Source organism: Triturus cristatus, chromosome 2_1 (assembly GCF_964204655.1).
Source record: "Triturus cristatus chromosome 2_1, aTriCri1.1, whole genome shotgun sequence".
Classification (NCBI taxonomy): domain Eukaryota; kingdom Metazoa; phylum Chordata; class Amphibia; order Caudata; family Salamandridae; genus Triturus; species Triturus cristatus.
The window spans coordinates 34,625,536-35,444,923 of record NC_140581.1 but is presented as its reverse complement, the minus strand read 5'-3'; the positions used below and the strand labels follow the sequence as shown (position 1 = coordinate 35,444,923).

At 46.4% G+C, this 819,388-nt stretch overlaps 1 protein-coding gene across 1 annotated transcript; it reads left to right on the top strand.

Annotated features, from left to right (window-relative positions):
- The first annotated feature begins 114,011 nt into the window (after window positions 1–114,011).
- On the top strand, window positions 114,012–684,860 carry LOC146863661 (long-chain-fatty-acid--CoA ligase ACSBG2-like). The gene is made up of 13 exons (XM_085627754.1): window positions 114,012–114,231; window positions 183,983–184,266; window positions 186,848–186,936; window positions 188,540–188,660; window positions 197,655–197,735; window positions 254,820–254,969; window positions 305,946–306,110; window positions 425,581–425,762; window positions 502,664–502,897; window positions 583,262–583,479; window positions 642,008–642,147; window positions 669,110–669,356; window positions 684,494–684,860. The coding sequence occupies exons 1-13, from the start codon at window positions 114,222–114,224 to the stop codon at window positions 684,637–684,639; spliced, it is 2,067 nt and encodes a 688-aa protein (XP_085483880.1). The 5' UTR covers window positions 114,012–114,221; the 3' UTR covers window positions 684,640–684,860.
- Window positions 684,861–819,388: the final 134,528 nt, after the last annotated feature.

Sequence of the window (819,388 nt, the reverse complement as noted above, 5' to 3'; positions counted from 1 at the left end):
TTTCTGCCTCCATAAAACTTAGCACTGGATTTTAACAGATATAAGGAAGCATCGTCAGTAGACTTTTTGTTGAATTGCAATTTAGCATTTATAAGGGCTGTTAAGCAGTCTTGCGAATGGGATGTGTAGTAAGCATGTTCCAGTTTTTTAATATCATGGAGGAGATTTTGAGTGTGTGTACGTGCAATTTTGCGCTTCTTGGCAACAAAAGCAATGATGAAGTCCTGTGCTGAAGCTTTAAATGCGTCCCATATAGTGGAAAATTGCATCTGCTCATTGTTATTAATTTTAAAAAATGCCTTAAAAAAAGTAGTGAAGGAAGCAGTGAACTCTGGGTTTAAGACAAGAGCATTATTAAAACGCCATCTTCTAGGAAGTGAGGTTTTAGGTAAAATGTCTATGCCAATTGAAACAGGAGCATGATCTGAAAGTAAAATAGGGCCTATTTCCGCATATGAGAGTGTTTGAGAGATGTTGTGGGAAACAAAAAGATACTCAATCCTTGACTGGGTGTGATGGGTGGGGAAATAGAAAGTGTATTCTCTAGTGGTCGTATTACATAAGCACCAAGCATTTAGAAGTCTATGTTGAGTGGTAGTGTGAACAAAATATTTATGTGGTTTATTAGGAACGAAGGAAAATTTTGAATTTCTATCAACAAAAGGGTCAAAGACCTGATTACAGTTACCAGCTAAAACAAAATTATCTTCCATAGAGTGTGAGATTTGTTTGGCCAATGTGGACCAATAAGAGGGTTCACCACATGTAGGGGCATAAACATTAAAAAGGGAAACTGGAACATCCTTCAGCAATAGTTTAACATTTAGCCATCTGCCATCAGTGTCAGAATGTTGTGAAACAATTGAGATTGGAAGTGACTTACGACAAAGTATCAGTACTCCATTATGTGTTCCATCGCCTGGAGAAGACAAAACGTCCCCCAGCCAACCCCTTTTTAATTTTAATGATTCAACTTCTGTAAGGTGGGTTTCTTGTAGAAAAACTATATCATCACTCAATTTTGCTAGATGAGTGAGTATCCGCTGTCTTTTGATGGGAGAGTTCAGACCCCTAACGTTTCATGAAATTATTTTTAGAGACATAAATAATCAAAGATGGAGTAATTCAAAACTGTGAGGTAAAAACTAGTTTGTTATAACAATACTGTATACCAATGAAAGAGAATTGGGAAAGTAGGAAGAGTAATAGGAATTAGAATTAAAAATAGAATGAGAGTTGGACATCAGAAACCTTAGGCGAAGGGAGAAGTTAGTTAAATAGAGAAGGAAAGACATAATGAATAAATGAAGAAGAAGTAAGGAGTAAGAAAGGAGGGATGATGAAATAACATGAGATGAAATGCATGAGAGAGGATGAAATGAGGAAGAACTATGACTGACACCACATTGAGGAAAAATGTAAAATTGTGAGACACAACAAAGAGCAAAGGACCAAATGAACGACATACCTACACAAATGGAACACAAAAGGAGGGATAGGTGGAGCCACATGGAGCAGACGAGACGTCCAGCGAGGATTAGACCGAACCTGGAGGGGATCACGCCAAAACAAAGATGTAACTGTGGAAGCTAAAAAAAGAAGAAATGGAGTAAACAAATTAATTTTAGCATATATGCTAAATATAAACGTGAAAAAAGAAGATACATAGAAGATACATATAAGAATAATTAGCAATATCAAAGATAACACTAAAATGCATAACAAGTGTGAATATATAACGGCATAAAACCTGCATTCAATGAAAAAATGGTAACTTGAGGAAGCACCTTATGCAAATCAAGTGACATGCGAGGAGGGTGGTCTTGAAGAGTCCATAAAATCAGTCATATGTGCATCTAAGAAGCTTTGCAATTGCACTGGGTCCTCGTATGAAGTGGTTTTGTTTTTATAAGTAACTTTAAACAAGCATGGATGGAAAAGGTCATATCTGGCACCCAAAGAACGAAGAGCTGGTCTCATGTCGAGGAAGGCTTTGCGTCTTGATGCGGTAGCTCTTGAATAATCCTGTGCAAAAAATAAAGTAGCGCCAGACAAAGAAATTTTTTGAATAGCCTTGGCAGCGGCCAGAACCTTTAACAGATCTGTATATTCAAGAAAGTACAAAATGACACCTCTCGGCCTCTGAGAAAATGAAGAATTAGTGGTAATGCGGCCCAGTCTGTGGGCACGTTGGATATTCAATGAGGTTCCTTCTGGCAGATGAAGAATCTTGGGAAGGAAGGATTAAAAAAAAGCAATGGGATCCGCACCCTCAACACCTTCTGCTAAATTGTAAATAAGTAAGTTATTCCTCCTATTTCGATTTTCGAGGTCCTCGACCTGTTTTTGTAGTGAAGAAACGTGAGATTATAAGTAGGTAACGCATTTGGTGATGTCTTGGAAAGAGGAAACATTTTGCTCTACTGTTGTAAGTCTAATGTCTAATTGCGACCAATTCTCTGTAAGGATTTGTAGTTTGGTGTTTGTTTCCTCCACAAAAGGTCTGAGAACTCTTATTTCTTGAAGTAATAATTCCATTGAGACTGGAGAAGTCAGTTTAGGTGGTGAGGGCGGATCTTTCTTTAAACGTTTCACGTTAGATTTTCCTGTCGCAGTTTGCGTGGGTTCCATATTTGTGTTACAGTGATCTATGTCAAGGATCCCCAGGGATTACAGTTGAGAGAATTTAGAAAAAACTGTTGAATTTTTGACAAAAATGTGCTTTGTTTTCGAAACAGTAGAAAAGGAACCTTTTGTTCCGCCCATCAGACTGTGAAATTAGGAGACTTTGAAACAGATACAGATCCTGTAAATGAGGAGCAAGCAAAGAGGAGAGAGATCTGGCTGGAGTATTATAAAGCAAAGTGGGAGCAAGCCTTCAGAATGAATGTGAAGCTGAGCAGGACCACGTCGTCAGAGCGGATAATAAAATATAGTAGCCCAAAAAAAATTAAAATAATAATAAGAGCCTTTGAATGCCAGAAGTTTACTGGGTCAGCGCCTCAAAAATGAAGAGTTCAATCGCTTTAGATAATTCCGCAAGGCATTTGAGTCAAGGAGGCATTACCCACATGAAAATGTTCCCAAGGAGGACTTCGTGGTGCAGTATAAAGGAAGCCAATACACCTTATATTGATAAAGAGGATTAATCGCAATTATGGTAAAGAGTAAACACAAAATGGCGGCCGTAACCACATCACCTCACACTTATAAAAATGTGAGGTGAAACTGGGTTAACGCGCCGCTGTAAATCTCTGCTGAGTTTTGGAAAAGCATTTCCCAAGCATGAGGAAGTCTAACATGAGCATTAAAAGCCAGTAGGATCGCCACTCATGAAAAGAAAAGCGCGCCGTGATAAAAACTTCAAAATGGCAGCCGTGGGAGCGCCTTTTCTCAGATGTTCATCTTTCCTCGAATAAGAGCTTTAAAGTTACCGGAGCTATGAGTGGAAGGGCAGCATCGTTTCACGCTTCAGTTCACTCGTTCGTTTTCCCCAAACGCGTCGCAGTTAGAATGCTCTGGACGCGATTTATCCACCTCGGTCCGGGAGCCTCACCCGACACCTCCATTCCTGCTGGGCTCCAAGCCACGCCACCCTCCAATAGTAAAGTTGATAGTGCAAAACGTTTACAATTTTGCACTTGGGCAAAAACAAATCTACACATGGAATTCTTTTATTTTAATACACTGTATGTCTCACTTATTGGGCACGTCCTGTTAGGTTCTGGGTTTAAACTGTGTTTCATCAGTTTTTCCTTAACATCCCTGCAGAACAAGTATAATAGATTTGTTCTGTACATCTCAATAGCATGCCCTTTAGTATTTTAGACATTTGACTTCAAAACGAGATGCTCAAACATCTGCTATTAGAACAGTGTCAGTCGTGTGAACAGAAATTTGAGTGAACCATGAAACAAAACCTTTTCGAGTTAAAGGAATATTTGTTTCCCTTTTATTTATGACATTTAAATGTTTATGTGTGCTGCTTGTATATCAAACAGGAATGTGTGAACTATGCGGTCAACACAGGCACTTCTCTCAATACAGTAACAGCTAAAAGGTGCCCAGTAACGTGCTTCTAAGTGCTCAGTGCATCATTGTATTTCGGATGCAGCGATTTTAATACCTTCTGATCTCGCAATATCCGTTTTGATCAAAAAATTCAAGCTGTGTACCGTAAAGTGAATTATGTAAAGATGTTAAGCCCACAGAGTGTCGTTTTCCCAGTAGGCCCGACAGTATCTTCCTTACATGGTACGGACTGTGGAAGGGAAAGGGAAGGTCCCACGAGGCTCTCCGATCACAAACTTGGCTGACTTCCCAACCGGTTTTTCATCCCTGTCCGGTATGCAGGCTGTAGTTCTGGGTGCAAGAGCTGTGGTGTAGAAGTCCGGCTACTGTGGACGATAGAAATTAATAATTGGCAAAGTCATCATTTTGATGGTGACCGCTTATCTGTCAAACTAAACAGTTTATGTTTTATCTATGTTAATATTGATGGTATCTCCTACTGAGATAGAGTATCAAATGCCTGACATTTAATGTGCCCGGGGTTCCATGAGAAGCCAGGAGCTTTAACATTTCTGAAGTTAATATTTGATAAGGGGTTAATCTCAGATTCATCAATGGTATGTTTATATCCAGAAACAGCTTAATATTTTGTCAGTAAATGAAAAAATTCAGTGTGTGTGTACCACATCAGAAACAAGTGATAAAATATCATCTATATATGCCGTCAATATCATCTCAGTGTCCATGTTTTTGTAGCCAAAAAAGGTAGGATTTCCACGCATCTTGTCCAGAAATGGTTCTAGCAGTGAGGATAAAAGACACCCTTGTGGGCATCTCAGACAACAATGCCATTCAATTATAGCTAGATCTAGGCTTAATGAAACCAGCCACAATGAAACCTGCCACAGGGTTATGGAGACGAATTATGTCTAGATATGTACTCCCAAAAGTCCAAGCTCATTGCAATGATATTTGAATGAAAACAGACACACGGTTCCCACTGCCCAGGTCTTCTGGCCTGATGGTAAGGCATCTGTAGTGGGGAAGATAATGTGAGACTCAGCCCCTCACAAAAGGGAATGCCTCAGCGCAAACACTCAATGACCTCCCAGTATACAACCGCCGATGCACACTCATCAGCCGTCAGCTGCTCAACATGGAATATGATTTCAACAACTCATACAACTTCTAAAAAATCCCTGTTTCATCTGTAACAGCAACACTATGAAAGAGGCGAGACAGTAGAAAGATAAAAGGCCATGCATCTGAGGCAGCAGTAAAACACCACTCCATCCATGCAATGAAAAATACTCAAGGAAATATAGTCACCTATCTAACAGACAGCCTAAATGATTTCAGGTCCTTCCCAAAAAAACACTGCGCTCTGAATTTCACAATAATAAGTCAGAGGAAGAGTTTATGTCCACTATCGGTATACCAATGATATCTCACAATAATATGTCAGTGGTGGAAGAGTTTATGTCCGCTATCCATATACCAATGCTATTTCACAATAATATGTCAGTGGTGAAAGAGTTTATGTCCACTATCCGTATACCAATGCTTCGTCACAATAATATGTCAGTGAAGAAAGAGTTTATGTCTGCTATCCGTATACCGATGATATGTCACAATAATCTGTCAGTGGAGAAAGAGTTTATGTCCACTATCTCTATACCAATGCTATGTCACAATAATATGTCAGAGGCAGAAGAGTTTATGTCTGCTATCCGTATACCAATGCTATGTCACAATAATATGTCAGAGGCAGAAGAGTTTATGTCTGCTCTCTGTATACCAATGCTATGTCACAATAATATGTCAGTGGAAGAAGAGTTTATGTTCACTATCCGTATACCAATGTTTGTCACAATAATATGTCAGCGGTGGAAGAGTATATGTCCGCTATCCGTATACCAATGCTATGTCACAATAATATGTCAGAGGAAGAAGAGTTTATGTTCACTATCCCTATGCCAATGTTTGTCACAATAATATGTCAGTGGTGGAAGAGATTATGTACGCTATCAGTTTACCAATGCTATGTCACAATAATATGTCAGAGGAAGAAGAGTTTATGTTCACTATCCGTATACCAATGCTTTGTCACAATAATATGTCAGTGAAGAAGTAGTTTATGTCCACTATCCGTATACCAATGCTTTGTCACAATAATATGTCAGAGGAAGAAGAGTTTATGTCCGTTATTCGTATACCAATGCTTTGTCACAATAATATATTAGTGAAGAAAGAGTGTATGTCCACTATCCCTATACGAATGCTTTGTCCCAAAAATTTGTCAGAGGAAGAAGAGTTTATGTCCGCTATCCGTATACCAGTGCTTTGTCACAATAATATGTCAGAGGAAGAAGAGTTTATGTCTGCTATCCGTATACCAATGCTATGTCACAATAATATGTCAGTGGCGGAAGAATTTATGTCCGCGATCCGTATACCAATGCCTTGTCACAATAATATGTCAGTGGCGGAAGAGTTTATGTCCGCTAGCCATATACCAATGCTATGTCATAAAAAAAGTCAGAGGAAAAAGCGTTTATGTCCACTTTCCAAATGTAGATGCTATTTCACAATAATACGTCAGAGGCGGGAGAGTTTATGTCCACTCTCCAAATGTAGATGCTATATCACAATAGTAAGTCAGCGGTGGAACAGTTTATGTCCACTATCCGTATACCAATGATTTGTTACAATAATATTTCAGTGGAGAAAGAGTTTATGCCCACTATCCATAAACCAATGCTATGTCATAATAATAAGTCAGAGGAAGAAGAGTTTATGTTCACTATCCGTATACCAATGCTTTGTCACAATAATATGTCAGTGGCAGAAGAGATTATGTCCGCTATCCGTATACCAATGCTATGTCATAATAAGAAGTCAGAGGAAGAAGCGTTTATGTCCACTTTCTGAATGTAGATGCTATGTCACAATAGTAAGTCAGCAGTGGAAGAGTTTATGTCCACTATCCATATACCAATGCTATGTCACAATAATAGGTCAGAGGAAGAAGAGTTTATGTGTTGACTATCCGTATACCAATGATTTGTCGCAATATTATGTCAGTGGAGACAGAGTTTATGTCCACTTTCCGAATGTAGATGCTATGTCACAATAATATGTCAGTGGCGGAAGAGTTTATGTCCACTATACGTATACCAATGCTTTGTCACAAAATTATGTAGGCGGCATAAACGTTTATGTTCACTATCCGTATGCCAATGTTATGTCATAATAATAAGTCAGAGGAAAAAGAGTTTATGTCTGCTATCTATATACCAATGCTATGTCACAATAATATGTCAGTGGCAATAGAGTTTATGTCCGCTATCCACATACCAATGCTATGTCACAATAATATGTGAGCGGCGGAAGGGTTTATGACCACTATCCGTATACCAATGCTTTGTCACAAAATTATGTAGGCGGCATAAACGTTTATGTCAACTATCCGTATACCAATGCTGTGTCACAATAATATGTCAATGGCGGAAGAGTTTTTGTCTGCTATCCGTATACCAATGCCTTGTCACAAAACTATGTAGGCAGCATAAACGTTTATGTCCACTCTCCGTATACCAATGCTATGTTACAATATTATGTCAGAGGCAGAAGAGTTTATGTCTGATATCCGTATACCAATGCTAAGTCACAATAATATGTCAGTGGCGGAAGAGTTTATGTCCGCTATCCGTATACCAATGCTATATCACAAGATTATGTCAGAGGAAGAAGAGCTTATGTCTGCTATCCATATACCAATGCTTTGTCACAATAATATGTCAGTGAAGAAAGAGTTTATGTCCACTATCCGTATACCAATGCTTTCTCACAATAATATGTCAGAGGAAGAAGAGTTTATGTCCGCTATCCGTATATCAATGCTTTGTCACAATAATATGTTAGTGAAGAAGGAGTTTATGTCCACTATCCATATACCAATGCTTTGTCACAATAATATGTCAGTGGCGGAAAAGTATATGTCCGCTATACGTATACCAATCCTTTATCACAATAATATGTCAGAGGAAGAAGAGTTTATGTGCGCTATCCGCATACCAATGCTTTGTCACAAGAATATGTCAGTGGCGGAAGAGTTTATGTCCGCTGTCCGTATACCAATGCTTTGTCACAATAATATGTCAGTGGCGGAAGAGTTCATGTCCGCTATACGTATTCCAATGCTTTGTCACAATAATATGTCAGAGGAAGAAGGGTTTATGTGCGCTATCCACATACCAATGCTTTGTCACAATAATATGTCAGTGGCGGAAGAGTTTATGTCTGCTGTCCGTATACCAATGCTATGTCACAATATTATGACAGAGGAAGAAGAGTTTATGTCCACTATTCGTATACCAATGCTTTGTCACAATAATATGTCAGTGGCGGAAGAGTTTATGTCTGCTATCCGTATACCAATGCTGTGTCACAATATTATGTCAGAGGAAGAAGAGATTATGTCCACTATACGTATACCACTTCTTTGTCACAATAATATGTCAGTGAAGAAAGAGTTTATGTCCACTATCCGTATACCAATGCTTTGTCACAATATTATGTCAGAGGAAGAAGAGTTTATGTCCGCTATCTGTATACCAATGCTTTGTCACAATAATACGTCGGAGGAAGAAGAGTTTATGTGCGCTATCCGCATACCACTTCTTTGTCACAATAATATGTCAGTGGCGGAAGAGTTTATGTCCACTGTCCGTATACCAATGCTATGTCACAATATTATGACAGAGGAAGAAGAGTTTATGTCCACTATCCGTACACCAATGCTTTGTCACAATAATATGTCAGAGGAAGAAGAGTTTATGTCCGCTATCTGTATACCAATGCTTTCTCACAATAATATGTCTGAGGAAGAAGAGTTTACGTAAGCTATCCGCATACCAATGCTATGTCACAATACTATGTCAGTGGCGGAAGAGTTTATGTCCGCTATCCGTATACCAATGCTTTGTCACAATAATATGTCAGTGGCGGAAAAGTTTATGTCCGCTATCCATATACCAATGCTGTGTCACAATATTATGTCAGAGGAAGAAGAGTTTATGTCCGCTATCCCTATACCAATGCTGTGTCACAATAATATGTCAGTGGCGGAAGAGTTTATGTCCGCTATTCGTTTACCAATGCTTTGTCACAATAATATGTCAGTGGCGAAAGAGATTATGTCCGCTATCCATATACCAATGCTGTGTCACAATATTATGTCAGAGGAAGAAGAGTTTATGTCCGCTATCCCTATACCAATGCTATGTCACAATAATATGTCAGTGGCGGAAGAGTTTATGTCCGCTATTCGTTTACCAATGCTTTGTCACAATAATATGTCAGTGGCGAAAGAGATTATGTCCGCTATCCATATACCAATGCTATGTCATAATAAAAAGTCAGAGGAAGAAGCGTATATGTCGACTTTCCGAATGTAGATGCTATGTCACAATAATATGTCAGAGGCAGAAGAGTTTATGTCCACTTTCAGAATGTAGATGCTATGTCACAATAGAAAGTCAGGGGTGGAAGAGTGTTAGACCTGTCAGCCCTTTGGGTGGTCCCTCCTCATCATTATTTATTTTGTCCCACTTTTGCCTCAAACCCTGTTATAATTTTTCCTTTTTGGGAACCACCAGACTTTTTAGTGTTGATGCAGGGACAGGGAGCCATTTTCCCTACCCCTGGAACTTCTGTCTGAGGGCCTGAGACACAAAATGGAGGCCACCTGTGACATCATCAGAACCCACTGGAGATTTCTAGAACCTTCTGCAACATTCTGGAACCCTGTGACAGGGAGAGGCAGTTTAGAATGTTGGGAGGCCATCTCAGAGTGGCAGTTGGCAACTGACTAGAGAGGAGAGAGGACCAGTTCAGAAGGAGGTCGGAGTAAGGCAGCAGGGGTGGAAACCAGTGCTTGGAGTGGGGTCCAGAAACCCACCCTTGATGCTAGTCCCTACTGACCAAGCCCAGCCTAGAGCCCTGTGTGGGACCAAGACCAGAAAAACCATCTTAAGGACCTACATATTGTGAAGAGGCCTTAAAGAAGAAGACCAGCAAGCTCCTGACCTGTTTAGCGGTGTCCTCCTGGAGTCCTGACGTCGAGAAGCCTGGAGGCCTGAGGTGGAGAAGCGGCGCTGACAGAAAGCAGACGTCGTACCCGGAGCCGTCAGAGGTCGAGAGAGGGCGCCGACGGAGGTCGTGGAGAGGCATCGGAGGTCGAGTAAGGAGTCACCTGAGGTCGAGGTGAAGCGCGCCGGAGGTCGGGAGTGGAGATCGCACTCCGGAGTCGCCGGAGATCGAGGTGAAGCGCGCCGGAGGTCGGGAGTGGAGATCGCACTCCGGAGACGCCGGAATCTGAGGTGAAGCGCGCCGGAGGTCGGGAGTGGAGGTCGCACTCCGGAGACACCCGGAAGCGGGGAGGCCGTGACCCTGCGACGCCGGAAGGCGACATCGAGCCGGAGCAGCCCAGCGACATCGAGCCGAGGCCGCCCAGCGACATCGAGCCGGAGCAGCCCAGCGACATCGAGCCGAGGCCGCCCAGCGACATCGAGCCGGAGCAGCCCAGCGACATCGAGCCGAGGCCGCCCAGCGACATCGATCCGAAGCCGCCCAGCGACATCGATCCGAGGCCGCCCAGCGACATCGAACCGGAGCCGTCCAGCAACGTCGACCCGGCGCCGAGCGGAGCCGATCATCGTGAAAAGGGCAGTAAGTGGTAGAGGGGGCGTCTGAGGCCCCGTGGAGCCCTAAAAGACCATTCTAGGGGCTAGAGGGGTGTTAGAACCAGCCTGGGAATGCCAGGGGTGAACTGAGACTGGTGCAGTGACCTCTGTGAGGGGTTGTGTATTTTGGGAGAGCCAGATCCCTAGGTTACCCTTATTCTACCTCAGTTCAGGCCCGGCCTTGACCAAGCTAGGTGGGACACCCCCCATGTCATCCAAATGACCACAAGCTGTACTTGGGCATAGTAAAACCAAACTACCTCAGGAAAGTGATGTGAACTGTAATTGTCATTAATTGTGTTATTTAAGTTATTGAAGGTGCTTTATTTATTGACTGTATTTATTGTCTGACTGTATTTATTCCTGCATTGTATTTATTGTCTGACAGTATTTATTAGTCACTTGTATTTATTGCACCCCTATTTATTCCTTGCTTATTTATGACCTGATCCTATTTATTGAAACCCCACTGTGGTATTATTTATTTGACCTGCTATTTTCAAGAAAAGTCTTATGGTATTGTATGTATGTTTTGAAACCTGCAACTAAGAGAAAATAAGATAAAGACAAACTACTTTCTTTCATAATTTTTACGGTGTAGTGTCGTTTTTGGAACGGATGAACGCATGGTTATTGTGAGGGTGTGACGTACGCTTCACACGGTGCCTGACCCCAACCGCTCGGGCCAAGCTACCACTGTGCTGGGAACCTGGTGACTGCTAACCCGGTTGCCCGGTTTCCAACATAAAATTGGTGTTCAGCCTGTGGGATTGAGCTGTGCTTGCGTCCACTCGACAATAACTGTGGGTAGTCCATAGGCCTACACCGGGAGTTTTCTCCAAGCGGACTTCCTAATTTTGAGTTTTGTTTTTCCAAATTTACTTCTGGTGGTGGGAGGAGGTATTACAAAAGGTACCCCCCTGCATAGCTTCTGTAAGCAACTGTCTTCTATCCTGAGTGGGCAAAATGGAGTTTGTGTTGGAGGATGTGGAAACTTATACTGTGGCCCAACTCAGGGAGTTTTGTCAGAGAGAGGGGGTGTTTTGTCCCCAAGGTGCAAAGAAGGGTGAGCTCCAGACCAGCTTAAGGGCTTGGTGGGAGGCAAGACGAGAAAGTAAGGTTGAGAAGGAGGACAGGGATGGAGAGCCTGACAGCGAGGGGGCTGGTTTGTACCAACCTGAGGTGGGGGACCTAGTAGTGGGGCCCAGAACACTTTCAAGGAAGGGCAGCAGTGTCTCTAGCAACGGCTTATTAGAAGCAGAATTCATTGACCGGAGGGAGAAAAGACAGCTCACATGGGATTTGGCGAAGCTGGAGAATGAAAAAGAGGAACGGAGGATGGCTCACGAGTTGAGGCTCAAGGAGATAGATCTCCAGATCCTACGGGTCGAGGCACACCCTGTTCCTAGTGGTGGCAGCGAAGAAAGAGAAATCACCTCGGAATCCAAACCCTATTTGCCAAAAGACATAGTAGCTAGCTATAGTGCGGGTGATGATATCGCCAAGTGGCTAGCGGCCTATGAGATCTCATTAAGAGTCCATGGGGTTCCAGAGAAGTATTGGGGAGGGGGATTGTATAAATACATGCCTCCAGCTGGTAGGGATACATTATTAGCCCTAGAGCAGGATGAACAGATCCACTACCCCACCATGAAATTGGCGCTCGTAAGGAAGTTTGGACTAACACCCGAGAAGTATAGACAGAAGTTCCGGGGTAGCCACAAACTGGGCACACAGAATTGGGTGGATTTCCTGGACTATGCAAAGAAGGCATTAGAGGGTTGGATACAAGGCAGTGAGGTGAGGGACTACGAGGGGTTGTTTGATTTGATGTTGAAGGAACACCTGCTCGAAAAATGTTTCCCTGAACTGCGTCAACACCTGGTGGATAGCAAGCTGACCAATCCCCGGAAGCTTGCTGAGGAGGCGGACATTTGGGCTAGTACCCGGGTGTCCACAAGGGGGACTGGAGGGGACTCTCAAAAGACCGGACAGGGCGCCCCCCAGAAGAAAGAGGGAGGGGAAAAGAAAACGGAGTTCTCTAAAGGCCCCCAAAATAGTTCCCAAGGGAAGGGAACAGGATTCACCCCTAGGGCTAACCCACCCAGAAACCCTAATCCTGGCCAGAGTCAGCAGCCAAGGGTTGTCCATTGCTACGAGTGCGGTGGTGTCGGACACTATAAGGGAGATGTGAAGTGCCCGAAAAGACCACCCCCTCCCATCGGAGGAAAGGCCCCCGGAGTAGCTAGTGTAGTGCTCGGGGAGGAGATGCCCTTAGGTAAGGGAAGGGAGTGGGCGGGTGTCACTTTAGTGTCCCTGGGAGAACGGGAGATGGTTCCTAAGATCCAGGTGCCCGCAAATACCACCAAGTATGGGCAGTGGGTCACCATCAACGGCCAAAGAGGGGAGGCTCTGAGAGACACAGGAGCCAGTATGACTATGGTACGTAGCCAACTGGTGTCTCCAGAGCAGGTGATTCCCCATGTACTCCACCCCGCCGCGATGGCTGACGGCAGAATGGGCCACTATCCGGTGGCCGAGGTTCCATTTGAATGGGAAGGGGTTGCAGGGTTACTTCGAGTTGCCGTAAGCCCTGCCGTGCCAGTCGATTGTCTGCTGGGGAATGACATGGAGCATAATGCTTGGAAGGAGGTGGAATACCGGACTCATGCTGAGATGCTGGGTACACCTGACTGGGCCTGTGTCAGCACCAGGTCTGCGACTACCCGGAGAGGGAGTTCGTTTAGGCGGGAGCCTGGAACAAAGGCACCGCCGGCTGCCGACCAAGGGAAGAACCGAGGGCAGGAGGAGCCTGCCTCGGCATCCGCGCCCCGTGTGACGGATAGGCCACCGGAGGTGGTGGACCAGGAGTCCGCGGAGGGGGATGTTACCAACCTGGAGAACCTACCCATCCCGGCCGAGTGGCACGTGGAGGGAGGGCCGACCAGGGAGGAATTCTGCAAGGGCCAGAGGGAGTGTCCTACCCTTGAGGGACTGAGGCGACAGGCCGAAGCCCAGGCAGCGGGGAACGTTGAGGGGAACTGCAATATTTACTGGGAGGATGGCCTCCTCTACAGTGAACCCAAGGCACCCATGCACGGATCGTCACGGGCCTTGGTTGTCCCTCAACGTTACCGAGCCTTCCTTCTGGAATTGGCTCATGAAATCCCCTTGGCAGGACACCTGGGGCAAGACAAGACCTTTGCCCGTCTTGTCCCACACTTTTATTGGCCTCAAATGAAAGTGTCGTCCGACACCTACTGCCGGACGTGTGTGTCTTGTCAAGCCAGTGGGAAAACAGGGGTGAAGCTGAAAGCTCCCCTGGAACCACTTCCTGTCGTTAGCACCCCCTTTGAAAGGGTGGGCATCGACATTGTGGGTCCGTTAGATCCGCCTACTACAGCTGGTCACAGGTTTATCCTGGTTCTGGTGGATCATGCCACACGGTACCCAGAGGCCATACCTCTGAGGACCATTACTGCACCTGTTGTGGCTAGGGCCCTGATGGGAATCTTTACCCGAGTGGGTTTTCCCAAGGAAGTTGTGTCCGATAGGGGGACCAACTTCATGTCAGCATACATGCGGGCGATGTGGAAGGAGTGTGGAGTGACCTACCGGTTCACCACTCCTTACCACCCCCAGACCAATGGTCTGGTGGAGAGGTTCAACAAAACCTTGAAAGGCATGATCAGAAGTCTGCCTGAAAGCCTGCGGAGGAAATGGGACGTCCTCCTACCCTGTCTATTGTTTTCCTACAGGGAAGTGCCACAGAAGGGAGTGGGCTTCAGCCCCTTCGAGCTTTTGTATGGGCACCCTGTGCGTGGACCTCTCAGCCTGGTAAGAGACGGATGGGAAAGAACTCCCAGAAAGCTTCCCCAGGACGTGGTGAGCTACATGCTGGCCTTCCGGAGCCAAATGGCTAAGTTGTGGAAGCAAGCTTCTGATAACTTGGAAGCCAGCCAAGCAGTGATGAAGGCGTGGTATGACCACAATGCTCACCCGGTGGAGTTGGAGCCTGGCCAGAAGGTGTGGGTGATCGAACCAGGAGAGCTTAGCGCCCTCCAGGATCGCTGGTCAGGACCCTTTGAGGTGTTGGAGAAGAAGGGTAAGGCTACCTACTTGGTGGATCTGAAGACCCTCGCCAGCCCCTACGAGTGCTGCATGCCAACCGCCTCAAACCCCACCATGAGAGGCCCGAAGTCATATTGTTAATGGTGACTGACAGAGCAGAGGACGTGGAAAGCGAGCCTCTCCCTGACTTATTTGCGTCTCAAGAAAAGGATGGGTTGGTGGAGGGAGTGATTCTCTCCCCGTCCCTAACTCCTGAACAGCAAGAGGACTGCCACCAGGTCCTGGGGCAGTACTCTTCGTTGTTCTCCCTTGTCCCGGGTAGGACTCACCTGTGCGTCCATGACGTGGACACAGGAGACAGCCCACCTGTGAAGTCCAAGATCTACCGGATGACGGACAAGGTGAAGGCCAGCATTCACAGTGAAGTCACTAAGATGCTGGAGCTAGGAGTGATTGAACCTTCCAGCAGCCCCTGGTCCAGTCCGGTGGTAATAGTACCAAAAGCTGCACCACCGGGTGCCCAACCGGAACTGAGGTTCTTTGTGGACTACTGGGGACTGAACTCAGTAACCAAGACTGATGCCCATCCGATCCCAAGGGCGGATGAATTGATTGACCGGCTGGGAGCTGCCCAATATTTGAGTACCTTTGACCTTACTTCCGGGTACTGGCAGATCTCTCTGACTGATGGAGCTAAGGAAAGGTCAGCCTTCTCCACGCCCAAGGGCCACTACCAGTTCTGCGTGATGCCCTTTGGGCTCAAGAACGCACCTGCCACGTTTCAGCGTCTGGTGAACCAGATTCTCGCCGGAATGGAGAGTTTCTCTGCTGCTTATCTGGATGACATTGCCGTCTTCAGTAACAGCTGGGAGGATCATTTGCGTCACCTACAAACTGTTCTCCAGGCCCTGAAGCAAGCTGGTTTAACGATCAAGGCCAGTAAATGCCAGATCGGGCAGGGGTCGGTAGTGTACCTTGGACACTTGGTGGGTAGGGGAGCGGTGCAACCCCTCCAGGCAAAAGTCGAGGCAATCATGGCCTGGGAACCCCCCAAGACTCAGACTGAGGTCCGAGCTTTTCTGGGCCTCACAGGATATTACTGCCGATTCGTGAAGGGGTACGGGACCATTGTGGCCCCCCTCACGGAGCTTACGTCCAAGAAACAACCTCGACGGGTAGTCTGGACGGAGGCTTGTCAGCAGGCCTTTGTGAAACTGAAGCAAGCCATGTGCGAGGCCCCGGTCTTAAGGGCCCCAGACTTTTCCAAGGAGTTCATTGTCCAGACGGAAGCATCGGAACATGGCATTGGGGCAGTGTTATCGCAACTCAATGAAGAGGGTCTGGATCAACCCGTGGTCTTCCTATCCCGGAGACTACTTCCCAGGGAACAGAAGTGGAGTGCAATAGAGCGTGAAGCCTTTGCAGTGGTATGGGCTCTGAAGAAGTTGCGGCCATACCTGTTTGGCTCGCACTTCCTAGTTCAGACCGACCACAGACCCCGTCGTTGGCTGATGCAGATGAAGGGGGAGAATCCCAAGTTGCTGAGGTGGTCTATCTCCCTACAGGGAATGGACTTTCAGGTGGAACATCGGCCTGGAGTGGACCACGCCAATGCAGACGGTCTCTCAAGGTATTTCCGCCTTAGTGATGAGAACTCCCAAGGGGTTGGGTAGCTCTCCCCACTTTCAGCTGGGGGGGACACGTGTTAGACCTGTCAGCCCTTTGGGTGGTCCCTCCTCATCATTATTTATTTTGTCCCACTTTTGCCTCAAACCCTGTTATAATTTTTCCTTTTTGGGAACCACCAGACTTTTTAGTGTTGATGCAGGGACAGGGAGCCATTTTCCCTACCCCTGGAACTTCTGTCTGAGGGCCTGAGACACAAAATGGAGGCCACCTGTGACATCATCAGAACCCACTGGAGATTTCTACAACCTTCTGCAACATTCTGGAACCCTGTGACAGGGAGAGGCAGTTTAGAATGTTGGGAGGCCATCTCAGAGTGGCAGTTGGCAACTGACTAGAGAGGAGAGAGGACCAGTTCAGAAGGAGGTCGGAGTAAGGCAGCAGGGGTGGAAACCAGTGCTTGGAGTGGGGTCCAGAAACCCACCCTTGATGCTAGTCCCTACTGACCAAGCCCAGCCTAGAGCCCTGTGTGGGACCAAGACCAGAAAAACCATCTTAAGGACCTACATATTGTGAAGAGGCCTTAAAGAAGAAGACCAGCAAGCTCCTGACCTGTTTAGCGGTGTCCTCCTGGAGTCCTGACGTCGAGAAGCCTGGAGACCTGAGGCCTGAGGTGGAGAAGCGGCGCTGACAGAAAGCAGACGTCGTACCCGGAGCCGTCAGAGGTCGAGAGAGGGCGCCGACGGAGGTCGTGGAGAGGCATCGGAGGTCGAGTAAGGAGTCACCTGAGGTCGAGGTGAAGCGCGCCGGAGGTCGGGAGTGGAGATCGCACTCCGGAGACGCCGGAATCTGAGGTGAAGCGCGCCGGAGGTCGGGAGTGGAGGTCGCACTCCGGAGACACCCGGAAGCGGGGAGGCCGTGACCCTGCGACCCCGGAAGGCGACATCGAGCCGGAGCAGCCCAGCGACATCGAGCCAAGGCCGCCCAGCGACATCGAGCCGGAGCAGCCCAGCGACATCGAGCCGAGGCCGCCCAGCGACATCGAGCCGGAGCAGCCCAGCGACATCGAGCCGAGGCCGCCCAGCGACATCGATCCGGAACAGCCCAGCGACATCGATCCGAAGCCGCCCAGCGACATCGATCCGAAGCCGCCCAGCGACATCGATCCGAGGCCGCCCAGCGACATCGAACCGGAGCCGTCCAGCGACGTCGACCCGGCGCCGAGCGGAGCCGATCATCGTGAAAAGGTCAGTAAGTGGTAGAGGGGGCGTCTGAGGCCCCGTGGAGCCCTAAAAGACTCAGTTCAGGCCCGGCCTTGACCAAGCTAGGTGGGACACCCCCCATGTCATCCAAATGACCACAAGCTGTACTTGGGCATAGTAAAACCAAACTACCTCAGGAAAGTGATGTGAACTGTAATTGTCATTAATTGTGTTATTTAAGTTATTGAAGGTGTTTTATTTATTGACTGTATTTATTGTCTGACTGTATTTATTCCTGCATTGTATTTATTGCACCCCTATTTATTCCTTGCTTATTTATGACCTGATCCTATTTATTGAAACCCCACTGTGGTATTATTTATTTGACCTGCTATTTTCAAGAAAAGTCTTATGGTATTGTATGTATGTTTTGAAACCTGCAACTAAGAGAAAATAAGATAAAGACAAACTACTTTCTTTCATAATTTTTACGGTGTAGTGTCGTTTTTGGAACGGATGAACGCATGGTTATTGTGAGGGTGTGACGTACGCTTCACACGGTGCCTGACCCCAACCGCTCGAGCCAAGCTACCACTGTGCTGGGAACCTGGTGACTGCTAACCCGGTTGCCCGGTTTCCAACATAAAATTTATGTCCACTATCCGTATACCAATGTGTTGTCACAATAATATGTCAGTGAAGAAAGAGTTTATGTCCACTATCCGTATACCAATGCTTTCTCACAATAATATGTCAGAGGAAGAAGAGTTTATGTCCGCTATCCGTATATCACTGCTTTGTCACAATAATATGTTAGTGAAGGAGGAGTTTATGTCCACTATCCATATACCAATGCTTTGTCACAATAATATGTCAGTGGCGGAAGAGTTTATGTCCGCTATACGTATTCCAATGCTTTGTCACAATAATATGTCAGAGGAAGAAGGGTTTATGTGCACTATCCGCATACCAATGCTTTGTCACAATAATATGTCAGTGGCGGAAGAGTTTATGTCCGCTGTCCGTATACCAATGCTATGTCACAATATTATGACAGAGGAAGAAGAGTTTATGTCCACTATTCGTATACCAATGCTTTGTCACAATAATATGTCAGAGGAAGAAGAGTTTATATCCGCTATCTGTATATTAATGCTTTGTCACAATATTATGTCAGAGGAAGAAGAGTTTACGTAAGCTATCCGCATACCAATGCTATCTCACAATACTATGTCAGTGGCGAAAGAGTTTATGTCCACTATCCGTATACCAATGCTTTGTCACAATAATATGTCAGTGGCGGAAGAGTTTATGTCTGCTATCCATATACCAATGCTGTGTCACAATATTATGTCAGAGGAAGAAGAGTTTATGTCCGCTATCCTTATACCACTTCTTTGTCACAATAATATGTCAGTGGCGGAAGAGTTTATGTCCACTGTCCGTATACCAATGCTATGTCACAATATTATGACAGAGGAAGAAGAGTTTATGTCCACTATCCGTACACCAATGCTTTGTCACTATAATATGTCAGAGGAAGAAGAGTTTATGTCCGCTATCTGTATACCAATGCTTTGTCACAATAATATGTCTGAGGAAGAAGAGTTTACGTAAGCTATCCGCATACCAATGCTATGCCACAATACTATGTCAGTGGCGGAAGAGTTTATGTCCGCTATCCGTATACCAATGCTTTGTCACAATAATATGTCAGTGGCGGAAAAGTTTATGTCCGCTATCCGTATACCAATGCTGTGTCACAATATTATGTCAGAGGAAGAAGAGTTTATGTCCGCTATCCCTATACCAATGCTATGTCACAATAATATGTCAGTGGCGGAAGAGTTTATGTCCGCTATTCGTTTACCAATGCTTTGTCACAATAATATGTCAGTGGCGGAAGAGATTATGTCCGCTATCCATATACCAATGCTATGTCATAATAAAAAGTCAGAGGAAGAAGCGTATATGTCGACTTTCCGAATGTAGATGCTATGTCACAATAATATGTCAGAGGCAGAAGAGTTTATGTCCACTTTCAGAATGTAGATGCTATGTCACAATAGAAAGTCAGGGGTGGAAGAGTTTATGTCCACTATCCGTATAAAAATGAGTTGTCACAATAAGATGTCAGTGGAGAACGAGTTTATGTCCACTATCCGTATACCAATGCTATATCATAATAAAAAGTCAGAGGAAGAAGAGTTTATGTCTACTTCCTGAATGTAGATTCTATGTCACAATAGTAAGTCTGCGGTGGAAGAGTTTATGTCCACTATCCGTATACCAATGCTATGTCACAATAATATGTCAGAGGAAGAAAAGTTTATGTTCACTATCCATGTACCAATGATTTGTCACAATAATATGTCAGTGGAGAAACAGTTTATGTCCACTATCCACATACCAATGCTATGTCATAATAATAATTCAGAGAAAGAAGAGTTTATGTTCACTATCCTTATACCAATGCAATGTCACAATAATATGTCAGAGGCAGAAGAGTTTATGTTCACTTTCAGAATGTAGATGCTATGTCACAATAGTATGTCAGCGGTGGAAGAGTTTATGTCCACTATCCGTATACCAATGCTTTGTCACAATAATATGTCAGTGGAGAAAGTTTATGTCCGCTATCGGTATACCAATACTTTGTCACAAAATTATGTAGGCGTCATAAACGTTTATGTCCACTATCTGTATACCAATGTTATGTCATAATAATAAGTCAGAGGAAGAAGAGTTTATGCCTGCTATCCACATACCAATGCTATGTCACAATAATATGTCAGTGGTGGAAGAGTTTATGACCGCTGTCCGTATACCAATGCTATGTCACAATATTATGTCAGAGGAAGAAGAGTTTATGTCCAATATCCGTATTCCAATGCCTTGTCACAATAATATGTCAGTGAAGAAAGAGTTTATGTCCACTATCTGTATACCAATGCTTTGTCACAATAATATGTCAGAGGAAGAAGAGTTTATGTCCGCTATCCGTATACCAATGCTTTGTCACAATAATATGCCAGAGGAAGAAGTATTTATGTCTGCTATCCATATACCAATGCTATGTCACAATAGTATGTCAGTGGCAGAAGAGTTTATGTCCGCTATCCACATACCAATGCTATGTCACAATAATATGTCAGTGGCGGAAGAGTTTATGTCCGCTGTCCGTATACCAATGTTATGTCACAATATTATGTCAGAGGAAGAAGAGTTTATGTCCGCTATCCGCATACCAATGCTTTGTCACAATAATATGTCAGTGAAAAAAGAGTTTATGTCCACTATCCTTATACCAATGCTTTGTCACAATAATATGTCAGAGGAAGAAGAGTTTATGTCAGCTATCCGTATACAATGCTTTGTCACAATAATATGTCAGAGGAAGAAGAGTTTATGTCAGCTATCCGTATACCAATGCTATGTCTCAATAATATGTCAGTGGCGGAAGAGATTATGTCCGCTATCCATATACCAATGCTATCTCATAAAACAACTCAGACGAAGAAGCGTTTATGTCCACTTTCCAAATATAGATGCTATGTCACAATAGTAAGTCAGCGGTGGAAGAGTTTATGTCCACTATCCGTATACCAATGATTTGTCGCAATAATATGTTAGTGGAGAAAGAGTTTATGTTCACTATCCTTATACCAATGCTTTGTCACAAAAATATGTCAGAGGAAGAAGAGTTTATGTCAGCTATCCGTATACAATGCTTTGTCACAATAATATGTCAGAGGAAGAAGAGTTTATGTCAGCTATCCGTATACCAATGCTATGTCTCAATAATATGTCAGTGGCGGAAGAGATTATGTCCGCTATCCATATACCAATGCTTTGTCACAATAATATGTCAGTGGCGGAAGAGATTATGTCCGCTATCCATATACCAATGCTATGTCATAAAACAACTCAGACGAAGAAGCGTTTATGTCCACTTTCCAAATATAGATGCTATGTCACAATAGTAAGTCAGCGGTGGAAGAGTTTATGTCCACTATACGTATACCAATGATTTGTCGCAATAATATGTCAGTGGAGAAAGAGTTTATGTTCACTATCCATATACCAATGCTTTGTCATAATAATAAGTCAGAGGAAGAAGAGTTTATGTTCACTATCCGTATACAAATGCCATGTCATATTAACAAGTCAGAGGAAGAAGAGTTTATGTTCACAATCCGTATACCAATGCTATGTCACAATAATATTTGAGAGGCAGAAGAGTTTATATCCACTTTCCGAATGTAGATGCTATGTCACAATAGCATGTCAGCGGTGGAAAAGTTTATGTCCACTATCCGTCTACCAATGCTTTGTCACAATAATATGTCAGTGGAGAAAGTTTATGTCCGCTATTCGTATACCAATGCTTTGTCACACAATTATGTAGGCGGCATAAACGTTTACGTGCACTATCCATATTCCATTGTTATGTCATAATAATAAGTCAGAGGAAGAAGAGTTTATGTCTGCTATCCATATACCAATGCTCTGCCGCAATAATATGTCAGTGGCAGAAGAGTTTATGGCCGCTATCCACATGCCAATGCTATGTCATAATAATATGTCAGTGGCGGAAGAGTTTATGTCCGCTATCCGTATACCAATGCTATGTCACACTAATATGTCAGTGGCGGAAAAGGATTATGTCCACTATCCGTATACCAATGCTTTGTCACAAAATAATGTAGGCAGCATAAACGTTTATGCCCACTATCCGTATACCAATGCTATGTCATAATAATAAGTCAGAGGAAGAAGAGTTTAGGTTCACTATTCGTGTACCCATGCTATGTCACAATAATATGTCAGTGGCGGAAGAGTTTATGTCCACTATCCGTATACCAATGCTTTGCCATATAATTATGTAGGCGGCATAAACGTTTATGTCTACTATCCGTATACCAATGCTGTGTCACAATTATATGTCATTGGCAGAAGAGTTTATGTCCACTTTCCGAATGTAGAAGCTGTGTTACAATAGTAAGTCCGCGGTAGAACAGTTTATGTTCACTATCCGTATACCAATGATTTGTCACAATAATTTGTGAGTGGAGAAAGAGTTTATGTCCGCTATCCATATACCAATGCTGTGTCATAATAAAAAGTCAGAGGAAGAAGCGTTTATGTGTTGACTATCCGTATACCAATGATTTGCCACAATAATATGTCAGTGGAGAAAGAGTTTATGTCCACTTTCCATAAACCAATGCTATTTCATAATAATAAGTCAGAGGAAGAAGATTTTATTTTCACTATCCGTATACAAATGCTATGTCACAATGATATGTCAGAGGCAGAAGAGTTTATGTCCACTTTCCGAACGTAGATGCTATGTCACAATAGTATGTCAGCGGTGAAATAGTTTATGTCCGCTATCCACATACCAATGCTTTGTCATAATAATATGTCAGTGGAGAAAGGTTATGTCCGCTATCTGTATACCAATGCTATGTCACAATAATATGTCAGTGGCGGAAGAGTTTATGTTTACTATCTGTATACCAATGCTTTGTCACAAAATTATGTGGCGGCATAAACGTTTATGTTCACTATCCGTATACCAATGTTGTTGTGAGATGTTGGCCTGGCATATGCTGGTCACTAGTTATAGTGGCCACCTTGCACCAGTCCAATTCGACTCTTATGGTAGATATGTTTAAGACAACCTTTTAAAGAAAGCTATCCCAGTGGTAGCTGTGGAGAGCAGCCTTCAGGCTAAGTCTCAGAGGAATGTAAAGCAGCTTGTTTTACCTTATAATCTCTTGAATTACCAAATGAAAGGACACCACACAGGTATATATATCAAATATATATGTATTTATTACTAGACACACTCTACTAATCTCTTTATGATATTCGAAGTCAGGAACATATGCAAATATCAACGTTTCACAATAAGTTAAGCACAAATATGGCTGGGGCCCTAGGGGCGTACCAGACCATATACTAAAAAAGAGGTTTAGGAATGTCGACTTGCAAGGGGACAAGGCCTAGGGCCTGTAGAATCTCTGGGGCCTCACTAATCCACCCAAGGCAGGTAAGTAAAGGACCCACGGGAGACGCTTGCAGTGTGAGAACACAGCCACGGGTTCCTCATTAATTTCAATGGAGCAAGTCGCGGTTGGAATTTTAAAGTTTTAGGGTACTTTTAGAGAGTCTACAAGCAAGCCACTTACAAGGTAAATAGTTCGAGGGCCAACACCCACAGGAGCACCAGAGTGCACGAGTTACCTCACCCAGGGAAGCCGGGTGCATAGGTGTCTTTTGGTGTCGGGTCGCGTCGTCGTTTTCAATGGAAGCCGAAGAAGTTTTGCTGCTTGTGAAGACTGGAGAAGTGTCCGGTGGAATCCAAGGCTGGATTCAGGATGAAGAAGACCTGAAAGCAGAAGGGACAGTGTTCACAGTCCCTTGCGAGTGACCCGGGGCCAGGAAGATGGATGCTCACGGAAGTAGGGTGATTTCAGGTGATCAAGGGTGTTTTGACTCTTCAGCCACGAGGTCCAGGAGGCATCGACAACAACCAGGAGCTGGAATCCGAATGTCCCACAAAGTCTGCAGCTTTCTGAGGTGTCGGCAACCAGATTGGAGCCAACAAGCCTTGGCAACAGCAAGTCTTGTGGAAAGTGAGAAAAATCAGCGGTGCAGACCAGCAAAGTCTGAGGGACTCATCCAGCAAGGGTAAGTCAGGGCAAGCCTGTAGCAACCAGAGGAGCCCTTTGGTTTGATGAGAAAGTCTTCAGGGGACCCACAAGCCAGTTGGCAAGGGATCGCAAAGATGCCTCGTGAGGATTCGCTTCACAGGAGCCCACGGTCACTCGGGACAAGGTAGGCCTCTGATTGTCAAGCGAAATCCTGCTGGAGGCTTGGACCACAGGTGGTGCAATGCACAAGTTCGTAGATTGTCGTGAAGGGGTTGCACTCAACAATAGTGCACGGTCCCTGGGTATTGCTGTTTCTCGTCACTTGTGAGGTCCACTCGCCTCAGCTTTGCTGGGGACTCACAATGGCCGTTGAGATGTCAGGAAATCAACTTCCGGGGCTGCAGGGACTTCGGACTCCGGCGGGAGTGGGAAAGTTTGCAACTGTTGATTCAAGTTTTTGGTGCCTGCCAAGCAGGGGAGTCACTCCTTGACTCCAAGGGAGATTCTTCAGTCTTCCAAAGGTAGTGGAACGTCGAAGGTCCAGGATTCTTCTTGTAGAGCGTCGTCCAGGGATATCTGATTTGCAATGGCAAGGTTTCCCTATCTTATACTAAATGAAAGGGAGGGACTAGCTCTATGACCACTCCTATGGGAGGGTCAGGGGAGTGGGTGGTTACACCCACTTCCCTTTGTCCAGTTTCGCGCCAGAGCAGGTGCAGTTAGCCCCTGAACCGGTTTGAGCTGGCATATGCACAGAGGAGCCTACTGCTCCCCCAGTGCAGGACTTCAAAGCACTTTAGGAGTGCACCCACCAAGGCCCAATACACTAAATCCTGTCTGGAAGGTGGTTACAACTCCCTGTGACAGGATGCCTATTGTTGGGCCTCCTCCACTGCGAGTTTCAGTCAGCAGCAGGAGGGCAGCCCAGTGTCTGTGCTGGTGGCATCCATTTTTTGATGCCAGGGCTCTTTCAGATTTCTACCGTGTTCCCACAGTAGGTACATGTCTTCCCTTCTAGAAAGGTAGGATCATACTCCCACATCAGTTACTGGTGTGGGGGTATGATTCCAAGTTGTTTGACACCAATCACGACATGTTTTGATGCAGTCATTCCAAAGTTAGCATTTACCGGTAGGTTATAATGCACTTAAGAGTATATGGTTTAACCGCATCCACAAACAGCCACAGAGAATAGATTCTGACAGCTGCAGAGGGGCCCTGCTCAGGCAGAGGCACCCCCTCACATTGTAAACCAAGCACCCTACCCTCAGGATTGATAGGGCCTGCCTTAGGGGTGACTGATAGGTTTATATGTGTGTGTCTGGTGAGATATAGGGAACCTATACCTCAGTGAGGAGTGCTAACACTACCTCACCCAGGCTGCAGTAGCAGGCCTGTGGTGTCAGATTTAGTCTGCTTCCCAGGGGTGGCATAATACATGCTTCAGCCCCTGGTAGGCCTGTGAAGTACCTATGCCCTTGGTACCTAAGGTATCATATACTAGGGGCTCATAAGGTACCACAGTATCCAATCACTAGTGCATCTAATATGCACTCCAAGTTGTTTAGAGAGAACAGAGAGACTGGTGCCCTGATTAGCAGGGACCCAGCCAGACTATAGCCAGAAACCAGTGTTAACATCAGAATAAAAGTGGGGGCAACATAAGTGCAGATCCTACTCTCCTACACAACCCCCCCCCCCCCAAACGCAGGGACACTAAACTAACCTTTACCAGTTGAGTCTTCGTGTTCTAAGTGGAAATACCTTGAGCGTCCATCTGCATTGGCATGTTGGGTCCCAGGTCCATGTTCCACTGTATAGTCCATCCCCTGTAGGGAAATGGACCACCTTAGCAATTTTGGGTTTCCACCTTTCATCTGTTTAAGCCATAGGAGGGGCATGTGGTCAGTCTGAACTATGAAGTGAGTGCCAAACAAGTATGGCCTCAGCTTCTTCAGGTCCCACACCACAGCAAAGGCCTCCCTCTCTATAGCTGACCAACGTTTCTCTCTAGGGGTCAGCCTTCTGCTTATAAAAGCTACTGGCTGGTCTTGACCTTCATCATTCAGTTGAGACAGTACAGCTCCCACACCCAGCTCATAAGCATTTGTTTGGACAATGAACTTTTTGGTGTAGTCTGGACTCTGTAAGATGGGGGCAGTGCACATGGCTTGCTTTAGATCTTCAAATGCCTTCTGACAGCTAGCTGTCCACTGAATCTTTTTTGGCACTATCTTACAGGTAAGATCATTTAAGGGGGTCACTATAGATCCATATCTCTTAACAAACCTCCTATAGTACCTAGTCAGACCCAAAAAGGCTCTCACCTGTGTCTGGGTGGTTGGAGCTACCCATTCCATTATGGTCTGGATTTTGCTATGCAATGATTCAACCTGGCCTCCACCTACAAGGTGGCCCAGGTACACAACCTGACTCTGCCCTATCTGGCGCTTAGTGGCCTTGATAGTGAGGCCTGCTTTTTGCAAAACCATCAAAAACATTTCTGGGGTTGGACCAGGTGATCTTGCCAGGTGGAACTAAAGACAGCAATGTCATCTAGATAAGCTGAGCAATAAGTTTCCATACCTGTCAGAACTTTATTCACCAACCTCTGAAAAGTGGCAGGTGCATTTTTCAAACCAAAGGGCATCACCACAAAGTGGTACTGCCCACCAGGGGTTGAAAATGCTGTTTTGGCCTGGGCATCATCAGCTAACTTGATTTGCCAGTAGCCAGCTGTTAGGTCAAATGTACTCAGATATTTGGCTGAGGCCGAAGTATCAATGAGCTCATCTGCCCTGGGAATTGGATAGGCATCAGTCCTGGTGACTGTATTGAGGCCTCTGTAGTCTACACTAAACCTCATTTCTTTCTTACCACTCTGGGTATGAGGGTTGGGCACAAGGACTACTGGACTAGCCCAAGGGCTATCTGAAGGCTCAATTACACCTAGTTCCAACATGTTCTGGACTTCAGTCCTGATACAGTCCCTGACATGGTCAGGTTGCCTGTAGATTTTTCTCTTGACAGGCAGACTGTCTCCAGTGTGCACCAGGAAGTCTGACTAGGGGTCAGGCTAAACATATGTCTGAACTGCTGCAGAACTTGTCTGCATTCAGTTTGCTGATGGTCAGTGAGGCTGCTTGCCAAAGCAACACCATCTACTGACCCATCATCAGGGTTCTATGAGAGCAGGTGAGGGAGAGGGTCACTCTCCTCCTCCTGTTCCTCATCAGTTGCCATGAGCAAGCCCATGTCTGCCCTGTAAACATATGGTTTCAATCTGTTGACATGGAGCACCCCAAGGGAGTTCCTGGGAGTTCCAAGATTCACCAAGTAGGTGACTTCTCCCTTTTGCTCAACAATTGTATGGGGGCCACTCCACTTGTCTTGGAGAGCTGCTGGGGCCACAGGCTCCAACACCCACACTTTCTGTCCTGGCTGGTATACAGTCAGCACAGCCTTTTGGTCATGCCAAGTTTTTTGTAGTTCTTGGCTTGCCTCCAGGTTTTTGGTTGCCTTCTTCATGTATTCAGCCATCCTGGAGCGGAGACTAAGTACATAGTCCATCACATCCTGTTTGGGAGGTTTGAGAGGTAACTCCCAGCCCTCCTTCACCAAACATAATGGACCTCTTACAGGGTGCCCAAACAGAAGCTCAAAAGGGCTGTAGCCAACCCCCTTCTGTGGGACCTCTCTGTATGCGAACAGAAGGCAGGGAAGTAAAAGATCCCATTTTCGCCTAAGCTTTTCTGGGAGGCCTTTAATCATTCCCTTTAGGTTTTTGTTGAACCTTTCAACTAACCCATTGCATTGTGGGTGATAGGCAGTAGTTAACTTGTAGTTTACACCACACTCCTTCCACATTGCTTTAGATACCCTGACATGAAGTTGGTACCTCTGTCAGATATAACCTCCTTAGGGAAACCCACTCTGGAGAAAACTCCAATGAGGGCTCTTGCCACCACAGGGGCTGTGGTGGTCCTGAGCAGAATTGCTTCTGGGTACCTGGTGGCATGATCCACTACCACCAGAATAAACCTGTGCCCAGATGCTGTTGGAGGGTCAAGGGGACGAACAATATCAATCCCTACCCTTTCAAAGGGTACCCCCACCACAGGTAGTGGTATCAGGGGGGGGCTTTGTTGTGCCACCTGACTTGCCACTGGCTTGGTAAATGTGACACAGGAGTGACAAAACTCCTTGGTGTCCTCTGAGATGTGTGGCCAATGAAAATGTGGAACAAGCCTGTCCCAGGTCTTGTTTTGGCCCAAGTGTCCTGCTAAAGGGATGTCATGGGCTAGGGTCAAGAGGAACCCCTAAACTTCTGGGGTATTACCAACCTCCTGGTGGCTCCAGGGGTAGGATCTCTAGCCTCAGAATATAGGAGTCCCTCATCCCAATAAACGTTATGGGACCCACTAGCACTCCCAGCAGCCTCAGTAGCAGCCTGCTGTCTGAGGGGTTCAAGAGAGGGGCAGCACTGTTGCTCCTTACTCAGATCTTCCCTGGAAGGTCCCCCTGCCCCCAAGAACTCAAACTGATCAGGCTCAAGTCCCTATGGGGCAGTTCCTTCTTCAGGATCTGCTTCTCCTCCCTCAGGAGGGGAATCTGAGATATGAGACAGAGGGGAAGGCACTGCCTTAACCCTACTCCTCCTCCTCTTGGGTAGCACCTGGTCCATACTTTCAGGATCCAGAGCTAGTTCAGTTTGATGCATTTTGGCTTGTGACCTGGTCACAGCAAATACCTCTGCAGGTATGCCCAACATCTCAGCATGAGTCCATAACTTTACTTCAGACCAGGCTGAAGTCTCTAGATCATTGCCCAATAGACATTCGACAGGGAGGTCTGCACTGACTACTACCTTCTTGAGGCCAGTTACCCCTCCCCAGGAGAAATTCACAACTGCCAAACTATGGTTGGTCCTGACATTGCTTGCATTGGTAACCTGGTACATTTCACCCAGGATGATCTGCCCAGGGTCCACAAGATCCTCTGCCACCATGGTGACACTAGCACCTGTGTCCCTGAATGCCAAAGTCTGTTTGCCATTTATTACAGGCTGCTGTTTGTATTTGCCCAGATTACTGGGGCTCACTAGGGATGACATATCAATGTCTCCATCACAAATCAGCAATGCCTGAGTGGGTACTCTGACTAGGCCAGAGTCCACTTCAGAACCCAGGGTCAACCCTACTACACCCTTATTCATTCATTTCATTTCAAACTTTATTTCGGCAATAAGCCATAAAAGTCAAGCAAAAGATATATACATATATACAATTCATGATTATTAATATAAGGTTATTACATACAGTTGGCAAGGGATTTGTGGTTATCTCCATGAATAAGCAATACCGCATATAAAACTATAAATCACAATTTAAATTAATTAAAAGCCAGAAGAAAGTTAATTACATGGACTGAAGAGAACAATTTGTCATATACCTAAACAAGAAGGGGAAAGCAAGGCATACGTCAAAAATATTTACAATTTATAACCAAAACGTTTCCTGATAAAGTGCACACTATACAGAAATCTACTCGTGCCAAACACCACTAATTGTGAGGTGTTTGACTTGAATATACGCTCTGCTTCTTTATAGGATCTTACCCCCACATAGTTGCAGACGGGTTTGATCCAGCAAGCCCTTGGTTTCTTGTATATCGGGCAAAAGAAGAGTAAATGAGCAACATCTTCTTTAGCCCCTAAAGAGCAGAGGGTACACAAGTCAGGGCCTTTTGCCCCTCCCCAGCTGCATGTATATGCATTAATCTGTAGAACCCCATACCTAAACTGCAAATATAATGTTTTTGCTAAAGGGGGGCCGATCTCATTCATAAATTGCTCTAAACTAGGTGTATCTTTAAGATTCAAAAATTCCAAAGTCAGTATGCCAGTCGTTGAACTATGCAATAGCTCTCCGTTGACATACGACCAAAATGTATCCTTTACAAATTTCCTGGAAGATAAGGTCATATTCTGGGGGGCTTCCCAAAGATGTGTTAGCCCTAATCTCTTATACCACTTTGAAACATACTTTAGCCATGGAGTATTCAAATGGCCCTCAATCTGGGTTAATTCAACCAATCCACTTTTGTAAGCACTCAATTCCGGGGTTACCCATAACCTGACCCAATACAGCAATGGTCTTAATATTGCTTGATAATCTGTTTTTTTGAGATTGATGTCAAGGAATACGGGAACCAAAGGAGTTCTAATTGGTATTTTAAGTAATCTACGCACAAAGTGGTTTTCCGCTTTTCCAAAGGTATCGTTGCAATAGTAACCCCAAACCTCAGCACCATAAAGGGCAGCCGATTGTGCCTTTGCTTTGTATACTTCAAGTGCCGGTGAGACAGCTTTAGAGTAGCTAGCTCCGTGCACTTTTAGAATGGGCATTGAATTTTGCTTAAGGGCTAAGGAGCTTTTGTCCATCTGCCCTTTCCAGGACAAGTTACTGTCCAACATTATCCCCAGATAGTTAAAGCTCCCTACCTGTTCCAATTTTTTATTCTCTAAGAACAGGGTACTCCTAGGGGATTTCTTAGGGTTTATGGACATGTACTTAGTTTTACTAGGATTTATCTCTAGCCCCTTCCCCACACAGTATTTCTGAAAGCTATCAACCAAATTTTGTAAGCCTCTCGGAGTCTGATAGATAAGGATGGTATCATCGGCAAATAATAATGCCGTGACCGCTTCACCACCTAACTTCGGAGAGTCATGCACACAATTTCTTAGATAGCTTGGAATATCGTTAACATATAAGGAAAAAAGTGTTGGGGCTAGTACGCAACCTTGGCGCACACCACGATCTACGGGTATGGCCCTTGAGATTTCACCAACCTTTCCCCATCTGATTTTGGCATAGTTCCCTGTGTGGAGCCTGATGAGTTCTTTGAGTAGTTCCCCTGGGACCGCCATGTTCTTTAATGTAGACCATAGCATTTTGCGTGGAACAAGATCAAAGGCGGCCCTGAGATCCACAAACGCCACATAGAGACTGCCCTTCCTTAAATTTATATACTTCCAGCAAATACACATAAACCTGAATACCTGGTCAATAGTACTAATTTTGGATCTGAATCCGGCTTGGTATTTAGTTAATATTTTAGTCTCTTCAATCCAATCTAAAAGCCTATTTAAAATATGTCTGGCAAAGATATTTTGTAAAATGTCTATTAAACTTATTGGGCGGTAATTGCTTGGATCATAGCGGTTACCTTTTTTAAAAATTGTTATAATTTCTGCCCCTTTCCATGAATCGGGGATTGGTGTACCTGCCACAATTGAGTTGCTCAGGAAATTTATATATGGTCCCCACACTTCCACATCATGTTTTAATAAATCGCCGGGAATTTTATCAGGGCCTGGGGCTTTGCCCATTTTCACAGCTTGCAAAGCCTGAATGGTTTCTTCTAGGCTAAAATGTAAGGGAGCAGTACTCATTTCTAAATTTATCTCACAGTCCCCGGAGGGCAAACTCTCTTTTTTATTAGCATAAACTTAGTGAAATGATCACACCATGTATTTTCATCTAAATAAATATCCTTTGTTGATCTACCCTTCTTATTTCCCTTGGCGATTAGGTTTCAGAACGTACTTTGATCGCGTAAGTTGCATTTAAAAGATCCTCCCATATATTTTCGTCCCATTCTTTTTTTGCTTGGGCCATGGTATTATTATAAATTAGTCTTCCGTTTTTTATATCTAGACGATTTCCAGATTTTACTGCCTGGATCAACCTTAATTTAGCTATTCGACAGTCTTTATTATACCATGGATTCACTGACTCAAGGTGGTTCCTTTTCCTATTACCGTCTTTTTTATAGATCTTACTCAATAGTGGAGTTAGTGCATCCAACAACTTATAATGTAATTCAAGAACACCCTGTGCGCCCTCTATTGGTGGCTGGGATGTTCCCACAGTTTCAGTGAATGCATTATAGATGTTTATCAGCGTTTTTTCTGTTCCCAAGATATATGGCCATCTTAGAGCACGCCTATTATTAGATATCACTAACTCCCCGGACGATGTGTTTAGTAAGGCCTCTCCATCTGGTTTAGTGATAAATGGTTGAGGGTCTAACCAAAGTTGTAGAGGGAAATTATCACTCTCTGTCCTATGGTCAACCTTAAAATCTAATATCAAATTCCATTCATTCCGGGTTACCATTACAAAGTCTATGTGGGATCTACAAGTTCCCTTAAAGTAAGTTGGAGCTGCTGGTCTGTCTGAACAGAAGCGGCCGTTACATGCCCTTAGGTCGTGCGCCACAGTCAGCTGTAAAATCTGTAAGGCAGCTACAGTATTATTCACTGAACCTGCAGAATCTAAGGGTAAAATATCATTAGCGGCATCTTGTTCATCAAATATTTTTTCCATACCAAGGACAGGTTCATATTTACAATTAAAATCCCCGCCAACTAATGCCTTTACATTTTCTCCCAATGTATCTAAAAAGGAATCCAAAGTTTCTATCACTTTTGATTCCTTATAAGATGGGTATGGTCTATTGTATATATTTATTAAGTATATAGTTTCTTTCCCTTTAGTAACTATTTTGAGGGCCAGTAGATCTGGAGGGGTAATGGATAACTGGGTGACATCGATTTCTAGAGACACTTTAACCCAAATAACCAGTCCCCCTGATGCTCTACCTCTGGTTGATGGTATTGCGTTGGAACAATATGTCTTATACCCCAACCTATGGGGAGTTTCCACCATCCAAGTTTCCTGTAAGAATATGATATTGTAGTTCTCAATATAAGAACACCACATCACATCCTTTAGATTCTTGGATAGCCCAGCTATGTTCCAAGATATTAATCTAATACTTAGTTCCTCTTTCACATAAGAGGAAACCGGTCCAATTAATGTATTGTCTTCCCTTAAGTCGGCCACAGATGTGGCTAAGGGGTTTTTCTCTTTATCTTGATTAACATCATTAATATAATCCTTCCCCTCCATAATCGTTTTATGGCACTTATCGATAACACCCAAACTGACTTCTTCTCTCATCATTAGATGAGGTGATACATTACTAGTACCCAACTTATATATCACAGTATCACTAGGACTCGGTGATACTATGGGTTTAGAACCTAAATATTCTATGCACTCATTAGGCTCCCATAGCTGGTTATCTACTCGTATTTCTATATTAGGTTCGCTTGGCCATGAAAGTCAGTCATTTTGATCTAATGAGCTCAGTGCCGAGAATCTATTTTCGGTTGGGATGTTAAAGTTTATACCTCTACTATTCCTGTGTCTATTGGGCACTTGTGGTGCCCTGGCTAAATGCCTATAAAAATAACCCAAGGGGTGAACACCCATATCAAATTCCCCTACATCTAGGGAAGCTGCTTTTAAAAGAACAGTCGCAACATGTTGGGGGTATCTAAAATTAATAATTACACAATCCCCCTTACATTTTTTCCTCGCGTTACCGATCCAGGAAACCCGTCTAGTAGATAGTATATGGTCAGAAAGAAATGGGGGGAAACCACAGTTTTTATTTAACCAAGCAATTGATTTCCGTTTGAGAGATTCTTCTCGGGAATTTGGTACTGTCGGGTCTAAGGGTGGAACATTTGAAAGAACTATGACATAGGGTTCACATTCTGGCGGAAGATTAATATGATTTGGTCTATTCATAGGAGCGGTATACCTCTCACTATTAGGTGGAGCTACTTTTGGCTGAGTGGTACCACCTACTAGTTGTTGAGGTTCCTTAGATTTAGGTTTGGATGGGCTTATCCTTTCTGTTACGGCCGACTGTACAGAGTGATTAGAGTGTATTACTGGCTCAGAAGGTATCATAGTCTGATCCCTCTGCAACTTCTCTAAAAGACCACCCAGCCTAGATACTTCCATAGATAACAAGTCAATTTTGTCCATAAGAGGTTTGGTCACAAGATCTAATTTTGCCTCAAATAGCTTTGCGATGTGACCCAAGAGGTCACAGTTCGCATCACCCTTATTAGCTATGGTCTCACTAGTGGCCACCTTGCTTCTATGTCCTTGGTCCAACATTGGTTTAGAGTGAACATTCCCCCGCTTAGTTTGGGTTTTCTTGCATTTTCTGACAGCTCTCTTGGGAGGAGAATAAAGTGATACTGAATCACTAAGCGGCTCCTGTGATACTAAAATTGGATCTTCAAGGTCTAAAGGTGTGGTGACTATACTTTCCAAAGGAGGGGCTGCGACATTAGGTGAGTCCAACACAGTAAGACTACTACCAGCATCAGTATAAAAAGAGATATCAGGAGTAGACTCCTTCCCTAAGGATTTTCTTCGGTCATTATTTATCTTACTCACCATTTTGACCAAATAATTATCCATGGTGGTAATATTTTTGGCCATTCTGACCCACAATACGTTTTATCAACCTCTAATAAAAATAATTAGGGAAAGCAATAACTATCTAAAAAATGGCCCTAGATACGGATATAGAGCTCAAATAAAGTTGAAAATTTACCGAAATCACTTGGATTCCCAAGTGTAGCAACAATATCAAGAAGTAAACAACCCAGGTGACACAAAGACTCAACTGGAAAGAACCCTTGATACGACTCACAACGCAATTATCAGCCTAATAACAATCAAAGTAAAAACATCAGATTTTAGGGGGGTGGCCCAACCCGACCTCTTACGGCCTCCTAACGTCCACACAACGGCCCGCCCTTTGCCCGGGCTTAGCCCGGCGCCGCCCGCGCGCGTCCCGCGACGCGGGGGGCGGAGTCAGTTTTGTAGCGCCTTCGGGCGCGAAATGCGGCGCTTCCGGGGTGCCAAGGATCTTGGGAGATGTAGTTCCAATGCTCTCCCCCCACACGGCGGTCGCGTTTGTCCGGCGACGGCGGGAGGGAGAATCAGAGGCCAACAGGGAAGGCTGCCCCAGGGATCAAGGAGCACAACAGGTATGTGAAGCAGCGCTTGAAAATACTTCCAACTCGTAACAACGGCCCCCTTATTCTGATTACCACCTCCACCAGTAGCTGCACTAAGGGGAACAGTTGCCTTAGGGGCAGGAGTGGTGGTGGTTTGGTCTTTGGACTTGGTACAATCAGAAGTCCAGTGCCCTTTCTGTTTACAGAATTTGCACCAGGGCTTCTTTTGGCCTTTTCCCTTTTAGACTGTGAATCCCCACCAGATGCAGATTTTTGGGGTCCTTGTGAAGACTTCTGGTCTTTTGACTTATCCCCACCTTTCTCAGAGCCTTTAGGATCCTGCTTCTTAGGGTCACCCCCTTGGGTCTGGGTTTTCTGCCTCACCCTGGTTTTGACCCATTTGTCTGCCTTCTTTCCCAATTCTTAGGGAGAGGTCAGATCTGAGAACTGTTTTTGGCAATTATTAAGGATCTGTTCTCTCATCATAAGATTATACAATCCCTTAAAATCAGTAACTCTACTACCAACTAGCCAACCCTCCAGAGCCTTGGTTACACAATCTACAAAGTCTGTCCAGTCCTGATTCTGTGCTTTCTGGGTGTTTCTGAACTTCAACCTGTACTGCTCAGTGGTTAAGCCAAACCCATCTATTAATGCACTTTTCGGGACTTCATAGTCATCAGCATGCTCTTCTCTAACAGTGAGGAGCTTGTCTCTTCCTTTATCTGAAAAGGAGAGCCACAAGATTGCTGCTCACTGTTTCTGGGGGACCTGTTGTACTCTACAGGCCCTCTCCATAGCAGTTATCCATTTGTGGATATCATCCCCACTCTTGGACAGGTTCCTATGGTCTGAAATGTAATCTCTGACTCTAGGGACACTGTTGCTGCCACCAGGGGGTTCTAACCCTTCTTTTCTAGAAGTCAATGATTGTCACAATAATATGTCAGTGGTGGAAGAGATTATGTCCGCTATCCTTTTACCAATGTGTTAGACCTGCCAGCCCTTTGGCTGTTCCCTCCTCATTTTTTTTCCCTTTACCCTCTCATTTTTCTGTCCACTAACTTCTATTTGGTGTTGACGTAGAGGTTCTGGGCGCCCCATTCTCACTAACTGAGGGAGAGGCACAAGGTGCTTCACTAAAATGGAGGAAGGGAGAGAGTGTTTTCACAAAATGGTGGACTAAACTGTCACCTCAGAACCTGGGCCATAGACTGTCATGAGGGGTTCCAGAACCTTCTGGACCACTCTGGCCAGTCAGGGCCCAGGTTATAAATAGAGGTGAGGTGGGTCGGCCATTTTAGGATATAGGTGTGCTGTGAGTTAGTCAGGAGTAAGGCATCTGAGTGGGGAGGTGGATGCACTAGAGAGGGAAATTGACAGTTCTAAGGTTCTGCGTTACTTCCCTCCTCAGCTGATACCACCCTCGACCTCTTGACCTGACCCTGTCCACGGCCACCGACTCTGGGGTCACCTTTACCCCAGGCGCTCCTATCTAGTCAGGGTAGAGAGGCACCGTCCTTGGCTATGTCTTCTACGTCCCTGCAGTTGCCTGGGACTCTGGAGTCCAGAACTATTGACCGTCCCTTATTCATGACGGAGAGGAAGGTGACCTTGTTGTAGACCCTGGGAATTGGCTAACTGATTTGACTGCCTGGGTGTGCAGATCGCCTGCTTAATTTTAGCCACCCCCCATCTGGCAACCTTATCTGGGAACACTCACAGCCACAGCCTAGGGGTTAGAGGAGCGTCCCTGATGTCACCTGGGGAACTGTGAAGAGATCCGGGGCTCCAGTGACCCGGTTTGCAGGCAAGCGGCGCAGCCAGAGGTGTGAGGAGGTTGTGTTGAGGAGACGAGGGCTGTGTCGGGCCTCGAAGCGACCATCCTCGTGTCACGTGACGGGGTGGACTTTGAAGCGCCGCCCCTGCCGTTCTTGGTAGAGTGAGGAGGCCGCGCCCCCGCAAGCTCCGCTGAGAGTGAGGAGGCCGCGCCCCCGCAAGCCGCGCTGCTCCTGGCGGCTTCGGGCGCGCCCCCAGCAGACGCGGAGGCTGGAAGTAATGGCGCCGGGTGTGAGGGGTCAATGAGGAGTTGAGGATGACCTTACACCGGCGCTGAACACCCAAGGAGACCGCCAAGGAGGTGAGGCCGTCGAACTGTGGAAGCTCTGAAGAGCGTGCCCTCAGTCAACTTTGAAGCCGGCAAGTAGTGACACTCCTGAGGAGGTGGGCGGAAGGTGAAGGTTCCTGATTTCGCCTCTCCCCGAGGAGATATTCCCCCGAGCACGTCAAGCCCTTGTCCCGCTTAGAGGGGATCTCGGCTCCTGTCTCCGTTGAGCTCCCCGTGAGGAGGACGCAAGGCGAAGAGTAAGCTGGGCAGTTTGGGGTTATCCAAGAGTGGGGGGAACCTATGCCAGTGGATGTCCTGTTGGACCAGAATGCCGATCGTGTGGGGAAGCCATGCGTTATATTGACAAGACTAGCCAGAGTTGTAAGCCTACCTAAGACTGTACCCTGTACATCGAAGTATAGCGCTTAGTGTACCCATGTAATTTCAAGCGCATTGGGAATGTTGAGTATAGCGCTCTATGTAACACCTTGTTTTGCTTAATGTAATCGCCTGTCTTGAAGAGTCTCGTGTAGACTAGATAACCATTTGATTGGTAGTGCTATGTACATGTTATGCAAAGCGCTACGAGTGGTGCTTTAATTCAAGGCGCCCTAGCGTTAAGGCGCCGGATTGAATTACCCTGTGATGCTAAATTATCTGCAAGTCTGGAGTAAAATAGCATTGCTAATTTGGAAAGAATGAAATGTTTTGAATCTGAAATGTAATGGATAAAAAATGATTGATTCACTTGATAAGGGAAGATAAAAATGTTCTACCTTTTCTAAATGATCGGTGTAGTGTCATTTTTCTCTTTTAAGTGGCTTAGCGCTGGAGTGTGAAGTGAATGCGATGCAAGCACAACATGAAATTCTGGAGTAAAAGCCTTTTCTACCTAAGTCAAGCTACCCAAGGACACTAGGTCCAACACAATGCTATGTCATAATAATATGTCAGTGGAAGAAGAGTTTATGTCCACTATCCGTATACCAATGCTATGTCAAAATACTATGTTAGTGGCGGAAGAGTTTATGTCCGCTATCCGTATACCAATGCTGTGTCACAATAATATGTCAGAGGAAGAAGAGTTTATGTTCACTTTCCGAATGTAGATGCTATGTCACAATAGTATGTCAACGGTGGAAGAGATTATGTCCGCTATCGTATACCAATGCTTTGTCACAAAATTATGTAGGCGGCATAAACGTTTATGTCCACTGTCCGTATACCAATGTTATGTCATAATAATATGTCAAAGGAAGAAGAGTTTATGTCCGCTATCTGTATATCAATGCTCTGTCACAATAATATGCAAAAACATCAGTTGATGGACAGAATGGAGAACAATGTCATACATTCACCCCAGTACAGAGATCTGGACCTAAATCCATTGTTGTTTTGCTCACCATGCCATTCCAGTTTGAACCCAGCCATATGCAAATCAGTTTTGACCCTGTGCCTCATGGGAACAGTTCAGCCCGAACTGCCGAGCCAGGTCCTCCCTGGACTGGAACCAAGCATCCTAGGACCGGTTTCGGGGTTTCACCCCTCTTCAGCCAGGATGGCTTGATTTCAGTGGCATGGAGAGCACGGGAGTCACGTCTGAGCATACCCCTCCCACTCGGGTGACAAATGCAAAAACAACAGTTGATGGACAGAATGCAGAACAATGTCATACATTCACCCCAGTACAGAGATCTGGGCCTAAATCCATCGTTTTTTGCTCACCTTGCCATTCGAGTTTAAACCCAGCCATATGCAAATCAGTTCGTACCCTGTGCCTCATGGGAGCAGTCCAGCCCAAACTGCCAAGCCAGGTCCTCCCTGGACTGGAACAAGCATCCTAGGACCGGTTTCAGGGTTTCACCCCTCTTCAGCCAGGATAGCTTGATTCTAGTGGCATGGAGAGCACGGGACTCATGTCTGAGCATACCCATCCCACTCGGTGTGACAAATGCAAAAACAACAGATGATGGACAGATTGCAGAACAATGTCATACATTCACCCCAGTACAGGTATCTGGGCATAAATCCATCGTTTTGTTGCTCAACATGCCATTCCAGTTTGAACCCAGCCATATACAAATCAGTGTTGACCCTGTGCCTCATGGGAACGGTCCAGCCCAAACTGCCAAGCCAGGTCCTCCCTGGACTGGAACCAAGCATCCTAAGACCGGTTTCGGGGTGTCACCCCTCTTCAGCCGGGATAGCTTGATTCCAGTGGCATGGAGAGCACGGGACTCACGTCTGAGCATACCCGTCCCACTCGGGTGTGACAAATGCAAAAACATCAGTTGATGGACAGAATGCAGAACAATGTCATACATTCACCCCAGTACAGAGATCTGGGCCTAAATCCATCAATTTGTTGCTCACCATGCCATTCCAGTTTGAACCCAGCCATATGCAAATCAGTCTTCACCCTGTGCCTCATGGGAACAGTCCAGCCCGAACTGCCAAGCCAGGTCCTCCTTGGACTGGAACCAAGCAGCCTAGAACCGGTTTCGGTGTTTCACCCATCTTCAGCCAGGATAGCTTGATTCCAGTGGCATGGAGAGCACAGGACTCACGTCTGAGCATACCCGTCCCACTAGGGGTGACAAATGCAAAAACAACAGTTGATGGACAGAATGTAGAACAATGTCATACATTCTCTCCAGAACAGAGATCTGGGCCTAAATCCATCGTTTTTTTGCTCACCATACCATTCCAGTTTGAACCTAGCCATATGCAAATCAGTTTTGACCCTGTGCCTCATGGGAACAGTCCAGCCCGAACTGCCAAGCCAGGTCCTCCCTGTACTGGAACCAAGCATCCTGGGACCGGTTTCAGGGTTTCATCCGTCTTCAGTCAGGATAGCTTGATTCCAGTGGCATGGAGAGCACAGGACTCACGTCTGAGCATACCCGTCCCACTCGGGGTGACAAATGCAAAAACAACAGTTGATGGACAGAATGCAGAACAATGTCATACATTCACCCCAGTACAGAGATCTGGGCCTAAATCCATAGTTTTTTTGCTCACCATGCCATTCCAGTTTGAACCCAGCCATATGCAAATCAGTCTTAACCCTGTGCCTCAAGGGAACAGTTCAGCCCGAACTGCCAAGCCAGGTCCTCCCTGGACTGGAACAAGCATCCTAGGACCGGTTTCAGGGTTTCACCCCTCTTCAGCCAGGATAGCTTGATTCCAGTGGCATGGAGAGCACAGGACTCATGTCTGAGCATACCCGTCTTACTCAGGGTGACAAGTGCAAAAACAACAGTTGATGGACAGAATACAGAACAATGTCATACATTCACCCTAAGTTGGCAGGGTATGCCCAGAGGTGGGTCCCTTGCTCACTTTGCCACTGGGCTCAAGCTAGCCTGGCTGATGATGGCTGATTAGTCAGAAACCGGTCCTAGGATGCTTGTTTCCGGTCCAGGGAAGACATGGCTTGGCAGTTCGGGCTGGACTGTTTCCATGAGGCACACAGTCAGACTGATTTGCATATGGCCATGTCTGAACTAGGGTGGCGGAGTGAGCTAAATAATGATGATGGATTAAACCCAGATCAGTTGACTGGGGTTGAGTGCTTGCAATGTTCAACCCTCCGTCCATCATCACCTTTGGTTTTGCTTTGTTTGCCCTAAATTGGCAGGGTATGCCCAGACGTGGGTCCCTTGCTCACTTTGCCACTGGATTAAAGCTAGCCTGGCTGATGACGGCTGATTAGCCAGAAACCGGTCCCAGGATGCTTGTTATCGGTCCAGGGAAGACATGGCTTGGCAGTTCAGGCTGGACTGTTCCCATGAGGCACAGGGTCAGACTGATTTGCATATGGCCCTGTCTGAACTAGGGTGGCGGAGTGAGCTAAAGAACGATGATGGATTAAACCCAGATCAGTGACTAGGGGTGAGTGCTTGCAATGTTCAGCACTCCATCCATCATCCCCTTTGGTTTTGCTATGTCACAATAATATGACAGTGGCGGAAGAGTTTATGCCCGCTATCCGTATACCAATGCTGTGTCACAATAATATGTCAGAGGCAGAAGAGTTTATGTCTGCTATCCATATACCAATGCTATGTCACAATAATATGTCAGTGGCGGAAGTGTTTATTTCCGCTATCCATATACCAATACTATGTCACAATAATATGTCAGTGGCTGAAGAGTTTATGCCCACTATCTGTATACCAGTGGTATGTCACAATAATATGTCAGAGGCAGAAGAGTTTATGTGTGCTAGCCGTATACCAATGCTTTGTCACAATAATATGTCAGAGGCAGAAGCGCTGATATCCGCTATCCATATGCCAATGCTGTGTCACAATAATATGTCAGTGGCGGAAGAGTTTATGTCCACTATCCGTATACCAATGCTGTGTCACAATAATATGTCAATGGCGGAAGAGTTTATGTCCACTATCTGTTACCAATACTATGTCACAATATTATGCCATAGGCAAAAGAGTTTATGTGCGCTATCCGTATACCAATGCTATGTCATAATAATATGTCCCATGCAAAAGAGTGTTTGGGCCAGATTTAAGACCCTATTTTGCATGCGCAAACGGGATTGTGACCCGTTTGCGAATGCAAAATACAATAGGGCAATGTACAATTCCTATTTAGCAAGTCGCAATTTATTTGTGACTCGCTAAATAGGAATTGCGACTCGCTATTAGGAAGCGGCTTTACAAGTGCGTCCCTCCCTAATAGCGACTCTTCTCACCATGTATAAATGTTTTTCAACCGCAATTGCGGTCGCAAAACACTCACAATTTACTGCCCTCTTCAAGAGGGTGGTAATGCATTCACAAATGGGAAGAAGTCCCCAGGGTACCACTTCCCCTTTGCAAATGCAGGGTAAAAGATTTTTTAGGGGCAGGAAGCAGTCCCAGGACCACTACCTGCCCTTAACAAATGAAACGAAAACGTTTATTTATTCAATTTTTAAATGCATCCTGTTCTCCTTTAAGGAAAACGGGCTGCATTTAAAAAAAAAGCTTTATTTAAAAGCATACCCAGACATAGAGGTCTGCTGAGCCCATCAGGCCACCATCCCTGGGAGGTCAAGCTATTTCCAATAGGGCCGCAAATTGCGAGTTACTCCTGAATATTCTTGAGGCATGCAATTTTCAACCCCATTGAGAATTTAAAAAAGTGTCTCAGGCACTGTTGTACACGGCATTTTGCATCTCGCAAATTACGAATTGCAATTGAGCGCAATTAGCGAGTCGCAAATTGTCATGGTCCTACATCTGGCCCTTTGTCCGCTATCCATATACCAATGCTATGTCATAATAATATGTTGGAGGCAGAAGAGTTTATATCCGCTATCCGTATATCAATGCTGTGTCCCAATAATATGTCAGAGGCAGAAGAGTTTATGTCCGCTATCCATATACCAATGATATGTCACAATAATATGTCAGTGGCGGTAGAGTTTATGTCCACTATCTGTATACCAATGCTTTGTCACAAAATTATGTTGGCGGCATAAACGTTTATGTCCACTATCTGTATACGAATGCTTTGTCACAATAATATGTCAGAGGCAGAAGAGTTTATGTCTGCTATTCATATACTAATGCTATGTCACAATAATATGTCAGTGGCGGTAGAGTTTATGTCCACTATCTGTATACCAATGCTTTGTCACAAAATTATGTTGGCGGCATAAACGTTTATGTCCACTATCTGTATACGAATGCTTTGTCACAATAATATGTCAGAGGCAGAAGAGTTTATGTCTGCTATTCATATACTAATGCTATGTCACAATAATATGTCAGTGGCGGAAGAGTTTATGTCCGCTATCCGTATACCAATGCTATGTCTTAATAATATGTCAGATGCAAAAGAGTTTTTGGGCCAGATGTAAGACACTATTTTGTATGCCCAAACGGGATTGCGACCTGTTTGCACATGCAAAATACAATAGGGCCATGTACAATTCCTATTTAGCGAGTCGCAATTTATTTGTGACTCGCTAAATAGGAATTGCGACTCGCTATTAGGAAGTAGCTTTTCAAGGGTGTCCCTCCCTAATAGCGACTCTTCTCACCATGTATGAATGTTTTGCAACCGCAATTGCGCAATTGCGGTTGCAAAACACTCACAATTTACTGCCCGCTTCAAGAGGGTGGTAATGCATTCGCAAATGGGAAGGAGTCCCCAGGGGACCACTTCCCCTTTGCAAATGCAAGGGGAAAGATTTTTAAGGGGCAGGAAGCGGTCCCAGGGACCACTACCTGCCCTTACAAAATGAAACAAAAACATTTAATTTTCTATTTTTAAATGCATCCTGTTCTCCTTTAAGGAAAACGGGCTGCATTAAAAAAAAATGCTTTATTTAAAAGCAGACCCAGACATAGAGATCTGCTGAGCCCAGCAGGCCACCATCCCTGGGAGGGCAAGCCATTCCCAATGGGGCCGCAAAATGCAAGTGCCTCATGAATATTCTTGAGGCATGGAATTTGCAACCACATTGGGAATCGCAAACAGTGTCTCAGACACTGTTGTACATGGCATTTTGCGACTCGCAAATTACGACTTGCAATTGAGCGCAATTAGCGAGTCGCAAATTGTCATGGTCCTACATCTGGCCCTTTGTCTGCTATCCATATACCAATGCTATATCACAATAATATGTCAGAAACAGAAGAGTTTATGGCCACTATCCGTATTCCAAAGCTATATCACAATAATATGTCAGAAACAGAAGAGTTTAAGGCCACTATCCTTATACCATTGCTATGTCACAATACAATGTCAGAGGCTGACGACTTTTCGTCCACTATCCGTATACCAATGCTATGTCACAATACTATGTCAGAGGCTGAAGATTTTATGTCAACTATCTGAAAATCATTATTGATTGTTTGAGAGTGCTTCCAATCACCAACATAGGGATATAACAGGGTGCGGACATAAGCCCCTATATTAAACAGACAGTGTTTTAGTCACCCCATCCAAGCCTAGGGACTCCATCCCAGGCATCATAACCATAATCCTTCGGCAGGAACAGAAGATCCCCGCCAAAGAGCCCCAATATTGGGAGCCCGTCAGGAATTGCAGCGCCGACCTGACGAGGGGCAGGCTCAAATGATGAAGCATGACACCTAGCTTGCTGGGTGTGTGAGGGCCCTAGTTCCAACTAAAGGGTCTCCCCCCCTTTTTCATGACAGACGAAACTTTTTGCTGAAATCATTATTTGTTCTTAACTGACCTGAGGAACTCTGTACCCTTTTTGTCTTATTAATAATCAAACAAATGTCATGATTCTCAATATATAGAATTAATGAGGAGAAATGCAAGGCATTCCAAACACACATCAGCCTCTGCATTTGGGGACCACCCATTCAAATGGGAAACAATTAATGTCACCGACTGATGACCTTTAATCCTCCACATGCAATGACAGATGCCTGGCGAACATACACCGTCTTAGGAGACAATTGTAAGATACACTTAGACACACCCAATCGGGAGAACTGTATTATATAGATGGGGAGACTGGTGGAAATAACCTGGGAAGTCGGGTCGAGGAGAAGGCACTGGAATGGATCATCTCCTTCCTCACCGGAAGGACACAGAGAGTCCGCCTGCCCCCGTTCAGATCAGAAGCCACGGAAGTCATCTGCGGCGTCCCTCAGGGCTCCTCGCTCAGCCCCACCCTCTTCAATGTCTACATGAGCCTCCTTGCGGCCATCGCACGCCAACACAACCTGAACATCATCTCCTACGCCGATGACACCCAGCTGATCCTCTCCCTGACCAACGACCCCGCCACCGCCAGAGCCAACCTACACGAAGGGATGAAAAACGTGGCCGAGTGGATGACGACCAGCCGCCTGAAACTGAACACAGACAAGACGGAAGTCCTCATCCTGGGCTCCTCACCCTCCGCCTGGGACGACTCCTGGTGGCCCCCCGCCCTGGGCAACGCACCCAAACCGACAGACCACGCACGCAACCTGGGCTTCATCCTGGACTCCTCCCTCTCCATGACCAGACAAGTCAACGCCGTCTCCTCGTCCTGTTTCAACATCCTGCGCATGCTACGTAAGATCTTCCGGTGGATCCCCACCGAGACCAGGAAAACGGTCACCCAGGCCCTCGTCACCAGTCGACTGGACTACGGCAACGCCCTCTACGCCGGTACCACCGCCAAGCTCCAGAAGAGACTCCAGCGGATCCAGAACGCCTCGGCGAGACTCATCCTCGACGTCCCCAGACGAACTCACATCTCCAGACACCTGAGAGACCTCCACTGGCTCCCGATCAACAAAAGAATCACCTTCCGACTCCTCACCCACGCACACAAAGCCCTACACAACCAAGGCCCGACCTACCTCAACAGCCGCCTCAACTTCTACGCTCCCAAACGCCACCTCCGCTCGACCAGTCACGCCCTCGCAGCCGTCCCCCGCGGTTCCATGATGGAATATCGTTAACATAAATATCGTCAGAAATAAATATCGTCACTAAAATATTGCTTACATTAATATCGTCATCCTATACTTAAACAAGAATTCACACAAATATCGATTTTTTTTATCGACAACCCTAATATCGTTCACACTAATATCTACAACATAAATATCGACTACTACATTATCGACTTTATTTTAAATATCATTACCTTAGACATTTATATTGACTACACTAACATCGACGACCTATCTGCTTATAGAAATATACAAAAAATATCGTCTTTTTATTACCAACTCGATATGCAGGATTCTTTTATTTTACTCACTTGTTTTTACTATTTTACTTTACAAAACTATTCACACATATAATTATTTAGTTTTCCTAATACTTATTGATATAAAAATATAGAATATATGTTAAAAAATATTACATTTACTGATACTATCATACACTCCGATGGCCTAAATGTGAAACACATTTCATTATTTTCTACATATAAACTATTTACATATAAAACAAAAAAGCACATATAAAACTTTTTACAATGTACTTTAACAAACAAATAGTGATGCAACAAACTCTTACGAAAATAACGGTTTTCTAATTCGAAATTACGTTCTCCACCAATGATTTTGAAATTTCACTAATTGAACCAATCAAAAGCTACCATTAATTAACTCACTAATATAAAAACAATTATACACTTAACGTAATTCACCATTTTTGGCACAAACTTGGAGAAAAACGGTTACCTTGCTGAGAGAAGAGAATACAAACCTACGACTACAACTACAAAACGTCATACTACACTTCAAGTAAGTAAAATCCCATTGCTTTTTTCATTCGAACTTAGCAAAAAGTAGATAAACTCCCTAATTTAAAAACTGTTCTTCTTTAGAGTGAAAACAAAACATATTGAACTTATCAACAACGACCAAAAAATTAGATGTAAAAACATTTATAAACTACCTTATCCATGTCTACTTAGATAGCTGATAAAAATTATTTAAACTTGCTAAGTAAATGTACTATTTACTTCATATGTTAACAACTACTATCATCCAAATACTATAAGTAACACAATGATTATTTTTTCCACAGACTCTACAAAATTATTTACCTATCTACAACTACACTACCAACATCTTCTACTACATCAAGTAAGTATAGTCACTGTATGTATAACAATTCTGAAAGTAAAATCAAACACCTATAACACTAAATCATGTCTTTCAATTATTCTTTACCCCTACTACAGAACTTAAAAATAAGAAAATTCAGAAAGAGAAATAAGAATAAAAGAATTACCAGTGAAGCCACATAGTAAGTATATGTTCACGCTTTTTCCTGCTCTTATACACATCTCTGTAAATCGTCTTCAATGTTCTTAAAAATACATATATATATTTTCCTCAGATCTACCTTAGACATGGCAACTGGAGCTACTTTCATTACTTCGCAAAAAGGGAAACTAATGCTGAACTACATGGGTTACACCTACACCCAAGAAAGAGTAAAAGCGAATAAGACCCATTGGAAATGTAGCAAATATTACTCAAGTGCATGCTATGGTAGAGCAACAACTGTTGATAACAATGTGGTAAATGTACGTGAGCATAACCACCCACCAAATGTAACAGAAGTGGAAGTTAGAGAAGCACTGGAAACATTGAAAGATGCTAGTAAAGGATCACAAGAAACAAGCACTAGTATTTTGAAAAATGTTTTAAGCAAAGTGCCAGAACATGTGACAGGACAGCTACCTTCTATTCCCAACTTAAAAAGATTAATTTCAAAAACTAAACGTGCTTCAGATCCAACTCCACCAACGCCAGAAAGTTTTAAGGATATAAAAATATATCCTGAATATACCATTACACATAATGAGGATAAATTCCTAATGTATGACAACCAGAGTCATGACAAACGAGTTTTACTTTTTGCTACTAATAGTAATTTGCAAAAACTTAAATCATGTGAAACATGGATGATGGACGGGACTTTTAAAGTTTGTCCCAAACCTTTCTATCAACTTTACACCATCCATGGGGAATACCAAGATACAAATATCCCTCTAATTTATACTCTGCTGCCAAACAAAACAAATACTACCTACGTTGAACTTTTAACAAAGATCAAAGAATTAACAGATAATTACTATCCTCAAGAAATTATAATTGACTTTGAAATAGCCATGATTCAAGCTATCCTTAAGATATATCCCCATACCTCAATACAAGGTTGTTATTATCACTACAACCAAAGTATATGGAGGCACTTACAAAAATCTACCTTAAGCATTGAATATTGTACAAACAGTCACTTTGCTTATCAAATAAAAAAGTTGATTGCATTGGCATATGTACCAACAACAGAAGTAGCTAACTACTACAATTTATTAATTGACAGCCCTTTCTACCGCACCAATGAGAAAATACTAACTCCCTTCTTGGACTATTTTGAAGATACCTGGGTTGGAAGATTACATCGTTCAGGCCACCGTAGACAACCTAAATTTCAAATTCCATGGTGGAATGTGTATGCTAGTACAATAGCACAGAAAGCTAAAACTAACAACGCAGTTGAAGGATGGCATAATGCCTTCCAAGCCACTTTAGGAAGAAGTCAACCAACACTTCACAAACTAATCCAAAGCATTAAAAAAGAACAAAGCTACCAAGAACTCAGAATAGAGCAATCCCTTTCTAAAATTGGCCCTAAACTAAGTAAACAAACATTAAATATGTACGAATATCTCCAGCAAAAAACTAGACTGTACCCAAGTATAGAAGGTCTAGCATACTTAGACCTAATAGCTAAATCCATCCTCTAAATATAAATTTACCATGTTTAGTAATAATTTACTTTTTATTCTTAAAAAACAAATGAATATTGTAAAATATACATTAATATGTTCAATAGAATTATATATTAATTGTTTATTGTATATTAAAAAATGTTTTTCATTGTTAAATATTTTTCTCAGATGTTAAAAAATGTAAATTTATGTTATGTACATATCGTGATAAAATCAATGTCATAAAAAATATGTAATATATTAAATTTTTATAAAAAATATAAAAATTTAATATACTAATGTATGCATAATTGAAACTGTATTTATGTACAAAACTGCAATATAATTTGTTAACAAAAATTATGTTAAATGTTTTATAAAATGTTCAAAATCTTTGCAGTAACAAATTAAACTATGAATAAAAAAAAAGTTCTAAAAATTGTTATTTCTTAATTTAGAAACTTGTCATATGTATGTAAAAATTTTATAAAAATGTTTTTAATTTATATTGTTGAAATGAATATTACAACATGACATATATTATTCTTATTAAAAATAGTAAATAGATAATGCTGGATAATAAACCATAATAATTAACTATTCTAACTCCAATCCTACGTAAGTCAGGGTAAATGGTGGATAGTAAACCATTATAATTAACTATTCTAACTCCAAACAAAACATAAGTCAAGGAAAGTGCTGGATTGTAAACCATAATAATTTACTAATCTAACTCCAATCCAACATAAATCAGGGAAAGTGCTGGATTGTAAACCATAATAATTTACTATTCTAACTCCGATCCAACATAAGTCAGGGAAAATGCTGGATAGTAAACTATAATAAATTACTATTCTAACTCCAAACATAACATAACTCAGGGAAAGTGATGGATAGTAAACCATAATAAATTACTATTCTAACTCCAATCCAACATAAGTCAGGGAAAGTGCTGGATAGTAAACCATAATAAATTACTATTCTAACTCCAAACATAACATAAGTCAGGGAGAGTGCTGGATAGTAAACCATAATAAATTACTATTCTAACTCCAATCCAACATAAATCAGGGAAAGTGCTGGATTGTAAACCATAATTATTTACTATTCTAACTCTAATCCAACATAAATCAGGGAAAGTGCTGGATTGTAAACCATAATAATTTACTATTCAAAGTCCAATCCAACATAAGTCAGGGAAAGTGCTGGATAGTAAACCATAATAAATTACTATTCTAACTCCAAACATAACATAAGTCAGGGAAAGTGCTGGATAGTAAACCATAATAAATTACTATTCTAACTCCAAACATAACATAACTCAGGGAAAGTGCTGGATAGTAAACGATAATAAATTACTATTCAAACTCCAATCCAACATAAGTCAGAGAGAGTGCTGGATAGTAAACCATAATAAATTACTATTCAAACTCCAATCCAACATAAGTCAGGGAAAGTGCTGGATAGTAAACCATAATAAATTACTATTCTAACTCCAAACATAACATAAGTCAGAGAGAGTGCTGGATAGTAAACCATAATAAATTACTATTCAAACTCCAATCCAACATAAGTCAGAGAAAGTGCTGGATAGTAAACCATAATAAATTACTATTCTAACTCCAAACATAACATAAGTCAGGGAGAGTGCTGGATAGTAAACCATAATAAATTACTATTCTAACTCCAATCCAACATAAGTCAGGGAAAGTGCTGGATAGTAAACCATAAAAAATTACTATTCTAACTCCAAACATAACATAAGTCAGGGAGAGTGCTGGATAGTAAACCATAATAAATTACTATTCTAACTCCAAACATAACATAAATCAGAGAGAGTGCTGGATAGTAAACCATAATAAATTACTATTCTAATTCCAATCCAACATAAGTCAGGGAAAGTGCTGGATAGTAAACCATAACAAATTACTATTCTAACTCCAATCCAACATAAGTCAGGAAATGTGCAGGTTAGTAAACAATATAAATTTTTCTATCTAAATTATTTTTTATACCCTATTACCCTATAATACCAAAATAACGCTTATTCAATATTAATTTAATATTTTTTATTAATATTAAAAAATAAATTTCATGTAAAATTTAAAATTTCGAAGTTAAATTTTGATTTCATGATAAATTTCTATTTTATTAATATTTTCTACACTTTTAAAACACGACATTTTTAAATTACTACCCACCCTAATCCCCTATAATACCAAAAACCCGCTCCTAAAAAATTTTTGGGGAAGTTTAAAATTTAATTACAAATTTAATTTGGTGAACAATTCGAAATTTCTAATTAAAATTTCGATTTCTTAATTATTTTCTAATATTTTTATATTTTAGAAATTTTGTAAAAACCAAATTTTAAATTACTACCCACCCTTATCCCCTATAATACCAATAACCCGCTCCTAAAATTTTTTGGGGGAATTTTAAAATTTAATTACAAATTTAATTTCGTGAACAAATCGAAATTTCTAATTAAAATTTCGATTTCTTAATTATTTTCTAATATTTTTATATTTTAGAAATTTTGTAAAAACCAAATTTTAAATTACTACCCACCCTTATCCCCTATAATACCAATAACCCGCTCCTAAAAATTTTTGGGGGAATTTTAAAATTTAATTACAAATTTAATTTCGTGAACAAATCGAAATTTCTAATTAAAATTTCGATTTCTTAATTATTTTCTAATATTTTTATATTTTAGAAATTTTGTAAAAACCAAATTTTAAATTACTACCCACCCTTATCCCCTATAATACCAATAACCCGCTACTAAAATTTTAACAATTCTTTTGTAGAAAATATTTTTTAACACATATTATTACTAGTAGGAGTTTTGTAAGTTTTTTAAAAACATAATACATATTTTTTTATAAATTTTATAACAACTTATATTTTTCTGTCGATATTATATGAAACGACAGTTTGATCAACGATATTCTGTTCATCGATATTTTTTCTTGACGATATTTTTGTCATTCTCAAGAAACGATATTTTTTACAAAGATATTTTCTATTACGATATTTTTCACAGTCGATATTCTTACCACGATATTAATGCTAGTCGATATTTTCCCGTCGATATTCTATCTTTATACCGTCCCCCGCATCCACAGAGCGACAACAGGAGGAAGATCCTTCTCCCACCTGGCCGCCAAGACTTGGAACGCCCTCCCCACCGACCTATGCCTGACCCAAGACCACCTCTCCTTCAGGAAGAAGCTCAAGACCTGGTTGTTCGAGCAGTAGCGGACCCCCCCCCCCCCCTAGCGCCTTGAGACCCTCCGGGTGAGTAGTGCGCTTTATAAATGCCTATGATTGATTGATTGATTGATTGAAACCAGAGGTCTTAAAATGCTTTTCTATTTACTAACTGAAGTCATTGTGAAAACCTTTGCAGAAGCACAAGCCGAATTCAATTTTTAACCAACTCAGTCCTAGAAATACCAAAGCCGTACACACTGCTGGCCTATTTATGAGAATGTCACGGAAATATGGGACATTCCTGCCTTTTTTCTTGCACTGGAACACCTTTGGCAGACTAGTTCCAATGGGAAGGGGGCCTGTGCTGCACGCAGGATTGTTTTTCTGCAGAAAGGCACATCTTCCTACACAAAAAAAATCCTGAGAGGCATTTTTAAAAAGCAGCACACATAGAATGAGGAAGTAATGAAGGGAACAAAAGATATTTCTCCTTGTTAAGCCTCACCAGAGAAGGCTTAGTATTTTGTCGCATTCCCAGGTCTAAAAGTTCTGGTAAATCAGGAAATACATCAAGAACCATGTGAAAACCCACACAACACCCATGGAGCGCCTTCCTAGGCCAGAGTAGGGCAATGCAGCGATTTGCGCTGCGTTGCATTACTTCAGATTTATAGAGCCACTCAGAGCTATGCAAAGTGGCCTTGCGTGGCTTCCTAAATCACATGCAAGGTTTGCGTCACTCTTGCACAATGTTGTGTGGTGCAAGAGTGTCAAAAAGTGGCTCATAAATAGGCCCCTGCATATGCAAATTGCTAGGTCCATACCCAATAGAACTACCGGACTCTAGTGTCCTTAAATATCTATGTACCTGGAGAGCATATAAAGAGGTAGTATCAGAACTGTACAGTCATAATGAGATACCGGAGAAACACTTCCGCGTTTATGCCACCCGCAACACGCCGCAAGGACTAGGCAGTGAGATAAATAGGGAGGATTGGTATGGACCTCCATACCCCTTGGAAATATTTGGAAATCAAGTGAACCACGCACGAACAGGGACTGCATTTATCATAAGATTGGAAAGACACGTAGAGAGATTGGATACGATCTAAAACAGTCGAGGAATTTGGGACAGATTAAAACCGTGCGAGGTGGAGGAAGTGTAAACTTTACACGCAGGATTGAAAAATCAGACATCACAATTGAGAAAACATCTATTAGTTGTCTTGATAAAGATGGTGATATAAAGAAAGTCCATCGAAACGCGTCAACACATTTGAAAGCACAATCAAAAGGACTGATACAGATTTGTAGATATAAATGTGCCAGATATACTACAAGCTGTATTACTAAGACTGTTGGTCTGATTAGATGTGCAATCCATGACAAAATGTATTGTCTTTTATGTTGTTTTATCTGTTATGCAGGTCCATAACGGTATGTCATTGATTGTGTCATTTATTGTGCAACAATTTATCCCCCTTTTTTAGTTGTATTGTGTAGATTATATGTTTTTTTAATAGTCCAAGTAAGGGACTTTAATATGATTTGTTTTTAATATGATAGAATGTATGTTGTGTATACAATAAATGTAGAAAGATTTTAATGTATAAGAGTTTTACCGATTTCTGAGACATTGTGATATAGGATCATTCAAGTGTTGGTCTAATCAAGGGATTGTTATTTGATACCAGTCATAATAAACCTCATCGACTCTGACCTGATATCCAAACAGTTAAAAACACTGATGCTCACACTGCTTACAAATGTATTACAGAGAGTAGGGCTGTAATACATTCAGTCCATCAAAAACCCCTGAGATAAGCACATCTGAAAGATGTGTCCTTTAAAATCATACATAGGAGATACTGATCCCCAAAGACTGAAGGAGGCAGGACTGCTTCTGGGGACTACCTGCTGAAGATGCATGCACCAAAATGGAGATATGGTGCACCTGTTCTGGTATTGCCTAATGTGGGACAACAGGAGAAGCACTAGGGCTATCTGGGTCTTGGACAAGGCAAGTAGATTTTCTGCATGATGTTGCTCCACACCCTGAGGGTATCCACCAGTGGATGTCGTGGGTCGCTGCGTCATGTGGTGAAGCTCTGCACTTTTTAACTATGGGGGACTAACTGAGTTCTCCAATGGATACCTGGATTCAGGAGATGTATAAGACAGTATCCTAGGAAATGGTGATTTACAAATTAAGGCCCCCATTACGATGTTGGTTGGAGTTGCCTCCAACCAACACCGTTTTGGTGAGGGAGCCGCCCGACCTAAGGTCGGTGGTTTTGCACACCCGATTACAGGTCGATCACACATGGTGAGATGCAAACTCCCATTTCTCTATGGGAGCTTGTGAGGCGGGCGGAAACCACCCACTGCACAAGCTTCCATTGAGAAATTGGAGTTTGTGAAAAACCCTGCATTGTTTGGCAGGCACCTGGTGCAGGGATTTCCCTAGGCCCCTAATCGGAGGGTCAGAGGGGAAGGGGGGCCAGCCAGGGGCCCCCAAAGTCGCTTTCCGACAGCCTTTCTATGTCAGAAAGGTTGACATAAAAAGGCTGTTAGAAATCAACATCATTATCCCGACTGCGGAAACACAGTTCGTCCTTAAAGGATTATGAGGCCATTTCGACTGGCAGACAAGCTCCTTGAGCCCGTCGGTACCATGGCGGATCCCCCGGCCGGTTTAAACTCCGACCACCATCATTGTAATATAGTGGTCGGACTTCCGTCCGACATCATATTCAGGTCCTGAATGATCAGCTGCAAAAATTTCAAGTTCTATGGGGTGGATTTATGTTGGGCTCGTGTGAACAGACATTTGAGTGTTAATCCTTAGCAGATTAGGGATCCCATGAAGATAGATCTGAAGCTTGAATTCCACTTAATTCTAAGGGGTTAGACATAATCAACAATTTTCTGACAGGAGACTAGGATGATGAAACACATTTCAGTGAACTTATTCAACTTTATGTTTTTTCGTTTTTACACGTAACTAGAAGGGAATCAATCTACTGTATATGTCCAAGATAGGAAATCAAATTCTTTCTCATCACAACAGGAATGACAAGGGCATAGAAATGTAATACTTTTGCAAAAAGACAAATGAGGGATGATAAACCTCTTTACATGTGGTATTGATTGGATACCGGTAGTCTCACAGGCATTGAAATGAAGGAGCGATGATTTGGGATTCTATCTAACTTTATTCATTGATAACATGGATGTTATACATGAGAGATACTCTTTTTATAATCCTTCTATAGATTTGTTAATACAGGGTCACTCAGGAACTGCTACCTGGGCTCGAATTGGAACCCCCCCTCGCATATGGCGAAGCACCAGCCATGCTGTGGAGGAACTGAAATTACAAACTTTCATGTCAAGTAAGGCTAAATGTAGTGACATGTGCAGAGGGATGCTGCATAAGTACTGATCGTTTGTAATGCTGTTTGTAGTAATTCAAATAATAGGAAAAAATATGAGCAATCAGTGTGATAATCCAAATTTTCTAAAATCCTAATAATTTAAGATCCATTTTTAGGAAACACCTTTTCACAGAAATACAAGAAAAAAACTCAAGAAAAGTCTCAACTATTTCTGAAGGAAAAATAATTATGGATGTCAACTCAAGGAAAGCTTTATTCGACTGATATCTTAAATGTCATAAAAGCACATAAAAAACAAAAATGCATATTAAAACAGCAGTATATAAAATATAAAACAGCAGTCATATAATAATATTCAGATTTCAGATGATATTAAACATCAGCAATAAAACCATAAAAATATCAAAAGCCCTATATGCTATATTTCATTTGTTGTAAGCGATTTCCATTGGAGGTGTACTTTCTTGAGGAACATGACGAAGCACCAGGCAGTTTGTTCGTCCTCCAGAAACTGTAATCTAGTTAATGCAGGGCGGCATTGCCGGTATCCCAGTGGTTTTAAAATCAAGTCTTAATTAGGAAGTATGCTATTCAAATTTTCAAAACTCAACAAATATATTTAAAAATAAACTTTATTGCTTGATTAATTAAAATCATATAATATAAAATCAATTGCACAGCCTTAATAACAACAGTTTCTCAACTCTGAAAACTAAGAGAAAATACTGTGGGTGAGTTTAATTCCTCTATATTACAAAACTACAATTCTTTTAATTAAAAAAAAAAAAAAATCTCTTACACCCCATAAAATCATGAATTATGTGCAAATTGTCCTGTGAAAATTAGACCGATTTAAACGTCCAAATTTACTATGCTCAAATCGCAGGCTTCTAGTTTCTCTTTTGTTACAATCAAAAATGTTGTAAAATTTGCATTCATGATTATGTCATTTGGTTTAAAACAAATTAGCAGAGCTTTTCTGCAAGTTCGTACTCTTCGTATGTTAAAATAACTTTTTTAATATCTCCATCTTTCTTCCTTCATTTCTAGACATATACAAACATATACATATACAAACTAAGTGGATCATATTTTCTTCCCATTCTGCAAGGAGCCGGCTTATATGGTCGCAGCCATGGCATTGCATGTGGAGATGGCTGAATCTTACTTTAATAAATACATTTTTTAATTTTGCAGACCAAGGTATCTTCAAATAAGGCTGCAGTTTGAGCATCTTGTGCTCATTTATGACCATCCTTGCATGTGCTCTTTTAGTAAGATGTTCTTTACCTTTCAACAGCGACAATCGTTTTGTTATTCCGTTAATTGTCTTTTTGAAGGATGCTGGTATTATAGCCATTTCCCAAACCTCGTGTGCCGATATCTCCTTCAGTGCAATTTGTAAATACTTCCAAAATTGTAGCTTTTGATTCTGCTGCATTTCTTGCCAAAGTAAGCAACACATAGGATTTAAGGTATTAGTTTTTATTCGTTTCCGGACTTATATATATTGACTCCTCCTTGCAATTTGTTGGTTGGTTGGATCTGCCAAATTCCATTCTAATGTTTGCGGGTGATGCATTGGTGGGGAGCCGAAACAGAAATGTCAAAACTTTGGTAATAGCATTATTTAAAAGTATGGTGTCCTTGCAGCAGTGTACTTCGCTGCCGTATGTAAGACTATGCAGCATTTTTGCATTTATTACCTTTAACGGTGGGAGATAACTAGGACTCCCAGAGAACTCTGCAGTGTACGAAATGCCATTAGTAGGGAGTTACTTCTCTTTATCAGCTCTGCTTTAAGTAAACAAAATGAGCCCTTATCGTCAAACAAGACACCCAGATATTTATAGGTTTTCACTTGTTCCAATTGTCGGTTTTGCAAATACCATTTATATTTACTGCATTTAAATGCCTGGTTATTGACTTCCATTACTTTCGTTTTAGCTTCATTTTATTACCATCCTATTCTCCATTGAGTATTTTGATATTGTATTTATCAGACGTTGTAATCCTATTTTTGTTTGACTTAATAAAATAACGTAATCGGCATATAATAGATTTGAGATTAGTCTGTCTGCCAATTTAGGTGGATGAGCATTCTCATTAACTAATTCTAAATCAGATAAAAATAAATTAAATAGGTAGGGAACTCGTACACATCCTTGTTTTAAACTCTGAGATGTTTCAATTTTTCTAGATTATTGCGTGCCTTTGCCTAATCGAACCCTAGTCCAGGTCTCATTATATAATAATTAAGTTGCTTTTAAGAGACCTGGGCTGATTCCTTATTTTCTAATTTTTGCTTGAGAATTTGCCGGTTTACACAGTCAAAACCTGATTTAAAATCTCTGAAACATAAGTATAGCGGTTATTTCCTCAGTTTGTATTGCATATCTTGCAACGTTATCAGTCGATAGTTTGTTGGCTGTTCCCACTCTCTGCTTTTATAGATTGGTGATTCTATCAAGCCTTTCCATGACTCTGGTATGATCAACGTTTGCAATGCTTGATTAAAAACTCCTGTTAGGTAACCTGCCCAGAAAGGAGCATTTTATTTATTAGGTGCAGTTGGGATCCCATTGGGATCAGGGGCTCTATCAGATCTCTGTTTACAGATAAGCTTACATTCTTGGTCTTCAGTTGTGTGCACTTCATTTTCCTTGTTACCCGTCACTGGACTTGCATTACTTGGACCCAGGTTAGACTCCATATCTGGATTGTGATTCAAATGAAGTTTTGAAAACTTAACCCAACTAGATTCAGTTATTATAGAAGATGTTGTTGTCCTACTAACTCTATTCAGGTTAATACTCAATTTTCCAAAATTCTCTTGTATTGTTCTTTTTGCTAGTATATAGAGTTTTTGCCCAAAGGGCCTGTTTTACTTTTGATTTCTTTTCCCAAATTAGTTTTCTCAGATCTGTATTAATGTTCTTTAATTTACTGCGATAATATTGGTTATCTGGCCACTTCTTTACTATTCCCAATATTCTCTTACACTCTCTCTATAGTAGATGGACTTGTAAGGAAAGTTTTACTTGCAACTCTTTATTTTGTTGATGTTTGTTGATTTCTTTTTGAGTATAGTTTGTCATTAATTTTGTTATAAAAAGAGTACATTTTTCAATTGCATTGAGAGTGTCATTTTCAAGACAATGTTCAACCACCGATTATTATAAGTTTATAATCGGAGTTTTAGAGGTTTCTGACCAATTCAGTCTCTTATAATTACCGTGGTCATGTCACCTGGAATCACAAGGGCTCAATCTGAGGTCCAGCTCAACTGTGGTTGCAGCTACGTAGGCGATAAACTCTCTACTCTGCCCTCAGTGTTATACAATCTACTAAGGGAGATGCGTTCTGCAACAATTGGACCCAGAAACAAGCCACTAAGTGGTAGCGCTATGGCACCAGGACCCCTGGTGGGGAATCAGGCAACTCTGAAAAGCAGGACGCAGTACTATCAAAAAGAGCAGACTGGATCGGACACCAGGAAATCTGCTGGATTGCCAGGAACACATAAAGACAAGCCGACAGAGCCTCGAGAAGAACCGCATTCCTTGAAGCTAAACTCCAAAAAGCAACGCCAACAGAGAAGGAAAGGGCGCAATCAGAAAACCGCTGAGAAGCCCACAATCTTCTACCCCATCTTCTCTCGTCAACAAACACAGCTGCCCACTAATCCTGGCCCAGTCAACACTCATACCAGAGACCCCCTGCTGAATAACCAATTGGACCAAGGAAGCCCGTCTTTCTTACAAAATTGGGAACAGGAGCACCTGCCAAACAAAAGAGTCAATGGAAATGGGAACTTAACTTCATTTCTATATAAGAAGACTCCTCAGAGCAGCGGCATAGGAGGCTTGAATGATCAGAAGCAAACGGTGGGCCTCTGCCCCTTTCACAACTCCAGAGCAACTGCGACAGCCCACAGCAATGGATGTGCTCAGATCACTGCTTCTGGAGGCAGCCTCAAAGAGCACCAAGTCACAAAAGGATACAAGCAAGATGATCAGCACTGAAATCCTCAACTGCAAAACCGGGCAATATCGGATGGCAGTGCACAACCCGGCAAACTTGCCCATTCCACCCACTCTGCTGTCTGGAAAGCATCTTGTAGATCAGAGTGAGAATCACGCAGTTCAGTCTGAACAGAACACACTGCACCTCCCTAAGGATCGTCCAACAGAGGTAAGCCTAGGGCCAATAGCACTCGAGATGGAGTCAAGGAGTATGACTGCAAGTTTGCCAAACAACAGCAGGGATCCTCAGCTAAAGGCAACACTACAAGGCAGCCGCCAACCTGGCACCCCAGAGGCTGCAAATAAACTCAAACAGAAAACTTCTCTAAAGGGAGAAAAGCAGAAGTCCACTCATGCCACTGTCTTCTACCCCATGTTTACATCAAGAGTTCACCAGGATACCCTGAACAGGGGGAATACCCTAAGGCTGCTGCAAGCAATTCCAACTCTCACTGATCTGAGCTCAACAGACATACACTTGATAGATTTCATTAGCCCCGCAGACTCTACAATGCCAGAGGCCACCACTACATGGAAATCAGTAACAGTCGCCTGAAGGTTCTAGCAGGACAGGTTATTTTCAAAGCGTGGGGGATAGATATCACCCTGTTTCTAACTCCAGCATATCCGACGCCTCTTCTGGCCCCCATTCTGAGGCCAGCATCTTCAAAACCCCAAGGGGGCCAAAATTCAGTGCTCAGAGGGGTGCTAGGCCAATCACCTCAGTGAGGGGCCAATTCTAGGACGGACAGGCAAAACAACTCTTGGGCAGAACCCGCCACACGGGGTAGATTGCCTACCTTCAGGCCAATCACTCGGAAAATAACCATCTCCGCAGGAAGGCAATGACGACCAACTCAAAACGGCCTAAAGGATAGAGCAGACTCCAACCCTCTCCGCCTATGCTCGTGGAATACAGAAGGCTTGTCAACAAAAATGACAGATCAGTGCTTCTTACAAAACCTTAAATCTTTCAGTGTAATTATGCTGCAGGAAACATGGCTCACTCTACCGCATCATATCCAAGGCTTTATGTGTTTCTCCATACCAGTCACAATGAGCAACACATTTGGACAACATTAGGGAGGGCTGGCGAACTACATCTCTACAACAAGAGTCACCTCAGCGTCCCCAGTTGGCTCCTCTGCACAGGCCACCCTCGCAGTGGAGATTGCACTCTCTCTTTACGGCGGGCAAGACAAGGTGGTTCGAGTCAACACTTACATCAACCAAAAACGGAAAGCTAAAGATTCTGAGAATTTAATAGAAAAAGTATCTAGTTTCATAACCGAAATGGAAACCCCATATTTCATTGTAACCGGGGATCTAAATCAACATCTCCTTGGCACATCGGGGGGTGAAGAGACCGCCATCCTCACTTCACTTTGCAACATCCTGCCACAGTGCGCTTCACTATTTGCAAGCAAGAGCCACCAGAAAAACTGCCTCTTCGAAGATCTAGAACATCTAAACCTTAGGGCTCTCAACGGCAGATTCCCTGAGGACTGTCACCCCATTCCCTCACATTTCACTAACTCATCATGCTTAATCATAGATTACACATTCTCAAGCCTCTCACTGCTCCCCTTCATTCAAGGGTTTCGAATGGGGGACAGCAACCATCGGCCACAGGAAATTCTACTGCCAGCTACTGCAACCTTTGCTAACCAACAAGAACTAGCTTTGGTGCCTATCCACACCTCAAATTTAAGAAGGATCAAATGTGCAGCACCAACTATGGAGTCTCTTTCAAAAACAGCAACCAAGCTTTTTCAATCAACAGAAACAGGCACAATTGACAGAATAACACACTGGGAACATTTTACTGCAAAGCTCTTAAGCCTCTGGGGTACAACACCTCTGAAAGCAGACTCTTGCCGGACAACCGGCCCGAGAAACAGGATCCCAAAAACTCAAAGGGGTCAACTAAAAATGCTCAAGAAATCAATAAACTCCACCCTAAGACTCCCGAGAAGGCACCCAGGGGATTCAAGCACATGCACCTTCTTGTGAGACCAACGGAAACTTCTAAAGAAATTGAACTGGGAAATCAAGAAAGAACAAGAAGATAAATCCGGGCAAAGATGCTTCATGATGCTAACCGCAACGACAGTGCCCGATCCTGAAAAAGGTAAATGCCACAATCCGCCCACACGACGAGGGAGCCTTGTCTCACATCTCAGCAGAAATCTGGCTTAAATTTCTATTTGAGCATTTCAACAATGATGCCGGGGATACCTGCCCAATGGACCCAAAGGGACGGAGACCATACGATCACCCAGGAGCAGGCACCAAAGTGTTGCTGGGGTCAAACATGCCAAATCCAGCAAAATCATCAGGGCGCGAGTCAAGTGAACCACCTCCATTGGTAATCAAGAAGCAAATTGCAAAATGGAGAAGAGAGGGGGCTCTGGGTTCAAATGGAATCCCACTGGGCTGTTTAAACACAAACCAGTCGACTGGGCTAATTTCCTTCAACCCCTATTTTCGTAAATATGGGCACAAGACAGAATACCCGAATCATGGAACCCACATCATGGAACAGCTCAACGATAGCGCCGATCTATAAGGCCCAGCCTACCAACCATCGTCAGGCAAAGTATTCTGCAGGCACCATCTTGAAGGATCTGCTAGCCTGGGCAAACGCCAACAAAATAATCCTGCCAAACCAGACCGGCTTCTGAAAATGTCTGGCACAGCAACTAACATCCTCGCACTAGCTCTACTTTTCAATGCAACGAAGATAGCCAATCTGCAACTACATCTATGCTTCATTGACTTTAGTGCGGCATTCGATAATGTTGAGAGGGGGAAACTTTGGGGGTAGCTGGTATGCTGGGGAATCCCTCAGGACATCTTGAACATCCTGCTTCTTCTACACACTGACACCTGGGCCCAGGTGAAACTGGGTGGGGGAACTCACCTTTCTAGAAAAATCTCCACAACCAAAGGCCTGAAGCAGGGTTTGCTTGCTGGCACCCACTCTGTTCAACCTTTATATGGCCGGCCTTCCTCAAGCTCTCAACATCATCAACGCACACGCACCCAGGCTCGGTGGCAAACCACTGAGAAACCTTATGTATGCTGATGACGTGGTGCTGCTCAGCCACACACATGTCAGTCTCCAACATTTGCTCGACAAAATGCAGAAATACCCTGCAGAGAATAGTCTAAAACCTAACTTCAAGAAAACACGAACTGTGATGATAAATAACAAAAGAAGGAGGCAGTAGAGGTGGCACCTGAGAGGGGTTCTTATCGAGCCCATCACTGACTAAAAGTATCTTGGCGTCATTATTGTTAATGGAGGTTCATTTATGCGCCACAAAGGAGAAATCAGAACGAGAGGCCTGGTCGTCGCTATAACAATGAAAATGTGTCTTCCAAAACTGATGGAGGCCTCACTATGCCCTCTCCTGAAGGTAGCACAGGCCAAGCTACTCCCCACGCTAACCTATGGCAGCAAAGTAATGCGGGGGAGAGATGCAAAGCAACTGTACAGCTCCCTGATAATGGCATGCAGAGCCATGTTCAGCCTCCCAAAATACATCTCCCCAGCACAGATAAGGCTGGAGTTCGGCTTAGTGAAACAAGCGCTGGCCAGGCATGACGCCTACATCATCTGCTGGAATAAGATAAGACTCTCTGCCTAAAACACTAAAACATCCGCTGCTATGGCAAGAACTCCAGCATAGGGACACCTCCCCGGGCAAACGATACCTACAAGAACCTCTTGAAATTACAAGGCTTACTAACCGCTGGAACACACAGTTACAACACACAGCCTTAAAAAAATTGGTATGGAAGACAGTAAAACAACTGATGACCCTGAACTCTTACAAAACATCTACACCCCAAAAATACTTTAATCAGGGTTACCCTAAAACTCTCAAAATAAAGTTCTTAAAACACCGTCTGGGCATTCTACCATGCAACGAACATCTTCCAACATGGCAGAGGGCATGCTCAGCAAGCATCTGCAGTCTGTGCGACATAGGCCCAGGAGACATTTTGCACTTAATCTGCACATGTACGGCGCTGATGCAAGAGAGGACACAGCTACTAAAGATCCCACTCAAGCAGTGAGGGATCCGCACCAGGCGACAAGCGGTGTTGGTATGTTTTGACTCCGGGGCCACACAACTGAACTGCAGAGTTGTCAAATTCCTCGAACTGACAGAACAGAAAAATCTGACTCAACATCAGAGGAGCGTACAAACAACTCCAGCAGAAGGCAGACATTGAAGAAACCCGACATATCAATCGGAAGCAGCTTCCAAAAACTCAATTCTAACAAAATAAAAAAAAGCCTGCCAATGATGGGAAACGCTGTCCTGCTCCTAGCCATCAGGAACTATCTCCAGTTAAGTATGCACTTTCAGCACTCCAAGCTGTGGCTGTCTGACATTATCATTTCATACATTGCAGATCACACTAACCATTATCATCACAGCTAAGCAGTTCTGCAGAGCATACTTTTTATGGATCAACTTTTACTGTCACATTTTAATGGCACCCATCAATTGGTTTTATCAGCCTTTTTGTATATTTGTACGTATGCACTGCACAGCACTTTTATCATGCGTATCAATGTTTTTACTGGCAGCACAAAACTGTGCAATGATTTTTAGTAACTATGCATATTAAAAAATAAACTTGAAACTATTTTGTTGGTGTTTGTTGATTTCTTTTTGAGTATAGTTTGCCATTAATTTCGGTATAAAAAGAGTCATTTTTCCAATTGCATTGAGAGTGTAATTTTCAAAGCAATGTTCAACCACTGATTGCGCTATTTTTATAACCAAGGTTTTAGAGGTTTCTGACCAATTCAGTCTCTTATAATTACAGTGGTTATGTCACCTGGAAACATCACATAGTTTTTGTGACCCCACCGACCTCAGAAACTACAGACCCTTCCCAGCGAAAGTCATCGAGAAAGCCATCAACAGCCAACTCACCACATTCATCCAAGAGCACAACATCCTCGACTCCTCCCAATCCGGCTTCAGAAAAAACCTCAGCACGGAAACTGCTCTCCTTATCGCAACAGACGACATCCGCACCCTACTGGACAAAGGAGAAACAGCAGCCCTCATCCTCCTCGACCTCTCATCGGCGCTCGAAACAGTCTCTCACCGCACCCTAATACGCAGACTCCATGACGCAGGGATGCAAGACAGGGCCCTCGACTGGATCCGCTCCTTCCTCATTGGCGAAAGCAGCGGGTCAGACTCCCCCCTTTCCTCTCGGACCCTACACCAACCACCTGCGGAGTCCCCCAGGGGTCATCTCTCAGCCCTACGCTCTTCAACGTCTACATGGCTCCGCTCACCCCCATCGTCAGAACCTACGGACTCAACATTGTGTCATACGCACACGACACCAAACTCATCCTCTCCCTATCCAACGAACCCAACACCACCAGACACAATTTTCGAGAAGGCATGGAAGCCATCGCAAAATGGATGAAAAACAGCTGCCTTCAACTAAACACCAACAAAACAGAAGTACTCATCATGGACCCACACCCCGATGCCTGGAACAACACCTGGTGGCACCCGCCCTCGGAAGTCCGCCCACGGACAATGCATGCAACCTGAAAATCATCATGGACTCCGAACTCAAAATGGACCGCCAGATCAACGCCGTCTCGTCCTCCTACTTCCACACCCGCCGCCTCCTACGCAAGACCTTCAAATGGATTCCCCTCGAACAGAGAAAGACTGTCACTCACGCCCTGGTCACCAGCAGACTCGACTACGGCAACGCACTCTACGCCGGAATAATCAAAAACCTCACACCAAGCTACAGAACATCCAGAATGCGCCACAAGGCTGGTCCTCAACCTGCCAAGACACTGCCACATCTCCCAACACCTGTGCACACTCCACTGGCTCCCCATCGACCTAGAGTCACCTTCAAGATGCTCACCCATGCTCACAAGGCCCTCCACGACACCGGACCAACATACCTGAACAGCCGACTCAAATTCCACGCACCCCAAAGGACCCTATGATCATCCCAGCTCTCCTATGCTGTGGTCCCCCGGACCAAAGAGACCAGATCAGGTGGCCGCTCCTTCTCATTTCTCGCGGCTATAGCCTGGAACGCACTCCCTCTCCACCTCAGACAGATAACATCTCTCCCCACCTTCACAAGAAACCTCAAAACCTGGCTCTTCGACAGACCCCCTCCTGGATGGACTAGAACCTGGGAAACCCCCCTTCCCCAGCACCTTGAGACCCTCACGGGTGAGTAGTAGCACTTAACAAATGCATGATTGATTGATCGTGTCGAACACAGTTTAGTTTTAACTCACTTATTTATTGGCTGTGGTCACTTCTATTTGGCTCTGCAATCCGGTAAAATGATATCTTCTGATATAGATTGAGAGATACTACTGAATAATCAATCCGAGATTTATTACCAGATGACTGGTAGGTCCATGCAGGGTGTGAATCTTGTGGAAATCATACATTTAGAACTCTTAGCCATAGGGATTCCAGATCTTTTAATAAGGTCTTTCCAATTACCCATTTAGACCCCTAGAGTCTTTAATTGGGGGGTGGTTAGGTATTGCCCAAAGATAATCCTGTTGTTGTATAAGTTCATCTCTAACATATGAACACAGCAAATTCATATTAAAGTCACCTGAAATAATAATCTCGGATTGCATATCTTTGTTCAATTGCTGTTGTAAAATTGTCATTGAAGTATTAGCCATTGTTTCCCCGAATTAGGATCACGGTGAATATATATGTTTATTGATAAAAGTGGTTTTGTCTCGTTTTTGTCTTTATAATGTAACTTAACTATTAAACACCCACAAGCCAAACCCCTGCATGCTCTACCATATTTGTTTACTTTTGTAGCATGTTTATAGTATCCCTAAAAGCCCTATAGTATAAAAGGATAGGAGGCCCAGGTCTCCTGAAGAACAATTATTTGCAAATTGCTCGACATTGTAGTCAAATGCTCCTTTTGAGAATTTGATTATATACCTTTTATTTTCCAAGAGCATATTTCAATCCTTTCTCTTAAATTAGATATCTCTTCCTGGACACCATTACGTTGATTTTGTCAAACTTGGTTTACTCCAAGTAGAGCTGCTGTCAGCCACCATACTGTAGTTTCTCCGCTACTTCTCTTTTGTATTCCGTAGTGTATATGGAACCTTGCCCAATTGGATTTTTAAGTACTGAATATACCTGCTTGTCTGGCCTATTCCGTTTACTTACTAATTTTTGGGGGGAAATAAATGGGCTTGGATAGGAGTGTTGAAGTAGCCTTGTAATTTTTATTCCCCAGGTCAAAAAGCCCTTATATTCATGTAGGATTAGATCTACTAAGCCATTTGATTTCCAGGATACCAGTGTCAGTTCTTGGTTATCGATTTTATTGGGTAAATATTTAATTGCTTCTATATCTTGACTTCTAATTCTTTTTAATGAGGGAATTGCCTTACAAAGCCTAAGGATATTACCCCGGTTCAAGATATAATGCTTGCCACTGAACTGATATTCCGATGTAAAAATTAATTGTTTCCCTCTTTATTTCTGTATCTCGTTTCTACTGTTGAGTTCTTGATTTATACCACATTTGTTTTGCAGATTGTTAGGATAGTTAGTTGATTCCAGATCTTGGGATTTTCCTATTTGGTGTTCTAATTTTTGATCCCATGTCCTTAATATGGTTGGTTGTTGACTCTTAATTAAACTATCCAACTTGTGATGTTTCTTGCTTCCGTCAATAACCTGATTCTGAGGTACCTTGATTTTCCACTTATTTTCTGAAGCTCCCAAGTTATCTTGATCAATCACAGTACCCTTATGTGAGAAAGTGCCATCTTTCTTGCATGGTATGCCCCCACTTTTTGCTGAATTGCTGAATGTACTTTGACTGAGTGTGCCCTGGACTCCTGCCAATCAGGTGCCCAGGGCCTATATACCTTCCCTAAACAAAAACCTCAAAACCAAAATGGCCAAATTCCTATTGAAATCAATTGAGCACCCGAAGGCTCAAAAGCACCCTGCACCCAGCCGCCCGAGTGGCCCTGGCAGTGCAACCTCTACACCTATCTACTTCCCCACTTGCCCTGAGTAAGTGACCAGGAGCCCAGCTCCCACAGCCGCGTGGCCTGCTAGTCAGCAGCGACCAACCAAGACCCCCCTACCTCTCATAGGATAACATTGGGCCTATCTCTCTCTGCTCCCGGCCGCCCTTGTGCCGCTGAGGGTGAACCAGCTGTACCTACCTGACCCTGGGAGACCCCTGAGTCTATGCCCAGAACCTTAACTCTGCCATTCGAGTACTTACCTTTAAACCGATAACTCAATTTTCTCCATAGGGTAACATTGACTGGCTTTTCCTGAAATTTCTTCCAAGTGTGGACTTTTCAAAAACGTAAAATATTCACCAAAAATCAGCCGAGTAACGAAAACGAAAATACTCACCTGCTCTTAGGTGAGCTCCCAGTGCTGGATCTTGGTGCCCAGCACTGACTCCGAAAAATACTTACAACTGTACTTACCAGTAACCCAATTTTCTCCCATAGGAAATCATTGACTGTTTTTCTGTGAAATTTCTTCGAAGTGTCAATTTCTGCAATCTTAAAATATTCTTTAAAAATCGTATAATATCTGAAAACGTAATTACTTACCTGTTTTGGATAAAGGTCCCAGTACTGAGTCTAGGCAGCCAGTACTGGATTACAAAAGTAACAAGACCATCCTATACCTGCAACTTGAATGTTCTGCCATAGGGAATCATTGACTGTTTTCTATGAAATATTTTCTAAGTGTCAACTTTGAAAATAGCAAAATAATGTCTAAAAATCATCACAGTGATTAAGTCGACTTTTATCACTTGATTCCAAGTACTGACCCAGGACTGAATCCAGGATCCAGTCCTGGAATTCCAAAAGTAATCCTAAAAGTAATCTGAGGTAAATAACTTGAAACTTCCATTGAACTCAATGCATTATTGTGTTTAAAATGGTGTTCCCTATTGCAACCACTTGTAACGTGCTACAAAAGTCAATTACATATTGCAAAAGTATTTATATAAAGCATCTCATTCTGAGAAAGTATATTTTAATACCTATTGTTGGTTCTAAAATAAAACAAGCATATATTTTTTATATATAAACCACTGGCCTAGAGTTCAGTTATTGAGTGTGTGAGGCCATTTGCTGGCTAAGTGTGTGCAACAAATGCTTTACACTGTCCTCTGATACTGCCTTACTGCTCGACCAAGCTACCACTTTAGAGAGTAAGGTTATATCTAACTTTAGCCTCTGCCAATCCTCTGGGGACTGTGGACTCTGTACACCCTGTACCTATTTGGGAACAGTATATACAGAGCCACTTTCCTACACGGACTGGTTGGAAGGCTGGAGAGACGCGACTGAACACAACGCCTACTGAGCCTGCTCTGGTGGGAGACCCCGATGTTCAGATGTACCTATCTGTGTACTTTCACTCACATGTTTTGTTCCTGGTCCGGAGTTCTATTCTTTCCTTCTTGCAATGATTCATAGTTTGCCATCTTTTTATTTCTTTCGGCTTCTGACTTGATGATTTGGTGTTGTTCTTCAAATGTTATCTTTATTGGTCGGTCTTTTAGTTCTTTTGTGGCATTACTTACTTCTTCGATGTTAGCTTTAGGCAGATTTTTATTGAACAAAGGGTAAAGTGTTTCCAACTGGTTCTGTATTGGTTTCATAGCTTTGTTTAAATTCGGTAGACTATTTCCTTTTACTGCTTTTTGAGGAGATATAGTGATTAACCTGTTTTTTTTCTTTATTTCTTGCTGTCCGTTGTTTTTTCCTCTGTCTTTTTGACAATCGGGGTGCCAAAGAGGTTACAAGAGATACTGAATTCTCTTCTTCTAGCTCCTCCTTCTTTTTATCCATTAACTCCCTGTTATTTTGAAGGATTGAGTTATTACTTGCAGTTACTTTTCCTGTAACATCGTCCATCGAATAGTCTTTATTTCCATAAGTTTTTAGATTTCCTCTTAGATCCTCAATTATTAAATGTAATACTTTTGGAATTGTAGCCAATTTAATAATCAACGGTGCACAATTACAATCAGTATATGGTGCTATTGGTTGTGCCTGAGCCCGCATAACTAGGCTGTTTAATGTGGCTAACTTCTGATTAATTCCTGCTACTGAAGATGCCATCACATTGAGAAGATCTATTTGCACCTCCATGTTCTTCGATTGATACTTGAATGCTTCTAATGTCACTTGAGAAGCACTGAACCTAAGGTCCCAGATTGCCCCCAGGTCTCATGTTCCAAAGGCTGATGCTCCTGGGGCTTGGTTGCTTTCACACATAAGGGGCTCAGTTGTTCTTCCTCTTTTTTATTTTCCTGTGTGTATTGTGGCCCGCTGTTATTATCATTTGTTTGGTAGGGTGTACTCTAACGCTGCAGATTGACTGATTTCAAAACAAAATCATCCAAATTATCTTGATCGCCATTGCCCTGCTTAGAACTCTTCTGTCTCCTATTTTGTTCCATATCGTGCACAATTATATCACTATTTATTTGAAGAGATTGGGATAAGTTATTGGGTCCACTAAGAGTTTTATGTGAATCCATTCCTATAATAGGGCTACATTGATATTCCTGGTTTATTTGAGTTAAGGCCGTTGGTTCCACTCTTTGAATTCTTACGGATACTTCAATTGGAAGTGGTGCGTGCAATGACAATAGCTGTTGAGCAACTCCCGGCAATAATTCCAATGGACTTAAGTCCCCAGATTGCAAATGTGAGGTTAGTTAACATCTCCAGATCAGTTACTTGTCTCCATTGATTAGCCGATGCTTCCTTTAGTTTGGGTGTTTGGTCCACTTCATATTGGTCGGGCACACTTAAACCTTGATTTTAAATTGTTATTCTTGCCTCAGTCATTGGTTTATTTGGAGTTTGTAATTTACCTAAATCTGATTGTAAAGTTAACATGATTCCAATTGGGTCCTTCATGAAGTCAAATTTATTTGGAGTCTTTTTTGGTTTCCCAAATATACGTATCATAGGGGATATTACAGCTGATTTTCCCCTGCTAGTTTTACTTCCATTTTATTCAGAAATGTTGAGGATTGGAGTTTCTTTTTCCTCTTAATTAGGGGAACGGCAGTCTCTCCCTACCTGATCGCATAGTTCCCCTAACCTCTTGCAGGGTAAAAAACTCCTTAGGACCGGGTGCGTTTTTTGGTGTATGTTTTGGAAGGGGGCCTGCTCCTTAATGTGCTCAATGGGCTTTTAATTCCCTGCCTTAATCCAGGTATTCTGCAGGGGTCCCTACAGAACAGGAAGTCTGAGAGAAGTCCACACCGATGCGTTATTCTGGTCAGATGAGCGGGGCTCACTAGATGAGATCCCAGGCTGCACCCGAACCTAGTCGGGCCGTCTCCGTGGTCCCCCTACAGCTCTCACTCCGCAGCTGCCAACTATCGGCCTCCGCACTCGTCCTTGGTTCCTGGGACCCCCACAAATCAACCTCCAATGCCTAGTGTCCAGGGCCTAACCCAAATCCAACCGGGCACGGGTTAGGGCAGTCAAAGAAAATGGCAACGCTGCGAGTGGTGGTAGTAAAGGAAAGCAGAAGAGAAACAAAATTAAAAACTAAAACAAATTCCTCACCGCCGCCGGCTCACTCGAGTTGCTCCTGTAAGTCCACCTCCTCCTCTTCTCCCCATGGCTCCAGTAGCATCAGAGACTCCAGAAGCTTGAGTTAACTGGTTTTGTTTCGGTTCAGTTCAGGCGGTGTAGTACGCGGAATGCGGAACCAAGGTATTGAATTAATTAATGGCTTCCGCCACTGCGGCTGTGACTGTGGCTGCAGCCCCTGCCGACACTGCAGCTGTGACTGCGACTGAGGTTGCGGCTGTGGCTCCAGTGACAGAGAGCAGCAACGAAGGCAATGGCTACCCTGGGAGCGCTATAAACTCACTCTTGAGTAGGAGCTCCACCATGCCGCTGTTTTGCGCTCTCAACCGCCCGCTCCTCCTCCTGCTGTCTCCTGCCGTCTCACCTCACCGCTTCACCACTCTGCCATTTTGCCGCTTTCTCAAGCCTCTCTGGGTCTGCGGGTGGCACACGTGCAGCCGTGCTCTTCCTGCTGGGCAATGGAGCAGTGGAGACGCTGACGCAGACTGGTGGCTCTCGGCTGCGGACAGCACTATGCTACCGCTGTAAACACTATCTGGCTTGCAGAAGATTCAATCCACTGGTGTGTTACGGCTATCTTGAGGCTCCATTAGTTTATTCTGTCCTTAGGACTCTCTGCACTTTACCACTGCTAATCAGTGCTAAAGTGCTTAGGCTCTGTTCCTAAAAAGTGGCACAATTGGCTTACGCCCAATTGGCACATTTAATATACTTATAAGCCCCTAGTAAAGTCATACTGCATGTGGTCCTGTACATTAAATGCTACTGGTAGGCATGCAGCAATCATTGTGCCCCCCACTAAAGTAGCACTTTAAAATATGTCTCAGGCATGCCATTGCAGCCTGTAGTTCAGTTTTAAAATAACATTTTGGCCTGGCAAAATAAACTTTTTTCCAGGCCTAAACCTTCTTCTTTAAAACATATAAGTCAGCCCCAAGGTAGGAGTTAAACAGCCCCTAGGGCAAGGTGCATTGTATGTAAAAAGTTGAACATGTGTATTAAAGGTTTACATGTCCCAGTAGTGAAAGGCTCCTAAATAAAGTTTTCATTACTGAATATCTATCCCATTGGATAATATTAGGTTACCCTATTACATTTAATACATGCTAACTTTTGACAAGTTTTTTCTCAAATGAATTGCAATTTAAAGTCCTCTTTAATGGTTAAGTCATATTTTAAGTTACAATTCTGAAAATGACACTTTTGGAGAGTTGGAGTTGGCGTTTTTTGTCCCAACCATTTGGTGCCTGATGTCATTGTCCGGGGTCACATAATCCTACTGTTAGGCTTTTTGTATTCCTTCCAGACAGTGAGACAAAAGGGTTTAGGTGTGGGGAGGATGGGCCATCCTCATAGGATGTGTGAGAACTGAACTGTTCACTGCCCCACTTGCACTTCAAAGGGGCTTGCCTCCAGCACACACACAGATAATGTACCAAAAGCAAGGCGGCGAGGACAAGGAAAAGTGTGCACTATAGTCACTGTTTGTTACTTTTCTTGAAAATTTCCAAAGAAGACGCTCTACTCTCCATAGCCCACCGCTCCTGGCCACAATCCTCAATATAAAATCACAAAATGGAAAGGATAGTCTTGTAGTAATACCAATATCAGAAATGTATTATTGTATTTCTTCAACAAACAGTCAGCAGGCCAAGTTACAAAAGAATATTCCAATTTTTATTCCAAAATTGTTGCAAATGAATCATATATTACATTTCATAAAGTCTTTTCAGCCTACGCGTTTCGTCCTTTACCGGACGTCATCAGGGCTGAAAGAAAATATATATACACCAATCAGTAAGATGAAAACAAATTTAACAAAAACATTAACTGTGTAACCTGTACATGACAAATCAAGGTTCCTTCTGAATCAGATTGTTGAGCTTGAGAGAGAGATCAGGAACATGAATCTAACAGACTTAACAGATAAGAATTATGTTATACTGAAAGAAGTGATTAATAAGCACCAATTGCAGATCAAGGAGAAAAAATCAAGCAAAATTAGGAAGGATGAGCGAGCCTATAACCAAGGAAGAGTCTTTACTTTTGGCAGAGGTTTCGATGATATACAGAAACCCAAGGCTAGTAGGGGAGCTCAGGTGCAGGATTATTTAAGTTTAGTAAATTGTACTAGCTCAGACTTATCGCCCGGAGAGGATTTGGGAGCAGAAACGCTGTAGGACCTAGCCCAGCTCAGAGCTCCTCTTTTTCCGATTAAATCCAAAGAATAAGGAGGGACAAGAAGAAATTGGCAACAGTACCAGGCGGGGCAAGCAGAAACACAGACAGTACAAGAATAGGAACCCGCGGCCAGAAAGTAAGGGATGGCACAATTGGGCATGAAGTAAATGATTTTCATGATTTAAAAGGGATCAACTTGTCTAACAGAGTTTTGAATGTATATGAAATTGCTGTTACAAAGAGGTTTATCATTTTGTCGAAACAATTATTGTAATTTCACGGATGTGGAAATAGATCTATTTAAATTTGCCAGGAAATTGAAATTAAAAAGTTTATTTTCAACAATGAACAAATCTGTTGAGTTTGATGCCAGAAGGGGCTGTTCTGAATTGTCCATCGTTCATTTGAGAAATGTACAAACGCTTGTTTCATTGACAGAGGGAGACAAATATGGGCTACCAGAGTTATGCTTTGATGCTTGAAGCCTGCCTTCCTCCCCAGATGGCTGCCCTGATGCCCGAGGCTTGCCTTGCTGCTTGACCCCAGGACTACCACAGTGACTCCAAGATCTAGTTATGTGTCCTCTTGTGTGAGATACAGGGACATAACTAGACCCAGAGACCCTGAACCATGTAGCTGGCCTCTGCTGCAGTTGTTCTACCACCCAAGTAGTGCCCCTCCAGTCTTGTTGCAGGGATTCTGCACATACACAGAACTATGCGCAGGAAACCAGGACCTCAGTGTATAAGGGTGTACCAACCTACCGCATTAGTACCCAAAATCCCCAAAAGCTACAGTGTCTCATGGGGAACAACCTTTACAACGCAACTTTTACAACGCACCACCATTACAACGCATTTTTTACAACGCATAATCCATTACAACGCATGACATTACAACGCATGACACTACAACGCATTTTTAAAAACTACCTTTACAACGCATTCCATTACAACGCATACTACCATTACAACGCATACCATTACAACGCATAATATTACACTATACTATCCAACACTTACCCTACTGATGCACCCCCTGGAGTTAGAATAGCAATTTTTACCCTTATACTATCCAACACTTACCCTACTGATGCACCCCCTGGAGTTAGAATAGTAATTTTTACCCCTATACTATCCAACACTTACCCTACTGTTGCACCCCCTGGAGTTAGAATAGTAATTTTTACCCCTATACTATCCAACACTTACCCTACTGATGCACCCCCTGGAGTTAGAATAGTAATTTTTACCCCTATACTATCCAACACTTACCCTACTGATGCACCCCCTGGAGTTAGAATAGTATTTTTTACCCCTATACTATCCAACACTTACCCTACTGATGCACCCCCTGGAGTTAGAATAGTAATTTTTACCCCTATACTATCCAACACTTACCCTACTGATGCACCCCCTGGAGTTAGAATAGTAATTTTTACCCCTATACTAGCCAACACTTACCCTACTGATGCACCCCCTGGAGTTAGAATAGTAATTTTTACCCCTATACTATCCAACACTTACCCTACTGTTGCACCCCCTGGAGTTAGAATAGTAATTTTTACCCCTATACTATCCAACACTTACCCTACTGTTGCACCCCCTGGAGTTAGAATAGTAATTTTTACCCCTACACTATCCAACACTTACCCTACTGTTGCACCCCCTGGAGTTAGAATAGTAATTTTTACCCCTACACTATCCAACACTTACCCTACTGTTGCACCCCCTGGAGTTAGAATAGTAATTTTTACCCCTACACTATCCAACACTTACCCTACTGTTGCACCCCCTGGAGTTAGAATAGTAATTTTTACCCCTACACTATCCAACACTTACCCTACTGTTGCACCCCCTGGAGTTAGAATAGTAATTTTTACCCCTATACTATCTAATACTTACCTTAAATGTAATTTAATATTATGCGTTGTAATGGTATGCGTTGTAAAGGTAGTATGCGTTGTAATGGTAATGCGTTGTAAAGGTATTTTTTAAAAATGCGTTGTAGTGTCATGCGTTGTAATGTCATGCGTTGTAATGGATTATGCGTTGTAAAAAATGCGTTGTAAGTGCATGCGTTGTAAAAGTGTGCGTTGTAACGTCATACATCCGTGTCTCATTCGTTCTCCTCCAAACATCACACAGCTACAAATGATTAGACAACCCAGAACACAACGCTCCCAACTCTATCAGGAATCACAGGAGCAAGACATACTCTTTTGCTCACTCACTCGTACTTGTCCACAATGAGAATAGGTAGAGTCACTGTAATAGTTAAAAATGTTTATTTTAACTATCGTGCTCTACAATACAGTATGCGAGCCACTACCAGCAGCAACATGCATAAACTCAGCACAGTTAGCACTGTTACAATTCCATAGAATACAAAGGGAGAAGTCATTATATAAAGACTGTGTAAAAGGGGCACTCAAGTCTAACCACCCTCCCCTTGACTAGAAGAAGTTTATGTTATATAGAGGAAGATCTGTGGGTTTTGACAGCAGACCCCATTCCTTAAAGCCTGGATGTAAGGTTTATATCATAGGAACAGCGGAGCTCTTCTCCATGGAATGGCTTTCTCCAAGTGTGTTAAAACAACATGCAACAATGTAATATCAAAGCATGAGTCTTCAGTACTGCAGCTGTGTGTAGCATGTTATGTCAAGGTGCTAGGGACTGACCAGAACAGAATAGCAAGGGGCATTGTTGATCAACCTTGCACTTTGTGTTCAGACTAAACTCCAGGAAAGGCAGAGAACGCGAAAAGCAGACAGTTCCCTTGTGAAAGGCATAAACAGAGGCTTGCAAAAATAAAGTCATCTAGTAACGTGCGCAAAAGCAGCATCATGGCAGCAAAACTCATGCTAACTTAGCAATGTCGACAATGTGCCTAAGAACCATATAGCAGTCTTGGACATTGGAAGTGGTGTTAGGTGCCGCTCCTGCATAACTCCTAAAGTTGGAACCGTTTTACACCAAAAAGTAGTCAAAGAACAGACAGAAGACCGAGGCCTACCTGCCGATGATCCTCCCAAGCTGCATCACTGGTCGGCCTGACGTCGTAATATCGCCCACTCCATTCTTCTCAGAGGCAACAAGTCCTGTTTAGCAGGCCCTCTCTGTGATGGTGTCTGACATTATGGAGCCCTCTTCAGCTACAGCTTGCAGCTTTTTCTGGCTGAGGGTTTTCAACTTCCATAAAGTTGTTTAAGTCCGAGGGCAGAAATCTTCACAGGATTGACTGCGATGGGCTCCTTATCGATGACCTCCACGAGTTGGGTATCCAGCTGCTTGCGCTCAAACTTTTACACACCAAAGTCAATAGCTTCACCAAGACTTTGTCCAGCGCTCCTCAGCAACTACTACTTCTCCGTAACCACAGCCTGTTGCCTGTCCCTGCTAAACTCTACCTTTTTCTTGACTTTTCTCCCTGAAAGCCCAAAGGTAAGCGAAAACCAGGCCCAAGCCACTGCATGTATTCAGCCCGTGCTCTGTTGCAGTGGAGCTTAACTTTTGATGTTCCCCCGGCCGCATGTTACCAGATTCCCTTGGTTGGTGCTTTGATTCTTTAGCCACTATTTTTCACTAAGACTTTAAAAAATTCATAACTCCGGTCATACCGATCAGATAAACTTTATTTTTTGCCAGTTTATTGATTAAAATGTATACTATTTTATACTATTTTCTAAATTGGTTTGGGATTTTTACTGTGTTGTTTTCACTTTATTGCTGCATGTGTGCTGCATAAATGCTTTACACAGTGCCTCTATGTTAACCCTGACTGTGTATGTGCCAACCTACCAGATGGTTGAGCACAGGTCAATTTAGTGACTTTTGTGGTTCATCCTGACAAGGACTTTGGTTGTTACTTGAGGATGGTTTACAAGGGCAAATGGATATATGAATGTTTAAAATTTTAAATAAACATGGCACCAAGAAGAACAAAGTGCCAATAACAGTCAATGGCTGCGGTAGAACAAGACCTAGGTGCAATTTGACGCTGATCGAGAGGCCATATGAGGCTGAAACACTGACCAGGTTTGCCCTTGTCAAAGATTTTACCTTCTGACGTTAGTCCTTTAAGTCTCAATCTGCCACAGGAGTCACTTCGAAAGCCTTCCAGGACATCAGGGGAGAAATTTAGAGAATCACTGGGTGTCAGGCAGATTCGAGTCTAGGTCCACATGCCACTGATTAGCTGGGCAGTTGCAAGAAAGGCCTCTTGGAGCTTGTTGCATCTCTGTAGCTTGAACAGTAGGTTAATCTTCTGACCCTTGGAGTCCATGCCTTTGTCCTGGGCACAAGAGAGAAGATCTAGTCATCTAGGGCTCTTCTCAGGTTTCAAACAGAAGATTCAGTCCTCTTCTGATCTTTCACAGGTCCCAGTGGCGGTGCGTCCATTAGGGTGCTCGGGCATTGCCCCACAAGCCACCCGCGCCCTAATGGAAGCACCGCCAGTATGACTGAAGTAAACTGACAATTACAATGCATGTCAGTCAACATGACGCCGGAGTCATGCTGATTGACATGCATTGTCTCTGTCTGGCCAGGGGGTGGCGCCGAGTGCACAGCAGGCAACAGCACATGTGCGCATGCCGGGCTTAGGTCAGAGAATGTTTCCGACCAGCCCAGTCATGCGCACTAGTGTTGCGTCTGGCTGGCGGCTGCACATTAGGAGAGCGAGGGTTGCTCAACGCCGCAACCCTCGGTCTCCTAATGGGTGGCAGGGCGGCGAGTACCCCTACTAAGCCAATCCTGGTGCCGCTGGAGCAGCGTCAGTAATGGCTGAGGGGTTGGGGACACGGCTGTTGCACTTGTGTTCCTGTTCACAATGGCAGAAGGCGCCAAGCAGCCCCCAACGCTGGACCCCGGCCCAGGCGCAGAGGCGGTGTGGACCAGGTACGTTTTCTTTTTTATTTTAAACTCCCTCTGCTCGCGCAACCCCCTCCCCCGCGAGTTTTGCAAGCCATGACAGCTTACTATTCGGCACTTTTTGAGTAGTCGAATCATCCCGGCGAGTGATCAAGGGCGCAGGGTAGAATGTAACACAGGGCTGAAATGCTGTCATTTATGGGCGTGCATCTTGCCATCTCTTTACAGATACTTCTGTAATCCCTGAGTGTCTAAACGTTTCGGTGCAGCCTTTTCCTAGGGAAGCAGAATCCTATTGTGACTCCAATGTGCTCCGTGTTCATTAGCCGCCTCTCATTGCACGCTACGGTTCTACTGCTGAAACAAAGGCTTTTATTTATAAGCAGCCCCTTGCCTCATAAATCACACCTGTGCTGTGGTGCCCTGGGCTCCCTGTGTTCTGCCAGCATTTACCTTTTATAAATGATTTGGGTGTACCTCCCAACATGCGCACTGTGCACTGTTGTTTTTTTTAGAAGATGCTGTGTGAGGGTGTATTGCTGGGAATAGTACTAATGAATTCCAAATGCTCGGGTAGAATGGGTATAGGGTCAGGGAATGGGTGACAAGCGCTTAACTAAGAGGAGACAATTTATGACAATTTATGGGTGAAACCGACCCTCCTTGCCGCTGTTTTTTGTGGTGGGATTTCATCTGAGACATGGCAGAGTCATTCTTAAGAAGACATTCATCCCTGACACGTGCAGACATTAATACTTTGCCACAGCTCAAAACCTGGCCATCGTATGCAGAGACTGCTTCCATTAAAGACTGACAGAGCAAAAAGCAGATTAGAAAAAAGATTCAATACTGCTCTCTCTGCGGAAATGCATCCAACCCCCTCCCCCGTACATAGCCATGCCTGCACAGCTCCGTGAACCGTCATACATGGTGTCCATAGTCCCGTGCGGTGCACCCCCTGCTTTCACACCTGTGAGACCGGCCTCACGGCGTATGCCCTCCCGATCATCCAGCCAACCTACAACCACCCCCAAGACACGGCATCTCCGACTCCGGCCGCCCCAGCCACACAGACCCGAGGGCCGGCCAGAGCCCCCGACAGACTCGACACCTTACCACGCATGTCCGACCGAGGGAGCGGGAACCCCCGAGCCAGAGGCGCCAGCCCAGTCACACCTCGGGTCGCCTTCCCCCGGGAGGACTCGATCGGCCACCAGGCCCCTGGGGAGCAGGCGCCTCGCCTGCCGAGCGTCTGGGGTCCCTCCCAGACCCACCTGAAAAGACCAAAGAAACGAGCGGCAGGAAATCCCGCCGAACCCCCTCAGTCACCCAAGGCCCCTCTCTGCGAGGACTCCGGACTTCAAAGGGCAGGGGGAGTATAATAAGGGGTGCCGGAGGAACGAATGGCAGAGAAGACCTGGAACCATCGAAGCCTGCTGACGCTGTCGCGGCTCCCGAATACCGAACCACCTGGGCCTGCTGAGTGACTCGCGGCCCCCAGCCATTGAACCATCTGAGCCCTGCTGACGAGATCGCGGCTCCCGAACTCCGAACGACCTGGGCCTGCTGAGTGACTCGCGGCTCGACCCTCGAACCACCTGAGCCCTGCTGACGAGGTCGCGGCTCCCGAACTCCGACTACCTGTGCCTGCTGAGTGACTCGCGGCTCTCCCCTCGAGGACGAATTGGCAAGAGATCGCCCAGAGAAACAACACCCTCCAGCTCGAGGATTGTGAGCTATCCGCAGGGTACTTGGCAGAGACACTACCTTCAAAGACTGTCCCGCTACCCCCATTCCCTTACCACCGATTTGTAGTCTCTTGTGCCGCTGATGTACTACTTACACCTTGGATCATAAAGATCCCTTGAAACCTTCGATAAAAGAACCTATCGTCCTACAAAGAATACGTGTGGTGTCACTCTGTTCGTAGTGTAAGCTCAGGGTGTGCGCGCCTGGTTCGGCCTACTTGGGAGAGGTGGGTCAAGGGGGTGGGCAAGACGTGTATCGAACCCCCCTCCGGCGAACGCCTTTCCAACATTTGGTGGCAGACGACGGGATCCGAGCCGACACCGAAAGAGAGCGTGCAGTGAACGACTGACGCACTACCAAACAGAGATGGAAGGAGAAACCTCCCTGGGTGCCGCAGGTCCCGAAATGAGCTCGACGTTCCGAGAGGATCAATTGGACTATTATACGCATAGAGAATTAAAACAATTTTGCAAAGACCTTGGAATCGCTAACACCGGATTAAGCACAAAGGAAGACTTCCAGAAAGTATTGAAGACCTGGGTCGAGACGGGGGCGCCCCCGACCCAAACGGAAGGAGACTCCGCCCATGAACCACAAAGCATCCCGGTGAGAAACAGCGGGCCAGAGGGGAACCTGTCCCCCGAGGAACTAGCAGACCGAGAGAGAGGCCGCAACCACGAACTTGAACTGGCCAAGCTGAAAATCGAGGGAGAAATAAAACTGGCCGAGAAAAAGTTAGCCGTCGAGCAGTTACGGCTACAAGGGGAACTCGAGGAAAAGAGACGCCAAAGAGAGCACGACGAAAAGAAACTCCAGCTGGAACATGAACGCAGCCTGAAAGAGATCGAGTTGAGGGCTAAAAGCGAAGAGTCACGACCTTCCGGGAATCTACCATCCGCTCCCTCCGTGGAGGCCAAGGTCCACATCCCCAAGGATGTGGTAAAGGAGTATTACAAAAATGACGATACCCAGCAGTGGTTTAAGGCCTACGAAGTCGCCATGACCTCTCACCGAGTCCCACAGAAGGATTGGGGGGCTGGGCTATGGGGCCGGTTCTTAAGCGAAGGAAGAGATACCCTGCTGGATCTGCCCTCCACGGTCATGAACTCCTACAGCCACATGAAAGAAGCCCTCGTGGGCCGGTACGGACTCACCCCCGAGATGTACCGGCAACGGTTCCGAGATTGCAAAAAGATACCGGGCACCACATGGGTAGAATACGTGAACTTTTACAGCCGGGCCTTGGACGGGTGGATCAAGGGCAGCAAGGTCTCCACCTTCGAAGAGCTGTTTGATCTGATCGCCTGGGAACATTTAGCGGCCAATTGCTTTGTAGAACTGCGCCAACATCTCCTGGACAGTAAACTTACCGACCCTCGAAAGCTGGCCGCCGAGGCTGACCGTTGGGTGAACACCCGGGCCACCCGAGGTCCCGTGGGAGACTACGGTCGCCACAGTCAAGGACCCCCCGCCAGAGGGGCGGAGGAAACCACGGCCGACCGAGAGACTTCCCAGGGGGGGCCCCGCACAGCCCTCCCAGCAGCCCACCAGCGGCAGGTCCAGCCCCGTCCCCAGCCAGCACCGGAGCCCCGGGGCGGCTAGGGCCACGAACCAGGATCACCTGCTTCCGCTGCCAACAGCCCGGACACTACGCCAATGACCCCCAGTGTCCCCAGTATCAACGAACCGCAATGACCAACCCCCCGGCCCGGTAGATGGCCTCCGTGGCCCTAGGGGTAGAGATAGAGGACTCCGAAGAGTGGGAACCAGCTGCCATGGCCCTGGTCTCCCTTGGTGATCGAGAAATGGTCCCCGGGACACCCTTGCCCGCCAACACGAAGAAGTACCGACAGCAGGTGACCATCAACGGCCACCGAGTCGAGGGCCTCCGCGATACCGGGGCAAGTGTCACCGCGGTCCACCGCAACCTAATCTCTGAAGACCAGATCCTACCCGGTGCCCTCTGTCCGGTCATATCCTCCGACAATTCCGAGAGCCTCTGCCAGATGGCTCTGGTGCCTTTCCAGTGGGGAGGAGTCTCCGGAGAATTGAAGGTAGCCGTCCGAACATCACAGCCCGTAGACTGCCTCCTGGGCAACGACCTTGAGAGTTCCCCGTGGGGGCAAGTGGAACGAAGAGCCCATCTCGAGATGATGGGCCTACCCGAATGGGTCTGCGCCACCACGCGCTCCATGACCGCGCGATTGCCCCTCTCCGAGGGCGGGGAGGCCCTCCCACCGAACACTGTCCCCGAGAACCGGGACACCCTACCAGAAACGGACAACCCTCCTTCGGAAGGAGAAGAAGACATTAACCCGGGAGAAGGGCCGGAACCTTCCGCCACTGAGGCACTGACTGAGCTCGGAGAACTGCCCGAGATGGCCCAGTGGCGCTGTGAGGGAGGTCCCTCCCGTGAAGAGTTCTGCCAGGAACAGGCCACCTGCCCTTCCCTCGTGGGACTCCGACAACAAGCCGAAGCACAGACCGCTGGTGACCGGACCGGAACCCACTGGGTCTATTGGGACAATGGCCTCCTATACAGCGAACAAAAGTCAGCCGAGCTAGGCGCAGCCCGAGTACTGGTAGTACCCCTGTGCTTCCGAAGCCTCCTCCTGGGCCTGGCCCACGATGTACCCTTGGCAGGACACTTAGGCCAAGACAAAACATATCAGCGATTAGTTACCCACTTCCATTGGCCCAAGATGCGAGCAAATGTAGAAGTCCACTGTAAATCCTGCCTCACGTGCCAGGGCAGTGGGAAAAGTGGCGGAAAGCGCAAGGCTCCATTACAACCCTTTCCCGTTGTGAGTACCCCGTTTGAGCGGGTCGGCATCGACATCGTGGGACCCTTGGATCAGAAGACCGCCCAGGGCCACAGATTCATCCTCGTCCTGGTGGACCATGCCACCCGCTACCCCGAGGCCATTCCCCTCCGCACCGTGACGGCTCCCGTGGTGGGCCGGGCTCTCATGGGGATCTTCTCCCGTGTCGGATTCCCTCGCGAGGTTGTGAGTGATCGCGGCACGAACTTCATATCCCGCTACATGAAGTCCCTGTGGCAGCAGTGCGGAGTAACATATAAGTTCACGACCCCCTACCACCCCCAGGGCAACGGCCTGGTGGAACGCTTCAACCGAACCCTGAAGGGGATGATCCTGGGCCTCGAGGAGCCCCTGCGCCGAAGATGGGATGTCCTCCTCCCTTGCCTCCTGTTCGCGTACCGGGAAGTTCCCCAAAAGTCCCTGGGGTTCAGCCCATTCGTACTACTATACGGACACCCCGTCCGGGGGCCCCTGAGCCTGGTCAAAGAGGGCTGGGAGACAAGCCCCCGGGGGACCCCCCCTGATGTGTTCCGCTACCTCCTGGCGCTCCGCAACCAGACCCGGAAGTTCAGAGAACTCGCAGAGGCTAACCTCGAGGCCAGCCAAGAAGAAATGAAGCGCTGGTATGACCAGAACGCAACTCTGGTCGAGTTCCAGCCGGGCCAGCAGGTTTGGGTCATGGCCCCGGTGAAACCCTGCGCCCTACAGGACAAATGGACTGGCCCCTTCAAGGTGATCGAGCGGAAGAGTCAGGTCACGTACCTGATCGATGTACAGTCCCCACGGAACCCCCTCCGGGTTCTCCACGTGAACCGTCTCAAGCCCCACTTTGTGAGAACGGAGTTGAGTTTGCTACTGGCCACCGATGATGGGGCGGAAGAAGACACTGAACCCCTGCCCGACCCCCTCTGCGCTAAAGAACTGGATGGTTCCGTGGAGGGAGTGAAACTGTCGACCACCCTCACTCCCCAACAGTCCGACGACTGTCACCAGCTGCTCAGACAATTCGCAGACCTCTTCTCCCTCATCCCAAGAGTCACCGACTGGTGTGTCCACGACGTGGACACCGGCGACAGCCCACCTGTGAGACACCGAGCCTACCGGGTGCCTGACCGGGTCCGCACCTGCATCAAGACCGAAGTACAGAAGATGTTAACCCTTGGAGTGATCGAACCCTCCGATAGCCCCTGGGCCAGCCCGGTAGTCCTGGTCCCGAAAGCGGCCGCCCCTGGGGTCGCCCCCGAACTAAGATTCTGTGTGGACTACCGGGGGCTCAATGCGGTCACCCGAGCGGACGCTCATCCTATCCCCCGCGCCGACGAGCTCATCGACTGCCTTGGGGCCGCTCGTTTCCTCAGCACCTTCGACCTGACCTGTGGTTACTGGCAGATTGCGCTCACGGAGGGAGCAAAAGAACGCTCCGCCTTCTCCACGCCCGATGAACACTACCGCTTCAGGGTCATGCCGTTCGGGATGAAAAACGCCGGCCACCTTCCAGCGGTTGGTAAACAAGGTCCTGGCCGGACTCGAGGAGTTCAGCGCCGCGTACCTTGACGACATAGCCGTATTCAGCTCTCAATGGCACGAGCATCTCCAGCACCTCCGGCAAGTACTGCTGGCCCTGCGCCAAGCCGGCCTAACAGTGAAGGCCAGCAAATGCCAGCTCGGGCAAGGCTCCGTGGTCTACCTGGGGCATCAGGTGGGCAGCGGGCAGGTCGCCCCCCTCCAACCAAAGATCGACGCCATCAAGTCCTGGGAGCCCCCCACCACTCAGACGGAAGTCCGGGCCTTCCTGGGCCTCACAGGATACTACCGGAGGTTCATTAAAAACTATGGTAGCCTCGCAGGGCCTCTCACGGAGTTGACCTCCAAAAAGCTCCCGAAGAAGGTGCAGTGGACCCCCCCGTGCCAGCAGGCGTTCGACGCCTTGAAAACCGCCATGTGCACCGCCCCAGTACTCAAGGCCCCCGACTACTCCCAAGAGTTTGTGGTCCAGACCGACGCATCCGAACACGGCATCGGAGCCGTCCTCTCGCAGTTCAACGACAAGGGCATAGATCAACCCATAGCCTTCATCAGCCGAAGGCTGCTGCCTCGAGAACAGCGTTGGAGTACCATAGAACGAGAGACCTTCGCCGTAGTCTGGGCCCTCAAGAAACTACGGCCCTACTTGTTCGGAACCCACTTCCGAGTGCAGACGGACCACCGGCCCTTGCGGTGACTGATGCAGATGAGGGGAGAGAACCCCAAGCTATTACGATGGTCAATCTCTCTCCAAGGGATGGACTTCACTGTCGAGCATCGCCCCGGGGCGGATCATGCCAACGCCGACGGCCTGTCCCGGTTCTTCCGCTTCGGCGAGGAGAACCCCCCAGTGGATGGGTAGTTCTCCACGCCTTTCAGCTGGGGGGGACGCGTGTGAGACCGGCCTCACGGCGTATGCCCTCCCGATCATCCAGCCAACCTACAACCACCCCCAAGACACGGCATCTCCGACTCCGGCCGCCCCAGCCACACAGACCCGAGGGCCGGCCAGAGCCCCCGACAGACTCGACACCCTACCACGCATGTCCGACCGAGGGAGCGGGAACCCCCGAGCCAGACCCAGAGGCGCCAGCCCAATCACACCTTGGGTCGCCTTCCCCCGGGAGGACTCGATCGGCCACCAGGCCCCTGGGGAGCAGGCGCCTCGCCTGCCGAGCGTCTGGGGTCCCTCCCAGACCCACCTGAAAAGACCAAAGAAACGAGCGGCAGGAAATCCCGCCGAACCCCCTCAGTCACCCAAGGCCCCTCTCTGCGAGGACTCCGGACTTCAAAGGGCAGGGGGAGTATAATAAGGGGTGCCGGAGGAACGAATGGCAGAGAAGACCTGGAACCATCGAAGCCTGCTGACGCTGGCGCGGCTCCCGAATACCGAACCACCTGGGCCTGCTGAGTGACTCGCGGCCCCCAGCCATTGAACCATCTGAGCCCTGCTGACGAGATCGCGGCTCCCGAACTCCGAACCACCTGGGCCTGCTGAGTGACTCGCGGCCCCGACCCTCGAACCACCTGAGCCCTGCTGACGAGGTCGCGGCTCCCGAACTCCGACTACCTGTGCCTGCTGAGTGACTCGCGGCTCTCCCCTCGAGGACGAATTGGCAAGAGATCGCCCAGGGAAACAACACCCTCCAGCTCGAGGATTGTGAGCTATCCGCAGGGTACTTGGCAGAGACACTACCTTCAAAGACTGTCCCGCTACCCCCATTCCCCTACCACCGATTTGTAGTCTCTTGTGCCGCTGATGTACTACTTACACCTTGGATCATAAAGATCCCTTGAAACCTTCGATAAAAGAACCTATCGTCCTACAAAGAATACGTGTGGTGTCACTCTGTTCGTAGTGTAAGCTCAGGGTGTGCGCGCCTGGTTCGGCCTACTTGGGAGAGGTGGGTCAAGGGGGTGGGCAAGACGTGTATCGAACCCCCCTCCGGCGAACGCCTTTCCAACAACACCCCTTTCGCCTTCATATACTACCTGCACTGCCTCGTGTACCTTGCACAGCCCTGCCTTCAAAGCCCCGTGCGCCATCAGACCCTGCCTGCACAGCCCGTTGCACCTTCATACTTACTCTGTCTGCACAGCCCCTTGCACCATCATACCGTGCCTGCACAGCCTTGTGCACTTTCCTACAGTCAGAGCCCCTCCCACATACTCTGTCTGCACGGCCCCATCCAGCCTCATACACTGCACACAGCTCTGGCTGTAGACCTCCATACACCGGTCTTGTCTGCACTACACCGTGCACCCTCCGTGGTCTCACCTGCGCGGCCCACGAACTTCTATAGTCTGCACAGCCCTTTCTACCTCCACACCCTGCCTGCACAGCCTGCACGCTTTCCGTAGCCTCTCTGCTGGAGCCATGCACAGCTGTGCCTGTTCATAGGCCTGTCTGCACACCCATGTTTGGCTGTTGCAGCACTCTCGTGGCGCTTAGTGCGGGTCTGCAGTTATGGGATTTTCCATAAAAGGTGTTTCGTGGAGAGGGGCCCCATTGGGTTCAAATCCTGTGGGGAGTACACTTGTTTTTATTTTTTAATCATTGACAATGGATGCATTAAAATGGTGCAGTGTGCACAGCGCTTGGCAATATGAAAGGCATTGACAGCAACACAACCATTTTTTACAATACATACTTAAATACGCGAGCGAACATAGCGAGCGAGCCCGAACAACCTAAGTGGGGTTCGGGGGCGTTCTCCCCCCGAGAAAATTTTGAAAAAAGAGTGGAAAAATGGTGCATTTTCAAGCAACTTTGAGAAAGCAGAAAGGTTAATAAAGCAATTAAGAAAGTGCAGTTATTACAGTAATAAAGAGATCATGTCATATAACATAGGTAGCTGCTTATTCAGTATAACCACAGAGCTTCGTAACAGACTTTGAGATATAATGCATTTCTGAGTACCTCAGGTGTTTTTTATTTAACAAACAACTAAACAGGTGGTCGGAAACTAGCAGCATTCAACATATGTTTACTTTTTGTATCTAAAATCAGCACGTCTGTCTTTAAGAGCAGCAAACTTTTCAATTACTTGAACGTTAAAGTCTGAGATATTTTGAACTAACTTGCTCTCTATAGAGAGCATTGCCAAAGCATTTAGTCTTTCTTGAAGAATGTCTTAATCCTCTTTAAGGCGGAAAAAGATCGTTCTGCCTCTGCTGTTGTCATAGGAGTGGTTATGACAATTTTAAGTAAAGCCACTGTCTCTGTAAATGTCTTTTCCATATTAAGTTTATGAATTAAAGCCAGCAAAGACCTGGCATCTCTGGCCTTTCGGTACACAGGCATTGAGTACAGTACAGTCAACTCACTTTTCAGGTGCTCTTGGTTGAGCATAGGATAAGCTTCCACAGCCTCATGCAGAGCATGCTCAGGGAAGCAATCTTCTCTGTAGATGTCATGTATATATTTAACTATGAAATCATATTTTTAAATGTTTTAATAATGAGTATTATATTTTTGTCTGTCTGCAGTGTCCATTAAAGTCCAAAAGATAATCAATGATATTACACCATGCTCCTTTTTCATGAAGCTGTCTGTGCCTCTGATGTTTAACACGCAAGTCCTTAAAACTAACAGCTGTATATCTATTTTATGTGATGTCTCCACACATGTTGGCAGTCCATCAATTGAATACCCATACATTTCTTTGAAAGCTACTCCGCAATTAGAGCTGAGGTTCAAACTAGTTTGTAACCATAAAATAGACATAAAATAATTATAACTCATTTAGGGAAATTAGAAAAGGAGCAATTAATAGACTCCCATGGTGAAGCTTTGCTGTGGGGAATGGATGATCTATCTATAGAATATTCTTTGAGAAAATAATTTTTGAGCGAAATAAGATGTCTGAGTGATTGATTTTTCTATGCTAAAACTTTTGAAAACGCCCAAGTTTCCAAAGTTTGTAAACTTCTTCTCAGTAGATTTTGAACTTCCTCCACACAAATTTCTCCTTCTATTATTTCTGCAGGGATTAAAACGAGCGAGCTTTTTCCATATTTGTAATGCTAAACAACATAGTGACATTATAGAGGTACGTATCTGATTCAAAAAGCACAATTGCAAATTTGTAGTTTAATCAACCTTTTGACTCACTTATACTTCAACATTAGCACACAATTGTGCTTACATAATCTGCTATCTCATAATTAAGGTTACACTGTGCACAGTGGGCCATAATACAGGAGGCACGTCACGTGTACGTGTACAGTACCATTTTATTATTTTAGTAGCTTTGTACAAGCGATTGCTACTCGTTTTCCTGTTAAAAACACACAGAGACGTGTCACCTCTGACAGACGTGAGCGGTTGAAAAGAAATGAATGGCACTCTCGAGAGACGGGTTTTCTGTCACCTAAGAAGTTTACAACTAAATTTCACATTTTTTGCAGTTTTTTCGAGTTGTAATCACAAGGGAACCCAATGTTAGCTCGGGGTCATTTAGGCTGTGTTCAAATTCAAGGCCCCCTCTAGCGTGAGCCGCCATCAATAAAAGTAAAAGATAAGGCGCGTGCTTCCAGTTTTACCAGTGGCGATCATCTCATTATAGCTGGGCCCTGGGGCCACAACACGTCACTAACGGAACCAGGGGGGGAACGGGGAACCTGTGTAGCCGCGCGTGCTTCCAATTTTACCAGTGGCGATCATCTCATTATAGCTGGGGCCACAACACGTCACTAACGGAACCAGGGGGGGAACGGGGAACCTGCGTATCAAGATCAGCCAGAGGCAGAGAGACAGACTACTACTAGACGTCATTGATCGGATTTCGAAGGTTGCGCTGCCTGCACCTCTCTGATTCAAGGGACCGACCGAGCGCTGCTGCTGCACTGCCTTATACTGTTTGTTACACACATTAATAAAAACTTACATTATATGTAATGAAAGATAAATGGATAATGGGAGAACGATTGCCTGACTGAGCTTCCTCTCTCTGCTCTGACTCTCAGTCTCACTCTCCCGACGACTCGTGCTCGTGACTGCCTGACTGGTGACTCTCTGTCAGTCTGACTCCTTGTGCCGCGTGTCGTCTCGTGTCGACTCGTGTGGCAGCAGGCGCAATGGCGTGGTGACGTGGTGCGCCGACAGCGTAGGAATGGCCAATCACTACTGCATGGCTTCACATTGCCGCAGTGTGATTGGCCATACGCGGCACCATGAGTCATCATGATGACCATGCTGCTGCACTGCGCGCTGCGCGGTGAAAGACTCAGCCAATCCTGGCGCTGCATTACCAGTGCCACTGCGCCAGCAGCGCCAGGATTGGCTTAAGAGCAGGGTTCCTCCCTGCCCATAATGAGACCCGGGGGGCTGCGTTATGAGAAGCACCCTCGGGTCCCAGTCGCCACTGAAGTCGATGGTGCTATAGCACTACAGCACACACACGTGTGCGCATGTTCGGGCCAGGATTCAAAAATAATAGCCGAAAACGTGACATGCACACTGAATGTCTGCTGCGCTATGCCCACGTCAGCGGCAGCCCCGCCCCCACACACACCCACAGACTGTGAGTGAGTGCGCGGTGCGTGCTTGTCACTTGACAGTCACTCTACTAGTGCGCTGGCATTTATTGCAAATATAATTGGGGAATTATAATTTATTATTTTTGTGTGACTGTGGTCGTCAATGGACGCACCGCCACTGCACACAACAAAACACATAAACTCACTAGTGACTAGCACAAAAAAAAACTGCACACTCAAATAAAATGAAAAGTGGACAAGTGGTAAGCCAAATAGAGATGAAAAAGAGATCGAAACTAGAGCAAGAACTATAGGAGGGAGTTTGAAAGAGGCCCCGCGCAGACCCCGGTTTTCTTGCCCTCTCCTGAGCTGGTCAAGGGTTAACATTTATTCTTCACTATTTAAGTGGTGTCATCTCGTATATCCCTATCCCCGGAAGAGTGAGGGTAGGAGAGGGATGGGAGAAGACAACAGAGAAGAGGGGAGGGGCAGGGAGCAGGAGAAATACAGAGAGAACAGATGCAAACAGCCTTTTCTGGTACCTTCTAATCCTCTCGCAATCATACAAATAATGTTGCTTATCAGCAATCGCCAGACGTTTGTGCAGTGCACGCTTTTTAAAACAGATTGCTTAGACAGGTTAACAGCACGTTCAGTATCACAACCTACCACAAGTGTCCCCATTACAGTATTCAGCACCCAGTGTGAGCGGCCCAGGTAACACCCACGTTCAGCCATGGGGCCCTTCACAAATCAGATTTTTCTCATTGTGGTTCACTTATTTGTGGGGTGAGGCTGAGGCGGAAGAACATTGGGAAAGTTAAAGGTGCGACCAAGGGTGCTGCAAATACGATGCCTAGTGGCACATCGGCTGAGTACGAAACAAGGCTCGATGGAACCTATGTCTGCAGGGTCTTGGGGTACTAGCCTTTTGTGTGAGACTTTTAGGCCCTTCACCTGGCAGGGATAACTGGCATTATGCAGTTTAGGGAAACCAAATTATGCGGCAGGGTTGACTAAATTATGTGGCAAGAAAATGCAATTTATAGAGTGTAATGGGGCATAGTTTATGATATTATTACTTCATTTTTTGTATGCGTTGACACTGTCTTGGCAAAGCTTACACCTCGTTAGTATCAGTTTAAAACTAAATGCAGCAATAGGCAACTGAAAGTTGACCAGTCAGCCTCTGCAAAGGGTCTCCACTGGGAAGCAACACGACCCCGTGTTTTTAGTTACTTTTTTCTCTTAAAATCTGCAAATTATGCAGCAGATGATGGAGTATGTGACAAATGTGGCAAATCCATAATTATGTGGAATACTCTATAGCCTTAGAATCACATATTTCCAGCAGCCATGCTTAAAGGCCCTGTATTCAGCAACATAATTCTGACTATGGCAAAGTTTTGACTCTTGAGTGAAAAGACTTGCCACAGATACAGAATATGGAGGAGCAGTGCAAGTGCCTATCATGGGAAGACAAGCACTGGTAACACGCGCTGTCAGTGTTCTGCCTACTCTCATTCTCCCGAGGTACTTGCAAAAGGCAGAACTCTAATAGAAATAGAAGGAACATTATGAACACACCCCCCACTTTGGGGTACCAGTGTTATAGCCAGGGCCACAGGATTTATTCGATGCTGCTGCGTTTTAGGCATAATTATGGATTTGATACCTTAGCTATAAAATCCATCATCTACAGCCTTTATTGAAGATTTTAACAAAAACCATCAGAAAAAGGATCAAATGTTACTAAAAATGCAGCAATATGTACCTGCACAGTGGAAGGCCCTTCACATAGTGTTAACATGTGCAAAAATGACATAATAATGAAATAATACTACCCTGCACTACAGGGCCGTTTCTAGTTGTTCTGCCGCCCTAGGCGAAAATTGAAAAATGCCCCCCCCTCTCCCTTTTACTACCATCACTTTCTCCCCCTGTCATCCAGGCTAGAAGAATTAATGCATTAGATATAAAATTACTTGTATCAAGCGCTGTTTAAGATTGCGCCATCTCAGCATTTAGGCTTTCGTTTCGAGGGATAAATGTTCATAGTTTAGGATTGTTGGCACAATTTGTATGAACTTTGTTTTACTCTTATGTATGTATTCATAAAGGCTCGGATGTCCGTTCCTTAAACTCCTTTCAAAATTATTGATATTTGATAAAAACATGTTTAATTACTTACGTGATGAAAAAGGTACCCTTGCTTTTTTTATTTGCGTTTGTTTAATATAACTTTGCCCAATTTTTATTGTGCTCTCTGCTTTCCAGAAAACTCAATTTAAATACTTACTTGCAATTCTTATTTACACAGGTTTAAACAGTTAAGTTAGCTTTTTAGGAAACATTTACTCCAGGGTGACACTCCCATTCACATTGTAAACATTTCCTGCAAAAATCGTGTCTAACGGTGCTGCTGTTGTCACTACTTGATCGGCTCGACATGAAAAGCAGTAATTGTAGTGCATTATGGGCGCCATTTACTGCTGAAGCACTATCCTAGTTTTCCTCATTTTTCTAAATAATTACAAAATTAAATAAATGTCAGCATTAGGCCACTTTTTAAATATATTCATTTTTATTGTTAAACGCATTTTTGATTAAATTCTTGGAACAGAACTTCAGTACTCCACCTAGTGACTATCTGAGTTGCTACACTTGTATATCTATTACTACTCTTCAGAATGTTTATGACGAGCCCTATTTAGTAAAACTAAATTTTGTCGAGGTCCCCCAAGTGCAATTAGCAGCTAAAATGTTTAACAGTGAACACAGAATACTGTTGGCCTAGCATGTAAGAAGTTAGGGCAAATTTGTGGGTAAAATCAAAGCTAGCAGAACAAACATGATTGTAGGAGAGTAGGGTCTGCTATCCTATGGTCACCCCAAATTTTTGCTTTTTGCTTCACTGGTTTTTGACATATTGAGGCTGTGGGCCTGCCAATCAGACCCCCAGCCTGCTGTTCTCTCTACTAAATTTACACTATGCACCCTAGGTGCATAACCAATTGGAAGTGGATCACCCTGTGAGCCCCTGTACCAGTGTACACTAGGTACCCAGGGCATTGGTGTATCTAAGGCCTACCAGGGGCTGAAGCATGTATTGTGCCACCCCTGGCCTGGCCTAACAAATTTGACACAACTGGCTGATCACTCAGCTGGGGTAAGTTGGTGTAACCACCTCTTACTTAGGTGTAGTATACCTATACCTAACCTTAAATGGGACACCTGGTAACCTATAAGTCACTCCTATGGCAGGCCTTGACAATCCTGAAGGCAGAGTGCTTGGTTCCATGTGAGATGGTGCTCTGGCATGAGCTGAGCCTGTCTGCAGTGGTCGGAACCACTTCCTTCTACTGTTTCCAGATATCGTCATACCATATACTCTTAAGTGCATTATGAACCTCGCGGTTAAATGCTATCTTTGGTTTGGCTTTATCAAAACATGTCGAGTAAGGTGTCATACGAATTGGAATACTAACCCCTCGCCAATTCTGGCGACGGGGTTAGCATTCCACCCTTCTAGAGGGACACGACATGTACAGTACCTGAAACCCGGGTAAAATCAGACATAGCCTCAGCTCCACAAAATGGATGCTGCCACCACAGACACAAGTCTGCCCTCCTGCTGCTGGGAGTCCTTCCAGCTTGGGAGACGTGGACAAAGGGTTTCCTGCCAGGTGAGGTGCGAGCACCACCCCAGACAGGATTTTGTGTATTGGTCAGGTAGGGCTTGAAAGAAACCAGACATGCCTGAGGCTCACAAGGAGCCTCGGTGCATATGCCAGTTCAATCCGGTCCTAGGGCACACCAGCCCCGGACCTGGGGCGAGCTGGACAAAGGATTGGGGGTGTAACCACCCCCCTTCCTGGTCCCACCCTTAGGGAGGGACCTAGCAGGTAGTCCGGCCCCTAGAATCCGCTTAAAGGTAGGAGCTGTGTCCTAAGACTTCAGACATCCTGGAATCAACTTAACTACAAGAAGAAGACGGGAACTTCGACGCTCTGCCGCACAGAGGACTGAAGGAAATCTCCCCTGTGGTCAGGGAGTGACCACCTTGCTAACGCAAGCACCATCCAGCGAATCAACGTCTGCTTTGCCGCCGCCTCCCGCCGGAGCCCGAGCCCAGAGACTGACAAGACCTGGACCTCCAGACCTCTCACCGCCCGATCCACAGTCCCTGAAAAGAAGGAACCCGTGGAGGCACCGAGACACGTGGAGCCAGCCATCTTGAAAAGACCACGACAAGCTGCAAGCGCGACAACCGAGGCTCCCTCCAAGTTGTGCTTTGGGTCTTGAGAAGCCCAACACCCAAGCAGCATCTGCACCAAAGGTGAGCCCTCCAGCATCTCCACGATCTGCGTGGGGCCCCTCTGCATTTTGCCACTTGACGCGCCTAACCGGTTGCTGGCCCGTTGGCTAGTGGCCATCTTGGCGACGAACTTCAAGAACTACACTGCTGGTCTGGTTGCTCCAGACTGGCCCTTGCTCCCCTCCAAAGGAGCAGTCCCTCTGACCTTGCTGGTCAGAACCATCAGCTTATTTTGTTTTCCACAACAATTGCTTTTGCCAAGGCTTGTTTGCTTTGATCAAGTCGCCGACACCGCCGACAGCGAGAGCCTGCATGGGACAGCTCGTGAACCGACTCCTGGACGTCGTCGACCTTCAGGGACCACGTGGCTGCAGAGACGAGCTGCACCTTTCCTCCTGTTTGCACCCGACATCGCCTGGTACCCACCTGGTGCTACGCTGGTCACTGGCTAGTGACTGGGAACACTGTCCCCTCTGCTTACAGGTCTTCTACAACTCCGATCCACTCTTGGATCCACCGCATCTCTTCTGGACCGACCGCCTGCAGCATCTTTGTCGACAGGCTCCATTGAATCGATAGAAGAAACCCGACGCACTTCGAGACCTATGCACCCGCTTCCTGTGGGTGAGGTAAAGCTGGCACTCCGGTGCCCAAGTGTAGAGAGTCATCTCTAGTGTCTGTGTTTCAAATCTTGAGATCGTAGTCTAACCAGAAGAACCTTTCTGCAGTAACTTTGTAACTTTTACGCACCCATTGAAAACCTATGGGAGCACGCGTGTGACTTTCCGCACTGCACACGCAACCCGTGGACCTCCTGGTCACTAACTAAAGTTAGCTCCTTGTAGGCCCAGCGATTCTAGAGGCCCTAGGCCTTTTCACTTTCCTGTTCGTGGTACTTATACCACTATTTTAGTATATGGTTTGAGTGGCCACCAGGGCCCATCCATATAAAGTGCAACTTCTGTATATTATTACATTGTCTTGTTTAACGATTTGTGCTCCTGTGCTCATAAAGAGTCTAGGGGATACTTTGAGAAATAAATACATATATATTTTCAATATATATCTGTGTGGTGTCCTTTCATTGGTATAAAGGGGGGTTGCATTTGGTAAAACAGCCTGCTTAACACGCTTTAACGAGTTTAGCCTCAAAGACTGCTTAGCCTACGCTACCACTAGGGCAGCTAGTCTGAAAAGGTTGACTTACAACCACACCATAAGGGTTGCTTGGCATGGTACAAGGTGGTCCCTTTAACTAGTGAACATCATATACCAGGCCAACTTCTCACAATGATATTTAATGGTACAAGCCTTGGAAGTTCCATACCTTGCAGACTACAGACCCAGTCTTAGGGGGTATCTGATGGACAGGCACAGGGGATAAGCCATCATTTCCCCAAACCTCACAGACTTGGCTCTACACCTACCACAAGTCAAATCCCCCTGACAGGACCTGCCTTGAAGTGACTGTACCTCATTTCAGACTTTTGTGAGGAGAAAACATTCTGTTTACGTGTACATGACTGTATACGTTGCCCTTAAACTCGGGCATTTTCTACATCAGAAATTATCCATATATATGTATGTGTGCTAGCTTTCCTCTATTAATATAACTGGCCCATTTCGAGTTTCCCCATGTTGTATTAAACACTTAGGCCGGAAATATTCCCTAAAACGTTGCGGCTTTAAATGCCGGGCACCTCTGAGAGTCTTTCTGAATAGCTGCGAGATTTTGATGGGGGCTTTCTCAGTTACTTCAATGGTTTTCCGGGAGCTCACCCCCTAAATGTCATATATTGACGAGTTTTCAAGTCTATTGCATTATTTTTAATAACGTGCATGATCCGACACCAAATGCGGCGTTTTTATGCGCAATGCTGCTTTGGGGAAGGATGTTTCCCTGTTGTGCGGCAGTGTCTATAGAATGCTTCCCCTCACCTTTTGCAGAGACAGTTTCTGCTCAGTCTGCACCTTTTCAAGTGGGGGTCACTGACGTATAACTTTATTGCCACATTTTAACAGGTTTCATGGCGCACATATTAGGCCCCAAACAGCGCGGACACTGCCATGTTGAGTGTGCGGGAACATCTGTCAGCATTTCCCAGGGCTTCACTGGCACATGGACCCTGGGCAGGATGCCAGGCCAGCCCAGTAGGACTTTCTGAGACGGGCTTGTCGGGGTCTGAGCGCCTGGCCCGTGATAGCTTTCAGCGCGCACATGACCCCTATGCACCCTTTTCAGTGTCTCCAGTGATGTGCGGCCCCTAGAGGATTGCTTCATTCCTCTGCAGTGACATTCACCTAAAGCCCCATGATGTCACAGGGTCTTGCAGGCAGGAGGTATTGCAGACATCCATAGAGCACCCCACAATGCTACTGGGTTTTCGCCGATATGCAAACCGTTAATGCGCAAGGTCAAAAGACAAGGATTTGACGAGACGGACAACCCCAGATGCTGCTGGGGGTCTGCCCTCTTTGGCAAGATATTGTAAGGGCCTTCTCACATCTGTCACGGTTTGTAGGGACACATGACTTAACTTGGGCCGGGTTGTTTGGGGGGCTACCACTGCTATAAAACGAAATGTGTGGGAAGTTTCCCCTCATTTATTGCCTAATGGCATGGGGCCAGGCAAGCAGAAAATCAGAACTAAAAGCGTCACAGGTTGTGTGAGCGGCGAAGGGGGGGGGGGGGGGGTCGGGGGTGGAGGAGGGCATGACCATAGGGACTCTTTTCGCAGAGGTTTCCTTTTCTGTTTATGGCCGGGTTACGCCGATCTGTTCTGCTGCCGCACAGGTGATTTGCAGGGCTGTATCAATTAATGCAGAGTCCAGGTTTGCAGGGCGTAGGGCCTTCCAGGACATGGCTCGATTTACAGGGTCCTTTCTAACAAAATTACTGGCAGAACGTGCATGAGCACGGCGCCACATCTTGTCCCGATTTGTAGAACTACAGCGCACTAAAGCGTTTCGTGTCCAATCACTAGTACACACTATTAAACACTGGAGTGAAATCGGAAGTTGCATATTTATAGCAGCGCGCACTAATGGTTTTTGCCGCCCTCCCCTTTTGGCCGCCCTAGGCGGCTGCCTAGTCTTGCCTAATGGTAGAAACGGCCCTGCTGCACTACACTGTAAAATGTAGTCAACCCTGCTGCATAATTTGGTACTTCCTGTTGCATAATTCCAGAGGACCTGATTAAAGTGCCGCTGCTCTTCTGGTACTTGAGAGAGGTGGAGAGAAGCAAAGGAGAGAGATGGGAGGGTAATAGGGGTCATAAGGAGGAGGCTGAGGCATTGCTGGGTCTATTGCATTATTAACCTTCCTGCTTCCTCAAATTTGCTTGAAAATGCTCCATTTATCCACTATTTTTTCAAAATTTTCTCGGGGGGGGGGGAGGTGGAGGGGTGAACCCCACGAAAACCCCTTTGGTTGTTCAGGCTCGCTTGCTGCGCTTGCTCACCTCAGTGCAGTACCACGATAATTTTACGTCCCACCACTTTCAAATGTCACCAGCCGCCACTGACAGGTCCTGGAGTTATCTGACATAGGTGCCTAGAGAAGCCATATTTAGGTCTGGCTGATCTAGTGAGTGGGAATTACCCCAGGGAATGTCCTCCTCAATTGGGTAAAGAGTCCCAGGGCTAACCCTACCCACTTTGGGCATTTTCAAGATTGCTGAAGTCTTCAACCAAACTCAATTTAAGTTCAGTGGGCTGAGGAAGTGCGTGGTGAGTGTAATATGGTAATGCCAGTGTTCCCCCTGATAGCACCTCCTAGACATCCCCTTGTAGGCAGGTGCAGTCACTCAGTGCACCCCACTGCAAGGGGATCTCTCACCCCTCTTAAAAGTACAGACGAGTTGCTGTCTGCACAGTGAAACACAGAGCGGCAGCTTTATAGTCACTTTATATTTCACTAGAATGCGCTACCCTCCGGGCAGCATGAGTCCGCGGCTGCCTGAGGGCAGGGCATTCAATATAATATAGTGCACTCTCTTTGTTTGCACAGAGTGCCCAGTGCCAACAAGGAAAATGCAACGCATAGTGTATTATGGCCCCAGGTTGATACCAATTTAATTGTGTTTAAAGAGGAGCACAAAGACTTAAATACTGTTTAGAAGGCGTGAGGCGCACATAATCCTACACAAAAATAGGGTTCAGAAAAAGGCAAAACAGTCCAGGGTTACTGTAGGAAAGTAGGATCTGCTTTCGTGGTTATCCCTTCTTTTTGCCTGGTGTCAGTATGTTTTTGACTAGTCTGACTGGGATCCTGCTAATCCGGACCGAAGTCACTGTGCTTTCCCCTTAAATTGACCATGGTAAATACTATTCCTACTCCCCTCTGGGCAACAGTAGAGAGAGAGTAGTTCATTTAAAAAATAACATATTTTACCAACTCTAGTAAATAACCAAAAATATAATATTGTTAATAAAAAATTATATATCTAAATTTAAAAATAAAAGTAAACAAATTACATATTGTTTTTAATGATTATCATCAATTAAAACAAATATTAATAATTTAATTAAAATGCCACATAATATTCCTATAGATTACAGCCAAGAATTAAAATGTAATTAAAATAAACAATAAACACATTTAACATATCAAGTAATGAATCATAAAATTATTAATTAATTAATTAATAATTATTAATTTAGTACTATTTAAATAGCTTCCCACCATATTCTCTTACAAACACAACAAAACCTTTCCTAATATATAACATAAAAAATTAAGGGCTCATTGGAATGGCATCGCCGTGGGCAGGGGACTGCCCAACAAGACTTTGGTGGTCCCACCGCCCAATTACAATGTGCCCGTCGGGGGGCGAAAAGTGCTCAACAACACTATGGTTTGTGCTGCTGCCTTGGAAAAGGGCCGCAGCGCAAACCACAGTGTTATTGAGCACTTTGTGCACATTAAATCACTGTGTATCTGGCACACAGGTGCATGAATGTGCATGAGGGCACAACATGTGCCCCCAGGGCCACATTACAATGGCCCATGGAGGACGGGGCCCTGGTTGGGGCCCCCAAAGTACTTTTCTGGCTACCTGTACATGACGGTGGGACTGCCATGAGCAAACAGTCGAAAAGGGACTTCGTAACCCTACTCAGGCACCGCCTCCATTCAGGATCACGATTCCGACCGCTGCCCTGCAGGGATCTGTAGATCCTGTTGAAGGTGGCAGTCTGTGCCATGACAGTCAAGGGTCTGACTGCCTGCATCATAATGCGGCGGTCGACCTGAAGGGCTGTCTGTTGGTTGGACCCCCACCGATGGCCTATTGGTGACGGTCCCACGGGCATAGTAAAATGTAACTTACAAATATGATACCTAAAATGTAACTCAAGAAATGGAGCATTGGACAATCTCCACCGGTACACAATCTTGTTCTGTACTTGATTTGTAGTATGCAACTGAAGAAGCAAAGAGACGAAATACAAAAAACAATGTGCAGCAGTGTAAGAAGCCGGAAAGATTCCTTGTTCGTATGTCCATGAAGTTCAGCCAGGTCAAAGACGTTTTATAAAATGTTACAATGGAGCTGGATGACAAGTTGTTAGGTGCAGATTGGGACTGACCTATAGGGCAATCAGACAGTGCCCGACAGACTGGTCTAGCAGTTCCGTGTGTGGGCCAGTTTATTTGGCTCTTTGTAGGCCTGTTTTATGGTGCTTGGCCGGTTTTCACTGCAGAGTTCCTTGATAATAAAACAAACATTGCCTGCAGCAAGCTCAAATCCACACAGTCTTCCACACTTGCAAAACAATTATAAAGCGTGTCTTTACAACTTCAAAACCGGCCCAGTTTGCAAATATCACCCTCTTTTTTAGCTATCTAATTCCAGTGGCTGCCGCCACATAAAAAAAGTGGCAGGCGGGGGGAGGGGATGTGGGGGGGAGCTCGGGGAGGTCATGGGGGGGAGAGAAAATAATAATCATTTTTTTTTTTTTTTAAATAAAAGAAGTTCAACTTAGCACCGGGATTGGCCTGAGCAGGCAGGGAAGGCGCTCTGCTCAGGTCAGGGTGTCTGTGGGATTTCTCTAAATCAGCTGTTAAATACAGTCGGGTTAGAGAAACCTAAATGCGCTTATGTGTTTTGGTCACCCTGACTCAGCTGGCCAAAAACACATGAGCATTTAGGGAGTGCACGTAGCACTCCTCCTCCCCCTCCCATTCGTCGGTCATGCCCCCCTCCCAGCACATGCCTGCTGAGCCAGCAGCTTAACAGTAAAACAATAATGAAATACTGTTTAATTTTTTAGCAGCTGGCTCGGAGCCAGTGGGGCGACGCTCTTCCGCTGTTGCGGAGGAGCCGCCCCTGTCCAACTCTAGAGGTGGGCGAGCCACTGAAAGCTCTGGCTAAGCACGAGATCTTGGTGGAACCTCAAGCCCATAATGAGCCAATCTTTCTAGTGGCATGTGCCTACCACCCTCCCTCTACTCGGGATCATGTGCCATTACAACCAGAAGTTTAAATGTTAGATTTACTTACGTGCAGTGGTTAATTTGAAAACAAATAAGCGCTGGGGCTCTTTTTAGGAGGCAGGTTGCACCAGCCCATTTCTCCTGTGAGCGCTACCTAAAACAGAACCAACTACTAGCCATGAAAGAGCTGGGGAACAAGGTTCATGTCTCGGCGTCGGCTCAACACCCTGTGATTCTCAGGCAAATGACTTCATTTCCCAGGGTACCATTTATGAGGCCCCTTGCGCCACTGGAACATAACTTTTTGTGACGGTCCGTGGCGCAGAAGCCTGCTCTACTTTTTGTGGCTTAATGCTGCCTCGTAAATATTGTTCCCTTTAACGCAGTTTTCTGCGTTAAAGGGGCGTGCAATGGGTGTTGCTGGGCACATTTCCAGCAACATCCATGTCTTTTTGACTCTGCCCCAGATTTATGAGAAATCGGAACTCTGAGGCAGCGCCAAAAACTTATACCACCCCTGAGGAGGCGTAAGGAACGGAACAACAAGGAGAAATATCTTTATTTCTCCTTGTTTTTCCTTTTCTGTGTGTGCTATATTCTACAGCACACATAGAAAGAGGAAAACGCCTTTTGTGATTATTTTTGTGCAGGAAGGTTTACCTTCCTGCATGAAAACAACCATCCCAGCAATGCAGGCACCCTTGCACAATGGTGCAAGGGTGCCTGCGTTGGTGCACGGCAGCCCATTGTGCACCAGCACTGGGGAAAAAGAAAGAAGTGCACCGTAATTGATAGCTACGGCACATTCCTGCCCTTTTCTTTTGCCGTACAGCAGCGCAGCAGAAAGACCTGTGGTGCTGCCCTACAGCAAAAGCTCATAAATCAGGCCCCCAGAGCCTATCATAAATGAATGTGTCTGTAACACGTGCTCATGAAAAGCGCCAGTGTTGATGACTAAGTGCCAGTGCTCAGCACCGGAAACCACCAGCTCAAATTAAGCACTGCTTACTTGCATATGTAGTTGTAGAAATGTATATTTTCATCTATAATTGCTTGTAGTTAGAATCCGGCAGTTTCCTCCTCTTGCAAAGCTTGTTGTTTACGAAGTAAATGTTTGCTTTGTTTGGTGTGCATTTTATATATTTCTTAATGGTCTAAGTTGTTAGATTATTAAAGTTGTTTATAGTGTTATTTTATTGGTTGGTTTATTATGATTGTAATTTTTTTTAGCAGTTAGATGTTTGTTTGGTAAATGCTAATTTATGTTTTCTTTTAGTGGCATTATATATATAATTGTATTTATTTAAATAGGAATTTATTTGTTTTGATATAATATTTTATATGTGATTTTTATTTAAATGTTTATAGTTAATAATGTTTTAGGTATATTTCTTGTATATATTATAAGTGTACTGTTTTTATAGGGTTAATATTTAAGTTTTGGGTGACGTGATATATTTTTATTTAATTATAGAATTTTTTATATGTTTAGGATTTTTTAAAGTAATTGTTATATGGAAAAATAGAGCTTTTGGCATATTTTACTGAATTTATTAGTATTTTGACGATAATTTTGTAGTTGATATCATGATAATTCCAATATTTGTTTTATTAATACATGTAAAAATTTATATTTGTGTTAACAACATTTGTGTGCTCGATATTAGTGATTTTTATAGTTATGTACTCAGAGCTGATATTTTTGTTCTCTATATTTCATTTCAGATATTTCTTGTTCTCAATATTTATTGGATCAATATAATGTCACTGATCCAATCAGATTTTTGATTATGGCAGTGTGCGGACTTCCAGATTTCGGGTCTTATTGATGGACTGAATGAGAACATTCCACAAAACGGGCAGGATGGGAGAATCCGTGAGGAATCTGCAGGTAAATACAGTCCCGACCAGAAACGCCATTACCGAAGGTAAGTAAACTTGGGCTTGTGATAGAGACTTATAACCGCAGGCTCCTCGCCAAGTGAATAGATACTAAAGCAGTAACCCCCAGTGGAGGATCTGTGGAGTGGCTCAGACCAGGAAATCCTGCAGGACAGCTTTAGCTAAGTGCCTGTCCCGCCGGACCTGGCTGTCCAGGCAAGTTTCTTGTGAATGTGTGAAGGGACACCTATGTAGCTGCCTGGTAAATGTCCGTAACGGACACACCGTTCGCTCTCGCAGTAGTGACAGACTTCACTCTGGTGGAATGACTACCAATCCTTCTGGGAATTGCTTTTTATCTAGCCCATAGCAGATCTTGATGCATACCACAATCCTTCAGGAGATTGTTCTCTTTTGCACTAGTTTGCTCTTTGTCACTCCAGGGAAACAGATGAAAAGATGGTTAGCCTGTTGGCAATATCTGACTCGGTCAACGTAGAAACTCAGGGCCTTTTTGGGGTCTGTACGGTGGAGTTGTTCTTCCTGAATGTAGTGATTGGGCATTGGGCATTGGGCATTGGGCAATGCAATGCATAGAAGTTCGGCAAGGTGATGGATTTCTCTATGTGTTTAGGGTGTTACTACCTTTGACAGGAATGCTGCATTTGCAGTCTAGCAGCCGCCACTGCAGGTCTTTTGCTGTCAACTTTGACACCTTGATGGGCTCAGATAGGCCCCCTTGATGCTGAGCCTACTGGGTCTGTAGGTCTCACTGCAGAGCCCGTATATGCCACCTGATGTGGCCCACAAGCAGGATGCAGGAGACCAAGAGGCCAATAAGCCTCAGAGTTACTCTTTCTGAGGCTTACGTCACTGGCTGAAAATCCTAGACTGTTTGAGGCAGAGGGAGGCTCAAAAGGGCACCGCATCCATGATGGCTCCAATAAAGGAGTCAGGTGTGACATTGGCATGCTGATGATGAAATCCAACGATGTCAACAGGTCGTCTGTTGTCTGAAGGTGGCTTACAACTGCATGAGATGTGGTCACCCTTAGTAGCAAGTCATCAAGACATGGAAAGACTGGTATTCCCACCCTCCGCAGTTGGGCTGCGATCATTACCTTCGTGAACACCTTAGGTGCAGTGATGAGGCAAAGGGGAGCTCGGTAAAGTGAAAGCAATTGTGGCTTACCTAGTACCGTCTGTAAGACTGCAGTATGGGCATGTGGAAAATGTGTCCTATAGATGCAATGTCCATCATTCCGTTTCCTGGATCCAGGGCTGACAGGACTTAGGCCCAGATGAGCATCTTGAGCTTGTAATTCCTAAAGAAGAAGTTCAGAGAGCATAAATTGAGGATGAGGCTAGGGCTTTTGTCCTTTTTCTGCACCAGGAAATAATGGGAGTAACAGCCAGACCCGATCTCTGATGCTGGCACCCTCTCTATCGCTCCGTTGTACAAGTGAGCTTGAATCACTCTGCAGAGTATGGACACGTGTTTCTCCGGGAGGAGTTGCGGTGTGGGTGGCATATCTGGTGGATGGGCTTGAGAGGGTAGGGAATAACTGTGTTCCACGATTTGCAGCACCTAATCGTCGGATGTGATGTTCCTTCACCTGGGGAGATAAAAGGAGACATGCCTTCCCATTGGGCAATTGTGAGTTGCAGAGGGAGGTGAAAAGTTGGTTTGAGGCTGCTGCAGAAGAGGAGGCTGGTATTAAGCTAGAATGTTGGTCCTGGGGTCCTGGGCTCTGTTGACCTGATCCCCTGCCTCTACCTTTAAAGGATTGGGAGACCTGTTGCTGTGGAAGTGTGCATTGGAACTTTCTTTTTGTGATGTCTGCCAAAAAGGTGGAGCAAGACCCAGATTGTGAGCAGTAACTTTGCTCTCGTTAAATCTTTATAAGGCTGAGCCCGCCTTTGCTCCAAACAGCCTAGAGCCATCGAAGATCATGTTCATGAGGGACTGATAGACATATGATGAGGAGCCCGTTGAGAAAATCAAAGCATGGTGCTGCAGCACCATGCGGGTACTGACTGCCCTACCCAGGCAGTCAGTCGTGTCTACGCCTGAACATATAGAATATTTTGCTGTGTCCTGGCCCTCTGCCATTAGGCATTCCAGGGTGGGCTGGATGTCTTTTGGGGCAGCTAGCAAGATGTCTGCCACTCTGTTCCATAACGCATATGAATATCCGCCCATGAGGCAATACGTATTTACTGTAAGACAAAATCCCCTCTTTGTCTAGGTACCCACTAGCACCTCAATGAGGGCCCCATTGAAAGGTAACATAGTTTTTTTTGCTTTACCCGAGGTTGAGGACCTCAGTGAGAGCATTAAGTTTCACCTCCGTTGAGGGAAGGGTGAGATCTAATGCCAGTTGCCGTGCCTGAGTTTGCGAAGGACAGGCCAATGACTGGGGAGGGGTTTAGTCACTGGCCTCCTGCAGGCATCAAATATGTTCCCATCAGCAAAAGAATCATAATAGGTACTGTCTTCTACATCGTCATCATCATCGTCATCATCGTGAGGAGCCTACAATAGTGGGTCCGAATGGGTGTACTATTGCGGGCGGTTCAGGCTTCAGATTCTAATAAGACTATAGATCCAGTTCAGGCTTTGGCGATGTTGGTGCTGGTGTCAGGAGTCGGATTTGTGGCTTTGGTTGCAGCTCCAAAGGCAGCATTGGCCATTGCGACAGATCCGGAGTTGGCGACACTGTTCTGGAGAAAGGGGCTGTCCTTGGATCGAGGCCGAGTGACACAGTTGACATCGAGGATAGATATAGATCCCCTAGTGGTAATCCAAGATTAGGCCAAAATGTGAGGTAGAGGGACCCAGTTGGGCACCAAAGATGGTGTCTAAGGACTATTACAGCTCTTGGAGCTGTTGTGGCGTTATCAACGGCTGGGGAAGTTAACCCGTATCAGAATCAGCGCTGGGATTGGTTCTGAAGAGGGGGAACTTCCCCAGCCTAGTGGTGCCTGGAGCATTGCCCAACTCTGAATGGTGCTAGAACCAGGCCAATGGAAACACATGTTTCCAACGCTTGTGTTTCTTTGAGGTTTTTTGCCTCCCAGATGCTAGAAACTTTGATGACGACTAGTCCCGGAAGTGGCTTTGGCTTTGGGAGCTAGAGCTCGTCTGAGTCCTAGACTTTGACTTCTTATGAAGTTCAGAGCAGCGAGTTTTGCTTTGCTGTCACAGATGGCCCAGCGATTCATCTTCATGCAGCACTCACATGACACTGAGTTCTGTTTGGATCCAAGACACTAAAGACAGAGGTCATGGGTCTCGACACAGCCTAAACCCTGTAGTTTTAGGGGGAAACCTATCTGCAATCTCTGATGGAAAGTCTGAGGGAATAAATACTGTCAGATTGACAGAATTCGAGACTCTCCAGATCTGCGTCAGAAGACTCAGAAAACAAGCATTTTCATAACAATAGGTCTCGCATTTATGAGAGTTTAAGCTATTGGCATTGGTAATGACAATGCCTTTTATTTATGTGTTGTTTATAAAACTGATAAATAAAAGGCATTGTCATTTACAATGCCAATAGCTTAAACTTGTGCGAATGTGAGACCTATTACATTGCAAATGCGTGCTAAAAATTTTTGAAAAGCGTTAAAAGAGAGCGTGTCCAGCGGACTGAGCTATTTTGAGAAAATAGTGCTCGGAGGCTGTAATTAAAGCCTACTGAGTAACAACACACGTAACAGGGGGTGTCGCCATGGGAGGTTACAAAATGAGACAAGGTGGTACTAAGGAGGGACTACTAAGCCTTTTGACCAATGAAGAGCCACAGTTAACAGTGGATAATGACACAAGCCAATGAAAAATGTGGGCAGAGAGTGGGCGGAGCATCAAGTCCCTACCTCAATACAGCATGCCCCGCAGAGCAACACATGCGCTGCCCAGGCTTGACCTAAAAAGGACAGGCATCAGCCAGCGGATGGAGCACATATATAGGGGTCTGATATCACATCAGGGATGGGACGGATCCAACACACATCTATAAGATACCACCTGTCAACACATAAAGAATTGCTAGAAAAGGGTTTCTGGATCTGGACTTTCACCGGGGGAATATTCACAAGGTGTGGAATCTGAGGTCACACATACACGTCCACTAATGTTCCTCCCTGTGTTTGGATTCCTGCCTCAGACCACTCACCACCCACTCTTTTGTGGTAGTTTCTACTCGACTTAAATTACCACTGCTGTTTACCTCCTGTTGAACCCGAATCCTGATAGTTGTGCGGGCTTACTGAAACTTTAATATCTTGTACAAGACACTTATAAATTATATGTGAAATAATTCACTTCAAGGGGGTTTCCCTGTTTCTTTAAAGCCCAGCAGCACCACACAGCACCTACCTGGCCCCAGAGCTCCGTGGCAGTTTGTCTTCCCCGCCGCCTCCTGTTCCTAGAGGCCGCCGTAGGGGGAGACTACAGCACCCAGCATTCCCCTTCGGCCCGCCCACTTCCGGCGGAAAAGCGCGCCCGGAGGCGCTACATCTTCGGAGGCTCCCTCGGTGGAGCGGGGGGTCTTTGCTCAGAATCGGAGCCCAGCAGCACCACACAGCACCTACCTGGCCCCAGAGCTCCGTGGCAGTTTGTCTTCCCCGCCGCCTCCTGTTCCTAGAGGCCGCTGTAGGGGGAGACTACAGCACCCAGCATTCCCCTTCGGCCCGCCCACTTCCGGCGGAAAAGCGCGCCCGGAGGCGCTACATCTTCGGAGGCTCCCTCGGTGGAGCGGGGGGTCTTTGCTCAGAATCGGAGCCCAGCAGCACCACACAGCACCTACCTGGCCCCAGAGCTCTGTGGCAGTTTGTCTTCCCCGCCGCCTCCTGTTCCTAGAGGCCGCCGTAGGGGGAGACTACAGCACCCAGCATTCCCCTTCAGCCCGCCCACTTCCGGCGGAAAAGCGCGCCCGGAGGCGCTACATCTTCGGAGGCTCCCTCCGCGTCGCGGGACGCGCGCGGGCGGCTACGGGCTGAGCCCGGGCAGAGGGCGGGCCGTCTGTGGCCGTCAGGGGCCTAAGGAGGCCGGGCCGGGCCACCCCCCTGATCAGCTCTCCCCGGTCACCTACATGTGAGTGATGAGTGGTGTGACATCGGGGTAATAGAGGATAGACATTACTTCACTCTCCTGTGACTGTAACATTGGACTAGAAGCAGATGCTGGGTCTATTATTTATGAAAGCTGTGTCAAGAGGTTGAGAGGTTCACTACGCTATAACTCTGTTTTTGTGAGGCACAAGTGATAGCGTGGCAGTGGGTGGGCGAACTAAATAAATCACGAGAGTTGCATAGGCACTGATCTGCATTAGGGGGAAGTATGGCAGGCAAAACTCTGACACGCTCGTCAAGAGCAAAGCGTAGTATAGCCGAGGCTTCTCTGGCACATAAAGAGGATATTAGTTCTGTATACCCTGTTATTATGCAGCCTACTGCCATTGATCGCATGCTAAAAAGAGCGCTAGGGGTCGTGTCAAGTGAAATTGAGCGCACTGAGAGGCGCTTGTCTTTAACCCCTGACTTTGATCCTCTCCTAACCACACAGGATCAAGAGCAGGAGGTTGTGCTAATCTCACCCCCTAGCCCCCTAGAAACTAGCGAGAGGGATATTTCATGTGCCCAATCCATCTCCATTAACAACAAGGAGGTTCAAGGCCCCACCAAACGCGCTATTGTACACAAAAAGAAGAAATGCGCTCAAAAAAAGCGCAAGAATACAAATAGTGTAATCACTCATACCAATCTACCCAGCAGAAATTTTATTAGGACTGACCGAGCCACACAGACATCTCCTCAAGTAGATCCCCCAATTTGGTTAAATAAGATTATGTCAGACCTACAGGCCCAGTTAGAAATATTGGTTATTAATCAGCTGAAGCCGGTGACAAGTAGGCTGGACAAAATCTTAAGCGAATTAAAGAATAGAGTGACAAAAGGTAGCTCACCAGGTGCTTCAAGTAACCCCATTAGCATCCTAGAGTCTAATTCAGTAATACAAAGGGTGAATAATTTTAGTGAAAGCAGGAATGTACAAACAATATCTGCACAAATCCATGATGCACCGGTTCCCCATGGACAAGCGCTCAGTAAAGACAAATCTAGTGAGTGCGAATCGTGCTCCAACAATGGACCAGGCAAACAGAAGCCGGACAAACAGTCTCAACCCCCTGCTGACCCCATAAATAATGCAGTCACCAACGAAGATAGGTCCACACTAACACACAGGAGATTCCCCACCATAAATCTTCCTCCTGAGGCGTGCCCGCTGGTTGTTGTTTTTGCCGGGGTCCCAGAATTAAAAGAGGCCCAGAAAGAATCCCACCAGGAGTTAAAAAATAAACTTATTTTTTGGCTCAATCAAAACAGACCAATATCCAATAACCAGGATGGGGAAATTCTCTTGGTTAGACGAGTGAATTGGATAGGGAGTGGGCCTAAAAATATCGAGGGAAACTGCATTATTGCTAATTTTAGAGACAGGTGGGTGGTTGAGCATATTCTGAGCCAGGCACCACCCAGATGCATGACGCGTATAAGGCCATTGTCACTTAGCTATTTCTATTCGAGGCAGCAGGTGTTAAAAGAGGGACAGCACAATGCAGGGAGAGGTGTGGAGGGACGAAATCTTGGTTTAAATGGAGGTCTAAATTTTCCTCGACAAACGACAGGCTTCTGGGAAGGAAGACACTCATGTTGGGCAAATAGGTTTGCCCCACTAAGGTCACTAGAGGAGATTGACTGACTATTTAATTCACACTTATCCCTAGTACAAGCTGACATGGAACAGATTACACCTGATCAGGTAGACCGGATAGAAGGAACCCCTCCCCGACATGGTTTGACCAATGAAGATGGGCAGTCATCACCGGGGGGAGGTGGGTGCAGGATCTTAGCAAACACCCCAGGAATCCTAGACCCTCTCTCTGGGGTTTGTGTACATACACCCTCAGGGACAGGAATCATAGTCACAGAATCAAGACATCAGGATAGTGTTTTGCAGAAACAATCCCCCAGAAAGAAAGGGGGGCGGGCTATCACCGCTCTAGAAACGGTAGCGGTAGGGCCCGTCACTACTGAGAAAGAGGGTCTGAAAATTATCTCGTGGAATATAGCAGGCATTGCTGGGAAATTTAACAACAAGGAATGGCGACAATATATGGCCCATTTCCATATAATTTGCTTACAAGAAACCTGGGCTTTGGATAATTCCCACCTTCATATGGTCGGTTATAAATGTTTTTTTACGCCTGCACAAAAAACCCCCTCAGGTAGGGCTAAGGGTGGTCTGATCATATATATTGATCTAAACATAGAAGGCAAATGGTCTATGGTGGATTGGTTCGCATGGAACACTCAGGCCCTGAGATTCAGTAATAAAGGGTTGGGTCTTGTTTTGTTCAATGTGTATAATGCCATTCTTCCGGAAAATGACTTTACTATTATGAGGGAACTGGATGCTAGACTGAAACTCGAACTTGCTCCCGCTTCATGGCGCTGTGGCCCCTTGGATATTAGTAATGGGTGACTTGAATTGTCACTTATGCCCGGGGTTGTTTCCGATCAGTGCTAACTGGTCAATATGTCCTATAGAAAAAGGTCCCCATTTCAGCCACTCCCTTAGTGGCATTGAATGGGGTAAGTTGATTCACTCATACGACCTCGAGCACACTGTTGACATGATGCCTTTGGGACCGGATGGCACACTCCCCCCTACTTTTAAAGGGAGAGGGTGCTCGTCCTACATAGACTATATTTTTGTCTCGAGAGGCCTAAAAAATCGGATTACTAAAGTAGAAATCGAGTGGAGTCCGTTTAGCGACCATAACCCTTTGGTTATGGAGCTCCTGCACCAGGGTAAGCAAAAGATTAAGTCTGTGGATGGTATTATTGAATGTGTTACAGCCCAGGGTAGAAGACTCAAGTGGGCAAAAATAGACGGGGCTAGATTCTACAAATCCCTGATGGAAAGAGCCAAGTCTTTTATTGATGAGTCCTTAGACCCCTTGGTGGTAGGGTCTGGCCTTATAAAACTGTTTGGACAAATAACGGGTCTGGTGGATGAGCTATTGTTGGTTAAGGCCCCTAAGAAAACTCATTTCAACTCACCAAAATGGTTTGATAGGGGTTGTACACATGCACTGAAGAACCTAAAAATGGCCCTAAGCGGAACACCAAGGGACCAAGCAGTAGTCAAAACATGTAGGTTAACATATAGGAAGGAGTTAAAAAGACGGAAAGTTACACTGCAGGGGGAAGCATGGGCGGCCTTGAGGGAGGCCTCTGAAAATAGGGATATTACAGAATTTTGGAGATTAATAAACTCCCCTTGTTTTCAAGATAACAACGCCCCTGAGGTTGCATCAAACATTCTCCCAGAACAGTGGATTGCTCATTTTGAGGGCCTGTATAACCACGGGGAGGAGAATTCAACAAAGGAGAGGGGGATGAATTTAGCGTGCAATCGGGTGGTATTCTCCCTGGAAGAGATTAGAATGGGCATCGAGGGTCTTACTAAAAATAAAGCCCCGGGCCCAGATGGGATCCCCCCAGACCTGTTCTTGAGTCAGGTGGATCTATGGGCCCCCATTATAACTAGAGTATTAAACGCAACTACAATGGTCGGTTTGCCCCGGTCTTGGTCAACGGCCATTATAGTACCTATTTTTAAAAAAGGCAACAAAGATGACCCCCAATGCTACCGTCCCATTTCCTTGATAGATGTTACTGCCAAAGTCCTGGGAAGAGTAATCCTGAATCGATTGACCGAGTGGGCCGAGGACAAAAATATCATTTCAGATGCTCAGTATGGCTTTCGGACCGGCAGGTCCACTAGCGACCAATGCCTGAACCTATACATGCTGATAGCAAAGTACACCAAAACCAGCAATGAAGCTATGTATTTGGGGTTCATGGACTTGGCCGCTGCATTTGACCATGTCAATAGGAATAAGCTATGGGCAATGATGAGCCAACTCGGAATCGACCCTGGGATAATCCATATATTGAGGGAATTGCACAGAGAAACCTCCGCACGGGTCCGGTATAACAAAGATGGGGGATTGACAGAATCCTTTAGCTGCACAAGTGGGGTGAGGCAGGGATGCATATTAGCCCCTTTTTTGTTTTCGCTGTATATTAATAACTTGGAACAATCGCTTAATAATTTAAATGTAGATTGTCCAAGGGTAGGGACACGTAACATCCCAATGCTGTTGTACGCAGACGATGCGGTGCTCCTGGCACGGACCCCGAAAAGCTTGCAGATTCTCATTGATGGGTTCGTCCAATTTATGGAGGCAATAGACCTGTCTGTCAATTTAAAAAAATCATATGTAATGACAGCAGGCCACAAGCCACGGATTGGTTTCACCTACAGAATCGGCACCCACATACTTGAAAGGGTGCAAACATTTTCTTATCTAGGGGTGCTTTTTGATGAGTCTTTAAAATTCACACCTCTTGTGCAAGAAAGGTGTGGAAAATTGGTGGCGTCCTTTGGTGCAATTTCTGGTTACGGGAGGAAAGTCGGCCGCTGGTGTCCAGAACAAACAATGAACCTGTACGGCTCAATGTGTTGCCCAAAAACTATGTACGGCTCAGAAGTATGGGGATTTATAAATTTGGATGGTTTACAAAGGGAAGAAAATAAAATATTTCGTTCAATATTGAAAGTCCCCAACTGCACACCAGATTTTATTGCCCATAAAGAACTTGGAAGACCCTATTTAGAGGATCTGATCAAGCTCAGACCAATCCTGGCATGGCTTAAAATATGGTCAAACCCTGATGCTGCACTGAGCAGGTTGATCATACAAGATTGCCTGAACAGAGACAAACATCTGAAAATTCCATGGATCAATTATGTTAAGACTACCTTAGAAAATATGGGTTACCAAGAGCTGTACCTAAACCCCTTATTGATCAATGCTCAGGACAAGCCTAAATTAAAGAGAATTTTTTTGGAACTAAGAGTATTGGCCAGGAGTAGGCTAGAAGGGAGCAAACCCACTGTGAGCACCTATAGTAGGCTTGAAACCACTGTCGGGATGGAACCGTACCTTTGTGTCCTTTATAATGCTCAAGAGAGGTTTTTAATGTCACGTTTTAGGCTCAATTTTTTATCTTATTTATTAGCTGAACCAGCAGGTTTTAGTAAATCAATTGACCAGAAGGGTGCCTGCGGCTGCGACAATAAGTCTCCGCAGGACACCCTTCATTTTGTACTTCTATGTCCCATTTATACCATCCCAAGACGAAGAATTTTTAAAAGACATTTTGAAAAAGACAAGATTTACTCGAGCCAAGGAGGCATTGACCTTTTTACAAAGGGCTAGTGACCCGTTAACACTATGTGCGGTGATAAGTTTTTTGAAATTTGCACTTAGACTCAGAGTATCAAGAGGCCAGCATTAATCATGAAGACTGTAGATTCGTCAAACTGTTAGTCTCAGGAAGCTATCCATGAGGATTGTATGTGAACAATGATTTATTTGCATGTACATAGATTCATTCAATGTTCTGTATACTGATTTAATACTGTTTTAACCGCATATATGTGTACTCTTTTATGATGATTTTTAACCATCGAATAAAGAACTATTGAATTGAATTGAATGTAACCCCAGTGTTTCAAACATCAGTTTATAGTTTGTTCTCATCTTCAAAGACACAACATTCAGAATACTTCCCTGGAAACAGCGGGGGGTCACGAGGAGATCTCGAATGTAGAAGGTGGGTCCGGGGGCAGCAGCACGCAGCAGGATAGCTTGGTAGATGACTCCATGAACCCAATAATCTGAGCTGTCTGCTGGCGCGCGCTCTTCGTGGCTTCCTGGGAGTCATAGGTCATTGCCAGAGTGCCGCCTCACAGCCCCTCCCCCTCCTTGCAGCTTCAGTCCACACAGCGTCAGCGCCCGATGATGACTGGTGGACTGAGAGCCTCGGTGTCATGGAAAGGAGCCTGGCACCAGCGCGCGAGCCGCGTTACACTGTGAGCGACACCTCCGGCCTTGCAGACCAGTCATACGGGGGAATAAGGACCACAGCCCGGTGCCTTGAATCCTCCTACACCGCAGCCCCAATGCTGCCTCACCAAACCATGAAATACCCCAGGAGGCAATTTATAGAAATACAGAAGTCCCTTACACAGGTAGGCTCCACTACAAATGGTATCTATCTATCTATCTATCTGTCTGTCTGTCTGTCTGTCTGTCTGTCTGTCTGTCTGTGTATCTATCTATCTATCTATCTATCTATCTATCTATCTATCTATCTATCTATCTATCTATCTATCTATCTATCTATCTATCTATCTATCTATCTATCTATCTATCTATCGCTCTCTCTCCCTCTCTATCTCTCTATCTATCTTTCTATCTTTCTGTCTGTCTGTCTTTCTATCGGTCTGTCTATCTATCTGTCTGTCTATCTATCTATCTATCTGTCTGTCTGTCTGTCTGTCTGTCTATCTATCTGGTACAAACAGAGGTTCCACAGAGATGTCCAGGCAGGGGTGGCAGCAGAAGTAGCAGCTCAACATACAACAGAATAGGAACACTACACAGCTCCCCGCCCCCTGGCACTTACACCTGCACCAGGTCGGATTGGACACCGATAGTAACATACATTGTGGGGTGAAGGGGGCCAGATGTGTTCTGCTGGAGCAGGTATGAGGAAGCAGTCAGGGGGGCATTGTGCGTGCGCTCCCCTCCCTGCTGCCATCACACCAGGGCCGGCCCTGAAGCTGGCCTGAGATGCCCCCTCTCTCTGAAAGGGCGGGAGCCTTCACAAGCCCATGTTAATGATTGTCCACGGAAGGCGCCCTGCAGAGTCCGCCAAACTCTGGGGAGGGGCCAGGGAGATAACAAGGGGCACCCCGGGTAAGAGGGCATGGCGGAGCAGCACAGACACTCAGGGGCATTCAGTGGCCAAAAACTCGAGCCCATTGGCCACTTAGGGTTTAAAAGTCGGCGTGGAGGTCCCGCTGGTAACTGTTGAATAGAAGGAGAGGAGAGGCCATCTCAGAGGACTCCGTGAGAGACCCCCGGAACCCGAGCTCGCCCAGTGATGGACGCTGGTAGGCACAGGCGACACTAGAGCAAAATTTCGAGGGGGGGTGGGGGGGGGGGGCTCAGTAAAAACTTCGGTTGGGGGCTACTTCTTCAAGCAATAGTCAGAGTGGAGATGCAAGGTCTCTAAGAAGGGGTGAAAACAGCAAAGCCTCGTGGTCTTTTAAAGACCTGTGAAGTACTCGGGTGCGGCTGTGTGTGTGCCCAGGATGCTGTCTCAGCCTGGCTGCCACACACGACGGGGGGGGGGCTGAAGCCCTTTGAGCACCTGCCTCAGACCCCACCTTCTGCCACTGAGCCCATGAACTCGTATAATCTGCTTCTTTTACCGCATGCTCCGTGACATATTTTTATTTGAATGAGCCGTAGGGGTCTTGGACTGCAGCTCCCTGGTGGTGCATCAAGGCACCTCCCAGCCAGTGTCCTCAGACAGGTCCATGGACCTCCTATTCAGACCAGTCGAGCATGAAAAATCCCCTGTATTCATGTCTACTAACAACTCTACTTTCCAGCGGGCTAACTTCAGCATTTCTGGCCAACCAGGAGGGTAGGTGGCAGGTGCCAATTATAAATACTAGAATTCCTGGGCGGGATCAGCTCAAACTTTGTCTGTAGCTGCTCAGATGCTTTCAACTCACTCACCCCCAGCCCCCGACCAAATATCGTCATACATTGAGGTGCACTTCACGGATCTCAGCAAAGTTGCGGCCTCTTGCGTCACAGACTGCGCGCCCAAAAAGACGTCTCTTTTGTTAGCCTGCATTTGGCCGCCACTGTCTTATTTGCACACTTAATGTACATATATGTCGCTAGCAAAGTGGTACAACATGTGCCCAGGGCCTGTAATTCAATACCACTAGAGGGCCTGAAGCACTTATTGACACATAGGTTGCCCCTTAAACTGTGTCTCAGGCCTGCCATTGCAGTCTGTGTGCAGCTCTAAAGTGCCAGTTCGACCTGGCAAAATCCTTTTGCCAGGCATGAAACTCTCTTTTTAATTCATATGGGCCACCCCTTAACTTCAGGTGTTGACAATGAGGTGCCAGTACCGAAAACCGTAAACCACCAGCTCAAATGAAGCCCTGGGAAACACACTGCGAGTGTGTGCGGGAGACTTCCCATCAACACATCACGCGAAAGAGAACAGGGCAGGCCACGGCTCTTGCCCCTCCTCGGCTCTGCCCCCACACCTGAGAGATTTTCATCCCTAAAACATCTAGCAACTCTGGGGCACATTATCACGCCAAATTTCGCTGCTTTAGCGGCCCTTTTCGGCTGAAAAGCAGCGATTTTTTCAACTCTCGATCATCAAGGACCCACTAACGCGTGTTTCCTTGAGTAAGCAGCCCTTTAAACTCCACTTTGCATGTCAGCGTTGAATATCGCTAATGACACGCAAAGTAGGTGATCCCTTACATTTCTCCGTGGAAATCCACGCTGATACGGCAGCTCAATATTATCAAGCTTCGCGCAAACCCGCGAAGCGATAACATAAACCGTACTAACCGTGGTTATCACGGGTTTGTCACGCCTGGTCAGAAACTAATTTAGCCATACTTTTAATGGCAGGTGGATTGTACGGCTGAGGCAAGGGGGCATATTATCAAGGAAATGCGATAAATATCGCATTTCCCGCTTTGCGCGATTCTGTTTGACGCCGCTATCGCAGGATTTAATCGCCGTGGGGATATGCATTGATAATAACGCGATATCTCGGCGATTAAATCCTGCGATACGCGGCCTTAAACAGAATCGCACAAAGCGGGAAATGCGATATTTATTGCGTTTCTTTGATAATATGCCCCTCTTTTCGGTTAGAAAACCTGACACCTTTAGAAGTTCACCGTGATGCAATATTTCACCCCCCCCTCCGCTTACACCAGGCAGGCCCTTTAACTCCCCCGTAAATCCTCGTCGCCGCTATCGTCCGCCGCCCTCTCATCTTGTTTTTGTTTAACCTTCCTCCCACCTCCCATCATTCTTTAAAAGTTGTATTAGGGTGACCAACCGTCCGTAAATGTCACGGACCGTCCGTAATGTGGATCTCACATCCGTTTGCCCTGACGATCCTTTTTCCGAGACGCCTTTTGTCCGTAATTTTGAGCATTGCAGGGAACATCTCTGTTCCCCTGACACAAGTCTCCGCTTCCTTCTGGGGCCGCCTCGCACTCCTCCTCGGAGCACAAGAGCAGCCCCACCCCACCCATTGTCATTCTGTCTGCGGCTGATTGCCACGTACAGAATGACAATGGGCCAGTCCGTGCTCTTGCTGCATGTGGTGGCCTCCACTGCCTGGGTCTAGGGCAGGACATTCAGTCAGATGGAAGAAATTAACAAAAACGCCTATGCTGCTATGTGACAATCCAGTTCACGAAAAGGTGGTGAAACAAGTTTTAAACAAGCATTGGCATAGCCAAATAGGTCTCGTTTTTGGGACGTTATAAGTGTTTAGCCATGCAACTAAATACTTATAAGGTCCCAAAAGCGAGACCTATTGGCTATGCCAAGCGGTCCCGAAAGTGAAAGTGAACGCGATCGCGATCAAACATCAAAGCGGCCGCGAAAGTGAAAGTAATCGCGGTCAAGCGCGGCGCGCGCCCGCGCACATGCACTGTAGCTCTAGGCTGGCCTGGTAGCACTTTTTGGAGCCCTCTCAATAAGTCTCGCCTGACTAGCGCATGCGCTGGGTCAGGCGGGACCTAAAAAGGGATATGGGTCTTTCACTGTCTGATCATTTTAAAACTGACGCATTTTCAATGTTATATTCAACAAAGCCATATTTGCTGCTTTTTTATTTCATGCAACTGTCAACCATTGACAAAGCCAATAGTTCTCGCTTGTAGGTGTAACACTACTTGTTGTTTTAAATATCTGGATCCAATGACAGAAGCAGCAAAATAACAGTCGGGGGCGGTACACTATGCTAAGCACAGATTTTTAGCTTAGGGTTTTAAGCCATGCCCTTAATTACATCGAACACCCCCTTTGGAGAGACCCCCCCAGTTTTTTCATCCCACTTAAAGCCCTGGAGACAACACCATGTCACAGTTATCTCACATCTGGCACTGTGCATCATGCATGGCTCATGACTTCCACTTTTTCTGATTGCCTATGTATAGGGGCGGAGTGAGCCCTTCCCCGCCCCACCCCTTGCTTTAGGAGCTACAGCAGGGGTGAAATCCTTGATGGGCCTCTTCTGCCTGCAACTCTGCAAACAAAGGCTCAGCTCATAATAAATGTGAAAAGGTGTGTAAGTGAAGGGATGGGTGGAAGGCTGGATGGATTAGTGAAAGGGTGAATGGATGAATGAAAGGGTGAAGGGATGGATAATGAGAGAAAGAATGGACGAATGAATGAGTGGAAGGATGGATGAGAGGAAAGGTAAATAGATGGATGTATGGATGGAAGGGTAGATGGACAGGTAAAAGGATGGCTGGATGAGTGAAATGATGGATGGATGAGTGAAAGGGTGGATAACAGGCGAGTGAATGGGTGGATGGATGAGTGAGCTGATGGATGGATTGATGAACTGATAAGTGAAAGGGTGAATGGATGGATGGATGAGTGAGTGGAAGGATGGATGAGAGGAAAGGTAAATAGATGGATGTGTGGGTGGAAGGGTAGATGGATGTGTAAAAGGATGGATGGATGAGTGAAAGGATGGATGGATCAGTGAAAGGGTGGATGACAGGCGAGTGAATGGGTGGATGGATAAGTGAACTGATGGATGGATTGATGAACTGAGAAGGGTGAATGGATGGATGGATGAGTGAAAGGGTGGATGTAAGGCTGTATGAGTGAGTGAAAGGGAGGGTGGATGGACAGAAGGATGGATAGATGAGTGAAGGAGTGAAAGGGTGGATGGAAGAGAGAAAGGATGGATGGATGAGTGAGTGAAAGGATGGATGAGTAATAGGGTCAATGGATGGTTTCATGAATGGATGAGTAGATGGATGGATGGATGAAAGGATGGATGGCTAAATGAAAGGGGGATGGAGAGAGAAAGGGAGGATGGATGGATGACTGAAAGGGTGAATGGGTGGAAGGATGAGTGACTGGGTAGATGAATGAGTGAGTGAAAGGATGGCTGGATGGGTGAAAGGGTAGATGGCTGGATGGATGAGTGAATGGATGGATGAGTGGATGAATGAGCGTATGGATGGATAAGGTGAAAGGATGAATGGAGGGATGGATGAGTGAAAGAGTTGATGAGGGATGGATGAGTGGAATGATGGATGGATGGAAGGATAGATGATGGATAGGTTCGCAAATGGTTGAATACTGATATGGATGGGCACATAGATGGAAGGACAGAATGAATGGTGAAAGACTGAATGATGGATGAAAGAAGGATTACACCTGGTAAACCACCATTATCTTCAATACATTTGCTATAGATTGACTTTCACATTTATATGAGCCATTGTCTCTATATAATATGTGTGTGATGTAACGCACTCCGACACCCTGTCCCACCTACTTGGGATGAGGAGCACCATAGAAGAACTTAAATACACATGAGAGAGGATCTATGTGAAGAGGAGGGTCACCCTTGGAGGGTAGTAGCAAGGCTGGACTGGCGGGGCATCAGGTGTTTTCCTGAGAGGCTGGAAAGGTGGGGGGGTAGTTTGGTTACCATAAAAAGACCTGCACATTTGCTCAAAGCTGCGCGCATGAATTGTACAATTGTGTGAACCTAATATGAACTTCTTTTCACTTGTACTTAAGTGGTAGTCCATTTACTTACTGATATAGTATTGTACGAGCTCTGCTGATGTGTCCGTAAAACTTACCTTTTGTCCTGAATTTTGACCTCAAGTCCTGAATTTTTGTCCTGAATTTTGACCCTTTGCCCTGAACTTTTACACTCACCGTCCTGAATTTGCACCCATGCCAGTTGGTCACCCTAAGTTATATATAGTGTAAAGTTGACCTGAAGGTACGCTAAACGCTTTACTTAAGCACCAGTTGCCTTAAACGAGGTCACAGTCAGCAGGCACATTCTCTGTGAGACTGACACAACATCTAATGCAGTGTTTGCCTTGTGTGCTCTCAGCCCAGTTCAAGCTATCAAAGAGATATAGATTAGCGGGCCTCCTCGCTGGTGCAAAGGTTCTTTTGTTTGTTTACCTGCAGTGCTTCGGCTCGAGTTCAGCCGTCAGAGTAAGCAGCCCCCGAGAGGTGAATAGTAGAGAGTGAGTAGTAGAGAGTAGTAGAGAGTGAGTAGTAGTGAGTAGCAGAGAGTGAGTAGTAGAGAGTGAGTAGTAGTTAGTAGCAGAGAGTGAGTAGTAGAGAGCGAGTAGTAGAGAGTGAGTAGTAGTGAGTAGCAGAGAGTAGTAGAGAGCGAGTAGTAGAGAGTAGTAGAGAGTGAGTAGTAGTGAGTAGCAGAGAGTGAGTAGTAGAGAGTGAGTAGTAGTGAGTAGTAGAGCGTGAGTAGTTGTGAGTAGCAGAGAGTGAGTAGTAGATAGTGAGTAGTAGAGAGTGAGTAGCAGAGAGTGAGTAGTTGAGAGTGAGAAGTAGTGAGTGAGTAGTAGAGAGAGCAATCAGAGAGATACAATACGATAAGCTAGCCTCCTCGCTGCTGGAAAGGTTTGTGTGTTTGTTTACCTGCAGTGCTTCGGCTCGAGTTCAGCCGTCAGAGTAAACAACCCCTGAGAGGTGAATAGTAGAGAGTGAGTAGTAGAGAGTGAGTAGTAGTGAGTAACAGAGAGTGAGTAGTAGAGAGTGAGTAGTAGAGAGTGAGTAGTAGAGAGTGAGCAGTAGTGAGTAGTAGAGAGTGAGTAGTAGTGAGTAGCAGAGAGTGAGTAGTAGAGAGTGAGTAGTAGTGAGTAGTAGAGAGTGAGTAGTAGAGAGTGAGTAGTAGAGAGAGCAATCAGAGAGATACAGATAAGCTAGCCTCCTCGCTGCTGGAAAGGTTTGTGTGTTTGTTTACCTGCAGTGCTTCGGCTCGAGCTCAGCCGTCAGAGTAAACAACCCCTGAGAGGTGAATAGTAGAGAGTGAGTAGTAGAGAGTGAGTAGTAGTGAGTAACAGAGAGTGAGTAGTAGAGAGTGAGTAGTAGAGAGTAGTAGAGAGTGAGCAGTAGTGAGTAGTAGAGAGTGAGTTGTAGTGAGTAGCAGAGAGTGAGTAGTAGAGAGTGAGTAGTAGTGAGTAGTAGAGAGTGAGTAGCAGAGAGTGAGTAGTAGATAGTGAGTAGTAGAGAGTGAGTAGCAGAGAGTGAGTAGTTGAGAGTGAGAAGTAGTGAGTGAGTAGTAGAGAGAGCAATCAGAGAGATACAATACGATAAGCTAGCCTCCTCGCTGCTGGAAAGGTTTGTGTGTTTGTTTACCTGCAGTGCTTCGGCTCGAGTTCAGCCGTCAGAGTAAACAACCCCTGAGAGGTGAATAGTAGAGAGTGAGTAGCAGAGAGTGAGTAGTAGTGAGTAACAGAGAGTGAGTAGTAGAGAGTGAGTAGTAGAGAGTGAGTAGTAGAGAGTGAGCAGTAGTGAGTAGTAGAGAGTGAGTAGTAGTGAGTAGCAGAGAGTGAGTAGTAGAGAGTGAGTAGTAGTGAGTAGTAGAGAGTGAGTAGTAGAGAGTGAGTAGTAGAGAGTGAGTAGTAGAGAGTGAGTAGTAGAGAGAGCAATCAGAGAGATACAGGTAAGCTAGCCTCCTCGCTGCTGGAAAGGTTTGTGTGTTTGTTTACCTGCAGTGCTTCGGCTCGAGTTCAGCCGTCAGAGTAAACAACCCCTGAGAGGTGAATAGTAGAGAGTGAGTAGTAGAGAGTGAGTAGTAGTGAGTAACAGAGAGTGAGTGGTAGAGAGTGAGTAGTAGAGAGTGAGTAGTAGAGAGTGAGCAGTAGTGAGTAGTAGAGAGTGAGTAGTAGTGAGTAGCAGAGAGTGAGTAGTAGAGAGTGAGTAGTAGTGAGTAGTAGAGAGTGAGTAGTAGAGAGTGAGTAGTAGAGAGAGCAATCAGAGAGATACAGGTAAGCTAGCCTCCTCGCTGCTGGAAAGGTTTGTGTGTTTGTTTACCTGCAGTGCTTCGGCTCGAGTTCAGCCGTCAGAGTAAACAACCCCTGAGAGGTGAATAGTAGAGAGTGAGTAGTAGAGAGTGAGTAGTAGTGAGTAACAGAGAGTGAGTGGTAGAGAGTGAGTAGTAGAGAGTGAGTAGTAGAGAGTGAGCAGTAGTGAGTAGTAGAGAGTGAGTAGTAGTGAGTAGCAGAGAGTGAGTAGTAGAGAGTGAGTAGTAGTGAGTAGTAGAGAGTGAGTAGTAGAGAGTGAGTAGTAGAGAGAGCAATCAGAGAGATACAGGTAAGCTAGCCTCCTCGCTGCTGGAAAGGTTTGTGTGTTTGATTACCTGCAGTGCTTCGGCTCGAGCTCAGCCGTCAGAGTAAACAGCCCCTGAGAGGAGGGCAGTGCGATGGCCTGCAGGACATTTCACTTTGATGCTGTATCGGTGCAAAGGGCCTGTTTTGCATGGACAGATCCCATTAATATCATTTCCACGTAGCAGGGCCGTTACAATAAAAGTCAGGAGATGTTTAGTGTCAGTTTCAACTCTCATCTAGTCCTGTCCAGATCGTGAGAAGTGTTATTTAAGCATTCATTCGACATATTATGATGTATGAAGGTAGTTCTATCTATCTTTCCTTTTTGCTTCATTGACTGACTGCAGTTTCCGGGACAAAATAATCACATTTGTCCCTTCTTTATTTTTGAATCTGGTGTTAGCCAAGACCTTTTGATTTTACAAAAAATGTATATATATATATATATATATATATATATATATATATATATATATATATTACCTACTGGCGGTCGCCAGTAGGTAGTTATAGTTAGGACCACATTTCCATAGGAAATCCGCAACATTCTATTTTGAATAACTTTTGCGCCGGTCGACGAATCCTCGCGAATTTTTCAAAATAGGTGGGGCGCTACGCTCCGCTCCTACCCTGAAAGTCTCGGGGGGATTCGTCAAGCGGGGGCTGAGATAAAAGGGGGGTCCCAAAACGCGTTTTTCCCATGCATTTTTCCATAGGACCTTTAGACACAGCTACAGCCCGAACGGCTGAACAGAATTACTTGAAATTTGGCAGAGAGGTAGTCCTCAGGTCAAGGAAGTGCCTTTTGTAGGTTTGGTGTAAATCTGTTCAGTAGATTCTGAGAAAATAGCCTTTAAATCAATATATATATCTGAGCCAGCTTACGGTGCGCTTACCGTACGCGTACGGTGACGTGCGCGAGCGCGATTCTGATTGGCTCTTAGATCTTAGCAAACATTCGAATCGGCCGAAACCAGGAAGCGGCGGCCGCCATTTTCTCTCTCGCACTCTGAGTGGGGCAGCATAAATGAAGCCCAAAAATGTATAAAGGGGCAGTATATTGAGATAATAATCACCCAGCAATGATATACGGGCCCCCAAACAACCCATAAGGCCAAAAAAAAAATTTTTTTTTTTTTTAAAAATCGCCGATTACGCTTACCGTACGCGTACGGTAAAAAATTTTTTTAAAAAAAAAAAGTATCCACACTCTCCCCACCCCATGTGCAATTGGTGACCGAAGGGCACCATTTGTGCATGGCTTATTAACTAAATGAAAACAATAAACAAAACATTTCACAACGATGCGCATAATATGTCCCCCATGTGCGCACGGTGCGCGAAGCGCATCGTGCGTACATGGCCCATCTCGCATAATGTGGGCACGCGGTGCGCGCAGCGCACCGCGTGACCACCGTGCGTGCATGGCACTAACTGCGTAAAGTGGGCGGAACGAACTGCGTTAACTGGGCGCGCACGCCACGAATGGCGTAAAGTAAGTTAGCATTTAAAAAACCGTACAAATTCACTGAAAAAACCATAGGTTTCACACACGTTATAGTTAGGAATTAGCATTTAAAAAACCTTGCAAATTCACTGAAAAAACCATAGGTTTCACACATGTTATAGTTAGCTGTAGATTTTACTGATAAAAAAACAATGAAATTCCCCCGTTATAGTTACTGTAGGCAACTATAACTCGCGCGACCGTAATCCTCTGCTGATGACATATGTGTCTTTATGAAAAAAATATATTTGTAATATATGTATAGCTAAAATTTAATGGAAGAAGACATGGGCAAATAAGTGTCTAAATACAGTATTAGCATCAGCAGAGGATTGCGGTCGCGCGAGTTATAGTTGCCTACAGTAACTATAACGGGGGAATTTCATTGGTTTTTTATCAGTAAAATCTACAGCTAACTATAACATGTGTGAAACCTATGGTTTTTTCAGTGAATATATATATATATATATATATATATATATATATATATATATATATTATACTTCCATTCATAATCTTTATTCGATTTTATAGATAAAATCATAAAAGACAGATCATTTAAAAAGCAACATACAAGATATCAATTCCATAATCATTCATATTTTAAAACTTCAACCAGAAAACGTACAAGGAAAAAGCAAGTAGAAGGTGAGTTCAACAAGAGTTAAAAAAGTAAGGCTGGCCTAACTTGATAAAAATTGAGGGGTAATAAAATTGGGCGTATGAATTTGTGCCGTAGGTTACTGTATTTTGAACATAACCATACGTAATGTGTCATTAATCAATATGTTGTTGCAGTTGCAAAGAGGCAGATATGAGAACTTAAAACAACCACGACTAAAAGGGACCAACCGGTGAAATAAATGTAATCTAAAATTGGTCAACAGTCGGCGTTGATAGCGAGTAATATCCCAAGTCAGATACGGGTCAATAGTGCTAACTGTTTTCACCAATTGCACGTGTCGCATAGAGTGTTTTGTTAATTTAACGTCCTTGCGTTCCAATATCAGCTTGACCATAAAAGCGATTTCAACCCATTTTCCGTCAGCACAAGTTATGTTTGTGGTGTTAACAAACATATCCGGCTTCCCTATTGCCTGCAGGGTACTCGCCACATACGCCTGCCAAGAAATCTGTAGGGACCTATCTAATTGCAAGCTGTCTTGCAAGATCAATCTACTGAAACTCAATTACTCCTTTGTCCAAATTGAGTTCCAAAGTTGTAATCGATTGAGGTGAAGTCGATCAATTATAAAATCTGTGCCTAGTTCTTTGTGAATGATTTCATAAGGTATACTTTGGCAAACTCCCAAGAGACTCCTTAAAAAGCTATTTTCCGTGACTTGGAGTGGTGCAACCTGGCTGTATCCCCAAATTCCACTACCATAGCACACTAAGGGGATACATTTCGCTCTGTAGATCTCCCAAACGGATTGGATGTGAGTTTCCCCCAATTGCCGGGAAAAATCCCTAATACCAAATATCGCCCTGCTAAAACAGGAGTCATTCTGATTTATAAGCGAATGCCATTTGAGATCAGAATCCAGTTGTATCCCCAGTGGATCCGGTGCTTTGGAAGACATAGCTAAAGTGTCAAGGGCTATAGAGGGGCACAGGAGGTGGATTGGTTATTAGGTTACTAAGATCAGTCGATCCCCCCATCAAAGTGTCTCCCACTTGAGTCTCTGAGGATATAGTTTGATGGTTCCTAGCCAGCTCTATTTCAGCGCTAGTAATCTCCTTAGATAATACTCCCACAGCTGACAGGATCAGCGCGCTGGCTCTTGATCGTTTGTCACCCTCATTGGTTGTTTCCGCCTTTTTCTTCACCATGCTCAAAGTAAATAAACACCAAACTATAAATGGGCAAACCAAAGGGATATCAAACAGTACTGTAAAACAGCTGCATGTGTAACCACTCACCGCCTACAGAGCTCGCCAGTATCCAAACGCCAGAAGAAAGAGGGGTGGCCCAGACTGGCCTCTTCTCATCTATGAAGGGCTAAGACTGGCCCCTCTTTGCATGGTCTTGGCCAAGGCACGCGACCAGACACGTCCCGCATTGCGGGAGCCTCAGGGTTCTTTTAGCGACCCCGGGCGCAAAGCCAGATGACAACAGACGGCCGCAGCCGTGGAATGATCGGGTGCTTGTAGTCCACCCCTTTCTACCTCCCAGTAAGCGCTCCCGGCAGCCGGAGCCTGAGTGGCCTTTTAGCGCCTCTGGGCGTGAAGACAGATGACAGGAAGTGACCACCACCGCGGAATGCTCTGGGGCTTGTAGTCCACCCCTTTCCACCTCCGAGTAAGCACTCACACACAGAGGGAGCCTGAGGGTCCATTTAATCCTGTGGGCGTGAAGACAGATGACAGGAAGCGGTGGCAGACACGAATGCTCCGGGGCTTTTAGTTCGCCCCTTTCCACCTCCGAGTAAGTGCTCACTATGATATACTTATTTAAAAGGGCTTTCAGACACCTCTCTTTATTAATTGGTCTGTTGTAGTGTCATTCACATTTTGCTTCCGCCTACTACAGCATACATTATGGGGCAGGTGGTCAGCTCACTACAGCCACTGGATAATTTCACTTTGAGTGACTACATTGTGCTATTTCACAAGGAGCACATCCACACAGTTCCCTTCTGTGCCAATGTTGTTTTTAATTTAATACTTTGATGTTGCCTTTGTGTTTAGAGTCTGATGTGACAGCAGGACACTTTGCCAGATGTGAGCATAGGCCATATTGCATGTGTTATCAGTTCTTTTCTCCTGTCAATGCTATTAAGTATTCCTACTGGAGTGTCCTTTGTTTACTGTTTGATTGCTGGTATTTCTCAGCATAGCAGACTATGTCCCTTTGAAACTTTGGTCGTGTTTATTCTGAAATCAGTTTCACCAACGGCTCTTTAATAAACTTTGCCCAGGAAGAAAAACAGCCTTTATCATGTATAATTTGCAGCAGTCGTAACCCTTCCTCCATTCCTCCTTCCCTCCCTACCTACATCCCTCCCTCCCTCCCTCCCTTCCTTCCTTCGTTGCCTCCCTCCCTCCTTCCTTACTTTCTTCTTCTTTCTTTCTTTCTCTTTCCTTCTCCCTTTGTTTTCTAGGTCTTGCCTAGGCATTGCTTGCGCTTCCTCTTCAAGGCATGCTGTATTCAGCTATGGACTTGAAGCTTCGCACATTTTCCGCCCATCTTTTCAATTGGCTGCTGTTACTGTCCTTTCCAATGGTTGCTTTTGATTCGTGAAAATGGCTCGCTAGTCCCTCCGTAGTCCCGCCTTTTCTCTTTTTGTAACCTCCCATGATGACTGGCCCTTTTACATTGTGTTGTTACTCGGTATCCTTTATTTACAGTCAGGGAGCACTATTTTCTTAAATGGCTTTCTCCTATTCCATGCACTACATGCTTTCCTACAACTGGGTAGCTTTGCGACTCTCTTCTGCCTGTCTGCTCTTCATCGCCCAGGTGTCGTGCTTTAGGTTTAGCAGGCGCTCGCTGTAAAGCATTATGGCACGTTGCTTCTAATCGACAATGGCAGCTTCTTTTTTTTCTTTCAGGCTGGCTTGCACAACTTTCTTCGTCCTCCCTATGGCGCCTCTCTCCTTATCAGAACAAAGTCTGTGAGAGAGATGGCTCTTGGGTCCGGATTTTGCGTTGCAGCATCACCCGGGCATGAAGCGGGCGCTGCCTTTCTTGTCCTTTGCACACTGCGGCGTGCTCCAAGACTGGGAGAGCGAAGGCTCCTGGGTGTGGTTTATGCTTGGAATTATCGCCCATGCATGGAGCAGGGGCCGTGTTTCTTTTGTAGTGCACGCCCCAGTGTGCTCCTTGCATCTCATTTACTTCCCCCTCTCGCTTCGCATTAAGAGGCCCCCTCCCCCACTTGGCACTAGCACAACCTGAGGCACCTGTCCCTCTTCAATACTCACTCCTCCTGTGCATTTGCTGCTCTGCCCGACCCCCTCCCTCCGATCCCGGGTGCCCCCCCGCGCCACCATGACGTGAATGTACTACCTGCCCTTTGTAAGTGCTGGAATCCGCAACGCTCCAGAATATTGAATGCAAGTGCGGCGTTCACTTTAGGAAGCTTTTTCAAGCCAAAATCACCAAAGGATGTAATACTCCGGTGAACAGATAAAAAGCGTGCAGTGTCCAGATGCTCCTTACCAGAGAGCTGTGCTCCAGCGGGCAAGAGATGACACTATTATACAACAAAGAAACAGGGTATAAGCTATTGACAGTGCAAAGAAAATCCCAGTGCTGGAAAAGTGTTGAAAATGATAACTTATTCTTAATAGAAAGAAGTGTGCAAGTGAAAACTTCAAAAGAGTACTAAACAAATCACTTCACTTCACAAATTTCTAAGACACTTTTATGTCACACTTTACATAAATTTCACAAATGTTCTTAAAATATCTATTGCTTAATATCTCTAAATACACCACAAGGGTCTTCTTATTAAGAGAAACCATAAAATGGAGTATAAGCTGCTATATATACACATTAATGACGGCAAAAGGAACACAGAAAAAACATGGGGTTGCATAAAACAGATACAATCTGTGTCCTTCTGAAACACTTAACATTCCTTCACCTAACTTTATACCAATATTCCTCTTTTGTCATACACATGACTTTGGGGGTTAATATTTAGCCATTGTATTCGGAGAGCCGCTTTTTTAACCTACGTCTGTATACGCACACATTTAATCTTCTTTGCATGAACCTGGCCCACACTTTTGCGAATCTGGATTGTAACCACTTCATTTAGCATTGTTAATAGAGTGTTTCTGACTGACACCCACCACCCTTTCTCATATTTTTACAGACTCTATGTGATATAATTCAAACGCCATTAAGGTAGGAATTAGAACTCTGGCCCTTAGTCAGTAGTGATCTATTGACCATTTCTCTTTTTTACTCACATTAATCTTCTGCTCTTTCTTTTTCCTCACTTCCGCGCTGTATGTATATAATTTGTTTCCTTCTATCTTTGGATTTTGTGGTCATGTTTTAGGAAATTCTAAAATAGTACATTATCTGCCTATTTTAATCCCTAATTGGGAATGCATTGGTTGTGGATAACCAGCGAATTAATATAAAGGAGTAATAACAAACTCATGGATAATTCACTTTTTTGGTATAAAGTTAGGTGAAGGAATGTTAAGTATATCAGAAGGACACAGATTGTATCTGTTTTATGCAACCTCTGTTTTTTCTGTGTTTCTTTTACCGTCATTAATGTGTATATATAGCAGCTTATACTCCATTGTATGGTTTATCTTGATAAGAAGACCCTTGTGGTGTATTTAGAGATATTAAACAATAGATATTTTAAGAACATTTGTGAAATTTATGTAAAGTGTGACATAAAAGTGTCCTAGAAATTTGTAAAGTGAAGTGATTTGTTTAGTATTCTTTTGAAGTTTTCACTTGGACCCTTCTTTCTATTTAGAATAAGTTATCATTTTCAACACATTTCCAGCACTGGGATTTTCTTTGCACTATCAATAGTTTATACCCTGTTTCTTTGTTGTATAATTATGATGACACTTTGGGCTGTCACAAAGGGTGTTGCACACTTAAGTTAAAAGTCGCCGCAAATCCCTACACAGATGTATATGTCTTTTGCTGAAACCTGTTATTGTACATTTTCTAGCCCTGAAGAAGTCGTGGGTTTTGACCCTGACGAAACACGTGTCGGCTGGGCATAGTGATCTACAATAAATACAAGAACACGAATCACCTGGAGTGTTCTGAGATCATTGCTTTTATTGAATTTAATAATAATGAGCACTGTATCACATGTGTGTGGATGTATAACATGGCAGCACTAGCTGCATATCTCTACTTTGTGTGTGCACAGGCCCATATAGTATAAACCTAGGGGCATTTGTGTCTTTTTGAAGAGTTTAGGGTTTTCCCTTTACCTGTAGCACCACACTAAATTTTGAAATCCGTAAACCTTGCGAAGAAAAGGAGGTGCCATCGCATACCGCGCAATCATAAACCCGTTTGCTTGTAATCAAAGAGATGACACTATGACCGCGCCTTAAGTAAGTGCATCTTGCAGTCTTGAGCAAGACTTGCCTCCTGCTTTTTGTAAACCCCTCACGGATGTTCAGTTCGGTAATCTCTTATTAACTAGATCAGTCTAGGCAATATTTCTATTGAACTTGCTGCAGCCGTCCATTAAATGCGAACAGGACAGACTATTTCTAATAAGCAGAAGAACCGCCTCCACCACACACACCGGTTTCATTTACTCCATGACAAGCCCCATAATGTATGTGCTAGACTCTCTTTAGTGGGGCGATGCTCCTCCGCTATATTAGAGGAACTGCCTCTGCAGGTTGGACCTGCTGAGGTTTGCCTTCTCAAGTTTGTGCTAAGAGTCCCGTTTGCATTGAAGAGGGGTGTGAGCAGCGGGGTGCGCATTACAGAAGGCTGTCGGCAAAGTGCACAGAGCCAGCCAACTTTACAGGTGGGCTTTGCTGGAACTTCACGCTGGAGGCCCTCAAGAACCGTCGAAGTTGCAGTGTGAAGAGTCAGGCTAACGGAGCTTCACGCTGATTTGCGGTGTGACCTGCGAGGTCTCAATGCGAACTGGCCCGATCATGGTCGTGAGGTGGCCAAACGTTGGATTTCAGCGCCATTAAGCCACACTAAGTGGCTAGAGTAAAAACGGGGGTCATTAGGCCCTTTGCTTGAAATGAAGAGCACAGGCTATTCAGTCAGAAGTGAGGCTGTGCGCATCTCCGTCCCCCCATCCTGTAACCAGATGGCTCATTCAGGCAGACCTAATCACTCTCTTGTGTGACTATCTGGGAGGAATTCACAAAGTCTAACTGTCAGTTACACCCAGTCATGTGACCAAAGATAGGCTAGAGACACAATAGAGCTAAGGGAAGAAAAATATGATCACAAACCTGACTTTACCATTAAATAGGACTCAGCCACAATTCCAAAAGCACTAAACATGCCATAACTACCTGCTTCTAATTGGAAATGACAGCCTATTAGAAGTAATGAGGAATATTCCATGTTATCCTGTGGGAAGGGTAGGTCTCACAGTAGTTGAAAAATATCTTAGAAGGTTTTCACTATCAGGACATGTAAAACATGCATGTCCAGCCTTTTAATTACACAGTACCCTGTTCTATGGGCTACCTAGGGCTTACCTTGGGGATGACATATTTGCAAAAAAGGGGATTTTGATGCTTGGCAAAGGGATTCTAATGTCAAGTCAACATGGCCGTTTAAAACTGCATTCTGACTGCAGTGGCAGGCCTGGGATGTGTTTTAGGGTTCTACTTAAGTGGGTGGCGCAATAATTGCTGCAGACCTATTGGTAAAATTATAAAGAGCAAATGATAGATGGAATACTCAGCAATGCAAACATTCACCCCCCGTCACAAAGATCTGGGATGAATCCATCATTCTTTTGCTCCACACGGCACTCCAGTTTGGACCCAGCCATATGCAGATCAGTCTTGACTCTGCTCCTCGTGGAAATAGTCCAGACCGAACTGCCATGTCAGGTCCTCCGTGAACTGGAAACAAGCATCCTAGGACCGGTTTCGGGGTATCACCCCTACTGTTAGCATTTCATTTACAGGCCCTGGAAATATGTTATATCACTCTAAACAGGACTTACAAGTATACTACATATGCCAGTTAGGTAGAAGCCACTTTAACTATGTTTGAGGGGAGTGAGACCAAGCACTTTACCACTGGTTAGAAGTGGTAAACTGCACTGAGTCCTAATGCCAACACAAAGACGTCCACCAAAAATTGAGAGAGTGAGGAAAAAAAGTTTGAGGAAATACCACGCTAAGGCAGACATGTCTAACAGCATTCAGGGTATATAAATCATTTTTGATTACTGGAATGGCGTGTACTTAATTTCCGTGCAGCCAATAGAAAGTGCAAGAGCTTTAACACCACCAAACGTTGTCAGTTTTGAACAACCTTATGGCAAATGTTGCCCTCAGAACACCCTTATTTTCCAACAATGTGTTTTGTTTAGGACCTGGTTTGATCAGATATGACAAAATTAAGATAGTGCTCCAGGGGGTATCCAAAATGCATGTGAAATAGTTTAAGGGTAAAATGCAAAACCTACATTTTAAACAAAAAACTTTAGCGGCTATAGGTCCGATTTCACCAGCTGATGCTCAGAGGTGCAGGCTCCCTAGTGAGAACTTCCACTGATTGTATTTGAGGCTAATGAACCACAGAGCCACTATTTTAATGCAAGTTTAACCCCTTGTAGCAGACCTGGAGCTGTATTACATAAGGTGCACCGGGGACGCAACGGGCATTTGTGCCCGCTTTGCGTGCACTTGTGGCACCTTGGTAACATAGAAGGGGGCGTAGACGCTTGTGCATCTCCTTCTATAATACCGATGGTGCTGGCGCACTTAATGCGCCAGCGCTACCTTAAGAGGATGGTCTCTCATTTGCATAGGGGAGTGCCCTATGCAAATTAGGGAGTTCCTTTGACTCTGCACCTGCGCTATATTACAGACGGTTGGCGCAGAGTAAAAGAATCCCTCAGGAGGGTCTGAGTGTATCTTTCTCTGCTCCCAGTTGGCATAATTCTCCAAAAGGTCATTGAATCCCTGTCCACAATGCCTCAAACCAGTTTCCATCATCCCAATTCCGATTGCGGTTACCAGCACTCTCTTATATAGAGTCCTAGCCTCACATATTGCTGAGGATAACCGAGATTTTAGCGCCCTGACCAGACCTTTTTGTGGCTATACGATTTATATTTGGTGCATTTAATTTAATTGTACGGCCCTAGTAAAGTAGTACTACCTATACCCAGGGCCTGTAAACTAAATGCTACTTATGGTCCAGAGAAGTTAGTTACATTTCAGTCTAGAAGAAACTACTCTTATTTATGCCACAGATCAAACCAAAACATACAAACTTCATGGTGAAGTAGTGTGATGTAATAAATAATACATGAACAAGTGATACAAAACAACAAATTATACAAACATTATGTCACCAGTCTTAATTCACAAACAAAGCAGCAACTTGGATATCCTTTAACATCCACATTGTATAACTGAGTTAAGTAGCTGCTATCACGGGGAACAAAACAATCAAACCCAGTAGAGAGACAATTCAAAAAAACATTTCCACTGGGCGGATAAATTTAATCAAATACAACAGTCCCCGTGTTGTGTAATGCCGACACGTTTCGATTCCCAGGGTGGCTTATGGGATTCTCTTTATGGCGTGGACTGGTTTATCTGATCACTTTGAGTAAGCAATTTGCATGTTGCAGGCGAAAAGATGCAAGTTAAAATGTAAGTATCACGACTTGCGCCAATCGGTCCAATCAGATCCAATCGGATCGATATTCCTGAAATTTGATGTTTGTGGTTTAGATATTATCTCATAGATCCGATAAGATTCCTCAGTTTAGGGTTCCTCCCCTATAGGATAGTTTCAGAAAGGTGAGAAAATATTGTCTCATTATATAGGTACAGCATAAATGGGTACCTAGGCAGGGATCAGATTAGCTCTGATGAAGACAGGAGACACTTTTGGGTTTTCTGAATGGCTGAAACATGTTGGCACATTGACTTGGGTGGTTGAAACAACAAATTTCATCTTACACCTACATTTCTTCAGCTTTTTACTATATTTGGGATACCCACTAATAAAGAAAAACATCCAGGGCATATGTCAAGATATTTAAAATAACTGGATCCCTGTGATTATCCAATAATCAATTATTTAAGAACTGACAAAGAATGATGCAGCATGCCATGAAACACCGTGGGTGAGACAACTTTTGTCTTTTATGATTTGTGTAGGGTAATCATAACTAACAACGGCATTTTTCTAGCAGTGATCTGCCACCTTTTGTGAGTATATTGTGACATGGAGGATGTGTCCAGGTTTTTGCCCTCTTTCTCTTCAATTGTGTGTATATAGAGTAACCCTTTAGCCAGGACTAATCATTCCATTTACTATACATATACGTCCCGTCTAGGGTAGGCCTTAAAGAGCCTGTAGGGCAGGATACAATGTATTAAAAAGGTTGGACATATACTTTTAAGTTTTATATGTCCTGGTAGTAAAAAACTCAAATATTTGATTTTCACTACTCCAAAGCCTCCCTCTCCCATAGGATAACATTGGGTTACCTTATTACATTTAATAAGTGACAATGTTTAATTGTGGGCAGGCAGAAATGTCACGTTTCTGTCTAAAGAACTGTAATTTAAAAATCTCTTTAAATAGTAAAGTCGGATTTTAAATTGCAGTTCTGAAAATGCCACTTTTAGAAAGGTGGCATTTTCTTGTCCCAACTATTGGGTGCCTGCAGCCTGTCTGCAGGGTCACATGACTTTCAATAGCTGCCACCTGGTCTTTGTATAGTGCTCCCAGACAATGAGGCAAAGAGGGACTAGGTGTTGGCAGGATGGGCCATCTCTGTCAGGATGATAGGGAGATGATAGGAAGAAGAAATTACTTACCACACTTTCACATCACAAAAACTCTGCATCAGTCCACTCACAAAGGGTTTTCACACTTGTCCTTGGTGTCCCCAGACATGCTTTTACCAGGGTAGGGATGGAGGAGGCTCCAAACAATTCAGGGTTGGAAGCCTCTAGAAACTTCTCCTACTTTAAAGCTGGTACCTAGGATAAATAGTGGACCTCAGACCTAACTCTTCAATACGAATCTGAACCTGTGCAAGACTCAGAAGTAGAACTGTGTGCTGCTGTCCAGTAAGAAGAACTACTACTCTGGTGCCCAGCTATTCTGCTGCCCTGCTGACTAAGTGAGAAGGACTGAACCTGCATCTTAAACCCAGGACCGCCAGAGTGACTCCAGGAGCAAGTGGGCTGGCCTCCTGATCAGAGCCTCAGGGACAGAAAACACCCCAACCACCTTGAACCCTGCACCTGGATTCTGTCTGCCGTGGGTCCTGCCTCTCAAGAGGTGCCACCCCAGTCATGGACCCTTGAAAGTGGGCCTGAAGGTACCCTGCGAGCCCAGCTGTGGTCGTAGCAGAACTGACGCAATGCATCACAGCTCTGCATCAGGAACGCTGCTGCATCGCATCCCAGACACAGGACCTCACAGATCCTCAGCACCACCACTGTGCGATGCATCCTCAACACAGGAGTTAGCATTGCAGTCCTCCAGCTCCTCAGAACCACCGCTATGTGATGCATCTTTAAGGTGGGACCTCTCAACACTTTGCAACCGGGATTTGGGGCCTAACATTGGTCCATGTAACCAGCTCATGCTCCATCACTGTCAGCCTGAACCTATAACTTTGTCCCAGTCTGGCGCAACCAGATTCCTAGAGTTGACGCTTTGTACTTTTAACAATATTTATTTAAACCTTTACATTGCATATCTCAGGTTCTAGTAATTGGATTTTTGTTGTTTTGGTTTCAAATAATTTATTGAATTATCTAAGTTGGTGTGGAATTTTTCTAGTGTTTTGTTATCACGTTATTACTGTTTCAAGTGCTGCATAAATACTTTACACATTGCCTCTAAGGTAAGCCTGACTGCTTTTGTGCCAAACTAAAGTGGCGTCTGGTTGGGTAGGGTGGTACGGGTGGTAGGAACAGGGTTTTAGAAAGAAAAAAGAAAACGTACCTCATCATCGCCGATCGCCAGCCTCCGCGTCTCTTCCTCCAAGTAGGAACAGGAAGCAGCTAGCCTCCTAGAATCCCTTGACCAATCACAGTGCTGCTAAAGCAGTGTTGTGATTGGTTTGAGCGATGTGGTTTGGAGCTCAGATGGGGACTAGGAGCCTAAGCATGTTCTCCACCCAGGCTATAATGCAGCCTGGGTAGAGAACATGCAAAGTGCGCAAGATGGTTTGGTCGGCTGGAGAGGGCTGGCCAAACCATCTTGCGCACTTAAGTGCAGCAGGAACCACTCCTCCTCCCTCTACCAGGAAAGCCCAGCCCGAGCAATCTAGCTTGATTATCATAATGTAACACTTTTAACTTTGCGTTATTATCATTTTCTTTTCCTTTTTGTTGGACAACGATGCTTCGCCTTAGCGGAGGATCCGCACCTGCCAAACTACCAGAGGGTTAATTTGTGCTTGTGATTCACCGTGACAAGACTTGTGGTTGCTGCTCGAGCAGGATTTCAACCTCTCAGCTAGTAACAGAATTTCTTCCAGTGATCTCCTAAAAGGTTTGTTTCCAGTGTCATCAGTCCCTGTACTCTGGTTGGCTAGAGGCTTCTTGAATGTTGTACCAATGCCTATATTGGTTGCAACAATCAGTACATGACCTGCACTGCCTTCATAGAGCAGGTCTGCATGTTGATGGCTTCTCTGCGAGGGTACTATACAATGGCAGCTGATCAAGAAAGAATTGGACCCGTAGAAGTACCAATGAGGTAAGTTTATTTCTGCTTCTTCAAGGACAGGGTTCCCAGACTCCTGCCCCCAGAAACCGCCACTCCAAGAATGACCCAACCACCTAGAACACTAGAAGACAGGCCAGCCTCGCGCAGCAGGAAGCACAAAGACAGCAAGCATAACATCATAACACATCTTCTTCTCTTACAGCAAACAAAGAGATAAAGAATATAAAGATAAAACAATGCTAAAAAATATGATAAATGTACCATACATAAAAGAAGTAAGTAATGTAGAAAGTTCTTGTTACAGAATAAAAACATGAAACAGCAAAAATCAATGCAATATGAAATCACCATATTTTCACGGAACACGAGTTTCCCATGACTGTCTAACCCCAGAACAACTTTTGACGTAATTTGGTTGTTGCAGACCTGCATTACCATCAAGTGATCGAACATCCCCCTTGGAATAAAGAGCAAACCTCTTAAAATTCCACTTCTGCCCATTCTCTAATACAACATGCCACCTATGTACTTCTTTGACTTTCAAAGGCTCAGAGAATTTGTTCATTCCTTGCTCTCTTCTGCCCAATTTTACCTTAACAAGATCACCCACTTCAACTTTACTACTCTTACTAGGATGAACAACAGGAGAAATAGGCATGCTCTCTTCCTGCGTCCATTGAGGAGTAAGTTTAGTTTTAGGTACTCTTCCTCGCATTTTTACAAATGGAACTTCATTAGTGACACTATGGGCAGTGGTATTGTAGGACCAAATCAAATCATCCACACATCTTTGAATATCACGAGCCCCTTGAACAGCCCATTGAATGGTACCTTTGACCACTCTGTTCATGCGCTCAACCATGCTGTTGCTTTGAGGGTTATATAGTGAGGTATACATATGCCTGATTCCATTACCTGAAAGAAAACTGCGCATGGCAAACAAAGTAAGTTGAGTACCGTTGTCTGTAACTAGCACACGGGGAAAACCTACCCTCAAGAAAATGGACCTCAAATGTTTGATCACGTTACTGGTGGTAATATTCCTCAGAAATTCAACAGCAACCCAACTTGAAGACACATCAACTAGAATCATGGCAAAGCGATACTCACAAGAAAGAAAATCCATAGGACCAATAAAGTCCAAACAAACATTTTCCCATGGCAAGCCAGCTTGACATGAAATAGAACCTGAAACCTGTGAATTGATCTTTAATCTTTTCTCGCTCTCCTTGCATAATGTACAATTTTCAACCCAACCACCATCTTCATCATCAATACCAGGCCACCAAAAATTGCACTTGAGACGTTTCACGGTAATAGTTTGTCCAAGGTGACCTTCGAGGGCTAAAAGGAAAAGTTTCTTTCTGAGTGCCTTGGGAGGAACAAATCTTTCACCTCTCATAACCAAGTCATCAGTAATTCCAATACTGAGTTCCTCTTGCAGTTTGGAAAAGCTCCATAGTGATGGTTTAACATCACCTTCACGCTTCCAACCATGACAAATATAACTAACCAACTCAACAAAGTCAGGACCATCAAAGACTGCGTGGAAACCTAACGCAGTGAGGCAAACGGCTTGTGAGGCACTCTCCAGCTCTGCAGGTCCCAGGCACCCTTGCGCCATCTTCCCACGCCCGGAGGCACGTCAAGAACAGCGGCGGATACCCGCAGCGCGGGAAGCCCGTGGAAACCTAACGCCGTGAGGAGAACGGCTTGTGAGGCACTCTCCAGCTCCGCAGCAGCCGATCTCAACGCCGTGAGGGGAACAGCCGAAGCAGTCCAAAGGGGGACTGCAAGTCCCAGGCACCCTTGCGCCCGCTTCCCGTGTCCAGAGGCGCGTCAAGAACAGTGGCGGATTCCTGCAGCGTGGGAAGTCCGTGGAAACCTAACGCCGTGAGGGGAACGGCTTGTGAGGCACTCTCCAGCTTCGCAGCAGTGGATCTCAGTGCCGTGAGGGGAACGGCCGGAGCAGTCCGAAGGGGGACTGCAAGTCCCGGGCACCCTTGCGCCATCTTCCCGTGCCCGGAGCACGTCAAGAACAGCGGCGGATACCCGCAGCGCGGGAAGCCCGTGGAAACCTAACGCCGTGAGGGGAACGGCTTGTGAGGCACTCTCCAGCTCTGCAGCAGCCGATCGCAACGCCGTGAGGGGAACAGCCGAAGCAGTCCAAAGGGGGACTGCAAGTCCCAGGCACCCTTGCGCCCGCTTCCCGTGCCCAGAGGCGCGTCAAGAACAGTGGCGGCTTCCTGCAGCGTGGGAAGCCCGTGGAAACCTAACGCCATGAGGGGAACGGCTTGTGAGGCACTCTCCAGCTCCGCAGCAGTGGATCGCGGTGCCGTGAGGGGAACGGCCGGAGCAGTCCGAAGGGGGACTGCAAGTCCCGGGCACCCTTGCGCCCACTTTCCGCGCCCGGAAGCACGTCAAGAACAGCGGCAGCTTCCTGCAGGGCGGGACGTGCGCGGGCATCAGAGGCTGGGCTTGGCCACCATTCTAAGCTCCTGGATCTGAGGTCTGTTTTACTTAAGTTGTGACTTGTTTGAGTATTCTAGTTTCAGACCAATACTTGTGAACAATCTGGGCTAAAATGAGCAAGCGAAGAGCAAACAATGGCCAGGGGGCCGCAGGGACTTTGGACGCTTTCCTATAGAGGGCGGAATCAGTGCTTATAAATGAAATCAAACTCACTGAGCGGAGGTTGTCGTTAGAGTCGATTCCACCTCCCACTAGACTTTCTATGACACCTGTGCTTACCGAACCATGTATATTGATTAATACCGATGCATCTTCTTCACAGCCTGGTCTCATTCAACATGCTATAGAAGATCCCTTAGCAGATATTGTGCTCTCGTCATCCTCTGAGTCAGAATTTAGCCCTACTAGGCCTACAGTTACCACAAGAGGGTAAAAAACCAAGCCCGGGATAGCCCCTATCGTAGTGACCCTGCCTAAAAAAAGGAAGGCCAGGACTACCCGGAAGCAGAGCAAACCCGGGCAGAGACCAAATGGAAAGACTGTGGAAACCTGACACAGCCCTAGTGTGCACAGCGAGGACCTTACGATTGCCCTTAACTCTAATGAGACGAATAATTCTCCAGACAGTTTGCAAGCCGGGAACTTCTGGGGCAGACATTTACCTGTACCATCATATAGCTCCTGCGTCCCAAATAATAGCGAGGTTGACATAGGGGCTGGCAATTCTAGTAGAACCACTAACAAGCAACTACAGGTTAGGAACACCGCCAAATGTAAAGACTCATGTGTAGCAAACATCTCAGCTCGCACTAGACAGCCTCCCCCTCATAAAGAAACTCCTGCCGAACATCCCAGTAATTCTTCTGATGTAGTGAGCGGAGTTCCGACTCCTAGGTCGTCAGGTCAGCTTAAAGATAGTGATAGAGGCATCGCCGCTAGGGACTATTCTGAGACCCTAACCACCCTCCATCTGCTCTAAACATGCCTCCAGATGTCACCCCCTATACAGTGGTCCTGGCAAATGTTCCTCCTTTATCCCACAATATTTTCGAACATTGGGCAGTGTTAAAGAACAAGTCACTTCATTATTTGGGTCTAAAAACTGGTCTAGGCAATTTTCTTTTTTCTGAATTTAAAACGGGCCGTAGAATAGGATGGGTTGGCCCCTCAAAGAAGACTCTCCAAGGGGATTGTGTTGTGTTACCTTTTAGCTCACCTCCTTTGGTGCGCACAATCCTGGAGAGGAGTAACTACGGGCACCCCAATCCTAGTGACATACACATCTTATCACTAGGCTATTTCTACAAACCACCGAATCCTTTTGAACTCCGAGGTACTACCTCTTTGGGAGGCCGATCGAGGAGTTTAAGGGACCGAAGATTCCCAATCCCAGTGTTTAACGGTTTTGATGCTCTACGCTCACTGGAGGATATAGATTGACTGTGCATGGGAATTCGAGCACCTGCAACTTCCGTAGTGGAAGGGCCCAGTATGGGGCGATTTTTTAGCCCTTCTAGTGAGGACTCGATCGACCTGTCTCCTAGTCGCTCCAAGCCTTGTGATAGTCTAGTGGTTGAAACAGAGTTGGAAGGGAAGATCAGACTATCTTACGATCCTTTGGATCCCCTAAATATTTTTCTACCCCCTAGTAACATTCCAGAGGATGCAACCAAGACAGATACAGTTAAAAATCCAGTGAGTAGTACATCTGACCTTTGCAAAGTTCTTTCTTGGAACATTGCCGCTATATCCTCTAAGCTAAATAATCCTCTATGGGAAGAATTGATTAGCCAGTTTGAGATCCTGTGCTTTCAAGAGACCTGGATTAAGGAGGCGGTTCACCTGAATGGTTATAGGACTTACCATACACCAGCAGTTAGCAGTCTGAGTGGTAGGGCTAAGGGCGGCCTTTGTATATATATATATTTATCGAGCATTATTAATTCTAAAAAGATAACATTGTATGCACACGATAAGTATTACCAACTAGTTAAACTGGATCTAGATTCTATGCATTCAAATGTAGTTATTAACTTATACAATAATATTACCTCTGATAATGTGAGAGCTGTGATTTATAACATGTTAAAAACACTAAAAAATATAGGTAGTAGTAAAGATTCAATGCTGATTTTAGGCAGTGATTTCAACTGTACCTTATGTGCGAATGCCGGGGATAAACTATGTGAAGCGCTAAACGATGATGGGGCATGTGTATCCCATTTCCGACATTCAGCTCTGGGGGAACAATTTAATGAGCTTATCTTCATCCTTGACTTGGGATTCGCTAATGAAATGTGCCCTACCCCTGCCTCCATGCCCCGCACATTCAATGGTAGGAGTCTTTGCTCCACTATTGATTATGTTCTAGTTTCTAACAGCCATGCATACATCCTCCATTCTTTCTATGTATCTGATAATGCCCTTAGTGATCATTTCCCTCTTTGCCTAGCATTCTTATTAGCGTCCAATATAACTTCAAGATCGAAAAAGAATAATCACTTGTCAGGTAACCTACATATAAAGAGCATCAATGGGCATTCCCTGCGTTGGACCATGGTGGATCAAGATGCTCTGGTTAAATCAGTGCTGGGCAAAACCAAACTAGCGGTAGAGATGTGCCTTAGTGATATAGCCACCCCAGAAGTTATCCTAGCTTCATTTCAGGTCATCTTGAATGCCGTTAGAGAGTCTTTAATCAAACGTAGTAACACCAATGGCCCCAATAAAGGATGGTTTGACTCCAGGTGCACCCAAGCCTATTCCCATTTAAAAAAGGTACTACACAAAATCCCAAGAAATAACTCTGAAGAAAAGGTGGCCAGAGATGCATACAAACTAGCAATCAGGGATAGGAAAGCCACTATCAAGAAGGAGTTGTGGGGTGAATTACTTACTGCATCAGTACTTAATGACAGCGTGGCTTTCTGGAAAGTTGTCAGGGCCCCTTTCCTGTCTAGAGAGGATCGTCCATCACTCGAAATAGCAATAACTGAGGAGCAATGGATTAATCATTTCATCAAGGTTTATCAGGGCACGGGAAACCCTATTCTGACGGATTGTTCCACCCAGGATATTTGCAATTTGAATCTCCACTCCCAAGCAAAAGCATTAATGTTTACTTTGGATGAAGTAGAGCGGGCCCTGTCTGTTAGTAAGGGTGGTAAGGCACCTGGTCCCGATGGAATACCGATAGACCTGTTTAAATCTAATACTACTCTATGGGGACCTCTCTTGACGCAAGTTCTAAACATTAGCTGTGAAGCTGACTTCCCACCTACTTAGGTAGAATCCACTATTGTCCCAATTTTTAAAAAGGGGGATAGACAGGACCCGACATGCTATAGGCCCATCTCTTTACTAGATGCTATAACAAAAGTAGCCGGGAGAATAATTCTGGAACGCCTTCAGGCATGGGCGAAGGAGAACTCTGTCATGTCGGACCTGCAATATGGCTTTCGAGCCGGCGTAGATACTGTCAAGCAGGGTTTGAACCTGTCTCTTTTAGTTGGTAAATACACCAGGGCCAAGGTGGGGAATTTATTTTTAGCTTTTGTTGACCTCACAGCCGCATTTGATTGCGTGAGCCATAACAAACTTTGGTCAATCTTAGAAACGATGGGGGTTGATCCACAGATTATTATTTTTTTTTAACGTTTTTATAGTGATGCTAATGCACGAGTGCACTGTGGCATGCAAGGTGAACGTTCGGCTCCCTTCCCAATCAAAAGCGGAGTCAGGCAAGGTTGTGTCCTTGCTCCATTTCTTTTTAACTTGTATATAAATGGTGTTGGCGAGGCCCTTTTAAAAGATAATCATGACTTCCCTCAAGTGGCGGGACGACCCATCTCCGCCCTTCTATATGCAGATGATGCGGTACTGATGTCCCATACCAATATAGGGCTGCAGAGGGTATTGGATAGCTTTTCCAAATTTATGAACGAGCTACCTAAATTCTTGCAACCTAGCAGCAAATCTCATTAACTGAAGAGAACCATTGTTGGCACCACCTGGACATAACATCCTTATGAGGGGTTTGTGGTCACGTTCTATCGCAGCATAATTACGTTCAGAACTACTGAGCGTATGTGAAGCAAAGGCAACAGTTTTTTCCATCTCATTTTTTATCTGAGAAAGAACAGCACCAATGCCATGGGCACTGGTGCATCAACTGTGATAAAGGTATCTTTCCCAGGTTCATAAGAAGTAAGAATACCAGCATTAATAATCTCATCTTTGATATTGTTAAAAGCATCATTTTGTGGTGCCTCCCAAGAAAAATGTGTACCCTTTCTGAGTAACACACGTAATGCTTCAGTTTTATGAGCAAAATTACTGACAAATTTGGAGTAGTATTCAATTAACCCCATGAACGATTTAAGTTGGTCCTTGGTAGAAGGAGTAGCTGCTAACTTAATGGCTTTTAACTAATCTTCCTTTGGTTTAACACCACTCTGGGTAATGGTGCAGCTAAGATAATCTACTTCGGTCAATAAGAATTTACACTTATCTTTTCTCAAGGTACGACCAGCATTAAATAATATTTGTAACACTTTGGCTAAATTACAGTTGTGCTCAAATACGTTGGAAGACGCTAGCAGCTGAGGCTAACCCGAAAGGAAGACTCTTAAATTGAAACACCCCTTCTATAGTCAAAAATGCTGTTAGCTTGCAAGAATCAGGATGTAAAACTACTTGATGATAGGCTGATCTAAGATCAAGTTTGCTGAAAAATTTCGCCTTATCCATCAAGAGTACCATCTCAGAGATGTTAGGGAGAGGAAAGTTATCAGCAATAATGTTCTGATTAAGGGACCTAAGGTCCACACAGAAGCGAAGTTTACCATCTTTCTTTTTAGTCACTACCACTGGAAAAAGCCATTCCGAGGCTTGGACCGGTTCAATAATATCCTGCTTTTGCATGTCCTCAAGCTTTTCCTTGACTTCTTGACGAATGGAAATGGGAATTCTTCTAAGTGGATGTTTAACAGGATGAGCATGGTCCTTAAGCTTTATTTCATGAACATACCTAATTAGTTTTCCAAGATCTGTACAGCATATATCTTTATATCTTGACAATACCGAATCAATATTTGGGAAATCTTCTACAACCAAAACCTTCTCATCAGATCTGGGATGTATAATAATGTGCAAATCATGCTGTTGAGCCCAACCAAGTATAGAAGGCCCATAATTTGAGATATAAACTTTACCTAAAGAAGATCTACCTTTAAATTCAAATTTGGTTTGCATGACACCCTTAATGTTAATGATCTCACCACCATAATCTTTAGGTGTAATATCACTACTCAAAAGAGTGTCATTGGGCCAAAACTCCTTAAAAGTGTGAAAAGGAATGATAGTAAACATTGAACCAGGATCAACCAAAAGTGTATGGGAACGTTATTCAAAACAAAAGTAGCTTTGGGTCTCTGCAAAGGACCAGGACAATTGTCTTCAACAAACAGAGAACTGTCAGGAGAGACAGAATCTTCATCAATAAAAGCAACTCTATTCTTGGATGGATTTCTACAAACTTTGCTTATATGACCTCTCTTCACACATTTCTTACACGTTTTATCTCTAGCAAAGCACCCAGAAAAATCAGCAGCATGACCCATACTGCCACAACGATAACAGCCAATGAATTTGCTTTTGTTATCAGAAAAAACTTTAGACTTACATTTAGAAGTAGATGGCTTGTATTTCGAGTCACTGTTTTTAGAATCATTGTCTGGTGAAGAGTCTTTCTTATTTTTATTGACAACATTGACAGTGTCTGCATTTCCTGCATACACTTGCCAGATTCTTCAACCACTTTGGCGATTTAGATAACTTCGAGTAGTGTGGGATTCTTGGCGGCCAAAAGCTTTTCTTGCATCCTTTTTTATTTTTACATTGAACTTTCCTCTGATCTCTAATGAGTTGGTCAGTCATGGGACCAAAATCACACTTGATGGCAAGCTCTCTTAAACAAGTAACCATTTGGTCAACAATCTCTCTGTCCTTTTGAGGCACCGTGTAAAGTTGATGTTGTTACATAACAATATTATCTTGTTTCCCAAAGTACTTAGAAAGCCTCTGTTTTGCCTCAATATAGGGATTGTCGATAGGTTCGCCATCAGCCCCTACAAATTCTGGTAAAAACTTAAAAACATGTTGGCCAGCTTTTCCTAGTGAATTCAATAAAATGGCTTTCTTTCTTGAAGCTTGGAACCTAAGACCATCAATAGCCCCAAGATAGATTTCAAAAATTCCAATCCACTTCTCCCATTCAATCGAAGGAGTGTCCTCTTCAATAAGAAAAGCTGGAGGAGGTGCTATCATCTGACTGGCAGCCATGGCAAAAGTGAAGAAATAAAATTAAATGCAAAGTGCTTGCCAATAAGTCATTTTGAAAAGGTGTGCAGATCACTGTAAAATCCATTTGATGGAATTGTGAGTAGGTCACTGCAGATCTGTGTTGTGATTGAAGATAATCTCTCAAATATGTCAATGTAGATAAGATAAGTACTTTATTGGAAGCACAGAGATAACGTTGGTAGTACAACTGCAGCCAGCATACAACTGACAGTAGATGAATACAACTTGTCATGGAACATTGCAACAGCGCATAGAACTTCATATTTAAAGCACCAGAACACATATTCTGCAATGTGCCAACTTGAGAATACAACAAATCCTCTCCCCTTATCTCTTTTACATAACAACAACATACAATGCAATAACGAGGTTAACCATGTATATATATATTAAATGAAATTGAATAAAAATAAACAACACATATAATACAAATAAATAGATACATTGACAAATTTTGACAAATTTCAAGAATCCCCACATACATAATTTTGTAGATATCTTGGAGGGCATCTTGATCTTTGAGACATGACTCTATTAGTGATATTATCACCACAATCAGTTGGCACCACCATAGAAGATCTCCCACCACACGCTTCATCATCACTCATAAGAAAATGGGGATTGAAATTACTTACCACTTCACTCCCATCATTCACATCATTTACTTTGCCCTTTTTGTAAAGTGCAACTCTTCTCAAAGTCCAATTCTCACCATTGTACAGTTACATGTCTACTGTGTACAGTTTTAACTTTGTATGGACCACAAAATTTAGTAAACCCAGCACTAACACGACCAGGTTGGACTTTTAATAAATCATTGGGTTTTATGTTTACTTTTTGTACTGAAATTTTGTTATCCTCTACTTTGTCACATTTGAGATTTGCCAAACCAAGACAATCCTTCAACCATGCTGGAATTAGTTTAGTACTGGCAGGACGCCCTCTCGTAACCATAAAAGTAACTTTTCCAGAAACTTTATTCTCAGTTGTATGGTATGCCCATACCAAATCATTCACCATGCTTTTCACAACGCCTCTATTTGTTACTGCCATTTGGATCACCCCCTTCACCATGCGATTTTCCCTCTCAACAATACCATTTCCCTGTGGGTTATATAAAGATGTTCTGGAATGTACAATCCCACATGATTTCAAAAAGGTCATCATTTCTGTAGATATTAATTGAGTGCCATTATCTGTAATCAATTTGACAGGGTAACCTTCTTCATTGAAGATTTCAGATAGAACCTTAATGGGGCTCTTTGTAGTGATCTCCTTGACAAATTTCACAGTTAACCATTTTGACATAACATCCACTATAACCACCCCAAATTTTAGATCAACATTGAGACAAGTAAATGGACCAATAAAGTCTAAACACACAGTGTGCCAAGGCAAACCAGGATCTTCAATGTTTCCCAATTCCAACTGGTTATCCACTTTCAACCTTTTTTCACTTTCCATGCATTCAACACATCTTTCCACCCAATCATAAACCTGTTGATCCATAGCGGGTCACCAAAAATGTTCCCTCAACCTTTTCTTCGTGAGGGATTGACCCATATGGCCTTCATGGGCCAGTTTAAATAAAACAAACCTCAAATCTTGTGGAGGAACAATTTTATCTTCTTTCATTATGATATTCGCTTCTTTATCAAGAATAGATAAATCCTCAAGGACCTTTACAAAAGGCCTCGCAGCAATGGGAAGGGTACTCTCACGCCTGCTCCCTCTGACAATTAAATCTTTAACCACTTTTAAAACTTCATCTTTAGACATACTTACATTCCATTGACTTTTATCAACAGCTCCATTACACAATTCTACCAGTTCATCAATTGCAGCTACTGCACCTTCACATTGAAAAGACTCAACACTCAACTTATCCACCTCATACCACGGTAGAGGCAACCTGGATAACCCATCGGCTTGACAGTTCTTCCATCCAGCAATGTATTCTATTTTGCATAAATATTCTTGTAAGCGAGCAGCCAGCCTAGCCAAGCTTGCTGATCCTTTACCTGCACCACCAGGAGACGAGATTTTAATAAGTGGTTTATGGTCTGTCTCTAAAGTGAAATGATAACCCCATATATACATGCGAAAATACTCAGTCCTCCATGCTGCAGCCAAGGCTTCTCTCTCTATTACAGAGTAATTTCTTTCTGAATTTGTAAGAGACCTTGAAGCAAAAGCCACTGTTTGTACTCCTGAAGTATGTACTTGTGCTAAAACAGCCCCAATTCCCACCGCACTGGCATCTACAGTGAGGATTGATCTCAATTTGGTGTCAAATGGGGTAAGAATCTTAGCCTCGCAAATTTCTTTTTTGATTTTATTAAAAGCATCTTGTTGTTCATCTGACCATAAAAACTTAAAGCCCTTCCTAAGTAGCATCTTAATTTTTTCTGTTTTCTCTGCAAAGTTATGTACAAACTTAGCATAATATTCTATAAGGCCTAAGAAAGATCTGAGTTGATCTTTATCTAAAGGTGCAGGAGCTTTCCTTATGGCTTCTAACAAATCACGCTTAGGTTTAATCCCACCAGCAGACAAAGTATAACCTAGATACTCTACTTCCTCCACTGCAAATTTGCATTTTTCTTTTTTGAGAGTCAAACCTGCATTGTCCATTTTTCTCAAAACTTCTTTCAAAACAAAATAATAATGTTCCTTTGTGTCACCAAACTCCAATACATCATCTTGGAAGTGAACTAGGTTTTTGTACCTTTTAAAACTGAACCCATCATTCTTTGAAACACCCCAGCAGCAGACGCCAAACCAAACGGCATTCTGGTGAACTGGAATATACCTTCCGTAGTGATAAATGCCGTTAATGGTTTGGAATCAGCATGTAATTTGATCTGATGGTAAGCGCTGCACAGGTCCAGTTTTGAGAAATACTTCCCCCCTTTATAGGATAAAATCAGTTCATTGATATTGGGTAATTGAAAATTATCTACAACAATATTTTGATTAAGAGTGCGGAAGTCCAAACAGAACCTGTAACTGCCATCAGGTTTGCCCGTGATAACAACTGGTGAAATCCAACTTGAAGTTTCAATTTGTTCTATAATCCCTTGTTCAACTATCTCACTAAGCATGCGTTTTACTTCTTGTCTGGCAATGATAGGGACCTTTCTTACTTTGCCTTTGCCACTGTGCCTCTCGAGGCCGGGTCACCCCCTTGCTCCCTCGCCTGCTGATCCTGCTAGCCAGCCTCCTTGCCAGCCTCCTGCCTGCCGCCACCGACCGTCGCCCCCCCAGCACCCCCGAGCGGCCCAGCCACAGCTGAGCCGCCCGCTCGCCACTTTTCCCGCCACTGGCCCCCTGCGGCCCCGCCCACCACCGGCCCATTGGCCCAGCCGCTCGCCCAGCCCAGCAGACCCGCCCTCCCGTCCCCCTTCTTATGACGCCCCCTGAGCGACCGCGCAGCGGACGCGCGCAGCGGGAGCACCGATTGAGCGCCGAAGGTGCGCCAAAGGTAAGCCCGTCTGCGCCCGTCCGCGCCTGGACCGCGCCCAGTGCCAGGACCCCTGGCCCCCGCAGACCCCAGCCCACCCGCCGGACGTACGACGCCGCCACCCTCAACGCACTCAACAACGGCCGAATCCCGGGATGCTACCGAGCCACCCCGAGACGCACCCACGGACCCTTCTGCTGCAACGTCTGCAAGTTCTCCTGCATCCGGACCTGCCCCGCACCAGCACCCGCCAAGCCGAACACCAGCAGCAACCACCTCAAGTGCATCCTACTCAACACCCGCTCCGTCCACAGACACACCATCGAACTCTGGAACCTCCTCGACACCACAGCTCCTGACGTCGCCTTCCTCACGGAAACCTGGATGAACGACTCCTCAGCGCCAGACATCGCCATCGCCATCCCAGAGGGTTACAAGATCACCCAAAGAGACCGAGGCAACCAGACTGGAGGAGGCATCGCCATCATCTACAGGGACACCATCCGCATCACGACCAACACCGACGACACCCTGACAACTGCAGAACACCTGCACTTCCAGATCCACACGGACCCCAAAACCACCCTCAGAGGCACCCTCATCTACCGACCCCCGGGACCACGCACACAATTCAGCGAAGACATCGCCGACTTCATCAGCCCGCACGCCCTCCCCTCCGCTGACTACATCCTCCTGGGGGACATCAACTTCCACCTGGAGAACAACAACGACCGCAACACCAACATCCTGCTTGACAACCTCGCCAACCTCGGACTCAAGCAGCTGGTGACCACCCCCACCCACCTCGCCGGACACACACTCAACGCTGTCTTCTCATCCAGCAAGGACATCGTCTTCAGCCACGCCACCGGACTCCACTGGACGGACCACAGCTGCGTCCACTTCACCTTCAGAAGATCCACGATCCACCACCACCAGCAACAGGTTGCTCGAAGAAACTGGAACAAGATCACAGCAGACCAGCTCGCCGCTTCCCTGAGCCAGCACCCTCCCGCCAGCTCAGCGAACCCCAGCCAGGCCGCCGACAAACTCACGAAGTGGATCAGCAACTGCGCAGACGACCTCGCCCCACTGAGGACCCCGCCGAGCAGACCCGGCAGCAAGAAGGCCCCATGGTTCACCGACGAACTCAAGAGCTCCAAGAAGAACTGCCGAGCCCTCGAGAAAGCCTGGAGAAGGGAGCCAACACCGGACAACATGACCACCCTCAAGCTCGCCACCCGGAAGCACCATCAACTGATCCACGCCACCAAGAAAACAGCATTCAAGGACCGGCTGGACAACAACGCACACAACTGCAAGGAACTCTTCAACATCGTGAAAGAGCTCTCCAACCCCAACGCCGGAAACAACGACATCACCCCGTCGCAAGACCTCTGCAACTCCCTCGCCTCCTACTTCCACAACAAGATTGCTGATATACACAACAGCTTCAGCCCACAAACAACGCTCCCAACGACCGCACCAACGCCCCCCACCACCACCCTCAGCGCCTGGACCCAGATCAACACAGAAGACACCATCTGCACGATGAACTCTATCCACTCCGGATCTCCGACCGACCCCTGCCCCCACCACGTCTTCAACAAGGCCGACGCTGTCATCGCACCCCACCTGCGGGACATCATCAACACCTCCTTCGATACCGCCACCTTCCCTGAGAGCTGGAAGCACGCCAAACTCAGCGCTCTACTAAAGAAACCAACAGCGGACCCCACCGAACTCAAGAATTACCGCCCCATCTCGCTCCTCCCGTTCCCAGCCAAAGTCATCGAGAAGACCGTCAACAAGCAGCTGGCCGCCTTCCTCGAGACGAATGGATCCCTCTACCCCTCACAGTTTGGCTTCCGAGCCAACCACAGCACCGAGACCGCCCTCATCGCTGCCACCGATGACATCCGAGCCCTGCTGGACAACGGTGAGACAGCGGCCCTCATCCTCCTAGACCTCTCCGCGGCGTTCGACACTGTTTGCCACCGCACCCTAGTGCAGCGCCTCAGCAACATCGGAATCCAGGAGAAGGCACTGGAGTGGATCATCTCCTTCCTCGCTGGAAGGACACAGAGAGTCCGCCTACCTCCGTTCAGATCTGCAGCCACGGAAGTCATCTGCGGCGTTCCTCAGGGCTCCTCGCTCAGCCCCACCCTCTTCAACGTCTACATGAGCCCCCTTGCGGCCATCGCACGCCAACACAACCTCAACATCATCTCCTACGCGGACGACACCCAGCTGATCCTCTCCCTGACCAACGACCCCGCCGCCGCCAGAGCCAACCTTCACGATGGGATGAAAGACGTAGCCGAGTGGATGACGACCAGCCGCCTGAAACTGAACTCCGACAAGACGGAAGTCCTCATCCTGGGCTCCTCGCCCTCCGCCTGGGATGACTCCTGGTGGCCCCCCGCCCTGGGCACCGCACCCAAACCGACAGACCACGCACGCAACCTGGGCTTCATCCTAGACACCTCCCTCTCCATGACCAGACAAGTCAACGCCGTCTCCTCGTCTTGCTTCAACATCCTGCGCATGCTACGTAAGATCTTCCGGTGGATCCCCACCGAGACCAGGAAGACGGTCACCCAGGCCCTCGTCACCAGCCGACTGGACTACGGCAACGCCCTCTACGCTGGTACCACCGCCAAGCTCCAGAAGAGACTCCAGCGGATCCAGAACGCCTCAGCCAGACTCATCCTCGACATCCCCCGACGCAGCCACATCTCCAGACACCTGAGAGACCTGCACTGGCTCCCCGTCAACAAGAGAATCACCTTCCGTCTCCTCACCCACGCACACAAAGCCCTACACGATCAAGGCCCGAGCTACCTCAACAACCGCCTCAACTTCTACGCTCCCAAACGCCATCTCCGATCAACCAGTCACGCCCTCGCCGTCGTCCCCCGCATCCGAAGAGCGACAACAGGAGGAAGGTCCTTCTCCTACCTGGCCGCCAAGACCTGGAACTCCCTCCCTCCCGACCTGCGCCTGACCCAAGACCACCTCTCCTTCAGGAAGAAGCTCAAGACCTGGCTGTTCGAGCAGTAGAGGCCCCCCCCCCCCCCCCCCAAGCGCCTTGAGACCCTCCGGGTGAGTAGTGCGCTCTATAAATGTCTTTGATTGATTGATTGATTGATACTTTATGTTGCATGGGAACTGCATCAGGCTTGAGTATTATTTTATGGACATACCCCTTGAGTTCACCAATCTCTTTTGAAAACAAATTGCTCATTTCCTCCACAATCGTTTCTGTCGTAACTTCATCCACAACCATTACCTGATGATTTGCCATCGGATTTAAGATAATATGTAAGTCATATTGATGTGCCCATCCTAACATCAGAGGACCATCATGAGCAACATAGACCTTACCCTTCACACATCTACTCTGAAAAGAAATATCTGTTAACATGTATCAAATGATATCTATTTTCTCCCCTTGATATTCTCCTGAATTAATATCTTTGGGAAGTAACTTTACATTTGGCCAATTCTGTTCGAAGATTATTTGAGGGATAATTGTCCAAAACGAACCTGAATCCACCGTTAGTTTTATTTCTTTCTCATGTATCACAAACATAGCTTTGGGTCTCGTTCTTCTTCCAGGAGCATTTGCACCTTCTACCCCACACACTGATGTTACATTCTCCATGTCGTTTTGTAAAACTGCTACTTTAGGTCTATTGTTAAACCTACACATTTTGTAAAAATGTCCTTTACGACCACATTTTTTGCACTCCTTGTCCAGACCAAAACATTTCTTATATCAGCAGTATGATATGTAATACCACATCTGGTACACATTCTCTCTTGTGTCCTGTTGTATTCCGAATTCATTCCAGGATTGTTATTAAACTTCCTAATAGGCATCCATTTCTTTCCACCCATCTCACTATTTTTGTTAGAATTCACTGTGGCAACTTCATCTTGTCCCACACATGTTATCCCTGTCGTACTCTCCTTTTTTCCATCTCCTTCATGCATGTCTCTGACTGTTCAACTTCTTTGGCTATATCAATTGCATTCCCTATCGTGGGATTTTTTGCAGCCCATAACCTTTCTTGCATTTTCTTATTGCGACACTGTACAATAAGTTGATCTCTGATCATTTCCTCCCTCATCCCACCAAATTGACACTTAAGAGATAATTCCCTTAACCGAGTAACAAACTGATCTATAGTTTCATCACTCCTCTGAGGTTGTGTGTAAAATGTATGTCTTCACATCACAATATTTGTTTCTTTAGCATATTGCTTCTTTAACCTTGCCTTTGCTTCATTATAAACATTGGCAATTGCTCTTCCCCCATCATCCGTACCAACAGGTAAAAATCTAAAAGCATGTTGTCCTTCCTTTCCTAGGGTGCTCAGTAATAATGCTTCTTTTCTTTCAGCACTATAATCTTTACCGTCTAATGCCACTATATAGTTCTCAAAAATTTCTATCCATTCATCCCACTCAATGGGAGGATCGCCAGGTTGCTGCCAAAATAAGGGTGGTGGTATCACAGTATTAGTTTCCATAGTTATACTCTATATATATATATATATGTTGTCTTAAAATAAACAGGGATAAACTAACAGAATAAATTACTAACTGTTCCCTAAGATATTATGTTCAGATAGTTATTAACAGCTGGTAAACACGAAGTTGTGCTCCAATTATAGGTATGTCCTCTATGTTCTCCAATTAATGTATGCAGATTGTTTTCGAATTGCCAATAAATAGTTAATGTTCACAAAGTTGTATGCTAAATATTGATGAAAAGAGAATATTCACAGCAGTATGTTTCCAAAATTGTATTCCAATATTACGTATTGTGCCTCAAATAACTGTCGATATATTTTTTATCGTGTTGGTTGACAGTATTACCTTTTTGTTTTCTGTCATTAAACCAAATGTGCAAGAAAATGGAAAGTAGCGTAAGCTCCGTTCCAGAAATCAAATACACAAGAAACGAGCAGTAGCGTTAGCTTCGTTCCCTTGGTAACTGCCTAAGAGCCAAAACAATATGGCCTCTGAGTACGTGTTTACGCTCTGTGCATCATTACGTTGTTATACGTTCTTTGCGTTTATTATGTTGTTGACTCTATGTTATCCAGCTACGAGTCAAAGAATGTTCGAAGCAGAAGCTCACGCCGATGCCATGGTCGTGAGATGAAGAAACAGTAAGATGCGTGCTACATGTATTCTTTTAAATTATAACTGTCATGCATCACAGAAGTAATCATTTCCTTTATAGAACCAAATTTGAACGGAATTGCAATTTAGTACCTTTTCATTCCTTGTCTCCAGGGAAAGTCACAGTAGTCATGAGATATGTATTCTCAGCAATAATATACAGCCTCATGCATCAAGCCAAAATCCAGTCGGTAAAATACCGATTCGCTAATAGCTCCCGGTATTAAGTTAAAAATACCCAATCCCAATGCATCAACCCAAAAGCAAAAATCGCTATTTAAGGAATCCTTAAATAGCGATTCTTTAAATAGGGATTCCTTAAATACCGATTCCTTAAATAGCGATTGCATTTAAGGAATCCCAAAGTGAGATTCCTTAAATGCAATGCATCAAAGTTAAAAAATTAGCGATTTCGCTAATAGGGGGAGCAAATTACCATGAAGATGAACTGCATGGTAATTTGCAAAAACTTTGAAAAATGCACTTTTGTGCATTTTTCAAAGATTCATGTTGCGCACACACATGCCCTTAGAGCATGTGTGTGTGCAACATATGTGCACATATCATTTTCAGGGGTGCTATAGGGTGTCATTGTGACACCCTTGCACCCTTGAAATTGCATGAGCAATTTGCGAGAACCTACTGGTACTCGCTATTTGCTCATGCAATCTCCGATTCATTCCTATGGGCCTGGAGGCCCATAGGAATGATTGGGACGGCATTCCTTAATTGCTACTCGCTATTTGCTAGTAGCAATTAAGGAAAGTTAAGGAATCGCTATTTGAATAGCGATTCCTACATGCATAGCCTTTTGCTATTCCTTATTAGCGAATCCTTATTTTTCGCTAATAAGGAATCGCAAATGCTAATGTTGATGCATGTGCCCCATTACTTTTTGCAAGGTATTCGTTATTTATCACCAACCTGTATTTGGTGGTAAATAACGAATTCTTAATACTAATTTTCACTCTTTAGAGTGCTCCCTACATTCAGGATTCGGTATTTACCGAATCGGTATTTTACCGATTCGGTAATTTACCGAATCCTGAAATATGCCTCCTACATCTCAAATAGCTAAATACCGGTCGGTAACGGGATATTTACCGAATTTCGGCCGTTACCGACCGGTATTTAGCTACCTACATGAGGCCCAATATTTTGCAGATTTAAGAGTGCCATGTGGCAGACATACATGCCCTTAGGGCATGTATGTGCGCCACATGTGCACACATGCAAGATTCAGGGGTGCAACAGGGTGTCAATGTGACACCCTGCCACCCTTGAATATGCTCCCCCCATTACCGAATCGGTATTTACCGAATCGGTAATGAGGCATACCTTCCCATTGATTCCTATGGGCCTCCAGGCCCATAAGAATCAATGGGAAGGTATGCCTCATTACCGAATCGGTAAATACCGATTCATAATTACCGAATTATTCCGATTCGGTAAAATTTACCGAATTATTACCTACATCACATTTACCGATTCATAAATACCGAATCGGTAAAATTCGGTATTTATGAATCGGTAAATGTGAGGCTACCTACATATGGCCCCTAGTGTATTGTGACTCTACAAGCGAAATATATGCCACACAGCAGCCCCCGACCTCACGTCCACGGGATATTTGCAGACACACCTCCCAGATGAAACTTGAAGGCCTCACTGTCGACACTGAGTCATACATGTTAAGTGACATTGTTAAGAGAGAATGATATGCGAAGGAAAGTCCCCCTCCGGACTGCGATGAAGGTTCGGGAGATGGAGGTGATAGGCCGCATGAGCATAGTATTAAATCTAGGCCGAACTTGTGCTACGAATGACCGTATGTGGGAAATGAATCGATATAAGTAAACATGGCTATCAGCTATGATATGATAAATAACCCTGCTCAGATAGAAAGTGCTTCACCACACACAAGGAACTGTGAAACAAACGGACTGACAGAACTCGGTTGCAAATGACATTTATTGCAGATGATGAGCTAACACACTGTGCCTGTTGTGACGGCTGGAATCGAAATTTATAAATATGAATGTACATTTTTGGGAGATTTGAAGACATGGATCACAATGACTATTTCATGTATTCTTGTGCACTACAAATCTTAATAAAGAAATGTTTAAAATGCTCTTTAAAAAAAGAAGAAAAAAAAGAAAAACAGGCGTCATTTTCAATGACCTCATTTTTTTCACTAGTAAAATAGCAAATTGGCGCAATACCCTGACTAAATTGCTAAATGTACAAGAATTAAAAAACATTCCAATACGGCACAAAGATGCTGGTAACACACTTTCCGGATCTAAGAGCTACACTGAATATAACATGCTATAAAAATGGCCCGATGCTTAGCCAAGGAGCCAATAAAGATCTAGAACTATTTGACGACTACTTCATCTCTTTAAATGATTGCGTTCTCACCTCATCAGCCTTTACGCGGATGACGTCATTTTTTCGGTAGCCCACCCCCTTGCTCCACTGCCGGCGATAGTGGATGATCTGCAAGCTTTTAGCCAGGTCTCGGGCTTTAAAATAAACATGCACAAGTCCCAGGTGCTCAATCTTACCGCCGCTCCTGCGACAGTAGACACCTTACAGACTCGATTCGCTTTTGACTGGGTGACGGAGGGTATCACATATCTCAGGATGGTTCTTTATAAAAGCCTGGCAAAAACTATGGAGGTGAACTACACGACCCTCTTCTGGCGCATCCGCAAAGACTTGACTCGCTGGCGACGCTTACCTTTGATGTGGTTCGGGAGGCTGGCTGCGGTTAAGATGAACGTACTTCCTCGGGTCCTATACCTTTTTCAAACACTTCCCTTGCAGCCCCCGAAGCATATGCTCCAACTTATACAAGCCGAGATCAACCGCTTCGTCCGGGGCCCGCTTTCTTCCCGTCTACAGAAGTCCCTGCTGAAGTGGCCTAAAAAGGAGGGCGGCCTCGCTCTGCCCAACATCGCTTGCTATTTGCAGGCCTCATTGTTGCGATACCCTGTAGAGTGGAATCGTCCCATGACGGAGAAGTATTGGGTCTTCATGGATCAGACGGTAGCAGGCCACCATATCTGGAGGGAGGCTTGGCTGTCGCGGTCCGTCCATGCCTGGGGACTATACTCTTCACCAGTTACCCACCCTACTATGCTTGCTTGGGACAGGGTTTCCGCGAGGGTTAATCTTACCACCTTCCCTTCTCCGATGACCCTGATGCTCTCGAACCCTGATTTCTTGCCTGGGATGGAAAGGGGGGGCTGGTCGGCGCTGGCTGGAGGGTGGGTGTAAACGCCTGGGACATCTGTTTGACATACAGGGCCTCATTCCCTTTAAACAGCTCCAAGAGGATTATAACCTTGCCCACTTGGATCTCTTCTTACATACACAAATGATGCACTGGGTATCTGGCACCACAACACGACCATTGGCCATTAGGCCGATGCAACCGTTTGAGAAGTGGCTCCTTTCCAAAAAAGATGATCACAAACTCATCTCTGAACTATACGCGTTCCTCTCCCAGAGCACTGAGAAGACTCGCTCAGCAGGCCAGAGGCGCTGGGAGGCGGAGGCGGGGCGCACATTATCAGACAAGGAATGGGAGGATGTTTTTTTCAGAGCCCACCATACCGCACACTCCATGGGACACGCTGAAACTGCATTTAAAATTGTATCCTACTGGTATCTCACCCCGGCCCGCCTAGCCAGATGGAATCCTCAATGTGATGGCCTGTGCTGGCGCGGCTTCGGTAACCCTGGAACCCTCCGTCACCTGCTGTGGAACTGCCTGAAGCTCATGAGATATTGGGAGAATATTCTTGATGATATAGATAGGGCCTTCGACACCACCATCCCTAGGCTTCCCGCCTACACACTTCTGGGGCTGCCCAATGCCCTTACCTTTCCCTTGCGTAAACAGATGGCGCTAGTGCTGAATGCTGCACACCGGGTATTGTTAACTGGGTGGAAAACAGACAGGATCTAGGACCACACGCAATGGATGCATCAACTATGGCATCTATTAGGCATGGAACGGCTATCTATAGCCTCCCTTGGGCATAAAACGGAATATGCTAAGATCTGGCCCCCTTTATCTCTATTTTGTCCACTGAATTCCGTGAACTGTCTTGTCCTAACAATGTCCGGATTTTTAAATTGATTCCCGGGGACAGTGTGGCTGCATAGTGCGGCTACCTTTGAAGGGCCTCAAGATCCTCCTTAGCAATGTAGGGTACCACGCATATTAGCTGCAGGCTTGTTTGTGTTCCATTTTGATTTCTACTCACTGGAGAGAGAAGGGGTGGGGGGAGGGCATTGGGGGTTTCTCTTTTTTGATGTTCTTTTGTTCTTCCCATTATAAGCAGACCCACTAGCACTTAATGGTTTGTTTCTGGCTTTGGTAGGCTGCTGTTTCTACTCCCCGCAGCGCACTGGACTCTACTGTTACCCATTTATTGTGGCACCAGACCTACCTATTACCCCTTTACCAACGCGGCCGGCTCTGCATGGGTTGTAGGCGACATGCTGTGTACTTCACTGATAGAGTGTATTTTGATCTCCCCGCTGTCCTCCCTGCATTGAATTTTACTCTGCCGGCCCGCTGGCTTGTAGGCGATACTGTAATATAGTTTTGCATTGAGTGTTCTGCTAATAAAAATCGATTTAATACTAAAAGATTGTGTTCTTCACAGCCCTCACTCAAAAACCCATCAACACACAAGCTGTTACCCTACCCAGGAGTCACTCAAAACTCCAGCAGAACAATACCTCACAAGACGTTACCCTACCCCTGAGTCAATCTGGTAAGGTAGAAACCATGATAATTCAGGAGCCCCAGCAGCCGAAACCTGAGTCCAGAATCTCTGAAGCCAGGGACAACAGCCCGCAACACACTGAAGCAACATCGCTTCCTATCTCCAATAGCCTCCTTGGTTCTGGCCCCTGTCCTGGCCCCAGCACTAGGCCATACCCTATTTTCCTTAATTTGGCATTGGACATACACAGACCACACAGTAACAAGCCCTCAGAAACAAACTGGCAAATAGTTACCCACCCAGCTGTACCACAGAGGTCATGGGCTATAACTCACCTACAACCTTAAAAAAATCCGTCGGTCAGAGTCAGCAGTCATTACCCTGGACAACCAGAGGTTTAAACATACTTTCACTAATAATCTCAGGATATCCCTAACAAATGGGAAAATATCGACAGTAGGGACAAAAAGTAGCTACAATCACCTGGAGATAGACTTATCCAGCAAACCAATCCACAAACCAGCAGGCTCACCACAACAACCGCCCATCTCTCCTCCATCACGACTGGAGCTAGAAACTCTCAGCTCCCAAACGAACAAGACACACAGGGCCATATTCACAAGGAGCTATCGCCGAATTAACTGCACTTTATCGCAGCCAAAGTCGTGATAAATTTACCTCCCCATTCACAAGCTGGTGCTAACAGCCCAGAGCACCAGTTTACCCGCAATAGCAGCCGCAAAAAACATCGCCACAGAGGATCCCCGCAACTATCGCTAATGAGATGCAGAGTAGGCGATCCCGTGCAAAAAGCCGCGTCAACACCACACCTCAACATTCTCAACAACCAGCCCGATCAGCGATAAGAACACAAAACCGTCGATAAGACGCGTTTGCACCAGGAAATCTACACCTGCTCTGACCTGGTGTTAAGTCGTACGGCAGCCAGCACCACAAAAGGGAGACCAGCCCAGGGCCACATCGAAAGGGCAACAGATGCCATGGAGCCACACATCATGCGGCCCGGACACCCAAGGGGGCCACAACACCCACCTACACCACCCCCGGACCACCCCTTCCTGGCACCGCCCCCAACAAAAACATGCCACATAAGCTACACAAAAACATGTACAAAATATTCAGCATGATGTCGAACAATCACAACAGTTGAAATGCATGTGTCGTCACAGAAATAAGCATCACACATTCACTTTCGAAGCAACAAATAAAACTTTATTGAAATGAACACCAAAATTAAATGAAGACACATGGCGGCTCCCCGCGGGACAGTCCGTAGGTCACAGCCTGCAAGACAAAAAATATGATGAGAAGGTGTGTCCTGCGCACATCAAAGGACAGAGAGAGAGCAAAGGAGAGAGAGAGAGAGAGGGAGAGAGAGAAGAAGAGAGGGAGAGAGAGAGAGAGATAGAGAGGGAGAGAGAGAAGAAGAGAGGGAGGGAGAGAGAGACAGAGAAGACGAGAGAGAGAGAGAGAAGAAGAGAGGGAGAGAGAGAGAAGAAGAGAGGGAGAGAGAGCTGCCCCTGCACACCCAGGCCACACTGCTCACCTGTTGCCACCGGTGTGTCTCCAACTACGTGCCGGTATGTATAGCAGTACACCAGGACACATATCTGATTTAGAGCCGTCATCTGAAACAGAGTCCAGATACATGACTGGCACAGTACACGCACTTGCACAAGGTAACATCGCCTATCCGCCCATGCACACCCAGGAAGAGGCATCACAAAGGAACCCACGGAGCATGCCCGCCCATGCACACCCATGTCTCACTGCTCACCTTCTGCCACCGGCGTGTAGACTGGATGTCCCACCACGTGCCGCTGCAAGCCACAAGCCCGGGGTACGCGGACATGGCACTCTTCACACCATGCAGCCACGCTCCGCAGGTCAACAGGTCTCACGTTTGGTGCAGGGTCTTGAATACTCCATGGCACATACATACATACCAGTGCACCCAGCAACATCGCTGGCTGCACACCCGCTCAGTTTTGATTTGTTCAGCATTACGTACATCAATTGTGTGTCTTTTGCACACCCGGTCAGCCCAATGGGTGCCACTAAGTCTGTGACCCGGAAGCGAGGCCACGTGGCTCTGGCCTACACTGCGGTCCAGCAGGGCACAAAAAACCTGACTTGCCCGGACCGCTGGGACGGGGCATCATCGCAGGGTACCCACCCGCTCAGCAGCTTAAGGTGCCACTGACTCAGTGCACCCAAAGTCACCGTCCCGTGGCGGGATGCCTGTGCCTGCCGCAATGCGCCTGGTGCGACTAACCCTGTGCAACCCATGTCAGCGCCACGTAGTGGTCGGCCCATGCCGTACGCAGGCCTGGGTTGCCGCTAACCCTGTGCAACCCCAGTCAGCACCACATGGTGGTTGGCCCGTGCAGTACGCAGGCCTGGGATCCCACTAACCCTGTGTGCAACAAAACTCTTGTGCCCTTCATGATTGGGAACCGTGGCATCCATCATCCAGTCACCTCGGGCAGAGAAGAATGTGACGCCGTCGGCCCCTTCTGTTGGCGGAGTCACATTGCCTGTGAAGCCTGTGCCGGATGGGTGTGGGGTGCATACAAACCTGCCTTCAGGGAGTGGTTGTGACATGCTGACAACTAGACCAGTTACCTGCACACCACCAGCGAGTTCGCCTGTGACGGGGAGCAATGAGGGCCCCCCTCTGAGCGTAAGTGGAGTGGTCTGGCCTGCCTTATGCCGGACCAGTGCAGGGCTTGCCACAATGACACGTGGGCTCTGGGCGTGGTTCAGTCCATGTCCGGACAAGGAAGTGAGAGATGTGTGTGTCCCTGTTGTAGTGTCCATGGGACCCGGTACACAAAATGCAATGTAGCACACTCTGACTGGCATCCTACAGGATGAGCATCGTTGACGCAAGGGAAATCACTGCCCCTACATTCATCCACACATGCATACATGACTGATGAAAGACATGACACAGCAGTGCGTCAATGGATGTTTATTGCACATCCAGTGCAGTTATGCTGCTGGAGCAGTTCAGGGCAATGCCCAGAACACTACAGAATATGGGCCCGTGGAGGGCCAGCCAGAGTCCATCCGGAGATGACAAGTGCTGCTGAAGGGAAGGGTACAGTCCGCAGCCTGGTCGCCGTGTCATTGGTCATCAATCTGGAAGTGGCAGTCCATATCGCTGTCCAAGGTGAGTGCATCAGAGTGGGTCAGTGGAAGGTCCTGAGGCCATGTGCAGGACCAAGCAGAAACAGGCCAGGTGGCGGTAATGAATGATAGTGCCTGGTCCTTCTGACCACAGTCCCATCCACGTCCTCATCCCTGGGGTGTGAGCCCTGCCCCACCTGTGGGTGTTGCAGAACCAGCTGCCGCACTGTGTGCCACTGACACATCAGGGGCCTGAGTTGAACCGGCTGCCACACTGTGTACCACGACACATCAGGGGCCTGAGTTGATCCGGCTGCTGCACTGTGTGCCACTGACACATCAGGGACCTGAGTAGATCCGGCTGCCGCACTGTGAGGCATTGACACATCAGGGGCCTGAGTGGATCTGGTTGCCGCACTGTGAGGCACTGACACATCAGTGGCCTGAGTGGATCCGGCTGCCGCACTGTGAGGCACTGACACATCAGGGGCCTGAGTGGATCCGGCTGCCGCACTGTGTGCCACTGACATATTAGAAGCCTGAGTGGATCTGGCTGTCGCACTGTGTGCTACTGACACATCAGGGGCCTGAGTGGATCCCGCTGCCGCACTGGGTGGCACTGACACACCTGGGGGCGGTGATGTGGATGGTGTGAGGGCAGCAGCATTCAATAGGCGCCACACCTTGTGGCAGCAATGCCATGATGGAGGTCTGTAGGGCATGATAGATCCCAGCTACATTTTCGATGATGTGCAGTAGTGGCTGCCATCCTTTCCACCTCCATCCGCACCATGTCCTCCATGAGCCTCCAAATGTGTGCCAGCTTACGGCTGGCATCGCTGGAGCCAATCTGAGTGGACAGCTGTTCTTCTCTCCACGTCATAACTTCAGCGATGTCAGTCAGGGCTCGTTGGAGACCATGGGGCGGACATAGACACTCAAGGATTGGGTCCAGTTTGGCAGCCATGATGCCGAAGCCCACCCGCACCTGCTCAGCCGTCTTCATCTGGCACTCCAGCACACAGCGTTGGAAGGCCATGTGTTGTTCCTGGAGGTCTTGGTCCAGGAACAACACATGGCTGGTCGTCCGGGGTGCTTGTGGGGTTGAGCTCGTCCTCTGCGCCTGCTCCGGATGCCTCCATGGTGCTTGGGTGTAGGTCAGTTTGGGTGTGGGTGTTTTTTCTGCTTTTATGGAGATTTTTCCCACCTGCCAGGTGTGTGTTGCAGACCTGGTGCTGCTTATCACTGATTCCCTCATCGCGCTTTGGCCCATCGAAGGTTTTTTGATGTTGTGGTTGGTGTTTTTATCTCCATTGAGGTGGTTTTATCGCAGACATTGTCTGCGGTTTCAGCAGACTATCACATGCTACCGCCTTGCTGTGAATCCCACGTGGTCACAGGGTTATTTTCCCGCGATGGGCTGCGATATTGAAAGTTGCGTTGCGCTACTCTTGCGGTAGTTATCACATGTTCTTGTGAATATACCCCACAGTGTCTTGCAACTCGCTATCGGAGATATGAAGAACATTTTACACCTCTCAGAAAAATATCTATCTACAATAGAGCTTTTCCAGAAATCAGTACACTTACCCTACAGCAAGCTAAATACTACTCCACTGTCCTTGACAAACAGACTATACCAACCACGCAATCAACTTAGATATCCGTCAGATATTGAGATACAAATCCTACTGCTATTCTATGAGTCATCACCCAGTTTACCCCCTAAGGTAGACGAACATAAAATTCGATCAGTCCCAATCAATGCAAATAGAACTTCAGAGGCGAACCACAAAAAACCAAACCTCAACAACCTGAAAAAAGTGACTTTAATCCCTGAAAAGCAAGACTCAATACGGGACATCCCACGGAAACCTATCTTGTGCCTACTACTTAACTGTCACTCAGGAACAAAACATGCCGCAGACATAGCCAACCTCATCTTAAACCAGGAGATCCACGTACCTATCCTAATAGAATCGTGGCTATCTGAATCATCTTCCCTATGCCTTGATCTATTGCTTCCACTGAACTACAACATTGTGAGACTGGACAGGCTAAACAAAATGAGTGGAGGCATCGCTCTTGTCCATAGATCTAACATCTCCATCACAAAAGACCCCCTTGAATCATGTGAATACCTTGGACTGTATTTAAGAAACATAGATAACCAAATTTACAAACTGAACGCATTTTACCATCCCCCCGGCAAAAACACCATGTTCATAGATGTTAGACCAGGCACCTTGGCTTGAGTCTCCCTTCCACTTTTTGACGCTGTGCCTCATGTGTTCTGCTGGTGTTAGCTGCTCAGAGCACTGTGCCACTGACAACCAGTGCCACAGTGCAAGTGCTCCCTATTTAAAATGTATATGTTGGTTGGATTCCATGATTGGCTTATCTGGTTTACTGTCAGACCCCAGTAAAGTGCACCAGGAGTGCCCAGGGCTTGTAAATACAAATGCTGCTGGTGGGCTTGCAGCACTGGTTGTGCCACCCACAGAAGCGGCCTAGTAAAATGTGTCTAAGGTCTGCCTTGATTTTCAACGCTGAAGTGCCGCTAGGAACTTTTTATCGCATCATAAGGTACTATGGGTTAAAACTGACGCTAAGGTGAATGATTTTGTCGCTAACCTAAGAACTCTTTCTAAAATCATATTCTTGAACTGTGTATGTCATTTTTGTCGTTATTTGGTCTTGTGCTAAGCCTTTATATAAAAGCTCACTATTTTTTATATAAATCTAGTGTGGTGTCCATTTGTGGTGTTGTCACTGGATTACTGTATGTGGTCACAAATGCTTAACCTATAACGCTCTGAGATAAGCCTTGTCTGCTCGCGCCAAGCTACCTAGAGGGTGAGCAGGGGTTATTTTCGGAGTGTAACCCCTTACCCTGACTAGAGGAGAGGGTCCCTGCTTGTCACAAGTACCTACCTGTGCCAACCAGAGATCCCCAATTCTAACAATAGACCAGCTGATAGAAATCATTACAGCAAATTCTGCCCCTCACTCTAACTATAATTCTCCTAGGGTACTTCAATCTTTATTGGGATGACCGCAATGATATTCAGGTCAATATTTTCAAAGATTTCCTTGCAGAGCAATCCCTGGTTCAAGCATGCACTCTACCAACCCATACGAAAGGCTCTACACTAGATTGGATCATCTCCAAAGAAAAAGCTGTTGATACAATCTCGATCATCCCTTCCGATTGGTCAGATCATCACTGTTAGACCTGGCACCTTGGCGTGAGTCTCCCTTCCACTTTTTGTCGCTGTGCCTCATGGGTTTTGCTGGTGTTGGCTAATCAGAGCACTGTGTCACTGCCAACCAGTGCCACAGTGCAAGTGCTCCCTATTTAAAATGTATATGTTGGTTGGATTCCATGATTGGCTTATTTGGTTTACTGTCAGACCCCAGTAAAGTGCACCAGGAGTGCCCACGGCTTGTAAATACAAATGCTGCTGGTGGGCTTGCAGCACTGGTTGTGCCACCCACAGAAGCGGCCTAGTAAAATGTGTCTAGGGTCTGCCATTGCAGAACCTGCGTGCAGTCTGGTACTGTCATGCTGACTGGGCAAGTGCACCCACTTGCCAGTCCCTAACCCTTCCCTTAACTTCATATTAGTCACCCCTATGGTAGGCCCAAGGGCAGGGTGCATTGTAAGCATAAGGTAGGACAAGCCCTGATGTGTGTGGCATGTCCTAATAGTGAATTACAGCCATTTTCGTTTTTCACTATTGTAAGGCTACCTGTTCTCCATAGGCCAGAATAGGCTGTTAGAATTGTTACATCCTATGATCCTAACAGACCCAGGGAACATGGTAGAAAATCGAGTTTAGTATGCCTGAACTCAGAATAATAAAATACATCTTTTAGTAAAGTTTATTTTAATATTCTGTGTTTGCAAATACCACTTTTAGAAAGTTGGTATTTGCTTGCCTAACCATTTCAGCCCGCCTCTGCTATGATGTGTATCTGCCTGTCTGGTTTGTGTGAGTGAGATGGCTGGGGAAACCCAGAGGGGCAGGGCTAGGTAGCATGGTGGTGAATAGAGAGATTGATATCCAGATGGGTGGGAGGAGTGCACCTGGACTCTGAATAGGGCTGTGCTCTGCCACCACAATGCTGGCTCCACCTCCTGTGGAGCGGCTGAGGTCTCTGCCCTGCACCCTGAATTGAAAGGCAGAGTCATGTCAATAAAGTGCTCAAGAACTGGTTTGGACTGGGCAAGGGCCCCTCTACCTCAGAGGAACAAAGGAATTAGGGGTATAAGTATTGGGACCCTGCTCCCATGAAATTAGATCCTGCTTGACAAGAAGAACCTCTGCCTGAGGAGAAGGAACTGGGAAAGCTGTAAGGAGGAGTACTGTCCCTGACCTGGGGGATTGGCCTGCAGTGGTTGCCTTGCTGCTGAAAGGAGAGGAGAAAAGACTACAAAGACTTTATTTCAACTTGTGCTTAAAAGATCTCCAAGGGCTTGTGCTGAGCTTTCCCTCTGAACGAAGTCCCAGGACCAGTGGACTTCACCCCCAGCTCCCCAGAGTCTTTTGGAAGTGCCTGCTGCTGTTGTTGGGCCTTCTGAGGGACTGCGTGTCGCAAGGAGCTTGAAGCGCGACTCGAGAAGGAGAAGCGTGCCGCCATCGTAGCTGACGCATTGCACCGCATCAAGAGAAGAATCTCGCATCGAGGAAGAAGCGTGTCGCCATCGCAGCCATCGTAGTTGTCGCATTGCACCGCATCAAGAAAAGCGCCTCGCATCCACGGAGAAGCATGCCGCCGTCAGAGCTGCTGTCGTCACATCACGTAAAGGGGTGACGCCGCTGCAGCATCGCATCGAGCGGAAGCGTCTCGCAAACGTCGGAGAAGAGTGCCGCTGCCAAGGCTGCTGTCGTCGCATCGCGTAAAGGGGTGACGCCGCTGCAGCCGACGCATCGAGTCGAGTCTTCTCGCAACATCGGAGAAGCGTAACGCATCTGGAAGATCTTCACATCTTTATTTCTTTGCACCAAAAACTTCATCGCTTCAGCATCGTTGCAACACTTTCGTTGCCCTGCGTGTCGCATCTAAGGTACATTGACTTAAAGTGTCGCATTTAAGAACTTAAGAGAACTAAGCAAACTTCTACCATCTAAAGTAACAGTATTGTGTATTTTTGTCGTTTAATGGTCTTGTGGTAACTCTATATAAAGAATCCTTATTTTTAATATAAAAACCTGTGTGGTGTCCATCTGTAGTGTTGTCACTTGGTTACTGTATGTGTTCACAAATGCTTAACCTATAACGCTCTGAGATAAGCCTTGTCTGCTCGCGCCAAGCTACCTAGAGGGTGAGCGGGGGTTATTTTAGGAGTGTAACCCCTTACCCTGACTAGAGGAAAGGTTCCCTGCTTGTCACAAGTACCTACCTGTGCCAACCAGAGAACCCGGATTCTAACAATCACATTATTACCTTCCAAGTACCGTACATAAAAAAGAAGCCATCCTCACAATTGATCAAACCCATACAATGGCTCGTGACACCAAGGACCCAATATGGAGAAACTAGTAGCATGCTGCGAGAAAGAACTGGAACCTCATAATAACATTTCAGACGTCAGGGAACTCACAAAACACTACAGCACCATAATGATTAAAATAATTGATGACATAGTCCCTTTAAAACTCAAAAAATACTGGATAAAGATAAAAACCCATGGTTTAATGGATCCCTCAACGAAGAAAGACGGATACTCAGACTAACAGAACAGAAATGGAGACAAAATCAAAAAAAGGCTTCTTTAGAAGAGAACTTGATAATGCAAAAAACAGACTGAGTAAACTCTTCAAATTGTTAAAAGAACAATCTAACAAAACGTCTAAATCCTCTCTAATAGCATACAAATCGAAAATAAGCTGTGTGGAATTCTCTTCCTTCTTTACTGCCAAAGCTAACTCCCTGGAGATCAAGCTCAAGAAAGCTGATGAGAACCCCTTGATCAAAAAGAACACTCCAGCTAAGCATCCATCTCAACCCGTTCAGTCAACACACAATGCTCAATGGTCAGAATTCAAGCTATTTAATCACAAAGGTATTGTCAAAACCATATTGACCATAAAACCGAACAACCACTTCAATGATCCTCTCCCCTCAAAATGCTGGTCTAAAATCAACCATTTGTTCATCCCCTTATGGACCAAGATTATTAATGCTTTGCTATGGCGAGGATCCTTACCAGACTGCCTAAAAATGGGGCAGGTCATTCCCATCTTTAAAAAACCTACAGAGAATCCCTCGAAATTTAAGAAGTTTTGATCCGTAACAAAGATTTCAATGCTAGCCAAAGTTCTGGAAAAATGTGTTCAATAACAACTGAGCCAACACATTTCTGAATTCAAACTTCTAGATTACTGCCAATTGGGGTACAGACCAAAGCACAGTACGGAAACAGCAATTCTTCACATAGTGGATGACGCTCGACTTGCTCTAGACCGCAACAAAACTTGTCTCCTAGGACTGCTCGACCTTTCTTCCGCACTCGACACAGTAAACCATGTCAAAAAACTAGACTGGCTGGAGGAAAGGATGGGATTTTCGGGTACAGTCATAGATTGGTTTAGATCCATCTTAGAGAAAAGATCGCAAAGTTTCATGGTGAACCAAATACTGTCAGCATCATCCCCAAATCAAATTGGAGTACCACAGGGATCAACACTATCCCCATCTCTATTCAATCTATATGTTGAACCACTAACCGAAATCTTACAGCAGGCAAATATCTCCTTTCACATGTATGGAGATGACACACAGCTATAGATCAAGATTACATTGCTGGACAAGATCATCATCATGAACCAGGCTTTAAAGAGGACCATTCATTGGCTAAATAATAATCATATCAAGCTTAACCCGAATAAAACAGAATTCCTTTGGGTTTCCCCCCAGAAAAGCTCAGCGAGGATAAAGGAATGGACCAAGTTGATCACTGCGCTAAACTGTACTCTGAGTACTAGTCGCCTCAACCAAGTCTCTTGGAATTACGCTAGATAAGAACCTGAACATGCTGACCCACATCAACACGATGGCAAAAATGCCCGCTTCCATCAGAGCTATCTTAGAAAACTGAAACCATTCATAGCAACATCAGACCTCAAAACAACAATCCAGGCTTTAGTCATCTCGAGGATTGAGTATGGATGCACAACTTGATTAGAACTACCCAAGATTTCAACAGCCCCGCTAAAAGCTTGTCTCAATGCGGCCACAGGCTCTAGAAAGTTTGACCGCATCACTCCACATTTGAAAGAACTTAATTGGCTACCTTACGAAGCAAGAATCCAACTAAAGATGACATGTATCACACACAAAGTGATACACCACAAAACCCCACTATACCTAGCCCAGAAAATTACATTATCTGGAGGCAGCAAATTCTCTCGGAGCCATGGAGATCTTTTACTGAAACCTGCACTCTTCCGGAAGAAGAGAACTTATGACAGAACGTTCTCTGGTGCTGCAACAAGAATTTGGAACTCGCTCCCCACGAACATTAGAAGAATCTCATCCACTTTAGTGCAAATGCGCCGGGGCGTGAGGTGCAACTCACCCCTTCCTTAACACAAGAAATGGCCCCTAAACGTTGCAACTGCCCACTGTCCGGCGGGGCAGCTGTGGGAAGAATGAGCCCGGGCACCACGGTGCTCTAGAAGTCCCACTCCAGGACTCCTAAATACCCAAACATTGCAGCTGCCCGCTCTATCTCGCGGTGCAGCTGTGGCGAAATTGTACTGGCACCAACTGTGCCTGGGGGGAGCTCCACTCGGTAACTTTACGCACAAAATTACCCCCTCGGTGCAGCTGCCAACAACTGCGGCGCAGCTGTGAAGAATCAGGCAGTAATGGCGCCAATTGCCAACAAATGCCCCCGTTACAGCCCCACTCACCTGGACTCAGCTGCGCTCACTGGCGCCAGCAGGAAGGCACCGACAATGTGCCTCGGCGGCCCTCATTACCAGGGCCTCCTCTCCCTTCTCCAGTCTCCTCTGGTTCAATGCGGGGAAAGCTCGGCTTCCTGCTCGTTTCGCCCGGTGTCTCTCCTGGGACACAGGGCTTCTCTGTGGAGCCCGTGAGGCTCTGGACTCCGCGGCAGGCCCCGCCCACAGTCAGGCGGTGCTTGCCTGACTTCCTGGTCGCGTTGCGGCGGCTCTTTGTGTCGGGTCGGGCCGTAGCGGTGATTCCTGAAAAATGCAGGGGGGGCGCTCCCGCTTAAAAAGTGCAACAGTGCGAGGTGGGCTCCCGCCGATTCACAGCAAAAACGCAGGGTGGGCTCCCGCCGATCCGCAGTACAAACGCAGGGTGGGCTCCCGCTCAGATCAGCAAAACGCAGGGTCGGCTCCCGCTAAAAGTCAGCAATGCGGGGGAATCACCACGCCAGGATTCCCTCGAAACAAGTCACGGCTCCACGCTGCAAAGCTCCAGCACTCTACCCGGAGCCAAATTACAGCGCTCACGAGGCACTAGAGTCCTTAGCTTTAGCAAGCAAAGTTCTAGGGGCACAAGGCTGGGCCCAGGCAGGCCAGCTCACATGGCCCTCCAGCAGGGAGGCAGTCCCTTGTGGTGGTTCCTCCTGGAGCCCAGCAGCAGCAGGTCCCCTCAGCACAAGGAAGCACAACCTTTTCATTGGGTCACAGCCCCAATATTTAAACCAACATTCTCTTTGTCTGCCCTGGCACAGGGCTTGGGGGGGGAACCAGTTTTAACTGGTTCTGGGGAGTGTGGAGCACTTTGTTTACAGTGCTCACACCCTCCTTTGTGAGATGGGGGCTCTGCCATCAGACACACCACAGTGGGGCGGAGCCAGCATTCACATAGACAGGCACAAACCTATTCAGAGGTCAGGGGCCTACTTCTCCCACCACTCCAAATGCAGATGCCCTATTTAGCCTTGCGCTGACTCACCCTGCCCCTCTTGGAGCCACACACACCTCACCAGCCCCTGTCACTCTAAAGCCAGACATGCAATCCACATCAGGCAGGCAGACACATAGCACACAGAAAGGCCAACTTCTAAAAGTGGCATTTCTAAAATAGTTATAATAAACCTGCACACACCGTTGTGTAGCATTTATTATCACTATTCCAAATATACCAAACTTGACCACGCTGCTCCTCTCATATCAGGAATTACCACTGAAACACTTATCAGGGAATCCCCAATGCATTCCTATGGGAGGGCAGCCCCACAGTAGTGAGAAACCAAAATGGCTGTTTGTCACTACCAGGACATGTCACACACTTAAGGTACATGTCCTACCTTTTACCTACAATGCACCCTGCCCATAGGGCTAGATAGGGCCTACCTTAGGGGTGACTGACATGCAGAAAAATGGGGGGGTCACAGATATGGCACACACTTTAGGTGTCATGTCACAATGCCAGTAATACTCCGTGCACAGGCCCTGCAATGGCAGAGGCCTGGGATAGGTTTGAAAGGCTACTTTGGTGCATGGCGCAATCAGCGCTGCAAGCCCACCAATAGCATTTAACTTACCAGCCCCGGTTATATGAGATACCACTATACAAGGGACTGACAGGTAAATTAAATATGCCAAACAGGTGTAGACCAATCCTTACCATATTTACCAAAGAGAGCACACGCACTTTCCACTGAACAACAGTGCTAAAGTGCCCAGAGTCCTAGAACCACCAACACCATGTCAGAAAAAAGGCTAGGAGGAAGGCAAAAAGTTCAGGGATGACCCTGCAAAAAGGGCCAAGTCCAACAATCCTGCTAGCAAATCCCTTTCTGAATCCCAAACAATCCTTAACTTACATCAAAGTGTAAGTCTAACTTTGTGAATCAGATCCAGGTCTAAACTTGGACTTCAGGCCTAAGTTTACCTGTATGAATTGGGCTGTGAATGTAGAGGTTATGTAAGTCGGTGAATTAGGTTAACTGTGGTTCGATAAAAGGGTGACAGATTAGGTTTACGGAAGGCTGAATGGCAGCTATTGGAGTAAAAATAGCCTCTTGCCACAGACATGACTGCAGCCATCCATCCACTCACCTACAGTCTTACTAATTCATTCCATCTTGCACTCAGACGTCCATCCATGGACTCATCTATTCACCAGGAATCTGTCCACATGTTCCTCGATCAGTGCACTCACTGGTGCTTTCATCTGCTTATTTGACGCATTCACTCACTAAGCAACCCACACAATAACACATACAAAATCAAAAAATCAATTAGTAAGCACTTTGATTGCAGAAGGCTGAAGGATTGGCTTTGCAAACACTTCTGATCTTCTGCCTAAAATACCAAGGCGCTGTGCTTAGAAGGTGTGTGTCAAATCAACGTGTGCATCATATAGCAGAAGGACGATCCGGGTGGGATGTCTGTCTGTTGACAGAAAGACACACCTGACAGTTGACCTAACAATGACGTAACAAAACTTGAGTGGACCCCCTTGCAAAGTTCATGAAGGGGGACCCTCACAATCTGGACTTAGTCAGGAGCTCTCAGGCCAGGGGCCCGCTGCCGTGCACAGTGCCGGGAAGGGCCCCCTGGAGCCTAGGCCCCCACGCACAGGGGCTAATGTGACGCAACTGGGACCTATACAGAAACACAGAAACAAACAGTCCACAGTTTGCAGCTGACCATGTGTGAAGGCTGTGCAGCCCAGAGACTCATTGAGGTGAATGTAGACTCTCCAATCAAACCTATAATGATTTTTCATGGGGTTTCAAAAGTGATGTGTAGAGTAAACATGTTGGTGACATTTAGGCTCCTGCCCTCTGTAAAGTGAGACATGAAACGGGTGGCATGACCAGTGCCCTGTATCAGTGCCCACAATACACATATTACCAGGCCACACCAGGTGCAGGAAACCTGCCCCACTCAAACCACACCTTTGGCTGGCATCTGAGATGGAAGCGCCCATCCTCTTAAGCTTCATATGGGACTCATGCCCCTGATGCATGAAATTCTGGAAGGTATCTAGCAACTTGGGCATGACCACCATTTTGTTCAGCGGAATTTGACCAGTCACAGAATGGGGGATGCCTTATGTGTCTAGGTTTGTCATCTTTGCTGAATCACAAGATGGGAGGTCATAATTGAGAAAGTACATAACATTTGGGGTCTGTTGCTACCCAAAATATTAAATTAAAAAGAATGAAAAGTATGGATGTGGTCTTGCTCTTAACCAACCTGGTCAATACGTTCTACTAACTGTCAGAATAAACAATAAATGGAAAAGGGATAGCTTAGTAGAATGTGTTATTTGCAGAATAGCTGCACTTTGTGTGATATGTGTGGGTCTACAAATACAGCGCACATAGACACAGGCATGTGCATGAGGACAATCTGGTTTACATAACATAACAGTTGGTAACAGGTTTCATAGAAGGGATTCAGTGCTGGACAGGCACTTCAGACAGTCTGTCCCTGCCAGATGGGCCAGCTTGACAGAGCCAGTGTGTGGGCTGCGTGTGTTTGGTCCCATCATGGCCCACAGGATTAGAAAGCAGCCTACATAGTGGCCCTTTCAAAGTGGCTTACCAAACAGTGCCAGAATGCACAAAAGGCCAGTCAAAGGCTGTATGGGTCAGACTATGTAAAACCATTAAATATTGCTCGATCCGGGGTGCTGTGATGTCTAGACACAAACTACATATGAGTCTGAGCTCTGATGTCAAAGGAAGTTAGGCCTTACTAACCCCTGGGGAAGTAGTGGGATATACAGAGGCTAGTAAACAGCAGGGTGTGGGAAGGAGTTGTTGCTGACTGTGCGCATGTCATTTATTTACATGTGCACATGTGAATACGTTTGCAGCCGCCCTTCTGGCACTTTTCTACGTATGTATAAAGCATCAGTACACACATCTACATAGTCACTGAAAAAACAAGGGTAAAGTGAGGTTATAGTTAGGGATGGTAATATTATCTTACTTTCCATTAAAGAAAAACCTTAGAAATCTACTGAAAAAAACAAAGGTTAACAGGTAGTTATAGGTAAATAAAAATGTCAGTTAAAACATACCATTTTAAACTAACAAAACCACAGACATTCATCAGTTCTAGTTATCTCAAATAAGTATAACTCTTGCCCTAACGTAACTATAATACAGGCCACTGCCATGAACAGTCTTGTCATCAATTATTCCATATCAGTTGTTGCAGTTATGGTAATAATGATGTAATAGATCATGTCATGAGTGATGTAATATGTGGGGTAATTAACAGTGCATGGTGATGGCTGATGGGACAGGGTATGCCTACCCTGCCCCCTTATATTCTTTTTTTAAAAACATTTTCAGGACAGAGTACTAAGTCCTCATGTCCTGTAATGACCGCCACAACATTTGCTTTTATATTGTGTTGTGGCCAGCCAATCAGAGCGCTCGCTCCTGCAAGTCCATACTCTGTGGGAGTGAGTCAGCCGAAGGGAAAAAAGCCACCTTGGCCAATCAGAACTCTCTATTTTTACTGTCTTAAGAGTCCAGCGAAACCACCTGTCCAGATATACAAATATTTTTGAAACCTTACTTTCTCCAAAACTACTGAACAGATATATACCAAATCACAAGAAGCGTGCTTTCTGGGCCGAGATCTAGCTTGCTGTCAAATTTGGTGTAATTTCATTCAGCTGTTATGGCTGTAGAGTGTGCCAAAAATCCCTATGGAAATTGCAGCAAATTTTGCATTTAGGGATTCTCTACCTTTTTCTGATCCCCACTTGATGGATCACCCCAAAACTTCCCTTGAGTGAGCTGAGCTAAAAAGAGTACTTTTTTGGAAGATTTTGTGAAGATTCATCAAAGGCGCCAAAGTAATTAGCAAACAAAAAAAGTAATTTCCTACAGAATGGTAGGCCCTACTACAATTACCCAATGGGAACCGCCACTGGGTGCGATATATGATTCACAAAGAGCCTCTGCAGCCATGACGGAGGCTCCCTAGTCGTGGCAGAGTCTCGGCACTGGTGGAAGAGTCGCAGTAATGACAAATGAGAATGTCATTTAGCAAAACAAAAATCACTCTTTCTATGGCAACTGCCACTGTGTTTTATATATTAGCCACTGCGTAGTGATAAGTGATTGAGAGTAGCCATAGGAAGAGCTCTCTGTTCTTTTGCCAATAACTCTGATCGGAATTATACCAAATTTGGCTGATAGAGATTTATCCAGAAAATATGCTTTCAGCGATTTTGGGCAAGTCTATTGAGCTAGTTTTAAGAAATTAAGGTTTCAAATGTATAGACATCTGATGCTGCAGAACTCCTGAGGGAGTTCTGCCGTACTCCAGTGAGAATAAAAGTCAAAACGAGTAATCTGATTGGTCAATCGCATGAGGCACCCACAGGACCACGCAATGTAATTGGTGGCCCCAACATGAAGAAAATGTTGCAATCGCCATTTTAGAACTCTGGGACGTGGTCCCCAAGTCTGAAAAACAAATAACAAAAGATATAAGGGGTCAGGTTAGGGCTACACTGACCCACTAGCCCTTGCGTCCAGAGGGCCCAAAATGAAAACAAAAGATGCTTTGGGTGCAAGACTCTTGCAAGAAGGTGACAACAAATGTATCATAATAACATATTATTTTAGCTTAAAAAACATTGAAATTCACAGAAAAAAATGTTAAAGTGTGGTTAAATATGAGGAAGGTAGTAATATATTAACTTACGTTGAAGAAACCTTATAAATTCACTGAAAAAGTACTACATTTAGAAAATATAAAATGAGGGAAAGTTGCCACTTATATCTAACTCACATAAGTAGAACTTGCACCGCTGTGATGCGCTACTCATATGCAACTCACATATTACATCACTGAGGAAATCTGGAATCTACGGCGGTGCAAGTTCTACTTCTGTCATTTACGCAGAACTGGCGAATTTCCCTAGTTTTATGGTTTTTAACAGTAGTGCATCTTTGTGATTTTCGAACGCTTTTTTAAATATAAGTTAATACCTTATTAACTTCCTCGGTTATAACTCCTCTTTAACCTTTGACCCCTGGCTTGCCCCTTGAGACCCCTGGCACAGCCCATTACAAGTGGGATGATAATTACTGATAGGCGCTGATACAGTTTTACAAGTTCTTTTAAGCACGGCCAGTTGACCACTCTTGGCCCTCGGGCAGGCACATGGATGCGCCCAGTTACCAGCTTGAACAGCAGGAACAGAGGAGATGTGACCCAAGCAGCTCCCACGACTGAGCTGGACACAATGCACACACTGTGCAAGATCAATAAACGTGAAAGCAGAATTGTGGCTGTAAAAAAGTATGGCGATTAGTATAAAAAAATCAACACGAGTCGTATAAAAATGTACAGCATACTAAGTGGCAATTTTAAACTGGTGTTGGATAGATTTGGAGGTGGAAACCCCTGCTTTAGTCTTTATTATTGAGGTTTGTAGCCTGCAAACTCACCCTAGAGGGTTTCCCAGCATGGTGAAATGAAGCAGGGGTTGCCTGTTACAGTCTGTTTGTTACATCTGCTCTCCCTGGACTCTTTGAAGCCTCTCTTTCGTCTTTACTTTGGGAACTTGTACTCTCCAGAGCAATGATGTAAGGTGAGAATAGGACTGTGGGACTTGCCTCGTGAATTATTTTATACAATCCCCGGTAGTTTCCATGAATATATAAAATGTAACCGATGATCTAGAAGTAAATGATGGAACCTTAATAAAAGATTGTTATATTGTAATGCATATGGAAGAAATAGCAGTTCTACACGAATGAACATATGTGAGGCCTTCGACCACGATGATAATAGCAGGCCACCTCACGTTAGATGGGGCTTAACGGCAACCATACTCGTGATACAGCACATCTCGGAATTATGAGTTCTGCTTTTTTATAATTGGACCTGGTACATAAAAAAACATTCCCTGCTAAACCTGCTGGAATTGAAAAGGAGAATACTTTCCAGTAATTATAGGACATTCAGAATTTGGTAAAGTTTGCAACGGTTTGTGTGCTAGCAAATCCATATGGTATGCCTTATTTCATAGGCAAACCTCATAATAGCTGATAATTCTATGTCAAGCCTGGAGCTCGGATTGTGTTTTCGCTTTCTTCACTTTTAATCCAGCAGTCATGTTAAAGTACAAAACAGGACTACATTTCCCATGAATCAAAGGGAAAAGAGGAAAAAGAAATAACGGGCAACTGGTACATCAAGTCCCAACATCCAATCAGGTAACGGGACTCTCCATATAGTCCTTTGTCTCCCAATCCTCTTTCTGCACTGCTCCCAGCCAGATAAATAATTTTTAGGTCTCGCCTTGGCAGCGCATACCCTGCATGCGCTGTCTCAGCGAGACCTAAAGTAATCTCTATATGCTGGCAAGCAGCCAGTAGTTTCTCCTGCCACTCGCCATTTGCTAAATGTTGTATCGCTTTTGTTACCTTTCTTTTCTGTGGCTGTTGATGTCCAACTGACTTTCGTGTAGTCCGGAAGCAGCGGCCACCAACTACAGTTTTCGTCCGCACTGTTCAGACTTTTTGTTTGTCTTGCGCATCTCTGCCTGACCTAAACATGGCAGCGGCGCATGCACGAGGAGCCGTTGTGCATGAGGGGTGGGCAGCGCATGCTTCTTGTTTTGTTCTGTTATTTAATTATTTGTGTCCATTTTTTTGTTGCAAATAAGGATGATAATTTTTTACAAGAATTTGTATACTCCTTGAGGCGCTTGCTCGTAACAGAACCTGTATCACCTAATTATGTTTACCATCACTTTGCCTTAGATGTGTCACATAATTCATATCTGTATTTCATCTTCCTTTATTGGTCTTTTCCTTCTTTAGACCCTCACGTGGATAGTTATGTCCATGAGGTTTCCCTCTCCACACAAAAAAAATTTCTGATATGGCTCTTCTCCCGGAGCAACCCCAAATTGTGCATATATCAATTTACTCAGTACCTGCGTGCATGTTCTGTTCTTTGGGCAGTTGTCTAGTTGTTTGACCCCGTGCCGCGCTTCCAGGTCAATAACTAGGCCTTTTTCAGGCCTCGCGGCATTTCTGCTTTCCGGAGACTGACTGAGCTCCTCCTGCCCGTCCCCGTGTTCTACCGACTCTGCGGTACAACTTTAAGTAAGTCCTTTGCACTTTGTCCTTCCTCTTTCCACCCCCGTATTAGGTTAAAATGAATCTAACCACCCCTTGGATCTCCCCTTTAGATATACATAATGTCAAACAAACACAGTGGTGATTAATTCGTTCGCTGCAGTACCAGGGCTTGACTCCCCACCCCCTCCTCCCCCATTCTAAACCAAACCTCCAGGCAATCGGAGCCCCTTGACCATTCTCTCGGGGTCCTTTGATACTACGAGTAAGTGCAATTTGAACACTTAGTTTGTGGTGACCACGTGCACCATTACCGCAGCCTCTTAATTATTATCTATGATCAGAACATTCATTCATTTATTTATTTATTTATTTAAATAATTCATTATTTAGGACCTGTCCCCATTTGGGAATCTAAAGCCCACGACGCCTCACCCTTCCAGGAATTGACTCGCTCCCTTAGGGCTCCTTAAGTGAGTTCTCCTAAAAATACGGTATGGTTACTCCCATTGAGACCTGCCCCTGCCTTGGCATGACTCACCCACGCCCTATCATTTCCGATCACCTTGGTGTTGCAGCCTCCATTGAATTAGGCACTCAGCATGGCTAAAAGTTGGCTGTAGGTGAGACCGGGCTACGTTCAATCATGGTCTGTGAAGGAAGCTTGCACAGAAATAACAAACCAGCTAAAATTGTTTTCTTAAACTTCATTCTATTCCTTGCACCTGAGGAAAGCTACGAGTACCCGTGCTCGTTACTGAGACTTAAGGCGTTGGTGTTCATCACAAAACTCAGTTTTACAAACTAATTTTCCTGCGTGCGACTACAAACCAAGTTAATTGCCTTTCCATTTAATGCAGGCTTGTTTATTAACTCTTCAGTGAGTCAGCGCTCTTGCTTGTTTGTGTGTCTGTGTGTATGCTTGTGTGTGTGTGCGCCTGTGCATGCTTGTGTGTGTGACATTTGGAATGCAATAGGTCTTGTATTTGCGAGAGTTCCAGCTATTGGCATTGTAAATGACAATGCCTTTTATGTATGTGTTGGTTTTTAAAACATAAATAAATGGCATTGTCATTTACAGTGGCAATAGCTTAAACTCTCGCAAATGCGCGACCTATCGCATTGCAAATGCTTGTTTTCTCCTTCTTGCCTAAATGTTTGAAAGGTGATTTGGGTCCCCGTTGAAAGTGATTGTGGGCGTGGCGGGACCGAGCGTGTGGGCTTCCTGCCACCCTGTGGTGCTGTGGGAGTACCATTTATTGATGGTGTGCGACGCGCAATTCTTGAAATTACCTGCCCCGCTGCCTGTGCCTCTGCCTGTGCCTCTGCCTTCTCCTCTACCTGCCCCGCTGCCTGTGCCTCTGCCTGCCTCTCTGACTGCGCCTCTGCCTGCCCCTGGAGAGTGACACCCTCGCTGTAGAGGGTCTGTCCAGGCCGTGAAGCCTTCAATTTCTTTCCTGACAACCTGTGGAAAGTCAGGGTAGGTTTGACTGTTTTTCTTGCGCCCTCTGGGGTCTGTATCATTGCTTGCAGGTTACCTTCTGTGTGGGGACACGCTCCCAGAAGGTGAGTTAACCCTAAAATAAATTATATAGTTCCCAGGGAGGGTGATGTCCCCGGACCTTCGACCCCTTTTGATTGTGGCTCTAAACGTTATTGATCAGCTGGCCTCCCAGCACCAAGACTGCAGTCCTTGATGCTGCCCTAGAAGTCTGGTCTGACGATAGCTATTTTCCCTGCGCTTTCATTTAGCACCTGACCTCACTACGCCCAGGTCACCTTGCTCAGTGGGCATGTCGGAGCAGGGAAACATGCAGTGGGACGTGGATCCCCTAGACCAATTGCCACGGGTTGATGACTTTTATGATGAGGTGGATGCATCAATATAGAGGGCGGTTGAGGAGGCGATGGCCCCTATGGAGCAGCACCTATCACAGTAAATAGCGCAGGAATGTTCCTAGTGGACCCAGACCCCAGCTAACACAGCCCTAATGCTTGATGAACCTGTCCAGCCCCAAGAAGACCAACCTGTCCCGGCCAAGTAACCCCGGGAGAAAGAGGTGGATCATGATGCCTTGGCGCGCCTGCGGGAGGCTTTCCTGGCCCAGAACCAGTCTATTACTGTGCCTACTGACGTGGTTCTCCCTTCAATGGCACCCCTAAGTCCGGTGGCACATAATCCGTCTAATGATGATACCCGAGGTTACACAGACAAAGAACCAGTTCCCCTCAGACCTTGGTGACCTTCCTCTGCTCCTCCAGCTGCGGAACCCCGGGCCATGGACAATGGATCAGAAATGCTGGATCCGGAGGAGCCTCTCCACCCTAGATCGTCCATTTGCACCCCTTCCAGAAAGGCGGCGAACTACGTGGCTGATGGGATCAGAGCCCAGTTGTGAAAGGAAGCCCGTCGTCAGCTGAAGGCAGAATGTCCACGTCCCTCTTTAGATGGAAAAGTAGTTTTGACCCTGGAGTTGTATCCCCGGATGGCCAAATACCTGGCCAAGTTCATTAAGGACCTTAAAAAGGATATTGACAGATCCTGGCGGGCGTGCCAGGATAAGCCTCTGGACGCCCTTGGCCCCATGATCATGATACTTGATATGGCAGAGGATGCCAAGGCTTGGGGCTCTCTGATTTCCTGGAAGCTCTCTCTGGTTGGACACAGCACTCAGTCATTTTGTTGGGCAATACCAATTATCCGCTTTCCACCAAAGGGAGATGCTCATTCTTGATCAAAGGGGATCCTAAGCTGGGGCACTTGGCGGACTCCGAAGCGAGGGCGGTGGCCCAAGGGAGGCTATTTGGGGAGTCCTTTTTTCAAAGAACTGGGAAAATTTGTAAATACGTTCACATCTCTTGACAAGGCCCAGTCATCTAAAAAAAGGGTTTTCTCCTCATGGGTTTTCCATGGGGCCGATTGAGGTAGGGGATGCTCGACCGGCTAGTCATCTTCTCAATACCCCAGAGGGCAAGGCTTCATGCGCCGGCAGTTCCAAGGGCAGGCCAACTATGGCAACTTCTACCCGACCCAAGGCAGGTGGTTCCGGGGTTTCAGAGGGATCAACGCTGCCTCTAGCTCCGGCAAGTGTGTCTACCTCTTCCCTTTTAAAGGTCGGGCCGGTTGGCACATTTTTCCCAGGTTTGGGGAACACTCACAAGCAATGCATGGTCTTGTAGACGGTACAGGATTTCTACTTAGAGTTCTGTGGGTTACCATGCCAGTAGGCACGGCCCAGACCTATTCAGTTTTCCCAGTGCGAGGCGAAGCTTGTGGACACAGAGGTTGCCTCACTCCTTGATAAAGGGGCTATTTGTCCTACCTCTCCTCATCCACAGGGATTCATAATCAAAATGTCCTTGGTTGACAAGGCAGATGGCGGTCATAGGCCGGTGCTGAATCTATGTAAGTTTGAGTGGCTGGTTTAACGACATTTCAGAATGGAGGGGATTCATCTCCTTTCAGACGCTTTGTGCCCAGCGGACTGAATGGTCCTCTGGACTTGAAGGATGCATACTTGGCTTTTTTGATTTTTCTCCTTCACTGGAGGTTTCTACAGTTCTTCTTGCACCAGCAAACGTTCCATTTCACAACTCTGCCTTTTGGTCTCTCGTCCCGTTGTGGAGTATCTGCTAGTACAGGGGATTCGCCTCATTTTAAAACTAGACGATATGCTTCTCATTTCGCAAGATCCTTACCAATTGGCCATGCAAATCCAATGGTCGATCTGCTGGAAAGCCTGAGTTTTGTAATAAACAAAAAGAAATGCTTCCTAGGTCCGTCTCAGAGTGTGACCTTCCTGGGGTTTCTCATATATACCACCGAAAGCACTTTGAGCCTTCCTTCGAGGAAGCTAGCCAAGATCGTTCATGAGCTTTGCAGAACTTTGGACAGGCAGAGGGTGTCCTTAAGGTAGTATACTCGCTTGGTGGGGCTCCTATCGGCATCTATCCAGGCCATATTTCCAGGACTGTTACATTAATGGGCTTTGCAGAGACTGAAGGCAGTGCATCTGTGACAAGGTCTTGCCTGTTCTCACTCAGTTGTCCTATCCGACGAAGCAGCGGACGACATCCAATGCTGGCTGTCCCACATAGAAGCATGGAACAGGGGAGCGATTTTCGGATCGGTCCCGGACCTCATCATAGAATCCGATGCCAGCAGATCAGGATGAGGTGCTCTGTGTGGAGGGTTTTCCATAGGAGGTTCATGGTCCCCACAGGAGCAGGGGTTGCAAATCAAGAGTCTGGAACTTCTAGCGGGATCCTTTGCAGTCCGGTGTTGGACCAGGGATAAGATCCAGTCCTGTGTCCTGCTCAAAATGGACAACATTTAGTCCATTCGGTATTTTGAAGGATCAGTCAGATTTAGCGACAAATATTTGGTAGTTTTGCCTTGACGATCACCTATCTGTGACAGTGGAGTACCTTCCAGGTTTGGAGAACCAGGTAGCAAACTGGCAGTCTCGAAATTTTTCGGATTCCAGTTTGTTAAAGCTTCATGGGGAGGCTTTTGATTCAGGTTTGGTGGTGTGCTTTTATGGTGGATCTTTTTGCCTTCAGGTTGGACCATCAGTTACTCTGCTTCTTCAGCTGGAGGCCGGATCCGTTGGCAGTGGCCACGGATGCGTTTCTGCAGAACTGGGGAAAGGAACAAGCGTATGCGTTTCCCCTCTTTGCGATGATCAGAGTTTCAGCTCAGATTAGACGGCAATATGCGGAATTTGTCCTGATTACCCCACTTTGGAAGTCACAGGTCAGGTTTTCAGTTCTTCTGGAGCTTTCTTTGGGATTTTCCAATCCAACTCCCCCTATTTCCAAATCTTCTTATCAGTCTGGATCAAACTCAGCATTAATTGGTCCTGGACAGATCTGATGGCTTGGAGGATTACAGGAGATAATGGTTGATCCCAGGCCTTTCGTCTCAAGTGGAAGGCCTGGTCTGACATCACAGTTAAGCAATACAGGTCAGCTTTGCTGAGATGGTGTCATTGATGTGTACAACAGGGTTGTGATCCTGTGGGTGCCCAGGAAGTTCAGATCCTGAACTTTTTGACTTCTCTGGCCCAGCTGGGCTTGGCCTATTGTTCTAGCAATACTTTCCGTTCTGCAATATCAGTGGATTATGTTCCTGTGGAGAGTTCTCTGGTGAGGGAGCATCCTTTTGTGTGTCAATTACTTCAGGGAATAATGTTATCCCTCCCACCGGAACCAAGATATTCACCACTTGGGATGTTAATAGGGTGCTTAAGCTCTTTTTGTCCTGGCAACCTAATAGATTTCTCTTGCAGAAGGAGGTTTTGGCGAAGCTGACAATGCTTCTCTGGTTGAAATCATGCAGAAGGGTTTCTGATGTTTGAGCCTTAGATATTATCGGACAAACTTTTTCTCCAACGGGAGTCTCTTTTACGATTAGTAAGCGTATTAAAAGTAATACAAGGGTTATAGAGCACCCAGCTTTCCCTCTCTCTCTTAAGCTATGTGTATTGCAGTGTTTGAAAGCCTATGAGAAGATGTCTGTTTAGGCCTCCAGGGAAGCTCATTGCGCTTTGGAATCCTCATAAAGCGGTTTCATCTCCCACTATAGCACAGTGGGTGCGATGGGTCATGCAGGAGGCTGGAATTGATCTCATGATTTTTGGTGCTTATTCTACGAAGGTGACAATGACCTCCAGGGCTTTCAGTCGGATGTACGACATTACAACACGTGTCATTACAACGCGTGCAGTTACATCGCATGCGTTACAACGCATGCGATGTTACAACGCAATGCCATTACAACGCAAGTCTTTACATCGACTTGCGCTAGATGGCGTGCTAACATTAGAAAAGTGTAATTTACTATTCCAACTCCAGTCCACTTAACAGTAGGGAAGGTGTTGGGATAGTAAACTACACTATTTGTAATGTTAGCACGCCATCTAGCGCAAGTCGATGTAAAGACTTGCGTTGTAATGGCATTGCGTTGTAACATCGCATGCGTTGTAACGCATGCGATGTTTAGGCTGCGCGTGGTAAAAACCGCGTTGTAATGGCTGTTCCCCCTTTCAGTCTAGGCAAACGGCTAGAGGATATTATGAAAACGGCTAATTGGTCTTCCGATTCCTTTAAAAGGTTCTACTTTAAACCAATTTTGGGTATGGCTCATTTGATGGTAAGTAAGCCTCAAACTAGCATAATCGAAGCCTCTGTCCTGACATAGAATGGAAAATTTCCTAGCTAATGAAACGGAAAGTTTCAATTCTATTAAGGACACAGAGACGGGGATTATCCAACCAATGGGTACCTGATCTGGAAAACCCTCCCTGTGACGAGTAAGTAATGAGTTTTTCCTTTTTTTCTGGATTGTGATTCTTTGATGATGTGACTTGATCTGTTTGTGAATACTTTGGTTACTTGTTGGGTTCTTAGTGTCTATTTTCTTGTGGGGATTTCATCTCTTTTGTTCCAGGCATTGATACTGGAAAGCAAGATGCATAGAAAAAGGTCAAGGGCGTGACTCGCGCGACGAAAGATGATTGGGAGAAGAGAGACAAAAGGCTATATGGAGAGACCTGTTACCTGCTTGGATGTTGGAACTTGATAGACTACGTTGTCTGTTATTTATTTTTACCACAGTCCTTTTGGTTCATGGGAAATGTGGTCCTGGTTTGTACTTTAACATGGCTGCGGGATTAAAAGTGAAGAAAGTGAAAGCATAATCTCTGCCTCTGCTTCTTCCTTAATAGAATTGAAACTTTCTGTTACGCTCGCTAGGAAATTTTCCATTATCGTACCCAGTAAATTCTGAATATTCAAAAACGAAGGCACCCGTTAACAGGGCGTTAGGGTGTGAAGTAAGACTTCTCTACATCTCCTGGGAATTAGAGAAAAGCATGACAATTGTGTGTCTATCAGCTGGCCCATGCTTTAACTCACCACTCTTTAGAAGCCCATTGGCCCTGTAGGTATAGTTAGCGTCCATAGCTACCAATGTCAAAGGTCTATACTATTGGTCATTACAAGTTGTGCTCCTTGAGGTCTTGGTGATGTAACTACTGGATGGAATAAAGCAATCATTGTTGCTATGACTTGTTTAGCAGAGAGACGTGTCTCTAAATGTCAATATCCCATATTATTCCAACAGCACAGAAGCCTCCAGGTGTCTTTGGGAAGCCCAATGGCCACATATTGCTGGCCCCAGCAGACAGTTTCTGGACAACTGCCTGTGACAGAGCAGTGAAGCTGCGCATGGAAAAGACAGGACCGGCCTCTGAGCCACCGGTCACCACACACCAGTTACTATGGGACGCGGTCCAGCGCTTTGGAAACCACCCAGCGATGGCCGTGAAGAGAGACGGACAGTGGAAAACTACCACCTATCTCCAGTTCTACCAGGCCTGCCGGGCAGCAGCCAAGAGCTTCTTGAAGGTGAGTCCCAGCAACTTTTACCCACAGTGAGGGAACGTCCACATACTATCTGAGTTTAATGAGGCAGGAGGAGGTTTCTGGGGGCTAAACAGTAACTAAACATATTAGGGCAGTTAATGAAGCATAACTGTTTGATGCGGACAAATATTACAAATGGAATTGGCCACACATTCAAATACTTTTGTGCTAGCTGGTTATTTTATTAATTTACTTGTTGCACCCAAGCCAGGAGTGTCAGACAGCTTTATAAGAGGAAAACAACTATGCAAATGAGATTGCATCCAGTACTACCATCTTATCCGATAATTGCAAACATTTAGTGATAGATTTTCACATTGGCATTAGAAGGTAGCCTAGCATAGAAACACAATGTAGTATTGTGGATGAAGTCTGGTTGATTCGATGCGGACTAGACTATTTGCGCTGTCCACTTAGGGGTTTTCTTTGGAGCACTGGGTGTTTCAGTTCCTTTGTTATTATCCCAGTAGCCTGGTATATGCCTGTCTCAGGGGAAATCCAGTTCTTAATGTCTGACTGTTTCTGCTCAGTCAATCATTCTGAATTTGTAGAGAGCGGCTAATCACCTGGGAGGGTGTCCAGGCACTAGGACCCTCCTGCTATCAGTCAAAGAGCCAGGTCTGGAGTCACTTTCTGAATTTCTGTGAGATAGAATGCTGTTTGTAGGGGATAGGGGAAGTCATTCCAAGACTTAGCGGTGAGGTAGGCGAAGGAATATCCTCCACTGTGACTTTGAGCAAGGGAGGCGGAGGTGTCTGGAGGGCTGGTGGCAGTTCAGGTGGTGGTTGATGCTTGCCGGTCCTTGGTCGTGGAGGGCCTTGTAGCCGTGGATCAGCATTTTTAATTGGCAAATGAATAAGACGTATTCTAATTAAATTGAGGTAGCTCCAGAAGGAATTATTCAGAGCTACCCAGTGAGCAGCAAAACCTACATTTTAAAATATGCTCCTTGCTTCAATAGACCGTGATTTAAGAGTACAGTGGAAGTGAGAAATATGACTTTAGTGACCCACTCATGAAAGCAGTCTCATTGCAACGCGTATCTTAAAGGGAACCAGGTGTAATCCGGGTATACTGTGAGTAAAGGATTTATGTAGACGAGTCTAGGCAGGGCCCATAATTGTACAACTCTGGATTGAAGGCCTTCAGTCCTCAGAAGTTTGATTCAGTACTGAGTGTTTTCTCCACTGTAGGTTTTTGTACAACATGAAGCTTGGAGATGTTGCACATTCAGTAGTGTAATGTCTGCAGACCAGGATATTGAGTGGCTGGAGGTTTGCTTCAGGTGTGGAGAGACATCCACAACTGGATGTCCTCTAGAGTTAGTTCTTGAAGGAGACATCATCATAGGATACGACCATTGGCCTATTCGGATGATGCAGTTGTCTTCAGCTTCAGAGTACACATTGCCATACCCACACTTTTTGCACAACATACAATCGAACACTACACTAGTCAGGATATTCCCTGAACCCTATCAAAACAGAGTTTTTTCCATTAAATGTATAACATATATCGTCCTATTTTACAATTACAGGACTCCATTGTCAACACCTACAGACTGAGGACCATATTTACAACATTGGTGGCGAAGGGCAACACAGCAAATCGCCGGGCTGTGCCGCCCTGCGTCACTGGGAAACGGCAGCAATGCTCCTTATGTGTCTGATATGGTGCATTCCTGTCCTTTACCCTTGTGTTGGTGCCATTTTGGCAGCCTAGCACCAATGAAGGCATCCTTGCACCATGGTGTAAGGGTGCATGTGTTATAATCAGAATTGTTTTTGTCCAGGAAGGGGCACCTTCCTGCACACAAACAACACTGACAGGAGTTTTCCTCTTTCTATGTGTCCCTCTCCTGGGGAGGCATAAGATGTTTGCCCATTCCCATGTTTACAAGTCCTTGTAAATCTGGGACTGGCTCAAAAACCATGGGCTTTGTGTGGGAACACACACCACAATGCCCATGGAACACCTCACTTGCGTAGAGTAAGGCAATGCAGCGACTTGTGCTGCTTTGCCATACTCCACATTTTTTATGCCATACGGGGTGGCTTTAAGTGACTTCAAAAGTCCGACTTTTTTGCGTCATGCATGTGCCACTTTGCTTGGTGCAAGCTTGGCACAAAGCTCTCCTAAGTATGCCCCTAAATATCTGGGCGATTAGTTCTACAATGATCTGCGGTCCTCAGCCAGACAGAAAAACAGAAGCCACCCTGTATCAGATTAAGCTCATGCATGAATCAGGGTCTGTGAAATAAATCACACAGTGCATAAATCTGAACACATTTTAATTTCATATAGTTCAAACAAGACCACCTGATGAGTTCTTCATGTTAGTGAATATACTTATCACTTTAATTTCCTACTGAAATTCCCTGATTTGTTTACATAAGATGTTGTTGTTGATGTCCGCCACCTTAACTTTGTGTAAACAGATGGAGAAACTATTCAGCCTGAGTCAGTAACATGATCTGAGTGCTTTGAGTGTAAATTACTGTACTCATGGACCTTGGCAGAGAGGCTGGTTCTCATAATGCCCCTCTGAATCTGACACTTACAGCTCGGTCTGGAGCGCTTCCACGGAGTCTGCATCCTGGGCCAGAACTCGCCAGAATGGTTCGTTGCCAACCTAGGAGCAATAATGGCTGGGTAAGTGCCTGCTCTACCTTTCCCTTCATTTACTTGCTTTACTCCAAGTAAACAGTGGACTTAACACTAAAGAAGGTCACTATGGGTTGGTCAATTGGTGTGAGTCGTGCTGCTTGTCCACACTGTGTGTAGAGACCATATTTAATGGTCGTGCATGTGTGTGCGAAGTGGGCCTCAATGCATTTTAATTGATTTCCTAGAAAAGGTCTATGATGTATCCTGCATATGCATGCATGTATGACTGTGGTGGTACTCACACAGAACAGACATAGATTGGACAACAGAGTGCTGAAGAGTTTACGATACAAGATTGTTCACCATGAGGTGTGCACCATGGAGATTGCTGCTTTGGAGGGTGGGATTGTTCTTCAGATGTATCTTCCATGTCTTTCTGATTTGTGGCAGGTTTGGGGCAGGTGATCATGGGGGAGATGTTGCTCCAGGTTTTGATTGCATTGACGGAGAAGGTCTGCATTTCTGCATATCTTTGTCTCAATTCTGATGATGTCCTGGTTCTAGTGTGACACTGTTCAACTAAGACGATTCTAGCCCGGTGCGCATAGGTTCTGTTTCTGGTGATCTTGTAGGAGATGTAGGTGTTATTAAAAAAGGTGTGAGCCAAGACAGGGAAGTGAAGTTCCTTCAATATTGGGGTCGAATTTCCTCAGGCCCTTGATAAGTCGGGATCAGGGGGTAAGATGTCTTTTGAGGGTGCTGGTGCGCTGCCAGGCGTGCCTTTGCTGCGCTCCACGTGAGAGGCGTCGTAGGCGTGTAATGTTGTTGCATGGGTATACACACTAGGAAATAATGATTCTCAGCATTCTCCATGCCAATGAACATGGCTCAGTTCATATGCTGATTTCCAAGTAGAGCACTCATGTTTTTACACGTTCATAATGTCCTCATAGTGAAGAGCTTGCCAGTTTTCTTTCATTGTAACCTCATGCATTTATTTATGAAATGGTAATATTAACTTTTCTAATGTTGAAAAAAAACACAATTCAAAACTAACCAGAGTATCATATTCTAAAATAATGAAATTCAATTGAACTTTGTGAAAGTGAAAGATGACTGACGGACAGGCTCTCGGCTGGCAAGGATTTCTTCTCATTGGCTACTCTCATATTGTCGACATGTTGATGTGGTTGACTCTGAATTTCAACTGTTGGTTACTTTTGATTTATTCTTGTTACACTAAGTTCCATAATACCACACACAGACTTCTGCAGTCGAAATATAGGGGAAATACAGAAACACCTCTGCACCCCGTGTGGCCCGAAGAAGGGGGAGTCTTAAAGATTCATTGAGAGAATACTCAGAAATTCAGTTGACGAGAATATACTAGATAATGAGCGCTCAATGGTGGATCTCTGCAAAGTTGTATTGTATGCTTTCACACAATAACATTTTTCAGGTTCAGGAAATATTTTAAATGGTCCTTGCAGAATGATTTTGGGATATCTAAAGGGTTATCTGAAGATAGTCGGTGTATATGGTCTCTAAAACCAAAAGACAAGGAGAAATAGGAATGCCTACAAATATTACCAAAAGATTCCCTTTCTTGACTCCACATATTCACACTCTCCTCATCCTGTGTTTGCAGTGGTGTTCCGGCTGGAATATACATCACAAGCTCTGCAGACGCCTGTCGCTACGTGGCCGGCAACTGTGAAGCCAACATCCTCATGGTGGAGAATCACCACCAACTGGAAAAAATCCTGCAGGTGAGATGGTCAAACATTCTCTCTCACTTCCCATACACATCTAACAAAGATGAAATGTGAAACATCAATAGATGCATCCTGCAAGCTTTCAGGATGGTCGCCCCACGATCACTCTACCGCATGTTGGAGTGTGCTATAATGTAACACTGTGCATTAAATGAGCTGGGGAGTTTTAGAGCTTGGTCACATGCATGGCTTTCAGAGGCCAACAACATGTACCCGATAAACTGCAGCATCTATTACTGATTAGAGACAGATTGTTATTTCAGTGTATTTCCTAAAATCTGATCTGATCTGAAATTCTTGGTTCTGTCCAGAGACAACCTCAAAGATCTCTTGACATCTTGAATATGCAGAGCTATTTCTGCACCACTGGATGGATTTGTAAAGAATGTGTTTAGTATGACAGGTGTGTTAAGATTAATGTTGATAAGGACTTAATGGTATTAATCTGAGATTCATCATTAGAGTAACTTTGCCCTTACAGAATCGGAGGAAAGGTTCTTCAATTGTAAAGGATTGACTCTTGCTAATGGTTCTTGCTGAAGTTAGAGCTGGGAGTAGAGCAACCTTTCATGACAAATATTTTATTTCTTCCTTGTGAAGTAGCTCTAAAGAACTTCACAGCAGCTGCAACAGGACAGTGTTCAACTGCCATAGAACTGGAGGTCCTCCTACGGAGGGATGTTTCAGACTAGCCATTTAATAAACTCTTTTATTAGTCTGTTACGACATAGTGATGGTTTATGTGATTGCCTTCTGAAACAAGCGATTGCCGTTACATGAGCCTTGATAGATGCTTGTGTGTGACACAATGGTGAAGGATATCCCGTCCGCTGAAATATAAATCGTATTATATCCTATGGGATTTATATCTCTGATACTGGGTAAAGACCACACTCTCTAAATCATACGCAGAAATTATTTGGCACACCATGCTATGTTCACTGAGAAAGATCTGGCTTTTGCCAACATTGTTGTCCTCCAGATTGCTTAAATGGTGGAGTTGGTTATGTACATGAGCTAGGCACACAGTTTCATTGATGCTGGATCTGGATGGAGAATGTGGATCCGGTCAGGAGATTGGCTAATGATGTTAGGGCTATTTAAAGGGTGCTGTTTGCAGTATGAAGCAAAACTGCATCAACCACATTGAGCAACCTAAATTACCAATTTAATCAGTTCTTTCTGGATGAGGGGAAGCCTTGGAATGTGTAGGCAATGTGTCTCACCATGCTTCAAAAAAAGGCATGGTACCAAGAAATTCACATGAAGATCAGATTTCCAAACTACCCTCTTTTTATCTACTCCTGCCTCATGCTTGACATCTGAATCTCATCTGACTGCATTCAGAAATGCCTTTCTGACAGGCGAGACTTCACAAGACCTTTAGGCACTTGCTGTCCGAAGGCCCACCTTATTTAGAGCTTAAAGTTGTATTTTACTGCCCAGGAAAACATCAGTGACCATGCACAATGCAAGAATTTCCCAACGGTTGAAAATGCCAGGAAGGGGACCTGAATGATGTAAGTCTAACTGGACATGGGGCAATGAGGAGAACGTCTTTGACCCTTGCAGAATGCAGAGTTTGAGGCTCTAGACCATTCTACCTGTGAAAGATTCATTGATGGAGGCTCCAGCTAAGATCAAGGGCTCTATCATGCGGATGGTAGACAAAGCTGATAAACTGAATGTAAGAGTGGTAGCCCTCATGGGGAAAGTAGCATGGGCTGGGAGCAAGATTAAGTCAATAGACTTCAAATGTCTTTTTACCACAGGAGCCCAGACTTGGCTGGGATGGGCGTTCAGAAGATTCCTCACTGGAGAGGAAGACCATACAGTCTGAAAATATCCTATTATCACCCATGTGAACGTACACATTGTGAAGATTTCCAGAACACATATATTTACTGTAAGAAAGAGGATTAATATTCGGGGTGGTCACTTGCCCACCTCAAGGAATAATAACACTAACTTGTCATGGTGAACCCCAAAGTCAATACATTAACCTGGGCTCTCCCCATGGAGAGATATGGCACAGAGCAAGCAGCACACATGGAAAGAGGAAAACACCTCCATGGATTGTTTTCGTGCAGGAAGGTAAACTCATTCCAATAAACAGCTAACACAAAAAAAACAGCGGCAGACTCTATATTCTGCATCAAATTCACCAATCTTTTTTTTTATAATTAATTCTTTTTATTCACAGTCATTGACATTTAAATACAGTACGAAGGATTAGGCAAGTGCGCTTACGGTGGAGACAAACAGCGATTATGAATGAAACGATATTTCCTATTGGAAGTCATGGGGAAGAGACAATATCAGGGTCAGTTCCACGGGGTGGGCTACAAACATTCCCCCTATAGCCCTATAGGTATTCCATGGGTCCCAGATTTTGGACCATTTTCGGGGGCAACCCCGAGCAATATAGACTGTCTTCTCCCTGAACATGCACCAATCGAGGTCTTTTTTCCCAGCCTGAAAGCGTGGGTGCGTGAGCGGCTCCTCAAAGCTGCCCTATGTTCCTTTTCGCTATTGTAAGCCCCAGGGTGACCCATAGTGTTTGATGAGAGTTTAAATCCGTAGGCTCCCAGATGTTGAGAAGGCATCTACGCGCCTCTGAGCGGAGAGAAACTTTGAGAACCTCGCTGATTACCTCATGTATTTTTTGCCAGTAGGTTTGTATATAGGTGCAGTCCCAGATGATGTGAATGAATGTGCCTAGCTGAGTGCAACCCCTCCTACAGTCCCCCCTCAGCCACTCCCATGCGTTGTAGTTGGGGCCCCGTCACATAGACTCTATGGAGGATTTTAAGCTGTATCAGTCACAGGCGCGCAGAGATTGCAACTATTCTCGGGGAGGACACCGCCTCCTGCCACTCTTCTTCGTCAATTACTATACCGTCATTCACCCATTTCTCTCATAGTACGCGGAGGGGGTTCTCCATGTTATTTATTAATTTTTTTGTATAATAGCAAGATGGTCTTCTCTGGCAAATGGCTGTCGAGTATTCTGTCCTCTAAGGGAGAAGCGTCAGGGGGAGGACCTGCAGGAAGGAGCGATCGAAGTGCGTGACGCACCTGTGTGTAGCGAAAGTGTTCCGAGTCTGCTAGTTCATATTGGTGCTGCAGCGTGGTAAACAAATTTATCTCATTCTTATCCCAAAGGTCTTGGACACACGAAATCCCAATGAGTTCCCACTTGTCGAACCTTTTCGATTTCCATAACTCCCCAAGCTGTTGGGAGTCCCACAACAGGGTAGCCAGTGTGAGTTTCATCCCCCATCCCAGTGACCTATTAGCAGCGTGCCATACAGCAGTAGAATGTTTAGTAGGGCCCGTAAGGGGATACCTGCCTGGTTTAGAATATAGCACCCGATTAAAAGTTCCCCCAGGGAGGAGCCATTTGTTCATAGTGTAGCCAGGGTCGTCCACCATCATACCAGTTGAGGGTGAAATTCTGCAATGCGATTCGTGGTTTACCGTCCCACAGGAGTTCTCTCTGAAGCCCCTCAATTTCCCTAAAGTATGTGTTGGGGACAGGATCAAGTGAGTTCTGCAAAGCGTATAAGAACCTGGGTAGGGACATCATTTTGAAAAGAGCTGCTTTGCCCAACAGTGAGAGAGGGAGCGCCTTCCAGCTCCTTATGTCTCGTTTGAGTCTTTGCAGTGGTGGGACGAGATTACTGGTGTAGCGTAGTGTCCGGTCTAGGGAAACAAAGATCCCTAGGTATCTAAAACCCTCCGATGCTATTTGAAGGGGGCAGCCTCGCGGTGTTAAGGGCGGGTCTCCCCTGAGGACATAGAGGAGGGATTTTTGCCAGTTTACGCTGAAACCGAAGTACCTACCAAATATATTCAGGATGTCAAAAACCGCAATCAGAGATTTCTTGGGGGTGGCAAGGTACAAAAGAATATCATCCGCATAAAGGGAAATTCGATCTTCCCAGTTCAAGGACCAGCGCAATCCACGGATAACGGGGTCCTTCTGGATCCAGGCCGCGAGGGGCTCGAAGGCTAGAGCAAACAATAGGGGAGAGAGGGGGCATCACTGACGTGTCCATAGACAGAGTTGAAAAGTTTATGATTTTTTGTTTTTAACTACCACTTGTGCTAAGGGTTTGCGATAAAGGAGGCTTATCCATTGTAGAAAACCCAGTCCAAACCCCAGCTTAGTGAGTGTGGCGAAGAGGAATGACCATTCTAGGGTATGAAACGCTATAGTGGCGTCTAGTGAGACAACCATTGCCTGTTCTTGTATGGTGGACGCTCTACCCAAGACACCATTGACCTTGCGTAGATTCAGTGCTGTTTTCCTGCGTGGCATAAAGCCGGATTGGTCCGGATGGACTAGGCCTCCAATAACTTTGACCAGTCGATTAGCCAGCAGTTTGGCCAGAATTTTTGGTTCCACATTGAGGAGGGAGATATTAAGGAGGTAGAGCGATATGATGCTCACTTCGTCTTGGGTTTCCCCTCCTTGTGGATAGTGACGATAGAAGCTATTCTTTGGTCTAACGGCAATAGCCCCTGCTCTAAGCTGTCCACCTACATAGCTTTTAAATATGAGGTCAGTTTGTCAGGCCTTAATTTGTACAGTTCAATCGGGATACCGTTGGAACCCAACACCTTGCCAGGGTGTAACGTGCGTATTGCAAGTGCTATCTCATCTTCGGTCAGAGCACTGTCAAGAAATTCATGGTCCTCTACTGAAAGTGTGGGGAGAGAGATGTATCGTAGGAGTTCGGCAGCGTTGCTTTCATTGTATGGTGCTATCGAGGTATAAACGGTGTGGAAGGGGTCGGCAAATTGGTTAACTATATCTTGTGGGTCCGTGATGGGGGCATATTGGCTCTATGGAGCTCAGGGACCAGCCTGCTGGCCCACTCTTTTTTGTCAAGCCATGCAATCAACTTCCCCGCCTTGTCACCCAGGTCATAGATTCTACCCAGCATGTCTCTCCCCAGTGCCTTAGCTTTTCCAGTCACTAAGTCTCTATAGCTGTCCTGTTTAAGGCGAAGCGTATGTAGCGCCTCGGTGTGATGTCATCTGTCAGATCTTGTTCTAGCCGGTAGGTCTCTATCTCCACATCTGAAATATCTTTGCGCTTGTCCTTTTTGTCACCGCAGATCAGAGACAGGGCTTGCCCATGGATCACTGTCTTAAAGGCCTCCCACAATGTCTGATGTGAGCCCACCGTTCTCCCCGAAGTAGTCGTCCATGGCTGTGAGCAGGTCTTTGCAAATTATGGGGTCATGGATATACCGTGGATTGATGGGGGCGATCCTTCCCACCTGTGTGCGACTGAACACTAAGTGCACCCAAAGTGGAGAGTGGTCGGAAATTTCCCTAGCTAAATGTCTGATTTCGTGAATATATGCTATGTGTGAACCAGGGACTATGATGTAGTCGAGTCTTGAGAGTCCAGCATGTGTGCCGGAGTGGAACATGTGTTGTATTTTGTCCGGGTTTTAAGCCCTCCAACTGTCTACCAGCCCCATTGCATTGAGAAAGTCAGGGAACCAACGGGATGACTGTCCAAGCACACGGGGTGGCGATCCAATGTGCCTGAAAGTACTGAATTGAAGGCGCCCCCGAGCACCAGCAGACCCTCCGGTAATGCCAGAAGGATGGCGCTTAGGTCTTTGAACGTGGTGGCCTGTAGACCCGGTGGAACATAAACTGACATGAGTGTAATGGTTTGACCCTCCCAAGTGCCCGTAAACCCAATGTAGCGGCCCCGATCGTCAATCCAGGTAGACGTTACTGTGATAGGAAATGATTTCTTGAACATTATTCCTACTCCACGTCAACTAGACGCGAAGCCAGCATGAGGAATCATGGTGTAGCCATTTTAATGCATGGCCTTGCACGAGTTCCCAACTAGGTGTGTTTCTTGGAGCATGACTGCATCGGGCATATGCCTTTTGATGTGCTGGAGCACTATGCTACGTTTTACCTTGTCCTCAAGCCATTAACATTCCAACTTAAGATCTTAACATTTTTGTCCCACTGTGCACACATTTGAGCTTAAGTAGTTTTCTATGTCTTTTACAACCCATTCAGCCTGCACTGTCAATGAGAATAAAAGGAACCAATCAACCAAATAATAACCCACCACCCCAAACAAACCCCCAACCCAAGAACCCCCCACCCTGCTTCCCTGCACTCTGGGCGCCCAACTGGCCATTTAAACCTGCAGAGCGCCTGTCGCCCCAACTGGTAAACTAAAGGAAGAAAAAGATGGGGGATAGCACCCGTCCTGTTGCCCTCCCCCTTCCATTACGTTGATGAAAAACCCAAACAAGTCACTGCCTACTGGCATTGTGGTCAATCAGTCGGGAAGGGCTCCAGATCGAGAGAGGTCCCCTCCGGACCTATGTAGGTGCAGGGCTTCGACGAGGATCCGGCCATGCCGCATGTGTGTTCGCCAGATGGCAAAGTCAGTGTCAGTCACCTTGCTGGACAGTGGAGTGGTCTCCATGGTTGGTCTGTCCAGAGTAAAGGTCTACTTGGCCGTCCAGCAACTCCGAGGCTGTGTCCGGCTGTTCGAAAAACCAAGTTCGTCCCCCTGCCTCCACTCTGAGTTTTGCGGGAAAAAGCATGGCATATTTGAATCCTCGGTCTCTAAGTTGTCTCTTTACTGCCAGGGATGATCTTTTCTGTCTCTGTACCATCTGAGTAAAGTCTGAAAAGAAAGTTATATCAGCATTCTCGTAGCAGAGGGGCGCGGTCGTTCTAGCGTTTTGTAGGATGACATCTCTGTCTCTAAAGTTTAACACCCTCGCTAGCAGGGGACGTGAAGCGACCCCGGGTCTCGGACGACCTCCCGGCACCCTGTGCGCCCTTTCTACAATGAAGAATTTGCTGAGTCCTTTAGACTGTAGGAGTTTTAGGATAAGTTCTTCTACGCAGAGGTCTGGCGTCTGTTCCTCCACCTTCTCAGGGAGCCCTAGAATGCGTAAGTTATTTCTTCTAAGGTGCCCTTCGTAGTCATCCAGCTTGTGTTCTGTAAATTTGCGGACTGCTTGTAGATCATGTACATTTTATTGAAGGTGCGCTACGTCATCTACCAGACTCGCCGCTGTAATTTCGACTTGTTTGATCTTCTCAGTGGCCTTGGTCAGATCTGCCCGGATAAGATTCACTTCGATTGAGAGCATGTACACTTTGTGCTCCAAGGTGGTTCTGATTCCAGCTATAGCCTCCATAACGTCTTTTAGCGTCAATTCCTGGCTTTCTCCTCTGGATTCACTCATCATCCGGTTTCCGGGAAGTGAGTCTGGAGGCGAGTCTCTGGGGACTGTGTAGCAGTCCAGTTTATTGGATTGGACCGTTTTGTGGCCCCTCGGGTCAGTTATTTTCAGCTTTTCAGAGGTCACCATTGTGCAATTGAGGGCCGTGCAAGCAGGGCCTCCTCCCTCTTCTCTTCCCCAAACGCCGCGTAGACTGAAGGGCACTACGTAGGATAGCGACAGGTTCTAATCTTCTCCCGCCCGGTAATTCAGCCAAGCACGCAGTCCCATATGGCCGGGCTGGGAAGTTCCACTGGTATGGAAACTACAACCCAAGGGGGTTGAAGTCAATCACTGAAGGAGTGGCAAGCAGGGCACTAGTTCAGCCCTTCCCAGAGTCCAGCAGCATGAGGGTTAGTCTTGCCTATTTTCAATGTCTGTCATTGTGGGGGAGGGGTGACCACAAGCACGCAACTTCTCAGCCCCTGGAGGGGGTGGGGGGAAGTCAGGCAAAGCACTGGCACCAGGTATCACCCTCTGATATCCATCGCCGCCCCCAGGGACCCTCTCACCCCTCCATTGTCCTACCGGAAGGCAAGGAATCTCCGCGTTGGCCTCCAGGCACTCGAGTCTTGCCCCGAGTCGCCACTCGGTCTCAGCAGGAGGTTCTTTTGGCAATGTGCACCCCTCCCGAGAGGTGGGAGGGCTCCGTCGGTAGGCTCCAGGCGGTGGTGGTCTTTTGCTGGCCCCGGATTTGCATCACCAGCCGGCCGTTTCTCCTCGCCTCAACACCGGCTGCAGTCAGCACCCCAGGTCCCGGCTTATATGAACGCGTAGGCCTCACCACAATGGGAGTTGTAACTTCGTCCCCAGACCTCCGAACAACACCGGAGCACCCAGGGGGGAGTCCGCGCCCCTTCCGGTTCGTAAATCTGTGTTCGGGTATCGGATTAGTGTGGCGGATAGATGTAGAGGATTCAACGAGGACAGAGCTCTGGGATTACGCGACCATCTCTCTGCTCCGCTTGGCCACGCCCCCAAATTCACCAATTTTATTTAGTATATTGTCCTGTACACAAATCCTCCAGCACCTGCCACTGTTTGGTGCTACTGTCCAGCAGATCCAAAGATTTATGAAAAGAATAGAGGGTACACCAGAAAAGAGTCCAGTTCCAATATATATTCCAAATTGTTTCCTTTATTATCCAAGAATAAAAAATTATAAAAATCCAGCCAACGTGTTTCGTTGCAACAACTTGAACTTCTTCAGGGCTATAAGTCGTGTTCTGCGTTGTACATTTAATGACAGTCTCAGTCGATATTGCATTAGTATAATTCCATGGCAATTGCTTTACATCAGGTCACCAAGTAAGATTTGAAGATGTAATTTGTTCAGATCTAGATAAGACTGCAGCCAACACATCAAGGAGACTTATCTAGGTACCTAATAAGGGATTTAAAGAAAAAATCTGGTTCAAATCACATTTTCAAATTTTACTTGGTGACATGACGTAAAGCAATTTTATCAAAAGTATCTGAATTATTCTGGTATATTGGATTCATTGGGCTACAGTGTATATGATGTGTTTGTCCATTACCAGTTCAGTGCTACCTGTTGTTTGAAGACAAACTATGTGCATTTAACTTGGGAGCAGTGCTTTCTCATATTTGAATGAAAAATGAGTTTCAGGTTTGTTAATTACAAGTTCTGTGTCTGATCTTTGAGTCTTTTGGTTTCTGTGAATTGTGTGTTTAGGTACAGGACCAGCTGCCTCATCTGAAGGCTATAATCCAATACAGTGATGAGTTGAAGGTGAAGAGACCCAACCTCTACACGGTAAGACACGGGCATGGCCCTTGGGCTGCCTTCCTGTCTCCCACTGACACAAACAGTGAAGTTACTCTCAATAGACAGGTTTAAGGCCAAAAATGATCCATTGTTCCATTTTAACACACATGAAACATTTGAGTTGGAGCACACAAGCATCACATTTGTCCTGCAAATTATTCATAAATCAATCTATGTTGAAGCAAACAGGCTAACGTCTCTATAACAAAATATTGTGGTCACAAATATTGAGGCAGAAAAATATTGTGTCAAAAATATCATAAATATTGTCTTCCTGTAATTATAATATAAATGACACATACATTGTGTAAAAAATAACCTGGAAAGGAACATCTTCACAAAAAGGTAGGAACATTGATTTTTTTAATCCATTTAAACTGTAAAGTAATATTTGTAAAATGTTATTATAGTTACAATCCAATGTAAACTGTTTAGCTTTAATAATTTTTTTATTTTTATATATAAATATATATATATATATATATATATATGAATATGTGTAAATGTAACAATACTAAGTAAACTTTTCTTAAATACAGCCAAATTAAAATAGTAATAGTAAAGTTAATTAACATTTTTTTTTACATGTGCACACAAAAAAAAAGATAATTAATTTTAAACAATAACATACCATATATTGTTTAACCGGGTCTGGTTGCTTAGTGGACTAATGCATCCACTGTAGGGGCCTGTGTTCGACTTCAGGGTCACAGGTTCAAATCCTGGTGAGTCCACTCAGCCTTTCATCCTTCTGAGGTTGAACAAATTAGTACCCCTGACGTGGGTAACAATAAACATCTGTTTTTCAGCGCCGATTTGCCCTTGAGTGAATGTGCGTTTTGTAAATGCTCAAGTGATATTTACGTTTAAGTACAATATATCTATATATATTCACGGAACAAAGCAGAGGATACAGGGACTATAGATAGGTTCATATTTTACACATACAGAACTATAGAAATTCAGCAGTTATAGTTATCTCAAGTAACTTTAACTTGTGCCTGAGGTAACTATAACTAGAGCCCCCACCGTGCACAGTTTTCTGATCAATAATTTCACTGAAAATTTTGCAGTGATATTATCAATGATGTCATTGAAGATGCCATGAATGGTGTAATATGTTGGGTAAGTAGCAGTGCATGGTGAGGGCATGAGTTATAATTACATTAGGGTATGAGCTATATTTACTTGAAATAACTATAACTGTTGAATTTCATGATTTTGTGTGTGTAAAATCTGAACCTAACTATAACGTCCCTGTAACCTTTGGATTTTTCCGTGAGTTTCCAAAGTTTACATTTTTTAAATTGCCTAATTATAACATTACTGTAACCTTTTGTTTTTTCAATGAATGTCAATGGTTTTTTAAGGTTATTTCTTAACTATAACATCCATGCAACCTGGGTGTGTGATGGGGTGTGCGTGAATGTTTGACTGGCTATGTGGTTCTGTGAGTGGGGGTGAGATTGACTGTGTGAGTAGATGTGTGAGTGACTGTGTGGGTGTGTGAGTGGTTTTGAGAGTGTGAGTGGGTGTGTGAGTGGGTATGTGAAAATTGTGGATCTGTGAGTGTGTGAGTGGATTTAAAGGTCTATTAGTGGGTGTGTAAGTGGATGCATCGGTGTGTGAGTGGTTTATGGGTGTGTAAGGGGGTGTGTGAGTGAGTATGTGAGTAGGTGTATAGATCTGTGAGTACGTTTTTTTCTTTAATTTGGGGTCTAATCAGCAGATCCCCCAAATCCACCTGAATCCAGGAGGATCTGGATGTGGTAAAAAAAGAAGGTTTTGGATAATTTATTTCCTATGAAAGCTGTCACACACGCCCCTCCATCAGTCCCATGGGGTCAGTGTACCTATACCCTGCCACTTTTATCAGTTTTTAACCTAATTTTCTCAGCTGGAAAACGAGACCCGAAGAACGAGATGGCGGCTGCAACTTTCCTCTCGGGTTGTGACCAGCCAATCACGGCATTGCTTTTGGTGCATTGATTCGCAAATCCAAGGAGGATCTGTGTACCTCTACATACATTGAATTTCAGTTAATATCTCTAAAACTACTGAACGGATTTACACCAAATCCCAAAAAGGTCGCATTCTGGACCAAGATATACCTTTCTAGCAAAATTGTGTAATTCCATTTAGTGGTTCAGGCTGTTGTCGTCTCTAAAATCCCTATGGCAATTAACATGGGAAACACACATTTTTTTTACCCCCTTTTTCTCAGCCTCCTCTTAATGGATCTCCCTGAAACTTTTCATCCACAACAAGAATCACGGGGCACTTCTTTGGAAAATTTCGTGGCGATTCGTTTAATGGCAGCAAAGATTTAGGAAAATAGGTCATACCTATAACCACCTACTGGTGACTGCCAGTACGTAATATATATATGTATATATATATTCACTGAAAAAAACCATAGGTTTCAGGGGCATTATAGTTAGCTGGACATTTCCCTCGTACAAAACCCTAGAAATTCCCCTGTTATAGTTAGTTCAGCTAACTATAACTCGCGCCCCCGCAATGCACTGCTGATGACGTCACATATTACATCACTCATGACATGGTCAGTGACATCACTGATGACATCACTGATGACATCTCAAATGACATCACTGATGTCATCCATGTGATAAGTGCATCTTCTCACACCCTAATATAACCTTTGATACACCGACTCAAAATTTCAGACGCCCATTTTGAAAACCATAGATACTCCAATACCAATAACTACATACCCACTCATTGACTCTTAGGTCTACATACATCTCCACTCACTCACCTGTACAGTCACTCATACTTACAGTCACTCCGTACAGGACTATTATATGCATTTTTACACCTATATAGACACTCACACACCGCCAATCATCCATTGAGGTACTGACACACCTAGTCAGTCATGCAAATAATTAAACACAGTCCAATTTACTCACCTATACAGTTAAACACACTCAAGTTCACTTACTCATAAAAATACTAACAAATTCTGACGCTCTTATACAATTACTGATACAAGCACACACTCATCCATACAGCCACTCCTGCAATCACACACTCTCACATATAGATAGTTATATACTCATACACACATATACACTGCGTTTCACATATGTAGTTACTGACACATGTACAACTGAGATATACATTCAATCACTAACACACCCATACATACACTCACCCAACCATACAGTCCATCACAGTTGCACTCTTAAAACCATGCACCCATAGAAACACCCACTCACACATCTATGCACAGAGTCATACACACCCTACCCACACAAACACTAAGGCACCCATACAGATACTCAGACAACCAATCAATAACCCATATAGACACTCATATAGCTATTCACAAAATCATGCAGCCACTTATACACCAACACACAGACACATACAGACATTCACACAGTTTAGTCACTAGTCTGCAGTAAGATACATTTAATGACTCACTTATAGAGTCAGTTACGCACCTAGAAAATCATCCATTCACACACTTGTACACCCACTCATTCTTCAACAGGCCTTTCCCTATATATATTAAACAAATGAAAACTTTACAGAAACATAGACTCACTGGATGACGTAATCAGTGATGTCATCAGTGATGTCATTTGAGATGTCATCAATGATGTCATCAGTGATGTCACTGACCATGTCACGAGTGAAGTAATATGTGACGTCATCAGCAGTGCATTGCGGGGGTGCGAGTTATAATTAGCTGAACTAACTATACCGGGGGAATTTCGAGTGTTTTGTACGAGGGAAATGTCCAGCTAACTATAACGCCCCTGAAACGTATGGTTTTTTCAGTGAATTTCTAAGGTTTTTTAAATGCCAATTCCTAACTATAACGCCCCTGAAACCTATGATTTTTTCAGTGAATTTCAAAGGTTTTTTAAATGCTAATTCCTAACTATATCAGGCCTGAAACCTATGGTTTTTTCAGTGAATTTCAAAGGTTTTGTAAATAACAATTTTTTATGTTTTAATTGTTATACTGATTTTTTTTATACTGATTTACTACATTTTTAAAACTATTTAATTTTAGATATTTTTTTTTTAATTACATTATAATTACATTATACATTACAATACAAAATATACTTTCTCAGAATGAATTACTTTAGTTTAAATACTTGGCAAATAGGCAACAGACTTTTAACTACAGTAGTTACAGTTGTTGCAATGGGCAACACAATTTCAAACACAAAGCAACATTGAGCTCAATGTGAATTTCTAATTAAATGCAATTAGTTGCTTTATGGATTACTTTTCTAACCACAGGACTGGATCCTAGATTCAGTCCTTGGACATCTCCAGTAAACAGTTGAGTAAAAGCACTTTGGTTACAGTAGTAATTTTTAAGGAATATTATTGTATTTTAAAAGTTGACACTTAGAAACTTTTTCCCATAGAATCACCAATGTAATGATATGGCAGAAAACTCACTTAGCAGGTAAGTAGTGTAATCGTTACTTTTTCTTACTCAGTGGTGGATCCTGGATCCAGCACTGGCCAACCTCCTGTAAACAGCTGAAAGAATGTGTTTAAGTCATACAGACGATTTTTTAGGAATGTTTTTAGTTTGTGAAAATAGACAATGAGAAAATTTTCTGGTGAAAAACACACAATGGATTCCTATGGAAGGAAATACAAGTTACTGGTAAGTATGCTTAGAATTACTTTTCAAGGTCAGTGCTGGACTAAAAGATGCAGGCCTGGGTTCTCTCCTGATAACAGGTGAGTAAATCGGAATTCGTAGTTCGGCTAATTTTAGAGGAATATTTGTACGTTTCAAAAATGGACACAGAAAATTTTCTGGTGAAAACCACACAATGGATTCCTATGGAAGGAAATACAAGTTACTGGTAAGTACGCTTAGAATTACTTTTCTGGGTCAGTGCTGGACTAAAAGATGCAGCCCTGGGTTCTCTCCTGACAACAGGTGAGTAAATCTGAATTCGTAGTTCGACTGATTTTAGACGAATATTTGTACGTTTCAAAAATGGACACTTAGAAAATTTTCTGGTGAAAACCACACAATGGATTCCTATGGAAGGAAATACAAGTTACTGGTAAGTACGGTTAGAATTACTTTTCTGGGTCAGTGCTGGGCTAATAGATGCAGCCCTGGGTTCTCTCCTGATAACAGGTGAGTAAATCGGAATTCATAGTTCGTTTGATTTTAGAGGAATATTTTTAGTTTGTGAAAATAGACACTTTGAAACTTTTCTGCTGAAAACCACACATTGGATTCCTATGGAAGGAAATACAAGTTACTGTTAAGTACGCTTAGAATTACTTTTCTGGGTCAGTGCTGGACTAAAAGATGCAGCCCTGGGTTCTCTCCTGATAACAGGTGTGTAAATCGGAATTCGTAGTTCGGCTGATTTTAGAGGAATATTTGTACGTTTCAAAAATGGACACAGAAAATTTTCTGGTGAAAACCACACAATGGATTCCTATGGAAGGAAATACAAGTTACTGGTAAGTACGCTTAGAATTAATTTTCTGGGTCAGTGCTGGACTAAAAGATGCAGCCCTGGGTTCTCTCCTGATAACAGGTGAGTAAATCGGAATTCGTAGTTCGGCTGATTTTAGAGGAATATTTTTAGTTTGTGAAAATAGACACTTTGAAACTTTTCTGCTGAAAACCACACATTGGATTCCTATGGAAGGAAATACAAGTTACTGTTAAGTACGCTTAGAGTTACTTTTCAGGGTCAATGCTGGGCTAAAAGATGCAGCACTGTGTCCTCTCCTGATTACAGGTGAGTAAATCTGAATTCGTAGATCGGCTGATTTTAGAGGAATATTTGTACGCTTCAAAAATGGACACAGAAAATTTTCTGGTGAAAACCACACAATGGATTCCTATGGAAGGAAATACAAGTTACTGGTAAGAACGCTTAGAATTACTTTTCTGGGTCAGTGCTGGACTAAAAGATGCAGCCCTGGGTTCTCTCCTGAGAACAGGTGAGTAAATCGGAATTCATAGTTCGTTTGATTTTAGAGGAATATTTTTAGTTTGTGAAAATAGACACTTTGAAACTTTTCTGCTGAAAACCACACATTGGATTCCTATGGAAGGAAATACAAGTTACTGTTAAGTACGCTTAGAATGACTTTTCTGGGTCAGTGCTGGACTAAAAGATGCAGCCCTGGGTTCTCTCCTGATAACAGGTGTGTAAATCGGAATTCGTAGTTCGGCTGATTTTAGAGGAATATTTGTACGTTTCAAAAATGGACACAGAAAATTTTCTGGTGAAAACCACACAATGGATTCCTATGGAAGGAAATACAAGTTACTGGTAAGTACGCTTAGAATTACTTTTCTGGGTCAGTGCTGGACTAAAAGATGCAGCCCTGGGTTCTCTCCTGATAACAGGTGAGTAAATCGGAATTCGTAGTTCGGCTGATTTTAGAGGAATATTTTTAGTTTGTGAAAATAGACACTTTGAAACTTTTCTGCTGAAAACCACACATTGGATTCCTATGGAAGGAAATACAAGTTACTGTTAAGTACGCTTAGAGTTACTTTTCAGGGTCAATGCTGGGCTAAAAGATGCAGCACTGTGTCCTCTCCTGATTACAGGTGAGTAAATCTGAATTCGTAGATCGGCTGATTTTAGAGGAATATTTGTACGCTTCAAAAATGGACACAGAAAATTTTCTGGTGAAAACCACACAATGGATTCCTATGGAAGGAAATACAAGTTACTGGTAAGAACGCTTAGAATTACTTTTCTGGGTCAGTGCTGGACTAAAAGATGCAGCCCTGGGTTCTCTCCTGAGAACAGGTGAGTAAATCGGAATTCGTAGTTCGGCTGATTTTAGACGAATATTTGTACGTTTCAAAAATGGACACTTAGAAAATTTTCTGGTGAAAACCACACAATGGATTCCTATGGAAGGAAATACAAGTTACTGGTAAGTACGGTTAGAATTACTTTTCTGGGTCAGTGCTGGGCTAATAGATGCAGCCCTGGGTTCTCTCCTGATAACAGGTGAGTAAATCGGAATTCATAGTTCGTGTGATTTTAGAGGAATATTTTTAGTTTGTGAAAATAGACACTTTGAAACTTTTCTGCTGAAAACCACACATTGGATTCCTATGGAAGGGAATACAAGTTACTGTTAAGTACGCTTAGAGTTACTTTTCAGGGTCAATGCTGGGCTAAAAGATGCAGCACTGGGTTCTCTCCTGACAACAGGTGAGTAAATCGGAATTCGTAGTTCGGCTGATTTTACAGGAATATTTGTACAATGGTGAAGGAAGGGGGCAGGGCCTGAGGTGACGTGTGCAAACATGCCCTGTGGTGCGTTTTAAGTTGGGGAATTAATTCCTCTTCAATCCTGAGGTCCCCTGGGGGGCAACTAGCCCACCAGGTACCTCCAGTATGCGCCAGGCAGCTGCATTGCAGAGAGGTGTTCAGAGGCCACGCCCCTTTTTACAACACTCTGCAACGCGGCTCCGTGGTGCTTACTGGAGGTACCTGGTGGGCTAGTTGGTCCCCAGGGACCCTCAGGATTCAAGGAGACTTAATCCCCCACCTTAAAGCGACCACCAGTAGATAATATATATATCTATATATATATATCACCCTGTCTCCTGTACTGGCGACCTGGAGAAAGATCTGGAGAGCCTACAATCCTGGCTTCTTGCCAGACTAAATGAGCTCGCTCCCTCACAGCCACCCAGATCTGCTGCCCGGCGGGTCTCTGCCCCCTGGTTTACGGAGGATTTAGCCCACGCTCGTAGGCAATGTAAAGCTGCTGAGCGGGCGTGGAGAGTCCAGTATGAGCCTGAAGCCAAACAACGCTATAAAATCATGATGAAGTCCTACCACGATCTTATCTTACAGGGCAAGAAATGTTACTTCGCTAAAAGGATTGAAGACGCAGCTAACTCCTGTAAGGAGTTTTTTTCAATTGTACGTGAATTTACCAGCCCCCGGACAACCTCTACTCAGGGTGCCCCGATGGAGACCTGGGCTAACACTATTGCCAATTTCTTCACCACCAAAATCAGGCTAATTCAGGATTCTTTCCCGTCGAGAGCGTTAGATGATTTATCTACGATGCCGACGGAGACAGTCTTCCTGTCTCCTCCTGGCCCAGCTTTGCTAGACTTTCCTCCCCTTCCGGTTGCCGCATCCTTAGCCTTGATGAGGAACCTTAAATCAGGCTCACCATTAGATCCGTGTCCAGCAAAATTCTTAGCGAAAATGGCAGATGTCATTAATCCCATAGCTAATCCTATCCTCAATTTATCCCTGAGTCAGGGTTTTCTGCCCCAGGCCTGGAAGCAAGCCATGGTCATCCCCCTGATCAAGAAGCCCAATCTTGATCCAGAGGCGCCTTCTAATTATAGGCCAATCTCGCTCCTTCCAGCACTGACCAAGATCCTGGAGAAACACGTGCACAGCGTGCTTTCTAACTTCCTGGAGTTTAATGAGTTACTTCATGAATCCCAATCGGGCTTTCGTTCCAACTTAAGCACCGAGACGGCGCTCCTGGAAGTCTCGGAGATCGTGAAGGAGGTGCTGGACACAGGAGGCAGGGTGATGTTAGTCATGTTAGACCTGTCGGCGGCGTTCAACACCGTCCCCCACGAGGATCTCCTCACTAGACTTCATAACATCGGTCTAGGGGGGACGGTGCTCAACTGGTTTCGTTCCTTTCTGGCCAACCGCCGGCAGACGGTCTGGGTCCCACCCGGGTCCGCCGAGATGCCGCCATTGGGAGTCGGAGTGCCTCAGGGCTCTGTACTGAGCCCCACTCTATTTAACATCCTTATGACCCCTCTGGCGACACTGGCGGAGTCCTATGGGGCCCGGATCGTCTCTTATGCTGACGACACCCAGCTTCTATTCACCTGTCGTAAGAGCGAAGAGTTCGATGGAGAAAGGATCTGCGAGTGCCTTGGGGCTGTCTTTAGCTGGTTTTCACACAACAGCCTCAAATGCAACTCGGACAAATCCGAAATACTATTCTTCGGATGCCCATCAGAACCAGATTGGCAGGGATGGTGGCCTGCTGACATGTTCCCTCCCACTCAGTCCTCTAAGTGGGCTAAGAACCTGGGGGTTAAAATTGACAACGAGCTCTCGTTCAAATCCCAGGTTTCCACTCTTACGGGAACATGCTTTGGATTACTCAGAATGTTGCGCAAGTTCTTTCCCCTTCTCTCGGAGGAACATCGGAGGATCACTGTTCAGGCACTCATAGGGTCCAGATTGGACTATGCAAATGTCCTATATCTGGGTCTGCCTGAATACCTCCTCCAGCGTTTGCAGGTTACTCAGAACGCTGCTGCTCGTGCAATTTTTGGCCTGCACCGCCGCACCAGTGCCTCCAATCTCCTCGTATCCCTTCACTGGCTTCCGGTGCGGAAGAGGATACTTTTCAAGGCCATGACTCTCGCCCATAAGGCCTTGCATGGCAATGGTGCCAAATATCTTCAGAGGAGGCTGGACTTCTATCGACCTGTACGATCCCTCAGGTCAGAAGCTTTGGCTTTGGCTCGGGTGCCACGCATCAAAAGGGCTCGGCTAGGCGGCCGGTCCTTTAGCTTTCTTGCTCCGCAGCTATGGAATTCCTTACCGGTGTCCTTGCGAAACACCGCTAACCTGCTTGCCTTCAGAAAAGACTTAAAAACCTGGCTGTTCACTGGATAATCTGCCCCCTCTTTAGGCCCCTGCTCTTTTTACTGTTATGTTTTCCAGCTCTTTCTTTGGTCTGGAGCACAAAAGCGCCGGGACACTCCTTTGGAGTAGCCGTTGCGCTATAAAAGTCCCATTTAACATAACATAACATAACATATCTACTGGCGGTCGCCAGTAGATAGTTATAGTTAGGACCGTGTTTCCATAGGAAATCTCAAAATTCTATTTTGAATAACTTCCACCGTTATAGTCAGTTCAGATAACTATAACACGCGCGACCGCCACTCTATCACAAGGATGATGTCATCAGTGATGTTATGAGTGATGCCACTGACCATGGCATGAGTGATGAAATATGTGACGTCATGAGCACTGGATTGCGGGCGCGCGAGTTATAGTTATCTGAACTAACTATAACGGTGGAATTTCATTGGTTTTTTACGAGTGAAATGTCCACCTAACTCGAACATGTGTGAAACCTATGGTTTTTTAAGTGAATATATATATATATATATATATATATATATATATATATATATATAGATATATATATATAGATATATATATAGATATATATATATATATATATATATATATATATATATATATATATATATATATATATATATATATATATATATATATATATATATATATATATATATATATATAAAAATGCATCCAAGTGTGGAAAATGTCTGGACTGAAATGACGGTTTGGAAGTAAAGTTTCTGTTGAAACATCCTTTGCTGAGTGCGTCTTCAATTTTGGACAGCAACTTGGGAATATATATATATAGATTTTTTTTTACTGAACAAAACAAAGGTTACAGGGACGTTCTAATTAGGCTCAGATTCCATTTGTACAGAACCTGTCAAATTCAGCAGTTATAGTTACCTGAGCTAACTATAACTTACGCCCCCGCAGTACACTGCTTATGACCTCACATACTACATCACTGATGGCATGGTCAGTGACATCACTGATGACATCTCATACACTATCAGCAGCAGCACTAGTCTTTCACTGTAGAAGTGCCAGCTGGTAGAGAACTAATAAGATGTGCTTCTTCATGCAGTACGTCACTAGAACCAGGGTTTTGGAGACAGAACGACCTCTCACAACACATGTAAATCCTAGCTTCTCTCCCACTTTGTATGTCGTTCACTCTGCATGTTCCACACATTGGGGACACAGCCAGGGGCGGCTGGTGGATTTTGAAAGTGGTGGGGTGAAAAATTGTAGTGTAGCGAGCGAGTGAAGCGAGCAAGCCTGAACTGCAAATGGAGGGTGTGGGTGGGTTTCCCCCCGCAAGAAATTTTTTCAAATGGCGGCTTTTACACCACATATTTACTGCAAGTTGTTGCAAACTCCCTCTCTCTCTCTCTCTCTATGTCTCCCTCCCTCTCTCTCTCCCTCTCTCTCTGTATCCCTCCCTCTTTCTGTCTCCCTATCCCTCTGCCTGTCTCCCTCCCTCTGTCTCCCTCTGTCTGTCGCTCTGTCTGTTGCCCTCTGTTTCCTTCCCTGTCTCCCTCTCTCCGTCTCCCTCTGTCTCCCTCTCTCTCTGTCTCCCTCTCTCTCTGTCTCCCTCCTTCTGTCTCCCTTCCTCTGTCTCCTTTCCTCTGTCCGTCTCACTCTGTCTATCTCTGTCTCCCTCCCTGTCTCCCTCCCTCTGTCTGTCTCCCTCTCCCCCTGACTACCTCCCTCTGTCTCCCTCTCCCTCTGTATCCCTCTCTCTCTGTCTCCCCACCCTCCTCCCTCTGTCTGTCGCCCTCCTCCCTGTCTGTCTCCCTTCCTCTGTCACCCTCTGTCTCCCTCTGTCTGTCGCCCTCTATCTAGCTCCCTGTCTCCCTCTCTCTGTCTCCCTCCCTCTGTCTCTCCCTCTCTCTGTCTCCCTCCCTCTGTCTCCCTCCCTCTGTCTCCCTCCCTCTGTCTTCCTCCCTCTGTCTCACTCCCTCTGTCTCCCTCCCTCTCTCTCCCTTAATCTCTCTCTCTGTCTCCCTCTCGGTCTCCCTCCCTCTGTCTCTGTCTGTCTCCCTCCCTGTGTGTCCCTCCCTCTACCTCCCTCTGTCTGTCTCCTTGTGTCTCCCTCTTGTCTGTCTCCCTGTCTCCCTCCCTCTGTCTATCTCCCTCTGTCTACCTCCCTCTGTCTCCCTCCCTCTGTCTCTCCCTCTCTCTGTCTCCCTGTCTCCCTCCCTCTCCCTCCCTCTCTCTGTCTCCCTCCCTCCCTCTGTCTCCCTCCCTCTCTCTGTCTCCCTCTCTCGCTCTGTCTCCCTCTCTCGCTCTGTCTCCCTCGCTGTCTCCCTCCCTCTGTCTCCCTCTGTCTGTCTCCCTCCCTCTGTCTGTCTCCCTGTGTATCCCTCTTGTTTGTCTCCCTGTCTCCCTCCCTCTGTATATCTCCCTCTGTCTCCCTCCCTCTGTCTCCCTCTGTCTGTCACCCTCCTCCCTCCGTCTCTTTCTCTCTCTGTCTCCCTGTCTCTGTCTCCCTGTCTCTGTCTCCCCATATCTGTCTCCCTCCCTCTGTCTCCCTCTGTCTGCCCCTCTGTCTCCCTCTCTCTCTCCCTCTGGCTGTCTGTCTCCCTCCCTCTGTTTCCCTCCCTCTGTCTCCCTCTCTCTCTGTCTCCCTCTGTCTCCCCACCTGTCTCTCACCCTCCTCCCTCTGCCTGTCTCCCGCTGTCTGTCTCCCTCCCTCTGTCTCCCTCTGTCTGCCCCTCTGTCTCCCTCTCTCTCTCCCTCTGTCTGTCTGTCTCCCGCTGTTTCCCTCCCTCTGTCTCCCTCTCTGTGTGTCTCCCTCTGTCTCCTCACCTGTCTCTCACCCTCCTCCCTCTGTCTTTCTCCCTCTGTCTGTCGCCCTCCTCCCTCTGTCTGTCTCCCTTCCTCTGTCGCCCTCTGTCTGTCGCCCTCTATCTCCCTACCTTTGTCTCCCTCTCTCTGTCTCCATCCCTCTGTCTCTCCCTCTGTCTGTCTCCCTCCCTCTGTCTCCCTCTCTGTCTCCCTCCCACTGTCTCCCTCTCTGTCTCCCTCCCTGTCTCCCTTCCTCTGTCTCCCACCCTCTGTCTCCCTCCCTGTCTCCCTCCCTCTGTGTCCCTGCCTCTACCTCCCTCTGTCTGTCTCCCTCTATCTGTCTCCCTCAGTCTCCCTCTGTCTGTCACCCTCTGTCTCCCTCCCTCTGTCTGTCTCCCTGTCTCCCTCCCTCTGTCTGTCTCTGTCTCCCTCCCTGTCTCCCTCCCTCTATCTGTCTCCCTCTGTCTGTCTCCTTCTCCCCCTGACTCCCTTCCTGTCTACCTCTGTCTCCCTCTCCCTCTGTCTCTCCCTCTCTCTGTCTCCCTGTCTCCCTCCCTCTCCCTCCCTCTCTCTGTCTCCCTCCCTCCCTCTGTCTCCCTCCCTCTCTCTGTCTCCCTCTCTCGCTCTGTCTCCCTCTCTCGCTCTGTCTCCCTCGCTGTCTCCCTCCCTCTGTCTCCCTCTGTCTGTCTCCCTCCCTCTGTCTGTCTCCCTGTGTATCCCTCTTGTTTGTCTCCCTGTCTCCCTCCCTCTGTATATCTCCCTCTGTCTCCCTCCCTCTGTCTCCCTCTGTCTGTCACCCTCCTCCCTCCGTCTCTTTCTCTCTCTGTCTCCCTGTCTCTGTCTCCCTGTCTCTGTCTCCCCATATCTGTCTCCCTCCCTCTGTCTCCCTCTGTCTGCCCCTCTGTCTCCCTCTCTCTCTCCCTCTGGCTGTCTGTCTCCCTCCCTCTGTTTCCCTCCCTCTGTCTCCCTCTCTCTCTGTCTCCCTCTGTCTCCCCACCTGTCTCTCACCCTCCTCCCTCTGCCTGTCTCCCGCTGTCTGTCTCCCTCCCTCTGTCTCCCTCTGTCTGCCCCTCTGTCTCCCTCTCTCTCTCCCTCTGTCTGTCTGTCTCCCGCTGTTTCCCTCCCTCTGTCTCCCTCTCTGTGTGTCTCCCTCTGTCTCCTCACCTGTCTCTCACCCTCCTCCCTCTGTCTTTCTCCCTCTGTCTGTCGCCCTCCTCCCTCTGTCTGTCTCCCTTCCTCTGTCGCCCTCTGTCTGTCGCCCTCTATCTCCCTACCTTTGTCTCCCTCTCTCTGTCTCCATCCCTCTGTCTCTCCCTCTGTCTGTCTCCCTCCCTCTGTCTCCCTCTCTGTCTCCCTCCCACTGTCTCCCTCTCTGTCTCCCTCCCTGTCTCCCTTCCTCTGTCTCCCACCCTCTGTCTCCCTCCCTGTCTCCCTCCCTCTGTGTCCCTGCCTCTACCTCCCTCTGTCTGTCTCCCTCTATCTGTCTCCCTCAGTCTCCCTCTGTCTGTCACCCTCTGTCTCCCTCCCTCTGTCTGTCTCCCTGTCTCCCTCCCTCTGTCTGTCTCTGTCTCCCTCCCTGTCTCCCTCCCTCTATCTGTCTCCCTCTGTCTGTCTCCTTCTCCCCCTGACTCCCTTCCTGTCTACCTCTGTCTCCCTCTCCCTCTGTCTCTCCCTCTCTCTGTCTCCCTGTCTCCCTCCCTCTCCCTCCCTCTCTCTGTCTCCCTCCCTCCCTCTGTCTCCCTCCCTCTCTCTGTCTCCCTCTCTCGCTCTGTCTCCCTCTCTCGCTCTGTCTCCCTCGCTGTCTCCCTCCCTCTGTCTCCCTCTGTCTCCCTCCCTCCCTCTGTCTGTCTCCCTGTGTATCCCTCTTGTTTGTCTCCCTGTCTCCCTCCCTCTGTATATCTCCCTCTGTCTCCCTCCCTCTGTCTCCCTCTGTCTGTCACCCTCCTCCCTCCGTCTCTTTCTCTCTCTGTCTCCCTGTCTCTGTCTCCCTGTCTCTGTCTCCCCATATCTGTCTCCCTCCCTCTGTCTCCCTCTGTCTACCCCTCTGTCTCCCTCTCTCTCTCCCTCTGTCTGTCTGTCTCCCTCCCTCTGTTTCCCTCCCTCTGTCTCCCTCTCTCTCTGTCTCCCTCTGTCTCCCCACCTGTCTCTCACCCTCCTCCCTCTGCCTGTCTCCCGCTGTCTGTCTCCCTCTCTCTGTCTCCCTCTGTCTGCCCCTCTGTCTCCCTCTCTCTCTCCCTCTGTCTGTCTGTCTCCCTCCCGCTGTTTCCCTCCCTCTGTCTCCCTCTCTGTGTGTCTCCCTCTGTCTCCTCACCTGTCTCTCACCCTCCTCCCTCTGTCTTTCTCCCTCTGTCTGTCGCCCTCCTCCCTCTGTCTGTCTCCCTCTGTCTGTCTCCCTTCCTCTGTCGCCCTCTGTCTGTCGCCCTCTATCTCCCTACCTTTGTCTCCCTCTCTCTGTCTCCATCCCTCTGTCTCTCCCTCTGTCTGTCTCCCTCCCTCTGTCTCCCTCTCTGTCTCCCTCCCACTGTCTGTCTCTCTCTCCCTCCCTGTCTCCCTTCCTCTGTCTCCCACCCTCTGTCTCCCTCCCTGTCTCCCTCCCTCTGTGTCCCTGCCTCTACCTCCCTCTGTCTGTCTCCCTGTCTCCCTCCCTCTGTCTGTCTCTGTCTCCCTCCCTGTCTCCCTCCCTCTATCTGTCTCCCTCTGTCTGTCTCCTTCTCCCCCTGACTCCCTTCCTGTCTACCTCTGTCTCCCTCTCTCTCTGTCTCCCTGTCTCTCTCTCTCTATCTGTCTCCCTCCCTCTGTTTGTCGCCCTCCTCCCTCTGTCTGTCTCCCTCTGTCTCCCTCTCTCTCTGTCTCCCTCTCTCTCTGTCTCACTCTGTCTGTCTCGGTCTCCCTCCCTCTATCTGTCTCCCTCTGTCTGTCTCCCTCCCTCTGTCTCCCTCTCTCTCTCTTGTCTGTCTCCCTCTGTCTGTCTCCCTCTCCCTCTGTCTCCCTCCCTCTGTCTCCCTCTCTCTGTCTCCCTCTCTCTCTGTCTCCCTCTCTTCAGGTACTCCACTGTCCTATAACCCATGTGAGGCAACTGCCAACATGGCGGGTGTCCTAGAGGCCAGCTCTAGATTCACCATCAAACCAGGGGCTCAAACCTGACGGGGCAGGCTCAGCCTGTTATCCCTACTGGGTCGGTAAAAATGGTGCCACTGCTACTGAGTTTGTTATTGATGACTCGTGCCATCTAAAGGACCACAAGAGACTATTCGGTTTGCGGTGTGAGCTTTAGACGGCGCTATAAAAACCTGGCACCCACATACACATTATGTGTCACAAATAACACCTCCAACACACACAAGTGTTTCCATAATGCATGCACATGTGCACAATAGCTCGACCTCACATGCAAAAACCTTCACTGTGCATTCACATAGAACAGACAGGACACACATTCGCACACACACTCATGCCACAGCCACACTAATGATAAAAAATAGTCAGGGCCACTGTAATTATGCGACAGGGAAGGGTCGAGTTATGTGGCAAGGTAACAGTTGAGTATTTTATGCGGCAATAAAAGCAGCACATTTTACTCACATAGAAAGAGAGTCAAACCCAACAGGCTCCCGAGAAACAACAGCACATTCTCAGCAAGCACACTGACTGCAAGAACTGACTTGTATGTATGCACGTCTAAGTGCAGCCTCTCAAACACACGCGGCAGTGCACAAATAAACACCCCTCAGCTTGACACTCACATACAGGCAGCACAATAACACCATAGGCCTGTAAATGCAAATGCTCCTGCATTCACGGATTGTACACACCCACCCCCACCCTTCCTAACCCCCCACCCCCACCCCTGCCGCGGGCCAGATCGAAGGAAGCAGATTAAGTCACATTCGCAATCGCTGCAGTGACTTTTATTACCAGTATTGACACTGTTCAAAGTTCTACATTTGAGCACTATTACATTATTTCACCCCTGTTGCATAATGCATTTTAAAACTGTGACTTGGAGCATTTTAATTCCTTATACAGTTCAATTTAATTGGGAGACCATTTAACTGCATCCAGTCTGCGGGTCCACATACGTCACCGTGGGAGTTCATCAATACAGCAGAAATCTATAATCACAACTCTTCGCAGATGTTACTGGTGTGTGTTTTACTATCATGTCCAGGGCGTCCTTATTTTTAAACGCCAGCCTGTGATAACAGACCGATGTTTATTGTGAATGGTCAGCGCTACCTTAAAACATTGTAATGATTTTAAATAATCGACGTACAATAAAACTGGATTGTGATGTGGACCCAGCATTGGCCCTTGGGAGCATACGAGCACCGGCAGGTATTGCACAGCACAGGGTGGGGGGAGCTGGTTGGAAGATCAAAGCAAACTGTACCAGGCATCGTGTCTGCCTGCTGGCTGCCTCAATGAAAGCGTGCACAGTGTGTGACTAATTTAGAAGGAACACGGCCGGGCCTTTCACTGGCTGCTGGCAGTCTGCCTGTGAAAGGCCCGACCTGTGTTCCTTCTAAATTTGTCATCAAGTCGCGACACTCGGCTCGGCTGTGTTCATTATTTAAATTAATACAATATACTTACTTAGTCAGTCAGTGGCACAAAGTGCTCGCCTCTACCACCTCAATTCCAGAAACCTGGAGCTCGATATGTTCTCTTGCGCTGGCCTCCGACTCGTGACTACAGGAAAACAGCCTGGCAATAAGGAACATCCCAAACGAACTGGAAAATTCTGGATTGACCCCTCCCCCAGACCCCAGCACACCAATCACTGTTCTAAACAACTGTTACTGGGTCTCTCTCTCAGAAGAGGCAGAGGCCACAGCCACACCCCACAACTTTATTAAAGCTGCATTGGCTTGCCCCCAGCCATTGGAATTAATGGGGAGCTTCTGACTCCTCCCTGGGCTAAACAAAATTTGCCCAAATGAAAAGCTGTATTCTGGCAGTGATACACAGATCCTCCCCACCTGTGTGTCGTCACTGTTCTGCTTTCTGGCTTCAGGTCGAAGAAATCTTCGCCCAGCCAAAAGCATGCACAGCAGAGAGAGAGCCAGAGCTAATGCCATCATCCTCCACCCCCTCAAAGGAAAACCTGGATTTGCCCATGTTTGTTCACCGAGCAGCCAGCACAATTTATTGCTAGCTGCTCAGTGTTTCAGCTCATATTTTTTGAATCCCCCAAGTGGCAGGGCGGCGCCCATCTCGCCTATGAACACCAGCCGCCCCTGGACACAGCTGGACAGTGACTCTTCATGCAGATGCAGGCACTCTTCTTCCCTTTCTAAGCAGGCAGCCTCCTAGGCACTTGGCAGGCCCACAGCTTCTCCAGCAAGTTGCAGACGTTCGATGAGGTCCTGTTGCCACGGACAGAATGGCTGTCAGACAGGCACCAGCCCTGAATGCACATCAGCTCTTCAAGCACTATGTAGAGCACTACCTTCCTTGGTCAGGAAGAACTTGAAACTTGAACAATGTGTGGTAGTTTGGTACCCACGTTTATATTGATTTTTAAGACACAGGAATTGGATCTACTATAAATGGTCCTAGAACTGGTTTAAGAGAAATCCCTTCCAAATGCAATTTTCTGGCTGTAGTCCAGACTGTATGCAAGGTGATGGCTCCAAGCAAAAGTGTCCAAAACATGGACACAATGAAGTATGAAGAAAGCACCTGTTCTTTCTGAAGCACGAGTTAGAGACAGAAAAATGGGGAGGCCCACGCTAGAAATTTCCCCACAAACAAATCTGGTGACTCAGTCGATTTCCCCTACTAACGCAGATCTCAGGAAACTACAAACAGAAATCCCCTGCAAAGATGGCTATTGAATGTTTAAAGGTAGGATGCTCTTTACCCTCTGGCTTCAAGAATGCAAGCAATATACTTCCAAAAAAGACTCAACAGAGCCCTCATGTTGTATCCAAGTGTCTGGATACCCTGGATATTGCATTATATAAATAAATATAACATAACATGTTAAAAAAAAGAGCAAACATAAACTATTAAAGGACATCTTGCATGAATATGAATATATATTCAATGAAAAAAAACAAAGATTTGAGATTAGAGATAGTTAGGAAAATGTCATTTATTATTTCTATAGAAAAATAAATTAAACTACATAAACCTTACCAAATTATAGTTATAACTGTATAGTTATAACTTAAAGTTATAATTTTACGCCCATCCTAAAATTACTTTAGCTCATGCACCTCCATACAAGTTGTGTCAACTCGCTAGCCAGACTACATTGACTATAATTTGTGCCTTCCACATGCACTACTTATACCCTACTATATTATATCACTTTTAGCATGTTTAATCACACCACTCATAGGAACACTCATAACATCTAAAATGGCATCATTTATGTGAACTGTGCACGTCCAAGGAGTGGGTGTCATGGAGTCACATTTTTGGACCGAGTGAAACATCATCATTTTACCTGCTCACATTTTAAACTTGACATCTTTTTCATGAATATTTTACATTGACATTTGACGCACATTTCATTGCGAGACTTTAAATGATACTTTTCTCTGAAATGGCTTTTGCTGACAATTCGTAGGCAGATTATCAAACACCTTGAGCATTCTGTGGGCTAAGTTCACCACCCAAAATGTTATTGCTTGTGTTGTCCGCAACAGAGCTATTAAAATAGAATCAACAATAGCGGCCTGACTAAGTCTTCGGCATGGCAACATTAGTGATGTTTATTATATAAATGGCATCACTTCCTTGAATAGATAGAGGAGCATTTGGTTGGCACTGAGAGGTCACCACATGCCATAATTCCTGCCCAGCTGATTCCTGTGTACCTCTTGCAAGAGATGATGACCAACTCTCCACCACAATGGCCACCCTGATTACAATTACCCACCGGTAATGGGGAGTTAGATCACCTTACAGGGATTTTGGCAGATTCACTCACCCTTGGTACCTTAGGTTATGTAGCACTACGTGGGAGTGCAATATATTACAGTACCTATACACAAGCATATTTTCTCTCTTACAGCACAATGGTTGAACTGTTTATCTTCTTCACCATTCACATATTGCTGAACACATTATTCTGTTTCCTTATATTGATTTTTGCTGCACACGTTTTTTATAAAGAATCATAATGCTTCAATAAATAAATATTGAAACGCCTTCCTGAGTATTTCTTGTGTATCTCTTTTGGTATGCAGGAATAACCAAACAAAAAGGCTTCAGATGTGTTACCACAATTTCCTTGGGGAGCCAGGGTCATCGTTTTCTGAGGCTGCACAGTGCATGTGTTACCTTGTCAGGTTAGGTCTACAAATGGTGCATTGTGAGCTAGCAGGGCTAAGATCCAACGTATCTGTATGGTGTGTATGGAATCAGTCTCACACAGTTTTTAGGCACATTATTAAACACCTTGAACATTCTGTACAAGGGCTAAGTTCACCATGCAAAGTGTTGTTGCTTGTGTTATCCGCTCGGCAACAGACTATTACAATAGAATCAACAATAGCAGCCAGACTGGGTCTTCGGCATGGCAAAATGGATGATGTTTATTATACAAACAGCAGCACTTCCTTGTTTAGTTAGAGGCTGGCACTGAGAGGTTGCCACATGCCGGAATTCCTGCCCAGGTGACTCCTGTTTACCTCTTGCGAGGGATGATGCCAAGTTCGCCACCATGACGGGCACCCTGATGACACTTCCCCCAGGTAAAGGGGAGTTAGAGCACCCTTCAGGGATTTTTGCAGATTCACCCACCCTAGGTACCCTAGGTTAGGTAGCCAACGTTTAAGTTGTCTAGCAAATGCATAGTTTGTACTGAGACATGGCACTGCCAATGTTCTAGCTTGGGTTCTTATTTAATGGATCACCTGAGTAGTTATCTTTTGTGCACTCAAAGACCCCTACATAACTCTTAACTGGAGACATCCATGGTGTTGTGGAAAATCCTCCTCAGCTGAGTAGGCAACCCCTATGTATTGGCTGTAGGTTGTTCAAATTTGAACCTTTAAAAGGATCACCCATAGTGGTACCTCTCTGAATTCCACATATTCATATGGCTGACGACGAAGGAGCGATTAACTTAACAGTAAACAGCAGGCATTCAATTCCTCAGATGCACAACAACGAGGAATGGCTTTTGCGGGTGGAGATGTTACCTTCGTGGTTGAGGTCCACGAAGCATTTAGGACAGAGGTATTCTATTCATGGATTAAATCATCAGCAGATGCGCTAACTAGACTTTTTCATTTTTGCTCAGTAGCTGCAGTTCCTAACTACAGATCTCACAAAGCACTAGAAATACCACTAACATACCAAGAATACCAACATTGGATTGGTTGAGTCCTACCACATACTACAGATAAAGTTAGACTTGGTCCCCTCAGCAATGAGGGTGCAACATGGCCAGTCTTAGCCAGTTACACACCATTTCCAGACATAACAGTTCTGACAGCAGCACAACTAAATACATTGTACACAGGTCTAGTCAGAATATGCAGATGTTTGACACAGTTCGTCGTGCAGACAGTGACAATAAATCCTGGATGGGCTGCTCAAGCTGCATATCCACAATTGTCTACACTTGGAATTAGTCCAGTGTCCATCAATGCAGTCATGGATAAAATTACTGTCAGACGAGGGAAGATTCTGTTCTGGATTGCACAATAAACGAATCAGCTTGAAGCATAGAAAAACATAAAATCCTCACAATATACTTGCCAATGGGGAAGGCTCCCCCAGTAGAAGATTGCACCACTTGAGGTACGGTCTTTGCTGCAGTATATACCAGAACACACAGTACACCCTCATTAGCTGTTTTGCCAGAGGTGCATAAAACAAATCCAAAATGAGTACGGGGAAGCCCCTGACGTTGATTTGGGGATAAAACTGATGAGCAACTGTGCCGCAGTATCTGCCAAAATCTAAAGAAGCATTAAGGGGAGGCTGCTGCGTTGGCTATACGCCAGCCGCTCACAAATGCAACTCCAGGAGACCAGGAGTGCAAATTACCTAAAATATTGAGGAAATCTATGCAACAAATGGAGAGATAATTTGGGAGACAGACCTAGTAAACCACAAATTAAGAGTATTTCTGAAAAGGCTAACTCAAAGCAGGCATCAGAATCTTCTTTCCTTTAGTAAAACTTTATTTTGACCGAAAGGCCATAAAAGCAATTATGCAAGTCCCCATATATAAATATGAACATGATTAAAACATTAAAAAACAACTAAAAACATTTTATGTCTGTCCAAGTCCATCAATCTCCTGGGGCAGCTAGACTGTTTGAAACGATAATGTTGGCATATATCATAGTCTATTTTGGAAAATTCATTTACAGATAAAAACACTAAGAGGAAATTTTTGTCAACCACGTTCATTATAGATCTATCAGCAAGTAAAATTAATACCGTGCATAAGACTCTTAACTTGTATTAAAGTGCTATGTGCATGTGCAGCTAGAGTTGCGGCAGGGCCATAATATTTAATAAATAGCAACCATCAGGATATTTAATACAAAAGTGCAAAAATATATAATTAACTATGAACATTGGCCTACACCCATCCTAGCCGAGTTAACATGTGCTGGGCAACAAAGGAACAACGTGTGGCTAACCTGCACATCCTTATGTTGTGCAAATTATTGCACTCTAAAATTTGAACGTTCATGATCACAATGTTGTGGGGGACATCTTAAGTAAACTCTTCGTGTGCACCACATGGAAAACAAGAAACCTGCGACCGAATATACTATATGTAGGCTAGCATTGAATTTAAAAATCCTGTAAGCCTCTACACAATGCCTGGTTCCCAGATTTCTGCAGATCTGTGTAAGCCATCGTTTTCTAGCTTTCTTGTACCCAGGGCAAGAGAATAATACGTGTTGTTCGGTTTCAACTCCAATATTACAGGGCAGACCGAGCATTCTGAACCAGCCCATTTGGACGTGAAGGCATGCAAGGGGAGTACCCCATGCCTGAATTGCAGGTATGGCTTCCAAGCCGCTGCCGGTTTAATGTCATCCAGAGCTGGCTCTAGTCTATACTGGTCTTTAATTTCTAGGAATGCTATAGTGAGTCTGCCAGTTGTGCAACTCCCCTGTATCATGGTCAATTTATGCACCCAGTAGACATCCTTTAACATCTTCTTTGACACAGTAGGGCAACTTGTTTCTGGTCTAGACCACATATGACCCACTCCCATGGATACATGCATGTTTCGTATGTAAGATAACCATGGTATTTTTCCTGCACCGGGTAGATTGATCACCTCCTTTAGTTCTTCCCTAAAGCTAGCCAGTTCTGGGGTGGCCCAAAGACGATGCCAGAGTAGAAGGGGTCTAAGGGCAACAACCTCTACAATTGGTCTGACCCCCAAATCTAGTCTGAGTGGAGTAAGGGGGAAACTACGGGGGAGACCGAACAGTTGTCTTACAAAAGAATTTTCAGCCTGAGTAAGACTGATAGATTTGCCGTACCCCCAGAGTTCCGCCCCATAAACAGATGCTCCTCTAGCTTGGGTCTTATACATTTCCAAAACTGGGCTAACTGGTTTGTGGCCAGAGTTTCGGAATACTTAGGCCAAACTCCCCGTTGTCTGGACTGGATTTTTTAATTTGTGCACCCCAGTCCATTTTATCGATGATCGTGAAGCCAAGGTACTCAAAAACCGGTACCCTTTCTTGTGGGGTGCCATCTATGCATGGATTTGGTCGGGTACATTTTCCTGGGTTAAAGACCATATACTTTGTCTTTTGTGAATTAATATCAAGACCCCTTTCCTTACAAAAAAGGACAAATTGATTGAGAATCCTCTGTAAGCCCATGGGGGATTTAGCGATTAGAAAGGTGTCATCGGCAAACATCATTGCCGGAATGTTACGAATCGCCAGTTTGGGTGCATCTAAATCTTGCTCTAAATGTAAAAATTCAATTAACCTATTTATAAAATCTTGCTCTAAGTGTAAAAATTCAATTAACCCATTTATAAAAAGACAGAGCTAGGACGCATCCCTGTCGAACTCCCTTTGCTACTGGGAGAGGAGTAGTGAGTTCCCCATATTTACCAAACCGTATTCGGGCAAAGTTTCCCTTATGTAACCCCTTCAACATTTGGCACAAGTAGATCGGAACACCTAGCTCATGAAGAATACCCCACAATTTGTCTCTTGGAACCAAGTCGAATGCAGATCGCAGGTCTACAAATATTAAATAGAGGCTGCCACCCTCGATACACACGCTCTTCCAGTGTAATAGTTGCAGCCTGAAGATCTGATCCAGAGTAGACATTTTTTCCCTAAACCCTGCTTGTAGCGTGCTCAAGACATTATGCTCCTCCATCTATCTATGTAAGCGGCCAAGCAGCACTCGCGCAAAGATTTTTGGGCTGATATCGATAAGGCTGATTGGCCTATAATTTGAAGGGAGCAGTGGAGAACCTTTTTTTAAGACAGGGATAATTTCCGCACCAGCCCAGGTTGTGGGGATATCCATGCCTTGTAATATTGCGTTAAAAAGAATACAAAAATATGGGGCCCAAATGGTAGGTTCGCTCCGCTAAAGATCCCCAGGTATTTTGTCTAACCCAGGGGTTTTAGCTGGGGCTATTTTACTCAAAGCACCAATTACCTCTTTAAGGGTAATCGTTGGACTGTCTTGGTTATCCCCAGGAGGTATTATATTACCAACAGCAGTGCTGCCCTGTGAGGGGGAGTGGTCATTTTCCGGACTACCAACCTCTATTTCTGCACTCAAGTAGAGGGACTCAAAGTGGTCCATCCACACATCCGCCCCTAAGTTTGGAGCTACCGCTGAATTCTCATTAGCACTACCAGTATTAACTGCAAGCCAAAAAGTTCTCATGTCATGAGCACCTAAAGCACTTCTCAGGGTGTCCCACTTTGAACTCTCCCACCCTTTTTTGGCCTCGTCTGTGTTTTTACGGTAGGCCACTCTACTAGTTTTAATCAAGGACCTATCCTTCGCCTTAATAGTATCAATCAGGGCAGTTTTAGATTTTCGACATTCCCCGCTGTACCAGGGATGTTTGGGGTTACTTTTAGCCCTAGAAATTTTATTTGGGAAAAATTCTTTCATAGTGAATGTCAGACTAGAGTGGGTAGTGGAAACCCTCTCGAGATCAATTGTTATGCCATCCTCTTGCACAGACTGCATTATGTTTTCGAGGATAGGAATAGCAGTCTGGTATAGGAGTGCTAGTTTTTCTTGTGATTGATTTAAGTCTGTCCATCTAACTCGCCTCCTACAGCTAATGATGGTTAGTCTGTCATCAGTTGGTACTTCCAGACCAGGTGTACTCCCCGAGCATGGCACTAATAGTTCTAAAATTAGTGCGTTTGTGATCGCTGTCAAAGCGTGGTTCAATCTTAAAATCCACTACCCTGCAAAAGGATTTGGTATCTATCAAGATATAGTCTAATATAGAGGAGTGCCCGATTCTATTATAAGTGTGTTCACCAGGTGTATCCGACTGTGATCTTCCATTGCATGCCCTCATTGAGTGTCTGAGCGTGAGATAGTTCATTTGTAGGACCAGCGGAGTCCAGACTCCTACTGGTGCACATGACATCTCGGGGTTAGCCCAGTGTTGATCCTCTTCACAGGGGTTATCTTCATTCATGCCAACCAAAGGCTCGTATTGACAATTGAAGTCCCCTCCAAGGATCACAGTGCAGTGGTCAGGAATGGTAGCTAAAAATGTCGTGAGCTCATCCAGGGTTTTAGGCTCTTGGCTGCGACTTACATTAATTAGGGCAATTGTAAGCTTTGTCGCGAATTTAAGAAGAATACCTTGGATGTCTTTTGATAATGTATCCAATTGTTTTACGGTGTATCCCAAGTGGGTGTCCACCCAGATACAGAGCCCCCCTGAGGGTCTACCCTTACCCCCGAAGTTGCAGCTAAACTGTACAATGCATATCCAGATTTAAATGTGTGCTCCCTTGCCCATGTTTCTTGTAGCATACAGATCTCATACTGTTCAATAAAAGTGCTCCATTCAGGGTTCTCTAACTTGGAGGCTATTCCGGCTAGGTTCCATGAAAAAACTCTTAACCTAGCTGAATTTGGCTTGTTAGCTGGTTTTACCGGTAAGGGGGAGGACAAATACCTAGTCACACTAGTGACCTTATCGAGAGACTGTAGGATTTATTTTTTTGTATCACCTAGATGGCTAGTGATTGGGTCCCTAGTTTCCCTATCAATTGTTCCCGTCCTTACCGCATTCTTACGGATACTTGTCTTATCCCCTCCTCGTCACACACTCTGATTTTGTACCTCCCTTGTCTGACTATTTTCCGCCAGTGACTTGCCCATGTGTTGAAATTCCTCCAGCCTATGACTTGCAGATTCAAGTCAATCTACACCCTCTAACACACTAAACCTATTGGTTGTGTGTATGTTGTAATGTTGGTTCCTAGCCCAGTCATGAACCGGGTTAATTGGCTGGTTGGGCTGATGTAGTTTATCCTCCTCCCATCAATTTGCCCTTCTTGTTTGGCACGGTCCCCCTATAGGAGAGAAGTAGCCTAGCGGTATGGCCACTATAGGCCCCTCCTGTCTCCGGTGGTTTCTGTTTAAAATGGCTCTTGCTATCTGTGGGTTTCTAAAATTTATAACAATGCAGTCCCCCTGTCTATCCTTAGGTCTCCAGTCTAGCCAGTTAACTCTTTGATTCATTAGGATCTCTCCTGCTTCCACAAATGGGAATTGCTTTTGTCTATTTAGCCAAAACATACGTTTGTTTTTTAGTTTCTGGTGCGTTTCGTAGCACCCCCTCCCCAAGTTCTTGACTCCAGAGAGGACGATAACATAGGGTGTTGAGGCAGGTGGTAAGTTAATGCAAGGCAAGGGTGGATTATTTACTGGGCTCTTGCCAGGACCTGCCCCCCCCCCCACCCGAGGTCTTATTTCTTGCCCTGAACTGATGTTGGGCACTGGTGGAATGATAGAGTTTCTCTTGGTTATGTTAGTGGTAGACAAAGAATCTTGGTTCCCAGTATTACAAAAATTAAGGCCATTCAATACTGGTGGGGGGTCATCCTTGGTTAAACTGAGTGCGGCCTGACTCACTTGGGTTCTACCCTTTGTTGCTACCCCAATTGTTACCCCACAGTTACCAACATGGGCCTCAAGCATCACGCCTAACTTTTCTACCCTTACAGACAACTGTTTAAGCTCGTCTTTTACAATGTTCCTGACTTGCATTTGCAAGTCCACCACTGCATTTGTAATCCAAATTGGTTGGTCGGGGACTGTAGCTGCGAGACTTGTGATACCGTCTGCTCCCTTGGGTAGGTTTGTTGTAATTTCATCCGTTCCCTTCTTGCGTTTTCCCCCCGCTTTTACTGCAGCTCTAGGCTTTTCCCTTTTATCATGCTGTGTTGGCCTGGCCCCCCTTGGCTGGTCATAATTGGGGAAGTCATCTACCGTTAGCTGTGGCAAAGATGTTTCTAAGACCAAAGTTCCTGAGGGCTGAGTTGCATTCAAATCTATCAGGGGCAATTCCAAATTTGGGGTTAACGATAACCGTCTCTCGGTCCGTTCAATTTCATTTGACACTACCCCCTATTGCTCTTTGTAACATTCTGTCAGTCGAGGTAGGTTGGGCATTAGGCATCAATTTTGAGGGTACAATTTGTTTCTAGTCCACACAATTACACTTCCCCATGGTTCCACAGATGTGTTTAGCCACCAAAGTAAATGAAGTAAAAAGGGTCACTGTTGGAAGTGAGCAAGGGGAGAGGATTCAATCACTAACCTTCCACCGGCTGTGTCCTGGAACTTGACCCTCTGCCTCCTGAAATCAGGAACTCAAGGGGGGTGGCCCAGCACTGCCTCTTCCTGGCACTGACGGGCAAGGACGGGCCCGCCCTTGGCCCGGGCTTTGCCCGGTCGCATCCAGTGGGAGCCCGAAGTAGATTTTATTGCGCCTCTGGGCACGCAGTACAGCGTCAGTAGCAGGCGCTCAAGCCTGCTGGGGAGAGTAGTTTCCAGCCATTCGCCTCACGGCACGTTGATTGGTCCTCAAAGCCGTTCCCCTCACGGCTGTCACGGGAAGAGAAGCGGCGGGCCGTTTCCCTCCCGGCAAACCTCCTGCTGATGGCTAGCGTCCCCGCTGATCCAGCAGCGTGGCGTGGATTTTATTGCGCTTCCGGGCGCGCAGTGCAGCGTCAGTAGCAGGCCCCCAAGCCTGCTGGGGAGAGTAGTTTCCAGCCGTTCCCCTCACAGCACGTTGATTGGTCCTCCAAGCCGTTCCCCTCACGGCTGTCATGGTTAGAGAAGTGGCGTGCCGTTTCCCTCACGGCAAAGCTTCTGCTGATGGTTAGCGTCCCCGCTGCCCCAGCAGCGTGGCGTGGATTTTATTGCGCTTCCGGGCACGCAGAGCAGCATCAGTAGCAGGCGCCCAAGCCTGCTGGGGAGAGTAGTTTCCAGCCGTTCCCCTCACAGCGCATTGATTGGTCCTCCAAGCCGTTCCCCTCACGGCTGTCATGGGCAGAGAAGTGGCGTGCCGTTTCCCTCATGGCAAAGCTGCTGCTGATGGTTAGCATCCCCCATACGATATCCTTTTAAACCCAGTTCCTGTTGGCTCTATGCTCTCACCTCGACCAATTTCCTTCTAACTCATTCAGTTACTACTCAGTTCATCATCTCTCGAATTACCAACCAAGATGCTCCAATCTTCTACTCAGAAGAAGTAGGATAATAACAAAAATAAAGAAAAGACTAAAACACGGGGGTGATCTCCTCAACTGGAGTCCACTGAAAAATGCTACAATTTGTGCAACCATTATAATATTAAAACACCTGAGAAGTATCAGGTTACTGATACATGTTCCTCTAATTCCTTTCAGGATTCATTTGAAAAATGCTCGGAGAGAGGTGGGCGGTCGGAACGCAAATTAGAGGAGAACGTGAAACCAAAGCAGGACTCGCAATGCTCTTTTGGCTATATAAAAAACAGGAAGACAAACCTCATCAGTCAAAGCCTCAATTCAAAAAGAAGAAGGTAGCTAGCATTAAAGTAAAGCATGCTACGGATATTGATGACACTGTTTCCGAGCGCGGAGTTGGCTCTGACCATGCTGGACAGCTCAGCAGAAATAACCATAGTTCGCTGGACTCCAATGGAATATCTGGAGGCAGTAGTAACAAGTGACTCTATCCAGGTGGAAACACCGGATATGAGAGTGAGTGTGCTGCATCAATTATATGAAATGCAACTCCAAATGGAGGGGGAGATACAATGTCTGATAAATGTTCTCTTTAGGGAGAACTTGTCATTCGGGTATGACATTCTCTTGGCTGAAAAGGATTGGACACCAGAGTTTGTTATGGATTGCCCCAAAGGAGAAACTATAATTTTACCTGCTTTGATGTTTATTGCTTTCCAGATGCAGTAAAACATTCATATGCCAAGGAGTGAGCCTTAGTGCAGGCTCAGGCATAGTATTGCAACCATGTGTGGTGGCATGACATTCTCCCTTATCTCATAATACCTGTGAGGTCAACCCTACAACCTCAAAGACAATAACCCATTAAAAATTAGACTAACAAATAGTAAGTAAAAAAAACAAAATTGCATAAGACATCTCTAATGGGTTTTCTATCAAAATGTAGCGCCCGAAAGCAGGTACCTGTCTGCATTCAGCACTCTAGGTTCTCAAAAGCAGTTCTGTTGACTGCCTCAAGGGTATAAGATCAGCCCGGGCTTTTTTCAGCTCGAGTTACGGAACTTTTGCAAGATTTTGACAATCAGGCACTGTCATATGTCAATGACATATACTTAATGGATGATGACCTTTCAACCCACTTGACAAGAGTCTTGGGATTCACTCATGTGGGCTGCAAATTTAATTTAAAAAAATCAAAAATAGCATACCTAAGAGTCCTGTTCTTTGGGTACTAGCTGTCATGTGAAGGCAGAAGTCTTGCAACACATTTCCCAGAGAAATGTGTGCTTCTGCAACCACTAAACACATTGAAAAAACTTCAGTCATTATTGGGGTTCCTCAATTTTGGCAGAACATACATTCCAGATTATGGGTAAAACTGTTCTGTGACTTGATTGATCCAGACTTGTCAAACACCCATTGGACAACGGAACACACACAAATTGTACGTTCAATACAAGCTGACATGTTAGCTTCAAAACATTTACACACACGTGTGAACACCTCAAAACTGGTGAACCATATAACTGCGGGTGCATCAGGATACACCTATGTTACGTGCATTCAATGAAGGTGACACTGTACCCATTGCATATGAATCGCATTTATACACAAATGTAGAAATCCGTGTTGCACTGCCAGAAATTATTCTAACAGCAGTACAGACTCATATGGTGAGAGAGATATCATTGGCTCAGGGGAAATTAAAAATTGTCATGACTCTAGTTCCGGCCTTGGAGGCTGTAACAAAGGCCAATGTTTCAAATGCAAAGTCTTTACATCTCAGATGGATACCATGGGCCAACTTACTTACAGCAACAAATGTAGACTACATAGTTGACTCTACACTACAAACACAAACACAAGCATATCTGCAATATGAACACGACTATCCTCTGCCTAAGGAAATCATGCCTCTAGATCAGTATGACTACACTATAGGGGAGAGCAGAAAACCTTACCTGTATTACGCCGCCACCGCCAGGAGTCATTTTTGGGGGCTAACGAGCAGGCTGCAAGCAGCAAGCAGCAGAGGAGCATAATCATCGCGTCGCCGCCCCGGGACTCCATCTCCCGGCAGCCCCAGCGGCGGCGCGCACAGCTGACGCGCTGTGAGCGCCAGGAGACGCCTTAAGTGGCCGGGCAGACCGGCGGAGCAGGGGGGAGAGCAGAAAACCTTACCTGTATTACGCCGCCACCGCCAGGAGTCATTTTTGGGGGCTAACGAGCAGGCTTCAAGCAGCAAGCAGCAGAGGAGCATAATCATCGCGGCGCCGCCCCGGGACTCCATCTCCCGGCAGCCCCAGCGGCGGCGCGCACAGCTGACGCGCTGTGAGCGCCAGGAGACGCCTTAAGTGGCCGGGCAGACCGGCGGAGCAGGGGGGAGAGCAGAAAACCTTACCTGTATTACGCCGCCACCGCCAGGAGTCATTTTTGGGGGCTAACGAGCAGGCTGCAAGCAGCAAGCAGCAGAGGAGCATAATCATCGCGTCGCCGCCCCGGGACTCCATCTCCCGGCAGCCCCAGTGGCGGCGCGCACAGCTGACGCGCTGTGAGCGCCAGGAGACGCCTTAAGTGGCCGGGCAGACCGGCGGAGCAGGGGGGAGAGCAGAAAACCTTACCTGTATTACGCCGCCACCGCCAGGAGTCATTTTTGGGGGCTAACGAGCAGGCTGCAAGCAGCAAGCAGCAGAGGAGCATAATCATCGCGTCGCCGCCCCGGGACTCCATCTCCCGGCAGCCCCAGCGGCGGCGCGCACAGCTGACGCGCTGTGAGCGCCAGGAGACGCCTTAAGTGGCCGGGCAGACCCGCTTCGCGGGACGCGCGCGGGACCGCGCCGGGCTAAGCCCGGGCAAAGGGCGGGCCGTCTGTGGCCGTCTAGGGGCAGAAGGAGGCAGGGCTGGGCCATCCCCCTGACATCGGATTCCAGGACATCTGCCCCACTTCAGGTACTGCTGCTGTCTGTTACATCTACATTCTTGCCCCATGAGTGTTGCTGTGGAGGTGTTCAGCTTTAGTGTACATTGGCTGTAATCTGGATCTAGTTATAGTCGACAGTCAATTTCGGCCCATATTCTATGATGTCTGGCCCTAAGAAAAATAAGGTGGTCACGGGGGCTGGTTCCATGAATAATTTTCTTGTTAAGAGGGTGACCAAAATCAACGAGGATAGAAGAGCTTCCTTGGGTAAAGTAGACGCTCTGGATTACGTCCCCTCCCCAGCTACAGCTGCTACACTGGAGGATTTTCTAGATGGTGATAGAATCGTGGACTGTACGCCAGAAGACCATAACGCTACTGAACCAACCAGTAATACAGTAGTTCCTATTCACCAGGAGCATGATAATATATTAGTGAACTCTCCAATGAATGACACTTTATGCCCTGACTCTGAGGAAGAGACAGATATATTGGAAGAAACTAGGGGAAAGAGACCTTTTAGATCATGCAGAAGGCAACAAAGCAAGAGGGGGGGTAAGACCGTCCACAGGAGAAGAGTGGAAAATCACCGGCCGGATAGTTACATTTCCCCCAAATCCAAACCAAACGCAGAGATTACGAAGGAACCCAGTATTACACTGAGCCCAGAGCAGTTTGATTTTCTAATTAAACGTATTGAGGCAGCTGTAGACCTAAAACTTAAGGCTTCCATTGACTGTCTTACAGTCAAATTGGACACCGCAAATGCGGAGATTAAAAGACTAGGAGGTCTATTGGATCAACAGCTGGTTAAATTCTCTCAGGTGAATCCCTTACCCCCTCAAAATAGTTTAGCAATTCCTAAAGTGACGGGAGATAGTGCTACAAAAGCCCCCAACTCTCCTTCTTTGATCCCTCCTGTTATTTGCCCGGTTAGCAATCCTACTGTTCCCCAAGCCATCTACCCCCCACCAGCAGATTTGGATGCTGATCAGGCTAGGGGATTGCAGAGACCTGGCCCCTTATACAACAATAACGTTGTACAAAGTAGTTGCGTCAATACTATTAATTTGCCCCCGGATTGCGCCCCTTATGTCATCGTACTTGCAAATGTTCCGCTGTTTTGCTCAGGTAATACTGAGCCGCAAGTGGAAGCGCATGATTCTCTTAAAAACAAAGTGGTGGCCTGGTTAGGCGCTAAATGCGGTTTCCCTTCCAAACATGCTGGAGATATTATTACGACGAGGAGAGTGAATTGGATTGGCCCATCAAGGAAATCTTGTAGAGGGGATTGCGTGGTTGTGAACTTTAAATACCCACAACATGTGGCCACTGTCCTCCTACGGGCAGCATCCCTGTTGGAGGATAGTAATAGTATCCGAGTTCGTCCACTTGGGTATTTCTACAACAAGGCCAATTTTCCCTCCTTGTCCAGACCAAGACCTTATCCATTTACCCCGGTGGGGCCCAGTCGGGCTCATCAATGTTCTTTGCAGGGCCGTGATAACTCTAGTACATTTGGTCCCCCCATTACAACGTATAACAGGTTTAATGTGCTCTCAGGCCTCGACCTCTGTGATTGACGGGGTGAGGGAGAGGGTACAGAGGACGCCGCCGTAGCGACCCAACATCAGTGGTCCACGTACCTTCTTCTGAGGCGGTTAAGAACAGTTTACCAGAGATTATTATTAGTGAAAATGGGGACACGGTTAGGTTGTTATCTTGGAACATTGCTGGGTTGCGGGCTAAGAAGGGAGACCCCAATTGGGAAAACTTTGTAAAGAGTTATGACGTTATTGCCTTGCAAGAGACTTGGGACTTGGGGTGTGACTACTGGATAGATGGCTTCACATCTTTCTTTGTCCCTGCTTTGCCTTCCCCAGCTGGACGGAACAAAGGCGGCCTCATGATGCTGGTTTCGGTGAATTTAAAAGGCAAATTGATTATGTTAGACTGCGCTTCCAATAACTTTATCATTCTGGAGTTAACCTTAGAGGATGGTGGTAAATTATTGTTGGTTAACTGTTACAATGCTCCCAATAGTAATCCAGAATCCTTGCATTTTAATTGGTTATTAGATTTTTTAATTCTCTACGGAGACAAGCAATCCACTCTGTATCGATTCATTTTAATGGGTGATTTTAATGTTCATTTGTGTTCAAAATGTGTTATGGCGGAATCGGAGGGGCCAGGCAGCGTGTCACCCCCTCATTTAGAACACACACAGAAGGGCCGAGCACTTGAACATGTACTGCAGGAAAATGAGTTATTTGAACCTGAATTTTATGATAATACTACACGGGTTGCCACCTACACGGGAAGGGCTAGCGATTCGATAATTGACTTTATTTTTGTCTCGAGATATTTTCTTAATTATGTGATTACATATAATGCAATTGCTATGCCCATGAGTGATCATAATCCTGTTGGATTGGTGTTAACAAATAGTGCCTTTTTGTCAAAATCTGTTGTTCTCCAGCGGACTATATTGCCTGTAAAGGTAAAGGATCAGGGGAGAAGACTTAAATGGGAGTCGGTTGTTCCGGAATTTTTTTTTATAACTTTATCCAATTCAGTCGCGGAAGAGTTAATGGTGTGTGCCACCCCATTAGCTGGGCACAATGATATCATATCTTCCTTTGAAGATATTTGCCGGTTTGTGTCTAGCAGTCTTTTAGCCAAAGGGCAGGGGGCTAAACAATACCCGGCGAAAGGCTGGTTTGATAAAAATTGCAGTAAAGCTCATAACCGCCTTAAAAAAGCCCTCAACACCCGCCCAAGGGATAAGGAGCTTGTGGCGCGATTAAGAAAGGATTATAACACGGCCACCACTCTGCGTAAAAATGAATTAAAAAGCAAAGCTTGGGAGGATTTAAGGGATAAAGCTACTCTAAAAAATAGTGCTGAGTTTTGGACAATAATAAATTCCCCATTTCTTACAGGCGCTCAAAACTCAGCACAGGAATTAAATATCTCAGAGGACGATTGGCTATCCCATTTCGAAAAAATTTATGACAGTCACAGGGAGCCGGACCCTTTTATAATCCCCGTAAATGAGAGCCCCATGGAGCCTGTGAATTTTGAAACCTGTGAGGTACTTAGAGCCATAGAGGAGATAGCAGGGCGCAAGGCCCCTGGCCCCGATGGAGTGCCAGCGGACATGTACAGGGCAAATCCACTGTTTTGGGCAAACATTTTAACTAGAGTTTTTAACGCTGCCGCAATAGTGGGCTTCCCTGAGTCCTGGTCTCTAGCTACAATCGTCCCAATATTTAAAAAAGGGCAGAGAGGAGATCCAAAATGCTATCGACCTATATCGCTTCTGGACTCCTCGGTAAAAATTTTAGGCAAGGTTGTCCTGGCGAGGATCTCTGCGTGGGCCAAGGGGAATAACATCCTGTCCGAGGCACAATTTGGCTTTAGGTCAGGGAGGAGTACTGAGGACCAATGCCTTAACCTCCACCTCATACTCTCCAAATATACAAGAGCAAAAGGGGGCAGCTTATTCCTTGGTTTTATGGACCTGTCCACAGCTTTTGATCTTGTTAATAGATCTAAGCTGTGGGCAATGTTGCTGGAGATGGGCCTCGACAGTTCCTTGGTACACTTTCTGGCGGAGCTCCACAAAGATCTGAGGGCCCGTATTAGAATGACCACCGACGGAAAGTGTACCGAGAGTTTTAGATCCACTAGAGGGGTCCGCCAGGGATGCATCCTGGCGCCAATGTTGTTCACCCTCTACGTGAACTCTTTGGAGGGTTACCTAACGTCTGCCACAAAAGATTTCCCGAACATGGGGGGTGCACCAATTCCGGTGCTCCTCTATGCCGATGACGCGGTACTCATAGCTAGGACCCCAGTTGCCCTACAAAAGTTACTTGATGCCTTTTGCAACTTTATGACTAGTCTCGACCTGGTGATCAACAAAAGTAAATCACATACCATGTCAGTAGGATGTGGTATGCGTAAAGAAAAATCTTTTTTCTGTGACGGAGAGGTGATTACTAGTGTCAAGGTCTTTACCTACTTGGGTGTGATTTTTGACCAGAGGGGAACCTGGACACCGCAGCTAACATCTAAAATGAATGCGGTAAGAAGCTCATATGCTGCAATTCTGGGTTTTGCTAAGAGATTGGGGGGGAAACCTATGGAGGCTATTATGGCCATTTATAAAGCCAAGACAATTGCAATTGCTAGATATGGTGCAGCAGTCTGGGGTTACGTTAATTCTAAAGATATCCAGACTGAGGAAAACAAATTTTTTCGCTCACTGCTGGGTTTACCCCAGTCAACTGCTACCTACTCAGTACACCTAGAGTTGGGAATGGGTTACATCCTAGACATAATAAATCTAGCTCCACTATTGATGTGGATAAAGCTTTGGCTTAACCCAAACCTTAGCCTTAATCATCGGATCATCAAAAATTGTCTCCAACTTGATCACAGAAGGGATATTCAGTGGCTGTCTTACATTGAAACTATGACAGCACTTTTGGGACGCCCTGAAATTTTTAGTAGACCTGAAGCCCTGTGTAGAGCTGACCTGCCGTGGGTGAAAACAAATTTTCTGAGAATTCGCATGGCCGAGCGCGAAGCCCACGATTTATGTAAACCCTCTGTGAGGGCTCATGTTCTGATATCTCCATCCTGTGTGCTGGCTCCTTATTTAATAATGGTAACCAACCCTTTTCATAGATGGCTTTTATCCAAATTTCGGTTTAACCAAACTTATACGGTGCTGTGGGATGAGAAAGACTGGTGCAAGCTGGAGGAATCGGCCCCATGCAAATGTGATGGTTTCTCTATTCAGGATAATGCCCACTTTTTGTTTTTTTGTTCCTTCTATCATGAACCTCGCACTAGATATTTAAAATCTATTTTGAAGGACCTGGGCTTTATCCAGTATAAGCCTGCATTGTTACATTTACAGATGTTGCTCTCTCCACTAATTATGTACTGCACTGCTAGTTTTTTAGCCGCATCTGTGAGATGCAAGAGAGTAAAGCTAAGATTGGAAGAACAATAGAAACTTGGATCCATCTATATTGCTCATTCGAGTGCTTTTTTAATGTATTTTATGCAATTATCGCCCTTTTATCCTGCTTTTTAAATTTATCAACTGTTTAATACTGTATTAAAGTTATCAACTGTTTAATAGATGAACTTTTGATATTTGCTGTAGAATGCTTTTATGATTTTAATTAATCGAATAAAGTGGAATTTGACTTGACTTGACTTGACTTGACTACACTATACTGATGGTTCTTCTAAGCTTGCTGTAGGTACAAAGCACCAATACTCTGCTGTGTGCGCAGCAGTTGAAGGTCAAACGCAGAGTGGATAATTCCACCATGATAAAACCTACATGCAGTCACTTGGTGATAGCAGCTGGCAGAACTGAATGCTCTAATTCTGGAACTTGTGATAGAGATCTTGGATTACCCACACTCATGGTATGTGATTTGTATTATTGTGTCCAGTCTTACAATGAGTAATTACACCACTAGAGCCAGAATGGATTCAGAGGTTCCAGAAGGTACACAATAAAGCAAAAGCTGCTTGGGGATAGGTGGCTAAACTAATAGCATGTTTGCCACAGACTCATATGATTCACACTCTGAGTCATCAGTGTGTAGGGATACACATTGTAGGGAATTCAATGGCTGATGAAGCCGCAGAAGCAACAGTGCAAACTGCTGCAGTTGCTGCCATTACTCATTCCAGAAGTACAAGGATAGAGACATCATGACGGCTGTCAATGCTGTGTTAGATGGCACCCACTTACCAAATGTTCTTCCAACTAAACATTCCTACCAGTTAAGAGCGCATAACATTCCATTTGCTCATATTATTAGAGTGGAGTATAGAGTAATACCGAATTCAGTTTGTAGGTTAGGTTTAATACTAGCAGCACATGAGGTTCTAGCATCTGCCCATGCAGGGGTGGTGGCTACAATTTTACTGTTGCAGCAACGCTGTTGGTGGTCAGGTTTATAGAAACCGACCAAGGACTTTGCCCTTAAATGCAACATCTGTCAGTAGGTGAAGGGTTCCACCATAGCTCGCCCACCACAGACACCTTTATTGATCTCAGACAAGCCTGTCGCTTGTGTTTATTTGGACCACTGTGGCCCCTTACAATCAGATATGGCTTACAAATACATCCTGGCAGCAGTTGATTCCTGCTCTCGATTCCTGTGGATTTGGCCACAGTGATCAGCTGACGCACAAACTGTTATAAAAAAATTGCAAATCTTCATCTAGACATAAGCAGTAAGCACATTCTATTCAGACCAAGTTCCAGCATGTGCCTCCAGGGCTTACAGAGACACCATGGGAAAATTGGGTGTGACTGCGCAGTACTCTCCCCATGACCATCCAGAGGGAAACACGGTAGCGGAGAGGAAGAACTGTGACTTAAAGCAGTCTTTAGCAGCTAGGTTATTAGACTCAGGTCGCTGTTGGGTTCATCACCTGTATGGGGATCAGAGAGCCCTAAATAATGTGCCTAAAAAATCCCTGGGTGGTCAGACTCCCCATGAAATCCTGTTCCGGTTAAAATGTGGGCTCCAGACCTCAACAGTGCCAGAAAAAGTGGCGGCGGAAACACCTTTTGACATCAGTAAACTTTTGGATGTTTTACACAGCCTGAGAACATTTCTAGAAGCTCATAGTAATGTCCAGGAGAAACATTTCACCACTAGTGAAGTCAAGGAAGCTCCAGCAATTCCTGGTTGGATCCAAAGATCTGTGATATGGTCCGGGAGAAGATAGTGAACAAGAAGGAATTTGGGCCATCGTACAGTGTGCCTGTACCAGTCCTGGCTGTTGAAGGTACCAGAACTGTACTTTTACCGCCTCTTGCTGGCAGCAAACACATGAGATTTGTGTCAATAGATGTTCTCAAACCACATCATGTGGCCAGTTCTATGCAGTAGGCCAAGAGGGCTCCTGGGTAGTTTCCTGTCTTCTCTTACTACCCAATAGGAGGTCCAGAAGGAAGCTTTGATCAGCGATTAAGCTTTTTCTCCCTGACTGGAGACAGAGATAACACTGAAGTGTCACTTCTTCTTGTTACATTAACAAATACCATACAATCAACATGTATGGAAACACAGATTTCAGTATGAAAGCAGACACCGATAGTGTCTACCTTCATTTTCCTCCATCTGAGACAACTCCCAGTTCTAGACAGCCCCCAGAGCTGCCAAAAATAGATTGCATGGCCTCTGGCTAATTCGCCGGCTTTGATAACTTCTCATCAGATTCGTCTGACCCACTTTACCTCACCAAGGTAGTAGACTGTGTGAATTTTACATTTGGCTGAAAAAACGTACTTTATCACTCCATGAATATACGTTTGGATTACAATTGCTTCAGTTTTCCTCTTCATCTAGATTAATTTTGTGACTGTCTTTTTCCTGCTTCTGAACAGACACTATCTCTCAGAATGCTCTGCTGTTGAAGAGGTTAGTTTGATTTTTAACGCCCCATTCTTCATCACACAGTGTGAAGAGAACTTTCCCTTTTTCTGCTTTTCTGGGTCCCAATGGAATTGTTTGGGATAAGGTATCATATGATATATCTGGACTGACTGAAACTTTTCAAATTCCATATGTAGTCTGAATTTCATTACACAATGTTATCATTCCTAATACTATCTGTGATGATTGGGACATTGATACAGTCCTTGAAATGCTAGATGATCTAGAGCATTCAACTGTTGTAGGAATGTATGATGGAACAACTAATTGTGATGAAATGTTGTTTTCAGCATTATAGTCACCACTTCTTGCATTAAGAATGTACTCCATGTGCAGTATTTTATTATGCACAATGGGAACACTGCCCAACACCACAAAGAGGTAGCTCAAAAACATTTGCACAGAAGTTTGCATGTTTTTCAGGTCACAATGCAAAGAACCCAGAGTCTTATTAAACATGCACCATCTAAGGCAAATAAAAATATGCTCACTGACACAAAGCTGATTTATTCTGCATCTTTTATTCCCCAGATGTCAATACAAGGTTTTTACTTTTGGGAAGACAATGTTGATTTAAAGTTTATATGGGGCACAAAAAATTGGCAGGTTGAGGGGAACAAGGTTTTATTTAGAGCATACCTTACACCACAGCAAATTATTTTCCTGAACAAAACTGTGCAGCAAACGCCTTGGCTTGTCCAAGATAAAAGATTTAAACACACCAAACATTCTGACATTTGCATGATTTGTGGATCAGCAACAGTTCACAAATTTCACGGAGGAAACATTAGACAACATGCTTCGCAAAGGCACAGACAATTCTTTAGGTACCAGTCAAGAGGGATGGTTAGTGTGGCCGTTAGATACTAACGGATGTCAGACACATTTTTTGGCAACATAAGAGTGTGTAGGATCAATAGGCCCAACCCACGTTAGATGCAGACACAATACTAAGGGGTGGTAACAACATACAGTGTTGCGATGCTGTGGCTAGATTAACTGAGACACTCAACATTATCTCAGATGAATCCCATCTTTCTGATGACTTGGGATTACAGGACTTTTGCTTTCTGAATACCATACACAAAGAAGTGTGGAAGATTTCACACAAGGAAGCTGTTGAGAGACTGTGTGAAATTGACAAGGCAATTTCGAAATGGCTCTGGTAGTAGTTGACAATGGTAGGACTACTTTGTCCACCAGAATATACTCTCCGGGTACTATTGTATCGTCTGCAATAGACATCATGCAGAGTGACATGTCTTCTTTATAACATGTGCAGTTGCAGCTTAGGTCTATCATATTACTGTGTTGGACTCTACAGACACTTCATGCTGGTCGCGTTTCATGAAAATACCTTAACGGCACTAGCTTGTTTTCACCTCACAACCTTAAAAAACAACAATCATGACCCAAAAGGGCACAAAAAACACTGTTACACATAGAGAAGTTGGAAAATCTACCATTCACGTTGCAGAAATACCTTCCGCGGATTGCATATCCTCAGCTTTATTTATCTGCCAATTGCGACTTTTCACTTCCAATACTGCTTACAACACCATCAAGTGGGCAGATATGAAGTGCAAGGAGAGGAGGTATATGCACGAGTCATGGATCATACCGTTCAAATATTGCTGTAGGAATGGTGGGACTGAGGTCTTTCTTAGCAGGACTAACTGCGAGAGTACCTTGGGACAATCCTTAGCTTGCAGGGCATTTTCAGTTCATGGTGCATCTAATACATCTAAGGCAAACTTGTTATATAATCTGAAAGGTACCCATGCTGCTATGATCCGTCCGATCTTCATATTACTCTCTAATGGAAGTTATTTGATGTTGAATGATCAGGGCTGAGGTGGGATGAAATCTGGAATTGCCTTTTTGGTGACAGTTTCTGCAGTTGTGACTTGTAAGTAAGTACTGTTTCCACATGACCGTACCATTAGGGATGCGACCCTTTGGCCTTCAACAACGCTTTTGAATGTGCACTCTGATGCTTTGAGCAGGCTGAAAGCCTTATTATTCCTGAAGGATGTGGCCTTAACATCTGCATGGGAGACTTTCAATCTTCAAATTGCAAGGTCTTCTTCTGAGATACAGTCGCTACTCATTTCTCACACTATTTCGGGGAGCTTGTGCACCGCGCTTTTACCATATCTAGCACTGCGGGTAGCGCACTTTTCCAAAACAATTTGCTCAGGGTTGGTTAGCACCTTCGTCATGGTCTTCAGAGTCATTCCATCATTTATACACTCCGTAATTTGAAGCATTTTTGGAGGCTTACTGCTAGTCCTGTTCCTAGTTGTCGGGACTGGGCTTTTGTTTTTTCTGCTCCACATTGGATGTCTCTTCACAAGGCCAAATGGAATGTCACTATCACATGTACTCCTGTATCTAGAAAGAATGATAAAGTCCTTTGGCACACCCTTGCTTCAGGAACTAAAGGACCACTGGTCTTTGTCCTTTCGGCCTGTCTGGCTACACTGCATGAAGCCTGTATTCCGCTGTCTGTTGTGCACTTTCGAGTATTCCCTGGACATATGCCTAGGAACGCAAAAGGTTCAATCTCTGGACATAGTACTACTGGTGCGTTGCTTACAGGCCCACTTGTACCATTGTCCTTCACGCTAGCCATTGCTTCTATATGCATACTATGAGCCTACCACGGATACTTCAGCTCCTGGTAATCCGGATCTCGTCTTCTGTGGATTCTGCACTGGCTGTTCCTCCTTCGCGGCTGCTGAGGGATGTGTATTTGAACATGTTTGCTCTATGGATCTGATGCATTGAGTGCCTCTGCGAACATTGCCTGCAGTTGCTGGGAACAGCAATGTTTTGTCTACTGCTCGGAACACATAAACAATCTGGCAGTTTTGAGTTGTGGGAGTTTTTAATTCGGCAGTTATTATCTAAATTGATTTTAAATTCTACTCTTTTTTTTTATTCCTTTTTATATTGATTTTAAAATAATTGGGCTCTCTGAATGCTGTTAGTTACAAAAGAGCATGATGATTTTTAAGATTTTAGGTTTCTATACCACCATATATGTTTTTAGCATATTTTTTAGAAATCTTTTGTCATCTCACGTCCAAGGAGTGGGTATCATGGAGTCACATTTTAGGACCGAGTGGGGACACCACCATTTTACATGTTCACATTGTAAACTTGACATCTTTTTCATGAACATTTTACATTGACATTTGACACACATTTCATTGCATGCCTTTGCAAGATAATATTCTCTGAAATGGCTTTTGCTTACATTTCAACTTTGTAGGCACATTATCAAAGGCCTTGAACATTCTGTACAAGGGCTAAGTTGAAAATGTTATTTGTTTTGTCTGCTCGTCGACAGCTATTGCGATAGAATCAACAATAGTGGCCTGACTAGGTCTTCGGCATGGCAACATGGGTGATGTTTATTATGTAAACAGCATCACTTCCTTGTTTAGTTAGAGTAGCATTTCACTGGCACTGCGAGGTCACCCCATTCTGGAATTCCAGCCCAGCTGATTCCTGTTTACCTTTTGCGAGGGATGATGCCTTGCTCTTCACCAAGACCGACTCCCTCATGACACTTACCCACAAGTAATGGGGGAGTTAGATCAGCATGAAGGGATTTTGGCAGATCCACCCAATCTAGGTACCGTAGGTTAGGTTGCGCTAGGTAGGAGTACAATATATCAAACACAAGGAGATGATGGACGGAGCACTGAAACTTTTCAGACACTCACCTCAGTCACAGATCTGGGCTGAATCCATCTCCATTCTTTAGCTCACTTCGCCACCCCAGTTCAGAACCAGCCATATGCAAATCAGCCTTGACCCTGGTCCCTATGGGAACATTCCAGCCCGAACTGCCAAGCCACGTCTTCCCTGGACCGGAAACAAGCATCCTGGGACCGGTTTCATGGTAACATCCCTCCTCAGCCAGGCTAGCTTAAATCCAGTGGCAAAGTGAGTAAGGGGCCCACATCTGGGCATATCCTGCCAACTTAGGGCAAACAAAGCAAACACAAGTAGATGATGGACGGAGCGCTGAAACTTTTCAGACACTCAACCCCAGTCACAGATCTGGGTTCAATCTATCATCATTCTTTAGCTCACTACATTTGGCAGGGTATGCCCAGACGTGGGTCCCTTGCTCACTGTATAGGAAAATCACCTGAAGATATTTTTTCCCCCTTATCAGAACTTACTTTTAGCAGTGAATACAAAGATAAAAACACTTTTAACTGTGTTCTAGAGATGCCTTAATGGTCCCTGGCTGATAACGAAAGTAAATAAAGACAGAAAGGCCATGTCAAAAATGAATACAGAGTATTTTATATAAAGTCCCCTTTTTGTATTGGGTCTGTGCCTTTGCAGAATGTTAATATGTGAAAAAATGGTTGGAATTTTTCTCTGGGGAGGGTGGCCTGAAGCTATGCCGTCACCACACTCTGCTTGACACACAGTAGTATTACAACAGTGAGCCCCTTGACTAAGAGAAGAATCTCTGCTACATACTACTAAAGTGCAGACAATGGAGTCAGCTCCAAAGGGGAGCCTATATTATCCTCGACTATGGCTTTAACCTTAGACCAGAAGACAGCTTGCCTCATCCGAAGCACACTATCAGCGTCATTTGATGAATTCATTTTAATCAATCTGGCTGGAGTATGGTAAGCTCTATTTATGAATTTTAAATGTAAGAGTTTATGCCTTTGGTTTATGGAAATTCATTTGAACTCAACACAGCAATATTTCCAAATCTTGTCGTCTATCGTTGTGCCAAGATCAATTTCCCAAGATCAAGTTACCATAGTTAGCAGGGAGGGACGAGCTCTCAAGAATGTCAGAGCAGAGTTTATCAAGTTTCGGTGCCCATCTCACATAAATAGGTGATAGACTTGTGTCAAGCACGATGCAACGATAGCACTTGCAGTAATATGGAGAATTTCTCCCTGGCCACAGTCCCAAGTCCAAAGTACATAAAGATGTCTAGAGGGCTGGACTCAGCACATGACTTACAGCCCTCTAAGGTTCTGAAATCACCAACCAGGAATAAATGTCCGAGCTGAGCGATCTCTCTCTTTGAAAGGGAAGTCATCACTGAGGGTGGAAGAAGCTATAGGCACAGTAGTTGAGTCTAATGTATTAAGCCCTCCTTTATGAGCCATAGACCAACATGCCCAGTGTGTATTTACAAAGAGGGCCTGGGTTTGCGTAACACATAAGATGCTCCTTATGAAGCCTATTTCTATTTGGTCTCCCTCTATTAATAAATGTGGTAGACAAGAGTCTGATATCAACCAATGTCCATCCAAATGGTCCTATTCTTCTAAATGGTACTTATGAAAACATCAGGTACTCTCAGACCATCCTTTTTCTTGGCTGTTTACAACCCATACTAAGCTAGTAAGGAGGGACTGAAGGTTGCTAAAGAATTATGAGTTTAAGGGGATTGGAATGTTGATTAACGAGTATAGGAATTTAGGTCGGACTGCTATTTTTATATTGGTAAATTCGCACCCTCATTCATAATGAAAGTTGAAGCCATCTATTCACTTGAGATTGTAATTTATCATGCATTGGGCAATAATTTTCCCAGATCAATCTATCCTTGTTGTGGTCTACTTTAATCCCCAAATATTTGACTGAAAAGTTCCACCACTTTATGGGACACTCCTGAAGAGGCTTAGTAAGAGAAAAGAGAGAAGATAGTTGAGAGATACAGGTGAGGAGGCAGTATGGAGCAGAATGTGCCATGGATCCGGAAGTGGGTAGGAGACAGACTGGAGCAGGGGTGCCAATGAGCAGACAAGCAGGAAGGGGTGAGAGGCAGGTGGAGAGAGGACTGCGGCTAGGTGCACGAAGGAAGAAGGAGAGAAAACAGGTGGAAACACAACAAGGCAAAGTGGGGCCAGCAGAAAGTGACATGGGGCCACAGCAGCGAGGAACAGACACATCAGGATGGGTGGGTGTCAAGGAGTCATAGATGCAGCTCCCTGATAGATGCAGCCCTACTGAGTATTACAATTGAAATATTTACAAAATCTATGTAAGAAAAAATAATTCCTTTATGCCAGCAGCAGAAGTATACACCTCATCCAACCAAAACAGTGAGAACAAAATTCTCCTGGTAGGGACACACCCCAAGATAGGGAGGAAAGGCATCAAACTAGGAACAACGAACTGAGATGAACGACAGAGCATCCAATCATGAGTGAGAGACTGACCCAAAGCCCACTTGTAGGAGGCTGGCACTCTATACACGAAGTACACTGTACAGAGAGTTCAGTGAGTCCCTGATTGGAAAAGGTAGATAATACTAATGCTCTGTTTGTGGTAGTGTGGGTGAGCAGTTAGGCTTCTCAGAGGGTAGAGCTAAGCACTTGTTGTACTCACACAGACAATAAATGAGACTCACACTCAAGAATAAATCCGAGACCAATTTGCAAAAATAATATACATTTTTAAATAATTTTTCAGGCCACATTTGTGCAGTTACGCACCATTGACCTCAATGGGGAAATCATTCAATCAGGGGATTGTAAGCGTGCTACCCACCTGTGAGGGCCCCAAGGCGCCGGGGGGTGGGGTAAGGGGGGGCAAGCAGCTCCGTTCAGTTGAAGAGCCAGGTCTTGAGAATTTCCCTGAAGATGTTCAGGGAGGGGGCGTGTAGGATGTCGACCAGGAGCTCCTTCCATGTCTTGGCCCCTATATAGGAGAAAGCTCTTCCCCCTGTTCTGGCTCTGCAGATGCGCGGAGTTTCAGTGAGGGCGAGGTCAGCAGATCGGAGGTTTCTCTTGGGTACATGGAAGGAGATCCTCTTGTTGAGGTATTGGGGGTCCGGTGTTGTGGAGGCATTTGTAGGCCTGGGTGAGTATCTTGAACGTGATTCTCTTCTTGACGGGGAGCCAATGGAGGTTGCGCAGGTTCTGGGTGATGTGTTCATGTTGTGTGATTCCGAGGACGAGTCTGGCTGCTGAGTTCTGGGTGGTCTGGAGTTTGTGGAGCAGGGATTTGTTGATTTCGGCATAGAGGATGTTTCCGTAGTCCAATCTGCTGGTTATGAGTGCGTGGCTGACTGTCTTCCGTGATTCGTGTGGGATCCATTTGAAGGTCTTCCGGAGGGTGCGGAGGGTGTTGAAGCAGCTGGAGGCGATGGCGTTGACCTGTCTGGTCATGGAGACGGAGGAGTTGAGTATGATGCCGAGGTTCCGGGCCTGGTCGTGGGAGGGTTGCCGAGGGCGGGGGGCACCAGGATGTCATCTGTGGAGGCGAGTAGAGCGGTCTCTGTGTTGTTGTTGCTGCAAAAACCGGATTGGAAGGGGTCGAGGATGGCGTTTTCTTCGATGAATTTAGTTAGCTGGGCATTGACAAACTGTTCGGTGACTTTGGCTGTGAAGGGAAGGAGGGAGATAGCTCGGTAGTTCTTGAGGTCCATGGGGTCTGCTGAGGGCTTCTTGAGCAGGGCTATGACTTCTGTGCATTTCCAGTTGTCGGGAAAGGTGCTGGTCGTGAGGGTGGTGTTGATGGTGTCTCGTAGTTCTGGCGCGATGGCATTGGCGGCTCTGTGATAGATGTACCGCAGGTAGGGCTCCGTGGAGGCCCCTGAGTGGATGCCTTTCATGGTCGAGGTGGTGTCTTCAGTGGTGACTGTGGTCCAGGAGGAAATGGTAGGCTGGCTGGCGTTTCTGGAGAGGGAGGTGGTTTCAACATCCGGTGTCTGGTCTTTGAAGTGGTCGTAGAGGCCCTTGATTTTCAGGTGGAAGTAGGATCCGAGCTTGTCGCAGAGGTCCTGGGAGGAGGTGATGTCCGAGGTTTCGCAGGGGGGTTTGGTAAATTCCTGGATGACGCTGAAGAGTTCTTTGGAGTTACTGGCATTGGCGAGGATCTTGTTTTGAATGAAGGTGCTTTTGGTGGATCTTACGTGTTGGTGGTATTCGGTCATGGCGTTTTTGTTTGTGGTGCGGTCTTCTGGCGTTTTGCTGTTCCTCCAGTTCTTCTCAAGACGTCTGCAGGTGCGTCTGGATTCCTAGAGGTTGGTGGTGAACAAGGTGGCCTTCCTGGGGCACTCTCTGTTGGCGCTGCGCAGGGGTGTGAGTTCATCTGCACAGTTGGAGATCCATCTGTGGATTTGTTTTGCTGCGAGGTTGGTGTCGGTCATTGTGGTGGGGGCGTCGTGGTTGAGGGTGGAGTTGCGTTGTTCCTCAGTGACTTTACTTCAGTTCCTTCATGGGAACAGCGGGGCAGGTTATGGCAGTGTTGGTTTGTCAACGTGGAAGTGTACGCAGTGGTGGTCTGTCCATGGGGGTTGCGTGGTGTGGCTGGAGTGGATGTTGTTGCCACCTGCAAAGATGGGGTTGAGGGTGTGTCCTGCCTTGTGTGTGGGCGGGATGACGATATGTTTCAGGCTGATGTTGGCGAGGTTGTCCAGGAGAGTGGAGGAGTTGGTATCGCTGGGGTTGTCGTGGTGGAAGTTCAGCTCTCCGATGAGTATGTAGTCCATGGAGGCAATGACGTGTGGTGCTATAAGGTCGACGATGGTTGTGGTGAAAGGGGCTCGGGTTCCGGGGGGTCTGTAGGCAAGGTGCCATGAAGGGGGGTTCTGGGGGTGGTCTGCATCTGGAAATGAAGGTGTTCAGTGGTGGAGAGGAAGTCGTTTGTGGTGGAGGTGGAGAATCGGAGGGAGCTCTTGTGTGCGATGGTGAGTCGTCCTCCTGGGCGGTTGAGGCGGTCTTTCCTCTGGAACTTGTATCTGTCTGGGATGCAGATGGCGATGTCGGGCGGAGGAGGAGTTGGTCCAGGTTTCTGTGAGAGTGTTTTGAGGAGGTCCCAGATCTCAACAGCGTGTCTGTGCAGGGAGCAAACGTTGAGGAGGATGCATCTCAGGGTTTCGGAGGTGCTGGTGTTTGGTGCGGGGTTGGTGGCCGTAGGGGTTGAAGGTCAGGCGGCAGTGACAGCAGGAGAATTGTCCGTGGGTGGTGCTCAGCGTGGATCTCTGGCAGTTGTTGGTTCTCCTGGGGTTGAGTGCAAGGAGGGTGGCCGAGTTGTAGCGGTGGGTGGTTGGAGAACCGGGGTTTCTGGCGCTGGTCGCGGGTGGGTCACGGACAGGCACAGACGGGCTTGCCTTTGGCTCGCCAGCGGCATGTCCGCAGTGCGGCCATGCAGTGGCCACCATTAAATAGGGCAGGGGGGAGGGAAGCCCAGCTGGGAGGTGGAAGCGGGCGTTGCCAGGGGGAGGGGCGCTGGGGGGTCAGTGGCGAAACAAAATACAAACCAAATACAGTGAGGAGTTACAATAAGGCACAAGAGCAAAACAGGAGACAAATAAGGCAAACTGGGGAGAAATAAGGCAGATGATAATTGCAATGACAATGGGCAATGCTTACAAAAGGCACAATGAGTACGGGAAAAAAATAAGGCAACTTAGAAGGGCAACGCTTATTAAGGCACAATGAGCACAAATGCAGGGGGCAAGCAGGGAGCGATACGCAGGCGGAGAGCAGGAGGGCCTTGAACACCTACCAGGAGGAGGTGTTAGGGGCAGAGGCAGGCGAAGGCACAGCAGAGCTGCTAGAGTGGAGAGCGGGACTCTGGCCAGGAGGTCAGACAAAAATGTATATGAATTTGTTCAGCCGACTTTCAAGGTTCACCTCTTGGACTCCGGTAGTTAGCACGGCCAGGTCCAATGTTCCACCAGCAGATTCTAGGGAATGTCCCGGATTCACCCGGGAGCAGGGTGCTGAGGTCATTGGAAGCTGGGAGCAGGTCACAAGAACCTCAGGACCATAAGAGCACAGCTGGATTGTCGTTACCAGGGCCGGTCGGGCCGGGTACAAAACAGATAGGACAGATGAGCAGCATGCATCAAGATGTACTTACGGTCAGAAGCAGGCAACTTGGAAGAGGCGATTTCAAAACAGCTAAGCCACTCACGACATGGGTCTCAGGGATTTTGACGTCCCTTGATGGGTGCTTGCTTCCTAGGCAGTTGGAGTCCCAAGGGGACTGTTCGTCTTGATGCAGGTTGCTGAAGCTCCAGTATCCTGGGGATTAGTGCGGCATGGCTCCGGTAGGTCCTGGTGTCCCCAAACGTGGTGGAAGGACTGATCTGACCCTTCAAAGCTAGTGTACCCCTTTTGGTCATGGTGCTGCTTCGGAGTCGCCAGAGAGCAGGGGAGTTCTCTGGTGATTTGGCAAAGGCAGGAGCTGCACCGGGGTTCTTGGAGTCCTCACAGTTGTAGGATGACATAGCACAACCCTGATTGCAGAGTCCTTGAGGCAGCAGGCAGGACTTGGTACCAATTTCTCTACAGCAGGGCTTCAGTTCGTGGGTAGCAGCTCTTCTTTGTCTGTTTCTTCTTCTTGTCTATTGAATCTCAAATTCCAGATCCAAGGATGCCACCTAAATTTATTTATTTATTTAGAAAGTTTTATAGAGCGCGAACAAGATCCTTGCGGATATCAGAGCGCTTTACATAACAACCGGCTGTAAGTAGAACAAACAAAAGTATGCAAGTAAACAATCATATAAAACCATAATTCGTGCAAATATAGTAGGAGGATTAAAGCATGGTGATGTATATTATAACAGGAGCTAAAGAACTCAGGTCTGAGAAGATAGTGCTCATGTAAATTTTGCCATGAGAAACGCTTTAACTTCTTTTTTGAAAGAGGCGGTGGAGGCATTCCATCTGGTTTCAGGGGGAAGAGTGTTCCATATTTTGGGCACCATCCCTGAGAAGGATCGTTTATAAGTTTTCTTTTTGTTGAACCTTTGAGGTTTCAGTAAAAGGTTGTCAGCACTCCTAGAAGACCTTAGACCACCAGAGATTGTCAGTTTCTGCGCGAGGTAGCTGGGAGAGCTGTGGTGTAAGGCTTTATGAGTCATGCACGCAACTTTTAGGTGGATTCTAGCTTCAAATGGAAGCCAGTTCAAGGTTTTTAAGTCCGGGGTAATGTGTGCAGTTCTTTTCGAGCCAGTGATGAGTCTTGCTGCAGCGTTGATAGACGCTCATAAGGGCGCTGTTGCAGCTTTTGGGAATAATTTAAGGGAAGTTAAAGGGGGAGACAGGTAGTAGCCAATGGGCTAACTACCTTTAGGTTGTGTACACCCTCTAGGTGATCACTTCCTGTGGCAAGAGGCACTACCCTATCCCTGGTCTCAAAATCATCGATTTTCAAAAGTAGTGTCTCCATCGCCTGCCACACCTTTGAGGTGGTTCTGGCTGAATGTGGACACTCCTCCTCATCTAACTAATTTTCCTGCCTGTCCTCCCATCAAATGTGGAGCAGGATAGGGGGGTTGGCATCACCACTATCTGAGGAAGCCTGGGTTGAACTTCAAAGGCGGCACCGCCTTTGAAGCTTCCCGCTCTGGAAGACCATTCTGGCGTGGAGGTGGTGCAAAGCACCTCTGCCTAGAGGAGGCTTTGTTTCAGGCCTCTGAGAGCCTGGGCTCTAACCCCATGAGGTCAGAAACATGTCTGGTGGTGGCAAGCTGGCTATGACTAGTCAGAGACCACATCAGTGCTTGGTAGGTTGTCGGGGGATCCTCTAAAGGGTCTCCTGTGTGCATTTATTAATAAATCCAACACTGGCATCAGTGAGGATTTATTAAGATAATATGTTTGATACAATACATCTTAGGGTACATTAAAGCCATCATGGAGCTAGGAAATTCGTAATGACAAGTTTCCAGCTCATGTACTCTTTATGGCTTCCGGGTGCCCTTACAATAGCTAAGAATGGCTCAAATATTGCAGGGTCCTATCTGCTCATGCAGATATGTCCACTTATGGGACATAGTGCACCCTGTCTTAGGGCTGTACGACCAGCAGTAGGGGTGACTTACCTATACCTCACACAGTGTATGTGGGCATGTCACACAGGTCTGTATTCCATGTCGACTTTCTGGTTTTCTCTGCACCAAGTATTCTAAATTAAAGAGAGAGACCCCTTTAAAGACCAAAGGGATAGGGTACTCTTAGCAAGTAAAGTGCAAGTTCCCTTTGGGACAAGTCTAAATGGCATGTACCAAATACGTAACACAGGACAAATAACACTTTTTTTCACAAAAACTAAAAACATATTGCAAATTTTTCTTTTAATTATAGTTGCATAAAAATCATTACATTTGTATACAAAAAAAAATTCTTCCTGCATATACAACCTTAAAAACAATTTTTTTCTCCTTTGACATATATACAACAATTGACACAGACATCAATATATATAAAAACAATAGAGACAATACGATTGTAGACTACTATCGTTAGTCTTTAACTTTACACATCATCTATAGCAGTAAATTTCTGGTCCGTTTTCAACTTCTATTTGTGCAATAACAGGACCAAATTCCAATAGAGATTGTGTATTCAAAGTTCCGTCGACGCGTTTCGATGGATTTATCCAATTATTTCCATCTTTTTCAAGAAAGATCAGTTCCAGCCAAGGCCAGCAGTAGGCAGCCTCCACAGTTGTCAGAATAATGCAGCCTCCGAGGCTGTAAGCAAAGGGGGTTAGAAAAGCAGCTACCGTGTCTCGGGGCAAGGAAGAGCCATGCAACAGGATCTGCCCCCGGGGTACAGAATCAGCCTGAGGCCAAGCTCAGCTAAGTGGTTGCTTCCAACCCCACCACACTCAAGTGAACGATCATTTATGTGACGTCCTACTTCTAAGCATTGAAGGTCACTCCAATATCATAGTCACTGCATACGAGCCAACCCAATTTCAATACAAGTAAGGATTGGTAAAGCTAAATAAACTGTCTTTTTGCATAGCGAAAGCCCTTCATAACTGCACTAGATGTCCCTCTCATGTCAGAAGCCAAAGCTCAACAAGCCTGCCAAAAAGAAGCAATTACCCAAGTTGTTTTAAACGTCCCTATTGAGTCACATGCCACTGCTGCAAACGTCCTTCACAAAGTTGGGGGGTGTCTTCAACAAAAGTATGTACAAATACACTTTTGCTATGTGTTAGACCTGTCAGCCGTAGGGTGGTCTTCCCTCAAACATTTTGCCTCAGCTCCTCCATTTTTGCAGACCTTATTTTTTGTTCTCTACACACTTTACCACTGCTAACCAGTGCTAAAGTACTTGTGCTCACACTCCTAAAACATGGTTACATTGGCTTATATCTAACTAGCATATTTAATTTACTTTTAAGCCCCTTGTAAAGTGGTACTACATATACTCAGGGCCTTTAACCCCTTCCATGCTCATGACGGAATGGTTCCGTCATGACCCACGGTTGAGCTGTGCTCATGACGGAACCATTCCGTCATGACCCCGCCCGCGCAAGATTCCGCCAGCACAGCGGCGGAATCTGCGCAGCATGGAAGGGGTTAATTAATTGCCAGTAGTGGGCCTGCAGCACTGACTGTGCCACCCACTTAAGTAACACCTTGGAACATCTCTCAGGCCTGCCATTGCAGCCTGAATGCAGTTTTAAACTGCCATTTCAACTTAGCATTAAAACCCCCAGGCCAATCCCTAAACAGCCCTTGTATTACATACAAGTTGCCCCAAGGCAGCCCATATGGCAGGGTGCCGTGCAACTAAAAGATTGGGCATGTACTTTTTAGTTTTACATGTCCTGGTAGTGAAATACTCTCAAATTAGTTTTTAACTACTGTGAGGCCTGCCTCCCTTATTGGATAACATTGGAGTTACCTTGTTAAATTATATAAATGTAATTTCAAAATGAAACCATTAACCAGTTCATGTTTGGTGTCTCTGGAATTCGAATTTAAAATCCTAGCAATTTTGAAAATGCCACTTTCAGAAAACTCACAACAACACACATGCCAGTACCCAAAAACATCTGTTTTTATTTCTTTTCTTTTCATTTTAAGGGTTCATTTTTCCATGGAGGAAACACAATTATTCAAAAATAAATGTTAACGGTTTTCACAAGAACAACATATAGACAAATAAAATAACAGACCACAGACCAAGTTTTTAACACATATAAAACAAACAAATTGATCGTCACGAATTGTATTACTGGACAAAACATGGACATGACATAGACAACAAATTCTTCATACAAATGAATACGCTTGAGTAAATTACTTTTTGAAAAAAAGAGAGTGAACACATTTAAAAACTAATAAAGTGAAGGAACACAAAGGTGAAACAAAAAAATGAAACAAATGCAATGAAGCCCAAACCTATGGAGGTTTATATGGCTACGTTTTTTTCAACCTTGTTAAGGGCAGCGTCCAAATGGTGCACTATTCAGGATTCCCAGTGTATTAGAAAAAATGGTTATCATTCTTTCACAAAAATTCAAATAGGGTTTTTTTCCTGACAGTGTGTTTTCTCACATTTGTTTGGGCTCTCAGCGGTCGACGGGTTTCGAACCCAAAAGTAAATTGGTAGGGTTCTCTTCAGGACCTAAAACGCATAGTGAAAGCTGGCATTTTTCTGCACTTAACCCTTTTGTGTTTGTAGGCTGTCTTGGGTCACATGAATGGGTGTAACTGACAGTTACACTTTATGGATTTTTCCCAGGCAGTCACACAATGGAGGGATTAGTGGGCCTGCATTGGCCATCTGCTGACAGGATGGGGGGTGAATCTGAGCACAGCCGCGCTTACAACTGAAAAGCCTTTGCTCTGCCATAATACACAAGGCGTAACGACCCTACATTGTTACTGCAGCCAGCTTAGAGCCAGGGCAGGGGAGCCAGGATGTTCCATGCACTTCAAATCCACTGTCTAGAAGCTTCTCTCACCTTCCAGAACCAGAGCACCATGGTATAAAAAGAGGACCCCAGACACCAACTGTTCAGTACACTTCTAGACCTCTGGGTTACTCTGTCAGGAAGAAGGACTGCTGTGCTGCTACAAGGATTGCTACTCTGCCAAACTGCTGCTCTGAAGGAACTGCTGCCCCACTGTGATGACCTGCTGCCCTCTTGCCTGAGAAAGAAGAGCTGTACCTACTACTACATCTTTAACCCAGGACCCCAGAGTGACTCAAATGGCTAGAATGGTGGCCTCCTGATCTGAGCCTCAGGAAACACAAAAGCTCTCCAACCAGCTCTGGTATCCAGCTGCAGCAAGTTGCTGACCTCCAAGTGATGCCTCTCAAGTCGTGGACCCTTGGTGTGGCTCACCTGCTCTTAAAATCAAGCTTTTGGGCTCTGTGCAATCGGAAATGGGCTCATCCGCACCGGCACTACTCCTCTGGCACCGGAAAGACCTGGATGTCTGAATGATCAAACCTCCATGCAACAGCCAGCTTCTTCAGCACCTCAAGACCCTTACGGGTGATTTGCTGTTCCAAAAAAATGTTCGATTGATTGAGCTGTGCTAGGATGTGTAACTGCCTGCGTGAAGATACAATACATAGGAGACAGCACGTGAGGTTGAAGGAGCGCACTAGGATGCATGTGTGCCCAGGAAGAGGTTCAGTATGTTGAGTGTGAATGTGTAGGTGTGCAGGGGTGTGTGTGTGCTTGTGCAGAGAACACACACATACACATGCAAGACACTGGGTTCCATTTTGGGGGCCCACGCTTAGCTGGAGAAGCAAGGAAAGGTAGAAGATTCCCCAGACAGGTTGGTGGATTGCTTCATTCTTTAGAGCTGGGTGAGACACACATTGGAAGAAGGAAGAACCAGGCTCTTCAGTCTACTTCAATAGGAGCTCTTTGATCCTGAAGGTCCAGTGGGGATGCTGTTATATGTACATAGGGAGCAGAGTTTGAGATTCTGGTCTGTCGAGACCACTCCACCGATCTGGCTGCCGGGCAATGTGCCAAAGTCCACGAGGGGGTTACTACCATTGGTGCTGTGCTGTGAGAGGCAGAGAGCCATTTCCCAATAAAGAGAAAATGCCTGTTTATGCAGTCATCAATCCCCTTATGCCATGTGGGGCCCGTGGTGAAGAGAGAGGACAGTTGCCCTGTAAGTGCTGCTTTGACCCTACCTTTGTGCCAGGAGGAAGGTGCTATGAAGGAGGAAGAGGACTGCTGCTCTGAGCCCACATGCAGATGAGCACACATTGAGGGCTGTGACATGTGGTGGGTAAGAGCACCAAATTCATCTCCCCAACAGGGAGCATTGGAGACCTGCCCCTAGATCCCAGGAGAGATTTACAGCATTGAAGGAGTGCTGAGGACATCGGCCACAGCGATCGCAGCTTCGCATCATCTGGACCCAGCCAGGGACTCACGTACTCTCAGCCACCACTCTGCAAGAGTGGGCAAGACTGATGGGCAACCGGGCCCTGGAGACTTGAGAATCTTACTGATGAGCCCCCATGGAACCTCTGAGACTTGAACTCCTTAGCAGGGCCTAGCTTGGATGTCGCCACAAGTGAATGGGAAAGAAAGCAGCCATAAACAGGGAAGTGGGACTGTAATGTTGACCCGAGTAACGCTAGTGGGTTAACCTCAAGAAAGCTGTGTATAATGTTTGCAGTGTATCGTATTGCACGTTGTATTAGTAGACAAATACCTCTTTTTACATAAAAAAGGTTTTTGACTGGGCAATCGTTTATTGGGGTTGCTGGATGTATTTTGAGTTGTGAGCCTGTGCTTGTGAAGCTTTGAACTGCTCAACCCGCGCTACCACTGATATCAAGAGCTGAAGGAGTACTTCGTCCAGTTGCAACCAGCCCCTAGTAATCCGGGCCCTGTGACATCCGGAGCAAATGGTCTCAACCACCAAGGTTGGTCCCAGTAATCCCTGCTGCCTGGTGGCCCTCTGCATGGGGTTGGGACAGGTGGTATGGGTGGAGAAGAGTGCAGAGTACTGAAGGCCATATTTGGAGTGGCCACTCACCAGGACTTCCAAAAGAGTAGTTGGAGAAGACAATGGAGTTGGTGAAATGTGTTTTCACGGGTACATGTGTGTATTTAGCTCAGACCCTTTCTAGGAGTCCACATTTGACTTCGCCCTGGAGTGAGTCAGGAGCTCAGCCTTGACTGTGATAAGACAGCAGTATGTAGAGTGAGCAAGAAGTGGGAAAGTGAAAGAGAGGAGTGGGTGGGTGGAAGGTTGAAAATGATTGCTGTAGAGGAGGGTGGTGGGACAGGGTATAGGGGCAGTAGATAGCTGATGCTGGACTTCTTTGGCCAAAGTTGAAAGGATGAGTCTGCCTTGCCAGGATCCAAACTTGTGACCTCCAAAGCGCCACATTTGTTAGCAGAAAATGTTCTGCTCACTGAGCCAGGAATCATGTGATTAAAGACTCGCTCAATGATAACGTCCCTACTTGAAGATAAACTTGAATGAAGCCCACTCTGCTCTCATTCGTACACTCTACTCTCAGCGACTCCCTAGTACTTTCACGCATCTTTCACCTTCATAAATACCATATCGGGGTATCCCGGAGCTGTCGCGTCATTCCGGACAGGCTGTGCCTCTCTCTCATTTGAAACAAGTACGGCAACAGCAACCCCTGGAATAGTGGCCAGGTCCTCATGGTGCAATTGTGTTACTCAGAGTTGTATTCTAAATCTCCTTTACCTCTCAGCACTGGCTCCACCTGCCCTGCATGCAGCTCCACTGACTCACTGCTCTGCCCAACATTCCACTGTAGCAGTGTGCTCCAAACAGCAAATACTGTCCTACCAGACAACTCAAGCGCAGTTCACACTATTGCATAACTAGTGTAAATTGTGTTTAAATGCATTTCAATCGAAGGACCTCTGTAAATAGTGAGCCAGAATACAGCTCGGACAGCATTTGACCCTACCACCCAGCAGCCATGACTGTCAAGGGCTGGACATAAGGGTTGGTCCTTCAACTCTTTATTAGCAGCTCTTGGGCAAGGGTGACCCCTTCCTGTGGGGTGTGGAACACAAGTGGCATACGGAATACTCTCTATAAGGAGGAAAATACATAAGGCTTACGTTTAGGATCTGGGTATGAAGAAGACTCGAGCAGAAGCAAGCCAAAGGAGTTGGTGTTTAGTGGTTCACTGAGTATAGGTCCTTTATATCTGGGTACAACAGGAACTACCTGATATGAAAGGGGCTGATCCCACAACAGGAGCCATTCGGCAGGAAGAGGCTGGCCCCAGAACAGGAATCGCCCGAAATGCCATACTGAAATGTATTCATATTTGGTGGCCATCTTGGGATGGGCTCTGTGTTTGATAGTCATCTTAGAAGGGCAGGTGAACTGATGCTTCTAGTTTATAGCCATGACTGTGGCTGGCCCAAAGCCATCACAAGAACAGGGGTGCTGCCTCGCCAATCCAGAACGAGTCAAGCACAGTCAAGATTTGTAATAAATAGTTTATTTGTATTTATGTTTTTTCATAGCCTGAATTCTGGTCAGCGGCCTCACTTTCAGTGTTTTGTTTCCTGCTTCCTGTTTTATTTCGCGCTCTCTGTAATAATAACCTTTTGCTTGCCTCTATTTTGTGACAGATCTCAATTTGATCTTTTGCTTTTATGTCTCTCCGAGTATCATTTTCTTGACTTTCCTGCATCTCTTTCATGTTTCAGTCTCATGAGCGGTGCTGACCTGTGACTTTACATCTTCTGATACGTTGACTCTTACTTTCTGTCTGCAGTGGGCAGAGTTCATGCAGCTGGGATCAGGAATCCCTGATTCGGAACTTGATGACGTCATCGCCTCCCAGAGGGTCAATCAATGCTGCACTCTGGTCTACACCTCAGGGACAACCGGTGCACCCAAGGGGGCGATGCTGAGCCATGACAATGTGAGTATCAACGCAGAATTATGTGTCCTTGGAGAATTATTTTTAAATACAAATGTAGTAAACGGAAATGCAATGTAATGCAGAGAGTGTGCTGTGTAGTATTTAGGTCTATATCCGAACACTGAGATGGCTATTAAGCTCACTGAGCTATCAACCTTCAAAAGGGAGGGACTTGGTCATTCCAGAAATCTGTTCACATGATGATAAAGGCAGACAGCGTCATGTTTATCCAAGCAGGTACAGCTGCTAAAAAGAAGTCTATGACGTATCATATTTACTAAGAAAACGAATCTAATGAATTCCACGTTTCAAAAATATTTTAATGTGGGAGGGAATGTGAAGCCAAAGGCCTGAATAAAAACTAAGGCAGCAAAATACCTTGGTTCTAGAAGCAGCTGCTATTTGTTAAAAAACACTTTATCCATCCAGCACAGAAGATCGCTTGCTTTCAGTGAAGTAGTGCAGTAACCCCCCACCTGCGGCATTTGCACGAGCCAAGTAACCTCCTCCTCTTAGGGGTGCAGAGGTCTAAACCCAATATCAATACCGTGTGGGGTCCATTCATAGCTGCCAAGATTTCAGATTGCTTGTGTGTGACATTTTCAGTGAACTTATGAATGACATTCAACAACTATGTGTGACACTTAGAGGGGAACTTTCTCACGAGCAAAATAAAGCAATGAAGACCAGGGGAGCATACATCTCAGAAATGACACTCATGTGAGCAACGAGAAACTCTAAGAAGATCTTAAAACTGCTGCAAAGCACCAGAAATGGAAGGGCACTAACCTAGTGCGCCACCCAGCCCAGCCGCGGCATCGATGCCCAGCCCAAGCAGCCTGCCCCTGGTCCGTGAAATAAATATATTAGGAAAAATGACCTAAGACTTGTGGTGGACTCTGGCAGAGAGAGAGAGCCACGGTACAGGCCAGCATCATGACAGGCAGTGGCACCAAACTCTGTCCCAGCGGCGGTAGCCGTGTTCTGGTCCAAACAGCATCTCTGATGAGAGGCAGCACAGGCAACAAAATATTGGCGGCACTATAGTGGTGTGAGCAGCGGCGGGCTTGAGTCCAGTCAAGCTTAAAACACATAATGTCATAACTGCCGCCCATTCGCATGCGGAGCTCCACACTGTAATGGCTGATGCGTGGTACTTAGCTGGGCTGTCCATTATGGGTGATGCCAAGGAATGTTAGGGCTTGCAAAACTGCATTCGGTTAGCTGCAGAAAATGTTTCCACGTGTTCATTGTGGCCCATTGCATTTTTCTCAGATGACTACCGCCATTACGAAAATGTTTCAAGGACACAGCAGTTCATCAAAGACGTAGCTTTAAATGTGCAAAAATGAGCCCTATGTTATGAGCAGGTCTGATCTTACGAACACAGCTAATGTGCGTAAAACTACAGATTAACACTGTGATCGATGAAAAGCTTTTCATCTCCTACTATACCATTCGGACCCAAATAACTTGCAGCCACCCCTTTAAAGTAAGGGCAATATTCTTCAGGACCTGAGCCCAGCAACATTTCCATTTCAACACACTTACCAATCATCAGGGTATCCAGGCCTCACTAGGATATGGCTACCTACATCTAAATAGTGTGACCAGTAACACTTGTCATACAAATGTTGGCTACCTTTTATGGGTTCCACAAATCACACAGTCCTGTTCAGTACTACCCAGGACTAACCACAGAAACCAGACACCAGGGCAAGGACAATAAAGTGAATTCTGCGCTGATCCAGGAGGGCCATAGGTGTGTTTTTGCTGTGGATGTTGCCAACTTGCCCTTGATTGTCCACACCAAGACTGGGCCAATCAGCCTTTCACAGCATCCCCTCCTGCCTGAACAATCAAGCAATCAGAGAGGCAAATTTGACCTTCCTGACATTTTATGTTATATACATTTGTAAAGTGCCCTATCACCTGCAAGGGTATCCTGGTGCTGAGCAGGTATTTGTATCTAGCCAGGTGTTCACTATCTTGAAGAATTCAAGAACAGAGGAGGAGGCTTTGATGCAGAGTGGAAGGCCATTCTACCTACAAGGCAGCATTTGGACGTTATCACCAGCAAATAAGGGACACCCAGAAAAAGCACTAGTGAAGGGCATTGAAGGAAGTTCCAACTGCTTCACGGAGATCTTCTTGATCGTTAAGGATTTCGCCTCGACCTCAGCCACTGCCACCAACATCGCTGTCTCCCAACAACTCTGCAACAACCTATCCAACTTCTTCCACAGCAAAACTGCAAACAATTACAGCAACTTTGCATAGCAACCCAACCCCAGAGAACTCATTGCTAACCTACCCACCATCAACCTATACGACCACCTCACCAAATGGACAACCCTTACCATAAAAGATCATGTGGACCGTCCACTCAGGAGCCCAAGAACCCTTGCCCCCACCACATCTACAATATGAAAACATCACCGATCAGCACCATCCGAATCCACATCATCAAAACCTCTATCACGTCCACCACTTTCCCGGATGAATAGAAACTTGCAGAAATCAACGCCTTCCTTAAGAAGCCCCCAGCTGACCCAAATCAATGAAGCAACTTCCGACCCTTCTCCCTGCTCCTCTATCCAGTCAAATTGATTGGGAAGGCCATCAACAAGCAGCTCACTACCCACCTTGAACTTCACCATCTTCCATACAACACTCAATTAGGATTCTATCATCTCCTACGCCGATAACACCCAACTTATCCTCTCCTTGATGGGTAAGACAACTACCCCCAGAACCAACTTCACCAACTGCATGACCATGGTAGCAGACTGGATGCGAACCAACTGCCTTCAGCTCAACTCCGACAAGAAAGAAGTGCTGGTCTTTGGCAACAAGACCTCCCAATAGGACTCCATCTGGTGGCCGTCGTAGCTAGGACCAACACCCACACTGACAGACCATGAAAGAAATCTAGGGGTCATCCTAGATGACAAGCACAACATGACATCTCAAGTCAACACAGTGTGCACGTCCTGCTTCCACAGCCTATGCATGCATCGAAAAATCTTCAAAAGGTTGCCTTACAACCCCAGACAGACAAAAGCACTCATCGTGAGCAGGCTGGACTATGGCTACACTCTCAATGCCGGAATCTCCAAACAAGTCCTACACAGACTCCAGACCATCCAGAACACGGCTGCAAGACTCATGCTCAACCTCCCACACTGCACCCACATCATACGGCACCTCAGGCAGCTTGACTTGCTACCCATTCACAAGCGCATCAATTCAAACTTTTCATGCACACAACCAAAGCCCTACACAACACAGGGCCAGAATATCTGAACAGCCGCAACACGTTACCCAACCCACCAGACACCTACTCTCTGCCTCATTCGTATACATTCCCCGCTTCTGCTACATTGCACTTAAGACATGGAACGACCTCCCTCACCACATCAGAGCCTTCTTCTCACTTTTTGAGCTCTGCAAGAAGGTGAAAACCTGGTTATTCATATGAGCATCTTGGAGACTACAAACCTACAAGCCTGCCTAAGTGCCTGGATACACTCTCGGGTGACAAGTGGACCTTATAAATCAATATAACATAACATTCTATGCTTTAGGAGTGATGTAAGAGAATACCCGCCCTCATGATCTGATACTGTGTATGCTTGGGATGTGTGCGAATATGAGTCCTGCGAAACGTAGGTGGTTGATGAAGGAGATGCAACTGTTCAAGTAGGGGGGCCTAAGTTGTGCAGTGCCTTGAATGTGCATGTGAGTAGTGTGAATTTAGCACATTTGTGTATCAGGAACCAGTGGAGCTCCCTGAGGTTTGGTGTGATGTGAGTGCTGTGTGGGAGGTAGAAGATGAGTCTGGCTGCTGAGTTCTGGATGGTTTGTAGTCTTCAATTGAGTTACTGTGTGATCCTGGCATATGGGTGTCCACATAGTGCAACTTACTTGTGACTAGTATCCTCGCCATAGCAGAGGATGTTAATGTTGTGTGCGCAGATGACATCAGTAAGATGGGTCATGAATGTGTTTAAGAGGGTGGGGCTGAGCAGTGAATCTTGAGGCACTCCGCAGATATGTTTGTGGGCATCAGAGGAGTAAGATGCCAGGCTGAGAACTTGTGTTTAATCTGTTAAGCATGAGCATATCCAGCGGAGAGCTTGTCCTACAATGCCACTTTGTGCTGGTGCCTGATAAGGATGGGGTGTGACACCGTGTCAAATGCAGCAGAGACATACAGGAGAATGAGAGCCACCATGCCTCCTCTGTCAAGGATCATATGGATATCGTCTGTGGTGGTGATGAGTGTTGTTTTCTATAATGTGGTTGTCCTGAATCTACACTGTGTGGTGTTGAGGAGCTGGTGATTGCTGAGGTGGTTGGTGAGGTGTCGTTTAATTAGTTTCCCTGGTATGGTAGGAGGGAGATGGGTCTGAAGTTGGAAAGTGTGATTGGGTCAGCGGACAATTTTAGCAGGAGCATGTCAGTGGTATGTTTACTGGTGTCCAGGAATGAATTGCTGAAGGTGTTGATGAAGGGTGTTAGTGCTTTGCTGATTGGTAGGAGTCCTTTGGTGAAGGAGTGGTGGGGAAAGGGTCAGATTAGGCCCCCAAGTGGATGTTCATCATGGTAGCAGCGATTTTAATGGTGGTAACAGTTGGCCATGAGATCAGGATTCGTTCTTTGTGATAGAAAGTTGAGTTGTAACTGTGACGGGGTCCGATTGTGGGACAAAATTGCTGTATATGGAGGTTATTTTGGGACAAAGACATTTTAAGAACTTTTTTCAATGGTTTGTGAGGTGGTGATAATGCTAAAGGCGGCGGAAGGCATGGTAAAATCTTTAATAATGGCAAAGATTTCCTTCCTGCTTTTAGTGCAGGCGTCAATGTGATCTGCAAGAGCTGGGCACCTGGTGTTCCATATCTGCAGGTGGAAGCATCTTAGGGCTGATTTAAAGATTTCTTTATCTGTGGTTTCTTAACCTTTCCTCCATTTGTTATCCAGTTGCTTGCAGTGGTCTTTCGTCAGGCTGAGTTCCTCAGTGTACCAGCTTGTTTGTAGCCTGGCTATTGAAGGGAGCCAGAGTGTTGACACATGGCCTGATCGAGCTGTTGAGGTTCTTGATGGCTTTCAACAAATTGCTGGTGTGAACATGCTGGCGCGCCGAGAGTCCGGAAGCCCACTACTCTTCTTTGATGCTTCTACAGCTGCAACATGCAGTTCTGATGGTAGTAGTGTTGCAGGGATTCTGCACAAACACAGAACTATGCATAGGATTATGGGACCTTAGTATATATGGACTAAGTCATCCTACCACCTTAGTACCAATGAGCCCAGGACCGACTAGCAATAGTGTCTCACTTGCCCTCCTACTCACTCAAAGGAGAACAAGTGATTAGACACCCCAGAACACAACACTCCCGACTCTCTCAGGAATCGCTGTTGCAAGACACATCCTTTCGCTCGCACTCTTATACTTGTCTATAATAAGATCTGACAGACACTCAGAAGTTTAAAGTATTTATTTTAACTAACGTGCTCTAATATGCAGTATATATGCAACAATAAGCAGAAAAATGCATAACACAAATACAGTCAGCATAGCAAGTAGTACGTAAATCATAAAAGGAGCTGTCATAGTGAGAGACAGCATAGCCTAACCTCCCTTCTCTTGTATAGAAGCAGGATGATTATATTTTAGAAGATCTCTGGGTATTATCATACCTCAGTCTATAGATGATAGATCTATATCATAGGTGCTGTCATGCTCTTCTCCATGGAAAGGTCCCTCTCTAAGTGTCCGCTACCCATCCGTGTGTTTCAATATGACCAAAGTACTTATTCCCAAACAACAGCTGCATCTGTATGTTATGTCTAGGTGCTAGGGCCTGACCAGAACAGAATAACAAGGAGCATTATTGTTCAACCTTGTTCACAATGTTGAGACTAAATCCCTGAAACCTGCAATTCGTGAACACAGCAGTGAGTTCTCATGTGAAAATATCAAAAGAGGCATTTGCAAAATAAACTTGTGAGGTAATGTGTGCAAAGCAGCAGACAGTCTGCAGCATGCTCATGCTAACTTAGGGAAGACGATAATGTCCCCATGGGCCATGTGACACCCTCCCCTTGGTCAGGACATTAGCCCTGGACTAATACAGAAGTCACTGGTAAGCAGAACCAAAGCGTCTCCGTGTAAGGACAATTTGGATTCAAAGTGCCAGAGCAGGACCGTGATATAAAGTCAAATGGAAGAAGCACATTTTGTACACAAAAATATACCCAATTACATCGTATCCTCCGGGCCAAAAACTTTGCGTGACAAGTGGAATGCCATGAGCTCCAATAAGGTGTCCCACAGGGATCTATCCTGAGTCCGACACTCTTTAATTTATATGTATCTCCCCTGGCCAAGATCATTAAGAATCACGGCTTCGACACATTGTCATATGCCGATGATACACAGATACTAATTACTCTTGGTCCGGATGTCGCCAGTATCAAACATAGGTTTGGACAATGCATGCTGGACATAAACAACTGGATGTCAACTAACAACCTCCAGCTAAATGCCAATAAAACAGAAGTTGTACTTTTTGGCAATGCACAGACGCTATGGACAGCATACTGGTGGCCCCCTACTTTAGATACCTGTCCTACTCCAAAAGAATTAGCCTGAAATCTCGGGGTAATGCTAGACAGTTCACTCTCTATGCGTGATCATGTCAACTACACAACACATACATGTTCCGGGATAATGAATGCTCTCCGTAAAATTTTCAAATGGGTTCCTTTGTCTTCCCATCTGCCATTGATCCAGGGTCTGATTGTCAGTCGCCTGGATTATGGAAATGCTCTGTTGGCTTCCATTAACTCTGAACTCCTTCATAAGCTCCAGGTTCTGCAAAATACAGTAGCCAGACTGGTTTTAAATCTTCCTGTCCGTTCTCCCTCTGCTCCGAGTTTGGGGTTGCTCCACTGGATACCCATTAAGAAGCAAATAGACTTCAAAATCTGTTGTCTCGTCCATAAAACCCTTAATGGGAAGGGCCCTCATTATCTGGCAACAAAACTAAAGAGTTATCAGCCCTCTAGGACACTTTGCTCTGCAAATAAATCCTTACTAATAATTCCGAATGCCCGAACAGTTAAATACTTAAACAAATCTTTCTCAAACCTTGCCCCCACCCTCTGGAACTCATTACCCATACACCTACGAACACAGGTTGAGCACATAAAGTTCCGTAAGTCCCTAAAGACCTGGCTATTTTAACTCTTTTCTTCTCTAGCCATCTTCCTGTCTGTTCCTGAGTCCTGGCAAAGCGCTATGAGACCCTCGGTGATATATGCGCTCTACAAGAAACAGTACATAGACATAGACATAGACATAAGACATCAGAACCATCCAGATTAAAAAGCAATGCCGGGGGGCGTGGCCAAGATGGCGGGGTGAGCGGACGCTTCCTCCCGTAGCTCCTCCGGCCCGGCCAAGCTTGAGCCCTTTTCTTATGCTTTTCTCCCCCCGCTGAGGCTCAGCGTGGAAGAGGAGCGTGGCGGAGCACCTGGTGCGCACGTTGTTGCCGTTTTGGTTCTGATCGCCTCGGGGGAAGCCCCCAAAAAGTCCGATCAAGCTCGAGGAGCGAAGGAGGGCCTGAGGGGCGGAGCGCATCGGAGTGCTGTCCGGGCGCCTCGGCTGGGCCTGGTGCTGAAAGTTGCGATCTGGAGGGAATCTGGCCCGTCGTTCGACGGAGGGTGAAGGAGCCCTGCGGGAGGGGACCCGACGGTGCGGAAGACTTCGGACGGGTGCTTTGGCACTCAGACCTGTGTCGGCGACGCTTCGCACTGTGTAGGCCCCTGTCCCTTGGCCGAGGTACGGCGGACTCTCTGTTGGGGTCGGACCATCTGGGCCCCTGCGTGTGATAGACTGAAACCGGCGGTGGAACCTATTTGATTGCTGTGCGTTTTGGGGGCCCCGGTGGTGTCGCTGGGCCTGGTCGCTCTGCCCTGCCTCGCCCTGCCGCCATCTTGTCCCCGTGGGATCAGTGGTGTTGGCCTTCACCGGAGCCCTTGCTGGTGGATGTATGTGACCGCCGCTGCTGCCGGGCTGACTTTTTGGGGGATGTGCTGATGAGGAGCCCCCCACTGTAGCTTCTATTCCTGTCTCGGATGGGCACCCGCGGCTGGTGGTGACCGGGCTGGACCGCCATCTTGTCACCTGTGACGCAGCGACCCTGCTTGTGGGGGACACCCACGTCGAGCGCTTGCCAGCAGCTGGGCACCCCTGGGGCGGCTGGACCAGTGCCCGACCGCAGTGCTTGCGATGTCTGGAAGAGGAGGCTCGAAGAAGGGGGACCGCACCCTGCCGGACATGCTTGGCAGGGCCCAGCAACTGCGGGACAGAACACAGCCTTCGCCGGGGACCTCCCGGGCCTCGGCGGACGTGACTGGGGGGGAGCCACCCGTCACGAGGACCTTCATGGAGGAACTGTTTAGCTCCCTCAGGGAGGACTTCCAGACACTGAAGCGGGAGGTGGCCAGCGAGGTCCGGGAAGTGCGCAGGGAAGTGGAGGGCCTTGGTGAGCGCGTTGAAACGGTGGAGACGGAGGCCCAACGCCGGGAGGAGGAGATAGTCCATCTTCAACAGGACGTTCTCCGCCTCCGGGAGCAGTGTGTTGAGCTCCAGGCCCACTCTGAGGACCTTGAGAACAGATCACGGAGGAACAACATTCGAGTGCGTGGTGTGCCGACTGCAGACGAGGGGTCCGATCTGGGGAGCTACCTGCGGGACCTGTTCCGAGAGATCCTGGGGGAGGCTGCGGACTTCCCCATTAGCATTGATAGGGCACATAGGGTTGGCCGGCAGCGCCAATCATCGGCACCTCCACCGGACATTCTGGCCTTCCTGCCCGATTTCCCGCTGAAGGAACGCATCATGACTGAGGCCCGCAGGAAACAGCCCCTGACTTTCCGGGAGCGGCCGGTGGCGCTTTACCAGGACCTCTCCGCCATCACGTTGCAGAAACGCAGGTCCTTCAGGATTGCCACTGACTTTTTGCGTGAGCACGAGACGCCGTACTCTTGGGGTCATCCCTTCCGCCTGATCTTCCGATGGAACGGGGTGCTACACCAGCTAAGCTCCTTGCAGGACATTTGTGGAGTACTGGGGCTTACGGCGGCGGAGGAGGAAGGAGCTACACCGTCGTGGAGGGCCTCGGAGAGACGGAGCCGGCGGAGGTCGGCGAGGCGACGATCAGCGGCCAGCGCAGGGCGTCCTGATTCCCCTACCATCAGGGCGGACATGGCCGATGCTTTGAGGGCGGCGGCCAGGGACTCGGCCGGCTCCACCGGCGTGGCCTTGGCGGCCTAACACTCACTCCTGGGGGAGATGCCTTTAGCTTCTTTAAATGCTGGGTTAGGGGCGGGGGGGGCGGGGGGGAGCGGCTGGAGGTGAGTGGCTGGACGTCCACTTCGTTCCTTTCTACGGACTTGCCCGTTTTGGGGCTTGACTGGGACAATGGGGTGTTTGAGTTTGCGTTTGGCTAGTTGCCAGGGTTGTGTTTCGGGTGGGTATAGGGGTTGTTCTGGGGTTGGGGAGGTCCCGTCCGACGTTGTCCATGCCCACGCTTGGTCTGTTATGGCTTGTCCTGCGCGGCTGCCCCGCGCGCCCCACCCGCTGAGCCCCTGCCCATTGCACGGCGCTCCGATCCCCGAGAGGAATGTCGGCCCTAAAGGTAGTGACCCTTAATGTTCAGGGTCTGAACAACCCCGTGAAGCGCAGAGCGATCTTATCTTTGCTGGAGGGGACGCAGGCGGACATTTGCCTTTTACAGGAGACCCACTTATTGTCCCGGGATTGCCATAGGCTGCGCTCTGCTAAGTTCCCTACCCAGTTCTTCTCCTCGGCAGCGAACAAGACGGCGGGGGTAGCCATTCTTCTAGCGAGCTCCTTTAGGGGGGAGGTTTTGTATAAGTGTGCTGAACAGAAGGGGAGGCTTCTTGCGTATCGCATGCGCTTAGGAGGCATAGCGTTTACGGTTGGCTCCGTTTATAGCCCAAACGACCACCAAAAGCGTTTCCTAGACTCCGTGTTGGTGGATGTCACTGCTTCCCCCGACCGCCACGTCATTCTGGGGGGAGACCTTAATATTGTCTTCGATTCTGTGATGGACAGATTGGCGCAGCGCTTCCCGCAGACGGGGGAACTGTCCCAGGCTCTGAAGGCCCGGATTGCGGAAATGGACTTACACGACCTTTGGCGCTCCATGCACCCCACGGATAGGGACTACTCTCACTTTTCATACGCACATCGAACCTACTCACGGCTGGATTACCTTCTGGTGAGTGGACCGATGCATGCCGCTGCCGCGGCGGCGGACATCGGGGTCCTGACCTTGTCTGACCATTCACCAGTCACCGGCGTTTTCCAGTGGCCGGCGGCCTCCCCCTCTCGGGGGGTGTGGCGCCTCCGGGATACCCTTTTACACAAAAAGTCTGTAGTCCAGCGCATTGGGGAGGTCATACAGGACTACCTAACTCACAATAGCAACACCGACACTTCGCAAGCGACACAGTGGGCGGCATTGAAGGCAGTCCTCCGGGGGGAATTTATCTCTATCTCCGCAGCCGAAAACAGGGAGCGGCAACGGAAGAGGGACGAGCTGACCGTTCGGGTCCGGGAGCTTGAGCGGGTCCACCGCCGTACGGGGGCGCCAAGGGTGTGGAGGCAGTTGAAGGCTGCGAGGAAGCTCCTGTCGGCATTGGATCTTGATAGGGCGGAGTATGCTGCCTTGCGCTTGAAACACGCCTTCTACACTGGGGGGGACAAATGTGGCAAGCTCCTAGCACACCGGCTCCGGGTCACGCAGCAGCGTGGCGTCGTGAAGGAACTGGTGGGCACGGACGGGGTGGTCGTCTCCGGGGACGCGGAGGTAGCGGAATCTTTCCGCGGCTTCTACGAAGCGCTGTATGCGGAGGAACCCTCCTCGCCACAGGACGCCGAAGGCTATTTGGAGTCGGTGACCCTTCCGGTGCTGGATCCGGCTCAGGCGGACCACCTGGAGCGGGATATCCATGTTGAGGAGGTGATTTCCGCTATCGCGCGGCTGAAGCATGGTAAGGCCCCGGGCCCGGACGGGTACACGTCTTTGTTTTATAAGACCTTTTGCACGGCTGTGGCCCCTGTCCTTACTCGGCTATTTAATTCCTTTTCCGAACCGGGAGCCATCCCACCGGACCTCCTGAGGGCGACGGTCGCGGTAATTCCGAAACCGGGGAAGGACCGGGCCCTCCGCGGTTCGTATCGACCCATCTCGCTCTTAAATGTCGACCTCAAGTTGTATACAGGGATTCTAGCGTCCAGGCTGGGTCCGCACCTCCCCGGATTGGTGGAGGCGGACCAGGCTGGCTTTGTACCCGGCAGACAGACGGTTGATAATACCAAGCGGGTGGCGCATGTTCTGGAGAAGGCCTCGCGGATCCCGGGGGAGCGGATGTTGCTGTCCGTCGACGCGGAGAAGGCCTTCGACAGAGTTCACTGGCCGTATCTCGAGCTGGTTCTCAAGAAATTGGGAATCGGGGATAAGTTCCGCACCATGGTATTCAACTGTTATAAGCATCCTTCAGCGTCGGTGCGGGTCAACGGGTGGAGCTCCGGTGGGTTTGCCATCGAACGCGGCACAAGGCAGGGCTGCCCCCTCTCGCCGCTCTTGTTTGCCCTCTACATGGAGCCGTTTGCTCAGAGGATTCGCGATAACCCGGATGCGGTTGGGGTCCGGATGGGCCAGTATGTCCACACTGTCAGTCTCTACGCGGACGATGTCCTGGTGACCTTGGACGACCCTAGGAGGTCGCTGCCTGCTTGCCTCCAGGAACTAGACGCCTTTGCCTGTGTGGCCGGCTTCAAAATGAATATGAGCAAGTCGGTGGCGTTAGACGTGTCCCTGGCTGCGGACACCAGGAGGGACCTTCAGCGACTCTTCCCCATGCCGTGGTCCTCCTCCACGGTGCCATACCTGGGGATTCTGCTGGCGCCCACATTACCGGAGATGGTCACGGCTAACTATGCCTCCCTCAGCAGGAAGATCAAGGAGGAGCTTGGTCGCTGGAGCAAAGGCCTACTGTCCTGGCTGGGGCGAATCGCGGCGGTTAAGATGACGGTGCTGCCCCAGATACTGTATCTTTTCCGGGCCCTCCCTCTCCAGCCCCCGGTGGGCTGGATACGACAAATGCAGGCTGACATCTCCCGCTTTGTCTGGCAGGGCCGCAAGCCACGAATGAAGAGGGTCCTCTCCACGCTTGCTCCAGAGGCGGGGGGCCTCGGTATTCCGGACCTCCGTAGGTACTTTCAGGCGGCACAGCTGCGATATTTGGTGGAGTGGAGCAGGTGGGAGTCCGACAAACACTGGCTCTTTCAAGACCAGGCAGTGGCGGGCCGCACTTTACAAGAGGTTCCATTCTTGCGCCGCGCGCACCGCCCCCCTAACCTTTACGCTTCTTTTATTACGCGGGTCCCCCTGCGGGTGTGGGACGCAGTTTGTGAGGCTCGGGGCCTCACCACCTTCCCTTCGCCGTTCACACCCATAGCGGGCAACCCGGACTTCTCCCCAGGGATGGAGCCGGGAGTTTTCTCCCATTGGGTGCAGGCGGGCTGCAGGGCGCTCTTCCAGATCTATGGCCCGGAGGGAGTGACTCCGTTTCAGCAACTCCGCCAGGAGTTCGGCCTGACGGAGCTGGACAGATTGCGCTACATGCAAGTTCGGCATTGGGCCCTCCAGCCCCAGGTGCGTGACACCGCTGCTCGTCAAATTACACCGTATGAGAGGTGGCTGGCTACCCGGACCTCCGACGCTAAGCTAATTACCGATCTGTACAAGTACCTACAACCCCCGCCGTTTCACTATTACAACCCGGGGAGGGAGCGCTGGCACAGGGAATTGGGTAGGACACTCAGCCACAAGGAATGGGACAAAATTGCGTATCGGGCGCGGCACTCTGCATATCACACGGGCCTTACGGAGACCTTCACTAAGGTGTCCACTTATTGGTATTACACCCCGGAGCGACTGTATGAAATGCATAAACACACTGACAAGGGGTGCTGGCGGGGCTGCGGGCAGGAGAGTACCCTCTCACACATTCTTTGGGATTGCCCCGTGCTGACCGCTTACTGGAAGGAAGTTTTGGACGAGGTGGATAAGCACTTTGAGATAGAGCTGCCGCGCTTCCCGGCGTATGTTCTGCTGGGCCTCCCCAATGACTTAATGTACCCACTGAAGTCCCGCAGGGGTAGGCAGATCGCGATTGCGCTGGGGTCTGCGGTCCAGAACATTCTTATCCACTGGCGCACCAACACTGTTCCCTCCATCACGGGTTGGTTGCATAGGCTTTGGCATGTGCTGGGAATGGAGAAGTTGTCGCTCACGGTGGCGGGGGAAATAGACCAATTTGAAGAGCTGTGGCAACCCTTTCTAGCGCTGCTGTCCACCGAATTCCGGGAGCTCACCTGTCCGAGGTATCTTAGGCTTCTCAGGCTGACGCCGCCGGTGATCCCGGCGGACTAGATCACATGTGAAAAATCAAGTACTGGGAGAATGGATCACTTGTCCTGTGTTATCAGGGTCTAAGATCTTAGCAGTCTGTGTAAGAAAACCCTCATATGAGTACACAGGTCGGTGGCGGTGTATCTTCATTCTCCGCCTTCGTGTACTGTCACAGCATCTTCATTGGGTTCCTTATTGTTAGTATGCTGTCCTCCACCTGGAGGTAGACCAACTGATACTACAGTAGCGTCCAGGTATCAAAAAAAGGAGAGGGATGTGTAAAGTGCTCATAAGTGGTGAGGTTAAAATTCCCTACTTTAACTCTAAAAACTGCAAAAAAACTTTAATGAGAACAAGAGTAGAGTGGGAAATTAAAATAAAAGTGATGTTATTATAGACAGAGTTAATAGTCTATTACATCAGTGGATGAGGTCTGTGGATAAGGTCAACATGTTTCAGCCTTCTAGTGTATTCTTGAGGCTTTCGTCAGGACCAAATAGTAAACAGGGGGGGGCCCGTTCTGCCGCCTTTTGGTGTGTGATCAGGTGACCACCATTTTGATAATTCTTTCCAAGAGTTATTGACTCTTGCTCAATGTCTTGTATGAGCTTCCTCGGGACTTTAGAGATCAAGAAACCTGTTCCGGTTCTTCATCACGCAGTGCTTGTGCTGACTCTGATCTCCGTGTACCGGGACACGGAGATCAGAGTCAGCACAAGCACTGCGTGATGAAGAACCGGAACAGGTTTCTTGATCTCTAAAGTCCCGAGGAAGCTCATACAAGACATTGAGCAAGAGTCAATAACTCTTGGAAAGAATTATCAAAGTGGTGGTCACCTGATCACACACCAAAAGGCGGCAGAACGGGCCCCCCCCTTGTTTACTATTTGGTCCTGACGAAAGCCTCAAGAATACACTAGAAGGCTGAAACATGTTGACCTTATCCACAGACCTCATCCACTGATGTAATAGACTATTAACTCTGTCTATAATAACATCACTTTTATTTTAATTTCCCACTCTACTCTTGTTCTCATTAAAGTTTTTTTGCAGTTTTTAGAGTTAAAGTAGGGAATTTTAACCTCACCACTTATGAGCACTTTACACATCCCTCTCCTTTTTTTGATACCTGGACGCTACTGTAGTATCAGTTGGTCTACCTCCAGGTGGAGGACAGCATACTAACAATAAGGAACCCAATGAAGATGCTGTGACAGTACACGAAGGCGGAGAATCAAGATACACCGCCACCGACCTGTGTACTCATATGAGGGTTTTCTTACACAGACTGCTAAGATCTTCGACCCTGATAACACAGGACCAGTGATCCATTCTCCCAGTACTTGATTTTTTGCATTACCATTGGAAGCCGGATGGATCACTGCTTCTCATTCCCTCTCCATTGATATTTACATAGATCACATGTGAGACAGAGGCCTCCGGGGGGGGGGGGTGCGGGGCTTTTTGGGGAGGACTAATCTGACGCGGGACCATAGGACGGGGGGGTGGGGTATTGTTTTTTCTTTCTTCCTTTCTTTACTGGGGGGATGGGGGATGGGGGCGGGGTGGATTGTGCTTTGTCGAGTTGCTGCTGGATTTCATTGCTCAGATTTGGGGTGTTGGATATGCACGCAGGGATTCCACAATTTGCATTTCTAGCCTTTCGTTTACTGTGCCTTTCCCCTGGCCCATCGAGCTATCCATCGCCAACCCTCTTGAGTTGCACCTTTTTTCTTTGATTGTATTAACTGTACCCTAACCTCCTACCCCCCTCCCCCATGGTTTGTTTTGTTTCAATAAAAACGTTTTAAACATAAAAAAGCAATGCCATCCAATTAAGTAATTCAAAGGAACAAACATGCTCCTCATATCCTGAGGCCGCAAGGAGCATTCCAGGACAACCTTTGTCGATCTCGATGAAACTCAAATCCAAGAGGCACTGTGGACGGGCTCAGGTACTTGCTTCAGCTGCCTGTCCCAGTGAAGGCTCTTACAGAAGGCGCATACCCATGGAACTGCCCTGCCAGATAGATTGTAACCAGTAAAATATGTAAATCTCTTTTTCTGTTAAATGGAACTTATTTTAGATGTTGTAGGGCAATGTTCCCATTGTGTATAATTGAAAACGGGTCTTAGCGAAATGGTTTTGAGAAGAAAAGTATGGCCATAATGTTGGTAACAAAATAAATTTGCATAATTTTGTGAATTCAAATACAGATCCTCCGTATCAAACACACTATAATATTGCAAATCAGAAAACAAAAAATTAACAGCACTGACATCCCAATCATCTGAATGCTTTCCAGGTAAAACAACATCTCTCAAAGAAACACGGAAGACATATGGAATTTTAAGGGTCTCAGTTGGACCATGTACATCGAAAGCCACTTTGTCCCAAACAATGCCTTCAACGATTAGGACTGCTGAAATATTAACTAATGTTTGGCCTCTTTTCATTTTATGCAAAGAACTATGCGGGCCAGTACCCAGTCAACCAGTTCCACAGCAGAGCGTTCAGGTGAGTAGTGACCATTAATCAAAAGGAAAAAGACAATAATCAGTCCAATCCACATGAAGAGGAACACCATTAACAATACGATCCAGATGTAAGTCCATGAGGGACTAGGTATGTGCTCTTCAACCACGAGATGAAGACACAAATTCCATCAGGAGGTACAGCAATAGACAAAGACAATGAAGGTGTATCTGAGAAAATTATCTTAGTTAATAGAAACAACGGGGTTGGTCTGCATTACAAGCCGAATGTATTATAGTCTCTGGGATATCGACTGAAAGCTCAACTGCGGGGTAGGTATAGTTGTTTACCATAGATGTCAATGTAGAAGGCAAAACAGACAATAAATCAGTTGAAGACTCCATCTCCCCCTCCTGTTGTAGGGGAGAATTAGGAGTAGCAGAATTAATTTGATGAAGTGAAACTTCCGGACGTGGACGCTTGTTGGCATACTATTGAGTATGGGCCATATGGTGTAAATTGACATGCTCAAATGAAATGAATCGATTGTATTTGCATCCAGGTAGCAGAGTTAAGATCACCTTGTGGGTGCACTTTAGACCAAGGACTGGAACAAGAGCACGGTACGTGTGAACAAATTCTTTCTTGTTTGCTACTTTCTCCCGGACCAGATCACCAACTTTAGGAAGCTAGCCAGAAACAGGATTTAGTGTTGCTGCATCCGATGGTGAGTGCAAATGTTTTTTTTCTAGAGCATCTCGATTCTTCTGTAGATCCTGTAACAAATCACAATGGTTATCTACGTCACATATTGTGGCGGCCGCCACAACGTCTAGACCATTAAGGTCTGGCACAAACATCCTAATGCCAAAGAGCATTTTGTAAGGGGTCTGCCCACCCATAGATCTTTGTGGGAGATTATTAAGAGCGCGTTGAACCCCATAGAGATGGGACAACCATCCCCAGCCTGTACCTAATACAATTTCTGTTAAAGATTGCTTTAAGTCACAGAATTGCCCTCAGGCTGATATGGAGATGAGAAATGCACCTGCACTCCCATCGTCTTCATTGAATCATGGTAAGCCTTAGATACAAAAGCAGGCCCTTGGTCAGAATGGAAGGACCCACAGGCATAAGTCCCAACAAAGACATGTAAATCTGTTATAACAGTACAAGCGTCAGCACAGCGCTGTGCCCAAACCCAGGGGAACCTACTGCATGAAACCACTGCAACCAAAATATTTTTGAATGCATTTTCTGATGTCAAAGGACTGCAGTGATCAAGATAAATACAACCAAACGGTTGATTTGGAATGAAAAGTTCAGTATGTGGTGGACGTGAAACAGTAGAAGATTTAATCTGTTGACAAATGTCACAGGAACAAACGTATTTATGGGTTATGTTGGTATAAACCACGCCACCAATAACATTGCTGTAAAAGAGAAACTGTGGCTTTCACTCCCACATGTGAGGAAGCAATTCCTTCATTGGCCAGCCACAATCAAGGAAAGTCTGTGGTCCTCGTTGGGAATCATTCGATCACCAACCGAGGGGATAGTCACAAACGGAACCTGATCAGTGGTGGAATAACGCGAAGGAAATCCCTGGGAAAACACTGTCCCCTCCTTCATTGCAGCAATTGAAGCTAAAATATCATCATCACTTTTAGTTTTGGACCTCGTGAAAGCTGCTACAGAGCAGGTGGCTACTCCAGATTTGGCTGCCTCATCAGCCATAGAATTACCAATAGTGTGTGCTCCCACATGCTGATAGCCTAGTGTATAAATAATGTGTGAGTGGCAAGCGGTCTTTAAGAGCGGCCACCCTGACCCAAAGCGTTTTATGTTTTATTGCGCTACCCATAGAATCACGAAAATCATTCTGTTTCCAAAAGAATAAGTTCTCATTAAAGGATTGTACACAGTAAAAGGAATCACACACTACTAGAGTAGGCACTTCAGGATCAGCAAACTCAAGAGCTAACAGCAAAGTGCGTAACTCAGCCCATTGTTTCGTACAATCCCCAAGGGATTGTGTGTGAACCAAGGAGGATTTAAAATCACCGTCCACTATCGTGCCAGCCACAATAGTGCAGGCTGCAGAATAAGCTTGTTTTGAACTAATCTGTATAAATAAGACAATTTGTACTGAGCCAGAGGGAGTAGAGACAAAGGAAAGAGGATGAACCTGTTGATATTGCAAAAACTCCTGTGTCTGCAAAGAAGGCTCTAAGACGAAATTAACAACAGCCGACGTCAATGAACTAGCCCACTGTTTCCAACAAGGATTCAGAGTCTCAGAATTTGTTACACTCGCCTTTGTGACCTCTTCCAAAGCGGGTACTGGCGAAACCATGAAAATGCATTTGCCCTGAGACAGAGAGCTTTCCTTTAGAATCGCCATCTGTACTGCCGTTAAAATATTTTCAGTAGAAGAAAAACGCATTTCAGCAGAAGTATACAAATGTGACTGTTGCAGGGATTCTGCACATATACAGAACTATGTGCAGGAAACCAGGACCTCGGTAGATAGTGGTGTACCAACCTATCACCTCAGTGCCCAAAATCACAAAAACTGACTAGCAATAGTGTCTCATTCGTTCTCCGACTAACAGCGAAGCTCCCAATGATTAGACAACCCAGAACACAACCCTCCTGACTCTCTCAGGAATTGCGGGAGCAAGACAACTTTTTCTCTCACTCACACATACTTGTCCACAATAAGAGTATTCAGTCACAGTATAGTTCAAAATGTTTATTTTAACTAACGCGCTCTATGGTACAGTACATGTGCCATTACTAGCAGCAAAATGCATAAACACAATATAGTCAGCGTCGTCACAATTTCATAGGATACTGTTAGACCTGGCACCTTGGCGTGAGTCTCCCTTCCACTTTTTGTCACTGTGCCTCATGTGTTTTTATGGTGTTGGCCGCTCAGAGCACTGTGCCACTGCCAACCAGTGCCACAGTGCAAGTGCACCCTATGTAAAATGTATATGTTGGTTGGATTCCATGATTGGCTTATTTGTTTTACTGTCAGACCCCAGTAAAGTGCACCAGGAGTGCCCAGGGCTTGTGAATACAAATGCTGCTGGTGGGCTTGCAGCACTGGTTGTGCCACCCACAGAAGCGGCCTAGTAAAATGTGTCTAAGGTCTGCCATTGCAGAACCTGCGTGCAGTCTGGTACTGTTATGCTGACTGGGCAAGTGTACCCACTTCCCAGTCCTTCAACCTTCCCTTAACTTCATATTAGTCACCCCTATGGTAGGCCCAAGGGCAGGGTGCATTGTAAGCATAAGGTAGGACAAGCCCTGATGTGTGTGGCATGTCCTAATAGTGAATTACAGGCATTTTCGTTTTTCACTATTGTAAGGCTACCTGTTCTCCATAGGCCAGAATGGGCTGTTAGAATTGTTACATCCTATGATCTTAACAGACCCAGGGAACATGGTAGAAAATCGAGTTTAGTATGCCTGAACTCAGAATAATAAAATACATCTTTTAGTAAAGTTTATTTTAATATTCTGTGTTTGCAAATACCACTTTTAGAAAGTTGGTATTTGCTTGCCTAACCATTTCAGCCCGCCTCTGCTCTGATATGTATCTGCCTGTCTGGTTTGCGTGAGTGACAGGGCTGGGGAAACCCAGAGGGGCAGGGCTAGGTAGCCTGGTGGTGAATAGAGAGATTGACATCCAGATGGGTGGGAGGAGTGCACCTGGACTCTGAATAGGGATGTGCTCTGCCACCACAATGCTGGCTCCCCCTCCTGTGGAGCGGCGGATGTCTCTGCCCTGCACCCTGAATAGAAAGGCAGAGTCATGTCAACAAAGTGCTCAAGAACTGGTTTGGACTGGGCAAAGGCCCCTCTACCCCAGAGGAACAAAGGAATTAGGGGTATAAGTATTGGGACCCTGCTCCCAAGAAATTAGATCCTGCTTGACAAGAAGAACCTCTGCCTGAGGAGAAGGAACTGGGAAAGCTGTAAGGAGGAGTACTGTCCCTGACCTGGGGGATTGGCCTGCAGTGGTTGCCTTGCTGCTGAAAGGAGAGGAAAAAAGACTACAAAGACTTTATTTCAACTTGTGCTTAAAAGATCTCCAAGGGCTTGTACTGAGCTTGCCCCATGAACGAAGTCCCAGGACCAGTGGACTTCACCCCCAGCTCCCCAGAGTCTTTTGGAAGTGCCTGCTGCTGTTGTTGGACCTTCTGAGGGACTGCGTGTCGCAAGAAGCTGGAAGCGCGACTCGAGAAGGAGAAGCGTGCCGCCATCGGAGCTGTTGTCGTCACATCTCGCAAAGGGTGTCGCTGCTGCAGCATCGCATCGAGCGGAAGCCTCTCGCATCATTCCGGAAGTATCTCGCAACGCCGAAGAAGCGTGTCGCCATCGCAGCCATCGTAGCTGACGTATTGCACCGCATCAAGAGAAGAGTCTCGCATCGAGGAAGAAGCGTGTCGCCATCGCAGCCATCGCAGCCATCGTAGTTGTCGCATTGCACCGCATCAAGAAAAACGCCTCGCATCCACGGAGAAGCGTGCCGCCGTCGGAGCTGCTGTCGTCGCATCGCGTAAAGGGGTGACGCCGCTGCAGCATCGCATCGAGCGGAAGCGTCTCGCAAACGTCGGAGAAGAGTGCCGCTGCCAAGGCCGCTGTCGTTGCATCGCGTAAAGGGGTGACGCTGCTGTTGCTGACGCATCGAGTCGAGTCTTCTCGCAACCTCGGAGAAGCGTAACGCATCTGGAAGATCTTCACGTCTTTATTTCTTTGCACCAAAAACTTCATCGCATCAGCATCGTTGCAACACTTTCGTTGCCCTGCGAGTCGCATCTAAGGTACATTTACTTAAAGTGTCGCATTTAAGAACCTAAGAGAACTAAGCAAACTTCTACCATCTAAAGTAACAGTATTGTGTATTTTTGTCGTTTAATGGTCTTGTGGTAACTCTACATAAAGAATCCTTATTTTTTATATAAAAACCTGTGTGGTGTCCATTTGTAGTGTTGTCACTTGGTTACTGTATGTGTTCACAAATGCTTAACCTATAACGCTCTGAGATAAGCCTTGGCTGCTCGCGCCAAGCTACCTAGAGGGTGAGCAGGGGTTATTTTAGGAGTGTAACCCCTTACCCTGACTAGAGGAAATGTTCCCTGCTTGTCACAAGTACCTACCTGTGCCAACCAGAGAACACGGATTCTAACATTGATGGTCAGCGGTGAGGATTCTGGACTTGCATTTGTGACTCATGTACAGTAATTGGTGAACACTACTTAGTGAGTGCAGACCTTAAACGCAACCAATACTTGTTGGTAGATTTCTTTTGGGACTGTCTATTTTTGACCACTGCCAAGCTTAACCATGGTGGAGAAAGCAGCATCCATAGTCTCAGTGAATACTGAATTTTAATGGGAAGAAGAGAAATTGGATAGCTACACTGCCAAGCAGCTGAAATCCTTCTGCAGGAAATTTAATGTTTCTACAACTGGATGTAAAAACAAGGCAGAGTTCTACAAGGCGCTGAGGGCCTGGGTAGAAGCAAGGAATGCCACTGATGATGCAGATGAGCAGCTGGATGGGCCAGTGGGTTCAAGAGGGAGGAGAACCCCTTCCCCTGCAGGTAGCAGTGTTTCTAGTAAAAGTTAACTCCAGAGGAGTTGGCAGACAGGAAGGAAACCAGAGCTCATGAAAGAGAGATGGCCAAACTAAATGGATAACTGGCAATGTAACAAAAAAGGCCGGAAATGGAAGAGAAAAAAATCCAAATGGAGCATGACATGAAAATGAGGGAGCTGGAGTTGAAAGCCCAGGGCTTGGAAAGCACTCCCTCTGTTGGCAGCACACCCCCAGTGCAGGTAGAGTCCAGAGTGTACAGACCCAAAGATGCAGTGAAAGAATTTTTTAAAAATGATGACATAGGGCAGTGGTTTAAAGCCTACGAAGTAGCCATGTCCTCCCACTGGGTCCCTGAGAAGGATTGGGGAGCGGGGTTGTGGGGGCGGTTCTTGAGTGAAGGGCGGGACACACTGCTAGATTTGTCCTCAGACGTGTATAACTCTTACCCCCATATGAAGGAAGCATTAATGGCTAGGTATGGGTTAACCCCTGAAATGTATAGACAGAGGTTCAGGGGTTGCACTAAGATTCCCAATAGTACGTATGTGGAGTATGTGACTTTTTTTTGCAGAGCACTGGATGGTTGGGTGAAGTGTAGCAAAGTTTTTTAGTTTTTTTTTGTTTTCAAAAACCTTTATTGCGCAAGCAAAGTGTACACAGCTATTCAGCCAACAACCCGAGGCAGGCAGCTTGTAGATATATCGACGCGCCAAGGGCGCGGATCAATGCCGTACACTGTTAGAGGAGATTGATAAAGCATTCTGCAGCGCCAAACAAACAAACAACAACCCTGCCAGTAAGCATCTTTGGTGGGAAGCATACAGCTCGCCAATCGGTACCAGACATTAGATGAAATATTGCAATCGTCGTCTCAGCAGTACAGTGATAGGGACCACAGAACAGTAGACCCCGTCCAGGGGCCTATGAGCTCGCCAGATACGGCCGCGGCAATGAAGCGGAGCAACCCTGCCAGGGAGTACAAATCGCCAACGAGGCCAAGCGAGTACCGCCAGCGGCGCCGCCGCGGCCACAATGAGGAAAAAGAAACGACCCGCCCGCCCGCCACCCTCCCATCTCCCCCACCACACTCGTATCACTCACTCAGGCCACCAGCCTCTGAGTCCCTGCGCTGATGCTCCCGGGCCCAGCACACAAACGGGTCCCAAATGTCCCTGGGCCGGGATGCGACTGGCATCAGCTCCCAGAACGTCGCCAGCTGTGTGCTACCATACGTGACAGCCGCCAGCCAACCCTTCACTGTGGGCACCCTTCTCCGACCCCAATGGATGGCCACCTGCCTCTTGGCAAACAGCAGAAGCAGTGCATGCAACTTACGCAACGGTGGTGGAGTGTCTCTGACATAGCCCAGCAGCCCGACTAGAGGGTAAGGGACAACTGCTAGGCCCACAATCTGGTTTACCAACACAAAAACCTGAGACCAATAGCTGTCTAGTTTGGGGCAGGACCACGCTATATGTAGAAAGGAGGCCGCGGACGATCCACACCGCCAACAGTCATCCGCCTCCCTAAGGCCCATCCGTTTGAGGCTGACGGGGGTTCTATAGAAGCGATGCAGATACTTAAAATGTATTAGCCGTAGATTATAGTTCGGCGATAGCTCGGTAAGTTGCCCGCAGCAGAATTCCCACTGTTCCTCCGTAATCTCAGGGTGGAGCTCACCATTCCAAAGCAACAAGGCCTTGGGCACCTCCACCTGGTCCACACTCTGCATATGGCGATAGATGCGAGTAACCAATTTACGGGGGAACGGGGAGACCACCACTGCCTCCAAGGCTGAAAAGACAGGCGGTGCGATAGGGAACTCCCTTGACAGCGCCCGGCATGCCTCAAGTAGCCGATGGTACAGGAATAATTCGGAGAATGGCACCGCACCCCCATCTCCGGGTGACGGGGGCGGCATGAACTTGCTATCGGGGAATAGGTCAGCCAGTATACGAAGCCACAGCTTCTCAACAAGGTGTCCGGCTATCCCATCCGCCACACAAGGCAGCAACGGGTTATGCATCAAAGGGAGCGAGGGGGCATATAATAACGGAACCCGTGCCCTCCGGCGTAGCCGCTCCCACACCCACTGCAACAGCCCCGCTGTATCGACGTCCGCCCCAGGGCGGCGCGCCTTGGCGCAAATTGCCACCCCCAGTGGAAGGGGCGCCACCACTGCTCTCTCCACCGCCACATGAGGCTGAAAGGGAGTAGGGTGAGACCAGAAGTGCAGGAATTGTTCCTGAGCACAGAGAGCATACAGCTTCATATCCGGGGCACCCAGACCTCCCCGCCGCAACGGCAACCTCGCCCACCCGCCCAGACCAACTCCACCAAACAGGAGCGCAAGAAGGCAAAGAAATGCGACGTGAGTGGCACCGGTATATTGGCAAACAGGTAGAGGAACTTGGGCAGCAGTACTATCATTTTTGCAAGCGCAATCCGCCCAGTCAGCGTCAGGGGTAGGGAAACCCAAAGCTTCACTTTTGCACGTAGCCACATCATTGCCCTACCAAAGTTGAGATTCCAGATCTCCTGAGTGTCACGGCTAATCCAAATCCCCAAATATTTGACCTCTCCGGCCTCCCAGCGCAAGGGGTACTCGGAGCACACTTCCGTGGTGCTGTCCGTGAGGGGAAAGAGCACCGACTTGGCCCAATTTATGGAGATGCCAGCGAGACCCTCAAAGCGGACGAACTCCCGCAGAATGGGATCAAGGTTGTCCGCAGGATTGGTAAGATAAAGGGTCACGTCGTCCGCATAAAGGGAGACCAGAAGGCTTCTGGAGCTAAAACCGATACCCCTCGCCGTGTGATGCTGCCTAATTCTGGCCGCGAGTGGCTCCATAGCTATGGCGAACAGCAGCGGGGAGAGGGGGCACCCCTGTCTAGTGCCTCGCGAGATGTGGAACGGGTCAGACACTAGGCCATTCACCCGCACCTGTGCAGTAGGCAGTGTGTAGAGCAATCGAATTTTCCGTAGCAATAACGCACTGAACCCCATCCTTTCCAATACTTGGAACAGATAGGGCCATTCAAGGGTGTCAAAAGCCTTCGTGGCATCCAAAAACACCACCGCGGCTTTGGTCTCAGGGTGTAAATAATGCAGCACCGCAAAGATGGTGCGCAAGTTGTGCGAGGTCGCTCTCCCCGGTATAAACCCCGATTGATCTGGAAGGGCAATCATCGGCATCATCGGCTGCACCCGGTTCGCGAGAATCTTGGCGAGGATCTTCACATCCACATTTATCAAAGAGAGGGGCCAATACGAGTTGAGGTCATCTGCGGGCTTATCTGGTTTTAGCAACGTGATAATCAGTGCCTCGCGCATGGTGGGAGGCAGAATTCCCGTCTCTAAAGCCTCCTCGTATACCGCCAACAACCGGGGCGACAGTTCCTCTGCATATGCCTTATAGAAGGCCGTCGTGAGGCCATCAGGTCCCGGCGCCTTATCAGGAGGCAGGCTCCGGATGACCTGCGCTACATCCCCTGCGTCTATCGGAAGATCCATATATTCCCTATGGTTGTTGTTAAACCATGCTAGCGCAATGGAATCCAGGAAGGGCGTGAGTCCCTCCGGGCACGCATCCTGGGTGTTACTATATAACCGGGAGTAGAACTCGGAGAAGGCACCCACTATCTCCCCCCTAGTGTGAAGCAGTTCACCTGCTGATGTGTGCAGTTCGTGGATATATGTAGCGGGCCGCGGCGGCCTGGTCATGTTCGCCAGTACCTTCCCCGGCCTTCCGCCCTCGCCGTAGCGCCTAGCCTCCGCATATTTCCCTAGAAATGTAACTTCCCGCATCGCCTCCTCGTCATAGGCCAGTAATTTAGCCTTCAGCAGCCCAGCTACCTCCGGGCCTCCGCCCTCAAACAATGTGCGTTCGAGTCCCTTGATATCACCCTCTAGTGTGGCTAAGGTGCCCCGTATCGCCCTCAGCACCCCTGCCTGCCGGGCTATGCACTGGCCCCTGATGACGACCTTAAATGCCTCCCAGAGAGTCGCCACCGAGTCCACAGAACCCACATTTTGATCGAAATAGTCGGTGATATCCGACCTTATCTCCTCCTTGAAGGCATCATCAAGTAGCGCGTGGGGCGGGAGCCTCCACGAGAACGCCGGGGGAGGGTCGCCCGGCAGCCGCAGCCTTAGCATGCAGGGCGCATGATCAGAAAGCGAGCGGGGCATGTGCTCTACCTGCGATGTCCACAACGCGACGTCTCGCGACACCAGCCAGAAGTCCAATCGGGACCACGCACCCCCATGGGCTGATATGCAGGTGCCCTCCCGGAGGTCACCATGACGACCGCGCCACACATCCACCAGCGCACCATCCATCACAATTTCGCGCAGTGTGGAGCTCACCATCGGATTCAGCGTGCGTGCCACCCCCTGCCTGTCTGCTCTGTCATCAAGCACAGCATTAAAATCCCCCCACCCGATAATGGTGTCGCAGCCAGTGGCCTTCACCTGCCCCCAAATCTTGTGGAAGAACCCAGGAGAGTCAACATTGGGCCCGTACACGGCTAGAAACACCACTGCGATACCACACACTTGTCCATGTACTAGAACATACCTGCCGTCCGGGTCACACTGCACAGACCCCTCCCTCCAGTCCAATCCTCGGCGAAGCAGGATTGCCACCCCCCGGGCATAGTTCGAATAGATAGCAGAATAAACGTGTCCCCATCTGGTGTGCCGCAGCCTAGGGGCGGGAGTGGCATTCAAATGAGTTTCCTGTAGCAGGCAGACATCCACACAGTGCCGCACCAAATAAGCATGCACCAGCCTGGCCTTCCTGTGATCGTTAAGCCCCCGAACATTCCAGGTAAGACAGTTCAGTGTTTTGTCAGTTCTAGGCATACCCCACACAATGGAAGTAGAGCATAAAACGACATGTATACGAAAGTCGACTTGCACATTCTTGGCACCACATAGCGAGCAGGCAGACTAGTTTGGCAGTAAACAACAAATCAAAGAACATTCCCCCCCAATCACCCTCCCCTCACCCACTCCAACCCCCCAACCGGGTCGTAGAATAGCCCTCCCCAACATGCGCCTAAAAAAACCTGAAATGGAAACGGGAATATTCCCAGTGGGGTATGGCTTTGACGGCTACTCCCCTGTGCAAAACAGGGTGGCCGGAAGATCTGCAGGGGATGCGAGCCACCCAAACCCTAATATAGGAGATGTACCTACTGGGCCCTCGGCAGCACCAGAGTGCCAGGTGTCCCCCGTGCCCCACCCAAACAAGTGACGAGCAGACCCCAGGTGGCTGCAAGCTTCTCTCACCTAGGCAACAGGATGGAAGTCCACTGTTACTCATTGTCACTGAGCCCTCCAGGTACCGCCTCCGCAGCACCCCTGGTTCGCTGTCCAGATTTGCGACCCACATGCTTAGCAAATTTCATCGCTTCCTTGGCATCAGTTAGAATGTGGGTAGAACCTTCAAAGGACACTTTTAACTTGGCCGGATATAGAAGCGAACAGGGGACCTGCGCCTGCAGGAGAAGCCGCTTGGCCGGTAGAAACTCCCGGCGGGCAGCCTGGACGGCCGGGGTGAAGTCAGGATAGAATGAAAGCGTGTTACCCTTGTGCGTGATAGTTCCTTTCTCCCGGGCCAGTCTGAGGATTGTGTCACGATCTTGGTAGTTCAAAATCCGCGCGATAATTGGCCGGGGCGGCGCCCCGACAGGTGGTTTCTGGCCCAGCGACTTATGCGCCCTCTCAACCGCGAACAACCCCGAGAGGCCCGGATCGAACAGTTCGTGAAGGAGGTCGGCCACATACGTTTCCATTGTGGATATGGCCGTGGTCTCTGGAACGCCAGTGATGCGGAGATTATTGCGCCGGGACCGCGCCTCTAAATCCTCGTTCTTTGCACGAATAATGCCCAGCAATTTGTCCATATGCAACAGTTGGTCCTTCGTTTCCACCTGAAATACGTGGAACTCAGATTGACGGGTCTCCAGCGTGTCCAGACGCGTCTCATGCGACGCCACCTGCGTCTTCACCGAGTCCAGCTGGCTGGTTAGGGTGTCGATTTTAGTGTCGATATTCCTGAGACTAGATTTCATCTCTAGCATCAGCGTGCGCAAATCCTCGCCTTGATCATCTGAGGGGGAGTCCTGCCTCTCCGCTTCCTGGGGGCCCCTCTCCGATTCCACATGCCGCGCCGCGCGCTTGTGGTCGAAAGTCAGCTTCGCCTGTTTAGCGTCGTGTTTACCCATGGCAGCTAGAGAGCAAGCGTCCGCCTGAGCAATCCACCAGCCACACCACAGTCCAGGGGTACCTTCGCGCCGATTACGGACCACTCACCACACCGCCGGTCCAGTGAGAGCAGGAGTCCAAGTTGCGGCCACCTCGTAGTACTCCTCTCCCCCATCCAAGCCTCTGGGCCCGCCACTAGCGCCACCGCAGGTCTCCACAGGGCCACAGTCCAGAGCAAGTCCGGCCTCCGCACCCCCACACAGAGCAGTTCTCCGCACTTTCCTCGTCGCGAGGGGGGGGGGCACAACAGCGAGGGGGGACAGGAAGCAGCCCCGCAGCGAGTACCAGTGGCCACCCTCCGCCAGGCCAGCTCACGATGGCTCCCCCTGCTGCGCTCCCCCCCTGCCCCCACCAAGGTCGCGCTCCACGTCAGGGTCCCAAGTCACAGCCCCCAGGCCAGCAGGCAAAGCCCAGGCGGGTCGGGCACACACCACCTTCACCAGCGAGTCGCGGGCGCCAGCCAGTTACCTCGCCACTGCCGCAGGGCCCTCGCTGCCCCTCCACGTGGTCCAACAGTCTGCAACTCACTGACCCCAGGATCCAGGCCGTGTCCCCAGGATGGCGGCCGCCTCCGTCTGCCAGCGCCGGCTTCTCTGTCTGGGGCTCACCCGGGCGCCACGCGCACCACTGCAGGGCGTGGCCTATCGCGGCAGTCGTCCGCTCCTCCGAACGTGGGGAACAGGCCGTCAGTCTTCAGGCTGCCTCAGCGCTCTCCGTCGCTCCAACCAGCTCCCGCTCAGGATTCGCACATCCCTCTCAGCGACCTCCACCACAAGCTGCTAACGCTGGCGAAGCAGGGACTCCACCCCTGCCCCTCTTCACACCGACACCGGCCCTCGCCGCCGCAACCTCCTCGGGCTAGATTGATGGCACACCCCCGTAGGAGATCCAGGCTACTCCTCCCCTCCGGCCGCACAATGGCTTCGCGGGCTCCGATCAGGGCGAGGATCGTAGAGAGGGGGCCCAGCTTGCTACCGCTGATGCTCCGACGCACCCAGCACAGTGTCAGCTGGTGTGGGCAGCACACGCTCACCCCGATGTGCAGGATTAAGACAGGATCGCTTTCCGGCCGGCGGAGCTCGCTCACAGAGCGGCCATTTCGCTGCGCGTCAAGCCACGCCCCCCGAAGTGTAGCAAAGTTGATAATTTTCAAGGGCTTCTTGATTTAATGGCATGGGAGCACTTGTCCAGTAATTGTTTTCCTGAGCTATGCCAGCACCTGATTGATAGTAGGCTGACTAACCCTAGGAAGCTTGCTGAGGAGGCGGACCGCTGGGTCAGTACCAGGGTCCACAAGGGTCCCATGGGAGACTCCGCCAAAGGTGGGCAGGGTCCCCAGCAGAAGAGCGGGGGGGACAAGGGTAAACAGAGGGAGTTCCAGAGGAGGCCCAAAAGTAATCCCCAAGGGAACCAAGGGAAAGGTTCTCAGCCTCTCCCACCCCAGAAACCGACTGGGGCCCCGACAGGTACCCCTGTTCAAAGAGGGCTCCCAACCTGTTACAGATGTGGTGAGCTGGGTCATTTTGCCAATGATCCCAAGTGTTGCCAGTTTGGTAAACCAGCACCCCCTGGTGCAACCCCCTGGCAGACGGCTAGTGTAGCCCTGGGTGGAGAGATGGGTGTCCAAGGTGGGTGGGGTTCAGTACAAATGTCCCTGGTCTCATTAGGAGACCGTGAAGTGGTCCCCAAAACCCAGCTGCCTGAGAACACTTAAAAATACAGGCAGTGGTGACCATAAATGGCCATAGGGTGGAAGCTCTCAGAGACACAGGAGCCAGTGTGACGGCTGTCAAGCGCCACCTGGTGTCTCAGGAGCAGGTTGTCCCAGGAGCATTCTATCCGGTTGTTTGCCACCGACAACACTGACAGTCACTGCCCGGTGGCTCAGGTTTCCTTTGAGTGGGGGGGGGTCTCTGGTACTCTTCAGGTAGCTGTGAGGCCCGCTATGCCTGTAGACTGTCTGTTAGGGAACGATCTGGAGAGCTCACCTTGGGCTAAGGTGGAGCGGAGTGCTCACCTGGAGATGTTGGGTATGCCAGATTGGGCGTGTGTCACCACACGGTCCATGACAGCGAGTAGAGGTGCTCAAGAGGACCTGCAGCCTGAGAGGGAGGCCCAGGAACCGGCCTTAGGGAGAAGAGGCAGGGGGCGCGGGAAACCAGCCCCCAAAGTTCCCACGGTCTAGGAGGAAGCAGACCTTGAGGGGGATGCCCTGGAACCTACAGGGGAACAGATAGCTGAACTGGGGGACCTGCCTGAGCTGACCCATTGGCAGCAAGACGGAGGACCCTCCAGGGAGGAATTCTGCAGGGAGCAGAAAGAGTGCCCTTCTCTCGTGGGTATGCGGCAGCAGGCTGCAGTCCAGGCCAACGGTGATCAGTCTGGAACACATTTCATTTACTGGGAGAACGACCTCCTGTATTCTGAGCCTAAGGTTGCTGAGCCTGGGTCAGCCCGTGTGCTGGTAGTACCCTAGCGCTTCAGAGCCATCCTACTGGGGCTGGCTCACGATGTGCCAATAGCAGGACATTTGGGGCAGGACAAGACCTTTGAAAGGCTTGTCACCCACTTCTTTTGGCCCCAAATGCGCAGTAGTTCAGACACTCACTGCAGGACCAGCCAGACTTGCCAGGCAAGTGGGAAGAGAGGAAGGAATCAGAAGGCTCCACTCCAGCCATTCCCTGTGGTCGGTACCCCATTCCAGCGAGTGGGGATTGACATTGTAGGGCCACTGGACCCCAGGACAGCGATGGGCAATAGGTTCATCCTGGTCCTGGTGGACCATGCCACCCGGTACCCGGAAGCCATCCCTCTGAGGACAGTGACGGCCCCCGTGGTGGGACGTTCGCTGATGGGAATTTTCTCCCGAGTGGGATTCCCTCTAGAGGTGGTGTCTGACCGAGGTACCAATTTCATATCTAAATATATGAAATCCCTTTGGCAAGAGTGTGGTGTAACCTACAAGTTCACCACACCTTACCACCCCCAAGGAAACAGGTTGGTTGAGAGATTCAACCGAACCCTAAAAGGCATGATAATGGGTCTTGAGGAACCCATGAGGCGTAAGTGGGACATCCTCTTTCCATGCCTTCTCTTTGCTTACAGAGAGGTGCCACAGAAGTCTCTAGGGTTCAGTCCCTTTGAGCTGCTGTACGGACACCCAGTGAGAGGACCTCTAAGTCTGGTCAAGGAAGGCTGGAAGCAATCTCCCAAAAAACCTCCCCAGAATGTATATAGCTACATTCTGGCCTTCAGAAACGAGACTAGGCGTTTCAGGGAACTTGCTGAGGCAAACCTGGAAGCCAGCCAGGAGGAGATGAAGCGGTGGTACGACCAGAATGCCACTCTGGTAGAGCTTCAGCCTGGACAGAAGGTATGGGTCTTGGCCCCAGTGGAGCCCTGTGCACTCCAGGATAAGTGGACCGGTCCCTTTGAGGTAGTGGAGCGCAAGAGCCCTGTCACCTATTTGGTGAACTTGCGGTCTCCAAGGAACCCCTTGAGGGTCCTTCATGTCAACCGCCTCAAGCCTCACTTGGAGAGGTCCCAAGTGGGCATGCTCTTAGCGACAGATGCTGGGATGGAGGAGGAGACCAAGCCTCTTCCTGACCTCCTGTCAGCCAAGGAGCAAGATGGGTCAGTGGATGGTGTCATCCTCTCTTCCACCCTGACCCCTGAGCAACAGAACGATTGTTGCCAGTTACTGGGACAATTCTCTGACCTGTTTTCCCTGATTCCCGGTGTCACTGATTGGTGTGTCCATGATGTGGACACTGGGGTTAGTACACCTGTGCGGCACAAGGCCTACAGGGTGACTGACAGGGTAAGGGCCTGCATCAAGGAGGAGGTCTCCAAGATGTTTGCCCTTGGGGTAATTGAGTCCTCAAGCAGCCCTTGGGCCAGCCCAGTGGTCTTGGTCCCAAAGGCTGCAGCGCCGGGAGCCACACCCGAACTCCGGTTCTGTGTGGACTACAGAGGACTCAATTCGGTCACCAGGACTGATGCACACCCCATCCCCAGAGCTGATGAGCTCATAGATCGGCTAGGGGCTGCCAACTACCTCAGCACGTTTGATTTAACGTCTGGGTATTGGCAGATCGCCTTGACCGATGGGGCCAAAGAGCGGTCAGCATTTTCCACCCCTGATGGGCATTACCAGTTCCGGGTTATGCCCTTTGGGATGAAAAATGCCCCTGCCACCTTCCAGAGGTTGGTCAAGCAGGTGTTGGTTGGGCTGGATTCGTTCAGTGCAGCCTACCTGGATGACATCGCAGTGTTCAGCTCCACGTGGGAGGAACACCTGCGCCACCTCTGGGAAGTGTTGATGGCGCTGCGGAGGGCAGGCCTCCCGATCAAGGCGAGTAAGTGCCAGATCGGGCAGGGTTCAGTGGTGTACTTGGGGCACCAAGTTGAGAGTGGCCAGGTCGCACCCCTTCAACCCAAGATAGAAACCATCCTGAATTGGGAGTCGCCCAAAACCCAGACAGAGGTGAGAGCCTTCCTAGGTCTCACCGGGTATTACAGGAGGTTTGTCAAGGGGTATGGCAACATTGTTGCCCCCTTGACAGTGCTGACTTCAAGGAAGCAGCCCAGGAATGTGATTTGGACTAGCACCTGTCAGAAATCTTTTGAGGCCCTGAAAGCTGCTATGTGCACGGCGCTTGTGCTTTTGGCTCCCAACTTCTCCAAAGAGTTTATCGTTCAGACAGATGCTTCAGAGCATGGTGTGGGGGCTGTTCTTTCACAGATTAATGAAGAGGGCCTAGATCAACCTGTAGCCTTTATTAGCAGGAAGTTACTACCACGGGAACAGAGATGGAGTGCTATTGAGCGTGAGGCATTTGCTGTGGTCGGGGCGCTGAAGAAGCTAAGACCATACCTGTTTGGATCTCGCTTCCGGGCCATACCAAAAGGAATCTAGTGCACAAATCAACTGCAACCAAAATATAGTTATATGCTGTATCTGAAGAAAATGGACCGCAGTGATCAAGATAGAAACAACCAAAAGGCCTATTTGAAATGCATAGCTGTGTTTGTGGTGGGTGTGTCACCGTAGAAGGCTTAATTTGCTGACAGATGTCACAAGAAAGTACATAATTACGGGTCTATTTATATAAACCATGCCACCAATAACGTTGCAGCAAGATAGAAACTGTCGCAGACACTCCGGCATGGGCCGAGGCCAAGCCTTTGTGTGCGGCTTTGTTCAAAGAATTTCTGAAGTTCGCGTTGGGAATCAGCCGATCACCAACATCTTGTATTCTAGCAAAGGGAACTTGTTTGGAAGATAACTGATAAGAATACTTCTAAAGGAAACCCTGTGGATAATTAGTGCCCTTTGTAGTAGCAGCTATAGCTGACAAGATCTCATTATCAATCTTAGTTTTGGACCTTGTAACGGCTGCTACACTATTGTTATACATTTCATGATGTGCAACTTCCAGGTGGGACAACCTGGCATTGCTGCGCCGCCAACGTTTGGTCTGGTTCTTATCTGTGAGATGCTTGCTTGTTCTTGTCCACAATCCCCTCACTTCTGTTTCCAGTAATAGCTGTGATGGCGTAACCTCTTATATTGATGTTTTTATAGGTTCTTTCAAGCTTGAAGTTTAAAAAAGGTTTTTCTGTTTATTCCTAACCCTTTATTACGCTGCCGCTTATTAGGTTGTTAATCTTTGTTTTTCGTGATGGCGGTTAATATTCCTCCTCACAGTCGCGCAGCACTCAAAGACTTTTTGACTCTACATGGGGTCCCTGATGCTGATGTTGCTCTGATTTTTGTGGTAGAAGCAGATACAGCAAACTGTTTCAAGATGTTTTATTCTTGGGTCACTTTTCCGGCGGTTGACAGAGCAGATAATTTGTAAGGGTGGGCGTAGTGGGCATAGTGGGGCTACGTGAAGCAGCACGTAGTGTGCCCCAATCTACGCACTCTACGCGCTTTGCGTAGCCCCACTACGCGCCACCCGCCTCCCGCCCACCCTCCTTTTAAAAGATAACATAAATTTATAATAAAGCAAATTAAAAGGCACTTACCTGAAGTGCGGCGTCTCCGGGGCTCCCTCTTCCTGGTTTTCAACTTTTCTGACAAATGCGCATGCGCGGACGCCCGCGCATGCGCATTTCTCGCAGGGTGGTGGGCGGCAGGCAGCTACGCTTCGCCCTCGCGTGTGCGTAAGCGCTGCCTGCTTCACCTACTTCGAAAACTGCGAAGCAGGCAGCGCTACGTACACTACGTGGGCGAAGCGTAGTGTCGCGCCCAGGGTTAATAATTTGTTTCATGAATACACTGCCATGGCCCTTCCTAATGCTTATCAGCCCTATCGGGCTCTGGAAGTTCCGCTTACAGCTTGGCAACACCTAATTTGGTTTAATGGTGCCCTTCCTCACCCAATAACGCCGGTCCGTTTAGGCCCTTTATCGATTGATGGGGCCATGTGGCCTGTTTTGGCTGGGTATACATCTCATCCGCGTCGGCTGACAACTGCGCCGCTTGCAGAACTTCGCATGTTACATACTTCTTTAATACGCGTACATAGAAATGTTATACAATTCATGACGTGCAACTTCCAGGTGGGACAACCTGGCGTTGCTGCGCAACCTGCTGAACCTGGTGGTGTAATCGTTAGTCCAGTCATGGTTAATTTGATAATGGGCAAGCACCCACAAAATAAGGATGATTTACCTTATTGGCTTGCTGAAAAATGTGGACAACTTGAGGCTGTCTTTCCAAACACGACTCCTGTTGAGAAACAAAGGATATTGACTAGAAGTTTGCCTAAAGACTTACTTCCTGAGTTAGCTGATTGTTAAACCTGGGGCTGGGTGTTTGCAGCAGTATATTTGAAGTGCTTCGGCATTCCCTCCATGACTGTACTCCCCTCCATGATTAAACGTGTTCAAGATGAACACGGAACCAAAGCAGCTGGGGATGAGACTTGTGGGGGTGTTTGACGTGGTTGGTGATATGATCCTTGCTAATGTCAAGGGCGATGCAGTAAGCTTTCAAGTGGTAAACCGCTTGGAGGCTGTCCCTGAGGCAGACAAACCACGCGAATTACCAAAGATTATTGCTAAGGCTTATAGGACCATAGCCTGCAATAGTTTGGGAGTTAAGCCTTTTACTCAAACACAAACTCAATCCCAAACACAACAAAAAGATCAGTCTGATAAAGACGGGTGTCCAGTCTTTTCTCAAAAGAACTGGAAAAATAAAAAACAGGGGCAGCAACAACAGATGCAAGGATCACATGCTGGTTCACCGACACCTGACACTTCTGAGCGTACCTAAGACTTGCGCGACTGAGCAAAGATTAAGACTCCTGACAGAATTCAAGTCCCTGATCAGCGTTCTCCTCGTTCTTCACAGGACATATCTGGCTCTCAAGTTGGTGGTGATGATCGCCAGGATCGCGGCAAGAGTCATCCTGCGACACAGGGAAGTGATCAGCCTCGTCAGTTTGACGTTAAAGGAAAACAGGAGGATCTAACTCATTTTCGATCTCCTTTTCAAAAGAAAAAAGTTGCCGCTTTAACAGCGAGATATGCCTCAGACTGTGAGAACATGACTACTGGATTGGACTTGGGCGGTGACTCTGCTCGACAGCGCAGCGGAAGTTACCATAGTGCGGGAGGCACTGCCTCCTTTTCTGGAGGCGAAAGCAACTGAGACTTTCATTACAGTAGAGAGGGCTGACACCCGAGTTGCCCCCCTGATAGACTGTATAATATAGTTTTTCAAATTTAAGGGGACATTGAACGTGTAATCACAGGGAATTTCTGGGGAGAATCTGACCTCCTCTTACGAAATTTTGTTGGCGGAGACGGATTGGCCCCCACCGTTTGTTCTGGCCGCAGCAAGAGGGGAGGACGTGACACTTCAGAGTTTCTTGCGTTATGTCCCCAAGGAGCATGGGGATGCATTTGCAGCTGAGTGGGCTCTGGCCCTTTAGCCAGCAGTGTACCGTAATCAAGTGGGCTAGGATAAAATTCTCTGCCACATGAGATTCCTTTGCGGTCTATGCCTCAAGCACAACCCCAATATCTCATCCAGCGGGAAGCTAAAGGACCCGTTTCTGATGTTCTAACTGAGTTTGAGTATCAAGGTGTGATTGAGACATGTGTGTCACAGATGAATAATCCTCTTTTTACTGTATCCAAACCTGATGAGTCTTATCGCATAGTGTTGGATTATCGGCATTTGAACTCTCATTTTCGTACTTTTGTGGTACAGAATACCCATAGCTCTGCTCTTGTAGACAGTCTTGTTCGTAAATATATAAAATGACACTTGACATTCCCAATGGCTTCTATAGCCATAAGCTGTCCCCTGAATGCAGTTAATGGACAGCATTCACGGCCAGTAGAAAACAGAAACAATTTCGGTGTTTACCTATGGGGTATAAGAATAGCTCCGGCGTTTTTGCCGCCCGTGTTGTCTCTTTGTTAGACAGCATTGACCCGGATGCATACTCATACGTTGACGATATTTATCTGACGGCTGACGAATTATGGCCGCATCTATGCCGTGTCGACCGCATCATACTCATGTTTGCAGAGTATGGTTAAAAATGTAACTTTGCTAAATCTCACATCGCTTGCTATGCGGTGCTCTTTTTGGGCTATGAGCTCAATATTGCAGGTAGGGGCTTGGCAACCCACTTTTTGGAGAAATGCGTAAGTCTGCGCCCTCCAACTACTCTGAAAAAACGTCAGTCTTTGCTAGGATTTTTGAATTTCAGGCAGACTTACGTTCCCGATTATGCCCAGCGTATCAAGCCTCTTTATGCCTTGATACAACCTACATTTTCAAAAGCCAGCTGGCTTCTGGAACATTCTGCTATTCTGCAATCTTTGCAGTCTGATCTATTTGAATTTAAGTATTTGTTGACACGTGACAACCACACAAACCTGGTGATATGAATAGTGCCAGGCGCAGTGGGTTTCACTTACTTGACGTAGAATGAAGGCAACACAGTTCCTATTGCATACAAATCACATTTGTACACTTCAGCGGAAATGCGGTTTTCCACTGATCAAAAAGTTTTAACAGCTGTACAGATGGCAGTCCTAAAGGAACGCACACTGGTGCAGGGAAAACGCATTCCGGTGGTCAAAGCTTACCCTGCCTTAGAAGCAGCGACAAAGGCTAGTGTAGCAAACTCTAAAGCATTACATCCCCGTTAGATACAATGGGCTACTTCTTTGACGCCCCCTGATGTCACGTTTATCTTTGACCCTTCTCTTCAGACACAGGAGTTCTTGCAGTATGAACACGTTCATCCAGCTCCTCTGTCATTGCTCACTTTGGAGGAATACACATGTATTACTAACACCGATGGCTCGGCGCAACCGGCCAAGATTTCTTAACATGCTTATTCAGCGGCTTGCGCCATTGTGGCTATTACAATGGTGAATGGGGAGTTCAAGTCGAAAATAGTGCATACACAGGCGCTAGGAGACTGTACCGCACAATTGGCCAAACTGCGCGCTGTAGTTCTTGCTCTCGAGTTTGCAGATCTGAATGTATCAACTCTAATTGTGTGTGATTCTTATTACTGTGTTCAATCTTTTAATGAAAACTTATTCTTTTGGTCTCAAAATGATTATCGAGATTCTAAAGGCAGTGCAATTGAGAATAAAACTCTTTGGGTTTGAGTGGAGCCTCTTAATCAACGTCTGCCCCTCACACATGTTATACATACCTTTGGCCATCAGCGCGTGGGAGCACATGCTCTCGGTAATACTTTGGCTGATGAAGCAGCCAAATCTGCAGTAGCCACGTGTTCTGTAGCAGCCATTACAAGGTACAAAACCAAGGTCGATAATGAGATCTTGGCAGCTATAGCTTGTACTACGAAGGGCACTAATTACCCACAGGGTTTCCCTTCAAAGTATTCTTATCAGTTACGTCCCGAACAAGTTCTCTTTGCTAGAATAGCAGACGTTGGTGATCGGCTGATTCCCAATGCAGACCGCTGAAATTCTTTCATCAAAGCCGTACACGAATGCCGGAGTGTCTGCGACAGATTCTATCTTGCAGCAACGTTATTGGTGGTGTGGTTTATATAAACAGACCCGTAATTATGTACTTTCTTGTGACATGTGTCAGCAAATTAAGCCTTCTACGGTGACAAGCCCACCACAAACACAGCTATGCATTTCTAATAGCCCTTTTTGTTGAGTCTATCTTAATCATTGCGGTCCATTTCCTTCAGATACAGCATATAAATATATTTTGGTTGCAGTTGGTTCGTGCACTAGATTCCTTTGGGTATAGCCACAATGCAGTGCAGACACTTGAAATGTCATCAGAGATTTGCGTGTCTTTGTAAGAATCTTTGCCTGTGACACCTTTCATTCAGACCAAGGTCCTGCGTTCGCCTCCAGGGTGTACAGGGATGTGATGAAGTCTTTGGGGGTGCTGGTGCAGTTTTCGTCTCCATACAGGCCTGAGGGCAATTCAGTTGTGGAGCGAATGAACCGTGACTTAAAGCAATCTTTGACAGCTAGTGTCTTAGGTACTGACAGGAACTGGATAGCCCATTTGTATGGAGTCCAGCGTGCACATAATAATCTCCCTAGAAGACCTCTGGGTGGACGGACCCCATACAAGATGCTCTTTGGCATCAAAATGTATGTGCAAGACCCTGATGATCTAGACGTTGTGGCAGCTGCTGCAACCTTTCACGTAGATAATCATTCTACTATGTTACAGGACTTACAAGAGACCCATGACAGTCTTGCAACAGAACATTTACCTTCTGCCACGGATGCTGCATTGCTGAATCCTATGGCCGGCTGGCTTCTGAAACTTGATCTGGTCAGAGAGAAGTTGGAGAACAAAAAAGGAATTTGGTCCTTCTTATCATGCACCGGTCCCTGTGCTTGGCTTGAAGGGTACTCGTACAGTCATTTTACCACTGCTTCCTGGTCGCAAAGACAACAGATACACCTCAATTGACAATATCAAGCTACAACATCTGGCCAATTCTGAATAGTGTGACGCCTGCTGTTTCGTGCCCCACAATTTGAGGAATCCTGGGGTTGGCGCATCTTTCGACTCACCGCATGACACTGTCATCGAGATGAACCCTATTGTTGACTATTTGCCTGTCCATCCTGCTTCTTCCTGCAACTAGGGTGTGGAATATGCATACCCCAAAGGAGAGTCTTTGCACGCATTGCTGGAAAGCGCTTTACGCCCTGGCTCGTCCTCCACCACCTCAATTGGCCCTACCAAATGAACTATTTTTGTTTCGGCGTTTAAAAAGCCTTTCTTGGTCCCTCCTTGGACATAAATCTGGTTAGTAGTCATCATGATTTTACTCTTCATGTCAGTTAGGTTTGTGACAGTGTTTTTCCTGCTCATCAATGGTCACTACTTACTGGAACGCTCTGCTGTGAACTTGGATGATGGTATTTATGGCTCCCCACTCATCTTCCCACATCATGACATGTGACTAGATTCTTGTTAACATTTCACCATTCCCAGTTGTGGATGGCATCATCTGGGATAAAGTGGATTTTCAGGGCTATAGCCAGATGGAAATTATCAATGTGCCATACGTCTTTCGTTTTTCCATGGGTGATGTGGTAACACAATACATACGTTCAGACGACTGGGATGTGCATGCAATACAATCATTGTCTTTAGATGTGAAGTATTATGCTGCTTTTAATGCTGCAGATTTGTATTTCAATTCTGCCAAATATGCTGACTTGTTCTGTTATCAACATTATGGGCATCATTTCCTACATAAGATTAATACATTACGTCCTGTTGTTAATTAAACACAGTGGGAACATGGCCCTACACCGTTAAGAGGAAGTTCGAAAACACTTAGAAAGAAATTTACATAGTTTACAGATTTTGATAGGTCAACACCTGAGTCCTATTATTTTCAATAAAATTTTCCTTCAACTCCCAAAGTCATGATGACCCATACAAAATTATTGTATTCAAATTCTTTCAGACAAGATCTGTCAGTAAAGGGTTATGATCACTGGAAGGCCACCTTTGATTTGAAATCGATCTGGGGTTCTAAGACCTGGCAGGTGCAAGGCACTGAAGCCTTACATCGTAAGGTTTGGCAACTGCAAAAAAGTTAAACACCCCTGCCATTCCCTCTTTAGGTGAACATAAAAATTGGCACTCATACGAATTATACCATTGATGCATTACAAGCTTTATTCCAAAATAACACGTTTAATGTATCTGAAATGGATCCTTTAGGTTGGTTAGTTTGCCAGACGAATTTGAATGCCTGCCAACTCCGTTTTTATGACACTACTTCAGGATATATGCAAGACAGACCCGACCCAAGATTTCCAGATACACATTCGGTAACAAACTATTCGGTAGGAAAATTATCTCAACAATGGTTGCAGCACTCTACACTATCGTCCATTAAATATCACTTATCGTTGTTGTCCAAGGACATAAATTTGTCTGACTTTGTCTTGGGACCTAGGGTTCTGAGAACAAAGAGATTAATTTACGCAGCTTACAATGAAATATGGAAACTTTCACAGATTGAAGCAGCGTCCCGTCTGCGGGAAATTGACCAGGTGAACTTAGAAAATGTTCTAGCTGTTGTTGACAATAGTATTAACACACTGTCTTCATGCATTTACACATTGGATAATATTGTTTCTTCTGTTATTGATATTGTGCAAGAAGATGTGTCTTTGTTAAATCATGGTGAAAATCAATTGCGTTCTGTGATGCAATTCGCATGGACTTTGCAAACTCTAAAGATGGAAAAGTACCATGGGATTATTTAAATGCGTCTGCTTTGTTTTTACCATTTATTTCAATTGACAAACAGCAGTTTATGTCCATGAAAGATGTAGTCTACACACTTCTACACTTAGAAAAAATAGACCCTTTCCCTTTCTCCGTGGCGGAGACTGACTCTGCTGTCTGGCTCATCCATGGAGGTATATCTTTACCTTTCTCTTTGTTTCAATTCAGCTCTTGTATGAAACATTACTCGCTAGGCCGCTTTGAACTCCTGAGTAGCACTTTTCTGCATGAATTGTGGTCTTAGTCTTTCAGATACAGATGTTCACGGGAAGTGAAGGAGGTATACCTTACGGGGGAGGACTGTGATTCTACAGTAGGTCATTCCCTTGTTTGTAAAAACATAAAGTTGCACGGGGCTTGTAATGAGTCGGCTCCCGCAATTCCTGGGAGAGTAGGGAGTGTTGTGTTCTTTGGTAGCTTCGCTGTTAGTCGGAGAACAATGAGACTCTCTTGCTAGTCGGTTTTTTGGATTTTGGGCACTGAAGTGATAAGTTGGTACACCTCTATCTACAGAGGTCCTGGTTTCCTGCACATAGTTCTATGTATGTGCAGAATCCCCGCAACATGGCGCCCATGTGGGCCGTTAAAATATTTTCAGTAGAAGAAAAACTCATTTCAGCAGAACTATACAAATGCGACTTAAAAGCAATGGGAACTGAATCCTAGCATTCCTGGTACAATACTTAAGACCAAATTTGTAGTATCGTCTCTAGTTAACAAGAATTGAGTAGCAAGCAAATCAGATTGCAAAGACTGCAGAACTGCTGTATGCTCCGGAAGTCAGCTGGAAGATGAAAAAGAAGGTTGTATCAACGCGTATAGTGGTTTGATACGCTGGGCATAAACTGGAACTACAACTGCTGGAGGCAAAGCCCTCCCACCATGGACTTCTCCGGGAACCGGCGAGAGTGTATCGTGGACAAGCACAAGCGCTACTCAGGGGTCCAGTGAATAAGTACTAGGCCAAAAGTTGGCGGCGCAATGTTGCAAGGATTCTGCACGAACACAGAACTATGTGTAGGATTATGGGACCATAGTATATAGGGTCTGAGTCATCCTACCACCTTAGTACCCATGAGCCCAGGACCGATTAGCTATAGTGTCTCATTTGCCCTCCTACTCACTCACAGAGGAACAAGTGATTAGACACCCAAGAACACAACACTCCCAACTCTCTCAGGAATCGCGGTTGCAAGACACAGCCTTTCACTCACACTCTTGTACTTGTCCACAATATGATCTGACAGAGACACATACAAGTTTAAAGTATTTATTTTAACTAACGTGCTCTAATATGCAGTATACGTGCCACAATAAGCAGAAAAATGCATTACACAAATACGGACAGCATAGAAAGTAGTCCGTAAATCATAACAGGAGCTGTCATAGTGAGAGACAGTGTAGCCTAGCCACCCTCCCCTTGTATAGAAACATGATTATATTTTAGAAGATCTCTGGGTGTTATCTGCAGACCCCGTACCTCAGTCTACAGATGGTAGATCTACATCATAGGTGTTGTCATGCTCTTTGCCCTGGAAAGGTCCCTCTCCAAGTGCCCGCTACCTATTCGTGTGTTCCAATATGGCCGTAGTACTTATTCCCAAACAACAGCTGCATCTGTATGTTATGTCTTGGTGCCAGGGCCTGACCAGAACAGAACAGAATAACAAGGGGCATTGTTGTTTGACCTTGTTCACAATGTTCACACTAAATCCCAGTAAACCTGCAAAGCGTGAACACAGTAGCGGGTTCTCATGTGGAAATATCAAAAGAGGCATTTGCAAAATAAACTAGTGTAGTAATGTGTGCAAAGCAGCAGACAGTCAGCAGCGTGCTCATGCTAACTTAGGGAAGACGACAATGTCCCCATGATGATGCGAGATGGGTATGCTGAAACTGACAAGACTATGGTCTATCAGGTCATAGGTGCTGGCTTGTCACTGGAATGATACTGATTGAGGAGGAGATCGAGTCCAGTAGGGATCCAGTGATGTGGGTGAGTTTGGTAAAGTGCTTGATGAGGCCATGGTTTTTACAAGGGCCATGGAGTTTGTGTTGGTGTTGTCTTCTAGGTGAAAGGTAAGGTCTCAAAGGAATTTGAATGTGCTGGCATTAATGATGAGTGTGACGAAGTCTGTGATGTTGTTGATAAAATTGATGCAGAGTCCTGGTGGTCTGCATACAAGGGTATCGCCTGGAGAAAAATTTGCCTGTGATGAGTATCTGCTGGTGGTAGCATCTTAGGGCTGGCTAAAAGGTTTCTTTACCTGTGGTATCTTAACCTTTCCTCCATTTGTGCTCAAGTTGCTTGCAGTGTGTTTTTGTCAGTCTGAGTTCCTCTGTGTACCAGCTTGCCTGTGGCTGGGCAATTGAGGGGAGCCAGAGTTGGCACATGCCGCAATCCAGCTGTTGAAGTTCTTTATGGCTTTCAGCACGTTTGTGGTGTGCTCAGGCCTGTGCACGGAGAGTGCAGAAGCCCGCTGCTCTTCTTTGATGCTTTTGCAGCTGCTGCGGGTGGTTCTGATGGTGGTAGGTCTATGACAGTGCGGGATGAGTATGCTGAAACTGAAGAGAGTGTGATCTGTCCAGGTCAAAGGTGCTGGCTTGTCGACTGAAACGTTGCTCATTAATGAGGAAATTAAGTCCAATAGGTGTCCTGGGGTCTGGGTGAGTTTGGTAACGTGCTTCGGGAGGGTACGGTTTCTGAGTTTTCATCAAGAGCCATGGAGTTTGGGTTGGTGTGGTCTTCTAGGTGAAAGTTAAGGTCTCCAAGGAAGTTGAAGTTGCTGGCATATATGATGAAAGGTGTGACAAAGTCTGTGAGGTCACTCATGAAACTGAGGCGCGGTCCTGGTCATCTGTATTTGAGGGCTCTGCCTAGGGAAAAGTTGCCTGTGATACGTATCTTGAATGTCAGGTGTTCCATGTAGCTGGTGGGGTGTCAGTGGTGCAGTTGATGGCATCTTTGAATATGTTGGCAACTCCACCTCTTGATAAAACACCAACCTATTTCTAGCTTAGAAAGCTGTCACCTCACATTTCACTTCATGAATGAAAGCATTGTCAACTTTCTAGCCTCATGCTATCCAGTCCTGAAACAATGGTGAAAAACATTCACCCGTACCTCCTTCACCGGTGCTTTACAATCCCCAGATCCTTTCTGGATCCATTTATCAATTCCAAACGTGTGCCTTGAAGGAGTCATTCTAACCAAGAGAACCTGATTGAGACGTCAGCCTTTAAACTTTGACGACATGATCACCAGCTCGCTCCAGTTCATTCAACATCTTCCTGCAATTAGAAATCTGTTTTGTGCTAACTCCATAGCAAATGTTTTCCTCTGCGCCTGAGCTCTTCCCAATTTGCAGTCGCTAATTCAGATGTTCTACTCCTTTACTGGGCTGCTGGACCTCTAAAGAGTAAACCTTGCCCTAAAACGTTATCCCTTTTCAATGCTTTACAGTTTGTGTGTTTTGCTACATTTGAAAGTTGGTAAATAGCTTTCATATGCTTTAAATAGGTGTTTTTAAAGATACCTTTCAAAAGCATTGATCCGCTGCCGCCAATCAAAAACCGTTCCCACAGGCAGCGGTGGGTATTATGCTTTAGTGGGTTTGCTTATCAGCAAACATGAAGAGGATAACGTATTCCAAAGCTGAGTGCATCTTCGAAAGGTGTGCACAGTGTGCCACCTTCAAGAACACCACTGCTGCACCTGATGGTAGGTTCATCCGTAGCTGTTCACCAATACTGACCTTTGTAAAAACGAGAGCTGCAAGATACAGGCTGGAAGCTGCCCACAAAGGGCTGCTCCACCCCCGCCTGCAGGTCTGTGTTTCAAGGGCTGCTCCACCCCCGCCTGCAGGGCTGTGTTTCAAGGGCCGCTCCACCCCCGCCTGCAGGGCTGTGTTTCAAGGGCTGCTCCACCCCCGCCTGCAGGTCTGTGTTTCAAGGGCTGCTCCGCCCCCGCCTGCAGGTCTGTGTTTCAAGGGCTGCTCCACCCCCGCCTGCAGGGCTGTGTTTCAAGGGCCGCTCCACCCCCGCCTGCAGGGCTGTGTTTCAAGGGCTGCTCCACCCCCGCCTGCAGGGCTGTGTTTCAAGGGCTGCTCCACCCCCGCCTGCAGGGCTTTGTTTCAAGGGCTGCTCCACCCCCGCCTGCAGGTCTTTGTTTCAAGGGCTGCTCCACCCCCGCCTGCAGGTCTGTGTTTCAAGGGCTGCTCCACCCCCGCCTGCAGGTCTGTGTTTCAAGGGCTGCTCCACCCCCGCCTGCAGGTCTTTGTTTCAAGGGCTGGGTTCGAGAATGCACAAGCCATGCCACCATGGCTGCCAGTGGAAGGGGCCCCCGGTCATGTGGGGAGGAACCATTTCAGTGTCCTCTGGGAAGAGGACATTCCTATCAGTCTCATTCTTCTGTAGTCTTATTGGCTGGACCTTTCAGATTTGGAAGAGACACCAACTCTGATTGGCAGAGGGACGTGGCCCCACAGCCTGAACTCGGAAAGATCCGCCCCCCCCCAGCTTGCTGAACACGTTTAGATTCAAACCTGCAGGGACCCTCAGCTTTTGGTGCCTCAGGAATGTGGCAGTGGCTGCCTGGGAGCAAAACTGAAAGGCCTGCTGCAAATCTGAACATCTGTCCTGCTGCTTCTGAAATGTCCCATGTGACATCCATCAGCCAGTCAAGAAAAGCCAACTCAGCGCCTCGAGACCCTCTCTACCAGTCACCACAGGATGGGGAAGGGCAGCTAAGAAACTACAGGTACAGCCGCAAGTGAACCGAGGGTGACTTGGGTGGCAACCTCATGCCCCGCTGCACCACAGTTTTCAATGTTCCTCCTGCTTCATTGGATCCTGCTATTTTTTTATTTATTTAAATATGTATTTATTAGTTTTGAAAGAGAGCACAGTTACCCAAGGGTGTCCTGGTGCTTGCCAATGATTGCGCTCTATACAGCAGCTCACACCGTCAGTGGCTCCAGGCGAAGCCAGGCTTTGTAAAAAAAATATGATGTTAAGATATTTGCAGGTTCTGTTTGCAAATGCAGGCATCGAGGCCTGCGAGGATCAGCGGACCCCGCCCCAGCATTTGCAGAACACTTACAGTTAGTTTTTTGTAGCAGCTGTCCGTTTCTGTTGACTTCTACTTCCAAATGACAATAAGTTGCAAAGTGCACACTGCGATTCAGAAAAGAGTTTCCAACTCTGGCTGCATTTAATATACTGTACCCTGCGTTTCTGCCTTTGCAGAGCCTCAAATATTTGCACATTTCAGAGTTTGTGACCTCAAAAACACTTAGCATATAGGGACATATGTACAAGGAAATGGCACGGCGCTGCAGCAAATTGTGCAGTGCTGCACCATTCCCAAAATGGTGGGATACGCCGTATTTACAAGAATATGCCACACCCCTGTGTTTTCCCTAACGCTGGCGCTAAAAATAGCTGCCTGGCGCCAACTGAGACTCCCTTGTGCGATAGTGCAAGGGGTGCCTGCGTTGCAGGGGTGATTGTTTATGTACAGGAAGGTGCCCCTTCCTGCACATAAGCAATCTATATTTGGCAATTTGCTACTTCTATACGTGCTGCATTCGGCAGCACACATCAAAGTAGCAAATCACCATTATTGAATGAATATTTGTGCGCAGGAAGGGACACCTTCCTGCACAAAGATGATGATTATTGGCGTTTTACTCCTTCTATGTCTGCTGCAGAATGTAGCCCACATACAAAAGCAAAAACGAGGAGAAATAAAAGTATTTCTCCATGTTGCACCAATCTAGCGACCCCTTTCCAGTGGCTTTAGTTTTTGACGCTGCCTCAGATTTACACCTCCTTGTAAATCTGGGGCAGCGTCAAAAAGCAATGGGTGTTGTGGTGGAACGCCCACAGCAACACCCATTGCATGCCCCTTTCATGCAGAAACTGCGTGAAAGGGTACCATAGCTACAAAGCGGCATTAAACCAGGGAAAGTGGCTTAACACCACTTTGTAAATATGGTGCAGGGCATTGCGCCACCAGAATGTCGAAGAAAGTGACGCTCCGGTAGCACACCCCACTTGTACATATGCCCCTTGTTGTCTCGGCCGCCCAAAAACATTTTTCCAGGACTAGGAAGAATCCAACCTTCTTGGTCATTTCCTCCAAAGCCTACGCAAGTCCAACACTTCTTTTACTCTTGCGCAGAAAGAAGTCTTGAGTCTCGAGACCATTAATGCAATAAAATGTTTAAAGAGGGAGCACAAAAGCAGGCGCGCCATGGGCACAGGTTTGCCTAAAAGCCCTTTACTTGGGAAGGAATAAAAGAAAATGAACATCCGCCAGGTGTATCGATTGCAGCCCAGAATCAGAACATTCCACCTCGTTGCAGAATCTAGCGCGCGGCGTTATTGGATATTTTGATAGCGGGAAAACATTCCTGCTTCCTCAAAGGGGTCATTGACCTGCTGCCGTTCAGCAGCCATGCACCCTCATTCCCTACTGGGCAAAGTCCTAAGAGGCGAGACTTCTGCCAATAGGGACTGCTGTGTCACAGCCTTGCCACTGTAGGGGTGGGCTGGTGACCGGCACCGGTAAACTCTGCTGCGCTACGCGGGAGGCGGAGTTTTTTGCCGAAATTCGCGCTCCAAGCAGAGCACGAAGTGGAAAAAACTTTGCAAAGTCCACTAGCGGAGCGGAGTTCACCGCCCAGCCTTACTTGGCAGCAGCAGGGAAAACCCCTGCTGTGAAGGATTCCAGTAGAGACGCAAACTTGAGTGTCAGAGTTGTCTTGCTTGCACTAAGGTTTTTCTTCAGCACTCTCATAAAACCTGCTCTGCAGTCTTTTTTTTGCATTTCGTTATTTTCATTGAGATTTTATAAAGCAAGCAGTACAGAAGGAAACATTGCATACTGGGGTACAGCGAATGGCATTGGGTACACTCCGGTTTGTAAAAAGAGATATGGTGTCGAGGAAGCATATTGTCTCAACATATCGTGATGTCACAGTATCCTTCTTACTGGAGGTAAATGAGGAGCTACGGTGTGTTGGTAGGAGTATTGTATTTTGTGAATACCCCAGCATAATTATATGGTAAGGAGGAGGAAAGTTGAGAGAGATGGGTCAGTGGGGATACATAAGAAAGATAAGTTGTAGAAAGAAGGAGAGGTAGTAGAGGAGGAGAGGGTAGTGGGTGGGGGGGATGGAGGGGTGGGGAGGGGAGAGGTGTTTGGGAGTGGAGGGTGGTATCTATGATCATGATGTGGTGTAGGAGTCTCGTTTCAACCAGAATTTTTAGTTTTTCTTCACAGGAGTTCTTAGGTAGGTGTTTAAGGAGTAGTCACCCCCTCCCCTGGTGAATTGGTCCCATTCTCACCAAACATGGGTAAAGAGTTTGGAGAGATCTTTCCATTCAAATAGAATAGCTTTAAGACTGATTGAGATTAGTACGTCCCATAATTTACGACCTTCACAATTTGGACGGTGAGATATTTCAGAGGGTCGAATACCCAACGCTACAGACGCAAGGTCCAATTTATCAGCGCATTCAGATAGCATATGGGGTAAGTCTCCCTCCACTTACCGCAGCTCCAACAGCTTTTTGAGTCTGAGAGACCTAGCGTATACAGTCCGGAGGGGGTCCGGGGGCATTCTGCGGCACCCACACAAAGAGGAAATCGTCTCCATTGAGTGATTTTGAGCAGGAACTTTTCCCTTCCTGCACAAAAACAATCAACCCTACAAAGCAGACACCCTTGCACCACAGTGCTACTGTGCCTGCGTTGGCGCATGGCTGCCAGTTAGGCGCCAGCGCAGGAAGAAAGGAATGGAATGCACCGTATCTGATTGATACGGCGCATTCTTCCCTTTTCTTGTGACGTAGGGCAGAGCAGCAAGAGGGCTTGTGGCGCTGCCCTACGAAAAAATATTGTAAATTCGGGCATCAGTGTGCTTTTCACGTAGTTTACCCATGGGATGGCGAAGGCATTATCCAAAGAGAGGCAATCAGACAAAACCTCCCTCGGGAAACCTGCTTCCAGGGTACTCTATCCCCCTAACCCCCATAACAGGGGGACGAGTTTAGTTTTGTCTTCTAAAGGGACCGACCCAACATCACAGCGACACATAAAAGATGACGAGGCTTCGGGGACAGCCTAAGTGGAAATATATTTTACACCTATTGTTATTCCTTGGCGTCCTTGTTCCCCCACATCCCAGTTTCAAAGGTCGCTATAGGAACGCTCTTACTGTTATATATGCTCACAATCTCCTTCACAACTTTGTGCCCCGATCTACGAGTAAAGCTGAAAAAAGAATTCAATAGCTCTCTGACACTGACATGCCCTAGTTGTTAGTAGAAAATTCCAACTTAAATGTGAATGAAGGGGAAAACCCAGAGCCCTAAAGTTTGACACTTTAACTATCTCAGCCCATTCCATTTAGAATGTCTTAGGGGCATATCAACAAGGCGAGGCGATAGAATTATCGCCGCTTTTGCGGCCGTTTTCGGCCGAAAAGCGGAGATAATTTTATCGCCTAATTAGCAAGCTCACGGTAACGTGTGAAAGCTTGCGTTAGCGTAGGAATTCCTAACGCCCAGCTTTGCATGTCTAATGAGATTCAAAGTGGGCGTTCCTGACATGACATGACTGGAGAAATGTCACTAAGCGGCATTTCTCCTATCATCAAGCCCCACGCTATGTAGCATAGCGGCAAGAAAAGTAGCGATAACCCCTGTTATCGCTACATTCCTTACGCCTGCTTCAGGACTGACTTAGCCATGATATCCTATGGAAGGTGGATATCATGGCTAAGTTTGTGAGTCCCTATCATCAAGCTAACGCCACATTGCGTGAGATTATCGCTGGGTTTTCAGTGATAATCTCACGTTAGGCAGTTAGCGTGAGGATTCTTATCGTTTTGAGATAAGCGTTGCTAATAGCACGCTACCTCGGCGAAAAAATTCCACGCTAGCCGGCGATAATTATCCTAGCACTAAGTGCGCTTAGCGATAATTATCACCGGTTGTTGCTGATATGCCCCTTAGTTTTTTAGTGTTTGGGGCAATTTTCATATTAAAGGACTTGTTAAGGTCTGTTTTAAGGCCCACATTGGTCATAAAGGTGCATAAAAAATCCAAACGTAATTCATGGTCATTTGCAGTACTAAAAATTAAAACATACTACGCTATATGAGGATGAAAATAAATAATACAGTTTATTATTTTCCTGGTGAGGAAAGGAATGGGGCTGTCCACAAAAAACGTAAGTGTTCCATCATGGAGTATATGCCAAGACGGCAGCTGGAGTCAGTTAGGCTAGTATGACTGACAGCTCCATTGGTTGTTTTGAGGGGGTGTGGTAAAGTCGGTTGGACAGTGACATCTCTACCAGGAAGGTCAGTGGAGGGCTCTGGTTTGTGCTCATCTGATACATTTGTCTGCTGTGGATGGTGGCCTTGTGAACAGCTGTCCTGCATTAACTCAACCTTAAGACTTGGGTTAAGAGAGGTCTGAAAATAGCAGGCGGATACTGATCCTTGTTCACAGTTGTCGATAAGGAAACTCAGGTTGGGGTCTTGGAGGTTGTGGGATACTGGAACATGGCGATTAGAGAGCGAAGAATGAGCGAGAGAGAGAGAGAGAGAGAGAGTGAGAGAGAGAGAGGGAGAGAGAGAGTGAGAGAGAGAGAGAGAGAGAGAGAGAGATGGGGAGAGATAGCAAAGGATGAGCAAGAGACAATAAAAAAGAGAGGGGGATAGAGATTGAGAGAGATGTATGGAAGCAATGTGCCCTCTGTGCTTAATTTGTAAAAATATAAGTGCCAGGGCTCTCGTCAGTGACAGTACCGACACAACTACAAAGCATCACACTCCAAGAGTAACAATTCAGACTATTCCAGGACCCCAAAGCTATCAGAATGGCTTGGGCGGCTGGTAATAGTCACTTTTAAAGCATATTGAATTAATTGGCAGTTGTTTTGGACATCTCTAAATTAGCTAGACAGCGCCACCTTGTGACAGACTGTCACAAGCGCCGGTGTTGGGAATTAAGTGCAGTGCGGAGTCCCGGACACCACCGGCTCAAATTAAGCACCTCCTCTCCCCATTCCGGAAGACTGCTTGCTGTGTTAACAGTTAAAAGTTTGCTGTTGGACTGCACAATCTGTTAATGCCAGGATTTGCAAATAAATAAAAAACTCTCAGCACTTTGCGTTGGGAATTAGGAATTAACATTTGAACGCTTTAATTATATATTCCCACTAATTTGTCTGTTCTTTAATATATTTATCTCGTATTTTTTGTGTTGTGCAGATCACATGGTTGGTGAAAACGTTTAGCAAATGGTCTGGCCTGAAGGAAGGTGAGATTCATGTCAGTCACCTGCCACTGAGCCACATGGCTGCACAGTTCTTTGACATGTGGTTACCAATGTGCCTCGGAGGAGCCACTTACTTTGCATCTCCAGATGCGTTAAAGGTAATTTATTTCCATGGTAATTATTAATTTGTTTGTGCAGGGAATATAAGTTTATTATGTGTTTGATTGCTGCTTTGATTTAATACCTTAGGGGGCATTCCCATGCTGGTGTGCTGCCTGCACGGTCAGCAGAGGCCATGGTCTCTACTTTTCTGTTGGACGCCCGCTGCCTCAGAGATCCCAGGCAGATAGGCGAGAATCTCTGCAACTTCATCGGAGACAACTTTGTGGCGGGTCCACTGAACGCACTTCACATTGCCAAGTGGGTACCAGGGTCCTTATCACACAAAAGGCGCACTTTCCCTGTTTGCTCCACGGTGCACCTTAAAACGCATTCAATGTAATAGGGGCCAGAGGGAAAGTGCACCCCATTATATTGGATGCGCTGCCCCCAGGGCAGCCGCAAAATCGCGCTGCCCTGGGGCAGTGCATGCAAGTGAAAAACGGTGCAGCTTTGAAGCAGCCGCACGGTGTTTCACTGTGCAGGTGGCAACCTGTCTGCACTTTTAAGAGGGGAGGAAGATCCCCTCGCAGGCGGGTGCAGTGAGTGAATGCACCTGCCTGCAAGGGGATGTCTGAGGGGGTCCATAGGAACCCATTTGCCCCTCCCGGGGGCTGCCATCAATGCGCCTACTGACAGCTTCTTTACCTTTGCACCCAGGTCAATAATATGGCCTGGATACATTCCCTTATGTGCATGGGGCCATGCCCCCATGGAAATGAGGGAAAACCTTCTGGTGAAAGAGCTGGTGCTATATGGGCACCAACGATATCTGTATTAAAGAAGGGGCCGCAGAAAGTTGTACCAAAGATCCCTGGGGGTGCGCAAAGTGGGCGCACATGCCCGTTGCTCCCCCAGGGCACTTTCCATTATATGGCCCCAGGTTTGTTGCACCTGTTCATCAAAGCTTTTGTGTTCCAAGAAACAAATTCATAAAACAGCTTTCGAGGTTTCCAAAATATCTGGAATTCGTAGGTCCCCCTGGGTACCCGCCGACCTAGGTTCAAATATGGGAGCTAGCCCTGATCCTCAAGAGGCCTTCTCAAATGACATGTGCAAGGTGGGACATTTCATCCTTTTGTTTTGGGCCTTTCATGTTCTGGGTAATAGCCTCACCCTCAACTTGGTCAGAAATGTGTGGTAATGCTTGGTGGTAGGCATTTTGCCATTACTCACACATTGTGGAACTTGACCTCACAAAAATGTAATTCAATCCAGTATGTTTCGCCACATTTTAACTTGTAAAGGGCATTCCGGACAAAAGAAAGTGCCATCAACAAAACAAAACATAGTAGTCTGGACTCCCCCGGGTGCCTAGTTATCACAAATGTCTGGGCTTGGAAGTTTTCCCTTGGTGCTGTATGTTTACAAGACCCTAAACAGAACCTAGCCACATCCTTAGAGAAACCCTTCTCAAATGACACTCTCAAGGAATTTCCTGCTCATGTTTTTGGGTCTATCTTGTTCCAGTTCATAGGCCCATCCACACATGTGCAAAGACTCAGGAGCACTGGGTGCTTGGATTGTTTATGTTATCTGCACGTTTCAGAACTTTCCCTCAAAGAAATACAAGTATCCAGAATTTTCACCCAAATTTTGATATTTGTATTTTGTAGCGCATTCTGGGTAAAGAAAAGTATTAGACCCATTCAGAATATACCTTGTGGTATCCTCTGTGTCTGTACTTTCCAGAAAGGTGGTTTGTTGAATGATTTCCCTGGGTGATGGTAGACAAGGCCCCAAATACCACTGCCAAACATGAGAATGTCTATTTTTCCCAAGTTTCATTTTGACTCTTCACCCTGTTGCATTTTTTTTGCGCTTTCCTGTCCTGTGCAATAAGCCAACACATGTGAGGTACCATTTTACCAACAGAAAACACCAACCACAACATAACTTTATAATTCCATAATGGAATGAAAGACAGATGACGCAGTTAGTTAGGCAGATAAGCTGGCCCAATGGGCTGATGCACCTAATGGCCTGGCAATTTTGTAGGGTGTGCTTTGGAATATATGCTCATCTCAATACTACAGAGGGCTCAACAATCCGCACATGCCAGGGTCAGTAAATGGAACTCTGCCCCAAATGTGTGGCAACATTTACTGTCAGGATCTTAACACTATCTGGTAGTTCTTATGTAGATCTAATAGCCAAATAGCAATAAAGAGACACACACATATATTTTTATAGAAGGATAACTGCATTCCTCATATTGTGTAAAAAAGGGATAAATAGTAGAAATCCAGTTTGTGATGAGATTTCTTCTATGTTCTTCAATTGATGCAATAACAGCCAACACGTGTTTCGACAATATTATCTATAAACTGAAAATTATTCAACCCGTTTAATTCCAACTTGGCATGCTGATATCTTTATCTCCTACAAAGGTAAACAAGCTGTGCAATCAATAAAATTTTAAAAACAGACATGGCTTACGATGAATAGGTAAGGAATATCATTAGACAACGGACAAGGGTATTGTAGTTAAAACAGCCAACATTTATTTTATTTTTTTTAACTTTTGTAGGAGACGAAAATATCAGCATGCCATGTTGAAGGAACGTAAAAGAGCTGCAAATATCTTATTAGCCTCAGATTCAAAGTGAAATTATGTTTTTGGGATTAAGAACCTTTTAGTGATTTGCTATTTGCCCACTGGGGCAGGATGTTGACATCGAACTTGGTCGGAAAGGAATAGAATATGATTATATCCTTGATTCTCATGGGCCCACTTGGGCATAATTGTGAATTTATAATTTCAAGACTGTCATTGAGAATTCGTTATTTTTCCGATAATCGATTTGTTATCTAAATCACATGTGGAATTGAAAGGGTTGAATAATTTTCATTTTATAGATAATATGTGGCTTAGTATTAATCCTATATATGAGGTTATCACTACAAAATGGATGACGCTTTTCCTGCCTTTTACTATGTATTGTGATAGGTAGTCCTACTTCTATCTTTTCTGTAAGTGCACTATATGGTTATGATTTCACAAACAGTCTTTGACCCGTGACCAAGGTGCGGCAGCACCGAAACGCGTCGGGCGTTTGTTTGCCATATGCTTTGATTAAATTACGCTTTATGGATTTGGTCTTGAGTACATTTTGTTTATCTACAAAGTATCACTGAAATTGAAGAGGTTCGCGCCCTCGTTCAAGCCCGCCGCCGTGAGAGACAGAGAGACCCGCGATCCTATTTGGATACATATATATATATATATTCACTGAAAAAAACATAGGTTTTAGGGAAAGTTATAGTTAGTTGGATATTTCACTCGTACAAAACCATAGAAATTCCCCATTATAGTTAGTTCAGCTAACTATAACACGCGCCCCCGCAATGCACTGCTGATGACGTCACATATTACATCACTCATGACATGGTCAGTGACATCACTGATGGCATAACTGATGACATCTCAAATAACATCACTGATTACATCACTGATGACATCATCCATGTGATAAATTGATGCATCTTCTCACACCCTAATATAACCGTTGATACACCCACTCAAAATTACAGACGGCCATTTTCAAGACCATTGACACTCCAACACCAATAACTACATACCCACTCACTGATTCTTAGGTCTACACACACATCCACTCACTCATACACCTATATAGAATCTCACACACCGCCACTCAGCCATAGAGGTACTCACACATCTAGTCAGTCATGCAAATAAATAATCACACACCCATTTACTCACCTATACAGTTATACACACACCAGCTCACTTACAGATACAAATACTAGCACATTCTTACGCTCTTATGCAATCACTGCTACAAGCACATACTCATCCATATAGCCACTCTCACAATCACACACCCTCACTTATAGCCATTTGAATACTCTAACACACATATTCACTGCCTTTTACATATGTAGTTACTCGCACATGTACCACTGAGATATACATTCACTCACTAACACACCCATACACACACTCACCCACCCATGCAGTCCATCACAGATGCACTCTTGAAACCATGCACCGAGTGAATCACCCACTCACACATCTATGCACAGAGTTACACACACCCCACCCACACAAACACTCAGGCACCCATACAGATACTCCTACAACCAATCAATAACTCATATAGACACTAATGTAGCTAATCACAATCCCATGCAGCCGCTTACACAGCAACAGACAGATGGATACAGACGTTCACACAGTTTACCCACCAAACCATGCATTCAGTATGATACGTTTAATCGCTCATTTATTAACTCAGTCACACACCTACTAAATCATTCATTCAGACACTTATACACCCACTCATTCTTCAATACGCCTTTCCCTATATATATTAAACATATTTAAACTTTACAGAAACACACAGTCACTGGATGATGTCATCAGTGATGTCATCAGTGATGTCATTTGAGATGTCATCAGTGATGTCATCAGAGATGTCACTGACCATTTCATGAGTGATGTAATATGTAACATCATCAGCAGTGCATTGTGGGGGCGCGAATTATAGTTAGCTGAACTAACTATAACGGGGGAATTTCTATGGTTTTGTATGAGTGAAATGTCCAACTAACTATAACTTTCCCTAAAACCTATGGTTTTTTCTGTGAATTTCTAAGGTTTTTTAAATGCTAATTTCTAACTATAACGTGCCTGAAACCTATGGTTTTTAAGTGAATTTCTATGGTTTTTTAAATGCTAGTTTCTAACTATGCCTACAGAGGTTGGACATCTGAAGAAAGACAAAAAACGCACAGAAAGAAGCAAAAGAAATGCAGAAAGACGCAACAGAAGTCCACAAAGAAAAGTGCAGGAGAAGCTAAACATGTCCAGATTGAACCAACAGAGAAGCAGAAAGAGGCCTTGTTGCAAAATCATCCTGTACCCACAACATTTTCAGATGGGTACTGGTGGTAACTGACTAACCAGGCCTAGAGCCAGTGCTATGCTAAAAGACACTTAGAATACAGTGAAAACACCTACATACACTAGGGAACACTATGCGTTGGGGTACCCCTGTGATTAGCATGACCTCCTCTATATGTCCCTAGTACATAATAGGGCAGGGGGATTAAAACTACCTTTTCACAGTAGTTAAGGGAGGACGGTCCTGAGGTAACATGTGTGCAAACACGCCCTGTGGCCGTTTTAAGTTGGGAAATTAAGTCCCCTTGAATCCTGCAGGTCCCTGGGGTCCAACTAGCCCACTAGGTACCTCCAGTAATGCAACAGAGCTGCGTTGCACAGAGGTGTAAAAAGGGGCATGTCCTGGACCACCTCTCTGCAACACAGGCCTGTGGCGCTTACTGGAGGTACCTGGTGGCCTAAGTGCCCCCAGGGGCCCTCAGGATTGAAGGGGACCTAATTCCCCAACTTAAAACGCACCACAGGGCGTGTTTGCACATGTCACCTCTGGCCCCTCCCCTCCCTTTAGCACTGTGCAGAGGCGCCCTGTGGCACATTTTAAGTTGGGCGATTAAGTCCCCTTGAATCCTGAGAGTCCCTGGGTCCAACTAGCCCACCATGTACCTCCAGTAAGCACCACAGAGCTGCGTTGCAGAGAGGTGGTCCAAGGCCATGCCCCATTTTACACCTCTCTGCAATGCAACTCTGTGGCACTCACTGGACGTACCTGGTGGGTTAGTTGGCCCCCAGGGACCCTCAGGATTCAAGGGGACTTAATTCCCCAACTTAAAACACGCCACAGGGCACGTTTGCACACTTGTGACATCAGGCCACGCCCCCTCCCTGCACCACTGCGCAAACGCACCCCCTGGTGCGTTGTAAATTGGGGGATTAAGTCCCCTTGAGTCCTGAGGGTCCCTGGGGGCCAACTAGCCCACCGCTTACCTCCAGTAAGTGCCACAGAGCTGCTTTGCAGAGTGTTGTAAAAAGGGGCATGGCCTGGTCCATCTCTTTGCAACGAAGCGGCACTTACTGGAGCTAAGTGGTGGGCTAGTTGGCCCCCAGGAACCCTCAGAATTGAAGAGGGATTAATTCCCCAACTTAAAACGCACCACAGGGCGTGTTTGCACACATGACACCTCAGGCCCCGCCCCCTCCCTTCACCACTGTGCAAACACACCCAGTGGCGCGTTTTAAGTTAGGGGATAAAGTCCCCTTGAATCCTGAGGGTCCCTGGGGTCCAACTAGCTCACCAGGTACCTCCAGTAAGCGCCACAGAGCTGCATTGCAGAGAGGTGTAAAAAAGGGCGTGGCCTCTGAACACCTCTCTGCAACGCAGCTCCCTGACGCATACTGGAAATACCTGGTGGGCTAGTTGGCCCCTACGGACCCTCAGTATTCAAGGGGAATTAATTCCCCAACTTACAACTCACCAGGGGGCGCGTTTGCACAGTGGTGAAGGAAGGGGGCGGGCCTGAGGTGACATGTGTGCAAACACACCTTGTGGCGCGTTTTAAGTTGGGGAATTAATTCCTCTTCAATCCTGAGGGTCCCTGGGGGCCAACTCAATTAATGAATGGCAGTCCCCGGGGCAGTGTGGGGGGGAATTGGGGCCCCCCACACTTTTTTCTCTGCTCCCGGGACCTGGCCCACCCAGGGGCTAAATATTAACAAAGCGCGGGAGCCCGCGCTTCATTTTTATTTATTTCGGCCAAAATTCGTGCTGGGTGCGCGAATCTCGCCGATTTTTTTTTAGGTTTTTTAATGCTTTTTTTGGCCCTGGGGGTCCTTGTGGGACCCCCTGAGCAGGCCTAGGGGGTCAGGGTGTTTCTACCCTGCCCCCTTTTCTTGTTTTTCATGTTTCTTTTTCTGTTTTCTTGTGCCTCGGTTCTACCGAGGCACAAGATGGCTGCCAACACTTCCTGGTTTGGAGTGTTGACAGCCAATTAGCATGAAGTTCGTGATCGGGAGGGTGCGCGGATCCTCCGCGGCCATAGATATCACTATCTTTATTTCTCAAAAACTACTGAACGGATTTACACAATTTTTTAAAAGGTCGCTTTCTGAGCCAAGCACTACCTTTTTGCCAAATTTTGTGTAATTCCTTTCAGCAGCTTTTGCTATAACCGTGTCTAAAGTTTCCTATGGGAAATTGATGTGTTTACATCTATTTTTTTAATTTCTCAGGAACTACTGAACTGATTTACACCATTTAAAAAAAGGACTCTTTCTGAACCAAGGGCTACCTTTTTGCAAAATTTGGTGTAATTCCGTTCAGCAGTTCGGGTTGTAGCCTGTTCCAAAATTTCCTATGGGAAATAACATGGAGAAAACGCGTTTTGGGACCCCCCTTTTTTCTTGGCCCCCGCTTGACGAATCACCCCGAAACTTTCAGGATAGGAGCTGACTGGAGCGCTTCACCAGTTTTGGAAATTTCAAGAAGATTTGTCATCCGGCCCCAAAGTTGTTGGGAAAAGAATGTTACGGTTTTACTATGGTAACTAGGTCCTAACTATAACTACCTACTGGTGATCACCAGTAGGTAATATATATATATATTTTTCCAAACAAATGCTACCTGTGCTGCCAAACTCTTTTCATGACGGGTGCGAACACTCACGGAGCACTCGTGGGTCTGGGAAACCTTTATTTCACTTCGCATGACGCGTTTCGTCACTCCTGACTTTCTCAAATGCTGTTCTGTGTGAAAAAAGTCTCTCTGCCTTTTCAGTGTCTTTAAAGCCAAATGGGCCTCCTCCTGCACAGTTTCAGCAAGGAAGGACTGCATGCGCAAGTAAGCAGTTCCTCCTAATTATTCATGGCTGCTATCTTTGAATGTGAATATCGTCGTCTTTATACCATCATGGTGAGTCATTTAAGGTGATTACTCTTTTGTTGTAAACTTCCATTGAGTGATGGGAAAGGGAGGATGCATATTTCAAAGATCGCACTTCGCCACTGTGCATTGAATTAGGAGCTCCAATGTTCATTACACTAGCCCTTACGTCAGCCGCTGAAGTGCCACTCGAGAATTCTGTGCCTGAAGGCGCTGAATATAGTAATCTGCACACTTTCATGTTGTCATGAACCAACTGCATATTGGCAGGTACATCATTTTCCTGGCCGCGGCGGTTCCGGCAGCACCATCCAAAATTCCCAAACAAATGCTACCTGTGCTGCCAAACTCTTTTCATGACGGGTGCCTATATATAGGTTTCAGGGATGTTATAGTTCGAAATTAGATTTTTAAAAACCATAGAAATTCACTGAAAAAAACATAGATTTCAGGGACGCTATAATTAGTTGGACATTTCACTTGTGCAAAATCAGAAAAATTCGGCTGTTATAGTTAGTTGAGCTAACTATAACTTGCGCCCCCGCAATGCACTGCTGATGACGTCACATATTACATCATTCATGACATGGTCAGTGATATCACTGATGACATCACTGATGACATCTCAAATGACATCACCGATGACATCACTGATGACATCATCCAGTGAATGTGTGTTTCTGTAAAGTTTAAATATGTTTTATATATATATATATATATATGCCAAGGTGTATTGAAGAATGATTGGGTGTATAAGCGTCTGAATGGGTGATTTAGTAGGTGCATGACTGACTGGATAAGTGAGTGATTAATCATGTCTTACTGAATGCATGAGTTAGTGACTAAACTGTGTGAATGTCTGTATTAGTCTGTCAGTTGGTGTGTAGGCGGCAGCATGGGTTCGTGAGTAGCTACATGAGTGTCTATATGGGTTATTGATTGGTTGTCTAAGTATCTGTATGGGTGCCTTAGTGTCTGTGTGGGTGGGTGGGGGTATTACTGTGCATAGATGGGTGAGTGGGCAATTCACTGGGTGTATGGGTTCAAGAGTGCATCTGTGAAGGGCTGTAGGGGTGAGTGAGTGTGTGTATGGGTGTGTTGACGAGTGAATGGTTGTCTCAGTGGTACATGTGTGAGTAAATATATATGTGAAAAGCAGTAAATGTGAGTGTTGGGGTATATAAATCACTATATGTGAGAGTGAGTGATTATGAGAGTGGCTGTATGGTTGAGTGTGTGCTTGTATCAGTGATTGTATAAGAGAGTACGCAAGTGTTAGTATCTGTATGAATAAGTGAGGTGGTGTGTGTATAACTGTATAGGTGAGTAAATGGGAGTGTGAATGATTCTTTGCATGATTGACTAGGTGTGTGACTAACTCTATGGGTGAGTGGTGATGTGTGAGTGTCTGTATAGGTGTATAAGTGCAAATGATAGGCCTGTATTGATAAGTGACTGTATGGGTGAGTGAGTGGACATGGGTGTAGACCTAGGAATCAGTGAGTGGGTATGTAGGAACTGGTATTGGTGTGTCTATGTTCTCGAAAATGATAGTCTGTATTTTAGAGGGGGTGTATCCAAGGTTATATTAGAGTGTGAGGAGGTGCATCAGATTATTACAGTGGATGATGTCATCAGTGATGTCATCAGTGATTTCATTTGAGATGTCATCAGTAATGTCACTGACCATGTCATGAATGATGTAATATATGACGTCATCAGCAGTGTTTTGCTGGGGCGCGAGTTATAGTTAGCTCAACTAACTATAACGGCCAAATTTCTCTGGTTTTGTACGAGTGAAATGTCCAACTAACTATGAAGTCCCTGAAACCTATGGTTTTTACAGTGAATTTCAGTTTTTTTAAATGCTCATTTCTAACTATAGCGTCCCTGAAACCTATGGTTTTTTCAGTGAATTTCAAAGGATTTTTTAAATGATCATTTCTAACTATAAAGTCCCTTAAACCTATGTTTTTTCAGTGAATTTCAAAGGTTTTTTTAAATGTCAGAGGTAGGACATGTGCAGAAAGAGGAATACACGAGCAGTAAGAAGCAAAAGAAATGCAGAAAGACGCATCTGAGTTCCAGAAAGACGAAGAAAGGTGCAGAAAGAAGCAAGAGATATGCAGAAAGAACCAACAGAGGTGCAGAAAGAGACCTTGTTGCAAAGTCATCCTGTGCCCACAACATTTTGCTGACTGGTACTGATGGTAACTGACTCTGACTAACCAGGCCCGGAGCAAGTGCTATCCTGAAAGACACTTAGAATACAGTGAAAACACCTACATACACTAGGGAAGACTATGGGTTGTGGTACCCCTGTGAATGGCATGACCTACCCTGTATGGCCCTAGTACATAATATGGCAGGGAGATTAAAACTACCTCTAAGTTAGCAGTGCAGAAAGAGGCAAGAGAGGTACAGAAAGAGGCAAGAAAAGTGCAGAAAAAGGGTACAGGATGCAGAAAGAAGCAAGGGGGAGACAAATTTGCAACAGAGGTAGAGAAATAAGCAATAGCAGTGCAGAAAGAAGCAAGAGAAGTGCGGAAATAAGCAAAAGAGGTGGAGAAATAGGGAAGAGGGTCAAGAAAGAGGCAAGAGGGCTAAAGAAATTTGCAAAAGAGGTGCAGAAACAAGCAAGAAAAGTCCAGAAAGACAGAAGAGAATTGCTGAAAGAAGCAACAGAGGTGTAGAAAGAACCAAGAAAAGTGCAGAAAGAGGCAAGTGAGGTGCATAAAGAATGTAAATGTAAATGTAAATGTAAAGGTACTTATAGAGCGCACTGTCACCAGACGGCCACCTTGCGGTGTCGCCTTTTGCGGTTTCCTGGCGCTGATACTCATACCGCTGTGGAACCCCTCCTGGCTTTCCCTGTAAAGTGTCCACTCCTGGGCACCCTCAGGGTGAAGCCAGGCATCCTTAGCGCTGTTGGGGCCGGTGTGGAGGCTAAGCAAGCTATTGCCCAGAGTTGCAGCGTGGGGCCCGTCATTAGAAGAGGTACCGAGGCGAGAATAGACAGGTCCGAGGAAATTGAGCCCGAGCCCCGCCAAGGCGGGAATCGAACCCTGGTCCCTGGCCAGAACTCTGCTTCAGGGTCTGCCGCTCTAACCATTGAGCCACACTCCTCCTCAAAGAAGCAAGAGCAGTGCAGAATGAACCAACAGAGGTGCACAAAGAGGCAAGAGGGGTGCAAAAAGAAGGTAGAGAAGTGCAGAAAGAGGCAAGAGAAGTACAGAAAGAGGCTGTAGGGGTGCAGAAAGAAGCAAGAGAAGTGCAGAAAAAGGCAAGAGAATTGCTGAAAGAAGCAACAGAGGTGTAGAAAGAAGCAACTGAAGTGCAGAAAGAGACAAGTGTGGTACAGAAAGAAGCAAGAGCAGAGCAGAAAGAACCAACAGAGGTGTGAAAAGAGGCAAGAGGGGTGCAGAAAAAGGTAGGAGGGTTGCACAAAGAGGCAAGAGAGGTACACAAGGAGGCAGGAGGGGTGCAGAAAGAAGGAAGAGAAGTGCAGTTTGAGGCAAGTGAGGTGCAGAAAAAAGCGAGAGCAGTGCAGAAAGAACCAACAGAGGTGCTGAAAGAGGTGTGAAGGGTGCAAGCGCAAGAGAAGTACAGAAAGAGGCAACAGAGGTACAGAAAGAGGCAAGAGAGGTGCAGAAACAAGCATGAAAGGTGCATAAACAGGGAACAGGGGTGTAGAAAGAAGCAGGAGAGGTGCAGAAAGAAAAAAGAGGGGTGCACAAAGATCTGCAGAAAAAGCAACAGAGGTGCTGAAAAAGGCAAGTGAGGTGCCGAAAGAAACAAGAGAAGTGCAAAAAGATCCAAGAGAAGTGCAGAAAGAAGCACGAAGGGTGCAGAAAGAGGCAAGAGATATGCAGAAAAGGAACAGAGGTGCAGAAGGAGGCATGAGGGGTGCAGAAAGAAGTAAGAGAAGTGCAGAAAGAAGCCACAGAGGTACTGAAAGAGGCAAGAGTGGTGCAGAAAGAGGGAAGAGAGGTGTAGAAGGAGGCAAGACAGTTGGACAAATAGGGAAGAGGGGTGCAGAAAGAGGCAGGAGAGGTGCAGAAAGAAGCAACAGAGGTGGCAAAAGAGGCAAGCGAGGTGCAGAAAGTAGCAAGTGAAGTCCAGAAAGAGGCAACAGAGGTGCAGAAAGACACAAGAGAGGTGCAGAAACAAGCAAGGGAAGTGCAGAAGGAGGCAAGAGAATTGCTGAAAGAAGCAACAGAGGTTTAGAAAGAAGCAAGGGAAGTGCAGAAAGAGACAAGTGAGGTGCAGAAAGAATCAAGAGCAGGGCAGAAATAACCAACAGAGGTGCTGAAAGGGGCAACAGAGGTGCCAAAGGAGGCACAAGGGGTGCGGAAAGAAGGAAGAGGAGTGCAGAAAGATGAAACAGAGGTGCTGAAAGAGGCATGGACGGTGCAGAAAAAGGCATGTGAAGTGCAGAAAGAAGCAACAGAGTTACAGAAAGAGGCAAGAGTGGTGCAGAAAGAGGGAAGAGAGGTATAGAAAGAGGCAAGAGAGTTGCACAAAGAGTGAACAGGGGTGCAGAAAGAGGCAAGAGCAGTGTGGGAAGAACCAACAGAGGTGCAAAAAGATGCAACAGGAGTGCAGCAAGAGGTAGGAGAGGTGCACAAAGAGGCAAGAGAGGTACAGAAAGAGGCAGGAAGGTTGCAGAAAGAAGAAAGGGAAGTGCAGAAAGAAGTAACAGGTGCTGAAAGAGGCAGGAAGTGGCAAGAGAATTGCTGAAAGAAGCAACAGAAGTGCAGAAAGAGACAATTAAGAAGCAGAAAGAAGCCAGAGCAGTGCAGAAAGAACCAAATGAGGTGCTAAAAGAGGCAAGAGGTATGCAGAAAAAGATAGGAGGGGTAGACAAAGTGGCAAGAGAGGTACAGAAAGAGGCAGGAGAGGTGCCGAAAGAAGGAAGAGAAGTGCAGAAAGAAGTAACAGAGGTGCTGAAAGAGGCATTAAAGGTGCAAAAAGAAGGAAGAGAAGTGCAGAAAGAGGCAAGAGAGGTACAGAAAGAGGCCGGAGGGGTGCAGAAAGAAGGAAGAGAAGTGCAGCAAAAGGCAAGAGAATTGCTGGAAGAAGCAACAGAGATGTAGAAAGAAGCAAAAGAAGTGCAGAAAGAGACAAGTGCGGTACAGAAAGAAGCAAGAGCAGGGCAGAAAGAACCAACAGAGGTGTGAAAAGAGGCAAGAGGGGTGCAGAAAAAGGTAGGAGGGTTGCACAAAGAGGCAAGAGAGGTACACAAGGAGGCAGGAGGGGTGCAGAAAGAAGGAAGAGAAGTGCAGCTTGAGGCAAGTGAGGTGTAGAAAAAAGTGAGAGCAGTGCAGAAAGAACCAACAGAGGTGCTGAATGAGGTATGAAGGGTGCAAGAGGAAGACAAGTACAGAAAGAGGCAACAGAGGTACAGAAAGAGGCAAGAGAGGTGCAGAAACAAGCATGAAAGGTCCAGAAACAGGGAACAGGGGTGTAGAAAGAAGCAAGAGAGGTGCAGAAAGAAATAAGAGGGGTGCAGAAAGAGGCAAGAGATCTGCAGAAAAAGCAACAGAGGTGCTGAAAAAGGCAAGTGAGGTGCCGAAAGAAACAAGAGAAGTGCAAAAAGATCCAAGAGAAGTGCAGAAAGAAGCAACCGAGGGGCAGAAGGAGGCACGAGGGGTGCATAAAGAAGGAAAAGAAGTGCAGAAAGAAGCAACAGAGGTGCTGAAAGAAGCATGAAGGGTGCAGAAAGAGGCAAGAGAAGTGCAGAAAGAAGCAACAGAGGTGCAGAAGGAGGCAGAAGGGGTGCAGAAAGAAGTAAGAGAAGTGCAGAAAGAAGCAACAGAGGTGCTGAAAGAGGCACAAAGGGTGCAGCAAGAGGCAAGAGAAGTGCAGAAAGAAGCCACAGAGGTACTGAAAGAGGCAAGAGTGGTGCAGAAAGAGATAAGAGAGGTGTAGAAGGAGGCAAGACAGTTGGACAAATAGGTAAGAGGGGTGCAGAAAGAGGCAGGAGAGGTACAGAAAGAAGCAACAGAGGTGGCAAAAGAGGCAAGAGAGGTGCAGAAACTAGAAGTGAAGTCCAGAAAGAGGCAATAGAGGTGCAGAAAGACACAAGAGAGGTGCTGAAACAAGCAAGAGAAGTGCAGAAGGAGGCAAGAGAATTGCTGAAAGAAGCAACAGAGGTTTAGAAAGAAGCAAGGGAAGTGCAGAAAGAGGCAAGTGAGGTGCAGAAAGAATCAAGAGCAGTGCAGAAAGAACCAACAGAGGTGCTGAAATGGGCAACAGAGGTGCCAAAGGAGGCACAAGGGGTGCGGAAAGAAGGAAGAGGAGTGCAGAAAGATGCAACAGAGGTGCTGAAAAAAGAACAAAGGATGCAGAAAAGAGGAAGAGAAGTGCAGAAAAGAGCAATAGAGGTGCTGAAAGAGGCATGGACGGTGCAGAAAGAGGCAAGAGAAGTGCAGAAAGAAGCAACAGAGTTACAGAAAGAGGCAAGAGTGGTGCAGAAAGAGGTAACAGAGGTATAGAAAGAGGCAAGAGAGTTGCACAAAGAGTGAACAGTGGTGCAGAAAGAGGCAAGAGCAGTGTGGGAAGAACCAACAGAGGTGCAAAAAGACACAACAGGAGTGCAGCAAGGTAGGAGAGGTGCACAAAGACGCAAGAGAGGTACAGAAAGAGGCAGGAAGGTTGCAGAAAGAAGGAAGAGAAGTGCAGAAAGAAGTAACAGAGGTGCTGAAAGAGGCATGAAAGGTGCAGGAAGTGGCAAGAGAATTGCTGAAAGAAGCAACAGAAGTGCAGAAAGAGGCAAGTAAGGAGCGGAAAGAAGCCAGAGCAGTGCAGAAAAAACCAACTGAGGTGCTAAAAGAGGCAAGAGGTGTGCAGAAAAAGGTAGGAGGGGTAGACAAAGATGCAAGAGAGGTACAGAAAGAGGCAGAAGGGGTGCCGAAAGAAGGAAGAGAAGTGCAGAAAGAAGTAACAGAGGTGCTGAAAGAGGCATGAAAGGTGCAGAAAGAGGCAAGAGAGTTGCACGAAGAGGGAAGAGGGGTGCAGAAAGAGGCAACAGGGATGCAGAAAGAAGCAAGTGAGGTGCAGAAAAAGGCAAGAGAAGTGGTAAAGTTTGAGCCGTTTGAGCTAGAAACAAGGCTTTTTTTGTTCAAATCGACAGATTAGGGAGCAGATGATGAATTATGTGGCTAATGTGTAAAATTTATATTTCTGCGACAGTCGGTGCAGCCAAACAGTCGCATAATTCCAGTGGCCCTGCTCATACCTCTGACTAGGTCCAGAAGTGCTCCTCAGAGTTTCCTTCTTTTTTTGTCACATTGAGTTCATCGTTGAGCTTCTATGGAAACGAGTAAGACTAAACCTGACATTACCACTCCACAACACAGACTACCATACCACATAAGTACTCTCCATAACACATAATCCCACTCTACATAATTCCTATAAAATAAATACCGATTACAGATAATGGGGTAACCTGGGTACAGTATGGGAATACAAAAAATGGTCCGTGACTCATTCGAAGAGAACTGGATTCTAATCTTTAGAGTCTGTGTTGTGTAAAACTCAACAATAGCATTAAATCCCATGTAGAAACCACTACGTTTTTATGCAATCAAAAATATATTATAAATGCATACACTAAATAAGAAAACAAAACCAAAAAAGCACCAAATAAGCAAATTTAATCCGCAATATATGTATTCCATATGTCATACTTAATTAACAATTCTATACATTTGATAATAGGTTGCATAAAAGGGGAAGAAAAGGGGGAATGAGATGTGCTAGTGTAGGGTAGGTGAGAGTGAGGATCACAGGTTTAGGAATAGTCAATTCAAATAATTTTCAACAATAACCTGGTAAAGAAGACCAGTGTGGAGGGACCTGTCCAACATAGAACATGTTTTTGCAATAATGCATTCAAATCAAACATGCATCAATGCATTTTCAAAATATAGGGCGGGCGACGGGTACAGGCCTCGTGTGCGTAGAGAGCATCGATGTTTCGACTCGGCTAACGCAAGGAGGGTGTTTTTGGACCTCTGCTGCGAGTCTTCTTCAGGAAGGGGTAAAGCAACCTAATCCTGGTGCCGGACCGGCATCTCAGGTATGTAGAAGATCCAAGATGGGCTGGTAACCTCTGTCACACGACCATGCTCTGGTAATAGGGATTTGATCAGGAGCCCGAATGTGGCTTCCTCACCCCTAGGTGTGGTAACATCCAGAATTCTCAATGATATGTGCCCCAAGGTTGGGCGTTGCTAATTCAATATTCGATTAAATCAGAATTCCTTTGATTGGAAAGCAGCAGTGCACCTCGCAGTGGTGCTCTAGCCGAGCGCTCTCTAAAAAGGGGCGTGGCCTCGGACCACTTCTCTGCAATGCATAATGCATTGTGGTGCATAATGGAGGCACCTGGTGGGCTATTTCGCCCCAAGGTCCTTAGTATTGAGGGGGAATTAATTCTAGAACTTAAACTGCACCAGGGGGCGCGTTTGCAGAGTGGTGCAGGGAGGGGGCGGTGCCTTCGGCAAGATGCCGGCTTTTTTAAAATTAATTTTTTTAGAAGGGGTGCTGTGTGGCCCCCCTTCTTTTACAATTTTTGGGGCCCTGGGGACCCCATCCCCAGAGCCTGACCCGTTTTTTAAATCAAAATTTTAAAAAAACAGGAAGGGGGCCGCGCGGCCCCGCTCCCGAGGCCAATTGAGGCCCTGGGGACCCCATCCCCCAAGGCATGGCCATTATTTATATTTTTGGGGGGAGGGGAGCCACATGACCCCCCTCCTCTGGCCAATTATGGCCCCAGGGACCTCATCCCCCGGTGCCGGCCTTTCCGTTTGAAAAAAAAACAAATTAAGGGGAGGGGACCGTTTGGCCCCCCTTCTGGCCCCGGGGACCCCATTCCCTGGGGCCTGGCCTCTCCGTTGGAGACTGTGGGGGGAGCCTCAATGCCCCCACGGTCCAAGCCAGCTCTCCGCCTCCTGCGGGAGCCGGCATTCCTTTTGCACAAGGGGAGCTGCTGACATGCAGCTCCCTTTGTGCAAAAGCAATCTCCTTTAATTTTTGAAAGCGAGAGTAGATTTACTGCTCTCGCTTCCGAAAATCAAAGCAGGGTTTGCTATGACAGGGCAGGAGCTGTGCTCCCGCCCTGCCATAGCAAACAGCAATGTCCCGGCGATGGGCACCCCGGGACATTGCAGGAGCCGGCCCTGGGGGGTGGTGGTCCCCATTGCAATCGCGGCCTCCCTCCCAAGGGGGGTGGCGGTCCTCGGGGCCGGGGGGTTCCCAACGGATCCCCGAATTTTAATATTAAGTGCCCCGGGGTGGTGGTGGTCCCCGGGGCTTGGCGGGGCCCACAAGGCCCCCCCGCCCATATACATGAATGCCCCAGGGAGGTGGCAGTCCACACAAATTATGAGCCCCGGGAAGATGGCGGTCCCCGGGGCTCGGGGGGGCAGGAGTCCCCCCATGCATTTTTTTTAGAAGCCCTTGGGAGATGGCAACCGCCAGTAGGTAATATATATATATATATATATATATATATATATATATATATATATATATATATATATATTACCTACTGGCGGTCGTCAGTACGTAGTTATAGTTAGAACCTAGTTTCCATAGGAAAAACGTTTTTTGATTTGCCAATATCTTTGTTGCCGTTTTACGAATCTTCGCAAATTTTTTAAAAACTAATTAGGCACTACGGTCTGCTACTGTCTTGAAAGTTTCAGGGTGATTCGTCAAGCGGTGGCCGAGAAAAGAGGGGGGTCCCATAACGCGTTTTCCCCATGTTAATTTCCATAGGAAAAATTTGAACAGGCTACAGCCCGAACTGCTGAACGGAATTACACCAAATTTGGCAAAAAAGTAGGTCGTGGTCCAGAAAGTGACCTTTTTCTGAAATGGTGTAAATCTGTTCAGTAGTTCCTGAGAAATAAAAAACCTTTGATATCTGAGCACCGAGGACTCCTCCCGAACACGAGCTGACTTCTGATTGGCTGTCAACACTCCAAACCAGGAAGTGTTGGCAGCCATCTTGTGACTAGGTAAGTGAGTCACAAGAAAACAGAAGAAAAAAAGGTCAAAAAACAAGAAAAGGGGGCAGGGTAGAAACACCCTGACCCCCAAGGCCTGCTAAGGGGGTCCCACAGGTAACCCCAGGCCCAAAAAATGAATTTTTAAAATAATTTTGGGTGAATTCACCCTGGGTTTGCAAATCCGGCTGAAATTATTTAAAAACAAAATGAAGCGGGGGCTCCCGCTCTTCGTTTGTTAAAAAGACCTTGGGTGGGCCAGGTCCTGGGGGCAATTGTAAATTAAGGTGTGGGGGCCCGTGGGGTCACCTCCACAGCCCTGGGGACCGCCACCTCCCCGGGGTTTTAATTAAATAAAGGGGGCCTCATGGGCCCCCCAAGCCCATGGGACCGCCACCTCTCCGGGACATTTAATTATTTGGGGAGCCTCGTGGGCCCCCCAAGCCCCAGGGACCCCCACCTACCCAGGGCTTCCTGATTTAATTGCGGGGGCTGCGCGGCTCCCCCACAGCCCCGGGGACCACCACCTCCCCAGGGCTACATTCAAAATTAAGGTGTGGGGGGCTCGAGCCCCCCCATACTGCCCCGGTGACCACCACCTCCCCGGGGCACTCAATATTTAAATTTGGGCCCCCGGCCCTGGGGACCACCACCTCCTCAGAGCCGTAAACACATGGGAGGCCAAATGGCCCCCCTCGTGGAGCCCTTGATGGCCCTGAGGACCACCACCCCCCAGGGCCGGCTCCTGCAATGTCCCAAGGTGCCCACCCCCAGGACATTGCCGTTTGCTATATATGCAATCTCACTGTGTGGGACTTACTGGAGGTAACAAGAAGGGTTGTTGGCTCCCAAGTACATCCTTGGGGGCCAACTACTCCTCCTATTATCTCCAGTAAGTCTCACACATCAGGATTGCTAAGTTGTCATAGCAGGCCACGCCCCTTTCCCCACCACTCTGCAAACGTACTTCCTGGCACGCACTTTGATGGGGATTGAAGTCTCCTTCGCTGCTGTGGGTCCTTAGGGGCCAACTAGCCTACCTGATACCTCCAGTATGTCCCAGATAGTGGGACTGCTAGAAGCTGGACACAGGCCATGGCCCCTTTCTCCACCATTCTGCAAACGCCCCTCCTGGCAGAGTAAGGGATGGGGAAAGAAGTCCAATTTACTCCTGAGGGACTTTGGGGGCCAAGAAGCCCTCCTGGTACCTCCTGTAAGTCCTACGCAGCGGAATTCCTGAGCGCTGGTCGGAGGCCTAGCCTTTCTCCACCACTCTGCAAACTCAACTACTAGTTAAAGAAGTGTTTGCAATGTTATAGGTTTCGTATTTGCGAGAGTCAGAGCTATTGGCAATGTAAATGTAAAAGTTTTTTTATGTTTTCCAGAGTGGAGTGGATGTACGTTGTGTGTAGTGGTATTATGTGGTAAGTTGTGCCGTGAAATTATGTGGATAGAAAGTATGTAGTATTTATTTTATAGGAATTATGTAGAGTGGGATTATGTGTTATGGAGAGTAATTATGCGGTATGGTAGTCTGTGTTGTGGAGTGGTAATATCAGGTTTAGCATTCCTCATTTCTATAGAAGCTCAACTATGAACTCAATGACACAATAAAAAGAGGGCATCACTAAGGAACACTTCTGGACCTAGTCTGAGGCATGAGCAGGGTGACTGGAATTATGCAACTGTTTGGCTGCACCGACTTCCGTACAAATATACATTTTCCTTATTAGACACATAATTCATCATCAGCTCCCTAATCTACAGATTTGAACAAAAAAAGCCTTGTTTCTAGCCCAAACGGCTCAAACATTGTGAAAAATACAGCGACAAGTGTTACAGCGTGTTGGAAGGCCCTTTGCAAACCTAGAATGGTCACCTGTTACTTATTGCTAAATGTGGGTGTTAAATTGGCAGTAATGGTGTGCAAGCCACTCCTTCTGCGCCTCTCTCTGCGCCTCTCTTAACTCTTTCTCCATTTCTGGTGCTTCTTTCTGCACATTTCTTTCTATTTCTGCACTTCTCTTGCTTCTTTATGCAAATCTCTTCTACGTTCTGCATCTCTCTTGTCTATTTCTGCATGTCTGTTGCCTCTTTCTGCACCCCATTTGCTTCTTTCTGTACCCCTCTTGCCTCTCTCTCACCCCTCTTCCCTCTTTCTGCACTTCTGTTGCTGCTTTCTGCACTTATCTTGCTTCTTTCTGTACCTCACTTGCCTGTTTCTGCACCTCTATTGCCTTTTTCTTCAGTTCTCTTGCCTCCTTCTGCACTTCACTTGCCTCTTTCTGGAACTCTCGTGCCTCTTTGTGCACATCTCTTGCCTCTTTCTGCACCTCGCTTGCTTCTTTCTGCACCCCTTTTGCCCTTTTGCCTGTTTCTGCACCCCTCTTCCCTCTTTGTGCAACTCTCTTGCCTCTTTCTACACCTATCTTCCCTCTTTCTGCACCACTCTTGCTTTTTTCTGTACCTATGTTCCTTCTTTCTTCACCTGTCTTGTCTCTTTCTGCACCCTTCGTGCCTCTTTCAGTACCTCTGTTGCATCTTTCTGCAGTTGTCTTCCTCTCTGCACCCCTCCTGCTTCTCTCTGTGCCCCTCTTGCCTCTTTTTCCACCTCTGTTGGTTCTTTCTGCACCTCTTTTTCTTTGTTCTGCATTTCATTTGCCTGTTTCTGTACCCCTCTTGCCACTATTTGCACCTCTGTTAGTTCTTTCTGCACTGCTCAGGCTTCTTCCTGCACATTTGTTCCAAATTTCTACATCCCTCTTGCCTTTTCCTGCACCCCTCTTTCTTCTTTCTGTACCTCTCTTGCCTCAGTCTGCCCACCTGTTTCCTCTTTCTGCAGCCGTTTTGCCTGTTTCTGCAACTCTCTTGCATCTTTCTGCAGTTCTCTTGCCTCCTGCACCTTACTTGCCTCTTTTTGCACCTTTGTTGGTTCTTTTGCATTGTTCTTGCTTCTTTCTGCACCCCTCTTGCCTCTTTATACATCCCTTTTACCTGTGTTGCACCTCTCTTGCCTCTGTCTGCACCTGTTCCATTTTTCTGTACCTCTTTTACCTGTTTCCGCAACTCTCTTGCCTCTTTCTGCAGTTCTTTTGCATCCTTCTGCACCTCTGTTGCTGCTTTCTGCACCTCTCTTGCCTCTTTCTGCACCCCTGTTGCTTCATTCTGCACTTCCCATGCTTCTTTCTACACCTGTCTTGCTTTTATCTGCCCCCCTGTTGCCTCTTTCTGCATTCGTCTTTCCTCTTTCTGTACCTTTCTTGCCTACTCCTGCATCTCACTTGCCTCTTTCTGGACTTCTCTTGCTTCTTTCTACACCTCTGTTGCTTCTTTCAGGAATTCTCTTGACTCTTTTCTGCACCTTTCTTGCCTTATCAGCACCTCACTTGCTTTTTTCTGCATCCCTGTTGCCTCCTACTGCACCCCTCTTCCCTCTTTGTGCAACTCTCTTTCCTCTCTCTACACCTTTTATGCCTTTCAGCACCTCTGTTACTTCTTTCTGCACTCCTCTTCCTTTCTGTACCTCTCTTACCACTTTGTGCACCACTCTTAAATTTTTCAGCACACCTCTTGCCTCTTTTTGCACCCCTGTTGGTTCTTTCTGCACTGCTATGGCTTCTTTCTGCACCTTACTTGCCTCTTTCTGCACTTCTGTTGCTTCTTTACACACCTCTGTTGTTTCTGTCAGCAATTCTCTTGCCTCTTTCTGCACTTCTCTTCATTCTTTCTGCATCCTTCCTACCTCTTTCTGTACCTCTCTTGCCTCTTTGTGCACCTCTCCTACCTCTTGCTGCTTGTGTCTTTTTGCACCTCTGTTGGCTCTTTCTGCACTGCTCTTGCTTCTTTCTGCATGTCGTCACTTGCCTCTTTCTGCACTTCTCTTGCTTCTTTCTAAACCTCTGTTGCTTCTTTCAGCAATTCTCTGGACTCTTTCTGTACTTCTCTTGCTTGTTTCTGCACCTCTCTTGCATCTTTCTGCACCTCTGTTGCCACTTTCTGCACTTCACTTGCCTCTTTCTACACCTCTCTTGCCTCTTTCTATACCTCTGTTGCTTCTTTCTGCACCCCTCCTGCCTCTTTCTGCACCCCTCCTGCCTCTTTCTGCATCCCTTTTCCCTCTTTGTGCAACACTCTTGCCTCTTTCTGCAACACTCTTGCCTCTTTCTGCACCACTCGTGCCTCTTTCTGTACCTCTGTTGCTTCTTTCTGCACTTCTCTTGCCTCTTTCTGAAACCCTCATGCCTCTTTCAGCACCTCTGTTGCTTCTTTCTGCACTTCTCTTCCTTCTTTCTGCACCCCTCATGCCTCCTTCTGCACCTCTGTTGCTTCTTTCTGTACTTCTCTTGGATCTTCCTGCACTGCTCTTGCTTCTTTCTGCACCTCTCTTGCCTCTTTCAGCATCTCTGTTGCTTTTTTCTGCAGATCTCTTGCATCTTTCTGCACCCCTCTTTTCTCTTTCTGCACCCCTCTTGCCTCTTTCTGTACTCCTGTTCCCTGTTTCTGCACCTTTCATGCTTGTTTCTGCACCTCTCTTGCCTCTTTCTGTACCTCTGTTGCCTCTTTCTGTACCCCTCTTGCCTCTCTGTCACCCCTCTTCCCTCTTTCTGCACTTCTGTTGCAGCTTTCTGCACTTATATTGCTTCTTTCTGCACCTAACTTGCCTCTCTCTGTACCTCTATTGCCTCTTTCTGCAGTTCTCTTGCCTCCTTCTGCACTTCACTTGCCTCTTTCTGTAACTCTCTTGCCTCTTTGTGCAACTCTCTTACCTCTTTCTACACCTCTCTTCCCTCTTTCTGCACCACTCTTGCTTATTTCTGTACCTATGTTCCTTCTTTCTTTACCTGTCTTGTCTCTTTCTGCACCCTTCGTGCCTCTTTCAGCACCTCTGTTGCTTCTTTTTGCAGTTGTCTTCCTCTCTGCACCCCTTTTGCTTCTCTCTGTGCCCCCTCTTGCCTCTTTTTCCACCTCTGTCAGTTCTTTCTGCACTTCTTTTTCTTTGTTCTGCATTTCATTTGCCTTTTTCTGTACCCCTCTTGCCACTTTCTGCACCCCTGTTGGTTCTTTCTGCACTGCTCAGGCTTCTTCCTGCACATTTGTTCCAAATTTCTACATCCCTCTTGCATTTTCCTGCACCCCTCTTTCTTCTTTCTGTACCTCTCTTGCCTCAGTCTGCCCACCTGTTTCCTCTTTCTGCAGCCCTTTTGCCGGTTTCTGCAACTCTCTTGTTTCTTTCTGCAGTTCTCTTGCCTCCTTCTGCGCCTCACTTGCCTCTTTTTGCACTTTTGTTGGTTCTTTTGCACTGCTCTTGCTTCTTTCTGCACCCCTCTTGCCTCTTTCTGTACCCCTTTTACCTGTTTTGCACCTCTCTTGCCTCTGTCTGCACCTCTGTTCCATCTTTCTGTACCTCTTTTACCTGTTTCTGCAACTCTCTTGCCTCTTTCTGAAGTTCTCTGGTATCCTTCTGCACCTCTGTTGCCTGTTTCTGCATCTCACTTGCCTCTTTCTGGACTTCTCTTGCTTCTTTCTACACCTCTGTTGCTTCCTTCTACACCTCGGTTGCTTCCTTCAGCAATTCTCTTGACTCTTTCTGCACTTCTCTTGCCTGTTTCTGTACCTCTCTTGCCTCTTTTCTGCACATTTCTTGCCTCTTTCAGCACCTTACTTGCTTCTTTCTGCATCCCTGTTGCCTCTTTCTGCATCCCTCTACCCTCTTTGTGCAACTCTCTTGCCTCTCTCTACACCTTTCATGCATCTTTCAGCACCTCTGTTACTTCTTTCTGCACTCCTCTTCCTTCTTTCTGCAACCCTCCTGCTTCTTTCTGTACCTCTCTTGCCTCCTTGTGTACCCCTCTTACCTTTTTCTGCACCCCTCTTGCCTCTTTTTGCACCCCAGTTGGTTCTTCCTGCACTGCTATGGCTTCTTTCTGCACCTTACTTGCCTCTTTCTGCACTTCTGTTGCTTCTTTCCACACCTCTGTTGTGTACTTCTCTTGCCTGTTTGTGCACCTCTACTACCTCTTGCTGCTTGTATCTTTTTGTACCTCTGTTGATTCTTTCTGCACTGCTCTTGCTTCTTTCTGCATGTCACTTGCCTTTTTCTGCACTTCTCTTGCTTCTTTCTAAACTTATGTTGCTTCTTTCAGCAATTCTCTTATCTCTTTCTGTACTTCTCTTGCTTGTTTCTGCACCTCTCGCGTCTTTCTGCACCTCTGTTGCCACTTTCTGCACCTCTGTTGCTTCTTTCTGCACCCCTCCTGCCTCTTTCTGTATCCCTCTTCCCTCTTTGTGAAACGCTCTTGCCTCTTTCTACACCTCTCTTCCCTCTTTCTGCACCACTCTTGCCTCTTTCTGTACATCTGTTGCTTCTTTCTGCACTTCTCTTGCCTCTTTCTGCACCCCTTATGCCTCTTTCAGCACCTCTGTTGCTTCTTTCTGTACTTCTCTTGGATCTTTCTGCACTTCTCTTGCTTCTTTCTGCACCTCTCTTGCCTCTTTCAGCATCTCTGTTGCTTTTTTCTGCAGGTCACTTGCATCTTTCTGCACCTCACTTGCCTTTTTCAGCACCTTTATTGTTTTTTCTGCAGATCTCTTGCCTCTTTCTGCACCCCTCTTTTCTCTTTCTGAACCTCTCTTGCCTCTTTCAGTACCACTGTTCCCTGTTGCTGCACCTTTCATGCTTGTTTCTGCACTTCTCTTGCTCTTTCTGCACCCTTCACACTTCTTTCAGTACCTCTGTTTGTTCTTTCTGCACTGCTCTTGATTTTTTCTGCACTTCCCTTGCCTCGACCTGCACCTCTGTTGGTTCTTTTTGCACTGCTCTTGCTTCTTCCTGCACCTCACTTGTCTCTTTCTGCACTTCTCTTGCTTCTTTCTACACCTCTTTTGCTTTTGCTTCTTTCAGCAATTCTCTTGCCTCTTTCCATACTTCTCTTCCTTCTTTTTGCACCACTCTTGCCTCTTTTTACACATCTGTTGTTTCATTCTGCACTGCTCTGGACTTCTCTTGCTTCTTTCTACACCTCTGCTGCTTCTTTCAGCAATTCTCTTGCCTCTTTCTGCACTTCGCTTGCTTGTTTCTGCACCTCGTTTACAAATGTTGGTATCCCTCTTGCCTCTTTCTGCACCCTCTTCCCTATTTCTCCACCTCTTTAGCTACTTTCTGAACCTCTCTTGCTTCTTTCTGCACTGCTATTGCTTCTTTCTGTACCTCTGTTGCAACTTTCTGTATCCCTCTTGCCTCTTTCTATACCCCTGTACCTTCTTTCTGTACCTTTCTTGCCTGTTTCTATACCTCTATTGCCTCTTTCGGCACCTCTGTGGCTTCTTTCTGCACTTCTCTTGCTTCTTTCTGCACCTCTGTCTTAGAGGTAGTTTTAAACCCCTGCCCTATAGTGTACTAGGGTCTTACAGGGGAGGTCATGCCAATCACAGGGTTACCCCAACCCATAGTGTACCCTAGTGTATGTAGGTGTTTTCACTGTATTCTAAGTGTCTTACAGGATAGCACTTGCTCCAGGCCTGGTTAGTCAGTCAGTTACCATCAGTACCAGTCAGCAACGTGTTGTGGGCACAGGATGACTTTGCAACAAGGCCTCTTTCTGCACCTCTGTTGGATCTATGTGCACATCTCTTGCTTCTTTCTGCACCTTTCTTCGTGTTTCTCGACTTCTGTTGCGTCTTTATGCATTTCTCTTGCTTCTTTCTGCGCTTTTCTTCCTCTTTCTGCACATGTCCTACCTCTGTAGGAATAGTTAGAAATTAGCATTTAAAAAACCTTTGAAATTGACTGAAAAAACCATAGGTTTCAGGGGCGTTATAGTTAGAAATTATCATTTAAAAAACCTTTGAAGTTCACTGAAAAAAACCATAGGTTTTAGGGACGTTATAGTTAGAAATTAGCATTTAAAAAACCATAAAAATTCACTGAAAAAAACCACAGGTTTCAGTGACGTTATAGGTAGTTGGACATTTCACTCATACAAACCAGAGAAATTCGGCCGTTATAGTTAGTTGAGCTAACTATAACTCGCGCCCCCGCAATGCATTGCTGATCACATCACATATTACATAATTCATGACATGGTCAGTGACATCACTGATGACATATCAAATGACATCACTGATGACATCATCCACGTGATAATCTGATGCACCTCCTCACACCCTAATATAACCTTTGATACACCCACTCTAAAATACAGACTACCATTTTCGAAACCATAGACACACCAATACCAGTAACTACATACCCACTCACTGATTCCTAGGTCTACACACTCGTCCAATCATTTACCCATACAGTCACTCATACATGCAGTCACTTATCAATACAGCACTATCATTTGCACTCATACACCTATTCAGTCACTCTAACATCGCCACGCATCCATAGAGTTACTCACATACCAAGTCAATCATGCAAAGAATCATTCACACTCCCATTTACTCACCTATACAGTTATACACACACCACCTCACTTATTCATACATATACCAACACATACTTACTCTCTTATACAATCACTGATACAAGCACACACTCATCCATACATCCACTCTCCCAATCACTCACTCTCACATATAGTAATTTATATACCCCAACACTCACATATACTGCCTTTAACATATGTAGTTACTCACACATGTGCCACTGAGACAACCATTCACTCACCAACATACCCATACACACTCACCCACCCCTACAGCCCTTCACAGATATACACTTGAACCCATACACCCAGTGAATTACCCACTCACACATCTATGCACAGAGTCAAACACCATCCACCCACCTACACAGACTCTCAGGCACCCATACAGATACTCAGACAACCAATCAATAACCCATATAGACACTCATGTAGCTACTCACCAACCCACGCAGCCGCTTACACACCAACTAACAGACTGATACAGACATTCACACAGTTTTGTAACTAAACTATGCATTCAGTAAGATATGTTTAATCACTCACTTATACAGTCAGTCACACACCTATTAAATCATCCATTCAGACAGTCATACACCCACTCATTCTTCAATTCACCTTGGCCTATATATATCTAAAACATATTTAAACTTTACGAAAACACACAGTCACTGGATGATGACATCAGTGATGTCATTTGAGATGTCATCAGTGATGTCATCAGTGGTGTCACTGACCATGTCATGAATGATATAATATGTGACGTCATCAGCAGTGCATTGCGGGGGCGCAAGTTATAATTAGCTGAACTAATTATAACCGCCAAATTTCTCTGGATTTGTACGAGTGAAATGTCCAACTTACTATAATGTCCCTGAAACCTGTGGTTTTTTTCAGTGACAATATATATATATATATATATATATATATATAAATATATATATATATATATATATATATAAATATATATATATATATTCACTCCAAACAACGGCTTGTTCAAGCTCGAATATGCAAAACAAACACATCAAGTTTAAATCTCATTAAGTTAGAAAACGGACTTGTAACAACAATATAACAATCCTTGCTCAACCATCGCGGCCATCTTGTAATGGTGTATTAACAAGGGGAGTTCCACTTTGCCCGTCCCATTATCTCATATAAGGTTTCAGTACAAATATGTAACGAGTGATGTAACACACCAAGCTAGGGCTGAAATTATAACAGCTCGTTGGCTCATGTCTTTGAAAATTACATCCTGTCCCCGTAAGCAACAAAATGTTTTATGCGGGTTGAATCTTGCCCTAGTGGGCAACATCGTTGGTTGTAACATTGTTCTGTGCTTTTGTAACCCATGACCATTATATTAAAGCGCAAGGCTCAATGCGGAGCCTGTTGCAAGGTCATAAACGTTACGAATGTCAATAAGGTTATAAACTTCAATACCGCCCTAGTGGGCATAGGTGCATATTATATAACATCCCAAGTGAAAGGTTCAAATGCCACCACAGATCCATTGCATCCTCGAACTTGATAGCATCAATAAGCATGTCCAATGTTATACATCGCATATTATATATGACTTCCTACTGTTCTAGGGATACCCCACATTGGATACATCCTCCTTCAATGGTTAGTATTCATGTTGTACAAAGATGTGACGCCATCTAAGACAAAACACGATATAAAATATATATATAAAAACTTCGAAACAACATTGCTGAACAGCTATACTCTCATTGTCATTGCATTATTTATCATTGCAAATGTATTGCTAATTCCTCACTCATGTTCAACCCTTTTGGTGCAAGGCTTTCAAAATCCACTATATATCGGGATTCCAATTTTCTCAGGGACAGTTCTCTATTTCCCCATCTTATTCCCAAATCCACAGAGTCAATCACCACCATTCGAACCTTGGTCTCATCCTGTAAATGTTGTTCGAAAAAATGTCAGGCTATGGGGTACAGCCTGTTGTTATTTCTTATAGCACGTAAATGCTCTAGCACACGTTTCTTGGCTGTGTGTTTCGTACTGCCGACATACCACTTGGCACATGGACAGATAAGAGCATACACACAGTATGTAGTGTTACACGTAAGTCTCTTCCTAATGGTAAATTCCCTTTTGGAATTAGGTACCTGTAACGAGTCGCAGTCCGTGCTATATCTACATGCTTTACACCTATGGCAGCATCTGAAACCCACATTGCCAGGGTTGCTATTTACATCCATCTCTGTGATATAATTGTGGCTTAGTTCGTCTCTCAAAGAACGCCCCTTTCTAAACGTAATCTGTGGATTGCTGCCAAGAACATTATTAATATGTTCATCAGTGAGTAGCACATGCCAATGCTTTTTGAATATTCTACGTACCTCCTTTGCTTGTCCTGAAAAGGTGGTGATGAATCTAATATTCTCTTCTTCTGCTTCTTTTTGTTTGGGATAAATGAGTTCATTACGGGATTTTGTCTCAACTCTAGAGATTGCCTCTTTCACAATTTTAGCACTATAACCCCTCTCTCTGAACCTTTCACACATGATTGTCTCTTCGTTTTTGTACGCAGCTACTGTTCAAATCACTTTATTCGATTAATAAAATATCAATCATAAAAGTACAAAAATGCATCACAAGTTGATAATCAAAGAGACCAGAAAAATTCATATCAGCAAATGGTCAGTTTTCTTGTTCTCATAGATGGATGTAGAAAGAGAGCAGAACTAAAAACGAGGCTAAAGATAGATCAAGCCATGGATAATACATACATAAAAACCACATAGCAGTATAATTAAAAACCCATCCAGAACAAGAGAGCTCGGTAGACAAAGCTCACAACAGTTTATTAAGCTAATTTTCCCTTGACGAGCCTTTGCCTTATCCTCCAAGCATGTCCTAAAAACTTTGCTGTACCACAGGTAACACTTGGGATTAGCGTCTCATAAGTTAAAATGCGTAAGGCCACCCGATGGGATGAACAGCCCAAATTAGAACAAACTGGTTTTAGCCACCTGGACCTCACTTGGCTGTATGCCCTACAAGCAAAGATAAAATGTGCTGTAGATTCCGTAGGGCAGGCACAGCCCGGACAGCCCTCATTATTTCCCGAATGGCCGCTCCAACCATTCTGGAAATCTCGGAGAGGGAGTGTGCCATACCTGAATTTCAGGTAGAGCACTCTGTCCCCCGGGGACTCAATGAGGTCAAGGAAGGGTTCCAATCTTAGGGTGGGCTTAACATCCAAGAATCTCTCCGACAGAATGCCATTATGATTTTTATTGGTCATGGCGGAAATCCAGTCCCAGTAAAGCCTTTTCACTAGAGGTTTGGGCGGGGGCATCTGGCTCTCCCAAGCCTGGTCCAGACCAATTTCGACCACTAATTTCTTCAAGTTGGACACCCAACCAACCTTATGGCCTGCGCCCAAACTTATCAGTTCTTTTAGACCGGATGCATAATGGCATAGGTCAGAAGATCTCATAAGCCGGGTCCAGTATAACAGAGGGCGCAGCCTCGCCACTTCATTAATTGGGTGTCTCCCAAGGTCGTAACGGAGAGGAGTTAGAGGGGTGGATGGGGGGAGCGAGACTAGGTCACGAAAAAATTTGTTTTCTGATTTTACTAATTCAGAGAGATTATCGAACCCCCAGAGTTCCGCCCCGTATAGGCACCCAGGCAAAGCCTTACCCTCATATACTTTAATGGCTGGGGCTACAGGTCGACTATAGGAGAGTCTCTGGTGCCTCGCTATGGCCCCGGAAATCCGTTTGTGGTTCAGGACCATTTTGGTCAGATGGGGGGACCATTTTAGTTTATTGTTCATCCTTACCCCAAGATAATCAAAGGCCTCTACTAACTCCAGCGGGCTGTCATTCAAGTTAAATTTGTTTCTGAAACTTTTAGATGGAGCCAAAGCCATTAGCTTGGTTTTAGCTATGTTGATAACCAAGCCTCTGGCTACACAGAACGAGGTGAAGCGATCAAGAAGTTTTTGCAGGCCCATAGGGCTCTTGGAGACTAGGAGGGTGTCGTCCGCAAATAATAGAGTTGGTATTTTTTCCCCGCACAGGGTTGGGGCATCGGCCGCGTCCTCACTCAAATGGTCCGCCACCCCATTTATATAGAGAGAGAACAGGGTCGGCGCCAAAACGCAACCCTGACGTACTCCTCTCTGGACAAGTATTTTCTCGGTTAGCTGGCCCTGCCCCCCCCACCTTACTCTGGCGAAGTTATCTTCATGCAGGCGTTTAACAAGAGACAAGATCAAGGGAGGAATTCCTAGATCGAGCAAGACTTGCCAGAGCTTGGAGCGGGGGACCAGATCGAAGGCTGTTTTTAAGTCTATAAAGGCCAAATACAGGCTACTCTTCTCGATGGTTACAGTTTTCCAATGGATCAGGCAGAGTCTAAATACCTGATCCATTGTGCCAACACCACATCTAAATCCAGCCTGGAAGTGGGACAAAACACCCTCCTCATCCATCCATCCCTTCATCCGTGTTAAGAGGACCCTGCCAACTATTTTTTGGATGACATCGATCAAACTAATCGGTCTGTAATTGGCAGGATCCTCTCTATCCCCCTTCTTGTAGATGGTCACCACCTCAGCCCCTTTCCATGATTCGGGTACAGGGTGGCCAATTACTATGAGGTTTAGGGATCTACAGATAAATTGTGCCCAAAGGTTTCTCTCGTGGATCATGAGATCACCCGGGAGGCCGTCGGGACCAGCTGCTTTACCGGGCGCAATTGAAGCAATAGCTGTGAGAACCTCATTGAGGCCAAAATGCTCGTTCACAGATGGGGCCAATGGGGGCTCTAATTCATGCCCTTGCTCGTGCGGGATGCACCCTGCATCACCCATGTATAATTTCTGAAAATGCTCGAACCAGTCTCGCCCCGAGATATGGTTCGGTAATGGATCAGCCCCCCTCCTTGTGCCAACATTAATAAGATCCCAAAATAATGTTGCGTCCTTCAGCTGGGCAGCAGATTTAAGTTCTTGCCAGTGAGCTTCTTCCCATGCTCGTTTGGCTAAAGCAATGGACCTATAGTATATTTTTCTTGCAGACAAGATGTTGCTCTGGACCTTGGTTTTTAGGGCTTTCGAGAGGTCCTGCCTCCGTGTTCTGCACTCGTTAGAGTACCATGGGTTTTCGCCCTTAGGGGGTGGGCGCTTACAGCCCCGAGATATTTTGGCCTGGAAGAACTCACTTACATTGTCCACAGTTGAGAGGTATATATCCTTAAACTCTGAGGAGTGCGTAGGAGAGGGGGGAGTATCGGGAACATCATTGAGTAATGAGATGTTATCATTAATGATCTTCCTAATGCCCTCCAATGACAGTTCGCTTTCAGCAACCTTATGCCATCTGAGGCGCCGATTGCAGTTGGAGGGGACAATTTCCCTCATCCGAGTGGTCTTAGTGCTGACAAGCTCGGTAGAAATAAGGGCAGGGTTACACAGAAAGTGCATGGACAGGGGATTGTGGTCACTTTCGCATCTTTGGACCACTTCCATGTCTATAAGGTCGCCCCAAGAACCGACATCCAGCAATATATAATCAATGCGCGAGGGCACCTTGGTTCTGGTGAAAGTAGGGGCTCCCATTAAATCAGATTTAGATGTACGCAGCTACTGTACTACAGTTCCTTTTAGCGCGTAGCAGCTCTCCATATGGGATGCTCCGCACTAAATTCCGTGGGTGACTGCTATTCGCATTAAGGATACTATTGCCCGCAGTTTCCTTGCGGAATAGTTTAGACGTCAATTGATTATCTTTGACTTCCAGGCGGACATCCAGGAACTCTATAGAGTTTCTGCTGATGTTTTCTGTGAACTGTAGATTACATGTGTTTATGTTCAGTTTGTCAATAAAGGCTTTTACTGAATCTTCGTTATCACACCAGATGAAAAAAATGTCATCGATATATCGCAGCCACAGGGCAATGTTGTTAAATTCCTTCATATTGGCAACTACCTGCTCCTCCCACCAGCCCATGAACAAGTTCGCATAGCTGGGGGTGAAGCAGGTTCCCATAGCTGTGCCCTGTGACTGCCGATATATGGTGTCATTGAAGATAAAAAAATTGTTCTTGAGGCAAATCTCAATCATCTCTAGTAACATCTGAGAGTGGTGTAACAGTGAGATCGATCTGGTCTTTAAAAAATGTTGAACAGTTTGGAGTCCCAAATCATGTTGGATGCTAGTATATAAACTACTCACATCTAGGGAAACTAGAGTGAAATTGACTTCCCAGTGTATGCCATCAATGATAGTTAAAAAATGTGTAGTGTCTCTCAAATATGAAGGTAAGGCCACTACGTAAGGTCTGAGAAAATAGTCAATAAACCTCGATGTATTTTCGTACAGTGACCCTATAGAAGACACTATGGGTCGTCCTGGTGGGTTCTGCATATCCTTATGTATCTTAGGGAGTAGATACAGAATCGGTAATCTAGGATGTGCACAATACAGATAGTTGAATTCTTCTTGTTCCAACAGTCCTCTATCCTTCCACCCAACCAGTATCTCTCTATACGTGGTTTTAGATTTCAATACCTCCGCCATATCAGTCTTACAGTAATCAATGATGTCATTTGAGATGTCATCAGTGATGTCATGAGTGATGTCACTGACCATGTCATGAGTGATGTAATATGTGACGTCATCAGCAGTGCATTGCGGGTTGCACGAGTTATAGTTAGCTGAACTAACTATAACGGGGGAATTTCAATGGTTTTGTACAAGTGAAAAGTCCAGCTAACTATAACACCCCTGAAACCTATGGTTTTTTCAGTGAATTTCTGAGGTTTTTTAAATGCTAATTCCTAACTATAACGTGCCTGAAAACTATGTTTTTTTCTGTGAATTTCAAAGGTTTTTTAAATGCTAATTTCTAACTATGCCTACAGAGATAGGACATGTGAAGAAAGAAGAAAAAATGCACAGAAAGAAGTGCAGAAAGAAGCAACAGAAGTCCTCAAAGACGAAGAAAAGTGCAGGAAGAAGGATAACGTGCAGAAAGAACAAAAAGAAGAGCAGAAAGAATCCTTGTTGCAAAATCATCCTGTACCCTCAACTTTTTCAGACGGATACTGGTGGTAACTGAGTCTGACTAACCAGTCCTAGAGCCAGTGCTATGTTAAAAGACACTTAGAATACAGTGAAAACACCTACATACACTAGGGAACATTATGCGTTGGGGTCCCCCTGTGATTAGCATGACCTCCTCTGTAAGCCCCTAGTATATAATAGGGCAGGGGGGTTAAAACTACCTCTTAAAACAGGCCACAGGGCGTTTTTACACACGTTAACTCAGGCACCGTCCCCTCCCTTCACCACTGTGTAAACACGCCCTGTGTCCGTTTTTAGTTGGGAGATTAAGTTCATTTGAATCCTGAGGGTCCCTAGGGTCCAACTACCCCACTAGGTACCTCCAGTAAGTGCCACAGAGCTGCGTTGCAGAGAGGTGTAAAAAGTGGCACAGCCTGGACCACCTCTCTGCAATGCAGCTCAGTGGCGCTTACTGGAAGCACTTGGTGGGCTAGTTAGCCCCCAGGGGCCCTCAGTATTGAAGGGAAATTATATCCCCAATTTAAAACGTGCCATAGTGCGTGTTTGCACACGTCACCTCAGGCCCCGTCCCCTCCCTTCACCACTGTGTAAACGCGCCCTGTGGCTGTTCTAAGTTGAGAGATTAAGTCCCCTTGAATCCTAAGGGTCCCTAGGGTCAAACTAGACCACTAGGTACCTCCAGTAAGCGCCACAGAGCTGCGTTGCAGAGAGGTGTAAAAAGGGGCTTGGCCTCAGAACACCTGTCTGCAGTGCAGCTCCCTGGCGCATACTGGAGATGCCTGTTGGGCTAGTTGGCCCTCAGGGACCCTCAGTATTGAAGAGGAATTAATTCCCCAACTTACAACTCGCCAGGGGGCGCGTTTGCAGAGTGCTGCAAGGAGGGGGCGTGGCCTCCGGCACGAGGCCAGTCTTTTATTTATTTAAATTTTTTAAGAAGGGGGGCTGTGTTGTTCCCCTTCTTATTCTAATTTATTGGCCCTGATGACCCCATCCCCCAGGGCCTGTCTCCTAATTATATTTTTTTGACCCCAATCCCCAGGGCCGACCACTGTTTTTTATTATTTTTAAAAAATATATATTTATAGACACACCTAGGACATGCTGGACAAACCGTACGTACCTATCACCATGACGATTTGAGTGATATTCATTAAAAGGCGACTATGCATACAATGAATCCACGTGGAATGTATTTACACCACTAGTGAAGCTCTGACATGTCTGATGCCCTACCATGCCTAATCCCGGTAGACACCCTTGTCGTTTATTTATGCAAACACGGGTAGCTATTGACGGGCACATTTAATACACATGCACACCAAGCCATTCGAAGGGGATTCGACAAAAATTCGACCAAAACTATGTAAGAAACCCCCCTCATGGTTAATAAAACACACATCCACTGCCGGATGTGTAATACTTTTTATTTTACTCTCTGGAAAGGGGACGAACATCACTTGAGAGTCACAGCGCGCTCCTGGCAGAGCCCAATGCTGTGTTACACCCACCATTGCCTGCCGAGTGCCACACACCTCTGTGTTGTATTCCACCAGCTAGTGCATATGCTATGACACTCTCTAGCCCATGTGCACTGTAACACCACCCCGTGAATATGTCATGCCACACTTGTCTTCGCACGGGTTATATTGCCCCATCTAACGTGCCTTCCTCGATGCCTATGTTATAACGCACAGTGCTATGCCATACATATTACAATCTGGGATCCATATCTTTGTCACAGTGCATATGCAACGTTACACTCCCCAGCACATATTTTATATTACAACTTTAGAGACTAGTTAGGTTACACAACACTGCCCTGTGCATATTACACTCCAAGGCGCACATCGCATAGCACGCGCTAGTGCCTGTGCTATCTCGCGCTCTCCAATGAATCTGTCATTGCGCACAATGTATTGCATATTATATTTCACGCCCGGTTCATCTTATATCACACTTTTTGGTGCATAGTTTATACCATACACTATATCTAGTTTTCATTTTCAATCGTGCTCTCAGGACTATGTTCTATATAACACTGTGTTCACCTACCCTTTTCACGGGCATTACATTTTTCGATAGGGGGTGGAGGGTCAGGGGGTGTTTCTGCCAAGTGAGCCCGGAGTCACAGTCACAAACGTCCTCTTCTTCCTGAATAAAAGTGAGATTATGCTGCATACTTGTTCATATTTTAAGTAGTTCACACAGACACACGTTTTAAAAACAATAGGGTTCCTAATACCCGCCTTCTCTGAAGAGTTAGCTTGCTGCCCCATCCCCCTCCTCTGTTGTGTGAATCCATGGACTAGCCTCCTCCCTCCTGCCATGCATGGTCTGATGTGCTGCCACTGCCCTCAATTTAGTATGATGTACCAGTCCCCTCCTCCTGCCCTCCATTGCCCAATTCTATGCCCCATCATTGACCTCCTGCTTAAACTCTGTGCTTAGCTTGCTGCCCCTATTCTCCTTCCCCCTGCCCTCTGATGTTTTTGTGCATGCCCCTGCTCCATCCTTTTTGCCCACCATGTTCCATGGACCTGCCACTCCTATCTACTCTGAGTGTTCTGTTGAGCTGCCACTCCCCTCCCACCTGCCTAGCATTGTCAGATGACTGTAACCTGTCCCTGCCACCTCCACCCTGCCTGTCCACATGCCATGCCCCTATCCTCTTCCTCCTGTCCTACATGGTCCATTGTACTGCCACACCCTTCTGCCCTCCCTGGTCTGTTGTGCTGCAACTGCTCCTCCTGCCTGCCCCGTGCGGTCTGTTGTGAGGCCCCTTCCCCTGAACTTTCTTGTCTGTGCACAGGTCCTGACCCTCCCTTCTATCCTCCATCGTCCTTTGTGCATGCCCCTGCACCCTCCTTCTTGCCCATCATAGCCATTGTGCTGCCACTAACCGTCCCACTTGCCATGCATGGTCTTCTGTGCTGCCATGGCCCCTCCCACCGTCCCTGTGTGGTCAGTTAGCTGCCCCTGATCCCCTCCCACCTTCCCTCCATGGTCTGTGTGTATGCCATCACAGTCTCACTATTGCTCTTCATGGTGTGTCTTGCTTCTAGTGCCCATCCTGCCTGACCTCCATGGCTATCTTGCTGCTCCTGCCCTGCCCCCTTGCCCCCAGCCCTCTGTTTACATGTGCAGACCCCTACTCCCTCCCTCCTGGCTTGTCTGTTCCATTGTAATGCCCCTGATCCGTCCCTCCTGCCCTTTATGGTCTGTTATGCTGCAGCTTTCTCTCCTGTCTGTCCATTATGGTCAGCTAGCTACCATTGCCTCTTGCCCCTCTGTTCTCTGTTGTCCATGTGCATGGTCCTGTCCCCTCCCTCTTGCTTTCTATGGATTGTTGTGCTGCACTCCCGTCCCGCATGCCCTGTGTGGTGTATTGTGCTGCTGCATACCCTGATGCCTGCCCTGCAGGGTCAGTTTGGTGCACCTCTCCATGTCCCTCCTGTCCTCTGTTATCCAAGTCCATGTCCCTACCCCATTTCCTTCCATGATCCAATGTACCATACTTGCGAACATTTTGAACTTGGTAAGAGGGAGATTTTGAAAAAAAACTGCGGTAATGATTTTCTCCTTTGAGTTACATTGAAAGAGAGGAGATTGTAGACAGGAGACAGATCAAATAAAGCCCATTTGAGCTTAAAAACATTGGACGTTTCCTGGCTGAATCGGTTCTGTTGGCATGTATGGTTGTACTACCATTGCCTCTTCCTTCTGCCCACAATGGTCTATTACATTGCCACAGCCTCTCTTGCAAGTCCTGTATTGTTGGTTTGTTGCCCCTGCCCCCCTTTCCACTGCCCTCCATAGTCTGTTGTGCTGCCACGGCCCTTCCTGCCTGCTCAGTGTGGTTAAATTGTTGCCTTTGCACCCTCCTACCTGCCTTCAATTTTCAGAGTCCGTGCCCCTGGCCTCTGCCTCTCAACAGTATCCTAATGAACAACTAGATTGCTAACATTCTATATTTATTACAAAAGTGTGGAACGCCTGACGTCATCTTGATGTAATCAAAACTGTAATACCTAGAGCATTTCCTTTAGAAATTACATATATGAGAGGGTCTTATTGGCATCAAAATTATGGTTTGTGCTCTAAAAGACTAAAATAAGGACATATTTTCTGAGTTTTCAAATAGCGACAAAGCACTTTTAAATTATTTGTTATCTTTATGTTTTTAATCCAGTTGACCACTTGATAAAATGTTGCACTTAGGGGAGAGGATGTGGTGTTACTTCCAGAACTGCAGACTTTGCAACTGGGTAACCAGGTTGGAGTTTCTGCTTTAGCTCGGCATTCTGTGATTCTGGTCAAATCACTTAGTCTTCCCATGTCTACAACCAAAATTAATTTGTTCTTGTGTGATGTAACCAATGCTCATGTAAAGCACTCCAATACCTGACAAGTCTGCACTATATAACACTGCAAAAACACAAACTAATAAGTGTTTTGCACACTTCTGTCATTGGGCTATATTTGGGCTACATCTGGGTGATTTTGGGCTACATTTGGGCTCTTTTGTCTCCGGTGGCCATCTTGGGAGATTTATTTGTTATGAAGTTTCCTAATTTCCTCATGTACTGCAGTCTCCTCAGTAGGAAATGCTTTCAGTTTTTTACTTTGATTCCATCATGAAGGTATTCAGATATGTCACACATTTGCCATAAATTCTGAAAGTTAGCACTCTAGTTGCTCATTAGATCACTGTAGTAAAACTACTGTTCACCATGGAAGTCTGCGCCTGGTATTAAAAGTGCATGTTTCAGTCTGCATGTCAGAAGTTTTTTAATGAAATAGAAGAGGATTTGAGAAGTCACTCAAAATGTGCCCTCATTTTCTTTCTTCAGCATTAATCATAATTTCTATGGCAAAATGACCCCCTCATTGTGTTCCTTTTTAAATTAAATGTTTTAAGTGTTACCAGTTTATTCCAATCAAGATGGCTTCAGGTGTGCCATACTTTTGTCATAATGAAGACAGTAAGCGCTCTAGTTGTTTTTAAGAACACTCTGGGACATTCTGTCATTGGGCTATACTTGGGCTACATCTGGGTGATATTTGGGCTACATTTGGGCTCTTTTGTCTCTGGTGGCCATCTTGGGAGACATATTTGTTATGAAGTTTCCTAATTTCCTCATTTACTGCAGTCTCCTCAGTAGGAAATACTTTCAGTTGTTTACTTTGATTCCATCAAGAAGGCATTCAGATGTGTCACACATTTGCCATAAATTCAGAATGTTAGCACTCTTTTTGCTCATTAGATTACTGTAGTAAAGCTACTGCTCACCAGGGAAAACTGCTGCTGGTATTGAAAGTGCATGTTTCAGTCTGGATGTCAGAATTTTTTTAATGAAATAGAAGAGGATTTGAGAAGTCACTCAAAATGTGCCCTAATTTTTCTTTCTGCAGCACTAATCATACTTGTTATGGAAAAATGAACACCCTCATTTTGTTCCTTTTTAAATTAAATGTTTTAAGAGTTACCACTTTAATCCAAGCAAGATGGCTTCAGGTGTGCCATACGTTTATCATAAGTAGGACTGTTAGCGCTCTAGTTGTTCTTTGGAACACTCTGGGAAGCTGCAGTAGAACACAAAGGAATCAACTGACAGTCTCTGCCCTTGTTGGATGTACATGTTTTACTGAGAATGTCAGACTTCATTCTCACATGACTGAGAAAGATAATGTGAATTTACAGAAAATAAGCTCTCAGTTTAGCTTATGGATCACCTTCCAAACCTCTGTGGGAAAAGCATGAGAAAATATTTTTCTCTCAATCATGATATCCCAGCAGAAGGCTTTTTCACATGGTGAAATCACCTTAGAACATACCACAATTCCTAAAATTAGTATGGTACCATCAACAAATGATTTATAATGTAACTAAAGTCTTAAAATCTTCTATTAACTGCAATGCTTTTTAATGAGGTGCTATCATGTATATTGGTCCCAAGATGGCTGCCAACACTTCTTGGATGAAGTGCTGACAGCCAATCAGATCTCAGGATGAGATGTGTGGTTAGGCTCCGCCCACATATATATATGATTTTACTTTTTATTTTCTCAGGAACTACTGAACAGATTGACACCAGACCTGCAAATGGCACTTCCCTGAGCTGAGGACTACCTCTCTGCCAAATTTCAAGTAATTCTGTTCAGCCGTTCGGGCTGTACCTTGGACTAAAGGTCCCTATGGAAAATTGCATGGGGAAAACGCGTTTTGGGACCCCCCTTTTTTCTCAGCCCCCGCTTGACGAATCCCCCCGAGAATTTCAGGTAGGAGCGGAGCGCCCCACCTATTTTGAAAATTTCGCGAGGATTCGTCAACCGGCGCCAAAGTTATTCCAAATAGAATGTTGCGGATTTCCTATGGAAACACGGTCCTAACTATAACTATCTACTGGCGACCGCCAGTAGATGATATATATATATATATTTATATATATATATATATAGCGGGGGCTGAGAAAAAGGGGGGGTCCCAAAACGTGTTTTCCCCATGCATTTTTCCATGGGACCTTAAGTCCAAGCTACAGCCCGAACGGCTGAACAGAATTACTTGAAATTTGGCAGAGAGGTAGTCCTTAGGTCAGGGATGTGCCTTTTGCAGGTCTGGTGTAAATCTGTTCAGTATTTCCTGAGAAAATAGCATTTAAATCAATATATATATCTATAGGCGCGCTCCGAGCGCGTACGGTAAGCTTACCGTACGCGCACGCTGCTGTGCGCGAGCTTAATTCTGATTGGTGGTTACATGACTGTAAACATTCGAATCGGTCGAAATCAGGAAGTGTCGGCCGCCATTTTGTGTGTCTCACACTGATAAACAAAGGTGGAGAACGTGAAAAGAGGGCAATGAATAGAGTTGCAGACCCCCTAGCGTTTGTCAGGGGGTCCAAGAAGGTCCCAAAAGTATGAAAAATACATTTTAAATGTTTAAAAAAAAATCGCGGGGTGCGCGTACGGTAAGCTTACCGTACGCGCATGGCAGAAAAAAATCATTAAAAAAAATAGAAGTAAAAATCAAATATATATATATATATATCTATATATATATTCAATGAAAAAACCATAGGTTTCACACACGTTATAGTTAGGAATTAGCATTTAAAAAACCTTAGAAATTCAATGAAAAAACCAAAGGTTTCACACATGTTATAGTTAGCTGGACATTTTACTCGTAAAAAACCATTGAAATTCCCCCGTTATAGTTAGTTCAGCTAACTATAACTCGCGCGCCCGCAATGCACTGCTGATGACGTCACATATTACATCACTCATGACATGGTCAGTGACATCACTCATGACATCACTGATGACATCTCAAATGACATCACTGATGACATCACTGATGACATCATCCTTGTGATAGAGTGACAGACCTCCTCTCACCCTAATATAACCTTTGATACACACATTCATAAATAGAGACTAAACTTTACAAAACAATGGACATACCAATACCAGTTACAACAACCTCTTCAGTAATTCTAAGATCCACATACACATCCACTCATTCACCAACAGTCCTATACAGTCACTCATACATGTACTCACTCATCATATGTACTCATACACCTATACATCCTGTTACACAATGCCACTCATCCGTAGAGTTACTCACACACATAGTCACCCATGCTAATAAAGAATCAAACATCCGTTTACTTGCATATAGTTATACACACACCACCACACTTACTTCTACAAAAACTTACACATACTTAGTCTTTTTAACAATCACTTATAGAAACACATACTTATTCATACAGGAACTCTTTCAATCTCTCACTCTCACATATACTCACTTATATACACCAATAGTCACATATACTAGTTAAAAACATATGTAGTTACTCATAAAGACACTGTAGAGACAGTGATTCACTCACTAACACACCCATACACACACTCATCCACCCATGCAGTCCTGCACACATACTATCTTCAACACATACAAACAGTGAGTCACTCATTCATGCACCTATGCACTACGTAATACCCCCCACCGAACCATGCAGACACTCAGACTGATAATCAAAAAACCAACTAATAACCTATATAGACACTCATGTAGGTACTCACCAACCCATATAGCCACTTATACACAAAGTGAAAGACTGATACAGATATATACATATTTAAACATCACTCACTAAGCCATGTCTTCACTATGATACACCTAATCAGTCAGTTACACAATCAATTTTTCATAAACAAATCATCCATTTAGACACTTATATACCCATTTATTTTTCCATCGACCTTGAGATATACATATATAAAACATATTTAATTTTCAGAAAAACACACATTCACGGGATGATGTCATCAGTGATGTCATTTGAGATGTCATCAGTGATGTCATGAGTGATGTCACTGACCATGTCATGAGTGATGTAATATGTGACGTCATCAGCAGTGCAGTGCGGGCGCGCGAGTTATAGTTAGCTGAACTAACTATAACGGGGGAATTTCAATGGTTTTTTACGAGTAAAATGTCCAGCTAACTATAACATGTGTGAAACCTTTGGTTTTTTCATTGAATTTCTAAGGTTTTTTAAATGCTAATTCCTAACTATAACGTGTGTGAAACCTATGGTTTTTTCATTGAATTAGCAAGGTTTTTTAAATGCTAATTCCTAACTATAACGTGTGTGAAACCCATGGTTTTTTCAGTGAATTTGCAAGGTTTTTTAAATGCTATATTTTTTTTTTCTTCTATTTTTTTAAACATATTTTTAATTTAATGTTCTAACCTTTTATAAAGACTATGGTTAAATTTTTAAAATTCTTTTTTTTGTTTTTTTAAATATATTTCATAAAATAAACATGTTATAATTTTTTGCAGTACATTTTTTCCTTTTTTTTAGTACGCGTACCGTAAGCTTACGGTAAGCGTACGGTTTACGCAACGCCCGTAATTTATCTACGCTGTTTGCTTGTAGTTACGCATTTTGCGTAGCCGCGCGTACTCCGCGTGGGACGCGTACGCGTGTACGCTACACGCGCACGTTACGCGGAAGTGTCGGGTAGTGACTGTTATGCGCATGTGCGCAAGCACGTGTCTTTTTTACGCGCATGCGCACTTTTGCCGTAAGCGTACCGTAAGCGTACGGTAGGTCATGTGATCATGAAACACAACTTTTGATTGGTTGAAACAACTTTCAGTTCTAGAACTCTCCTACACCACACCCATTCCCCTCATTTCTGCTTGTGATCCCTTAGGAGAAGGAGCTGGGTTGTCTTTGTGATACGATGGCAGAACAGCAGAGCCCTTCTGAGAGTGAGGCTAGCACTAGCAGCACTACCTTGAGGCAGAGAGCGAGGAAACAAAAGACCTTTTATGTATGGGATTATTTTACTTTTCCTGAAGGCCAGCTAAAGGTAAATGCACCCTTAGTGACTTGCAAGCTGTGTGAGCGTGTACTTTCAAGAGGTAATCCTGACAGGAAGTATTCCTTTGGGAATCATACCATGATGAGGCACCTCAAGGATGTACACAAAAGGACACATGCTCGACTTTTTGGAGGTAACTCTTCAGAAAGTCAACCAAGCACATCCACAGCAGCTCAGCCTGGACCATCATCTGCAGGGCTGACTCCTTCTTCTGCTGGTCAGGTGAGCCCTTCATCTGTGGGGGGAGCATCTCCTTTTGCTGGCCCTCTGGAAATTAACCCTCGATATCGGAGGGTTGATATTCGATGTGCCTCTTGTCATGATCTAATTTGTCATAGGGAGACCAGTGTTTCCCTAGTGAACAACAAAATAGATCAGCACACTTGTCACAGAGACTAATTTTCCCATTCTTTCTTTCCTCTCTCCCTGCATGAACACAACGGCTCTTTTAAGAGCCAACCTTATCTTTCATCTTTTTTTTATAGATGTTTTTAAAAACTTTTTTTTTTTTACCGTACGCGTACGGTGCGCGTATTTTTTGTTTTTTTTTTTTAAAAACACTAAAAATCAATAATCACATTACAAGGACTTTGAAACACTACAATTATTATTATTGACTTACCATACCCACTCCAAAAAATATTTATTCATTTGTTTTTTATAAAAAAAATTGCTTTAAAAATGGTTCTAGTTTTCGTAAATTTTCTATATCAGTCTGAAAAAAAGAAAAAAGTATTAATATTTTTTAAACATTTTAAAATACAGTACACGTATTTACATATTTACCAAAAAATATTTTTGCAACCTCAAAACCCCACTCGCTTCTAAATACTGTGCATGATTATACATGGAAAGGAGCTGGGTGTGTGCTTAGAGTCTGCTTCTTCCCCCAAAAAATCGCTCCCCCTTTTTCCTACTAATGCAACTGTGAAATCACCAGAGCAAAACGCAATAAATCTCTGCCTGTAATTCCTATTTCCACACAGAGTCATGTTTTCACATTAGTCCCAAAACGAAATTTCTTTGCCAATTTGAAAGCACAATTACTGCTCTTTTTTTTGGGCAAGTGAAAATCACTTTTACAGACTGACACATTATGAAACCACTTTTCAGTTTTTTTTAAAAGCCCATGTCCAGACTGCTTTTTCAGACCACCACCATGTGTATCCTCGGTGACTGCCTACACTCCAGCAAGGGCAACCAGCCTTAGTGATGCTGAATGTATTTGCATTACAGACTGAAACCTCAAAACCCCACTCGCTTCTAAATACTGTGCATGATTATACATGGAAAGGAGCTGGGTGTGTGCTTAGAGTCTGCTTCTTCCCCCAAAAAATCGCTCCCCCTTTTTCCTACTAATGCAACTGTGAAATCACCAGAGCAAAACACAATAAATCTCTGCCTGTAATTCCTATTTCCACACAGAGTCATGTTTTCACATTAGTCACAAAACGAAATATCTTTGCCAATTTGAATGCACACTTACTGCTCTTTTTTTTTGGCAAGTGATAATCACTTTTACAGACTGACACATTATGAAACCACTTTTCAGATTTTTTTAAAAAAGCCCATGTCCAGACTGCTTTTTCAGACCACCACCATGTGTATCCTCGGTGACTGCCTACACTCCAGCAAGGGCAACCAGCCTTAGTGATGCTGAATGTATTTGCATTACAGTCTGAAACCTCAAAACCCCACTCGCTTCTAAATACTGTGCATGATTATACATGGTATGGAGCTGGGTGTGTGCTAAGAGTCTGCTTCTTCCCCCAAAAAATCGCTCCCCCTTTTTCCTACTAATGCAACTGTGAAATCACCAGTGCAAAACGCAATAAATCTCTGCCTGTAAATCCTATTTGCACACAGAGTTATGTTTTCACATTAGTCCCAAAACGAAATTTCTTTGCCAATTTGAATGCACACTTACTGCTCTTTTTTTTGGCAAGTGAAAATCACTTTTACAGACTGACACATTATGAAACCACTTTTCAGATTTTTTTTAAAAAGCCCATGTCCAGACTGCTTTTTCAGACCACCACCATGTGTATCCTCGGTGACTGCCTACACTCCAGCAAGGGCAACCAGCCTTAGTGATGCTGAATGTATTTGCATTACTGACTGCAACCTCAAACCCTTAAAGTATTCCTTATTTTTACCAGTACACCTTAATTTTTCTTTTAAAAATAGTCCATATTATTTTACATGTTCCTCACATTTAAATTTCTCCCAAAACAGAAAATAATAAACACAACTTCTACAAAATGAATTCCAATTAATTTACCATATATATCCCCTCTCAAACACATAACTCACCTTTAAAATTAGTTAGTTGTGAAAGAAATGTGGCACTCAAACAGCAGATTATCAGAGCCAGGATCTCTGTTCTCTACACCTCTCTCCTCTCAGCAGAACCAGAAAATGGCAAAGTTTCCCTCTATTTTTCCACACATATACATGTAAGTTTCAAATCTCAGTGCTTCCCCCTTTTTTTCAAATGTAATCACACATTTCTATTGGTTGAAAACCAACCCTTTTCTTAAAGTACCCTTCCCCCAACTTGACTTCTGCCTGCTACCATAGCAACACCTCATGGAACACTGCTGTGTGGAGTTAGGTCAGAAGTTCGCCAAACAATGTTTCAATTCCACAGAGCAAGAGTGCTTGACTTTTCAAACCTTACAGCAAATCCATAGTACTGTTCTTTGGTAACACATTTTTCTGTACCAATACAAAACATGCTTCTATAAATTTACACATACAGCCTAGTTTTTATTCTAGAATGGTAATAAACAGCCAATCAGTTCTTTTTTTTATGAAAAAAATATGTATGCCTCCATTTCCAAACTGTCTTTCATTTCTGTTATACCCTACTTAATTGGATAACATGTACTCTTGCCCTGCTGCCTCTAGCTGCTCAGCCAGAGCGTGAGATGGTCATAGAATGTTGGTGTGCCTGTGATGCATGGAATGCCTGGGTGTCTGAGTGGATGAGTGTTGGCAGTTGAAGATGGGCTGAGCAGCTAGGGAGGCTGCTCCTGGTGGGGCTGGTACCACACTAGGTTGGCTGGAGTAGAGACAGATGTAACCTGAACTGGAGACTGAATAAAGATGGCTTAAGAATACCTCCTGGCTCCAGGTGTCTTTCCACAGAGATCACAACATTTATTTTGGCGACGAGCGGACTTGAACCCTAGAGACTCTTGGTGAACCACTGAAACAAAGGAACTACAAAGAAAAAAAGGAGAAACTAAGAGATCTTACAAGTAACTACTATCTACAAACAAAGAATTCCCAGGAAAGCCAGCGCCAGCCCCACCAGTGTCCTCACCAACGGACAGCCCCACAGAGCAGTGTCATCACCAAAGGACACTACAGCCTGGGAATACTACAGCTAACCTAAAGGATTGCAGTGAGTTGGAGGAGTAGTTCAACTACGACCGCATCTGGTGTTCCAGCCAAATCATATTATAATGTGCTACAGTGAGTTGGAGGAGTAGTTCCAGCCACAACGTTTTCTACTGAAAGGATTTCATGAGTTGGAGGGGTAGTTTTCACTACAACCAGATGTTGGTGTTCCACCCACATCGCTCTACAAAAAGCACACTGTTTAAGTAGTCACAATCTGATTAAGCCTGGAGAAAGGATGACAGCAACTACGTGCTACTTTGGTAAGATGACGCTTAATGAATCGAGGGACAACCTCTACTTCTGGGAGCTACAGGGAATATGCCATGGTTCAGGTCTACGTGGGCGCAGTGATCCCCTCATGGTTCAGGTCTACGTGGGCGCAGTGATCCCCTCGCATTGTTTTTTCACAGACTTTCCCTAGTACAAGGACAGCAGTGTACATTTCATTTTTTTTATTTTTTTTAGGTATGTAACTTTCAATCTTGGAGGCCCTGTAGTGAATCAGCTTCCTCCGGACATTCAGTTTACATGTTTAAGATTGGGGTAGTCACTTTTATGATTTATTATGGTCCCTGGCTGTCCCCTCGACTTTTGTCAGTTCAACCGCCTTCCAGTTATTTGAAAATGAAGGCGCGCGCCGTTCTCTTAGCGTGCGCAGCCTTACCTGTAGCTTCAATCCTGCTGGTCTCCTTGGATCCCGATGACGAGCCTCTTTGTTCCCAGTGTTATTTGCTGTCTCTAGACTCCACCTGCAAGACGTGCCGAGAGCCACCCCGCTGCACGTCAGCAACGTCCCGCCATTTTGCGATTGGAGGTGTTCTGCCGTGTTTGCCTTCTGTCTGCCAATCACGCTGTTGGACTTCTACAAATGATTTTTTTTCTTTTTCGGATCAACGTTGTTCCACGCCCGGAGGTGTGCGTATGAGCACATAGTTGGTTGATATTACACAGCATGGCAGGTTTCAAGCTCACAACTTTTCCGGCAGAAAAGTAAAGGTACATTTCTCTGTTTTTTTTTAAGAAATTCACTTTTCTTTGTGGCCTCATGGAATATGAGGATAATGCGGCTGTTTTTTTTTCTGGACTCGACGTAGAATCGCCCTTGTGACGCTCTTCTAGTGTATTCCTCTGTTTCAAGTTTGTCGGAGGCAGTCTACTTTTAGCTTGCTCACTGCTATGTCCAGCTTCTCGAGGTGAGCCACGGTGACTTTTGGGGTTTTCCGTGTAAGCTGGTTTATTCTACTCTAGTGTCATCAAATTTCTATAATTCTTTCAGTGCATTCCGTTTACTTGCTGACACAGGATTGAGTTGAATTGTTACTGGCCTGTCACCTAATGTGTGAGTTTTTTTTTTTTTTTACTCTGTGTACACTAAAGCAAAGTTGAATACAAACGTACTGTGGTATAGGGCAATTTGGGATTCCCTGTTGGTATGTTACTAGTTTGATTTTGGGGTGCTCAGTACTTATGTAATTGTCTGTGTGCCTAGTATAACTCATCTCGGGTGAGAGATCGCTCACCGGCGTATCGCATATGGGCATACCAGTTTTTCTGAGGGGCAGGATCTATTATTTTGCCTAGTGTGTTGTATCCACTAGTTTTTCTTCTACAGCATTTTTGTTGTCGTGATGCTACAGTTTATGCCAATGGTGGTCGTTAGTTCTAATGGGTGGTTATCACAGTGTATCTCTTAAAGGAGGGATGGGTTTTGGGGCAATTGCCATAGTCCCATAACATTTTGCTTATTGTATTGTGTTAAAAGCTATAGTATCCAGATTACTTAGAGTTTCCGTTTAAGTGTGTTTCTTTTACAGCATATCTGTGTAGTGATTCCACAAGCTTACGCTTTTCTTAGGATGGGTCTTACATTAGTTCTGGTGGTGGTCTTAGTCTTCATACATTTTTTTTTACTCCTACAAGGGGTGTGTAACCTCCACAAGGGGGTCTAGAGCTCTTTTCGAATTAATGTTTGGTTACTCCTTCTTGGGGGTATGTAACCTCTATTAGGGGTTTGTAGTACCTAGGTTAACCCTCACACAGGGTTGAGTTATTGTTGCAGACAGGGTTGAGTTATAGTTGCGCGCAGTACTAATGTACATCCCTTCACGGGAGTTGTTATGGGTGACGATCCATTTACATGTTTGTTTCCCTTTCTTTTGGGATTGTAGTAGTAGAGTATGCTATCTTTAGTGCTACTCTAGGTTATTACTTTGGGCATTGGTTGGGTGGGGTCTTTTACCCTTTCCGTTGTAGTGCATTATGTCACAATGTTTAATGCAAAACGCTTCAAATGTATTTCGGGTAATGTTATTCTTGCTTCATATTGTTTTTTATTTCTTTAAGGAAGGGATGGGAGATATTGTTTATCAAATGTATTTATCTTATCCGTTCTTTGTATAATGGTTCTTTCTCCTGCGATGTTTTGTATTTTATTGCTGCATCCTAGAGACTTGTACCATTATTCATTTTTCTTGTTTATAGTTTTTACTTGATGTGTAATACGTACTTTTGTCATTTTCTTTGAAGAAAAAGGGATAATGTTATACCCTACTTAATTGGATAACATGTACTCTTGCCCTGCTGCCTCTAGCTGCTCAGCCAGAGCGTGAGATGGTCATAGAATGTTGGTGTGCCTGTGATGCATGGAATGCCTGGGTGTCTGAGTGGATGAGTGTTGGCAGTTGAAGATGGGCTGAGCAGCTAGGGAGGCTGCTCCTGGTGGGGCTGGTACCACACTAGGTTGGCTGGAGTAGAGACAGATGTAACCTGAACTGGAGACTGAATAAAGATGGCTTAAGAATACCTCCTGGCTCCAGGTGTCTTTCCACAGAGATCACAACAATTTCTTTTTACCATTCTACTGAATTACACCTCCTGAGTGCATCCAGTTCTCCTTGGAAGATGTTCACAGTGTGGATTGTAGGGCACAGCTATGTTTTCTGGAGTGAAAAGTTTGCAGAGAAAACAGGTATGGTGAGAGACCTTGCTTTGCCAAATGTAGACATTAAATGGATTGGTCAGAGAGGGTTAAAGTGGCACCAATTGATGCCATTGGTGAAATCCTTCATGCAAATCCTACACCCTGACCTCATAATAGTGCACTGTGGTGGCAATGACCTAGGCACTTTGACTGGGGTAGGTCTGGAAATGCTTATGAAGGACACCTTTGCACAACTGTTTTCTCTTTTCCCTAAAACTGCCTTTGTGTTTTCCAACATATGCCAAAGGCAAAAATGGAACTGGTCCAATCATTTCTGTCCGCAAATTGACAAAGCAAAGAAGCACGTCAACAAATCTGTTTCTGCTTTCCTCCGTGACTATGGTATGGGTGCCATTTACCACAACAACTTGCGTTATGACATGCAAGACATTTATAGAGGAGATGGTGTGCACTTCAATGATGAAGGGAACAGAGTCTTCCTCTTGAACCTTAGACTCTGCATCGGTACTTACTTGTAGGTACCACTAAAAAATCACTTCATAAACACAACGGCTCTTTTTAGAGCCCCCTAATATCTATAAACTTAAATCTGATTTTCATTTCTTTTTTTCTTTTTTTTTTTTACCGTACGCTTACCGTACGCGTACCCCGCAATTTTTTTTAAAATCAATAAATGTTTTCTTTGTACTTTTCTGTCCTTCTTTGACCCCCTCACAAATGTAAGGGGGTCGGTAACTCTCCTCCTTGCCCCCTTTTCTTGTTTTCACTCTTTTTTTTCTGAGTGAAACACACGAAATGGCGGCCGCCGCTTCCTGGTTTCGGCCGATTCGAATGTTTACTAAGATCTAAGAGCCAATCAGAATCGCGCTCGCGCACGCCACCGTACGCGTACGGTAAGCGCACCGTAAGCGTACCGTAAGCTGGCTCAGATATATATATTGATTTAAAGGCTATTTTCTCAGAATCTACTGAACAGATTTACACCAAACCTACAAAAGGCACTTCCTTGACCTAGGGACTACCTCTCTGCCAAATTTCTAGTAATTCTGTTCAGCCGTTCGGGCTGTAGCCCTGTCTAAAGATCCTATGGAAAAATGCATGGGAAAAACGCGTTTTGGGACCCCCCTTTTATCTCAGCCCCCGCTTGACGAATCCCCCCGAGACTTTCAGGGTAGGAGCGAAGCGTAGCGCCCCACCTATTTTGAGAAATTCGCGAGGATTCGTCGACCGGCGCCAAAGTTATTCAAAATAGAATGTTGCGGATTTCCTATGGAAAAGGGGTCCTAACTATAACTACCTACTGGCGACCGCCAGTAGGTAATATATATATATATATATATATATATATATGTATATATATATAAAACCTATGGTTTTTTCAGTGAATATATATATATATATATATATATATATATATATTATCTACTGGCAGTCGCGCGCACGGTGAAAAACCTGAAAAAATTTTTTTTTATAACTTAGCATTTAAAAAACCATACATATTCACTGAAAAAACCATAGGTTTCACACACGTTATAGTTACGAATTAGCATTTAAAAAACCTTGCAAATTCACTTAAAAAATCATAGGTTTCACACATGTTATAGTTAGCTGGACATTTCACTCGTAAAAAACCAATGAAATTCCCCCGTTATAGTTAGTGCAGGCAACTATAACTCACGCAACCGCAATCCTCTGCTGATGACGTCAGATATTACATCACTGATGACATATGTGTCTTTATGAAAAATAAATATTTGTAAGATATGTATAGCTAAAGATTAATGGAAGAAGACATGGGTAAATAAGTGTCTAAATACAGTGATGTAATATCTGACGTCATCAGCAGAGGATTGCGGTCGCGTGAGTTATAGTTGCCTGCACTAACTATAACGGGGGAATTTCATTGGTTTTTTACGAGTGAAATGTCCAGCTAACTATAACATGTGTGAAACCTATGGTTTTTTAAGTGAATATATATATATATACCTATGTAGATTCTGCCTCCAATACTTATATTGTGTGCGCACAGTAGCACTTTGGTAAATCATGTGAAAAGAAGTCTTGTGGTCAGGTTAATAGATATGACAGTAGGGTCATAGATTCAGTGTGGAGAATTGCATATTTAGTGTGCAAGTCACCAGGCGACGTGGTAGACTAAATAAGACAATAAGACTATGAGAGACTCAAGGGAAGTGTAGGAAGTCCTCCTGCAGGATCTGTAAAACATAAATATTGCCTTACTGGTTATCTTGTCTGGGTCAATGGCCCTTAATTGTCTAAAGAGTCTGTCAGACTGTTAGAACAAAGCAGCTAAAGATGCTAAGTAAATTAGTCATAGCAAGGTGGAAGAAGGAGATGGGTTAGGTGAGCAATAGCAAATACCTGAAGATCCTGTTTAGAGAGAACAACTGCCCATTTAAAGTTCCTGGGAAGACAAGAAGGGAACATAATTAATCAGCCCCAAAGTACGTAAATGAACCGTCATACGTAATAGATACAGGTAGAGAAAGAGGCAGAAAATATACCTAGAAGGGTCTTGTGAAGAGTGTGGTATCATCTCTGCTTGGTCCATCTAGCGTAAAACACGTTGGGTCTCATGCAGTCTGGGATGCTGTAGTCAAGGGAAAACATACATGCAAAGGAATTATATCTGGGAAATAACCGGAAGGAGAAACTCTGTAAGAGAGTATGTTTCAAGATCCATGGCTATCTTTGTAGTGTCCTCCCCAGCCTGGTAGCTTGCAAATGACTACGCTACACTCTGAGCTCTGTACTGCTTTTCTTTTTTTTTCAGAGTGCAACCGTTAACTATCTCGCATTACATCAAAAACTTTCTTTAACCACGCCCAGACACACCCAATGCTTGCATCATCCCTACGGAGTACTTCGGGGACCAGCTAAACAAATATATACAAGACACTACATCATCCTCTTTGTTAAATAAAAAATGTAAACTTTGCATATAAACATCATAACTCCTCATTGAGTTGTCGAGGCGCTTGAATCGGCTTTCCAGATCTCATTGTGTGAGGTTGCAGAGGCAAAGGAGAGAGGTTTACATTGGATATAGGTGATGCAGAGGCAGGTGTTGGAGTTAGGCTCTTTGGACTCTCAGGTGGTCATACCTTAGTGCGGACATCAGCAGCCAGAACATCGAAACAGGAGCTTGAAATGCGATAAGTCTCTTGTAATGGACTTTCCGGGACATTGAGCGGTCACCATATGTCCTTTGTTCTTCACGACCCTCAGCAGGTCAGCATCAAATGGATTGTCAGACTTACGTTTCCATTTTTGTTTGACCAGGACTCTGTTGTTTAGACGGTTTAGACTTGTTTATAGAATCCGTTTCACAGATCTCATCAGCATCAGTCAATCTCATGGTTGTCAACTGTGATAGTTTCATTCCCATGGCTTTCCCAAACATCAAGGCGGCAGGGCTTTCACATGTTGTGGAATGGGGAGTGGCCCTGTAAGCATGAAGGGCCGAACAAAAAGCAGATTTGAGGTCACTTTCTTCCAGCACAGTGTACTGAATCACTCTCTTTAGGGTACCCATGAATCGTTCGACAACCCAGTTTGCTTGGGGTCAGAGAGGTGTGCTTTTCTGATGCTTGACATTCATGCATGTGAGAAAATCTTTAAATTCTCGACTGTTGAAAGGTGGGCATTGTCAGACTTTAGAACGAATGGAACACCCCATGTGGCAAAGATATAATTCACTGCCCCATGTGTAGGTGATGACATGTCTTCTACAAGGTGAAGCTTGGAGTATGCATCAATGCTTTGCACAAGATGACATCCATTGTTAAGGGAACCAAAGAAATCAATGGCAATCCTCTCCTACACCTGCTTTGGGAGATTGGACATGATTAGGGGGTGCTGATTGGTCTCGGGAGACAGCCAGTTACACAAATGACAGGCCTTTAATTATCGTCAACTCTTTCATCAAGGCGAGGACACCATACTCGATCTTGGAGAGCTCTTGTGTGGCTAAAATGCCACAATGACCTTTGTGAGCCAGCTCAATAGCCTGTCGTCTCAGGCTCTCTGGAATTACAATCCTCAAAACTCATGATATAATGACTTCTTGAGTAATAGAAAGTACTTCTCTGACATTTTCGAAATTTTGATATTCAAAATCATCTGTAAGAGGTTGAATATGTTTCCTCTAGGATAGCTGTGAAATAATATCTTTGAGAGTGATCATATCACGATCTGTGTTTATTGCAGCCAGAATATTTTATACAGATGAATCAGCAGGCATTCTAAATGTGACTATGAAGTTAACATAGGCCTCAGACACTTTAGACATGGCACCATGACACTACAATGGCACTCGTGAATAGTAGCCAGCAGGGTTTTGATCTTTTCCTGGCTGGTAAACAATAGTGTAATCATACTCTTGCAGTCTCAACCCCCACCTCTAAATTTGAGGGGACATCTTGGCTTTTGGATTCCCGAAAATGGTGAGCAACGCCTGGTTGTCAGTGACAAGTGTGAAATTTTCCCATATAGAAACGCATGGAAGTGTTCACAAGCCCACACCACAGCTAGGCTTTCCTTTTCAGGTTCGCATTTAGCACATTCGGTCTGCGACAGACTCCTGCTCACATAAGCCACAATGTGCCTGTGTGCATTGTCACAACCATTGTGCTAAGCAAGAATGGCACCCAACCTCACCGGGCTCGCATCAATCACAATCTCAGTTTGCAGTTCTTGATCAGAGTAGGACATTTCAGTAGTGTTCTCTATTGCATGTTTGATTTTCTTGAAGCTGTGATCACATTCATAGGACCACCGTTCCTTTATGTCAGGTCTCTCAATGGGTCACTGACCGTGACAAAATCACAAATGTACCTGGAACAGTAACTGGCCATGCCAAGGAAGGATCACAGCATGGTCACATCCTGAGGGGGACTAATGGATGAAAAACTTGCACTCTAGCTGTGTCTGGTGTCATTCACCCTTCAGAGAAAACATGCCCGAAGAATTTGACTTTTTGTTTTGTGAAACTCACACGTTCTGCATTCAATGTGAGACATGAAAGAGCAAGTAAATGGTAGACTTGTGTCAGAGTTTTGTCATGTTCTTTATGACTCGCCACAAACACCAGTTTATCATCACTGTAATTAAAGGCACGTGTGACAGGCTGTATTATGTCAAATGACATCCTGAAAAAGTTCTGCAGTTGACGACACCCCAAAGCTTAATCGTTTCTATCTGAACAAACCAACATGGATCGAAAAGGTCGTAATGTACCTGCAATTTTCTTAGAGTTCGAGTTGATGATACCCTTTGCTCAGATCAAGGTGGGAAAAGACTTTGGTGCCATTCAGCTGTGTAATCATGTGTGCAATGTGTGGGCCTGGATGTCATTCTCTCTTAATTGCCTTGTTAGTTTGGCGCACATAAACAAAGCTGTGCATGGCACCTCCACTGCCCTTTAATGACACCACCACTATGGGTTAAGCCCTGGGCATAGGACCAGTAACGTGTTCAATTATGTCATGCTTTAACAGCGTTTCCAGATCTTTTTCAACAGCTTCCTGCAAGTGAAAAGCAATTTGATGATGTGGTTGAAAAACAGGACGAATGTCCTCATTAATGTGAAGCTGCACTGACAGGAACTGATTTACTATGTCCGCAAGTTCACTTATATTGTAGTTGATAGAAATCAGACCCATGTGAGCAGCAGTGCTGAAAGTGAGCAAGCATGCGCTCAACGAAGTTCACTGAATGACATGTATTGGCACATGTACCTTCGTCTTCTTGTGTCACTTGATCGATACAAATGATCCCTGACTCTGTAATGGCTTAGAAGCAGCCAACTTGTATACCTTTGTCTTCAAGGTCGTGAGACAGGGCACTTGAGACAGTTCTGGTATTTTTCTACAGGCATGATGTTAATCGATGCACCATTCACTTTGAATGTGATCTTAGGGCAATGTCCAAAGGAATTTGATTGTTTCACAAGACGATCTCTCTTGGACTTGGACTCTTCTCTGCATTCTGCATAAGGCCAAACCTATGTGTGCACGTCGCTCACTAGTAGACAACATCATCACACAGCCATCTTCTTTACCATTGCTTGACTATGAGGTTGAAGAGCTTTGGATGACGGCTTTGAAGACGATTGATTTAATTTAGTCTCCACTTGCCTCAAATGATGTCACTGCTTGGCCTTGTGGGCGCGGCAAGAATCCTGCTGCAACTTTCAGGCATTGTTGGACTTGGCCCTTTTTCCCTGAATTTTTTCGTTTTTGTAGTGTTACGGTGCAGGTGCTCCCTGCTGGAGCAGAATTTTCTGTTGAAAATCTATCGGGTTTTTAAGCTCTGGTTTGTCTATTTGTCAAAATTAACATTAATAATCATTAATTATTAATTATTTGTTTTGTGTAAGTGTTTTATACTTATCAACATGTACGTATTAACAAGAGAAAACTACACGTGGGAACGCGTATGTGATGCCTATTAATAATAATGTGCACGTTTAAATGTTGCTGAGTGCTGTTTATTTTAAAGCACAAAACGCTTTTGAATTAATGCTTTTCTGTGTTGCAAAGGCTAGATAACTACATACACATAAGGGTATTAGTGGGGTTAACACTGTTTAATCACTATGCTGTGGTAACGTTGTTTTTGTCTCTTTCAATTAAGATGGTCTATTTTGGCCTAACGGAAAATGGCTGCCGTTTGCAGCCTGGCCTCGAGTGAGTGATTTGTGATGAGAGGGCCTGTTGAAAATGGTCACGAGACATCTGACCACAGTCCTTGCCTGGTTAAAACTTTCCGTGAGGACAGCAGCAGTTCTGGGCGAGTTTCCAGATGTATCGGAACAGCCTTGGAAGACAAAAGAGCCTTAAAGAAAGAACTCTGAGCTCATTGTGTCATCGCCGAGGAAATGTGGATGCTAAGAGATACTTTTATTTGTGGTTCCTGTTCTGTTTTTTTATTTTTGTGATTTTCCTGAGCGGAGATTTTCCAAATGTAGCGATGCTACATCCTTTCTTGCTCGTTCTGCTCAGCGGTTCAGCGGACGTAGAGCGGCAGACCCTGATGCAGAGGTCTAGCCCGGGACCAGGGATCAATTCCCCGCCTCGGCTCAAAAATTCCACGGACCTGACAATTCTCGCCTCGGTGCCATTCCAATCATGGAGTCCCACTCTGCAACTCTGGGCAATAGCTTGCTTAATCTCCACAACGGCCCCCACAACGCTAAGGATGCCTGGCCTCCACCTTGGGGGTGCCCAGGAGTGGATGCCTCACAAGGAAAGCCAGGATGGGTTCCACAATGGTATTCGTACAAGCGCCTTGAGACCCTTGCGGGTGAGTAGTGCGCTATACAAGTATCAATTTATTTATTTTATTTTGCTTTCTTTTGTTTAAAATACTATAAAAATTGTTAGCCTAGAGAGGGTTTTTGCCACTTTGCCATTTTTCTTCCCAAACCTGCGTTGGTGAGGATCGATGCTGAGAGGACGGTGATTCGGGAGACTTTTACCGAGAGACCTGTCCTGACTCATTCTGACATTTAGCTAGAATAGGTAATTATGGGAATGATGATTTATTCTGATTTCTTTGACTAATTTTAGATAAAGTACCATACTTTTAATTACAGTGTCGGTGGTTATTTCTTGTCAATTATTGAGTACTCTATTTTGATTATTGTTGTATAGATTGTTTAGATCATGATTCAGGACAGTTACAATAACCAGGTCTTATCGACCTCGATGTAGATGCAGGGTGTTTAGGAGTTTTCTTTCCACAGGTTCAGTGCTGGTAGAGTATTTGAGCGTATGTTAGTGAAATGGGCCCTAGTGTATGATGAGTGTATGTGCGTGTAACTGTGAAATTACTCTATCCCTGGAAGTGGGGATATTTTGTACACCCTGATCTGCAACAATTTCCTGGTAGCAGAGTTAGGATGGTTATTGATGATTGTCTTGCTTGTACATTAGCTTATTGATTATTGATTATTGATTGATGTTGATATATGTACTAATACTATATGTTGGAGTCGTCATGCTGAGTTATATGTAGTGCTTCTGGAACTTGGGAGCTAGTAGCAGTTCCGTAGTAGGGCAGAGGGAAGTATATGCTGCTCTCGGGAAAGACGGGATTGTAGGAAAAAAAACGTGTGACAATTGAAGTTGCGCGTCACATTGTCTGGGTTCGGAATCAGTGACATTTGTCGTATGTTACTATTAGAATATATTTCTGGTATATAAGGAGTGCGTATGGTAGCGAAGGTTATCTGTGAAACTCTGGTCTTAAGTCCCAGGGATCCGTAAGGTTCACCGTTAAAGCTTATCGCGGGAGAAGTAATAGGTATTCTCTGAGCTTGTTTGATGGACTGGGCAGAGGTAAGCTGCTTAGTTAACGTGTGTTAAAATTCTGTAGTGGGACAGATTGTTCGCTGTTCTCGGGAAGCAGGATTCTGTGTGTATGTACTATATTTTTCTTCTTGTATGAATGTGCGTGAATGTATGTATGGGCATTTAGTTGATTGTAAAACTCTTTGGACAAGTCCTAGAGGAAGCAGTTAATCAATGCATGATAGAAGGGCAGAGTAATGTGCTACTGTGTCAACGGGATTCTTGTGAAATAAGATTTTCATTACTATTCTATGGTTAGCGAAGCAGACAATGACGATGTTTATATGTTGTAACTAATAGATTTTGTAGAAATTTGACACGAAGTCTACTGAGAGTTTTGTAAAGGAGGGGTAGACGAGTGACAGGAGACAGAGCAGAGACTGCAGCGGCTGCTGACGTCATAGAGACCGCGCTCTGATTGGATAGTGGATCAGAATAGTGCTCGCGCTAGGATTGGTGCGTTAGTGTGAGTCGCGCTGTTATTGGTTGAAAAATCGTATTGTATATTTGTAATACGGAAGGGATTAGAAAGTTTGGTAAACGCTAAAATGTATTACCAAGAAGAGAAAAAGAAAAAAACATTGTTCGGAAAAATCAAAAGGTGGTTTGACAAGGATAAAGATGTTAAAACAAGAGAGGGTGAATTGTTACCTCCAGCGAAAACACCTGCATCCTTCATGGCTGCGAGATATGGGTATCATACCTGTATATGGTTGGATAACTGGGTTAGGTATACCAAGGAAGATGGTGTTCTAGCATTTCCAGAACATGGTTCATTTAATCTGGCCGTGTTGAGAAATTTACGGGAAAAGATGTTATGTCTTGACCCAAAACCAAGGCCGACACAGTTTGAGGCTTTAGTGGAATGGGAAGAGGAAGTACATGAGCGAGAAAAGCAGAGGTCTGGAGGAAATTACAGGCACATGTTTGGAAGGAGACATGATCGTGAAACTCATAATGATCGAATGAAAAGATGGCGAGATGCTAGTATGTCAGAGGGATTATATCCTATGAGGACAGTTGAAGAGGGAGCAGAAAGGGTTCCTGAGGCTGAAGTGAGAAGATATGGAGTTAATGATTATGAGGATGAGGTCTTGAATGACATGATTTACAAGAGACCACCTCCATATAGACCAGAACCAGAAGAGAGCACACCAATTGTTTCTACGATAAGAGATACAGTGCGTATCATTGAGACAGAAAATGTGACACCTGAGTTAAGAAGTGGTAATCCTTTCAGAGAGAGAGAGAATCGATGTGGTAACGAGAATACAAGAGAACTAGCCAGAACTACAACAGAGCTGACTGAAAAGATTAAAGAGTTAACGAAGAATCTGCAAGCTGTTACGGTGCCTGTAACTATAGGTCCGGTTATGCCTGTGTTTGATAAACAGAGGACAGGTGAAAATGGTTTGGTGATTCCATATGTTGGAAATAAGATATCAAGTTTAACTGGTCCCTCAGGAGATTCAGGAAGAAGGACAGAGAGTAGTGATCTGAGACAATCGAGACATGACACATGTAGTGAAGGACTGGATGCTAGTGAAGCTAGTTGTTCAGGGATGCCGATTTTAGAACCGCAGAAGAAAGTGGTTCCAGTGAGAAAAACTACTGAAATTACAGCTGAAGATTTGAATGATTGGATGAAAGTTCTTCAAAAGAGGGATAAAGATTCACAAGCTATTGATGTGGCTAGGTTACGTGTAGAATTAGAAGAGCTTGTTGCAGGGACAGTTCCTACAGAAATTCTAAAAAACCATCATGAAGGTGAGCTGTTGTTTATGTGTAAAAATATCACCTGGAGAGCGAGAAATACACATGACAGGTTAAGAGCAGTAGCGAATGAACAGGGAGTTGACATCGATAAAGTGAAAGCTTTGCAGAAATCTTACAGAATGGATTTCACAGACAAAGATATTGAAAATCTGAATGGTGCTGGTATGACAGGACAGATTAAAGAGATGGTCGCATTATTGCGAAGATGGGGTGATGTAGAGAAGTGGAAGGATAGGTGGTACAAGAAAAGAGAAGAATCAGTGGATAGGACTTATTCAGCATTTCCTATGAGAGAAAAGGAGAAATCAGTGGATAATTATCCTATGAGAGAAATACCTAGAGGAGGATATGTACATGTTCCATGGACCAGACAGGATATTTTATCATTTACGAATGATTTTCCTCGATTGAGAGAAAAGCCCGTCGAGTGGTATAGGCAGGTAGACAGGTTTGTGAAATTGTCAAAAGTGCTGTGGATTGACCTGAATAGTCTGTTTGATATAATTGTTCCAGCAGACTTGTGGACTGAGTGTAAAATAGTTGTGAGTTGGCCTACTGAGGAATATCCAAGAGATCAGAGAACAGGAGCACCAGATCCAGAGGTAATGAGAAAGTATGAACAGGTGATGGTATACCTGAAGAGTAAAGTTCCTCCAAAAGAGACAGACTGGGTTAAAATAGATCGAACACAACAGGAAGCAAAAGAATCAGTTCATGCTTTTTACGAGAGGCTGATACTGGCATTTAAACAATTCAGTGGAGATGAACACCTGGGTGACAAAGATTTGAGTCATTTTGTATACAGGTTTGTATATGGCCTGAGACCTGAGATTAGTGAGAGGATTCGTGAACACACAGTGGACTGGCAGAGTAAGAAAATAGATGAGATTCTGAGACATGCAAAATACTTCAGTGATGAAATTGAAGCAAAACAGAGAAAGCTGAAAGAGAAAGCAATGTGGGCACAAGTGAAAGTTGCGGAAAGACAGGAAGCACAGTTGGTGGAACAGGCGAATGGTGCAGGAAATAATGCAGGGAATAGACCCAGATATGCAGGGAAAGGAAAGGGGAATCTTGAGGAAGCCAAGAAGAAGTTCCCATGTCACAACTGTGGCCAACTGGGACATTGGAGATCTGAGTGTACCAATCCACCATTAGTGAATAATGAAGGAAAACCCTTGAATCAACAGGTGCAGAATGAAGGAAATAATCAACAGCAGCAACAACAGAAAGTTGTGAGACAGCAGAGTCAAGAGCCAAAACCGCCCTTGCCGCAGAATAGAGGGTCACAAAAGTACAATCAGGATTCAGGATTCTACAATGATGAACAGGTAAACAAACCAAGGCGTTCTAACCAGGTACAACAGTACTTGTTAAAGAATGAAGGGAGTGAGTCTGAGGGTGAATATTGACGGTGCCGAAGAGAGGAGGAAGAGTGCATACTTGGTGCAACTCTAGAAATAGACCAGGCAGGACCATTTGTAGATGGGAAAATAAATGAAGAAAGTGTTACTTTTTTAGTAGACACAGGTGCAACGAGATCAACTGTCAGGTCAACAGATATTAGGAATCTTCCTCTCTCGGATGAAGCAATCCAAGTAGTTGGTGTAGCCAATACACAAATCAGAACCCGTCTTACTGAACCAGTAAGAGTACAAATAGGGAAATTTTCAGACATGCACAGGTTTATCGTCTGTGACACTAGTCCAGTGAACCTGTTAGGTAGGGATCTATTGTGTAAGATGAACTGCACAATTTTCTGTACACCGGATGGAATAGCTTTTGAAACACCAGATGAGGATGTTTTGTACCGAATGACTCTAGGAAACAGGGAGAGTGAAATGGTTGGTGCATTTGCTGTGTTTAATCCGGAGGATTTGCCTCAAGAGCTGAGAGACACAGTGAAAAGGGCAGTTTGGGATTTTACTGGAGAGGATGTGGGATTGATGAATAATGTAGATCCTGTGAAAATTTCAGTGAAAGAGGGAATTACTTATCCTAACATTCCTCAGTATAAAATGACACCAGAAATAATTGAAGGAATAACTCCTATAATTGAGAAAATGATTCAGCAGGGAGTTCTGAGAGAACTACTGAGTAGCCCGTGTAATTCACCGATAATGGGGCTAAAGAAACCTAATGGGAAGTTCAGGATTGTACAAGATTTGAGAAAAATTAACCAAATTGTGGTGGCATGTTGTCCTATCGTGCCAAATCCGTCGGTGATTTTGTATCAGATTCCACATGATGCTGAGTGGTATACAGTGATTGATTTGTGTCATGCTTTCTTTTCAATTCCATTGCATCATGACAGCCAGCCGATTTTTGCATTTAGATTTGGCCAGCGTATTTTAGCATGGTGTCGTATCCCACAGGGGTATACAGAGAGTCCTTCGATATTCAATCAGTTATTGAAAAAGTCATTGGAGAGTTTGATAATGCCTGAAAACTCAGTACTAGTGCAGTATATTGATGACCTGCTTGTGGCATCAAAGACACGTGAAGCTTGTGAAGTAGATACCATAGCTTTACTGAATCATCTGGCAGATGGAGGGTTAAAGGTATCTCCAGCCAAATTGCAATTCTGTAAGAAAGAGGTGCATTATCTTGGACACAATATTGAAAAAGGTCTGAGAAAGGTGACTGATGACAGGATCAAAATCATCAGGGGAATGAAGGCCCCAAAGACCCAGAGGGAAGTGAGAATGTTCCTGGGTATGGTGGGTTATTGTCGTCAGTGGATAATTAATTTTTCTCTGATAGCAAAGCCACTGATTAAGCTGACAAAAGGTGAGATGACAGACCCATTGGAACTAGATGGGGAACAAATGGCAGCATTTGAGGAGCTGAAAAACAGAATGTGTGAAGCCCCAGCTTTGGGTATGCCTGACTATGAAAAGGAGTTTGAGTTGTACTGCAGTGAGAGAAATGGTTGTGCACTTTCAGTGTTAATTCAGAAGCATGGACAGCTGAGGAGAACTATTGCGTACTTCTCATCGACACTTGACCCTGTAGCTGTAGGTTTACCAGGTTGTTTGAAATCTGTGGCTGCAACATGCAGAAGCCTGGAACAAAGTGAGGGAATCATAATGGGATATCCTGTAAGGGTATTCGTACCTCATAATGTGGCAATTCTTTTGACAAGAGGCAGAACCCAGTACATGTCACATAGTCGGCTGACTAAATATGAGAAAGTCATTCTGGGAGCATCAAATGTGACTCTTGAGAGATGTGTGAATGTGAATCCAGCGACATTGTTGCCGGATATTGAAAATGTGGGTGTGAAAACAGAGGATGATCATAATTGTTTGGATGTGCTTGATTACTGTACAAAACCGAGACCAGACATAAGGGATCTTCCCTTGCATGAGAGTGATCATGTGTTGTTTGTGGATGGATCATGCCTGAGGAATGATGAGGGTGTGCTATGTGCAGCATATGCAGTGTGCAAGGTTTCAGAGGTTATGGAAGCATCACCATTGAAAGGAGTGAAATCTACACAAGTTGCGGAATTAGTGGCATTGACAAAGGCTTGTGAAATTGGGAAAGATTTGAGAACGACTGTGATGACTGATAGTCAGTATGGATTTGGAGTTGTGCATGATTTTGGCCAACTTTGGCTACAAAGAGGTTTCTTGACGTCGAGTGGGACTCCAATAAAGAATGCTGAAGTGATTGGGAAATTACTTGAAGCAATACAGTTGCCTAAAGAGTTAGCAGTTGTGAAGTGTGCTGCTCATGGACAAGGAGATGATTTTGTGACAGTTGGCAATCGATATGCCAATGACATTGCTCAATATTGCGCCAAAAACAATCAGTCCATTAATCGGGAACGAGAAGGTGAAATGTCTTTTTGTTCTGTGATGTTTACTAATGTCCTAGAAACGTGGGATGAAGGGAAACAGTTGCAGGATGAGGCAGGAAAGGAAGAAAAGAAAGACTGGATCAAGGCAGGTTGTGCCCCAAGAGAAACAGACCATGTTTGGGTCTATAGAGATGGCAGACCAGTAATGCCAAACTCCATACTGTCGTCAATGGCAAGGATGTATCATGGACAGGGACATTTGGGAAGGGATGCGATGATCAGGTCGTTTAAGCAGACCTGGTACAATGCAAAGTTCAGGACAATTGCAGAGAGCATCTGTCAAAGATGTTTGATTTGCCAGCAATTTAACACTGGGAAAAAGACAGTGGTGAGTCTGGGAACAATAGGCAGAGAAGGAGGTCCTTTTACAAGAATGCAGATTGATTTCATTGAAATGCCCCAAGTGAACAGACTGAGGTATGTTCTAGTGGTAGTCTGTCTGTTTTCAAGATGGGTGGAGGCCTATCCGACTAGGAGAAATGATGGAATAACAGTGGCAAAGTTACTGTTAAGAGAGTTGATTCCTAGGTATGGATTTCCAGTAACGATTGAGTCTGATAGAGGTGGACACTTCTATAATGAACTCATGAGTTTGATTTGTGAAGCATTGAGCATACAGCAGAAGCTACATTGTGCATACAGGCCAGAGGCTTCTGGTGTTGTTGAGCAGATAAACGGCACAATCAAGAACAGGATTGGTAAGATGTGTTTAGCCACTGGCATGAAATGGCCAGATGTCTTGCCTCTAGTGCTAATGACTATTAGATCTACTCCAGATAGAACTACTGGTTTGAGTCCGCATGAAATCATAATGGGACGTGCAATGCGACATGCATATGTACCTGCAAATAAGTTGATGACAATAACTGATGACATGATTTTGGATTACTGTAAAGGCCTGGCTGACGCAGTTCATTCTGTGTTTCACCAGGTTGGAGAAGAAGCTACCACACTTGAGAAGAAGCAAGCTCATGATCTGAGTCCAGGGGACTGGGTGAGGATTAAAGTGCACAGAAGAAGAAATTGCTTGGTTCCAAGGTGGGGAAGGCCGAGACAAGTTATTCTGACTACGACAACTGCAGTAAAGTGTGCTGGTGTGAAAAACTGGGTGCATGCGAGTCATGGAAATGTGGATTTTCCTGATCAGTTATGTCCCCTATCTTGGACCCCAACGGTTCTATATGCATGTTACAAGTACATGTATGTTCCCTCCAGTTCCAGTTTCTAAGACGCAAACATATGTGTGTCTACCGTCAACATGTTCTCTGTCAGATCCGCCATCTATGGGCTGGATATTCGATTCCTAAGCATGACAGGCCACCGACTTTATATGGCTAAGTTACTCCATTTTTACAGTTCAGGCGAGTAGGCCCGATTCTGTCCTCAAAGCCTTTCCCTGCTCTCTGCCTCTGACAGCTTCAGCTTGAGCTCGCATCTGTATCCATGAACTTTGTCCTACTCCCTGTGCAGCTAACGGTGCCTGCCTCGGCTAGTTTTCGCCTGCCTGCCAAGAAGCTGTATTTCACCTTCGAATTATCTATTTTGCTCTTCAGCCGATGCATTCCTGTCTAGTGATTTAGGTAAACATTTCCTTTAGCTCACAAGCAAAGGACTCAGCCTTTCCGTCCTCCTGCAAGTGATTCATAGCCCTGCTGCCATGGAAAGTTTTCTGCCCCTCACATCTCATATAGACACTTAGACGCTTGTACACGCACACACAGTTAGTATAGAATAGATTCTGTCCGAGAGTCCTTCCTTGTGGATAACATAGTTCTCCAAACATAGGATGGTAGATATGATTTGGGATTAGGTTGACTTGACCCCTCAGACTTTTCGTCTCCATATGTAGAGTTAATGTCAAGTCCCCTTCACCCCCTAGTTGCACGTCAATTATACGTCATACTGCTGCGCGCGCATCTATGCTAAGTATTATCTTATAGATCCACCTATGTCTGATAATCCTAACCAATCATGTTTCTTTTATTCCTTATTACGCCTAGTTTCGATTATGTCACTGTCACGTCATTTTTTCTTATCAAATGTTACGCCTTCTACATTCGTTTCATTGTAATGTACTTATTATAAAAATACATGTCTATCAATAAATTATTGTACTTCACTTCCTGAACCCTCGTGGTGACGGAACCTGAAGGCCGCGACTCGAGTCGGCCATTTTTTAATGGAATAAAGCCCATTTAGAAAACCTCTTATACCACGGATTCTGCCTCTTGTTATTTTGAGCTATTTTACTTTATTTAAGATCCCGTATGAAATTCAGTCCGGTATTTTTATTTACCACATAATGGCGCCCGAACAGGGACACTTTCTCATCTCACGCGCCGGCGGTGCGTTGCAGGCCCGGTCTCCTGCCACAGCTGGACGGACCATAAACGCGTACCAGCAGGATTTCCTGTAAGCTCCCTCCGGTCAAGCGGGGGCGACTGAGGCTGCGATCAACCCAGACGAGGCGGTGAGAAGTGCGAAGTATCCCGACCAGAGCCTAGCTGAGAGAGCAAGATCCGAGGTATACAGAGGCCCACCAGGTTTTCCGAAATCCCGATGTCCAGAGGGTCCGCTGTCCGCAGTTATCGAGTCCTGTCCATTCTCTGAGGCCTTCCGTTTCAAGGAGCTACTCGGTGAGTACCATCGCCGGGGAGGCGTGTTGACGCGCACATAGGTTGTGCCGGTCAAGACGGATTTGGGTACACAAATCCGGTCTGCACTGTTTAGCAGTGTATATGTACTGTTTAGCAGTATATCAAGTATTCCGAAGTATTCAGTTATTGTCAAGAATTCAGCGTGGTGATTAGTTAGGCAGACTGTCATCATTGTCGACCATTATTAAATGTTTAATGTTTAATGTTTAAAGTATTCAGAAAATGTCTTGCATATTGTGGTATGAATGACTGTTCATTGTTCACTGTTCATTATTGTGTTTCTCGTATTAAGTAAGTTCAAGAGTAAGTATCAGATCAGTTGTCAATATGCCGCTCTTCTCGAAGTTAAGACAGATTACTACCAGAAAAGGGGTGCTTGAAGAAGCAGTTCCTATTCCTCCTAGAGACACTCCAGGACATTTCATGTACCATAAGCATGGCGTAGATGCCATATTGTTTCTTGATCTATGGGTAGATTATACCAAGGGATTACCGGAAAGTCAAAGGTGGCCCGCAGCGGGAACCTGGGATGCAGAGTGCATCATGAAAGTGGAGGAGGAGTTATGGAAAAGAAAGGTCAGACAGTCACAGAAAGACGCTGTCGAGTTATGGCGTAAAGAATCTCATAGACGAACAGAAAAAGCACGTAGACAAGAAGATAGGAGTAAAGAAAGTTCAAATAAAGTTCAAGAAAATCTATTAATTGAGGAAGGTATCCGAGTGAAATCAGAACAAGTAAATAGACAAAGAAATGCTCTTATGAATGGTATGTATCCCCTTCTAGCCGAAGGACTACCTAAGGCTGCTCCAGAGATGCCAAAAGACTTGCCACCCCCATTATTTCCAATTAAGGTACATCCAAAAGGGCATCCCAGAACCGCAGAAGATGTTTTTCTTTCCTCATATCTAGACGATGCAGCTCCCGAGTATGCTAACGCCACACCACATAGACCGTCTGGCGGAGGGGTTCAACGTCAGGATCAGGTATCTGTCCCCGTGCAACAGCAAGTCCCGACGCAAGCTTCGGCAAGCACATCTGTTTCCGCATCTGTCTCCACAGTCGACTCTACAGGGGTATCGACACCCATAGTTGCTGTGTCACGTTCGACGAACCCATTCACACCCGACGCCCCAGATAGGGCCACGGGAGGTGCTAGCAGTACCTTCACACCACCTAGAATAAATAAACTTGTCTTTCAAGAGTCAACACATTCACGTACACCAAAATTCGTAAATGAACGTACGCTTAAGGAACTCCTTGTTAATTGTAGATATGACCCCGTGGTCGGTAAAGAGGACGAAATGGTCCTGGCATCATTACGTATCAGACGAGCCGCAGAGTATTTAGCAAGGTTACCAGGAATGACTACGCATCTGGATAACATATATCATTTTGTTCAAACAGGACGAGATCCAGGATGTATTAACAGAGCTATGGAATTCCAGAAAGTAGAGATACAGGGGGAACTGTTACGTTTCCTCATAAACTGTGTGATCAGAAATCAAGATCGTCCGGGGGTAGACCCGAATGCAATGCTTACTCTTACAAGATGGAGTCAGAATATATCAGAAGGGAGACACGATAAGCAAAATTGTATAATAGCCATGTGCCGAAAAATCCGTAAAGAAATAGAGCGTATTCATGAAGAAAGATTGGGAACAGACGAGTTTGAGCAAGATGAAGTGTCCGAATCAGGGAACTCTGCAAGACAGTCAGAGACCATAGCCTATGTAGGCAGAGGAAGATCCTGTGAAAATACTAGATGTTTTTCTGATCCAATACACTCTGTATACCCAAATAATAGCAGAACGTATCCGACGCCTGTAATAAATCTGAAATCTCCTGAACATTCGTTTCAAGCCGCAGATAAAATACTACGAGAACGAAGGGGTTATCACCTCCTCGATTCCATAGATGAGCAAGAATTAGCCAGATCAGCCGTTCACTGGATTGTTAGTCCTGAAAAATACGGTGATGAGACCGTAGCACACACGTTTCTCAACCTCAGTACAGATGAACAACGTTTAGCCGGAATCTATATGATTCAGCAACTCCTTATATTATATAAGAGCCAACATGCTGACCCTGGTCCTTTACCTGATATATTAACGGAACTACTCACGTACAGATGGAGAGGTTCTAGTAACAAGCTAATTAAAGAGATATTAGTGTCACGTAAGCAGTACGTCCTTTTTGTAAATCCAGATTCTCTCTCCCTGCCCCCCAGAGAAAGAGCACCGTACTACATGGATAGACAAAATCCTTTACGAGAGGTGCACCCAATAAAAGGCGAAGACAATGAGTTTCACCGTGTATTTGTTTACACACCCATATCAAAAATGGAATTATTAGAAATGAAGAAAGTAGTACCTAGTCATGACAAAGACCCAGCGGGTTTCCACCGAGAAATTAAAGACATGTTACTGATGGGAGAGTACACCTTTCCTGATATTATGACGATATTAAAGGTGCTTTTGCCTGCTGGCATTTATGAAAAACTGAAAGAAAAAGAGTGGGAAGTGGGAGACCAAAAGATAGACTGGACAGCATTAGCAGAGGAAGAAAGGACCCGAACTGCAGGTTCAGGGCTCGGGGATAAAGTTAAACTGTTACCAGGTTTACTAGTACAGGTACTGCCACGTTTATTAACTACAAAAAAGGAAGATTGGGGTGCAATCACAGCCTGCAAACAAAAACAAGATGAAGACACAAGCGATTATTATGCTCGATTTGAAAAATGTTTTGGTATAAATAGCGGTATAAAAGCAAGTAGTGATTCATATCCACATTTATTTGTGACAAAATTAGTGGAAAATGCATTACCTCCAGTAAAGAATAGAATATTGAAATTCGAGAGTACCTGGCAAAGTAACACTCCGTCGCAAATGCTACAAATGTTACAGTATCATCACAATAGAATTAGGGATGAACAAGAACACGAGCATAGACGCATGAAGGATACAAAAATGAAAATGCTAGTTTCTCAGACAGTACCAGCAGATGGTCACAAAAAGGGTGTGACACATTCTGGTGATTCTGCAGTTCCTGTAAAAGGAACCTGCAATTACTGTAAACAACTAGGCCATTATGTACACGATTGTCCAGTCCTGAAACGTAATATAGCTACAGGTATTGCAAAGGAGAGACCACGATTAGTTAGACAAGATCAGAATGAACAAGGAGCTATGCAGCATGGACAGTCCATGCCAGTTCAGCAACAGTCCATGCCAGCCTCACAGCAACCCATACAGTTTGTGCCAGCTGCACCACCGTTGCCTGCTACTGCCACACAAACTACAACACGACAAATGTATCAGACTGCACAGTATGAATACCCTGAATATCAGCGGTACGCATGAACCAGCCTAGAGAGGGAAGTTGACTTACCGCTTATCGAGATTCCTGTAGATCAAGAAGGACCTTATGTACATAGTGAATTATTAGGTCAAGATAGAAAATTCTTACTCGATACAGGGGCAAGTCGAACAACTATAAAACGAAGTGAAGTTCCAGGGGCACCCCTCTCAGGCTCTCAAAATGTTTCCCTTGGTTTTTCGGGAAAACCTATTGTTAATGAAGTATCACAGCCTCTACCACTTACGATAGGACCTTTGACACGAACTACAGATTTATTGCTTACTAAATCATGCCCAGAAAATCTGTTAGGAATTAAAACTCTGAAAGCACTAGGAGCCATAATATGTTGTTCTCCGGAAGGAGTGAGGTTGTTTTTACGTGATTTTAAAGGTCACTATGTGTCCAGAGACATGGATCCTCGACTACAGACTTTACCAGTACATCTATGGGCACAAGGCCCTACGGATGTTGGCTGCATGAACATTACACCCTATCGAGTCACACTGAAAGCAGGAGTGGTACTACCACGAATGCGACAATACAAGTTACCGCATGATGCTGTAGTGGCTTTGCTGAAAATCATTGATGAGCTAATTGCCCAGGGAGTAGTTGTAGAAACAGACTCCAATGTATGTAATTCGCCGATAATTCCGATTCTTAAACGAACTGATCCTACTGCCCCACCAGTGTACCGATTGGTTATTGATTTGCGTGAACTAAACAAGTGTATTGTACCACAATTCCCTGTGGTCCCTGATATATCATCATTGTTGACAGCAATTGATTCCGAAGCAACATTTTTTACTGTAATTGATCTCAAGAATGCCTTTTTCAGCGTCCCAATAGATCCGGAAAGCCAATACTTGTTCGGATTCAGTTTAAATGGGCGCAGCTTTAAATTCTCACGCGCACCTCAAGGATTTACAGAAAGCCCCAGCATCTACAGCCAAGCACTGAAACGAGAACTCGACAGTATCCACATGCCAGTCAATACTGCACTGCTTCAATATGTCGATGATCTGCTGATCACCGCGAGAAGCGAGCCAGAATGTGAAAAAGCTTCTCTGACAGTTTTACATTTCCTAGCCGACAAGGGGCACAAGGTGTCCCCTTCTAAGCTGCAATTCTGTGTTCAGCGAGTTATTTATCTTGGTCACTCGCTGTCCAAGGAGGGAAGGCAGCTTACACCAGATCGCATCCAGTTAATTGCTAACATGTCAATACCCCAGACACAGAAGGAGGTGCGGGCTTTCATAGGCCTCACTTCATATTGTAGGCAGTGGATCCCTCAGTACGCATTTCTAGCAAAACCACTCATTCAGTTAACCACGCAGGAGGCAGCCACATCGACTGTTCTCCCTTGGACTCAGGAACATACACAAGCTTTTGAAAGCCTAAAGAAAGCTTTATGTCAAGCACCTGTTTTAGCAACACCATGTTATAACAAACATTTTACACTCTTTGTTACAGAACGCGAAGGTACTGCCTTGTCAGTACTCACTCAGGATCAAGCAGGATCACGCAAGCCATGTGCTTATTTTTCCAGTACATTAGATCCCGTAGCTCAGGCTTTGCCTGCATGCCTGAAGTCAGTGGCAGCGACAGCTTTAGCAATCAGACAAAGCGATGCCATAGTATTAGGACACCCATTGACAGTACAAGTACCACATGCAGTAGAGGTTCTTGTGAACCGAACACAAACACAACACTTGACCATAGCAAGACTTACCGGTTATGAACTGACATTGTTTCAACCACACATAGAGATCCGACGGTGTAATACATTGAATCCTGCTACACTATTACCTGTAATTGGAACAGACCCACTAGCTCATGATTGTGTTGAAATCATTGAAATAAAGACGAAACCTAGACATGACTTGACAGACGTTCCATTGTTAGATCCAGACCTGACGTTGTATGTAGACGGATCATGCATGAGAACAAGTACAGGAGATTTAGTGGCCGCGTATGCAGTCACAACAGACACTGAAATTATTGAGACACATTGTATAGATACTCTGTCAGCCCAAGCAGCAGAACTTATTGCTCTAACGCAAGCCTGTATTCAAGCCACAAATAAGAAAGTTAATGTATACACTGACTCACGTTATGCATTCGGAGTTGTACACGACTTCGGCGTGCTATGGCGAGAGAGAGGTTATTTAACGTCCCATGGTGCCCACATTCAGCACGGACCCCTCATTCATGCCTTGTTAGACGCAATACATCTACCCACTGCTATATCGATTATGAAATGTAAAGCACACACGAAGGTTACTGATACCATTAGTCAAGGAAATGATTTAGCTGACCGAACAGCTAAACAGACTGCTCAGAATCGCACATTAGACATGACAAAGCCAATAGTTCAGACCCCAACACAGTGTATGACAATTAAGGATCCCGCACTTGACGTAATTGACATACAGACACATGCCACAGCAGAAGAAATAAAGAAGTGGACGGAACTAGGAGGGATCCAGACAGATCAAGGATGGATGACGAAGGAGAAATCTGTATGGTTTCTCCCTGATTCCATGGTTCAAGCCATTATAGCTACAGTTCACAGTCCAGCACATTTGGGAGAGAAGGCTATGCTAGACAGCATTCAGCACATTTGGTTCAACAAACATTTACGAGCAGCAGCTAAACAAAAAGTTCGTACCTGTATGATATGTTGTCAGTTTAATCCAGGAAAGAGTGTTCCCGTAGAGCAGGGTGGATTTCAGCCTCCTGACCATCCTTTTGAAGTCCTCCAGATGGATTATATTCAGATGGAACGTTGTCGAGGATTCAAATATGTTCTCGTAGTTGTCTGCGCTCTCTCCCGTTGGACAGAGGCGTATCCCGTATCAGATTACACTGCCCCGACTACTGCCAAGCAGCTAGTTCGAGAATTCTTCCCACGGTACGGGTTACCACGTGTTGTATATTCAGATAACGGCCAGCCTTTCTCATCCGAATTAATGAAACATGTCTCACTTTTGTTGGGATATCAGTGGAAATTCCACTGTGTCCGACACCCCGAGGCAGCAGGCCTCGTGGAACGACATAATCAACTTTTAAAAATCAGATTGTCTAAAATATGTCAGGAAAAAGGTGTGGACTGGATAGTAGCCTTACCAGTTGCACTATTTTACATGAGGATGGTAGCACACTCTCGAACAGGGCTATCCCCTTATGAAGTGATCTTTGGTAGACCACCGAATATGTGGGGGACGCCTATACCCCGTAAAATAACTGATGTTGACTGTAATATGCTGACAGATTACCTGGCTTCCTTGATGTCTGCACTACAATCTTGTCGTTCACAGGTAGTCGCAGCTTTTCCCGACAACACCGAGGTGAAACCTCATGATGTAATTCCCGGCGATTATGTCCTCGTCAGGAATTTTGATCGGAAAACCCAACTGGAGCCAAGGTGGAGGCTTCCTAAGTTGGTCCTGCTAACGACCAGAACAGCTGTGAAGATCGAAGGGAGGAAAGGCTGGGTGCATTCCAGCCATATCAAAAAATTTCATGGACTTCCTCCTGACACAGACAGTACTTCCCGTGTGTCTTCCCCCATTGACTCAAAGCTACCTTTGGCTGAGGCCAGTAGCACCGAACTCTATAAACAGAAACTCAGGTCCAGATCCAAGCTGTCGGACGATTTGATTGTTTAAGTCCTCTCCAAGGTGAAGCGGTTGAATCTGTCCCGACATGTATCCCTTAGGTCTGAATCATGTAGAGTCCAGAATCATAATGAAACGACATGCTTATTGTAAATCACTGCGTAGCCACTGTATTGTGACTTTATTAATTTTGTTTTCCTTGAGTTTTTTAATAGTTACTGCAAGTATATTGTTGCATATGTATTATCCTGTTTCTAAACGTACTTTCAATATAACTGATGAACATTCTTTTAGTGACTTACCCCCACATGAGTTGTCCTATAGACTTGCGCTGCGTAATAACACATTCATTAGTATGTTACATCATTCCCATCAGACTAGTAATGCCACCAATTGTTGGGTGTGTGGCCGACTCCCTCCCTATCAGAATAACAAAGGAGTTCTGCCTTTCTTTCCACATCCATTTACACACAATGGCTCCTGTGGAGCATGGTTTAGTTTATTAAACTCCATAGACCCAGACACAGCCGTTTATCAACAACATTGGATATGGGGAAATCTGAATCTAGTTTTATTCAAGGTCTGTCACCCTAATAAGGAGGGTCACCCCAGTAGAACAGGAACTGATTTAGAAAATGAAGTGTATAAATTAGGTAATTTTACGCCTAATCTTATGATTTTGAATGTCAAATCCGAAGTTGAACTAATTCTGCCCACTATGTCAGTATTTCCAGTAAAGGGTGAATTATGTGTAAGAAAAGTTGGTTCCATACACATGGGCCATAGCCAATGCGTTACTACAGAAGAATATAGTGATCAAGGTAAATCTTCATTTAGAGCTTCTCGCCATTCTTACTTTATATGTGGTCAGACGGCATATATGCGTCTGCCTCTAGATTGGGATGGTACCTGTTACATCGCATTCCTTTTGCCACCTGTTTTCCTAGCTCCTCCTGATTATTATCGACATGTTCATTTAGTACACAAAAGAGAGCGGAGAGATCTCCCAGTTGTCGATTATACTGAGACGGCATGGGACAAGTATATAGATTTCAATAAAGGTATCTTTCCCTATATAGGTACTATATCAAATAGTAAGCTGATACGCAGACTAACCAAGACTCTTGAAGCTGTAGTAAACGAGACTATAGCCGCCCTAGGCAATCTGACAGAGGAACAATCAGTGATGAGAATTGTTGTTCTCCAGAATCGTCTTGTCCTTGACGTCATCCTGGCCGATAGGGGCGGAGCTTGCAGGGTCATCGGATCCAGCTGCTGCATATTCATACCAGAAAATTCGCCATCTGTATATAAAGCTATAACACGCCTTCATAAGATTGTAAGCCAGATACACGAGAATCCAGGCACTTGGACGTGGTCCGGGTGGTTTTGGAGTGTGATATCAGCCTGGGGATGGAGAGTTCTATCCTTCCTAGGTATTGGCCTTCTTATGCTCTTCAGTTGTTGTTTATGCCTACAATGTGGACCAGCGATTTGTGGTCTGTGTGCCACATCATGCATTCCATATCACAGTTCTCGTTCAAAATACCGGAAGAAGAAGGAAGAAGAAATGATGCTCCATGAGCAAATCGATGGAATGATGAAGATTGATATCTCTTGAAGGGCAAGTAGGGGACAAGGAGGGAATGTGGAAATGTGGATTTTCCTGATCAGTTATGTCCCCTATCTTGGACCCCAACGGTTCTATATGCATGTTACAAGTACATGTATGTTCCCTCCAGTTCCAGTTTCTAAGACGCAAACATATGTGTGTCTACCGTCAACATGTTCTCTGTCAGATCCGCCATCTATGGGCTGGATATTCGATTCCTAAGCATGACAGGCCACCGACTTTATATGGCTAAGTTACTCCATTTTTACAGTTCAGGCGAGTAGGCCCGATTCTGTCCTCAAAGCCTTTCCCTGCTCTCTGCCTCTGACAGCTTCAGCTTGAGCTCGCATCTGTATCCATGAACTTTGTCCTACTCCCTGTGCAGCTAACGGTGCCTGCCTCGGCTAGTTTTCGCCTGCCTGCCAAGAAGCTGTATTTCACCTTCGAATTATCTATTTTGCTCTTCAGCCGATGCATTCCTGTCTAGTGATTTAGGTAAACATTTCCTTTAGCTCACAAGCAAAGGACTCAGCCTTTCCGTCCTCCTGCAAGTGATTCATAGCCCTGCTGCCATGGAAAGTTTTCTGCCCCTCACATCTCATATAGACACTTAGACGCTTGTACACGCACACACAGTTAGTATAGAATAGATTCTGTCCGAGAGTCCTTCCTTGTGGATAACATAGTTCTCCAAACATAGGATGGTAGATATGATTTGGGATTAGGTTGACTTGACCCCTCAGACTTTTCGTCTCCATATGTAGAGTTAATGTCAAGTCCCCTTCACCCCCTAGTTGCACGTCAATTATACGTCATACTGCTGCGCGCGCATCTATGCTAAGTATTATCTTATAGATCCACCTATGTCTGATAATCCTAACCAATCATGTTTCTTTTATTCCTTATTACGCCTAGTTTCGATTATGTCACTGTCACGTCATTTTTTCTTATCAAATGTTACGCCTTCTACATTCGTTTCATTGTAATGTACTTATTATAAAAATACATGTCTATCAATAAATTATTGTACTTCACTTCCTGAACCCTCGTGGTGACGGAACCTGAAGGCCGCGACTCGAGTCGGCCATTTTTTAATGGAATAAAGCCCATTTAGAAAACCTCTTATACCACGGATTCTGCCTCTTGTTATTTTGAGCTATTTTACTTTATTTAAGATCCCGTATGAAATTCAGTCCGGTATTTTTATTTACCACACATACTCTGAGAGTTCCAAACCCAAAAGACGGAACTGGTAAGGAGTATTTTGAAGAGTCAGATTCCAGTGATGATGAAGAAACAGAACCAGTAAAAGAGTCAGAAAAGACTTCAAGAGAACCATTGAAAGTCTTGGGAAAAAGATCAGATTCTGTGAAAGAGCCTGAAGTTCCGAAAAGCAGTGAAGAAAAAAGAAGAGAAAAGAGCAATTCCACAGAGACTCCTATATCAGAAGAGGAGATTGAAGAACCACTTGAGATTGTACTTGAAGAAGCAGGGTCAGAAGAAGATAGAGAGGGACAGATTGCGGAAGACCCCCGAGGAGGTGTAGGGAACATTCCTGATAAGCTAGGTAAAGGGACAAATAGACAGCAAGAAGATTGCGTGTCGGAGACCCGAGGAGGGACAGAAGTAGGGAAGTCTCAAACAGTGGTGAAAAAGACTGTGGAGCAAAAGAAAACTGCTGAGGCATTTGAAACAGAATCGGATGAAAGTGAGAATGAGAAATCAGAGGGTCGAGTTCTGAGAAAGAGGACTTGGATTGGAGAGAGAAATAATACAGAAACAAGACCGAAAAAGGTTGTGAGAGGAGATCTATGGCCTAACAACAGAATAAAGAGGCTGAGATATAGATTGATACGAGCAAATACCTCGAAAGCTGAACAAGTGAATGAAGTATCGAGTCAGAATCCAGTAAAAGGTGAAAAGAGAAAAGAGTCAAAAGAACAAGAACCAGAAGGGATCAAGAGAATAAGAAAACCTAACCAGAAGTATAGGTCGCCGGAATGGACGTACGTGGCACTGTCTGAAGGTGAAGAGGCAGAAAGTCAAGGAAATCCAGAGGAGACCGTACGAGAAGTGGTTGAAGAAGATATAGGTGAAATCCTGAAAGTAATCTTGACTGACATTGATGAAAAGTCGGATACTGAGGATATCGTTGAAGATCTAATACAGTTTGATGTTGAAGAAAATGAAGTAAAGAGTGATGAATATCCAAATTGAGTGAACAGAAGAAATTATTTGGAGAAAGTGGGAAAAAAAAAAAAAGAAGAAACTGAATTGATGAATTGATTGTTTGAAGTAATCCAGAATTTTAGAGTCTCAAGTAGTGGAGTAGTAGAGGCTAAGTCAAAAGACACGGTCAAAGTAGTAAAATGGCTGACACAGAGAACAACCAAAGTAGATGTGCCTTCTTAAGAAGATGGTGTAAAATGTGCTGCTGCTGTACTGGATTATTAATGCTATTATGGGGTGTTTTAGCTTTATTAGTTACCTTTAGGGTTACATTAGATACTTTGGGAATACACACTGAAAATGTGACTTTTGCAGAGAAGAGTTCACAAAAAATAGTTCCGACTAGAATTAGTAATACTTACGTACATAAAGATAGGTCAATTAATGATTTTTCTAGTAATGTTTTCTCAAAGCTGTTATACGAATATGTGAAGACAATGGAAGTTAGGGATTGTTACGTCTGTATGCAATTACCTGCATCCGTTTCAGAGGGTGTTACTTATCACCATTTACAAGCTACGTATGGAATTTCTTGTAGTGTGTTAAGTAGTGTTTTTTATTTGTTAGGGAAAATAGATTATGAGATGTCTAACAAAGATAACATTTTTGGGCAATTGCCAATGCACAAAGAGCTGAATCCAGCTAAAGATGCTAACATTTTTGGTGAGATTTTTATTGAAAAAGAAGAGTTAACATTAGATCCCATTTTTAAGAACAATTTAACTTGCAGTCTGAAAGAAGAGGAGAAAGCTTTCCTAAATATGGTGGAGGAAAGGAGATTGAGTATGCATTAAAAAGCAGGGAAATATAAAGTGGGTGAGACAATTTGGGACATTGAGATGGGAAAAGAGTTGAGAAATGGGGCTAGTCCAACTTTAGCTCTAGATGCATCACAGAAGGGTAAGCTGTGCATTACAAGAAGGAAATCTCAATATGATACATATTTTGTTGAGACTAGTGAATGTCATGATACATACTTCATTGCAACAGGATGGGGTTTCAGAGGTGGAGAAGATACAATTTTTCCAGGAGTGTACTATGTTTGTGGGAATAAGGCTTATTACAGGTTGCCTGACCATTGGTATGGCACGTGTTATGTGGGCCTGGTCTTTCCAAAGATCTTTCATATAGATAGAATAGAAGATGTAGAACATATTAATTTACTAATGCGTTTCAAGAGAGAAACTTGGTCTGAAATAGTAGGTGACATTTTTGGAGCTTTAATTCCTGCAGTGGGAATTTCTTTGAATGCTTATGGAATTCGGAAACTGTCAACAGTGGTGGATCGCTTATCGACAAATACCGCTGGAGGGTTTCTTTTGGTGAATTCGGAATTGATTGCCGTACGTGCCATGTCTATGCAAAATCGACTTGCCCTTGATATTCTATTGGCCAAGGAGGGTGGAGTCTGTGGAATGCTGAAAGTTCAACATTGTTGCACTTACATTCCAGACGAAAGCAAAGACCTGAAGGTCTATATCAAAAATATTACTAATTTGCATGAAGAATTAGTACCACTTGAAGCTGAAAGTATCTGGACTAAATTAGCTAATAAGGTGATAGCTGTTAAGAGTTCTATTGCAAAAATAGGTAGTACTATTATAGGTAAGATATTGTTTCCTTTAACTTGTATAATTGTTGCTTTATTGATACTTAGATTGGTGTGTTTGTGTTGTAAAAACAGGGGAGGGAAAAAGAAATTAATTAAAAGAAATAATGAGAAGAGAAATAAAAGGTTGAAAAGAGAACCACAAGAAATTGAATTAGAAGAATTGAGGGAGAGTGTCTACTTTGAAACAAAGAGGGATGATGAAAGAGTGACTGATGTGTAGTATTGTGTAAGGAGAAAAAGACATTTCCAATTTCTCCTAAAATGGGACTAAAATTCACTAAATTTTTTTTGTTTTGTTTTTGGGTTATTTGGTGATAAAATCACCAAAGGGGGGATTGCTGGAGCAGAATTTTCTGTTGAAAATCTATCGGGTTTTTAAGCTCTGGTTTGTCTATTTGTCAAAATTAACATTAATAATCATTAATTATTAATTATTTGTTTTGTGTAAGTGTTTTATACTTATCAACATGTACGTATTAACAAGAGAAAACTACACGTGGGAACGCGTATGTGATGCCTATTAATAATAATGTGCACGTTTAAATGTTGCTGAGTGCTGTTTATTTTAAAGCACAAAAACCTTTTGAATTAATGCTTTTCTGTGTTGCAAAGGCTAGATAACTACATACACATAAGGGTATTAGTGGGGTTAACACTGTTTAATCACTATGCTGTGGTAACGTTGTTTTTGTCTCTTTCAATTAAGATGGTCTATTTTGGCCTAACGGAAAATGGCTGCCGTTTGCAGCCTGGCCTCGAGTGAGTGATTTGTGATGAGAGGGCCTGTTGAAAATGGTCACGAGACATCTGACCACAGTCCTTGCCTGGTTAAAACTTTCCGTGAGGACAGCAGCAGTTCTGGGCGAGTTTCCAGATGTATCGGAACAGCCTTGGAAGACAAAGGAGCCTTAAAGAAAGAACTCTGAGCTCATTGTGTCATCGCCGAGGAAATGTGGATGCTAAGAGATACTTTTATTTGTGGTTCCTGTTCTGTTTTTTTATTTTTGTGATTTTCCTGAGCGGAGATTTTCCAAATGTAGCGATGCTACATCCTTTCTTGCTCGTTCTGCTCAGCGGTTCAGCGGACGTAAAGAATACTTTTTGTTGCTTTCTTTTGTTTAAAATACTATAAAAATTGTTAGCCTAGAGAGGGTTTTTGCCACTTTGCCATTTTTCTTCCCAAACCTGCGTTGGTGAGGATCGATGCTGAGAGGACGGTGATTCGGGAGACTTTTACCGAGAGACCTGTCCTGACCCATTCTGACATTTAGCTAGAATAGGTAATTATGAGAATGATGATTTATTCTGATTTCTTTGACTAATTTTAGATAAAGTACCATACTTTTAATTATAGTGTCGGTGGTTATTTCTTGTCAATTATTGAGTACTCTATTTTGATTATTGTTATATAGATTGTTTAGATCATGATTCAGGACAGTTACAATAACCAGGTCTTATCGACCTCGATGTAGATGCAGGGTGTTTAGGAGTTTTCTTTCCACAGGTTCAGTGCTGGTAGAGTATTTGAGCGTATGTTAGTGAAATGGGCCCTAGTGTATGATGAGTGTATGTGCGTGTAACTGTGAAATTACTCTATCCGTGGAAGTGGGGATATTTTGTACACCCAAGATGGCTGCCACAGACCCCTGCTTCTGCAGAGTGGCCTGTTCTAGTAGCACGCTAGCTGCCAGGAGCTGGCTGGAACCCCACAACAATGTTGCGACACCAGCACGCCTTTTTGTCCCATAGGTAGATTGGGGAAGCTCCTGGAATGTGCTGGAACCTTCTAGAAGGGAGGCGTGGTTTTTCTTTTGCCGCCTTGGCCAGAGGTCCCCTGACCTAGTGCTACTTAAGTGAGGGAGGGAACTTTTTGTGTTGAGTTGGCCAGTGGGGTGAAGCAGAGCTGGAAGAATCCACCAGGAGTGTAGGCGGTAGGGCCTAGCCAGGGACTTATGCCTCTGAGAGTGACAGGATTTAGGTACTGCCTCTTAAGTGAGTGAGGGACCCTGTGAAACCCACTGATCTTGCCCAGCAGTAGGAGGACCCAGAGAACCTCTGCCCAGCCTGACTAGGAAGGACCTTCTCCATCCCTACCCCCCTGTAACAGAACCCTTTAAGGGCGCCAGGTACATCTGCGCCAACAAGACTTCAACTAGCATCTGAGAACAGAAACTTACATGCCAAGCACTGAGACTGCGTGTCCATATTGAACTCTAAACTTATATGCCAAGCACTGAGACTGCGTGTCCAGATTGAACTCTAAACTTATATGCCAAGCACTAAGACTGCGTGTCCAGACTGACCCCGGAAACCGTATGCAAAGCAGATTGAAGAGCCACCGGGGATCGACCAGGTATTAGCGCTGTGACCCCTGCGCTCCCTGACCTGGTCTGGGACCCCCGGCAGCGTGCTCCGCTGAGCGCGGAACCCCCATCCTTAACTTGAGCACCCCCCTGTGACGTGGAAGCCAGCGCGCTCACCGCCGCGGCCCGGAGGCCGGAAGAAGTGCCCTGCAGAGTTGCGAGGCCCGTGAGAAACCCGGGGCCCCGCCGCTGCCGTCGCAGCTGTGTGAGAAGGTGCGCGAGGCCTGGGCCGAGTTTCCCCATCGTCGCTGGAGCGGACGCCTTCCGACGCCGAGAACGAGGTAAGCCCGGAGGCTGGGATTGTCCCTGGTGCGCCCCCTACTGGTTGAGAACCACACGCACCCTTAGCCCGGGTCCCCTCTCCTTGGGAGTTCCCCCCTGTCATCGCGACGGAGAGACCCCGCCGAGGGATCCTCTCCTTGTGCCCCCTTGAACAGTACTGAAGCGTGGTGCCCTACGAACGGCACCGGAGCTGGGAGACTCGCTCCGCAAGTCCCGTGCGCTCCCTGCGGACAGCCCCGTGTGAAGCATTGACTGCCCCGGAGTACGAGTAGCGCTCTGATAGCCCTGTTCCGACCTGAAGTGCTAAACACCCGTACTCACGAGTAGCGCTATGTTATCTATGCTCCGTAGTGAAATGCTGAATGTCATTGCTCACGAGTAGCGCTATGTTATCTATGCCCCGTAGTGAAATGCTGTTGGACCCGGCCTCGTGGCGTGGTCCTTAACCCCCCTGGACTGTGGCCGTTCCCCGCCCCGGCCTTCACGGGCCACCCGTCTGAACTGCTCCAAGGCCCTTCACCTGGAACTGCACGTGGTCGCATGCTCCTCATGGCTCCGCCATCTTGTTGGCATCTACGTCACCCCGTACACCAGCCGGCGCGACCCCGCTCAACCCGGCCTCGACCCCAGCGAAGCCCCGACCTCGAGGCACCACGGACTGGACAGGGGGTGCCGCAGGAACCATTCATCGCCCCCGGCGGAGGACGGTCTCGTTGGGACCCCCAACTGTCCTCCCCTCTCGAGGTGTGATCGCCCTGCAAACTCCCATGGGCCTGGCGCCTCTCCTGCTGGGCGTCTGGCCACCTCCACCCGGCCACTCCGCCCCCTCGGGCGCAAGGGTCCGGACATCAAAGGGCTCCAGACCTATATCTGGGGCGACCCCACCACAGCTCGGCAGTTGTATCCCGGAGTCGAGAGCCCTGCTGATCGAATCGCGGCTGACCCTACGGAGAAGAACTCTTGTCAGAACCATCACGAGCCCTGCTGACTGCGTCGCGGCTCCCTCTTGTGAACCTTTCCTGAACCACCTGGAACATCGGAGCCCTGCAGACGCCGTCGCGGCCCCCACCTCGCTGAGACCTTCCTCGGAGCCCTGCTGACGACGTCGCGGCTCCAGCTGAGCAGAAACCATCTTGAGAGCCCTGCTGATTGAATCGCGGCTCTCCACGAACTGTACGCCAGAGCCCTGCTGACGCCGTCGCGGCTCGACCCCTCCGAGATCGGAGGCCCTCCAGCTTGAGGATACGAACTGGGCCCCAGGTACCCTCGTACCACATTCCTGCCAAAGACTGTCCCGCTACCCCTACCCTTCTACAGAGACATTGAGACTTTTGGTGGATCCCTCGATCCCTTCGTGTAAATATTGAACTCGTAACCTTTTATTGATGATAAAGAATTGCTTGTCTTGAGACAACCTCCTTGAGTCCGGTGTGGTGGTGTTACTGTGCTAGTACGTGATAGGAGAAGGATCTCTCAGGAGACTTCTCGGCAGCGCTCGGCTACTTCGTGCAGTGCGAGGGCCCCCCTTGGTGGTCTCACCGACTCCTCGGGGTCCGCCTTCCAACATTTGGTGGCCAGCGACGGGATCCGAGCCGAACGCAGTACGTACTAGCCAGTACCCACTAGCTACCCATCCAAACGAATAGCATCATGAGCAGCCAGGAAAACAACGCGACAATGGAGTTCCAGCCCGAACGGCTGGAAGAATATACGCACAAAGAATTAAAACAGTTCTGCAGAGACAAAGGCATTGCAACCACCAGCCTCGGTACCAAGGAAGAGATGCAGAAAGCTCTGAGGACATGGCTGGAGGCCGGGGCAGGCCCCTCCCAGGAAGAAGGGCCCTTGCCCCTGACGGAGACCACAGCAACCGCACTGACCCCGGCAACCGGAGGACGAAAGAGCCTAGAAACCGGCCTCTCCGAAGAAGAAATACGAGAGCGGGAAAAGGTCCGGAGCCACGAGCTAGAGCTCGCCCGACTGCGACTGGACGGCGAACTCCAGCTGGCAGAAAAGAAACTGGCCCTCGAGCAGCTACGCCTTCAAGAAGAGATAGAGGAGAAGAGACGACACCGGGAGTTGGAGGAAAAGAAGCTCACCCTTGAGCACGAGCGCAGCCTCAAGGAGCTCGAGATCAAGGCCAAGAACGGAGGGACCAACACCCCCAGTACGAGAGACACTCTACCGCCTGCCGAGGCCAAAGTACATATCCCGAAGGAGGTCGTCAAGGAGTATTACAAGAATGACGATATCCAACAATGGTTCAAGGCCTATGAGGTGGCCATGACCTCCCATCGAGTGCCCCGAAAAGACTGGGGCGCAGGCCTGTGGGGGCGATTCCTGAGTGAAGGGCGGGACACGCTGCTCCAGCTACCGGAGGAAGTGATGACCTCCTACGATCACATGAAGGAGGCCCTGCTCACCCGCTACGGGCTAACAGCGGAGATGTACCGCCAGCGGTTCCGAGACTGCAAGAAAATCCCGGGTACCACATGGGTGGAATATGTGGACTTTTTTAGTCGGGCCCTAGAAGGGTGGATCAAAGGCAGCAAAGTAACCACCTACGGGCAGCTGGTCGACCTCATCGTGTGGGAACATCTTTCCAACAATTGCTTCGTGGAGCTGAGACAGCACCTCCTCGACAGCAAAATGACCGACCCGCGGAAACTGGCCGTCGAGGCCGATCGATGGGTCAACTCCCGGGTCCCCCGGAGCTCAATGGGGGAGTACCAGAGGAACCCCAACGGACCCCCACGCCAGCGCGGTGGGGGGGGAGGGCCGAACAGGAACCGAGACCCTCCCGCTGGGGCCCCCAGGAGCCCCCCTCGAGGGCCACCGCAGCCACATCTCTCCCCGAACCTAGCACGAAGGGTGGGCCCGGCCCGACCCGGACCACGGCCACCAGTGACCTGCTATGGCTGCCAACAAACCGGACACTTTGCCAGCGACCCGGCCTGCCCTCTGAACCGAAGAAACGGGGCCGGCGGGCCCCCGCCCCGGCAGCTGACAGCCGCCGCCTTGGGGGGAGGAGAAGAGGAAGAAGAGGCCCTCGACCAAGAAAACACGGAGTGGGAGCCGGCAGCCATGTCCCTGGTCTGCCTGGGTAGCCGGGAGATGGTACCCTGCACCCCCATCCCAACCAACACCCAGAAGTACCGGCAGCAGGTCACGGTCAACAGACAACGGGCCGAAGCCCTTCGCGACACCGGCGCCAGTATCACCGCTGTCCGCTGCCACCTGGTGACCCCTGAACAGATTCTACCGAATGTGCTGTGCCCTGTCCGGACGGCCGACAACAGTGAAAGCCTATGCCAGATGGCCCTGGTCCCCTTCGAGTGGGGAGGGGTGACGGGCCTGCTGAAGGTGACAGTGCGCGACGACGCCCCGGTCGACTGCCTCCTGGGGAACGACTTGGAGAGTTCCCCCTGGGCTCAAGTAGAACGACGAGAGCACCTCCGAATGTTGGGACTGGCTGATTGGGCCTGCGCCATCACCCGGTCCATGACCGCCCAGGCCCCCCGCTCATCCTCGACCTCCGGGACCGCCCGACCCGAGGGGCTCACACCCCCCCCGCCAGCAGCGAGGAGGAGGCGGACACCGACCCTGGGTCCAGCGAATCCTCCCCCGAAGAGATGACTTCTCCGAGCGCCCTACCAGGGCTGACGCAATGGCAACACGAAGGGGGCCCCACCCGAGAGCAGTTCCAGCAAGAGCAACAGTCCTGTCCCTCTCTCGAAGGGGTCCGGCAGCAGGCGACCGCGCAAGCCAACGGTGACCAGACCGGCACCCACTGGATCTACTGGGCCGAGGGCCTGTTGTACAGCGAACAGAAAGTAGCAGAACTCGGGGCCAGCCGCGTGTTGGTGGTCCCCCTCCGCTTCCGGGAGTTTCTTCTCAACCTGGCCCATGATGTGCCCCTCGCCGGACACTTGGGGCAAGACAAAACGTACAGTCGTCTGGTGACCCACTTCTACTGGCCCCGGATGCGGAGAGATGTGGACAACCACTGCCGGTCCTGCCAGACCTGCCAAGCCAGCGGAAAGACGGGGGGTCGGGTCAAGGCCCCCCTCCAGCCCTTTCCCGCCGTCAGCACCCCGTTTGAACGGGTCGGGATCGACATTGTGGGACCCCTGGACCCCCAAACCGCCCTGGGCCACCGCTTCATCCTGGTCCTCGTGGACCACGCCACCAGGTACCCGGAGGCGGTCCCGCTCAGAACCATAACGGCCCCTGTGGTAGGCCGGGCCTTGATGGGGATCTTCTCCCGAGTGGGATTCCCCAGCGAAGTAGTGAGCGACCGCGGCACGAACTTTATCTCCAGGTACATGCGGTCCCTGTGGCAACAGTGCGGGGTCACATACAAGTTCACGACCCCATATCACCCTCAGGGGAACGGACTGGTTGAGCGATTCAACCGAACATTGAAAGGGATGATCCAGGGCCTGGAAGAACCACTCAGGAGGAAATGGGATGTCCTGCTGCCCTGCCTCCTGTTCGCCTATCGGGAGGTCCCGCAGAAGTCCCTGGGGTTCAGCCCGTTTGAACTATTGTATGGACACCCGGTCCGCGGACCGCTCAGTCTGGTCAAGGAGGGCTGGGAGATGAAGCCCCGAGGCGCCCCTCCTGACGTCTACCGATACCTCCTGACCCTCCGAAACCAGACCCGCAAGTTCCGAGCCCTCGCCGAAGCCAACCTCGAGGCCAGCCAGGAGGACATGAAGCGGTGGTACGATCGCAACACTTCTACTGTAGAATTCGAGCCAGGTCAGAAAGTATGGGTCATGGCCCCGGTCGAACCCGGCGCCCTCCAGGACAAGTGGACCGGGCCCTTCAAGGTGGTGGAGAAGAAAAGTCCCGTCACCTACTTGGTCGATCTGGAGTCCCCCCGGAACCCCCTCCGGGTCCTACATGCTAACAGGCTAAAACCCCACTTCGCCCGGACCGAACTGAGCCTGCTGCTGGCGACCGACGAGGGGGGCGAGGACGACTCCGAGCCCCTGCCCGACCTCTTGCAATCCGACATTCACGATGGATCGATCGAAGGGGTCCAACTCGCCTCGTCCCTGACCCCGGAACAGCGCAACGACTGCCAGCGATTACTGCGGGACTACGCAGCCCTCTTCTCTCTCACCCCGGGGGTGACCCACTGGTGCGTCCACGACGTCGACACCGGGGAGAACCCCCCCATACGACACAGAGCCTACCGGGTGCCTGACCGAGTGCGGGCCTGCATCCAGGCCGAAGTAGCGAAGATGCTGGCCCTGGGGGTCATCGAGCCTTCCGACAGCCCGTGGGCCAGCCCTGTCGTCCTGGTGCCCAAGGCCGCAGCTCCCGGCCACCCCCCGGAGTTGCGATTCTGCGTGGACTACCGAGCCCTGAATGTAGTAACCAAGACGGACGCACACCCGATACCCCGGGCCGACGAACTCATCGACCGCCTAGGGGCCGCTCGCTACCTGAGCACGCTGGACCTCACCGCCGGGTACTGGCAAATCCAGCTCACCCCCGGCGCCCAAGAAAGATCCGCCTTTTCGACTCCGGATGGGCATTACCACTTTCGGGTGATGCCCTTCGGAATGAAGAACGCCCCGGCCACCTTCCAGCGACTGGTGAACAAAGTTTTGGCCGGGCTTGAGGCCTTCAGCGCGGCCTACTTAGATGACATTGCCGTGTACAGCAACCACTGGGCCGAGCACCTCCTCCACCTAAAGGCCGTCCTGGCCGCCCTCCAGCGGGCCGGGCTCACAATCAAGGCCAGCAAATGCCAAATCGGCCACGGATCCGTGACCTACCTGGGCCATCAAGTGGGGAGCGGGCAGGTGGCCCCCCTCCAAGCAAAGATAGATGCCATCCAGACCTGGGAACCCCCCACTACCCAGACCGCTGTCCGGGCCTTCCTGGGCCTCACCGGATACTACCGACGGTTTATCAGGGACTATGGGAGCATTGTCGGCCCCCTCACAGAGTTAACGTCCAAAAAGCAGCCCAAGAAGGTACACTGGACACCCCGCTGCCAAACAGCCTTCGACACCCTCAAAACGGCCATGTGTACTGCTCCGGTGCTACAGGCCCCGGACTACCAGAAGGAGTTCGTGGTACAGACGGACGCCTCCGAGTATGGGATCGGGGCCGTTCTCTCCCAAACGGACGAAAAGGGGCTCGACCGACCAGTGGCCTTCATCAGCCGGCGACTACTGCCCCGGGAGCAACGCTGGAGCACTATTGAGCGCGAGGCCTTCGCTGTGGTGTGGGCCCTCAAGAAGCTCCGGCCCTACCTCTTTGGCGCCCACTTCCGGGTCCAGACCGACCACCGGCCCTTGCAATGGTTAATGCGAATGCGGGGCGAGAACCCCAAACTGCTGCGATGGTCCATCTCGCTACAAGGGATGGACTTTGACGTCGAACACCGGCCCGGCAATGACCACGCCAACGCCGACGGCCTGTCCCGCTTCTTCCGCCTTGACGAGGAGAATCCCCAAGGAGATGGGTGACTCTCCATGCCTTCGGCTGGGGGGGACGCCTGTTGGACCCGGCCTCGTGGCGTGGTCCTTAACCCCCCTGGACTGTGGCCGTTCCCCGCCCCGGCCTTCACGGGCCACCCGTCTGAACTGCTCCAAGGCCCTTCACCTGGAACTGCACGTGGTCGCATGCTCCTCATGGCTCCGCCATCTTGTTGGCATCTACGTCACCCCGTACACCAGCCGGCGCGACCCCGCTCAACCCGGCCTCGACCCCAGCGAAGCCCCGACCTCGAGGCACCACGGACTGGCCAGGGGGTGCCGCAGGAACCATTCATCGCCCCCGGCGGAGGACGGTCTCGTTGGGACCCCCAACTGTCCTCCCCTCTCGAGGTGTGATCGCCCTGCAAACTCCCATGGGCCTGGCGCCTCTCCTGCTGGGCGTCTGGCCACCTCCACCCGGCCACTCCGCCCCCTCGGGCGCAAGGGTCCGGACATCAAAGGGCTCCAGACCTATATCTGGGGCGACCCCACCACAGCTCGGCAGTTGTATCCCGGAGTCGAGAGCCCTGCTGATCGAATCGCGGCTGACCCTACGGAGAAGAACTCTTGTCAGAACCATCACGAGCCCTGCTGACTGCGTCGCGGCTCCCTCTTGTGAACCTTTCCTGAACCACCTGGAACATCGGAGCCCTGCAGACGCCGTCGCGGCCCCCACCTCGCTGAGACCTTCCTCGGAGCCCTGCTGACGACGTCGCGGCTCCAGCTGAGCAGAAACCATCTTGAGAGCCCTGCTGATTGAATCGCGGCTCTCCACGAACTGTACGCCAGAGCCCTGCTGACGCCGTCGCGGCTCGACCCCTCCGAGATCGGAGGCCCTCCAGCTTGAGGATACGAACTGGGCCCCAGGTACCCTCGTACCACATTCCTGCCAAAGACTGTCCCGCTACCCCTACCCTTCTACAGAGACATTGAGACTTTTGGTGGATCCCTCGATCCCTTCGTGTAAATATTGAACTCGTAACCTTTTATTGATGATAAAGAATTGCTTGTCTTGAGACAACCTCCTTGAGTCCGGTGTGGTGGTGTTACTGTGCTAGTACGTGATAGGAGAAGGATCTCTCAGGAGACTTCTCGGCAGCGCTCGGCTACTTCGTGCAGTGCGAGGGCCCCCCTTGGTGGTCTCACCGACTCCTCGGGGTCCGCCTTCCAACAAATGCTGAATGTCATTGATTACGAGTAGCGCTCTGTTATTCATGTGCCAGGTTGAAGTGCTACGTGTTATTGATTACGAGTAGCGCTCTGTTATTCAGGTTCCATATTGACGTGCTACGCGCTATTGATTACGGGTAGCGCTCCGTTATTCATGTGCCAGGTTGAAGTGCTACGGGCTATTGATTACGAGTAGCGCTCTGTTATTCATGGTCCATCTTGAAGTGCTACGTGCTATTGATTACGAGTAGCGCTCTGTTATTCATGTGCCAGGTTGAAGTGCTACGGGCTATTGATTACGAGTAGCGCTCTGTTATTCATGGTCCATCTTGAAGTGCTACGTGCTATTGATTACGAGTAGCGCTCCGTTATTCATGTGCCAGGTTGAAGTGCTACGAGCTATTGATTACGAGTAGCGCTCTGTTATTCATGGTCCATCTTGAAGTGCTACGTGCTATTGATTACGAGTAGCGCTCTGTTATTCATGTTCCATATTGAAGTGCTACGTGCTATTGATTACGAGTAGCGCTCTGTTATTCATGTTCCATATTGAAGTGCTAAATGTCTTTGATCACGAGTAGCTCTCTGTGCTAGATGCCCCGTTCTGAGGTCGTCACCGATTAGCGCGCCTAGCGCTATAATCACCCCCCTAAGGCGCTACTGGAAAGTGAAGCGCGCGAGTACATATACGTGAATGGTAATTGTATCTCAGGCAGTACTGATATTTCATGAATTGCATTCAGGGTATGACCAACTTTTATAGCTCCTGACTGACATGTATATCGCTAGGAATTGTGTTATCAGCTTATGAAATGTACTGCTACCTCATGAACTGCATCTAACGTGATCTACTTGGATAAACTTGAGTATTTACATAACTCCTCCAGTGTGGCATCACTTATTGTGTGTGTTCCGCGTGCCATGTGAGGTGCGTGTTGTATGGTTGCTTTACACACAGACCTTTGGTGGCCCGACCGCTCGTGTCACGTTACCGCCCCATAGGGCCTGGAGACCCCAGGTCCTACATTGTTGGCGAGCGGTGGGATCCTTAGGACCTGTGACCATGCAGCACCCTTCCGTGAGGCGGAGGGCGCCACAATTAAACGCCTAATTGTTCCAGAGCTCTGAAACCATTGATTGCTGCATTGTTATTAACACTGTCCAGGTTGAGAGTACAAGGAGCCTGGTTAGCTGAGAACTGTTGCCTATCCCCTAGGAATTTTTCTCCTTAGTGTCTAGGTCCCCACCTGCCAGAATGGAATTCCGGTTAGCTGACCTCGAGGGGTACTCAGTGAAGCAACTAAGGGAGTTCGGGCAGGGGATGGGGGTGCCTGGGGTACGGAGGGCCAAAGGACCGGAACTCCGCACCGCCATTAGGGCATGGGTAGAGGCCCACCCAGAAGGGAAAGAGGATGAGGGACAGGAGGCGCCAGATGCACCTCAGGAGGAGAGCGCCCAGGAAGTACTAGACATCTTAAATGTAGATATGTCGGAAAATGTGCCCCCAGGGAGACGTTCTGGGGCCAGTAGTAGGACAGGGTCTAGAAGGAGCGCGTCTCCAGAGGAGTACGAGGACAGGAGGGAAGAGAGGCAATTAAAATGGGAGCTAGCGAAATTAGAACATGAAAGAGAAAGGGAAAGAGAGAATAAGAGATGGGCAATGGAGGAAATGAGGATGGCGCACGAGCTTCGGCTGAAGGAGTTGGAGCTGCGTGCCCTCCAGATGAATGTGTCCAGTGAGGACACTGGTGGCAGCATACCGAAAGCTCCACAGGAGCTGGAATTTTATTTACCCCAGGATGACATCACCAGGGTGTCTGAGGAGGCATTGGTGGGTGACCCTGAAGGGGGTGGTGCAGGGCTCTTCCAACCCAGCGAGGTGGGGGAGGTGGCAGATAGCCCAGCTAGGTCCCAGGGAGAGAGGGTTGTAGGGCCTCACAACCTATCCATAGGAAGGAGTGAGACGGGGAGGTGTCCCGAGGTGCCCCAACCGCAGTCTCAGGGCCTGGAGGGTTCCGCAAGGGAGCCCCAGGTTGGAGCCTAGGCTGTCCCGATGTGCCGCCCGAGGAAAGGGAGCCCCTAGTGTCAGGAGGACCCAGGGCGACTGTAACCAGCGAGCCTGAGGTTCTGGGGTTGGCCCAGTTGCAGGATTTAGATCCTGGGCTGGGGTGCCAGGCTCAGGGGTTGCCTGACCTGGCGGGTGGGGCCTCTGTTAACCGGGTCCCCCCGAAATTGACTTCCAGGGGTACTTTTCCCGTTAGGAGGGTGCTGAAATCTGGAAGGGGGTGCAGAGGGAGGAAGGTCTCGCCTCGGGCACCGGCTCAGCGGAAGGGTTTAGGCCCTAGGTTGGGGAATCAGTCGAAGGGTCAAGGCCCTGTACTGAGGAGACAGTGGTGGTCTGAGGGTGCCTCGCAGGGTAGGGTGAGGAACCCCAGAAGGAGAGTTAGGGGGAGGAGAGCCTCGCCCCTGAAGGCTGGTCAGCCTAAGGGTGTGGACCCCAGGTGGAAGGACCAGAGGCAGTTTAGGACTGCAAGGAAGAGTAGGAGAGTGGTCATCGGGCACTACGGGCCTGGGGCTACTGCCCCCCACTCTGAGAGACCACACGGGCCAGAGACATCTGGACGGCCCGGGGGCCGGTCCAGGCCACAAATAGCTAGGGAGCCCCAGTGGGGTGGTTTCGTTGGTCCAGGAAGGATTGAGAGGGAACCATCGGGTTCCAGAGTGGAAGAGAATCTGCAGTTGCGGGCCTGCGTCCACCTTTTCTCGCCCCAAGCAGGGAAGACCATCAAGGCATTGATCGGTCTACCCTGGCTTTTGGCTGGAAGGGGGTTATGTTGGACTTGGCCCTTTTTCCCTGAATTTTTTCGTTTTTGTAGTGTTAAGGTGCAGGTGCTCCCTTCACCCAAGATGGCTGCCACAGGCCCCTGCTACTGCAGAGTGGCCTGTTCTAGTAGCACGCTAGCTGCCAGGAGCTGGCTGGAACCCCACAACAATGTTGCGACACCAGCCCGCCTTTTTGTCCCATAGGTAGAGTGGGGAAGCTCCTGGAATGTGCTGGAACCTTCTAGAAGGGAGGTGTGGTTTTTCTTTTGCCGCCTTGGCCAGAGGTCACCTGACCTAGGGCTACTTAAGAGAGGGAGGGAACTTTTTGTGTTGAGTTGGCCAGTGGGGTGAAGCAGAGCTGGAAGAATCCACCAGGAGTGTAGGCGGTAGGGCCTAGCCAGGGACTTATGCATCTGAGAGTGACAGGATTTAGGTGCTGCCTCTTAAGTGAGTGAGGGACCCTGTTAAACCCACTGATCTTGCCCAGCAGTAGGAGGACCCAGAGAACCTCTGCCCAGCCTGACTAGGAAGGACCTAGTCGCCTTCTCCGTCCCTACCCCCCTGTAACAGAACCCCTTTAAGGGCGCCTGGTACATCTGCGCCAACAAGACTTCAACTAGCATCTGAGAGCAGAAACTTACATGCCAAGCACTGAGACTGCGTGTCCAGATTGAACTCTAAACTTATATGCCAAGCACTGAGACTGCGTGTCCAGATTGAACTCTAAACTTATATGCCAAGCACTGAGACTGCGTGTCCAGACTGACCCCGGAAACCGTATGCAAAGCAGATTGAAGAGCCACCGGGGATCGACCAGGTATTAGCGCTGTGACCCCTGCGCTCCCTGACCTGGTCTGGGACCCCGGGCAGCGTGCTCCGCTGAGCGCGGAACCCCCATCCTTAACTTGAGCACCCCCCTGTGACGTGAAAGCCAGCGCGCTCACCGCCGCGGCCCGGAGGCCGGAAGAAGTGCCCTGCAGAGTCGCGAGGCCCGTGAGAAGCCCGGGGCCCCGCCGCTGCCGTCGCAGCTGTGTGAGAAGGTGCGCGAGGCCTGGGCCGAGTTTACCCATCGTCGCTGGAGCGGGCGCCTTCCGACGCCGAGAACGAGGTAAGCCCGGAGGCTGGGATAGTCCCTGGTGTGCCCCCTACTGGTTGGGAACCACACCACACCCTCAGCCCGGGTCCCCTCTCCGTGGGAGTTCCCCCCCTGTCATCGCGACGGAGAGACCCCGCCGAGGGATCCTCTCCTTGTGCCCCCTTGAACAGTACTGAAGCGTGGTGCCCTACGAACGGCACCGGAGCTGGGAGACTCGCTCCGCAAGTCCCGTGCGCTCCCTGCGGACAGCCCCGTGTGAAGCATTGACTGCCCCGGAGTACGAGTAGCGCTCTGATAGCCCTGTTCCGACCTGAAGTGCTAAACACCCGTACTCACGAGTAGTGCTATGTTATCTATGCTCCGTAGTAAAATGCTGAATGTCGTTGCTCACGAGTAGCGCTATGTTATCTATGCCCCGTAGTGAAATGCTGAATGTCATTGATTACGAGTAGCGCTCTGTTATTCATGTGCCAGGTTGAAGTGCTACGTGCTATTGATTATGAGTAGCGCTCTGTTATTCAGGTTCCATATTGACGTGCTACGCGCTATTGATTACGAGTAGCGCTCCGTTATTCATGTGCCAGGTTGAAGTGCTACGGGCTATTGATTACGAGTAGCGCTCTGTTATTCATGGTCCATCTTGAAGTGCTACGTGCTATTGATTACGAGTAGCGCTCTGTTATTCATGTTCCATATTGAAGTGCTACGTGCTATTGATTACGAGTAGCGCTCTGTTATTCATGTTCCATATTGAAGTGCTAAATGTCTTTGATCACGAGTAGCTCTCTGTGCTAGATGCCCCGTTCTGAGGTCGTCACCGATTAGCGCGCCTAGCGCTATATTCACCCCCCTAAGGCGCTACTGGAAAGTGAAGCGCGCGAGTACATATACGTGAATGGTAATTGTATCTCAGGCAGTACTGATATTTCATGAATTGCATTCAGAGTATGACCAACTTTTATAGCTCCTGACTGACATGTATATCCCTAGGAATTGTGTTATCAGCTTATGAAATGTACTGCTACCTCATGAACTGCATCTAACGTGATCTACTTGGATAAACTTGAGTATTTACATAACTCCTCCAGTGTGGCGTCACTTATTGTGTGTGTTCCGCGTCCCATGTGAGGTGCGTGTTGTATGGTTGCTTTACACACAGACCTTTGGTGGCCCGACCGCTCGTGTCACGTTACCGCCCCATAGGGCCTGGAGACCCCAGGTCCTACAGGCATCCACCATTTTCTCTTCACGACGTGACGTTGTTGGATTCTCTTTTACTCTACAAACAGTCATGAAATGGTTCTCTTTCCCGCAGCCTTTGCATACTTGTCCAATGGCCGGACATTTACCTTCATGCAAAAGGGGATTCCGCATCAGAAACACAATTACTTTTTCTTTGGAGACATCACTTTATGGCCTTCGACCTTGTGTCTCTGTTTACTTTTCATCTTCAATGGTGATTCACTCTGTGCTCCTTCAGCATCCATATCAGCAGCTTGTCGATCTGCACGTTCTTCTGCTCTGGCAGCCATGAGCGCTCTCTTACAGCATATTTCATCTGAATGAGTCAGACAGGCAATCATCAATTACCCAGAGATGTATGGCTTCTAAGTCATGAATTCATTGAACTTGCAATGCTTGATGAGAGTCTCAAGTCTCTCAGAAAATTCATTCATCGTTTCTCCAGCCTGTTGTCTGGCTTGATTGAAGATGTACCTTTCATAGTCGAAATTCTGCATTGGATTGAACTTGATGTCTAAAGCTGCTTTAATCTGACGGTAAGATACTCCATCAACTTGTGGTATTTTCTTTATTCCTCCTTTCACTCTGTCACATGCAAGGTTCTTTAAGTATCTAATGATCTTCTTGTCATCTGCTACTTCCTGCGCATCAATGAAATCATCAAACTTCTCAATATAGGGAGTCCATCTGGTGCCAATATTCAGTTTTTTTACTGTATCGAAAGGAAAGGCGGTTTCAAGAAAGTGGTGGGAACATAACCACCTATGGAACTTTCTGCTGTCGAGAGCAGGGCCCGCCTCCTTAGACCAGCACCATTCAGGTCCTAGCCACGTGCCTACATCAGTGTGGTCACAACTGCAATGATGTTGTATAGCACTTTTTCATCTTTTTCAGTGAGTGGTGGTTTTATATCTTGCATGAGTTCAGAGCCGTTCTCAACCTTGTGCATTGTACCTGGTCTTCACTGCCTTAAGAGTGGCATCCGAATGCTCCTTCTTTGGCGCATTTTTGCACCTGGTTATCACAGTCTTCAGTGCCTCTCTGTACCTGGTTGGCGCACCTTTAATGTTTTCTATGTGCGAATGATGGTTCTGTGTTATGCCTAAGGGCAGTATGTCTTCTTTCGGCGTTACCAACAGGTTCCTGTCCGTCTGTGACTGAACGTTTCTGTAGGGCCTTCACCTTCTTTGAAAACCTTGCACTGGATGGGGTGGCGCTTTGACTCCACGTAAGCCAAGTGTTGATCAACACCTCAACTGAGGCACAGGTGACATGCACAAGCACTTTGCTGAATCTTGACAAACCCTCCATAAGAGCAATCGCGGATCTTCGGGTTACAGATCCCCTGACTCTTTGCCAGTTGTAGCTTTCCCTCCATCCTGTTAACATGCAAATGACTACGCCATACACGGAGCTCTGTACTGCACATCTTTAGTCTGCAGAGTGCAACCGTTAACTAACTCGCATTGCTTCACAAACTTAATGTAACCACACCCAGACACACCCAACACTTACGTCATTCTGACGGAGTCCTTCGGGGACGAGAAGGGTACGCTATACAAATATATACAAGACACTACAATCTTGAGATGGTCTGTACAAGGCCAGTGGTGAAATATGCCTTGAAAAAAAACAATTTTACAAAAATGTATGATGTCAGATCCTAGTGAAAATATTGATAGAAGGCTGTCAACTAATTAAAATCTGTCTGTGTAACAAAAAGCTGTTTAGTCAGAGGGGCATATTATCTCAGGTCGAACTCTTGGTAAATATGTGTTACTACGAAGTGAGAAAAGTGGTCATCTTGGAATAGTGGAAAATAGTCTATGAGACTGAATGAGTACTGATCAATCATGCCAAAATCAGAGGGGCATATTTTCTCTGGTCTATCTCCTGATAGTGATAAGACGAGTTGCACGATGTGGAGAGGACAGCCAACTTGAAATAGTTGATAAAGCCAATGCTCATTGACCGGACTATCCCGCACTGTATGATAATGGATCACTATGTTAATATATCATATACTCATGTCTTGAGATCTAGTCCTGTCTGCAGTTTGTTTGAGTTGTACCACCTGCATGTTTGGAAGGTGTTGGAAAATGATCAAAATGTCGGAACTTCAGCGATATCAATCTTTTTTCTCCTACAGGTCATTGTAGGGCTGTTGCCCAACTTTCAAATGAATAACCAAATAAAATGTTTTGTTAAAAAAAATAGTTGATAAAGGCTCTGTTTCACAGAGAACAAACAAATACACCCAACATTATTCTAAGAGGAAACAGCTGCGAACTCAATCTTGCAAGCAGATAGTCGTCACCAACTGTAGCAAATTGGGTTATTAGTTGTGTGGCCTGCAAAAGTAATAGGTCCACAATTGTCCTTACTGGGAACCAAGCACCCCATTGTAGCACTTGACTCTCTCAAGGTAGCGAAGCAGAGCAGCCCAAGGCCTACTCAGGGGAGGTGGTGTGGGTCGTAATCACCATGCGCTGGCACACAATAATAACACTCAATAAATGACTGTCTAGTCATTACTTTTTCTTTAGAAAAAGGAGAAGTGCAATTAATATACACACACTACTAAATGATATGCAGTAATTTACAAATATATACATTGGTAGCTGGAAAATACTACAAATGGCATCACATGATCACATTCCACCCCTCTATGTGCATAAATGCAGTCATCAATAAAAGTAATCAGGTGTTGATGCCTTTTCTTTTTTTGTTAAACGTGAAAAGCATGACATATTCATACAAATCAGAAGTGTAGAAATAACATGCTGGTTACGTCACTGATATTGAAACAACATTTCATGCAATGAGCGTAAGAAACCAGTTCAAAAAATGTCTATGGAGCGCCTTGGGGGGATGAGCCTCTCCCAAAGTAAGTGCGCCTCCTTGTGTGTGTATCCAAAGGAAAAACGTTAGAGAGAGAACTAGTTGCTAATACCGGGTACCAAACCGGGGTTCGTGGCTGGAGAAGAAGGAGGAGGAGGTAAGCAGGTGTGTAGCTGTGTTCAATGAGTGGCTAGTACTATAGGACTTGGCAGGGCAGAGTACCTGACAAGTCTGCGGGCATGTGCCAGCTGCGGGGTATTCACACGTAATGAGGAGGGGTCTCAGGAAGACAGAATGTCTGCGGCCCCTAGGGAGACCGCTCAAAGAGACTTCACTGAGGGACCTTGTGACTGTGGGGGCGCAGTGTCGTGATCAATAGTTTGATGGAAGCGCAAGCGTAAATTTCCCATCCAGGGGAAACGGGCAGACTCTGCACATCTCTCGTATCGAAGCGCATCTTCCTCTGCAGCACCCCGCTTATGTACAGCTCCTATCCAGGCCACCAGAGGGGGTCCCTCGGGGCCCACAAGTGAATTGTGATGCCTTGCTTGGCCAGCAGGAGGGCCAGCGCTACAAGATGCAATTGGACCTTGTAGTGTTTCCGTCCTCTAAATATACCCAATGAGCAGGCTTCCCAGCAAGAGATATCAGGAAGCTCTGTGACCTCTCGCAGTGTGGAGTTGATAGTGTTCCAATAGTGCTGCAGGACAGGGCAAGCTCAGGACATATGGAGGAAGCTTGCGCTAGGGGTCTGGCATTGGGGGCAGGCAAGCTGTGACTCTGGGTATTGGCGCTGAAGCTGCGCTGGCGTCAGTTATGCCTGGTGCAATATAAAGGATTGTATATTTTTGAAAAAGGAGTTACAAGATGCCTTTTTCGGGAATTCCAGGGCACACTCCCAGTCCTTGTCGTGTAGTGGCCTCTCAAACTCCTCTTACCATTTAGAACGCAACTGAGCAAGCGGGTCAGCGGTCAGCTCCTGAATGCCCTTGTATATCCAAGTAATAAGGTGCCGGCCAGGGCCCATGGTTAATATTGTGTGAAGCACTAGATGCGTCACGGGGTCTCCCCCCAGATAGGTCCCAGAGACGCCGGCAGTCAAGTATGATTTGCCTATGGAGCAGGGATTGCTCTGTGGAGGTGCTACTATGAACCATAATCACTGTCAACATTATTCTCACCATAAAGCATTTAAAATGAGCAAAGAATTATGTTACATGAAGCCATAGACTTAAACCCTAGAGGGCATTTAAAGGCCTATACTCTTCTTAGAAAAATTCAGGACTCAACAATTACAACCATACAGTAAACCCTAGAGAACACAGCACTCCCAGCTGTAGAGCAGAAGCTCCAGCCGTGGGAATGCTTGAAAACATTGAGAAAATCCTGGATTCTATGGCCCCACAAACATAGGGTCATTACTTTTGTAAACGTTTCTTGGGAGAAGCTGCTGCGCTCCTGCAGAGCCTCCCCCATGCCTTGTTTTTAATGTTGGTTGTGGCCCCTGCCTTTTTTTCAGCGCTAACACCAGGGGAGGAACTCAAATACTGCAGAGCCCTGCAGGGCATTATGGGGTGTTCCTCTGGAAACAGTGAATATTTTAAAAGAAGCTCTCACTCTGAGCCGGGAAGAGCCGCATAGCTTTTCCTTTTGCTTTTCTTCCTTCTCAGTGCTCGGTCACACTTAAGCACTCCTGCGTGCTCCTCATGGTACCACAGCTCTGGCTGACCCGCCGGCTCACTTTTTCTGATGCAACTGCAGCGCAGTTTGCCTGCCCGTATTTACAAAGCCACATAAAGCCACCCTGCGTGGCTTTTCATGCTCTTGTAAATATGGCCCCCTTTTACGCATTACTTTGCGTGAAAGGGACATTCCCTGGGTATAGCTGTGGGTCTTCCCATGCAACATTCATGGAATCTGACGCATTCCCAGATTTACAAGGTTTTGTAAACCTGGGAAGGGCCCCAAGGGGAGGCGTTATTTCTCCTTATTTTTCCGTTTTCAATGTCTGCTGCATTCTGCAGCACACATTGAAAGAGGAAAACACCTCTTGTGATTGTGTTTGTGCAGGAAGGTGTTGCTTCTTGCACAATCAATCACCCCTTCAACGCAGACACCCTTGCAGCATGGAAGGAAGCAAGCAGGAAGGCTTGCTGAGCTACCATGCATCAAAATATTGTAAATGAGGCCCTTAGTCTTTCACTTGAAAGTGGCCTGAATCCAAGACAACCACCCCAGAGTGAATTATCTGCTCTGTCTGCACCCTGATGCCGCGCTCAGATTGCTCTGACATTGCATCTGGACCTCAATGCCTACCCAGTATCTATGTGTGGATTTTGGTTTCTAATAAATGTTAGAGCCTGGCCCTTTATTCCTCCGGAGCATCAAGGTCTGTCCCAGGGGTTAGTGTTTGATACATAGCCTTACCCTGGTTTCTACTCAGTGAATGCTTTCTTGGCTTCCTTGTCTGCCTTTTCAATTTTGCAATTTGCTCCCCAACCTCCTGTGTCTTTGAAACATGCCTCTTCGACCCGCTCGAGTCTATGTGAGTCAGTATACTGGTGTCCCTTCTGTCGCAAAGTCTACCAGTGTCTTGCTCCTGTTTCTATTTGTCCGGCCCCTAAAGCCTCATAAGTTTTAGTCTGTCATCTAGTCGCTCCCCCCGACCCCATTTGCGTATTTGCTCAGTCTCTCAACATGTTCTGTTGTGTTGTGCCTGCCTAGTCTCTCAGCTTGTCAACCCCATGAGCCTGTTGTCCTAGCATCATCTCTGTGGCTCAGCCTATCATGTCGTCCGTGTTTGTCACTGTCCCATGGCACCTCGCCAGTCTCTAGTTAATGGTCATTCGTCTCCACCACTTTGTCTCTTAGTGTACCCTCTGGTGAGTTTTCAGTTTCAGAGATTTATGTGGTACTTCATGACTCCTCTACAATGGTGTGACTTCTTCATAAACCAGCCCCCTGTGCCTCCTTTGTTCACTACTAGGTCCCGTATCCCCTCACTCTGTCCGTCAGATAAGGAGCACTTCTTCAAGTGCCCCCCTCACTCATCCATCCCCAGCCCTTCACATCCAGACAGTCTACAGGTGCCGCCTAAGCACCAGCTAACTGGGTATTTCACAGCAGAGCCATCTCTCCTGCAGCGTTGAGAGCAACGTACATGGTTGGAGAGCCCAACTGCTAGAGGAACAAGAGTCCCAAAATTGGCCACTGGGATCTGGTGTTCATGTGTTCCTTTGGAGGGTGCCTTATTCTTTAAAACAAGACACATTCCATATGAACATGTACATAAGTGTTTACCATGCATGATCTTTGTGTGATGATGTTTATCCTAAATGTGTATGATACTTTTAAGAAAGAAAGTGTTTACTTTGCATGTTGTATTGGTGATGATCGCCCTGCCTGTGTTATATCTCTTATAGTGCCCGTGAACATGAAGTTGACCTTACCCCAGAATTGTGTCTATTCTATTATTTACACTTTTTGCATGTGATCCCTCAGATGGTGTTACAGATGTGTGGGTACCTCACTAACCGTAGAAGAGGTGTGAGTTGAATGAGGCTTGGTGTTATGACTTACTTTGAGCTGCAAGCCAGATAGATTCAATGCACACAATTAGGCGATCAACTCAAAACATCCTAACTTGAGCATTCTTCCATCACAAATAAAGATGACTCCTGTAAACAAATGTGAAGCACAACTGATTTAGTGTTCTCAATGCAACGCACCTGACTGTCAATAATAACAACATGTGTATTTGTAAAGTGCATATTCATCCTGAAAGGTATCTTGGTGCTGACTAACAGATGTTTATTGTTACCCAACTCAATGGTACCCATTTTATAGACCTCAGAAGAAGAAAAGGCTGAGTGGACATCCAGGATTTGAACCTGTGACCATGAGGTTGAACACAGGCCCCTACAGTGGATGCATTAAACTATCAGACCCGGCCTTTGATGATATACAGTGGAGGTTTGAAAACATTTTGATAAGTTCCACTTTTACGTAATGCAAGTAGATGAAGTAGTGAGGCACAAGGTGATACTATAAACACCTCTCAGCCTCCCTAGGCCCCAGGCTAAAGGGGAGAGGTTTCCCCTTCTTAGAATAGTGAGAGAACAGTTATAGGGGACTCCATTCACCCCTGTCCACCCCTGAGTTGTGTCCTGCTGCCAACTTTCCATAGTCATTGTTAGCCCTGGCACCTTATCCGACGGTCATTGTGGGAGCTGATCGCACAAACACAGGGGGTCTACAGGGCTTCATTTCTGTGCATCACAATCCATTGGCCCTTCCCTAGCAACCAGTTACTATTGGTTTCCAGCACACAATCGCTGTGCTCTCCCACCGCCATCAGAAAGTAACTGCTACGGGCTGTCAGCATACAGTGACTGTGAAGCGCCAACACAGCATTCTGTCACTAGCAGACCTCAGAATCTCTGCTCCATACATCTAGTCACAGACAGCCTCCAGCATTGTACTGCTGTGGGCAAATGCAAGAGGTTGTTGTGCTGTGCATGTCCTGAACTCACATATTTGAAGCACTGATGTAGTGTCCTGATTTTAGAATGTTCTCACTGTTGCTATGTTAGATACATGGAATGTGGAATACGAAGGGTCATAGAATGTGAGCAACTGTTCAGTTGACAGTTGCAGGGCTTGATGTTGGGTGGGGTCGTTACAGCTGTACTCAATAAATCCTTATTGAGCTTACTTCACGCTGCTGCCTTCTTTCTCTTTTATCGCCACCCCGATCTTACATTTGGCCGCGACCGGACTACCCACGTGTTCCTGCTGGACCCCAACACATCGAAATAAACGCATCAACAAGAAAAGAAGATATTATCTACATCGTTACCTTCTCAATGACTTTATCCTGCCTCTCGTATATGGCTCCCGGTTCATAAACATAAGAGGAGAGCTGCGTCTGCTTTGCTAGTGAGGCGATGTAAAAACTTTGATTCTTTTTAATCACTGACGTCATTGAAGGGAAAGACAGAGTGCGCGTGCAATTTTGAGTGCCACTCACGTCACTAGAACGCAACGCTAGCGTCAGCTCGAGAACCTGAGAGATGCTGTGTTCGCGCTGTGTAGTTTCCATGGTGATGCAGTAGCTTGTAATTGACGTCAGCGTTCTTCACCTTCTGTCCGCACAGCGTTCATTGCGTGTCCTCGCTGATGCGCACAGCTTGCTACATTTAAGTAATTAACTTGCAGCGTTCTTTACCATCTGTCCACGCAGCGTTCAATGCGGATCCTCACTGATGCGCACAGCTTTCTACATTTAATATTCTATCTCCTGTTCTGAATTACAGCGCAACCTCGCTGATAAGCACAGCTTTCTACATTTAATATCCAACGCCGGTAGTGTTTCAAGTGTTCTTGGTTTCTTTGCACACAGTGTTCCTTGTGCATCTTCGCTGATGTGCACAGTTTTCTACATTCAATACCCTCCAAAGCATGTTCAGATGACAGTTGTTGGGCTTACCTTTGTGCACAACTTTCACAGCACAACATCGCTGATGTGCTCAGCCTACTGAAGTACTGGGTTTTTCAGAACCAACCCAGCGGTGCCAGGGGACACACCCGAAGACTTCGAGTTCTTCCTGTTTCAGACTACAGAAACACAGAGTCTTCTAGATGAAGTCAAAGATCATATTTATTGGCTGCAGACCAATCACAGGTATCCGAGAAGTACAGCACAGTGTATGTTCTCAGGAGACTGCTCCCAACCAAAAACCAGTCTTTTCTTATATACAGAATATTACGCTCTGGGCAACACCGCCCCTATTTTACAAGTGGTTGTTCACATATTTTCGCTTCAAAGAAAGAGCAAAGTCATGATGATAATCCCACATTTCAGCTCGGTCAGCCCATAATTATTTACCCAGCGAGGCTCAGAACCCTCATCAGATATCAGCAGACCCCAATAAAACAGACACCTCCTCCTCGTAAAACAAGCCATAAAGTAGGAAACAGAGTCAGATGTGAAAGAGATTAGTCAGGGTTCGTGTGGGATGCACGACTTTATGATGTGTCGGGCCTTGATGCTAATCCCATTTGGCCGCAGTAAAAGGAACCGGCCGGGCAGGACTGACCTCGGTCAGCGGAGTCAGTTTGCACAGGTCACAAAGAAGTCACAGAAAGATTACGTGTCCTTTAGGCCTAGGCATGGCCTCAGTGCGCAGCCTATGTGAGGGCAACCACAAAATGGTTACCGTTTTAAAATGGAACCCGAGGGTTTAATATGTAGTATTGCATACACGGTGAGTTCATCGGGGAAACGTGACAAAAACACTCATACATACCGCATTAGTCATTTGCGCTCCGCTGATACCAAAATCGGCATGGTAGGACCATGCTACCAACATGGTTCCGAAATTTACAGTACCACACTACTAAGCATATTTATTGGAATTTGCTGTCATCATTGTGTGCATCTTCGCTGATACACACAGCTCTTATTATTGTGATAATTGTCGGTCATTGCCATCCAGTTTGGGAGTTAGTACTATTCTTGCAACTGCTCATCATTCATCATCGCTGATACACACAGCTGTAGTATCTACGTCAAAGTTTAAGTTTCATATTTCTGTTTCTCTCCGTTATATTATTTGTTTTCTCAAGCTAACAACCATGCAAAACGTTCCTGCTCCAGCTTTCTTCTTATCTTCACCTGGTGAACCTAGTATACCCTGGTTGAAGTGGAAAAAGGTTTTCAACACCTATGCTCGTGTTTGTGGGACATCTCTCAGCACTGAAAGAAATCCCGCTTTTTTAATGCACTGTTTGGGGGCTGAGGGGCAAGAAGTATTTGAGCATCTGCCTGATCTCTCGGACAGTGAATCGTCCTCTCTTAATGAGTTTGAAATTTCTATTAAAAACTACATCTAGACCACTTACCAAAGGTGAGCTCTGTTCCAGAAAGATATCAATTTGGTAAGCGAATGCAAAAACGTGATGAATCCGTGGAGCAGTACATCACTGAATTGCGTAGGTTGGCTTCAACTTGCAATTTTGGTTTATCTTTAGAGGAGCGTCTCAGGGATCAAATGATGTTGGGTTGTAGCATTGATAAAGCTAGAGACACTTTATGGCAGAAAGACAATCCTTCTTACATAAAGGGGTTACAATTGCTAAAACATGTGAACATTCCAAAGCATGTTTAGAGACTAAACAAAAGAATGATTCACTTGAAAAAAATCAGAGTTCTGTGCTTACTATAGATAAAGACAAGGGTAAGCATGATGGAGCAAAGAATAAAATGTTAAGTAAGGCTGTTTCTTATCAAAACAATTTCAAGAACTTCCAGGGTAAGTGTTTTAGGTGTGGAAACTCGGGCCACATGGCAAATTTCAAGGACTGTCCTGGCTGTAAGGCTTCCTGCACCACTTTTGGTTGCAAAAGCCATTTTACGAGGTGCTGTAGATCTGGAAGAGATTTGAATAAAGTCAGAGAAGTGAATTTACTTGAAGAAGATATTGATGAAGTTGACATTTGTCAAATCAAGGGTTCTGGGGGCCCCATTGATGTTGTGTTAATCAATGATGCACCTGTGCTATTTGATTCTGGTGCAAAGATAACATTGGTTCCCAAGAAGTTCTTTGACCAGTATCTGTTAAAAAAAGGTTAATCTTATGAAACCAGATATAAAACCGAACTTTGACGTCCTCCCTCCTGGTGGTGGTTGAGCCCACTCCGACACATTAGGTGTACGGAATGTCGACCCGATGATGAAGCATGCCACTAGCAAATACTAGTGGGTGAGGGTTCCTTAAAATCTTTGTGAGACTTCTAATTTACACTGGCCTGTCTGGGTCCTACTCTAATGAATGTTTGGTAATTACATTTCTCTCCAGCAGGAGGAACAATGGCCGCCCCACACAAATGGAGTAATTGACAGAGCTTCGATCAGTTTCTACTCAGGAAAGGGTGTCAATAGAAAATCTGCATTTGTTAATTACCAGTCACACTGCCTGATGGGCTGGGGACAGCCCAGCCCCACTGAATAAAGAAGGAATCCCAGACAACTTGAGCCAACCCAATCTCTTTAAAGCTTCTGGTGTGCAAGACCCTGGTGGTGATGTCTGCAAGGGGGGGAGCCGATGTAATGGGTTACACCATCTTGAACTGTCCAGTCAAGGTGACGTGGCACCCTAGGATTGGCATGGGGTGCCTGGCTTCTGGAGCATTCCTCTCCCATTTAAAAATGTTGGAAAAGGGGGAGACCAATGTTGCCGGATTGGGCTGTTTCCCGCAAAAAATGGGCGATGTTTTTCTCATTTGACAGGTAGGTAGCAACCCAAGTTGTCCTGCCACACAAGTGATTGTCAGCAACAGCAAGCATAAAGGTGGGTTGTAATGGTCACTCACAGCTGAATTCAAAGTAAGTCTATATGTTTGAGAGAGAATGAGGCATTACTCCCAGAGCTGCAGACTTTTGAACTAGGGGACTAGGTTCAAATCTTGGAGTTGGAATCCACCTGTGCCTTTAAAAAAAAACAAAAGTATGAATGTGTCCTTGTGTAGTTTACCTGGTGCACGTATCAAGTTTGAGCTATGTACCATTGAAAATATACTCCATTCAACAATGCAGGAAGACAGTAACGAGATTTATTTAAATCTGAAGTGCTTGGGCAAGGTTTACACAATATATAATTAAGAAAAAGAAAATGTGGTTCTGCCTGTCACCTATGTTCTAACCCTGTCCTTCAAAAGCTTGCATTAACATTTTATGTCTGAAAAAGATCTCCATCTGGTGGCTAAATAGTACTGTGTGAAACTGGAAAACCTGGGAACAATCCTAGCTTTCCTACTTGACGCAATTGTGTGGTCCAGGGCTGATACTTTGTTTCACTGAGCCGCCTTTTTATTCATTATTACAGAAGAGAGTTGTAAGATCGGGGTGGCAATAAAAGAGAAAGAATGCAGCAGCGTGAAGTAAGCTCGATAAGGGTTTATTGAGTAGAGCTGTAATGACCCCACCCAACATCAAGCCCTGCAGCTGTCAACTGAACCTTCTATGACCCTTCGTATTGCACATTCCATGTATCTAACATAGCAACAGTGAGAAAATTCTAAAATCAGGACACTACATCATCTCTCCCTTCTCAATGAAAACAAGAACAACAAAAATAAACCCTAAACAAATTAAATAATGTTCTGAATAGTGTCAAGATGTCTAAACATAATCTTGAAGTTAGGCTGGCCATTGAAGTATTCTGGGAGGCCTGAGAGACATTAGTTGTGGAACAACACTAGAACTTACAGACACTTCTGTTGGTCGACGCTTAGCCACTCTGTTTAAGTTCCAAACTCTATAGTCGCTGGTTTTAATGGCGTTCTTGAAAACCTTTATTACTTTAAAAGGTACACTAAATTTTAAGCTACTTTTGCCCAAGCAAGAAGATTTTATTTTCACCCAATCACACACAGAAAAAAGTGTGCGCTTCACCCCCTTCCTTTCATCATACCATCTCCTCCTTTTCTCCTTAACTGCACCCTCTCTTTCTCTCCAGCCTTCCACACAATCATACTTTTCATCAACCAATAGTCTCTTAGAGGAAACCCAAGAGGGACAAACCTCCGTGTTTGCCACCCTCTTTTTGAACAAGCAAAAAGGGGACACACCCATAGAAGAGTGTGGGGTAAATCTGTACTCTCGCACTTTCTTTTTTATGGCTTCCTCCCAATCAATTCCATTCGCTACAGCTTGTTGTATGGTTTCTTTCAACACATTCACAAACCTCTCAACAATCCTATTACTTTCAGGATGTTCGAGAGCTGCTTTATTGTGTATAGGTGAGGAATGTTGGTTGCTGCCTTTAGGGTCATAAATTAATGTTCAATGGCTATTGCATGGACACAGTGTGGCCAGTGGTGAATGTGTCCTGATGTCCGGCATGGGGAGTGTGTGATCACTCCATGTGCTAGGCTCTCATTGAGTATGTGTTTCTAACTCACGTGGCATCTGACTTTATGGTGTTTTAGGAGCACGTACCCCCACCAGCAATGTGTGCTTTACTGGGGCAATCTCCCCTGACCATTGTAATGTTGCTGTGCCTATTTGTGGAATTGATCAAGAGTTTCCTGCCCTCATGTTTGCCTGCCAGCTATGCACCCGCTCAGCTGTGACCCATCAATCAGAAATCCCAGGCCTGGTTGCACGGCCTGCCTGACTACATACTTGCGTGTCGAGGTAGATGTGGGGTTCAGAATGGGCGATTCTATTAATAAGGACGATACTTCATTTTTATTGAAAAACACATTGATATCCATATTAACAAAACCACCTGACATTTGTTCCCTAAAAAAAATCCATCAATCTCATCACCAGGCCCTCCAGTCCAATGGTCTGAAGGTAATAAGGATGCATAGATTGGGGCACTGTGTCAAAGGGTGTTGATAGATCTAGCAATATCAGCACAGCCTTGCCACCAGCACAGCACAGCCTGCACAGAACAGCCTTGCCACCAGTATCTAGATGCCTCAAGGAGAGCTGTTTCAGTGCTCAAATTAGGCCTGAAACATGATTGACTGGGGTGCAGTAGGTCACTGAACTTCAGATAGTGGGAAAGCTGCTGGGTAAACAGTGCGTGGAGCAGAGAAATAGTCCTATAATTTGCCAATGAATTAGGATCTGGGAGGACTTCTTGTCTGCTTCTAAGCTGAAGGAACCACCGCAGTGGTTAGAGAGTCATTAAGCAATTTGTTCACCAATGAGTTAATCACTTCTGTCCCCATATTTATGAGGTCTATTGATAGGAGTCTGTCAGCAAGTCTGATTTAAGGCCCGGGATAGCAGCCATGGTGTCCTCCAGGGAAATAGGTTTGAAAGACAATTGAGAACATTTCATGACCTCTATGGGTTCCTTAGAGAGGTTGAGGTGCAGATCATTCACAGAGGATGTACTCAAACTATATTGAATTTTAAGAATCTTGTTTTGAAAAAAAGAGGACAATTTTTCAACCCATTCTGAAGAGGGTGACAGACTTCAGAATTTTTTTTACCACCTTAAATACTTCTGGCGTCTTGTTATCTGCAGCATAATTTTTGTCTTGTAGAAGACTTTATTAGGCATTCTTAACAGAAACATGACATTTCCTTAAGGCTGCCCAATGGATATCTTTATCTTCCTCCTTATAGCATTTACGCCAACTTCTCTCAACCTTTTTACAAAGTATTTTTCAGTAATAACAGTTTTCAAAAACCAAGGCGCAGAGGTTTGCTTCTACACAGTTATTGAACAGAGATGGGCGCTAGCTTTTTTCCACACTGCGGAGCCAACAATCCACCGCCGTGGCATCTACCTCAACATCTCAGAGAGCTCAGGAGCAGACTCCCTCAGAGAGCCGAGGAGCTCACATGGCTTAACCTTCCTATATGGCCTAAATGAGTGAGATGCATCCCCATTCTGTTCTCCTGTACGAGGTGTAGCAAGCTACTTAAACGTATTAAAAAATGATCAGTCCAAGGTAGAGGAAGAGGGTCCAACATTTTCAGCCGGACATTGGAAAAACCAAGTCAATCATGTTCCCAGCCTGTTGGGGGGGCTTTGAAACAAATTGGGCTAAGTTACATGATGGCATTATATCTAGAAAAGTAATTACATCTTTTGCTATCAGACAGTCTACATGAATATTAAAATCACCATATACTATAAAATGCAAGACCCTCAGCGACAAGTGGGACAGGGCGTCACCCCAGGATTTCAAAAAGTCTCCTGCTGGCCCAGGTGGTCTGTAGATTAAAACACCGACCAGGGACTGTTGGGGAGAGAGTGAGAAACAAAATCTGAATGTCTCTGCTCCTACCAGATCATCAATCAGAACTGTAGGTTTGTTTGTACACCATAGGGGTTCCTCCCCCCTCCCGTTAGGAGGATCTAAGTTGTATAGTTTATTCCCCCTAGGGATGGCCATTTCAATTGCAAGAAGGGAGAAACTGGAGAGCCAGGTCTCCATTATAAAAAGGGCATTGGGTTGTTTATCGCATAGAAATTCAAAGATCAGAACAGCATGTTTCTGCTAAGAGCTCAAATCAGTCAGAAAAGATGCAAACCACTCGCCCAGTGGTGTTTTCAAAAAGGACAGGGTAGAAGCCTCACCGTGCAAAGATTGTTCCACAATAAAGCAAGTAGAACAGGATAATGGGTCCTCGATATTACATAAATTAAAGTGCACAAGTTACTCAGGCGTAAATTAAGAAGTTTTGAGGCCGCATAAGAGATGCGTGTCCCTGGAGCTGACTTACCCCGGGATAGTGACTGGTGCTGACCACTAATGGGACGCTGATGAGAGCAGACAGGCTTGCCTTTGATGCACCTTTGGCACACTAGTGGTACGCCTGCTGCACATGCACGCTGCTCATCCGTGCCATGGCCCTGAATTTAAGCTTTTGGTGCTGCAATCCCCTTGGACCACTAGAGTGTGTGCAACCAAAAAATGCGACCCCCACTTGTCCAAAAGGAAAATTAATGGCCGGCCGACCTAGGCTCAATAAAACAAAGTAGCACCAGCCCACCTTTCCAACACAGAAATCAAATTTTAAATGGACACACAGATTGAAAACAAGGAAGCTACAAACAGCTCTTTGTCAGAGAGGAGTTGCATAAAACTTACTTAAGGCGGCCAGTCCGTGCCACGGTCCCGAGTTTAACATCCGGTGCCGCAATCTCCTTGAACCGCTAGAGCACACGCAAACAAAAACTGGTGCCTCTAGTTGTCCCAAAGGAGGAATATTGGCTGCCTGATCTAGGCTCAACAAAACAAGTAGCCACCCACCGGACAAGCACCTAACCACCTTCCCAACACTCAAATAACATTTTACAAGGACACACAGAATAAGGATAAGGAAGCTAAAAACAGAACTTTGTCAGAGAGGAGTTGCAAAAAAATTACCTAAGACAGTGTATCCGTCCTGAATTTAACCATCCAGTGAAATATAGGATTTCTGAAATTAAGTTACACACAGCATTAATGCTGCTTCTCAACATTTGCTTGATCTCGCCACTTAAATCAGGTACAGATGGTGTAAAAACTCTCCACATAAATGTGGCCACTATTATGTGAAAGCAAAAGACACAGATAATGGATGGAATGCAGAGCAAATCAAACGTTCACCACCAATCAAGAGATCTGGGTTAAATTCATTGTTCTTTTGCTCACCACCCCAGTCTGGACCCAGCCATATGCAAATCAGTCTTGACCCTGTGCCTCATGAGAACAGCCCAGCCCTAACTGCCAAGCCAGGTCCTCCCTTGACTGGAAACAAGCATCCTGGAACCGGTTTCGGGGCATCACCCCTCATCAGCCAGGCTAGCTTGAATCCAGTGACACAGTGAACCCAGGTCCCACTCATATGTGAAGCCTCCGTCCATAGAGTCCATCACCTACAAAGATTCCTACAAGGATGAAACTAGACTGTGGTGCGTTATCATTTTTTAACACTCTTTGTATTCCATTTCCAGTGTTTCTTTAAGGGAAACAGGGCCATAGAGGAGGTCGGAAACATGCCTCTTTGCATTGAGGCTTGTTCTGCAGCCAGGAAAAGGGCTGCAACACAAGCCCCAAAGCCAAAAGGCATGTTTTTAAACATCCCTCCACAGTGCCTGCCCCATGTAAATGTAAATGTGCAGATATTTATATAGCGCAAATCACCAACCGGTCTCTAAGCGCTTGCTTAGGGAACCCGTCCTGGTATTCCCCTGTGAGATAACCCAGCAGGGTATCCACAAGGTGAAAGCCAGGCATCCCGCCGCGAGGGGCCATTGTGGAGATTAAGCAAGCTATTGCCCAGAGTCGCAGAGTGTGAACCCATGAATCGAGTATGCACTGGAGCGAGAATTATCAAGTCCATGGACAATTTATGGACTCAAGACCCAGCCGAGCCAGGAATTGAACCCTGGTCCCGGGCTGACCTCTGCTTCCAGGTCTGCCTACTCTAACCAGTGAGCCACACTTCTCCACGGGGAATGGATGTTTGTGTGGGCACCACATGTGGCGCCAGGCCTCATAGCAGAGGCCGCGGAGGGACGGGGGACCTGCTAGGGCCCCCCAAAGTCTGTTTCTGTCTGCCTTTCTATGGCAGTAGGACCGCCATAGAAAGGCAGAGGGAAAGGGCCATTGTAATCTCTACGGCCTGAGCAGGCACCGCCCTTATTGCAAGGATTACATTCTGACCACTGGGCCAACAAGCTCCTTGAGTCCATCGGAACTGGAGCAGTCGGTCTCTCAACCCATGCAGTCAGACTGACAGCATCGTAATGCAGCAGCCTGACCATTGCTTCAGATGTCGGTGGGACGGACACCAAGGCACGACAGTGTCAGTCCCTCCGACATTGTAATGAGGCCCTAATTCTGTAAGACATTCCAACCAGGGAACAGAGTATTCCTATGAGCCAATCTTACTCTGTTGATCTTGCTCTGCCACTGTTGGTGAGACATGAACCACTCATGTGACCAATGCAAAAAACAACAGTTGATGGACAGAATGCAGAACAATGTCATACATTCACCGCAGTACAGAGATCTGTGCCTAAATCCATCGTTTTTTTGCTCGCCATTCCAGTTTGAACCCAGCCATATGCAAATCAGTCTTGACCCTGTGCCTCATGGGAACAGCCCAGCCCAAACTGCCAAGCCAGGTCCTCCCTGGACTGGATCCAAGCATCCTAGGACCGGTGTTCAACATTCCGTCCATCATCTTTTTGTGTTGCATTTTCACCCTAAGTGAGAAGGGTATGCCCAGACGTGGGTCCCGTGCTCACTACCCCCTGGAGTCTAGCTATCCTGGCTGATGAGGGCTGAAAGCCCGAAAACGGTCCTAGGATGCTTGATTCCTGTCCAGGGAAGACATGGCCTGGCAGTTTGGTCTGGACTGTTCCCATGAGGCACAGGGTCAAGACTGATTTGCATATGGCTATGTCTGAACTGGGGTGGCGTGGTGAGCAAAATAACAATGGATTAAACCCAGATCTGTGACTGGGGGTTAATGTTTGACAATGTTCAACATTCCATCCATCATCTTTTTTTGTGTTGCATTTTCACCCTAAGTGGGAAGGGTATGCCAAGACGTGGGTCCCGTGCTCACTACGCCACTGGAGTCAAGCTATCCTGGCTGATGAGGGCTGAAAGCCCGAAACCGGTCCTAGGATGCTTGATTCTGGTCCAGGGAGGACCTGGCCTGGCTGTTCGGTCTGGACTGTTCCGATGAGGCACAGGGTCAAGACTGATTTGCATATGGCTATGTCTGAACTGGGGTGGCGTGGTGAGCAAAATAACGATGGATTAAACCCAGATCTGTGACTGGGGGTGAATGTTTTGCCAATGTGCAACATTCCGTCCATCATCTTGTGTGTTTTGCTGTTCGCCCTATGTGGGCAGGGTATGCCCAGACGTGGGTCCCGTGCTCACTACGCCACTGGAGTCAAGTTATCCTGGCTGATGAGGGCTGAAAGCCCGAAACCGGTCCTAGGATGCTTGATTCTGGTCCAGGGAGGACCTGGCTTGGCAGTTCGGGCTGGACTGTTCCCATGAGGCAGGGTCAGACTGATTTGCATATGGCCATGTCTGAACTGGGGTGGTGGAGTGAGCTAAAGAATGATGATGGATTAAACCCAGATCAGTTGATTGGGGGTGAGTGTTTGATTTGCTCAAACGCCCTGTCCATCATCCCCTTTGGTATTGCTTTGTTTGCCCTAAGTTGGCAGGGTATGCCCAGACGTGGGTCCCTTGCTCACTTTGCCACTGGATTCAAGACAGCCTGGCTGAGGAGGGTTATAAACTCGAAACCGGTCCTAGGATGCTTGTTTCCGGTCCAGAGAAGACATGGCTTGGCAGTTTGTGCTGGACTGTTCCCATGAGGCACAGGGTCTGACTGATTTGCATATGGCCATGTCTGAACTGGGGTGGCGTGGTGAGCAAACTAACGATGGATTAAACCCAGATCTGTGACTGGGGGTGAATGTTTGACAATGTTCAACATTCCGTCCATCATCTTTTTGTGTTCCACTCATGTGACCCTCAGCAACAAAGGTCCTCTCTGCCACAGCCAGAATCTGGTTAGGCTGCAAGCCACCCTGGGATTCCAAGCCGTGTCCCAACAACAGTTTTGTCTCTCATGTCTGCATCCAATGCTATCTGTTCACTTTTGAGTTTCATTTGTTCTTCCAGGGATAGAACTAAGGTCTTGCACGCCAGAAAATAGTTTTTGGGTTTAAATAGGTTTTTTAGCACTGCTCCTCCCTCCTGTTTATTACCTCCCAGGTGACCAGCCAGCCCTCTCCCTGCTCGTCAGCGCTTCTCAGCGTATCATGGAAACAAGGCGCATTTGCTTCAGGAGACTTACCTGGGAGAAACTCTGCAGCGCCCAGATGTCAGCCTTGAGGGGAAGCCAACATTTATCAGCTCCTATTGGTGTGACCTGGCCAGGGCAGAGCACTGAACACTGAACTCCTCCTGACGAGGGAGCCACAAAGAACAGGGTCTTCGTTCAGTGGCCCACTGAGTGAGTTCCATCAGCGTTCAGTGGGCCACTGAGTGAGTTCCATCAGCGTTCAGTGGACCACTGAGCGAGTTCCATCAGCGTTCAGTGGGCCACTGAGTGAGTTCCATCAGCGTTCAGTGGACCACTGAGTGAGTTCCATCAGCGTTCAGTGGGCCACTGAGTGAGTTCCATCAGCGTTCAGTGGGCCACTGAGTGAGTTCCATCAGCGTTCAGTGGCCCACTGAGTGAGTTCCATCAGCGTTCAGTGGGCCACTGAGTGAGTTTCATCAGCGTTCAGTGGGCCACTGAGTGAGTTCCATCAGCGTTCAGTGGACCACTGAGTGAGTTCCATCAGCGTTCAGTGGGCCACTGAGTGAGTTCCATCAGCGTTCAGTGGGCCACTGAGTGAGTTCCATCAGCGTTCAGTGGCCCACTGAGTGAGTTCCATCAGCGTTCAGTGGGCCACTGAGTGAGTTTCATCAGCGTTCAGTGGGCCACTGAGTGAGTTCCATCAGCGTTCAGCGTGCCGGCCAGGACAAACTCTGCATTCTTGAACTCCCATCACCCATAAACGCAGCATTTCTTTTGCTTCCTGAAACACTTATTACAACTTCTATAAAACACATTTATAAACAAAAGGCCGGGAGAAAAGAAGGTAACATTGGTTTTAGTCTTGACTCATTGGGGGGCATTGTGACACTGCACTTGACTTGTTTTAATTTTAGTCCATTTTATTAATTTACTCTTTTGGTTATTCAACGCTGCCCTGTTATGGTTCTGCGCTCCCGCTTTCAGTCTGTTTAGCAGCACCCTTCCTGGGCTAGAAGTTACCTAGGCATGGCAGCAGCTGGCATGCCACAGCCTGCACCCACAGCTGGCACAGGTAAATAGAATTCCAACACAAAGGGGCTTGGAAGAAATGCTCTGGCCCTACAGCAGCAATCCTAAATCCATGTGTTCACCACTCAAGTCCAGGCCTTCAACTCCATTTCTATCACAGAATACTCAGCGCGGAGATACCCCACCCGGGGTGATTCAAGCGCTTTACAAATGACATAAATAAATACAATCTCTTCCTTAAAGGACACCAGAGAAAGCAATATTGGGCGCACCCTGTTATTCTTCATTGGGAACAAAACAGGCCCATCCCATTATAATTGGCATCCACTGTAGATTACATTCCGAAGAAAAATATTGTAAAAATGCTGCTTTCAATCAGCTTATTCCACTTTTCAAAGACTTCTTCCTGTCCTTTTACCATCCAAACACGGACCCTTTTTTCAAGTTTGTTAATTGGTTGTGTACTTCATGCACAATTCGCAACAAGTTTAAATAACATTCAGGCATTCGGATGGCAAGGGATGTATGTTTGTTGGAGCCGTTGACCCCTTCCCCCGCACACACCCCACATGGCCTTCAACAGACCTGGTCTTTGTCCTATTGCATTTCCCAAAATGAAATGCCCTAAATATTCAGGGCCAAATGTATCATGTTTCATGCAGCGAAACGCTGCAAGCCTCTTTGCTGCGCTGCGTGAAAGGGCAGGGATGCGCTGTATTTAACATTATACAGCGCATTCCCGTCCTTTCCTAGTGCTGGCACGCGTTTGGCTGCCTAGCGTCAGCGCAGGCACCCTTGTGTCGTGGTGCGAGGGCGCCTGTAGTTTAGGCAGGATTGTTTTTGTGCAAGAAGGGACACCTTCCTTCACAAAATCAATCCTGAGAGTCATTTTCCTCTTCTATATGTGCCGCAGAATGCACCACATGTAGAAAGAGGTTAAAACAACGCTACACCTCTCCTGGGGAGGCGTAGCATTTTGACGCATTCACTGGTCTACCACTAATGGTAAATCTGGGAACATGCCAAAATCCATGGGTGGATGCGTAGTAACACCCACGCTCCACCCATGGAATGCCTCCCTGGGGCAGAGCATCTCAAGGCAGCGATTTACTCTAGATTTATCAAGCCACACAGGGCCATGCAAGGCGGCCTTGCATGGCTTGGTACATCACAATAAGGTTTTCAGGCGCCCTTGCGCCCTCTTGCGTGGCGCAAAGACAACGCAAAACCTTGATAAATCTGGCCCGTATCTCTTCCAAACCGAACACACATATATCCAACTTCAATTTCAGACAAAATGACATTTGTCCACAGATTGGACTGGCAATCCACAGCATGCTCATTCTGGAACACTTTCAAATATGGGATAAATACACAGGCTGTGCGCTAACTGGCCATGGATTACAGACCTGTTGGGTTCGAATGACGAGACGCGAAACGGTGAGTGAAAGATAATGTAGTTTCATCATTACGCTGAATCCCAAGGGACATCTTAAGGATTTTGAGGGCCCTGGGCAAAACGTATTTTCGGGGCCCCTTTTTGGACCAGCTTATTATGATGTATGATCCAGTTTCAGCTCTTTTGTGCCCTCTTTGGCCAGGTCAGTGACAGCGCGCAGGCACACTGGTCCAGATTACAAATGTGTTTCCATCTGATATTCAGAGATAGAGATGTGTGTTTTCAATATTATAACACAGCAACTGCTCACTAACATTACTGCAAATAATCTCTGTGACATCCTCCCATTTCTCATATGCGAGATATTGTTTTGAATTTAAAAAAACTTTTTTATGAATGTTGCATGAAACAGAAACACAATGTTTCACTACAAAATGTCTGTAATAGGCTCTCACACACACCCACATTAAAAATAAATGAAAGGAAAACGGTATTTACAACAATCTGCTTACAAATTTTTCAAAGTCTTCAGGGCAAGACTGCAGAATAGAGCTGGCTCTATCAGGGCCCCCCTGAAAGACTGGTGCCCCGGGCCACAGCCCATTTTCCCATGCCTTAAAACGTCTCTGCGAAGTCCCGCACCCACCATCACCTCCTCGCCTCAGCTGGCTCCGCCGCCGTCCCTCATGGGATGCCTCACACCATTCTCTTAGTGCATTCCATGCAGGTGAGACCACGAGCCGAACAAGCACGAGGACACAAACCCACACAATACCATGGATACAAGACCTTAAGCACAAATCTTTTTACCTCTACCCTTTATTGACAGACTGACCACCACTTCTCACCGGTAAATTGTTGAGCCCACTGCACTCCAAAACCTGATCCAAGTCTTGTGGATGCACTTGCAAATCCACTAAAGAGTTGATCCTCCTCCCAAATGTCTTTAGTAGATCAATGTAGAACGAGAACGTTCTTTTTAGATCCAGGTGATGGTGTCTCTCTACCTTCCTTGGTAGAATGGGGGATGGTGGGGGGGGGGGGAGGTCGAAGAAAGTAGTAAATCTGATGTTTTGCCCGATGTGAAAAGGTGTGCCCATCTTGGGTAAGAAGGAGGCATGGGTCCTAACAACCAGCTTATCTGGGAAAAGGTAGGTGTGCGGGGGCTCAAAGAAACATTTACCTGATGATGTGCCCACTAGGACTTTGGAGCCCACTGCAAAGCCCACATATGCCAACAAGATGTTTGACCAGCAGGATGCAGAAGGCCCAGCAGCCTCAGACTCAGTCTCACCGAAATCCAGGATAGAGGCTGACACATTAGAATTATAGCCTGAATGTCCTGGATTTGCAGCTCTGATGAAAGGGAGAGGGAGTCAGCTGGGACTTCGCACACTGATAGTGAATCCCATCGAATGCAGGCGGTCTGCCATAGTCTGGATGTGGGCGATGACTGCCTGGGGCAATCTCACCCTCAACAGCCTGTCATCAACGTAGGGGAAGACTGGTAACCTTGACCTCTGCAGATGTGCTGCAACCCCTGCCAACACCTTGTTGAACACCCGAGGGGCGCTAATAAGGCAACGGGGAACAAAGGTAGCTGATAATGCTCTTGGCCTACCGTGTACTGAAATGAACTCCTTTGGGCTGGCAGGCCAGGAATATAGAGGTAGGCGTCCTGCCAGTCCCGAGCTAATTTCCAGTCTCCAAGGTCGAAGGCAGATAGAACCTGAGCCAAATTGAGCATCATGAATGTTTCCTTTTGGAAAGAAGTAATTGAGAGGTTGTAGGTCTATGATAGGCTGGAGGCCGGCCACCATTTTCAGCACCAGAAGGTATTAGGAATAGCAACCACAAACTACTTCTGATACCAGCATTCTCTTGATGGCTCCTTTGACCAGAAAAGCCATCACTTCCTGTCGCAAGATCAAAAGGTGGTCCCCCACCATGCGATCAAGGGATAGTGGCAAAGGTGGCAGAGTCTGCTAGAAGGGTAGGGTATAGCCCAGTTGATCAATATGAAGCACCCATTTGTCCAAAGTGATCTCCTGCCATTGGGGCAGGTAGTGCCAAATCCAGCCACCAACTGGGTGCTAATGCTGGTGTGAGGGCATGTTAAAGAGACTTTGACGCTGTGGCTGCAAGGGGAGTAGATTGGGTGGACATCAGGTATTGGTTTGCTTGAGGCTTGTGGGAGCCATGTCTGTGGCCATGAAAGGACTGAGGTGCTTGCTGGCTGTGGTGTCTAGGTGAAAGAGGACATGGCTGATAGCCCCTACCGGAGCCACCTAAGGAGTGGAAGACAGAAATACAGCCGTTGTGGGCCCATGGTGAGGCCCAACACCCTAGTGGTGGCACAACTACGCTTAAATAATTCGAGCTCTGAGTCTGCCTTGTCACCAAAAAGGTGAATGCAGTCAAAGGGATCCCTGGACATTTCCCAAAAAGCCAGTAGTCCTCATCCAGCCGTGATGCTGAGCACCACCGCGGAAGCAATGGCTCAGCCCAGGGAGTCGGTCATATCCAATCCACATCTGATTATGAATGTGCTGCATCTCTCCCATCAGCATTAGCTTGGTAAGATATAGCTCAGGCCTCCTCCGAGACCATAGGCAGCACTTGTGCAACTGTATACCATATGGTATGTGAATAGCGGCCCAATAAGCATGTGGTATTCACAGACCACAGTCCCAGGCTGGTGGAAGATGAAATTCAATTTCCAAAGGTATCCAGCCACTTGGAATCCCTAACTGGTGGTGTGGAAGGGAACACGCAGGGGTTTTTATCTTGGAGGTCGAGGCCTGGACCACCAGGCTCTCAGGGGTAAGATGCTGGGTTAGGATGGCTGCCTCCCCAGTAGCGGGGCGATTGCAGCAGTAGATAGTCCTCTGCACCAGAGTTTCAGTGAAGGCCTTGACCACGGCACCAAGCAGGACATTAGTGAGGTCTTCATTGAATGGGAGAAGGGGTTCTGAGGGGAACACTTTGGGTTGAAGCACACCTGTCAAGACATTGGTCATGACCACACCAGTGGGTAGCTGAGGGTCAAGGATCTTAGCCTCCCTCTTGACCACCATTGCAATGAAGACCGATGCTAGCGACTCTGAGCGCAGCCCTAGGATCTCCCTCGCAAACAAGATCTGGAGTGTTGTGGCATTGTGTGGTTCGTGGCCAGAAGCTTCATAGCCCGCTCATAGATGGCTTTGGATTCATATGGGCATATTTATGGAATTGGTGGTGCACGGCAGTGCAGCAAGTTCCATGCGACACAGGAAAAGGGCAGGAATGCATTTATTTAGCCAATACAGTGCATTCCTGTCCTTTCCCCCTGCGATGGCGCTGTTTCAGCAGATTAGTGCCAACGCAGGCACCCTTGCACCATGGTGCAAGGGTGCCTGTGTTGTGTGCAGGATTGTTTTTGTGCAGGAAGGGCCAACTTTCCTGCACATAAACAATTATTAGAGGCGTTTTTCCTCTTTCTATGTGAGCTGCAAAATGCAGCACACATAAAAAAAAGAAAAAGTGAGGAGAAATAAATATATTTCTCCTTGTTATGCCTTACCTCGGGAGTCATAAAATTCTGATGTATTCCCAGAATTACAAGGTCTTGTAAATATGGTAATGCATCAAAAACCATGGGAGTTGCGTGAGAACACCCGCCACAAAACCCATGAAATGCATCCCTTGTGTAGCGTAAGGCAATGGAGCGATTTGTGCTACCTTGCCTTACTTCATACCTCCATACTCCATTGCCCATTTAAAGCCACGCCAATATGCTCCATAGTCCTACAATCCTGGCTGGAATTGGAGTTGTGGTCCCTCTCCAGACACACCAAGTGGGGGTCTGTCACAGACATTTGCCTTTCAGGCACCAACAGGATTGAAACCAATTGGTTACTTTGGAGACATACCCCCAAAAAATGGAAGAAAGATTCACACTGGTCAAGGTTGGCAAACAGTCAAAAAATGACTAGGTGGGGTTCATTTGAATCTGTGCTGATGGCGTGGAAAAGAAAGAACTGCGGTCAGTGTGTTGGGGTGGCGCCTATATAGGCACCTTGCCACCGGTGTGAGGGGACAGCAAAAAAATGTCCAGATCCAATCTGACGGCTGGGGAATATTCTAAGGCAGCGGTAAGGAATCTTCAGCTGAAGTCTTCATCAGATATAACTGTTAGATAAGAGCATCTTTGTTAACTATAACTCTATGTCAGATTCAAATCACAAACCTATGAAGGTGAGGATATTTGTTAAAGGATAAAACCCGTAAACATTTTAGTCAGCTCTCTCTGTACTTTCTTTAATTGCAGGGCTCCTTGTTTGACACGCTGAAGGAGGTGCGACCCACTGTGGTGCTTGGGGTACCACGGATTTGGGAGAAGATTCAAGAAAATGTGGTTGAGCTGGAATCTAAATTATCTCCAATTCAGAGGTCCATCAACATTCGGGCAGGAGACCTTGGCCTAGAAACCATCCAGAACTTCAAGAATGGGTATATCATCTGAGGCGTGTCAATTAATCTCTTTTACGGTAGTGTGTGGCTGTGATGCATGAGCACTGTTGTAGGGGTATCAAGAAGCTTGAGAAGTGAGAAACACTTGGATGGCAAAGTCAAAAGGGCATATAAATAAAACAAACCTATCAGTGTTCCCCGCAATCTTTTAGTTCCATATTAACAGAACGTGAATTCTAGGTACTTTCCTGAAACAATTGTTCACACTTGTAATATCTAAAGGTAGAGCAAACAGCGTCCCTTAGGCTGGAGTTATAACAGAAAAGGGACAGAGGCAGTGCTAGCACAGAGGTTATTAAAGGGACGTGTGGCTGACTCTGATCCAGTTACAAGACTTTCATGAGAACTCCATTATCAGGGAATCTCTTGAACCTTAAAATCCAAACTCCGTCCTACAAGCAGCGACATAGGGTCCTCGGGCATTCATTAAACATGAGGGGCCCGATTCACAGAACTAACTTAAGACAAAATCCTAAACTTACTACCATTTTGGTATTCACAGAAGGCACTTACTCATTTTGGTATTCACAGAAGGCACTTACTCATTTCGGTATTCACAGAAGTTAGGACTCCTAACTTTAGGACTCCTAAATGCCTTCTGTGAATACCGAAAGTCTTAAAATTAGGATTTTTCTCAGTTTAGTAGTAGTATAGTTAGGACTCCTAACTTTAGGACTCCTAAATGCCTTCTGTGAATACCGAAAGTCTTAAAATTAGGATTTTTCTCAATTTAGTAGTCCTAAATCTAAATTTAGGACTACTAAATTGAGAAAAATCCTAATTTTAAGACTTTCGGTATTCACAGAAGGCATTTAGGAGTCCTAAATTTAGGAGTCCTAACTATACTACTACTAAACTGAGAAAAATCCTAATTTTAAGACTTTCGGTATTCACAGAAGGCATTTAGGAGTCCTAAATTTAGGAGTCCTAACTATACTACTACTAAACTGAGAAAAATCCTAATTTTAAGACTTTCGGTATTCACAGAAGGCATTTAGGAGTCCTAAAGTTAGGAGTCCTAAATTTAGGACTACTAAATTGAGAAAAATCCTAATTTTAAGACTTTCGGTATTCACAGAAGGCATTTAGGAGTCCTAAAGTTAGAAGTCCTAACTATACTACTACTAAACTGAGAAAAATCCTAATTTTAAGACTTTCGGTATTCACAGAAGGCATTTAGGAGTCCTAAAGTTAGGACTCCTAACTTCTGTGAATACCGAAATGAGTAAGTGCCTTCTGTGAATACCAAAATGAGTAAGTGCCTTCTGTGAATACCAAAATGGTAGTAAGTTTAGGATTTTGTCTTAAGTTAGTTCTGTGAATCGGGCCCGAGTATTACATAAGTCTTAATCTTTACAAGTGTAAATGGATGTGAACTTATCAGGAGACTCCCAGGAGATATATGGTCTAACGGCTAAAAGGCTGTGCTTGGAACATGGTGGTCTTCGTTCAGATCTCGACTTTGTCACTTGACCAAATAGTTGTATGCAAATGAGCAAATCACTACACCTCACTATGCTGGAAATTGTGATGTTGAGTACATTCAAAATTGAATGCCCCTTTCTTACTTTAGTTTTTATAATGTATTCATTTATTTTTAGGTTTTATATAGCGCCAGCTAGACTCAAAGGTATCAGAACACTTTACATATATTGTGAGAACGTTTGTTTGTTTGTATTCTGCAGCACACACAGGCTGAGGAAAATGCCTCTGAGGACTGTTTTTGTGCAGGAAGATGCCCCTTCATACACAAAAACAATTCTGCCTACAACGCAGGCACCCTAGCACCATAGTGTTGGCCTTAGGCTGCAATGAGTGGTCCAGCGCAGTTTGTGCACCCATGCAGACAGAGGACAGGAATGCATCGTATAATGTTAAATCCAGCGCATTCCTCGTCTCTCTTTCATGCTGTGCATCAAACAAGGTGGTTTGCTGCATTGCGTTGCATGAATATTTCTTGAACATGCTCCTCAGTATATGACTATTCCAAACAATGTACATAAGAAGTGATATTTTTCCTTCTGAATAACTTTTCCCGCATCCTCCCGACCTATCTGCATCAATGTTTGATGAAACAGTTTTCAAAATTAAGTGTTCAGCATACGAAATTAAGTAAATATTGGTGAAAAGGATCAAAATTAAAAGGATCTCAAAACGTGCCACTTTTACCCAGGGAAACGTGCCTGTAGGAAATCCGCCTTTTCTGTGTGATCACCCCAGATTATTCACCTTTTGATGGACCCTATATTTTAGCTGGCTTTAGAACTTTGTGTACTTTGCCCCTGCTAAACAGTAGTAAAGTACCTGTGCTCCCCTCTATGCATACTCCTAATTAGTATATTCAACTTGTCTGTAAGTCCCTAGAATATGGTACAAAATGTACCCAGAGCCTTGAAGTTAAATGTCACTAGTGCTCTACAGCAACTATTTGATCCATCCACTATATTATACCTACCACTGTAGCCTAACTGTAACAGTGCAAAACACACACTATGAGCTCTCAAAATAAAACCTACTGAAAGGTCAAAACTTCTCTTTTAAATATTAGTAATCACTCCTATCTGAAGCTTGTAGCCCACGAGGTAGGATGCAATGCATTTAAAAGTGTGACATGTAGTAAACAATGTTATTACCATGTCCCTACAGTGACAAGGCCTTTAAAACGATTTTCACTGTGGCAAGCCAAGCTGTCCTATGTAGAAAACCAGAGCACAGATGTCAATACTAATACTGTATCTCGGAAATGGGAACAACTTCTCCCAGCCAGTGATAACCCTTAAATGGGGGTGAAAAGGTGGGCAATGCCTCCCAGAAGCAAACATTTGGCTGACCTGAATGGACAGAGTTGGCTTTTCTGAACTCCACAGAATATGCAGGTGAGGCCTGTGGGCATCCTTTTTTTTTTTTTTTTTTTTTTTTTTTTTTTTTAAACCGTTTATTACAATCTCAAATAGTTACAAGTATGGGCCTACAACCATCTGGCCGGCCGCTAGAGTGGCAGTAGCATATGACATACATACAGAAAAATCTCTTGGCAGTGCAAAAAGGGTAAATCAGGAGATATCAGTAGTGCAGGCCAATCAGGAGATATCAGTAGTGCAGGCCACATAACTCCAAACCAACAATACGGTTTCCTTTTGTCAAAACACAACAACACAAAAACAACCACACCCGCAAGGCAACCCGCAATCCCAAGTGACAGCACGCGCTCCTTAAGTGGGGGACCCCAACCAATCGCCAAACTCTGAAGAGGGGAATGAGAACAGATCAGGGACTGGGGAACCACGTGCCCATGGCTGGGGGAGGGGGTCGGCTAGGGGGACGGAGCTGGCGAAGCAGCCGGCGGCAGCGGCGGCTCGCAAATACCCCCGCGATAGGCGTTCCAGGGGCCCCAGATTTTCACCCACGCCCCAGGCTTACCCCTCGCAACATACACCACCTTTTCACGAAACATACACCAATCCATGTGTTCTTTCCAGGCCGACACCGCCGGAGGCCTCTGGGATCCCCACAATTGAGCAATGTCACGCTTAGCGATCATGTATCCCAGAGTCACCCACCGCGTCTGCGGGACCGAGTAGTCAGTTGGCTCCCACACATTCAGCAAGCATCTCCTCGCTTCAGGCAACAGCACGACACACGTAACCACTCGCAGGACCTCATGCACACCACGCCAGAATCGCTCCACCTTTGGGCATTCCCACAGAATATGCAAGAAAGTTGCCAAGGCACCACAGCCACGCTTACACAGTCCATCCTCAGCTAAGCCCATACGTAGAAGCCTTGGCCCCGTCACGTAAACCCGGTGGAGGATCTTAAGCTGGACGAAGCGAAGGCGAGCCGGGATGGCCACCTCCTTCGGAGAGGCCACCGCGGACATCCAGTCCTCGTCGTCCAACTCCAGCCCATCGGCAACCCAGGCCTCGCGGAGGCCAGTCAGCAGGCCCGATCAGTCGTTAATCAGTTTTTTATATATAAGGGAGATCGTGCTGTCTGGGACATGGCCATCCAGCACTCTGTCCTCCAGGGGGGAAGACTCCGGAATGGACGCGACATCCGGGAAGACGGAGCCCAGCGCGTGGCGGACTTGTAAGTACCGGAAGTACTCACTGCCTTGCAACTGAAACTCCGTCTGCAGCATCTCGAAAGTTTTGAATCCCCCCCTCGTCCAGAGATCTCCCACTGTGCTGATGCCGATCGTGTCCCATTTCTCGAAGCCCTTCGAAGTCCACAAGGAGCCCAACCTCGCCGACGCATATAGCGGTGACGCCCGGGTCAAACGGTCCTTCCACCCCATAGCTGCGTTAGCCGCGTGCCATACACGCACCATGACACGCGTCGGTCCCGTCAGGCGAGGGTCCGGCGCGCCAGAGTAGAGCGCCCGATTGTAGTCGCCACCGGGCAGGAGCATCTTGTCCATTTCAAATGCCGGGTTCAGGGCGGGCCCGTAAAGGCCATGATTAATCGCAGCTAGCTGGGAGGCCCAGTAATACCGTTTAATATCCGGGAGGGCAACCCCCCCATCGTACCACGGGAGCGTCAATTTGGCCAAGGCAATACGCGGCCTCCCGTCCCAGAACAGGCGACGCTGCAAACTCTCCACCTCTCGGAAGTAGCGCGCCGGAACCAAATCCATAGTGTTCTGGAGAGCGTACAGAAAGCGCGGCAACGACATCATTTTAAACAAGGCCGCTCGGCCAAGCGGCGAAAGCGGCAGACGCCGCCAGCGCACCACGTCCTCCCTCAAGCGCTGGAGGGGGGGCAGCAAATTCCGCTCGTAGCGGGCCTCCGGGTCCAGAGTAATATATACACCCAGGTACCGAAACCCCTGGGAAGCGATCTGGATCGGACAGTCCCGTGGTAGGACCGGAGCCTCCCCGGCAAGCACATATACACAGGATTTCGCCCAGTTGATGACGAGGCCTGAGTTGCGACCGAATGAGCGCAAAACATCAACTAGGACGATCAGTGATTTACGCGGGGAGGCGAGATATAGGAGGATATCATCAGCGTAGAGAGACACACGGTCCTCATGCTCGGGGGTCCAGCGGAGACCACGGATGGAAGGGTGCCACCGCAGCCACTCCGCCAGGGGCTCCAGGGCCAGTGCAAACAGGAGAGGCGACAGGGGGCAACCCTGTCACGTGCCCCGTCCCAGTGCGAATGGGGCCGAAACTCGTCCATTCACCACCACCTGCGCCAATGGGCCGGAATACAGCAACTTGACCCAGCTGATGAAGCCCGGTCCGAAGCCAAACTTCGCCAGCATCGCCCAAATGTATGGCCACTCGAGCGTGTCAAACGCCATGGTGGCGTCCAAGGACGCCAAGATGGCCGGTTCCCGCACGAACGGGACACGCGCGAGCACCCCGTGCAAGCGTCGCAGATTAAGGGCCGTGTTACGATGGGGTATGAAGCCGGTCTGGTCTTGGTGGACCAAATCGCCCACCACGCCGACCAGCCGGTTGGCCAGCACCTTGGCGAGGATTTTGGGCTCCGCGTTCAAGAGCGAGATAGGCCTATAGGATGTGACCCGCTCACGGGGTCTCCCCTCCTTGTGGATCACCACGATCGTGGCCAGACGCTGGTCCGGCGGAAGGGAACCCCGCGAGCGGGCCGCCAGGAACATCGCGCGCAGGTGGGGCGCCAGTACATCCGGTCGCAGCTTATACAGCTCGATAGGGATGCCATTGGGGCCCATGGCCTTGCCAGATGCGACCGAGCGGATAGCAAGGGCAATTTCGTCCGAGGTGGGAGGAGCGTCCAGCGAATCCCTGTCCTCCACCGAAAGGGAGGGCAGCGCGATGTCCCGTAGCAGGGCATGGGAATCCTCCTCCGAGCAGGGAGAAACCGGGGAATATACCTCGCGGAAATAATCCGCGAAGCAGGAGACAATGGCGTCCGGCTCGGTGACACATACACCATCCATCCTCTCAATCAACGGAACCACACGACTCGCTCTCTCCTTTTTATCCAACCACGCTATCAATTTACCAGCCTTATCACCCACATCATACAGTCGCCCCTGTTGCTCTCTACTGAGGCCCCTGGCCGCCTCCGTGACGAGGGCCCTATAGGCCGCCTGCTTGAGGTGTAGAACATGCAATGTGGCATCCGTCACCCCGCTCCCCAGGTCACCCTCTAGTTCAGTAATTTCGGCCTCCACCCGGGTTACCTCCTCCCGCTCGCGCCTCCGGGCATGGGAGATAAAGGAGAGGGCCTCCCCCCTAAGAACTACCTTAAAAGCCTCCCAAAGGGAGATGGCAGAAGGGACAGACCCCACATTCTCCTCAAAGTACCGCTGCAAGGATTTGATCAATTCGGCTCGAATAGTGGGGTCGCGCAGGTACCAGGCATTGATCGGGGCTACCCTGCGCTCCCCCCTCGGGAAGACACCAAGATGCAGCAGTAGTGGGGAGTGATCTGAAATACCCCGCGCCAAATGGCGCACCTCTCCCACCCTCCCAGCATAGGCCGCAGGAACAAGGATATAATCAAGCCGCGAAAGGCTACCATGGGCACCCGAGTGGAAGGTGTATTGCAGCTGCGCGGGATGCTTTAGTCGCCAGCAATCCACCAATCCTAGTGTATCTAAGAGGCCAGACAGCCACGCCTGTGCCCGGGGGAGGTCCCTGGGAGGATGGCGATCCATAGACCCTGAAGCCACCGCATTGAAGTCCCCCCCAACTACCAGAAGCCCATCCGGGAGGTCAAGGAGGAGGCGCCCCAGGTCTACAAACGTGGTAGATTGCAACCCCGGCGGAACGTACACTGACACAAAAACGACCACTCTGCCCTCCATTCTACCCACCAAGACAGTGTAACGTCCCCTCTCATCATGGCGCACCTCCTCAATCTCCAATGGGAGCGAGTTCTTAATCATGATGCCCACCCCCGCGAGCCCGAGGTGAAGCCCGAATGGGCCACCAAGCGATAGCCTCTCCGATTCATGGCATGAAAGGAATTACCTATAAGGTGTGTCTCCTGCAGGAAGATCACATCTGGCGAAATTCGTTTCAGATACTGCAGGACCACACCACGCTTAATCCTATCCCCCAGTCCGTTAACGTTCCATGATAACACAGTCAGGTCCCTACCCCCCATCATACATGGAAGCCATCAATCGTCCCCCAAAGAGCATCTCAAAAACAACAATACAGTAAAGGGTTCGCCTTGCGGTGCAAACAAACAACACTCCACCCCCACCCACCCATCCCAACAGAACTCCCCCCTCCCTGCACCCCTGCATGAGCCCAGACAGCCCCCCCAAAGTGCAGTGTGCCTGTCGCCCCATAGATGAAAAACTAACTAGTCCCCCAGAGGAGGAGGGAAAGCCCCCAACGGACCCCGTACGACCTCCATAGGAGGGGAACATACACGATCAGTGAATGGTAACCAAAATGTTGTCCAGAGCAAGGCCTACTATTCACCCCTCAGTTCTGATCCGGCGCGCCCTCCCCGCCAACCGCACCCCCCCCACCCCCCCGGCCCCGATCCCCAGGCAGAGCATCCAACCAGTCCCCAGCCGCCTCGGGACGGTCAAAAAAGTGCGTGCGACCATCCACCTCCACCCTCAGCTTAGCTAGAAAAAGCATTGAGTACTTAAGGTTCATGTCCCGTAGGCGACGTTTAACTCCGAGAAAACTCAGTCTCTGCTTTTGGACCGTCGGAGTAAAGTCAGGGTAGAAATTCACGTCCATATTATCAAGCTTGACCGGTCCCTGTAGCCTGGAAGGCTGCAAGATAGCGTCTCTGTCCCGAAAGTTAAAAATCCGGGCAATGAGAGGCCGCGGCGGAGCTCCGACCTTAGGTCTTCCTCCGGGGACCCTGTGAGCACGTTCCACCGCAAAAAGTTTACTCAGCCCCCGGGGCTGGAGATGGGTGAGGATCAGGTCTTCCACAAACAAATCTGCCGCCTCCTCCTCCCGTCCCTCCGGCACCCCGACAATACGAACGTTGTTCCTCCGGGCCCGACCCTCGGCGTCCTCCAATCGACGGTCCATCATGGCGCTCGCCTGGCCAAGCCGGTGCACCTCCTTTTGAAGGGCCGCCACGTCTGTGGTGAGACTTGAGGTGGTGTGGGCCAGGGAATCGACCCGGTCATTTGTTTTAGACAAGTCGGCTCTCACCAGGCCCACCTCCACCAGGGCCGAGTCTATCTTCTGCGCCAGAGTATCAAAGCGCTGGTCCACCGAGGCCTTCATCTCGGCAATGGCGCCCATGACGTCCCGGAGGGTCAGATCCGCGAGTTGAGCAGACGCCTCAGCCGGGCCCGCGGGGGATGTACGCTGTGCCTCTGGGGATCCCTTCTGGAGGGTGTAGCGGTCCATACTGTTTGACTGATGTGCCAGGCCGCGGCGGGTCGATTTCACCTTGGCCCGGTCGCCATCTTGCTTTGTGGACATGTCGCACTCCCAAAGTCGTGCCAATCTCCTCGAAAGGGCCGATAAACCAGTTCACGGGTTCCGGGGGGGGGTGACCACTGGACCGCAGGACAGCTCACAGCCGGCGGGTCAGCCGGGCACAGGGGCAAGGCCACACCACCGCACCCCGCTCCGCAACCCTACCTCGCTTGAGGACAAGGAGGGCGCGAAAGCGAAAGTGAAAGCGCGGGGTACGCGAGTCGCCCAGCCCTGCCCGCCGCTGTTGTTCGCTTTGTCCCCGGATCACCCCACAACTCCAATCCGGGGGGCCGGCGCGGAGAAGGCCGCAATCTTCGATCGGTGCTCCCACCCGTGTCCGGGGTCCGATTCGAAAACGGAAAACGGGTGCCGCCTCAGCTCGGGTACACAGACACAGTCCCCTCGTCAAAGACAGGATATAATCAGGATTAATTCAGGAGGTCGCAGAGGTCCTCGGGAGCCTCGCACCTACGCGGCCATCTTGGTTGCGCGCTAGGCTCCTCCTCCGTGGGCATCCTTTTTGACACAAAGCAAATCCTGCTTGACAGGTTTACTGGGTTCACATATAACACTTGAGGGTAACTGGAAAGTGGGAGAACAGGATTCTAAGACAATCCTTGTGTATCTTCACTCTGATTGCTTAAGGCTCCTGCTTATGTTCTACCAGACTTCTGTCTCTGGATTGTTTGTGGGTACGGTACCTGCTTCGAACTTCCCTCAAAGCGATAAAATGGGAAAGATGGATTGGGCAATTCAGTAATTATATGCAATCAATTGATGGTAATGCATTTTCAGCAGAAAGAAAAAACAGGGATTTTGCTAAACCTACTAGGATAAAAAAAGGGAAGAAATATTTACACACTGGCCTCAGTTACAACCTCCTCAAGGTGTTGATGCAGTTGAATATGATTGTTACACTGAGGCACTAGACAGGCTTAAAAAACATTTAACAATTTCACAGATGAATGTCATATCACTATGGAGAGGTTCACTCGCCATCATTTACTTAATAAATATACTGAGCAACTTTTTGAACACTAGCGGCAAATTGCAGATTTGGTCATTGAATTGATGCTTATATCCAAGATCAAATCAGCAATTACTAAGGCATAGAGATCCAACACTGACTGAAACTATAGATATTGCTAAGATTGTGGAGCATTCAGTCTCTTCCTTCAAAACTTTAAATTCTTTAGGTGAGACTGAAGTTGCACTTATTTCAACAGGGAAGCAAATGGATATGAAATTAGACAAATTGAAGGACAATGGAACGTAATTTTCATCAGAAAAGTTAAGGGACAATGGAAAGGTATTTTCTTCATCCTTCAAACACATGAAGAAATGTTGTACTCTCTGTGGTTCAAAAACACATATTGCCTCTTTTAAATCGTGTCAGGTTGTGGGCAAAGAATGTTTTAAATGTGGGAAGGTTGGTCATTTCTTTAGTGAGTATATGAAAGGGAAATTTTTGAGGATCTCCATGGTGCAAGATTTTTCATAAATGGGCAATACTAAGGAAAATCTTATTTTGAGAATATCTTGCCAAGAAATATTTGAAAATGGTGATGTTAAAATGCGTTGAATGTGAGTGATATGATTTACGGAAGGATGAAAATCTTAGTGGCTTTGAATGGAATTCAAATAAGGTTGTAATTTGGGGTGTGGATGAAGAATATTTTAAACCACAGAATTGCATGGTGTATATAGATAACAAACCAAATTATGGCTGATTCTGAATTGCCTTTACCATAGTCTCTGATGTATATTTTCTTGAACATTTTCTTGGAATTGAGGTGGAAGCGACTGATATATGAGTATATGAATATGGCAGAAATAAAATTGATGTTTTAGGATATTTTGTGGCTACTATCAAATATCAAGATATGAAAATCGAGGGCAAGGTGTACATAGCAATCAATGGTCATCGTGTATTAGGATGGAGACACCAAGGTAGTATGGGCATGCTTGAAAGATAGACATAAAGAGGTTTTCTAGAATGAACTGGAAAACGTTAAAGGTTTCCCAAACAGCATAGTTTTGAAGAAAAGCACTAATCTGATGAGACACAAAGTTCTACATATTCCCATGAGCTCCAGGTTGAAGTTATCTAGAATGTTAAGTAAAATGCATGATGCCTCCATTACAAAACGTTCATTCATCAGAATGGGTGTCACCAATTGTTCTAGTCAAAAAGAAAACAGGTGATTTGATGCTATGTGTTGATTTAAGATCTGTGAACAAACAAATTGTGGTTGACTGCCATCCTTTATCACGCATAGAAGACTTATTCATTGGTCTAAGGTGTTCTCTACTTTAGATTTTAAATCAGCACATCACAAGATTGAACTTAATGAAAATTCCCATCATATCATTAACTTCATTACGCCTGAAAGAGCCTACAGGTACACCAGGATGCCATTTGGTTTGGCCTCTGCCACCTCGGTGTTCCAGAAAATGATGCACAGCTTATTTTCTGGCATCGGAGGGATAGTAGCCTTTCAGAACGACATTCTGGTATACTCTGATTCTATTACCAAACAATAACATTTTAGACACTGATTTAGGCATTCTCAAGGGGGATGACTTTTTGCAACTCGGAAAATGTACGTTCTTTCGCAAGATGGCATCTCACGTAAAGGTGATCTGTTGAAGTCCATTAGAGTGTTGCGTAAACTACAGCTTTGGTATAGTTGTACAAGGTTTACTTTCTGACCCACGGGTGACACAAGTAAACATGGTTTCAATGCACCAGTGCTGATTGCGAAACACAAATTATCGTAGCCCTGCACAACCCCACCCAGCAACAAGATACATTGTTGAAGTAGAGTTATTGCTTTTGGGTTACCAACAATCCCAGTAAAGGGATAAGGGGCACCGTGGTAACAGAAACAACCTATTTTGTTATTCACATTATTACACACACTGAACTAGGAAGAATAGACACTTTTAACTAAAAGCATTTGTTACAACAGATTGAACCTGTTTTAAAGCACATCTAAAACAACTATATAGGATCTCATAAAAAGAGCCAAAAGACAGGTTGTAATCAAAGAGAATAAAATGAACATGTCTAACATGTTTTATTTTGGTTGTTTTTTTTCGATCGGCAGCATTTCCATTACAAACAGGTAACATTCTTATATATTATGTATACAATTTCTCCATATCTTTACTTATTCTCTAGTACATACAGCAACTGTACAATGTGTTGACATAAAATAAATAATAAACTCTGTGTCATCTGTTCAGTCTGTAATTTTAACATGGTCTGGCTTACCACACTGTAGCATAAACCCATCTATTTAGCTCCTATTCTCCCTCCTCAACTTTCTAAGTATAGTAAGTCCTTAAAATTCTGTATTATGTTACGTTGTTAGTAGGTAGTGTACTAGTGGTTCCCAGAAGTCTCTAGGACGGGAGGTCTGTGGTATTTCCTCTGCATAGACCTCCAGTGTCTCCTTGCAGTAGGTCGTGTCAGTGAGCCAGTCTTTATGTCTTGAGGGCCTTTTGCTTCCCCAGCGCATAGCTATGCGTCTTTTAGAGAGTAGAAATGCAACAGCCAAATATTTACGTTGTCGGGCTAATTTGAGTTTGCATACTCCCAAAATGCATACCAATGGTGTGTTTGGTATTTGTTCGGATAACATAGTCGTTAGCTTGTCAGTGATGTCTTGCCAATACTGTGGAGTTGTGGGCATGCCCATGACATATGTAGAAGGTCTGCGTTTGGTGTGTGGCATCTATGACAATTATCGTCTGCTCTAAGTCCGTAATTATGTAGTTTGGCGGGGGTGTAATATGTTTGGTGTAGGAATTTAAAGTGGATAATCCGTAAGTTGCAATTTGACGTAAGGATCTGCAACTGTGTACAACTATGTTCCCAGTCATACTCGTCTATAGGTTCACCAATATTTGTTTCCCATTTTTTAAGTGCAATGTTTGGCACCTGTCTTTGTTCATCCTGTGATGCACTGTAGAGACGTGTTACTAGGTTTTTACGGGTGGGTGTTGTTAGTAGTATTTGTAATGTGTACAATTCCTTAAGTGCCATACGTAATCGCAAGTATGCAAACTTCTTTAAAGGTGCCTGGTGTGTGCAGAGGGATGGGTCCTCCAGTGAAATGAGCTTATTGTGTGGAAATACATTGCCCATGGTAGTTAGTTCCATCTCTACTAGTAAGTGTAACATTCTCTTTTCTTCAGTAGCGGTAGCTTATCAGCTCTATATGCTAATGTATGCTATGCATGAGAAGTGCAGGAGACAGTGTGTATTTTCCCCCTCAGCGCAGTTCTCCTTGGGTCCATTATATATGTTGTCAACGGCGAAGGATGCACGCAATCATGTTCTACTGCTATATAAGGAATATGTGCATTGGGATGTAGCCAATAATGTGCATGCTATGCTTGTGCACAGTAAAAGTATAGTTGGAGGTCTGGAGCCCTGAAGCCCCCCTGGTGATATGGCTTTGTAAGCGTTTTCCAGCTTACTCTGGCCTGTTTCCCTGCCCATGTTAAGCATTGGTAGGCAGACCTCAATTTTGTGAATAATGCTTGTGTAAAACCAATTGGTAGATTCCAAAACAAGTATAATTCTGTCTGCTAATGATAAGGACTTTTTAATCCATCGATCTATTTGCTCCTTCAGTTTTGTCAGGGCTCTGCCGTCGTTTTCTCTGATTACCGTTTCTGGATTGCGATGTATCCATATGCCAAGATACTTAACTGGGTCTATTTGCCATTTCAAGGGATAGTCTTGTGTTGATTGTGTTGTGGCCGTTGTGAGAGGTATGACTACTGATTTATCCCAGTTTATTCAGAGTCCTGAGTAATGTTCAAAACGAATCTGGAGGTCAATTTGATTATCAACCTTTCCCTTCAGTCTATGGTGGTCCCTCAGGTCTGGAAGCAGGCCAAGATTCTTCCTCTGCTGAAGAAACCGTCTTTGGACCCGCTCAATCCGGTCAGCTATCGCCCCATCTCCCTCCTGCCAGCTATTGCTAAGGTTTGTGAGAAGGTGGTGCACATACAGTTGTCGGATTTTGTGGAGACGGAGGGTATTTTACATCAAGCACAATAGGGGTTCCGGACTGGCCATTGCACCGAGACGGTTCTTGTCGAGGTGGTCGAGGCGGTTCGAACATGCCTGGATGCTGGGGGCAGAGCAGCCCTGATCCTATTGGACCTCTCGGCGGCCTTCGATACGGTCCCACACGGCCTTTTGATGACCCGTCTCACTGAGATTGGAGTCTCTGGGGCCGTGTGGGGCTGGCTCAGGTCTTTTCTTGAGGAAAGGGCCGAACAGATCTGGATCCCCCCGTTTAGTTCCTCCCCTCATTTGGTCACTACGGGAGTCCCGCAGGGCTCTGCACTCAGCCCTCTGCTCTTCAATATTTACGTCACACCGTTGATTCATCTTGCTGAGGATCTGGGGGCTAAGGTACTGGCGTATGCTGACGACACCCAGCTACTTTTTACGTGGGATAAGACCTCCAGCTCTGTTCTGGCCGCCCAACAGTGCCTTCGATCCATCTTCTCTTGGCTGGCTAATGCTCAGCTCAAGTGTAATGAGCAGAAATCCGAGATCTTGCTCTTCGGCACGTTTCCTACTGACTTCCGTCAACAGTTGTGGCCTCAAGAGCTCCCTCCTCCCTTTTCGGAAGGACAGCCCACTAAGAACTTGGGCATTTGGTTTGAGGAGAACCTGTCCTTCTCTACACACATTAAGAAAACGGCCGGATGTTGCTTTGGTCTTATTAAAACACTCAGGAACTTCTTCCCACTGATCCCGCAGGCAGCCAGAGTAACCGTGACCTGCGCTCTGATTCTCTCTCGGCTAGACTATGCCAACTCCTTGTTCACTGGGTCACCTGGTTATTTGGTTAAGAAGTTGCAGGTGGTCCAGAACACGGCGGCTAGGCTAGTCTTAGGTTTTTCATCTAGGTCGAGCGTCACCACGCACTTAAAATCTCTACATTGGCTGCCGATCGCGGCCAGGATCAAATTTAAATCTCTGGTCCTGGCACATCGTGCTCTTCATGGGCAGGGCCCACTCTATCTTCAAAGACGCTTTGCCTTCTATGCTCCTGCAAGGGTCCTGCGCTCGTCGGCCCTCCGCCTGGCTGTCGTCCCGCGATACAAGCTTCAGAGGATGGGAGGTAGCTCTTTGGTGGTCAGAGCTAGTAGGGCCTGGAATGCCCTTCCCCTTGATCTTCGCCTCACTCAGGAGCTCGCATCTTTTAAGAAAAAGCTTAAAACATTCCTTTTTGTATGATTGTCTCTTTCCCCCCCTCTGGTTCGCGCCGGGACACTCTTGAGTAGCTGAGCGCGTTACAAATGGAATAAATGAAATGAAATGACTATATTCCCTTATAAGAGGATTTAAGTTAGTGTCAGGGTGGCGTGTATATAGGACCATATCATCCGCATTTAATGATATGCCAGTAGGACGAAGAGTGAACTGTAAAGCTGACTTATAGTGTTTTTGACGGATTTTGCATGCTAAGGGTTCTATGGTTAATGCAAATAGCATTGGTGAAAGTGGACATCCCTGTCTCGTTCCTCTTCCTATGTCAATGGGATCTGATGTGTTCCCGTTTATTCTGACTCGTGCCTGAGGTTCACTATATAGTAGTGCTATCCATCGAAGGAACGTCTGAGGGAAGCCCATTCTGCGCAGTACTGCGAACATGAAAACCCATTCTATCGAATTAAAGGCTTTCGCCCCGTCCAATAGGGCCGCAGTCGCTGGGATATCAGGGTCTAGTTGATGGTACAATGCAAATATTGAGCGTATATTTTGGGTGGTAGATTGTGTTAGCATAAAGCCCACTTGATCCGGCAATACCAGGTTGCATATTAACGGCTTATGCGTGTTGCTATAATTTTGGCTAATATCTTAGCATCTATGTTTATTAGGGATAGCGGGCGATAGGAGTCAAACTGAGTTAAATCTTTATCTGGTTTAGGGAGTGCAATCAAGAGTGCTTCGCGTAGTGTTGCCGGGAGTTTATCTTCTTCATAGGCCTCTTCATACATTTCGGCCAAGTGTGGAATCAGCAGGTCACGGAATTCTTTGTAAAACTCTCCTGGGAGGCCATCTAGACCTGGTGCCTTATTATTTGGAAGGGAGTTTATTGCATCTTTAATTTCGTCTTCTGTGATTTGGTGGCAAAAGTACTCTCTGTGTTCATCAGATAACCATGCTAGTCCTATATCGCCCAAGTACTCGTTTATGTTGGGTGCAGATACTGTCGATTGAGTGGTATATAACTGGGTGTAATATTTTGTAAAACAGTAAAGTATGGCAGGAGTATCGTATAGTGGTTGATGTTGCACATTCATAATCTGCGTTATGTACGTAGTCGTGTGTGCAGGTTTTATATTATGTGATAGCACGCGGCCAGGTCATCCTCCTTCCCCGTAATTGCGTGCCGTGTATCTGAGCGATATATATTTTAGCTCATCCTCTGCACATTTATGGTACGTATCTGTCTTTTGTCTAATTTCCGCTAATAGTGTGTTGTTTTGCGTCGTTATGTATTCTGCCACAAGTCTTCTGATATCCCTTTCTACCATCGATAGTTGTTGTATGTCCCGGAATATGCCCACATGTTTACTTATACAGTGGCCCCTGTCATTTGCCTTAAAGGCCTCCCATAATGTCCCTGCAATGCCAACAGATCCAGAGTTATGGTCAAAATAATCCACTATCGCCTGATGAAGTTCACTCCAGAACACCTGGTCCAAAAGTGCATTTTGTTGCAGCCTCCATGTAAATTGTCGTGGTGTGTCTGTAGGGATGGCCAGTGTGAGCCGTATCGGGGCATGGTCTGATAATGTTATGGGTAGGTGTTCCACCTCAGTTGTCCATGTGCACACATCCTGCGTCACCAGCCAGTAGTCAAGCCTGGACCATGTATGATGTGTTAATGACATGCAAGTTCCCTCCCTTCGGCCTGGATGTCTCAGTATCCATATGTCTACCATTGCCCATTCTTCCAGTCCTTCTCTAAAAACCTTGGCTGAGTGCTTACCATATCTCTCATTGCTAGTTGATCTGTCTAAAGCTGGGTCAAGGAATGTATTAAAATCGCCACCCCAGATAATGGCTGTAGGTTGTAATTCACGCAATTTGGACCATATTTGTGTAAAGAAGGTCGGGTCGTTGATATTTGGGCCATGTTGGACCCGGCCTCGTGGCGTGGTCCTTACCCCCGTGGATTGTGCCCGTTCCCCGCCCCGGCCTTCACGGGCCACCCTTCCGAACTGCACCGAGACCCCTCATCCCGAGCCGCACGAGGTCGCATACCCCTCGTGGCTCCGCCATCTTGTTGGCATCCACGTGACTCTGTGCACCAGCCGGCGCGACCCCGCTCAACCCGGCCTCGGCCCCAGCAAAGCCCCGACATCGAGGCACCAAGAACTGGCCAGGGGGTGCCGCAGGAACCATTCACCGCCCCGGCGGAGGACAGTATCGATGAGACCCCCAACTGTCCTCCCATCCCTAGGTGTGATCGCCCTGCAACTCTCTTTGGCCTGGCGCCTCTCCTGCTGGGCGTCTGGCCACCTCCACCCGGCCTCTCCGCCCCCCCCCGGGCGCCAGGGTCCGGACATCAAAGGGCTCCAGACCTATATCTGGGGCGACCCCGCCACAGATCGGCAGTTGTATCCCGGAGTCGAGAGCCCTGCTGATTGAATCGCGGCTGACCCTACGGAGAAGAACTCTTGTTGGAACTATCACGAGCCCTGCAGACTGCGTCGCGGCTCCTTTTTGTGAACACTTTGAAGCCCCCCCGGAACATCGGGGCCCTGCTGACGCTGACGCGGCCCAACCTCGCTGAAACCTCCCTCGGAGCCCTGCTGACGACGTCGCGGCTCGAGCTGAGCAGAAACCACCTTGAGAGCCCTGCTGACCTGATCGCGGCTCCCCACGAACTGAACGCCAGAGCCCTGCTGACGCCGTCGCGGCTCGACCCCTCCGAGATCCGGAGGTCCTCCAGCTTGAGGATAAGAACTGGGCCCCAGGTACACTCGTACCGAGCTCCTGCCAAAGACTGTCCCGCTACCCCTACCCTTCCAAAGAGACACTGAGACTTTTGGTGGATCCCTCGATCCCTTTCGTGTAAATATTGATCTCGTAACCTTTAAATACTGATAAAGAATTGCTCGTCTTGAGACAACCTCCTTGAGTCCTGTGTGGTAGTGTTACTGTGCTAGTACGTGATAGGAGAAGGATCTCTCAGGAGGCTTCTCGGCAGCGCTCGGCTACTTCGTGCAGTGTGAGGGCCCCCCTTGGTGGTCTCGCCGACTCCTCGGGGTCCGCCTTCCAACAGGCCATATGCGGTGACAATCGTTAACGCTGTGCCCCCAAAGTTGCCCTGAATTATAACATATCGCTCTTGGTCATCCTTGAGAGCTTTAATAAGTGTAAATGGGGTATTTTGTTTGACCAATAACATGAATCCTCTGGCATACAAAGAGTAGGAGGAAGCCATCCTGTACACCGCCCATCTAGTGTCTATTCTACTTTCCCTGAGGTCTGTCAAATGAGTTTCCTGTATACAGGCAACATCTATGTTGTGTCTGTCTAAGTAAGTAAAGACTTTGCATATTTTCTGTGGGTTTTGGAGTCTGCAAATATTCCAGGTCATGAACGACAATGTTCGGAGATGTGTCAGGCTGCTAGACATGTACTGTCTTGGTAACAATAGCTATGTGCTAATGAGGTTTAGGTAGTATAGTATCCTGTATGCATATTCTTGTAGCTCTACCGCTGGTCGGTTTTTCCATAGTAATACATCGTCCTTTGCCCACCCACTCCATTGTAGATTTTGGTTTTGCATCATTGGTCACTCTGAGTCTGGCGGGGTATAGCATAGCGTATTTGATATTGAGGTCCCAAAGCTTCTTTTTCGCTAGATCAAATTTCTTTCACGCCTCCTGGACCGCTGGCGTGAAGTCAGGATATAGGGATATTTCCATGACCTCATGTCGCAGGTTGCCTAGTTCTCAGGCTTTGCGGAGTGCCGCATCACGGTCTCTGTAATTTAATATTTTGGCGATGATAGGCCTCGGTCTAGCTCCCATTGGTGGTGGTGGTGCTAGGGATCTGTGTGCCTGTTCGACTATGAAGGCGTCTGAGAAGTTGTCTCTTCACAGAAGAGTGATTAGGAGTTCTTCCACATATCTTGCCATGGACCCTGTGTTGGTTGTTTCCGCTATTCCCATCAGGTGTTGTTACTTCTGCGGGCTCAATATGTGCAGGAATTGTAGCATTTGTCTTTGGTGTCCGAGAGGAGCTCGCCTAAGATGCGGTCATCTCTCAGCTCGGCTAGCTCCGCCCCCATCTAACATGGTTAAATGTCATCTAAAACCTAACAGCCTAAAAACTACTTCTATGTGCTACACTAAGAGAGCATGCAAAGCAGAGCAACTTGTAGTCTATAGTTTCTTAGGGAGAAGTGATGCACTACATAATTTGTTGACATCAAGGGCTGTTGTTATCAACAACGGCGGGAAAGCAAGGATCCCAGTGAGGGGCCAATACGCGCTGAGGTAGCAGCCTTCTTCTGAGAAAAGGCTTTATCAGGGAAGATGTAGCATCTTTGAGGTGCACTGGCAGTCGGTGAGATCATTTTCCAGCAGAGTCTTGTGTAATAATATGGGCGAAGGACCTCTCCTGCTAAGTGTTCAAGCAGCAGTCCTTATATACTATATATTGTTAGAGATTGGAATTTCTGACATAAGCTTAGGAATGTCTGACATCAATCATGCAGGGCATTGTAAGCGTCCTACTCACCCGTGAGGGTCTCACAGGTCAGGCGGTTAATAAGCAGCTCCCCTCAGTCGAAGAGCCAGGTCTTGAGTGTCTTCCTGAAGATGTTCAGGGAGGGGGCACCTCTGATTGTCGATCAGGAGCTCATTCCAGGTCTTGGCCGCGATGTTGGAGACGGGTCTTCCACCTGTTCTGGCTCTGCGGATGTGCGGGGTTTCCGCGAGGGCGAGGGCAGCAGATCAGAGGTTTCTCTTGGGTTGGTGGAATGTGATTCTCTTGTTGAGGTATTCGGGTCCGGTGTTGTAGAAGCACATGTAGGCCTGGGTGGGTATCTCGAAGGTTACTCTCTTCTCGACGGGGAGCCAGAGGAGGTTCCACAGGTGTTGGGTAATGTGTTTGTGTCGAGGGATGCCTAGGACGAGTCTGGCTGCGGTGTTCTGTATGGTCTGGAGTTTGCGAAGCAGGGACTTGTTGATCCCGGCATAGAGGGCGTTTCCGTAGTCCACTCTGCTGGTTATGGGTGCGAGGGTGGCAGTCTTTCTTGATTCGGTGGGGATATAGATTGTGCGCATTAAGGTGTGCGTCCCATACAGTTCTTTATGTCCTTGTAAGGTGAGAGGGCGTCAATTCAGACTAAACCATTTTGGCTATATGTCGTTATTTGTTCCTACTTAACCTTGACATGGTGATAAGTAGACACTTGTCCCAGACTGATGTCACATCAGGTGTTATATCTATGTCACTAGCCAAATGACTTGACACTTTCACAGCTCTGATAAGGTCAGACAACATCTACATCAAGTGGCAGACATGACAATGATTCTGCATAAATGGGAGAAGATGGCGACTTCCATTGTGTAAAATTGAAAAGATGGCGACTTCCGTTACCCAAGATGGAATCAAAGGCTATTTAAAACCGAGTCAAACCTTAGGGGCTTTACGGCAAGAGATGTACCAACACCTTCGGACAAGATCAACTTGGGGCATTTTTAGGTTTGAGTGAGTTTTATTCTTATTTTGTAAATCATTTTTTTGCAGTAATGGCTCCTTTCATACACCTATTAAAAAAAGTGTAACATTTCTATGGGAGCCGGAATATGACATTGCATTCCAAAATATCAAGTGACATTTATAATGCCGCCCCCCCTGTCTCTTTTTTCCGGTTTTAAGAAAGGCAGCATAACAGTGGATGCCAGTGCAACTAGTTTGGGTGCAGTTTTCACACATCTCAAAGGTAACAAATAGGCCACCATTGCTTTTGCTTCTAGGGTATTTTTCCGCACTCTGAAATTAATCATTCCTATACTGAAAGGGAAGCTCTAGCATGCGCTTGGTTGGCTGAGTATTTCCGCTCTTATGTGTGAGGAACGTCCATCACTATCAGGTCTGATCATAAACCATTGTTTCCTTGTTAAATAGCAGAAGAACTGGAAAGGTGCCCTCTAGATTGATCAGGTTGTTTTCCTAACTGTATAACTATAACTTTAATGAAATGCGGCACCGGAAGCAAGTAATCTATTTGCAATAGAAAATAATATTATTTGGGTGGTGGGTCTTGAATTAGGGAGAGAGGATGGATCCTCAGGTGAGAAACCCACTGCTCTAATGTAAACCTTAACAGGTCCAAACAAGCAAAGACCCCTAGCCGTAGCCTATTGATTGAACACCCAGATGAAAGACGTCACAGAGAAAGTAAAGTGATGTATAAAGAGGCAGAAAGTGAGGGGAAAATCAAAGTCTCAAAGAAAAACAGTGGGTCCCATTATGTCCACTAGTGTGGAGCATCCCGAAGGAAGAGGTTGGCCCTGGAAGATCAGGACCTAAAGAGGGGGTCTCACTACTTCTTTGGAAAGACTATGTCACAGGTCCTGACATGGCTACAGGAGGACAGCCATGAGGGGTCTGACTCCACACTTGTTCTGTGAGGTCCTCTCAAGGGTATGATCCTATTTCTGCTACGGGTGGACATGAGAGAGGGGGCAATCACACACCAAAGGCAACATTATAGGACCATACAATGACAGGACTGCCACCTGAGCCTTAAATGAGGCTGATGACAGGCAAATAAACCTCATGTTGATAGATGCCCAGATATGTTTAGAAACAATACAAATTACATTAACAACTTGATTTCTAAACCGCAAATAAAGGAAGAATTGATGCTAGTACATGCAAAGTAGTGTTTCGCCAATACATGTCCACCTGGCCAAAGACTGTAGAACTGGTTTACTACAATGGGTTACAGACAAGAGTTGACGACCAGCATTCCTGTGATGGAGCAGGCGAGACACTGCCTGAAAGAGAAGGGATCCTTGCTTATCCTCGGCTCTTATAACCCAACCAACCAGAGCTGAGTGTGGTGTTAGTGGCTCAGTATGGACTGCTTGCTTCTCTCTCCCCGTCATGTCCTACACATGCAGCTGCTGGTCACCTGCACTGCCCTCTTCATGCCTATTGCACAGAGGTGGCAGACAGAAACCAGCTTCCACGAGGTGCAGCCCTGTTATGTGTCTTTTGAAAGTGTACTATCCCCCTCAAGGGTATTCTAGTGCTGAGCAGGTGTTTGTGCCTAGCCCTGCCTATGGTAGTTTGGTTAATTGAAAAGCCATGTCTTCAGCTTCTTGCAGAATTCAAGAGGAGAGGAGGCTCTGATGTTGAGATAGAGGCCGTTCCATGCTTGGTAGTGACTAGCGTATGAGTGACAGTTTTCCTAGTGTTGCTTGGGAGCCATTTGGAGATCCTCCTCAGCATCTTCAGGGTCTGGAAGCAAGATGCAGTGAAGGTGCTGAATTGTGTTGACATGTCCAGGTTTCTGTTGATGATTATCCCGAGGTTCGTGGCATGGGTGTGGGGTGTGTCTGTGGGCCCAAGTTCAGCTGGCCACCAGTTGGAGTCGAATAGTGAGTTATTCTTGCTGAATATCCCTACTTCTGTCTTGTCGATGTTGAGCTTTAGACAGTCAGCCTTCATCCAGTAAGCGATTCTGGTCATGCATGGGGTGAACTTCTTTCTTGTATTGGTTGTCTTGTCTGTGAAGGAGAGTATGAGATGAGTGTCATCAGAGTAGTAGCGGCTGTTCATATCGTTTGCGCTAATTACAGTGCTGAGATGGATCATGTATGCGTTAAAGAGGATGGGGCTGAGCTATGAACCTTGCGGCACTCTGCATATGAGTTTGCTGGCTTCTGAGGAGTAAAATGCCAGACTTCAGTAAGGTAAGGATTAAGGTGACAACTTGAATTCCATCAATTAAGTTTAGCAGGATCAGATCCAGTGGAGATCAGGCCCTTGGATCGAAATCTCGTGTTGGTGCCTTAGAAGGATGGCATGTACGATTGTGTCAAATGCATCAGAGATTTCCAAGAGAATGAGGGCTGCCGTGTCTCCTTTGTCAAGGATTATGTGGATGTCATCAATGTGGTGATGAGTGCTATTTCTTTAATGTGTGGTAGGCTTGAATCTGCACTGTGTGCCATTGAGGAGTTGGTGGTTGGTGAGGTGGTTGGTGAGGTGTCAGTTGATTAGTTTCTTTAAGACCTTTACCATATATGGCAGGAGGGAGTTGGATCTGTAGTTGAAAGTGTGCCTGGGTCAGGTGAGGATCTCCTGAGCAGGGGCTTTCTGGTGGCATGATTCTAGGTGTCTAGTAATGTGGCTAAGCCAAGGTAATAGGCGCACAAACTGTCATCCTGTCTCTTTTGTCTAGTTTATGGAGCACACAGGTGTTTATCAACCACATAAAGAAACACTATGTGGCTGATTCTTTACAGCCGATCATCCCAGACATCAAGAAGGATTCAGAGTAGAACCTTTAGCTTTTCCATACTCTGAATGATCTACCCCTTGAAGACAGCATTTGGAACACTAGCTTGAGTTCCCAGTGGGGGATATTTGAGTGCACTGCCTCTCCAATTTTACACAGAGTATAAATCTGATGCTGTCATAATTACAGTTGCAAATGTTCAATGCAGCTCCATAATTTACTATGAACTTCCACATGAGTATACTTCAACTAAGACGATGCCTTCCAGAGAAACAACTATGTATGAGAAAGACTTTAAACTATGCACAGACGACTTTTCACCTTCCAAAGACACTCTATGCCATAGATAGCTTCTTTATTATATTTTGTTTCATGACAGATATTTGATTCCACCTTGGTCCTATGTTTGGATTGCTCTAGGAGTATTATTTTCATAATGTGGCTATCTATGATGACTGAGAACAATTGTGCAGCCTGTAGTTCACGAACTGCAACCACATCTTTTATCCCACAGAGCTCAAAGAGATCTCTATGCTGAGAAAATCACAGCTTATCCTGTGCCCAAGGGTAGAGCTTAAGACAATGTTCCTTATCAGGTCATAGGACTGACTGAGATATTGCCATTACCATATGTTTTGAAATGTTCAATGAATGATGGGATTCCTGGTTCTATTTCACATTACTGGTATAGAGAGACTGTAAAATGAATGATGTCTGACTTACAACCATATGCACCTTGAACAATGAAGACCCTTATTTGAATTTGATCAAATATAAATAAATACATTGTTATTATCACTATGCACACTATTATATACATAGAACTAGCTATCCTAGGGAAACATACAATTACACACAATGGGAACATTGTGAAGCTCTGCCTTTTAATAGTCACCCAAATTTCATGAAGAAATTTCCATATTTTTAGAGCGAAGACGGTCACATCCTTCAGATTTCTATTTTTTTACAAATTACACAACGACTTCAGAAAAACTTAGGGCCAGATACACAATCCTTTTTTCAGGTCGCAACTGGATAGATTTGCAGAATCGGGGCGTTTTGTGAATCAGTAACCTATTACCAAGGGGCATGTTAAGGGATTTCATTCCTTTATAGCGCCTCGCAGCGGTATGTGTGAATGTTGTGCGACCGAAATGAGGTTTAACCGCCTACTTGAAGTAGGTGGTAAAATGAGGTCGCAAAACATTCACATTTTACCGCCTTCTTCAAGTAGGTAGTAACCCATTTGCAAACAGGAAGGGGTCTCCAAGGGCTCCCTTGCCATTTGGGAATTGTTGTAAAAACGTTTTTTAAGAGCAGGCAATGGGCCCACGGACAAGGTTGCTGTATTTAAAAGCACTCACAGACATGGTGGTTTGCTGACCCCAGTAGGCCACTATCCCTGTGATTTTAGGGATTCCCAATGGGTCGCAAATTGAGAACTCCCTCATGAATATTAATGAGGTGTAGTACATAGCTGCTTGCGATTATCTAATAGCACATCACAAACATTTGCTATTAATTAATCGCAAACACAAATCTATGTACAAATGGGCTTTAATCACAACTTGTCAGAACTTGGATACACAAGGATATGTGTACTGGAAAGAAAATGTGGATGAGAAAACTATTTGGGGAACAACATTTTGGCAAATTCAAGGCAAAGAGGTCTTATTGGGAACATGCATTATAGCTGAAGAAATTATTTTTCCGAACAAACCCATCAAGCAGACCACCTAATTGGGGTTTAAAACCATTAAAGAACTTCAAAAACCTTCGGTACCAAAGGTTAATGTAACCTAGTTTAATAATTGGCAATCACAAAGCAACATTTCAGACTCTAATATAAATGGTGTAATCCAGAATGGAACATATAAATCCACTAAGTTCCCGTTTGAAGGTTTAGCATTAAGACCCTGTGATTCAATGCTTGCAAGCGTCGCTTTCTTTCCAACACCCATGGTCCTATCGTTAATCGCCCCGATTATCAATATAAAACACACACACCTGTAGTAGTTACCACATAGAGTGTGGGCAAGCTGTGCCAGCGACAGTTATCACATTCAGGCCTTTCGGCTGTAAAGGAAGGATCATTTAGCCTCAATCAATTAAAACATGGATTGTTCTGATTTTCTTCTGAAACCACACCCTCTTTGAAATGAACGATTCATAGTGATAGGAACATGTGCCATGTATAATGAATGGAATAAATACTAAGAAAATAAACCTGCTGGAAGAATTAGGCAGATAGATCATGAAAACCTGCAGATAATTTCGTAAGTTGTTGACAATGGCCTGCACATGCACTCTAAAAGAGTGCACTTAGTAAACAACATCATGTCTTGAGCCTTAAATCTTATTAAAGGAGACTTAGGTCTATTCGAACATGGCCTGGCTCAGTTAAGAGCTATGATACAATAGAATTGAGGATTACAGTTCGGGCCTGATTCACAAAGGTAAAGTTAGACCAAAGGTCCAACTTAGACTAAATGTTTAACTTTACTTCTTTTCGGTATTCACAAAGGTAAGTTACTCCTAGTAGTTTTACTAGCATTAAAGTTACTAGTAGCAAAGTTACTACTAGCAACATTGTTAGTAGTAAAGTCACTTGTAGTAACTTGCCTTTGTGAATACCGAAAAGTAGTGAAGTTAGATTTTTGGTCTGAGGCATCCTTAGTATATACAGAGCCAGCTTCCTACACTAGGCAAGTAATGCCTGTGTTCTGGTGTATGAACGGTTAAGCTGAAATCATTTTGGCTCTACCCCCATCGGGTTTCCTAGACATAGAAATGCTCCTCTCACCGTTGCAATCACTATTGCCATAGGAGCCTGTTATCGGGAAGCAGCTACTCACCATCTCATCCTTTGAGGTATCCCCAATGTGGGGGGGCAGGTACTTTTTAACCACTGCCATCGCGAATTATGCCTTTGAGACATTTCACTCATGGGTAAAGTTTGAGGATTTAGATGCTGCCTCAGGGCAGTTTCAGCTTTATAAATCTGTAGCACTAAATGCACAATATAGGGCATACCAAGATCTGGAAATCCCTTTGACTTACCAGGAACACAAAAACTGGTTCACTGGACAGTCACCACACACACACTGGTTGTCCATTTGGGACCCCTGAGCAATGAAGCAGCTATATGGCAATATTAGCTAATTACACACCCGTAGTACATCCTGACAAGTAAGCATTCGCTAATGTAGCGATCTTTAATTATACAGTCACCTTATACAGGAGCCTTGTACAGTTAATACTGCGTACCATAAAATCTAGTATATTGTAAAGACACAGGCCCCCTGCTAATAGGGTACAGTTCCTTAAGGCAGGGCTAATGAATCTAGTGTACAGACATAAGGCAACAATTATACTAACATCACATAATTTCAACAATAGATTAAACAATATACATGAAAAACCCTTTTCCTGACGAAGGCACTGCACGGTGCCGAAACGCGCGTCAAACACAACAGTCCATTATCATTGTGCCACATTGTTTCTCCACAATTATGAAAATCACACACTAATTGATATTAATGTCCTTGCCAAAAAACAAAGAAAATTGTGATTTCTATTGTATGTAACTTCTATATTGCATGAATGAATGAGTATAAATGGGGTGCTGTTTTAGCATGAAAATAATTTTTCAGTATTTAATCGACCATTAATGAAAATATTTTCTATCTTGTGAAGAAAAACAGATGCTGTTGGATGCTTTTGGTTTTTAATGTATATTGTTTAATCTATTGTTGAAATTATGTGATGTTAGTATCATTGTTGCCTTAAGTCTGCACACGAGTACCATATAATCTAGACCAACTCTTATGACTTGGCCAGTAGTTCATGGACAGGCACAATCCATTAGGACTGTCTGAAGGCACATGTTCAAGTGCTATTTCCTTGCCCGTCGGCCATATTTGTGATGCCGTACTTTTTCTTTGCCGACTGCGGTCTAGCTCCAAGTGACGCAGCCCTATTGAAGATGGTCGGGGAGCGGAAGTGCCACCAAAGGCAAGCCCATCTGTGCCTGTCTGCATCCGGCTGGGGCCAGGGGCGACAAACTCCGGTCCCCATCTACTGAAGAGATTATCTTCCACTGCAGACCAACTAAAGGCTCTGCAGCCTGGCCACCCTATGGACTGCCAAATAATTGTGCCTGGGGTGAGTCCTTCAGCCTAGAACAATTGTAACTAAGCATGCTCTATTGATGTAAACAGTCATGTTAGTAATGCCTGGTACTCATCTGTCGCCAACGGCATTTAGGTTTCACCCACCATGTCCAATTATACCTTTGAGTCTTCTGGAGGATCTAGTCTGGAGGATCTAGTCCTAAAAATATAAGGGATTCTCAGCCTGAGACTCTGTTTCTCACTGAGACATGGCTGCACGAGGGATCCTCATCAGATGTTATTATGGCTTTCCAGCCTTATTACTCTATAGCTAGGAAAGAAAGACGTGATAGAACAGGCAGGGGAATTGCTATTATTTTTAAAAACGACTTCCAATGTAAAATTGAAGATTTCCCTGCCCCTAATTGTGAAGCTCTCTGCGTTGCGCTTTTGCTTACATAGAAAATTACGTTTTCAGGAGTCTTGCTGTATTATCCCCCTGGTTTTGCAGGTACCGGGTGTACCTCTCTGTCGGATGTTAGCTCCACACATATTAAAATCGGCTAATTTCACCTTACTTGGCAGCATTAATCTTCATAGTGCAAGCTGAGTTCAACTATTATTGAGGATCTTGGTGGCCATATACTGGATCCAGTCTTTCCCAATGTCTCGGATTTGACAACTGCACCCCCTCTCCCACTATTGTGGTCTAACCATTTTGCAGTGTACTACTATGTCAAACAGACCATCCAGATCCTTCAATAAAACTTTTGAAACTTTCACAAACCTCTCAACTTGTCTGTACCATTCCACTGATTTCTCTCTCAATTTTGGGAAATCATTTGTAAAAGACAAAATATCCTGTCTATTCCATGACACATGTACGTACCCCCCTCCGGGTACTTCTCTCATTGGATACAACCTCTCAGATTTTTCTGTTTCTCTCATGGCATATTCAGATGTCGTTCGATTTACCTGTGCTTCTCTCTTTTTCTTTGCCCATCTAACTCTCCATCTTTCAAGATCTCCCCATTTTTGTAACAGAAATAACAACTCTCTGATCTGCAACTTTCTTCCAGACACATTCATGTTTTCCAAATCCTTATCAGAGAATTCTGCTCTATATGGTTTCTGCAACACCTTTGATTTCCCTATGTCAATTCCCATTTCCGATGCCAAATTTGTCAGTTTTTCATGGAATGCCTTTGTATTTCGTGTAATACTTCTACAGATAAACAGTAATTCTTCTTCACTGTATGTGTTTAGCCTGTCCAGACCCACATTTCCAGCAACCATTCCTTCCAATTCTACTCTCAATTTAAAAATATCTAATTATTTTGGCTGTGAGTTTGGCTGCTCTATTTCTTGAGACCATCTCTCTATATCTTCTGGGGTTACTATTGGGGCACTTCTAGTTCCTGATGATGTTTCCAGTCTAATTTCCTTCGAACAACGGGGCAAATTTCTTTTCGGGGTTTCCATCATTGGCTCCCGAATGGGCAAATCCATCAATGATATTAATGATTCACATTCACTTGCTTGATCATCTATTATTACCTTTTCTTTTCTAGGTTCTATGCTCGGAGTAGGCATCACAGGAACTTTAGGACAGTTTGATTTTTCTCCATACAGTGGAACTACCGGACCTATTGTCACTGGTATTCTTCAGTGCTTCAGGATGTGCGTTTATCTGAGCTATTCTCTGAATCAATTTGTCTCTATTTTTATTTATTGCTTCCCTTTCCTTTTCTTGAAGGGTTAAGGCTGCTCATTTCTAAGCGCTGCGCTGTGGCACTTGGTTGCTGTACCTATTTTTAAAAACTACCCGTTTTTGTCTCTTCAGTTAAAATTATTTAAATCCATTTTACCCTGTTCTTAAAAGGTCACTCTTACCTGCATTATAAATTGTACCCTCACCGCGGCTTCAGCGGGTCATCCCTAGCGCGTTTCGCGCTCTTTGGTCAATTTCGGCGCCATCTTGGGTAGGGGTAGCTGACAGGACGCTAGGCTACGGAGCGCTCTAGCAGTCAGGTGGACTGGCCAGAGGCAAGTACCTGCGAATAGTATTTAAGGGGCATTGGAAGGTAGGTTTGCAGGTTAAGGCTGCTCATTTCTAAGCGCTGCGCTGTGGCACTTGGTTGCTGTACTTATTTTTAAAAACTTCCCGTTTTTGTCTCTTCAGTTAAAATTATTTAAATCCATTTTACCCTGTTCTTAAAAGGTCACTCTTACCTGCTTTATAAATTGTACCCTCACCGCGGCTTCAGCGGGTCATCCCTAGCGCGTTTCGCGCTCTTTGCTCAATTTCGGCGCCATCTTGGGTAGGGGTTGCTGACAGGACGCTAGGCTACGGAGCGCTCTAGCAGTCAGGTGGACTGGCCAGAGGCAAGTACCTGCGAATAGTATTTAAGGGGCATTGGAAGGTAGGTTTGCAGGTTAAGGCTGCTCATTTCTAAGCGCTGCGCTGTGGCACTTGGTTGCTGTACCTATTTTTAAAAACTACCCGTTTTTGTCTCTTCAGTTAAAATTATTTAAATCCATTTTACCCTGTTCTTAAAAGGTCACTCTTACCTGCATTATAAATTGTACCCTCACCGCGGCTTCAGCGGGTCATCCCTAGCGCGTTTCGCGCTCTTTGGTCAATTTCGGCGCCATCTTGGGTAGGGGTTGCTGACAGGACGCTAGGCTACGGAGCGCTCTAGCAGTCAGGTGGACTAGCCAGAGCCCTATATTTGCTCCACATGCAGGCGCGCAGCGTGTGCGCGCGACGTGTGTGCCGCAGTAACGCCGGAGTCATGCCTGAGTCCAGCCCGTCTGCGCCCGTCCGCGCTAAGGACGGGCTGGAAGGCTGGGAGACTGGACATACTAATCATGCGCCTATAAGAATTGGCTATTCCTGGCAGGACCTGATCACCCTGAAGCCCCTTAGGCTCCCTTGTCATCATGGGTATGCCCCGGAAGCGTTTCAGACCTCCCCTGATTGCAACTGTTTCCGGGCCTCTACCTTGGTGTCGGCTCCTGTTGCTGCTGTTCCATCTACAGATCTGTGCTTCAAGGCAGATTCTAGCCTGAGGAGTGATAAGGGGTTTCTCATAAATGCGAGATCATTGATCAAGAATAATCTTGCTTTCAAGGATTTCGTACTGGCTAGAGAACCCGCCTGGGTCTTTATTACGGAAACATGGGCTAAGGACTCCTCGGGTCCTGATTTGATTGAGGCAGTTCCAGAAGGCTACAGACTGGTGAGGGTGGACAGAGTGGGGCGCATAGGGGGAGGGCTTGGTATCCTATATAGAGACTGCCTTTCCTGCCATATTACCCCTCTATATGATTTTCAAGATTCCTTTCAGGCCCTTCAGTTTTCCATTAATGGATCATATGCACTGCCATTTACTGGGTTTCTCATCTATAGACCTCCGGGGACCAGAACTGATTTTGGCCACCATATGCTCAAAATTTTAGAATCACTCTTTGGCTGTGAGCACCTTACTGTTCTTGGTGACCTGAATTTTCATTTGGAAAATCTGGAGTCAACCGAAACTTTATCCTTATTGGATATCTTTTCTGGTTGTGGGTTGGAACAGCTAGTTAGGGGTCCCACTCATCAGGCGGGCCACACACTTGATGGGGTCTTTTCCAATGATATTCGGTTGACCATTGACACTCCTATCCCTCTCTCTTGGTCCGACCACTATGCGATCCCTATAGAACTAGCGACCGCTTCTGTCTGTAGTAAGGGGAACGAGCCAAGTAAGATGGAATGGAGACGTAATTTAAAAAATATAACTAATAACGTGCTCGCCCCTAGACTGGCTAGTTTAGCGATTTCCCCAGAGGAGGATGCAAGTTTTGCAGTAGTGAGGATGGAGACTGCCATAAAAACAGCTCTGGACGAATTGGCGCCAGCCTCATTACGCTACTCTGCAAGAAAGAGTCCCTCGGCCCCGTGGTTCTCTGAATCACTAAGACTTCTTAGGCAGGGACTACGGAGACAGGAACGTCTTTGGAGGACCAGCTGGGATTTTCGTGAGAGGGACAGTCATAAAATTCTCTTAAAAAACTACAAGATGGAGGTGATAAGAACTAAGCAAGAGTATTTCACCTCTCTTACCTCCTCTCTCTCCTCGCTGAAAGAGCTGTTTAAAATTGTAGACACGCTCACTTCTCTGAAGATGCCTGATCCTGTTGTCAGTTCACAGCAGCTCTGCAATGATGTCGCACAATTTTTCCAATCTAAAATTGCTGACATTTATTCGGCTCTAGAGTTTCAGAGGCTAACACTACCTTCCTCTTCATGCACTCCTGTTATATTGTCATCATTACCCGAGGAGGTGCTTCTATGGCGTTTGTCCTGCTTTCCACCCCTTTCCCTCCAGGATCTTGAAGGCCTCCTGACTAAGACTAGGTCGGGGTCCCCTTTAGACCCTTGTCCCCTGAAACTCCTTAAACAATGTAAAGAGAGTCTTCTGCCGCCGTTATTGGATATTATGAACAGGGCAATGAGGGATGGGACCTTTCCCTCCCAATGGAAGAAAGCGGTGGTCAAACCTTTGTTAAAAAAACCTTCTTTAGATCCGGGGGTTCTTAAAAATTTCCGCCCCATTTCGTTGCTCCCAGCCCCTGCAAAAATGCTGGAAACCCATCTTAACCAGCATCTTGCAGCCTTTCTTGAAACCTCTGGCCTGTTAGACCACTCGCAGCATGGATTTAGGAGAGAGCATAGTACGGAGTCTGCCCTTACCATTGTGCTTGATAACATTCGCACTAGAGTAGATAGGGGTCAAACCACTCTCCTTATCCTGCTGGATCTTACGGCTGCGTTTGACACCCTGTCTCCCTCAGTTTTAACATCTAGGCTGAGGGAAATAGGGGTGGAGGGGCCCGCACTTAATTTTCTGGCCTCCTTTCTTAGCCAGAGGGAACAGAGAGTTAAGCTGGGGGAGTTCTTATCTCCATCCCTTCCTGTGCACTGTGGGGTCCCTCAGGGGTCGGCATTAAGTCCGACCCTTTTTAACATCTATGTGACCCCACTTGCCAGGCTTATTAGATCTCACGGGATGGAGGTAATCTCCTATGCCGACGACACGCAGATATTGATGTCTTTCGCCCAACCTACCATCTCCGCTGCCTCCAATTTTAGACACTGTATGGAGGCAGTTGCTCAATGGATGATTTGCAATTCATTGAAGCTTAATGGCGAAAAAACAGAAATTCTGGTGTTTGGAGGTAAGGAGACTATTTGGTCGGCGGATTGGTGGCCCATCTCGCTGGGTGAGTGTCCGTTACCCACTACATTGGCCAGAAACCTGGGAGTCATGATCGACCCTACCCTGGGGATGGGTCAGCAAGTGAAGAGGACAATCTCGACTTGCTGGGGTCTAATCAACATCTTACGGAAGATTAAACACTATCTGTCCCTCCAAGCCAGAAAACAAATTGTCACTGCATTAATAGGCTCTAGACTTGATTATTGTAATGCCTTATACCTAGGCATCAACAAGGGCCTGTTAATGCGACTTCAAATGGTGCAAAATGCTGCCGCCAAGTTTGTATTAGATCTGCCTAAGCGGGCTTCTGCTCTGGCTGCCAGAAAGACACTTCACTGGCTCCCAATGGAGGCCAGGATTTCTTTTAAGGCTTTGTGTTTGATTTATGGGGTTCTGGCTACAAATAGATCTGGAGGTATAAGGGACTTGCTGGCCCCCTATACCCCTTCCAGATCTCTCCGTTCTGCGAATAAATTCCTGCTATCAGTCCCCCGGGTTCGTAGAGCCAAGTGGAGGGGCAGAGCTTTTTCAACTTTGGCTCCTAAGTTGTGGAATACTCTACCACTTGAAATTAAATCCCTTCCCTCAAGACAAGCTTTTAGGAGGGCCCTTAAGACGTGGCTATTTGCCAAAGCCTACCCTTAGTTTTGATCTGCCTTTTATGATTTTATTTGGTTAGGCGCCTTGATGCCTTCGGGCTTAGTTGCGCGTTTATAAATTTCCTTTCATTCATTCATTCATTCATTCATTCCCTATCTGTGGTGTTGTGTACTATCTGGGGAACCAAAGGTGTTCCTATCATCTGGGCACGAGGGGTCATTCTATTGAATCCATCATTATAAGGTGGAGGACTTTTCATCAATATGTCTTCCAGGTATCCCTCCTCTGTTTCTCCGCTACCTAACATGGTTAAATGCTTGGTTTTCTCTGTACATTTTCCTCCTATCTGCTCTACTGATGTTAACACAGGATATAAACCTTCCGCCACCATGGCCTGTCTCCATTGTTTCATTTGACTATCTCTAGTCTCCCGGGGAAATTTCGGATAATATTTGCTTAAGGTCCTGTTGCTTCGTGGTCTGTCACGTTCAAAGGCTTCAATTTCCCATTCTTATAAAGCCTCATATTGAGTCAATCTAGGTCTGGGTTCTAACTCATTCATTCGTGTTCTTAAATTGTACAGTATTCTTCCATTAAAGCTTCCGTACTCTGGAAAGGCTAATATTCCATCATCTTTGGTGTATTTTACCCAATTTTCTAACCCTACACAAGTATGATAGCCTCTCTCCACCATCATGTAAGATGCAGGCGTATTTGGAGAAGGAATGAGAATCCCCTCTCTACTCTTAATGGGTTTGTCCTTTTTGAAATAATTCTTAACCCTTTGCATAAATGTCATTTTTCCTTTTTCTCCGTACATTGCGTGCTTCTGTTGATTAAGGTACTGCTCGTAAGCAAATCCTATAAATCTTCTATCTGGTCGAGTCCCTGTTAAAGTTGGATCATACATACAAACTCCACTATCTATTATTATTCTCGGGATCTCTATTTTGATGACCAATCATATGCTTGCTTTAATTCTGAAATTCTCCAATACCAGCTTGTTTTCTAGACTGGGGACCAATCAGCTCCTACTCTGATTGCTCGCTCAGCCAATGCTTGCGTGGGTTTTCTGTGACGTCAGTATCACTCCTTACAACTCACCCCTCCTTTACAATTTTCGCATCAACAATACGCCCGCTGTTTCAACCAATCCCAGCTCGGCTCTCAGTGACGTCAGTGCAGCACCCGCAACAGACCCCTCCTTCACAAGATAATGCAAAAATGCATTTTCTGACAATTCTTCACACAAATTTCATTAATTAACACGAGTAAATCTTTTCTGCTCACTTTTCACACAAGCATCAGAGAACCTGCTACTCCTTCAGTATTACCCTTTCTAGGTAATATAATACCAAAATGTCACCAGCGAACTCCTCGCTACTAACTATTCTCACTAACGTACAAGAAATATTTTCCCTAATTTAGTGCTTCCAGTCCTGCGTAACTTTCAGCACTTTCTCGATCCAGACCAATAACCTCACTGCAGTGTGACTTCCACTCCCCACCCGCTATTCAATATTCCCAGGAATTTCCAGACAACATAAAACAATACATAACGGGTTTTGGTTAAAACGTAAATCAATATTTCAAATTTAAAATACACTCCTCACCTAACTAACTATACTGACCATGCCTCTGCTACCAAGAAAAACTGATGCAGCGGAGTCCACCAACTCTACACATTCATACACGCAATGAGCTAGTAAATATCCACTGGTCAGCAATTTTATTTTACCCCAGGAAACCCTTATACCGGTATTCTTACCATTCCTGTCTCCTGAGTAAAAGCACTTTCGAAAGATCTAGTAGTAGATTAGAATAGGGAGGAAAATACAATAATGCATTTAACTTTTATTCAAAGAACCACAAACTCAGAATGATTTTTAAAAGTTTATCTGAATTAATAATTTTGTGAGTCAAATCAGAGTACACATGGATATACCAGAAGTCTCCATCAGGAAAATATTACAGTTAGCTTATAATCAGTTTGCATTAATAAATTCTTGCAAAGACAGCACCTGAGGAGAGAAAGGACAGAGAGCAAGTATGGAGCATTTGCCCTACAGATATATTTACCTAGAATCGTGTGAGGACCCCGACATCAGAGAGTCAAGGATTCAGGACAGGTTCAGGACAGGGAAAGATGACCTCTTCTAGTGCAACGCCAGCATTTTACCCCTCTCTGGTGCTACTCTCTCTGGCTCTGGCTCGTCCGGATCCCTTCCTAGATGTGCCTCCTCGGTTGTTCCACAAATTTTCCCTAGTGTAGGATTCTTCAGTCAGATTGCAGCAAAATCGGGCAGCATCTCAGCATAGCATCAGCATCTCAGCACCAAGTGTGTCTAACTATCTATAACTTACCTCTTTTATACCAATTCAAATGTATGATCCACCCGCAAATTAGATTGGGCCAAGAAGTGGGGTGAGGACATCACACGATACTAAGTGCAATTCTTTTCTTTAGTCTATTGTCTAGCTCCCCGCCCCTTAATTTCTATACCCAAAAGCTTTATTCCCACAACCATTTCATATGTGGATCGATAAGTCTATTTTACAATGTTGCTTCTTCTTCCTCTCATAGGGTCAAGAGTTAAGTTTCCCATGTCCTTGCTGGGCTTAGGGTTTGGCAGTCAGTCAATTTACTTCACTTGTTCAAGACAAGCAGACGTTTGCGCATGCGTAGAAGCCACAAGGAAACAGAGACGCGGTCACCCTCCAAGGCCCAAATACGAACTATTAATTAATTCAGAGAAGAACATGTTAGAATACAAAATTAAATGAATTCACTGTATACCACTTACTTCTACTCTAACCCCATTTACTTAATAAATCTGTTGCATTAATGGCTTAGTAAAACTTACATAGGTTAGTTTCAGCATGGCATGTGCATTAGTGCGTTACTTTAAAGCGGCCAGATTAGAAGCTATTGCGCAGCTGCAAAGTTTTCCCCCCAAGCGACAGAAAACGTCATACTACGTAGACGTAGTAGACGCATGCGCAGAAGAGTTCCCACGTTTTAGCGGCCATTTTAGGACACTCAGATTATTTATTAGTGAAGCACATAGGAAAGCTTCCCCTGGATACAAATGTAAAATGTGGTGCACTGCTAGTACTCACAGACAGGTTGATTATAATGTTACAGGTTATTCGAGAGGATTGCATACGAGCAAGTTTCTTTTTATGCGAAACCTTGCTCCATCACCAGCCACTGTCAAACGCTCTGGTCAGTCTTTGCCTCCAGCTCCTTGGTTTAGTGAAGCGCTGAAACATGTGAAACAACGGTGCAAGGCTCTGGTACAGGGGCGGCTTCTCCACGTGGGCATCGGAGCATCGCTCCACTGCTTTCTCGTAGTGCGAAAAGCAGAAATATAAAATGGTATGAATACCATTTTATGTTTCTGCTTCACGCACTGCGAGAAAGCAGAAGAAGCGTTTGGTTGGGGGCGGGTGGGTGGTCGGGTCCGGGAGGATAGGCTAGCCAAATGTTGTGGGTGTTGACTTTTTGGTCGGCCCCAGGCCAACCAAACCAGTCATGCACTCCTCTCGTTTTCTCCATGTAGGCTGCATGGTGAAAACAGCCTCCCCATAGACGCCGGTGCGGATGGCGTCCTAGCCAATCACAATGCTGCCATTGCAGTGTTGTGATTGGCTTAGGGGCAGGAGGCTGCCTGTGGCTTCTTCCTGCGAGGAGGACCACAACACAGGACTGGACCGCCAAAGGTCAGTTTTCATTTATTTAAAATTATCCGCCCCCATGCGACATCCCTGACTGCTCACTCATGAGTCAAGCCGGCCGCGACTGCCCTGGAAAAGATATGGCGAAAGTCCTACAGGCAAGAAGCTAAAAGCCAGCATTAAAAAGTGCTAAAAAAATATCACAGCCTCTGTAAACTGGCATGGGCTGAGTATTCAGGGAAAACTTTAAGAGCTAAAACATTTATAAGACCTTGTTTAAGGTGGTCAAAGAATTATCGGACCCCTGCAATCGGCCTCCTACACCCTTGCTTTCCTCTACACAATGCGAGGAGTTAGCCCTTTTCTTTAATCAAAAAGTAGAAAAGATTCTTTCTCAAATGGCTCTAGATTGCACTCATGAAGGTTAGCCAGCTATTACCATGATCTGAATCTCATATTCTGAGGTCGGGAGCCCTCTATTCGCTCTTTGGCAGATGAAGTAGAGAGGTGTGGTCTGGCACTTTTTTTCTATGCAGATGACACTCAGGTCATCTTTGCGCTGTCTTCTGAACAGATCCATGGACCCTCAGACTTAAGCTTGAGCCTGATTTGCGTTTCCTTTTGGATGAATAAAAACTCCATCATGCTCAATGGCGATAAGACTGAGGTCATGATTCTGGGGAAAACCCCATCTCTCAGGGGCCATCATCATTGGCCCGACTCTCTAGGGGTTCTGTCTACTCAATCGCAGATGATTAAAAGCCTGGGATTCCTTCTGGATGACAAACTGTTTATGAAGCCTCAGGTGTCTAAGGTGACAGCCACCTGATGTGCAGTCCTCATATGGCTAAAAAAGATCATCTGGATGATCCCTGCTTCTGCTCATAGGTCTGTGATCCAGGCTTTGATTTTAGCCAGACTTGGCTATGACAGTGTGCTGTATCTGGGAACTGATAAAGCTATTACTTGCCTGCTGCAATTAGTTTAGAATACAGCCGCGAGGTTGCTCTACCACCTTCGAGAGACGACCTTAGTCTCCACCCTTCTCCATGAGCTCCATCAGCTGACAACTCCAAACTGCATCAAGTTCAGAACTTTATGCTTTATATTTAAGGCTCAAGCAATATATTCAGGACTTGGTGTCACTTTATCATCCTTCTTGCTGTTTGCGGTCTATGAATCACACTCTGCTCAGTGTGCCTAGGTTCTGCTTGTCTCGTATGAAAGGTCGTTCCTTCTCTAATTTGGGTCCGAAACTCCAGAATTCTCTTCCAGAGTCACTGAGAAGTTGTACATCTCTCCTTGCTTTCCACAAAGGCTCGAAGACCTGACTCTTTTAACTCAGGAACCTCTCCCGGCCCTGTGAAACTCCTCTGGGTAGCTTTGCGCATTACAAATCTAAAAATAATTAAATAAATTAGTCAACAGACTATAAGCACTATAATGGGAAAGATGGTCAAGAAGCATGAGGAGATTGCCTTCTGCATTGCTCCGTTGATCAACCAGCAATTGGCCAGAGATAATTTTAATAATTGCAGATGTCTACAATTGGATTCACAAGCTTTCAAGCTACTTTTAAAACCTAAAAGTGACATCGAGGGTTCCTTTACAGAGAAATCTGGAACGAAAGGTGAGCAGAAACAGAAAGAGAAAGAAAGCAAAGACAGACTAGATCTCCTTTGTTTCGGGAATCTGGTAGGGGTGGTTATGATTTAAGGGACCTTGATAAAATGTAAAAAACTGGAACGGTATCAGAATCCTGATATATGCTCGCCACGTTCTTTTTAGGACACTGACGGTAAATGAGCATAGAGAGGAGCGATCAATCCGAGTACTGAAGACAGGAGGAGAATAGCAGGAAAGGTGAAACAGGACAAGAGACTGGAGCCAGCGTAAAGAGGGAAAAGAAAGGATTGGAATCTAATACTCAAGTTAAGGAGAAGAAAGTGGAAGGACTTTCTAAGAAACATGTAATTCAGCTATGGATTCTCCTGAAAAACAAGACTTGGGCAAGAGCGTTTCTGGACAGTGCCGCAGAAGCCAGTATAGTACACCAGACGCTTCAGAGGTTTCTGATAGCAAATCCAACTGTTGAGTTCATACGAGTTGAGACTCCGGATAACTATTTAAATCCTCCTGGTAGGGTTCATGATTTAGAGATACACATTAAAGGCATTATACGATACATTATTAGAGCTGTCTTCTGGCCGCATTTATCTGATGATTATGAAGATGGCTTGCTTCTAGTCTTTATTAGAAGAGCACCCCTGAGGAGGACGTCATAAGAGGAGCTTTTTCTCCCATTGTACCTGATACCAGGAAAATCTACACCGGTGAATGGTCTGCTGAACAGGCTCCTGCCTTATACAGAGACCACAGAGATAAACACTCTATTTTCCATATTATTCCCTTATGCAGTGAACCTCAAATGCAATTCCAATGCCCTTTAAAACCAGAAGCTAAGTGTAGCATAAAGGCATTATTAGATCAATTGCAATTACAAGGCATAAACGTGCCTTGTCTTCCATCAATGTACATGTCTCTTTTACCCATCTTCAAATCAGGCAGATCCTATAAGATAGTTCAAGACTATAGGAATTTGAATGAACATATGTGAACATTTGTGGTACAAAGCATGCTTTTCATGACAAAGCTGGAATGGAAAAAATAGAAAATAACCCTGGACATCTCCAATGGGTTTTAGTCAAATCATAGCAGCTGAAGCAAGTATCTGACTGCCGTTAGCTTTGACGGGTTGCAGTTCTCATTTCAACACTTGCATACGGGCTATAAGAACAGTCCTGCATTATTCTCAGCACGTATCATGGAGATCTTACACCCAGATGTGCACCTAAATAGAGTTTATAGATTTGTAACAATATTAACATCACACAGTTACAAAAGTAACTTTAAAAAGTCAAAGACTGTTTACCCATTGGCCACCTTCCTCCAATATGAGTTATCCAATGAGGGCAAGAGTCTGGTTGCTGATGTCCTTCTGCCGTATGCTACCTTGCAGCCTCCCTGCCCACTGAAGATGTAACAATCCTTGCTAGGATTTCTTAACTCTGGACGTACTTACTTGCTTCACTATGCTGAGCAAGTGAAACCCTTGTATGACTTGATTTTTCCCACGTTTGCAGCAAAACAGCGGACGAACAAACACACTGATATCTTGCGGGCTCTGGAAGCTGATATGCTTGAGACGAAGTATTTACAAACTAGAGACAGTAAGACCAACCTAGTTCTCAGAGTCATCCCAAGCAAGTAATTATACTTATGTCACCTACAATGAGGGACGGACCGTTCTTACAGCAGACAAGTCTCACTTGTATTCTACAGCCTAAGGACGCTTTGCTTCCATTCAAAAAGCTTTTGCAGCCCCTACACACAGCTATTTTGAAGGAGCGCCCTTTGGTGAAGGGAAAGCTCATTGTGAGAAGTTGGCCTGGTATATGATGTTCACTAGTTAAAGTGACCACCTTGTACCATGCCAAGCAACCCTTATGGTGTGGTTGTAAGTCAACCTTTTCGGACTAGCTGCCCTAGTGGTAGCGTAGGCTAAGCAGTCTTTGAGGCTAAACTCGTGAAGCGTGTTAAGCCAGCTGTTTTACCAAATGTAACCCCTTTTATACCAATGAAAGGACCCCACACAGATATATATTCAAAATATATATGTATTTATTTCTCAAAGTAACCCCTAGTCTCTTTATGAGCACAGGAGCACAAATCGTCAAACAAGATTACAGTAGAATACACAGAAGTTGCACTTTATATGGATAGGCCCTGGTGGCCGCTCAAACCATATACTAAAATAGTGGTATATGTACCACGAACAGAAAAGGGAAAAGGCCTAGGGCCTCTAGAATCGCTGGGCCTACAAGGAGCTAACTTCAGTTAGTGACCAGGAGGTCCACGGGTGGCGTGTGCAGAGCAAATAGTCACACGCGTGCTCCCATAGGTTTCAATGGGTGCGTAAAAAGTACAAAGTTACTGCAAAGAGGATCTTCCGGATGGACTAGGAACTCAAGATTTGGAACACAGGCACTAGAGATGTAATACTACACTTGGGCACAGGAGTGCCAGCTTTACCTCACCCACAGGAAGCGGGTGCATAGGCCTCGAAGTGCGTCGGGTTTCTTCTATCTGTTCCGTGGAGCCTGAAGACAAAGATGCTGCAGGCGGTCGGTCCGGGAGAGATGCAGTGGATCCAAGGGTGGATCGGAGATGTTGAAGACCTGTAAGCAGAGGGGACAGTGTTCACAGTCACTAGCCAGTGACCAGCGTGGCACCAGGTGGGTACCAGGCAATGTCGGGTGCAAACAGGAAGAAAGGTGTAGCTTGTCTCTTCAGCCACGTGGTCCCTGAAGGTCGACGACGTCCAGGAGTCGGTTCACGAGCTGTCCCACGCAGGCTCTCGCTGTCGGCGGTGTCGGCGACTTGATCGAAGCAAACAAGCCTTGGCAAAAGCAATTGTTGTCGGAGATGAAATAAGCTGATGGTTCTGACCAGCAAGGTCAGAAGGACTGCTCCTTTGGAGGGGAGCAAGGGCCAATCTGGAGCAACCAGACCAGCGGTGTATTTTGTAAAGTTCGTCGCCAAGATACCTTTGTGAAGTAGTGGTGGTGGTGGTTAAAAAAACATAACTGGGCTACTTGCTAAGTATGCCGAATTATGAATTACTTTAATAGAGCCTAACGCTTAACAAACAGTATCCAATGGAGGAGACAGTTTCATTTCAGGTCTTCTAATTACATTATTTGCAAAAACACGGCTAATGAAGCTTAACCCAGAGCCGGTTAACATTACACAATAGCCTCAATCGCAACGTTACCTATGTGGCTGGACCAGTGACAAATGAAATAAAACAAGTTAAAGTAAGAGCTCAGTACCTCTCTGAGCCACTTGATGTTCTCACCCTTCACACCAATAATTCCACCTGCGAGACTCTGGTGAATCAATAGTTCACAATCATTTGAAGTGTTGGTACTGCAGATTAAATAAAGACTATTGGAAAGTTCGTTGGTAAAAAAAAGTGAAAACTCCCCAACAATTTTCAGTTCATTTTACACATAACTACAAAACAAACACTAACAGGTCAAACTTGTTTCAATGCAACCTAAGGCATTATGGACAGTCTACAAAAGTACGATATTTAAAACCTACCTCTTCCAATGTGAGAATACTTTTTTTCAGTATTTCTCCAATTGTTCATATGTCCGCGCTGATGCTCAATATGCTGAATACGGAAAGAATCATAAAGCAGAACAGAAAAAATTGATTTTGCAGCAAGCGGCTTTTTCACGTGTCACAACCAATAATTTATCGCCCATCCAGAAGCCTAGAATATGCACCATTAGCACCTGCATGGCACTATAGTTAGGAATTTGTGGAAGGGCTAAGATTAAATGGGCAATGAACTAGTGCAGAAATAAAAGGCAGCGATTATTCATTTACCCTTTACTAAATCAGACTTCCCACCTTACTACCATAGGCACACCTGGCAAGTCATAGGGAACTAGAATATGCAAGTAGTGGAACCGAACATTATATCTTGAGCACGGAAATGGAGATCAGTTAGAAAGTAGATAACTAATGGGCTCTGCAAGAACAGAAGTGCACGACACGAGACAAACAAACATGAGAAGTGAAAGTGAAACAGACTTAGTATTCGTCAGAAAAGAGCAAAGTGGGTGTTAGACCTGGCACCTTGGTGTGGGTTTCCCTTCAATTTTTTGCTGTTGCCTCATTTGTTTTTGCTGGTATTAGAGGATTTGGGAATTGTGCCGCTGCTATCCAGTACCACAGTGCAAGTGCTCCCTATTGTAAATTGATGTATGGATTACTGATTCCATGATTGGCTGATTTGGTTTACTTGTCAAACCCTAGTATAGTGCACCAGGAGTGCCCAGGGCTGGTAATCCAAATGCTGCTAGTGGGCTTGCAGAACTGGTTGTGCCACCCACAGAAGCAGCCTGTAAAAATGTGACTAAGGCATGCCATTGCAGAGCCTGTGTGTAGTCTGGTACTGCCATGCTGACTGGGTAAGTGCACCCATTTACCAGTCCCTAAACCTTCCCTTTTCTTCATATCAGACACCCCTATGGTAGGCCCAAGGGAAGGGTGCATTGTAAGAATAAGGTAGGTCATGCCTTGATGTGTGTGGTGTGTGTGGCATGTACTAATAGTGAATTACAGCCATTTTAGTTTTTCAGTATTGCAAGGCTACCTGTTCCCCATAGGTCAGAATGGGCAGTTTGATTATTATATCTTATAATCCTAACTGACTCAGGGACTAGGTAGGAATTTCGAGTTTAGTATGCCTGAACTCAGAATGATAAAATGCATCTTTTAGTGATGTTGGTTTTAACATTCTGTGTTTGAAAATACCACATTTTTAGAAAGTAGGTATTCTCTTGTCTAACCATCCAATAGGGCTGTGCCTTCCCTCCACAATTCTGGCTCCACCTCCTGTGGTGCGTCTGATGTCTCTGCCCTGCACTGTGAAAGGAAAGAAGGAGACATGTAAACAGAGTGCTCCAGGACTGACCAGAACTGGTTTGGACTAGGCAAAGGCCTCTCTGCCTTCAGAGAACAAAGAGAAACTGAGTATAAATATTGGGACCCAAACCCAAGAACTTTAGATCACTTTTGGGAAACAAGAAGAAACCTTTGCTGAGGAGAGGAACCAGAGAGACTGAGGAGAAACTATCCCTAAGCTTGAGGTATTGGCCTGCAGTGGTTGCCTGACTGCCAAAAAGAGGAGAAAGGAACTTCGTGTGTACTTTATTCAACTTGTGAAGGATCTCCAAGGGCTTGAAGAAGAGCTTGCCTCCTGCTGAAGTCTCAGGGACAACAGACTTCAACCACCAGCTCCCCAAGAGTTCTTTGGAAGTGCCTGCAGTTGTGTTGAGCTTTCTGAGGGACTGCGTGTCGCAAGGAGCTGGAAGCGTGACTCAAGAAGAAGAAGCATGTCGCTGCCGCAGCCGCTGTTGTCACATCACTGAAGAAGGGTGTCGCCGCTGCAGCTGTCGCATTGCATCGCAGAAGCGTCTCGCATCACCAGAGAAGAGTGTCGCTGCCGCAGCCGCTGTCGTCGCATTACTGAACAAGGGTGTCGCCGCTGCAGCTGTCGCATTGCATCGCCAGAGCGTCTCGCATCACCGGAGAAGCGTGTTGCAGGACCTGTCGCGGCTCAGAAGAATCGTTGAGTCGCCGCACGCCCATCGGGCGTGCAAGCATCGTGTCACATCAAGAAGAAGATGCCATCTTTGTTTCATCGCAACGGATCTTCATCGCATCACGGCGTTGCGACCGCATCGCCACGGAAGCGCAGTAAGAAACCGACGCAACACCTTTCCTGCGTGTAAGGAACCGATGCATCACCTTCCCTGCAACACTTTTGTTGTATAGCGTTGCGCACCCAAGGGTACATTGAACTCAAAGTGTCGCATTTTAACATCTAAAGAGAACTAAGCTAATTCTACCATTTTAAGTACAGTATTGTGGATTTTTGTCGTTTGTGGTCTTGTGATAAGTCTATATAAAGAATACTTATTTTTAATATACGACTTGTGTGGTGTCCATATGTAGTGTTGTCACTTGAATACTGTATGTGTTCACAAATGCTTTACACACTGCCTCTGAGATAAGCCTGTCTGCTCGTGCCAAGCTACCAAGGGGGTGAGCAGGGGTTATTTTAGGAGTGTACCCCCTTACCCTGACTAGACACAAGGGTCCCTACTTGGCCAAAGGTACCTACCTCTGCCAACTAGAGACCCCAAAATCTAACATTGGTGGTCAGCGGTGAGGATTCTGGACTTGCATTTGTGACTCATGTACAGTGACTGGTGAACTCTACTAGTGAGTGCAGACCAAAACGCGACCACATACTTTTGGTAGATTGTTTTTCCTGGGATTTTCTATGTTTGCAAAGAACTGCCAAGTTTAACCACCATGGAGAAAGCAGCATCCATAGCATCTGTTGATTATGAGTGGGAAGAGGAGAAACTGGAATGCTACAATGTGAGACAGCTAAAGCACTTCTGCAAGAAATTTAAAGTTGCAGTGATCGGTCTCTCCAAGACGGATGAGTTCCAAACGGTGCTGAGGGCCTGGGTCGCAGCAAGGAGTACCCCTGAGAATGAGGAAGGGGTTGAGGATGCAGATGGGCAGCTGGAAGAACCACTGGGTCCAGGGGGGTGGAGAGCAACTTCCCCAGTAGGTAGCAGTGCTTCTGCCAAAGGCCTGTCCCCAGATTGAGGACAGGGAGAGATGTAGGATGCATGAAATGCAGCTGGCCAAGCTCAAGTTGAGTGGGCAACTGGAGTTAGAGAATAGAAAATTGGCCCTAGAGGAAAAGAGGATGCAGTTGGATCATGAGAAAAGTTTGAGGGAGTTGGAATTGAAAGCCAGGAGCTTAGAGATTACTCCCTCTGGTGGCAGCACACCGTCCATGGCTGTGGAAGCCACAGTGTATATTCCTAAAGATGTGGGGAAAGAGTTTTATAAGAATGATGATATTGGGCAGTGGTTCAAGGCCTATGAGATAGCCATGTTCTCCCACCGGGTCCCTGAGAAGGATTGGGGAGCAGGGTTGTGGGGGCGGTTCCTTAGTGAGGGGCGGGACACACTGTTGGACTTGCCTTCTGAAGTCCATAATTCTTATAGCCACATGAAAGATGCCTTGATGTCCCGGTATGGGTTGACTCCTGAATTGTATAGACAAAAGTTTAGAAATTGCAAGAAGGTGGAGTCAAGCACATGGGTAGAATATGTAACTTTCTTTTGCAGAGCATTGGATGGTTGGGTGAAGGGTAGCAATGCTACTGGCGGCCTTGTTTGTATAAAAAGACTACATGCTATGTTGGAAAATATGATATTTATCAACAGATCAAACCATCTACTGTTAAAAGACCCTCACCAACTCCTCTCACAGACTCCAACATCCCATTCAGGGTGATTTATTTAGACCATATCGGCCAATAAATTCTGTTAACTGATGTACGTATATATTAGTAGCAATTGATTCATATTTTTGATTCTTATGGGTACAGCTACAGAGATATGCAAGTGTGACCGTAGTCATAAAGGATTTGCAATGGCTGATAGCGATGGGAGCAGTTCATTCATTTCAATCAGATAATGGTTCTGTGTTTACCCCCAAGGCCTACAGGGATGCCATGTCTGCTCTGGGAGATTGTCTTCAATTCAGCACTCCATTTCAAGCTGAATTCAACAGATTAGGTGACTGTGCTGACAGCATGATAAAACAAGCCTTACTTCTGAATACCTGTTATAGACTTTACTGTGTGGACGATAGTACGTTTCCATTGATAATTTCATTACAATTACCCCCAATTTACGACCTTCCTCAATATGAACACTGTATTATTACTAGCCCTATTCGATAGATGCACAGCATGAGGTCCTTTATGTTTTCCCTGTTCTATTCTTAATATTGAGACCCATACAATTGTGTATTCTGTTTATAGACAATGTTTATGTAACTAACACCTTATTCATGATTTTTTTAAAATCTTTTTCATTTTCTTGTATACATCACTCAATAATGTAATGTAAGTGTATGGAGCTATCCCTTCTTCTTGCTGTTTTTATTCCACATTCTTCACCTTATTGCGTCACTTCACTCAATAGTGTAATGCAATTCTATGGAGCCATCCCATTTTATTCCGCCTTCTTCACCCTATTGCTTCACTTCCTATCCCAATTGACATTTCTAAGATGGCCGCCATCTTCCTCTCAGTCGCCGCACATCTGTAACGACTGACTGCTCCAGTTTCAATTGTACGCATGCGCACTGTCAACCATTTCCGAATCAAAGACGGATATCCGGCGTGGTCACCTCCACATCTTAGACTTCATTACACGCATGCGTACTGCGGTCACTGTTCAAACCGCAGACGGACCTCCGATGCGCTCACCTCGACTGCATACACGGCAGTTGTAAAGACCTTCCTGTATTTAATGCGTACCTTTGGTAGGTGCATAATTTCTTGTCACGCATATTTTCAGCTACATTCAACTTTCAGAATTGCTCATGTTTATTTAATTCCCTCCTCTCAGTTACGTGGCTCTCCCTACCAGGAGATTTTCTCTCCCTTTTCGGGGTATCGAACACGCCACCGGACTGGCAGATAATGCCCCCCCCCCCCTCCATTTTGGAAACAGCTTGTCCATACGGCTTATTGCATAGGTAAGCAGGGATTCACACACCCCTACCAGCAGTCACAATATATCCTTTGCACAATTGCACCCTCATGCTTCCTTCTCTCATTCTGTTTCAGATGTGCATAATTACCCTTTTCTCCTGACCACTGATCTTACTGTGAAGTGCCCTCACCTCACCAATCAGCAGTAAGGTTTCAGCAGAGCATTACATCTCTACCGTCTGTAAGGCCCATCCAAATGCTCATTCTGAAATTTTATCACTCTAGATTACCACGATCTTTTTTTGCAGCACTGGAAGTCAGCTTGTTTTCTGGAGTTTTTATTAGGTCAGTTCAACACTACTCACCCTTATTCTTTTATAAATTATTAGGTAATTCTTCTCCCTTGAAATTCCACTTAAGTGATCACTTCACTCACCTTTGCACTGTTATTTCGCCATGCTTCTTTTAACATTTTCACCAGAATCATGCATGACACTGCAATGAGTGTGTGCATGGAATGAGAGACCTTCTGTTCCCAATTGTTTGATTATTATTAAAAAAACACCTTGTTTTCGCTTCCTTCTTCCTCCTCTCTTCTTTTCCCCACTCATTTTCCTTCCTTACAGGCATTTTTAGTCTGAGGCACCTTATTAGGACCTGATGATGATCCCCATATTTGTAAGTGGGATCAAAACGTCATCGACATACAGTACCATAACTATCATAAATGTTGTTTTTATCAATTTGATAGTATTGGTACTCTAATCAATTGTGACAAAAATTGTTCATTGTATTTATGGTCACTATATTAATGTCTGAGCTTTTCAGTTGTTACTTGTTTTTCCACACTCACCCCTTATCCTCGTTAGTTCCTTTGTGTTATGTAATTGAATAAATACTTGGAATTTTTCATTCTGTAAATGTGTTGACATAGAATTTATTGTTCCTTTATGTCTGCTATTTAGTCCTTAAATTGTACGAAGGGACCACTTGTTCCTTGATAAATACCTGAACCCATGGTTACTTGTATAACTCTGGGATCCCTTGTGTATGATAACCTAGATGCTTGGAGCGGCCTTTTGTCAGCCTGAGTTCCTCCATGTACCAGCTTGCCAGCACTCTTGTTGTTGGATTGTGTTTAAAGGAAGGCAGGGTGTCGCACACATGCAGTGATCCAGTTGCTGAGGTTCTTGATGGCTTTTGGCAAGATGCTGGTGTGTTTAGGCCAGTGCACAGACAAAGCCAAAACCCACTCCTCTTCTATGATATTTTCCAGTAGCAGCGGTCAGTTCCGGTGGTGGTAGGTCTGTGGTGGTGTGGGATGGGTATGCAGAAACTGACTAAGGAAAGGTCTGTTCAAGTCATAATAGCTGGCTTGTCGACTATAATGTTGCTTATTGAGGAGAGCTTGGGGTGGTGGGGTAAAAGTTGAGGTCTTCAAGGAGGAGGTTGCTCTGTAGTCCTGCCAGCCCAGACTCTAAGGTCATTCGGAGTGAGATGCCCACAGCACGTCATCACCGACACTCAGCCCATGATCTCTGCTGCAGAGCCTGAGCTGGAAGTAAGGAGACAGAGCAGGGACAAACTTGAATGAAAAATACGCCAAGGCAGCGGATTAAGAGTGGCCCTCATTAATGAATTAGAAAGTTAAAAATGTGGCCCCATTTCTAGTTTTTTTTATTTAAATATGGCAGATTGCATGTGTTTTTGCTTGATGTAGGCAATGTTTGTGGTAATACCAGAGAATTCAACAGTGAAAACAGGCCCACTATATCATACAATAGGCCTACAAGCAGCCAAAAAACAAGCATAGACAAATTCCAAATAGGTCTGCCTTTAAATAAGTGATGTATGTTAGTGTGAAGCTTTCCAAGTAATTAACATGGGAGTAGATATGTATTTATGTGTAAGCAAAGAACTATAGAATAATATTGGTGTAGGTTAAAAGGTTAGGCCACAGTTCCACTGTCAAGCCAGATCTAGACTTCTAAGTGGGTTAATGACTCCCCTTCTCCCATCTGTCCTGCTGCCAGAGAAAAACACCATCACTTTTTTAGTTTTCTAAGACAGTTTATTGCATTATGTCATTTGTGTGCCCTGGAAAGTTCAAGCTCAGGCAACTGGATAAAAATATAAAATGATCCCAGCTGTGCGGAAGACATGCACTTTTTTGTGGAAGCACATAACTTCTGTCCAATCAAAATTTTTACTCCTGGCTCCCAACATGTGGGCGGAGCAAAAGCCTCTCTATAGTTATACTCACATAATTGTATGGCAACAACTGTGCTGTTAAGCCAGTGCATAAACAGCCCATACACTGATCTGTCAGACCAACTCTTCAGGCACTTCCAAAGAACCCTATAGACCAGTCCGACACTTGAGGGGCAGACGCACAAGAGTCACATAGGTAGCTTCATGGAAGGGGTTGGTTTGTGCTCTGGTTTGTGAGCATGAGGCTCTCATTATGATAGCTCTCAACTGTAACATCAGTAGGTAAATAAATCATGCCTGTTTGTGCACCTGATTCTGTGTGGGTGGTTGCCTCATTTAGAAGATATCACAGACTCCTTAAAAGCTATTGTGTGAGCCGCACCCTGTGAATCAGCTACGGGTATTCCTCCAAAGACAGAGCAAAGGCAAACCACCGGGTTCATTGTGACTGATGAGCTCAGAACATTATGATCATTGCTGATATGCACATAAAATGAACAGTGCGTCAGGATCCAGTAAGCCCTGACAGTCACCGACCATCCGATACTGACACTCCCTGCAGTGACAAGCGTCTCAAAGGACATACAATACGTGGCAACAGACGATCAGTGAGTCGGACTTTATCACCTGATTCTGCCAAAATCTGGCCATTTTCTTTTTCCCCTGCCTCCCACACGTACCCTCCATCCTTGCCCCGCTGCATGCCTACCTTCTCCAGCGGCCCTGATCTCTGACAGACACCTCCTGTTCAGGTGCTGGCAATTGCGTGATCTATGCTTGAACCAGGCTCTGGATCAAAGGCTCTAACTCCTGCTCCAACTCAGTGGATCTGTGGATCAACTCAATATAGCTCACACATCACTTCGTCATTAACCCGGTGAGGACCAGTTACAAATCTCCTGCTTGGTATTACTGGACCACGTCAATCTGTTCCTCCGGCATACTGCTCCATTTAACATCTTGTGGGTGAGCATCTATATTACCCTGCCTGAACACTTACTTTGCTGAGTATATACTCTGTTTAGTTCTGGAAGAGCTGTAACATCTATTTGTCATCTCGTTCTGGTGTATGGTGAAGCCACTCCATCATGTGCGCCACTTCTACCTGACACACACGCTGGCTTTCCAACAAACAAGCTCTGCGCCACGTTCATAAGAGTTGTGTGCTTCTCTACCATAGTCTAGCGACACGCCATTCCCGTACCCCTGACAGGGGGATTGCCAGGCCACTCTGTCGAGGATCCATAGGAGGTGTTCTTGGATCTTACAATTGAGTTTGTTGCCCTGCATTTGGTGCCTGAGCATTGGGTCTTCTATCCTATCTTTTGACCTCCCCCGATCGGCGACCCCTTGCGTGCACTCTGCCCGGCACAATGGCGGAATTCCAGGAACCTAAGGACTAGGAGTGTAAAAAGAAGCTAAAACGATCTAAGCAAGAACCTCCAATGCCAAACTCACCTATTAAAAACCAATCGGAAGATCCCTCAACATTGGAAGAACGTAACACTGTCCAGGATATCGCACAGAGTCCCAGACCATCACAGATCTGCCCCAAGTGGAGGTGGAAGGCATTAGGAAAGATTTGAAGGACTTTAACATCAGACTCACTCACGCGGAGATCTGTATAAGGAGCGTTGAAGACCACACAAGGGATACTTATCTCACAAGACTTTTTCAGAGACACTGTAATGAAGAGAAAGGGCTTTCTGGCCCCAAGGAAAAGACTTACTTAAAGAGCAATCCCACACTCATGTGATGGCCCCTCAATATTTAAGATTTATTTCAAGGGCATGACCCAGATCTTCGATAAGCCAGCTGATCACTGCAACTTCCTGGACAACACCGCTGAAACAAGGATGGAGAAGACGGGGACTCTGGTGACTCGACTGCCCCCACCCTCCAACACCCCCATTAACTCTCTAGCCTCTACCACTATCAGTCAATCAATCATTTGTAAAGCGCACTACATACCCGTGAGGGTCTCAAGCGCTGCGGGGGGGGGGGGTGCTACTGATCGAACAGCCAGGTCTTGAGTATCCTCCTGAAGGTCAGCAGGTCTTGGGTCTGTCATAGGCTCAGTTGGAGGGTGTTCCATGTATTGGCGGCGAGGTGGGAGAAGGATCTCCTGCCGGTGGTTGTTCTTCGGATGTGCGGGACGGTGGCGAGTGAGAGGTTGGCAGAGTGTAGCTGGCGGTTGGGGATGTAGAAGGAGAGCCGTCTGTTGAGGTAGGCTGGGCCAGTCTTGTGGAGTGCTTTGTGTGCGTGGATGAGGAGCTTGAAGGATATCCTCTTGTTGACGGGGAGCCAGTGCAGGTTTCTCAAGTGGGGGGTGATGTGGCCGTGTCGTGGTACGTCGAGGATCAGTCACGCCGAGGCGTTTTGGATGCGTTGTAGTCGTTTGATGAGCTTGGTCGGTGCTCCCATGTAGAGGGCGTTTCCATAGTTGAGTCTGCTGCTGACGAGGGCCTGGGTGACTGTCTTTCTTGTATCTGTCAGGATCCATCTGTAGATCTTGCGGAGCATGCGAAGGGTGTTGAAGCAGGAGGAGGAGACGGCGTTGACTTGCTTGGTCATTGAGAGCGTTGAGTCGAGGATGATTCCCAGGTTGCGTGCGTGGTCGGTGGGTGTAGGGGCTGCCCCCAGTGCCGTCGTCCACCAGTAGTCGTCCCAGGCTGTGGGGTTGGAGCCAAGGATGAGGACCTCCGTCTTGTCTGAGTTCAGCTTCAGGCGGATGATCTTCATCCAGTCGGCCTTCATTCCTTCGTGGAGGTTGGCTTTGGCGGTGATGGGGTCCTTGGTGAGGGAGAGGATCAGTTGAGTGTCGTCTGCGTAGGAGATTATGTTGAGGTCATGCTGTCGGGCGATGTGTGCGAGCGGGGCCATTTAAATGTTGAACAGTGTCGGGCTGAGGGAGGATCCCTGGGGTACGCCGCAGATGATCTTGGAGGCTTTGGAACGGAATGGGGGGAGGCAGACGCTCTGGGTTCTGCCGGAGAGGAAGGAGGTGGTCCATTCCAGAGCCTTGTCTCAGATCCCTGCGGCGTGGAGGCGTGCGCGTAGTATGCGGTGGCAGATGGTGTCGAAGGCGGCGGAGATGTCTAGGAGGATGAGTGCTGCGGTCTCACCGTTGTTCAGCAGGGTCCTGATGTCATGGGTGGCGGCGATGAGGGCAGTCTCGGTGCTGTGGTTGCTGCGGAACCCTGACTGGGAAGGGTCCAGGATTCTGTTTTCTTCGAGGTATCGGATTAGCTGTCTGTTGACGATTTTCTCGATGACCTTGGCCAGGAAGGGGAGCAGAGAGATGGGCCAGAAGTTTTGGAGGTTTCTTGGGTTTGCCTTAGGTCTTTGAGTAGGGCGTTTATCTCGGAGTGTTTCCAGCTCTCTGGGAAGGTCGCGGTCTCGAGGGAGAGGTTGATGAATTTGCGCAGGTGGGGTGCGATGGAGCTGCTTGCTTTGTTGAAGACGTGGTGCGGAAATGGGTCTGACGGAGAGCTGGAGTGGATTGTGCTCATGGTCTTGATGGTGTCATCGACGCTCATGCTGGCCCAGGCTAGCAGGGGGTCGTGGTCGATGGTGTGCAGAGGGTCTGTTGTGTTGCTGTCTGTTGGGGCTGTCTGGGTGTTGAAGCTGTCGTGGATGTCTGCTATCTTGCGGTGGAAGAAGGTGGCGAGGGAGTCGCACAGGGCTTGCGACGGCGGGATGTCGTTGGTGTTGGAGCTGAGGTTGGAGAGTTCCTTCACGATGTTGAAGAGCTCCTTGCTATTGTGAGCGTTGTTGTCGAGGCGGTCTTTGAAGGAGGTCCTCATAGCAGCCCTGATGAGGTGGTGGTGGTTGTGGATGGCTTTCTTGTGTGCTGCGAAGAGTATGAGTACTCGCAAACATTGGCCCAGGGGCCACAAAGTATGGTCTGTGGTATGACCGAGGGCCACACTGATGCAAGCAGGATGGCGGTCGGGGTTCCAGTGGGTCAGGGATTGTGTAAGGTGGTCGTAGGAGAAGCAAAGCGTATACATGTAGTGGCTGAATTGTACATAAAATCAGAAAAACTGGGATCAATCCCGGCTTTCTCCTTGACTAAACTGTGATCCTAGGCAATTTTGTTTTGATTTAGCCTTGTTTTTTCTTCATTATGAAATATAAGAGTAACTCGAAATACATAAGTTCAAAATGTGCACTGTACAAAACCTTCTTCTATGTTTGATTATAATGTTTTCCAAGTATATTAGCAACCTAGGCCACCCAGAGGGTGCACATGACAACTGATTTGCCTCTTAGTTCGCTATTGCATTGTTGTCAGGGTAGAGTGGGGAAGCCTGAATGATTCTAAATTCATGTTATTTAGAAAAAAATACCTCTCAATGCAGTGGTATGGTACAACGTCTCTGCATGATAATGAAATGTCAGGCCATGACTGAAGCTCATGATATGACTCTCTGCATAGGATGTGATGTGTCCCTTCTTTGTTGTTACTCTTGCAGGCTGCTGTCAGAATTTGGTAGTCTGGACATCTAATACCTAACAGACTCGATATTATCCGCACCTGTATCTAACGACGGCCATGATCTAGCAGTTTTTTGATAATGCTCTTAAGTTAGATGTGGTTAGGTAAATACCGCTATCTAATTTATATAGGATTATTCACATCTGTTATCCTGACATTTAACATTTCTGCTGTTCGACAATTGTCATAGTGAGGTTGTAATTGTTATGGTTTTGTAATACCATATTTCCCTACCTGCTGTACAAACACAATTACAAGTGCAGTCAGTAGAATTAGTGCATTTAATTAGGCAATAAGGGCCCGATTCACAAAGGTAAAATAAGATGAAAGTCTAATGTGATGACTTTCAGTATGCACAAAGAGCTTTTGTGCATACCAAAAGGTGAACTTTACGACTTTTGGTATTCACAAATAAGTAGTAGTTTGTTTATTGTTTAAATTAATTAAAATTGTTACAAAGAAAAGACTGGTTGAAATCAATCTTAAATAGATGTGGTCATTTCATTTAACAGGACTATTAGTCGTATCTAAAACATGATCATATTGATACAGATCAGGCCATTCTCATAATTACAGCAATAAAAAGGTGGATTAAAACTACAATTTATCTCTAGTCTTTGACTGAGTTGTTTTGTATTAGTTCTTTCCCCTTGCGTGCAAATTTCGCTAGTCTTGCCAATTCCATTGGAATCTCCAGCTGAAAGAGAAATTTCACGGCATCTGTACAGGAGCGAATCCCATATTTTAAAAACAGGGGTTTCAGTAAAATGCGACGTGCATAGTTCAACCAGTGGCATATGCAGATCATGCGGGTCATGGATTCCTCATACTGGTGGCACAATCTGCAAGGGGTGACTGCATCTAGTGTTTTCTAATGGCTGTTGATGTCTTTTATCGGTAGTACCATCAGTCTCACTGACAAAATTTGCCTTAGAATTGACTTGTTCAGTGCAGAGTCAAGGAATGGCTGACTCAGTTTATTGTTGAAGGAACTGGCTAGTAGCCTGATGTTACTGCTAGAGGACTCTAGTTCCTTCATGTCCTCATCCTTGGATAAAAGTTTAACTTGTTTCTTTAAAATGTTTTTTAAGATTCCAGGTTGGTACATAAAATCCTGCCAATTGGTCAAGTCAAGGTGCAATTCAGTGCAAGCAGTTAAAAGGTCATTGGCCCACGAGTTGCTACTTTTCGTGAAAATTTCCTTCAAGATTGCCTTCATTGTGTTTGGAGGGGCAGCACAGACCCCTCGATAATACCGAACAATCGATGCTCAGTGTTCATAGCGCTGTTTGTTTAGTCCAAATTCAAGACGTACCAAGGTGTTCCGAGCATGAGCAGGTATATGGAAGATCTGTTTAAATGCCCGGCAGTTGGCACGTTCCAAGTTGTTGATTGATGCCACGGGGAATGCTAGTTGGCCGTATGTAATTGAAGGGAGTAACTTACCTCTTATAACCTTTCTAATGGGTCCAGTTGTTGGGCTACTTAGTCTGGAGTTCAATTTGCAAAGGGCATAAGTCACTGCCTTAGCTTTTGATTCGATGGATGCAGTGTATGCTGCAGATTTCCCACTGCTCATAATCTAAACCCCTAAGTAGTTGTATTTAGTTGTTGTTGCTATTTTCAGGTTACCCATTCTCCATTGTTCTTTGAGTTTGAGTGCATACTTCCTGAAAATTACTACCTTTGTTTTCCCTGCGTTTGCTCTTAAGTTGTTTTCATTGTTGTAGATGCCTAATGCATCCAGTGTTCGTTGCATGCCCGTTTTGGTATAGTCCATGAGCACCATGTCGTCTGCATACTGCAGTAGGAACAGTCTAGTAGACCCAATTTTCGGAGGTAGCAAATTGGCTTTGGATATTGTTTTGCCGAGGTCTGCAGTGTAAAGATTAAAAAGCGAGGGTGCCAATACATACCCTTGTTTTAGTCCTCGGTCTGTGTATATTTGTTTGGCTACTGAGTTCGTCGATACTTCCACACGTACCCAAGTTCCAGTGTGGAGAGCAGTAATTGCGCTCAGCAGGGTAGTCAGGATCCCCCAATCTTGTATTTCATCCTCAGCAAATTCCTGTTGACTCCATCGAATGCTGCATAATGGGGGCTGGTTTTCCTGAGTGGACTGTTCTACAAGATAGACAAGGGCTATGACGTTATCTAGAGTTGACACTCTTGGCCTAAAACCGGACTGGTATGCTGGGAGAATTTCGTTCTTGTTAGCCCAATTTTGCAGGTCTTGCAGGAGGAAGCTTGCATATTCTTTTGCCTTAATATCCAAGAGGGCTATCAACCTATAATTAGTTAGGTCTCCAGTGACACCCTTTTTGTGGATCAGTTGAAGCAGGGAGCCTTTCCAGGCTTCAGGTACCGTTGAGTTATCCAGGCAGAACTGATAAAGCGGAGTGAGTAAGGTTCCCTGTCTTCTTTGAAGAGGCTTCCAGGCAGGCCATTGGCCCCCGGGACCCCATCCTTTCTGATGTTTTTTATTATTAGTATCACCCGATTTCCTGTGTCAAAAGTTTCAGATGGTTCTTCCTCGTCATTATATAAGGGTTAATCGGACTGGCATCAGTAGAAGCTCTTTGATAATATGCTGGTCTGTGGTCTGGAGCACTACAGTACAGTGTAGTCACATGGGAAACCCATGTGTGGCTGGCGACCCCATTGCGCCGGTCATGGCCGTGACCGGACAACCTGTTGATATATGACTAGAATTCAGCCTGTCTGGCTTCAACAGGCTAAAATATGCAACCATTGCGGGTCTTGTAGTTGCCTTTGATGATCCCATAGGTGTTTCCTGTGAGCTTTTCTTGCTAATATCCAGTTTTGATGTATTTTATCGGTACCATCTCTCGTGTGTTCGCGGGTGGCTTGTCTCAGGGCCCGCTTGCTTTGTGCAATTTTTCCACACCTTGGTTGGATTTTGCCGCACTGCCTTTCTCCATTGTCTTGCTGCTGGTGTGGTCTTTTGCCTGACAAAAGTCAATACAGCTCTGGCGCCAGGTGAGTCCAATTCTCAGCTATATTGCCAGCTGTGAAGTCTTTAACGAGTGCGCGCCAATTACTTTTCCAGTTTAGCAGGCTAGTAGTATCTATTTTATTCCATTTTAGCCTTCTCGGGAGTACGTGTATTTCCTTTCCATTGGAGTGGCCTAAAAGGGGGGTGTACGAGAGACTGGCTATTTGCAGCGAAATGGCAATGGCTAATGGAAGATGGTCACTGGTCTGTAGCACTGGGTTTCGGAGTTGTGCCGCTTGATCATACAAGCGATTGCACATGAAGATGTAATCAATTGTGAGTTTGGGATTCCCCTGTGAAGTGTTATTTGTGGCGTGGTTGGTGAGTTGTGGGTCTTGTGTTGATCTTAATCTGTACGTGATTAAAAATTGTGTTTAATAAAGTCCCAGCTCAATCCTTGTGCAGTAATGCGTATTTTTCTGTCCCCAAGTTCTGGGTGTTAAAGTCCCCGGCCAATATGATCGCACTATTTGAATGGTTACTAAGCAAGTCCTCAAGTGTGTCTACCAAGGCCCTCATCTCAGTGTATCTTGGTTTATCTTTGCAGTTAAAATAAACATTCAAAAGGAGAATTGTTAATGGATGGCCATTCGATTTTAGCCCCTGCAAATAAAAAGCTTGAACCATATCCGTGGTTAGCGCGGTTTAAGCTTTTATATTGCGGCCAATTCGTATATATATGGATAAGCCCCCAGATGACCTACCATATAAATTGTACTTTTTCGCTGGCTGTTGAAATTCTACAAAGCCTGGGATGACCACTGGAGCGAGTAAACATGTTTCTTGGAGACACAACAGATCCCCAGACTGTAAGAATTCTAATGCAGCTCTATTTTGCAATGTAGTTTTTAATCCGTACACGTTCCATGAGATGATTTTCATAGTGGTGATCATTCGACTCCCCCGGCAGTCGTTCCTTGTTGTGCTACGAGCAATTTGGTTTTATACCTGTTCGGATCATTGTGGCTTCATTTTGGGGCTTTCTAGATTGGTCGATTCGTCCTCTTTCTATTTGGTCAAAATTTGGTGAGAGATGTATTCTTAGATTAAGAAAGGCTGACGTGTGAGGAACTGGCTTTGTCCCTCTTAAGATGGTCTTTCTGGGGTTAGTGTCTTTTTATCGTTGGGTCCGCCTCCTAACATGTGTGGGTACCTTTCCTCTTTTGGTATGTACACGCTAATCCCCTATTTTGCACATTGATCTCTTTCTTGCATGGTTTTGTGGTCTATTGAATTGTGTTTCAATTTTGCTATTGTTGACTCTCTTGTTGTATTGCTCCCCAGTGCCTTGAATTGGACTTGGATAAGGTCTTCGGTCAGAATAAGGGAGAGCTCTGGGATGTGTCAGAGGATTTGTAAGATATTGGACCGGTTTAATATGTCGGAGCTTCCACGAGATATATATTTGGGTGTAAAATTATGGAGTTGTTCTCCGATTCCCTTTGCACTTAAGCCCTATGGCCGACAGCGGGGGGTTGTATTTCCAAACTTTGAACCGTTGTTATGGATATTCCGTTGTCATCGAGGGCTGCCTGGTGCCCCCGTGTCCCGAGGTTTTCAACTAAAGGGAAGGATGTCCTTTCTCTGCCCCTTAGCCTAAGGAAATGCAACCAGTTCTTGATTTTCTATATGCTGTTCTATAAGGTGGCGCCTTCCACTATCTATTTTTAAAGAAGGATCGGGCTCATGTGGAGCACTAATAAGCTGCTTATTGTCCTCGATATTGTGACCAGCATAGAGGTTTGTACTTGTGTTTATTTTGATTGCTAGTAATTTATTTGACTGATTATCCTGACCGTTTGGATTTGCGATTGATTTGAATAGTGGTGTTTTGTGTGGATGGTCTTTTCCTGGTCTATGCTTTTGAAGTATAGGATATAATTTCTGAGACTCCGGGAGGCTTTGTGCGTGGGCCTTCTTTGAGTGTGTAATGTGGCCAGGCCCAGCTGTAATTCCTTTGCACGGCCACGTTGTTTGTTATTTTTTGCTTGCTTCTTCAAGCGTTTTTTGCTCTCCTTGATAGTGTTTTGGCGGGTTCCGTGGCTTCTTGTGGGTTATCTGAATTGTTAGTGTTGCTATGGGGAGTCTTGCCCATTGCTGGTGCCTCGTGGTTAAGTGTGTTTTGGCACGTTGCTGACGCCAGCTGCGTCGATGTCGGAGGCGTGTCCTGCTCTAAAGTTCGTTTGCTGTCTAGAGTTTTATTGCTCGTGAAGTACCTGACTTCTGGTCTTGGGGTGTGGTTCACGCTCTTTTTTGTTGTTTGTTGTGACAAAATGAGGGGGCTATCAGCCCCTGTAGTGGCATTGATGCCATTGTGTTTTGCATAATTTCGTACTCTTTCAGCTGTGTTTTGATTTGGTTGGTCTGTAAGCTTTAATTGTCTTTGCTTTAGCTCTGATATTTACTACTTGTAAATGCCCTTTGTGAATACCAAAAGTTGAAGTTTATGACTTTTGGTATTCACAAAGGACATTTACTACTCGTAAATGCCCTTTGTGAATTACCAAAGTCGTAAAGTTAGACTTTCCTCTCATTTTACCTTTGTGATCAGGCAAATCGTGTCAAAGGTGACCCTATAGGTGTGCATTGCCTTGCGTCATTCTGTTCCTAGTATAATGTTCATAGCAGCGGTTGATGGCACGGCCTTAAGACTTCTTTGTTATTATTCATTCATTTGTAAATGTGTTGCTGCGTAGGCTGATTGAACCAGATTCACCTGCGCCAAGAAACTGAAATACCTTGGGAGTGAAAAATGTATACTGCAAGCGAACTATAACAACATTTTCGATAAAGATATATAAAAAACAAAAATAAATCCATAGCCCAGATATTAAAGGCGTTATCTTTGGCTCCCTTACCTTCAAAATGGCTGCCTATGCAGACGATATCATTATTTTCTCAGAAGCCCAGATGTAAGGATCCCAAAAGTTATCCCTCTAATTCAGACCTTTGCAGGATTGTCTGGCTACAGAAGTAAGGCTGCTTAATGTTCATTGTTACCCTTCCTGCATTGGGCAATCGGGTCTTCCAATAATTATTAAATACTTAGGCATTTGGTTCTTGAATAACCTAGCAGAATCAACCTTGCATAATAAACAAAAACACTGAACAAAATCAAAGACCTACTAACTTTCTGGCACCCCCAATTTATCGTGTGGTGGGGGAGGCTAGAGACTTTGAAAATGATGGTTACGCCCTTAGTGAACTTTTTTATTAAATATGCTTCCAATACATCACTCTCACTCCTTCTTTGCCACAGTTGACAAACTAGCCTCTGACTTTCTTTGGCCAAAAAATAAACTCAGACTAGGCCTAGAGAAACTCAGACTAGGCCTAAAAAAAAATCAGACTAGGTCTTAAGAAACACAGACTAGGCCTCAAGAAACTCAGACTAGGCCCAAAGAAACTCAGACTAGGCCTAAAGAAACTCAGACTAGGCCTGAAGAAACTCAGACTACACCTAAAGAAACTCAGACTAGACCCAAAGCAACTCGGACTAGGCCTAAAGAAACTCAGACTAGGCCTAAAGAAGCTAGACTAGGCCCAAAGAAACTCATACTAGGCCCAAAGCAACTCAGACTAGGCCTAAAGAAACTCAGACTAGGCCTAAAGAAACTCAGACTAGGCCCAAAGCAACTCAGACTAGGCCTAAAGAAACTCAGACTACGCCTAAAGCAACTCGGACTATGCCTAAAGAAACTCAGACTAGGCCCAAGTCAACTCAGACTAGGCCTAAAGAAACTCAGACTACGCATAAAGAAACTAGACTAGGCCCAAAAAAACTCAGACTAGGCCCAAAGCAACTCAGACAACGCCTAAAGAAACTCAGACTAGGCTAAAAGAAACTCAGACTAGGCCCAAAGCAACTCAGACTAGGCCAAAAGAAACTCAGACTAGGCCTAAAGAAACTCAGACTAGGCCTAAAGAAACTCAGACTAGGCCTAAAGAATCTCAGACTAGGCTAAAAGAAACTCAGACTAGGCCCAAAGCAACTCAGACTAGGCCCAAAGCAACTCAGACTAGGCCAAAAGAAACTCAGACTAGGCCTAAAGAAACTCAGACTAGGCCTAAAGAAACTCAGACTAGGCCTAAAGAAACTCAGACTAGGCCTAAAGAAACTCAGACTAGGCCCAAAGCAATTTAGGCCTAAGGAAACTCAGACTAGGCCTAAAGAAATTCAAACTAGGCCTAAAGAAACTCAGACTCAGTCTAAAGAAACTCAGACTATGCCTAGGCCTAAAGAAACTCAGACTAGGCCTAAAGGAACTCAGACTAGGTCTAAAGAAACTCAGTCTAGGCCGAAAGAAACTCGGACTAGGCCTAAAGAAACTCAGACTAGGCCTAAATAAACTCAGACTAGGCCTAAAGAAACTCAGACTAGGCCCAAAGAAACTCAGACAAGGCCCAAAGCAACTCAGACTATGACTAAAGAAACTCAGACTAGGCCCAAAGAAACTCAGACTAGGCCTAAAGAAACTCAGACAAGGCCCAAAGCAACTTATACTAGGCCAAAAGTAACTCTGACTAGGCCCAAAGAAACTCAGACTAGGCATAAAGAAACTCAGACTAGGCCCAAAGCAACTCAGACTAGGCCTAAAGAAACTCAAACTAGGCCTAAAGAAACTCAGACTCAGTCTAAAGAAACTCAGACTAGGCCTAGGCCTAAAGAAACTCAGACTAGGCCTAAAGAAACTCAGACTAAGTCTAAAGAAACTCAGACAAGGTCTAAAGAGACTCAGACTAGGCCTAAAGAAACTCAGACTAGGCCCAAAGAAACTCAGACTAAGCCTAAAGAAACTCAGACTAAGCCTAAAGAAACTCAGACTAGGCCTAAAGAAACTCGGAATAGGCCTAAAGAAACTCAGACTAGGCCCAAAGAAACTCAGACTAGGCCTAAAGAAACTCAAACTAGGCCCAAAGAAACTCAGACTTGGCCTAAAGAAACTCAGACTAGGCCCAAAGCAACTCGGACTAGGCCTAAAGAAACTACAATCACCATGTACAAAGGGAGGGTGTGGTCTCCCTAGCTGGTGTAATTACCAAACGGCTTTTCTTGCGGCACATGGTGCACGCTGGTTTGACACTAACCCCGCTATACTGGTCCCAAGACATATAATTGAACTCCACCTCATTTCACCCTAGCCACTGCCTACTGCACTGACAATGTCTAAATTAATGCTGCCAGACTCCAGAGACACTCCAGAGGTGTATTTTTGGCATAGAATGGTAAATACGTGTTTGGCCCCTAATCTAGGTAAATCTAGAGCCCTATCATCGTGGGACAACGCCAGAACAGCATCAGTAACCTCGTCTGCAATAGGCTCTGTTACGGCGACAAAAGGCAACAACTTAGTATCCGTTCTATTTTCTGACTGCTACTGCTTTTCTTTGCTTGGTTACAAGAGAAACACTCTCTATCCAACATGGGCTTCTCCACCCCCAGGCCTGTTCCAGTTTATCCAACCTGCTAACACTCACCCACTTAGCGTCAAAGTTCTGCAAACTGTTACACAGCCCACAAGTCACTTCTACTCCACCCATTCAGAAACGTTGGTCCAAGCATCTTCAATGCTCAAATGCATCCTCCCCCCATTCCAGAATCTGTTTGGCCCAAAATCCCCACCAATCTTCTGAGGAATAAATTGATTCCGTCCTTGACCCAGACATGACTCTTTGCCACGCACTTCCTATACTGGACTCTGCCCAAACTATTCAAATTGATCGACTGATCTCTGCTGGTCTTGTAAAGAGGCATCTTGGGTCTCTGAACACATGTTTTTGACATGCAAATGGCTATCTCCATACTGGGCCAATGTTCATAATTGGCTCAATGCCATTTTTCGACACAGACTTCTCACTAACCCTAGCTCTGGTATTGTTAGGCCCGCATGCATCCACTCCCCCATTAGACCTATCTGAGAAAGATTTAGCGCTATTGAACCTCTTGGTGACGATGGCAAATAAGGTAATCGTATTGGAGTGGAAGGTGCTAAATACTGTTTCATTTCACACATGGTGGGCATAGGTGACAGATCTCAGAAGTACACATAAAAACATGGCCCTCTCATTGAGGAATTCTGTACCTACCCAAGACATTTGACAGACACTGTCGTGTAGTTCCCATAGAAAATATACAGGATCTGCGCGTTTAGACGACATACACTGTAGGATTGGTGTCAGACGAACTCTGATCACCCCCACCGGGTATGTTAACCTCTTGTACCAACCAGCTCACAGTGCCACTATAATCTCCTCTTACCAAGGAGAGAATAGGTCCTGGCAATCATCCAGCATGACAACCCTGATCCCTCAGGACCGTGGAAACAATATACTACCTTTTGCTCAGTCACTCATGCTTACTTAGTCTGTCTCAGAGAGATTCACAGAATAAACAGCCTGGGCGTTTTCAATAATCATTTATTGAACAGTTGTTATTCTGGTGTAAAATAGATGTGCTGCAACAACCGTTAGACAGTATAAGATATAAAGGATTAACAGTACTATAAAGGTAAAAGGATGGTATAGTTCTACCATCTTACTAAAATCATGAATACATTCCAGTATATAAAACACATGATAAAAGATGCGTACTCCTACGATGCCTCCCTAACTAGATGTACCTAAGTGTACCTAGCATGGGTGTAGGTGTTAAGCCAAGAATTCCTCTAGGATTCAGTCAACCCCATTACCTGAAGTGAGACTATGGGACCCTGTCGAGCTGGACTCCCCGCGAGAGGTGTTAGACCACTGCGAGCTGGAGAATCTGCATGCAGGAACCTCAGCGTCTCTGGACAGTGTGTCGGCCGGGAAGTCTCGGTCTCCTCTAGCTATCTTAGCAAGATGTGATGTATATATACCCATAGGTCTCCCCAGGGGTCCTACCTTGCTGTATTACTGTGTCGGCCTAAGGATGGCGTCGGCCATGAACTTTGTACATAGATTTTATACAGGAGAGGGCAGTCCTGCTGTGCTTCCAAGAACCCTTATGCATAATGTATGAGATTTCGAACTAGGAAAAACCCACATTCTGAATGCAGTGTGATATCTAGGTAAATGCTCAGACCCTGTAAACCGTGACAAGTGTAATGTAGGGAGAGAATATAGGTAAAGGGTAACGAGTTTACAGAGGCCTATATTATAGAACCTATATGGAATGTAACAACACTTGATAGGGTACTGACCACCATCTAAAGGCCTCTTGTTTCACTGCGCTCTGCCCTGAACACGAGCTGGCTCAACCACTCTTGGGAGGTGACCTGTCCCTCACATGGTGTCCCTAGCTCCTCCGCTCTCTGCTCTCTTGCATTTCCCCCTCTTTCCCTTCTGTTGCACTGATTATCATTGGATTTGCCACTTGAACCCTCACCTATACCCATGTTTGACAGGGCTCCATCTCCTGACACCCTATACCACTCTCCGGTTCTTGCATATACCATTTGAAAGGAGTCATTGCTACCCTTGCGGTTGTGCACTGGAACATGTTACCTACCAAGATGTTTACTTTTGATGATGTTCATTCTCTTCCTCTCATGTACAAGGCTATGGAAATCTTAAAGGATATTATCCCAGTCACAACTGTACTCTATTAGACCTCATATATTTATACAAGTATTGTATGTTTTTGCTTCACCCTATCCTTAAGAAAATAATAAAATAATAAAATATGAGGAACACAAACATGTTGATTGAATGCACTGCCAAGGTTACAAACAGGCATAAGTAAAGGGCAGCCAATGTAGGCTGTGCTGTGCCCCCAGCAGTGCCTGTCACTAATGTGCAGCTCACCAGCAGATGTGTGACAAACCTCTGCAAGTTCAAAATGTGAAGCTAAAAATCCCAGAACAACATACTTCTGCCAGAAGGAAGAGATTCTGAAGTTTGGAAAAGCTATTTCCACTTTACACTGTATTTTACCGCAGATTCCCCGCGTTATGTGGATCACTTGGGTGCAGTACCAACTCTATAGCGCACCACACAAATGCAGCTTTAATCCACCCAAGATATGCTAAAGGAATATATAAGGCTCCGTCTGGTTAGCATTTATTCTGCACCCAATCAATACATACTAAGAGGAACTAGGGTTCTATAAACAAGAGACAATGACACTCTGAAATAGCATTCCAAACCTTGGGATTTTACTAATAATGTTTTTATAAGGGGAGAAAGGAGAGCAGTCTGGAATCTGCAGGAAGACATAGGGCCTGATTTAGATCTTGGCAGACGGGTCACTCCATCACAACGGTGACGGATATCTCGTCTGCTGAAATATAAATCCCATCGGACATAACAGGGTTTATATTTCGGCGAATGAGATATCCATCCTGTTAGACCTGGCACCTTGGCGTGAGTTTCCCTTCCACTTTTTGATGGTGTGCCTCGATTGTTTTGCTGGTGTTGTCCGCTCAGGGCACTGCGCCACGGCTAATCCGTGCCGCAGTGCAAGTGCTCCCAAAGTAAAATGTACCTGTAATTGATGTCCATGATTGGGTTATTGGATTCACTGTCAGTCCCCAGTAAAGTGCACCAGGGGTGCCAGGGCTTGTGAATGCCAATGCTGCTGGTGGGCTTGCAGCGCTGGTTGCGCCACCCACGGAAGCGGCCTTGTAAAATGTGTCTAGGGTCTGCCACCGCAGACCCTGTGCGCGGTCCGGGACCGTCGCGCTGACTGCGCAAGTGCCCCCACTTGCCAGTCCCTAAACCTTCCCTTACCTACATATTAGCCACCCCTCTGGTAGGCCCAAGGGCAGGGTGCATTGTAGGCATAAGGTAAGACATGCCCTGGTGTGTGTGGCATGTCTTAGTAGTGAATTACAGCCCTTGTCGTTTTTCACTATTGAAGGCTACCTGCTCTCCATAGGCCAGAATGGGCTGCTGGGATCACGCCAACGCTGTGACCCCAGTGGACTCAGAGAGCATGGTAGAAGTGTCAAGTTTAGTATGCCTGAACTCAGGATGATAAAATACTTCTTGTAGTCAAGTTTATTTTAATATCCTGGGTTTGTAAATACTACTTTTAGAAAGTTAGTATTTACTGACCTGACCATCTCAGTCCGCCTCTGCTGTATGTGTGTGTGTTCTGCCCAGCAACAGTAAGGAGCAGGGTTGGGGAATCCCCAGAGACAGGTTGGCTGCCAGGTGGTGGGTAGAGAGATTACACCTGGATGGGTGGGAGGAGTACACCTTGACTCTTGAATAGACCTGTGCTCTGCCACCACAAAGCCGGCGCCACCCCCTGTGGGGCGGCTGATGTCTCTGCCCTGCTGCTGAAAGGAAAGAGCAGACTCACCATAACAAAGTGCTCCAGAACTGGACTGAGCCAGGCCTAGGCCCCCTGGCGCTAAAGAACAAAAGAATCATGGTATAAAAGTAGGAGCCTGGCTCCTAAGAAATCAGAATCCTGTTTACCACAAAGAACCTCTGCCCGACTAGAAGGAGAAGAAGACGCTGGAGGAGCTGGCCTGCTGCTTGCCTTGCTGAGAAAGGAGAGGAAGAGACTTACTGAAAAGACTTTGCTACTTTGTGCTTGAACATTCTCCAAGGGCTTGATCTGAGCTTGCCCCCTGAACTGAACCCCAGGAACAGTGGGTTCTCTGTGCTTCTTGCTCGTCCTCCAATTCGAGCCGTGTGTGCATCCCGCTGGAAAAGAGACTGCGCCCCTCATCGCCCCTCCTAGGGCCGTGACACTCAGGAGCTCGCCTGCCGCAATCCCGTGAGAGCCCCGCTCTGTCCGGAGCCGCTCTCTGTCCCCGGGCCAGGCCGCCTGCACCCCTGTCACCGCCTGCCATTGGAGTGCGCTGAACGCGCTATCACCCCTCCTGCCGGAAGCCGTCCGACGACTGTGATCCACGCCGGGTCCTCCAGCTGCACTGACTGTGCCCTGTGGCCCCGCTTCGCTATCCTCGGACATCTCAGGCCGCGCCGCCCCCGCTGTGGAGACCCTCCTGCACCGCCGTGCTAAAGGGTCGCGGGCCGCGCCTGCCTACTTGCCCACACCTGCTGATTGAGGACCCAAGAACACTTCCCAAGCTGAGAGTCGCACCGACCTGTGCCGACTCTCCACATCACGAAAGAAGTTCCAGTATCGGGCTCGGGGCCCGCAACGCCTTATTTCCCCGTTCCCAGGAGTCGATCCCTGTGAGTACTGGAACTACAAGTAAAGAGACTACAAAGTATCCATTTGAAACAACGAACCAAGAACATTTGCCTGCTGTATAACCTGGTGGCATAGCGAAAACGTGATTGGTCTTGTGATAAGTCTGTTGAGATATATATACCTTATTTTTACATAAAGAAGCGTATTTTTATATATATCCAAGTCTGGTGTCCGTTTCTGGGGGGATTGATGTATTTACTGTGTGTATGATTGTAAGTGCTTAACCAACAACGCCTGAGGAATCGCCTTGGCTGCTCACGCCACGCACCTAGAGGGTGAGCAAGGGTCATTCGCGAGGGGTTATCCTGCGCCCTGACGTGGAGGAGAGGGTTCCTGCTTGACACAAGGGCAACCTTGCGCCAACCAGAGATCCCCGACTCTAACATTGTTGGCAGCGGGTGGGATTTCGGATTTGCACTTGTAATTTGCATACAGTGAATTATTAATCACCAGATAGTGAGAGCAGACCAAATAACGCAGCCACAGGTTTTCATTTTTGAACTTTGTTGAGACATCTGCCATTACTGCAACCATGCCTGGCTCACACTCCGCTGGGAGAGCACTCTCTGTGATTTCCGGAATCGATGAGGTGGATTGGGAGAGACTGGAAGGCTACTCGATGGAGCAATTGAAAGGCTACAGTGTAAAATTCCGAGTCCCCCATGCTGGATTCAAGAGGAGAACCCAGTACGCCAAGGCGCTGAGAGCCTGGAAGGAGTCACGAGACCCACGGAATGCGGGGGACATCGTTCCACCCGACAACCTTGAGGAGCCCAGCAGAGTCCGGTCGCCAGAGGAGCTGGCAGACAGGGCAGCAGACAGGGCGCATGCAATGGAGATGGCAAAGTTGGCAGGACAGATGGAAATGGAAAAGCAGAAGTTGGCCCTGGAGGCACAACAACGCCAAATGGATCATGATATCAGATTGAAGGAGTTGGAGCTGAAGGCCAAAAGTTTGGACACCGCTCCTTCTGGTGGCAGCACTCCACCAGCGCAGGTAGAGTCCAAGGTGTACATCCCCAAAGATGTAGTAAAGGAGTATTTCAGAAAGGATGACATAGGGCAGTGGTTTAGGGCCTACGAGGTGGCCATGTCCTCACACCGGGTCCCTGAGAAAGACTGGGGAGCGGGGTTGTGGGGAAGGTTCCTTGCTGAAGGGCGTGACACCCTGTTAGATTTACCCTTAGATCTCCAAACCTCATACCCCCATATGAAGGAAGCTTTAATGACCAGGTATGGGTTAACTCCGGAGCTATATAGACAGCGGTTCAGGGAGACGAAGAAGATCCCTGAGAGTACGTATGTGGAATATGTGACCTTTTTCTGCAGAGCGCTGGATGGTTGGGTGAAGGGTAGCAAAGTGAATGATTATCAAGGGCTGCTTGATTTAATTGCATGGGAGCACTTGTCCAGTCAATGTTTTCCTGAGCTATGCCAGCACCTGATAGATAGCAAGCTGTCCAACCCGAGGAAGCTTGCTGAGGAGGCGGACCGCTGGCTCAGCACCAGGGTCCACAAGGGTCAAGTGGGAGACTCCGCCAAAGGTGGGCAGGGTCCCCAGCAGAAGAGTGGGGGGGACAAGGGTAAACAGAAGGGGTTCCAAAAAGGCCCCCAAAGTAATTCCCAAGGGAACCAGCAGAAGGGTTCTCAGCCTCCCCCACCCCCGCAGCAGAACGGGGCCCCGACAGGTAGACCTGTTCCAAAGGGGCCCTTCAATTGTTATAAGTGTGGTGATCCGGGTCACATTGCCTCTGATCCTAAGTGTCGCCTGTTTGGTAAGACCGCACCCACTGGTGCTCCACCCCGGCAAGTAGCTAGTGTTAACTTTGGGGAGGAAGTAGCAGTCCAGGAGGGTGGGGGTCCCGGGCAGATGACCCTAGTCTCGCTAGGAGACAGTGAGATGGTCCCTGTAACCTACCTGCCCTCTAACACTAAGAAATATGGGCAGGTGGTGACCATCAATGGAAAGAAGGTTGAGGCTCTTAGAGATACAGGAGCCAGCGTGACCTCGGTGAGGCAACACCTGGTGTCTCAAGAGCAGATTGTACCCAATGCCTACTGTAGGGTTGTCAATGCTGACAACGTAGAGAGTCGTTGTCCAATGGCTCAAGTTCCCTTTGAGTGGGGGGAGGTCTCTGGTACTCTACAAGTCGCTGTGAGAACGGACATGCCTGTAGATTGTCTGCTAGGGAACGACCTGGAGAGTTCCCCTTGGGAAAAGGTGGAGAAGACCACGCATCTGAGGATGGTGGGTCTACCCGACTGGGCGTGCGTGACCACCCGGTCCATGGCAGCCAGTAGGGGTGTTGAGAGGGCCCTGGAGCCTGAGGGAGAGGTCCAGGAACCGGCCTTAGGGAGAAGGCGCAGGAGGCGCGGGAAACCGGCCCCCGAAGTTCCCACGGCCCAGGAGGAAGTAGACCCTGAGGGGGATACTCTGGAGCCTACCGGGGAACAGATTGCCGAACTGGGAGATCTGCCTGAGCTGACCCATTGGCAGCAAGAAGGAGGTCCCTCCAGGGAGGAATTCTGCAGGGAGCAGAAAGAATGCCCTTCTCTCGTAGGTATGCGGCAACAGGCTGCAGACCAGGCCAATGGTGTTCAGGCCAAAACACACTACGTGTACTGGGAGAGTGACCTCCTGTATTCCGAGCCTAAGGCTGCTGAACCTGGGTCAGCCCGTGTGCTGGTGGTACCCCAGAAGTTCAGAACCTTCCTACTGGGGCTGGCTCATGATGTGCCGTTAGCAGGACATTTGGGGATGGACAAGACCTATGACAGGCTTGTCACCCACTTTTACTGGCCCCAAATGCATAAGAATTCAGATTCCTACTGCAGAACCTGTCAGACTTGCCAGGCAAGTGGTAAGAGCGGAGGGAAGCATAAGGCTCCTCTGCAACCTTTCCCTGTGGTCGGTACGCCATTCCAACGAGTGGGTATTGACATTGTGGGGCCTCTGGACCCCAAGACAGCCCTGGGCAACAGGTTCATCCTGGTCTTGGTGGACCATGCCACCCGGTACCCTGAAGCCATCCCTCTGAGGACAGTGACGGCCCCCGTGGTGGGACGGGCACTGATGGGAATTTTCTCCCGAGTGGGATTCCCTCTAGAGGTGGTGAGCGACAGGGGGACCAATTTCATATCCGCATATATGAAATCCCTGTGGAAGGAGTGTGGGGTAACTTACAAGTTCACCACTCCTTACCATCCCCAAGGAAATGGGTTGGTTGAGAGATTCAACCGAACCCTCAAAGGCATGATCATGGGCCTGGACGGTCCAATGAGGCGTAAGTGGGACGTCCTCTTGCCATGCCTGCTCTTCGCTTACCGAGAGGTGCCACAGAAGTCTCTAGGGTTCAGCCCCTTTGAGCTTCTGTATGGTCACCCGGTAAGAGGACCTCTGAGTTTGGTAAAGGAAGGCTGGGAGCAATCTCCCAGGAAACCTCCCCAGAATGTATATAGTTACATGCTGGCCTTCCGAAGCCAGACTCGGCGTTTCAGGCAACTTGCTGAGGCAAATCTGGAAGCCAGCCAGGAGGAGATGAAGCGGTGGTACGACCGGAATGCCACTCTGGTAGAGCTTCAACCTGGACAAAAGGTGTGGGTCTTGGCCCCAGTGGAGCCGTGTGCACTTCAGGATAAGTGGACCGGTCCATTTGAGGTTGTGGAGCGCAAAAGTCCTATCACCTACTTGGTGGACATGCAGACTCCCAGGAACCCTTTGAGGGTCCTACATGTTAACCGCCTTAAGCCCCACTTAGAGAGGACCGAAGTGGGCATGCTGCTGGCCACTGATGATGGAATGGAAGAGGAGACCGAGCCTCTTCCTGACCTCTTAGTGGCCTCTGAGAAAGATGGGTCAGTGGATGGAGTTAACCTCTCACCCACCCTGACGCCCGAACAACAGGAAGACTGCCGCCACTTGCTGGGACAATTTTCCGACCGATTCTCCCTGGTTCCTGGTGTCACAGATTGGTGCGTCCATGATGTGGACACAGGAGACAGCTTACCCGTGAAGCACAAGGCTTACAGGGTAACTGACAGGGTCAGAGCTTGCATCAAGGAGGAGGTCTCCAAAATGCTTGCGCTAGGGGTGGTTGAGTCCTCCAGCAGTCCTTGGTCCAGCCCCGTGGTCTTGGTCCCCAAAGCTGCTGCGCCGGGAGCCACACCTGAACTCCGGTTCTGTGTGGACTACAGAGGACTCAATTCAGTCACGAAGACTGACGCGCACCCCATCCCCAGAGCTGATGAGCTCATTGATCGGCTGGGGGCTGCCCGGTTCCTCAGTACGTTTGATTTAACGTCTGGGTACTGGCAGATCGCCTTGACCGATGGGGCCAAAGAGAGGTCAGCATTCTCTACACCAGATGGGCACTTCCAGTTCCGAGTCATGCCATTTGGGATGAAGAATGCCCCTGCCACCTTTCAGAGGTTGGTCAACCAGGTACTGGTTGGGCTGGATGCGTTCAGTGCCGCCTACCTGGATGACATCGCAGTGTTCAGTGCCACCTGGCCTGAACACCTGCGCCACCTCTGGGAAGTGTTGATGGCGCTGCGCCGAGCAGGCCTCACGATCAAGGCAAGCAAGTGCCAGATCGGGCAGGGTTCCGTGGTGTACTTGGGACACCAAGTGGGGAGTGGCAAGGTGGCACCCTTGCAACCCAAAATTGAGACCATCCTGGCTTGGGAACCCCCCAAGACGCAGACCGCAGTGAGGGCCTTCCTGGGGCTCACTGGGTACTACAGGAGGTTTGTCAAGGGCTATGGAACGATCGTTGCCCCCTTGACAGAGCTGACTTCGAAGAAGCAGCCCAGGAACGTGATTTGGACTGACACCTGTCAGAAAGCTTTCGACACCCTGAAGACTGCCATGTGCACGGCGCCCGTGCTCTTGGCCCCCGACTTCTCCAAGGAATTCCTAGTCCAGACAGACGCTTTAGAGCATGGTGTAGGGGCTGTTCTCTCACAGATGACTGAGGAGGGCTGGGACCAACCCGTAGCCTTCATCAGTAGGAGGTTACTTCCACGGGAAAGTAGGTGGAGTGCAATTGAGCGAGAAGCATTTGCTGTGGTCTGGGCGCTGAAGAAGCTAAGACCCTACTTGTTTGGGTCTCACTTCCGGGTTCAGACGGACCACAGGCCCCTCAGATGGTTGATGCAAATGAGGGGTGAAAACCCGAAGCTGTTGAGGTGGTCCATCTCCCTACAGGGTATGGACTTTACGGTGGAACACCGTCCTGGTACAGATCACGCCAACGCTGACGGTCTGTCCAGGTATTTCCGCCTTAGTGACGAGGAACCCCCTGGGCAAGGGTAGTTCTCCCCACATTTCAGCTGGAGGGGACACGTGTTAGACCTGGCACCTTGGCGTGAGTTTCCCTTCCACTTTTTGATGGTGTGCCTCGATTGTTTTGCTGGTGTTGTCCGCTCAGGGCACTGCGCCACGGCTAATCCGTGCCGCAGTGCAAGTGCTCCCAAAGTAAAATGTACCTGTAATTGATGTCCATGATTGGGTTATTGGATTCACTGTCAGTCCCCAGTAAAGTGCACCAGGGGTGCCAGGGCTTGTGAATGCCAATGCTGCTGGTGGGCTTGCAGCGCTGGTTGCGCCACCCACGGAAGCGGCCTTGTAAAATGTGTCTAGGGTCTGCCACCGCAGACCCTGTGCGCGGTCCGGGACCGTCGCGCTGACTGCGCAAGTGCCCCCACTTGCCAGTCCCTAAACCTTCCCTTACCTACATATTAGCCACCCCTCTGGTAGGCCCAAGGGCAGGGTGCATTGTAGGCATAAGGTAAGACATGCCCTGGTGTGTGTGGCATGTCTTAGTAGTGAATTACAGCCCTTGTCGTTTTTCACTATTGAAGGCTACCTGCTCTCCATAGGCCAGAATGGGCTGCTGGGATCACGCCAACGCTGTGACCCCAGTGGACTCAGAGAGCATGGTAGAAGTGTCAAGTTTAGTATGCCTGAACTCAGGATGATAAAATACTTCTTGTAGTCAAGTTTATTTTAATATCCTGGGTTTGTAAATACTACTTTTAGAAAGTTAGTATTTACTGACCTGACCATCTCAGTCCGCCTCTGCTGTATGTGTGTGTGTTCTGCCCAGCAACAGTAAGGAGCAGGGTTGGGGAATCCCCAGAGACAGGTTGGCTGCCAGGTGGTGGGTAGAGAGATTACACCTGGATGGGTGGGAGGAGTACACCTTGACTCTTGAATAGACCTGTGCTCTGCCACCACAAAGCCGGCGCCACCCCCTGTGGGGCGGCTGATGTCTCTGCCCTGCTGCTGAAAGGAAAGAGCAGACTCACCATAACAAAGTGCTCCAGAACTGGACTGAGCCAGGCCTAGGCCCCCTGGCGCTAAAGAACAAAAGAATCATGGTATAAAAGTAGGAGCCTGGCTCCTAAGAAATCAGAATCCTGTTTACCACAAAGAACCTCTGCCCGACTAGAAGGAGAAGAAGACGCTGGAGGAGCTGGCCTGCTGCTTGCCTTGCTGAGAAAGGAGAGGAAGAGACTTACTGAAAAGACTTTGCTACTTTGTGCTTGAACATTCTCCAAGGGCTTGATCTGAGCTTGCCCCCTGAACTGAACCCCAGGAACAGTGGGTTCTCTGTGCTTCTTGCTCGTCCTCCAATTCGAGCCGTGTGTGCATCCCGCTGGAAAAGAGACTGCGCCCCTCATCGCCCCTCCTAGGGCCGTGACACTCAGGAGCTCGCCTGCCGCAATCCCGTGAGAGCCCCGCTCCGTCCGGAGCCGCTCTCTGTCCCCGGGCCAGGCCGCCTGCACCCCTGTCACCGCCTGCCATTGGAGTGCGCTGAACGCGCTATCACCCCTCCTGCCGGAAGCCGTCCGACGACTGTGATCCACGCCGGGTCCTCCAGCTGCACTGACTGTGCCCTGTGGCCCCGCTTCGCTATCCTCGGACATCTCAGGCCGCGCCGCCCCCGCTGTGGAGACCCTCCTGCACCGCCGTGCTAAAGGGTCGCGGGCCGCGCCTGCCTACTTGCCCACACCTGCTGATTGAGGACCCAAGAACACTTCCCAAGCTGAGAGTCGCACCGACCTGTGCCGACTCTCCACATCACGAAAGAAGTTCCAGTATCGGGCTCGGGGCCCGCAACGCCTTATTTCCCCGTTCCCAGGAGTCGATCCCTGTGAGTACTGGAACTACAAGTAAAGAGACTACAAAGTATCCATTTGAAACAACGAACCAAGAACATTTGCCTGCTGTATAACCTGGTGGCATAGCGAAAACGTGATTGGTCTTGTGATAAGTCTGTTGAGATATATATACCTTATTTTTACATAAAGAAGCGTATTTTTATATATATCCAAGTCTGGTGTCCGTTTCTGGGGGGATTGATGTATTTACTGTGTGTATGATTGTAAGTGCTTAACCAACAACGCCTGAGGAATCGCCTTGGCTGCTCACGCCACGCACCTAGAGGGTGAGCAAGGGTCATTCGCGAGGGGTTATCCTGCGCCCTGACGTGGAGGAGAGGGTTCCTGCTTGACACAAGGGCAACCTTGCGCCAACCAGAGATCCCCGACTCTAACACATCCCCATTGTGAACGAGTAACCCGCCCACCAAGATCTAAATCAGGCCCATAGTGTCCACCACAAGTATCTGGCAGGTGTGATTGAGTATCGCTGATTAACCAATCAAGTCACGTAAAAACACATCTGGGGGAGTCTTTGTGACAGCTCTTCTCAACTGTCAAGACAGCAGTGTTTGGCAGATGCAGCCACAGAAGACCAGCTGGTGACCTGGCAAATGTTAGCCACCAAGGTCCAGCTAGAAAGAGCAGTGCAGGCTGCCATGGCCATGTGTGCAAATATCATTGCCAAGCATGGCTGGTCATTATCCAAGAGGTAACCAGATGTGAAATGGTCTGCTTTTTCAATGCTTTCCCCATCTTAACTCTGGCAAAAGAAGACAAAGAGTTGATCTTCCACCTTGTCCTGTCTTGTAGAGTCAATCCAGAAGGAAGCAGCATGCCTAGGGGCCAGTCTGGGACATGAGCAGAAGGAAAGAAGGATGGAAGAGTGATAGACTGGCCCTTGTGGAATGCAGACATACCATTAGTTAGAAAAGATGAGCAAGTAAAAAGGAAGAACCTGTTAGTCTGGGAAGAAAACAGTAAATGGTTTCTGGACAGACAGGGCTTGTAACTCACCATCTCTGAGGGCTGAGGTGGTCACTACCATGAATAGAGGGTAAGGCCTAGATTCTGAAAACTGTCACGGAACGCAGCGCAGCCCCCAAAGAGGCTGCGTTGCGTGACAGGGAGAGTGCTGGAGTCTCCTCCCCTCTCCCTAGCGCCAGCGCTGATTTCAGCTGCTGTGTGCCAGGCGCACACCGTAAGGTGTGTGCCTGAGCTTAGCATAGGTTTTGTCAGGAAGGATAGCCTTCCTGTACAATATACTGAGCCTAGACACACTTCAAAGATTTTCTTCTTTGTATGTGTGCTGCACAGTGCAGCGCGCATGCAAAGTCAGAAAATAAAGGAAAAATGAAAATATTTCTCAGTTTAACCCCTGCTTTACAGCGGCATTAGTTTTTAGTGCTAAACCCTGTCTATTAATATTAGTAGATAGAGTTTAGTGCATAAAAGCATGGGTGGTTGCATGGGAATGCCCATATACCACCGAAGTAATGCCGCCCCCGGCAAAGTAATGCAAAGCAGTGTTTTGCGCTGCTTTGCGTTACCTTTCTATACAAACCAATGCTACTACCAATTAGCGTTGGTTTGTTAATCCCCGAATAGGTTTAGCAGCTGGTTAGCACTTAAAAAGTAGCGCTAACCCGACGCTCAGCCTTTAGGAATCTTGGCCTGGGAGTTGCCAGATGAGCAGAACTCTGCACCAGTTCGAAGGCCGACAATACATTCATATCCCACTTCAAAACAGTAAAGGGCCTCAGTAGAAAGAAATACAAGAGGCCTTTTAAAAATCTTGCTACCTGGGGTGAATAAGGAGCATTAGCCAGAAAGACGCAAAGAGCTTGATAAAGTATCCAAATACTGTTTCAAAGTACTGAGTATCAATCCCTCCTTAGTAAGAGAACATGCAGAACACTGGAATGAGGAGTCTCAAAAGCGTTTAAGCCTTCCAACTCCCACCAAGAAACAGACTTCATCCATCGCTGGCATAGACCACCTTGCTAGGAGGTTTTTGAGCAGCTTAGATAACATCTGTTCCCTCTGGCGACTGGAAGAAGGTTTCTAGGTGACACTGCTCAATCTCCACCAGAGTCGAGAAAGCATCTGAGGTGGAGACACGACTATCCTATTCGGAGAGCAGATCGATTCTGGGTATGAGAGTAAGAGGTGTCGAATTCTAACAGATTGGGGCACCTAATCCTCCTTGCCCATTCTAGTGCCCTGGACATAACATGCACTCAGTCCTTTCCTATATTCTGCAGACGCTTTGAAAATAGAGATATCTGAGCGAATGTATAGAGCAGGACTGGAAGGCGTCCCCTCCTTCCTGTGGCATATTTAGTGTTTCTTAGAGAACCCTTTAGAAGGCAACTCTCTATCAGTAGATGTAGCTGAAGGACGGTAGAGGGACTGTCCTTAAAGGCCCAAGCCAAGAGCAACTTATCTTCCCACTCCGTGATGGCCTTCAAGACGAAGGATCATGGATGGACACCACAACAGATAATCAAAAAAGACATATTTTTTCAATACTCTTTAATGGGTTTGAATCCAAAGACATTAGAAAATGAAATTATATATAATGCTCTATACAATTTGCTCTATACAATTTGTAAGGAAATTTAGCAAGCACAGAAGGTGAGCAATGGACGGACATTGGTATGGTGGGGAAAGAGGAACCTGCACCAGAGTGTCAAACACCATACTGTAGAGAATCCTTTGTTGTATTTTTCTGGGTGGATGGAACCATGTCTGATGTCATGAGACATGTGCTGGCAGGGCTTGAGAGCTATTGCTGAGGAAATATTTTCTGGATCCAGTCTCACGGCTGGGTATATTAATAGAATGGTAAACCTGTGGGAAGAAGTATCCATATGATAAAGCTGGTACTGATATAAGGTATCACACATTAAGCTCCTGGCGTCTTAGCCAACTCAAGATGGATACGTGTTTGCGGATGCCTGTTGCTTTGTTAGAGAGGGCTTATTAAGGTCCAACCTCTTGCATCTGTTAATGTTTTTTTCTTCTGCTATCTTCTCATTTAACCTATCGGCTCTTTCAATCACAGTAAAGGCTCTGCATCTGCTGGGGACCCATCGGCTGATGATATGGTCCTAAAGAAGATTCTAAGGGACCTGGGATTGGATCGAGCTGCAACAGTTTACTCTGCTGCTGCTCCCATCAGAAAAGAAACCCTGGAGTATTTCATGGAACTGAATCTTCCTCTCATGGAGGTTTACGGCATGAGTGAGACCTCTGGGCCTCACACCATCTCTGTTCTGAGCAGCTACCGTCTAACAAGGTTAGTACTAATGAGTGATCACTTCATTCGAAAGAATTGTCAAAACCAGGGAGATGATCTGAGTCAATATAGTGTGTCCTGTTCTCCCCAATACCAGCTTCCTCCAATCGCCTAAAAGCAGCCGACCTTCTGTACTCTAGGCTGCGTATACTACAGCCCGACTGATCTGTTTGCAGCCTACTAAGGTAATGATCACTGAGCTGCATTTTTTGGGGGTGTAATCATCTGCAGTAGGTATCTATCTTCTCTTCTTACTGATAAATGTACTTTTTCTTGTTCTACGGCTTTATTTTTAGAGGTTTAGCTCAACATGAAACATGTCCATGGTAGCCTGACTGCTTAAATTGTGCTCACACCAATGAGTAATATGTATTAGGTACATATGAACATTGGTGTTTGTAATCCTTTAGGGCCAGATTTAGATCTTGGCAGACGGGTTACTCCCTCACAATGGTGACGGCTATCTCCTCTGCGGAAAGTTGAATCCCAATATATACTACGGGATTTATATTTCGGCGGACAGGATATCTGTCACCGTTGCTAAAGAGTAACCCATCCGCCGAGATCTAATGAAGCCCTTAGCTGAGACCATTCCCCATACATGTGGCAGGAACGTCGGGGTGCTCTTAATATGAGGTTGAATAGACACGTCTGCGGTTTTCTGTCTTTGCTATTCCACACTCTATTACAGACACTGGTGCAATGGCAAAGAAGCCTTTGGGGGGGGACAGCTTTTACATCGTGGCTCGAACCACACTGTGCCTTAACAGCTCGTTCTGAACCACAAATACATTGCTACAACGCATTACTCTACCACGCAAGTCGTTACTTGCCTTCAGGAAAGCACTGTTGGACTGATGTTGGACTTTAAGTCCAACCCTTTTCCTACTGTTGTGCAAACTGGAGTGGGAATTGTAAATGATACCATTTTAAAGTCCAGCGCTTTCCCTAAGGTAAGTCATTGTAACGTCTTGAGTGGTAAAGGAATGCGTTGTACAGACGCATTCGCGGTTTGGACCGCGTTGTTGAGGCAGACTTGTTAAATGGATGTGTGGTTCCAACATATAACCCTTTAGGAGACACACTGATTGTGCACCAAATAGGAGGTAGGGCTACAGTGCAACCCCTCTCCATGCCCCCGCCAGGGGTGACAATTGGGAGGGGGTGCAAGAGGTTCAAGTACACTCCAGGCATACTGGCACAAGTGGGTGCAGTCACTCCTCACCTGTCTGAAAGGGATCCCTGCTCCTCTTTAAAGTGTGAAACCATGTCTCCATCTTTCGCTGATGCTCTCTCCCTGCTGCCTCTGCGTTTGTGGTAAAAGCCAACTTATTGGAAGCAAGTAGAGCTCATAAACATAGATCATCCTTCAGCTCAGCTGCACAAATTAAATATTCCTAAACATTGTTCTAACAATCAACCCTAACCCATACCCCTGCCCCTAAATATATCTCCCCCAAAAGCTCAAAATGCCCCTCCCTCTCCTTCGGTGCTCAACCTTGTTTCCAGTCTGTCCAAACTAGGTTTCAGGCTGTCTCCTTTTCCATCCTTCATTCCATAATTTCTTGTACTTTTCTTCCACTTCTCCACATAGCACTCCCCCAGACTTGTGCTGAGCTCTCTTTTTCTACCACCAGAGAAACTCTTAAGGTGCACTTTCTGTTCCCCATGCTCAGCCTCTCTTACCTCACCAATCTTCATCCACTTTCATCACCTTCATCAAATGCATCCTGTTTCTAAGCAAAATGCAATGCATGCCATCCTGCTGAAGAAACCTAGACCGTTTACGTTTATAACCTATGTGAACGTAGCTCACTGTCCTGATATTACTGGCTTTGCAAAACTTCACAACCTCTCTCTTCAGCTCCTTAAAAACCCTGTGGCATTTTTATGAGGGCTTTGTGTCATGCTTGCACTACCCAACGTTGTACATGCACAACACAAACCTCTCAGTCATATTTCTGAAGCCACGCAACCCTACTTTGCATGGCTTTGAAAGGCTTGACCAATATGGAGTAATGCAAACCAGCGCAAATCACTGTGTTGCCTTACTCTGCGCAAGGGAGGCGTTCCATGGGCAATGCGGTGGGCAGAGCCGGACTGGTAATTCCGGGCACTGGGCAATCCCCCAGGAGGCCGGGAAGGGTTGGGGCCAGTTTCTTTACAGGAGGCCGGTTTTGTTACTGGGGCCGCCGATTTTTGAAAAATAGTCCCCCAGCAACAAAAACAGAAGACCTTCCTGCTTCCAGTCCTGTGGCAGCATGGGTTCTCAGCAGGAATCCGACCCTAGAGTGTCCAAATGCAAAAATACACACGCAGTGTAAATAATATGATATTATTTATACTGCATGTGTATTTTTGCATTTGGTTAATATGTACTTGTGGGCGAGGGCTGGAGAGGTGCACGGGGTAACATGTGAGGGTCAGAGGGAGGAGCCAATCAAGAGGGGCAGACGTAGTTTGGGATCCAGAAGGAGGCCTCCTGGAAGAGAGGCGCCGAACACCGAGGCTGCGGGGATAAGAGGTGAGCGCAGGAGAAGAAGTGAATGATCAGCAGCAGACTTCGAAGTGCTGGGGTACACAGAGCGACAAAGAACCAGTGTGCGCCCAAGATCACAAGGTGGGCTTCAAGCGTGCGCCTGGCAGGTCCTCCGACTGCTGGCGAGATGGCTGTTGGTGGAGGGCTCTGGCCCTTTTATAGCTTGCAGTCTCCAGGGTATCTCTGCTGTCGCCAGTCCGAGTCCACTCAGCAGGGCCTCTGTGAAACTGCCTCGAGGGAGGGAGCCCGTGTCCAGAAGGAACAGAGAGATTCGCATATGACCTTGGTCAACCGCGGAAGGCTCCTCGTTGAAAGCGATAGCAGCTCATGCTAGGGGCAAGGGAATTCTCAGGACTGAGGCCCGAGGGCCGTAGATGAGCTACAGAGGCCTGCAGCGCGGCAGCGCCTTGCACTTGCATTCTTACAGGTAGAAGGAGGAAGCAGGGAGCGCAACACCCCGTGAGCCGGCACTGCCCAGGAGCACAGGCAAAGACCGGGAGAGCCGGGGAGTCCCAAAATAAAGGACCATGAGCCCGGAGATCTGGGGGTTTGAGCCAGTAGACTGACAGAGGAGCACAGGCACCAGGGAGCAGGATTCGGGAGCCGCTGTGAAGTCCACTGAGGAGCAAGCCCTGGGCAGAGAAACAGTGAGTATAGGGCGCAGTGACCCAAGCACACTGACTAGGAAATGGCACTGAGGGAGAGGTACTGAGGGCTGTCACTGAGCGAAGGGGTCGGGCGTAAGCGTGTAAACACAAACCACAGCCCCACCAGTTGCTGTTTGCTTTTTGCCTGAAGTTCTTTTATTGCCCTGCCTCACATTGATGTTTTATTTAGAATGAATATTTCCCATAATGATTATGATACACTTTTGTTGACTGTATTTATTTGTGAACTTTTTATAGCGCTGTACTGGAAGCTAAAATGCATCTGGGCACTCTTCAGTCCACTTCAAAAGTGAAATCCTGGAAATTTGACAAATCATTGGTCTGCATAGCTTTACAGCGCTCCACTAACTATAGCCGCTATCATACAAGCTGCACTTGTCTTTATTTTCAGACCACTGACATTTCTGTACATTCTATCCTTTTGAGACCACTAGAGCAGTGGGTGGGTTGCTTTGTGCAATCGCAGTCTCACGCAGAGCCAGTTACAGATGGAATTTCACAGCAGCAGTAATGCAGCAGTTTAAGATCTTAGAGTTTCTGGTTGCTCAAATAGGTGCAATTTCTGATATGTAAGTGTAACTGCCCTGAGCCACAATTCCAGTAAATATGATCCCTGTTTTTACCAGCTGGGCTGCAAGCAGCCTACAGACTATCATGGGCAGCAGCTGGGTGCAAAGGATATTAGCCCTTTTCCCAAATGTACAGCATGATCCTTATAGCCATCTTCATCAAATCTCCTTGCTATGGGGTCTGCTCTGTCATCCCTTCTCCTCTGTCCATCGTTTCTTATGAACTCAGTCCTGGCTTGACGAGCAGCCTAATCTCCCCAAAATCCACATCTCTTAGAGACCACCTCCTCTTGCAGTTCCTGTTCTTTTGCTGATCCATAGAGTTGAGATGATTGAGAAGGATCCCATTCCATTGTAGGCAACTCAGAAGCAACTCTCTTAGTAACTTTGGGACCCAAAGGTGATTTGCACCCAATTTGACAATGGATTCCACCACCACCTCACTGTCTATCAGAAAGGTCACAATCCTATTAGACAATTTCCTCCCAGTTTTACAGTGAAGAGTACTGGAGAGAATTTCAGAAATGCAGTGCCATATTTGTGTCTGCCCTAGTCCCCAGCCACTGATCAACCATCTCCCTTTCCATAAAAGGGCAAAAACGCTAGCCCATGATGCCTGGGGCTACCACTTGGCATGCAAAGTTCAGGTGGCCTACAACATATTGTAGCTTTCTTAGTTCACTCTTCTTCATGCTTCCTGTCAAGCGCAAGTTACCATTAACCTGCAGATCCGAATGTTGCTATGGGAATAACATGGAACACACCAGTCTCCTTCCCCATTGAGAGTGATGAACAACTACAAAACTGCACTCAGGGCTGAAGGCCGACACAGGGAAGTCATATAGGAATATGAAAGAAGGTGCATAGGAGATGTTGTTGAATTATAGCCACCGTTAATCACGACAGATGGAGATTCTCTCAGATTTTCTGCAGTCTATCACGAGTGACAGCCTTATTTAATATGGTAAAGAGTCAGAATATCGAGTTAGAAATGTCGACTTGCACTAGTATCGCGGGCAAAATATCGAGATACATAAATATCGACTGCAAGAATATCGTGGTCAAGAATATCGAGTTTAAGGTAAGAAATATTGTTTTCTAAAGTATCAAAGTCATTATTATCGTTTGCAAAAATATAGTTGTAAAAAATATCGTTTTCTTAGGGGTCGATTCCGATCCGGGTTGGACAGCTCTCCGAGAGCTGTCTGTAGCCTTACTGTGCGACCGACACATACCCGTAGCCGGTCCGTCCTATAGATGAAGTACAATGCGCAAAACTGCCAAAAATACGACCAACACGTAGGCTGTGATTCAAGCTTCATTCTCCGTCCGAGCCGTAACTCCGAACGCCGAACCGATTCGCCCGGAAGCAGTATCCATAGCAGTTTCCGCCCTGACAAGAACGATGCGTACTTCCTACGCACCGTACGGGTCACCACGTACGGCACGTCACAGCATCCGGAAAACAAGCATATCAGCTACGATTCGCACCACAACTCAATCCACGGCTATGAGACGGATTAGCTTGCAACGGGTACGAGACGGAGCAACAAGCAGCGTGTACGACACAAACACATCATGAATCCCATCGCGCAGGTCATACCAGTACTCTACATCTATAACCGGATCAGGAACCGACGCGGACGGCGCAGATGGTAAGTCAGACACCTACCACACAAACAAGTGACACGTACCCGCTAAATGGCACACACACAGAGGGGATCCACATCCTGGCCACTAACAACAGGCCACCATAGGGGTTGTATGGCCAGCACCACTAACACCCCCACTCATAGGGCTTATGTTGCCCATCACCCCTGCCACCCCACTCATAGGGGACCAGTTGCCCAGCACTACTGCCACCCCCACCCATAGGGCTCATGTTGCCCAGCACTACTGCCACCCCCACTCATAGGTGACCTGTTGCCCAGCACCACTGCCAACCCCACCCATAGGGCTTATGTTGCCCATCACCCCCACCCATAGGATGGGTGATGCGCCACACATCCATCATACTCCAACATTAGGTATGTCAGCAAAATACATCCCCCCCTAACATCATGACAACAATGTGTAGTCTGTGACAAATACCCAGCACTACTGCCACCCCCACCCATAGGGCTCATGTTGCCCAGCACTACTGCGTCCCCCACTCATAGGGGACCTGTTGCCCAGCACTACTGCCACCCCCACCCATAGGGGACCTGTTGCCCATCACCCCTGCCACCCCCACACATAGGGCTTATGTTGCCCAGCACTATTGCCACCCCCACCTATAGGGCTCGTGTTGCCCATCACTACTGCCACCCCCACACATAGGGGACCTGTTGCCCAGCACTACTGCCACCCCCACCCATAGGGCTCATGTTTCCCATCACTACTGCTACCCCCGCACATAGGGGACCTGTTGCCCATCACTCCTGCCTCCCCCACTCATAGGGGACCTGTTGCTCATCACTACTGCCACCCCCACTGGTACAGGACCTGTTGCCCAGCACTACTGTCACCCTCACCCATCGAGGACCTGTTGCCCAGCACTACTGCCACCCCCACTCATAGGGGACCTGTTGCCCAGCACTACTGCCACCCCCACCCATAGGGCTTATGTTGCCAATCACCCCTGCCACCCCCACCCATAGGATGGGTGATGCGCCACACATCCATCATACTCCAACATTAGGTATGTCAGCAAAATACATCCCCCCTAACATCATGACAACAGAGTGTAGTCTGTGACAAATGTCCACAACAGTGATTATGACTTCGAACATACAACCGAAGACCTGCTGACCTTCAGGAGACAACACAAGACCTGGCTCTTCGACCACTAACAGCTCCCCCCTGCTCCCCCCCCAGCGCCTTGAAACCTGCCTGGGTATGTAGTGCGCTTTACAAGTTACATGATTGATTGATTGAATGTAACTAACAGCACATGTGTGACCAACAAATGAGTGTGCCCTACACAAGGCAAGCATCACTATAGCACTGTGTCAATGTAAAACTAACACCCCCTCACTGTGTAAACAAAAGTTAAGTGTGGGTTTCCAAACTGCAGCAAATGTTGAGCATTGTGGTGATGGGGTCTAAACCCCCCCTCATCACAGTGACCAAAAGGTAAGTTTCATCATGGTCAAAGCTGCAAATGCCAAACAGCATGTATGATCCCTGCTCCCAACACATTAAACACTTCTGGGGCAAACTAGTGGTTGTGTCCCATACCCACAGAGATGTGGTGAGGCTAACAGTGCAGTGAAAACAAAACATACTCTCGGCCATGTGCAGACAAGCACCACACATGGAGGCTGACAATGCATACAGTGTACAATGACACAAGAGCAGAAGGGCCCATCACAAAGCATGCACACATATCGAAAATAAACACACTAATCAAAACAACCTGTGTAGACTGTAGGTGTCAGCTCACAAACTTCCATTCCATGCCAGCAATGGCACCTAACAACCAGGATGAATGTGCAGAATGATGTGATATGACTTGTAGGGACAGCAGGGAAAATCACAGAGACAGCATCCAGACAATGGCCCACAACAGCAATACCAATGCACTGATGCAGATGCACAAACACAAACAGGCAACCTCACACTGCACATCTGACACAACATGTGTGTGTGTGTGTCTCAGTATCCCCAGGCAACTACACAACACATGAGGGGGGCTGAACTACAGTGACCCAGATGTGGACACAGTGCCATACAAAAGTAAACCATCATTGGGACACCCTTAGTGGGCAATCAGGCATTGTGAGAGGAGAGGGAGCACAACAGACACATGTGACACAAGCTGGAATGAACACCAACTAACACAGCAAGAGACTGACACACAACAGCACTACCCCCAGGGACCAGACATTGGGGTGACACAAGCATGCATGACACCTCCACTGTGATGACAAAGGTAGATGTCGTACAAACTGGGAAACTCAGACATGTGTCCTGTGCCACAAACGTACATCACACCTACACAAACACAAACCACTCAGCATGGCCCGTCATTCATGGACAAACGGTAGCTAGGGGCCCATCCATGCAAACATTTACATCAGTCCACCCTCAACACCACACACCCTGAACTGCAACAATGTGCATCTGTGAAGCCCACATGGACAGGTGACCTTGCACATGCACCCATGACAAACACAGGAATGTTGGGAGGAACTAAGGTGCACAGACTCATCACACAAGGACAGTTTACAACCCTGGTGAATGACAGACATACTGCACAGTATGCGGTACATGGCCATGACGTCAAAGCTCACGTAACCTTCTGAATACCTGCCACAGTCCCAGGGCAATGCAGAACCCAAGGAGAACCACAAGGCACACATGCTGACACCAGCAAACATTGCAGCCCTGAACCCGACAAGTGGGAGCAGTCACACACACATACACATGTCTCAATCACTGAAAAGTACCACCTATGGACAATTACATGATATTGCGAACAAACAAGTGCCTTGGGGACCCCTGACTGTGTCCCATCTGCATCTGACCACATCAGCACCACTCAGAACAGACAAATCCCAATGATGAACCACCAATTATCAGTAGTGTGTCATGCACCCACACATCGGGTAGCCAATGGCAAAGTTGTGGGGTGAACACAGTACCACTCAGCAAGCATCGACAACAGGAACATATCAAGGGAACACTGCCTGTGTATGAAAAGGGATGTGGACACACTCACACATGCTCATACAACACACACCATGGGCCCAGGCTATGTCACGGGACAACACATCCGTGACATAGCCTGAGGGGACCCAGCTCCTGTGTAAGTCCAGCTGTGCCAAACATAGTCACAGCACGTCCCACTCATGTCAGCAGAACACTTGGTCAGTCAGTCATCAGTTACCACACAATGAAGGCTCTGGTCACAAAAACCTGGGTACGTGAGTCTCCCCTAAGTCATCTGCACATATTCAACACATATGTACAGCAAGTTGCAGAGGACCCAGTTGCTCCTATACCAATGATACCCACACCTGTAGGTCCAGTGGAGATGCGCCCAAAGTCAAGGAAATAGACAAACTGGACAATGGGAAGCACATCATATGTGCATGGGTGCAAGCCACAGATGTGACCATGCAAATGAAATGTTCACAGAGATGTCCACAAATTGTTGATCATTACACACCCAGTTAGCTGCAGAGGATGACATGGATACCCACCAGAATAGGATACATATCTCATTAATGCGATTTATAGAGCGCGACAGCTACCCCAGAGAGGGGTGTCCCGGCGCTAGAGACAGCTGAGTTGCGCCCAGCGGATACCAAGGTGCCGATTACGATCCCGCAAAAAAATTCCCCGTACGACTCGTATCCGGTCTTTTTACCGTACGAATCGTACAAGTGCCGTACAAACTGCCAACTACGATTCGCATGGGAAAAAGTCCATACGAATCGCATTGGGAATAATTCCCCACACGTCCTCAGGCCGGAAAATGTGCCCGACACGTCTCCGGACGAATTACCATACAAATGTGAAAAGTGAAGTCCGACCGCGGAAGTACGATCCATCCCATGCGTCCGATGTTACAACCGGATGGGAAAAGCACCGTCCGCACCGAACTCCCATAGCAACCATGGAGACATGTGCCCGCATACGCGCCCAACACTCCCCCCAGCCCCCGTATGTACGCGCCCAACCACCCCCCCAGCCCTCCTATGTACGAGTCGAACCCCCACCCGTGTATGTACACCCGTGTACGTACGAGTCGAACCCCCACCCGTGTATGTACACCCGTGTATGTACGAGACATACCCCACCCGTGAATGTACACCCGTGTATGTACACCCGTGTATGTACACCCGTGTATGTACGAGACGTACCCCCACCCGTGTATGTACACCCCCGTACATACGGCCCGTACCCCCACCCGCGTATGTATGGAGCGTACCCCCACCCCAACCGTGTATGTACGGCCCGTACCCTCACCCGCGTATGTATGGAGCGTACCCCCACCCCAACCGTGCATGTACGGCTCGTACCCTCACCCGCGTATGTATGGAGCGTACCCCCACCCCAACCGTGTATGTATGGCCTGTACCATCACCCGCGTATGTATGGAGCGTACCCCCACCCCAACCGTGTATGTACGGCCCGTACCCTCACCCGCGTATGTATGGAGCGTACCCCCACCCCAACCGTGCATGTACGGCTCATACCCTCACCCGCGTATGTATGGAGCGTACCCCCACCCCAACCGTGTATGTACGGCCTGTACCCTCACCCGTGTATGTATGGAGCGTACCCCCACCCCAAGAAGTGTAGAAGTGTGGCTCAGGGGTTAGAGGCGGCAGACCCGGAAGCTGAGATCGGTCCTGGACCAGGGTTCAATTCCCCGCCTCGGCGGGTCTTGGGCTAAAAATTCCACGGACTCGATAATTCTCACCCTGGTGCCTCCTCGACTCACGGGTTCACACTCTGCGACTCTGGGCAATAGCTTGCTTAATCTCCACAATGGCCCCTCGCGGCGGGATGCCTGACTTTCACCTTGTGGATACCCTGCTATCTCACAGGGGAATACCAGGACGGGTTCCCTAAGCAAGCGCCGGGAAACCCACAGCGGGTAGCTGTGCGCTATATAAGCTCAACTACATTTACATTTACATTTACAACCGTGTATGTATGGCCCGTACCCTCACCCGCGTATGTATGGAGCGTACCCCCACCCCAACCGTGCATGTACGGCCTGTACCCTCACCCGCGTATGTATGGAGCGTACCCCCACCCCAACCGTGTATGTACGGCCCGTACCCTCACCCGCGTATGTATGGAGCGTACCCCCACCCCAACCGTGTATGTACGGCCCGTACCCTCACCCGCGTATGTATGGAGCGTACCCCCACCCCAACTGTGTATGTACGACCCTCACCCGCGTATGTATGGAGCGTAACCCCACCCCAACCGTGCATGTACGGCTCGTACCCTCACCCGCGTATGTATGGAGCGTACCCCCACCCCAACCGTGCATGTACGGCCCGTACCCTCACCCGCGTATGTATGGAGCGTACCCCCACCCCAACCGTGCATGTACGGCCCGTACCCTCACCCACGTATGTATGGAGCGTACCCCCACCCCAACCGTGTATGTACAGCCCGTTCCCCCACCCGCGTATGTATTGAGCGTACCCCGACCCCAACAGTCTAAGTACGGAGCGCACCCCAGGCCCCAACACCAGCACCATCGCGCATGTACGAGTCGTACCAAGCCAAAGACAAGGACAGCACTGTACAACAAAATGGCCGATGTACACACCGTACACACGCTAAAAACACACATACACAACCAGGACAAAGCAAAACAACACAAGAAGACTCTATTTGAATCGCACAAAGCCACAAAACATGTCCAACAAGCACAAATACAACACATTCACTGACCTGCAACTGCCAAACTCCCAAACAGAGGCCCAAAACACAACCACTCCTTATAACACACCCACCCAAAGTTCAAACACAGCCACACCCACCAATGGACCAATAAAAAGAGCCCACAGACACAAACTATGAGCCTTTGCAACAGACTCACTGCTGCCAGACCCCACAGACAACCAACAGCACCATACTTGAACCTTTACTACACCTTACACTTGCACACCTTTACACAACCACCTTCACAAACACCCCCTCATCACATTCACACACACACCTGCACAACCACACCCACACACCCACAACCATCCACACCCACCCCCCAACCATCCACACCCACACCCCTCACCATGCCCACTAACAAGAATCCAAAGTTCACTAGCCAAGAGTTGGAGGTCCTTGTCGACGAAATCCTCAGAGTCGAGCCACACATCTTTGGAACATTGGTCAGACAGACCAGCATTTCCGAAAAAACAGCCATGTGACAGACGATTGTCGATGCTGTGAATGCTGTTGCGTCCACCAGAAGGACCAGGCATGAATGCCAAGCCAGGTGGTACGATCTGCGGAGGAGGGTCCGAGCCAAAATGACCGACGACCACAACCAGGCCAACATCACTGGAGGAGGGCCGCCCCGCAGACGCGTACAATACCATCCCTGGGAGGAGAGGGTGATGGCCATACTACTGGTGGTGGCAGTGGACGGAGTAGAAGGACTCCGAGAGCCTGGTGAGTACACAAACAACTCACCTCACATGGGGGGAACGTCATCCACAACCAAACTCACAATCATGCACGCAACCACCCCAAGCTATCGCATGACTCAACCACACTCCATGAACACGCACATGCCACTGGCGCCACCATGCCCCATGCACCCAGCTGGACAATGCCAAGTCACAAGCCACAGAAAACACCAACACAAGACACGGTAACCCGGATGGCGGGAGTGTGGGCCTCAAAAATCACATAGTGCAACTCAGAAGCAGACAACAATGCCCTCTGGCCATATGGCCTAGGTCACAGCCAGACAAACAGTGTGTCCCCACACAGGAAAGACTTGCCAGCAAATGGCGGACGCCTTGCATTAAGACATGGGGGTGAAGGCACTTTTTGCACATGACAGCAGCTAATGAACAGCCAACACTGTGAAAGAGTGGCAGCACACACCACCACAGCAGCAGCGCAGACACAGACACTACACCCAATGGGTGCCTGGAGATCAGAAACAAACTCACATGAACAAGCCAAGGGCCATTCAAAGATCTGCAAAAAGTGTGTGCCTAGGAAGCTGGGCTGAGGTGACAGAGGGTGACACACAGAGGGAGGGAGAGGGGGAGAGAGAGGGAGGGAGACACAGGGAGACGGACAGAGGGAGGAGGCTGACACAGGGAGGGAGGGAGAGGGGGACAGAGAGGCAGTGAGAAAGGGAGACACAGGGAGACCAATTCAGCCTTGGGTGGTGTGGGAATGTCTGCTCGTCAGCAGGTGGACTGCGTGCATGTAGACAAGGGTGGCCAGTGCCTGAATCCCCCTCTCTTCTCCATGGCAAAACACTGGGCCATGTCTCAACCTGTGCACGAGCACAACGCCAGCTACCTGCATGATATAAGTGTGTGGAACAACTCCATGTGCCCATGTACAGTGCAACACGGAAGGCGCCAATGCATGGCTCGCCACACCTGCTCACTCCACTGCTGACTGCAGTCACAATTGACGCAACAAGTAAGACTGTGTCACACATAGGTAAAGTCTCAAAAGCTGTGGCCAAGGGACATACCCATGCACAAGTGCACTGTGAGTGGAATGCAAGACATATCCAAATACCCAGAGGAAATGTGCCAACTTTGAAACTAATGAAACATGGATGTTGCATGGAACAAAAATAACATTGTCTCTCTCACACACAGTTCAACGTCGTGGATCACCCCCCAACACTGGGGGGGTACACTCACAGGACCCGGCTCTGCGGGATGACGATCCCACCGGCAGCGACGAGTCTCACCACTCTGTGGACGACCCCGACCAACCTGGCCCCTCTGGTGTCCAACCACCTGCAGCACCTGCGTCAGGTACAACTGGGCCAACCACCACCCCCACTCCTGCCACATCCCAGGAGACACCCAGGATCCCTGCCCCACCCCCACAACGCAGCCAGGCTGACCAGGAGGCACACGGTGTACCGGGCACCCAGGAGGAGGCAGGCGACAACGCTAATGCCACCCCTCAGGGGTCCCGGAGACCCGATGTGCCCACAAGGGCAGGCCAGGTGCAAGTGGGCAGGGGTGGTGGGAGTGGAGGACGGCGGAGGCACGAGCCTGACCAGTTGGCTGCGGAACCGGTATATTCCCATGTCAGAAACATCCTGGACACATACCGGCAGGACACCACGGGCATGAGCCAGGTTTTGTCCACCCTCAACGAGATGAAGGGGACCCTCGAGGAGATCAAGACCCAGCAGGCCCAGCAACATGCGGAGCAACATGCCTGTCTACTGCGACACCAAGGGCGGATGGAGGACAGACAGGCTGAGCTCGTGACGGTGTCACGGGAATTCACCGTACACTCCGTCGGATAGCCGACAACATGGGCAACCCTCCCTGTGCCACCAGGCCAAGAACATCACCACCCACAGGGAGGGATCAGGAGGAGGAGGAGACATCCGACGGAGCATCCCAAACATCGTCACGGCCTGCTTCTGAGGGTTCCCGCAGGAGGGCGGGTCGTCCACGGAAAAGACCATGAGGGTCGGCGCAACAGCACCATCTCCCAGGACACCTGGCCTGGCACCTGGCCCACTGGACCAACAGCAGCACATCAGCAAAAGACATTCTCTGCTACATGGACTTGCTGGTCACTGTCTGACCAATGTTGACAAAGACTGTGGCATGGACTCTGATGATTTCCAATGGCAAGGACACCAACTCCCCCAGTGAACTTTGGATTCCACACACCTGGAAAGCCCCTCTTGTCATACCCCCCCCCCCAACACGTACCCCAACACAAATAAAAAGTTACACGATAAAGAGATGATGCCTACATTTTGCATTATTACCTTACATGTGTCTTGTAAAGTCTAACCATGCCTGAGTTCTCATATGACTTCAACCATCCATACCCTGGGGCCTGAGTCTGGTACAGGACACACATGGGTCACAATGTATTAGGCAAGACAGACATGGAGCACCATACACACCCGTGATGGGCCCAACCAGCTGAGGGGGTGGCCGCACAACCGTGCCGACAGACATATTGAGTACAGCGACAGTCATGCGCAGAGGTCAGGGATCATGTGGAGTGTCCTGGGGGGCACCCAGGTATGTGTAGACAGGTGGCAGAACCATGTCCTGCAAGCTTGAGTCAGGTGGATGCAGAGAATGGTGGCCTGGCCAACGTTGGATTCATGGGGATGGCACATGTCACAATACCCACACAGTCATGGACATCATGCACAATACAGAGTCTAATCCCAGACAAACAGCTTGCATCTTGCTACTCTACACATAGACACATAGCCACTATCACTGAAAACCATGCCAGACATGCCGTATGCACCGTGGCAACACACCAGCATTGACTGAGAAGAGGCACCTTGGAGGCATAGGGACACCTTTATTAGTCATGTATTCCTGAATGCAGAGGCAACTCGGAGTACGCATACACAGGTCATGCGGAGTAACATGTGGGTCCAACACTGGCACCCCCCTTCTGCAGCACAAATGCGTGATAGCCATGGAACTGGCACACAAGTGTCGGGTAACAGCTAAACACCCCCTGCTGCTCACGGAGAGGCTGCCATACACCATTGATCCTCTGATGTGGAAGTCCCACACCATGTCAAGCCAATGCAAACCGTATGTGTCCGAGGCCAGTGTTACACACATTGATGCCATCATCACAATCCACTATCCCATCACAGATGACTGTCAACAAGTTTGACCATCTATTCAGGTGTATCCAGCTACATGTAATGTGTCCCATGGTGATGCGACATGTCTGCAGAGGAACCAAACATCGACATGGGCAGTGTGCACACATCGTAAACAACTGCCACACCCAATACACCCCTGATGCATCCCTTACCCTAAGGAGACTTCCAAACTTGTCCGTGCGTGTCACGCTGAGTCAGCACACGATGACGTGTCCATGAGGAATAGCAGTGCCACAACAATGCAACCAGCAGACGGCATGCGCAAGTACCTGGGGATGAGAGACACACAAGAAGTCACCCACAAAAAGCACAGCCACTTGCATGTGCATGTACTCGACACATGTAAGGATGACAACATGCTAGGTCCCAATTATGACTGTGGAAATACACTCATCACTGGCACCATCACTCGAGTGACACATCCACACACACCTCTGACTCACGTGGCATACATGCAGATGGACACACACATGGCAACACATGCCACACGGGGACCAATGCGTGCACACTCAGACACTGGTACTCACCACTAAGCAAAGAAGTCGCGTATGAGCGGACTCTGAATGTCCTCTTGCGGAACCACATCCTCCACATCACTAGCCCCATTGCCAAGCCCTTCGTCCTCCACGGGTGGATGGTCCTGATCATCTTGATCCAGGATGAGTGGCACAGCTTTCTCAACTGCCATGTTGTGCAGCATGCAGCAGACCATGAAGATTTTGCAGACCTTCGCCGGGGCATATGGGAGGGCGCCGCCGGTCTTGTGTAGGCACCTGAATCGGCTCTTCAGGAGGCCAAATGTCCTCTCTATCACTCGCCTTGTCCGGCCATGGGCGGTGTTGTAGCGGAGCTGGGCCGGCGTGCTGGGGTTGCGGAGAGGTGTGATCAGCCATGGCATGTTGGGATAGCCAGCGTCGCCTACATGGAAACAACATGGACATAAGTAGGACAGGAGAAGCGGTCGTGCTGGAAGTCTACGCAAAATACAGGACAGACAGAGTGTACCCACCAACAACACATGCTCGTTCGTTGCGCAGCTGCGTCATCATTTCAGGCACCCTGCTACGCCTCATGATGTAGGCATCGTGTGCTGATCCTGGAAAACGAGCACAGACATGTGAAATCACCATGTTGGACAGACACACCACAAGGGCATTGATGGAGTGGTAGTGTTTGCGATTCCTGTACGCTACCTCCTGTGCCTGTGGTGGTACCAAAGCCACATGTGTCCCATCTATGGACCCAATGACATGGGGCATCCCTCCCAGGGCATAGAATCCACGCTTGACCCCAGTCAACTGTTCAGGAGTTGGGAAATGGATGAACTCATTCAGGTGAAGCAACATGGCATCTAAGAAATCATGCAGCACACGGCTGAACATGCTCTGGGACATGCCACCAACATGAGCTATGGTATATTGAAAGGTACCCATGGCAAGAAAATGTAGGGCTGCCATTACCTTCAGCTTGGGTGTCAGTGCCGTAGGATACCTGTGCAGCGGTTGCAGGTGTGGTGCCAGCCTTGCCGTCAACTCCTCAATCAACGGTTGTGGGAAGCGGTAGCAGCGTATACAGTCATTCTCCCGCATGTCAGCCAAGTCCGGAATTGGTCGGGGAAGAGGCGGCGCTCTGCAGTAATTTGGAAGTGACAAGTTAAAGTGAGTGCACTACAACAACAATTTATATGTACTGAGCACATGTTAATCTGTCAATACACATATGCTACATAGGGAGTCAGGTATGTGCTACATGCCCTGGACACGTATGGCTGCCAGGTGACACTCCTACCAAGACCCAGCTACACACGGAGATTGTGAACCTCCACATCCCATGGCATGGGACTAGCTGTGTCCCAGTGTAAGTGAACAGCCAGACGCAACACAGGAGTGACATACATCAACACATCAGCAGAAGTAGGATGTCGATTGCAGAGACAGGTAGCGGAACACTAGAGCCACAGGTCACATGACATTACACTAGGACAGCCCACACACCTTGCCATTAAGGTGTACATGTCATGACTCACCACACATACATTGAGAGGATGCAGACAGGTCCTTGTTACGCTACTCCGTGTCCCATGCATACATACACACCTTACATCCGACACCACATGTGGCCTGGTGTGCGTAACAGTGTGCCATGGCCATCTACACACAGACACATGTTGGTTGCTGCAACAGCAGATGCCTTTGAGGGAACACCAACATCAAGCTAATGGGAACACACCACACATACATGACATAGACACATCGTGCACCGTGGGTAGTCACATGTCTGGTGTGGTAACCCCTGTAGCGGGCATCAGGGGACACTTGCGTGTGTTGTTGACTGTGCCATGCCAGTGACGCTCATCCCAAATGTGCAGTACGACATGCACACATGTCAAAGGAGTTAAGGGCATGTCTGGCACATATTGCACCGTCACACATAACATCTGTACACATCTCATCATACATCTATTGCCTTCTCAACTCAGGAGTAATGTGCCACATCACAGCCTTTCACACCTGTGCCCCACACATGTAGTACTGCCCAGACAATGCCTTGATGTCCCTCCATGGACAAGTATGTCATCCCTATTCCTTCCTGTGTGCTGCCTGTCACCACTGTGATGTGTGAAAGGCACCGTACATTCGCTCTGAGGACCTGTGTACGTTCCCTATCACTATGGGAGTGCTGCCGTAGGCCTACCCATAGTGATAGTGAGTGTACGCGCGTGTGTACGGTCCGTATCACTATGGGTACGCATACGCGAGCACACCCATAGTGATAGTGAGCGTACAGGCGTGTGTACGGTCCGTATCACTATGGGTACGCATACGCGAGCACACCCATAGTGATAGTGAGCGTACAGGCGTGTGTACGGTCCGTATCACTATGGGTACGCATACGCGAGCACACCCATAGTGATGGTGAGCGTACGCGCGTGTGTACTGTGCGTATCACTATGGGTACGCATACGCGAGCACACCCATAGTGATAGTGAGCGTACGCGCGTATGTACGGTCCGTATCACTATGGGTACGCATACGCGAGCACACCCATAGTGAGACGGACCGTACACACGCCTGTACGGGCCGTTGCTCTGCATTTGGGGTGCCTTAGGGCCCCGGAACGCACCGTACCTGTGTGTGAATCTCCAAATTACATAGGGGACACATGAGGGACAAGTATAAAGGCCTACATGCATGCTGGTTGTCATGGAGACCAAGTTTAAAGTATGAATTCTTTTCTGCAGGTGCACAGCAAAAGTCAGTTTGAATGAATCTACTTTGTTGCAAAGTGGTTGTGGAGTTGACATCATGCTCAAGAAAAAAAAACATACAAACCCACTGACTGTGCTAGGTTTAAAGGGATTGGAGGAAACATAGGATGCAAATGTGAGTGACCAATCGCTCTGTACTCCTGTGCATGAAACAGGCCAGCAAGGCAGATATAAGGCAGCCAGGTCCCATGATAGAGCACTTGCCTGCACATCTTTGGATTCTACGACCCAGCTGCTGCTCGTGATTCCCTGGAACCATGTCAAGGTCTGTGGAGAGGGCCCAGCCTTTCACCCTGGAGGAGAACCTGGCATTGCTTGATGTGATCCTCCCACAGTACCCCCTGCTGTATGGGCGACCAGGGTATCAGGTGAGTGCAGAGTCCACTAGCACAGACTGTGTCCCTTTTTTGTGACTGTGACTTCTGGCATTGTGTCCAGGTGTGACACACATGCAATGTACTGTACATATGTACCTTGTTTTGTGGATATTACTCATGTTTCTTTTCAGGCTATGCACTGTAACCTATGTAGATTGGACTCATGTGACATATGTATACAGGTGTATGATTAATTCCTGTCTCTTCACCTTGCCCACAGCATCGTCGGGGGACACGGATGGAGACATCAGCACAGACAGAGCGGAGGGACCGAGCACCAGTGCCAGCGGTGACATCTTGGCTGGCACATCGAGTGGAACTGAGGCAGAGGGGAGTGAGGCGGAGGACCTGTCCACTGCCACCACAGAATATGAAGCTGACGGGTCCGAGGCTGAGCTCTCCGAGTGGGCGGAGGCTGCACCACCAGCTGACAGCGGCACTACATCTGTCCCCGCCCCCTCCATTGCTATCAGCCACCTCCCACTTGCTCGTGTCCCTTCCCAGCGTGCCCGGTCACCACATGTCTCCTTCCTGCCAGGCACCGCACCCCCTGCCCCTGTCTCCACTGCTGCCGCCAATGCCGAGTCTGTGGACATCCAGTGGCAGTTGCAGGTTGGTCAGGCTGCGATGCTTAATGTCCTCCATGGCCACAGCCAAGTGCTGAACAACATGGAGGCATACTTGGAGGGCATTTTCTCATCGCAGGCTGACCAACGCAACTTGCTGAGGTCCATTGACTCGACACTGACTGCAGCAGTGGGTCTCCTGCAGCGCTTCGTCCAACCCCCTACCCCTGACCCATCCACACTTCCCACTCCCATGCCTGTCCCACATACACCCAGACGTCAGCATGCACCCACCACAACAGACACAGGCACCACACCAGCAGGGAAGGTCAAACGCACACCTCCTGGCACGCACACACAGGGTGAAGTAGGCACACCCACTGGGTCGGGGGGCAAACGTAAGACACGCAGCCAAAGTGGGAGTCCGCATTCCACAAAATCCACTCCCTCCAAATCCCCTCCCCTCAGCTCTCCTGGCCAAAAGTCGGATACAGGGTCAGTCCTGCCCAGTCTGTCCATCAGCCCCAGTGTGGCACCACCCCGCAAGCGGTGGAGGCAGGACACCGGCAGGGAAGTTGAGTCCCCCCCCTGTCCACACCATCCCCCAGTGGCGCTGCGACCCATCCCTCCGACCCCCCCCCCTCCTTGGGGCCTGTGGTTCCTTCGGGTGCAGGGGAGTCGCTGGAGGACCTTGCTAAGGTGTGCAGCGCCATCCTGACCTCCGCCTTTGGCGCTGCCCCACCCCCTGTGGTGGAGTCCTCCGTCCCTGCACCCACGACACCTACCCTTCGCCCTCATGTCCCTGCGGTGCCTGGTCCTTTCCCCCCACATGTGCCCCCCCCCTCTGGAAGACAAAGGAGTCTGACTGTGCAGGCAAGCTAGGGGACACGCGTCCCACTGTGTCCCCCACCTGGATTTGAACTTTGGATTGCCCTATGGGCATTGTACATTTTGAACTTTCAAGGGACAAACAGATTTTTGGATGCTGAATAAAGCAATTTCTTTTTCCTTAGTACACTACTGTCTATCTGGTATTGCTGTTGGTGGACCTGCTCCATTATTTTGGGTGGTGATAATGTGTTGGGTGTGTGGGAATTGTCGTCTTGTGCTGGTCACAGGGTGGACCCTGGTATCTGTGTGCCATCACAAGCTGTTGGCTACATAACTTTGTTCATGTAAGCAGTTACTGCATGGTGACATCGTCCCAAGGTGTGTTCCTTCCTCTGTGTAACCTGACATCTTCCCTGCAGGGTCATTCCAATATGTGGTGCTGAGCTGTGTCTACATTGGCTGGGTGTGTGACGGACTCGTTAGACTTTGGCCATGCATGCTGAGCGATGTCTCCACCTGCATCATTCGTGGCGTCCTTGGTGGTCACTGTACTTGTGTATGTAGACTGTTGACATGACTTCATGTGGACATGTTTTCTTTTAGGCGCTATGCATGTGTATACTCCTAGCCTCGCACACATGTGGTACATGTACTGCAGGATCTTTGTGCACCTTACTGACATTTGTGGGCATTGGATCTGTGGGTACTCCACCCTTTTCTTTGCAGGGGCACTGCTGTGAGTGTTAGGCACCCACCCCTCCTGTGTCTGGGCACTGCTGGGAGGACTCTGCACACACCCCTCCTGTGTCTGGGCACTGCTGGGAGGACTCTGCATACACCCCTCCTGTGTCTGGGCACTGCTGGGAGGACTCTGCACCCACCCCTCCTGTGTCTGGGCACTGCTGGGAGGACTCTGCACACACCCCTCTTCTGTCTGGGCACTGCTGTGAGTGTTAGGCACCCACCCCTCCTGTGTCTGGGCACTGCTGGGAGGACTCTGCACACACCCCTCCTGTGTCTTGGCACTGCTGGGAGGACTCTGCACCCACCCCTCCTGTGTCTGGGCACTGCTGGGAGGACTCTGCACACACCCCTCTTATGTCTGGGCACTGCTGTGAGTGTTAGGCACCCACCCCTCCTGTGTCAGGGCACTGCTGGGAGGACTCTGCACACACCCCTCCTGTGTCTGGGCACTGCTGGGAGGACTCTGCACCCACCCCTCCTGTGTCTGGGCACTGCTGGGAGGACTCTGCACACACCCCTCCTGTGTCTGGGCACTGCTGTGAGTGTTAGGCACCACCCCTCCTGTGTCTGGGCACTGCTGGGAGGACTCTGCACACACCCCTCTTATGTCCGGGCACTGCTGGGAGGACTCTGCACACACCCCTCCTGTGTCTGGGCACTGCTGGGAGGACTCTGCACACACCCCTCTTATGTCTGGGCACTGCTGTGAGTGTTAGGCACCCACCCCTCCTGTGTCTGGGCACTGCTGGAGGACTCTGCACACACCCCTTCCTGTGTCTGGGCACTGCTGGGAGGACTCTGCACACACCCCTCTTATGTCTGGGCACTGCTGTGTTAGGCACCCACCCCTCCTGTGTCTGGGCACTGCTGGGAGGACTCTGCACACACCCCTCTTGCGTCTGGGCACTGCTGGGAGGACTCTGCACACACCCCTCCTGTGTCTGGGCACTGCTGGGAGGGCTCTGCAACCAACCCTCCTATATCAGGATATGTACGCTTAGAACATACACGGGTGTGGGTTCGCTCCATGCATACGCGGGTGGGGGTACGGTCCGTACGTACACTGTTGGGGGGGGTACGCTCCATGCATACGGGGGTGGTGTTACGGTCCGTACGTACACTGTTGAGGTGGGGGTACGCTCCATGCATACGTGGGTGGGGGTACGGTCCGTACGTACACTGTTGGGGGGGACGCTCCATGCATACGGGGGAGGTGTTACGGTCCGTACGTACACTGTTGGGGTGGGGGTACGCTCCATGCATACGCGGGTGGGGGTACGGTCCGTACGTACACTGTTGGGGTGGGGGGTACGCTCCATACATACGGAGGTGGTGTTACGGTCCGTACGTACACTGTTGGGGTGGGGGTACGCTCCATGCATACGCGGGTGGGGGTACAGTCCGTACATATCCGTACCCACGCTGTGGAATGCTTGTGCGGGCCGTACCCAGGCCTTTGCCACGTGGGTACGAGCCGTCCCGCCATTGTTGGGGTGACGTAGGTGTGGGCGTGGTGACTCGTACCCACGCTCTTAAGGCGTGGGTACGGGACGTACCTGTATTGTTGTGTTACCGGTTCGCGTCGTCAACCACTTCCGTTGTGGCGGACGCTGGCTTTGCTGGACACGCCCCCACCCCCTCGTGGTGACCAGGGCCTGGGGGTCAGGTATGTCCAGGGCATGTGTGCTGTGTGACTTGGGTGGGGGTTTTGTGGCCTGCCCCTGCTCCTGCCCCCCCCCCCTTTCCCCCCTCCCTTTGTTGTTCTGACCTTCTGCGGCATCTGCGTCGGAACCTGTAGAGGAGGTCGACTGCTATGAGGGCTGGGATGACACGTAGGTTCGGGTCCATGTCTGTCCGTCGCGTGCAGGTACTCCTTGTTCGCGTCGTCCTGATTTCCCGGCAGTTTTTGGCTGCCGGAAAATATTCTCCGTGCGGGATGACGTCGGTGCAAAACGTACTTCCTGGTTCGTGAAAGGCAGGCTGCGTGCGTCCCGACGTCACGTCGGCGCTTTCCCGGATCACATTTGTATGTATATTTTCGTCGGTCGGTGTTTTGTACGAATCGTACGGAAATAGTATTTCCGTGCGAATCGTACTTCCATGTTTGTATATTGTTCCGACCGGGTACGCGTCGGACGGAGAATATGCTCCGTCCGACGGTTCGTACCCGGTTTTTACAGGATCGTAATCGGCACCCGAGGGTCTAAAAGAGCCATGTTTTTAGAAAAGCACTAAAAACGTGGCTCTTTTAGACCCTCGGTCCCCGCTGGCCGCAACTCAGCTGTCTCTAGCACCGGGACACCCCTATCTGGGGTAGCTGTCGCGCTCTATAAATCGCATTAATAATAATAATAATAATAATAATAATAATAATAATAATAATAATGGACCACATGGAGTACCTCACATCAACACCTCAGTATTCAACATTGGAAACCAAGCATTAAACGTGCAAGGGCATGCTAAACCTCATCAACCTAATGTACAGCTAAATCAAGTTCACAAGGATAAAGAAAAAAGCTTTATTCAGCATATGAAAATTGAAACGTCCGTTCAAACAAAAGGCCAATGGCCAGTCCATCATCAAATTACAAGGAGTGAACTTGAGTTGTGTTGCTTGCCTGCACTGGAAGGACAGGGGACATCACCTCGGAGGGGCATACATGGGGGCAGGCCAGGGCGCAGTAGAAGGAGGAAGTGAAGGGGTGGTGGATGCAGGAGAGTCACTTGTAACTGCAGTGGAGCTGACTGAAGTAGTGGGTGCAGTCACAACTGTGGGGCACAAGTCAGATGGGGTGGATGCCGGCACAACTTCAGTGGGCAGGTCAGATGGAGTGGATTGGGTCCCCACTGCAGTGCCCAAGTCAGATGGGGTGGTCGTGGACTCCACTGCAGTGCCTAAATCCATGTGAGTGGAAAGGGGTGCAGGTGAGGTCGGCAGGACAGAGGGGGGGACACGGTCCCCACATCAGTGGCACTAATCGTCTGACCGGGTGTGGAGGAGCAAGTGGTAGGGGGGAGGGCCTCAGCATTTTGGGGATGGTGTATCTGTGGGTGGGGGGGCCCGGGGCAGGGTTTGGCGGGGAACCTCTGAAGTGGTGGCCTGGGGGATGGAGGACGAAGACTTTGCCTTGGAGCTGCGTGGCGGCGGTGGGGTCTTGCTCTTCCGGCTCCGGGGGGACTTGCAGGTGGGGGCCTCAGTCTGACTGCACCTAGGGGAGGGTGTCCGGGTGTGAGGGGCACTCCCCTCTGTGTGTGGAGACTTCCTCTTCCCCTTGTAATCTGGATCTGCTGGGTCGTGGGGAAGAAGCCAAGGTCACAGAGGAAGAGCTTCTGTGGAGATGGGGTTGCAGGTAAGGCAAGGGAAGGGGGCTGGGAGGGAGAGGTTTCGGAGGTCTGCGGAGTGGTTGTGGATTACTGTGTGTGTTTCTGCAAACCATCCCCTGTGAGTGTGGTGTCAGTCCCCTGTGCTTGCTTGTGTGCACATCTAGCCCTTGGTTTGGGTGTTTGTGTGCTGCCCGTGTCTGTGGCTTTGTGAGAATGTGCAGGTGTGTGTGTGCTTGGGACAGGTAGGCTGCTAGGAATCGTGGGTGGTGCAGGGGTAGGAGGGGTGTGGGACTGTTGGAGGAGGGACACTACTGCCGTCAGGGAGGAGGCCACGGACTGATTGGTCCTCTGTAGGACAGACATGCCCGATGAAATGCCCTCCATGAACGACACCAGTTGCGTCAACAGACTTGTGTGTGCATGGAGGACACTCAGCATCGATGTCTGCCTTACATGGATCTGTCTAAGTAAGTCCACAGACTCCTCACTCGGGGCAGCAGGGGACACAGGGGCAGGGGTGCGGTGCCTGGCACAAAGGAGACATGCTCCCGAACACGGGAACCTCCACGGACCTCTGGGATGGGAGCCGATGGGAGGGTGGTGATGGTGGTGGTGGGGGCGGTGGCGGGGACAGCCTCACTGGCTGGGGTTTGGTGGCTGCTGACACCCGCCTCCACAAGGGAGTCATCCTCAGAGCTGCTGTGGCCCTCAGCTGGGGGGGATGGTGCTGACGACTGCTCGGTGTGGCTCCACTCGCCCTCCGTGCCACTGGGTCCCCCCGACTCCTCTCCTTCTGTCCCTGTCAAGCTCTGTGGCTCCTCCTGGTCCGTGGAGCTGTCCCCTCCTGTGGATTTGGATGTATCTGGATAGGAATAGGAAGAAAGAGAACAACATTAGTCACCTGCACTGACTGAACACACCACTGCGAGTACATCACATCACAGGGCAAGTCCTGGCATCATCAGCTAAACACTGCTCAAAGTGCCAACACTGTTTATAATAAGCCAATTGTCATTCTCAACATCAAACATTGGCACACATATCCCTCCTTGACTTGCACCAATTTGTCTGTTGCATGTTGGATGCTAATACCCCAATGTCCCGACATGCACCACCCACACATCAGTTGGACATGCAAGTGAACATGTAGGAGTATGTCACTATACACACAGCACATCTCTTGCCACTGACTCAGTACAGGTGTCCGGATGAAGGGATGGGCAGAGACTCATTTCACATGCTTGTGATGCATGCCAGCAACACACACTATGATGTTCTCATGTCCTGATAGTCAGTGCCACAATGGGGTGCATGGTGCACACTTGAACACAATGCAGGATCACTCATAGCAAATGTAATGCCATGACACTGGCATGCCTGGAAAGTCAGTCAACACTGTCACCTGTCACAGGGGTGGGGCATCCAGACAACAACAGTATGCACTGTGTCACAATCATAGCTCAGGGGTAAAGCTAACTCTGCACATGACAAGTGCACTTGCCCATCCCCTGCAAACAACATATCCAGGACCCAGAAGACCCCCACATCATGCAAATCAGACATATGAGTCTCTGCAAACACATCCCCCTGTACATTAGCACATCACAGTCTGCTGTGCATGTAACCCAGCTGCCTGAAGTACACAGTTACATACAACATTGTGCGCTGTCAGATGATCACACACCTATATGTCACACAGGTCTTGTCTCCCACAGTCACATCTCAGAGGTCCTGCTGACCCTCAAAATCATGGACACCCAGTTGTACGTAACAGGAAGCCACACCATAATGACACAGAGGCAGACACCTGAAGGCACATGTCACGAAGCACAACCTGTAAATTGATACACAGGAGTGGGATTACAGAGTGTTTCTAAATGCCCTTGAGGAGGCATGACTACCCAGGTCTACGTGAAACAGTGTTTGGCCCTGGACAGTAGTCAGGCGGCTAAGCAAGTGTTAAATACTTGATATACATACTCCTGAGGCCCCCAAATTGGAGTGCCCTGCTGCATGGGTTTGTTTGGAATACCCCAGCCACATGTGGCGAGTCAGACCAGCAATTGGAACACATATCAAGGGCACACACAGATCACATGTCAGATCTCAGGCATTGGGCAAACAATTGACCCACCCATGAAACACACAACAGAGTCACGGGAACAGATGCTGTCCGGTAGCTGAAGCATAGCTGACTGTAGGGGCACAGTGCCCTAGTGACACAAGCAACAGACTGCAGGGGCCATGCGGCTTGGTCTCCGTGAGAGTCGGTCTGGGTTTACACGCATTGCATCGTACTGCGCGGATCGGGCATCGCGGGTACGGGTCGGTCGGGTTCATTCCGGGTTTGTGTCGGTCGGTGAAAATCGCATCGGTTTTCCGGCCGCTTCACTATTTTCCCTACGGCTCGGTCGTACGGCTTGTATTCCGTACGTGTCGGTTTTAATTCACACGCGTTGCATCGTACTGCACGGGTCGTACGGCGCTGGTCCGTGTCGGGCAGGTATCCGGTCCGGGTCCGTGTCAATCGGTACGATATGCGACCGGAATCGACCCCTAAGGTGGCGATTCCGATCCTGTAAAAAGACCCTACAAATCGTCGTACGGAGCGTTTTCTCCATACGACTCGTACCCGGTAAACTGTGCGTACAACCTAGGAAGTACGATTCGTACAGAAAGCCTATTTCCGTACGAATTCTACAAAAGACCGTATGGGTAAAAAAACCCTACGAATCTGATCCGGAACAGCCTGTACGTGACGTCCGTACGTATGTAAGCAGCGTTTTACGGCCCAGCAAGTACGATTCGTCCCTACGGCACTCCGTACGGCTCTTTTTTTACGGGAGCCAATAACAGCCATAAAAGCTGAGTCCCCAGGAGTATGAGTCGTACAGGACCCCCCGCGTATGTATGCACCGTACCCCCCGTGTATGTACGCACCGTACACCCAGCGCATAAGTGCGTACATACGCGGTGGGGTATTGTGCGTACAGACGCGGGGGTATGGTGCGTACATACGCGGGTGGAGGGGCCTGTACGACTCGTACCCCGGGAAAAACTTTTCCCGGGCTACGATTCGTACAAACTTCGCTTCGTAGCGGGTAGTGTCATTCCCGTGTACGGGACGTTTTCCGTACGATCCGTAAATCGGATAGCCGGTCTGGATCGTACTTGTACGCTCGGACTGTATTTTTACGAATCGTACGGAAAAGTGTCCGGGTACGTCTCGTACAACTTTTCCCGCTGCGATTCGTACGGATCGGGCCGATCCGTATGTACTTTTTCCCATACGAATCGTACTTCACGGGTCGGACGTGACTTGTTTGATTCGTACGGAAAAAAATACGGATACGAGTCGTACGGAATTTTTTTTTACCGGATCGGAATCGGCACCTAAGTGTTATATATTTTAGTATGTATTTTAAATGTATGTGCTCTATTGTTTGTCTAAGTATTGCATTTGTTTTTTAATATATGTTTTTGAACCTATTACATTTATTTTGCGTTTTAGTTCCGTAGCTGGTTGTGGGTTTATAGGGGAATAGGGTGGGAAGTAATTTAATTATAATAAATTGAATATACATTTTAATTTATTAGTATTTATTTATTTTTGATTTTTGATTGTTAATTGTGGGAATCAATGTATTAATTATTTATTAATTGGGTGTTAATTATTAGTAACTAATTGGTAATTATGATAACTGTTATTTTTTTAGGAGCGGGTTGAGGGTTGATAGGGGACTAGGGTTGGAAGTAATTTAATTATAATTGATTTATTAATAGTTTTATCAATTAATATTGATTTATTTTCTGTTTTCTATTGTTAATTGTGGGAAATAATTTATTATCAATATGTATTAAGTGGTTGTTCATTATTATTAATTAATTGGTTAATATGTTAATTGTGTTATTTTTTTAGGAGCGGGTTGTGGGTTGATGGGGGTAGGACTGGAAGTAATTTAATTATAATTAATTTAATAATATTTTTATTAATTATTATTTATTTATTTTATATTATGGGGCCGATTCCGATCCGGGTCGGAACGGCACCGAATGCGACCCGGCCAGACAAACGACGAGCCGTACGTGTGTTTTCCGGCCAACTCGTACAGCTGTACGAGCGAGCAAGTACGATGCAAGCTACATGATATTCACTGACCGAGTTGTTTCCGGGTCCGAACCACTCGGTACGTCTCGGTTGGAAGCTAACCGTGGCGTGCAATGGATGAGATTCACGCCCGAGCCAGTATGATGCTTCGCGTCGGACAGCCTGTGCGAGCCGGAGTGTCTGGCTCGCAAATCGTCCGGGTAGTTGCCATTGGGGGTCCGTGTCGGCCCCCCTGTCACCCGCAGCCCTACGACTTGGACACAGGGGGAGACCCATGAGTCTACCCAACACAGGCATGTACGATGCGGATGGCACCGACTTGTACCTACTGTAGGGGGCGCATTTGTCCGCGACGTAACAATTCAGTCAATGGGAGCTCATGTACGCGTCGTACGCCCGGCTCCCATTGACTTCTATGGGAGTCCGACCGAACCGAGTCCGGCAGCATTCGGTCGCATCGTACTCAGTCGGTCAGACTGCAGGACTCCGGCTCAGTCGGAAAACACTCTGGATCCGGCTCTGTCGGAGTGCTTTCCGACCCGGATCGGAATCGGTCCCTAATTGTGGGAATTAATGTATTATTAATTATTTATTAATTGGTTGTTAATTATTAATACTTAATTGCTAATTATGTTAATTGTGTTATTTTTTTAGGAGCGGGTTGTGGGGTGATAGGGGAGTACGGTGGGAAGTAATTTAGTTCTAATACAGTTATTAATATTTTTAATATATTTAATTTATTTTAATGTTATAGTGTTAATTGTGTGAATTAATTTATTAATAATTATATATATTTTGCTTGTTAAATTTATAAATTAAATTTAAATATTAATTAATTAATTAATTGTAAAATAATTCTGATAATTGTGTCATGTTTTACGAAATTGGTGCTGGCATTTATAGGGGAATATGGTGGGAGAAAATTTATTTATAATTAATTGCTAATTAAGGTTAATTAATTAACATTTAAATATGTCAATTGTGTAATAGTTGTGATGTGTGAGTTGTGGGGTTTATAGTGGTAAATGGTGGGAAGTAATTAAAAAAAAAAATAATGTAAAATTAGTTATGGAAATTGTGTAAATATGTTTAGGTGTGTGTTTTGGTGTTTATTGGGGTAGAGGGTGGAAAGTAATTGACTTAGAATTAATTAATCATTACTTGATCAATAATATTAATTTATTAATTGATAAATATTTTTGGTAATTGTTTAGTTTTTTATTTAGTTTGGGGATTTAGGTTTAATAGCTGTAACGTTTGGTTAGTACATTCATTTTTATATTCTTAAATGTGTTTTTAAATTATTATTGTTTAATTGATAATTGTGTTAATTATGGCGGTACACTTTTTTGTTTAATTTAGATGTGTGTTGTAAATTGTGTGGTGTTGTAGTGTAAGAAAATAAATATTACATTTATGTAATATTTTTCTTTTTAAATAAAATTAATTTCAATTATAATTGTAATTTGTTTGTTAAATTAAAAAAAAAATCAATATTAGATTTTTGCTACATTATAATATGTTTCTATGTTTTGTTAATTTTTATATTTTTATATATTTTTTGTTTTTGGTTATTTTTGTTATATTTTGTATTGTAGTTGATATTTTGTTTGTTTTTAAATTTGAATGATGTTCTGTGGGAATAGTAATTGTTACCCCTCATCTATCCAACACTTTTCCTACTGTTGCACTCCCTGGAGTGGGACTAGTAATTTATCCCCTCCACGATCCACTGTCCATCACTTTCCCTACAGTTACACTCACTGGAGTGGGAATAGTCATTTTTACCCCTACGCTATCCAACACTTTCCCTACTGTTGCACTCGCTGGAGTGGGAATAGTAATTTGTATCCCTCTGCTATCCAACACTTTCCCTACTGTTGCATTCATTGTGGTGGGAATAGTAATGTTTTCCCCTCCGCTATCCAATACTTTCCCTACTGTTACATTCATTGTGGTGGGAATAGTAAATTATTTTCCTCCGTTATTCAACACTTTCCCTACTGTTGCACTCGCTGGAGTGGGAATAGTAAACTATTCCCCTCTGCTATCCAACACTTTCTCTACTGTTGCACCTGCTGAAGTGGGAATAGTAATTTTTTCCCCTCTGCTCCAACACTTCCCCTACTGTTGCACTAAATGTAGTGTAAAATGTAGTCTTAAAAAAATATTTCATATTTTAATTTATATTATAATTTAAATTTTTAATTTTTATGCTACATGTGTATGTATATATATTTATCAATTGTTATATATTTCTAACATTTTATAATTAATTTATATTATTATTTAATTATTTTTAAGTAAATATATATATTACATTTTATATATGGGCTCCAAAGATTCCTCCGTTTTCTGGAAGGAAAAAACGGCACTCACGGGGCTTCGTTTCAGCAGATTTTAATGGTTTAAACCGAATGCAAACAGACGCGTTTCAGAATAGATCCTTCTTCAGTGTTTGCCTAACGCGCTGTGAGGCGCCATTAAAAAGAGTTTCATCGATTAGCCTAGACATAGACAGGGGACTAGCGCATTTCCATCTTGAGCGCCATCTTGGAATGGTCAATTGTGCACGTTTTTTTTTTAAATAAAGTTGATTGAATACAACATTTTGAGCATTTCACAAGAAAATTCATAAACATGCTTAATTCTATAATCATAACCTTGCCATGACCCATCAATTCATTGCATTTTTACCGTGTATCGGTCAATTGTGCCAAACAAATTGAATTACATGTGTCCCTCGTTTGTCATTATTTAGCCGTGAATCGGCAAAAGCTTTCGATGTTCCAGGTTTTCACCAGTCAACATTACAACGATCAATGATCACATTAAATTACATAACGAGGGACACATGTAATACAATTTGTTTGGCACAATTGACCGATTCACGGTAAAAATGCAATGAATTGATGGGTCATGGCAAGGTTATGATTATAGAATTAAGCATGTTTATGAATTTTCTTGTGAAATGCTCAAAATGTTGTATTCAATCAACTTTATTTAAAAAAAAAACGTGCACAATTGACCATTCCAAGATGGCGCTCAAGATGGAAATGCGCTAGTCCCCTGTCTATGTCTAGGCTAATCGATGAAACTCTTTTTAATGGCGCCTCACAGCGCGTTAGGCAAACACTGAAGAAGGATCTATTCTGAAACGCGTCTGTTTGCATTCGGTTTAAACCATTAAAATCTGCTGAAACGAAGCCCCGTGAGTGCCGTTTTTTCCTTCCAGAAAACGGAGGAATCTTTGGAGCCCATATCGTGTGCGGTACACCACCGCACTCGGCACCCGCCCGCAACGAGTGACTCATATTTTGGTGTACTTGGAGCGACAGATTGACAACGAGAGCACCATCCTGAAACACCTGAGAACCAGGAGAAGACCGAGAAAGAGGATTGCGGTCATAATCAGAAGCGCGTCTGGCAGACATTGGTAAGCCAGCTTTACGTTATTTAAACGCGCTTGTGAATTTCAATGTATGCAGGATTGGGCGAGGGGCTTTAACCCCTTCGATGCTGCGCAGATTCCGCCGCTGTGCTGGCGGAATCTTGCGCGGGCGTGGTCATGACGGAATGGTTCCGTCATGAGCACAGCTCAACCGTGGGTCATGACGGAACCATTCCGTCATGAGCACCGAAGGGGTTAAGACAGCAGCACGGACAAACCGAAACGGAGCCCGGGATCGGAGCACCGTAATTTACGTTTGAACAAGCATGTTCAACGTTACAGAGCGCAAAGAGGCAGCGAAAGACATTTTTAAAAAGACCAGGTCAGATCCAAGAGACACTTCGACGACCGCCACAAATAATGCCCCGGATACACTGGCAACTTCTTACACCAAGCTGGAGAGATTATACGAGCGGGAGATCCGCAAGTGGTGGGAGGCTACCTCACTCCAAAACTACATCGAAGTAGAGAGGGTCCCCAGAGGCTTGCGGATATACACGGTTCCAGCGTATGAAAACCCTGACCCCATGCTCTTGGAAGCCTGGGCAACCCACACAGCCCTCTCATGTAAAGGGATGTTGGAGATTCTCGTACGCTTCGCTTGGAGTGACAGAGACAAAACTTTAAAAGAAATAGAAACGCTGGAAGAAGAGCTGACCAAGGATTCAAACAAAGACCAACAAGAGAAACTAAGAGATGCCATGAAACAACGACTCGCAAAATACGAAGTGAAGATCAAAACACGCAAACAGGAAAAATTTGATCGGGATGAGAGGGACTACACAATGGGGAGAGTTCTCACCTTTGCGAAAAAATTCGAGCAACCTAGAAGAGAAGTGAGAAACGGTAACAAATCAAGAACCACTGAGAAACCTCCCAGGGTGGATACCTCAGAATCCGATGTAACAGAGAACGAACAGTCGGAAGATGACGCAGCCGGCATGACGGAAGATTTAACAAAAACCCCTTTTCAACAGGAGTTCAATGTCATCAGACAGTCATGGCTACGGGGAGGCAAAAGCAAACCCCCGGAAAACGAAAAACCAGAAGGGGGGGCTGGAAGAGGAAGAACAAGAGCGAATCAGTCGACCAGAGGTTCAAGGAACAAAAGAGGGGGCAGATGGTAGAAAGTGACCATTTGACCATAGTCAACCTGACATCTAAGGTACTGACCCCAGTGGAAGAATCAGTACTCAAATTGGGTTTAACGTTCTGTCCACAAAATCGAATGGAGTTTACCCAAACAAGGATTGACTTATTTAAATTTGTTCGAAAACTAAAGTTACACAAACATTTCAAACTAAAACCCACAGCAAAAGAAACGAAAATGCTGAAAGTGTACAATACCACCGATCTCCTGGTGGGCGATGATCTAATTGCCCTGGAAATCCTAGAAGACCTACGACAAGAAGGGACATCGGAAGACCCAGAGTCTACAACTACTACGAGTCAAAGACTCACACGGGTGGGCATAGAGCAAGAGACACCCAAAAGCGGCATGAAATTACCCTCTAAGTTTCTACCACAAATGCCTTTCGACGCCATTGATACCTTCTCCGAAGCTGTCGTTAAGGAGCTAGTCAAATTCAGAGGAAACAACAACGGAAAAACTCGAAAAAAAGACAATCTAACTGAAGCACAAAAAACTGCCATTAAGGATCTGGAACAGGACAATACAACCGTTTACAAACCTTCTGATAAAGGAGGAAACATCGTGCTGATTCCAAGAGAACTGTATGTAGCAGAAGCTATACGACAGCTAGGAGATAAAAGCTGTTATGAGACAACTACAATGGCGAAATATCAGACAAGCATAGAACAACTACACACTTTAATAAAAAAGTGGTATGAGCATTCAATGTTGGACTTTGATGAATACTTGTTTTTAAGAACCAATAACCCCGTCTTACCCACGTTTTATCACCTACCCAAGGTGCATAAAAATAGAACTCAACCACCGGGTAGACCGATAGTTTCCTCCATAGGAAGCTTGACAGAGAATCTCTCCAGATTCTTGGATCATTTTCTCTTTGAAGCCGTATTGGGACTAAAATCCTATATTAAAGACTCTACCGACTTCATAAGACAGATTGAGAAACTCACTTGGCAACCATCTTATTGCCTAATTGTTTTAGACATCACGAGTTTATACACTTGTATTAACCACACACAAGGCATAAACGCAGTGAGATATTTTCTCCAGAAACGATCCTTGAAATTCAGTATTCACAATGAGATGTTGTTGGAATTTATCGGATTCTGTCTGTATAATAACATCTTTATCTTCCAGGGGGACCTCTTTAGGCAAATCTCGGGTACCGCGATGGGCACCTGCTTCGCCCCCAGCTACGCGAACTTGTTCGTGGGCTGGTGGGAGGAGCAGGTGGCATGGTCTGAAGAAAATTCGGACTGGACTAATAAAGTCATATCGTGGTACAGGTACATAGACGACCTTTTCCTGGTATGGAATGGCACGGTGGATCAGGCAGAAAGATATATTGAACATCTAAATAAGAACAAGATCAATCTACGATTCTCAGGCGAGATAAGTTTGGTGGCAGTAAACTATCTTGACCTGAGAGTCGAGATACAGGAGGGGAAGATTACAACAGCCTTATATAGAAAGCCGACTGCTGGAAATAGTACGCTGCATGCTGCTAGTAGCCATCCCCAGAAACTGAAAAACAGCATTCCATATGGGGAATTTCTTAGACTGAAAAGGAATTGCTCTGAAGAAAACGATTTTAAACTGGCAGCCAGAGCAAGCATAAATAGATTTATAGAAAGGGGCTATACTTCAGGCCTCCTTGAGAACACACTCAAGAAGGTAGAAAGAATACCTAGAAAGGACTTATTTCAGCAAAAGGTCCGTAATGATCAAACCGGCAAATTCCGTATGATAACCACCTTCTCGGAAGATGCCGACAGTCTAAGACGAATAATGAGAAAAAACTGGCACATATTAAAAACTGATGCCATTATTGGCACAGACATTCCAGCAGGACCACTAATCACCTTCAGAAAGGCCCGATCCCTCAAAGATAGCTTGGTTCACAGCCATCTGAATACTATACCATCTAAACAGGGAACCATTAGTAAAATGAAGGGTTTCTTCCCCTGTGGGAGATGCAAGGCCTGTGCGTATAGCAGAAGGGTGCTTACGTATGAGATCAAAGGCCTGAAAGCACCTAAAAAAATCAAGAAGTTCATGACCTGTAATACCACCCATGCGGTCTATTGTCTGAAATGCCCCTGTGGGTTGAGATACATAGGGAGTACGATACATTGTGTGAAACTCAGAATTTTAGAGCACATGCGTGCAATTGCTAAAAAAGATTTTAACTATCCTGTGGCACGTCATTTTGCCCTTAAACACAATAGTAACAGGGATCTGTTACAGTACTTCAGCATAGACTGCATTCCATTTGATGTAGGGGAGGAGACAGAGTTCTGAAGTTGCGAAGACTTGAATCACGATATATTATAGATCTCCAATCCAAGTCCCCAAATGGGTTAAACGGTGGGGAAGAATTGACAGTTCATCTGGGTAACTAATTGTTATGTAATTTAATGTGATCATTGATCGTTGTAATGTTGACTGGTGAAAACCTGGAACATCGAAAGCTTTTGCCGATTCACGGCTAAATAATGACAAACGAGGGACACATGTAATACAATTTGTTTGGCACAATTGACCGATACACGGTAAAAATGCAATGAATTGATGGGTCATGGCAAGGTTATGATTATAGAATTAAGCATGTTTATGAATTTTCTTGTGAAATGCTCAAAATGTTGTATTCAATCAACTTTATTTAAAAAAAAACCGTGCACAATTGACCATTCCAAGATGGCGCTCAAGATGGAAATGCGCTAGTCCCCTGTCTATGTCTAGGCTAATCGATGAAACTCTTTTTAATGGCGCCTCACAGCGCGTTAGGCAAACACTGAAGAAGGATCTATTCTGAAACGCGTCTGTTTGCATTCGGTTTAAACCATTAAAATCTGCTGAAACGAAGCCCCGTGAGTGCCGTTTTTTCCTTCCAGAAAACGGAGGAATCTTTGGAGCCCATATCGTGTGCGGTACACCACCGCACTCGGCACCCGCCCGCAACGAGTGACTCGTATTTTGGTGTACTTGGAGCGATACATTTTATATATATATATGTTTAATTTATTTTTTAAATTACATTTATTACTTATAATTGTTAAAATTTACAAATAAATCTTATTTTTTTGGGGTTAAATATATTATTAAATTTATTTTGCATTATTTTTTATACATATAAAAGATATTTTGTACTTCGATATTTTTAACAGCAATTTTTTTACCCAAATGTTTGCACTTACCATTATGAAGATAGGAGGTCGATATTTTTGACAACGATATTTATGTCCCGATATTTCTGTAGGTCGATATTAGTGTTATCAATATTCTGTCAGTGATCCATTTAATATAAAATAAAACACAAGACTACTGTAGCTCTATTCTTACATCATCCTTATTATACACATTTTTGTTTCATTTATATTGATTTCGCATGAATGGTAACATTCTAATGAAATGAGACATTCAGAAGATGTAGGGCCTGATTTAAATCTTGGCAGTACTCCTTCCATCCCTCTGTGGTGGTGGTTTAAAAAGCCGAGTAAACAGCTGTCCGCATCGACAGAGTGTTTACTGTCGCATAAGTGGTGAAACTTCATCAACGTGGCAGACTGCATTGACGGCTAACAGTACTCCGTCACTGTCAAGCCGGCATGTTTGCATGTTTGCACCGTGTCGATTTGGAGTTCCCCATTGCCCCATCAGTGGTTTCCTGGTGGAGTGAGTACCTGGTTGAGTGAAAACTTGTAAGTACAATTTATTTTCATGTCAATACACATATATGTTGTGTTTGCCTCAAACACATATTGAGGTAATGTGCTATGCCCCTTTTTGTTACATATTGCATGCCACACAAACAACATACACACACTAATGAATGCACACCCACAGCCACCAGAAGCATAACCCCCACAAAAACTACAAACCCAATTTTTTTTTTAAGTGGCAATACAGGTGTGTTCAATTTACCTTGATAATGTGGAAAATGAACACAACTGCATTACACATATGAAAAAATTGTATGTAAGAGCAATGCAAGAATTCATAGTAAGACATTCGTAAACGTTGCTTACTTTAGATCCTGGTGACAACTGAGTCATTTGGCATCATACTGGAGTTGGAGCTGACCACCAAGTAGGCGGACGGTGATTCAGTTGAAAAAGTGACGATGGGACCATTACCGCCAACATCTAAAGCAGGCCCTTAGTCTAGTAGCTAATGCACTATAGTAAACATTTGTAGACACTCTCTCAGATAATCTGCACACTAGAAATGTAGCTCAGCATTTGTATTAGATTATTCCTGTCTATTTCTATATTTCACATATCTTTTGCCTTCTGAGTGATGATTTTAGAAATGTGGTCCTGAAGCATGTCATACACATCACAGTAGGAGGATTGCTAGTGGCAGAAACAGGTTGACCATATTATCAGGCTTGGGGTAAAGTTATATGAGGGTTTCCGTCCTTAAAGAAATACTTTCCTACAGACTTTCAACTGCTAAACACCATTTTTTGTGTTTCCCTAGATAGGCCCTCAACGTCCTGTATGTGTATTTTATCGCTGTCTCATTCCCAGTGCCCACCATCATGTCCATCCATGTCTCTTCCCAAGTCCTACTCACCCTCCCCTTCACTGTCACACTGTCAGTCTCTATCAATTCCAATTACTCCAACCTTGTCATCACTGTCACATTTCCAATCACTAGCACCTTCCCTATCCCTGTCACACTTTCAGTCTGTGTTACCTCAAGTTCTATCACCCTCCCAATCATTGTAAACTCCCTGTCCCTGCCATCTTCTACATCTGTGTCACACTTTTCATCCATGCCACTCTGCCCACTGCAGTCACTCCCCAGTCCCTCTCACCCTCCCCATCTCTGGCACACTCCCAGGCACTGTGACCGTCCCCATCCCTGTCACTCTGCCCATTCTCACTATACTCCTAGAGGGTTATTTTTAAGAGCCCTGCATCACTTTTGTACCATGTAAAGTGGTACATGTGTGATGCAGGCTCTGAATCAGATTTATGAAGCCACGCGAAGCCACCCTGCCTGGCTTTGAGTGGCCTCATAAGTCTTGAGTAAGATGATGCAGCACAACTCACCGCATTGCCTTACTCTGCGCTCGGAGGTGTTCCATGGGCATTGCGGTGGGTGTTATCACGCAACACCCATGGATTTTGATGCTGCCCCAAATATACAAAATCATGTGACCCTGGGAAAGCACCAAATCCTTACGCCTCCCAAGGTGAGGAGTAATGTGGAGAAATATTTGTATTTCTCCTCATTTTTTCCTTCTTCTACATGTGCTGCATTCTACAGCACACATAGGAAGAGGAAAACGGCTCTTCGGATTGTTTCTGTACAGGAAGATGCCCCTTCCTGCCCAAAAACAATCCTGCATGCAACATAGGCACCCTTGCACCATGGTGCTAGTGTGCCTATGTTGGTAGTAGACTGACGAAACTGTGCCAGCGCAGGGAGAAAGGACAGGATTGCACCATATTGCTTAAATACGGTGCATTCTTGCTGTTTCAGTTTGGCGTAGGGCAGCTCAGCAAGGTGCCTTGCTTTGCTGCCCTATGCCAAAATCCCATAAATTAGGGCCTTAGTCCCTGTCCCCCCCCATAACCCTACCATCATCCGTGTCCCTGACACACTTCTATTCCTCATCACAATTAACAGTTCCCATCACTCTATTCATCTGTGACACACCTGGGTATCACGCCGTACTCTCAGCCACACTCGCAACCTTTGTCAGTCTATGATTACAACATTTCAGCATTCTTCCTAGCACTGCCACTCTCTTTGTTCCTGGTACTCTCCTCACAGCTGGCCAACTCTCCATCCCTGTCACACTCAGTGCAGTGGAGCCGTATCAGCTACAGAGGTTTTATGGAGGCAGGAGAAGCAAGGTACCACAGGACTGTTGTTGCAGGTAGAGGAAGGTCGTCTCGGGACTGCAGGAAAGAACAATGGGAGTAAAAGCAGAGTGTGAGAACAGAAAGGGAAAAGAGAGAGAGAGATGTGGAGAGAGAGGGGGAGAACGAGAAAGAGAGACAGAGGGGAGAGATGGAGAGAGAGAGAAAGCAAAAGAGATAGAGATGGAGAGAGTGGGGGAGAGAGAGAAAAAGAGAGAGAGAGGGGGAGAGTCAGAGGTGGAGCGAGAGGGTGTGCGGGACAGAGTGAAAGAGAGAGAAAGAGAAAGCCTTTTTGTGCAATTAGATATTCTTGGCTAGATTGTGGTCATGACTGGACGGGGGTATGGCCCTCATAATGGCCCTCACGCCATTAGTCTACTAATCATCCATTTTGCCAATCGGACCACACGCAATATGGCGCCTGACCATGTTCGTTAAAAATCACACGCAACATGACGCTCGCGCCAATAAGTCTGCGATACGTCACGTTTGCCAAGTATACCACACGCAACATGGCGCCCACAGATATTAGCAGTCTAGTCACTGCCGGCACGAGATCAACCGGTTTTGGCGGGGTGGATGACTATTTAAAAACAATACAGCGAACACACACACCAAGAGGCGGTGTAGCTGGGGCTAAGCAGGTCATTCGGCAGGAGGTTTGGCCGAGTCAAGTAAGGAGATAGGAACTGTTTTTCTCCACAGGGTGCTGCAGCGCATATATCAAAGACGCATTAGCGGTCTTTATTCCTAATACTACCTACATTACAGGTTCCCTGCAATAATTTGCGATTTACCTTTTTATACCAGGTTTCTACAGGCCCCTCCACCTCTGCAACATCATGGAGTATATTCGTACTTCCAACTAAGTAGGTGGAGTGCAAAACAGACGCCATAAGTGTTTTATGTTTGTTTGTCTGTATGTTTTTAATCACGGTTAATTTCACGAGAGCACTTTTTCTTAAAAATAATCACTTTTTTGCAGGAGAATCACAGCACAACAATACAGCTTTGCAGTATCGTTAACCTGTCCACGTCACACAGTGGACAGGTATATGTATCTAATCTGCTGTGTTTTATATTCCATAGATACATCTTCATGTGACCATCTGATTACTTTTCCACATGAAATCGTATGTATAATACAAAAACATACTTAGTACGTATGTTTCAAGTACCTATTAAGTACTAGCACTGTATATATTTATTCACGGAGTGGCACGCATAGGGCTGGTCCCTGTGTGGTCCTGAAGAAGTGGTTGGGGTAACCACGAAACATGTCGACCGAGTAATTAGGGCCAGTTACACATTATAGTCACTGTATTCCCTGTTTCTCACCCCATTTTAATTTTACCGACCGGATAGGAGCAGAATTAAACAATAGAGCTCACTATCTAGGCGGTTTTAATATTCACACAAGTCACTCCACACACTAAGCACGACACATAGTCTAAACAAAAAGTGCTCCTACGTAACTTCGCAAGTTGCAGCACGCCGCAGTAGATGCCTGGGAGGACCCCTATGATGAAGCATGTCACCCTGGGGCAACCCTAGGTGAGTGAGGGGACTCAAGAAAAACAATTGTTTTTCCAGAGATAACTAACATAGAGAATTACCCATTGGTTTGAAATTGTCTCTATTAGGGTAGGTTTTACTGGGTACCTTTCAGGTTCCTTTTGGTATATAAGCTAAAACGTCCACCAGCATGCTGAGCAAAAGGACTATGGGGCTAATTATGATGGCGCCATCATCACGGTGATGGGACCGACTGCCAGACGTGTGGCGGTCCCACTGGCCCAATTAGGATGCGCCCACCATCATGGCCTTTTACCATTGCGGATGGCGCTGCTGGCTGCAGCACTGTCTGCAATGGTAAAAGGGCATGCACAGCATTTCCCTTTACAACGTGGCAGGCACCACGTGGTGTCTGCCACTTGGTGCAGGGAACTGCAGGAGGTTACCATGGGTACCCCGCGAGTGCAACAGAGGGGGCCCGCAACAGGCCCCCAAACACCTCCAGCCTTTCCATGGCGGCATCGCCACCATGGAAACGCCCATCAATCACCCACATCCTAATATGGCGGGTGGTGTCTGCTAGACACTGCCACCATATTAGTGGCCCAGCTCTGCCCATCCGGCAATCGTAACGATTGCCGACCGGCGGAATAGCGGCGGACGGACTTTGCGTCCGCTGCGATAGCCACCGCCATCATAGTATGGAGGGGGGTATTTCTCATGACTATGGTGTAACAATCACCACGGCCGGACCGGCGGTGGTGATCGTTATACCATCGTTATGAGCCCCTATGTTCCTTACCTAGACGGTTTAAGCAAAGAAACCCGGATTCCCAAAGAACAGCGTACCGGAAGTAAATGTGTGAGCGAAGATTCTTTATGGAGAAAAGACCTAAAATGAAGGTTTAGAAGCCGGACAAATTACCAATACCAACATTGTAAACAGACAAAACCTACATGTCGATCAGGGGTCTGCCCATATCTTAGAACATGAGAATCTGCACTCAGATAAACAAACCGAGATTGCCCTATTAGATCGAATTAGAGCTCCAGGTATCTCATAAAGTTATTAATATGACATGAAAAGATTGCATCTATCAAGCCCCCTTTTGGGTACCCAGTCGCCCCAACATGGTATAAAGATTTGCCAATAATGCTGCCAAAGAGAGCCCAGTGAAACTCAATTCTGGGACTAACCTGAATGTCTGTAAGCAGACATCGAATTTGAAAAACCAGTCATGCGTTCCTTCACAATATTTTCTGGATCCCAAAAATTGCAATAGGTCAAGGTCTCCAATAGTTGTAAATAAGTCTGTAGCCCGGTGGGGAGTAACTTAATTTCAATTCATTTATAATTAGTTGGTAAATACTATTAGTTATTTAGTTGAAAATGAACATTATGGCGTTGATTCCGATCCGCTAAAAATATTTTGCGTACGACTCGTATCCGTATTTTTTTACGTACGAATCGTACAAGTACCGTACAAAACGGCCAAGTACGATTCGTACGTGAAAAATACATTCGAATTGCGTCGGGAAAATGGTCCGAGAGGGAGCCGTAAATTTTTACGTCCGAATAGCGTCGGGAAAAGTGTCCGACAGGGAGCCGGACATTTTTACGTGCAAATCGTAAAACAGAAGTCCGAGCGCGCAAGTACGTTCCGTACCACCCGTCCGAATACACAACCGCATGTAAAATGCCCCGTACGGAGCGGACGCTGTAGCCTACATGTACACGGGTAAACTTGTGCCCGGATACGAGTCGTACAGCCCCCCACACCCCGCACATGTCAGCACTGTACCCCCGTATGTCAGCACCGTACCCCCCTCCGCACCGTACCCCAACACCGTAGCACAGCCCCGCACCTGTACGCGCCGCACCCCAAGCCCGTCTCCCAGCCCCCCCGTATGTACGCGCCATACCCCCACCCCATAGGTACGTGCCATACCCCCACCCCATAGGTACGTGCCGTACCCCCACCCCCGTAGGTACGTGCCGTACCCCCAACCCCCCATAGGTACGTGCCGTACCCCCAGCCCCCCATAGGTACGGCGCGTACCTACGGGGGGCTGGGGGTACGGCGTGTACCTACGGGGGTGGGGGTACGGCACGTAGCTACAGGGGTGGGGGTACGGCACGTACCTACGGGGGCTGGGGGTACGGCACATACCTATGGGGGTGGGGGTATGGCGCGTACCTACGGGGGGCTGGGGGTACGGCGCGTATCTACAGGGGTGGGGGTACGGCACGTACCTACGGGGGTGGGGGTACGGCACGTACCTACGGGGGGCTGGGGGTATGGCACGTACCTACGGGGGGGTACGGCGCGTACCTACGGGGGTCTGGGGGTACGGCACGTACCGGGCCCCCTTTTCATCGTGCATCATGGCGTACTTAGCTTTTCCGGCACTTTTTGGCTCCCGTAATAATATAGCCGTGCGGAGTGCTGTGGGTACGAATCTTACTTGCTGGTCCGTAAAACGCTGCCTAACTCCGTGCGGACGTCGCGTACGCGCTGTCCAGGATCGGAATTGTATGTATTTTTTAGCCGCACGGTGTTTTTTACGATTCGTACGGAAATGGTATTTCTGTACAAATCGTACTTGCTGGTTTGTACGGTGGATTTCCCGGGTACGAGTCGTACGGAGAAAACGCTCCGTACGACCATTTGTACCCAGGTTTTACAGGATCGGAATCGGCACCGAATTGTCTAATAATTTTATATTTAAGTTTCATTTTAGGTGTGGGTTGTGGGGATTGTGGGGTAAAGGGTGGTAAGTTAATTAAGTTTAATGATTTGGTTTCTAATTAATAATATTTTTTTAATTGATAATTATGTTAATTGTGCAAATACATTTTTCTGTTTTTTAGATTTTAGATGAGAGTTGTGCTTTTTGTAAGTGTATAGAGTGGGAAGTAAATTCATTTTAAACAATTAATAATTATTTTTTTCATTAATATTAATTACTCATTTGATAATTGACCATGTTAATTGTGTAAATAATTTTGAGTATAATGTTATGAATGCTTTGTGGGGGTATATTGTGGGGAGTACATTAATTAAAATGAATTAATAATGTATATTTAATTAATAAAAATCAGTTTGTTAATGAATATCTGTATTAATAGTGTAAAGTTTTTTTAGGTACATGTTAGTTTTGTGGTGTTATAGAATGGGAAGTATCTAAACTAAATCTATGTAATAATTAATGTTTTTGTTAATAAATAATTTCTAAATAAAACTATTTGTATGAGAAATATTTCTTTATTTTATTTACAATTATATTTGTAGGTATTTGTGATATGTATTTAACATTGCAATTGTGTTTTTTTAATTTGTAATATTAAAGATATTTTTATTTCATTTTTCAACATATTTATATTTTTTTAATTTAATTTGTTTTTAAAATAATGTAATTTTGTATAAGATTTTTTTTTGCTTTTAATGTTGAACAGACTGGAGTGGGAATAGTAAATTATACCCCTCCGCTATCCAACACTTTATCTACTGTTGCATTTATTGGAATAGGAATAGTACATTTTACTCCTCAATCCAAAACGTTTCCTACTGTTGGACTGACTGGATTGGGAATAGTAAATGTTATCCCTCCACATTCCAACACTTTCCCTACTGTTGCACTGACTGGAGTGGGAATAGCAAATTTTACCCCTCCTGAGTTCAACACTTTACCTACTGTTGCTCTTATTGGAGTGGAAATAGTAAAATTGACCCCTCCGCAATCCAACACTTTCCCTACTGTTGTACTAACTGGAGTGGGAATAGTACAATTTATCCCGCCGCATTCCAACACTTTCCCTACTGTTATACTTATTGGAGAGGGAATAGTAAAGTGTCATCCTCTGCTATCCAATACTTTCCCTACTGTTACACTCATTAGGGTGGGAATGGTAAATTTTACCCCTAAGCAATCAAACATCAACTGTTGTAGTGATTGGAATGGGAATCGTAAGCTTATCCCTTCGCACTCCAACATTATTGCTACTGTTGAACTCACTGGAGTAGGAAAAGTAAATTTTACCTCTCTGCAATCCAACTTTTTCCCTACTGTTGTTGTACTGACTGGAGTGAGAATAGTAAATCTTACCCCTCTGCTAAACAACACTTTCCCTACTGTTTCACTTATTAGAGTGGGAATAGAAAATGTACCCCTCTGCAATCTAACACATTCTCTGCTGTTGTAGTGACAGGAGTGGGAATATTAAATGTATCCCTTAGCTTTTGCTACTGTTGTAGTGGCTGTATTGATTATATATATATATATTTTAATTAATGTTACTATTTAATATATTTAATATTTATCATTTTATTTTAAATAGATTTAAAAATCAATATTTAATACAACTATATTAATTACTTTGATATGTTTTTTTCAATATTTTTGTATCTACTGTTATAAGTATTGGATGTCGATATTTTCGGCATTGATATTTTGGTCAAGATATTGTGGTTTGGGGATATTTTGTGTCAATATTTTGTCAGTCTACCATGTGTGCAGAGGCCAAGGCCTGTCACTTGACATGAGTAAGGCCCTATGACCTGGAGGAGTGTACCAAGCATGGCCTCATACAAAGGACAAATTTGCAACTGTCCCTTTTATGTCTTTAGCACACACTTACTCAAAGCATAGCTCTAACATCCTAAGTGTATGTTGAGCATGTTTGTGTAACCTGCTTGGTAAATGCACGGTGTTCGAGAGTAAGCCACTGTAATGGAGGCTTTTGGGATCCTTTTGTAATCACCTGGTCTAGCCTTTGCACCCGATGGAGATGAGGTTGCTTTCCCAGACAGTGGAAGTGTATTGCTGACATTCCTGCACAGGGCCACACCTTCAATTCTGGTCTGCCCCTCCCCCCTCTTTTGCCAACTCTCCACTGAGATATGGATGTACCATGTACTAATGTAGTTGTTTGCATAAGGGTCAGGTGCCCCATCCTTTTGTTCAGTAATTTAAGTACTCACGCAAGCTGATTGATTCTATTCTTATTGTGCCCTGGTGTGGATTCTTGCATATTATTGCGCAACCACACGCCTAATATCAGCCCTTTTCTGAGGCGTGGATTCATTTTGTAGTTACGCAGATACTTACATGATGACCCAGGCACCCTTACTTACACTTCCCTACCCACAACTTTATTTTGCCACAGGCTCTGGCTTGCACATGGAGTAACCCTCATTCTTATCTCAGGTATAAATTCTAATGTCCTGATGAGGATCCCTTTAGCTGCTTAATGGGATCAAAACGTCGTCGACTCATATTTTTGTGAATATTCGTTTGTGTATATGAGCATGGGTACTTACAGTTTGTGACCTTACCATTGTCTTTTCATTAATGTCACATGTTAAATGCCTGAGCCCCACCATGCCAACAACTTCTGCTGCCACCATTCTAATTCCATGTCAGGACCGGAGGCGAGGATTATGCTATTCTTTCTCCACTTCATTGAATAGCAGCCATTCAAAGTTAAACCAAACAAACTACTATTCCCATGAAACATCGGGAATAACACAAGCAAAATGATAGAGTGTCCATGGGCAGAGTGTCCCCTTCACGCACTAATCACTGGGCTCCGAGGTGTTGGTAGCCCTTCGTCACTGTCCATTCCCCCTCTTTCTTCGCTGCTTGCAGCCAGATAAGTCATGTTTTTTCCTCACTATGAGTATTTATGCTTATTGTGACTGTTTGCCTGCTTATTTTGTCTGTTTTTCATAGTTTCAGCCTTCTGGCTGTTCTTTGTGCATTATTTCATGCGCATTATTGTGCCTGCTTGTGGTATTTTCACGTGTGTGTTTTTTCCCTCAGGCATTTCTTCAGTGTAGCACGGCGGCTGTTTGCGGGCACACGCCTTTTATTTCCTCAGTTTCTTTTCTATTTCTGTCCCTACTTGTGGATTTCCTTTCGCGAGTCAGCAGCTACTCAGCTGACTCGCGTTCGACCGTGGGAGCGTTTCCCTCCCTGGCGGCTCAGTTATCGTGTAGCTTGCGGCGTGCTCCTCCGGCCGCTAGAGGGAGACTTCTGTCCTCGGTTCGGTGGGCGTTCTGTAGATTCCATGCATTCCGCTCTACAGTCTCCGGTCGTACTGCCGAGCCTGAGCCGCCTGTGCCTGCCTGACACCTGTGTGGTCTGTTTTCTGCCATTAGGCAGTTTCTATTGTCAAATTATACCCCGCGAACGCCTGTTTGGGTCTGTAACTGTCGTTAGACAGTAATCCTGGTGGCTGTGTCCCACCTGGGAGGTCCGTATTAGGACATTGTTACGCTGTCCCTGAGTCTGTACTGCAGGATAACCCTCCTGGGGCCCAGTTAACAGGCAGGCTGCCCTTCCAAATCTTTGCACCAGGGCTGTTTGGGTCCCAGGGCTTTGCCCTCCTAATGTGAGCACTGCCCGCAGAAAGTGTAGACTGTGAAGGCCCCTTATAGCCTGAGGTAACCCCTCTCTCTTCTATTTACTCCACTTACCTGAGTTGTGTTCTTCTCCTGGTCCTAACAGAATCATACCAGGATGATACTTACCAGGATGACCAGTGGTAGGAGGACCCACTAACAGCACTTCAGTGGGATGACGACTTCTATGATGCGGTGGACGCATCCATCCATAAGGCGGTGGAAAAGGCTATGGTGCCATTAGAGGTCCGCCTTTCCCACCGGATTGAATGGGCCTGCAACCAGCTGGCCAGAGCCACCCAGGCCATCCTGGCCACCCCAGTTTCCAACGGTAACCCCTCTGACACATAACCCCCTCCAGCTAAACATCCCAAGGAAGGGGGGGTTGATTAGGACACCTTTGACCGCCTTAAACAGGCTTTCCTGGCAAGTAGTGCATGGCCATTGACTCACACTACCCCTGGGGATACGGCCACAGGGGACGAGGATGATGCCGCTGGCCCTTTTCGCCCCTGGCGTCCTGCACACCCCACACCCGATCCTGCTCCCCAGAAACTCTGTGCAGACATGTTAGACCCTGATGACATCTTGCATCCTAGGTCCTCCGACTGGGCACAGTCTGAAAAGGTTGACCAATATGTCGCTAGCCGCATCCACCGGAAGTTAGAGGCTACAGCTCGCAGCTGTCTAAGGGCAGAGTGCCCTCGCCCCTCTTTGGAAGGGAAAGTAGCAGCCACCCCTGACATAGACCCTCGAATGGCAACATTTTTGCAGAAGTTTGTCAAGGACCCTAAAAAGGGTATCAACAGGTCTTGGCGGGCTTGCCAAGACAAGCTGTTAGATGCCTTAGGCCCCATCACAAAAATTCTTGATATGGCGGAGGAAGCCAAGTCATCTGGGTCCCTCATTTCCCCTGATAATCTCTCAGATTGGGCACAGTGCATCATTGTATTCCTAGGGAATGCAAACTGCGCAATTTCAACGGAACTGTGCAGGTCCCTTTTAATTAAAGTAGACCCAAAGCTTGGGGACCTGGCCGACTGTGAAGCAGGTCCCATCGCTCAGGGCGGCCTCTTTGGGAAGCCGTTTATAAAGGAGCTTGGGCGCTTTGTGAACACCTTTATGTCCTTGGACAGGGCACAGTCCTCCATTAAGAAGGTGTTTCACCCTCGGGTTTTCCGAGGGGCCGGACAAGGCAGGGGCCGCTTGTCCGGCCGTCCAAATCAACACAGAGGGCAAGGCTCCAATCACGGGCAGTATCAGGATGAAGCCCGGTTCGGCAATTTCTATCCGACGAGAGGATGTCGAGGGAAGAACAGAGGCGGTCGAGGCAGTAGCGCCCCTAGCTCTTCCGGTGAGTGATCTCCCTTCTTCCCTTCTAAAAGTGGGGGGTCGTCTGGCGCATTTTTTCCAGGCTTTGACTTCTGTCACGGGGACCGCCTGGGTTCTGCAAACTGTTCAAGGTTTTCGTATAGAGTTTCACTTGGGAGCCCTCTCAGCTGGTTCTGACGTGTCCTCTCTCCTTTTCATCGGCAGACGCCGCTTTGATCGACCAGAAGGTCCGGTCCCTCCTGGACAAGGGGGCGGTCGTAGTGACCTCTCTTAATCCCAGGGGTTTTGTCAGCAACCTGTTTTTGGTGGACAAACCGGACAGGGGCCAGAGGCCCGTCATCAACTTGAGCGAGTTCAACAAGTGGCTGTTTTACTGCCATTTCAAGATGGAGGGAATCCATCTTCTTCGTGACCTTGAAGGACTGGGTTATTCTTAAGACCCAGCGGTGCCAGGGAACAACACCTGAAACCTTCGTGGGTTACCTGTTCTGGCGTACGAAACACAGAGACACGGGACACTTCCAGCGACGTCAGAGATCAGCGTTTATTTACTGCAGGGATACAGAGGTCACAAGAAGTACACAACGTGTAGGTTCTCGGAGATTGCTTCAAATTGTAGAAATGGATCGGTCCTTTTATACAAGTTTTTGCCATAACACAGTATGGCGAACAAAGGTTACAACTCAGTTCCCACAATAAACTTCAAAAGGGTCGCGTTCATGTTTCAGGAGGCCGGAACACGATTACAACAGTCTTGCCGGTCCCCAACTGTAAAAACATATCTTCTCTGCAATAAACACATTCCATCCTAACCGTAAACGCATTAAGAGAAAGGACGAAAACAGATGCAAAGAAAGGACAAGGATGCACAACAGATTAGAAAAGGGGTGTTTGGAGTAATAAGGGAAACTTGATAACAGGATCAAAGGCCTCGTGTCCAATGTATGCATGGCTGAAACAATAGACCGGCGCGGCAAGATGAGCCTCGAGTGGGGCCATCTGCCTTAGCCGTGTCATTTCCCTCATTGTAAAAGTCACCTCAAAGAAACACGTGTCCCTAATGTAAGCTTGGGAGTCCCAGGGTCACGAAGCGGACAAAGTCCGTTCGCTGGCTACTTGAGGGCAAGAAACAAAATGGATGCTGTATCTAAAATGGAACCCGAGGGTTCGGATGAACCAACCCAAAAATAAGGCGAACCATACGTGGTTGCGTAGCGAAACTGCGTACACCCACTATACTCGTCATTTGCGGTTCGTGGACATCAAACTCATCCATATTCGTCACCACTCAAAAGTGTCGTTCCGTCCCACACGGAACCTCAGACGCTCCTTTTGCCCTCATGTAGGCAAGCACTAGTCAAGATCGGAATCTATTTCAATATTCATCAGATCGTTCAGCTGCTGCTGGAACATCATTCTATTCATCAACATCTCCTTGGTAACAGATGGCCGTCTTATACACGTTGTAGCACATAGGCCACATAAGGCAGGACCACACTGTACACAAAGACAACACGTGAACAGAAACATTACAACAACCCCTATGATCATCAGAATCTTCCAACCCCAGGTTGACATCAGGCCCCAAAACCATCCTAGGAGCGTCCAATTACCTTCGTCCACGTGTATGGACTCGGAAATCTTGTGCAACTTCGAGATGGCTTGGTAGACAGTTGGAGCATTGTCAGGAATAAAAATGCAACAACTCGAATGGATAACTTTACACACACCACCTCTATCTGCAAGAACAACGTCTAGAACCATACGGTTCTGCAACGTCATGAGTCTATCCGCCTGAAGTTCAGCTGTTAAATTACCAAGGGCACTTGCAGTAATATTAGCAGTCGACTCAACTACACGGGTCAATTGTCGTAGGTTCCTACTATTAACCATAGGTCCCCAAAACGGCAAGAAACCCTTAAAGAAGTCTCCTGCTTCTTGACCAGCAGTATCCTCTTTGCTAATAACGCCTCTCACGACTCTCGTTTTGTGATAGTCTGAAGCAACCGTGAAAGTCGGTGGTAAAAGATTCGCAATATAACAGGTACCTGAAAAATCACGGGGTAACCATGTATATGCGCGTTCATAACATACAAAATAAGTGCCCTTAGCGGTCAGAAAAACAGGGGAGGAGAGCATCGGTAGAACATACGTGTCAGTGCAAGCACTGTTCCCAAGTTGTGCTCTCGGATTTCGGCCCAAACCTTTCAAGCAGAAATTACCAAGGTGTGGTACAATCCATATTGGGGACGAGCTCTTAAGCTGTCTATCACCCACTGACGTACTGTACTCAGCCTCGCTCAGATCCTTATAGGCCTGCACTTCTTCATCCGGAATGAGTGATGCATCAAAAACATCTCTATCCAGATCCGCTATTGCTATCGCCAAAGGCTTGTGATACGGCCTAGGACCAAATTTGACAGAACGTGGCTCTCGACTGGGGTAGGAATCTAGTGCACTACGGAACATAGTTTGGAATGCTCGAGCTGAACCCTGGGAGCTGTAAGGAAGGACCAAATACGGAATACCCCTATCCATGGTATGTGGCATTAACCCACATACCCAACAATTGGTAGTATTCATCACCAACTGATGCTGATGTAGGAGTTGAACGAAGGAATTATTCATGAATTCCGCACGTCTAACCTGCTCATGTTGAGGCAAAGGATGAAAAGAATGTGGGGAGACAGTGGTGAGGGAACTTAGTTTAGGAGAAAGGGTAGGTGAAACAGAAGGTAATAACAACTGTACTCCAAAATACACTCCACCCACCAATAACATAGATACGGTCAGGAACAGTAGAAACACCTGAAACAGAAAACATTTTGTTCGTACAACCCTCCATAGCTCTAATCTCTGCGCCGACATCCTTTCTACTTCCAACAGCTTAGAGAATGCCATCCTCTACAAACCGTCCTTGACGTACTTGACGCACTTCGTTCTGAGTAGCGATTATCAATCCCCAGGAGTTCCCAGAAATCGACAAAAGTAACCGACCTAACGTCAGAAACCTGCTAAACAGAAAGGAGTACCCGCACGGTCCTACGGTAACCCGGATGGAGAGGTTCCCTCGAAACGTTCAGTTTTATTACAAATCTCTTAGCAGTGGAAAAGCACATACGAACTCAAAAAGAAAGGATATAATTGTCCATAATGTTCATAACATCAAAAAGCAAATATACTACTAATTTTTATTAGTCCTTGAACGAAGAAAGTATCGACTTCTTCCAGGTCGAGTTTGCTCTACAAACAATTGTTCAGCTGGCGCAACAGTGTTCGATGAAGTGGACAACGAGTCAGACCTTGGGTTCTCTGCTACCGATGACTCCACATGTGGGTTTGGCAGTGACAAATCCTCCCCCACAAGTTGAGCGTCGCTAAACGGCACAAAGTGCAAAGGAGTCTCAGTTTCTGTGGCCGAAATCCCAGTCCTCACCCAACCGTCCGTTGGTAAGGGGATCGGTACCTTTTTTGTGTGGCTGGCATGGACCCAGTTCTTCCGGCCCTCCAGTCGAACCGCTGTCCTCGTTGTCAACAAGACTTGAAAGGGTCCGACGAATCTTGGCTCCAAGTTACGTTTCCGACCGAAATTTCGGGTAACGACCCAGTCACCTGGCCGGAGCTGGTGTCCAGGACCCTCTGTCTGCGCCGGTAGAGCTTCAAAGACCTGTTGATGGATTAACCGTAGTTTAGTGGTCAAATCATGCAGGTAATCAATTAGCATTGGATATTCAAGACTATCAAAAGCCCTCGGCCTCGGAACTCCCCAAATGTTCGCAGGGCGGCCGAACACAATCTCATATGGGCTAAGCCCTACTCGAGAGTGTACGGTCGCTCTGGTCGATAGGAGAGCCAGAGGCAAGGCATCAGGCCATGATAGACCAGTCGTAGCTTGAATCTTGGCGAGCTTTAGCTTCAGGGTACCATTGTACCCTTCAACCAAACCCGCTGCCTGAGGGTGATTAGCACTATGAAATTTTTGACGAATTCCCAGGCCCTTACACACACTCTGCATTACACTTCCCACAAACTCGCTTCCATTATCCCATCACACGATCCGTGGCATTCCATACCTAGGAAAGTACTCCTTCAGCAGGATTTTTGCTGTGGACAGGGCAGTATTATCCTTAAGAGGATAGGCCTCAATCCATCTGGAGAACGCGCAAACCACAACCAAAACATACTTCAGGTTATTGCATCTCTCCATATGGATAAAGTCCAGCTGGATAACCTCAAAGGGACAAACAGGAGGAGCGAAATGACCAGGTGGAGTGGGGGTGCCCTTTCCAGGATTGTGCATCAAACACACCATACAATTCTTAACCACTCTCTCGGCACACTTAGCGATACCCTCATTCCTCCACACAGGGGACAAGAACTTACATATTCCTTTCGCACTAATATGTGACAACCCATGAGCCATCGTCACAACAGCTAATACGTACGCATCTGGTAACATCCACCTCTGACATTCCGTCAGGTCAACCCAACATCCATGCATATCCAACTTTCCCGTACTTTCTTTCCACTTGGTCTTTTCAGCTTTAGTAGCTTCGTTCTGAATTGCTTTCACACTCTCAACAGTATTTTCACACATACCAGTCTCCGTCGGCCACCTCACTGAACTCGTAACATACATTCGGGTCGCAAGATTCTTAGCCGTTTCCTTAGCAATCTCATCCGCAAACGCATTACCACGACCAACATCATCCGTCACTTTCCGATGTGCACTACATTTAACGATCGCCACTTGTTTAGGCAATGTAAGTGCATCCAAAAGATCATTCACGAGCTGCCCATGCTGAATCTTCGTACCATGCGATGTCATAAATCCTCTTTCTCTCCACAATCTTCCAAAATTATGCGCAACACCGAATGCGTACTGAGTGTCGGTAAACACATTCACTCGCTTTCCTTTCGACAGAACACACGCTCTTGTCAATGCAATTAACTCTGCCGCTTGTGCTGAATTCTGGTTCAATCTCGCAGTTTCCACAACCGTGCTCAACGTCACTACAGCGTACGCAGTCGTCACATCGCCATTCGGCAATTTAAAACACGAGCCATCCACATACAAGGTACCATCGGGATCTGCCAAGGGAGTGTTTTTCAGGTCCACGCGACCTTTTGTTTCTTCCTCAGTTCGTAAATAACAATCATGTGGCAGCACATCATCTGATTCCATATTAATCGGCAACAATGTCGCCGGATTCAGTACATTACAACGTTTGATCTGTATATGACTTGCCAAAAGGGTCAGCTCGTACCCAGACAACCTTGCACTCGTCTTTGTCCGATTCAAGAGCGTATCAACTGCATGCGGAACCATCACTATGAGCATATTATCCATAACAAGACCTGCGGACTGCCGAATAGATGCCGCCGCTGCCGCTGTCGCCCTCAAGCAACTTGGCAACGCTCTAGCTACCGGGTCTAAGGTCGAGGAAAAATATGCACACGGGCGCTGCTTGCCGCCAAATTGTTGCGTTAAAACACTCAACGCACAACCTTCCCTCTCGTGGACGTATAATGTGAAAGGCTTGCTGTAATCAGGAGTACCTAACACAGGAGCCGAACACAGTGCATCACGTAGTTCAGAAAAACTTTTCTGACATTCCTCCGTCCATGGCAAAGGAGTCGAAACGTCCTTGCACGTGAGAGCTATCAATGGCTTCGCTAACAGTGAAAAATTTGGAATCCACTGTCTGCAGTATGACGTGATACCTAAAAAGGCACGCACATCTCTCTGGGTCGTCGGCACAGTCATTCGAGCAATAGCTGCGATTCTTTCAGGGGTCAACCTTCTTCCCGCCTTTGACAATAAGTGACCTAAATAGGTTACTTCTTGACAACAATATTGCAGTTTAGAAGGTGACACTTTATGATGTAAGTCACAAAGATGCTGTAACAGTGACACTGTAGCAGCCTTGCAAGTCTGCTCAGTGTCTGCAGCTATCAACAGATCGTCGACATACTGAATCAAGGCCGCACCAGTTGGCAGTATGAACGCATCAAGTTGACTCTTAAGAGCTTGACTGTAGATCGATGGACTCTCACAGTAGCCCTGAGGTGCGCGTTTGAACCGGAAACTACGACCACCCAATGAGAAACCGAACAAATCTCTGCTTTCCTCAGCAATCGGAATGCTAAAGAACGCATTCTTCAGATCGATTACCGAGAACCATGATGCAGAGGCTGGAATCAGAGTCAGTAAAGCCGTAATGTCTGGCACCACAGGAAACTGCGGAACAACAATTTTATTTACCTCCCGTAAGTCGATAACTAGACGGTACACGGGAGGCTTGGAGGGATCCGTTCGTTTCAGAATAGGCCACACGGGACTATTACACACATTACCCCGTGTCTCCTCAATAACATCTTTACCGATCAGATCGTAAATGATCGCTAATAGTGCCCGTTCACCATCAAGGGAAATACGATACTGGGGTATGCGCGGTAAGCGCGCACCAACTTTCAATTGAACAACATACATAAGGTGGTATATCCAGCAGGCCCACATCATTGGGACCTGTCGCCCACAAAGAAACCGGAAGAGAACTCAATTCCGGTGGGAGCTTATCGATCGATAAATACATAGGGGAAATCACGCTCTTACCCAACGTAAGCTCCACGCCCGTAGGAGAACAGTACAAAGTCGCATGTAACCTTTTCAACAAGTCCAAGCCCAAAAGATTCTCACCACAACCAGTGGTCAAAATCAAAGGAGCTTCTAGCTCATGAGACCCAATTGTAAGGGGCAAGGGGCCAGAAACTGGATTGCTAACTGGGGCGCCAGAAAATCCAACGGAAACATTCGTTAAGCCAGACAAAGGCGCGCCAGGGAGTTTCGAATGCATGATGGAACTTTTTGCTGCACCAGTGTCCAACAGAAAAGGCTCAACGACGCCCAAAGTGGCTACTGCAACATAAGGCCCTCTCTGATCAACCGGAACTGATACTTCTCCCTTCCTTTGTCTATGGCTGTCCTAGTAGATACCATCCGTATCAACATCACACTCGACGTAACAGTCATCCACATGATACTGTGCAGATCGACCGGACGATGGTTCGCGCCGGTCGAAACAATTTTGCGAGTCCGAAGACGTGGCAAAACGTTCGGCCTGATTCTGAGTAACTCCACGACCTCTACCACGAGAAGCCTGTTGAGGACCACTACGTCCTCCTCGAGCCGACACACCATTGTTCCTATCACGGAGAACCGGACAATTAAACTTCAAATGGCCCTCCCCTCGACAATATGCGCATTGATTATATCCCAACACAAAGCGAGGTGCGGGAGAGTCATTTCGCGTCTGCGATCTGGAGAACTGTGATTGTGATCGATTTGGCTGCTGCGAGTCACTGAAATTCGAGCGCGGAGGATAGGCTTGCTGCAATAAGACCTTGGTTTTAAGATCCTTCGTTTTCTTATCTGCACGCTCACTTTCCTCCTTTTCTCTATTTTCGTAATATTGGGCCGTAGCCAATATTTGAGCAGTGGTAGAAACAGCCCACGAACTCTCAGAATTCTTCAACTTGTTGCTAAGGTCGGGCAACAAGTTCGATACAAACTTATCAACGAACAGCCGCTGACCACCCTCTGAACCCATGTCCTGGCCACTATGATCAACAAACGCTTCCTCAAATCTCGTAAAGAAATCAGAAACGCTTTCATCCCTCTTTTGCTTGCACGCTGATAATTTGTCCCAATTGACGCGCATCGCTGGCATAAGCGTTTTCATCAAGGTAATTATCCTCTGAGGCAAAGCCACAATAAGCTGTTCAGGCTTAGCCCCACCGACCTGCTGAGCGTCTGCCGCCGTAAGGGCAGCCCAGTCACCGCCTAACTCGGCTGCGTGATTCTCGTGGCGAATTTTCACCCAAATCGGCTGAGGCACCACATTGCCAAACAACATGTCGATATCGGCAAGGTTCATAACGGTAGCATCCACCAATTGGGACAGCTCCTTATAATAACCTGCAGGATTTTTACGGGGATCAGGCAAAGATTGCTTCACTTGTAAAACTTCCGATCGTTTCCAAGGGAGGTGTATCCACACTCTCTGGAAACGGCCTGGGACAGCAGGGTTAGCATTAGGATTACCTGGCATCCATACCGGGGGAACTTCCCGCATAGGATATTGACCAGGTTGTGCCATCCATTCTGCAGTCTCTTCCTTAAACAACGCACGAGGTTGCACTGTACATCGAAAGGATAACAAGCGTTCTAGAGCATCTCGAACCTTGTCACCTACGATCACACCCGTGGCGAACCGGTGCTGGAGCTCAGAAACCTCAGACGGTACATTATCAACCACATCATCATCCCACTCCTCCTTCAACGATTTACACAGTTCCTCAAACACGAATCGTTGCGTGGGCGCATTAAACTGAGAATACGCTTCAAACACTATACGTGAGGTGTATTTAACAGGATTACGAATCCATCTGCGTGCCATTTTTACCAACGAGTCACGTTCCCTACCATCAGGAAGCTGGCTGCTCCTTTGAGCAACATCTGAAAGAGTCGAGCCGAGTATCGGCCCAAAAAGCGGAGAATAAAGAGTAGCAACAGCAGTCAGGAGACGACTACGAACAGAAGGAGAAGAGGAAGAAGATGCAGGAGCGGCAACAGTAGGGGTGGAGGCAGTAGAAGTAGACGCCGCAGCAGGAGTAGCGGGAACGACAGGCTGAGGAGGGACTTGGAAAGGCGCAGTAGGGAGAGAAGCCGGCACAAGAGTATGAACGATCTGTGGCACAAGGGGATTCGGGAGAGCGGGAGGAACGGCGGGCTGACCAGCAGCCGCCAAAACAGCGGGTTGAGGAAGAGGTGGATGCACGGGACCCATAGCATCGGGAGCATAGGGAGGTGGTGATTTCAACAGATAAGACAAGAGCGAATCCTCCATCGCTTCTTCTCCCGTCTTATCGACATTAGAAGGTAGCACCGGATAACATTTATCCACCGCCATATGATGTAGCCGAGCACTAACTTCCTGCTCTTTCTCATCTTTGTCTAACTGATACTGTTCTGCATTTCGCATCACCGTAATAACACCTTCTCTTTTATTTTTCTTACTCTGTTTGATTTCTTTCTGCTTGGCCTCTTTCCGCCATAACCGGAAGGAATCAAACATGGCCGGCCTAGCCTTCTTTTTAAACAGTTTAGCTTCCAAATTATCTAAAACAGCAGTTTCGAAACTACCATGAGATGGCCAACTAAGGACGCCATCATTTTTAGTGTAGCGGACCCAAAATTCATTATATATACGATAGGACCCACGCCATGACGACTATAGAGCTCGTAAATTGGAGTTCCAACCGGAGGTATCGGACATGAATCCTCCAGCCGGGAATCCATTCTGCAACATTTGAAAAACCCAAACAAAGTACTACGGACAGGCATCGTGCACACTAACCGAGTATACAAACTTCAAGGGCTATCGAATTACGATGTCCTCGCAAAAAAATGCAAGACCCTCGGTTTTTGGCAATTGCAATCGTCAAATAAAACCCAACAACTAAGAACCACGAATGCTATGGAACCATGCAAACAACAAAGAAACACTGGGAGCGACCCACAAATACTTAACTGAGAGAACAATGGCGTCACCAGGAAGGCCCGTCTATCGTCTCGCCGTACAAAGGACTACGCCAGGCGCCAAAACAGGTCGACAGTCAGGGCATCGGTCCGTCGCAGCCCTCAGGAGGCGGGGATCTTCGCGGGAAAAGACGTCGGGCCACTTATTTCGACAACTGGATCGATGAAGCGGGGTGCACCTTCCCTCGGAGATTTCACACGAAGTTCCTCACGATCGTCGGGCTTTGGACCGGTACCGTTGATGTCGCCCAACGTTGGGCGCCAACTGAAGGACTGGGTTATTATTAAGACCCAGCGGTGCCAGGGAACAACACCTGAAACCTTCGTGGGTTACCTGTTCTGGCGTACGAAACACAGAGACACGGGACACTTCCAGCGACGTCAGAGATCAGCGTTTATTTACTGCAGGGATACAGAGGTCACAAGAAGTACACAACGTGTAGGTTCTCGGAGACTGCTTCAAATTGTAGAAATGGATCGGTCCTTTTATACAAGTTTTTGCCATAACACAGTATGGCGAACAAAGGTTACAACTCAGTTCCCACAATAAACTTCAAAAGGGTCGCGTTCATGTTTCAGGAGGCCGGAACACGATTACAACAGTCTTGCCGGTCCCCAACTGTAAAAACATATCTTCTCTGCAATAAACACATTCTATCCTAACCGTAAACGCATTAAGAGAAAGGACGAAAACAGATGCAAAGAAAGGACAAGGATGCACAACAGATTAGAAAAGGGGTGTTTGGAGTAATAAGGGAAACTTGATAACGGGATCAAAGGCCTCGTGTCCAATGTATGCATGGCTGAAACAATAGACCGGCGCGGCAAGATGAGCCTCGAGCGGGGCCATCTGCCTTAGCCGTGTCATTTCCCTCATTGTAAAAGTCACCTCAAAGAAACACGTGTCCCTAATGTAAGCTTGGGAGTCCCAGGGTCACGAAGCGGACAAAGTCCGTTTGCTGGCTACTTGAGGGCAAGAAACAAAATGGATGCTGTATCTAAAATGGAACCCGAGGGTTCGGATGAACCAACCCAAAAATAAGGCGAACCATACGTGGTTGCGTAGCGAAACTGCGTACACCCACTATACTCGTCATTTGCGGTTCGTGGACATCAAACTCATCCATATTCGTCACCACTCAAAAGTGTCGTTCCGTCCCACACGGAACCTCAACCTTCTCCGGCCCAATGACTGGATGGCATGCCTCGACCTCAAGGACGCCTACCTTAGCATATGCATTTTTCTTCCTCACCGGAGGTTTCTCCAGTTTTCCTGCCGAAACACAATGTACGAGTTCACAACTCTCCCTTTCGACCTGTCCTCCGCCCCTTGGTGCTTCACCAAGGTTCTCCGGCCGGTGATCGAACGCCTGAGAGCTTCAGGTATGCAGCATATCGTTTACCTGGACGACATCTTACTAATGGCTCAGTGTCCCACCACTCAGGCTCGTCAGCTTCAGACGGTAGTCGACCTCCTTCAGAGCCTGAGCTTTGTGATCAACGAGGCAAAGTCCACCCTCGTTCCAGCCCAGAGGGTTGTTTTCCTCGGGTTCTCTATCAACTCCGTGGAGTCCACTCTCAGTCTTCCATCTCGAAAAAAGACGAAAATTCATCACGAGTTCAGAAGAACTCTTGCTCAATCTCAGATCTCCCTCAGGCAGCTCATCCGAATTGTGGGTCTCCTCTTGGCCTCGATCCAGGCTATTTTCCCGGGCCCACTCCATTACAGAGAGCTCCAGCGGCTCAAAGCTCATCATCTGCGCACGGGCCTTTCCTACTCTCAAAAGGTGACCCTCTCGACGGAAGCCAGAGAGGAACTCCAGTGGTGGCTCACTAATATGGAGGCCTGGAACGGGCATGCAATCTTCGGTTCCGTGCCAGATATCATTATCGAGTCAGATGCCAGAAGATCCATATGGGGTGCGCGGTGTGGCGAGTTCACCACAGGAGGTGTGTGGTCTCCACAAGAAAAACAGTTACACATCAACTGTCTGGAACTCTTGGCAGGGTCGTTTGCGATCCAGTGCTGGACCAAGGACTCAGTCCGGTCCTGTGTCCTTCTCAGGATGGACAATATATCTGCCGTCCGATATATTAACCACCCTGTAGGCACGCGGTCGAGGGCCCTCTCGGACCTGGCAGCGAGTTTCTGGCAGTTTTGCCTGGATCACCACATTTCCATGACGGCGGAATATCTGCCAGGTCAATACAACCAGGTGGCGGACTTCCACTCTCGACATTTTCACAACGTGAGTCTTTGGAAATTACACCCGGGAGTCTTCGCAGATCTCCAGAGTTTCTGGGGTCCGTTCTCAGAGGACCTTTTTGCCTCCCGCCTGGACTGCCAACTTTCCCGGTTCTTCAGTTGGAAGGCCGGATCCCCTAGCGGCGCAGACGGTCTCGTTCCTTCCAGACTGGCGGGACGAAACGGGATATGCCTTTTCCCTGTTCGCCATGTTAACAAGAGTCTCAGCCCAGGTTCGGCGCCAAGGAGCAGACTTGGTCCTGTTTTCGCCAATTTGGAGATCTCAAGTTTGGTTTCCAGTTCCTCTGGAACTTCCTTGGGATTTTCCAATCCCACTCCCCCGTTTTCCAACACTTGTTCTCAGTCCGGACAAGGTTGCTCACCCGTTAATCATGCAGGGCCCTTTGACCCTGATGGCGTGTCGGATTACAGGGGACGATGGGCGGTCCCGGGCCTTTCAGGAGCGGCTGAGGCATTCATGTCCAAAGCCTGGACCGATAGTACTGTCAAGCGATACCAGTCTACCTGTAGACTATGGTATCATTGGTGTATGTGACGGAGTCTCAATCCCGTGGCAACAGATGTGACCTCTATTTTAAATTTTCTGGCCTCCCTGGCAGAGGATGGTTTGGCCTACAGAACCATTAACACCTTGCGTTCTGCCATCTCAGCGGGTCACTCCATAGTGGATGGCTCCCCGGTGGGTGAACACCCCTTGGTTTGTCGTCTGCTCCGAGTTATCCGCCTCTCCTTGCCTCACGAGCCTTGTTATTCTTAGCTCTGGGATGTTAATCTGGTTCTGAACTTATTCCTCTCTTGGCAGCCGAATAGGTTTCTCTCACGGAAGGAGTTATCTGCAAAGTTAACTATGCTTCTTTGCCTCGTCTCCTGCTGCAGGAGGATTTCCGATGTCAAGGGCCTTGGATGTCTCCAGCAGGATTTTCTCCCCCACCGGGGTTACTTTCACAACTCAAAGACAAACTATGGGGCATATCAACAAGGACTTTATCTCTGCTTTTTTGGCTTTAAAAGCCAAAAAAGCAGAGATAAAACTAGCGCTCTATCAGCAACAGGGTGCTACCACGCAAATTTTCATGTTAGCACCCTTTTAGCAAAGCGACATTTCTCCTATTATCAAGGATATCGTTAACCCTCTTAGCGATAAAAAAAGCAGCGCTAACCCCGGTTAATGCTGCTTTTTTACGTCTGGTATTTTTCTGACTTAGCCATGATATCCTATGTAAGGTGGACATCATGGCTAAGTATGTCTATCCCTATCAGCAAGCTATCGCCAAACCTTGTGGGATTATCGCTGTATTTCTAGCGATAATCTCACAATTGGCAGCTTGCGCTCTGAATTTTATCACTTTGGAGATAAGCGTTGCTGATAGCACGCTATCTCCGCGATAAAACTCAGAGTTGGCCGGCGATAATTATCCTCACGCTAAGAGCGTTGAGTGATAATTATCGCCGGCCCTTGCTGATATGCCCCTAAGAGTGGGACAAAGTCCATTTATTATCCTGCTTTTCCGGACTCCCCAAAACAGTGTGTGGTATCTTGCCACAAGGCATACGAGGACATGTCGGAGGAATTCCGTCCTCCAGGGGAGCAGCAGTTACCAATTGCGGTTTCTTCTCCCACCATTGCCTGCTGGGTTTGGTGGGTGATGCAAGAAGCTGGAATTGATCTTCGGGCCTTTGGTGCCCATTCTGTCAGAGGGTCGATGGGCTCTAAAGCTTTTACCCTGGGAGTTCTCTTAGAAGACATTCTGAATGCAGCAGATTGGTCTTCAGATTCCACCTTCAAACGGTTTTATTTCAAGCCGGTGATTGAAATGGCTCAGTGGGGGGTGAGCAAGCTCTAAATGAGCATAATCCTCTCCTCCGGTCCTGACATAGAATAACAAATGTCCTAGCTAACGTAACAGAATGTTTCAATTCTATTAAGGACTCTGAGGCAAGGATTATCCCACCCAGGGTACACGGTTATCTTTGGTACCTTTCCCACCCTCGTACTGGTGTAAGTAAGGTGTTTATTTCTTCTATGCAACAGTGGTTAAACCTTAGCCATTGCTGTCGCTTACATTCTATTTTGCTTTGCAGGCGAGTCTTGCAAACAAGATTCGTGATGCCTCCTGGCTGGCTGACCTTTAGCGACGAAAGAGGGGAAATGGACAGTGACGAAGGACTACCAACACCTTGGAGCCCTGTGATTGGGGCATGAAGGGGACACTCTGCCCATGAACACTCTATCATTTTGCTTGTGTTATTCCCGATGTTTCATGGGAATAGTATAAAGTGGAGAAAGAATAGCATAATCCTCGCCTCCGAGTCCTTAATAGAATTGAAACTTTCCGTTACGTTAGCTAGGAAATTTTTCATTCCCTGATGTTCTGACTCCCCAACCCGATCCCAATTAATCCATCAAATTTCAGACTTTTTGAGGTGGAGTATCTGATCTGCCCCTCTCTGTACCATAAGCTGCTGGTGGACACCCTGTGATCCTCGCTTTCCTCATTTATGTTCTTGATTTACATTAGGCACACTGTATTTTCAAGGTGCCTGCTCAATTCTATTCCCTCCCACATGTGGTATCCCCATCTCTTCTCCTGGGGCCCTGCATCTTCTTCCTCCTCACTTTCGTCACCCGTACCTTGCATCAAGCCTGCCTCCAATGACTGACTTACCCTTCTGGGGTCCAGTATGCTTCATAATGCTTTTGGTTTTCTTCCCGCTATATTGTGGTACCCTCATCTGCCAGTTTCTTCCTGGTGGCCTTTCTTTGTGGCCCTCCTTACTGCTTCTTGTCTCTTCTCTTCTTCCTGGTCCTCATGTCTTCCCTCCTCACTTCTTGGCCTCTGTTCACTTCTTCCTGGCCCTGATGTCTTCCCTTCTCACCACTTAGGGGCTCATTTCGATGTCGACGGACCTGCGTCTGTCTGACATCGGTCAGGCACTGTGACCGACTGACCTACTGTCGTCGGTTACGGCCCTACAAATACGATTCACAGAGCATGTATTCCGAGTGGATTGCATGCCTGCATTGTGAAATCGAGGGGTGCAGTTCATCCCTGCACCCTGTGCAGGGATCAACTGAGGGGCACCAAAGGTGCTCCCAGGCCGCCATTCGGTGGCCTCGCACCCAAGGGGGCCCTACTGGGGGCCCCCAAAGACAGTTTCCGACTGCCTTTTCGTGCCAGAAACACCAGCACGAAAAGGCAGTGGAAAACTGCCATCGTACTCCCTTGGTCGTAAAGAGGTGGAAGGGGTATACTGAAGAATTTCCAGATGGCGTACGGTCTCTCCGAGCCGTCGTAAGCCATCCGGAAATCCGAGTCGGATTGCTTTCCAACGGAGCCCATCAGAATGGCTCAGTGGGAAAGGAATCCAGCCGGCACGTTCCGATACAGGTGAAAGGGCTCCAACCGTCGTTCGGAGCCCTTCCGTCCGAAATCGGAGGCAGGCCCTTGATGTTTGTTCACTTCTTGCTGGCCCTCACTTCTTCCAACTTCTCTTCTTGGTGTCTGTTTGCTGCTTCCTGGCCCTCGTGTCTTCCCTCCTCACTGCGTGGTCTCTGTTCACTTTTTACTGGCCGCCTCGTCTTCCCTCCTCACTGCTTGGTGTCTGTTTACTTCTTTCCGGCCCTCACACCTTCCCTCCCAGCTGCTTGGAACCTGCCTTCATATTGCTAGCATAAATTCTTCCCTCTTCACTTCTTAGTGTCTGTTCTCTTCTTCCTGGCCCTCACTTCTTCTGCCCTCACTGCTTGGTGTCTGCTCTCTTCTTCCAGGCCTTCACTTCTTCCACCTACACTGCTTAGAATCTGTTCTCTTCTTCCTCGGCCCTCACTTCTTACCTCACTGCTTAGCATCTCTTCTCATCTTTCTCCCCCTACACTTCTTACCGCCTCACTGCTTAGTGTATGTTGTCTTCTCCCTGGTCCTCATGTATTCCTGGCCCAAACATCTTCCCTGCTTACTGATTGGTGTCTGCTCCCCTCTTCCTGCCCCTCACTTCTTCCCTCTTCAATGCTAGGTACCTGTTCCCTTCTTAGTCCTCACTTCTTCCCTCCTCTCTGCTTGGTGTATGTTCTTTTAATCCATTCCCTCACTTCTTCCCTCTGCTCTGCTTGGTGTCTGTTCTCTTCTTCCATTCCCACACTTTTTCCCTACTCACTGTTTGATGCCTATTCTCTTCTTTCTAGCCCTCACTTTTTCCTTCACTGCTTGTTGCCTGCTCTCTTCTTCCTGGCCCTCACTTTGTCCTCCCTTCCTTCTTGGTGTATGTTTTCTTCATTCTGGCCTTCACTGCTTGGTGTTTGATCTTGTCTTTCTGGCCTGCACTTCTTACCTCATCACTGCTTGGTGTATGTTCTCTACTTCCTGGCCCTCACTTCTTCCGTTGCTGCTTGGAGTCTGCTATCTGCTTCATTGCCCTTACATTTTCCCTCCTCACTGCTGGGTGTCTGTTCTCTTCTTACTTCTTACCTGTTAGACCTGGCATCTTTGGCATGTTTTTCCCCAGTCTATTTTTGCGTCTGACTGCCTGTATTTGACTGTTTGCTGCATTTTGTTTTTGCTGGTTTTATAACTCTGGGCACTTTACCTCTTCTAAGCAGTGCTAAAGTGCATATGCTCTCTGCCTCAAATCTATTGGCAATTGGTTTATTAATGATGGGCATATTTGATGTACTAATATGTCCCTAGTAAAGTGCACCAGGTGTGCCCATGATGTGTGAAACAATTGCTACTAGTGGGCCTGCAGCACTGACTGTACCATCCACATGAGTAGCCCTTCAAGCATGTCTCAGACCTTTCACTGCAGTGTCTGTCTGAGCAGTTTTGAACTGCCATGTCGACCTGGCAAATGCAACCACTTGCCAGGCCCAAACCTTCCCTTTTACCTAACATAAGGCACCCCTAAGGTAGGCCCAAGGGAGCCCCCATGAGCAGGTTGAGGTGTACTTGAAAGTAAGGACATCTACTGGTGTGTTTAACATGTCCTGATAGTGAAATACTGCTAATTTTGTTTCTCACTATTTCAAGGACCATCTCTCCCATAAGGTTATCATTGGAAGCGCCTTGTAACATCTTACAAGTGTAACTTGCAACTGGGAACGTATAGAAATTTGGAGTTTGGGGTCTCTGAACTCACAATTTAAGAAGACAAAAATATTTTGGTAAAGTTGTTTTTTTAATTGTGTGTTTGAAAATGACACTTTTAGAAAGTAGGCCTTGCTTTATCGTTCTGTGCCTCTGCCTGTCTATAGAATCCACGTTTGGTTTAGGCTGGCAGTCGGGCTGTTTGTGCATTCACTCTAGACAGTCACACAAAGGGAGCTGAGGTGTGCCTAACATATCCTGATGGGCCATCACCAGGCTGATGGTCCTGCCTGAGCTAGAGTGGTGGGAGGATTTGTCACTGACACCTGAATAGGACTGTGCTTCTCCCCACACAGAGCTGTTTCCACCCCCTGTAGTGTGTCTGGAGCCAGGTCAGTGAAAGGCAGGGTCTTGTGCACTACTAAGACTTTCCTTTGAAGCTTGCCTACTTCAAAGGCAGAAACTGGTATAAGTACTAGAACTGTAACACCATGACTTTGGAACACGTTTGGACTAAGAGGAGATTCTTCCAAGAAGAAGAGCTGGGGAAATTGTAAGAAGGGAACTGCCACTCTGCTTGTTGAGGTGCTGTGCTGGCCTACCACTGTTATATTTCATGTCGGTACCCTAATATAGGTCCAGGGAACATTGTACACTTTCCCTATATCAGCTCCTGTTATTTCATATGAACGAGCCTTATAGGGACATAACTCCAAATAAGGACAGAATGCTTATAAGGACATCACGCCTTATAAGGACTGTAGCCTTTTAAGGACTAAACCTTTCACCTAGTCCCATGCTGAGGGTGGGTTTTTCTCAATCGATATTGCTAAGATGTCATCCTTAGCACATATGAATAATTGATGAGTACACTATCCAGGCGGCATACTTCACCGCTCCCATCGACGCACAAGGGTTAATCCGAGACGTCATACCTCATGCTGAACAATGGGCAATACACATACATAGACTGTATAAATACAGCACCTCTTGCTATCAATAAGCAGGAGGGAACCGAGACTTCAAGGCCGACACACTGACCAGAGACACTGCAGCTCCGGCATGCCATCGCTCCAGCTGACAGTGGTCTGACGATCCCTTGCGGCGTGTCCAGTTCAAGTCCCACACTCTCACTATTCAGGTATGGGGGTTCAACTAAATCCTAGCGGGATTCTTGGCTCTCAGATTTTAGGCTATTAGGCTCTTAGGGAAAAAGGTCCAACCCCGGTAACGAGGAAGGAAAATGTCACCTGCCAAGAATAATTTCAAGGAGCGTAATCACGTCTCAAATGGATAAGAGAGGACAGTTCACTAGATTTGGGGGAGAAGCCACATACATAAAATAAAATGGAGAAACAAGCAGACAATCAAAAAAACAAAAATAATAATAAAAGATGATATAAATCAGTTTATTGTAAATTTTTAGTGATTAGTTACGGAGCAACAAACACATACCACAACAAATGTATAATGAATAGACAAAAAAGATGTGTCTAGACTGATCAAGATATCTAAATCAACTCATAAATTCTCTCTGTCCCCACGGAAGAGATCAAATCATTACCATATATTCCCACCAGTCTCACCATTCCTACAAAACCACACTCTCGCAAAAATCACATAAAACAGGCTCTCAGGCTCATTAGCTCTTTCGCACCTACTCACATGCTAGGTACACTCAGGTACATCTAGACAGGCAGCTTAGGAGTACGCACTTTATTTTATAAAGGCATTTTATATTCATGTATATGTTCGTGACTATTGCATAACAGTAGAGCAATACTATTTTTTTTATTCACTGTACTGCTGGTTCTATATCTCTGCTTCTGTGTTACAGTTGTCACACAGCATTTACTTTACATGAGAAGAACTACGGTACAATAAACTCGTATTGTAAAAACGCTCGACTGTTTCTTCTCTGTATCTCTCTGAGAGCAAAACAAGCAAGCACGAGTGACTGGGTGAAATGTAGTATATTGTTTCCACCAGTCTGAGGTTATTGTGTTCTGAGGTTGCCAAAAACGAATCTCTCTGGTAGCAGGAGATTCTAATGGCACTGCGAGCTAGCTAATGCAAACCATAGGCTAACATATGCAGTGGGGGTGCACCGACTCAGTTTGCCACTAAGCCCACAGTATATGTTATCCATAAACAGCGTAGGTCCTGCATGACAGGGTACTATTAGGACTACACTACACTACTTGATGCTTCTGTCTTGGGCAGTGAAAGGACTGGACATTGCTTTCTGTATCTTACTTGCCAAGGTTCTCCAAAGGCTTGTGTGTGCTTGCCTCCTGTTAAGAAGTCTTAAGGTCATCTGCAGCCCCAGAACTCCTCTGCTGGGAGTTCTGACCTGCCAACTCCAGTTATGGGCCCTTGGAGAATGTCTTGCTACAAAGGACTGAGAAAATACATGCATCAACTTCAACACCAGTTTTCCCTGAAGCAGAACTACTGTGCAGCTGAAAAATCAACGCATTGCAGCTGTCCGGCCGAAGAATCGAATCAGTACCTGCCGTGCAGCTGGAAGGATGCCGCAACCCGAGTCTTGAGCACTATGACTCCGACATCCGAGGCACTCGCTCGGACGCAGGCCCTGCTGTGCGGCAGAATAAATCGACGCATCACATTCCATGCGGCTGGAAAATCGAAGCATCGCCTGTTTTGTCGCTGCATCGACCCAGCGCATCTGGATATTTGACATATTGCACCTATGCGGCAAATTCTTCATTGCTGTGGCCCATCCCTATGGAACCGAGGCGGTGTGTTCTGAGATCCAATCATCACCTCTCCTCGACGCAAAGGAATCAATGCTTCACCTTCCTTGACAGTAAGAAATCCACTAATGACCTCCCCTGTGCTGCAGTAAGGGATCGACTCATCACCTCCCCTGGTAGTAAGGAATCAATGCATCACCTCCCCTGGGAGCAAGGTTTCGAAGCATCCCCTACCCGGTGCTGCAGTGAGGAATCGACGCATCACCTCCCCTGGCAGTAAGAAATCAATGAATCACCTCCCCAGAGCTGTAGTAAGGGATCGACGCATCACCTCCACTGGCAGTAAGGAATACACGCATCACCTCTCCTGGGAGTAAGGAATACACGCATTGCTTTGCTTTTCTGGTGCCTCATCCCCCGTGGGCCTATTTTCATCTTTGATTTTGACGCACCCCAGGTACTTTGTGATAAAAGTGACGTAACCATACTTTCCTATGGATTGAAATATTTTGAACCTTTAAAAACTAATATCATTGTTTGTGTATGTTGGATTTTTTTCATTTTTGTATTGTTTTCACATAAATATTGTTTATTTTTCTAAACCAGTGTGATGTCCGTTTATAGTGCTTTCACTGTGTTACTGTGTGTGCTTGTACAAATGCTTTACACATTGCCTCTGAGATGAGCCGGACTGCTCGTACCAAGCTACTGTGGGGGTGAGCAGGGGTTATCTAAGCTGCATGACTCCCTTACCCTGACTAGAATAAGGGTCAATAAATAAAATAGTACGCTCTCAGACTTTTATATTATCAATAAGATCATGCATAAAGCAAGAGGCTGAGTCTGTGGTATCAGATTCATAAAGGGATTTATTCCAATAACTCGAGTCAAAGGGAGAATATTTCCATCACCAAAATTGGATCTGGAAAGGGGCTCAAAAGTATTCTCAATATTCTCAAAACATTATTCACAGAGTACAGTATATATACATTTCTCAATTGTACGTAAGCAAGAGAGCAAGAGAGAATGAGATAAGAGCATGTGGGCGTGTAAGTAGGCGTGAAGGTGGGCGTCCATGTGGGCGTCCACTTGATGATAATGGGTAATTTGTCATGTGTGGGTGGATACCTGGAGATGATTTCGCAATGTCAGCAGAAATACTTGGCAGAGATGCGCGCGCAGCAGCATGACGTGTGATAGACGTGCAACTAGAGGGAGAAAGGGACTTGACATTTAGCTCTACATGTGGAGACAAAAGTCTGGGGTTATGTCAACCTAATCCCAAATCATATCTAATATCCTATGTTTAAAGAACTGTGTTATCCACAAGGGAAGGGCTCTCGGACAAAATCTATTCTATACTGACTGTGAGTGCGTGTACAAGCGTCTAAATGTCTATATGAGATGCAAGGGGCAGAAACTTTCCATGGTAACAGGGCTATGAATTACTTGCATGAAGACAGCGAGGCCGGGCCCTTTTGCTCGGTAGCTGGAAGAATGTTTACTTAAACTACTAGACAGGAATGCATCGGCTGAGAAGCAAAGTAGATAATTCGAAGGTGAAATACGGTTTCTTGGCAGGCAGGCAAAACTGGCCGAGGCAGGCACCGTTAGCCGCACAGGGAGTAGGACAAAGTTCATGGATACAGATGCGAGCTCAAGCTGAAGCTGTCAGAGGCAGAGAGCAGGGAAAGGCTTGAGGACAGAATCGGGCCTACTCGCCTGAACTGTAAAAATGGAGTAACTGAGCCATATAAAGTCGGTGGCCTTTCATACTTAGGAAGCGAATATCCAGCCCATTCATGGCGGATCTGACAGAGGACATGTTGACGGTGGACGCACATGTGTTTGCGTCATCAAAACTGGAACTGGAGGGAACATACATGTACTTGTGACATGCACATAGAACCGTTGGGGTCCAAGATAGGGGACATAACTGACCAGGAAAATCCACATTTCCACATTCCCTCCTTGTCCCCTACTTGCCCTTCAAGAGATATCAATCTTCATCAATCCATTGATCTGTTCATATAGCATCATTTGTTCTTCTTTCTTCTTCCGTGATCTTGAATGAAATCTTGGTGGTGGAATACACGATGTGGCACACAGACCACAGATCGCTGGTCCACATTGTAGACATAGACAGCAACTGAATAGTATGAGAAGGCCAATACCTAGGAAGGATAAAACTCTCCATCCCCAGGCTGATATCACACTCCAAAACCAACTGGACCAAGTCCAAGTGCCTGGGTTCTGGTGTATCTGGTTTACAATCTTATGAAGGCGAGTTATGGCTTTATATACAGATGGCGAATTTTCTGGTATGAAAAATGCAACAGCTTGATTTGATGACCCTACAAGCTCCGCCCCTATCGGCCAGGATAACGTCAAGGACAAGACTATTTGAAGCACAACAATCCGCATAGCAAACTGCTCTTCTGTTAAATTGCCTAAGGCGGAAATAGTTTCGTTCACTACTGCTTCAAGGGTTCTGGTTAATCTACGTATCAGCTTACTATTGGTAACTGTACCTATATAGGGAAAGAAACCTTTATTGAAATCTGTGTATTTTTCCCATGCTGCTTCAGTGTAATCGACAATTGGGAGATCTCTCTGCTGTCTATTGTGTACTAAATGAGTATTTCTATGATAATCAGGAGGAGCTAGGAAAACAGGTGGTAGGAGGAATGCTATGTAACAGGTACCATCCCAATCTAGAGGTAGGCGTATATATGCGGTCTGGCCACATATAAAGTAGGAATGACGAGAAGCTCTAAATGTAGACTTGCCTTGATCACTGAATTTTATTACAGTGGTGCATTTACTATGGCCCATGTGTATGGAGCCATTCTTTCTTATACATAATTCCCCTTTTACTGGGAATACGGACATGGCGGGCAAGATTGGTGTAGCTTCAGATTCAACGTTCAGGATCATGAGGTTAAGTGTAAAATTACCTAATCCATATACTTCATTTCTTAGATCAGTTCCTGTTCTTTTTGGAAAGTCCCTCCTTGTTAGGGTAGCAGACTTTAAGCAAAACTAAGTTCAGGTTTCCCCATACCCAGTTGTCTTGATAAACTGCGGAATTCGAATCTAGGGAATTAATCAAACTAAACCATGCTCCACAGGAGCCATTGTGTGTGAACGGATAGAGAATAAAGGGGCAAAACTCCCTTATAGTTCTGATAGGGGGGGAGTCGGCCACAGACCCAGCAGTCTGTAGCATTGCTAGTCTGATGTGAATGGTGCAGCATCTGAATAAAGGTATTGTTGCGTAAGGCACTAAATGTGTGCTTTATGGTATCATTAGTGGAGGAGTATAAGAGTGAGGCAATAGGAGGAAAAATAGCATGTAGTATTAAGCTGATACATATTATCGTGATGCACAGAAGAGATTGAAAAATTACAGTCACTATACATCTATTTGCTTCTTATCTTGCTCTCTTATTTTTGCTTTATGTTATTGTCCAAGATCTTATGCGAGCCAGAATACATGTTCAACCGCTTCACCACCTAGTGGACTTAATTGATCAAACGGGTTCTGACTTCTTGGATCACAATTTAGCTTTGTGGAAACTTCTGGGCATTCTCCTCTAGAAAATGTTGTTCAAAATCCAAAATCCAAGTTCAAAGTTTTTTTTTCCTTTGTAAAAGAGTGGTGAAGGTGCAATCATCCTTTCCGCCTTTTGACTTTAACGGCCGTCCCCGTGGTCCAGAGCACTGACTTTGGCGCCTTCCATCCAGGAGCGATGGAGTATTCTTTGACCTGGGTGTTGTCAGGGAAGGCGGCAGCAACCTGCGAACAACAAGAGAGTAGTGCAGACATCAAGGAAGCCAGGTAATCTGTCAGCATGTTACTGTCAACATAAGTAATCTTTTAGGCATTGTAGTGCCCACATATTTTGGTGGTCTACCAAAGACCACTTCATAGGGAGATAAGCCTGTTCTAGAATGAGCTACCATTCGCATGTAAAAGAGGGCAACCGGCAGGGCTACCATCCAGTCTATACCTTTGTCTGCGCAAAATTTTAATGTCTGATTATGTCTTTCTACAAGGCCTGCTGCTTCAGGATGTCGCACACAATGGAATTTCCAGGTATACCCTAACAGAAGGGACACCTGCTTCATTAGTACCAGGACATATTTGTAACCTCTACATCTGTTTATTTGGATATAATCCATTTGGAGCACTTCAAAAGGGTGGTCAGGTGGATGGAATCCACCTTGTTCCATCGGAATGCCTTTACCTGGATTGAATTGGCAACAGATCATACATGTTCTGACCTTTTGTTTCGCTGCTGCACGCAGGTGCTTGTTGAACCATATATTCTGTAAGCTATCTATCATTGCTTTCTCTCCTAAGTGTGCAGGACTATGTGCGGTATTTATAATCACTTGTACCATGGTATCAGGAAGAAACCATGTGGATTTGCCCTTATTCATCCAACCCTGATCAGTCAGTACCCCTCCTTGTTCCGACCATTTCTTTAATTCGTCCATAGTAGCATGTGTCTGTATGTCTTGTACATCCTTGGAAGGATCCCTAACTGTCATGGCTTTGGACACTTATTGAACCTGTAACTTTGTCATGTCTAGTGGGGTCTGAGCTGTCTGTTTAGCAGTTCGGTCTGCCAGATCATTGCCTTGGGAAATGGTATCTGTGGCTCTAGTATGTGCTTTACATTTTTAGGATAGCTATGGCTGTTAGTAAATGTATTGCTTCCAGTAGGGCTTGAATAAGGGGGCCATGCTGTATCTTGGCCCCATGAGAGGTCAAGAAACCTCTTTCTCTCCACAAAATCGGTGTAAATGTTTACTCTCAGGTGCTTAGCTCTTATGCACGCTTGTGTCAGGGCGATGAGCTCTGCTGCTTGTGCTGACAATATGTCTATTCTTTTAGTCTCTATTATTACAGTATCAGCAGTCACTGCATATGCTTCCACTAATTCTCCCGCCCCTGTCCTCATGCATGAGCCGTCAACATATAGTGTTAGGTCGGGGTCTGGGAGTGCAACATCTGTCAAGTCTTGTCTTGGTTTAGTCACGGTATGTATTACTTCAACACAGTTGTGTGGTGAAACGCTTTCTGTACTGGAGGGCAAAAGGGTAGCAGGATTCAGTATGTTGCATCGTCTGATCTCTATGTGTGGTTGAAATAACGTTGGCTCATAATCCGTCAGTCTAGCTACAGTCAGGTGTTGTGTTTGTGTCCGGTTCAAGAGAACCTCTACTGCGTGTGGTACTTGTACTGTCAGAGGGTGGCCCAGCACTATCGAGTCACTTTGTCTTATGGCTAAGGCCGTTACTGCAACTGATTTAGGCACGCAGGCAAAGCCTGTGCTACTGGGTCTAATGTACTAGAAAGATAAGCACAGGGCTTGTGTTTTCCTGCATGATCTTGTGTTAGGACAGATAGTGCTGTTCCATCCCGCTCTGTCACAAAAACATAAACGATTTGTTGTAATCAGGGTTTGCTAAAACTGGTGCTTGACATAAAGCTCTCTTTAATTCTTCAAATGCCACAGTGTGTTCTTGTGTCCAAGGGAGGACTTTAGTAGAAGCTGTATTAGGGGCTTGGACTAATTCCCCTGAAAGATCACAATAAAACATAAGAAAAAGGGGAAAACACCATACCTATTTCCTTGGCTTAATTTCTAAGGGGGCTAATTTCTAAGGGGCTTAATTTCTTAAGGGGCTAGCGGGAAGCGAACCTCCTCAGGGGCCAGCAGAAAGCCAATATTCTCCTCCTTCCCCCCCCCTTTTTGACAGGAGGAAATCTGAAACAGATTTCACTGCTGTCAAACACTATCAAACCCTGTGTCTTGTCAACACTATTAATCCCTGTGTGTAGCTACTGGGCGTAAGCAAAATTATAGGAGATACACAGTGTATTTGAAATGGCGAGAAATCCTTCAAATTAATGTACAAACCTCATTGTGTTAGCTCATAAGCTGGCCAAATGACATCTCATATGCAAATGTCCCTATTACATGAACCTACACCAACCTGAAGTCAATATTAATGCTAGGAGGCCCTAATAGGAATGCTAAATTACCTAAATATTCGGAAAACCAAGTTTAAGAACAGTTGTTAATGTTGATAATTAATAATTTATCTGCTAAAGAAATCAGTCATTGTGCAATAATTTCCACCTATACAATAAATAGCCTAATTCAAAAACAAGTCAACTTTTGGGGCCACCACTCACAAGAATGAGCTTACTAAAGCAAACTTTAAAAAGGAAATTCTGTCAGATATTTTCTCATTACCCTAAATACCGGGCCTCATTCGTCACTCTGTGGTGGCAGTCCTTATTTAAAACAGGCCTTCAAGAGTTAAGATGCAAGTGCACAGATCATAATTGTTCCTTAATGTCCAATCTGGAAACATATGACCGAGGCTGCCTGTCTATAAGAGAAAGGCAGTCATGTGATACATATTTTAGTCTTGCATAACTTTTCCTTCTTTTATTCATCTCCAATACCAATTAGACATACACTGATAACGTGTTGTCTGCTATTTTGACAGCATGATAAAGGTAATATCACGTCTGCGAAATTTAGTAATTGTGAACAAGTTCCAGCCAAGCGCTGTGCAAAGATCGCCGTCGTCACGACTATCTCTGTACTTGCACAGGAGAACTTTGTATTAAACGCTAAACAGACTGGTCAATACAACACAAAAACAAAACATATATAAAATACATATGCCAAGCCATCAGTATACCGGGCACAGAAAGCATAGACAATTACACTAACATATATAAATGAGCAGCGATGCGCAATTACAGTACCTACAGCTCAGATGCGAACATTCTGGCCTGCTTAATTTGTCAGGTTTATAATCAATAACTGATTTACCTGCCCTATACACCTCCATCTGACAGTGGGTCATCCCAATGATGACCGCGTCAAGTCTGACACACAGGATCAGCAATAATAATCAAAAAATGACGAACACACGAACCTGTCTCTTTTTTTTTTTTTTTTATAAAAATGAGCTATGCATCTTTGTACACAATGTACCCTTATGTCCTAGTCGAAGATGCATCTCACATCTTTCCTCACAGACCCGTAACCACTGGATCATTTATCCAATGCAACTGGTGGCAGCTTGTGGCCACAATTCAAAAATGTCTGAATTTGAAAATCGTTTTTATATAGGCACATAGCCCTTAAAATTCCAAACAAGAGCAACATTTTACTTTCTGACCAGAAGCAATATAACAATTGCTAAAAAATAAAACAAATCTTCTCCATAGACATTTCCTCGGGGCACTTGTTTTGCACAGAATAGAACAAGGGAATCTTTCTCGACTTACATTTCTCAGCTGCCCTGTCTTATCAGAGAAGTTAAAAATAGCCCCTCAGCGCGGCCTGAGCCTGGGCTGCCAGCCATCTTTTTTTTGTTTTTCCTACTCCTGGCCCCAAGGCTCTCCAGCTGCAGGCATTACACAGATGCGATGTCAGAGAAGCCTTCTAAGCAGTGCCCTGTTCTGCTCCTCTCATCGGCCCCCACCTACACTGGCTACAAGGTCAGAATCTGTCTCCGATTTCTGTATCACATTCTGCTCTACACAGCCCCCACCTTCTCCTCACTCTGAAGCTGTCAAAGACAAAAAGACTACTCAATTCCATAAAAACTGCAATAATTCGCCGAATTGAAAAATTATTTTTATATACAATTTGCTCTCAGGGGGTCATAATCTTACCGACTTGACCCAGCACATTGGCTCACTGGACCACCAAGAACACAAACCTGTATTCATGAACAATTTGCAAATTCAAAATACCCACAATTCTTTTTTCAAGCTAAACTTTTCATTAATTATCTTTCCGTTAACACTTTGTACATTAGGGGTGTCATCAAATCACAGGAGTTGCTCCTTCTCTAGCTGCACCCCTCTCAATTTCCTATTGACAACGTAGTCAAATGTTGGACCATGTAAACACCAGCTATGCGCTGTTCATGTGGTGGGTGGCTCAAGAACCTTTGGGCTACTATGTAATTAATATATGTATTATAACTGGTCTTTCTGCTGGGGCCACTCTTGCTAGGTCCTCTGAAAGGACGGGATAAATACCAGCAACGTCAGTATTTCTTTTTCTGTCAGCCTACGCTCATTTTACCAGCTCTAATTCCTCCTGTAACATCTCATCCTTGGCTTTTCCAGACACCAGTCCACTTCTCTCTGCTTCGTGAAACACTTACTCTGACCTTCTATGTGACGCCTTGCGCCAAAAACTCAATGGCATCCTTCCAAGCTGGTCTACATTTTCTCTTTCATAAGAGTGTTTCGTTGTCCATCTACTTGTCCTGCTTTTACTCGTATACCTTCCTCAACTAACACGTTTTCTCGGGCTTTGTCTGAATCCTCCCTACTTTTCTCTTCTTTTCTGAGCGCTTACTCTGTGCGTCTATGCTATTCTTTACGCCATAATTCAACAGCGTCTTTCTGTGACTGTCTAGCTTTCCTCTTCCACAACTCTTCTTCGACTTTCATGATACATTCGGCATCCCAGGTCCCAGCTACGGGCCATCTCTGACTTTCTGGTAACTCTTTGGTGTAGTCCACCCATAGATCAAGGAATAATATGGCGTCTAAGCCATGCTTGTGATACATAAAGTGCCCTGGAGTGTCCCTAGGAGGAATAGGAACTGCTTCTTCAAGCACCCCTTTTCTAGTAGTAATCTGTCTTAACTTCGAAAAGAGCGGCATATTGACAACTGATCTGACACCTGGTCTTGAACACACTTAATACAAAAAGCACAATAATGAACAATCATTCATACCACAATATGCAGGACATTTTAACACATTAAACATTGAACATAAAACATTTTAACCTTTAAAAATGACCAACAATGATGACAGTCTGCATAACTAATCACCAAGCAGAATTCTTGACAATAACTAGATACTTCGGAATACTTGATATACTGCTAAACAGTACATATACACTGCTAAACAGTGCAGACCGGATTTGTGTACCCAAATCCGTCTTGACCGGCACAACCTATGTGCGCGTCAACACGCCTCCCCGGCGATGGTACTCACCGGGTAGCTCCTTGAAACGGAAGGCCTCGGAGAATGGACTGGACTCGACGACTGCGGACATCGGACCCTCTGGACATCGGGACTTCGAAAACCTGGTGGGCCTCTGTATACCTCGGACACAGCTCTCTCGCAGGTGGGCTCTGGGTAGACAATCTGCGTTCCTCACCGCCTCGTATGGATGCCTGGTCGCAGTCTGTCCCCTTCATTGGCCTGAGGGAGTTGGCGGGAAAACCCGCGACGTGCGCGCTTGAAGTCCATCACGGCCATGGAAGGGGGCAAAACTGGACCTTCATCTCCGGCGTGTGGGGAAAGAGATTAAACTGTTCGGGCGCCATTCTGTGGTAAATAAAATAGTACGCTCTCAGACTTTTATATTATCAATAAGATCATGCATAAAGCAAGAGGCTGAGTCTGTGGTATCAGATTCATAAAGGGATTTATTCCAATAACTCGAGTCAAAGGGAGAATATTTCCATCACCAAAATTGGATCTGGAAAGGGGCTCAAAAGTATTCTCAATATTCTCAAAACATTATTCACAGAGTACAGTATATATACATTTCTCAATTGTACGTAAGCAAGAGAGCAAGAGAGAATGAGATAAGAGCATGTGGGCGTGTAAGTAGGCGTGAAGGTGGGCGTCCATGTGGGCGTCCACTTGATGATAATGGGTAATTTGTCATGTGTGGGTGGATACCTGGAGATGATTTCGCAATGTCAGCAGAAATACTTGGCAGAGATGCGCGCGCAGCAGCATGACGTGTGATAGACGTGCAACTAGAGGGAGAAAGGGACTTGACATTTAGCTCTACATGTGGAGACAAAAGTCTGGGGTTATGTCAACCTAATCCCAAATCATATCTAATATCCTATGTTTAAAGAACTGTGTTATCCACAAGGGAAGGGCTCTCGGACAAAATCTATTCTATACTGACTGTGAGTGCGTGTACAAGCGTCTAAGTGTCTATATGAGATGCAAGGGGCAGAAACTTTCCATGGTAACAGGGCTATGAATTACTTGCATGAAGACAGCGAGGCCGGGCCCTTTTGCTCGGTAGCTGGAAGAATGTTTACTTAAACTACTAGACAGGAATGCATCGGCTGAGAAGCAAAGTAGATAATTCGAAGGTGAAATACGGTTTCTTGGCAGGCAGGCAAAACTGGCCGAGGCAGGCACCGTTAGCCGCACAGGGAGTAGGACAAAGTTCATGGATACAGATGCGAGCTCAAGCTGAAGCTGTCAGAGGCAGAGAGCAGGGAAAGGCTTGAGGACAGAATCGGGCCTACTCGCCTGAACTGTAAAAATGGAGTAACTGAGCCATATAAAGTCGGTGGCCTTTCATACTTAGGAAGCGAATATCCAGCCCATTCATGGCGGATCTGACAGAGGACATGTTGACGGTGGACGCACATGTGTTTGCGTCATCAAAACTGGAACTGGAGGGAACATACATGTACTTGTGACATGCACATAGAACCGTTGGGGTCCAAGATAGGGGACATAACTGACCAGGAAAATCCACATTTCCACACCTACTTGGACAGAGTGCCAACTAGAGACCCCCATTTCTAACTTAGGTGGTCAGCTGTAAGGATAGGACTTGTGTTTGTACTTGACATACAGGGATTGGTGTACACTACTACCAGATTGCAGACCATTACACAACCACATACTGGTATTCTTTTTACCTTCTGGTGTCTTAGTCTAAAGAATCATCAGTTGCCCCGTAAGATTTACTTTTTGAGGATGACAGATTGGAGTCCTACAATGTGCAGCAACTTAAGCAAATCTACAGGGACTGTTTGAAGACCCCTGCTCTAGGCAGTCACACAAAGGGAGCTGAGGTGTGCCTTGCATATCCTGATGGGCCATTACCAGGCAGGCTGATGGGCCTTCCTGAGCTAGTGTGGTGGGAGGAGTTGTCACTGACACCAGGATAGGGTTCTGCCTGTCCTCACACAAAGCTGTTTCCACCCCCCTGTAGTGTGTCTGGAGCCAGTTCAGGGAAAGGCAGGGTCTTGTTCACTAGAAAGACATTCCTTTGAAGTTTGCCTACTTCAAAGGCAGAAACTGGTATAAGTACTGGAGTTGTAACACCATAACCTTTTAACACGTTTGGACTAAGAGGAGATTCTGTCAAGAAGAGCTGGGGAAGCTGTAAGAGGGGAACTGCCATTCTGCTTGTTGCTGTGTTGTGCTGGCCTACTGCTTGCTGCTTCTGTCTTGGGCAGTGAAAGGACTGGATGTTGCTCTCTGCATCCTGCTTGCCAAGGTTCTCCAAAGGCTTGTACATGCTTGCCTCCTGTTAAGACATCTTAGGGCCATCAAAGACTTCACCTGCAGCCCCAGAACTCCTCTGCTGGGAGTTCTGATCCGCCAAGTGGTGCCAACTCTAGTTCTGGGCACTTGGAGGTGGTTTTGCTGCAAAGGACTGAGAAAATCCACACATCGACCTTCAGCGCCTGTTTTCCTGATGCAGCACTGCTGTGTGGCTGAAACAGCACCACATTGCTGCTATGCGGCAGAAGAAATCGACACATCACCTTCCCTCACAGTAAGGAATAGACGCATCACCTCACCTGACAGTAAAGAATTGATGCATCACCTCCCCTGCGCTGCAGTAAGGAATTGACTTATCACCTCCCCTGGCAGTAAAGAATTAAAGCATCACTTCCTTTAGGAGTAAGGAATTGACGCATCACTTTGGTTTTCATGTGCCTTATCTTCCCTGCGCCTGTTTTTGTCTTTGATGCATCCCAGGTATTATGTGATAAAAGTGATGTTACCATAGTGTTACACCTGCTGCTAAGCCAGTGTGACTGTGGTGGTGGAATGTTGGTATGTGAGGATGCTGTGGAATGTTGGTGAGTGAGAGAGTCAGGTGGAGGATTGGCTGAGCAGCAGGAAGGCTGCTCCTGGTGGGCCTCTTCATCTTAACGCACAAGTTACTTACCTTCAGTAACAATATATCTGTAGGAAACATTAGTTAGTTATAGATTCCTTACCTTAGAATAGATACCCCAGCAGTACCAACATCTTAATTGATTTAAAATGCAAAAATTAGCAAATGTATTATGTTACACATTTACTATTGTTAACTACACATTATATTTCAAATGTGATATATTTGCATGAACAATTGGTGCACTATCAACCTATAATAAAGCAAACTTTAAATTACATATATGCATTTCAGCATAAATGAAGCACAAGTTTATAAATAAAAAAAATTGCATATGCAAAGGAATCAAATGCAGTGAGGGGCACATATGCAAGAAAATGCGAAGCACACTACAGGATAGGCACAGTTACCACATGACCTATAGCATGCAATGCATAGGCCCTACAGGCCATCTCATGGGTAAGGAATCATCTTCTGATGTATGTATGGGGGGGGAATAGAACTGAACACGTCACACCACTGCAGTGGGAGAAAGTGACTATTGCACTTTGAGTCATAGCCTCGTCGCCAATTATCCAGTCGAGTGGATCAGACCCCCGGATTAGAAGTAGCAGGCCATTGAACAAACAAGATACAGGTAACCCTATGTGTCCCAATCATACTGCTGCGTTCTCGCCAACAGCTGTGGTAAGGCGGTCCCAGGATGCCGGACCAAGATACATATCCCAGACCGTGACGGTAACGGGGAGGTCTGCTTCGGCGGGAGACACGTCTTCATGGGCTACTTGAACATGGTTGAAAAAACGAAGGAGGCTTTGGATGAGGAAGGATGGCTGCACTCCGGTGACATTGGCAAGTTCGACCAGGACGGCTTTCTCTTCATCACTGGCAGAATCAAGGGTGCGTATTGACTCTTTAAACTATTCTTTTGGTATCCCGGACGAGAAACCCACAAATATAGCTGATGAATGTTTTGTAATAAAGCACCTTTTTCCAGTAGTGTTATACAGATGCACTAGAAAAGCATCTATTCATTGTATGTCATTGGGTTAATGTTGCAGAGTGCAACACATTGCGTATCCCCCCTCAAAGCTGTTTGGTGTCCTGGAATTGTGAATGCTGTCTGGGGGTAGAAAGATGCAAATGCAGACACAACGTCAGTGAGTAAACAAGTGAGCTCCACATTGGTACACAGACGGCACCAGATCTGGAATACACATACATGTCTACATGTCTGCACAATGGTGTGTTAGAGAAGGGGATTGGAATACAAAACTCGAAGCCTCGTTAGCACGCCGAGCTCGGGAAGGTGGGAGAAGGGGCTCAGGTTATAGGATTAACAATCCTGGGGGCTGCTGATTTTTCACTTATGGGATAGGTGTTTCCTCTAACTGTTCAATGTTTAGCAAAGTGTAAGTGGACTCTTTCGTTGCCATGGTATTCTGTGACAAAGTCAAATTATATGACAAGAAAATGGCTGTTTCGCTCAAGAGCTGCACATAGCCAGATCGGCGGGTCTGTGAGGCCAAGGTTACCAGGGCACATAGCCAGATCGGCGGGTCTGTGAGGCCAAGGTTACCAGGGCACATAACCAGATCGGCGGGTCTGTGAGGCCAAGGTTACCAGGGCACATAACCAGATCGGCGGTTCTGTGAGGCCAAGGTTACCAGGGCACATAGCCAGATCGGCGGGTCTGTGAGGCTAAGGTTACCAGGGCACATAACCCGATCGGCGGGTCTGTGAGGCCAAAGTTACCAGGGCACATAACCCGATCGGCGGGTCTGTGAGGCCAAGGTTACCAGGGCACATAACCCGATCGGCGGGTCTGTGAGGCTAAGGTTACCAGGGCACATAACCCGATCGGCGGGTCTGTGAGGCTAAGGTTACCAGGGCACATAACCCGATCGGGGGGTCTGTGAGGCCAAAGTTACCAGGGCACATAACCAGATCGGCGGGTCTGTGAGGCCAAGGTTACCAGGGCACATAACCCGATCAGCGGGTCTGTGAGGCTAAGGTTACCAGGGCACATAACCCGATCGGCGGGTCTGTGAGGCCAAAGTTACCAGGGCACATAACCAGATCGGCGGGTCTGTGAGGCCAAGGTTACCAGAGAACATAGCCAGATCGGCGGGTCTGTGAGGCCAAGGTTACCAGGGCACATAGCCAGATCGGCGGGTCTGTGAGGCCAAGGTTACCAGGGCACATAGTCAGATCGGCGGGTCTGTGAGGCCAAAGTTACCAGGGCACATAACCAGATCGGCGGGTCTGTGAGGCCAAGGTTACCAGGGCACATAACCCGATCGGCGGGTCTGTGAGGCCAAGGTTACCAGGGCACATAGACAGATCGGCGGGTCTGTGAGGCCAAGGTTACCAGGGCACATAGCCAGGTCGGCGGGTCTGTGAGGCTAAGGTTACCTGTCTTATGGCCCTGGTGAAATATTCCAAGTCTCCTTTAACAGGGTCTAAGGCTGAGGACTATTATCTAACGAAGACACTCGCTTGGAAAGTGTGCGCATGTCAATAACTTTAAATACTGTAAGTATATGTTCCTGATCTATTCGGGTAATTCTTTCTGCAGTTTCGTTTTCCAAATATTTGCTTAATGAATTATATATGGGAAATATACTTGTTGCTAAAAAAAAGTTTGTTTCTGGTGAGACGTGGTTATAGGAGGAAGTCAGAGAAATCCGTGTTTTCTTAATAAGTGCCAAATATTTTTTCACACCTGGAAGACTAGAATGTGCTAACCGATTTTGCACAATTTACCAACACTATATGTAGTAACTACTACAGGACTTAGGGGTATATTCACAAGAATGTGTGCTAAACATCACCAAAAAATGCTAACGCAACTTTACATATTGCAGCCTATCGCAGAAAAATAACCAAGTGCCAAAGTGGAATTCACAACACGGCGGTACCATGCGATATTCCGCCAAAAACGCAGCCAATGTCTGCAATACATCCACCGCAAAAACACAAACCCCAACGCGTAAAAAGACGCGATGTGCCCAAACGCGTTAAGAAAACAGGGCCAACCAGCGTGAGGCAAGCAATACCCACGCGTAATGCGGGAAAAAGCACAAGAACAACATATGGAAAATGCCACTAGAAAACAACATCAAATGCGGAGTACCACGGATGCACCCTGACCGACTGCAGAGGACAACATGAACCCCACAATCCCCACGGAGGAACACCCAGGAATACAGGGCCTGTGGAAGGCCAATGAGAAGAGGAAGAGGAAGACGGGGTACATTCGCCAGGAAAACCCGATTCTCGCCACAGATGAGCCAGAACACCACCACCAACTGTACATCACCTCCAACGTGTCATTGGCAACAAAGAGGCAAAGATGGCACACCACCTCGGACCATGTGAATGCCGTCGCATGGCAGAGGAGGACAATGGAAGAGCACAAGACGCCCTGGACTGTTGTGAATGGCAAAACCAGGCAGAAACTCGCTGCCAACACGAAAGCAGCAACGCACCCCGGAGGAGGGGGGCCAGCAGAACACCAGGAGCTGAATGATATGGAGAAGATGGTGGCCACAGTCACCAGTCAGGAGACGGTGACAGGAGTTGGGGATCCGGACACTGTCCAATATGACCCGACACCACATCAACAGGGTGCACACCGACCAGGGAGTGGGTGGACGGGGGGAGATGGGTCCAAGGGCACACATGCACAATTAAGCAGAGCACACTGCACACCCACAACAACTCAGGATCATGTCCCTGATCCCAAGGGAACACTTCAGCACACACACAAACACCAATTAGGCCCACGTATACCATGTGCCCAAAGGGGCACCCACACAACACATCAACAAGCACACAACCAGCACATGCACACATGCGAAACACAGCAAACATGCATATACGTCAGCCGCATTGACAATGCAAGAGACATCACATGATGAGTAGCATGGCTGCAGTCCAATCTCCATGACAATGTACACGGCACAAAATTGAGGTGGCTGAGTGTGGACCACAACCGGAAAGGAACAAGTCACACTCTGAAACAACCCCTGATGTCAACGGCGCATCTGTGGACAAACCATGCCCAAGGGTCACAACTCGACAAAGAGCACAAGTTACCCAAGTCTGCAACACCTCAGCACCATGGAATCACAGAACTGACAGGCACACCGCATGAAAGGGACAAGTGGCAGACAAATCAGAGCTGCAGGAGCGAATCACCCCCGTGCAGAATACGCACATAAGTATAAGTGCACTTCGACATTGACAACATCCCAGTACAAACAGCAACACATCCACAACGGAACACAGGACACAATTGGTGCCGCAAATGCGCAGAACATGGCAAATCACATCTGGCACAGGAGGAAACTGTGACATGACAATGTACAAGTACAACCTGTAACCTGCAAATATGTTTTATTCACACATGCTGTGCTTATGGACATTTTGTACTGTCCCATGATTGCCAGGGACGGCCACATTCTCACGTGCTCATGAGAAGTAATTGTCAATAATGGTGGTCCTATGGACCATTCCTGCCGCAGCTGCAGTGGGATGTGGGCCACCTGCCCCATCGTCCCCATCATCGTTGGTACTTCTGGAACTAGGATCCATGGGGCATTGGTGCGTACACAGATGTTGTGCAACACACAACATGCAACGATCATCTTGCACACGATGTCCGGGATGTACAGGAGCTTTCCACCTGTGCCGTCCAAGCACCTGAAACGTGACTTCAACACGCCAAATGTGCGTTCAACGATGCCCCTGGTGCATATGTGGGCCGCATTGTACTGCCTCTGGGCGGGTGTGTTCGGGTCTCGGAGGGGTGTCATCATCCAACGGTGGAGTGCATATCCTTGATCACCCATGACAGTGCAGGGAGAAAAGAGTCAATACTTGGTTCAGCAGGATGTGATGGCAGGCCCACTAATCCAGTGACGCCTGTGCTGGCTGTGTGTGGGGTGGGTGTAAGCCAGCCCTCAGGCAGTAGCTGGTGCTGGCAACAACTCCAGCAGTCATCAGGCACACAGATATGCAATGTCAGTACAACAAGGGGGGATGACTGGAGCCGCACAGTGTTAGTGGCCCCGGATGCACAGCGGCCGACATGGGCCCACCGCCACGGGACGCTGACCTGCGGGAGACTGGGGTAGGATCATCAAGGCAGAGCAGGGTCTCGTATGTGTCCTAGGTGCCTTCTGCGGAATGTCATGGGGGATAATGGGAGGTCTACCCACATTGCATGATGCAGAGTGCACATGCCAGTTGTGTCTCGCAACATGGCGGATATGAATGCCACAGACTCATGCCAGACACCAAGTCAGTACCTGCCCGTTGCTGATGACAACCCCCAGGCCACAGGCTCAGACACCAATGATGTTCCGCCGGAGGCTGACGGTCACTCACGGTGCACAGGGTTAGTGGCACCACGTGTCGCAGGCTTACGTTGAACAGGGTTAGTGGCACCATGTGTCGTAGGCTTGCGTTGAACAGGGTTAGTGGCAGGAGTGCAACGCCCATTGGACTCAAAGGGCTTCAGGCCCCCCCCCGCCGTGTGTAGCAGCCCGAGATGAGACAGCTTCCCGGACACACACACAGCCTCACCCGAGTACTTCACAGGTCTTTAAAAGACCTTTTGCTTGTTAATGAGGCTTTGATGTTTTTCACCCCTTCTTAGAGCCCCTGCAGCTCCACTCTGCATTTTGCTTGAAGAATCAGCCCCACCCCCGAAAACTTTTCTTAGCCCCACCCTGAAATTTAGCTCTAGTTGCACCTCTGGTTAGTGGCACCACGTGTCGCAGGCATGCAATATGGAATTATGCCTCACTGATCGAAAGAAGTCTGGTGCTGTGGCCGCTGCCACATACTTGGGGTCACTGCCATTCAGGACTCAGGATACAGTTCCACATGTGGGACCTACTGGTACGAAAATGATGCCGGTGGAGTATGTCAATGAGATAGGAATGATGTGGGCTAGCATCGTGGGTGCCAGCGATGTGGAGGGTGCAGAGGTCGAAGGACTGGGGCTTTGAGCTTGACCCGGCACGTTGTGGGCCCTCTTTGACATATGACGTTGTCGGCAGGTGAGCAGTGCGGCCTTGGGGTGCTGGGGCGGGCATGCCTGGTCTGGGTATCAGCGTCCTGGGGTGCAGCAGGAGCACAGGATCGCATGCCCCGCTACTCACGGCGTCGGCCTCGTGGCGGACTTTGAGGCACCGCCCTGTCCGTGACGTTGGCCTTTCCGGGAGAGAACTACGCTCTGAGCCATGGGGTTTTTGTCCACACCCCTGCGCAGGCCTGGCGTACTCAGGGCCAACCCACTACGGTCACAGGGGGAGACGCAGCAAGCAACATTTCCGCCTGGGGTGACATGGTTGAGTCCACTGTTCAATACTCTCCAGTCACCAGCAGTTTTGGTCTGCATGGACATATCTGTGGTTTGCATACCCATGTCTGTCCTGCACATCTACGCCTCACCTGTCGTTGTGTGCATTCCCATTCACGGGACACTTGCATCCTTCGCACATGGCTGCATTCCGCATCTACACACGTTCAGCTGTTGTGTGGCTTTGGTGCCATGATATAGCTGTATTGTGTGCAGGGGTAGCCCAGGATCATCATGGAGTAGTGTTGCCGTGTCTGGTAGGTGGGTATGTTGATTGGCATGTATATGGTTTGGTCACGTGTGCATTCCCACAGTTGTGCGTTGTGTGATGGTGGCTTTGAGGTGTGTGGTGTGTTGATTTGGCACTTACCAACGAGCAGTCCAGTTCCATATGTGCCATCCTGGAAGCGCTGGTTGATGATGGACTGTCAGAAGATGTAGGAATTGTGCACATTGCCGGGGTAGTTTGCAACGACATTGGTGAACATTCCCCGGTGGTCCACTATTGCCTGCACATTGATTGAATGTGTGTGCTTTCTGTTGCAGTAGTGGTGTGCAGTATCAGCAGGGGGCACAAGTGGGACATGTGTGCAGTCTATTGCCACCAACACGGCCGGGAATCCAGCTATGGCGTAGAAGCCTTGTTTGGTCTCCTGCTGTTCCTGCACAGTGTGAGGTAAGTGAAGGTACTGGTATCTGAAGCTGAGGATGGCATATATGACAGGTGTGATGAACTATGATAAGGGTGGCTGTGAGACCCCTCCGACTCTGGCAGTTGTTGGTTGGAAGGTACCCGAGGCCAACAGGTGCAGCACCGCCAGCAGCTTTGTCTGCGGAGGGATGTTGGTTCTCCGCTGTGTTGGGACCGTCAACCTGTGGCCGATGTGGGTCATGATGCGGATGATGCTTGTCCTTTTGAGCCTGTAGTGGGCAATGACTTCCTCGGGCGTTAGGTCTGTGAGACTGGTGTGTTTTCGGTAGGTCCGCTGTCTTACTCTGCGTTGCCTCTGTGGTGGTCTGGGGGGGGCGGGTCCGGGTCCTGGGAGTGGTGGCAGTCCTGGGGGTGGTAGCTGTGGGTGTTGTGACCCTGTTGGGCCTCCGAGCTGCATGATGAGTAGCTCCATGGCGTTGTTTGTTCTTCGGGTGTGGCTGTGTGCGGGGCTTCGTTGTCTACTGCAGGTAGTCGTCCGGCTTTAAACCTGCAGGCGGCAGGTGATAAATACTTGATGCTACCTTGGCTTATCACCAGTTTTTGGTTCGCATCGCAGATCTGGGAGCTCATTGTGAAAGTGGTGTTGTGTTTTTTTTGTGTGTTTTTGCACGGGAACGCCTTCTCTGCATCTCATTAGGGTTAGGTGGTGTTGTCTGCCGTGGAGTTAAATTTTGGGGCAGTTATCGCGGGATCACTGGCGTTGTCTGCAGTTTGCACCAGCTTGTGAATGGGGTGTTAAATCTATCTCCACTTTTGATGCGTTAAGGTGGAGATAAATCGGAGATAAGTCCTTGTGAATATACCCCTTTGACTGTTATATTGTGGATCTGGACTATTAGCTATTAGACGAGGGGTATAGGAAAGGAAGCAATGCATTCAGGATTTAGAATTGTGAGGCCAAACCTTCAGGGGGAAGTGTGAGGAATTATACATTTCATTCTTAAGCATGATATTGATATTAAACTTGGAAGGATTAATTTTTGTCTGCCAGTTAGTGAATAGGGTAGAATTAACCTTAAGTATGAAGGTTTCTTAAAATATTTCATGGTCCAAACCCCAAGCTGATAGTTTGCTGGAAAACATTTCTTTCAGGATAATACATGCTCTAAACAGGGATTCCTTGCCAATATTTGGTTCCCCAAATGCTCAAGGTTTTCTTCCAAGGACTCATATCAAGGCATTGTCAGATTCTAACAAAATTCACTTGGATAAATCAGCGTATTTGTGGTTATTAGGTTTTTCTTAAATTGTTGTGGAATTTGTGAAAAATAATAAACCGAGGTTGCGATCTATTCTCATTTTGAAAATGGGGAAACTTTTCCAAACATTTTGGATGACTGTCAATAGGTGAAGCATCCAAATTCTCCCATTATTTGTAATTGTGTATTCCCCTAGTTTAACTTGTTTGGTGTATGTAATGATGTGCATAGTGATGAAACCAATGCATCTCTTTATAATTCACTGCATTTAAGTAAGAATCTTCATTGTTCGAAGTAGCTTATGCCTGACATCATGTGTTTTACAGTCTCAGTATCCAAGTCATCTGAGATAGAAGCAGTCTGTAATCTCATAATCCATTGAAGCTGTCGCCACATAGGGACATTGCAGACTCAGCAGGTCACATAATTTGGTAAAGAACCTTTTCCTAAACTATTCCTTGGGGCACAGCTAAGCTGCGATGTTAGCAGCATAGAGATCTTGTTGACCTCTGTGGAAAGAGTGGTGTGGTTGCAGTTCTTGAATCATATGTTTTGTGACAGTTCTTGGAGGGACATAATGTCCATTCAACAGCCACACAACAACAATGATCGTTATCAGCTCTGTGACGGAGCATCACTCCGGTAGCAATCCAAATGTAGGACCACAGTGTTATTAAGTAATTGTCACAAAACCAATGATGGGTGGATAGAAATTGCTGATGTAGATTGACGTGAGGATGTGTTGATGAGTCATCTGTGTAGAGTTCTTCTGAGTCATTGTTCCATGAAAAGGGGACCATCTCAGCGGATACGGACCCAGGTAGCGACTCATTGTAAATCATGGAGTTGCTTGGGAGATCTGCAACAGAAATTACTGCAGCATCAGATTCAGGTGAAATTGGAGGTTCATATTTTCCCAGCTGGAAACGTCCTCCTTATAAATACCTGACCCCCCGCCACTGGGACACCTAGGGGAGACCCTAGGGTTACCTAATATGCCAAAACATTGTAGTTAATTAATGTGTAAGTGTCCCAAACACCAAAGTCGAGTTTGGGCACAATTTGCATGTCAAAAGCAGTCCTGCGACCAAGGGCTGCTTTTAAACTGACCTCAGGCTTCAGCAGTGCACACATGCACGTGCAGAAAGGGCGGCTGGCCTCTAAACTGCCCTTCCCTATTATATCAGGGGTGTAACACAGGCCCCCACAGGCCCCATGGTGCAGGGGGGCCCCCAAGCTCCAGGGGGTCCCCTCAGCACAGCACTTCGGCCAGATAGTTCCTGAGAGACTCCTAAGGGGGCACCTCCACATACCTTGCAGGGGAGCCCCCCTCAATTTTCGTTAAGCCACTGTATTATATACTAGGGACTTAAGGGTAGTTTGATTCCCCTACCCGTATAGTGAAGGTCATGCCAAACATAGGGGTACCCTAAACCATAGTGTACCCTAGTGTATGCAGGTATTTTCACTGTATTCTAAGTGTCTTTTCAGCATAGCACTGGCAGAGCCCGCAAACAGTCAGAATCAGTTACCACCAGTACCTATCAACAAACCAACTGGGGGGTGCCCAGGGCACAAGGATGACTTTGCAACATAGGGCTTATCTTAAAGACCCACCTATTCAAGAAGAAGACCTTTCCTAGCAATTCATTTAAAACTGGGGTCTTACCAAACAATCACCGAAACCTCTCCATCAGTAGCATCATTTCAAGTGACCTAAAAACCGAAAGAGTCTCATGACCACAGGCTCCAAACACCCTGGAGTAACCCAGAGAATGTGATGCAGCCCCCCCCAAATCTGAAACATACTCATAAACCACAATACACCCAAACCAGACCCTTTTCTAGGAACCAGGAAGCAACATCAAGTAGATTTCATGGACCATTTCTAGATGCAACTGAAAAACTATAGAGGAATGGAAATGAAACCCAAATGCCCTTGTAGACCGATGACTGGGTCCAGTGACGCCCTTGTGTACTGAGACTGGGTCAAGTCACTGTGCGTGTGCCCTTTCATGTCTGCTGCTTGACAAGGAGTTTACCTGCGCGGAGTTCCATGCAGTGTGAGTGGCATGGGTGGTGACTAACCGTTGATCTGCTGTACATCCCCTACTCCATGCTAAGGCACACTTCATGGCTCCCTCCTTAGTAACATAAACGACAGTGGTGTCAGGGCCGGGTTTTTGGGCGATGCTGCCGGTGCCATCACACTGGGCACCATGGTCGAAGGTGCGCCATTTGAATGGCAGGCTGTGGAAATGTAAGAGCAGTCTTTAGAGATCTTTGTGTGTGTGCTGCTTTTCTCAAGGGATGACCACAGCATGCTAACTCTGGAGATTAATGCACTTGATGGGGAGATCTGTGATTTGTCTAGCGATAGTTTTGACTCATGCTAATGTAGCATAGACGATTAATGTTCCTGCCGCAAAGCACAAGGTACAGCATCAGTATCACTGCGCCAGATGATAGGCTGTTCGCTGTGTTCAGTTGAAGCGTGAGGGGGGAGGAGTCAGTGCCAGTGCGGTCAACTTTATGGAGCATCCTGGAGGAATGGTGCCCAACTCGAGTGAACACGTTGGTCTGGTCTTGCATACCATAGATGACGCGTTCATAGGATGCGATCTGTATCATTACCACCTTTCAGGCTGCCTGAGAGGGAGACAGGGGTAAGTCCCATTGGGGTGAGTCCCATTGGCGTAGGATGCAGAGCTTGGCTCTGGGCAGTGCCATGTGTAGGAGGCACTGTTGCAGTCATGATAGTTCAGGCGAGCCTCTGAGAACGTGGAAGAGAATAACGGGGAAAGTAAGGGGGAGCTGCAGGGGCATGGACATCACCAGGGTGTCACCTACAGAGGACCAGAAAGATTGAATTGAATGGCAGTCACACAAGATGTGGGTGGGATCGTATTGGGTAGCATCACTTTGGATGCGCTAGTCGGGCCGAATAGACCGCCACACGAAAGGTTGTATCCGGGAATTAATGAGTCATAACGTGGTCAGTGGTACCGTGATGGGATGCATGCTTTGTGTGTAGGTGAAGTGCAGCAGCAGGGGAACAACCTTTACAACGCAACTTTTACAACACACTGCCATTACAACGAAACTGTTACAACGCAAATGCATTGACAACGCATGCCATTACAACGCAAGTCTTTACATCGACTTGCACTAGATGGCGTGCTAACATTAAAAATAGTGTAGTTTACTATCCAAACACCTTCCCTACTGTTACGTGGACTGGAGTTAGAATAGTAAATTACACTTTTTTAATGTTAGCATGCCATCTAGTGCAAGTCGATGTAAAGACTTGCGTTGTAAAGACTAGCGTTGTCACTGCATTCGCGTTGTAAAAATTTCGTTGTAACAGCATGCGTTGTAAAAGCATGCGTTGTAACATCATACATCCGCAGCAGCATGACCATACATACTGCCTGCATCCTACCCCACATAGAAAAACCCAGTAGTGACCATTATTCAAAGTCCAGTTTCATCTGTGTGATGAGAAATAGAAATACCACCATTTGTAAAGCGCACAGCTACCTCCAAAGAGGTGTCCCGGTGCTGGGGGCCATCGAGAAGATTAGGCGAGCGATTGCCCAGAGTTACAAGGTGCTGGGCTAACCTGCCACTGGCACCGGGGATTGAACCGTGAGTCCCCGTGTTCCAGATGCAGCCGCTGCATCACATCGAGGGGGGTCAGGTTGTCCGTGACCATCTCAGCTAGGCCCCTATTAATCAGGATGCCCAGGTATTTCAGCAGACAGGCTTTCTAACGGAATGCGACTCCATGGATTGCCGCTACTGTGGTGCAGATAGACAGTGGGAGGACTTGGCTCTTGTCCCAGCTCACCTTGTAGCTGGACAAGGACGCAAGGTTGTCAATGATTTCCAGTAGCGCTGGAAGGGAGCTACCAAGATCCTGTAAGGTGAGCTGAATGTCGTCAGTATAAAGATAGATCTTGGAGAGGCTATCCCCGATGGGGATGCCAGTTATGAGCGGGGAGTGACGAATATTAGAGGCCAAAAGCTCCATTGCCAATCCAAATAGGAGTGGAGAGAGTGGGAAGCCTTGGCACGTGCCCCTGCAAATGTCAAAGTGGTCAGATATGGACCCTCCGCAGTTAACCTGGGCTATTGGGCAATCGTACAGCAGCCGTACGTTAGAAATAAACTGATCTCCCATTTCAAACCATTTCATGGTAGCAAAGAGCGAGTACCCCCACTCAATGCAGTCGAAAGCCTTTTCGGTGTCCAGGGATAAAGCCACAGCTTTGTCTCGGAGGTCTCTGGCAGTCCAGAGGGTACGTGCCAGGGTGCGTAAGTGGTTCCTGGAGGAACGGTCCGGCACAAAGCCAATTTGTGGGCTATGGATGAGGGAGGGGAGGACCACATTTAAGGATGATGCCAGTATGCTTGCGAGGATCATAATATCGCCATTTCGGAGAGAAATTGGTGGGTAGCAGCCACACACCGCAACGGGTCTCTTCCTGGCTTGGAGAGGACCGTGAGCCGCTCATGAACTTTGATGCCGATACTATCAATGGTAGAAAAGGATTTGTGTCAAACAAACTCGACCTCCTCTAAGCAGGAATAAACTGTTCAAAATACATGCAAAGTGGTAAAAACCATATATATACAATTTTGTACTGGATGTGTACTCCTCCAAAACAAAACCAAGGGTACCTTTCCAGTGCAAAACCTATGCTAGACATCACGTATACACTGCTGCAATACAGCACGAGCATGAGTGCGTTGGCGCAAGGCACCTAAGGTAAGCCATCGCTAGTGGAAAGAGCAACAGCACCAGCTCTTAGTAGAGATGATGCTGTTGTGCAGTTTCCTTTTCACATAACACAGTGCAGCAACTTTGGATATTGTGCTGTGTTGTCTGCAAACTTTAGCAGGTCTGCCCCTTTGTTTCTCCAGATGAAGCACTCTTAACATATAATGCCTACCAGTATGGGTGACATGTGAATCCCCAGCCATGTGGCCCTTATTGTTTTATGTAATATTTCCTATACATCGATTTACACACTCATTGTTTCCGCATAATAGGTAAGTGTAATGTAAAGCTCTGACATCCTACAATGGTATGAGGCATGCTATAAAGTAAATTAAATAAATGTGGGAGAGGCACTAAGGAGAGATAAGGTGCATCATTAGAGCGTGGTAGTGAGTGGATCTGTGAATAAGGCCTGTCACTGGAGCCTGGGGGAGAGAGCACGCCAACAAAGGCTGCCGCACCGGGCGCCACCATCGATAAAGCTGGCTCTGAGTGGTATCTTGAAAGCCGTTTGTATTGCTGTTCCCCACTGAAAGTTCAGCAAACCAGGCGATCATGGGAGTGTTTATAACATAGAAGGAAGGGGCTGGAACTGACACCTATAACCAAAGAGGCAACAAAGGTACTATTACCAATTGCAGAAAGGGAAAGCACTGAAATGGGGTCATATAGATGATGCCTATCCATTTTCAATATTGATTATAAGATCTTGAACAAAATATCAGTCACTACATTGATGCCCTTTTTGCAGAAGTTAATACAACCAGATCGGAAAGTATTTATCGCAGAACGAAACACGTTTATGAATATAAGAGGGGTGATGCAAGTACTCTATTACCAGACAAAGGGCCTGATTTAAATCTTGCAAAACAACAATAGGATTGCCTATGCTGATGTCTACTTTAACACCAAAAGGTAAAGGCGCCAATCAATCTAATGACTGCCTAATCGAAATTAATTCGATATATTTTTTTTCTTCAAAGGATTAATTCATTTTCAATTTGTCATATATTTAAACATCTTGGCACAATACACCACAATACCAAAAATAAACAAAATTGGATGAAGAGCCATAAATGACCCCAGATAGATGGAGAAAATCCTAGACAACATCAGGGACTAAACCACTCACATACATAGACAACATGAAACACAGAACATATAGCAACAACGGTCTAATCTGTTTTGAATAACATGGCAAAGGTTAGTCAATTCAAGAAGAACCAGGAGTAACAGAGTAGAAATTCGGGTATTGAGTATTCTCTGCAGTGAATTAATTCACAGACATTATTTAAAACATAATTTGAAAAATGCAGAGGATCTCATTTATATAAGTTACACTTATTAAACAGCCAAATGAAAGACCAAAATCACATAACAGGTCAAAGGTTGACGCGTTTCGAACCCCCTGGTTTGGAATGTGGGTGTTCTCTTCAGGACCAGTCACTAAAAAAATAATAATAAAAGGTTTTTTAGAAAAACAAGCGGTCTGGGATGGAGCAAAGGATTGCTCAATTATATGTTTGCTAGTTTCTAAAAACGCCTGACTTACCTATTCGGGCGAAATCAGCTGATTTCGCAAAATGATTCAATCAATTTTAGACTCGCAAACTTTCTGAAACAAAAAATTGGACAAAGAACAAAGAAAACTGTCAGGGGAATTCAACTCGGTATATCAGAGCGGTCTCAAATGAAATGCGGATCCCAGGGCTAACTTACTTGGTGGGCGGAGGGCTTAAACATCGCTTCGGACTGATTTTAATCGGTGGAGGATAGCCTGAAAGATACGGAGAGACGTCTTGGAACTTTCAAAAATGCGAGCGTGAAAAATCTACTAACACTTTGAGAAAAGTTCCCTGTGAACATAACTTAGTTTTTTATTTGTGTGCTTCTTGCAGAAAAAAGTATGCCTTGTGGCTGTGCCGAAACCTATGAGGGGAAGCAATATTTGTTTTAATGTCTTCAGCGAAAAGCTGGAATTGCGGCCTTATTACAAACAAGTTAGAAAAATTGCACACAATTACCTTTGTTGTATCGCAGTGCGGCTTGAAAGTGAACCGTCTGGAATCAATCTCAGGAAGTAATAAATGAATGAGCATGCGCTTATATTGTTTGTGCTTCCGGTGTTGTGGCATTTATTTTTAAAAAAAGTCACGTGTTTGTGACGGCTTGTCCAATTGCGATGCCTCACAGGAAGTTCTCATATGCGCGTTTGTTTTTATGAGCAAAACTTTATTGATAATAACTCAAAGTCACTCAGGGATGACTTATAGCCATTGGATGAGCCATTGTTTTTTACCAATTTGGAAAGAGTTCCAACGTTTATTCAAGACAGGACGAGATTTCTTAAAGAACCTTATTATCCCTTATGTGCACAACATCGATCTAGAGAATTATTATGCATGCAAGTTATCTATACTTAAATGGTGACAAATCGATGGTGGTGTGGAATTTCCACCTCGATTATTGTATCATTGTAATCCGGAACGGAAACTCGTATTTAAAGGACAGAAGACAGGAATAGGTGAATTCCGTATTGCGTGTGGTGACATTAAAGAATCGGTCTGTGATGGAGCAAAGGATTGCTCAATTATATGTTTGCTAGTTTCTAAAAACGCCTGGTTTACCTATTCCGGCAAAATCAGCCGATTTCGCAAAATGATTCAATCAATTTTAGACTCGCAAACTTTCTGAAACAAAAAATTGGACAAAGAACAAAGAAAACTGTCAGGGACATTCAACTCAGAGTGGTCTCAAATGAAATGCGGATCCCAGGGCTAACTTACTTGGTGGGTGGAGGGCTTGAACATCGCTTCGGACTGATTTTAATCGGTGGAGGATAGCCTGAAAGATACGGAGAGACGTCTTGGAACTTTCAAAAATGCGAGCATGAAAAATCTACTAACACTTTGAGAAAAGTTCCCAGTGAACATACCATAGTTTTTTATTTTTGTGCTTCTTGCAGAAAAAAGTATGCCTTGTGGCTGTGCCGAAACTTACAAGGGAAAGCATTATTTGTTTTAATGTCGTCAGCGAAAAGCTGGTGTTGCGGCCTTATTACGAACAAGTAGGAAAAATTGTGTGACAACTTTTTGTCCAAACTCAAATTTATTGAAAAAAGTGATAAAACAAAATTGGCATCTAATTGAAAATTTGGACCCATCCTTCAAGAGTCACCCTTTGTTTGCCATGAAAAAGGAGAGAAGTATCTCCAATCAAATAGTAATAGCATCCTTACCGAGAACCCTCACAAAAAACACCATTCGTGAGCAACTAGGATTACCTCCAATTTTAGGTCACCATAGATGTGGGATTTACACCTGTTGTGAAAAAACCATTGAGGGAATTCTGTTCTCCCACAGTAATGTAAATTGGAAACACAAAACGCACACAAATTGTAAGACCAAAAATGTAGTGTATGGTATTTTATGCCCCTGCCCCAAATTATAGATTGGAAAAATAACACAAGAGGCACGCCATGGAATCACACAACATACATCACGCCTTAAGAGAAATGTACAGATCGCACCACGTGTCAATCATTGGCGAAATCATAACCACCAAGAAAAGATCTCACATGGACAATAATATCTAAGGTGGAGCCGGATCCTCGTGGAGGAGATTTAGAACAAAAATTGAGCCGTCGTGAAGCACTACTAATTGTGAAATTTAATACGGTCATAGATGGCCTCAATGAACTATCTGAAATCTGCAAACTGTGAGTTCAGAAATTTAACAATCAGAATTACACTACATAAGCCGCTCCACGTCTTGGTGTGACCCTCAATAATTCGGCTTCAAACATTCTATGGGAGCTAATCTTTAATGTCACCACACGCAATACGGAATTCACCTATTCCTTTTTTCTGTCCTTTAAATACGAGTTTCCGTTCCGGATTACAATGATACAATAATCGAGGTGGGAATTCCACACCACCATTGATTTGTCACCATTTAAGTATAGATAACTTGCATGCATAATAATTCACTAGATCAATGTTGTGCACATAAGGGATAATAAGGTTCTTTAAGAAATCTCGTCCTGTCTTGAATAAACGTTGGATTCATAAAAAACAATGGCTCATCCAATAGCTATAAGTCATCCCTGAGTGACTTTGTGTTATTATCAATAAAGTTTTGCTGATAAAAACAAACGCGCATATGAGAACTTCCTGTGAGGCATCGCAATTGGACAAGCCGTCACAAACACGTGACATTTGTTTTAAAAATGCCACAACACCGGAAGCACAAACAATATAAGCGCATGCTCATTCATTTATTACTTCCTGAGATTGATTCCGGACGGTTCACTTTCAAGCCGCACTGCTATACAACAAATGTAATTGTGTGCAATTTTTCCAACTTGTTTGTAATAAGGCCGCAACTCCAGCTTTTCGCTGCAGACATTAAAACAAATATTGCTTCCCCTCGTAGGTTTCGGCACAGCCACGAGGAATACTTTTTTCTGCAAGAAGCACACAAATAAAAAACTAAGGTATGTTCACTGGGAACTTTTCTCAAAGTGTTAGTAGATTTTTCACGCTCGCATTTTTGAAAGTTCCAAGACGTCTCTCCGTATCTTTCAGGCTATCCTCCACCGATTAAAATCAGTCCGAAGCGATGTTTAAGCCCTCCGCCCACCAAGTAAGTTAGCCCTGGGATCCGCATTTCATTTGAGACCACTCTGATATACTGAGTTGAATTCCCCTGACAGTTTTCTTTGTTCTTTGTCCAATTTTTTGTTTCAGAATGTTTGAGAATCTAAAATTGATTGAATCATTTTGCGAAATCAGCTGATTTCGCCCGAATAGGTAAGTCAGGTGTTTTTAGAAACTAGCAAACATATAATTGAGCAATCCTTTGCTCCATCACAGATCGATTGTTTTTCTAAAAAACCTTTTATTATTATTTTTTTAGTGACTGGTCCTGAAGAGAACCCCCACATTCCAAACTACGGGGTTCGAAACGCGTCGACCTTTGACCTGTTATGTGATTTTGGTCTTTCATTTGGCTGTTTAATAAGTGTAACTTATATAAATGAGATCCTCTGCATTTTTCAAATTATGTGTTAAATAATGTCTGTGAATTAATTCACTGCAGAGAATACTCAATACCCGAATTTCTACACTGTTACTCCTGGTTCTTCTTGAATTGACTAACCTTTGCCATGTTAATCAAAACAGATTAGACCGTTGTTGCTATATGTTCTGTGTTTCATGTTGTCTATGTAAGTGAGTGGTTTTGTCCTTGATGTTGTCTAGGATTTTCTCCATCTATCTCAAGTCATTTATGGCTCTTCATCCAATTTTATTTATTTTTGGTATTGTGGTGTATTGTGCCAAGATGTTTAAATATATGACAAATTGAAAATGAATTAATCCTTTGAAGAATAAAAAATATATCTAATTAATTTCGATTAGGCAGTCATTATTAGATTAATTGGCGCCTTTACCTTTTGGTGTTAAAGTAGACATCAGCATAGGCAATCCTATTGTTGTTTTGCTTGATCTTTGGCTCAGCCTTCCTGATTAGAGCCAGACCCTGTGTTGTTATACACTTATTTAGATCTCAGCACACAGGTTACTCCATCACACTGGTGACAAATATCCCGTCCGCCAAAATATAAACCCATAGGATATAAAGAGATTTATATTTCGGCAGATGGGATATCCGTCACCGTTATGACGGAGTAAACCGTCTGCAAAGATCAAAATCAGGCCCAATGGCTCACACACATGCAGCAATACTCTCCATTGATGTCGAGAAAGCCCTTTACATTGAAACTTATTATATGCAGTAATGCATGAAATGGGACTAGGGAAAGATTCGGAACATTTCCTGCGTTACTCTACCTGAATCCTTGCACATGCCTACAAAGCCCTCCACAACGCAGGTCCAGCATTTCTGAACCACCACCTCTCATTCCACTCACCCGCCAGACACCTTTGCTCTGCCCAACGGGCCCTGGCCACTGTCCCACGGACCCACAAGACCAGAGCTGGATGAAGATCCTTCACATACCTCACCACCAAGAACTGGAACACCCTACCTCTCCACCTCAGGCAATCCCTGTGGCTAACCCAGTTCAGGAAGGATCTCAAGACCGGTCTCTTCAACTAAATCCCACTGAAAGGAAAAGACAGCAGATAGTTTTGAGATGATTCAGTGTCAGGTCCTGGAAGGAAGCTATCATCATTCCTCTACCTAAAAAAGCCTATCATAGATCCTGAAGGGTTGAAGAATTACTGCCCTATCTCCTTGCTCCCTACCCCGGTGAAAATACTCGAAAACCATCTGAATCAAGAGCCAGTCAAATATATCAATAACCATGACCTTCTGGATCCCTCTCAAAATGGCTTCAGAAGCGACTACATCACAGGGTCTGTGCTCATAATGGCAACTGGTTCTTTCAGAATGCAGGTTGATCACGGTGGGATGACTGTCTTGGTCCTACTGGACCTATCACCATTCTTTGATAACGTCTCACCCACACGCATGATTAAACCACTACAGCAAGTAGGGGTAGGGGCTACGGTTTTTTAACTTCTTCACTTCTTTTTTCGTCGAAAGGCAACAGATAGTAAGTTGTGACCAGTTTAGGGCTAAGGCTTTCAGCTAACTTTGTGGGTTGCCACAGGGCTCCTCACTTAGTCTTACCCTTTTTTAACCTGTACATTTCCTCACTGGCAGCCTTAATGAGATCCTCCGTATTCCAGGTCCTGTCTTTTGGCGACAACACACAAATCATTGCGTCATTTACCAGCAATTTATCCGAGACCTCTGCAAAATGTAAGCTTTGTATGACAGGTGTGAGCAGATGGATGAAGGAAACCTTCTTTAAACTTAATGCTAAAAAGACCAAAGTTATGGTCTTTGGAGCCCATCACTGTATCTGGTCCAAGCTGTGGTGGCAGTAATCCTGAGGGCTTCTCCCTATGCCTGCGGAGTTTGTTAAACATTTATGGTTTTATTTTTACATCTCCCTTAATTTTAATCTGCAGGTAAACCACACTGAGAGCACCTGCTTCCTCAATATTGAATCCCTTAAGAAGATATCCCCATTCATTCTGGAGGAATTGTGCAAGTCAGTGGCTATCGCTTTGATCACCCTGCGATTAGACTACTGTTGCACACTTTACCTCAACATAAATACCACCTCTTTGAACAAACTACAGATGGTTCAAAATGCGGCTGCACGCCTCATACTGAATATTTCAAAATTCTCTTCAGTTAGAGTAGGTCTTTGTATCCTCCACTGGCTTCCTGTCGTGAAACGGATGATGTTTAACGCACTGAGCACAGTCCAACTGGCCTTACATCATTAGGGTTTGCTAGCTATCAGATCATCCTTTAACTGGTACATATCAACCAGGTCTCTAAGACCAGCATCAAGTAGAAACGTCATGAGGAGCTTGCTTCTTCCCAGTTGCCGGAGCTGGGCTATGGACCACAATGGCAACCTCTATTGCAGAGATTACCTCTTATCCCTAATTTAGGAAACACTTAAAGACTTGGCTCTTTAACTTGTAGGTCTGTTCTTGCGGTCTTAGACTTTTGATTGAGGCTGTCCTGTACCTCTCCCTTCCTTAGGTGGTCACCTCTTCCTGTTTTTATGTTTCCTGGGTAGGCTTTGCCTATGTTTTTTTTCGTTCTGGGCTCACCACCTTGATACCTTCAGTTTTAATGTGCTATATAAGTCTTTCTTCATTCATTCAGCAAGGAGACTTGTCAGTGGTGCTCCCTCTTGATGATGCTTTTCACTATACCAGTGGAACCACTGGCAAGCCTTATATAGCAATGGACACTATATAGAGGTGTTACTGTATATAATAAGACACTATCCATATCATTGTATGCAGATGACATGATGTTGTTCCTGAAGTGTATTTTGTTTAAGAGGAACCTAAACAATTAAGAGGGAGGGAGGGTCCTTTAGTAAAACACTGCTACTCTATAACCTTGCCAGTTAGAACACCCAAAGGATGGTTTAAAGACATATACGTGATACAAAAGGGTGTACAGATCCCAAAAGAAGGTGCGGGGAAAGGGAGGTCTTTCTTGTGACGCCCTCACACACCCCGAGGGATGTCATGCTTCATCATTGGGCTGTGCGCCTCGTCGGGCCGGCGCTGCAATGCCCGACGGGCTCCCGTAACGGGGCTCTTTGGCAGAGATCTTTTGAAGAAGCCTTGGGGTGCTTGCTGGTGTGAAGGCTGGGTAGTGCACAGGTTAGTGGATTAAAATAAGTCTGGACCAGTCCTATTCTGATATTCTTTATTTACTAAGGTAGCTCCGGCTTAATTAAAATAGTGTTAGAGCCCTAAGTGGATGCAAAGTTCCTAAAGGGCTGTCACGGTGTTGTGGGTCAACGTGTTTCGTGCCTGAGCTGCCCCTAACGGGTCATATGGCATTTCATCAGGACCTAGAAGAGTGAGTGGTGCACTATCATAAGTCTGGTTCTCTAGATATGGTTTGATATCCACCCGCACCTTCTTTTAGGAACTGTACACCCTTTTGTATCACAGTTCTCCCTTGGAGCTAGTGTGCAGGACCTGTTTAAATTAGTGATTGGGCTTTTGCTCTTATTTCTCTTTTCTGATCTGTGAAATCCATACAACGGCCCAACTTGATGCCCAGGTATTTATATGAGCTGGTTTCCTCTATTCGTTCGCCCTTTGCGTACCATTTATATTTTCCAGGCCTGGAGACCGCTAGACGAACCACCTTTGTTTTCTTCTTATTTATCTCCAGCCCTTGCTGGTCAAAGTAATTTATCAGATTATTAATGACTCTTTGCAGCCCGATTGGAGTTTTGCAGGTATTGTATTGACTCGTTTGCCAATTTTGGTGGATCGCCATTTGCTTTTGACAATTGGATATTTAGATCGGCGAGATACAGATTGAATAGGCTTGGGGCCAAAACGCAACCCTGTTTCAGACCGTTATTTATGTTTATCTTAGATGATACTCTACTGCCGTCTCCGAGCTTCACCCTCGCCCAGGTTTCACTATGTAGGGCTACTGTGATGTCGATTTCTTTTTGTGGTAATCCCCATGCTTTCAATTTTGCCCAGATAATCCCCATGCTTTCAATTTTGCCCAGAGTTGATCTCGTGGAACTCTGTCGAAGGCGGATTTTAGGTCGATGTAACATGCAAATAGTCCAGATTTTTTATTTATGGCTTTTTCTGTTAAAATTGTCAGCGCTGCCAAGTTCGTACTTGTGCCCATTCCATGCCTAAAACCTGTTTGATATTTTGGGATTATACTCTTCCTCCATCCATGCTTGTAGCTGTAGTAAGATGTAGGATGCGAAAAGTTTTGCCTCAACGTCAATCAGGGCGAGGATGAGTTTCCAGGCTCAGTGCGACTTCCGTTTTTATAGATTGGGTGAAATAAATTCCCTTTCCAGGAATTTGGGGTCTTGTTTTGACGATCTAGATGGTTAAAGAGCAGAGTAAGGTAGTTGGCCCAGAAATCGGGTTCCTGCTTAAAAAGTGCATGTGGAAGACCATTTGGCCCTGTTGCTCCTTCCATTTTCAGTTTTTTTATTTCTTCTTTTAGTTGTTTGATGTTGGTTAAGGTATTTGAGCCGTGGAAGTTGAGTTTCTGTGAGTCTCCTTCAATTGTGCATTATTTGCACTGTACTTTTCCCCCTGCGTTACTTCCAAGCCAATTTCCACCCTTGTGTTTTTGTAATTTTGTGTGTTGTTATAAAATTTGTAGATATGTTGTGTCCATGTTACCACGCTTATTCCTACATTTTGATGTGTTCCTCTTCCCTTTGTTAATTTGTTTATTGTTCCCCAAAATTCACTGCTATTTGGCAATTTGCTAGCCCAGAGTAATTTCTCCCAAAGATTTTCGATGTTCACCTTTTTTGCCTCCCTACACTTGAAGAACCAGAACCTTTTGGACCTGGCGGCGCAGGGTACGTCCTCTGTCTTCGGAGTTCACCTGCTTCGCTACACAGAGATACGGGACACTCTGTCGGCGTTAGAAGATTGGATTTATTTTAGCTGCAGCTAGTACAGTTATCCTAGAAGTACACAAAGTAGGTTCTCAGGAGACTGCCACTTCACTCTGTGGCGCATCAGGTTAAATACTATACAATGATACAATTATTAACAAGATACACTCCCAAAGCATATAAGAAAGAGCCAATAAGGAAAGTTGGAAAACAAGGAGGAACCAATAGGAAAGGTTTGAAAACAGAAATATCAGATGACTCGAAGAGACCTCTCCTCCAACTGTGTTTGTCATCCCACCCTCAAGCTGATGCATTAACAGATTCATAACTAACTTGCAGGTGGTGAGATACGTTTGTGTGTATTGGAGGACAGTCGTGAAACAAGAGAATGCTAGCAAGAGACAGTGAAGGCCAGTCGATAAGATAAAGTCAGGAAAGAATAGTGTGAGCCAACAGATAGTTAAAACAGGGATTAGGAAAGCCAGACAGGGATTAGTGTACTTGGCTAGGTCTAACACCAGCTTCGCAAATAGAGGCCGAGAACATATTTTGACACCAGGCTACAGAAAAAGCAGAATAGACTTTGTTCGCCGTGCTGCCTGAGTGATGGCAACACAAAATGGCGGGTCCATTCGATCGTGATCGAAAATCGAAGTTCCTCACACTTATCCTTATATTCCTTCCTCATTTCTATGATTTTGCTGTTATCCGTGATTGTTCCCGTTCGTTTTGCTGCTATAGCCTTGGTTCTCACATTCCAAGCAATTTTTCTTTTCAGGTCGCGCAATTGTATATTATACCATGGTTCATTCGTTGTTCCTTGTGTACTTTGGCGTGCTGGGATTACTGGAAATTTGTTTAGTAAGATCTTTCCTAGTTTCTCCCAATCTTGTTCTAATAATTGAACATTCAACGGGCGAGTTATTTACGTATTTGTGCACAGTGTCTATAATTTGTTTGATAATAGTTCCGCAGCACTTTAATTTCCTTAGGTTGTATATTACTGGCATTTTGGTTAACGCGGTTGTGTTCCTCTTCTGAAATAGGTTATTATGTAGTACCAAATATTGCAAGAGGTGGTCGCTATCCGCTATAGAAAAGAATCGACTACGTAGAAGAGTTCCTTGCTGACAATAGTATAATCAATGGTCGATTGTTTTTTACCACATAAAAATGTGATGCCAGCCGGTTGAGCCCCCTTTGTGTTTCCGTTCAGAATGGTTAAACCCAGGGTCTCAAGTTCTTGTTTTAGGTCGTTGGCCTCTGACTCATTTTGACACTCTCTCTTTTTCGGATTGCTCCTTGTTAATTTGTTGTTGAAATCACCTGAGCTTCTCATCTCACAGTTTTAATGAGTGGTTTGCAAAGCTTTTATCAATTTTATCAGGCTAGACAGGCTATCCTTGTTCTGCTTTTTATCGGGATGGATGTATATATTTAAAATCAATAACTGCCTAGGTTTCGTGTGTGTGGGTCTTTTGCACTCCAATTCCGAAACTTGTAACCAATTTTCTCCCGTGTCTAGCTCTTCCGATTTCCGTTCCAATTTTACTGTAACATATATTGACAGCCCCCCCTTTGGATGCCCATAATTTGGAATTTTTTCTGCTAATACATGATGTTCTTCGTAACCGATAATGGATTTTGATGTCAGATTCCACGTTTCTTGTAGTAAAGTTATATCGAATCTTTGTAAGAAGGATAAAGTCTCCAGATCTTGACCCATTTCTCTAAAACCATGGGTGTTCCATGAACAGACTCTGATTTCATCTTCCTTGTGTCCCTCTGTAAACTCTTCCCCTCGAAAACCTTTCCATTCTTCAGGGTCGTTGTTGGCTCAGGAATTGGGGAACCCATGATCAATCTTAACCCCTTCTGTGCCCATGACGAGCTGGACTCGTCATGGGCCGCGGTTGCGCTGAGCCCATGACGAGTCCAGCTCGTCATGAACCCCGCCCGCTAATGCAACGCCCGGCACAGGGCGGGGAAAGGGCGTGGCACACAAGGGGTTAATTTCCTTCTGTCTGTTGTTTTGGTTGTGGAGGGCTTGGACTTGTTTTATTCTCCAACTTTTTACTTGATTTGGCTGTACCTTGGGAGTAGTATTTCTAGCCCACCTCAAGATCGATATTGGTCCTGTGTCATTACCTGTTGTTTGTAAAGCCTTTCTTTTTTGTAATAGTGGGTAAGGATATATTGGGCGTTTTGGATACGTTAATGATATGCTCCATGCTTCAAAATCTGCTCTTGTTGAATATATCAGGGCCGCCATTTCTTTTGAAGACCAGTTGTACGAGTTACCTCTGTTTCTGTTCTTTTTTCCATTTGTAGAAATTCCACTGCCTGAAGATCTGCTTATGTGATGTTCCTTAATTTTGGGATCTCTTTGAACAGCCTCATTAAGGGGCATATAATCAAGATCCGGCGTTAAAAGTATCGCCGCTTTAGCGGCAGAAAACTGCAGCTAAAGCGGCGATAATGGGCTTGATAATATGCCCTTGTGAATTCCAATAGAATCCCATGGTCTGGTGTGAACATGGGTTTCTATGGGAATTCTCAAGGGCATATTATCAAGCCCATTATCGCCACTTTAGCGGTAGTTTTCTGCCACTAAAGCGGCGATAATTTTAACACCGTGCTTGATAATATGCCCCCTAGTTTCCCCTATATAGGATATCCAGTCTGCCCTTTGTTTGATATTCTGGAGAGAAAATCAGTTTTTCGGAAATCTCTGCTGGGTCGCTTTGTTAATTTTCAGTTTGATTCATGCTTATTTGTTTCGTTAAAAATTCATGCTCCATGATACCATTTTGGCCTATGTTGTTTCGCTTTCTGGGTTTTCTACTTTTTAGCATGCTCCTATCCCTGCAAGCTCTTGCTTAGTATAAGTTTTGATTGGTAGTTTGCAGACCCCACCCTGTTTATCAAAGATAATTTTTATTTGGTTTCTATTTCATTTGTCCATTTTTGTTTGTTTTCCTGGTGTTTTAGCCGTTATTATTCATAACCTGGTATCCTGGTTTGTTATCTGGCCATCTTGTGTTCTTATATGAGAACTTGTGACTACTTGCTCTTTGTTTTTTGTTCCTGTGGATGAAGGTGAGATTTGTGGTTCTATTGAATTTCTATTTTCACCCACAGGTCTTGTGGCTACGGTTTTAAGTTCAGACCTCGATTTCGTGAATTCGGTGTTCGCCTTAGCATGTTCTGTTGGTTTTGTTCCCTCACTTAGATGTCTCGATGCTTTACTATTTTCTTGTTCAAATAAAATAGATTTGCTTTGGAGAGAAGTATTTGGGCTTGCCAATCGGTCATACAAATTTGACCCTGGGCTGCAAGAATCTGCTTTTGATATATTATTACTGTGGTTATTAATATTATGACTAGGCTGTTGAATAAATATTGGGTAGATTTGTCTTTTTTCCTGAGTAGCTTGTTTGCTAACATTGTGCCTAGCCTTCCGAGCTCGTTTTCGTTGTCTTTTTGTTTTTGCACCAATTAATGAACTGTGTATGGACAATTATTTTTGGATGTTTTGCTTATTTCCTGTTCCATTTATAACTGCGACTTCCTTATTTTTTATGCTACCTTCATACAAGAGGTTGCAAGCCTTCTTTGCTGGTCCTGCTATACCTTGTTTGTCGTCCTTTTGTTCAGTTATGGTGATACGTTCCGTATTTTCAGATGGTTGAACTACAGGTAATATTTCTGTGAGTATTTCTGTGAGGGACGCCAATTTATCTATTATCTGACCACATCCACAATTTAGATTTGACAAATGACCGCTGCCTTGAACATCATTTTTATTTCCTTTTGTAATTTGTGCTGATATTGAATCCAGTGTTCTATTTATTCCTGCGATGTGTACCGCAATCAGGTTCATTAAATCAATCTGAACCTCTAATTTGTCGGATTGGAAGTTTAATACATCTATGGCTTGCTGTAGTGTACTTAGCAGCGTTTTGCTCCATGTGGCTGTGTGAATTGATTGTATCAGAAGCCCCGAAATTGGTTCTATTCCACTTTCTGACAAGATAGTGATTGGGGGTGACAGTAGCTTTCTACTTTCTGGAGGTTGAACGATTCTAACGTTATGTTTTCCCTCCCGGTGATCCGGGCTGCCAGAGTGATTTATTAGTGTAGAGGAAGACCCCTTTCCTCCCTGACTTGCCATTTAGGAGGCGAGCCAATGGCTGGGATTTTCCCTTTTTTGTTTGTATGAGTATTTTCTTGGGTTTGTGTATTTATTCCAAAGCTTGGATGACGTCTGCATCATTTGATATGGAGAAAGAACTGATCCATTCGTCTATTTGTATTTTGTCTTGGGTACCAGTTTTACCAAAGTCTCCTTGTTATCCTTATTATTTCCGCTTTCCCCATCCTTACTTAAGTCTGATGAAGCCTTGGGCAATTGAACCTGTCCTGTTATTTTTCTCAACCCTCTTTTAATGGGTTCCTCTTCACGATTAGCCACCCATACACTTGTTTCTTGGACGGATTTATTATTTTGTGAGGAGATTTCACCCAATTGTAATGGTTTTGCTTGCCGTTTTTGTGATCACAGTGTCAGGGGACTTCCTTCTCCTGATTTGTTTGTGATTATAGGACTTGGCAAGCCGGAAGCCTCATCTGGGGAGGCATAGATTGCAGGCATTGGATCCTTTAGAAAATTACATTTCTGATTTCCATTTATCCCCCTAAATTTGAAAAGAGCTCGTTCTGGTGTCAGTGCTGGGACAGCCACTCTTTTTGCAAAATGGATTTCTCTTTCTTTTTCTTTAAATTGAGAGTTATATCTTTTGTGGATGCTCTCTTCCTGGATTTGCTTGGAGGTGCCTGGCAGTTTTTTCCTGACCTCATACTTTTGCTGCTTGGCTCAAACCACTGATAAGCCGCTCACCGGACCTCTTGTAGGCTGGGCTCTCTGCAAAATCTCTGCAATGGGGCAAGTTGGAGGAACACTAGGCGTATATTTTGACTGCCCACTTTTTTCTTTTACATGGGCACTTTCTCTAGGTGTTCGTTCGCTGTGTAGCTTGGGCAGTTGACTGATCGGGATCGTATTTCCTAATGGAACACCTAGTTTTTGTAAGCGTATTCTTAATGATAGCTGCCGTGGGAGTACCCCTTCTGTCCAGCTACCACTGCCCCATTACTACCTTCGGCTTCCAGGTTAGGCGGATTTGGGGCCAAAGGCAATTTAGGCTGTGCCAGTGGCCTCGGTTGTTTACTGCTTTCGGCCTTTTCTGTGGTTTCAAAATACTTCGCTTTTGCCTTCCTCCGACTTCCGTACTTTGATGACCTGCAGTTCCGTAATTGTTCACAATCTCACTACCACCGCCCCCGAAGATCAACCAGGCTGGAGGTGGAAGGAGAGAAGGAAATAGTGGAATGATGAGCGAGGACCGCGTTGGGGCCACAGGCTGCACCTGATCCTAGTCAGGCCGCCTCCACGGTCTACCTGGGTCACACACTTTGCAGCCACCAACTACGATGGCACTTTCTATCAACCCCCTCCATATAAATAATAGGTCATTGATAAATCTGCACCAGACCTTAACGTTTTCATTCCACTCTTTCCCATGCGTAACCCTAAGCACCTGCTCCTCCCACCAGCCCATGTAAAGATTTGCATAGCTGGGGGCGAAGCAGATGCCCATGGCTGTCCCCCTAAACTGCCTCTAGGCATCATTTCCAAAAAGGAAAAACATTTTTTCTAAGCACAATTCTGCCATTTGCAGTAGCATTTCCGAGTGTTGATATACCTGTAATGGTCTGCTGCCTAAAAAGTGTCTGAGAGCACTCAGCCCGTCTTTATGTGCAATGCTCGTGTATAGTGAGGCTATGTCAAGAGTTATTAGTAAATCTTCTTCTTCCCATTGGATATTGTGCAGTTTTCTCAAAAAGTCCCCAGTGTCTTGGATGTAAGACTGCAGGGCTTTTACAAAATACCTTGATGTAGTTTCAAAAAGGCTTCCAATGACCAATATTATTGGCCTTCCACGAGGGGATACTATGGGACTGATTACGATGTAGGGCAGATCGCCACCACCCGCATGGCGGTGGCGATCCGCCCTACATTTCTCTCCGCCCGCCATCCATTTCCCCCCGCCATATTAGTATGGCGGGGGGACCCCGGCGGACAGAAAGACCGTCCGCCGGTTATCCTCCGGTCAACCGGGCAGAAAAGGGGCAGGATATGGTGGCGGTGTCTGCTAGACACCACCATCCATATTAGCATGGGCAGCGGAGCAGGGCTTTCCATGGCGGAGACCCCACCATGAAAAGCCAGGTGGACTTTCCTGTTGGGGGCCCGTTGCAGGACCCCAGGGTATTGGGGGGTGGGGGTGCACATGGGGGGTACCTCTGTATCCCTGGCCTCTTTCTCTGATATATATATATATATATATATATATATATCAACATGAACTCCTCCGAAGAAAGAGCAGAGGCCTCGGTAGGTAAAGGGAAACTTCTTTATTAGATGAACGGCATAATGCATTTCGGCTTGGTTAGCCTTCGTCAGATGCCTTGAATGTTCAGGAGGCTTGTCGCACCTGTAATTTGAACAGTCCTGCCTCTTTCCCATTGGCGGGAACTCGCTCCGCCCCCAACCGAGTGGTCGCTCACCACTCGTAGTCTGTCGGACATACGAGTCCCAAAATGCATCAGTATCATATATATATATATATATATATATATATATATATATATATATATATATATATATATATATATATATATATATATATATATATTACCTACTGGCGGTCGCCAGTAGGTAGTTGTAGTTAGGACCCCTTTTCCATAGGAAATCCGCAACATTCTATTTTGAATAACTTTGGCGCCGGTTGATGAATCCTCGCGAATTTCTCAAAATAGGTGGGGCGCTACGCTCCGCTCCTACCCTGAAAGTCTCGGGGGGATTTGTCAAGCGGGGGCTGAGATAAAAGGGGGGTCCCAAAACGCGTTTTTCCCATGCATTTTTCCATAGGACCTTTAGACAGGGCTACAGCCCGAACGGCTGAACAGAATTACTAGAAATTTGGCAGAGAGGTAGTCCCTAGGTCAAGGAAGTGCCTTTTGTAGGTTTGGTGTAAATCTGTTCAGTAGATTCTGAGAAAATAGCCTTTAAATCAATATATATATCTGAGCCAGCTTACGGTACGCTTACCGTAAGCTTACCGTACGCGTACGGTGGCGTGCGCGAGCGTGATTCTGATTGGCTCTTAGATCTTAGTAAACATTCGAATCGGCCGAAACCAGGAAGCGGCGGCCGCCATTTTGTGTGTTTCACTCAGAAAAAAAAGAGTGAAAACAAGAAAAGGGGGCAAGGAGGAGAGTTACAGACCCCCTTACATTTGTGAGGGGGTCAAAGAAGGACAGAAAAGTACAAAGAAAACATTTATTGATTTTTTAAAAAATCACGGGGTACGCGTACGGTAAGCTCACCGTACGCGTACGGTAAAAAAAAAAAAAAAAAAAAAATGAAATACAGATTTAAGTGTTTAGATATTAGGGGGCTCTAAAAAGAGCCGTTGTGTTTATGAAGTGATTTTTTATTGGTACCTACAAGTAAGTACCGATGCAGAGTCTAAGGTTCAAGAGGAAGACTCTGTTCCCTTCATCATTGAAGTGCACACCATCTCCTCTATAAATGTCTTGCATGTCATAACGCAAGTTGTTGTGGTAAATGGCACCCATACCATAGTCACGGAGGAAAGCAGAAACAGATTTGTTGACGTGCTTTCTTGCTTTGTCAATTTGCGGACAGAAATGATTGGACCAGTTCCATTTTTGCCTTTGGCATATGTTGGAAAACACAAAGGCAGTTTTAGGGAAAAGAGAAAACAGTTGTGCAAAGGTGTCCTTCATAAGCATTTCCAGACCTACCCCAGTCAAAGTGCCTAGGTCATTGCCACCACAGTGCACTATTATGAGGTCAGGGTGTTGGTTTTGCATGAAGGATTTCACCAATGGCATCAATTGGTGCCACTTTAACCCTTTCTGACCAATCCATTTAATGTCTACATTTGGTAAAGCAAGGTCTCTCACCATATCTGTTTTCTCTGCAAACTTTTCACTCCAGAAGACATAGCTGTGCCCTACAATCCACACTGTGAACATCTTCAAAGGAGATCTGGATGCACTCAGGAGGTGTAATTCAGTAGAATGGGAAAAAGAAATGAAAAACAGTTTGGAAATGGAGGCATACATATTTTTAAATAAAAAAAAAGAACTGATTGGCTGTTTCATACCATTCTACACTAAAAACTAGGCTGTATGTGTAAATTTATAGAAGCATGTTTTGTATTGGTACAGAAAAATGTGTTACCAAAGAACAGTACTATGGATTTGCTGTAAGGTTTGAAAAGTCAAGCACTCTTGCTCTGTGGAATTGAAACATTGTTTGGCGAACTTCTGACCTAACTCCACACAGCAGTGTTCCATGAGCTGTTGCTATGGTAGCAGGCAGAAGTCAAGTTGGGGGAAGGGTACTTTAAGAAAAGGGTTGGTTTTCAACCAATAGAAATGTGTGATTACATTTGAAAAAAAGGGGGAAGCACTGAGATTTGAAACTTACATGTATATGTGTGGAAAAATAGAGGGAAACTTTGCCATTTTCTGGTTCTGCTGAGAGGAGAGAGGTGTAGAGAACAGAGATCCTGGCTCTGATAATCTGCTGTTTGAGTGCCACATTTCTTTCACAACTAACTAATTTTAAAGGTGAGTTATGAGTTTGAGAGGGGATGTATATGGTAAATTAAGAAATGAATAATAGAATTGGAATTCCTTTTGTAGAAGTTGTGTTTATTATTTTCTGTTTTGGGAGAAATTTAAATGTGAGGAACATGTAAAATAATATGGACTATTTTTTCATGATAAATTAAGGTGTACTGGTAAAAATAAGGAATACTTTAAGGGTTTGAGGTTGCAGTCAGTAATGCAAATACATTCAGCATCACTAAGGCTGGTTGCCCTTGCTGGAGTGTAGGCAGTCACCGAGGATACACATGGTGGTGGTCTGAAAAAGCAGTTTGGACATGTGCATTTAAAAAAATCTAAAAAGTGGATTCATAATGTGTCAGTCTGTAAAAGTGATTTTCACTTGCCAAAAAAAAAGAGCAGTAAGTGTGCATTTAAATTGGCAAAGAAATTTCGTTTTGGGACTAATGTGAAAACATGACTCTGTGTGCAAATAGGAATTACAGGCAGAGATTTATTGCGTTTTGCTCTGGTGATTTCACAGTTGCATTAGTAGGAAAAAGGGGGAGCGATTTTTTGGGGGAAGAAGCAGACTCTTAGCACACACCCAGCTCCTTTCCATGTATAATCATGCACAGTATTTAGAAGCGAGTGGGGTTTTGAGGTTTCAGTCTGTAATGCAAATACATTCAGCATCACTAAGGCTGGTTGCCCTTGCTGGAGTGTAGGCAGTCACCGAGGATACACATGGTGGTGGTCTGAAAAAGCAGTCTGGACATGTGCATTTAAAAAAATCTAAAAAGTGGATTCATAATGTGTCAGTCTGTAAAAGTGATTTTTACTTGCCAAAAAAAAAGAGCAGTAAGTGTGCATTTAAATTGGCAAAGAAATTTCGTTTTGGGACTAATGTGAAAACATGACTCTGTGTGCAAATAGGAATTACAGGCAGAGATTTATTGCGTTTTGCTCTGGTGATTTCACAGTTGCATTAGTAGGAAAAAGGGGGAGCGATTTTTTGGGGGAAGAAGCAGACTCTTAGCACACACCCAGCTCCTTTCTATGTATAGTCATGCACAGTATTTAGAAGCGAGTGGGGTTTTGAGGTTTCAGTCTGTAATGCAAATACATTCAGCATCACTAAGGCTGGTTGCCCTTGCTGGAGTGTAGGCAGTCACCGAGGATACACATGGTGGTGGTCTGAAAAAGCAGTCTGGACATGGGCTTTTTTAAAAAAATCTGAAAAGTGGTTTCATAATGTGTCAGTCTGTAAAAGTGATTTTAACTTGCCAAAAAAAAGAGCAGTAAGTGTGCATTCAAATTGGCAAAGAAATTTCGTTTTGGGACTAATGTGAAAACATGACTCTGTGTGCAAATAGGAATTACAGGCAGAGATTTATTGCGTTTTGCTCTGGTGATTTCACAGTTGCATTAGTAGGAAAAAGGGGGAGCGATTTTTTGGGGGAAGAAGCAGACTCTTAGCACACACCCAGCTGCTTACCATGTGGAATCATGCACAGTATTTAGAAGCGAGTGGGGTTTTGAGGTTTCAGTCTGTAATGCAAATACATTCAGCATCACTAAGGCTGGTTGCCCTTGCTGGAGTGTAGGCAGTCACCGAGGATACACATGGTGGTGGTCTGAAAAAGCAGTCTGGACATGGGCTTTTTAAAAAAACTGTAAAGTGGTTTCATAATGTGTCAGTCTGTAAAAGTGATTTCCACTTGCCAAAAAAAAAGAGCAGTAAGTGTGCATTCAAATTGGCAAAGAAATTTCGTTTTGGGACTAATGTGAAAACATGACTCTGTGTGCAAATAGGAATTACAGGCAGAGATTTATTGCGTTTTGCTCTGGTGATTTCACAGTTGCATTAGTAGGAAAAAGGGGGAGCGATTTTTTTGGTGCAGAAGCAGACTCTTAGCACACACCCAGCTCCTTTCCATGTATAATTATGCACAGTATTTAGAAGCGAGTGGGGTTTTGAGGTTTCAGTCTGTAATGCAAATACATTCAGCATCACTAAGGCTGGTTGCCCTTGCTGGAGTGTAGGCAGTCACAGAGGATACACATGGTGGTGGTCTGAAAAAGCAGTCTGGACATGGGCTTTTAAAAAAATCTGAAAAGTGGTTTCATAATGTGTCAGTCTGTAAAAGTGATTTTCACTTGCCAAAAAAAAAGAGCAGTAAGTGTGCATTCAAATTGGCAAAGAAATTTCGTTTTGTGACTAATGTGAAAACATGAGTCTGTGTGCAAATAGGAATTACAGGCAGAGATTTATTGCGTTTTGCTCTGGTGATTTCACAGTTGCATTAGTAGGAAAAAGGGGGAGCGATTTTTTGGGGGAAGAAGCAGACTCTTAGCACACACCCAGCTGCTTACCATGTGGAATCATGCACAGTATTTAGAAGCGAGTGGGGTTTTGAGGTTTCAGTCTGTAATGCAAATACATTCAGCATCACTAAGGCTGGTTGCCCTTGCTGGAGTGTAGGCAGTCACCGAGGATACACATGGTGGTGGTCTGAAAAAGCAGTCTGGACATGGGCTTTTTAAAAAAACTGAAAAGTGGTTTCATAATGTGTCAGTCTGTAAAAGTGATTTTCACTTGCCAAAAAAAAGAGCAGTAAGTGTGCATTCAAATTGGCAAAGAAATTTCGTTTTGTGACTAATGTGAAAACATGACTCTGTGTGCAAATAGGATTTACAGGCAGAGATTTATTGCGTTTTGCTCTGGTGATTTCACAGTTGCATTAGTAGGAAAAAGGGGGAGCGATTTTTTTGGGGAAGAAGCAGACTCTTAGCACACACCCAGCTCCTTTCCATGTATAATCATGCACAGTATTTACAAGCGAGTGGGGTTTTGAGGTTTCAGTCTGTAATGCAAATACATTCAGCATCACTAAGGCTGGTTGCCCTTGCTGGAGTGTAGGCAGTCACCGAGGATACACATGGTGGTGGTCTGAAAAAGCAGTCTGGACATGGGCTTTTTAAAAAAACTGAAAAGTGGTTTCATAATGTGTCAGTCTGTAAAAGTGATTTTCACTTGCCCAAAAAAAAGAGCAGTAAGTGTGCTTTCAAATTGGCAAAGAAATTTCGTTTTGGGACTAATGTGAAAACATGACTCTGTGTGGAAATAGGAATTACAGGCAGAGATTTATTGCGTTTTGCTCTGGTGATTTCACAGTTGCATTAGTAGGAAAAAGGGGGAGCGATTTTTTGGGGGAAGAAGCAGACTCTTAGCACACACCCAGCTCCTTTCCATGTATAATCATGCACAGTATTTAGAAGCAGGTGGGGTTTTGAGGTTTCAGTCTATAATGCAAATACATTCAGCATCACTAAGGCTGGTTGCCCTTGCTGGAGTGTAGGCAGTCACCGAGGATACACATGGTGGTGGTCTGAAAAAGCAGTCTGGACATGGGCTTTTAAAAAAATCTGAAAAGTGGTTTCATAATGTGTCAGTCTGTAAAAGTGATTTTAACTTGCCAAAAAAAAAGAGCAGTAAGTGTGCATTCAAATTGGCAAAGAAATTACGTTTTGTGACTATTGTGAAAAGAAATGTAGTAATATATTTAAATAAAATAAAGGAATTTTTTTTTAGTTTTTTTCAGGTATTGCTGAAGAGCAGTGGACAAAATTTAAGATGCCTACAAAATCCAGAGTTCAAAAAACGCACAAAAAATACCTATATTTGAAGACAACTAGAGGACCAAAGTTAGTAGAAGATGCTCATGTTGGGAAAAAGAAAAAATCTTCTGGTAAGCAGAAAAAACAATTTCTAAAAAATATATTCAAAAGAATGAAAAATGTACAAAATGTCTGTACTCGAAAGGATGTTTTGAAAAAAAAAGGAGAGGAAAAAATTGACAATTTAGTTAATGCAAATATACCTTCAGCAACTGAAAAGATTTATATAAATAGAAAAACAGCGTTTAAAGAGATACGTAGAAAAATGTTTCAGAGAAGAGTTATGTCCAATTTGATGAAGGATGTGAAGAAATATAAGAAAAAGACAAAGTTTTATAAAAGAAAAAAAGAAATAGAAGCCATTGCAGCAAAGGCATTAGAATTAAAAAGGAAACTATTCATTTTAATTTTGAATAGGATGCGTACATTAGACAAAATGGTTAATGTACTGAAATCACATAGCAAAAGGAAAAGAGTAGTGAACAGAACAAACTTTTGTAAAGTGTTTTTAGGAAAGTGGATGCATAGTTCAAGTAGTGAACCTTTTTTTAATGAAGAGAGCTATTTTCAAAGTAATAGTTTGCTGCATGCAGTTGACACCAGAGGTCGTTCTTACGAAGTAAAAAATGGTTGCATAATGGAGAAGGAGATAATGGTTCCAAGAGATGAGGTACAAGTGATGGCAGATGAGGCTATGGGGAGACGTCCTAAAGCCCCAGTGTACACTTGGAATTGTAGTAGTATTTGCACTGTGCGTCAGGAATCTATTGACAAATTTCGAGAGTTTCTAAGAGAATATAGTAAAAAAAAGTATAAAACAGAAGATTAAGGTGCTTCAAAGTCTGGATCCATGCAGAGTGAGAGAGAATACTGGTTTGCAGGGTCATTCTCTGGCTTGTCTATCTAGAAAAATGTGCAATAGTGTTTTCCATCATTTTAGGATGCTGGCTGTTCATCATACTGAAATGAGAAAGTTTGTGAGACGGTTGTATTTTGCCAAAAGTCCAGCAATAAAGTTAAATGAATTGAATAGGGCTCTGTTCCGAGGAACGGTATCAGATGTAGAGAAGGTTGTTGATGAAATTCAGTTTTGTTACTTTGGTCCTGAACAAAACAGTGCAGAGAAGGACACAGTAAATGAGGAAGAAGTGGAAGAGAATGTAGAACCCTCTGTAAGTAACACATTTAATGATCACATAACAAAATTTGCAATAGTCTCTAATGAAAGACCAAATTTTACTTGTATTTGTTGCCGCAGAACTCATTATAGAAAACAAACTAGGAATGTTGATCTCTACAGAAAGAGTGAAAATGAAGATAATTATAAGTGGAAGGATTTTGCCACATATATATTTCTAGAAAATTGTTTTGATTTGGGTGAAGATCAGCGTATTTGTAAATACTGTTACAACAAGTTAGAGGAAAATAGAATGCCGACCAGAGCTGTACATAATAATTTAGAATTGGATGCTATTCCTGCTGAACTTTCTGAATTAAATACATATGAGTCTATACTCATTCAATGTGTTCATCCGTTCCAGACCATAGTACGTATGGAGCCCAAAACTGGTAAATTACCTCCTTCTGATTTACTGAGAGGTTTAAAAGGAAGAGTGGTGTATTTGCCCTTGGATTTGAAAAAAAATATGGAAACTATTGATGCGGATACTTTGGAAACTGAACCATTAGTTATTCTGGTTAATGGTGTACCTACAAAGAATAAGAAGATTTGGCAGGAGCTGGTAGATGTGCGGAAAGTACAAAGAGCAAATTTGTATTTGAAAAGGAATAACAAATGGTATGAATCAATTTATATAGAAGAAGAAGAAGATTTACAAGAAGACACAGAAACACCAACTGGACAAATTGAAAAAGTGGACAAGTCAAAGGAAGAAGAAATTTATGAACATTTTAGCATACATCCTCTTCATTCAAAAGAAGTTATGGGAGACAATATTGATCTCTTTCAGATGAAGAAAGCAAAAGGAACTCCCGTGAGTGTATGGGAGGAGAGCTTGGAAGCTCGATGTTTTCCCCAGCTGTTTCCTAAAGGAAAAGGAGGACGATACGATGAACGTCCAGAACAGATTCCAGCTTCTGAGTATCGGACTACAAGACTATGGGCCTCATGTAGGTAGCGAAATACCGGTCGGTAACGGCCGATTTTCGGTAAATATGCCGTTACCGACCGGTATCCAGACAAGTGAGATGTAGGAGTCCAAAAACCACTTTTCGGTAAATATGAGGCGGTAAATACCGATTCATAGTTACCGAATTCTAAAATACCGATTCATATTTACCGAATACATAATTAACGAATCGGTAAATATGAAGTGGTAAATATGAAGTGGTAAAAATTTAAAATGACATGTAGGAGCAGTCGGTAATTAAGAAATCCAGGAAAATCGGTAAATAAGAGTCGGTAATTAACACGGATTGAAAGCAGGTGGTAACCATCAACAGTGCACATAAGCAATCCCAAAATGCAACAGCGTGGACAACATGGCCGCCATGTACGTCATTGCAAGGCGCCTACGTCTACAGGCAGCAGGACTGAGGGTGTGGCGACGGGAGGAACAAATCTACAGACAGCGCATCACACTACTCCAGCTGACTGATGCAGAGATACATGAGAGGTACAGGCTACACCCCGAAACCATCATGGACCTGATAAGGGACCTGCACCCACTCCTGGACCAGCCAACAAGAAGGGCGCACGCCATACCACCACATGTGCAGGTGCTCTGCAGCCTACATCTACTGGCATCCGGCAGTTATCAGGTGGTGATAGCTGCGGTGGGTGGTGTATCCCAGAGTTGCCTGTCCTGTTTCTTCAGGAAGTTCCTGGATGCCATGATGCAGAGAATGCACCACTACATAAGCTTCCCAAACACACAGGCTGCACTGCAGAAAACAAAAACAGACTTTTATCACATGGCACAGTTCCCCCATGTCATCGGCTGTATTGATGGTACACACATCCCAATCTGTCCACCAGCTGATACAGAGCACATCTACAGGAACAGGAAGTCCACCCACTCCATCAATGTGCAGGTGATCTGTGATGCAGGGAACATCATCACAGATATTGTCGCAAAGTTTCCTGGGAGCACCCACGACTCTTACATCTTCCAGAATAGTGGGATCTACACACGACTGAGTGCCGGAGAATTCGGAGAGGGATACCTGCTGGGTAAGTGACAGTGACGCCCCTTGAAACCTGCAAATCAGAGTGTATAGAGGCATGTAACTGATGGTTCCCTTTTACTCATCCAGGCGACAGTGCATATGCATGCCGTTCATTCATCCTCACTCCCTACCTACACCCAGCAACCCAGAGTGAGAGACGATACAACGTGGCCCACAAAACAACACGCAATGTGGTGGAGCGCACGTTTGGACTACTGAAGAGCAGGTTCCGCTGCCTCCACAAGAGCGGAGGCGCACGCCAGTACAAACCCATCACCTGCTGCAAGATTATTGCCACTTGTGCAATGCTGCACAACCTTGCCACGAAAAAAGGTACAGATGTGGAACTAACATATTTTGAGGACAACGAGGATGAGTCAGGCCAGCCAGAGGGCAGCGCAGCTAGAGTGCCAACTGCAATCGATGGGAGAGAGAGACGGGCAGAGATCACATGCAACTATTTCTGAGTAAGTGAGGGGACACAGCGAGTTGTGAGAAGTCATGACGTAGTTTAATGTGGCACCACGCCATGAACACATGAACAGGCCAATCTGGCAATATACCATCTATACAAGGAGTATGTCCAGGGTTACGTCACCCAATGGGAAGTGGCTAAGCAGGGCCACATCACTGTTTGCGCATACGCGCTGCAGTGGTGGATTGCACGGCCTGTGCATCCTCACTAGAGCCAACCCCAAGCCGCCTGCTGCTCCTGCGTGCTTCGGGGACGGGGGGTGTGATGCTGCTGCTGGTGTCGATGCTCTCCGCAGCATCCCCTGCAGCAGTTGTCGACGCCTGACTAGTCAATAGCACCCCTAGTGCACTTGTCACCTGCACCATCCCCCGAGACAGGTCGCTGCAGCACTGTGTTAGGCCCTCCTGCATCGTCACAGAGCGCCGGCAAAGTAGGGAAGTCGCAGTTGCCAGACGGTTGAGTGCCCTGCTGGTAGTGTCCCTTCTCTGGCGTTCCCGGCGCCGTGCTTCGATGTCAGCATCTAATTTGCTGCACAACTGCTGGATTGACTGGGACATGTCCCGAATGCCCGCAGCCATGCCGCCGATGTTTGTGTCCATGTTGACTAAGCTTGTCTTCATCACCCGCATGTGCCTCTGGACTGACATAACTGCCTTTGATTGCAGGCGCTGTTGCTTCAACATTTGGCCCTCGAGCCCCAAGAAGACACCATGGCCGTCAGTGGGTGCTGGTGGACTCTGGACACGCGACCTGCGGCGCCCTCTTGCTCCCGTCTGTGCTGCCTGTGAGGTGTGGGGCACAGTGGGATGGCTCCCTTCCTGGGGCCCGGTGCGGTCTTCTGGGCCCATGCTGTCGTCTGACGAGGTGTCGAAGGCTCGTAGCCTGGCTGCTGGACGCCTCCTCATTCTCACACCTGCAAGCGGAGATGTGGCCGGTGATTCGAACATGAGTGGCGATGCTGGCTGTGGTTGTGGTGATGCTGGCTCTCGGTGAGGTGATGCTGGCTCTGTGTGCGGCGAGGCTGGCTGTGTTGGTGGTGCGGCTGCAAGTGGGCCTGCTCCCTGGTCTGAACTCGTGCTGGCTAGAGGTGATTTTTGTGGCCGGTGTGCCGTCTCCCCTGCAGCATGCCCTGTACTGCATGATGTCACATCTGTGGACAGAAAAACAACATTGGCTCAGTGTCCCCGAAGGGCTGCATTGCAAGCGTCACAATAAATCATTTCACATTCCAATCTGCCCTCTGTCTCCTTGTGCCTCGAGTGCGTGACATGCCTTGTTGCCCTGTGACATTTACGTCATGGTTAGTGTTGCCCTGACTACATCTCCCGGAATGCAATGCCTGTCTGCACTGACACGTGTGGACTGCAGTGTGATTCTCGTTTCACAATGGGGAATGTGGGATAGGGGTAGGGGAGGCTACATTGCTGTGCTTTCGTCTTACCTTGGTGTGTTGCGGCTCTGGCAGAGCTGTCGGCGTCCCCAAGACCCACGACGCTCTCTTGCTCGATTGTGGCCGCCACCAGCTCCTCCAGTTCGGTGAGGGCAGGTGCCCTGTTGGTTCCACCTCCGGTCTGGCTGGCCTCCTTCTGGATGTCGCCCATCTTCCTCTTGGTCACAATCCTCAGGTCATACCAGCGCTTTTTGAGGACCTCAATGTCCCTGTGGGTCACTCCCACAGCATTGACCTGCGCCTGGATGGCCAGCCATATGTTGCGCTTTTCGGCCTCAGGCACTTGCAGGGATTGCCTCCCAAACAGCTTCTGGTGCTGCTTCACCACCTCCTCCACCAGCACCTGGAGTTCCTTGGGGCTGAATTTGAGCTTCCTCCTCCTTTCCCCTCCGTCTTTCTGTGTTCTCTGGCTGGACATGCTGTTCGTTTCCCGCTCGCACATGCAACTGCTCCCTGCCTCTCCTCTGCACTCCAAGCCTCTCCAGGGTCGGCTAATTATGTACACCTGCCTGGGTGTGGCCACTTCGGCTAATTGTGTACACCTGCCTGGGTGTGGGCAGTTCCTGGTTGGGTGGGCTGTCGTTGCACAGGATTAGCTGTTTCGTCAAGTCATGTGATGTTATTTACCGAATCCGTACATACCGATTCGGTATTTTCCGATTCGGTAGATACCACCTCGGTATTTTCGGATTCGGTAGATACCACCTCGGTATTTTCCGAATCGGTAATTATCACCTCGGTATTTACCGAATCAGTGAATTCCGATTCGTATTTACCGAATGTTACCGAATCGGTAACTGTTACCGAATTTTTACCTACATATAACTTACCGATTCTAATTTACCGATTCGGTACGGCTCGGTATTTAAGAACCGGTAAAATTTATTTACCTACATGAGGCCCTATATGCTGAAGATCCCAGATTTCGACTAAGTATTCCTTATTTGTTCCATCTTTTATTTGAAAGCGACTTGTCTGCACTGTCTTATGCAGTAAATCACATTTTAAAAAGTGGAGTACATTTACAAAATGTGTCTGCTAAGGATTTTATGGAGAAAGTGTAGCACCGAGATGATCATTTGGAAACACAACTGATCAATCTGATGGCTTGTCAGCGTGGGACAAATGAATATTGGTACCGACGCCATGGTGAATTAAAATGCATGTTACGGAATTTAGGAACACCAACATGGTTCGTTACCCTAAGCTGTGCGGAGTACGCTTGGGATGATTTACTGGATTTTCTACGAGAGGCAAATTCCAACATTAAAAACATCGAATACAAGACAGCAGGAGAACTGTGCTCATTGGATCCGGTTAATGTTTGCAGATATTTCAATCATAGATTTGAGGCTATGATGTCCTTCATCTGCAATAAAAAAAATCCACCTCTTGGAGAAGTAGTAGATTTCTTTTGGAGAAAAGAGTACCAGGCAAGAGGTGCTCCTCATATTCATATGCTGTTGTGGATCAAGGATGCCCCAAAGTTTGGAACAGATACTGATGAAGCAGTGTTATCTTTCATTGAAGAATATGCAACATGTGCTATACCAAAAAGCACAGAAGAGAAAAAGTTAAAGGAGCAAGTTTTACGTTTCCAAAGTCATCGGTGTGGAAAATACTGTCGACGGAAATACAAGAGCAAAGATAAATACTACACTAAATGTCGATTTGGATTTCCTAGACCTGTTCTTTCAAATGGAAGAGTCAACAGTTTTATGTCAGCTGTGAGACATACTATCACAAGAAAATCACCTAAGAATACCTACAACCTAAAAAGAAAAGAAGAATCAAAAAATATAAATGACTACAACCCAGTCATTTTATCCATGTGGAACGCTAACATGGATATACAGTATGTAGCTGACAATTCCATTGCTGTTGCTCGATATGTAACGTCTTACATTACGAAATCAGAAAAAACAGAATTGAAGGAAATGTGGGAAGAGATTTCTCACGAGAAGACTGTCAGTAAGAAGCTGTACAGTTTCAGTTTGAAGATGTTATCGCATCGAGAAATTGGATCCTACGAATGTTCAGATAGGTTATCTTCTGCAAGTCTCTACTCGAAGTCAAGAAGAATAATTTGGGCAAGTTTAGGCCTTGCAGCAATGAGAAATCGGGTACTGAAATCTGTTGGAGAAATTGAATATTTGGCCGAGAATGACCCAGAAAGTACAGATATTTTGAAATCAAATATGTTGGACACATATTATCCCAAGAGAAGTCAACATCTGGAGAACATGTGTCTCTATGAAGTGCTGCAGAACTACATTTATTCACGGAAAGCCGCAGAAGACATCAACAATGGAAAATATAAAGTCGTTGGTGAGGAAGGATGTTTGGTGAAGCAAACAAAAGGAAGTTTGATAAATCACAGGAAGCTGAGTTGCGACACTACTGACAAGAAGGAATTTTACTACTTGGCTCTTTTACAGTTGTTTAAACCATGGCGTACAGAGGATGAACTACTGGGAGAATTTCAAAGCTATGAAGATTCTTTTAATGCTTGCAAATACAGCATACAATGCAGTACATTCTCAAGTTATCTGCAAATGTTAAATGAAGAAATTGAACAGGAAACTACAATTGCAGCAGAAATAGCTAGAGACAGTTCTCAGGACAGCCAAAGTTCAGGAACACTCAGTCAAGATCCCCTAGGACAACCAATCGTTGAAAATGAAGCATCAATAGCCATGAATGAAGTGGAAACGGCTATGAATCAAGCTCAAGAAGAATTTATAGACTTAGAAAATTTGGAAAGACAACTGAATCAAGAGCAGCAACAAATTTATGAAGAGATCAGAAACAAAATTGATCACGGATTTCTACATGAAAAAAAAGAGTGCTCATGCACATCATTTCATCCAATCAGGATGTATGTAAGCGGACAAGCTGGAACTGGAAAAAGTTTCCTTATAAAAGTCATCATAAGCTACCTACAGCAAAAAACAGATTCTACTTTGTCTTGTGTGGTTACTGCTCCAACTGGGTTAGCAGCATATAACATAAAAGGAATCACTTTACATCGTTTGCTAATGTTACCAGTGGAGCATGAGAACAAAATACAATACAACAAGCTAACTGGAGAAGCATCCTTGGAAGTTTCAAGAGTATTGAAGAAGATGCAAGTTCTCATTATTGATGAGGTGAGCATGGTATCAAACTTAATGCTTGCCTTTGTGCATTTAAGAATGCAGCAAATTTTGAAGACAGACTATGACATGTTATTTGGTGGAAAACACGTCATAGTTTTTGGAGATCTTTTGCAACTTACTCCAGTTAAAGGACAACCAGTGTTTAATACTGTCACACATGAAGACACGAATAAGTCATTGGGAAGCATCGGAAATACAAATATTTGGTCCTTCTTTGAGTACAAGGAACTTACTACTAATATGAGGCAAGCAAGCGATGAAGAATATGGAAGTATTCTGAAAGATATCAGAATTGGACTACTCACAGAAGTTGGCAAAAAAGCATTACAGAGTCGGCTGCTACATAATTTATTTCCAAAGAAAGAAATAGTTGTAGAGAAAATATACAAGAACATTGCAGAAAACAAAAGTGTCATCTGCTTAATGCCAACTCTACGTGAATGCTCAATATTTAATGAGGAGCTTTTGAAATTGGAAAAGGAAGAGATCAGGAAATTGGAAGCAGTGGACAAAATTGAGGATGGAAGAATTACTGTCACAGTAACAGGCACAATGAAAAATAAATTGGATTCACTAGAGAAGAACATCTCCAAAACAGCTGGATTAGAAAAAAATCTATATGTTTGCATGAACTGTAGAGTATTTTTAAGGAGAAATTTGGATGTTGAAAAAGGTTTAGTTAATGGAGCTATGGGAAGAGTTGTGGGTTTTATTAATTATCAGAAAAAAGATGGAATTGAATGTTTAAAAATAAAATTTGATCAGATAGAAGAAGTTAAAGATATTTGTCGTTGTACAGTTCGTTTCATGCTTGTGAAAGACTTATATGTACGTAGGAAGCAGTTTCCGTTTTCTCTAGCATATGCTGTAACTATTCACAAGTCTCAAGGATTGACTGTAGATTGTGCATTTGTGAACATTGGTTCAACTGTGTTCAAAGAAGGTATGGCATATGTTGCTTTGTCACGAGTGAAAACATTATCAGGTTTATTCATGATAGACTTTGATGATTCAAAAGTTAGTGCTGATACAAACTGTGTAAAGGAGTATAATAGATTAAGAAGAAGCTATGCTCCTCATTTAGGTCACTATCCTGTGTTGGAGAAACGTGTAGTTTCTCGTAAAAGGAAAAATGAGAATATCTGTAATGAAGATGTAGAGAGGAGGAAAAAAAAGAGGAGTGATGTAATTGCAAGCAAAAAGAAAAAGGAAAATGAAGAACAGGTTGTAGGATGTCATTTTGAAAATAGCTCTGGTGTCAACTGCTACGCAAATGTAGTGCTGAATGTTGCATTTTATCTGGAAAGTTTGCAAGAGCAGATAATAGTAAATCAGGGAAAAAGATTCTGTTCTGAGCTGAGTCTCCTTTTTCAAAAGCTGAGTAAAGATAAAACTCAAATAGAAAGTGCTACTGAAATTAGAAAACTTTTAGATGTATGTTCAGGACGAACACAGTTTTCTCAAAATGAACAGCAAGATGCACACGAATTTTTGATGTATTTTCTTCAAGTACTGGAAGAAGAAGAAGTTGCAATTGATATTTTATTTGGTCTCTCTTATAAATGGGAACATAGTTGTGAAAACTGTTATAATATATGTGGCTCTAATGTTGATAATGAAAGGTTTATTTATTTGACATTGCCAGAGAGTAAAACAGTCACTTTTGCAAAATTAGTTAAAGATGCTAATCATAGCATGAAATGCGGTGAGTGTCAATCTGACATGTTTTCAACATTAATTTTAAAGGAATACGGACAGTATGTAATTTTAATGATGCAACGATGTAGAGCTGATGGTTCAAAATTGGATACTTTAATAAAGAAGTTTACAGGACAGCAATTATCAATTTCAGGAAAAACTTTTGTAACTGTTGCAATAATTTTCCATGATGGACCTACTGTTACTTCTGGACATTACACAGTTTATCTTAAATGTGAAAAAGGCTGGACACTGTGTAATGATTCCCAATTGATTTTCAAACAACGTTTGCCTTTTGATTTAGCAAATTCCTATCTAATCTTCCTGAAACCTAAATTTTAGAGAGACTTGGCAAGATCTGGACAAAATAATTTTACCATTTTACTGGATTACCATTGGAATTTTCAAAAAAAAAGATTTTTTAAATTATCATTTGGCCTAATGGAAAGATAACCAATTGTAATGTGGACTTTTTTAATTTTTTATGAAACTTTCAAAAACCAATAATTTAGAGAAAATCGGTAACATCTGCACAATTTAAATTTTGGAATGTTATTGGAGTGCCATTGGAAATTTTTTCAAAAAAGATTTTTAAAATTACTATTTGGCCATGCGGAAAAGTAACCAATTCTATTGTGGACTTAATAAATTATTTAAAAAAATTTCGGGAACCAAAATGTTACAGAGAATCGGTGAGATCTGGACAAATTAAACTTTAGACATTTATTGGATTACCATTGGAAATTTAATCCAAAATTTTTTTTTAAATTACTATTTGGCCTAAAGGAAATGGAATCAGATGTATTGTGGAGTTATTTGAGATATAATATTGTGATTATACTTCTGAAACAAAAATATCAGACGGTATTTTAAAGAAATAAGTATTGTTTTTTGATGATATTTTTTTAGAATATTATGCATTTCTGTAATGTTAAGTTTAAGTGAGAAGAGATTCTTGGCTTTTTTAATACAATCTTTGAGATTGTTATTTTTTTTTTGCCCGCTGTTAAATGATGAATGCAATTGCTTTCACAATTTATAGTGAAATGCAATATATTCTGAAAACAGCAAAAATAAGGCAAAAATATTTTTTGGTAAATATGTAAATACGTGTACTGTATTTTAAAATGTTTAAAAAATATTAATACTTTTTTCTTTTTTTTCAGATTGATATAGAAAATTTTCGAAAACTAGAACCATTTTTAAAGCAATTTTTTTTTTAAAAAAACAAATGAATAAATATTTTTTTGAGTGGGTATGGTAAGTCAATAATAATAATTGTAGTGTCTCAAAGACCTTGTAATGTGATAATTGATTTTTAGTGTTTTTTAAAAAAAAAAAAAAAAAATTACGCGCACCGTACGCGTACGGTAAAAAAAAAAAAAAAAGTTTTTAAAAACATATATAAAAAAAAGATGAATGATAAGGTTGGCTCGTAAAAGAGCCGTTGTGTTCATGCAGGGAGAGAGGAAAGAAAGAATGGGAAAATTAGTCTCTGTGACAAGTGTGCTGATCTATTTTGAGGTTCACTAGGGAAACACTGGTCTCCCTATGACAAATTAGATCATGACAAGAGGCACATCGAATATCAACCCTCAGAAATCGAGGGTTAATTTCCAGAGGGCCAGCAAAAGGAGATGCTCCCCCCACAGATGAAGGGCTCACCTGACCTGCAGAAGAAGGAGTCAGCCCTGCAGATGATGGTCCAGGCTGAGCTGCTGTGGATGTGCTTGGAAGACTTACTGAAGGGTTACCTTCAGTAAGTCGAGCATGTGTCCTTCTGTGTACATCCCTGAGGTGCCTCATCATGGTATGATTCCCAAAGGAATACTTCCTGTCAGGATTACCTCTTGAAAGTACACGCTTACACAGCTTACAAGTCACTAAGGGTGCATTTACCTTTTGCTGGCCTTCAGGAAAAGTAAAATAATCCCATACATAAGAGGTCTTTTGTTTCCTCGCTCTCTGCCTCCAGGTAGTGCTGCTAGTGCTAGCCTCACTCTCAGAAGAGCTCTGCTGTTCTGCCATCGTATCACAAAGACAACCCAGCTCCTTCTCCTAAGGGATCACAAGCAGAAATGAGGGGAATGGGTGTGGTGTAGGAGAGTTCTAGAACTGAAAGTAGTTTCAAAAAGTTGTGTTTCATGATCACATGACCTACCGTACGCTTACGGTACGCTTACGGTACGCTTACGGAAAAAGTACGCATGCGCGTAAAAAAGACACACGCTTGCGCGCATGCGCTTAACAGTCACTCCCCGACACATCCGCGTAACGTGCGCGTGTAGCGTATACGCGTACACGACCCACGCATAGTATGCGCCGCTACGCAAATTGCGTAAATATACGCAAACAGCGTAGATAAATTACGGACGTTGCGTTAACCGTACGCTTACCGTAAGCTTACGGTACGCGTACTAAAAAAAAGGGAAAAAATGTACTGCAAAAAATTTTAACATGTTTATTTTATGAAATATATTTAAAAAAACATATTAAAGAATTTTAAAAATTTAACCATAGTCTTTATAAAAGGTTAGAACATTAAATTAAAAATATGTTTAAAAAAATAGAAGAAAAAACAAAAATTAGCATTTAAAAAACCTTGCAAATTCACTGAAAAAACCATGGGTTTCACACACGTTATAGTTAGGAATTAGCATTTAAAAAACTTTGCAAATTCACTGAAAAAACCATGGGTTTCACACACGTTATAGTTAGGAATTAGCATTTAAAAAACCTTATAAATTCAGTGAAAAAACCATAGGTTTCACACACGTTATAGTTAGGAATTAGCATTTAAAAAACCTTAGAAATTCAGTGAAAAAACCATAGGTATCACACATGTTATAGTTAGCTGGACATTTTACTCGTAAAAAACCATTGAAATTCCCCCGTTATAGTTAGTTAAGCTAACTATAACTCGCGCGCCCGCAATGCACTGCTGATGACGTCACATATTACATCACTCATGACATGGTCAGTGACATCACTCATGACATCACTGATGACATCTCAAATGACATCACTGATGACATCATCCTTGTGATAGAGTGGCAGACCTCCTCTCACCCTAATATAACCTTTGATACACACATTCAAAAATAGAGACTAAACTTTTCAAAACAATGGACATACCAATACCAGTTACAACAACCTATTCAGTAATTCTAAGATCCACATACACATCCACTCATTCACCAACAGTCCTATACAGTCACTCATACATGTACTCACTCATCATATGTACTCATACACCTATACATCCTGTTACACAATGCCACTCATCCGTAGAGTTACTCACACACATAGTCACTCATGCTAATAAAGAATCAAACATCCGTTTACTTGCATATAGTTATACACACACCACCACACTTACTTCTACAAAAACTTACACATACATCGGGGCCGATTACGATCCTGGAAAAACCCGGTACAAACCGTGGGTCGGAGCTTTTTCTCCGTCCGACTCGTACCGGGTTGTAAAACTTTACAAACATGCAATTACGATTCGTACGGAAACACCATTCCCGTACGATTCGGAAAAAAGACCAACCGACAGAAAAATACATACAAATGTGATCCGGGACACCGCGGACGTGACGTCCGGACGGAGTTAGGCATGTTTTTACGTACCAGCAATTACGATTCGCACCGACTGCAGTCCGGATGGGAACATTTTTACGGCACCTAAAAAGTGCCGGAAAAGCTAAGTACGCAGCGATGCGAGCCGATTAGGGGGCCCGGTACGTGCCGTACCCCCCCCGCCCCCCGTATGTACGGAGCGTACCCCCCAGCCCCCCGTATGTACGGAGCGTACCCCCGTACCACCCAGCCCCCCGTATGTACGGGGCGTACCCCCGTACCCCCCAGCCCCCCATATGTACGGAGCGTACCCCCACCCCCGTATGTACGGAGCGTACCCCCGTACCACCCAGCCCCCCGTATGTACGGAGCGTACCCCCACCCCCGTATGTACGGAGCGTACCCCCGTACCACCCAGCCCCCCGTATGTACGGAGCGTACCCCCGTACCACCCAGCCCCCCGTATGTACGGGGTGTACCCCCGTACCCCCCAGCCCCCCGTATGTACGGAGCATACCCCCACCCCCGTATATACGGAGCGTACCCCCGTACCACCCAGCCCCCCGTATGTACGGAGCGTACCCCCACTACACGCTGGGGGTCCGCACCGTACATATGGGGGTTGGGGTATGCTCCGTACATACGGGGGGCTGGGGGGTACGGGGGTACGCTCCGTACATACGGGGGCTGGGGGTACGCTCCGTACATACGGGGGCTGGGGGTACGGCGCGCCCATCCGCGGGGGGGCTGGGGGTACGGCGCGAACATACGGGGCGGGGGGGGGTACGGCGCGTACCAGGCACTTGTTTGGACATCTCCATGGTTGCTATGGGAGTTCGCTCCGGACAGTCTTTTTTCCATACAGTTGTACAATCGGACGGATGGGACGGATCGTAATTGCGCATTGGGACTTCAGTTTTCCCATTTGTTCGTAAAAATGTCCGGGGACGTGTCGGAGATTTTTCCCGACCCGAGGACGTGTGGGGGAATTTTCCCAATGCGATTTGTATGGACTTTTTCCCATACGAATCGTAATTGGCAGTTTGTACGGCGCTTTTACCATTTGTACGGAAAAAAGTCCAGATTCAATTTGGTTGGGGAAATTTTTTCCAGGATCCTAATCGGCACCTTAGTCTTTTAAACAATCACTTATAGAAACACATACTTATTCATACAGGAACTCTTTCAATCTCTCACTCTCACATATACTCACTTATATACACCAATAGTCACATATACTAGTTAAAAACATATGTAGTTACTCATAAAGACACTGTTGAGACAGTCATTCACTCACTAACACACCCATACACACACTCATCCACCCATGCAGTCCTGCACACATACTATCTTCAACACATACAAACAGTGAGTCACTCATTCATGCACCTATGCACTACGTAATACCCCCCACCGAACCATGCAGACACTCAGACTGATACTCAAAAAACCAACTAATAACCTATATAGACACTCATGTAGGTACTCACCAACCCATACAGCCACTTATACACAAAGTGAAAGACTGATACAGATATATACATATTTAAACATTACTCACTAAGCCATGTATTCACTATGATACACTTAATCAGTCAGTTACACAATCAATTTTTCAAAAACAAATCATCCATTTAGACACTTATATACCCATTTATTCTTCCATCGACCTTGAGATATACATATATAAAACATATTTAATTTTCAGAAAAACACACATTCACTGGATGATGTCATCAGTGATGTCATCAGTGATGTCATTTGAGATGTCATCAGTGATGTCATGAGTGATGTCACTGACCATGTCATGAGTGATGTAATATGTGACGTCATCAGCAGTGCATTGCGGGCGCGCGAGTTATAGTTAGCTTAACTAACTATAACGGGGGAATTTCAATGGTTTTTTACGAGTAAAATGTCCAGCTAACTATAACATGTGTGATACCTATGGTTTTTTCACTGAATTTCTAAGGTTTTTTAAATGCTAATTCCTAACTATAACGTGTGTGAAACCTATGGTTTTTTCACTGAATTTCTAAGGTTTTTTAAATGCTAATTCCTAACTATAACGTGTGTGAAACCCATGGTTTTTTCAGTGAATATATATATATATATATATATATATATATATATATATATTCACTGAAAAAACCGTTATAGTTAGTGCAGGCAACTATAACTCACGTGACCGCAATCCTCTGCTGATGCTAATACTGTATTTAGACACTTATTTGCCCATGTCTTCTTCCATTAAATTTTAGCTATACATATATTGCAAATATTTTTTTTCATAAAGACACATATGTCATCAGCAGAGGATTGCGGTCACGTGAGTTATAGTTGCCTGCACTAACTATAACGGGGGAATTTCATTGGTTTTTTATCAGTAAAATTTCCGCTAACTATAACATGTGTGAAACCTATGGTTTTTTCAGTGAATTTGCAAGGTTTTTTAAATGCTAATTCCTAACTATAACGTGTGTGAAACCTATGGTTTTTTCAGTGAATTTGTACGTTTTTTTAAATGCTAAGTTACTTTACGCCATTCGTGGCGTGCGCGCCCACTTAACACAGTTCGTTCCGTGCGCGCACGGTGCGCTTCGCGCACCGCGCGCCCACTTTACGCAGTTAGTGCCGTGCACACACGGTGGGCACGCGGTGCGCTACGCGCACCGCGTGCCCACGTTACGCTAGATGGGCCATGTACGCACGATGCGCTTCGCGCACCATGCGCACATGGAGGACATATGATGCGCTTCGTTGTGAAAGGTAATATTTTAATTTTTCAGTATGCTAATAAGACATGCACAAATGGTGCCCTGCGGGCACCATTTGCACATGGGGTGGGGAGAGTTTGGATATTTTTTTTTTTTTTATAATTTTTACCGTACGTGTACGGTAAGCGTAATCGGCGAAATTATCGAAAAAATGAAAATTCCGTTTTTGGCTTTAGGGGAACTTTGGGGACTCCCTCAACATGGCTATGTGCTTAGGAGCTGTCTAAACAGCCCCTTTACATGTTTTTGCCCTTTGTTTTTAAACCCCCTCTCAGAGTGCGAGAGAGAAAATGGCGGCCGCCACTTCCTGGTTTCGACCGATTCGAATGTTTACTAAGATCTAACAGCCAATCAGATTCGCGCTCGCGCACGTCACCGTACGCGTACGGTAAGCTTACCGTAAGCGCACCGTAAGCTGGCTCAGATATATATATTGATTTAAAGGCTATTTTCTCAGGAACTACTGAACAGATTTACACCAGACCTACAAAAGGCACTTCCTTGACCTGAGGACTACCTCTCTGCCAAATTTCAAGTAACTCTGTTCAGCCGTTCGGGCTGTAGCTGTGTCTAAAGGTCCTATGGAAAAATGCATGGGAAAAACGCGTTTTGGGACCCCCCTTTTATCTCAGCCCCCGCTTGACGAATCCCCCCGAGACTTTCAGGGTAGGAGCGGAGCATAGCGCCCCACCTATTTTGAAAATTTCGCGAGGCTTCGTCGACCGGCGCCAAAGTTATTCCAAATAGAATGTTGCGGTTTTCCTATGGAAACAGGGTCCTAACTATAACTACCTACTGGTGACCGCCAGTAGGTAATATATATATATATATATATATATATATATATATATATATATATATATATATATATATATATATATACACATTAATGCAAGAATAACATTTATACATTATATCACATACATTGAGCTCACAATACCCATAAAAAGATAAACACATTTTACCCAGGCAAAATTTTACCAGTTTACCAAGCAAAATGTCTGAGATGTGAGGACAAAGATGCAGCATTTTTACACATGCTAGAACTGAGTATAAAAATGTTACCAGTGAATTTATAGATTTAGCTCTAATCTTGATAAAGGGTCAAGTGACCATGAGGTAGAAATCAACCTAAAAAACCCAAATTACTGCTCTGAAAATGAGAATTTCTGAAATGTGCTGATGACAAGGGTCCAATTCTACATATAGAAGCCAAGAATGGAAGAAAAATGCCTGATCGTGCCAAAGTATGAGATAACATGACAGACCTGATCCAGAAAACCATACGGAATAGGGCAACAGTGACCATTTATTTAGCATACCATAGGTCTATCAGGTGATGGATTAGTAGCTCATAAAAGTGATGCAACCAAAACATGGTATGCTGAAAGTCACAATTTCACAGCTTCAGACTTTCGGAAGAGAACCCATGATTTCCAGGAATTAGTTAGGGAGTTAAAGTACACTGGTTAGGGGACCAAAAGGTGATGGAAGTGTTTTGAAATGTTGACAGATTAAAAAATATATATATTGCTGAATATGTGAAGGAAAAAGTTCACAGGTATGTATAATTGTAATGTATGGTGCCTACCATGGATGTTACTGTTACCTTGAAATACATTTGTTTAGAAAAATTGACCTCAAGGCATGCTTGATAAACCGCTTCATTGCTACAGAAGCATTGCTTTATATCTAAGACCTTCATCTCAACTTAAAGATGAAATCACTAAAGCTAATACCGAAGATTCCCAAAACATGCCCACCATGTTTCTGCATGACTAGACTTCGATTCTGGAATTAAATCCCTGAGTAATGAGATTGCAATACAGAACTAACAGGTATGGGGCAAATATATATTTGATAGTACAAATAACCAGGGGAAAAAGGTGGCACTGTGGTGTCCCGTACCCAGTGCTGTTCTGCAGCTTAAAGTCATTCCTATTTTCTTCCTTCTCCGTGCGTTCTAGTAGGAATGCAGAGTTATGAACTGTGTAGTCAGTTCCTGGGTTAGATGACTCTGAGGGGCATATTCACCAGCCCCATTGCACTGTTCTTGCGATGCAACTCAAAAAAGAGGTTTATGAAGCCAAGCAAGGCCACCTTAATCTCAAATGAAGCGACGCAGCGCAAATCACTGCGTTGCTTTACTCTGTGTCAGGGAGGCGTTCCATGGATGTTGTGTAGGTGCTCCAACGCAACTCCCATGGTTTTTGATGCATTCTCAGATTTACCATAACTGGTAAACCTTGGAATGCGCCAATAAGATATGCCTCCTCAGGTGAGGCGTAATAAAGAGAAATATCTTTATTATAGAATAGAATAACGCTGACCAGTGAGCTTAAGGAGGCTGCGATCTTGAAGATAATCTTTTCAACCTCGGATACCACAAGAATGGCGGCTGGTCCCACCATCTCAAAATTAGAGGCTACAAAACACCTGGAACACCCTTAGAAAAGAAGTGTCTTTGTGCGGCACAGACAGTCCCGCCCTCACCAACGAAGGGTGGTGGGCACTACCTATAGTCTCTCAATTACTTATGGAACACAGCAGCACAGTCAAGCCCTCTCTTCCAGTGGAGAGAGTACCCCAAACCTGGGACACACTACAGACAGCTATGTAGCTGCTGATGCGTTGGTTGTGGCCCCGCCTGCCTCCCCATACTCAGGATACCCCAGGGCACACGGTGCGCGTCTTTATTGAATCGGTGCTAAGAAAGCTTCCTGGACTGGACATAAACTATGCAACCTGCTTATCTGCAGATGCGTTTCCTGTAATTAACCACCCAGAGTGCTGGCAGCGAGGGGCAGTAAAATGACCCGGAGGCTGTAATGCTCACCACGTGTTTGGGCTACATGCCGCCACTCCCAAAACCGTAGCACCCCAAGAGACTAGAACACGTTATTGTGGGCACAAACAGCGGGCCAGTCCCATCCACTAGCCGGGCATCTCCATTGAACAGCAATTATTACATGCAATCGGCACTGCAATGGGTGCAGTTCTGCCAGCTGGCATAGACCACGTACATAGTCCACAAGTGAGATGTACAGCTGCCTGTACCCTATACCCTCCTGCCCCTCATGCCCCCTCCCCTAAGTCATACTGCAGCTAAGACTGGGCAAGCTTTCTTTAACCACAAACTCTGACTCCCCATTTCCCATTTATCAGCACATTGTGACTACAGAGTTTTTTTTCTCGACTCCAGACCCTGCAACGTAAATGTCGACAGTATGGCATTAAAAACCCCCAGCCTTTCCTGGTGTGTCACATCGAATGAGTTAGAATAGGTTTTCTACAGAGTTAGCGAGGATCGGGCTGGTTACACTGGCTTGCTGTAAGGGCAATGCATCACCCCCCACCACTTACACAAATAAAGAGGATGCCACCAGTAAGGCTGACAGTTTTAAATGCCGAAGGCTGTTCTCGGCACTACTTGGTGATGCAGTTTGCCGTCTGCTGAGGCCGGTGCCCCACTGGGCACAAGGTGCTATACGGACACCTACCTGCCTCTGTCAGCCTCAGGTTAAGAGAAACCGTCAACAACATAACAAGCAATGAAGTAACAAGCACTTCTGCAACGTTCAAGGAAACTGAAGCCAGACTCCACATGCTATAAACAAAACATTGGTATTGACAAAAACGAAAGGACAAACAAGAAGCGACGGTGGGTGGCGGTGGGGGGATCGACACAGAGGGTGGGTGGCGGGACGACTCAGACATGCAGCAAGCACTGACACAAGCATGAAGCAATGCAATTAACCAAAAAAAGAGTTTCCCAAATAACACTTAGACTGTCTATGCGTAACAAAACTGAACTTGATCGGTGCTGCACTGGGAAAAAGCAGACGTGACGTTCGCTGCCTAAACCAATTACGCGGCAGCAAAGAAGACCGACACTGCACTGAACAAATGGTAAGCAGCAGACGGGAGCTACCTCGTTTCCTGAATACTACAGGTCTTGCTGACAGCGCATGCGCGCTGTCTTTGCTCGGCCCAAAAAGTGCAAACGGCGCCCGTGTTGGCCCCCACTCACTGCCAAAGTACCCAGATTTGTTCTCTGCTGTAAAGACACGTACATCTTTGGCTGGAAAGCTGATGCTGAGATGGTAGTCTTTGATAACTGCACCTCCAGCACGCTGTGGTCTGCCAGCTCAATTGTCGCCAAAATTGATGGGCAAGCAAGTATTCCTTCAATAAGTGAAGAAGGAGTTTCGGCCAACACATCCAATCTCCTCAGCAATGCATAAGTAACTGACAGTAATAGAATCCGCATGCACTCCCACAACAATGACCTTCAAACATTCCAACTTACATCATAGCCAACCTCTCGTGGCCCGAGTACATTTCAGTATAAACACAACAGTGCTGCTTTTCATGCCTTATTACCAGTGCTACTGCAAGGATTCCTCCTTTCCTGGATGGAGTGTGTTATTACGCCCTATGTCCGCAGTCGTCTGGCTCGAGCGCGCTCTGTCTCTGAGCACTTATGGATGTCATTGCGACATTCGTCTCGAGCGCATTCTGCTTGGAACTGCTGTAACCACGCTCCTGTGAAGACTTTCTCCTTCACACCTTTGCATGTGCTGCTGTATTACTTTTCTTTACCTAGGTCATTACGCTTCCCTGTACGCCATAGTGGGCGTTCCTGGCTGCTGTTCATCATTGGGCAATCAATTCAAGTGTCAATTCAGATTCTCTTCTATTGGCTACATGCTTCTGCCTCCACCTTTCTACAGGATGTCTGCAGAAACTGAAAGTTTTTATCTGAAACCTCTGTCAAAAGGAATTTGCAGTGTGTTTTACAACTAATACATTTTGGATGTATCTCTTCATCTTGAAAGCTGTAAACATAAACTTGATTTCACTATTGTGAGTTTATATTTGTTGGCTACTCTAACTCAGTTATTTACAGGCTTGGTCTTTTAAATCTGGCATCTTGTCGGGTGTTTTTTTTTTAATTTTCTCTGGTCTTATTTTGTTTTCTTTTTATATTACAAAATATTTTTAGGGTGTCTTAGACATATTTCAAAATGCAAAACATTTCTCCACCTCAGTTTTTTCTTGCAATCACCTGGTGAAACCAATTTTGCGATAATCCACATGGGAAAAAGTATTTATTAACTAATTAAAGGGTTGTGGTTCCAATATGTCTTCTGGAAATAAAACCTATGTGCATATACATTGCTTAGGAGCAGAGGACCAAAGAAACATTTGAGAATTTCTCCTAATTATCAGGTGATGACCTGGATTCAACATTATCCTCTTCAAATTAATTTGACATTGCTTTAAAGAAGCTGAACATACATATTTTACCCGGATTATCTACTATTCGGGTGCATTTTTATTATTGCATGAGGTAATGAGGTAGTGATGAAGCTTTAGAAGATTATGCTACAGCCCCAAGACATTTTGCTTCATCTTGTAATTTTGGTGACTTTGTTGAAGATAGGATTAGGGATAATCTTGTGTTGAAGTGCAATAATGATAAGATCAGAGAAGAACTCTGGGTTAAAGATGATCCCAGGTTGATTGAAGTTATTACCATAGCTAAACGGGCTGAGCATTCTATGGCATGCATGAAGGAATTATGGATTTATAAAGATAGTGTTGCTTCTGTAAAAAACGTTTCCCTAAACTGAAAGTTACCCCAAAATCTGTCACTATGTCGAGAACTAAAGTTACCTGGTGGTCCCAGTCATGTGACCAACAGCAAGTGATGTCCTCGATCAGAGCTGTTTACAAAGCCTGTGGCAAAAGGGGACGATTTGCTAAGTGCTTCAAAAGTGTTTGCGAAAGAGAAAATGGATTAAATCTCTTCTGAGGGTCAAGATGTTGCAATTCAGGTTGGCAATGATGACAATTGCATTCCCAAAGTTCCCTGTGAAAACCCATCCAATGCGGTTTCCTCAGATGGTAAGACTGGAAACATGATTTTGGACTCTGGTGCACGCCTTTCTTTGATTTCTGCTATGATTGTTCTCGTTTATTCAAAGGCAAAGGGCTATAACATAAACCTGATGTTTTTCCGTTTAGCTATGATGGTGAGCCCATTGACTTGATAAGGTATTTGGAAGCTACAATAGAGTTTAGAAGGAACCATACTATGCAAAAATACATGTGCTGGTCAAATGTGATACTATCCTTAATTGGCTTCTTCAAAGGTTATTAGACATCTATCGTGATTCTAATTCCACTCCTCAATTTTCAGTAAGAAGCGTTAATTCCCAAGTTCTGTTCCCTAGCATGCTACTCAGATGTTTCCAGATACTTTCTCTGATAAAGCGGGTTGTGTTATGGGTTATATGCACGCATCTGTTTAAAGCCTAATACTGTTTTTGTTACTTGGAATGTGAGAAACATATCTATTTCTCTGCAAGACCAGTTCAAGAACAGCCTAATAAGAGAAAAGTGGAAGACTGTTTCCTTTTATCTATCATAATTGAGAATATTGCTCTACTTTCTGAGATAAAATATTTTAATACATTGGACTTAATGTCTTCTTGCAATCAGGGTAAGTTGACAGAAGGTTCCAAGAAATTCACTTCTTTCATAACTCCTTTTGGAAGTTTCAGGTTCTACCGTAAGTAGTTTGGTCTGTGTTCCACCTCTGCAGTGTTCCTAATGTTGATGACAAATTTGTTATTCCATATGCCTAGAGCAATTTTTTCCAAGATGACGGGCCCGATTCACAGAACTAACTTAAGACAAAATCCTAAACTTACTACCATTTTGGTATTCACAGAAGGCACTTACTCATTTCGGTAGTCACAGAAGTTAGGAGTCCTAACTTTAGGACTCCTAAATGCCTTCTGTGAGTACCGTAAGTCTTAAAGTTACGATTTTTCTCAGTTTAGGAGTAGTAAAGTTAGGACTCCTAACTTTAGGACTCCTAAATGCCTTCTGTGAGTACCGCAAGTCTTAAAGTTCGGATTTTTCTCAGTTTAGGAGTAGTAAAGTTAGGACTCCTAACTTTAGGACTCCTAAATGCCTTCTGTGAATACCGAAAGTCTTAAAGTTAGGACTTTTCTCAGTTTAGGAGTAGTAAAGTTAGGACTCCTAACTTCTGTGAATACCGAAAAGAGTAAGAGCCTTCTGTGAATACCAAATGGTAGTAAGTTTAGGATTTTGTCTTAAATTAGTTCTGTGAATCGGGCCCGACATGCTTATCTTTAGTGATACTCCTAAAAATCACAGAAATTCTATAAATAGGTGCTTGAAGTCTTCAAAAAATAAGGGCTTTACTTTGAAAGTTAACAAACGCAAATGTTGTTGGGAGGAGTTAACCCATTAGGTCATGTGATTTCAAAGAATGTTGTCCGTTCCAAAGACAACCAGTTCACAGCATTAAAAAGAAAGAGGTTCATGTGTTTTTTGGGAACGGCAGAAGTTTATTCCAAGTTTATTCAGGATTTTGCTTGTACTTCCAGTGCCACCAGAAACATTTTGTGGAAAGGAGCTTCCTTCCATCTTCTGATGATTATCAAGGATAATGAGGTTGCAAGAGAGACCTGTCATGTGAGGGGAGAATATACATTTGATAGTACGAAGAACAAGCAACAAATAGGGCTCAAAGACTGGGGCTGCCCTCAGTTCCGTTATGTGGGTTTAATATTTTTTGTAAGGTACTTGAACAATGGCCAATATATAATTAGCGCTTGTATCCGATTGATTGCAGAACTGGTTATCACAGCAGGAGGCGAGAACATTCCTCCAGTTCTTATTGAGAACGCTCTGAAACAGGAGGTGCCCATCATCAGTAACGCCGTGCTTATTGGTGACAAGAGGAGGTTCTTGTCGATGCTGGTGACTCTGAAGGTAAGAAGGCAAAGCTTGCTCGTGCTCGGCAATGAAGGGAAACAGGAACCCTTGACCATACCTATCACCATGAAGGGAGGCACTGAGAGCTCACTTATGCTGATCAATCAGAAAGACAATGGGGAGAAGTTGTCTCTTCTGATCACTCTGAAGATTGGAAATTGTGCATGCTGATCCTTGTAAAAATACCATGGAAAATGCCTATGCTGTCACATGAGACAGATATATTATCCATGCAGATCACTCCAAAAGGATGAAAGGCACCTGTGCAGATCTCTTGAACTTGGAAGGGGTTTTGGCCATGCTGATTATTATGAAGGAAATGGAAAAGTTGTATACTTGATTATGTAAGTAGATGAAAGAATTACACATACTGATGACTGTGAAGTTTTGGGGAAGAGATTGTCGATGATCACTCAAAAATGATATGGTAGAGCACATCTTTGCTGATTGTCTTAACATGAAATGGAACAGCTCGTTCATCATAAAGGGAGGGTAGAGGGCGTGTCCATGCTGATTACTCCAAGTAGAAGGGCAGATCGTGTTCATGCTCAGCACTTACAGAGTAAAGTTATAAAACTTTTATGACAGTTAGTCCATGCTGATCATTCCTAAGATACGATGGACAGCTTGTTCTCGCGGATAATTATGAAGGGAGAATGAGGAAACATATCCATAGTATAAAGGGAAATGGGCATAGCTTGTGGTACTGATCACTTCCAAAGCTAAATCATAATCATATAATACAATCCGGCTAATTAATCTGAACACAAAGTCACAGTTTGTGTGTGTCTCTCCTGATCATTCTTAAGGTAAGGCTCATTTAAAATGATCATTCTGAAAAGAAGTACGCTGATCACTCTGGTTACTGAACTAACAAGTAAATACATGAGTGCTGATCACTCTGTAGATTAAAAGGGAAGAGTCTGATGAAACAATCAATGAAAATCAGAATGTGCATGGAAATCATAAGACATCTTCTGGCAGAGGAGCACAGCGGGCATTCCGTGAGAGAATTGATGTCTGAGGTAGGAGAGTCCTGAAGATTGAAAAGCTCAGTGGCATGGGCACAAGGATTTCAAGATAGATCCAGTGCCACAGGGAGAGGCTTAGAAAGGCAGAGATTGAGAAGTAGGCAGAGGGAGGGTGCGGAATGAGGCATGCATCCACATTCTGGACTACTTGAAGATGATGCAAGAAAAAAAAGCAGTCCGAGACAGAGGGTTTCCAATGCCCAGGTAGAATAGAATAATGGATTTGACCCTGACTTTCTAGAGTTAACATTAAAGAGTGGAATCATCTTGTATGGACTCCGAAAGTAAAAGACACAGCTGGAGGCCACCTGGCTAACTTGTCCAGAAAAAAATCTAGGCAGAGTTCAATGGAAGCAAAGGATTTTACAGAGGAGACAGGGGAGATAGGAGAGCCAAGCTCTGAGGTCCACCACAAGGATGGCCATAGTATTGGTGGACCACAAATAATCAATCCCTTTATCTTGTCACTGTTAAGTTTGAGACGTGTCAGGCATCTAACCTCTCACCGATGTCACACAGGCATGGAACAGCCTGCAGTGACGTTCAAGTTAGCATTGAAAGACACACTCATTTGTGCATCAACCAAATATGAAATTATGGTAAATTCAATGGAATTAATGAGTGTAGGCAGAGTCTTGTTGTAATTGTCGAAACAAGTATATTTCAGACCTGACAGCTTGGGTGTGGTATCTTACCAAATGTTTGCCTTCACCCCTCCTGTTTTCTGAATTTGTTTTTGTTGGCTTTAATGCTCTGTGCACTTGACCAGTGCTAACGTGCTTGTGCTCTCGACCTAAAACATGGTAAAATGGACTTACACCTGATTGGCACATCTAATTTACTTATAAGTCCCTAGTATATAGTTTAGGGCATGTAAATTGTGGGGCATCTATATGACTCAGTTTGCATCACATTTGCATCATGCAACGTGGTACATGCCTGACGCAAACTTTAAGTGAGATTTATGAAGCCGCAAGGCCACTTTGCTCTATAAATCTGGAGTAAAGCAACGAAGCGCCAATCACGTCATGGCCTTACTGTGCCTTGGGAAGGCGTTCCCACACAGCTCCCATGGTTTTTGACACATTCCCAGATTTACCAGAAAAGGTAAACCTTGGAATGCGCCAAAAAGATACGCGTTCCCAGGCATAACGAGGGGAAATATCTTTATTGTTAATTCCTCGTTGTACGTGTGCTGCATTCTGTAGCACACATAGGGGAATGTGCCTCTCAGGATTGCTTTTGTGCAGGAAGATATCTCTTTGTGCACAAAAACAATCCTGCCGGCAACACAGGCACTCTTGCAACATGGTGCAAGGGTGCCTGCTTTGGCCCCTAGGCTGTCAAAAGAGCGCCAGTACAGTGTAAAGGGAAGTACTGTGCCTTATTGCCTTAAATAAGACACATTCTTGCCCTTTCCCTGTCACCCAGTGCTGTGCAGCAAGGTGACTTGCTGCACTGCACCGTGTGACAATCTCATAAATAGGCCCCTAAATGCTAGAGGTGGGCCTGGAGCACTCATTGTGCCATCGAAAGTAGCCCTTTAAAATAGGACTCAGGCCTGCCATTCCAGACTTTAGTGGACTTTTAAACTGAATTTATCACTCCAGCAAATAAACCTTTTGCCAGGTCTGACTCTTCCTTTTGTTAATACATATAAGTCACCCTAAATAGACCCTAAAACAGCTCATAGGGCAAGGTATATTGTAATTCAAAAGTAGGACATGAGGGTCTATATTTTACATGTCTTGGTAGTGAAAAACTCCTAAGTAAGTTTTTAATTACCTATCTCTCCCATTGAATAACTTTCGGTTACCTTATTACATTTACTAAGTGCTAACTTATTTATTGGGAACAGGTAGGAATGCCATGTTTGGGCTCAAATTAATTGTAATTTAAGATCCTCTTTAATGGCAGATTCATATTTTTAATCACATTTCAGGAAATGCCACTTTTTAGTTAGCATTTTCATGCTTCAACCATTTGGTGCCTGCTGCCAGTGTTCTGAGTCATATGACCCCGGCTGGGACTCAACTAATCCTGTTCCCTTTTTGCACCCCACTCTATTCGTGCCGGCAGCCGGAACCCCCCCTCGCTAGCCTGCATGGACAGTGGGACCGGTGACACTCTAGGTACCTACCTTTGCCTTGTAATCTCTAAAGCCGTGCAGCACGCTGCGGCGAGAGGCATTTTCCGCCCTTACAGGCCTGGCTCATCCTGTCTGGTTCTGCTCTGTGCAACGGGGGAGAGGTGATGTGCGAGATGAGGGTCTGCCTTGTGTGAACCTTCTGCAGCCCACTGGTTGTGGGCTGGCCTGTCTCAGTGACTGACCTTCATCTCCCACCTGCTTCTTCACCCACGTGGCTGCTGGAGGTGTACTAGTGAAGGGCCGACTCGATTTGAGCCACTTTAGGAGCGCAGCATGTGACTTCCCATCCCTCCCTCTACAACCTACCAGCAACATAAGCCCCACCATCATTGATTGGTGTATTGTAGAGGGGAGTACTGGTACCACATGGACCTTGTGTAGTCACCATTGGCCGGGGGACAGCTTTAGGATAACTAACCAGCAGTAGATACCCTGGGTCTTTTGTGTGCATTTACATACACTGTTTGAAGTCCACAATGCCTCAGTCATACCTTATACTAGTAGGGACCCCCCATCTGCTGGAGTGCTCTGCCTCTGTATATGACAGGACTGATTTATCTGGCCTCTAATATATCTGGAAGTGTCTTGGGGCGGCCAACTTCTTTTCCTTGTGGCCATCGCCCATCTCGCTATGCCAGCCCAATGTCACACTAAGAAAGACCCTTCCAGGAAGGACCACTTTGCTAAGAACTTGGCAAAGAAAGCAGACTAGATTCCTGAGGCACCCACAACTATGTCACCTACCAAGGGTTCTAGGACAGAGTAGGCGACCTCTGGTGAGGCTCCCATAATGAGGTCCTTTCTGGAACAACTGTTTGGGACTCTTCGAGATGAATTTGCGGCCCATAAGCAGCCACAGAGATTAAGGCCAAACGGGGTAATATGGAAGATCTAGGCCAGAGAGTGAATTTGATAGAGATCAGGGTGTATATAATATCCCTACTTCCACGGATAGAGTAATCTCATAGTTGCACGCACATACATTCTTCACACACTAGGGCCCATTTCACTAACATACGCTCAAATACTCTACCAGCAATAACCTGTGGAAAGAAAAACTCCTAAACACCCTGCATCTATATCGGGGTCGATAAGATCTGGTTATTGTGACTGCCCTTAAACATAATCTAAACAATCTATACAATAATAATCAAAATAGGATACTCAATAATTGACAAGAAATAATAACTAACACCATATTCAAAATTATATTGCTTTATCTAAAATTAGTCAAAGAAAATCAATCAGAATAAATTATTTTTCTCATAGTTACCTATTCTAGCTAAATGTCAGAACGGGTCAGGACAAGTCTCTCGATAAAGTCTCTCAAGACGAAGTCCTCTCAGCAACGATCCTCACCAACGCAGATTCGGAACGCGGCAAAAGGCAAATGGCAAGTGGCAAAAACCCTCTCTAGGCTAACAATTCTTATAGCAAGTCGAACAAAGGAAAATATAATTTGTATTAACTTCTTCCGTCAAACCTCTGAGCAAAGCGAGAAGGAAAGGATGTAGCATCGCTACATTTGAAAATCTCCGCTCAGGAAAAATCACAAAATAAACATAACGGAACAGGAACCAAAAAATACATTTGTATCTTGCAACTTCCACGTCTCCTCGGCAATGAGATCACAGTTCAGAGTCTTTCTTTAAAGCTCCTTTGTTTCCCAAAGCTGCCAAGGACGCTTCATTTCATTTGGAGATCGCCCAAAACTGCTGCTGTCCTCACGGAAAATTTCAACCAGGCAAAGCAAGGACTGTGGTCAGCTGACTTCAAGACCATATTCAGCAAGGCTCTCTCTCGTCACAGATTTCTACTCGAGGCCAGGTTTTACAATCGGCCATCTTTGTTTAGGCCACAATAGGCCACAATAGACCATCTTAATTAAAAGAGACAAAAACAACGTTACCACAGCATAGTGATTGAACAGTGTTAACCCCACTAATACCCTTATGTGTATGCAATTATCTAGCTCTTGCAACATAAAAAAGCATTAATTCGAAAAAGCGTTTCGTGCTTAAAAAATAAACAGCACTCAGCAACGTTTAAACATGAAAACATGCACATTATTGTTAAACAGCACACTTATGCATTCCCACGTGTAATTCTCTCTTGTTAAAACAAACGAGTTGATTAGTATAAACACTTACACAAGACAAATAATTAATAATTAATAATTAATAAATTAATATAACAAATAGACATGCCAGAGCTTCAAAACCCAGTTAATTTTCAAACTGAAAACTCTGCTCTAGCAAATTCACTAGAACAGGGCCAGGACTTCCGTGAGGAGGAGCTGGATGACCATTGCTGTGAACTTTTGGAGTTGCGGAACAAGAACCAGGAGTTACGCTATCATTTGGAGGTTCTCAAAAACAGGTCCTAACATCTGAATATATGCATTAAAGGCATTCATTCACAAGTGGCACCTGGTAAACTTGAAGAATTTGTTGTCCGTCTCTTTGATCATGTGGTGCCATCGCTTGTGGACAAGGAGATCATTCTTGACCGCACTCACCGCACCGGACGCCTGGTCAGTACACCAGTGCAGCCCCAGGATATCCCTACCCATTTCCGTTACTATCACCAAAAAGAAGACATCATGAATACAGCTTGGGACAATGATGGTGGACGGATGGAGTTAAGGTGGAATATATGCCAGCACCATTCTGAGGGTTCTTAAGATATAGAAGCAGGTGCTGACAGTACGGCTGACCTGAGCGTCAAAGGTCAGACTCTTGTTGGAAGTAACTCCCAGGTTTGTCGCTGTCCTGACTGAGACAGGGAGGGGACCACAATCTGTAGGCCACCGGGCATTTGACCAGATGGAGCTCTGTGAGCCAAATACCAGGACCTCAGTTTTGTCAGTATTAAAGTGAGTTACCCTTCATCCAACAGATAGTGCTGGTCATGCATTGATTGAATTTTTCTGCGACCATTTGCAAATCATTTGAGATGGAAACAATGATTTACGTGTCGTCCGCATAGCAAAGCACCTAGAACCCAAAAGATCTCACCAACTCGGCCAGGGGGGGCCCATAGAGGTTAAAGAGGGTGGGGCACAAGGAGGAATAATGCCCTTGTAAAACACCTGGCACTCCTCTCCTTCCTTAGAGATGCCAAGTGTGATGTCTTTCTTTTGCAGGAGACTGACCTGCTTCAAGTGACCTGGAGATGGATGTGCTCAAGCTGATTTGACCACCAGTATTTTTCATCTGGGGTTGTCAAGAAGGAGGGGTTTGCGATACTCCAGGCAACACAATAGGACGGGGGACACAGGTTTATGGAGATTTACATGGCACGTTGTGGGCTTTGCATATAGACCTGACAGGGCATTGGTTTACTCTAGCTATATGCTCCCAATGACCATCAAGAAGCCTTTATTAGGGATGCCCTGAGCCGAGTGCTAACTACACCAGATGTGGATGTTGTTATGGGTGGAGGCTTTAATATAGTAATGCATGTGCTGAGGCATAGGCTCACACCTAGGATGGGTCAAGTTAGAGGTCTTACACCGGCTGCTAGTCAGTGGCTGATGGATGCGGGTCTCACAAACGTATGGAGGCATACTCACCCCACAAATACAGAATACACTTCTTCCTCCGATGCACAGAAAACATAAGCATGTATCTACTTTTTTCTTACCTCTCCACGTATTACACAGGAGGTGTCGTCCACGGACATTGGGGCTGCAGCCCTTTCTGATCATTCTCCCATAGTGCTTAGATACACCCCTACAATGACCTGCCAGCCCCCAAGATCTGGTGACTCAATCTGAAGCTTCTCACATTTGACCACATACTCACAGATTTCTAAACAGCTATTGGCTCATTCTTACAGCTTAACAATGTACAAGGTACTGCTGTTTCAACTCTGTGAGAAACTTTAAAGGTGGTTATGTGTGGCAACTTCATTGCTATACACACATATGGGATAAATAGACAGGCGCAACAAACGGCTCCAATTAGAAAACTAGGTTAAAGACTAGGAAATCTCCCATACGCAATCCAGATCACTGGCGACTCATCGTAGCTGATGGCAGGGCAGAGACCGTGAAAGACATTAGCCATGGGTAGGACAGAATACGCACTCCTTAGGGTGAAACAGCAATACCACACTGGGGGTAATAAGGCGGGCCGTACGCTGGCTTATGCCTCCGAGCACAAGCAGTAGACCGTAGCATCCCTGAGCTGACAGGGCCTGATGGCTCCCCAAGGTCCCGGTACGAAGACATTGCAGATGATTTTGAGAACTTATACGCGGTGGAAGCTCTGTCGATGGCTGACATGGTGGCCTACCTCTCGAGGGTACCCCTCTCTACTCTTCCGCACGCCACCATGTCTTCTCTACAACGGAGCTCTTTCTGGCAATACAGCATTTGAAGCCAGGCAAGACTCCTCAGCACGATGGCTATGGTGCTGAATTTTATAAAGCTTTTGGTGTACAGCTGGCACCCTTATTGGCACACCTCTCCAACTCGCTCAGCACCTGTGGCCCATTGCGCAATCAATGCGCTTAGCCTCTATCACTGTGAGCCCTAAGGCCGGTAAGGACACAGCGCGCTTCATATCGTCCGATCTCGCTTTTGAATGTGGACGTGAAGTATTTTGGCACGTAAATTGGCTCCTTATGTGCAGGAGATAGTAGACCCCAATCAAACAGTTTTTTTTCAGGAGCAGGGATGTAGCGACCACACTAAACGGGTGTGTCACCTACTGGATAAGGTGCAGTGTTCCCAGCTGTGGCCCTCTTCCTGCCAATTGATGAGGAAAATGCCTTTGACCAGGTTCTCTGGTCTTCCCTCTACATGATTCCTGAATGCATGGGTCGGGGCCCGCAATTTCGTCAAAGGGCCCGTTTCTGCTGCAACTCCCCCAGAGCCAGAGTTCAGGTGAATGGGCTTCTATCTGAACCTTTTACAACTGCTTGTGGGACTAGGCAGGACTGCCCCCTATTGCCCCTACTCTTTGCTCTTTTTTGCAGTCCGGGTATGTGACCTGTCCCAAATCTCAGGCATTAGAATATGGGTAGGTAGCATAAAATGATGCTATGGGCAGATGATGTCCTCCTGACTCTGACCCCTACACTTTGTTAGGTGCAGTTATGGTTGAATTGGAGGAGCAACTTACAGAAATCCTCTATACGCAATTTGACTTCCCTCCTAGTTCCCTTTTAGGTGTGCGGACCAATGACTAACAATACTATTTCTGCAGCTATACTCCACACCCAAAAGTACAGGGGCGCATAACTATGACCGCCTTTTAGTGACTGCGCGATCTGATCTTTCCCATTGGAGGTGCCTTTCTTGGCTGGGTCACCTGGTGGCAGTCACGATGACGCTTCCGTCTAAAATCCTTTTTAGAATGCAAACGCTGCCCCTGCAACTTCTCCCATGAAAAAATGTACAAACTGCAATCCCTTATTTGGGACGTTGTTTGGTAGACGAAGCATGCATGGATGGCCAAGTCACGTGCATATCTTCCACAATCGGCTGGTGGTTTTGGCGTTCCTACCTTGCAATGCTACTACCAGGCTGCACAGCTGCGGCATATAATAGAATGGTCATGAAGTCGGACTGAAAAGCACTGGTGCTTCATTGACCAGGTGGTTGCTGTCATCCCCATATGGAAGGTGCCCTGGTTACTTAAGCACTGTAGACCGGCGGCATTTTATATTTCTCCAGTGCTATGCGACACGGTGGGAGTGTGGGACAGAGTGCAGCTGAAACAAGGTCTATCTACCCCTCTGTCTCCACCGACACCGATATTAGGAAATCTGGACTTTCCTCTGGTGCTCAGCGGGACTGCCTTTGCTGACTGGCAGGATGCTAATTACAAGGCGTAGGTGACCGATTTCACATGAATGGTCTCATGGCGTTTCCAATGCTCCAATCGGCATTTGGTCTCCCCGCCAAGGCTCGTTGGCAATACATGGCCGATTGTTACTTGGTGACGCAGCCTTGGCTTTGTCCTCATGCCAGTACGGTGCTTACACCCTTTGAGAAATGGCTTCTTACCCGCTCCTCTGACAAGAGGATCTTATCCAACATTTATACCTTTCTTCTCACTCCCCGCACGCCACTAAAATATGCTGCGAGAGCTAGATGGGAGGCAGAATGTGCGGGCACTTTCACGGACAAAGAATGGCGTGACATCCTACATCGTGCCCAGACCAGCACACTACTGTTATTTCACACCAGCCAGGATCGCTTGCTGGAATCCCAGTAGAGTCAGGAATTGTTGACGCCAGTGAGGGCAACAGAGTGCCCTTACACATTTGCTTTGGCAGTGCCCCAAATTGGGGACCTTTTGGGATGGAGTACTGGGGACAGTAAACACAATGTTTAACATTGATATCCCTTAAATTATCAGTTATGTTCTTTTAGGTCTTCCTAATCCATTGATGTATCCCTTAAAATCCAGTAGAGGTAAAGTGATCGCTATGGCCTTGGGTGCCGCTAAACAAGTTCTTCTTTTTAAATGGGCCACCAATGTCATACCGGTACATTTAGACTGGTTGCATAAACTGTGGGAAATACTGGGAATGGAGAAGTTAACTGCAGTAGCCTCACGCACCCTTCCCCTGTTTGACCAAATGTGGCAGCCTTGCATCAATATCTGTCCGAGGAATTTTGCGAGTTGTCTTTCCTGCTTTATTTAGGGATCCTCTGACTGACCTCCCCAAAGTTATCATCACTGCATCATCTATTTCCCTCCACTTCCGCCAACATCTACTCTTCCCCCACTTTCCCTTATGTGTCGTTTTAATGTCTTCTATTTCCACTGGTTTCGTAAAACTTACTCTACTGCTATGCCCAAGCTTTATAGTTGACTAGATCACCACCGGCTGACGGATGTAGGAGGCCGGTTGACTTACTTCATGTCTCTTTTATTACAAATAAAAAGATCTCAATCCTAAAAGTTGGGGCTTGGAAACATTTTTATCAAAAAGTACCAGAAGAGCAGTCAGAAGACCAGGACCTACCTGCTGGTCAATCCGTCCAAGGTCCATCGACTGTTGGTCTAACTTCACAGCAAATCCTGTATAGCAGGACCTCTCAGAGATGGTACCGGCCTCCTGGAGCCCTCTTTGGCTACAGCTTGCAGTTTTGTCCTGCTGGAGGTTTTCAACACCAAAATGTTGTCTAAATCTTGCCCAGGCTCGAGAGCAGCAGGATCCCCATCGTGAGCGACAACAACCCCCTCGCCTTGAAGCTTTTTCCCACAGTCATCATCGACAGCTTCCCCAAGACTTCTTCTCGTACACCCCAGTGATGACAATTCCTCCTCAGACACAACTTCTTACCTTACCCTGTTGAATTCTACCTTTTCCTGGACTTTTCTTCGAAATTTCTTCTAACTACTAAGGTAGCTGAGACCGGGCCAAATCCACCGTCTATATCCGGCCCAGGCTCCATCGCAGTCTGCCTTAACTTTTGTCTTTCCTCCGGTCTAGGGTGACCAAATACCGGCAGGTCATGCTTTGATCTTTTAGGCTCTAGATTTTACAAAAAAACTTTGAAAAATGAATAACCTCAGTTTTACTGATTGGATTTAGTTTGTTTGGGTGTCATTTTATTCTTTCATATCTTCTCTATTATTCTAAGTTTGTTTGGGACTTAACTCAGCCTATCGTCGCAGGCAGCCAGCCGCCACCGTGCATGGTTGTAGCTGTGCACTGCACGGCTTGGCAACGGGGCCTAGCCACCAGCATGGCTGTACGCCGTAACATCCATGGGCACTACACATAGGCTAATGGATGGCCAACCCCCACCGTGCATGGTTGTAGCTGTGCACTGCGTGGCTTGGCAACGGGGCCTAGTGACCAGCCTGGCTATATGCCGTAACATTCACGGGCACTACACATAGGCTAATGGATGGCCAACCCCCACCGTGCATGGTTGTAGCTGTGCACTGCGTGGCTTGGCAACGGGGCCTAGTGACCAGCCTGGCTATACGCCGTACATCCACGGGCATTACAAATAGGCTAATGGATGGCCAACCCCACCGTGCATGGTTGTAGGTGTGCAGTGCGTTGCTTGGCAACAGGGTCTAGCCACCAGCCTGGCTGTACGCTGTAACATCCACGGGCACTACACATAGGCTCATGGATGGCCAACCCCCACCGTGTATGGTTGTAGCTGTGCACTGCGTGGCTTGGCAACGGGGCCTAGTGACCAGCCTGGCTATACGCCGTAACATCCAATGGCACTATATATAGGCTCATGGATGGCCAACCCCCATTGTGCATGGCCATCTGCAGAGAACTACAGTGGTGAACCACAAGGCCTGGATTCTAATGAGAGCCAGCATGCTGTGGACATTACTAATAGCTTTAACATTGGTTTGCATCTTTTTCTTGTCAGCTTCCATGATCCTGTCTGCAGTTTCTATGTCTGAATATGCTTGCTCTTCCTTTATAGCTGCATAGATTATTGTGCCTATGGACTTTCTATTCTTCGCAGGCTATGGTCTTATTCTTCACAGGATATGGTCTTATTCTTCACAGGCTATGGTCTTATTCTTCGCAGGCTATGGTCTTATTCTTCACAGGCTATGGTCTTTCTTCACAGGCTATGGTCTTTCTTCACAGGCTATGGTCCTAAAAAACAACCACTCAAGCCCATTTATTCACTTATTTTCAATATGTTTTTTCACAACATTTAAGATTAAATCGTAAAATTCACTTCTGACACAATTTCCCTGCACGATAGGAAGTCACTGTCAGGAATAAAAAGTATTACACCTATGATTAAGTCTCTTTGCTAGGGGATCTGTAGCGCCTGTCAGAAACCTGTGCATGCACGTGCCAGTATTGGGGCTGGCAGCTCCTAAGGCGCCCACTGTAGGAGCCTGTGTCTGACCTCATGGTCACAGGTTGAAATCCTGGCAGGTCTGCATAGCCTTTCATCCTTATGAGGATGATAAAACTAGCACCATTGAGTTCGGTAACAATAAACATCTGTCATTCAGCGCCAAGAAACCCTTGGGTGAACGTGTGCTTCACAAATGCACGTTATATTTGTACCTGTTTTCCATAAGTCCATCCCATCTGAAGCAAACAATGTGAGGCGTTCCATTCTGCACCATCTCATTCAGTTTTTTCTCAGTAATACTTTCTTTCCATTTCCAAATGAGACCAAAGTTCAAAATTGTTAGAGCGAGGTTCTGTCGGTACAATTATGTTTATTGCCCGTGTGAGTAGGGAGGAAAAACCAAATCTCCTGAGAGTCGTAAATAAACTCTCTCCTCTCTGAAGGCCAAAAAAGTCAAGAAAAGATATCCTCCTTAAGGTAGGCGCTGGCACACTGACATCAAAGAACTGAGACTCACCAAATGCCACTGCGAGCAACTCGAACCCAGATTGAGGGAGATGCACAACGAAATGGACAAAAGTACCCACGAGTCTGCCCCGGGTGCACTGGCAGCTAAGCAGATCCTCCAAGCTGCCAGCACTGAATAAAGGCATCAAATACAGCACAAACAATGCCAAAGAAACCTTCGCCATCATGGACGATCTCACCTCACCCACTGCCAGCTGCATCACTGGCACCTCATCTCAGGACCTCTGCACCTGGCTCTCCCGCCATTTCAGCCAAAAGATAGGCAACGTCTGCACCAACTTCGACCCACAGCCAGGCCCATCCACCCATCAACCCCTGCAACTCTCCTGCCCAACAAGGTGGACCCCAGATCTCTGCCATGACCTCCTGGCGCACCATCACCACACCAGAAACCGCAGTGACCATGGCACCATCCTCTCAGGAGTACCAGTGGATCCCTGTCTGCACGTCATCTTATCCAGAGACCTGAATCCCATCGGCACAGCTTTGACCGTGATCCTCAGCACCCCATCAGCACAGCCACTCTCCCTGATGTACAGAAGCCCCTCCCCGTGCCCCCCCCCCCCCCCTTCTGAGAAACCCTCAGAAGGCCCGAAGATGCTGGCTAACGTCGGACGGAGCTCCTTGCTGAAGTACCCTGCCAAAATCCTGCACATATTATCAACAGACCACTGGCCGACCACGTAAACAACAACCGCCTCCTTTACCCCATCTGTCTGGATTCAGGCCCAACAACAGCACCAAGACCACCCTGGGAACCATGGAGGAACTTTTGCTTCGTCTGCGGGTCTCAGGTTCCGCTGCTATGGATGCCCTGCACCTCTGCCCCGCCTGCGCCCGGCGCGCACAGCTGCTGGTTTCAAATCCCCCTGTAAGTGACGCCATGGGCAGCAATACTTTTAGTCACGCTCATCATGCAGCCAAACATGATCCTACAGGGAGTATGCCTGTAGCAGCTAAGACACGTATGGATAATTCCTGCCAGTCTCGCCCACTCCCCTCTGTGAACCAGACGCCTGTCTCATCACTTGACTATCCTGAGAGTGGCGGCATTGACGGTTATTGCGACCCAGAAACGAATCATTTGCCCCCAGCTTGATGCCGCTATGGGGCAGTCTTGGTCAATGTCCATCCTCTGACTTCTGGCACTCATGAACCAGTGGACTGGCTAAAGAACACAGCCAAACATTGGCTCCACCCGAACAGTATACTCGCTCTTTGGCTGACCAGATTCTGATGACTCGGCAAGTGGGGTGTATCAGCCCCTGAAAGTCTTCAAGGGGGGGTTGTATTGCAAGGAAATCCTTGTCAAGGCCACTGCCAACTGCTCCATTAGCCAGAAACATTGCTTTAGTTCCAATGGGTTTTTTCAGTTGCCATCGACAAGGCCCTGCACCGCTGGCCAGTGGGAAACCCAATGTTCAATTGTCGACTACGGGCAATGTCTCGCATATCCCCCGTGGCATTGTCTAGCAGATTTCAGGCCTTGAGCTCGCTTCAGGGTAATGCTTGACTCTGTCACAGGGGCCTCTCTATCTCTACTCCCTGTCGGGAGGAGAGTTGCTGGGACTACTTATAGCACCAGACAGTAGAGCTTTCAAACCAAATGTATTGGGTCTATCTGAAGCAGAGGTCTGTGCCACCGGATGCCACCGACCAGCCAATTGTGAAGGTCCCTGCGGATATTGATGGCCCTGCTGAGTTTCTCTCCATAGAGCCCCCGTTGCCTATTGCCCGATTGGGTCATGAAGCTGTATACACATGTGTTACCTGGAAGGTGTGTGGGTTACAGAACAAGCTGAATACTCCAGATTGGCTACGTATTACCTCTGTCTCTGATATTATTTGTATCCAGGATCGCTTGAAAACAAATTGTATTATTTTCTTGAGAGCATAGGTTATCTAAAAGCACCTAAACAATCATAGATGTAGTGTTATATTTCTTTTTCTTGCTTTTTAAGACTTGTAGGGAAAAAAGGCCCGTGGCACAGTGATCACGGGACCAATGTCTGGGCATGCCCTTCCCACTTAGAGTGAGAAAAGCCATAACAACTAACTGGAATGGCATGGTGAGCAAAAAATGATGTATTTAGTCCCAGATCTCTGTACTGGGGTGAAGGTTTGACATTGTTCAGCATTCCATCCATCATTTGTTCTTTTTGCATTTGTCACCGCGAGTGGGAAGGGTATGCCCAGACGTGGGTCCAGTGCTCGCTGTGCCACTAGAGGCAAGCTAGTCTTGCTGATATGGCGTGATACCCCGAAACCGGTCCGAGGATGCTTGCTTCCGGTCAGTGAGGAATTGCTCCGGCAGTTTTAGCTGGACTTTTCCCATGGGGAGCAGGGTCAACGCTGATTTGCATTAGCTGGTCCAAACTGGAATGGCATGGTGAGCAAAAACGTATGGATCTAGGCCCAGATCTTTGTACTGGGGGTGAATGTTTGACATTATTCAGTATTCCATCCATGTTGGAAAACCACTCCCACACTAGAAGGGGTGGTGGTGGTCTTCCAGGACACACAGTGGTAGCTTGGCTCGAGTGGTCAGGAATCAGGCTCCGTGCTAAGCATACAACATACCCAAACAATAACCATGCGTGCATCCGTTCCAAAAACGACTCTACACCGTAAAAATTATGAAAATATCTTTCTTTATCTTCTTTTTCTCTTAGTTGCTGATTGGATAAAATAAATAACAATCACAATATACAAACTTTTTGAAAGTGCAGGTCAATTAAATACTGGCTTAATGATTCAATAAATAGGGGTGATCATAAATACTGAAGGCATAAATACAAGTGCAATACAGACAGGCAATTAAATATTCTGAGGCAATAAATACTGTAACCAATAAATATTGTGCATCAATAAATACTGTGGACCAATAAATACAGTTGAACAATAAATAGGTTAAATACAATAAATACAGTGCCCCTAATAAATACTTAAAAGCTGACAGTGACACTCATGGAATCAGATCACTTTTGATTCCTAAGGGCTGATTTGGCCCAGGCACAGCTTGTGGGGATGTGGAAGGCTTGAGGGTGTCTACTCCCTGGCTTGGACAAGGCTGAGGCCTAAACTGAGGTAGATAAAGGGGGGAAATACCAGAGACCTGTCTCTCTCTCTCCACACAACCTCTCTAGATTAGTCCCAGTTCACCCCTGGCACCTTAGAGCAGTCTCTCAGGTCTCCACAGGGCCTTAGGCGCCCTCTACTCCACTTACTGCCCTTTTTCTGATGCTCCGACGCCGCTGGAGTCGTGTCGATGCCGTGAGGCGGTTCCGGTTCGATGTCGGCGGCCTCGGCACAATGTCAGTTCTTTGACGACGCCGGCAGGCGGCTCCGGTCTCGATGTCGGCGGCCTCGGTTTCGATCTCGACCTCCGATTCGATGGCGTCGGGCAGTCTTTACTCGATGTCGACTTCGGGCGGCTCCGGTCCGATGGCGACCTCGGATACGATGACGTCGGCCGGCCTTGCCTCGATGTCGACTTCCGGCGGCTCCGGAGTGCGATCCTCACTCCCGACCTCCGGTGCTCCTCTCCTCAGGTTTCCGGCGACTCCGGAGTGCGACCTCCACTCCCGACCTCTGGCACGATTCTCACAGGTTCCGGCGACTCCGGAGTGCGATCCTCACTCCCGACCTCCGTTACACTTCACCTCGGTCCCCGACGACTCCGGAGGGCGGACTTCACTCCTCCGATGACGCCGCTCACTCGACCTCGGGTGACTTCCTCCTCGACCTCTGGTATTCCTCACGACCTCTGACGGCGCCCTCTCTCGACCTCTGGCGGCTCCGGGTACGACGTCTGCTTTTCCAGTCAGCGCCGCTTCTCCACCTCGGGCTCCAGGTCTTAGGCTACTCGACGTCGGACTTCAGGGAAACCAGCTTCCAGGTCAGGATCTTGCTGTTTTCTTGTTTCTAAGGCCTGTTCCTGCTGTCCAGGTCCTCAGGATGGTTTTTCTGACTTCTTCCCACACAGGGCTCCTGACTGGGCTCCGTCAGTAGGGACTAGTATCAAGGGTGGGTTTATGGACCCCACTCCAGGCACAAGTTTCCACCCCTGCTGCTTCACTCCTTCCTCCTTCAAGTTTGTGCTGCTCACCCTTCACCAGTCAGGTGCCAACTGCCAGCTCCAACTGCCAACTCTCTGTCTTAGCTTCCCAACATTCTAAACCGCCTCCAACTGTCACAGGGTTCTGGAATGTTCTGGAAGGTGCTGGTAGGTTCCAGTGGATGCTGGTGATGTCACAGGTGGCCACCATTTTGTGCTCCAGGCCCTCAGACAGAAGTTTCAGGGGTAGCTAAAATGGCTCCCTGAATCTGCAGCAACACGAAAAAGTCTGGTGGTTCCCAAAAAGGAAAAATTCAAACAGGGTTTGAGGCAAAAGTGGGACAAAATAAATAATGATGAGGAGGGACCACCCAAAGGGCTGACAGGTCTAACACGCGTCCCCCCCAGCTGAAAGTGGGGAGAGCTACCCAACCCCTTGGGAGTTCTCATCACTAAGGCGGAAATACCTTGAGAGACCGTCTGCATTGGCGTGGTCCACTCCAGGCCGATGTTCCACCTGAAAGTCCATTCCCTGTAGGGAAATAGACCACCTCGACAACTTGGGATTCTCCCCCTTCATTTGCATCAGCCAACGAAGGGGTCTGTGGTCGGTCTGAACCAGGAAGTGCGAGCCAAACAGGTATGGCCGCAACTTCTTCAGAGCCCATACCACTGCAAAGGCTTCACGCTCTATTGCACTCCACTTCTGTTCCCTGGGAAGTAGTCTCCGGGATAGGAAGACCACGGGTTGATCCAGACCCTCTTCGTTGAGATGCGATAACACTGCCCCAATGCCATGTTCTGATGCATCTGTCTGGACAATGAACTCCTTGGAAAAGTCTGGGGCCCTTAAGACCGGGGCCTCGCACATGGCTTTCTTCAATCTCTCAAAGGCTTGCTGACAAGCCTCCGTCCAGACTACCCGTCGAGGTTGTTTCTTGGACGTGAGCTCCGTGAGGGGGGCTACGATGGTACCGTATCCCTTCACGAAGCGACGGTAGTATCCCGTGAGGCCCAAAAATGCTCGGACCTCAGTCTGAGTCTTGGGGGGTTCCCAGGCCATGATGGCCTCGATCTTCGCCTGGAGGGGTTGCACCGCTCCCCTACCCACCAAGTGTCCAAGGTACACTACCGACCCCTGCCCGATCTGGCACTTGCTGGCCTTGATCGTCAATCCAGCTTGTCTCAGGGCCTGGAGAACAGCTTGCAGGTGACGCAAGTGATCCTCCCAGCTGTTACTGAAGACAGCTATGTCATCCAGATAAGCAGCAGAGAAACTCTCCATTCCGGTGAGGATCTGGTTTACCAGGCGCTGAAACGTGGCAGGTGCGTTCTTGAGCCCAAAGGGCATCACACAGAACTGGTAGTGGCCATTGGGCGTGGAGAAGGCTGACCTTTCCCTTGCTCCATCAGTCAAAGAGATCTGCCAGTACCCTGAAGTAAGGTCAAAGGTACTTAGATATTGGGCAGCTCCCAGCCGGTCAATCAATTCATCCGCCCTAGGGATCGGATGAGCATCAGTTTTGGTCACTGAATTCAGTCCCCGATAGTCCACACAGAACCTCAGTTCTGGTTGGGCACCCGGTGGTGCAGCTTTTGGTACTAACACCACCGGACTGGACCAGGGGCTGCTAGAAGGTTCGATCACTCCCAGCTCCAGCATCTTAGTGACTTCACTGTGAATGCTGGCCTTCACCTTGTCTGACATCCGGTAGATCTTGGACTTCACAGGTGGGCTGTCTCCTGTGTCCACGTCATGGACGCACAGGTGAGTCCTACCCGGGACAAGGGAGAACAACGAAGAGTACTGCCCCAGGACCTGGCGACAGTCCTCCTGCTGTTCAGGAGTTAGAGATGGGGAGAGATTCACTCCCTCCACCGACCCATCCTTCTCTTGAGACGCAAACAGATCAGGGAGAGGCTCGCTTTCCACGTCCTCTCCTCCGTCAGTCACCATCATCAAGATGACTTCGGGCCTCTCGTGGTGGGGTTTGAGGCGGTTGGCATGCAGCACCCGCAGGGGCTGACGAGGGGTCTTCAGGTCCACCAAGTAGGTAGCCTTACCCTTCTTCTCCAACACCTCAAAGGGTCCTGACCAGCGATCCTGGAGGGCACTAAGCTCTCCTGGTTCGATCACCCACACCTTCTGGCCAGGCTCCAACTCCACCGGGTGAGCATTGTGGTCATACCACGCCTTCATCACTGCTTGGCTGGCTTCCAAGTTGTCAGAAGCTTGCTTCCACAACTTAGCCATTTGGTTCCGGAAGGCCAGCATGTAGCTCACCACATCCTGGGGAAGCTTTCTGGGAGTTCTTTCCCATCCGTCTCTCACCAGGTTGAGAGGTCCACGTACAGGGTGCCCATACAGAAGCTCGAAGGGGCTGAAGCCCACTCCCTTCTGTGGCACTTCCCTGTAGGAAAAAAGTAAACAGGGTAGGAGGACGTCCCACTTCCTCCGCAGGCTTTCAGGCAGACTTCTGATCATGCCCTTCAAAGTTTTGTTAAACCTCTCCACCAGACCATTGGTCTGGGGGTGGTAAGGAGTGGTGAACCGGTATGTCACTCCACACTCCTTCCACATCGCCCGCATGTACGCTGACATGAAGTTGGTCCCCCTGTCGGGCACAACTTCCTTGGGAAAACCCACTCGGGTAAAGATTCCCATCAGGGCCCTAGCCACAACAGGTGCTGTTATGGTCCTCAGAGGTATTGCCTCTGGGTACCGTGTGGCATGATCCACCAGGACCAGGATAAACCTGTGACCAGCTGTCGTTGGCGGATCTAACGGACCCACAATGTCGATGCCCACCCTTTCAAAGGGGGTGCTAACGACAGGAAGTGGTTCCAGGGGAGCTTTCAGCTTCACCCCTGTTTTCCCACTGGCTTGCAAAGACACACATGTCCGGCAGTAGGTATCGGACGACACTTTCATCTGAGGCCAATAAAAGTGTGGGACAAGACGGGCGAAGGTCTTGTCTTGCCCCAAGTGTCCTGCCAATGGTATCTCGTGAGCCAACTCCAGAAGGAAGGCTCGATAACGTTGAGGGACTACCAAGGCTCGTGACGATCCGTGTAGGGGTGCCTTGGGTTCACTGTAGAGGAGGCCATCCTCCCAGTAAACACTGTAGTTCCCTTCAACGTTCCCTGCTGCCTGGGCTTCGGCCTGTCGCCTCAGCCCCTCAAGGGTAGGGCACTCCCTCTGGCCCTGGCAGAATTCCTCCCTGGACGGGCCACCCTCCACGTGCCACTCGGCCGGGATGGGCAGGTCCTCCAGGTTGGTAACGTCCCCCACCGCAGACTCCTGGTCCACCACCTCCGGTGGCCTATCCGTCCTACGGGGTGGGGACGCCGAGGCAGGCTCCTCCTGTCCTCGGTTCTTCCCTTGACTGGCAGCTGGCTGGGCCTTTGTTCCAGGCTCCAGCCGAAATGAACTCCCTCTTCGGGTAGTCGCGGACCTTGTGCTAACACAGGCCCAGTCAGGTGTACCCAGCATCTCGGTGTGAGTCCGGTATTCCACCTCCTTCCAAGCGTTGTGCTCCATGTCATTCCCCAGCAGACAATCGACTGGCACGGCAGGGCTTACGGCAACTCGAAGTGAACCTGCAACCCCCCCCCATTCAAAGGGAACCTCGGCCACGGGATAGTGGCCTGTTCTGCCGTCAGCCATCGCGGCTGGGTGGAGTACATCGGGAATTACCTGCTCTGGAGACACCAGTTGGCTACGCACCATAGTCATACTGGCTCCTGTGTCTCTCAGAGCCTCCCCTCTTTGGCCGTTGATGGTGACCCACTGCCCATACTTTGCGGTATTTGCGGGCACCTGGATCTTAGGAACCATCTCCCGTTCTCCCAGGGACACTAAAGTGACACCCGCCCACTCCCTTCCCTTAGTTAAGGGCATCTCCTCCCCGAGCACTACACTAGCTACTCCGGGGGTCTTTCCTCCAGTGGGAGGGGGTGGTCGTTTCAAGCACTTCGGATCTCCTTTATAGTGTCCAACGCCACCGCACTCATAGCAATGGACAACCCTTGGCTGCTGACTCTGGCCAGGATTAGGGTTTCTGGGTGGGTTAGCCCTAGGGGTGAATCCTGTTCCCTTCCCTTGGAAGTTATTTTGGGGGCCTTTGGAGAACTCCTTTTTCTTTTCCCCTCCCTCTTTCTTCTGGGGGGCGCCCTGTCCGGCCTTTTGAGTATCCCCTCCAGTCCCCCTTGTGGACACCCGGGTACTAGCCCAAATGTCCGCCTCCTCAGCAAGCTTCCGGGGACTGGTCAGCTTGCTATCCACCAGGTGTTGCCGCAGTTCAGGGAAACATTTCTCGAGCAGGTGTTCCTTCAGTACTAGGTCAAACAACCCCTCGTAGTTCCTCACTTCACTGCCCTGAATCCAACCTTCCAGTGCCTTCTTTGCATAGTCCAGGAAGTCCACCCAATTCTGTGTGCCCAGTTTGTGACTACCCCTGAACTTCTGTCTGTACTTTTCGGGTGTTAGTCCAAACTTCCTTATGAGCGCCAGTTTCATGGTGGGGTAGTGGGTCTGCTCATCCTCTTCGAGGGCCAATAAAGCATCCCTACCAGCTGGAGGCATGTACTTGTACAATCCCCCTCCCCAGTACTTCTCTGGAACCCCATGGGCCCTCAACGAGACCTCATAGGCCGCTAGCCACTTGGCGATATCATCACCCACTCCATAGCCAGCTACTATGTCCTTTGGCAGGTATGGTTTAGGTTCCCTGGTGATCTCTTGGGTTTGGCTGCCACCATTAGGAACAGGTTGTGCCCCGATTCTCAGGATCTGAAGATCTATTTCTTTCAGTCGTAATTCATGGGCCATCCTCTGCTCCTCCTTCTCCTTTTCCAGCCTTGCTAAGTCCCATGTGAGCTGTCTTTTCTCCCTCCGGTCTGTTAACTCCACTTCAGACAAGCCACCGCTAGAGGCACTGCTGCCCTTCCTAGAAATGGTTCTGGGCCCCGCTGACAGGTTCCCCACCTCAGGTTGGTACATCTCAGCCCCCTCGGTGTCAGGCTCTCTATCCCTGTCCTCCTCCTCAGCCTTGCTTTCTCGGCGTGCCTCCCCCCAAGCCCTTAAGCTGGTTTGGAGTGCACCCTTCTTTGCTCCTGGGGGACAGTACACCCCCTCCCGCTGGCAAAACTCCCTGAGTTGGGCCACAGTGTACGTTTCTAGATTTTCTAGTACAAATTCCATCTCGCCCACTCAGGTTAGAGGACAGGTTTTGTGCAGTAACTATGCAGGGGGGTACCTTTAATAATACCTCCTCCCACCACCAGAGTAAATTTGGAAAAAACAAAAACCCACAATTAGGAAGGCCGCTTTGAGAAAACTCCCGGTGTAGGCCTATGGACTACCCACAGTTATTGTTGAGTATACGTAGGCACAGCTCTATCCCACCACTGAACACCAATTTATGTTGGAAAACCACTCCCACACTAGAAGGGGTGGTGGTGGTCTTCCAGGACACACAGTGGTAGCTTGGCTCGAGTGGTCAGGAATCAGGCTCCGTGCTAAGCATACAACATACCCAAACAATAACCATGCGTGCATCCGTTCCAAAAACGACTCTACACCGTAAAAATTATGAAAATATCTTTCTTTATCTTCTTTTTCTCTTAGTTGCTGATTGGATAAAATAAATAACAATCACAATATACAAACTTTTTTAAAGTGCAGGTCAATTAAATACTGGCTTAATGATTCAATAAATAGGGGTGATCATAAATACTGAAGGCATAAATACAAGTGCAATACAGACAGGCAATTAAATATTCTGAGGCAATAAATACTGTAACCAATAAATATTGTGCATCAATAAATACTGTGGACCAATAAATATAGTGGAACAATAAATAGGTTAAATACAATAAATACAGTGCCCCTAATAAATACTTAAAAGCTGACAGTGACACTCATGGAATCAGATCACTTTTGATTCCTAAGGGCTGATTTGGCCCAGGCACAGCTTGTGGGGATGTGGAAGGCTTGGGGGGGTCTACTCCCTGGTTTGGACAAGGCTGAGGCCTAAACTGAGGTAGGTCAAGGGGGGAATACCAGAGACCTGGCTCTCTCCCTCCACACAACTTCTCTAGATTAGTCCCAGTTCACCCCTGGCACAGTCAGGTTGGTTCCAGCACCTCCCTAGCCCCTTAGAGCAGTCTCTCAGGTCTCCACAGGGCCTTAGGCGCCCTCTACTCCACTTACTGCCCTTTTTCTGATGCTCCGACGCCGCTGGAGTCGTGTCGATGCCGTGAGGCGGTTCCGGTTCGATGTCGGCGGCCTCGGCACAATGTCAGTTCTTTGACGACGCCGGCAGGCGGCTCCGGTCTCGATGTCGGCGGCCTCGGTTCGATCTCGACCTCCGATTCGATGGCGTCGGGCAGTCTTTACTCGATGTCGACTTCGGGCGGCTCCGGTCCGATGGCGACCTCGGATACGATGACGTCGGCCGGCCTTGCCTCGATGTCGACTTCCGGCGGCTCCGGAGTGCGATCCTCACTCCCGACCTCCGGTGCTCCTCTCCTCAGGTTTCCGGCGACTCCGGAGTGCGACCTCCACTCCCGACCTCCGGCACGATTCTCACAGGTTCCGGCGACTCCGGAGTGCGATCCTCACTCCCGACCTCCGTTACACTTCACCTCGGTCCCCGACGACTCCGGAGGGCGGACTTCACTCCTCCGATGACGCCGCTCACTCGACCTCGGGTGACTTCCTCCTCGACCTCTGGTATTCCTCACGACCTCTGACGGCGCCCTCTCTCGACCTCTGGCGGCTCCGGGTACGACGTCTGCTTTTCCAGTCAGCGCCGCTTCTCCACCTCGGGCTCCAGGTCTTAGGCTACTCGACGTCGGACTTCAGGGAAACCAGCTTCCAGGTCAGGATCTTGCTGTTTTCTTGTTTCTAAGGCCTGTTCCTGCTGTCCAGGTCCTCAGGATGGTTTTTCTGACTTCTTCCCACACAGGGCTCTAGGCTGGGCTCCGTCAGTAGGGACTAGTATCAAGGGTGGGTTTATGGACCCCACTCCAGGCACAAGTTTCCACCCCTGCTGCTTCACTCCTTCCTCCTTCAAGTTTGTGCTGCTCACCCTTCACCAGTCAGGTGCCAACTGCCAGCTCCAACTGCCAACTCTCTGTCTTAGCTTCCCAATATTCTAAACCGCCTCCAACTGTCACAGGGTTCTGGAATGTTCTGGAAGGTGCTGGTAGGTTCCAGTGGATGCTGGTGATGTCACAGGTGGCCACCATTTTGTGCTCCAGGCCCTCAGACAGAAGTTTCAGGGGTAGCTAAAATGGCTCCCTGAATCTGCAGCAACACGAAAAAGTCTGGTGGTTCCCAAAAAGGAAAAATTCAAACAGGGTTTGAGGCAAAAGTGGGACAAAATAAATAATGATGAGGAGGGACCACCCAAAGGGCTGACAGGTCTAACAATCCATATTAGTTCTTTTTGCACTTTTAGAAAGTGGACATTTCTCAGCTCTTAACTTATCTCTATGTGCCTGCACCCTGTCTCCAATACACATCTGGGCTTGGTGACAGCTTCACTTTGTGCATTCCCTCCAGACAGCAACAAACACAGGAAAGGTGGGTGTGACGGAGGACTCATCTGCATTTCTTTGCATTCTGATAGCTTCTCCTCCCCCTTCCTGCCCAGGAAGGCTAACACTTACATCTAAAAAGGTTGCATCCGGTCCCAACACAGAGGACTGATTACCCCCCACAGGTAGCCTGGACGACAGAGCTGAGATGAAAGGAGAAATGTGCACTTCAGGGATATTTTTTTAAGTCAACCCCACTTCAAAGGCACATTTAGGTGTAAGTACTGGGACTCTGACCCTACCACGATAGTACACTACTGGACCTGTGGCTATCTCTGCCATGAGTAAGGACTGCTGTGCTACAAGGATTGCCACTCTGCTTGACTGACTGTTCTAAGGAACTGATTCATTGCTATGCTGAGGTGCACCGCTGCCTGCTGATCTCTGCCCTTCTGAGAACAACGACTGAACCCATCTAACTTGAACCCAGGGTAACTCCAAGGACTTGCTGGCGGCTTGCCTCCTCTTTTCTGAAGTCTCAGGGTCATAAAAGACTACTTTCAATTCTGCTGGTGCTGCTGTATTCTTTCATTTGTGAGTCCTACCCTTGCCGGAGGTGCCCCCTTCAGTCCTTGGTAAGTGGGGTTTTACAGCTTTTCCTACATTGATGTCAACGCAGCAGTGGCTTTGCGCTGATTGGAACCGACGCATTGCCGCTTGATACCGATGTAGCGGCAGCTCAACAACTACGACTCTACAGACAGCACAACTCGACATAGTGCCTGCATCATAAAGGGATTCAATGCCAAAGGTTCAAATACTGTATGGATCTGCGCCGATGCTCACCTGCTTCCATGGGATCGGCACGGTGCCTCCTTGACTTCTCGTCTCGCATCCTCGACATCGAAGTTTTGCTCGATCCACAGTATCTTGTCAGTGGCATGTGTCTGAGTAATGTAGCTGGCCAGCCCTCCATCACAGTCGGCCTGAACTTTGGTTTCACCTCGGTCTAACGGAACCTTAAGCAGCCTTTTAGTGTTATGGACTTTTACACACTATTTTTAGTTTATTCTTTAAAAATTCCTGACTTTGGTTCTATTTTTGGATTTCCTGTCGTTTTGGTCTTGATTTACTCATAAAAGTCTTCTGTATTTTTCTAAACCTGTGTGGGGTATTTTGTGGTGTTTTTATTGTGTTACTGTATATGTGTTTTGCACAAATACTTTACACATTGCCTTTTAAGTTAGGCCTGCCTGCTTTGTGCCAAGCTACCAGAGGGTGAGCACAGGCTAATTTAAAGTGTGTGTTCTAGCTTACCCTGACTAGGATTTTGATTCCTTCCTGGACAGGGTGCATACCTCTGCCAACTAGTGACTCAATTTCTAACAATGATCACTCTGGAAGAATGTGGATAACATTTGTCCATACTGATCACTCTGAACATAACATTGAAGAGATCTTCCATGCTGATTTTCCTCAGGCAGGGCAATAATAGATGACTCATCTTGTTCACTATGGGCTGATACACAAAGTTAACTTACACTTTTGAGTAAGTTTACCACTTTTTGGCCAATCACAAAAGCCAAGCGTAAAGTACCTCAAAACGTGTAACTTGCATTTCTACACCCTGTGAAAAAGGAGGTGGGACTAAATTTATGAGTTAAAGTTGCTACTGCCAAAGTTGTAATAAGTTCAGCACCCCATATAGCCAGCTGCTGGTACTGGAACGCCATCCCATAGAACATAATCAAGGTAGGGACTTTAAATAAAATCCCATTGGAAATATTGCTAAATTAAATTACTTTAAAAAGTTACAAGTGTAAATAAATGTAATGTAATGCTAAAAAACATATAAAAATAGTACATATATAGAATCTAATTTTAAAACATTGTAACAGCCATTTTGAAGGTAAACATAAATGTAACATCAATTATTTTAAATATAATTAAATTACTTATAATTAATTGTAATGATCACTTCCATATTAAAGCAGATTATTTTTATGGGGAAGTAATTTAAATTTAAGAAAAATAATTTACATTTAATTTTACATCTGTAGATTAATTAAAAATAATTCCAAATGGAGGTAATAGTTCTGTAGCATTTTTTCCTTCGTCCTACATTTAAAATAAATATATAAAATTAATTTACAAATTAAATATTTTTTTTTAGCTAAATAAACTTTTCTATTTTTCCAATACTTTACCATATCGAGATTTCCACACAAATGCAAAGTTTATAGAGAATTGTTGGGGATAGCCAAAAGAGGTAAACTTACTCAAAAGTGTAAACTTACTCAAAGTGTAGGTTACCTTTGTGAATCAGTCCCTAAGTGGATAGCATTTTCCTGCTGACCGCTGTTAAAGTAGAGGGATACATATCTTCAATGCTGATTCCTGCCCAGTTAGGGAGAATAGAACATGTCCATGCAGATCACTGCAATGGTGAATGTATAGAGTACGTCATTGTGAATCCAAATGAAGGGAAGAGGATGGAGTTTGGCTGTGCAGGGTTCAGTGAAGGTAGGAGGCTTAAGCTCATTGATGCCAGTCACTCCAAATCTAAACTGTAATATGGTCCTTGCTGCAGTATGTCTGTGGTGATCACTCCTAAGGTTCGAAGGGAGAGGTCATCCACACTGACTATCATGAAGGTAAAGGGGGATCAGTTGCTCATTCTAATGACTATAGAGGTAAGAGTAACAGCTAATCATGCTAAAGATAAGATGGGAGAGCATGAGGGCATGCCTGTGATGATCACCCTTAGAACATGAGAGACAAGGTCAACCATGCCATGCACCCCTTTTACATGGTGCCATTCTGTCTGCTTTCAGTGTACCACTGATCCAAACACACTGCAGCCCGGGGATGATCTGAGCCCTAATGCCATCCAGTTCTGCCAGCGGATCGGCAGCAAGGCCATGCGAGTGTCAGAGGTGGTGAAAACCAAGGACCCAGCAGTCTACAGGGCCATCCAGGAAGGCTTGGACCGGGTGAACCAGAGGGCAGTTTCCAACGCTCAAAGGGTGCAGAAATGGGCCATACTTAAAAAGGATTTCTCTCTTCATGGAGGAGAGCTAGGTGAGTACCCACATGATGGCAAGGTGATCAGTCTAGGGATACACTCTCGACAAAGGAGTGATTAGCTGTAGGACTCACCATTGTTTTCTGAGAGTTGTCATCATCATCATCATCAGTATTTTACATTAATATCAAAGAGTTAGAACACAGGGAAAGTTACATGATGGATCAGTTACATATTGAGCAGTTGTCCACAAACAGATGTAGCACAGCTTGTTTGATGACCACCCATCAATGAATCAATCAACTAGGATTTATAAAGCTCAGCTAATCACCTGATAGCATATCCAGCCGCTTGCAAGTCCTGGAGGCTTTTTCGAACAACCAGGTCTTGAGGAACATTCAAAATTCTGGAAGTGAGGTTATGGTCCGGTGATGCGTGGGGAGGCTTTTCCGGGTCTTTGCTGCGATGTGAGAGAAGGAGTGTCCTCCACTTCTGCTTCGGTAATTTCGGAGAGTATGGGCAAGTGAAAGGGAGGAGGATTGTAGTCTTCTCGATGATTGGTAGAAGTTCAGGCAGTATACAGGGCCATTCAGGAAGTCTTGGACCGGGTGAACCAGAGGGCAGTTTCCACGCTCAACGGGTACAGAAATGGGCCATACTGAAAAAGGAAGGAGGATTGTAGTCTTCTCGATGATCAGTAGAAGTTAAGGCGGTGGTAAATGTATGCAGGTACTTGGTTGTGTAGAGCCTTGTGTGCGCGGGTCAACAGCATGAATTGACGTTTCTTCTGTATGGGAAACCAGTCGAGTTGCCTGAGGTGGAGTGTGATGTGGGTTCATCGGGGAAGTCCAAAGAGGAGCCTAGTTGCAGCGTTCTGTATGGTCTGAAGTCTCTGTAGTAGGTGTGTGGTGATTGATACATAGAGGGTGTTGCCATAGTGCAGTTGGCTGGTGATGGGGGCCTGGGTCACGGTTTGTGTCAGGGTAGCCACTTGAGGATCTTACATAGCATGAGCAGAGTGAGGAAGCAGGCGTAGGAGACACGGCAAGTGAGAAAGCAGGCGGAGGAGACGGCATTGATCTGTAATTTCATTGTGAGCTTGTTGTCAATGATGATTCCGAGGTTTCTGGCATGGTCGGAGGGAGTGGGTATGGGTCCTTGGTCTGATGGCCACCAGGTGTTGTTCCATGTGTTACTGCTGTTGCCAAAGATCAGTACTTCCGTCTTGTTTGTGTTCAGCTGCAGTCAGTTGTTCTTCATCCAGTCGGCGACGTTTGTCATGCATGTTTGGTGGTGGGGTCTTCAGTGAGTGAAAGGATGAGTTGGGTGTCACCTGCATAGGAAATTATGTTGAGACCGTGGGATTTGACGATGTTGGTCAGCCGGGTCATATATGCATTAAAGAGCATGTGGCTGAGCCCTGGAGGACACTGCAGGTGACCTCCTTGGGTTCAGAGGTGAAAGGTGGGAGCTGGAGTCTCAGGGTTCTTCCAGTGAGGAAGGAGGCGATCCATCAGAACGCGTCCCCTTGGATGCTGATTTGGTGGAGTCTTTTGATCAGCGTGTGGAGAGATACGGTGTTGAAGGCTGCTGAGAGGTCGAGGAGGATCAAAGCTGTTGTTTCTCCTCAGTAGAGGCGGGTTGAGATGTCGTCAGTTGCTGCAATCAGGGCAGTTTTAGTGCTGTGACTGCTGCAGAAGCCAGATTAGGAGGCGTTGAGTAGCTGGTTCTCCTCCAGGTGTGTCATGAGTTGACTCTTGATTATCTTTTCGAGTACCTTTGCTGGAAATGGGAGCTTGGCTAGTAGTTTTTTAGTTTGCTGGGGTCGGCGAAGGGTTTATTGAGTAGTGGTCAGACTTTGGCATATTTCCAGGCATCAGGAAATGTTGCAGTGGTGATAGAGGTGTTTAGTAGGGTGGTGAGTTCCTTGCCGATCCTTTGGTTTCCAAGGTTGAAGATGTGGTGCAGGCTTGGGTCTGTGTGAGCTCCCGAATGGATGGATTTCATGGTGGAGGTAGGGTCCTGGATGGAAAGGATGTTCCATGTGGTCAGTGTGTCGTTTGTGTTGGTTAGGGTGGTGGCATATCTGTTGAGGAAGTCCGTAGGTGTGGGTTGGGGTTCGAAGTTTCTGTATATGGTTGCGATCTTGTTGTGGAAGAAGAAGGTGAGGTAGTCGCACAGCTCCTGTATGGTGTTGTTTTCACTGGTAGTCAGGTTGGAGAATTCCTTAACGATGTTGATACGTTCCATGATGTTGTTGGTGCTGGTTTCAATACATGCAGCAAGGGCTGTCTTCTGTGTTGCCCTCAGCAGTCGGGGATAGAGATTGAGGGAAGTCTTGAAGGCTGCCCCGTAGGAGGTGTCCATGCTGGTGCACCATCTCCCATCGAACTGTTTGCTGCCCCTGTTTCACTATTCTGTGGTATTGGGTGTACCAGCTGACCTTTTTGGAGGATTTTCTATGGATGTTGCTCTTAATGGGGCCAATGCTGTCTGCACAATTGGTGAGCCAGGTTATGAAGATTTTCACTCAATGTTCGAGGTTGGTAGCGGTAACAGGGTTGGAGGTGTTGAGGACATTTGCCCAGCTGGTTTCTGAGATTTTGTTCCACCTCTGATGGGCGGCGTTGGTCATGCTGGGGGTGGCGGTGCAGGGGCTGGAGATGCTGAAGTGGACGTTGGAGTGATCAGTCCATGTGAATTCTGTGACATGGCTGTATTTGATGCGGTTGCTGGATGTGAAAATTGGGCTTGGCATGTGTACGGCGGTGTTTGTAGAATCTGCGTCAATCCGAGGCTGCTCATACTGTTGTGGAGATGTGTGGTGTTTTTATCTTTTGGGTTGTTGATGTAGAAATTTAGGTCGCAGAGGAAGATGTAGTTCTTGGAGTCTGTGGCTAGGAGCACAATGAAGTCTGCAATGGTGTTGCAGATGCTGGAGCGTGGGCCTGGGGGTCAGTATGCGAGTGTGCCTCTGATGGTTGTCTTATTTACCGTGTGGAGTTTGAAGTTGAGATGTTCCATGGGCGTGGTGGTGATGTTGGTGATGGTGGTATACTGTATAGTCTCTTTGTGGAGGATCGCTGTTCCTCCCCTGGCTGGTTGGCGCGATCCTGGTGTGTGATTTTATATACGTCGAGGATCGCTACATGGGGAAGGAGGATCGCGCATACAGCGTCCAGATCTTTTATGACAGGAGTTATCATACCTGCTGACCTTCCTATTGGCCGCAGTGCAATACACGGGCCTGGACCATCCAACAAACTGATGATTATGAAATCCTCGGATTAAGAGGGGCTTTCTTGAAAGTATTTTACCTTTGGGGCACATCTTGATTGGATGGAATGTCGATTTTGGCCCGCATGAGAGGGTCTCATACAACTGTTACCATTTGACTGCCCTGATGAAATTCCCGGGATGGGAATGAAACGCGTTGGCTGAAGTCTATCTGTTTGCTGAATTTTATTAATTGAAAATTAAAGAAATTTTATACTTCACTATCTGATGTTTTGGACTTTATGATCTGCACACCCCCACCTTTTAAGAAATTTCTGTCTGATCTGGAACACAGCAGCGTTACTCAACGGCTGGCGCTGGGGTTGTGCTTGTGCAGAGAACGTATTTATTGGAACTAGCCTGAGGTGCAGGACTTTAAGGTACACCGTTGTGTTTTTGGACATGCTTGCATAGTGAGTGTATGTTGAGAAGGTTGCATGCAAGTAGTTTTTTTTTTGCTCATGTGGTGTCTTTGGTATTTTTTGGGTGGGCCTGGTCAGTGGGCTGGTGTGTGTGCAGTTGCAGGTAATGTGTCAGTGGGTGCAGGTGGAAGGTCTTGCCGTGGAAATTGGGTCAGCGCAGTGGCAGTGTTTGTTGCGGGATCCGGGGTTGAGTGTGTAGAGCTCAGCTATGGTGTATCTTCTTGGGGCAGGAGGGCCAGAGGTCGTGGCACTGACAGATGCACATGGGCTTACCTTTGGGGCACCAGTGCCATGCCTGCTGCACGTGTCTGCTGCGGCCTGCATTAAGTAGGTCCTCAGGTCAGCGGGGCATCTGTGTGGGTGGGAAAACGCCAGCAGCAAAAACCCGGGCAGCTGCGGTGTCACTGGTTTGGTCTGCAGCAAGTAGGAACTGGAGGCCACAGGCAAGTGGCAAGTTAAGTGGCCATCAATGGGAGACGTAATCTATTAGTTTGAAAAAGTGGCTAAAAATGCCATTAAAGTAATGTCACAAATGCTATCTTCACACAAAATTCAAATACATCAACAATAAGCATACGCTGTACAAATCATGGGTAGCCATGCATTGAGCCAGGTCTCAGTGAGGAAGATGATGTCAGATGCAAGGGTGGCGATGAGCTCCCATAATTCGGTGGAATGCTTGCATAGTGAGCATATGTTGAGGAGGTGCATGCAAGTTGCTTTTGTTTTGCTCAGGTGGTGTCTGTGGTGTGTTTGGGGTGGGGCTGGTGTGTTTGCAGTGGCAGTGGGTGCAGGGGAAAGGTCCTACCGTGGAAAGTGGGTCAGCGCGGTTGCAGCATCCGGTGTTAAGGGTGTAGAGCTCAGCGATGGTGTATCTTCTGGGGGCGGGAGGGCCAGAGATCCTGGCACTGGGCATGGTCCAGACACTGACCAGCGTAGATGGGCCAGCCTTTGGGGCACCAGTGCTGCGCCCGCTGCGCATGTTTGCTGCGGCCTGCATTAAGTACCATCTTGCCTTCTTGAGATGTACAAAATCACCCGCCTTTACAGACTGTTAACTATATATCTTGCTCTTGTGCTCCATAGCAGGTTTCATTTTCCCTTTATAATTCTTCACAGTGTCCCTTAACTTGTGAAAATCAACCTCAAACTCACTCCCATTCTTATTCTTTAACCACCATGGCACAAGTTTAACCCCTGTTTTATGTCCTCTTAGCAACTCCAAAAGACTGAATCAGGTGCACTTCTATATGCAAGCCAACATAGCTCGCAACGCGTTCTGTTCCAAGTGACACAGGTTGGTCCTCAGCTTGGTTGTGCATCAAGTTGCCTTTCAATGTCCACCAGTCTCTTATCCATGAAGTCGAGTTGCTTATGTATGGACTCAGGTTCAGATCTCCAGGACTTGATTACATTGTGCATTTCCATTGCTTTCATGTTGCATGTTCCTACCTTGTAGCCTACTGCAGATTAATCATCTCTTTCATGACAGTTTGCTGTCTAATGTTCTGCATATTGTGAGGTTGCTGCTTGGTGCCTTGTCTATTGCCTGAAAGTACCTCACTGAAGAGGAGCTGACAGGAAGTTTTAAAAAACAACTTGGATACGTGTGCAGAACTAATACCATTTTGTCCGAGTTCTGCATGCACGTGACTCACAGTCAAAGTTTCAAAGTTTAATGACAGATCAAAAAACATATTTTCATTGTCAAAAGATAAAAAGCCAGTGTTGTAAATAGCCCTTTCTAGGGTGCTTTCCCTCGACTTTTTGATTTTCTACTTCCCAGTTTTCAGCTGATTTGGATGCTAGGCTTAGGAATTGAGCTCATTTGGCACAGCCGTGCAGTGTCAAAGCGCTGTGCTCGTCATATACATACTGTGGATTGTTGTGTATATGGTTGGCTGATTCTAGTTAGCTCTAAGTCCCTTGGAATCAGGTAAGACCTATACTCAGGGCATGTATCTCGAATGCGCCTCTGTCGGCCTGCCACCATGGTCACGGAGGTAGCTCATTGATTGTGCCACAGATGTGCCCGGGTGGGGCCTGTGTGCACGGGTTATTGTTACTCAGTTTGCCATTTAAAAAGCTACGTGCCAAGGTTGGGAAAGTGTGTGTATGTGGTGCCTGCAAGAGTCGTGAATGACACCGAATGGTACGTTCGGTACGATGGCTCCTGCTTCTGGCATTGGATTAGCATGAGAGGATGTAGGGAAAGGCTATCAAGCATTATTTCCCACAGAATAGCGACAGTATCGTGTTTAGTATCGATGAGCTTGAAATGGTGACTCCTCTCAATTAGTGGGAGTGGGTTCGACATTACGGAGATGGAAATGCCATTTTGGAAAAGTAGGTATTTCGATGCTCATGGTTCATTCTGCCTGTCGGTCTGTCTTCTTGGTGGAAATCAGGACTTGTTTGCAGTGTCCCCCCACTTTTTGCCCCATTTGAGACCCCTGGAGGTTGGTTTTTTGACTTTGTTAGTGCCCTGGGCTTCGCTCTGGGCAGGGCCAGTGCTATGTTGAAAACACCTTCTGTTATGTTGGACACACTGAGAAAACACACACATGCATTAGGGTACACCTATGATTGGCATGACCTGCTCTATATGTCCCTTGTAGATGTTAGGGCAGGGTGATTGAAACTACCTTTAAGTCCTTAGCGAATAATAGGGCATGCCAGTTTAGAGGCCAGCAGCCTTTGTTGCACTTGCATGTGTGAACTGCCGAGAGCCTGAGGTCATTTTAAAAGCAGCTAAGTGTTGCAGCACTAATTTTAAATGTACATTGCGCCCAAACTTGACCTTGATGATAGGGGCACTTAAAAGGTTATAAACTACAATATTTTGGCATTTTCTGTACCCCCAGGGTTTCCCCTAGGTGTCCCAGGTGTGAGGGGTTATGTTATTAAATACGGAGGACCCTTATAAAAGATGATTTACATGCCCTGGGGATAGAGAAATTGCCCATTTCACTTTCCCCATTGTAGTAAGGTGCCTCCCAAAATAGACGTTAGTGATAGGAGCACTGTGGAGTGATGATCTACAGTATATTTGCATATCCAGGACCCCTACAGTCTCCCCTAGGAGTCCTAGGGGTGGGGGGTCCTGTGACTATATAGGGGCCTTATAAAAGATGTTTTATATGCCCTCATGATGGAGAAATTGTGCATTGCAGTTTCTCCATGGTAGATGCCAAGCCCCATAGGATAGCATGGCAATAGTTCATGACTGCATAAATATTTCTAGGGATTAAATAACATACCGTTAAAGCACCTAGAATAATGGTATTGATAAATCCAACAATATGCCATTGTTGAATTGATCCTAAAGTATACAGAAAATCAGTGATAAGACTTTCTTGTCTGTGAGCCAAAATTCAGCCTTCCTGCCCTCTTCCCTGATTGGTCAGAATTAACAGGATTACCCAGGCTGCTTTGATGAAGTGATGAGTGGCTCACCTAGGGAAAGGCTATCTCGTGGAGAGAGCTCTGCTAACCAGGAATGCCAGAGCAGGGGGGAGGGGCCGTAAAGCATAGGGCCTCAAAGGGGGAATAGGACAGGCAGGGAATGCTGGGCCCATCGACCCACCAGCCCTTCTGACCAAGGCAGGTGGCAGGCTTAAGGGAGGAATTTGCAGACGGTAAGGGGAGGAGAGCTATGGAAATGACCCATACTGGAGGGTGGCTTCACTGGTTATTGCTCCTCTGCTGAGATTTCTGCCATACTAAATTTTGGAGGAATAGGGCTTTCTGGGAGACCATTATGCCACACTTTGGAGGGAGTGGTCATGCTCTGGGGTGTTGCCCTGCACCTCATTGGACAGGAGTGCTCTCCTGCTTGACCCCAGAGAACACCGAATAAATATGTGAGAGGAGCAGAGCCTCTCAGATCTGCAGCTTGAAACTAATAGAAAAAGGCTTGCCAAGCTGGAAACTTGATTTGCACCATCAGGCCATGCATTCTGACTGACTGTGCCTGCTGCATTATCTGGGACTACAGCCCTATGGATGTGCCTAGCTTCAAGATGAATAAAGAGTGTACTCCCTGCAAGCTACAGGTTAACAGAGCTCACCTGGACCATCACCACCAAGAATCCCCTGCCTGGAGTGTGTCCAGTGGATTTGTAAGAGTTTTGTGCATTATGGGAATTGTGGTCCCAATCTTTCAAGGACCATCTTGGAGCTTTAAGGCCCTTGGATTGTGTTTTGGACACTCTGGCCCCCAAGAGGAACTTCAGGAAGAAGTTCCAGAGGTTTGGAGCAACGTTGGAAAAAAGCTCAATAAGGGGACCGACTCAACCGCGAGAACCAAGTCAGACACCTTCAACAGCGAGCCGACCTGACCTGCTGGTTCATCCCGCTGAAAAGCTCTGGAGGTCCAACTTCCAGACTTTGACTGAGAGGTCCCTGAAAGCAAGTCAGTGACCCTCACCGAATCCTGACTGGTGAAGAGCATCGAGGAACCTGGGAGAAAAAAGCTCCAGAAATGTTTCTAAGTCCAAAGGTAAAATTCTGGCCACAGCCTACCGTGAGGGGTGTCTGAGCAGGGCTCCATTGGGGTTGACCTGAAACTTTGACTTTGTCCTGGTCAAGCATGACTAGATGTCCCAAAGTGGCAAAATAGGTTTCTAAGTGCTATAAAGTGCTAAATCTTTAAAAATACATATCCATGGTTTTCTACATTGGATGTTTGTCGTTTTGGTGTAATTCTTTTAATTGGTGTGGGATTTTTATTGTGTGTTGTGTCTCAGGTATTTACTGAAATGGTGTTTTTAAATGCTTTACATACCTGCCTCCTAAGTTAAATCTGCCTGCTCGCATCCAAGCTACCTAGGGTTGCGCTTAGGAATAATTTATTGAGACCTATACTGAGCCCTAGACCATGTTATTGCAAATAGTAAATGTATATTTATCACTAGTAATAACCCACTTGCCAACCCTCCTAATTCACAACTGTGTGCCAGGGGGACAGCCACATCTGTGCATTCCTGATAGAAGCCCATAATTTAGGTGCTCAAGGGAAACTGCTGACCTCTGACTCTGTGGGGCCTTTCTGGGACAGTTACCTGGGGGTGAAATAGGTACATGCATTCCAAGGGGCAGGGTCTTGGTGCCACTAAAGATTATGATCAAACCTGCCGGGGTAGGATGGCAGACAGTAGAAAATTGGGAGAGGGTCTGTGCATGTCAAAGGTGGCCTTCTGTATTTATCATATCTTCAAATGCCATAGTGGGTATAACTACTGGGGCTTTGGCCTCCAAACCAGAGACACTTTTAGATTTAGAACCATACTACGCTGGTTCGATATTGGGACATTGACACAAGGAATCCTTAGGACAGGCGGTACAGCATCTGGACTATCGGCGGACTCATGGCGGCTTGAAGCTTGTCGTGCTCCAGGAAGGGGACTATCGCTTAGTGGATTTTGCCTGGATGTTGCTGGCAACTGTCATGACCTGGCTCTCAAAAGACTCTCCAAAGGCCGGTGAGCTGGCCTCTTGTCCATGAGATACCAGGGACACAAAGGATCTCACTGTCTCCATGAGATTGTAAGGACCCCACTGGGTGCACTGGAGACAGGTGGACGTGATCGTGGTTGGGACAAGGACCGCCCTGACATACACCATCCTCTCCCTGTGCAAGAGGTGTGCACGCGTAAAGAACAGCAGCCATCTGAGGAGCCGGGATGTGAGGAGTTCGAGGAGTGTGGGGGAAGCTTGCAGAGCCTGAGGGACCCGTGCTTGCAACCAGGGGATCTGTGCTAGCTTGCGCTCCAGAACGTGTGATATCCGAGGGGTGTTGGGGGAGTCTGAGCAAGAGCTGAGACTGTCTTCGGCCTCCAGATTGGGAGGACAACAGTGCCTGACACTGCGGCCTCTGTCCAAGGTCTTTGACTCCCTTTCCCTGGACCCACACCATAGCGTGGATTGTTGTGGAAAACACCATGACGAGACCCGAGGGGTTTCATGTGCCTTGTGGGCATCTAAGGCTGACTGTCAGGGTATACGGCAGGTCACACCTCCGCTTGATGGGAAAATATTTCTCAAACCTTTTGTCAACAGGAGGATAGCGATCCCACCCTGTTCAGGTGCTATCAGGCACCTGAAGTCTAATTCAGATGGACAAAACTAAGAAACTGTTTCTTTCCGTGTTGGGTGGTTCCGGCTGTCTAGTCAACAGGGCGTCAGCCGGAGCAACGTCTATCCTTAGCTAGCAAAGTTGAATGACTGAGGGGCTGGCTCACGAGGCATAGTCAAAGACCTGCGACTGTTTGACCTTTCTGCAATGGGAAAGTTTGACAATAGCAAATAACTGTAAAGTGTACACACAATATGTGTTTCGTTTTTTGATTTAAATAGAGAAGTTTGACAATTGTGTAACTGTAGAGTGTATATACAATGTGTATCTCGTTTCGATGTCAGTGGGTGGGTGTAATACAAAGAGAAGTGTTTTATACTGTGTGGAGTCTTTTTGTGGCATACACAGTGTGTTCTGAGGGGTAGTGTTGTGCCAATACTTTACACTTGAGCTCTGAGAAAAAGCCTGTATGCTCGGTGCCAAGCTACCAGATTGTGACAAAGATTATCGGACAATTGTAACGTGCTCATCCTATTTGGAACCGTGGATTCTGACCGGATTCGATGCGTTCCAGCAAGCCGTAAACCGCTGAGTCTAACAGCCAGGAAATCATCACGTCATAAATTCATCATCACAATAACACAAGTTAAAAAAACACAATCATGCAATCACAGTCGTGAATCATGTAGCTGATTTGCCTTAATGCCATATGGTGTTCTTTTCAGTACGGAACGCCCTTACCATTGTACGACCAAAGAGGATGGGAACTGTGGATGCGAGAGGTGAACATAGGACAGGGAAGGGATGTGATCAAATAAACACTTTAGTAGGTGGCCAACAAGTTCTTTGTGGAGCTTGCTTTATGCGACCAGTTGAGTATTGTGGCTAGTCGATCAGTTAGCCAGCCCTCAGTCAGTGGTGGCTTAGATTAGGGGCACGTGTTGCTATGTTTCCACTGAGACAGTGCATGCTTGGCCCTAGAGCTCTTACTCTAGTGCAAGAGCACAGCTGGAAAATTACCTATTGAGTTCTTTGATTGTCTCGAATGTATTCCAATGAGAAAGTTTAACCTTTTTTTCCCACATGTGATGTAGCTTGCATGTCTGGTGTCTGGATAAAAGGCTATCGCTGTTTGGATTTTTAGGATTTCTGGTGTACAGTGTATGCACTTTCCATAATTCCACGGGCTTGGAAAGTTCCTATTCAGCAGACAGGGATGAAGTGACTAAGGAAAGCATTCATGTCTTCTTTCTCAATTTATTCAGGGAGTCCTTAGAGATGAATGTTGTCTCTTAGGGAGGGGTCCTCCAAGTCTGTTACTTTCAGTTTCAAGTGCCACCGCTCATTTCCCCAGTCTGGTTGCATGTTCAGTTGCCACATCCTCCAGTATCCTTTCCATGGAGTCCAGTTGTTTATGGTAAATCAGTTCTTGTGGGCATTGGACATTTCCATCGTTTTCGTGTTGAAGGCTCCTGTCCTGGAGCGTATTGAAGTAATCTCTTTCAGTAAAGTTTCCAGTGTAATTTCCTGGTTGTTGAGGGGTTGCTGCTTGGTTCCTTGTCTGTTGCCTGAGAGCAGAAAACAGTGCAGGGAAGGTCTGTGGTCAAATAATGTTTTGGTAGGGTTTCAAAAGGCGTATGTGGTTCTTGTTTTACGTGACCAGTTTATGTAGCTGTTAGAGCGGTTTGCCAGCCCTCTGTCAAGAGTCGCTTAGATTCGAGGCACTTGATACTACATTTCCACTCAAGTGCAGTGTGTACCAGGCCCTGTATCTCTTATCATAGTGCTGCAAACCAGATGGAAAACAGTCCTTTGAGTTATTTGTTTTTCTCTAGTGTTTCCAAATGGAGGGGCATGTGACACACACAGATTCACATTTTTGGGAGGTTACCATTTCCTGCACTGTGTTGTGGGCCCATGGAGTCTGTTTGTGTTTTCGCTGTCAGGGTGTGGTGTCCTCACATCCTCCATGGAGGGTATTTTGACCCACCCTTATGTCTCAGTTGGTGGCTGCTCCCCTCATTTATTTCGGGTCGATGGGGAAGATCTAGATTTCTCCTGTACCTGTGCCCTGTATCTCGCCCTTCCATCGGCATCAAGTGGAGCACGAGTGAGGGGAGAGTGTCGCTGATTCACAAATGGGTTTGCCTCTGCTAATCATGTTTGTTCCATGGGGAGGAGCAAAAAGTGGCTCATAAGACGAAAACAAAAAAAAATGCTTTAAAAAAGTAGCACCTTGTGAATAATGGGGCACTGGGTGGCTTAAAAAAATATGTTTCCCATTATAGGATGTAACTACAGGGAAGAAGGTCTGCTGCCCTTTGCAGGCCTCCATACTCAACATCATTCTCTTACCAAAAAGAGGTAGGGTTTCTCTGGTTTAAGACAACGGTCCTCCAGTGCGGGTCAGCAGGACGCAGGTGGGCTCACAACGGCTTCTGGATGCAACTCGAGCTTCATCTGAGAGCACCGGGCTGACCATTATTATGGAAAAGACCAAAACCCTACCCATAAATAAAAAAAAGGTTTGAAACATCATACTTGGCATGGGGGTGGAAATAAGCTAGAGTCCATGCATGTTTGTAAGTACCTAGAGGTTCAGTAAGCGCCTGAAAGACATCAGAAGGAAGGGCAATCCCTCACAGCAGGCTTGGGAGGTTTGCATAGAACTTGAAGGGGCCAACTCTAGCCCCTCTAAACAAAGATTCCTCTCACTCTGACCTATGGGAGTGAGGCACTGAGAAGTCAGGACAATATCATCTGGACAAAATAATCAAGATGTTTAGAATCCTTTTTAGACTCCCAATACACACGCCTCCTGCCAGATTAGATTGGAATGTGGTATTTGGCCCAGCAGCCGGCTTTCATGAACTGCTGCCATCGCTTTAAATTAGCAAGCGGGGACTCTTGAAGTCACCGCCTTTGGCTTAGAATACAAGAGAGGGCCCGATGACCAGCAAGGGTCTATTTACAATCAGCCATAACTCACCAGGCCTCTCTTCAGCATGGGATCTGGCACCCAGTAGGATGGGAAAAAAATAACAAAATCAAGCATTACAACCCGGTCACGCTTGAAGGATAAAACTGCCCTAGCCAGGCTTGGCCATGGGTGGCTCATTCTTAATACCTACACAAAGCTAAAGCTCCAGTTTTATGTAGGATCGCTCTATAACAACTCAATAACAGAAACCTTTCCAAAACACAGGCTGGGAGTCCTGCCTGCATTGAAGCACACTCCCTCATGGAGCAGAGAGAAGGCCAGGACAGATGCAGGATGTGCAGACAGGGCGGAGGAGATGTGGTCCACGCGTTGTGTCTGTGGAAAGCCACTCTGGAAATCACCAATCAATCTCAAGTAGGAAATGTAATGAGAGAGGGAAGAGGACACGTAGAGCAGCCGCCGCAGCTCGCTCAAATTCAAGTGATCCTCGACTGAACTGTGCGGTGGTAAAAAACCCTCGGAAGGTGGAGGAAAAGGCATCGAAATTAGCAATTGAAATGAGAACCAAAACGTATCTTGGCTCTGAGCTGGGGCTAATTAATCCCAACATGCGAAAGGCAGGAGTGAAGCCACATACAGACTGTCAGCACGCGGGCTGGTAGGTCCATCTGTGCGGGTGGATGACCGCCAGGCTGAGGCTAGGCACTCTAGCAATTTATATCACTATCACTGTTAGGTTTTTCTTATGCTCAGTCATTTTAAAGCTATTTAAAAGCTCAGAATGTAGCAGTTAATGAATGGCTTGAATGATTTGCTCTAGGCGGACTCTAGGCACTAGAGCACTTTGGACTGCGATTTCCTCTGTACTGTAGGGTTTTTTACTGCTTATTGTCACTTTATGCTTTAGACCACTGCCTAATCAAACTGTAAGTGCCCTCGTCTGTTCTTAGGATGAATCATTATTGAATCCTCTGCAGCCGATATTGCTATTATGACCAAGAATCAAGACACTATTACACTTTACTAGCTCCGGGTCACGTACTGGCACAACCGCACCTATAGAGGCAGACAGGCTCTGCCTATCTTTCTTTTCTTTGTATTGTTTGAAAAAATATCTTTTAATATTTTTAATATTGATTGTTGTGTGGTGATTCCCACTTCAATGGTTTTAATTAATCAAGCACATACACAGTTGTTGCAGGTTTAAGACAAGCCAATTTGCATATTAATGACATCACATGAAGTGAGATAAGATTACTTTTAACCCGATCATGCCATCGCGGGAACTTACCTCACATGGTTAATGACCTACACCAGAACTCAAGAAAACTCTTTGGGACAAAATATAAATCACATGATATCCTATGGGATTTATATTTCGGTGGACGGGGGATCCGTCACCATTGTTATGGAGTAACCCATCCGCCAACATCTAACTCAGTGATGCAGACACCATTGCCACAGGATACGTTTCAGAGGCGAATCCAAAGGAGATATGTTACTGTGCCTCATGGAAACATGTGGGTTAGGGCAGTTAGCAGATTTTATTTATTATTTGACCATACAAGGTCTTTGGTTTGCTTTTGCCTTTTTAAAGTACCATTTGTGCTGTGTATCTTAGGGCCACCAACTCTGACCATTTCCAACCTTCCCATTACCATCATGCACCTCTTGGGATCCAGCTTCAGCGATCCTCACTTAAGTATTGAAATCCTATTGTTATCTGCACAAGCCCTTAAGAGCAGTGGGAGAGAAGAAACATATGGGAGAAAGCATAGAGAGAAAAAGGTACGGAAAGGGTAAAGATGGAGAGCAGTAAGCAGGAGAGGGGGAGGAAAAGGAGGGAATAGAAAGAAGATGGACATAAGAAATAGGTGTAAAAAAGAGCAATTGTAAGGAAGAAGAAGAGGAGAGATGGGCTGAGTGGAAAGGAGGCAGGGAGTGAAGGTGCAGGAATGAGAGCTTGACAGAGGAATACAAAGGTTGCAAGAAAAAGAGAAAGGAAAGTCAAGAGCGGAAGGAGAGAAGAGACAGAAGGTAAAGTTGTAGAGGGAGAGAATGGATGAAAGGTAAACATGATGATCCATAGAAAAAGAACTCAAATACTGATGAGGTAGCTCTTACTGACATATTCCCTGAGAAAGTGGAATATTTGGGTCTGAGCTGTACAGAACGGTAATTACTGCCTCAACCAGTGCGGGTGGCAAGTAGACAACGCTGCATTGGTAGAAAATAATAGGGGTTCGCCAAATGTGCCTTGCCTAATTATTATTCACCAGACAGCTTGCTTTGTGTTCCCCTGCATATGTTGCATCAGAAATTGCTTTTCCATGTGCAATGCAGTTGATATGCAAATTGAACTCCCCCCGCTTGGGAATGGGGTTAGTAGATCTTGACCCTTTATTACTTGCTTTTGTATTGCTTTGCCTTTCTTTCCCTCCTTTGTTGACTCTGCCCTTCTCTTTCTCCATATGTTAGGCCCTACAATGAAAATAATACGTCCATTTATCTTAAAAAAGTATAAGAGCATCATTGATGACTTCTACAAGGGTGGAAGCTCCCTTCCAACTACAAAACAAAGACCTACACCCCAAAGAAGAGAAGACTTCAAACATAAACTGTGAGGACTTGTTGATCCCTGGGGTCTCGGAATTGTAAAATAGCATCTGGTGAAGGACATAGCAATGGGTCAATTGAACATCAAGCGAAGGGGCAGACACTGGATTTCTTTGGTGATACAGGAGTTGGTAAAAATGTCTCTTGTTTCAGTGGATTGCCCTCAAGTCAATAATTCAATTCATTTCTGTACCCAACTATGTGTCTGCTAAATAAACATTGAAGTCAGTGTGTTTGTGCTTCCATTCTCAGTACATGACTCTGCATCCTGTCATGGAACGTGTGCTTGAGTCCCACAAGTTAGCTTGTCTGCCAGGCTGAGCCTACATCTTCCTTCTTGTGTTTTAGCCACTACATATTTGTAGTAAAAGTATCTGTAAATGGTTAGCTTCTGTTTCTACCTCAGCCTGATACTGCACCAAATGCTTGGTCTGCTTTCCCCATCAGGGGTCCATATTTTCTTCAAGATAACCTTGTAGGAATACATTGGGTAGGGTAAAATACATTTTTGGGGGGAGGGCGATTGTTATGGACAGCATAAGGAATGGATTAAGTTGAGGTAAGTAGAAATATGGGGAAACTATGTTTTGGAGTGGGCTGAGTTTCAGGTGGTGTGGTGCTTTCCAGGCTACTTGCCAGTAATTCCAGTATCTTTGAATGAACTTTTCAAGTAGAGCAAAGAGTCAGAGATGTGTAAGCCTGGTAAGTGTAATCCTGCTATGCAGTTCAGCAGGTTTGAGGGTGAGAGCAAATGTTTGCCTATAAACATGAAAGTGAGTGTTGGAGGGACTAGACCTTTGTGGAGCACCAGTTTTATGAGGTACAATGCCCCGATTATGTCGACTGTCAGCCTGTGCTGGATGGCAGTATCCTGAAGACTAACTCCCCTCCACAGCAGATAGTGGCTCCAGTTAGTGCGCCAGTCTAGGAGGAGACTGACTATTGATAGCGCTGAATCAATAGCACAACCTAAAAACCCCAACAAACCCCTCTGTGCAAAATGGGTTCAGTCCCCCATACCTTGGGCTCTTCACGTCCTCGAATGTATGTCGTGATTTGATGGATGTATTATATGTGGTGTTTGTGGGGTACATGCTCTAAGAGTTAAAGCACAAGGTGGAGGATCCTTGACAAATGTGGGAACAGATAAGGGCAGCATAAGGCAAAAACGGAAGTTGCTAATTCTGAAAAAGATACCTCAAAGTGACCGCGGCCATGAGAACTCCTGGCAGCTCTCCAGTGTCCAGCAACAGTAAAGCGTCCAATGCTTGAACACTCCAGAACTCCTACAAAGTTCCAGGTCTGAACCATTATAAAATGGGTAGGTAAAATAAGAGGTTAGCACTAACAATGATGGTACGTACCATAGACATTCTCTTTCCTTTACAAAAACACAAAAAGTACAATCAGTATAAAATGTACAAGAAATATTAAACCACCTAAAGAAATCATAGTTAAACTTTAACACATTACATATTCTGTAAATTTACTTAGTAATCTGATAAGATGGTGACATTGAGAAACATTTCTCCTAGGTTTATTTTGGCCCTTGGCACTGCGACACAAAATTTGAACAACGTGTCGTGGAAGAAGTCTGGCCGGAGGCTCCAGCGTCCTTTGATTCTGGGGAAATCACTTAATCTCCCGAATGCCTAAATAAAAAATCAATGTGTCCATCTGTAATGCAACTGCTGCTCATATAAAGCACTCTGATACCTTCAGGTCGAGTTTGCCTTATATACAATTGCTAAATATATATATATATATATATATATATATATCTGAACTGGAACTCACTTGATCATTTGAAAAAGGGTTAATACCTTCACTCACTACATTAAGGGGCCGATTCCATTACCGGCCGCAAAACGTACCGACTGACATGGACCCGGACCGGATACCGACCGACACGGACCAGCGCCGTACGACCCGTGCAGTACGATGCAACGCATGTGAATAACAACTGACACGTATGGAAAACAAGCCGTACGACCCAGCCGTAGGGAAAATAGTGATCCGGCCGGAAAACCGATGCAAATTTCACCAACTGACACGAACCCGGAATGAACCCGACCGACCCGTACCCGCAATATCCGATCCGCACAGTACGATGCAATGCGTGGAAACTCAGACCGACTCGCACGGAGACCAAGCCGCACGACCGACACACACAGAAAACAGGGACCACAAGCAATAGAGACTTTCGCTACCAACGCGTATGAAACATAGAAGATAGGCAGCGTGAACGAGGCGGAGAAGCCCGCACGAGACAACATCAGCGTCCGCATCCGTCAGATGAACGTCTCCTTCATGCCTACAAAACCCAAAGGAAAAAAGACAAAAAAAGGACCTAACAAGCAATGACAAAGCCAATAAATACCAAATAAAAAAAACCTGGGACAAAGACACACCCACAACTTCAAATATATAAAGGACTACATTCACTACCATCATCCCTTGCAAACAGGAGACACAGCCCGCAGCAAACACCATTACACAGCAACCACAGACACACTCACAACTCACCCATCAAACAACTCACACACCATCAGCACCTCATCCAACATCACACACACATACATCCAGCCAAACCAACACCAACCCACCCTCACTTGCACCCTCACACACATCCCTCACTACCACCACCCATCACCATGCCCCCAAAGAAGAATCCAAAGTTCACAGATAGTGAGTTAGAAGTGCTGGTAGACGAGATCATCAGAGTAGAGCCACATTTGTTTGGTACATTGGTCCAAAGGACCCCCATGTCACAGAAAACAAAGATGTGGGTGAGGATTGTAGACAAGGTGAACGCACAAGCACCAGCAAGGCGCACAACGGACGATATCCAGAACAGGTGGTATGACGTTCGCAGGAGGGTCAAGAAACTCATCGAAAAAGATCACGCCCTGAGTCAGTGCACCGGCGGTGGCCCTCCTGCCAAACCACTCTACTTCAGGACCTGGGAAGAGAAGGTGCGGGACAGCCTACCACCAGAGAGCGTCCATGGGCTAACAGACATACCAGAGCCTGGTGAGTACACAAACAACATACCCAATATTGTGTGGCAAGGGGACAGTGAAACCATGCACCGCAAGCAAAGCTACACTAACCAATAGATAATCAACCCAAGATGTATATGCCAGGCAGACAAACACAGTACCTGCCATCTCATAGTGACTTGGAACTGTGTCATGACATGCACCAACCTACAAACAAATAAAGCAAGGCAGTGGCACAATGCTAAATAGACACTGCCAGACAGTTTGCCACCACAAACACACTACCTCACAGTGCAACTGACTGACAGGAAGGAATTGTGGGGATGCAGGTAAAGTGAGTGTATCCAAAAGCATGATGGGGTTTGTAGATATGCTCCTCCTCAAAATTGGCCCATCATGACCTCCCTGAAACATGCCCACATCACAGGGAGTGGAAAAGGACTGACAAGATGGCTGACACTGGGTCCTGCTGTGGGGAGCACAAGGCCCTGCTAGGGGTTGTACGCAAATCAGGAGCAGGACTCCACTGACTGACATCCTGAAAGACAACTTGCACGCCCTACAATGGAAGCACGTTTCATGGTGGGATGTTTGCCCGGGTGGGAAGGAGGACTGACAGGTCTCACCATACTTACCAGCATTTGAAGACACACACCACCCTCAACACAAACTCCACACAACTCACCGGGTAGAATGCATTGACTCACACGTCTGTGAAACATCATCAAAAGACACCCCGTACTGGGTGCAGCTGTGTGAAGCACAGGGGCTCTCTTTGGACTTGTAGCCAAACAAACACCAGGATTTCACAGTCAGCCAACTTGCCAGTGCTGTCACACCCCCTCACAGAGAAGCAGAGTAAAGAGGGAGGAAGTATGGGCATGCTGGGAAGGGGGTGTAGCCAAGAGCATGATGGGAGTCACAGTCACAGACTATCTACACCCACCCACATGGCCCAGCAAGCATACACTGAACCATGCTCGCCTCACAGGGAGTGGGAAGGGACTGACAAGATGTCTGACACTGGGCTCTGTTGTGGGGAGCACAAGGCCCTGCTGGGAAATGGGCAACAACAATCTCAAACTCTGTCCGTGACAACCTGGAAAAAAGCAGTGTACAGGCAGGCATCTGTTCGTACAGTAGAAAATGTCATGTTTGTGAACCATTGATACCTGTAGAAACATAACTCACATTGTGTTTCTCTTCCAAACACAGGTGGTGCTGGGGACCCAGCACCAAATGAAGGGGATTCCCAGGCCCAGACTCTGGTGGACACTGAGCGCTCTGGTTTGACTCTGTCTCTCTCCTCTTCGGATTACGACGACCAACCTGGCTCCTCCGGTGGGACTCATCATGCAGCACCAGCAGCATCAACATCTGCACCCCCTGTACCCACGACTCCAGCATCTGGACACCAACAGGGCACCCCCGCCAACACGGACAGACCAAGGCCACTGAACAACAACAGCACAGGGACACAGGACCCCCTGGAAGCTACAGCAAACACCACCAGCAACACCACCCAAGGGGTCCCAGTGTCACCTGCGTGTCCCGCTGCTGGTCATGCCCGTGTGGATAGGGGTGCTGGGAGGGGTGGGAGGCAGAGGGCGCGCCTTGCAGAGGGGTCTGGACTGCATGATGACCCCCAACTGTCACGCATCATACATGCGTACCAGGATAGCACCGGAGGATTTGGCCAGGTAGTGGGAATCCTCAAGGACATGCAACAGGAGCAGGCTGTCCACTATGCCCGCATGGAGGCCAAGTAGGATGCCCTTACTGTGGTGCATCGTGACATACTCCAATGCCTCCGCCAGATCAACACAAACCTGTCCACACCTCCCTGTGTGGCCACAACATCTGTTGCAACACCATCTGCCAGCGCCACAGGGAGGGAGGCAGACTCTGGCGGAGAGTCCCCTGCACCGCAGAGGCCTGCACCTGAGGATCTCCCCCGCCAGGAAGAAAAGGGGTCGTCTGCAGAAGGACATGTGAGAGGCAGATGTCCCAGTACATCCCCCAGGGGATGTACTGGACATCACGGACTTCATTAGCCCGCACGCCCTCCCCTCCACCGACTACATCCTCCTAGGGGACCTCAACTTCCACCTGGAGAACACCAGCGACCGCAACACCACCGCCCTGCTGGACAACCTCGCCAACCTCGGACTCAGGCAACTGGTCGACACCCCCACGCACTACGCCGGCCACACGCTCGACCCGATCTTCTCGTCCAGCAAACACATCACCTTCCACCACTCCACCGGACTTCACTGGACCGACCACAGCTGCGCTCACTTCAGCTTCAGGAAGAACACGGTCCACCACCACCCGAAGCAGGTTTCCCACAGAAACTGGAGCAAGATCACTGACGACCAGCTTACCTCTTCCCTCAGCCAGAACCCACCTGTCAGCACAACGGACCCCAACGCAGCAGCCCGCAACCTCTCGCAGTGGCTGACCCCCTGTGCCGATGACCTCGCCCCACTGAAGAAACCAAGCACCAAGCCCAGAAGCAAGAAAGCCCCCTGGTTCACCGACGCACTCAAGGACTCCAAGAAGAACTGCCGCACCCTCGAGAAGGCCTGGCTCCTCAACAGGACCACCGACAACATGACCGTCCTAAAACTCGCAACCCGCAGACATCACCAACTCATCCGCACCACCAAGAAGAAATCCTTGAGGGAACGACTGGACAACAACACCCACGACAGTAAGGAGCTCTTCGACATCGTCAAGGAGTTCTCCAACCCCAGCTCCGGAAGCAACGACATCACTCCTTCACAGGACCTCTGCGACTCCCTCGCCTCGTACTTCCACCACAAGATTGCCGACATCCACGAGAGCTTCGGCACTCCACCCCCGCACCCATCGGTGGAACTTACGCACCCCGCCGTCACTCTCCAGGCTTGGACCAAGGTGACTCCCGAGGACACGGCCCGCATGATGAACACCATCCACTCCGGATCTCCGACAGACCCATGCCCCCACCATGTCTCCAACAAGGCAGCCTCCACCATCGCACCCCACCTCCGTGACATCATCAACATCTCCTTCGACACAGCCACCTTCCCAGAGAGCTGGAAGCACGCCGAGCTCAGCGCACTGCTGAAGAAACCAACAGCGGACCCAACCGACCTCAAGAACTTCCGCTCAATCTCGCTCCTTCCTTACCCTGCCAAAGTCGTCGAGAAGATCGTCAACAAGCAACTGTCCGCATTCCTCGAGATGAACGGATCTCTCGACCCATCGCAATCCGGTTTCCGAGCCAACCACAGCACCAAGACCGCCCTCATCGCAGCCACCGACGACATCCGAGCCCTGCTCGACAACGGGGAAACAACGGCCCTCATCCTCCTGAACCTCTCCGCAGCATTTGACACTGTCTGCCACCACACCCTAGTCCAACGCCTCAACATCACCGGTATCCAAGGAAAGGCTCTGGAATGGATCACCTCGTACCTCGCCGGAAGAACACAGAGAGTTCGCCTCCCTCCATTCGGATCTGAGGCCACCGGAGTCATCTGCGGCGTCCCGCAAGGATCGTCGCTCAGCCCCACCCTCTTCAACGTCTACATGAAACTCCTCGCGGCCATCGCACGCCAACACAACCTCAACATCATCTCCTACGCCGATGACACCCAGCTGATCCTCTCCCTCACCAGTGACCCCGACACCGCCAGAACCAACCTACACGAAGGGATGAAAGGCGTCGTAGAGTGGATGAACATGAGCCGCCTGAAACTTAACACGGACAAGACAGAAGTCCTCATCCTTGGACCATCACCCTCTGCATGGGACGACTCCTGGTGGCCCATAGCCCTAGGCACCACACCAAAACCAACGGACCATGCACGCAACCTGGGCTTCATCCTGGACTCCTCCCTATCGATGACCAGACAAGTCAACGCCGTCTCCTCATCCTGCTTCCATACCCTCCGCATGCTCCACAAGATCTTCCGATGGATCCCGACCGAGACCAGGAAGACGGTCACCCAGGCCCTCGTCACCAGCAGACTAGATTACGGGAACACCCTCTACGCCGGAACGACAGCCAAGCTTCAGAAACGACTTCAGCGCATCCAGAACGCCTCCGCCCGACTCATCCTAGACGTCCCCCGACGCAGCCACATCTCGAGCCACCTGAGAGACCTGCACTGGCTCCCTGTCAACAAGAGGATCACGTTCAGACTCCTCACCCACGCACACAAATCTCTCCACGACCTAGGCCCAAGATACCTCAACGACCGCCTCACCTTCTACACGCCCACCCGCCAGCTACGATCCGCACGCCTCACCCTCGCGGCCGTCCCTCGCATTCAGAGAGCCACCTCCGGAGGAAGATCCTTCTCCTACCTGGCGGCCAAGACATGGAACTCTCTGCCCATCCACCTTCGGCTGACCCAGGACCACCTCGCTTTCAGGAAACAGCTCAAGACATGGCTGTTTGAGCAGTAGCAGACCCCCCTCCCCAAGCGCCTTGAGACCCCTCCGGGTGAGTAGTGCGCGATATAAATGTCTTGATTGATTGATTGATTGACATGACATGGAGGGTTCATGTTGGGCCAATGTAGCAGATGACTGTGGACTTCACTCTGGACATTTCATCTACCAGCACTTGCAACTCTAATGTGAACTTTGGATTACAAAAACAATGTACAGCACCCACCATCCTGTGCACTTTCCACACACATGTTCGAAAATAAACTCACCAGTACACCATACTTGCCTCTGTTGTGATTCCAAATTGTCATGTGTCATGGAGATGTCGATCTGCTACACAACACAGTGCATGCCAAATACTGCAACAATGTGGCCAACGTCAGGTGAGTCATGGTGACGTGACACATGTGAGGGAGACACACCACTATGGCAACACAACACATACTCACCATGGCCTTGTTACTCATCACTCACAATTATGGTAACCTGAAACACATAGGTATGCACAACCACAACACCTATCCACAGTCAGTGGTAACAAGTCCACAGGTGAGGTAAGCAAATGTCAGTCAGATGTGGGAAGACAGACAACGCACCTAACAAAGCATAGCACAGGTTCATTACACATCAGCAACATGTTTATTCCACAATAGTTGCAAGGCAATTGTACGTTACGTTGGACACACAGTCACAGAGTGTCTGGGAATTGTAGTCCAGGGGTGTGTGGCACATCACTTGATGTCAATTGACTACTCACACACTGGTGTCGGATTCTGGGTGTTGGGGGTCAGTGTTGAACAAACAACAGGCAAATTACCCTGTGAAGGACAGACACAAAACACAGTCAAAAGCACAGCAAAACAGGAGAGAAATGCAATACACATGCACCAAACATGTCACAATAAACCTACACAAAAACAAGTTAGCAGTACTACCCTATTGTGGAGTACACACCACCTGAATGGACACATCACTGCACGCATCCAGTTAAGTGGCACACAGACACACTCAGACAGCAACAGAGCAGCCACAACACATTCCAGGCTAACTCCATACATTGACATAACAACCCTGGAAACTCACATTCAGGTGAAGAAGTTGTTGATGAGCTGTGAGCGGACGTCACCCTCATCCTCATCATCACTAGCATCTTGGCCCAGGCCGGGATCCTCCACAGGTGCCGGAGGTTGGTCATCGTCATCCTGGATGAGAGGCACCTTCTTCCGCACTGCCATGTTGTGGAGCATGCAGCATACAAGGATTATTTTGCTCACCTTGGCAGGTTCATATGGGAGGGCCCCTCCGGTCTTGTCCAGGCAGCGAAAGCGGCTTTTCAGGAGGCCAAATGTCCGCTCAATCACCCTCCTGCTCCGACCATGTGTCTCATTGTAGCGCATCTCGACTGGTGTCACAGGGTTCCTGAGGGGTGTCAGCAACCATGGCATGTTGGGATATCCGGAGTCACCTACACACACAAAAATGAACAAGTAGCTGAGTTTTGTAGGAGTGCAGAATACAACATTGACAAACACACACAATGATAAACAGTCAGTACACACCGACAAGCCAGGCATGCTGATCTGGCATCTGTGACATCAGCATTGCAATGCGACTACTTCTCATTATGTAGGCATCGTGCGCCGAACCAGGGAACCGTGCACACACATGTGTGATAGACATGTCTGCAAGACATACCACCAGAGCATTGATTGAGTGGAAATGTTTCCTGTTCCGGTATGCCTGCTCATGTGCCTATGGTGCTCACTACGCCACTGGAGTCAAGCTATCCTGGCTGATGACGGCTGATAGCCAGAAACCGGTCCTAGGATGCTTGATTCCGGTCCAGGGAAGACATGGCTTGGCAGTTCGGGCTGGACTGTTCGCATGAGGCACAGGGTCAAGACTGATTTGCATATGGCCATGTCTAAACTGGGGTGGTGTAGTGGGCAAAAGAATGATGGATTTAACCCAGATCTCTTGACTGGGGGAGAATGTATGCATTGTCACCATTCCGTCCATCATTTGTTTGTTGTAACGCTTTTCGCCCTAAGTGGGATGGGTATTCCCAGACGTGGGACCCGTGCTCACTACGCCACTGGAGTCAAGCTATCCTGACTGATGACGGCTGATAGCCAGAAACCGGTCCTAGGATGCTTGATTCCGGTCCAGGGAAGACATGGCTTGGCAGTTCGGGCTGGACTGTTCGCATGAGGCACAGGGTCAAGACTGTTTTGCATATGGCCATGTCTAAACTGGGGTGGTGTAGTGGGCAAAAGAATGATGGATTTAACCCAGATCTCTTGACTGGGGGAGAATGTATGCATTGTCACCATTCCGTCCATCATTTGTTTGTTGTAACGCTTTTCGCCCTAAGTGGGATGGGTATTCCCAGACGTGGGACCCGTGCTCACTACGCCACTGGAGTCAAGCTATCCTGGCTGATGACGGCTGATAGCCAGAAACCGGTCCTAGGATGCTTGATTCCGGTCAGGGAAGACATGGCTTGGCAGTTCGGGCTGGACTGTTCGCATGAGGCACAGGGTCAAGACTGATTTGCATATGGCCATGTCTAAACTGGGGTGGTGTAGTGGGCAAAAGAATGATGGATTTAACCCAGATCTCTTGACTGGGGGAGAATGTATGCATTGTCACCATTCCGTCCATCATTTGTTTGTTGTAACGCTTTTCGCCCTAAGTGGGATGGGTATTCCCAGACGTGGGACCCGTGCTCACTACGCCACTGGAGTCAAGCTATCCTGGCTGATGACGGCTGATAGCCAGAAACCGGTCCTAGGATGCTTGATTCCGGTCCAGGGAAGACATGGCTTGGCAGTTCGGGCTGGACTGTTCGCATGAGGCACAGGGTCAAGACTGTTTTGCATATGGCCATGTCTAAACTGGGGTGGTGTAGTGGGCAAAAGAATGATGGATTTAACCCAGATCTCTTGACTGGGGGAGAATGTATGCATTGTCACCATTCCGTCCATCATTTGTTTGTTGTAACGCTTGTGGTGGTATCAGGGCCACATGTGTCCCATCAATTGATCCTATGACGTTCGGCATCCTCCCCAGTGTATAAAAGGCATCTTTTATTTCCGGGAGTTCAGCTGGGCTCGGGAACTTGATGTACAGGTCTAGGAAATGCAACATCCCCTCCAAGACATCGCGTAGCACCCGACTAAACATAGTTTGCGACATCCCACCAGCAGTAGCCACAGTGTACTGGAAGGTACCAGTAGCAAAGAAGTGCAGGGCTGCCATCACCTTCACCTCTGGGGTCAGTGCTGTAGGTTATGTCTGACCAGGTAGCAGATGTGGTGCCAACTGCTCCGCCAACTCCTCAATCAGTGGCCTGGTGAAGCGGTACCGTCGGATGCAGTCGCGTTCCTGCATGGTTGCAAGGTCTGGGAACGCTCGATGGACAGCTGGTGCCCTGCAGAACAGAGATGAACAAAGGAAGATTGTCGGTTCACCCACCCATGTGGCCATGACCAGGCTCAATATCACATGATAGATCATGACATTACACAATGTACTGAGGTGGGTGCTGTTGGGCATGGACACATATGTCACCTACATGACCATCACCTCACATCTCAATTCCACATGTCCACATGAGTCCCATGTAGTGTAATGGCCAATCATCTGGCTGTGTCACCCGACCTATGTACTGCTGTGACGTTACAAACACACACCACAGTGACAAGTGAGGCCTGATGTCTCCCAGGCATCACAGATCTTTGCATGCAGAAACCCAGGGTCCCTGTATTGCCACATCGACACTGGTATGGACATAGCATATCACGTACACACCACAAGGTAAGTGTGAGTCCCACAGGTAGTGGCCACTGTTGTCCCTGCAGGCCCTCCATGTACATCTCTTAGACACACACACCATCAAGGTTGATGCATATACCACATGGATGTGGAGACTGTCACCCATTGGGCAAATTTGATCAGACACATCTGAGACACAACATGCACACAGACAGTGGGTGCACATCAGTATTGTGGCTACATGTCTCACTGTGACGTACATGCCATCACCCCCAGGACTCAGGGTGTATGTGACATGGCCCAAACATATCCAACATGAAACTGTGTCCGTGACTCATGCCCATTACTGTACATTTGCACATCACAGTGGTAATGTGCATGACACACAAAGGATTCTGCCTCCATGTACACGTGCACAGCCTGGGAGTGGCTGCACAAAAGTGCCACACAACAAACCAAATGTGGCCCCCCCAAACACCCAGGGAATGCAGTCCTACATGCCATGGGACACTGTGTGGCCAATGCTGTAGTGTGGTAGGTGTGCACAGGTGTTCCCGGCAAGTAATTGTGTGTTGAATCCATCGAATATTCACACCAATGAGGTCCGACGCGGGTGACAAGGCGTACGCATTGCACGGTTCATGACCGAGCCGTGCGTACACTTTGCTATTGACTGCAATGAGGTTCGACGCGGGTGACAATGCGTACGCATTGCACGGTTCATGACCGAGCCGTGCGTACGCTTTGCCATTGACTGCAATGAGGTCCGACGCGGGTGACAATGCGTACACATTGCACGGTTCATGACCGAGCCGTGCGTATGCTTTGCCATTGACTGCAATGAGGTCCGACGCGGGTGATAATGCGTACGCATTGCACGGTTCATGACCGAGCCGTGCGTATGCTTTGGCATTGACTACAATGAGGTCACATGCGGGTGACTATCATGCATACGCGTCGGGCAGGCATGGTCCGAGGCAGGCGTACGCCTTGGCCATTGAACCGTATGGAGACAGGTGTGTGTGTGTATTTTCAAAATACGCGTTGTACAGTCAGTTGACCAAGCCAGGCGCACCCATTGGCTCTTGACTGTCATGGAGACGGATGCGGATTCAAAACTTGTACGAGTTGTGCGCTGGAAATTCAGTTGTATGCCTACAACAATGTTGCAATTTCAAGTGTTTCATGAAGTTGAAGATTTGAACGATGCGGAAGGCGTGTACGAGTCGTACATTTCCATGGATTGGCCAGATTCATAGAATGCAATGTGTTGGACCTATCACTTGGGACACATGGCACAGATTCTGCCTCTGCAGCACAGATATAAGGCTGGCTGGCCCCCAGGGAGCTCACTTGCCTGCACTACATGCTCCTGGACCACATCCCTGCTACCACTGCTGCTGTATCTGCATCCTCTGGCTCCTGCTATGGCACGTACTCTGGAGAGGGCCCCAGCCTTCACTGAGGAGGAGAACCAGGCCCTACTGGACGGGCTCCTTCCACAGGTTCTTCTCATCTTCAATCCAGGCTCGGATCTCTTCGGACACTTTGCATCTTCCCGGCAGCAGCACTTCTTTGCCAGCTCCCATTGAAATCGATGACGCGACCAGACACCATTTGACACCGATGCACCCGGCTTCCCTGGGTGAGGTAACACGAGTACTCCGGTGCTCCCGTGGGTGTTAGCCCTAGAACTTCATAAGATCCAAAGGGTTTGGTCCTGACTCAATTCCAAGTGTCCCTAATCTTTAAAAATCTAACCGCGACTTTCCCCATAGAATCTAACGAGAGCTCGCGGCTGTGTTCACACACTGCACACGGCCCCCTTGGGTCCCCTGTGTCACTACCTTGGGTAGTTCCTTGGGGTCCCAGCAATTCTACAGGCTCTAGGCCTTGTATCTAGTTAAGTCGTGGTTCTTAAACCACTATTTTAGTATATGGTTTGGCTCGCCCCTAGAGCCTGACGTGTATTTGTGCTTATTACTGTCATATTTGAATTGTAATTTATGTGTTTTGACCTCTAGCCTCATAAAGAGACTAGGAGGGTGTGTTTAGAAATAAATACATATATTTTATATATATACCTGGTGTGGTTGTCTTTCATTTAACCATTCAAGAGATTATAGACTGGTAAAACAAGCTGCTTTACATTCCTTCAAGAATTAGCCTGAAGGCTGCTCTCCATAGCTACCACTAGGATAGCTTTCAATAAAGGTTGTCTTTAACCTATCATCAATAAGGGGTTGTTTGGAGTGGTACAAGGTGCCCACTATAACTAGTGGACAGCTTATACCAGGCCAACTTCTCACAGGGAGGGCCAATGATTGAACATAATCTCGTTCTATATTCCGCCCAGGTTACAGGCGCAGTTGCTCCCTGATTTAGAGGCTCTCCTTCCTAATCTTCCAGAGGGCATCTTGATAGCTGGGGGACTGCAATGCGGCCCTTTCATCTGAGATTGATCATTGGCCCACGCGGCCTCAGGAACAATCGTGTACTAATCTGAGTGATTTTTATGTCGGCTCTGGGCCTCACAGACATATGTAGGGCACTCAACCCTACTACACGTCAATACACCTATCACTCGGTGGCTCACGGCACCCTTTCTCGCATTGACTACATATTTGCACTGGCTCATCTACTCCTGCGGTTTCACAATGCACATCATTTAGCTTGTGGTATCTCAGACCACCCCCCAGTATGTGTGTATTATGAATATGCCCCCCCCCCCAGCTGCTCCAATCAATAGGGGGATAAACCTGTTGTATTTTAGAATACCCCAGATTAGAGCCAAACTCCATTTGACTAGTGACCACTATAAGAAAAGAGGGGAACAGTTAATTCGGCCAATACACTATGGGTGGCTTATAAAATGGTGATCGGGGGGCAGGGTATCTCCCTAGTCTCAGGCCATAAGAAAGAACAAGCATTTGCAATGCAATAGGTTTCGCATATTTGAAAGTTAGAGCTCTTGGTGTTAGAAATGACAATGTTTTTTACTTTTGTTTTTTGTATGTAGTGTAGTGATGATATTTGCATAGTGCTATTGCCATTCGTATCGCCTTGTGGTGCTGTAGAACCAGAAAATGGGAAATAGGTTATGAGGGAGGGGAGACAAGAGTAATATCATATGCTGGATGGAAAAAAAGTAACATCAATGCAATTATATGCTTCTGAAGCCACAAGATTTTAAACAGGACTATTTATTTCACAAACATGACACATAATCCACAACCTACTGCATAATCTCAGATCACACAACAAACACATCGTAGCTCAAACGAAAGCAAAAACAAAAAAGCATGACACGTGGTGCTGGGCACTGGCACGGTCTCTTGAAAGTTTAATCTGTCACCGTACAGTTGTTGATTGTTGACTTCAAGTATTAAACTGGTACTAATGTAGTCAATCTTTTCTCCAGCCAGTAGTTACTGTCACAGATGCAACCACACAAGCATGCACACACACACACACACGCATGCAGGCATAAGCACATACAAGCAGACACAGACGTGCACATAGGCATGCACATAAGTAAGCATGCACATACATATACAGCATTACCAAGAGGAGATACATTTCCACACTCACACATGCATGCACATATATACAAGCACAAAGGCACTCACACATACCTGTGCATATGTGCACACCCAGACACACATGCACGCAGGCATGCACTCGCACATATACATGCACACACTCTGGTGTGTGTCTTGCCTCACCCCTGTAAGGTAGCTTAAATGAAATATTTATTTTACATTTTTGGAAAATGTAAGCATTTGAAGTGCTCTGACTGGGGCAGCGGATAAATGGAGCCAAGAGGCAGAGAGGGTGGCAGACATAGAAACAAGAGACAGATGGAGATAAGAGGCAGATACTTCGGCAGACAGAGAAACAAAAGAGAGCTAAGTATGTTAGATGGGGGAGAGCAATACGGAAAACACAGACGGGAGAAATAGAGAAATAGATAAGAAGAAACAAGCGATGTTAAGGACAGAGAACGAGATGGGGCAACATGGGTGAATGGGCACGAAGAGAGAGCAAGATAGAAAGGGGAGAGAGATGAAGACCGACGTGAGAGAGAAAGGGGAAAGAGATGAAGACAGGTGAGTGGGTAAGGAGAGAGAGAAAGGGGAGAGAGATGAAGACAGAGGTGAGTGGGTAAGGAGAGAGAGAAAGGGGAGAGAGATGAAGACAGAGGTGAGTGGGTAAGGTGATAGAGAAAGAGAAGGAGAGACAGAGATGGTGCGACTTGGGGTAAGTAGTAAGACGAGAGCAAGAGAGGGGGAGAGATAAGACAACGGGGTGGGTTACATGAAAGATAAATAGAGAGGGAGTGAGATATTGAGTGAGAAGGATGGGTGGGTTAAATAAGAGATAGAGGGTGAGCGTGGGGTGAAAAGACAAAGGGATGGGTAAGGTGAGAGATACAGAAAGAGAGGGAGGGAGAGAGAGAGATGAGGAGAAGCGATAGGGAAATGTGAGAAAGAGAGAGGGACTAGAGAGAGGGAGAGATTGGGAGACATGGGTGGTCTAGTAAATAGAAAGAGGGAGGATGGTAGAGCGAGATTTTGAGAGGGAGACACTTAGAAAGAGAGCGCAAGAAAGTGGATGAATCTGCGGCTAATTAAGTGAGATTTGTAGCTCGTAGATGAATAGTGGTTCAACACAGCCTTTGAGTTTACAAAGTGTGAGAGCTGTAGACATCAGCGCATGGACATGTGCCAAGAGACCTCTCGGTGCGGCACTCTGCATGTTTGTCCGCACTCGCTCTCCCGAAGAGCTGTCCAATGTGCAGTCTCAGGTATGCAGTGAGTCCCCCACTGCACACCCCACTTCTAAAACACATAACTTCTGGTCGGGAGTGTTAGAGATGGCGAGGCAGAAGGCAAACCGGCTATTCTCTATTTCAATTAAAAGTGCAGAAAGTGAAGACACACAGTCGCGGCATCCCAGGAGGCCAGCAGCCTAAAGTACCCTACATGCTTCCTTCGAGGAAGGCAGGCTCTATTTCAAATAAAAGTGCAGAAAGTGAAGGCACACAGTCACTGCATCTCAAGAGACCAGCAGCAGTACCGTACGTGCCTTTTTTGAGGTCTGACTCCATGGTATTACAAACACACTCGGGTGGCTAGTGCTACTGTCTATACTTGCTTTAACTTTGCAGCGCCAGCCACCGCAGCAGTTGAGGGATTGCCACCCGCCTCCTGAGCCCACCACCAGAGTACTGGCCACTGCAACAGTCACAATCAGTCTCTCCCTCGCCTCAGGAGCAATAGAATTTGTGGGGGCGCATTGATTTTAATACTGCAGCTCAGCTGACAGCGGCTGGTGCAAGCACTCAGGCAGCACCGCCAGAGCCATGATTGCCATGAGCAAACTGTCCAGCCACCCTCCCATAACAAACACCAGAGACTGTACCACGCAACGCTGTAGCCAGCACAGCGGGTGCCGGCACCAGTAAAGGATCCCTTGCTGCAGCAATAGTACCCCCAGGGGCACCCCGCTGTCCCCCCTCCCCCAAATAGGTTACCCAATGAAACACACGAAACAGTTGTAGGTGGGTAACAATTGCTGCAGGTTTATTACATAATTCCAAGATATGTAATGGGTGGGTTATCTTACGGGCGATCCAAGGGCAGGCAACCATCTGGGTCGCCTGCCCGCCTGATGAGCCGGGCAGCGCGGGAGCGATGCCCGCCGGTGCTGCCCTCCAGGTGATTCTTTCTACGATCACGTGCCGTTGGTAATTCTACTCACGCCCCCCCTCTCGGGGCGGAGCGTCGCATAGCAAGCCCCCGGTTGTTCAGGCCCACAACCGCCCGCAGGACTAGCGGGGCGCCGACACGGCTTCCGGGACCTCTCTGGAGGCTCCTCGTTTTGGCTCAGGCACCCCCTTTGGTGCCGCGCAGAGGTACTCTTTGTACTGGCCTGCTTCCAGATCGCCCTGTAACTCCGCCTGCAACGAAAAAGAAAACATTACAACGCTCAGAACAACCCCCCCACCCATGCCTACGCCGGGTAAGCGGTAGGGAGGGAAAAGGCGAGGTGGGCGACAAAAGAGGTCGCCAGTGAGGGTGGGGAAAGGCTAAATAGCCTCCCCCTCACACCTGGGCCAGGAAGTGACACGCATTGCGCGTCACTTCCGGCCCTGCCAACGGAGGGGGGCTCCAGTCTGTGTCTCCGCCCCCCCCTTAGGGAGGGGGTGGGGAGGGGTGACCGGGGCCACTAAGGCGCCGACCGCCGAGTGGCCCCCTGTGGGGGCCGCGGTCAGCGGCATAGTACCCCCAGGGGCACCCCGCTGTCCCCCCTCCCCCAAATAGGTTACCCAATGAAACACACGAAACAGTTGTAGGTGGGTAACAATTGCTGCAGGTTTATTACATAATTCCAAGATATGTAATGGGTGGGTTAACTTACGGGCGATCCAAGGGCAGGCAACCATCTGGGTCGCCTGCCCGCCTGATGAGCCGGGCAGCGCGGGAGCGATGCCCGCCGGTGCTGCCCTCCAGGTGATTCTTTCTACGATCACGTGCCGTTGGTAATTCTACTCACGCCCCCCCTCTCGGGGCGGAGCGTCGCATAGCAAGCCCCCGGTTGTTCAGGCCCACAACCGCCCGCAGGACTAGCGGGGCGCCGACACGGCTTCCGGGACCTCTCTGGAGGCTCCTCGTTTTGGCTCAGGCACCCCCTTTGGTGCCGCGCAGAGGTACTCTTTGTACCGGCCTGCTTCCAGATCGCCCTGTAACTCCGCCACAGCCCTGGAGGCGGCTAACCGTCGCAGCCAGGGCCCCCCACCAACCCGCTATAGTCTTACCTGCACCTCTCCTATATAGGGCTTCCTGCAACTAGCTGGAAGGGAACCATCCCTGCAGACAGAAGAGTTTTACATTCTGCCACCTCATGACAGTTTGACAGCGCTAGAGGGACTCAAACCCTGTGAGATCCCTTCTAACCACAGGCCCAAGACTTACAAGTGAGCTATAGCTCCTGGAGTTGTAGATGGCCCCATCTATGTCCCCAATCCCTAGACGCTATCCTAATCGGATAGGGTCTGTTGAAATAAAGGGGCCTGTGAAGATGTGCAATAACTATTCGCCCCCCAGCGGGAAGGTTACACCTATTCACAATCCTGGGCCTGCCCGCTTTGGCTATTATGACGAGAAGGGTTTTACTTAACATTTGTACAGTCCCCTCAGATAGTTAACCTGGGGCACGGGAGTGCACCTAACTGCCAGCGCGTGACCATGGGCAAGGGGCGACTCTTGCCCCTGCCCACCATCCCTTATACCTTATAGGAATTATGCCCCTACGGATCCCTCAGTGATGATCCCTTAGGCATACCAGCTTCGGGAATCTGTTTGGCTTAAGCATTGCGCGCTGTCATAATGTCCCCTTGTGTTTGCCCCGCTGACACCCCAGTTATTGGGACAGCAGCACCCATAGCGCGGTAAAAGTGTCCGTAAACCAGGATCCCAGTCTCCTGCAGCTGCAGTACGCGACCAGTGATTCCGGTGGGGAGTGCCACCAACCGCAATGGTCCTCCAAGCATTACGGAAAGCCCATTTTTACCTGGGCCTATCTCCAATTGATGTAGATTACACCCAGCTGAAGGCCAGAGGCCCGCCTAAGGAGCCTATTCACTTGTTTTGCTACCCGGCTCCCTTCTGGGTGAGCCTCAGAGTTAGGGCAACGCGTGTGCTCCCAGGGCACGGTGCTGCTGGAAAGCAGATATCTGATACCCACACGCTGGTACCTTATCTGTTGCTAAATGCCCTACTGCAGGAAGTTTCCCAAGAACCGTAGACTTCGCGGTCCCACCTAACTTGATCCCATCACCTGGGGGGAACCCAGTGGTGGCAGGACCTGCATGGTAAATCCATCCCAGCGTAGCTATCGCTTATTCGCGTCGCCGAAGCAGGAAATGCCCCCTTAGTCTCAAGTTCTACCCCTAGAGGATAACCTTGGGGGCAGACAAATCTGTGGGACCCAACCGGTAACCTAGTGCCGTGATTTAGGCCCTAGTGATGCGCTATGTGGTGACCACTTATTCTTTTGCCGCTATGTCAGTGCGTCCCCGTATTCAATGCGATTGGGGCCTGAGCTGCACCCATATCTACACCCATCTAGTGGCTCAAACCAGACTTCCTTTAGCATTAGATAATAACACCATTCTATCTCGGTTGCGTTGCCCTGCCCGACTGGCACACACCCGGGTGTCTAGGTTACAGTTAGATATGTGTGAGTTTCCCATATCAGTGACCGTTGAAGGCGGCCCCCATAAGCATGTTGGCGGGGCCGAGTTGCGGGCTTAAGCATACCTCTTTTAGACTGTCAGCAGCGACCCGTGTTTAACTGTCACTAACATGGCAATGACCGTTCAACGTTAGGACTATCCCCACACTGGTCCGCCCTGCCCAAGGACTGATGCACTTGGGAGCGTGAAGCCGTAAGCAATGGGGGTGGGTGTCAAGACAACAACAACGACAAACGACCCCAGCCCCCTTCCAGCAAAAGTACGGAGACGAGCGACACGTGGTCACGTGTGATCAGGATCGGACTGCGCGACCCTTCCTGTAATTAGCACTTTTGTGTCGCGCGAACTGGACCCGAAGGTATGGCAACGCTGTGCATGAGCAACATATTTACACACATATTCGGGCACGGGAGTGAGATCATGAGCCGCCAGGTCCGCGACCCTCGGGAACCCGGGCATGCCAGGTCCAGCAGCTCGCATACACATTCGGGCACGGCGATATTCATTGATTTACCCAGCGTCACAAACCAGCGCGACTCGATCCGAAGGTATAGGCGCGCAGTTCATGAGCACCGAATTCACATACATAATCAGGCACGGAGAGATTAAGTGATCTGCCCGCAGACACAGCGCGACTCGCCCGACGGTATATGGAGCGCAGTCGATGCGCCCCGTATCTACATACATATTCGGGCACGGAAGTGGGATCATGAGCCACCAAGATACACGACCCTCGGGGGGGCCAGGTAGACCAGGCCCAGCAGCACGCGCGCCTATTCGCGACCCTCGGGGGTCCAGGTGGACCAGGCCCAGCAGCATGCAAGCATTACTGGGCATGGGGCGATCAGTGATTTGCCCTGAGTCACAACCACAACGCGAACTCGATCCGAAGGTAATGGCACGCCGTTCATGAGCACCGTATACATACATCAGGCACGTGGATAAAAATTATCTGGCCAGAGTCACAGCGTGACCCGCCCGAAGGTGTTGGAGTGCAGTACATGAGCCCCGTATTTACATACCTATTCGGGCACGGTCGATTAGTGATTAGCTCAAACCGTAACACAAGCACCGACCCAATAACCTATTCAGGTGCAGGAGGAATCGTAATGCCCGGAATCACCTAATGCGCGCGAATGTGGGCACGAGCAAATTCTTGTGAGTAATACATGTACTTGTATCATGTGTCTGCATCATAGGAAGCCAGCCACTACCTTGTTGCATATGTATCTAGCGCGAACTCGACCGGAAGGTATTGGAGCAAATTGTGTGAACAATGCCTGCACTTGTATCAAGAATCTGCCTTATAGGAAGCCAGCACATACATGTTGCATGTTTGTATAGCGCGAACTCTACGCCAAAGGTATTGGAGCGCTGTATATGAGCACCGTATTTACATTACACAAGCCGGCACGGGGAGCGTAGGGGATTCGTACCCTATAACACGATCCCCATGCCAGGTCACACGAGCACCGCACCGGATTAACTCTTGAGGTGCGGGGGGGATTAGTAATACCCGTAATCACGTGATGTATTGGTATCATGTATCTGCCCTATAGGAAGCCTGCAATTACATGATGAATATTTATATAGCGCGAACTCGACCGGAAGGCATTGGAGCACTTTAACATGAGCACCGAATTTACATTACCTCTTCACGCAGGGGGTGCTTACGACACTCGTACCATATTACCCGCTCCCCGATCCGGATCGTGCGAGTACCGATTCTCTATTGAGGTGCGGGGGGTTTATTAATGCCCGTAATCGCGTATGTGAAAATTGCATGCACTTGTATCATTTATCTGCCTTATAAGAAGCCAGCAATACATGTTGCATAATTATATAGCGCGAGCTGAAGGTGTTGGGGCGCTTTACCTGAGCACCTTATTTACATTACACATTCAAACACGGGGAGCTTACAAGATTCGTACCATACTAAAAGATCCCCGTGCCAGGTCCATTGCGCCTGCCGCACGCAGCCCACTGCAGGCCCCTCCCCCACCCTCAACGGCAGCGTAGCCGACGGGAGGGGGGCGGTAACCTTAACCAGGGAGCGCCACAGGTGTTGCGCCGCCCGCGATCAGCGGGGACCCAGGCAGCTCCTAGCCTTGCAGTGCTGGTATATTGGGTCCGTGAACCCACGCTAGTCTCCTACCGGCTCCCACAGCACAGGGTATGCGGCTTCTTAGCCGGCTGCACCCCCCTTAATTTACTTTGCTCGCGAGGCCGACCGCCATTGCAAAGTATGCCCCACGGGCGAAAGGCCGACGGACCCGCGATCACTAAAATGTGTGCTCTGCCGGACGGTAATTGATCCTTTACACCGCGCTATAGCTCCCGCCTTAAATAGCACCGTCTGTACATTTCCGATTCAGGCACGGGAGAATAAGTGATTTGCCCAAAATCACAGGAGTGGACGCGACTACGAGGCTCGAAACCTGCCAATGAGTCCTCGCGCCTACTGCGGGGATCAAACCCACGACGGTGAATTGAAACCCACGACGTTGCAATTAAGTGTTTCCCGCTCTACCAACTGAGCTATCTGCAGAACTATTCCCGCACCAATGGCGGTAGCGCAGCCGACGGACCACACCACCGTCAAGGAGATTACGTGATTTTCAATTTTTGGAGCGCCTTAACTTGGCAACACACACCACTTTGCACCTTTAGTTTTCAAACTAAAACCGCTCAATCAGCGAGGAATTGGCAAGCCTAATAGCCGTAATGCCGACCCATCCTAACCAGGGAGGGAGCCATGCCCTATGCAGTGGCAGCAGAGCACGCCGCCTGTCCTTAAAGAGAGGGCTCTATAATGGCACCATCCATCCAGCGTGACCGATTTGGAGCGCTTCCCCTAGCACCACATATGCAGATGGAGCTGGAGCTCCCTATCGTGTCACACAATTGTCTGCATTGTCACCGTCTGTACATTAATCATTCAGGGACGGGGTAACAGGTGCTAGACGCGCCACTATGCTCAACTAGTAATTATTTGCTTTGGTAATCATCACGCGAGGTCGCCCGAGTGTATGGGACACCTTACCCGGGGAAAATAAGTGATTTGCCCCTGAACACAGGATGTGGACGCAGCCACGATGCTCCCACCTGCGTTCGCACCCCCTGGGCTGCCGCGCCGCCACCAGTCCGCAATCCGCGTTGTGGTTAGTTAGTGACTGAAACAAAGGGGATCCACTTTTAATATTGGGGGCATGCGGGCACCGATCCCGCTACCTGCCGCCTGCTAAGCAGATGTTCTGCCATTGGAGCTACAGTCCCTACACCCAACTCGAGGCACGGGGAATAAATGCTTTGCCCAGGATGGCGACGCGACCCGCGGCACGCAGCCCGCCCTTTGGGGGGGGGGGAGATCTGGAGCACAGAGACGAGAGCCTAACGGGTGGTCATATATAGCACTCCTTACAATGCCCACCTCACTCGCCTCTACCCCCACCCCAACCACGGCGACTGGTGCGCGCCTGCGCCACACCCTGAATTTTACGTTACACATTTAGCCATCGCCCCCCCGGCCAGATGCAACGGTGCCCCCTCAAACCTGAAATTTCGCCACTTTATGACACTTTGACAGCGTTCCCAGGACTCGAAACCCTGTCACGTGAGACCATTTATGACAGTAGGCACCAGACTTACCATTGCGCAATAGTTTTTGGCTAATTAAAATTAGGTTTTACTGGCGCGAAGGTGTGACGGCGCTACAATCGAGCGCCCGTCGCGATACCTAATTATTGTTGTCGGAGCGTACAGCGCGAATGTATAGTTGCGCTTTACACGTCCACTTAACCCTTGCCTGCATTAACGTTGCGTACTGCGCGACGGACTTTAAACATTTACCTAACGCTTCCCATGCAGGTTAGCACCGCGCGACATAAATGACGGCGCTTTAATGAGCACCGGTTGCATTCGCGCACGGGGAGATTAAGTGATCCACCCAGGCAAAACCCGGATGTGGAGCACGATGTCCCGACCCTCCGAGACGCTACACAGTGCACGCCCCAAAGATGTGGCCCAACGGCAATTGAAATTGCACCATCACTTATTTGCTGCGTATTTATATAGCGCGCGCTTGAAAGATATTGGAGCGCTTTACATTACACATTCAGGCACGGGGAGATCAGGAGATAAGTGATTTGCCCAGGATAAATGATTCGCCCAGGAAAGCCCGGATGTTGAGCACAATGTCCCGACGCTCCGAGAGCGCTAAACATAGCATGAAGGAAAACCCGGATGTGGAACGCGATGTCCCGACGCTCCGAGAGCACTACACATAGCATGCCCCAAAGATGCGGCCCCACGGGAAGCGAACTTGCCAAATTCTTTATTTGCTGCGTATTTATATAGCGCGCACTCGAAAGATATTGGAGCACTTTACATTACACATTCAGGCACGGGGAGATCAGGAGATAAGTGATTTGCCCAGGAAAACCCGGATGTGGAGCCCGATGTCCCGACGCTCCGAGAGCGCTACACATTGCATGCCCCAAAGATGCGGCCAAACACGGGAAACGTACTTGCCAAATTATTATTTGCTGCGTATTTATATACCGCGCACTCGAAAGATATTGTAGCGCTTTACATTACACCTACAGGCACGGGGAGATAAGTGATTTGCCCAGAAACACAAGATGTGTGACCTCGAGCTCGAACCCTGGTTTCCTGCACCAGAGGCGCCGGCGCAGCCGACGGACCACATTCTCTCCCCTTCACCTTTGCGTTAGTGGCACCATGCTCTCGCAAAGTGCGCTAACCCGCCCCCGATCCTGCACTGCGCACTAGGGGCGGCGGCGCGGCCGACGGACCACATTCTCTCCCCTTAACCTTGCGTTAGTAGCACCATGCTCTAAAAAGTGCGCTAACCCGCCCCGGGTCCTGCACTGCTGCTCTCGAGTTCTCTGCAACAGCGATGCCCGACGCCCAGGAGTAGGCAGGCCGTGGAGCTCTCTAATCGGCACCCAATGCCGAGCCCGCCACTCGTGGCACGGAAACTGGCCCCTGCGCGGCCCGCGCTCCCCAAACCCCGCAACGGTCCGGGAAAGATAAATCATCGCGCTCTTTTGCCCAAACCCCCGCCTCCTCAGCCCCCAATCTTGCCTCCCCTCTGCCCGTGGCAATCCTCGCCACAGGGCCCCGTCGACCTGGTACTGCCCAGGGACAGGGCCGGGGCGGAGCGGGTGCTGCAAGACTCACCAGAAAGCGTGGAGGCGACGAACGCAAAGCCGTGGGGGCCGGCGGAGCACGAGGAGGCGCGGACGGCGGACCGATGCTGACGAGGTAAGGTCAGGCGAGGTGGGCGACAAAAGAGGTCGCCAGTGAGGGTGGGGGAAGGCTAAATAGCCTCCCCCTCACACCTGGGCCAGGAAGTGACACGCATTGCGCGTCACTTCCGGCCCTGCCAACGGAGGGGGGCTCCAGTCTGTGTCCCCGCCCCCCCCTTAGGGAGGGGGTGGGGAGGGGTTACCGGGGCCCCGGGGCCACTAAGGCGCCGACCGCCGAGTGGCCCCCTGCGGGGGCCGCGGTCAGCGGCATAAATACAAGCAGCGACAAGCGGCAGAGGAAGGTACAAATTAAAACAAGGCGCGACGGGCGGGTGGCAGTGAGCGGGGCACACAGAGGGCGGGTGGCGGTGGGGGAGTGACAGTGGGGAGGACGACACACATGTGCATCGAGCACTGCCATAAGTATGAAGCAATGCAATAAACAACTAGGACCCACAGAGTGGCATGCAGAAAGCTGACAAAAAAAAAAAATAAAGACGGAGAAACGGGCGTGTGGCACTGGGGGAGTGTACACAGAGGGCGGGTGGCTGTGCGGGGGGGAGACAAAAGTCGGGAGGACAACACAGACGTGCATCGAGCACTGCCACAAGCATGAAGCAATGCAATAAACAACAAGCATTCGAAAACGAAAGTAATAGCGATCGCGATCAAAGCGAAAGTGATCGCGATCGCTTGGACAGGAGCGCTGTGTGGCAAGCACGCGAGTGGTGCGCGTGCACGTTCACGTGCACTGTAGCTTTAGGCCACGGCAGCACTTTGAAAAGCCCAGTTAAAAAATGTCTCTTCGAGCCTTTGGCTCACGAGACCTAAAAAAGGGCCAAATTAGAAACCCTGGAGCAGGAGCTCCGAGATCTGGAGCACGCTTGGTCCTAGACGACAATACCTCGATAAAACATTGCCTAACACATAAACAGAGGGAGTTCCAAGAGGTAGCCAAAGAGGCAACCAAGGCTAGTTTTCGCATGTCACAGCATAACCTCTACGAAATTGGAGATAGGGTGGGTAAACTATTAGCGTGGCTAGATAGAAGAGAGGTGGCAGCGAGATGGATCTATGAGATTAAACGGCAGGATGGTATTACAATCTGATACGGGCAGGATATTGCGGATACGTTCACAGAATATTATACTCAGTTGTACATGCCATCGAGTAATGCCACAATAGAGGAGGCACAAGAGTTGCGGGCTATCCTCCAGGTTCCAAGACTAACAGGAGAAGACAGAGACCTTCTCGACCAGGAATTGACAGAAACTGAAATAATTCAGGAAATTAGGGCATTGAAGTCAAGAAAGGCGGGGGCCCAAATGGCATACCCATTGAGCTATATAAACAAATGACATTGAAGGGGGCTCCACTGCTCCTACAAATGTTTCAGGAGAGTCGCAAACTACGTACTGGGTCCTGGAGGATGGGGTCCCCAAGGCCGAAATCGGTCCGGGGAGGTGAGGCATGTGCCCCCTCCACTCCACAAATACATTAAGAAAATTTAAAATGAGAAAAAGACTGCTAATGCGCCTCCTGGTGCACTGTCGGTTTGGAGATGAAGTCCCTTTGGCTGCTAAGGGTCTTTGGGAGCCAACAAGACCTCCTGTTACCTCCAGTAAGTCCAACCTAGTGGGACTGGGAGTGGGTATGTGAAAGGATTTATTGGGATGTGTGTGGGTGCGACAGTGATTCTGTGGATGATGTCAAGAGTGTTGTAATATGTGAGGTCATAAGGACTGCACTGCGGGGCACGAGTTAACTGCTGAATTTCACTGGTTTTGTATGAGTGAAACCAGAGCCTAACTATAACACTCATGTAACTATGTTTTTTTCTGTGAATTTAAACACATATATGTGTATAAAATATACATATATATAAAAATATAACCAACCAAAGTTTGCCCTTGCATGAAGTCGCCACACACAGGAGAGTTGGTCGCTTCTTTTATTGAAGGCTGCAGTGATCACAGCTCCCATTCCCAATCATGTTGCAAAGGCCATACGCGTTTCGACAATCCTCTGTCCTTGTTCACTGGCTGCAGGCAAAGAAACAGCAGCAAATGTGGAACACCTGTTTTAAAGTTTGCCAAGTCCCGCCCCAGTGGGGGGGGCGCTAGGTGGCGCCGCGCAAGATGGCTGCACGACTGTGAGGCTCCTGCCGCCCAGCACTTTGATTCATCATTTATCCTGCCCACAGGAGATACAGAGGGCCGCCGCCGTTTGTGCGCATGCCCTGGCACTGAGTGCATTGCCGGCGAGAGTATCAGGTGGCTAGAGGGCTCCGGCCGCCGCAGAGGAGCTGCTGACGCCGAGCCGCTACATCAGAGGGACCGCGGGCCGAGTGAGACCCGGCGTGCGGACCTACTCAAGCCCGCGGCTGCACACGAGGTGACTGGTCCTCTGATACAGGAGGAGAGAAGCAGGCAGCTTTGAATGGCCGTGGAATGGTGACTGCCCCAGGTGAGAATCGGGGCTTTGGCTGGCGAAGCCTGAGGGTGCATAAGCTGTGGCGGAAAGCAAGAGCAGCCGGAACTATAATTCCCCCGAGGGCCTGATTTCGATCCTCCCAGCCTGCATTAGGAGTGGAGACGGCTGGGACGGCGGGACACGGCTCCCTGCCCGGGTGCTGAAGGCGGGGGGAAGCGGATGAGAGGTCGTGGGGTGGCACTTCCCGGGCCCCCACCAACGCCCTGTACATCTGCGAGTGATCTTGCCCTCTGGGGGTGCGAAGCGGGACGTGGAGGATTACATCGGCGCTGAGGCGACCCAGGCTCCGGCTTGCGGGCTGGGTACACCGGGGAACCCCGAGTACTGGGAAGGAGAGCGGGCCATGTGGAGGAGGCCCCGGGAGGCGTCCCCTTGCATCCCCAGGCCGAAAAAGGAACAGGGACATGCACAAGTGACTGCCCTGCAGTGAGAGGAACCCATGGGTGTGGTCGGCCGGCGGGGACAGTCTGAGGTTCTGACAGACCAATAGAGCGGAGGCTGAAGGCTGCATCTAGGGCCGCCACATCCCGGGGGATTGAACTTACAGGGCATTGCACAGCCCCCCGGCTGGAGCCAGAGATGGGCAAGGCTGACACCAAGCAATCACGCCTCACGTTTGAGGCGAAAAAGACAAATCGCGCTCCGCCTGAGGAGCGAGCTGCCTCGGGGGAGACGGGCCCCGCTGCTGACCCCATCAAAAAGGTGGGGGAGCTGGCGGCGCTCCTCCAAGAGGTCAGGCAAGGCTTTGCGACAATGGCTGAAAAAATGCATGGCATGTCCACACGCATGGATGCCATTGTGCACAAATTGGACAATCACGAAGACCGCTTCCGCGAGGCGGAACGCCGTATCTCGGATACTGAGGATACCTCCACTCAGGTCTCCACGCAGGTAGCACAAATGGACAAACTTCTGCAACTTATTGCGGCCAAGAATGAGGATTTGGAAGCTAGCAGTCGGCGCAATAATATTCGCATTCTGGGTGTGCCGGAGACCACCAACACTGGCAGACTGGAGGAGTATGTGGAGAAATTATTGACCTCAGCTATCGGAAGGGAACATCTATCCTCTCAGTTCATCGTGGAGCGCGCCCATCAGTCCCTGGGGCCCCGCCCGCCACCGGGGGGCACGCCTCGCCCCAAAATCGCTAGGCTCCTCAACTACAGAGACCGGGATGCTGTACTTCGCATGGCTAGAAGCAAACAGCAACTCAACTACGAGGGAGTCACCTGTTCCATCTATGCGGATTTTACAGCCACAGTGCAGGTGGACAGACGCAGGTTCATGGCAGTCAAAAATAAGCTGCGACAGGCACAGATAGACTACGCCTTGCTGTACCCGGCTCGCCTCAGGATTACCCATCAGGGCAAGCAGAGGTTTTTTACTAATCCGCAGCAGGAGGAAGACTTCCTAAAACATCTCAAGCGCGCTGGCGGCGGCCCCGGCTCGCCATTCACTTCGCGGCGCTCCACCTCGCCAGACTGAAGTACATCACCATCCGCGAGGCCCTGACCGAGAGACAGTAAGGAGAAGCGATGGACAGGGGTGGCGAGGTGCAGGTGGACTTCTGAATGGCCTGACGCTGTATCGGGGTCTGCATAGGGTACACCTGTGGGCCTGACATTCAAGGTTGCGCCGGGCACCTCCCCTAATCCCATACAGGGCTTGGCTACCTCCTCACCCTTGGGCTCTGTGGGAGGGGTGGTCCCGGATCGCCGCCTAAGGTTTCCCCCCAGCGGGCAACCCCCTTTGGTTTCTTTTAGCATGTTCAGAAATGCATTTACGAAGTTGTTGTTTGATGGGAGGGAGCGGGGAGGGAATAGGAATTCTGGCAAGTTGGGGCTGCTTCAGTGGGAGGGGGGAGGTCATCACAGAGTTTTTTTACAGGTTGGGGGGCACACGACACAGCACTACGTCTTGAAGGACAGAAACACAATTGACGTTGAGAGCATGTTCATAGGACAGACAGCTATCCAAGGGAGGACTGGTTGACCCCTCTATCCCACAGCTATGGAGGGGGCACTCATTTCTTGCTTTGCCCATCACACATGGGGGACACGGAAGCTAGGTTGACCGCATCCCAACTAGGGGTTATCTCATGGAATGTTCGTGGCCTGGGGGACCCTAGGAAGAAGCGGCAGGTGCTGGCATATTTGGACCGTCACCAGATTAACATAGCCATGTTGCAGGAGACGCACATCAACCCCACAAACTCCAATACATTTGCCACTAAATGGGCGGACCATAGGCTGTTCTCCTCATATTCCTCCTATGCGCGTGGCGATCTTAATAAAGAAACAGACGCCATTTGTTTTGGCGGGGTTTGTACTGGACTCGCAGGGGCGCTTTGTTATTGCATGGGGTAGATTGGGAGCAGACTCCGTTACACTGGTTTGCTGCTATGGCCCCAACTCGGACACACCAGACTTTTTCACCACACTTTGGGGTAGGATCGTGGACATAGGCTCTACACATAACATATGGGGGGGTGACTTCAATGCCGTACTTGACCCCGCGCTGGACAGGTCCAACCCCAATTCCCACCATTACGGTCGCACTCAGGGGGTACTACAAGATATTTTGGAGGAGGGAGGGCTAGTGGACGCCTGGCGACATTTTCACCCTCAGGCCAAAGAAGGCACACATTTCACGACACATGCAGCCACCTGGATTAGATTACATTCTCCTCACAAGAGGACTGGCGCCGACGCTAAGCGCAGCAACGCAGCCTGCCAGAACACTCTCAGATCATTGCCCAGTGAGAATAACGCTTCATCCGCCGGGTTATGACAAACCCAGGCCTAGTTGGCAATTGCAACCCACAGCACTGTTGGACTCAGTGTTCCAGCATGAGCTGGGGGAAGAGATACGAGACTTCTTTCAACGGAACAAGGGCTCGGTTGATAGCATTGAAATGATTTGGGAGGCCTTTAAGGTAACAATACGGGGGTTTTGCATCTCTAAAAGCTTTGGGGTGCTCCGGGATATACTAGGGACGTTGCGGACTCTGGAAAAAAACCTTAAGGTATTGGAACACCAAATGGAGCGGGGTGAGGGGGGAAAGGTGCAGGCTGACTTTTGTGCATCTCTGTCGGAATATGAAGAAACTGCGCAGCGCGAGTCGAGATTCCGGGGGCGGTACTGGGAGGCCTGCAGGTATGGTGAGGGAGAGAGACCGGGGAGGGCCTTGGCTGAGGTGATCGGGCGACCCCGGTTCTCAGGTTATGTTTGGAGATCTTGGGTCCTGCCGGGACGAGACACAGGGACACTTCACGTATACTGGATACGTTTACAACGCACTATGCCGGCCTCTACACCTCGCAGCACAGTGGCTCGCTGGATCTTGATGATTTTTTGGGAGACGTTGCGCTGAGCTGGCTCTCCGACACACATCGCGGTTTTCTTTGCCTACCGTTCGAACTCGACGAAATACGAGAGGCAATTATGACAACACAATCAGGCAAGTCACTGGGCCTAGATGGCCTCCCTATTGAATTCTATAAAACATACATAGACATAATGTCTCCGGTGCTTAGGGAAGTATACGAGGAATCGATGGAGGGTGGGGAGCTGCCCCGATCAATGCGAGAGGCACTAATAGTTTCACTTCTGAAACCAGGCAAGCCTAGCGACTCGTACAGACCGCTCTCCCTCATCAACTGCGATATGAAAATTTTGGCAAAGTTCATTGCCAACAGGGTGTCGTTGCTACTGGATAGGCTTGTTCTTCCCGATCAGTCAGTTTTTGTGCCGGAACGTGACACCTCTCATAACCTGCGCACCCTCTTCTCCCTGTTACACACTGTTGATCCGGAGCTACCACTGGCTGCGGTGTTCCTAGATGCAACGAAAGTGTTCAACTCAGTGGAATGGGACTACCTATTCGAGATACTGGGACGGATGGGGTTCCCCCCTCTCTTTGTATCTTGGATTCGGCTTCTGTATCGCAAACCCACTGCTAGGGTGCTGATCAATGGGCATCTCTCTGAGGCCTTCCCCATAAGCCGGGGTACACGCCAGGGGTGCCCGCTTTCCACCCTGCTGTTTGCAATAGCACTGGAGCCATTAGCATCCAGGCTGCGGCAGCACCATGGGGAAAAAGCGTTCCAATGTATCCTGCATCAAATACAAGTGTCCCTATACGCAGACGACATTACACTATATGTGAGAGACCCTCAGCAGAATATCGATCCACTGCTCCGCGAATTTATGACTTTTGGTAGAATATCCGGGGTCCATATCAACTGGGGGAAATCGCAAGTCTTCCCGCTGACGGCGGCAACCACCAGGTTTGCTTTAGACTACCCGCTGGCTTGCTGCGATTATGATCTGCGGTACCTCAGGATACAGATTTCTAAGGATCGCGACGAGCTGCTTCGCCTCAATTATGGCACTGCGATGCAGCGTCTCTCTGATGCTGTCACCAGATGGATCTCGTTGCCCCTTTCGTTCGCTGGACGAGCGTCCTTGATAAAAATGGCGTTGCTCCCGCGATTCCTATATTTATTTTTGAATATACCATATCACCCCGGGAGACACCTCTTTAAGACTCTCCGGTCGAAACTCATCAGGTTGCTCTGGGGCGGCAAACAGCCCAGACTTAAATGGTCTATATTAACCCAACCTTATGCTCAGGGAGGATTCGAAATTCCAGATTTCGAAAAATATTATCTCAGTGCGCAAGCACATTATGCATATCACTGGATTCGTCCCTCTCCATATATGCCACAGGTGGCTGCGGAGCACTGGCTGGTGGACCCTATCCCACTGGACGGAATGATACGGGCCCCAAGGCGCACTCGCGACATCCCACCCAACACTGTAACATGCACAGTAGAAGTGTGGCATGACATAGTCAGAGTATGTGGGTCCCCGTGCCTATAGTCCCCGAAGCTCCCGCTCTCCTACCATCCCGGTATGCCGCTGTTACAGGAACGGGTATTTCATCATATAAGCGCACGGGTGCAGATTGTCACATGGGGCAAGTTTTGCACGCTTGCGCAAATGTTTGGTGAGGCCTCTCCCTCGGCCCTAGAAACATTTCTATACATCAGGCTACGGCAGGGCCTTCGCACTCTCTTCCCGGAGTTTCCGCAGGAACCCAAGGTCTTTGCACCATTGCACCAGATGCTGGGGTCCACAGACGGCAGGCATCTAGTATCCCGACTTTACCATAACATACGCACACAATATGCGGGGACCCATTGCACGACAAGGACCCAGTGGAGTGAGGAGTTGGGAAGTGAAGTGAAGTGACTGAAGAGCAGTGGGAGTATTGCTGCCTCCAAACTGCAAGGGTGTCTGCTAGTGGAAGATTGCGAGTCATTCATTACGAGTTCTTACAGCGTCTTTACTATACGCCTGCTAAAAAGTTTCGATTCGCGCTGGCGGATAATGACAGGTGTAAAAGATGCCGCAGGCGAGGTGCGGGTTTTCTGCACTTGGCATGGGAATGCCCGAGAATACTGGATTACTGGACACAAGTTTTCCAGGCTCTGGGTAGGATGGTGAATACATCTGTGGAGAGAGACCCCGTGTTGGCGCTACTAGGTTACACTGCACACATCCCTCAGGCGCATCGCAAATTCACTGGGGTGGCTTCACTGTTGGCCAGGCGCAGAGTGGCTTGCAGGTGGGGCAGGGGGAGGGCGCCTAAATTCAAAGATTGGATTGCTGACCTGACCTATTGCCAGGGACAGATGGCCACCTATGCCGAGACCCTTCCGTCGGTGTCGAGACCAAAAGATATTTGGGGACCCCTTCAGAATTACCTGTTATTGACAGCCGCGGAGGTGACAGACTACCCCACTTTGGAGCAGGATACGGGGGTCTAGGGGGGAGACTTGTTTCCCCTGGGCTATCACTGACACACAAGCTGCTCGTTGTGGGGGGAGCTGGGAGGATGTTCCCTCGCAGCGCAGACTACTCTCAGTTGGGGTTCAGGGCACCCCTGGTGCTTGGCACCGGTATACAGTGGGAGGGGGTCGGGCGGTCTCCCAGAGGAGCGAAGGTAGAGTGCATAGTCCACATGCTATATGCTTTCTTTGTACCGTACAACACTATCTGGATATTGCAAGGAAAAGATCCCATGGAACAGGGTGTATAGCCTATGAAAAAAAGGGACGGGCGTGCAGGCCCCCTGTGGGAATGTGTGGCCAGGTGGGGCTGTGATCAGTGTTCATTTGCTTGACGTCCTCGCCTTTTGATTTACTTATGCTGTGTCATGGAATGATGTAATGTGCAAAAATGTCAAAAATAAAGTTTATAAAAAAAATAAGTCCCGCCCCAGTGGGCGTGTGCCGCTTTGCATCTTGGTACTTGCGGTTCCACTAATGTACATTCCCAGTGGGTGCTGCTGTGTTTGGCCAAATTAAAAGTCTCTTACACAGGTGGGTTAATTAAAAACAGGAGAACTGCGCGCACTGCCATTATCATGTCCCTCAATAGTGCGCTCTCCATTCTCTCGGCGTCTTGACCCTCAAGTCACCGCAGATCCGCTTAATGAGCAGAGGGGCGTCTTCGCGGCCGGACTCGCCGCTCACATAACCAACCAAAGTTTGCCCTTGCATGAAGTCGCCACACACAGGAGAGTTGGTCGCTTCTTTTATTGAAGGCTGCAGTGATCACAGCTCCCATTCCCAATCATGTTGCAAAAGCCATACGCGTTTCAGACAATCCTCTGTCCTTGTTCACTGGCGGCATTCAAAGAAACAGCAGCAAATGTGGAACACCTGTTTTACAGTTTGCCAAGTCCCGCCCCAGTGGGCGTGTGCCGCTTTTTCATCTTGGTACTTGCGGTTCCACTAATGTACATCCCCAGTGGGTGCTGCTGTGTTTGGCCAAATTAAAAGTCTCTTACCCAGGTGGGTTGATTAAAAACAGGAGAACTGCGCGCACTGCCATTATCATGTCCCTCAATAGTGCGCTCCATTCTCTCGGCGTCTTGACCCTCAAGTCACCGCAGACCCACTTAACCCCTTCCATGCTGCGCGAATTCCGCCGCTGTGCTGACGGTTTCTTGCGCGGGCGTGGTCATGATGGAACGGTTCCGTCATGAGCACAGCTCAACCGTGGCTCATGACGGAACCGTTCCGTCATGAGCACCGAAGGGGTTAATGAGCAGAGGGGCGTCTTCGCGACTGAAATAAACTGAGCCCACTGGGGAAATACTTACTCGATGTTGAAACTACATGTACCAGCATGCTGAACCGGAACCCACGGGAGAGACCCAGGAGGGGCCATAAAAGAATGCATGCAATCAATGGTGCTTTCGAGTTATTCAGTTTCATCAGCTGTCATCCTCTGACGAAGGAGCCCCTGAGCTATGAAACGCGTAAGGAGAACATTTCTTTTGGAGCTGAAATTGCCGGTTTGACAATAAAAGGCTTTTCCAAGCACTTTGCTGTTGGAGGCGTTCTTGCATCAGGGCAACTTGGTTTTTGGATATATAAAAATATATATATAAAAAAATATATATATCATCTATCATATATATTACCTACCAGTATGTAGTTGTAGTTAGGACCTAGTCTCCATAGGGAAAGCGTTTCTTGATTTGCCAATAACTTTGGCGCCGCTTGACGAATCTTCGCAAAATTTTGAAAACTGATGGGGCGCTACGGTCAGCTCCTGCCTTGAAATTTTCGGGGTGGTTCGTCAAGCGGGGGCTGAGAAAATAGGGGGTCCCAAAACAAGTTTTCTCCATGTTAAATTCCATAGAAACTTTTGTTGCAGCTACAGCCCGAACTGCTGAACGGAATTACACAAAATTTGGCTGAGTGGTAAATCTTGGTCCAGAGTGCACTCTTAAATTTAAAAATAAAAATATCAATATCTGGTGACCGAGGAAGATTCGTGACCCCTCCTGATCATGAGCTTCATTCTGATTGGCTGCCAACACTTCAAACCAAGAAAGCAGTAAAAAAAAGATAGAAAACAAGAAACGCCCTGACCCCCTAGGCATTAGCATTTTTAAAAATAAATTTCGTCCGGAGTCACGCTGGGTGTGCGAATCCGGTAGAATTAATTTTTTTAAAAACCAAGCGTTGGCTCCTGCGCTTCGTTTTCCTTAAGCCCCCAAGTAGGCCAGGTCCCAGGGGCAATCCAAATTTATGTAGCGGGGACTGCCATCTCCCCGGGGCTTTGATCATAATGTGCCCCCCCCTGCAGTCCTGGGGATCACCACCCCCAGGGCTTTTAATAAATAAATCGTGGGGAGGGCTCCTGTCCCCACCACGCCGCTCCTGGGACCGCCACCTCCCTGGGGCATTTCTTATTATGGGCAGAGGGCCACGCGGGCCCGCAGCCCTGGGGCCCGCCAACTCCCCGGGGCTAATATTAATAATATGTGTGGGGGCTCAAGCCCCCCTATACTGCCCCGGGGACCACCACCTCCCCGGGGCACTAAATAAGATAATGCTGGGTCCGCTTCAGACCACCGGGGGCTACCACCTTCCCTGGGCTTTAAACTTGTTGGGAGGGGGGCCTCGCAGCCCCCCTCCTGGAGCCCTCCTTGGCCCTGGGGACAGCCAACCACCAGGACTGGTTCCAGCAATGTCCCAGAGTGCCCACCCCTGGGACATTGTGGTTTGCAATGACAAGGCGGGAGCACTGCTCCCGCCCTATCATTGCAAACTTCTGCTTTGCTTCATGGAAGCGAGAGCAGGAAATCTGCTCTAGCTTCCATGAATCAAAGCAGAATTGCTTTTGGGCAAGGGGAGCTGCATGGGGTCCCTGGGGCCATAATTGGCCTCAGGAGGGGTGCCACGAGGCCCCTCTTCCCCCCAAAAACATCATGGCTGGCCGGGACCTGGGGCATAGGGTCCCGGGTCCATAAGTGGCTTCAGGGGGGGGCCACACAAAATGAATAAAGTCTGGACAGGCCTCAGGGGCTGGGATCCCCAGCACCAATAGTGGCCCCGTGAAGGGGGGCCACGCAGCCCCCCTCCTGTATAAAAAAGAAATAGAAAATGACGCCATGCCCCAGGGGATAGGGTATCTGGGACCGAAATTGACCTCAGGAGGGGGGACGCGTGACTCCTTTCCTGGTATTTTTTTTCCAATTTCTTTTTTTTAAAGGCTCATGCGCTGAGGGAAGGGCTCCCAAGGGCCCAAAAATTACTAAGAGAAGCGGGGCCACACAGCTCCCATTCTAAAAATATAAAATAAAAGAGAAGACGGCATCTCGACGGAGGCCCCACCCCCTCCCTGCACACTTCTGCAAAAGTGCCTCCTGGTGTGTTCTGGGTTGGGGGATTAAGTCTCCTAGAATCTTAAGGGTCCTTAGGGGCCAACTAGCCAACCAAGTACCTCCAGTAAGTCCTACACTGTGGGATTGCTGAGAGGTGGTCCGAGGCCACGCCCCTTTTCACACCACTTTGCAAACACGCCTCTTGGTGCACTGCTGGTGGGGCGATGAGGTCCTCTTGTGTCCCTAGGATATCACGATTGAAGAGGACTTCATCCCTCGAGCAGCAGTGCACCAGGAGAAGCGTTTGCAGAGTGGAGTAAAAAGGGGGCTTGGCCTCGGACCACTCTCAGCAATCCTGCTGTGTGGGGCTTACTGGAGGTACCTGGTGGGCTAGTTGACTCTCAGAGACCCTCAGGAGGCAAGGTGACTTTATCCCCCAAACAAGAGTGTGCCAGGATCCGTGTTTGCAGAGTGGTGGAGAAAGGGGACATGGCCTGTGTCCACATATCAGCAATCCCACTGTCTGGGGCATACTGGAGGTATAAGGTAGGCTAGCTGGCCCCTAAGGACCCCCAGCAGTGAAGTGGACTTTAAACCCCATCCAAGTGCGTGCCAGGGAGAGTGTTTGCTGAGTGATGGGCAAAGGGGGCGTGGCCTGCTATGAGAATTTAGCAATCCTGCTGTGTGGGACTTACTGGAGGTAATAGGAGGGGTAGTTGGCCCCCAATGATGTCCTGGGGGACAACTACCCCTCTTGTTACCTCCAGTAAGTCCCACACACTGGGATTGCTAAAACGTCTTTGGAGGCCATGCCCCCTTTCTCCACCACTCTGCAAACGTGCCTCCTGACAGACTGTGGGATGAAGTCCACTTTACTCCTGGGGGAAGCCATCCTGGTAGCTCCTGTAAGTCCTACGCAGCATAATTCCTAAGCACTGGTCAGAGGCCCAGCACCCTTTCTCCACCACTCTGCAAACGCGACTCCTAGTTAAAGAAGCATTTGCAATGTAATAGGTTTCACATTTGCAAGAGTTAGAGCTATTGGCGTTGTAAATGTAATAGTTTTTTACTAATGTTTTTTGGTGTAGAGTGGATGTACGTTGTGTGTAGTGGAATTATGTGGTATGTTATGCAGTGAAATTATGTGAAAAGAAAGTATGTGGCATTTAGTGTATAGGAATTATGTGGAGTGGGATTATGTGATTTGGAGAGTAATTATGTGGTATTGCAGTCTGTGTTGTAGAGTGGTAACCTCAGGTTTAGTCTTCCTTGTGTCCATAGAAGCTAAACTATAAACTCAAAGAGACACAAAAAAAGAAGGAGCCCTTCTGGACCTAGTCAGAGATATGAGCAGGGCCACTAGAATTATGTGACTGTTCGGCTGCACCAATTTTCACATAATTAAACATTTTCCGCATTTGCCAATTATTCCATCATCTGCTCCCTAATCTGCAGATTAGAAAAAAAAGCCTTGTTTCTAGCTCAAACTGCTCAAATGTTCCCAAAAATGCAGCGTCACGTGTTACAGCGTGGTGGAAGTCCCTTTGCAAAGCTGGAATTGTCACGTGTTACGTATTGCATAATCTGGGTGTTAAACTGGTACTAATGGTGCACCAATCTCTCTTCTTTCTGTGCCTCTATTGCCTCTTTCTGCATTTCTGTTGCTTCTTTCCGCACCTTTTCCCCTTTCTATACCTCTCTTGCCTCTTTTTGCTCCTCGCTTGAATCTTTGTTCATTTCTCTTACCTGTTTCTACAGTTCCCTTATCTCTTTCTGTACCACTCTTGCCTCTTTCTGCACCTCACTTGCCTCTTTCTGCACCTCACTCTCTTCTTTCTGCACCTCTCTTGCCTCTTTCTGTACTTCTCTTATCTCTTTCTACACTTGTCTTACCTCTTTCTATAACTCTCATGCCTCCTTCTGCACCTCACTTGCCACTTTCAACTCTTCTCTTGTCTCTTTCTGAACCTCACTCTCTTCTTTCTGTACCTCTCTTCCCTCTTTCTGCTCTTCTCTTGTCTCTTTCTGAACCTCACTCACTTCTTTCTGCACCTCTCTTCCCTCTTTGTGCACCCCACTTGCTTCTTTGTGCATCTCTCTTGCCTCTTTCTGCACCCTTCTTGTCTTTTTCAGCACCTCTGTTGCTTCTTTCTGCACTTCTCTTCCTTCTTTCTGCACCCCTCTTGCCTCTTTCTGTACCCCTCTTGCCTCTTTGTGCACCTCTACTATCTCTTTCTGCACCCATCTTGCCTCTTTCTGCACCTCTGTTGGTTCTTTCTGCACTGCTCTTGGTTCTTTCTGCACGACTTTTGCAAATTTCCACATCACTCTTGCCTCTTTCTGTACCCCTCTTCCCTCTTTCTGCATCCCTTTAGCCTGTTTCTGCTCCTCACTTGCCTCTTTCTGCACTTCTATTACCTCTTTCTGCACCTCTCTTGCTTCTTTCCGCAACCCTGTTGTCTCTTTCTGCACCCCTTTTGTCTTTCTGCATTTGTCTTCCTTCTTTCTGCACCTCTCTTGCTTCTTTCTGCACTTCTCTTACTTCTTTCTGCACCTCTCTGGAGGTTTCTATAGAGGAGGGTCCAAAACCACATCCTCAGACCCCAATGCATCCTCTAATACCGGCACCACCCAATCCTCTCCCTCAAGAGGTTTCTATGGAGGACGGTCCAAAACCAAGTCCTCAGACCCCAATGCTTCCTCTTACACCGGCACCACCCAATCCACTCCCTCTAGAGGTTTCTATAGAGGAGGGTCCAAAACCCCATCCTCCGACCCCAATGCTTCCTCTTACACTGGCACCACCCAATCCTCTCCCTCTAGAGGTTTCTATAGAGGAGGGTCCAAAACCACATCCTCAGACCCCAATGCTTCCTCTTATACCGGTACCACCCAATCCTCTCCCTCGGGAGGTTTCTATAGAGGAGGGTCCAAAACCACATCCTCAGACCCCAATGCTTCCTCTTACACCGGCACCACCCAATCCTGTCCCTCTGGAGGTTTCTATAGAGGAGTGTCCAAAACCACATCCTCAGACCCCAATGATTCCTCTTATACCGGCACCACCCAATCCTCTCCCTCTAGAGGTTTTTATAGAGAAGGGTCCAAAACCACATCCTCAGGCCCACATGCTTCTTCTTATACCGGCACCACCCAATTATTATGCATGTGTATGAGGATATGGTCTATTAGAAGTGCTCAGCGGGGGCATAACCTATAACGGGATCAGATGAGCTGTGGATAGCTTAGCCTCTACGGACGGCAAGCATTCTTGCATTGAATGGGGTTGACCCGTGCAGGTGCACGTGATGCTTTAGACAGCTGTGTTTTGTGTTCTGCAACTAGTGCCCTGCGAAGGTCGAATAGCCATGTGTGGGAGGGCAGGCCGGATAAACAGACACAGAGGCTGAATGTACTTTCCAAATGTACGTTTTTTATTATCAGTGATTGGGATATTAGAGGCCACGGATGGTGTTTCTCCTTTCTCTTCTCCTTGGTCCATCTTCGTGGGGCTTGGATGGAGTTTGGATGTTGCTGGAACCGGCTCTTCCATCTCGTTGGTGTTACCCTAGAGGCTCATAAAGAGAGGAGAAAAAGAAGCCGTCAATCACTGTTCGACTGTGGGGTGAGAATTATGTACTCTCCGTCACCACACCAGGAGTGTTATCGTCTGGATGTTCTAGGGGAAGTGACTCCGTGAGGTTTTCAAACCAAAAATAACCCGAGAGGGGGGAGGGAACAGAAGAGGGATAAAACATGGATAGTGCTATCTCTGATTCACGGAAGGAGTATAGACGGTGCTCTGCGTAAAGGATTGAAACAAAGACGTGTAACAAAGAGGGGTTGGGCCACATACGAGTGCCAGTGTTGGTCGTGACTCTACTATCCCTCTAACCCATACCCGCTGTCTTGACAATCCTCCCACCGCCCTCGTACCCTTCCTCACTGTCCCCGGAGTCGAGGTCACTCACGGGCTCCGCCGCAACTCTCCTGAGTTGCAGCCGCTCTCCAGCCTCCTCCGGTGGACACCACCACTCCTCGCTCCACCGCTCATCCGACTCCTCGTCGTTTTCTCCGACACGGTCGCTGTCTTCTCTCTTCGGTTTCTCCTCGTTCTGCTTCCTGCTTGTCTCCACTCCGCTGTTGGTCGATGACGCCCCTCCTTCGCGCCGATTCGCTTTCATTGGAAGCGAAGAACTGCTTCCAATGTCAACTCCTCCTACTTCCGGTCTCGGGTCTCGGTCCCGCAGTAGGGAGACATGATGGTTGGTGTGTCTAGTCTTCTAGACCCTACCTCCTGGAAACCAATCCTCACGGACCAGACTCTGAGGGAAGAAGTGTTTCTATAGTGTGGGTCCATGACAGCAGGTAAGAACGCGGTTCCCGCGCTTACTTTCTCACACCATGATTGTGTGTTGGGACAAAGTTGCGATTTCCAAGACATTGCTATTTTACGTTTTGCTAGGCCCAGGGCCAGGTCCAAAAATGTATTGAGACTATTGCGAGAGGCATTGCGCTTCGCAATTTCCAGCAGCAAATGGGGGCCCTGAGCTGTTACTGGGGTATCCGCCGCCTTTATAAGTGTTGCCGCGATTTAGTTCCAGTATATCTGAATGCGAGGACATGTCCATACCATATGTAAAAACATTGCCTCTGAGGCTAGACATCTAGGGCATACGTCAATAGACGTCGGGTACATTCGTGCTAATCTATGTGGTGGTAAATATGTGTGATGTAAATAGTTAAATTGGGTGTACTTCAGTCTGGCGTTCGTGGAAATAATTTTGGGGTAGCTGATGCATTGGGCCCATTGTTTGTCAGTGATGATAATTGACAATTCCATATCCCAGTAAGTATGTAATGGTGCCAGTAGAGGCGTGTGGTCTGATTTAAGGGAGTTGCAGTTTGCTGTGTTTGCATGCTTACTACACCCATGTGTCAGTAAGGTTTGTAGCAGTTGAGATGTGGCAGGTTCAGTGCGAGCGTTGTCCCATGTCTGAAGGAACTGCCTAGTTTGCAATGCATGAAGCAGAAACGTCCCCTGTTATTATCCCAAAGTCTGCTACTGAGCCTTCAACTATTTGTAATTGTAAGTCCACGAACATGTCACCCCAGGTGTCCAAACCCACCTCTCTCCAAGGCTCGAGCTCTGGACGGCCATGACAAGCAAATGAGCCAGGTAAGACTTCCAGCAGCAGGTTTGGAGCATATGGATTAGATTGGTCTCTAGGTAACACGCATTTGGGCCAGCTGCGTCTCGCCGCCACCATTAGAATATTGCCTTGTTTTGTCTGCAATATGGTGGTGGATCCTGAGAGCCATTCTAGTACTGCTGGCTGTCCCCAAGATAGCTCCCCAGTGACTAGTTCCGTGAGGTCGCTCCTCACAAGCCACCTCATTGGCCATTGCAGTTGCGTTGCAGCGTAATAATGTTCGTAGTTTGGTGCACCCAGGTCCCACCTGGCAGTGGTAAATACAGTTTTCGGCGTGCCACCCTAGATCTAGAACTCCCCCATACCAGAGAGACAAGGAGTGACTCCAAGGCTTTAAATAATCTTTCTGGCAATCTGTAGAGGAGTGTGAAAAAAAAGTATAAAAGACAGGGGAGTAAGAGCATTTTAGAGATGGCCACTCGCCCCATGGCGGATAAGGGTAAGCTCAGCCAGAATGGGAGAGTTGTGCGAGACCTAGTGATTGCTCTCCCAAGGTTACCGTTTATTGTGTCTATGCTAGAATGATAACCCTGGACCCCCAGGTATTTGGAGGTGTCAAAATCCCATTCCAGTGGTGTTCGAGGCATGGCGTGTCTCTGGGCCGTTGAGAGTGACTTCATTGGAAACATCGCTGACCTGGACCAGTTGACCCGTAAGCCCAAGACCTGGGTGTGCTCATTCAACAGGGCCATCAGTTCCAGCAAAACAGCGATCTGGCCACGTAAGTAAATTAATGTGTCATTTGCGTACAGAGACACTATGTGCCACTACTGATCTGCATATATGCCCCAGTCGAGTACACATTGATGCAGCTTACATGCCAATGGCACCATAGCCAATGCAAATAGAATGGGTGACAGAGGGCAGCCCTGCTTTGTGCCACGCTCTATCGCCTACGGTAGGGATAAAGTGCGGCCTGTCTTCACTCTAGCCTGTGGTTTCATGTATAGTATACATGCCCACCTCAAAAAGTTAGGACCTATGCCGAAACCAGACAACACTGCAAGTGAGTAATGCCAGCTCAAGGTATTGAATGCTTTTTCAATGTCTAGAGGTGCTATCCAGGGTGTATCTGGTTCTGTGCGAGCCCATTCTATTAACTTAAAAAGGCGGCGTAGGTGCAGCCCAGTGTTCCTCCCCAAGATGAAACCATTCTGGTCTTCATGTACCAGTATGGGTATTTCTTCGTTTAGACCTTTGGCTAGTAGTTTACCTAGGATTTTATAGCCTACGTTCAGTATCGACAAAGGGCGATACAAAGCCATTTGGAGTGGGTCTCTGCCCAGTTTAGGTAACACAACTAGTGTTGCTTCTCGCAACTCACCCCATTCAAACGCTTCTTCGTACATATTAAAGCAAACACAAGATGATGGACGGAGCACCGAAACTTTTCAGACATTCACTCACCCCCAATCACAGATCTGGGTTGAATCCATCATCGTTCTTTAGCTCACTTTGCTACCCCAGTTCAGATACAGCTATATGCAAATCAGTCTTGACCCTGTGCCTCATGGGAACAGTCCAGCCCGAACTGCCAAGCCATGTCGTCCCTGGACCGGTACCAAGCATCCTGGGACCGGTTTATGGCTAACAGTCCTTATCAGCCAGGCTAGCTTGAATCCACAGGCAAAGTGGGCAAGGGACCCACGTCTGGGCATACCCTGCCAATTTAGGGCAAACAAAGCAAACACAAGGAGATGATGGACGGAGCGCCGAAACTTTTCAGACACTCACCCCCAGTCACAGATCTGGGTTGAATCCATCATCGTTCTTTAGCTCACTTTGCCACCCCAGTTCAGACACAGCTATATGCACATCAGTCTTGTTCTTTTTGCATTAGTCACTCGAGTGGGATGGGTATGCCCAGATGTGGGTCCCGTGCTCTCCATGCTCTCCAAGGGCAAGGTATGATTTATAATCCAGCGTTCAAAGATTGTCTAGCGTCTCCTTATATGCCAGAAGGGCCTGGGCAGCAAGGGACCAACATGGGGATCTGTGGGGGAAAGCCCCTCGCATCTCTGTATCTCCAGTTTGTGTTTCTAGAGCTTGTTTGTGAGTGACATATGGGAGCCATAGGCAGTTTTAATGGCGTGTCCTCTCAGGATAGCCTTGAATGCATCTCATTCCATCCATGCGCTTGAAACTGTGTGTGCATTGGCCTGAAAGTATGAGTTGATAGAGCGTGACAGGGTAGCGTGGAACCCAGCGTCAGTGAGTGCCGCAAGGGGAAGGCGCCAGGCAAGACTCTGGTTCTCTGTGCTCCCCACATGAGATGCTGCTGCAATGAGCTGTGACCTGAGATCGTGCGCGCCAAGTATTCCGCATGCGACACACTGGGCTGGGCATTGTCTGAGCAATATATGGCATCTATCCTTATGTAGAGGTCGTGGATTGTAGAGTAATGCGAGTAAGTACGCAGTGCAGGTTGTTTAACAGTCCAATCCCTCATGGGTTGTGCTAGTTTAATGAATTGCGCCCCTGGCAGTGGAGGGCGCAAGAGATCCAGAGTAAGGTCATGTAGTCTGCGCCCCAGAATGTTGGCGTTGTAGGGTCTGTAAGTAAGGACGGTGTGATTGACTTAAAAATGAAGCTTGACCTGAATTCGGGGCGTCCAGGGATACCAATGTTAATGGGAGTCTGTTTAAAAGACCTTCTAGAATTGCATAACGGCCTTGTGTGTCAGTCCGGGAGTGTAATATCTTTAAAGGAATGCCCAGTGCCACCCATATAAGAGTGCCCCTAGCACATCCCGAGTATGTACCACCAATGACTGTGCCCCACCAGCGTTTACGGAGGGACGCAGGAGTTTGTAAAGTCAGTTGTGTTTCTTGTAATAAAGCGAATGAGATCCTATGACCACGTAAGTACTGGTAGACCTTGTGGTGTTTAGTGCATCCCGCCAAACCACGCACATTCCAGGTCAGTAAAGTATAGGCAACATTAGCCATCCAATTGACAATAAAAGAAAAAGAAAAATACAGAATTGTGGACGAAGCACCACCCCCACCAGTGATTTGTCTCTCACCGCCCCCAACCCCGGCAGCAACCAAAATGCCAGCCATCCCATCCTCCCTGCTTGACATAAGGAAATAGACAGATCGAAACCAATGATAAAACTATCAAACTCCCCACCCTAGGCCAGCTTGCCAACGGGCAGTTGGCCATCTGCACTGAAATGCAATTGATCCTAACAAGACATAACATTAAGAAAGATATGCAAGGAGCGTTTCAATGTTTCTTACTCCAAGAGTAGAATATAGATGAGTGGAGGGACAAAGAGAGGAGATAGAGAATTAGAAAAAGGGAGAGGAGAGGGGGGAAGAGAGACAGAGAAATATAAAGGTGCTATATCAGCTGCTTATCGTTCTCAGGGGGGCGGGGGTCAGCTGTTCTGTATGGCACTACCAGTTGGCTGCCTTATATAGTTCACTCCGGTAGTGTACTTATTTGCGATATGCGGCAGACACATTGAGAGGTACACCCTCCCTTGCATCGGTGGTGGGTATAAAATGTTCTGCACTATGCTCGCAGATAGCCCCCAAGAGATAAGCCAAGTTCCTCCGCAGTCTGTGGGGTGAGGACCTGGCCACCCCCGACAGTGCTGCATGCTGCGGATCCATTAGTAGAAATGCTTGATCCATTGCTGCATCTGAGTTGGATTCTGATCTTTGGGGGGATGTGGGGCCGCCGATGTGTTCCGCCTATTCTATAGCTTGTGCACCCTCTTGAGTCAGCTGGGCCTTTGTCGGGTGCTGCACCCTACCCCTGCCGCGACCCCCGCGTGCAGCCACCAGTTTCCATGACTGGTGAGGGTCTGCCACAGCAGCAGGTGGAGTGTGAGCGAGTCCATGCTGGTTTATCCAAGCCCAGGCCTCCTCTGGAGTGGTGCAGAAGACGGTGCTGCCCTTGTAGCGAATACACAACTTGGCTGCATATTGCAGTGAATATTGTATTTCATGGTCCTGAAGGCATTTCTTGACCTACAAATACTGACAGGGTGTAGTGTGGGTAGATGTGCTCCTTTGCGTTCTCTACTTGCTATGGTCCGCAGGCTCTAGTTACCTGCAGAATGTGATCCCTGTCCTGGTAGTTGTCTCACCACCACAGACCTGGGGGGATTGCCCGGGCGTGGGGGGCCCTTGGCTCCCTGTGTGCTCATTCAACTAAGAAGAACTTCGAGCTCCTGCCCTGGAGGATATCTGTGGAGAACCAGGACTCCAAGTAGAGCTCCATGCTGTGGCCTTCTGCCCGTTCCGGCAGACCCACTATGCGTACATTTATTTCTACGCGATAGTCCTTTCTGGTCCTCCACTCAGGCCCTCAGGTATTCCACTTCCTGTTGGAGGGATTGGATCTGGGCCGTGGCCGTGGTCACTGTGGGGCACAAAGATGATAAAGTAGATTCCGATTCCTCCCCTCTATCTTTCAGTTTTTTATGGTCCTCCCTTAAAATGTCCACACTGAGCAAATAGTTTTAGGGATGTAGTTCTAATGTCCAATATTGCTGCCACCAGTTCGTCGAACCGGTGTGATTGATCAGTGTGATCAACGGGATTCGTGGGTCCAGTGTGTTCGGTATTCGTTGCGCCAGGAGCCAGGATCATTACTTCCGATGGCATTCTGGTCTTTCCCATCTCGACAATATGGGCGTGTGGCCGGATAATCTGCCAGTTGTAGCTCCAAAAGAGGTGGCCAGTAGTGATTCACCAACATATAACTTATTGTAGTCCACTGGGGTGTGGGCGTGAGATCGTGGTACAACCAAGCAGTGAGCGAGAGCCAGGGGAATTACCAGGCACAACTCTCCGACCAACAAACCGACTCCAGCAGCACCCACCAGCCCTTTTGCTTGGGTACCTGTCGCTTATTCCACTCTGGTTTTGTGAAGTGTCGACCTGGGTATTATAGGTCCAGTGGGTCAGGAATACAATATATGGGCCACCAACAGTGAGCAGATGGGGGCCACCAAACAAGAATAGAGCAAGGGAACCGTAGGTGATTCCAACAGTTGTGGTGCCACTCATCCAGCATACCGCCACCAGCAGCACCCCCGCAGGAACCCGCTACGGGGTAGATATATGTGCGACGCTGTGGCACTCACCAATGGCCCTGCACTGAGTCTCTATATTGCAGGCACCTACGATGGGCATCTGGGAGGCCCCAGTGCCGAGTAATGCACCTGGACAGCGACCATCAAACAAGGAGAGAACCAGGAGGCTTTAGTTAGTGCAGACAAGTGGCCACCACTCATGCGACCAGCTCCGCGGTCGCAAGGCTGGGAAAGTTTGACGACTCCGCCAGGGCCCGCAGGGGGGTAAGGCTGTTGGTGTCCAAGCTGCACTAGCTTTGCGGACGACAATGAGAGGCATGTTCAGCAGACCAATTATGCTAGCAGGCCTCAGCACTATGCAGTTAGAAGCTTTTGCAGGATGGAACTGCATGGACCCAGTAGGATATCGCGGACCACGCAATTCCGCCGCTTAGAAAATGCCCCAAGTCGTGTGAACCTTCTCCACAGCGGCTACTCTCGTGTCATAGGGCTGCCCGGCACCTGCACACCAGTCGGGTGCGCTCCCTAGTAGGGCTCATAGCCCAGCCCAACTCCGGCAGCGGAGCGTGGACCACCGGAGCCCTGGGCAGATCCAAAGTAGGTTGGCGGTGTCCCCAGCTCTGTATGCTCCCCTCTTTGCACACCCCTGGAAGAGGGCAGAGCACTCGACATACGCCAAACAGCTGCGCTGTTGGGCGGGTTGCCGCCACTCGAGGTCCGCGGCTTTGAGCGAGGCGATGTCGGGCGCTGACTGCGGCCCCTTTTGCATCTGGTTTTTGGCTGTAAGGGAGGGCTTGGCAGGCAGAATTTCACAGCTGTGTGGCACGCTTCATTTGCCTGGCCAGGTCAGTAGTTATGAAGGATTTTATGGCGGGCCCAGAGCGGCGCTCAGCTCTGCACGTCCATGCTCGCCGATATCTCAGCCACGCCCCATGTTCCACGTATTCCTTCAAGGCGCTGAATTTATTCTCCCAGCACTACAGGATCGTCTCAATCTCTCACTTAACACAGTACTAGTTCCTCCCAAAAGGAAACACGCTGCAGTTAAACCACTATTAAAGAAAAGCCTTCTTGATTCCTCAAGCCCTGGGAACTACAGGCCTGTTTACCTGGTCCCCTGTTACAGGGAAGATATTAGAAAAACACATTAACCAAAGTCTCTCTCTATTTCTAGAAGAAAATTCTCTCCTGCACACCGCACAGGCGGGCTTCCACCTACTACTTAGCACAAAAACCGCCCTCTTAGCAGTCAGAGAGGAGCTAAAGTTGGTCATGGACCAGGGAGGATCCGCTGACATCATCCTCCTCGAATTGAGCACGCCGTTTGATACGTTGATAATGAGATACTTACACAAAGAATGAGTAAAGCTGGAATAAAAGACAATGCTCTAAATTGACTCACTTCCCTCCTCAAAGGCAGAACATTTCAAGTCTGCAATAGCTCATTGTAGGAGGGACGGGTGGAAAAAGAATCGAAGAGGCTTAATGTGCTTCTCAATCTTGGTGATTTATTAAGAGGATGGGTGGACAGACTGAGCAATGTCCTTGGTTTCTTGTTTCCTTAAAGTAACTTCTTCTCTTCTTCTCTTGGACGCCCCTCTTCACTACAGTCCTCTGGAGCCTCAGCGTCATCGTCTTCTTCTGCTTCTCCTGACTCGACTCCTCCCGATGTCGTCTCCTCTTGATTTTTCCAGCTTACCCTGGTTCCGCGGTCCTTGGTGTCTTCCGGGTTCCTCCAACTTCAGTCTTCTTCCTTCGCTCCCTCTCACGGAATAATGACGTCCCTTTCACCTTTGGCTGGGCCCCAGGACTGGTGGGTCCGTCACCTTCCTGTGTCGGAGAGTCTGCGTCAGCAGGATTAACCCTTTGTTCTTTTCTGTTCCAGGTAGGATGTCATCGGCGTTCCCCATCGTGGAGGAAGTGCTGGGATAAGAAAGGTAGGTCAAGGGGCTCTATATGGTTTTTCCTTCTATCCCGCTTCCCTAACTTTCTTGCTACCAAGAAATGGCTCCAAAGGATACCTTGACAGGTAGTCAGCATTGTTTTGACATATCCCTTTTCTATGGTGTGTTGTGAATCGGAAGGATTGTAATGCTAAAAACCAGCGTAGAATTCTATCATAATGCCCTTCGTTGTGAGAGAGCCACTCGAGTGAGGCGTGATCCATATGCAGGTTGAATTCTCCGCCTTCAAGGTAATATGGCAGGAATTCAATAGCCCATTTAATGACTAAGGCGTCTTTCTCCACTACTGCATATTCTTTTTCCACTAGGAAACAGTTTGCGGCTGATGTACATAACAGGCCTTTCCTGTCCATGGGAATCTATTTGGGATAAGACAGCCCCTAAGCTGTACTCTGAGGCATTGGTTTGTAAAATAAATGGTTTGGAGTAATCAGTGCTGAGGAGGACAGGTTTGGAAATAAGGGTGGGTTTCAACTGGTGGAAGGCCTGTAAGGAAAGGGGCGAAGGTTGTTTGAGCTCGTGTTCTGTTTTGACTTCTTTTTTTTATAAGTCTGTTAAGGGGACAGCTATCTGGGAGAACTCTGGTATGAATCTTCTATAATACCCTAAAATGCCTAAAAAGGCTCTTAGGTCCTTGCTGGTTGTTGGAAAGGGTACATTTGATATGGCTGGGACTTTATCCTGTTGAGGCTTGATACATCCTTCATCCAAGAGATATCCCAGGTACTTTACCAATCTGGTGGCTAGACAGCTTTTGGCGGGATTGATGGTCAGACCGCCCTCCTTTAGGGCTTAAATCACCATCGTTAGATGGGTCAGGTGTTGTTCCTAAGAGGTGCTTATATCATCTATATAGGTTGCAGGGTTTAAGTATAGAATCCATAAGTCTTTGGAAGGTAGTGGGGGCTCCATGTAACCCAAAGGGAAGCATGGTAAAATTTTACAACCCTCCAGGGGTGGAAAATGCTGTCTTTTCCTTGTCTTCCTTCCTCAATGCCACCTGCCAAGCCTTTGCACCAATCTAGCGTCCTAATGTACTGTGCTTCTCCTAGTCTCTCAATCATTTCATCAACTCATGGAAGGGGGTATGAATCAAACTGGGATATTTTATTGACCTCTCTAAAGTCAATACAAAACCTGGCGGACCCATCAGGTTTGGGGACCATTTCGATAGGTGAGTTCCACTCACTATTAGATGGTTCTATAATTCCCATTTTAAGCATCTGCTGTATTTCATTTTCAATGGCCTTCCGCCAGGGTTCAGGTATCCGTTAAGTACGCACTTAAACCGTTTTTCCTAGTATGTTATGTATTGGGTGTTCTATTGCGAAAGCCTTCCCAAGGGTTAAGGAAAACACAATCTGGAAAGGCTGTAGGTATGAGTCTAATTCATGCTTCTGTTGAACAGATAGCTCGGGTCTATGCTTTCTTGGTGTAATGGGGAGAGAATTTCTACCTTGCCTAATAATGTGGGTCTGACACCTGCTCATTTTTTAATAGATTGATATGAAATATCTGTGGGGTCGATTACAATGTCGCTCGGAAGGGCTCCAAATGGGATTCGGAAGAACCAAATCCGATTCGGGGCATATGTTTCTGACCGAATCGTCCCCTGTTCTGAACGACCAAGTACGATGCGATGAAGCCATCTGCGCTGACCAAATCAGTTTCGAACCCGATTCAGTCAGTCCGACTTGTTCGGAGACGATTCGTTCAGCTAAATGGGGCCGGCTTCTGAATGAGCGAGTACGATGCCTGATTCTGACAGTCGTACCGACTTGGTTTTGCCGAGACGAAACTGCTGTGGGAATTGGACTTTGGGTGAGCCGTAGCAGGTCCGCCTTCACTCGGGGCCTTCTGAAACGGTTGCAGGGGGGTAAACATGAGTCCCCCCTTTCCATTCATGCACAGTGTGACGGGCATCATGGGGTGCCCACCACGGGGTGCACGCCTTTTTGCAATGGGAGCCTGTCTACGCGTTTGGTACACAGGCTCCCATTGAGTTCAATGGGAGTCCGACCGTAGCGAGTCCATCACTATACGGACACATCACAATCAGTCGTTCAGATTCACGGAGCGCGATTTGTTTGGAAAGCTCTCAAGAACCAAGTCGTTCAGAGGGCTTTCCTAAAGAGATCGTAATCGGGCCCGAGTGTTGTTTTTCTTCTTAGGGTCCATTTTGAGATGGTAAGTAACCGGAATCACTCATTCTATGACCCGAATAGGACCTTACCACTGTCCTAATAACTTATGGCCAGAGGTTGTCATCATTAATAAGGCAAAATCTCCTGTCTTTAGAGTCTGTTCTTTAGCCTTTTTGTCTTATGGGTCTTTTAGGAGATCTGGGCTTGTTCCAGATGGGTCTTTACAATTCTCCGGATCTGGTGCAAGCAGGCTTTCAGGTTGAGAACTTATTCAGGAAGGGTTTTGTCTCCTTCCGGTTCCTCTTCCCATTCTTCCTTTATCATGTCCAATAAGGTGCAGGGCTATCTACAATAGAGCAATTCAAAAGGGGAGTATTCTGTACACTTTTGTTGTCTACACCTGATGGCAACAGGGCTAACAATAGCATTTCCTCCTATTTGCGAGACTCCAATTCTAATAGTTTCTTTAGTGTTATTTTAAGGGTGGCGTTGTACCGGTCTACCAATCTATCTGTTTGTGGATGGTAAACAGAAGTGCATATCTGTTTGTTTTTGAGTTGTTGACATACCTGTATCATCAATTTGGAAATGAAGGGCGTTCCCTGGTCTGCTATGAATTCTCAAGGAAACCCATGTTGATCATAGCTTTGGCAATCTGGATGGCATTGGGTTGTCCATAGCTCAGGAAAGCGGGTTGCGTAGCCTACTAAAACGAAGCCGTAATGGTGCTCTCTATGAGAGGGAAGAAGGGGCCCAATTATATCCATTCCCACTCTCAAGAAGGGTTCTTTGATTATAGGTAGAGGTCTCGGCTGGACTTTCAAGGGCAGGTTTCTATTATTCTTTCAGCAAATAGGGCATACCTACAGACTTGATGATAGATTCCGGGCCAATGAAAGTTTTCAAGTATAGTTTTTTCTGTCTTCTCCCCTCCGAAATATCCCCCTAGTAAATGACCATGCACCAGAAACAGTATCTTCTCCCTATACTGCTGGGGAACGAACCATTGTGGGACGCGGATCTTCCTCCCTTTTCGGTATAGTAGTCCCTTTTGTACAAAAAACTGGGGACATACTTGATTGGGATCTTCGGTGGAAGAAGCCATGTTCCAAGCCTCCCGTAGAGTAGGATCCTCCCTTTGAGCAGTGAGAAAGCCCCCATCATTTTCTCAAATGCCCTCTTCCTTAGGTTTGGTTAAAGCAACTCGGGTCCTGTCTCTTTTCTTCTCTTCTTTGCCTTTGACTTTTTCAGGATTTCACTTAGGCCATTCATAGTGAGACACTTGGGAGAAAGGAGCCGTTTGTCTCCATTCTTTTCCTTTCCTTCATGTTCCTTGGAGTAAATTGTTCATGTACGAATAGTCGTTTCCCAATACCAGAGGTTCGTGTGATTTGGGAATTAACCCTACACATCGGGGAATGCGACTTGCAGAAGGCTCCTGTTGTACACATACTTCAGTAGTAGGATGCTGTTTATTGTCTTCATGAACGCACTGGATATTAACGATGCCAGAAGTGTGTTGTACTTCCCCTGGAATAGCCTGGGGTTGCATAACATTCTCTAGGCATCCCATGTCCACTAAAGTCCTTCTAGGTTCCCCATTTCCAGTGATATGGCGGTGGTAAGGAGGAGTATGCCCAGCTTGGGTACAATAAAGGGATTTTGTCAATCCCTCCTCCATGGGTTCTTCCTTCTGGTGGCACACATGTGCAATGTATCTGAATAAGCTACAATGAAACACTGGGGTCCTGGAGTGGGCGAAAGGCTGAGTTGGCATGGGCAAGGGTCCAGATATTAATGTAACCGTCTCTGTCTACCTTGGGGGTGGGAATATATATATACACATGCACCTCCCGCTCGACCAACTCTAACTATACTTTGGCTATAGTTAGCTCTATTGGGCTATCCCTTTGCTGTGCAATGTCAGAAACAATCCGCAAGAATACATCAATTCATTTATTCATTTATTATTTTCTCTTATCAGTTATTTCTGTCATCTTTTTTTAAAATTATGTAAATTACATTTTTTTTGCAAATGGGAAAAACACCATAGTTTTCTCTGTGTCCATATAAACAATACAGATCATAAATAATACAATAATTATACAATTCTATTAAATGTGCAAATTTGGCACAATTGTGCAAAGAAAAAAGTTACATCAAAATAACAATATTGAATATGTTCCCATACCATCATCACATTTATACTAACCTCACATCCCGTCACTACATACCAAACATTCTCATACACACATCACATTCATAATTTTCCAGCTTAAAAATGGCTAGCAACAGAAAAACTCATGTTGAAAATTCTTGCTTAGTATCCATGGTTATGCCGCCAGCTGGAAAAGGATCAGGCCGACGCACGTTTCAGTGGATACCTATAATGGTGAACAACCTTTACAACGCAACTTTTACACCGCACTACCATTACAACGAAACTATTACAACGCGAAATCTGTTACAACGCATGCCATTACAACGCATGCTATTACAACGAAATGCACTAGATGGCGTGCTAACATTAGAAATAGTGTAGTTTTACTCTCCAAACACCTTCCCTACTGCAACGTGGACTGGAGTTAGAATAGTAAATTATACATTTCTAATGTCAGCACTCCATCTAGTGTACGTCGTTGTAAAAGCATGCGTTGTAAAGGCTGGCGTTGTAACAGATCTTGCGGTGTAAAAAATGCGTTGTAACGGCATGCGGTGTAAAAGCATGCGTTGTAACGTCATACATCCCCTATAATTCAATCCACCTTCTTCAGGACCGCTTGCTTTCTTTTAAATTAATGCAGCGGAGGTTGAATGGGGAATCAAAAAGTCTGTATCTGACTGTTTTCCTTTACTCAATGGCAGGCCCATATAACTATCCAATATCTTTCAATGAGTGTCCATCTTTTGTTTGCGCTCCAACTTGTATGTTCTCTCATGTTTTCTTTGATTTCCTTCGTTTTATTGGGCTTCACAATAGTCAAATGGATAATATGTGCAGCTATGCAGGGTCCGTTTTTCTCATTTGGTTGTTATTAATTGCACTTTACAACGTGAAGTTTATTGTCCTCCAGTTTTCTGACCACCGCAAGCCCGCTTTCCAGGATCTTGTCAATCCCTCCTCCATGGGTTCTTTCTTCTGGGGGCACACATGTGCAATGTGTCCGAATAAGCCACAATGAAACACTGAGGTCATGGATTGGGCGAAAGGCCGAGTTGGCATGAGCAAGGTTCCAGGTATTAATGTAACCGTCTCTGTCTACCTTGGGGATGGGACCTTTTGGGTTTCTGGCAAAACCCGTCCCGGGAGTTTCCATTGGTTTTCCTCCCTACCTTTCTGTATTTCCTGACCCTGGTTGAAAGCACTGCTATCTCCTTGGCCCGGTCTACAGTAAGCGGAGTATGATGGTGAACCCATTGTTGTATGGGGGGTTGTAATGAGGAGAGGTATTGCTCCAAATAGACTTTCTTCAATATCTCTTCTTTAGAGGATGTTATGGGCTTTAACCATCTGTTTGCCAGATCTCTCACTCACTCTTGGGGTCACTTGTGGTCGTTCTCTTATTTGTTGAATTTGAATCCTATATGTTTCTTCGTCCACCCCTATTCTTTCCAAAATGCTTTTCGTGACATCCACGTATGGGATATTTCCAAGAGGGTTGGCTGCTTGGTAGGCGGCCAGGAGATCACCTGAGAGAAGCAGACCATGATACTGTCCCCATTTATCAATAGGCCATGCTGCTGTTCTTGCCATTCTTTTGAAGTTTGAGAAAAACAAATCAGGTTGTATGGCTTCTCTGTTAGCTAGGTGTTTCTGCCAATTTACCTACAACAGCCTCTTGAGTGTAGCTTTTTCAGCTTAGGCTTTGTGCAGCTTCTCTCTATCTTCTTCAGCCACCACTAGGAATTTCTCCATGACGTTCCAGAGTTTATCCTGGCTTTCTGACATTTTATACACAACAGCCTCCATTTCCTCCGATCCCACTTCTGACACCACCCGTGGGAGGGACAGGTGGAAAAAGAATCAAGGAGGCTTAATGTGCTTCTCAATCTTGGTGTATTTATTCAGAGGGGGGCTTGGTGTCTTAATTGCTGAGAATAACTCCTTCTCTCCTTCGTTTCCTTTAGGGTGGTCTTCTTCCAGGAGTGCATCCCCAGGAATCTCAGAAGAAGGTGGAGGTGAGTATATTGGTACGATTATATTCAGATTCAGGATAGACTCCTTCCCCACACCCCAGGAGTGATGGACAGCAACAAAAACAAACACCATGCAAATTTGGCTGTTGTGCGGCGCTCTTGCATGGCCCCCTCCCTTCCCTACTCCGATCTTCTTCCGTCTCCCCTTTTACCCTGAGTCTTCCCTGAGACTCCGTCCCCTGTCCAGGTCACGTACTGCAAATGCTGCATCTCTTGCAGATTATAGGCACTTCCCGGGGGCTTCCACCACTCTTCACTCCCATCCTCTGGAGCCTCAGTGTTGTCGTCACCTTCTGCTTTCTTGCATGGTCTGTGGGTGTGGGTGTTGGTCCTAACTCTGACATCCAACAGATGGAGTACAATGGGGAGATCTTATTGTCGAAGACCAGTACTTTGTTCTTGCCGGAGTTGAGCTGCAGGCAGTGAGTTCTCATTCAGTCTGCTACCATGGTCATACAGTGGGTGAAGTTGGTTCTGGGGGTGGTTGTTTTGTCTATTATAGAGAGGATGAGTTGGTTGTCAACGGCGTAGGAGATGATGGTGATATCTTGTGATTGGATGATGTTGGTGAGCAGTGTCATGTATATATTAAAAAGGGTGGGGCTGAGGGATGATCCTGGTGGGACTCCGCATATCAATTGCTTTGTCTCTGATGTGGCAGCCTGACCCTTTGGGTTCCCTTTGTGAGGAAGATCCATTTGACAGCGAATCCTTGTATGCCAGTCTCAGGGAGTCTGGGTATTTGGACAAAATATCAAGTAGCAAAAATTGAGTTGCAGAAATATTGGAAGAAAATATCGGTAACTAAACTATAGTGATGCAGAAATATCGCTGTCAAGAATATCAATTTTTCAGGTAAGAAATATCGTTGTCAAGAATATCGTTGTTGTTAATATAGTTTTCAGCATTATAGTTAAACACAATATAGTTTTTCATTGTCCTAATGTGTTTTAATTCATATATATCCAGTTTCACAATGCAGCAAAGCATTCCATGCACTCCTTCACAAAGAAAGCACGATCACGGGGCTTCAAAATGGTTTATTCACAGCAACCAAGCCGCACATGCCCAACGCGTTTCGGCGTAACCGCCTTGATCACGGGTAAAATGAATTCCTCGCCATTCGAATTTTAAACAATTTTCTGTTTGTGACGTACAAAATAAAGTGATGTAGAAAGAGGACCAAAAACAAACCATATATATTGCCATACTTTCTTTCTTAATTCATCGGCCATTTTGTAATGGTCGAAACAATCAACCTTTATGCTAGAAAAACCGGATTCTATTACTCTACATGCTTGTTATATACATGCCCCATATTGTCTAACATGTTGCAATAAATATTAATAATTTTTCAATTGAAATATGAAAAGTAATCACATCAAATACTTTTTCACCCACTGTATGTTAGATACGGTTTTGGCATATAGATCGGTTGTAAACAATTCTGTCGACAAATATTCATAGTCAATAATACAAAAAAGAGTCTGTCGGTCTATGTGCTGAGCAAGGTCAACAGAAAGATAGATGTAATGAAAAAGCATGAGAGAGAAAAACCTTAGAGTGCTAGTTGGTCGCAGTGGATTTCCATCAATAACCAGTGATTGGTAGGTGTCATCATCTGGATATCCGACCTTCCCACCACTATAAACCACTCCAAGCAGCAGTATTATGTGTGGTATCGGTGTCAACCAGAGCACTTAGATAAAGCCTGGGAGGGGGGGAAGGAAAGAAGACAGCGAAGTCACTGGCTTAGGCAGGATGTGCAGGTATATACCGGAAAATGATATATGAACAGTGCAGTGCAGTAAAGTGGGAATGTTAAAAAAGGATTTAGAGGAAGAAGGTAGTTTAATACAAGATATTCCTACTAATCCTTAGTTAAAAATGGTGCAGAAACAGCTTTTAACAAATAGGCTGTATAACAATGCGGTCAACATGTTTCAGCCTGCTTGACCCCATGGTCAAATGGCTTTCGTCAGGACCTTGTAATCTATTAATTGCTACTGCAACAATAAGGTGTGAAAAAGAACAGTAAGTGTTTAAAATACAACCTTTTGTGGTGTATAACTTCTTCGTGCACTCAGTATATATGAATTTATCTGTGCAAACAAAAAAGACCAAAAAGAACACAATATAAGGTTTAGGCATTAAACATACTCTCTCAAGATAAAACTTAGGCCAGGCTCGTAGCATTATCTCAAAGTGCTTACCTGGTTAGCACGAGAAGTAAGCCTCACCGCACCCAGAACTGACTCAGGTTTAGAGGAGGCCCCGCCCTATAGGAAATATGGGGGGAAGTGGAGAGACTGTTAACCCACCACGGTGGTAAGCTCTCAATTCTTAACAAAAAGTTTAACTATATAGGACCATATAACATAGTCCTTTTACGCGCTCTGTGAAGAAGCTCTGTTGTAATGTTCCCAAAATAGCAGATAAAACTAACCAGAAGGCACAGTGTCGGATATGTGTCTGGTGGTGTGTAGAAATCGATAACACTCTAACTCTACAGCTGTGAGGTCTGAAAGTTTATGACATACGATATGCGGTTTGTAATAGAGTAAAGCCAGTCCAATAGTGGCCTGGCAATTGAAACGGAACACGCAGCAATATGGATACAGAAAAGAAGAGAAAAGGTCCGTTACCCTACCTCTCCGTCGGTGCCTCGGAGTAGGTCTGAGCCGTTTGGGAGGTAACCCGTGAAACGGACCGCCGATGTTTATCAAGCCATTGAGATGCGTAGGATAGCATTATCATTGGGCGGCCGATGGCCAATCAGTGTCTTGGTTGTTACTTTGCCTGTTGTTAATCACGGAACCTCCAATCTGTGTCCGGAGGCACTTGGAACTACAGATTGTCGTCAGCGCACCTGGGAATTGTAGTTCCACAGGCGGAAAACATCAACTTTATCGATCTTGCTCGTGTAAAACGAACAAATTGCTAAACTCCTGGGCATGCCAGATAGGAGCCAAAGAATATATATATATATACTGATGAAAATATATATATTATTATTTTGTGAGAACAGGGATCAACAGTGACAACATAGCCTAAAGTATGTACATGTTGCAAATGTATAACCGGATGTCCAAAGGTGAAACTGCTTACGGTTGCTCTTACTAACCAATGTGCGCAGGTGTATCTATTAAACATCGCGGAAACTACTTATATGCAGGAGGAGCTCTATAAGGATGTATGGCAATATGCTGTGTGTGTTAATTCCACAATCTATGATGAAAGCGAGACAAATACAGAAAGCTCATGAACTATAGAGCTTAGTTGTGTCTCAAAGTGAGACCCAAGGAATGTCATCATTTAAACCTGCTAGATCGCTGTGAATTCTAAAAACCCATCGTTGTTCTTTCAGAAACAAGAAGCGGGATATATCGCTAACATGAGATGGGATAAACGGTTTTTCTAGAACTGTCCAGCAGAAATCATTGGCTTGATGTTTGGCCTCTTCGAAGTGGCGTGTAAGTCTCGTGTTGGTGCTCTTATGCTCTAGCATGCGTAGTCTGACTTTCCGAGTGGTCATACCCACATATCGGAGTTTGCAAGGACATTCAATCAAATAAAATAGGTTCTCACTGTTGCAATTTGTGAAGATCCTTTGTTCCCACGGTGTTTTAGTACCTATGTCTAAAGATTTGGAATGACTCGTTTGTGGGCATACAGAGCATGTTCCACATGGGTGGTGTCCCAGTACCGCTGGTAGGTCCCAAAGAGTGCCAATAGGACGTGGTCTCTCTTCTTGAGGTCTTGTGTGGACCAATTTGTCTCTGAAGTTACTCCCTCTCTTTAGAGAAAATAGGGGTGGCTGTATCTTTTCTTTGCATGAGTTAAGGAGACGCCAGTGTTTCTTCACACATTTCTGAATCCCGTTGGTAAGGGTACTGAAGGTGTGGACAAAAGTTAGCCGTTCTAACGCTGGTTTCTCATAGGGAGGTTCAATTAATGCTTCTCTGTTGTTATAGGAGACGCCCGTTTGAAAGCTTTCTTAATCAAGGGTTTCGGATATTTTTTCTCAATTAGTTGTTCTGTAAGATTTTTCGCATGTATCTGGTATTTGTCAGATGTGGAGCAATTGCGTCTTACACGCAAAAATTGTCCGTAAGGGAGATTGTCTCTAAGTCATTTCGGGTGTTGGCTATCATACCGGAGAAGGGAATTGCGAGACATTGGTTTTTTATAGAGTTCACTTTCTAATCCAGTTGGAGTGCTGAAGATGGATAGATCTAAGAAAGCCAATTTTTCTTTGTGTGCTTCCACTGTGAACCTCAAAAAGTTGTTTCTGGTGTTCAGCCAGTGTAGAAAGGGAGAGATTGATGGCAAATCTCCACGCCACACTACAAAGATGTCATCAATGTAGCGCTTCCATAATCTGATGGAATCAAGGAAGGGATTATCGTGGTTGAGCACGTGTGTCTGTTCGAAAGAATGCACATAAAGGTTGGCTAGACTGGGAGCAAAAATGCTTCCCATGCTGGTCCCGGAGATTTGAAGGTATATAGTGTCCTCGAATTTGAAAAAATTCTCCTTCATAGCCAAATGTGCAAGCGTCATAATAAAGTGTACTGGAGTGATGGAATCCAAGGGTGTATTGTTCAGGATGGAGAAGATAGTTTCAAGAGTCTCATCCTGAGGGATAGATGTATATAATGATTCTACATCAAATGATACTAAAACGTCTTTATCAATATCAAAATCTATTGTAGGTAGTAAACGTAGGACGTCTTTGGTATCTTGTAAGTATGTTGGCATATCTTTAACCAGAGGCAGCAGGAAATGGTCCACGAAGGTGGACAAAGGTTCTAGTAGTGAACCTTGGCCCGATATAATGGGTCTTCCTGGTGGTGGACGTTGAGTTTTGTGAACTTTGGGTAAAGTATAAAAATATGGCATCACAGGATGAGGGGTATGCAGGAATGATGCTTCTTGTGAAGTGATCCAGCCATTAGCTGACGCTTCTTCCACTGCTTCGGTGATGGCTCTTTGAATTCTCTGTGTGGGATCCTGTTGGAGAGGTTGATAAAATCTCCTATCTGCCAGTTGTCTAATACATTCCTGACGATATATTTCAGTGTCCTGAATGACAACTGCTCCGCCTTTATCGGCTGGCTTGATTACAATAGTCTGGTCTTCAATGAGTGCTTTCAATGCCAATCGTTCTTTCTTAGGTAGATTACTATATTGATTTGCTTTCTTCTTGTTGTTGCATAAAGTAGTAATCTCTTCAGTAACCGCTTGTTCAAAGGTCAGGACTTGGGGCGGTACGGTGTGTAATGGCGGATTGAAGGTCGATCGATCTTTAAGCCCAGTATTTATTTCCCTTGATGCAGTAGGGGATATGTCTTTATTGTTAAAGAAGAATTGTAATCGTATTTTGCGGAAAAATGTAGCCAAGTCGCATCGCACTTGGAAATCGTCTCCATGTGTTGTCGTCACAAAACCGAGTCCTTTGTTAAGGATTGATGTCTCATCTGGCGTCAAGATCGTTTACTCAGATTGAGTACTAGATCGTCTCGGTGCTCGTTCCTGGTTGAGGTTGTCCCTTCTTGGTTTGGCTGTGTGTACTCATTTGTTGAGGCATTGATGTCGGCAGGTTCCAGTGTACCTGTGGCTGTCGTCCTCTTCTTCTTCCTCTGGACCTCCCTTGACCCGACCCTAAAAAAGGCTGGTAATTGGGGTCCTGTTGATGCATTGGAAACGAATTAGGTGGAAAAGGCTGAAAAGGCTGTGGGGGAGGAGGGTAGCCCCAAGGTGTCGGAGGCCACCATTGTTGGAAATGGGGTGTATATTGTCCCCTCCAGTTCCTTCTATTGCCCCGTCCTCTATATTGTGGCCTATTCAATTCTGGGCATTCATTGTCATTGTTGTCGTCATCAGAACTGCTCCCTGAATAATTAGACCCGTAGCGACGTCCTTTTTTGTTAAACTCAGGTGGAGTGTAGGAGTCGCTTGTGTAGGGATATATCACCTCATGTTTGAATTTGGCTAGGTCTTTTTTAAACTTTTCTATTTCGGAGACCGGTATTGAGTCTTTCAGTTCTTTGTTGCTTTTGTTAGCTTCATCTTGGTTCTTTTTAAAGAGAGTGGCTGTGACAGTGACCTTGATTTGGGCCTCTAAGACCTGTATCTCAAGAAGGATGGTGTCTGCAACGCGTTTGGCTGTGCTGATTATTAAAATAAGCCAGTCACGTGTGCAGCGCCACGCTATGAGGGACCAATCTTTCAAAAATCTTTTGTCTTGTAAGAATAGGCGAGGGGCGTTGGTAACGATTAAGCCTGAGGGGGCACAATTACCCCGTAAATATTCAGTCATAATGGCGCCATGTATCGTTGTCCGTGTGTGTGATTTTTTCAACGTTAATATCTGGCTCCAGTCATCGATATTAGTGCCTGGTAAAGCAAAAGTATTGTCTAGTATGCTGGGTGTGCTGTCCAATATGGATTGGTAGGTGGAGTCATCGTAAGCTAAACCGCTGAATTCTGCCATAATGGAGGACAATAGGATGTCTGGCTACTGTATCTGGGAAAGTCAATAACAGAGCATCCAGAGCGGAATCTTGTTTGATTGCAGACTGCTGATAGCTGGTCAGATCAACAAGATACTAAAGCTTAAAACGGACCCGCAGCCATCAGCTGCACATGAATCAAAACACAAATGAGGAAGGGTCCAAGGGAATGTTTAAAGACCCGGACAGACTTAATCCCCTGTTCAGTGGTCAATAATACAAAAAAGAGTCTGTCGGTCTATGTGCTGAACAAGGTCAACAGAAAGATAGATGTAATTGTAAAGCATGAGAGAGAAAAACCTTAGTGTGCTAGTTGGTCGCAGTGGATTTCCATCAAAAACCAGTGATTGGTAGGTGTCATCATCTGGATATCCAACCTTCCCACCACTATAAACCACTCCAACCAGGAGTATTATGTGTGGTATCGGTGTCAACCAGAGCACTTGGATAAAGCCCGGGAAGGGGAAAGGAAAGAAGACAGCGAAGTCACTGGCTTAGGCAGGATGTGCAGGTATATACCGGAAAATGATATATGAACAGTGCAGTGCAGTAAAGTGGGAATGTTAAAAAAGGATTTAGAGGAAGAAGGTAGTTTAATACAAGATATTCCTACTAATCCTTAGTTAAAAATGGTGCAGAAACAGCTTTTAACAAATAGGCTGTATAACAATGCGGTCAACATGTTTCAGCCTGCTTGACCCCATGGTCAAATGGCTTTCGTCAGGACCTTGTAATCTATTAATTGCTACTGCAACAATAAGGTGTGAAAAAGAACAGTAAGTGTTTAAAATACAACCTTTTGTGGTGTATAACTTCTTCGTGCACTCAGTATATATGAATTTATCTGTGCAAACAAAAAAGACCAAAAAGAACACAATATAAGGTTTAGGCATTAAACATACTCTCTCAAGATAAAACTTAGGCCAGGCTCGTAGCATTATCTCAAAGTGCTTACCTGGTTAGCACGAGAAGTAAGCCTCACCTCACCCGGAACTGACTCAGGTTTAGAGGAGGCCCCGCCCTATAGGAAATATGGGGGGAAGTGGAGAGACTGTTAACCCACCACGGTGGTAAGCTCTCAATTCTTAACAAAAAGTTTAACTATATAGGACCATATAACATAGTCCTTTTACGCGCTCTGTGAAGAAGCTCTGTTGTAATGTTCCCAAAATAGCAGATAAAACTAACCAGAAGGCACAGTGTCGGATATGTGTCTGGTGGTGTGTAGAAATCGATAACACTCTAACTCTACAGCTGTGAGGTCTGAAAGTTTATGACATACGATATGCGGTTTGTAATAGAGTAAAGCCAGTCCAATAGTGGCCTGGCAATTGAAATGGAACACGCAGCAATATGGATACAGAAAAGAAGAGAAAAGGTCCGTTACCCTACCTCTCCGTCGGTGCCTCGGAGTAGGTCTGAGCCGTTTGGGAGGTAACCCGTGAAACGGACCGCCGATGTTTATCAAGCCATTGAGATGCGTAGGATAGCATTATCATTGGGCGGCCGATGGCCAATCAGTGTCGTGGTTGTTACTTTGCCTGTTGTTAATCACGGAACCTCCAATCTGTGTCCGGAGGCACTTGGAACTACAGATTGTCGTCAGCGCACCTGGGAATTGTAGTTCCACAGGCGGAAAACATCAACTTTATCGATCTTGCTCGTGTAAAACGAACAAATTGCTAAACTCCTGGGCATGCCAGATAGGAGCCAAAGAATATATATATATATACTGATGAAAATATATATATTATTATTTTGTGAGAACAGGGATCAACAGTGACAACATAGCCTAAAGTATGTACATGTTGCAAATGTATAACCGGATGTCCAAAGGTGAAACTGCTTACGGTTGCTCTTACTAACCAATGTGCGCAGGTGTATCTATTAAACATCGCGGAAACTACTTATATGCAGGAGGAGCTCTATAAGGATGTATGGCAATATGCTGTGTGTGTTAATTCCACAATCTATGATGAAAGCGAGACGAATACAGAAAGCTCATGAACTATAGAGCTTAGTTGTGTCTCAAAGTGAGACCCAAGGAATGTCATCATTTAAACCTGCTAGATCGCTGTGAATTCTAAAAACCCATCGTTGTTCTTTCAGAAACAAGAAGCGGATATATCGCTAACATGAGATGGGATAAACGGTTTTTCTAGAACTGTCCAGCAGAAATCATTGGCTTGATGTTTGGCCTCTTCGAAGTGGCGTGTAAGTCTCGTGTTGGTTTTCTTGCACCTGAAGGTGCTCTTATGCTCTAGCATGCGTAGTCTGACTTTCCGAGTGGTCATACCCACATATCGGAGTTTGCAAGGACATTCAATCAAATAAATTAGGTTCTCACTGTTACAATTTGTGAAGATCCTTTGTTCCCACGGTGTTTTAGTACCTATGTCTAAAGATTTGGAATGACTCGTTTGTGGGCATACTGAGCATGTTCCACATGGGTGGTGTCCCAGTACCGCTGGTAGGTCCCAAAGAGTGCCAATAGGACGTGGTCTCTCTTCTTGAGGTCTTGTGTGGACCAATTTGTCTCTGAAGTTACTCCCTCTCTTTAGAGAAAATAGGGGTGGCTGTATCTTTTCTTTGCATGAGTTAAGGAGACGCCAGTGTTTCTTCACACATTTCTGAATCCCGTTGGTAAGGGTACTGAAGGTGTGGACAAAAGTTAGCCGTTCTAACGCTGGTTTCTCATAGGGAGGTTCAATTAATGCTTCTCTGTTGTTATTGGAGGCCCGTTTGAAAGCTTTCTTAATCAAGGGTTTCGGATATTTTTTCTAAATTAGTTGTTCTGTAAGATTTTTCGCATGTATCTGGTATTTGTCAGATGTGGAGCAATTGCGTCTTACACGCAAAAATTGTCCGTAAGGGAGATTGTCTCTAAGTGATTTCGGGTGTTGGCTATCATACCGGAGAAGGGAATTGCGATACATTGGTTTTTTATAGAGTTCACTTTCTAATCCAGTTGGAGTGCTGAAGATGGATAGATCTAAGAAAGCCAATCTTTTTTTGTGTGCTTCCACTGTGAACCTCAAAAAGTTGTTTCTGGTGTTCAGCCAGTGTAGAAAGGGAGAGATTGATGGCAAATCTCCACGCCAAACTACAAAGATGTCATCAATGTAGCGCTTCCATAATCTGATGGAATCAAGGAAGGGATTATCGTGGTTGAGCACGTGTGTCTGTTCGAAAGAATGCACATAAAGGTTGGCTAGACTGGGAGCAAAAATGCTTCCCATGCTGGTCCCGGAGATTTGCAGGTATACAGTGTCCTCGAATTTGAAAAAATTCTCCTTCATAGCCAAATGTGCAAGCGTCATAATAAAGTGTACTGGAGTGATGGAATCCAAGGGTGTATTGTTCAGGATGGAGAAGATAGTTTCAAGAGTCTCATCCTGAGGGATAGATGTATATAATGATTCTACATCAAATGATACTAAAACGTCTTTATCAATATCAAAATCTATTGTAGGTAGTAAACGTAGGACGTCTTTGGTATCTTGTAAGTATGTTGGCATATCTTTAACCAGAGGCCGCAGGAAATGGTCCACGAAGGTGGACAAAGGTTCTAGTAGTGAACATTGGCCCGATATAATGGGTCTTCCTGGTGGTGGACGTTGAGTTTTGTGAACTTTGGGTAAAGTATAAAAATATGGCATCACAGGATGAGGGGTATGCAGGAATGATGCTTCTTGTGAAGTGATCCAGCCATTAGCTGACGCTTCTTCCACTGCTTCGGTGATGGCTCTTTGAATTCTCTGTGTGGGATCCTGTTGGAGAGGTTGATAAAATCTCCTATCTGCCAGTTGTCTAATACATTCCTGACGATATATTTCAGTGTCCTGAATGACAACTGCTCCGCCTTTATCGGCTGGCTTGATTACAATAGTCTGGTCTTCCATGAGTGCTTTCAATGCCAATCGTTCTTTCTTAGGTAGATTACTATATTGATTTGCTTTCTTCTTGTTGTTGCATAAAGTAGTAATCTCTTCAGTAACCGCTTGTTCAAAGGTCAGGACTTGGGGCGGTACGGTGTGTAATGGCGGATTGAAGGTCGATCGATCTTTAAGCCCAGTATTTATTTCCCTTGATGCAGTAGGGGATATGTCTTTATTGTTAAAGAAGAATTGTAATCGTATTTTGCGGAAAAATGTAGCCAAGTCGCATCGCACTTGGAAATCGTCTCCATGTGTTGTCGTCACAAAACCGAGTCCTTTGTTAAGGATAGATGTCTCATCTGGCGTCAAGATCTTTTTACTCAGATTGAGTACTAGATCGTCTCGGTGCTCGTTCCTGGTTGAGGTTGTCCCTTCTTGGTTTGGCTGCGTGTACTCATTTGTTGAGGCATTGATGTCGGCAGGTTCCAGTGTACCTGTGGCTGTCGTCCTCTTCTTCTTCCTCTGGACCTCCCTTGACCCGACCCTAAAAAAGGCTGGTAATTGGGGTCCTGTTGATGCATTGGAAACAAATTAGGTGGAAAAGGCTGAAAAGGCTGTGGGGGAGGAGGGTAGCCCCAAGGTGTCGGAGGCCACCATTGTTGGAAATGGGGTGTATATTGTCCCCTCCAGTTCCTTCTATTGCCCCGTCCTCTATATTGTGGCCTATTCAATTCTGGGCATTCATTGTCATTGTTGTCGTCATCAGAACTGCTCCCTGAATAATTAGACCCGTAGCGACGTCCTTTTTTGTTAAACTCAGGTGGAGTGTAGGAGTCGCTTGTGTAGGGATATATCACCTCATGTTTGAATTTGGCTAGGTCTTTTTTAAACTTTTCTATTTTGGAGACCAGTATTGAGTCTTTCAGTTCTTTGTTGCTTTTGTTAGCTTCATCTTGGTTCTTTTTAAAGAGAGTGGCTGTGACAGTGACCTTGATTTGGGCCTCTAAGACCTGTATCTCAAGAAGGATGGTGTCTGCAACGCGTTTGGCTTTGCTGATTATTAAAATAAGCCAGTCACGTGTGCAGCGCCACGCTATGAGGGACCAATCTTTCAAAAATCTTTTGTCTTGTAAGAATAGGCGAGGGGCGTTTGTAACGATTAAGCCTGAGGGGGCACAATTACCCCGTAAATATTCAGCCATAATGGCGCCATGTATCGTTGTCCGTGTGTGTGATTTTTTCAACGTTAATATCTGGCTCCAGTCATCGATATTAGTGCCTGGTAAAGCAAAAGTATTGTCTAGTATGCTGGGTGTGCTGTCCAATATGGATTGGTAGGTGGAGTCATCGTAAGCTAAACCGCTGAATTCTGCCATAATGGAGGACAATAGGATGTCTGGCTACTGTATCTGGGAAAGTCAATAACAGAGCATCCAGAGCGGAATCTTGTTTGATTGCAGACTGCTGATAGCTGGTCAGATCAACAAGATACTAAAGCTTAAAACGGACCTATTTATATATCATTTTCCGGTATATACCTGCACATCCTGACTAAGCCAGTGTCTTCTTTCCTTCCCCCCCTCCCAGGCTTTATAGTGGTGGGAAGGTCGGATATCCAGATGATGACACCTACCAATCACTGGTTATTGATGGAAATCCACTGCGACCAACTAGCACTCTAAGGTTTTTCCCTCTCATGCTTTTTCATTACATCTATCTTTCTGTTGACCTTGCTCAGCACATAGACCGACAGACTCTTTTTTGTATTATTGACTACTGAACAGGGGATTAAGTCTGTCCGGGTCTTTAAACATTCCCTTGGACCCTTCCTCATTTGTGTTTTGACAAATATTCATACACAGTGTGCCTATTTGTAAATCTTTACAGTTCATAGACGTGCAATATTCCGACATGCATTATTTCGTCATACCATTTTTTTCGAAATACAATTTCATTCATAAAACTTTATTAGTAACGGGTCCACCCTCTCCGGTTGCCAAGACTCAATAGTAAACAACCTCATATATTCTAAAAGATAATGAAGTTTTGTATAACCCAAATAGGAAGAAAAATAAACAAAACTCGCAAACCAAAGAGATAAATATCCCCATTCTGTCACTTATGTAAATCGTCACATGCCTCCATTTATCCGGCACAAATCCAAAATATAAATTGGATTCTTCTAACTAATAAAACACACAATATATAACTGATCCTGCAGATACCAATATAAAAGTATCAGCAAAGTATCTTATTAGTAAAAAATGTATATACGAGACATCACTGCCCATTGACTAGCAAAGTATAATCAAATTGCATTATTAGTTCATAACATTTGACATGATTATTGACATAATTCATAATTTTACATCTCATAATGTTACCTGCTAAATACAGGAAACTCGTAATATTATGAACAAAATACAACCCCAGTGGATAATTTTCATTGGCTAAACTATTGTCTAATGGACCAGCTAATAGTCACACAGTTATTCAATATCATATAATTAGAATTTAGAAGAGACCAAAATACACTATTAAACCCCAGTGGGTAGTCATTCATAATTGGAAGAAAGTGCTTTACAATAGAAAATCGCTGTTGTTAAATCTTAATCAAGGCATGTCTTCATATCAGTTAACCTCCACATGTCAACACCATCTGCAAAGAATAGTAAACAAAATATGGCTCAATAATGAATCATATATGTGCAGCTCGAATACACACATATATTTTATAATAATTGAAACTGAAAATTGTACATACAGCTGTTAAAATCGTGGATGTTTATCAGAAGTATCGAGAGTCAAACTTCAACATGTTCACCATTTAATGTAACTACTTGAAAGTAACTGCAGTTCAAAAGCCAGTACATCCATCTATTCACCTAGAAACCAAGATAATTCTTCATCAGAGTTCAGACCACATGGGATCTTGGTATCAAGCTCCAAAATATACTTGGATTCTAGCTGTCCTAGTTTGCGAATTCTGTCTCCTCCCCTAATTGTTGAGGGTATCCGATCTATTACAAAGAATTTCAACAAACTACGATTGCTTTTGTGGAATTCTTCGTAATGTCGCCCTATAGGGGAGAGCTTGTCCCTGTTTTGTATTGCCCTCATGTGCTCCAAGATACGTTTTTTGGCAGCAAACATAGTGCTGCCTACGTATCTCTTAGCACAAGGGCAGATTAACACATATACACAATGATCAGATAGACAGCTCAGATGTTTATCTATGTCTCTGCTCTCATTTGTGATAGGGTAATAGACTTTTTTAACATTGGAGCTGAATTTGCAAGCTTTGGATGACAAACAGGTGTAAAAACCATGTGTCTCTGTAGTAAGTGGTCTCCCCGGGCTGATATCATTCCTACTTAGTTTGTTACGTAGGGAATCTGCCTTCCTGAATGTGATATTAGGTATGTCTTTCATGACATCCTCCAATGTTGGTTCTGTTTTGAGGATGCCCCAATGTCTTTTAAGACTTTTCCTTACATCATTGGAACCTGAGTTATATGTCGTTATGTATCCTATGATTTTGTCCTTGTCAGCATCTGGGTTTTCTTTAGGGGCCAATAGGTCATCATGCTTGAAATTAGTAGCTTTTAAGCGAGCTTGTTTAATGACATTCAAATCATACCCCCATCCAAGAATCTTTCCTTCATATTATTGCATTCCTGTTCAAAATCATGATCAGAGCTGCAGTTCCTTCGAGCCCGAAGGAACTCCCCAAACGGAATGCTTTTGATGAGGGCCTTAGAATGTCCACTCTCAGCATGTAACACCGTGTTTCCCGATGTTTTTTTGCGATACAGTTTCGTTGTTAATGTATCATCCACTGGCTGGATCTGTAAATCCAAAAATTCGATACAGGAGCTACTGATGGTACCTTCAAATTTCAAATTGACCTCATTATTGTTAAGAACTTCGATGAAGTCTTTAGCAAGTTCTTCACTGCCCTCCCAGATGATAAAAAGATCATCAATATATCGCAACCATGTTTTAACATGGCTACGATATGAACTGTACATTTTGGGCACCTGCTGCTCCCAGTACCCCATAAAGAGGTTAGCATAACTAGGAGCAAAACAGGTGCCCATGGAAGTTCCCTGTTTCTGTCTGTAAAAGATATCATTAAAGACAAAAAAATTATTCTCCAAGCAGAATCTGATCATCTGCAGTAGCATATCTGTGTGTTGCAGAAAAGAAATGGAATGTGATTTCAAAAAATGTCTGCAAGCCTCCACCCCGTCTTCATGCCTGATAGACGTGTAGAGACTGCAGACATCCAATGTAATTAACAAATAGTTTTTTTGCCAATTCACATTTTTGATTTTCCTAAGGAAATCTCTACTATCTTTTAAATAGGATGGAAGACTTTCTACATATGAGCGTAGGAAGTAATCAATGTATTTAGATGTTTTCTCCAACAGGGAACCTATAGATGACACAATAGATCTCCCTGGGGGGTTTTAGCATATCTTTGTGCAGTTTAGGCAGTAGATATAATAAAGCCACTTTAGGTGTGCGATTAAGTAGAAAGGAATATTCATTCCATTCTAAAATTCCTTGTGTATGCCAGTTCTTTGTCATGCTATGGTACCTTGTGGTAGATTCATCAATCATAACTTTGTCCACAATCTCATAGCATTCTTTGACTCCTAGCTGTCGCAATCCTTCCTGAAGATAATCCTGTACATCAAGTAAAACAACATTACCCCCTTTGTCCGATTGTCGGATCACTATGCTCTTATCAGTTTGTAGGGATTTGACTGCTAATCTTTGTTGTTTGCTCAGATTGTCATTATACCACTTGCTCTTTCTTTTAGCCAAAGATTTTAGGTCAGCAATTACAAGGGTTTCGAATATATCAATGCCACTCGGAGGCATAGTGGGGTTGAAAGTCGATTTAGGTGAAAAATCATTAGGACAACTGAGATCTGTTCTAAAACCCAACGATTGTGCTATAATAGGGGTGAGATCAATACTGTCATCACATTCTAGTTCTTTCAAGGCAATCAAAGTATTAACTTCATTAATTGTATCCTCCAGGGGATTAGATCTTGTTAGATAATTCTGAGGATAAACACTTTTAACCTTCAATTTATGCCACTTATGTAAACGTAATTTCCTTGTGAAGTGATATAAATCAACCCTTTCTTTCGGATAAGAGAACGAGGCTGTGGGGCAGAATGATAAACCATATTGTAATACAGCATCATCAACAGTATTCAAAGGATGACCAGAAAGATTTACCACATTTTGACAGTTCTTCATTTTCGATTTTTCTGTCCCCTTGTTTCCATTCCCATGGGGGCTACTGTGGTTCTTCCTCCATCCACACGCCTGATTTGTTTACAAATAATGATTGTCCTCCTGCGTTTCTTCCTCTTCCTCTGCCTCGTCCTCTGTACCCCCTTCCTCTTCCCCAACCACGATCTTTTTGCCAACCCTGTTGATTCTGGGTTTGATTCATTAGGCGGAATTACTCCCAAAAATTAACTGGTCTGGGTGGGGCTTTTTCAATTGTTGTTGTTCCATCATCAGATACATCACTTTCACTTATATCACTTTTGTCACTTTCTTCTATTCCACTAACTGCTGGTTTATCCTCCGTTGCACCTACATCTTTACCTTTAATGTTGTCAAATCTACGACCAAAAGTGAAAATCCTGCCTGATTGATAATCAATCTTATCACGTAGAAATTTTCTTTCTTTTTTAGCAATAATTTCTTCTTCATGTTTTTCAATACTTTTGCTGATCTCTTCCATTCTAGTTGTAAATTTCTCCAAATTCTCCTCTTTTTGTAATTCTTCTTTAAGATCAACAATTGCTTTTAATAAAGTTGCACGTTCTTTCCAAGCAAACTTTATTAATATTGACAACATTCTATTCGAACATTCCATTAAGTTGCTTGCCCATTCATTTGCAAGTTCCGGATCCGGATCCTCATAAGATGGAGCAATAAGAATGCAGAGCCCCCTTGGGACTCTTCCTTCTTCTTGATATTTTTCTAAAGTTATAGCTTCCCACCATTTGGAATTTTTTTTTTTTTATTAACTTCTCCAATTTCTGATATTTTTGATGTAACGAGGTGGGTAAGGCTTCCATCTCCTTGGCAGGCAACTGATCACTCGTTTTGGTGAACATGGACTTTTCTCTTAGTCTCCTACGTGCATCCATATCTTCTTCCATGGCGGCTGGTTTTGGATCTACCATTGGTAGATCTCTACCATTCGAGTCAAGAAATATTGCTCTCCCCTGTATTCAGCCTGTTAAACCGATCTTACTGACAATGCAAATCTTTGGAAGCCCATCCATACATATTCAAGTCCAAATGGACATTGCTTGCAAGGGGAAAGTAGCACACTGGGACATCCTTTATGCTTAATGATGATGTACTCGTCAAATCTCACAAAATGTTATACCGCTGTGTAACTGGGGATCTCTTATTCATAAGGTCACTCGTTGGAAACCAACTTCCGCGTCCTTATCGGTATTCGAAAAAATCACACAGCGTACTTCAGTTGTTTCAAAAAGTTCCCAGTACATGTAGATAAAGTTCTCAATAGACGTCCCACGTTGCGGTCAACCGGTTTTACAAACAATCACCAATTCACATCCTTAGAAGTTACCGGGACACTTGTACAGCGGTGCAATCCAGGTCCAAGGCTCCCTGTTGTCTAATCCAGTTTCACAATGCAGCAAAGCATTCCATGCACTCCTTCACAAAGAATGCACGATCACGGGGCTTCAAAATGAATGGGCAAGCAACTTAATGGAATGTTCGAATAGAATGTTGTCAATATTAATAAAGTTTGCTTGGAAAGAACGTGCAACTTTATTAAAAGCAATTGAAGATCTTAAAGAAGAAATACAAAAAGAGGAGAATTTGGAGAAATTTACAACTAGAATGGAAGAGATCAGCAAAAGGATTGAAAAACATGAAGAAGAAATTATTGCTAAAAAAGAAAGAAAATTTCTACGTGATAAGATTGATTATCAATCAGGCAGGATTTTCACTTTTGGTCGTAGATTTGACAACATTAAAGGTAAAGATGTAGGTGCAACGGAGGATAAACCAGCAGTTAGTGGAACAGAAGAAAGTGACAAAAGTGATATAAGTGAAAGTGATGTATCTGATGATGGAACAACAACAATTGAAAAAGCCCCACCCAGACCAGTAAATTTTTGGGAGGAATTCCGCCTAATGAATCAAACCCAGAATCAACAGGGTTGGCAAAAAGATCGTGGTCGGGGAAGAGGAAGGGGGTACAGAGGACGAGGTAGAGGAAGAGGAAGAAACGCAGGAGGACAATCATTATTTGTAAACAAATCAGGCCCGGTGGATGGAGGAAGAACCACAGTAGCCCCCATGGGAATGGAAACAAGGGGACAGAAAAATCGAAAATGAAGAACTGTCAAAATGTGGTAAATCTTTCTGGTCATCCTTTGAATACTGTTGAGTATGATGTATCACAATATGGTTTATCATTCTGCCCCACAGCCTCGTTCTCTTATCCGAAAGAAAGGGTTGATTTATATCACTTCACAAGGAAATTAAGTTTACATAAGTGGCATAAATTGAAGGTTAAAAGTGTTTATCCTCAGAATTATCTAACAAGATCTAGTCCTGTGAAGGATACAATTAATGAAGTTAATACTTTGATTGCCTTGAAAGAACTAGAATGTGATGACAGTATTGATCTCATTCTATTACAGCACAATCGTTGGGTTTTAGAACAGATCTCAGTTGTCCTAATGATTTTTCACCTAAATCGACTTTCAACCCCACTATGCCTCCGAGTGGCATTGATATATTCGAAACCCTTGTAATTGCTGACCTAAAATCTTTGGCTAAAAGAAAGAACAAGTGGTATAATGACAATCTGAGCAAACAACAAAGATTAGCAGTCAAATCCCTACAAACTGATAAGAGCATAGTGATCCGACAATCGGACAAAGGGGGTAATGTTGTTTTACTTGATGTACAGGATTATCTTCAGGAAGGATTGCGACAGCTAGGAGTCAAAGAATGCTATGAGATTGGGGACAAAGTTATGATTGATGAATCTACCACAAGGTACCATAGCATGACAAAGAACTGGCATACACAAGGAATTTTAGAATGGAAGGAATTTTCTTTTCTACTTAATCGCGCACCTAAAGTGGCTTTATTATATCTACTGCCTAAACTGCACAAAGATATGCTAAACCCCCCAGGGAGACCTATTGTGTCATCTATAGGTTCCCTGTTGGAGAAAACATCTAAATACATTGATTACTTCCTACGCTCATATGTAGAAAGTCTTCCATCCTATTTAAAAGATAGTAGAGATTTCCTTATGAAAATCAAAAATGTGAATTGGCAAAAAAACTATTTGTTAATTACATTGGATGTCTGCAGTCTCTACACGTCTATCAGGCATGAAGACGGGGTGGAGGCTTGCAGACATTTTTTGAAATCACGTTCCATTTCTTTTCTGCAACACACAGATATGCTACTGCAGATGATCAGATTCTGCTTGGAGAATAATTTTTTTGTCTTTAATGATATCTTTTACAGACAGAAACAGGGAACTGCCATGGGCACCTGTTTTGCTCCCAGTTATGCTAACCTCTTTATGGGGTACTGGGAGCAGCAGGTGCCCAAAATGTACAGTTCATATCGTAGCCATGTTAAAACATGGTTGTGATATATTGATGATCTTTTTATCATCTGGGAGGGCAGTGAAGAACTTGTGAAAGACTTCATCGAAGTTCTTAACAATAATGAGGTCAATTTGAAATTTGAAGGTACCATCAGTAGCTCCTGTATCGAATTTTTGGATTTACAGATCCAGCCAGTGGATGATACATTAACAACGAAACTGTATCGTAAAAAAACATCGGGAAACACGGTGTTACATGCTGAGAGTGGATATTCTAAGGCCCTCATCAAAAGCATTCCGTTTGGGGAGTTCCTTCGGGCTCGAAGGAACTGCAGCTCTGATCATGATTTTGAACAGGAATGCAATATTATGAATGAAAGATTCTTGGATAGGGGGTATGATTTGAATGTCATTAAACAAGCTCGCTTAAAAGCTACTAATTTCAAGCATGATGACCTATTGGCCCCTAAAGAAAACCCAGATGATGACAAGGACAAAATCATAGGATACATAACGACATATAACTCAGGTTCCAATGATGTAAGGAAAAGTCTTAAAAGACATTGGGGCATCCTCAAAACAGAACCAACATTGGAGGATGTCATGAAAGACATACCTAATATCACATTCAGGAAGGCAGATTCCCTACGTAACAAACTAAGTAGGGATGATATCAGCCCGGGGAGACCACTTACTACAGAGACACAAGGTTTTTACACCTGTATGTCATGCAAAGCTTGCAAATTCAGCTCCAATGTTAAAAAAGTCTATTACCCTATCACAAATGAGAGCAGAGACATAGATAAACATCTGAGCTGTCTATCTGATCATTGTGTATATGTGTTAATCTGCCCTTGTGCTAAGAGATACGTAGGCAGCACTATGTTTGCTGCCAAAAAACTTATCTTGGAGCACATGAGGGCAATACAAAACAGGGACAAGCTCTCCCCTATAGGGCGACATTACGAAGAATTCCACAAAAGCAATCGTAGTTTGTTGAAATTCTTTGTAATAGATCGGATACCCTCAACGATTAGGGGAGGAGACAGAATTCGCAAACTAAGACAGCTAGAATCCAAGTATATTTTGGAGCTTGATACCAAGATCCCATGTGGTCTGAACTCTGATGAAGAATTATCTTGGTTTCTAGGTGAATAGATGGATGTACTGGCTTTTGAACTGCAGTTACTTTCAAGTAGTTACATTAAATGGTGAACATGTTGAAGTTTGACTCTCGATACTACTGATAAACATCCACGATTTTAACAGTTGTATGTACAATTTTCAGTTTCATTTATTATAAAATATATGTGTGTATTCGAGCTGCACATATATGATTCATTATTGAGCCATATTTTGTTTACTATTCTTTGCAGATGGTGTTGACATGTGGAGGTTAACTGATATGAAGACATGCCTTGATTAAGATTTAACTACAGCGATTTTCTATTGTAAAGCACTTTCTTCCAATTATGAATGACTACCCACTGGGGTTTAATAGTGTATTTTGGTCTCTTCTAAATTCTAATTATATGATATTGAATAACTGTGACTATTAGCTGGTCCATTAGACAATAGTTTAGCCAATGAAAATTACCCACTGGGGTTGTATTTTGTTCATAATATTACACGTTTCCTGTATTTAGCAGGTAACATTATGAGATGTAAAATTATGAATTATGTCAATAATCATGTCAGATGTTATGAACTAATAATGCAATTTGATTATACTTTGCTAGTCAATGGGCAGTGATGTCTCGTATATATATATTTTTTACGAATAAGATACTTTGCTGATACTATTATATTGGTATCTGCAGGATCAGTTATATTTTGTGTGTTTTATTAGTTAGAAGAATCCATTCTATATTTTGGATTTGTGCCGGATAAATGGAGGCATGTGACGACTTACATAAGTGACAGAATGGGGATATTTATCTCTTTGGTTTGCGAGTTTTGTTTATTTTTCTTCCCATTTGGGTTATACAAAACTTCATTATCTTTTAGAATATATGAGGTTGTTTACTATTGAGTCTTGGCAACCGGGGAGGATGGACCCGTTACTAATAAAGTTTTATGAATGAAATTGTATTTCGAAAAAAATGGTATGTCGAAATAATGCATGTCGGAATATTGCACGTCTATGAACTGTAAAGATTTACAAATAGGCACAGTGTGTATGAATATTTGTCGACCGAATTGTTTACAACCGATCTATATGCCAAAACCGTATCTAACATACATTGGGTGAAAAAGTATTTGATGTGATTACTTTTCATATTTCAATTGAAAAATTATTAATATTTATTGCAACATGTTAGACAATATGGGGCATGTATATAACAAGCATGTAGAGTAATAGAATCCGGTTTTTCTAGCATAAAGGTTGATTGTTTTGACCATTACAAAATGGCCGATGAATTAAGAAAGAAAGTATGGCAATATATATGGTTTGTTTTTGGTCCTCTTTCTACATCACTTTATTTTGTACGTCACAAACAGAAAATTTTTAAAATTCGAATGGCGAGGAATTCATTTTACCCGTGATCAAGGCGGTTACGCCGAAACGCGTTGGGCATGTGCGGCTTGGTTGCTGTGAATAAAACCTTTTGAAGCCCCGCGATCGTGATCGTGCTTTCTTTGTGAAGGAGTGCATGGAATGCTTTGCTGCATTGTGAAACTGGATTAGACAACAGGGAGCCTTGGACCCTGGATTGCACCGCTGTACAAATGTCCCGGTAACTTCTAAGGATGTGAATTGGTAATTCATATATATATATATATATTTTGTATGTGTTATTATTGTGTGTTTATAATATTTTTAAATATAGTTTCTAATTTTATGTGATTTATAGTGTTGTATTGGGTTGCGAGGTTTGTTGCAGTGATGGGTGGGAAGTTAATTAAGTACAATTAATTATTAATGTATTATTTAATTGATTATTATGTTAATTGTGTAATAATTACATTTTTAAAGTTATATATTAGCTGCGGGCTGCTGTGTTTATAGGGGTATAGGGTGGGGAGTCAATAAAACAATAATTGTTAAACAATTAATTATTAATTAATTATGAATAATTGTAATTGATTAGTAAACATGTAAATTGTGTAATTACATTTTTAACGTTCTATATTAGGTGTGGGCTGGTGGGTTTGTAAGGCTATATGGCGGGACAGTAAGTAATAACTAATGCATTAACAATTATTTAGTCATTAACAAATAATTTTTGATTGATTATTACTTATGTAAATTGTGTAGTAATTATATTTTTATTTACATATTTGATGCAGTTTGTTAGATTTGTAGGAGTATAGGGTTGGAAATTAATTAGGTAATAATTAATTAACAATTAATTAACTATGTATTATTAAATTGATCATTATTAATGTAAATTGTGTAATAATTATATTTTTTAAGTTTTATATTAGGTGCTGGCTGTTGGGTTTGTAGGGGGATGGGGGAAGTTAATTATTAATTAATTAACTAATTTATATAATAAATTGATTATGTTAAAATGTATTTTAGTCATATTTTAAAGTGTGGACTTCTAGGTTTGTGGGGTTATAGAGTGGTAAGTTAAGTGATAAATAATGACAATGTTCTTAATTGATAGTTATTAAATATTTAATATTCATGTTAATTGTTTAAATGTGTTTTATCTTTAAAAATATAATTTAATTTTTTGGGTAATTGAGAGGGGTCATATGTTGTGCGCTGTGATGTCACTTGCATACTGCCTAACTAGGTTAGGCTCCGCTTTTCTTTTTTAGGACTTGTGCCCTGGATACATCCGGAAAAAGTAGAATATCAAGTTGCACATAAGCAGTGAGTTCAAACTCGAGGCTCCAAGGACTGGCCTGAAGAACTGGTGATAACAATGTCACAAAAGTTCAGCGCATCAGGTTTACCTATAATGGCCACCTGATCCCGACCTGGTCTTGTTTTCGCACTCACTGCAGGCTGCAGCCCCTCTGTGGGGTTCAGATTACCTGAGGAGGGGGGGGGGGGTTCTATCAGAGGTCATGCAGGGGTTATTGTGGCATGGAGGCACGGGCTGCAGGTTACTGGGGCTTACATCAGCAGAAACCTTTCAACCCATCAGCACAAACCGCTACTCGCCCGGTTGTTGAGAGCCAGCAGCATTCGTTCCAACACGGATCTGCATGCCTAACAAACTAGGCACATGCCCATACAATGAAACGCCTAGCCTGTCTCGTGCCCTCTCCCACCGCCAGAATGCCTGCCCCTGTGAATCCACCCCCCCTGAAATCAATCCTTGCACCGATCCAAAATTCAACGATAGAAGACCTTCCTGCACACCGCCGCCAGTGTAGGGACATGAAGCCCTCCCACAGACCGGCCCATGACAACCATCGACCAGGGCCTTGCCTCCGAGCTATGCCTGCCTGACCCACTGTTATGGACCCGTGTACCCTTACTTTGGGAAGACTGCGGGGCACGCCTGCCTACTTTGGCTATTAAGGCAAGAAGGATTATACTTAACCTTTGAGCGGTCCCTATGCTTGCTAAATCAAGACGCCTGGAGTGTTCATAACTAGAAGTATGTGAAAATGAGCAAGGGTAACCTCCTGCCCTTGCCATGTATCCCTTATGGGTAACAGTGCCCACTGTCTCTAATATGGTGTCTAACAATGAAAGATAGACTAAGTCCTATTAAACCCCCCTCCTAGAATACTCCCAGAAGGTGGGGGGGGTCACACTGCGCCCCCTGCGCAGCCCCAGCGGTGGAAAATTACCTGCTCCGTTAAATTTTAATACATTTTTTTTTTGTTTTGTTTTTTTGTGGACCCTGGACATGCCAAATGTTCACATCACATAGTAGCCTTTTGTGGTTGACACCTTGTTACACCCATTTCTTGGGACCGCAGCACACCATGTTGGCTGACAGCATTCCCACCCAGCGGTGCTAATATAGCTAACCGGGCGGGGCATTTGTGCTTAACTGCAGGAAAGTGTCACCTACCCTTGGTACTGGGGTGCCCTTACTACGCCCCCGTTGACTAGACGATTGCACAAACCCCTTTTGATTGCTAAACCCTGGTGAACACCTTAATGGTATCAAAGCTGGTTTGAAACTATAAGTCTTGTGCCCTTTTTGGAGATACCTCACCCTTTCGTGCAATTACAACTTACGCAGCGCACCCCGCTTGCCTAACTGCCGTCGGATCACAGATGCACAGTACCTACTGTCCATCTACGACCCTGGAAGCTATAAACCTGCCACAGTGACGGAAACCAAGATTCCCAGTTCCCTGCTTAGCTGCAGTACACCTTCAGTGGGTCCGCTAGGAGATACCCTAAACCGCATTGGTCATGCAAACCTTAAATACACAATTTCCACTGGGCAACCCAGGAAGTAAACGTGCCCTTCAAGATACATCTACCTCAACGCTGACAAACACAAATTTGGGACACAGGTCGCAGCAGGTGCCCCTTCCAGTCTCAAGTTCTAACCCATAGAAGGATGACCCAGAGGGCAGACAAGTCTGTGGGAACCAGATCGGAACATTCAATGCAAATACCTGCCCTTTCCTGAATATTGAGAATGCTGGATGGTCAAAAATTCCCTGTCGCAATTTGGCTCCAACTTAGTGTTTACCAAACTTTTTTGCACCGCCGCACACTTGTTAGATGACAACTACACCACCCGCCTGCTGCCCTGGCTAAAGCGCGGGTGAATATGTCTTAGATGAAGCGACCTGAAACCTGCTCTTGGTTGCAGATGAATGCCCCACAATGTATATCTCTGGACTTGTTTCTATATGGTGCCAGCAGATGTTCCTCATAAAGGCCATAGCTTTGGTTTGGTGCTAAGCTTAGTGTGCTGCTGGCAGGTATTTTGCAGCTTCTGACATTGCCTCCAGATATATAATACAAGACCACACTCCACCTACACCTACAACACGCCGTTACCGAATGGCTTAACAATGCTTGTTAGTTGTATAAGATAACTGAAGCCACAATTCTGGCTCCGCTGCGTAGCATATTGAAAATGCTTCCATTCTGAAATGGTGGGACTGTCACCTTTATGTGTTGGACAATGCATTAAATGTCTCTCTTCATTGAACAGCAAGCTCAACCATGGCTTGTACAGCAGGCACTGCGTCACAATGCAACTAATGTTATACTTAATAGGCCTGGGCAAAATTTCCGTTCCGTTCGCGGAATTTGCGATAATTTGGCATTTCCGCGTTCCGCGGAGAGCGCGGAAATGTCAAAATTTCCGCATTCCGCAGCTTTGCGATAATTTGGTTCTTGCTCGCGCTGTAAAATAATACATTCTCACGCGCGCGCGATCGCCTTACCTGAATCCCCGCGTTCGCCGACAAGTTTTCCCGATCCGGTCGCGTTCTCCATGAGATGTTGTATTGTTTTAGCCATTTGCGCTGTCTCACGACAGTTCGCGTCCGCAGTGACGTCATGCGTCGCGCGATCACGTCTTTCTTCTCGCGATCATGCACCGTGAGACAACTGAAAACAAGATGGCCGCGCCCGCGAGCAACCGCAGGGGTAAGTTAGCGACCCGCAACCATGCAGAAAATATCGCGAACGGGCGGGAAAAAAACATCCGCATCTTCGCGATATTTCCGCTTGTTTGCGGAGATTTTTAACATTTTCGCGATAATTTGCGGAAGTGGCTTCCGCAAATTCCGCCCACCCCTAACTTAATAACATGGGATGTAGGTAGTGCCATGTTAATGTTCCCTGCCTGACACCCCACAGAGTGCTTTGAGAATAGCCTACACCGTGTAAAGTTGTGCCTTCAAACATTCCAAGCCACACCCTAGACCAAGGGGCGTAGTGCAGTGCCCACTACTCCTCACCGCGAGACCCTTCCTTGCACACAGTAAGAATTGAATCACAGGTCAATCTCACGTCCGGTCGGTTCCACCTTACACTAACAAAGTGTGGGAATGGGGGCCCTCCTATGACAACGAGGCTGTAGGCAAATCTGCCCGCGCAAGAACCGTCTGCAGGGAAACATATTCCCCAGTGATGGAGCGTTTTGTGAAAATCTGGTATATGTTACCCACATGCTGCTACTTATGTACTACTGACCGCCCTTACTTAGATTGAGGGAATTCTTAAAGGTTCCTGAGGACTTTAGCCTTACTGCTCCAACCCAGTTTGGCTCCAAATTTGGGACAACCTCAGTAGTAACCATGCCCTTCTGGTTCTATTCCTAGCAGGATAACCCAGGGGCCAGACCAGTCTGCAGAAACCATGAGGGAACAATATGTGCAAATACATGCCCTTTCTGGAATATTGGGGATGCCAAATGGTCTATAATACCTTGCCATCACCACGCCGTCTTTGCGCCCACCTTACTGTGCCATGCTTTGAGCAATTAGATACCCCACCTATCTCTTCCCTATGAAAAGATGACACAAACCGGCCAAAGCACAATGCACGGGCAGTGCGTGTGCCCATTGAGACACCCCCAGCTCTGTGTAGCACAAACCCTAACGCACCGTGTGCCAGTTTATACATATCATTCTGGGGTGACTAAGCCCTAATGTGCCCCTTTCCCTGGATGCTCCTCAGTAAAAGGGTACAGACTGATGACCAAGTGCTGCGCCAGCCAATAAACATGTTGACATGTGTGTAAAACCCAGCCATAACGAAACCACTAGAAGCAGTTAAATAGGGAAATTTAAAGACCACCGGAGTCCATCCGCGCCCTCCGTACTTCTGCCACAGTCAAACAGGTCACCTGCGTGCATGCCAGATGCCGAAACCAGCATCCCCATTTGCAAACGAAAGGGTGCACACTCCCCGCGTTGGAGACAAAGTTGACCTTGTTATACTGCGAAAGAGGTACGTGCGGAACTCTAATGAGACAAAGTAACTGTTCTTTGCAAAACAGAGCCTGTCCGTACCTGTTGTCTATACTGGGACAAAAGATGAACCGTGATCTTATCACTGATCAAGTCTGTGGTGGCCTATTCACTACCTCTGGCATATTCTCATAAATTGCTATATGACTGACACCGCACTCTCATCCTATGCTTTGTGTGATCTTGGCCCACTTTAGTGTGAGCAGAGCCCTGCGAAGTAAACTTGGCTTCATGATCAATCATGCCCAAGTAAACTCCCCCCCCCCACCAAGCTGGGTTACACAGTGCATAGTAAGGGTGCAGTAGTCTAGTTACTCTCCTGAGGCTAATGAAAACTTTGTCATTTTGGCTGTGTCAACGTTGTTGCCTGCGCCATCCTCCCTTCTTACTACCACACAATTAGGTGCTATGGATGAATGAGAAGCGCCTCCTATTCAGACCTCAAAATGCCACTTGCTGAGTCTACCGATGAGGCACCAATGAACTCGATAAGTTTAAACAACTGATGCAATCAGGTGCCCCGGGTTCTACTACCGTAGCCAATTTAGTGGCCACAAGAATGTGTTCCAACACTGTGACTAGCTAGGGCACCACAGCTGTACCTCACAGCGACGAATATACCTGGTGAAGTAAGCGCTGTGCTTCCGAGTGGAAACCGTCGCTTTGGCGCAAGAAGTACAAACCTATTATCCGTTAAAACCAAAAGTAACAATACTCGAAGAGCAAAGGCGAACAATTTAAACGTTGGCAAATATCAACACGTGTGCAAACAATGTACAACTAGCTGGGTGACCCCTTTCTTTACCTTTCCAAAGCGACTTACACCAGGTACGAGTTATATCACCGGTCATGTGGTATCCTCCTGTACTTCATTTCACAAACCTTGGACTGGACACTAGGGCGAACCAAGGGGTGGTAAAGAGGACACTGCACCATCCTTGCCCAGATGAGCACTGGTGGCACCATCAACCTCCGTCTTTTAAAATAAGTGATCCTCCTGGTTGGCAATGCAAAAGTTTCTGGGGAGGACAAAACAAGTTAGTACCTTTACACCCGTGTCACCTTTACTAACGTTAAATAGGGCTCTTCCAGAGCAAAAGCACTTAAAACAGCATTGCCCATTTTGTAATGGTGAAAGTCACCTGTGGTCGTGGGCTGTGACCTTATTACACTGAAAATGCAGCAATGCGCCAACATTACACTGCCTTCCTCGGGTGTGGCTAACGTAATTAAGGGTATGGTGTAACTCGTGCAAGCCAACGTGACTCACAACGCCTAACTGTGATGGGACATGCTTTCAACTTAATACAAAATCTGTAACCAAAATTAATACTACTAGTGCGGGCGCCAAGCCAGAGAGATAGCTTTGCAGCAAATTGCCTTCAGTAAGGATCCAGAAATCTCGTACTTGGCGAGTGATGCATTGGGAGAGCAATTACGAACTTCCATTCACTCTATCGTCACAATTATGCATTATTCAATTTTGGCCTTTTTATTTTATTAAATGTTGCATATATAGTTCAAACAGTTCCACAAAACTCCCAAAGCCAATAATAACTTAGCTTTCAAGCCAAACTAACTAGATGCAACTCGGACGCCATGAGGCTGTTGCGATATGAGGCTCCTTAGCCCTTCTCAACAAACATCAATAAATACGAAAGTGCATTTCCCTGAAAAATCTGGTGTCTGCATCCCTCACAAATTCTAGACGAGAGGCATTAAATTTGGGAAAGCGGCAATGCAAATAGACAAAGAGACTGCCTGCCCACATGTGTTTACGATAATTACCGGCACATCATTAGAAAAGTAATGTGCGCCGTGGTTGAGTCTCAAGCCACGATGGCGGCACCTGTAATATCGGGCCCGGGGCCTGGAAATAAATGACACTATGTACACACAGGTATGTCAGTGGTGGTCAGTGCAATGCCTGCCACGCCCCGAGCCCTGGGCTTTTTATTAACAATGGTGCGTGCCGTCCGAGGGGACGTCGGGCGCACCCAACTCCGGCTACGCAAGGGGGGGGTGAGACCCTGACACACGCGCGCGGACCCTCGGGCTATGGTTTGGTCCGTCGCGCAACATTACATTCCTCCTTTACCCAGAATTGAAACCTCAACAAACTCGTCGCCTATCGCGACTCAAAACAGCTTTAGCAGTCTCTAAAGAGTCTCACGGAAAACAAAAGAACAGTCTTACTTGGTCGGTTGTTGGAGGGGCAAGCCTTCCCTCACTCCCACAGCTGACAGCGAGCCACAAAGTCTCTGTACCTCTGGGACGGTCGCGGGTGCGGGCGTAGGTGGTACTGGCCCTGGCTGCGCCCATCCGATTGGGTGAGAGACATGTCCTCTGAGCCGTCCGCCTCCACCGAGTCCGGGCGGCTCGGCGCCGCTTGTGGCACCTCTTCCCGTCCCGTTGACGCTGGGGGGGTGTGGTCGGCGTTCTCCGCCCTCCGGGGTTCTTCCACGCCTGGGGGTTTCCGAGGGCTGTGAGATGGGGTTGGGTAGTGGTCTTCCAACTCCGGGAGGTCTTCTTCCTCCGTTTGCGGGGCTTTCTTGAAGAACGACACGTTTCTAGTCACTTTTTCACCGCCTCTGGCGGCTGTGATCAGGGTCCCTTGTACATTGGTGACAATCCATGGGGCCAGTTCGAAGGGCAGGCGGAACTTTCCCCCGGGGTGCCGGTCTTTCACTAGCACCTGGTCGCCGACCTGGATTGTGCTGTCTGACGCTCTCCGCCGCCGGGAGGCTTCTTGGTTCGCTTTAAGCCGATTTTCGGTGGAGCGGTTGGGTGGGTCTGGTGATGACTCCCACACAGGATGGTGCGGGATAGTGTCCCGGATCGCTCGACCAAGACACAGGTGGCTCGGGGGAACCCCGGTGGTGCAGTGGGGTGTCAGCCGGTACTCTCGCAGGAATTGGTAGAGGGCTAGCTCGACGTTGACGCCGTCTGCCAGGGCAATCTGAACAGTTTTGTTTAGAGTCCTCATCAGTCTCTCGACCTCACCGTTTGCCTGCGGCCACCGGGGGGTGATGCGGCGGTGTTTAATGCCGTGGGATTGCAGGTACTCGGCCAGTTCCGTGCCGTTGAATGGCGGACCGTTGTCTGTGCGCAGCTCACTGAGGAGTCCGTGGGTGGCCATGACCTTCTCCAGCTTGGGGATTACGTCTGCCGCTGCCGTGGAGGGGACCAACTCCACTTCGGGGTACCGCGAGTAGTCATCTACCACAACTAGCATGTGTCGTCCTCCAGGGAGACTGCCGAAGTCGGCACTGGCTCGCACCCACGGCGAGGTCGGGCCCACTTCCGTGATCACGGGTGCTGGGGGGTCGGGTAGGCTGGTCGCCAAGCACACCGGGCACCGCTGGACCGTATCTTCCACCATCTTGTCGAGTCCCGGGAACCAGAGCTTGCACCTGAGGCGGTTCTTCGACTTGACAATACCTTGGTGAGCGCCATGCGCCAGGAGGGCGGCCCGTTGGGTGAGGCTGCCGGGCAGCACCAGGCGGGGAACTCTCAAGAGACACCCTTCGGGGGACACCGATAGTTCATTCCTGACGATGTAGAGCGCTTTCAGCGCCGCCTGAGCCTCGGGCGTGCGAAAGGATGACGGGCTTTGGAGCGGCCTCCAATCTCCAGACGCGACCGCTCGGATGGCCATCTGCAGGCAGTCGTCCCTTTCGGTAGCCAGCGCAACCTCGTTGAGGGACATCGGCAGGGGCCGGGACCTTTCCACAATCATCCGGACATATTCCTCGGTAGCGGCCGCCTCTGTGGCTTCCCTGTCCGTGGCCGGGCGGGCGTGTCTGGACAGGAAGTCTGCCGGATTTCGGGCGCCAGGTCGGTACTCTACAGTGAATTGGAACTCTTGGAGCTGGAGGACCCATTTCTCTATCCGCGGGGGAGGGCGTGACGACGAGCCTTGGAACAGCGGGACCAGGGGCTTGTGGTCAGTGATCACCACAAACGGGTGTCCATACAGGTAGATGTGGAAGTGGCGACACCCCCACAGGATCGCGATGGCCTCCTTCTCGATCTGCGAGTACCGCTGCTCCGTGGGCGTGAGTGTTCTGCTTGCGTACGCGACGGGGGCCCACTCTCCGCACCTTTGCTGCTGGGCTAGCACGGCCCCTAGGCCTGTCGGGCTGGCGTCCACTATGAGTTGGGACTCGAGCCGTGGGTCGAAATATGCCAGGGTGGTGTCGGCCGAGAGCGCCTCTTTGGTTCTCTGGAACGCCTCTTGCTGTGCGGGGCCCCACTCCCAGGTGGCGGAGGCTTTGGTGAGGTCGCGGAGGGGCCCCGTGAGGTCAGATAGGTCGCGGATGAACCTCCCACAGTACGTGACCATTCCCAGGAAACTGCGGACAGCTGTTACGGAGGTAGGCGCGGGGGCCGCGTGTATGTCCTTTACCTTATCTGGGTCCGGGCCTATCCCTTGGTCGGAGAATCGGTATCCGAAAAAGCTGATGTCTTTGCGCAGGAAGTCACATTTGTCTCTGTGGAGGGTCAGGCCTCGTTCCTGCAGCCGGGAGAACACCGCTCGGAGACGTCGGAGATGTTCATCCAGGGTAGGGGCATGGACGAGGATGTCATCGCTGACGTTCAAGACGCCCTCCAGCCCCTGCAGGACATTCTGGATAATGTTCTGGAACACCTCCGCTGCGCTCGAGATCCCAAAGTTTAGCCGGGTGTAGCGCCAGAGGCCGGCGTGCGTGGAGAAGGTGGTGATTGGGCGGGAATCGGGGTGCAACGGGATCTGGTGGTATCCCGACCTCAGGTCCATCTTGGAGAACCATTTGGACCCTGACAGCTCTCCCACGATGTCGTCAATGGTCGGCGTCAGGTGGCGCTCGCGCCTGATGGCCAGGTTGGGGACGCGCATGTCCACACAGATCCGCACGGCGTCCGGCTGTTTCGGTTTTTTCGCCACCACGATGGGTGACACCCATGGGGTGGGCCTGCTTACCCGTTCGATAATTCCCGCTTGCTCCAGCGTCCGTAGTTCTGCTTCCACCTTGGGTCGTAGGTGGAACGCGATGCGTCGATGCCGGAGGGCTACCGGGGCAACTGTCCTGTCGATGTGGAGGTGTACGGCGGGCCCTCTGAGGCACCCGATCCCGTCGAATAGGGCTGTGTGCTCCTGCACCAGATGGTCAAGGTTGCTTGTTTGGACAGTGAGGGCGAAGTGGATCAGGCCTAGGTCTTGGGCTGTCCGGCACCCCACTAGGAATCCCGTCCCTTCCTGTGACACATATATCTTGGTTGGCAGCCGTGTGGTGTCGTGGGACAGGTCAGTCCTGAAAGCCCCGCACAGGCGTAGGGGGCGATGGGTGCCGTAGGCATACACTTGCACCCTCGTGGGCCGGAGTGGTGGAGCGCTCCTCAGAGTCCGGTACACGCTGGCCGACATCAGGTTGATGGAGGCACCGGTGTCGATCAGGGCTGGCACGGCCTGGTCCTGTACTGAGACTGTGCACATGGGTCCGGCTGATGGGGACGCGGCCAGGGTGTTGAGCATCCGCACGACGTGCACCGAGGCGACATCCGCTTCGTCGTCGTCATCCATGTCGCTGTTGGCGGAGGTGCTGGGCATGGGTGCCAGCTGTCTCACCCGCTTGGGCGGGCCTCCTTGCTTCTTCCTTGATGTAGACAGGCAAACGCTCGCAAAGTTGTTGGCCTTGCCACATGCGCTGCAGACTTTGCCTTGGGCCGGGCATGCCCCTTTATGAGGTGTCGCTCCTCCACACCACACGCAGGCTCGGCTGGGAGACGGTTGGACCGGCTTCGGGCTCCTCCGCTGGGGGTGCTTCGTGCGGGCGTCGGCTACCTCTGCCACGATGGCGCACACCGGTTCCGTTTTGATGGTGACCGCCGGCTTCGGTTCCATGTGCGCGGCTCTGGCCTTGGACAGTTCCTTCGAGCGGCCTAGCGTGAGGATGTCGCGCATTGGCATATTGTCCGCCTCCAGTACTCGTTCACGGAGCTTGGACGACGCGCAGCCTTGGATGAACTGTGCGCGGATCTCGTCGTCCGCATCGGGGAGCGTGCACGTGCTGGCCAGTTTTTTGAGCCTGGCGTAGAAGACGTCCACCGACTCCTCCGGGAGCTGGCGGGCTTGGCGGAGCAGGAAACGTTCATAGTCTGCGCTTGCAAACGGTTCAAAGTACGCTGTGATGGCGTCGCGTAGCGTGGTGTAGGTCATTGGCGGCCCAGCTTCCACCACGTCTTTAGAAATGTCATGGATCGCCTCACCTCCCAGGTGCAACAGCATGGCGCGCCTCCGCACCACTGCGACTTCCGCCGCCACGAAGTAGTTCTGCAACCGTTCCACCCATTTCTTCCAGCGTGCGGCTTGAGACGTTGGGGTGCCGGTGACCTCGAAGGGTTCCAGGGGAGGTACGTTGGCCATCTTCGCAGAAAAACGGCAGCCGGGGGCGTCACCGACTCACTGCAGGGGCACACTGCACACCCAGGTGACGTCCGCAGGCAGGCAGGTCGAGCGGAGGGCCGGGGGGCCGTCCAGGGGGGTGCAGGGCCAGCCAGGGGCTTCTTCCGCCGTAAAACGGGCCTCACGCGAGATGCGTGGGGAACGGCAGGGCCGGGCCACGTGTTGCACGCGAGATGCGTGAGATTCGGCAGGCGGGTCCCAGCGTTCCGCGCGCGCAGGCCCCGTAGCAGAGGCAGGCAGCCGGAGGAGATGGAACCAGTCGTCGCCGGCCTGGGAGGCAGTCAGGAGCGTCGGCACACAGGTGAGGGCCAACCGGGGGCCTCGCAGGGCTGCCAGGGGGTGCCAGGGGCAGCGCAGGGGCCGGGCCAGAAGCAGGTGGCAGGAACCGCTCCTTGGGCAAGAGCGAGGGTTCGGTTTGTTGTCGATGGGGGGTGGCGAGACCACCTCGTCGCCAGTGTAATATCGGGCCCGGGGCCTGGAAATAAATGACACTATGTACACACAGGTATGTCAGTGGTGGTCAGTGCAATGCCTGCCACGCCCCGAGCCCTGGGCTTTTTATTAACAATGGTGCGTGCCGTCCGAGGGGACGTCGGGCGCACCCAACTCCGGCTACGCAAGGGGGGGGGTGAGACCCTGACACACGCGCGCGGACCCTCGGGCTATGGTTTGGTCCGTCGCGCAACATTACAGCACCCACCGCTGCTCTCCACTCTGAGAAACTTGCAAAAGGGGGTTTTAGCGCAGTCTTAAAGGTGATTAAATACTTTCTTGGAAACGCAATGCCTGTAAGAACAGGAAAAGCATAGCTACTGATAGATTAGGTAAATAATCAGAGCAGAAACAACACTATCACTACCGTGCTACCCTATACCACCGAACCCTGTCATCCCATCCGGTTGGCGGTGTGCCGCAAATAACATTAAAATCTTTTCTAATTCCCACAGCCGCGCGCCATTCGCCTCTCGAATGCTTCAGAAAGTTACACTGGGAAAAGCGTGAACGATCGCGCGACTTCTCTTTGAAATGCAGCAACCCCATACTGAACCACTCTTGCCTTGAAACATTTCCAAGTTTGGAGTGAGCCTATGTGTGAGGTGACGAGACTCTAGCCTGTGCTCACAACCGCCAAGGGCTCGCACTGGCTGCAGTGGCATCCTCCCCACGGTTGCGAACTTACCAAGGGGCAGGGGCCGCACCGACCCGTCCTAGTTGCGCCCACCGAAGTGGAACCCCCCCCCCCCCCAGAAACGGATGCCCAGAGGCAAACAGTGGGGACGTGCACCGCCAGGAGACAGAAGAAAAACTGCCTCCAGAGTGGGCCCCTGACTCACCACAACACAGGGTGACCAGAACTCTAAAGCCAAAAACCGGTACTCCCACAAAATAGAAGAAGGACTAAAATTTACTTCAAGCGAGCGCACAGAATGACGGCGCTCCTCAACAGAGAACTACAGAGCAGGCAGTAAGAACAAACATGAAATGCAACTCTGATACCCAGCAGCTTGCCTGTTAATCAAATTGCTGTCTTGAAACAACTGCTAACTACCCCTGCTTTTCAAAACACAAAGAAGCCCCTCCTGCAGTTTTCAGTCGACTCTCCTTAAAAACCGGGACATGAGCTACCTTTTCCGGAATCCGCCGGGAACACCGGCAAAAACCCGGGACCGTCCTGGCAAATCTCGGACACCTGGACACCCCAACACCGAAGCCTCACGCTGGTGGTGGTTTTTTTTTTGTGTTTTTTTTTCCTCCCTTTCTTCCAAATCAAAGCCAAATTGGTCTCAGTCTCCCCCTGCTTAGCCCACGCACCCACCCGAGCTTGGAGCCACGCAGCCACCAACTCCCGCGGGAGAGGGGAGGGGAGGGGAGCGGAGCTGAGGCCACCACCCCAGCTGCGGCACAGGGGAAGGCAAACTCCGCATCTCCATCAGCGGCAATGAGCGGCCCCCGAGCAGGCGACAGCTGCGTGCTCGAGCCCGCCCCCTCCGGTTTAAGTCCAACTGCCCTTGGAGCATGCCACAAACCGTTCCGCTGAGGGAGGGGGGCGCAAAGCCCTGGAGTCTCCCGCCCAATGCTCCACACCCACTGGCCCCGGTCGGCCGAGGTCAGCACACCGCTCACGAACCCCGCGGCCACCCGGCAAGGACACATGTGCCCCATGGTGAGTACATTCAAACAAAGCATTTCTGCGTAGCTTTACCAACGCGGGGGATGCCTGAACCTGCCTGCAGCCGATGTCCCAGGTGCCAAAACAGCCCCCAACACAAATCAACTCAGGTCAACAACACAAACCCAACAAACGCCGTGTGGCCTCCCGCAGACCCGCGCGCCCTGCCGTCTGCCCCCGACTCCAGAGAGCAACTCGCTCCCCCCTCCGCAGCAACCACGATCGGGCAGCACAAAAGTGAAATATCACCTAGACTGTGGCACTAATATAGGCAGGGCCCCCGATTGCACTCCTCCAGGCTCTGTAGTCTTTGCCAGTAGGAGCCCCTCAAGTTTCGCTAGGCCACTGTCCCAGCGCTGTCCGCCAGCCCTTGGAATAAGAGATGCACCACGTGTGCCCTGGCAAATGCAGCCAACCAATCCGCCCGCAAACCCTCCCCCCCCAGAGGGGGCGGCGCGGGGCGGACGAAATCACCGCAATCAAAGCACAAGCCCGCCTGGCTCTCAACTTCCAGGACAAGCCGCTCACATTGTCCCCCCTCCTTGCCTGGCCAGGCCTGAACAATTTTGGGAAAAATTTCTGAAGTCGCCTTACCAATACAATCACAGATCAAGACACTGTGCCACGGTACTACTCTTTAATAAGCCTAGGGCAGCAACCGGCCCAAATGGTGCCGTCGATGCAATCAGGCGGGCAGGCGGCCCAAATGGTTGCCTGCCCTTAGATTGCCCGTAAGATAACCCACCATATTAGATAACGGTGTATGTAATAAACCTGCAACAGTTTTACCCAAACAAAAATTGTGTGGTGTGTTTTATTTATGCGTAGAACATGCCTCCTATTGTGGTGGGGTGGGGAGTGTTGCCTACTGCTGGTATGAAACGTCTAGCCTGTCTCGTGCCCTCTCCCACTGCCAGAATGCCTGCCCCTGTGAATCCACCCCCCTGAAATCAATCCTTGCACCAATCCAAAATTCAACGATAGAAGACCTTCCTGCACACCGCCGCCAGTGTAGGGACATGAAGCCCTCCCACAGATCGGCCCGTGACAACCAACGACCAGGGCCTTGCCTCCGAGCTATGTCTGCCTGACCTACTGTTATGGACCCGTGTACACTTCCTTTGGGAAGACAGCGGGGCACACCATGAAAGCTACAAGGGCATGCACGCACCTGGGAACACACCCACACAAATCGAAACAACAGCCTCACATTCCAAGAATCAGGGCCAGGTCTGAACCCTTGTCCCGAACCGGGACCTAACTCCCGCCCCACTGGCCAGGAGACCGATGGCTCATGTCTCATGCCATCAGAAGCATCGACCACATCACACCAAGACATCCCGAGCAGTAGGGCCAACGAGGGACCTGGGCCTGTACCTGCAGCAGCCAAGGCAGCATCGCTGGCTGCAATGCCACATACTCCGACGCGGCACATTGAAGGCAACAACCCTGGACACGGCGTGATGACCACTGCGCGGCATGGCAGTTTGCTGCCTCACGTCACCCCATGTGAGATAAAATAGTGTCTACTGATTTAGGATAGTCCACAGCTCACTGGCTGGAGTTCTGCAACATGTACGCTCCATCTACCCGTTTCCCCGGAACAACTTGGCAGACCGGACCGGTGGCTCCGCCTATGTCCAGCCCTCTAAAACTGGGTCGACGGGAGAGAGTATGCCCCAGTGAGCCCTGTGAACCATTGCCCCAGCTACAACCACGACTGGCTAGACCCGAGAAGGTAAGCCTGCCGCACAACAGGAGAGGAACAGAGGTGGTAATAAACAGAATATGGTGGAGCGTATATATGGGTTTAAGCGACGCTCCACCATGCGGGATCCAAATATGTTGCCTCAAAAGATGGTCAAAACTAGGGCTAGCACACCTAACCCAGGGTGGATCCTGACGCTCCTCTGCTCGTCCCGCTGTGGCCTCTAATTCCAGACCGCGTGTCCGGCAGCAAAGAGGTTTTGCGGGTTAAACAGCATTCAGCAGTATGGCCATATGCTCGAGCAGGTTAAATGGTGATTTCTGCGCAGTGCATGTAGAGTAAAATGTGACGTACCAATAAGGACAAGGTTACTAGTAAGGATCCTGATAACAAGACAAGTCTTTAATTTTGGTGAGGTACAAATAATTCTTGGGATAAACAAATCTATCTGAGTCTAATTAATTGATGCAACAGCCATGGCCACAGCTGGTTAGCACATAGTGTAGGTGACCCACGTTTGGGGGCAAATGGGACTAAATTGCTCTGCGGATGTGTGACACAAGACGCAACAGTGGGAATGACTTGCTGACGGTGCAGTATTGTTAGGGCCTTCATGGCCGATTAGTCAGACACCAGTAGCAGTGAGAGTGGCTTGCCCTCAGTGCAGTTGTTAGGAGAATTACACACCATTTACAGGTTACACTGGGCTTGCCACCAGCTGGTCACTTGTGTGAGCAGGTTAATTGCCATGGTAAAAAAACGCATAACAGGAGAATGGCTTAACACACAAGATTATTAGGAATTAAATCAGGGACCTGCAACCCATACACATGGATTTTAGTGGAGGGAAATCAATTCCGGGGTAAACCAAGTGAACCAGGTCTAGTGCTTTAAGCATCATGAGTCTGGTTAGCACGCTGTGTGCATCTGGGAACGGACTAGGCACACTCAACAGGGAAGAATGCGATAGAGCTGCACATTGCCACAATTCGGCATGTGACGGAAGCAATATCTATCCCAGCCAAAGCAAATCAAGGTACTTACTGTCAGATTCACAACATACAAACGTTCACTCCAGCCTCACTGATCAAGTCTTGACACGAACAAGTGTTCGACATGGTTCATGACTGGGTAAAGGTCTGGTCTCCTAGTAGAAATTGCGAGCCCGTAGACCAGCGCGTGTTATTGGTGCTTCAGTTAAGCTATTTTTTCTCGCATTATCACCCTTGCAGCCAGATTGGTGGCGTAAGTTTGTAACTTACATGTATGTAGTTGCAAACCTGGGAAACACTGGATTATTATTATTATTATTATTTAGCGATTTGTATAGCGCCTGGTGACCCAAGGGCATCCCCGCGCTGTAAGAAGGTTGTTATCCATTGAGGGAAGGGAAGGGAGGAGGGACATTTATTTCGGGAATAGGTGCGTTTTCAGTTTTTTGCGAAAAACCAGGTAACTGGATTCCAGTCTGAGGGTGCGTGGGAGGGAGTTCCATCCCGTGGCCGCTTGAACCGAGAATCGTCTTCCTCCTGTGCGTGTCCTTTTGAATTTGGGGATGTAGGCTAAGTGCTCATTCTCCGAACGGAGGGATCTGGATGCTTTGTAGGGGGTGACCAAGCTGCTGAGGATCGCAGGGCCAGATCAGTTGATCAGTTTGTGTGTCGTGCACATGGCTTTGAATTCCACCCTTTGGCGCACAGGGAGCCAGTGCAGGGCCTTAAGGGCTGGTTTTGCTGACACTCTCGAGGGAAGGTTCATGAGCAGACGTGCCGCAGCATTCTGTGTCCGCTGCAGTCTCGTCAAGGTGGCCTCTGGGGCTCCCAGGTAGACCATATTGCTATAATCCAGACGGGACAATACTAGTCCCTGGATAAGGAGTTTCCTGGAAGCAGGTGGTAGTAAGGGGAGAATCTTACGGGTAGTGCGCATGAGCCCAAAACAGGTGCCCGCAGTTTTGGCCGCTTGCGTCTTCATGGTGACCTCAGGTTCGAGCCATACTCCAAGGGTCTTGATTTCACGCTTCGGGGAGGGGATTTCTCCGAACACGTCAGGCCAGACTGTTGGGGGGATGGTCGCCCATTGTTTTCCCAGGAGCATCACTTCAGTCTTAGACCAATTTAATTTTAATGATGAATCACTCATCCAGCTGTGGATTTGTGTGAGACAGTTAGCCAGGTTCCCTGGGTGGTCGACTAGTTGGGATAAGGAGACGACCAGTTGAGTGTCATCAGCGTAGCTTACCATTTTTATGTCAAATGGTATCACCACGTCTTCAAGAGGGGCCATATATGCATTAAAAAGCGTCGGGCTCAGGGAAGATCCCTGAGGGACCCCGCTTGTGAGGGGGAGGGTGGATGAGTGGTAATTACCGTCCCATACCTGGAACGTGCGTCCGGTGAGGAAGGAATCTATCCAGCTGAGTGCCGTCCCGGTGATCCCTGCTGCCGCGAGTCGATGGAGAAGGACACGATGGTTGACTGTGTCGAAGGCTGCGCTGAGATCCAGGAGGATCACTGCCACTGACCCTCCTGGATCCAGTATGCGCCTTGCCTCCTCGATGACGGCGAGGAGGGCAGTATCTGTGCCATGACCCGGGCGAAATCCAGTTTGGGATTCCCGTAGGACGTTGTTTGTTTCAAAGAACTGGGACAATTGTCCGTTGACCAGTTTCTCAGCTACCTTGCTGATTGCCGGGAGGAGTGATATTGGTCGGTAGTTTGCCATATCTGCTGGATCGAGCTGGGGTTTTTTAAGGAGTGCTTTTACCACCGCGCTCTTCCAGCTGGCAGGAACAGATCCCTGGGCAAGTGAGCTGTTATTGAGCTCCATGACCGTGGGGACGATGACAGGGGCCACGGTTTTGAGGAATCTAATGGGAGCCGGATCCAGAGGTGATCCGCTTCTCATTTTGGTCATGGTTCGTTCTACCTCTACGCATGTTACTGGCCTGAATGTCGCAAGTTGAGGGCGGGGATTACTTTCGGTCTGGCTGGGAGGTGGAGGATTGTCCAAATGGCTGGCGGGACCAGGAGAGGGGAGGGAAGCTAGAATACGGGCGATTTTGTCGTCGAAATAGGTGGCTAGATCATTACTTCGGTCCACCGGGGGGGAACTGGAGGAAGGAGAGTTAGGTACTTTAAGCAGCTCCTTTACAATTAGGAAGGATTCCCTGGCCGAATTGGAGGATTCTGTTATCCGCGTGTCATAATGGGAAGCTTTGGCGTGCCTGATGGCATCTTTGTAGAGTCTGACTGTATTATGGTATGCTTCCTTGCTGGTGTGCTGCCAGTCTTTCCTCCAAAGCCGTTCGGCTCTTTTACAGTTTTTACAGAGTAGTCGGAGGTCCGAGGTATACCACGGGGCGGACCCGGGTTTTCCGTTTTTGTCCTCCCTGGTTCTTAGTGGGAGTACGGAGTCCAGGGAGGTGGTGATCCACTCTCTGAAATTACTGTCGGCGACAGCCGGGTCTTCTGCGTGTGCAGGGATGGTGTTTTTAAGATTCCTGGCCCATTCTTCGGTGGGAAGTCTGGACCAGGTCCTGTCCCTGATGTAGGTAGGCGGTTTTTGAGGTTTCCTGAAAGATCCTGGTAGTAGGAAGGAGACTAAGAAATGGTCTGTCCAGGGTAAGGGAGAGGCCTCCTTCACTTGCATCGAAGGGGTGCTAGTGAACACCGGGTCCAGCAGGTGACCCTTAGTATGAGTGGCTCCAGAATTAAGGAGGTGGATGTCAAGTGCTGCCAGATCGGAGATCAGGTCAGCTGCTGCCGGGTCGGTGGGGTCATCAAGATGGATGTTTAGATCCCCTACGATCAGGAAATTTGATATGGAGTGGGCCTGGGTCGCTACAGTGTCCAGGAGAGAGCTAGCGAAAGGGCCTGGATGCCCGGGAGGGCGGTAAACAAGGACTCCTGTCAGTGAGTTGGTCGGGTCTAGCTTGATTGTAAATTGCAGGCTTTCAGAGTCAGGGATCTGCGCATCACCGGATTTGCAGTGAAGGTAGTCCCGGTGAATGATGGCAACACCACCACCTCGGCCTAAGGGGAGGGGTAGGGACTGAATGAGGAAGCCCGGTGGGGTAGCTAGCACCATGTCTGACTCCGAATGTGGGGCGAGCCAGGTTTCCGGGAGGAAGAGGATGTCAATCTCCTGGTCTTCTATCAGGTGGTTAATCTGCGTCGCGTGTTTAGGGAGCGATCGGCAGTTTAACGATGCCAGTTTCAGGGCAGCGGGTTTGTGAGGTTTTATAGGTAGTTTGAGCTGGACTGGCTTGCAGAGGGAACAGCGGATGAAAGGTCCATTTAGGTCATGAATGTATTCACAAGGGGAGGTGGGGGGTCTGAGGCTTAGTAGCTCCCGACGTGAGTAGCTTAACTTAGGGGCAGCTGTATCCGGCAGGGATTGTGGCCCTAGGCCCGGTCGTGCGCGGACGGGCGCAGACTGGCTTGCCCTAGGTGCGCCTTCGGCGCGCAAACGGCGCTCCCGCTGCGCTCGTCCGCTGCGCTGGTATGACCGGCACATTTGTAATTGGTGATAAGGGCGTGGCCTCGCAGTGGGCGTGGCTTCCGCGTTCTGACCGCGCTAGCGGTGTGGGCGTTTCCCAGCAACAGCGCTGGAGTCGCTGTGTCAGGGGAGGGCTAGGAGGGCTGTGAGAGCGCTAATAACTCAGCGTTTCAGTGCAGGTGAGCTCCGTGATATTTTTAAAATCAAACACACGAAAGAAATACAATTTTTAAAATCAATTGTGGGCACAGTCCTCCGGCTTCCGCCTCAGAGGATATCAAAACAAACAATAATGCGACGCGCTTGATTTCAGCGTTTTGTAGTCAAGGGGGCGTGGCCTCGCAGTGGGCGTGGCTTCCGCGTTCTGACCGCGCTGGCGGTGTGGGCGTTTCCCAGCAACAGCGCTGGGGTCGCTGTGTCAGGGGAGGGCTGTGAGAGCGCTAATAACTCAGCGTTTCAGTGCAGGTGAGCTCCGTGATATTTTTAAAATCAAACACATGAAAGAAATATAATTTTTAAAATCAATTGTGGGCACAGTCCTCCGGCTTCCGCCTCAGAGGATATCAAAACAACAATGTCAACGTTCAATTTGGCTAGGTGTGTCTATCTAAACACATTGAGCACTCCCATTTCCAAGAAAGGGCAGTTATCTTTACATAATGTTCTCCACCAGCTACCAGCCCACAGGCTTATCCTTCAGGCTGCATTATGGTAATCCCTTACCGAAGTGTGGAAAGGGACGACTTGAGCCAGGGTGTTGACATTTAGCGGTCAACACAGCAGATAGACTGCTGTCAGACGAGGGTGCTTACAGGCAATGAGGCTATGCAATGTAGCAGAACCTAACTGTACTGACCCCGCCCCCCGGATTGCCCTATGATGTGAGGGCAGTGGGATCTGCAAGGTTCCAGGTGTTTCATTCACCCACACAAGGGCAGAAGGGTACATAGCAGGAATCGGTATAAATAGAGTGGGGGCATGACCTATAGAAGATGTGCACCGGTAATATGAGAGCATGGTGATAAGATCAAAATCTCGCAGCAGCAAGTCTGCCAGATGGGTTGCGTCAGTTGGTTATGCCAAAAAGTGTGCCATGGCTCCATTAGTGTCAAGAAATAAGGGTTTGGAACACAAATGCTGACAATTCCAGAGCACACACGGCACCTTGATCTCAGTAGGTGAAGGTTACATTCTCTTTTAGTTTTCCCATGTCTTCACAATCCAAAAGCATTGGCATCTTTTGCGGCACCTGGGATCCCTGCAACATAAGCTGGCAATGGGCCATGGATGCCGAGTGGGGTCACCAGCATGGCGACACAGCATCTGCAGATCGCAGTCAAACATGGATGGTTCAGGCAAGAAGGACATGAGATGTAGCAGAATCTTTGGAGACCCCTATGGGGACCTCAGGACCCACCAATCTGAGATTAGATCCACCTTTGACTCGTTAGGTGGGGAGGTCCACCTGGCGTTCTAGGAAGGCATGACAATCCTTGCTGCTGCTGCAGTTGGTTATCAGTTTGTACCCTCTAATTTGGACTCGTCAAGTAGGGATGGGGGTGACCTATGGCTTAATCAACCCCCAAAGGTAAATGCATACCCTGGCACACTGGGCTCAACTGATTGTAGCACACAGGACTGTTTTTTCAATGTAGAGCAGTAGTTTGTTATGCTCTTGGGGTCCCATCTCTTGTTGGCACTGCGCTCATGTACAATCGGAGGTCAGTGGGAAGATAGGGTTTTGGTTGGCTCGAACAATAACTAGCAGGGTAAACAAGGCTGTGGTCAAACAAGAGAACAGTAGTTTCCAACCTCCGGGGAATCCATTGTTCAGTCATACAGAAGGCCTAAAAGAGCCATGAGCAAGCCCGCTTGATTCAAATCAATTCATACCTAATAGAAGGGCTTGGTAATTTAAGCATGGCCTCTTTTGGGCAAACACCACACGGCTCCCGATAGGGACAGGGCACATCTATCAGAGGTAGATAGGGGAGACTTCCAACTAGAAGAATGCTAACAGCAGGTTCCATGAGGCCTGCAGTAACGCAACGGGTAACAAAGCTGTGGTTAGGAAAAGATCAGTAGATCCCCCTCCCAGGGAGGCCATCTCATTCCTACAGAAAGGAAATGAAAGCCATGGACAAGCCCACCAAGCTGGAGGGCATGGTTCAATGTGAACTCCATAGAAATATGACCGGCTGGTTAATTTGGCGTGGCCTTTTTCGTGTAACACACATGGTCCCCCCATGGGGACGGGGCACACCTGTCAGAGGTAGCTAAGCAGATGGTCTACCTAGAAGGACTATAGGTCAACAAAGAGGAGGACGGGGTGCACCCGTAAAAGGTGGGCATGGATCTTTTCTTATTGGACATCAGTATGAGGCGCTGTAAACAGCAGGTTGCAATTGAATGAAACAGGAGACCTTGGTGGGGGAGTGTGGAGGCAACGTTGGCCAAATCCAGAGCTTTGCCGGAGTTACAGGGCGATCCAAAGGTGGAAGGGTACAGAAGGGTACCTCTTCAGGAGCATTATAGGGGTGCCTGTGCCAAACCCCAGGAGTCTTTACGGCAGGACCCTGGAGAAAGAATCATCGGTGCCCTGCTATTCCTTCAGGCAGTTGGAAGCCTGAGCAACCGGGGGCTTGCCTTGCATCTCTCCACCCTAAAAAGGGCGTGAATAAGGTGATGGACCAGTGGTTCGAGGGGGGAATCCCCTCATAGCAGGTCACACCAATTGGATTGGCCACAGTGCAAATTGGCTTTTCAGGCGCGCAGGGCAGCGTAGGTCAATCACCGCTGCCTGCCCTTGGATCGCCCATAAGTTAACCCATCGTGTTGCATACTTTTGTATGGAATAAACCTGCAGCAATCTTTTCCCAACAAAGAATTGTGTTGTGTATTTATTTATTCCATTGTGTATGCTAACCTTGCGGGGGGGGGGGAGTGTTGCCTATATAGGCACTATGCGGCTCCTAGTGGCTCACACAGTGAGCCACCTAAAAGGGCTGCCACCTTAGTGCCACTTAGGTAAACCAACACCCCCTCTAGTCTTGGTTGGGACCCTGGGGAGAAGTCCCACAGCCCAACGCTTGAGCGGCATAATTTCCAGCCCGCAGAGGGTTGGAGGAAAGTATTTATACCTGCCCCTTTCTTTCAGGTGCCCTCTTTGCTGCCGGACATGCCGACACTACAGAGCAGGCAGTAAGAACAAACATGAAATGCAACTCTGATACCCAGCAGCTTGCCTGTTAATCAAATTGCTGTCTTGAAACAACTGCTAACTATCCCTGCTTTTCAAAACACAAAGAAGCCTCTCCTGTGGTTTTCAGTCGACTCTCCTTAAAAACCGGGACATGAGCTACCTTTTCCGAAATCCGCCGGGACCGCCGGCTAAAACCCAGGACCGTCCTGGCAAATCTGGGACACCTGGACACCCCACCACCACAACACCGACGCCCCACGCTGGTGGTGATTTTTTAGTTTTTAGTTTTTTGCTCCCTTTCTTTCAAATCAAAGCCAAATCGGTCTCAGTCTCCCCCTGCTTAGCCCACGCGCCCACACAAGCTTGGAGCCACGCAGCCACCAACTCCTGCGGGAGAGGGGAGGGGAGCCGTGGCCACCACCCCAGCTGTGGCACAGAGGATGGCAAACTCTGCATCTCCATCAGCGGCAATGAGCGGCCCCCGAGCAGGCGACAGCTGCGTGCTCGTGCCCGCCCCCTCCGGTTCAAGTCCAACTGCCCTCGGAGCATGCAACAAACCGTTCCACTGAGGGAGGGGGGTACGAAGCCCTGGAGTCTCCCGCCCAAACAATGCTCCCCACCCACTACCCCATGTCAGCCGAGGTCAGCACCCCGCTCACGGACCCCGCGGCCACCCGGCAAGGAGACATGTGCCCCATGATGAGTACATTCAAACAAAGCATTTCTGCGTACCTTTACCAACGCGGGGGATGCCTGAACCCAGCTGCAGCCGATGTCCCAGGTGCCAAAATGGACCCCAACACAAATCAACTTAGGTCAACAACACAAACCCAACAAACGCCGTGATGCCTCCGGCAGACCCGCGCGTCCTGCCATCTGCCCCAGACTCCAGAGAGCAACCCGCTCCCCCCTCCGCATCAACCACGATCGGGCAGCACAAAAGTGAAATATCACCTAGACTGTGGCACTAATATAGGCAGGGCCCCCGATTGCACTCCTCCAGGCTCTGTAGTCTTTGCCAGGAGGAGCCCCTCAAGTTTCGCTAGGCCACTGTCCCAGTGCTGTCCGCCAGCCCTTGGAACAAGAGATGCACCACGTGTGCCCTGGCAAATGCAGCCCGACCAATCCGCCCGCAACCCCACCCAGAGGAGGCGGCGGAGGGCGAACGAAATCACCGCAATCAAAGCACAAGCCTGCCTGGCTCTCAACTTCCAGGACGAGCCGCTCACATTGTCCCCACTCCTTGCCTGGCCAGGCCTGAACAATCTTGGGAATAATTTCTGAAGCCGCCTTACCAATACAATCACAGATCAAGACACTGTGCCATGGCACTGCTCTTTAATAAGCCTGGGGCAACATCCGACCCAAATGGTGCCGTTGATGCAATCAGGCGGGCTGGCGGCCCAGATGGTTGCCTGCCCTTGGATCACCCGTAAGATAACCCACCATATTACATAACGGTGTATGTAATAAACCTGCAGCATTTTTACCCAAACAAAAATTGTGTGGTGTGTTTTATTTATGCGTAGAACATGCCTCCTATTGTGGTGGGGTGGGGAGTGTTGCCTACTGCTGGTGTGAAACGTCTAGCCTGTCTCGTGCCCTCTCCCACTGCCAGAATGCCTGCCCCTGTGAATCCACCCCCCTGAAATCAATCCTTGCACCAATCCAAAATTCAACGATAGAAGACCTTCCTGCACACCGCCGCCAGTGTAGGGGCATGAAGCCCTCCCACAGATCGGCCCGTGACAACCAACGACCAGGGCCTTGCCTCCGAGCTATGTCTGCCTGACCTACTGTTATGGACCCGTGTACACTTCCTTTGGGAAGACAGCGGGGCACACCATGAAAGCTACAAGGGCATGCACGCACCTGGGAACACACCCACACAAATCGAAACAACAGCCTCACATTCCAAGAATCAGGGCCAGGTCTGAACCCTTGTCCCGAACCGGGACCTAACTCCCGTCCCACTGGCCAGGAGACCGATGGCTCATGTCTCATGCCATCAGAAGCATCGACCACATCACGCCAAGACATCCCCAGCAGTAGGGCCAACGAGGGACCTGGGCCCGTCAATGCAGCAGCCAAGGCAGCATCGCTGGCTGCACCGCCACATACTCTGACGCAGCACATTGAAGGCAGCAACCCTGGACACGGCGTGATGACCACTGCGCGGCATGGCAGTTTGCTGCCTCACGTCACCCCATGTGAGATAAAATAGTGTCTACTGATTTAGAATAGCCCACAGCTCACCGGCTGGAGTTCTGCAAAATGTACGCTCTATCTACCCGTTTCCCCAGAACAACTTGGCTGACCGGACCAGTGGCCCTGCCACCGCCTATGTCCAGCCCCCTACAACTGGGTCGACGGGGGAGAGCATGCCCCGGTGTGCCCTGTCAACCATTGCCCCCGCTACAACCACGACTTGCTGGGCCCGAGAGGTAAACCCGCTGCACAACAGGAGAGGAACAGAGGTGGTAATAAACAGAATATGGTGGAGCATATATATGGGTTTAAGCGACGCTCCACCATGCGGGGTCCAAATCTGTTGCCTCAAAAGATGGTCAAAACTAGGGCTAGTTCACCTAACCCAGGGTGGATCCTGAAGCTCCTCTGCTCGTCCCGCTGTGGCCTCTAATTCCAGAAAGCGTGTCCGGCAGGAAAGAGGTTTTGAGGGTTCAACAGCATTCAGCAGTATGGCCATATGCTCGAGCAGGTTAAATGGTGATTTCTGCGCAGTGCATGTAGAATAAAATGTGACGTACCAATAAGGACAAGGTTATTAGTAAGGATCCTGATAACAAGGCAAGTCTTTAATTTTGGTGAGGTACAAATAATTCTTGGGATAAACAAATCTATCTGAGTCTAATTAATTGATGCAACAGCCATGGCCAGAGCTGGTTAGCACATAGTGTAGGTGACCCACGTTTGGGGGCAAATGGGACTAAATTGCTATGCGGATGTGTGACACAAGACGCAACAGTGGGCATGACTTGCTGACGGTGCAGTATTGTTAGGGCCTTCATGGCCGATTAGTCAGACACCAGTAGCAGTGAGAGTGGCTTGCCCTCAGTGCAGTTGTTAGGAGAATTACATACCATTTACAGGTTACACTGGGCTTGCCACCAGCTGGTCACTTGTGTGAGCAGGTTAATTGCCATGGTAAAAAAACGCATAACAGGAGAATGGCTTAATACACAAGATTACTAGGAATTAAATCAGGGACCTGCAACCCATACACATGGATTTTAGTGGAGGGAAATCAATCCCGGGGTAAACCAAGTGAACCAGGTCTAGTGCTTTAAGCATCATGAGTCTGGGTAGCATGCTGTGTGCATCTGGGAACGGACTAGGCACACTCAACAGGGAAGAATGCGATAGAGCTGCACATTGCCACAATTCGGCATGTGACGGAAGCAATACCTATCCCAGCCAAAGCAAATCAAGGTACTTACTGTCAGATGCACAACAGGCAAACGTTCACTCCAGCCTCACTGATCAAGTCTTGACACGAACAAGTGTTCGACATGGTTCATGACTGGGCAAAGGTCTGGTCTCCTAGTAGAAATTGCGAGCCCGTAGACCAGCGCGTGTTATTGGTGCTTCAGTTAAGCTATTTTTTCTCGCATTATCACCCTTGCAGCCAGATTGGTGGCGTAAGTTTGTAACTTACATGTATGTAGTTGCAAACCTGGGAAACACTGGTTTAGAGCACATAGGATCACATCTATCTAAACACATTGAGTACTCCCATTTCCAAGAAAGGGCAGTTATCTTTACATAATGTTCTCCACCAGCTACCAGCCCACAGGCTTATCCTTCAGGCTGCATTATGGTAATCCCTTACCGAAGTGTGGAAAGGGACGACTTGAGCCAGGGTGTTGACATTTAGCGGTCAACACAGCAGATAGACTGCTGTCAGACGAGGGTGCTTACAGGCAATGAGGCTATGCAATGTAGCAGAACCTAACTGTACTGACCCCGTCCCCCCCGGATTGCCCTATGATGTGAGGGCAGTGGGATCTGCAAGGTTCCAGGTGTTTCATTCACCCACACAAGGGCAGAAGGGTACATAGCAGGAATCGGTATAAATAGAGTGGGGGCATGACCTATAGAAGATGTGCACCGGTAATATGAGAGCATGGTGAGAAGATCAAAATCTCGCAGCAGCAAGTCTGCCAGATGGGTTGCGTCAGTTGGTTATGCCAAAAAGTGTGCCATAGCTCCATTAGTGTCAAGAAATAAGGGTTTGGAACACAAATGCTGACAATTCCAGAGCACACACGGAACCTCAATCTCAGTAGGTGAAGGTTACATTCTCTTTTAGTTTTACCATGTCTTCACAATCCAAAAGCATTGGCATCTTTTGCGGCACCTGGGATCCCTGCAACATAAGCTGGCAATGGGCCATGGATGCTGAGTGGGGTCACCAGCATGGCGACACAGCATCTGCAGATCGCAGTCAAACATGGGTGGTTCAGGCAAGAAGGACATGAGATGTAGCAGAATCTTTGGAGACCCCTATGGGGACCTCAGGACCCACCAATCTGAGATTAGATCCACCTTTGACTCGTTAGGTGGGGAGGTCCACCTGGCGTTCTAGGAAGGCATGACAATCCTTGCTGCTGCTGCAGTTGGTTATCAGTTTGTACCCTCTAATTTGGACTCGTCAAGTAGGGATGGGGGTGACCTATGGCTTAATCAACCCCCAAAGGTAAATGCATACCCTGGCACACTGGGCTCAACTGATTGTAGCACACAGGACTGTGGTTTCAATGTAGAGCAGTAGTTTGTTATGCTCTTGGGGTCCCATCTCTTGTTGGCACTGCGCTCATGTACAATCGGAGGTCAGTGGGAAGATAGGGTTTTGGTTGGCTCGAACAATAACTATCAGGGTAAACAAAGCTGTGGTCAAACAAGAGAACAGTAGTTTCCAACCTCCGGGGAATCCATTGTTCAGTCATACAGAAGGCCTAAAAGAGCCATGAGCAAGCCCGCTTGATTCAAATCAATTCATACCTAATAGAAGGGCTTGGTAATTTAAGCATGGCCTCTTTTGGGCAAACACCACACGGCTCCCGATAGGGACAGGGTACATCTATCAGAGGTAGATAGGGGAGACTTCCAACTAGAAGGATGCTAACAGAAGGTTCCATGAGGTTTTAGAGCCTGAAATAACGCAACGGGTAACAAAGCTGTGGTTAGGAAAAGATCAGTAGATCCCCCTCCCAGGGAGGCCATCTCATTCCTACAGAAAGGAAATTAAAGCCATGGACAAGCCCACCAAGCTGGAGGGCATGGTTCAATGTGAACTCCATAGAAATATGACCGGCTGGTTAATTTGGTGTGGCCTTTTTCGTGTAACACACATGGTCCCCCCATGGGGACGGGGCACACCTGTCAGAGGTAGCTAAGCAGATGGTCTACCTAGAAGGACTATAGGTCAACAAAGAGGAGGACGGGGTGCACCCGTAAAAGGTGGGCATGGATCTTTTCTTATTGGACATCAGTATGAGGCGCTGTAAACAGCAGGTTGCAATTGAATGAAACAGGAGACCTTGGTGGGGAGTGTGGAGGCAACGTTGGCCAAATCCAGAGCTTTGCCGGAGTTACAGGGCGATCCAAAGGTGGAAGGGTACAGAAGGGTACCTCTTCAGGAGCATTATAGGGGTGCCTGTGCCAAACCCCAGGAGTCTTTACGGCAGGACCCTGGAGAAAGAATCATCGGTGCCCTGCTATTCCTTCAGGCAGTTGGAAGCCTGAGCAACCGGGGGCTTGCCTTGCATCTTTCCACCCTAAAAAGGGCGTGAATAAGGTGATGGACCAGTGGTTCGAGGGGGGAATCCCCTCATAGCAGGTCACACCAATTGGATTGGCCACAGTGCAATTTGGCTTTTCAGGCGCGCAGGGCAGCGTAGGTCAATCACCGCTGCCTGCCCTTGGATCGCCCATAAGTTAACCCATCGTGTTGCATACTTTTGTATGGAATAAACCTGCAGCAATCTTTTCCCAACAAAGAATTGTGTTGTGTATTTATTTATTCCATTGTGTATGCTAACCTTGCGGGGGGGGGCAGTGTTGCCTATATAGGCACTATGCGGCTCCTAGTGGCTCACACAGTGAGCCACCTAAAAGGGCTGCCACCTTAGTGCCACTTAGGTAAACCAACACCCCCTCTAGTCTTGGTTGGGACCCTGGGGAGAAGTCCCACAGCCCAACGCTTGAGCGGCATAATTTCCATCCCGCAGAGGGTTGGAGGAAAGTATTTATACCTGCCCCTTTCTTTCAGGTGCCCTCTTTGCTGCCGGACACGCCGACACTACAGAGCAGGCAGTAAGAACAAACATGAAATGCAACTCTGATACCCAGCAGCTTGCCTGTTAATCAAATTGCTGTCTTGAAACAACTGCTAACTATCCCTGCTTTTCAAAACACAAAGAAGCCTCTCCTGTGGTTTTCAGTCGACTCTCCTTAAAAATCGGGACATGAGCTACCTTTTCCGAAATCCGCCGGGACCGCCGGCTAAAACCCAGGACCGTCCTGGCAAATCTGGGACACCTGGACACCCCACCACCACAACACCGACGCCCCACGCTGGTGGTGATTTTTTAGTTTTTTGTTTTTTGCTCCCTTTCTTCCAAATCAAAGCCAAATCGGTCTCAGTCTCCCCCTGCTTAGCCCACGCGCCCACACAAGCTTGGAGCCACGCAGCCACCAACTCCTGCGGGAGAGGGGAGGGGAGCCGAGGCCACCACCCCAGCTGTGGCACAGAGGATGGCAAACTCTGCATCTCCATCAGCGGCAATGAGCGGCCCCCGAGCAGGCGACAGCTGCGTGCTCGTGCCCGCCCCCTCCGGTTCAAGTCCAACTGCCCTCGGAGCATGCAACAAACCGTTCCACTGAGGGAGGGGGGTACGAAGCCCTGGAGTCTCCCGCCCAAACAATGCTCCCCACCCACTACCCCATGTCAGCCGAGGTCAGCACCCCGCTCACGGACCCCGCGGCCACCCGGCAAGGAGACATGTGCCCCATGATGAGTACATTCAAACAAAGCATTTCTGCGTAGCTTTACCAACGCGGGGGATGCCTGAACCCAGCTGCAGCCGATGTCCCAGGTGCCAAAATGGACCCCAACACAAATCAACTTAGGTCAACAACACAAACCCAACAAACGCCGTGATGCCTCCGGCAGACCCGCGCGTCCTGCCATCTGCCCCAGACTCCAGAGAGCAACCCGCTCCCCCCTCCGCATCAACCACGATCGGGCAGCACAAAAGTGAAATATCACCTAGACTGTGGCACTAATATAGGCAGGGCCCCCGATTGCACTCCTCCAGGCTCTGTAGTCTTTGCCAGGAGGAGCCCCTCAAGTTTCGCTAGGCCACTGTCCCAGTGCTGTCCGCCAGCCCTTGCAACAAGAGATGCACCACGTGTGCCCTGGCAAATGCAGCCCGACCAATCCGCCCGCAACCCCACCCAGAGGGGGCGGCGGAGGGCGAACGAAATCACCGCAATCAAAGCACAAGCCTGCCTGGCACTCAACTTCCAGGACGAGCCGCTCACATTGTCCCCACTCCTTGCCTGGCCAGGCCTGAACAATCTTGGGAATAATTTCTGAAGCCGCCTTACCAATACAATCACAGATCAAGACACTGTGCCATGGCACTGCTCTTTAATAAGCCTGGGGCAACATCCGACCCAAATGGTGCCGTTGATGCAATCAGGCGGGCTGGTTGCCTGCCCTTGGATCACCCGTAAGATAACCCACCATATTACATAACGGTGTATGTAATAAACCTGCAGCATTTTTACCCAAACAAAAATTGTGTGGTGTGTTTTATTTATGCGTAGAACATGCCTGCTATTGTGGTGGGTTGGGGAGTGTTGCCTAATGCTGGTGCTATGAAACGCCCAGCCTGTCTCGTGCCCTCTCCCACCGCCATAATGCCTGCCCCTGTGAATCCACCCCCCTGAAATCAATCCTTGCACCGATCCAAAATTCAACGATAGAAGACCTTCCTGCACACCGCCGCCAGTGTAGGGACATGAAGCCCTCCCACAGACCGGCCCGTGACAACCAACGACCAGGGCCTTGCCTCCGAGCTATGCCTGCCTGACCCACTGTTATGGAGCCGTGTACACTTCCTTTGGGAAGACAGCGGGGCACACCATGAAAGCTACAAGGGCATGCACGCACCTGAGAACACACCCACACACATCGAAACAACAGCCTCACATTCCAAGAATCAGGGCCAGGTCTGAACCCTTGTCCCGAACCGGGACCTAACTCCCGTCCCACTGGCCAGGAGACCGATGGCTCATGTCTCATGCCATCAGAAGCATCGACCACATCACACAAAGGCATCCCCAGCAGTAGGGCCAACGAGGGACCTGGGCCCGTCAATGCAGCAGCCAAGGCGGCAGCACTGGCTGCACCGCCACATACTCCGACGCGGCACATTGAAAGCAACAACCCTGGACACGGCGTGATGACCACTGCGTGGCATGGCAGTTTGCTGCCTCACGTCACCCCATGTGAGATAAAATAGTGTCTACTGATTTAGAATAGCCCACAGCTCACCGGCTGGAGTTCTGCAACATGTACGCTCCATCTACCCGTTTCCCCAGAACAACTTGGCTGACCGGACCAGAGGCCCTGCCACCGCCTATGTCCAGCCCCCTACAACTGGGTCGACGGGGGAGAGCACGCCCCGGTGTGCCCTGTCAACCATTGCCCCCGCTACAACCACGACTTGCTGGGCCCGAGAGGTAAACCCGCTGCACAACAGGAGAGGAGCAGAGGTGGTAATAAACAGAATATGGTGGAGCATATATATGGGTTTAAGCGACGCTCCACCATGCGGGGTCCAAATCTGTTGCCTCAAAAGATGGTCAAATCTAGGGCTAGTTCACCTAACCCAGGGTGGATCCTGAAGCTCCTCTGCTCGTCCCGCTGTGGCCTCTAATTCCAGAAAGCGTGTCCGGCAGGAAAGAGGTTTTGAGGGTTAAACAGCATTCAGCAGTATGGCCATATGCTCGAGCAGGTTAAATGGTGATTTCTGCGCAGTGCATGTAGAATAAAATGTGACGTACCAATAAGGACAAGGTTATTAGTAAGGATCCTGATAACAAGGCAAGTCTTTAATTTTGGTGAGGTACAAATAATTCTTGGGATAAACAAATCTATCTGAGTCTAATTAATTGATACAACAGCCATGGCCACAGCTGGTTAGCACATAGTGTAGGTGACCCACGTTTGGGGGCAAATGGGACTAAATTGCTATGCGGATGTGTGACACAAGACGCAACAGTGGGCATGACTTGCTGACGGTGCAGTATTGTTAGGGCCTTCATGGCCGATTAGTCAGACACTAGTAGCAGTGAGAGTGGCTTGCCCTCAGTGCAGTTGTTAGGAGAATTACATACCATTTACAGGTTACACTGGGCTTGCTACCAGCTGGTCACTTGTGTGAGCAGGTTAATTGCCATGGTAAAAAAACGCATAACAGGAGAATGGCTTAATACACAAGATTACTAGGAATTAAATCAGGGACCTGCAACCCATACACATGGATTTTAGTGGAGGGAAATCAATCCCGGGGTAAACCAAGTGAACCAGGTCTAGTGCTTTAAGCATCATGAGTCTGGGTAGCATGCTGTGTGCATCTGGGAACGGACTAGGCACACTCAACAGGGAAGAATGCGATAGAGCTGCACATTGCCACAATTCGGCATGTGACGGAAGCAATACCTATCCCAGCCACAGCAAATCAAGGTACTTACTGTCAGATGAACAACATGCAAACGTTCACTCCAGCCTCACTGATCAAGTCTTGACACGAACAAGTGTTCGACATGGTTCATGACTGGGTAAAGGTCTGGTCTCCTAGTAGAAATTGCGAGCCCGTAGACCAGCGCGTGTTATTGGTGCTTCAGTTAAGCTATTTTCTCTCACATTATCACCCTTGCAGCCAGTTTGGTGGCGTAAGTTTGTAACTTACATGTATGTAGTTGCAAACCTGGGAAACACTGGTTTAGAGCACATAGGATCACATCTATCTAAACACATTGAGCACTCCCATTTCCAAGAAAGGGCAGTTATCTTTACATAATGTACTCCACCAGCTACCAGCCCACAGGCTTATCCTTCAGGCTGCATTATGGTAATCCTTTACCGAAGTGTGGAAAGGGATGACTTGAGCCAGGGTGTTAACATTTAGCGGTCAACACAGCAGATAGACTGCTGTCAGACGAGGGTGCTTACAGGCAATGAGGCTATGCAATGTAGCAGAACCTAACTGTACTGACCCCGGCCCCCCGGATTGCCCTATGATGTGAGGGCAGTGGGATCTGCAAGGTTCCAGGTGTTTCATTCACCCACACAAGGGCAGAAGGGTACATTGCAGGAATCGGTATAAACAGAGTGGGGGCATGACCTATAGAAGATGTGTATCGGTAATATGAGAGCATGGTGAGAAGATCAAAATCTCGCAGCAGCAAGTCTGCCAGATGGGTTGCGTCAGTTGGTTATGCCAAAAAGTGTGCCATGGCTCCATAAGTGTCAAGAAATAAGGGTTTGGAACACAAATGCTGACAATTCCAGAGCACACACGGCACCTTGATCTCAGTAGGTGAAGGTTACATTCTCTTTTAGTTCTACCATGTCTTCACAATCCAAAAGCATTGGCATCTTTTGCGGCACCTGGGATCCCTGCAACATAAGCTGGCAATGGGCCATGGATGCTGAGTGGGGTCACCAGCATGGCGACACAGCATCTGCAGATCGCAGTCAAACATGGGTGGTTCAGGCAAGAAGGACATGAGTTGTAGCAGAATCTTTGTAGACCCCTATGGGCACCTCAGGATCCACCACTCTGAGATTAGATCCACCTATGCCTCGTTAGGTGGGGAGGTCCATCTGGCGTTCCACGAAGGCATGACTATCCTTGCTGGGGCAGCAGTTTGTTATCAGTTTGTACTTACACAAAAGAAGGACAGTTGGGTTAGAAAGCTAGAGCAGCACTAAATATGGAAACTAATACCAGAAATATTTTAACACAAATATCTGAAATGTGTGCAGGTACAGAAAACATCCTCTGTCCAAAAGGTGTTACCTAAAATAGGAAACAAACACATTTTTGCTAAATCAGAACCGCACCACCCTTTTTAGTAAATTCAATTAAGTGTCCACAAAGTTCTCATCAAAAAATATTCGATGCAAGAGAGGTCACTTCATCCAATCGTTGATAAACAATTTTCTTTTATTATCCAAAAAGATTTCTTCCAGCCAACGCGTTTCGTCCTACACTGCTAGGACTTCTTCAGGGCTGAAAATTTACAAAAGAGCACCACATAAATAACTATTCCTATTGCTAATATGTGATGTCCAATTCAAATTATTTTTTTTAAATTCTTTTTTTGTAAAATCTTTTTCTAAAAAAGCAAGACTTCATACATGATATCTACACAAACAATTTTGTATGATTGTACAAGCATGAAGGAATTACACCATAAAGTGAAAAAAAACCCACATATTTCCTTCAGTCACAATATGCAACATATTGTCACTTACATAAAATGTATGTAAATCACCAACTCCAAAGTGACTACAGGTTAAAACAACAAACATACACAAAAGGTGCCTTCACGAACAACTATCAAAAGATATTTCAGGGTGTAATCAGAAGAAGAGAGATACGAAAGCCTGAAGTCAACAGAACCCCTCCTTATTGGGATCAGTTAAACAAAAACAAAACTAATAATGCATTTACAAAGGTGGGGTAAACAAATTGTAAATCCACAGAAGAAGGAAGACACATATACATAGCAAAAAGTCCCATATTTACCCAAATCACCGAAGTGCGCTGGCAAGGAACCCTCATAGTTTATAAAACATCGCATTACGTACCAAAATTCTTGACAATCTGTAAACCAGGTATCCACAATAGTACTACAAAGCCAATTATGACGTATTAGATAATATTCTCGAAATGAATGATAATTCTGTAAAAAATAACCAATTTGACAACATCAACCACCTAAAATGATTCACCATATAGGAACCATCACAATGGAAGTAATTCAAAACAAAAATATAAATATATATGGCCTACCTCAATTTCTCCACTTGTTGCCTTATTGGGAATAATAAATAAACACAAAAGATGGTTTTCTTCCAATCTCAAGCAATGTTCCAGTATGATAGCCAGATTATCAATGAAATGGATCAATATGCCATATTACTGTGGTCTTTTGGTGGATATTTTAGTAGGTATTCCACACCCCACCCCAGAAGAGTCCTATATATGGAAAAATATATATATACACATATTGTAACTTAGATAACCTAATAGGCATTTGTCCATCTACTAACAACTTCCACTTGTATCAAAGAAATTACATACAGGAATATAATCTTCACGTTTATAAATACATACAGTTACTAACCAATGTGGGAATTAACCATAAAGATCAACTATAATGGCACATATGATTACTGATATTCAAACAAAACGGAAGGAATTAATCTTAAAGTATTAAAACACAATGTTTGAATATAATATTATATATAGACCACAGTATATTCAAGAGGGTTCCCAAGTCCCCAAAGGGAATTCCAAACGCACTCCAAGTTATTAAAAACCAATCGCTACATGCTAGAGCAGGTTCATATGCACTAAGCAAATAACTGGCGGAGCACAAAATATGTATGCCATATGTAGTCATTGTATTGCTATCCATAGTGTTAGGGTGAACATTAGCATTGCCGACTAAGACAATATCATATAAATACATATCACAGTGACAAGCCACCGGACGTTTCCCTCCTATATCGCTATTATTTAATATCAAACAGGATATTCTGATGTAATGCAAACAAATTTGTGTAATTAGAATTGACTGCAAAAACTTAATGCCCAATAGCATTCCAAGTAAATACGCAAGTTATTCAAATATTGTGTGACCAAGATAGCATCATCAGGTATTGGCTACCGTGGTAAAAAGTCAAATACTAGTACAGTACTGACACAAAGTCATTATCCGCAACTCACCCATTGTACGAACTCGTTCATGCATTCCGCTATTATTCCCGAACAGCAATAGTCCAAGAAAAACACCCTCGAAAACGCACCACCATTTAAAGATGGAAACCATCGAGCGCGTTTGCGTGATGACGTCACGGTACTCTCGTTTTACTGATAAATTCTAAACGACAACTGAGCGCCATCTTTGAATGGCATCCCGCTATCTGGAGCACATGCATGGGGATCAAAGCTTTAATATCCAAACAGATATTTTGCCTCCTATATTGATGATCGTATAGCATTTTTCTTATATATTAAAACAGTAAATTACTATATTACACAAAGTACTATATAATAAGCTAAAAAATGGTATCACCGCATGATAAATAAACAATATAATAGTTAACGGTGCAACTAGTCTAAGCACCGAAAGGACAAAAACAAGTGTTTAGCACCGCATAGTAAAAAGACAACATATTTCTAACCGGTGCAGCAGTATAAGCACCGAAGATGCAACTACTACACACTCGAAAACGCGCCACCATTTTAAGATGGAAAACGTAGAGCGCGTTCGGTGATGATGTAACGAAACTCTCGTTTCAATGATAAATTCTAAAACGAAAACTAAGCGCCATCTTTGAATGGCATCCGGCTATCTGGAGCCCATGCATGGGGATTAAAGCTTTAATATCCAACCAAATGTTTTACCTCCTATAATGATAAACATATGGCACTTTTAAATTAGCAATATATTAGTTAACGGTACAACTAGTCAAAGCACCAAAAGGACAAAAAGAAGTCTTTAGCACCGCATAATAAAGAGACAACATATTTCTAACCGGTGCAACAGTATAAGCACCGAAGATACAATAACAACTATTTAAAATTCCACATCGAATTTCCCCATAAAACAATGATAAAGCATACCAAAGGGGAACCCACAAGATGTAATATTATTCCGCATTTATATCCCAATGATCAAATCGTATATAATAAGTTCTAAACAGTAGCCAAATAATTCAAGGATGTCATAATATTTTGACAATTGAGATTTAATCCATGATTACTATTCATGGTATTGACAACACCGATCATCAAAGATAATAGTATAATCGGAAAAACGTCTCATTATGACCAAAGACGCAATCATTCAATATGTCTTCCTATAGGAAAAGAGAGAGTTACAAAGACTAACATACAACTAAAAATATATTTGTATGTATACTAAAAACTTGCCATATTGAAAAAAGTGCCATGGAGAAAAAAACGAAAACAAAAATGAAAATGAGAAAAAAAGAAAGAACACAGAGGGAAACACCTGACAGTATAATCCATATCTCCTTTTTTGTTGAACGTTGAAAATAACAAAATTAATCCAATATGTACAAACATGTAGCCCTTCAGTTTAGGACTATAAAGGTTATTACAACATAAATATAAATGGATGAATTTTCACCCATAATGTGTTTCAATGCGTATATATCCCTGATCATATATACATTATACAAAGGAGACTTTACTGAATATCAAAATTTGGAGCATACATCATACGGAGAGCCCTCCGTCTGAAAATATTTAAAGGTAACACTACATCTCATCATCCGTGTTGTACCACAATTCCATGCCTTGAAAACAAGGAGAGGGGCTCATTAGAGTCCAAAGGGACAGAGCACCGAAATCAACTGTAAAGTTAGAAGAATTCCCTTTGTACTAGACACAACCTATATTGAGATCACTGCTTAGATATCCTGTATCTAAGGATATCACTCAAAAAGATATCAACAAAAACTACGAACAGTGAGAAACCCAACATAAAAAAACTATAAAAAATGATATAATATCACAATAATGATCCAATTCACAGCAATGAATAATCAAAGAAAAAGAACATGTAATAACCAAAGATATATCTTTATTAAAAAGCATGTGTGTATTTATACAGAAAAATACAGAATTAAAACAATTCACTAAATTCAAAATTTCATAAAAAGACAATAAAAATTATAATAAACAAAATCACATAGAAGGAGAGATTGTAAAACAAAGCACCAAGATCGTGCCTTAACAGTGTTGATTTGTAATCCCTATGGACCAGAAATGGCCGGGAGCAATATACCCTGGTTTTTAGTAATTTTGGTCCCAGGACAAATACAACCAAACAACGAGCGTCGACGCGTTTCGGTGGGGTAAAAAGATAAAAACACCTTCTTCAGGACGGGTAATAATAATCCTTCCTTCAGTGTGTGTCAAATGAATATTCCTAACAGCAAAATATAACACACAATCATTTACGGCTTTAAAAAGACATACAAATAACTCAAGAACAATTAGATTCTTCCAATAGTAGATTGAGAAAAAGCTCTCAATATTCCCCAATTTAGACATTCATCATAGAGAATATAATTGCTGTGATAGGATCAAGGTGATAATAGACACAGTTTCAAAAGGTTTCAGTAGATCTAAAATAAAAAACATTTTGCACATAATTAAATGTGTAAATTTGTACACATCCCCCTAAACATGTTCCATATTTAAACATCTATTTTTAACTTATATGTGATTCACACAGTCTGGTATTCATATATTAACCAGAAACGACTAATATTTCACAGGTCAGGTAACCAATCATGATGATAATATCAATGATATATATAGAGACCATAATTAAAATGTATCACCATATATCGGTTTACTCATCAACAATGGATACAGTGTCCCCCCAATGAGTAAATAGAACACATAAATCCTCATAAGTACCTCAGCTCAAGTCGTTAATTGATAGCTCAAAATGTATCGCTGAGTTTCCGGCAGAAATAGATACTATAAAGGATATGTATATATATATATCTGTCAGAAAAAAAAAAAATAAATAAGGTCAATCAATAATCTATAAAAAAAACATGTATCATTTAGCATAATACAAGTGATATTTTAAGAGAGCTAAGCTAATAATGAGTGCTCACCTTAAACCACTGACGGTAAGCTCACTTTGCGTTCATTTTTATATCATGATTTGCACGATCTATTTTCAATAAAGATCTGAAAATGGAAAGAAATCCATTATTTCCAACAATATAGACGGTTATAACTTTGTTGTTCTTAATAAGTATTGGAATAACAACAACTTACCAATGGTTAAAAAATTCCCTTTCACAGAATTATAAAAGCCAAAAGGGATAGCCAGTGATCATCTGTTTCCAATTGTTGGCATAGTCCAAAGGTTTGAGCTTTTCCAATTAAAAATCCGGTAGGCTATAAAGAAAACAATAACTCAATTAAAACCCAAAAGAGGTACTCCTGATCTCATAAACGATAAACGATAAAATTGCATATGTTGAGTAACTTAAAACGAAAATATACAATAATTTAAATCATGAAAGACAAAATCTCCACGGAATGGGTCCTCTATCAGGCAGCCATTGTGAATAGGACACCCGTGGTGTAATGCCCAACGGACCACCGCTAAAAGATTAATGACCCATAAACAATTTCGTCCAGAATGACTAATAGTAAATACTGACTCGTAAAATTACCCCCAAACTTTCTTGCATGTGTGGCATCATCATACACAACACATACAGGGAGCACAAGTCTTTGACTTCACTCAATACATTGCTATCTTAAAACAGTAGCCGTTTCTATCTATGCCGAAAACAGTGCCAAAATTCAAAATTCCAAAATTATTGACCACCGATTGCCAATTGACTAGGAGCCTCGATCTTACCTGTATAGCTCTACTCATCTAAGTTCTCGAATGTCAGTCAGTGCATCCCGACGATATGCGGACAAACACATTTACACTTAAATACACGTCAACGCAAACGTATTACGTCATGTGCGTAGGGAAAATGACATGAGGACGAGGTACCGGAACCATAGAACCGACTGTCGCCATCTTTTTTTTTTTTTTTCAAGAAGAAACCTTTATTACACATTAAAGAGATACAAACAAGGGCCTACAACCATAAGGGCTGGCCGCTAGAAAGCTCGGGAGCCAGCAAGGCGACTCCATACATTCAAATGAGCCAGAAGCAAAAGCTCCCGAAAGTTCGAAAGCACATATAACAGGCCGTGGCCATAGTCCAAGGGCGATCAAAAAGGACGGTTTCATATTTTCTAAAAAAAACAACAATGACACACAAACAAGGCAATGAGAGTCCGAAATAGCAGCGTGCGCTCCCCAGGACGGGGGAAGATCCACATTATCTAGAATAACTCTTGACAGGAGGTGGTAGTGGGGGGCGGCGGAGAAGAGGACAAAGCATGCACAATCACGTAGAATGTGCGGCTAGGGCGAAAAAGCGATGTCGACCTCTCGCGGCAGAGGCGGAGCGCAGATATTCCCACGATAGGAATTCAATGGACCCCACACCTTAGTCCACCTCCCAGGCTTGCCTCTCGCCACATACACCGTCTTCTCCCTAAACATACACCAATCCATATTCTCCTTCCATACCGAAATCGTAGGCGGCCTCGGGGAACCCCACAACTGTGCGATATTGCGCTTAGCCACCATGTACCCCAAAGTCACCCACTGCGTCTGCGCCGCATTATAGTCATTTGGTTCCCAGACATTCAGCAAACACCTCCTGGCCTCTGGTAACAAACCGACATGCATGACTTCCTCCATTACGGTATGTACCCCGTTCCAAAATCGTACGACCTCCGAACATTCCCATAAGATATGAAGAAAGGCACCCAACAAGCCACAGCCACGCTTACACAGTCCATCCCTCGAATAACCCATACGTGTCAAACCAGTCCCTGTGACATACACTCTATGGAGTATCTTCAGCTGCACAAATCTAAGGCGGGCCGGGATCGCCACCTCTTTCGGGGAGGCCACCGCCGATACCCAATCCTCATCGTCCAGTTCCAATCCGTCGGCCGTCCACGCCTCCCGCAGATGGGTCAGCAAGTCCGTACGATCATTAATACGTTTTTTATAGATCAGGGAAATGGTGCTGTCAGGCACATAGCCGTCTAACACCCTATCTTCCAACGGGGAATATTCTGGGATAGCAGCAAAATCCGGAAAAACCGAACACAGCGCATGGTGGACCTGTGCATATCGGAAGTACTCCCTATCATTTAATTTGTATTCAGTTTTGAGCATTTCAAACGTTTTAAAGGATCCTTTCGCCCAGAGGTCACCCACCTTACTTATAGCAATCATATCCCATTTCTCAAAGCCTTTCGTTTTCCACAGACAACCCAAGCGCTGGGAGGCATACAACGGCGTCGCTCGAGTCAAGCGATCCCTCCACCCCATCGCAGCATTCGCCGCATGCCACACCGGTACCGCAACTTGCGTTGGTCCTGTCAACCGTGCATCCGGAGTCGCCGAATACAGTGCCCTATTGTAATCCCCGCCCGGAAGTAATAACTTATCCATCTCGAAGGCCGGATTCAAAGCAGGACCGTATATCCCGTGGTTCACCGCCGCCAATTGAGACGCCCAATAGTATCTTTTAATATCGGGGAGGGCGACACCCCCATCATACCAAGGGAGTGTCAACTTGGCGAGAGCGATCCTCGGTCGCCCGTCCCAAAACAGTTGGCGCTGGAGACCCTCCACCTCACGGAAGTAACGGGCCGGCACGACATCTAGCGTATTTTGTAAAGCGTACAAAAAGCGAGGCAGCGACATCATTTTAAACAATGCCGCCCGTCCGAGCGGCGAGAGCGGAAGCCGTCGCCACCTCGCGACGTCGGCCTTCAATCGCTGGAGTGGAGGGAGAAGGTTTCGCTCATAGCGGACCGCGGGGTCCAGTGATATGAAGATTCCCAAATATTTGAACCCCAATGTAGCGATCTGAATAGGGCACCCCCGCGGCAGGAGGGGGGCCACGCCCGAGAGGACGTAAACACATGACTTGGCCCAGTTGATAACCAGGCCAGAATTACGACCGAAGGAATTCAATACGTCCACCAATACAATTAGCGACTGTCGAGGAGAGGTGAGATACAGAAGAATGTCATCCGCATAAAGGGAGACACGGTCCTCAAATTCCGGCGTCCATCTAATGCCCCGCAACGACGGCTCCCAACGCAACCAGGCAGCGAGAGGTTCCAAAGAAAGTGCGAAGAGAAGGGGCGACAACGGACAGCCCTGTCGCATACCTCTCCCCAGCGCGAAGGGAGCCGACGCCCTACCATTCACCACAACCTGCGCCAATGGGTCAGCGTATAGAAATTTTACCCACCCAATGAATTCAGGGCCAAACCCGAATTTAGCTAACGCAGCCCAAATATACGGCCACTCTAAAGTATCGAACGCCATGGTAGCGTCCAAAGACGCCAAGATGGCCGGCTCACGCATAAACTCCGCTCTAGCAAGCACACCATGCAACCGCCTCAGGTTCAGGGCGGTATTACGATGAGGTATAAAACCGGACTGGTCCTGATGAATCAAGTCGCCCACGACCCGAACCAGTCGATTGGCCAATACCTTAGCCAGAATTTTGGGTTCCGCGTTCAACAAAGAGATAGGCCTGTAGGAGGCACAGCAGTCTCGCGGCTTCCCCTCTTTATGTATCACAACTATGGTAGCGAGACGTTGGTCAAGGGGGAGGGAGCCCGCCGCCCGTGCAGCGAGGAACATGTCACGGAGATATGGTGCTATCTTATCTGGACGCAACTTATATAGTTCAATGGGGAGACCATTGGGACCCATGGCCTTACCAGAAGCAATCGAGCGAATGGCCAGAGCAATCTCATCCGGCGACAACTTCGCCTCCATCAATATGCTATCAGCCTCCGAGAGGGACAGCAATGCAATATCTCTAAGTAACAGATGAGAGTCCTCCTCCGAGCACCCAGAGACCGGAGAGTATACCCCACGGAAGTAATCCGCGAAGCAGTCAACAATTTTTACCGGGTCAGTCACACACACGCCATCCACTCTCTCCACAACCGGCACCACTCTACTCGCTCTCTCCTTCCTGTCCAACCAAGCAATCAACTTTCCGGCCTTATCTCCCACATCATACAGTCGTCCTTGTTGCTCTCTACTCATCCTTTTAGCAGCATCCGTGACCAGCGCTCTATAATCTGACTGTTTAAGGCTGAGAACGTGCAATTTCTCATCCGTGACACCCCGCTCCAAATCCCCCTCCATCTCAGCTATGTCAGTTTCCAGGCGGACCACCTCTTCCCTCCCGCACCTCCCAGCATGGGAAATAAGAGACAAGGCATGCCCCCGGATCACCGTTTTATAACCTTCCCATAGGGAGACAGCAGACGACACTGACCCTACATTATCATTGAAGTAGTGATCAATGGACTTAACCAGTTCAGCGCGAACATTAGGGTTACGTAAATACCAGGGATTAATTGGCGCTACTCTTCCCTCTGCCCCAGGAACAACCTCCATCTGCAACAATAGAGGGGAATGGTCAGAAATACCTCGGGCCAAATGACGCACCTCCCCGATCATTCCAGCCTGGAACGCTGGCATAAGTATATAATCAAGTCTCGAGAGACTCCCGTGGGCCCCCGAGTGGAAGGTGTATTGTGCCTGTCCCGGGTGCATCAGTCTCCAGCAATCTATAAGTCCTAAAGTATCTAGAAAGCCACCCAGCCAGGCCTGGGCTCTAGGGAGATCCCTGGGGGGGTGACGGTCCTCCATACCGGATACAACAGCATTAAAATCACCCCCTAACACCAGAACCCCCCCAGGGAGTCCCAGGACCAAACGCCCCAAATCCGCAAATGTAGCCGTCTGCAATCCCGGTGGCACATAAACAGCAACAAGCGAAACAGTTCTACCCTCCCATCTCCCCACCAATGCTGCATATCGCCCTCTATCATCGTGGAGCACCTCGTCCACCTCCAACGGGAGAGAGGCCCTGACCAAGATACCCACTCCCCTAGAGCCAGAAGTGAAACCAGAGTGAACAGCAAGGCGATAGCCCCGCCTATTCAGGGCATGGAAGGAGTTCCCAATCAGATGCGTCTCCTGCAGGAAAACAATGTCGGGCGAGATCCGTTTCAAAAACTGCAACACCACCCCGCGCTTGATCCTATCCCCCAGTCCGTTCACATTCCACGAAAGTATTCTCAATCCCTTACCCCCCACCCCGCTCCCGTGCATGATGCCCACATCCCGGAGAACACAACCAGGACAAATCAGCAGCTAACCTCACATTGCCTTGTGAAACAAACAAACATTCCCCAACTCCCCACCAACCTTCCCGTTACAACTCCCCCCACCCTGCACCCCTGCGTGAGCCCATGTAGCCCCCCCAACTTGCAGTGTGCCTGTCGCCCTAACATTAACTACGCTACAAAAAGAAAACCCAGAGGAGGAAAGAGCCTCACTGAGCACCCCACAACCCCCGGGCATTGAAGGATAAGGCGCTGAATAGAAACACCAAACCAAAATATGGAAGTGCCATCACAATAGTCAGTCACCGGGAACCAAAAGTCTACTCCTGTTCAGCCGAGCCCACTCCGTTCCCTTCGGTCTGTCCCTCTCGACGTCGTTGCTGAGGCAGGGTATCAAGCCAATCTCCAACCTCCTCCGGCCGATCAAAGAAGTGCGTCCGATCCTCAAACTCAACCCGCAACCTGGCCGGAAAGAGCATCGCATAGTTCAGGTCCATGTCTCTCAGTCGCCGTTTGACACCCATGAACTCCTGTCGCTGCTTTTGGACCAATTGTGTGAAGTCCGGGTAGAAACGTATATGAGTGTTCTCGAACTTCGTCGGCCCACTCACCCTCGAGGCCTGCAGTATAGCATCCCTGTCCCTGAAATGAAAAATTCTGGCGATGATGGGCCGTGGGGGAGCGCCCGGTTTGGGCTTACCACCCGGAACTCTATGGGCCCGCTCAACCGCAAAGAATTTACTCAAGCATTTGGGTGCGAGATGGTTGATCACAAGGTCTTCCACAAAGAGGTCAGCTGCAGGGACCTCCGATTTCTCCGGCACCCCGATTATGCGCACATTATTCCGCCGAGCCCTACTTTCAAAATCCTCCAGTCGACGGACAGACAAAGCAGTGGACGTCCGCAGATTACGGACCTCGGCTTGCAGGTCAGACACGTCCGTTACCAGACTCGACGTCGTCGGACCCAAGGATTTGACCTTTTCATTCGTTTGTGAAAGGTCCGCTCTGACTAGTTTAACATCGATCAAAACTGTGTCCAATTTATGGGCCAATGTATCGAATCGCTGGCGGACCGCCGCCTTCATCTCCTCGATGGCACCCATGACGTCCTGCAATGTTAACTCCGTTGACGATCCCGGGCCATCCTTGGGTCTCTCCGGCGACTTATGCGGGCCAACAGGGGAACCTCTCAACTGGGTATACCGGTCCATGTTGTTAGCTTGGGTATGAGCTCCCCGCCTAGTCGTCTTGGATTTTTGCTTATCTCCGTCCAATCTAGCCGCCATTGTCTGATGGTGGTCAAGGGTGTCGGCCACCAACACGATGAGCGATCATCGGAGAACCAATCTAGGAAGCCTCGGAGACCCCAAGGGGTAGTCCCAGCTAGTGTCCAAGAGTAGGCAGGTTACCCAATCGTCCCACTATAAATGTGTGCTGACAATCCAAGGCCCCTCAGTTTCAGCGAGGAGACCCGAAACCGAAAGTGAAAGTAGGGGGTGCGCACCGGCCCAAGTCCTGCATGCCGTTGTTGTTCACTTTCTGCCCGGGCACCATGCCAACTCGAGTCCGGGGCAAGGTCCGGAGTGGGCCGCCAACTTGGAATCGATACTATTCCGGCTCCCGATGTCCGATTTGAATTTGGACAGCAGGTATCACCTCCACGTAGGTTCGCCCGTAGAAGCCCGTCGATAGAATCAGGATAAATTCAGGATAGACATGGGAGGTTGTGGAGGCCCTCGGGAGCCCTGTGCCTACGCGGCCATCTTGGTTGCGCGCTAGGCTCCTCCTCCTGTCGCCATCTTTAAATGTCAGTGTATTAATACGAAAAACCTAACAGTCTGTGTCCTAAGCATAATCCCCTCATGATAAAGGCAATAGAAGCAAAGGAATGTCAACCCCAGTATGACGGAGAGTGTAATATATTTCTGTAATTCATTCTCTGAAAAAAGACTGTACCAGTTTCAAATTACGAAACTGATACTTTTCTAAATAAATGGACCCCTAAATGGTTCACAAGGGTTCATGAAGATGTCCAAGCTGAACACCGATAACGATTTCTAAATCACATGAACCATAAACAGGGCGGATCATAAAGACAAGTTCGGGCTTAGTGTGTACAATCACATATTTCGCTCTAAACTGCCGCCATATTGGAACGAACAAATCTTCAATGAAAGTATATTGTTTTTATTCGGACCTCAAAGAACCAAATTGATCTAATAGTCGGGATATCGGATGATACACATTAACCCTGAATTGCAAATAGAAGCTCCATGACAAAACTATTGACAAGTCGATAGAGAAGCCAATAGTCAAACATTGACTGTTAAACACATCGCTACAAACGAACAACAAATTATTATTAAACCAGATGTTCCCTATAGATGCAGCAAAAGTGATAGGGAAACAATGTCAATAATCAGCAGATTCAAGAAGCCCAACAGCGGATTTCTACACAACAAGTCTCATCCAATCTTCCTTGGTATTGAGTCCTCTATTTATGGTATCAAGAATGGAAATATACCATTGTTCTCTGTTTTTTCTTTTAATTTCCATATTGCCACCTCTAATGTTACCTATAATTTTGTCAATCACAAACCATTTAAAGTCTGTGTGTTTGTGTTTCATTAGGTTGTAATGTTCTACAAGAGGGGCATTATGATTGTTTGAAGGATTATTATTACCCGTCCTGAAGAAGGTGGTTTTATCTTTTTACCCCACCAAAACGCGTCGACGCTCGTTGTTTGGTTGTATTTGTCCTGGGACCAAGATTACTAAAAACCAGGGTATATTGCTCCCGGCCATTTCTGGTCCATAGGGATTACAAATCAACACTGTTAAAGCTTGGTGCTTTGTTTTACAATCTCTCCTTCTATGTGATTTTGTTTATTATAATTTTTTATTGTCTTTTTATGAAATTTTGAATTTAGTGAATTGTTTCAATTCTGGATTTTTCTGTATAAATACACGCATGCTTTTTAATAAAGATATATATTTGGTTATTACATGTTCTTTTTCTTTGATTAGTCATTGCTGTGAATTGGATCATTATTGTGATATTATATCATTTTTTATAGTTTTTTTATGTGGGGTTTCTCACATCTCATATTAAACTGTTCGTAGTTTTTATTGATATCTTTTTGAGTGATATCCTTAGATAAAGGATATCTAAGTAGTGATCTCAATATAGGTTGTGTCTAGTACAAAGGGAATTTTTCTAACTTTACCACAATTCCATGCATCTCAAGTTCACAGGTCCATTATACATTCCCACATTTCCCTTCAATAGAAACATATAAATCCATCCCTTTTGAGACTGTAGATGTTATTTGACAGTATGAATATCAAGAGATAAACTCCCACCCATAGTGTATTTCAGTACGTATACACCACCAATCATATATACATAGTGCTGCAGGCACGATTTTCTAAGTCCCAAAAATGGGAAATGCAAACATACACAAGACCCTGCATGTATAAATATTTACAGATGATAATGCATCTCATCATCCGTGTCATGCCCCAGTTCAATGCATCTCAGTCTGCAAATCCATTTTGCTTCCACACGTCTCAAAACCAATTCACGGTTCCCACCCCGTGCCGGCATTGGAACATGGTCAATTCCATGAAACCACAATTTGCATTGGCCCTTATGATGCTCCCTCATGTGATACATCATGGGATATCTTAAATCATTATGCTTTAATGCCCATATATGTTCTTGGATACGTATTTTTAGGGGCCTCACTGTACTGCCGACAAAAATTTTGTTACATTCACAGCCCAGTATGTATATAACATATTTCGTATTACAATTTATAAAATGATTGATGATATATTCTTTGTTAGTATTATATGAAAAACTCTTTATTTTATCCTTAGCCAAGGTACATACACTAGATGTGTGACATTTGAAAAAGCCCACCGGGGCTGTTGGCAACCATGAGCTGGTGACAGTTTTTTTCAGATAGCTGGGGCATAACATATTTCTCAAGGTTCTACCTCGACGGAAAGTAACCCTGGGATTTATAGTCAAATGATCTCTGAGACTGGGTACAGCATATAAGAGTCCCCAGTGTTTTTTTAAAATGGTAAATATTTTACTGCTATTGTTAGTATATTGTGTAGTGAGAGTCAAACACGGATTTGATTCCTTTGCTGATTGTGTATGAGATCTCTTTAATAGTACATTAGTTCTTGATATATTATGGATCCTGGCATCAGCTTTTGTGAGAATTCTCTATGATGTTCCTTTCAAATTCAACCTCAGTGCTACAGTTACGGTGAACCCGTACCATTTCTCCATATGAGATGTTTCTGATCACAGAATTTGGATGTGCACTAGTCGCATGTAAGATACTATTACATGATGATGGTTTATGAAAGATAGTGCTATGAATACTGCCTTTCTCAACATAAAATTTAACATCGAGAAATTCTATCTCGGTCGCACTATATTGCATAGTCAGATGAACGTTGTAAGGGCTATCATTCAAGAACTTGTATAATTCCATTAGATGGCCTACAGACCCCTTCCAGAGTAGTATGACATCATCAATATACCTCCTCCAAAAGACAATCAAATTTGCCCCAGGCATGCTCCCTCTCCCACCATCCCATAAAGAGACATAAAGAGAGAGGCGTACGAGGGAGCAAACCTGGAGCCCATCGCAGTGCCCTGCACCTGATGATGCCACACACCATTGTGCAAAAAGTAGTTCTTTGAAAGGATGATGTCAATCATATCCATAAGGATCATATTATGATCCATATGGTCAGCTGTTCTTGTATTTAAAAAAGATTGTATTGCAATGCTACCAAAATGTTTCTGGATGCAAGTATAAGACTGGTAACATCCATTGTCACAAACATAAGATCATCCGACCAAATGAAACCCTCAAATTTTTGAAGAATGTCCCTAGTATCTTGTATATATGTTGTATTATTGTAGTATACATATTGTGATAAACGTTCTGTCGGTGAATCAATACCCGAAATGATGGGTCTCCCAGGGGGAAATGCGCCCCCTTTATGGATTTTGGGGAGAATATACATACAAGGGGCAACAGGATGGCTGACAATGAGATATTTATATTCATCTTCAGATAAAAGACCATTTTCACGCCAATCAAACAGTCTTGTATTGATATAAGTAGCGAGGGGGGCAATGGGATTGGTACCTATCCGTTCGTAACACATAGGATCTGCAAGTTGTGTATCTATTTCTCCCAAGTAGTCAGTCGCGTTCATAACCACCACATTGCCCCCTTGTCTGCTTCTCTGATAACAATAGACTTGTCCTTCATAAGTGTATTTAACGCAATCCTTTCAACTCTTGTTAAATTTTGTTTATGATGCCATATTTACTCGGATTATCCATAATTGAATAGATGTCACTGGTAACTCTATCTCTAAAAAGATCTATGTTCACATGTGTATTATTTGGTATACATTTTGATCGCCCTTTAAGCCCGCTGCTGATTTGGGTGTCTTCATTAATATTAAGATCTTCTCTAAGTTCCTGCAAAGAAAATTGTGTGTAATCAGCAAGGACCATTTGTAAGTCATGAAGGTCAACCACAGTATGTGAGACATTTAATACAGGTGCAACAATAGGACAGTTATTCAATTGGTTTGAAAAAAATGGTCCTTTAATTTCAAAAGACGAGTAAACTTAAACAAATCAACCAGAATATCAACGGGATCACCCCATTGTGATGGGCAAAAGCCTAAGCCCTTCTGTAGCACATTTTTTTCAACTTCTGAAAGAGTACGACAGGATAAATTAATTAATTAATAGTCAATTCCTTAGATGTAGTGTTATCTGTGGCCCCCACTAAGAGGTTTTGGACCGTGTTGTCATTCCTAAAGGTGTTTCTTTTTTTCTCTCTTTTCTCTTTCCACCTTTTTCCTCCCCTCCTTGTCTTTGATCCTGTCTTGTTACTCTGTTGCCCATCTCACTCTCTCCATTTTTAATCAAAAATTAGGTCGTACCGGAGATGTTGATAACGGTGCACCCCCATCACCAGAACGATTACTGTCAATAGAGGAAATGGAGGTACTATCTATAGAGATTGATTCTGTGGTGTCCTCTCTTATTCTTTTTCCTTCACCCATTGGCTTGACATTGTCAAATTTCTTAGCAAACGTATAGATTCTTCCTTCCTTATAATCATTATCATCCCTTTTGATCTTCCTAAATTTTTTATCCCTCAAGTAGATTTGATGGCTTTCTATAATCCTGTCATACATTTCATAATACTTTGTGATTACTTCTTTGAGTTCAGAACATTCAATTTCTCTCTCTAATGTAACTATATCATCCCTAAGTTTAATCACCTTTTTATCCGCATGTTTGATGAGTATACGCATCATGGTGTTGGAGGCCCATGGAGATTCTCCTCCCAATCTTTTAATGAATCCTCATCAAGATCTTCAAATGTGGGGAATATAAGAATTCTTAAACCCCTTGGGATTTTTCCATTGTCTATATACTTTTGGAGAGTAATACTGTCCCACCAGCGGGACATCTCTTGCTTTTTTAATCTCTCTAATTTCTGAAATTTTGCTTTAAAACCCTCTCCTGGCCTGGCCTCTGATGTAATCAAACTACTTATTTGCATGTTTGAAATCAGGCCCAAGGCTATCTCTTCATTTTTGTCATTAAATTTAGACATTTCGAATAATATGCACAATTGTTATGTTTTTATATTTTCATCAATCAAACCTGGTTCCAAATGTGCCGCTTAATCCCAAAAAGAGATACTTACACAAAAGAAGGACAGTTGGGTTAGAAAGCTAGAGCAGCACCAAATATGGAAACTTATACCAGAAATATTTGAACACAAATATCTGAAATGTGTGCAGGTTCAGAAAACACCCTCTGTCCAAAAGGTGTTACCTAAAATAGGAAACAAACAGATTTTTGCTAAATCAGAACCGCACCTCCCTTTTTAGCAAATTCAATTAAGTGTCCACAAAGTTCTCATCAAAAAATATTCGATGCAAGAGAGGTCACTTCATCCAATCGTTGATAAACAATTTTCTTTTATCATCCAAAAAGATTTATTCCAGCCAACGCGTTTCGTCCTACACTGCTGGGACTTCTTCAGGGCTGAAAATTTACAAAAGAGCACCACATAAATAACTATTCCTATTGCGAATATGTGATGTCCAATTCAAATTCTTTTTTTTAAATTCTTTTTTTGTAAAATCTATTTCTAAAATAGCAAGACGTCATACATGATATCTACACAAACAATTTTGTATGATTGTACAAGCATGAAGGAATTACACCATAAAGTGAAAAAAAAACCACATATTTCCTTCAGTCACAATATGCAACATATTGTCGCTTACATAAAATGTATGTAAATCACCAACTCCAAAGTGACTACTGGTTAAAACAACAAACATACACAAAAGGTGCCTTCACGAACAACTATCAAAAGATATTTCAGGGTGTAATCAGAAGAAGAGAGATACGAAAGCCTGAAGTCAACAGAACCCCTCCTTATTGGGATCAGTTAAACAAAAACAAAACTAATAATGCATTTACAAAGGTGGGGTAAACATATTGTAACTCCACAGAAGAAGGAAGACAAATATACATAGCAAAAAGTTGCATATTTACCCAATTCACCGAAGTGTGCTGGCAAGCAACCCTCATAGTTTATAAAACATCGCATTACGTACCAAAATTCTTGACAATCTGTAAACCAGGTATCCACAATAGTACTACAAATCCAATTATGACGTATTAGATAATATTCTCCAAATGAATGATAATTCTGTAAAAAATAACCAATTTGACACCATCAACCACCTAAAATGATTCACCATAGAGGAACCATAACGATGGAAGTAATTCAAAACAAAAATATAAATATATATGGCCTACCTCAATTTCTCCACTTGTTGCCTTATTGGGAATAATAAATAAACACAAAAGATGGTTTCCTTCCAATCTCAAGCAATGTTCCAGTATGATAGTCAGATTATCAATGAAATGGATCAATATGCCATATTACTGTGGTCTTTTGGTGGATATTTTAGTAGGTATTCCACACCCCACCACAGAAGAGTCCTGTATCTGGAAAAATATATATATACACATATTGTAACTTAGATAACCTAATAGGCATTTATCCATCTACTAACAACTTCCACTTTTATCAAAGAAATTACATACAGGAATATAATCTTCACCTTTATAAATACATACAGTTACTAACCAATGTGTGAATTAGCCATAAAGATCAATTATAATGGCACATATGATTACTGATATTCAAACAAAACGGAAGGAATTAATCTTAAAGTATTAATACACAATGTTTGAATATAATATTATATATAGACCACAGTATATTCAAGAGGGTTCCCAAGTCCCCAAAGGGAATTCCAAACGCACTCCAAGTTATTAAAAACCAATCGCTACATGCTAGAGCAGGTTCATATGCACTAAGCAAATAACTGGCGGAGCACAAAATATGTATGCCATATGTAGTCATTGTATTGCTATCCATGGTGTTAGGGTGAACATTAGCATTGCCGACTAAGACAATATCATATAAATACATATCACAGTGACAAGCCACCGGACGTTTCCCTCCTAATATCGCTACTATTCAATATCAAACAGGATATTCTGATGTAATGCAAACAAATTTGTGTAGTTAGAATCGACTGCAAAAACATAAAGACCAATAGTATTCCAAGTAAATACGCAAGTTATTCAAATATTGTGTGACCAAGATAGTATCATCAGGTATTGGCTACCGCGGTAAAAAGTCAAATACTAGTACAGTAGTGACACAAAGTCATTATCCGCAACTCACCCATTGTACGAACTCGTTCATGCATTCCACTATTAATCCCGAACAGCAATAGTCCAAGAAAATCACACTCGAAAACGCGCCACCATTTAAAGATGGAAACCATCGAGCGCGTTCGCGTGATGACGTCACGGAACTCTCGTTTTAATGATAAATTCTAAACGACAACTGAGCGCCATCTTTGAATGGCATCCCGCTATCTGGAGCACATGCATGGGGGTCAAAGCTTTAATATCCAACCAGATATTTTGCCTCCTATATTGATGATCGTATAGCATTTTTCTTATATATTAAAACAGTAAATTACTATATTACACAAAGTACTATATAATAAGCTAAAAAATTGTATCACCGCATGATAAATAAACAATATAATAATTAACGGTGCAACTAGTCTAAGCACCGAAAGGACAAAAACAAGTGTTTAGCACCACAAAGTAAAAAGACAACATATTTCTAACCGGTGCAGCAATATAAGCACCGAAGATGCAACTACTACACACTCGAAAACGCGCCACCATTTTAAGATTGAAAACGTAGAGCGCGTTCGGTGATGATGTCACGAAACTCTCGTTTCAATGAAAAATTCTAAAACGAAAACTAAGCGCCATCTTTGAATGGCATCCGGCTATCTGGAGCACATGCATGAGGATTAAAGCTTTAATATCCAACCACATGTTTTACCTCCTATAATGATAATCATATGGCACTTTTAAATAAACAATATATCAGTTAACGGTACAACTAGTCAAAGGACAAAAACAAGTCTTTAGCACCGCATAATAAAGAGACAACATATTTCTAACCGGTCCAACAGTGTAAGCACCGAAGATACAATAGCAACTATTTAAAATTCCACATCGAATTTCCCCATAAAACAATGATAAAGCATACCAAAGGGGAACCCACAAGATGTAATATTATTCCGCATTTATATCCCAATGATCAAATCGTATATAATAAGTTCTACACAGTACCCAAATAATTCAAGGATGTCACCATATTTTGACAAATGAGATTTAATCCATGATTACTATTCATGGTATTGACAACACCGATCATCAAAGATAATAGTATAATCGGAAAAACGTCTCATTATGACCAAAGACGCAATCATTCAAAATGTCTTCCTATAGGAAAAGAGAGAGTTACAAAGACTAACATACAACTAAAAATATATTTGTATGTATACTAAAAACTTGCCATATTGAAAAAAGTGCCATGAAGAAAAAAACGAAAGCAAAAATGAAAATGAGAAAGAAAGAAAGAACACAGAGGGAAACACCTGACAGTATAATCCATATCTCCTTTTTTGTTGAACGTTGAAAATAACAAAATTAATCCAATATGTAGAACCCTTCAGTACAAACATGTAGCCCTTCAGTTTAGGACTATAAAGGTTATTACAACATAAATATAAATGGATGAATTTTCACCCATAATGTGTTTCAATGCGTATATATCCCTGATCATATATACATTATCCAAAGGAGACTTTACTGAATATCAAAGTTTGGAGCATACATCATATCCCTGATTATATATACATTATACAAAGGAGACTTTTCTGAATATCAAAATTTAGAGCATACATCATACGGAGAGCCCTCTGTCTGAAAATATTTAAAGGTAACACTACATCTCATCATCCGTGTTGTACCACAATTCCATGCATCTCAAGTTCACAGGTCCATTATACATCCCCACATTTCCCTTCAATAGAAACATATAAATCCATCCTGTTTGAGACTGTAGATATATTTGACAGTATCAAGAGATAAACTCCCACCCATAGTGTATTTCAGTACGTATACATCACCAATCATACATACATAGTGCTGCAGGCACGATTTTCTAAGTCCCAAAAATGGGAAATGCAAACATACACAAGGCCCTGCATGTATAAATATTTACAGATGATAATGCATCTCATCATCCGTGTTATGCCCCAGTTCAATGCATCTCAGTCTGCAAATCCATTTTGCTGCCACACGTCTCAAAACCAATTCACGGTTCCCACCCCGTGCCGGCATTGGAACGTGGTCAATTCCATGAAACCACAATTTGCATTGGCCCTTATGATGTTCCCCCATGGGATACGTCATGGGCTATCTTAAATCATTATGCTTTAATGCCCATATATGTTCTTGGATACGTATTTTTAGGGGCCTCACCGTACTGCTGACATAAATTTTGTTACATTCACAGTCCAGTATGTATATAACATATTTCGTATTACAATTTATAAAATGATTCATGATATATTCTTTGTTAGTATTATATGAAAAACTCTTCATTTTATCCTTAGCCAAGGTACATACACTACATGTGTGACATTTGAAAAAGCCAACCGGGGCCGTTGGCAACCATGAGCTGGTGACAGTTTTTTTCAGATAGCTGGGGCATAACCTATTTCTCAAGGTTCTACCTCGATGGAAAGTAACACTGGGATTTATAGTCAAATGATCTCTGAGACTAGGTACAGCATATAAGAGTCCCCAGTGTTTTTTTAAATGGTAAATATTTTACTGCTATTGTTAGTATATTGTGTAGTGAGAGTCAAACACGGATTTGATTCCTTTGCTAATTGTGTATTAGATCTCTTTAATAGTACATTAGTTCTTGATATATTATGGATCCTGGCATCAGCTTTTGTGAGAATTCTCTCATTGTAGCCCCTTGATCTAAATCTATTTTTGACTTCTATGATGTTCCTTTCAAATTCAACCTTAGTGCTACAGTTATGGCGCGAACTCATACCATTTCTCCATATTTCTCTAATACGTCATAATTGGATTTGTAGTACCATTGTGGATACCTGGTTTACAGATTGTCAAGAATTTTGGTACGTAATGCGATGTTTTATAAACTATGAGGGTTCCTTGCCAGCACACTTCGGTGAATTGGGTAAATATGGGACTTTTTGCTATGTATATGTGTCTTCCTTCTTCTGTGGAGTTACAATATGTTTACCCCACCTTTGTAAATGCATTATTAGTTTTTTTTTTGTTTAACTGATCCCAATAAGGAGGGGTTCTGTTGACTTCAGGCTTTCGTATCTCTCTTCTTCTGATTACACCCTGAAATATCTTTTGATAGTTGTTCGTGAAGGCACCTTGTGTGTATGTTTGTTGTTTTAACCTGTAGTCACTTTGGAGTTGGTGATTTACATACATTTTATGTAAGCGACAATATGTTGCATATTGTGACTGAAGGTAATATGTGGGTTATTTTCACTTTATGGTGTAATTCCTTCATGCTTGTACAATCATACAAAATTGTTTGTGTAGATATCATGTATGAAGTCTTGCTTTTTTAGAAAAAGATTTTACATAAAAAGAATTTAAAAAAAGAATTTGAATTGGACATCACATATTCGCAATAGGAATAGTTATTTATGTGGTGCTCTTTTGTAAATTTTCAGCCCTGAAGAAGTCCTAGCAGTGTAGGACGAAACGCGTTGGCTGGAAGAAATCTTTTTGGATAATAAAAGAAAAATGTTTATCAACGATTGGATGAAGTGACCTCTCTTGCATCGAATATTTTTTGATGAGAACTTTGTGGACACTTAATTGAATTTACTAAAAAGGGTGGTGCGGTTCTGATTTAGCAAAAATCTGTTTGTTTCCTATTTTAGGTAACACCTTTTGGACAGAGGGTGTTTTCTGAACCTGCACACATTTCAGATATTTGTGTTCAAATATTTCTGGTATTAGTTTCCATATTTGGTGCTGCTCTAGCTTTCTAACCCAACTGTCCTTCTTTTGTGTAAGTATCTCTTTTTGGGATTAAGCGGCACATTTGGAACCAGGTTTGATTGATGAAAATATAAAAACATAACAATTGTGCATATTATTCGAAATGTCTAAATTTAATGACAAAAGAGAAGAGATGGCCTTGGGCCTGTTTTCAAACATGCAAATAAGTAGTTCAATTACATCAGAGGCCAGGCCAGGAGAGGGGTTTAAAGCAAAATTTCAGAAATTAGAGAGATTAAAAAAAGCAAGAGATGTCCCGCTGGTGGGACAGTATTACTCTCCAAAAGTATATAGACAATGGAAAAATCCCAAGGGGTTTAAGAATTCTTATATTCCCCACATTTGAAGATCTTGATGAGGATTCATTAAAAGATTGGGAGGAGAATCTCCATGGTGCCTCCAACACCATGATGCATATCCTCATCAAACATGCGGATAAAAAGGTGATTGAATTTAGGGATGATATAGTTACATTAGAGAGAGAAATTGAATGTTCTGAACTCAAACAAGTAATCACAAAGAATTATGAAATTTATGACAGGATTATAGAAAGCCATCAAATCTACTTGAGAGATAAAAAAACTTAGGAAGATCAAAAGGGATGATAATGATTATAAGGAAGGAAGAATCTATACGTTTGCTAAGAAATTTGACAATGTCAAGCCATTGGGTGAAGGAAAAAAAAAAAATAAGAGAGGACACCACAGAATCAATCTCTATAGATAGTAGCTCCATTTCCTCTATTGACAGTACTCGTTCTGGTGATGGGGGTGCACCGTTATCAACATCTCCGGTACGACCTAATTTTTTTATTAGAAATGGAGAGAGTGAGATTGGGCAACAGAGTAACAAGACAAGATCAAAGACAAGAAGGGGAGGAAAAAGGTGGAAAGAGAAAAGAGAGAAAAAAAGAAACACCTTTAGGAATGACAACACGGTCCAAAACCACTTAGTGGGGGCCACAGATAACACTACATCTAAGGAATTGACTATTGTAAATTTATCCTGTCGTACTCTTTCAGAAGTTGAAAACAATGTGCTACAGAAGGGCTTAGGCTTTTGCCCATCACAATGGGGTGATCCCGTTG

Bases quoted from the DNA above. Each gene is read 5' to 3' on its own strand.
- LOC146863661 (XM_085627754.1), top strand. The intron at 197,736-254,819 runs GTAAGACACGGG...TTCTGTCTGCAG, and splicing joins AGAGACCCAACCTCTACACG to TGGGCAGAGTTCATGCAGCT. The intron at 583,480-642,007 runs GTGCGTATTGAC...GATTGATTGCAG, and splicing joins CATCACTGGCAGAATCAAGG to AACTGGTTATCACAGCAGGA.